At 38.9% G+C, this 1,153,433-nt stretch overlaps 7 protein-coding genes and 3 long non-coding RNA genes across 13 annotated transcripts; 5 read left to right on the plus strand and 5 right to left on the minus strand.

Moving 5' to 3' along the window:
• Window positions 1–4,831: 4,831 nt before the first annotated feature.
• Window positions 4,832–10,971, minus strand: LOC142031242 (uncharacterized). Its single transcript, XR_012650472.1, has 3 exons — window positions 10,709–10,971; window positions 10,186–10,278; window positions 4,832–4,989 (listed from the first exon to the last, which is right to left on the minus strand). It is a non-coding gene; the product is annotated as an uncharacterized LOC142031242 (long non-coding RNA).
• Window positions 10,972–11,764: 793 nt separating this feature from the next.
• HAND2 (heart and neural crest derivatives expressed 2) lies at window positions 11,765–14,239 on the plus strand. The gene is made up of 2 exons (XM_075028361.1): window positions 11,765–12,345; window positions 13,411–14,239. Exons 1-2 carry the CDS (start codon window positions 11,794–11,796, stop codon window positions 13,507–13,509), a joined length of 651 nt encoding a protein of 216 aa, XP_074884462.1. The 5' UTR covers window positions 11,765–11,793; the 3' UTR covers window positions 13,510–14,239.
• Window positions 14,240–17,943: 3,704 nt separating this feature from the next.
• Window positions 17,944–21,507, minus strand: LOC142031246 (uncharacterized). 2 transcript variants are annotated; one of them, XR_012650474.1, is made up of 3 exons: window positions 21,467–21,507; window positions 20,211–20,516; window positions 17,944–18,079 (listed from the first exon to the last, which is right to left on the minus strand). It is a non-coding gene; the product is annotated as an uncharacterized LOC142031246 (long non-coding RNA). The 2 variants fall into 2 exon arrangements; XR_012650475.1 differs by having other exon boundaries at window positions 17,953–18,079; window positions 20,140–20,516.
• Window positions 20,437–41,693, plus strand: LOC142031243 (uncharacterized). The gene is made up of 2 exons (XR_012650473.1): window positions 20,437–20,800; window positions 41,088–41,693. It is a non-coding gene; the product is annotated as an uncharacterized LOC142031243 (long non-coding RNA).
• Window positions 41,694–94,975: 53,282 nt separating this feature from the next.
• On the plus strand, window positions 94,976–102,780 carry SCRG1 (stimulator of chondrogenesis 1). Of its 2 annotated transcripts, none has more exons than XM_075041816.1 (3): window positions 94,976–95,147; window positions 99,769–100,031; window positions 101,588–102,780. In XM_075041816.1, exons 2-3 carry the CDS (start codon window positions 99,796–99,798, stop codon window positions 101,640–101,642), a joined length of 291 nt encoding a protein of 96 aa, XP_074897917.1. In that variant the 5' UTR covers window positions 94,976–95,147; window positions 99,769–99,795; the 3' UTR covers window positions 101,643–102,780. The 2 variants fall into 2 exon arrangements, with proteins under 2 accessions (XP_074897917.1, XP_074897925.1); XM_075041824.1 differs by lacking the exon at window positions 94,976–95,147 and adding an exon at window positions 99,120–99,504.
• A 2,342-nt stretch (window positions 102,781–105,122) lies between these two features.
• Window positions 105,123–112,563, minus strand: SAP30 (Sin3A associated protein 30). Its single transcript, XM_075028406.1, has 4 exons — window positions 111,874–112,563; window positions 110,278–110,400; window positions 107,510–107,608; window positions 105,123–105,457 (listed from the first exon to the last, which is right to left on the minus strand). The coding sequence occupies exons 1-4, from the start codon at window positions 112,183–112,185 to the stop codon at window positions 105,335–105,337; spliced, it is 657 nt and encodes a 218-aa protein (XP_074884507.1). The 5' UTR covers window positions 112,186–112,563; the 3' UTR covers window positions 105,123–105,334.
• Window positions 112,564–125,970: 13,407 nt separating this feature from the next.
• HMGB2 (high mobility group box 2) lies at window positions 125,971–128,469 on the plus strand. Its single transcript, XM_075028420.1, has 5 exons — window positions 125,971–126,111; window positions 126,643–126,813; window positions 126,999–127,144; window positions 127,263–127,437; window positions 127,921–128,469. The coding sequence occupies exons 2-5, from the start codon at window positions 126,664–126,666 to the stop codon at window positions 128,071–128,073; spliced, it is 624 nt and encodes a 207-aa protein (XP_074884521.1). The 5' UTR covers window positions 125,971–126,111; window positions 126,643–126,663; the 3' UTR covers window positions 128,074–128,469.
• A 9,834-nt stretch (window positions 128,470–138,303) lies between these two features.
• On the minus strand, window positions 138,304–214,862 carry GALNT7 (polypeptide N-acetylgalactosaminyltransferase 7). 2 transcript variants are annotated; one of them, XM_075028432.1, is made up of 12 exons: window positions 214,730–214,862; window positions 182,095–182,552; window positions 164,015–164,181; window positions 157,227–157,357; window positions 156,881–156,960; window positions 154,490–154,672; window positions 151,256–151,373; window positions 149,207–149,329; window positions 146,931–147,149; window positions 144,535–144,633; window positions 143,070–143,198; window positions 138,304–140,316 (listed from the first exon to the last, which is right to left on the minus strand). In XM_075028432.1, the coding sequence occupies exons 1-12, from the start codon at window positions 214,853–214,855 to the stop codon at window positions 140,179–140,181; spliced, it is 1,971 nt and encodes a 656-aa protein (XP_074884533.1). In that variant the 5' UTR covers window positions 214,856–214,862; the 3' UTR covers window positions 138,304–140,178. The 2 variants fall into 2 exon arrangements, with proteins under 2 accessions (XP_074884533.1, XP_074884540.1); XM_075028439.1 differs by lacking the exon at window positions 154,490–154,672 and adding an exon at window positions 154,838–155,020.
• A 30,826-nt stretch (window positions 214,863–245,688) lies between these two features.
• GALNTL6 (polypeptide N-acetylgalactosaminyltransferase like 6) lies at window positions 245,689–751,279 on the minus strand. The gene is made up of 12 exons (XM_075028453.1): window positions 750,613–751,279; window positions 574,535–574,643; window positions 549,803–549,941; window positions 528,936–529,102; window positions 333,671–333,856; window positions 327,931–328,114; window positions 291,030–291,147; window positions 279,986–280,093; window positions 267,999–268,220; window positions 259,632–259,748; window positions 252,124–252,273; window positions 245,689–246,090 (listed from the first exon to the last, which is right to left on the minus strand). The coding sequence occupies exons 1-12, from the start codon at window positions 750,748–750,750 to the stop codon at window positions 245,923–245,925; spliced, it is 1,806 nt and encodes a 601-aa protein (XP_074884554.1). The 5' UTR covers window positions 750,751–751,279; the 3' UTR covers window positions 245,689–245,922.
• Window positions 751,280–1,037,333: 286,054 nt separating this feature from the next.
• LOC142031280 (uncharacterized) lies at window positions 1,037,334–1,039,847 on the plus strand. The gene is made up of 2 exons (XM_075028462.1): window positions 1,037,334–1,038,333; window positions 1,038,394–1,039,847. The coding sequence occupies exons 1-2, from the start codon at window positions 1,037,554–1,037,556 to the stop codon at window positions 1,039,009–1,039,011; spliced, it is 1,398 nt and encodes a 465-aa protein (XP_074884563.1). The 5' UTR covers window positions 1,037,334–1,037,553; the 3' UTR covers window positions 1,039,012–1,039,847.
• Window positions 1,039,848–1,153,433: the final 113,586 nt, after the last annotated feature.

Here is a 1,153,433-nt window from a genome sequence, read left to right on the forward strand (position 1 = left end):
AAGTTTTTCCCAATTTTTTTTATGGGGCACATAAAAGGGAGGAGGTTTCTCTCCCCTGACTTTGCAGGGGAGTTTCTAGCCCACAGTGCCTCTAATCGGGATTAGATGATGGTATCTGAAACGCAGGCAGCTGGGGCTCCACTCACCGCTCTCCCCAGTTCCAAAACTGTGTCAGAGAGATGATAACAAACATTTAAAAGCCTAACGTAGACACAAACTCATCTCTTTGGGAGCTGTCTTGGCGAGATGAGGATGAACCCTTGCCCAGTATGCAGGGCCTGATGGTCAGAGAGCAGCACACAATAGGAATCCCATTACCTACAGAGGTATTAGCAAAGTGTTCCAAGCTGAAAGCCTTTATCCAATTCCAATTGTTCGTTGAACAACAACATTAAGGGCAGCATTGTTCCATTTGCTACTGTGTCAAACAATGCAATGACTGTTTAGAATCACATTTTGTTTCCCCGAGTAGCTGAATTTACTGTGGGAGTAGAGAAGCATTTACATCCAGAAAATCTGCATTCCTTAAAGCAGATGTTTTTAATTTTAATAACATCAGCCTATAGAAATGAATATCTGAAATATTCTGATTGCTGTGTGCGTGTTGCTCTTTAGGAGTAACACTCCATCTTGGTGGGTTTGCAGAAAAATTCGGGAGCCACCGGGAGAAATAAGCTGCTACTAACTGTGCTACCAAGAATAATGATGCATTTTTTTCTTTGAAAGCCACTTAAAAATGCCCTCCTGTGCAGAAGAACGTCATTTTCTGCACTGTAGATATGCCACATTATAGACCCATAGGAATGGAAAATTGCACATGTAAAATTGTTTGCGGTGTGTGCCTTTACTTTTCCACACATGCAGCCCAGATGTGTGCACGCACATATCATACGAAATGGGCATGTACTGTTTTTACAAGCTAGGACATATCTGTATGAGTAGTACACGAATGGAGTCACGGGCTGCAGGGTATGCAGGGCAGAGCCCCTGGCCTCCAGGTAAGCAAAGGTGTATGTATATAAAGTACTCACTTTTCCCACTACTCTGTACTGCAGACTGCAGTCTAGTGCAGCCATCCTTGAAGTGGCTGTAAAACAGTGCTTGCAGTGCTTTAGTGCAACAGCATAGAGCTCAGCCCAGGCTGCTTTGCTCTGTGAGCAACAGTAAAATTAGCCTGCACTGTGCTCTGCCTTCCTATGCAAGCCTGGTAATGGTATATGAGCTAGCTCGAGTATGTACAAATTGTTTCCATTAACAGTAGGCGCATGCAAAATTTGAATTCATCCAAATAGGTGCCACTGTCATGAGCAGTTGGCTTATGTACCACAACTTGTACCGATGAGGTCTGTGTCTGTGAGTTTTTGTGATCTTGCTTTTTCCCATGGATATATTTTGTAGGTGTTGTTCCACACGTGATTAGGATTGACATGTCTGAACTGATCATTCTACAGCCTTTCTTAAAAAAATCGGGGCCCTGAATTCACTTGCCTGTTCTATTTTAAAAAAAGCACAGGAAAAAGGCAGCGTAACTTTCATTCAGCTATATATGAGAAAAAAATTAACTAAAAGGACTTATTTTTGAAAGAATACGTTTAACTGCATACGCTACCTCTGCTTTCACAGCTGCTAGACTTCCCAGTGACCAGTCACTTAAAGAGCCACGCTGCGTGCATGTGTGTGTGCTGAGATAGGAGAAGCACTGCACTGTGAGATTATATATGAAGCAATTGTTTCAAGCTCTGCGCTTCCAAATCACTGCAGCCCAGCAGCAAACCACCGGACCTACCAGCTATTCCCTGCTCTCTAGGTGACTTAAACCTGGATTTGGGTGCTCAGAGTAAGCAATGTCAGGACTTGAGAATAAGAAAGAACCAAAACAAAGTATGGGGACAGATAACAAAACACGCCTAGCACCTTAGATTGCAAACATGCTTGCATTGAATAAAACAGTTTGAGGATGTATAAATGCTGTTTTACAGTGGAACACAACTCCAAAAAAAATACATTTTCCGTGAGGCAGATTTTTAAAGGTATCGAGATGCAGAGACCTGTGTATTTTGGTTTCCAAAAGTATCCAGGGTTTAAATCCTCAGAGATAATTATATGCTGAACCTGCAGTTATTTCAAGGAGCGTTAGACCCTTTGCCACTTTGAAATCCTCCCCCTGAAGTACCTACCCTTATTTTAGCATGCGAATCTCTCTGAAAATCTGTCCCTGTAAAACTACAGCTGTAATTTGTCTCCACGGGTGGATAAACGATCTGAAACGTTAATAGTTTTGGAGCAACTAGAAAGAAAATAGCCTAATGTGCGCATTGTGAGATGGATGGTGGAGCGTTACTTCTGACTTAAACTTTTGCGTATCAGTAAACTATGAAAGGGTAGTGCCAGTGGCACCATAAATACTCGAAGCGTATCCCTGCAGTGGTCAGAGGCGGACTCTTGTGCCAGCGCTGCTCCCATGGAGGTCACAGGAAGTTTCGTCCTTGAACTGAGGGGGACAGAACGGGGTCTCCCCGACCCGAGGGGGCTGGAAGGTGGGGTACGGGGTATTCTTTTCTATGTAGGTATCTTTAGATGTACCTGCAAAATAGGCGAGTCGTAAAACCGTTGAATCCTTGTGTTTTGCTGCTAGAGAAAATCCATAAAAAGAGATTTATTGTCATATTTCCCTTTTGTGTTGTACTGTTCCCCTCCACCATAAAATATTCTCGTCGGTTTATAGCAAAGCAAATATAGCAGCTTAGTTCATAAACGCCAAAGTTTCCCTCTGTTACACCCCGGCTTTCAGACGTAATTGAATTAGCTCCTATTTTTGTTGATACTAGCGAGCGGATTGCTGCCCCGAGCCGCAGTAACGAGGCTTATCGAGACCTGATGTGTGCAGAGGGGTCGTTACGCAGGGACCGAGATGGACCCGCACCAGCCCGCAAGCCTGCAGGAACCCCTCCAAGCAGTTTTAACTTTTATTCTTCCTGCCGAAGATTTAAAGCGGCTTTGTACAATAGTCAAAACAAGAACAAGCAGCTGTGGAAAATATAACAAATCGTAAGAGTGGTTTAACGAAGAGAGGGAGAGCGACGCCCGCGAAGCAAGCCAACCGCTCCGGGAGCCCTGCGTGGGGACAGGCGGGACGGGACGCCTGCTGATCCCTGACCCCGGCTTTAGGAACCGAGGGGGGGCCTGGGGGAACTCTCTTCTGCTGGAAAGCTCGTGGCTTCAGAGCAGCGCTGCAAAAACCTCAGGCGGCAGCGTTTGCAGGGGGAGATTCTGCTTTTGATTTGGATTTTTTTTTTTTTTTTTTTTTCCCGAAGACCACTTGCTAAGTGGCTCCTCCGGGCGGTCCCGCTCACCTCCCCGGCCCCGGGAAAGGTGCTGGCGAGGGAGAGGCGGGGGGGGGGCAGGGGGGGCAAAGGGGGCAAGGAGGGCTCGCCCCAGCGGGCAGGTAACCACCAGCCGGGCCGTAATTACAAAGCAAACAAGGGTGAAATATTGGATGGGCCTCGCCCGTGACAAGAACTGCGCTTTTTGCCGCCAATTTGTTTGTGGAGCTCTATTTAAAGGCGCTTGATTGAGGAAACGTTGAAAATAGCAGTTAGGGTTTCCCTAATGAGACCTCTAGAGGAAAGCAGTGGCATTCAGGGGGCTCCGGGAGGAGGAGGAGGAGAAAGAGAAAGAGGAGGAGGAGGAGGAGGAGGAGGAGGAGGGAGGGGAAGCGCTTAACCCTTTCCAGCCGCCCCCAGCCCTGCGGGGCTCCTCCCGGGCGCGGCACCGCCCGCAGGGCGCCGTCGGGGCCGCCGGGGGGGGACGGGGGCCGCCCGCCCCCCGGGAGTCGCGGCGGGCAGCGGGGGCTAGCGGGGGCCAGCCCGCCTCCTCCCCCTCGGCCTTTAGCATTTCGACCCCCGGCCAGCGGGAGGGGCGGCGGCGGGCCCCGCCGAGGGCAGTGCCGGGGCAGGGCTGAGCATCCCCGGCCTCTGCCGGCGGGGGCGACCGGTGCCCCCGGGCGTGCGCCCCGGCAGGACCGCGGCGTCGGGGCTCTGCCCCCCCGCCGCCCCTTGATTTACTGAGTCGGCTCGTCGGGTGGCTGGGGGCTAATGCTTCGACCCAGCAGCTCAAGGGCGGGCGGAAAAAAAAAGGACAGAGGGGGAGCCCTTAGAAATGCCGAAAAGACCGGGAATGTAGCGAACGAGATGTGTCCCATCAATGTGCCCTGAACGAGATGTGTCCCATCGGTGTGCCCTGCGCTGGGGCCTTGTGACACTCTCGTCCGTGTATTCATTGCTCCCTGGTCCCTGGCTGTGTGAGCCTGCCCTGGCACTCGTTCCCGCAACCTCCCGCAGGCTTACGTGTTCAATTAGCGCCTGTCTGAATCCCGTATGAAATACAAAGGAGAGCTTTGGTAAAACGCATGTTGATACTATTCTGAAAGGTGCTAATGCCTGTGTAAGGGAGTGTGGGCTGCGGTCCTCTTTCAGAACTCTTCCTCGAAGGGCTGACACTTGAACGGTATTGAAATCTCCCGGCTCTCGATTTTAGGAATCAACTTTAGTTCCGAAAACCGGGGCTCGCGTTCGCTCTTTTGCCTGCAGCCCGCAGGGCCCTCGGCTCTCACCTAGGGCATGTCTGCCCGCTCCTCTCCCGGCCACCGCACCAGCTCCTGCACACACATCATCGTCCGCCTTTCTGTTGTGTACGTGTGTCTATGTATGTATAGATACAGATATACACACCTGGACGGAGATCAAAATAATCTTTTGGAGAATATCTAATAAAAAGGGAGCATCCCCTCTTCCTCGAGGGAAGAAAAAATGAAAAGCAGAAACACAAAGTGTTAACTTAGTAAAATATGTTCTGCGCCGTGATGTAAAATATTTATTTTTTTGTTGTCGCATTTACACCCGACGTTTTGGCCACGGTTCCGTTTCCCTGCAGGTATGAGGAGGTACATGACACTCGGTTCTCCATTTTTCGGCTTCTTCAGTTACTTTCCTGAAAAGAAGAGTAATGACAGTTGGGGTTTTTTGGTCTTGTTGGGGTTTTTTTGGTTTGTTGTTGGTTTGCTTTTTTTTTTTTTTTTGCCGGCTAAAGAGAAGCAAATAAACATTTTGCGTATCCACGGACCAGTTGTATCATCTGTAAGGACAAATTACAGTACGGCCGCGCATTTCTAGTAAAGCCTCCTCCCTTCTGTTTACGTTATGCCATTCCTGTTTGTAATTATTTTTATTTTAATTTTATGTCATTTTTAACAGAAGCCAGACCGTTTTTCCCCTCGTATTTTGTACACAATGCTCTCTGTCTCGATAAGACGTTCTTTCCTATCTTTTCGTTTTTTCTTTCAAAAATGTTTATAGTTCCCCACGAGCAATTCTCCAATATTCCTCGCTTGTATTTTAAGGACTTGTCCCTGCCTTGCTTTATTTGTTTGTGTGAAATTTAGTTTGAAAGGAGATCAGAGAGAGCAGGAGGGGTTTGTAATAAGAGAATGACCAAGTGACCTAAAGGCTGATTATATGTCATTAACTGGAGACTTGGTGTATCCAAATTACCAAAAAGACCTCACTCAGCCAGATCAATTACACCGAGATACGCATACAGGAATTGCGGTACGGGCTGATGCTTCTAACAAGTGTGCAGCCGACATTTGCAGGAGTCAGCTGCTGAGGTTTAAGACGAGCCCCGGTGCTTCAGCCGGTCCCGGGCAAGCGGGAGCGGGGTGCGGTGCGGCAGGTACACGGCGCGGGGGGGCACCGGCAGGACGACACCGACATTTGGGGGCGTGCAGTCAGGGCGAAATTGCAGTTAATTGTCACTGCTCCAGAGGGAATTTTTTTTTATTATTTTTTTTTTTTAAGCCAGGCGAGGTTACCTTTGATCTGTGAACGCTGCTTAAACCCCAGCCTTGTTAAATGGAGACTTTCCATGAAGAATGGCGATAGAAGTGTTGATTTTTGTTAGCCTAAACCCCAAACGATGCCAGCCTAACCTCTGCTTCCTCCAACGCCTGAACCTCAGATGCTGGAGGACAGAATATTTATTCATGAAGGCAATTAGACTGGTGAGCAATTTCATCAGCGCCGAGCCCAAGAGCGGCTTAAGATGCTCCTTCCCAGGAATGCAAACAACATTACGTGACAAAAACGTGTGCGTGTCTGTGTACGTCCTTGTGCGTGTTGATACTTGTGTACATATAGGATACATATGTGACAAACCCAATAAACAGAGACACACTGCGCGTTCACTGCAGATTTTTATAAGGTCTTTATGATTGTTCTTCTGACAGAGAAGGGGTCTTGATTGGCGTTCCTCGTGTTTTTCTTTTCTTTCTGTGATTCCTGTCTAGGGTCTAAATGCAACTCTGGATCCTCGGTCACAAATATAAGCAGTCCTCGAATAATTGCTTACACATGCAGTGGTAAAACGCGTAGGGTCCCGCGCTTACCGCCAATCATTGTGACTTACAAAATGGTCAGTGTCTCGGGTTTTTCTCGTCCCTGCTCTTTTTTTTTTTTTTTTTTTTTTGTTTGTATACACAACGGCTGCGAGATTATCATGCCTGAAATATGTGGGCGTTCATTACCGATAATAGTAACGTAAACCAGGGTTCCTCCACCTCCAACGGCAGCAATTAATTCGGGCCTGCTGGGCCCGATTCTGCCCTCTGCCCTGGGCGTTGAAGCCCAGGTTGTGTGAGCGTACCGGAGGGTATAAGTAGGCCCATTAGGCACAAGTCCTTTTCATTAACCCGCGCTGACAGGTTGACCTTCAAATGATATTTCTCCGGCGCCTATCCACAAAAATCCGTTTTCTTGCGGGTTTACGTTCTTCTGTGAACTCCTCAGCGATAGCCTCGGGACAGGCTGCGGCGCGTCCCTGGGACACGGGCTGCTTCGGCGTCCCCGAATCCGTCCGAGAGCGATACCCCTTTTCTGCTACGTTTGGTCCCGGGTCAATGACATCATGCACTCTATAAATTCAAAAGCGTCTCGACTTTTCAAGCCGTGCACCGGGCGGTTGAGCGATGTGGTAGGCAGCCGGGCGGGAGGAGGACGGGGAGGCACCCTGCAGCCCCCGGCCCCGCACCCCCGGGACTTTCGGAGCTGCCGGGGAGGGAAGCCGTCGAGGGGACTGCCCGGCCAGGGCTGAGCCTCAGCTGCGAGGGGTGCCCGCGGGCTCCTTTTGCGGTCGGGCTGTTCGTTTGCTTTAATGGAAACTAGAAGGCAGGAGGGAGGACGCGGGAGCTGCCGGGCTCCGGTAGCGGGCACCGCAGCACCGGCGCGGCGCCCGCCGCCGCCTGCCCTGCCCTGCGCCGGGCGGCTTGGCGACCCCCAGAATCGCCCCGCCGGTATCGGAGGCTCCTGGAAAAGAAGGGGAGCAAACGAGTGAGACGCTCGCTGCTCAGGCACCGGCCAGGCGCTTTCACGCCCCTGGCCTGCTCATTAAAAGGCCCGGCCCGGTGTGCCTGCAGCTCTCGCAGCCAGCTAGCCCGACAGTCCCCAGCAGATGTGCGTTTCCGACCACCCAGCGTCGGCACCTCTTCCCCGTTTCCATGCGGTTTCCACCGGCTCGGAGAAATTAGCTTAATTTGCAGTTTAGCCTAATTCACACGATCCGGGCTGGGGACGGGAGGGGGGTGGGAGCACAGCTCCATTGTTTTGTTATCCCCCATCCCACCCTACCCTTGGCCCGGAGGACAGAAGGGACCCGGCGATAAGCGGCCCGGTGGCGGCCGAGCGCCCGGCCAGGGCAGCCGGGTGGCCCCGGCGGCCCCTGCCCGCAGCCCCCCGCCGCCGCCCCGCTCCCGGGGCTCCTGCCTCCCGCTCCCCGGGAGCCGCGGGGCACCCACCGGCGGCGAGGGCAGCCCCTTCCTCCCACTCAGCGCCGCGGAGGGCTGTCGTGCTGGAGAGGCAACGACCGCGGGGCAAAAGCAACGATACACCCCCCTACCCCCCCAAAAAATCAAACTTAAAAAAAAAAAAAAAAAAAGAGCGGGGACGGGGGAGGGGAAGGGAAAACCAGCCTCGGCACAGTCGCCACCAAAATTTCTTAATTGCAGCGAACTAGGAAAGTCCTCTCTGGCAGCAGAGCCCAGCTAAATCGCCGCCTAACATGCAACCATTTTGGCAGGGAAATAAGTGACATAAGGCTAGAGGGTTTTTCTTTTTTTCTTTTTTTTAATAAGCGAATGATTTGTGCGTGAAAAAAAAAATAAAATCTAATCTAATCACAGAATGGACGCTCGGCAAAACGCTGGTGCTTTTTAGCAGACTCGAAGCCTAGTCTTGGGAAAGGTACTTTGGGCTGCAGCGGTTTCCAATGCGTTGATCAAACAGAAAAGGCTGTAACCCCGGCTCGGGCAGCCTGAGTAGTTGAAAGCTGAGGGAGGACACAAGAGCTGCATTTGCTCTAAAACTCGCTTTATAAAAAGCATAAACAACTGCTGGGGGATAGGAGGGAAAAATACATATAGAAGATCCTGCTGGGTGCTTTATCTAGAGACCCTCTTTCTGCAAAGTTAATTAAGCAATAAGGATGCTAGCTTTGGAGACTGGTGTTCTGACCGGTATCTCCCGTGTCTTTTATTACTTTTTCTCTGCCTCATGTTTTCCGTTTCCTTCATCATTGGAGATGTTATCGGAGTGACCGTAGTGGCTTGCCCCAGAGACTGTCACAGTTGCAGTCCAGCCTGCGGTTTATTGGAAAGCTCCTACACAAATAAGGAGAGCGCAAAGAAACACGACCCTGTTTGCAAGCCAGTGTACCTTTCCGGCCTTGACAATGCCCGCTTCTTCTTCACAGCAAGGAAAACATCGCAGCAAAATAAGACTGGAGAACCGCCGCAGAAGCTGGGTGGATTTCCCAGCTGCGCCCTGCCGCTAGGGCATCCCGAGCGGCAGGGGAACGCTGCCCGGCCCCTCCAGGGCTCTGCCTGCACCGTGTGCCCACGGCCTTTCCTAGATTTAAAAATCCGCACGGTATGTCCTTAGGATAATAGAATATACACGTGTGTGCGCCTGCATCTACAGATGCAGGTATCCATCAGTCAGTTACAAGCATGTGGGTGTACGTATAAGACGTACGTGTATATACATCAGTTCTACATCTGGACTAGTTTTTCACTTTCGTACTCAGTTTACACCCAGACGCACACGCATATGTGTACATACTTCTATAAATGTACGTCTGCGTTTCTGTGCTCTGTGCACGTCCCCCCGCCGGGTCCAGCTCTGCGCTCCCCGTCCCGCCGAACCGCGGGGCCGGCGCCCGGCTTCCCCTTCGGCATTTCCCCGCCGAGGCCAGCTCCCCGCTACCGCCGCGGGCTGCTCCTCGGTGGGCGCCCTCGTCGGCGGAGACTGCCCCCTCCCCGCAGAACTTTCCCCACCGAGAGCCTGCAGACCCACCCGCAAAGCCCCCCCAAAGGCCCCGTGTCCCGGCGGCACCGCCGAGGACGAGCCACCGGCAGCCCCTCTTCGCGCCGGCACCGCTCGGGCTCGGCTCGGCTCCTCTCCCCAGGCGCTGAGTGGGTTCCCCACAGAGAAGCTTTTTCGCCCTCTTCCCCCCCACCACCCCCCACCCCCACCGCCCCCCAGCGCTTCCCCCCAAGGCATCCCCACCGCCTCTGCAGTGGGGCCGGAGAGGGCACTGAGCTGCTGCAGATACCGGACTTGCGGTTCTGGCTGCCTCCTTTCGCAGACTCCTCCATCTCTATCTTTCTCTTTCTTTAATTTATGACCTCTCAGCTCCTGTTGACACAGTTTTCCACACTGCCTATATTGTAGGATTGCTTTGTAATATACGCCGAATCAGCCTAGCCGTCAGCCAACACACATAAGGGTGGGTATTTGATATTTCGCAGCTATTTAGTAATGCTCGGCTCCATCTGAAGATGACAACAATTCGCCTCGCCTCCAAGTTATCCATGAATTACAGCTTGAGATCCATTTTCCTTTTGTAATGTCTTCAAGCTTACCAAAGCAAAACACCTAAATAGCTCCGGGAGATTTCCTCCTGGCCTGGCCGTTAAACAGACATTTAACTATTCCCTTTCGATAACTAAACCTGCTTTCCGCAGATGCTGGTCTTTTTTATTGCAGAAGCAGGAATGCGGCGAAATATTTATATATTTGTTAGTAAAAGCTAGAAAATAAGCTCTGAACATGCTGTAAAAAATATTCGGTTACTTACCGATCAGACCAGTTAAACAAGCATGAAACTGATTTCAGGAGCGCAAGTCATTCGGGCGAGCACTGGCCGAGGTAGGCGTAGGCAGGCAGCAAGCTGGAAAAGAATCAGTGAGAGTCGGGTTTACTGTTAGTGTCTCAGAGCAATTCTTTCCGGAAGAAAATACCGTGCCTGGCCGAACCCTGAGCTCTCCGCTCCCTCGGTTAAGCCGGCAGCCGCGAAGCCGGAGCCAGCCTTCGCTAACTCGGACCGCAAGCCGGGTGACAGACAAGGCGGAGTAACTTCGTCTCCCTCCTCACGGGAGGTACTGAGCTCTTGGTGGATATTAACCAGCAGTAAAAAATATAAGCCGGAGCGTTGCTGGGGCACGCCTGTCACAACCGGGCAATCGATAAAGTGCCCCCCGAAGCTGGTTTTATTTGTTCCTCTACCGGACCGGCACCAAGCGCTTGGCAAAAGCGACCTCGGAGCGCATCGAGCTCTCGCACAGATTTTTGCCGAGAAGTTCCCCGGATCCATACTGTACCTGGCTGGGGATTATCCGATATTTAAGTTTTAATGAGTTTGTTGTTTTTTTGATTGTCGGTTGTTGGTTGTTTGGGTTTGGTTTTTTGTTTTTGTTTGGTTTTGTTTTTTTTTAACGCAGATTTTACAGTAAGGCATCTGCTGAACACTTGCATTAACCTCTGCCTCCATGATAATTTTTCCCCCCTTGTTTTAATTACATTATGGATGCGGAGGGGCAGCCAATCCTAAAAGAGGAGCTCGGCAATTAGCAGGGCGAACATCAAAAAGTTTTATTGCGGAGGGCGGCGGGCCCCGCCCCCGCCGCCAGCCATTGGCGGCCGCCCCTTCTGACGACATATATTAACCCGAGCGGCCCTAAACATGTAGCTGTACATGGAGATCGTGCCGGGGAGCCCTGCCAGTGCCCCGCGCCGCGCCGAGCCCCGCCGCCGCCCGCCGCCGCCGCCCGCCGCCGCGCCCGGCCGAGCGGCGCGGATGCCCCAGAGGAGCGCTGGGGCGCTGACCCCCGCGGCGCGGCGGGCAGGGATGCTTGCGCCCGCCCGGCACTGACGGCCTCCGCCGCCGCCGCCGCCGCCGCGCAGGGCAGAGGGGAGCGCCGCCCGCCCGCCCGCCCCGAGCCGAGCCGGGGGCGCATGGAGGGGGGCCGCGTGTAAGTACCAGCCGGCCGGGCCGCGGCGGACTTGGCGAGAGCGGAGGGAAGCAAGAGGCGAGGAAGATCCCGGGCTAGGAAGCCAAGCCATTTTGTTTTGGTCGACTTCTCTCCATAGCTTTTTTTTTTTTTTTTTTTCTGTGCGCGCTTCCTCGAAGACCCGGCCCCGGGCGAGGAGGAGGAGGAGGAGGAGGAGGTGGAGGCACAACGCATGAGCGGCGGCGGCGGCGCCTGGGGAGGGGGGATCGCTCGGGCACCCGCGGGGACTCTGCAGCAGCGCCCTATGGAGAGGCAGCGGGCAGCGGGGCAGTGCTGAGGGGTGAGCGGCGGGGAGCATCTCCCGCCGGTGCGGCGGGGGGTGGGGGGCGGGCGGGGAGGGGAAACCTTTGTTTTGGGGCCCGGGGGGGCGGGGTGGGGTGCGCTAGGGAGCGGGGATGAGTCTAGTGGGCGGCTTCCCCCACCACCCGGTGGTGCACCATGAGGGCTACCCTTTCGCCGCCGCCGCTGCCGCCGCCGCCGCCGCCACCCGCTGCGGCCACGAGGAGAACCCCTACTTCCACGGCTGGCTCATCAGCAGCCACCCGGAGATGTCCCCCCCCGACTACAGCATGGCTCTGTCCTACAGCCCCGAGTACGCCAACGGGGCGCCGGGCATGGACCACTCCCATTACGGGGGGGTGCCGCCCGGGAACGGCCCGCCCGGGCTCGGGGGGCCCCGGCCGGTGAAGCGCAGGGGTACGGCGAACCGCAAGGAGCGGCGCAGGACTCAGAGCATCAACAGCGCCTTCGCGGAGCTGCGGGAGTGCATCCCCAACGTGCCCGCCGACACCAAGCTCTCCAAGATCAAAACCCTCCGCCTGGCCACCAGCTACATCGCCTACCTCATGGACCTGCTGGCCAAGGACGACCAGAACGGGGAGGCGGAGGCCTTCAAGGCAGAGATCAAGAAGACAGACGTGAAGGAGGAGAAGAGGAAGAAAGAGCTGGTCAGTGCTCCGGGACGCGACGCGACGGGGCGGGACAGGGCGGGGGGGGCGGCGGAGAGGAGGCTGCTCGGCCGCCCGCCGGCGCCCCATGCCCGCGCACACGGCGCTCGGCCGGGTCGGCTCGCCGGGCGATGACCGGGGGGGACACCTCGGTCGCGCCCGTCCCCGGCCGTCCCTGCGGACCGAGAGCGGGGCAGGGCCCGGCGGCGGGCGGCCGTCGGCGCCCGAGGCTCTCGCAGAGCGCCCGGCTGCGTCCCGGCGGCCGCGGGCAGCGGCGGGGGAGACACCGCCGCCCCAGGGACCCCCGGAGGGGGCCGTGCCCGGGCTACGGCTTGTCCCGGATCCCAGACCGCGATCCCGCCGGAGACAAGCCTCCGCTCGCTTAAATAAAAGGCTAGAGGCGCGACTACCTGCTAAGCCCAGCCCGGCTGTAAACCCTCGGCAAGCCCGAGGTTCGCAGCGCGGGGCTGCCCTGCCCTGCCCTGCCCTGCCCGTGCGCTCTGCGCCGGAGCTCTTCCCGCTTTTAACGGGGGGGAGGCTCGGCTTTGACGAGGCAGCGCAAGCCCCGCTTCGCGTAGGCCCTGCGGCACGCCCGGGCCGTAGATACTCTCGCAGATTTCGGTGGCCGCAGGCCCGATGTTTTGCCCCGGTACGCGCCTGTGCCCGTCTCCGTGCCGCAGCCCGGGAGGGGATGCTTTAGCGCGGCCCTTACCGTAATCCCCATCTCCCCGCAGAGGGTTGGCGCCGCTCAGCCCCCGGCCCCGCTCCCCGTACCTCTGAGCGCCGGGGTCCGGCCCCGGCAAGGCGGCCGCGCTGGCGCGGAGCGGGGCTCGGCCTCCGCCGGGGGCGGCGGAGGCTTCGTCCGCGGCGAGACCCCGCAGAGGCCGGCCCGCTTTGTCCCGGCAGGCCTCGGCGGGAGCCCGTGTCTCCTCGTAGGTTTCCCTCTCGGGGCAGGGCAGAGGCGGCCTGGAACGGGAAGGAATATCTCTAACCTTTTTTTCTCCTCTCCCCCTTCCTTTTTTCTCTCTCTCTCTCTTTCTCTTCCGTCGCATCCTGTCTCCCCAGAACGAAATCTTGAAAAGCACAGTTAGCAGCAACGATAAGAAAACCAAAGGGAGGACTGGCTGGCCGCAGCATGTCTGGGCTTTGGAGCTCAAGCAGTGAGCACGGCAGGACTGGAGGACCCGTCCTCCCAGTCTCGGTAGTGAGCTCTCCTCTGAGGACTCTTTGTATTTGGAATCGTCCGGTTTATTTATGTGCAATTTCTCCCCCACCCCCCCCAAAATGTGGATATTTGAAGGAGAGGGAAAAAGCATTCCATATATGAAGAGGAAACTCCAGCTTGGTAAGGGGTAATGTCTCTAATAGATTCGTGAATGTTACTTGCTCTGTATAAAACACACGGGGAAAACAGAACCATAGAAAAGGGAAAAAAAAAAAAAGAAAAAAAAATCCCTCCCTGGCATTAGTGTGTATGTGAAGTGTATCTTTAATACTTGGCCTTTTGGATATAAATATTCATGGGATTATAAAGTTATATTTCAACAGAAGCAGTTGCACCAATGTTTCGGTTGACTCGGTATTTAGTGTTGTAATTTTGTTGTGGTCGTTCAGTATTTGAAGATGTTTTCAACAGTTATTGGTTATGTGCACTTCCGTCCGTAAGGGAAAAAGTGGAATCTAATTAATATTGAAGGTGTAAACGTTGTAAGTACTCAATAAACCACTGTGTGTGTTTTTTACAAAACCAAAAAAAAAAAAAAAGAAAAAGGAAAAAAAGAAAACCCAAATCTTTTTATGTTTTATACCTCAAAATGTTTTGAATAACAGCGTTGTTTATGGCTTTTTTTCATAATATTTAAAATATTCGGAAGTAAACTAAATTATAAAGATGGCTCCTAAGTTTATTTTTAAACAAGTGACCGAGCGAAAGGAGGGGTAGAGGGAGGGAGGGATCTCGCCAGCCCCGTGAGTGTTGAACAGAAACCGGCAGTTCAGCCGAATAGGAATTCCTTGTGGTGGTGTTCTCCAGGCAGGAGACCTCCTGCTAGCGGGAAGCGGACAAGGCTGCGAACCCCGGGCGGCTCGGGCCTGGCAGGGGTGCGCGGTTTTCGTGCCGCCGGAGCCCGGGCGGCGGCGGTGCCAGGCGCTGGCGGGAGCCGAGCCCGGAGCGGGGCCGGGCCGCGGGGGCGGCCCCGCGGGGGCGGCTTCCCCGGAGGGGTGCCGGGGGCAGGCGAGGGAGGCCGGAGGTCTGTGCTCGGAGTGATTATGTAGCAGGTAATTTTACGTCAGGGAAGAAACAGCGAACAAGGCGAGGGATTTGCGGGGGGGAGGGATATGTAAGATTTACAATGAGCTACGGTGAACTTAATATTAACTTTGCGGTTCCCAAAACTCTCCTGGGTTGCACGTTTCCAGTCCGCCACGGCGAGCGTTATTTTCTGTAACCTTTTTTTCTGACTGCAGGCTGCAGCAGCCCGTGCTCTGGCTCTCTTTTAGGACGTTCATCTGCTCCCCCAGCATGATCTCTCTTCCCTTGTAACTGCACAGTTATCTCTCGCCTTGTCTGCCGGCTCCTTTACAAGGGTCCCGGTGCCAGGCCGGTGGCTTTTCTGCTCCCCGGTGCCGGGGCGAACTGCAGATATTCAGGGCTGGGAAATGCGTGGCATCCCTCTGTACCGTAGGCAGGCGAGGAAAAAAGTCAAAGCTTTTTACATAAAGAGTCCGCTCTAGGTGGTTTTGGCAATTCCCGGGGAAGCGCAAGGTTTCCCACGTTTTCCATAATAGAATTCGGGTTCGTATTTTAAACCCTTACTGAAATCATCTCAACTTAAACCAAGCTGGCTCTCTCTCCAGGTCCAGGGCCGCATTACCTGCCTGCCTTCCCCTGCCGCCGCGCCTAAGGAAGTGGCTCCCGAGGAGACCCGGCACTAAGCGTAGGTAGATGTGCAATTGCCCATAAAAAGATAAGGGAGCCCCTGCGCCGTTTCGCCGCCCCTGCTGACAGTGGGGAGGTTGCGGGGTTACAACAACCAGACAAAAGTGATGTGCCCTCCCTCCCGTCGGGTCAGGCAGCCCGGCTCTGCGCTCTGGCGTGGGTCTGTGTTTACAGACACTTGCCTTTGTTTATAACACTTGGAGAGAAGAATCTCCCCCCCCCCTTGTTTGCTTTTCCTTGCCTGTTAGTTGCCCAGCTGATAAACTGGAGCATCTCGCACTCCCTCTGCTTGCCCGAACTTTTTTTTTTCACGGCAAGCAAAAAAAAAAAAGGGGGGGGGGGGGGGGATGGCTGCGAGGGCTGCAGTGCAGCACGTCCCGGGCAGCCTCCCTGCAGATGCTGTGTCTTTCTTTGACCGAGTCGCCGGGCTGCAGCTCCCTCGGGGGATGCGTGGCGGGGCGGGGGGAGGCGGCGGGAGGCTCCGCGCCCCGGTGGGACGTGGGGTGCGGAGCCTCCCGCTGCCCCCCGCCGCCTGGAGAATCCCCTCTCCGAAATTTCCCCATCAATAATTTGCCATTTTTGAAACGTTTATTTCTCAGAACGGGGAGCTCCTCTGGATCCGCTACGGAGGATCTCTTTTAATTGCTCTCTAATGAGGATGTTGCCATTTTCTCAGGAGCAGTCATTCCCGCAGCTAAATCACAAGAGCCCTAGACAGGCCGGAGCCGACAAAAATGTAGGTTTTGACGTTAAAAGCTAAATGGGGAAGCAGAAGGTAAATTGATGGTAGATGGGGATGTCAGTGCTCTGGCCCCAGCTCTCCGCCAGCGGAGCCCAGGCCTGATAACAGCGGAGGGCTGCGCCCGCACCCTGCCCGCACCTGGGGGCATCGCCGCCCCGGCGGCCTGCCCGTTAATTCCTGGGGGCCAAAGCCTTCGGGGGAGCTTTTTCAGAGGTAAAAGGCACGTAGGAAGAGGGATGGTAGCCTGGCCCCCTCTGCAGCATTTCTCTGCGCTGTGCGGGTGGGGGGAAGGAAGAAAGAGGAGGGCAGGGGGGCCAGTGCAGCGCAGCCGGGTCCTTGAAACGCCTGTCCCCGCAGACGGGCTTATGGCGCCAATTTCCTCGGATTTTAGCCAGTCGCCTCTTTTCATGGCTGGGGGAGTGAGAGCCTTCGCTCTGCCTCAAGAGAAAATAACATTTTAATTTTTTTTTTTCTTCCCCTCGAAGAGACACAGCAGCAAACCTCCCCCGGGTGGCGGGTGTCCCGCTTCCCCTGCCCTCCCAGGAATGGTCCCCGGCATGGGGGCCCGGCCGCACGCCCGAAAACAGCGCAGCCGCTCTCCCCGCAGGTCCCCCGAGGTCCCCGGTTTAGGCAAAAAAGCAGCCAGGTTTTTTAGAGTTGGTCGGGTTTTGGGGTAGCGGGGAGGCAGCGAGGGGCCGGCCCGCTGCCCCGCCGCCGGCAGCGAGCGCCAGGAGGCCGCTGGCAGCACTGGGTTTTGGGGGGCTCCCTGCAACGTGCGGGACCCCCAGCCCTTCCCCTGCTTTTGGGGTTGTGTTGCGTGCCCTCGTTGCTATCGGACGCGCATGGCATGCCTGCATTCCTGCAGGCCGGACAGATAAACGGTGGTGGGGCTTTTTGTCTTCGTTTTGCTTTGTGTTGCGCGCTTTTTTCACCCCTTCGTTCCCAGGAGCTCTTCTCTGCGCCAAAAGATTATTGCAATAATTAGTGCTAATTTGCTATCCTTGTCAAAGAGGTGTAACGGGGCCTCTCCGGCCAAGCCGCAGACACTCCTAGAACAAGCGCCGAGACGTCCACGGGCAATTCTAAGCATATAAACACGGCCAGGGGATGCCATGGAGACAACGTGAGCTTGAAAGGTGGGCGGGGGGCGGGAGGAGGTTAATAATAAAACGTCTAAGCAAAATATCCTCCTTTTGCGCTTGGAAACCTAACCTTAATCCTCCTTTTTCACACGTACGCGCCCGGCGACTCACAAATACGCACAGGAGAAACCTCCAAGTAGCGATGGGAAGGAAACGCATTCCGCACGCCTGCAAACATAATCCCTTCTGCTGTAACGAGGGGCTTATCAATGTTTTATATATTTTTAATTTGGGATTATTTTTTTTTTTGCGGGCCATGAAATATGTGCCTTCACAAACGAGCTCCGATCTTTTCTATTTCTAATTGGCCAATTACTGTTCAGCTGTTTCAGCTCGTCCCGTACAATGGGGATTAAAGCAGAGTTGTTATCTGAATTATATATTCACATAAATTCTAGCAAAGCCGGGCGATGCGCGGGGCCAACACCTCTCTGGGAATCCCTGTGCCCCCCTCTCCCCCTTCCAAACCAGCGTGGTGTGTGTCTCCCTCTTCCCCAGCCCCCCCCCCCCCCGGTTTTCCTCTAGAAATGTCGTTGCTTTGATGATCCGATTGTAGAGCATTGATTACAAATTTATTCTCAGACACTATATAAGTCTTTATATCTGCTATTAGAGACATCTGGGAATGATTAGAGCCCTCCCTCCCCCGGCTCTGCTCCCTCTATCTTGCAGCGAGGAGCTAGAGACATGTTGACGTCAGATCAGACGGCTAGGAGCCATCCTGCTCTCCACTTGGGTGTAATCACGGCGGCGCTTTCCAAGCTCCAGCCCGGGCCGCGGCCGCCAGCTGGGATGCGGGTGCGGCGGGACGCGGGGCTCCCGCCCCCGGGGCTCCTCGGCACAGCTCGATTTTGAGCCCCCGGAGGCTCCGGCTCTTCTGGAGTTTGCCGCCGAAGTTGTTTGTTTATTTGTCTGTTTGGGATTTTGAGAAAGCAAAAGGCGTGCATTCCGCGGGCGGTGCTTCCCCCCCCCCTCCGCGCCTCCGCTCCCGCCCAGCCCCCGGCCCAGCGCTTGCTTTATCTCAGCCCGATTTCTGCCGGCGCATTCGCTCACAGCTCTGTCTTCCAAAATAAATACCGAGCCAGGCAGATTTCCACCTTATGTCTTGGCAGGGAGAAATTAGCCAAGCAAAGTGCAACGCTTACGCGCGGGCAATCGCCGGCGCGCTGACACCCCGCTATCCAAAGTGGTAGTCAGGTTTACAACCAGGCGGGAGAGCTGGAGGCTGCAGTAAAACAAGACGATTCCCTGCCCAAACGGCAGTGCTGCTGGCGAGGAGATGGCTTTGCACCTGCTATTAAATCCTAATGAATCGCCTCTAATTGAGAGCTGGGGCTGGCTGACGGTAACGCTCGACAGCCAGCATGGTAGCCCCGGCTCAGCGGGACCCAACACTGCGTTTGCCACGCTTACTTTCACAAACTTTTTACTCTATGATTTTGTACGCTTCGTACCACTGGTTTGGGTTTTGGTGGGTTTTCTTTTTTTTTTTTTTCCCCCAGGAGATAAAAAATAATAATTGAATAAATACAACTTGAGCCTCCTCCGGCTGTTCGCAAAGTCTTGGACGGCTGACACTTGTCCAGCTGTACGTTACAATCAGTGCTGCTACCAGGAAAGGGGGGTGGATGAGAAAGCAGTTGATCTCGTCTCCAGAGGAAAGAGATAATGTTAGACTATTTGTATGAAGGATTAAATTCTCGGGGTAAAATACGCTTGCCAGGAGGGGAAAAAAAAAAAAGCCTCGCCTAAAAATAAATAAAAAAATACGCTTCCACTTCTTTGTTCCAGCAGAATACAATAAAATAAACCCTCTAAGATACCGCAACGCTCCGCTGTGTCTATCTGTAATCTCGAAAGGAAAAGGAACATTTCCTTTCTGAATCAGTGCAAACGGTATGCTGTGAGCTCGGCTTCCCACCACAGCCACCAACCCCAGGGCTCGGGAGGGTGGGGGTGGGGGGTGAAGCGAAGGAAAATAAAAGGAAGTAAAAGTAAAGGGAGAAAAAAAATATCACCCCGTGAAACAAACCCGAACCGAAAAAAATCCCAGTAAGTCCCATTGCTGGGCTTTACGGGAGCCCCCTGACCGGTGACGGCTCTTCTGCAGGGCTGAGGTTGTCCCCCCGGCACCTCTCCCCGGGGGGGAGCCCCTGGCCCTCAGGCTGCAGCCTCCGGGTCGGCCGGGCCCCGGCGCGGAGAGGGCCGGGTCCTGCGGGCCCCCCTGGGGAGGGCGCAGGGGTCTGTGAGCCCGGGGGCTACGTACGGCTGGAGCCCGGAGCGGGGCTCTGGGAACAGCAGTAATGTATTAGGGAAACAATGGGGCTCGGCGCGCCCGCTTCTCGGAGCCGTTTATTTGCTAACCGTGAGGGCCGTTCAAAGCAGGAACGAGCCCCTGCGTTGCCCAAAGTACTCGGGAGAAAAATGTAAAATTATATTTTAATGTATAGCAGTAGAGTCGTTTTCCCGGCCACGTATATTGAACAAACATGTGGGGATAATAGAGAGGACGATTCTCCTATAGGGGTCCCTATTTGCATGCCATATGTGGCCATAGGCTGAAACAGCTGCGTATAATGAACTTTTAAAAAAGCCAAAGAGGCATGCCAGCCCATAGCAGCTTTCTAAAACCGGCCTAAAAGACAATGAAACGTCCTGCCAGAAAATACAGGAGGCGGAAGAGATTAAAATAATAATAATAATAATTAATAATAATATTAGCTTCCCCACCCCAGCCAAGCCTGAAGCCTCCGCAGGTTTGCTGGGAGCCCTGCCCGAAGGAGGACGCCGGCAGCTGGGGTGGGTTGCGGGGGTCCGTGGGCGCCCGGGGGTCGGGCAGCGGCGCGGGGGGGGGGGGTCGGGGGGGGCTTGGGGGCACTGGGGCGGGCTGGCAGGGCCGAGCCGAGCCGCACGGCCCGGCCTTGACTGCCTCGCTCCCAAATCTGGTTTTCATAGAGCCGCGCAGTAATTACCTAAAGCCATAACTGTCTCCGAAATTATTCATTAAAGTAATTCTCGGGGATCTCGCGGCGCTCGCGCTTACATTTATGGCCTTTGCGCCATCCGAGCGTGACATCGCCTCTCGCCCTGCTTCCTCGGCGGCCGTGTGTTTAACATTGCGGAGGGGAAGGGGGGGCGGGGGGGGACTGGGCTCTCTTGCCTTCCCCTCGGTGTGCTCGTTTGCCGGGGGTTCAGGTTGCCTTCCCCCTTTTGGCGAAGGAGAGCGATGCAGCCCGGCAGACACCTTGGGAGCGAGGAGGGTATTTTGGGGAGTTGCAGTGTTGTGCGGAAGATCATGTCTGTGCCCTGTGGTGCTGTCAGCGGTGACAGATCCCAGATGCAGCCGCTACTGTATGGCAGATTGAGTTTCTCAGCAGAAAACCGTCTCCCTCCCTCCCAAACGTCTTCAAAAACCTTCTCCAGATACTGCGGGTCACTTCGGCTCAAACGGCGAGAGAAAGGGGGGGGGGGAGGCTTTCCCTCTCCCCCTCCCTCTCCGTTCCTCCCGCCGGATCTCTCGGGGGTGCGGGGGGGGGCCGTGAAGGGGCCCTTCCTCACCCGGGGGGCCCAGGCCTCCCCTCTCGCTCCCGGCCCGCTGCGAGCACGCCGCCGAGCACGGGGAGCCTCGTCCAGGTAAGCAAGGGGCGGCGGCGAGCGGGGCCGGGGCCGGGGCCGGGGCCGGGGTGGTCCCCGGAGCCCGTCCCCCCTCCCTCGGTCGGGTCTCGCTGCCCGCCGGGGGCGACCGGGGGGGAGGGGTTGCCCGGAGTTGGACGGCGAGGGGGGTCCCCCCACCCCAGGCAAGACGGGGGGGGATGTCGGGGGGACGAGGTGGGACCCCCCTGCCTTGCCCCGCCGGCCGCGGCGGGAGGCAGCAGTCGGGAGCCGGGTCCGCCCAAAGCCCCCCGCCCGGCGGGGCTCGGGCTCCCGGGAGAGGTAACGGAGCGGGGGGTGAATTCGGGGGCTTTACGGGGAAACGGGGGATGGGAGGGAGAGCGGGATGAGGAAGGGAAGGGCAGCAGGCGGGCGCTGGGCGCAGACCCCGCCGGGAGCGGGGAGGACCCGGGGGCACCGCTTCCATCACCGGCACCGGCGGCCGCCGCCCCGGGAAGCGGCGGAGGTCGGGAGCCCCCCCGTCTTCCCCCCCATCCCCGACTTTTTCTCACCGCTGCCAGTAAACGGCAAGAAGCACGGAGCTTAACAGCGCCGGGAAACTCAGCCCCCTCTTCGGGACATACATCATCTATCAGCCCTGCCGCCCCCCCCCCCCACCTCCGGAAAATATTCGCGCCCCCCGAGTACCGAAATCAGAGGCCAAGGGGCTGGGGTGTCTCCTCGTGGAGCCCTTCTGTCCCCTCGGCGCAAGTGGGTGATGCTTCAGGGTTTGTTGGGGGCTGTGGCCGTGGTGCCCTCTCCTCCCCACCTTAGGGGAGCAACGCACATGCGGAGACTGGCACCAGCGAGCTCTCCCGCCCGCGGATGAGCCCCCCAAATATTTAGCACGGCCGCGAGGGAGGCTTGCTGCTCCCGACGGGCGATTTGGCGTGACAGCCCTGGGGCCGGGGTGACCCCCGTGTGGAGCGCCCCGGACCTCGTCCCCCGTCACTTTCCTCTGGCTGGAAACAACCTGATTTCCCTCATGCCTCTTGCAAAGGGTTCCTAACAACCCCGCTCTCGGTCTTTCCTTCCCCAGATGAATTGAAAGGCTTTAATTCAACCGCTCGCCCAGCCCCCTCCCCTCTCTCTCTTTCTCTCTCTCTCTTTTTTTTTTTTTTTAAAAAAAAGCTCTTGCCTTTAGCAGAAGTATAATTGTGACCCTGCCTGATCCACAGAGCCTCCTGTTGGGAGCAGTTAGCTGTGGTTGCATTAGGCCAAAGGACCTCCCAAGTGGCGGTGGCCTGGGTGTCATAGGAAGGGACTCTGCACATTGTCCATTCTTTCTCATCAAAGTCCCAGGCACCGTGGAGCCAACAGTTTGGTGGAGCAGGAAAATAGTAAACAAGCCTTCCCCCTCCCTTCCCAATCCGGCAGTCCCGCGATCTTCCTCGGACACAGAAAAGGGAACAAACTTTTTCATAACTTTAGCTCTACGGTGTGATTTACATTTCCGGCTGCTCTGTCAGAGGGCCAGTAATTTACAGCCTGATAAAAAACGCTTTTACAACACCAGAACATGTTCAAGTGGTGTCTTACTATGCAAAAAGATTTTAAAAGAGGACACACGCAAGAAAAAAAGCTCATTTCTCTGCCTTTCTTCCCCCCCCCCCCCCCCCCGTGGCTTTCTGCAGAGACGAATGGGTTGAGATTGTAGGGTAGGAAAAAGGAAAAAAAAGTAGGCACAGGCTGAAGAAAACGGGGATGAAATCAATCCCGGGCTTTTGTTTATATGGTGTATATGTCCACGTTTCTCCTATTGCTCCAAGGCTTTTGCTTAATGGATACTTCCATTTTCGTGCTCTCGGGCCAAGTCCTGCTTGTCTTGCCCCAGGGAATGCTTTCATTTGGGCATGGATCTATTGTGTTTAAACAATTTCTTTTCTTCCATAACTCATTTCTTCTCCGGAGTCTAAAATCGAGTAGGTCTGGTAGCGTTTATGAAAGGGGAAGCATCTTTTATTCAGTTCTAATTTCTCTAATCTGATATGGAAAGCTTGTCCAAATACCGCGGTAATAGCGTTATCCCTTTTTGAGGAGCATCCAGTTTGTTCCAGTCAGGCTCCTCCACCGGGGCAGGGCAGGACGGCTCTGGAAGCTAATGTGCAACATCCCTGTCCTGGTAGAGACGATAAAGTTTAGTAAATTACAAATATGTGAATTTGGCAAACGGTTAAGGATTAAAATGATCAAACGATTAAAAAAAAAAAAGGCAATGAATAAACCACATGTAGCAGTTGCCGCTTTCATGACTTTGGTAATTATTTACACCTGAATTACAGTTTACTCTAGCCACGGTTTCAAAAGTAAACCTTTAAAGAATTTAATTATTTCCAGTTTTCGGCGATAGAGATGAAAAAAAAAAAAAAAAAAGTGTAGGTTAGGGAAAAAATGCTGTCTCCCGAGCTCTCATAAAAGGCTTTACGTGCGTTTCCACCCGAAGATACCAGCAGCCCCTCCGCGTCCCCCGCCCCCTCCCCGGCACACATGGGCGCGCACCGTCATCTGGGCGCGCAGTTACGGCCTAATGAGAGGGTGCGGAGGGGGCTCACATGGGACCAGCCCGCTGCATATATGTATAGATATGTATATATACGTATGTATGCCTGTGTGTGCGTGTGTTCAGTCGAGGCACAATGCTGAAGCATGTGTGGATGGACTCCCCGGCTCCTTCCTTCAGCTCTATAATAGCTCTGTTATTTTTACTAAACGATCAGGATGGCTCTACGTGACCCCTCGTCATTTAAAACCATTTTCTATCATTGCACGTGTGCCGGGGGGGCGGGGGGGGGGGGAATCGACAAGTCATTGAGAATAACCGGGAAAGCCTGTGATGTATAGCACGTTTTATCTTTATTTAGGCAACATGTCGTTCGTAGGATGGCCTGGGTTTCCATGCGCGGTAGGGGCACGAAGCGCATCCATCCTCCCAGGGAGAAACAGGCAGGCTCGGGGAGCTCCTGCGGCTGGAGGGAGGCAGGGCAACCTCTCCTTCCCCTTCTGCCATTTTCTGCGTGTGAATTAGGCACTTTCGGGGGGAGGGGGGGGAGAAAAGAAAAAAAAAAAAGAAGGAGAAAAGCAAAAAAAAGTGGTTCGCCGTTGCCGGAGCTCCGCGGCCGCGCTGGCCGGGGCGTGTGCGGCGGGCCCGGGGCAGCCCCCCGGGGGCTGGGACCCCCCGTCCCCGCCGGAGCCCGCCTTGCTGTGGGCACTGCAGTGCTCGCAGCTTGCGGGTCACTTTCACTATTTCATTGCTGCCTCTCCGTAAATTCACCTCCCAGCGCCCGCGTCGGGGCGACATTGGCATCCTTCCCGCAGCCGCGCAGCATCCCCGCCTGCGCTGTATCCCGGGGCCGGGCTGGGGTTTAAAGGGCTCGGAAACGGGCAGTTTGCCTTTGGGAAACCGGCGCAGGCTTGACTCCGGTGGGTGTCCCGGGGGGGCAAAGGGAGGAGAGAGACAAGCCGTGGTTTGGTTTGGAGCGCAGCCTTCGGCGGGCGGGGGTGTGCTCCCTCCCTGTGCACCGCGGCCGGGCAGGGGGTGCCGGGCTGCGCCCTGGCGGGAGCTCCGCGCATCCTCCGCGCATCCTCTGCGCATCCCCCGCGCATCCCGCGGCGGGGGGAGGCGGTGGCCGGGGAGCCCGGGTCCGGCCGCCGCGGACTCCCTTCACTCTGCCCAGCCGGTGCCTGGCGCGGCGGGCGTCTGCACTCGCCGAGCGGGGGGCGGGGGGGTGCCAAGGAAAAGAAAAGGAAAAAATATCCCCAGACACATTTTTTGAAACTTTCTGGAGCTTCCCTAAAGCAGCCAACAACCCCAAATGGCTAGACCTGTGAGGGTTTTATACGCACCCCCTTTCCGTGACCCAGAGGAACACGCTGCTCGTGCGTTAGGAACTAGCTATAGGAAAAATATCATAGGTATATATATATTGGGGGGGGGGGGGCATGGATAAAAGAGCTTTGCATCGCCTCGGGTTGAGGGCTCAGTCCTCAGGATTTTTTTTGGTGGGTGCCTCCCACTCCGTAAAACATCTGTTAGAAGTGATGATCCCTGCCGGACAACGAGCTCGGAGGTTTTTTGTTCCCCCCCCTCCCTGCCTTGGCTGAGGGAAGGGAATATCTCGCTGGATACAGGGAGGCGAGGAGGCACATAAACTAACTGCAACTCATTTTTTAGACGTAAATCACCTCAAGCATGTGCTTAGTCATACTTTTTTATTTTTGATGGCCAATCATCGTAATAGATGTCAATACTGCTGTGTTTATTACATCATGTGTAACGCCATTACTCGCGCGTCTTTCTTATTTTTGAAAACAAAGGTATTTCTGACGTGTCCAGCCCTAAGAAGACATACGCTAACCTAAGATTAAGAGTACAGCTTATTAAAGACGGGCAGCGATAGTTCCCACTGCAGCGTCTCGTTACAAGCGACAAGAAAATAGAGATTGAAACATGATAAGGTCATATAATATACTCTGACTGAGTCTGAGCTGTATAAGCATAGAAGGTGTTTAAAACTTAAACATTTCTCTGTTATTTCTTTCGCACACATATGGTTTAAAATAGACAAAGTCGTCATTTTATTTAATTGTACATTGTATATAGAGACATATATATAACCCCCCCCGAAGAGAGCTCTGACACCTGTTGTAAGCTCCAAAACAGGATTTCACACTGTAAATGCTTTCTGCGTTGTTGCTTTTTTTTCTTTTTTTTTAAATGATAAACACTCTTCTCAGACAAAATAGCTACAGGAAAACTTTACTAAGTAAACGTCCTACGAAAATATCCTCGAAGTTCAATTAATCTTCGGTTGGGACGAAAAACCGATCGGATTCGCCCCATGTTTCCCAAGCTGGACACCTCCGAGGAGACCTCTGGCAATCTTTTCGCTATTTTATTAAATTATGTGGAGGCTCCTTTACTGAATTTGCTTGGGTTTATTTTTTACTTGCTGAGCAGCGGGACGAAAAGCGTGGTAAAATTAAAAGGGCTTGCAGGGAGAGTCAGAAAAAAAAATTTCTCGTTTCCCCCTTCGCCGAAGCAAAGACTATTTGGGGACCCTTTCCCGGGGTTATCTGCATCCAGCCCACCGAGTGCCCGCCTGCCGCTCAGCAGGGCTGCCCGGGCAGCCAGGAGCGCACCCGGTACCCGCGGAGCCTCCGCGCATCTCCCGAACGCCGGGACGGCGCAACCCCCCCATCCCCTTCCCCCCCCCAGGCACCAGCCGGCAGCGCGTAATGGAGGGGGGCCGAAGCCGCCGTAATTGTTTTCCCTGCAGATGTTGTCCTGGTATTTAAAGGACTAAATCCCAACTTCCAGGCACACAGCTGGGGTATGTTGTATCCTATCAATTTATAACAAGGAGGCATTCTGGAAAGACTCGTAAGGATATTTATTTTAAAATGTGTGCTGAAAAGATATATGCCGGGGGGAGGGGGGACAGGGTTGGGCGTCTCGAGTTTTGTTTCTAAGCCAAAATGGCACAGTTCGAGTTGTGAACAAATGGTTTCCAGAGAATAGTTCTTTTCTCTTTCTTTTCCCCGCAAAAAGTTTGTTTGAAGTTCCCGGGCTTTTAAATGTTAAATAATATTAGTACCAAAAAGAATTCTTCGGGGCTTCTTGTTTTAATTTTGAAGAGCTGGCATGTGTGCTTGCTTGCTTGCTTGCTTTTTCTTCTTTCTTGTCTTTCTTTCTTTCTTTCTCTCTTTCTCTCTTCCTCTAGCTCTCTCTTTCTTTCTTCCTCTAGCTCTCTCTTTCTTTCTTTTTCTCCTTCTCTTTCTTTCTCTCTTCCTCTCTCCGTCTTTCTTACACTCTCTTCTTTTCTCTCTCTCTCTCTGTCCCTTTCTTGTTATTGGAAACTCAATCTTTCAAACGGACTGTGTTCGGGGTATTTAAAAGAAATAAATAACCCAATAAATAAAGCAGGCTCCTGTTATGACAAGTTCCAAGCCAGAGCAACAATTTACGAGTTAAAAAAGCCCTTGAGGGGGAAAAAAAAAAAAAAAAAAAGAAGAAAAAAAAAGAGCAAAAGGGTTTAATAACAGAAACGCTGTCAGTTGCGGAGGTGTGGGGCAGCGGCGCAGGGCGCACCTCTCCCCCAGCCCCACCGCGGCGGAGCTGCCGGTGCCTCGGGCACCCGGGGGGACGGGGCGGGCGCCGCTCCAGGGAAGGAGGGCTTGCGGGATCAGCCCGCAGCGCAGGGTTTATCACCGGCAAACCCTCTGCAGAGCCGGCAGCACCGGGGACGGGCAGCTCGGCAGGGCGCTGCGGTTGCCTCCCCGCCGCTTTTCTTTCTTTCATCGCTGCCAGCGTGTTAAAACGATTGCGAAAATAGCGAGGGGATCGCGTCAGCTTTCTGTGAGGGCTGGACGCTTCCTGGCCACCTTCAACCGGGAGTCATCCCGGCTCCGGAGGATGCGCCCGCGGCTCCTGCACGCCCGCCCCGTCGCTGCTGCCTGGGGCGGGCAGCGGCGGGGGCCCGGGGCCGGTCTCTGCCCGGAGCCCTCCCTCCCCCGGCCGGCAGCTCTAATCGTGCGGCCAGCGTGCAAACAACGCCATCCCGCCGTCTCTGGGCGGATTTTTCTCCAGAAATCGAGAGGGGAAAAAAAAGAAAAAAAAAAAAAAAGAGGTGTTGGTAGGGGAATTGTGGAGAGTCAAAGTTTGGAGACGGTTTTGTTCCTCTGCGGGTCCTGGGAGGGGTTTAACTCCGGCTGCGGGGGGGGCGACCCCCAGCCGGGAGCGAAGCGGCGCTGCCTCCCCGGGGAGGGCCGGGGGGAGGCCCAGCCACCCCCCCGGGGAGCCGCGCTGGCAGCGGTCCCCCCCCGGCCGGCGGGAGCCCCCCGCTCCCCTAATCGCTTGCATGTGCTTGCGCCCCGAGCAGCCCCGCTCCGAGCTGTGGCAAATACCGTAACAACTCGCGTGTCGTAAATTACGGAGACCTCACCCTGGCAGGGAGATGCCGGGGAGGCGTCCGGTTTGTCTGCAGCTCTGGAAGGCACGGGAGGAACCGGGCTTGCTGCTTCCCTGGTTTCCCTTTCCCCCGTCTCCCCCTTCAGCCGCCTCCTCCACGGAGGGTGATATCGCAGTGACTCACTGACACGTTTCGGTGGAAGGGAGGCTTTTTTTCTTCACCCCCCCCCTCCTTTTTCTTTTTTTTTTTTTCTTTCCTTTTTAAGCTGTTAACTCCCGTTTATGATCGAAATGTTACTCTGTGCGTTTTGTTTCGTTCTGGCTGCCATTGGTTGGCCTGGGTTTAATCAGAGGGAAAAAATGCTCGCCACAAATGTAGCTATTGTTTGGCTGGAGAGACGGGGACCGGAGGAGGAAAGCAGAGAGGACGGGGGACCGTGGGTGACAGCGACGGTGGGACCAGCCCTCCCTCTCCCGGAGTTCTAGTTCTGCGCTCAGCCCTTCCCAAAACAGAGCTGCCCCTTTCCCCAACCTGCCTGCAGCGGTATGCAGGGGAGCCGGGGGCATGTTATCTCAGGAACATAATACTAATAAATGTGCTCATATGTTGGACATTCCCCTTGCCTGTTTTATAGGGTTTCGCTGGTGGTGCTTAATGGGCTGGGTCACCGGGACTGATGCTAGCGAGGTTATTAGGATTAAGTAACCTAATGAATCGTATGGCCATTAGCGGGCTTTGAAAGAAGGTAGTTTTCCCTGTAACCTGGTCTTCTGCCTCTTAACACGGGCAATTATTTTTAACTGTCCCTCAGTCACAGGTCGGAAGGGGGGGGACACGTTTTTTGGTTTGTTTGTTTGAAACCACTCTCTGATGCTCAGAAATTGATTTATTCACAGGAGGAGCCTGTCTTTTTATCTCGGGGTTCCTCGGAACCGCAGGGCGAGCCAGACGCCGCGGCCGCTCCCGCCCTGCCCGGCCGAAGGCAGCGCAGCGGCCGGCGGAGGAGCCGCCGTCGGTGCCTGTCCCCGCCGCCGGCCACGGCCACGGCCACCGCCACCGCTCGGGGCGCGGCTCCGTGAGTCCTCCAGGAGGATTTATTTTTTTTTTCCCCAGCGGATGGTTTTTCCCCTTTGTGCCTTTTGCCCAAGCCAGGTAAGCGGCGCGATGCTCGGTTCCCTCTCCAGGGGCTCGCCCCGCACCCCCTCCCGGGGACCCCTTGGAGCCTCCCTTCCTGGCGGCCCGGGCCGGGGGGGGGACGGGCAGGGGCAGGCGGGCGGCACCGGAGGCTGCGGCAGCGCGGGAGGGGCGGGCAGCCAGCGGCTTCTCCGCTCTCCCCGGGGCAGCCGCGCTCGGGGGGAGCGCAGGTTGACAGGAGCGGGCTCTTGCGCCATCCACCGTCTTCTCTGGCGGGGAGAAACCAAACCTTTTTTTGTTGTTTGGTTTAGGGTTGGTTTTTTTTTTTTTTTTTTTTTGGCACCGGGCTTTAAGATTACGCCGCGGAGGATTGTTTTGCAAACCTCGTTGTTTGCCCCCCCCATCCCCGGGGGAAGGGAGAGTCTGAACGTAGCCACAAGTTACGGGGCCGTAATGGTCACTCGGGGAGTGACCGTGCCAGCGGTGCGAATCTCTGCTTTAATTAGAACAAGTGTTAACGGCAGATTAAATTCGATCAGATCTGAAATATTTGTCCCGTCTTGATTTTTCGGACCGTTCATACTGAAAAAAAACCAACGCCCAAACGGGTGTACTGGGAAAAAACCCCACCCCAAAACCCCCCAAAACCAACCGGCAAGAGGGTGTTGGGAGAAGAGGAGAAGAGACCTGCGGCTTTCGGCCGGGCGCCTCCGGGAGCTCGGCGGTGCCTGCGCCGCTCAGCCGGCGGCGGCGGCGGGGCCGGGAGGGGGTCCCCGGGAAGGACACAGGGCTGTGGGGCCGCGGCGGCTGGAGGCAGAGGCAAGGCCCAGCCTCCACACCCGGAGCAAAAGAAGCCGGGAAGTCCCTCCGGCAGGACTGTCACCGAGCGGCACCTCCCGCGCCCCGCGACGTGGCGCTGGCAGGGGGACAGGGGCGAGCGGACCGGTGGCAAAACGCGATGCCCCGTTTTCCAGCTCTAAAAGCTCACGGTCGAGCACCTGCCAGGCTGCCTGACCCACGGCTGCCGGGAAAGGGGCTGCCCCTCTGGGGGCCCGGCGGCGGGAGCAGCGCAAGGTGTCCGCCTGTAGAGGGGAGGAAAGCTCCAGCCCGCCTGACTTGGAAAGGATCCACTTTCCCACAGCTTTTTCAATCCCCAATACTTTTCACACCCTGTTAGGAGTTAATACCGCCGAAACCGCTAAACGCTTCCATGCCTAAAGGTACGCCCCACCGGGGGCTGCGCCTGCCGGCCCCCGGGGCAGGCCGGGCGGCAGCGGCGGGGATCGCCGCCAGCCCCGCGGAAAGGGCTCCTTTCCCTGCTGGAAATTCCTCGGATGCTTCGTGCTTAGGCTAACGCGTCGGGCCTGCTTTCTTTGCAAGGGCTTCGGAGGGCAGGGGAGGGGAAGGATTCCCGGGATACCTTTTGAGGAAGAGCTGGGGGATACTGCCAGAGCCGCTCCAGCTCCCTGGGTAATATTTCAGATGCCGCTCCCTCGGCGTGGAGAGCCGGCTCGGGGTCAGCTCTGCGGTCCGGGCTCTGCAGCCAGCATCTCCGGGCGGCAGAGAAGGGTCCCGGGGTGGGGGTGGGGGGTGTCAACGGCAGGCTAGATCTTGCCTGTAGCGGGCAGATTTTTTTTTTTTTTTTTTTCCGGGGCTGGGGGATGTTTTCCGCGTCTGTGGTTGAGCCTCGCACCTTTCAGCCGCCTCCCGCCCGTCGTGGTCGCCGGCAGCCGGTACCGCTCCGGCCCGGCCCCGCCCTGCCCGGGCGCCGGTGTCCCTGCAGCCGGCCGGGGCAAGCAGCCGCTCCGCTCCGGCAGAGCAAAAATGCAGCCAGGCCGGGAGCCGACCTCGCCTCTGATGTGTCCCCGGCCTCACCACTCACTCCGCAGGGCCAAGGGCGGGGAGAGCACCGCTCTGTCCCTACGCTCACGGGGACGGTGCGGTAACCGAACCCACGCCGCAGGGAAGAGCCGACCGGGGGAGCATTTCCCGTCCTTGTTCCCCACTGAAGTAATCGCCGGGAAATTCCGCGTGACATTTCTTGCCACCCCTTTCCAAACCTGCAAACGCCGTCCCCAGCAAGACCGACCGACTGGGATCTCCCCAGCTCGCCGCAAGGGCACTCGTCTCCGAGAAGCACAAAATTCATCCAGAAGGCCTGATCCTGCAGTGCCTGACGGGCAGGCCAGCTGTGCCCAGCCTTCGAGGCAGTGGGACTTGTAGGTTGGCATTCAGAGCCTCAAGGGTTTTGTTCGGCTGGTTTGGCCCCCCAAACCAAGGAACTTGTCCCCGCGGAAAGCGAGCGCATCTCTGGAGCCCAGCTCTGCCGTGCTCCCCTCCAGCCCTCCGGACACAGGGATGCGTCTCTACTCGCACCCCTCAGCTCCCCAGCAGCCCTGCTGTTGCGATAACTCCGGGGAAGGCCGGAACACCAGTTCGGTGGGCACTAAGTGTGCGGGATGTACCTTTAGGCACAACGTCCCCAGCCCTCCTCCCCCCCCCCCGCCCCGGTGAGCGCTCTTAGCCATGTAAACGTTGCAGCACCCCTCAGCTCCGCGTTCGCTCTCCGTTCAAAACCTTTAAAACCTTGTGGCGGGAAAGGGAAATCCATCAGTAATAGGCACTTGCCGGGATGCTCTATTGCCTTGATTTGGCTTTTCCCATCGCCGCCGGGAAACCGCACGGGGAGAAACCGCGGGTGCGGTGCCAGGAGGGCTCCCGAGGATCAGGCTGCGCACATCTCCGAGAGCGGCCGGTTCCCAGACGGGGGGACGCAGAGATTTCCCCGACTGCCCAGAGATTTCCCCGGCTGCCCTGGCCCTGCCCCTGCCCCAGGCACACGCAGCCGCCTCGGGTTACATCCCACGGGCTGTGGTCGGAAAGTGACACGGGGCTTTCTGTGTATGACCAGGGAAGGGGGGACACTTCGGTTGTGTCCGGGCACGAACGTATGGACATCTGTAGCTTTCCATTGAATCTGCAAGACCTCGCGTTGCTTTTTCCCAGCCGGAGCATCAGACCAGAAAAAAAGAAAATAGAAAAAAGAGACTAGAGAAGGAGAACCTCTCCTCTCCCCACCCGCCCGGTGGGAAGAAACCACGGCAGCAGAGGCAACGACCGGGTTCAAACTCCTTCTGCAGCCCAAGGGCTCCCACCCCACAGCGGCTCAGCCCGCCCCTTCTCGCTTTCCCCGACGGCAGGAGCACCCTCCCCGGCGGCAGGAGCACCGCAGGGAGCCCCCCCCCCGCCCGCTGGTCTCCAGCCCCTAGCTCCTCCCCGCGCCCACCCAGCGCCTTGGGGCCGGTGGGGATGCGGCTGCCCCATGCTCGGGGCTCTCGCCCAACCCGGAGGGCGGGTGCCCTCGGGGAGAGGGCCACCTCCTCCCCCACCCTCCCCAGGCTTCAGCAGGACCCTAAACCCTGTCCAAGGTGAGGGCCCCGCGGTGGGGGTGCTACATAAACCAGGCAGAGGCCTTCACTGCTCAGGTGTAACTACAGAGGGTCTCTTCTCCCACCCAGCCGCAGGCCGGAGGCCTGAGGGGAGGTGTAACCCATCCCCTGCCCGACACTGAGCGCATTTCAACGCGGTGATATCATTTATTCATACAGACCCGCAAGTCGAGAGCTAGGAGGATCTTCAGGCAAAGGATGCTCCCGTCAGACGTCAGGTGAGGGTGAGGAGGAGGCAGGGACCCGGGCACTAGAAGGCACCGCAGCAGCGGGCATGGCAGCCGGGTGCCCAAAAGGCGGGCCCTTGCCAACAGCTGTGACCCGCGGAGAGCTGTCACGATGTAACGTCCGTGGAGAGCTGTCACGGCGTAACATCTGCAGCCACGAACTCTGCCTCCCGCGGGGCAGGTGGCACCAGCGAGATGCAGGCGCCCGCATGCCCCAATTCCCCGTTCCCCCCCCCCGCACCGCCGGGCCGCTCCACGCATCCCGCACCCGAGCTCCCTTCCCTTCCCTTCCCTTCCCTTCCCTTCCCTTCCCTTCCCTTCCCTTCCCTTCCCTTCCCTTCCCTTCCCTTCCCTTCCCTTCCCTTCCCTTCCCTTCCCTTCCCTTCCCTTCCCTTCCCTTCCCTTCCCTTCCCTTCCCTTCCCTTCCCTTCCCTTCCCTTCCCTTCCCTTCCCTTCCCTTCCCTTCCCTTCCCTTCCCTTCCCTTCCCTTCCCTTCCCTTCCCTTCCCTTCCCTTCCCTTCCCTTCCCTTCCCTTCCCTTCCCTTCCCTTCCCTTCCCTTCCCTTCCCTTCCCTTCCCTTCCCTTCCCTTCCCTTCCCTTCCCTTCCCTTCCCTTCCCTTCCCTTCCCCAAAACTCGCAGAAAGAGAAAAATACAAAACCCGTGGCGTGCACAAAGGTGGTTTTAAGTGGTTTGGGGCTTTTGTTGTTGTGGGTTTTTTTGGGGGGTGGGGGGAGTACTTTTGGTGTGCTGCCGCCCGGACCGCCGCGGCGCAGGCAGGGTGGGAGCCGCGCTGCCCGAGGGAATGCTCGGGTTTAAAGCCGAATATCGCGCCCTCCCCACAGGTCTGGGAGCAGCAGCGGTGGGAGGAAACCCCCCCTTCACTTCCCAGCCCCCCCGGCCCAGGTGCTTCCGCGGGGGGCGCAGCGGAGCGGCTGCTCCCCGCGTGTGCGCGGCGGGTCTGCGTGGGCTCAGCGCGGCGGGAGGGGGCATCGAGCCTGGCTGGGGACCCCCAGCCAGGGCCGGACGCGGCAAAGCATGTAGGTGCGTGCGTGTGAGTGCGTCTGCATAAATAGCTATACGTATGTGTGTATAAATACATGCACATGTACGATTAATATATGTTAAATTAACACAATCGAATATATTTTATAGTATTTTAGTTACCTTATTAAATAATAGTGAGTTAGTCCCACAGTTTCCATTCGTTTCGTGTGCTTGGAGATCTGCAAGAAATACAGGCTGGGGAATATTTAAATATACACGTTACATATTAAAAATATACAAACATATACAAATATTTTATACTCTCTATATGTAAACACATATCACCATGTATGCAGGAATGCACATGTGAATTTTACTGAAATGCCCCGGTTTGATGATATGGTAGGATGGGACATGTGACGTGGTATGATGCGATGTGCTACAGCGTCCCTTTGGATGTGAAGCTGGCGGCGGGGTCTGCCAGGATCCCCCTCCCAGGGCGGGCAGCTGGGCCCCTCCCGAACCCCCCGTGGGCTCCGGCCGCCGCGGCCCCGGCCCGGCCCGACCCGCCCGGGTCTGGATGCGGCCCGTGGGAAAGGGACGTGATTTTCCCGGCGCTGCTGCCCTGTGCTCGGGCGAGGTGGGGCAGCGAGACATGAGTGCTTTGTCTGATAGCATGGTGTCATCTCCGGCTCTTCCCTGCAGAAATAAGTCTTATTTATCAGAGGAGGCAAGGGGCGCCTGGAGTTACTAGCAGATCTGCCCCCACAGCCCAAGGAAAAAAAAAAAAAAAGTTAGAAGGAGAGAGATCACTGCTGGCAGCAAGCAAACGGGACGAAATGAAGTCCCTTCTCCGTGCACTGTGTGGAGGCGAGGCTGGTTTTCCTTCGTGCTTCTTTTTGCAAACCTTTCCCCAGTGCCTTAAGTCGTGCGATACCAGTTCAAAACTGCTGTTGCAAAATTCGCGGCTTACAGACCAGAGCTGTCAAACACCTCCTTGTGAAAGAACTGGCATTTCCCCGACTTCTTGTCTTTTTTTTTGCTCCTATAACTGCAGGCTGCGGGATACAAGCAACGTGAATAAATGCATCCATCCATCCCTCCTTTAATAATCTCTTCTAAAGTCACCGGATAATATTTCAGAACAGTGACTTCAAACCTGGATCTGTCACTTAGCTAAAAGAAAAAAAAAGAAAAAAAACCCCAAATGCCGCTGCTACCAATAACAACAACGGAAAGGAAAGGGAAGGGAAAGGAAAAGGAAAGGGAAAGGGAAAGGAAAAAGGAAGAGGAAAGGAAAGGAAAGGAAAGGAAAGGAAAAAGAAAATAAAAACCCAATAAAAAGAGAAGAAAAGAAAGGAGAGAAAAGGAGAGAAAAGAAAAAAAGAAAAGAAAAGAAAAGAAAAGAAAAGAAAAGAAAAGAAAAGAAAAGAAAGGAAAAGAAAAGAAAATGAGAAAAAAAAACCAAAAGAAAAGAAGATAAACGAAAAGAAAAGGAAAAAACCAGGAGAGAAAACAAAAGGAGAGAAAAGGAAACAAAAGCAGAGAAAAGCAAAGCAAAGCAAAGGAGAGAAAAGAAAAAAAAGAAGAGAAAAGAAAAGAAAAGAAAAGAAAAGAAAAGAAAAGAAAAGAAAAGAAAAGAAAAGAAAAGAAAAGAAAAGAAAAAAGAAAAAACCCCACCGTTTTGATTATTAATATTTCCCCACCGGTTTCTTGCGCGAAGAGCCGAGAGCGGGCGGAGAGCAAGGCAGAGGGAGCTACCGAGCCCCTGGAGCCAGGGAGCTGCAGGCTGCCGGCCGGGAGTCCGGGGGGTTTAAGCAGCCCTGCCTTCCCGCGGGGGAGGTGGGCACCGCGTTGCAGGGCAGGTACGCCGCCAGGCCGGCTCCCCGCGGGGCACGGCTGCCGGCCCCTCGCTGGGGCAGCGCCCGGGGCAAGCCCTGCGCTGCGCCTGCCGGTAGGGCAGGGATGTCGGTCAGGCCGGGCTTCGGCCGGGCAGGGAGCAACCGCGTTTGCAGCGAGGAAAGCAGAAAGCTCGCTCTTGGTTATTAGCGGGGGGGAAGGGAAAAAAAATGAAAAGAGAAAAAGGAGGAAAAAAAAAAAAAAAGAAAGAAAGAAAAAGAAAAAAAAGAAAGAAAAAAGAAAAAAAAAGAAAGAAAAAGAAAAAAAGAAAAAAGTGAGAAAAAGGGTAAGGAAAAAAGAAATAAGGAAAAAAGGGGGGGAAAAAAGCGAAAAAAGGAAAAAAAAGTCTTGTGTGCTTGGGACTACAGGAGCAGCACTGGGGATGGGGCTGGATCCTCGCCCTGGGATGGACGGTGGCAGCCATCGTCACGGCTTGGTGTGCGGGGCTGGCACCTTCCATCCCAGGGTGAGAATCCGGCCTCACGCCTTCCCATGAACCAAACCCAACATCAAAGAGCACGCGATAGGCAATGTGGAGCGCACATGGGAGGCTCGCAAAGCCTTTTCTGTCAAAACGTGTTTCCTGGCGTTTTTCTGCCCTACCAGACCTAACCCCCCAGCACCCGCACAGGACTGTGGAGAGGCAGCAGGGACCTATAGACTTCTAGAGATGGGCCGTGCATACATACAGCTTCTCAAAGTGAGCCCAGGGAGCCGCTGGTTTCCTTTCTTCCTTCGTGGGATGCAGTGACTTGTGGCAAGTTAATAGCCATTGTCATCCAGGGGTGTTTTTAATTATCTTTTTGGGCCTCTATAGATTTAACTCATCTTCTGCCACTTTGCTGTACAAACTGGGCGTCAATCCAACATCCACTTTCAAACTTAGCCCTTGCAATCAATATCTCACCTGCTTCGCAGCTACCCCACTGGCCAACTTCTAGTTCAGCTGAACACAGTAACTATGCTCACCTCAAGTCCAAGGACTTGATGGATATTCCTCTACCCCTGCTTAGCGACTGTGTGTGAACCCTTGGCATGATCTGCCAGGGTCTGGAGCCACAGCGGGATCCAAGCTGGGTTGTAATGGGAAAGGGAGGAGGATTTCAAGGCTCTGGACTGGTGGGGACTGGAGAGGAGATGGGAAATGAAATTAGACCATTCGGTTGTGCATGAGTATTCAAGAAAAGAGCCTTATAAAGGTTTTAGGTAATAAATTTAAAAAAGTTCTGATTTAGGAGGGAACTGGGGATTTGTAGCACATTTTAACAATGATTTGTTTCTATTTTTTTTTTTGGAAAAATTTTCATTCACACCATGTTGTTTTGAGAAGTTACAAAAAAGAGCAATAGGTTTCTGTGCATCAACTAATATAATGCAGTATACTACAAAAAATGCTACATATTTATACGTGTACTCATTTCTCATTGCCGTAACAAATCTACAGGAAAGCTTAACATTTTTGTAGAGATTCCAGGACACAGCATTTAGAAAGAGTCACTGCAATATGTCATAGTGTCTGTACCTAGGAAACTCCTATTACTTAACTGGGACACAGGTCCAGCTCACAAACATACCAACACCGGGGATTAGGTGGAAATCTGGTGTTTAAATGCAGCCTATCTTTTTCATATCTTCATGTCTTTACCAAGTAACTCCCCCGGCACCAGGGAAGTCTCTGAGATGCCTGAAGTTCTGCTCCGCACATGCACCGAAGCCTTTTGGTCTTGACAGGGCTAAGTGTGTATCTTGCACCTAATCCCATCCAGATTCGCAGACAAAGCATTTCTCCTCCCCGGAGGAGCCGGCTCTGGCAGTGCACATGTAACGTATGCTCACACAAATGGGGTCTGCACAAAACACGGTGGTACCGGAGCACGGTGGGGAAATGCCAGCAGTGAGACGGTGCAGACAGCTCCATTTTGCAGAGTAGGTTGTTAGTCATGCAGGACTTGAGGGAGCTAGTGACGTCCATCTTCTTCATCTCTCTGCTTTAGGGAATTCGCAACCACATCTCCCATCCCTGTGGCGTGTGGCTTACATGATATCAGGCATCAGAAGGACAGGGAGAAGAAATAGTTTTCTTTTCTTTGAAGCTGCGTTAATCTGCATGGCACAATTAATGCTCTGGTCCCTCTTCCCTCCTCCCATCTCCTGTGCCAACACCAGAACAGCTTCTATCCAGACATCGGTATACTGTTACGGGCAGGGGGAAGTAGAAGTTTAACCTCCCTAAGGAACTGAATGAGGTCCCCAGAGCCTCATTTCTAGAAAAACGAATGTATTTTTCATTTTCTGGTTGCAAAGATTTAATTTCCACTGCCACAATGCAGGAAAGGACTAGAAGCCATTCAGCCGGGCAGCCAGGTCCCTGACAGACCTCGGTGGCTCTGAGCTGCTTGCAGGGAAGTGACAGGAGATTTTGTTGCCTTGGGAGAAAGGGTGGGAGGGTTTTTAAGCCTCTGATATGTCTGTCTTGAAGCAGTTAGTGAAGAGGCTTTGGAAAAGGGCTTGTGTGAAGTGGTGATGGACTTTTAGATGCTGAGTAAGGACAGTGAGTGGGTCTGCCCGTGTGGCTGGAAGGCAGGAAACACGTGTCCTCAAAGGCACCAGCACAGGATGACGCTTGTGTGGGGCATTGCTGGCATGAGCTAACTGCAGCTGGAGTCCCCGGGGGGTGCGTGCACGCCAGATGCCTGTCCTTCTCGAGGACAAATCCCGCAGGCTGCGTGCAGCCACCTCCTCCACCACCCACCGATGCTGCCATCCCCTTGGTGGGGCTCCTCGCCCTCCCTTGGTTCCTTGTCTAGAGCTCGCTTTGACCGTAGCATCTGAAAAATTATGTCCTTGAAGTTCAGCCTGGCCTCACGTACAGCCTTTGTGGAACCAAGCCAAACTCATTACAGGTGAGGGGGCCTTTGAACATGCATCTACTTTGCTTAATGTTAAAGAACTTAAAGGCCCAAACCCACGCACCTATTAGTTGCTGAGACTGCTTGAATAAGGAGTAGAGCAGAGGGTCCAAAAAGCACAACTTCTGAGAGATCCGAACCAAGTCTTCCTTCTGTACATGTCAGTATGGCCTGTCAAAGAAATTTATTCCAATATATATTTTAAGATCCCAGGGATGGTGCTGAAGTGGAATACTTAGCTCCTTACGCTGGCAGTCAAACTGACGTTTCCTAGCATTCACACAGCTGATCAATAGGGGAGGTTTTGGGGAGGTACAATTTCTGGTAAAGAAAGGAAGTGCCGAAGTATGGTTCATGTGCCCAAGGCCTTAATCTCCCCCTACCCCACCCCCATAAAATTAACCACATAATTTGTAATCATTCATAACAGTTGGAATTGTCTTGACTTTTAAAAGACTTTTCTCATTAGACAATCCTTTATTCCTTGTAAAGCATATTATTGATCTTAATATGCAGAAAATGCCATAGCTAGCAACTCAGAATGTCTGCGCCATTTTTGCTAAACAATGAGAATTGATGAGGTTTGGCAGGACATTAAAATATTTAACATTATAGCTTTGAGAAGGCTTTTATGTGTCTGTACTAATAGGAAAATCTTTTAACAGGAAAAATGTTTTTCTCTGCTCCACTAAAATCTCCAGTGAGGGCTGATTCTATTTGCATTAAACCCAATGGGAGGTTCGTTACTGACTTCAAAGTCAATTCCAAGAGGAATTCCAGTCTGGAAAATCATGACTAGAAAAAAAAAACCTCAACCTTTTAGTCACATGACTAGTGCCATTTAAATTAGCATTTCATTACACGCCCTGACACTTCAGAAAGCATCTGGGGCTGGGACATTTGGCTTTGCCCAGAGAAGTTGGACATTACCAGCCTGAGCGTGGTGGAGATGCCAACTCCTACACTGTCACGTCATCTGAAGCATGAGATGGACGAGGTGCAGCTCCCAGGGGAGCCACAGGCCTCAGTCACATCCTCTAAGAGCCTACATTTGAGACACTTTTTTTTTTTTTTTTTAATTTTAGCTGCCCAGATCTCTGTTCTCACTATCCAAACCTGACTTGCAGGGCTGAGCTCTGGTACCTTGGCTGATTCTCTGTCTTTACAGCATTATGTGTAGGGTCCAGAGCTTGGGGGAAGTAATAGAGGAGATGGCTGGGTGTTCAAAAACCAGGCCATCGCTATGTAGAGCATTACAAGACCTAAATAGGGTCCCTAAATAGGGAAAGCCTATCTGGTTCGATTCCTTGACTCATCAAGGAATATTTGCCAGCTGGCTAATTTGCCATTTCAGCTGCTTAAGCGCTGTGGCAGAGCCCAAGCAAAATGGGGCCATCATCACCTTAGGGCTGCAAGAACATCTCCAGGCACTCCTCCATCCCGTGAGCCTGAGGTCTGCCTCGGGCTAGTGCCCACCAGCACTGAGCCCTGCAATGTGTTTAAGATGAAGGAGGAAAATTATTTAGGCTAACTAGGCAGCCTAAAAGAAGGTTGTGATGAAAAGGAGATTGTAAAGTTCATGCCTGTCTTCATCTTTCAGTACTGAGCTCATCTGAGGATACTGTGATCCTCTGGGCACCTGGAGCACAAAGGTCCTTCTTGCCTGCATTTCTCTTAAAAGCTCTAAGGGCAGAGCTCAGGGGCCCGCCGAGGCCTCTTGGACCTTTCGTAACATTAAATGAAGGCTGGTACACTTCATTTTAACTAGGGAGCTCATCCCCAAATTTTCCTGAGGTGGGCAATTTAAATATGAGCATCACATCCTTTGTGAAGATCAGATTTGCTTTACCATTCACAGTCTTCCCTTTATCCCCAGAAGGACAGCACCTCTTATAAATGCCAGCAGGAAAAGAACAAAATGTAAAATTGGTATCCTGTAATCATATTTATTCCTGTACACAACAAGCTCAAACGCTGGGATCTTTTAATAGCTTTTTCCATATTGGACTCTTTGTTTGGATGTGGTTTTCCTGATGTATCCTAGTAACATGTTTAGTTAATTTATATTGTGTGTATGTGTAGACAGATATACACACATCCATATGTATGCACACACATAGTCCTCATTAAGTAAGTGTTAAACCTCCCACAGCAGAGTTGGGTTTGGAGGGCAAGAGGGCTGAAAACTAGAAGTCTGTTCCCTTTGCAGAGGGGTACCGCAGAGACTACTCCAAGGAGGCACACACAGCCCCCAGCGGGGATCCGGAGCCCCCGCGCCTCTGGTGTGAAGGTTGCTCTGACGTGTGCAGCCCAGGCAGGATGAAAACCTTTATTTCTCACTGGGAGCGAAGCGCCATGCTCACAAGCGCTCTGGAGGGAGGGGTTCGTCACCCCCCCCCATCCCACACTTGCACGTGCAGAGTCTGGAGCGCTCGGCCAGCCCCTTGGTAGCAGAGGGGTTGCTTGCACGTACGTTGACGGTGTGAGGACCTGATCCTTAAATCGTTAGAGTATCTAGGCTGTTGCAAGACAAACTCCAAACCCGGAAACATTTGGCGGATGATGAAGACAGGAGTGATTCCACATATCGCACAGCAAAACACAAATATAACCTACTTGTCTGGTGTTACAAGACTCTCTCTTGAAGGACTCAATCCTGGCCATGTCTGTCTTCCTGAAAACAAGCGAGAGCTGGCTCCAGGGATACAATATGCACTCCTGGAAAAGCCACACACTCCTTATCCTCTTTTTTTTCCAGGCCCACAAGTGGATTGAATGAGTCCTGCACTGTCGTGTTTACTTAATAGCAAAATTCCCTTTGAGGAGGATTCTGCAGACCTAAGGACCGCGGAGTCAGGACTGGGAGCTAAGGAGAGGACGTGAATAATTTCTTTCATAGCTGGTTTAGAAAAAGCCAGCTGCTTTCTACAGTCGTGCCAAAACTAAGAGGAGATGGTCTGAAGTTAAGAAACACGCGGGATAGTTTTCATACCAAATGTGAAAATGAGAAATTGCTTTAACGTATAGTAACTTGCCATAAAAAACGTGATACGTGTTCCCTTCCACCTTTAAAAGGAGACTTTATAAGCTCTACCATCTTTGATTTGTTAAGGCAACTTTATATTTATTTTTTTAATTCATAAGTTTGTGAGAAAACGTAATGAAATCCTTGATGTTGTTATGATCTCGATTAGCGCTTCATTGTATAAGTATTTGGTATTGAAACATACACTACATATTACACTGTAAAATGCAACTTATTCAATATCTTTTGGAATTAATAGAAAAAAATGACAAGATTGCAAAGATGGTATGAATTTTTATTTTATTTCATTTAATAAAAATGTCACTTGACTGCACAGTCCTTTGCTTTATTTTCTTGCTTATTGTGTATATATTTGAAGAAAAATGTCTGTTGTATATCATCTATCTAGCACTAAAAACTGATGCTGTTATTAATAAGTTACTGAGAAAAATAAACCAGTTTGCACTTTGATTTCTATCATTCCTGGCGAGTGATTCTTCTGGAATAAACATAGCTCTAACACATGTAAACAACACAGGAAATTAATAACAAAATTCTTTGGATTTATTTCAGATGCCACATATACTTTATGTAAATATATGTGGCTTTCAATTTCAATGATTTTCCAGTAAGTAATAAACTTTGCTCATTAACCTCCTCTTAAACTAAACATTTATTACTTTATAAGTGTTATTTCAACTAAATGAAGTGGATGTTCTTGGTAAATTAATGCAACAGATCTGTTCAACCAGAGAAGCAGGATTGCTTCTTTTGAGTTGGGAAAATTCTGAGTTTCTACTGAAACTTCAAGGGAATGAGATGCAGTATAATATGTTGATTTTTGATGCAAAAAATGTTGATAATATCTTTTTAAAATTAACCTACCTTTCCCTCATAAGCTGAGTGGTAAAGCATGTGAAAAATCCCATCAGCTGGATGAAGTTACATATATCTGCTCCACGAACCTTGGGTTAGTAGTTTTTCACAGAACTGGCTTGGTGGGGTTTTTTTCCACTGCCAGTCGTGATTAGTCAATATTTTCCTGGAGTAATGAGTGGGGCACCTTTTCTGGAAACAGAGGTCTTTTTTAAGTGTACAATTTTAAGACTATAAAACCAAAAATATTTTGCATTTTCTGTACCAACAGGAAAAAATACATGTTAAGAAACATTCTGCTCTCGTGATTGTCGTCATACGCATCTGACTTCTAAAAAGTGGTCTGCACTGGCCTCTGTGGGGACTTCAGACCCTTAGAAAACCCACCCCCAGGGGTATAGGTGTGCAGCTCATGATGTGGAAGAGGCCCTGCCACGACGTAAAGGTTTGGTGTGGGTCACAACAGCACCTTTGTTGCCCTTCCTTACCTGAGAACCTAGGAGCAAACCCCTAGGGGACCGTGGGAACCAGCCTCTTCTCAACCCAAACTTCTCGTATTGGGGCCAGGACTGGGAGAAGCCCACTGTGCCACTGCTGCGCGCCCTCGGCTCGCAAGGGTGTTTGGCTGATGTCGGCTCTTTTCCCATGCAAGAGCCAGAAGGAGGCGGGCAGTGGCACGGCGTGGGCATCTCTGCCTTTTTAGGGGGTTGCTCGCACATGCCGGGGCTGCTGGCTCTGAGGCCCGTGGGAGGGATTTCGTTGCTGTGACCATGTCAGATATCAGCGCACAGCTTAGTATTTAACATGAGTGCTAGGCTTCTGGATTTTATCTCTTAATGAGGCACAGGCTATCCTTGGGGGACAGTGAATCATCACATTTCTCAAGTGCGAGCTCGCAACCAGCAGCGCTTATTTTAGGGATTGCGTTGGCCAGGAGTCTGCATGAGGTGACATTAGCTCTGATTACAGGACTCAAGCATTAAAATCTAGTAACTCAGATATAAAAGTTTTCTGTTTCTTTTGGTTTTATTTTTGTTTGGTTCAATTGGATTTGCTTCAGACATGACTCATTGCCACTTCCTGCATCTCCACGATGGTTCCTGCAGGACCCTCAGCCGTGGAGCATGGCTTGCACCCACTTCAAACACAATGCAAATTCTCATGTATATTTCATACTGAGGCTTCATCTAAATTAAATGTGGCAGGCCAGAGGGTATGCAGTACACATCCTTGGTTCCCTTAGTAGACTGAAAAGAGAACTACAAAGAAAAAAAAAAGAGGGGGAAAAAAAGGGAAAAAAAAAAGAAAGAGAGAGAAAGAAAAAAACCTCTGGATATATAAAGGAAGAAGTCAGATTCCAAAAGCTCACAGGAAGCCAAATTCTCCAGGCACAAGAAAAGTGACATTATCCAAACCAAACCTTAACACAGCATGGAAATGTGATGAAGAGTAGGGCTAGTATTTTCAGTGAGGCTATAGACATATATGTAAATACGATCAAATTGGGAACACATTCGAGGGATTAAAGAGATCTGCGTAGCACTAGGAGAAAGAAGCAGCAGATGTAACTTGCTAACAACAAAAGAAGGGATTTCTGGCCAAAGTTCAAGATTTTCTTGCACCCAAGCCCATTGTTGCAAATGAATCTGGACACAGTAAATAACGTGTAGCGACTTGTAGATCCAACTTCTTTTTGTTGTTTTTCATGAACTAGCTACCATTTACCAACATGCTGACTTTTATAAATGAGTTCCTTCAGAGCCGTTCAGCAAACACATAATGCAGATGTATTTCCATCTAGGCCATGTCACTGTTCTATTAAACTGAGCTGCTACAGTGGTTGTGAGATGGGCAATGACCGAAAAGCGTTGATGACTGAAAGATGACCAAAAAGTTCTGAGCCCTGATCAGCATGTTTCCAGCAGCAGAGAGGCACAAACTCATATGAAGCTGATCTTCAAGCTTCAGAGAGGTCCTAGGCATCATGCTTTATGTAAGCCCGTCTTGATGAAGGAGGAGAGGTACTAGATGGGGAAGATGCCTTGGTGCAGCAATGGCCAGGGAAACAAGACCCATCAGGATAGTTCAACACTGATTTTAATTTCTTGGTGTCTGTAGCCAGAGCTCTCTGGCCATCTTAGCAGCAGGCATTAAATAGGCCATTAAAATTAGGCTGCATAATTAGAAAATTCTGCTGGGTCAAGACAGGCATTAAAACAATGATAAATAAGGCACCTCAGCTTCCACACATAGTTGAGAACATCCCGAACACACAAGAAGAGTGCTCAGCCAAAATTAACCTGGAAATAAAACCCACCTTGACAAGTCACTTACTCTTACTGGTCACCTGAGAAATATCAACAGTATTTCCAACATTATTAATTTAACATTCCTGTCTGTATGTTGTGAAGACCAGAAGCCTGATGGGTTAAGGAAGCACATACATAGAAGTGTTGTATGCAGTGTTCACACACACTTCACAGGTCTCCACAGCAAATGCTGCAGTTCGACAACTTAAAACTAGTCAAAAATAGGAATGCCAGCGCAGATGAAAGTCCTCTGTCTTACAGCCTGCAACAAGGGGCTCTGCGTCTCATGTCATTCAGTGATCCTGAAGGACACAAAGGGCTACCATATTGTCCCAGTGGGAGACAGAGAAACAAGCATCTTCTGTCCGTCATTATTTTTAAGGGATTGGCAGCGGCAGACCTTCTAGATCTGGGAGAAAAGGAGCTACGGGGTGGCGAGAAAGCGGAATTCCTCTGGTTCCCACGATGGTTTTCCATGTTGACGCCATACCCAAGCCTGCCCTGTGCTGGGTGGTCACTCTGGCAGCCTGGCCATGCCGTGCTGCCCCAGCCCTCAGAGAGCATCACCGCTGGCACCTGGGTCTGCAAACCCACTGTTGCTGGCCGCCCCACGTTCCTAGATAACCACCGCGCTCTCCCTCACTCGCTGCAAGCCACTGCCTCATCTCTGAGCCCAAACCACAAGCCCGAGCTCTCATCTCCTTTACACTGCGGATGGCAGTAGATTAAACAATGAAAAAGTAAGATCATTTGTTCTATTTATTACTCAGAATGGAAGTCCCACTTTGGCACACAATCCTTTTATTTTTGTAAGATCCTGTTCTGTCAAATAAAAAAAGGGGCAGATAAAGGAATCAATTTTATATATAGATTTGCACCGCCCTTTTAAAGTCTTAAAGTCTACATTCAAGCACTTCTATTAATGATCCAGGATGCTAAACAATTTTTAATATCTTATTACAAAAGCTTTTCAGCTTGCTTTTAACAAAAGGAAAAGCTGGTTTAATATATGAAGCCTGAAAAATTGCCAACTATAAAAGAACATCACTTTTTTTTTTTTTAATTATTTGAAATGCTTCTGAATTCCCAACATAGCTATTGGGATGCAAGGTTATGATCTAAGAAAAAAGATATGTTCATTTAATTAAAGTAGCCTTTTACATTTTTTAAAAAAGTTACTTTTAAAGTGTTCATATCGCCGTTTATGAGCTTTGGGAGGACAAGAGGCTCTGGGGATTGCTAACAACTTACAGATAGCCATATGTTCCTCTCACCTCTGCTGTTTTCCCTGGGACTGATTCTTCATTGATTGTGCCACGTGCAAAGTAAAAATAATCTAGGTCTCTTTTATGGAGCTTTTCAATCTTTGATTGCAAAGCACTTAATGTTTATGTTGCAGATGGGAAACGGAGACACTGGAGATGAGTTGATCTGCCCCATGGGGTCACAGTGCAGATTAGTGGCCAAGTTTGTCCCTGAGCAGTACCCTCTCAAGTGACCCGTGCTAGGTGGAAAATCTGAAACTGCTGACTCCTCTGCAGCCCATTGCTACTGCAGATGCAAAGAATGGAGAAACACATCTGTTGATTTCAGTGATTTATACCTCATTGAGAAGAAAGTCAGCCCCAGAGCATCATCAGCATGATTAAAAAAGAGCAATAAGAGATCATCACCTAATTGGTATTTAATAAGAGATCAGTTTGGCAGTTTCATCCCAGCTTCAAACAGACAAGTGTCTACAGAGCAATGGTCTGGTCACTTTTTGGGAACTGTATATATTGCAGTCACAGTGTGCCTTCAGCACCGAGTGCTCTTACGTGGTGTTCGTTTTTTACCTACTACATTGTCAAAGTAAATGGAAAGCTGAATAAAAAGCCAAAGCTACACAACAACATGAAGAAATTCATACAAAGGGATCTCTGGCTCTCACCAGTCAAACGGTGAAATGGTTTGATTTTCTTCTCTTCCTCAAAAATTAAACCATGCTGACCTCCCTCAGAGCCACAGATGTACTTACGAGGTCTAGCTCCGTGCCTAATTACCAGAACGCTGTCTATGATGGAGCCTATTTTTAAATAACTTCCCTTCCATCTTTGAAATCAAAGAGAGAGTATGTGATGTAAAGAACAGCCTAGGTCCAGATAAAGTTTTAAAACTATAAGAGAGGAAGTAAAGAACAAGTAAAGGAAGAGAAGGATGGTCTAGCGGCCAAGATAAGGCTCATAAATTCCCCAGGTTTAAGGGCAGAGGAGTCATCAGTGTCAACCCTGCACATATCGTGGGCCACTAAATTTCACCCAGTCAGGCCGGCAATGAAGTCAGACTGACCACAGCATAACTGGTATCAGCCCCTGCTTTATTTTGTCATAGCTTCAGTGAAAGACTAACCAAATCCTCACTGCAATGAAAGAAAACTTTCAGGAACAGGGGTAGAAATACAGTGAGAGTAAACAAAAAAAGCTTTCATTGGAACTGCCTGGGATGAGCAGCATATCGGGGTAAAAGCTGGAGGATCAAAGATTGTGTCTGTAGTGTCCTGTTCCCTAGATGCTTGAGCCAGCTTTGCTGGTGACCCACATGGTGGTGTGACCGCTGGAGCAAACATATCTTCCCTACCAAGGCAGGGAGGCCGGCTCACCTTGCCCATGGAGGCAGCCTGGATGCAGCTAAGGCAGACCTCATGTGCAGGGCGGCCGAAGTGCGGGCTGTGGGCAGCACGTGCGCAACCGCAGACGCTGAGCTGCCCGTCCTCCTTGCACCTGAACTGCACTACCGCTCCTGGGAATTGTCACTCCTCCAAAAAGGCTGTGTTTGTAGCGGGATAGTCCTTTTTTGTCTGCAGGGCACTCCAAATGTCACATCTTCAAATGGCAGGAATTCCTTCTGTGGTTCCACGCCCTGGTAACATGCAGTGCTGGGGAGAAAAAGCAAAACCGAGGCAGGAAGCCTCCCTAGAACCACCATTCCTCTCCTCGACTGGTACCACTGCAACAGTTTGCAGGAAAGAAGCAAGGAACGTATCAGATGGAGACGAAATGGCAAGAGGAGACTGCGAAGTAAGACACTTCTTGACCGTAAGCAGGTTTGCTTTCTCTCGACAGGCTCTCCTTCTATTCTAAATACAGCACCTGGTACAAGCCTGGCGTGCAGATGGCCCCGCCGTGGTGCGCACAGCGCACAGCCCTCTGAATCTGGCAGGCAGCTGTTTCGGTTTCTTTTTGCCAGGCTGCCAGCTCAAGATTGTTTTTACTTTTCTTTCCCCTTTTCTGCTCCCTCTGTACTCAGCCTTACCCTCCGCGATGTAAATTGGAAGAGCAGATGTATAATCTGGGAAATTTTCCACATCCATCTTTTAAAGAGGAAGGTGGATAAGCTAACTCAGCTTTTTAAGGCCCCAGTTCGGAAAAAGCACTTTAAGCACATGCTTAAGTCCTGTTGATTTAGGAAAGGCAAAAAAGGCTGGTGATTTCATAGGTCTTAAACACATGCTTATGTGTCCTTCCTGAAGAGCAATATGCACCTGAACAGTGGCCCAATTATGGCAGTGCAGAAGGCACAAAAATGAGTGTTCACTGTAAAATACACAAGCCGAGTAATGCTCCAGTTTAGGTCTTTACAATGATCACAGTTTCATTGATTTTTAAGGTCAAAGAAATATGCTGACTCTGGAGTCTCACTAGTATCGGGGTGCTCAAAGCAAGTATTTAAATCCTGGTCGCCCCCGAATCCTCCAAGCTCTTCCTCTGTCAATAAAGCCCTGCAGCCCTTATCCCTCAATAAAAATGTTGACAGCCTTACCTGAACAGTCACGTTTGAATTTTAGGAAGGAGAAAATGAAAAGAGCTAAGGTTTCCTCACTAAGGATGGTTTCCACCAGTTGTTGAGATTAAATGTTTTCCTCGGCTGTTGCAACACCACAGAGAAAAGTGTTACAGCACAGGCAATTTTGCTGGTCAGCCAGCAGTACCTGGATATGAGCAGCAAACCAACACGAGCTGCTCCCTGGGAGGACCAAACGAGCTGTGTGCGACACAATGGTTGTACCTCTCACACGCGGGTTTTTGCCCTTTGTTTTCTCTCCTTCCCAGCACCTGCATGCAGCCTTGCTCTCTCCTTGCCCTTAAGCCCCCCCCTCCCCAGCAAACCCTCTTGTTGCTGCTCCTCCGCCGAGATGGGGAATGTGGAAAAGGGGGGGACCCCTTTGGACCCCACTTCTCCAGAGGGCACCCTGAGGACCTAGGCTGGCCTTTCTGTCCCTGGCTGTCTGTGGTCACAGCTTCTCATCTCGTCGTCAAGGACTAAAAGCACTTTGCAGGCTGCCCTGCCTGGAAACACCTTCCAGTGCCCCAGAGGGAAGGAAGGGTGGGTAAACTGCCCCAGCCCAAGGAGCTGCCACGGTTGCTCCCACAGCCCTGTCACTGGCTGTCCCCTTCGGTCCCCATATCTGCTGCCACCTGAGCTCCGAGGCCCAGGATCCCCGTTGCGCGGAGTGAGCCTGGCATCTGCACCAGCTGCTTTTAATGGAACAGGCAGAAGTCTCCTCTGGGTATTGTTGACACGGTCTCCCAAAACGCCTGACAAGCAAAGCAAACAAGTGAAGCAGAGCTAGCTCCTGGGGCTAACGAGCAATCATCACTGCCATCTTCGGGGTCCTCTTTCCAGGGAAGAAGAATTCCAGCCTTTACGACTGCCGTGCCACAGGTCAACAAGCACAGAGGTACGAATATAGCGATTTGGCTTTTGTCGGAAGCCTGTTGGCTGATGATTTCTGCCAAAAGGTTGCTGTGAAGGTCTCCGTCTGACTTTGGACTTGCTTTTTGCTGTCTTTCAGGAAGATCTGAGAAGAGCAGATAGCTGGAGGGCCAAGGCTCACCTCTGCACTCTTGGTGCACTAAGGTTAGGTATCAACAGGCACAAGTGAGACCAAGGAAGGAAGAAGAAACCGGGCTGGAGAATTAATGAGGAGACAGTTTTACCTTGTCTTTTCCCTTAATCATGGCTTGTGGCAGATTAGCAGAGATCAGCTCTCATTGCAGCTGCCTATACTGTACTTGACCTATGCAGAAAGAAAGAATTTGGTCCCCAAGCCTGGAAGTCAGGCACCCTTGCCTAGCTCTGATTTCTCTTAAATAATTTTAATTAAACAAGGGAAAAAAAAAAGTGAACTGACAGTTATGAATAATGAAGTGGAAATGGGCTATGATTACAATAAGAACTAATTAAACAGTGAGGGTAAGACCATGTTGATTTATTTCCCTCTTTTTTTTTTTTGTCAGACTTTTAAATGAAATACATGTGCCTTAGGCCTAAGGAGGGATTTAAATCTGCTGCACACACTTTTCCTTCAGAGCACAACACATGACAGATGTTAGTCACATCACTTAATGCACTACTGCACCAGGCTTCAGACACTGGTGAACAATGCAGGGTAGGAACCCATATGGGAGGGCAGAGGAAATGGTGCTGGAGAAGTACATTTTACCTTCTGTTATGGATGTGCTTGCACAAGTGCACACTGAGCCTGTGGTACAGCAAGTACCATAAAGCCAAATCATTCCCAAATGTTAAGATGCTTCAGCCTCTTCTAATAAAAGTATCTGTATTTCCCTAGCATGTTACTACTGAAGATGTGCAAATAACAATAGCAATATATTGCACCATAACGAAAATGAAATCACCGGCAAGGGACCATCCCACAGGCCACCTGCAGATTATATATCATTTCTTTTCAGAAAAGCTGGAGCAGAGGGGAAAGGGGATTATTTTATTCCACAGAAACTGATGGCAGCAAGCTGTAAATGTTACAGGCAATATTCAATCCTCGCTCCCAAAGAGAGGAGCAAGGGCCAGCTACAGAAAATGTGAAGGTTTTACTGAAGTCTTTCCTGGATGAATTCCTCCGCAGGCTCCTTACTGCTGGTTTCGAGGCAAAGGACAGCAGAGCACTGAAAAAGACGACCCATACAGTAGCTGACCAAGTAGCCTCTGCCTCCCCTGGCCCGGCACTGTGAATCCCGTCCTTTCACTAACACTGTTAGACTTCCCACAGAGAAGTGGGTGGCGGAGCATCCCCCAAATATTTTTGAGAACTGGCTGCCTGCCTCCGAGCTTGAGACCGACTCCAGGCTTCCCAGGTTCTGCAAAACGTCCCTCCAATTCCCTCACCCTGCGTTCGCTGCTTGTCTGCACTGTCTTCGAGTTTATCATCTCCAGCAGAAAACGTCACTGAGCTGGAAGGTCTGTTAACACCCAAACAAACCATATTTTTCCAATTGTCTTACGGAGCGGATTGTGTGATGTGGTTGCTGTGGAGACTGTCAGAGCCACAGCAGTATATCTGAGAAAGGATCACTTCATACATTCCGTGCTTCTTACACATTTCCCTAAACAAGCACCAGGGAGAGAGGAGGCAGAGGTAGGTGGATCTTTGACCTGAGCCACCACGGCGAGAGCAGGGGGCTACACCTGATGCTTGGGAAGCCCTTCTGAGCCTGTGCCCCAGTCTCCTTCCCCTACCCCTTGCTTAGAGGGACTCACATCCACGTACAAACCTTTGAAGGCCCTTTGATAACCTGTGTTCACAGCTGCAAGGCAGTTTGGCCCATCTATGCAAAAAATGTGTTTTTTGTCAAAACGGAAGGGCTGTATTTTCACGGAGCTCACTTGTGCGTAGCAAGTCTCATTTACGAATCTCCTACATGCAGTGAAAATGTGCCCTTTTTTGTGAATAAAGCCCCAACTGTCTACTAACAGTGCTAACACACTGACATCATTCTGCAAACATTTTCACGTAATACAGTCTCTGACAAGCTTTGTTTCCACTTGGGTCAAATTACTTGGAAAAATCACACTTTTCCCATTAAAGAATCATTTTCTCTTTAAGCAGTTTCCAAGGTACTCCACCCCACCAACTTCCAGTTGGAGCTGGCTCACTTTGCTGGGCCAGGTCCGATGGCCAGACCACAGCCAGTCCTCAGTGCCGGGGCAGGTGGGAGCTGGGCAGATGCGCTCAGAACCAATATCAACCAAGACTACAATTGCTTAAGTACTTTCAGCTCTGACCACAGTCTCCAGCCAACAGAGGTTAGAAAGATCTGCACCTCGATGAACAAGTAACTTGTGGCAATTTACAAAGCAACACTTTTATTCCCTGCGTTCATTCAGAGATTTAAATCCAGGTGAGCCTTGCACAGGGGTCATTTGAATAAGTAAAAGCATCCTAAGCTGCTGAGTAAGGTCCAGATTTGCTGATACGCTCTGGATGCTTTGTATTTTCTAGCAGTACAAACCCAGCTCTCAGAGGCCAGTTTGTGACACAAATAAACTGAGAGGAGCGATTTTGCCTACAGAAAAAGGTGTCACAAATCTAAGTGGAATAATAACAGAGGAAATTTGGTAAGTGCTTTGAAGATGAAGAGTGAAGTAATTGCTAACTGTTGCCATGTTAATTATCCTTGGGCATATTTTCAGAAAGGGTGAAACCTCTCTTTTGTGGCTGTGGGTTGGACTGCAGATGAGGCTGCAAAATGGAGCTAAAAGAACAAATCAGCTTATCTCTGTATATGTCTACTTGGCAGTAGCTGTAAAGTCATAGCTGGAAATTAAGGCTCGATTTTCATTTTCACCAAGTCTGTGCAAATTTCAGGAAGGAAATGAAAACAAAACCATACACCCCCAAAAACCCCTCTGACTAAGAAATCAGTCCTTGCACATTATCTTCTCCACAGGAAAAAAACTTGCTTTCAAGAATTTTGGCTTGATTATTTTTAGTATGGGTAATGACCTTAGTGTCACTTCCTCTATGAAATTCGTACTCTGACACCTTTCTACTTGGTTCACTTCCTGACTTACTGAATGACGCTAAAGTGTTTTGTAAGTGAAAAGGCAAAGTTCAAGCACCATCCACATGCGAACTTCTGTCTTTCAAAAAAGCTATAAATGTTGACTCTTCAGACTTGCTAAGATGCATTTTGCTCCTAGAAATAATTTACTTCTATTAGCTGTTACAATGTGAAAGGTTGTTCTTTTTTTTTAAACTCCAAATAATAATACATAATGTTTTCATAGCTTTTTTTGCCAGCTTTTAAAATTTTTTATTAGTTTTATAGAAAGCAGACAATTTTGTTATCCTCATTCTACAGACGGGGAAAATGCAGCACAGATAGAGTGAAGTGGTCATGCACTGGACTGATGGTGAGGCAGGGAGAGCGCCTACGGCTTCAGAGGTTCAGTACAGTGCTTCAATGTAAACTGAGCAAAGCTGTTAAGCCCAATGTTTTTATAAGCTTGATGACAATGTGAAAGGAGTTGAGATCCCTCATACAGTCATTTGTTTAGCCCATGCATCCTACAAAACGTGGAAGAAATGTCAGCTCAATATGGATTTCTTCAAACAAGAAAAATAGCACTGCAGTAATACTGTATGCGATTCAATCAAACAATTTTTTTGTTTTGTTTTGTCACTATTCCTTTCTGCACATTATTTGTGTTTGCATCCCTACTAGTATATTGATCATCTAAATATCCTCCCAGGGAACAGGTATGTACTTTCTCTTTTTTCTTTCATGGTACCAATGTTTAGAATTGAGAATATTCATGTGCTCCTCTACCTAATAAATTATTAATCTAGGGTAGTTTCATTAACTACTATACCAGAACTTGTTCAATTTCATTAAAAATTGCCTATAGAGATGGTTGCAATGATTGCTGCATAAATGCATAACACAGACATTTTGTGTCCTGCTTGGCTTAAAGAAAACCAGAAGTCACACAGAAGGGATAAATGACATGGATACTGCACAGAAGCAAGAACCAGAACCATTCTTCATTTATTTGTAACGAAATATCAAGATATTGTTTTAAATTATTGGGGTTTCATAGAGGCAGGCAGGTGGGAAGAGGAGGAGAAAGGGAGGTAGGAGACAAGAAGGGAGGAAGGTGGGAAGGGAGGAAAGAGGGAAGGAGGAAGGAAGGAAAAGGGAGGGAGGAAGGGAAGGAGGGAATGGTTAAAGGTTAGCCCCCACATCTGATCAAAGGACTGGCTTTCTAGGCACCAGCAGCAGAAATCTAAAGAGGCCTGAGGAATGTGAATTTGCTGTGGTGTTAAATGGCTTCCAGAACTGACCCTTGTCCAGCAGTTCCAAGCACAGGCAGAGCAGGTGTGCAACTCCCTGCACACGTCTATGGAAATGGGGCCTAGAGAAGTCTATGGTTGAAATGAAAAGGCTAGGGAAAAGTACCTTTGGGCTACCTAGGAGTCTTGCTGTTGATGGGCATTTAGTCTTGTATTTGCAGCCTATACCCAACCTTGCACTGAATAATCACATTGCTTTATAGACAATCACAGAAACTCACGTGGAGCTTTGCTAGCACATATTGGGAAAAGTCTTCAGCTAAGGCAGTCCTGTTCAGTCTGAGCAACCATTTCAGGCTTAAATTCCCCCAGGATTCCATGCCCCTCAGAGTTATAATAAGCATTTATGTTCATCACAGTGAGCCAGGAAAAAAATCATATATAGATCTAAGGTAATCAATTAAGGGTCCTTCTAAACCAATTTGGGTGCGAATCCATGTGATCCAATTTGTATGGCTGCTTTTGGGTGAAATTAATCACTCCTTAAAAGTCCTTATCTCTTTCCAATTGCTCTAAAAGGACTCTAAAAGGGTAAGTCAGATTTAGAAATTTACATTATAGATGTCTGTAGCTGAACCCCAGTCTTAACACAGGTACCAAAGGTTGTGCCGATAATATCCTTTCTTCACTAAGCTGAGGAGATGTTAGTGTCTTGAAGGTCCTAGCTCCCTAAGCTTACCCTAAGCATGCTTATCATCCACTGACAGCAGTTGAGTTCGGCTCAGAAACTGCTAGGAATGGTCACAGCGGCTTGCTTTTTCCTGACGTCCCCATCAGAGCACTTGGTCTGGAACTGGGCAATGCAGTGCCCAGTCCGCCTGCAGCCTGAGAGGGTTAGCCCTCTTACAAGGATACCCAAAACACCAGGCTAACGGGATGTTCCCACCCAACTCTCAGCTGAAGCTTGGCTGTTCTGCAGTTAGGGACGCAAAACTCCTTCCCCAAATTGACAGGAGTGTGCTGGCATCAGCAGTCTGGTGGTAACCAAAGAGAAACGCAGGAGTCCCTCTTCCTCAATCAGGCGCCTATCTAACGTAAAATGAATCCATATACACTGTCACAGGGGAAGGGATAAGTGCCCAGTCTTCCTCAAGCCCACAGCTGGACTGCAAAATTAAGCTCAAAATTGCTTTTCTCCCCCCTCCTCCCTGATGCGTTTGACGTGCCTGGCTGCCCCACCTGGCTCTGACTTGACCTCCTTGCCTACAGGCAGGATGGGCATTCGGGCACCAGCAGCACCGCCTGGGACGGCTCCCTCCTCCCTGCCCGCTCGAGCTCCGGTGCCAGCCAAGCCCCGCAGCAGGGTGAGCACCAGTGTCTAAAGCAGGAGTCCTAGCCTGGGCTGGTATCTAAGCAAAAAGCAAACAAACAAACAAAAATAATCCGTGCGGTGTGTATTTTCGCGTGCTGCCGGGGTGCCAGCTGCCCCTGCAGGCTTTGAATTCTGGATAGGCAGCGCAGCTCCAACAGCCACAATTTGCCCTTCGGCTGGCCTGCGTTGCCAGCAGCCCTGCGGGGCCACACTTCCCAGTCCCAGTGCCAGTAGCCCATCCATCCCCAGAGACATTTGGTTAGCTCAGTCCTCTGGCAACTTTTGCTTCCAGAGGCAGCACCATCTTCCAGTGGTGGCACGTACAGCACCCTTTCTGCTCTTGCCCAACACACATATGGCTGCTCTCGTGTATCGTACCCCTTCTTATCTGCTGTCCTGTGTCGTAGGTATCAAAAACCTACTCTTGGTCCTGGGCAAAACCTCCTGGCAATGCTCGTGGGCAGGCTGGTGCGCTCATGCCACAGGCATTTTCTCACCTACGTCGCTGCAGGGCACGCCGGAGGTCCCTTGGGGTGTGTCAGGCTCAGGTGGTCCACTTCCAGTGGTCATACACCCCAAATTCACTCAGTGCAGTCAGTCCCAGATTGTGCCGTGCTCAGGAATCTGAGTCTTGCCTGAGTTTGCCCTCAGTAGACACCAGAACTTCCTTGGCAGGTAAAGGCATCTCCTTGCCTCTCTACTACAACCCTTCCACTGTTTTAAAAGGAAACAGAAATCCTTTCTCAATAAAGAGCCCCCAAAAGGTGTGCAACATGATGTGGTCCCATGTGAGCAGGATTTCCTGCCTGACATCTGAACATTGCTCAAGAATTATTTAGCCTAATTTTCCTTCTAACATGTAATGCGAAGTTTTCCAGTTGTTATTACTTACAAATAAGTATCATGACTAATTTGACAAATAACTCCAGACTTGAATACCTCTGCTAGAATCTTTATTTAAAGACTACATCATTCTGGACTAGTTGTTGTGCAAAGCAAAGGAGAAACAACCTCTTTGGCAACAGATAGAGCAGCTCTTAGTTCTCATTAAGGAATGAAATAGATTTCTTCTATACCTGTGGTCTCGAATTTGGTTTTATACGTGGATGAAATTTTGTCCCCACAGACATCAGTGGGAATTCCAGCTGCCAACATCAAAGGGCTGAGAATTAATCCAAGGTGAAAATTATGGTTTCTGGGGGAATTCTAAATTATCAGTGGTGTAAAGCAAGCCTGAGATTTCTCTTTGAACAGAGAATTTCCTGAAGAGAATTCTCTTAATTTTCATTTAACTATGTATATCAATAATGAATATGAGACTAGCAGTCTAGTCCCACGATACTGAATAAATTACTACCCTCTGGATCATAAATCAAGTGTTTGCATAATTTGGCTATTTACAAATCAAGCCTCAGTCCAGAAACTGCTTTTTCCCAATGCAGTCATTGTAGTTAAGCGAATGCTTGGAAAACACACAAGGTTTCATCTATTTATCAGTTTCTTTTAAAACAGCTGTTCATATCCGTAGTAAAAAGGAAGATGCAAAATGTTCTTGGAATGTACTCAAAATATGAAAATTATCATAGTAACAGTGAGAACAACATAAAACCTCACTGAGGGGATCCAACTTCCTTTTCATTGGCTCTCAGGACATGAATGCCAATGAAACAGAGCCTCCTGGGAGGACATTTTGATAGTGCAAGGCGGGAGCACCTTTTCCTGGCCGAGGGATGGCTGCACGTGGAGCAGCCAGCACACTCGGTGGTTTGTGCCCAGCTCTGTCACCATACCCGAACACAGTCCTGTGAGTAGGTCTCCCTTTCTGGAAAGGCACAAGTAATGTGTGCTAGCTCCTTCAAATGCTGGTTTAATGGAGGGATTTGCTGCTAGGAAGAAGTCCGTGCTCGGAGACTTATGCTCCTGCTATTGATATTCCTGAGGCAGGTCGGGCCAGCACTTACTCCAAAGCTAGCCCAGACCTGAGCTTACCCAAGTGTACCCGTCAGGGAAGAGGGGGTGACCCTGTGGGGTTTCCATCTTTCCTTACACAGAGCGCAGGAGTTTCACCCTGCTCAGACAAACGGCTAAGGGCCAGAGTCTGCCCGAAGTTCGGGCAGGACAACCCCCCGTGCCGTGCAGCAGGCAGCTCGCCCCTGTGTCGCAAGGAAGCCTGGCTTGATGGTCCGAGCCTGATGCTGCTCCAGCTGAACGCCGTCTGCTGGCTCCTCCACCCACTCCACTCCACTCCACTCCACTCCACTCCAACCCGAGGCAAGTGGCCGCGCAACCCTAGCTAAAACGTTGGAGTATGCAGCGTTTCCACCCATGTAAATGGCAGTGTAAGGACCAAACCAAAGAGTCAGCTCGCTTGGAAGCCGTGCCTCCGACCTCATTCCAAACAGATATGTAGAACCATAATATTGTACTTAGAAATAGATTTGAGTTTCTGCAATCATTTTTAGATGCAATAAACTAATGAGAGGCATGAAAGCTGGAATCAGCCACCATTCACATTTCCAAGATAAACATCTTAAAATACATTATGATCAAAATAAAGCAGACAAAGTTACAACTAAGTTTTCCAAGAGTCGGTGGCTTGTTTTTCATTTTGTTTTGGTGCCAGCCTGCAAAGCAAAAATTCCAAGAGATAACATAAAGGTACATGCTCAAAGGAAGAATAAACCCATTATTCATCTATTGCAAGGCGTTTGGCTACAATGAAGTAAGAGGGATGGAGAATGGCAAGCTGTTGACGTGTCCGGAAGATGGAGGTTATTTTATGGAATGTAGCGCGAAGTTTAGCGCTATCTATAAAATAAGAGAAAAGATTCCTGGGTTGTGGGAGAAGGAAACCAGCTACCCAGAAGACAGAAGAAGCCCCACAGTCACACCAACACCATCCTGGGTTAACCCATCCTGGTTAACCAGTGTGCCAGCATGCACTTGGGCAGGAGACACAAGGCATTTACTTCTCACACCTGCAAAACTCTTTCCTTCTCCTCTGTAACAATCATAACACCCGCAGTAAAAAACCAACACCTGCAACTATAAGATACTAGAGGAAAAGAATATTCTTATTTTTTTAATTCTGTTCACCAGCAGGTAATCATCACATACAACTCCCAGAACAGCCTAGGAAGTGACCCACACCTTGCACTAACACCAGCGATCCCTGCCAGTCCAGCTCAGGAGGAAAAAGAGCTGCAAAGCTAAGGCTCAAAACGAAACACATGAGCAGGTTACAGGAGTTCTATTGAGAAGCATTCAGTATCACAAGGCTCTTGGGAAAAGAGCAACTGCCAATACTTGAATAATACTGCTACTATTTGCAATTCTTACATCTCAGCTATTTTTTTATTTTTAATTTAAAAATAAAGAATTAATCTGCTTAAGCAGGAATTTAAATCCAAGATTGCTGGATTATTGACCTCCATTTTTATAAGCTTTCAGAGAACTAAACGGAAAGGAATGTCTGGGTTCTTGGAGTCTAACGAGGACAAAAACATAGAAAAGGGAAAGTTCAAATTTTGTTGAATGACTATATCTTGTTTGTCTTAATACTTTATATATATATATAAATTTAATAAATTACATATATGTATGATTTGTCTATAGCTAAGTCAACATATTTTATAGCAACATTTAAGAAAGGAGTTATGTTATATTCATTAAACTTCTTTTATATACACTTTGTTATTAAAGGCCATGTTCAATAATTATGTCAGTCCTGCATGAATGTCTCCCTATAAAACACACTCTACTTTTCTGGCTCACATGTATGGTTCTCAAGAAAATAAACTAACAAATGAGCTAAGAAAATTTGTCCAAATCTGATTTTGCTGTCCCTGTTTTAGATACCGCTAATCTCCAACAGCGGCTCCAGCAGAATGACATTACAGCTGAGGATCTGTGGGCGAGCACGTACTCTCAGTCTTCGCTGGGGAACCACATCTCCGGTCCCTGCAGAGGTCTTAGCTGGCTCTTGCTGCCTGCTGGGAACAGCCAGATTGCCGAAGGAATCCTTCCACCCACAGATTCTGCAGGGAGTACCTGGGGGAAAACAGAAGGAGGGTTCAGGAAGGGGTGGGAAGTTCTGACCTTTACACTGAAATGAGTACATGCAAACTTTTCTGATGATCACAAGTCTCAAGCTTTGGCCAGCTATAACAAAGTCCCCCCTGGCTGAAGGCCTGGGCTTTTGGGGAAGCGAAGAGTGTTCCAGTGCAGATACATCACCTCCCATGGTGTGTACTGCACCACTGATGCCAACATAGCAGCTCTCCGGAGACTTTCCTTCCCCAAAATATAGTTCAAGATGAGCATTTTCAGCTGTGCCCTGGCAGTGATCAAGCTCATAATCTAAAATCACTGAGCATCAGGTGTTAAAAAGAGCCTTAATTTTTAAAATAGTTATTGATTAACTTTAACACAGTGTTGATAAACAAAAGTACTACGTTAATCAACATTTGACTGCTATCCAACTTACTAGGTCATAACTCATCACCTGTGTCTCAGGACGGTGCGGTGGCAGCTGTGTGATCAAGCTCCCATCCATCAAGGTTTCTATGGTTTTAGGGCTGCGGCGCTGGAGCCTGGAGCTGGCATGGATGTTTTCCTGCTGAAGCCTTACTGCATGAGTCATCTTACCATTCTGGGAAGCAGGTCTTAAAAGGATTGTTTTACAGGCACAGTGGAAAGGACTGCAGTGGGAGAAGGGACAGCAGGACTTTCAGAGGTTGTCCTTCTGGAGCTGGGAAGGTGCATGAAAGGGTCCAAACCTGGCACTTAAGAGTTAGAGTAACCCCTCTGCCCTCCAGTGCCCTGGATGGATCAGCATTTGTTTGTCCAACGTGCCTGCCAAATGAGCATCTGAATTAGTTAACGGAAGAATTACAATAGTAACACTGATGTTAAAACGATCAGGGAAAGTTCGTTTCCAAGAGTGTTTTTTGAGGTGGATCAGTTTCTGACTTCCAATGCATTGTGATATAAATCCCAATACCTAGCTGAGTTATTGCTGATTTACACCGGTGTAACAGACCAAAATTTGGTCTGAATATAGGCTGATGAGCAGTAATCACAACCTTCTGCTCCCAAACCACAGGCCTCTTACCACTCAAGCTAAAGGAAAACTTTCATTCATTTTGATTAATGTAGCGTTCTTGCTCAGGACTAATTTAGACCATGCAAAGCTGAGAAGCTTCTAACCTGACCTTTCAAACACACTTGGGGGATGACTTCTGGAGTGGAGTCATATAGTTTATCTCTAGTTACCATAATTTCATGGAAATTTTGTGTCCTCTCACACACAGTTGTACAGAAAATGAAGAATTACAAAAAAGAGGTTATGGGGGTATTTGTACTAGAAAAAAAAAAATCCCACAGCATTTCAAGTTTCCTGCTTGAATAGCAGTAGCAAGTTTTGGGTTTTTTTTTTTTTTATGACGCTCAGTTTATATCTGCCATGCATTTAAGTTTTACCAGGCAGAGAATTGTTTCAAATCTGAACAGCAAATTTCTCTTCAGGAATCGGCAATCTTCAGTAAACCTGAATCTGAATTTCAGGCTCATCAAAAAAAGCTGAAGGTGGGGTTTTGCCTGGTTTTATGTTTCATCATAAAAAAGTTGCACACCTTTACTCAGAAGTACTTGGTGAACCAACCATTAGAGGGTAAGGCTTTTTCTAGTGGTCAAGGAAGTAAGGTTCAGCTCAGCAGTGATTACAACTTCATTCTTTTCTTTCCTTCTTCAAAATACTTGATTTTAAAAAATTTAAGACTACCAATATTTATTGTCAAAAATACAGCTTTTTTTAGTCCTAACATCTGAGGATATGGCCTTTTCTAAGCTCATGCTTGGCCTATAGGTTTTCTCCATCACTTTCTAGATCGCGCATCCAGCTGATAGGCAGGATTCGAGTGCCTGCCTCCACTGACCTGTGTCTGACATCTCTGGGTGGGCATGGCAGTGTCTCTGCAGCAATAACTGCATTTTACAAATTCTCTCAAGGTCAGGATCTTGCTATTTGCCTCTGGTGCCCTCAGATTCTTCCTAATGAAAATTGCCAGAAATCTGCTCTGGCACGAATTAGAACATTAACACCCTCCTGAGCCATGAATATTTGATTTTTCTCACTTCTGCACAAGAATTAACATTTTTGTTGGGCTGGTTTGCATTCAAAAGATTTTTTTTTATTTTGAAAGGCCAAAGAGGGAGATTTTTCAAAATATTTTAGGATGTTAAGACATATATTTCCCTTAATGAATCCAATTCATTCAGATGGGTGAAAGGTGTTGAAATCAAAGCCAAGTACTTGATGAGCTTTGGAATCACAGTCCCTCTTAAGCACCACCCAGACAGTCTTTCTCATTCACAGTTAGAAACAAGTTAAAGCAGCAAAATCTGGCTTTGCATTTCAAACACACCAAAAGGTATTCAGACCCTACCACTGAAGAAACAGAGCCATCTATGAAGAGTAAGGATGCATCCTGCAACTTATATGCACCTTTATAAGGTCCTCCATAAAGGAGATGGAAAAAAAAAGGTGTTTTAAGCCTTCTTATCCTTGATAATGTGCATTAGCACTGCTATAAAAGTGGAATATATCTTTGGCAAAGGGAATAACCCTGACATTTGCCTTGTAAGGCTGAAGGAGGGAGATCACTAGCTCTTCTCCAAATAATTTTCCTTAAGAATGATTACCCAAGACTGAGCTTTCTTGCAGGATTGACATTTGCAGCACTTTCTAGGCTGTGGTATATCTAGACCTCATCCATACCATAGGCCAGTCCATAGAGTAGAGTGTGCTGCAGCTCCTGGGCTGGAGGGGGAGGCAAAGATACCAGGACACAGAGGTGGGGGAGCAGACCTGGACATGGTCCCCATTTCACTCCATGCACTAAGGTCTGCACCATGCTGCTTGGGTGTGCAGTCAGACCCCTTGCCCTTGCGTGTTTACACTTTGGTGTCTGAAGCAGTCCTAAAACATCCCAGATAAGTGTCCCACCATCAAATCAAATCCACCATTTTAAGTTGCTCTCCTCACACTTATCCCTCTCCTCATGTGTGGGGGGGCAAGTGGCTTCCAAACAATTGTGACTTGGTGTTTGGACACAAAATTGTTGTGGCTGACTCCTGTCTATATGGTACAATTATCCACAGTTTGCAATAGTGTCAGATAGAAACCTCCTGTGGTTCTTTAGGACCCATTTAAAACACCTTTAATTTTTTCTCATCTTTTTATCACAAATGCTATAAAATGCGGTTAAAAGACTGAAATAACAAATTCACTCTACCTGGGTTTTTTATTCCTAGAATATAGAAAAATTAGTTCTAAATAAGGGCATTATTTGGTTACTAACAAGTTATCTGGGTGTCATTACTGCTGATGCTGTAAACCTGGCATCCCACAAACAGAAACCTTAGTCCTGTTCAGGTTTAAAGGTGGTTTCTGGGACTTGTTTGTTGACTAGGTCCTCAGCCTGTGGTACATGACTTTTACTCATGAAGAGGAAGATGTCATCCATGGAGTGTCTGCACTGTTGGTCTAGTAATAAATTTGCTTAAAAATATTATGTTCTGTATCAGTCATAGAGATTTAATCAGCTAATGGAAGAAATGGGGCTATAGCTGCAGCATCAGTAAGCTGATTATTGTTCTGCCCATTGTGCTGGGCCTGTGTAGCAGTGAAGTGATGCACAGAGGACACTTCCAATAATTCCCTATCTTCTTTAACATTAAAATGAAATAATTCAGGACTATGTCAACATAAAAATGTATTCATTAAAAAAAAAAGTGTTGAAAAAAAAGTGTTATGCTATGATTGTCCAGATAAAAAGTACAAGATTTAACAACAGAAGATCAATCTAGCAAGTTAATTGTTATATCTTCTGTTACTTATATCAATATTTATTTCCCTCCCTACTGACTTAAGCAAAAGCCTCTTCTACTCTCTAAAGCACAATGTGTGCCTCCAAAAAACCTCAAACTGTTACTGCAATGGAGAAGTAGAAGTTAGAAAAACAGTATGGACAAGATTTGTGATTTGTACCACAGTAGTGGGAATGATGAACGGTATCAAGAAGTCCCATATAAAAGTGGGGGTTAAATTAGATGGCCCAAGTGATCTCTCCAGCATACTGCCTACTACCTCATAAATATACAACCCGGTTGCCATAGTGCGTGCCACCTGTACCCAACATTAGTACCTGGGCCTTCTTATTTTTCTGCATTGAGGGATGAGGCTGTGTAAGACAAGAAGGCAACACTGTCCAACAGGTTCTTCACTCAGATCATTGATAATACTACTTTCTGCTTTAACTCTCTGAGCGGTAGCATACTATCCCAGTTTATTTAAAGCAAAAGACTAAAGGTGCTCCAGTTTTTGCACCTTGGTCAGAGGTCCCTTACCCTGCCCTCTTGGGTAAGGCAGCTGAATGGCTCCACAACCGCCTCACAGGTAGCACCAAGTTGCCACCTCAGAAGGCAAGGAGAAAAAAACGGCAATCCTACTGATATTTCAATTTCATCAGATATTGTCAGCACTGATCCCGGATAAGAGGTAAATCCGTGCTTCACAGCCCTTCATAACAAGGTAACAGAAATTTCATGACCTCCTGGAAGTAGCTCATTGTCCATGTTGTGCCTGCCCAGAGCATATGGAAATTTTGTGACAGAGATGGATGAAAGAATTGAATCATCATGAATAAATGGTGCTACTCCTACCTTCTAAAGTCCCTATGGCTCCTAAATCTTCTGACATGCTAAAGTTCCACCATTTTCTAGAGGATTAAGCAAACTTACCCTCAATTTTGGTTTTAATTTCTCTCTTTTATACTGTTTACAGAAGAAAAATATTTGGAACTTATAGGTCTGATATTAGTCTTTGGCTCAGGTTTGCTTGGCCATTGTTCTTGATTTCCATGTCAGATGGATGAAATCTGGTTTGAGGGGAAGGGAAGAAACGAGGAGACAAAGCACGGCAGAAAGCCTGACAGGCATAAATTTTGCTTTCCAGCATGTCTGTGCTTGCAATCAGCAGCCTAAAAAGTTCTGCTATGATCATCAAGAGATGATGCCTATCAATCAGTCTTTAAACACTGCCCGTTAGTTTCTCTTGTTGAGGATGTAACTGAATCTACAATTCCCTGAAGGCTATTTTTATTCCATTTTGCAGCCAAAGGAGAAATAAGGGAAGTTCTTTTGCTTTCCAATACATTAAGTGGTGTGGATCAAAGGGATTAGCATCATGGCCTAAAAAGTCATTTTTTAGAGCTATAATAGAATCTATACTGCTTTTTTTTTTCATAGAATTGTTTAAGACATAATTCAAGTCACATAGTATTGATTGTAGAATATATTTGCAGATGTCACCCCTCAGTATAAAGAGACTTGATTTCTAAGTGTTTTATTTTCTGGTGCTGTAGGATTTCATACATTCAATAGGGCGTATGCGAAATGCATTATATCATTCTCTGAGTTTAGATTTTTTCCAGACGACAGGCGTTACTTTTATGATGCCCTGAATGGAATGACAGAGTAAATTGCCCTGATTTATACTCCATTACAACCAGTGATACTGCTGTCACGACTGCTGCTCTTTCTCATTGCACAACATCACACACTTCCTTGCCTAGCAATGAAATAAGTTGCAGTGTTCCCAAATACCAGCAACGCAGGTCGATTCCCATCGTGTGTCTTGCTCACTCAGCCTGGGAACTTTTCCATTTTAGACCTCGGTCTACAGCTCCTCTTACGGATGGTTTCCATTCCGTTGCCTTATCTGGGGTATACATGGTATCCCATTCTTCATTTTAGATGTACTGTTTGGAGACAAGCACCAAAACAATAAATCATGGGGCTAGGTTATTTTTAGGCCACATTTCCGAATCAACATTGAGACTATTTCTGAAGAACCTGCACAAGGAACTTATTGTGTGCATACACAAATAAATGACACAATTCAATGGTTTAATACTATCTGCCAAGTTAAACTACTGCAGAGCAGCTGTGTACATTTAAAATGATCCCTGGCACTTCTGAAGAGTTCATAAATCAGCAGTAACATACTTTCTTCCAATTAAGAGAGTTAAAGGAAAAAAATCAGAAATTAATGTGTCTAGGACATAAATGACATCTCTATACACTTGTGAATGTGAATCTGAAAAAAAGAAAAAGAAACCAATGCTCTTTACATTATTAGGATTATAATAATTTTAAAATGTCAATTTTTGTAAAAGTGTTTCAGTTGTTGTCAAAAGTATTGTTATAAGGAGGCTTGCTTGAAGCCACTCAGTGAAATTAACCCAAATCTACTGAAGATATGAAAGACGGTCATCAACCAAACCACAAAAGTACCTTACCAATGCCTCAAACTATGGCTCCCTCCACTAAGAGTAACATGAGATGTACTCCCTGTACGGGCAGCCACAAATCATCTTTTAGAACTCACTCTGAAAGCAATCTCTAAAATACTGATTATTGCTCTAAAGAACCACATTGCATAGTTCCACTATCTAAACTTTCCTACCAATTTCCTGGCATCAACAGCAACCACCACACTATTGCTCAATGACTGTGTGCCTTTGGCTCTTGCGCTCTGCTATAGCAAACAGTGTAGAAACACGAAGGAGAAAACAGGCATCACTGAGTCTTTAGCACCTATGGCAGTCCTCTCTTCTCTTTGCCCATCCTCTCCCTTGCAACTTCTTGCCTTCTCACCATGTGCCCGTTTCCTGCATCTTTTCACAATAGAGTTTGTTACTCTCCTGTTGTAGCTGGATCTTCATCCCAAACACATTTGACATAGTTTGTTTGTCTTTGTGACTACATGCATTAAAAAGTATATTTTCCTCCAGTTTAGCTCTTACTAAGGGAAGCAGAAGGAAGAACATGTGCCTTAATAAAAATATTTTAAAAATAAAAAAACCCTACCTCACCAAAACAACAGCTTTGTGCAGGAACCAACACCCCTCTGACCAAGTCATCTCCCTCTGCTCTTCAGCAGTTTTCCCAAGTATACACCAGAAAACTCCAGCCAATGCAGCCTTGCTTCCTCCCTTTCTTCTTGAATGATATCTGCAACCAGCTTCCCACAGCACTAGCGCTGCAAGACACACAGTTCTTGCACACATGCAATCTGAGAAACGTGGGTTGGAAGGAACCTCAGGCGGTCACCTAGAGCATCCTCCTGCTCAGAGAAGCTTGTTAGAGCAGGTAGTCAACACCTTGTTCGGTCAAGTTTTGAATATCTCCAAAGATGGGGATTGCACAACCTGTTTGGACAATCTGCTCCAGGATCTGATGACTCTTAGGGTGAAAAAACCTTTTTCCTTATACTGAGTTGGGATTTCCTGTTTTCCAGCCTGTGCCTGTTGCCTCTTGTCCTTTTGCTGCACACACCTGAGAAGACGGCCCCATCTTTTCTACACCCTCCCATTAGGAAGTGATTCCCAGCAGTGGGCAGCACAGAAATGAGTTTCATTATTATAATTTATTTACTCATAAGCTACTATTTCCATTGGATACTTCCTAAGATCCATAACTGGTCCTCTCTACACTCTAGAGGAGGGATATCTCCTTTCACTCTGTGCTCTGGCAGAATGGAGGACTAATGTACGCCTAGTTGCCAGCGTGTCTGGAGCACGCTGGAATCTGCTTCTTGTTAACTAGACCATCATTACACATTTGAAACACAGAAGCTATGTTAAAGCGTGTCCTCGTGTTTTCAGCTTGCAGTAATCCAGGCCATTTTTGTTGTAAACCAAGTGTTGAATGGATAAGATTTGGAGGACTGGGAGACAAGTCTGGGTCAATGCTGCTGTATATTGATATAATGAGTTCATAACATCATTTAGCTGTAACTCTTAAACTAGCACATAAAAGTTTCAGCATAGTATGATGTTAATTTAATTAGAAATAAAAGGCTGGCTTTAATACAGATTTGTAAGATGTTTTGCAAAACTGCTGTATCACTTGATTCTTCCACGGTGTTATTTCCTTTGCCAGCTGTCTCTGGTGACAACGATCTGTTTGACAATTCAAACGAGGACACTTTAGGCCTGGAGAACTCCAGGAACTGAACAAGGAGACGTTTCCAACTAACAGCGTAACCCTTCTGGAAAGCTGACAAGCATTCGGGAGTGCTATAATGCACTTTGCAGGTTCTTCACGGCTCACACTCATTTGACAACAAAGATGAGGAGTTCCTGCTCTTCAGGTGAAAGCTGATTTATGTACACAAAGTGTGGGCAAACAGGCATTATGCGGACACACTTCAGGGGGTGAGTCAGGTGAATCACAGCAGCCAGCTGGAAACAGGACTAACACGCCTAGGGCTGAGACTGTCCCGCAGGGCTTCTGTGTGGAGGATGCTGCACACTAAAGGATATGGTTTTCCATGACTAAGGCTCTCCCCTGTCGCTGTCCTCTTTGCTAGCCTCTGCAAGAGCAGCCAGAGGATCTTTCTCTTCCATGTCTATGGGGAAAGCCCAGGCATCACCTGACCTGGTAACTGATATGAAAATGGTCACCATCATATTTGCTTGATTTTTCCACCCCCCTGGAGCTAATCAACAGAACTGATTTGTTTTCCAGGGGGAGCATCCTGTGACCAATGCACTAAACTGGATAGTGATGAGAAAGCTAAGGTGGTTTGTAAATTCCTGGTGACAGAAAAGTAGGTAGACTGAGTGTATCACTAGTACATAAGTGCTGGAGAGTGCTAGGCTAAGAAATGGGCTTAGACATCTCAGTCCCCACTGTTCGATCCCCTTCTCAGCTGCTGCTTGCCCAGAAAGAAGGTGTAATACATCAGCACCTCCACTTGCACCTTTACGACTTACTAGGCCAGGTCTGGACAGCACTGAACTGCTTTGCTTTGCCATGAATAAGCAGGTTTTTACAAAGCTGATCCCAACCCCCGCTGGGTTCTATCCAAAATGTCACTGAAAAAGGAGGCCAGGTCAGGAAACAGCAGGCAAAGCAGAGTTCAGGTGATACATTGCTGCTTAAGTCCAAAACTGTGATTCTGCAACCTTTACTCAGCCAAGCCCTGCAGCATCAAGCTCGACTGTCTTCTTGCTTTTTTTTATTATAACATTTCCCTAGCAGCCCCATCTCTCGGGATTGCAGAAGAGCTCAGCTCACCCATTAACCAGACAGAGAAACTAGCATCCCTACCCCGAGTGCCCAGAGGAGATGCTGCAGGAGGCCCCCTCCAACTCATCTCACCCCAATTGCCAGACTCCGATTCCTCACAAGCAGTGAAAACTGCCACGATGGTGTTTTTTCAGTGCTTTCACAGCTACCCACCAGGAGAGTGCTCTTTGGTGTCTTGGGTGGAAAAGAGACTCTTTACCCTTCTTGTTGGAGATGTCCCTCGAACTGCCTGTGGATGCCACGCAGAGAGGGGCCTCCCCTGCAGCCCTGAGAAGGGGACCAGATTTAAGATGCCTGGTGCCCTGTACCTGCCACAGAGCAGGGCAGCTCTGTGCAATTTTGGTCAGAGGGGCTTCCCTCCTGCAGCAACCCGCCTTTCTCCTTGCACAGCCTGGGAAGACAGAGGGCCTGGCATCTGTTCCAGAGAGCAGGCACCTAAAAACCCATCGGCTAGGTCCTCTTCTGACCCTAATGCTTAGGAATCAAATTCCCCCTTGTGAATAAAGAAAACCCAGTTTAATGCGATGAAATGTTTTATACTTTCCAGTAACTAAATGAGTAGGAAATTGAAGATTTTCCATTGTGGAAAGTTAAGGAGTTGTTACTAGTAAATGCAAGTAATGCTGCAGAGTTTAAATTTCTGAGGAAGTCTGTGTTTATTTTTGGGGAAGATAGTAGAGCTGATCTGTTTTCTAGATTTTCATGCCCCTGATGAAGTAATATTTTGCAAATGTTGTTTACAGTTTCAGTCTTACAAAGCCATATTATGTATACATGTATGTGTGTCTGTGTGTATATATATATATATATATATATATATCTCCTTACCTAGACATTCTATGAAGACTCCATATCACATGTGAAAAGTTAAAAATGCTTTTGCAGGATATACATCTTACTTTGCCTGTAAATATCTGGCAGAGACAAGAGATTTATATGATTATTTTTATGATTATTCTTTACTTTACTGTCACATCTAGCAGGTATAAAAGCCAAAGTTTCAGTTAAAGCACAAAATATGTAAAGACTCCCACCTAAAGAGTAGTATGATAAGCACAAAATGCTTTGAAACAATCATAATCTGCCCACTTAAAAAAATATGCACTTCATAGCTGTAGAGTACATGGCTAGATGGAAGGAAAATTCCACCGAGTATTTTATCAGCTGGCTGCCATTCTCTGTACGTGAGCCAATAAAAATGGAGAATTTTATTGGGAAGCAATAATTTCCTCTATATCAACTCTTGCAAGCACTATTACATCAAATCCCGAGTGTGCTCACAGAAACAAAACACCCTTTTAAATGTTTTCCCAAGATATGATGCAGCCATTCCATCTATCATTTGGACCCCACTATTTTAACCAAACAAGCTCATACTGAGTCGTCAAAGGTTTGAGCTGCAAATAGCACAGCCACGCAAAAGAACTACAGGCTTGGTAAGGCTTTCCTTCATTATTTTGGGGGGTTTTAATTTGGGGGGGGTCAAAATAGTGGGCTATCCTGGCTGTGATGTAACACAGCTCTAAAAGGTAATGGCAGGAAGACCACGATTTTATTGAACAGCTCTGGTTACACAGGGAAGGGATGTGAAAAGCCTTTTCAACACAGGAAGCCATAGTCACTCCCTTGACCAGAGGCAACACTTTAAACCAAATTAAACAGAAGTCAGGTGACTAGAAGAGCACCTGCATATTCCCAAGACCATTTGGCTATTGGTCTCTGGGACCTGACCATCTGAACCAAAATGTAAGTCAAATTATTCTTTATAACCTCAGAAAGCATTAGAGCTACCCCCCAACCATTTATGCCTTTACTGCAAAGCTTTGCTGATATGCTGAATTTAAATAATCTCCCATTTTGTAGCTGGCTGAGATGGGTAACAGGCCATCTCTTCGACTTCAGTCTCAGCCTGGCTACAATAAATAAATTGATGCTTCGTTTACATATTTTTGTTCATACAAAACTGCACTATCTGTATAGCCACTCAAAGCCCTAAGGAACCTTTAACAATATCTAAAAGCAATCATTCTTTTGCCATCAGCTTCAGTCTATGTTACTGCCTTTTGCTCAGCTGGTTAGTCAGAACCGAAGGTGAGCAGAGAGAGAAAAATTAGGGATAACGCCTCAACAATGCCCAAAAGCATTTCGGCTTTAGATGAAACCGCAGATAATTGGAGGACACTGAAGAAACTCATTCCCCTCCGGTGGCTGGCAGTACACCAGCTCCCTTAGCTCTTGGGGGCTCTGAAATAAATGTGCATCCTGACGTGGAGGCAGCATTTGGACTCGAAGACAAAGAGGCAGTAGCTAGGTGGGAAGAGTGCCATGCTTTCCAGATCTCCTGCTTCTAGCTCACAAATATTGAATTGTCTCACCTGAAAAGCCTCATTCAGCTCTTGTCATTGCTCTAACTACAGACCACCACACTGCCCATCAGAAACAACCCCAAACCCTGACCTGGTTACTGAACTACATGTCAGTGCTCAACAGCTGAGGTGGTGGAAAGGCACACTACATCCTAACAGGAACGCAGTTAGAAAACACTGCTTCCAGACCCAAGCATTTGCACTTGCTTTGAGAAACCTTCCTAACCCTCAGTCAGCATTCTTTCTTGAAAACCCACAGAGGCAAGGACGCAACCTTTTTATAATATTTGTGTCCAAATATCCATCTCCATTGGAAAAAAACCCAAACACCAGGAAAATATGCAGCAGGAAAATATGTCCTTCTTTGCCTCTTGATCAAAAGCTTTTAATCCAGCTCAGTTGAGCGCCAATAAGTGAACACTGATCATATCAGGAGAAAGAAAACAGCTGTTGACACCAATAGCAACAGTCCTGCTGTATCATTTCATTTAATGATCTTCTATTTTTGCACTTGATATTTACCTCCTTGAAGTTGAGTCCCATCCACCAGTGATACATCTTCCTTTCTTCCTCTTGGAGACTCCATATACATCATAAAGTTCATTAGTCAAAGCAAAGCTTTCTTCCGTTTTTCTGCAGCTGGCATTCCTGCATAGCACAAAATGAAATAAGTCATACAGCAGCCCTGAAATTAAGATCCAGGCAGTGAAGACATAGTTTTCTCAAGGGTATCTAGCCTGACCCTGAGGACAGGGGGATGCAGCCTTATCACTGAACCCCTGATCTCCCTTTACAGCAAATGTCCCCAGTCCATCCTGAAGGTGATTTCAAGAATGGTGGTTCTGGTTTAGCTTGGTTGACTTTGAGCCTCTGTTTCATGGTGAAATAGGTCGTCAGGAGCACTGGGAGCCACAGCGTTGCCTCTGCACTAATCATTGTAGATAACTGCAGGGCCACTGGCAGGATGGAGCAAACAGCAGGAGCGAGGTGAGCTGCCAGCCCTTCTGCCTGAGAAGAGAGGGAGGAAGAGGAGGCGATGCTCCAAATGCTGGGTTTGGGTATTGCTTTCTCTTCCCTTCTCTAAGCTGAGTCAGATTTAGAAACATAGTGTTCTGAAGAAAAAAAAAAATAAAAAATGAGAGGGGTTTCTGTAGAAAAAATATTGAAATGAAATATTCTGACTTTTCAAATTTTTCTTTCATGCTCTTGACTGAAAGGAACCTGCTAGGAATTTAACCTTAAGTCCCAGATAGTTTCAGTCAATCCAAACCTGCATTTCAGGCAAACAAGATAGATATCTAACATATGTCAGTGCAAGACTGCTGACCATTTTTCCCACCAGAATACTGGGAGCTCTCATATGTCACTGAGAGCTTAGAGTATAACAAATTTCTTTTTGTTTTAAGCAATTTCCTTTAGTGCTCAGTGAATTACCCTGTCACACATTTAGCAACTTGTTTTCATATTGCTACAAGCAATTCTGCTGGATGAAATTAATGTAGTAAAATGTATTCTCAGTTTTTATTAAGCTCTCTTGGCTGAGGAACGATCAATATTTAATAGGAAGACGGGGGAGGCAATGCAAGCAGAAAGGTTTCTCTTTTTTGTTTAGTACCTGGGAAAAAAAAGTATCTAATTTCATAAATGACAGACCAATTCAGCTTGCTGGCCAGATTCTGCCAAGTACCACTTGCAGTCACAAAAATCTCAGGTCTCTGATGCTTTGAAGTCAACAGAGCTGTGCACAGGCAGTACCATAAAAAGAAGAAAACAATCAGAAAGAAATGTAAAGGCCACATATACTGTTTAATTGATGTGACTTTGGAGACGCCTACGTGAGCAAAGTAATTAAAGCCCAGGCAGCAGGGAGAACAGGAAGAAAACTGAGAAGCAGTAATTAATTAAAAATATTATGATGTTTCTCTCCACAAATTCAGTAATTTTCACAACCTAAAAGTAACATCTTGCACCTTCAGGATGCTGATCTCTGCAGGATATAGACACCTACCCAATACAGTATGTATAATAGACGAATAAAAGGAACAATTGTTTCAGCTTCAGCGTGATGGTGAACTTTGATGGCATCCTAGTAAAACATATAACATTTATTGCCATGATAAACTGCTCTTGAGGGAGTGATTTCCCTGCCCTCCCAGCTGGAGCTGTCGTGCTGCAATGACAGAGTGGGTAAGGAAGGGATGGAACAATAGCAAAGTCAAGAAGCTGGAGCCTGACCTTAACAGAGTGGGTGGTATTTGCTGCAACCCAGAAAAGCAAATAACTCACTCAAAGGTGATAGATTTTACTGGGGAGTGGAAATAACAAAGCTGAGAAATAAAGTGGAGCAAACATGGCATGAAAGCATATTAAAGTAACTGAAGGGGTGGGGATTTACTTGTCAAAGGATTCAGCTATTAGGGAAAGAAAGAGAGAGAGAAAGGAAAAAGCAAAAGAGAGGTGAGAGAAGAGAGGAATGGGGAAGGAAAAAAGAAAGGAAGAGGAAGAAAAAAGAAAGAGAAAGAGAAAGAGAAAAAGAAGAAGAAAAAGAAAAAGAAAAAGGAAAAAAGCAAGCCTCATGACTGTGAGGTGTTCTTGATTAAATGCATCACTCAGTAACATGTCCAAAACACACCAACCCACTTCATGGAACACCTCGCCTGACAGCAAGGGTGTAATTGAGTAGTTGGTACTGGAAAATTTGTTTCTGTTTTCTCTTTTTTGAGACCAGGGATTGCAGGGACTTACAAGCAGGAGAAATGTCCTTCTCGGTCGCTACCTCAAGTCAAGAACACGCAGGAGAAACCCACAGCTTTCCAAAGCATAGAGAGCTTTTTTTTTTCTTTATGTAGGGCAACTACCTGTACATTTTAACCATTCTTGCCTATTGCCCTATTTTCCATAAAGCCTGAGAATGAGAAAGGCCAGAGACCTACTCATTGATCTAAAAATTAGGAGTTGCTTTGGTACCAGTGACTTTAATCCAGTTGCATTTGCTGTGGGCAGACAAAACATGACACCAGTCACGATATGTAAGTTGGGAACTTGAAAAGGGTCAGTTTTCTGAAGCTGAAATAAATCAGTGGAATGACTGACTAAAAAGTGGTATTGTTCAAGGATATTTTATTTGCTCAGCAAAACACCACAGATTGATAGGAAAAAGTATTCTGGCTGAAAGGAGACACAGAAGCTGCAATAAGCCATAAATATGCATATAGAATGAAAGAAACGGGGGAAAAGAGCACCAAGGAGTTCAAGTTGCAAGTTTTTATGTCTCATAGCTGATTTAAAAAGGAAGATAAAGAAACTGATGAAGTATCCATTGCCTTTTCTGCAGGGGCTTTTTTCCAAAACATGTGTAATAAAAGATTCTCTCTCAGTCTGAGGTACTTTTATGGCTCCTGTTCATATTGCATTAAACTGCTTCAAAACAGTAAGGTATTTAATTTTACAGCATACTTTGGAGAAGCAGATGTCTCTTTTGCCTCCATGTTACAGAGGGGAAACAGGTACAGAAATATTCAGGAATATCTCCAATGTCAATGGGATACATGCAGTGATAGAGCAAGATGAACTTACACCTCTGAAAATGGCAAGAGGGTGTCATGGGTCACCGTTTCTCCAAGAATGACAGCCACTGCCCCTTTGAACCCTTTAGTGTAAAGAGAACATCATCATCATCATTATTATTACTACTACTACACAAAGCTGTTGCTGGGGAGTACAAACACCCCAAAGAATTTACAGACTAGCAGAGAGGAAAGAGCTGATGAATAAGCCATTGGTAAGGCAAGGTAACTTGTATAACAAGATATATTCTGTTAGTAGAGGATAAGGACCAGGAAGCCATCGCCACCCCTTGCAGAGACTGCACAGGTTTCAGTTTCTGCATGCCTTGTGGCACGGGCCAAACCTAAACTGGGACTTGACTGGTGAACATCGGAAGTAGAGTTACACACTTTGGCTGGCAAATTGGCAATGTGGCACCAGCTTCAGGCTGTTTGATGGAAACCATGAGCTGTGCTGATGGCCACTGGAGGGGTCATCAGATCAGATGTTTCAAAGCATGTGAAGGAGTTTTTACTTCTTTCTATTCTAGATGGAATGGTGGGACAGGAGCACTACTCTTAAAAAGACAGTAATAAATTATAAGTGAATGGCCAGCTCTACCGTATAACACCACCACGATTATTATTTTTCTTTCCCTTAAAGCAGTGTGTCTCAAAAAGCTGAGTGGCAACCAGCAGGTCTCTCACCCCACATCCCTCTCCATGGCCTCCTCCTGCCCCAAAGCCCGCAAAGGAATGGAAGGAGACCTCAGCTGCCAGGATGCCCCAGAGCAGGCTGCAGCACCCCCACCACCAGATTCTGCTGCTGTTTGCATCTCCAGAGCCCATCTCCCCTTCCCCTCCAGCACGTCTGGCCCAAATGCTCTGTCTTCACAGGAGCAAGGGTTGCTGCTGGTTGGGACTGTGGCGGGACAGAGCATTTGGGGAACCTGGTGGGGGCTTGCCAAGGCAAGTACACTGGAAAGATGCTGCTCCTCAGGATGCCCGGAGGCTCACCTCAAAGCTGCTTCTCACACCCCGCCACCTCTGGCCTCCTTTTCCCTTGCCTGCCAGCTTTGAGAATCAAACATCTCGGAGTAGCTTCCTTTCTTTTTGATGTAATTACTCTGCAGGTCAGCAGCGGGCTCCTCGCTCTCCACCCAAAACCATAGCATGATACACACAACCTCTTATGGAGAAGGAAAAAGAGAGGAGATGTTTACAGAAGAACAAAGATGTAGATGGGACGTTCAGCTTATTGCACGTCTAAGAGGAGCATGATTTCCAGATGCAGAGAGGCAGCATCTTCTTTGCATCTCTACGTTACGTTACTGCAACTCACACTGCAGAGGCCGTACTAGAAGGCTATTTGCTTGTGTGAAACGTAGACAACCACCAGGCATGGAGCTCCTGGAAGATCTCTTCCCCTTTGCTCCCAGCCCCAAATAGTATGCTGTACTACATGGCACAGCTCTGTAAACCCCCTTACGCAAATCAGCACTTACCCTGCTCAACTCAACTAATTCTATTCTTTTTTCCTACTTTATTAAAAAAAGTAATGTATTTACCAGAGTACTTTTCATTAATGAATCCTTTAAGTCTTGCAACTCCTGCAGAGCTGATGATTTGCAAGAAAAATATTCAGCAGTTGAAGCATCCCATGGAATATCTAAAAAATGATTTGCAAATCTGTGGGCATGCCAATTGTTCAAACTGAGCTTTTCTAATCCTTTCCTATGTGGCAAAACCAAACCTATGCCCAACTTCAGCTACACCACATAGCTGTACTGCTTGGGTAAGTCATATAATACCATCTTCCCCAGCAAGAAAGCACTTCCAAAGGGAAGAGACACATAAATTTCCCCGGAGAGCGAATTTCAAACCTCTGGGCTACTGGATTGCCTGAACGCTTGCTGAAAGCAGACGTCACGTAAAGCGCCTGCATTTAGAAATGGCACGGCTGGCCGCAGCATTTCCTCCTCCCCTGCCACTCAGCTCATTCCAGATATCGCTCCGACTTGGACATGCTGTCTGTCTCTGGGAGCTCGTCCCCTCTGATCCAGGTCAGCGGAGACATCCCAGGCTGCCAGTCCCTGAGCGGGAGCTCCTGGAGCGGAGGGTCCCAAACACACAGCCCCTCTTCCCCATGCGGAAAACAACCCGTTGTGCAGGGGAAGGCTAGGTATGGTGGGGTTGTTTTCCCTTCCCGGTGAAGGTACCGGCGAGGGAGATGTGGGAGCCGGACACAATTTTCTGTCAGAACCACTACGTTGCAGCCAGTTTACTTTTAATATTCTTTGCATGCACATGTTCAATACGTCCCTGCAAGTGCGACAGCAAGACTGTGATAGAAGGTATGTATAAACCAAAATACGTGAAATAAGTAATTCTTCATAATTCAATATGACATCCTTCCTTTAATTTAAACCTAATCAGGGAATAAGAAACTAAAAACAGCTGTAAGCATTCACATTACATCTCTCCAGGGAAATGTACATAAAGTTAGGATTTGTTTTCACCCAATGGAAATTTTGCGATTTCACACAGCCACTCTTTTTGTTTAAGCTGCTTCTTTATTACATTTTCCATAACAGAATTTACAATCTCCACAAAATAAAAAGCAATTCCACTGCATTTTCCTTGGGTGACTCTCTTGCTCTACCTTCTCCTGCTCAAAACATGAAAAGATTAAACACATAAGTGTTTCTAGTAATCTGGCTATCTCGGCCATAAATTCAACAGGCAGGGAAGATTTTTTTTAAAAATCGGTAAAATACGCCTGGAAACTGCACATGGCCCGGTACGATGTGCATGTTTCGGGTTTTTTTTACCATTCCTACAGTAAATAAGCTTTTCGCAAACCACATCCAAAGGCCTTTTTAAGCTCTCTTCTCCGCATATATCAATCCTGGCCAACAGCACAGAACTAAAATGCACGGTGAGCTCAGAAGCGAACACTTCCAACGGTTTAAATGTTCCACCAAGCATTCCAGTAAGGAGACGCCAGCGGAGAGCATGAGGGAATGCAAGCCCTTGCGGCACAAAAGGACACGGCCCCTGGACTGCGGCTGTTCAACAATACCTCAGCTATTAACGGGAGCAGGGAAGGACCCGACGGCAGCGCGAGACAAGCAGAAGCCTGTATCCTCTGCATCCAGCGGGAAGCGAATAATCTGATTATGGCCTTCTCTCTCTCTGAAAGTCAGTCGCTAATGAAAGTTTTGAGAAAAATGCTCCGCTGCTGAAGCTTGCTCAAATAAAATGCACAGTATTTGTGAACAGAGATGCCTTATGAGTCCAAAGTTAATGCTAGCAATGGCCTCTTAATCTGTACTTAATAACCTTCTGGCAGAGTAAAAGGCTGACCCAAGGCAAAGTTTAATGACCAAACTGGCAATTAGAGCTATTGGTAACAATTCATTTCTCGGCAAACGTGCTTTCCATGGTGGGAAGTGCAACTATTAAATTTCCAGACATTTTTTCACTACATTTTAAAAAAACGTGACATTATCAGCCATAAATACTGCTTGAGACCATATCTGATGTTAAACCCAGGAACGGTGGCAAGAAAAAGGCAGTAGATGCAGTCGTGACATTTGGCTATGGTCACAGCCATGAGTGTTTTCTTCGTCTTGTACGGGAGGAACTTAAGGAAAAAAACACTCTAAATTTTGTCTCACAGCAAAAGACAGAACTTGCCCTTGTAAAGGAGCAAACCCGCAATGCTACAAACTAGCATCGCCTCTCGAGAGCCCATTGCCTTCAGTGGTACTGCCTGGGTTTATCAGAGGACAGACACAGGCCTTGCCAGCGTAATCCCCCAAGGTATGTAAGTACCTGCTTAATTTGAAACAAGTGGTTCCAGCGGGACTATTCACAGCACATAAACCGGGCACCGTGTCGTTCTCCGCGGCGTGGGAGCCCAGGAGCGTGACGTCCGACGTCTTCGGTGCTATTGAGATTGTTCTCCCCCGAGGCAGGGGGAATTTTGCAGCCACTGACTTTCAGGGGTGCATCAAACAAGGCTGGATGCTCCTCTCCGTGCATCCAGAGGCGTGGGCCTTTCAGGATTGCAGCCGGATTATGCCAAGCCTTTCTGCTGCCCACATGCTCAGGAGAGAGGGTGAGGGATGGAAGAGATGTCCCTCACGCTTGGTGGGGCTCACAGCAGTGCCACAGGCACCCCCCCCCATCCCTCTATGTGACCGTGATTAAATCCTCCTGTAAGTCACTGGAGCAGCATCATGTACCTCTTATTATACACCTGTAATGGTAATGTTGGAATTAAAGCGTTGATGTACTTTTTATGACAACAAAAATGTCCTTGTAGGCTGGCGTATGAGAGAGTGGGGGGAGGTAGCAGGAAAGAGGCAGTAGAAGGAAAGCAAGAGAAAGAAGCCAACTAAGAAAGACCTGTTTTCACCCTGTTTTTAACAATTTGCCCAACCAATATTGTAGGTTTTAAATGTGTGCATCAGAAAACTGGTGAATTTTTCTTCTGCATTTTTGGAACCTCCTTTTGTCTTTTTTTTCCTAGCAATTACAAGTTTAATTCCAAAGGAAAAGGAAGAGGAAAGGGGAAGAGAGAACTATGAAAAGTAGATACTCTAAAGCATATTTCACTAGACCATTAATATATGCCTCAGGTAAACAGAGGAGCAAATCTGAACTTGAGGCAAGAATTCATAGCCTACTAAAACGCGTATCATCATGTCTTAAAGATGCAGTCTGTAAGAATTTTACTTCCAGTTAGCAAAGACAAAAGTGTTCAGCAAATGCAGAATACAAATGCATTTCATATATGGCAGTGAATATGCTGAAAAATACTTCTGGCCTATATCATCAAATTAAATTATGCTTAAATTAATTTGGAATCTATCTAGGTTCCAGACTTGTTTTTAAGAAAAATACACACACATATACATCTATACATACATTGCCTAAGATAACCATAATCCTGTGTGCACTACACTAATGTTTATAAGACTTTTTCAATCATTACTTATAAATATAGTTTTCCTTACAAATTTCCTCCTAGAATTTACGTACCCCATGTAGTTGAAATCGGGACAAGATAAATCAAATATGGTTCAAGAACAAATACAGGTATATGCAATTCTTAAAACTGGTTTAATCTATTATCCTGACATTCCCTCTTGTGTGGGTGATTGTTTTGTCTGTTTGTGTTTGTGTTTTCTCTTTTTGCCTTTTTTTTTAAAGCCTGGAAACTGCCACAGAAAAGTCTGGCAGCTATAACCTCCAGCTAACTACTAGCAAATGCTAACATGCTGTAAAGTGGAACATTTATACAAGATCCATCTGGCGCATACAAGTAGGAATCCAAGATTTAAAGCCATTACACTGTGCATGTGCATTTACACCTTCACCAAAGTTGGCAAAAAGAGTAGATTTTACCCCATGACTCCAGTAGTAAAAGGAGGGGTGTGAAACGTGTGCCGACTTACGCTCCTCCATCCAATTGTAGTTATTATATACTGCACTTTGGCGTGTTTCATCCCAGGCTTCATGCCAGGAGTAAATTAGTCCAGTCCTGAACTTGCGTATCAGAAATTAAATAGTACAAGAGTGAAACATGCCTATAAAGTATTAGAGTAGCTAAGCATTTTCTTTTGATCAGTCTTAGAGCTTTAAAAGGGCACTCCACTAGGTCTGGTAAAACAAGCAATACTCCCATCAAAAGGATGTCTCAGCTGACTCTTTTTGCCATAACTGAACAGTAAGGAAGGAAAACCAGCTTTGAGCTTTTTCGTTATTCTTCATGAAGCTCAGGCTTGCTCAACCATATGCCTAACATTTTAGTATTTTTCTGCTTGATATGTTCCCATCACCTCAGGCAGAGTAGACCTGGATCTGTCAGCAATATTTGATTTTATTTATATACAGAAGGTATATAGGAAAATATGTGGATATGAAAACAAGGTATGCATGAATTAATGGCAAGCCTAGTCATCATCATGATTTAAAAAAAAAAAAGGGGGGGGGCTAAAGGCAAAGGGTACCTTTACATTACCAGTGAAGTTCAGAGTTTTGTTGGGCAGCAAACCGCGATGCTTAATGCATTCATTAATGCCCTCTGCCGTCTGTCTTGGCGAATTTCAGTGAACATTGACCGCCTCTCCCTAAGAGAAGTACCAGCTCAGAAAGCCGTTTAGGATAACTGAGATTTCTTCTTTTGTGCGCATTGCCCCACCTGCACGATGCAGCAAAGCTGGAGCTCCGGTTTACCGCATCACACGATGATTTCTGCCTGTAACCAAAAATACGAGCCCGTTCCTCTCTGCAGGCATGGTTCCTTCCTCAGGCTGGTCATTTAAACACCAGGTGGCACCAAATAACAAGTTTCAATAGAGCCGTGGACCTTTTTTTTTTTTTTTTTTTTTAGTGGGAAAAAGGTAGTGAAAAGATCTCACAGAAATGTGTAATGAGAGTGGGAAAAAAAAACCCACCGACCAAAAAAATAAACCCCTCAACAACCAAAAAAGCCTCAGCATGACTGTGGGGTGAGTTCACCAAGAGCAATGCCTCCACTCCATCCAGACGGAGATGGGCAGAGATGGCAGGGCAGCCGGGAGCCCAGGCTCTACCTGCCTGTGCAGATGCTCGCCCTGGGACCTGACAGCAGTTACTATCTCAGTAACTTCCAACAAACGCCTGTCTGACGAGGACAAGCACTTTGGGAAGCTGCAACAGATCAGTCATTAGCCCTTCTAATTAACTGCTACATAGTCACGAGGTTTTTGCGTGGGGCTCTCCTTGCCACCACCGCTGGCTAACACTGCTCAATCTGATAGGAACACACCACCAAGAGCAAAGGCAGCACTCTGGAGGGAGGGAAATCATGCTTTTAGAGCATGTAAGCACAGACCAGACATGCTGGACAACCAACAGACACGATTTCTAGCCCTGCACTTTGGTCAGCCTGACAGGTCACCCTCTTTGTAACAGCCTGTCAAATTGTGTATGCTCAGCGCAAAACTGGGTCATGTGTTACTGTGCTGAGGTGGGGTAGAAAGGGTGGTGATTTTTCCTCTGTGGAATATTGCTCAGAAGTCCAAGAGCACAAGTGGATCAACTGGCTGGTTTGCTTTTATCAACATTTCCATACTCAATTATAATTTTAGAAGCATTGTAACTGTACCTGGTACAAAGGCATCACACTGTAGTGTTTCATGGAATCGTGAAATTATTGAAAGGGACTTTTGGAAGTCACAGACTACAGACCCCCTGCTCAAAGCAGCGCTAACTCAAGTTAGACCACGTAGTTCAGCATCTTCTCTTATGAAGCTTTAGAAACATCTGAGGTGGAAATCCAATGTGTTCCAGTTCTCAGCCACTCCCATATGCAGTCAGAGTTGCCCTTGTTGCAACTTGTCATGCAATTTTTAATACACACTCCTGGGAAGAGCCTGGCTCTATCTCCGTGATGCTCCTGCCCACCTCTGGGGGTTCCTCCCAAAGCCTTCTCCTCCCGAGGCTGAGCAAACCCAGCCTCTCCTCACATATCACCTGCTCCAGCCCCCAAACCCCCCAAACCAGGCTGCTCTCCACTGGTCCCTCTCCAGTTTGCTGCCTCCCCTTTAGACTGTGGAGCCCAAATCCAGGTGTAGTACCCCAGCTGCAGCCTCATAAGCACTAGGAGGGCAATCATCTCTTGCTCCTGTAGTTCAGCAGGTGTCAAGCCTTCACCGGCACTGGGACACAGTGCTGGCTCATGCCCAACGTGGTCTGCCAGCACCCACGTGTCCTCTGCCTCTAAACTGGCCTGGGCTGGTCCATCCCCAGCCTGTGCTGGTGCACGGTGTTACTCCAGCCCCGGTGCAGGGCTGTACATTTGTCTTTACTGAACTTTTTGGGGGTTGGTGCTGCCCTGTTCCTCCAGCCTGTGGAGGTACCACTGAAGAGCTGCTCAGGCCACCAGTAGATCAACCAGGCCCTCATAAAACATTTCTTGTTTAACAAAATCAGAAATAATTGCATCAGGAAAAACATTAAAAAAAACAGGACAAATGCAAAACACTGTTACCTGTTAGGTAGCCATAAATCTCTATGTTGATCACAGTGAAGTTACTTCAAATTTTCATTGATATAACCACTGAAGTTATTCTGGCTGGACATTTTGTGTGTGTCTGTGCAAGAAGAGCAGACCTGAAGACTACCATGTAGGTGGCTGAGAAGCCACAGTACTGCTGGAGGTGAATTTTCAAACTGAGGGAAGGGCAATCCTGATTACACAAAGTCAATCCAGTTATTTGAATAATTGTCTATTACATGACACAGGTGTTCAATCCGATGCCAATTATTTAATTTCGTTTCCTTTGCAGGACACGAAAGGGAGCGATCAGAAGTTGTATACTCGCATCTTGCCAACGGGCAGAGGTTGCTCTTAAGCTCACAAGCAGAAACTTAACCCTGGAGCTTCCTCAGGTTTTGAAAGAATTTCAAGCCGCTATTAGAGATTGTCCACCAGATGGAGCGCGGGTTTCCCAGCCAGAGGGTCGCTCCCCACGGGGGGGGGGGGAAGACATGACCCGTGGGTACCAGCTCCCGCAGGCTGCGCATCCCCAGAGCCTCGGGGCAGGGCAACAGGGAGGCAGGACAAAATATGCCATATTATCTACACAAATATGTATGTTCGTACTATACACGCATGCTGTATGACTGTTATGCTAGCAAACTAACCCTATAGACAGATTGACAGTTATCATGATGTGATTTCTCCAGGCAATGGCAGGTTTAGGGGTGCAATTAGCACAGTCAGAAGAAGCAAAAAAAAAACAACAGCACAGCCACAGCCATGTCCTACCTGTCTGATCAGCTAAACAAGTTGTGTAAAAGTCAGGCTTTAACTAATAAAAATAATTTTAAAGGAGAATTAATTTTGAAAAAAAAATCAAACAGCCTGTTTAAGAAATGTCAATAAGGAAACCCAGTTCTGCACTTTAATACTTACCACTGTATTTCGCAGCTGAAGTTGTCCAAAGTTAATTATATAAACCTCACTGCTTTCTGATACAGTAATGAGGTACATTTTCTACACAATGTGTTTCCTGTCCCTCCTCTTTCATTTCTCATTTACGCTACTGGGGTACAATTCAAATCGGAGGTGGAGACCGTGCCTGTCAGATTCTCTGTACACTAGATGTCTTCAGACCTTCAACTAGGCCATGAACCTTTTAATGTGTTTTCTATCACAACAAGCAATCACGCAGTAGTCTTGAATTTTGGGTTCTTAAATGGCAGAATTGGTGTCCCTCCCAAATTCAAGAGCATTAGGAGCGCTCGCTCTCTCCACCGCTGAAGAGACAAAGTGCGTTGCTGAAACTTCCTTCCTCTAAGTAGAGGCTCTGGAAGGATGGAAGGCATGATGCAATTTTGCAAACTTCAGACTTAATATCTGCATGTCAGAATTACTGTTTAGGGTGATGATGGTGATGGGTATAAGAAATTGAATACCAGCTTCAGTAAATGATAACTTTTACATTTGCTTCTGTGGCAGTTGTGTTGTTCTCTGCTGGCCATTAATATCTAAAGCAAGTAATGATTCAGGTTGTATTTTTACTTTTGACAGGGCAAAAACAGTTTAAAGGATCTATTTTTAAGAATTCATTATTAGCCAAATCTCCCACTTATCTGCGCTGTAACTGCCTGTCTCACCAACAAACAAATTCTGCTCTTCCTCCATCCACACATAGGTCCATAAAGACAAATTAAAATAAGCAAATATTACATGAGTAAAAGGTTGCAAGATCGGACACCAATCCCACAATATGGAGAATTCAAGATCAGATCCCTCTGATAAAAGGTCAAGGGTATACTCCTAGAAAGCATTTCTCGTTCAAGCAAGTCATATAAATAACTTTTCTCAGAGAGCTACTCACATGAACAACACGACAAGACCAGGTTCTTGTGTATTATGTGAACTTAGATACTTTCAAAGTTATAACTCCTATGACAATGATACAGCGCTTGCCTGCTAGAATTAAAAATTATTTTTTAAAAATTACATTCTACAGAATTTTGTTATAACTTCTCATTTTTATGTTTAACCAAACACCCCTACTTTTCAAAAGGGATTGATGCTTAATAATGAATGCTTTAAACTAGCAGACTGTACACCTAAAAAAAAAAAAAAAAATCTGTGCTTTTGTGCCACCATTACATCATTAGAATGTAAGCTGCAGATGTAAGCAACAATGGGCCAGAGTTACAAAAGGGTTTAATTACTTTAATCTAAAACTGTGATCCAAAACTCTCTTTATCCAAAGCCTAGCATTCCTTCCAGTGCTCCCCTTAGGGCCCAGGCCGGCCGGTGTCCTCCAGACTGCCAAACAAAACGTAGGCAGCGGCAAGGGGAAAGCCACATTTCATGCAATAGCTTATTTACAATGATCACAAAGATCAGCCTGGGTGGAATTAGTCATGCTTCAGTTTGGCCATCTAGAACTGAGACGTCTGATCTGCAATTGCCAGCTCATCTTACCTGTAACGGAGACAAGTTATTCTCTCCCCTTTCCCTTCCATAAACAGACAAGTAGTTATGCAAAACACAACAGCTGCAAATTATCCTACACGAACTATACCCTGCCTCTCTTATCTTGGTAAAGTTGGCTAACCACTGAGCTACTGTATGGTTCCCTTCCTAGCTCAAGGAAAGAGAAGAGCAGATTCTTGCTTTCTTTTCAAGTGAGAGAGTTTAGGCTTCTGCCTCTAAAAAATACTGGGCTATGAGGGCTCTTAAAACTCCTGGTATATTTAATCTCTAAGATCTCACATGATGGATACAGCCACAGACTTTAGATCTTCCTGACCTGCATGGTCTTTCTCTGCTCATCTTCTTTCTTTCCCTTTTAGTCTCGTGCAGGAACACCTTCTCCATCCATCTGGCAAAAACATTACCCTTTATGGACTATCTTTCCACGCAAAAGCTTTTTTGTCAAAAATCTCATTTCTTACGGAAAGTCGTCAAGGAAGGAAGTTCCTCACAGTTCCTACCTTGCCCTCCCATAAGCATCTTGCACACTTTTAATGATGATACTAGATCAAGGACACACATTGCAGGGAGCTGGTACAGGGAAACATTAGCCCCCTCCTCTATTAGCCACCCTGAGCAGAACCAAGCCTTGGGGTTTACATTTAAGACAAATCCCAGCCACTGAGGAGGCAGTGCCAAAACAACCTATACATGACACGTACCCTCTTCAAACCATAAACTGGGAAAATAAAAGCCTAAAGGAATATGTGATGCCTACCAAAGTGACTTTTTTAGAAAAATCATTACCTATCTAGTGATTAAGTGTGACCAGTCGGGCATAAGTTGTGGTCACTGGAAGGCTAATTTATTCCACTTCAGAATCCACCTTTGGTATGCTGCTACAGTATGCTGTCAACAGCATTCATACTTCTATAATTTAAATGCTTTGGGGGTGGTGGCAGTGTTGTCCGAGCTTTACATGTGATAGAACAGTGATAGAAATGGAATAGCAAAAAAAAAAAAAAAAAAAGCAAATCAGCTACGCTTAAGTTTATTTTTCACATTAAATTAGGCTCAACATCAAGTAATATGAGAGCAGAAATGAATCCTTATCCAAAAGGAGAACTTACCAAGTCATTAATTACATAAGATGTACCATGGAGAAGGCAAGCAAAGAAAAGGGCATTACAGTAAACACTGTAGGAGTATTCAAACCATGAGAGTCTTCACGCTTTTCAGCAAATCCAGCTTTATGGTATACAATTAACAATGAATTACATTCCTATTGGATAACTAAAAGCCCTCAAGAACTGGCAGAATAAGGACTAGGATTTAAGTAAGCCTTCCTATGTTTATTCAGTTGGTGAGAAAGCAAACCCAAGATATTTAATGCAGACAGCTTCCAAGCATGAACTCCTCATGATGAATTTAGAAATGGTGAATATTCACCACCTAGAAGTCAATTTGCTGCTTTGCATGCCAGTTATTTTCAAGCACAGGTTTGTCAAACTGTACAAATTCTTTTAGTGACTGTGCTGAGAGAGCTTATGTTTCAGGGTATAAAAATGGTCCCTGAATTGTGTATGCTAATGTGCTGGTACTGACAAAAGCCATCTGATAAAATTGACTTAGAATTAACGAAGTTCAACAGTGAGGAAGAGCATTGGCAAGAGGGGTTAAATGTAGTTACAACTCAAGTAATCATTATTAAGTTGTGAATCCCAGGGAGACAGTCCCATTACAGGACAACAAAACAGACAAATATATGTTGGAAACAGGGAACTGGTTAACCTTTTGAACCAGTTAACCAGCTCTCTAAAGAACATGCCTCAAGAAATGTGAAGAAAGCTCACGCTTGGGTTGTCACCCTACCAGACAGAAAAGTTTGTCTGCAATTGCTTCTGAACTATTAAAAAAGAAACTATGAACCAAAAAACCCCACAAAATATCAATCATTTATCTGTAATCTGTAATCATCTGCTGTAAATGTATGTCATACAGGCAATTAAGCTTTTATGCTGTGATATATAAACAAAAGCCCAGATGGAACAGTTTCTATAGTTTACTCCCATTGAGCTATCTTGCAAATATGGTGATGAAATTTTTTAAGGAGAAAGATATGTCTTGATTAATTTAGTGGTGACAGGGCAATAGATCGAAAACAGTAATTTTATATAAATACTTACATAAATACACACAGCATTCTCAGGTCAAATTATTTTTGTATTTTGCATGTGTTGGGTGTATCTTAAGTTTAATGAGTGCCAAGATTGCTGAAGCCAGCAGTAAATTGTTTCATAGTTTTTGCTTTATGCAAAATTGACCTTTTTCTTGGGCTACTTACTGTCAAAACATGAACTCTACTAGGTCCAAATTGAAGAGTTGCATAATGTTTACCTAACACTCAACTGTCAGGTCTTGCTAATACAATCAAGGGTCTGTGCAAAGATTATACAGTAACAATTCAGTTCAAGATACTCTGAACATGAAGCTTTTAAGTCTCCATTGAAGCACAGACAGTCTGGAAAGTATTTTTGACTATTCTTTGGATTAAGTTCTCAATCATTCCAGCGACCCAAGGAAGACTGCATAAGAAGAAATTGAGTACCTATATATACACATATATTAGATAACTCATGAAAGATACATTTTAAAGATGTATATTCTTATCAAACCTTAGAAATCAGAGATCTACTGTAAGACTTGACGTATTCAATTTAAATGCAAAGTTAAAAGCTCTGGGAACTGTTTACAGTGATGACAAGAAACATGCAACAATGAAGTAGTCACCTAAGTACCCTTGAAGGAGTTACCAAAACTGTTCCTCACGGAAACCGAAAGTACAAATATACTCTTTTTGACTTAAGGTTCACCAAAAAAGGCGTATGAAAACACCAGTATATGAATTGTTTTTTCAATTTAATTAGGGGTTATGAATATTGAGGAAATAAATAGTATCAGAAGAGTAATGCTCTTGACTGTAGTGACGTGGGAGAACAATGTGAAAGGTATCCATTGTAAGCTGTATACCTCAGCAAGAGAATAATCATCATCCCCACTCAGCTTCTGTTCAGCAATAAAGATTGATAAGCTGAATTTCACGTTTCCACAAATAACATTCCTTTGTGGATTTTTCTGGGTTATGATGACAGTAAACTGCAACAGTAAATGGTCTTCTTTTGTAGTTAAAGCTGATTAAAAATGAGCTGCACTGACATACATTACAAATAAGACCATATTATTTGTCTCTGGCAAGTGTCAAGTCTAATATCCTTCAAAAAAAAGTTTCAGCTGTGATTTGTAGTTTTGCTACCCAAAAGTCTCGGGAGCGGTCTCTCTCGATGTCAGTTATGACTGCAGTCTGTAGCTTGTACACATAAGACACTGACGTTTTGACTTCTTGTTTTCAATCCAGAATAAAAATCTGGATTCAAAAGTGATTTTAGTAAAATTCCTCTTTTTTCATTATGGTAGAAAAGCCCAGATAGTGTTTAGCCTAGGGCCCCCAGCATACTTAAAACAGCCCTTCCAGAAGTAAAGCACACTGTGTTGCTTTGCATAGAGAAGTCCCTAGATGCGACTGTGGAGATGTTATCTCTCCATCTCCATCCCCTAATAGAGCCACATCTGCCTAAGAGCTGAGGATCTATCTTTTTAGATATATTTCAGGGGGCTGCAGAACGCTGTATCTGCCAACAGCAGTGATGTTTGGGTGAAACATCTAAATGCCTTGTGTGGGGCTTCATTCGGGGTACACGCACAGGTGTAGATAACAAGTCTCCAAAGTCTTCATCTCCCAAGATATGAAGTAATCTAAGCACGCAGCTATGAACCCTGTTAGCTCCATTAACACTAGTGGATTTGCTAGCCATTTTGTACTACCCCTAAAGCTGGTAACATTTGCTGTCAGCAGCTGTATGAATCAGAGAGCTGGTACAGATAGCAGCAGTTCTGCTCAGGAGCTACAACACTTTACAGATACAAAACCTTTGTAGGTTAATTTGAAGTTACCAAAGGACCTTGTAATAGATGCTGAAAGTAACAGTTGATGAGAGAGATTTGATGAGAGAGTCAGGATGGACAACTTTGCAAAAATGGGATGAGTACTTAAGAACCATAACCATTATTCTGTTAGTTATTAGAAAAACAAATCCTTTCCCTCTCAATAAGCATCTAGAATTACCTCATTATTATCTATCAACAAATGAAGAGGCTTTGGTGAGACTCAAAGGCAAAAGTCCTTTTAGCTTTTATATGCCCAAAACTATTTCTGGCAGGTAAAGCAGGAGGAAGAACACCACTGCGAGATGAACTGTGACTAAGCGGATAAGGGTGATTCAGCTTCTATCACAGTACTTCACTTTCCAGAAAGTTTTTGGCAAAAATCCCTCATCAGAGGCTCTTAAGGAAACTAAATTGCCTATTCATACTTAAAGTTCAGAAACAAACGGCTGCATACACAGTCACTTGTCACGATGCAGGGAGGTTGCTGTCCTCCTCAGGGCGTCTGGGCTGTGACCTGACAAAGAGTGATAGGGACTGATAAGGAGTCTGCAAACAGAAGATTTGCTTTGTCAAACCACGATTACATGAGCTTATTCAAGATGGTGCACCCAGTACAGGTGATACAGTTCTGGAGCCTACAGTAAACTGCTAACTGACTTCCATTTGAGCATGGGGCTGAAATCACAGAGTAGCTGAGGTTGGAAGGCACCTCTGGAGACCATCTAGTCCAACTCCCCTGCTCAAGCAGGGTCAGCTATAGCAGGTTGCCCAGGTCAGCTGGGTTTTTTATATCTCTAAGGAGATCTCCACAGCCTCTGTGGGCACTGTGACCTTCTTCACAGGTAAAAAAGTTCTTTAGACTTTGAAATGGAATCTCCTGTGTTCCGGCTGCTGCCCATTGCCTCTTGTCCTGTCACTGGGCACCATTGAGAAGAGTCTGGTTCTGTTTTCTTTACCCAATCCCCACCAGGTATTTTTAGATAAATAGATAGAGATAAAATCTCCTCTGGGTCTTCCCTTCTCCAGGCTGAAGAGTCCTAGCTCTCCTGAACACTCTTCATACAATATATGCTCCAGTCCCTTAGTCACCTTTGTGGCCCTTCACTGGACTCACTCCTGTTTGTCCACATCTCTTTCATACTTGGTCACCCAGACCTGGATCCAGCACTCCAGGTGTGCTTCACCAGTGAAGAGCAGAGGGGAAGGATCACCCCCTTCAACTTGCTGGCAACACTCCTCCTAATGCAGGCCAGGACACTGTTGGCTTTCTTTGCTGCAAGGGTCCATTGCTGGCTTATGTTCAACTTGATGTCCACCAGGACCCTCAGGTCCTACTCTCCAAGGCTGCATTCCAGCCAGATGGTCCCCAGCCTGTCCTAGCGCATGGAGTCATTCTTCCCCAGGTGCAGGACTTTGCATTTGCTTTTGTTGAACATCACAGTGATACCGACAGCCTGTTTCTCCATACCCTTTGAGTGGCAGCCGAACCATTAGGTATATGGTCTCCTCTCTCCACTCCTGCTTCTTTTGCAAGCTTCCTGAGGTTGCCACCACTTCCTCACTCAATTGTGGGTAGCCGTCTCCCTCCCCTGTTCCTCCTTGTTTAAGGCTCTCCTCACCAGGTTGGCCAGCCTGTTGGCAAAGATGCTTTTGCCCCACGCAGTCACACTTGACACTTTCCAGGTCTCTGCTGGCTGTACTGTTGATGACCACACAGAGGAGCAGCAGGGGTAAAAGCCTGAGGGCTGGACAAGCCTTTATAGTCTCTCTGCAACAGCCCAGAGCTGAGCACCAAGCAAGCAGCCTTGTGTAGGGTCAGAGCTACCCTGTAACAGGCAAAAGGCAGTGGTGTGGTCAAGGGCTTCAAAAGTCAGTGCAGCATCCGTCATGTTTTTAGCGACAATGATGAAGGAAAACTAAGTCAGACCTTACAATTAACATAAGTTTGGGGGGTTTGTTTTGCTTTTTCATTTTTTTTTTCCTTTAACTACAGAGAAATTAGCACAGGTGATAGAGGCAAAGCTCTTGGTTTTCTATCAGACTCCTGGCACCAACCAGCTTCAGCAGTCACAGAATGCTCCACATCCTCAAGGCCAGGTGCCTTTAAGTATCAATAGCTAATGCCTAGCAAAGCACTAAAAAAACCGCAAACAAACAAAACCCCGTAACATTCTGAATCAACAAAGAATGAGATCAAGCATGGATTTCTAGGTATCAGACAACCAACATCTGTGATGGCCGGTAACTGGGAACAGTTTCCAAATTTAGAGTAATTTTTCCGTAATACATTCAGATTCATTTGCCAGCCTGAGACACCAGACTTTATACGTACACACTTACAACTAACTCATTTGGCCTGCCTGGAGTTGATAGATCACAGCATCAGCAGGTTCTGAATATATTGCATCTTCTCTGCCTTCATAGAAAAGCAGCAACAGCCTGAGCATGCCAATAGACCATCGATCTGAGGAAATACACTAAAAGATGCCTTTGATTAGCCCAGTGCTTCGTGTCACATATTTTGACCAAGCACAGACTGCAGCCTGCAGAAAGAGTTGAGAAAACTAACAGCAAAACCAGGAAGCCAAAAATCAAAGAGAGAGGAAACAGAGGGGCTCTGGGACTCCACAGAGAACAGCCACTGGGAGTAAAGCAGCACCCAGCAATAAAGGCAAGAGACAGAAGAAATGCTGCATGAACAAGAACTGCTATACACCTGATTTCTTCAGAACAATGAACAGCGTTCCAGAAAACTCAGATGAATCCCCCAGGCTAATGCAGGTACAAGGTATAAAGCAAATTATCAGATGCAGGAATTGCAAAAGCAATTGTAGAGTATTTAACAGCACAGACATTTTCTAAAAACAATCATCAACAGAACAAAGGACACGAAATTAACATTACACAAAGTAAAAGCACAAAAAACTGTTTTCAAATACTTTTTCTGAGTGACATAGATATTGAGTGATGGAAGGCATGACATGAGAGGTGCAACGCGAGTTATATTTGTTTTACACATGAATATTTGCAAAATGAGCATGTAAGATTTTTATCTTTGCTTAAAAATCCATTATGCTGAAGATTGACTCCAAGGCACCCTACCCCCTGTGATCCCGTAACAAATGATGACAGCAGTTAATGTCTTAGCTGTGCCGGCACTGTCATTAAGTCTCCGAGGTCTTTATGCATCCCTACAATACTACATTCCTTTACAATCTTCAAGTACAGGTTTTAGACTGCATCATCTGCCAAAATCAGGTTCTGAGGTTCCTTACAGATCTCCTCATATAAACTCTATGTATTAATGAGCCAGCTGACTCATAGGTTAAGTGGTATCTTTCAAGAAGATTTAATGTGAGTGGAGAAGCATCGGTATTTCTCACTGTCAGCCTGCAAAGAGCTGAATGTTGATCTCAAGGATACAATAAGATGCAAAGTGATTTTTGTTTACAGAAAAAAGCTAAACCTGTGTGGCTCGTGTTAAAAATGCAAAGCGCATTTAGAATGCTGAATACTTAAAAAAATAAAATTAAAAAGTAAGATTATTTTCCCAGAGCACATTACACAAATCTAGTCTAGAGTAATGCTGTATGTCAGAGGCTGCCACGCTTTTGCAGCTGAATTTCAGTGCTGCCTTTTCTTTCTTTTCTCAACCTACCAGGGGCCATTCCCCTTTGAAAACTACTTCTCTCCTATGGATTGCTGCTGCTACCTTGTCACCATCCCCTCCTGCCTCCATCTGCCACTGCCTCCTCATGGGCCATCACTTCTTGCTGGGTCCAACAGCTCCAGCCTGGGGGGGGGGGGGGGGGGGGGGGGGGGGGCGGCAAGAAAAAAGAGAAGCCAAAGCAGCTCTACTTTTCATCTTAACTCTAATATTGCCAGACCTCTTCAGACAGGAAGAGGGATACGTACACATCTAATACAGAGTCTCTAAATATAGGGAGTTGAACGTGATTCATGATTACCATCTCTACGCAGATGAAGGAGGGTGAAAAAGCAAGATTTCCTTGCAGTTCCCCTGCAGCAACCAGATGCCCTGGTGGGGATCAAAAAGCCTCTGCGATTTTCGATAGCCCTCTGTCACGGCTGGCACCCCGCCAGCCTGCGCCAGACACCGGCTGCCGAGCCCGCTGGGGACGTGGTGCTGGAGCAGAAAGGCAGAAGGAAGCCGAAAATAAAGAGTGAGCCACCAGCGCCGGAGACAGGGAGGGAGACAAAGTCAGTACAGAGACAGATATTCAGGGCAATGGGTTAGGGGCAAAGTGGAGAAAGGGAAAAGGAGGTAAGACCTGGAAGTACTGCTTTGCACTTTGCTTCCTCCCGTTGCAGGCTCCCCTGCTCTGCAATGCATTTTCCTATAAACTACCTCGCGTTTCGCACCTCAAAGAGTTGTTCCTACAGCAGCATTCTCCTGCCTTCTCTTGAGTTGCATTTCCCTGCCAAAATTCCCTAAAACTTTTGCTTCCTCCAAATTCCAGTTTGCTTCCCAGCCTTTACTCTGAAGCAGCATCATGAGGGAGAAAATTTCCTCCTCTTCCTGAATGTTTTCAGTGACTGAAAACATCATACGTGGAGCTATGGAGGGAGAGGAAAAAAAAATCACCAGCAAAACTCCAGCTTTGTTAGAACTGTCTTTTCTCAAAATGCAGCAGGACGTTTCCTGAAGAAAACTATCCCTCACACACTTCACTTTATAAACAAATCTGTCAGTCCACCGGACTGCCGTCCAAACAGGGCTCTCAAAATGTGTTCCGGAAACACAGATACTCCCTGGAAAACACAAGAGAACTTAAATGGGCAGCAAGGGAATAATCCTAATACGTTTCCATTACATCTTCTGACAAAGACTTCAAATTATTCATATGTAAATTTATTTGTAATTAACGAACTAAAAGGGCATCCAAATCCAGAGTATCAGCACAACGTGCTCTCATTTCCTCCTCCACGTTTTATCCCTGCTTATAGCCAGTCGCCTGCTTACGGACACCCGCACCAGGCTCTCGGCATCCTCCCGTGGCAGAGCGCTGCCCCGAACACCGCGTACTCCCAGGGGCATTAAGACAATCTCATTTAAGGCATGGACCACCCTGGCTGGGATCCACACCAGAAGAGAATTTCTGTAGAAAAGCAGAGGCAGCGCCAGGCATTTTGTCACCCTGAAAAGGCAAAGGACGTCCCGTTCCAACAGCAGCTGCCTGCAGCTACCTCCCCTTCTAAGTTGCCGTGCCCATACAGAAGTGGCAAAAAATGTCCTGCCTGACTTCTCTAATCCGAATTAGAGGCAGGGGTACAACATGCATCCTGCTCTCTGCTGACCCAGCTGCCCACCTCCAGCAGAGCGGGGAACACCACGAGCAGGTAGGCTCAGTTTCAAGAGGTTTGCTTCTAAGCATCTGGGCCCTTTGCCTGCTCTCCTTGCTGCCCCAGAAGATGGGACATCCACCTCTTACAGAGGCCCTAGTTCACTTCTGGCATACGATAAATCAAACCGAACAAGTACCAAGACATCAAATTGTAAACTGAGTCAACTGGACAGAGAGGCTCCTTTTTGTACTCCCGACAAACCCCTGCACTGGAAGCAGCCCAACAGATAGAGAAAACCAAACTCTTACAAAGCAACATCAGAATCAAAACGATGCAGACTAGAGAATCTAAGAATTACAGCTCAACAGCTAAGGTGCAATCACACTTCTCTACTCACATCACAAAATAGATCCAGGATGGCCATAATAGAACAAGGGCCAAACTGCAGCAGAAATATGAGGACACATGCTTCACCCTCAAGACTGTTTTCTCATTAATACATAATACTTCAACTCCACTTAAGAACCTCATTCTGTGTTTTTATGGTACCAGATAATTCAATTAGCTATATTAGTCTAAAATAACTTCCTCTGAAATACTCTTCAGTGTAATGCTTTACCTCTTGATTAAATGTTTGGTCAGCAAGGAATTCAATGCACAGCATCGTTGAGTATGCTGTACTAGCAGTCCGGTTAAAGTAATTACAGGTTTTTTTATTATTATTTCAGTTTCAAAAACCTGAAAGAATCCCAAAGTCAGGAATTAAAGTATTGCATGAGATTGTTGGCTAGGTCTGCTCTTCTCCACCCAATGCAAAACAAGGCATCTGTCCAGCAACCACATTCTCCTGCCTGTGCAGCCCTGGGACCCCACTGCTTCCCGCTCCCCTCAGCCTGCTCAGGCTCCACAGCAAGACACGGTTATTCCACAGGGTGTTTCCTCTTCCCCCGTTCTGGATGTTATGCTTCGCTCTCCGCGGAGACACCTTCTCATTGGATCCTGGATGAACTAATTGTTTCCTGCCGGAAAGGATACGTTCATTTCCCCCCCGCCCCGGTCTAGGTTGGCAGTGACTGAAAGAGGTAGTTCTCGAAGCGCATCCTCTGGCCCCTCGCTGGAGAAGGGAGCACACCAGTCGCAGGCAGAAGTCAGGACGAACAAAGGGCTGTTTGTACAGCATCTCCCATCAGCCCTCCCTCTTCTCATCCCCGCTAGCTCTCGCTCTCTCTGTGTACATCTAAAGAGATACAGCTGCCAAGGACGTGGAAGGGACTGAAGCAGAAGAGAAAGGTATGTCTTGCTCCTGAAATTATCCTTGTGCACTTGTTCTGCTGATGCTAGTTACAGAGCAGAGAATGCGAAGATGATTTGGGAGAAGCAGATATATCCTAGACAAGAGATGCTATTCAAGACAGATGCATGGATATGATCCAGCTAAAGATAATTCTTTTACAAACTTGCTCTTCTTCAAAGTTGGATGCTACATATTAACATCTAAAGTCATTGAACATACTATATTGCCTTCCAGTGCTCAATATTATTGCAAAATTGGTGAATATGGAGGGGGTGTGTTCACAATGAATTGCTGTCTTTAAGAAAACTAAATGGGTTTTAATGAGAACTCAGTTTCTGGAAAGAATCATGGTATTGATGGTAATTACAAAGCAGTAATTCACTGAATTCATCCTCAGTGGAATAGCTGCTGTCCTTACAATGCACCAACTGTTCAAGCAAAATAGATTTGAAGGATTTTTTTTTTAAATGGAAAAAACTTCTTCATAATATTATCAGTTATGCAGCTCTTGTGTAATGATTTCTTAGGAATGCACTAATAAACCTAACTAATACACACTAACACACCTAAATATTAAATGCTTAGCTCAGCATTTTACAGGTGTTTCTGAAATGGAAACTTGACAAACAAATAAAAAGACATTTTATTTTGAATAGATATTTTTAGCTCTTGAACTCAATGCACATTAAGAAGCAAATATATATTAAATTTTTTTCACTTTAAGTGCGACTTGTTAACCCCCACATGCCACTGGACAGACTGGAAAAGATCATACACCAAAAGTGTACCAATTAACGTAGTCCTTGTTTTCAACATTAGGCAACTGGAGATGCAGCCTGCTTAATAACTCTGAAGGGTGTATTTAATGGTTGATAGACCAAACTGTAAATATTTATCTTTTCCCAAACATGTAGGATGTCTAGAGGTGCTGAAATAGACATTTTGTGCCATTTCTCAGCTTTCCATATTTCTATCCCCTATTTCTAACACCTGAGCCCCTACTAATATCAGGTGACCTTTAAAGGACATCACATCTCATGAAATATTAACCTGTTGTTCTTGGCCAAGGAGGCTGAAACTTGGTTTTTTCTCTTTGTTTTTTTTTCTGCCTACCTCTGCATCTAGCGGATCCAAAGACTATATGGTGCCAAATTGCCTGGCAGGATAATTCAAACGCTCTCAGCTGAATGATCAGGGATAGCACTGATTCCTGGCTCACCACGCATATTCCCAAACTAATCATCTTCCTTTACACAAAACTCCAAATTACTTCAAAGCACTTATATTCCCAGCTGTACTTGGTCTCAAACTTTACTTACACCATGTCAAAGTAACCAAAGTAATTCACTAAAAAGAACTTATGCAAATGCAAGGAGCTCGTTTTAAGTATTTTTAGACAGCTTTACTCCTGCTAGAATTTGAAATGATATAATCTCGATAGAACAACCTGGTCAGGCTTAGCATGATTGGCATTGCTACCTTTTCAGGTTTTATAAAATAAAGAAATATAAGAGGGTGCTTGCTAGCAATAAGTCTTTGAGTCACCTTAGTGATTGGACTTGTTCATCACATTTCCCTGATTTGTTTTATGAGAAAGGACTGTTTCCATGGTATGTAAAAGCAGGTAAGGTCTTTGACACGCATTTTGAAATAAATATGCACACACTAGCTCTGTTCTTTACCTAGGCAATCAGTGACATTCCATCATCCGTCCAACCATATTCAGGAAAAGAAGTTGCAGCAGTTTGTCAGAAAAAGATGCTGCATCTGGAAGGTCTGCCGAGTTTATCAGCATCGATCCCGTGCAGGGAGCTGATGAAACGCTTCAGGTCCTTGGCAATCTTTCACCTGCAAATAGGGACCTTTCCCTCACAGGAAAGAAATAACCCGTTGAAGAAAGGTCTTCCGACTAAAAATTTCCTTTTGGTTATGATCTGCAAAAAAACAGAGAAAATATAAAAGCAGAAATAAAGTTATAATAAAATAAATATTTTTTTCCTGAATAATAACAACGCTGTGCACTGGCAAGATGCACAACTGACCTGTTAGTGAAGCTGTCTATCCATAGCTCACCAGCATATTGACTTTGCTAATACTGATTTTGGCAGTCACCCATACAAACCCTCTCGATGATGCACTACAGCAATATCCTGTTATATTCCAAGGCAAGTACTGAGTTACCTAAAATTGTAGGTTGCAATTTTTTAATCCAGCAAACTGACAGTCTATAGAAAATCTGCCCATTTTCAGGACGGAATGACTTCCTATGAATTTTGAGCAGACAGGCAGCTGGCAACAGATTCAAATGAGCGTTCCAGCTGAACTCCAGGTAGGGAAAGGACACCTAAATTTTTTAGGAATAAAAAAAACCATACACAAGAGCAAAACATGATGAATGCTTCATCCTCAGGGGAAGAACTCACAGAATAATCCAATCACAGGAAACAAAGGCATAAACCCCTTGCTTCCTACATTTCTCTTTCATGGAAATTTTCTTCCATTAAATACTTAAATAATTAAGCTCAATTATTTGAACAGAAGAATGTTAAACTGTACTCCTCGACATTGGCATTTATCAAGGTATAGTATAAACAAACTTGTTCTGTTTAAGCATTAAGACTTCTCTGAGCAGGACCCTCATAACTGCAGTGTTTATACTCCTACAAAATAAAACCATTATTATAATAATACAGATTCTTTACTCAAGTCTAAAAAACAACATCAGGCAAAGTTAGAACAATGTTTACTTTATTTGAGAAGTAGTTTTGAGGTCTAAAACTAATAAAGACAGTATGTTATTCAATACTGCACTCTAAGGTAATTAAAAAATAGATCCCCAAGGCTCCATTACTAGTAGTTTATAGGAGTCTCCTACTCAAAAGTTCACATACAAGTTCATGGAAACTAAAAGGAATCATTCAATGAATTTTGCTTCTGCAACAGAAGTTAAAAAATACTCAAGAGCTTATTTTCACTTCAGTCGTGTTCTTTAATATATTGGCCACTTTTTTAACACTTTATTTGGCTACTGGTCTTCAAAAAACAAGTTTGCAAAAATCTTATGCAAAAATACAATTGAAGAGCATCGAGGTGTAGTATTTTGTCCCTAGTATGAATCCAAATTCCCAGATTTTCTTATAGTCTCTGGCATGTCATTCATTGGCTGAAGAAACGGAAGATCAGCAAGATAGCTAGCTATGGTAGTGATATAACTCCCCAGAAAAATTACTACATGTAAATTTATACATTTAATAGCTTATTGTTTGTTTTTCAAGGGTGATCTCAAGAGTTTTACAAAGTAACCTAAGCAGGACTATTAATTGACTTCCATAGCTGGCATGCCTTTTTTTTCTTCCCCCTCTTATCTAGATAATAGCTCTGCCATCTTAACTTGACCTTTGATAGTCTTTGATCAAGACATTGCCTTACGCCTAGTTATTTTGGGGTTAGTCTAGAGCACTCTATTCTGCAGCCCTTCAAGAAAGACCAGGGCCAGCCCGTAACATCGTAGTGTCAGGGGATGGACTCTGAAGCGCCGACAGCACGAAGGGCAGCAAAGTCTTCCTGGAGGTTAATGCAGCTACAGCTCAGGGAGAGCTCGCCAGGCAGAGCTGGCCATTGCTTCAGGTTAGCTCTCAGAGCAGAAGTCCTGTTTAAATTCAGTAAGGTATCAGACCCCTTTCATTCAAGCATGAGGAAAGGTAAAAACCCCACTCTCTCTCCTAATACCAATAAAGTCTACGTTGAAGCACTGTTCAAAATGCTAATTTAAAAGTGAATGCAAGTTCAAGGGTCTTATCCACAGCGTTGGGCATGGTCAGCCTCTGTGCAAAGCAGCACAGAAGAGCACAGCTAGCATTAAACAAGCTCATGCAGACGATGGAAAGCCTCGTCACCAACAGGCGAGTGTTACAAGGGGTAATTTATCCTGCCTTTTAAAAAGCCAATTAAACCATAATGACCTCCTGTAGCAAGACTCAACTAAGCAGTTTGCAGTACCAAAAAAAAAAAAGAAAAAAGAGAGAATTCTCAGTAATGTTATACCATACCAGAGCCTGCAGTCCAGGACAGTGGCACTTGGCAGCACTGCAGAAAGCTTCAGCCTCCTTTGCTGTTTAACGCTTCATTTTCTCAAGCAGTTGATGACAGAGGATTCCATCAGCAGACAGTTTTTCCACAACTTTGATGGGGAAAGATACTATTAATTTTATGTGAGTGACTATTGTTTCAACAGGCAAAATGACCAGGAAGGCAAGGAAACCCACCCGGACATTTTCCCCTGTTTTGGTAGCAATCGATACACTCACTCACACCACCAAGAGAACATGGCCAGCTCAAAGCAATTTTCTCAAGGTGAGAGGCCAAAGAAACAACAAAATTGCCCGGAACAGAAGCCTCAATTCCCGAGGAAAGGATTCCCAAGGTTGTACAGAAAGTAATGAATATCAATTCTGCTGCAGTATTATTTACCTCCTAGGAGAAAACACTCTCCAGCACTCAGGCTCAAACCTCCCAAAGTTCACAGGAAAGAAAAGAAAAACGCAAGCCAGAGAGCAAATTGGAGAAAGAGATCTGTTCAACAGCTATACCTGTGTCACGTACCTCATTTCTCTTTAGCACCCTGCTGCAGGGAGCTTCGCAAAAATGAAGATGGTCTCGGCGCTGCTTCTGCTGAGCACCCTCCTGGGTACCCCCGCGGTGCCTTCCCGGCGGCCATCTTGTTACAAGAGGGCCCTCAAAGACCACGACTGCCACAACGTCCCCGAAGGCATGGAGGACCTTCGACAGATCGATGACGGTCTGCAAGATCACTTTTGGGAAGGGAAGGGCTGCGAGGTGATCTGTTACTGCAACTGGAATGAATTGCTCTGCTGCCCAAAGTAAGACCACACTCATTTCATATAAACTTGTACAGTTCTGTATGACCGCCTGTTGTATTTTCATCATTTTACAGTTTCCACTGGTGGAATAAGCTACCATTTTAAAGAAATGCATCACTTCAGATGGTTTCAAATTATATCAAGAGATAGCCAATTATCTGATACACTGCCAGTTTTCAGGTTTTGTTTTTCAGGGGCTCACCTAGGACTTGCTTAGCATATTTTATAAACCTGCATGTTCTGTTATAGGGGACTTTAGCATTTAAATCACCCAACTTTTCACTCTTCTGTTTGATCTAAACTAAGTATGAGAGCTACATCAAATCTTTATTCACAGCACTTTGCAATGAAGATGTTTTCAGGACCATAAAAAAAACCCTATTCGATTTCTGTTCCATGGCAAAGAACTGTATTGCTATTCTAAGGCGCATGCACATATGTCAGTTGAATAACTTATTCTGTAATGACAGCTGTTCAAAGTAGGAAGGCAAACAGGGGGGAACAGAGGTTCACAAATGCCTGCAAGGGAGGGAAAAGATTTAGCCCAAGAACATCAACACTCCTCTGGCTCACTGGCACTGCTGACAAAGCTGAACGGCAAAGTTCTCACTGAACGTGGGTTCTTTTGTTGTTGTACTACAGAAAGAATGTACATGCCAACAAAATTAATATTGAGTTAAACAACACCACCAGCCCATACTGGTTTGAAGTAATAAAATGTATTAAGAGGTATTATTTCATTCAGCTTTCCAGCAACATCTTTTCTTCAGGAAATTTAGATTAAAAACATCAACACTTCAAAACTTACTTCAGGGACACTAAAATGTGATGGCATTACATAGGCAAGCAAAAATGACTTTTTATATGTGCTCCTCTTACCACCCAAGTTTCTCAAGTCCCCCAAAATCCAATAAAAGACAACTTTTCAGCATTCCCATGGGGGAATAGATTTGAACCAAGTGGGAATGAATTCTAAAGCTAGAGACCTCGCATTCAAACTCAAAGCAGGGTTTAAGTATTTCATCTTTCACTTTCCCTAAAACTGGATATGGCATCCTCACCCTGAAGCACACTTTAGGTTTCTAGCTTCAACCTCTGAGCTTTGAGCAGCCTAATAAAGCCTCTTTCTTTGATACAAATACCTAAGGAGCTCTTCCTTCAACCATCCTGAGGTACAGAAGACTTTGCAAGTCTGCTCTTGGGACAAATTGCACTAAACAGTATGAGTGTACATGCCAAAGTTCTTTATTTTTATATGTTATGTATTTGGTAAATTTACTTTCTCAAAGCTAAAATACCAGGGTGGAGTCCTGGCACTCTGGTCAGTCAATGAAAGTTTTGCCATCACTTCCAAACCAGGCCAGCAGAGGTAGAAATGCAGTACCTTCATCCAGACCTGCAGTTGCATTTGCATTGCTGGAACAGCATCCCACAAACACAGTAATCCCACATATATCCCACCATAAGCTAAAAGAAATCCACAACTGGAAATGCATGTCATGTTAAAGCTCTGATAAACCAATCTAATTATTTAAATATCTGATAATATCTTTCAGGGATATTTTCTTTGGATCAAAGATATCTTTTGTGATCCCCTGCAACAGTCAGTGATGAACATCAAGTCTGCCAATGAAGCAACAGACGTCATTCTACCACCACATAACAATACTTGCAAGGGGAAAAACAAAACCACCACCAACACCAAAAAAACCCTTCCTTTCTAACCACAAGACAGTGCCTCTTTTTACACTGTGGAAAAATTACCTTTCTGTACCTTTTTTGAATCTCAAATACGTAAGAAGTTCTCTCTGATTTGGCAGCTGACTTCATTTCCATAATGGTATAAAAGACTGTACAAGCTCTTAATGCAACCTAATATGCAGCCTCCAGCAAAAAAGCCTAACTCTTGTTACTCAGCACAACATTTTCAATTAGCTTGGATGAAGAAACTTCAAGCCTAAGCCTTCACGTCATTAGGAATGTGACTCATTGCAACCTATGGCAGTACAGCTTCCTATTGCTTTTTTGCCATCACACAATGTTGTTTTAAGCTGAAGCTACTCAGTCCCTGGCACTTCTGCAGACAGGCTCCCACATTCTACTTAAGCATCTTAAAATACATGCACATACAAAAGGCAAACTTTCACCATTTGTATTTGAAAATTCCACTGGGGGGTGAGGGGAGAAGAGTCAAAACTCACATTAATAGGACTAAAGCACACTTCGGTCTTAATTATGTCACCTGCATTAACTATGCTATCCTTAAAACCTGAAACTTCTTAATCTTAACATTAAAAATATTGTAACAGTTACAATAGTGTGTGCGTACATATATACATTCAGAAAAACATCTAAAGAGGATGGGACTGATGCAAGGTCTGTTAAGGCAACAAAAAAATCCACACTTCAGCAGCTTTTTTTAATCAAGCCTTGTTTGAAATACAGTACCTCAGAATTAAGTTAAAATGCTGGCTTTTTATTTTTAAGACTAGCCCTGTAAGGAAATAGCTAGGGAAGTGAAGACAAACTGGTATCTCAAAATACTGCAAGTAATCATCTTAATGTTTAAGAGGTATCACGATCTAGGCTGTAGATACACAGTCACCTCTCAACACCTGCCAATACCAATTGCAATACAAGAAAAAACCAGCCAAAAATTTATGTCCCTTTGTGAGTTTAAGGAAAGCCACCTGAATGAGCCAGGCTTACAGGCAGCAAGCCTGGCTTATTGCCTTACATATAAAAACTCTTTAGCTATCAAGTCAGTCACATGGAAGGTGTGTAGTACTGAAGTAACTATTTAGTCTTTTCCACTCAAAAAGTGTACTGTTCATCTAATAATTTTACAGCATTACACCACAAAAACCGCCACCAGCAGTTTACCAGCCTTATTTCACATGCAGTATGAAATATCATGATGACTGTTTTTCTTCCTCTGTCAGTAGATGAGGGTTGGATAGTGGGGGAGAAGGGTGATTATACATAGCTAATAATAAATGTTTCAAGTAAATCTGTGTGTACTATTTTTGCCAAGTAATTTTTAGGCTACTGACTGTTAAACAAACAGTTTGTGTCACCAGGCTTTTTAAGCCTGGTTTGTGTTATTATTCCTGAGTCATGTGGGCTTCCTACCAAATCATCAATTAAGGGTAAAAAAAACCCCATAAATCTGGCAACCCACAGTCAAAATATCCAAAGTCAGTGCTCTGCTAGGAAAACATATGGTATCTGCTCTTGTGCAAAGCCCTCTATAAGCTTCTAGCAGTAATACGGGCACATAACTTCTGTTGGTTGTGCCATCTAGTTTCTACATGAATCATGTTGCATATGCCTGGCATTCACAGCTTTCCAAAGCAGCAGTAGCAAAAAATTTAAGGCAGATGCAAATCTGGGTAGTAAAGTTAGTAGGTGGTTTTCAGTTACTTTCCTTCCACTGCTCCTGGCTAAGGGAAATCCATAATCCACTGGAGAAAAATTTTGCCACTTTCCACATGCAGCAGGATACTTGGGCTACTACTTTAAGACTGATTTCCCAGAGAAACTTGCTTTTGTTTCTCTCCCCACCCTCCTTCCCTCCCAAAGCTTCTTCTACAGGTCCTGCCAGGCCTAGGTGAGAACATTCACCCCCAACACACACTCAGAGAAAAAGCCTTTATCTTTCAGATGTCCTATCCACAGCCAGGTTCCCTGGCTGTTTCTCCAACTACTACTTTGAAGATGACCAGCTGAATTTGTGCAAAGGACATTTAGCAAACAACTTTATAGTCACTGTAGTGAAATGGGCACTAAAACAGCTCTTCAAAGGAATACCAATTTTAGCTGCCACTAGCTAGATATCACTAACTGTCTTGAACTTAGGCCAACACTGCAGAACTTTATTGTGGAAATACATAAGACACTGCAAGTGAAAGAAATCAGGCCACTGAGAGCTACTGGGAAGGCAGCCAGTTCGAGGTTAGGGTTTATCATCATTCAGCTCTGTGCAAGTGTCACAAGTCAAAAAAGCAAAGTGGAGTATCTTAGTTGCAGTGATGCCAGCAAAGTAGTAGTTTTCAAAAAACTCACAAGATTAATATTGAACAGATTAGACCAGAGACATACTGCTTTCTCATTTTTCCCAAATTAAGAAAAAGCTTTTAAACATCTGATAAGGTTATGAGTTGCAACAAATGCTAACTGAACAAGCTGAAGCTGTGTCCTCCTCTGCTTTAAGATGAGAACTCTTTTCCCTCCACCTTTTCTTCAACCTACAAGCACAGCTTAAAGCAGAAATCATATTCCATACACCACACATTTAGACTGGCAGAATAGTTAAACGACAATACAAGAAGTCATTCATAATACCATTTTCTTTACTAAGCTATTCAATTAAAAGCAAAAGTATTGCTGGATATTCTTCTCCTATGTTATTACAAGGTTTGGTTTGTGGTTTTTGTTTTGGGTTTTTTGGTTTTTTTTTTAACCAGACCTGAGCTAATGCATGCAATGAAAAAGAAATAGTATGCCTATTAGAAGATACCATATTGACCCAGCACAGACTCTGTCTTCCATTCTCCAATTAAGTTCTTAGCCACAGTCTACGCAGATGAATGAAAAAGTCAGCAGCTAAAGGATTTCTCACCGAGTGGAAGGATTCCTCGGCACAGTAAGCTGCAGCAGTCTTTTCATCCATACTTAAAGCTTTGAAATTTGAGAGCTGCATTTTTTTCCATTTCAATATAGGAGCAGGAAGGCCTCAGTGCTTGGAAGCATATATCCCAGCAATGACAAGATGAATAAACAAATCAAAGTCCCCATCAATCCTTGTTTCCAAAGGGGAAAAAAAGAAAATGTTATTCAGCCATTTTTGCCCAGCTAACAACTGGAACTGTCACTTAAAGCCTTTTACCTTAAGAAAAAGAACCTATTGCCAAGTCTGTTACAGCTTTTTTTTTTTTTTTTTAAAGGCATTGCATCATGAGAACTTGAAGTACATTCATAAATATATCCTTGGCACAATTTATTGAAAAATATTTTAATATCACATAATTAGTCAAAGCTTAACTATTAGGTACAAGTAACTCACTAAATAAGTTAGACACACCCACTTGAGCAACAATATCAGTGATATTTATTTAAAATACTTTTGCCAAGGAAATTTGTTTCATAAGAGATGTTTTTTTTCAAACAAATCAGCAAGATTATGAAAAATAAGAGACAAACTCTCTGGCGAAAAAAAAAGTTACAAAGAAAGCTTTTGTGTATCAACAAAAACCCTCAGTCTTTTGATTTGCAGCCTGAGTCTCAGTCCCAACTTTTTCTGTCTAATGAACCCCACTATCCATCTTTAGATCTGGTTTGTTCTTGTCATTCTTCACAGAGTAGATGAAATATGTTAAGGTGTCCTTTTCATTCACTGGAATTGTCCTAAAATGGCAGCCAATTATCTATAAAGGAAGAATGCAAGGAAATTAAATAACCACTCATATGCAGAAACTGAAGATTCAGATTTAAATTGACTACATTAAACAACGCTTAAAAGCTTGATCAAGAAGCTTAAAAAAGAAACTAAAACCTACCTCTTCAAAAGTCTAACAGTCATAAAAAAAGTAGAACAAGAACCATTTTATTGAGAACTATGAACCAAGTATAGCAAGTTGTACCCTCATTTCCTAAGTAAGGAGCCTAGGAAAATGTTCGGGGCAGGGGGGTTTCTCAAAACAAGCATAGGAGTAGTATTATACCTATATGGTCAAAGCTTGACTATAAAGCAAGTAATGACTATAGAGTATCAACAGAGCAACAGCACAGCAATGAAAGACTACTGCTCATTACTCAGGGGGGGTGGGGGAATATGTGTATCTGTATCAAGTCAGCTATAGAAACATCTAAGACAATACAAGAATCTTCAGGATTACAGTTAAACATTCAGCTCTTTGAAACAGAGCTATCAATGATGGAAATTCACCATCTCTAAGTACTAAAATGTGACAATTTCTAAACAGTTCTCAAGTCAGAGGTCTTTTCCTTCATTAAAATGAACAACAACTTTAAAAGAAAGCACTCAAAATATTATACCTGCTCAAGCCTATTCTCAGGCTTTTTGCAGAATACTTTGGTAGACTAGAATTACCAAGTGGAAGTCAGAAAAAATGGGACTGCTCACTTAACTACTACAGGGTTTAAGTATAAATGTTTAGCATAATTAGCAAGTTAGAAAGCTTTCCAAACCCCACCCTCAAAAAATTCAGAGAAACAGTTTGAGAATCCTTTAAAGTGCACTTCTAAGCAACAGCTAGAGGAGCGTCTATTGTACATTAGGACAGGTTACAAGGAATCACATGCACTGTAAACTAAGGAAGTTCTGCACCTATGGCTCACAAATACCTGCAGGTCAAACAAAGCATGCGGCAGAAGCCTTGCCTATTCACATCAAACAGCATAAGAAGCATAAGCTAGCGCAAATACCTCGTGAGATGCACCTAAAGCAGACCCTTAGAAATGCTAGTTTTGCAGAACAAAAACTAGTTGTGCTTTTTCAAATCGCAGTCCTGCTAATTCAAGAGCTAGCTCTACCTCAGCTCACATAGAAAAAACCATAAGACTCATTTTACGTTCTTAATCATAGTGGCAGCAGCACTATTCTTTTGCAGCTCAGCCTTTTTAAGAACCTTGCCTTTAATCCACACAGATTAAGGGAGAGACCAACAAAATGTCAAACCAAAGTAAAACTGGGCGTATCGCTGCACAGAAGTGAAAAAACGGTAGCTATACCTCCCTGTTAAGAGAAGATCACTGGTTCTCTCACGTATTTCCATCAGCATGCTGTAACTGCATCTTTGCAGCGCAGAAGTATTCTTTTAAAATTAGTCACATGCAGCAAAGATGCTTACATACAGCTGCACTTACACGCAGCTTCAGCAATTTTAGAAATATTGGTAAGAAAAAAACCTAATTTCATAAAGTTGCATTTTTCTGATGGCAGATGCCAGTGGTTTTAATTAACAGAATTAATCATCAATAGCAGCCTGTTTTTCAGGTTTCCATAGTTTACATATGGAGAAACACGTATGTTTGCAGTAACTAGCTTTTTAAAGCAAAGTCTGAACCTTGCTGGAACTTCACTGCTGCTTCTCAGTTTCTAGTTCTTTTCAGCTGGACACTTCGAATGAAGGTGTGACTGACACACAGACTACAAATCCATGATTCTACAATATTCAGGGACACGCAGATCATCTTACTGTTCCAGCCCAACACTCTGTGTCTTTAAGCAGCACACACTCCTTTCGGAAGTTGAGTCCCTCCTCTGGAAAGGATTTTTACTTTTGATTTACTTGGCTTAGGAGCTGTGGCCAATGGAGGAAACTAGATAAGCAGTTCCCTTTTGTTCTCACAAAATCCAGATTACATATGCTCTATATGCAAGGATCACATTGCACAGAAAACCACATGCCAAAGCAAGTTGCATTTTCTATTATGGAACAAACACTCATACATACTTCAACGAGCTGTGCTTTGTTAAGTCCCGGTCTGGTCTGTAGCTTGAAGTGTCTTTTGTACCTTCGAAGTGTGTTTACTTGTAACTGATATAAATCAACCTAGAAGAAAGGGGAGGGGGGGGAGGAAAATAATCTAATGTAACTGAAAAGGATTCAGTCATTTATAGCTGGCCTCTCAAAAACACTTTGGACTCTCACAGATATACAAGCATAGACCATCAGCTCAGCAGATCTCATTTTGACAAAAAAACCCCTCCACCCCGCACCTTCCAGTGGAAAGGAAAACAGCCCAGTTCAGTTTAAGAGCATTTTATTGTTACTGAGCACGGCTCTGCCTCCCATTAGCAGTGGACAATATTTGTAACTCATTATTGTCCTTTAATCAGTTCTGGGTTTTTCGTTTGTTCCCCAGTTCGAGCGGGGTAACACAAAAGCCCAGTAACAACTTTCATACAACATCTAGGAAGATGCTGATTCAAAGGAGGCCCCTATACTGTGTGATTTCAGCCATCAAATTTTACACAAGTGGCATGCAAGATATAGCACATCTGAACCTTCAGCACATATTAGAACCAGGAAAAAGTCTAGAACACAAAGGTTTCTTGGCTTGAGGCGAGAGAAGAAAACAGCTGCTCTTGCTCTCCAAACATATCCCTGCTACATAAGCACAACACAGGAGTTACGTGCACAAGCATAGTTGTCCAAAACTGTTTTTCAGTGCGAGTTGACAGTTGAAAGAATTGCACAAGGTCCTCTCAGGAATACAAATACACCACCTTAACCCAGTACTCCCTCAGTTTTGAATCCCACAAACTCTGATCAACAGTCACTTCTCCCAGCCACAGCTCACCTTCCCACCCTCCTTGACAATGTAAGAGAGCTTAATCGGATGATGACTGAGTGGGAAAGCAAGCTGAGAAAACAGGCTGAATGAGAAATTCTGCTAGATCAGTTGCGGATACTAGATACAGCAGTATTCTCCAAACTCATTGCATTAAAGATTGGTTAAGGCATTCACTTCCATTTTAAACTCATTTAGCAGCCTCGACTATGGAATATTTAAACAACAGCAGTGCTACTGCATACTTGGTAACCTGGCCAACCTTGACATGATGCTGCGTTGCACGATAGAGGATGGGTAGGTATCCTTTGGTATTCTGAAGTTTACATGGCACAAATTCCACTTCCCAAGTCACAGTGGAGAACCCACACCCTAGAGCACCACGCAGGGGAGGAGCAGCAGCTTTCCACCAAGTCCCTGAAGCTACCAGTACTGTGGAAGCCTCTTTCCCTCCCATAGGAATCACTTCTAACAGGTAATGATGGTCATGACCGAGATGGAAATGGGAAGGCCTTGCAAGTCTTCAGAAGAAGTATTTTTTTTTTCCTAGTAAACTGGATAGCAATTGAAAATAAAGAAAGTCAAGAGCCAATGGGCATCAAAGGCACACAGTAGTCACACGGGATGAACATACTGCCATTGTCCAAACGGCCAGCCGAAACTCCTCAAAAACACCTCCCAGGCAGTTTTCTTTCCTGCTGTAAAACCATTAAAAAAGCTTGCTTTCTTGTTCTAGAGATATCCATCACTTGTGACACGTTTTATAATTTTCACATGAGAAAACCAAACAGGTTTGCAGGACAGCTGCAATTACCACTGTGCCAAGGAGCCACCTGAAGCCACAGAGAACATTAGCCTTAGACAGAACTTTCAAAGAAGCAATCCCACATATTTAGCAGACAAACAACACAGCCCAGCATCAAACCACTCCCAATCCCCTAAAATCCTCTTAGAGGATCCTCTTAGCCTTCAGACTGGAGCCACGTGCCTTTAGGCACAGATTCTTGCACAAAGTTTCATCACTTGCATTGCTGGTATCTGCAGATGCTGACCATAAGGTTGTCATTAAATTAACACTTACGGAGCAATTGCTTAAGAATGCTTTCAAAACCCCTCTTGGAAGGGACCAGGTAGGCATGACAGGCTCTCCTCAAAATTAACACACTGAACAGCACCTGCTAAGCCAGGCTGTAGCAGAAATAACCCAGAGCACAACTAGGAAAAAGAGCCTTAGGTGCAGTCTCTCCCACTATACTATGCAAAAGGTTTGAAAGCTCTAGCTCACTTTCATAATGGGTGAGGTTTCACTGGTCTGCAGCAGAGAAAACGGGAGAAAAACACCATCCCTCTCCCCTCCTTTCTAGCACAGCTCCCTGAATGTTTCTTCCCCCAACATGGGATAAAAACAAAGATCTACTATCATTAAACTTTGTCTGTTTAACGTGACTAAGGCAATGGAGTAACTGCAAGAGCCATCTGCAACACATTTAGCACAGAAGGAAAGGATCAGAGGGATGGGGCAGCGAAGCATTTATATCCTGAGTCCTATGTGCAATTCCCTTCAAGTTGTCAACTCCTGCAGAAGACAGATTGTGCTGATATGTAGCAAAGCACCTCTTCTAGTAGGATGCTGGAGAGGAAGCACTAATAACGAGAAAGTTGAAAAAAGCAGTTTTCTGAGAGAACTAGTGGACACTTAATAAGCTAGAGAGTTGTTCGTTCTACTTTGCACAATCAGTACAGAAAATACATTGTAAAATTCAGTTAGCTTTTGTTAAGAACTGAGTGAATCAGGAGTCTTCCCTTTCCCCGCATGCCCCAAAATAAGGAGAGCTGCAAGGGTGGAAAAGTGGTATCTGTGCAGATGTGGTAGCTGTCAAGTACAAGCTTAACACAACAATTAGAAAAAACCCAACTACTTAGCTACCTCTGGAGTGTCGATGTCTTGCACTGGTGAGTCGCCATCATCATCGCTGCCTTTCCTCTTTCTTCTATTTCTCACACTCTGAATTAAGTTTTTGTGGAAGTCACAAATATACAGATGTCTTGCCTAGAAGAGCAATAGGGCGTCTTTCAATCAAATCCATGTAAGCATCTCCCAGACTTACAAACGCACACACAGAGACAACCCTTCAGCAACCACAGTCACATTAACTGCACCGAGGAAGCTTTTCTACCGCATTCTTCTAAATAAAGAACGCGCTATGCTACAGATCACTGCCACCGGCTTGGCCCGGAGGACGCTGAAGCGCTGCCATCGACTGGTTCAGTGGTAACAGCCTGCAGACACGCCAGTACAACCCTCCCTCCAGCCACTCGTCCCAACTCGGGGATCGGGAAGCAAACAAACAAAAAACAAGCTTTCGGTTGTTCTTCAGAGGGCAAACAGCCGGCTCTCATTTCACACCGGCTCTCACTCCCCCTCTACAGCCTCTCCTCCTCGTTCTACTTCCACTACCTAGGCGAGGTCAAGCAACACACTTTTTTTAAGTTTTCTTTCTTTCCTTTTTAAAAGTTCCCCTTTGTACGGATCTGCACGCTTTGGGAGAACTCTTCGGCGCGGACCAACCCCGAATTTCAGAGTTGCGGGCTTTAATGGCAGCGAAAGCGCAGAGCTGCGTTGGGGGGGGGGGGGGGGGGGGGGGCCGTTGAGGGCGAGGAACCCCCGGGCCGGGCTGGGGTTTGGGGGGGTTCCCTGGGGGCGCACGGAGCTCCGGCCCCCGCGCCGGCAAACGCTCCCGCGGTACCGTGCAAGGGCAAACACCCCTCCGAAACGCCCGGGCGTTTCACTCCGCAGAAAGGGGCGCGAAGGCGGCCCCCCGTCCCTTCCTCCTCCTCCTCCTCCGCCGGGGGGGTCCGCTCCCCCCCTGCCCGGCCGTGCCGTGCCGCGCCGAGCCGAGCCGCGCTGCGCCTGATGGCTGCCGAGCGGAAGATCGAGAGGCAAGGGGAGACGTGCAGCGCTGCAACACGAGGCGGAGCAGCCGAGCGCTGCCCTCGCCAGGAACAGACACAAACTAGCGCGCCGGGAGCCATGCGGGCTCCGCTCCGGGGAGGGGGAGCGCGCTCCCCGGCCACGCTTCTTCCCCCTCCAGCTACACGGGGAGGGGGGGGGACGGGACACACGCAGCCGATGCCCCCGGCTCTTGAGGGGGGGGTGGGAAAGGACCCCAGAAGCAGGCGATTCCCTCCCCAGCCGCTTCCGCAGAGGGAGAGCACTTTCAGGCCGTGCTGCTGCGGCGCCAGCCGAACTCCACGGTGCTACGGAAAAAGCGGGAGGGGAGGGGGGGGGGGTGAACAACACTCCCCCGCCGCCACCCTCCCCTCCAAACCCCTAAACTTTATTAAAAGCCCCCAAACCAACTCAGCCGTGGGAGCAACGGGCCGGCGCGGAGCGGGGCTGGGGCCGGACACGTCGCCGCCGCCCGGGCACGCACCGCCGGGACCCGCCGGCCGCTTTTGTCTGCCCGCCCCTACGGCGGCGGCGGGGGGCGGCCCCGCGTGTGCCCCCATTCCCCGGACTTACGCTCTTGTCCAGCTCGATCTTCACCTTCTTCTGCGAGATGCTCTTCTGGATCCGCTTGCTGAAGCTGGCGTTGCCGGCGGCGCGGCCGCACCGCTCGCCCTCCTCCCGCAGGCAGCACAGCTGCCCGGCCCCGGGGCCGCCCGCACCCCCGCCGCCCGCCGAGCCCGCGGCGGCGGCGGCCGGACCCAGCCCCGGCGGCGCCGGCGGCGGCGGCGGCGGCACCACCTCCACGGCAGAGCCCGCGTTGCCCACCGCGGCGGCGGCGGGGTCCGCCCCGCGCTGGGTCACCTCCTCGGGGGCGAAGCCGTTCATGCCCGGCGCCACCTCCGCAGCCGGCGGGAAGCCCGGGGGAGGGCGGCGGGATCCCGCCCCGCACCAAACTTCCCCGGCGAGACGCCGCGGCCCGGCGGGGCGCTCCCCCGCTGCCTGCCCGCCTCCTCTCCGCGGCGGCACCGGAGCGCAAGCCCGCCCTCAAGGGCGGCCAGCCCGCACGCCGCGGGAAGGACTCTGCCCGCCGGCTGCCGCTGACCCGAGCCCCGCGGCGGCTACCGGAGCGGCGGCTACCGGAGCGGCAGCGGCGGCGCCCCGCGGGTCGCCCCACTTCCTCCTTCCCCCCCTGTCATGTGGAGACTCTTCAGCTGTTTCCTATGTAACAACAGCAACCTGCCCGCCGCCCCGCCCCGCCCCGCCCGGCCGCGCATGCCGGCTCCCCCGCCGCGGGGCGCCACGGGAAATGCAGTTCTCGCCCCCGCCGCCCCCTCCGCGCCCGCCGCGGCGGGGGAACTACAGCTCCCGACGGGCAGCGCGGCGGCGGCGGCGGGAGCGCGGGCGGTGGGGGGGCGCGGCGTGCCGCTTTGCGGCGCTCGGACCGGCGGTGCCGTCCCGCGGCGGCGGCAGCGGCCGCTACTTTTTGCCGCGGCGGCGGCGACGGGCCGCCCTGCGCTGCGCTGCCTTTTCGCCGCCGCCAGGAGGCCGGGCCCGCCGTGGGGGAGCGGCGGCAGCGGCTCATCCCACTTTTAAAAGGCCCCGTCCGTGTCCGTCCGTCCCCCGCCCCAATCCTTCCCCCCTTGTCGCTCCTCCCCGCCGGCGCGGCCGTTGGGATTTGAACGGCGGCCGGGCGGCGGCGGCGGCCGAGCCCGGCCCCGCCGGGGCGGGGGCGGGAAGGCGAGGAAGGCGCGGGGCCCAAGGGGGAGGCCGGCGGCCTCTCCCCCCGGGGCGGGGGCGGGCGGAGGCCGGCGGTGCCGTTGGCGCGGCCGAGGGCGAAACGTGCTTCAGCCAAAAAAGGTTGAGGCGCCCGCCCTTCCTCTTCCCTGCCCGCTCCCGCCGGCGTTAACTGCCCCCGTTCGTACTTTTTCTAGCTCCGGCGTTTCGGTCTGAGCCGCGCTTCCCCGGCTGCTTGTTCAGGATTTTCTACGGGTGGCTGTGGTTTGTTTGGGTTTTGTTGTTGTTTTTTTTTTCTTTTTTTTCTTTTTTTTCTTTTTTTTCTTTTTTTTTTTTTCCTTCTGCCTTCCGCCTCGCTGCCCTCCGTCCCGGTCTCGTCCCTCCCCGCCGGGCCGCCTCCGTTCTCCGCCACTCTTTCTGTCAGCCGTGGCCGGAGAGCCGGTGCCCGGCCCGGCGGCGGGAGGGAGCTGCCCCGGGGCGGCGGCGCTGCCTCCCGCCGCCTCTCCCCGGACCGAGGACGACCGAGGCTCCGGGTCCCTTTGTTAAAGCTGCCTTTAAGAGGCGTCGTAAGCGGGGGTCCGTCCTGCGTGCCTTCGGTAAAGGCCTTTGAAGGGAGAGGGGACTTGCGGCGCCGGTTTGCAGGTCTTGTCATTTAAAAGGACTTTTTGTTAATAAAGGTGACTTTAACAACAAAAAAGGCTGAGAATGCAGAACGCTTTTCGCTAGTGAGGAACCAAGACCTTGCTGTGCACGCAACCAGCTGAACTAGATACTGCGAAAATGCTTGATAAAAAAGCAAGTGGTTTGAGACTTGACGAAACTCCGTTAAGAGATGCGCTGGCGTTAAACCATTTAACAACTCCGCTGGCGACAGCGGAGCGGCAGAAGCAGCAAGCTCTGACCTACTGTTTTCCTTCCAGCGCATTCAAAGCGCACGCAAGGAAGGGTGAGGTTTTGCTTTCCTTTTGAACAGCCGCGGATATTCCTTTAAATCTCAGAACCGGCATCCGAGCTGACCCTACTCAAAGCGTCATGATTTAATCACTGAAATATTTGCCCGTATCGCTTGCCCTGCGTATCCAGCCTGCAGAAGGAGGAGAGGAGTAGCGGGGAGGCCGGTGAATGATTCGAGGAGACACAGATCCTGCGTAAGCCCAAGTTCTGCGTGAGCCGGGAACGCGATTAGAGCGCAGTTTTGGTTTGCGCTGCAGATGGCTCCTTAATCTGATTGCATAACCTGGTATTAGAGAGCAAGGGTAGGTCCATGCTCCTCGCAGTTCCAGCTGAATGAAGGAGACGGGAACAGAAGCCAAACTGAGCATGAACTCACAGACGGCAGTTACCTAGAAGGCATGTTTCGGTGATTAGAGAGGGGAATTGGATAAAAGTTGGAAAAAACACCAAACCCCGTGGTGTTATCAGCCGAGCTGAACGCTACATGGAGTGCCAGGGTTCAGTTCCACGCTCTGGCGCTGTATAATCTCGGGCAACAGATGTTTAACTGGCTTTTTGAGTTACTTGTGATTTCACACTTGCAAAAAATGTAATAATGTTAAAAAAAAAACCCCACCACCCCAAACCCCAGTAACAATGATAGCGGGCCTTAAAGAATACATAGGAAGCATGAGCTGGGAAAAGTGGGACAAGGGTGAGTTCCAGGAATTCTTCAGTGGAAATCTGGGTCATGAATAGCAATTTCTGGACTCTTAGGCTATGTCTTTTGAGGTCCCTTTTATTTCTTCAGAGGGATTTGACCTTACTGTGAGCATAAAATACGTCAGTCTGGGTTTGGCTGCTGTGATTCGGTACAATGGAAAGATCACTTGTGCATTTTAAATATGTTTCTGATCCTCTTTGTATAGTTTGTGAGCAGTTAAAAGCCCGATTATGTTACCCAGCCATGCTTGCCAGTATGTTAATTTAGAAGCGGAATTTCAAGTAAAGTAGCATCATAGTTTCATGATTAGATCACGACAAGACAGTAGAGGGGCTGAGAAAGACGGTTCTGCTTCTGCCGTAAGCTGCTCACTTTCACACCTGTGCCTCGTCCTTCTTTGTGCCTGTAAAAGCATTTCTATGGCTGCATGGCAAACTGGATTGGGTTACAGCTAGACCAGCAAGAAGAAAATCAGTTAAGTTTAGCCCTGATCTGCTTTGTGTGATGTCCCAGCACACAGGAAGGTCCAATGGAAGGGCAGGACCGTGTGACGGGTGCAGGGGGATGACCACCTCGTTTGGTATGAACGCCTGCTTACAGGAACAAAGAAATCATGTCACTTTTAATCTTGCGTCATATGTGGGATCAAAAAATACAAAGGGCTGCAGCTGGATGGGCTTATCAGGCAGTATGAAGCTCACTACAGGAGGGATGCGCAAACTTTTACAAAGCTTGGGACCCGTGAAATAAAAAAAAAACTCGCCATACAGCGATTCTGCTAGATTGTATGTCAACTAAAATGATGGGTTTATAACATAAGCTCTAGTAGTGGTTAGCAGAAGTATTCAGATATAACTGAAGCATATATAGGGAGAGATTTTTAAATAAACATCAAAACACGCAGTAGTGCAACAACATACTGATTAAAGTAAAACATCAAAAATTGTATCAGTTCAAAGGAAACGGCAGCTCCAAACCAGTAACTCTGTACGTGAGACTTTACTAGCACTTATGGTCCATGCACACAAGCAGAGCAAAAGTAATCTACATCCCTCATGGGTGCCAAAAAGACAGCATGGATGACTTCTAAGTGGCATGCAGAAGGAGCAGGAGCTACAGCATCTTGAAGAGCGTGCCTGAATTCGCAGCTCCGAGGCTCCGAAGTCAGCAGGACTCGGTGGCCCCTCCTGGCACCGAGGCGAGCCAGGCGCAGGTGGGAGCAGAGCAGCTTGTCCCTCTCCAAGATGCCATATGTCCCAGCTCCTGTTAGCTTTTGACTGATGTGTTTAGTAATTTGAGAGAGAAGAATAATTGGACGCATCACCTTGGATACATTGTAAGCACACTGCAAACATATTATTAGTAATTAATCTTGGAAAGGAAATGGGGCTATAACTGTGTATACATCTTCACATGGTAAGGTTCAGCTGAGGATGACTATTCCCTTCCCCAACAGGTACCATTCATCTGAAGTCTAAGTATACGTTAGTGCGTTGTGTGCAGCACCTGAAATTACCCTGTAATAATAAGGAAAACTATTGGTATACATTTTTCACAGCAAATATACATTTTCTTTGTTTTGGATTTTAACTATTTCAATGAAAAATAGATTTCTTTAAAACACTTCAAAAATTCTGCAAATTCCACCACACGCCCTGGTGTTTTTGATAAAAGAGCACCCTAACCAACAGGCATTCATAGGCTGTGATAAGGAACAGTGACCAAACCTCTCCTTCCTTATCAGAAACAAGTCCTATTATTTTTATTGTTCTTTTTTCAGATTTTTGAATCTCTGATTTTTCCCTTCCCACTCCAGCACCAACTAACCACGCTACCGCCTGTTGCTCTGCCTCCAATTTATCGTCCAAATCTGTTAAAGCGTAGAGCCCAAAGCACAGGAATATTGGGACTTACCTACAGACTGTATTTTTTTTTTTTTTTTACTTCTTTATATGTTTTACTTGAGGATAGCTAAAATGTAACTTTGGATAGTTAATTGTATAACAAAACTTAATCCATATTAGCACACACAGAGCTTATTGTATATGATTCAAGTAATACAGTGAGAGAAAAAAAAAATCATACCTTTAACCAAAATGGTGATATTGGTGCAAAAGTGGTATTTCCAGGTCTTTGAGTATTCCAGCTGAAGCCAATGTTCCTTTTTTTTAAGCATTCTGCCTTGTACAATGGAAACTAAGGGTGTATGAAAGAGTTTACGTAACACAGGCTTTTATTAGTTAAAGCAGTAAACAGGGTCCAAAACTAAACATTGTATTTTAAGAATAATCTAGGTGTTACGGGATTAAAACTGATAAGCCTGTGTACTGTAAAAGCTTTAAAGATTTGTAATACATGTCCCTTAATGGTTTGTGCCAATTCACTTTCGCAATCAGCCATTAGTTACAGGAGGCATCAAAGGACCTTCTGTTGGAAGGCTTCGCTCTTACGTGCAAAAATACAGAAACGTTGGTACAGAAACTTTAGATGTTCTTTGTTGAACGTAGGTGACAGATTGTTTGTTGGGGGACTTAAACAATGAAGCGTGAGATAAGGGAGATGTTACCTCAAACACAAGAACTGCACAGAAGCAGAGAAGCCAGCCTCCAGCTTTGCACTCAGGTACCCCCTACATTTCACCCCCCCCTCCTCACAAGCCCCCATTCAGCCAAGTTAAAAGCACACATCTGTCTGCTTCTTTCAGAGTCACTGATCACTTGTCCATCCAGGTTGCTTTGATTAACACTTTGTTTCACATTATGAGATCTTGCAGTCAGAAAGAGACCCAACAAAATTGTCATTAGTGCTTTTCTGAAATGTAATGCAACTATCTGGAATGTATAGTGGAAAAGTATCACCCCCAGAGGTTTTGTGTAATAATGCCATAAAAACTCAGCTGTGAGTAACAAACCGATGTAGTAAATTGCTTAAGAGTTATTTTTTAATCCCTTGAAAATAAAAAGCTTGCTCAGCTTTTTTTTTTGCCTGTAAAAGAAAGTGTCATATCTTTTCAGCAAATTTTGCTAGTCTCTAATGCACTTTTGATACCACAAAAAGCACTGTATACTCTTTGCTACAGTCTTACATTTCGTGAACCACTGTTTTCTGCTTATAGAAATTCAGATTCGACACCGTCTTTGATCATTTGCTTTTTGCTTTGAATAACGCATATTACACCATCTCCACAGTTTTGTCAGAGGGTCCTAGAAACTACAGTGCTCCTTTACTCCATCATGTCCTTCTCTGATATGGATTCGTTTTACAGAAAGGAAAATGGGAAACTTCTGTAGCCCTAAAGCCTCTTCCAGTGCCCTTGTCTTTGCAGTACAGTTATAAGCATCTCTAGGTCTGACTTAGCTCTTGTTGAAGTTAACAGCAGGTTTTAAGTGCCCCTTGGGAGTGGGTGAACACTTTCTCCACCCGAGGCCAAAATGCACCATTTAGAAGGTCTTTAGAAGGTATTTGGATTCTGTCAGTAAAAACAAGATAAGAGTCTGATACTAATACAGATAGTTTTATAAAAATAAAATGAGTAAAATTACATGTGGGTTTGGGGTTTAAATGTTTTCCTGACTTCCCGCAGAGCTCATTCTGGGTAAAAGATACAGGCTTATACTCCAACAAACTCAAGTATAATGATAGTTTTGAACTGCAGTTGGTTTTTGCTAATGTTACTTGACAATAAACCCTTACCTGAGAAATATTATGGGAAAAGGATCAGATAGATAAAATGTTTTGCAAATTTTTTCACAAAAAACGACCACTAGGCAGAATGTGCCAGGTTTTCTACGTTTTGGATAGCACCTGCTGCTATAATTCATTCAATATACAGCAGCTGATCGAAAGCATTGCTTCTTCATTAGATATTGCCATTCATCTTTAATGCTTCTCAAACCTCAACTCCCATACTTGAAAGATAACATTAGAGTCTCAGCTTTCATACTGATAAAGGTTCTAGCCTTTAAAGTTGCAAGGTAAGTTTGCAATCCCGTCAAGGACATATCCTAAGGCACAGAATGCAAGAGCTCCCCCATCCTCCGGTTTCAATGCAACATTTTAACAGATACGGTTTTGGAGGTTTTGGTATCCAAGTGTTTGGCTCTTAATATTTATTAACATTATAAACGCCACAGATGAGACCCGATTCTGCTATTACAGCTATCCAGAGGCACTAAAAGATCCTTACATTTCTCCAGAAGTGACTTGCTGAGGCAGGATTTTCCATGATCTTGTAAATTATTTCAGAATTAGGAAAATCATACAGATCTTTTACCTCTTAAACAACTTTAACTTCTTTGATTAGCTGTGTTTCTAGTTATATCATCAAAGTCTGTTCCAAAATGAATTACATCTTTACAAAGTAAATTTTTAACTACTGGAAAAGGAGAATGGGGGTTTTATGCTTTTAATATTCATACATATTACCATAATTTAACATGTAAATGCTAATTATTAAAGTCTAGTGACGTAAAAATTGCACACCATGATCAAGCCTATGAACTGGAGTGTATTGATCAAGATGTTTTCTCTCTCAAAGGTTTACCTTGAAGTTGAGAGTTTACAGGTTTTAAGGATTCTTTTTTTCCAACTTTTAAAAACTGGAAAAGGCATGCTTTGGGCTGCACTTTAGTTTCCTGTTAGCTTTGAATAAGCCTGCCTTTCTTTGACACGGAACACTTCACTTGAGATTTCCTTGTTTATTTCTTCAAATGCATGACTGTGCCGCTCCCTATTTCTTTTTCATTTGTAGTAGGTGTTTATCCCTGCCAGTGTTTAGGGAGAGCTTCTACTTAACTTCACACATGGTCAGACTAAATGATGAGGATTAATCATAGGCCCAAGGGTTTGTTATCGAACTTACTGAAGATTTTTTTTTTCCCCCACAAGAGTTGGGGCTGTGGAATAGAAGCATTAGCTTTTGACTGGTATTATAGACAGGCACATTTTCTAGTAGCATAAGATCTCTGGAACAACCTTCTTTGTTACTGTAAAACACTTAACAGTACAGAGTAGGATATACAGTGGGCTCCTCTAGAGAAACTATACTTTTATATCATCAGTTGCTGGAAAATCCTACAGGATCCATGAGTAAAAATGAGACTCATGAATCAACAATTTCAAAATTTCCTGAGCATTTTCTTTCTGGTCTCAGATTACCTGTGTATCCTATGATCATTTCTATGACACATATGACAGCACTATTTGCCAGAAATAAGAGGAGAAATTAATTATTCTACCGTGACATCTACATTAGCAACAGCACAGGATGTACTCCATGACCAAAACTTGAAACCCATTTAAGTTTAATGAGACCCATTGACATTAATTTAAGTTTTTCCACTACCTGGACCCAAGGGCAATGTGTTGACAAGTATCACAGTGCTTACACGGAACCGGGCTTGTTATCAGCCAAACCCGCTTCTCTCTTCTGGCTGTGGGAGACAGCAGGGCACGATTCCTCTTGCCTCCTGTGGCCCGTGGCACACAGCCTTGTCAACCCACACTATTCTTTCTCTTTCCCAAAAGATTTTAGAGCCACAATTACATTGGAAACAGCTTCTACTGCCAGGCTCTGCTTGTTTTTAAGTTTCTAGCGCTCACAACTGCAGAAGAAAACAGCCCCTCAGATTAGACACGATAGAAACAAAATGTTCTGGTTTGTTCTGTCGAAGTTTCATCATTTCTAAGTCACCATGGGTTGGCACCTACTTCATTTGGGCAGCAGTGAGCACCAGCAGCTAGCCTCACATGGGTGCTGGGACTGTTCGGGAGATGGACAGTGATTACAGCCTCTTTGGATCTGCTCACTGGATGTCACACCTCTGGCTCCAGACACAGTCCAACCCTTTGTCTTACTGCTTAGAAGGAGAAAAAATAGTATCCTGGAACTATGTTCTCCACATCCCAAACGACACAACACTTTTAGTAGTAATTACATTTTATTTCTTAAGAGTAAGTCATGTATATATTTCAGGTAAAGTACCAATGTTTACCATGGCTAGAAGAGTTCGGTGGGTGGGGACTGAAGGATAGAAATTTTTTTTACCCATTTAAACTGATTTCATAGTATAAGTTACAGCTATCCACATTTTAAAGCCCCTCTAAACTGCCTGTGAAACTATCTAATGGATGAACAAAGGCAAATTACTGCTTTCTTCTCATACCTGTAAAAAGGCATTAACAATACAGCAAAATATAAAGGAGATCTAGTAAGATCTCCGGGGAAAATGTGTTATGTAAGTATTGCTTTGAATGTAAATAAGAAAGTAAATGAAAGTGAGGTCTAGGAATAGAAAAGTAAAAAAAAAAAAAAAAAAAAAAGGCACATTAACCCAATGCAAGTGGAAAAAAGTTCTTGTCAAATTAAGACTGAGAAAGTACAGATAACAATTATTGTGACCAGGAACAGCTGGTGTTCCTAATATTATCTGCATGAGTACCACGAGAGATTTGTTGTATTTATTTCCTATCATATGACCTACTGCAGTTCAGTCTCTGCTCTGCAGCTGTCCCGGGTAGTGTCTAATGTAGGCTGCCTTTGTTTTAGGTATTTGGTACACAGCACAAAGTCAAAACAAGTTTCTGAGCTTTCAGAATAAACCAGCCTGGTGTAACACGGCCGCTGTTTGCCTACGAGCTGCTTAACTGGTTATGCAGGCTTTACAGTAGCACATACAATAAAACTGTAATGTTTAAAGGGTAAATATATTTCATTTTTATAAAATACATATTATTTGCATGTTATACAACAACAGAAAAAATGGGAAAAGGTCTAATATTTTAAATGCAATTCTTTAAGATACTGACAGAAATATCAGTTTTGCGAGCTTTTGGGCAGCTGCAGTTATACGTTTTTATCAAAGTACAAAGAAAGCAACTGCTTATAACTGGAACACTACAGTAAAGTAAGTTCTGCTTTGAATTTAGGTAAGCAGTAGCCTAGGTAGTTCTGGTTTTTGCTTTTCATCCTAAAGCTCCTACCATGTATCTAGTATGAGACACTCACATGAAAAGCCAAAAAAAACATAGTTGCTGTCTGTAGACTTCATAACTCACGTTGAAAGGGAGTTTTTAAAGCAGTGACCTGTTTAAATGCTTTTTGAGTCCTGGATTTTAATCTTTTTCTATAACACAAAATTGCTGATATAAGCTAAATTTGCTTTTTCTTTCAACATCTTGCATTACTATTAGTGAAGTTAGGTGACATTAAAATCGAGAGCAGCTGTAACTCGCTTTCATTATTCATCTGGTAAATGCTGACTTCTCAGGTCCATAGGAGAGACCCTTTCAGCAGTAATCAATCGAGAACTTTCCAAAGCAGAATGTTATTGCCATTAAGGCATATTCCAAACAGGAATTTGGGTAATAGCAGAGTCTCTGGGGAGAGACAGTAGAGCTTCTTCATCCAACTGACTGAATTAAAACTGACAGTGTCACCACATTAATACACTTAGACCAGAATAAAAGTTTGGTCAGAGTTAAGGTCACGCAACAGTAGTTTGCAATTTCCTCAGCTGAACGGTATCTGTTGCAATGGATCTGCTGATGGAAACGTTAATTCACATAAAAGGTCTTTGTTACTTTCTTCCCTTGCTTTGTCCATGCTGACACCAGCATCCAGAAAAGCTGTAGAAGCTGCCCACAGAAGCCAAGAAATACACTATGATGTAAAGTATTATCACTCCAATCACACATTTTTATTGTCTGTGACATACTTTTCTTTAAATCCATTTCTCAGCTCTGTAACCTGGTCTCACTCGCCTGGTCTTTTCCCTTCTTTCTATCCAGCATTTCTAGTCACTGCATTGCTTTTCTCTCCTCACACGCAGTTTACTGAAGATTAAGTGAAGTTAACAATAGCACCCAAAATTGTAATTGTGGAGCAGATTAGGAACTCAAAAGGGCTCGAAGCCAGGGAGCTATAAAACTTAACAGTCATTTCATGAGCTGAATTATTCAAGCAGGAGTAAGCTTCAAGTCCTGGAGTTTATGCTTCTTCCCCACAACTGTCTTCCACATGTGGTTAATAAATTAACCACGCGGACTGACCGAAGTCAATACTGCATACATCACTGCTTTAGAAGAGTAACAGTGACCAAATCTCTCGAGACAGAATTTGTGGTTTTGTCTGAAAAGGAACACTGTGGCGTACTGAAAAAACGGTGACAGCTTATTGTGGAACCAGGCGCACAGAGAAGCACTTTTCCAGGCGTGAGAGTGCTGGGAGGAAGGCACAGCTTTGGGACTGACGAGTTTCTAACATTGGCATTCTTGCGTGGAGCTTTCAGCATCGGCGCTGCTGTGGAAAGCTTCCAGTATCATGTTCAGGCGTGGAAAATTTTCAATACTGCCTTCCTTGTTGGAGGACAGACAGATGTTAAAGAGTACAACTGTTTGGTTTCTTACGCTGCCCTATGTTGCATGACATAACCCTCTATGTATATATTTAATTGTACAAAAGCTTTCTTTTTCAGAGAAGAGAATCTAGAAAAAAGAGTATCTTCAAAAGAATCAAGAACCTAATTTCTTTCTCAAAACATTTGATTATATCATTTGAAAGGCAGGTCTCATTTTTTCCCATAGCAGTAATTACACTTTCTCACCCTACCTGCTTTTCCACAATCATTTTCTTCATATTCTTAGAGCAGATATGAAAACAGATGCAACAGAGGAAGCATCACTGCAATTATATCCCATAATTTCCAAAGACTGTTCCAAAGTAATTTTTTCCATGAACTTGCTATATTAATGTTAAAAGGAAGAGTAAAAATATGTTAATAATAAACTTACATAAAGCTTTTTTGTTGTTGTTCAGGAACTTACAGAGAATGGATTTGGATGGGTGAAATGAGAAAAATTCTTCTTTCAGCTGTTAAAAATAATTTCTGGTGCCTGTAGCCATCCTGATAACTTTTCAGTGACAAACTCCCAGAGGTCATGACTTGCTATTTTAGAAGCACTGACATTGAGAAAACTCTGTTTCCTGAAAACTAGTGGACCACTTCATTGTTCTTTCTACTGCACCAGCGAGGATTCAGAAGTAAAACTGATTTTGATGGAGTTAACCTACATTTTTATATGACTGTAAACAACGCAGAAGGTACCTATGAATTTGTTTGAATGGTGTGATATGGTAAAGCTCTAGGTAAGTCTGGTGGACAAAGAATGGTTTTAGACCAGATATACTAATGGCTGTACTACGATTCATTCAGTACACATTAGCCTTGGAAGATTCTGCCATCTGTTACAAAACTACTTTAACAACTAGAAAACACTCTGCAAGAAACTGTCACATACAGGTGGTTTACCACAAGGTCAATGAGTAACCCATCTGGCAGCTTAATTCACCAAACAAAATAGCACTTTCTGAGTAACACATGAAATAAAGGCATTTTTAAAGCTACATAACAAATTAAAACAACTCCTTGCAAAGCGGCCAGGCCTTCACAGAATTCAGTACCACAGAACTGAGAACACCAATTTGCTACTGAGAAGTAGTGGGATGGTTTACAGTAGTAGAGCCGAATATGGAATAGCCCTCATGTAAATGTTTATTTTAGAAGTTTTATTTGTAGGTTAGAAGTTTAGAAGCTTTATTTGTAGGTTAAACACTATCAAAAGGAATAGCCACAGAAGTTAGCCAATATAAGAATTTGGGTAACTGGCTTCTGACAGGCTTTGACATCTGCAAAGGGAATACATATCTCTGCATTGCTCTGGCAATATACCTCCCAGTTATCCTCTCTTCATAGAAGATTTTGACTAACTTTTTTCCAGTTTACATTATGTCCTTTAGGGCCACAGTTTGGACAAATACATAAAGCTTAAAACAAAACCGGGATAAAGGAGGCATTTAGTACCATATTAGTGAACTGTTCTGCATGAACACATCCTCCTTGGATGGAGAAAAAGAACAAACATGAAGGACTGGACCGGGTAAGTGCTTCTTATTCGATGCTCCGTACACCGAGTGAATCTGGAATGGGGGAGACTCTGGAGATGATGACATTGGCCACTCTCACACCTGCAACTAGTCAATACCCTCAGATAGCTTAGGGACTCTTGCTGCTGTCTTTTTAAAGGTTTGGGTTTTTTTGTTGTTGTTGTTGTTTATTTTTACCATTGAGCTCGGTCAACATGATTAAAACTCTGCTGAAGGCATGGCATCTTCAGAAAGCAAGGTTATGACCTGCTTTTCACCAGTGCTATAAACTACACCTGAAGAAGCAAGAGTGTTAGAAACTGCCTAGACTGCCAAGAATGTTAACCTCAACTGAAGCTCACTAGAGAATCGGATGAGAGTAACCAGACAGAAGAAAACCAACATCAGCAAAGCCCATATCGTGTATACGAGAGTCAAATAACGACAAAACAGACTGACTGACTGACAGGCAACTTCGGTTTTAGCCCCAAACCGAAAGGGCCACATTCACGGCTGGCGCTACACTGGGAAGCAACCGACGCAAACCGGTGCCGTTCCGCTCCGGCCCACCTCTGCTCCCGGGCCTCCCGCTCCGCAGGCCGAACAGGACACGAAGGCAGCCGACGCTCTCCCTTCCCACCGCCGGTGCTCTTAGCCCGGCCCGAGAGCGAAAACCCGCCTCCCTCACCCCGCCACAGCCACGGGCCTTCCTCGGAGGCCCGCCAGCCCGGGGAGGGAGCCAGGCGCGGGCCTCGCCAGAACCGAAGTCAAAGCCCCGTTTTACAGCCGGCGGCCGCTGCCGCCCGCCAGGCTCGGCGAGCCGCGGGCCCGCCCGCCCCCGGCTGGAGGAAGGCAGCGCCGAGGGGGCCCCACGCTCTCCGGCGGCCAGGCAGCTGCCAGCCTGCCCGCCTGGCGAGGCCGGTCCCGAGCCCCGCCCGCCCCGGCGGGCCGCCGACCCGTCCCCTTCCGCGGCTCCCCCGGCTTTGCCCGCCCCGCCATCCTCCTCGCTCCCTTTGTATTTTTAAACCACGCTACAGCATCCCGCGCCGCCCAATCCAAACGCGCGCAGCCCCCGGCAGCCAATGGCGGGGGCCCCCGCGGTTTTTTAAACCGTCCCTCGCCCCCAATCGCCGCCCAGCGCTTTCGGTTCCGCCCCCTCCACTATCCTCACCCCAACCGGTTCCAGCGAGTATGAGCGCTAACGTCCCCCTCGCGCTCCACCTAGCCGAGGAGCTGCTCGGCCGCTGACGTCGCGACGGCGGCCAGCGAATCCCCGGCGGCCCCGGCCCTAGGGGGCGGGGCCGCAGGCAGTTTGAACCGGCGCGGCGGCCAATCCGCTGCGCCGGGGGGCGGGCCCCCGGGCGCCGCGGGTCAAGTTGCTGTGGCGGGTAGGGCTGTGGAAAACAAGAGGCTGTAAGTGCGCCGCCGGGAAACCATTTAGCAGCCGCCGCGGAGGGAGCAGAGCCCCGCGCCGCCGCCGCCCGCCCCACGCAGCCAGGCAAGGCCCCGCGCCCCACCGCGCCGGCGGCAGCCGCCGGGCAGCGGGAGGGCGCTGAGGGGAGAGGGGAGGAGGGGGAGCCGCCGCCGCCGGCGGTCCTGGGCGCGGAGGGAGCGCGGGCTGCCCGGGGCGGGCGGGCGGGCGGCGCGCCCGGGGCTGAGGGCGGAATTCCCACCGGCGGGCGGGTGGGGCCGGCCGCGCGGGGTGGGCGGCGGGCGGCCCCGCCGGGGAGGGCTGGGGCGCGGGCTCCGGCGCCCTGCGGGCCGCCCGCCGCGGGGGGGGTGTGGGGGGTGTGGGGGGGCGGGTGGAGGCGCCTGGCGGCGGCGGGAGGTGCCGCGGGGCGGGCGGGCGAGCGAGAGAAAGAGGGGCTGCGGCGGGGGAGGGGCCGGCGGCGCGGGGGGCGTGTTCGGGCGGGAAGGCGCCGGCCGGGGGGAGAGGCGGGAGCGGCCTGGGCCGCGGCCCCGCCCGGCGGTGGCTCCGCGCCGCGGCCCCGCCCTCAGGCCGCCCGTTCCCCCCCCCCACCCACCGCAGGGACCCGCCGCCGACCTCGCCATGGGCAAAGGCGACCCCAACAAGCCGCGGGGCAAGATGTCCTCCTACGCCTACTTCGTGCAGACCTGCCGCGAGGAGCACAAGAAGAAGCACCCGGACTCGTCCGTCAACTTCGCCGAGTTCTCGCGGAAGTGCTCGGAGCGGTGGAAGGTGAGCGGGGCCGGCCCGGGCCGAGCCGAGCCGCGCTGAGCCCTGCCGGGCCGGCCCCGGCCCCCGCCCCTGCCGCGGGTTGCTGGGAAGAGATCGCTGGTAGCAGCTGCTGCTTAGGCGTTAGTGGGTCACCGGGCGCTTTATCTGATCCAGGCTCTTCTCCTTTCCCCTCCGTGTGTCCGCAGACAATGTCTAGCAAGGAAAAAGGAAAGTTTGAAGAAATGGCTAAAGGAGACAAAGCTCGTTACGACAGGGAGATGAAAAACTATGTTCCTCCCAAAGGCGAGAAGAAGGGAAAGAAAAAGGACCCCAACGCTCCTAAAAGACCACCGTGAGTGTTTCTATGGCCCGGGGGGGGGGGGGGGGGGAAGAAGTATTAGTTCTCATAGTCTGACTCTATTTTAGACTCTGCTAGTTTGACCCTTAATCATCACTGTCTCTCGTTTTAGATCTGCGTTCTTCCTTTTCTGTTCTGAACACCGTCCGAAAATCAAAAATGATCATCCTGGCTTGTCTATTGGAGATACAGCAAAGAAATTAGGTGAAATGTGGTCTGAACAGTCGGCCAAAGATAAACAGCCATATGAACAGAAGGCTGCAAAACTAAAGGAGAAATATGAAAAGGTACAGTGAAAGTGATAAAATAATGGTTAAGGTTGTAGAGGTCACTGTAAATGCGTGACTTTTTGTTTTGTACCTAAACTATATATGGTTCGTAGTTCTAAATGTTTATGTCAGCCTTTGCCAGGCTTCAGAAAGATGTGGCGTGGGAGGTATCTGGAACCCTTACAGTGAACCTGAATGTGGTTTTTACGTGTCTTAAGAGATTTTACCAGTAAGACGCTTTACTTCCAGAAAACAGGTCACCTGCTTGGTAAAATACACGGTCATACTCCAGAGCAACTGCGGTCATAAAATTCCTAAAACTGTCTGGGTCACGCGTTCTCTTGCCAAAAGATGCAAGCATGAAAGTCTCCAGCTTGAAACCCTCCTTTTCTGCACACGCTGTATTGGATGTGCACAGTGTAGTATTATTAAATTATTGAAGCAGTACAAATTTGTCTTCAGAGTTATATTGCCAGCAACTAAACAGCATTTTTCTTGCAGGATATTGCAGCATATCGTGCCAAGAGCAAGAGTGATGCAGGAAAAAAGGGCCCAGGTAGGCCTGCAGGATCTAAGAAGAAAGCAGAACCAGAAGAGGAGGAGGAGGAGGAGGAAGATGATGAAGAGGAGGAAGAAGATGAGGATGAAGAATAAATGAATGTCCTGCTGTAAAGATTTATGCTCAAAATCCAATATTTTGCTAAGAATGTGAACTCAAGTGCAGCTCATTGTTAGCTTCAGTATAAAAATCTGTACAGAATTGTGTATAGGTAATGTGGTTCTTTGTAGGGAGACCTCTATTTTTAATGTAAGTAGTGGCCAAGGGCTGCTACAGTTCGGTTTAAAAAAAAAAAAAAAAAAAAAAGAAGAAAAAGTTGTGGAATGTTTCTGCATATTTAATGGTTTTGTTGAAATTCAGTGACTGATAGCCGGGTGTTTCTTTATAGCTAAGTAAAACAAAGGAGGTAGCTTAATAGCTGATCTTGTATTTTGTAGTATATTGCATTGTATTACTTTTTTAACAATTTTGTAATAAAATGTTGTACATGATTATTGTTGTATTCTTGATGTTTCCGAGAGGCTGGGTACTCCCAGAATACTGAAGCCCTGTGTGGGATAGTGCTTTGCATTGTTGTTGGGCTGTTATCGTAAAACTGGCAAGTCTCTTAAAGTGTTGACTCCTGGAGTTTATACAGGGGTTTAAACTTTTTTAATGACAATTCTCTCTCCCGCATATGCTACCATTAGTTGCAATTGATGTTTTCCTTACAGTGGCATTTGCTTCTATTGCCTTGCAAGTGAAAAAAATACCTCTAATTTTAAGTACTGAAGTTGCTGATAATTATTCCCGGATTGTTTTCTTTCCCCAAACTACTAAAGCACAGGTCTTAAAGTTTTGTCTTGGTGGGTTAGCTGATAATGAGTAAATCTTAGGAGCTTACTTTCTCTCACAGAGCTCAGGGTCACCGGCCTTTTCTGCAGTCCATATCAGGACAGGAAAGTTGGCTATAGGACAGATGTGGTTAGAGGTATGTTTTCCCAGATGTTCCCAACTCCTTCCCACTCCCCCGGCCCCAGTATTAGTGGCTTCTCATAAAATACACAGCTTGCAGAACAGCATGAAAAATGCTGGAATGTTATCTCCGCATATGCCAACAGATTCCTGCAGAAAAGAGGAGGCATTTGTAAAGAATACGTGCTCCTGATAGGTTCCTGTTTGTGGTGGTAAGAGTTATTGCCAGTTCCACTATTTGTTGAGTGGGTTGGTTTTTTTTTTTACTCAACCTTTAGTGTATTTAAAAGTCTAAATCTAGCTGTCTAACAATATTTGCAAGTGGGAAATGGGAGATCCCATGGCTAAACTAATAGTTTAATTTGTTGAGATAAATACTAGGCAATAGCTTTTACTCACCTTTGAAAGCCCAGCACTGAAACACATTTAATGTCTAAAATATTAAGTACTACAAAGGGCAGGCTTCCAACTTTTTTCTTCTGTTTTTAAACTGTCACCCTATTGTCCATCAACTTCTGAAATAAATTTGCATACAGTCATTGTGCATCTGTAAGATAAAAAGTGATTTCAGCACTATAACCATGGTAAATGTCTGTGGTAGGCTAACAACGTAGCACTTTCTGAAATGAGTCTTGACAAAAACACTTTGTGTATTCCTGGAAGTATGACAATAAGATAACTGTAAAGACAATTCAAACATTTTTATACTAAAGTAGGTACTAATCTTTGAAGGCCTTAGAAACCCAGAGTTGTTTTTTCCTTCCCACCCTGCCCCTGAGATGCTTAAAGTAGTATCAGAAAGGATTAGCTGCTGTTTTACATGTTGGCCCTGCCAGAGATACTCAGCACAGGCAGGATCAATGGCTCCATTTTGCAAGCTCAGCTTTTGGGAAGCCGCAGATGTAAACTGGAAGTGAGAGGCAGTTGTTCTCTGTGCAGTACATCCAGTGCTCAAGAACATTTTCTCCTGTAGAGAGTTTACAGTCCTAGAGCACCTTTATTCTTACCTCAAAAATTCCTCCAGCTAGAGGCAATTCCCTGTCATAGTGTGTAGCTGAGACTATACCGGTCTCATTTTCAGCATATTCTGTTCAGATTTCCCTGTAGAAACACACCATCACCTCCCCTCAATTCTCAGACTCCCTCCCTGAACAGAACTGTGATGCTTCAAGAAATCTTTCTGATTAGATTTGAATAATCTTTTGCAGTGGAGCAGTAGCATCAAATTGACTAGTTTGATTATTTGAAATGTTTTTTACTTCTGCTCAAGTGCTTTTAAATTGAAATGAAATATAATCCTTCAGGTGTCCTAGAAAGCTGCATGGGTTACAGAATTTTAAATATGGTGTCAGAATAAGAGCATATCTTGAGGTAATTCAGAATAAAGGAGCTCTTTAATATTTTCTGCAGTGAGGTAAAATGGCTTTTGGGTTCTGTTTCATTTAGTATTAATTAATTGGCTAATTTAGCTTCAGCACAAATCAGTGCAGACCTGCCTAATGTTGCCACTGTGTTGTCCCCACATCTTAACGATGCTCCATAAAAAGCCACCTATGGGTTACTTTTATTTATGATCTCATTTACAAATACATCCCGACTTCTGGAGAGATCTTTATTGCAAAAATAGTCTATCGCACCACTCTACTAGCCTGACCCACATCATTATACAGATCGTTTTGTGTGCATGCCATGTCAGCGTGAGCTGCAGCAAGCCACGGCAAAGCTCTGCATCAGGCTGATCTATCAACTGAGAATGATGTCATGATATTTAGATAATTAGTAATTTTTTTAAATAATATTTTGTCCTTTCAATAAGAAGGATGTTGAACATAGATTAAAGGCAAATGGAAAAGAGCATGTGGAAATTACTACTTTCAAATTAAGCTTTAAAAAGTATGGTATGTCAGGTCAGGGAGTTCGGATAATGCCCATCTGTGAGCACTGAAAGAACTAGTGCTGGAAAGGACTAGTAAGTGATCAAAGGGTAACGGGAATATTCAGAAAAGATAAGGTCATGGAAGAAAAGCTAAATTAGTTTTTCACATCCATGTTCAATATGGACAATCTTATGAAATGACTCACTGGAATCTTTTAACTGGAGGTGAACTGGGAGGTGTGTCTCAAACCAAAACTAAAAGGGATGGCCAAAATGATTGCAGGCATCAGGGGGACTGCTCACATCGCACTGGAGGTCCAGCATAAAGGCATACTACCCAGTGAAGCAGACCAAAAGACCACCGAAAATAAGACTGAGGTGGATAAAGAGCAGGTATGACAGAATAACAAATACAGGAAAGCAGTCTTTAAAAAGTTGAAGTTATATTTCTAAACCAGAAGAAAACTGCACCCTGACAGGCCAGACACAGCAATGTGTGGCAGGGAAAAAGCATCAGAGCAACTTCAGAAAACAGACGGACTAATAACTTTCAAACACATCAGAACCAGGAGGCCTGCCAAGCTGTCCTAGGGACAATAGATGCTCAAGATATAGTAGCAATGCCTAGAGAAGATTTCAGGAAAAGAAAATGACTTTTTTTTTTTTTTTTTGTTAACCACGTAGAGGAGCTTCAGGAAGTTTTCACGACAGAACTTTTTAATGGGAGAGGCATGGTGGAGCATCTGTCTCAAATCCAAGTGTAAAAGGTTTTGAAACAAAATGACAGGACAGATGGTATTCATCCAAGAGTTCTAAGGAAATTCAAGGATGAAATGGCTGAACTATGAACCGTACTTTATATTTTTTCACTTAAAACTGCCTTAGTGCTAGAGGAATGGAACGTCACAAATATGACACTAATTTTTAGAAAGCATCCTGTGGAGATACAGGGAACTTCAGACCAGTAACACCCATACGGCAAGCTGGTAGGAACCATAGTACAGCCGAGTGTTGCTGGACAAATGGCTAGACAGTCCTATTGCCATCTCACACGAGGAAATCCTGTTCCACAGGCCTGTAAATATTCTTCGAAGAAATCAGTGAACATGAAGGTAAAGGAGATCAGGTAGTTCTGGTCTTTTTGAGTAAGTCATCATTGAAGGCCTTGCATGAATAAATAGCTGGTTAACAATACAGGAACAAAATGGGAATTAGTCATCAGTTTCAGTGGAGGAAAACCACCTATGAAAACCCATAGGTTATTTTTGGAGATGGAGTTAATGACTAGTGCTTGTTTAATATATACATAGGTGACTTGGAAAAAAGTGCTGAATGGTGCTGCAAGAAAGATGAGAACAGCGAAGAACTGCAAAGCCAGCCTGCAGCCTGAAGTGACAGGATAATAAAACCAGCAGGTGAAATACAGCATTAATACAGAATGTATTAGATATTAAAATGTGCTCCCCCAACACATGTGAAGGGGAAAAAACAGGCCTAATGTTTATGTCATGGGTAATGTGGGTGGACAATAAACGACATTACATTAGTCTGGAAGAGATGCTGGAGCTATAATAGGTAATTTTGTGAAGAGCTAATAGGTGTTTGCTAGAAAAACAAATAGCATGTTAGGCATTACTAGGTAAAGAGTTAAGAACAAAACAAATATTTAGTACTTCCTTACGGTCTTCATAAAAGAATATAAAGTTTCCTTTTCCTTAGATCAACTTAGAACAAAGCCTATTTACAAAGTTGGTCTTGTTTTTCCCAAGCAAAACCTATGTCTGAAGAACTGTAAATACGCCTCTCTTGGTTTTGGGGGTTTCTTTTTTTGGTGTGTTTTCAGAAGGAAAACCTTGAGTAGAACAGCTACAGACCTGGGAACTGACTGCAGTATATACAGGCTTTAGAACTCAAATAATACAAAAGAAATTGCAAATGGGTTTGGAGAGAAAATCAGAAAAATTGTAATAGAAGTTTTATCTTTGATTAGCTAATGATCTATTGAACTGTTTCGTAACAGTGTATCATAGGCATCTTGTATATAACATTGGTACATGATCTAGTACATATTGCTCAGCGATAGATTATTTGCTGTGGTGGTGACTGTCACTGCTCCTGCTTTACTTGCTGTACCATCCTTAGCATGTATTTATTTTTCTGCTTGTTTTCTCATTTTGGCTTGCATTTCTTTCCACATCTTGAAATATATGTGTTTTGTCAGCAACCCCTGCATTTCCAAAATTGCTGGGCCTCTCCTATGAGCTGCATCACAGCCCCATCTGCTTTTCCATGATCCCATTTGAATCCAGTGTCAAGAATCCTGTAACGGAGCCCAGATGTCGAGCTTGCTGCTGCGTTCTCCAATGCACGCAGCCCTTAAGGAACACATTAACTCTGCTAACTGTGGGATGTGCATGAGATTCAGACCTACCTAGCAAAAAAAGCTGACTGCCTATGCAGATTTCTCTTCATTGGTGCAATTAAGTAAATGTCACAGGCCAGCACCAATTCGTGAGTGAACCTGTACATTGCTCTGACTATCCTGATGTCCTGAGATCAATTATCCCCCCCCAGCCTCAGTGTTGGAGAGGGTCTTGATGTTCCAGGACTGAACATGGAATCGACCACCAGAAAAATCTTTATAGCCTGCAAATCTGGTGTTCCACCTCTAAGTTGTATGGCTACTCTCAGTATTTCCTGGCCCAAACATCTAATGGTAAAGTTTGTACCCATAAATCAGTTCTCCAGAGCTGAAGGAACAATGTTTGTGTGGACAAGACCACATCCTTCTAAAAAACCCTGTGAAAAACGTGCTGTGATGATGTTACTGTCAGTGCTGCCACCTTGAAGCCAGCTCCTGGCTGGCTGGACCCAGCACTGACCTAGCACTAACTACTCCCTTCAGGAATTAAGACCTTTAACAAGCCTTCATAGTTCTTCTATATCTCACTGATTTGTCTCAGCAGAGGAACGAACCGTAGAGCCAGCATGCCTCTTCAGCAACCTTGAAACCTTTTGGATAATCAGATGTGACGGATGACCAAAGTCTGCCTAGATTCAAACAGCAGTTAGACAAATTCTGGACTATTAAATAGAAAACGCCATCTCTAGCTCAGACAGTGCTTGAGTTGCATATTGCCAGAAGTAGGGACAATGCTAGACCCTTGCCCGTCCTTTCACTCTGCCCTGTACTCTTTTGTAGGGTTCGGCGTTCGGAAGATCTCGCGATGTCACGGAAAGTTAGAGGGTTAGTCGCAGCCTTGTGATGTACCTGTAATCCCGCCTCCCCTTGTTAGTATAAAAGGAATTAACTGCGCAATAAAAGGTGGAAGTTGGCGCTCACACTGTGTGTGTTATTTGTCTCTTTCCCTGGTCTGGGGGTTGATCAGTGATCTAATCGTGGCACCTTGATATGCAGCGAACGCTACACTCTTTGACCACATTGATCCTACTGACCACTGAGGGAGACAGGCTACTGTGCTAGCTGGACTTTTGGTCTGATCTTGCATGTACTTTTTAAGTTCTTATGTTAAGCTCACTTCTTATCCTAAGGCAAAATATTTTTCAACTTTGTCCATCAGAGACAAAGGGTCCTGGTATTTCTGGAGTGCAGACTTGATTCCTCTCATAATCATCACATGGAAGATAACGGGATACCGTAACAGGAAAAAAAAAAAAAAAAAAGCAGGAGTAATTCCTATCTCCAACTGGGAATGGCCCTGTTCAACATTACTTTATCCCTAATAGCTTTATATCAGTAGGAACCAGACTCCACTCTGCTACAGGGTTACAGAATTGTTTTCCTCAGCAACACCCATGCCATCTTACCTTCGCTCTCAGGCAGCAGGACAGGCAGCTTTCCCTTCCACCGCCAGGTTGATTAGCTCTGTCTTTAGAGGTTCCTTGGTATTTTCAGGACAGGTAGGACTTCAGGGCATCCCTCAGTGCAACTGAAAGAGCAGTATGACTAGAAGCACTTCCAGAGCTTGGCGTGCTTTTTCTCCTGTTCAGCTCTTCCCAAATCTCCCTTCTCATGAACCCACAAGAATCCTCCAGAAGGCTTCTGCTTTCATCCAGTTCTACTTCCGTTCATTGTTTCTGCTGCCTCAGAAATAAAAATATGAAAATTGCAATCGTAGCTGCCTGTTGGGCAGCTGTGATGGCCTTGGGGACTCCAGCAAGAGGGCTGATGGCCCTTTTCCTTTTCACCCAGCAGCCCTCAGAAATGCAGGCAGGAGTCTTCGTGGCTCTGCCCCACGTTCGTTACCCGTACGTGCTAATCCTGTCTCTTTGTGACAGGCCCAACTCGGGGAACACGCACCCACACACAGAAGATCTAGAGAACTTTATACTCAAAAGATCCACCACCGTTTAATGTCAGGGCTTGTTCAAAGATACTGGCCTACGCTATTTTCCTGGGGAAATCCTTCCACAAATTTAAAGGGAAGAGGTTGTATTTTGATTCCTATTTCCACTCTAGTGCTTTCAAGTGATTCAGAAAGCCTATTCCAAGCAGTACATCTTAATTTCATTTGAAGACTGTGCTTGAACAACTGTCTGGGCATGCCACCTTTTTGACTGACACACACTGCCACCAGCAGCCCTTTCCAGGAAAGCAAAATAACATCTCTGTTCATTTTCCCTTCCCCTTTCAGGACCCGTGGGATGCTTAGCCAGAGGGCTGCTGTTGCCATCATGCGCATCTCAGGTACTAGAGTTTTTGATTTGTTTTAACAGGAGTTAGTGCTATACTGCTTCTCCCACCTTTCTGCTCCTTTCTTGTGCAGGAGACATTACTCTCGCACAAGAAACGCCGCCGAGTTGTTTGAACTGGCAGCCCACTGGAGGCAGTTCTGCTTTCACATTGAACCATCGCATCCACGAGAGCTGCGGGACCCACCTAGCCCTCAGCCCTGCTTGACCTGCACGCCACTTCGGATGGGGCACGGTTCTTGTCCCTAAAGCAATCGCGTTTCTCTTCAGTGAAGTCTGTTAGTGAGAAAAAGAAGGGATCTAACACACAAGCATACCTTTTCATCTTGGTGTCTAAACAGCTCTAACTCCTCCTTACAGGCTTTGATCCTTGTCACCTTTGTCGACCTGTTAACTGAGGGAACGTGCATTTTTCATCAGTCAGTGAAGATCCGTCAGACCATAAGCTATTCCACTGCCTTGCTGAAGAGTCTCCATCCACACTGTTTTTCAGAACAGCCACAGAGCAGTGCAACGTGATAAAAACCCTAAGGGTTGTGCTGACAGCTTATTTTTTCTTTTACCAGGACCCATGTTACGTGGTAATGGAGAATACTTAATTTGTTTCTCAGTGTAAAGAACGGGCTAGGTTTTTTCATTTAAAAACCAAAGGTCACTAACCATTAACTGGGTTACCAAGATGCATAATCCACACAAACACCTCTTCCCACTTTTGCTGTGCTCTGTGCTGGTTAATGCAGCTGAGGGCACGATGAGCGAGGCAGCACGCGCCGACGCACACGCTTGTGGCAGCAGTGGGTGAGGGGAGATGACCAGAGGCTCCCCACAGCGAAAGGAGGGCCAAGGGGGCTTCGGTCTGCAGGGGTCACTCACAGTTCATGTAGCTTTTTTTTTTTTTTCCTAAAAACACAAAGGGAGGCAAACTCACCTACATTTTTTGATAGGCTATCACTTTTTCTACCTAGACTTATTGTACGTAAAGAGTCCTCCTATACAGTGCTAGCCAAACTACACAGCTTACTATTCCAACACTACAACAGTTCAGAGGAGGCTTGCAGGGTAAGTAAAGTCAACAACCAGAAGACTAAATGCTGGCAACCGCTTCTCATGTTCTCAGAAAGTAAATATTACCCTGGAAGATAACCACTGACACTTCTCAAGGATTGCTCTCATAAATGTAAGCAAGATAAGATTTCAGAAAACAGCAAGACAGGATTTCAGAACACAGCAAGACCTAGTATTCCCATGCCTTTTCTAGCAAGGAGAAAAAACAACCAGAAACAGAAACACTTCTAATTTGTTTCTCCTGAGTTGTTTCTTTTCACCTGTTACAATTAATGGGTCTAAGCTTACCAGCGGGGAACAAGCAAGAAATGCTTTTACAAAAAACCAGTTTGTGTTCAATGGTATAGATAATTTCTTCTGCATGTTCTGAAATTTTCCTCCTTATTCCTATGTCTCCATGGATCTTGCACAATTTGATCTTTTTTAACCTACAGGGAAAGTTGTGCTTGATATACAGTAAAATCTCCCAAAGCATCTTTTGTGTTTTTATAGGCAGCAGTATGTTTTTTCTTTTCTTGTGAAAAGTCTCACAGATCAGGGATAAACATGAAATTTTTACATCTCTGGCATAATGTAATAGATCTCAGGCTTCTTGGTCTAGTTTCATAGTAGTAAGTTGTTAACTTCTGGCTTTAGGGACTGCAATTTGGAGGCAGATGGTATGGAAGAAGCAGACAGTAGTAAAGGAGATTCACTGGCATTACGGAAAGAGGATGAATTAATTCTACAATGCCATCAATGGGGACGGCATCTTTGGTACTGCCCAAAGGGTGCTGTTAGTTCTCCTGGTGCTAGGATCTCTGGTAAAGAAGAACGATGTCCCCTCTTTCCTATCAATCCCTGTTTCTCTACATAAAAGGGTATTTCCTACATGAACCGCTTGCTGCTATACCCCCTGGGGTTTTGCCAAAGCAGCCTTTCGAAATCTGAATACACAAAAGTGCACTGACAGATGTGGCTAGGGAACAAGAATCCCATCTGTAAAGAAGTACTGTAGATTTCAGCATTTAGGTTTGCTCTTAGGCCAGAACTTGTGTCTTCCGTGTGCCAATTTAATTGCATACTCTTTTGCTAAGAAACCTTCTCAGGAAAAAAAAAAAGTTTGTTCGAAACATGTTTGTTGGTGGAAACATAAACGGACTAAGATAAAATATAGAGTCAAAACACTACCAACTAATCCTGAACTCTGGTTCTACTTTAGAAATCATTCTCAAGTTAATAATTTTTCTATTAGCATATTAAATCTACCTAATTAGATCAGGGTAGGTGATACAAAAATCCAAATGTGTCCACGTGGCAACTCTCAGTGGAAATTTCATTTCATTTCACTGGAAAAAAACCTGAGTCCCCATGGATGAGACAAAAGGTACCTAGATAAAAAGTAAAATAAAACACTTTTAATATTTGTAAGCTTGTAACACTGAAGTTGTCTAGATTTTGAGATACGGGGTTTCTATAAAGATAATAATCCATTTTTACTCTGTAAAAGTATAGTAAACCCAAAAATTCAAATATTTTATTTACTTCACCTAAAAAAACAGCAACCCATAAGTAAGATATACATAGGTTTCCCAGATTTATCCCTAATAAATTTTTTAAAGATTTATACAATTTCTACAGAAACATACAGTGTATCAAAATCTGCATAAATCAAATTTATAAAATATGTAGAAATGCATAGTGATATTATCATCAACTTACAAAGCAAGAATATGGGAATTATTTTTTTCCAAGCCGGCTATAGTAGGAAAAAGTCATTACAGCAACAGCTTCTTACGATCTCATGTTTTGTAAGGTTTCAGTCTCACATACAGATTCATATTCACATACAGCATCAGCTTTCGATGAATTGCACAGAATACCCATTTAAAATGCACACCCGCACAATTTATGTGCCACCATTCTTTCTCTTATGCATAGTCGTATGATTAAATTAATCTACCCAACACACAAAAATGGAGTCAGTTTTCATACACACAAGGAACAAGTACTGGCACACACCCTTATCTTCCTTTTTTTTCCAGTTTCCCCCTCCTTTATTTTCTATTTTTCATAGCTCTGAAAGGATAGATGAGAAGTTTAAAGAAAATAGGAAAGATCCCAAACTAATAGATCAGTGCAGACAGCCCTGTAAAGATCAAACTCTGTCACCAAATATGATACATAACCCTTGTTAACATCAATGGAAGCTGCATGCAATGCTATTCTAGATTTCAGGGAAGTATTTAGTCATATTTAATAGTGTGACATGTTATAGGCATAACTCTTATGAAATCAGTACACTGATGTCAACATTTAACAGTCACAAAATCTGGAATAAGGAAGTGAGGACAAGTCATTTCTCCTCCACCTCTCTGTTCACTCAGAGTAAATATTTATACTCCTAAGGGAGTTTGCATCAACTCCTTTCCAGAACATTTTTAGAAACTTCTTCGCATTCTATTCTGTACACTATAGCACCAAGCAGTTGTATTTTCTGTTTGTAATCCCTCAGGAGAAGTTTCCAATGACAAAAAAAAAGAAGAAAATTAGTATGAATAAATGTGGTTTCAGGATTTCCATTTCTCTTTTCAAATCTAAATCTGGCATCCAAACTGGTTGACAGATGTCCTTGTAAAGAATTACACAAATGTGTTAAGAAGCTGGATGTTTTTTCCTAATTAAAAGTTTTAGTCCACCTCTTCAGTGATTTCCATTTAAAATAACAATATAAATGAAGCATTGGATTCTTTCTAAGTTTTACATAATTGTGCAGCTTTATTTTATTTAGTTTTAAAATTATTTTTATGTAAGGCATGGTTTAAACAAGCAAGTTAGTGCTTATAAATTCTTAACTGGAATCGCGAGGGTGCTTACTTCCATCCAAATGTACCACATTAGGACTAAACTCGACACTAAGCTCTTCCTTGCACCGTACAAAGTGTCCAGTTGAAGTAGAGCAGCCGAACTGGCAATAGAAATTTGTCTTCGGTAACACAATAATTACACAGGGTAGTACGGTTGGTCCCTACCCCTGGTGACAGCTCAGAAAAACCCACTGTATAATTTCCAACAAATGCTTTTCTTGTGAAAGAGAGAAATGAAAGAGGCACTAAATATGTTGAAATTCACCTTCCAAAAAAGCAGCATGACTGTGAGAGAAGGCCACCCTGGCTAATAACCTGTGGCAGTGCTTAGTAAGATGTAAAATTAAATAAAAATATACAACAGGTTGATAATCACCAAGTTCTGTGAAAATCTGGTTACTCCAACCTTTTCAAGTGTGTGTAAAAAAACTGCCTTCAGACCCCTGAGTGTAATCCCAAAGAAGACGACAACGCTTTTAACTATGTTCCTGTGAAACATAGCTAACAGCACATTAATTTACCAACATCTTAAAACAAAAAGATGTAAACATCTACAGAGTTTAAGGTAAAGCAGTTTTGTAAACATTAACTGCGGATGATAATGTTATTGTAATAATCACAGTTCCTCTATGTCCTTCATCCAAGCCAGGAGGCTCGCAGCTGTACAAAGTTAATAATTGCAGCAGTTTTCAGGCTATTTTCAGTCCTGTACAAATTAATGTTGTCAGTAGGTAGGTTTTGTCTGTCTACACACTAAGGATGTTGTTCATTTCCCATTTTTGCGTTGCTTTACTGGAGTCACACTCTGAAATGAAAACTTGATGGAGGACTTCGGAGCGATCCAAGCACTTCCCTGATGGAATGTGAGTAAATCTGTGCAGATTCTGGAAAACAAAACCATCAGGAACATGTGTGTTTGGTTTGGTTTTTGTTGTTTTGTTTTTTTTTTTTGTTTTTTTTTTTAAACATTTTCTTCACAACTGCAATATAGCTGTTTACAAAACCAGGTTTCAGGGTCCTAGAACAGATCAGTTCTATACTCATTTTACTATTTGTTAAACCTAGACCTTCACAGCCATTCATATTATGAAATGTTTGATACGTGTAGGTCCACTTGAGACACCTCCCGTTTCTCTTAGGCAACAAACTGCTAAGAAAATGAGCAGGACCGTGTCTAAAATGCTTCCAAGCCTTTTCATCCACCCTGTAACCAAACCAAAAGATTCATTTTTGAGAAAAGCTCTATGAGAACTGACTTCACTGGGCAGATCCTCCTTTGGTTAGCCCTCACATAAAGCAACTGCACACCACCACCATGAACCACACTGGGGGAAAAAAAAAACCAACCCAACAAACCACTTGCTTTGCTCCCTGTTTGGCTGGTAGAAGGAAGAGAAGAGGGTATGAGAGCGAGTCTGGCCTCCCAAGCAACAGGAAGCCACCTGAGAAACTGCAAACCTATTGTGCCTGGCCCGTTCAGGCTGAGACTCGCACGCCTGGCTCCTTCCACCCGCCCCGCGCTGCCGTGCCCGAGTCTCACGCGTCTGCAAAGCGGCCCATGGCTCCTCTCCTGCTTGCTGACCCCCTGCGCCAGACGCAGCCCCGACGTGCTGACCGGTTGCATCTCGTGCGGAGAGCGACAGAGCAGAAGCGAACTTGCGGCCGGGCTGGGGCTCTGCAGCCCTGCCCCGTGCGCCCAGATGCCCCCCGGGCACGGGGACCCTCTCCCTCCTCACTCCCGTCACTCCCACGCGCGTCTGCGTGTCCAGATGTTGGGTCAGCTCGATACGTGCTCCTGCCGTGTGGCCAGACGTGGGGGTCCTCTACTGGAGAGGTCAACAGATGAATGGACAAAAGCAATAGGCAGACCACCACCAGCCCTGTTCTGGATGTTTGCTTATGGGCACCAAAGCCCCTGCTACCGCTCAAGGCTCAAGCAGCACAGATGTTACGCTCACCAAACTGGCACGCAAGTGTTTATTCCAGAAACAACCAACCGACCAACCAGATAAAATCTCCTGGCAGCTTTCATTTACACAAGGCCACAACATTTTTCAGCGGTTCATAAGCATTTCGCTCCTTACACCCTCCTCAGAAGAAACGGTCATACCCTCTGTACTGCACAGGGGAGTGTGCCAAATTTCTAGTATTTGCGTGGTTACACACCCTTGGTGGTCCTTTCGCTTTCACCCCCCTCCCCCTTTTTCTTTTTTTTCCTTCTGGAGGCCAGCCAGCATTTTGTTCTACAGCCCAGACCGTGCCTACTGGGCTTCCTTATAACTTGCAGTAATAAGCAAACAATTACACAACTTGGTACCACTGTGGAGGAAATGGATCTTCTTGCATGAAAGAAATGCTTAGAGAAGAGCCAAGTAACATGCTGGGACACACTAGAATGGCTGGAGAGTTAACAAGTGCTATATATTATTCCAGTATTAAAGCAGAAGTTGGCAGGCACTGAAACTCTGCTTATTGATTTTTAAATTTCAGGTTTAAAGAATTTTGTCTCTCTATATGGCACAAGAAAGCTGGGTGGAAATCCATTAGGGTGCTTGGTATTTCCTAGCTCTATGCAAATACCAGAAAACGTGGAGTGGCTTAAAGGATAACAAACAGATTTTGCTGCACTCAAACAGTGCCTACATCTTTCAGGCAAACACAATCCAGATAACCAGCTAATGAATTAATAAATATGTAATATACTAGATAATCTGAAGAAAAATCCAACACAGAATAGTTTCTTGGACACAAAACCAAGTTACATGTGACTATATCCAAGGATAACGTCACCCTTAGACTATTTGGTCTCTTTTTAAGAGACAAACCTTAGACATTTTTTAAAGTAGCACTTTCAAAGCTAGCGAGGACTTAGAGATGTAGTGACTAAATAGACTGTAGCAGCCCTCACGTGTATAGGCCAACATTCCAAGTCTTTATTAAAAATTCATAGATTTTGCAATAGCATTACAATGGCACCACACCCAGTATTCACAACAGAGCATATTATTAGCAAACAGCTAATGAACAGGAAAAAGAAATACTGAAGAAGGCAAAGACAACACAAAAAGGCAGAGTAACGCTATGTTTACCTATTCCTACGTAGGCTTAAAAAGACCTTGTGTCTTTAAACAGAGCAACACTTCAATTTAGACCTCCCAAAATTAGACTTAATATTGACCCTAGCTGCTAAATGCACATCAGCATTTAAGTAATCTTCTCACAGTGTACATTAGATAAAGAAACTTTCTTCACAGAAAGCATACAAGCAGAGAGGGTGACGACACTACTAGCTTTTAGAAACTCTGTCGCCAGTAGTGGACATCCTCTTTGGTTCCTCTGAGACAACTGCAAACTCCTAACATACCTGTGGCAGCACATGTAGCTTCATCAGGTTTTCCTTAAAGATTCTGCTATAGAAGACAGCAACTAGAACCACTAGCAAAAGCATCTTTCCCTAGAGGAAGATTCGTGGCAAGCATGGATTTCCAAGAATGTGCAATTAACAATTTACTCTACTTGGTTCAGTTAACCTTGTTGTAGATCTTTATTTTCAGATATACATAAAGTAATTTTAAAAAGGTGCAAAAAATCAGGATGCAAATTCTAATTTCTTTTCTGCTATGTATCTGTTACATACCTTGAAGTATTGCCAATCCTTGTATTCATTCTGATTACAGTGTGTAATCATAATTTTGGATCCATCCGGTCCTTTAGTTAAGCACTGATCATACTGCATGAGTTGATTAGCTTCATTGATTCGGAAAAGCTAACAGGAAAAAAAGAAAGCCACCTTTTTAACAGTTGAGTCAAAATAACGAGAATTTTAGAAACACTGAAAATACCAACAAAATTGCACCATTCAAAATATTCTCTGGTGTTATTACACCTACCTTTCAGAAGCGTTCTTTATTTTACATGATGTAAGGCACTTTTACTATCACAACACTCAATTTCACAGATAACTTTCCAGTAGGATTTAGAAGGCTAAGAAACTTAGCTAGCAAGACAAAAATGATAAGAGTAAAGGGATTCCTATTTGGGAGGCTTCTGAAAGTGTTTGATTAAAAGCCTTTGTATGATTTGATGGCCAAACAATCCACTATCTTTCTAAAGGTCTGGTAGCAAGTCCTTGGTCCTGGACAGTAATTTCACGTGAAGACAGTAAAACTTCGGCATTTTACCCATGGAGGAAATCAAACTAATGCATCCAGATACATTAGCTGTCCTAGCTACTTCTTATGAAGTAATTGTTAAGAGTTTTTGGGGGTAACATATACAGAAAAAGTAGTTTGGGAACTTTTTAATTAAGTATCAAAATAAAAGAGACATTTCCAGGGGCTACCAAGAGCTAACCCAAATATGATTTTTGAAAGCATCATCCCGCACATGATTTCAAGACCGCTGTGACAAAACTTGCCCAGTTCAAGTCTCCATCAGCATAAACAAGGACTTAAAATGAAAAGTTTTCCAACTGAAAAAGGAGATGTAAAGACAGAACAGCATGTTTGTGTGGTAGTGTGGGTAGGTTTGTGAAGATACAGGTCAAACACAATAGCAGCTTGGATTGTAACCATCTATTAGTAAATATGTTCTGCCAATTAATTTGTAAACGAAGCAGCAAGAAATTTGTATTCAACTTCTTGTCTTCTGTGGTGGAAGATGAGTTACTGCACAAAAGAGTTTTATACTTTCATTATAGCAAAACAACTTCATGAAATAATTGATCCAAAGCAAGTAAGGGGTTGTTTCCTGAAGGATTAATTATTAAGTGAAGATAAATGATGAATCAGCAGCAATGCTAAGAGCTGCAGTTATTCTAATGCAGTGATACGGCTGCTTTAAAACACAGGTCTTGCGTCCTCATGTACCTGTTTCACTGAAGAAGAGATTACGAATTTGCCTTCAATTTTGTACTGTGTGTGTTTGAAATGATACTTTCAGATTCCCACATTTTAGCAATGTCAGTATGCTTATGGAAAATCCCTAGCTCCCATCTTTGTAGCTGGCACCTAAGTGACTTTACGTACAGGCTTAACAGAAAACCAGCCTGTTACCATCCACAGCAAGCGATTCTCCTTCAGACTTGCCTCCAGGCTCCTTACCTGATTTCCTCCCATTCTGTGGCATGGCCCAAGCTCAACGAAGCCACCATTGGTGTGCCCCATGCTATCGATGCAGTAAGCGGTTTCAAAGCCTCTAATCTGGAAAAGAGGTTTTGCACTCTAAGTTAGTTTCAAGGAAAAAATAAGCATAAAGGAGTTCAGAAAATTCCCACGTATCTTTCAAACCAGAAACAGATACCTGACAGAGAGACACGAGACAAACCTGTGCATGAAATTTAAATTCTGATGTTAACTGTTCTGGGAGATGGAGCTTCAAGCTGCCCATGCTAATTTGCAGGCTCTTAGTGAGTTAAAGTACACTGATAAAGCTAAAGTTGCAAAGCTCAGTTCCAAATTAATGACACCGAAATGTAGTACTTCCAAATATTTTAATTTATTCAATCTCCTATCAAAGCATGTTCAGTCTCCCAGGTCTTCATAAATAAAGCAGGAGCTCAGCTAAGTTGCTCTCATCTTGTGGATGAGAGAAATGGGATGCAGAGAAGTTATGCACAGCAGTTATTAACTGCAGCCAGGCACAGCCCACTGACCTGGCTGCTCAGATGTACCTCCTCCAGCAGCAATTACACGGAAAAGAAGAGGTAAAATTGATGAGGGGCAGGCACAGGCATAGGCATAAAGAACGAAAGTCCTGTCAGAAAGCATGCCTCAACTGCTGATTACCCCATTCCCTTCTCAGAATGGCCAGCAAACAACTTTACAAAGACTTTATGACACCAATAACATTCTTTCCAGACCTATTTTCTTTGCCAGAGCCTCCTCCTTCTTTGTGATGGTAGAAGAAAATCTGGAGGACTAAGCTTAGACCTGACTTCCAGAGAGAGTGTTAAGGAAGACAAACCCCACACTTTCATTCCTGACAGTTTGGAAATGCAATTAGTGTGGTGTTACGAATGGGGGGCGTGGGGTGGTGGATTTCTCAGATGTAGGATAACTAGCAGCCAGCGAAGAAGTATTGAAGAAAACTTCAGAGAAGTCTCTGAACTTCCGACTTTCCTGTTACTTCACCAGAGCCACTCGCTTTTATCAGGGATGATTTCCCACAACGTGGCCATTATTATTTTATTCTCTTCAAATACTTTCACCTTAGTGAATAGTAACATATAATGCACCTTCCTAACCCTTTATGTCATTTCAAAAGGAGGTCTAAGGCTAATGTAGTAACTGATGCTTTGTGCTAGCTTTTAGATAAGAAATAAAGGTGGCATTGTTCAGCTGGTCCCTCAGATCCAAGACTATTTGTACCCCCTTCGACCATGCACATGCTCTGTATCACTAATTCCTCAGAAAAATTAGAGATGGCACTTGCTTGGCCACTGGAAACAGCACAGATCTGTACTTTCTGATGCTTTGTTGAAGTTAAAAAATTAAAAAGTAAAAAAATAAAGTAAAAAATAAATAAAGTAAAAAATAAATAGTAAAAAGTAAAAATAAATAAAGTAATAAATAAATAAAGTAAAAAAATCATTTCTTGGGAAAGAAGGTTGTTAAATTTGGTGGGACACAGGAATCCTCCTCTGCTAGTGAGATGATTTTCTGATTTTGCCTCCACGATCTGCAAAAGTGAAATTAATAGCAGAGACAGGGCAAGGCTGGAACCAACTGAAAATGGCAAAAAAAAATTAAAATATCTGAAAGCAGGCTGGAGACCTGCAGTAAAAGCTCCTCAAGGTGTGGAGTAGATGGCAGAACAGAACAGGCAGGGTTCAGTGAAGTGTCCTGCATTCACCTGGCAACATGCTGTCTCTCTCTGTCAACCACGCCAAAACGCCAAATTTGTAACCACATTCCTAATTTAGCGTAAAGTCATACTCATATACAATAATGCTGGAAATGACTGTTAAGGAATCACATCAAGTTATTACATGCAGATAAGGGATGTACTGAGGCTGTAACTGTATGAGTACCTCCCAGGCCAGCAAACGTAGGCAGAATGTACTCCACCTGGATTTCACGATCTGTTCTCTAGGCCTTCACAGAAAAAGATTTTCACCTATTAATCTTTGCCAATACTCCTACACACACAGGATTCGCATTTTTTTCTTTTAAAAACCCCTAAATTCCCATTAAGGAAAAAAGAGCTTTAGACATAATTGAAGACAAGGCTAGAGATAAAATTATCCAAGGACCTATGGAGCTAATAATAATAATAATAATGATAATAAAAAAATTGCACCCCTTAAAATATATATAAAATTATTTTCCTAGGGTTATAAACTCTATAGCTCTCAGGCTAGTAACATACACCATAGTATACCAGTAATCAAAGAGCCTGTTCTCAGATTGATGTCAAGTAACAATCACTTCCTTTTGAATTCCCAATTTTAAAAAAAAAAAATCTCCTAAAATAAATACAGGTTATGTACTGTACTTACCTCTCCCCAGTCCACGTTTTTAGGTGGTAAGGGATAATATGAAGTTATATCATACGCTATTTCTTCCATAAACCACTTAAAACTTTTGCAGTTGTGATCTTCACGGAATTTTTTCAGCTCAGATATATCTCCATAGGGTAGCGCTTTTGTCTCTGGACGACTGGCATAAAAGTAATCTTTGTATTCGTCCCACCACACTTCTACAACTCTGACATAGTTCTGTGAAGAACAACGACATTGCTGCACACTCAAAGCACACGCAACAGGTCACATGCAACTGCGTGTTAATTCCAGAAATTTAAGGATTTCCCCTCTTAAAAAGTGGCAGCATAAAATTTTTATATAGCACTAATAATTTGTCACCTTCAGCAGATTATACAAGACACATGCATATCATTTTCAAATGACAGTTTAGGATCGAAGCCAGCAAAATAAACTGGCTTGCTTAATGAGAATACGAAGTCTTTTTCCAAGCTTAGAGAATGTTTATTTGAACATAAAGACTCTTCAGTTATGGGTGCAATAAAATGTTGCAATCATTTGCTGTGTACAAGAACTGCAATTTAGAGTTTCTATTCGCCTTCTACAGTTTTAATACAGAGAATGATATGCATTAGTCCACTAAGGGTGAAAAAAATAAGTCTTAAACAGGTCAGCTATGGCACACTGAGGAGATTTTATCTTCTTAAGTAAAGTAGTTTATTGCTGCTTGGGGAAGGGGAAAAAATGCATAGGTCGCCTGGTGAACAAACCTCTCCATCACATCCTTCTTCTCGGTCTCTTTGGTGGCTCTTATCTCTATATTACCTGTACAAGTTCTAGATGCACACCTCACTTTGTACGGTTTTGCTAGCATTAATGACCTGGTGTTAAAACAGTCTACTTTAATAGATCTGACTAAAGGCACAAATTATTGTGAGCTTTACTTCAATCCACATCCAGCATAAACTGAACAAAGCTATAAAAAAGCACATTTACTATGGGGACAGGAGGGTGCCCAAAGAGGGAGAAACCTACTCCTGCATCCTGCCTTGTACAGAGAAGCAACTTAATATTTAAGAACACTCAGCAGTGTTTCGTTGTATTCAGTAAGCAGACAAGCAGACTCATGTAAAGTGTTTAGATATGCAGTACATATTTTTGATCAGCTTTTCAGAAGAGTGAAATGGTTTTTATAATTTCAGACACGGCAAACACCTTGCCTGCATTGAGCAATGGAGCTATCATTTGCTATCCTGCCTCCCACTGCTCTGTCTCTACTCCCAGCTATGCCCACTTCCCTCTACCCTCCCTTGCACTGATCCTGGTGCTTGTTTGATCAAAATGTTAATCAATTCACATTACTAATAGAGGCCTTTTTTTTTTCAGGGTGTCAGGTTAGTTTTCTACCATTAAGCTAGGCTGGGACATTCCTTTTTCAGCAGAACCAACTGCTAGCTTGGCTCAAGCCATACTCTGTAACCCTACCAATAGTCATCATCATCAGTAACGTCCAGGAAGATGGCTCTGGGATTGGAATTTACAAAGAACTGGGTCTTTGGGAATGGGATTTACCAATGCCGAAACACTGCACAAGAGAAAGCTTAAACTAGGCAATAGGAAACCTTAACAGGAGGGTTGTCTCTCTTCCTGCTGGTAGGTGCAAACTTACATGAAACAGTTTTTCTTGATTCAAATTTTCTCTTCAGATATAGGCAGCTGGCTCACTCTTTTCTTGAGGTGACGTCTATTTTTAAAATCATGGATTAAGCAACACTTCTGAACCTGCAAGGTGCCTGTGGAGTTACCAACCTTTACGATGAAGTGCAGAGCACACCGTTTTCCCAAGTGTCATTCACTGCTTCTTAATTAACAAATGCAGCCACAAAGGTCTGAGAGATGCTACATTACAGCGTTTGCTACCTCAGCCTAGAATCACCAAAGGGTGATTTCAAACCCACAATCATCATCTCCCGGAGTGACTAGAGCTGTTCGTACTTCAGTTGGGCACAGCACGGCAAAGGCTTGGGGTGCTGAGAGTAATAGGAAATGTGGTTTGTACCTCAAAGGTGGAGCAGGGTGGAGCAAGAAGATGGGTTCCAGGAATCTCTAGTCTTTACAACAGTGGGATTGGCACAAAGATTTCCTTCCCATGGGGATGACCATCTTTACTTTAGACACTGAATAGCTTTGGATGAAGTGCTCGCTAAATTGCTACTAATAATTTAAATAGATTTATCTTAAACTGTTGTTATCTAAAATCAAAAACCACCTTCAAGGTTGCAGCAAAACAGTACCTTTAATGTAGGAGAAGACCCAACGTACACAGGGGGTGGATTTCCTTGCCAACCCTGGAGACGATAGATGTGTCCAACACGAGAACAGGGAACAAACAACAGTTTTCCCCCACACTGCCAGATCTACAAGTTAAAGCAAAGGTATTATTAATATATATGCACAGGAATTTAAGACAGATAAATAGGTAACAAAATTATGGGAGAAACATCAACTATTTTTCTTACTATACCAACTGTGCGATAGATTTAAATATTTTCACTTCAGATGTACGCATAACACAAAAGGTCTCTGAAATGAAAGGCTGTATTGAGTACATCTTCAACTCAGCCATGAAATTACTCAACTAAATTGCTTTTTAAAAAGTTTGCCATCTCATTTCATCGCTATTTTAAGACAACAGTAATGAATGAGTGCACAAAATCTGGAACTGGGTATTTTTTATTATGACAGAATTAATAATATTTTGATTTTATTAAAGCAATTCACATACCATCACTAAGATGGGTTTTGGTTAGATGCCCATCACATTGAAGTTTTTCTTAATAAAGACTAGTAGGAGAGAAGGATGTCTTTGGTAACCCATTGTTCCAAGTACAAAAAGATTTTTCTCTAACTATAGTAGCCAAAAATAAAAAAATGGGTAAAACATACTACCATTCTGAAATTCACTCCCTCCCACATGTCCTTGGATAATGCATTTATGCGGAAAAGAAAACATACCTAAATCTGAATATAGTTGCTCATAGTTTTGACAAGTATGAAATGTAGCATCAATTTGAAATTCAAGCTAACTTTGGGGATGTTCCAAATTAGTCTGAATTCCAGATTAAAAATATGATTTAAGAGCATTAGGAAAGATAGGCAGAATAGTTTACTTCCTTCATTGCATCATCATATTAATTTTCTTAATTTTCATCACAAAAACCCCTCAGATATGCAAGGCCATTATATTTGCTATCTAGCAGTCAGCATGCAAGACTGCTAAATGTTGTTTAGTCCTTCAGATTAGTTGTGATCTACATGAAACCAATTTGGAGGTCTCTACATAATCAGCACTTCAATTACAAAACTACTGTATGTAATTTCAATCATGATTTAGCTCTAAGCAAGATGGAGAATTAGAAGGATAAAGACCCTGTATGTGTAACATCCTTAATAACTACCTTTTGCATATGGATTTACAGCTGAGCAAGTGCACTTGGAGCTCTCCTCAAAACCATGAAGAGCAAGAGTAGCTAGGGGAGCTCTGAATGTACTTTTAGTAAAATTCAGCTACAATTTCACAGATCGCTACTGAGGATATTAGATGTCTCCACTTTTGTTTGTTAATTGGGACAGATTCCTGCTGTCTGCCACTTGTGTCATTATGAACACTGAAGGTACAAGAAGCTAATGATTATCATCTCACATTTCCTGCTAACTGAAGAGCATGCATGTGCCTAGGAGTGAAAATAAAATCTTCTGCAGTGATTATGAATTATGCAGTTAACGTTTCAATTATGAAGACTTCTCTCATAAAGAAGTTCTTGAAATTTTGAAAAGTATACGAGATCATTATCCACCCCTAAAAATGGTAGGGAGGAGGAAACCAGCACAGATTACTTTTTGTTGCATCGTTATATACTTTACAGGCATCTATGCATAAACTGAATGCTACTTGTTCTCTATAATCACTTTCATCAGAAACAAATTTTTCTATACTCACCATAACAGCACTCAGTCCCCCCCCGCCCCATCAAATTTGTCAGTCTGTTTTCAGATTAAGTATTTAGGGGTGTGTGTGATCCCAAACCATTAACAAAATCTAGATTACTCAGCATTTGGGTCTCAGCACTGGGCCACCTCTCTGAAGACTTCTGCCCCAAAGACCACAAAGAAACATTGAGGACACACATCTCTGCCATAACATCTCCTCACAACAAAACCTTCTGGGCTTCATGAGGCAAGAGGTGGTGCAAATCAGAGGTAGGTCTGTCTGAACGCCAAACAGAAGTATTTACAGAAAAAAGATCTACTAGACTGAATTAGTTTTCAACTTTTGGTGTTACCTTGTAAGAAATTTCAAAATTTTCACCACCCCAAATTTGAAGCCCTGGATCATAGAGACCCAGTTCAAAGAAGAAATCGCGTTCAATGGCAAACAATCCACCAGCCATTGCAGGGGACCTGAAAGAGTAAGACAGTGTAACTCCTTCTGCCAAAAGGATACGATAATACTTGGAGAAAGCATTAATTAAGGAAGCAATTCACTGTTAACATATAATAAAGATCAGATAAATGGCAATACACTGAAAAATCATAAAGCTTTGTCATCAGCTTCCAGCAATTTTCTGAAGCGACAACTGTATAATTTCTAGTGAAGTCCCAGTTTTTACTATGTTGTGGGTTTGATTTTTTGGGGGGTTGTTTTTGTTTCTTTTTTTTTTTTTTAATTTAATTACACAAAATTTTGGTTGGAATTATCCATTCAGCCAGCCAGCATGCTTCTATTAAAATAAACAAAGGTAAGAATCAGTCTGACAAGACGTTTCTCTTTTGAAAGTTGTTGAAGTTTTTCAGACAACACATAAGACTGCGTAGCAGACTTAGGTTTACGTTCTGAGGAGCTGCCACATTGAAACGCATTGTCTATTAAACAAGCAACAGAGTTTTTCCAGCTAAACAATACCATTCTATCTTCTCCCTCTGGCTCTTTTTCTACCACTGCCATATGAGACACTTTTCATTATACTCAGTGAAAATTTTAAGAGGGCCTGGATCAAGTTGTACAAGGTTTCCATTTTGGTTTAGGTTTTCTTTTTTTTAAAAATGGCTTTGTAAATCCCTCCATGTATGCCAAGGTGCAATTAGCAAGTTTTAATGTGTCAAAAAGATGTGGCGGTTTGGATTAGAGCATTTTTGCAGAATGGCTCTAACCAAAATTCTTTGGTAGCTTGCTCACACTGAAATAGAGAGTAGGGCATGTTAAGCCATTTCCAGTGCACATACCAAGCATTTTTCACCTGAGGATCAATAAATATATAAAAATCTTAATGGGTACAAGCTGGAGTCCCTACTAAGTTGGCAATTGAAAAAAAAACAGCTGGTAAGGAAAAAGTTGATTCTTTCTGACTTCAGATGATCTGCAGCACTGAAAGGAGGAGGATCCAAGAGTCCAGATCACTCTGGTGAGTCAAGTAAAACACAAGTGAAATATTCCTTCATGACCAAATTATTGAGAGATGGGTCATTTCTAGCACTATTCAGTCTCTTCATGCCATTAGATTTTTAACTTAGTGGTGCTCCTTTTAACAGCAATGATTATTTATCTCCCTTCTGTACACAAATGTCTGGAGGAGAACTGCTTAAGAAAAAGTAACCCGTACGGTTAACATATACCCCCTCCGCATAGCAGGGGCAGGGCAGCAACAAAAACAGAGCTGCTGGGTCTATCAGCTGAGTTAAGTGTAATGTTTATCAGTTTATTTGCTCTCCAAATCACCTGATCAGATGCCGTTACTCCTAAATGTCCCCTTCTACTTGTCTGCCTACTGTATTTTCCTCCAACACTGCTTTTGCATCACAGGGGTTCAAAGGGGAGGAAGCCAGCGAGCACAGCAGGGAGAAGCATGTTGCATAGCACAGCCCTGTGGCTTTCCTGCATTTTTGGTTTTCCTCAGCACCATAAAGACTTGGCAAGTGTAGAGGCCTCAGATGCTGAAGTTTCAGTCTTGGCCTCCAACGTGCTGTCAAGTGTGTTAAAGAACACAGTAAAATCCGCATAAGGTCAGTAGTTTATTTTATAGGATATGAAGAGGTAAGCATAATATTACTGAAAGAAGGATTCAGTCCTGGGGCAATTCTCGCACTACAAAAGGTTTGTTTCTGCACTTTAAGCTGTTGAGGTTTTTTTGTTTGTTTGTTTTCTTTTTAAACTAAGCAATCCTGGCTATGGTTTCAGCAAGACTTTTACGTGGTCCTACTTGCCCTGGTATTGCTGCAACAAAATGCATACAGCCTGGACATAAACAGATGCAGGGAACGTCTCTTTTTAAAAGAAGCACTGTAACTCTGGAAGTATTATTAAAAATAAAGTCATCTTTTAAACCATTCTGAGAACATGTGTTCTGTGTTTCTGGGAACAGTTTAAAGGATTTTAAGACCTGTTTGGATGGTAAACACAGAACACAACAGTGATGTTTGAAATATTTTATCCCCCTCTAAGCAAATATTAAAGTTCCAATGTGGACAGCCTTGTCAGAAAATGGTATTATTTATACTGTATACAAAACAGATCAAAGCTTCATAACTTCCTTGCATGTGTTGCCATTTTAGCAGAGAACAATCACGGGTGAGGATAGGGAATTACCAACATCAGTTCTTACCATGTTTAAATCATATATACAAGCAATAGAAGACATTAGATTCTGAAGATGTGAGGATTGCTTTCAAATGTAGTAACACGATTAGTTAAGTGTGAAGGGGAAAGTAATAAAAAACAGCAGAACCACAGTCTCCCAGTCTTGAAAAGCCATCCAGAAACCCTAGTTTCTAAGCTAGGATTTCTAGCCAGTTTCTGTTTGCTAGGAAGAAAGCATACCCCCTTACAAAGCATAAGAAAAAGGTGGGACTTCTGTGAAAGCTATTGGAGTTTTCCCAGAAAATAAGGTGGTGTTTCTTAATTTATTTTTTTTTTAATGTTGTGTGTATTAAATTAAAATCCCCAAACATACTGACACCTTAGAAAATATCTAGCCAAGATTCTTAAACAGTATGCTTCTTTGTCAGATGTGATCTATTATGAAGCAAGTGGGAGAAATACGACAAAAGGGATTTTTTTGATGCACTTGCATAATCCATGAGCTGTATGCATGCATCAAGCCATGACAGCAGGCTACAGATTTTATGCATTACCGGCTATTACAAAGACTCACAGCATGCTCGTTATTTCAAATCAAATGGTTAAATAAGCACTGTTGTTTCCAACACTACTTTTAAAAAAGTATCATTGCTAAATAAATTTTCCCTGGAAACAAAGTCATACAATATTTTATTCTGCCAGACAGAACCCTGTCATTCTAATGTGCGCCCTATTAACCACACAAGAGCAGGAATGGAGAGGCAACACAAGGTAGCAAAGGTATTTTGAGCAAATAGTCAGCTGTGGCAAACAGGTCTGATTAAACAAAGCAGCTGCTGTGGTTAGAAATACAAAGATTTTCAGGCTAGAAGTACATGCAAGTTTTAGTGGATCAATATTGACTTCAGAAAAAGAAGAAACGGGTAAGTGATTTAGTGATTACCGATACGGTTCAGTTTTTGTCTTTCTGCTTTCCTTCTCTCGCTTGGTCAAGGGAACCCTCTTCCATAGCATACTCCAATCCCACGCTCCTCTAGCAAACCCATCTTCGTCACCACCCCCTTGGGGCACAATCTTATAAGTGTTGCCATCTATGACATCTATAAGCGGCACAGTGCATGTGGTTCTGCAGGGTGGCGGATGGTGGCAAGGAAGATGCAGTTATGTGCAAGGACCCGCGTGGCACACGTGCACCGACCGTAGTTCATGGGAAAAGAGGGGGGGAGGGAAAAACGAAAGGGTTTAGACAATTATTCATTAAGGTTCACAGTATGTAAACAGCTCGCTTTACCGATAAGGCTCAGTTTTATGTTTTCGTTTGGACTTTTCCTTGTGGCTTAACGGAATTCGTTTCCATAGCAAACTCCAGTCCCAGGCCCCTCTGGCAAAACCATCTTCATCCCCACCTTGTTGTGGCTCAATGGAATAATCATTCCCATCTATGTAATCTATTAGAGGTACAGTACATGTAGTTCTGAAACATTTATAGAAGGGAAAGAGAGAGCAAAATACAATTTCAGAAGAGTAATCTGTCTAATCTGAAGTTTACACCATTAATTATTAAGCTTATAGAGCAGTTTATATGAAAAGTCACTTGTAAACATATTATTAAAAAATGAAGCCTCATTAGAAGAAAAAAGAGATAGTCCTTTCTTTATGTTTAAGAGGTTCTGAAAGCAGAAAAGTTAGGTCTGAAATGCTAATATATCAATTTGTTTATCAGTACTTTTTCCTTTATGTGTATTTCCTGACATGGGTCTTCTAATAAAGCACTGCTGGAGGCAACAGAGGAGCCCTTAGAGGACTACAGTTCTCACAGTATTATTATTTCTTGTAATTTCTATTCATATCAGATCTTAGCTGTCAACAAGTATGATAAGCTCTTAGCTTTTACTAGTGTAAACATGGATTTTCACTGTTCTGTCCTATTTGACTGCCCTGCAAATCCAACCTCTCAGGATAAAAAAAATGTTACTGGTGCTCTCCTAGCAGCAGTCTTCAATAGAATTTTTCCTGTTTGATTTGCAATATACTCCTCACTGTGATCTATCACATACAATATTCACCAAGAAAAAGACATTATCTTGTTATTCTCCCCAAATTTTCCAAATGAGTTTCCCGGTCAACCAAACTTTGAGCATTTCCATCTTTTTAAGTCAAAACCTTTGAGATAGGAAAATAAGCGGGGTGAAAAGAAACGCTAATGCCGTGCTCTTCTGTGAGGCAGAAGCGGCAGCACGCGGCACCCAGGCTACCAGGGCTCGGAAGAAGGCTGCCGAGCGATGCCCTCCTGGCACCGTACGGCTCAGCATTGCTGGTCCTCACGTAACCTCTGCTTGTGCGGGAGGTGCTGGAGGATGCCTCTAAAGCTGCCTGTTCTCACCAGCCTTTCTCATGTAAAAGAGTAACACACACTCAATGGAAGCACACAAGCATTTCCATCTTCTCTCTAGTATCCGAGTCCAAATACAGTCTTGAAGCTGAGTTACAGCCTTTAAAACACACAAAATCCACCTCTTCAAGAAAGTTCTGGTAGTATGACAGGTTAACAAATAGTTTTTAGGATTGAGCAGTTATTTTGTGGGATTAAAGATTTTACACGAGCGCATGGTTTCCTAAACACACATACCCCCTGACCACACAAGCTAAGAGCGTGGTAGCACACAGCAACAGCAGCATTTCAACAGCTGGAAGAAATGAAGCCCCTGGGGACGTCCCTCCTCTGTCACCCACGCACACAGCGCAGGCATTTCCACCACTGACTCCGAGCAAGCGCCTGGGCTTGAGGCAGAGACAGGCTCAAGTGCTGGCCTTGGTTCGCTAGAGACAATGCTCCAAAATGCTTCAGAGGAAACAAATAAGACCATATTGCAAGACCAAAGATGAGAAAGTTATAAAACTCTTGAGATCACGGCAACTTTAAACCCCCATTAAATCAAAACACTTACTGCTACTTTTCCTCTACCAAAAATCACATTTTTGTTTAGTTATTTTGTTTAATCAGGTTCCTTATTCAGCCAGAACAGAACATTTTTATAACAGTCCCTAGATCACTGCAAAAGACAAGAGCTGTCTTATATTTAATCTACACTAAGCAAAATATTCAGTATGACTATTAAAATAAATTATCCAGAGATTTACTTGCCTGACTACTTTCCTTCCTCCTTACATAACTTTTATGCTGGGAGATAATAAAATAATCATACAGCAAATATTGATGTAGTTTGATATAGATATGATATAGATATAAAACTATAGTTTGAAAAGTAAAGATTGTTACTGTGACTTTTTCTTCCTAAGAGGCCAGACACTGGAAACAATGGGAGAACATTACCTGTCCTTAGATATAGGAGCTATAAGTGGCGCATACCAATTAATTCCCACCTCACAATGGGCATCAAGGTAAACCAAAACCTTCAAAAGAAAAAGAGTAAAGACATTTACATTTCTGTATATGAGATCATGATGATTTAATTAAGCTTGTTTACACTGAAATGCTTTCATATTGTAAAAAAAAAAAAAAGTTTAAACGAGTAGAATTAATCTCTTTTTAAAACAATATTGATAATACAATACTATGTTTCTATGCACCTATTTGAACATAGAACCACCACCACCACCACCACCTCTCCTCCCAAGAAAGAAAAATAAGACAGACTTGTGTGTGAACCGGCTCCTACCTGTCCAAGTTTAGCCTTCTGGGCACCAATGCTCCTAGCTTGGATTAAACCTTCTCTCCTCTCATTTCGAAATACCTTTACAAGGCCATTCCACTGCTTAATATACTCATCCAGCCTTTCTTTTAAGTGTGCTATCAAATAACAAAGAAAAAAATAATTTTGGTAAGGTTTAATAATAAACAGTTTTGTACTCTTAACACAACCCAAATCCAACTCTACTTAAAAATATCTGCAGACATTTAGAAGAATCTTTAATTTGACTGCTCATACTACCGCTCACAAGCACTAAACGTGAAGAGATCAAGACTTGGAGCTCTCTGACTTCATGGCACAGGTTTGGCTCTGGCATATCTGAAGAAAAAGCAGCTGAAGCGGTTGGCCACACTGCAGGGCAGGTGGGTGGACAATTCCCAGTCACTTCCATATATCACACAGTGGCTTTCAGAGCTTTGCCTGTATTTCAACCAGGCAGAGAAGCTTCTACACTTCAGCACATGGTCTTTCCTCAGCAGATAAAGTCGCGTGTGCAGTTGAAGGCACCACTTCTCAGTTAAACATTTCTCTTCACTCACTTTCTGCCTCACAAAATTTTCTGTCAGTCAGTTAGACCTGGTGTCGTGGTTTAACCCCAGCCAGCAACTAGGCGCCACACAGCCGCTCACTCACTCCCCCCCACACCCAGTGGGACAGGGGAGAAAATCAGGAAAAGAAGTAAAACTCGTGGGTTGAGATAAGAACGGTTTAATAGAACAGAAAAGAAGAAACTAATAATGATAATGATAACACTAATAAAATATCAACAGTAGTAATAAAAGGATTAGAATGTACAAATGATGCGCAGAGCATCACCATCCGCCGATCAACACCCAGTTAGTCCCCCAGCGGCGATTCCCCCCGCCCCCACTCACCCCAGTTCCTATACTAGATGTGACATCCAGTTAATACACTAGATGGGACGTCCCATGGTATGGAATACCCCGTTGGCCAGTTTGGGTCAGCTGCCCTGGCTGTGTCCTGTGCCAACTTCTTGTGCCCCTCCAGCTTTCTCGCTGGCTGGGGATGAAAAGCTGAAAAATCCTTGACTATAGTCTAAACACTACTGAGCAACAACTGAAAACATCAGTGTGTTATCAACATTCTTCACATACTGAACTCAAAACATAGCACTGCACCAGCTACTAGGAAGACAGTTAACTCTATCCCAGCTGAAACCAGGACACCTGGAAACCCGAGACAGAAACCCACCATATTCAAATCATTGCCCTCCCTCATCTAGACCTGTTCCCTCTTGGGGTTGGGTGGTCTTATGGTAATCTTCTAATGAAATTAATAACTGGAGGGCCAAAATTGCAGTGAACGAGCTGTAGCTCATCATACTGATGAGCCAGGAAACCTTTAGCCAAAGGGACTTGGTCAGTAAAGGGATGAGTAACCGCCTAAGAATCAAGATGGGCTACCCTTAAATGGTTACAGATTTGTATTTGCACATTGGTCTTTGCCAAACTGATCTGGAAACCACATTCCTACCACACAATTTGAAAAAAAGGATCCTAGTATTGCATAATATTTTTGCACAGATGATTCTGTTGAGAAAACTCACAAAGGCAGAAGGGCCGGCAGCCAGGCACTGGCCATTTGAGGCTACGCTGATTTAACTACCAGTGTTCATTTAAAATCTATTTTTGTACTGAAAGGCTCAAAAGAATTGCCTGCAGCTTCAGATTCTCTCAGTTGGGAACCAGAATAAGCCACCTAAGCTACAGCCGAGGCATCCATGCACTGGTTTGCACCAGCTCCGAGAGGCTGCTAGATGCCATGTCTGTGCTGATCTAACAGGAGAGGGGATGTGCAGAGATGGAAGGAGAAGGATGTCCCTTCCAGCAGCAACAAGCCATCAGGTTGCTTCAGCAGCAACATTTTCTGCACCTTGAATGAAAATGATTGACGTCTGGACCTTGCTGCTACTTACATTTCAGTATGTTTTATATTCTTGCCAACAGTATTTAAAGAATGATAGTTTTAACAAAGGCTACAAATAAATAATTGAAATGGAAATGGTGGTTTTTGGAAGTGAAGTTTCCAAACTTGAAAATTCAGCAATTATACCAAAGAACAATCTTCTGAAACCACTATCTTTTAATACTCTTGTTATCCCTCCTCTTCAACTTCATAAAAGAATAAGGTTTCTCAACTAAAAGTTTTACGTATCCTCTTCTCCTTTCCCACACATATTTACAATTTCTTTTGTAAATCCTTGTGCATTAGGAAAAGTTCAAGGATACATAAATATCAAACTAGAGAAAACAATTTTATCACATGCTGTATAGAAGAATATGCCATGTAATATATATATAGAATATATGATATGATAGCTGTGATATAAATTTTTATAGGATAAAATCAACAAGAGTTATGAGGTCATACTGAAGTGGTACTAAGAGAATCTTTATACCACACCATTATTTATTCTGCAAATTCCAAGTACATGTTACAGAAGGACTGTCAGGAATGTTTTAAAGATTTAAAACCTGAAGTTATTTCCAGCTCTCCTGCCTACGAAGCCAAATGTTTTAGTTATCAAATGTTCAACTATGTAAGGCTCACAGGGAGCTGTAAAAACCTGTCATATTGATTGTGTAAAGCTTTTCTACAGTACAAGTCTCAGGACTTTGCAGTCCATTATCTGAAACCATGCCAGGGTTAGCAGCAAGTGCTATTTCCCACAGGAAAACTGAATTTTCCCTCCTTCCCATACTACAAAGCCTGCATGACAGTAGTGTATAAAATCCTGATACTTTTACAGTTAGAAATACTGTTTGGCCAACATTAAATTTTGTTCACCTAGAATGTGTATTTATGACATCTGTTAACAGCCTTACAGCATTCTGTTTTTTGTTTAAAAATGTGTATTTTACCTTTCAAAATATTATAACCATCTAATCTGGTCTTCCCTTGCTTGGGTTCTTCTCTCATGTCTCAGTGCATGATTAAAGCATGGATCAATGTTTTTTAAAAACACGTCCTTTCTCCAAAAGATCTTAGGCGTTGCAGATTACAAGGTGGGAGAGGAGGAGGAAAGCAGGTTTTTTCCCCTCGACTCATGGATGTCAGTTTGAGAACTAGAAAAATGGTATCAGAAGTCCTCCCTAAAGCAGCTGCCCCTGAGTCCCCTGTACTGTAATACTACTAACGTGGGGTGCTCGCTCTTAGGTCTAACAAAAGCACTGATTAATGCTTCAGCTTCCTCACTGCAAGCACCGTTAAACAAGTTAATAAAAATACTGTTACCTTTCTACGCTCATTACTTCCCCTTTGGTTATCTTACAGGATGCTGCATTAGTGGGAAATACAGATAGCTATAAAGAAAAAATAAGGAAACGCAAAAGGTAGACAAAGCCTTTAAACACTACTAGGAACATTGGTATTTACCTTGCAGTCACTCTTTACAGGTGCACGGGCTACAAAAGCGAGCTGCACCAGCTGACCTTTATGCTTCAAAAATAAATAAAGCTGGTACCTAAATACATAACAAGTAGTTGTTGAAGACCTATATACACAACTGTAATTGTAGGGAGCTTCAGAAAATCTGGTGTTATGAATTCTCATTGCCCTTCCAGAACAGCTGTATCCTCCACACAGGTAGCACTCACAGCAAAATAAACTGTTTCTATCAAGAAGCACAAGAAAAACTGGGGTGGGGGGGGAAAGCATGTGCAGCAGCATGACCACACTGACACTGTGATAGAAGCTGCTGCAACACTCTTGGACTCTAACATGCATTAATACAGAGGTGTCCATTCAAAATACCAGAACTAGCATCATTCAATTAGCTTGGTGTCACCTTCTTGTTACTGTTCCCTCTGTGCTTTGACAAAGGAAAAAATGCCCGAGCAGAACTCAGCACATCTCTCCATGCAGTCCTCCACAGTTAAACCCTGCTGTTTGCAGAAGAGATTAAGGAAGGAAGAGAGAGTGTCGTTCAGCAAAAAGACTGCTCCCAACTGACTTTGTATAAAGAACTACAATGAAAAGAACATTTTCCAAGCATTGCAACTGTTCCTCCCTGTAAGGCATAACATATATAAGCTTCTATGCAGCTGTAACTCCCTTCTGATGAAAGAGGTTTTCTCGTAAAGGAGGACAGGCTGGGCTCTTTATGAGCTAGCCTTTAGAAGTGTTTGCAACCGCTACGCTCCATTTTAATTTCGTATCGCTGGAGAAGGCAGCAGCTAAGAAATAAGGACAGCCACACTGATTGTGAGCAAACGTCCACCCAGTCCAGCATCTGTGTCCCTCAACATTGGTCTCAAAAAGCATAAGACGCTTTTTCCTGGGTGGAAAGGCAGGTATGAAGTGTGCAGTCTGAAAGCAGGTGGGGAAGGAGAAAATCCTGTATCTGTGCTGCCAGCACTGCTTTTCTTCTGGCTGAAAAAGCAAAAAGCCACCGGCAGCTCTGCTATGATTAAGACTGTTTGTGTTTTGCAGCTCTCCTACCAACTGGAGATCTCTTCAGGCAGCCTGGCACTCTTCGCAGCCTGTACTAGTTCATGCTTCTCTCTGGGGAGAAAGAAGTGGAGCAAGATTCTACTCTCCTGGCCATTTTTCACCTAGAATGCAATTTGAATTATTGAAATTAAGTTAATTATGTTTACCAAGTAATAGCCTAAAGCAGTTTGAAGAATTATTATAGTGAAACAGTACAGTTGCAGCAAGGTGTTCAGAGCCATTCCAGTCCGTGCTTGTTTTCCAGTCACTCATACATGAGAAAATTGCATCTCGAGCTTGCTTTACTGAATTTTCTGATTCAAGAAAGTTACTTGGGAAAATGAAGTGTGGGAAATATAGAGACAAGGGTCTGCCGGATGTTAGGTCCAGGCTAGCTGTATCTGCTAACCATTCATATATGAGTAGAAAGCATAAGTAAAGTTCTGTATTTCAAAACAAATTTCTTGAAAAATACTGCCTTTATTTAACAATCGATATATATTGGAAAAGTGTAGTACGAGTTGTTATGCCAGACAAACTCATTCCATGAATTACATATACACAGCACAGAGTCACCTACAACTCATGTGAAACCCAAGTACTGAGTCCAATCATCAGTAAAAAATCTGGTTATTTTTCTAGAGACCATCAGTGTCGTCATTATTTTATACAGCTGACTCGGTCCTTGAATAGCTCTGAAGGAAAGCTGTGATCCCAGACGAAAAGGAGAAACACAGCACATGTCTGCTGACTGCATTATTAAAATTATATCCCTTAGGAGAGAAGATATTTTTGTTTTATAGCGTGTGTGTGTATCTAAGCCAAATTCTCAAAAGCTGTAAAAGGATACAGGAGACTACAATGTAGCAATCAGTATCTTTATTAGACTAAGCCAGATGTAGTCAAGTTTACAATACAGGTAACTTTTCCTCTCCTGTAAAAACAAACAGAAAATGATACCTACCTACCTAAAGGTATGATGTAAAAATTAACATACAATAACTACTTTTAATGATGATTTATACTCAAAAAAGGCAACCTCAACTATGTGATGAGTTCAGTTTTAAAATTTATAGTGGGTATACCCACAGCAAACAACCTCCTGTGAGGCTGGAACTGGGAGAAGCCCAGATCACTTGATAAAACAGAGAGTTTCAGAACAGAGGCATCTGCTTTCCATGCCACTACCCAATTCAGCTATTATAAAAACAAAGAGGAGGGTAAAGGGAATGTATCCTATGCTGCTGACCAGTTCAAACTCGCCTGTGCTCTTAAAAGCCATCATCATCATTGTCTAAAGAAACTGTCATCCCGCACACCTAAAGTTATGTTTTTATTTGTGCATCTACTCTTTTTCTCTGTCAACTTCTATTCAAGAACTATGCTGCAATAAAATCTTGCAGACTGTGCAGCTTTGGTGCACTATTTTGAAATTTGTTTAAAGCTTAAAACCAGACAGATTTCCTCTATATCGATCATCTTGTATCTCTAGCATACCACTTCCAGTTCTTCCCTGTATTCAGCCTTAATTTGCATTAACACTGAAGATATCACCATTAAAGGAAAAAAGTCGGTGTATGTTTATGTATATAAAAATCACACCTAAGTACATACATTCTGACTATAAACCAAGACCAGAATGCATATTACAAAGGAAAAGGAAAACCTCTGGACTTCTGAAAATGTTGCTATGCAAGACTCAAAGAAAGGCAGAAATTAAAACACACTTAAATTCTTAAAAGCCCCTCCCCCCAATAAGAAACAATAAACACCTTAACGTGATGTTTAATTAAAAAAGGATGTTGGAAATTAGAAAGATATTGAAAATGGATCAGAATAATTCAATAGCCTTAGATACATTTTTATGATAGTAAAAAAAGACCCAGCCCCCCTAAAAACCGGAATCTGGATTCCTATATGGAATGAAGCAAGAAATCATTCCTAAATAGGCTTAACTTAAACTCCTTCAATACTCTTAAAACTACTTGTTTTCATAAGAGCTAACAGAGGTACTAGCTATCCCAGCTTTCTACTATATACTACTCCACAACTGTGGTAGAGAGTCCACCACAAATCCTATATTTCAAACAGTTGAACACACATAAAGGACTGCCACCTTTATGAAAGCAGTTCATTGGAAAAGAGCTTTCCCTTCACTGAAAACTGAAAGGACTGTGAAGAAGCAACTTACTTGTCTTGCAGAGTCAACTCAATTCTCCATGGCACATAATGAGAAGAAAACTATTTAAAGAAAAAATAAAGCTTCCTTTTCTACAAGTATTCTGTTATTATTCCAAATATACCTTTGTTGCTAAAATCATCAATCAGCACGATTTCTGCCAAGTATTTCCTTGGTGTTCTCTTAATGACACTGTGGACTGTCCTCATGAGTGTGGACCATCCTTCATTATGGAAGACAATGACAACGCTGGAGGTGAGCAGGTTATCATCATAATGCCAGTATTTGCATCTGTAAAAAGATTTGATTTTATTAGTTTTCACGCTGTGATTTGCAGAACTGCTTAAGAACATCTTTGTGCAAACAAAATCTTCACTGATGGCTATTCTTCAGATTAAAAGAGAAACAGGATATAAAAGGTAATACAGCTTAAGCATCACAGAGGTACGAGACCCAACGAGCAGCTTGTTTCCAGCCAGCAAGCTTTTTTGCCTCCTGAAAGAGGTAGGATGCAGCTGGTGAACAATGACTCCTGCCTCAACAGCTACATGCTTCCTCCTGTGTAGGTGGATGGCATTACACGGACCCCGCCGAGAGACGTGCCTACCACCACCACCACCACCTTGCTGCTTGTGTTGCCAGTAGAGAACAGTGGAAGAAAAAGCCCCAAATTGCATCTGCCAAAATGGGGGTCCCCTTCAAAACATCAGATATCACAATTTAGGATGGACTGTGCCTTTGGCTCAACCTACTGCATAACATCGCAGTAAGACGGTGCTGTTTTTTTCCAAGACTCTTTAAAATCAGATTTACCCCATAGAAGGACTGTCTATAAAGGGTTTCTGTTGGCTTTATACAGTTCACATGCAGAATCCACATTAATTAGCAAAGTTATGAACGTTGTTGTAGCAAGGCAAAACTCATTAATTTCTGCCTTTTCACAATAAAAGAGATTTAAACATAGTAAGTAAACTTGCTAGAAGCACAGCAGCAGCACGTGAAATGCTCATGTCAGCTGCTCTGCCTAAGACTATCTCGATTTGCAAGAACTGTCAGAAAAGCAGTTACTCGTGGGAAAAACGTAATCCCATGGCAGACAAGATATGATCTCTACTATTTATTATTCATGGTTAAACTTTCAGGTATAACAAACGTAGCTAAAATACACAACCTTACCAAACCCATTAAACCCTCCATTCCCTAGTCAAAATGCAGAGTCACATTTCACTGGATGTAAAAAGGTAACAGCTTTGGCCAAATTTGTGCAATTGTACTTTTTTTTTTTTTTTAACAGATAGAAGTAAAAATTTTAAAAAAGTAGACTGCCAAGGACAGGTTTCAAAGCTGGCGTGATTTCAATGGGCTCCTTCCTTGAAAGAAAGGAGAAGAGGGGAAAAAAACCCAAGAGATGTGAGAAACCAAACAAAAACCATGTAGAAAACTCACAAGGAATAAAGCGAGAAAATGAACACTGAAAGGTTGCCAAATTTTAGAAAAAGGCCAAGAATTTACAGATCATTTGAAAACGTAATGCCTTTACAAAATTTGACAAGGAATGCTATCACAATAACAAGGCGACAAATTTTGATCAAAATAAACAGTTTCTAACCCTACAAATGCATTGAATGGACATTCAAGTAACAGGTTCAATCAAGCATGTATCTGGCTATAACATACATCTTTCTAGTAGTCAACATGACAGATGACAATTGCGTCAACCAAACATGCAAGACTAACCAGTGTCAGAAAGAGTGACACAGGAAATGTAACTATTGCCTATGTTCATTCCTGTTAAATTTTTTCAATTTAAGCATCAGTATCGGTGGGTTCCAGCTTGGCGTGCCATGAAAAGCACTTATGTATCCATTTAAAACACACTGCATTTCAATTTTACTGTGGACCTGGACTCAGGTCTTTTTTCCTGAAGAATAACGGATGATTTAGAAACAAGCAAAATGAGTAATTCAGTCCACACTTTCTAATATTTATTAATCACATTTATCAACAATGGATTTCATTTGCAATTGTAATGTCCATTTCCCCAACTGCATCCCTAAATGAGACTGTTCACAGTCTCCCTAACTACAACCAGTCCAGCTATTTCCTTACCTGGAAGTTTCCCTACCTGATCACTAGCCCCTTTCCCCAACTATAATAATACAATTCCTATCACCAAACCCAGAGACATAGCACTTTTGATTTCAATGGGCAAAAGACTTCCTTTTTTCATCTTTTAGCAAGTAAAGTCTCTACGAGGGAGAATCTGACCTTTCACAGACAACTATTACATATTAAGAAATTATTCTTGACAAATAGAAACTTTTAAACTTACAGATACAGACTTCCATAGTTATATTTCTCTATATACAATAAAAAGCTTAAATGCACAGAAACATTCCTGTGTTTGAAAAATTACCTTAATCATCAGAAATAACCAGAGTTTCTGAAACTCAATGAAGTTAAATGTGGAAAGAACTCATGTAACGGATCTACAGGTATTTAAGGAGTGTTTTTTGGTGAAGAAAGATGTATTTCACTTATTGTCAGGAAACAGCATCAATATGTATTTCTCACCCACCAAGAAAAAAAAAAGAAATTGGTAGAAAGAAACTATTAATTTTGGTCCTGTGGGAAAAGAAAATTACAGAATCAAAACAGTCTGTAGCTAAGTCCGATCTAATAAGGCATTTCTTCTCTTACTCAGGCACGCTGTAAGCAACCTCTGAAACAGCACTATCTCTACAAGTATGGTTTACTGACTAAAATCCTCCAGCTCAGTTGTTTTTATGCCTGAAGTAGCTGCAGCTAATCATATTTATCAGCTACCAACATACAAGTGCTAGACCCACTGTTTAAAATGCATGGTTCGGGCCACTGTTGCCTTCCTTCCACAGATCCCTCTCAAAAGATTTCAGCTGATTAGAGATTGCAATACTTCCATTTGTAGGACAAGCTACAAGAGACAACTTATTCAGCCATTTGCAGAGATAAAGTGGATATGCTACCTAGGTACGTTAAGTTGGCTGCGTAGAAGATTTTCCATTGTGAGTTTAATAACAAATTAATACCAGAACTGTGTTGCTTTACACATACATTCACCTGGATTAATTTTCGTGATACAGTTAAGTTAAGATGGAGGAAAATGGGGTGTTACGCATTCAAAATTGGCATGCCAGCTGAACGCCATTCAGGAGCTCCATGTAAAATACACTGGAAATTAATAGCACCTTTTGCCTCAAAGGAGAAGGCAGTATCTGATGCACTGTGCCACTGACCTGCACCTTCAGCAGTTTAGCTAGGAAATCTTTTTGCTCTCCAATAACAAAGACAGCCAGCTACAACATTTCAGACTGCCTTCAACAGAAAAAAGGGAAACACTGCAAAAACCCCCAAATCTTTTGGTTGCTTACTTCTCTCACTTCTGGTCATGTAGGTAAGTCATACTTAGGAACAAAATGGTGAAGAGCATAAGAATGAAAGACAGTAAGTAACGTAACGTAATTTTAAAAAGCCAAACCTATTACAAAAGCCTGAACTGAACAACACATCTGTGAGCAATTTTTAAGCATTTTTTGATCTGTATTTAATACCTTTTTAAAACATAAAACCAGAGGTCTAGACAGGCTTTTTGCTACATATCCAACTTAATCTCCTCACATCTGTCAGCAAGTTTTACTTTTTAAGCTTGAAAAATCAGGTGTTGCTAAATGTGCCATTTGCAAGCCATAAAAGCACTACATTTATACCTCTAGTAAGATCATACTTTTAGTTTTTTCCAGCAGCTGTATTTCACTTATTGGACAGTCCACAGACTGACTCATCAAGCCCATAAGCTCCAACAGACTGCAGTAACTCCCTATGCATGATCTTGTCTCTCATCTTGCATTGAGAATTGGAGATTTGAAACACGGTAGTTGTTTTCAATATGTGCAATTAAGAAATATTTTAATCTCTGTGGCAATTTTTTCCAACAAATGCAAATGTCGCTCAAGTATTTCAGTGACAAAAATCAGGAGCCTCCACTCTCATTTCCGTCACATCCACAGGGAAGGAAGCGGGGAAGAGCTTTTCTTCAGTGGAGCAGCACTGACATCCAGTGGTTGGCAAACCAAATACCAAGAAACCAGAAACGCATTTTCCTTGTGTTTGAAGCTGAATTTTACAGTACTAGTTTCCCTGTAAATTTTAGGGGCCAGAAAAGGAAAATAAAAAGCCTGAATTTCCAGACTCATGCTTCAGTTTTAAAAGATAGGGGCAAGGAGATACGAGTGTCCAGGCAAAAGCTGCAAGCTGTTGAAAACTGGCACGGGCAGATGCAAAGTACAAAAGAGTCTGCGACAAAGAGGACTGAAATATGTTTCACCTCCAGCTTCATCCCTGGGTGCTGTCCTGCCCACATACGGTAGCACAGTGCCCTTTCAGGTGTAGCCTGCAGGCCAGCTGTGGTTATACACTGTGAACCAAATCAGTAAACAAACTCACTTAAAAAAATTTAGTTTGAATTCTTATTGGTATAGCCGAGAGGACAGCACGTTGCAGCAGATATGCAGGAATGAGAGGGTAGCATCCTCAAACTAGTCTTGCCCCTAGACATTTCACATCGCTTTTCCTGGCCCCTGTAAAGAGTTACTGTACGGGGCAAGAAGGAGCAGGCATGCACCGATCTGTGAAGGGCTGGCAACGCCTTCCCTCGGCAGCGCCGCAGGGAAGAGCAGCTCCGTTTGCTTCCTTTCCTCAGGGAACTCGGGAGTGAGAGGAAGCAACACCTTCAGATCAGTCCATGAATAAAAACTTCGCGTCCCCAAATCAGCTCTGGTGTTACTGAGCAAAAACATGGACTGACTCATCACTGGAACGAGAAGAAACTTTTTGAAAGATACAGTAGTGACCTAATGGAGAAACAGGGTGAGTAACGCTTCTTCTGACTATTAGCCTGCCTACTTAAGACATGAATTAGTCCTACTCCCTCTCCACCCCTGGGAGGGAACAGCACTGTTGGAGACTGTGCCACACGGATGTCCCTGTCCCTCGATCACAAAGTCGTGCACCAGCCACAGCAGGAGAGGAGCCCTTTTATGGGGGACCCATATGGGGCTGGAGCGCTCCTCGGCTTGACGAAATTTCTGCTCTTGCAGCTTTGTACTCCATTCATTAGCTTGCTCTTACTGACGTCCCTTGGCCCAATCAACGTGACCGTGGGTACATGCTCCAAGGACTGGATGACCCTACAGCCTCCCTGTTAGCAACCACTGCGGCTGCAGATGTGGGCTTAAATTTCCTCAGGCTAAAAAGAGCCCAAGCTAGAGGCTGCTTCTACTGGAAGAGAAATCCAGGCATCAAGCAAAAATGCAAGGGAAGGAGGAGAGCACCTCAACAGCAATTCAAGGGTGAGCCCTAATAAGATAGATACTTGGAGGGCAATTTGAGATCTTGAGCCAACAGAAGTGCTTCTCATATCATCCTGAATTCCTAACTTCCCTAGCATACCAGCACCTAAGCTCCAGAGAAAAGTAAAATGTATCGCAGCCACAACTGACTCTATCCTGATACTATCTTCCTCAGGTCAACTATATAACTAGCACCTGCACTTTCCAAAGGCACATCAGTCCCCTCTCTGGGTTTTAAAGCACTGTACTTGTGTGCTCAGACCAAAACATAGCAGCACAGATTTCTCCAAGACAGCAGGCAGTTGCCGTCACATTCCTGTACCCACTCCAGCAGCCAACTCCTAAGAAGCTCGAGTCAGCTGTTTCAAGTCGAGAGCCCTGAATCAGTACAAAGCTGAAGGTCTCAGGTTAGCATTTATCCTGAAATTGTAGTTGACACACATAAAAAGGAATCTCTCTTCTCCATTAATATAAAACTGTTCACAATTTTAAATTGTATTTTAAGTTTTATTTCATGTTTAAAATGGTATGAGAATCATAGTGATATTATCACCTACTGATAATTGCTTTATAGTGCATGCATTTTCTCACTCTTTGAGAGGGTCTAGCACTAGCAGAGCCCAAAAATAAGTTAGGAGCTCTGTTTCCATTTGCAGCTTCCTCTTGTAGTAAGCCCTGTTCTTATCTTATAAGGAGACAGTCCTTCAGCAGACAGCATGCCGTTTACATACTTTAATAGTGAATTCAGGGCTGCTTGTTATTTTAAATCATCAATTTATTATGACTACTGCGTCACCCCCTAAGACGACGTATGCCAGTTTCTTTCATAGAACACCTTCACCAGTTTGCTCATCTATACAGTTGATGCCACCAAGGTCCTGGCTGCAACCGGCTGCTTGATGCCTGCAAGTCAGATGGATCATTGCCTAAGTCTAGAGTAGGCAGAAACAGATTACAGAACTGGGCATTTCTTCGTTAAGGTATGACTAAGTAAATCTGAAGTTAATACTGGATTTGTTACCTATGAAGCCTTAAAGAGTATTTTTATGCATCAGCAACATCAATGTAAGATTACAGTAGTCAACTTAAAAAACAGGGGTTCTGGAAGAGAAGTGAACAGACAACCCAAGAAGGACATTTTGATCAGCTGAGTAAATTTTTTTCCTCCCCTTCAGACGACAGCAACAAAACCTCTACTACACACTACCTAACAGCTTAAACCTATACACTGAAATAGCATTTCCTATTTTTACAATAGCTACAAGCTTCATCTATTTCCATTCCTGAAGTAGCCTGCAAGGCTATGGGACTAATTTTGTTATTAGTGCCCCTGGAAGCACAGGCTACATCTCCTATCATACCTCTGAAAGTGCCACGATCCAAATTCAAGGCAAGGTTTGTACAGAGACCCAATGTTAGGGCTAACAGGAAAATTAAAGGAATACACTTTGCATTTTTTTTTTTTTTAACCACAGGATTCTTGCCCATAGTATCACTTGCCCAACACTGAAGAAGTTAAAGCAATAAACACCCTAGGGCAGGAGAGCTGGGGCAGGTAGAAGGTCAAAATAAGTCCCCTTCCTCAGGGAAGGGAGATGGAGCCAAAGCCCTCTTCTTTCCTGGTTTGGTTTAAAGCGGTGCAGGATCTCTCCGCACATCTCCAGCCCTCCCGCAGCACCGCGCCACATGCTACGGCAGGGAGGAGACAGGGCAAGCGGATGGCTCAGCACCGACTGGCGCAGGATGCGGCTGTGGGTCAGCTGCGGGACAGCAGTTTGTGGCGATGCGCTCCCTCTCCCCGCTGAGGCAGCCAGCGCTGTGTCCTCAGAAAACGCCGGCAAGAAGCTACAACTCGCTGCGTGCGGCAGTTCTCGGCGTTTCTCCATGGAGGTGGGCGCTAGTTTAGCAAGTTGCGGCTTGATGCGTTTGCTTACGTACAGCTCAAGAGAATCCAGGCTGTGCATAATTTTGGATTTATCAAACGCTGCCTAATATAATATACCTAATATAATAAACCTAATTTACCTAATATAATAAGCAAAAGGCTAGAAAGAAGCTTGGGGCAGTGGACTCAGCCCCACAGAAGTACTTTATTTCCACCATGCCTTGCTCATCAGAGATTAAACCTTGAAGTTCCTGCCCACGCTCAGCTGGACTGAATTATGACTTATATCATGCATGTTTATTTAAATGCTTTACCACAGTAAGTTCTGGTTAACAGGAACAAGACAGAGCATAAGAAGTTCATTTAATTTTTTAGTTTCACATTCAGATTACAACTCATTTGACAGAATGCTTCCGCCATTTGCCCCAAAATTTCTATGATGCAAGACGGCACCTGGAAGGTTACACAAGCAGCTGCAGGAAACCTCTCAGACTCCTCTCTGCCCCCTCCTCCAAAGTCAAGGTTTAAGGCAGTATTTAAATATACTCCAGGTGCTGCACTAGACTTTTCTGTTGAGCAAGTGGTCCTGTTCAGAGCTTGGTCTTCTCATTTCAAATGCACAGGTAAGTAAATCCAACTACAGATAACACACCTGGCGCCTCTGCCAACTTCTTTGTACTCTTCCAGTGAACTATTTCTCTGTTGAAAATTAAAATTTGAAACGCTAACAGCCAACACTAAAGAGACAGGATCCATCTTCACTGTAGTTTTCACTACTGGGACCTGAAACGTTAACAGAAAATGCTTGGTTTTGCTTTAAGGCCAATGCCTGGAATTCAAATCTTTCCTGACCACAAGGAGATGCTCTGACAATACATGGCTAAGTACATTTTAAACACATTTTTTTCCTCCAGGAGTCTTGCCAGCAGTAAGGCAGCTGATAACCTGCAGAGGAAAGCCAGCCTTCCTGATTTAGTGTGACCACTATAATTCACCTGATTCTCAACCCCGGCCTTCAGTAAGGCAGACAAAGATTTATGCGCATACTATAAAATTAGTTTTCTTGGTTACAGAACAGTTCCAGTGTACTATGTGGCACTTGAATAAAAGATTTTCCCAAGGTACTACATGAAATGAAACCAAGTCCCTAATGCTCCATTTCCAGTGACACAGATACCAACAGTAATTACTGAATTTTATTTTTCATATAACAGTATCAAATATGTAATTTGCACAGTGCTATAATTAAGGAACTAATCACATTCCTGAAGAAAGCAGGCTCCACTCCAGAGCTTTTCTATTCAATCTCCTTAGCTACAACAAGATTGACTGGACACCTAACTACTTACTGTAAAATAACATACTAAACTCATGTTATTTGCCCAGAGTAAAAAGACCAGACATTTCTAATGAGCAGCCAAGATTGATTTGCCTTATTTCATACCCTGAGTAATTGTTTACAACTAAAGATTTCGGTATTTTTTTGACTCAACTCCAGCACCAAAAATTTTCTATACCGTTTGATACTTTTAATAGCACTTCAGCCAACCAAAGAGTCCAAGCTGTCACCATCAAACTATGATAGGAAAAATATCTTTACTAACAGCTTTGCTGCACCAACACACAGCTCTGCATGTATGTAGTCTTAAGTAAAGCCAGAAGTCTTTATTTTTGGCAAGAAATCCCTCCTCTGCTTGTACTAAAAATAATAAAAAAATAAAACAAACGCCCTTCAAAACCACATGTATGATTTTAAAAAACAAGCCAATTCTCATTCCCTTTTGATTTGTTTTATAAAATGTCGTGAGCTGCAAAAACAGTTTTCCAAAAATACATTTCTGTACACAAGGAACATTGTACTCAAGCAAGGAAGAGTTACTTTTTGAGGTTTTTCAACAAAAGCTTATTGCCAGTTGTTCTGTTTGAAGTAAAAAGGTGACCCATGGCAACAGATCCAATTATTCAAGTACAAATTTGCACAGCCCAGGGGGCATGCCCTGTAACAGCAATAACGTCATTAAAAAGGAAAAGTCAAACTGGATAATCCATGGAAGAAAAAAACCACTTTAAAATATTTATTTTGCCATGGTCAGACTGACAGATGTGTGTGGGTGATGCAGTTGAAATTCTGGCTCACTCTGGTGAGCGGACAGTAGTTATCTATTGTCATACTGAAAAAAAAAAATCCAGGAAGAGATTAATTTGTCTCATGCCATAAACATGCACAAAGAATCATGATGCTTCCTTCTCCCAGTCAAACGTCTCAGGATAAGATTCCTGCAACATTTGTCAAAAGAAGCTGTCAAAAAAATGTAGTTTAAATAGAGTCAAAATACTAAAACCCTCTGGGTCAGTAAGAAAAACATGTAAGCAAGTCTTCCATGGGTTGGATAACAACAGCATATCAGGCCTGAGCAATGCACGTGAGCACTGATCCTTTCTTACAGTCAACACAGTTAATTACCCTGGCATGAAATCTGATCAACAGTATGAACATCCCTGGCTTAAGGGCTTTACAGTAATGTAAGTTAGTTAATAGGACAGATAAGGAGTTTCACAGAGCATCACTTACAATATACTTCAAGAAAATGCTTCTTGACTTAAATTTCAACCCAAAGTGCAATAAGCATGACCCAAGCCCAGCAAAATATACCAATGGAAATGGCAGATGTGGATTGGAGTGTTTTACTGTGAAAGTGAACTTCATAAAGGAAAACCTGCATTGCTCCTTAGTGTTTTTGAGATAAAAGAAACTACAAAGAGGCTACTGCAACTAATGCATTGTAGATACCTTTTTTTAAAAAATTCTGAATACAGATTCTTTGGAACAACTCACATAGCTTTGGTCTTGTGTAACCAAGTGCAGCTCTTGAAATGAGCCATGTATCAGACAGCCTCCTCTCAGAGCTCCACACTCGTAGTCATCAGTGGTTTTATCCATCAGGCAGTTTCTTCTCCCTTTTTGACTCTTTCACAGAGAAACCATTATTTGAATGTTTCCTAACATCTGCCATGAGAAGTTCATGATCTCAGGTGTTACAACTTTGCCAAAAAGGGCCCAGGAATGGCTTCTTTGAGGACAACCTCCCCAAAACACAGGAACAGTCCACTCCCACATGCAGTAAGTCAAACAGGCATGGCAGAAAGCCCACCTGGCTGCGCCAAAAACTCCTGATGGAGCTCCAATGCAAAAAAGGAAGAGTAGGGAAGGTAGATGCATGGACTGGCTACCTAGGAGTACAGAAACATTGCCTGAGCACATACAGAGAGAATTAAACGCAAAGCTCCGGTGGAGTTGAAATCTGTGGGATGGGAAGGGCAACAGGAAGGGCTTGTAGGCAAAAGGAAGACTAAAGAAAACACGGGTTTACTGCTGAATGAGGTGCAACTTGGTGTCAAAGGACAGAGAAAAGACTGAGACGCTTAATACCTGATTTCCCTCTGTCTTCACTTGCAAGGTTTGCTGTCATACCTCCCAAGTCCCTGCATCTAGTGGCAAAGTCTGCAGAAGCGAAAGAATATCGACCATAGAGGAAGGGTGGTTCAGGGACCACTTCACTGGACGTATCACAGCAAATGGGATAAACACGCAGAAGTCCATGGGACTGGATGGGCCGCACCAAAGGGTGCTGAGGGAGCTTGTGATGTCATTGTGAGGTCACGCTCTACCATTTTTACAAGGTCCTGGTACTTGACAGCGGTTCCTGATGACTGTCAAAGACAAATGCCATGCCCACCTTCAAGAAGGAACTATGGCTAGCCAGCCTAATCTCAGCCCCTGGAAAGATGACACAGCATATGCTGCTGGAAGCCATTTCCAAGTGCATGAAGGAGAAGGTGACCAGGAATAGCCAACGTGGTTTTACCAAGGGCATATCCATCATCCTGACAATGAAAAAGCTTCCAACTCAAGATTAATACCTTCTCCCCCCAAAAAACCAGCTATTAACAACAGCCACTGCGGATAAAAAGCATAAGGCTACGTCCTGCAAGGATCCATTTAGGATAATGACTTAAAAAGCAAAATGCAGTTTGCCTCTGTCTCGTCAGAAGGAGGCCAACACACAGTGACAACATTTAACACTGGGATTTGTATTAATCCCAGTATGTTTAAAAAAATATTATTATACAACACTTTCTGCTTAGGTAGCCATACAGCAGAACTAATGTCTTCAGTGCGAACATACAAAAGAACATTAACCACAGACTCCATGCAATTGGACTTCTAAAAGTGACAGTCACTTCACTTAGGTCTCTATTTTAAACCCATTGAATTGGAGGACTGATTTTGCAGCAAGTCTCTTCAGTGAGGCTTGTACCCACAGCTCCAAATGCCACAGCCCCTTTGGCCAGCACCGTGCCTGCTTTGCCATGCCTATCTTTAGCTACACCATGGAAAGCAGTAAAACAGATTGGAAGAAGCACAGCAGAGGCCTGGCCCGAGGACTCATTCAGCATCTCATACCCACAGTCATGGGGCGGAGAGGACATGGACAATTTATTTATTTTTTCCAGATGGGAAAATAGCTGTATTTACCAAATCTCCAGGCAATGGCCAAAAACCCAAGAAGCAGAGCTTCAGTGCCTGGATGAGAAAATGGTGTAGGGCAGCGTGTTTTGAATTCATTAGTACCTGGTGAAATTTTTGGAATTGATTAACTTTATCCAGGAAGGACTGCCTTCTCTAAAATAAACCAGATTACTAGAGCTTAAATGTGCAAGGGACCTTCTAGCATGAAGACGAGGGGAAGCCCTCAATACCACCACACAGAAGTACCGGCTGCCCAAGCAGGACTCAGACAGCACCTGCAGACATGTACGGAGGAATCGGAGCACCTGAGAGGACAGAAGACACAGGCAGGAGACTCCCACTGCCTCAGGAGACACAGTAAATATAAACCGTGCTCCAGAGACCACCGTTTCAGGCATCACTAGTTAGTGTTTCCAGGGGCAGCGCATCACAGAACCCACAGGAGAAGCAGCATATTTTGAGCCCTCAGCGCAATGTGGAGCTCAGCTGAAGACATACCTGTGTAGAAGCCGCACTCTAATTGTAGCCACAATGCACTCAAGTTCTAACGCTCTAGGTGTCCTAGTAACACCTCCTTTTGAAAAGGGGAACTACAAAGAAGTGAGTTGGCTTATTGAAGAGAGAAACTAAGGGTAAAATGCTTTCAGGTAGCATGGAGCTTTTTCAAAGACTCTGTATTAGAAGCTGAGATTGTTTATCATTAATCATAAAAAAAAATAAAAATAAAGCCTAGTCAGGAACTAGGGAAAGCCAGCATGATTGAAAAACAGATGCTGTTAGTAGTAAGACAGACATTCTTTAAATGCACAGGGTGGTGTCCAAACAAGGAAAACAGAAATGAGCACTAATTCAGGCAAACTGAGTGCAAATAATAAGATAGATGAAAAAAAAAAAGTTTGAGAAATAGCTTACTGAAGTATAAAAGCTCCTATTGAAATATTTTTTTCAACCACCACAAGTAGGATGCCTGCCAGAAAGTCTGTTGGGCTGATAGATGATCAAAATGAAAAGAGACCACTTCAGAAGAAGGAAAGCTAAATTAAGTATTTCCGTTGAACTCTTAGCAGTGACCAACGCCAGATACCCAGGAAAGAGAACAAAAGCAGGGCAAGCACGCAGTAATACTTCCCCCATTTTATGCTCCTATCTTCAGCTACCTAAAGCTTAGGGACTTTGTAATTTGGAGATAATACATACCTGCATGATAGCTTCTACTGGATTTTTCTGCCATGAATAGCCTAATTGCTTTTTTCATTTTTTTTACTAAAACCAGTATTTCCAAAAGAATGCAACACGAATTGACAAACTACTGTGGTGTATAACTATTGCTGACACCAGCTTTGTTATCAAACAAACAGAAGGAGGAAAACATGACACTGATTTTTATAAAAGGGCCCCGGGGAGTTAAAGAATTGCAGACCACTAAGTCTGACTTCTGTGCTGAAAAGAACCTAGTAATAAATAACAAAATCAGTAAACCATAGACACAGCTTTTGTGGAAGAAAGCCATGCCGCAGAAATATATTATCATCTTTTGAAGAAATCAAAAACTATGTGGACATGGGTGAGCCTATTAATAGAGTAACTTGATTTCCAAAGCCTTTGATGAGGTTCTTTGCTTATAAGGAAAGCAAAGTTCTTCATCAAAGTATGGCAGGGTAAGATAGAAGATCTCTTAGATTAATAACTGAAGTGTAAAAACTGTCTATTCAGTCCAATTTTTTAAACAAGTTTGTTGCTGTAGCAGCATAAGTGTCTGTGCTGGGCACCAAGTTGTCCACCTCCTCTTCTAGGTCATAACTGAGCAATAAAAAAAGAGTTCTTGGTAGTTGCAATTAAAACAACTATAAACAGCTGCAGAATAATTCAAGGACACTATCAAGGAAATGAGCTGGCAGGAGAGCTCACTGCAAGTGCAAATGAATGTATATGGAGTGTTAGACCACTCTTAGTGCGTATACTCAGTGATAGACCCTAAACTCGGCATTACCACTCGAAAAAAAACAGATCTTGGAGTCAGACGCGGATAGCCCTTTGAGCATTTTAGCTCAGAGTTAATGAAAGGGCAAACTGAATGGTAAGAATAATAAGGAAGGAATATGAAACATTTATATAGTAGCTTGATGTAGGTATCTCCCATATTCCCATATCACAGGGTGGCACAGTAACAGAGTTACGTGACAGTATCCGGGAGGAGAGGTTAAACAAACACCATGTTCTTCAGCCTGGAAAAAGTCACTGACTCAGGATGTCATTAATTCCAAGGGTATAAATGCATTTAAAAGACAAGTCTGTGCACAGAAAAAAAGTCTATGAAGCATGACAATCCTGTTGCAATTTTTGGCTCAAGTGTCCAAGCCCACTGGTTGCCAGGAATGAAACTTAGTCCATTCTTGTATGTTTTCTCCCAAGCATATGTTATTGGCCAGAGCTAGAGACCAGATTGTCAAGAAAAATTATCTCTGTTCAGACCCAGGATAGGTGTATTTTTTAAATTTCATTTTATTTTGAAATGCTCTGAACAAGTGGCTCATTATGCTGTAAAACAACTCAGTTCTTGCTCTCCCTAGCAGCAATGCTCTTCAGTTACAATTATTTTTTTTTTTTTTGAGAGGACACACCTTGGTACCTGACAGCATTCATCCTCAAACCTAGGTCCCTATTTTATTTCCCTAGCATGGTGTGTTTATCTTGAATCCAAGATAATTCAGAAACTTTATCACTCTATTTTTACTTCAGCTCTACCTCTGTGCAGACTCCTGATCACAAAAAAAAATAAATATCCAGGGAGCAATTGAATTAATATCCTTTTTCCCTAAAGCTAACATTAGTTTTATCACAGGTCTGCTAGAAGGCAGGGACAACATGTAAAATTCAACATACATGACTGCTCTTAAAAGTAAAAGGCTGCCACCTATCAGTATATAAAAAAAAATAATCCAAAAATGGTAAAAATTACCAAGTTTTAAGAAAAAGTTTTCTTCCAGCAACTGTACAGAGGTTTTGGACAGGGCCTGCTCAACCTGCCCCACTTCTTTGCAACTAGAAATAAGGTGGAAAATAGGTATTGCTCCCACCTAAACCCAGTTTATGGCTCCCCTGGCCCTCCTGCAGAGTGCTGAAACGCTGCAGTGAGATGATGCCATCTTTGAGATTTTGTACACTGACTTTCACATATCCCCATACATTCTTGATTTTGTTTAATCAAACCTATGACTTGCTGTATGCCAACAGAAGTGCTTGGCTTCAACCTCAAAATAGATTCGTTAAAATCCGTAAATCAAAAGTATGCAGTACTGGCAAAATGGAAATATTCTGATGTACCTGACAAACAACTTCAACGCGCCATCCAACGTTATTCCTCTCTACAGGGCGCAGCAAGAGTTAAGGCTTTTTACAGCAGCAGAGGCTGCCCAGAATCACCAGAAAAGTTCCTACTGAATCAATAAAGGCAGCTGGCAAATCATCTTGGCAACGTGTCCGACTCCAAAGTCAAATCTAAACAGCAACATTGAATCCCCCTTTATTAGCATTTCTTCCTTCTTCCCCCTCCAGCAGGGACAAGCCCTAAGGCTACATGGTTTTTAAGCTGAGAGAGACAGTTCTTGCAGCACTGTTTCACTCCTGCTAGCACTGCCTCGAAAGCATTTGGCATACTTCACTGAACAAACCTGACTGCTTTGGGTGACACTTAGAAATTCTGATGCTTAAAGGAAGAGAAGGCTGAGGTGAGGTCTACCCGGATTGAAATGTCTACGAACGAATGAACACGGTCTCTGCCCGGAAGATCTTCCTCAATTAGCAATGCCAAGATAGCATTAACCAAAAAAAGATGACTATACCGCTGTTTGGTAGGATTAAACTGAATGTTGGTCAGCCTTATCAACCAAAATGGCTTCTGGACTTTTTAAACAGATCAGTGGGAGGAAAATAAATGGTGCATCCAACAGGCAATCAGCTACCTTTTACTGCATTTCTTACTGGTATCGGGGGATGAGCAGGAAAGTGAGTATATTGATACCTGAAAGCATATAGCAGTATCAGCCAATCTTACATTGCTTCCCCTCTCTTCTGCTGTTCCCAGGTGACATACAGAAGCTATAAACCTTTAACCCATTTAGGTCAATTGCAAGCATCCCAAGTATTCAATACATGAAGTATTTTGATATAAAGTTGTCTGAAAGATGCATTTTGTTCATGTTTCTCATGCTGTTTTGTTTGCTTGCTTAGAACATTAAACAATAACATGTAACTTTGATTTGAGCTGCTGGCTTGGGCCTCCATGGAAGACTTATCGGCAAGTGTGCTTGGAGGAAACTGTTTCTAAATTTCATCTTTTCCGCTCTGATCAGTCACATGGTTGTCTCTCCTGTTCCTCAAAGTGCACGAAGTATTTAATCCTTCTTTGGGAATTTCCATTTATTACTCCCCTTCAGAACAGAAGTAAAGACAAACTCTGAGATTATGCCAAGAATACTTCAGGAAGCTATAGGTGTGGAAATATTTGGCAGATACGTATGCTCTCTGATGCCCTCCACCTTGGGGAAAAACGGAGGGGAGGGAGTACTTGAGCTCTGCTGCCAAAGATATGGCTGATAGCCTGGTCAGAGGCAGCCCGGTCCCACCTGCACGTGACACGCTGCCACTTCTGCTTTGCTGTCCTTGCGGAGCAGAGTGAGGAGGGCAGCGTGCTTCCAGCTCCTTCCCCCTCTCTCTCCAGGGAAGGCAGGGCCAAAGCGAGCTCTGCTAATGTGACCTCCTGCCATCAGCTCCCCTCTGCTCAGTTAATCACAACACCCGATGGGAAAACGGTTTTTCTCTGCCAGTTTCCTTAGTCCTGTTGCCTCCTACAAAAGGGGCCCCAGTGGCTGCAAATGCCTCAGCAGAAGCAGCAGTGTCTAGGGAATAACCTCCTGAAAGAAAATGCTGACCTACGTTACCCAGATCATTTCTTCCCCTTTAGAAAAATTTCATTAGCACAGAGGTCCAACGTTGATCGCAGCGAAGAAAGAAAACTGAAGTGAACCCCAGGACAGCCAATGCTTCCTCGCCACCAGCAGCAGACAGGCATGGTCCTCTCCTCTGACTGCCAGCAAGTGGAAGCCTTTAGTAAGTCACCTGAGGAACATGGCCTGATGGAAGGGAAACGCTGTACTCTGTGTACTCAGTGGGTGCACACCAGGTAGTAAATTCAAGCAGCCGTACATGCACAGGCATGAGTCAGACTCACAGCTGGCCAGTTCTCTTCTACCTTGCAAAATGGAAAAACAACCACTATAAAAAGCCACAGCAGAGCCTCAGTAACCAGCCAGTGACCAACCAAACAGATCAGCTGCCACAGCTGGAAAGATACAACACAGAGGCTGGCACCCAGTCCAAGGATCGGCATGACTCCACTGCTAGGGATGAGGGGGAAGTGAAAACAGTCAAGTACCTCATTTCACACTGAATTCATATACCCGCCCCTCCAAATGAAAAAAAAAAAAAAAAAAAAAAAAGCAGCCCAACCAAACCAAACCGAAACAACCCAAAACCCAAACAAATAAAACCCCTACCAATCAATCAGTTTGCTCAAAAGACCTGTCCTTAGCTGATATTTAACAGGGAAAATTGTATCAAATGCAGATTAGCCTGAGAACAAATTTGGCTCCAGCATATACCAAAGATCCAAAGAGACTATGTAAACCTGTTAGTAATTATTGAACAAATGTTAGTAACTTCCCAGAATTTCCCCACACCAAAGTAGACACCCTCCCAACGAGTAAAAAAAATGTTTTTTCTAGAATTGCTTCCTTCTCTATGATAAAGGTGGTGGGAAACTGTTAGAAGACTACTCTTCCATCAGTTCCATACCTGAAACACCACTATGGCAGATCTATACTTCTGTTAATGCAGGTAATTAAGCAGAGTTATTTAAAAGGGAACAGAATTTCTTTGTTTCTGTTCTCTTTAGTTAGTTAGTTTTAATTTTTAAAGCATCAGGGTAAAACCAAAACTGAATAAACTATCTAATGGAGGAATTTCTGCAGGAAATAATAACAAAAATCATTCTTTCTTAAAAACAAATCTTAAGGAGTTACGGATTAAGAAAAGAAGATAGTGTAACGAAGACTGCGGCTGGACCTGGAACATGCAAATACCTGCAATTAGACACTAAAACAGATGACTTCAGAGATAAATCAATATAGATAAAGTATTCATGAAAGGAATCATTGCAACAGCATTAAGAATAGTATATGGAAACATTTGGTATAGAACAGCACTCTTGCCTGTCAGGACAAGAAGCCTTAAGTATTTGGCCTAATTAATAATATTACTTTAAGCATCAATTAAGATATATGGAAAGAAAATAATTAAATCCCATAGAAACAGAACTAAAAGAAAACAAAAAGTTTGCTTACTCTTCTTGACGCAAGTCATTAACGCTCCGATCTAGTGAGATCATATCACTTGCCACCATATTAAACCCAAACTCTTTAATGCTGGCTTGAATGGATTCTTTGTAATCTGGTCCTAAAACATATGGCTTCGCTTCCTCTCCAGGGCCACCAACAACTCCATGAGGCTCAGGCTCTTTGGGTTCAAAATTACCAAGGACTCCAGGTCGTAAAACAGGATCTCGGTATACAAATGTCTGAGGCTTAAATGTGAGATACTGCCTCTGGATGATGTTTTGCTGTTTGTTATCACCACCACCATGATGATTTAGTTCATTTTTGGCCTTATTTTTCCTCCGAATGGATTCTAAGTCCACTTCCACACCTTCAACATGAGGCCAAGGTACCACAGGTTTGAACTTCTCATTTCCTAGTCCATGGTCTCCTTTGTTTGGCATGGGTCTGTTGGCTTCTTTGTCATCCTATATATACACACAGAGAAACAGCAGGAGATCATATAAATTGGTGACCCTTTATTTATTTAAATCCAGCACCTTAATGCACTGAGGTACTAAATATATGTTACGCAAGAAGGCAGAAGTCTCTGTTAAGGGGCTCAGCGAACTCTTTTTACTAAAGCAACTAGCTGCTGGAGAACATCACCAGCCGTTGCCCACACTTACCTTAGTGAGTAGGTCCTGGACACGGCCTAACGCCCCCAGCCTTCCCAAAGACCAAATGCCCAGGTAGGACGTGATAACCCAAACCTCGTTCAGGCAGCACACCAAACCAACGCGCAGGGAGCACTGGCAGAGCATTTAACGAAGGAGAGGGTGGTATGGAGGCGGGGTATGGAGGCAGACAACGCCGCAACGCGGAGCACGGCGTCCCTGGGGCCACCCTCGGACGCAGGGTGTTTCGGAGGCTGCGTGTACCAGCCGCTGAGACCTCCGCAGGGTCTCGGTGGTTGCTAGATACAGCCTCAACCCGCTCCTGTGGTGGGAAAGAGTGCCGTGACTCCGTGTGATCCGGCACGCACGACTGCGGCAGCCTCGAGCCACAGCTGATCCCTACCCTTCAGCCCCGTGACTTGCTCCCACCACGCACCGCTCCCTCTGCTGCAACAGCAGCCGTGAGGTAGGCTGAGGGCACCGGGGACAGCAGGCAAAAACGAGATGCAGCCCTGATCTGCGCCGCTGCACGGCCACGTAGACAGACCCGCCTGGGGAAGCGGTGCCGGGGCTGAAGAGAGCTGCCCCAGGCACCGGCACCGATTATCTCCTGCGCCCGTGTTTAAAACAACTTTACTGTTTTACGAGCACTCTTCCCTGCCTCCACACCAAGAGATCTGAAGTTCTCGCTGAGAACAAAGGCTGGGATTTTAAAAACTGCTCAGCATTTTTGGTGATCAGTGTGGTTGGTGGGGTTAGGAAAAGGGTGGGTGATTTTGGAAGAAACTGGACAGAAAGGCTGTGAAGTCTCCAAGTGTGAAGCCTCCAGAGTCCAACAGCCCCACCCACGAACGCTCCCCAAAACATACAGTCACTGCTTTTTCCAATACTACTGTCCAAGAGGACAACCGGGAAACACTGTTGAAAGTTCAGATTTCCTGCTAAAATCATCTATTTGCAAACAGGACAGATGTTAGATCACACCAAAACCTGCAGAGAACAACGCACACATTTTAGCAATGTCTCGCTAGCTATTCACAAATACAGAATCAAATAAAAATTGACATCAGAAGGATGTCACCTATTCAAACCTGCTGGAGGCAAGGATAGCTTCACAGTTACACCAGGTTTCTCACGAGGCTCATCCAGTCACACCCCAAAAACCTCCGTTTTTCTCAGGACAACCTGTTCCAGTTGCTTGACCAGTTCACAGTGAAGGTATTTTTCCTCATACCTGAGTGGAAGCTTCTCATGTTGCACCTTGTGATGACTGCCTCTTGTCATTACTGTGTGCACCCCTCCAAAGACTTTACTTCCATTTTCTCTGTAAACCTCACTTTTGAGGGTGAAAAGATGCAATTAAGATTCCTCATTAGACTTTTCTCCAGCCAAACCAAGCCAAGCTCCTCTACCCTTTCCAGGTGCGTGTCAGGTGCTGCAGCCCTCTAACCTCCTTAGCAGGTCTTTGCTAGGTCCTCTCCATTTGTTAATCTCTCTCCTGTGCTGGGCAGCGCAGGAGGAGAAACCAGACACAGTGCTCCAGATGCAGGCTTGTTAATGCTGCGTGTCGGGAAACAAACCACATCTCTCTCCTTGGTGGCTAAGCTCTTCCTAGTGTAACCCAATATGCAGTTTGTCTTTACTGCGGCAAGGGCACAAGGCTGACTCATGTCCACGTTTAACTAAACCACACAATACTTACTACTACATTACAGTGTTTTCCTCACATATTCTGCATAATAAAACTTTGGAAATTAAGAAAAATCCAGTATAAAATATGTCTAGGTTAACATGATAACAATGGGAGTCAGACTGGCTCCAATTCAAAATAATAAGAGTTTATTCAAGAAACTTTCTGCTCTCTCTTGCTTGTTCTAGTTTAAACAGGGAAGACGTACAAAATGCAGAAGTGTTACATTAATCTGTTCTGCCATCTCCGTTTTTTGAAGAACGCAAAAGCCAGTGTGAGAAAGGGAAGAATAAGGGCATGTGAAAAGGCACATTTTGCAAGGAGGTAGAAGGCTGCCATGGATCTATAAATAAAGCCCCAAGAGGACTTTTGAAGAGAGCATCATCTCACGCTTACCCTAGAAATCAAAAGGAAGGCTATACCACTCGACTGTCAGAACACTGCTGAGCACTCAGCTCTTACCAACTTGCATCTAATTCCTGCTCCAAGTGCGCAGGCAGCTATAAAAGCCAACAAAATAGTAGGCACCATCAGGAAGGATGCTTAAAGAGGGCATAATTTTGACTGCACAAAATTTTGAGGCATTCATGTATTCAGTAATATTTAGTTCTGGTCTCCACATCTCAAAAGGAGTTAGAGAAGGTACAGAGCAGGGCAAACAGAATGAAGGAGAAGGCAGACAGATGCCTTGAGATGAAAGATCAGAAAGGCTGGCCTTTCGTCTTAAGATTCTGCCATTTGGGGATGTGATGGCTGAGAGGGGTACAACTGAAGTTTAGAAAATCATGAAGGTGACGGATAAATTGAGTGGAAACCCACTATTTACCCCAACCACAAGAACTGGAGGCGCTTGATAAAATTGATTGGAGATCAACCAAAAAATGTTCTTTGCACAGTGACCTCCTGGAATACACCACACAGGAGGCTGCGGAGAGAGACGGTACAAACGGTTGAACAAGGGATGAGGCAACGTGATGGATGATAGGGCCTTAAGCGGACTGTAAAAGGGCTGAGCAGGGAGGTACCTCCTAAAAGCTCCAATTCAACAGCTGTGGATGCTGGAAGAGTCCAAAGGGAAGGGAGCATAGAAAGCAGCCAGGTTTACATGCTGCCATTCTCAGACACCATCCCGGATCACTAGTCTCAATCAGGCAGGAATTTCTTATGCCTCTGGTCTGCATGAAATTAAATATCCTCTCATTCCACTTCTGTCACCTGTTTTGTAACAGTTAGGAGCTTCCACTTATCCAGGTTTTCAGCTGAAACATAACACTTCTTAAAGTAATTTGTTTATTTTGCTGTCGTCCGAACTATGACTTATCTTGTATTACATTTAGCCTCACTATAACCGTTACGCACAATTTGCATTATAATGTATTTATTTGCTGCTCCTTTCCAGATGCTGAATATATTCCATTTTTGCAGGCCTGGGAAAATATTGCATAAACGAAGAAAATTATACACAGACACACTCATTCACCTCTTTCCTCCAATTTTTATGTACCTAGGACAGATATGATGGAAGGCATTTGTTATTTGTTGTGGGTTAACCCCTGCATGCAGCTCAGCACCACACAGCTGCTGACTCCCCCTGCCACAGATCTAAACCACAGCATCATATGGGATGCTATGAAGCAAATTAACTCCATCTCAGCATTTTATGGGCATTTTTACCAAAAAAAAAACCACAAAACAAAACAAAACAAAAAAAAGGAACCAGCAGTGTTTAAGTGCGTGCTGCAGACCACAGCTCCCGGAGGTTATTCGTGTCTCCAGGGTTAACTCAGACAAAGGTTTCCCAAATACTGTCTGGAAAAAAAGCAAAGTCAAACTGCAATCAAAGAACTATTTTGGTCATCACATAAGCCACAATGCCCTAGTTAAGAACTTCTAGAGCTTCTCGTCTTCTATGAATTATGACCTCCCCCCCCCCTTTTTTAAATTATTTAATGACATATCAAAACAAAAAGAAATAATTTTTAATCAGTGTGCCTCACTGATTAAAAGTTTGGCTCAGCTAAAAATGTAGTATCAAACTTCTAAAAGATTCATACAACAATGACAGTCAAACTAGAAGGCATGCATATTAAAAAAAAACCCAACACAACAACCTTTCTAAAGTAGAAAAACAAGGCAGTCTTAAAATTGAGTCTTAAAGTCTTTAAAAAAAGTCTGAAAAACTTTGGATGAGACAAATCAATGACAACAAGGTAAAGGGAGGGCTTGGAAGAAGTGAGCAGTGAGCACGACGTACATCTGAGCACTGCACTTCTAGGTTATCCAAAAATGAGGGGAGAGAAGCAAAAAAATCTGTGAATTCTCTCACATTTGAAGACAAACAACAACAAAAATCTCATTACATCTTTATAAAGGACACATAGTAAGCTCTTTACATACAGTAATATAGAAAAATGTTTTTTTCCACAGATCATTGTTTTTTTTCTATAGGGCTAGATCCAGGATTTCCTGCCAGCTTTTCTAGCTCCAGTTCAGTGCATGTTTCTTTATTTTTCAAATGTTCTTTTCACTCCTTAGGGGATTATGTATGAGTCACTGCAATGGGTGTTTCGGAAACAGTGAGATGACATAAATACAGTCAATTCCTGACTTGTTAAAAAAAAAAAAAAAAGGGGGTATTTGGTATAATTTTTTTTGCAAATTAGGTTCTTCCTTTTTGTGAGAGAGGAATGCAATTGAAGTTTTAGGGAACATAACTGTATGCTGTTGGAAACATGTTTCTAAATTATACAAAGAAAAAGGAAAAACTGGGAGAGGTCTTCAGAGGGCTGCAAGATTGGTCAACTGGTAGGAAGGTTGGAGTTGTCGCTGGCAATAAAACCGCAAATGTAAAAGTTGCATAATCTGCTTTTCTTCAGTCAACCAGGGCAAGACTGGCAACTCCCTAAAACTCCCTATGAAATAATGTCTGAAGTACAAATTGATGTTAAAAAAAGTGGATTTGCTTAATTCCTAAAATGGAAGATTAACATACTGAAAAAAGTTTGCTAATTTAAAGCAATGTCTATAAAAGCATCTTGCTCATCTAGACAAAGATCAGTGATGCACAAAAAATGAAAAGGGGAATAATTAAGTAGAATCCAGTGGTAGTCTCATTACCCAAGGATGCAAAAGGAAATTAAAAAACCCTTTCATTCCCAGAATATACATGTTCTTACCCAGCTGATTAAGACAGATACTGAGTGTTGCAGTATTCTGGTGTTCCTCATGAAAAAACTATAAAAACTGATACAGTTTAATATTTTAGTAACCTAGGAGGCCAATCGCTATGTAGTTCTATTTTCTTCAGTCCAGCCTTTACCTTTCTTAACTCTTGGCTGCATCTACACCACTGTACTTGCCATGAAAGGCAAATACAATACATGTTCTTCTACCATAAGGAAGGGTTCAAGGACTTTTAACTGAGGATGAATCAATAGCTCTCAGACCTCCCCTGATGCAAGTTCCTCTTCTACACAAAAAAAGAAGCATTTTGAATAGAGCCTCTGCCACAGATACTCTGACAGAGAGCACACAGCTATCAGTTTAGCAAGGATTTCAACATATTTAAAGTATTTTGCGTTGTTTGCCTCAACTTAATGCAGCCACGCTCCTAGTTTATCGGAATAAAAAGGCCACTGGAGAGAAACGATACAGAGCCTAGCGTTTTCAATTATTTGAGTAAATAGGAGGGGGTTGTTCCAATTTATTCAGTTACCTTGTAAAAAAAAAAAAAGAAAAAAAGAACAAAGGCTACAAGCTGGATCCACAAATTTCCTTATTGATTAGAGTCATGCTGGGAAGAAGCTAAAATAATGCCTGTTCTCAGCCAAGCTTCTAGCATCATTCTGCTCTGCCAGCTAATAAGAGAGAGAAAAAAACCCAACACGTAGTATATTTCAGTTTGCTTTGCATCATTACGTGTGGGTCTTACTTACCAGGTTACAGGGCATAGATGGAAAAAACAAAGTGCTACACCAATTTACTTAGTCCTGTAACTATTTTTGTGCCACATGACAGAAAGATTCCACAACACTCTCATGACCAAAAAATGGGAAGACTTTTCAGTATACAGGATCAAACACAGACAAAAGGGAAGATCAACACATCTAACAACGTATTTCTGAACAGATTTCACTCTAGATGCCTACTAACTTCAGAATAAATAAAATGAGCAATGATTCCCACAACAGAGTTGGCTGACTGTGAAAGGGTCCCCGTAGCATTGCACACCTTCCACTTCCACCACCTGTGGTAACCTCTAGCCAAGCAGGACCAGCTGCAGAGGGGAAAGCAAAACCAAAAGCACACACAAACAGAAATCCACAGGTTCTCACGCAAGGATAAAGATCTACGGCACAACTGCCATCACTTCAGAAAATAAGTAAAGAGTTAAAAAGCCCTTTGTAATAATTACATATTTTTTTTTGCACAAAAAAAGTCTGTTCTAAGCCCCACATGCAGCACTGCCTTGAAGTCATATTTTGCAAAACCTTCTGTCAAACAATTTCATCACAAGGCAACCACATTGACTCAAATTAGGGCAGAAGTTGGATCAGGAGAATTCTTTGCTGAATATGAGCAGTGGCATTCAAGCCACCTGGCTAAAAAAGGGCATTCCCTGTCACAGCACCTGGGCAAAACTGTCTCTCTCTTGCTTTGGCTTCTTCTCTCAGTGTAATTCAGAGGCACTTCAAAGGTGATGGAGTGCATACTTATGTGCTCAGTAGCTCCTACAGTGACTTTTAGTGTGAACTTAGAACAGAGCATTTGTGGGAACTGTAGAAACACAGAGAGAAATACAAGTTCACGCTAAATTATAGAAAACTTTTGAAGTTTAAAAACACGTTTGTAAAAACAAGATTGCTAAATCACTGTAATTGCATGCTTTGTACAACTCAAGTGAAAAACCATACTGTTGATGGCATTTGTCACCAGCGTTTCCAGGAAAACATAAGTCTGTAAGTTATGTTCTTATGTTCATAGTTGCCCTCAATTTTGACAGATATACTGACAACATCAAAGTCCATTATGCAACCAATGCCATCTCTCCATAGTAGATTTTTGCTCTGTCAAATATTCTAGGGGAAACAAAACATACTTAAACAAGACCTAAATCATACCTATTAGCACTAAAGCTGTGTAAATTGTGCTATACCAACCCAGAGTAAGCTTTGGTAGACAGAACTAACTTGACTACAGTTTTGTACCACAAACACATTACTGTGATGGCATCTCCAAGAAGCAAGTAATCCTACCAGACAATGACCGCATCAGTCTACTTTTTGGAGTGCTCAACACAAGACTTGGTCAGAAGTCACTTATGAGCCACAAAGAAAACTCCAAACAATTAAAAAGAACCTTGATGATCTAAACAAGCAAGCATTACATTATATGTATAATTTTTACATATAGGTATGTTCTAGTCATTAAAAAAATACATAACTCTGTAGTGTAACTGAGGTGCAAGGGCCACAAGCAGTTTTAGAGAAATGCGCGTTCAGCACTAGTTTTATACGACTGTGTATTGTACTCCCACTTACATCTGAAGAATGAAAGCTAAAGATGTGGTTGTTTGTTTTTTAATTTAAAAAAAGCAAGGCAACTTCCCCCTTCACCTACATTTCACAGCATCTGTCAAGCTGATTGATATGTGATGCACTACTCATTGCCCTGCGCCATCCTTTATCCAGCTTACTTTTTCTTGTCCACTTTCTCCGAGTTCCTGAGTAGCTCCTCGAGAAGGAACTGTTTTGCCAGGGATAGATACCTGTAATAAAACTGCTAATCAGCAGTATTGAGGAAAATCCCTTTTCCCACTCATTCCTTATGTCCTATCTGATAAGGCAAAACAGGGCAATCATTAGTATTTATGCAAGTAAATACAGAAGTAACTTAGTTTTCAATAGATAGCAGTCATCAATATCGACTCACCCCACTGAAAAAAAATAATAATTAAGTAGCAGTATCTTTGATCCCCCAAATTACCCGAGTTACCTGAGGCAAAACTACCTAGGGAGTAACATCAACAATTTTCTTCTATCTTAGGGTTGACATTCCTGAGGTTTGAGAGCATTGCTTATGGAAAAGCAAGTCACATGTTCAAAAATAAAAAGGGCACATAATAAAGGAGACGAACTGTTTGTAAAAATGTGAATTTGGCAACAGCTCAATGTTCTGCTATTATGAAGGAGTTTGACAGAATTTAGCATTCAAGTTCCGAGTGACTTGTGTTAATCTATGTGAGTCTCTGTATCACTGATTCCAAAAAAAGGTAAAAACAACTTCTTGGTACCTACCAATGAGTCTAAAACCTAACAATATTCACTAACATCTGAAGTCATCTCTGCTGGTGTTTGAACCTGTGAGTGGAAGAAAAACACTGTGGAAGATAAGGCTCAGTTTCTCAACTTTATTTTATTTTTTACATGGTTGCTGTAAGAGTTCCCTGGGCAAAAAGACCAACTAGCTCTTCCTGTCATCTTAGATTTTTGTGAAGATACTGTCTACTTGTCACAACAGAAGCATTCATCTAGGACAGTGACTTCAGGCTATTGCTACATACTGCCATGGTCTGCAGCCAACATCTCACAACGTCGTTGCATACAAACTTGTATTAAGCTATGGAAGCTCTCAGGTCAACAAATCATATGGAAACTGCCTCTGCCCCCTGTCCTTCCCTTTTTTCTGTGGCATATCAGTAAATACAAGTAACGCCGATATTCAAATTTCTAACAATGCAAGAATACTTATTTTCAGTTGAAATAACTTGACTGCCCAGCTATTTGCCTAACAGAGGGGAACACCATAAATCCTGAGTTTTACCCATTTACCTGCAGAGAACCTTGTTTAAAGATATATATCCACATTTAGATAAGTCAGTATGATACCCACCTAAGCATCCCATTTAAATGAAATGGTTCTGTTGCAATATTATCTTTCACTTGCAAGGGGAATTCGTCTGCGCTAATGATGCTTCTGTCATCCTCTTTGGCCTTGCTGTGCACATATCACTTAAATTCCTGCAGAGCAATGCAATCCTGCCACAAGTGCTGTTTTGGCTTGTACTGCTTTACAGGCAAGCGACAGGCAGTTTCAGAATTAAGACTCTGCCTGACTGAAAGCAAGTAAAAATAAAGACAATGAGTGCTTCAGAACAAATTACTGTCAGAAATAGCAGTCTTTTATTGTCCTTGTTTTTACTGGCACTCGGTGTTTGAGGAATATCAAACCAGCTGTTAAACCTTTCAACTCACCTTCCTTGTTGCTTGAGATTCAACTCTTACTCAGCTTTTACACATCCCATCCTTCCATTCCTGGCACTGTCATAGTTTATTATACTTGTCCCATACTGCCCCTGGTCCCATCTGTAGTTCAATAGTCATGCTGCATTAAAGAAGTCTTGCCAGAGATCCACTTCACTCAAAGCCTCCACTTAAGAGATGCCTGAGAACTTTGTGGAGGTAGCCACAAGCAATGCACCTCTCCTTAAGGCTCTAGAAAGCACCATGTAATCTGGGATAGCAATTAAGGAGATCTAAAATAGAAGGACTCAGACAAATACCTGAATAGCAGATATTAAAGAAATCTCTGCTTAACATTGTAACTTAAGGCTAGTTTTAAAGCAGGCAAAATAGCCTCTTACCATTAAGATTACAGTAATTTTCAAGTAAAACAAATATTCTTAAAGTGAATCATAAATGAAGCTGCTGCATTACCTAAGGTGATGTTGCATTTTAGTCTCTCCCATGTTCTAGAAATGGAAAGATGTTGGCATTAGCAGCCTGTGCAATAAAAAAAACCAAACCACATTTGCAGCTGCCTGCTGCAGAAGAATAGAAAAGTTATTAGAGGACCCTGGATAAGACAGAAGTATGATCCAAAGCATCCTAGATCCCTTCCTCACAGACAGCACACCAAAGATGACAGAAAGGCTTTTAAACTCAGAACAGCAAGAACCGAATACAAGTTTATTACAACTAGAATAATCAACATTTTCAGTAGAAGAAAGCCAAAGTGATCAAGTGGGACAGAACACATAAAAAAGCATAACAGCAAGCATCTCCCTACACACTGCACCTTTTCAGGTGTGTTTTTGCTTCTTGTAATCAAGAGACTTTCTCTGTTGCATCAAACTGCAATTTCTCTGGTCCCCGAGAAACCAGAGACCACAAGAGACCACACGATTTCCTTGCCTGCAAAGAAGGTTGCCTGCACTGATCCCAGCCCCCTCTTCTTAATAGAACATGACACAAATTGAGACAAGACAAATACTGTACATCATACAAGGTAAGTCAGTTTAGGTTAAGTACTTAAGACTGGTCTAATCAACCACCAGTTGACTCGGAGACTGTGCTTCAGCTATAAGAGTCTGCCATCAACTGCTCTTCCAATGTTCATAACCTTCCTTCTTTCTCTGCACAACAGACAAATTTCTACATACTGCAGCCTACATTGTCATTAGCATGTATTTAACATGGTATTTCAACTGCAAACTTCTGTAGAGCATCATCCACAGTAATTCATTCTCGGAGACTGCAGTGACTCAGACCTTCAAGCCAACAAAGAAGCACCTGTTCAGTGTGTTTACCCTCAAATGTACCATATGGGTTGCTATACCATAGATGACACTCCACACAAATTTAAAAAAAAAATAATAAAAAAATTCATATGCTGGTTGACTCACTTCATGCTAGATTCAGCCATTTAAAATATTTTATTGTAATTTAATTGTTCAGAACACTGTTATGGTAACAGCCAAGCCCCATAAACAGGCCAAAGAGCAAGAGCAGCACCAAGCCCTGGGGCACAGTCATCATTCTACTGCAGCACCAGGGAGAAACACTGTCCCAGGTAAGCAAAGCCCACCAGACACTGACCCCTATCTTTCCAAAACAGTCTAGTTTCTTGTCTAGTCTTGAGAGAAGAGACCCTAAGGACCAATCGTTCTCCTTCTTTTCCGCAAGCAACTATCCACTTGAAGTCTTAGGGGATGTCAAGTTGCATCTACTTACAGGAAGGACAACACTTATTGCCTAGAAAGTTAAACCTTGTTTTCTCTTAATGAAAATAATTATTTTTCAACTTCTCAACCTGGAGGCAATCCATGGGGTACCTTGCTGCACAAGAGGTTCAGCAAGGTGACTTGTTCCTCAAGCAAATGTGCCAGCTGCCGTTGGTATCACAGGAGCAGCAAAGCAGTAGACGAACTGATGCATTTCTAAACAAATAGGGCAACAAACTGGCTTCTAGGGACACAGTCAACCCCAGAAAAATGTTTAAGCAGATGAAGGCTGTGGGAAGTCTCCAAATGCTCAGACTTCTGGCTGGCTCTAATCAATATTATCATCTCTCATTTCTGTAAACATTTGTTGCTATGTATTTTGTTCAAATGCAACCTTCTGTTCTCCTAATTTCTCTCAATTTCCAGTTTTGTTTACATTGCTTTAACTCAGTGCCATTGCTTACCCTATTTTAGAGGGGCAGAAGGTGGAGGCAAAAGTTTCTCTTTCTTCTAGACAAAAGCTGAATATCAGAAAATCCCTTTTGAAAAGTGGATTGCAGAAATGGATGGCAGAAAACTCAAGATCTTTCTCCCTGTCTCCCTCCTCCAAGTGATGAGGAATACCACATTTGCATGTGGCTATGTGGTTTGGAGCAATGCTACACATTTGATCAGATTTTGAAAACAGTGCTGAATGGCTCACATAACACATCTAGAAAACAGTAAAATCATCAACAAAAAAGGAAGACATAACTCTGCCCTTCAGCTTGCATACAAGGGCTTCAGAGTCAAGTATTAGATGCTTTTCTCCATCTTCCCTAAGCTTTTCCTAGGAGACATGCGTTTGGACCATGTAATATAGAACACCTCACAACCCTAAGATACAGTTTTCTAATGAGGCCTGATAAACTAAAATCCATTTTTTGTTAATAGAAAAATAGACTTTCAAGTGAAGACCAGCAAAACAGAGTGAAGATAAAGGCATTTATTATCACACATTTACAGTAAAATTAATCAGAAGCATACTTGGGCTATAATAAATTGCTTCATAATAATTTGAATAACCAACACATTGCTGGCCTATGAAGTTTTTCCCTAGGATACAAGGAAAAAGAGGAGCATACCATAATTAGACAACTGTCCACAATTTTTCTCTGTAGAGGAATTTTATAAATGCTTGACTGGAAAAATTGTGAGTATTAAGAACAAAATGGACAATTGCTTAAGACATCATCTCCATCAGAGCTGACTGCAAGATGCAAAAGGGCCTCCAGGTATCAAGTGAGGTACCTATGACTCTTGGACTATTTCTACCCTTCTTCAGAAAAAAAAAATGCATTGATTTTTCATCTGAGCTTTGCTATCTTTCCCTGTATTGCCAATTAGAGGCTAGCAGAATAGCAGATATTCTGTTAGTCAAACAGATTAGTAAAACGGTATTCACACAAGAAAGCACGTCCCATTTCTTAGCTTAAATGACCTCTTTCCCTTGTAGATCCCTAAGAGTATCCAGCTTTAACAATTACTAAAAATTAAGAGGAAACAATCCTGAATACCTGAAAATAAATATAGTGTTGTATTGATGTCTTGTCCATTTAGTATATGCTGTTCCACGTAGTTTAACTGTTTCTACAGTAGTATTCTACTACTGCCACATGCACCCGCATTCAAGTGCTTGGCAAACAATTCCAATAGTTTTTGCAATCAAATGGAAGACAGAGGAAACAGCCATGAGAATGAATAATTTCACTGCAATACTGCCATAATCCAGAACACTATCATTTCTATCACTAAGACCTTCTCTCTGGTACTTTCTCATTTCACTCCTGCACTCCATGATCTTCAGCTGCATCGCCTTGTCTTTTGTGCCCAGCAGCTGGTCTTGTCCAGTCCTACACCTATGCTCAAGGCATTGCTACAATTGCCAAGAACTTTCTTCCACAGCCCTTAATGGTTCAGCAGTAACATGCCATCTCTTTCCCATCCCCAAAACCTTTCATCTTTTTTCCCCGGAAGTTGTGCCCTCCAAGGTGAAAGGCGTAAAACACAGCATCACCGAAGAGGTTCAGTACAAGATTTGTTCCTGTCACTGCATTTAAACATTCAATGAAGCTTGTGACCTTTCTAGTTGAGTCATTGCTCCTTCCACATTCTCTCTTGCTCCAGGAATATCCTTCATTTTATGCACATGGTTGAATAAGATCTTAAAAATAGAACCCATGTTTATTCATATGGACATTAGAGATTCTTAAGGACTTCTAATATGTCCAGCTTAATTTCCTTCCAAAAAGGAAGAATTATGCTCCTTTTCCTGTGTAGTAGTGTTACACAGTGGACTGTGAGGGGGCAATGCTTTTCATTTTACTAAGACCAAGCCCCTTTTAGGAGTGTTCTCTGTAGACTGAAGAAAGAAATAGATGAAGCTGTTTCTTCTGGACTTAAACAATCAAAATTTAAGTAATCAAATTTTGAGTTGTAGAGATAAGTAGGTAAAAATAAGCATATGCTTTGAATTTAAAAAGAGACCAAAGAGTTACAATTTACAATCCATAACTTTGCTATTGAAAATACCCAACTTCTATTGTTTTTCCCTCCAGAGGGAAAAAGCCTCAGAAAGAAACAAAACCTACCATCAATCCTCATGTTCTAAGCGGCTAAGGACAGCTTTTCCGGCCCTCCAAGCATCAGCTATGAACATTGCACTGGTTAAAGCCCACAGAGGAACTTCATCTCTGTTTCTCAATCATCTGAGACAGATGGATATTTAAAAATCATGCATTTGTCTTATATACCTCAGCAAGTAAATTACATTTACAATACAATAAATCCATCACTGATGGACATGCTTGAACAAAGGATGCATACTTCTGTGCTGTATCTTGTCTGCCTCAATTTTTAAAGACACATACGTCAATCTCATTCCATATTTCTTGCTATTAAGAAGCAAACTGCATTAGATTTTCATTTATCTTGAAATATTGTTGCCATTCTCAAGCTTTACAACAGCCTATTTCTGTCTTTTTTTTTTTAAATTGCATTTCACAATTTGATCAACCCTACCACTTTGAAAGCTTTTTCAAAGAAACAGCCAGCTGAAGCCAAAAGCTGCATTGTATGAAAATTACACATACAATTTACGACCCGTTTCTGCAAGTTTCATCTGAACTCCCAAAAGATTTCAGAAATTCAGAGTACTTACGTAATTACCTTGTGTACTGCTTGACTAGATAAGTGAGGGGAAATCACTTGTTACAATCAATTGTGTTCTCTGTCTCATCTTTCCTTGACCCTTCATTCCTGCGTCTTTACTACGTAGGATATTAAAGAGAATAGTGGTATTTGTGTGGTATTTGCCAATAAATTTGTTACATTCTACTGATTTGTTGAGGTAAGGGAAGTTCTTATCTGTCCTAAATACTTAAAAAATAAAGAAATCGACACAATACAGGCATTTGAAGCGTAAGAGGGAAAAAAGACCTGCAACAATCTAAACTAGTAAGAACCAATTTATTGAGCAGATAAATCGAGTACTCTTCCTGTGACAAATACAGCTAGTGACATTACTTGTTTTGCTGTGAAGTAAACACGATGAATATCAAAACCTATTTCATAGCTTTGCTTTAGAAGCCACATCATGTGTGAGCACCGCCAGGTTCTTTGCATCGACAGCCAGCAAGAATACTGTAATACAATTCACAAATTTCTTCAAACGGACTCCACTGAACCTGTCTGCTCTCCACTATGCTTCCAGCCTTGCACTCAGCTCTGCACTCTCCATGCAGTATCTTTTATTTCGACTACAGAAGCCACCAGGCTCACGTTGAGACCACCAGACCTAGCAGAGAGGCAGAAACGCCGCACTGGGACTTCACAGGAAACAGACTGCCTCGACATTTACTTTGTTAGTGGAGATGATTCACGGTGGTGCCAGCAATCTAAACTTGAAGCTGCCCAAGACTAACGCTCAAAACATTGCTCTCAAAGCTGACTTCGGGAACTGACATCCTACTGCTTTCTGTTAACATGGCACCAAGGATCCGCCTCTAGCCCTGAACATCTTCCAAGGGACCTGCCTACGTCTGTCAGATCCTGAAGAGAGTTTTCACGTGACCTTTGTGTTTCCAGCTCAGGTACGCTCTGGCCAGCATTTCTGATCACGCCTGGAAAAGATGCAAATGAACAGCATCCTCCCACATGCACCGAATCCTTGGCAATTGGACTGCAGCATTCTACCGTTTAAATTATTTGGCATACAGCACACACAAAGAAAGATGCGTGAGGATCCATCTTGCTTGCAACGAGTGAAAATCAGTGTTCTCAGCACTGGGTCTAACCGCAGGATACCCCCACCACCCAATAAGTGTAGCAAGAGGCATTTCCCTGAAGCACTGTAATCTTTTCAACAAATGTTCACTCCTCAGAAACAGAATTTCTGTTATGAAATCAGAAGCCTTGGCAATTCAGACTCTCCGTGTAAATAACGAGAATGGAATTTTGGTTAAAAATTGATCTCAAAACAACAGCGAGCCTTTCCTCAGGTTATACTCGCCCCAGTAACGCTGTTCCCAGCTGGAGTGATTTCCACAAGCCCTAAGCGTGTGCACTCCTGGTACGCTTCAAATGGAGCTGCTAATAACTGCATTTATGAAAATGGTGCCCTTCACTCACTGCATCTAACACAGAAAAGATAATTAGCAAAGCATACTTATGATCTATCCAGGTCATTAAATGGGTGTTTAAATCGGAATGCACTCTGCTGAATGAAGACCTTTACGTGCTAGCCTTGCACTTTACCTTCTAACAAAGACAACGTTGTTAAAGCCCGTCAGAAAACTCATTTCAAAAGTTCTCTGCAGACCCCAAGAAAGAGAGTCTGTTGTCTCTAACAGGGCAAAATCTGGCCAGCAGCTGGAGAAGGAAGAGTCAGTAAGGCAGTTCATAACTTCATGTCTGGCTGGGGAGAGACAGTTCCTCCCAAGAGGAAGAACTGCAAAAGAAGAAAGATGTCAGCATTTCGATCTTCAGTATGAAAGAGAAGCTACATGCATAAGCCATCAAATACCTGAGAAGGATGAACTGACAGATGTACCAGGACAGGACAGTAAACAATACAGAATTGTTTACTGTACATCAAAACAGAATCAGCAAAAGAGACCCCAAAATCCTGGCCTGGTTTCATCTGGGATACAGTTAATTTTCTTTCTAATAGCTGGTATAGTGTTATGTCTTGGATTCAGTACGAGAAAAGTGTTGATAACACACTGATGTTTTCAGTTGTTGCCAAGTAGTGTTTAGACTAAGTCAAGGACTTTGCAGTTCCTCATGCCCAGCCAGCAAGAAGGCTGGAGGGGCACAAGAACTTGGGAAGGGACACAGCCAGGGCAGCTGACCCAAACTGGCCAAAGGGGTATTCCATACCATGTGATGTCATGCCCGGTATATAAACTGGGGAGAGTTGGCCAGGGGCAGGGGTGTGCAGATCATTGCTCGGGAACTAACTGGGCATTGGTCAGCGAGTGGTGAGCAATTGCATTGTGCATCACTTGTATTGTATATTCCAATTCTTTTAGTATTATTATTGTCATTTTTATAATTAATAACAACAATTATTATTATTATTATCTTCCTTTATTCTCTCCCCATCCCACGGGGCGGGGGGGGGGGAGGGGGGGAGAGGTGAGTGAGCAGCTGCATGGTGCTTAGTTGCTGGCTGGGGTTAAACCATCACAATCCACAAGGATGATACTCTCAAACTACAAAATAATTAAAATCCACTGTGTTTTGCTACCTTTCAATAACCTGCAAAACTGTTATATTGAAAATACTAAGGAAAAGCTATATAGAAAAGCCTCTTCTAATAAGAGACAATACATTCACATGGTTGTCAACCAAGCCAATATCACTGCAGTCATTAATCAGTCACCTTTCGGGATGAGGTGCTTTCTTTTTAAAAGTTCTTGCACACAAGCACAACATAAAAGGTATATGCTCTGTTTAAAACTGTCACATGCAAGTTACCCAAATCAAAATTTTCTCAATATATTACTTTATCTTATAATGTAGACTTCGACAAATCTTCTAAGGTAAGAGAGAGAAAACCAGACTGAGTCACTATCCCACTAAACAGTTCCAGTAAACTAAAATAAACAAAAAAGCAAAACAAAACAAACAAAAAAAACCCCAATGCAAAAACCAATGAGAAAACCCACTTATTTTTTTTCTTAAATTACAATTAAACAGTTCTACAGTTTTAAGTCTCATGGTAGACTAAAAATATCAGGGACAGCAATGAAGAGGTGTCAGTGTGTTCTTTGGTGAAATTGATGGAAATATCCAACTGGATATAAAAAAAACCAGCACCATGAGAATGGCCAAACAGTGGGACAAGCTAGGCAGAGCGGTTGTGCTGTCTCCCTCCTTGGAGGTTTTCAAGGCCCAACTGGACAAAGCCCCAAGCAACCTGTCTGACTGCACAGTTGACCCTGCTTTGAGCAGGGCGTTGGACTGGGGACCTCCTCAGGTTCCTTCCAGCTTGAATAATCCTATGATCTTACATAAGAAATTTGAACAGCCTTTCTGACATCATTAAAGCTGGAATTTTTGACTTTTTAACCCACTTCAATTAAAAAATATACATGCTTAAAAGTAAGCTACTATTCAGCTTTCCATTTTAATAATTTCAACAGAAACATGAACAACAGAAACTCTGTGCATCTCTTTAGCAGAGAGCAACTGAAAGCCACAAGCAGTAAAAGTCATTTCAGACATAATATTTTACCTGGAAACAGTGTATTTTCCTTGTGTTTAGTATAGCATTTCCTGCTCTATAATTCTTGACAATATGACAACTGTAGATTTGTAAAGGAAGTCAGATTTATGTAAGATGTGGCGCAAAGAAAAGAAAAAAAAAATCACTTGCCTACTCTTCCTCCTGTGTAAAAGGGATTCAAGGCTGACTTCCCTGTTTTATTTAAAAAGCAAAGTTTGGAAGACTTCTGAGCGTCAATACTGTGATGCATTACATTGGCGTTTATCTTCCCAAGATTGCAGATATACAGTAAAACCTGAAGGTGATATTTTTCATCTCTGCTGCAAGGTGAACTGTGGAATAACAGGAATACGAATTACAAGATGCACCTAGCTCTTGCAGAAAGTTAATGAAAACTGTATTTTTATCTGCTGCAGACGAGCTGCCTTTACATTTTTGCTTTCGCTAATTTGTTGTGGCTTTAAACCTCTGTCTGATCGGTGCTGGGTTTTTCAAGCTGACGTTCTAGAGTAGGATGGATCCATTTCTACAAGCAGGTTACCTCACCGCTACACATTTTTGTCCTGCCTGTGCGCCAGGACAAGCACAGGCTTACACCCGCGCGCTGAGCCGGGTCAAGGACTGCCCGCGGCCAGCTGAGTGGGCAAGACAAATGAAGCTGGCATCCATAAGCAGGGCGAACACCAGCGCCGAGCTAGTTCCAAACAGGACTGTGAGGGAGAAAATAAATAAAAAAACCAAACCAAAACAAACCACCAATACCAAAATCTGCTGGAAGCTGAAAAACACAGAGGAGAGTGCCCTAGTAGCAAGACACACAGAACACAGCTGCCTCCCCAGGCTGCTTAAAACCATTACTTGTGCGTAGGCATACAGCCGAGAGGTAAGGGCCGCGCGGCCCTGCTCCGTCCTCAGGGCCCTCCTCGGGACCTCTGCGGGGCACCGGGGACAACCAGCACCTGCAGGCTGCCTGGCTCCAGGGAGGGTTCGCTTCTTTTATACCTTTGAAACAAAACAACACAACACAACAAACCCCCCTCCCCCAGAACACCACAAAACCCCAGAGTGCCTCTCTCTAAACCTTTCTTCCCCCTCGGAGGAGGAGACCCGCTTGCTGTGCTGAGGACGGGCAGGTGTGAAAGCAGCACACTTGAGTCCCTACGGAATTTAGGGCCAGGCGCTCACGGTGCGCTAAGAGCATCAGAAAAAAAACAGGCAGCCTGCCCGGCGGCGTGGTTTTCCGAGTCACCGCACCCAGACCCCATCTCAGCCTGGGTGTTCCAAGTGTTCCTAGGCAGGGAAAGCCTGTAACAGTAAACCAGACTGTGTCGGGTGGCCCGTGTAATGGCGGCTGTTCCCCTTCCCAAGGCACCCAGGACTCTTCTTCCAGCACTGCCTGTGGTAAGTGCTAATGGTAACGCTGGAACACCATTGCGCCCTAAACAAAAGGACGTTTCTGTTACATATTCTTAGCAGTATGAATCTCCCTTTCCGCTTCTAAACCAAACCTACAAAAAAAAGATTATTTTCCCTCTTACTACAGAATTAAGGAGACAGCTGTGTGTTCTTAAATTCTGGGAGGGGAGGGAAAGCGTACATAACCAGTGGTTGCCCTGCATTAGGTAAGGGCACTTCTCCCTTTTCAGGAAAGATCCAAGCCTCAATAGAGTTCTCATTAAAAATATATAAAAATTTCTCAGCATGATGATTTGAACACATATTTCTAGATCTCCAGTACCACCCTTTCCTTACAAAATAAACCCAAATGTCAGGCAGAACTGCCTTCCACATAAGTATTTTCTCACTCTCATATCCATTCTTCTATGCCACTGCAGTTAGATAAAAAAGGGTATTAGGGAATATGCCAGTCTAGCACTGGCCACATTTCTTCAGTCTACAGACAAAAGAAATCAACTAAGTAAAGAAACCAAAACTTTAAAAGCAAAAATGTATGAAGGCAAAGGAACATCACAGAGGTTAACATGCATTGGGATAAAACCAGCACCAGTTATAAAATAGAATTGCCATAACTGGTCTCTTATATGGTTTAAAGTTTCTTTGAGTCCTGTAGCTGATACAGTATAAAAACAGTTAAGCAACATTAAGGTCTGACAAAATTAACACATGCATGCGGGGGAGAAAATGGACTTCCTACAGGGAAGTTGTTGGGGTTTGGTGTTAGACTATGAATAGATCTCCTAAATATACACTACTGGAAGGCTTCCATTCGTAAAGCCAAAGTGACTTACAGAAATTCAGCTACATACAACAACATACAGCAATATTTAATGGGTTCAGCTGTAAGACACTGATTCTGTATCTGAAAACTTAACCTCCTCATCAGTAAAACCGGGCTTAAAAATAAATGCCCATGCATTTTAGTAAATATGTAAAAAGTATATTGCTCTGGACTTAGGAAATCTCAGGTTTGAGAATGTAAAAAGGAAGACAATAAAATACAATTATTTCTGATACGCGAAAGCATTCTCACCGATGAACATTTTAAGGCATCAGAGTCAAGATTATTCAGTTGTTATTAAAATATATTTTTGAAGCACTGACCTAAAAAGTGTAATGAATTCTGCCTGCAACATTATGCCTTTGATAATGTTAAGCCGTAGATTATGGTTGTTACATAAACCAAATGAATAGATAAAAGTTCTGCCTGTTTCTTAGAAATAAACAGCCGTGAACCATTTCTGAAAATTAGGATTGCTGGGATTAGACTGCAAACTGTATTTTGACAAGTTATCAGTACAGACTAAATTCTTGGAAATATCATGCAAGATAAAACCTGTTAAAAAACCTGTTCAAGCTGCCTCTCCTTTGCAGCAACGCTAACTGGCCAAGTTCTATCAGTGAAAACTTTGGTGCTTAGCGTTTAAGGCTGTGAAGACTTCTTTAATCACAGACACGAACTGTAGAGTTTAAAATGAAACCGTTTTTTCCCCCAAAAAAACCTTAGCATTTTATAACCTGTGACAAACCTGTTAGAAGTCAGACTGCCCAAGCTATTGCAGAGGATAAAGTCAAGAGAAGTAGTCTGATCATTTATCTTTCTCCCTTATTTCCAGATATCCATATCATTTAATATCTTACTGCAACGCACGAAAACTCTTAAGCTGTTGAACAGTGGGTCTTGAGAATAAGCCTAATTAACTCCCCAAATTCCCACAAAGAATGAATGAGGAAAAAACCCCACCACCTGACCAGGAAAAAAAGAAATAAAGTGAAGTATTCATCCTTCAGCTGAGAATGAGATTGGAATAAGAACCTGGAATAACAAGAGATCAATGCACCTCATTACACTAACATGGACTTGTGCTGGCTGCAGTCAATCAATGATCACCATCAAGCCTCCATGTAAGGATCCAATCATACCTTCACCACCTGATGCAAACATACAGGACTGTTTAAAAAAGTTTTGGTTTTGTTTTTTTTTTTAAAAGATACCATATTGCTTCCAGGAGATATAAAAATTATGTTAAGATCTGAAAATCAGTGTCTCGCATGCCTTATTGTAAGCCCAGCAGCCTCTCTGTCCTCAGCTTAACAGCAAAAACCTAACTAGCTACCTCTGATTACCTGCAGTCCCTGTGCACATTTCACCACGCACATACGTGCAAGTCAGCTTGGGTTTAGAAATTATGCACCCCTGGGAAATATCGCCAAAACAAACACCTCCCAAAGAGGCACAAGGCATCTCTCAACCACAAGATCTAGGCATATGGGAATCAGAGAAAGGGGACGTAGGACAGATGAATTGTGCTCAAGGACAGCAGATTTCAAAGAATTCTAATTATTTTTAAAGTAGGCCAACCCCCAGGACATATCCATTTCATCCAGAAAAATTAATCCAGCCTGCTCCCTGCCATCCTCTTTTCCCAAGGCCCCTCAGGCATACACAAAGATTAAAGGCTACATGAACTATCCTGGCAGTCTGCTCCCTTTTATCACACGAGCTTGACAACTCCCCTGTCATCACCAGCCTTGGTAGAAGATAATAACAGGAGCAAAACTTGTTAACTCCCCAAAAGGTGATTGACGTGACTATTTGTGGAAAAGGTAAGTCTGCTCTCTAATACGGCGACTCTGTATCTTACAGAGATTCGCCCCGTGAAGCCCCATTTCTCTACATGAAATAATGGCGATGGCATTGACACTTTGGACGCCTGCCCGCTGCTCCGTATATGAGCACTCAAGGGTCTCATCATACATTGGCAAAGCTGGGCCAGAGTAACCGTTTGGCCGAGGTTTGACATCAAAGTCTTCTCCCAGTCTTGATTCCAGTGCCATGGACAGCTGCTTTCCTTGAGGTTGTTTTTTCTGCTGGTGACCCTGAAGGAGGAGCTCATGCCTGGACCTGCTCAAAGAGCTTCATGGCCTCACTGTTGAGTCAATGCTTCCTGGCTTTCCTTAGCCCAACCTTTCTTGTACTGTTTACATAACTAAAAAATAAGCAAGTGTTCAAGACAAGTATTTTGGATTGGTATTGCAAAACACAGAGAGGGACAGAAGACAGAAGGAGTCTTCAACTCTTAGACACCGAGATCACACAAACGCATCCCAGAAACTAATCTGCAGTCTTGCTTCAGACACACAGGGCTGGAATACCTCCACAAAGAGTACTTGAGACCACTTTACACACTCAGTAAATCTCATGCTGTAGGAGTACCTTACATTGCATGAAATAGCAGCATTTGGAGCTGAGGATCTCCAAAAAGTGATACAAGAAGCAGCAGGCGATTCTTCTCCCACACCCGCAGGAGCTGAGGCACAGGAGACGCATGCACCATCCTTCTGGACTTGACAGCTTCTGGCTAAGAGCTCTCCGATCAGAGGCAGGTGGTACGCTTACAGGCAATCACTAAAAGCTCATATTCCATTAAAAGAAGCAAACAACGAAAAAAACCCACCTCCCACCCTTTTTCACCTCTGCACATTACCGAGATACTGTTTTTAAGCTAATCACTAGTGAAGGTCTTGGTCCTGTGCAGAAGGAACATATTTCATAGAGGGGAGGGAAGTAAGGGTGGAAAATGTGGAAGAGGCGAGAAAAAACCAACATATTTCATAGCTGCTGTTTAAAGCTTCTCAAGGGCTTTGGCATGTTAGAATAACACTGTGGGAGATGGATTAGCAGAGACAGAGCAGGTGAAGCAGTCGAAGGTGCATGATAAATGCACCATTGACACATGCATGGCTTATAAAAGACATATATTACAAGCCTTGAAGAGCTGACTTCAAGGCCTCATTTAAGTGAGAGTGTAGCAAATCTTGTTTCAAGACTAAAGCATGCAGAGAACAACTTATTTTCTCTGAAGAACACGTTATCTCAATATTGTCTTTCTTGGTCTTCCTTCCTCAATAGGAAGAACAGAAAACTCATGACATTAGCATCCCAGATGCTTTTAACAGGCAGCCTGGTCACTTTTTTTGGCTTTGCTTCAAAATGTTATTACAGATGAAGCACTTTCTACAGCCAACTTAAAATTATAAATACCTCTTTCTTTGACATATCTAGAATTCTTATTAACTAGCTCAAAACAAAGAGATTGCTTAAATATCTCAAATCCATAAAGGCAGGAACTGAGAAATAAAATGGGGTGCTGCTATGCTTCAGCCCTGTTGAAATGCTACTCCTTGTTTTATTTAGTCATCCTTAAAAGGGAAGTCTTTTACTACAGGTTAAAACCAAAGGAAATTTTAATCCCCAAATTGAGACAAAAATGTTCAAATATGAAAAAAACTTATTAAATTTCATTAAAAATCTTCTATTTTTTCTAAAACACACTATTTAACATAATACTTTCTGCCTTATTAAAAAAAATCAACTGTATTCACTCAAGTCAGAACAGTTCTTGCTGAGCCATTTTCATTGCCAATTTTTTAAAAGACAACAAAATAAGTAAGAAACTTTGTGGGCTGAGCACCATCTGCTTATGCTTTAATTTCATTAACAGTTGTATTTTGAGACTTTCAACTGTAAAGAAAGTTTTCCAAATGTAAACAGCATGTAAACCAGTATATTGTTTTTACCTTGTACTTTCCTACAATTCTCTCCTGCTGCTCAGGGGTTTACTGCACATCAGTGCTGACTGCTGCTATTTGCAACTGAACGTTCCACAAGGAAATCAAAGGAAAATAAGTTGTAGCTTAGGAAAGCCAGAGCAATTCTAAAAAACATTACTGGAGTCAGCGATTAGAATGAAGGATTCAAGAAGATGTGGTAGGAGAGAAACTTAAAAGAAATACAGACCACCATTGAGCAGCAAACAGTTAGTTTATTATAACAGAGCACGGGGGAGGGGAAAGCAATTTCTTTTGCAAGTTGCAAGAAAGCATGCTTACGCATGGAGAACCATGTTTAATTCCTGCTTAATACAATCCTTTTTTAAGCATCATATCTTCATTACAAAAAGTAGCCATTTTTGTTTCACTAATAATGTATTGTATGTATGTAGCCTGGTATGAGTAACATTTTTATTCCCACACGGGAAGTCAATGGGTTTTCAGAGAATAGGAATTCTGTGCTATAAAATGCATCCTTAAGAAAACACCAACCCATTTCAAAAACAGCTCGCACTAAGCAAAGAATTCTTACAGATTTTTTCAAAATTCAGACCTACCAATTCAAATGATATTCCAGTGAGTAAGCAAGTATTTTAAACCTGTTTGGTCCCAAGCAGGGGGAACACAATAAGGATGTTTATTTGAAAATCAAAGTTAGAATACAAGTATTAGCCTTCTCCTCTGTATCTTTTTGCAATTATTAACAACAAAACACCCCCTTTCCACAAACACACATACTTTCCCAGCAAGCTCCTGCGAGGAGGAGGCTATAATTAAACTGATAAATCCCCGTCCAGAGATCTGCTATAAAGTACAACCTTAACCTTTGGTTTAAGTTTACAGAAATCTACCGAGTTTAATTTTTTTTCTCCCTAAGACCTATATTAGATGAAAGGCCAGAATACCCCCAAATCCAAGCCTGAACAGGATCACAGGTTGCAAAGATATGCATGCTGCTGGCTGCTTATTGCTCCCTTTTGTTAGGCCATTCTGCCAACATTTTCCTTACTGAACACGTTACCTTGGCATTGCTCTTTGTTGTGGGGGGGTGGGACCTCACTCACCAGAACAGTGTCTAAACCTAGAGCACTGTGGGGCAGAGGTGGACTGCTAAGGGCAGATTCAGCAAGATAAATTCCCTTTAATTCACAAAAAGATTAAAGAAAACTGATGGAGGAGGCAGCCTTTTAAACAGCATGTTGCTATTTTTAAACTAATCATTCACAGTAGACGTTTGTTTTCCATACTTACGGAGGAAATCTAGTAATTAAACGTAACTGTTACCAGACTTGGAATCCTTCTCTCAGATTATATGGCCTAGTTTCTGTAAAAAGCATCCCACCCGCCCCCCCAAGGTATAAGTCAAACCTATTAATGTAACAGCTTATCCTGCCCTATTTCCACTTGGCAGTCTCCCGTAATGCTGATTTAATATCTGACAAAAATAGGACAAAGATACTGTCATTTTTCATTAGGGAACGTCAGCTCAATACAAGCAATTTTAACTCTGCTGAGCTTGGATTAGGGAAGGTGCATGCTGCTTGGCCATGTGGCGAAAAACCCACATATCTACTTCTGGATATGACATGCCTTCTCTCAAGGCTGGCATCCTGATGACCCACTGAGCCTTTTCCAATAACTAAATTTACTAGCACCAGAACTGCTGCTACTTCAGCTTAGACATCGTATCTTAACTCACCACCTTTAAAATAGAGAGTTAACTATTACCTAGATTTTTATTTTAAAAAGGACTTTATAACATGCTATTTTTAATGCCCCATTGCTTGGCCACTAAGCAGCACGAATTATCACTTCTGTTATCTTATTTTTTCTTAAAGAACAAATGATAACCTAACCCAACCCATTGTGTTGATCCTTTTTTATTTTGGTGGTCTTACTCACAGTTTCTCCATTAGGTACTGCAACAGTGGAATAGTTTTACCTGTGTGATCCCCGAAACAGACAAAATCACTAAGTTTTTTGTTGCATATTACCTAAGAGTGCAGAGCCACCTTTCGTCCTATGCTGAGGATCCTGCCAAAGGCTCCCTGGATGCTCTAGATCCCCTTCTCCTGCAATGGGATTCTTGAAAAGCAAATGCCAGACTTAACTTAAGATCCTTGATTTTTCATCTGTTCAGTTCTTTTACATTACTCATGAATGGTAACACTTGGGGCTAGAATAGAACAAAAGGAATCTTGTCACATACGTATAAAATGGTGCGACACTGCTGTCTCTGGAGGAGTAGACATATACATAATTAATAGTATTGAGATAATAATGAATTATTTACCTAAGTTATTACAAGGGATCTTAATGACAAAAGAGTTCAAGAAATTTTTAATACAATCTATGTATGTACACATAAATTGTAGGAATTATCTAGGCTTTTTTTTTCTTCCCTCATTTCTTCACATAATTTGCTTCGTGGTCATTTATTCTGCAACATAACTGGAAGCATTTGTCAAAAGATTTCACTTTTAATATGGTAGGGATTGGGGTTTTTACACTCTCCCAAGGGTGACAAGCTTTTTCAAAGCCAATTTAGATGAAAGCACACATTAAAGAAAAATTAGCATTTAATATCTCAAAACATTTTGCCTATTACTGTCACTAGCAACACTAAAGATTACTGTAATAAACAGAGGGGAAAAAAAAGTGATGCTTACTTCCTACAACAGCAATACTTTGGCTATAGCAAGCTCACTGCTTCCCTGCGCACAGATTTCAAACCAAACTTGTTGAACATGAAAAATTTGCCAAGGTGTTCATTTCTGCTGTCACACAAGCAGTAGTGACTTATTACGGCTTTGACTGTAGAAGGCGGCGTGCCTATGTCTAGCCCTGCACCTGTAGGGAGCTTTTCACACCCAGATGATGAATGATTGCATTGAGCTTTCAGGTAATGACGGAGCGGCAGAACTGATGTGACGCTCCTTGTGTTAGGTCTCACCCCATTACCAGCAAAAAAAAAAGTGACCGACTTCTAGATAACTATACAAAGCAACTGGAGAGAGAGAGAGATTATTCTGTTATTTGATCACCTGTGTACCGCAATGTATCACGTCTTTACCAAACTCAGACAACTTGAATCCCTTCACCACTGAACACCACTCTCCCTGTTACATCAGATTTATCACCTTATTCCCTTTCCTCCAGTAATGATATCAGCTTCAGATTCCTGCATCTCGGTTTCTCTCCTAAGCACATTTGCCATTACTCCTTAAGGGAAAGTGGAGAATTTCCGCTGGGACTTCCACTGCAAAGAATCTAATTTAAACCACAATAACACCTCAAGTTCAGTCTGCAACCTGTCATTAAGTTCTCAGTGACAATCCAGCCAAGGCATACAGGATATTAGTGGTCCTTAAAGTGGGGGAGAAGGGGTGTCACCAGAAAGCTCAGAAAACGTCCATTCAGCTTTTGCTTCTTTTTTTCTAACTCCTCCACCTCCACATCATAAATTCTCCACCTTCTAGTGGCCGCGTGGGAATTGTAATGTTTAAACTTGGCGGTCGGTGAGGTCCCACAGCCCCAGCTGCAAGCCCACCATCTGGCTTCCTGAACCGGGGGGACATGCCAGAATCGCCACCTGCAGAAGGGCCCTTGGCAGAGCCTCCCTTCCCGATCCGAGGGCAACCGCTCCTCCCTCGCTACGACACGGCTGCCGTGATCTATGGCAGCAAGGACAGCTAACCGTCCTGGTGGAGAGACAGGGGTATAAAAGTCTAGGGGTGGGAGACTGTGCCCTCAAAAGCTCCCGTTTAGTTACAGAGCACTGAGAGCACAGCTGGCGTAGGAGATGGGCACGCTTTCAGGGGTGGTAGGACGAAGGTGACAGTTTTCTAATTACTTGTACACACAAAAAAAGCCCTGGGAACCCAGTCCAGAAAGTCTGAGAACTGTTGATAAACAAATACTCCCTAAAGGAGAACGCATTGAGAACATGTCACTTGCAGACACAGAAAATTAAATGCCTTCAATACACGGCAAGGCAAGTTAATGGCAGCCCGTCAGTGGCTCAGGTGCAGTGAGCTACAGGCTAGCTGAAGTCAGGAAATACCGCAAATACTGTAATGCTTTGAATCTGAAGCACCAGGTTCCCAGACACAAGGCCAGGCAGCCCATGCCGAGATTTCAGGAAGTTCTCCTTGCTGCACACGAGAGGAGGGCAGAACAGGGAATTTATTTTGTGGGTTTTCCCATCTTGCCACCACATTTCTGACCTATACAAGGTCAGCCACACACTTCCAGCAAATCTTTTACTACCTTCCTAGGCTCTGGAAGGGGATTAGTAACACGCTGGACAGTTTTTCTTATTTACTGTCCTTCACAGAGACAAATGAATAGGGTCATTTCTATCAGCTTCTTGGAGTGCTCCAGTGAAGATTAGAGTAAGTATGACACCACTGATCATACTACTACTACCACATAGACTATGAGCATGCAGAGTTGTACTTCAAGTTTCGCCTCAGGTAAGCTAAAAAGAGCTTTCAAAAAAAACACCCCAAAAAACCCAAAACCCCGACAAACAAACAAACCAAACCCCCAAACCACCAACCTCAATTATACATAACTTTTAAAGCTTCTGAATACTAATCTGGTCACTTTAACGCTTTGTAATTGGTCAGATTTGGAGAGTTAAAGTTGACTTTATATACTATGTTTATACGTACATATATATGTAGTATCTACATGTATATACTACATGTATTCCTCCAAATAAGCTGTTTCAGTAATGAATCTTTCTTTACCGTTTCAGTCCATTGGTTCTGCCTGCTGTTCTACCCACTCCTTGATGACACCAGCTTTTAAGGCTGTACCTCTGAGGCTGATCATTAGCGACACATCTCGCTGGAGACCAACAAGTACTATAGCTGGGATCCCTACAGCAATCTTCTTACAATGAATAGCCTCAATCATTTCCTGCTAGCTCGAAAACCATGATCCCTCGATCCAGAAGAGCAGAAGGTATCAGAAAACATCCAAAAGACCCCACAACACGCACATAATAATCAAATCAATGATTCTACCTAATCTTTTCTCACAGCCATGAACAAGAGTGTCCCTGCCTAAATCTTCAGTACCCTTGTAATCCTTACTATCAGATAGCAGGTGTCCTTACTTACATAAAAGCAGATATGCTTTTAAAGACTCTGAGGATAGACCTTAATATATTTTCATTGTTTCTGTTTGGTTTAGATTGGAAACTAAAAGCTCTCCGGGATAAGAATTATTTTATTCTGGTTTGGATACTCCTGATAATGCAGATAAATAAATACTTAACTTCTCCCTCTGAATCCTGCAAGCACTTTTTCCTCAAACAGTGTCTTGCAGAAACAAAGTTCCACAGTGGGGTTACCTGGAGAAGAGCTTTGTTCCCACAACTTCTGAATATGCTTTCACAGAACATATACATCTGTGGCAGTCTTCTATCAGAAAGAAAGGTCTTACCTCCAACTGTCTGTATTACTGTTATTACCTCTGTGTTCTCTCATTTCCTTCCTGAACAGCCACTTCTCCACTTTCACTTTTTCATTGAAAACTCTCTGTACATTAATCATCTTGCCTCTCCAAAAGATCCCTGAAATCTTTTACGATCAGTACAAACAACATTAACACAATGTTTGAAGGGAGAATATACTTTAAAAAACAAAAAAAACAACAAAACAACTTTTTAAAGTTATAACACTTCTACAAGATCTTCAATATTACCCATTCTTGTCTGCTACTGTAAGCAGGAAAAGATTCAAGGTTATAAACATAAAAAGAACAACACAGCAGAACTCTTCATCTTTGCTTCTTTAATGCCTTGGTGTTATTAAAAAGTGCCCAGGGTTACAGTGCAGAGAGAGAAAGGGTACTGCCTAGGTTAGCTATAAAAAGTTAAATTCTATTTTAAGCTGGTACTGTCTGAGGGGGAATTCTACATTTGTTGGCTAGAGCTTTCAGCACAAGCAAAGGGAGGAGGAGGGTGTTGTACGGGAATAAGAAGAATTATTCTGTTATCTTGAGCTTAACAAACTTTCTGGCAACTAACAACACCAAACATATTTGTATGACTTAACAAAGTGCACATCACCAGTGCATTTCAGAGAAGCAGTTATGATTAAACTCCTAGTTCCAATGTGCAGGAACTGCACTGACGCACAGTCTTTTTTCCAGGTGTTGCAGGGAGCATACCCCCAGAGACAAGCCCACCTCATGGGGTCAGCGCTGCCTCACCTAGCAGGATGCAGGATCCGAAGGCCCTTGCCTCCGGACGTATTCCCGGGCTCTGCCAGCTCCCCAGGAATATGCTGGAGCACTGCTAGTAGCGTGCCTGCTCACTACTGTTTAACTAGTCCTCACCTGAGCAGCTTGAGGAAGAAAGCAGTCCAAACCAAAACACAAATTTAGTAATAACAATACTGCTTCCCAGAAACGGTGAAGAAGCACGTATTACCCACTCATATATATCACAACAAGTAAACAGCTGATCTAGCTAATGAACCAGATATTCTGTTTAGATTTCATCTTTGACAGTGTTTGCTTAATATAATTGTATTTGTTCCCAGCAAAGACTGAATTATTTCCTGAGGTGGCTGTCATAGATGGGTATTTCCTCCTCCAGTTAAGGCATGGGTAATCAAGACAGAGTGCTGCTTTATCAGGGGCTGGACTGTAAAAATTCTTCCAACTCCTTTATTGCCACGTGCACCAGCTAGAAAAGATTTCTGAATTAGACCTCACACGCGAATGGAGGTGGATACAAGGGTTCAGCTCAAAAGTCTCCGAGCGAAAGCCTTCAGACTCATGAGAAAGGACAGCATGACTCATTACAGCACCTGAATAAACTGATAGAGCACGCATGCTGGAGGACTGCAATATTTCAGCTGTCATCCCAGAATAATCATCTGAAGATGGTCACTGCCTTACACAGCAATGCAACCACAACTTTTTTTTTTTTTTTTTTTCTCCCAGAGGATGTCACTTTACAGGTCTGTTACCCGTTCCTAAGCAGGAAAAGTAATTTGACTGGTTTTGACGCAAAATGTTTACCGCCCGACATTTTCTTGGGAGGTATACTAGTAGAATTCCTGAAGATTTTTCTGTACACAGACAAGCCCGTGTTGTATCTAGAAGAGCAGATTACAGAAACTTCACCACTTAATAAGCTGTGTATCTCCAAAAGAACCACTACGGCCTATTATCTCAGCAGTAACTGCCAAGACACAGCAAACTGTAACAGCTTCAGAAGACAGAGCATCTGCTGAAGGAGTCCAAAGTCATTTCCAGTTTTCAAAAGCAAGAATTCTGTCAGCTCGCTTGCCTTCCACAATTATTCAAAGCAGCCCACTAGAGAGGACCAAGATCGTTAGTGAACGCATCATAAAAGATCACTTTTTAAGACAATCACCGTAAAAGTTTATGACTTTACGAAGATTATAATAAATCTTGACTAATCTTACTTCAAGCAGAACTCCTTAAGTCCAGTTACTTTTGACAGCTCTAAAACACCTGGCGAAAACAGAAAAAGCCCTTTGACTCCAAGACCCGGGTGTCGAAGGGTCAGATTATTCTCGCCTGATGGACGGATACAAGGCCGTGGCAAGGCTCGCTCTGCAGAGCTGCCTGCCTGGCCCGGAGCGTTTCTAGAGCTTGCCAGTCCCCTTCGGCCGAAGGGCTGCCCAGCCGGCGCCTCGCGGGTGGGTCGCCCCACCGCTTCGGGGTGGGAGACCCGCACCGCCCGCACGATCAGTCCCACGCCCTCGGGCTTCCCGTGCGCTGCTCTTAAATGACCTGATCTGCTGCTTCTCCTTGGCGAAACCCGCCGCTCGGTTAGTAAAACGCCAGATCGGTGGCGGCGGGGCGAGCAGGAGAGGGGAACACCTGCACCCCTTGCCGAAGCTCGGGGGGAAGACCTCTGCAGGGTACTTACGCCGCCTACACCAGCACGCCGATTTCAGGGACGGGAAAGCCCCCAGAGGGCACACGGACCCACGCGGTTTGGGCGCCCGGGGCGTCGCCGGCGGGGAAGTCCCGGGGAAGGGCCCCGTCGGAGCGCTGCCCGCCCGCACCACCGCGCCGGCGGCGGACACCGGCGGCGGACACCGGCGACGCGCTCCCGGCCCGGCCGCCGGCGGGCGGGGGAGCTGCGGCGGCCCCGCGCCGGGCGGGGCGGCGCGGCGCGGACCGGACACCCGCCCGGACCCGCTGACGGGGCCCATCGCGGCGCGACGGCCCCGGGCCCCGCCGCGGCCGGCCCCCACGGCGGCGGCCGGCCGCGGCGCCGGATCCGGGGGCCGGCCCCGCCGCTCCGCGCTCCCCTCTCGGGCCTGCAGGCGCCGCAGGCCGCAGCCCGGGCAGCCGCCCCCTACCCGCCCGCAGCCGCCGCCGCCGCCGGTCACCCCGCGGGCGGCGGCCCCGCCACCCGCTCCGTCCCGTCCCCCCGCCCGGCGCGGCCGCACACTCACCCGCGTCCGTCCCGGGGGAGCCGGCTCCTCGGTGCGGGGCGACAGCGAGGACCAGAGCAGCAGCAGCCCCAAGAAGCTGCCCGCCAGCAGCACGGCGCGCAGCAGGAAGCCCAGCTTCAGCCGCATCCTCCCGCCCGCCCGCCCTCTCCCTCCCGCCGCCGCGCACGCAGCGCCCGGCCCCACGCACCGGCGGGCTTCCGCCCCCCACCCGGCACGGCACGGCCCCGCCGCCTCCTCCTTTCCCCCTCCTCCCCCGGCCGCCGCTGCTCTCCGGCAGCCGCCCGCCTGCGGAGGCTTTCCTCCCGCCGCCGCACGTACAAACTTTCTTCCCCCCCCCCCCCTTCCTTTTTCCTTCCCCTCCTCCCCGGTAGTCCCCCCCGCTGCGGGCTGCCGCGCCTGCCTCCCCGCTGGGCGCAGCAGCAGCGGCGGCGGCGGCGGCCGGGGTGATGCGGAGCAGGAAGTAGCCGCCGCGGGAGCCGCGGTTCCACGTGGCCGCCCCGCACCGGGGCGGGGGCGCCTCGCACCGGGCAGCCGCGCCGGCCCCTCCGGCCCCCGGCGGGCGGGCGTGGGCGGGCGGCTGCCGCTGCACCTGCTCCAGCCCGGGCTGCCGCCGGGGTTAACCGCGCCCGCACCCCACCTGGGAAAGGGGAGGGAAGGGACGGAGGAGCTCGGGGGGGGGGGGGGGGGGTGGCTTTTGCCGGCTGGGTGGGCAAGCCCGCTCGGGGCAGCGACTCGTGAAAATTCAGGTGCAAACTTCAGCGGTTGTCGTAGGAGTAGGGTAACGCAGGCCCATTAATTGCAGCCTGTAGCCTGGGCAGAGGAACGCTGAAAAGTCAACAGATTTTTCTTGAGGATAAGGAGATGGAGTACGAGATTAGAGAGATGTTATCAGCCCTTACCTCGCGTGCGTTTTGTTACTAATTTTCTGCCCTAAATGTTAGGGATCCTATTTCCTCCTCTGAAGGAGTCTCACACGTGCGCGCACACACACACAAACCTGATACTACGAGCTCTCTGCAAAGCAGAGTGGTGCAAGAACAATACTTCCAATGTAATACTTTTGCCTCTTCTGTGTATTCAGTACTACCCACTTGCCTTGATGCTTTTCGGTTCTGTTTCTTGTGGGCACTGGCAGGATATCAGATCCAAGGATCCTGAATGTTAACTTTAAGTGATAAGCACTGTAGAAATAAAACAGGATATTACACCCTGAACAGGATCACTCTGGAGGAAAAAAAACCCCACACCTAAGTGACCTTTGTAGTTGGACACACCTAGACACAGAAGGCTTTGTTTATTCGTACAACTTGGGCTGTAGCACCGTGTGGTTTCTTTCCCCGTTTTGTAAGATCGTGGTACGAGACATAGACAAATGCGATGTTTAAAGCGTGGGCAACAGCTCTTATCCTTACGAGTGTTGGCACGGCCCTCTGGCTTCCACAGGTCCCCAGAGGTGTTTTCCCCAAAGCCCCCCTCCCTGTTTGCGGTTGCAGTAACCACACAAACATCCCAACGCAAAGGTTTACGTGACTGTTTTCAGGTAGGTAACAGCACCTGCACAGGGGTGGGAGGGATTGGTTTTTTTGCTGGGAAAGGCATAGAGTTGAGGTGTCCGCCTCTAAACAGATCCCTTGGCTCTCTGAGCCAGGTAGGAAAAGGCAGGTTGGGGCTACAAACTGCGAAGCTGTGTAGGCTGTCAAAGGTGTGGAAATGTTCCCCCCCAACTCTTCTTTCACTGCTTTCTGGAGACATTACTGTGGCAACAGGTTCTCTTTCCTCCCTTTGTTTTATTCTCCATTTTTGGGATCCCTTTTTACTGTTCTGTGCTGGTGCTCTGGGCACATTCAGGAAAAGCGAAAAGAAAAACTAAGTTCCTCTTAGCACTGCACAGAGGGTACTGTAAAACCAGCCGCAGCCAAGTGACACGATACCTCTGCTGCTGCTTGTCAAAGCTGAGAGTGACAGGAACAGAGCCCTCCACGTGCAAGTCGATACTACATGAATTCACATTTGTAAGGCTGCCTGCCGAAACTTTTTTTTTTTAAATGGAGGCTTATGTTCTGCAGAAACCCATGGGTGACCCATGCATCTGTGATTATCACAGCGAGCTGCATACTGGAAGGTGACCAAGAGTTCTGTTGTGTTTTGGTTTTAGATACCAGCAGGCTCGCCATCGGTGAATTCCCCTGCTAGTTGTCCGAGGACAATGGTTCCTGTACTGGGCATTTTAAAAAACCTTGTGTTTTCCCCTGAAAGAGAAGAAGTTGGTGCCCACCGGGAGGCAGTACGGGCTGATGGACAGGGTGTTCATGTCAGCTAGCCCCTCTCTCTTCTGGAACTGCCCCTGACAGGAGACTGGAGAAGGCATCATGTTTCTGTTTTACTCTTACACCTGCCTGCCCTGGCCCCTCCACAACGGGGAGCATCATCTGCCTGCCTTTCTCACACACAGGCCATACAGTGACTCCAGACGTATCAGGTTAATACTGACCTTGGAAGTAGGTTTTTTTCAGTTTTATCCTCATTAAGGATGCACTGAAGTTTCAAATTCTGCACTTACGGTTTTTCCTATGTAGTAAAGTGCCTAAAAAGACCTGCAGAACGTATTTTCACTCTTGCTGAATTCGTACCGGCTAAGACAGAAAATTCAAATTCAAGTTGGCTTTGGATTGCCTCCAGTAACATTCAAAACGACTTTAAAAAGTCTTTTATGACCTGGAGAGGGAGGAAGGGAGGGTTAAACACGAATTTTTCCCTCTCTCAGCTGCAAAATACTGTATAAACCATGATGCTTTTACTACCCAGCCAGCACTAAACCAAGACACAATCCTGACTGTTATTAGGGAGTTAATCATCTCTGTTAGAGTGATATTCTGTCATTCAAATGTTTCTAACAGACTGGCAACTGTCATAATGTTTGTATCTCTATGTGGACATGTCTACTGCTTGCTGCACAGAAATCATATGTTTGCTTCTTCATATGCCTCCAAATAAATATCTGATGGGGTTCAAGTCATTACAAAGCCTTGCTGCTCTTGAACCAGAGGCCTACGATGACCTGGAGGTGAAGTATCCGATTACCAATCCCCTAAGCCATGCAGTTACTTTATTGCTGGGGATTTGGGGGATGGTGTCTGGAGCGGGGTCACTAGCAAATGTCAAAATTTCATGCAGTTGCTCGCATTGGAGAAGCATCATGATTTGGATATGCCTCTTCTCTCTTGTCCTGAATATCTGGCCACAATAAAGCACTCTGCTTATTCATTAACACACTGTTTGAAAGGAAATTCCTACAGACTTTTGTATCTATTGAGATGAAAGTCATGTAGTACAAAGTTCCATAATACAAGCTGCTGTAAAGGCTTTGCTGTACATAAAACCCCCCATTTTGCTCATCTGCGGGTTTTTTTTCTGACAACACATAGGTCTCCTTTGTAAAATCTGCAAGTCAGAGACCAACTTCTCTTTCTACCCAGCGCAGTAAGCACAAAACGCAAGTGGGTTTTTTCATGTAAATAGGTTCTTTGAAATTAGCGATGGATTGTAGACCTCAAGCAATTTCACGTTCCTTAGAAGTTTCCAGATTTATCTACCAACACTTCATTTAGTGCAGTATTTCACTACAAAATACACTCTAGGCTTCCTGTAACGGCAAACTTGGTCATGCTTTGATTAAAGAAGAAAGTGCTGGAAAATGCCAGCTGGCAGACAGTAACTCGCTTTCCTAAACTGAATACTCTCAACAAAAGCAACACCTCTGCTCCAGTGAAAACTTCCAGCTCTGTGCAATCCCTTTTCCCATCCCTTCTGACCTTCCCTGCTCCACTGTCAGCCCTTCTAAGGTCATTTGCATTGAAGTGGTCACCTCTGAGCAAAGCTTACGCAGTTTTCCATATTGCTACTTCGGCTCTAAGGCAAGCTGCCCATTGACACTTATGGAAAACTTGTGTAGTGTATGAGGACTACAGCAGATCTATTAGTGCTGCATATCGAAGTCCTGGGGTGTCCGGGTGGAATCCAAGACACAACTTCCCTAGTTTGCATCTGAGAAGGTAGACATTCAACGTGTGGCTGGAGAAGCCTGGCTAGATCTACCTTAACTTATGTTAAACAGGCTCATACTCCCTTCTGACAGCGTCCCCAGCATTGAGGGACGTGCAGTGAGATTCTGGATTAATGAGGTGGTCGCTGCTTGGAATAGTCCAGAATGAAACAGTTTGGCATACATATGCCCTAAATATTTATAATGTGTGTATATGTAGCCTCAGAGTTGATAAAAAGGAACTGAAGTACAGGATTTTAAATTCTTAATTTCTGCATTGTTTTAAGAGTACTTAAATGAAATAAGTGGCTCAGTAATACTTAATACATGCTCTTGCCAATTAGACTGAGATGGGCTTCATCTTCATTGTTTTGTGTTCATGATCTCTAGTCTTTACTAACATTCTTCCTGTAATTCTCATTTATCCTTCTTCTTTTAAGCCAGAGGTTTAGCAATGCGTGTCCTACCAGAAATTATCCTTCAGTATTTCAGGATCTGAATGGATGCTTTTGGCAGAGTGCAGTTTGCCTCCTTTGCTTTTCCTGTCACTTTTATGAAGAACATGTTATGAAGTTCCTGTCATATTTAGCCCCCATACTCCTGTCATGCCTACTTAGTCAGTTTTCCTCCTGCAATATCACCTCCAGCTCCTCTTCTCTTTTCCCACACAACAACAGTAAGCAAGCTTATTATTTTGTACTGGTCTGGATTCTACCTATGTCCTGAAGACTGGAATGTAAAAAATAAAATAAAAAAAAAAAAATCTGTATTTTTTTTTTAGCTGCCCTTTCTGGTATTGAGTAGCAATCAATGTTTATGAACGATGTTATATTATTAATACTGTTTTTGTATAAAGAAATTTGACTTCTTTTGGATTTGCAAGTCCTCAAAAATATCCACACTGTGATGAGTGTTGACAATCCTATGACAGATTTAGATCTCATTAAAACAGCGGATGGGATGGTCTGTTACGTGGGTGTTTCATTTAAGTTTGAAGAGAATTGGAATGATTCTAAGCATGGTTTTGCCATTTTGAAAGTAAAAGTAAAATATTATTTTAAGTGGCTTTTTTTAGGAACTCTCACCTGTATTTTGAGCCAGATGTAAGCATAAGTAGTCATATATCTCAGGTCCGGAAAATATCCTTTTCCAAGGTGTCATATTTCTGAGCACTTCGAACAGAAATTAACTTGCATCATTTCCTGAATCTAGGGCAGAGAAAATTGAAATAGGTTGCTGCAATTTCTGTTACGCTGAAATAATGAACAGTGTAAACACCCACATTTCAGATGCCGATTTACTTTTCCAAAAAACTTTTATAATACAGTAAATTAGTGGCGTTAACTCCATGAAATTGTCAGTCTGAACAAGATCCACAGTGAATTTGAGGTACAAAATGGGACATATTACAACTATAAATTAATGATATTTTCATATTTCTGTGGACTTTTACTATTTATTGATAAACTGTTGCTAGTCTAACAAATAACTGGTAACTTGGCTATTATCTATTCAGTATCATACCTGCTATATCGGCTGTAAATCTTCAATAAATTTGAGAGCTTTTTCTTCAGGTTATATTCTGGTTATGCTGTTCAAAATGAAACAAAACCTAACTGATGAACAGCATAAACATTTGCAAAGCATTAGATAAGTTCAATAAAGCCAACATGTCAAATCTGAACAAGATAAAGCCCTATGAAGCTTCATAGACAAATAAAAAAAGACACTCAAAAGTTGTTACACGGAAAAGCCTGGACGTGCAATAGTTACTAGTCCCTAAACCATGTATCTTTTGTTGTTCCTTAACTTAGTTACAGGGCAAGTGAGCAAAGTACTACTTCAGAAAGTGTGGTCTGCCTCATTTTACATAAATACGTAAAGGTCAATTAATAATTACTGGAAAAGTCCAGTCCAGTAGATAGGTTTATACATTAACATGGAAATAATAGAAACTGAATAACATCACTGTGATCAGCTGGAGTCTGATTTTCAAACTGGGGGCCCTGGATGCCTGGGGAGCAGGGAAGGTGTCTGCAACAGAAAACGAGAGCAAGAGTATTGCCATTAGTCATTTAAAGTTTGTGGTACAAAGCCTCCATCACAAATTGATAACTGGAAGTTGAGAGTCTTAGTAGCAAAGAATCATTAAAGCATTGCTAGACAGCTCTGAGCTTTCTTACTTCTTTGCAGATTTCATAAGCTCTAAGTTTGATATTACCAGTGGTTGAGAACCAACGCCGAGGTGCTGAGCAGCTGCTTTTCTTACCGAGCTGCTACTTGGAGAGAAATTCTTAAATGGTGGATTACTTCTATTATGTATCATCTGACACCAAATTGTATTGGTTAGTAATTCAATGAAATGATTCTGTTATAAAAGGCATGTTTTGTGGGAATTGCTCGTGGAATTGCAGGTAATAGCAGCTGTTGGATCATAACACTGCACACATTCAAGTCTTTTACTAAATATAACCATAATGAAATAGATTTTGTAAGGGCTTTAGTACATCATGCAGATGCATTGTTTTGTGGATGTTCCTCTCTTTTCTCGGGTCCAAAGTTACCTATAGATCTCCTTACTTGACATGAATTAAATGATTTCCAACCTGTACAGTTTTAGCTCAGGTATTGATACATATACTTCTTTCAAATTTTTTTTTTTGAGTATGTTTTCCATCCTTGTCCCAAATTGAAAGCTACCCCCCCCCCAAAAAAAAAAACACCCCAAACCTCAAAACAACTAACTAAAGAGAAAAAATTCCTAGGCCTGTCAAAAAGACTTTGAAATTAAGGTGAAGAACAGTAATAAAGTCATCATCTTGGCAAGCTGAACTCCATTGCTTTTTAGTCACTTGTGACAAGTAATAGTGACAATGGCAGGATCTCATCCATCTTCAAATACTGCGGGTTTCCAGATCTCTCAATTCACTGCCATTCAAGTCCCCTTTTCTAATGTATAACTGCAATGACTTAAAAACTAGTTGGCTGAGTATTCCAATTAAACAAAATTTTTTAAAAAATTCCCAGGTGCATGCAATTAGCAGGAAGCAGATCTCTAGATTGTACTTTTATTTTAATACTGGCTTAACTAAATCTTTGTCCTGAGTAGTTTGATCAACTCAGGGACATCCTTTAGGTTTAGAAGTTAGTTGGAATTTACAAAATAAGTGGGAAAAGATTAATTTAGAGTTTTATCCTTAAAAAAATAATAAATCAATTTATTTCACTGGTTGCAACTTGAAAAGCATGCTTCTAGAACAGAAGACTATTCCAATTAACATGATTTCAAATTAAACTGAAGAATTACTGATTTATTCTTATTCCCATTCACTGACCCTTTGAGTAATGAAAGCTGCTCCTGTAAACCTTAGGCCAAAGTGTAGTTTATTCCATTCCTCATTTACTATCAACAACTTTGACATATTTGTATATATTGAAAAATGAATACAGCATCTGTGTAATTAACTGGTTTTTTTTTCCCTTGAAATGGTGCTTTGGGACAAAGTAGAAGTGATAGGAAAACTTCATATTCTGTTAAAGCACAGTGATCCACAGCAGGGCTTTTGTAGACTCTTGGCTAACTGCTTGAAAAACATGGTTGACTTCTTACTAACCTACAAGATATAGGAAGCTAAAACACGTCTTCGATACATTTTAGATTTAAATAACCGGATTTATAATATGAATAAAAATTAATGTAACAATTTGTCTCTCTTTCAGGCTTATATCCAAATGCTCTCTCCAAACTTGGCCTGCTAAGCCTTTGGTGTCAGGGTTGATTAACAGAAAGAAGGAGAGAAAGGCACTGTTCCTCGCAACATTTAGGTCAGCTCTGATACTCTCCGGTATGTATCTAGGCCACGTCTAATTAATCCCAGAATATTCCATCACTGTTGGATTACCTCTGTCGGCTTCTCCTACAGAAACCTGGCAGCAAAGATTTTTACTTTAGGTGAGGAATTTCCCTTTTCTAAAGGCAAATGGGAGTGGTTTTTTTCATTGTCTAACTACATAATGTTTATGCAACAACTTATTGAGCCCTTAGGGTATGAAGTATTTAGTAGGGGTGAATACCTTCACTTGAAGTTAGTGGAATGTTGCCACTGATTTAAATAGGGCCAAGATTTCACCCCTGATTGTTTTTAGGATGAAATTTATTAGCTATGGCCTTCTCAACTCCAAATCTGATGCTGCTATTCAGAAGAATCACATATTTTTTCTTTTTCTAAGCCAAATGTGAATACAAGGTGTTTAATCAAACTAAGATCAGAAAATACAGGAGGTCTGCAAAATAAAATAAGAATTCCACCTAAAAGCCTGTTGCAGATTGGTGGAAGTTGAGGGGCTAAATTGTATTAGTGCACTTTAAACTGCAGTCTACAGTTTTCCGTGGTCATTACTAGAATTACATAAACAGTTTGCAAAGACACCCACCAGCTTGGGGAGGTGCTAAAATCAAGATGAGCTGCCACTGTGGAGCAGTGGATACACAACTGGGGGCTGCTAAAATATAACCCAGACACTTACTGAACTAAGGATACACTGCATCCATGTTCTGTGTATCAGAATAGTGATACACAGAATCACAGTACTATAAATAGAGCATTAATTAGCAATGCCAAATTTATATGCAATTATGCAAGGTGCTGGGTGTCTCAAGCAGTACCATGTTTGCATCCTGAGGGCAAAGTATTGTGACTTTTTAAATCAGTGCTCTATAAGCATGCATTCATCTAGTATGCACAAAGCCAGATGATTTTTTTTTTTATACCTCATGGTAAAGTACTAGATGACAAGACAACTTACTACTTGCAGAACAAGAAATACCTGTTATTGGAGACCTATTAATATGCACTTAAAACATAGGCCAAGAACAGCACAGACATTTTGGTAGTGGGCAAGGTATGTTTTTTAACCCCACCCTCAGATTTTCAAATTATGTCCTTACAATCTCCTTTAATTAAACATCAAAAGGATTTTCACTGCATTTGGTACAGCACTGTTGTCAAAACCCTCATTTAAATGCTTCTACTTATACCTTCAGAATTATGTAACGTAACAAATGTAAATAAGATGCAGATTTTTCATGTGATTTCCTTTCCTGAGTTGATTACTAAAGCAGGAAATGCTATTCATAAATGCTTGATACCAACACATTAAAAAAATCCATATTGAAAATCTTCTTTTTTAAATTTCATTTGAGAAATAGTCAAATCAGTATCAACCATGAGTTCTGTCTGAGTTAAGATTTACCTGCCCTTTAAATGTGCGGTCGTGGGTCAGCTGGTAGCTGCATTAACGTGTCTTACATGTACATACTGTGTTTGAGAAGTCATCTTATGTTTTAGCTCACATGAGAAGCAGGAAAGCAGATTTTCTTAGGCGTAGGATGAATGCACCTGCAGGAAAAGTACATATACGTGTATCACATTCCATAGCCAATGCTGTGAAAGTGCCAAATCCCACTGTCTTGCGCTTAATGTTTTAGGATGAATCCATAGATATGTAATAAAATAATGTCCTTTTGACAGGTAAAAAGTGCACACGGGGTGGTGATGACATTAATAATACTCCACGTTAGTCTAAGCTGTCACAATGCACATTGCTCTTCCACCAAGGTCCCCTACTACGATACTGGACTTCGCTGTAGGGGAGAGACTCTTCACTTTTTCATCGTGGCCCATGTTTCTGGCTGTATCTCAGTGTCCTACAAGTACATGCAGCAACAGTGTGCAGTAAGGCAGGTAGGCTCTGCCTGGATTTTGGTCATGCTGCTCAATTTAGAGCTGATGGATGAATTAGATTTGTCAAAGTGTTTCCAACAGTGATGGACTTCCCAATGCCATGCATTAATCAAGATACCAAAACAAGCTCGAAGGTGTGGGACAGAGCACAGTTACTAAGGGATTATAGCAGATTTGTAGTTTTGCTTTAGAGATGTTACTCCTTCTTGTGCTTCATCACTCCATCCAAACACTGTATGAATTGTGGTTTGGTGGGGGTAGCAATATGAAGACACCAAAATGCTCTGTAACCTCGTCATTCCCCATCATGTACAATGCCCACTAAGCTACTAAATTTTCACTACTTTTTTCTGATCAGCCTCAAGTAGCTGAGCAGGTTGTAGACTATTAGTGAAAGTTACAGCTGTCTGAGTTATCTGTAGTCTTCATGATATCAGCTTGATGAGACAGAGATAGATGAGCACTGCAGAGGGGAGTTATTTGTGTGGATTATACAGGCTTAAACTTGGACTGTTACTGCTCTGTACACAGCAGAAAAACACAAAGTTGTTATTCAAAAAGCAAATTAGTCACATTAACTTAAAAATTCCCTACATTCAATAATCTGCATTTTAGACTGTTAGGCATAATTTTCCCTGTAATACCTACAGAAGTTAATTAAGCAAGTAGTTACTGCTTTGCAATCCAGACAGAGATGCACTATTAACTTAGGTAGGAGTGATCAGTAACTTAAACTTTCTGAAAGAGTAAGTGCATATAGTACACATAAAATGCATGCAGTTATCTTAGAAAGAGCTTTTAAGTTTTTATGAGTGGATGCACGACTTGAATTGTTGTTGAAAAATTAAAATAGTTCATTGTATGCCTCCCAGAAATTGCTTCATCTGATAACGGTGTCCTCTTTGATCATTCAAAGCTTTCACCAAATCCTTTCTTTCCTGCTACTGCCCTTTTGTTAGTCTCTCATTCTTTCCTCTCCCTCAAAAAAAAAAAAAAAAAAAAAAAAAAAAGAATGAAAAGATTGTTTTATACAGTATAAGTTCCTCATCAGGCTCCAACCTTGATACCTGGATTTCCAGTTTCCTGGTCAATTATCTGGGTACAATTTAATGATTCTCTGTGTTTAATTAATCACAATAATCTCCATTATGAAGGCAAGGGTTTCACCCTGCCCACGGTGCATGGAGAGGACCAGCGACAGCATCAGCATCTACACTCACTACATAGACTAAGGAAAACCCAGAACTTCTTAAAGCTTCTGGTGTCGCAGCCTTCTCCCTGCTACTTGCAGGTGTGGGAAAAGCTTCTCACAGTGATCAAACAAGCCTCCAGCTCTTTAGGGTAATACCAGTCTGTTGCTGATGAATCCTGAGACCTGGTATAAAAGACCAATAGGCAGATGCATTCAGTAAATGGCTCTCATGGTTGAAGATCTTCTGATAGGCGAAGTCCTTAACAAATACCTGCACCCTGGGGATGATCATCCTGATGAGGTTTGCACCAAGGTAAAAAAGATGGTACTTTTTTTGTTGTTGTTTCTTTTGACATAATAAAGATCTGCTGTCCATTGCTGGTTATCCCAGATCTGAAGCACTGTCCTGTCTGACTTTTTAAATAAAGTTGCATACTTTAAGAACAGCATTATGTAAATTGATCTGTCCAGAAATGCTTAGCGATGTATCTGGTTTTCTTCATTCTCCTGTGATGTCATGTTTCAAATTCAATACATTATTTTATGTATCCCACTGACAGTGTTTATTTTTATGACCATGCAACTCTCAGTGCTTGTCTATTCTTCCTCAGCGCTGACAGTGCTCTGAACATGGCACTGGCTCACTGAAGCAATGAAAATGAAATACGAGTCACCTTAGAAATGAGTCTGCTTAACGTCACAACAGAGATTCCCTTGCCTTCTGGTTTTGAAATTTCAGTATGCAAAATGCAAAAAGATCCTAGAAGGTCTGCAGGCTCAGCAAGGGAGTACAAAGTTTGGGTACTGTCATGCTGACCTGGTTCAGCTCTTTATTTACCTTTCTCTGCTGTCGTTTTGCTTTGTACACTGCCTGTTGTGTATCTTTGTCCCGTGTTTGCTCAGTGCCTAGCACAGACTAGTCCAGTCTGTTACTAGAGCGCCTATAGGATGGTGCACGTACTTACAGTCTCTTAATCCTGGAAGAAGTTGAGACCTCAAGCATGCACACACAACCCACTTACGCAGGAGTTTCAATATGGTTTTCTATAGTTACAAAAACCCCACAGGAATTTCAAAAGGTGTATCTGCACTAATTAGAGTCAGTATCATTTGCATGCCAGAGCTTTCCTCATCACCTCCAACCGCCCCCTTCACAAGTTTTAACATTCATATCATCCTGCTTCTTTGAGGACACATTTGAAAATGAGTTTCAAACTCAAAGTTGATCTCTGAGGCAGTAATAAATCCTGTGACAATTTTTGTTTTCAATAAACCAGCTTGCATAGCAAGTCACAGCTTTCATTACTGTTAAGTTGCTTAATTCCCTAAGACCCCTGAGGCTGAACTACCTGCAGCTGTTCAGTACCGTTGACTGGGTGTTTCATCTCTGAAAATATAAGTACCTTTTGTGCATCAAATACTATATACTACTTTTTCTGCTTGTATTTTAATAAGCTCTCATCACTATTTTTACCTAATCATTCTTAAGGTCCACAGGCCAGATGCTGAGTATGTATAAATCATGCAGCTCCAAATACATCAAAGAAACTATATTCATTTGTCCCAGGATTTGGCTTTCTACTTCCAGTTTTACCAGACTTTTCTTCAATTAATCTTGCAAATGCCTTAACCACATCCACTTCCTCCTGTACCCCTCTCAATCCCTTTCAATTACCTCCTTCTTAACATATAACCCCTCCATAATTCTTTCCTTTTAAATCCTTTTAAATCCTATTTTTTACTCCCCCCCCCTTTTTTTTTTTAAATTAGCTAATTGTTAGAAGCATTTGTAACTCTTTGAAATTGTACTTCTGAATGCATTGTGGTATGTTGACTCTAAGGGCTAAAGTTTCTAAGCAGCTTTCAGAATAATGAGATTTGTGCGCATGAAGCCCTTGCGCTGCTTTAAAGATTTACTCTTTAGAGTTAAAAGATTTTCAAAAAATCAGTTTCTTTGTGCTGCTGGCTTGTAAACACTGTGCTCAGAGCATGCAACCTTTACAGTGCAGTTACCCTTTTCTCTTCCAGGTTACATGCTGTGCTCGAGGAGCTTGCGAACATCTACTCTTAACACGCAACTTTACACCCTAGGGGTGTGTCACCCTTAGTGGCAGCTGCTATGTGCTGCAGTTTTTGTCCCATCTGCCTCCAGTCTGCACTTAGCATCTGTATGCATAAAATATTTGCACTGCGCATTCCTTTAACAGGCTACTCACTCTCTTTCTTTGCCTGACCAACATTTCCACCAATACATGGCAGCAACTTGTAGCTATCTTAAGTGCAGGTGGCAGTAACATGCAGATATCTTATGTAAAGTTTCAGTCCAATCCAAAATGGTAGACTCATGCGCCACGTTTTTCAAGTTTGCAATACCCAAAGTGTTAATCTAAAATGCCTGGGTTTTGCAGGCTGGCGTGGTTGCCACAATTGTTCCTGACCTTTCATAGCCTGATATGCTTTGTATTCTTATTTCACATCAAGTTTCATGACAAGTAAGCCTACCTAGCATCTAGTTATTGCCCGCAGTACGCTTGACCCGGTGATTTGGGTTTTGCATTAAGCGGGACGCCTTTGCTCACTTTGGCACGGAGGCTGTAGCGCGGGTACGCCAGCGTGCCACCTGGCTGGCTGTGCCAGACGAGGCGCGTTGGCTTCACCCATTGCGCCGGTGGGTCCGGGAGCGTTTGCCCGGTCCGAGGTAAGGCTGGCGCTGCCCCGTCCACGCCTGGTGCTGTGCGTGCTCTCCCCGGGTGCTGCCGCGCAGCCATCAGTCGGAGAGCCAAGGCTAGCGCTCCCTGGTGTGAACCAGGGTGTCTTTTCTTCCTTCCCCTCCTTCGCCTGCCTCCCCCGGCACAACTAAACTACCCCCTATCCTGCTATTTTCTTTAGAGCTAATCAAAGCACGTGCTGAAGCACTTTGAATCCCCCAAAAGCATATTATTCTACTGCTTCCTCCATACGCCACATCTTGAGTTCCAAGTTTTTGCCTCATTGGCAGCTTTTTGGTTAACCAGCTGATTCTGTTAATAATGAGCTATTGAAACATAGTTGCAAATAGTTGGAGAATAAGAATGCTATGCAAGTCTCCTGGAAGGAAGGGAAGGGGAGGAAAAAAAAAAAAAAAAAAAGCACTATCTAGTATGCTTAGAGGTTTTCACACATGGCCTCATTTGCCCTCCCCTTTCCTCAGGGATTATGGGATAGTGACTTTATGATGACCCTGTTATCATGAAGCTACACATATGCCTAAGTCATCATTTGATAACCAAAGTACTAAGGCTTGTGCTGGGTCTGTTCTTCACACTGCCCAAAGCTGTGTAAGAATATTGGCTTTTTCATAATTCAGATGGCAATACCCACTGACTGGATTTAACTGTTCCCTGAAGAGAAAAAATAAAAAAAAATTAAACTGTTAGCTGCAGACTTCTTAAAGACCCTCAAAAATGTTAGGGTTACAAAAATGACATGCATTACAGATAGACATGAAAAGCTGAATGACAGGTAGAAAAATAAAGCATAAAGAAAAGTTAAGACTGTTGAGTATTTCCACATGTTAAGGTGTTTAGAAGGCTTCATTCTTATCTATGCTCTTTGTTCCTTGTAACAACTACGCTTTTATAATTATTTTTTACATCCTTAACTTCTTAGTAATACAACTTTAACACCAAGCATGTTCTGTAGGTATTTTAAAGTGTTTTTGTTTTGAAGAAAAGGTTTCCTGCATTCAGAAGCACCTACTTGCTTAGCATGCACTGGGAATAGAGGAGCCTGCAGTAACCGAGGATGCGGCTGAATCCTCAATACAGATTCCCATCCAGCACCTTTTAGCTGATCCTCTTTAAATGCAGAGGGATAGTGTGTGTCTGTCTTTCTTTGCTTCATTTTGCTGCCCAGTGACATTTACTTGGCATAGCCACTTTAGGAGAGGCGAAGGGAAGGAGACCAGAGTCAGCCTTTTGTTCCTTGGCGAGTGCAGCATTTCAGGTCAGCGAGCCAGGCTGTGTTTGCTGCTGTGCATTCAGCCTCTTCCCTGTATTAACCCCAGCAGACTTAATACACGGTTTTTTGGTGGAAAAAATGCTTTTCTTCTTGAAATAGTTATCATCAGACATAGTTTATACAGGTTTAAGGAAGTGTTACACAAATGCTTTAAGGATGCAAGAGTGAACTCCTGCAATCATGTACAGACTTAAGCACAACAGGGTGCATAAAAATTTGTAATTCTTTAAAAAGCTTTCCAACCAGAGGATGATCCTGCCTGGACCCAGTAAATGGACCCAACAGTTCCCACAAATTCAGCCCGTCACAAGCGGTAGGGCTAAGCTGTCTCTGACGACCCCAGATCTGGTACTGTAACCAGCGTCCCCAAAAGCAGTGTGCTGTTTTTTACATCTGCTCTGCCAAGCGCTGGAGCAGGAGAGTGCAGAAAACAAGCCAAAGGAAGGATATTTTTCTCCTTTTTGATGCCAGCTCTTGCAACTCTGGGGCTTTTTCTGTGAGGCCTCAGTCCTTGCAGCTTTATGAATAACTTCTAGCCGTGACAACTAAAGAAAAACGCAATCTTCCCATCCTCAGTCCCCCAGCCCTATCACCCTCCACTCCCCCAAAAACCCACTGGGAGCTCAAATAGCCCTGAAGTCAATACAAACACATTAAAAATATACTTTATGAGGTAAACTGGTGAATTTTGGATGCTTGCCTCTGGCAAGCCATTTTGTGTTTCCAGCTTCAGACTTGCGCCTCTTCCTCCTTGTTTGAGGATAAAGCTTCCCAGGGTTCCTAAAGGTCTCTGGTGACCTTCTCTGGACTCAGCTGGCTTTTTCAGTAAGGAGCACTTCTGTTGCTATGGCAGTGGGAGCCAGGGCCCCTGCTCCAGTCAAAAGGTTTGGGGACTTTCTTCTCAGGCTTCGCTGCCACAAGTAAGTCAGCAATTAGGCGAAGCCTTCAGGTGTTGCAAGGAGATATCTATCTCTATCTCTCCATATCTATATATGCTGCCTGGGTTATCTGACATGGCATCCTTTGCTGCAGATAGCTAACGATGTGGTTTATGGAGCAAATTACATTTTTGTGAATTTGGTAACTCCAAAGGTGCATTTTGGGAGCTCTTCTATACTTAACCTCACCATGGCCTGAGAGCATGTGCTTCAGCACAGTGGGTGGTGGCATACCCTGCAAGGGGAGTTACAGCAGCCCCGTGAGCTCCATCTTGTTGGCGATAAGCCAAGCACCAATAGGTATTCTCCTTGTAAACTGTATTTCATTACGGACTGGCAGACTCCTTCCCCCACCATGTGAGCAGCTGCAGTTCACAGTCAGATTCACAAACTATCTGGCACTGCAAAGCCCAAGCGCCTTCGCTGGGGTTTGGCTTTGCTTATGGGAACATTTCCATGCAAGGAAGCTCATATTTGGTCCTTGCACACAGCTGCTGCCATTACAATCAATAAAGCTTAAAGAGAGACCTGCAGTACAGTTTTGGGACCAGATGCACTCTAACGATGGCAGTACAAAATTCCCTTGTGCCAGTTCACTCTGCTCACATGACACAGCCAGACCAAGAGGCTGCAAGAGTCTGCCCGAGGGCGATGGGTTAACTGGGCTCTTCCTATCCTTTCTTACTCCCTGCTGCTTCCTCCCCTCTCTTGTCATTACCTCTATATGATCTTTGGAAAAATAGATGCTGTGGAGAGTTTTTTTCCTCCAGCTGATCAATAAGATTATGATTTTTTTCTTTTTTTTTTTTTTTTTTTCTTGAGCTAGAGAGAAAGAGGACTAAGAGCCATTCTCAGTGAAAATGCTCCGGTTCTGTGAATGGTCTAAGACCACTAAACTAACAAAGGCAACGAGGTTTCCTACCTTGCTTGAAAGGAGAACACTTACGAGCTTACGTTCACCCTCTCCAGAAAAGCGAATAAAGACTATGAGCTATTAAAAAAAATAATCTGAGAAACTCCACAAGAAACTAGGCATGCCTTACGTGCCACATGCTATAAAAACCCAGATCTAAATCACTGCTGCTTTTGGAAGTATATAAATTCAAAGGTACCAGCCAGTCAAAATCTAATCGTTTTACTTAAAGAAAATTACTTAGCACACAAATGAAAACCTTAGTTAAAAACAAAGCTGTAAGCTTTAAGTATAAACACATACCGACAAAAAAAGAAAAAAGTCTTAAAATGCTGTTAAATTATCTGTAAATTGCTACTCTTCTGGGTAGAGTAAATATTTTGTGATATACTGTTGTCTCTTCATTTGAAATGCAAATTGTTTTCTTTATTACTGATATAACACTTGTGCTTTTTTAAAAAATGAGCTGCAATATTTGCATATGCCAACCACTGTGCTCAGACACCAAGTAAAGAATATTGTGGCAGGCAAATAATAGAAAAAAGTTTAGTTCACCTTGCTTCAAACACGTGCTTCAAAAGGGAAATATTTTATTCTAGGTTTACTTTGATGGAAGCTCTCAGGGGAACTGAAAATGTTATAGACCTTATTCATGGCTAGACTTTCCTTAATTTCATCACACATGCATTGACAAATCTGTCCTGAGAATCACCACAGCTTCAGCCTTTTAAGAGTAAGCTAGCTGAAGATTATTTCAGTAATGGGTCAGATGAAAGACTGATGCAAGAGAAAGATTTTTTTGCACGGAACAAAAGCTCAGCAACATCCCCTATACCAAAAGTAGCTAGCACAAAGGACATGGAATTTCTGGTTTTTGATTTTCATTTACTGGAAGTTGGAATGTGGTATCTCCTGAACCAACATGTGCTCTTCTAGTACTTTGCATTTCTTAGTGCAAAAGCTATGTCAAAAAGAGGGAAGAGGCAGGATCTTGTACTCAAAGCTTTTAACAAAGTACTAAACTCTCTTCTAATGACACAGAAAAAAAAATGTTTGAGAAATGTTTGCCAGCCTGCCACACAGCATCAGATAATATAATATTCTGCCAGATAATACATGTAAAGTTACCTTTTTTCCACCCCGTAGCTCACCTAGGCCACACTATGTTGCCTAACAGCCTAAGAGACTGCTGGTATTGCCTATACTGCGAAAAAAGTTTTGTCCTTATCTTAGCAGAAATGGCAACAAGCACAGCAGTGACACAAATAGCACTGGGCATGCTGACAGCCAGGTGGGATGGGAAGCAATGCCATGTTACCTTTGCTCAGCAAGGTGCACATCACACCATCATCCTTGCCAAGTGGCCAGCAAGCAGATACGGCAGGCTTTAGTTTCTTGAGCTAGAGCCTTGAAAAGCAGGTTAGAGCTCCTAAAAGGTCAGAGGCATAGGTCTTAATTTTGTAGCATGCTGTTTAGAAGAAATAAACTGAAACCAGCAAATACAGCTTGCCATGGATTTTTATGGTCCTACGTCCAGGGTTATCCAAGACAGAGTGCCAGTTTACCAATTGGCTGGTGTCCCTTGTTGGTAGTACATAAGCTCTTAGTAGCAAAACCATCCGCATTCTTAGCGGACCACATCATTGCAATATTGTGTCCCCACGTTTTCCTCCCCATCCCAGCTGCTATTTCAGAAACAGTTAAGCAGACAGTTCTTGCTGTCAGGTCTAAGCGAGAACTGCACATGGCTTCATGAGCTCCCTTACGGTACTGACACTCGACTTACCAACATTAAATAGTTTAGTCACTGACCTGATTTTGCGTTGGTGCGGTCTCCTTTCAGTTGCACGTTCCAGTGCTTGGAGAGTCAGGGTCGTATCTTCTAAGGCGGCTGCAAACGCAGGTTTCTTGGCATGAAAATGGTGGAGCCACAGCTGTCACTAATCAGGAGGTACAAACAGGAGCCCATGAAGCAAAACAGCTCAAAAACCCCCTGAGCGTGAATCTGTAAAGGCTTTATACAACCTTTGGTATGGTCTGTTGCTGTGCGGGATTGGCGAGAAGCTGGGAGATACGGGACTGCTCAGGTGACAGCAGTCCCCCCGACCGCAGCCTCCTGTGCTGGTGGTGCTGCTGGTGCCAGCGTGGACCCTCCGGGGTCACCTGAAGCCTGTGGGGTGGCCCAAGGAGGCACTTCAGGGGGGTGCCCACTGATGACTGGCTTCATGCTCTCAATTTAGGTTCTGGGAAGCACCGGGGAGATGAGGATAACCAAGTAATCCAGATACAGTGCCCATCTTTTTGTCTAGTTCAGGCAGTAGCTACCAAGCCAACCTCTTTGGCAAAGGGCTGCGAGTTAGCTTGCAGGTACTACTGCTGGGCTTAGTCCCCCGGCTGTGCTTTCTCAGCTCTTCCCACTTGTCTGTCTGTCTGCCTGCCTGTTGAGAGCTGCTTTCTTTCTACTTGTCAGTTTTGCTTCCCCCTGCCAGAATGAAAGCTTACCCTGGCATTTCCTTAAATTAGAAGCTTATTAGTTCTAAATCAGGAGACACGTTTAACTAAGACAGTGGTGAATGTCACTTAAGAATCACTTAGGGGCAGAAGAAAAAAAAAAAACCAACCCTGATTTTTTTTCCCCTCATCCCAAAAGCCAAAAAAAGAATTAATTGGAATAATCCAAACACAAACACCCCACCAGACACCCTCTTCTGCATCCACGCCCCAAGGCCTCTGGTTGAAAAGGCCACTCCAATCCCCCTTCAAAACCAAGGAGGAGACCCTTCTGCTGACTAGGAGTGCACAAATGTGTCTCCTTCCCTCCCGCCTGCGGCAGTTTGTTGACCAGAGCTCATCGCATTACCAATTGTCCGGACAGGCAATACGTCCCCAACTGGTGCAGGGAACGACCAGTCGGAGAAGCAGGGATGTAAGTGCCACCGTTGAGCTAACAGGCAGCTAAAGCACAAGCTGGTGGTGTCACAGGATTCTGGTGGTGGAACTCCAGGCCACTGCAAGCGCTTCCGAACAGCTGCTGCTGTGGTGGAGCTGCATCTGAAGGCTGGTATCTTGTAGCTGCCGCTGACCTCCTCTGTCGGAGCAGCCTCCCTCCTGCACAGGAGCTGCCCAGCCGGGAAGATCACGAACTGCCCTCACCCTTCCCCATCCACAGGCATCACAGAGCAGGGAGGGAGGCAAGGATGTAGGAGCCAAGCTTGGATGCTCCTCTGCTTCCAGACCAGCGGGAATACGTGTGGCAACATCTCAACCCTGAAGTAAAAGAAGAGCCAAAGCAGAAGCCTGCTCAGCCTCCTCGTCCCTCTTCCCATGCTGCAATGCTGTGTTCTGAGTTGGCAAATGTGCACCAGTAACTGCTATGCAACTCCTCTCCATTGCTTGTCCCTGCAGCCAGGGTCACGCCACTCATTCCAGAACAAGCTGCAGTCCCTCCTCCTTCCTTTTTCTCCCTGCTTCAAGTCTTATTACTTTCCTGATAAGTCCTTACCTGCAAAAGCTCTTTAAAGCTTTTTCCTTGAAGGTTTGCACCTGATGTTATCAGGGGTAATTAGATAATTGATACACAATTCACATAAGGCTCTCTGGTTTCTTTACACACAGTGCTTTTCCAAGCATGTGAACTTTCAGTGATGCAAATAGGAGAATACTTTGTTGTTCTACTGTGTTTAACTTTAGGCTATGTTAAAACTAATGCCTAATTGTTTTTGATGTATCTAAAGCACTTCATTGTTCTTTTAATAATAACTTTTCTTTCCTCCTAGTTGTTCCCTTGCCAAGGGTAGTGCCTGTAACATTAATGACTCCAGCCTCATAGGGACTTGATAGGAGTTTTTGCTACTCATAAAGTCCCCCTCACTTGTATTTTGTTGTGTTGTTATAATCACCATTTCAGTTTATCATCATTCTGGAAAGATATTTACAAAGGTTTATTCAGTAGAACTGCCTGTAAGGAATTAGTCCCAAACAGTTTAGGTAGAAAATATCAGTTTTTCTTTTTTTTTTTTTTCCAGCTGGGGATGTCTTCAGCTTGCATTTGACTACAGCACCCTTTTAAGCTCTCTACACAAGGAATGGTCATGTATTTTCAGTGCATGCTTAGAGTTTTCTTGTTTTTGCTACTTTTGATGTTCAGAGGTCTTCAGAAGCAATGTTCACTTTAACTATTCCCTCAGAAAGCTGCCTGAACAAATAAAAACCAGATTGTGTCCAGTCAAATCCTACCACAACTCTGCCATATGCAGTGGATGTCAGGGATGAATTTAACCAACTAATTTAGATTAGAAAGTTTTAGGGTAGAGGTACAGCACGGAAGAACGGAAGTGTATGGGTATGCATAAAATTAAGTTATAGGGCTTAAAGTAAAGAGATGCAAATAAAAAAAAAGAAAATAATTCTTTTAAAGATAAATAAAATAATAGGTAATAAGCAACTTTTCCTTCCCTAGTCTTTGAAGATGATTGATTGGCTCTTACTGGCTCTCTACATGACTCCTAAACTTCTGCAGTGTGGGTACCCACTTTCAGTAAGCTAATCCTGTTTAGGAAGATGATGTTTTTTATATCCTACCAGTTGTAGGTAGAAGAAGAACCAGTGGCACTGGGAATTTCTAGTTTGGGGTTTTTTTTTTTGGTGGGGAAGGGGGACAAGTAAGTTTTTACTTAACATGACTTTTTACTAGAATCAAGTCCTCACTGGCTTTTTCAACGCTTCCTTACTTGTCACTTGAGGACTATTATGTGTGTACGACCGTTTTGTCCTCCTCGTTTCTGCATTTGCCTCTTATTTAAGTGGCCATTCAAGGTACGATTTACACTATTGCCAGAGCTAAGAGTGCTCTTCGTTGGAGAAGACGACTTTGGTTTCTCTTTCTGTCGGTATTAACACAGCTGGTGTGGCCGGGGTCTGCGGGAATGGCGAGCAGCCATACAGCCCTGGGCAGCCCCGCAGCTGCTTGGGCTTGTCCGGTCCTTCACCCACTCAACACAGCTGGTTATTTAAGCGGCAGTAGATGTACAACAAATTGAAACATTAATGCTGTAGCTTCTGAGAGGTATTTATTCATTCAGATCATGGTAATTTTTTTTTGAAACTACTTCAACAATCTTCTTTTACTTTGTATTCTGTAACGTAATACATCCAAATATAAAATAGGACAGGTGTACAATTTTTATTCCATAGTTCAGCTTCTTAATTACAGTCTACTAATTTACAGGCATGTGCTCTCTGTAAATCCTTTAAGCATGTCTTGAAAACATTATTTTAATGCATCGGTAAGTTGGTCAAAGCTTCTACAGCTGTTGTTTAATAACATCTAAGCCAACTATCTCAGACTAGTCAGCACAGAAGTGTATGTTTTCATTTTACTTATTATAATGTATATATTACTAATTGTAGTCTATTATATAATACTTCAAATGCACACACCTGAAAATATTTTCCCCATTTTTTCAGAGAGCTATATTTCCTAAATTACAATAACCAAAGAATTTGACCTTGATTCCCAGAAAATTGGACAACTCCGTCTTACTTGTTGATTGACCTCTACTAGCCGCCTATCAGCCCAGCTCATCACTGGCTGCCTTGCCTACTAGCACATTGGTTAGGGATTACACAAAATTGTCTCCAGCTCTTCTTGGCCCTTTAAAAATAGTTCGTAATAGTTGAATTGCCAGGGAATGTTTTGTCCTGAATGTTGTTTAACAGTGAGGAAGGCTGTAATTCCAGACTCTCAGAAAAGTGAGAGAAATGGATATTTTGCAGGATACCTGCAGGAAAGGGTGTGTATTCACAGAGATGCCTGGGAAACACTCTGACCATCAGAAAGGCTAGTTGATACATAGAAGCATCTCAGAGGCTCAGAAGGGATCACAAATTTCTATTTTGCCACTTAATGCTTGGTAAACTGTGTGAGTGTTTATGTGGACTGGATTGCTGTGAAGCATTAAGACATGTGCAACGGACTGCATCATCTGGAGAGCTGGGCAATACTGAGCGACTTTGGCCAAGAGAGTTTGAGGTGGAAAACTGCAGGTCAGGCCAAAGTCGGAACGAATGTGCCCCTTGCAGGGACAGCAATGGTGGAGAATGATCGCCAACCCCAAAGAACAGGTTTGTGTAGCCACGGTGCAGATTTGCATGGAAAACTGGCAGCAGAGCCCTGATGAAGCATCATTATCCCTCCAGGTGTAGATTACCACGAAAAGTTTCAATGTAGAGCAGGAGCTGCAATTTGGAGGCTGATATGAAAGGAATAAAGGAAAACAAACTTTCAGAGGGTTTATTTTTCTTCTATATGAAATCCCTCTTCCTTGGCTGACAATCCTTTTAACAGTGCATTTGTACAGCCTTCACACTGGTACTCTGATTTCCTAGGAACTCATTTAACGAAGGGTCAGGGCACACCTTCTATCCATGGGTTCTGGTTACAAATAAATGACTCTGGGGGTGTATAAAAACAAACAGGAAACAAATGAAAGGGTTCTCTGCTAATAGGAGAGTAAGGGTGATGTTTTACTGCCACCTCTGCAAATGCAGCTTTGATAATGAGAATCACAGGGACATCTTTTTAGAGATAGTAACTTGGCTGACATGCTGGGGAAGAAATTGGAGCCCTGTACAGCTGAAAGCAAAAGCTGCTGCACATTAGATAATCTCCCTCTTTTTGGGGAAAGCCCTTCTGATTCTCTGCAGCTTGACTAGAGGTTAACCTGTATCATGCATTCATCAGAGATTACACATCCATTTCAGATTTGAAATAATGCCTTCAGCTGAACTTGTTATAACCCCTTGGTGGCTTATACAAACCACATTTTAATATAATTCTAACTCAGTTTCTTGTATCTATATTAGCTCAATAAGGATAATCACGTGTTAAAACCTGCTTGCCAAGCTTAAATTCAGCTACTTCTAAACATTCATAAGAAGTATAGCCACTGAATAAGATGCTTCTGTTCTTACATATTGTCCTCTCTGGGTAGCACTGAATTTTGAAGATGGGCGAGAAAGTAGATCACCAATGCAATCTTCTCCCTCAATGATGTTTGTCTGTCTGTGCTATGAGCTATAACTCTTCCATGGACAAAATCTGTAGTGAGACTGACACATACAGACAGAACGTCTCCCTTCTCAGGTGCCTTTCTCCTCCCCAGCCCTCTGCTAGCACAAGCTGCAGCAAGGAAAGTACCCGAGGCAGAAGGGCTTGTGGCTCTGCCAAGTCAAGATCAAAGCAGCTTTAGTCACTCTTATTTTGAGGAAGGGATCTGCAACAGCAGAAACACCTCTCAGCACAAACCAGAAAGGAGGGAAGAAAGAGGACCAGCATCTGGCAGAATCCTGCAGATGGGGAGCCAGCAGAAGGGAAGAAACACCAAGTATGAAAAAGGATAAAGAAAATAACCAAAATGGATAAAAAGAGGTGAATGCTGCAAGGAGTCATGAAAACAGAGCCACACTGTTCTTTTTTTAAGAGCTGTACATGATATCTGAAGAGAAACACGGGTCGTCTTGATCCACATACGGAGTAGGCAGAGCTACTTTGTACTGATCTGGGTTGACATTTCCTGGAAAATTTAGCTAAACACTCTTCCTCTTTCAAAAAAGCCTGAGATGCAGAGAAATATTAATCTGAGGTAAAACAGTGACCATAGTGTTCTGCTTCTATACACTATCCATAAAGTATCCTCAGGAATGCACATATATACCTTGGAAAACTCAGCACTGGCTTGGTGTCCAGCAAAGCTTTGCTCTAGTTGCCCTCACGTATTTCGTGATCAATACATTTCAGATTATGCAGTTCTCTTTATTCTAAATCTAAGTAAGTCCTTTGTAGAAGGCGGTGGAACTGATTGCCTCTCAATTCCTGAATATTTGTGATGGAAATAAACATGCAAGCCCTGGTGTGAAGAGGTATCCAAAATTATCAGTGGCTAACCTTTGCAGGTCATACTTCCTTCATATCCAGAATTAAACCCGGTTCCTGCTTCTTCCCTTTTACCACCTATTTCCTCCTTCCTTTCTCAATTAAACTGCCAACTCCTAATCTCACCATTTGGCCTTTCACCTCCTCGCAAGCTCATGATTCTTGATCTTCTTAATCTAGGATCATTACCATCAATCACTCCTTTAGGCAAGTGAAACTTTTTTTTTTTCATGGAGAGATGCCAGAGGCCTACAGATCTTTCAGGCTGATAATATTGTTTTAGTTCTGGTGCCAAGTTGGGGTTTTTCACTAAACTGTGCCTAGTGGTGTTTTGTGCCAATTAGATGCTCCACACTGATCAACAGAAATTTGCTTGGGCTGTGATTCCTTCCAGCTTCATTCATTTACTGGGAGAGGTGAAGGATTAACTTAATTAAATCAACTAATACTTTGACAAAGCATTAGGGATACTGCCAAGGTTAATGAGGGCTAAGGTTAAAGAGGACCAAGTTTTCCTTTCCTAGGTCTTAATGTCTTTTAGATAGTACCGCTTACCAGACTTGCCTTATTGCAACCCCCCTCACGTCCCTTACGCTGTCCGTGATATCCATCTCAACGCTCTATTCATCTGCTTCTCTAAAATGGCTCATTGTGACTTTTTCTACATTTTCTGCTGAGTACGAGCTTTCCTGCCGGCCTTCCTTCTCATTCATATATTCTGTGAAGCTGGGCATCTACCACAGTGGCCACACAAAAGAAACAAACTTCTCTTTGTATATAATTAACCTGCTTGACAGTGCTGTGGACGTGACACGTTCAGGTAACCACAAATTCTTATTGTTTTAACCCATGTCCTCTTTGTTCCTGTTGTCTGCGTTGTTTTCATAAGGGCCACTGAAGCACCTACTGCACTACCAGGTCCTGTAAAAAAAGACAAGAGTACTAAGATATTGGGAACCTTATAAATAGCTAAGACTCTTAAGGCATACCAGACTGCAATGTTTGAATGCAATTTTTTCAGGAACTGTTCCTAGAAAGTTTTTTTTTTTTTTTCTCTGGCACCATGCTGTCCATCTACTGTGCCAAATGATGGCACATAATTTTCAGAAGTCCTGCCTCAGGAGTAGTACCACTGATATTAATGATACACGTAAAGAATAGAAAGCCACCGCACAGAGCAAATGTATCTTCTGAATGCTGCTGAAGCTTTGGAAATGTGATGCATTTTTCTGATCATCTCTAGCTAAACTTTCTCCTTGTTTGTTTTACACAAGTTTCTTAGATAATTTTAGAGGTTTTTTCCCCCACTGTTTAGATTTTCTTCAGTCCAGTTCATTCAGAATTATAACAAGGAGATATGAGATTACAGGAGACCTCATGACAGATTTATGTATTACACATGGTTAAAAAAAACCCCCTGTCAGCAACTAACTATACAAATTCACTAAAATTTGGTATTTTTTTAAGAGTAAAAATCTTAAATAGAAAGCACTATACACTAAAGTTTTACTAAACTACATTACTTATTAATCTAAGTTTTTCCAGTCAATGGATACTATTTTAAAACAAGAAGTTTAGCAAAAATCTCTTGGTACACTAGACATAATAGCTTGGTATTTTTCCTTGGGTTCTTTTGTTACCTTTTGGCTTATACTTCCTAATTTTTTGAAGGTTTTTCAAAACTTTCAGACAGGACAAGATCCTCAAAATGTTAGGTAAAAGCACTCTTGGACACTTGTGCTCTTTCTAAGAGGATATATGGAACAGATTTTGAAGAGGGTTAAACAAATGAATTAATGAACTTTATAATACTAATACCAGCTATAAAAAACCTACTTCTGATCACCTTTTTTGTTTTCAAGAGTTTTGAAATGATTTCCCTAAGAACCGCAATGGATTAAAAAACAAAAATAAACCCATTATCATATTCTTTTTTAATGTACATCTTGTGCTCTCTTGAAAAACGCTGGGCTAACAGCATTAAAGATTGATGCTCTTTAAACAGAAAATGGATATGCCCCTGGTGCCAGCCACATTGAAAGCCTCCCAATACTGCCTTCCTAAAATGCTCCATCCCCAATCTGTCTGCGTAGGTTAAAAGTGTCACACTCACTCAGTCCCCTGCAGAAGTTATCAGTAAAAATGCAGATGAATTCTGATTATGATGACTTTTTTTTTTTTTAACAAAGGTGACATCCACTCTTACAGGGGTGCAACCCATCAAATCAATTTGGTTAAGCTATTTATATATGTTTCTTCTATGATCTCTGTGGCATCCAATTTCACTGAGTTCATGGAGACATTGATGCCTGGTAAATTGCCAGTAATCAAAGGTTGTTAAGTGCTTGTCAGCTTCCTTTCAAGCTTAGTCTATCTTTATCATGAAGAAGACCTAGTTCAGCAGCTACAGACCATTTATTCGTAAACTTGTAACACCCAGGAAGTATGCATTATATCATTAAAATATCCATACTGTTGCAGAAACATTTGTTCTAAAGCCACCTCATTTTTCTGAAATAAACTGTGCCCAAAGTGAAGTCTTGTCATGCCCCTGCAACAAGGCTGCTCTCCAACATGTGAAATGTTTTGTTTCCCTGCTCCTCCACTCTCGTTTAAGCCCTCTCCTCCAAGGCTTTTGTTTAGTTTAGATTCTGGAATAGATGCAGGGAAACACATGTGATTTTAGAGTTTTAGTTGCACTTGGTGTTTATTCCAGTTTTTCCAGTTGCTCTCTCCTGTAGTAGTAGTTTGCTGGCCACAAAAAAAAAAAAGAGTCAGATAACCTTAAATGGAAAAAGTTTAGGGTAGGTGCTGATGAACTCTTAAGATACAAAAATCTGCTTTTCAGGCATGCTGATTAAAGCCCTCAGTCATAAAGTAATTAATTGAAAAAACTGAAGCAAGTCTTCAGTTGGGCCAGATTAGTATAGCTCCACTGCAATGATGAGCTCCCATCAGTTAATGCTACCTGTGCACTAGATTCAAAATATGTTCAGAACTATCTGGTATTTAAAAAAAAATTCTGTGAAGAAACTTCATAGTCTTTTGAAGAAATGCATATTAAAGCCTGTCCATCCTATCAAGTTGTTCAGATGTTTGTTGGGTGGAAAAGACATGGTTGTAGGAAGACAAAGAAATTCTGAATGTTAAATTAGTCACGAAATACTGTTATCAGTGGAAAGCTTTGGAGAATGCTGAAGACAGAATTTAACTGAGAGGTAGGGGTGATCATTTATTACTAATAAAACTTGCTGTTGAAGGAGCCCTGTGCTTAGCAAGTCGTAACCATTTTGCAAATCCATCATCCCAAATGTTACAGGAGCACAGCTCTGAAGCACTGTCCCTAGGGCCACCTTCTACCCACAGGAGGAGGATTACAGTTGTCTGTGGTGAAGCTGCATGCTAGCTTTTTTTGTCTCAGTTTTTAAAAAAAGAGTCATTTGCTTAAGCTGAGAACAGTGAGATAACTGTCTTCACTATCAGTCTAATGTGTCTATCATTTTTTTCTGTGCAGTTCTGGTTACACTAAATATTTGAAAGATCAGCCCATGAAGCGAAAACAAACCTCTCTCCTTCAGCTACCTCTTTCCACTGGTCACATATACATATGTACATATACAGACACACATATATGTGTGTGCATGTGCGTGTTTCTATGCTGCACTGTGGCAAGTTCTTATTGAACCTTTCTCAAGATACGGATCTTCATTTAACCTTTATATTTCCAGACTGATCAACAGTTGCTCACTGCTGACCCACAACAAACTCCAATATGTATTTATTATATTTTGTCTATAAAACCTGAAAACATTATGTTTTCCCCCAGAACATCTGAATATTAGTTATGTGGATTGTTTTCTGACAAGGACTGCTAGAGCTTACTATTTGTGTCCAGCTACGAGTGAGGGGAAGGTTTCCTTTGCCAGTGCCAAGATGCTGCGCAATATTACTCAGTGAGGGTTGTAAAAGGCATAGAAGTTCTTTGCCCCAACGGCTGCTTAGTTCCCATTAGACATTTCAGAATCAGACCACTGAGATGCACTCAGACGCTGAATGATATAACCCTACCAATCTGTGCATAACATAAACTGCTTAGCTGGTTTAGCAATTCTCCTTCGCCTCTCTATTTTGGGCATACAGTGTTGCTTCCAGGACTTTGACAGTTTGGGGCCAGTTACAATCAGCAGCTTGAGGGCTGCATTTACATTTTAGGCAGCCATTTTCTTCTTTTTCCAAACCCTCTTTCCTCATGTTCAGGCTGCAAGTAAATGATGCTGCACCTGGGAAGGCTGACAGGCTGCAGTGGCTAGTCTGGTTCTGTGTACTGACAGCTAAACAAATCTGAAGTATCCTCATAGAGTAGCCTTACTGCTTCCGTTCCTGAGTGCACCATATCTTCAAGTTAAATTTAAACAGTACCTAAACAAGCTCACTTATTTTAAAATCATAAAATGAGACGTCTAACTCTACAGACACATTTCTTTCGGAGTATTTGAAAGATCTCTTTGCTAACTTGCAGCAATTGCTCAGTGTATGGATGCATTTCACAATTTTCCAAGTGCATGCATCCTGAGTGCTACAGGATCTCATTCCCCTCCTAAAAAGTTCCTATAACCTATAATTTTGGGTCTTACTCTACAGCTACAAGGTGTTGCCATAAAATAGCACATAGTTATTGGCACTAGAACCATCCTCTGGATGCAATCAATGCTCTTTGTGCATAAACACAGCTTAAGGAGCAATAAACAAAACACAGTCACCCTACTCTCTCAAAACAGGGTAGATTGCACATCAGTATTTTGGTTAGTCAGCCACCTCTCCAGCAATCAGAATAAGCAACTTAATTACATGTGATATTTTTGGAACCTGAAAGCACTGTTACAGCCACCTCTTAAAGGATGTGATCTATCTGCATTTATGGTGTTTTCATCAGTAAATTCATCTCTCAAGTAAAAGCAGGCCATGCACTTACTTGCTATAAATTTATACTTGCTCTTACCTTGAAAAATCCCAAACCTATCAATTATGTTCCACACATCAGTATTAACTGATCTCTGCTGAGAAGAACCACAGGCCACCCAAACAAGTTTTAGAGGCCTCTCATGCCAACAGCCTGATGGGTCTGAGGGACACCACGGGCCATAATGTTCATCAGTGTGACAGAAGTCTGTCTTACCCTGAATTGTGCCTGTGCCTAAAGCACCAAAATACTGTAACATTTAACTTGTTCACACTTCTTGTTTCCTCTGTCATGCGAGATCTACAAAACCATTCACTTGCTAACTCTGGAAAGTTCATGTGATTCCCATCACAGATTTCAAAAACTCTGAAACCACCCAACTAGTTTCATGTCAATTTTTCTTTCCACTCCTATCTGTCAAGAGCACTGTAAGATCTCTGCAAGATCTTTTGAGCTGCACTGCAGGGAGTCAACACGCTTTTAGGTCATGGCAGTGTACCAACGTTAATTTGACTAACCTAGTTCAGCATGCAGTATGCAATTATTTCCTAGTCTCCTGATGTGGTTTTTTTTCCCAGCCTATTTTCAGTTTAATTTATATTTTGGTAAGGATTCTACCTTTAGAAAAGATAGCTAGTCCACAAGCCTTCCATTATGCTGCAGCTGCTGCTGTTATATTTGTCACTAAAAAAAAAAAATCTCACCTTGTATGACAATGGGATTTGAATCACAACTGCTAAATATATCGTATAGAAATTTGATTGCTTTACTTCTTTTCCTGAAGGGGGGAAATGTGATGGCAAAACCTTACAGTTTATTTCATGCTTCACTACAGTGTAATTCTAGACCCTAAGATTTCTACCATTCCTATTTTGGTAATGAGTGGAATGTAGAAGGGAGGTATTTAAAAGTAATTGCAGCAGTTCTGAGGGTTAAACCTGCTTAACCCAACCTTTTATTAAGAGAATGTCAACAGAGCATATATCTTGTCTAGGGAGTGCTGGGACATCATTATTCTTCTACCAGCATGTTTACTTCTAAAACCTGGGATTTCTTCAGGTTCCTGTAGCTGTCATGCACACCATATACCCATCCCAAATTATAGTGTCTGTTCTGAGCTACTCACTACAGCAGGATTTGACCTGAGAAACTCTAGAGTTTTGTTTTACTTTATTAACTTGGAGTACTTTTAAACAGTTTTTAAACAAAGTTTTTCCCTTGACCAGCAAGGGAATTTTCAGCCTGAAGTTCTCAGCAGCATCCGGTGAGGCTCTTGGCCAAGTTCTTCAGATACTGTACATCCACAAGGACAGCCTGCTGGCTCTTGCTGTGGCATTTTCTTAATCCTCAGAACAGATTTCCTGGATCTAGGAAACTTAATTCCTGACTCCTTTGACCCAGATGCTGGCAAAAATGTAGTCTGCAGTCTGTACGTAATTAGGTGTGTTCATTTTTTCTTTTTTTTTTTCTTTCTAGGAACTGGCCTTGCTGTTAAATTTTTCTAAAACAGTCATATTAGTATGTTCAAAAATCCACTGTTGAGTTTCAGATAAAGGATCACATCTGTTCATGAAAATCTTCTTCTCTGCTGGGTTGCAATCTATGCAGCTGCTGCTTACTGGATGGAACAAAGTTTTGTCCTACAGGAATAAAAGAAAATAGAATTAAGAAGCAAATGCCAAGTCATTGGAAGAGTTCTCATTTTACAGAACATAGATTAACACAGCCCTATCTGAAATGATTTTGTGGTCTCTGCACGCTAACCTTGTGTAATAACCACAGCTATTATTAGGAAGCTGTAGAGAATGGAGTCTTTTTTTCCCTTGGGTTATTATCCTTCATGAAATTGGGGATCCAATAAAGAATGAGGAGACATCTTCTGGTCTTCAACTAACGACCACGTAATATAATGAAAAAACAGAATGTCTTTTAATAATCTTTGCATGTCATGTGCTTGCCTGAAGCCCATTTAAAAGTCTGAACCTGAAAAGCGGAGGTTTTTTTGTTTGGATCTGGTTTTGACAGTTTCTATCGTGCTTCTGGGCAGGAGGGTCTGTAACAACCTGTCTGGAAAATGGATACTCTTCAACTTGATGGAAGTGTTAATAATTCATTTTTAACTGAAGTGGTGTGATGGACAGACAGACACAGGACTGATGATCTCAGTTCTCACCCCATGAAATGCTGACTTTGCCTATGGCCTCAATAAGACCAGCCACTGAGATACACTCTCTCTCCTAATAAGAAGGAAATCCTAACACAGTTTTAGCTCCCTATGGAGATTTTGGGAGGATAAGCACGGATTAAGTTGCTTTAAAAAGGATATTTATTATGATTAGTTTTATTAATTTTACTTCACAAAACTAGAGTGAATTGTAAGTAACCTGACTGTAAATCTTTGGTAAAGTGGAAGCTACCCAGACAAGCAACTGGTATATGCAGGTTGGGTAGTTTCAACGTACTTCGTTCACATAGGCAAGTGTTTGAGAGAGACAGATGTGGCAGTGATTAGATGGTTTGAAAGTTTCCAAGGATTATACATTTACTGTATGTGTTGAAATAAATTTCAGATTACTCTTGGTAAGCCACATGCAGGCTTTTCCCCTCTATGCCAAACATGCCTTGCCAGTATTTTAATACTAATCCAGGATGTGCCTGCTTGCCCAGTTTGTGTGTGTGTGTGTGTGTGTGGGAAGCTACTTGTCAAATTGCAATTGATTAAAAACTCAGAAAAAATGCTCTGTATGCTGAGCAACAACCATACAGAAACTTCTCTAACTAAAAGTTACCCCACATTCAAAAAAGAAGCACGAAGACAAAAATAAATATAAAACAATAAACCGATAAGAACCAGTAGCTATTTAAAAACACTTTTGAAAAAGAAAGTGGGTTTTTTTTAAATTTAGGAAAGATGAGATTGATTGATTTTGGGGGTTGTGAAACACTGGTAAAGTACAATGCTCTTTTTTTTTATATTAACATATGCAACAAAGAGCAAAGTCAAAGGCATCTCGTGCTCTGGCTGAGGGCGATGGTGTTACATCTGCCTTTCACAAACACTGGTTTTCATCTCCAGCATCTGCCCTTCCCCCAAAACAGTGGGTAAACACATGCGCTCACAAGACTGTAATTCAGAGGGATGCTGTCAAAGCCAACAGGACTAAACCGAATGGGTAGAGGCCTTTCCGTCGTGTTCTGTTTTGCTCTATGAGGTGAGCAGGTAGGATACTTCAGCTTGCAAGAAGGGGCTAACTGTACCGTGTACAAAGGGCTGTCGTGTCCCTACGAGGAGGTGGGCCTGCCAGAACTCCCAAGCACCCGATGGGGTGGTGCAGGCACCCATTTGCAGCTTGCCAGCTCCTCCTGCCCTTCTGTGAGAGATTGATGGAGCGGCACTGCCCAAAATCAGGACACAGTGACTGCCACGGCCACCCTGCCTGCTGTGGGACCTTGGAGGAAGGTGGCATCTGGTTTTCCTTGCATTATAGCTGGGCATGAGGGTCAGCCAAGCTATTAGGAGGCTGAAGCTGGAACACTAGAAGCTTTAATAGGATAGCTGGTACAAGAAGAAAGGAAATGGCTTCAGTACAAAAAGCATGCTATGAAAAACACTCCAGCCCTTCCGAAGAAAGCTGGCGGTCTTTCTTCTCACAATAATCCAGGGGATGCAATTTTTGAGTGAAGCATTGTTGGTGCTTTCTTTTAGAAAGTCTGGTTATTAGGACAGAAGAGCATCTTATAAAAACTGGGACACAGTTACCACTCTGGAAAAACTTCTGGCTGCCTTAGCTATATATAAAGGCCCATTAATTTATCATCTCAAGCTTATGCTGACCTAAGGTCAAAGCCTGCTGCTCTTACAGATTTCAGTGGCCACAGGCTCAGGACTTTAAGGGGTAACAGTTGCGTGCATCCCAGAGAAGAACTTTCCAAGAGAAATATACAAATTCCTATTCACACCAATACTAGAAAACCACAAGAGCTCTTCTGGAGACACTTCTAACATCTGAAAACAGCAAAGTGATTTTTTTTTTTTTTTCTTCTGCATGAAGGCAAGTCTGAAGATTATTTGCAGAAGGAGAAACTTCTTCATAAGATAATGGGCCTCAACAGTTCAGGGGGTTGGTAATGAAACACAGAGCCTTTCATTTCTTCTAGGTCACTGCTGTAACTATGGCCAAGGTCAACAGCAACTGGAAGTCATTATCAGCTGGTGGCTGCGGTAGTTTATCTGAAATTAGTTGGTAGCTCCAGTGCAGTTTCAGCAGGACAGATGTCCATATGGTAAAAGCCACCATCCCAGTGACATGTCTTCGGTTGTCTGAGGAAACAATCCATGCGCCTACTGTGTGAGGAGTGAACTTACTCTTACGGTTTGTCCCTGAAGCTGTCAGGAGAGCATGAGCAAACCACGCTGTTCTGGGCACAGTTTTTGACGTTGTCAGTCTAGCGTCTATCATAATCACTAGGCTTAGGGTAGAATTATCGTACAATGAAACTGATTTTGCACAATTGTTTCTTTTTAAAGACCTACTAAATCAGTCCTCTCTTGGATACTTGTGCTCTACAAATAGCACTAATGGGACTAAGGCACATAAACTGAATCATACTTTATCAGAACTGATGTATTACCTGTCAACACAGAATGATGCTACACTGAAAACCAGAGGTGTATTCCTTCACTGGGAGGAATGGAAATTTGTAGGCACTGTTGCTCTTTGGCTCTGGCATGCTTAGGAATCTCAAATAGAGTCAGAAAATGGCTTTAGCTTGGGAAGCCACTGTTCTCCCAAATCTCTAATAATTTCAGGTTATTTACATTTATTCATCTAATTTCTTACATTGCTCCCATCACTGATGGGAGCCCCATTATGGTGTCAATATTTTTTTTCCTGGTATTAAAGTCACTTTCTTCTATTTCCAACCCACAGTAGTGTTTACAGTGTTACTTGGATTCATTCTACTCCATTGTTTCTTACAGGGTTTTCTTACAGGTACACTTGGCTGTAGACCAGTATTTTGGATTGGTCCTAAAAAAATTGATTACTTAATATCACAGACTTACTAGACTTCCAAATAGTTGCTCAGATGTAGTTTAAGCAGCATGGGAATAAGAATAGTTTTTTGACACATGTTTATTAGTGGTAGTTTTGGTTTCATTCATCTGAAAACAATCCAATTTGCACAACCTGAGAGTGCACTACAATGAGAAACAAAGTGCAGGTAATGGGAATAAGCTGGAAATCTTTTCAGAAGAGCACTCCTTACCCAAAGTAAAATATAAATGTATTCCAGTTGCCACTAAAATATTTAAGCTGTTTTTATTTGCCAGTATCCAAATATAGGTTGTTAGGGTTTCTATGCTATAAGAATATGGAGTCTTAAAACAGTGCCTAGCTTCAAACTGTATTTGCAGCACTTTGTAATCACTTCACAGCCCTAACTTCTTCTTAGCAGTGGCTCGAGGATGCAAATGATCATGAAAAGAGACTCATCCTTAAAAGAATAAAAACCTCTTAACTTCTAGTTTTATAGGAACAGTATAACAGCATGGTAAGAAACACTTCATATTAAGCATCTTATAAGATACTGACAAACAAGGTCATTTTTCCTAGAACATGGGAAGAATTATTTGCAGGATGGATATGTGACCATGAGGAAGCTACAGTGTCTGTAAGCGGTGCAGAGAATAGAACAGAGTTGCTGACCTGCTCTCTGTTTTTTAAAAGGAGGCACTTCTTGCTTAACCAGACTACTACTCTTATTTATTTAGGGTGCAATCTTAGTAGCATACCATCCTCCAGGTAAAGGGCTCTAGCACAGATACAGTTAAACCAATATAACATCCTTTTCTTGTACAGTTTTTTTTTTTTGGGGGGGGGGGAACCACTATAAATCCTATTGCCAAGATGCTTTCAAAACTAAATAAGCATTATATCATTAGGATTTTAGAGGTACAGCTGTACCACCAAAAATCTCTAATGTAAATCTGCCCTGTATCTGAGGATATAGACTATGTGAAACAATAAAAAACTACTCACTGTGTAGCCAAACTAAAACTAAGCCTAAAGAAAACCATGTATAGATAATTCTACTATTCCAATGCAGTTTCTTAATTTGAAGGTTTATGCAAACTAATCAGCTTGCTGTCAGCTTGGTATTACAGTTAAGACTGTGTCAGTACTTCCATCATAACAAAATTTTGTGGTGTTTCTTGCTGAGATGGAAATGCCTGCCTTGCACTGAGAATTTTTATATGAGCCCTGTCAGCCTTCTGGAAATTAAAAATGAAGCTGTGCAGAGAATTTAATAGAACTCACACTGTGTATTTTTTTCAAATATCATTTTTTTTAGTTATCTGCTGTATTCTGTCCTCATCAAAGGTGATGAGCCTTATAGAGGGCAGCTCCAGACCTGCATTTTGTCTTATGAACCAGCTACATTAAGCACCAATGAAGTGCTAAAGGTATGAAAGCTTCTTTCTTGCAGGTCGGGTAGGCAAAAAGATAAATCGGAAGGGTTTTGAAGCAAGAAGGTATTATTACAGCATTATAAAGCCAGATATGCAGCAATAGAGCCATGACAATTTATATCCTCTAAATATCTGGCCCATACATTCTAACTTTATTACAGGTAATACCTCAGTTTCAAAGGGATTACACTTCTGGAAAATCTTGCGGTAGATCTCCAGTTGCAACATAAATAGGGTAAAAAAGGCACAGGCTAATAAGTAGGCACTCAGAAAAAGGGTTGGGGCAAACCTATTTTCAATGGTTCTGAGTTAGTTTTCTACTATTTGTAATTTCAAACTAGAAAGCAGTATTGAAGTTTATCTGGCAAAGACCAGTTCCTGGCACTTTGGCCTCAGCTTAAGCAAGGCGGTGGGCAAGGCACAGTGGTCAAAGAAAAGTGAAAGATATGTGAGAGAAATCCTCAGTGCTTCAGAGAAATGTATGTCCCTATCCTGCATAGAATACAGAGTTTATTAGTGAAATCTTTCAAGCCAACTTGCTGATTAACCATTTAAAAAAACCAACAACAACAACTTGGTAGCATTACCAGGACTTTTTGCCCTAAATGAGGCTCTGACAGTTTCTAGCTTGACCTCCTGTTTCCAGTGATCTACAGAAATGGGCTGAAACTTAGCAGATCAAAGTAGTGTCTAAGCTGCTTATCTTTAGTTTATAAACTCCTGCCTTCTTTGGGCTTACAGCAGTGCTTTTAATGTTGGGTTGGGCTTGGTTTTGGGTTTTTTTTTTTGAGGGAGATTTTTCTGCCACTTGTAATCTCTAAAATGTAGTAAAATAATAATATTTAACTCATGAGCAGCATTTCTTGCTGCTGTCACATTGGATGAAAATATTTCCAACAGTGCCTCTGTTACAATGACATAAGCATCTTGAAGTGCCAGAATGGTAAAACACCTTTCAGGGAACAGATCCAACACAGACACCCTCTGAGCTGGATCAGATCCATTTTCATTTAAATTTGACCTAAATAGCTGAACGCTCAAAAGGAACATACTCTAGAGGGATTACCACAAAATTAAATTGGAATAAGACAGGGTGGATTTTAAAACAAAATTTCTCTGATGGGGAAAAACAAGCCTGTGCTAAACTGAATATAGGCTCAAGACAGTCTGAACCTCTGAGACGCCCCACAGTGACTCCAACCTTCCTATAGCTCCAGTGCTGGTTTCCCTTCATCCCGTGACAGTCATACAGTGTGACAGGGCTACTGTGTGAAATGGCGTCAAAGCAGAACTTCCTGGTGTGAAGTGGCTCCCCAGGGCGGATGTCTTCTCTCCAACCGAAGGTGAAGAGCTAGAAAAACAACCAGGCAATATAATGATACATTACTAGTGAAAAACATTTAAAACCACACACAAAGCTTGATGCATGTTTCCCTACTCCGCACATCCCAGCTGCTGGTGAAATGAGATCCTGCCTGTATACGTACGATTCAGTGATGCCAACTGCCTTAATTAAAGTGCATCAGCGGCGATGTGGAATATACCCCAGGAAGGCACAATCCCTATGGCAGGGAAGAAAAAAAAAATCTCTGGCAGCACAGTACTGTGGGGAGGAGAGGGGATATGCTGTATTAAAGCCTTTAGTTACCCCAGCTAAAGCAGCACTCGTTTGCACCAGGACTACAGCTACCTAGGACTCAGAAAGCCTCTGCTAGTGATGTTCCTCTAGCTCTCATTTGGGTCTGAAGAAGCTGCCTAGAGAGATCTTGACATCATAGCATCTTTCCCACATTTAATGAACAGTTTCCTTCTGTTTACATGGGATACTGTTAGCATATGCTCTCTCGACTGTCTTCCCTCTCCCCCCCCCCCAAAACACACGTTAAATGATCTTCATCTTTCTACTGCGAAACCTGTGAGCTACAGGCAGCTTGTTAAAGCCCTTTTTCTCGCTGCCTGAGAGGAATCATGGAGGCTCACAGTTAATAGAGGAATCCTTCTAAATTAGACACCAGCTGTCTGAAATGATGCTGTGACGCTGCAGTCTTTCAATCATTAGATGAAGGTGACAGGTCTGACAGCACCAAATTTAAAAGATGCAGAGTGCACTTTCCTTTCCCATAGACCAATCCTTGCAGAAAACAGGTTGCAGATTGTAAATTACTACCTAGAAGCTCTGCTGAGAGCTGTGAGGTTTTTCTTTTTTTTCCTTTGTCTTTTTGGTGTCAGTGCTATTCTTTGGCTTTCTGCATGACTTTTGATTTTCCGTAGTATAAACTGAAACATAACATTGAGAAAGTGAAGCTCTGTTTAAACAAGCAAACTTTGCTAGTGGAAACTGTTTAGCTGTGATGGTTCATGTGGAACTGCACACAGGCTCATTACCCAGAGAAGCAGCTCCCCATATTGTGCTCAGACTGCCTCCAGCACTGCAACTACTTCATCTCAGCGTCCTTATCTAGCACCCTGCTCCCTGCAGCATGTACATTCCCTGATAGAACCAGTACCTACAAACCCAAGCTCAATGTCATGTGGGTCTGATCCTGAATACTTCTGTTGTGGTTCCCAGGTTTTAACCCTTTCATTGTGATAACTATCTTCTTTCCATGGTCTTCCTAAAAGATACATCTTTTTAAAATGCTGTATCTTCAATGCTCTACCATCCCCCAAATGCCACATTTGAGAGGCGTTCCTGTTTCCCTTGGCCTGCAGGCACAAAATACAAACATATATCTGCATATTTGCCTTTTTTGTTGTGTGTCTTATTTTAAGTCCTTGTGCTCTGTTAGCTGCTGCCGCTCCCTACTTACTTCTGTATTACAGGTTTTCTAGACAACATTTTCTTAATCTGCCCCTGTGTCTTGCTTATTTCTTCTTTCTCCCAGAGTGCATTTTACACTTATCTGCAGTAAAATGCAGTGGACAGCTTTAACTTAATTTTCAAAGCAATTTCTGCTTTTCAAAAGGTTAAGTCTTTTTCCACTTTTCTTCATGTTTCTTCGAAGCACCTTCATGGACTCCCTACAAAGATAACTCATCATTTCACAAGCAAAGACAGAACTAAGATTTGGTACAGAAAAAAGCTACGCTGCTGTTTCTTTAGAAAAAGAGAAGTCTGAGATAATTTTCCTTTAGGGAAAACCCAACAAAAGCCATTTTCTTTCTCTTAGCCTTTACCCTTCTACAGCCAAGTAATAAACCTAGAGTGCAAAGTGATGAATAACAAATACCTAGAGGAATGGTGTGGAACAGTGGTTCTGTGATATTCTTGCTCTCATCACTACTACAAGAGAGAGATGCTCTTGCAGGACTTGCCTCGTCTTTCCCAGTGGGTGCCTCTCCCAATTTCTCATTCTGTGCATGACTGGTGAGCTGAGGGGCCAATTCCTGTGGCTCTCTGGACCTTGGCCCAACGACTACTACCCTGCTGAATGCATCGGTACACCTGAAAGAGCTCAAGCCAGCCTTTAAATCAGATCATACTGATCCAGGCTATCCCTTTGGCCTTTCCACTTCTATGTGGTTTCTGAAGACGGCCAGGGCCGTGTCCTGTTTGAAAGTCAAGACGTGGTAACAGATAGGGGTTTTTTTATTCCCTTCCACTGAAAACTGGGATCTGTGTAATACTAGATCTCAAAGTTTAGACTAGCACAGATTCTTTTTCCTCCTTCTTAGCCTCCTGTTTTGTAAAACAGTTTCATTTTTAAAACAACAAGTACGTCTTCTCCCTAGTGATACTATTATAAAATTAACGTTGTTAGGGGCAGGAACTCAGTTTTAGGACTAAGAGAGAGAAGAGAAAAAAAATTGATCAGAAAAAAGGTTGTACTTCTCTATACAGCCAATTAATATTAAGATCTTGTAATTACAGGCAAAATTTGAAGGTTTACAGTCCCAATTTCATCATTCTAAGCTATCCTCCATTATACAGCAAATTCTCTCTAGTGAACACTAGATCTGGCCAATATAAAAATTATCTCTCTGCTGCATAATGTGCAACAATGCTACACGTTATTAGCTGAAGTCCTGTGTACATAATGCTCTGCTTTGCCACCACCTGTCACTTTGGATTTTCTTGTTCCTTTGACCTAAGCTGTTAGCAGCCACCTGCATCAGATTTTGCGAGAAATGGACAAACCCTTTTGTACCCCTTCATTCATTCCTGTCTGCTTGCTGATTTGAAACAAGGCTGCACTTAAATCTTAACAACATTATTAACAAACAGCAGGCTGGTTCTTCACCTGCAACCCGCAGGGCTGCTGTTCACTGCTCCTTGCTGGACCCAAGAAACCCTCTGTCCTGGCTCAGCGGATGCTCATTCTCCTCCACCACCTTCTCTCATACCACAGAGCTTGTAAAAGACAGCCCCATCCTCTGCATTTGCAACCAAGCAACCCCTCTGCCCTCGTGCTTTAGCTTTTCATGCAGCCTAGCCCTGTCACGCAGTAACTAGGGAAAATACAGCTTTCCAGCTTCATTTATAATTGGCACAGGGCCTGAGGAATGATTGCCTGATACACCCATTGGCTTGCGACCATCTATAGGACAAAGGCCCTTTTGATACCATTAATGCTTTCCAGCCTGACAACTTGCTCAATTACTCGCTTCCTGGCTGGGGTCCGTCAGCTGGCGTTGTGTGCTTTGACTACGGCGTTAGACTGGAGCAGACAGCATGTGCCGTGCACAAAGATGAAACGCTGTGTTTCGGAACTGGGCTCCAACTCGCACTGTACCTCCAAGTAGAGAAGAGTGAGCTGGGCAGGCTGCACAGTTACTTGCTGGGCTGTGTTAGAGATGATGCCTGTCCACCTACGCCCAGGCCAGGCTGGGGGACTTGAGGAGAAAGACTTGAGGAGAAAGCCTGTCATTTTCCTTTGCTGCTGGTTATCAGTTCAGCGCTGTCCCAGTTTCCCCTGAAGCCAGAAGTTAGCTCTGGGAAGACAGAGGTAGAAGAATGCCATGCCATGCCATCCTCCTGCCCCTTTCCTTCCCCTCTGGTTTTTAATTTTGGGGAAGTTTCCAGAAACCGCAGCAACACTCATCCTTGCTTCTCCTGTTCAGCAGAAAGCCTGCAAGTGCCCCACGAACCTTTTGTCTGCTGTTTGCCTGCCGGGGCTTATACAGCCCTGGGGTGGAAGGTCTCCTTCTTCTCCTGGGGACTGCTAAAGGGCTGTGCCCCCCCAGCACAGCTGCTGAGACTGTCAGCTTTTAATTCCTGCCCTGGTAACGTGACATGGATCAAATGGCACAAAGGATCGTATCTCTGTCTAGTGGCAGCATCAGCACTAATGCCTGCTGCACTGGTCACATCAAACTACTATTGTTTGCCAGTGAACTCTCTGTAAAATTATGCCAGACGTTAAAAGACCAGCTCAGTGTCAATCCATGCTATTTGAAATATGGTAATAAAATGCTTGATATTTTCATTAATACTGCTAGTTTCTACTGGCATAGGTAGAAATCATGTAGGTAACAAACTCAAGAAGATATAAGCAATAAAGAGGAGCTCTCTGAGGGTTGGTCAGGTGTTCGGCAGTTCATCCCAAACGTTCTTTAACAAAGTTAATCTTCATGGCTTACTGTGGTGCAAGTGGAAGATCACACCCTTTCTTCTTGGATGTTTGAGATGTTTCTGTTTCATTAGAGTGTGGTCTTACACGTACTACAGGTAACGTTGCTGCCCGGGCAGCCTTTGGGATCAAGTAAGGAGAGCTTGCTGAGAAATTTCCATCAAAATATACCAACCTAAACCACACTTTTGTAGGAATTTTTTCACTTCTGTTGACTGTCACCAACATAGTGACAGATTTTGCTTGCCAGGTTGGAAGCTGAGATTTTTGCGCTGCAGGTTCCTGGGGAGCTACAGGGCGTGGAGGCGTCGGCTGTGGCTGGAGTAGTGGAAGCCCAGGTACTAAAACAGTGCATATGGTCCCTGCCCTGTGAGCTGCATGAAACTTCAGGAAAAAGGGGGAAAAGGATGCTACCTTGTTTCTGAAAAAAATCCCCCAAGTCCTGCATCACCAAAATGTTTTGACCTTCTGAAATGAAACATTTTCAGAATTTCTTTTCTAGAGGAAAACTGAAAGTTCTCCTCTGGATGAAATATTTTGCACATTGTATCCCATTTCCTATGGAATAGAAACGCTGAGTTTCAGCCAGGTCTCCTATCTTGATTCGGTAATTCTTTCCTTTCTTTCTCAGCTGGTATCTTTAAAATCTGTACCTTGCACAAACTCACCCTTGAAATCTATCAGCCAGATGAACGTGCCTCGTAACAGGAGTCTGAAATACTTGAGTAAAATTAGTTTTGTTTTGTTTCAAAACTAATCCAGAAACCAAAAGGATATTACCACTACTGAAATCATGCAAATAAAAAGATGCCCAGCAATACAGTAGCAGATATTATGCTAGGTCCTTCTACATTATGCCAGGTCCTTATCTGGTAAGGTAGAACACAAAATAATCTTCTAAAACTTCTGTTTTCTAGTTTTAGAAAATAGGGTTCCTTTCCAGGAGAAAGTGAAATTACATTTATTTATTATAATAAATTCCTTTATATTTTTATATATATATATAATTTATATATATATATATCCACAGATATATCGATAAATGGATCATAATTGTATTTATTTATCACCGCGATTGCCTTCTAAAGATTCTCTAACATTTCTCGCTAGGATTTTGGCTGACAGGCGGACAAACCACGGGTAGCTACGTTCCCGTCAGAGGGAAGAACAACCTGCGAGTGCAGCGCTCCCTCCTAGAGGAAAAAAACCCACAAACCAAACCAACCAAACCAAAACCCCACAACCTCCCAAACCCCCAGGAACCGAACCGGGAGGGGCTGAGGGCCGAGGAGCCGAAGCGCCGGTCGCTGAGGGAGCCGGCCCCGCTGCCGCCGTCGCTCCGGTTGTGCGGAGCTGCCCTCTGCCGCCCGCCCGCCGCCCGGCAGCCCTCCTCCCGCCTCGCCTCAGCGGCCGCGGGCAGGCCCCAAACGAAATGGCGCCGCTCGGGCCTCGCCGGGCCCGGCCCGGCCCAGCGCAGCCGCGCCGCTGGGGTGGGAGAAGCGTCCCCTTCGCGGTGTTTTCCACGCCGTCCCGGCGGCGAGAAGGCGCCGCGCGGTTTCACGCCAGCCCGGCAGAAATAATTCGTGCTGCACCCCCGGGAGCGCGCCTCAAAGCGCGGGCCTGCTTGAGGCTCCCCGGTTCTGGTTCGGCCAGCCGTGGAGCCGGTTGGCTCAACTCCTTTTGTGCTAGCTTAACCCCGCTGGTTTTCATGGAGTCACCTTTCATCGTTAGCGTAGGATGAGACCTTCACGTCCGACCTGATCCCAGGCGTCGCAGTGCTCTGGAGCACGCTGAAACACGGATTCCTCCCCATCCTTCTCCCTTTGCGTCCCTTCCCCTTCCTCTCAAGTACTGCCTCCTTCAAAGGGTATTTCAAGTCTCCCTTTTCCCTGCTAATTTTTTTCCTTCTCTCACCTTTTCCTCCAGTTTTCTTCCCTCCTTTCTCTCACCCCGGGCAGTCTCAGGACTGCCTCCCTTCTTGAGAAGGGTTTGGAGCTCTTCAGGTTTGCGGATTTTAAAGCCAGGGAGCACTGTGGTGATGCAGTCTGGGCCATACAACTTCCGTCAGTTAATTGTTTGAATTACTGGATACCTTTCATGACCAAAACAGGATTATATTTATCTAGTCTCGGCATCCTATCGCTGTGCTTTATCTGTGGTAGCTATGTGAAGAAGTCTCCTTTCAGCAACTTTCTTTTTCCCATATTGGCACTTACCTAAATTGCGATCATCCCTCAGCTTCTCCGCTTCATTCACTTGCACCTCTCCCCCTGCATTTCTCAGTATCCTCAGAGAACGATTTCTTGACCTCAGCCTTCAAATATCCCTCAGAACTCCTCTCTCCTGAGCTTTTAAGCTTTTACAAAGTGCCACGTGCGACTGCCAGGTCAATTTTTCTCCTCAGCACTGGGAGTTTTTTCTAATCTGGGACTTTCCCCTGTGAAAGGCACATTCACTAAAATTGCTAATCAACGGTTAGGTTGTACTTTTTATCCGGATTCTCTGCTCACCTTGGCCAGACCCACAGCCTGTGGGTCATGATCCCTTTCCTGTGGCACTCACAGCCACAATGAGTATAAATCAGAGCTCTTTTCCTCCGTACTCCTGAGAGCTCATCTTTTTCTACCTAACCAACCTAGATAAAAGCTTTTTTGAGTCTTTATCATTCCTTGTCTTTCTGAAACCCTTTCTTTCTAGCTTTTACCCATTTATCTCACTTATGCCTCACACTCATTTAAAATATAACCGCTTATTGAGCTTATTGAGATGAAAGCATAAAAGCAGAAAACCACTAGAGCTTTACAAGCCCAGGTACTGTATTTAAAATATTTTCAGGTAACTGAACCAAAATCAACATGTTTTCATGACACAGTGGGGGAGAATGGGGCACCAAAAGGCTCTTTGGGCACTGCAATTCCTTTTCGAAATGAAGACTAACGTGCAGCCTGGGTGGCAGTTGGAATTTCCGAGGTTATGTTAAAGAGTACTTTGTAAAAGCCATTAAGGTCAGCAATCATTCGCAAATTATTTCTGCACCCTGCTTTGCCTTAGGAAAAGGAGAAGCCCTCAGAGAAATGTTTAGAAACTGGAAAAGAGAAGCAACAATTTTACCCTGTTTTTCTTTCTGCTGTTAAAATACCTGTTCGTGTGACCATGTCCGTTCTGAGCCATCCTTCACGCAGATGTCTAGCCTCAGCTCAGTCCCTGTGGCTCCGTGTTTACTGTCCACACACAGGTTGGCTGCCACGTTTCGAATCTGCAAAACCAAGCAGCAACATTTCACATTAAACCAGGCAGCGGAATAGAGCTTCCAAAATTAGGGCATTAGGAGTTTAGCTCTGAAGGGCTTGAGACTGACCATTAGTTACATAAAACTGGTGGGAACTACTTTTTACAGGGTAGGAAGCCACATCCTTACTCTTTCGGGGAGCAGCTTTAGAAGCAGCAAAGTTTGAAATCGTCTGCTTAACAAATGAAAGGTAAGTCTGTATGAAATATTTTCATGCAAAGAGACTAAGAGAAAAAAAGGTCCAGGAAGTTCAGACCTTGGTCTGACTGCTTCTTCCCTCCTACCAGAGCAAGACAGATCAACTGTATTAAGAGGAAATGATTTCTGTATGAGTCTTTCACAGGCTTTGGAGCAGTATTTCTTGAAAACTCAGGCACGCCCTGTTCCAATCCTTGTTCTTACTTTGACACAATAACACCATTGTAGATAAGGTTACACACTAGTGCCCGAAGTGCATAAAATTAAAAAGTACTCAACAAATCTGTACTGAAACTATGCTTACCCATGGAGGTTCCTTGTCCTGTCTGCACGCCTTCTGCAAACACTCTGCAGTGTAACTTATTCTTAAAAGGAAAATCTCATTTTTGAGACTGAAGCAACTGCGTAATAATTAATCTGTGACTATCTGTCATAGCAGTTATGTACCACTGCTGCCACATATATTTTTTTTAAAAGACTGGGTTGAAAAGGAGTAGGATGCCCACTGCCAACAAAAGGAATAAAATCCCAGATTTATTTTGCAAAACCATGCACATTTCTCCTTGAGTACCTTAGTTGGGCTATTTAAAAATCCTTTAGACACCTCCAGAATGAAGAGGATTTCTTAAAAAACCTTACCCTGTCAATGAGATACACAGAAGCTGAGTGAGTAATCAAAATGTACATACATGCATGGAAACATGCACAAATTCTGTATGTATAATATATAGAAAGCAGGTGCATATTTTGACATTGGCCACTACTTTGATCCTTATTTAAAAAAAAGAAAATCTAGATGCCAAATGGCGATACAGTTGAGTTGACATTTGTATCTTTCCAAGGAAAATATTTTAGATGTCACTGTTGTTGCCATATTATGTTAGACAAATGTAAATGTCATCACTGCATACCTCATCCACATCCAAAGGATGGAAAACTTCGCAGCATAGCACAAAACATTGCAAGGAGGGGCAATCCTCATGCTTGCAAGACACATGGGAGAGCTACTCTGCTCTTTTTCTTTCTGGAGGACTGGAATTGAGTCTATTCACCATGATCTAAGAAAGATTTAGACAGATGGGAAAGCAACAGGAAGTGGAGAAAATGTAAAAACTGTCACCTTCAGGAAAGGTTTTAAGAGCCGTATTTGTTTAGCTTAGAAAAGAGCAGATTGGGCAAATGATGGGGGAGCATCAGTTTGAGCAATTAGCTCCAAGAACCTTTGAGCCTTCACCAGAGCTGAGAGAATTATTCTTCTAAAACTTGCACAAGCCCAGTTATAGATTGTTTTTACTTTTTTTCAATACAATAAAAATTGCTATAGATGCAGTAAAACACTAGCATTTCATACACACAACCAGATGCAGAAACCCAGCACTGAGCAGCCCCACAGTACAAAGGGTCATGTTAACTGAAAAAAAAGGATGAAAGGTGATTAGTTCTCAAAACCCCTGCCTTTATTTTCATATCATCCAGCAAAAGATACATGAAAGAATAATGAGAGGAATAGATTTTAAATTTATATTTTTAAAGTTTCATGTGAAATACCTACTCCAAGTGTAATTTTTTTGAGAGTGTTCCATCATTTCTCAGTGCACTTACATTTACATCATATAAATAAAGATTACTGGCCTAATACAAAATTAAATGATACATCAGTTCTGTTCTTAGAGCGTGCGAGCTAATTAAAGTGGAGCTGGTAACAATTGCCATTAATGATTGGGGTATATTTATGTGATTCAGGATTGTAAAATGGCAGTGAATACATTCCACATCCAATGAATGCTTACTGGATTAAAGGGCTTTCATAATTTTGTCTCAAAGGCATTGTTCCATCCCATTCTGAGTCATTTGATCTATCTGGTAAATGTGTTCAATGCATTCCTGGAAAAGGTTTGAGCTGAAGCTACATTTAGTTCTTTCACTGCTGGAGTCTGTCTCCCCTGTTCTTTAGTTCCTCTCCTCTTCCCTCTGCTCCTGAAAGGTTTCCTTGAGTTAGTTTTTCCTCTGGTTTGTTGCAGCTTACGTGTTAGCTCATCCTTTTTTTTGTTTGTTTTATCCTTCCTTTCAACTGCAGAGGGGTCATGGTTTGTTTTTCATTTTCACTTTGTAATAGAGGCGTTTCAGTCAAGTCTGTGCTTTTGTTCTCTGGCATTTCTGTCTGGCCTTGGCAGTTGCTAGAAATTGAACTGAGCCATCGTGCTGCTGCCAGAGCCACGGGGAATGTTCTGCCGAGCACCAGCACCACACGGCCTGCAAATCCCCTAAGATGCTTTCACGGACAAAAGAAGGAAGGCAGAAGCACAGCAAGGAGAGGCTTTTTTCTCATTTATACATCAATATGCATTTGAACTGCCTTGTCTCCAGTCACACAGCACAATGGATTTTGGATTTTTGAGGTTATGAGTTACAACTAGCAAAGAAATAGCTAGTGATGGTAATACACTCACATTTCCAACATTTGTATTTGTGTAATTGTAGAGACTGGGGATGAACAGGAGACAGATTTTATCACCCATGCAGGTAGGGCACTGAGTTGCTGCATACAAAGCTTATTTGCTTAACCTTAAATGCTATCATTTGTACACACATATAGGCATACAGGAAAAGCATGCTTTCGAGGAGCCTGTATGGACTAATAAGGATGGTTAGCAGTGATTTTAAAGGTTGTTTCAGAATTAAATACATTCTGAAAAAAGCATAGGACACTATATGTAAGTCTGCATATTTAGTTCTTGAAATGCCATCTTAACACACGGTGGGACACAGATACTAAGACTATGGGCCCTGCAGTCCTCATAGAGAGCAGATGAGGCGTAAAAGCACAGAGAATACAAACTCTAAGGGGTCTGTTTTCTCCATCTTCTACACTGGAGGTGTCTGAGCAAGGATGTACAGGCTTTTCAGTGCTGCACTGGCGCTTGGAAAACAAAGACGTGTCACCTGAGTGGGATTTCTGCTGGTGTAGCGTCTGACTTCTGTGCTTTAAATGAGGTAGCAAGCCATAAGGGGTAATCACTGGGTAAGCCTAGATGCAGTAATACGTGGGTTTTACAAAAAGCAGTGAACTTAGGTTAAACCTACAGCTTGCTTTCTCTAAGTTAGCCAGCCCATGTTAAAAAGACGTTTCTCCGGAGTATGCCAGGCCTTGAGAAAGAAGTAGCTTAGTTCGCTGGCACTGCAATGGGGAAGGAGGAATGTGATGTAAAATAAGAGCTGGAACACGGGAGGACAGAAGGCCTGAAAGCCTAGACCTTAGGTTTGAAGAAGACACTGTTACCTCTTGACATTTGAAGCTGCTGATTTGATAGACAGGTATTCAAGGGAAAAAAAAAAAGAGATTTTTTTTTGGACACCGATCAAGAAAAGAGAATAAATAAATAAATAAATAAAAAACGGGGTTCACAAACAGTGTTTACATATTGCAGAATATATGGTCTCCCAGATTACTTGACCTCTGGTTAAATTTATGTTGGAGTTTTGCAGAAAGCCAGCAGTTATATGATTTAATAAGCTCCCCATGGGAGAGGCAGATTAAGATGGTCTAGCACTACACTCTCAAAACCGTAGTATTTGTCATTAGTACGCAGGCATAGAATGGAAACTGGAAAGCAATGGATGTGTTGATTACCGTGATAATCTTCTTGTCAGAAAAGCAACAGTCTTCTGAGGAAAAAGAAGGGTCGTAGGCCATTGATACAACCTGCTAGGATTAATTTTGAGATTTTTGAACATTTTGGTGGGAGCTGTGTAATGGACACTAGCATGCTCCATGTTAAATGGAGAAAAAAGCAAGACAACCTCCCCCCACACCCCTATACTTCAAAGCAAAGCGAATTTCCTCCTTCCTTTTAAGGGAATGTACTTTAGGCTGAAAAAGAAATTATAGGGAGAAATTACAGCTTCCCAGAGTCCAGCAGTTATATTGACCAATATTCTTTGACAATTCTAAAACTACAACTTTGTTCCCAGGCAAATGAGTTCCTGCAAGATTTGCTGTTGAGACAGTGGGCGATGTCCTGGCTCCTGCAGCCTTGCCCTGCCTGCACTGGAGCCAGGCTGTCACCCAGGGACATTTCAGCCTCCCTGGGGGCAGAGTGAACCAGAGAGAAGCACTCTCAGGGGTCCTGGGAGCTACCCTGCATGCTCATGAGGGCATGAAACTGTCTGCACCAAAAGCAAAAAGTGGGAAGGTGTAGCAATCTAAAGCAACTTTATATTCAATATGGTCATCTGTTAGAATGATGAATGTGGAACTGGTGCTGGGACTATCCTTGGGGTGCCTCAATACAGCAACAAAAGAGGCACTTTGGTGCTATCAGTTTATGTAACATTTTCCATGCATCTGATTTAATGCCTCAAATAAGAAAGTGGCTGTAGCTCTTAGAAGACATTAGCAATGTTAATTTATGTTGCTTTTTTTCATTTGAGCAGCACTTAAAGCCAGTTTTAGTGCACTGCTTACATTCTCAGATAACCCTAGGGCCATCAATGTCTACAGATCAAATATGGAAAAATGAGCCACCTTTCCCGTCAACTGATACATAGTAATTTCAAAAGTATTTATCCTTTGTGTGAGCCATAAAAAGTCGAAGTTAAAAGAAGTCAAGCACTGCCAAAGACCTCACTGAAGAAACAGAGGACTCTGTTATTCAGTGTGACACTGATCCCGATGAAAGAATTTGAACAGCCCAGCTGCGCAGCACTTGGTCTGTGCAGGGTGGGGAATAGCTGGTTGTATCGCTTTTGTACAACAGACGTGTGACACTTGGTGGGCTGAGATTGACTCATTAAGGGTATGAGGATGACACTTTAAAAAAAGAAAGTAATCAAAAGAGAAGTTAGTGAGTTCTTAGGCTTTAATCCTTTTTCAAATGTGCTACTTGACTTAACTTCATGGGTGACATTTTCATGTCAGTACTGTAAAACAGTTCTGTAAAATCCAGGAGTTTGGGACTGAGAAAGGGGTATTTTCAGGTCCTAGAGCTTAGCACTGCTGCAGTGATTGAGACACTTGCTGTGTATTAAATCATTGAATAACAAGTTCATGTAACAGCAAATGAAACCAAGCTGAAATATTTCCCTTTTGACTGAGTAAAACAAATTTTTTTTTCATATCCCCTTGACTATAGGACTCATGAAGTCTCAAATAAATGACAATGGCTGACATTATATGATTGTTTTACTGTAAAATGTGTTTTTAAAGCTATTGTTGGAAGCTATGATATGCGCATAATATATTCATGCTGGATCACAGCTTGTAGATTCATGAATACGTCCTAAGAAAACATTTGGTTTCCAAATCTCACCTAATGCTGCCATTGTTTTAACTTCCTTCAACAGGATTTCAGATACACATTACAAATAAATTATTCTGTCTTAGAAAGAGAATAGGATGGGTATTACTGTTTTGCAACTGGTAGCATACTTTCCAATATATTTGGAAGAATAAGAACAAAACCTGATTGAAAACTTTCCTTTTTCCCATAGTGGGAGAGGAAAGAGTACCGTTATCTCACCCAGACATAGAACTGACAGTCTCACTAACCTTAATCTGTCTGGATTCGCTGTTACATTGCTTTACTGCCCATATTTCAGATGTTACATGGCAGAACAGAGTATCAAGGGAACGTACACCCTGCCAGCTACAAAGGACAAAAGGCACAAACACGCAGAAGAGAGAAGGCTATGACAAGTGTAGCGAAGAAGATTTTTTTTTTGTTTTTCAAATTTCCTTCTTTTCCACCATGAACAGATTTTGTCAAGAAATGTGAGAGTCAGATTTTAAATAAATGTTTGCAGAAAAAAGAGGAGTTGTGCAGAGGCTGTTTGTGAGATGGCTGCTTTCACACCACACGCTTTTACTTGCTAGATATCAAAATACTGGAGCCAAAAATTGTCTGAGTACTTCATTGTTTATTCTTTCTCAGACTAGCATAGGCAAGCAGATGTAAAGTCTTTCCAAGTGGAAGCAGAGAGGGTACTAAATGACAGTCAGTCTTGGCACAGACTTTTGGTGTGTATAATCATCAAGGTTTCTAGAGCTCCTTGATTCTTACAAAGCAATAACACACAGTCTGTTTTTGTCTTCAAGTTTCTAGTTATGACAGCCATTGACCTTCAAGTTTGTTCAAGTTCCTTGGAAGTGCCAACCAATTAATTAAAACTTCACAGGAATGTGACAGTCTCAGGAAAAAATAGAGTAGTAGGGCTGAAACTTCTTGTTATTTTAGAGAAAGTACATTTTAGGGGAAAAAGAAAGCCTTTGGTCTTCACTTCCTTCCTAAGAACTCAATAAGTGCTTTTAAGGTACAGATTTGATACCACTGCTATGATCTTTGATTTACTTTTTAAAAGTCTTGCTTTTATGCAAGGAGTATATTAATATTGCTGTGAAAAGAATGAATACCTGAATCACAGTCTCTTCCACTTAGACGCTCTGATTGAGTTACGGATTGCTCAGCTGGCCAGAGAAATTACACATCTCATGATCACAGTCCTTCAAGGATGCACATGTATATGTGGAAGATGGTGAAGGAAGATCACAGTAGCAGTCACAGCACCCGATCCAGCCTGACTTCTACTGATAAACTCCTTACCTCGTGGTATACATTAATCCCATAATGTGTGGGCAGCAGTATCAAAGATAGAAGAAACTTTAACAACAAAGGAATTAATTATTGCCAAGAAGTAGCAAACAGTAAGACACACATAAATTGAAGTTCCTTTGAACATCTGTAACTGGTAGCTTACAAAGAATAGTTAAGGACTGCTACTACCACAGAAAGTTATTTTTAAATTTTTGCAATGAGGTAATTTGCATTTTTAAAAAGAAATTCTGAAGAATAGTAGAGGCACCTATGTTTAGAAATCCCCTGCATGGTCCAGCCTTGACCACTGGGGATATGCAGAGGAGTGAGGGGTCTTACCAAATGTTTTAGTCAAAGTTTCATCTTCATCCTTTGGTTTCAAGTATAAAAGGTAATTGTCTGAGAGCCCCAAGAAGATCTCCAGCAAATTAGAGAAGGCCAGAACTCACAGCACAGATATTCCTACTGTTTTTAAAAAAGTAGCACAATACACTGAAAGAGCAAAGCCTTCTTTATAAATCTTAATGAATTGAGAGGAAAAAGCCCTCTGCATACCACCTTTCCATGGAGTGAATCCACTGTGTTTCCTAGGAGTAAAAAGGCCACTGCAATTTTTCAGTGCAGCTATGGAAGTAATTTCCTGTCCCTGCACTCTTTGTGTTTTCATTTCTTCTACACAAAACACACTGTCAAAGCAAGGTGTGCTACGGCTCTGCTCTTCAGAGAGGTCTGAATGCAGGTCTGAATCTTTGATCATGGGTGGAGAGTTCCAGCAGGCTGTTTGCTTGCCCCTGCTCTGGAGTGATGCTTGGGTATTGGCTTCTGTCTTGGTGGTCTCTCCCTCCCTTCATGCCCCAAAAGAAACATTGCATTTGTCTGCTACTGGTACTCGGTCATGACAGCACCTACATAATGCAGATCACAAGCTGAGCAAAACCAGTCTTTCTAGAAGAAAAATATCCAAGCTTCGCTTGTCACATTTGCATGTGCGAGCAGAACAGAGCAAACCTAACTCCACCTACATACAGTTGTCCTTGTAAGAACAAGAAGAGGTATATAAGTGGATATGCAAAAACAAAGTGTTGCCCTTAGACCTCCTTTTTGCTAAGGTGATTCTCAGCATCTAAAATCATCTTGTGACATGCAATAATGAGTGCTACATAGTCTTTTTCACATTCTTCTCCTCATTGTGCATGCATCTTATGGCCTGTACACACAAAATTGTAATGAATTATAAAAAGGACAGCGATCGTTCTAAGACATGATGGTTTCTCATTTTAATGGCTAGTCCAGGGTTTGTTCCAATCACTGTGAACTCCCTTAATAACACTATTTATCATAGGAGCTGAATCTAATTTCATAATTTTAATTTCCTGCAATGTAAAATGTTAGACTCATTTAAATTTGATCTAATTTGTGTATTCCTCACCTCTCCCCAGGCAGCAGGTGGAGGCTCCACAGGAGGATAATATTTGGGGACATCCCAAGCCACTGCAGCCATGAACCACTTGAAATCTTTACATTTAAGGTGCTTGCGAAGTTCCTTCTGGGCAGAGATATCACCAGTTGAGAGATGTCTGTACTCAGGCCGTCGCTGGTAAATGTACTCTGCAAACTCATCCATCCATGTCTCTGCCACGCGCTTCAGGTTCTGTGCAGCAGAAAAAAAAAATCATTAATTTCTTCATGCCTTGAGTGAATGATATTTCTAATGGGGAGAATTAAACAAAAAAAATTCAGTAGTCCACACAACTTTTAAGCTTAGCTGGTCTGATTTCTCAGTCTTAAAACATGGAAAAATACCAATAAACGTATGCTATCTTCATTACAGTGTTGAGCAAACACTACAGAGTATTAAGTACCCTGCTTTCCTGCTGATAGAGTCACCTGTCTGTTGAACATCTTATTTTCCTTCATATTCTTTATGCATCTCCACATGGGTTTTTGATCAATGATGGATGTTGAAGAGAAATTTTCTTTCAGCTGCTCACATTGGTACCTATGTGTTTTTTCCTGTTAGTTCAGAATCTGCTGATGTGCAGGAGCAGTTCAAATTATTCCTTTGCCTTTGAAAGGCATCTGAATTTTCAGCTGTCATCTTACTGCTTAGTCACCTAGCAATTCCTACCTAAATTTTAGGGCCAGGTCTTACATGTGCATGTATGGGGGCAAACAGTCATGAGCTTCCTCTGCCCCATCTCACAGGTGGTTTTGCACTACCTTTGGACTGAAAGCTTCGCTGTGTTGGCGTGCTAGCAAGTCTGTGCAAAAGCATAGCATGTAACCTTGAAGTAGAGCTGATCTGAAGCAATGCAGCTCATGGGATAGGTATGGCAACTTGTGGCTTCCTGCACTCACCCTATAGACATATCTAAGACTATTTCTGTTCCGTGAAACCCAGTTCTGGCTTATGTCCCACAAAGTTTATTTTTGTTGGCATTTTACAGGAAACAGAATTACCTATTTTGTTGCATAAGAATTTATTCAAATTATAATTAATTAAATTAGCTGATTCAAATTATAAAATAAAAAAAAAAAGACTTGCAAGGAAAAATCCTGAATAGGTGAGACTGAAGAGATATATTTTATTGTTATTTAATGTCATGAAGTCTAAATAGGCCCAGGGCAAATTTTTCTGTATTTTTGTTTGTTTTTAAAATTCCTCCTGCAACTCAATCCACACAGCTTTATATGCAGATGTTGTAGTGGAGTACAGGCTTAGTCTATTCTGCATTTCCACAGCTGCCCAATAACCTCTTATCCCACCAACAAAGCAACATCTCACTGGATAACACTAAGACACTAGGGCATTCTTATTGCTTTGCTTGTAAAAACAAGATAATCAAGTTTTGTAATATTCTTTTTATAGTATGCTAACTGCAAAATTCTGAGATTCGCTCTGTAATAAGCTGGAGGACAATATACATCTGATTATCATCAACATAAGGTAATGTTTCTTCTCAGAACATTCTCTGCATATAAGTAAGCCTGATCCGTACTCTGATTTGCTTTCAAGATTCATTTGAAAATTCCTTTCTTGAATTTTATTAATCCACACAAACTAAATGTCTCTGAACTAATAAGGCTTATCTGAATACAAAGACAGCAAGACACAGAACAAACGAAGTACTTTTAGCTGACACTGCAAGATAAGTTTCTATGTGCTTTCTTTCCGTGAAGCAAATACGTTATAACCTGCAGGGATAAAGCAAGTAAAATGAAAGGAGTATAAGAATTCAGAACACATAACCCTATTAAAAAAAGGCTCGTGCCCCACATAAGGTTGAATTTTGCTGTAATTTCTTGAAAACCTGTATTACTTCACAAGAAATTAGAATTCAAGAATACAGGAACTGGGTAGGACAAAGAAAACCAGAATAAATTCAAGAACAACATCTAAATGACAATCCCACCTTTCTGGCAGAAACCCTGTAACACAGCAATCTCCTGACAAGTAAAAATACTATGTCATGAGACTTTGTAGATAAGGCCAAAATATGATTAAGATCATTAAACTAAGAAGCCAAAATCATGGAAATAGGTGTGATCTTTCTAGCATATCTTCCACTGTAATGCTGTACACCTCATTTACTACAATATAAATGCAGTTTAAGACTGTTCTGGAAAATATATTATTTTTTGCAATCACTTTATCTGATAGTGCTATTTTCATATTTAAAAAAACATGCTGTAAAAAGAACCATACAGTAAAAGTACAGTAAAAAAATTCTCTTAGGAAAGAAAAATTCCAAGTAACTCCAGCAGCGACTTACCCCATCAATTTCAAGAGTAGGCTCTGCTGGAGTTTTCTCTTTAGTTATTTGGCTGCACTAAAAGAACTGAATTCTGCTTTAGGTGGTTATAACTGAATAAAAGAGGAGACCAACAGAAATCTTGATATTATACCTGGTCACTGGCTCAAACTTCTCATTCACCAATCAAAAACTCCTTGTCTTCCAAGTGTGTGTGCGTAAACCCACCAAAACATTGCATTAGAAAAAAAATAATTCAGGTCTTCCCACCATTCCCCAAGTATCAGGTAAGACACTTTAGACAAATCTATTTAAAACTTTGTTCCCCAGTTCTTCCAAGACCATTTTCTCCATCATATGCTAAAAATCTTCCCAAACCTTGCCAGATCCTGTAACGAACCTATATGTTATCCTTAGCATGTTTATACACTGCTGTCATAAGCTGAACCCTTATGAGGCAGCCCTTTGAATTTCAATAAGTTCCCTTTTAAAAATACAAACTCTTGATTTGCTAGCTCCATATCTCCAGACTGTTTATGAACATGACTGCAAGGAACTCTCCATCCTGGAGTAGTGGGAAGCTCGCTCTGAAGTTGCCAGTTACTAGGAAGCAAGCACTCAGCATCCAAACACTAGTTTTAAAGAGGTTTGTTGCCTTCAGTTAGCATGGGTTTCTTATCCTTATTATCGTGATGCAAGCTCAGTAACCACCATGCTTCCTTTTAACATAAACATGTACAGACTAGTAGTAAAACTTGAAATTGCTGTTAATCCCCATACTTGAACTGAATGCAGTCAGGAAGAGCTGCTGTCCTGAAAGTTCTCTGGTGCAATCTTGCACAGTAAAGGCAAACACCATTTACATTCCTATTTAGAACATGCTAACCCAGCATGTTCCTGGAGCAAAAATATAGGCTGTCCAAGATGAGATGAGTGTGCTCTCCTAAGCTGAAGATCCCTGTTCTGTGGCTGTCTAACAGCATGAAAAGTTGCATTGTGCGAAGAACCTCCTAGGAACATAACTCTTCTCTGCAAATTATGTCCATGAGCTGCTGGTCTTTTACTCACCTTATCACAACAGAAAGGTAGAGAGGAGCATAATCAAAATGAGAGCACTCCTCCCTGAACACTTTAAGGCCTACCAATCAAGTGACTTACTGTAAGGTCAGGATGTGATTTCAAATCCTTTACGAGTCTCCCAGAGTTGCCATTCCCACAATCTGGGTGAATGTCTGACATGGTGGAGAAAGGAGGACAGTCACTTCCCCCTTGCCTGAGCCTTAGGTCAGGCTAGACACAATCTGAGCATGTCAACATATTACACCCACAAGTGGGCATGGTTATGAATAGCTACCAAATCTTGACAGAGTCTAGCTGTAATACAGATGCTAAGCAGTTCAACTTTGTTAGGACTTCACCGCGTGTGTGCGTGTGTGTGTGTGTGTATACTGCTGCAGAATTTAGACGTCAAAGGAGTTTAAGAGCCTACCAGATTAGGTGGCATTTTGTGAATGTCTTATAGCATCATTTAAGCACTCCAGTCTCACGGTGAAGATAATCTACAAAGAATTTAGAACAAAGTAAGAGTTATATTGCAATCTTCTTGATTTCTGTCTCTGTTACTCTTTGCGTAATCTTCTGAAGAAAACTCCTTCAAATGCCAGTTTCTCAAATGGCATCAAACATCTTTATCAATAAGAAGAATCAGTTTTGGGATATCTTAGTGGTAGATCACGCTTGGATTCAATCTGAACACCTCATCTAAATGCATACGGAAAGGAAAAATGAAACATGTTTCTACAGCTGAAAACTGCTGTAGCTCAGTTTGGCTGTCAGATTCATTGCAAGGTTACAGATGTTCAGTTTGGTTACCCTGGTCTTTGAATAGAAAAAAAGGAAAAATACAAATTAAATAGGAGCAATTAAATGAAGATCAACTCAATCAGTTACATGAATTGACACACAATGTAAAGGAAGTCACAGGGACTCTTGATGGACATCTGAGGAGTTTCTCAGGACCCATCCATGACAGACCAATGATAATTTGTTCTCTCTTGTCATTTTCAGTGAAAAATTTCTGTACATGAATAAATAAGGCCCAATGATATTTCAGTAGATACATATTTCTATATGTAAGGTTGTGACAGCTGTCACCAAGAAGCTGAGATGCATACAAAAGTGATGGCAACCACACTAAGACTGACTCATCAGCTGCCATCAGTTGCCTATGTATGCATTCTTGATATAATTAAGTTCTGTGCCACTGTTACAGTTTTACTCTCTGGTAAATCCTTTACCATCAGGCTTACATTTAGACAAGTTTTCTTTAAGTTTGTATGAACTCAGACATTTAAGACTGTGACTTTGTTTTGTATTTTCACTCAGCAATAGTCTACAAGACAGTAAGTTACAATGTCACTGATACCTGGACTTCAATAAAAGAGTTTAAATCAACTTGACTGGAGAAAGAGAGAGATAAATGAGGACTTCTCCACTTGAAAAAAAGAAATTTTTCATGGACCATTTTGTCCCTTTCACTTTCTTCAGTGACTAGGGAAGATACATCTCTCTGATCAAATGACTGTCCCTTCTTTTTAAGCATGTAAGATCATCCATCATTTTCAAGAGACGTGATATTACTCAAATAAATGCAGTGAGAAGAAAGTAGACACTGGCCATGAGAATGGAAAAGTGGAGTGAGGCAAGGACATGTCAAAGGACAGATTCGTAAATATTCCCTCTAAGCGAGGTTTAACTAGATTGGTCCCTAATACGAGAGGTGTAGTTCCACATTTTGTAACTGTGGCTGGTGTGCTGGCTTGCAATGACAGCACTGGTAAGAGAGCTGCCTAGCTGTAGCCTGTTCGCTGTTGCGAGCCTGCACAAATCCATCCTCTAGTTGCATCTTTTCCAACTGACATTCTAGATGTAGCAGTTAAACTAATATAAAAATGTAATTCCTGTTTTCAGTTTCTCCAGATGTGCTAAAGTAGGTTTTTGTTATCCGGTGGCACTAAAGCAGCACAATGGTTTTATTATTTGTTTCATTTCACCTGCATAACCTGTTTTTTCCGCTTTTGTGCCTGTCTCACTGTTTGCATGAGACCAACCCTGACCCCAATCCACAGACTTTACTTTTGTAAATATTAAACTACTACAGGAACATTTGGGCCCTGTAATGAGTTCCTGTTCTCCTGCATTTAATCTGAACATTTTCCAGGAAGCTGGATGTCACCAGCTGGTGTAGGCTTATTTGTCGTGATAGTAATACCTCTCATCAGCCTGAACATCAAAAATCACTTGCCATTACACCAATCAAATATGAATCACCACAGCACATCTGAGGCCTGACTGTATTTCAGTTGTGAAATATGAGAGGATATAACTGTTTATTTGATAAAAATAACCTAACAGTCTCTGCAACAACTGACATATTAATCTCTTTTCCTTCCTAGTAAAATTCCAGTGGGATTATTTTCACTCCACCTACATCATCTTTCTAATATAAATGTTCTTTATTGTTTGTTTTGTGAAGCACAGGGTTGTTGCTACTTCAGAATGGGTGCCCTGTTTACTTCTGGAAGCAGCTGTATTTCATTTGGCTGGAAATAACATAATATACAGTTTGTTTTATGTAAATTGTATTTAAAAAGCGCATTGGGATCCAGCCAGCCAAGACAACTTCATGTTCCTCTGGAATACGGGTAGCATAAAGTCACAATAAATCATCACGGAGGAGGAGAACAAAGTATGACTAGAGCAGCCCATCCAACAAATACGGATTAATATGACAGAGGCAGCAGGGTACAGAACTCCAGAGCACTCACAAGGATTAAAATGGTACCCTCAGTTTCATGCAAAGGTCCTTCCATCAGTGTCGGAACAAAATAATTTCTCATTTCTGTGTATTTCTACAGTGAAAGCACAAGAAAACATTTCCTGGACACTAATTACAGCTTTCTGACGTTCAGATCTCAATATCTAAGCTGCCTACATCAGTTAAGTCTAAATGGGGGTTTTCATCCCTTTGCCCTTCTTGCCTAACTCCCTTTTAACTTAGGCAGTGCTAGTGTTTGTCAATCTTTCCCCCTCTTGGGTATCTTATTTTGGTCCTTTACACTTAACTGTGTTTAAAACTTAACAGGGTTTCATTCCGGCAATGGTTTGTATTTGTGTAAAACAACCCCAACCAAATAAAGAGATGTCTGCAGGCATAAAAGAAATGCTTCTCCATGGAAGACAGTATGCTAACTAGGTGACAGAGCCAGTGGTGTATATAAATAAATCTTGTGAGGGTTAGCACAGCTGGCAGAGAAGCAAGAGACTATTTATTCTCAGCCTGTAGTCTGCAAATACCTAGAACTAAAATTCCACAGATGTCATCTGAAAACAGCCAGGATTTCATTCTCTCTGTAAAGGTTTGCATCTCCACCGCAAAAAATTCTAAGACCTACACCCTGGAAAAAAGTGAAAAAGAAAGCCCCCGAACCAGCCCACTGACGAAAGGCTACATCTCTGCTCGCTGGCTTGCTTGAGGCCAGCCTGCGGCGCTTGGAGGGCAGGGATGGGCATGGTCCCCGTGAGGATGCTGCCCGCCCCCAGCTCTGCAGCTGCAGGTCTCTGCAGGCTGGCTGCAGGGGAGCTGCGGGAAGCAGTGCCGGTGGAACACCATCTCCGCAGATTTGTTGGCTACTGCCATGCTTGCTTTACAGACCCATACTCTGCGGGCACGTACAGACCGTAGCCCACCTCTGCAGCTAAGCCTGAAGAGAGTTCAGGGGTTTGATTCCAAATACATTTCTTTAGTCACGTAACTTGGGCTCCAGCACTGGCCTATCGAACGAACCCTGGAAAGTAGCTACCACCACTTTGATGTTGTTATCATCCAGAAACATCTAGTTCTCCATCTTCTTTGTATTCCGTTTGGATAGCTAAGCTGCCTGTCCTGTTCTGTTATTATCTTAAAAGCAAAACTTCTATTCAGATTGGAGAAAATATAAAATATTAGCATTTTAAAAAATTACTTTGACTTTCTTGTATTCAGGGATTAGAAGATATTAATTTGAAGATTTTCTTTGGTAAGCACTCTCTTTGAGATCTCGGTTCAAATAATTTTCATGATGAATTTATAAAACTGTTAAATAAAAAAAGTTAGAATGGAAACTTAAAAGCTGTATTGTATAATCATCATCATTATATATTATAGCTGTGCTGTTGCAAGATGGTGATTCTTGCTTGATTCCTAAGTAATTTGCTTATTCTAAGCTGATGTTTGAGCTGCTTACTGTGACTGCTGAATCATAACTGACTTTGTGCTACAGTCTGTTTTCCTACAGAGGTGATTGCAAAAGTGCCAGCAGTGCTCCCTTAACAGCATGCAAAATCTATCGGTTTGCACTCCGGTCACGAGAAAACATAGCCATTATCTAACTGATTCTCCTTGGTTCTTTAACTTCCCTGGAAACCGAAAAGAAAATGTTCATGGGCTGCTTTAAGAAAACCCCAAACATTATTTGCAGCTGGGAACCCTCCCCCCCACCAATGGTCACAGTATTATAGGAAGCTCTGTCAAAAGTGTAAACGTGGTCACAGCACCAGATGATATAGCTACAGTAATTTTCTTTGAAGATCCCTTCTGAAGCCACATGAAAAGGCTGAGCAAATGGTTCAGGTGGGAATCTGAACCCACCTTTATCAGCTGAATTCCTGAACCCAAACTCGTGCAAGTTCCAATTCAGCGACACTGTGTAATGAGGCAAATGTCATCGTGCTTGTGCCTGCTGGGTCAGAGGATCACTGTGCTCTGGGATCCCACGTCCTGGCGTGCAGGGAGGAATTCAACTTAAGGTTAGGATTCACCACGCTGCTGGGTTAGCATCCAAACTTGAACTTCAGTGGGATTGCCCTTCCCTTCAGAAAGGCCTAATGCTCTAATGTTCTGTAGTTAATGCTAAAATGCTGTGTAAAATACCTGCAAATGAAAAAAATTTCTGTAGATATATTTTGAAATTCTGAGTTCATCTCTGCATATCCTATGGAACAGTGAGCTTTTATTGATAAATTTCTTATGGCTTTTACATAATCACAAATAGAAAAAAAAATCCCCCCCCCCAATAGGAAACTAAATAAAATAAATACTAAACTGAGATGCACCTACAAGAAAACGCTAATAATATTTTAAAGTCTAATTTCATAGGTAACTGGCTAAAAGAAAATAGCTTAGCTAGAATTGTTAAAAAGGAAGCAACAGTCAAGAATACCACAAAGCAACTAAAATAATCCAGTAAAATAATTCAGAAGTTTTTAATAGGGCAACATCTTGCATAGGACTTTTAAGATTTGGGAGTTCGCTTTCTATATATGTCTTAACTAAAACAAACCAGCAAAATTAGTTATTAGTTACTGCAGTTTTGTGCAGAGGTTGACAGGTTTGGAATGAATGAATAATTATGTGGTGCTTCCACATTATAATGTGGAATCAGTGTTGACATCTGCATGTCCATTAATCTTTCTTTATGTGCAATTACCTGTAAATTGGACACAGACTGCATTTGGCAAGCAGCAACATCTTAAGACATCTCCAGACAAAAATATTCAGCTTTTTTGGTTGTCACAGTCTGTTTTATAAATCTACTCTGCATGTTTACAGCTTGCTTTACTTTTGCTCTGTACCACCAAACAGTTTTACTGACAGAGTGTTTCATATGTGGATGCTTTTCAATTTATGGGGTATGTGTCAGCAAAAAATATGCATAGGCTTTGCAGGTCTTGAGTGACAGATAAGAAGGTAAGAAATACAATAAGAAGGACATAGAAAATTGATGTCACGATACATACTATTGTGTGTGGTACACCCAATATGTTATTGTGTGTTATTAAATAACAATGGTTATTTAGAGGCGGAACAGGGTTTTTGACAAGTCTCTCATTTAATAAAGCATATGTGATCCTCATGTCAGGTTACAGCTCTTCAAAAAGATATCTAGATTGGTCAGGCATTATGCAGCTGGCTGAAACTCTGTGTTGAAACTTGCTGCTAAAAGATATAGAGAGCTGAAATCCCAAGGGAAGGTAAAATGGTCACTTTAAGCATTATTTGTTAAGGGAAAACATAAGCTGAACCAGCTTGAAAGCAAACCCATGGCATGATTTGGGCTATGCCTGAATTTGTCTAGAAGCTCTGTCCTCTTCCTAACTCCAGCCTCCATATCCCTTGTGCTGCTGCTGTGGGACAGGATGGGAAAATCTGTCATTCTTTAATGCAGTATCTGCACGAGAGAAAATTCTCCCCTGATTAATGAAGAGGCTCTTGCAATCATTTATACAATCACAGTTAGGCTTCGTAGGGCTCATTCCTTTCTGAACTGCATCTCCAGCATCCTTCTTTAGCAGCAGATGGAAAAAGATTTAGTAAAAACCTTTGTGGAAACTACTTAGAAGTGAAAAGTATTGCCTTTGGCAGCAGGGATAATACTTTCAGATATTCTTGAGTGTGTTATTCATTATATTCTTGAACTAGAGGGAAGTTTTAGACAAAATACTCATAAGGGGTAGGCTATAATATTTGGAGGATATAATATAATATAATATAATATAATATAATATAATATAATATAATGTAAAATAATAAAATATAGTATAATACAATACAATATTTGGAGGATAATGCAAAGATAGCTGAAATATCCAGGCCACTCCTGTACATACTCCCCTAGTATTATTTTGGCTAACAGCTCCATTTGGGGCAGTTTATTTGGAACACAAGTGGTGTGTATCAAAGGGATTGACACACCAAAGATGAATACATCCTTGCTTTTCATTTTCCAGCTTGGATGAAAGAGAATATTTTTAGGCTTAAAACCACACACAATTTGATGGGTCAGGGACCAAACTCTCTTCCTTGGCTAGTTATTGAGATAGCCCCAAACACTAAAACATACAGAATTTTCTTGTGCTCTTGGCAGCCTTGATGCAATGTATCCTAACATCAACGTTTTGGTTTAGAACGTTGTACTGGAAAGAAGCTGGGAATCTAAGAATTCAGATTTTCTTTCATTGATAAATATCTGCCAGAAATTTACCTAAGCATCATGTTTTGGACCCCCACAACACAGAAGAAACTATGCATTATTTGAATGGGATGGACAAGACCTATCCTATCAGCACACTAGATCTTTTCCCACAAGATACAGGGCAGTCAGTCTGTGCACAGGCAGAGATTTCAGTTTTATAACCAGGAATGGTTTTTGGTAATACTTCATGAGTGATTTATCGAAATCAAGCTAAAATAAATGGTACAAGGAGGCTGCAGGCTGTGGCTACCTGGTGGCTCTAAGTACTCACAGTGCCTCTGTGAAAGCTAGTTAAGTTTTGAACTTTATGAGATGCTAGTAGTCCAAATAGAAATGATTGTATTTTGCTCCTACAGGTAATGCACGAGACAGCATATTCTCTAATGAGATACTTTGTGCTGTAATAGAGAAGAACAGACACTGAGGTTTGGATTTCCTGTTTCAAGTTGTGTGTGATTTTTGCAGTGGATACCATAAACCAGTTTATTTCAGCCAGTGCAAAAATCTGGATGGGGAAACTCTGATATTACACAGAGCTATATTGGGGGAAGATTTTCATCTCACAGTTCAGTCAATCGAGTTTTTGTTGCCACCACTAATCCCATTACTGTATCGTGTGTCGCACTGTCTGCACTGATGTTCTTTTAAGGCAAATCCTTCTCTCTGTCTAGCCAGCTGTCAGGCAGGCAGCGTAGGTGGCCTCTTTCCTCTGCTGCAGTGACTACAGCAAGCCTTGTCCCATGGTGCTGAAACCAAGAACATCTCCCCCTTAAAGCAAGAAATTTATTCTTTTATTCATACCACATTTTCATTATTAAGAAAAAATATGATTCATAAAATATTACCCTATGGCAATATGCAGACTTTAATATTAATGCCGTTTTATTAAAAAAAAATAAATCCTCTAAACCAGAAAAGATTAAACTCAAGCATGAATAAATACTAGTATCTGCCTGGAAGCTACATCTGTGCCCTCTGTCTCCCATCTTTTGACATCCTGTGAACATCTCCAGAAAGTTATAGAACATTTTCTCTTGAGCAAAAAGCCCCTCATGGATATGGATGTGTTCAGCAGTCTTTGAGAAATGTCTAGAGGTCTTGTAATTTCTCACTCACATGGCTCAAAGCTGGCTGCATTCCACAACCAGGTTTTACACAATAATTAGACAGTCGCTCAAATCATTGTTACTTAGTCCTTTTGCCTCAGAAAAACATCCCTTCCACGAGATTCTGCCTTTTCTGCTGACTAATAAGAAAATGTGCATTCAAATTGGTCCTGCTTGTAAAAACTATGACTGACAACACTGTGCAATTTGAGAACCGTAAGCCTTAGGTTATTCCTAAGTTCTTTTGAATTAGCATGAAACGCGCTTCTGTGCTGAGATGTCCAACCCTGTATTTTTAAGCTTCTATTTTATTCTTGACAATCTTATCTCTGGAAGGCAGCATAACTGCAGCAATTGCACATCTCATTTCAGAAAAATAAAGAAACATTCATTTTCCATTTTAATGGTTTACTGGAAACTAGTTCACAGGTAATGAAGAGACTGATGATGAATGAAAATGAAAAACAGCAAGACCCAATTACTCACCCGTGCTAGGCTGGTTCCAGAAGGGACTTTATATGGGACATACTTCCTGTAGATATGCCCAACTCGAGAGCATGGAACATCAAACATGCCACCTCCACACATCCACACCTGGAAAGGAGACAGAAAGCAAGTGAAAGAATGATTCCTGGAAACAAAGGAGGCAAAAAAGGCATTTTAAGTAATGGGTATGTGAAAATGACACCTTGTTCTGTATTGACCCCTCCCGCAGTCATAGTAGTGGCCTTTTCCATGCTGATAGCTGGGATTAGGTAACATGGCAGACTCTCCTACCTGGGATCTCACTGCAAAAGCAGAGTATGTTCAAAATAAAATCATAAACCAGATTTAGAATATCTACTAATGGTCCTCCTGCAACACAACTAAGATATTATTGTATCTGTTGTTTAAAACGTACAGGATCAAAATTTCAAAAGAAGGCTATGTGAGTAAAACAAGCCATCAATTGGAAGTAAATTTTTCTTTTTTTCCCAAAACACCTGGCTTATATTTTGAATAGTGAATACAGAGCTCAAATATTAAGATGCTCTTCATTTTGCAAGGTTGCTCATTTTGTAAAGAAAAAGGAACAAAAATCAATTTCCTTCTGATCAAATTTATGTAGGCAGAGGCAGAAGAGCATGCTGCTACATTTGATCATTAATACTTTAATACTGAAACAGATGGAACCATCTGGAGTACACAGGTTTGATGCTTCAGGTCTGAGCAACCCAAACTCAGTCAAAACTGACAAGGAGCTGCAAGTACTTCATGGCTCGAAAAATCAAGCTGTATCCTGATGGGCAGCAAGTAGGGAATTCTTCACAGTTCTTCACCTAGCGTGACTAGGTTTTACCAGGTGTACATGAGAGCAAGGTTGTGTGCCATGTCAGAGGAACTATGGCAATCATGCCAAGCTATGGGCATGATTTTCTAAGCTCTGGCAATGCAGAGCCACTGAACTCCAACATGGCTGTTAGATGACTTGCATAGCATATTGACAATATTCATAACTTTCTGATTCAGAAAAAGCAATTTGACTTTGCAAATGAGAGAAATGGAAAACAACACAAAACCACCCCCAAAGTCCCCAAGCAGAACTGTTTAAGTATCCTAAAACAAACCACACAGCAAGAGTTTAAAATAAATTCAGAGTGAAAACACTGGTATTATAAAAATTATTTCCTAATGCTGGCTAAACAATTTTTTGTTCCCCCCAAATTTAGAACAGAATGACTGTTATTCCACGTAAGGGACACTTATGGTCTCAGCTTTCAGCCTTTAGACTGAAAACAAAAAAACCCCCACCCCCCTTCCACCCAATTTAAAAGAAAACCACACCAAAGCTGAGAAAGAGAGAAGGCTTATCCTTTCCATGTCTCTTTATGGGGAGATACATAAAGATGCTTCATGAAACATCTCCATGAATCTAGATGAGAATTTAGGTCCATGCATTACCTATATGAAGGAATTTTATCTGTATTTGATGCACTCTGGAGCAAAATAGTGTGAAATAAGTTTGCAACTGAGGCTAAAGCAGAGCAGAACATAGACAACTGAAACTTTCACCACCAATTTCCATACAGAAAGGAATTAATCCGAAAGTTGATACACTCTGAATTCAAACAACAGTAACCAGACCCTTAAAAAAACAGTATCGGAAAATATGATGTGACCACAAATACTTGACATTCAGCATGAAGCCTGCGGAGAACTATGTGCATCTCTACACTTTTTTACCATACATTTCTTATTCTTCCTCTTTGTCCTGCTCACCGGCTGGCTGTAGCTATTGGCTTTTTGAAATCACGGGAAAACAAAATGATGAATTCCATTCATTTAAAACAACAGTGAAAATGGGGAAGAGTTTGGCCTCTTCTGCTGTGCTTGCCTCTTTGTGTTACAGTGGGTATATCTGCTTGGTCCTAGCAGTGTGGCAGTGAGCTTGGGACTAAATTTTAGTAATCTGAACATGCAGATGCTAAACACTGCAATATGGGATAACCTAGTGCTTCAGCATGACTTAAAGCACTTGCTGGAGGTAGCACATTGGAATTCAGCCCCTGAGACTGACTGTGCTATTCATACTGTGAATGGAGAAGATGGGGGTTAGAGCGAAGGCTTGAGTTGCAAAGTGATTTAGGAAGCTGCTTCTTATGGGTCATTTCTGTACTAGCCCTTACAGTCCCTTAGCTATTAGCCATAGCATCCAGCTGAGACCTGGTAATGAAATGTTTGAGGATCTACACCTCATTGCAGAGCAAACCTAAATAGGCTAGAGTAAATGTTTAAGGAAGGTTTGAAACCACCGAAAGTGGGGCAAGATCATGTGCTTGGCTTTGTCCTGAAATTCCACGGACACCCTTGCACAGTTGGGTACAGCTGAGAGCTTCTCAGGAAGCTGCTACTTACCACCTCCCATCACAGAGTTAACTAAGGCATAGGAGCTCTGGGCAGGTGCTTTTGGTGCACGCTAGCATCTCAGAAGAGGAAGCAAATTTTGCAGGTTAGTGGCACAGGGTAATAAAGGCAGCTGTCCTGGGCATCACTCTGCCAAATGGAAACACGTATGTTGACGGAATGAAGAGTATTTCAGTACCTATTTCTGCGGTGAGGATATCCCGTCTGGTCTCCTAGTGAGCACAGTCCTTCTCAGGGAGGAAATTTACTGGTGGGTTGGAAATGGAGACCCAAATGAATGCTCTCCATGCCAAAATAGCTCATTACCACCCAGAGCAGTCTTTCAATGCCATGTAGACATGACCATTATTTTCTTTTCAAAAACATTTTGTAAAATCTGCTTCTTAAAGAAAGCCTTGAAATCCTCACCCATTTTAACACGTCACCTAATTCACTGGAAAACATGTTCATAAACATATTAAAAAATCATAAAAATGATAGTGTTAAAATAAGTTGGGTAATGCCATCGTTAGAAAAACCCCATTAATCACTTTTCTACCAATACTTTGTTTGTAGGGTACATCACTTGTACCTTTTTTAGTGGGAACCTCCTCTCTGTAGCTGTCTTCAAACAACTCAGTGTACCAATGAAAGTGCAGACCTGTATTTACTATTTGTGCTTTTTTAAAAAATTAAGGTATGATTTCAAAGGCTAGACAAGATATTACAGTGATTAATCAAGGTTTCTTAGCCTTTGAAGATTGGACAGCATAGCAGTTTGACTCAGACGAAGGTCAGCCACAGAACAAATTTAAAAGACAAGAAAGCAGAAATAGATGTATATAGGCCAGTATTACTTTAACTCAGACAATGAAAGCTGAAGTAGACATATACTGCATTTCCTCTCAAGCAGTAGGGTATCAGTAAAAAAGAATAAGAAAAGAAAAGGAGAAAAGGAATTAGAAAAAAAACCTGTCAGATATGCTGAGGCAATAACAAGTGGGAGGAAATAACACTTTGTGTTAGGCTTATATTTGATAGATAGAAAACTTGAAAATGCTGTGCTGCACCTGAGGTGCGCTGTGCAGGGTAATTGAAATGAATCTTGGGCTGCCTTGAAGGACATTTAGCAGCTGTTCCTATTTATCTTTCAGCTTCAGAATTATTTTAAAAGCATTTTTTATATTTTCCTGGGAAGATCAATTCTGGCAACTTTGTCTTTCAAATGTGCATTTTTATGTTCACATGCACTAAATGCAAGAAATTGGAGAATGACTTCTGTGTTAAATATTACAGACCTCCAGTGTACCACAAAAGGAATTCAGGTGGTGTGGGACATTTGGCAAAATGATATCACAACACTGATGCATCTCTGTTTATCTAAGGAGCAAGCTGTGAAACTCTCAAGATAGCTAATGTCTCTTTCTTACAAAAGCAATGAATCTGGTCTGCAGCTGAGATATAAAAACCAAAGACGAAACCCAAACAATGCAATTTCAGCTTGAAAAGATCAAAAGAAGAGTAGTTTATGCGTCAACTATATACTATATCACAATTTATCTTTATATAGCTCCTTCCAATAGAATGTTGCAAAACACTTTATAGGGAAGGTTGAAAGCAAAAGGCAGGCATTAACACAAGCTTTAAAAGAGATTAAGCTATGGTTACGTGGCTTTGTTCCTGACTGAAGCTTAGATGTCACAGATGCATTTTTTGGCTCTGTTCTATAGCTCTTGTGAGATTTTGGGTGAATCACCCTCTTTTCACATCACTCTGTCTTTAAAATTGAATTCTGCTTGCTCTTGTGGTTTTTTTCCCCTTGTCTTATCTCTCTAGTTTATGAGTGATCCAGCCTGGGGACTCTCTGGAAAATGTAAATACTCTGCACGAGAGAATGAGACTCAAATCCATATGCTACACTGTAATCATAATTACTGCAGTAAGAGACTCATGATTTTTAGCAGTGGAGGATGTGTTGCTGTGGAACAGGAACATAAACATACAGCAAATTATGTAAAAGATTGAGGGGGGACTGAATGGATTTTGGATCAGGCTTCAAAACTAATTGAGAAACATACTGCTGCCGAGTCAGTAACAAGACAAACAACAGTGAGAGACACCAAAATGGATGGAAAAACCAAACAAACAGTAAACTGGTGGAAGAGGAATATAAAGTACATCATGCAAAGCTGTCAGCATGGTGCTCTCAGCATTGTGCAAGAGGGTTGGACTACAGACAGAACAAATGTATTACCACAGTGGGGTTGAAAAAGTTGTAGAAAATAAGAATATAAAAACTTTATGGGATTTTTCAGTCACTCTTCCTGAAATAAGCGCCAAAAGAACAGATTTAGCAGTTGTAGAAAAGGAGAAAGAATACTTTCCTGTGAACTTTTCCACGTATTGAGAATGTTCAGCTAAATGTAAGAAAAAATTGAGAAATAGGATCACTGACTGCAAATCTGCAGTCAATGAGTTCACAAACAGCAAAACCATTTACTTGTGGTGCAGTGGGATTTCCTGTCAGAGATATTAAAACTGTACCGTGTAAACTGGGAACTGATGACTGTGGCTATTTCAACAATACTCACCGGCACCTCTAAAATGCTGAGAAAAGTGGCAATATTCCATGTTTGGCAGTTCTTCATATAGATTACAACTGCATTGACAAGTGGTAATGCTCCCCCACTCCCTAACTCCTGCCAAAATTGCCAGCAGTGGAGGGAATTAATGATGATGATAAAGAAAGGGATTAATGAACTTGGAGGGGTGTGTTGGAAAACAGGGACGAAGAGAATCTGGAAGATGTGTCAGCATGGATAAGCATAAAACAACTCTAGATATAGGTGACTAGCTTCAAAGAGGTTAGGGTATCACCATTAGCATTTTTGTTAGGGTATGATTTACAATGCCTAAGGAACATCCAGTGTAAAGAATTGTACCAGGTGTGCACGACAAGGTTTTGGTAGCAAGGGGGGGGCTACAGGGGTGGCTTCTGTGAGAAGCTGCTAGAAGCTTCCCCCATGTCTGACAGAGCCGATGTCAGCCAGCTCCAAGACAGACTCGCCACTGGCCAAGGCCGAGCCCATCAGTGATGGTGGTAGCGCCTCTGTGATAACATATTTAAGAAGGGAAAAAAGTTGCAGTGGGCACAGAAACAGCAGCCAGAGAAAGGAGTGAGCACATGTGAGAGACACAACCCTGCGGACACCAAGGTCAGTGAAGAAGGAAGGGGAGGAGATGCTCCAGGCACCAGAGCAGAGATTCCCCTGCAGCCCATGGTGAAGACCCTGGTGAGGCAGGCTGTCCCCCTGCAGTCCAGGGAGGTCCACGGTGGAGCAGATCTCCACCTGCAGCCCGGGGAGGACCCCACGCCGGAGCAGGGGGATGCCCGAAGGAGGCTGTGACCCCATGAGAAGCCTGTGCTGGAGCAGGCTCCTGGTAGGACCTATGGACCCCTGGAGAGAGAAGCCCACACTGGAGCAGGTTTTCTGGCAGGACTTGTGACCCCGCGGGGGACCCACGCTGGAGCAGTCTGTGCCTGAAGGACTGCAGCCCGTGGGAAGGGTCCCACACTGGAGCAGTTCATGAAGCACCACAGCCCATGAGAAGGGCTCATGTTGGAGAAGTTCGTGGAGGACTGTCTCCCATGGGAGGGACTCCACGCTGGAACGTGGGAAGAGTGTGAGGAGTCCTCCTCTGCAGAGGAAGGAGTGGCAGAGACAACGTGTGATGAACTGACCACAACCCCCTTTCCCCGTCCCCCTGTGCTGCTGGAGGGGAGGAGGTAGAGAAAATTTGGAGCAGAGTTAAGCCCAGGAAGAAGGGACAGCTGGGGAGAAGGTGTTTTAAGATTTGGTTTTATTTCTCATTATCCTACTCTGATCTGATTAGTAATAAATTAAATTAATTTTTCCTCAAGTCGAGTCTGTTTTGCCCGTGACAGTAATCTGTGAGTGATCTCTCCCTGCCCTTATCTCAACCCACGAGCCTTTTGTTATATTTTCTCTCCCCTGTCGAGCTGAGGAGGGGAGTGATAGAGTGACTTTGGTGGGCACCTGGGGTCCAGCCAGGGTCAACTCACCACAAGGATCTTCAGCCAACACAGGAGATTTCACTACTCTACATTTTGGAGATTACTACCTAAACTGTGCCTTTCTAAGAGATTTAAATTTAGGATTTCCTATATAGTGGCTTCCCTGGTTACTGAGAAGAGATGCTATTAATCAGGTTAGGTCCAGCGCCTTGCCAGCTTTCACAAGTCTAGCACACGCTGAACAGTATCATCAGTAAGATATCATACATCTTTTTAATTAAAAAATTGATCCTGAGGTTATGCTGCCAAAAAAATTAAAATGCTGCACATTATTTCTTATGTAAAAATTAATCTAAGAAACTATTTAATGAAGAGGTCATATTTTGAGACACGGGTTGTGGCTGCCTCACCAGTCACTGAATGTGCATGCATGTGCTCTGATTTGGAAACAGCAGTTAATCAGCATGGCACCCAGCGCTATGCTTGCTGCTGTCCTCTGCAGCAATGTTAGCAAGCAAGAAAAGAACGAAAGAGAAATATGTTGGGGTTTGTAGCCAATGAAATAAAGGTCAAGCAAATTTTTAAGCAGCAGCTTTTTTTAACCTATCTCTTTGTGCTCCTGACAACTCAGCACCTGGAATAGTCACGCCTGAAGTTTGAGGAAGTTTCCTTTCCTGCTATGGCACAATTCCAAATGTCACAGAAACATTGTAAAGTGTACTGTATTTTGGAGAAACATTGCATTATACTGCAGTAAATTTAGATTCACTGCAGATTCACTCTCTGCAGTATCTTTCTCTTTCCGGTGAACACCCTTCCCCCTGAAACACACACAAACATATATTTTTGCTCACACCACCCATCTTCTGTGTCTGTACAATGAGCTAATGCAACCTCCCCTCCAGAAAAGGACTGTTGGTTAGGTCTGTGCTTTGCATTGAAGCCTGGTGTCTGTCACCCCAGGTCACACCTAGTGAAACTGCCAAAGAGAAACATCAAAATTGACACCTTCCCTTCAAGCTTCCCAGCCTGAGTACCTTTCCTAAATCTGCTTCGACCTCTTCTTGTCAGGAACTGCTGCCTGACTCCCCAGGCAACCACTTGTCCTGCTAATCTAATTTTTAATCACTCCTTGAACTCTGTCTAGCATCTTGAACTCATAAAGCAATATGGCTTTGCTATTATTAGTGATTCCTTTGAGCTAGCATGATGGCCCTTGATCCAGCACCAGACTTTAATTCATTGCGTGTCTGGGGTTTGCAAAGTGCAGTAGAAGGTTACAGTGAGCAGAGCAGAGTAGTTGATATTAAGTTTGTGATGAAGAAGCTAGTAATTCCTTAAGTCAGAAGACTTTAGACAAACTATTTTACTGAGTCTTGACTAGCACAGATCTAGCCATCATACTTTTCTGAAAGATCCAATTTCTTTGACTCTCTAAGCCCACACTTTGCACTCATGGCTTCCCACTTGCTTTGTAGCTAACACTCCTGTAACTTGAGTTGAGGGGATGACTGTGGATGTCTCTGGTACAGTAATGCAGAGGCTTTTGGCTGAGAAGATGCTCTTCCTTAATAGGATCTTAATTGTTAAGTGTTTTTTTCCCTGTATAATGTGTGATTGCTTCTGTGGAGTGGAGTTTCATTCCAACATCTAGGAAATTCTTCTCCAAACAAAATTAGGCCAGAGAATATCAAACATACACTGTTTCTTAAACATTATTCCACATTTGCCACCAGTGAATTTGGACATATAAACATGATATCTGACACGCACATTTGTGAAAAATCTTCCTGAGCATACCTGGAAGCTTTCCTTTGCATCAAAACATTAGCGATGCTAATTAAAGACATGCCACAGCTTACTTGGACTCTGTAGTACCTGGATCTACTGCTAAATTGTAAAGCAGAAGGGTTACAGTAGTCTGTCGATCCACAGAGTTTAAAATGCATCACTGAGGACCAGAAATGATCTGCAAACACTCCTCACTCCAGCTCACAGAGCAGGGCAACCAGTTCAAGATGAACCAGACACTACTCCATTTCAGGGAGCACATGACAGCTCTCGCTCTGGCATGCATCCCTCCATAACTACATCACTGTATTATTATTTGAATTAACCACAAGAATCCCCAGTCTGACATTGGGGAGGTCATGTCATCAGCATGGTCTCTGTTTATAGTACACAGATTGTTTACTTATTTACCCTTATATTGCAGCTTTCGTACAAATAAATCTCAAAGTTAAAAATGAGATAATGAAGGACATAAAAGGAACACTGTGTCTGTCTCTGAGGTTAAAGATCAGCCTGAAACAGTCCTCTAAACACAAATTTGCCACAGTTACAGGACTTTTCAAATTGGCTTCTTTTTGCGACTTCTTAATGCAAATCAGTCCTATTTTTACAAAATACTTAAGAATTAGTTGAATCAAAGATGAAACATGTGAGAATAGCTAACTATCTGGTGGTTAGAGATGTTCTTGAGGCAGGACGCTCCAAATAATTATATGCCAAGCAAAATAACATTAATGTGAGACATGGCATCAACACAGGGCACCCATCCTATGACACTTCCACAGGTCATAGATGTGGACACTCTAAGAAAAGGTAAGATGTAGTTTCAGACCCACTCAAGTAGCTGAGGAAACTGAACGAGGCTGGTCGTCCAGCTTTTTCACTGGCTTTGTGAATTACAGAGAGATGGAAAGTCCACCATCTTCCCACGTTTTGTGAATAAAGCTGGTAAATTAAACTGTCTAGCTAACTTGTCCTCATTTAAATAAGTTTTCAGATGACTGAATCTATAGCTACAGTAGAAACTGTTGAAGCAGAAACCTTTCCCAAGCTGATATTGGTGATTCTGATATAATAAACCCCAGTCCTTTCTGTTTCTCCCTTCTGCCTCCATGATTTTTCTCCCATTTTTTTGTCATTCCAAATCAAACAGCAGTCTTCTTTTTAAAACTTACATCTGTTAAATCCTTCCAAAAGGAAGTTGTTCCTATTTGGCAATCATTTCTAAAGAGTATTTTTTTCTTCTTTTAACACTAATAAGAAAGGACAGGGACCCTAAGGTTAGTGTATGCTAATGAGATGAATCAGGAGATATGACTGAAATGAGACCCAGTGTGACACAGCTGCCTCCAAAAAAACCTATCACTTGAGCAAAACACACTGGGACAATCTAGTATCTCAATTTCCAGTGCTGTTACCATGGTTTCTATACAAGGACTGGAGAGCATTACAAGTATATTCTTTGTGATGATGAATAAAAGGAATATTTGAAATAGGATAATAAAATCATGGGTGACCTGTCAGAGACCATTGTGACAGCTACTAGTGACTACTTACATTTGCCTGTGAAACAAGCTAAATAGACAAAAAGTAAATCAATATATTCTAAATACACTGCCTAGCTATTGGGTTTCCCCTGCCTTCCTGTTCTATTTTACTGGGGTATAAAAATGATATGGAGAAACAGGAGAGTAGCACAGTTAATACAAACCATTTCACTGTTCTTGAGAACTGCAAAGACAGCCTGGCAGTCCAGTGTCGGGTCACGCTGTATGTTTTGTTCAACAGAATGGCCTCAGCTCTGTTGTTTTAATCACTGCTGAAACTCAGATTCAGCAAGATGCATGATATTAGTCATGGCTGACATAGTGAATTTATTTACTGAGCTTTACACTATCGGAGTTTGGAAGTAGGTTGGAAAGATCCTGAAGCTAAATGTGAATCATAATTTCAGTTCCAAGCTTTATGCAAATATGCTTGACTCAATTCATCTATGTCATGAAATTCTATCAAGTCATTAAAAATCTTTGCATGTAGAGGCCATGAGGTAAAGTTCTTATGTCTTTGGGAATACTAGACCACAATAAACTCAATTTTCAAGATTAGACATGTTAGTCCTCATCAAACTAACTGAAATACGTATTTTACATGTGGAAAGTAACAAGACTTTCAACTTGACATGTAAAAGCCAAGTAACTGATTTGAATACACACGTCCACATGAAGGGCATAAGGATATACCGTGGCTGGTTGTACATAACCTGAGCGCTTGAAAACTCCCCATATATTTTGTCATTACAATAATTCAAATGCAATTAAAAAATCATCTGATTTTGAAAAGCTGGCCTGTAGATAACAGTTGACAGCAGACAAGCCAGTCTAGTGATTCACTGCTACTGAAAGGGGTCCTTCTGCCTATGACTTTCTTTTTCCATTTCCACCCATTTCCCTGAGCTGACTCCAGGGGAGTCTACCCCTAGAGATGATTAAACTTGTTGATCTGGGCAGAAAATTATGCAATTTTCTTTTTTTCTGGATTAGTTCTCTGTGGGCTTATTGAGCTGAGCTCAGCACTTGATCATGAAGTAAATGCAGCATCTGAGAGAAGGTAAATGGAGAAGACGACAAAAGGGACAAGGTAGAACCTCATTCTTTGATGGTGGTAAGCTACCACATTTTCAGAGGGAACTGCACTCAGTGTGATTTTTGTATGGCTTCTAGAGTGTATGTTTATGGCATAATTCTCTGAAATTAGTGGGAATTCCTAAAGAAAAAAGTAGTATTGTACTTACCTTACCTTAATTTACCTTAAAGGACTTACCTTAAAGGAGATTTCATACTGCTCTCCTCCCCATATTTCTAATCCCGGGTCATAGCCTCCCAGCTGCCAAAACCACTTCCGGTTAACGGCAAATAGACCTCCAGCCATTACAGGAGACCTGAAGGATGGATAAAACAATACAAACAGTAATGAAGATGTTTGGACCATGCGTGTGCGTCCGTGCGCGCACCTGTGTCTGTGTTTGTGTGAATGTAGCTGGGCTGGCTTCCACAACTGCAAAGCTATGGAAGGCATAGACAAAAAGTACTGTAAACAAACAACATTTACCTTTATTCACCCCAAAATGGACTCTAGATGAGAAACAGGCAATGTGATAGACATGTAGATAGATATAGAGCATGGCAGACAGTCATGCACAAACTCCTTTTTAAAAAAAAATCAAATTCTGTTCATTACTGAATAAACCCATATAACAGAAAAAGAAAGGGACTCTGGAAACCTGCCAAAGTGTTTAATGTGGTCTCAGTACACCATGCGAAGTAACTCACATTTGAAAGTTAGCAAAACTTTTCAATTCATTTCAATCTCATAGGTGCTGGCTAGAGAAGGCAGAAAGGTGACAGCGGATGGCTACAGAGCAGCTGTTGGGAGTTAAATCTGCTTCTCTGCAGCAGCATTTAAAACTCCTAAACTTTGTCTCACAGTGGTAATTTAACTCATAGGCAAATAATTTGCTATGTTTCCATTTATTCCATGAACAAACATGTGGAATTTACTTGAATTAACTCAGCCTTTTCCACAGATAATACAGAAAACACATGGGATATTTAAAGTTAGTGTTAGAGAATATTAATGAAAAATGCATTTTTAATTTCTAAGCAGGAATTTTGTACTGGATACTAAGCTTTTTTTTTTTTTTTTTCACTACCAAGAAGACCATGTTTCTAATGCAGTAAATACATTGACAGCTCTCAGGATTTAAATGTTGCTCACTGATTCCTTGAAGTTGTGGTGGCAGGGGGATACAAATGGATCACCACTGAACAGGAAGGAGACAACAGGCTGAAGAAAGTCCAACCCAACTGCTCAGTTCACTCAGTGCAGGTCAACACTTGCCTTCTGAGTTTTAGAGCAAGAGGCTAAAAGGAACACATTCCTGTGGATGGCTGGTCAGCAAAAGAAAAGACACGTAACGTAGGAGACACCTAGATGGCTTCCAGGCAGTGCTTCCTTATCGGAGAATAGACATGAAACTGGATCCTATGCCGTGTGCTTTGTAACACTGCAGCCCCTGAGGGAAAATTATCCCACCTAGGGGCATTTTTGTTCTAAATTACTATTGGTGGTTTGTTTGGGGCTATGGAAGCAGATGGTACCATCCCTGAAGAACCGACTGGAAAATAAAAACTTCCCTCTTTGCCACTGATTTAGGATTTGGCAGTGAACTCAGGACTGGTAGGTATCACAGGAATCCATGCGTAAGTTAGAGGTTTATTCAAGAGGACATGAAATTAATGGAACAACATTCTGCCATATTTTTTCTGCCTTAACACTTTTTATATTGCTATCATTTATCCAAGCCAGTGGAGAAGATAAAATAGCAAGCAGACAGCTGAGTGGCCTTTGCCACCATTAGGATGCCAGCGAATCCCCACATGCATGAATGTTAGAAAATGATCCTCTCACCTGCAATCATGGTAATGAAAAACATTATGGATATTTTGCCTTTCACTTCTATAAGATAGCTTTTTAAATATATAGATTTTAGATTATATCTTATATTAAACTACCCATTTTCATGACTAGGGACCTCTGTTTTTAACAGACTAATTCTATTTTCCTTTAGAGATTATATTTTTAAAAGCACATAGAAGCTTTGGGAAACAAAGCTGCAATACTCTAACTGGCAAGGCCGTGCACTGTAGCATACACTGAATGCTAACAGTTTTTTACTTTTATTGACATTTCATACCTCAAATATTGACTGTTCTTTCCACATACGAATAAATTCAATGGAGATTTTATTAGAAACCTTCCCTTGGGGATTCTGACTACTACAACACATTTTCAATTCCTACTGAAACAAACCTAATTACAACATGCCCTTTGTGACTTCAAGTTCTAAATAATCAAAACACAATGTCCTTTTATAAAGATGGACTTGCATGGAGAATGCTTATAACTAAATCATTACTGGCAGAAGAAATGAAGTCCCAGAAATCACTGGGGAAATGCAGCATTTGTCCAATTCTCTTAAGTACAATATCTTTCATGAGCATTTCTCTTGACACAGTGAATGGCCTAAGAAAAAGGCAGGTGAATCAGATGGAAGATGAAAAAATCAGAGATTTCAAATTGCAAAATAATTGGCAGATACTTACAAATGATACTTTATAACTAATCTGCAGATTTTCCAGTGATAATACTGAGTAAAGAAACCCCTTGTTATTTAGATGCGAAAGTTCAGAACATTTATTACAATTAGCAAAACTACCAAACAACGCCTGGAACAGCAGCAAACTCATAGCTCTTGCACTTACTGAAAAAAAGGAAGGAAAAAAGAAATTGCGTGTAATATTGCTCCATTCATTCTTGTTCCACAATATGTTCTGACATTTGTTGTTTTGCAGGAAGAGCAATGGAGAGGACAACCAGGACGGCTTTCTGGTTTTCACTGGAGTGGGATGAGCAATAAGCTATGTGAACCTGACCACTTGGCACAGGATATATATTCTGCTCCATGCCGCAAGCAGCTGCTGCTGAATAGGCCTTAAATTGTCTCCAAAATATGAAGACAAGAGTCCATTCCTACAATCATGACTGATATGAAAAGTCCTTTTGTAGTCAATAGAATCACTCACACAGATAAGAACTGCCCCGAGCCCAAAGGAGAAGAATTAATCTCTTGTTTAATGGCTTCTGTATAGAAATGTCAAGTATCAAGCTATGTTTATAGAAGTAATTTGTCATGAAATGTCCTACTCGGGACACTTAAACAATCAGACTTGAGCTACTGTAGGGTAATATTATGTGAGTAATTACAGTGGGAAGCTGTAAAATACTTATAGTCAAAAACTGAAAAGGACAAAGACTTCCAAAACATTGGAAAAGCTGGAAAGGCTAAGGCTGCTAAACTTAAAAACAGTTATAAAAACATTCCACATGAGAAGTACTGCACAGACTCACTGACTATATCTAGAAGAACAATATTGCAGTTAAAAGTCAGCTGATCAAAAAATGGCCCAAGAGGTCACAGATTCCTGTGCTGAGACAGGAAAAGAGTTTGATTTAGTGAGACTGCAAAAAAAACCCCCACCTCAACACAAGCCAGCAAAGAATTTTGTAACTTCTCATAATTTACATGCAGAGGAAGAAAAGAGATCATCTGTGAATTTTTAAGGTAAGAGAAAGAATGACACGGACTTAAAAGGAGTGTGAAGTTACTTGCATTAGAAGCGACTGTGGTATATTGCAAACAAATGAACTGCATAGCAGGGGTCTGGAATCATTACACTGCAAGAGTGATATATACAGTGCACCTAAAGGATTCGTGAAGATGTGAAAAGGAAAGAGGAGCTTTGACAGCATGCACAAAGACACTTAGGAAAGTACCTGTGCTAGATGACGTGTGTAGTAGGTATGCTGATGTTGAGACTGGAAGATGCCCAATGACACATCTATTTAGTGTTGTATGTCAGTAGGTGAACGTAGGTTTTGTGATCTATTATTCAACATAAAGAAAACATTACACTGTGCATTGATCATTGTTGAACTGAGATGATGCTGCTGCATGCTGGGGCACTTCGGAAAGGGCTGATAGGGATCACCTGCTTGGAACAGCTGAAATTTGGTCATTATAATCATATCCAGTGAATGGCATATTGCACTATGCATCTCTTTGTATAATCCAGACTGATTAAAGGCTCTGTGCTGACCTACCAAACAGAAACAGATGAGTGCCGAAAAGATGTGTCCACCTCATGCAGAATATGTTAGACAAACTGACCTTCAGTGCCAAACCAACTGGCACGCAGTACAAAAACCGGAGTAAATGTCAGTCCCCATCAGGAGTCAGCGCTGGGTCCTGCTGAGCTTGGGGAGTCACGGATGTGACAGATGAGAAGGAAGGGGTCTGTGTTGCTGCTGGCACAGTGACAGTCCCAGAAATGACTGGTGACCTACTGAGTGCAGCTTTGAGCTGGGCTTGTGCACTTTTTATAGTGAATTTCCATGTCTTGTTAATCAAGGAGAGTGCCACCCCACCCTAGTGATACCACACGAAGGCACCTCAGGAGAGGGAATAAATTCAATTAGCTTGTTTCAGTGGTTACTGCTCCTGGTGCTCTCCACTGTCATTTCTGATACTGTACCAAAGCTTCTTAAAGCAAATAGCAGAAGCTGACACTAATCCTAGATAATAAAAGGTTCTACTAAAACTAAAAATAAAATTCTACGTATGTCTAATGTAAAAGACAGACTTGGTCACTCACATGAAGTGAATGCAGAAATAAAAGAAACTGAAATTAAGATGAGTTGATCAACTGGCAAGGAAGTGATATAGATTAATAAAATAAATGACAAAAATATGAACTTAAAGGTTGCTCCAGCTAAAGATAAATTGAGGGGCAGATTCTATACTGTCCATAGAAAAAGATGTTGATGTAGCTGGAATGAATATGGATCAGATTTACTGAATTTTTCAGGAAGTAAAATAAAAAGTGGAATCTTTTCTATACTTAACTCTTTAACCAAATATACTCAAAAATGTATTTTTAAATGTAGTGACTTTTTTACATTTAATATTTCTGTAAGGCACTGTTTTCTTTTACCTTTTATCTATTCTAGCAACATGAGTAATCTCCATGTTTATAAAATCATCAAAATTTACAAAGTAAAACCTGTATCTGACATTAGACTATGGGATTTACTCTTTCCATTTTTCCTCAAGAACAAGCGTCCAGTCTTTTGAACAACTTTTACCCTTGATGAATTTGTGCCCCTGTCTGTACTAAATGATCACATAGGTTTTGCAAACTACTGCATTCCTGATGTCCACATCATTACCTCCTTACAGAGTCTAGAAACAGTACCTTAAAATATATGGCAACTACATAACGAAAAGCTCTGTCTTAAAGTTGATTTGCTCCCCATAAAAGCTGCCTCCACCCCAGTTCATTCACTGTACATTCAAAGCTGTCACCACAGTACACTTTAAATAGCCAGCTGATTTTTTTCCTGTGTTAACATATGTAACTCTGAAGTCCCGACTGTTTATGGTAAGGTACGCCAGCAATTTTCACAAAGCAAACTGAAGATACTCTTGTGCAAATTTGAATTTGTAGAGCTGTATCCCACTGTGCAGACTCCTTCTATACATCCAGTTAGTTTCAGTAATCTGTATTCCCTTATTAAACTGTTGTATAATTTTATTGTCACTCCTAAGCAGCTGGGTTATTCTTATGTTAGTTTTCCTTCACTATATCTTTCTAATGACTTGTTTGCAAAATTCATCATATGTTGATAGATTTAACATGGGTGCACGCTGCCTCCATCTTACCTACAATAAATACCTGTGTATTTCCATGCATGTTTCATACATTTCTACTCACTGGCACCCAGTCAACTATTTTACAAGTGATAATTAAATTGTCCTTGAAGAGGCGTAGCACTAAAATTTCACCCATGTTTATTTCTGTGCTAAAAGTTCTCCTGATTTTTTTTTCAGTCTAAAAGAGCACTCATGCATAGGCTAGCACAAAATGACTAACTTTGCAATGATAAGTATCTTGCTTTTTAAGCAGTTCCATTCAAATTCTAGTCAATGTTGACAATGAAATTATTCCTTTCTCCAGAGCAGAGGTGCATTCAGATTTAGCAGAGTTCCATTATGTTTTAAGTTAAAGTAACATCTTTCTTGAACAACTCAAACTTGTGAAATGCTAATGTGGCAGGAGAGTGGGTACGTACCCAACAGTACCCACTACTGATAGCAGCTGCTTGTGACAGGTTGTGACAAAGTTACACAAGCTTTTCCTGACTTTCTGCTACTTCCCAGTGCAGAAGGCACTGTTATGCTGGATGAAGATCCGGGCTAATTTACTTTGACTCAGACTTTTGCAGCCTACATCTCCACATAATCAACACTCTCTCCACTAAAATTGCAACAAGGCCTCATTTTGATGCCAAATGCGGCAAATTTCTCATGACCAACAGAGGTCAAAAAATTTGGATAAAAATTTGCACTCTTATGTAGTGACTGTTGTTGGAGATTATGAAAGTGCTACACAATCATCAGTTGGTTTCATTACATGAAACTGGTGCAAGTGGCATCATACCTATATCACTTTTTTTGGTATTTAAACAAATATTTTTACAAGTATGAAAAAGACAGAAAAAGGCATCAGGCTTAGTTTTTACATAACCTATCAGTTCAAATCATATTAAAATAGATCATTGTGCTGAAACATGTAGCAGCCAAGTTGTATTACCTAAAAATAACTCACAAGGGCCTACAGAACTACTTTTCATGTTTTAATTAGACTTTTTTTGCGAGGGGGGGGGAATATTAAGATAAAACCCCATTCTTCTCCAATGGACAGCCAGAATGTCAGCTGCAGAGAGTCAGCTACAAAGAAAGCTCTAAAAACGTTTGAGTTTCAGTTTATAAAAATTTGCACTGTGATTTCATCACATGGTTTCTTAGCATATTTTGCATATTTTTCTTAACACATTGCTAAACTTCATTGAAAAAATCATATTGTAAAAGAGTGATAAGCCCTTATGTCGGTAATGACGTTGAGGCCCATTTAGCCTTCCCTCCCATATTTAGAAAATTAATGAAGCTGTAGAAGAGGTGAGTCTGAAGAGAAGGCTTCCCCTTCTCATAATTACCTCTCATAATCCAAGGAAAATCTATCTGAATTATTGTTAGAAGAGATCTACAGGACTCAGACTAAGGAGGTGTGTCAGCAGAAATAAGCATCCTGAAGCAAAAAGAAAATGAAAGCTTCTGGAAATGTCCTACAGGCGAAGGTGTTCAGAAGGATAAAACTGAGGAGCAAAAGAACAACTGGAATATCATGCTGCAAGTCGTAGTAAAGAGACGGGTCCAATACACAAGCAGTCTTACAAGAATGAGACCTGAGCGCTGTAAAAGCAAGAAAGGGGAGCCAAGAGCAGCACTTCTGCTGAACCACATTCATGTCACGAGCAGACATGGATCTTGGACATACAGAGCTCAACTGCAGCAAAAAAACCTTCAGCCTATTAGTAGGAATTGAGTAAGAACTGTTGTGGAGAAAAACCCCAACCTCTAAGCCAAATTTAACACAACTCCATCAATTGACAGTACCTTTTCATATTGATGGGTACCATTTCTATTCAAGGTTGTCCCTTGAAAATATAATCTCTGAAAATTAAAGGTAAAAATAAAGATTGATCTGAGGCAAAATATTACCAACTGTCCCTAAAATAGGAATTTACTTTGTCCCTCCTGGACTTTGGTAACCTCCACTTTGAAGCATATCTAAAACTAAACACAAAAAAAGATATTTTTTTTTTTAAGAAAAAGGATATATTCTTTCTTGACTTGTTTACATTCCCAACTATACTAGCTTCTGCATTTAAAGCTAACCCAAGGTCAGAATTCAAACAGGTAAGTAGTGTTTAGCACAGCCTAAGAATTTCAGAAGTGTAGGAAGGCACCCTGTCTCTGATTATTGTGGAAATCCAATTATTTTGATTATGAAAGCATGATGAACCTCCTACTATAATCCCTCTTAATAACCCCTCTGAGTTATTATGAAACATGAGGCTGGAATTTTAAGGCAATGCCAATATTCTAACCTGAGTGTACAACTTATTTTTAAACAGGAAAAATCTGCTCAAGCTAACAAGGAAATCCCTGTCTATGGAAAGTAACACACAGGTAAATTGACATCTCATTTGAGATTAGACTTCTATTTTCAAATAAGGAACAAAGCCGGCATTGTATCTTTAGATTATCCATCCTGGTTGCACAGTAATTCCATCACCACCTCCCAAGCATTAGGGAATAACAACAGTTCATTAAACCCCATCGCTACCTTCAAGGATGTTCTCTCTGAATATATGGAGGCAGCAGCTAAACAGAATTACTATCCAATTACAATGTTATCTTCCTCTCTTTAGATGTACAGGTATAAACCAGAGAACTAGCTTCCTTTTCCAGTGTTTACTTTTGCTTTATTGAGTTACTTAAGCCCAGTATAGCATCATAAGCAAAGTTTAAAGTCAAGGAGAAATTTTTAAATTTCATTAAAGATGATAAATGATCGCTCTTAAAACAATGCCACTGGCCTGAACATAGGTTCTTATTTCCAAAATAGTCCTTTAATTCAGACCTTGTCTGCCCAAGAGAAATTCCTAGACAAATAATGATAACAAATCCGAACAGTTAGCAGTCTGCTATTAAAAGTTACAGGTAATTCTGATTAAGTTATTTGGATTACTATCACTCTATGACTCTGATTTCTGTAACTCTAAAACGTTATGTACTTATTCCAGATTAAAGTAGATTTAAAGGCACCACAGCTTAGAAAAATAGCTTTGTACGTAATGTGTAAAACTGACTTCAGAACTGGGGATTACAAACTGCTCCAGGAACATACTTTTTTGCGCTGCTCACACCTTCCAGCACAACCTCACAAGCGGACCAAGCCAGCTGGACCATAGAGTGCTCCGGCAGTGCTGCTCACTGTAGCGTCCGCTCTGCAGGCAGGACCAGTGGGGCTGCATCCATCAGACCTGTGTCATTACCTGCGCCATATACACTCCATGGGAGCTGGTAAAACAACTGCTTGGTTCTTTTTATGGATGCCAGCTGAGGAAAAGAGCTCACTCTGATAACTATACTACATGCTGCTGTATAGCACCATATACATATTTGCAACAGTTGGGAAACTTTGAAAAAAAGACAAAAAAGGCAGTCGAATTACAATCACCACCATAAACTCCACACAAAACAGAAGCATTTTTTTTTTCTGGCTCTCCTGCAGCATTTCAGGCTGAAGCTTTGTTTGTGCAACACTGAATGGTTTAGGTGGGCAAATGTGAAGAGCTAGTATTGAAGCCCTGCAAGCAAACGGCAACAGGAGTTTCAGTGGGTTTTCTTTTTTGTTCACCCCACTGTTCATGCACCAGATCAGACTGAATAGTTAGTAAAGGCCATTTCCAGAACAATTCTGAGTTGCAAAGATTTTAAATACGTGGAAGTATAGTTACAATAACCTGCTCGTGATTTTTTAGCAAAGTCTTTTAAGGGGCTGCTGCCTAGCATGCTGATGGAATCGGCTTTTCTTCAGGGTCCCGCAAACTACCCCTAGTGACTCTGATTCAGGCAGACAGAGCCCTCACACTAGGCTAAGTGGATGAGACACACAGTTAATGATATGGCATGTGGTCTGTCATGGAGCTGAGGATGTGGATGAGTATTATTCCATTCATCAGTTCTTCACTAGTACCGCCAGCAACTGCCCCCACCCTACTCTTATACACCCATGCTGCTTCAAATGCAGAAAGGAAATGGGGACAAAAGGTAATTTTAATATTTCATTTATGTCTGTCTGTGGGGGTTAATGCAGAACCTAAAATGAATATGTGCTGACAGGGAGGGAGACTGGAGCCTGTGTAGCCATTCCACTGCTACAAAAAGCAGGTCATCTGTTTGCCAGTGGTCAAAGGGACCTTAAAGACCATCTAGTTCCAACCCCCCTGCCATGGGCAGGGACACCTTCCACTAGACCCGGTTGCTCAAAGTCCCTTCCAACCTGGCCTTGAACACTTCCAGGGATGGGGCATCCACAGCCTCTCTGGGCAACCTGTGCCAGTGCCTCACCACCCTCACAGTGAAGAATTTCTTCCTTATATCTCATTTAAATCTACCCTCTTTCAGTTTAAAACCATTACCCCTTGTCCCATCACTACATGCCCTTGTAAAAAGTCCCTCTCCAGCTTTCTTGTAGGCCCCCTTTAGGTACTGGAAGGCTGCTAGAAGGTCTCCCCGGAGCATTCTCTTTTGTTCTCCAGGCTGAACAACCCCAACTCTCTCAGCCTGTCTTCATAGGAGAGGTGTTCCATCCCTCTGATCATCTTTATGGCCTTCCTCTGGACTCGCTTCAACAGGTCCATGTCCTTCTTATGTTGGGGGCCCCAGAGCTAAACACAGTACTCCAGGTGGGGTCTCATGAGAGCCGAGGGGGACAATCACCTCCCTTGACCTGCTGGTCACATTTCTTTTGACGCAGCCAAGAACGCGATTGGCTTTCTGGGCTGCAGATGCACATTGCTGAGTCATGTTGAGCTTCTCATCAACCAATACCGCCAAGTCCTCCTCCACAGGGCTGCTCTCAATCCACTCATTGCCCAGCCTCTATTTGTCTATTTGTGCTTGGAACTGCCCCGACCCATGTGCAGGACCTTGCACTTGGCTTTGCTGAACTTCATGAAGTTTGCACGGGCTCACCTCTCAAGCCTGTCAAGGTCCCTCTGGATGGCATCCCTTCCCTTCAGCATGTCGACCATCCAGCCAATTCCTTATCCACCCAGTGGTGCACCTGTCAAATCCATGTTTCTCCAATTTAGAGACAAGGATGTCATGTGGGACAGTGTCAAATGCTGTGCACAAGTCCAGGTAGATGATGTCCATTGCTCTTCCCTTATCCACCAATACTGTAACCCCATCGCAGAAGGCCACCAAATTTGTCAGGCACAATTTGCCCGTAGTGAAGACATGTTGACTGTCACCAGTCACCTGATTTTCCATGTGCCTTAGCACAGTTTCCAGCAGGATCAGCTCCTGATCTTGCTGGGCACAGAGGTGAGACTGACTGGCATGTAGTTCCCCAAGTCTTCCTTTTTTCCCTTTCTAAAATGGAGGTTATGTTTCCCCTTTTCCAGGCAGTGGGAACTTCCCTGGACTGCCCGGAGAGGGCCCGTGTTTTCTCTAGTCTTCCTTTTATCACCGACGTACCTGTAGAAGCTTTTCTTGCTGCCCTTGACGTCCCTTGGCCAGACTTAATTCTATCAGGGCTTTAGCTTTCCTAACCTGATCCCTGGCTGCTCGGACAATTTCTCTGTATTCCTCCCAGGCTACCTGTCCTTGCTTCCACCTTCTGCAGGCTTCCTTTTTGCATTTGAGTTTGTCCAGGAGCTCCTTGTTCATCCATGCCGGTCTCCTGGCATTTTTGCCCAACTTCCTCTTTGTTGGGATGCATCGCTCCTGAGCTTGGAGGACGTGATCCTTGAATATTAACCAGCTTTCTTGGGCTCCTCTTCCTTCCAGGGCTTTATCCCATGGTAGTCTACCAAGCAGATCCCTGAAGAGGCCAAAGTCTGCTCTCCTGAAGTCCAGGGTAGTGAACTTGCTGTGCACCCTCCTCGCTGCCCTCAGGATCTTGAACTCCACCATTTCATGGTCACTGCAGCTAAGGCTGCCCTTGAGCTTCACGTTCCCCACCAGCCCCTCTTTGTTGGTGAGAACAAGGTCCAGCAGAGCACCTCTCCTCATTGGCTCCTCCATCACTGGGAGGAGGAAGTTATCAGCAACACATTCCAGGAACCTCCTGGATTGCTTATGCCCTGCTGTGTTGTCCCTCCAACAGATATTGGGGTGGCTGATGTCCCCCATGAGGACCAGGGCTTGTGAACGCAAGGCTGCTCCTATCTGTCTATTGAGGGCTTCATCTGCTCGGTCTTCCTGGTCGGTGGCCTGTAGCAGACCCCCACTATAATGTCACCTGTCCCTGCCCTTCCTTTAATCCTGACCCATAAGCTCTCAGTGGGTTCCTCATCCATCCCCAGGTGGAGCTCCATGCACTCCAGCTGGTCACTGACATATTGTGGGACACCCCCTCCTCCTCTCCCCTTGCCTGTCCTTCCTAAAGAGCCTGTGTCCTTCCATTCCAACACCCCAGTCATAGGAGCCATCCCACCACGTCTCCATGATGCCAGTAAGATCACAGCCCTGCAAGCGTGCGCACGTGTCTGACTCCTCTTGTTTGTTCCCCATGCTACGTGCGTTTGCATAGAGGCCTTTAAGTTGGGCCCCCAGTGAAGCGGACTTACCGGCTGGAATTCCTTTGTGCTGCTCTTCAGGTGCTCTCCTGCTGAGCTGTGATCCCTCTCCAGTCTCTGGGCATCTATTGCTGGCACTGGCATCAAACTGGTGGGAGTGGGATAGATTGAAGTTCCCCTCCCCCAGCAACTTTAGTTTAAAGGCCTCTTCACCAGCTTGGCAAGCTTATGACTGAAGATGCTCTTCCCTTTCTCTGACAGATGGACCCCATCAGCTCCCAGGTTTCTGAAAGCCAGTCATTAACTACAACGAAATTAGACTTCTCCTTGTCTGCACCAGAGGCACAACAATATTTTCTTGTAAAAACTGTGAAACAGTGAAAGCAGTTTTTCAAAAATGGAACTGACAGAAAAACACTGGAAAGCACTTCACGATGAAGGATGAAGGAGCTGAAAACTGATGAGGTTGAGCACTTCATTGTCCCACGACAGCATCTGCTTTTAATTTGATGTTGTTGTAAAGACGGGCAGGCAGGGCTGTGGAAGCCCAGGGAAATGAACCTTCCTGTTTTATCATCATAGTAAATCACATTAAAAAAAAATATCAAATATCTCCACTTGATAATAAAAATAAAATGAAAGTCTGGTCTAGGGATAGCTCTCCACATTTGCATAAGCTCATTCACTCTGTACTAACAGTGCATGGAAATGTGCCTTAGCAATAATGAGCTACAGAGAGAGTATCTCCATTGTGATCTATGGGAGATTAATATTTTTGAGGTTTTCAACAGCAAGGCTGTGACGAATTGCAGAAGACATCCAATAGCTTATTTTATTTCCTCAGAAAAGAGTTATATCTAGTGCTTTGCTTTCAGAATTTGGATGTGAACTTGTTGTTTTAAAAAAGTGTGTAGACAGCTTTCATTAACTGTTAGTAAAATGTTCTGATGGCAAGAGTTGCTGACTGCTGTTATGAATGCTCATTTCTGTTAGAAACTCTTTCAGCTATGTGAATATTTTGGTATGCAGCTGAGAGGAACATGGTCTATCCCAGTTGAAATATCACATTTTTCTTTTATTCTAAATATAAGTGTAGATTTACCTAAGCGTCACAAGTACCCTTATTACACTATTTACTGATAAATGGTCATATCTAGAGGTGAAGCACTAGAAATCTGTATGGCTGAATACACAGTTCTGCTTCCAGCCAATGTCTTGCAAACCTCCAGCTGGGTCTTTAGATGGTTTAAGTGTATGAAGAATACATTGCCAGTGAAATTACACTGTTGTACGTGAACTCTGGACCTGACCTTGAAGGCAAATAAGGATAATGGATTTGCCAAAGAGTTCTGCTAATTTGTATAGGCCATAGTGGAAACTATTCTGAACAAACCGTACGACTCTCAGAGCTGGAAACGAGAATCCCTATATAGTGTAGCTGCCCACAGACAGAGTACATCCATCCAGTGAGAAGTCCAACCTCCCTGACCCTAGGAGTTGCACACTAAAATTTTCATATAGCTGGAAGGTACGAGATATATTTCTGAGAACAGCAAGCAGAAAGGGGACCTCTGAGGGTAATTCAAGAGCAGGATAATGGCAGTTCCCCAGTAGTAATCCTGCCTCATGTGGGATAGGGCTGGACTGGGTACAGAGCTGGCTTTTGGGTGACTCACCGATAGAGACTGCAGCTGCCTTGCAGGCTTTCTCCCTCCGAGATCCAGAGGCTCACGCAGCACAGCTACTCTTGTACCAGCATGGTCCCACTGCCTGCCACGTGACAGCGCAAGGATCAGGAGGGTCACCCTAACCTATACATATCTATAATGAAAATACTGCAAGAAAAAATTGAGAACTGAAAACAATAACATATAAGCACTACAACTGCATTAACTCAAATCCCAAGACACTTGTCTATACTCGCTTCCAGGAAACGCTATTTTTTTTGCATTTATCTAGACTAATAGTCTATGGATAAAATAAACAATATGGTTATTTTAAGAAACATCTGAAGAGTTGGAGAAATTGGGGCAATCACCCCTGAATAATTTCCAAAAATTTGCTAGTGAAAGCCCTGTCATTTCAGGATTAAATTAGAAAGCACACAAAAGGCATATCAAATCCTGAACTGGCAGGAAGGTAAGCTGGACAGTAATAAGGACTCTTGCAACTGACCTATAAAGGCTTTATTGTTAAGAGTTTACAAAAAAACCAAACCACCCCAAACCCACCAAAAACCAACACAAAAAACTCAACAGAAAAAGCAAATCATTAATAACAAATAATGAGAATAATCTTTGTTAGAAATGGCAGCTACCAGCCCCAATGAAACTGTCGTTTCATCTGATCTCCTCCATCACGGTCACATTCACCACCACGAACAAAGGGGCTCTATATTGTCTAGATGGTTAATGACAGACAGTCTCGTTAAATAGATGACATTCATAGGACGGAATTGGTAATACTGTTATCATTTTACAGACTACACAAAGAGTGCTCAGTGCTTCTGATCTAACAGATTTCTTAGCTCCTCATGGACATACTTCAAATGCAGACTCAAAGAGGATCGTCAGTGGCTGCTTTAAGGCCCCGAGTCCACACTCTGAGGTGTTTCCACTTTTCCCCAGCTTCTTGGCCTCAAATGTGAAGGCTGTTCTTGGAAGTGTGAACTGAATCTCAGTAAGAGGTCAAGGTGCTGCTGTAACCCACGCTCAGTGTCTGCCTATGGACGGGCTTCATACCTCAAAACATCTGTTTTCCCCAAGGAGTCAAACTGCTCCATCTGCCCAGAAACCTCTCACCATGGGACGTCACTTTAGCCCTGCAGGTACTTACATCACCTCTGTTGGACTGCTCAGTAATCTACCCTTAATCTTTGAGATTATCGTCTGTTATTTAGTGGCAACGGCCAGGGTCAGCACGGATTGTGCTAACTGAACAAAAGCTGTACGCATCTGAAGCACAGAAGTCTTCTGATGAGAGGACTGCTTGTGTCTACACTGTCACCGTAACCTCCTTCCTTTTTGATCTCTCGACCTGAGTCCTCAGCTACCCACACTGACCCCATCCTACCTCGTTCCCCAACTCCCCTCTGGGAAACTCCACCAGGTCCCCTGAAAGGGGGGAGCCCTCAGGGGACGCTTTTCTCTGGCTAGCGTAAGCCAGGGAGCATGGGTCTCACCAGCAGGTTTCACTCCCTCCACTTAGGGCAGTCATTCCTTTACTTTCATAAGTCAAAATATTCCCTGACTACCAGCTAAATAGAAATGGGAATTATGATGCCATAAACAGCAGGATAATAAATCTGAATACTTTGCTAATGAATACATTTTCAAACCACTCCATCTCCAGCTAGCAGAGGAAAGCCCATAGAAACTGTAGAGAAGAACAGTAATTAGGTCAGTCTGACATTTGTTGTCCTACGTTTGTGAAAATATTTTCCTGAAAACTTCAGTTATACAACAACACATAACCAAACTTAATACACACAGTAAATTGTTGGCTGTCATTACCAGTAATAAGAGAGGAGAGTTATAGTTGCAAAGCAGCTGCTGTAGCATTCAGCCATATTCTGCTGGCAAGAAAATAAAACTAATGAAAGATTTAAAGGAAGAATGTTATGCACGAGCCTCCTCAGACACACGATTAAATACAAATTGCAAAACACAAATAAGTACATTATAAAACACAGAATTGCAGGTCAAAAATGGAGATTATTAGCATTGACAGAATCACCTTTATAGCTTTCCTTTTGAAGCTATAACAGGATGCTATTCTTCTAAGTGCTATGCTCATAAATAAAGATAAAATGGAACAGAACACTGCAAATATTTTCCCCTCATAACTATACTTTAACAGCAGAACTATGTCTCCGCTGTAATTACAGAAGATGCTATTCCATTAACAACTAATATTAGGAACGAGTGGGAAAGCAAACAAGCCAAAGGGAAAAAATCTGCTTCCAAGTATTGCTAAAAGAAATCCATTCATAACCGAGTCTGCTGTTTAGTGATGAGGCTTAATCTCAGTGGAGGCAGAAAAGCAATTCAGTCACAACTAAGCTGTCTTTTGGGGTCAGGTGAAGTGGATTCCTGACAACATCTTTCAATCATTTGCAGATGCAACTATTCCTGGAGGCCAAAACCTGCTGTAGCTGGAAGATACGATTTCTTGACAAAGAGTAATAGCAAGAAAGAAAGACTGAGTACATTTTCTTAGAAGAAGAATGAGCTTCACAGAGGTCAGCATTTTGTCTTTGTTGCTTCTCTTTTCAGAGCAGGGACAGCAGCCTCAAGCAAATCTGACACAGCATGCTCTGCATTAGCAGTTTTCTTCCTCCATACATCACCCTGTATGTACCAATACCCTTTAGATACCTTCCCGTTAATCTGGGAGTGGTTCATACACCTGCATTTCCCAAGGAGAAAACTCAGCGTACTCTGACTCCCCATGTAGAAGCAACATACAAAACAACCTTCCTCTCCCTGCATCACAGGGGAGGGGTTCACCTTGAGACTTGATTTCACTTCCTACGGGATTTATTAAATCAGAGAGCAATGAAGCAAGACATGCACCGTCTGTTTGGGGTTCAGTTTTTAAATATGACTGCTGTAGGGGACAGACTCTCATTACTGACTGTACAGGTGCCATCTGAAGAAATGACTAAAGAAAATTAAGAAACAGTGAAAAAAGTCTTCCTATTTTTGCTTTGCTAACTTGAGGAACTCTGAAAGTACACAGTAGATGCCAGCAAAAGATCCATGTATGCATTCCTGGTAGTTCTTCAAGATCAACACATTATTTGCTGTGCACTAATAATAAAGATGGGTGCCAGGCAAAACTCCAAATGAATAATATCAGCCTCCACAAACTCCTATTGCCATGAGCAATGGTGTCCACATGATGAACACTACGCAACCGAGCCAATATTCCTACAATAGATCTTCACATCTCTGTGGAATAATGAAGTTCACTCCACTGTCAAGATACATTCAGAGCACGTGTGTATGTATTTCATTATCAAGACAAAAGCCAACAGCCAAGTATTCAGCAAGAAATATGTATCATATTCTTGACAAATAGTGTAAGTAATAAAAAGCTCCTGTTTCAGAGAAAGGAATATAGTCAAGAACATTTTTCTTCTTGCATGAAAGATTTTGAGTTTAGTTTTCCAGCTACTGAGTTTCATCGAAGAAGCACAGCTAATTTGTACTCTAGGTGGAGATTAATGTAAGATCTTTTAAATATATTTTCTAATAAGAAGTCAGCACGCAATCTACTGCAGTAAGTAGCAAAACATAGAAATAATCCATTTTCAGGAAGTGCATGGCTTGTCTGCTGATGTAAATAATCCTTTGAAATATCAATTCTTGCAAAAAGGTGTTTGTTTAGGAATTGATACATGAGGAGGGCTCTCTTCAACCGCTAAACTGCTCTAGCTGGGCCTGTCTCCTACAGCCTCAGTGCAGTTATGCATCCTGCATTCATGCCTGCCTAGTTAGCTGCTGAAAACACCTTTTTTTAAGAAACGTTATTTTTAATTTTAAGAATTCAAATACTGACCTATAATACCAAATAAAATGTATTCAGGGCTACTATGCAGGAAGCTACATTTAAAAAAAAATCCTTTGAAATATGATTTTGCACACATCCCTAATGTTAACTTTGAATATATTGCTTGAATTTTTGCTTGAATTACTTTTCAGTACTATATAATCTTAATCTTTAAAATAAAACTTTTTAGAGTCAAGCATTTCCTGTTATTGTAAGCCTTGCAGACTGACTTTATTACAAAAGGTTTAATTACTATGCTATATTTCCCTCTTAGGAAACAAACACATAAATGAAGTACTTCAGTGAATGAGCAATGCTCCTCCCTACATCTCAGTTACTAAATTAAGTCCCTTGATTGAGCTGAAGAATTCAACAAATCACTAAGCACTGTTCTTTGCCCATGGAAATGCAGTTTTCATAGCAAAACAAATAGCTGTGCACAAGTACACCATCGCCACTGGAGTTTTATATAGCACTCCTTAAAATATTAAGGGCTGATGAAGAAGATTGTCTTGATCACTTCACACACTGCCTTTGCCTGATGCAAACTTCAGTAAATAAAGGGGGGGCAATGCTACAACTGTTTGAAAACCTTCCCAAGTCTCCATGGGAACAACTAATCACTATCTCCTTTGTAATGACCTTTTTCATGTCAGAAGACAGATACGATATTCTCCCTCTCAGTCCTCTGTTCTAGATGGAACAACTGAAGTTCAGCTGGAGTCTCCAAACGACTGTTGCATGGTTCCCAGGTATGGTGATCAAATCTGGACACAGCAATGCACCTGCAACTTCACAAGTATGCAGACTGGAACAGTTACCTGCAACTTCTTATGGATGTTAACACATTGCACAATGAAAATTGAACATTGCTGTTTACTTATAAGTAATAATATAATAATATAATATATAATAATATAATAATATAACACTCTCATCCTTTCTCGCTACAGTGCTATTTGCATTTATGCTTTAAATTTCTCCTCAGCTATGGCACTCGATGTTTTTCAGTGCCAAATATCATGTTATTTTCTTCTAATTATTTCTTCAATTTGCCAGGACCAACTTGCAGTTTGACCCTGTCTTCGCAATGACTTGTAAGCCCCTGCCAATGCCAGCTTGCTTGGTTTTTAAAAATTTACTACCTATTTATTGTTCAGATAATTAATGAAGACACTGAACAGAACTAGGATGTGGGGTTCTGCAGCGACATTTGCTTCAGGGACCTGCATCAGTATTTGACACAATCTCACAGTTTAACATCAAACCATTCACAGCTACTCTTTGACAGCAATTTCTTCTCAACCTGTTGTGTAGTCATCTGATGAAAATAAAAGATGTATCCACACTCTGTCAGCTTTATGAGAAAGCAACATTGGCAGCACCAAAAGCCTTGGAAGGAAGATGGCATTTACTGCCTCCCTATTCTTCTAAGTAGCCGAGTTCCTAATATTGCTTAACACATCTAATATCTTGCTGCTACCGAAGGGAAGGAAGTCACTCCCCACTCACTCCTCTAATCCTCCCTGCTGTAGCTTGCAGGTGTGTGGTCTCCTCCCCACGGAATAGCTTTGTCCTCCTCAAACTGCTTAATTCAATCAAATGCTAGAAAACTAATTTTTTTTTCCTGAGTGTGGTTTTTTTTTTGCCATTTCACCGAGTTTACATGGCTCCTGGAGGTGGGTACTGTAAAGCACAGGAGGCAACACTAAGTCAGCATTGTGACAGACTGCCCCACAGCAGGATCATCCTCTCTCCAACCTGGTGGCAGGGACCTGGTCGTGTTCTCCCTGTGTCTCATGGCACCACATCCTCTGTCAAAGAAGGAAATTAAAGTTCTATGACTGGGTCAGTTCCTGACAAGCCTGTATTAATAATTTTATTATCTTTTAGATAACTGCAAGTGGATTATTTAGTATTTTTTTCTAATGTTTGATCCATGCTCAAAGACAGCCTTATTCACTTCTTTCTGATTAGGTCATTTATAATAGCCTCCAAACACAGATTAAGTATTCAATAATATCTATGATCATCCTTTTCTTTTCCCTTCTTCCCTCATCCAGAGCCATTCAATAAACCTGACTCTTGCCTGTCCCAAAATTTCATAGCAAGTATACATAATTTTGTGTACCACACAAATCCTTCTCCTCCTCCTCACTCTCTAGATCAGATTTGCAAATCACTGGGGAAATCCCTGCACCTGCTGTTCTTGATAGAGCACTGCTGGGAGCATTCTGAATTTTAGGCTGCTTCTGAGACCCAGAACGGTATGTCCACCCTTTCCAGTCATGCTGCACCCAGCAGTATCATTTGCACCAGCAATAATGCCCCAGATCTGCAGGTTTCTGGGTGCTTGAAATCAGAATAGCAGAATCACTCCAGTTTTGGAAGAACCTGGGAAGCCACAGCCAGCACAACCTCCGCCTCAAACAACTTTTCCCTGGCTCACCTCTTCTGCTTGTTGTTGTCATTATCAGAGTGTGTTGACCCTGCCTTCAGGGCAGGAAAGTGCGTCTGCAAGGTGCACTCAGACTGATGACATCCAGTATTTCCCTCGGAGAACACCAGCTGGAGTGTCCCTGGAGCCAACTTTGACATCACTCCTGTAGGTAACTAATATGGACAGATGGCTAATTTGGCTTTAAGCCTGTCCTCCAGGATGTTCTACTCAGTAATCAAGCTTACTTCTGATAATGATAAAACATAACAATTCTAACAAAACATTTGGTTTTATACCAGCATTTCTGATTTTTCTCTCTTTTTTTTTTCCTTAATATTGACATTTGCATTCAGAAATCTCAAAATCAGAACATTTTCCTTGTTGAAATCAGCTTCTTTTTAGGCCTATAAAATACTTGTGCACATTTTTCTCCAAGTGTCTTTGTGATTCAAAATTACTCCATTAATAATATTTTGAAATTTATCTTCATGGATCAAAAGCTCCATATTCTGAGCTGTACTGGTTGTGACCAGTCAACTGAGTCACCTGGTACGATACTGCTGTCTCTACTTGCTTCAGTGTAAATATACAGCTGCCCATTTGCTTTCCAATAAGGCCTGTACACAGAAAGCTGAAATACAATTTCCATGCTTTTTGAGATAATAAAGGTATGTATGCAATAACTGAAGATAAACTGAAAGGGATTGTAGCTGACATTAAATATAGGTGGACTTTATTTTTGTGTTATTTCCTTAAATGTATACAGGTGACAGCTAAATGTCCAAAAATATTTTAGGAAATGCTTGATTTTTTTTTTTTTCAATTTCTGCCAAAAAATGAATTAACTAGTTAATTTAAATTAGTTAAATTATAAAGAAAGTTAACAGCTGGAGAAAATGGGGGAAGAAGGCCTAAGATGTGGCAGCAAAATTTGGCCTCAGCAGTCCTCTGTGGACACTTCTGTTTGACTTTAACACTTCAGCACCATTGCGTATTGAGTTCAGTATGAGACAGTTTATAGACAATTGGATGGCTGACAAATTCTTCACAAATTCAAATGCTGATAGCTACAAAAAGCCTCTGCACTACCAGTGACATCCATCAATAAGAAGGAGCACAGCCCTTTAAGTCACGTATTCCAGTGGGAAAGTGCTATTTCCTTCCTCAAGACCTCAGGCGTAATAATGATTCAAAATATCAAAATGATCCAAATCCAGAATGTCTAATTATTTTGTCAAGACATGGAGGAGATATTTGTGATAATTACACTGAATTTTGCTCTGTTCCTAGCTTCGCCACATGCCTCTCCAGTAAGTCACTTGTTCTGTACTTCATCTATTAAATTCAATATGAATATCTTTCTACTTCAGTGGGATGCTTTGGTAACACATTCACTAAAGCTTGTGATAGAAACAAAAGCTTTTAAGAAACATCTTTAAAAGCTCCTAGTGAAAGTTCAAAGAAACAAAAAGTAATTTCTTTTCATTAAGTGCTCATGGAATTAATAAAATAATTTTCTCGTTTCATTTCTTAAAAATTTGTTTCAATCCCAAGAAGAAATGTGTCCATTGTCTTTCAGAGACTGTCAAGGGTTCATTTTAGCCAGCGGCCATCTGACACAAATATCTGTGTTCCAAAGGAAAAATCAAAGTGGGTTCACTTGGCACTGACCAAGGGACCAGCAGCAAAGCCTATTTCTCCCATATACATCAGTCATGGCAAAGACAGAGGTTACGTATTCTGCATACCTGATAGTACATTTTGCCATAGATTAGAGATGCATGATGGTTGCCAAGAAGAACAATGCTTTTTAAGCTAAACCAGCCTATTCATATTGTAAGGAAACCCACTGGGAATACTCTGACTTACCATGAGAGAAATATTAAAGCACCTAGGTACCTAATCAAAAGCTTACCAAGCTCCCAATCCTGAAATGTCACTCCTTTTTTTTAGCAAAACATAGCTCCAGCAATAAAAGCAGATGATCAAACACTAGCTAAGTAGTCTCATTGTTATCTTGGTGAGAAATAAATTAATTTCAATTTCCAAAAAGGGTGAGGCATGGAAAAAGAACAACCAAAGCATTTAACACATGGAGAAAGGGACTGTCTTTCCATTTCTCTTAACAGTGAGGTGGATGTAGGATAGATCACATTTCAGCATTAGTTTAGATCTATCTGTTTTTAGATATCTCGAGTGGTTTAACTTCAGCTGTTTTATACAATAGGAGGTTTTTTTATTAACTCGACTGAGACCAGGATATCTCTTCCAGAGTTTCCCAGCCCTGCCTTGCAGGTTCCTGTGAACTATAGTTGGTATTTTAAACTGCTATTCAAGTATTCACAAAGCAATGAATATATAATTGGGACATTTCTTTTTTCCTGTTTTTAACCATTGCTTAGCTAATTATGCTCCAGAGACACTATCTGACTTAGCAGCAGCAATGCTGAATAATTCAGAAATATGGAATATCAAATGTGCAGAAAGGAAAGCTGTCATGAAAATCCCCAGGGGTCTGTTTTAGCTAACAAATCTGACAGCACATCAGTTACCAGCCCTGCCTCTGGCACTGTGATGAGCTACTACTGCTCCAGCTACTGTCATCATCTACAGATTTTTTGAGTCCCAACAAGAGAATCTCCAAAGCAGCACATTCTTCAGACTGAAATACCTAACTTTGAAAAATGGATTAAGGACACCAAAGTTTACTTTTTCCATTACTATCATATCTCTGGAAGGATGTGTATACTGTGAACATTACTCTTACAGGGACAAAAACCAGAGACAGACCCATAAAAGGCTCAGAAAGGCAGAATTCTCCAAAGTAAATATTAACAGACTCTGACCTTATGGCTAACATCAAGTTTATTTAAACAGATAGCAAATATACAAGACATCAGAAGTCTCAAGGAGTATTTTGAATATCAAAATGCTAGTCATCCCTGTCACACTTCCAGCTGGCAAAATTTACTTACTAAAATCTTGCTCACCGGTCATGTATGCTCATCTATGGTTTTCAGAAGTTTCAGAATAATTAACTGTGATAATTCTTCCCTTAAAAATGTATTTTAACTTAGATTCACATGGATTGTTTCGTCCCTAAACAAGCAGTAGTTGAAATGTAGAGATATTAAATATTATTTATATCAGGAAGGATCAAATAACTCGTAACACTCCTCCTCCCAACATACAGGACCTATCCAAAATACTTTTCACTTCTGCCTCCAACTTTACGAGAACCATTCCCAGTACCATTCCATTACTATCAATGATGTTGCTGCAAATAAGAAAGTAAACAAAAAAGCACTATTAATTTCAGGCTTCATTAGAAATGGAAGTGAAAAAACATCAACACTTATTGAACGAAAATGGACTCAAGTATTGGAAAAGCAACACCAAAGTTCGCAGGCAATCTTTCAAATACATCTCATGTTGCTGCTCTCCCATACATCTTGTGCCCATTACCTCATCAGAACCAAGACTGGATCATTTGAACTGTTGCAAGAATAGCTGTTCTAAGTATCTGAGATACGCAAGGTCAGATAGTTCAGGAATGGATGAAACAAGTATCAGATAAGCTTTGGAAAGGGCAAACGTAACTTTAAGATCTATTAGTAGAGATCCTTCCAGCAGATATAGATCAATAGCACTGCTGAGGATTGCATGCAGTATGATGCTGCATACAAATCTGGCCTGCTATTTTCAAAAAAGGAGAAATGAAACTAAACTTAGAGCTGTGCCAGAACTACGAGAGGAATTATGGATCCAGTATTTTAAGAGAAGAGGCTAAAGGAGGCCACTGAAGTGAAGACTGAAACAGGATGTGATTTCTCGTTAGCAACAGACCAGGAGTTACCTGACAGATCAAGTATTTTTAAACAACCTGGCTGCTTGGGTGTGTTCAATGTATTTCCAGAAAGACCAGCATTTTCAGAGATCTGAGGCATCATCTCTGCTGCTGTCAAGTTGCAGGAAGCCCTCTAGTCCTGCTGGTGTCGTGGCTTTATGGGTTGAACTCCACAACTTTCTGTTTCAATTCTGCTCTTGGGGTATTTACGATTCTCGATTACGTCCAGAATGTCACAACATGCAGAAATTTACAAATTAACTTAATAAAGTTTCATAATTACCTTTTGCTAGCTGAGTCAAATGAAACCATTCAAAAATCAGCTATCTTGAGAACTACAGTTATTGTCTCACTATGTAATTAATATTTCTGCTGGTGCCTATTGTTTACAGATACAGAGCAAAGTGCCTTTCAAGCGTCTTTCAGTTATCTTCCACATTTCTGGAAAATTTCTTTTCCAGCTGGGTAATAGCTGTTTTTCCATTCAGGGCATGCTCCTATTTTGTGTTATTTCTGTAACTAATTGAAGAAATTGCACAGGGCAAAAAAAAAAAAATTTAGAAGAAACCTATTTTATTTATCATCTGAATTCTAGCACTGTGTAACATGAACTTCTGTAGAAAAAGATGCTTAATTCCAAGTGGCTCATATGACTTTTCTGTAGCTGCACCTGATGGGGTATCTGATCTAAACTAAGTCTTTGTAAAACTAACAGTGTGTGTGTGGGAGAGTTACTATTGCTCAGTCCAGATGTCAGACTTCTAGTTTCACCACATTCTGTACTGTATTTATTCTTTATATGACTACAAAGGAGACTCTGTACTTAATATCCTCACAACAGTTAAGATTTTACCAATGTATCTTTAGTAGGAAGCTTTCAGAAGCCAGAAACTTGCTAATTAAGCAGAAATTAAGTAGAAATACCAGTCAAAGATTTTAAGGTGCAGGTAGAGAGCACGTGACATCAGCTCTCACAGATGAATGCCCCATCATAAAGAACAAGAAAGCAAAATCATTGGAGAAAATTAAGGTATAAAAGAACACCTCATGCTGTAATTTTGTGTCTATTTATTCTGTGTTCTCCCCTCTCCCTAGGAAAATGAGGAAGAAGTTGTAGTGTCTGAAAGACAATAGAAGCACGAGATTCCATCTGAGGCTGAGAGGACATGATATCCTGACTTGTGAGGAAAAGGAGTAGGGGGCAGCTAAGATTCTGAAATATTTGGTAACCATGAAGGGCCAAGGGCTACAGCAAAATAAGTTCCAAGATTGCATTTGCCCTTTTCACAGCTGTTATCACACTGGAAAGTCATCATTGTCTATGATCATCAGCTTTTACAAACAGCATTTCTCTTCCTCTACTGTAACCAATGGATGAAATCTATTCTGAAAGAAATTCTCATTATCAGTTCACTTTGACTTTGAACTTTTTGTTACTAAATTTCAGCCTCTTCTCTTTGCTAACCTCCAAACTGCAATTGGGATTTCCCCCCCCCCCGCTTTTTTTCTGCTGGACGCCAACACTGATAATCACCCTACAGGTCAGCTGTAGGAGTTCTTTGCTACAACAGATTTTCTGTTTCGTTTTTTAAAAAATCATTTCCCTAGTGACATAATTTTTGTTATGCTATTAAGCTTTATTGAGTTACATAGGAATAACTTCCTGCAGGTCTACTGTGTACTTGCTCTTGGATGTGCTCCTGCATTCCCACTGAAAGGATCTGTAGGTGGGTTTAAATACTTTTTTTATTCTGATTTAAAAATCCTGTCATATTTTCTATATTAAGACCTAGGCTAATACGCATAGGTCAGCGAGTTTGAAGTCAGTGGCATCATTATATACGTGGCCAAAGAACTTTGAACAAACTTCCCCTGAAAATCGTGGCTGTAAATTATTTTAATATCATAAGAAAAGCTTTTACAGGCAAAACACTACTTGGATTTCATTTAAACTAACATTTGAATGGGACTTTGCCCCATCAGCCAGTAGGTGGAGATGTAAGTCCAGTCATTACTGCAGAAAACAGCAGTCCTTGATACAATTGAAGGTTTGTATAATACAATTTATCAGAGGTTAGATTTCTTAATAAGCATTAGATGAGACAGATGAAATCTGTCTGCAGTTAAGGCCCATCTATCAGCCTTCCTTGCCACAGACATTCTTACCACCTATGGTCAACTGTGCCCATGGAGCTTAGGAAACTTTCATATTCAACAAACTATTAATGAAAGTAAAAAGGCAAAAACTTAAAGATCAAAAGATGTATTTTCTAATACCTGACCACGTGTTTTCAAGTATTTTGAAAAAACTTGATCTGTATTCTGTTATACCACATGAAAAAAAAAAAAAGCAGTAAAAAAAATGTGTAGTAAGTTATCTCAGTTATCCCAATACCCACATTTTGGCAAGTTTTGAGTCCTTTCATGCCTACAGAAATTATAAGCATTTTATTACCTTCCAGTAGATATATGAATGTTCTTAAAGTATTGCCACTTGCATTGAGACAGTCACAATACTCTGTTTTGGGATTAAAAATTTATGAATCTATTACATTATCATTGTAGGAACTCATACTGGAAATTGGTTGCAATAGCAATAATATCTTGCAATTCACAAAAACGCAATCGTATTTCTTAACATCACTCTGCTATAGAATAATAATAATACCCTATTTAGCAGAAATGGAAATGCAAACAATTACAGTAATATAAGATAAAGTGTAAATATTAAGGCAATATAGTTGGACATTTATAGTAATTTTTTTGTCTTGGTTATGCTGCTTGATTGAAGGTCAAATGAGAACACCCCTGAAATAACAGGGCTCATATGATTTAGCTATATCAACTAATTATTTATATTGTAACTACAACTAACAAAGGACTATTCTTCTTCCCTGAATGCTGTTTGAACAAGTCAGGAACAAACAAAGATTGTGCTTTGAAGAGTTTTGCTGTTTAAACTGTCATTCTGTCAAAAAGAATCACTACAAAATGGGCTAGGCATTAAAACCTACTGCAAAGCAGCAAGCTGGGGACTTGAAACATTTCCTGTGGGCCGAGAACTTGGGAAGTTTGCTCTCCTTCAGTGCCTTCTGGGAGTCTCTTCGAAAGCACTACCCTGAGGTCCCCAGACAGCGGTCTGAAAATACTGGTCCAAACGACTTTCTTCCCCGCTGTTCACCTTTTCCTCGGGTACTCTGGGAGGTCCTTTGCATGTTTGCAATGCTTTCAAAGGGAAAAATAACGTTACTGTTCTCCCCCTGTGCTCCTGGCTTATCACCATCTCTTCCACTCCTAATTCACTGCATGTCCGCGGGTCATTTGTACTCATGGGAAAACAGAGCGGTTATTTGCCCCAGCACAAAAAAGCCAGGGAGGTTCTGCAGAATCAGCTAAACTTTCTGCCGGAGGACCAGGAGAGCGGTGGGAGCGGGGTCTCCTCTCTCCTTGCAGGCACCTCTTTCTCTGTAGGGGGCAAATGGACTTGTGTAATTTAATGCCTACAGCTCCTCTCCAGCTCTGAAAATAACACTGACACACCAACTGAACAACAGAAAATATCAGAGGGGTTGATTTTCCAAATAATTCACTTGAAAAGTGTCGTGGTTTAACCCCAGCCAGCAACTAAGCACCACGCAGCCGCTCACTCACTCCCCCCCCCATCCAGTGGGATGGGGGAGAAAATCAGGAAAAAGAAGTAAAACTCCTGGGTTGAGATAAGAATGGTTTAATAGAACAGAAAAGAAGAAACTAATAATGATAATGATAACACTAATAAAATGACAACAGTAGTAATAAAAGGATTGAAATGTACAAATGATGTGCAGGGCAATTGCTCACCACCTGCTGACCAACACCCAGCCAGTCCCTGAGCAGTGATCCCCTGCCCCCACTTCCCAGTTCCTAAACTAGATGGGACGTCCCATGGTATGGAATACACCGTTGGCCAGTTTGGGTCAGGTGCCCTGGCTGGGCATGAGAAGCTGAAAAATCCTTGACTTTAGTCTAAACACTACTGAGCAACAACTGAAAACATCAGTGTTATCAACATTCTTCACATACTGAACTCAACACATAGCACTGTACCAGCTACTGGGAAGACAGTTAACTCTATCCCAGCTGAAACCAGGACAAAAAGATAGTTGTATCCTGTTTTCCCCCAAAGAAGATAGGTATTTTCAGAAATGAGCAAAGCTGATATATGAATCTTGTTCCCTAATAAAGGATACTGTCTTGGCAGTTTATGGAACAACATGTCAACTGTGTTGAGCCTCATTTGTTCCTGGTTTCTCAAAAGATATGCATAGCATTTTATAAATAAACTAACACAGCAAAATTTGGAGTATTTATCATAATTTTCACCTCACAGGTTGCTGGAGACATTTGCCTTTGCCTCTTGACAAAACTTGTCTTCCAGCTAGAATAATGATATTTTGGTTACTTAGATGAAAGGAAAACAGACGCCAGCGTGCCTGGGGATAATTCAGAAAGTGATCCTGCATGTCTTATTTCTTAAGGTCCTCATCACATCAATACCTACACTGAACTCTCCTAATATTTTAAACAAAACTTGTATTAACTGTCTTTTTCTCATTCAAGTCTCAGATAAAAGATCTGATTCACAGATAACTGTCAGGATTAACAACTACAGAAATATGGAAGAGATATAATGACTGTCAGAGATATGCAAAAACTGCTGATAGCCATTACTAAGAAGCAATCACCTATAACCCAACATCAAAATGGAAATTGTCTTGAGACAGTATCTGCAAACATTGTCCTGCATCTGATTCTGTTCAGTGTTGCATTAAAAACCTGCATGGTGCAATCCAGCAACCCTACTCCATGGAGCTTTAAACAGGGCTTTGTGCATAACTGTATCATCTTGGAGCATGTGCCCATGACGTCCTAGATCTTGGTCTCAGGTCTAGAAAGCGACCTGAAGAGCCAGCTGCCATTGTGCTGTAAAACTGATGCCTTCTAGAGCATGTGGAGGAAGTCTTGTGTATCTTTTTATAAAGGTTTGCTCGGCAGGAAGCAAGGCTTCCAAATCTGACAAATTTTCCAGGGCCACAGAAGTGGTACATGCTGCATTTTTGGCTGAGAAAACAGAGTGACCACTGGATGTATTGTTGGAAAGCCAGAGACTTCGCATATCCTGATTTCTGGCATGGACGAAACAGACATTCTCACAATCGGGATTTAGAAGTGTTTGCCATTTGCATGAACCTCAAATACAGCTCAAATAACATTGCAATAGGATGTAAAAATCAGAGGTTTAATCAGAGTTCAAAAATCCTAGCAAATTGGAGAAGTGATGTAAACAAAGGCAAAAAAGATAAAATTCAAAATGTGCAGCTACAATGTATCACACTGATCTAGGGATAATGAAGACAGATCACCTTTTTGGACATGGCACTGCAAACAGATACGAAGACAAATGCCTTGCCTTCAGCCATGTAAAATCTGAATTACAAGAGGAGGATGATGAACACTTGGCTAGACACCAGTTCTGCAGAAAATGATGTGGAGGTTACACCACAGCATGAGCCTGGCATGAATCAACAACATCAAGGAACTATAAACAGGAACATAGCCTCTGAGACAAGCAAAGTCACACACCTATTCTACTAGGCAATGATAAGGCTTTGGCTAGTGCAGTATCTGCTCTCAGTATGGAAAAAGTTCAGAGGAGAGCAAAGATAACAATCAGAGATCTAGAAAACATGACTTCTTAAGAGAGACTGAAAAAATAAGATAATTTACTTGAAAATGAACAGTGAACTGATCTCACATGAGCCCTCAAGTGCTTAAAAGGTCTTCTCCCAGTGTACATGACAAACTATAAAGGGGCTAAATCTGTGGCAAGAAAGTTTCCAATTAGATACTATAAAAATAGTACTAAAATACTGGCTATATACAAATTTCTTCCCAGCCCCTTCTTTTCATGCTTCCAGCACACACTGCACTGGCAGCTTAATTTTTTCAGAGTGGAAGCCAGAAAAATCTCTTCACCTCAGGGCTAAGGGGGTTCTATGCCAAGATAGCTGGACAGTCAGAATTATTCTATATAAACAAAAAATCAGAAGGTATATATTGGCAGGTGAAGATGCTTCTATGCCATGCTTAGTTGATCGCTGCCTCTGAAAAAAACCCCATGGGCACTGGAGGGGAAAGGAAAAAAAGCATTGTGATACTGTGGAGTATCTGGCAGACCCTAAAGAGTATTAGTAAACTTGAGCCAACGAGCATGTATGGAACTTGCATCAACGTACAGATTTGGAAGTGGTTTGGCATAGAGGAGTCTACAAAAATTAGTTGTTTTAGTCTTTGTTCTTTCTTCTGTTGGAAGCAACTGTAGCACTAGATTGAGGCTTTAGATAGCAATAGGTCATTCTTTAAAAAACCACAACAACAAACAAACAGAAATGGAAGTGGATGTAGAGATCACTTCCAACTTCATGCTGGTAAACACTATAAAATGTAAGAGAAGGGTGTTGGTTTTCTGTTTCGTATTACCAATAGGTGTCACCAAATTCTGCAGGAAAGTTCTAGAGAAAACAGCTTGAAAATATACAATTAAAAATAGAAATAATTATCTCTTTTTCTTCATGGAAAATTGTTCAGATATGATTTAAAATTCTGAAAGCCAAGTCATCTGTGTATCAATAGCATGTTGATAGTGTTAAATAGCTCACCTGTATGCATCAAGCAACATATCTCTGTCTTCATCTTGGCCACCATCCCAGTCTTTTTTATGTAAAGAAATATTAAATTCATGTCCAGAAAAGACTTAGTTTTCTAATTACTAGTAATTTTGGTGACCCACTCTATGAATCTGCCCCAGCATATGGGCATATAGACTGTCAAACTCTAAAGTTAATACTTGTGTGAAGTAGCAGGCTAACACAGCTCTAGAAACAGTACGTTCAAGATGTTTACATTTTTATGCTAACCATGAAGCTCCAAGTGTGAAAGAAAATTGGAAATACGAGTTTCCACAGACACAGAAAAAACATAGCTATTTTGGCACTGCAGCATCAAGGCATTATGAACAAAATCAGTTCCCTTTTGTCTTGGGAGGCACAAGTCACTAGGAACATTCAAGTGAAAAGTTGTGTATCGAGCCTGAATCTACCCAATTCAGCTAGTACGTAGGACTCGACTAATTCCTTGATAAGTACATTTTTCTCTTCCCTTGCGCCACAGACTCTCAACCTTGGATGTAGTGTGACTCTTGTGTGGTTATAAAAATTATACCAGCAGCAGCTTTTTATCCTTGATGGTTTTTTTTTTTTTTTTTTTTTTTTTATTCTGACAGGTTACACTCTGTAGAGTTACCTCATCTGAACTGGCCTTCAAAGCAAATGTACTGGTTGTACAGAACCTCTACACTGAAATCCCACCAAAGGCAGGAGAAAATGATCGAATATGCAGATCTTCACTCATAAATGGTGTGTTAGTGTCAGCATTTTTAATTGAAAAAAATCTTGAGATTTTCATGGGGCCATGGGTGGATGGCAGTTTGTAAAAGCTATTGTTATCTCGACTAACAGTCTTCTACAGACCATAGCTTGTCAAAACAATAAATCAAGATCTTAAATTACACAAACTCATACTGGTTGGAGACCGATTCTCTGTAGAATAATGCCTTTTCATCAAACATTCCTGTAGCACAGTTCAAAACAGTAGATTATACTTGGGCTTTAAAAAAATAGATGATTGTTTCTGGTTGTGAGAGGTTTTATGAATATGTTTATAGGCAGAAATCGGCCATAAAAGACACAGACTATAAAGCACTGGGAGCTATAGAACAGAAATCATTGTCCAAAGCACTTTCTAAACTTCAGAAAATGATCACAAAATTGTAAAAGTACTTGTCAGATTTGAAATGCAGTCTTAGCAAAGACTTTCTTTGCACCAGCATGTTGTAAAAAGTATATATAAATACTGAAAGTAAGGAGCTGCAGAAAGTATTTCTGAGAGTATGTCAAATTCAAAGAAAAGAGCATGCTGACAACAGCTTGCATAATAATAATATGGTTTTAGATATGCAATTAAACAGAAAGTGCCAAGTAATCTTCCAACCTAACACACAACTGGCTATATTAAGGTCATACACTACATCCAAGGTTGAGAGTCTGTGGCGCAAAGGAAGAGAAAAATGTACTTATCACCTAATTCCAACCCTTCAGCATGTCCAAAATTTTACCAAAAAGTACATCCATAAACTGTAAGTGGCCCCTATTACTGTGAGACCTCAATCCTATAACCTTTACTAGACTCATACCCAAAGCAGCCTTGCAATGGTGGAGTGATTCTATTTCTATTTTATAAATAGGAAGCTGAGTACAGGAACTAAAATGCCTTGTCAGAGATTACAAAGTTGCTTCTACTTCCTTGGCTAGCCCAGTATTTGCCAAACTATCATTCTGGTCCTTTGCTAGAATTACATGATTCTTCAGCTTTGTCACCCTTCAGGGAGTTCTGTAGATGACAGCTCTACGTCAGAGGCAAACAAGGAACCCTTGGAGAGTAAGGAATGGTCATATACCAAAAAACTACTAACTTTCCCAGATAGGTGCTAGAAGTCTTGGCATCCAGCAAGTAGCACAACACTTCTCTCATTGGTTAGGATTTCCATCTTGAGTTGCAATTCAATAGCAGTGCTGTTAGGTCTCACCTGCACCTTTCCCTCCCTCTGTATCATAAAGTTACACCACCATAAAACTGCTCCGCGGGCTTGTGCAGCCCTTTCCTACCCTAGTGGATCTGTGCCATAGTAATCCTCTCAATTAGTTTGTGTTTTTTTCCAAATAGTTTTTTGAGTTGAGTTGTTGATGTTTTCTTGTCGTGAATGGACACTGATGCCCGTTTTCAGATAGGGCATGTGATAACATGAATTGATATAATGTAAGTGCTGCCAGGAAACAAAGAGCAGTCATCCCCAGCAGGCTTGAGCATATCAAACCTCTGCTTTAAACTTCCACAGAGCTTTTAGCCCAGGCAGGCTATTAAATCATACAAACTGACAGGCTGTGTATCGCAGTCCATTATAGTAACAATGTTACCCTCTTAGTTTAAGTGGCAATCGCCTGGGTTAGGAAAACTCCTCCAGAGACTAGAGTGCTTGCACCACAGAAAGAAACAGTCACACAGGAGCATGCTCTTAATGTCCCAAACCCGTATGTCCCATAAGGGCATGCTCCCAAACCTCTGCCGTGACAGAGAAACAAACCAGCGAGACATAATAAGCCAAGGTGAACCTTCCCACAAAGGATGTAAACGTCTCTGGTCCTCCCTGCTTATGGGCTAGAAGAAAATTTCGTAAGTCATCTCAAATTCTGCTGAATGATCGTTGACCCTGGGATCAAGACAGTGAGCGCCAACGTGACATGATGACAATTTCATGATTGTCTGACAATTTCCTACAACAGATCAGAACACCAATTTGCTCTATGTCATTTCCACAACCCTGAATGCATCAGAGGAAAACAGCCCCCTTTGGAATATACTGGGGTAGTTGTACATGAATTGCAAGAGAAAAATCACTACAGCCAACTGTGATGAGCTGCAAGTGTGACAGATCAGTTGAATGCAATACAAAAATTCTCTTGTTTCTGTGGCACATGAGAAAGGGAAATAAACAAGAAGTTCACAGATTTAGTCTCTGGATGGGAAGGCAACATTATTAGGGCTGAAGTCTGATTTCCATACCTCTAAGGATTCAATGTATCCTGAAAACCAGCAACACACATCTTTCAGAAAAATAGTTAATCTTAAAGGCTACATGAGATCCATTCATAGAATAGTTGTTAGGATTTCCTAAACACTACAATGAGCACAGAGCAATATCAAATAATTCACATAGGACCTTTGGTTGAAAATACATTTTATATGGCTACAGTTTGGTTCAGTGAAACCTACGGGAAACTTGGTATGGCCAGTGAAAACTACATGTGAACCAAAACGATACATTTTGTAGATGAATGCAACCTGATCCAAATGCAGTTATAAATTTGTCATGTGACTCCCAGGTTGGTGCTAGTACATCATCTGTACCTGAATTTGACACTGGGCAGGCTGGAAGCTTCTGAGAGTGTTATACAGTCCTATAGTCATAGACATCAAACCAAATCTTGGTGTAAAGCTACTTGTAGCTAACAACTGCAGAAGGCCTGAGAACAGGCGTAGGTCTACATCAGGAAAAGCTGAGATTTGGAATGAAGCTCCAAGTTGTGTCACAGTGACGGGTGGAGATGCTGCCTGAGTGGCACCACAGGTGTATGGACAATAAACCATGCTCATGCTCACACCACAAATGGATGAGAATGTCTACATTCTTCACAAGAGGGATTTTGAACTGAAAGGCTGTGTCCAGATAGATTGCATTCAGCAGGAGAGTACCTGTCAAACACCGACCACAGTGGAGTACAGCTTAAAAAAAAAAAAAGGGGGGGGGGGAACAATTTATTCCAGATAGACTAGCTCAGCTGGCATTGGAGCTCAGTAAGCTCCATGCTACTGTCACACAAAGAGCCTACCTGACAACACTTCAGTTTGTTGTGGCAACAGCAAACACTGCTGATGTCTGCTGCAGCAGTATTTTGATCATGTGCAGATGGAAAGGAAACGTATCATTCAGATAATACAATGACTGCTCTTAGGTCTTCTGTAGCTTGATCTGGTTTTATGTACATTATTTCTAGGCTGATGCAACCTTTTCTGCTTAACACACATACTGAGTTGGCATTTTAAGTGAGGGAAAAAACTCATCAGCGCAATTCTTGGATCACGTACCCATTATTCACTGGTGTTTTACTAAAAATGCTAGCAATTTTCCAGTTCATTAAGGATCAGCTCAGATCTGATGCTGCTGGCAAGAAATAAAGCTATTAGGACACCAATACTAAAATATTTAACCTAAATAATAAAAAAAATCCCTACTGCTTACAAAATAGTAACTTAATGATCACTGTGCTAGCTGAAGCCATTTCTAGTTTTAGTGTATATGCACCTAAAGGAAAACTGTTCTGTCTTTTTAATTCTGTAGAAGCTGTCTTGGTCAATGAAGTTACCAATACCTAAATTGGTCCACAACATTTACCGTACTCACTGTAAGCAAGGTATTAAAAGCTCAAGGTGCCAACAGAGAAGGCCCTAGGAGAAAAGCAGTACTGGCTTCGAATTAGAAAAGAATTCCTCCCCTAAGCAAAATTCATACTGATTATTTAAAGCACTTCTATACCCTCACCATTCTAGGCAGAGGGTACTTTTGAGCAAAGATACTGTCCTAGCTCAGCCAGCCTTCAATCGCTCTGATGTGGATCCTGTGATGGGAAGGAAGACTCTCACTGTTCTGTGTAAGAACTGGGCAGCCTTTCCACCTTTCTGGGAGATGACTACTCAGAAGACAAGAGATTTATAGGTTGCGTTGTCCTATATGTTGTTTCTTGCGAAGCCATTTATCTGTGTGTCTTACGAATGCAGGCAGGGCAAGGTGGGTATCAACTGCTGCCATGCTGATTGTAACAACAGTTCATGCAAAATCACATCTGTTCTGTATTGCACAAAGTCTCATCTCTTCTAGAAAGCTTCCTATGAGTGCCCCCTCTTCAGGCCTCTTGTCTTTGAGAGATGCATACTACAAACTGTGAATGTGTGAAATGGCTGATAAGCAACCCTGTAGCTACGCTGGCAATATAGAAGTTTTACTTTTACACAAACTTTGAATGCTGAATCAAATTATATGATGTGCTAGGTAACTTTCAGTAAGTGGCAAGAAATTACATCTGCTTAGAGGACTAGGAAGACTTGTGGAAGAGCGACAGAGGCTCTAGGAACTCCGGAGTGTTATGTGATTGCAATAGCTGCATCTATGTTGTGGAGTGGTCACACTGGCAGCTGATGGAAAATACGTCATCAGCACTTACACCAATGCAAGATGAAGACTGATGGGCCTCGATGGAGGTAAGTAAAAAGGAACAAGCAGAATAATGAAAATATGCCCACTGAATCCTACTTCTCCCTATACAGAGCTGGTCATTCCTTGAATATAAGGGTCAATTTCTGCATTAATCAGATCCATTACTTCAAAATAGCATAGAGTCTAGGCTAGAGACACAGGTTTTCTGTTGCTATGGTTTCCAGGTTTTGTTTTGGGGTGGGGAAAATGCTGAGTTTTTAAACTGCCTAAACCTGCAGCATGGAGTTTCAGCCAGGGCTACTGACAGCATCAGAGCCAGTCCTGCTGCCAGCCCTGCTAGGATGTGTGCTGTGCGAGGGACCTGGAGACTTTGCCACATTGAACCACCTCTGTCTGTCTGTCTGTCAGCTCTCTGCTGGTGCGGATTAAACCTAGCTGATCCTTACATGAGAGAAGGAAGAAGAAAGACGGAGAAAGGAAGACGGAGAAAGGAGGCTCTACCTTTGTGGAAAGTAAAAGATCATTCCTGTGAATGAGCTGATCTATACAACACTGGGATTGGAGGCTAGCTTATAAAAAATTGTTTACAAATCAGCTTGACACTGTTCAGGTTTGACAGCCCTGTGTTTAAGTTACAGCAATACATATACAGTAGCAATATCACCAGTCATAAACAAAGCATCTGCTGGCAGAATGTGGGCTTGGCTATTGATGCATGTATTGCATCAATCTCCAGCAAAGAAAACATTAAACTAAAATCTGTTCAGGAAGTGCTCTGTGGAATAAACAGAATAACTGTAGTCACATTCACTCCTTGTCCAATGTCAATACTTTCTCTTAACTACAAGTATGTGCCTGTTTCTTTTATGTAGAACCACTGGACCAGAAAAGATGGGGAAGGTTTGTGTTTCCAGGCACAGCTTGTGAATTCTGCAACTTGTTGCCCTGATCTTTTTCCTAGTTTTGAGGTTTTATCAATCTGTATAGAAGCAGTTTGTTTCTACTACCTTTCATTAGTATGAAGTGGCCTACATGGAAATTTCTGGGCTTGGATTCTTCTGCTACAGTTACCGTCTTTGCTTGTTCTGCTTCATGTTCCACTCTCCCCTTTATTGCTACTTACTCAAAGGGGTCGCTGGGATCAGCTCTCTGGAGCTCTGGAGGAATCGGTATTCTTTTGTAGTACATTTCCCAGTCAAAAGCTCCTCGCATGGCATCCCCCGCCTGTGCCTCGTAGCCAAAGTGATTGTGGTCAATGACATCGATCATAGGACACACGATGGTTTTGTGGTTTAGTGCAATCTGGTCTGAAAAATGAAAGTAGAAAATAGGAAACTGCATGTCTAGTCAAGCCATCTATCATATTACTGCAAAGTGAATCCCACAGGTTTTCTGATGTTTGAAGATTGCTTGCTTTGTTCCCTATGGCCCCCAAATAATTTCATTTTTCAAATCTGTATCAAACCTTTATCTAAAGTGGACTTAATGCGGTTGGGCAATGATTAGAAGCATCTACAGTTCTTTAAAGGGAGGCATATCCCTGTGAGATCCACAGGAGTCCAGTCATCTGTATCTCTGTCACTTTGCTACTCTGAGCTGTCCCCAGTCTGTCAGTTACAGAACAAGCCAGCAAGCAAAATGTAAAAATACACCTTTGGCTGTGGGGATTGTGTATGGCAAGCTCCCACGAGAGAGATTTGTGGTCCTAAATGTGAATCAGCCCTTGCAACCATTCAGCTACTGTTCCTGTGGCTCTAGTGTCTCCAGCTTTGAGACTAAATGCTACAAATTAAAGGCAAACTCCAACATGAAGAACAAAACAGGGGTTGTGTCCTTTTTTTGTACCGATCTTTGAGATATAAAGAAGACCCCATGGTATTATTCTTACTCACCTGTTTTCTAAAGAAAGGAGTTTCTTTTTGCTCTTCCAAAAAAATTAGATCTGTGAGGCTAAATCAAATTCCTATCTCTAGTATAAGGGCAGGGTGGGCCTGAGTCTGCTTTGGTGAATCCTATTGCTTAATCCCATAGAGCTCCTCATAAAATAAAGGAAAGTAAATAAGATATTCCAACTGCAAGAACTAGGCAGAAGAATAAATGGTTTGAAATGAGGAAGTACAGGGAAAATTTGTAGCTGCATTGGCATGAAAGGACAGTAAAATACCTATGAACCCTTGAAAAAACAAAATCTCAAAATTCTAGGCATAATAAAGCTTTTTCTCTGAATAGTAGCTTAGATTCTTTACAAAATGTAATATATTGCAGGGCCTATGTGGAAAACTTTTTTTTTAATAAGGACTAGATTTCACTGGTGCTTGATAACACCCTAAAAAAAAAATCAGAGGAGTAAGTGTGGAATGAACACTTAGATAGGAAGGCAGGTAATGCTGGTGTAATAATACAGATTCTGCTTCCTTGCTTCTAAAGGATTGAAATGAAGAAAAAGAGATTATTTTAGCAAAACATCTGTAGTTTTCATATTTATTCTCAGTTGTTGTTTAGAGACTGTCCAAATGGGGGAACAATGCCGACCAACCACTAGTGAGAAATTACTGGGCCTGGAAGTTCAGCAGGTTTTTACATCCTTATCCTTTAATAGTGAAATAAATTTAAAGCACAGGCTCTCACAAATTTCTAGGAAACTAATCTCAGACATAATGGCTGCATTACTGTTGCTATTGCCAAATATGATTACATTCACTGGTATACTGTGTAGTGTTATCTGTAATCATTATGTAAAGTCATTTTTATAAAATCTCTTTCCTGTGATGGTCCTGCTAATAGTTATAGGGCTTATAATAATCTGTCTCTGATCCCCCTCTTCTAAATTGATTGGAGGAGAGAAACTAAATGGAATTGATTTAGCTGGAGCAGGTCAAAGGTAGACTCATAATATATTAGCATCCTTCTACTGATCTTTAAAAGCCATTGCCTTTAAATAAAGGATTGGAAATCTCCAAGTCACATGCAGAGATAGCTGGGGAGAAAATTATTTGAATATGCTCAAACTCAATCCCAGTCTTCATTTCTACAACTCCACAAGAACTTTACAAGTAAGATGATGCTTACCTGCCTGTTCTTGTGTGTTTCTGCAGAACTTACTTCTCAGCCCCAAAAATGTTTTAGAGATGATGAGGAACGACAGGAAGATCTTGACTTTTGAAGAAACCAGGGTGTTTGTAGTTGTGCACACCAAAAGGCAGAGTAATCAAACTTGCAGCCTCAATGTTTCTTTCAGTATGCCTAAAATAATGAATTCTGCATACATACTTCTTAGGCTTAAATGTAGCCTCAATATCAATTTGTGAAACAAAAAAAAGGGCTGTAAGGCTAGCTTACATTTCGCAAGAGTGGTAGCATCATAGCTTTACAGATGTGAACATGCTGCTACCTTTGCCAGCCACTGCTCTTTATCCCACCTGCTCCTAACGCAAGACACTGAAAGCCACAGCTGAAGTGCTTTACAGCTTCTTTGCCATCACCTTTACTCATCATCCTCTCAAATTCCTACTGGTCTGAAAATTTTCATGCATTATTTCAATGCATATATGCTGCAGATAAAGGGAAGAACAGACACATAAGCATCATCCTACATGTAAAAATCTTGCAGATTTGAGGGAACAAAAGGGAACTTGTTAGAGCTTTCTCCCTAGCAATTTTAAGCAATATATACATACATATTTGAATTCAGCACTTTTAGTATCAAGCAGAGTGTGCGTATGTGGCAATAAACAGAAGTTTGCAATACTGCATAAGTCACTATCTCAAAAATGTAGCTTTTATCTTTATGAGAAAGATGCACCCCTTTAATTTCAAGTGCTTGTTTCAATTTGGCCTGGTTAAAGTAACAATGCCACATTGCAAATACTCTTATTTTCCTACTTAAATATGTGATTACAGATGGTGAAAACATTCGAGCGGCTCAGCAAATTATCTCTTGTTATCTGAGTTGTCATAAGTACTTGTACTCTCTGTCTCCCCACTGGCAAGTAATGCATCATACAAATGTTGTGGAGATGAACAGCTATAGCTAGCAGGTGTCTTGATAACTTGCTAAGCATGATCTAATCATGGTATAGTTTTCAGTCTTGGTCAGGAAAAAAATCTGTTTTGACAAACCTAGTTCCAGTAGCCTATGGCACTACTGATCTATTGTCCACCTCCCCTCTTACTGCTCCCACAGCAACATCAGCAGAAGGAAAGACGTGCCTGCATTTTTCAGCTGGTTTGCCACTCAGTTTCTTACCTGCAATAACCACAACTTCACACTACGCTAGACTCTCAACTACAGCAGCTGGAGCCCAAGTCACATCTTTCCTTCTGCTGACTTTATACTACTGAGGAGTGATAACAAACAGCTGTGTTTGCCAACATTTTTACATCAGTACAGCTGCCTGCTCTGTGAACATCAGGCAAAACTCTCTCAGATCTCAGAGTGGCTTATCTCAGTTTAGAAACCCATTTAAGCTAAAGAAATAAACTAAATAAAGCTTAAAGAAAATAAAGAAAAGCCATTTTGCACCTGGTTTTAAGAAAGCAAAACAAAGGACTGTAACTGAAAACAACTGCAGCTCAGCTCCTCAAAGCTATTTAGATACCTAACAAGTACTGAAATAACTCAGTCTTCCTTTGGCCTAAAAACTGATAGTCAACTCTGAAAATAGAAGTTAGATACATAAATAACTTTGAGATCTGTCTTTATGTGTTTGCTCTTGGTTTCCTCACCACCTCCCTGTCCTCTAACTTTCAAGGTCTCATTTTGAACAAAACCTAGTTTAGAACAGTGGAAACCGCTGCCCCTCTCAGCAAAGACTGGCGGTCTTCACTCCAGAGCAGGGCTGAATGACTTTTCACTACACATGGCAGATACAATCAGAACTAAAATAGGGCAGCTTCAAAGCAGTAAATACCCAGTATATCCTCTGTCGTGGTTTCCTTGAATGACATTCAGTCACATGCAGTGCTGAGTGAATCACAAGATAGATCTTTAGATAATCACTTGCAAAAATACATTAACTTTACTATTATTAGTAGCCAGGTGCCATCTGATTTCAGCATAGTAAGTATTTGCCACCTAATGGTTATGAGAAAGTTCTCTCATCCCTTTAGGAAAACAGGGCACAGAGCATCCTTAAATATACTAGCTATGTGTTCATTCTGTATTTGTCCTTTTTCAGGCAATGCTCTACTTTCTCTTTCAAAATAAAGCCTATTGATTCTGCGCTCCAGTATTCCTCAAGATTAATTTCTAGATCCTCTGGCTAGTTAGCTATACATATTTCTACTTTATGTGGAACAAAAAAGATTTTATTCCACTTAAGAACTACGGAGAACTGGGACTTGGTCCCTGATGAAGCTTCTCTCATCTTTCCAGTTTTCTGGCTTGAGGTTGAGGGTTGTGATCATCAGTTCAATACCCAACCTCAACCTAAGTGCAATTATGAAACCTCTGTGACCATTCTGTTTATTTTTCAGTTTTTATAGGGTGAAACCTAGCTAGATGTACCTTCATTTCAGACAAGAAAGCAAGAAAAGGAACCATTTTTGCAACTTGCAAATTTCCCATGTCTAAGTTAGCAAAATAGAAGGGCCATGTCTCATCTGCAGTAACTTAGGAAAAGATTTCAGAGGACAAGTGACAATCTTGAGATTTTTTTTCATTAGTGGCAATGTATTATGTGCAGCGGGGCAAAATCAGAAAACAGAGGAAAGGTGGCTATATATGTAGAGTACTCCAGAGTTCTTAATGGGTACTTGTTGGGGCTGCTTGTGGAAGGCTTGTTGAAACTTGTATTTCCCTCTGCTCCTTTATGCCATTTGGGCTTTACATGAAGATACAAAGGTTATTTTTAAAAATGCTGATGCTGTGATTAAGGGCAAAGTGGTAACAAGGGAAAAGACTGTATGTGTAATTTCATATAGAAGCTAGAAAGGATATAAATTTGGAATTTTGTACGTTATCTTGTTACTGATCTGAAGAAAAACTAGTTACTAGTATTTTTTTTTTGTCTCAAGTGACAGTTTATTAGCAGAACAGCATCTCTTCTTGGCTGCAAATGCTTTATCAGCTGATTGTGTGGCCAAACAGTCCTAGCAACAAAATTCAAGAAACAATAACCATTAATTGGTAAACCCCTATCCTGTCATGTACTTACTACATACTCTTTTAATTAATACAAATTTCTTTAATAGTAAACTCAAAAATTTTCTTTTTTTTTTTTTTTTTGCTAGCAAAAATGCACTCACTTTGCATAGCATATACGCTTTTCATGTAGTCAGGTGTGTAGAAAAGGGGACATTGTTTTCTGAAGTGAAATCCTAGACTACAACAATTGATTCTTTCCATTTCTTTGACTAATGGAACTTTGCCAGCTGCAGCTGGAATCCAGCAAAGCAGTCAATAGCAAATCATTCTTTCTCAGCTTCCTATTGTGAATGCAGTTGTTACTGGATTTAACTCTGAGGTCTTGGATACATTTACAGCAAAAGCTGTTTTAATGGAATGTGGAGGACTAGGAAGGAGTACAATACCTGCATAACAAAAGTTTTCAGGTGTATAGTAAGGGCATAGCATAATACTAGATTTAGAAGTGTATTCAGCAGTAGTAATAATAAAATAAATTGTAACTCTAATAGGCCAAAGTGATACTTTAAAATTTTACCAGTTCTTTAGTCACAAGAACCATAAAATGGAGCTGCCTGCATTTCTGAGTTCTCTCTCATACTGACTCTTCAGACACTGCAGCAGAGCTCCAAATACTTCTATACAGTGTATGTCCTACTTATTGAGGGACACAGCTCCGATTGCTTGAGCTACGCTGTACGCTTTCATTTTAATGGCTGATGAATGCTCATACACTTACTAAGCAAGGGAGGCAGCCAATTCACGTTGACTTCGCAATGGGAATCCAGAAATGTCAAGACTTCTCCTCTAGCCAGCGAGGCTCCTAGCAGTCTGGTCCGAATGAGCCCTTCTCGTTTCTTGGTACGTACAATCCTCACTTTGGCAAAACGGACCATGTATTCCTCCAGCTTCTCTTTTAAATGTTCTAGAAAGAAGGGCAAAAAAAGCGTCAGTGGTGCCAGGCCTGGAGGAGCCAACAGAAGGACAGGTTGGCATGCAACCTGCAAGCAGCTTATCTACTTCCATCTCTTATCACTTCGAGTCCTCCAAAATCTGCCACAAATCCTCCCTGAGACAGTTCGGAAAGTGCAAATGTTCTCTGTTTTATCACACAGAGGAAGACACTGACACTCTGGACCTTTTACTGCAGTTGCTACTGGCAACCTGCCATCCACGATATAATCATGGCCAAAACAACTGCAGGATATTCATCCATCCTCTGGTTCCCGCAGCCCAAGGCCAGATAAACATTCTGGCATGCTGTTTTATAAACAGTGTGCTTTCCAAGTGGGTTTCCTATATCAACTGATTATGAAGAACTATGCAAGGAACGAAATTTTTAAAAAGTAAGTGTTAAACTAGCATGATTAGATTGTTTTTGTAATGAGAAGGGAAACAGACATGAAGGAAGATCTTAGTAGTTGGATACCAGTGTGAAGCAAACGGACACCTGACTTCCTAATAAAATTAAGCTGCAAATGTAGAGTAGTTGATAGGTTCTCTTATCTGCATAACCTGGCTTGGTTTGTATCACAAAACAGCATCTTTGGGAACATTTTTTCTTCTGACTAGAAACACACACTAAGAATCATAAAAAAAGACCTAATCACAAAAAACACCCTGCAGTTTTGCCTCTTCCTAAATACATTTACATCAGAAATCCTGATCCTTTGTCTTTGATATAACACCTCACCTTGTCAGACTCATTACTTTGGAAAAATCTGGTAATTTCATTTGGCAGGGAAAGAGGGAGAGGAAAGCTTAGTCTCCAATAATTAAAACTGGTGATAAGCCACATTTAGTGATGCTAGGGGTTGCAAGCTAAGTCTCACTGAAATGGGTTTGCCACGTCATGATTTCTTCTTATATCACTTACTAATTCTTTGGACTTGTATGGTCAGTACAGGCCTTGATCCAGACCTTACATTATTACAGATTGCAAGAAGTTTGCTACAGACTACCCAAAAGGACTACCATTCAGCAGCACCCTGGAGCATATAATGCTGACACATAGATTAAAGGCAACAAACAAACAAGTCGCAGTGCAGAGAATACAGGATCTTGTGTTAAACCAAAATCAAGCTCTGCTGAAACCGAGCTCCCTGCACATGCTCCTTCTTGTCTCTGCTCCTTTTCTTCCTAGCTGACCAACACACAAGACTTTCCAAATCTACCTGCAGATTGGGAAGGAGTCGAAATACTGGTGTGTAGTTGTATGTATTTAGTGGGAGAGTACTGCATGGGATGCTTCTCTGTACTGAGGAATCCTGATGTATGCTGACACAGAAGAGGGAGCAGCCTGAGACCTGGGAACATCAGCCTGCAAGGATTACAGAACAGGTTGGGTTTTTCTGGAGGAGAAACTCAACACTTTGGATACCTGCTGAGTCAAGAGAGTGGTTTGTGTTCATAGTACTGCCTGGGAAAAGTATTAGATCAAGTGAGGAAGGCCAAGTCTGAGACAAAAAAAAAAAAGAAAGAATGACATTCAGATAAACATCGAATGTTTTTGTCTTCTACTCTCTGGTTGATTGTAGAATACACGTTTAAATTCTGAAATAAGAGAAAAAGAGGTATCCCTTTTTTATCTCATTTTGCTGCTTATGTACTCAATAAAAAACCCAACACAATCCCCCAACAGTCACAATGACAAGAGATGTACTGTGTCTTTGAATGGTGGTCTTTTTATGACCAACCATATTCACAGGACAAGGGTTGTGTGCCACTCTGACTCATTTAAGGTATCAGCTACAATTCAATATCATGACTGAACTGAGGTTAAATCAAGTCTTAGATCATTTTGCGCCCACGTGCAAGACTGTCTAAAGTGTATATTTATTGAACTGTTTTCCTGTTTTTATGAGCTCCATTGAGGCTATTCCCATAGTGCAGGAATACAGAAGAAGGGAAATAGAGCTTAAAAACAAAGATACAGAGACCTTGCAGGTAATACAAGAAAGTCTGTTAGGGCTGTCAGTCTGGATTTTTTTCTATGTTGTAAATTATATCATCTCATAGCCATGAAAAATGAAACAGTTTCAAAGTGATAGGATATTACATATTTTCAAAGTAAATCAAACCTAATCTGTTAGGTACTGTGGCTTCTGTTAGTCCTCAGACACTGGAAATTTCCCGTAGTTCTCTAAGGTCATCAAACCCTTCTCCTCTGACCTCTTTCACCCACAAGTCTTAAGTTTGTTTGCACTGTATAATGTATAGGAACCCTGCACCAAGAGCAAGACCACATTGCTGGACATTGTACAATCAACTAATAAAAAGATTGGGGCTACTCAGCCTGAACACAGCTCTCCGACTATGGGAGCAAGCACTTAACACCTTGGCTACACTGCAAATCCTCCATCCATCTTCACCTGCCTACCCTCAGAGATGGGTTCACTGATGAGACTCCAGCTGATCAGAGGGTCCTACTATACAGCTCTGAATTTGGTATGTATCAGATGCAATTGCTTTACTATTCCCTGTGAGCTGGTTCTAGATAGTTTCCCTCTTTGTATGTGAAGGTAGCTACCAAGGAAGCACCTAAACTCTCTGATGGAAGGAAGCAGGAGCTTTACTTGGACAGCCTAAATTGTTCCTGGTGTTGGTAGGCTCTCTGTTACCTGTATTGAAATTCACGGCATACCTGAATTGGACCTTCACTAGTATAGGTGTCACAATGGCTAAGGTAAGGCCCTTGCAATAGACAGTTTGAATATGGTCACCACCGCTGTTTAAATGAACTAATACAAACGCGCTATTTTCATGCATTCTGATTGTTATCACTTGTCTTGGGCCACATAAATTCAGCAAAATTCAGTCTTGTACAAAGGACTAAATTTCATTCCTTTCGCATCTTGCAGGAACAAATTCTGAAAGCTGAGTCCCTACCTCTTCAGGAAAACACTTCAGGGAGAGATGATGTAAACTATCATATTACAATACATTCTTTTCTGTTCTTATATCAATTGCTACATAACAAAAGAGCTGAATAATATAATTTGATTGTCATCAGTTGTATTGGAGCTTGAACTCCATGACATCAATGGTAGTTCATACTATCCTTTCATTGCTTCAGGTTCCTTGTGAACTCAGGAAAAGAGGTCTCTCAAATTTTCAATATTTTAATTTTTTTTAGTGAGAATAATATGTGAAATTCTGTGGAACAAACAAAAGTTCTCTATACCACCTTCCTTCCTCTCTCTCAGACAGCTCTTTGCACATTTCAGACAGCATGTCATCTGATTTGTGAAGAACTGCATTAAAACATCCAGTACATCTTTTGATGCTGGAATCACATATCCCAAAATTGCTTTCATCTACTCAATTAGTCCCACGATTGAATAATTTTATTATTTTCTCCTTGTCGCTCAAAGAACAAATCACAAAAAAGTAGTAGTATACAAACAAAATTGCATGTGTTGTTCTCACAGAATTCTAAATGCATCCTCATTTAAACATATCTGGAAGTAATCAGGAAGAAACAAAAGTAATAAGTGTTAATTTTTATAGAGCTCAGTTAGACAAGTGACATAAAAAGATCAGGTCTATGTATGAATCAAAGTATATGGATTACTAGAGATACATAAGGTATCTAGGTTTGTTAAAACAGCTACATGTTAGTAATATCCTAACAATAAGTCATAACATAGTCAAACAGATGCTAGTAACAATACCTACCATATCTTTAGTTTTGAGATTTGGCCAAGAAGGGAGTTTGGGAATTTATTTGGGAAAAATTCTCAATAACTACAAAACCATCATGAAGTATTTAAGTTCAACAACAAACTCCAATATGGTTGTGATAATGAAAATATCTTAAAGTGGAGGAAAAAATCCCTTTTGGATCCATAAGTAATGATTTTTTTAACTTAAATCAATATGAAAGTGCTCCCATATTGTATTTTACCCTGCAATGTCTTGTGGCACTATCTGTTTCAAATCTTACCAATCTCTAAAAGCACAAACACAGAGTAACAGCCAGAGACAGTAGAACAGTAATAGTTTTAAAGAAAACTGTTGTATTTTCTACTATTTGTATAAGTAGTAAAACCACATCTTTCATGTTGAATGACTCATTAAAGCCACTCCTGCATTACTCAATATACTGGTATTATCATAGGTGACACTCTTAAAAGCAAAACGGCAATTCTGCAGGACCTGTGGTCAGCAGCTGACTTTAAAGGCTAGCTACTTAATAAAAGAGCCCATGTTTGAACCAGGGGTCATGAAGACATAGATGCTCTGACAAAGACAATACCTGGGAATCTCACAGCTCAAGTGTTGCTTAAAACAGACTAGACAAGACTTTAAAATTCTCTGTATGGGAATAATTTTGATTAACAAATGGTCTAGGTGCTTGCGATTACTAACAAATTTTGATTTTTTTAACCTTGTCTTTTCCAAAAAATATCAAAATAAACTGCCCTTTTCCACAGAACTCCATAAATTTCCTTCACAGAAGAGAACACCAAATGATATTTTATTTCCCATAGTACAACTGCATTTTCTCACAGTTCCCAATTATTGTGTTGCTAATATTATCTCCAGAAGAAACATCTCACACACAAAACCTATGTATTACACATATACATTTAGAAGGAAGTAAACTCAAGTGACCAAGTAAACATGCATCAATCAATGTCAGAGCAAAACTATAATTCTAAAGAAATTCTCTGAAAGAAATTATAATGTGGTGTGCAAAATAGAAAGCAACCTGTAATAAAAAGGCCTTTAAATGTCCAGGGGACAACGCATTCTGCCCATTTATTACTAAAGGAAACTGTTCAAGCAGGCTTGCCATGACAATAAAACAGGGAGGTAGGATGTTTTCATCTATATGCTGTAATATTACATAAATTTCACTTTCAGAGTTAGGCACAAGAGAGAAGTCAGTATTTAAATTCTACAGTGAGATACAAATGGTGCACTTTGGATATAAAGAAGCCAAAGCCCCTGTAACTAGATATGGGGAGTAAATGTCTAATTTGGAATTTAAAAGAAAATACATCATTCTTTTCTTCACGGTGTTGATCAAATGAACCCATAAATCATACATTTGACACATGCCAGGCACCTGCCAGGGCAAGAGTTGGCACAGGTGATGACAAATAAAGAATAATGCACGGGCAGGAGGTTTAGAGGCTGTCACTGCTCTGACAAGTGATGATAAAGGGAAGCATTATGTCTCTTCTAGTGATAGCCTGTAAACAAATTCTCCATTGCAATTGTTTTGGGCCTTCTCTGTCTTCATTTAAAGTCTGGAGAAGCTTTTCTAAAAGAATAGCAGACGCACAATTGCCTGGTCATAGTAATTAAAGATACACTCAAGCAGAGTATCCAGTTACTTAATTTGGTGCCCAGAAATAAATTGGAAATCAAGGTTCTGCCTTTGTCAGAAAAAAAATTAAAATCATAGTAGTAAGAAGCAGAACTGAGATTCTTCTCTCCTGGTGGGATGCATACAGGAAATATTTCATTATCACACTGGTACCCTGTGGCAACATGTGCCATGTGACAAGCAATGTTCCCTCCAAGGTTATTGAGGAGGTGTTAAGAGAGGCTTAAAAGATGATGTGAAAGCTAGAGCTGGCCTTCAGGACTTGCTTGACTGCAGCATGGACTGTGAAAGAGGGAGGAAAACACAAAGAAAATAAAGCCTTTTTTTACACCTCTCTTCTGGACAGACAGGCAGGTCCATCTGAAATCTGGGTCTGTAACACAACTTACCCTCTGTACCTCTGTAGCACCTCCAATTTCTCCCCCAAAGTACTGACAACCTCTGTTATAGTACCATTGACCTGCAAATTATCAAAGAATTAAGAACAGCGACAGAGCCTGCTAAATGCCCTGATAAACAACCTGAACTAAATCTGTTTCTTTTTAACTTAATTGACTGAGAAGTATGTAATTTGAGCTGTTCTGCCATTCCCAACATGAGCCATATAAAAATAGTTCAAGAAAAATTTACAGTAGTAGAAAACATACACTAGCCTCTCCTGTTACCTCAGCACAGGCATATGGGAGGAAGCAACATGGCTAAAACCATAGTGGTCTGTGATATTAGGTCAGTAAAATGATCTGCAATTGACTATTTCTGTTGGTGAAAACTAAAGCTGTCAAATGGCTGTTTTGACATGCAACAGTAACAAGGCCTGCTTAAGAAGATTTTTCTCAATCATTTTTTCTCTCCGGCCAGCTGCAGAGAGCTTTGTGCCCAATATGCACAGAAAAACTTGCAAGTACATTTACGCAGCATCCATGGCTCTCATCATGAAAAGGACCTCTATCACTTTGTGTCCTTTTCTGCAAGATGGGATTATCTTCACAGGTAAAATTAGCAAGGATATCCTCCATGTCTGTCCTGAGGCCCTGAGCATACATTTTTCCTGGAGCACCTCAGCTTAATCTTTTGATGACTGAAATGCTTCTGTCTAGTTTAAGTCTTAAGCTTGACAGAAAATACATAAAGGAAATTTAGTGGCCTATGATTATTCAAGTTATTGTTTTCTGCTGCAATTGACAAAATAGCTGTCTCCAGTGCATTGTCATTATTTTTACTTTCACTGCCTGTATATACACTACCATAAGAGCAAATCAGTCTGAAGGAGAATATAAGGCAAGCCCATGAATGTGGGTACATCATCTTTCTTTCTTCCAGTTTTCCTTCAAGTTTCTTATTTGCAGAAGGTTGTTTGGAAATGCTGGTTGGACACAGAAATGTTGCAAAGGCTGTACCACGTCAGACACCACTTTTTCTAACCAAGTCGAAGACTCCAAGAAGGACAATTCCCCTTGTTACACCTCTGGGTAAGCTACTCCATTGGCACCCTACCCTTCTGGTGAATAACTTTTTCCTAAAGTCCAAACTGAATCTGCCAAGCTGCATCTTGGGGCTGTTGCCTCTTATTGTACCATCTGCCAGTACCAGGAGGAATTTGGTTCTGCCATCTGTGCCATTGACATTCAAGCTACTGTGGGCAGCTATTAGACCACCACTTAGCTGCTGCTTTGCCAGACTAAACAAGCCCAGGTTCCTCAGCCTCTTCTCAAAGGTCACATACTTCTGGCCCATGACAGCTCTTGCTAGTCCTCTGCTAAACTGACTCCAGCTTTTGTTGTCCTTCTTGAACTGCAGAGCCCAAAACTGAATGCAGAATTAGAGGTGTATGCAGCACCAACATAATAAAAAGCATAATTTCATTTTATCTGCTCACTCTTATCTGAGCACAGCCCAGTCCAGTTTGCCCTCCTGGTGATTTAAAGGCCACCACTGTCTCCTATTCACCTGGGACCTTTGCAGGTCCTTCATGGCGCACCAGCTAGCCAGTTCACGTTTTTACTGGTACATGGGGTTATTCGCTTAGGTGCAGAATTTAGCACTCCTTGTTGAATTTCATGAGGTTTATTTTGCCCAATCCTAGAGCTTCTCTGCAATGACACTATACTATCTGATGTGTCGACTATTTTCTCCATTTTAGTATCATCCACAGATTTGCTGAGGGTACACTGTCTCATGATCCAGGTTATTGGTGAAGATATTGACTAATGTTGTCCCCAGTAATTACCTAAGATATTCTGCCAAACAGACATCAAGCCATTAACTACCCTTTGAGTCCAACGACCCAACCCATCTAACAGTCGTTTTGTGCAGCACATGCTTCCCCTGTCTGCCAGTGAGAACATTACAGGGACTAAAACTTCTTAAAGTCAAGGCAAGTTACATCCATCACCCTTCCCTTGACCACCATCATCATAAAAGGCAATCAGACTGTTCAAACATGATTTGCAGTTGATAAATATGTGATGACCATCCTATACTATTTTCTTGTCCTTCATGTATTTGCAGATGGCTAGGCACCACCCAACAAGATGTGCTTCATGATCATTCCAGGTAGTGAGCCGATGTTGGTCTGCAGTTACTGGATCTGCTCCTTTCTCAAAGATGTAAGTAGCACCTTTTTCTAGTTGGTCACCCATTCTAGTTGACTGCCATTTCTGATGGTTACCCAGGCTTTTGGTTATCTTCCATTGTGCCTTTACCTTTCACCTAGAAGAGTGTGATAGTATTCTCTCTTCAGATACCCAGATCCAAAGTCTTCTACTCCTAATTAGTCCTGACTGATTAATCCTGGAGGAAGGATGGGGAGGTTTTCTGCCAGACAGACTTTAGCATCTGATCCACAGCCATGGCAGACTAAAACACGTTCTAGAAGCAGACAGGTACTGTGAAAACTGTTGGATATGGTAAGTCTGACGTAGACTGATAAATAAGAGCAAAATTTATAACTGCTTGGTATAATAGCAATCGGCTAACAGCAATCTCATTTGATAACCCATTCTTTCCAAACAGTTTTGCACACCTAAGAATAAGATCACTTGAGAAAAGCTATGTAGTTACTGCTGATCTGGAAGTAGCACTGTTTAGAGAGACATTTGTGCCAATCACTTGGAAACTTGTTCTCCTGGCTGCGATGTTTGGGTTAGCTGGCTTGGGGCAAGCTAAAAAGCAGTTCCTTTTTCTGATATTAATAATGAGCCAAAGTTCTTGGATGATGTACTACAAGGCTATGGAGAGCATCCTGAATGTGCAATAGTTCCGTTCATCACTTGCACATCAATGACTATAAACTTCCAGATAGCACCTTCATTTCAATGTTGAGTTTCAACTACAGCCTGTTAAAGTTGAAAGACCCTCTGCACTCGACAAACGCACTTTGCCACAGCCTGAAAAAGTCTGCATTACTAAGAGCAGGAGGCTGAACAGAGCAGGTGAATATGTAGTTTAGCTTGATTTCATTCATGATAGACTTAAGATAAACTTCTCCGAACAAATCTGTTTTGTAGTGTATGGGCTTTCATATAGTCATGAAAGGAGTGACTGGGACTGCAGAATCTGTGAGGCTAGCTAGATTTGCTGAGACTTTCTCAGACTATAGGTCCAGTCAATAGAAACATAATAGAGACATGCAGAGATCCTGGTATCTCTTTGTTCCCCTTCCCTGAGCCCATGTAATTGTGACTGTTATCACAGTTGTTCTGTCGCCAGCACAGAAGCACCTAGGCCCTCTTTGTCAACAAGGTGAGTGTTCAGGTAATTGAATACACACAGGAGGTTACTCAGATATAAGGTGTGATGACTTCTGATATAGATGCCATGAAAGTATCATTAAACTCTTGAAGTACTTTTCCATTCCAGATTGTGCAAGCAGGAAAAGGAGTGAAACACTTCATTTTTAGGTTGCAGTAATTTAGCACAGTAAGTTAGACCACCCCGTGAGCAGCTAGGGCTGGCTTGCTAGTTTGTTGGCAGTGCTGACACGGCTCCAAATTTTCCCTTTCCATAAGGAAAGAATGAGAGGTGTTTATTCATTTTTATGGATTTATTCCAACTGTCAGTTGTACAAGGTAGTTGTTGATACCCTCACTGGTGTTGTAGTGTGATAACTCATGTCTTTTCCACAGCTGAGAGTAGATTCCTTCATCTGCTATGTTTGCATCAGTCTAGCTCTGAGGAAGGGGTCTCCAGCTGGGAGAAAGGTGGGGCTACCTTCTACCCAAAGACTAAATGATCTCATCATCATTTATTGTCTGAAAGCCTCCAAAATAACAAATTACCAAAATTGTATTTTACGTATCACAATTAAATCCTTGGAATTAATCAATGCTCAATGTATCCTTACAATTGAGGCAAAAAGAACTTAAGCACTTACTCCTTATTAATTGATCTTACCTGCTTAATACACAAAACTAAACAAATTAAAAAACCCCCTTGTATCCACCTCTGATTTTTGGCCTGTCTGTTGCAGCCATGACAACTAAATGTATCTCCCCAAAAGAAAAAGATCTTTTTAACTAAAATATTTAAAATAAAGACAGTTACTATTTCTTTGTATTTTCTTTGTATCTAATTTAAAGCAATTATCTTTTACATATATTCAGGCTCTTCACATCCCTTTAATGTCCGTGTTCAGAAAAGGGTTTTGGAACTGCCTGAAGAGAGCCTATGACCCCCTGTTTCATATATGTGCCCATACCTATTTCTGAATGCTTCCCTGATATTAGCTTTGAAAAAAAGAACGAGGAAATATGTTATTTTTATAGCTCTGTTCCTCTGGTTGTATCCAAATGGTTTGCCAGCTATAATATGTGGAGGAATAATTTTGTTCACCAGAGGAATGACACATTATAAAATGCAACCACCTCATGCTAGATAGATGAGGAAGTTCATTAGAGAATATACAGCGAAGCAGTCTTAAGCGGGAAGTAAAAATTAATTAGCAGGAAATTATTTTTGCTGCAAGGTAAATATAATAATCACCTGAATTGGAATGTGATCAGGAAACTGAACCCAATTAATGATACAGAAGATTAAACGGGAGACAGCTCTTAGCGCACAAAGAGGAAATGGAAGCTACATTCCTCTCTGCTCGTCCTCTTGCTAACTGTATGGGTTGAGAGCACTAAAAGTACAGTGCCCGACCTTAAGGGTAAAAAGAAACCATACGACTCATGTTGAATGGCACTTTGCAGAATATTTTGCTCCCTGCAATAGCTTCACCACTGCAGCAGCATGGTTTATGGAATAAAGTTCAACCAAATGGGGAAGAATTTGTTCCCAGTACCATCTTGGTAGTCCTGAACCTCATGTGACCCACAAAAGCATGCTCAGGGACACACCACCCACTCAGGTGATGAGAAGGAAGGCAGAAGAGGCTGCAAACCCCTTTTTTTATCGACGATTTTTTACAATGAAGACTTTACCCGGATGGACGCACTTACTCTGGCACTTTTGTACACCACTAATTCAATGAATGTAACTGTGGCTACAGCTCAACCAAGAATCTGGGCAACTGGATTAGTTATCAGGGAAACTCTTGTAAGTATACAGTAAGATAACAAAGAAATGTATAGCTGCCTTTACAGATCGTTCTCTAGATACAATCACGTAGTACAGACCTGTCAAAAGGGCGACCTTGCTGCATTAAAATTCGATTCTTTTTAACAGGTCTGTTTACTACACAGGTATTTATACAGTAAATCACCCCCCAGGGAAGCATGTTGTGAAGTTTCTTCCAGGTTGCAAGGCCAATTAGAAGAATGTTATTTTGAAGTGAATCCAGGAAAGTGTAACTTTCCTTGAGATCAATACATTACTCACAAATGCCATCCTCTCGTTCTGAGTCCCACTTTTGCATCCTGACAATGTTAATTGTTAAAAAATGTAAACAATGACCTGTCAAGCAAGACTTTTTTGGGGAACATATTTCTAGCACTGCAAACAGTCTTGCAGATTTTGAGACCTGTCTTTACACTGACATTTTCTGTTTTGCCTGCAACTATCTTTGGCATATTTTTAGTTCTTCCTCCAAAATATATCACTGACTTTTACAGTATGTGCTGTCTTCAGAGAACAGTTTTCTCTCATACTGTTCTTTTTAACCTCTCAAATGCCAAGGACAGACTGTACGGGAGAACTGGTGAAACACTGCTGCGAGGAAGGCACTGACCTTATATTTGCGGAGAACAGTAACACTGGTCCTTGGGAAGGGCGGTAATAGAAGTCATACAGCTTCTGTAATTACTTTTTAAGTAGCATAAAATTCTGGTACAGTTCCCTACACTGAACACTTTTATTTTCCAGAGTAATTCTACTGACATTATAACTCGTTGCAAACCTTAGGCTCTACTCACCTTAAGATATTGGAATACGGCCATCTCCTAATAGAATATTTGAATAACTTTCTGCCTAACCAAAGATACTACACTTCTGTAGTTCTTGTCCATCCTATGTGCTAACCATCTTGGGTAAATGGTCAGATCCTAAACAGAGCTTGCAATTAGTGCTTTTCCTCAAGAATTCAGTGGGTGTTTTTTTCCTAGCGCATGGGTTTGTTCTTGTAAATAAGAGAAGTCCTTGAAATACGCTTTGAAACTGAGATTTCAAAATACAAAAGAAAGTTTGGGCAATACCTTATTCTCCTTGAAGTTTGTTGTTATATCAGGAAGTTGCTCTTGTCTTCCAACTTTTGTATCAACATTTGCCTTTTTAAAAATGCCCTCTCTGACATAGGAATTGGAGTTCTGAGGCACCAAGTCTTTACTATGGAATGATGAATTTACCTAAGCTCTGCATACTGCAGCAGAATAAAACATGAAGGTACTCAACAAGGTTTCTCTAACCTACTGAAAGAGGCCTTAAATTCCTAGTAGTGCAAATGCTAGAAATATGTATGTAGCCATAAACTTTTAAATATCCTTTTGTCGTGGTTTAACCCCAGCCAACAACTAAGCACCACACAGCTGCTCATTCAACCCCGCCCCCCGCAGTGGGATGGGGGAGAGAATCAGAAGGAAAAAAAGTAAAACTTGTGGGTTGAGATAAGAACAGTTTAATAGGACAGAAAGGAAGAAAATAATAAAGATAATAATAACAATATTAAAATGACAATAATAATAAAAGGACTGGCAAATACAAAACAACTGATGCACAATGCAATTACTCACCACTCGCTGACCGATGCCCAGTTAGTTCCTGAGCAGTGATCCCCCCAGGCCAACTCCCCCCAGTTTATATATTGGGCGTGATGTCACATGGTATGGAATACCCCTTTGGCCAGTTTGGGTCAGGTGCCCTGGCTGTGTCCCCCCCAACTTCTTGTGCCCCTCCAGCCTTCTTGCTGGCTGGGCATCAGAAGCTGAAAAATCCTTAACTCAGTCTAAACGCTACTCAGCACCAACTGAAAACATCAGTGTGTTATCAATATTCTTCTCATACTGAATCCAAGCTACTAGAGAGAAAATTAACTCTATCCCAGCTGAAACCAGGACACCTTTCTATCTCCTGAGTTTTATTTCCTACAACACGGCACCCGGCATTACTAGACCTTTCACAGCTGGAATGCAGGCCTTTATAAGCTTCAAGAACACTTACTGCTGAAGCAAGTATCCAGTTCCTTCTCTTGATTGCTGGCTTCCACCATCCAAACACTTTATTTTCTTAGCTGTTATTTCAAGAGTTTTCTCTTTTTCAACTTTGTCTAGAGTGGAAATACATCCACTGTTCTGAAACTTTGATACTGAAAAGTTTCTGTCTTTACTAAGCTAGAATTATAGTTCTCAAAATTGTTTCACTCATTTGTTTGCAAAAGTTAGCCATGTTCTTGGTATAACCTTTGCAGTCAGCGCTATGTCAAGGAGTGCAGTGAAAGAAGATGGAGTTAATATTGCTGAAGAGGTTTTCAGAAAGCTGCAGTCCATGGGAATTCTCTGACAACCTACTGGCAAAGAAAAGCAATCTGTTTGAGTCATGTTTTTGAGATTAGGTCAGGTGTCTTTTTTTTTTTTCTCTTTCATTATTTGCAACAAACAGTTTGCTTCCAAAATCAGGTGTGTAGAAATCTTACAGTGAAAGAACTAGACTGCTGTTTGGGTTACATACTTTGAAGCATGAGAATTAATTATCAAAAAGGAAACCATTCTCTGTTCATAGACTAATCTGCTATGATGATGTTCGTCTACATAATGAGGCAAACATTGATGCATAATTAGGCATCTCTTAACATCAGTATGAGCTATTAATCAAACAATAACACCATGTTTTTTTCATGGATAGATGATTGGCTTTTCACTTTTTATTCAAAACAATAAAAAGAACAAATAAATGAGCTGCTGTATAAATCAAGCTTTGGAAGAGGAGACATCAAGTTTTCTTTTCTTTGTTATCTTTTTGTCTTCCTTTGTCTTACACATTGAATCAACCTGTCTTTTCCTATCTCTCAGCTGTCACAACTGTTCTGCAGTATCACCGATGCTCTTCACATCCTCTTTCGTCTGGCAGGTTCCCTCATTAAGGATGTGAATTTAAGAAACAGAAAGACATACTGAATATTAAATGAACAGCTAAGATTCAAAGTTTAAATAAATAAATAAATAAATATTATATTGAATATTAACTAGCAGATCCAAGCTCCTAGCAGCTTTCATATGATGACAATGGGTTTAGGCTCAGACTATGCCCACACATTTCTATAGAGATTATTTTGAACACTCCTCCATCACCTTCCCTCTCCCAAACTGTTGTCTGTCTTGCAATGTCAAAAGACAGAGGATGTGACGTAGGATATAACCCGGTATTTTTTACTTTATATGTTAACACAGTTTATAGTAACATGGTCCTCTCTGGTTAGAAGGAATAAGGATGGCATGGACTGTTCTAAATCCCTTTGGAAAGCTGAGCCTTAGGCTCGTTCCATCTCCATATGGACAGCCACATGAATCCAGATCCAAGCAAGAATTTGTTACATCTGGCCTTTACTTGTATAAACACAGTCTCCTCCTAGTGATCTTTTCAAATCTTTCATAAGTAAATGTGAGAGACTGAAGGAGTTAATGTCTCAAACATTGTGTTGGGGCAAGTTCTGCTTAATGACAAACTCTGCATAACAAGGAACTCTGCCTAGCAAGGAACCCCAGGTGAAAAGAAGCCCATCAGCACCCACCGGCAACAGGAGGGGAGGGTGCACAGCTCCCTGTTCTGATACCCTGTTCTGATATGCCGAGCAGGACAGCTTACCATGCATGGCCAAAGATCATTCATGTCTGCAGAGAAGGGGAAGTTATGCCCCAAACAACCCCCCCAAGCCCATGGCCCAAAGACTACCTCATTAGCCTAATGAGTTCGGGTGCCCACCCAAAGGAGGGGCAAGGATGATAAAAGGACACAAACTGAAGCCCCATGCACGAAAGCCCACTAGAACCGGACCCCTCGGCTGACTGGACCCCTCAGCTGACTGAACCAATGCTGGACCCAGGACCGATGAAATCTTTCTCTTCTCTTTCTCTCTCTCTGTGTCTTGTTTCTCTCTTTCTTTTTCGTTTTCCATAATCCCTACACATCATCTCTTTAGACATAAATCGTTGACCAAGTCTGGGACTAGGAGTGGATCCAGCCACCCCTGGGCTCCTCTCTGAGGAGGAGTCTAGAAGGCAAGGGGGTCCACTCTGAACCTCGTGACTCAACGGGAGGGCTCTCCTTATTGTCTTCCCTGAACTGATTCCCAAATAAGAAAGGCCTGTAGTATATGTTTGGTGATGTAGGGTCAGCATGTGTTACACAGTTTACTGACATAGTTTCATGCCAATTTTTGTTGTGAGCATACCAATTTTGGTGGTGAGCATGCTGATTCTTGTTGTGAGCAAATAAAAATTGAGTTTTGTAAGTTAAAGGATCCTTGGTGTTGTTTCACCTTAATCCTGACCTGGGAATTGGCAAACCTGAGTCATCATCCTGAGAAACTGGGACACGACAGTAAAGGATTAACAGATTAGCAGATATCAAGTGAAAAATAAATCATTGCCATGAACATGACTTATTGCTCTTGGAAACTGTAAAGCTATTTGAAAACTGGACTGGTCATATCTGCTTTACAGCATTTTACTGACCCTTAAAGATGGACAAAATGCTATACTTCTGAACACAATTTTCATACCTTTATTACTGTTAAAACTACAGAGTATAGATTCAATAGAGGAAATAACCTTTGTATTTCAGATTTCCTTAATATATGAAAACTAACTTTGTCCAGAACTGCATTTAAATCTATAATAGAAATGCCTGAATTAAAGAAATGCATGAACAGAAAACCAAAAGATTGTCTCATTTTCATTTTAAAGAACTTTTTACTTAAGTATTCAGCAGACTGTCAATATCTTGGCTGATCCAAGAAGCCCCACTGGTCCTGACCAGAACTGTATGCATCTTGCCCTCACCATCTTTTTGCTGAACTAGAAGTGTGGTGGTTCACACATAGCGTGTCACTTACTCTACCCCCCAGTTTTGTGCTGGTGTGAGGTTTCCCACCTTTAGCAGAGAAAGTCTTTTAAAAAAGGTGTAATAAAAGGAGTGGGAAAGTTGTTGCCATTTACTGCAAACTTTTCATCTTTTTAATCAATGTGTCCTCTGCACTCTAAGCTGAAAACCACCCATGTGAAGATCTACTGTGGTAAGCATGTAGGTGCAATCAAAAAACATCAATGCAGAAAATATTCTCCCTGGGAACACTTTTCATTGTGTGAGTCACGTATTAAGAGAGGTACTGTGTTACAGATGACCTCCTCCAACTACTCAGAATCATGCCGGCAGCTGTCCCTTTCCAATAGTCAACTCACTAATCTCTAAGGCAGCTCCAGCAATGGCTTGCCTGGGAAAAACACAAGTATTTTTGCATTTTACCTGGAGTTTGACCTGTAGAGTTGGTAGTTTGTAATTGCTTTTCTCAATTTTTGTCAGGTTTTGTTTAATTTTTAATAACTTATTCCCCAATGTTTGTTTTTTTCCTCTTCTTGTAAGGGCATTGCTTAGGCCCAAGTAAAATAGGTAGAAACCACACAGAATAGGTATAGGTAAAAGCAGGTACAAGCAAACAGAGAAACAGTGCCACCCGTGACCCCCATACCACTTTTGTAACTGTTCTCATTTAGTGGATTTACTTTTAGAAATGAATAAAAAATTGCCCCCCCACCCCCCCCTTAAATGACTCAATTTTCTGATTCACTAAGACATTCCTAGATTCACTTATCATCAGCTGGAGTGGCAGATGCTCATCAGGCTCTGGAAAGTAAACTGTGAGAGCACTTAAAGGTCAAGTAACATGTTTAGCTTAATTTCAAAGCTACTTGAGAGCAAGACCTCTGAATTCTTTTCTAGAGTTATGTTTCATATTTTCTTGGAAGCAGCTGAAAGGAAATAAGAGCAACAGAAAAATAACACGGGAGTAAATAAAAGTTACAGTGGGCAAAGCTGAATATGGGAAAACTATAAAAACGAGAACAGTAGAGAGTACCTAAGTAAAAGGTGAAATACAAGTAACTACAATATTCTGAAATGAATATGACTTCTATTCATACCAACCTATCATTCCACTGAAGAAAATTTCGGGCTTTTACTTCTGTTGTAAAGGGCCTGCATCTTAGCAATACATCTTGTAATTTAGTTCACTTTGCAGCTTAGAGTGAAAGGGAGAACACTTAAAACTCACAGACAAATGAAATATAAATGAATCTGATTTCCAAATGAACAACTGGAGATGTTCAGAAGCAGGAAATAACATGCTACCTTCTTTCTTTCATTGACACATGCTTCATTTGCCCAGATGAAATTCTTTCGCGGATAAGAGAATCCCGTAACAGGAAATTTCCAGCGGTACAAAGGTAATGTGCTCTATTTATTAAGATTAACCAGCCAACTCTTTAAAGCAAGAGCTTTACACAAATGTAAATTTAATTTTCAAGGGAATTAAGGATTGAAATGCTCGTTCATACTGTAGGTCTGTGGACCACTCAGTTTGGCATTGCCAAGTGCTAGCAACAGGCCTTAGTCTTTATAAAAAAAATTACACACATCAGGACATAGGACTTGTTATGCTGTGTCTTAAAGTTAATGTACCTTGATTTGCTGTACCTGTAAAAATATATAAGAAACATAGACCATACCTGCAAATTGCTTGAAGATCTTATGATTATTGTTTAGCTTGCCCTACCTGTAACACCACAATTTACTGGCAGTAAATTGGCTACTGCTTATCCTCTGTTTATGAGCTTTAGTTACATTACATGATTTTTTTTTCCTGTTGCATTTTGTTTAGTTTTATGTAGTTGCATGGTTCCCTCCTAAAAGGAAATCATAGCATCTACAGACAAGGATTAAAAATCCTAAGTAACTAACCCTGGGGGGAAGAAACCCTCAACCCTCAACTTCATACTCCTGGCAAAGAACTCAACTCAATGGACCAATGCATAGGAGGGTGAGCATAACACCAGAGAAAAGGGTAGATAATAGGATGCTGGCTTAAAACTATTTTAATTGCATCATTAATAAGAACAAGGAATAATTAGCTAATTTGCATAAGTGTAAATACAATTTAAATTGCACTACATTAACTGACTGTGGCATTTTGATTAGGCAATTAAAACATTAGATTAACAATACCTTCTAATTCTTGGATACAAAGGTGTGCTCTTTTGTTTTCCGTCACTAAATTGTATATAACAGTACGCTTACATTATGCTTTTGGAAGGATCTCACTGAATGCGAGAAAATACAAAAATACTTCAGTTTCCTTCGAACATATCTTAGTGACTTTTCATAATCTCTTGTTTCAATAACCCTACTGTGTGTTTTTCTTTAGCAACTACTCTAGCAAAACTCTGCAGAATACTTTGAAAGCAACAAAGTCAGCAAGGCAGTATTTCATCTATTCGTCAATGTCAATATTGTTTTTACTTTTAAGACCCTTTGCAGCCTCTGAACACCAGAGCTGTTTCATCAGACAATGGTTTACCATGGGACTTAGGGCTTGTTAGTGTAATGATTCAGTATCTGCCATAAGACTGAGGCAGCTTTACACACAGAAGCAATGGTTTTAATACACTGAGTGAGTTTATGAAAATGCACTTTGTTTTAAGCCAAGATCTTCTGAAAAGGACTTTCATATAATAGATAATTTGTGAACTATACAGGGAAAACTTCAGCATATACAGAAGAACAGGAGGTAGAATTTATAATGCCATCTCCGTAGTTGACGGCTCAGACAGGCACAAGCTTCACTAAACCTCAGCCAGGTACAATCTCTCTGAGGGATGCTGCTCACCAGAGCCGATAAGGTACTGTGGGACCCCAGTTCAGTTCGTGTCTCGTTTCGTTTTTCCTGGGCCTCATTTCTGGGCAGCGTGAAGGGCTCAAGAGTCACTACCAGGAGGAGCTTTAAGAACTGCTGGGGAGGCAGGGAAATTTGTGAGTCCAATGAGCCAGTGTAGCCTAAGGACTGCAGAAGGTAGCACCAGGTCTTTAAGACTTTGCCCCCAAATAATAATGCAGAACACTCCACCTGTGTGTGTATACACATGAGGATGGGAGGTGACAGCAGATGGGAAATTCTCTCCCTGTGAAGCTCCTGTCTCACTCTGGTGACTGGTTAGACAACAGAAGCGAACGAATTACTATCTCAGGTGACTAAAGCTGAGAACAAATAATTCTACTCAAACTCAGGGTGATTAATTTTATGAAAAGTTTTCTGAACCAAAGTTACCTGCAGGAACCAATAATGGCAAACGTATGCATGAGAGGCCTTATTCTAAGACAAATCCCCGGAGTCCTTGAATGTAAGCTCTCCTTTGGGATCTACCCACTGAAGTGAACTAGGTAGCTTATCCAAAACTACTTGCCATTAATTTATCCACAGACACAGGGAAAAACCACATGTGTGCCAAAACGCCTTCACAAAAGTAACCTGGAAAATAGTGTTGAGGAAGAAATAGGTACAGAAAACTAGCCAATCCCTTCACAACACTAAATGCTTTGAATAATAAATTATGTTCATGGAGGAAATAATTCACTATTAATTAATAAGTTGGATGTTAATGCAAGATTTGGCAAAACAGTAGGAGTCAATTTAATACCATGACTGAGCTTTTCTAAGTATTTCTGCTACACTTTGGTGTTTTCACCAAATTAATTGCCAGGCTGCAGAAACTTTCATTTCTTTTTTTCAGTGAAGCCCAGTTTGTTTGTCCAAAATTTCACCTATGTTTTAAACGTATCTGTGTAGAAAAACTGTAACTTTGAATCGATTGCATGCTTCTGATTAATTTCATTTTATTTTTCCATAGGTTCCACATTTCGTCACAGTCTCTCTTCCTGGTCAAAAATGGATGTGTTGCAAAAAAAAATGCAGAGGGATTTTTAAAGTCAGCCAATTATGTATTCATACATTTTCACACACGCTACATTATTGCCATTAGAGCTACAGTTATATGAGATTAAAGAATAAAACTAGGCTGGGGGCACTGTTTTAGGGAAAAAGACAGACATCACTTGTCATTTTTCATTATTAAAAGTTAATGTTAATCCCCTACTCATGTTTCTGAGTGAAAAAGGTGATTGCCTTAGTAAAAATAGAGAATGGTTACTATTTGTGAAACACTCCTACTTATTCTGCACTGGAATGGCATCATGTATTTCATGTTGTGTAAGACTTGCAAAAGTGCCTAAACTAAAAAGACTCTGCAGGACAATTTTTTTTTTTTTAAATATTTTATAATACTCCCACATGTGCTTTTAAACACCCAATAAGTTTTTATGACTGTTCTGAATTTTTCTGAAAACAAACCCAATGTGAATATATGTGCATTTAAAAAATGGTTACCTTGCACTAAATCTCTCCTGAAAACTTCAGCTAATGTAGCAAAGCAGAAATAGTTGTATATAGTCATCTGATCCACAGTATCATCTCCCAGATTTTTCTGTCATCGGGCATGAAAATCATATGTAAAGAACAACTTGTTTCTTTGTTTTTGTTCTGTTATACTTCCCAGTTTCAAACAACGCAGCATTTGACCCATCAGAAATACATGGATCCAGGCTCTGCTGAATTTTATTTTTTTTCTAAATCACTGTAGTCTGTATTTCCTCATTTTTCATATCATCTAAATGATTTGCCTTCTACCTGGTTGCTGCGTTTTCCCCTTTAATTGACACAGTAGCACCTGCTCTTGAATCCAAACTGTCTGCAGGACAAGGTAGAGTTGGAAAACTGTGACCGCTGTTACCACAGATCAATGCTTATGGGAAGCATGAAACGATACATCCTGCAGTAGCAATTAAATTACTGTCTTGCAGAACTGAAAATTTCTCCCCAAGAGTAATCTAGATCCTATAAATGTTCTTGCTGAAGCCAAATGCAAAGACTGCTTTCAAAAAGACCTCACTGAAAGATTCATGTTCTTTTTACTTTCCACAATTTATCCCTGCAAGGATAACTTATGAATATAAGCTTTAGCAACAATTACTCACATTAACAACTTCAGACAGCTATGAATTGCACACACCAGGCAGGAAGATTTTTCTACATTATCTAAAATTTTCACAGTTCAGCCACATGTTGCAAAGCATTAGGAAAAGAGTTGCCATTTATTTAATCTCTGAAGATCACTTTACTTCTTTATCTGAAGTGAGAGGAATTAATGGTAGTGAGTCAGGTGCTTTTAGAAAAGTTTCCTTGCTTACATTTGTATATTCTCATTAAATGATATGGCTAAACTAAGTAGAGAAAATCCTTTAACAAGCAATCACCATGTCAGATAAGCTAATTGGTAAGTAATGGCCAGAATCCTAAAGGTCTTCAAGCATTGAGCAGTCCTTGATAACAATGAGAGATAAATATTTAAATACCTTTAAAACTCTCATTAATAATGAAAAAGCTTAATAGGTAAAAGTATTCTGACCACACTTTCTGCTATTTTTCTTCAGCAAGTTCATTTGTAAAAGCTACCTGAAAAATGGAATTGGATATAATCAGTGAGCGATATTTATCACTGTACAATGACTTAAAAGCAGTGCACAAGTACTTACTAATCCAAGCACCGTAACTCAGATAAGGAGGAGAGTTGTGAGCAAAATCATAATTTTGAGTACTGCTATTAATTTAACTGATGGGATTATTACATTACGAATTATCTCTGCTTTTAATTATCTTCCTTCGTGAACAAAATGTTTTGGTCATCAGTAGTTACTAAAAATCTCTTGTTCCTTCCACGTGCCATCCGCTTTGCCAGGGGTAGCGGTGCTGAGAGTGAAGCAGAGCATCACAATGGGATGTGGAGACTGAAGTGTGAAGAACACGCTGAAGAACAGCCACATAAACACATGTGCTAGAGCATATATTCACAGTGCTGATGGGAGTGGCAGACAGTGAGGCTTGACTCATTTCAAATGGCCTAAATTTCAGAAAAAAATTTAAAAAAACAAACCACCTTTACTAGCGCAGGTGACAACACTTGCACATGGACAAGGACACGGAGAGCAGACAAATGCAGATTGACAGAATAGTAGATAACAAGTAGAAATAAAGCTTGCACACTGACGGCTTCGGGCAGATGAAGACAGTGAGGAATTATCACTGTTATACTCTCTAACATGTCCAGAAAAGGCTTTGTAATTTTTTCAAGTAGGTTTGCAAATGTTACTGGATAATGTAATCCAGTAATACTAATAATATGGATGCAGCCCATAGCCAGCAAAAAAATACAGAAAGACAATTGATCCATGATCTTGACAAATCTCCTCAAAAAGTAGAATGTTAATCTGTACATCCTAAACAAGGTCTTAGAAGATGCTCTTCATTTGAAGTGATAATTACCAATCCATGACTTATGACATTCAGAATTTGTCACCAGCTTCCAAGGTGACTGCATGTGTTACTGTGATTATTATCAGTCTCATTTACACTGTGAAAAAGTTTCTCTGGAACTGTTTACAAATTGTTAACTACCAACCATTAAAGTGTATTTTTTTGGCATTTATTCAGTGGTAAAAACAGGCAAACAGAGGTGGAAAGGCAACAGAAATATTTCCTTTTTCTCTGACTTGACGTAACCAAGTTGTGGTGACTAAAAACTATTCAGCAAGTTTTGGGACAAAGATGAACAAAAGGGTAAATAGCTACATTTCATATGCCACAGAAAGGATGATTTTATAGCCTCTGATGTTTACAGTGCAAGACTATAGATTCCACCTCTGCTTTAACACATCCTACTGTTAAACTAAAATTAAATGCACACATTGAAGAAACTCTATAGTCAGAAGTTAGCATACTGCAAGCAAAGTTGTCTCAATATCTGCATGAATTAACAATTTAATCCAACAACAGCTTTAACTCTGACAAAATTCCTATTGGTGTACCTAATATAGTACAAGGCAATTTAAGTAGCGAAATCGCTTTTGGTCATTAGGCATTATCAGACTTGCAAAAAAAGCAAGCTCTTTTGGCCAATTTAGCCTTCGTTAAGTAACTACCATGCTATATGAGTGTTTGTGGCTCACTGATAATCAGGTTGTTGAAAGTCAGATTCTGGGGAGGGTGCCTCCAGATCTGGTCCATCCTACCCTCTTCCCCATTTTGAGCCAGCCTTCTGCAGCCCCTATGTGGGTAGGTGCCTTTCCAGTGGAAACCAGAGCCCAGGGAGTGGTAGGTACATGTCCTGGTACAGAAATCAGGATGAGGCAGGTCACGCACTCATACCTCAATGAGTCTAGGGATGCCTGGGACTCTGCTTGGAGGTGAACTGACCCTGGCTGCCTGTGAAGGCTGAACCTAAGATCATACCTACTCTAGAAAATGAAAACAGTTTTAACTAATAAAAAATTCCAGTCGTTATTATCTCTGAACTTTGGCCCATAAAGGATTCTAAATATCAATATGCATTTGCATTTCGCATTTTTCATTCTGCTGGGAAAAACAAGCTAACGAACAAAGTAGCATTGCAGGTCTGAACTGGTCTAAGCTTAACGAATTTAGAATCCTTATTTGGCAGTTTAGATCAGTTCCCCAAATTACTGATGTACATTGAAGAAAACTTGTGAGTCTATTTGATGATTTGGGGCATAACCCTCATTATCATATTACACCTTACACATTAGAAAATCAGTTTCACAAAGAAGAGTCAGAATAAGAAAAAAATTGTGAAATAAGAATAAATTTTGGCACTGATATAATGCATATAATAAAGGGATTTATAAATGTTAATAGAGGCATTACCCATTAAAAATTCAATCATGATGCAGTTACTTAAGGACCGATATGGTAGGTATTTGTCCATGCTGTGAGCTCAAAGACTGATTTATCTACAAATTTGATTGTGCAAAACTCTTTGCTATGTAAGGCTGTTATTTTGGGATGTGATTTGGAGCTTATTCCAGCATAATAGTGCAATGCCTACAGAGACTCACCCTTTCTTCTCCCCCCCGCCCCCCCCCCCCCAAATACATTCAGTTCCACAGAGAAACATTTCCCTTTCCACGTCTGCAAAATTAGACTAGTTTGTGCACTGGACAAGTGGAGTTGATGACTTCAGTCATGATATGGGTCTGGAAACAAAAGGTTTAGACCCTAGAGGAGAGAAATCTATGATGTTTGACCTGGATATAGGGAAAGGAAATGATGATAATGGTGAACTTATAGGATGATAATGGCAACGGTGTTTATTATGAACATAAATCCTTACACACTCAACAATAATAGTAAAAGATACTAACCACATCAGGGAATTTTATATTTACCCTAGCAGCAATCCCTTGCCTTATGAGTCAAGATGCCAAAAACATATATACTTCAAAGTTTGAAAGATTTCTTAAGTATCTTTTATATATCATATGTGGCGTATACAAAATATGTGACAGTGTGAACTAGAAGCTTTAGTAACACATTAACTTGGGATTCACAGAAAGTCTGATGGTTTTCTCTTCCCAATTTAAACCTTTACACTTTACCATATCACCATATTTGCACTCTGTATGTACTGTAGATCTCCTCACGTTAGTATATGCATGCTCATTTGTGTGCTAGAACATTACAAATTATGTCCAACTACATCTAACAATGACTTACCAGGGAATAAAAACTTAATTTCTGAGAAAGATTATATTATGTACTTTCCATTAACACAATACTTGGAAAATGTGGTGTGATCTTGCAGGAGACCAGACTAGGCTCATCTATTTTGAGACAACCATAAAAAGACTTAAAGCTGCAGATATTTATGCTCAATGTTTGTGTCCTGGTTTCAGCTGGGATAGAGTTAATTTTCTTTCTAGTAGCTGGTATAGTGCTATGTCTTGGATTCAGGATGAGAAGAATGTTGATAACACACTGATGTTTTCAGTTGGTGCCAAGTAGTGTTTAGACTAAGCCAAGGACTTTTCAGCTTCTCATGCCCAGCCAGCAAGAAGGCTGGAGGGGCACAAGAAGTTGGGAGGGGACACAGCCAGGGCAGCTGACCCAAACTGGCCAAAGGGGTATTCCATACCATGTGATGTCATGCCCAGTATATAAACTGGGGGGAGTTGGCCTGGGGGGTGAATCGCTCCTCAGGAACTAACTGGGCATCGGTCAGCGAGTGGTGAGCAATTACATTGTGTATCATTTGTTTTGTACATGCCAGTCCTTTTATTATTATTGTCATTTTAATATTGTTATTATTATCATCATTATTATTATTTTCTTCTTTTCTGTCCTATTAAACTATTCTTATCTCAACCCACAAGTTTTACTGATTTTTTCCCCCAATTCTCTCCCCCATCCTACTGGGTGGGGGGGAAGTGAGTGAGCAGCTGCGTGGTGCTTAGTTGCTGGCTGGGGTTAAACCACGACACTTTGTGTTAAGAATCTGGATAGTCTCATTCAGGTAAATGGGACTTTATTGTTTAAAGTTAAAATGCTTTTTATAAGCTTGCAGTCAGCACTAAGACTAAGAAAACAGGCAAAATCAAACTTCCAAAGTTAAGCTTTCAGAGATGTCTTTAAAATATTCTCGCTCAAGTTAGCTGAAGAATTTCATAGTCTGCTGCTCAGGCGAGTGATTAGAGAACAGGGTGATAGGCACTTGAGTCAGATATTGATTGAACATCATGAGAAATCAATTCTGAGAAGCTCTTTCAGCATGTCTATACAAGAATTGGTAATTTAAAATATGTAGTATACACACAATGTCAGGAACTATTAAAGCTACTCCAAAAGAGCAGAGATCCAGTTTAATTTCTAATATATGAGGAGAGGATTCCTGAGGAGCTGAGAGCAAGTTTCACCAAGTTCCTACTACCTATTGTTTTACGCTAAGGCAGAAGTCTGAAGATACGAGACACAAAAGACACAAGATAAAACCCACAAGAGAGAAAGAAGTAGAAAATGGTTGAAGCTGTTGTTGATGGTAGTCTCCTATCTTTTCATTCTCTTCATGTAAGTTCTTTTAAACAGTACATAGGTAATTTAGTTACCTAATGCCACTCATAGCAAGAGACTCCCTGATGCTCTAGGAAAATTATGTCTGGATGAGAGTTACTAATATCACTGTTACGTAGCTGCGACAGCCTGAGAGTACAGGGGAAACAAGGGTTTGCAATACAGATCAAGTCTTTCATTAAAGTAGGTAATATAATGAATCTAGGTTTTTTCAATTAGATCGTCAGGTCTAATAGTTGCTACCTAAATAAAATAAATATTAATAAAAAGTAATCTCACTTTAAGGAAGGGAGTGAGATGGATTCAGGTTAGCAGTCTGTAATTCAAATCACAATAGCTCAAACATTTACAGAGGTGAAAGACTTTGTATGAATATTGCTGTGAAATAATTTAAACAGCGCCAAAAAAATTCACGGAGTGAATGTAGACCTATGAGATGAAATGAGCTTTTCTACCAATGTTAGCAACAAATGTTCTACCCTTGATTAAGTTAAAATAAATAGAAACATAAATATACAGTAAGAAGAAAAACAGTCTTTGAACAGATGGGCTGGTAATCCAGGTTTATGAATAATCTGCTGTAGATATTGGCGTAGTATTATTTTGCAGACAAAATAAATACAATGCAAATTTGTTTTAAGGATGGTCAAGGAATTTTTCAGCCTTTTAAAGACTTTTATCAGGTTGAGCAGTATTTTTCTTGCATTATTTGTGTCAGTGTCCTTTGATTAAGGAAGAGATAGATGAAACGACTGACTGGCATATTCCTATCACCTTAAGATGAGGCCTACACTATTCCTTGATATGAGCATAAACAATACAATCACTACTGCACAGTGCCAGCTCCCAAAAGGGAACTATCCTCTTGTACTTACACAAACATTGATGTCCCTTCTTCCACATCTTTGAAGCAGCACTCTTAGCTTTCTCTGGACTTGCCATTACAACAACATTCTTACAGTTACTCCACCTCCCAACTAATCGGAAATAAAAGAAATTCAGCATCTTGCTACACAAACCATGTCTGACGTGAATGTTTACACACTTGTTATAAAGCTACTGAAATCACTACTTAAATCCAGTCCTCGCAGCATATCTCAAAATAACAAGACAAAATACTAGGAAATAGCATAATTATAAAATAAAAAAAAAAGAGAGACAAGTTTGCCTTAAAGATTATAGTAATCGGATCTTATCAGATGTACTTAAAATGCAAATACATTTGAAAACCAAATAAGAAGGTGGCTTTTGGGATTCACTTTGAATGCTTAAAATTTACTTGTGTGTGAAACTGTGAGTTTTAATACTCCAGAAATGGACCTCTCAAAGAAAACATGAAGTTTCAACAACTTAGTCCAAGGGCCATAAAGTTCCACAATTAATAATTTAATAAAAGTGCGATATCATGAAAATTCAATCACAACTGAATTCTTGGGAAGGCAGGAAGCCCTGGAATAATGCTGATAAAGCCTTTTCTACAAAAATAAATGTTTTTCCTTTGCTTCAGTAGCAATAGTTTCTCTGTAATAATTATTTTGACTGACATTTAGCAAACAGAAAACATTTCAAATCTGTTACTCCAGGCTCCCCAGAAATGCTGAAGGAACTCAGCACCTTTGAAATGTTTTGCCTTTTGCTGAAAGACAGTCAAAATTCAAGATCAATACTACCTATACTTTGCTGTCATAATTAACACAGGGTGTCTTGGAAGACAATAATTATTTGGTTTCGTATTGAATTTTTGTACTATGAATAATTATTTAAAGATTATTAGAAATAACATGGAAAATAAATAACATTGTTTAAAATAATATCACAAATAATTACAATTCAAAAGTGAATTGTTTAAAAAAAACCCCAAACTTACATTCGGATTTCTAGTGTCCTTCAACACGAGCTTTATTAGTCAACAGCATTCAGAAAAGGTGAATGCTCCTCTCAAAATAATGACTGTTCATTAGAAGTATATATTATTAGAATACTTGGGGGTTAGATTATCATGTTTCCTGACAGTCATAATTCTGCTATTGAGAGTAGTAATTCCACTCTTTGCCAGCCACACTAATAAGTGGAATAAATTATTATTACTGAGAGTGAAACAACTTGAAAATATCTTACACTAAGCTACTTTGGATGAGTAAAAAAAAAGTAAAAAGTAAAAATAGCAAATGATTTATACATTTAGTAAACAGTCAGAAGAACTACAAATACCGAAAATTACCTCCAGGCTGGCCTTTTGTAATGGAAAAACTCAAAAATACTACTTTTTTAGTGGTATTTCAAGTAACACATTAATTCAACATTTTTTTTATAAACAATTCATAACAGCCACTACAAGCCTTTCACAACGCTATTTAAGTGTGGGAAACTGTTTGAAACTCTCAAATCTCAAGTGAAGTCATCTCACCTACATCAAAAGCAGACCTCCTACACTTCAAGACAAAGATTTCTATCTCCTTATTTACAGTTCAGATCTCTTACAGGAACACACCCTGCACTAATTCTTAGATGTCAAGGGCGTATAGGCTTTATGGTGCCTGTGGCCACCCCACTAGGTACAGAAGTCAGGATTACAGGTCAGAGATTGATTTTCCCTCATAAGGCCAAGGCTGTAGAAAAATACACACATAAGCTTGTATGCAAAATGGGATAGTAGTATTCAAAAAGATTATGCTTATTATGTATGCAGTTGTTTTTATTCTATGGAAATTAGTACTGGCGGCTCTACTCTGTTACTGAAGCACTGTGCTGGGCTCTTCTCTCTGAAACTGCTGCTGAGATCCAGCAGTATATTTCTGAGTTTCTCACTGGGCCTAGGTTAACAAACCTGTCCCACCATACAAACAAAGAAGCAGAAGAATCCACTGGCCGAAAGCTTCAGACTCATGTGCCTACTCTGTACACAGCATGAGGGACCCAAGGACAAATCAAGGTGTTCTCACTGTGCATGAGATGTTCTCATGGTACAGAAAGCTAAGCATGTGCATATGCACTTGCTTTATCATGCTCTGCATTCCTCTCTTGCCAGTACTCATACCAGTTAGAGAGTCTCTTGCCTACTCTAGTGAAATACCAGTAAAAGTTTTTAAAACCGTACTTGGGGTTCTCTACAGGGAAGAAAAAAATCATTTCATATATATAAAATTTAAAATCATTCTGCCCTCAAACAAATTAATATTTGCCACTTACTTTGGTATCTTAAAAAAATGAATATATAAATACCATTTCAAGCCAAGTGGCTTTTCTATTTGCTGATTTACTGCAGATTAAAAACCTAAACACGATGTCTCGTTAAAATTGAGCAGCAACAATAATAATGATATATAAATATGCAGAATATGAATACCTGACTAAAAATTACATTTTTCTTACACAACCTATTTGCAATATTTTTGTTACTAAACAACAAAATGAACAAAATTCTTTTATTATCCAAAATACTTGCATTATTGCCAGGGTGGCCTTAATACAACTTTATTATCTCAAATGCTTCACTTGCTGAGCATGTGGAGCAGCCGATTAGGGATAATTAGACAAGAAATGAATGAAACTCCAGTGCAGTCACATCCTGAGACACAGATGAAGTATTGATTTTGATGATTCTACTAATAGCCATTTAATATGCATAGCTACTAAACATTTGAATTGATATGTCTTCACTCTCAATATGTTGTTAAATGTGTTCTGGGTTCTGGCTGAGCAAACGATGTTCAGCCTTTATGACACTGCATACCATTCATAGTTATTAAACACAATTAAGCAATACAGAAAAAGTGTGAAGGTTGAAGGAAAGCTCACCAGAGCAGCTTTAAATTTGTCCTGGTTTGTGAGGTAGGATGGAAGGGACAAAATGAGGTAAGGTGCTTTTCCAACATGCACACTCACCTGTGGGATGCAGCATTCCTCAAGATATGTTGTAGCATAAATCACGTATATGTTACAATATTGGGGAAAAAAATAGGGTGCAAGCTAGGGAAAATCTGAGACGTCCCTATCAGAGCATTACATAACATGATTAATGATTTATGCACCAACAACTGTATATAAAATAGTGTTTTGAGAAAGGTTGAAACTGACTTTCAAAAATGTTTTTATATAAGATGAAATTTTGCCTTTGGTTATATCATTACAAAAACAGGCAACAGAAACTAGTGGAGTTAACCTGGATTTATGTTCATGTAAGTCAGTGTTGCATTTTGTTCTCAAGCTGCAGAGGAATTGCTTCTCAGGATTAAAAACTAGTGCTCTCAAGCAGCTTAAGAAATGTTTCACATCACATTACTCAATGGAGAGGTACAGGGGAGAAATGGAAGACTACTATGCATAATTGAGAGTACAGACGTTATTTTTATCAAAAAATCACATGAACTCAAATATCCCCAAGATATTAAGGCTAATGCCCATAATTTTCTGACTCTTAAATAAAACAGATCAGATTTTCATACACTGTACTCTAACATAAATCTAGATCAACCACAGTGCTTGCAAGTCCTGTGGTCAAATAACTTCTCTGGACTCAAGCCAGAAGATACAGCAGTATAAATGAGATCATATCCCATTCTCCCAAGTGGTCAAGACCTCATTGCTCATCCAAAAGACTCAAGGGCAAAGACAAGAAAAATAATGTACTGAGAATCAATAGCAGTGCGCCTGGTGCATCCTCATTCTAGTGGATAGACTTCAAGAGCTGCTACTGAAAGCCTAAAAATACAATGGCTTTTTAAGCTGAGGATCACTCATAAGGTTTATGTGTCTACATGGGAGATTTTGTGTGCGTTTGCTCAGGCCGCTCTGCAAACAGACCTGACGCTATCCAGCTCCAAAACAAGCACAATTTCTGCACAACTGAATCGTGCTTGTTCAGACTTAACACTATGACCACAATTGCTGTATGGCTTTTGGTTCACACTGGATGGCATCTGGCCGGCCTGAAACCCAAGTGTCTTAAGCATACACCTCAGACCACTGAGGATGGGCCTCAATTGCCTAACTGCCAAAAGAGGAGGTGTCAACATCCTGCATTACTGGCACATTGTGGTCTCTCATCAGGCACTATATCTTTCAACACAAGAAGTTGCTCAGTTCATGTCACAAGTGGGATTTTGGTCTACGACAGAGTAGTAAACTCAAGGCAGCAGAGGCCCTAGGGAAACTTTCTGACACCCCATCACTATGGATGCACTTCAGACTTACTATATGTTCTGCAGCAGATTTATCAATGACGTCAAGGAGAGAATATGTGCTCTTCCTCTCACCTCACCAGCATCCTCAGAAGCAGCAAACTGAAAGCACTGCTAGGTTTGGGAGAGCAGAGTCTAGCCATGGCTGGAGTTGATGTCAGATACAGAAAATCCTGTGGTAGATTAGAAAGTCCTGTTTCAAATTAAGTTAGTTAACCAAGATCATTCTGATCTTTTCTATTCTTCCTGTTTAATGGTGCCTCACCTGGAGCACCAATTCTGATCCTTCCTATTCTTCCTGATTGATGGTGCGTCCCTCTTGGTAGGAGAATGAACCACTGACCCGATACAGAGCGACTTAGTGGTCAAAGTGAGGAGGGGATACCTCCTCAAACGACCACCGAAGACCACCCGAGACCCCCGCGCATGCGGAGAAGGCATCTGAGGTGTCATGGTTATGTAATCCTATGCATATGCATTAGATAGTTTGAATATGTATTACGTAGGAGTAGTTTAATAAATTAGATGCAATTGTTACTGTATAAAAGGGACACACCTGATTAATCTGGTGTGCTTTGATTTGTGGAAAGTCCACCAAGCACCCTGCGCAGAATAAAGCAATATCTCTCCTGAGTGTGTGAGATTGGTCTATTGCACACCGGGTAGCGAATCCGCTTTTAGGACAACAGAGTGATTGGCTTATTTTGATTCTTACAAGAACAAAATCGGGAAAAGACGTAGAAAAAAAGATGCGAAGCAAGGATTTGATAGGTTAGGGAATGAAAGACTTGCAGGGCAGAAAGCTGAGGACAAGATCCTTTTATACAGTGATGGGATGTATGCCACAGATCAGTTGTCTGCATTTATTTGAAGAAGGTGCTTAAAATGGTGGGGTTCTTTGTACGTTAGTTTGGATTGGGCTTTTTAAAACTAGAGCGGCGCCAAGTAGGATTGAACTCAGTCAGTCTCAGACCTCGTGCATGCGAGTCCTGCGGTGGAGAGCCAGAGCCAGCATTATGCTGGCTGATGTTCATTTCCAGTGGTGAGCAGGTAGGCAAGACACGCTGTGGCAGGCGCTTCAGGCGCAGCAGTCTCATCTGCTGAGGGTTCCTCTGGTGACTCTCTGATACCAGCAGTGGTGTGAGAATAAGGAGTTGGTGTGGTGGGAGGAGCAGTCTGACAGCAGCTTATACCCTGTAGTATTTTTTGCTGGCTAGGGAAATAACAAGCAGATTTGATTCATTTTCTGTAAAATGATTTGGTATTTTTTAACAAGGCCAACTTCACTGGCACAGCTCATCATAATTTGGCCTGAAACCACTAGTGGGAGTTAAGGCAGGGACCTTCTGAACTGTCCTGTGTCGACATACTACAAATACTAGGTAGGAACTTAACATAATTTTGAGTTACAGTAGGGAAACAACTATTGTCTTGCTGGGAAGACAGGAAACACCAAATCCTCCTCGTGATGCTTCCTGTGGCCCAACGGAGCAGTGCAGCCCAACACAGCAGTTGGGAGATGCCCAACACAGCAGTGCAAGTAAGGCTGCAGCCTCCAAACTAGGAGAGCTCAGTTATGAACAGAAGCACAAACCGATCAAAAATTCAGCTGCTGATAATTAGCTGATACTTGAGCTGTGAACCTAAGAGCCAAGAAGCATGGTTTCAAAGAGGAAACGAAACTTCAAAAAGTTCAGGAGCCCTCTGGGTGGTGGAATGCTGGGGTTCAGTGCTCCCGACTTTGTGCACAGTAGTGAGAAGATCTTCGTCAGCACTAACTACAAGCTTCAGACTAACAACTTGCGTAGCATGAAGTCTCCTTCCCATAAATAAAAAGACAAATGTAAACTGTTAGAAACCATAGACAACAACATTTTGGCTATAAACTAATGTCATATCTAACGCTTTAGTCCAATAAATCTAACTCGGTTAGCTTTCAAAGCTGTAAACCACACTTGGCTGTAAGTTATATTTACAAATTGTTCAAGAAATTCACCAGACTCATGCCAAGAGGGCTTTCAAAGGGAGAAATATTGGCTTACATCCGTTTTGATGCTGTGAGAGTAGTGTTTCTGAAAAAAACTTCAAGTGTTTTAATGCATTGCTTTTATGATAGTGATTTGAATTTTAGAATGATTTAACAGGATAGAAATCATTCTTAAAAAGTACGTACTGAAGAAAAAATTAATTTTGATAGCATGGGCCAAAATACTGTTTGAAAATGATCGACTGGGCAGTAGGATTAGAAAGTTATATCCATTGCTGTCAGATTAAAGAATCCTGAATATAAGGATCCTTCTCAAATATTCCTGTGAACAATATACACATAGTTAATCAAACGAACTACTACCACTTTTAGACAACCAACATATAGAAAATCTTCGGTCTCAACCTATAACAATAAATATTAAGAAAAGACCCACAAAAACCCCTCTGAAAAATGTATGTGTCTGTTTAGGACCGCAGTTCCCAGAATCCACCTAATCTTTGCAGCATCTAAGTAGCCAGTAATACACTCTTCAAGGCCCCCAGCATTGTGCGTGTGCACGTGTGTGAGCCTGTACATGCATATCTGCTTTGCCTGATACAGGGTAGCTATTTCACACCCTGCTGCCAATATTGCATAAAATATCCATTGGATAAAATATGTAAGCAGTCCATGGAATAAAAACTTCCAGTTTCCATAGGGAAACTGTGCTACATAGCGATAACTCACTAACTTTCCCTTCCTCTGGCAAGTACATATGGCATCATTTTTACTCCCACATTTACCATACTTTAAAAGAATGGTCTCAGCCTTTCCTATTATTTGGAAGAAAGTGCATAACTCCAGGGGACAGATCCGAGCAGTTCTTGCCAAAGGCATGCAAACAGGCACTTGTAGCTTGCCCAAGAAAATGAAGGGATGTTATGCAAATCCCTCAAATCAAAGTTTCCTACCAGAAGCAATGGGCAGTGTGCTGGTTCTTTGAATGCCACTTAGCAGCAGCAATCCCTAACTGTGCAGACACGCATATGCATAAACATTACAGTCATTAAATGCCTCAATCAGGACAGAGGAAGCACTCTCCAAGCATCTAAAAGAGATGCTGACAGAGTCTTTGTGTCTCCATCTCTCTTCTAGGCATTTACCCTCAGGAGGGATAATTCAGCCATATAGCACCTTTAAAAAGTATCGCACTCACCCCTGACCAGGTCATATCCTACAATTAGGAGTACCTTACATTTTCATCCTTGTTTATACTCCAAAAAATACAGTATTTATTAATGCATTCTGCAGATATGAGCCAAAATATCTCTACTAACTTATTCATTGGGCTGGCCTTGTTTTGACAAACAATTCTGCTGACTTGGAATACAATACTGTTCAATCATTCATAGCTGCCTTGGCTTTTCAAGGCTAGCAGGAGTGAATAGATGAAATCATCAGCTATGTGACCACACACAAGAAGGCACTCTTATAGTTCTGTTTTAGATTACAATGACGTTTTTTCTAAATCATCTTACATGGCATTGATTAGACTACATTGTCACAAGAAATAACAGTGCAATACAGAAAACTCTGGTTATTCTAGCAACCATTTGCTCTCAAAGGCCTGATTTCATGACGTTTACTGACTGTCCATTGATGAATGCTGGCACATAAAAGTAATTCATGAAACTCATGAGAGGGAAATTTTAATCATAGGTTAACCTCTGTGTGTGTGCGTGTTGTATCTGTGCATGTGCATTTGCAGTTTGGTTTGTGTTGTGGTTTAACCCCAGCCAGCAACTAAGCGCCACGCAGCTGCTCACTCACTCCCCCCCCACCCAGTGGGATGGGGGAGAAAATCGGGAAAAGAAGTAAAACTCGTGGGTTGACATAAGAACAGTCTAATAGAACAGAACAGAAGAAACTAGTAATGATAATGATAACACTAATAAAATGACAACAGTAGTAATAAAAGGATTGGAACGTACAAATGATGCACAGTGCAATTGTTCACCACCCGCCGACCGACACCCAGCCAGTCCCCGAGCGGCGATTCCCCACCCCCACTTCCCAGTTCCTAAACTAGATGGGACGTCCCATGGTATGGAATACCTCTTTGGCCAGTTTGGGTCAGGTGCCCTGGCTGTGTCCTGTGCCAACTTCTTGTGCCCCTCCAGCTTTCTCGCTGGCTGGGCTTGAGAAGCTGAAAAATCCTTGACTTAGTCTAAACACAACTGAGCAACAACTGAAAACATCAGTGTGTTATCAACATTCTTCACATACTGAACTCAAAACATAGCACTGTACCAGCTACTAGGAAGACCATTAACTCTATCCCAGCTGAAACCAGGACAGTTTGGAACTATTTTGCCCATCTCTCTGTGATTCGGTTTGAAATTATTTGGTCTGTGCGATCCAGAACTGTCTTATCTGTCTGTGCATGTGTGTGATTTGATTTAACCTCCATCTGTGTGCAACCCTGCTGTAAGTTTCAGGTGATCCTTGCCATTTTCGAATCTTTAACTAAGTTGCAAATTTGATTGTAACAAATTCCATTGAATCACCCTGTTAAATTGGCTCATAATTAAGTACTGCTAAAGTTATACAACCTAATCTTGTGATCTATCTCAAAATATTAATAAATCCTTTGCTGCTAAAGCAGGGCCATGTAACAAAATGTCATTTGCGACAGTTCCACACCAGCAATTAAAAGCTTGTCACAGTGTTTTCAACACTTTGAGTTGTAAACCAATTAATAACTAGGTTGGACAACATTTCTGGTAGCCTTTCCCCCCATTTTACTGCTTGCTATTTAGCTGAAATCCTGACTTTTCTGTAACAATAAACTCTGTGCTTTTATCAAAACTTTGTGATGCAGGAGGAACACTATGGAGGCTGCTGAGTGGCAGCAGCTCAGGATCTCAGCATAAAGAAAACAGTAAGTACTGAGTCAGCTCAGGGTTAATATAATGTTTTATTTTGCTTGCCATTCACTTGGTCATCCTTTTCATCTGTAATAGACCTCCCTGAAAACAAGAAAGTACTTTGTGCCACTGACGCAAGACCAGCAATATAAAACGAAAAGAAATAACAAGATGATAGACAGTAACATAGTACTGTCAAACACATTTTCTGGACATCATTCTATTAAAATACTCTTGCTGATTCTTATCTTCCCCTGCACAACATACAGACACAAAACCAGCTTGAAGTTCCTATTAAAGGAACTGGCTATGCAAATTCCTACAAAAACCAATAGCACAGACATTGTGACATGAACCTTATGAAGTACATGCAAATACATCCAAATCTAGGAGAAAGTTACCTGTTTTGGCTTACAACTCTTACCTGGAATCTTTAAAGAAATTTTATTGAAGTTCATTAATGGATTGATATGACATACAAAGATGATAAACACCTGAAACCTGATAACTTTGATGTCTAAGTTTTCAATTTCATACTCTCCCTGTAAACCAAAAAACTCAGACCCTTAGGGTCTGAAAGACTAGAGTGAAAAAATAATCTGTGATAAAGTTTCTCACAACTCCAAGAAGAATAAATCCTTCTTTTCAGACTACAACACAGCACTACTAAAACTGAGTAATAAGCAGATATTCAAGTTCAGCTAGTGAGATTTGAAGTCCCTAACTGAAAAGTCACTTTGGTAGAATATAAACATTTGCTTGTGCTTCCTGGAATAACCTGAGAATTTTAGGGTAAAGAAGACTGATGAGTTAGGTGATGGCACAATACAATGCGGAAATGCTACTTATTTCATCTCAGAAGCGAGACAGCAACAGTGGCCAATGGCAAGGAATATCTTAAATTACATCTTAGCCATTAACCATATCTCAAGAGTGAAACTGATGCCCAAGTGTGCAAGTGCTCCTCCTCCTCCACTGTGTGTGTCATCAAGTCAGACAGATTGATTCACACTGGGCGGGTGAAGACACTGTACTGACTTCACAGTTGTGGTGGGTTGACCCTGGCTGGACACCAGGTGCCCACCAAAGCCGTTCTATCACTCCCCCTCCTCAGCTGGACAGGGGAGAGAAAAATATAACAAAGAGCTTGTGGGTTGAGATAAGGACAGGAGAGATCACTCACCAATTACCATCAGGGGCAAAACAGGCTCAGCTTAGGGAAAATTAACTCAATTTATTACAAATCAACCAGAGTAGGGTAATGAGAAATAAAACCAAATCTCATAACACCTTCCCTCCACCCCTCCCTTCTTCCCGGGCACAACTTCACTCCTGGATTCTCTACCAACCCTCCCAGCAGCACAGGGGGACGGGGAATGGGGTTTACGGTTAGTTCATCACATGTTATTTTCTGCCACTTCATCCTCCTCAGGGGGAGGGCTCATCACACTCTTCCCCTGCTCCAGCGTGGGGTCCCTCCCATGGGAGTCAGTCCTCCATGAACTTCTCCAACGTGGGTCCTTCCCACAGGCTGCAGTTTTTCACGAACTGGTCCAGCATGGGTCTTTTCCACGGTGTGCAGTCCTTCAGGAGCACACTGCTCCAGCGTGGGTCCCCCGTGGGGTCACAAGTCCTGCCAGAAAACCTGCTCCAGTGTGGGCTCCTCTCTCCACAGATCCACAGGTCCTGCCAGGAGCCTGCTCCATTGTGGGCTTCCCACGGGGTCACAGCCTCCTTCGGGAACCCACCTGCTCCAGTGTGGGGTCCTCTCCGGGCTGCAGGTGGAGATCTGCTCCACTGTGGATCTCCCTGGACTGCAGGGGGACAGCCTGCCTCACCAGGGTCTTCACCATGGGCTACAGGGGAATCTCTGCTCCGGCGCCTGGAGCATCTCCTCCCCCTCCTTCTTCACTGACCTTGGTGTCCGCAGGGCTGTTTCTCTTACATGTTCTCACTCCTTGCTCCGGCTGCTGTTTCAGTCTGTCCCAACTTTTTTTTCCTTCTTAAAAATGTTATCCCAGAGGCGTTACCACTATCGCTGATTGGCTCGGCCTTGGCCGGCGGCGGGTCCGTCTCAGAGCCGGCTGGTATGGGCTCTGTCAGACACAGGGGAAGCTTCCAGCAGCTTCTTACAGAAGCCACCCCTGTAACCCCCCCCCCACTACCAAAACCTTGCCACACAAACCCGATACAACAGTCAAGAGGAATGAGAGAAGCACCAGTTACAGCTGGTTCACAGGTACAGGGGTACTTTAAAACGCTGTTCCTTACACACACTTTTGGCCAAGTTTATGCTGTTTTTACCCACAATTCATCCACATGGGAGTCACAGGAGAGATCAAAGGTAGGAAAGGGTTTGAAACTGTCTGCTGTCCTCCAAAGAGTTTTGAGACATATTCCCAAGGCCACCATTGTCTGGGAACAGGGTCCTATTCACTGTGGACACCTGAGTGACTTAAGGAACACTATCGCAGACTTAACTTTATTCCGAAGTACTTTACATCCATCTAAAGATTTTAATAACCTAAATACATACATAAGCTAGAAAAACTGATCATTCACTCTTCAACTTTCTTCCAGTATATTAGTAAACATCAGGCTCAGGTTGCAATATTTGCCCAAGAAATGGAAAATACTTTAAATCCTATGGATTTCTGTAGAAGTTTCACATGCCACAAGTTCTACATTACAAAAACAATTTTCTTCCCTTTCAATAAGTGATGACCCTTATCATAGTGTTGTTAACATGACCTACAAAAAGAGATAGGCTGACATTAAGATTTAGATACAAAGGACCTTCCATTGTGATACTGTTGAAGGTTGAACTTGATGTGTTATGAGATATTTGGCTATATATAGCTGTATTAGAAATGTCTTGCTACAATAGATGTACTACCTTTAGCATCAGTGACAGTAGATTATCTTTTAATTAAATATGCCCTACACATAATTATTTGGATATGAATGTTTTTATAAACTCTAGAATGACATATTGTTTCATATTTGCAGAGTACATTGCTGGCAGACCTAATTATGACAGGGAGAAATTCAGTGTGTAATAGGATGTGCATTTTTTCACTTTTCTCTTTTTATGTCTGTGCAGGTTTACTTTGTTTTCACTCTCTTTTTAGTCCTTGAATTTGCATTTTGCCTTAGATTTTCTATTTCAGCTTTTCTTACAGTATACATTACATCTACACCAAAACTGATACCCTCCTCCTTAAAATCATTCTGGTCATGTGTAAGAAGGGACATGTTTCTGCTCCATGCAGTTTTGACATTGAGTAAACAGACAGCTTTTTAAGTTGACTGATTTTTAATCTCATATCAAAAGATATACTCTTCATAAACAAAAATCTGTTTCTGAAGTCAAAAGTAAAACAAACAATATCATAGTGACTGAAGACAGAAAGCACCAAAAAGCTTCCAGAGCCATCATCAGTTGAAGCCAATTGTCATACTTATTTAAGTAACTCTTACAACAGAACTGAACCAAGAAAATTTAGTTAACTCACAAACTGTATCAGTGGGTGCTAGGTGGGAGTGGGGACAAAAGCAGCATGCCAGGGGATTCATAGTGAGAATTTAGGTTTGCAGTGTTATTGAAAAATGTCAGAACTAGTAACATAGCATAGTAATCATATCAAGGAGTACTGCAGAAGACTGCTGGCTTTACTTTTGCTGTCACCTATGTGTCTTTTTATAGAACTTGCTTCCAAGAATTTTCTGTTTTCCAAGCAGACTTTGTTTCAAATGGTGGCACTGAAGTAAAAACTGAGTGCTAAAATTCAGTCCAAAATCACAGTTTTTCCCCCAAAATAATTTCCTTCCCTCAAAAGGAAATATTTCGTATTAAGGTGAACCTGCAAACTGCTTTTCAATTGCCACCACCCCTTGAAAGTGCAACCAAGTCTTTGGAAGTATCTTTTCCCACATGTACCATGACTTTTAGGTAGAGTAGCTGCAGCGAACATGGACTGCCAGTGTTTTGAATTTTGTTCATGTTGTAGGTAAAAATTACAAGTTTAATGTCGATTTTTAATACAGCCTACTTTAATGTATATTACAGCACAAGCATTTCTCAAGTCAAAGCAAAAATTCAGTGCAAAGTAGTCTGGTAAATTTTACAGAAGCCTCACCCCAAAAAAGCTCCCAAAGACTTGCTTGTTGAAAGAATGAGGAAAGGGAAGCATTTTGAATGCATGCAGTGCTGTGCAATACACAGGATTTTTTCAGTCAGTTTTCTTCCTCTTCCCAGGTCTCTCTCCTTTTTTTTTTTTTTTTGTATTACCTTTAGTTTGCAAGGTGTGGTTGTGTCAGCATTAAATTGGTGGCTCACAGACTGCTATCAGCTCTGCCCCAGCTAGTTCTATCATTTGTACAGCTGTTTCTTTACTTTCTTGAGCTTTTCGTAACAATTCCTTGTTACTTAAAGAGTAAAGACTTTTCGCTGTTGTTGCAGCAAACTGAAGGTTTGTGCCTCTACTTTTGCAACTTTGCAAAAATAACGCAGCAAAAGCCTTAACAACAGTGCAATATTAAGGAGGAAACCATTTCTATGTTCACAGAACATAAAAGAAAGGCTTATTTGTTCTGATTTGTGCTCAAATGAAACAAAGAAATAGCTATTACTGTTTCTGCAGCACACTTGCTTTTAGTTCTTTCTGCTCATTTAGGTCTTGAGGAGAGGCTCAAATGCAGGCAAGGAATCTTCTGAGTAATTTAACACTGAAAGTCCTTCAGTACTCCAATAAGCTGGATTTATCATTCAGAACTTCAACACCGTTGGATGAAGATCAAGAGAGATCTTGTAAAACCTCATACATCAGAAAAGAAATGAGCTATACCTCTGGCTGGGAAGGGATTATAGTGATGCAGGAAATTTTTCTTTAGCAATATTTTAAAATATTTTATTCTCCTTAAAATTTAATGTTTCACCCCCATATTTTCCCAGATGAATTCTTTCTGGAAAAGGGTTGATAATTCCACAGATGCTAAAGTTGAAAATCATATTCCCAACAGAGATTGCCCTGGGATAGAAGACTGCACACTCACACCTAGAAAATATTGAGATTCAGAGTCTAAATGTGCAAGTCCTTTTATAGTTCAATAGATCATAAAAGAAACGATGCAAGGGCTATTCAAATGGAAGGATTTATCACTCATAGGTACATACTGGAAGCGTGAGGGGAAAGTGAAGCACTGGGAAGAGCTGACACCAATCACAAAAACGTGTCAGTCAGATGTCTGACTGTTCCCATACTGCCCATTTGCTTTGAAACAACATGATAAGGAGGTATCAAAAAGCCCTGGAATAATCTACTGTTTATGATTGTTTTAAATATTGTACTAAGCCTACCGGTCCTCTCCCCTAGTGCACTACAGGCTGGGGAAAACCTCTCTCAGTCATGTAGCTTGAAAAAAGTAATTCTGAAGCAGAACAGTGTGCTTCAGAGGAACTGTCTGCTGGACTCCATACCTGTAGACCAGACCAATACCCAATACATGGTCAGATATTAATTTCCATGCTCTCAAAGCATACATTTCAACTCAGGATATGACCAGCATCACAGTATGAAATATACCAGATAAGCCAGATCTTGGTTAAGGGGAGTTACCTTGAACCACTGCAAGTAAGTGATGGGGGAACTGCAGTTTCCAGGTATGGCTGAACAGCAGCAGGCCCATGCCATCAAACACAGATGATTTTGAAATAGACTGCATGTCTCCTTCTGACAGCTCTGAGTGACAGCGCCTCAGCCAGCCAGGACACTGAGCCTGGCTTATACGGTGTTATTCAGTTGATCCCAATATGTAGCAAATCTTAGTTCCAAACTCTGATGTTCCCGTGCCATCATATGCTCATTCATGCAGTCTGTATGGTTTGTGCCCAAATCTTAGCAAAACAAGGGTATGATAGATACATATAAAACTGTTTGTGACAGCTTGAAAATTGATCTTGCATAGCTTGCAAAGATAATAAAAGACATCTCTTTGTTCAAAATCCGTATTCTTTCTTGGTAGAACATTTTTTTCTGATCACATTGATAAGGCTAAGCACTCCAAGCTTGATATATGGCTCTTACATTAGCATCCCACAACCACTTTAATATTTGTAATAAACAATTCATTTTATGGTGGGTAACTTTCTACAATACCACATACAGTATGCTTCCAATATAAAGATATTTATGAATTAGTTCTTAGAGCTCCCATTGCAATCACTGAGAGAAAGCTTAGATTTTAAGTTTATATTACATTGCAAAGCTACTAAAATTATGGTGAAATATTAACCTAAGTGGACCTAAAATACTTTGGACACTAAAGCTTTCTAAATAGCTAACTTGCACATAGATATCCTCAACTCTAGGAAGCCATTATGTTAGTATATCACTTCCAAAGTAGTTTCTGATAGCATCCTATATATCTCCTGGCTACTTCACAGAGAAAAAAACCCCCAAACTTTATGAAGTCAGATGAATAAATAATATATTTATGTTCTTCTACTTTTTAAGCATTGTCTGAAAGTCTGCATTTTGCAAGATTTAAAATAAGCCTTTTCATAAAAAAGAAAATAAAAAAAATCAAAACACCTCAGGTTGATGAATCAGCTGCTGTCATCCAGAGCAAATCCTCTATTAGCAGAATTTGTCTCTCAATACACAAAATAATTAAAGAATCCAAAGAGCAAGCCATAGGCTGAGGTTTCAAGAGTTGTAGCTTCATGTTAGAAAGCTTTCAGCAGAAATACAAGCTAGCCTCTTGTCTCCCCCAAACCCCAAATAAACAATAAAAATGTGGAATACATACAGGGGAAGCTATAAAAACAGCTTATGTAAAAGATCAATCTGAGAAAGAACACAGAAAAACTGTGAGTTTGAAGTGTAGAAAGACTTAGATAATACTTTTTGACTTCACCTTGTGCTTTGGACTTATACTTTAGGTAACTTTAAGAACATAGAGTGAAAGAGGGCATGTGCAATCAACAGAAAATATTAAAAGCTAAGTGATGATTGTATTATATCATGAAATGGTCTACCACAAGAACTGATACTTAATTATTTTAATATATGATATTATTTATATAGATTAGATAATTATAACTATCATATGTATTATTTTTAACACATTCCTTTCCCAACCTGATAAACACAAGTCCTGTTTGATGGATACAGGATTGTTGAACTGACTATTAATATAAAGATTCAGTAATCTGTGACTCAGTTTTCCCTGAACTCTCCTATATTCATTGGAAAAAAATACCCCTCTTTCTTTTATCTCTATTACTTCTTGGTTTTCTCTGTTTTTTAGTAATTTATTTTATTAGAACTAATTAGATTACGGTGTGTGTTAGAATAGATGCTAGATTTAAAAAGAAAACCAAAATCCAAACAATTTCCTTCCCCATCCTCTGCAACTGGCTTGAAGCACGTTTACAGTGGAACTCTTCTAGATTCATACAAAGATATGGCTATGCTTTCTTACTTCCTTTCTACTCCTTCCTTGCCAAAACAATAGAACCAGCTTCCTATTGCTATTCCTAAGATAGTAATGAAAAAATTCCATCTCTCTCCTTTTTTTTTTTTCCTTGAACCCACAAAGGGTGGGATTGTGGCAACACTTACATAACAGTTCTTTCAGCATAAATCCAGAGCTATTGTCTGGTCTAATCTGCTGATAGTCTGTAGATCAGTTAATTCCTACTGGAGTATTTTTGTTCTGTCTTTAAAGAAGAATATCCATACTTGATTTAAATATTGCCAGGGAGGTGATTCCAGCAGAGTTCTTGTTAAGTTCAGTTTCCAGCTGTTAGATTGTATCTTTGTTTCACAGATCTAAGGTTCTAGTATCACATTTCTATTTTTGTGTGGACATCTATAGACAAGTAAAATTTGCATTGTTAATTTACATAGACTGTGCTCCTGTATAATGCATGTTTTTATGGCTTTCCTCTAAACTCTTTCAATTTTTATCACTGTCTTTCCTGAATTACAAAGTCCAGAATCAGACACCCTATTTCAGCAGCTGTGCACTAGGACTGAATACCTAAGTAAGGTGCTTCTGCTTTCAGGATTGCAAGTCTCTCCCTACTATCCAAGGTGGGATACCTACAGGGACATAATTCCTTAAGTATTTTTGTCTAATCTGGTTTTATGAATAAAGATGCCTTCACTTTCCCTAGCCATCTATTCCAATGTTTTATGCCTCCTACAGTGAGAAAGTTTTTGCTACAGTCTAACATAAATCTGCCTTGCTGCAGGCAGTTAGGCCCATTTTGTCCTATATTGTCCACCATGAATTTGAGATGGTCTTTTCCTCTACAAAGCAGCTTTTTATGTACATGAAGACTTGTCACTTCCTTCAGTGCAGACACCTAAGACATCTCACGACCTCTTCAAACAATTTCCATATGTCTGAAGCTTTGCCAAATTCTGGGAGAACTTCTAGCTCAACTCTCGGCTGCCTGTTGTTGGTGACCAGTGGACAACTTCTCACGCATTGGTTATTTGCTTTGTGCTTGGTCAGCCTAAAAAAATCTGTAAAGATTTACAAATTTATGATTTAAAGCTGCTTATCTTCCCAGAAGGCTGCATGAGGGATTTCACAGCTGCTGTAATTTGATCTGACTGAAAGCAAAAAGTAAACCTTTCTAAGTCACTGGAGAAAGAACAGCTCTGGCTTCTTCCAGTTTACAGTGAAAAAATGCCGTAGGCAGCAAGTGGTGATGCAGGAGCTGCTACATGCTCTTTTCATGAACTCAGTGGGACAGAACAAACCCCTTGGTCTCTAATCTCCTGATTATTCCCAGTTTTAGCAGACCTCTCACTGGGCAAGTTTCTGCATTAGAAAATTCTAATTTGCAGACCAGAACAGTGTGGTCTTCTCTACTCCACACGAGCCACTGAGAAAAACCCAAGTCCTATCTGCCATACACAGGTCCTCGGTGGCTGCTCTGCAGCTGGGGAAGCTGTGCAGGCTTCCTCTGGCACACCTGCTTCCACGTTCTTCCACTGAATTTAAATGGGATCTCTCATCATCTGACTGACTGCAAGTGAAAATATCAGGTGCAGGGAAAACTGCAGCAAGATATTCTGCGCCTGAGAGTGCCATTTCATAATTCTCTCTACATATAAATATCAAAAGACATTTTAACTACTATCTGCTAATGCTGGATCCTTATGGCTCTTATTCTCCCCCTTTTTTTTCCCCCCAGATATGTGCTAAGGACAGCAATTGGATAAAGCTCCTGGTGAGTGTACTCACAGCTCTATTTATGGGTATAAAAATACACAGTCGCTGTCTTTACAGAGAAAATCAGGGATTTCAATATTTATGAGGCTCTGAATATGTGACAGAATTTGTTGTCCTCAGATGCTTCTGCACAGCCTAAGGAAAGGAATGAAATCTGATATTCTGTGGTATCTGGCAGCTGCTAGCTAAAGAAAAAAGCATTATCTTCACATCCCCACTCTCTCAAGCAGTTTGTCCAGTCTGAAGGAGGAACCACAGAAACAGGAGCTCAAACAAGTCTGTCAGAGGAATGACCGAACCGCTCTGTGCCTGTCTCAGATTGAACAGGTAACACAGCACATAATCAGCCTTCAGTGTGAATGGAGTCTTGGACTGAAGGAACATATGCCTTAGGAGTTTATTTGCTTTCTGTCACGTTAAAACTTGCACCAGGGTTATTTTTCTCTTGTTCTACCTGGTATCATTTGCTTGTTTTTAATATGAGAAATTCACAAGGTGTTTCTTTGACTATAAATGATTCCAGGACAATACTGGAATATACTAAAAGTAACAGAAGAAAAACTGATTAACAGAGGAGATGAGATTTTCAATTAGACTGATTAACAGAACTGTACCTTTATCCTATTCAAGCTCCTCTGGGTATCTTTAAAGTTTTCAGATGACTTGATGGTCTGTACATGCTTCGTGACACCAGAGATCAGAAAGATGTCACATTACCTCCCTATTTTCCCCCAGTTTTCAATATACTTCTATAGCTTAAAATCAGGCCTCAGAAAGGAAATGGGATGAAAAGGTAAAAAATGAAATTGTCCTCCTATCAGGGAAGGAGGACAAACTCAAGCTATATATGAACATTTGAATTACAAAACTTGAATTATAGATACTTGTCATTCATTCCCATCACACCTTTCAAATTCATACAGAACATTTTAAGTTAAAGGGAGTAAATGAGTTGAACGTGAAACTTATACCTTTTACTAAAGTGCATCTCATTGTGCATAGTCTTATTTTCTTAGCCATTGAAAATTACACACAGTATGTTATATATATATATATATACACACACAGAGTACAACTTCAGTTTAAAGTTGCTGGGGGAGGGGAACTTCAATCTATCCCACTCCCACCAGTTTGATGCCAGTGCCAGCAATAGATGCCCAGAGACTGGAGAGGGATCACAGCTCAGCAGGAGAGCACCTGAAGAGCAGCACAAGGGAATTCCAGCCGGTAAGTCTGCTTCACTGGGGGCCCAACTTAAAGGCCTCTATGCAAACGCACGTAGCATGGGGAACAAACAAGAGGAGTCAGACACGTGCGCACGCTTGCAGGGCTGTGATCTTACTGGCATCATGGAGACGTGGTGGGATGGCTCCTATGACTGGGGTGTTGGAATGGAAGGACACAGGCTCTTTAGGAAGGACAGGCAAGGGGAGAGGAGGAGGGGGTGTCCCACAATATGTCAGTGACCAGCTGGAGTGCATGGAGCTCCACCTGGGGATGGATGAGGAACCCACTGAGAGCTTATGGGTCAGGATTAAAGGAAGGGCAGGGACAGGTGACATTATATTGGGGGTCTGCTACAGGCCACCGACCAGGAAGACCGAGCAGATGAAGCCCTCAATAGACAGATAGGAGCAGCCTTGCGTTCACAAGCCCTGGTCCTCATGGGGGACATCAGCCACCCCAATATCTGTTGGAGGGACAACACAGCAGGGCATAAGCAATCCAGGAGGTTCCTGGAATGTGTTGCTGATAACTTCCTCCTCCCAGTGATGGAGGAGCCAATGAGGAGAGGTGCTCTGCTGGACCTTGTTCTCACCAACAAAGAGGGGCTGGTGGGGAACGTGAAGCTCAAGGGCAGCCTTAGCTGCAGTGACCATGAAATGGTGGAGTTCAAGATCGTTAGGGGAGCAAGGAGGGCGCACAGCAAGTTCACTACCCTGGACTTCAGGAGAGCAGACTTTGGCCTCTTCAGGGAACTGCTTGGTAGAGTACCATGGGAGAAAGCCCTGGAGGGAAGAGGGGCCCAAGAAAGCTGGTTAATATTCAAGGATCACGTCCTCCAAGCTCAGGAGCGATGCATCCCAACAAAGAGGAAGTTGGGCAAAAATGCCAGGAGACCGGCATGGATGAACAAGGAGCTCCTGGACAAACTCAAATGCAAAAAGGAAGCCTGCAGAAGGTGGAAGCAAGGACAGGTAGCCTGGGAGGAATACAGAGAAATTGTCCGAGCAGCCAGGGATCAGGTTAGGAAAGCTAAAGCCCTGATAGAATTAAGTCTGGCCAAGGGACGTCAAGGGCAGCAAGAAAAGCTTCTACAGGTACGTCGGTGATAAAAGGAAGACTAGAGAAAACACGGGCCCTCTCCGGGCAGTCCAGGGAAGTTCCCACTGCCTGGAAAAGGGGAAACATAACCTCCATTTTAGAAAGGGAAAAAAGGAAGACTTGGGGAACTACATGCCAGTCAGTCTCACCTCTGTGCCCAGCAAGATCATGGAGCTGATCCTGCTGGAAACTGTGCTAAGGCACATGGAAAATCAGGTGACTGGTGACAGTCAACATGTCTTCACTACGGGCAAATTGTGCCTGACAAATTTGGTGGCCTTCTGCGATGGGGTTACAGTATTGGTGGATAAGGGAAGAGCAATGGACATCATCTACCTGGACTTGTGCACAGCATTTGACACTGTCCCACATGACATCCTTGTCTCTAAATTGGAGAAACATGGATTTGACGGGTGCACCACTGGGTGGATAAGGAATTGGCTGGATGGTCGACATGCTGAAGGGAAGGGATGCCATCCAGAGGGACCTTGACAGGCTTGAGAGGTGAGCCCGTGCAAACTTCATGAAGTTCAGCAAAGCCAAGTGCAAGGTCCTGCACATGGGTCGGGGCAGTTCCAAGCACAAATAGACAAATAGAGGCTGGGCAATGAGTGGATTGAGAGCAGCCCTGTGGAGGAGGACTTGGCGGTATTGGTTGATGAGAAGCTCAACATGACTCAGCAATGTGCATTTGCAGCCCAGAAAGCCAATCGCATTCTTGGCTGCGTCAAAAGAAATGTGACCAGCAGGTCAAGGGAGGTGATTCTCCCCCTCTACTCAGCTCTCATGAGACCCCACCTGGAGTACTGTGTTTAGCTCTGGGGCCCCCAACATAAGAAGGACATGGACCTGTTGAAGCGAGTCCAGAGGAAGGCCATAAAGATGATCAGAGGGATGGAACACCTCTCCTATGAAGACAGGCTGAGAGAGTTGGGGTTGTTCAGCCTGGAGAACAAAAGAGAATGCTCCGGGAAGACCTTCTAGCAGCCTTCCAGTACCTAAAGGGGGCCTACAAGAAAGCTGGAGAGGGACTTTTTACAAGGGCATGTAGTGATGGGACAAGGGGTAATGGTTTTAAACTGAAAGAGGGTAGATTTAAATGAGATATAAGGAAGAAATTCTTCACTGTGAGGGTGGTGAGGCACTGGCACAGGTTGCCCAGAGAGGCTGTGGATGCCCCATCCCTGGAAGTGTTCAAGGCCAGGTTGGATGAGGTTTTGAGCAACCTGGTCCAGTGGAAGGTGTCCCTGCCCATGGCAGGAGGGTTGGAACTAGATGATCTTTAAGGTCCCTTCCAACCCAAACCGTTCTAGGATTCTATGATTCTTAACTTTATAAAATAGAAAGAGGTATCGTATGTGGATTTGCTGCCATCTGTCCTGAATTTGCTCTATTTTTTCCATTAATGATCTGAAAAAGGGCATACCATTTATTAAATAGCATATCAGTTAAGTTTCCACATAACAGGGAGCTGAAAAATGCTAAAAGATATGACATTATGGGATTGGAATTCAAAATGATCTGCTCAAACTGGAGAAGTGAACTGAAGAAAAGGGATTTTATTCAACAAAAGGAACCCTCCAACATTCAGGGACAAATAAACAGTTGTAAAAAGGCTGGACTGGAAGCAGTTTCCTTCATCTGCTAGTTCCTCAAAACAGTTATCTGATTTATAGTAGATCATAGAATCATAGAATCATTTAGGTTGGAAAAGACCTTGAAAATCATCAAGTCCAACTATCATCCATGCCCACTAAACCATGTTCTGGAGTACCTTGTCTACGTGCTCTTTGAATACCTCCAGGGATGGTGACTCAACCATTTCCCTGGGCAGCCTGTTCCAATGCCTGACAACCCTCTCAGTAAAGAAATTTGTCCTAATGTCCAACCTATATCTCCCTTGCCGCAACTTGAGGCCATTTCCTCTCGTCCTATCTCCAGCCACCTGACAGAAGAGACCAGCACCCACCTCACTACAACCCCCTTTCAGGTAGTTGTAGAGAGCAATAATGTCTCTCCTCAGCCTCCTCTTCTCTAAACTAAACAGCCCCAGCTCCCTCAGCCACTCCTCATAAGACTTGTGCTCCAGGCCCCTCACCAACTTGGTTGCCCTTCTCAGAAGCTGAATACGAGTCAATAAGGTCAAGTTATTATGAAAAGGCAATCATTATACTGGGAAAAAAACCCAAAAACCATATAAGACTCATATAATCATCAGTCTTCAAAATAAGGAGATGTCCTGCTTTCAGCTGGGATAGAGTTAACTGTCTTCCTAGTAGCTGGTACAATGCTATGTTTTTGAGTTAGGTATGAGAAGATTGTTGATAACACACTGATGTTTTCAGTTGTTGCTAAGTAGTGTTTAGACTAAAGTCAAGGATTTTTTAGCTTCTCATGCCCAGCCAGCAGGAAGGCTGGAGGGACACAAGAAGTTGGGACAGGACACAGCCAGGGCAGCTGACCCCAAGTGGCCAATGGGATATTCCATACTGTGTGACATCACATCTAGTATATAAACTGGGGGGTGTGGGGGTCAGGGGATCGCTGCTCAGGGACTGACTGGGCATTGATTGGTGGGTGGTGAGCAATTGCACTGTGCATCATTTGTATATTCCAATCCTTTTATTATTACTGTTGTCATTTTATTAGTGTTATCATTATTAGTTTCTTCTTTTCTGTTCTATTAAACCATTCTTATCTCAACCCATGAGTTCTACTTCTTTTTCCGATTTTCTCCCCCATCCCACTAGGTGTGTGTGGGGAAGTGAGTGAGTGGCTGCATGGTGTTTAGTTGCTGGCTGGGGTTAAACCACGACAGGAGAAAAAATCCATAAGCTGCCTTCAGTACTGACACAATCCGAGGTGAAATGCTGTGCCCAGTTTTGGATACCACTCATCGTGACCAATTTCTGCTAACTGGAGTGGCTCCAGAAGACAGCAGTAAGAATGATCAGGGGCCTAGAAAACGCGAGGAAAGATTGAAGAAATTGGAAGTAAAATTGGAAGAGAATGATCTTTCTTTTTACCCATGGCATGTATGAAAAGATGTAATAGGTTTAAACTGCAATAGAAGAGATTCAGTCTAGAAATACAAATGAAATGGGAAGCGAGCAGAGGAATAAGTAAGCCTAGGTGACTCCTGGAGCACCACAATGGCAAGTTAGACAAACATGTGTCAGCAAGGACAAGCACACAGACATCCTGTCTTGAAGTGGGAGACAGAGAAGTTGGTTTCATGAAGATGCTTCCAGTCCTGCTATCCATGATTGGCTATGGGTTAACACTTTAGAGTCTGAAGGAACAGACAGACCCCCTCTACTTGACTGCAAGGGACCATCACATCACACATATAATAATAAGGAACAGAGATATCTGTATTTGTTACTGCTACAAAGAGTTTAGCTAACTTCAGTGATCAGTGTAACAGCTGCAATATTATTAAATATTAGTGATCCTTCTGGACTAGAAAATTTATTTATAATATATGTGTATCTGTGTATCTGTCCACTGCACCTCACAATAGTGTGTCCTGGGTTCTGCTTTGGGTTTGCTGCAGATTCTCTCACTTTCAATAAATCATGTGATCTCTGCTGCTTAATTCCTGCTCTTGAAACCTGAATTGTTTATAATTAATTCTATTTGATTAAGAGGCTGTGTGAATGCATTGATTAATAACTGTTAGATGTTCCAACATCATAGTGAAGGGACTGCAGAAAAGCTCACATTCAGCTAAATAAAAGTAGTAGTTTTAGGACCAGAAAAGATGGTTCCTACCATTTAACAAGACTCTTTGCATAATATAGATCACAGAATTTTGCTCAGTGATTTCCTCTTAGATATCTAAAATGGTAGAAATGTCCCACTTCCAGGGCAAACTGAACTGGGATATCAGGATGTCTCACATAAGCAATCTACTGTTTTTTTTGGCTTTCCTTATATGCTGCTATGCATATGATCAGAATTATGCTATGATTCTTATGCTATTCAGCAGTAAATCTGCATTTGAGTCTACAGCAATGGACTGCCAGAGCTGACAAAGAACAAGGTGGAGCCATGGAAGTTTATATGTATTCCTTCCACCATTGCACAGACTATAGCTAGCATACCTCCTGTTAGCATACCTCCCTGATCTTCCATGTCTTTTTTTTGTTTACTACCAGAGCTGTTATGACTTTTATGCTGTAGAAGTCTGGAATGGGAAGCTTGCCCCAGAGGACTGCATATGAGGTGTGACTGAAAGTCAAGACCAGATCCACATCTGCCTTCAATTCCAAGTTGAAAGCAGGGCCTTAGTTGGAGCTTCAGGGACCTGAGGATGTCTACTTGTTTACTAGGGTACTGGCATGCTGTACAGGAGCTTAGCCAGCAGGTAGGCATAACCAGGTAACCTCTGAAATGAGGGTCAATGTGACATACAGAGTTCACAGACTGCATCTATATTCATGAAATACTCACTGCCAAATTTTGCCCTCAGGCCAGCTGAGGATTGGTGACAACCATGCTACTAACCTCTCTGAACCTCCAAAACAACGACACCAACCCCCAACCTGCATAACCGCAATAGTCCTGGTCCCTGCTTATCTCCCAAACCATGCCTGGGAACTGTTTTGTATGGTTGGTTCTCTTAGGCTTAAGCCGTACCAGGAACCCTTCTAAAAATTTAAAATGTTTAGCCATCTTGATCACCGAGTTTAAGTATTCATACATGTGCCTGGTGCGGTTCAGCTTATGGATATAGACCTTGCCACATAAACTTCAGCTATCACTTTGTAAGATAAATGAAAACAGATATCTACACCAATAGATCTTTTGCCACTCTTCCCAATGATGTTGGGTTTTCTGCCCTGCTTACTACAAAATGGTGTCAATTCCACAATTTATAAGAGAAAAATCCACTTTCCCACATGTATCAAGCTTAGATTACATGTAATCAAACTTAGAATTAGTAAATGGAAAACACTGTTAGCTGCACATGTTCCTGTAAAATCTTTCTTGATCTTCTGAATGTATCTACACATTAACAAAAGTAAGAAGCACAATCCATTATGCTTATTCTCTTTCTCTTCCAAAATCCTAATATCTCAGGGTGAGACTAGTTACAGTTTCTTCAGCTATGACATATGGGTACATAACATTTTTCCTATTAGGGAGAGGGCAATTATTTTGCCAGTAACTACCTACAAAAGTACACACAATTTCCCCCTCCAAAACAGTAAGAAAAGCGAGACTAGTTTTCATCCCTCCATAAAAAGACAGTACTGCACATATTCCGTAGAAAATGGTATAGAAGCAGCAATGTATCTAAATACAGTCTGGAAGCAAAGCCAACAGCTATTACGCATCTTTATAACTCCCATTTCAGCCCACAGAAATACAGAATATTTAAGAGAGCTTTTGTAAACCATGCCAGTGTGTAAATATTACAATGCTAAGTACTAATGCCTTGTTGGACCACATTCAGATCCTCTGCAGAACTCTGAGGGAGATAAGGTGCAAGTGTCTGAGCTTATACCCAGCCTTCCCCTGCAGCAATTAAGCTTGGAGAACTAGATTTCTGTCTGACAGATTTCCTTAGCCCTTCTTGGTTTAGATGCTACTACAGCATGAATAACGCATTGCAGCTGTCTTTTTTGCAACAGTAGTTGTTCTCAAACTCCTGAACACCTGGCTTGCCATGTCTTAAGACACTGGAGTGAGACAGTTAAAAGACAACTGTTCATATTGGGATACTTGTCAAAAAAGAGTAGGCACCAGAAGAATTTCACTTGGAATATTTTAGAAGCAAAGACAGACCTCCATTCCATTTTGATTCAGTTGAAGAGACAGAAGAAAGGGCACATTAACAGAAGCAACTCAATGTGCGAAATTCAATGAATTGATGAAGAAACACTAGTTAAATTCACTTTAAATTTTCATCTAATTAAATGCCTTTTGTACTGTTTGTCTCTTCCAAATCCTGCACATTTTATAAAAAGAAATCTACTGTAGTGTTTAGGTGTTTTTTTCTAGTGAATGGACCGTTATTATACTACTGTTTTTAAAGGTATGGTAGGCTCTCAATTAAGTGATGCAGTTACAGAATTAATTGCATGAAAACAACCCTAGCTTTCCTGCATGATAACTACTGAACATTGCTATATCCCCACAGGTGACAACCTGCAGGCAAAGCCAACAACCCTGGAGAAGGTGTTATTTTCAAACAAGGATGAGGAATGGGAAGAAGTCAGACGGTGTGCAAATGATCTGAAGCACTTCTCTAAAATCACCAATATGATAAGCCAGGAAAGATTAACCAAGATATGTAAATCTTATGCTTGACTACCAGTGTTGTTTCTGTCAAAGTAGCTTTTCATGGATCAAACACTTGACCACACAAATTGTGGAATCTCCACCATTAGAAATATTCAAAACTGAACTGGGCAAGGCCCTGAGCAACTTGCTTTACCCCTGAAGTTGGTCCCTCCCCTTCCAACTTCAATTACTTCTTGATTCTTAAAAAAAAGAAAAAGGAAATCTTCCAAATCTGGAAAATGATTAGTACTTGTGCAGAGTTTGTATACTAGTAAGCATTTTTAAGCTTGAGTTATATAGTTGTGATGGGGAACAGCTCAGGCAATTATATTCTTTCAGGTGAGTTAAAACCTTGCTTGTTTTGAAGTTGCAATGAGCTTTCCTTCTAACTTTAGCAAGAACTGGTCATGTATGATTAAAACAGGCTGTGATTCCTCTTTGTGTACTCAGGGGCTCTAAGATCCATTAAAGGTGACATTTCATGAACATTTTAAGCTGGTAGTTCCAAAAGAAGCAATTTGCCCACCTTTTCACCCCAACACTTGATCTTGTTCCTTTTATGCTGGCACAAGCATTTATGCAGCTGTGTTGTAAATCAGATTAGGGAAATCCAGGTCAAAACTATTTTGTTTATTTATTTATTTTTAGTCCATTTTGCTTTTATAGGCATTAGTGAATTTCTCCTGACAGCATACCTAGAGATTAGGGAAGCTGACGATTTTTTAGATGAGGAAAGGGACTGATGTACAGACAACCAGAAATGTGCCAAAATTAGGCATGAAAGCTGTTAAGAGTCAAGAATTTAACTAAGATGCCCAAACTTCCTCTCTTTTAGCAGTATTTTCTTCACAGGAAAGTGTAATTAATTCAGTTACCCATTGATGCAATTATTTTATTTGCAGAACTTGAAAGGTTTTCTACTTAAGAATGACTATATTTTATTAATTTAATTGTACTAAGCAATTTCCAGAAGGACATATTAATATTAATACTTGCAAATAAACAAAAAATTGCTTTGTCTTAATAATTAAAACTGAATGGCAATTTTTTTTTCCTCTGTGCACAGGTCAGCTTTTCTCTTTTCTCTCTACAAATATTTAGTTAAGCCTGAGGGATGATGCATAATTAGATTGATCTTGGGTTGATATTTTAAACACAAAGCAGTAAGCCCACCTGACAGTGGTAAGAAACTGGCAAGATACAGCAAGCAGATATGTGATACATACTGTTAGTGAGTTCAGAAAATAATTGCACTTCATTCTGTTTAAGAAAAAACAAATTCTTACAGTTCTAAAGCATTTGAAGAAACTTTGTCCAAGTTCAACTATTTTTTACTTCCATACAAAATCAATTAATTTCTTTGCAACCTATAACTTAAAGTGTCCCAAGAAAAACAAGCATCTGTAACATGACAACTGAATCCCAGTATTTAATGGCTGGGATCACATAATCTATGGAATTTTCCTCCATCTAGTGCCTTCAGTGTAGTGGCTTTGTACCCAAATGTTTTACATGTGTGACCAAATGTGTGCATACAAATACATGTTTCTTTTCACTGAGGACAGCAGTCACAGATCTTTGCACCATGTTTCGAAATCTTGAAATCTTATTGTCAATGCCTTCCACAGACTCACTTAAGCCCAGTTTATTTAGTGGACTCCCCTCCAGCACGATATCAAACTAAATGCTTCCCCAAGTAATCATCAAGTTTACTTTCAGTTAATGGAAAGCTCACAAAAAAAACATTTGGAGCGCTGATTACAGACTCTTCTCTGGCATTTGCCTGTGCTCTCTGTGCACCTTTCTCACTTAATAAATGTCCCTGAGAGTCTTCAATTAATTATTTGATTATAAAGCCATTTTTACGCACTTTGTTTAATTTAAGTGTTATGGATCATGCCATAATTTTAGTTTTGAATGAACCTGCTGGACTAAGGCTAATTAAACAAACTTCCGGGTCACAACATACACATTGCCACTAAAAATGTTATTTTAAATGGCAAACAGTCTAACATGCTCTTATAGGCTGCAGAAAAAATTATGTGCACAATACTACTATTTATCAGAGGAGAGTCAAAGCATGCTGTGCTCTGGTTGCCCAAAGGGGAACTGTTCATTATAATTCATTCTGTGAAAACTGAGTGAAAAGTTGGCATACCACAAAACCTAGTATGTTTATGCTTGACATTGATTCTGCAAAGGTGTAAAAGATTAAACAAGGCCCAGGAACATGAAGACTTGAGCCTGTTGTCTCAATTTTTGCTGTTCTTCCACTGGATTCAATAAGTCCATGTCAGAATGGACAGCAACTGTCTCCTTGCATTTCCTCCTCTTTGTTTCCAAACCCCAACCAAAGGGAACACAGGGGACACAGTAGTTTAAAAATATATATGGTAATATACAACTACAGAAAACTAAATCTAACTAATTTTTTTTCCTCTAAAAAATGTGGAGTTAAAAACAGTTTTAGAGTTACCAGGCCATTCTTGTCAAATGGAGCAAAAAAACAAGTCAGTGCTGAGTCACAGAGACACATACACTGAAATGTACAGTCAAACCAATTTTCAAATGAAACATTTCAACTTTCTGACTTATTCATTTCAATTTCATGCCACAATTTCACTATAAATTGAAAAGTATTTAAACAAAATCTCAAACCCAAAACATCTCATTGTGATCAAAATGCTTAATTCAATCCAAACCAGTTATTTTCAGTATTTTATCTAATAAACATTTTAATTGAGAAAAAAAGTAATGAAGCAATCTGATACGATGCTTCTAAAATAATTGCTAATGTTTCAAAAGGATTTACTACACTTTTTCTTCTTAGGACAAACAGAAGGATGAAGCTCTAAGCTGTGATGATACTGAGCAGTGGAGAATTATGGTATTTATGGAGACATTTGTTAAGGGTTATGTAGCTGGAATTTTGATACTACTTGAAAATTGGATACATATTTCAACACCCCCCCCCCCCCATTTTGTAGGCTTTCTGTAAGAAATTTCACGAAGTATTAGTTTTTACCTCTTTTGCTTTTTTTTTGCCATTTGTTGGCTTTCTTTCATAGATTTTTAGTAGCGACTGAAATAAAGGTACATCCAAAATTATATTTGGCACTGTACTTTTCTGTTTATTGGTGTCTTTTAGAGAAGTATTTTCTGCCTAAGTAAAAACTGTTCTTCCAGAGACATATTTCACCATTTCAATTACATTTTTACAGAGCATACACAAAGCCAGCAATCTTCTCCTGACTTCTCCAGCTGGGGGTGTCACATGCAACCATGACTCCTCCTCTATATTATCTCCCAAGAAACCAGCACGCATCCTGGTAGATAATGAACATAACTTTTACTGTCCCCAGAGCAACAGCCAAAGATATGTCAAACTTCTGTAAAACTTTGATAAGCATGAAACAAATATGGCATAAATGTGAGTATCACTGTCAGAAATGTTCCCAAATGGGGATGTAGTAACGCAAAGTGTGGAAAACATCAGCAGTTCTTTCTCCTCTGAAGCACTTTTTTTATCTTGGAATACCGTGCCCTTTCCAATTTTGTTGCTAAAATAGTTGTTGTCCAATCCTCCTTTATGAAAAAAATGAAAACTAACATCCTCTCAATTTCTCTTGAGTTGGACTGCACTATCACTACTTAAAAATCTTGAGAAATGATGTGCAGTGTATTCTACTTAAAAGAAATACAGAAGGCAGGAAGCAGGTCAAATGGCTCTTTCTAACCTTTGATCTCTACCTCACTCTTCCTAAATTCTTAGGAATTGACTTAAAGTTCAGAAACTAGCTCTTAACCAACCCCAGCCTGTGTCCACACCAAGTTTCAGGCTCAAGTCCTAGAAACTCCCTAGGGTAAGGAAAAGAAGCAGTAATGGGTTCAGTTTTCAAGTCTGTCTGTCTGCAAAAGTTATTCATCACCACATTCTTCCTACAGCTAATATGCTGCTGCTTTGCCCAGCTCTAAGCATGAAGAAAATTCCTATTTTTTCCTTCCTGCAGTGCAGTTCCCAGAAACACACAGTATTTCTACCTTGCAATCCTGCCGTAGTCCCAGGAGCTGTTCTGTTCAAAACAGTTTTCTTTTGATCAAACTCCAAAGCATTCTGTTTGCTCCCCTTCAGACCTCCCCACCAACTAAACTGTTACTTAAGCTTGGAAACCATCCTTAAAAGCCTACACATTGCAGGGACCTCACCTTGAAAGCTAGATGTCAACACAACTGTATCTCTTCCTGGACACATGTAACTCAATTTCTTCATGCCTCATTGCTGCATTAGCTTGCTAGTCCCCTTCTGACCCTCTGACAACTGTCTAGCTCCAAGGCTCTTCTCACTTACTACCTTATCCTCATTTTATACATCTATAGACCCAGCATTGCTTCTTTCAACCGCTGGAAAAAATATGGAAACAGCTCTTAATATAAAACGTAATGTAAACAGAATTGTCATAGTTAAGTGGATCACAGGGAGGATAGCACTGATTTACAGCATATATAGTGGGAAAAAATCCCATGGGTAAATGATACAGCATACCTTTACAAACTGACACTACGGACATAATCAGTGAGAAATACTAAGCAGGAGGAAGCAAGGGGTATTAGACCCTTCCTCTACACCCAAAGAACAACTGTTTTGCCAGGGCAAATGCTCTTACAAGAGCAGCTGAGAGTTTTGTTCTTATGCTATTATTTTAAACTGATCTCTCATTTATGCATAACAGATACTCTAGTACTTTTAGTGCAGTGGTAGGCCGCACTTCATTGACTTAGGAGAAATATCAAGAATTTTGGGGGGTCATGTCTCATATAGGATATACCTTGGTAAAAAAAAAATATTATGAGGCAATATTAACCCAATCTGTACACCTAATCTTTATGCTTAGTGCCACCATACAAATTTTTAACTTCTATAATACACAAGGCTACAAATCTTATTCTAACAGTGCAGCCAAAACAGTTGTTTGGTATTCTCAAAACATTTTGAGGCTGTTGTCTTTATTATAGTTTAATGATAACTGCTATGCCAACTCATCCATTTTTAACCTCAACATTTCATTAGTGCCACTCTGTTTGCCAGTTTACAGTGTACCAACTTCAATTAGTGTAGCTTTAAGCAGGTCAGTCCGATGCATTTTAAATCCTGTTGCTACGCTGCTGCCTGTGATAGAGTCGCCTCTTGGCATCTGCTCAAATACTGAATTACATTGATGTCAAATCCAGAAAATCCTGTGGTAGATTAGAAAGTCCTGTTTCAAATTAAGTTAGTTAACCAAGATCATTCTGATCTTTTCTATTCTTCCTGTTTAATGGTGCCTCACCTGGAGCACCAATTCTGATCCTTCCTATTCTTCCTGATTGATGGTGCGTCCCTCTTGGTAGGAGAATGAACCACTGACCCGATACAGAGCGACTTAGTGGTCAAAGTGAGGAGGGGATACCTCCTCAAACGACCACCGAAGACCACCCGAGACCCCCGCGCATGCGGAGAAGGCATCTGAGGTGTCATGGTTATGTAATCCTATGCATATGCATTAGATAGTTTGAATATGTATTACGTAGGAGTAGTTTAATAAATTAGATGCAATTGTTACTGTATAAAAGGGACACACCTGATTAATCTGGTGTGCTTTGATTTGTGGAAAGTCCACCAAGCACCCTGCACAGAATAAAGCAATATCTCTCCTGAGTGTGTGAGACTGGTCTATTGCACACCAGGTAGCGAATCTGCTTTTAGGACAACAACATGATGAAGATGAAGATGACATGACCAGATGAAGAGTCAGGAAACAATCTTCATGGGTAGCATTTTTACCTCTCAAACTACGCCAACTGTATTAAAATTTTTGTCTAATAAGCAAGGACACACAGTGATGAAGGGCAAGAAGGGCTTCCATGCTACAATGGTAGAAACTACAAGGTAGCTTCTATGGAGTATTAATTACAAACAGAATGAAAAAATCTTACCCTGTACTAGTTGACAACATTGCCTGTAGGTAGGTTTACAGCATGTAAATGGCATAGACTTCAAAACAAGTTTTAGTAATCTGTAAAACTCTTACTGATATAAACCAGACAACCTCTAACACTTGTACCAAGTTGTGCTGCTTCTAAATATACTTCCTGTACTTCACCTTGTGATATACGCCCATCTCCTTGCTCTCACTTTTCAAACAGTAAGACAAACAGGATTTTTTAAATATTTGAGAGTCATTATTATTATTTATCTTATGGTAGTCCTGAGGACCTAAATGAGGAAACAAGCCAAGGCAGAGTAGAGACAAATGAAAAGGAGAGATGTCCTTTTTAGATAGCTATAGGTTTGTGGAAAGATACAATAGACTGACTGGATGGAGAGGTGCTACAGGTAAAGGAAAAGAAAATGCAAAGAAAGAAATAAACAAGAAGTGTAGTAGTTGCAAGTCGTATAAGATCTCAATGTTTTACACTATTTTTACAGTGTATTTCAGCTTTGCAGTCCCTCCCTTTTACAGATAGTTTTGCCTTAATTAAAATGCATCTTGCTTTTGCAACTTTTAAATCTGTCCTTAGAGCATAACTGCTTGTGATATCATTGAATGCTCTTTGGTGATCTTTTTCCTTCTGCATTTTAATTTTTTGTAATACATTTAATTTAATACTATTTTTCATGGTTTAAAAAAAGATTAAAGTCAGTACATATGACAGTATTACTTTATTACTTATCTATCTCATTTTTTTGTGTAGGGATGGGAAAATAATCTAACCATATTATCCAATTCCCATTCAAGAGAACAATAAAACAAATAAGGTGTCATTTCCCCCCCCCCCCATTTTTCCTTTCTCTCACTCTACTTTTTAATGTTGTTTTGTGTTTTTTTAAAGGCTGCCAGTAAGTGAATCCAGACCACTGGGCTAGCCTTGTTTGACATTACTCATAGGAAGTATGATGACAATTTTGACAATGTTTTAATAAGTATCAGGGCTTTTTTAATTGCAGGACAAAACGGCAATGTTATGAAACCCAAATCTGAAAACCCTTCTGTTCTAAAGTAAAAAAAAAAATAAAAAAAAAAAATCAGGAGATGATGATAATACTTAAGATATGGGCAAATTATTAATTAATAGAAAAAAGGCTGAAAAATGTGATAATTCCAAGATGAATTGATCTTGGGCAGCAAGTTGTACTCTTACCCTCATTTAATACATTTAACATTATAATGCAGTAAAGGGAGGTGAGCAGATCAGGAAAAGGGTGACATGAAAGAGATTAGGTAGCAGTGGCTCTAAACAAACTATAAAAAAATCTGGTTTGTTGAGAAGTTGTGAAGTGTAACTAAGAAGTTAAAGGGAGAACAAATTATTGGGAGAGATGATGACCTCTTTTCTTCACTGAATTCTTTCTGTGAAGTTCAAGACAGAGGAGAAAAAATAGCAGAGAACCCACCTCAGCTTATACTACCAAAAAGAACTATTTGTTCCTGTACAGATTCTCATTATGTATGATCAGAAAACTATGTGCATCACTTTAGTTTTCAACATTAAAAGTTCCATTTTTACAATCAAGTCCAGATGCGTCTGTCTGCTCATTGCAGCAAACCCTGATTTCACTTTCCCCTGTTTGCTCCTGTATAGTCTCACAGACAGAGCTTCCTGCTGACTGAGTAGTGCTTTTGATCTGATTAAGCTCTCAGGCTAAATCTTAGGTCCTTACTTTTCTGGTAAAAGAGTGAAACAGGCACCCTTCTCTAATCTTTCATCCTCTTAATGACAGATCTTTATATAGGGTCTTTCCTATACTAAATCATTTATATGGCAAGGGGAAAGTTCTACCATTTTTGCCTAGGATGCCTAAATAATAGCAAAACCAGTAACATTTTTTGAGTTGTCAAAGATGAGGGTAATCTTGCCCCACTTCACAAACTGCAAAATAAACACAGAGAGGAAAGTGACTTGCTCAACATCAGGCAGCAGCTGCACAAAAGTCCAGAAGAAAAATTTTATCCAGAGTCCTTTGGATTCTGGATTTTCATAGAATCATTTAGGTTGGAAAAGACCTTCAAGATCATCGAGTCCAACCGTAATCCATGCCCACTAAACCATGTTATGGAGAACCCCGTCTACATGCTTTTTGAATACCTCCAGGAATGGTGACTCAACCACTTCCCTGGGCAGTCTGTTCCAATATCTGACAGCCCTTTCAGTAAAGAAATTGTAGTGAGGGGCCCAAAACTGAACACAGTACCCCAGGTGCGGCCTCACCAGTGCCCAGTACAGGGGAACAACCACCTCCCTGCTCCCGCTGGCCACACTATTTCTGATACAGGCCAGGATGCCGTTGGCCTTCTTGGCCACCTGGGCACACGGCTGGCTCATATTCAGCCGGCTGTCAACCAGCACCCCCAGGTCTTTCTCTGCCGGGCAGCTTTCCGGCCACTCTTCCCCAAGCCTGTAGCGCTGCATGGGGTTGCTGTGACCCAAGTGCAGGACCCAGCACTTGGCCTTGTTGAACCTCATACAGTTGGCCTCAGCCCATTGATCCAGCCTGTCCAGATCTCTCTGTAGAGCCTTCCTGTCCTCAAGCAGATCGACCCTGCCTTCCAACTTGGTGTCATCTGCAAACTTGCTGAGGGTGCACTCGATCCCCTCATCCAAATCACTGATAAAGATATTAAAGAGAAGTGGCCCCAATACTGAGCCCTGTGGAACACCACTTGTGACCTGCTGCCAACCGGATTTAACTTCATTCACCACAACCCTCTGGGCTCGTCCATCCAGCCAGTTTATTTCCCAGTGAAGAGTACACTTGTCCAAGCCATGAGCCGCCAGCTTCTCAAGGAGTATGCTGTGAGAGACAGTGTCAAAGGCCTTGCTGAAGTCCAGGTAGACAACTTCCACAGCCTTTCCCTCATCCACTAGGCGGGTGACCTGGTCATAGAAGGAGATCAGGTTGGTCAAGCACGACCTGCCTTTCATGAACCCATGCCAACTGGGCCTGATCCCCTGTGTCCTGCACATGCCATGTGAGTGCACTCAAGACAAACCGTTCCATAATCTTCCCCAGTACAGACGTCAAGCTGACAGGCCTGTAGTTCCCTGGATCCTCCCTCTGACCCTTCTTGTAAATCTTCACTACTGTCTCATCATCAGACAATAGTATCTCTGAAAAGGGCCCTTGTTCATCAAAGTCATTACTATTTAATATAGAATAGGTCAATATTACAGAATTCTAGCAAATAAGCAACAATCATTTCAAGTATCCAGAATCTGAGAAAAAAAAGCTTGACAATGGTTCTAACAGCAAGGTAAAGAAGCATCCCAGAAAGCAAATGAAGTTCTGGAATAATGTTTTGAGGTTATGAAAGATTTCACTGGAACAGAAAAGACAGAGGATGAAGAAAATTTTGGCAGAATTTTACAGTTATCACTCAAAATAGAGACAAGAACGTCCATACACATGGTGTGAACTCTGACAATTAAAGGAGGGATTGAACAATAATGAAACAATGAACTCAGGGCTTTGCATTCAGTGAACTACATGACACAAAAGTAGTGTGGATGCTCCTTGTAAACAATATAGTGTCAATAAATAACATACATATGCATACATCGAATTCTGTCCAGAAGTACTACTAAGAAGCTGTTGTGCTTTTATGTAAAATACAGATCAAAATATAATAAAGAGAACTGAAAGGGTCTTAAGAGGTAGCTAGTCCACCCCTCTACTTTGAGACAAGAGGAACTGTAACTTCATTTTTATGGCAGATACTTAGCTCATGTATACTTAAAAGTACTCAGTGGTGGAAACATCACCAGTGACAAAGCATTAAAAGTCCAGCTTAATATCAGTAGATGAAACAATCACCTCCCATTTTAGGAGAAAAGGACAGTGTAATTAAATACTCATTGTATAGCCATACAAGATATAGTCAGAAGTCAACCCACTGGGCTGGAAGACAAGGCTTATTTAGGGTATATGTGGAGACTAGTTCAAGGTTCACTGGATATAATTGATGCACTACAACTTTGGGTCTAAAGAACATGAGTGGCCATGGAGCTTTCAAAGAAGTGTGGCTCATATTCTTATTAATAAGATAGCCATACTGAGTCAGACTAAAGGTCCATCTCACTCAGTATCCTACTGCTGTCAGACAGACACTAACTTTTAAAACACCACAAAAACTACACTGAGTTTAACGATTTTCTAAGGTGCTACTTTTTATAGACTTTTTTTTTTCATATTTTTCTTTAAAGAAAAATAAATCAAAGATTGATCTTTTGCACTGGCTTTCTGCCAGGCTAGCTTCAGCTGGAGTGTTCATCAGGAAGGAAAAAGGAGTGGAATCCTATCTCACCTGTCTTTTGTGACTAAACTGTTTCAGGTAGAAACAAGTATAGACTGCAACACTGAAATCATTGTTGCCAGCTCTTCTTTATTGGTCACTAGGCCAAATTTCCCTCTGATGTGTTCACTAAGGTAGCAATTGCTCTGCAAGTGCTTGCCATGTCTGCATCCTATGTTCTAACACTCAGATGCAGCAATGCATTTGTGGGATCCTGGACTAAACGGATAAAACTGAGTAGCTCTAAGACTGGCAGTTATAGGTGAGACATACCTTCTTGCAGGATTATCGTCAAATGCCATGAGGAAGGGTACACACTAACAGCTGATACCACTAACCAGTGCTGGGGGTGGCAGAGACTAAAAGAATAATTATCAGCAAGGGTCGAGAAAGCCTGCAAGGAATATGAAACTTACCAGTATAACAAAAATCAACAAGAAGAAACCGACAAAATTTTCAAAGAGAAGCTGTGAGATGCTATTGTCAAGTGACAAAAATGAATGCTGGCTTGCTCCCTTCTTTATTCTCCTGAATCTTCATAAACCTTTATTATTACAGCTAAGTACAATCTGTTCTCCCCGACTACACCCAGTGTGGCTGAGGGATCCTATCATTATGGAAACATTGGACTACAACATCTGTGGGAACAACGCCACCTTAGCCGGTACTAGGCAAGTTCAGGGAAAAAGCCACAAAGAACTTCAGGCTTTCTAATGGTTTTCATACAATAACCTACAGCCAAGATACTGAATCCTTAGAAGGAAGAACATTTTCAATGAATCTGAGTGGAGATGCCTTGACAGAACATCAGTCATCTCCAGATACACTGCCAAAGTGTGATAGCAAATATTGATGTTACTTTCAGGCATCTTCTATTCATCTTATGGGGATACTTTATGTCTGTCATGAGTATAGCAACGAGACCTTTCACCCTTGCACAGACTTCTCCCCCTCACCTGGTGCCAAAACTAATATATCCAGTTTCTAATTTATCTAACTCTTTTTACTATGTACTAGATGGGAACCTATAGAAACCTCTACCCAAGAATATCAAAGCAAAATCTTCAAATGTGCATTTTTTCCACTGAGCTATTATTATCACTTCCATGGATGATTTCATCAAACCCTACAGAAGAGTTTAAAAGGCAAAACAGGAAGATTGATTGGTAGACAAGAGCTACCAGCTATGGGCTCATTATTCTTTATGCTCCAACCCTGAACTGGCCTTTAGAAGACAAATTTATACTATGCTGTGTAGTTTCTGCACCATGGCCCCATGATTAATTATCAGCCGCCACATACAAAATCCACCATGATGGATTGTCTGCCTGCATCAGCATAATTACTAACCACAGTCATTGACAGTCCTTGTTACTGGAGCAACCAACCAGTAGGTGAATGAAAATACTTTGTAAGACAGGGCAAAGAAATGCAATTAGAAAAAGGAAGACCTATCAAAGCAGTTAGCATAGTCCCTTAGCTACAGGGACCAACCAACAGATAGCTGACAGCAGAGTGAATAATTCACAACAAATCATTTAGGAAATGCAGCGTCTTTAGATGCTGAGTATATAGACTCTATAGTATCCAACACTTAGAATTTGAGTGTGTTGCTTAATTGTTTCTAAAAATCACATCACTGTTTCTGATCCTTGATGGAATGAACCATGGTTATAATCATTAAAAGAGGTGAAAACTTTGAAACTTTTACAGTGACCGTGGCTTTCTTCTTAAGATGACAAAGAAAAATTGGATTCTGAACTATGATAAATTGTAAAACTTCTGAGCATTACTTTATATTTAGGCTGAAGCTTTATTCTTAGAGTTTAAAACTGAAGTCAGGTCAACAGAAGGACACCTATTGATGGGGCTAGACATTACCTACTATTTCACCCTTCAGTAGTCTACAGCAAATTCAGTCACACAAGGTGGGATTCCCAGAAGTCTGACATCTAAAGGCTGCCTTCAGACTTGTGTTTGCATTCTTTACTTGTCTTTAGTGGCCTTCTTGAAGAATTTGAGGAGAATGTTGCCTTCTGAGCCTACCTCTTTCCTTTACATTGTTTCCTATGTCAAAGGAAAGTAGGTAGAGGCAACAGGCATCTCAAGAAGTAAATAATTTGGTTGTTCAGAAAATGTTACTCCTGTTCATGTCCCTTGTGGATTCAATTCTGTTAAAAACAGACACACATGCTGTATGGAAGAAAGAGGCATAGGCTTTCAGCTCTGACTTTTGTCAGCTATCAGCAGAAAAGAAAAGTAGGTATGTTTTCTTCTCCTAATGAATTGGCCCTTCAAAGCATAACCTTTTATTCCCCTGTCCTTCTAGTGTGAATTTTTTTAAAAGAAATATAAATATTAAGTGGAGCTCTTAATTAAGGTGAAATAAGAATGGTGGGGGTAGAGAAGAAGAATCCTGCTGCAGGGAAAGCTGTGTATGCATGCTCTTTTGTGATATATGATGATAGACCATGACAAACATAGATTGGCTGTATGGCACTGAGTCCTATGCTGAAACTTAACTGCATGAGAATTGCAGGCTAAAATGAGACAGCTTTTCAGGGGAAAAAAAACCCCCAAAACCAAGAGAGAGCTGTCTTCAGGTAGTTTTCTTGTAGCATTATGATCAACTTGCACTTGGTTACAACGTGGACCTGCCATTCAATGACCCAACTGCTCTCACAACTGGGTCAATTAGGAACAAATCCCGTAAGTGCTTCCTACTTAGAACATTGTAAGCAATATCTTCAGTAGCTATAATACATTCTTGGACTTTTCCACTAATAAGTACAGATGCAAAATTACAAAATGAAATTCCGCATACAGAAATTTGTACTGCCTTCTCTAAGGAATTTAGCTGTAATCTAATTAACTGGCTAAAAAATAAATAAAAAGAGGTTTTCTATTGCTGTTGCTATTTTTAAAACTAAAGGTGTTTTATTGAAGAGTTTTCCATTTTTATAAAATATATGACAGCACTGTCTGACATGGGTGGTGAATCAGCATGGTAAGGCAAGAAGACAGTGGCAGCTTGCAATTGCTCAGACTGTTCTGAATATTGCATTGCAAAAAGCATACATCTGATTCATTTTTAATAAGATTACACTGAGAAATTTTACTCAGAAACACCACCATTTGTTTGTTAGTATCTACTCAACAGGCATGTCCTCAACCAAGAAAAAAATTGTAATTACTGTATTAACAGTAAGGATGATGATATTAAATTGTAGGACTCATTATCATTAGGGATCAACAGCCAAGGATTAGGACTTGTAAAAACACTGTAACATGACAAGACAACAACCAGCCCATAGAAAACATCCCAAACTGTAGGCAAAATTAATGCATGAAAGCTTAGGCTCTATATGAAAATGAGAAATATATCTGATTATCTCAAATATCACAGGTTTATTAAATATTAGACAGAATTAGGCAATAGATATTTCATTATGTAGGGACTATATTCCACTAGGTAAGTAAATACATATTCTCTTATTCCACTACAGTGTTTCTATGGAACTTCTTTCTGACAGGAAGCATTGTGCCTTTCATACATGCCAATGAAGCACATTTTAGAACACTAACAGGTTGTGCAAATTTTAAACCAGATGGCTATACTCTGACAGAAACACACCAGCATTTCTGTGAAACAAGAAACCTGTGGAATGAGGTCTGTAAAAATCAATCATGGTTCACCTCACAAGAAATGGTAAACCTCAGTAATTAAATAAGCTTTTCTTTTCTGATCTGAAACTTCTCTGTTATAATACACCTTTGTTAAAATATCTCTTGTGTAAGTAATTTGACATGTGTTCTACCATGGACATCTTTGACTTTTAGAGGAGGACAGAATCATATGTATTTTTTCTATTCCAAGACCATAAGTTGAAGTTCAGTTTCACTGCCATCAGGCATTGGAGGACAAATTCCAGGAAAATATGAAAGCACCTTAAAGGAGGGAGTGGATTGTATGTATGTTTTAACACAAATCTGAGCAGTCCACAAACCTGCTGATTAAGAGAGAGATCCTATAAACATATTCTCCTAAAGACACTCTACCCATAGTCTTCATTCATATTGGAAAAATCCTTCATAAATGTGAGACAAGGAAATGTTACACCACTTATCAGCATTTAACAAGTGAATGCTATTCATTACTGATAATTTCTGCAAAAAGGTACATGGCTTCCAAAATTTATGAAACAGATTTGTGTGTGAACTGTAAGCAATGGGGTAATTATGGATAATTTCTATTAAAAAACCTCCTAGCTATAGGCTGTGGATAAAATCCTGGCAATGTCTGGTTTCAGGTATGTGGCATGCGATAGAATGCATTTTCAAGATGTAACAGTATGAGAAATATGGCATACTTCCTTATATATTATTGCTAAAGTAATTCACACTATTCTGGTATATTTGGGAAAGGAAGCAGTTTAGGTTTCAAAAAAATATGGACCAAATATTCTTTTCTTTATAAGCTTAGACACATGTCAGAGCAACAAATTCACTAGAAATTATTAAATTAAAAATGTTAAAATTATTAATATTTCAATTATTGTTACTTGAGTTACTGCTCTAATAACATTTATAACCCATTATGGCCAGAAAATTCAGAAAACAACCATTAGTATGAAGGGAGATTTGTCTGATTATGTCAAACTACAGAAGTTTTCAGAGATTAAGAAGAGCTATAATTATCTGCGGTACACTGTAGTACAAAACTGTGCTAACTACACAGAAGAACAGAAATACCTACAATTTTCATTCCTACATTTAACAAAGGCATAAAGAGGAAGACTATACGTTTATGCAGATCATCTTTCACTTTCCATTGTTTCATGTCTACTTTTTTACAAAAGGATAAAAATTTGTCTATTTTCTGTGTCTATATGATTCTCTAGAACTCTTAATAAATTTTCATATAACATATAAACCAAATAATTTTACATATATAATTTCCCATTAATACTGTACGTTAGCAGAGGGGAACTTCCTAATGATATTTCTAGGATAAGTGAAAAGGCCAGAAACAACATTCAAAGCTAACTACTTTGTTTGCAAACTGTACCACCTTTCTCTTAAAGACTCTTAGAGTCTAGCACAAAGTCAATAAAAACTTTAAGCAGAAGTGTCAAGTCAGATTTTTTAAAATATATGATCACATCACTGTACACAGCAGAAATGTAAAATGATTTTATCTTAAAAATTACATTCCTACTAAAATTATACCTTAATCCCCTTGAAGTGTAATATTTAATTTTTGTGTCAGTTATTGCGTATGTTCTAAACTATAACACCTCAATTTTATTTTAAATTACAAGTTGAATGGCTATAATGCTCCACAGGCTTTACCTAAAGTACCATAACTTTCTACATAAAAAAGTACCTGCATCCATATATGTGCTGATTTTGGCTGGGATAGAGTTAATTTTCTTCATAGCAGCTGGTATGGGGCTATGTTTTGGATTTGTGCTGAAAACAGTGTTGGTAACACAGGGATGTTTTCATTACCGCTGAGCAGTGCTTATGCAGAGCCAAGGCCTTTTCTGTTTTTCACCTCACCCCACCCCACCAGCAAGGAGGCTGGGGGGGCACAAGAAGTTGGGAGGGGACACAGCTGGGACAGCTGACCCCAACTGACCAAAGGGGTATCCCAGATCATATGGCATCATGCTCAGCATATAAAGCTGGGGGAAGAAGGAGGAATGGGGGGAAATTCAGTTATGGCATTTCTCTTCCCAAGTAAGGGTTACGCGTGATGGATCCCTGCTTTCCTGGAGATGGCTGAACACCTGCCTGCCCATGGGAAGTGGTGAGTGAATTCCTTGTTTTGCTTTGCTTGCGTGCGTAGCTTTTGCTCTACCGATTAAACTGTCTTTATCTTCAACCTGCAAGTTTTCTCACTTTTACCCTCCCAATTCTCTCCCCTGTCCCACTGTGAGGGAGGTGAGTGAGCGGCTGCGTGGGGCTTAGTTGCCGGCTGGGGTTAAACCATGACAATGTACATGCATGAAAGGTCTTAAAACAAATTTTTTTAAGGTAATGGCTTGGAAACCATGCCTTTATATTCTGGCTCAGAAAAGAAACATGCAATACATTAGCTGAATTTCTATTATATGCTATTAAAGAAAGCACCTATCCCTGCAACCACCTGGAAACACTTTTCCACGTAAATCTAGTCAACGGCAAATTTAGGAACAAAGTGCCTTATGATGGACAGCCCAGACTAAACAACAGGTTTTAAGGTAGCCAGCAGTTGACTTCAGGGAGAACATTGGAGGAAGCTGCTGGTTCCCAGGCTGGAAGAGCTGCCTGGCAGTTTTATAACTTCCAACTACATAACTTCCAACTACATTTTTAGCTGTGCAAGCTATTTTAACAATGGTGATTAAATCTCACATTTCAGCATGTAAAGTGATTACTTAATGGTCAGAAATAATTCCTCTCTCAATCATACTAGTAACAGTTGCACGTTAAAGTAAAGTATTGTAGGGCTTAGAGTATTTCTTCTCTATCATTTCAAAGCATCTACTTTTTAAATGGTTAAATTGATTATTATTTTTTTTTTTTTGGTCATAGCAGAGAACGTAGATTTGCTCAGAACAGTAAAGCATATAATCCTCTAAATTTTCAGCATACCTGGGAATGAAATCCTGTGGCTTCATTAGCAAGTCCAAATTTTTGAACTTATATGCAAGAACTGCACACTATGAAATTCCTCAATGTAGTTCAACTAATTACTGGTTTAGTATTACAGAAAGTTGTCTAATTAATACTTTAAAACTAGAGGCATCAGACCTTTGTGAAGTGCACAGGAAATCAGTGCTGTTCTGCTCCCCGCCCCCCTCGAGATTTTCTCCAAAGTCAATCTATGGATAATAAAAAATGAAATACATGTGTCTGTGCAGAGACACTGGATTATTATGAGAGGAAGAATGCATGGGGATGTTGCTTGATTTTAATATGGATACAGTTGTTTATAGTCTATATTTTAAATCATGTGAAGCAACACAATGAAGTCTATTTGGAAAATATATCTAAAAGGTTGCAACTTCTCAGAGAGCCATCATGAACAACTGGCTGCTGCTCCTTTATCCCATCAACCTGGCACTACAACCATTTTTGAATCTTTTTGCCAGTCATTATAAGCTCTAATGAAATTACAGCTTCTTTTCCCCCGATAACATCCTTTTTTCTCTGTTTCATTAGTTACATTAATCCATTAATTTTGCTTATTATCATTTTTCACAGGAAAAAGAACAGCAGAAATATGAAGGACACTGGGTTCCAGATACCTTTGCTGTTGCTGTTAGTGGAGAAGCAGGTCAGCAAACACAAGGATAAAATAAATACTGCTACAGTAAAACAGCTGGGAAGAAGTTTGTATTTTCTGCCATAGATCCTGAGATGATAATGCTAGCAAAATAATGATTTAAGACATTTGAAGCCTCCAGACAGCAGAGAAAACAAAGTCATCCAAGAAATAATTCCATTCTAAAAAAAGAATAAGGGAAAACATACATAACATGGAACTTATCAATGCTACTGATTTCTTACTGTTTCATTTCATGCTGCTTTCCCAGAAAGATTTAAAGAGCAAAGTCTGAAACAAAAATTGTGAAATAGCTTATAGAGGCTTACTTCACTACAGGGGTAAGTGTGAAAGTGCACATAGCTAAATAGGTATGAATTCTTCACCACAGACTTTGAATTTTATGGTGCTCAATATGGATGTCAAATGAAACGAAACAAAAGGATGGCTGCCCAAGAAAGCTTCTAGGGATACAAGTAGTGTGCGTGGGGGAAAGCAGTTTGCCAGCTAGCATTTCACGTGAAGCACCAAACTGAGGGAAGGCTAAGAAACAGCAAGAACAGGAAAAAGTATAGACAAAGGATGCCATAAAAGATGCTTCTTGTGCTCTTCTGCATGCAAATCTTGTAGCAACTGATTTGCACTGCCACTCTACCATGGATTTTTTTTTACAATAAAAAAAATAACAAAAATCTTTCACAAAGAACAACCATCTATCCTTACACAGCCTTTTGATTAAAACTTTTTCTTCAAATCTTGTGTATTGAAACCATATTAATCTATTTGTCTTGTGTTTTTCCAGTGTTACCAGATGGTAAGAGATAGTGTTGTCAATAAACGAAATAAATGAACACAGTGTAGACTTACAGATCTCATTTTTCCACATCTTTTTAAAAACATTTACTCCAGAAACTTTCACAATGTGGAACCAAAACCTGAATAGTGTATGTCAATGGAGGCATTGCCATTTCTGTGAAATATAGGATGTGTGTATAGGAATATCACCTGCAAGCATTTTAAAACTTTGGCAACACAAAAAGACTATTAAGTCAAAGTACACTTGTGAAGCACTATAACCCCAAGTTCCTGTTCTAAGTAATTGCTACTGAGTAAGCTTCCCTGTTCTCTACTTGCTAATTATTTATATTTCTCTTATTATATCTATTTATATATGCATTAACATATTCTGTTTCAAAGCATAGAAACATTGCACTAGCCCTTACTGACTAGCATCTCCTTATTAGATTAATTTACTTATTTGTCAAAATAATTTTCAATGTTAATCTCATCCTTCCATGTCTTTGCAAGCCCTCCAAACTTGCTGCTGTCTGCAAAAGTACAAGAAGTAGGTTTCCTGAGTGTGAAGGCATGAAATTAGTCTTTCTACAAACAAGGAGCAAAACACATTATAAAGAGATATCTTGCATTAAAAAACTGTAAAAACAACCAAAACTTCATAAAAGTATGGCTCAACAGAAATATCACTTCATGTATTTTATATGCACCATGCAGATGAAACTGTCAAACACCTAATATCATACTGCCATTTCAGACAGGTGTATATCAATGTTTTCTGGAAAAGAGACACAGTGTAGACAGAAATCTTCCCTACCTTTTTTGAAAGATCTTTCTTCTTAAAAAAAACATAACTTGTCTGAAATGAGCTCTGTAGCTCTAGTAACATAGAATATACATTTTAATATTCTATAAACTTCTTATAATATCCTAAGTGAAAGATAAAATGTAAAAGACTCATTAGATAACAAGGGCAAATGAGTATGTTTGCTTCCAATTTATTTTTAAAGAGATCTTAATTCATATTTTATTAGTCTGACTTGGATGGCACTCACAAAAGCAGTTATACCATGTTGTTTCCTTAAAAATACATAAATTAAAAAAAGTGTTTTATAATTCATAAAAATCTTCCTGTAATTACAAGATAGGGATTCAGGAAAACAAAATAGAAATGCAGCACTGCTGTATTTAAAGTTTGTTTAAACACTTTAAAAGTAACATCTATTACAGACAGCTTCCTTCTTTTTACAACATTAGATTGACATTATTATTATATAGCAACCAAAAATGTGATAAAGAGGACTACTGCAGTTTGCATGGAGCAGATGATAAAAGTGTGGTTAACAGAAGCAATGTGCTTCAGAATTAGGAACCATGAAGACGGATTATGCTAACACTCTATCTATGACTTGACCTTCACTTGGCAATAAAGTGATATAAAGAATTTAACAATTGGAGGCAGCACATTCCATTTCAGCAGTAAGGGGAAAAGATGCGGTAGTAGAAACAGCACGAGCAAAACACTAAACCAAACTTAGCTCTCTCTGGTGTAGCGGATGTTTTTCCTGTAGTCCCTAATTTCCAGGGTCTTAAAGGCTCTCAGATTTAGCTTGTATACTTGCATGGGTCAGTGTTCCAGAACCCCACATGATAAAAAATGGCCTTTTTTGTCTATGTATGAAAACATGGAAAGAAAAATCTTCCATGTTAAAACAACTTAGATAGTTTAAATAAATATGCACATTCAAATGTAAATGCACAGCCACAAATACATCCTTTTATATAGGTATAGTTACATATTACAGAAGATAATATACATTTATATTCCACATGTAATTATGTAATATACAGGTATACATATACAAATATATGTACCTATATATAATTACACACAGAATCTGCAGTAAAACTAATCAATGCTTAGAGATATGTAACCATAAAAGGAGGGATTCAAGAATTTTTTCTTTTTTTTTTCTTTTTACCCAAAAAGACCTGTTTCTTGCCCCACTGATGCCCTCAGACCAGCACAGCTACACCACTATTAGCTCTGCTTTTAATAAAAGCTATGAAAGCTGCATGCTTTATATATAAGTGGAACAGAAAGGCTTTTAAACTCTGCCTGTCTTCAAACTCTCTTATTCAGGTACCAATCTTCAGAGAAAGTTTCAAAGAACACCTTGGGAATTACAGGCTTCAGTAACAAATTATAAGAAGGTATAACTGAAGGACACCTTTCCTGGATAAATACAGAAAAAGCCAGCATGGCTCCTGCAAGTCTCCTGCAAAAGGAAATCCTGCCCTGCCAAAATTTCAGATTGCTTTACACAGAGATAAGGGTGGTCTAGCTGATAGAGTCCACTTGGATTTCTACAAGGTTTTTAAGGAATTTAATAAGCCATAGCATAAGACAAAAAACCTGACACATTTAAATATACAGTGACTAAAATATATGGTGTAGAGGGTAAAATTAAATGATTAGTTCTTACAGGAGATTGCCAGTGAAGTTTTGCCATAGCATGTACTGGGACCTATACCATTCAGTATATTAAAAAATTACTTGGAAAACAAGGGGTAAACCGTAGGGTGATGTTAGTTTGCTGATGATATGAAGTTTTTTTTAATACAATACAGTCAATGCTCAATTGTGAAGAATCACAGAAGAATCTGAAAGAGGAGCCTGGGAAATACTTGGGCCTGATGAACCAACATCTGCCTGCTGCAGCAGAAGTCTGAAAACCACTGTTACATTGTATGTTTGAAAAAGATTGTTTTCTTCTTAAAAAGCTTGTATGAGAAAGCTGTCATGTTTTCTCCTGTAACATGATCTTCCCGTAAGTAAGTTTAAATGCTCTTTTCACTAAGGTGGCAGTTGGAAACAGCCCTTTTGCTAAGTGAATGGGAGATTTTCCTTCATCAGGATTTTGTTCCATGTGATTCTCAATGTATAAAACCAAGAAAAAGCCTAAAAGTGATGGTTGCTCAAGTTTCTAACAATTTCAATACTATGTAAAATGTAATCCGGTAATACAACGCTGGGCTGAAAAACAAAGACCTTCCCATATGCATTAGATTAAGAATTTAGGGCCACTTATTATTATATTTAATGCTTTTTTTCACTTAGTGGCACTCAGAATATACATCCTGTCTTTGTAAATCTGACTGTACAATGACCCAATGTCTGAACAGATCAGAGTTTTAAAATATAACATATGACCATAATATTTGAACAACTCTGGGAAAATTGGTATCAACTGAATAAAATCCCTACACTAGGCTTTATAAGGTTTCTGGCACACCTTCCATTACTGATGTGACTGTGTTTAAGAGAGAGTATGTTGTTGTTTTTGTGTCAGAAACAGGAGATGGAGTTGGAAATAGAAGATTTTGTGAAGTCTGTCAATAAAGGAAACAGCTGTGGTAAACATATATTTACACTGAATTTCATTTGTACCTAGTGAAAATTAAACTGATTTGTTTAAAGGGAAACCAAGACAGTTGCAGAAAGATGGTATCTCAGTAACAAGTTCTTATTAAAGAAACTGTTCCAAGTCTTTAAGTTATGAGCACGCACATGCTGACCGAGTAATACTGGCTCTGAAAAGATGAAAACCCAGTAAGCTTTACTCTATTGGTAAACCATTTGACGTAACTGTCAAAGTTTTGCAAATAAAAATTGCATAAAAAAGGCAAACCTACCTATTCAAACAAGACAAATTCATGCCTGTGGAAGCTAATAAACAAAAAATTACTCGCTATTAATTAGGAGAATGATATCTATGTTCCAGATTAAGATCCAGCTAGTGCAAACCTGCTACCTGTGTTGGCAGCATTTTTTAGGACAGCAGTAATTTAGAAGCCAAAAAGGATGTTATAATAAGGAAATGAAGTCATATTGTATCTCCGGGGACTCACTGCCATCTTCAGAGAAGTGAGAGTTATGGATTGGATTTATAAGACACAGACATTCTTGGTACAGATCATAAAACTAATTGTGAATAGCACAGAAATAAAGACAATGAAACTCATTGTTTTCATCTCACAGGGAACTAAGTAGACAGAAATAGCATCTTTAGGCTATAAAGCATGCTTAATCTGCATAAACCAATGGACCTGAAGAAGAAAATAGGAGCAACAGGAAAAAAACCAAAGCCTGATAAGCAAACTATAGTGTTACTCATGTGTCTATGTGATTTCTGCTTTTCATCATTGCTTAAAATAAATGATCTGCTTGATAAATTTTGGAAGAGCAAGGACTGAAGAGGAAGGGGAATAGAAAAATATGGAGATTACTAATGGTTGAAATATATTTTCATTTTCACTCTTTCTACACCACCATAACATCATCATCTGTAACAACCAGCCAATAGCTCCATCTCTGGCACAGATAAATATGTGCACATAGATAATGGAATGTGAATTGGCTGAATTGTCTTCTGTATGAAATTGTGCTGATGCAAAAATACAGACTACATCATCAACTTCAGAGGAAAAAAAGGACATCAGAAAGATGTGCACTTCCCTATCTTATTCTAAGTTAAAGAATTTGTATCATGGTTTTAAATACACTATTTCCTTAGAACTTTAAGTTCTTTAGTCTTTTAAGTTTATTATTGCTTAACATGCATACTAATAGTACATACTTTAACATATTGCTTCTAAAAAGGGCAGTATAGCATAAAACTTTATTTATAGCTAAAACAAAGCTCTTACACATTATCACTATGATAAAACACAGTTAAATTAATCAGAATCAAAAGAATGAAGGTACTTTCCCTCACTCGTAATTTGGAAAGTGGAAATTCCCTCTGGAATACACATTTTTCATAATTTCAGATCACGCTTGACCTCACCTCTTTTGTTTAACCAAGCCTATTAATCAAATACATCCCAGAGGTGGCTAATGATCTTCAGAATTCTAATAGAAGCAGAAAGTCAAGGACAGCACGAATTGATCCACATCACCTACCTTATTAAGTTTACAATGCTGACAGTGCTTCCCTAGTTTCACTCAGAATTGCAGCCCATCTGGTTATTTTAAGACTACTGCTTAAGAATTAAAACAATTTGACATACCGACTCCCAAAGGACCAGGTGACAGATTTTTGTCTCAGTACAATATACCCCTTAAAATCTATGTTGTAGGTGCTTTCCTTCAGATACAAAGCTAAGGGGCAGCTAAAGTTACTTTTATAAACATCCCTGAAACATGTAAGCACCTTCCCACTGAATGACCATTGTTGACTGAATGTTATCTAAATGTATTTTTTAGAAACAGTGTATATCAACTTTTCCACATGGTTTTGTTCTCAGTTTTGCCTTCCTTTATTAGATGACAACACAATCAGTTTTCATTCTTCAAATGTATAAGGAGAATTTTGTGCTTGTATGATCAACATGTTGAAAAGATATTCTAAAAAGTGCAGCTGAAAAAAACACAAACCATGACACAACAGTGAACAGCATTTCTGTCCTTCATGGGCCTCACAAAATAATACAGATTTTTCCAAAAAGGCAAAAATTGGAAATATTACTTCCCATGCTGCCTTTACACAGCAATAACAAAATCAGAGCTCCATTGCTACAACAGTTACTCATATGGGGAGGATGGGTTCTACCTTATATTTTGCATATGTCTGATTAAGAGGATTGGAACATTTGTTGGCATAGATGGGCCAAACTGAACCTACCAACTCAGTTCCCACCCAAAACAAACAGTGATGGGAGATGGAAGTTATAGCTTGGGGCACCGCTGCTTAAAAATATACTGTTATCCCATAGTAAAAACTTGAAGAATGAAGAGGAAACATTGCCCTTCTGTGTCAAGAGATGAATGCCTATTACAACAAAGAGATTAATTAATGAGTTAGAGATTAGCTGTGTTGTTAGTCACCACACATACTGCATTTTTCCCCTGAAGAAGTATATATCTGAAGAAAGTTAGACAGTATTTGAGGCAGAAATAGGAGGTGATCTGCTATTAGAATGTATACAGAGTATTTTTCTTTTTTTTTTTTCCCCCTTTTTTTTTTTACTGAACAACACATTGGTCATACATACAACACAATTTTATGTTTCAGGAATCTAGTGTGTATCTGCTGTTAAGAATTGTGTCATGTCTGGTAGAAAGAGGATGCCATGAACATAAAAAAAATGGACTCAATTCAACAGGTGCTGAAAATCCAATGTAGTGAAAGATCCATTGTTATTCATGTTTTAGATGGTAAACAGAAGAATGGAAAGGCAATAAAACAGAAACCCCCCAAATCCTGCGATTTTTCAGAAAAGGAAGAGAAACAGATGACAGAACAATTAGAGATTTACTGTATGCTTTACCAGTTGTGTGGAAAGAAATGATTAACAGAGCGCAGAAATGTACAAAGAGGAGAACATAAAAAAGGAGTGAGTATAATATTGTTTAAAGAAAATTACTTTGAAATGATGTCTTTACTTAAATTGAAGACATGAAAAGTAATATGAAAGAAAACCTCAAGAACACTATGAATACACCAAAGCTTAAAGAAAAGTGAGAGAGGAGCTTTGTTCAGAGCCCCATTAACCACAAGCTTTTGATGACATGGTTAGAATCATCTTCCTAGTTCCCCAATGCTCCAGGGAAGGGACTTAATGCCCTAAATATAGCACATACTCCCATATTTGAGATGAAAAAGACTGCTTTGCTAAACGCTTAACAGGATAGTCGCAGTTCTACTCACTGCCCTCCCTCTGCTTCACTCAGAAATGGAACTGGAGCATCAGAGGACGTTCTTACCCATCTTTCAAAAGCTAAACTAAATGTATTAAACCTTTGTCTATAAAATAGTTTTATTCATGACTGCCTCCTGGATTTCAAATAGAAATGCTCACTTCAAAACCACTGGTATGGTTTCTAAATCCAGAGGACTACATGACAAGAAAGTTTGAAAACTATCGATCAAGCACACGGAAGTCACCAGAATTCTGAGTAGTGACAGGCGGTAAACCTGAATTACGCGAGATTTTACTAGAAGAAAAGATAACATGACAATTCCTCTAATTACATCAGTTCTATAAAGACATCTGAAAACTGTTATAACAGAGAAAAAATTGTTGAAATAATACATAAAATGTTATCAAATAATCTGTTATAACTGACTATGATTTGAAGGATCACCATGCTCATCTTGAAGATTATCAGTTTTATTCTCTCCTGTCTACGTGATGGAAGAATGAATACCATTACAGGATTTTTGGAGGGGCAGATTTCTTTGCCACCTGGTCCCACATCTCCAAGAAACCACAGACTGTTTACTTTGACATTCAAAATACAGACTTGAAAGAACAGGTCAAGTCTGGTGTTCACATAAGGGCTTTGAATTCCCTAGAAATCAAGTACTTCTTAAAGACAAGTTAAAAATTATATAACGAAAGCTAATTACAAACAGGAGATGGAACCTGCACAGCATCCAAACAGCAGTTCCCCTATCATAAACTTATCCTTTTTATGGGAATGCCATAATCTCCATGATGCAGTGATATAATTTCTCTTTTTTCCATGATCCCAGAGAACGTATTTTTAGGATGTATTTTTATTTTATACATTAGGTATTACTTTTGCCGTAGAACTGGCTATTTATTGAAACTTTTTGCTTTATATACTTTCATCATGTTGCCTTTTGTTCTTCAGTTTTTCCCCTCAATGGTCAGCTAATTGGAGTTACCATCCTTCAAGATAGTCAAGAGACACCTGACAGTTTTGGGCAACTGACCCTAGTTGCCCCTGCTTGAGCTTGGACAAGATGACCTCTAGAGATCCCTTCCAACCTCCACCATTCTGTGAGTCTGTGATGGCTTTGCAAAGCAACCAGGCTGCAAAGGAAGGTAAGCTGATTCAGACCAGGAACACTTCATGACATGAGCAAAAGCACAGTCAAGTGGGACGACAGGAAGATCTTCTTTAAAAGCACACACCAGCTTCTGACTTAAGCAATACTGAAGTGGCACCCATTACATGTAAGACTTAGAAACAGGGCCGAGATTTGGTGAGTCAAGGCTCGTATCTTTCTGGAGTGAATTCCTGATGAGTATGGCATTTTGTATCAAATTCTCCACCTGCATTGAACAGAGATCTTTGTAGCCTAAATATAGGAGAAAATTTAGAAAGCCAGAGCAGATAAAACTAAACACTGTGGTCTGAAAGCCTAATACTGAATCAAAGCTGGAATTCACTACTCTTCATAACTATGTTCACCGTGGCTTGCCTATCTCAGGACACTGTGAAGAACAACAAAAAGATGACTATATAATGAGCCAAACAGCTCAAAATAGACAGAAATATATTTTACCTTCTTAGGGAAAATGACTTAGCTATCAAATTACGTACCAGATAATCCACCTATAGAACAATCACTGTGCAGGCAATGTTAACCTGCCCTAAAATGATCCAAGTGGACCTGGTTGAAAATCATTCTCTGCTCCTTCTGCCTTTATGAAAGCAAGTTATTCTTGTTATGGTGGGAAATCTTTATCAATAAAAGGCACTGTAAAATACCCTCCACGTGAACAGAATGTAGAAGGCGTACATCAGTCTCCATAAAAGGCTTTTTCTACAACCATACTCCTCGGCCAAGACTACTTTATCTCTGCCTGTCACAGGCATCGTCCTTGGTCTGGTGAGCTGTGTTTGTCTCACATGGAATCAACTGGTTTGGATGGTCATAGGCAATGCTGCAGTTGCTGATGTGCTTGGGGACCTTAACTGCTGAACTGACAGCGAGAGAGTCTTTGTAAAAAACAGTGGGAGCCCAGAAAGGTGCCATTTGTTTGTGTGGTGTAATGGCACAGGGACATCTAAATTATTAGCGTTCCTGAAGCAGTGGGCACTCTGGGCTGGTCTGTAAAGTTTGTGTTAGCATTTAAGTAACACTCACTGAGCCCGAGGTAAAATCCTACCTACTAGAGGTTTTATTAGGCTTAAAGACCTTAAAAGATGTTGAGCGCTTTGACTAGAAAGTGCTATATGCGTCTATCTTTGTTATCACTAAAATGAATAAAAATCAATCCTGCAGCAAACTCAGAGCTGATCATATTAAGGTATAGAAATAATCAAATCCTTAGACATTACGACAATTATTCCTGTCTCAGTACCATGTGACCTGGTAAGTGGAAACTTGCAAACTAAATAAAATTATCCATTAAAAAATATTTTACACAATTTTAAGTATTGACATCCAGTTCTTCCAACATGATAATACAGTTCTCTCTGTATTACTCAAAGCAAAATTAACTCATATTTAATGATACTAAAGCAGCACTAGGCTGTTGGTGATTCCTGAAACATTCCTCGAGGGAACACTGAAATACAGCATGATTAATGATTTAAATTAACCCAAGTATAGCGATAACAAGTATTTTAATTTGGGAGAAAATCATATCAGAAGCTATGCTATGGTAATTTGATATAATGCAATTTTTAGAATTGAATGAAAAGTAATCAAGTTACAATAAAGACAGTTGAATAGGAATGTGCACAGAGCTAAAGTAGTACCACCTCCCATTAATGTCCCCTGGTAGCAAATCTATTAGTTTTGCAACTGGGATCCAGGAGGATGCAAATGAATAGGGCACTGGGGACATTAATTACATGTGGCAATATTTATATAACTAATATTTTCATCTATATTACTGAACAACAAAGTTCCATTAGCAATTCAATTTGGAATTTTTACCAAAGCCTATAACAAAAGTCTTAAGCAAATTATGGCATATGTCATCAGTACAAGTTCATAAAATAGCATGAAACTAACACAAAGAGTTTACATGTCCTCAGCATCACAGGCTGTCTTCATAAAATATTCTGCTGATAATGGCCACCTCACCACCAAGTAGCAAACCCAGCCCTTGCTCTATTGCCTGCAGTAGCTATCAATCTCCATGATCTCCATGAAACCTAACTGGTTTTCTGTGAATTTTCTCCTGATGCTGTTTTTTAACTTTCACATATTTGTATCTTTTGTATCTCTACTGATGAAAAAACCCCTTCTTCCTACGTCACTTTACTTGTGTATCCTCACCTTGTGGCGTTTGTTTTTGGAGGCGTTAGGGTTGTAAAGAGTAAAATCTGTCTGACCTGAATGCTCGGAGGTTCTATTCTGTAATCTTTGATCATGCAGGTGGAGCAATTATTCACAACAATAATCCCATTCAAATCCACTGGAATCAGTTATGTAAGTGATAATCAAGAGTACAAAGAGTTTAATAATTATATCACTGGATTTCAATCAATCTTCACTTGGAAAGTTATCCATTGAAAAAATCCATTGCTTCAATAGCTATGTAATAAAGTTACAGATTTTTCTTCCCAGTGGTCTAAATTATATTTCCTGTTGTAATAGGGTGACATTTTGATGTTCCAAACACATAAAAGAATTCTGGACTCACAAATGCAATTCATCTTGTGAGATCGAATGATCCTTTATCCTCCACCACTTTTACACAGCAGCAGAATTGTATGTTGTTTCTGTAGATCCAAACAAAGGGTTTACAAAGCAAAAGAAGAACCAAATAGGAAGCTGATCTAAGGAACTACTATTATAAATGAAAGAACTGTCAAATGTGGATGGAAACTGTACAAGTTTCCTCTAAAAGTAGGGAGATATTTTTAAAATTTTGTTCTTTAAGTGTAGAAAAAATTAAATTGACCCATGACTGTACTTAATTCCAAATGCAAATGCATTCTCATTCACTTTGTCCTCCAGCAAAAAACACTATGAAACAAGAGAAAAAGGTTGTTTTATTTTAATAGGAAAAATTTAGGGGATACAGTGTTTTCTCCTTCCTTCTCCAGCTTCGGTGTGTGCATAAATATGCTATTCCAAGCCCTAAGGAGAATTTCTCTTTAGTACTCATGATTTGAAAAGAGTATCATCATAGAGAAACACTAACAATAAAGGCTGCAAGGCCAACACATTCAGAGGACTGAACACACTCTGCCCTTCCAAAAATCAACTATGCAGCTCACATGCAATAAGTGGAAGTTGTACAGCTCTGGCCTTACTGCTTAGCATCCAGATCTTGGGGGCAAACATGTCACTGTTGGTACACCACTTCAGATGACAGTAGTTCACAACTTTCTGTAAAAATATGACGATGATGATCTCCACTACAGAAATCTATTAAGCAGTATCATTATTGGAATAAGGCTAATACTAATGTAAAAAAGTATTACTAGAAGGATCACACATCATACCTATATATGGCAATCTCAGATGTTTGTTTTTCTAACCAAAACATGCCTACACTTAACTGTATAAAAATAACACAATATAAAAATGATCTTTTAATGTAATAAACTGCTCTTGATGCCACTTTTTTTTTGTTTTTTTTTAATCACAAAGTTTAACAACAGTTTTAAAACTCCAAATCCAACACTGTATGTAGTGGGCAGGTTTAGCCCCAAGTATGGAAGACCATTTAATTCCATTCTGAATTTGGCTGCTGGCTGGAAAAGAGTCTAAGCTCCTGACCATGAAATCTTTTAAATCACTGCTATGGTATTGTTTTTTTAGTATTGAATTCTAAGAGGGCTTTGATCAAAGGAGTTCTTATGCTAGTGAAAAAAACCCAATGTAATTATAAAAACTAATAAATATGAGCAGTCACTACCAGCCCCTACCCAGTAATGGAGAAAAGATAAGGATAAAAAGCAAGATCATTTTCATGACTACCATTAACGAGTAAAGTTTTTTTAAAAATAAACCCATACTTTGGAAAGGTGAAAGCACCATTCAATTTCTTATCAGTTCTGCCCTTAACTTGCACAGTATGTATGTCTGACCTAGAGCTGGAGGCTTGTTCTGGGAACTCAATAGCCACTCAGTCACAAACCATTGCACTCATTCTAACCTCTAGTCTCCGGGTACATTAATGGATTGCTTGGTGGTACAGTCTCAACAAGACCGATAGTCTACTTTTTGCTATGTATATCACGCACCAATGCATTAAACATAATTTATGATTTTAGATTTCACAGAAATTATTATTACAGCTCATTGTGAGACTAAGACTGAATTTTCCTGAGATGAAAGGAGTCTTGTAACTCATCATTTGCCTTTCAGAGGCCTCATTTTAGGGCATTTACTGTACATAAATAAACATTCAGATTTTAAATACAAGTCCATTTACTCTGGCTTAAAATTTAAACATCTACGTTTCCCCATTACAGAATCTTTGAGTGTGAAATTGAAAAGTAAATTTTAATATTCTTAGTCAGTGAAGTTCATCCAACAATTTGTTAGATTGCAAAGAATCTTATTTAAAAGCATAGTCCTACAGAATAAACAGAAAACTAAATTTCCGTTGCCTGTCCTTGCCTAAATGGTTGGTATAGATTTCATTAATTAAAAAGTAATAAAAGTGTTAAAGAAGAAAATAACAGGTGGCAATATTTGCTGAAACTTTGTCACATTTCTCTACACAGAAGGATCTATCCTGAAGGACTGTGCCCCATCTCCTATACATAGTTAACTTCACAAATGGAAACACATGAAATTCAATCTGAACATGAAACCCACTATTTTTTACCGTGAATTTGGCCAAACACTGGAACAGATTGCCCAGAGAGATTGTGGTGTCTCCATCCATGGAGATACTCAAAACCTGAGTGGACATGGTCCTAGGTGACCCTGCTTGAGCAGGAGCATTGGATGAGGTGATTTCAAGCGGTCCCTTCCAACCTCAACCATTTTGTGATTCTATAATCACAACCTGTCAGTAATAATGGAATTATCTGAATGAAGCATGGGATCAGTTTTATGTTAAATGCTTGTTCAAACAAGTCACTCTGCGGGGATCAGGCCCATCAGTGTCACAGGCTATTTGCAAATTTAGGCAAGTATGTTGTGAAGCTGTTTCTGTACAGACTTCTATGACAGGTTGCTGACCTTTTGCAATTTATTGTCTGGAAGGAAATGAATCTTGATAACAAAAGCTCATGAAACAATAACAGTATGGCTGTTTCTTGGTTATTTCAATGGTATGCTGTCAACAGCAGGGTTTATGAGCCTGATAAATGTGTGTTCATGCAGAATAGGGAAAAGGCCACATTTGCATTGAAATTCAATTTTTAATTGTCCTTATTCTTTATTGATGCTTGGTGAATTGGATCTATAAAGAACCATTTTTAAGCAGAATGAAATTTGACAAATAGCATAGCTGTGTAAACAATTTCAGTAATTATGGCAGCAATTATTCTCTGTTCTATCTCTTGGTAGCTTTAAAAAGGAGAGAAAGAAAGTGACAAGAGACCAGCTTTAGAAACCCTGTGGAGATCATAGCATCGTGAAAGTCAGAGAATCCAGATATCAAAACCCTATGCAACATAGGTTTAGCACAATAAGATAAACATTGTCCCTATCCTGAGTTTCGAAGAGGAAAACCTTTCTTACTCAGAGAAATCAACAGACTCAACTGAAACACGTAGGAAAAATACCACCCACGCAAAACCAGCATACAAAGTTGTGCAGTCAAAAAATATTATACACCACCCTATTATTTATACAACTACTAGAAATCATACTGGCATTATTCTCTCTTCAGGCTCTGTTAGAAAAATCAATCATTGCTCAAGAAGATAATGAGGACACACCGGCAGCCAGAGATTAACTCTTCAGATAAGTTTTGCTGTCTTCTGTAGAGGCCTGGTTACACAGCAGGTCTTTGAATCTGGAATTATTGACATTTTCAGTGCAGAGGGAAAAGATACACGTTCTAGCTGCACTGGTGCTGTTGAGTGTATGATCTCTAAAAACCACAGGTATACTGCATGCAAATATACAAGAGAGATCAGATTATGATAATATTCCTTTCTGGACCTAAACCTCATTAATCATCCAGTATCCAAAGTGTAATAACTGCATCCCAACAGAGCACTACTTGCCAGTTTCTCATTTCACACAAACTACAAGTGGGGCCACTGGGAGTATCGTCATACACTGACTATGGAAAGCAGAAAGTCCTGAGCATGTCAGTGAATTCCTCCTCAGAAAAGAAAGCTTTGAAATCAGTTAGAAAGATGACAAAATGGCAACCATTTACTTTAGAAGCTTAAAATACAATGCAGAAGACACACAGAGAAAAACATAGACAATAAAACAATAAACTGAATCTTGCAAGGAGAAAAAAAGCCTATGAATTCAGAAACAAAAAAAAATAATAGCTTTAACAGATGAAGAGCAACAGAAAAAAGTATCTTTATGACTACAGAACAAAATGTTAATACACTGGAGAATACGTTACTGATGAGAAGCTAAACTAATTTACAAGTTTCTTGGTCCTCTAGCTTTTTGTTTTCCTGAAACTCAGGAATACTTAGGAAATGCAAAGAGAAATATTTTCATTAGCTGTCCATTAAGAAGTTTCAGAGAGCTGTTAGGCACAGAGAACAGTACACCTTACCTAGCAAATCAAACCTGAATAATTCAATTAATTCTTAAACCAAAGCTAAAGCAGTTTTTCTTACTTTATTTTTCCATTGGTCGTAGTCTTGCACAAAATACTGAAAGTATGTGGCATTGCAAAGAAAGAATGTGTATCAAGGTATGTGGCCCTCTGTCCTTCGGTAGGTAAGAGTCAGATTGGAGGACTTCGTCCAAGAGAGTGCATCACGTTTAAAAGTTGTCCTAAGTGAAGCAGATGTTACACTTACTTTTGCAAGTATCCACCCCTCCTCACGGTTTTGCCCTTCAATCTATTCTCAAGGCACAGAAAAGAGCAAATGTTACACAAAAGGACATGGAATCTACAGACAGGGTTTGACTGAGACTCAGCTCTAGAAGCATCAGAGTCATTGCCGTACAAAGCACACGTAATACAAAGCTCTGCAGTTTATGGATAAGACAAAAAGGCAACAAGAGGATAATCAGGATGATAGTGCACCTAGTCTGACTAATCAAATGATCAGCATCACCAGCAGAGGAAAGACAGGTATTTTGCAGGCATCCCAGCACAGGCTGTTATTTCAGAAGAGATTTACAGGATGACCAGCTAAAGAGTCAGAGGTGTTCTGCCTGCACTGCAGATCCTCACAGAAAGTAATTATTTAGCCCCTGGCAGGATACACCATCAAATATACTGCTTTGGAAACATGGAACTAAGTCACCAAGAACTAAAAGACTCCTAATATTTAGTGTCAGACAGCTGACAACTCAGTTGCCTTTGTATACGCTGGGGACTCAATTTTTCCATTTCTAAAATCCAGAGTGCGGCAGCCTTGCTCTTGCTTTGTGGACCAAGAGCTTCCTCTGAGAGAGGTACCCGTCCCTGCCCCAGTCAATCCGCCAGCAGGAGCTGCCTGTAAAACAGTTGTTCTCTCTACCCTCAGCACACAACTACACCCCTTCTGCATATACAGCTCAGGGAACAGTTTACTTTTATATGTCAATATTATTATTAATTACCTGTCTGGATTAGCAGTGAAGATGTATTTAATTAGGCCATACAAGTATGGACTACTGCATGACTAAAATATAATTAATCTAAAACCTTGAAGAGCTGATATATAGGGTAGTCTAATGGTAGAAAATAAAACTTAATGAAGCACAGTTAAGTGTATGAGAATGCTAATATTATCAGAGAATAACAAACAGATTGTAATATTAAGAACATGAGTCTAATTACTATGATTTTGCATTTTTAATACTGATCAGAAATTTAATCGTAGCCCTCCCCTTGTAACATAAATAACGGGATATAATTATGTAGCTTTTATTTTAAGGGATGAAGAACTGTGCTCCCTATTCATGCCCACATTTTACTTCTTACCATTTCATTACATTTGACCTGTTTACTATGATGGCTTCTTCCTCCCCTCCAAATCCTACAACATACTGTGAGTCAGTTCATTTAAAGACATGATGAACACAACTGTCTTTTTCTCCAATTCTCTCTGGAACACGTGTTATTGTTTGCTGGGGAATACCTTGTTGATGATGTACCAGTTTTCAAATCAAGATAGCATTCCTGATATGTCATGTAAAATATAGATTTTTTTCACAATTCCTCTGGCAATCGGATAAATTCATTGTAAATTGCTAATATGTGTATTCTTAAATGAGCAAAATATTAACACAAACCAACCACTACAAACCCCAAAAAGACAAACAGAAGCCCACTTCTGACAGTATTTAAGACTTCCGTTGCCTTTTGAGGTATCTACACCTTGTTTATACCTAAGAATCTCAGCAGCAAAGTACTGAGGTAACATTGCATCAAATAATATTTTTGAAATTAGCTAGCTAAGGCTAAAACCAGTAGAGATGGTTGGCAAGAGCAATAATGTGATATGTATAACTTGGCCATCTAGCAAAAACATAAAGGATTAATTAATCACAGTAAGAGTTGATGGGCTTCTCTGTCTAAAGATTAAGGATGGAGCATGTTGTATTATCAACAAATATATGAGGAGAAACTATAGGAAAGATGACGGATGCTAAATATTTGAGATACTATCAAGATTTTGTCAGGTGCTATAACCAGGTCACTGCATTCACTTGTGTCCTTAAAAGCCATTTTTGCCATTTGGATGGTATTCAGTACCTAAAGAACTTCACATAATCACTTTCAACGTGCTATAAGGTATTCAGGAGATTATGATCTGTGGAAGAACACGATTACAGACATTGCACGATTCTAGAAAGGGTCAGAAATATCTGACTAACCCCAGAGAAAAACTGCAATGTCTCCCCTAAGTAGATGATTTCCGTTCAAGATAATTTATCACATGAATGGTGCCAGTATTAGTAAAATTGATACAACACTGCCTGTGCCCCAAAATAACAAGATCAAGATTCGTTGCAGAGGTGAGTTTGATAAAGAAATTTGTATTTTGCTTGTCTTATTTTGCTTGCAACTGGAGAGCTCTCTAGTTAACAAAGGAAATCTACAGAAAAAACAATGAAGATACTAAAAGAATTAAGTCTCTGTGGCAGTGTCCACCAAAACTGAAGCTATCACAGATATCTGGTAAAAGTCTTCTAAAATTGCACAGCATGTTGCAGAGTAATACACATTATATGATTACATACTGGTACCATATTGATTATACTTATATAGAATAGTTGGCTTTGACAGTAGTCCATCAGCACAAAAAAATGTCTATTCACATGAAACATACTTATGCAGGAAAAGTCCATGTTAAAGAATATTGACTGCAAACTGCTAGTATGATAACCAAACAGGTCCTAACAAACATTCCCTAGAAAATACAGATGCTGGGTTTTTTTCTTTTACAAATACAACTTCACAGTTAGATTCCTGAAGAAAAGGTGCTACTAAGCAAGACTCACAACTAGACTGCTTGTTCAAAAAGGAAAAAGGAAAAGGACCTAAGCACATCTGTCTCATATCACATGAAAAGTGGAGACTGCTTAGACATATAGCCATTTCCGTCATTAGCTGATCAATAGCAATCAAGGCCTGAGGGTTCCTACTAGTTGAAAACCACAGTGTATGTCTGTAACAGGAAAGAACACTCACTTTCTGACATAAAAGACAGGCTTATAAAAGAACAAGGTTGCCCACACACAGACATACTCCAGGAAGAGGAATATTTAATTTTAAAATTAAGAAATGTGATCCAGGGCACTAAATCAGTGTTTTGCCTGAGAAAGTCTCAGACAACACGCAAGTCCATCAGCCTGAGAAAGCTTCATCTCAGGAGATGACAGCCAGAGCTGAGTAATTTCTTGCCTCTTGAAAACAGCATGTTTTCAAGACACTAAAGCAAGGCACCTTGGGAGAGTCACTGAAAGTTAGTTCATATATCAGGTATTTGAAATGTTGCACTGTATTAATGTTACAGCTATTATAATATGCTATTGATATGGAGAAGCCTCAATACGAAATTCCTTTTTAAATCCTTCTGAAGCTGTTACTTCATACATATTGTGCAAGGTCCATCAACCAAAACTAAGCCCTGAATTAAATTTGGTTGCTGCGCAATTCCTAGCATCTGAATGGCACCTGAACAACACAGGAGACACCCTTAGCTCTTCTCCAAGACACTAGCCTGGCCAGAGGCTACCTACATGATGGATGCAGCTAGCATAAAGCCAGCAGAATTAACACTGTCTGCTAAGGGCAGACTGAGTACTAAGCTTGGCCCTTAGCACTATGCTATCACAAAATGTTGGACAGTGAGCAGTGAATCTGTATAGTGAGTTACATTTGCACCTCAGCAGTCACCTAGACCTACTCCAATTGGCAACGTGACTGTGTAAGGCTACAACAGGTGTCCTCTTCTCCTCCTACGTGATGACAGCTGAAGTAACTGAAAATTGTTCTGAGTGCATTCTCTGAAACTGCTTCTTTATAATGGCAATGAGAGCCAGAACACTTGGTGATTTGCCAGATGCCAGCATCCACACAGAAAAACAGAAGAAATGAAAATAAGTATTTTAACATGCTGCATCTGGCCCAAATCTACACAATGTTTCAGAGGACAATAGAAACTCCGAGTGAATTCTTGCTACTAAACATCAAAGGTTTGCCATGAAGATTAGAAAGCTTTTGGAAGAAAAGGTAGAAAAGAATTGTTGTAATGATGGTCTTCTCAGCAATAGGGATAGCACAAGTAACAGTCTTTTTCACAGCTTTTATTATTACCTTTTTTATACCACAAGAAACTTTGATCAAGCCACATAATCTTAAATGACTTATCGTAATAGTTATATTCTTTCAGTTTGGGGAAAAAATAGCAATATTTCAGGTAAATGAGCATTCCTTCTCCCTTCCACCAACCACAACATACTTTCCTTGCTTGCTTTTTTTCAAACACATTTCCTATTGAAACAACTGATCTACATTTTAAAACAAATTTTAAAAAGTACTACACTAGTGGACCTCAAATATTAAAAAAAAACCCCCAAAACCCAAAACCAAAAGACACAGTGCTAGCCAACCTGTTGTCAGAGGTGCATTTCTTATGCTGGTTTTCAGTTTGAGTGCCAGGGACTAATCTGAAAGCTGGATCCTTATATGAGTCTCACAGTAGCTGCCAGAACTACTTCAAGGCTCGTCAGTTCAATGTGCAAAAATGAATTTTCTGTCAGGGGGATGAGTCCTAGGCCATTTTTCACAAATAAAAAGGCTTCAGGGAACTAGAAGAGGGCTGGAGAAACAGCTTGGACAGTAGCCTCTGCTCATACTTCCATAACAGATACACTTTATCCTTGAAACTACCCTGTTGGAGTCAGCCTGACACCATCACATTTTCCCACCTTTTTTCGCCATCAACTAGTATTTCTGACAGTCTGTTCTAAAGCAATTTTTTTTACTTTTCATCTGCTTTGAGTAGGTTGTGACTGTAACATCACATTGTATCAAATTTTCTGAAGTAAATACAACCACCAGCGAGCCTTCTGGGAAATAATAATATTAAAAAATCTATAGATGTGGGACAGAGCAAATCAAATAGGGATTGAAGTTGCAGAAATGGCTCCTGTTTTACTCAGGCATAATACACAAAATGGCTGCTTATAAACTACAGAAGTAACTGTATACTATCAAGCCAATAAATGGACTTCCTACATGTCAAGATACCATAGGGAATAGCACTATATTTAAGGAGTGCAAAACCACTTATGGGAGTCTCTTCAGTGAATTTATTGGAGTGGTTACTTGCCCAAATTCTCGAAATATCCTATTTAGATCAATAGGATTAACTCAAAGACCATAAACAGAGGCCCCATACTACTAAAGCAAGTGGAAATACCTAGGATCAATAGGAGTTTAGTATTACTAATCAACAGATAAAATTGAATTACTACAACAAAATACAACACTTTTGCTTATTTATACATAATACTTGGACACAAAGTAATTTTACTAGGTATCTTAAAAAGTATCCATAAAACCCAGTACTGTTAAATCACTTTTCACCTTCTAAGTTCATCAAAGCTGTTAACTACTTAATATTCACAGTCTCCTTCTGGGGAAGATAAGTATCATTTTCCCCACATGGTGAAACAAGCAGCAAAACTGTTTTGTTTGTTTGTTTTCCCCCAAGACTACTGATGGAACCCTGTATGCAGACCACCAGAGGCTCCCTTAATAATTAGCTCCCCCAACAAGTATTTCTCTCTCTTCCCTCTATTCTCCACATTAACATCTTTATCCTGACACATGAAAATTACGATATCAAATGCATGATGATTTGCTGTGAGCTTAGACATAAGCAAGTATACCAAACTCGAGGTGATTTTTACAATATGAATTTCATAAATAGCCCTGCGCGTACAAGAATTACAAAGCAATGGCCTTTTTTCCCCTGGGGCACATGACCAAAATGTGCCTTTTTGATGCATCTCAGATATTCAGTTTTTAAATCTAACAGATTTAACTCCTAATTTTAAATAAATAATAAAAAAAAGATTTTCACCAAACTTTTCAAAGTTTGTCAAATGTAAAACTTTTGCATAGGAAGAATTAGAAGATATCCTTTTTCTCTTTTCTATATTACTCTACCTCCATAAAAACATCTTTTGCTGCACATTATGAAATGAAACAGAGGACAACTTTTGAGCAGGCATGACATTTCAGAGGTTCTTGCACATCTAGACTTTAGAGGATCTTATGTTCTGTGATTCTTGTCCCTTTTGGATTACTTAGCAACATCTGTTCCCAGGGAATCGGAATTAAGCACACTCATATAGGTCTGATGTGAAAAATTGAGATAATAATTACTATACTCTGGGACATTTGTTCCATTGAGAAATTCCTACTGTGTTGCTTCTGGATTTATTACTTTTGAACATTCTCCTTATTTTTTGGTATGTCATTAGATTGGTAATTCTGGCATTTATCTTGTAAGCCAATTTTGTGGTTATTGACAGCATCTTAAATACTATAGCTCCAGTGGTGTTGCATCACAATCATATCTACTTTATAAGCATTACGAGGCATATCTCCTCCTCTCCCCCAGAAACACTGGAATTTCAAGTCAAAGTTCCTCAAAATATTCTCTTGTTCCTTCTGATTCAACATTTACTATGATTATTAGCAGTAACTGACCTTGAAGGAAGCATGTACCACACTCAGTTACATCATATAGATTAGACTGGGCCTGGCAAGTTATTTTCAGCATTTTTTCACCCTTCAGCTAATTTCTAGGTACTTAAGTGTATCCAAAAATACAGACAAAGTCCAGCTTCAAATACGGTTTGAGGATTATTGGCAGCACAGAGAGTCACTTCTGGTATTAGATCCTTCCTATTAGCCAAGTTTCAATAACAGCAATTCCCTTGATTAAACAGTGTTGTCTCTGGAAGGTTTAGGTGGAAAAACAAACAAGGGCTATTTCACAGGAAATTCAGACTAAATAATCAGTCATGCAAATGCTTAAATGATTTTGCAGACTCAGAACACTGAGGACCAACCTGACTTCCAGATGACTCTGGTTACTCAACATCTGCACTGTAAACACAAGGAGAGAGGCACAGATATAGGAACAGAGATTTTTGTTTTTTTTTTTTCATTTCAAGAAAACACTGTGAGCATTTCCACCACATAAATAAGCTCCACGCATTCTGACGCTGAGAATTACGCTATGCTATTCCCCATCATAGGAAAACCATTGGCAACAAGAATGCAATGATTTATTTGTACTACTTATTGAAGGACTTAACAAAACAGAATTTATCAGTATTACCATGTTTGTATGATTCCAACTTAATTCTTAGCATTCTTAAGCCCTGCAAATCAAAAGGGAAAAAAAGTTTATTTGCTTTCCTTCCTGTACTCAGGGTTCAGTTTTTTTTTAATACATCATTTTGGAATTCTTCGTAAGTACCAGGAAAATATAGTCCTGCAATGTTTCTGTATTAAAAAAATCATGCAAGGTCTCTGCTTCTCCAGGTAAAAGAGTGTGCCCATCTCAAAAAGCTAATAGCTTGTATAATAGGAATGAAAGCCCACTTGAATATTGAGAGGACATTTCAAATTAACATACAGAATAATTAAAAGTACTTTATTTTACATCCCTTGAAAATCATCCGCACTGTAAAGGCCTGATCCACCATCTGGGAAGTACTTAGCATCCTCTTCATTGGAAGCTTTAATTTCAGAAGATTCAGTCTATGGCTCTGGGAAATTCAGATTCTGTATTTCATGAATATTGGGGTAGGATTTGAAAGACAGAACTATTAATTTCAAAACCAAGGCTAACTAATTAATAACATTCAGACTTGACACGGAGGCTACCTTTAAACATCACCTGCCCAAATACAACTGCGACTATTGCAGCATTTTTGCTTCCCTAGTGGGACGGAAAAACACAAGAAAAATAACAGAATACAGAAATACAAACCAGTGAAAAAATCAGCTGCCTACATCTGACTTAAGTGTTAATTGTATATTAAGACTGAAATACTTCTTAACAAGTTACATTAGTTGATGTACTAAGTAGCATTATAAACACTTCTAAAGCACTTGTGTAATGTATCTGAGTTATGTGAGCCAAGGAATATTTCAGTATTTTAAACAATAACTAATAATAATGTGTCAAACTCAAAAAGTTCCTAGAAGGTGAAAAGGGATAAGGTCAAAGATCTTATCCCTCTATCCCTCATTAATTAGCATGGAATACTCAGTAGAAGTGCATATGCACTCACATATGCAGGACTTTAAGTTACACTAATTACTATGAACTGCAGGAGACTTTAGAGTCACCTCTGTAGCTTCACGTCCTTTCAGCAATGAATTTATTAATATTTTAACGTACTTTGTTTTCATCAAGGGACCTTTCATATGAAATAGGAAGCAATATATCATAACATTGAGATATTCTGACTATTAAAACAAAGTAAAAATAAGTAGTAAAGAAAATAATTGAACTGGAACCAAAGATGATGTACATTAAATCTTTTGTAGCTGTTAAATTTTCATAGTATTAAGTATTATAAAATTAGTTTTTAGAATCTGTCTTGCAATGCAACCACCACATTGCCATTAAACATTAAAACTAGTCACTGAAAGGTCCTTTTGGATTATTGGCAAGAGTGGATACTGCATTTGATTCACAGTCACAGATTTACAGGTAGGTACGACTTTACACAATCCTGTAATCTCCCTGCTATATCTACTAGTTAATAATCAGCAATTAAAATCCTGGAAACCTGCAGTTCTTTGTTTCTTCCAATAATGAAGATGAAAAATGAAAGCAAATAATGAAAACATAGAAATAATGAGGGCAAAAAAGTGCTTAATCTTATTTTTCCTGCATGTGTGTTAGAGAAGTCATTTAGTATCTATTTTAGAATAAGAAAAAAGAAAAAAAAAATAGTTTCTTTCAAATCTGCTTTCAAGTTTTGTTCATTAAAAAGATTTTCTGTTTTGATATATGATATCCTCTCTTCATAACAATAGATGCCTCTGAAATTTTTAGTGGCATTTTTTCATTAGTGTGATGCACTTATAATCAAGGTAGTAAATAATACTAGTTGGATTGCATTTCATAAGAGAATGTCTGGGTATTAGCCTGTTTGCAAAATCTTTTCATTTACAGTGCACAAATTACAATGTTAGATTAAATACCAAACATCACATTCCCAACCTTTAGAATTCTTAACTGTATGCATTTCGGAGAATTGGGTAGTAATAACCAAAATCTATAGATGGTGAGTAACCCACATCGATGAAACAGTCCCCCATCTGTGGTTATAACTGAGTGACTGAGATGAGATCTGAAAACTAACAAGGGGGAGCAAAAACATCCCCTATAACAGCAGAACCCTTTAGAGACCCAGCTTCCATTTGAAGTATCATGAGAGCCTTTGAAATATTTGCCAATTAGCAATTTCTAAAAGTACCTTCTGATGAAGAGGAGAAGCCAGAATAATTTTAAACTCATGGGTTTATAGCCTTTGATTTAATTGGAGGTGCTAGACCTCAGGAGCAATGTGGAAGGGAAAGGAGATCTTTGTCTTATCATCACAGTACGTAAAGAATTCAAGCAGGGCACATATTGCCAAGTGCAACCTAAGGGATGCAGGTAAAGGAAAGAAGTGATGTAGGACTGTCTTTTCTTCATGTGACCATGTATATTCACCACAGTCAAAAAACTAGAGGGATAGGAGAGGAAAATTGTAAGTAATGTTCTCCTGGTATGTTATTTCTCCTAAGTCAGCTACATCAATTCTTGGGTGTAAAATGTTAACATGGAAAATTGGGAATTATAGCTTTATTTGTCACTTAAATTTAGGGAATATTTTCACAAGAGGAGAACGTTGAAGGATCAACAAGCTTTTTCGAGAGGAAAATCTGAACTTAAATATTCCCTACAAAAAGTTAAAAGCTAACAGAATTGTACTAGTGTTGAATTCCTGATCACATTAATTATCAGCTGCATGAAGGAAGGAGCAAGGGGACAGCAAGTTTTTGCTTTTGGTTTAGGGATAAATCAATTAAACATGTTTTTCTTTCATTAAATTGTGTATAGTTAATTTTGGATTTTGTACATTAATAGACATCTTTTATCTTAATTTTATTTGTGTTAAGAAAGATTTCATGGATATGAAATAACATCAGGGCATTCCAGCACAGTGGAATTTGTAAATCCTGGATACTAAAGTGCTTTGCATTAAGCAAAACACTGGTACCTATTTTTGTGGAATACTCAGAAAATATCAAACTGTTAACTCCCCTTAATATGCTTTAGCTGGCAATTATACAGTCTGTGAAGACACATCTTCAAGAGCCAGTGTTAGCCAGGAAAACTTCTTACTACGTGGCAGATTAAAGTAGTACCAAGATAGCTGCTAAAAACTGCTTTAGCTGAATTTAGAGAAATGAAAATTATTCTCCCTGATTGACTTTATCAACTCTACCAAGGGGATCAGTTATTGGTGGGAAAGCAGCAAGGTACAAATAAAGTACCAGAATCATTGTCTTTGGTGCTGTTAGCAATCGTCAGAATTAGCTAATAATGATGTAGCTATTTTTTGGTCTCATATATTGAAGTTACAGAAAAGGTTTAATAACATCCTTTAAAGAATAGCTTTTCTCTTTCAGCACTCCAAGGAGTCTGGGAATCTGGAATAATACATAGCCCCTATATATATTACAATGGTCCAACCTTACATACTTGTAAGCTGAAGAGGAATTTACTGAAACAGAACCACAGCTAGAGTTAATCCATATAGCTATATTGAATTAAACAGAACGATACTTATTTATGTAAAGTGAGAATTTAATCTATGATTTAATGTAGGTTAGGACATCAGTACACAACAGAGAATACTGTTTATGTCTTGCTAGGTCCTGCATGGCAGTACTTCAGCTCACCTTAGAACCTGAAACAATTCTCACCTTAGAATCTGAAACAATTTTTCTCAACTATTCTGCAAGATGCAGAATGAGCTCAAAGCCTCAAAGTTGACAGTTGATAAAATAATTTTAAACTAAAAATATTCAACAAAAATTAAGAACTATAGAATTGCTTACCCATATACCAGGTGATGCTATATTGGTGCACAGGTTACTAAATACATGTATTAGTCTGGTTTAAGGTCTGGTACAAAGACAGAAATGAAGAACTGTTCAGGATAAGTCAGTTATCTGCAAATACTAAAGGAGTGCTAAGAGATAATTCTGTAAAGAAAAAGAGTGCTTTTAGCTTGAAGCATAACAGACATCAAAAGAACGTAGAGGTTTAAAAAGTAACACTCTAGACACAGTAGGGAACTAGGAACAGGGAAAGCAAGGAAAGACATACAATTTACTAAGGTTAACTGAAAGCAAGTCTGTTCAGCTAGAAATTACAGAGTAGCAAGACCTTTAGAAAAATGTGTGGAGTATTTTTAAACGTGTTTTTCCTCTTAAAAGGCCTTGTCTATTGTTAATATAAACACTGTTATTTCAAAAGTCTTGTCTGATTGTTACATATGCTAGTGCCCACAGCCAAGAAAAGAATCACAAGCACTAAAGGCCGTCAGACCTGCTGAACAAAAATGGTTGCTACATCACGGTACTGTCTCCAGTTGAAAATATTACATGAGAAATAAAGGTTCATGTCTAAAAACCTTTACAGAAGCATTCAGAGACATGCAGAAGGAGACAAAAGCACAGCTAACCCTGTAGCTGGGAAATCTTACATTGCAAGAAATAAAATCTTGTTATAAGAAACCCCAAAACCTAGTACTGGTGAACACTTTCAAAAACTCAAAACCAGCTGTAGATATTTGAGATGGAAATGTCATTTTTATTGTTTTCCATATAAAAATATTTATGAATAAACATTTACCTTTTTGATTTCATATAGCACAACTTGTCACTCCCTACTCTTATATATTTTTAAAAATATACACCTAAAGCTAAAAAAAATAAAATCATTGAAGATGGTAACAGAGAAGAAAGGAGCATCTCAGCTCTAAGGTTTTCAACTATCCTCCAGACACAGTAAGTATCTGGCAATCATCTCAACTAAACAGAGAACTTGGTAATATTTCCTCATTGCGTGGTTGTCTAAATAAAGAGGTAATGTGATGTTTTGGTCTGAACACAAGTAATGAAATCCAGAAGGGAGCACAAGTTTAGAATTTCAAGTGCGTTTCTCTCAGTTTTTTTGACAGCCCACAGGGATTGCTTTAAACCTCACACAACCACTTTTACCAAGTCCTGTAGCTCTTTGCTGGTAGGAAGAATGCATTAGCTAAGGACGATCACAATAAGTAGTTCTGCTATGAAAAATTTAGAACCCTGACTGAAATATGATAGACTTTCTAAAAACTTTTCAAGATCCTGCAGCTCTTTAAAGCTACACAGGATTGATAACTTTGAGCGTCACTACTGACACCTGAATACTGTCCAGTTGAGCTTGCACTACAAACTGGAAAAGGCGCTGTGCTGGTTTTGGCTGGGTAACGTTAATTTTCTTTATAGTAGCTAGTATGGGGCTATGTTTTGGATTTGTGCTGAAAACAGTGTTGATAACACAGGGATGTTTTCATTATTGCTGAGCAGTGCTTACACAGAGCCAAGGCCTTTTCTATTTCTCTCACTGCACTGCCAGCAAGTAGACTGGGGGTGGACAAGAAGTTGGGAGGGGACACAGCTGGGACAGCTGACCCCAACTGGCCAACGGGATATCCCAGACCGTATGACATCATGCTCGGCATATAAGGTTGGGGGAAGAAGAAGGAAGGGGGGTGTATTGGGTTTGTGTAGCAAGGTTTTCGTAGCGGGGAGGGTTACAGGGGTGGCTTCAGTGACAAGCTGCTGGACGCTTCCCCTGTGTCCGACAGAGCCCATACCAGCCGGCTCTGAGACGGACCTGCCACTGGCCAAGGCCAAGCAAATCAGCAAGAGTGGTAGCGCCTCTGGGATAACATATTTAAGAACGAAAAAAAGTTGCAGCAGGCACAGAAATGTCAGCCGGAGAGAGGAGTGAGAACATGTAAGAGAAACAGCCCTGCAGACACCAAGGTCAGTGAAGAAGGAGGGGGAGGAGATGCTCCAGGCGCCGGATCAGAGATTCCCCTGCAGCCCGTGGTGAAGACCCTGGTGAGGCAGGCTGTCCCCCTGCAGTCCAGGGAGGTCCACGGTGGAGCAGATCTCCACCTGCAGCCCGGGGAGGACCCCACGCCGGAGCAGGTGGGTGCCCAAAGGAGGCTGTAACCCTGTGGGAACCCCGCGCTGGAGCAGGTTCCTGGCAGGACCTGTGGACCCGTGGAGAGGAGCCCACGGAGCAGGTTTTCTGGCAGGACTTGTGACCCCGTGGGGGACCCACGCTGGAGCAGTGTGTGCCTGAAGGACTGCAGCCTGTGGGAAGGGACCCACGCTGGAGCAGTTCGTGAAGAACTGCAGCCCATGGGAAGGGCCCACGTTGGAGAAGTTTGTGGAGGACTGTCTCCCGTGGGAAGGACCCCACGCTGGAGCAGGGGGAGAGTGTGAGGAGTCCTGCCCATGAAGAGGATGAAGCGGCAGAAAATAACGTGTGATGACCGTAAACCCCATTCCCTGTCCCCCTGCACTGCTGGGGGGGTAGGTAGAGAATCCGGGAGTGAAGTTGTGCCCAGGAAGAAGGGAGGGGTGGAGGGAAGGTGTTTTGAGATTTGGTTTTATTTCTCATTACCTTACTCTGGTTGATTGGTAATAAATTGAGTTAATTTTCCCCAAGTTGAGCCTGTTTTGCCCGTGACGGTAATAGGTGAGCGATCTCTCCTGTCCTTATCTCGATCCACGAGCCCTTTGTTATATTTTCTCTCCCCTGTCCAGCCAAGGGGGAGTGATAGAATGGCTTTGGTGGGCACCTGGCCTCCAGCCACGGGGGGAAGTTCAGAATTACGGCGTTTGTCTTCCCAAGTCACCGTCACGTGTGATGGAGCCCTGCTTTCCTGGAGATGGCTGAACACCTGCCTGCCCATGGGAAGTAATGAACAAATTCCTTGTTTTGCTTTGCTTGTGCGCATGGGGCTTTTGCTTTACTTATTAAACTGTCCTTATCTCTACCCACAAGATTTCTCACTTTTCCTCTTCTGAGTCTCTCCCCCATCCCATTGGTGGGGAGTGAGCAAGCGGCTGTTGGGCTTAAGGATAAACCACGATGGGTGCTCTCATGCATAATCTTCTGGGCTAATGACATACATTTTTGTTATACACTAGGTTTCTTTTTTATCAGAGCAAACATTCAGAGATTCATCTCCTTTTCTCTTCTGAAGTACTGCAGAAAATCACTTCAAAAAGCAAATAATTAGCTCTGCGAAAGCATCAGCTTTGCTGCTGTCCAGTCTTTCTATGGCTGGTTTGCTTCTCCATGTTAAAAAAGATAGTATGTTCAACTCTAATGTCTTATACCTATTTGGTTTATTTGATGGCAGGCACCCGTGTGCAGTTCACAGAGATGAAAGAATCGTTGTCTTTATAGGGCTAGAGGATTTGTAAGACCTTGAGGTTCATTAATCTTGTTGATCGCGACTGTCACATTTTCAGGACTAAGTCATACCTAGACTGCTGGAGATGCTATTTAAGTGGTTAGTATAAAAATACATACTTGGTTTATTTTGTACATTATTTATGATTACAATGTTCTTTTCTGTTATCTCTTCTACTCAGTAAGTAAATACTGGAAAACTATTGTTAAAATAAAAACTTTAATGTGATGTGATTCACCACTATATAGTTGGAAAAATATCATTTTTAGTATCTGAGACATAGTCTAATTTTAACTCCATAAAATTTAACTTTGTAAGGTAAAGACCAAAGAAAAAGGCACTTCAAAACATAGTATTTCACAAAATGATTGGAACATTACTAATTTTTACTCTTCTAATCTGCAAACTTATGAGACATATATCAAGGCATTTCTTAGGAACCCATGAGAAAAGAGTCACTAGAGGAGAACTGTAGGTAATGGGAACAATAATACCTGCACTAAAAATTCCTTTGCCTTTCAAAAGGAAGATCAAAGGAAAACTTTAATCAAAATGAAAAGTTTTTTTCTGTTCTTTTATAAGTAGCATGATCCAGGGCTTCAGTTAGTTAGGTGTTCTCATTTAAGGTTAAGGTAGCTCATAAATGTAAGAATTCCATACAGTTATTCTGAACTAATGTAATTATTTTCTTCAATTGTTTTTTTCCTGTGATATTAGAGAATGTATGCTGCTAACTAGTAGCCTTCTAATTAGAATGAAAAATAGCAGGAATAAAACCTTGTCTAATTTTACATTTGTAAATGAATAAGGATATATGAACTGTCACAGAAAACTAATGTTCAAGAAAATTGATTCTAAACTTGATGCTCAGTGCATCATCATGACTGTACAGGTAAGTCAAAGTACAAGGAATTGAAAAATTTCGATCCTTCTACTGGCTATTTTACAAAATCCCTCTGTTGGTAATTCAGCAAATTCTTTATTTCACAGGTTATCTACCTTTTAAAAGAAAATGGTACCATACTAATCCATACTCAGCCTAATACATTACCATTAAAAAGTGGTCAGTACATACTGAAGGTGCTTACAAGTAATTTTATACAGAGGAAATTGTAGCATTATTTACTAATAATGTTTCTCAACAATTCCTTGCTACCAGACTGTTTTCAGTATCTCAACCTTACAAAAATTAATGAACAGTACTGAAGTTTTCCATGTCATGGACTTAATGAAGATTTATTTTCATTTTCATCAGAGTAACTTCAGAAAATGGTTCAACAGCTTATGAATAAGTAGAAAAAATACATTATTTCTTGTTGTGGTTTAACCCCAGCCAGCAACTAAGCACCACGTAGCCGCTCACTCACCTCCCCCCCACCCAGTGGGATGGGGGAGAGAATCAGGAAAAGAAGTAAAACTCATGGGTTGAGATAGGAACGGTTTAACAGAACAGAAAAGAAGAAGCTAATAATGATAATGACAACAGTAATACTAAAAGGATTGGAATATACAAATGATGCACAATGAAATTGCTTACCACCCACTAATCGACGCCCAGTTAGTCCCCGAGCGGCGACTCCCCGCCCCCACTACCCCCAGTTCCTAAACTAGATGTGACGTCCCATGGTATGGAATACCCCGTTGGCCAGTTTGGGTCAGGTGCCCTGGCTGTGTCCTGTGCCAACTTCTTGTGCCTCTCCAGCTTTCTCGCTGGCTGGGCATGAGAAGCTGAAAAATCCTTGACTATAGTCTAAACACTACTGAGCAACAACTGAAAACATCAGTGTTATCAACATTCTTCACATACTGAACTCAAAACATAGCACTGTACCAGCTACTAGGAAGACAATTAACTCTATCCCAGCTGAAACCAGGACATTTCTTTGAGAAAAAACCCCCAATTCTTAGCACCTTTGCTTTGGGAAAAAAGAAAAAGGAAAAAATCCTCTTGAGAGCCTTTCATTCACAACAGAAAATTGAAATTTGACAGATGTGGGTGAGGCTTGTGTCAGGTTTGGTTTTTGTCATTCCTATGGCAGTCTTTTCAACGTAGTTTGCATAAGTTCCCTAGAGATGGATATTTTAGCAGCTAAATTCTTTGGAGCTTCCCTTCACTCTCTTTACTTTATATGCTTTGTGTTTGCAGCTTTAGTGAATATTCACAAAACCCCTTCTCAAGACAAGCGTTTCACAAATCCAGTCTATAGCGAAGCTACATTGTGCCATTATATAGTTAATAAAACAAAGAATAATGTTTGGATTTACCTGAATAGAAGGTCACAATTAGGTTATTACAGTGTCATTTGTGCTCATCCTTGGGAACTTCTAAAGTGAAAACTCAGACTACTAGTAGGACTCAGCTGGATCAGGAGATTTTAGGGAGCCAGACAGAAGATGCTGCACTTGCCTGACATATATACGTGTAGTGTCCATGCCCTTCATTCACAGGCCATCACTTGAAATGGAATTTAGTGACAGCTACATACATATGTCTACAGATTTATTGCCCCACCACACATAAAAAATGCTCTCTATACACACACACTTATTCAAGAAAGAAAATGTGAACAGGAGAAGAAAAAGGGGAACAGAAAATTGAAAAACAGTTTTGATTAATATAAGTAATCTTACAGTAAAGATAACACTTCCATTGAAAGCCTGTATCTACCTTTACTTCAGATACTGGCAACACAAAAATTAATGTTATATTAGAAGGGGTTTTTTTCTTATTTTAAACATTCCTTTATAAAATATTATCACCTAAATTAAATTTAAAACTCTTCTAAGGAAATTCTTTCTTTCTACTTTTGCACAAGCATGTAACAGTGCAGGACTACATCTGAGCACTATCAATATAAATTCTTCGTAATCATTGCAATTTTTTCAGCAACATAACTGAGAGCATATTAGGCTTACACAGAGGTGAGGGTGAAAAGCAAGAATAGGTCAGTTACTGAGATTGTTCTGCCAAAGACTACTATAATTTCATGGAAATATTTGCACTGCTATGATGTAAAAATCAAACAAATACACCAGTCACCCTCTTATCAATTCCTTTGTTATCATCATCACGCCATTTTGTGGCAACACACAGGAACAGATGGGGAAACATATGACATGCATTATCAGATCCCTATCCTGCTGGTAGCAGCCATCCATTTAAGCCATCATTGAAAAATCTGTTTATTTTGCATTTATCTTTTATAAAAGTCTGGGGTTGCATGATCAACTACCTTTTCTTTGGAAGAAAGAAGATACAAATGGGAACTATGCACGTATCTGTATGAAACTAACTCTTCAGCTCCCATTCCTGACTGACTACAAAACACCAAAATAATCGTGGCTTCATGTATTCCTCTCATATATTATTATTCTATGTATTCTGTACCCTTGGGGTGTAGAAAATACTACTTAAATTTCTAGGACCTTTAGAATATGAGTAACTCTTAAGCATTTCAAACAAATTCGTTTGTGTAGCTGATACTGAGTCATATTAGTGAAACTAATAAGCTTAAACAAGGACTTTTTATGTTAAACTGAATGCAAATCTGCATAATTCATGTTCAGATATTCAGATGCAATTTGCACTTTGAAAAAAACAAACAGTAAATTAATCATATAATTTTAGAACCAACTGAAATGTAAAACTGCAATTTACAAAATAAAAGTGAATATTTTAGCAGTACAAAAATACATTAATTGGCAACTTCAATGAAATTGAGTTTTACTAGAGTTAGAAAGACAACAAACTTTTATGCACTGAATTGAGCTGTATATCAGTTACAAAAGCCCAGCAACAAGGTACATTTGAAATGATTTAAACTCTCAGCAAAGCATGATTTCCACAAAGGATGTAGTATAGTTCAAAAGGTAACGAATGCAACATTAATTCTGAAGTTACATTGAAACCATCTATCTATTTCAAAACTCTTCCTCACCTCCACTTCACAAGATACTAGATTATCAAATCACAAGAGAGAATTAAGCTAGCTGGCATGTATTTGGACCTGTATAATGAAATGCTTTCCTATTCTAACCATCGTTGAGATCATGCCCACAGAAGGACACTTGCAAGAGAAGACAAAAGAAACTTTCTTCTGAACACAGATGCATCAGCCAACAGCTGAGAGACTGGCAAAGTAAATCAGCTCAAAATGCCTCTCTTTTGCATCCCATTCTAAAACCCACTATCTTTCTCAAAAGAAATAACATCATGGAAAAATTAACATTTTTTTGTAGAGTAAAAGGTTGCCATGCCAGAGTCCAGAACACGTAGAAGCCCTTCTGTTCAAAGACATTTTAATGGTTCATCTCCCCTTGGAACTCCAAGAAGCCGCCTTCCACAAGAATAAGGTGTAACCCAGGCCTTTATCTTGTCATAAAACATAAGTTTATATTTACCAAAATATAAGGTACTGTTCTGAGACAGACCTTCTTTGACACGCTATTCCCCCACTCCAAACAGAGTGGAGGGCAATATATAATCAATACTATGGAAAAAAAAAAACCCAGCCCAAAACCCAACGCCACACTATGCTGAAATTGGCACACTTCTTTTTGTAGCAAAACATACAGAAAAACATTAATGATTTTATGCTCAAGCCTTACATTCCTTAACATTTGATATGATGTGAAGGAAACAATGTCCGCCTCAATACTAAGAGTCACCTTGCTATATTACTAATCTAACTCAGACCACAAGTTCCTAAAACTGCCTTTTCAGCGAGTATTGAAATGCCATTAACCACAAGAACCCTAAGTGAATGGAAATCTAAATCTAATTTTCTAGGAGGCTTCATTTATAGAATAAAATTTACCATGTTACATTAAGTTATGTTATTTCTTTAAAAATGACACCACTCATGAAGAAAAGGCCTAGGGCCAATCCATTGCTAGGAGTTCCAGCTATTACACATTTTCTAGATGGCATCTGACATTACTGTATCGCTTGGTGCCAAAGCTGTAAAATCAGACCTAAAGAAAACATTTACAAAAATTATGTTTGCTGTGCTTTCCGGAGAGCATATCAGAGCACAGGCTAAAGTGCTGTGCTTTCTATAACGCGGACTCTGCATCCACATTGCCACCTGCAAAAAGCCTGCTAACTGGGGATGAGCACGCCCAGGTGGCCCGAGGACAAGCCTGCCATCGCCACTCCAGCCACGCTGCAAGGCAGGGAGACACAGGGTGAGGACACGGGGCAACGCATGCTCTTTCTTTCCCCCTTAGTGCACTCCACAGTTCACCTAAATTAGATGTGAGCTCAAGCCTGAGACGGAATCCTATGCCTCTACTCAGAAAGTAACCCAATGAACACCACAATAAAAATAAAGATTATTAGCTGAGCACCACCATTAACTACTACAGTTAAGGAACAGCTCAAAAAGACAATGTAAAATGTTGAAAATACAGCAGAGGATGCATGCTGGTTTCAGGAAATACATTGTCAGGCACCTGCACTCCTTTCTAGCAGTTAACATGTCACCAACCATTATCTTTTGTCACTTCCTTCAGTATAAGGACTGTAATAAGGACTGACACTTACAAAACCAGATTTAAAACCATGTTGAGACAATCCCAGTTTGTCATTATATTACCAGGTATGTTAACGTAATAGGATTCAAACTGCAGAAAATAAAGGAATTTTTGTGTCTGAGCATGTCATCTCAAAACAGTCAAAACTATCTGACTTAGATTAGTGAGGTTGGTTGTTTTTAGGAAAAATTGGTGGTTTGGGAAAGAAATCATTTTATTTGTTTTGAAATATTTTTAATCTATTGTTGGATTTAGATCCTCTTTTATTAAACATATTCCTTTAAGAATCAGAACTGTAGCTTCCAAGCACCTGGTATTTCACGTGTGAAATCCGTAACTTCTCATATAGTGGACATCTACTCTTTTCTCTTTTATATTCAAGTAATAACAGCAATTAAGTACTGTTTCTTGCCAGTACTTTCTGAATTAATGCAATTAAGTGTGAGTCTAAAACTCTAGTCACACAGACACAATACAATTGCCTTCTCATGAAACTGTAATGAATAAAATCAAACAGCAGGAATTCCACTGGAAACAATGAATAGTAGCAATCTACTTCATCTTACATTACACTGACTGCTTCATATAATTTCATTTCATTTCTACATAAAATAGAGAATTCTATTGTCTGCTCTGCTGCCATTTCTCTTGATATTTGAAATATATTTAATTATACAAGGTCACATCTGAAGAGATGAAGCTCTCTGGAGAGAAAGAAATTGAACTTTTCCATATCAGATCACTTCTCTCTCCAGAAATGAATTCTTTATTACCCCAAAATTACACGGTATTATCCTGAAATGACATGATATGTCTTATTTTTCATCTAGCACATTCCTGGAATTAGGCTGGAGTATAAAAGAAAACTAATGGTTCTGAGAATTGGCTGCTCCAAAGGGTTCACTCTTTCATTACTCACTCTTGATAATTGGCAGTCCACAGCAGGAGAAGCAGGAAGAAATATGCCACTTGCATTTAGAGATGGGAGTTATGGCCTTTTCTTTATGATGTTGCATAAAAAATTATGGCAAATTATAACAGCTGTTACGGATGTGTTAAACCTGCCAAAGGTCTGTTTGTGCTAAAAGATTTTTTTTCCCCCCAAATTCTAAATTTAGAGTTCTTCAGTCCTTCAAAGGCCTAAAGAGAGTGTTTCCAATGGGGTGGCACAAATGGAAAGTGTAATTAATGGGAAGACAAATGTCATTGAAGATAAAAAGAGGTTCAAAAATTTCCAAAACTTCCTTTTTATCCCCCATATTAAGTACATTTGAAATAACAGACACATTTCACAGCTATGTATTTTAGTCATCAATACATTTCGTTAAATGTTATACTGTTTGGATTGTATCTAATACCCACAAAATGTGTAAATATAATAAAACACCTATTCCATTTTTTCTCTAGAATTTTTTTGGATCTACTTACTATGGTTTTATAAAGAAGCAATTGTGTTACAAGGAGTTTTATCATTATTTTTAATGACATCTATTTGAACTACAGACACCACCCCCAATAACAATCTGTACAGAATAGAATTGCTTATGATTGCTACAGTTTTCCAAATTTATTTGGCCTGCTTTCCAAAGATAGGAGATAAAAAGTTCCAGAACAGCAAATGCTCTGGAAATACATTAAATATTTGGAAATACACAAAATATTATTTATACGGACGTATATGTACAAATCTTGTAAAGTGGATCCTGGAACCTCCTCTAGTAACTACTTCTACCAAGTTAACCCACAGTTATAAGAATGACCAGCTTCTTAAAGCTGTTCAAACATAACATTTCTATATTACAAAGGCTGTTCAAATCTTAACAGGCAGTTTAAATTGAAAAAGACAAGTCAGTTTGTACCTGACTTCCTGAGACATTTAAAAACTCAATTTTCTGGATAAAATCCAGACTTACTTCATCCTGTTTGTACAAACAAGTGATAAGGAAGCTGTAAAATTTGCATTTTGGAAAGCAGTAAAAGAAAGAGACTTTCTAGAGTGTTCAGTGCCCAAGTGATGTATGGTCCATATACCTGTCGTGCTGCTGTAGAGAGATTTGGTACCATAAAAGCTACAGAGCTCATGCTGTTTGATACCATGCAGGCTAGCTTTAACTGAGCCCATGGTTACCTTCTGCATCTTGATGCTTTTGCAGCCTTTTAGGAGGCACTCTTAGGACAACCTACAGTATTCTTCATAAAGTATTGTTTTTGTTGGTGTTAACAGTTCAACATTTTTATATCTGCTATGGGTTTAAAATTAACCATTAACAAGTAGCGACAGCTGCAGGAAAAATGCATTTGCAGATCCAGGGTGCTACAAATATCATATTGAAAGTACAAAGGAAATAAGGAACTGCAACTAAAGGGAGAACAGTTTTTTCAGCCTGGGCACTAGATTACAATGCTCTCCTTTCAGATTGCTCGCGCTTTCTAAAGATATACAGAACTTGCAAGATCAAAAGAAATTTTCATGAAAGCTGTAGTTGCGAACTATAAAAGCCCATGTTCTGCCAACTAGTTCAGGATAGCGTGCACTGTCACAGCATACATACACAGCACAACACTGTCATATTATTAACATTTTCTACATTCATTAACTTTAATTAGACTTTATTTCAACTTTCATTAGACTTCAATAAATAGTTGGAAATCCTGTTTCCATTAATATATCATTCAAAAACCAGATTTCCCAAGTCTTGAAGTAGAACAACAGGGCTACTCTTTGATATGTCTTTTTTACAAAGCTTTCAAGGCATTATGCTGTGTACAAGTTTGTGTTCAGGTGCTTCATAATTTATTACTGTTTCTTATTTATATTTGCCTGTTTAGCAAAGCTAAGCAAAAGAACAAAAAAAAAAAAAAAAGAAAAAAGAAAGGAGATGTAGGGATAATTACAGAATGACTTCTTTGAACCACTTCAAAACTGTTTAGCAAAGCTAAAAAGTTAAAATATATGCAATCCTAAAATCTAAGAATGGGTCAGAATTGTTTTGATTTCCAAGAGTAAACTATGATGCAAGGTTAAGTGAAAGTGGTTTTGAAATCGCTTCTAATCTCTTTTTTTTTTTATTTTCTATTATTACACTGTTGAAGTGTTTCAATGAAGGCGACAATTCTTCACAGAAGAAATGACTGATTTTCAGAAAACCTTATTCTCTAAAGGGAAAAGATTTCAATTAAAAATTATAAAGACTTTCTATATTATTTTCACAGCAGAAATTATTTTCCTTCCCTTGGCAAACAAATGCCAAAATTAAATTAACAACTTTGCCGTAGAATCTGTAAATGCCAGTCAAAAATATGATCTGAAAGACAAACAGAAAACTCTAGAGGCAAGAACAGTCTTTCTGTTTTTATAATGATTAACATGTTCTGCATACAACTACAGTATGAAGTAAAAAGTAGCAATAAATAAATGACAAATGGTGTCGACATTTAACCTTGGCATTGTGGAAATTATGTGTCTTTTTTTTTTTTTTAATTTAAAGTTTGAAGTTCTTGACAGTTTTCACAACTAGTATCAGATGTACAAGTTAAGATCATATACAGATAATAAGACTGGAAAAAATACTGCTGCAGTAGTTTATATTTCAATAATTAGAGAGTGATAATGAAGTTTTATCTAAAGTTTTTTTCTATTTTTTTCTACTACTCCTTTATGGGCTTTTAATACACCATTAGCTCAGCTTCCTTTATGTCCAGTCTAACTCCAATCCCTGGCAGATAATTTTGGTTTGTATTCTTTGAATTTGTTAAGCCTACAACTCCAGCTGTATTGTTTTCTTGAAGTGTTATTCCTTTGCATTAGATCAAAAGGAAAAATTAGACCAAAAGGAAAAATGACCAAAAAAAGTAAATATCTTTATTTCACAGAAGTGAAATAATGTCCCACATTTCATGGAACTGGAAAGGGACCAGACTTTTAAAGACTAACTTGTCTGCGAAAGGGAGAAGGCGGCAATGAAAGACTGAGAAAACACACTACATATGAACTTCTTTTTACCTTTTAAAGAACAGGTTAATTTTTGATTACTTGGATAGTCTAAAATTCCATTTTGGATTATTTAATTAACATCTTTTCACCAAGAAAAGAGAGGCTCAAAACTGGACATTGATTAACTTGGAATAAACCTGCAGTAATTTGAGACAAGTCTCCAGATTTCTATTTGTGAGCAGCAGAATTCAGCCCTGAATCATTAAATTAGAAGTTCTCATGAAGAATTAACATGATGGTCATTTAACAGTAATGATGATACCTCAATAACAGTAAGAAAACCAAAAAATGGGTTTCCATTAAACACAATCCCTTTCACTTTCTTAAAACAGCAGCATCTCTTTTCCCATAAATATTCCTCTCCCATTAAATAATTACTCACTGATCTATAATTTTTCTGCTCAGACTATACTTTTAGAAATTAGTTTCCTTGGAAAAGTAAAGAGTGGAGTAACTCCGCAGTCGTAAACCAGGGAAAATTTCCTTCACTTCAGAGAGGGTATGTAAGTGCTCTAAGGCAGGGTCACATGCCCGGCTTAACAAATCTGAGTGAAACTTTTCTAAAGCTGGATTTCATTGTTTCTTATTCTATTTTTATTTTATTTTATTGTAAAAGGAATTTCTAATGTATATAATTTCTCAGTTTCACTTTTATCTTGAATCAACTTGGGGTAGAAGTCCTATATGGGTTTGGTTAGTCCAGCATCTTTGGAGTGATCGATAGCAGGTAATTTTGAAAGCATATGAAATCAGATGAGTTTACTATTATATCCTCCCACACGTGTCTCTATTTCTAAAAGTGTGAACCTCAGAGTGTCCTGAGGTGAAGGGCTTGCCTATATATTTATGAACCCTCAATGAATTTGCCTTAAATTTTTCCAGTCTCGGAAATCAATATAATCATTTAGCATCCATAACACTTGTAGCAAAGCAATTTCATATCTTTGAGCACTCTGCCGTGCCTTTTTTGAGATAAGACCACTGCACACAGGATTCAACTTGTGGATGGATCAAGGGTACATTAAATGGCATAACTATGTTTCTATTTTCTTTACTCAACTCCCTTCCTAATTTGCATTTTTGGCCACTATTTCAGAGGCAGCCTTTCAGTCAACATTACCTGCTTTTAGCTACACCTCTAAGTTGGTATCAGCAAATTAAACTACATTGAGAAAGAAAAAAAGACCCAACTCCAATCCCAAACTTAAAATCCCTAAACTATAATGTTATAACTCAAAGAATTGAGGAAACATGGTCCTTATGGTAAATACTACGTGAGATGAAGGACTACATCAGAATTTTATACATGTCCTAAAACTCCAGGCACTGTTCACGGAATGAATTTTAGTCAGCATAGCTCCACCTTTCAGTCAGCAAAACATCAGAGGGCATTTTTAAATTGCTATCTATTTTCTGCAGCCAGTTCATTTTTAACAGCTAGGAAATAACCACTGTCTGTCTTTGGAGAAGTCACCAACGTGAGAGATGACAAAGAAGATTCATCAGATCTTTGACTATTGTACAGTGCCAGTTTCTCAGGTAACAATTCTGATTCCCTCCGTCTCTTCCTCCCCTTTGAGAAAGAGCTACGAAACTTTTCAAAGCTTTATAGAAATTTACTGAGATAATTTACCGTTACTTTCCCTTTAAGAAACCTTGGATTTCTGGAATTGTCAGCAAATTTTATACAACCAAGGTAGTTGAAATTATTTCCCTTGATCACTGCTGATACAGCTCGAGGTGCAACATCATTCATACCGCCCAGACATCAGCAATTGTCTCGTCCTTTCATCCTCCAGTGGCTGAGCTACTACGTAGCTTGAGAAAGTATCATAAACCTCCAGCTGATCTCCAGTTTTTCTATTAATGAAATTTTGCACATCAGCTTCTATGAGCTCTCAGGATTCAGACGCTTAAGGCATTTTCTACAAAACCCCCTGCCTCCTCTTGATAAACCTTCCTCTCTTAAGTAATACAGGTACGTACTCATTCATCAGGCACAGTGCATATACCAGCTCTCCAATTTAAAATCAAAACAAAACACAACACCTTTTCATCTTCTAGGTATCACAATCCCCAGCTATTCTGAAGACAAAGCAGTATTATTCTCTGCATGGCTGCTGACACAACAATCTAGTCACTTCCATCAGCATATATTGTTGTGCATTGCGCCTAGTCACCAGAGCTGGAATTAAAACCCCATAATTTTACCTTCCATATTTTAAAGTCAGTGAACAAGTCTACCTCAGATACTCACTTTCCATCAACAGACCAGAAATTTCCATAAAGTTGACCTTGTAGATAGGCAAGATTCACACAGAAGAATGAAATCTCACTCAAAAGGAAATGTATTATTTTTGTTTAATGCTCAGCTTTTGTTCTAAAGATCCAGTTCGTAACACGCTCAACTATTTATTTAGAAGTACCTAACAGACTGGTTGGCCTTTCTCTGGTTGCTCTGAATATAAAAGAAAAACTATTAACATCCCACATCAAAAGTATCTCTTGCATATGCTCCATGCAACAAAATCAGAGCACAGTCACTCGTGTTCAGGTACCTGCAAGAAGCAAGCAGCAGGCTGCTATCTCCAGACTGACCTTTCAAAGAGAACACATTATCAGGTGCTACCGCCTCTCACAAGCTTAGAGGGACCGCACTCTTAAAAGTTTTATGAATGAGTACATTTCTATTGAATCAGGTTATTGAAAGGAAGATGGCACAACCTTCTTAACACTTCAGTGATTTAACCTATTGATTATAGTTGTAACCACAGTGTGTACACACACAGCTACCTCATATACTAAGTTTTCTTTCTAGTCTATAGACTTAGACCACACTGTGACACTGGACTAAACAGAACTTAGTCACAAAGGCATCCCTTAACAGAGTAATACTGCATCTAGGGTTCATACCTGTGTAAGGCTACAATAACAAGTAAATAAAATATGAAAGCTGCAAGTCTGTGATGCCCTTTTGAATCAACTGGTACAGTGAGATATAGCGTGACCATTGCCACCATCAGCAAGAAAGAAGAAAGATTAAATGGAGGAAACAACAGCAAAGAGCAAAGAGCAAAGGAAGAGTATTGAGGGCGGCAGCTTAAAGCTGAAAGTAGTGACTTCCAGTAGAAATGCAGGGGTGTGGGCCCCGGGAAAATCCTGCAAGAGATATCCCAGTCTTGATTACCCATTTAATAAAGTAAGGAATTTCTGCACTGAATATCCACAAAAAGGGGAAAGAGGAGAATACTCTGGATGCTAAAAGATCATACTATATCTCTACTATACTGTAGTTAATACTCCTGGAACCTGGCCACTATCAGTAGGACAAGAGTTGGAATTTACTGAAAGTTATCAGATGGATGCTGAGTAGTAAATGCCTAAGCTTTGTAACAGAAGCCAGGATCAGCTCACGGTAGTCAAAAAGAACTACTGCCACACTGTGGTAGACTGTAAAAAAAGGTAATTTCTTTATCAAAGTAGCCTAGCAGGATTTCTCTGGTCAAAGAGAACTTTTTTTCGTTGTGACCAGTCTGCTTTAGTACAATGCCAAAAATATGGAGAGAACTATGCAATTGCTTGGCACCTCACAGTTCACCTCCTGAGAAACGGCTGAGCAGTCACAATGCCACGTTCGTGTAGCAAGGGATGAATCAGACAAAGGAGCTAGTTTGCTGGAAAGATGACAGGTTTTGACTAAACATCTCTTGGCAGAACAATCAGCAGGGAAAAAAAGGAATGAGGTTATTTAATAGATATTTAAATAAAATACTACGTTTTGTAAACATTGCAAGAATGTGGAGTACAATCATATACAATCATACATACACTACATATGGCAGTTGAAACACTTGTTTCTTCTTTAGGATGCTAAACTAGCTTTAAAAGGTTAAACAAACGTTAAAGATGTAAAACTGCAGCATATTTTGGAATAGAATTAATTTTTCATTAACAAGTTGCTGAACGTATTTTTCAAGCAACCCTTCATTTAAACTATAGCATAGCAGATGATGCTAGGAAAAGCACAGATAATTCTTAATTCTACCTTACACCCATTACAAAAAGATAGGAAAAAATATATATAAAATTGTGATTTTTATACATATACATATATACATGCAAACACAATTATTTTTACTCAAAAATTCTTCTAGCATGCATAACAGAAAAAGGTAGTAACATATGCAATTTTTTTGGAAAAAAGAAAAAAAAGCCGTCTATTGCGATTAGTAGTTACAGATTGCCTTTGGGTTTTAAGCTTTTATCATTAGAGATTGCTCAAAAGTAGTCCTAAAAGACCCAACCAGTTTAGAGAGAGATTTGAAAAAGTGATCTGTTTGAAATGTGTACAGGTGTTGAATTAGATGAGGAAAACCAGAGGAAACATGTCTTTAATATTTCATGAAACTTTCAAGGGAAGTGTCCAGCACTAAAGTTGTAAGAAGATGAAAATCAAGAGTCTTGACAGCCCTGCTTATCACTACAGGCTACTGAGAAAGCAAGCTCTCCAGAGGCTGAGACCCAGAACATGAAGCAAGCATCTCTCAACTTACTACAACACACTGAAGTGTGTTTTCCTCAAAAAACCCCACCTTGTAAAGATGAATTCTTCTGGTATTGACACCTGCTTTCCCCAAATGGGTCCAATACAGAAGTTGCTCCATTTGCAAATCAAGAAGTACTTTTTTTCATTTTCAATGCTATAAAGTCCAGAGCTGAAATCAAATTACATTTGTTCTTTTTCTACCACTGCTAGAAAAGGTTTTGCTTTTGTAACTTAACTGTTTTATTAGTTGAGTCAAATACAGCTTCACACAAAAGAAAGTTTACAAGCTACGATGTTCTGCAAAATGCATTTCAATTATGCAGAAACTGAGAGACAACAAAAGAATCATATTAGACAAATTAGGATAAGGATTACATTTAATTGATAATTAGATTCTCAAGTATATCTGATACCAAAATGAGTGCATGAAGTTGCTAGATGGATAAAAGCCAATTTAAAATTGGCCATATACAAAGCTTACATCTTCTATATTCAGCTGCAGTGTAAAATCAGTGTAAGCTAGTTCTCACAGACGGAAGGGCATGGAGCAGAAACAGTTACTAGATGACACGCTACACCAGGTACTACTTTGTCTCCCATCCCCAGGAATTGTAATGGCATAGTAAAAGTGCTGTTATAAGTCGAAACAAAGGCATTCAAAATGAAAGTGCTGGTTAACTTTTTTCTTTGTACTTCTATTTTGGTGCGTGCATTTCCATTCCCACATGTAGCTGAATACAGTCCAACAGTCCTTATTGCAAGAGACGTAACTATATTATACCAAAGAGTGGAAGGATTCATTCCAGCAGCTTAGGAGAGCTGTGCCTCTGTGCCTGGAGGGATCAAGCATGCCTTATTACTGACTATTTTTACAGACTTCTCATTTTATTGACTTACTATGCTGAGCCCACAGAGCTTTGATCTTGCCATGAAGGTGCTCAGAAGAAAGGTGGCATATTCAGCTGCAAAATCTGTGGCTGACCAATGGATAAGGAAAGGAAACGTCTTGGGTACAATCCTCCCTGAGAGGGAACGGTAAGTCCCTGCGTGCAGGTGGCAGAAACAAGCAGCGCCCCTCCTCCTGGACTGACTTAAGCCAGCACTCTGCACAGAAATTGATAGTGATCAACTCAGGGGGACCGTTTGCATTGTTTCTATATTCTTTTATAGCATCAGTAGAAGCAGAAATGCTTCTAAGCTGCTTTACTGCTTTGTAGCAGCATCACTTGAGATTGCAGGCTCAGAAGTCATGTTATGGAGACAGTGTATACCTGAAGCACATACTTCTGTGCTTCCAGGGATTTAGATTCAGCTCACCTGCATGTTCTGGGAGGGTATTAGAAGTTACCAAGAGATTCTGTTTCCACATAAATCAAGTTTTGATTGTTTGATTTTGAAGCCTTCACTTTTCTTAGTTAAAAAAAACCAAACACAACCCAACAACAACACTTGTGCACACCCCAAATTCCCTCCTCACATTGTTTTTTTTCTCATAGTGATGGCTATCATAATTGACTTTGCAATGACTTTGTTGGTTCTTTCATTTTTCCTGAATCATCTTAGACATCCTGGCCAGTTCATAATGGTTTCTGTAGCTCAGATGTCAATCAATATTGGACACTCAGGACCTAAGAGCTGAAGAACAGACAGGAAAAAAAATAAAATTGGACACTGACCTGTGCTCCTTAGGCTATATTTGTGTGGCAGTACACTCCCCCACTGCCCCCTTGCACCCTCCCAGCAGGAAATGAAACTTCTCCAGGCAGGGAGAAGAGGAAGAAAAACCCTAAACCCTAGAGGCCGCAGGTTGAAATTTGAACTGGCCAGTCAAGACGTGCCAGGTACACAGAGGTGACCTCCTTGGCCAAAAGGGATTAAATGGCCACAGATCAGATTTGACAAGGCTATAAACGGGGTCCCGCCAGAGGACATGTTGGAATCAGTCCTCCTGGGAGCAGCGGGTCTGCAGTCGGGGACTCCCCCTCAGGTCAGGGCACCGCCTGAGGTAACTCCTTAAGGGAGAGAGCCCTCAGCTTTTAGGTGAGTGATATGCGCGTTTTGAATCATCACTTTTAAATCTCAAGGATTCTTAAGTCGGCTGTGTAGTACTAATTGCCCTTACATCATTGAGCCTGTAGTTCACTAATGTTACCGGAGTTCTAACTAACTTTTCTACTGAAGAATAAGTCTGAGGTTTAACACCTGTTGGATTTGATTGTGCGTCCATCCATAACAATTTGTAATGGGAGCATGAATTTAAAAAGGGAAAGAAATTTTTTTTTTTTTTTTTTTTTGAAGTGACACCTGGAAGCCTTCTCTTTTTTCACCAGTTTTCAGTACCCTGCTCCAACACTCACCATAATATATTTCACTTGCTACTTTGACTATCTCTATGCACTCTGAACCCTTTTTCATTTCTATTGTTGTGACCAACCAAACCTTTTCAACTCCCACAAAAAACTTGGAGGCATGAAGTTTATCATTAGCCACTTTTAAGCTTCAAGGCCAATAACCTTCTTGATGCTGTTTTCACAAAGAAGCAGTGGCATAGTGTGCTGACTATGACCAGACAAAGGATGATTAGGTACCTCTAACCCACACTAGATACAATATTAATGAATGAAAATGGAGGCTAGAAAGAAAAAACAGGGAATGAATGAGAGAAGATGAATGACTTTCAAACATCGTCAGAAATAGGCTATCACTCCTAGACAGCAATGATGCAGACGAACAACTTGAGACAATTCAGATAAGGATACAGGTTTTGGAACAGTCAAAGTCAAGGGACTGTTTTAATCTCATTAAAGTGCAACTCGAGCTCTGCTACATTAGCTGGGTTCAGTTTAGCCTGATACTTAGTCCAGGTAGCTACTTTTCTTTCCCTTTACTTCATGGCAAGTTTCTCATGCAAAAAACCAGAATAATTTACATACTTTCAATATAGTTTGATATGTCATCTGGCACAACTACACCCTGATTCTTGTTGTGGCTCTAGCATTCCACTGCATGCCAATAATTAATTAATAGTATAGCCCTTTCTATTCTCTTGGAGGGTAAGCTGTATTTGTTTTTCTGAAGCTCTGAATATCAAATTGATCAACGTTATTACAACATATAGCTTCCACACACATTCTGATCCTTTTTCTCCCAGTGACGTCACTCTACTGCTACCTTTTTACCTTCAATTTTGATTTCATTTGGGAGATTTTGGTGTCATGATTAAACTTGCAGATGCTTCAGCTGCATAATCAGCTGAACAGTTATGCTGAAGTTGGTAGGAATACTTGCCTCAATGAAAATTACTACCACAATTAAAAATTCAAGGGCCTGAGATTCCACATTTACCCAAAATATCTGGCAGGAAGTTGTAAACTAAAACAAGCATAGCACCAATGACGATGCTGGCTTCTGTTTTGTTTTGTTTTTTTTTTTAATAAAAGCTACACTCTCATTTGTTTTCTTCTGCATAGGTCTCTACAGTGTTCTTCAGCTAATGTAGTCTTCAGCTCTAAAGTGCCCACTCAGTGAATTTCCACTTGCATGTGTATTGCAATGAACCAGTAGAGAAGAATTTCTGTTATAATTAAACAAAAGACATACATTTCTTCCCAGATCCAAGTATCTCCATTCAAATATTTTTATTTCCTTTCCAAATGTGTTTTGTTTTCAAGTAAACTGAAACAGAGGACAATGATTAGGCATTTGAAAGGATATAATGAGTTGAAAGAGGGCTTTGAATAGTACTGGATATACCATTTTACAATCGGTTTCTAGTTGTAAAAAGTGCAGTGAGTAAACCCAGAGCCAGACACAGTGATAGGTGAGATAAATCTGATTACGGTTTGAGTACTATAATGCTGAACCTGTGTTATAAAATGAATGATGCACATATTAAAGATAATTTCCACCACTTCTTTAAAAGGAAATTTAGTATGCTAGTTCTTGGAGTAATTGAAGAAGACTTAGAGCATTTTGCTAAGGCTTTCAAATAGATGTGTGCCTAAATTAGGAAAAGCAAGATTCCAAAATGATAAAGGCAAAAAAAAAAAATAAATCTGAATTCATTTAACTAATATACTATGTTTGACTTTGTATGTGAAAGCAAAACTCCTTCATTTTAAATCCTGTGCTGTTATTTCATTTTCAGTTCAAGTCCTAAAAGGCTTATTTCCTTCTGATACTGCTCTAGTTGCTCTCTGTGGGAAACTATAGAGTTTATATATTATTCATCCAACTAAAAACCCTGAGGCAGGACCCCTATGGAGCTTCTTCAGTAATTGGTCTCCAGATGCTGGTGATATGCAGTGCTCTAAAAGTCCTTAAACATCATGAGAACACAATTCCATCTGCTTTTCAAGCTGCGTATGTTTAAAAGAACAACACCGACTGCTTACCCCCATTTTCAGCCAGATCCTACAGCACCTAATTATTCAGGAACTCATATGCATTGAACTACAATTTATGTGGCTAACACAACAGCATAAAAATTTGCAAATGAAATAATCACTGTATTATTTAAAAAATATGTGACATAGCTGAGCAATCTATCCACAAAAGCAGTGTAGATTGGCAGCAAAATTATCGATTTAATGTTTCCAGAATACACATAAGCAGGAGGCCGAGAGTGAAAAGTTGAGCACGAATCATTCTGTATTAACATATCCTGACAAAATGCAGATATGTGCAGTGAAAGTTCATTTGGCTTTTGCATTTATACCCTGAAACAGTAAAACAATTACTTTTAAATCTTATTTCAGTATGAGTCCAACATGGGCATTTATGCAATTCACTGAAACAGGGTCTTGAAGCAGAACTAAAATTATTTTGTTCTACACTTGAATAGTCAATCTCTGTATTTCCTTGCCCCCCCCCCAACCTGTAAATAATAAGCATTTTAATACTTTTTCCAAGAAGACCATAATCCAAAATATATTAATTTTCAGGACATCTCACCTGCGAGCATTGTTTAAATGCTAATCATGGAAGTTATTAATGATAAATTAATTTAGACCTGCAAGGGATGCTGACAAATCAATCAGTCATTCATCTAACAGCGCTTTCTCCTTTCTATCTCATTTTGACCTGTCTCCAGGGCTCCCTGCTACAACCTGTACAGTATCACTGTTCTTCTCACAAGTCTCACCCAATGCCTTCTGTTTCCCTCAACTGCCATATTGTAGAGAGACTTGAAAGGCAGCAGTTCAAGGCTGACAAACTAATTAAGTTCATTTAGCCTAGAGCTGCTGTTTGCCATCAAGGTCAGTGAGAAGCAACTGATGCAATTGGTACCCCGGTGCCATAAAGGAGGCACATCTAGGTGGTGAAAGAAGAACTACATGACATGAAGTCAGATGCTACACAGTCAGAACCAGTAAGGACTAGCAATCACAGTTGATACAGAGACATGCCTCCTCAAGAAGGGTGAAAAGAAAAGCTAAAGTAGGTATGTAACGGTACACATTAACAAGATGAATATGCTAGGTAATAAAAAGGAGTAAGATAGATAAAACCCAACCTACTTGGGTTGAAACCAAATTTTGTCACAAAATGATGAAAGAGGTTCTGACCAGCGTAACATCAGAAGTCAGGTGCAGGTCTTCAGGATGAGACAGGAGGTTCTCTTCCCAGGGAGAGACAAAAGGACCAACTGCTGCTTACTGATTGCAAGAGCCAACAGATTTCTCACCACTATCATTGAGTCAGTAAGAGGCAAAGAAATTTTGGATGTAAAGTTTTGGCCAGCTATAAGAAAAGCTGTCAAGACAGTATCCTTAGAATAATCACGTATGACTAAAAAAATAAAATAAAAATTAAGGCAGTAGCTCAGAGAACATATATTATAATGTCACTGTCACTGCCTACAGTAAAGCAACCTTGAAACAAACTCATGTGGCAATGGTCTTGTGGTGCTTACTTATGTGAACTCTTACAGCTATAACGAAGACATTCTCTGAATCTCAGTAGCCAAAGTCCAATGTACAGGAATAAATCAGTAGAGTGTTCTGGACTGGAGAACCAGCCTAACCTAATTTGGAGTTAATATTAGGATGGTCCGCTCCAAAACAAAAATTCATTTACACAGCCTTTACCATTGGTCATAGATGTACTGCTACTCATTTTAGAATTATTACAGCATGTATCATTTACCTGATAATTTTTAAATAATGCATGGGGAGTTGCAAAGCTCAACAGAGCTCCACCCTTGTATAAGGCTTTTCCTCATCACTGGTATGTAAACAATAATAATTCAGCCGTTGTAAACTGGTACCACTTCAGTGAACTGAATGGAACTGTGCTGATATAAAAAGCTGGTATGCTTTTTAAGTTATCACAGCAGCAAGTATTCCATGCAGAGATGGGATGCAGCATTCAGAAGACCATGAAAATGTGGTGCATCTATTGATGAAATAGTCTCAAGAACTGTGTCACAGTAAAATTACAGATGATGGCAAATTTCTATGAAAATAGAAACATCATAGTGACTGCTAATGGGAAAAGGCATTTATGGCCCTTGTCAGTAGCATAACTTCACCTTTATTTACAATGATAATTAAGTATTTATAACATCCTTTGGAAAGTCTAAGGTAAGGTTAGCTTCATAGATTGTTAAGTTGTATTTACCTTTATTGAATTCCACTTTTGTAATGAAGTCTGGCTATTAGTTTTTACTGTACAAAAAGCTACTAAGAAGAAGAACCACCTTCAGTCCAGACCCTCTCACTTACTGCAGCCATTGGCCTGCTTTTCATTGGAGAGAACCTCAACCTCACAGTGCTCACCAAAAAAGGCAGAGGTTTCTCTTTGAAGAGATAGTACATCTGACAGAGGAAATATCGGTTGAATAAAGAAGCTTATCTGAATACAGAAACATGATAACAGATGGAAAAGGAACCTTGTGGTGTTGTTTTAGAAATAGAAGTTAATGATAGATGCACACTTGCAGCATTAGGAAAATTGAAGAATACATGTTTATACAGGCAACGTATTCCAAAGCAACATGTGTTGTGTATGCATTTACACCTCCCCCCTGCCCAAATGTACATACTGAAATAATACTGTGATAACAGAGGAAAGCTAATGTAAGCAATTATTGCAGTCCTAAGCATGCATTACAAAGTCTTAAAAAGCTTCCAAGTAATCCCACCAGCAGGTACTTGAAAATTCTGTATAAACCAAACCATTATAAATAATAATTGGAGAAAATTTTTTTTGGAGCACGAACATATTTATATACAGTTTTAAACATCACAGATACCTAACAAGAAACTGTAGAAATGCAAGGCTTGCAGTCATTAGTATATGCCTGCCTATGACATGGTTTATGACCAGCAGAGCCTTGAAAAATTCAAGATAATTAGAAATCAGTATAACAACTTTTTTCCTTATTTTTTCCTTAAATACCTAATATGATACAGCTTTACAGCTGTTACATTAACTACTTTCAATGCTTTACAAAGCTTACAGTTTCTCCTAAAGGTATTTACTCTAGAGAGAGGTGTACTTTCCAGGAAATGCAAGTGAGAACATGGAACTGTCTTGCTTTTTCCTATTCCTCCCCCTAGCCTCCATTCCCATCCTAGCAGAATAGCTTACATATGATAGAGGAGAGGAAACCCACCTTGGAAAGGGTTAAAGAACAGAATCCCCCTTCCTTGAACACTAGAAAATCTAATTTCTTCTCACAGGTTATCTCAGGTCAACATAGATGTATACCACTCCTCACCCGTAACACCACTGCTCTGGAAGGAACCTTTTGGGCCACACTCCTTGCTGTCACAGGCAGTCTTAAATTAAGGTGTGGTAACACAGCCTCTATACAGCAACTAAAATCTTCAACCACATGACAACTGATACGTTTTTTCTTCTACTTTGTAAAAACAAGTAAGAATTTTCTCTCTTTTTAAATTTCTCTTCCAAGAGAACATACACTCTTCTGAAACTCCTCTTTGAGAAGTCTTCATTTCAGATATGGAGAGAACAAATGCATTGCTTTCCTAGCTAAGCTGCATATCTTTTTGTCAATTCACATTTGGAATACAGCAAAATACAATCCTATATAGATTTATTACCTTACCCATCTTCAAAATGTGTATAGACACAAGGCATGACAACAAGGTGATAAGAATTCAGTGCCTCCTCCTCCTCTAAACAGTATTTACCCTTTCACATATCTGTTCTCACATCCACACATTAACTTTGTTTTCTTAGTACGAGAAATTAAATTACTTTAAAGATGCTTAAACTCCATCCAAGAAAAATGAAAATGATACAATTTTTCTGCATAGGTATGCAGAAAAACATGTGACCCTTATACACACAAAGCATATATATGTGTCTGTGTCCGTGAGTGCATTTACTATTTGTAAGAAGTCTCTTCCTTTACACAGTTTTTATCACTCTGGAAATCATGATTCAGAGCTTTTACAGTTAGGTAAAGAATCCTCCCCACCAGTATGACGAAAAACCTGACTACATATAAATTGTAAATACTGTAATCAAATAATTGAGTCAAGCAGCATAATGCTCTGAAACACAATATTTGAAGAATTACAAATTAATATTTGAAGCATCTGCTACTTGAAGCATTTTAATGGCATTCCATTAATTATCTGATGAGGTATATATGGCAAATAAAGTATATATTTTTTGCCTGCTAACTGTTTGTCCTTTGTACTTAAAGGTATGCAACACAGCAGTATTATTCATTAAAATTTTAAGATTCAGAATATTCTTTGATGCATTGGATCTCTCTTACACATACTTTTACTACATCTTCATAACTGAATTTTATGGTCCAAAAACCTACCCACAACATTACTGTGTTTAAGTTCATGAGGTTGTACCAGCAATAGCTCATAGCTCTGAACCTGTTTGACACATCAGACCTCACACTCAGGATAGGATTTTAAGTTTAAAACACGAAGTTATTATTTTAATGTGTCTCCTAAACGGGGTGGCATTCTGTGATTGTTGTACTGCAAGACGCAAAAATATGTACTATTTGCACTTATTATTACTCTATGCCATTGGTCCACTGGGAAAATGACACTTTGCTATGAAATGACTTCCACATGAAGCAGCTAGGGAAATGCATTTATAATGCTTGGAAAGTTAAACAGTAGTTCAGAGAGTTACGGCTCACAGCTGAGAGTTTTGAAGAGATTATATTCATTTTCTTAGAGTAAATCACTGTAGTAGAATAATCAAATTTATGACTAAGAGAAATGCATAGGCAAAATAATCCGGGGAGGACTGGGAACATGAAACAATTACAAAGGCAACTTTATGGATTTCTGGTTTACAGTGGTTGTGTCCCAAACCCCTGTGAATGAGGCCTATTTCTGAACATATTTGTCCAGGGAAAGCTGAAACAAAGCAAACAACATCAAAGTACATGGAATAAATACATTGCATATTGCATTTGTATATGTAGTAGGTTAAATAACAAAGTAATCTGGGATAGATTGTCACACGGATTTAGTGTGTATTTGGAAGGCAAGACTAGAGCATTTCTTTCCAGAATTAGAAATATATCTGGAAATCAACACCACAGTAAAATAACAATTGCATTAATCTGCTAAATAGCATGGGCTAACATCTGTAATTCTTCACATTCTTCCCAAGTTACTTGAAAGAATAAAAATTAACCATTAGTTGTTACATTATTTTGAATTCAGAATCAAGAATGTATTCTAGACTTTATGGTTGGTTTGCCTGATGTAAAAGACCCTGCATTAAATCACCGTAATAGCATTATGGGTTATAGCAAGTAAGTTTATGTAGTCTGATGATATTATTGATTATGGAAGGTAACTATAGTTATACAATATTGATGTCTTTCTTTCCATTGGGGAAAATATTTATGAAAGATACCAGTGGAATTACAATGGAAATTAATGGTCTTCCTAAACAGACAGTCAAAGAAAAATAGTAGCAAGACTGCACTGACGAAATGCTTTCTCTACCTTCTGTAGGAATTACTTTTAGAACTAAGGAGTTCATTCCTTCAAAGTATTAAGGTGATATTAAGGTCTTGAAGGCAGCATCAACATGCTGCTTTTGTCCCTCTTTGAAGCCTTCGTGTTTCATTTAAATCAAAAGCAGACTAGGTTTTCCTTCCTACTGCATACGGAAAAGAGTCATCTGCACTAAATATATACTAGAACATACAGTTTCACCAGTAACAACTGTACATGAATTTAGCGGGGGGTGGGGAAGAAGGCAGTAAAAACATTCTAAAGACCTATTAGGACACATTTGCAGTTTGTAAGAGCATTTTGTTCTTATTGCTGAAAGTTGAAAATATGATCTATTTTGTGTCTATTATGTGTACAACACCACGTACATCGAAGTTGCCTTTGCAAAGATTCAGTGGAGATACAGATGAAACGTAAGCTAGGAAATTATTACCTTAATATCCATACAACAGCATTTAAATGCAGTCTAGAATAATTTAATGACAAAAATAGATTCACCTACATGCTCAACCTCCCTATACACCAAATGTATTAGTCAATAATGTGTTGCCAGAGTGTAATCCTTTTATCTCAACTCTTCTGAATTCAGAAGATTAAGTCTGGTGCTACCCAAGCAGACAGATCACCTATACCATAAAAATGGTTCCTGTTAAGGAAATTTGAGTTGCTTTTGTCCCAGAGCAAATGCACAAATTTGGGTAGAAACAGGTGTTACAAAACTGACTTTATAGTTGGGTAGTTCCAAGCTTTTCCAGCTGGAAAGCCTGAGAGGTGCCTGACTGTGGTGCTGAAAGGTCAGGCTTGATGCCTCAGATGGACGTGACCATCTGCCAGGGACCAGATCCAGCTTGCATCCATCCACATTTCACTGAAGGCAAAACTCCTCCAACCCAGGACCAGAGGAAAGCATAGTGCTGCCCTGTCCCACCTCTTACATTGCTCAGTAGCAGAAAATCAGAAGGGAACAGCTGGGTATAGAGTGATCCCCCCACAGTGATGCTTCCTTAGCTAGCAATTTGGGGAAATACAGACCAAGCAGTTGCATCTGGAACATCATTTTACTCAGTAATCAATAAATCTGGTCTGTATGACTTCACCTGACAAAATTCTTGCACACCCAGTTACACATACGGCATCCATAGTATCTTGGAAGAATGAGTTCCATGTTGTAGTTATACTTCATGAGATAAAGAGCAATTTTTTTTTCCTTTTATCTTCTCAGCCTAGTAATTTCTTAAATACCTCTCCATTGTTACATCAAGACAATGAGAAATAACATCAACATTTTCCTCACCATCTTCTTTTCCGCATACCTGTGTAGATGAGGACTAGTTAGGGAATTTCACTACAATGCACTAAATCTTTCACTGAGATGCTCAGCGTATTTAATCTATGCAACCATGCTTAGCATTTATTGTCATTTTTCTTTACCCTATCATTTAGTCTAAGCTCATGCATAATACTGAAATAGAAAACTACTTTTCCCATGTTCTTTTTGATAATACAAAATTATCCTAGCTAGAGCTTATTGTTTTACTTTAAATAATAGAAAAAGTAAACCAAAAGTATACACATGCTACAATGAAGGAAATTCATAGCTAAAACCATATAACCTATCACTTCAACCGCTTAACTCATAGTTAAAAAAAACCAGTCAGGATAATTTTAATTTACAAACCAATGGATAAAACAGTCTGTGTTCAATGAAGACCAGTTAAAAACATATTAAAAAAAATCAGAAAAGTATTCATCTTATTACCAATATTTGCCTGTAAGATTTTTTGTTGTTGTTGGCTTTAAGTTTAGGAAAAGTTGCAATCATTTCTTTCCCATCTTCTTGCCAATGCTCAAAACAGTATCCCATAATCAAATGGGATTCAGCTGATCAGATTTCAGGGCAATGACAATGAATGACTTTGGCTCTGGAAATAACTGGTTTTCTGGAGGTCAATAACCAAGAAATGAAACAAAATATTTTGGTTGGCATTCAACATTTTTCAGTTTCTATCCCAAATAAAGTCCATAATGTAAGAAAGGCTATCTTCAAGCATACAAGGAAGTGTAATGAAAAAGAAACACTTTTTTTCAGAAATCGGCACTGGAATGAAACCCACGAAGAGTAGACCAGAGTTGTTCTTGCTCTCACTCTGCCTTATTGCCACAGGGAGTGCCACAGCCTCAGGAGGGAAGGTAATGGCAGGGCAGTGAACCTAGAATAACCTATGATTTGATGATTAGGAAACCCTCCTATTTAATTAAAAGATACAGATTGCATCACTGTCATACAGAGGATGAAATCTCTGAAACTTTGGGTGACCATTCAACTCTCCAAAATAGCAAATTACAAAAACATCACTTGGATGAGGACTGAAACAAAGGCATTGCCTATTGTTCAGCTCATTATCTCTATAAACTAATTCCTTGGCAGCAGCCAAACTGTAAGACATTAACTAGAACTAAATATAGACGTAACCAACATCAGAAATTTCTTCTGAAATGACTCGGCCAATAGTCTCCAGTTACTGTGCTTTGGTACACTTTGTGGAACAGGCTCAGAGAAAGCAAACTGGATTGCTTTTAGACAATATTAAATCAGAAGATGCTTTCCAGAAGCACATCCAATATCCTTTTATTGCTAATGGATGTTCAAGCAACAGGATGAGAGTAAAACTAGTCGAGAGTGACACCCTCTAATAATAACAGTACAGATTTTGGTTCCTCAGCACCTACTATTTCCTTCTGCAAAGCATCTTCTGCTGCACTGCTTTACTAGCTGCAGGCTCAGATCCCTTGACTATGTGGGGATTCATTCAAATATCACCAGAGGCAAATGCACAGCACTGGAGACAGCATCAAGAGGGACATCATGGCACAGAGTTTTACAAAACAGGGTTACTGAGAAAACCACAGACTAAGCAAGGGTGGAAGTTGCTAGAAAGAAACATTAAAGGCTTTCCTGAAAAACTAACCTGATGCAGCAGAAAGACACTGTGACATAAGGGACATAACGTAACTGCTTTAAAGAGATCTTCTCAAGGAGACTTGAATCAAAAAAGAATATTCATAAGAACAATAAATTATGCATAGCTACTCAACAGGATTAATCTTAAGGACAGAAGGCCCAGCCCAGCTGACAGCACTTGATGAAACTCACCCTCGAGTAACCAAGTAAGCATCTGAAGCACTCTCTACACCATCATTGTGAACTTATGGAGGACGAACATCCCAGAGGACTGGAAAAGGGCAAACATGGTATCTGTTTTTATAAAATGGAAGAAAAACTGAGGACCTGAGAATTTATAGACTAGTCCAAATAGTTTCAACCCCCAGAAAAATACTAGAGCAAAAGAAAAAAAAAGCCAAACCAAAAACAATAGAGAAAAACATGAGCACCTATGAAAGAACAACATGAGAAACCACCATCACAAGTTTTCCAATAGAAAAGTATGACAAACAATTCAGTTTTGTTCTCAAACAGGTTAACTGCCAACTGGAAGAGACACTGTAGAAATGCAATGCATCTTGGCTTTTTGCAAGGTTATTTGATATGATGTCGTAGGATGTTCTTGTAATGAGCATTGCCTGATATCCACAAACATTTCAGAACATTAAAGCCTCATGATATACAAGTAACTTCAGTTCTTATTTTACCTCTATATAAGGGGATACAGATAATTTTATAAGTCCAAGTCAAGCACACAGATTTAGCAACACAAAATTAAGAATACAGGGATTGGTATTCATTCACAATCAAGGAAGACATGACACTTAGTCTACAGCTGCTCGTGGGAAAAAGCTCCGTAGGATTCATAGTTATCAAAGAAAGATATCGAGACAATCGTGAAGCACAATGTAGGATATCCCAGATCAGACTGACAAATACTGCAATTCTGCAGCAAAGAATTGGCTAGGATAAAGTCTGAGTGTGAAAACTAAGGAAACAGCCATGAGCGAGACTTGTGTGAGAGTGAAAAAAAGAAGAAACAAAAATACAAAATAAAAACAGAACCACAAGAAAAGCACATTTTGAAAAACTACTCCATTTCGCATGTCAATATTTTTAAAGGATTGCACAGGTCCTTTCAAAAAGATGTACACAATGTGGTGAAGAGGCCATGTTTGTGAACTCAGTTTCGGTAAATACATCATGGTATCTGGCACAAATGGCAGTTACGTGTTTGCAAGTACATGTAGGAAAACATCAAGTAGCAAACGCATGCCTTAAAGCTGACTCACATTAATCCTTATGGATTTGATACTCTTGTAGCAATCACTTTACTAACTTTTGTTTTCAGAAACGTCAGGACTCACAAGAGCAGATGCAAATGCTTGCAAGTTCTGCTAGACACTAAAATATATTTCATCTCTCCTTCAGTTTCTTGGAAGAATATAGTTATGGTGAAGGCTGGGATACTAAAAATACAAGAAGGAAAAGGCTTGGATTATCACAGGAGAGGGATGAAGAACCCACAAAGATAAAAAATTCAGAAAAGCATGCAATAGCTTAGAAGCAAGAAGGGGAAAAGAAAACTTGTAAAAGGAATCAGAACCTCCCCCCAAACACACACAAATACGACAGCAAATCTACTATAACACATATAAAAGGGCTTTTATGAGAAAAATGGTGAAAATACTGCAGTAAGGTATTAAACAAAGCTTGGGGCTCTCTTGCTTTGGTGACTAACCTTGCAAAATTTATATAGAGTATTAGTGAACAATAGTTCAGAGATCAGTTGAAAAGAGAAAAGGGCTAAAGCCGTTTTCTTCCAGCTGTATGCACACATTGGAAGATGAAGCAGTAACGAGCTGCAGGCACTTAAAAGTGAAAACCACAACCCATAAGTGAAATAGGGGAGTGTCACTCCTGGAGCATTGTACTTGTGAAGATGGGAATCCCGTGGGAAAGGCGCTGTTGAGAACAGAGCACCTGCTTTCACAGTAGGCAGTGTTTGTCTGAACAGAACATCATCAGAAACAGAGACAATATAGGGCAATATGGAAATAGACTCCCAGTGGGAGACCCATGCGTCTGTTCTGCTTTAGGAAGACACGCACGTTCAATCTGGAGAAGAGGCAACACAGAAAAACAGCAGGACAAGCTGTCAGCTCTGACTCTGGTGGGTCACAGAAAGAGCTGCTCAAGAGAATGTATGGTGCTTTCTCGTTTTCTGTAACAGAAACTGAAAACAGCCTACCCTTGATGGCCTATGGGAGAATGCAAACTATATGCAATCTGACATGTATGTTTATTTGTGGTTTTCTACTTTTCCCCTCTCTTATTGCTGAATTTTTAGATACTCAAGGCTTGCTTTCAGGGAAAGGGAAATAGCAAAAAGCCCCTGGCTTAGGACAGTTCAACACAGCAGCATGCGTTAACAGCACCCAAATCCTTTAAGTGAAAGATTAGGAACAAATAAATATTCTGATTTTAGACAGAAAACAGTTTTTATTCTCATCTATAAGTAGCTACTAGTGTTTTTCATTACTGTTTTCTGATTTTGCTTGGTACAAGCACAGTAACACGCAAATCCATACTTCAGTTTTGTTTTTTTAAACTTCTTTTGTTGCCTTTTTTTTTTTTTTGGTAGCTACAAATTTTCTTTTAGTTTCTTTGAAAAGCCTCCTTTCACAGCTGGCATGGGTTTCTAGATTGTTTCCAACCTCCTTATCCCAAGAAACAGCAGGTGGGCTCCATTGTCATGGGATTTTCTTGCACAGAATAGCAGTAGTACAGCATTTTACTTATTTTACCAGTTACTTATGGAAAGAAAGCACATGGATAAGAACATTAAAATATGTCACTAAGGATTTTTGTGCAGTAAGTTGTGCTATTAGCAGTGGTGACTTTCCAACCAGAGGTTTTCTGCTGCTGCTTTCTGTTCAGCTGTTCGTGAAACTCCTGCCATGGAGAAGCCTGCTGAGGGAGGCAGCAAACAAAACATGGCAGACTCTCTCATTCACACATACTGGAAGACACATTTTTCACATGTATTAACAGTTCACCTTTTCTGAGTGTAAGCCTGATTTGTTTCCATCTACTCTCCCTGCAGGTGGCTTTCTTGGGACTCATCCATACCATCTCCTTACAAGCACCAAGGCAAAGGTAATGAGGCAAACACAATGAATAGTATATCTTTCTAAGGTGGTTTACTTTTTAAATCAACAAACTAAAATTAGTATTTATACTGAAGAGTTTTTGCCTCTTTCACTGACCTCCCTTTTATTTACTTTTGAAGACATCTCTAATTGCACAACTATGGTAATATCTTAATTAACATTAGGTTGCTTTCTTGTGCATGTTAAAATTACTTCCATTGAAGAGGACAGAAATGAAATTTTAAACCTTGATTGTAAAACCTCTTGAAATATTGTATTTTTCTGTTGAATCCCAGTGGGTAAAAGTCAAGGTAGTTCACTCAGTGTTAATGGAGGATTGGCCCCAATAATTAAAAAATCAATAAAAAAACGCAATAACTTTTGCTCAGACACCCTCAGTAACAAGGCTGAATTCTGCTCTCAGTTGTAATAAACTAAATCCAGACAAACATCAGTGAAGAAATAATACTAATAAAAAAAGGTGATGACACATCACAAGAGGCTTCACTTGGAATAAAGGAACAAAAAAATTCAAGGCAGGCTTGATCAGCAAATTATATCAAAATGGATCTTTATTCCCAGCTGTGCTTTAAAACTTCTGTGGACTTACTGGACATTTAGAAAGTAATACCTAGAGCATAACTGTTTCTATAAAATTCTAAAAAAAAATAATAAAAAAAATTAAAATAACAGCTGTAAACATTTTAAGACTGTGATTCTGTATTGGCTAGCCAGAAGAAAGATGCAAGGAAAAATGGCAGAAAAATTCTTAGGAAAGAAGAGAAGCTATTTTATAGCTTATTTATAGCTGATATGTAAGTATTACAGTAGCTCCACTGACTCACTAGAATTAACAAGTATATCAGGTGAGGACCTGCTCCTAGATGTGTTGAATATGCGGACATGTCAGGTCAATGTTCACCCAGAAATTAAATAGTAAAAATCTATCCGCTATCTTCCTAGAAAAGCAAAAATAAGCGAGAATTCGGTGGTAAGAATTTAGTTCATATTAAAAAAATACTTTAAATAAGCATGGACATACATATGTAAACACATACAAACGCACAGACTTGTCAAAATAAAATGCTGACACTCCTCTCATGGGATACATTTATTGTGTTTCTTATTGCTTTCCATATGGAGATGTATACTGCTTTTGGCAACATATCAGTTTATGCACTATGTGTAAACATAGTTTTCATATAAAGATGTGAATTTGCAGAGGGATGCACTATTTATAGTTGGAAATAAATTCCACCTTACATCATTCGTTCTCCCTTATCTGACCTGTACCTATTTTCATCAAATTCTGTACATCAGCAGTAGTAGCAAAAAAAGGAGAAAGTCAGAAGTAGGGAAATTGCAGACGTGTTGCCATGCTCTTTTCCACTACTTTTCTCTCCTTAGTTCCTGTCTTAAACTGCACAGACATACAAGCATGGAGATTTCAGTTCACAAAGACCTGGTTTTCTGCAAGCAACACAAGTGAGACTGCAAAGCAGAAAAAATTTCCTCTGCATGATTTTTACATCTTCCTCTATCCTTCCACACAGCTTCTGTATACTTCCAGAGTAGTATCAGAGTTGAATAATTGAACAAGTTAATGCATGAGAAATTAGAGTCACAATTGCCTCTCACCTCTTAAGAATCATTTCTGTGTTCATCCCTTTCTCTGTATTGGCACACTCACACTGCGTTGACTATGCCTCATGTTTACTGCAAACATGCACAGAGAATGCTCAAATACTACAATTTAAATTGAGTGAAATGACAGTACATATGTGAAAGGAATTCCCCAACTTCTCTCTCTAACATAACGGATTAAATGAACAAAATAGCTGAAACTGTGGGAAGGCATTTAAAATGGCCCATTTCTCTGTTGAAATGTCATCCCTTCAGTCCTTTAGTTCACCAAGTCTAGTTCATTCAGCATAACCTCAGGGATCTACACTGCACTGCAGCCTGGGCAAAGGAACTCACCTACTGATACCAGATTGTGAATGTGCTAAAGGACCCCATATAGAAACAAAAGAACTGCAGGCTTTGTCTAGTGTGACAGATGTGTCAGGTAACGTCTTGCCAGTTGGTCTGATCAGACAGAAGAACCACCGTGATTCCCAAATCACAAGTTACTTTCCCTTTACAAGTGTATGCACTATGCAGAATTTAATTAGCACTTCTATAGCTGTTCACTAGGAACCACAATACTTCACTGAGGTTATCTTCTGCTTGACCATACTGTTAACATATGTAATTTGATAGATGATGCTGACCCAATAGTTTTCACTGTCATCCAAATCAGGCTTAGCAGGAGTGAAGAATATCAAAGCTGAGAAATCAAGAACCTGGTTGTGACCACGCTGGAAAGTTCTCTCTGTTCTTCTTGATCCGTGTCCCAGACTCATCACCCAGAAGTCTGATGATGCAAAGAAGTACTGAACAGTCTTGACCATGATAAAGGCACCTGAAAAAGTGGCTGAGCATTGTCAAGCAACTACTGTACCCTGAGTGATTCAAATTGCTAGGCCGGAATCAGCAGGCGGAATCCCGCCCTGCATGCATTCCAATACCTACCATGGAGTGACAAACCTGAGAGGTAACTATCTCAATGGTGAACATTCTTCATGTAATCCAAGTTACTAGGATTATTATCACCTGATTGTTTAAGAGCTATGGAACTACACATCAAAGTTGATATAAATGCTTTAACAGTATTTTTCTCCTTATTTAATTGGAAACTTATCTGGGTTAAAACCAAAGATCTCACTTGAATGATTTTGATTAATTATATTAATTACATTATATGAACTGCATTAATTATTAATTACATTAGAAGCTAAAAGAGCATTTCTGCTTTTCTGTGGCACATAGGCTGAATTGTTACCCAGGTAGAAAAAAAAAAAAGAAATTGAATCCCAGCTATTAACAAAAAAAGAACAGCAAATGATAGGAAGCAAATGAATTTGGAAAGAGAGGTAGAAGGGAAAAGATAAAACAATAAAGTATATTGAGAAGAGGATTTTACTACTTCAGTTATTTCTTTGCTTCACATTTTTGTCTGTTTGAATAGAAAATATTTACTGATTTATTTTTTCCACAGGGAACCACAAGCAGTAAAATTAAGAAAATGCACAGTAATGTTCAGTACCCCAAATATCAACCCACTGGATAAAGGAAGAAGAATAGCCTACCTATTCAGACAGTTCCATTAGTCTACAGATTCTGATAGCATCATTTCTTCTGGCTGCTTTCAAACAAATAATTAAAGCAAGTATCTTCCACAATTTTTCCCCCAACACAATTAAGTCTAAGCCAAAAAGGTTTACCAGTGGTATCATCTGTTCTGCTAACTGTATTAAGAACTGCAAAGCAGTGTTTGCTCAGGACAGTCCATCAATTATTCTTTTAGCCATTTCTCACTGAACAATAGTTTTGGTACTGAGCTGCCTCTCACCACCTCAGCATGCCAGGTGAAAGACTCCACTAAATAAATTTTTTACAAGTCTTAGATATTAGTCCAATTAAATAATATTTCTAACAGCTTTGGAAGCATTGCCACGAATAGGAACAGTGTGGTCCTGTTCCTGCCAGCATCGTTACACTGAGAAGAACAGAATCTTTGTTTTGTTCACTGGGATGTTTGTGTATTACACATGCAACTAACAGCAGATTAATGCTCACTCTGCAAAACTGAGATGCCTGTGCATTAAGTCAGTGAACACTTTCCATCCTTACTATCAGGTAAGAATAGTTTCCAATTGTTTAGGACACACAGAAGTTAAAATTTAGAACTTTTAACAGGAAAAAAAATCTTTCAAATTCTGAATGCTCATTGTGTGGTTCTCAGTATCTCATACTCCTCTGTGCAGCACAGTTTAATGATTTTAGTACTTTAAGGAAGAAAACATGCTTTCCAAGGAGAATAAAGAGGGCTGCACTTAATTGGAAGACTAAATTTAATCAAAGGGTCTGACGTCTGCCAGATTCTTCTCAGTGACACTTACTGCAATCTTGAAGAACTAAAAAAAAAAAGTAAATAAATCCCTGTGGACCGCCCCCAAACTAACTGCAACATACTGGCATTTAATATACAGAAATAAATTAGTAAAATGAAAAGTAAATTCAAAAGATAGTGAAGACACAAATGTCATTACATTTTAATTATTTTTTTGAAAAAAAATTAGTTTCCAAATTACTTTTACAAAACTATCACACTGTGGTAATGGAAAGTGCGTCTTTATGAAAGCACACGAAGCAAAGAAACAGATTTGAAAAATTCTGCCAGCTCCGAATAGCAGAAATTCAGAGTCTGCAGGCTGGCAAGCTAATCATTTAGTCATTCTAGCCTATTGTTATAAATTACATTGTTCAGACTATTCAAACTGAGCAATGAAAAAAGACATAAAATGCGTATAAAAGTAGTAAGTGAAAATTTCTCCTTACTTCAAACATCATTCTGTGTTATTAGTCTCTTACAGAGAAATGAAAAAAAAAAATGATTATGGTGCATGGACCTACATCCATATTTACAAAAAAGGGAGCTGATGGACTTTCAAAAAGAAAACTTTTTTTCAGTATTACCTTAAGCTTAATTCTTTTCCATTACAGCCCTGTGCCATAAGAGAAAAGCATTTACCTCATACACATCAAAACATTAGAATATAGGCAAATACAAAAAGGAACCCACTCCAAATACATATGCACATTTTTGAGTGCAGCCTGGGATGTTTACATATATGTATTAAGCTGTTTACACTGAAGTTCTAAATAGTATTTCAGTCGCTATATTCAAACAAGGAATAAGTACATGCTCTACACACCAGGATGGAGTCATGCTCATATCTGAGACTACTCATTCCAAAACCAGATCAGACTTCCATTCAGATGTGGTACTATGACAAGTTTTTGTGATACCCTCTGCAGTCACTCAGATCCATGGATCTACCCCTTTGTCATCATGGTGAAACCAACCAATAAAAGCACAATTATATCCATACACAAAAATGCTCATGAGTGTTTATGGCCTTGCAATAAAGCCATAATCCTCAACAGCAAATTCTCTTTTCCAACATACATAGGTAACAGAAGATGCCTTCTTCCTCCCTCAAAAAGTATGCTTGTACAGTGCAATAATTTACAGAAATAGTGAAATACCACCATGAATATTCATGTCATCTGCATTTTAAACAGTGTAATGTTCATAGTTTAGAATTAGGATATGCATAAGCTAGATTTTTTTAATTTTTTTTTTTTTTTTTTTTTCCTAACCATTGTGCATTCAGTAGTCTGGTATTTTCAGAAAGAAGGTTTTCAAAGTCATTAATTTCTTTAGAAAAATGGACACAGACAAGTATTCTTACTTGCACTACAAGCTTCTTTGCAAAGCGAGAATATTTAACTTTTTGTCATCCATAGCTCCATTGTTAGTTTCAGTTAAATGATTTACACAAAGTTCTAGTGAACAGAGGGGAAAAGGAGAAAACGAAATAACAATGACCAAATTGCTTATATCTTTGATCATTTCCTTGACCCAGAAATCCTTAAAGCACAGGTGTAATTTCAGGCACATGAATAGTGCTATGACTCCAATGGAAATTGCTCCTAGAAGTGCAAGAATAGAAGGCTTTCTGTAGAATAAAGACTAAAAATCTCAAGCACTAAGCAGACAGTAAGGATTTCACGCATTTTAAGTAAAAAGAAGTCCTCATTTTTTTCTTATATACTTTTTATATACTTTATAAATACTTCTTCTTAGCTAACGCAAGTGTACCACAGGGATTCTGGAGTTCTTAACTTTGTCTTAGAGACACTGCATTGAGGACTGACAAAAATGCCTACTGCTACAAAGATATACACCAATTGGGGATTAAGCACCCAAGTGAGTCTAATTAAACAAGACATTAATTTGTGTCTGGCCTAAGATTAAATTCCCTTCAAGACTGGAAAAAAACCCCAAACAAAAACCTAAACCCTAAAACATTCCTTCAATTTGGAGTGGAACTCATGCTCACATTGGGTTGCTGTAGTTAAGTCTGAAAGTGAAAACCTGACTGGACATGTATACAAATGGACCGACCTCTCATTTACTCCTGCCTCCTGCCTACTGGGGTGGAGCTCAAATATTAAGTTGCCACACTAACACCTTCATCCAGTAAAATAATCTGAGGAATCATTAAAATGGCACATACATGAAGGTGGGCCAAGAAATTTTAACCCTCAGGAGTTAATATATTTTTGAAGTTTATAACAAAGTTTATATCAAATAAAACAATCAGTTTTTCAAATTCAATGAAAATTGAATTGAATTCTTATCTTGAGAATTCATCTGTCAGCATTTTAGAATAAAATTCACTCTTCAACATGGTCCCAAGAAAAGGACAACAGTGCAATGAATAAAAACCTTCACATGTTAGTGGACTTCAGTAATTCCTAGAATTCTGGCCATTCAGTGATCTTCGAAATGCACTTCACATGGTGAGCATGTACTGACCCACATCAAGTAATATGTACTTTTAAAATTTTAATCATGAAAAATTTATACAGTTATAATACGACCTCCAAGGCTCAAGAAGTTGTCCTGCATAGAACCTTTAGTCTTGCAATTTATTAATTAGTCTAAAATGCATTTCATATACTACTACTGACTTCATAAAACTATCATTTACATTTATTAGCTTTAGTAGAACATATTCTTTATAATTAATGGCATATCCTAATATAGTTAAACCTGAACAACAGTTCAGATTTCATCCTTAGGCTCATTAGACTGTTAATCTCAAAGATGAAGAATGACAGCAGTTAATAATGATGTTTTGATGCTTTTTTAATATTTGTCTCCAAAAAAAAAAAAACCCCTTCCCCCCAAATTTAAGGTGTTTTCACAATTACTCGTAGTCTCCTGTTTCTTTATACCATTATTAAAACTTGAATCAAACCCTGGCTCTTTACTATTGAGCCAATCCTACAAATAGTGAATTCTTCACACCTGCAGAACCATGCTACACTAAATACTTTTTCCCCAAAACGTGTACTATTAGATTTTATTTAATAAAGCAATCAATTAGCCAGGGCCTCCTCCTGGTTAAAAGTTCTCAAAATCTTCCCTATGACCTAATTGCATTGGGTATTTGGATGAAAGACATGAATGTATTTTATAACAACAGAAGTTTTAGAAAAACAGATGCTGCTTCAGCTATGAGCACTGCACATTACTATGTAAGCTTGTAGCTTATATTTTCCTAAAGCCTCTTAAACTATTATTGGAATGTAGAAAATCTGAGACAAATACAGTAGTCTTTGGCTTCGCAGCAAACAGGAACACATTTAAAAAGAAGGGCACAAAAGTCAATGTTCAAAAACATGTTCAAAAAACATGTGTTGCTAGGTACAATCACAGAATTTTAAATAACCCACACCATATAGTTATTGAATACACGGGGAAAGAGGAATAAAGTTAGCATGAGTACAAAAGAAAATTATTTCACTTCCATTTCAGATATGCAGTAAGAGAACGAGGACAGCAGATGGGAGGATAGAAAACTATCTCTTCTTGAACTATGAAAAGGATGTAATTTGTCGGGGGCAAAAATTAACCAAGGGACTGTTCATATAATAATGTTTAATTTTTTTTTATATATATATATATAAAATAATATATTGTATAAAACATGCTTCATTGTGTTTCCTTGCTAGTTAAAATTTAGAATGGAAATGATGCATCTTAGCATGAAGCAACACCAACCGTGGACTACTTTTCTATGCCATTCAACATATACTCTTACATCCGATAAGCTATCTACTACAGGATGGCTTTTCTCTAAAAGTGACATGGTGAAAGGAAAATCATAACTTCCTGCTTAGTGTCACTATTCCTAAAAGCCGGGAAAATGTTCTTTGAGTACATAATGTTTATGTTACCTTCATTAGGAAACACAAGTTGCTACAGTCAGCTGTTTTATTTTAGTAAATATCAGTAGATATTTTCAAAAGATAAAAAATGGAAAAATATCTAGTAATTACTTTTTGAAAACACTGAATTGTGAATATCCATATATATATTTTTCACCCACTTTATTAGATGTGCTTCAAATATCCAGACAGGCACCCAAATAAATTTTTAATCTTACGGACCTTGGTTCACAAGTGCAGAATTTGTTTTGGACAGGATGCCAATTTCAAAAATACTCTGACAAAAAACAGCCAGAAATTATGCTGTACAATTAATGCATCACCACCTGCATTAGATTCTTGTGCATTTTTAGGCAGAGCAAGATAGAGTAAATTTATCTATGAAGTCTTGAAAGGTCATGAGATCTTTTATAAATACCATTCCTGAGTCCCTGACTCCAGCCTTTGAGCTTGTTGGATTTTTTTTTTCCTCACTCCAATTTAAATTTTATTTTTTTTTTTTTTTTTTTTAAGGTATTTAGATCATGCCCCACATTTAAAAAACTAGGAAAGGCTGATGTAGTGATTTTACTTATATCTGTATGTTTTGTGTTCGTATGGTATTTGTGATAGGGTAGAAACTCAATGTATGTAGCTGAAGCTTATTCTGCATGGTGGCCATACTACAAGACATAATTTTACTGTCTAGCTGGGTGCCTTCCAAGTCTGGGGCAGTAAGGAACAAGATGAAGAGAGCACAGATCATTTCCATCTAACAGTAAAGTAGGCATGTATGAAATTGTTTCAAATAGAACATCATGGTCTATAAGTATCCATCAACGTGTCAGCAAGAGTACAAGAATATGAGGAAAAATCATTTAGCTGTACCAATGCTTTGAAAGAATTTCTTTGCTGGAGTACTATCAGAGCTGGTAAACAGTGTTTTCTTTTGTGAGAAGTTAGCCTTCTCAGCTGTAGGCAGGTTTTTGATTTAGATCATACATGAAAAGAAAACTGATTGAACCGAGAAGAGTCGGCAACTATCACTTCAAAATTTCACAGAAGGAACAGGCACACTGGAAGAATGTTTCATTCTTATGCAATTTTGTTACTGTGAATAAATAAAATATTTCTTGATTCATTAAAGATATAACCACAGTATTGAGCAATTGTACCTATTGATCTTTCACACTGATGCTAACAACACACTTGGCACAAACCAGGTTTCCACACACGGGCTGTTGGTTGCAGCTATTGTTGACAACTGGAGAATTTTATGATACTCACAAATAACTACACTAATTAGTATTACTTTATTTTTCATTTTAAAATCTTTATCAAACAGTCATTTTTTGAAATGCTCCAAGACCTCTGAATATAGACCACTGGTACAAATATTCATTACAAAGGGAAAAGATCGATTGAATTGTGTAGCTCAGTTCTTTCTTTAAGTGCCAGCAGAACTGCATAGAAATCTGCAATAGGCACATGCTGGGCTGCCTCTCTCATAGTCTCCCCAGATTAACAGGCATGGGGAGGAATTATATGTAGGAAGACACTCACAGCTCGAGCACTGTGGTCAAGTGCTCAGCTGTTGAGTTAAAGGCTGTGTTAAGCCAGCAGGGAACCTTCAATTTCACACGTGAAAGGATGAAAGGATAATTCTTGTGCCAAACCTAGACCTCAAATTAAGAGTCTGGTACAATCTCTAATTCTATTTGACATGAAACACTCTCTCAGAAGGGTTAGAGTAAACAAATGTATTTAACTGAGCTTTATTTACTAGAATTTTATTCATAAGAAACTGGAGGGACAGACCCAGTAGAAAAAAATATATTTTCTTCTTTATTCCTCAAGGACTGGGAAAGAATTAACAGAATTTAACACTCGGGAAATTTCATTCAAATTGACCAGTTAGTTGTTAACAGATAAGCACAGATCCAAACCCAAGGACACAGTTGTCAGTATGTCAAAACAAAGGCGCGTCAAACTTTTAGCTCAGAACCTGGCCCCCTGCTACTGAACTGATTGAAGATCATTTGGTATATACAGTGCCCAGCTAGCACATGAAGGTAAATGCTGTAAACCTCTATGCTGTCTGACCAGTTGACGAACAAGCAGTTAAACAAGGCACAGCATATTAAATCACTCTGGTAAAGAACCTCTCAGCATGGAAGAAATAAAGCAGCACAATACATACTATATTAAATACTGGCTACAAAAATTTCTGTTAAAAAAAAATCAGGAAGTCCCCACTGTTTGAGAAGACCACAGCTATTCCCTAGTCATACTCCTAGTCTGGAAGTTCTGCTCACTTTCAGTCTTGTATTTAGAAAAGTATCAATGTAAGTCAGCTAAAATCAAGTTTTCAAATAACACCTCCGAAGTTTGCCTTTACATCATAGTTAATTGTCACGCACACCATGTGCATGAGAATGTGTATCCTATATTTTCAGACATCCATAAAGCCTTTACATCAGAAGGATTCATCTATATGGTAGAAAAACAGAGATTCTTGAGAGAAAATCTTGAATTTTAACTGTTGGGCTATTTGTCCAGCAAATATACAATCAGGCTGCCAGAGTGAGACCTCCTGTAATCTTTCTCCATTTGCCCATAGAGGGCAAAACTATCAGTATGGAGGATGAAACCCAATAATATCAATTCACATAAAGAATCAACTAATCCAAGCAGATATGCGTAAAGACCACTTGTTTGCATTGTGAAGTCTGGCAAAGGAGAAAAATGGAACAACTCAAGATTAATTTTTTTAAATTTTAACTTTAAACTTGCTCCCTGAAGGAGCTACTTCCTGCCAAACTTCTAAGCTATCAAAGGCTGACAGCTTTCTTTGGATGAAGCAGCAAAAGGCTGTCATGTAGATCTCCCACTTAAGGCATTTAGAGAGGCAACTTAGCAGCTTCTGGTTGCAATTTGTTACCCATAGTGAAACAGCAGTAATAGCTGAAGCTTACTAGCTTCAAGACTTCTTCTGAAAGTCATTATATGGTTGACTGGAATGGCAAAGGGTCAAGCAAATGCTCACCTTTACAGATTTGCTACAAGCAATGGACTATTATACCCTTTTCTCTATGGAATGTTCTTTTGTCCCCTCTCCCCACAACTCGTCACAACCCAGCAACTTCTGTCACTTCTGAGCCACGCACTATCCAGAAGACTCTCGAATGCAGAAGAAACCTGAGCTTTTAACTCTACTTGTGCCCTGCTACATGTGCTGTTCTCTAGCCCAGGCCTAGAGAGGGCAACGCTAACAGAGGCAAAGCCTTTTTGTACCATAACCGTATGAGGCAACCAAATCCCACTCCGACTCTTGAGCTGCAGTAGTTTGCAGAGACAGCCTTGAGCGCGTCACCGTCCTGAGAAGAGGGATAATGCCTTCCTCCGCTTTCTGGCCATTCACTTGATGTGTGTGGACTCTCAAAGAAGCTGCTGCAGCACATTAGAAAGACAAGTGCCAGTGCCACAGCAAATGACCAAGAGATGAAGCTATTACCTCCTTCCTCCCAGGAAATATTCGGATGATGTGCAGTTATTTATTTCTTTCTAAACCTTATTTCTTTCTAAATCTTTGACAGAAAAAGCTCCTTAAAGAACAACTCAAGCTCAGAAAAAGCACTAGAGACACTGCAAGCTACAGCAGCAACATAAGCGACGAGAGACATTTTAAAGCTGGCTGCATTAAAAAAAAGTCCCTACCCAAGGCTAATGATGAAATTACTTTTCAAAGTTAAAATAAGTAAAATTTTTTCCTGATAAACCATAGTCTGAGAAATAACTAGACAGGTCTAATGTTTGCCTTCTAGTGTGGATCATCTATATTTGATTGTATTCCCCAACACCTTTGAATACTCAGGGAAATTAGTTATTCAAGCTCCTCCTACAGAACATCATCAAAGTCCATGGAGCTCTGCATTAATAGCATCCGTTTTGTTATCTTAGAATATGTTGGGGTATCTAGAGTACTGTTGGCTGCTGAAGTACAGCAATTATTTCACAATGTTGTATATAAACAGTTATGCACTACAAAGGAAAGAAGTGGTAATCACAAAAAAAAGAGTTGTTTGTATTTTCAGGATCCATTAATACCCATGAGGCATTTTTTAAAGAACACTTACAGATACAGCAATACATTAAAAGACTGTTTTTCAAGGTCAAGGAGCAGCCTGCTGCTACTGCTTATTCTACAGCTGAAAAAATCAGAATATATACATCAATAGGTGGAGAATTTACTAGACCTAGAGAGAAATGTGCAGCAAAACTCCTTCTTCAAACCAGAAAGGAGGTATATGAACTAGAATTCAGAATGAATACCATGCTGACAAACTGTTTCCTGGTAAAACTATCAGCTCTTGACAATGAACTGTCTTGTTTTATTTCAAAGCTTAATAAAAGAGACCCTAGCATCATGACATGATGCTTTCACTTTTCAGCATTGACTCTAAAGAAACTGCTGGGGGAGTTCTGCAGTGCCTGAAAAAAAGAGCGAGCGTGGGCAGACCTGGTTACTAAGGCACTCTGGCTACCAAGGCAGTAGGTTAGGTGCTTCCATCCTCCTACCCAAATCTGTGTTACATCTGGTGGTCTCACTCCAGGTCTGCTACTGCTGTTGTTGACTCCCTTCCTTTTCCATTTGATGCTTCAGCTGTTCCACCTTTTCTGCACAAACACGAACTCTCTGAGAAGTCCCCAGAATGTACTTTTACCTAGATGTGTTTTTACCCACTGGAAAATTATCACTGAAAGATTTACTAGCAACACTTGCGTAATACATTTGGTCAAAGATCAACGAGGCTACAAAATTTTGTGCTGAAAGGCTGCTGATAAGTTATTGTAAACAGGCTATTATAGATCAAAAGTTAATCTAAATCAAGGGGAGAGCATTTCTTCATGAAGTTTAGTCACAAAGCATAATGAGATTAAAAAAAACCAAATTAAATTCTTGCTCATCTGGCCCTACCATTTTCCCAATATTACATGTTCCTTATTTAACAGTAGGAAATGTCAGTCATAATTAAATTAGACTTTCCCCTTCATCCAACTAGAGAAAAAACCCCACATTTTTATTTTCTTGTTCTACAAACGCATGCTTACAACAGGCAATAGGCATGTTCTTGCAATTCATTGCTGACTCTAATATGCCAAACAGAATCATTAAATGAAATTGTTTATGAGAAGGCTGAATTTTAAGTAGTATATTATAGCTGTAAATATAAGCCAATGACTCCTGCTATGTAATCCATTACAAATGTGCTAGACAATCAAAATTCAATTAGATTTAATCCACTGATGTTCAATAAATGTGTCAAAATACTGTTTATAACAAATAGTTAGAAATCACTATCCTTTGTCTACCAATGAAGATACTTATTCAAGGCAGAGTTATCAAAACCAAGAATCCATTGTCCAAATTACACAATTATTTTGACTAATACAAGTACTCAATTTGACTTCAATTTGAAAATCTGGAAACCCTTTCATTACTTTTCATTTAGCATCAGCAACATTTCTGATTAGGATACTTTATAAATGATGGCTGTTCATTAGTCACTGGTATAATTACAACTCTCATAATTGTTCAAGTGAGATTTGAACAGTGTTATTTAAGAAAGCTTAAACCTGCGGTGTTAGTTCAGAAGCATTCAATACAACTACAAAGAAAGCACTTATGTGGTATGATCGGTCTGTCTTCCATGTCATGTTTTCAATTCCTGTTTAAAAATGGGGAAAAAAGTGTTTATAAATGTCTGTAAACTGTATGTGAATTTGTTGGTATCAACCAAAACCACTGAAGAAATCTGAAAGCCTTCAATAAGAACAGCTCACCATGTTTAACAAAATTTTACAGAAATCATTAAAGTTATAGGCAAGCAAAAGAAAGAAAAAAAACCCCAACAAACAGACAAAAAAACCCTTTAGTAAAATAGCTATAACCTAGTAACTACTTTGAGCTTACAGAAGGGAACGTGATTAGCTAAGAAGTGGTAAAAAACCAAGCACCCAGGTTTGGAGACAATCTTTCCATACCACTGCCAGTGAGAACAGATTCTGCACAGATTTTGTTTTGCTATATTGCACTGAAGTACTCTAAATAACAAGTCCAGAAAACCTAGTTAGTTGTCTACACCAAAGTTGAGACTGGGTCAACACAACACAATGAGTATCCCTAACATTTATTGATGCTGTTACTGAAAAATTATTAAATAGCATACTAACACAAAAGTATGGGTATACATAATCTCTCCATAGCCTATCTTGCTCTGAAATAAATTTTGTGTTAGAATTCACTCCATATATACAAAATTATTTTTGGTCTTTGGAATGTGATAAACATAGGCGCTGACCTTGAAAGCGGTTTTCATACGGTCTCAAATTTCAGTCCAGACTGTGCAACTTCCTTCTAGGGTTACTGTTGACTCCTTGCCTTTGCAGAGCCTTGTGACCATGAGCTGGGCAGAGGAAAGAGCTAATCTGATGCAGGTTATATGCAAACAGAGAAATGAGGAAATCAGCAAAATCTAGCAACAGCAGTGATATCACTCATTACAACAGTGATGCAGTTTATTGGCAGGCCTGCCTCAAGCAGCCGGAAGGCTGGAAATCCAAATGTACATCTAAGATTTTAGAATCTTATGTAATACAAGTCCAACAAAATGGATTAAGTATATACACAGTACAATCGGACACAAAATTCCAAGCACATTAGTCTCTGTCCTTTGGATTTGCACTCTTTTGTCCTCAATAGATGCACACACAACTCTGGTTCGAGAGCATCTGTAGGTCTGACAAAATCAGACTTATACCTACTAGACACAAGCAGCTTGTCAGTCCCACAGCCTGCATATCTCTAAATATTAAAGATTTTACCCTATAGTCTTTCCTGAGTATAGTCCATAATTTATTTAAGTGGCATAACATGAATAACAACTCTTCACATGGGAAAGAATATGTTTAAAAAGGTCTTAAACTGCAATTTCTAATTTTTCAGAGGCAGTCTTGGTCCTTAAATTTATTTTCGCTCACAGTCAATGAAGGCACAGATAATAGAATTTAAACAGATGTAATTAGTTAAGCAGGTATATCTGATAAATTGCTACTGTAATTACACATATAAAATTAGAAACAACCTTTAAGAAGGAAATATTATTAATAGAGTAACTGGCATAGTCAGGAGACAGTAATGATTTATGGTATGTCAAACTTGGGATGTGAGAGATATGAACAATTTTTATACTTCTGATCAGTAACTTTATTTTCGGTAAAAACTTCATCTCACCAAACTGTGGAATAGACAAATAAATGTATAGCCTGTGATATGATAAGAGTACATCATTAACTATTTCTATTTTGTACTTCCCTTTTCCCATTTACATATAGCAGGTGGTAGCTGTTAACACATCAGCACTCATAACTAAATCAAACTCAATATCAGATCTTGCCGAAATTTTTAAAAATAATTTGCTGAGCAATGCAATTTGGAGTCAAATGGCTGCAAAGTTCATGTTAAATTTAGTAAATTGTTCCGATCAAAAAAATAAAAATTGAAGTCAGAATTTTCATTTAAAATGCTTTAAATGCAACCATTATCTTGATTTGGAGTTTACTTCTGTTATTTTAAGATTAAAAAGGAGTATTTTCCTTCCAGCGAAATTAAATGTTTTATGTAAAGAAGCAAACTTTGTAAAATTTTACTTATGTTTTCATGAAAAAAGAGATGTTTGCAAATGGGAATTGGTTGGAAATTCCAGTTGGTTCTCCAACTCCCTGGTTTAGTAAAAAAACAGTTACAAAATGGAACTTTCCATTCAGCTTTACTTATCATAAGAACACTTTCAATAAAATTCAAGTTGTAATATTTGGAAAAAAGCAAACTAAATAGAAAGAAAGTAATCAGCTAACAAAAAGTCAGATAGAAATTGTTCTCCATTAGAAGCAGACTTCGCTAAAAGTAAGCCATCTCTGAGTTCAGGTCTACATTAAAACAGACTGTTACATACATACATATATGTATCTGCATATGCACGAATCAAAACCAGTAATATCTGCTACTGATTTTTTTTTTATTTCACCTCACTTATTTAGCAATCCAAAATAATTACACATTCTCGTTAAATTTCTTGTTAGGTAAGATCAAGTCTGATAAATTTTTTATCATAATGTGAAGAAATGAATCGTAGGAAAGCAGTTTACCTTCTGTCTTTGGATAAATTGGCTACGTTACTGACTCTAAATCCAGTGTTTCTCCAGTAACTGAGGCCATCAGATCCCAAATGATGTATGTTTAGGTAATGCATCATGAAACATTTGACTGAAGTAGTTCTCTTAAAATTTTTCAGCAGGATCCTGTTAAGCCTCATTAAGGCACCAAGGGGGTATTGCAAGAAAAAAGCCTTCCTCACTGAAATCTAATACACTTGATTCTGATGTTGAATCTCTTTTAAAATGATCAAAGCAGCACTTAAAATGATATCTATTTCTTATCTGTTTTATACTCCAAGAAAATATTACCACAACTTTTTAAAGGGTGTAAAATGATCAAATGCTTCCTTTCACCATAGCTTCCAGAAGAATGTCTCATTCTCCCAGCAAGTACCCAAAGAGGATTAAAATTTTTCTTCAAAATAACTCAGATTTGTATTACTCAGAAGGCTACTTTCTTTTCCTAATAGCTACATCAGTTTTTCCATAAGATACATTGTACTGATTAAGCCTGAACACATTTTACAACTACAATCACAGTGTAAAACACAAGAAACGTGAAGATGTAGGTTGTTGGAATCTTACGGACAGGAAAAAGCAAAATCTAAGTGCACAGACACGTCATTTCACAATGACAACTTACAACATTTTACATATTACTCTTTTGATGGACTTAAAGGAGTGCCTGCCATTCTCTGTCGTACTATACCTAAACAAATTTAATTATAATTAATTTTAACTGGTCTATTTACAGGTTTTGACTTTGTAACTTGACCTTTATGCTTTAGTAGAGTTAGAAATAACCTTATAGACTCCATATTTAGAAAAATAAAATTCAGATATATACTACACACTAGGAATGCAGTATATTGCATGTATATATATTACAAATTTAATTTGTAAATTTACTACTGTTTCCCCAACAGGTATAACAAGAACCTTGATTTTCTAACCAACTTCCTTTTCATACAACATTTCCATTCAGATCAAAATCAAATACTGAACTTTTACAAGTGGTTTTTGTGCAAAGAGCCTTCTGTAAATACTTTAGACTATTAATAAATCTAGTCAGTATGGAAGAAGGCAACAACAATTTTCTTTCAGAACGCAAACTCAGCTATGGCTCATGGTGCAATGTAAGAATGGGCGTACAGGATTAGACTAAGCAACCACTTGATTCAACTTTCCTGTCTCCAAAAGCCATAAAGAGATGTGCAGGGAAAATTAAAGAAAAAATAGGGCAAACGTACACAATACTTCCCCCAGTGCTCTCCGAGACTCTAACAATTTTCATTAAAGGTAGTTTTGGAGCCACCTGGCTTCTATGTATTTCTGAATGAATTTTTCAGTCTTGCCTTGAACCCATCCACACTGTTAGCATATACAGAATATCTTGCTAAATTCTACAGCTGCATGATTTGCGTTTCATAAAAAACTACTCTTCCTTTGGTTTACTTAGAAACCAGCTTCTACCAGATTCAACTGATAATCTCTAGCTATTGTACAATATAAATAATGTTTATTAAATAACAGGTGCTAAATATATTCCAATCAAGTTCATGTGAGGATGTGTAAGTATGCTTAACTACCAGCAGGCAAACTTGGACTTTGTGATATCTATCTAGCATCAAACTATGCTCATAACAATACATTTGAAAACCCAAAATGCCAAATTATATTTCAGTATGTTAAAAAATAATGCATAAGAACTTAGAAGAATTCAGTTAGAATAAGGGATAGTATAGTAGTCGATCTAAAGGAGGATTCGATGTAAACATGTCAGCTTGAAATGCAACACATACTTTAAAAGCTAAAGTGATTTGAACAGTTAAGACAAATATTTAAGACCAATTGATATGATTTGGAACATATTCTTAGCATAAAACTAAAAATTCTTGCTGCTGTTGAAAAATGCCTCATTACTTCCTTGAAGTAAAGCTGAAGGAAGATAACCCTATGAGGCTGAAGTACAAGTCTGTACCATTATCATAAATCTATGATTACAGATTTACCACAACAGCTATATCCCTTGTACTGCTGTTGCTTATCTTGCTTGCTTGGTCAATAAAATTGAAAATGAAGAGTAAAAATTTAAAGATTAAAATAAAAAATAAAGACTAAATCTCAGTAACTCACTTTATAGTAAAAAAGTGCCTATATGTTTATATACACATAATAAAAATACTTACAAAGTACTTGATTTTCCTTGTGCATTAATTTAACTTGCATAGCTGTGAATTGATACCATTAAATTATCTACCTCCAAAGTACATAGTTATTTCACTAGGTTTTTTTGGCACACATGACTGCTACATAATTATGAGGGATGTCTGGCCAGCTCCACTGTCCAAGGGAGATGCTACTGAACTGCCAGGGAAACCTGCCATTGAAAGTGAAGCAGAAATAAAGTACTTCAGAGCATTCAGTCAAACTATTGGGAAAAACACCATAACATTCAGTTGCCTCTCATTTTAAAAATTTAGAACAAATATATAACTGCTTAAATATGCCTAATAATTTATATGCTATAGGTTTTTGGCAGTTACAGCTTAAAGCAATGCAAGTCAATTTAAAAAAAAAAAGCTAAAACTGTATAATTTACAAGTTTCATTTATGCTAGAAAACCAGTGAGATAAAAGATCCCCCATATGGTTTTCCTTTTGAAAAGAAAAAAAAAAACACCAAAAAACCCAAACAAAACCAACTAGTGCTGCAACACATAAGGATACCAAAAACGATTGGCAGATTTTCTAATGCTTTTGGCTGTGTGAAGAGGAATATGTTTTTATTATATCTCAACTGTTACAACTTAGAACTGGAAGACCAGTGATGCCATCAACTTTTAGAAGACATGCTGTGTTTTGTTCTTTGGAAAGAAATTGACACCCCCCCCCTTTTTTTTTTCTCTGAACAGACTTAAAAGTCTTGTTGCTGATGACTTCTACCATCTAGTATGTAATCTTTGAAGATCCATTCTGATGGAAAGTTCCTAAAATGCAACTTCTTTGAATGAGAAAGATTTCCATTATGAAAAATATCTTTCAAACTGAAGTCTAAAATACACACTTGTTTAAGGAAAAAGGATATTATTTAAGCAATAACTCGCAAAAAACGTATCAGGACTCATTGTCACTAGTTACAAGGCTGTTAATCCTCCTTGGGAAAGCCAGAAAACACGTGGACGCTACACTGATTTGTCACATTTTGTCCATGTCTCCTCTTTAACCTTTATTACTTTAAGTACAGATGCTAGTACGTCAGTGAGGTTTTCAAGTACTACTAGAATATATTTAAAAACTTGAAAAAGCATAAAGCTTTTCTCATGAAAACAGTCTGTTTCTTCTGAACCTATGAACTCTTATGAACAGTTTCTTCCCTGTTTTATTATAAAATTATTTTCACAGTATCATTTAATAGTAACTGCACAGAAATAAAAGACTATATTTTCAGGAAGAGAAACTAAATGGAGGGAAGTAAGCTTTGCATAGATGTGACATGCTTCAGAACAGCCTTATTTTTAGTATTTGTGTTAAAATATTTCATATGAAAATTATAGGGGAGTTGTCACATTCTTAATGTTAAAGTCCATACTACATTAGAAAAATGTAGACATACGCTGTAGACATGTGGACATATCTTGTACTTGCAGACCACTATGGATCCTTTCAATCTTTCTTGTACTTTCATGGCAGAAGAAAGGGCAACCATTGTGAAATGGTGGCAGTTTACATCCAGCTGAAAAGGTAAAAAATGCCTTTAGGATAAAGCTAGGGAGAAATCTACAAGCTTCCTTTTTTTGTGAAGGTTCATGAAGACTACAACTGAGTGGAGGAAAAAGTATTTTGCACCATCTTTTGTACTGTTGTTCATACAGTTCACTATAGCTTTTGCATTTTTATACAACTGTGAGCTTGGGGGTTTTTTTTGACTCATTGGCTGCTTTAGTTTCACTGTACCATGCTTTTAGATATACATGTAGATGACAGACTTACAGATATCTACATGCATTTTCACAAGCCTACTTATACCCAAGATTTCCTCATCCTATACTTAGTAAGTTGAATATTTCTGTTAAAAGGAACACCACCCCATCTGTCCCCGTGAACTGCCTTGTTGCAAAAAAATGAATTACTTTTTCAGCATAATTTCTCCAAACAGTCAAGATTTTTTAAAACTGCAGTTGTGCAACCAAACCTATTCAGATTTGGTTCCCAGCTTTTGACTGTCATTAGATGTAACAGGCACATGTGCTATTCCATGTTCCAAGAACAAAAATACATAACACTTTCAGAGCCAGAGCACAACCCTATCGATATCCACATACACCTTGCTATATTCATTAGGAACCACTGAGCATCACTGTGAGCACAGTTGCACATGCAAGAATAGTTTCACCTCTAGTATGAGTTACTAATTTATGCAAATGTCATTTATGAGTTTTTAAACTGAAAATCATAACTTAACTCTCAGCCACAGTGGAAATGATCCATAACTAGAACTCTACAAAAGTGTAGCAACACAAATTGCAAACCAATAGCAGCAACAGCTTCAGAAATATTTAGACCAGTCTCCTGTTTTCAGCTGGGATAGAGTTAACTGTCTTCCTAGTAGCTGGTACAGTGCTATGTTTTGAGTTCAGTATGAGAAGAATGTTGATAACACACTGATGTTTTCAGTTGTTGATAAGTAGCGTTTAGACTAAAGTCAAGGATTTTTCATCTTCTCCTGCCCAGCCAGCGAGAAAGCTGGAGGGGCACAAGAAGTTGGCACAGGACACAGCCAGGGCACCTGACCCAAACTGGCCAACGGGGTATTCCATACCATGGGACGTCATGTCCAGTTTAGGAACTGGGGGTAGTGGGGGCAGGGAATCGCCGCTGGGGGACGAACTGGGTGTCGGTCGGCAGGTGGTGAGCAATTGCCCTGCGCATCATTTGTACATTCCAATCCTTTTATTATTGCTCTTGTCATTTTATTAGTGTTATCATTCTTAAGTTTCTTCTGTTCTGTTCTATTAGACCGTTCTTATCTCAACCCACGAGTTTTACTTCTTTTCCTGATTTTCTCCCCCACCCCACTGGGTGGGAGGGGAGTGAGTGAGTGGCTGTGTGGTGCTTAGCTGCTGGCTGGGGTTAAACCACGACAACCAGGAATAAGGGAGAAAAAATAAAATAACTTAAGCTCATGCAAAGGAAAGTAGCAAACAGAAAAAAGGGGTCAACATTCATATACCTTACAGAAAACATGCATGCTCATTCCATTCCTAAACCCATTTGTTAGGTCTAAATATGGCAACACTATTGCACTGTTGAGAGTAAGGAACAATAGCCCTGCCACTGGACATCCTATTGACTTATGCTATTTATGTAGTAGGATACATATATTGAGTGACACGTTTTCCACACACAACCCTGAATTTCCTGAAAAAGTTGTTTGCCAAAAATAGCAATTTGGAACTTTAATGTACTTGACACAAAGATTTCTGGTAACTTGCTGTTAGCTACAAGTAAAATATCTGAGGAAAGAAAATTAACAACAGGAAGCGAAGTTATTCACTACTGATTCAAGCATTTACCGTCCTGTTATTGCCAGCACATTTACACAGGCAAGTAACTTAATTGCTCTTCAAAAGTATCCAAATGAAAACTACAACCGTGAAAGAGGAGTGAAAGCGAAGAAAAGGAGAGGTCAGACAGCAAAAGAGCTCTGCAGGCTGGCACCAGTTAACTTTTTCTTTTTTTGTTTTTAAACATGACCTTGTCTTTTTTTTTTTTGAGCTCATCCTTCTCTTAGCATATTGTCTTGTCAGAGCATGAAGTGCAGATGATCTGTATCCCAATGAAATTTGCATGTGATGAATACATGTTCAGAAATATTCCAGATCTGTAAGACTGATGTCATTTTTATGATTTTAATAATCATAACTCAATTTTATTGACTTGTACATTTGTGAGGAAACTAATTAACTTTTAAATGTAGCGTCAACTTGGGGAAAAAAATGTGTTGGAGATTGAAAAAATTATGATTCAGAGCTCCCAAGCATGATGGCGTAGCGGTGAAATTAATGAAAGTGAAGACAAACAGCAGCAACATTAAGTGAAATTTGGCTTTAATTCTGATCGTGTACTTAAGAGACTCTCAAAGTCTATACCTCAACTCTATGAATGACTAGTCCTTTTAGGAAGGACAAACTTTTTTTCTTAAAAGTCCTAGATTGAAGACTCCACTAAACAGAATGTTGATAGAGCCACAGGACAACATACCATCAACAGTCAAAAGAAAAAAAAAAAGTTTAAATATCTGTTTCCATCATGTTTCATTCATTACATATCTAGCAGCATCTAGGTGCTCAAATATTTTTTATGTCAACACCACATATGACTAAAAACTTAGTTATACATATAAAAATAAAAGGCTATTTCCAACTTACACATAAAACGAGTATGAACAAACAGAACAGAAACACTGTTCCACAAAAATTAATTCTCTGAATTTAAATCCTTGAATGATGTGGTACCAACAGTAGAGAGTAATGAAACATGACTAACAAAAAATCAGTTAGACTTACAAAACTTTTTTGAGGGGTGAGGGGATGAGGAGGGCCTATTATAGTAACACATAAGATGGAGCTAATCAAGTTTGAGAATGTGTTATATCAGACACTGTACAGAATAACAAACAGTCCCTACCCAGTAATATATAATTTCATCAGAAAAGAACAGCTATTGAAGATACAGAATATTGTTACCAAAATATACACAGCAGGTCAGTGGCAAAAGCCACAACCGCCCAAAGATGCACGAACACAAGCTCAGAGCTATTTGCAAGGACCACCCTTCTCGTGCATCGAATACTACTACAAGAGACAGTCCCCAACAAATCTGCATTTTAGGCTTCTTTATGCTTCTATGTTTCATCAGCAACTACCACCTCTCTGCTGGTCACTGGCCTTCTCTGAAACAAATTTTCACCAATTCCACTTGCTGTATTCGAGTAACATAAATCATTGTCATAACTGAGGGCAAATAAACCAATAATTTTGTATTCATTACTGAGGACAATACCTTAACTCCAACTGCATACCAATGCAGAGATACTGTGTTATAGTTCCTGATATTCCACAGATGGTAGAGATTATGCCCTTGCAGTTTATGACATTAGTAGTACTGATTATATTACACCATAATCATGTCCTCAGCTGAAAAATAAGGGCATATCTTGCAGCACCTGTACAAATACCTTCCAGCTATGAAAAGACAACTTGGGATCACAGTTCATCAGCATAGTGAAGGCAGAAACTTTCACAAATAATGAATCGGTTCATCCGTTCTTATACTGCAAATTTTCACTACTGAAAACTGAACCATTTTGGAAAAGATACTACATTTTTTTTTCTGTCCATGATAAATTTATTTTTATCTTCACTTTCATTCAGATTTATGAGTAATTGAACAGGTTGGATTTGAATTATTCTATCATTCCCATCATTTTGTGAACTGGGTTATTCTCTTCATGATAATCAAGTTAGATAAATTAATCCTTCCTTCTGGTACTTCAGCCCTGTGAAAATTACACATATGCAGTGGGAAGTAGTATGACTGTAAGAGAATTATTTACGTTTTGATTAACTTTGTGTTAGGTCACTGATTCTTCTCACAAATCTTATATTCTTGTACAATAGAGAAAAAAAAAAAGACACTGGAGCTCAAACATAAGACTGATGATGTTAACATCACACAGAGAAATAATCAGTTCAAATGGTACTCTTCAGAGTAACTTCACCTAAGATCATTTCTGGGTAAAAACATGCCTGAACTTTTATTAAGATTCTAAAGAGGGAACTAGTGTGAAATGATTTCTGATGAGTTCTGAAATGACAAAATATGGTTGAAATCATATATAAGGCTGCTCAAACATACACTATGTTTTCATGTAAGAAAAATTTCCAAATATTAACCATCCACAGTATGCTTTTTAGCCTTTTTTTAAAAAAATATATATTTTTAAGATACGAAATTTCTTCAAAGGCTTTTATGTGATGATACTCAATGTTTTAAATACACCTCGTTAGCAAGTTGGTGCACTGCTTAAAATTACAGAAGATGATACTTTACAAATAATTCTTTGAGAAATGCTAAAAGGCAGGCAGGCATTTAAAGGAAAAAAATGATAACAAAATACAAAGCAGAAAGTTTCTCTTTATCAATTAACTTTATCAATTAGATATTTTCCAAAGGTTACAAGTTTTCTGAGCTGAATTAAAAGTCTAATTAAGCTGGCTGCAATAAAGATGACTAAGCTTCACGACAAATGGCAAATCTGTAATATCCCTTTTCATCTAATCACAATGCCAAAACCCAAAGATGACAGTCTGTGGGAGGGAGCCCTTGCTGTTTTCATTACTAGTTACCGATTTCTTTGAAAAGTTTGAAATTTTTGCCCTGTTCTTTAATTTACTAATGCACTCCAGAATTAGATTAATAACAGAGAATTGCTACAGGACTTTTGTTAGTTTTCTGACAAATGCTTTTAATCAAGGTCACTCCTACTACTATATTTTCCTTGTGGGCAGGCACAGGTGCCTACTTTCACTGTTAAGAAAAATCCTCTTTTTCTGGCATGTTAGTGTCAACACGTATCACGAAGTGTAAAAAGATGCTTGCAAAACTGTCACAACTCATGACCTTTCTGTAGCTGAGATAGCATTTGCAGTATTGCACAAGATTCTCATCTAAAAACATGTTTATTTGGCACCTATTCGAAATGGGCTACATGCCATCTTCACAGATGGCTGTAAGTGTTCACCACTAAACTATCATGTAGCTTAAGAAACGTGAGAGTCAAGGGCAGGGTTTCTTATATGAGAACATTCACATGTTGTCACGTTTAAGTTATCTGCCATTGTAACTCTGCAGTGAGTTAAATTAACCTTCAAAGTGTGAAACTAAATTTTGCAGACAGGTAAAGGAATACTTAACTTGTTAAGAGTGACCTATGAGGAAGGAACATGAATTCAAATGCCTTGAGTATTTTCTGCATGCAGCTCACTTGCCCTCCAAGGGTTTTAAAAGTAAATACTATCCTACTTCACAGATGAGAAAAACAAGTTGAATGGTATTTCCAAACAAGTAATGCAATCTACGGTGAATCTTGGAACCAGAACTCAGGAGATATCGACACACTATACTAAGTGTTTACCTCCTATTCCAGAGGCAGAGATTTATCTCGGTCTCCAGCTGACTGGCATGCAAGTTGGATGCTACAAAGAATTGAGACTTTTCATGTTTCCAACAGCTGCTTGTCAAACCGAGTCTGTTTGCAGAAAAGAATCCACATTAATATTTCCTGAGACTTTTAAACGTAATTTTCCTAAGGCTCCTATGAACATTGCTGCATAATGACAGGCACAGAGCAGGACTGGCAAAATGGGAAAACACCCTGCCTAGTTTAGTTATATTAATGTAGCATTTGAGTTTACCTGGATATCAAGGCCAATTTAATTTCTAAGACTAAAAAACTGTTAAACAAATTGTTTGCTAATGGCAAAACATGATATGAGACATTTTTAAAGTCTATTTTATATAATACTGTATTAGAAGAAAAGAAAAAGAAAGTCAGAAGGTATACTGTTTGTAGGAAGAGATTGCCTATACTGTAAAATCAGATAACAAGGCTTTTAAGTCAGTAATTTGACATGAGAAGATTCCAAATAACACAATTTCATAAACAGGACTGAACATTTTTCTTTTTTTAAATGTCAAGAACTGCTTGGGGAAGAAAAAGAAAAAAAAAAAAAGGAGAACAAGACTTCTAGTCTTTCTCCTGTTACTAACATGTTTAGTGATCTTAAGAGAAACTGTGACTGTGTTTGTGCTTCCCTGTCCCTATCTGCAGAATTGAGACAGTAATGCTGGCCTCCCCAGTAAAGTACTTCTTACCAGTAGTTTGAAATGTACTGTGTCAGAGTCAAGTTTTACAAACATATAATGAAAAGTGTCTGTACACACGTAAAACAGTACCACTTTGACCAACACCACCACCAAAAAAGAGAAAAACAGAAAATCAATTTTTATTTCAGCAGCTTGTACCATGCTAGCTTCATTAAAATAAATGTTTACATAGTGCTGCACTGAATTCCCATTGAAAAGAATTGATGTCTGTCAATTTAGAATATGTCTGGCTTAGGAAAAAGGTCTTTGCCCATGGTCTGATTCATACACTCAAAGAAACAATGGTTTATTGACTTTGATTCTGGTGGTGTTTGATGAAAAACCAAATACTTCCTTAAGATGGTATGAAGTCAGACTTCAAGGCTATATGGAATGACTGGAATATACCGGAGGACAACTAATATATTCATAAATATCAGCCATTTGATTTTACAACATTTGACAGCAGTTTCCCTATAATTAAGGAACGTGATACTTTCTCAAGGTTAGAGATATCATTTACCATTTTTACATATGCTACCAAACTTTAAGATAAAAATCTTCTGAAAGGTCAAAACTGATCTTTTGTCATTTCCCCCAGTCTATTCATGCAGTATTTGTGAACTTATCAAGATTCCCATGTGTGAATTTGTAATAATAATGGGCCAATTAACTTATGCAAGTAATTTCTGCTTGGTAACAGATTCACTGAAATACTCAAATTCAAAACTTGAGCAGAAATAACAAGCTTCAGATCTGTAATGGCATAAGCACAACTTTCAGTTTCCCCAGAATTAGTTTAAGATGCTTTTAAGAACAGAAATCAAGCAATATTTTTAAAGACACTCTATTTTTTAAAATTATTTTCATCAGTAAACTAATTTACTAGAAAATTAATGAAAAGTATGCTCAAAATATATCTTACATGATTCAGACACTTTATTACTGAAGTTTAAATAAGTTTTAATAATACTCTGGAGCCAGCATTGAAAATACTGTAATAGCAAAATGCACCTCAGAGTTTAGTCACAATTCCATGTGCTTAAATGAGTATCACCTTTTTAATACTTGAAACCCATTGTACTGTTTGTTGTACCAGCTACAAGCCCTTGATCTAAATCCTTTAATAAATTGCCATTCCATTTAAGAAAGCAAAACAACTGTCCCTTCTAGTTAATATTTTCCTACAAGCATACCATAATTTATGTTGCAATTTATATATCCCAAGTGAAAATGACAGTTTGGCAACTCTGTCCTTTTCTCCCCTCAGATATTAAGAGAAGAATCTGATATATATGAGAAATGTGGACGTAACTACATAATGTTATTCGTGTTTCAGAAAAGCAACATATTTATACGTTGCTGCTCTAACTGGATTTTTTTTAAAGCTTATCTGAAATTCATGCACAGAATGTCTTGGTGGCTTTAAATTTTTTGTATGCTTATCTATTTCCTTTCACTAGTATGTGTTTTTCAGCTTTACTTCCTAAAGGGTGAACTGACAGCTCACCCAAAAAGTTCTGGGCCCTTTTACCCCAAAGTCTATCCTCACAATATGGATAACACATTGGATAACAATTTGGATAACAATATGGATAACATTTCTGCTACCTGGATAACACCATACAAACTTGGGATTGACACTATAGAAGAATAGAAGGAGTTTCTGTGCCATACTTGAATGCCGGTTACGGTTACCTGATTTCCTTGGAAAACTTCATCTCATTGCAGCTGCAATACAAACTGATACCAAAACCCCTAATTTCCTCCTCTTCTCTCTCCTTTCTTCTCTTTGGCAAAATTTATTTTGCCATTACTAGTTTTCACACTTAGTGAAAACTAATCCTAGTTTCCTAAACTGTGTGAATTGAACACTTTCAGATTGCTACTACTAACCTCAACTGCTTATTTCAGTGATGGTTTTCAGCTGAGACATCTTGGTGTGAGTGATCCCTTACCATTTCTGGAATGGCAACAAAGCTTTAATACAACTATTGATATTTATTATGCATAAAAAATAACCCCAAATTATTACCAGGATATCAAAGCTCATACAACGGGCTTTCTCTCTGGAGTCTATATATGACCTTTATGCTTAAAGCTGAAGTAATCTCAAAATCCCCTCTTTTCCCACCTTAGGAAGAAAACATTTCTTAGATGGATTCAAGGCAGCAGAAAGGCCTTGATGATTGAAGTTTCCACCACGTTCAACCAGAAATTGGCATGAATATAAATAATTTTATTTTCCAAAAGGTTGTATGAACATATTTCCATTTACAATTATTATTAATATTCATCTCTAGTTTGTTCTAGATAGAGGAAATATGAGCACTCTTTAAAGAGATGAGGGTGAAAAATGACCAGTTGTCAGGCTATTGCCAATATTTGTGAAAAATGGGGCTGTGTGGAGCAAAGTCCAGTCAATGTTCCTTTTGAAGATGGCAGCTTGAACTGAGTGACAAGCTATTAGTACTTCAGTGGGGCTTTTAGTACTTCAGTAGCACCAAAAGATGTGCTAATAGCATATTTGCAATATTGCAAAGAAGTTCCAAAGCAAAGCAACCTCTTACATACAATGAAATTTCCTCTCCTTCAAGGGAGACCAATACAGGGTTTGGAGAATGGAACAGGAAAATAAGTGGGTCATTTAATAACAAAGTCCTAGATTATTTATTCTAAGGGTTTTCAGGTAAGTTCTCAAACTTCAGCACTAACTGAATTGAGCTGACATTGAAGACCCTGTGCTGCATGTTAAAACAAAATATATTTGCCTTAATGTAACTGTTTAAACTTTCTCCTCTTGTCATTAATCTGCACCGCCTAAAATCTCAGTTAACAGCTGCCCTCTACCACTTAGGGAGCTGTAGTCCAATGGTTCTACATACACGACTGTAAAATGCTTCATGAGAACTGCTGCGTAAGTGTAATGCATTGCTACAAAATACTTTGCTTAATTGAGATATGCTGAACTGGGACTGCCATTTCACTAAGAAGTCCCAGGAAACTGATTCAGCTAACAATACAGAATAGCAGTAAGTGTTACTGAAACAGGACACTATTAGCATGAAATCAGTGTAATGGTTATGATTTTGGATGGAATTAAGTGGTGTTTAATGAAGTGATAAATAGAAATCAATTGTTAACCCTTCTCCTTTAATACACAAGTTGTCAAATGCACAATTAAAGGATAGATGTAGACTTGAACACACACAGGTAACACTCGCGTACAGCTGGCTTCAGGGGACCTCAAACCAAACAGTTCCACAAATGCAAGATGATTTCAGTCAGAATGATTAGCAATCTGTTAACCAAAATGAGACACTCTACTACCAGTAAAAATTGCTGTCTAAATGAAAGTACTTAGCAAGGTACCTACTTAATACTTATAAAGACAGTTGTGATTTAATAGTATTGTACAGCCTAGAATATGCAGAGCACAAATGTGCGCATCCTGCATGCATTCATACATGTTCACAGGCAAAAGTTATCCAAATGTGCAAACTTCTAAAATCAAAGTACAAAGTCATGTATCTTCCACTTCTTATGCCACACATACACTTCAAATGCTCTTTGAAATTATTTCTCATGTTATGTAAAAAAAAGTAAAATCATTCTGACAGCAAACATCAGACATAACTGAATTAGTGAAGTGTTGCAACACAAAAAATAGTGTTAGCATTCCTAAAAGAAATGCCATATTTATCCATAATCTACATTAATAATTTTCAAGGGTAGTATTGCCACAGAAACATGCGTGAATAATCCTGCAGCTTACATCTATTCATCATCTGCAGTCAGCTGAGTCACTATGACTTCGGCCTGCTCTGTGGGCCAAATCATTAATCAATCTTGCCGTGTCATTCCCTTTTTTCTTAAGTAGCAAACCAAACCCTAGACACCAGTTCTGTAAAGTACACCCAAGAGGGCATCATAAGCATGAAAACTAAAAGACTTATCAAATGTAAGCAACACAAAATAAGATATGGTACACATACAGCATATGGAAACTAGAGTACCATAATAAGCATTCTGACTTTCATCAGTATTTTCATGCTAACTTCTGCAAGATCAAGTCTATTTGGGCTGGTTCACATGAGGGTTTCACAAAGAACACCTTTTAAATATTTTTTTTTTTTTTAAACTATATAATGCCATCTCATCCCACCCAATGATTTTCAGACAGTTCTTAGAGCTACAGCTACAGCTTATGTTTGAAGTTGTTTTACATTTGCTCTAACTAAACCCAATTTTTACTAATTTCATAGAGCATCAAACTTTTATTTGTTGGGTTTTTTTTGGGGGGGCTGAGGAGTTGGGGGGGGTGTTTGTTTGTGTTTTTGCAAGAAAGAAAGAGAAAAAGAGACAGAGCAAGAAAGATACATATCTGTACATCTTATTTTCCAGAAACACAGAAAAATCCCAGGTCCTTTACTCAGAGGAATCATGATCTAGATTTCATACAGAACAATAACAAAAAACGATAAATGCAAATCCCAAAGGAAACAAAGTGTCGATGCTGGTGCTCACAAGAACTAGACAAAAATTCATGCAGATACCTCAGGCATCAGTCCATTTTGAGGTAGTTTGCTCCTCTGTTCCATTCTCCCACCCCACGCAAAGGCATGATTTGGTTTGAACTCAGCTTTAAAATTCAGATTAATGGGAAATCAAAGTAAGAGAATAATTTGTGAAAGGTCTATCTCGTAACACAAATCTTGGTTAGGGAGATCAAGGGAAGAAGTAAACGACTGTGTGCTCTTTGAAAGCGTGGATAAGGAGACTAGCCTGTAAATCCAAGATCAAAAGAGAAAGCCGGGAGCCACCTCTAAGTTAGAGACCAGTCTTCATCCAAAGTGCAAACTTTGCTGAATATGACAGGGTTCCGTTAAAATTATTTTGGAGTCAACTGAACTTACTGAACTCTAGCCCTGCAGATTAACAGGAAGACCACCCATAAATGAGAAAGAAATACTTCAGTACAGTACAATAATCATTTAGTACTCTACTGACAGTACTCTTCTGTCAGATAAAAAGGGAGAGGAGAAAAAAAATGTAGTTGTCTACAGATTCTTCTCTAGAGTAGTATGGCTAACATGCACATTGAGTTAATATACAACCGTAGTACCTTTCCCTTCTGTCTGATATCTAGTCTGTAAACTGGGAAAATAACTCTGGGAAATAATTTTTGCTGTGCCTTTGCAACCTCCCCGCATTCTCCAGAGAACAAAGAAACAATTAAGGAAATATAAAAATAACTATGAAATTCTCTACCACAATATTTTGACTATGTCTCATGAAACATAAAAATATGGTTCCGCTGATAGTCTTACTAGCAGTTATTAACTTATTAGTTTTGGAGCAGATCTGTTTAGTGAAACAGATTTTATGTTAGAATATGGTGCTAAAATTGAAAGCATCTATAATCTCTCATTGAGAATGTATACATCAGAAGAGGCCAAACACTTTGTAAATAGTGATTTTTTTAAAAACGGTGTTCCCCGTGCCTAACAAATGTATAATAAAATGAAATTTGCATGTACTTATTTCCTCTCTGGAATTTCAAAATAACATTGCACATACATGCCTTCTGTTGGAGGCTATATAAAATGACAGCCCAGAGAGAGTCAATAACTACCAGTGGCTACTATATTCTTCCTACTAACATTTTTATATTCTTTCTCCAGGAATCCATTACAGACCACAAGGTGTTGATCTAGAAATTTGGCCTGGTCTGTCTTCATGCTACATACAAGCTCCAAAAACAGTCAAAACTCAATAGCATCAGAGCAAATAGCCACTTTGGAGCTTGTGGGGGAAAACACCATGCCTTGGTTTAACCCCAGCCAGCAACTAAGCACCACACAGCCGCTCACTCACTCCCCCCCACCCAGTGGGATGGGGGAGAAAATCGGGAAAAAAAGAAGCAAAACCCACGGGTTGAGATAAGAACAGTTTAATAGAACAGAAAAGAAGAAACTAATAATGATAATGATAACACTAATAAAATGACAAGAGCAATAATAAAAGGATTAGAATGTACAAATGATGCGCAGGGCAATTGCTCACCACCTGCCGACCAAAACCCAGTTAGTCCCTGAGCAGTGATTCCCCGCCCCCACTACCCCCAGTTCCTAAACTAGATGTGACATCCCATGGTATGGAATACCCCTTTGGCCAGTTTGGGTCAGCTGCCCTGGTTGTGTCCTGTGCCAACTTCTTGTGCCCCTCCAGCTTTCTCGCTGGCTGGGCATGAGAAGCTGAAAAACCCTTGACTTAGTCTAAACATTACTCAGCAACAACTGAAAACATCAGTGTGTTAGCAACATTCTTCACACACTGAACTCAAAACATAGCACTGTACCAGCTACTAGGAAGACAGTTAACTCTATCCCAGCTGAAACCAGGACACCCCACTAATTTGTTGGAGTTAAATATCAAATATTTTTCAAAGTCTGCTTCATATAAGTTCAAGTCCATTGCTGTTGATCTAATGAATATGCATTTCTATATTTGGGGTGGTTGTCCAAATCAGACCATTCATCAAGGGTCACCTGTCACTAAGCAGGATTAGAGAGGAAATAATAAGAAGCCGCAGCTTCATTATTCTGTGTTGCAGGAGAAAGCAAGCAGGATGGAGATATACAGGAAGAAATTTATTCCGTGCTATTGTGCCAAGAGAGAAAGTATATCAGGCAATTTCATAGGAAAACAGTCCCAGTGCACCATTTAATAGATTAGAAGCCTTTGTGTAAAATAGCATTCAATCTACTGTGAGTGTCAGGCTTAAAATCGAACAGGCAATTACACACATCTATTCAGAAATAAATTATTCCGATTGCTTGAAAGTACCTATAAGAAAGTATGCTTCATGGAACTCAAAGAAATTAATAAAACCCAAAAGATTAATGGAAACTTCAGAAAAACCAGAGAATTTATCCCATGCTGTGAATTTGGACAGTGACCAGTTCATCTTTCCACTTCAGTTGGTTGATCTGACAGTAAACATAATTTAGAATTAAATAACAGAAGCTGTATCAGGTCACCACCAATTTCAACTTAAGCAGAAAAAAAAAATATTAAAATGTAGAAATCTAAAAATCTTTCAATCAGCACAGAGCTGACACAAACATAATTCTATCAGAAATTCTCTTTTAGCCTTGTGGCTGCCAAGATGACTCTTGACTCCATGCAATGAAAGTACAATGGGAGAAAAGGAATTGCAAAAGGAAATACCAGACCTCCAGCTGTCACCAATGGCAAAGGCTTCTGGCTAAACAACATTTTCAAAGCCTACCCGCCTCAAAGGTTAGGAAGAGTGCTTTCCAAGTCATTCCATCTTATGGTGGGCTTTTCTAGAAGTGCTATTTAATTCCTTCCAAGAAGTGACAAAAGTGGTGGTGGGGGGTGTGTGTTTGGGCTTTTTTTGTTGTTGTTGTTTTTTTTTGGTTTTTTGTTTTTTTTTTAAGTAATAACAATGGAAGGGAAAGAGGTAATCACTGGTCTCCTGAAATAGAGAGCAGTTGCTGTGCTTTGGGCAGAGTTCCACTGTTGCTTTTGTAAATGTACTAATGAGCCATTGTCATACCAGTGCCAACCTGGCATTAGCAGTCACCATAAATTTACTGCAAGAACACTGCTGTTTGTAATTAGCTCTTCATTACACAATAAGGCTGATTTAGAGAAGCTTTCATATGATTTGCTCAGCAAATGAAGCAATATAATTACACCTCACTTGAAATCAACAAATTAGACTGCTGTTTGCAATTGGCTGTATTATGTGCTGTTAGCATTCTAGCAATTGCAGGCCTGTTGCGGCCTTTAGCACTTAAATAAAGTAAGCATAATTAAAGGACTGAATATTTTTGAATTTGCAAGATCAGCTACATAATAGTCACAATTCTTTGCAATTAAAAAAGGAGCCAAGATTTATGCACCACAAACTCTCCATAAGCTTAAGCCACAGTGTTCATAGCACCCAACAATACATATAGAAATCCGCTAAAAATTGCAGTGAGGAAATAGTCAAAGGGGCCAACATTTGCTTCGTCATGATTTATTTTGCAGACAGCACTGAAGACTTAAGTCTATTCAGATCAAGAGCCGTAGCGAGCTGTTAGCTATGTCTTTGGTTTTGCATGTCCTTAATAAAAGTAACAATCTTCGCTTTTTACATTTTATAAAACATTTCTGAAATATTTCTCTTTTCTAGGTACATGCTTTCATGTCAATCTCTTGGATGAGTAAGAACAACAGAGGACTAATTCAACTGTTTGAATATCATGAAGAAGCTTAAATGGAAGTGGTTAACCAACAGGAGTTCTCTTACATGATCACTTGGGGCCAGGGTGTAACAGGATATGGAAAAATGCAGTGCTGGGTGTACATTCAATTGTTTATAATAAATACATTAACATCAAGAAGTAAAAACATACAAAACATGTTAGAAAGAGGAGACAGATGAGATTTTGTGAAAAAAACACCGTATCTGCTTAGGAAGGACATTCAGGTATAATTATTTATATTATGCTATGGATCAGCAGAAATCCAAATGTCCTGAAGATACTATATTGGCTGACACTGAAGAGGCAAGCACCGTAACAAGTCCAATATTCGCTGTTATGAGCCAGTCTGATACACTCACAATAGCAATAACAGATAATCAGCTCCTCCACTCTGTTTTAGCAAGACTTTACCAGTTACCCTCCTTTACATAGCAGGGTTACTAAATCCTGTGGGTTCTACTGGCTTGCCAGAAGAGATGTTAAGAGGCTAAATACTTAAAGACCACATGCATATAGAACCTACTTGAAAAAAATCCCCAAACAAATTATAAAGACTGACTGTCATCTGAGCTGCTGAGCAGCACTAAACTGTTCATTTTTCGTTAAGATTAAAGAAAAGACCATGGTAAGTCACTGATCAGTATAACTGGACAGCCTCAATTCTCTCAGTGTGTGGCAATCGAGCATCCAACAGTGCAGCAAAACTTCTGTTGTTATGCTGACTTGTTTGTTTGTTTAGTTTTTGGCAGGCAATAAATATGGACTGACATTTCAGGTCTGATCAGGGAAAAGTAGTACTGTGCTACAAATTAAATGACCACCAGGATTGCATCAATGACTGTGATATGCTAATGGACATTAGAAAGATTTGTGGGTAGGAAACATTACAAAATCAGCAATGACTTCATTACCAATGTAATTTACCTAAAGTTCAGGTCAGGACACAATTTCAAAGACTTATTCTGATATCATGAATAAGTGTTATATGTTAGTACACAGTAAAGAAAACCACATGAAGAGAAACAAGTTTTTACTTGATCCTGAGCAGTACTCAAGATAAGGTTTGAATAATTTAATGCAACTTCCACATAGATTTTTAAATTCCCTATATTCTACATTTTTGCAGAAGACTGAAGTAAGATAGTCAAAGAAGAATTACATCAAAATAAGAAAGTTCAGTAAGAGAATGTTAAGAGGAGCATCTGAAAGGGTAAAACGCACCTCTGAAGCATTGAGTGATTTTCGGCTTTGGTACTCTTTGTTCCGTTTGAAACAAACTACACTTCAGTCTCAAAGCAATAAATGTACAACAAATTAAAAAAGAGAGAGTGAGAGAAAGAAGTTCACCTGGTCAAACAGCAAGGCATCAAAGCCTGTTTAAAATAAAGGTTATTCTCTAAGTCAAGTCTAAATGATTAGAAAACCTCACAGCTAGAAAATTGAGTGTCCTACCTCAAGAAGGTAGGACAAAGAAGAAAAAAAAAAACATTTAGGAACAGCTTGCAAAGGTATACATACCTATTAATACACTCTTTTCCAAAGAAAGGAAAGGAAGCTTGCCAAAAAGTAAGACTACTGTATAAAAGCAATCAGGATAATGGCAGAAATCTATGCAAATTATGTGGCACCTGCATCCACTGTAGAAGTTTGTGGTGATTTTCACATTACAACTTCTACTTATCACAGAAGTGGTGGAAGATCTTTCTTAAAATCAATGATTAGTATAAGAAGCTGTAAAACAAGTTTAAAATACGATCAGTATCAATGTTGGAAGCAGAAGCTACTCTACTTGTAATTCAAGGGAATCCTAGCATGAAATGGCTGAATTGCAACTGCAGCACATAACTATCACTTCGCATTTTGACACTAGAGAAACAGTAAGTGGCAAATATAGCCTCAGTATTTACGAGTAGTGTGTCTGCAGGATCTGGGAAACTACAGCTCCTAAAGTCTGACACCAATATCAAGAAACTGATAGAAAGTGCAAAAAACTATGGAATTTATGCACATATGGATAATACATCATCCTACAGAATCCATGTGTTGTTTTTACCAAACATAAAAAGAGAAAGCAACTAAAATGCTAGGGAGGGAAAATTTCTTTCATGAAAGGATTAATGCCTAATACCAAGATTAATGGTAGGCAAATTGCTAGTTTTCACACCAGAGGGAAACCAATACTGGAATTCCATAAAGACGTAGTTAAGGACTGCTTTTCAACTTATTTCAAACATGATTCAGAAAAGAGTTAATAGTGAAATTGCAATTTATTTTTTTTTTGCTGACAAAAAGGCTAGTAAAAAAGACTAAATTCTCCCATCAATAATGTATGGCAGATGAATTTCAATGTAGATAAACAAAATAACTCACATGGGAAAGAAAAGGCTAACTTCAAATATGTGATGGACTGAGCTGACAACTACTACTATGCAGAAAAAATATTGATACTAGATATAAATAGACATCTCAGTGGAAATGACAGCTCAATATTCACTAGTAATCAAAATAAGAAATAGAACGCAAAGAAAATATAAAACCTGTTTATGCCACTCAAATTCCTGTGTGCCTGGATCTTTAGTATTATCTCCAGCACTCTCTCTGCCATCATGCAAGATATGACAGGTAGAAACAGTGAAAGAAAGAGCAAAAGAGATGGTAGAAAAAAAATTTCTGAACAAGGAATGATAGGAATGGTAGACAGACTAAGAGTCTTCAGTGCAGAAGAGGTGACTGAAGACAACTCTTATGTGTGAAATCATGAATGATGGAGGAAAGGTAGAGAGATAACGCTGCTTTTGTTTACTGATTCTTCTAATACAAATATGAAAGCAAATGCAAGTGAACAGGTACTTGTCCTATACTACATGCATTTAAAAACAGAACTCAGTGCCACAACGTGCTGTTCAAAAGAATTACACAAATTCCTGGAAGGAAAAGCCACCAAGTTCTAAAAAGGAAGTTAGTACTTCTGCCTCAAAGAGTTACTAAGCCACAAATTGCTGGAAAGGTATTTCATTTAAGCATCACTACTTTTTTGACTTGTCCTACTCTTTCCTAAGTATGTATCAGCCTTGTGGGGATAGGCTATGGAGCATTGCACTGACTATGTATGGTAACGCTTCTAAGTCCACCCAAATTAAGAATTTAACTGTGTCCCAGACATCCAGTACCTCTTTAATGATAGATAACTATAATTTTGGTCAATGGCATACAGTCAGCTCAACAGGGAAAACAGAACAAGGAATTGTATGAAGATTGCTGATTATTTGTGGAAATTCAAAATGGGAGAGCGTAGACTTTGTTGGGTTTCCAGATACTTCAGAATAACTGAAAGATCAACAGCGAGTAATAATACCTTTTGCTACCTACAAATATGGTTGGTACTCCTGTCTCTACAAATTTTATATTAGATGATCACAATAAAGCCCAATTGAACACTGCAGCTAGCACTGAAGAGAGCTTCATTTATAATAGTGTTTTACTGTAAAGGATACAAGCAAGTGGAAAAGTGAATTCACTGATTGTTGTAATGTGTTAGTTTAAGGTCTGAGGTGTCTGACACTATTTTGTGCAAAATTCAAGTTTTGAGTATACTGTCCAGATTGGTACAAAACAAATGGAACTGCTGACCTTGACAGTGTGATAAAAAGACTTGGTTTTTGGGGGAAGAAAAATTTATACAAGTCGAGAAGAATGCTATAACGATGATGATGACATAAGCTTACACTTAATATTATACTGGCTGGTTATTATTACATAGTGGTTATTGAGAAACTCTATTCATTTCATTAGCATTTAGACATTCTAGATAGTTTTAAAGATACACACTTTACTGCGTGATTTACACTATTTAAAAATCAGTATTTGTATTTGCTATTTTTGTACGATTGTGGCAAATACGACAGCTCTTAAATTCACTTCACTACAATGAAGCTGCTATTACATTCCCCAAGCAAAAAGCAAACATTTAAGAACATTTTAAAATCCCAGTATGAAAGAGAATCAACTTAATACCTCTGTAAGAGTATGCTTTCTTTAAAGCCCATCTGTAATAATACTGAGTTCCTGATGAAACTTGCCTTAAAAAGATTGTAAGCATTTCATATAAGCAATGGGCTACTAAAGGTGTTTTGTAGAAGTACAGTCTAGAGTCTTTTGCAAGCAAACATTAAGAAGTTATTCTTTTGGTGTATTACTGATCTAAATATCTGCAGTGGAAAACATTCAGCTGTGATTAGACAATCCAAACAGACCTGGTAGATCTTAATTTTCCATATTTGAGATTTACAAAAGATATAAAAAATTCCAATGGGGGGCAGAGGTGTTGTTTATTTTGCTTTCAACTAGAACTCAAAGCACGCAGATTAACAGAGGCGATAAAGTACTTTAAAATCAACTAAGATGAGATAATAGGCTTGTTTAATATATACATAGACATATATAAACAGTTACATAAATAAAATCATTATAAAGACCAATAAAGATACTACCACTTTCACAACCAGAAATACTTTTAAAAACAATAAAAAGCATTTGTGGGGATGCAATCCTAATATTACCCATTTAAAGAGAACAGTTTGCTGTCTACAGATTCGGTTTATGCCTCAATAAATATCAGGGTAAATAGAGACCTGGGGAAGTGAAAAGGATAGAGAAAAATATTGCAGACCTAAAAGCTATATTAAAAAAACCCACCTGTGTATATTGTGTACTTATCACAAAATTGCTGTCTATGCAAGGATAGGTGTAGAAGTAGTAGAAAAAAATATATAAAACACACACATAACCTTAAATTCTGGTTTTACTTTCTACTGTAGTCTTTATCAAATAACAGGGAAACTAAGTTATAATTGAATTTCATAGCAGCTTTTTTTTTTATTTGTTTCTTTTTAATGCAACTGTAGTTCTGTTTTGAAGAAAGGTGCCTGCTTTTTTCCAGTTTTTACTTTCTGGGTAAGTTCACCCAGAAAGTTTAAGTTGGCTTTGTTTATCAAACATACAGAAGCTTCTCTGAATTCTTTTGCAAATTGTCACCAATTTGCTACTATGTTTCCATTCCTTATCTCTCCCAATTTCATGTCAGAAATAATGAAAAATCCTAGTTTCTTATTCTAAAGAAAGTAATTTGCATTAACCCTTTTGGCTGTCATCTTCACAGTGTAAACAAACCCGCTAACTAGGGAGGGAGGTGGCAGGTTGCTTTAATATACACTACTGGCTTTCATCTATAAAAATTAAGTTTGACTTACGTTTTGGAACTGGAATAAATTTCGTTGCCGGGGTTGTGACAATTAATTCTAGGAAATGACAAGAAAAAATGAGCAACATTCACAGATTTAAGGAGTCTAGGAATTGAAGCCTGTACATAGCTAAATGGGGAATTAATTGAAATTAAATGAAGTTTCCAAATCATGATCCAATTCTTACAAAAGTGCCTTAAGAAGTACTGAGGTTGATGCTATACGTATCGACATTCATACTCTAGAAGGAAACTTTAAGAGCAGAGTTAGGAGCATGGGGTTAACAGTGCACAATAGCTTGAAACAGGAACAGTTAAGCATTTTAAATGATCATTTACTACTTGGGATACCATAGTTTTCAGAATATATAGTGTTAGAAAATTTTGCAAGGTATTTCTATGGAAAACTATATGCATTTCCAAGAACGTACCACCTGTCACACAAAATGAGAAAGGAATTGAATAATTCATGAACAGAAAAGCATAACTGCGTCACATAATGGCAAGCTTCATTCAGACTAAGGCATTCTTTAATATTCAAGCCATCGCTACTAATTACCATTAAAAGACACAATTAATACTAATTGTTTGTGAGGCAACCCATTTCTCTATACTTTTTATGTGCTTTGTAGTAATTCCTACATGCATCGGTTGAGATCAGGACCATGCTAGACGTACACAGATAGACACACACTCCCCAAAACCAGTTCTTGCTGTAGAGAGTCTGCAGCTGACTGCAGGATCATACAACAGGATAAAATGATAACTGAAGAAACTCAGCCCTACAGGGGCCATTGGCATTTATTTCTTTTCTTATTTTACTTTACTGTTGCAGTGCTTCCATCTGTTCACTTGCAAGACATTTGTGTACATCTAAAAACTTTTTGGAGAAATGTTAAAAATGTAGTCTCAAGGATAGTTTAAGAGTGTGTTTCTAAAAAAAAAAAAAGTTGCCCTTGTGTCATAATTTCTGCCTTTATTGAAAGAATTTTGCTGCTGTTATTAATGGGCAGTTAGGAACTACCTAGAGCATAAAATGTCTCCAAAAATATAAAGTGAATACAGAAGCTGTGCTGTAAGTTTCAGTAGACAATTTCTTAAGAAACATTAAAAGCCAAATTTGAGTTAATGCCTAGAATAACGATCCCTTCTGAGAGGTAAGAGCAATTAGGCTTAGCTAAGTCAGAAGGCAGCCAAGACAACTGTACCTATATATGTGCTGAATTCAGACTCCTAAGAAGGCTATCTATTTTAATTTCTCCTACATTCCCTGCTTAGCTGTCACAACATCTATGCAAACACATACAAGTTGAAGACTATCTCAAACTGTAGCATTATTGCAAAAGTGTTAATGAACAGATAGGTAGATAGGCATAAAACGTGTATTTTATTCAAAAGTCTACTTTTTTCTCCTATAAAATTTGGTCAGGCCAGAAGCCCCTAGCATTTAATTTTCACATGTGACATTGTAACATCATTACAGACTTAATTCAAAAAAACCCACCACACAATAAAATCAGGAGATCCTTGGATAAAGTACAAAGCTTTAGAAATTGCACAGATCTATTTTTGCTTCCTTTCTTCAAAGTTAACAGCAAAATACTCCAGTGTCTGAACAGCTAACATCAACATTCACCTCACAAGGCAAATGGATTGTTCATGATCACCTGTCTAGCAGCATACTTCAGACACGTGACCACATTTAATGCAGAAATTATACTTGATCTGCAGCCTACAAGTCTGGTAGATGCTGGATGGATAAGAAATGCATGTATAGTTTCTTGTTCAGTGTTTAAAGTAGCAATACATTACAGATTACAGTATACTTTATACAACATCATACACTAAATATAACTAATTGCTATGAAAGTATGTGCTTTAAAAGTTAAGATGATGTTTTAAGTAACCATAATGGTCTGAGAGGAAAGTTAAGCACTGATAATGTCAATAATTTGTTATGCTGTTTTGTCCTTTACTTTTTCAGTCTCTTCTTGCTTCAGCCATGACCTACAGTCAACTTAAATCACACCTGACAACCCTGCAAGAAAGGCTGTAAAAGCAGCAATTAGGAACACTGAAAACACCCAAATAATTTATTGTCACCCTAAGAGCAATTTGTGTCTGTTACTAAAAAAATACTAAAGTCCATCACATCACAAGACAGTCCCAGAGCAAGCTGTCTCTCAACACCAACAAAGAAAACTGTGGAAGCGCTAGCAAGGTGGGGAGAGGCGAGCAGAGCCCACAGCAAAGCTCTTGTTGAGGCATTAGGTAAAAGGAGACCATTCAGAGTAATTTGGTCCCCTTCTTCCTATCACAGGTAACTCCCTCTTGTCCCTCTCTGCCGTCCCTGTTTTACATTCTGCCTGCAATGCACAACTTCTCAGAAAAAAACCTCAGAGTTAAATAGATTTCCATTTGAAATTCATATTGAAATTGGAAAAGTTGAGACAGTGATAATTGGTTTTAAGGATCAAGTGAACCAAGTGAAAGTCCTCTCATTTGTTTACTTCATAGAATAATTTATGCTATGCTGCTACATTGGTGTATTCACCAATATCCTGAAGTGTCACTCTAAAATTTACTTTATGGAAAAACTAAACTGATAATGGAATAATTTGTTCTATTAAAACCAATTTCAGTGCTCAACTACAGTTCTGTGACCAAAATAACTTTACCATTTTAACCCATTGGTCATAATCTACTATTTTAATGATTTATCAAATTCTTTTCAAACCTGACTCTTATGCTGAGGCTAGACATAATCTGAAATTGCCAGTCATTAATATAATGCCAATAAGGTCAGCCAAATTAGGGAAGCAACTTGCCCTACCTAGCTGCTGACCTTCCACTTCAATGTAAGGTCAGCAAGCCTAACATGATCCACCTCAGTGTTTATCCTGCACTAAACAATTAAGGAAACCCCTTTAGAAGATTGTATCACTTCAGTGTGGGCAGTGTTATTAGCATAAAAGCATTTATACTGTTAACTTTTCTCCAATACATGATACATAAGTTGCTGTAACAGCAGTATAGCAACACTCAAGATATTATAAACTGCAGGGAAAATATCAGCCCTAGATGTCTCATTCTGCTGAATGCAGGCTTAAGAAAAATGTATGCCCTGCCTTAGCTCCTGTAGTGACCTGAGGCATGCCCACCCCCCCAAAATTTTCTTAAGTTTTGCAACCTCTACAGAACTGAGATTAAAACAGAAGCTAAAACTGCAGTGGCCATTAAAACAAAAGGAATAGAGAAAGACATGGTCATTCAAGTAACAGTCATATTCCCAAGACGGAGATTAATCTGACAGTATTTGACAGTAATAACACATAGGCGTAAGGGGAAGACACTAACTTTCTCCAACAAATTGTGCTAAAACAATTTAAACTTTCCTTATTATTCATTGTTTGTGTCATGCCACTAGAGTACACCGCACTTTACACACATCTTGTTTTCATTGCATCCCAGAGCCAAACAAACATTTGTCTTACTGTTCAAATGTTGGAGTCATTAACATGTGCTTTGACGCACCACAAACCGAATGTTTCCAATTGCTGTGCGATAATCTGCTGGCAAGGCAAGAGATCCGATCACAGCACCAGGGAACCGTGTAGAAGTTTAAAACACAAAACAAGCATAAATGTATGCAAATCTTGAGGCCCACCTGAGAACGTTCCCACAGCAAATCTTTTTTGTATTATGTTAACAGTAAGATGTTAACGTAAGATGTTCCGTGCCTGTCCAATATCGCTGGACACCAACAGCAATACCTGTTCAGCATGAAGCTTCTCATATGCATAATCTTATCTGCTGGGTTAGCTTTCCAGCTGGCTAGAGGTACTTCTGGGCAAAGTAGTTAATGAGATGCTTTCCCTGGTATGAGACCATCATACAAAGCAACAGGAATTTTAAGGAGGCTATGTTCATTCTGCTCAATTAGATAAGATGGTGTTGGTTTCCCTGTTGAAAAGTGATTGGAAAAAGACAAAAATAAAATTAGATTATGATACTAGCAAAGCAAATTTACTGCACGATATCAAAATACCAGGCAGTTAAGAATGACTTCAGAGTTATATATGCTCACAGATGTCCAATATCAAGAAAAGAAATTCAAGACAGATCTTAAAGACAATTTAAAAAGCTGAAAACAGGATTAAGGTAAAAATTCCTTTCCGCCTCTAAGACATGCTCCAATTAAAAATAAGTTTCTTACAACAGATTGCTCAACAGAAAAAGGATAACTTGAAATGTCCAAGAGAAATTCTAAATATGTTTCCCAGAAATTAATTAGATTTAATTTTGTCTTGTACTTTAATTTCTGCTCAACTCCACCTTTCCTAAAGCAGTAAAAGTGACAGTGCTTAGTTGTACCGATCAGAGAGGAAGTACAACTTATCAAAAGCACCCATCACTCACCAGCTTTCATCATAAAATAAGACAGCTTCATATAACAGAAGTACCACTGACATAAACAGGAAGAAATAATGTAATCAATGTAAGAATCAATAAGATGCATTATTCCCTATTTTTTTCTTTAAACACAAAGTTTTACATTTTGGGGGTTTTGGTTTTTGTTTTTTGGGGGGTTTTGGTTTTTGCTCTCAAATAAATCTTAGAGGACAGCCACCTAGCATTACAAACTCAAAGAACATAGAACAAAAATCGTGATGCTGCATTAGACACTTCGTACATCCACAGGCTATAATTCATAAGAATTATGAAGTTAGAATTAAAAAGGTAATTGTCATTAGAAAGATACACAACATGAAAACAACAATACCATCTTAACGCTTTCTCAAACTCTACTCTCGAGATGCCACCGTATCTAATAGCATGCCCTACAAAGTTGCCCAGCACAAAAGGGACAAGCATTAGATAGATCCACGTATAGTTGGAAACATACACTCCTGTTCCAACGGATACAAAGACAGCTTATTTCTTCTTGTTTCCACACAATAAATTTCTCACTTATGTTTCACCCTAAGGTTATTTGCTTTTCATTATCATCACTTGCATAACTTTGTTGTTGTTGTTCAATTTTAAAAGGAAACTGTCCAGATGAATACTATACTCTCTTGGCTAATTCTTATAGCTTACTCTTCCTCATACATAATCAATCTACTCTAAGCCTTTCCTTGTAAAACAGGCGATATACCAAGGAACAACATGCCTTCTGGGATGAAGATTACATCACTGACTTTTTACCTTAACACATCAATCACTCTACTTCAAATCTCCTTGACAACTACTAGTCCCCTAAAGCCATGCAGAAAAACAGCAAAGAATGGCATTTTATATCATCCCAGAGCTGCTTCATCAGAGACCCAGAAATGAGCCGTTTTGCATCTCTTTGATCTCTCGTGGCTTGCTCTAAGTATTTTAATTAGCCCCTGCACTTTCTGAGTCTTGCACAAAGAAGGAAAATCAGATTTGCAGGTAATTATTATCAGTCACGTTAATCCATTTCCCTTGCATTCGCTGTGCTTGGCCAGTTCTGGGTGCCAGCCAGCCAACCATCGCTTCCATGAGACACGGTGGGGCAGCCGTTAACTCCTGGTCAGAGATACTGGCCTCGGTCCTGAGGCAACTTAGTTCTACTTAAATATGAAAGAAAACACAAAAATACCCATTTCAGCAGTCTTCAGTAATATTTCTTATGAAGCTGGGTAAAAGCAAGTGTGTTGGTCATAAAAGCCTTAATGTGTTCCTTCACACAGTGCATTTCTGTAACTAATTTAAAGGAGAGAGTTGGCATGCCACAGAAGAGGCATGCTTATTTTGGTCCTTTTAGAACACCTTATTCTTTCAAAAAGCATACATACTAAGCATCTTTCTTATTTTATACAATGACAAACCAATAAAGGAGTAACTGAATTGAAGAACAATTTCCATAAATCTAATATTACTGGTTTTCCTGTGTAATACTTCTAAAAGCAACAGAGTTAAAATAATATATATATATGGCAGCAATCCACAAAGTTGTATTTGAACATTCAATAAGAATCTTTTTACAGCAAGATACTCTTTGAATGATTTAGAAAGCTTTATATAATACTTTTCACAACACAGCTTTGAATAAAACAGTCAATTAAATAAAAGAGCATGCTACTGTCAAACAACCAAAATCGCTCATAGTTCTGGACTTGTTTTTTTGAAATATGCCTCTCGGAATACTAAATTTACTAGATTGTTTATATTTACATCTAATACTTAATTAATTCCTTTTAAACTCACAAATATGTTAGAGAGACATATTGTAGCAATGAGGTTGATGTATCACATACTAATCTGAAACACTAGAATAACCTTATCGTTCCAAAGCTCTGTCCAGCTAAAGCAGACAGGAAGAATTGCAGTTATATATTGTATTCGTATATAAATATCATCAGTAAATCTGCTTTTACCATTACAGCAAATGGGAGCTGGCTTTTAGATGTCTGATTGATACTGGATTAACACACTGAGAAATTAAGAGAAATACTGCTGAGTCATCTTAAAATGCAACCTTATGCAGAAAAATAAAACTAAAAAAGCAAATGAATCTCAAAGTTTAAAATATTTGTATCAGAACTACGTTTGTGGTGTGACCTGAGTTTTTCTACCAGTCACCCCTTTTTGCTATGATCCCCTTCTGTATTTCCTGCAAAACAGATTCTCATTCTTGCCCTCAGCTCCCTCCAGATTGCACTTATCAAGATTCCCTTTCAATACACATTTTTCCAAGAATTACTTCAGCACCATCCCTATTCTTTCTCCTCAGCTACTAAAACCTGGAATCATTCAGGTTCCCTGGGATTTTGTAGCACATTCCATAGCTATGAAGGGGTTTCAGCTTCAGGGACACTCTTTTTTGGACAAAAAACTAAAAGAAGCAAGAAAAATCTGTTTCCTATGATGCTAAAGAACACAGCCTGAAGGAGGAGAGTGAAGACAGGAAACAGACAACTTCTGTTTCTCCTCCACTACTTCTCTCTCATATGCATGCAGGGATGTAACTTTGTTTGTATGGTTCTGCTACCTCATTCATATTTGCCTTTTTATGACAAGAAGGCATACACATTTAAGTGGCTTTACAGAAACACTCCGCAAGGATGCATTACCAAAAAACCACGTATGCCTCTGCAATACAACTTATAATAGCAAGAAAGGTTAGACTAGCACCTCGGACTTAAAAATTATTTCATACAGACTAGCGTGCAGTTAGATCATCGTACCCCTGACTTGCCTCACAGCTCATGCTGCTGCTTGTGTAACGCAGGAATGCCACGTGAGGTATGATTTTCACATCACAGAGAGACTGTGAGGCAGCCAATACATTGGAATAGAAGGTGACTCTATCCTGAAACAAAACATCATCTGCCTAAAGGAAATCAATTGCAAAACAGACTGAAACCAAAATCACTATGCCATGTTTTCCAAAGATTTCATAATATAATATTCAGTCCTGGGGGTGGTTTGGTTTTGGGGGGGATTTGCGTGGTTGGTTTGTTTGTTTTGGGTTTTTTTTAGCAACAGTTCGTGGGCATGATGGGTTTGAGTTTTGGGTTTTTATTGGACCTAGAGCAGGTTGCTAAAATTCAACCCAGTATGTGCCAGCTTAATTAGATAGCCTACAAGACATACAAGCCATTTCATCACAGATCTTTTTCAGTCACCATAATTATTTTATACTAGCACAAGTCCACCTGTTCTACTGGTCTTTACATGAATTCTGAAAGTACCCAAAGAGGACAAATAAAAAAACACTACAATGCAGTAGAATGCAAGTGATTGTTCATATAGAAAATGAAGACGACACCATGACCAACATATGGGCTAGATTATTTTACTATTTGTATTTGCATACCGTTTACAGAATTTCACACCTCTTTAAAGGGCTCCCAAAGTCTATCCCACTGAAATAAGGGAAACTTGCTTTTAATTGCATTTTTATAACTACTGTTATTCTACAGTATAAAGTCATAGCATTTTAGAATATATAACATTTGACAGGTACAGCACAAGGTGCCTGCTCCAAGAAGGAAACAAAGTCGAAATAGATAACACCTCAAAAAACTAAAACAAAAAAAAGGTGGGGACATGAGAAAGGGGAAGAAGAAATTAGCTCACAATTCTTGTTGAAGCTCTAACTTCAGTTAAAATTACCTCAACTAGCAACACTTACAAGACTCTATAAAAATAATCCATTCAGTTCAGAAGTAATAATCATCAATTACCTTCAACATTTAATCACTCATACCACAGGAGTATACACACACACACACACACACAAAAAAAGGCTTCAGCGTAATTGCCACTGTCAATCTATTTTACATTTCATGCTCTTACATTCACAGCTGGCATCCAGATTGTCACTCACTGGTTAAGAACATCTTTAACTTTCCTCCAAAGAAAAAAAACAGGGAATATGTCAAAGGAGGATATTTAAGGTCCTGTTAATAACTCTCTGACTAGATGCACATATTTTAATTTGTCCTGTAGTACACTTTAATGCCATGTTCATGTATTATTAGTTTTTAGCACAAAATCTCTTTCCTATAATTAATATCAAACTGCCAGTAGAAGAATAGAAGGAGAAGGTTTGCAGATAGGAAGCAAACACTTCAGTTAGTGTTTTCAAATACATTCAAGGACAGCAATAGTTTTAAACTCAAATATAAGTTTGGATTATTTTCATTTTTCCATTCACTAGCATAATCTAGCATTGCTGTCTTATTAAAATTAAATTAAAGTTAAAAATTGCAATAGGTAAACCACTCAAAGAAGAACAAAACTAACATCTGTTCTGAATTATTTTGCAGTGCTAAAGGATACTGACTTCAATATTATCACATTTGTTTGCACATAGTATCTCTTTCTGTCTACACACCTGGAACTACTTTATGGAACAGACTGTGGGACTAAGATCCTTGAGTAATTTTTTTTTCCAGTTCTCATCTAAATGAATCAGTTGTACTTGAAACATGTTTTAAAGCACCATCACTTCCCATCAGAACTGCATAACATTTTTAAAAAGAAACTCTGAAGTTCAAATATTTACAAATTTGTCTTAAATATGAGTGACTTTCTGTTTTGAGTAGAAATACTGTACCACAAATACAGAAAATGCTGCAGAAGGCAAAGGAAAGTTGCTCACAGCTAGTCTGTGGAGCTGCAGCAGAAACAACCGCTACTCATATACATCAATGGAAGTTAGAAATCTTATGCCTTATTAATTCTCCTTTAACTCTCCTTCCCCATCAATACATCATCCTTCAGACTGAAAATCAGTATTGTGTGGCTTTTAAATATATAATTCCATTTTTGTCAGAAAAAACAACTTTAATGGTATTTTGGCCTTTAACATTAGGGGATACATATGATGCCCAGAAAGGTTCCCCACTCTTATAAAACACCCCCTTCTCACCCAGCTGTTGTACAGGCTGCATTCCCTACAGACAATGATAATTAATTAGTTGATCAGAACATTTAGAAATCCTTAAAGAAAAAGGATCAGCAATCAAATTTCACATTTCTTACAATAAAATACTGGACTGAACAGGCAACCACTTTACTCAGTATAGCCAGAGGACATCAGAAAAATCCATGTGGCATGGGAAGGCTCTCTTCAAAAGGCTTTCACACGTGCAAACGTCTAAAGAAAATTAATTTGGGTCTCTTCCGCAATTAAATGAGGCAGAAATGGAGTAAGACAACAAACTCATGTCTATCTTGCTAAATCTAAAGCAACAAGTTTGCTATTTTGATAGCTGTGCACAAACAGCACCTTTACAAAAAAAAGTCAACTCTGTTTTGTAAATTAGGTGTGTTGCCCTTCAAACAGAGGGAAAAAAGACACCTTAGCCAGACATCCTCTTCCAGAGTTGTCAAGAGTTTTCTACCTATTTGTATTGGTTTTATGTGGCAAGGTTTCGGTAGCGGGGGGGGTTACAGGGGTGGCTTCTGTAAGAAGCTGCTAGAAGCTTCCCCTGTGTTCAAGAGAGAGAGTGAGCCCATACCAGCCGGCTCTGAGATGGACCCGCCACCGGCCAAGGCCGAGCCAATCAGTGATAGTGGTAACGCCTCTGTGATAACATTTTTAAGAAGGAAAAAAAGTTGGGAGAGTGAGAAACAGCCACGGGAGAGAGGAGTGAGAACATGTAAGAGAAACAAGCCTGCGGACACCAAGGTCAGTGAAGAAGGAGGGGGAGGAGATGCTCCAGGCGCCGGAGCAGAGATTCCCCTGCAGCCGGTGAGGAAGACCCTGGTGAGGCAGGCTGTCCCCCTGCAGCCCATGGAGGTCCTCGGTGGAGCAGATCTCCACCTGCAGCCCGTGGAGGACCCCACGCCGGAGCAGGTGGGTTCCTGAAGGAGACTGTGACCCCGTGGGAAGCCCGCGCTGGAGCAGGTTCCTGGTAGAACCTGCGGATCTGCGGAGGGAGGAGCCCGTGGAGCAGGTTTTCTGGCAGGACTTGTGACCCCACAGGGGACCCACGCTGGAGCAGTCTGTGCCTGAAGGACTGCAGCCCATGGAAAGGACACACGCTGGAGCAGTTCGTGAAGAGCTGCAGCCCGTGGGAATGGCCCACGTTGGAGACGTTTGTGGAGGACTGTCTCCCGTGGGTGGGACCCCACGCTGGAGCGGGGGAAGAATGTGATGAGCCCTCACCCTGAGGACGTGAAGCGGCAGAAAATAATGTGTGATGACCGTAAACCCCATCCCTGTCCCCCTTGTGCCGCTGGGGGGGCTTGGTGGAGAAATCTGGGAGTGAAGTTGTGCCCGGGAAGAAGGGAAGGGTGGTGGGAAGGTGTTCTGAGATTTTGTTTTATTTCTCATTACCTTACTCTGGCTGATTTGTAATAAATTGAGCTCATTTTCCCTAAGCTGAGTTTGTTTTGCCCGTGACGGTAATTAGTGAATGATCTCTCCTGTCCTTATCTCGACCCGCAAGCTTTATGTTATATATTTCTCTCCCCTGTCCAGCTGAGGATGTGCGAATGATAGAACGGCTTTGGTGGGCACCTGGCGTCCAGCCAGGGTCAACCCATCACACTATTAAAGATTATTAGGTCCCTAGTAAAGAATCAACATTTTGAATGCAAATTAATATTATGCATTCCCTCTGATTATTTTTCCAGAGATAGAAAATATTGTGGAAAAGTATCCTGACCTAGCAATAAGAGAAATTAGCTTACATATCTTTAAAAACCAGAACAAACCAGAAACAGCCCCCCCCCCCCCCCCCAAACCCCTCACACCTCTCTGATGATAGCAACAGTCACTCAAGCTTCCAAAACCAGAAACCAGCAGAGACTGGAAATGTGCATCCCTGAATGCCGTGCACATATTTGCAGTATGTTTTACTGATGTAATTAGTGTTCTCTCCATCACATAAAAGCAAAATCCCTAACAATTGCCTGTTCTAAATGGTTAGGATTTTCCGTATCGTGAAGTGCACTCTGCTTTGCCGAAACACTGCAGGAGTTTGGCCTTTCTCAAGCCTGGGTGGTCTGGTCACCTCTCCAGCCAGTGTTACATTATGGAACAAAATAAGGCCAATAGACCGGAAATATTACCTTCAAACAAGCTTTACATTATATATTAGCTTTTCATAAACATTTTTCACATTTCTTTTTCTTTCTTTCGTATTTTCTTCTTCTTTTTTTTTCTTTTTTTTTTTTTTAGACAGATATATGCATTTTATTTTCAGTATTAGCTTCATTTCAGGTTTGAAGCATTTGTCCTAATGCTTATTTCTTGAATTTGTGCATGGGGAGGGCAGATACGGGGGTTCTTACAGCATGTGAACAAAGGTTGCTAAGTCACTGACCATAAATGAAATCAACAAATTTGTATGTCTCTGTGTGCTGTCTGTGTCTCGGTGGAATTAAGCAGCAGCCTTAATGCATAAGCATACAACAGGATGAAAATGGGGTGGGGGGAGAGAAAAAGAAAAAAAAAAATCACTATCCCAGGTAAAAATATTTTATATCTGTAACTTGGGAAGACAGAGGGGAATGCTCAAAAGCTCATGGCATGTACCAAATCATCTTGCTTCTGGCACTCTCTCCTTCACCAAAATCTTCCACTGTATGTGGAACTTATTCTAATATAGAAAGCTTGATTTGACCCAGTCCTATTAAAATAAATCCTTTATAATTGCTAGATACAAGGTATTAATGTTGTGTTCACAAATCAGTAACATTTAAAAAGCAAACTATGCATGACAGATCCATTAAAGCGTTCAGCCATTTATAAACTTCATAAAATTGCCCATCTGCCTGAAAGATGCATGAGCTCAATTTGGGAAAACAGCACATACAGAAAGGCCCCCAAAGTTGACTGAAATGTCTGGATAGTGATTTCTGAGAGCAACAATAATATTCCTTTTCAAGCTAATCAAAATTATAATTGTATTTTTTGTACAGAAGATTTGTAGCTAGACAATTCCATACGTCATTAATGCCTCCTGTGAGACATCCAAGATGCACAGAGCAATGAACAAACACGCATAAGTACACTTTTGATTTTTGACTGCACAAAATAAGAATCTGCATAAACACATACAACACTAAACAAAATAGATGCTTTTGGCAACAGCCTTCATTTATGCAGGATAAATAAATTAAATAAATACAGATGATGGTGGAACTGCTTGCCATTAGCCAGGAAAGAATCATCAGAAACAAATGCTCTCAAATTATGTATTGTGTTATCTCAACAGAAAAGCATCAAGATTAAATGAATACAAATGAATTGCAGCTCTTTTAATACTCATAGAAAATATTCTGTAAGCTTTTTTTTATGTTTGTTTTGACAGAAATAGAATATACCAGAGCTTTAATGGAAACTGAAATTATTTTCTGTTCTATTCTGTCTGAAGCAAGGTCAGAATAGCTATTAGAGCTCTTTAAACATTTCTGATTTTGTCAGGGTTACCAAATTAATAGGACAGGACAAACCTTTGTTCCTCACATATAAAGCTTTGAAGGCATTAATTTGCTAAACTCATTACAGGACTTTTCTTTCTCTAGGTTGTGTTAAGATTTGAAAATTAAACACTCACTAGGAATCCCACATATAAGAAGCAGCCTAGAAAAGACACCAGCATTTAATCTGGAAAAAATTGCATATAGTTAGCAACAAAATCAACATTCTACCAGAGAATTTATTAGAAGCTACTATCTACACCCAGTATTTGACTGTAAGGGCTTTTACAGGCCAAACCACAGTGTTTTACTACCAGAACTCTGGGTTTAAAATTCTCTTACAAGTGATCATCATTTCCTGCTTTGGTCATCTCATAGTTTTCTTTATACTACCCACCTTTATTTCTTACCTTCACTTGGTACCAGTGAATGAACAAGAAAATAACTGCTCATTTTTACTATTGGTAATATATTTGGAATAATGTTAGCAGATCTCAGGCTTGCCAATGATTTGCAAACAGGAGGGGAAGAAAACTCCAAAGGACAAAACAAACCACTAAACATTTATAATATGGTAAAATAATGTAAAAGGTTTTCTGAAGTTATGTTCTTTAAGATGCGTAAAACGTATCTCATGGCATGCACAATGGTATTGCCTGTTCTTTAAGGATGTTACGATTTTGCTTGGTGATTATAAGCCTACTTGAAGGTCTGCATTCAAGAAAGGGGAAAGACATTTTTAAAGTCTACTTAGCTGAACTCAAATGCTGCAATTAAGACAACCCTGACTGTAACAAACTACCATCTTTGGAAAGACTACTAGGATGTTAATTCAAAAGCTTGTCACACCTTATTAAACTGCATTTAACTTTGAAAACAAAGCTGCTAGCCCTTTCTGTGTACAATGAGAAGATAATGAGTTATTTAAAGTAAGGATAACATTAAAACAACAGTCAGGTATGAAAGAGATCATGAATAAATTTTAATTTTAAATTAAGTTTCTAAATAACAGACAACTAATGTTTGGCAAGAACTCTTTATGTTGATATTAGAGCAAAACCTAGTTGATTAGGTCATGAAAAATAATACTATATAACATCTCAGGCCTGTAGTCCTGATACCTAATATTGAACCTGAACCACCCTGAAAAGAAAATTTGATCTGTTTAGATGGACTGTTTGCAAGAGGTCCAAAGCAATGGACTTCAACTGCTATCTCACATCATCTGACTACAGGTTTTCATGCTGAACACTTTATTCAGGAGACATATCATCCAAAGATGTAAAAGTTAATTAACATCTCCACTACACTACTCACTGTAGTTGTGGAAGTAATACATTTGGAGTACTAGCTAAGAACTGCTAAATGCCAATGAGATTTCCAAGATCACCTAATTCATACCATCAACTTTGACATTTTAAAAAAGTAACTAAAAAAAAGAATTTTCTTGAAACTTACAACACTAGAAGAAAGGAAAGAATGTAGGGAAATGTGTAAGAACTATATCTTTTCCAATTTTTCAGCTACTAATATGCATCTTTTCCAGTTCATTAATTACGATAGCTGAAGAAGGTAACCATGAGCTAATTGTTCAAGTCTCTTGTAAAGTTGTTTAATGTATCACTGCAATATAATAATGCTTTTTCGAGTGGAAAGTAAACAGCTGATGTTTGAGAGAAAAGGCAATGTAGAAACCAATGTTTACTCAGGTTTAGAAATATTCTTTCCTATTTATGAGATCAAATTTGAGTATTCCACATGAAGAATTTTATAATAATTTAATTTCAGCCATAATTCAATTTAACCTTAAAGAAATGTAAATCAAAGCTGAGATGCATAGTAGAAAAAAAAAAAAGAACACAAAACTAGAAAGCATTCAATTCACTACACAAATAAATATGCTTCTAGTATTTCAAGATTCCTCAGAGTGAATATTCTAATTTATTTCCAAATCTACTTCAGGTATCACGTGACAACAAGTATGGCATAAACATTTTTAGAAGTTGACACACAGAGGACACAATCTTGCTAAGTATAGGCTGCCCATTGGTTCTTATCTCAAAAATTCTTTGCACATTCACACAAGAAAGGGATGCAACCTACAGCCATCAGCATGTTGCACACCCAGCAAGCTTTTCCTAGGGTAGGCAAGCCAAGAAAGACTCACCAATACAGAGCTTGCAGAAACACAACCTTCGTATTCTGACTCCACAAGTACTCAAAAGTGAATTTGCTCATCTATTATAACCAATTCAAGGAACTATGTGAAAATAAAGATTTGTTTTCATATTAACATTGCAGGACTGGACTTTTCATTTTTACAGCTGAGTTGTATTTGAGTTGCCTGAGTGCAGGCAGCACTGGGATGTGGGGGTATTCCTAGCTTTCTCCCACAGCAGCGACATTCCCAATTAGTACCATCTAGGTGAAGTCTACAATTTCAATTATTTGAAGTTCTTCCCGCTACCTTTCTCACAACGTGACAATATGCTTTTGCTCCAGCAAATGAAAAAGCATTTTGAGATGGGCTGCAGATGCCTTCAAGATAACTCTGAGCTGAACTCTCCTCAACCTCAGGGCAACCCTTTCTTTTCCCATTGGTAAAGCCATTCTGTCAAGTCAGAATGCCTTCAGCAATAAACTGCTATTGCAAGGTACATGAAGGAGCTGAAGGCAAAAGCCTGTACTCTGTCATTTCAGAATAAAAACCCCATAGAGAAATCATAAAATTAAATAATCAAAATTGAGAATGGACAGGGAAGAACAGAAAACTTGGTATTACTGATTCAGATCAGTTTATTCCAACTCATGCTTGGATCTTCTAAATTGTACTTGTTACCTGTTACACTGACAGTACTTTATTTTGACCAGAAGCAAGTCCAAGTTTAATAAAATTCAAATAACATCTGTGTGAGTGCATTATAGAGGAGATGAAAGAGGCATTTTATAGCTCAATATCCCAAGTATAAAAATGTAAATCCTGTGTTTAGTTAGATCTCTAGACACCATAGACATCTTGAAATTGTTTCATTTTCTATTTGGCCTTTTACTTTTTTTTTTTTAAAATCTCCTTTTAGATATAGTGATGCATTATTTTATCAACTTTGGATAAAAAGATTTTGACCCTATATGAGGGTCAGTCTCAATTTTTCTGATGTAGTGCACATGAAGCAGTAATATGCTAATGTTAAAGGCAACATTACTTCAAAATTTTGCTGCATTAAACTCTGCTCCTGTAAAGGTTTGCTTACTCTATCCTTGATACAAACAGTGCAGCTGAAGTTGCTGGGATCACTCTGCATTCCGGGATGTTACATTAAGCAGGGGTGAAGCCATCACAAATTTTTTAGGGAGTAGAAAACATTTATCTTTACCTTTGTATAACTACTTGACTGCAGCAATAGGTTTCCCAGGTGGTAAGGCTATGTGTTTCAGGTATAACTATTCAGCTATAAACCTCATCGGTATGTGGATTCACAGTTTCTTACACGTAATGTCTGTGTGAGTTAGGTCTAGTATTGCAAATACCTGCCAACACTGTGGTTAATGAGAGCACACTTAACTTGACAACAGTTTTCAAGATAGCAATGTCAGCTCTCTGAAGTTTACAGCTTTCAAATCACTAGGGTGTCAGCACCTACATTTGGGATGACTTTTGGATGACACCGATTCACTTGCAAGTCCTCTTTCTAGGTAACATGTCTACTGCAAGAATCATACTGTAATTGATAGGGTCACTGAGCAGCCATATTACTAACAGCTTATTAATCCTTGTAGCAAGGTGAGTCTGTATGCTTAATACTTCACAGAAGGCCCGTTTTATATCACAGGTAGAGACTGCTCCTTGCAAGTCACTTCCAGGTTCCCCAGTCTCCAGTTACTTTAAAAGATGGCAAGATCTGGCCTAGCACTTTCAGCTGATTGGAAACTTACTTCAGAGAACTGCTCCCTACTGATATAACAACACTTTTCACCACAAACTTCTCTGGCAGAGCTGTATTTTGGGTAAACCTAGGAAGGAAGCTGGGAAGAATAATAAAATTCCATTTGCAAAAGTATATGCTTGTTTAATTGCTGTTTTCATTGCAGTTCCACACAGACACTCACAGGGGTTTTTTGTTTGTTTGTTTTTTAAAAAAGACAATTTCAAATATTTCTACATCAAGTACCAAGCCTTATCCAAGGACTTTTATTAGCATTTATTTTCCTGTTACCCAACGTTTCTATTAACAATATCCAGCAGTTTGCTTCAGAAAGTTGTAACACCACACTCAGATTTTGCTGTTGGTATAGGAATAACGTTGGTCATTCTCAAAGTTCTTGCCAATATGATACACAAAATAGTGATGAAAAAGATAATGCAACTCCTCACGCCTTCTATTAGAGTAAGTGGGCTTCAAATTCAATGTTCACCGCTTGGTTTTATTTTCTCTCTCAGTTCTTATTCTCTCTCTCTGTTCCAAAATGAAGCGGATCTCTCTAGTCTGTACCAAATGACTAGTGTTCTCCAGAGGACTGTTGTATATTAAAGTCAGCTTGACTTAAGTGCACTGGTGTAAATATTGATGCACACGCACTACAGCGCTAACAAACTGTTTTCATCTGTAAAGCTGAAACAGAATTAGCCTTAATTTTTCAACTGAATTATTTCAGTTTAGTATGCAGTTACTCAAGGTGACAGATTCCTGTGCACCTTTATCCCATTCCTTTTTAAATCTCAACAGTTGTTAGTCTATCCTGCTGTATAGCAGCTGATTTCTGAAGTTCTCCCTATCCTATAAACTTCCAAGCATAGGATATGTCCTGTAGGTAGCAGAAAGTTGCATCAGCACAGCTCTCCTTTGGTAGATATTTATGCTGTATAACATAATGCCAGAGAGAGAGTTAAGCTAGCAGTTCCAAAAGCAGTCTAGTCTCATAAGCACAGCATTTATCCCCAGCTCATTGACCTTACTCAGCAGCAGTTTAGTACTTGTAACTTCATTTGGAACCCCCATTTTTAGTATAGGAATACCTGTAGAAGCAGGGATGCTCCTGCTTCTGCCTTTCTCCGCCCACTGTTTTTGGTTGGTGGTTTTTTTTGTTTGTTTGTTTGTTTGTTTTTTTTCCCTGCCAGAAAGGGATATTCTAATCACATAAACAATTCTCAGTATGCTCAATGTCCCATATCATCAGAGCATAAAGAACAATAACAAAACAAGCAAAACAAAACCTTTCACCATCATATACAAACCCAGTGATTTGTCATAAAATACTGCCATAAAATTACTTACATAGAATTATTTTTCTGTATTTATCACAGCTTTCTGAGAAGCCATACACAGTCCAGCAGCTGTTAACTTGCCATCAAGAGCAAGCGTGGTCCTCAGCCCCTCCATCTGCCACCACTGCTGCCTCCACACATACCACTGATGGCAGCTAGGCCCTCTATGACTTCCAGCATGTCTTGTCCAGGTTCTGACTTCTGTTCCTACCAATCACTTTTTAGTTATATCCTTTCTATTCAAAGGAAAGGAACATCATAGAATGTTTTCCTGGCTGCAGCCACTTTGGCCATACACAGCACCAGGAGGCAATCCCAGCCACCTTACCATAAACAGTTAATACTGCCCCATTCCTTCTCCTACTGTGTCTCTGGGAAAAGCACTAATGAGCTTTGTCCATGTACTCTTTTGGATGCGTTCAGCATGGATGCTGTTGGACGTGTTGTTTGGTGCCCCAGTGCCCACAGGCACACGCTTTTTTTGAGGAGAAGGGTGGTTAGTTTTCAGGAATGGACAGACACCTGAGTTCAAAAGTATAGTCTCTGGTACATAAAGGTGGAGAATTATTAAAGAAAAACAAATCCCTTGGGCAACTTTAAAGAGCTCAGCTTAAAATAAAAGTCATTGAGTGATTATATACCATCTTGAAAAACAGGCTCCTAAACTTAAGGAAACGGACAAAATTAAAAGCATTTTCTTCGGTAGAGGTTGACTTCCACAACATTACAACATCCTCTTCCAATTTTCTTTTTTAAATGTTGTGTATTTTGACGCCAACAGCAATTTCTGGAGAAGTGAGCTGTCATCATATCAGAGAAGTGCTGTCTATAGCAGAGGTTTACCTATGACAAGACAGCCATTCCTACAATATAACCTTCACTTTCATTTAATCACAAAAGTTATATCCAGCCATGATCTGAAGCCAAGCATCCATAAATTGGAATCACAGGTGACATGTTACATAAGCTAGCTTTCTACAAGCAAAATACAGGGAATTTCATATTCATGCAACAAATAGCCTGTACTTCTTGAGTGGGAGGTTGAGCAATCTGATATTCCAATAGAGCTGCTCTGCTTTTAGCACAAACTCTCTTACCCTACTGTTATTGTATAATATGACTAATATAATTTCCAGAACTACAATTAAAAAAACCAAACCAACAAACAACACCACCACCCCACCCCCCCCCCCCCCCGCCAACAAACACAAATCAGACAACCTCTGTAAGGCCAAAAAGGGTTTAGCAGGCTATTAGGGTAACTGGGCCATAGATCAGATCTTCCTCCACATTCACACAAAACAAAGCACATCACTGGCATTGAAATTCACTGACCAATTAAGTTGAGCTCTGATCAAGTAGTCACAGGTTGCTTTTGCAGACTGACTTGCACATTATTAATCTGGGCTATTCAGAGATCTCGCACAAAGCATATGGTGTCTGGTATGGGACAGTATGATACTCCCAAATGAGTAGTGGTGCAGAAAACAGAGCTAAGCAAGGGGACAGAGATAGGACAACATAACAGATGAAAAAATGAGAAGGGACTGGGCTATCAACATGAATGAAAAGTTCCCAGTTTGTCATTTTCCAACAAAACACCAGTTCATTGCCAGTGACAGAAACTAGTTCTGTCCTGCAAGAAGCTGTTGGCTGCTAAGTTTTCCTTTGTTTCTTTCCTTGGAAAATCTGACTGATTTTTTTGAAACTAAAAGACTGCACGATAATTGTTAACTGCTAATAAATTCATTGTTGGCTGTGGCATTGTTTATTTTTTCTTATAATAGGTGCTGTACCATAGTTAGAGAACTATGGGGTACGGTAAAAATGCTTGGTAAGTCAATTCTACATGCATGGGCACATGCTGTGTTAGTAACAGTTCACAGGCCTGACTATGCTAATAAAGTCATTAAAACACAAAAGGAATAACGGTTGATGTACAAACCTATCATGTGTTTGCAACCCACATGAACTGTTTAACTAATTAATTATGCAAATCTATGTTCCCCCAAAGTTTTAAAATATTAATCAACTTTTAGCATTCCTTTGTAAATGCAAGCTGTTCCATAACAGAACCAATGAAAAACTTGCTTCCTTTTTCATTTTGCCCTTTCCTCTAAAACTGCTGCCCTCATTCTGCTTCTTGCCATGTTTTCAGAGATACATCTCTGCCAACAGACTGTAACTTCAGAACAAACTATGTCAACAATAAACACCCCATCCCCAAATATAAACTTGCAAACCACCCCCCCCAGCCAATTTCAAAACTCCCTCACACACAGAAAAACCCCAACCCTCCCAGAAAAAAGACCAACCCAAAATCCATCACAAAGTCAGAAATATTCTGCGTACCTTAGTATGCAAAGGTATGCACATTGTTAAACTTTTCTGGAAAAGCTACGGTACTTGGACCTAGAACCGAGTTATTCAGTGGAAGTCTCTAGTGAAGGCCTGACTACTAAGTCAGTTGGGAAGAGTAAAAACATTCTTAAATTTAAGTGTCTGCCAGCATACAGCATAGCCAGGTTCCTTTATCAATAGCTTTCTGTGGCAACCTAAGTAGAAGTCTAATATTAACCTCTCTTTTATAGAGCTTTTTAAGTGACAACAAATTTTTTTCGTGTGTTAAAACTCCTATGAACTCTAGATTCAGTTCCCTTCCATCTCACCAGTTCACCACCATTTGGCCACTTGTGTTTACAAAGTAAATAAAAACCCGTTACTTTTGATGAAACAAAGAGCTCCACTAATTCAATTTTCTCCATCCCGTTCCTTCATAATTTTTAAGTATATAAACTCTCTATAAATTATATGAACAAAGATATTTTGCAACTCTTTTTACCTATATTTAAATAATCTACATTTCCTTCCTACTGTCACAGATGACTTTTTTATTCATGTAGATTTTTTATATTAAATTTGTCCATAACCAAATATTGCACTTCCAAATCTCATAACATTTGCTTACCTCCCTCTTATTACCAAGTCTCTAGTCTGCCTTATATTGATATTTTAAAAGGTGCAGCTGTCCTTTTACTTTTATAACATCTAAATGTCATAATTTACGGTGAACATTATGCATGAACTATCTAAAGTTTCTGGTTTTGGTCACAAAAGCCAAAGAAGTGAATATGAATAAAATGAAGGCACACAGGTAATTTTGCAGACAAACCAGCAAACTGCCGGGTACCTGGCTGGGCACTAAAACATTTTCATCATCTGTTATCAAAAGTTCTTTATGTGCATTTCAGTATTTATATTTGCATTAGTTAAGAAAACAAAAAAGCTCCAGCATTTTTATCCATCTTTTACACAGCTTTCAAGTTTCTACTTTTTCTCATCTACTCTATTTCTAACAGGGACTGGCTTTTCATAACAACTTCTTAGACTTTTGTAAAAAGGAAAAGTTTGATTAGTAGAACACCCTAGAGAAAAAACATTTGTCATTTAATCAGTACTATTAAAATAACAGTGTTATTGAAATATCACATTCTCACTTTCAACTATCTACAAACAATGTTCAGGTTCCTAGCAGAAAACTGTCTTTATAATACAAAGTTATGGAATAAGTATGGCATACACAATATCACTTAAATAGTATATGACTGATTTCACAAAAGAAAGTAACAGCCATTTGTCAGCTATTTGACATATGAAGCTTCATGAAGAAATTATACAATGAGAAAAAGGGATACAGATTTATCACTAACCACTATACTGCTTCAACACTGCAGGAAACTTTGCTTGCAATGATTCTATCAGTTTTGACAACAATTGAATACACTTATTTAATTTTTGACCTAATCTGTCTTCAACGTCTTTCACGCTGCTTTACTGCTCTCATCAGTCTAGGAAAAAGCAACTAAAGGGTGAAGGCCTAATAACTTTAAACTAGGCATCTATTCAATCACTTTTAAAGAAGATTATTTTATGAACTGGGAGGGGGATAGATATCAGTCAGCATTTTTTCAACATAAAATAACCCAACTGTATTACGTGTGGCCACTTCATGAAAAAGAAAAAAAGGCACAAGAAAACATGATATAGCCTCAGATAAGTACAGTTTAGAGGATCACAAATACAGGAATTAATCCTGCTTCAGATGTGCCAAAATGATTCACCTGACTTGAAATTCAATGTTACTGAATTCAGAGTAGAGATGCCAGCACATTTTTCTTGTGTGTTTGCTCTTCTTGAAACATACAGTAGCAAATATGCTCAAGTTCAAAACTGGCAACCATTCAAAAACACATTTCTGATCTTTAGCTTAATAATACCAAAAAACAGATAAGTAAATCTTCCTAATGGTACAACAGTTCTGGGCCCAGCTCCATACAAATCTTCTTAATAAGTTTCTTTCAGATTTTCAAAGCAGACACTTCTGTTAAGCATTTCCATGTTATATGAACCACTTCTTCCAGCTGAAAACTGTTCCACTGAAAAGTTAGATAGGTTTATATAACTGGAAATGAAGAAGATTTTGGAGATTTTTATAGTGTTATAGGAATTAATATTACAGGTAATATTTACTCCCAAAACACTTTCAGCCAGCAACAGAACCTAAGCTAGGGCAGGCAAGAAAGAGCAACAGAAGTTACAGTATTCCCTGTTTACTGGCATTAATTCTTTTCCTAATAACTGGGGAGTAGCTAAGCTTTCTAAAACATTAACACATTTAAAAGTGTATCAACAATAGTCAGTATGATTGTCATTAAAAAATGCTACAGTATCACCATATTGAGTAAGCATAGCCTCAATAGCTGCTGTCTCAGTATAAGAAGCATTTTTACTTGTCAGACACCTCAAAACCAATTTACAGACTTCCCTGTAAGTTGTTTACTACTAGGAAATTGTTTGCCTGCAGAAAAATTGTTGTGCTACTTTACACTTCTTGTTTTGAAAACTTTCATCCATGGTCTAGATTTTATAAACATAGAATAGCCAGAACTGTAGTCACTTTACAATTTCACTTAAATTGCATTACAGATAGAGAGGCAGTTCATCAAAGGACATACTGCAACTAAACCAGCAGATATGAGAGGGTAAGATAGATGTGTGCAGCATTAATCTTTCTAACCCCTGAAATACAAAGTTAAAAATCTTACAAAAATGATTCCACTGCAGCACTCTACTAATATTCCTCTTGTTCACCCAGGGGCTTCTCACAATAGTAGGTCAGAAATCTGCTCCTGTAAGCTCCTAACTGAGGCAAAGGTTTTACCTAAAACATTAGCAAAGAGCACAATTCTCTCTCTTTTGCTATCAATCTACTCGGAACAAGGCTCATATACACACTAGCAATTGTGTTTCAACAGAAACAACCAAAAAAGCCCCAAAGACCAAAGAAAAGTCAAAGCTCTTAATGCTTGAAGTCCTAAGAGATGTACTGAAATTTGAAAGAAAAAACTATTTGCCAGTTCCATATCATTGTTATGGATGAATTTTACCTAAGCAATTGTTAAATTTCATTTAAGGAACTCAGAGCATTCATTCCTTGTGTTGCATTCAAGAAGTAATGATGGCAGAAGTCATTAAGTGATTGCAGTTTTCTTAATTTTACTATGTATAGATGATGTAAACTTTGATTAACTATTCTAAAGCAGTTTTTCACATTCCATTCAAAAGAGTCTCATTTCTCTGTATGGCTATTTTGTACTAGTACACGAAGCTGTCTAACTCAATAAAATTCCAGGATTAAAATCTAATGAGTTGCATCCAAAATGGTCAAAGTTAATAGGTTTTCTGAGTAAAAGCGAAGCCTAAGGAAAAGATGTTGAAACACTAAAATTTGCAGTATTTCAGAAATAATATATTCAAAATGCTATATTAATAAGGGCCAATGAACAGTTCACAGTCTCTTCCCTTTGACATGAATTTCAGTATTCATGCAAAGTAAAACAAAAGCAACTTATACAAGTTTATTCCAGCTAACAATCAAACAGCATTTCAAGGCAAGAAGTCCAGCAGGTACGGTCTCTTCACCTTCTGCTTGCCTTTAGTTTCTCTATGGACCACACTGCATCATAGATTTCAAGTTAAAACAAAACTGGTTGGGCCTTACCTCTGTCACTGAAGTCATCCACAAGAATGATTTCTGCTATCAGGCTGTCTGGAGTGCGGTTGATAATACTGTGTATTGTTCGCAAAAGTGAAGTCCAGCCTTCATTATGAAATGGGATAATTATGCTAGTATTTGGTAGCTTTTCCAAGTACACCTTGTGCTTACAGCTGGAGAGACAAGAAAATAATTGTATAAGCATACTGAAAAGTCTAAGTCAGCATATCCTGCTATCCATTTGGGCCATTCAACCATCATGGTTTCTGGCATAAAATCTAACAGTATAATCAAGCAGCACTTTCATGTGACAATAACTAGCTCATTTAAAATATTTATATTGCTTACAACATACAATAAATTTGTACAATTACAAAATTTAAGTGGAATGAATAAAAAATTTAACTAGCTGGAATTAGATTGTTTTCCTTAATTAGAAACTTTTTCCTGCAAAATGACAGAGGACACATCTTCTATGACATTATTTCCAAAAACCAAATCCTCTTATCAGAAAGAATTGTGAAACATAATATGAAACAAGAGAAAATCTGAAATGATCCTTCTTTTGTCCATAGCAGACAAAATTTGTAAAAACAGTCTACTGTACTAAGAGACAAACTCCAGAAAACAATTCAGTATTATCTTGGGTGACATGTGCTTACAACATGCAAAACAACAACATCCACAAATAAAACTCCAACTTCACAACTAGATACCCAAAATGATTGCTGCTATTAAATACAGAGATAAAACAACATGTGATTCTGAAAATGCAGATTGATACAAGAAAGAAAATGTAAATAACCTTTCATTTTTGGAAGGAAAGCACTGCACCTTCAGCACCTTAATTCAACAGCATCTATGTAACATCAGTGCTTAACCTTACAATTTTCAATATTGTGTTGTTTACACATTTGAGCAAAACCCCATTCTTTAAAAATAAATAATGGCCTTGCAATTCAGTGTCTCTTAATAGCTGAAAATATTTCATGAATAATGTTTAGGTTACTGAAACTGATAGGATCTCCTCTTTCATGTTTTGTTGAAAAAGCGGGAAAAGGGACACATTCCTCTGTTGTTACCATGGCATGGCATTTTCAGCTCTGGGGACAAAGTAACTGAACGATTTCTCATTCCCCAAGAGAAAGTCGCACCCTGATAAAGGTATCCCTCCAAGCAGAAACATGTCAGTTTTGTGATAAACAAACAAAAGCAACAAAAAAAGGAAAACAGTTTAGACCTGCAGCTTGTAGGTTTAAAAAAGCAGATATCTTTGCTGATTTTCAGAAAGAAAAATTATGCATATCAAATACTGCTGTAGGTTATAATGTTGATTTACATATATTTGCAGCTTAGTTTGCATTTCCACTTTATAAATGTCACTTAGAAATCAATATTTACCAATTTATTGTACAGCTACTACACTGAATAAATGTTCCAAAGAAATAATAAAAACTCATAGCTACTACAGCTATATTTGCAAAAGATTAACTGTTATGTAGTTGTGAATAAACAACCAAATTTTTGGATGCTTTCCTAAAAAATAAGATTTAAATTTTTAATTCAGACATTTCTTCTTAAAATGTGGCAATAATTAATTTAATGATAAACCATTTGCAAAAATAATACCTTTTGAAAATCTTAATAAGCAGTTTGCTGGTAGAACATATATGCACACTGGAAAAAGGATAGTTACTTTGCAAGAATGTGAAGTTTTGAAGAAAACAGTGCACATTACCTAGTGACAGAAAAGTCTAAGTATATATTCTAACATTTTGGGAGGAAAAATATCCACTGCAGCAATAGAGTTCAGTAAAAATTCTTTTTCTTATCTGTAGGAAGAAGTACAACAAAGGAAGCCCATTATTAATGTGTAGCTGTTTCAGCTGGCAAATTAAGAAAACCACCCACCAAAACCACCACCTACTGTTGCCAGCTGTTTGCCAACAGTGATGCTTCTTGGACTAGAACAAGTGCAACTACTATACATACATGCAATTCTTACGCTATTTTTGAAAGCAAGATTTTTTTCCTTTAGCATTTTTAACTCCCAATAAGTATGATTTTAAAACCAGTAAGTTCTCCATCTCCATAAAACACCAAGCCAACAAACAAAAGCCAAAAATACCACACAAAACCAAGCAAAAGAACGCCATGTGTCAGACTACAACTTCTAAAGGGCAAGGGGAAAAAAACCAAAACCACACAAAACCACCCAAATATATCAGAATGTTGTTTCTTTTTAAAAATGTTGCCCCTCCTGTATAACAATATACCTTTTGCAAGAGGGTATAATGAAATGTGTATTTGCATGGTCAATAGTGTAACCTTAAGTGTATACAGATGGGGAAGGTAATTGCATTTGGATATTCTTATCGATGGTTTCAGAGTAATTGCATATTTTAAGTGATGAGAAGCAACACAGATGGACTTAGTTTAAAACAATTTCATTCTTCCTACAGAATAGATTGCTCTATGACCCCTAAGAAAGCACCATGCTTAGAAGACAGAAGAGGAAAATATCTTACATTTTCTTAACATCTCCATCATTCCACTTTGACCTTTAATCCTCATTTATATTTACTTTTACTTTGATAGTCATTGCAAAGGTACCTGGCTATATGTGAAGTGATTTCTAGTAAGAGCCACAAACCACCAAAATGCCCTTTTCCTACTTTTCTCAAAAAAAGCTCGTCAGATTCTCAAATTCATAGAAATGAAACCTTAAATTTTCATCATCTTCCATTCTTAAGACAGTCTGTTAGGTTTCATAGCGGTGGCCTACCTGCCTTTCTTCAGCAAGTTAAACTCTGCTCATTTTCAGCCCCTTGCTCTCTGACATGAGACTCTAACTGTAACAGAAGATTACTATGTTTTAGAAGGCGTAGCACAGAAATTTGTTTTATTTGAAGTTCTATTCAGCATTATCTATAGCAGAGTATAGCTGGCTCTGTGCTGTGATGATAGGCTGCAGGACAAATCTGATGGAAGCTGTAACACTCAGGAAAGGCCCATGAATTGCAATAAAGATGCAGTTAGACATTCACTGCTGAGACATTGGATTTACCAAGAGAATAATCATATAAGCATACAGCATTTGTTCAAAGTCCATCAGTGTGGTTCTTTATATCCTGCATTTTAGGAGTGATGCCAAATACCCTGGCTGCAAGAAGACTACTTGGAAGCACAGATATTGCTTCTTGTAAGCCTTTAGTAGTCTTTGAAATAATGATCGGTTTTTTGTGCCTAGAACAAAGAACTAGTGAAGTCCATAGTCATAAGCTATTATTATATTTAAATTTATTAATGGTGCCTACAACATAGAATAAACCAGTCTAGATAGATGTATGATTTATGTATTAAACAGAAAAGATAACATTTTTATATGCAATAGTAACTGACATCAATCCATAAATCTTGACATACATAGATTTAGCTTATCTAATATTTCAACTCATCTGTGTTTTACTGATGAGAATGATGTTTAAAATCAAGAAGCATCAGCAAGTTATCATAAAAGCTACTAGAAAGATACTTTTACCATTAACTGCAAAAATTTTTGTATCAGCATCAAAGATTTTTAGAACTGTTCTTTGAACACTAGTTCATTCTGTGGTGTGCATTTGGAGAGGTGCTGACAAAGTCTGAGCATAGCTTCAAACTAACCTTGTTTTATTATTTATGCTGGTTCCAAGGTTCTAACCTATGTCTTGGTAAATAACTATTGCATTTTTCAGTACTATGAAGTCATACTTTCAAGCCTACATGCTTTTTGTTCTCACCAAAATAATCCTAACATGATAACAGTTTTTTAAGCATTCCCAAGCAAAATACAGACCCTGATTTCAATATGTCTAGTGTCTAAAATTAATTTGGTTAATATAATAGCTTAACTACCCTGGGGAATGAATGTTTTAAAAGTGAGATTCTTGATTCTCCAAAGAAATGAGAAATTATAATTCCAGAGTCTTTCATATTTCCTGAAGAATGCAATCTGACCAAAATTTATTAGAATAAAAAATAAAGCAAGGTTTACTGTAGAAAGGAAAAATGCTATGTATAAAAGATTACCATTACCATCCAATTTTAACAGCGTTTAAATGAGCACTAATATTCATTAGGTAAAACTTTTTGAATTATGGTATACATATTAAATGAAACTGAACTGACTTCCTAGAGAAATATTACAAATACTGCTAAGCAAAATAATTTTATTTTCCAAAGCCTCACAATTTCAGCGGAAAATTTTGCAAACTTGTATCGATTTAGAAATTGATAGTACTTGCACACATGAACTCCAATTGTCAGCCTCCGCCTGAAGACACTGCAACTTACTTGCACACTTTCAACAAATGTAGGCACTATGTGGACAGTGTTATTCAGGTAGTTCGAACGGCAGAACAAAGTGTCCAAAGAACACATTGTATTTTCATTAAAGCTTGGAATACTGGGAAATGCACAAAGGCCTGGAAATAAATCCTAAAATTGATATTCAAAAAAGGGTAGTAGATTTAAGACAGGCAGATAGGTGGATCAGACAGTTTCAGTCAAGTAAAAGTTTGCTCCAACATCTAACTCAGCATAGAAAAGACTGTAACATAGTTGATGTCAATCAACATTACTTTCTGCTATCCTTTTCATTACCAAATCATAGTGCAACTGATAAAGGCAGATGTATTACTGTAGAGCTTTAGTATCACATCATATTCTGATTAAGGAATTAACACCACCACCACACCCCCCCTCCAAAAAAAAAACAACCCAAAAACCAGTCGGGAATTAAAAAAAGGCTGCAACTACTAGGTCTTTCCAAATAGTTTTCAGTAATAGTGTATTATTTGTTATTTTTAGTTTGTTTCCATCAGGACCAGTTTTTGCCTAGTGGTATTTTCATCTGGATTAACTTTAACAATAACTCAGAAGTTTGCAGTAACAAGATTGATTTGAATGGTAAGTGAAGATAAAGACAGGTCATTTGACTCAGATAACTTGATTCTGTATTGTGGGGGACTGAAAGAGTAAATGTCTCAAACATTGTGTTGGGGCAAGTTCTGCTTAACAAGGAACCCTGCACAGCAAGGAACCCATGTGAAAAGCAGTCCATCAGCACCCACCAGCAACAGGAGGGGGAGGCCTTGCTGGAGGGTGCACAGCTCCCTGTTCTGATACCCTGTTCTGATGTGCTGAGCAGGACAGCTCACCATGCATGGCCAAAGATCACGTCTGCAGGGAAGGGGAAGCTACTCCCCAGACGACCCCCCGAGCCCATGGCCCAAAGACTACCTCATTAGCCTAATGAGTTCAAGTGCCCGACCAAAGGAGGGGCAAGGATGATAAAAGGACACAAACTGAAGTCCCAGACATGCAAGCCCACCAGAACTGGACCCCTCGGATGACTGAATCAACACTAGACCCAGGACCGGTGAAATTTTTCTCCTTCTGTCTTGTTCTCGCTTTCCTTTTCCATAATCCCTACACCTAATCCCTTTAAGACATAAAACCATTGACCAAGTCTGGGACTAGGAGTGGATCCAGCCTCCCCTAGGCCCTTCTCTGAGAAGGAGTCTATTAGGCAAGGGGGTCTGCTCTGAACCTCGTGACTCAATGGGAGGGATCTCCTTATTTCCTGAATTGATGTATATGGTTACCATGGGTTACACGGTTTACTGAGATGGTTCCTGTGGTGGGTTGACCCTGGCTGGGCGCCAGGTGCCCACCAAAGCCGCTCTATCACTCCCCATCCTCAGCTGGACAGGGGGGGAGAAAATATAACGAAAGGCTCGTGGGTCAAGATAAGGACAGTTTAATAAAGTGAAAGCAAAGGTCGCGCGCAAAAGCAAAGAAAACCAAATAATGTTATTCTCTACTTCCCATCAGCAGGCGATGTCTGGCCACTTCTCGGGAAGCAGGGCTTCAGTACGCTTAGTGGTTGCTCCAGAAGACAAAAATGCCCCCCTTCCGTCTCCCTTTACTTAGCTTTTATATCTGAGCTGACGTCATATGGTATGGAGTATCTGTTTGGTTAGTTTAGGTCAGCTGTCCTGGTTATGTCCCCTCCCAAGATCTTGCCCTGCCCCAGCCTGCCTTTGAGGGGAGGGCAAAAATGTTGGGGAGACAGCCTTGATGCTGTGCCAGCTCTGCTCAGCAGTAGCCAAAACACTGGTGTGTTATCAACACCTTTCTAGCTACTGATGCAGAGCACAGCGCTACGAGGGCTGCTATGGGGAGAATTAACTCCATCTCAGCCAGACCCAATACAGTTCCATACCAATTCCTGTTGTGAGAAGCCCCGCCACCTGCTGATACCTCCCAAGTTCAGTTTGCTTCTGCCATGAATAAAATGTTTAACTGATCGTTTGGTGTCATTTCATCTTAATTTAGTCTGAGAGAATTCTGAATTCAATATGACTCCCTGGTCTGTCCAGTCCAGGTCGTGACATGTATATGTTGTGAAATGGCTCGTTTAAATGAAACATTAGTATAAACGTACACAAAGCATCAGAAGGAAAACCTCCCATGAAATTTGATAGCTTTGCCTATGGGACCGAGGGCAGAAAACTAAATCAGTCTACCTGAAAATAGTACACCAAATTGATTTTTCGCTTCAGCTTTGATCACAATAATTTCCATGAAAGTGTTCTCAGTAATCAGTCCTGGCTATGTATGTATACTCAACATCATGCCCATACTGATAAGAGGATAAATATTTAAGGATGCTAAGAGCACATTATTTGACTAGTTTTCCACTGTTTTCATTATATTTTTTCCCACTTTCATCCTTACCTCCATACTTGTCTTTCCTCAGATAACCAAATAGCTCAGTAGAATTTTTCATGTTTAATGTTTGAGGTAGCATTCATTCACTTTGCTCAGAAACACATCAAGTTGTACTTGAGGTATAGGTCCCTGTAAGTTAAATTGCTAGAGTTAAGAAACCTTACACTACCTCTTCCTCAGCTTCCCTTGTTCAGTTACATGACTAATGCAGCCTCCTCATCAATGGTTGGTAAGTGACCATTTACAGAACTGAAGGCTTAATTGCTCAATGTTTGATGTTGTCTTCTCCAAACTATTCTGAGATCCCGATCAGTCATTTTAGCTAGGTATATGCCATGCCACATCATCAGCACCTGGTGCAGTGGAACAGCAGGCACCTGCACATCCTGTGGCACATCCTAACTGAACAGACCCAGGTCTTCCCCAGAGGGCAGATTTGGGATTACTCCTAATTTTATAGACTGCCAGACTAGGGTTGTGAATTCAAGCAGTTTGCCCATTTCACAGCCAGGACTGGAACCCAACAATGTATGGGAGTGTTACTCTTTTGTTCATACACCACACAGTCTCATCATACACATGTAATATGCCAACTCTTCTCTTAAGAGCTTCAAAAGACAGCAGCTTTCAGTGATTAGGACTCTTCTACTTATACTACTAATCTTCTTCCGTTAATCTCACAGAACCTCTACTCAATACTCACTTTCTTGGAGGCAGGGACTCCATCTTACTACTGACTTCCACAGTGACAACATTTTGATCTTGGTTATGGCTTCTAGCTACTATGTAATTGTAGGAATATTTGTATCAGATATGCATGCTGTACTGATACACCTATTCTCTTTCCTCCTAATAAGCCTGAAGATATAACTAATACACAAGTTACTCCTAAGGATGTCTCCTCCACCCCTAAATGCACACACAGTAACTGCTTGCACTCAGTCAGAAAAGATCATACAGAACAAGGGAACAACCTAGCTTACCATTACTCCATATGGAAAGTTAGCTATTAAACCAAAATAATTTGCTTCTGCAGTATAATCCTACTGCAATCTGGTACCATTATAAAGGCAAACTGGAAAATGGAAGTCCATTGTGTTCTCTAGGTGGACTTTTTTTTAAATTTAAAGAAGGCGTGTAGTTCAAATTTTTTGTATTTTTAAACCATGCACTTGCCCTAGACACTTAAAAATGCAGAACTTGTCAGAGTTCAGTCAAATAATAACTAGTCTTGTGGTTGTACTTTTCAAAATGAATAAATGGCTGCCATCAGAAGAGATTATTTTAAGACCTTGGAAAGCAGGGTCTTTTATTTCAGAAGTGCAGTATTCAAATGACTGAATTGACAAGTTAGGAGGCAGTAAGGGGATGAATAAACAACTGTACGTATCTAGGACTCATGGCAGGAATACTATTCAAGGAGGAGAAGACCCTGACAATTGAAACTAGAAAAGCGCTCCTACTCAGCATAAGCATTTTCTGCTTAAACTTAATAGAGTACTATAGATTGACCTTAATAAAGTACTTAGAGATGCTTTCCTAAAGATGTGTCTTTTCTTGCATTTGAACATCACATATTCAAGTGCAGCACACCAGTACTTATTTGTGGAACAATGCTCAATAATAGGTTCAGTAGCTAGAGGTTAAGAGAAATACAATTTCTTAGCATAAATGTTAATAGATTTCTGCAAACTTATTAAACTCTTAAAGCTCAGAATAATTTCTGTGTTAAGTTTGAAAATTGTTTACAAATGTCTTGGTAGAAATACCTAGGAAGACATAACCATGACGTCATCCTGCTAGGCAAATAGTTCACGCCTGTATTTTCTTACTGAAGTTATTATATTAGCATTCAGAACAAAAGGAGTTTAGAAGAGGAGAATGTACAAGGGGCATTATGCATTTCCCTTGCACAAATCTTCAGAATTATTAGATAACATTAGCAATGTGGACTTAGCCAGAAAAATATTTTATAGACACAAACACTTGTGTATGTATGTATGAAAAAACTGGCACCAAATGATGAATTTGTTGATGAATTGAATACAATGACATTTTCAAGATTATTATAATGAATCAAAAGTTAAGAACCTTAAATTACACTTTCAAATACTGCTATCCTTGATCAACCTTGTCTTTCTTTCCATGAGATTTACAGAACTTAATAGCTGATATTTCTTATCAAAGAATAATACTACATCATTAAATTTGTGCCTTAGAGACTTTCAGATGAGATTTTTTAAAAACAGAGGACCTATCTACCAGAGCATGAGCTGTTTCCAAATTAATTTTCTAAGCAGTAAGTACCTCTTCACTATCTCTGGACAAAAAAAATCTCCTTCCTATCTCCCTTCCATATTAGATACATTACTAAGCACTGATCATATGTATGATTCAAGTATGTTGTTTTTCAAAACAGTAATAAACTTGGAAAGCTGCACAATACTGTTTGTTATACACACCTACCACAAAGTAACCAGAAAATGGCTACTATGAAATTAAAGTTCTTTACAAAAAGGTAGAATTTATTTGTAAATAATTTGTATAGTGAAAAATGTTAAATATACATAACTGACAAAGTGGAACATTGTACCAGCTTTGTATTTGACATGCTGTTCCTACAGTTTTGTTATCACACTGGGCATTTGGCTCCAGAAGTTCAAGGCTTATTCATAAAAACAATACACCGTCACCCTTTAACTTACTTTAAAACACTTAATATTGATTTAGTTAGTCTTTTGAGATACAGAATTCTGCTGGGTTGAAACAAGAGTCAAAAACAGTTTCTGAATAAAACAATTTTAGAGTCAGCTTCAAAGTTGCAGGGAGACTTTTAGAAGATTAAAAGAAGAGTAAGAGGTTCCTCTATTCCTGAAATACTAACCTGCCTGAGGAAGAAAAAAAAAAATCTCACAGAAACACCTGGAAGCTATTTGCAGCAGGCACTAATAAAATACAACTTGACAAGAGGACCACTCATAAAAAGACAGGGAGTGAAAAGGAGTTACAATTACACTTCCTTGTTATTCACTACTGAGAGTCCTAAGACTATTATGATTTCATTTTGCAGGTTAGCCTACTCTACTGGGCAGAAATAAAGAAATAGCATCCTTTACTTCAAGGTATAGGGATAGTTCTGTTTAATTCTCCGATGAGTTTATAAGTAGGAAAAAAAAAATCCTGAAACATCATATTAGCTTAAGAAAAGATGCAGAACTGCAAGATTCTCCATCTTCACAGCTTCTTTGTTAACAGAAACATGCAGAAATCTACTACCTCTGCAGAAGAGCACATGAAAGAAAATGGGCTTCTAAAATGATGAGAAAGGAGAGCAGGACTGGCACCATATCAGCCACTTTACAGCAAAAGCCGATTCATAAAGCAGCAATTTGTTTGACCCTGTGGATATAACAACAATATTTTATGCACACTAAGGGATGGCAATAGCAATGCCTTGGTCAGCTACCAGGCTCTGTGCCTTCGAGACACATCAACAACCTTGTAAACCTCCCTTTCGGATAGATAATAGCATAGGAGAAGTTAAGTGTCTTGCAGACATCCCTTTGCTGCATTTAGGAAGCAAGGTAGCAGCCTACTGGATCATAAAAGTAGCCCACCTCCAATTTTCTGCTCTTGCAGGAAGCGCCAGAGAAAGTTAGAGCAAAACAGAGAGATATTTTCAACCTCCTCCCCCCCCGCCCTGGCTTGTCAGCACATGCTCTCTTAGCTGAGCCGCTTTTTCAGATCTGACCTTTTCTTTCCCTTTATTAAAGGAACTACAGCACTCACTGGGCTCCCAGCTACCGACAAGCCCTCTATAAGCTACCAGAACAAAACATTTTTCCAGTGAAGATTTACATAGTAATTGTCTTAGCATGTCAAAATATTCAATTTACGGCAACAAGCTTCAGTCACACTGTGTTTCTGTTCCAATCTAGCCTTGTCAAACGAGCCTGATAAAGTAGTGATAACTAGTAATTTCTGCTGCCATTTCATAAGGCTGTAAAATTAGCTTGGGTGTGAGCTGATGGATGGGAAAGTAACCTTTATTTTCACAGTGGCTCACAGCTGGGAAGCAAGCAGGCATGACTGGGTACAGGCCTCAATAAATGTCACAACATTTGCCCTACTAGAACAAACAAACCTTCTCCAAAACATTATTGCTATTTTCATTTAAAAAAAAATAAAAAATATTACATTGTACAGTAGAAATAGTTTGCATTATTGATGTTAAATGCAGTAACAAACAACATGTCTTGGAAACTAAACAGGCAAAGTCCTGTGTTCTTGACATAGGTTTCTCTCAGTATGGACTTCATCATAGCTGATACAGCCGAATTAGGTGCTTGTTACTTTATGTCAAATTGCATCATTTTGGTCTGTCCTGGACAGTCTCTCCAGCAGCACTGCATGTCGTTGAAGAAATGAAAGTCACTGAGCTTGCCTCACTTTGTCCTTCAAACCAAAAGATTTCTCTAACCAAGGGAAGAGAGTAAAAGGCAGATAAGCCCTATGACACAAAGCACGTTTATGTTTGCAAAGCATTGTTTTACAACATAGTGAGGTATAAAACCATCATCATTCAGAAAGATCTTACAAAAAAAAAAAAATCGCCCTAACATTCTACGTACCCATATGTACTAAATCCAGGCTTGGGAAAAAAAATGAATACATATAGTAATTTTATACCATCTCAAAATCCCTCACAAGCCAGCTTACATCAGCAGGCATCTTAGTACTGTAATTATACTTCAGCTTAAACCTTGCACTTCATTACTCATGAGTTCCAAAATATCAGCAAGCAGCCCAATTTATATAATATATACACATATACACATGCACATACCCCCAACCCCCTTTTTTTGAGAGAGAAGATTGCAGAAATATCAACGTACTGAAAGTTCATTCATTCAACCAAGCACACTTATCTGATTGTCTCTCAAAAGTCAGGCAGACCTTAACATAATCAATAAAAAGCCTCTATTTTGAGCCTAGGTTTGTATTCCTGGCTAAGGAAAAGAAACAGGTGTAGAATCTCAGGTTTTTGTCATCTCAAAGTGTGTTTTAAGCACGCTGCTTCAGGAACAAACCAACCCATGACATTCAACTACCTTTTAACTTCTGTTTCAGAAATCCTAATTATCCTTTTACCACTTGCCCTTACATTCCAAAGGTACCTGTAGGCTTCTAGGAACCCTCTGGCATCTCTGGCACATCAGCCACTCCTCCCAGTTTTGTGGCAGTCCTCAGGTACCTCTCCCAATTACCATGATCATTCAAAACCAGTTGAGAGTGGCTTCAAAATGATATCAATTCCTTCAGCATTCATGGGTACATCCCATCAGGGCCCATGGACTTACTATGTCATTTCCTTAAGTATTTTAAGGTAGTCCTTCTGTGATCTACCTACATGTCTTCTCCACTCCCTTTCACCAGCAATAGGTGACCAGGCTCACACCTCTCAACATCATCTTCCATACACAATATACAAGATAAAATAACCTGCAAGACATTCCTAGGTCTGACCAGTATCTATAACACCAAAATCACACCCGGTAGACGTGGGAGCAAATGTTGTGAGAGCACTGCCACCAGGCCCCATGGACCACATGTGCCAGCATGATCTGTAAGTTCTCATGCCTGCCACCACATCTTGTGGCCAGTACAGCCTTCAGAAAATTAGAGCTTGATAAGGTTAATCATAATCAAACCAGGCAAAATAGAAAGAAGTTACTGTTTCATTCCAGCCTTGCTGCACATTTGCTGCCCTTATTACACAAGGTATAACAGCTAATTCTGTTGCCAGTGAGAACATACAGCTGGCACTTGCTGTGTTTTTTTAATATTAGAGCTGAAATTTCATTTGCTTAAGAAGTATCCCATCTTATGCAAATTCACATAATTGGAAAGGAAGCAAGAATGGATATATAAGAAAAAGGAAGGTATACTGAGGCTTTTCATAATACTATTAAATTAACAGTGTATAACATCATCACTTTCACTTACCAACTGCAAAGGTACAGATCCCCCAACCATTCCACATTTCTCACAGATCTTAGTGAAGTTACATGTACTTCCCAATTTTAGTACTGTATTATTTGAGTTAAAAGTTTTGGCTTTAACCATTGACAAATGCTAACAGACTTGGCTATCCCAGATGTACAGAACGGGCTGGAGGGTAAATATCCTTCAGTATTCCTGTGCCTATTAAGTTTAGATTTCACAGTTACGTTTACTGCAGCTTGCAGCGTGGGAGGCTTTACTGGATTCTAAGTAACATGCAAAGCATCTAAACATACAAGAACTACTTTCCTCCACTTGTTTATACAGCTTATTTCTTTTATCAAATTCTTTTCAGTAAACAGAAACAGACCCATCAGGCTTCGGCCCTCCTCAGTGGCCTATTAAACACTGCACTCTGTTTCTCACCAAAAGGATGGAAGGGGAATCATCAATCTTCAGCCACATTTTAGCTGTTGCTGCCATAAGAAAAGACACACAAAGCGTCCAGAAAGCACTTGGGAATTATACCATGTTATTTGTTACTATCAATACATATTGTGCAGAGGAACTGACAGCAGGCATGACGGAGACAGAAGGCCACAAGTTTTCTTGAGTATAAAATATTCCTGATCCTGTTTTGAGGAGCTGCACTTCAAATGGGATGCCTTTGAAGCAACTGCAGAGAGAACAATCTGGTGAGGCTTGGAAGTGGGGACGTTGCCTATAATGTTTTGGACCACATGACTTTCCACCTTCGCTACATTATTCAGTAACTACACAAAACACTTTGAAAACTGGTCAGAGTAATAAACTCCAGCTTTCTCACCACCCCACTAAAAGGACAATTTGAGTTTAACCAGTTGCTCTGTGGCCAGATGAGGTTAAGGTAACACTAGTAAACAGTGGTACTAAGCAATGCAACATGTACGTGCGTATGAAGGCATTTCTGATTTCCCAAAGCAAATGAGAACTAGAAAGAAACCTTCTATTCTCCTACTTTCTTCCAACATATAATAAAAAATTCAATAGAAGATTGATCTAAACAACTAATTACTTCCATAAGTCTTATTAAATATTGTGAAGCTCAGCATACTTAAATTAGATTAAATAATTTTTCTTTTAGTGTCTTGAAGCAGGACAACCTAAGCCTCTCTTTAAGATCATAGAACGCTGAGGGAATTCATTGGAATCTATCTTGGAGTACTGGATTAAAGATGGATTTTTAAATTTTATTTTTAAGGACAATATACATAGCTTAAACTGTGACAAATGCACTGTATTTCTAAAAAGAGAGCAATTAAATACATTCAATGCAATAACTGAAAATTTTTAGAATATTCAGATATGAACTACTGCATGACTGTATAACTATAATATTTATATAATATATCCCTTTCCCCTGTGAGTCTAGTAATTCTAGTCCTTCTGCAAAGTTTACTAAAACATAATTAAGGATTAACAGTAACTCTGCAACTATTCCAAAGACACAGAAAAACACAGCCAAACAAAACCCAAACAACTCCCCCTAAGAAATCCCATCACATAGTCATTTTAGCCTCTTTAAAAATACAAGGGACAGCAACCACACTACATTCAAGTATTTTGAAAGAATTCAGGCATTCTCTCAGCTTCTGCTACTGACAAGGAAGGAGAGTTGGAGAGTTTCAGTTATGTAGAATGGGTAGTGAAATTTGCTTCTTTTAAAAAGAAAGAAAATCTCATTAGCGTTCAGGACACAGAAGATCTCACAGGCTTTATCTAAATATGCATATTTCTTTGAATATGAAAATGCATTTCTTGAGGCCTGTGAAAAATTTAATGTGTAACAAAAATGAGCATAGCTCAGACTTCTGAAAAGGAATACTGCTGGGAGTGACAGTGAAGGGCCACCACTTCACAGAGCAACAGCAAGACCAGCAATCAATGCTTGGAAAAACTGACTCCAGCCCACACAGGCTAAAAACCAGACATCACAAAAATCAGGTTGGGCATCCTTAACATACAATATAAACATTAAGAATATCAGTACAAAGTGAATCTATCTATGCCCAGGGAAACCTAAAAAGGATGGGATTTCTTGTGATAGATTATTCAGGCAAGCCAGCAAGCATTTGTACATCTGATCTGTGACTACAGAAGTTATCAACAATTAATCTACAAACTGTAGATAAAAGGGGACTTGTTATTGAAATCAAGGTATACAAACATACCAAACCCAAAGATTGTAAATTATAATGCTCGCAACTGTATTGGTATCAGGAATTAACTTGAATTCCTTGATTCAAGAATGAAAAGCTAAAAAATTGGATGCTCTAGTTTACAAGGACTTATGAGTTTGAAACCAGATATACCACAAAATTTATATTCACTGTTCAGACTAGATGACTGCAGGCATTCCCCCAAGCCTCATTAAAATCAGATTGAGTTTTGTTTGTTTGAATAAAACTGGTATGAATAACAGAATATTTAATAATGTTGAGAAGAATTAATGGTAACTGCTATATTAAATAATTAAAATAAGTAGCATTTGTCTCTCTACAATAGAAAACAATACTGCCAGCATTTTTCTGAACTTTAGTAGGTTTGCTGTATTCCAGACTACAGAAAGTGGCATGGGGCAGGTGAAAAGAAAAAATAAAACCGCTGTTCTTGTGGGTTTTGAAATGTTTTTCATATTGGTACAGAACTTGTAAATCTTAAATAGTAATTTTGTTGCCAACTCTCAATACTACTGTTGTGGAAGGTGGCAAAGCAGAGCTACAGGAGCACACAGACCCCACCCAAACAAGACATAAACAACATGTGGCAAGAACAGGATAAGATTGTGAGGCTACAATAGCACAGGAATATACATAAGTTAGCAAGGCTATTAATATGTTTTGGAGGGTTTTAAGGACTTTGTTTAGCTGCTTAAAAGCAGTCATTCATAATAAAGCAGAACTCGTAGCTTGCTTAATGCTCTTGCTTAACGTTGACCTATTCTCTGATTGGAGGAATAAGAAGATTCAGAAAGCCCCAGAGCCAGTTTGAGCCAGAAAAAGGAGATGTAGTAACCACTAGCCTAAAAAACAGGAAAAAGAAAGAACCCACCTAGAGACAACAAAAAGACCCAATGAGAGAGATGACGACCCCAGACCCAAATATTACTACTGGACCAGACAGACTATGATTTGAGGGGTCAGAACTTAGATTGCAAGGGTCTAATTGCCCAGGGATTTTAGCATTAGGGCTTCCCCTCCGGAGGCACCCAGCTCAAAGATAGAATGAATTACGCTTTTTATATTGAAGGTCTTGATTAGAGATTGTGCTTCAGGGAACCTAGGGTCAAGCCTGAGGGAAGAATAAGTGCCTGAGGGCGAGCGTGTGTGTGAGGAGTCAAAAGGGGCACCCATCAGCTCACTGGAGTCGCCCACTGCAAAGGGACTCCAGGCATTGCAACTAAAGTCTCGGTTGGGGCATGTGCAACTCCTTGATCAGTGCGTGAACGCTCAGGCAGCAGCTGCTTCTCCCTTAACGCTAGCCAAAACTCATAATGTTGCCTTCCACTTCAGGTAACAAGAACTCCTACTTTCACTAAAGCAGTCGTGAAACCCAGTGAACCTAGATGATAATCCTGTTTCAGATTTTTATTTGGAATTAAAGAAAAAAAAAAAGTTTGGTTTGTTAACTTAAAGCTGGGGCTGATCCTGGACAAAGAACAGAGAATTAGCTAATGTAACTTGTTGAGAGCACCCACTGTGAGAAGACTTTTACATGAGAGTGGGACACAAACAAGACATCAAAGACCACTCAGAAATGGAAAAAATATTCTTCAAGTGTAGCTGTGAGAGACAGAAAAAAATATGGGAGATATTAGAGGCCTGCAATAGAAACATAGTAAGGACACAGGGAAGCTGTTATGTCAGCCTTAAAATGGAATTTAACTGTTTCATTTCTCTAGGGATTTTTCCAGCACACACATTTTCTTCTCCTAAAAAGGAAAGAAGCATCAATCTGAATACATCTTGCTGAATTGCTTTAAATATATCATACTTAAAAGAAAAAACCAAGAATATTAAAAAAAATAAAATCGAGAACCTGAATTTCTCAGAGCTCAATCATCTAAGCATTTGTTTAGTTCCATCCATCCCGCTCCCAGAAGATGTATTTTGCAAATCCTGAGCCCAATTTCCAAAGAGACCAAGAAAGAGAAAGTTCATTTGGATTAAAAGGAACAAGTTTTGGTTATCTGCTCTATTTGCATACTTCCCAGAAAACCAAACACGTAGAAGTGGGACTTGAAATTTCTTTGGTCTAAGACTCTGGAATAAATTATTTTCAGTGAAGTTATTTCAGAAAAATGTAGAAACTACTGTAGCTGCTCTTTCAATTTAAATAACTTTTGACCTAAATTACAGGATTTGCCACTCAGTTTTTGTTGTATTTGCAGAATTGTTTTGTGAATTTTTTTCTACTGATAGCAATAAAACCATTCTATTTGGTTCTTTAAAACAAATCCTAGGCAAGTGTCATGGTTTCAGCCCAGCTGGTAACAAAGCACCACACAGCTGCTCCGCTCGCTCCCTCCCCGGCCATGGTGGGATGAGGAGAAAATATAAAGGCAGGCTTGTGGGTCAAGATAAGGACTGGGAGGGATCACTCACCACTTGTCATGGGCAAAAGACAGGCTCAACTTGGGGAAGAAACAAAATCAATTTAATTTACTACAAATCAAATCAAACCAAGGATAATGGGAAGTAAACCCAAACCTCAGAACACCTTCCCCCCACCCCTCCCTCCTTCCCGCCTCAACCCCGCTCCCGGTTCTCTCTGCCTCCTCCCCCCGCAGCGCAGGGGAACAGGGGATGGGGATTGGGGTCAGCTCCCCACACCGGGTCTCTGCCGCTCCTTCCTCCTTGGGGACAGGACTCCTCACTCGTCCCCTGCTCCACCGTGGGGTCCCTCCCACCGGAGACAGTCCTTCACCAACTTCTCCAACGTGAGTCCTTTCCGCAGGCTGCAGTTCCTCACGAACTTCCCTGGCGTGGGTTCTTTCCGCGGGCCAATCTTCAGTCACCAACTGCTGCAGCGTGGGCTTTCCCATGGAGTCACGGCCATCTTGGGGGGCCTCCGCTCCCCCGCTCCCCTCCATGGGCTGGGGGACACAGCCTGCCGTCTCACCACGGGCTGCAGGGGCAGCCCCTCCTCCGGTGCTCCTCCTCCCCTCCTTCCTCACTGACCTCAGTGTCTGCAGAGGGGTTCCTCTCATGTTCCAATCCCCCTACTCACTGCCGGTTCCCCTTCCTAAACCTGTTCTCCCAGAGGCGCTACCACCATCACTGATGGGCTCGGCCTGGGCCAGAGGCGGGTCTGACTTGGAGCAGGAGAAGCTTCCAGCAGCTTCTCACAGGAGCCACCCCTGCGGCCCCCTCCCCTGCTACCAAAAAACCCCATGCCACACAAACCCATAACAACAAGGTTTTCAGGAAATTAGTCTTCAGCACAGACAAGCCCCTGTGCAAGTGGTATACACTAGAGACAGAAGATCAAAAACTCAAAGTCTGTAATAATAGTATCCCCCACAAACGTGCAAAAGAAGATAGTTAAAAGCTGAAGGGTAGTTAGAAAATCCACAAAGCAAAAGCCCTTTATAACACTCAGAAGCTGACCAAACTAGATCTTGCCTGCTATACCTCACCTGAATTACCTACTCGAATTTCAGTAAGAACACCCCTTCCTGGTGTACAAGTTATATAGTTTTCCAATGAGTTTCTCTGAAAGCAGCCTTAAGAGGTATGAACTATTTCACATTTCACACATGCTTCTGAAGAGAGGACACATGTCCAAAAGTGAAGTGCAGTCTGAGACTGGCCTGCATCATATTTAACACACAGCAGCTGAGAGACAGGTTTGTTTCTGCCAGTAGGTCAGAAAGCATTGTCAGACTTCTGCATGTCTTGGAAGTTCTAGACATAGACTTGCTTCAGGGTGTAACCATCAAAAGTATAGGGCCCAACTTTGTCACCTTAATCAGTGTACTACTTAGTACGTAAAGTTAGCACAAGAAGATTTTTTATCTTACATTTAGATAATGTGATACAGTCAATTAACTAACGGACTACTTGTGTTACGAGAGCTTAACATAAGGATGGTTAGAAGGACATGACCCAAATCAGTTTACTCAGGACACTACCAAAACATCCACCATAGAAGACTTCACTGAACGCCCTAGAAACCCAGCTGAATGGGAACATGAAAATGATGCAGATACCTAAGGACACAAGCTTCCTAAATGAGACACTTAGGTGAAAGTCACTAAAGGACTTGTGCAGGGGGAAGGGGGGCAGAGAAAGGCTGGTGTAGCACTGATTTGTTCTTAATATGTCACTTCTGACAACACATCGTTCACATTGCTTCTGGGGACATGCATGGAAACGTCATTGACTGTGCGGACAGTAGTAGGTGAGAAAAAAGTTGCCAGAAGACCAAGCTACAAAAAACACGAAGGGAGGATAAACATGTCAGCTTCCTTTTGTATTTAGTAATTGTCCTCTGCAGTTTTGCTAATAGAGAAGGATGCTTGATGAGCATATTTATTATGCCAACAGTGTAATTTAACACAGCTTTGATGGTGTACAGCTGTACATTAGAACTCAAACTTCCTGGAAATGCTCTTGCTATGAATAATTTCAGGTAACTTGGCAAATTAGAAGGCAAACCAAGTATAAAAAACATAGAGGTTGTTAAAAAAAGTTCTTTCTTTTGACTTAATTCTATGCAAACAATACTAATACACACAAATTAACAGATAAACAGTGCTTTCTCAAAACAATCCAACATGGCAATTAAATAAGAAATGCCTTCAACAAAAGATTTTTTTTTAATTCCTCCACTGTTAATTAATTTTTTTTAAATCTTACTTTGCAAACATTTATATACCGTTCATTCTTTGAAAAGGACAGTTCCACATTTGATGGAACAAGAAGTGTTAATTACCATGATATTTCTCTTCACCCCCCCACCCACAAGAACTTCTGTCAAGCACTCAAGTTCTGTTCAGTTCCCTGAAGCATTTCAAACTAATTCACACAGCAAAATTGTATAGGTTAAGAAGTGAGTAGGTATCTTAACCTGAAACATCGTATAATAAAGGGAGTTATACCCGAAGAAAAATACAAACCTAGTCATGGAGACAAGTAGTTTTGTCACACTCCTGTACCTTTCCCCCATACACTACTTGCATAACACCCAATTAAGAGAGGGAAAATCACCACATAAAGAGACAAATAAATCATCCCTATCTTCAGAGCTCAGAATGACTCTAGAGGACTAAAGCCTGAAGCCTAGAAAGGCATACATGCCCTTTCCTGTTACAGATAGAAAGCTTTACTCTTTGTATAAGGGAGCCCAAAATTACGGAACATGAAAAGAAAGTTATGTTCACTGAGAACTGCATGACCATTTTTAGCTTAGTGGTTATTTTCCAGAATAATTTTTATGCTATTTCTCTGTAGGATATTACTGCTACTAAGGAACAATACCATCATCCAACCCCCCCCAAATTCTTCATATGCATTTCATCTTTGCTCATTCTGTTTTTACTTAATTCTATACTGCATAAATCAGCTGTAGTATCAGCACCTGTAAGCTGTAGCTATTGGACTGCTTTCACTTTTTATGTAACAAAACCCAAAAGAAACATTTTGGAAAACATTGGTCCAAATGTTTAGCCAAAAATTTTGGGCAACTTGTCACCCTGCCCCCCAGCCCAAAGATCTGCAGCTATTACCAAATGAGAACCTGAAAACCTATGTGAAACGTTATTTATCACTGCCTAACAAATCACTACCCAGAAATGCCACGAAAATAATTTTGCAATTAAAAGAGGTCTTCTGTAGTCTTAATGTGTTACTAATAAGATCAGAGGTCAGTTTAGAAGACAGATAAGAGCAAATGATTCAACAACAGTGATAAATTTTCCACTTCCTATTTAATGAAATAGTCACTTTTTGTTGACTGAGAGTTTATGTTTGACCTTCCGGGAAAACAGGTTATTTAGAGATATACAAAGACAAAAACTTAAAATCAAATAGTCCAGGAAACAATTTACGTACTTAGGATGTCGGATGTCTGGCAGGGATCGTTCCAGTGCTATATTGTTGCTAACAAATATGTTGAAGCCATTTTCCCTATAAGCAGAATCATCATGGTCCTCCTCTGTAAGAGGGTATGGTTTTCCGTGTTCACCTTTCCCTACAATGAAACAAAACAATTATTTGCCTCAAATTGACAGTACAAAATGGACTACAAAGACAAAAATAAGTTAGACTGAACTTCAATTAGTACACTGTGTCTGGAACATCTCTAAGGAACTTCTTGCAATCCTTAGCGACATTCCTATTATTTCCAATACAAAAATACAAAGTAGGTACAAATAACAGGACTTGGAAGGCCCTCTGAATTCACCCATTCATCTAGCTTTCCTTCTTTCCAGAGACACAATCAGCTTAAAGCCATTTTTACATAAAAAATTGAATTGTAAATTACACTAAGACCTTTTTGTATCAGAATCAAGCTTTCATAGCAAAGTTATGAACAAATGGATCAGTTCCAGCAATACTCCTTTTGATTGATATGAGGAACCTGATTACTCAGTTACTTTACATTTTAGCAGTCAGAGCACACACCCCCCCCTTTACCAAAACCAACTTTAGCATTGAATAAGTTTAGAGTGTCTAACTTTCCAGAACAAGTGGTAAGGAAACCAAACGTTTTGTTCTGGGCTCCTTAAACACCCTTGCACTCCAAGGGACCAGGCAGATGTACTCAGTGCTTCTAATACCTCAGCACTGCTGATTTGGTTTCAGAAACTGGTCACTTTGGTTCCCTAAAGAAACCATCTGCTCGTTCCCTGGCAAAGCACAGACTTTCTCTTCCAGCTTTTTATTCCCAAGTTAGTTCTCATCATCAGTCACTTGGCTTAGCTTAGTGCCTACCTCAGGCAACTATACCTCTATCTCTTCCAGTCAGAGCACAGAGAACAAACAAAAACACTTCAAAGAAAATCAGAACATAAAAGCCTTCACTTCATCTCAACTATCTTTATTCTTCTCATTCTTGCAAAGGATGAACTCATCAGAGTTTCTAAGCCCTTCATGCCTACTCAGGTTCTCCAGAAGATACACTTTCCTCTACAGCTAATTGATCAGCTTATAACCTCTCTATCCCTCTCCCTCCAGGCCCACTCATAAGAAAATATCTCCTTTTACCTGAGCTCTTTTAGAGAAATGAATCAACTTCCCAGCTGGATTTGATAAGCGACCAAGGCCACTTGATACTCAGCTAATCAGGAGCAGCTGCAGGAGAGGATGAAGAGGAAAGCAACTACAAGCTGAGAGAAACAACCAGTATCCTTAAAGCCTATGAGCCTCTGTCAATGCTCTACTTCATATTGCATGTGCACAAAACATTAAAAACATAGAATATGCAATTAAAGATGCTATAATTACTCAATTTTAGAATTCTTTTGCAGATAAAATAATTTTTTTATTATTCCAAACTCTGTGCATATAATTACAATTTCATTTAAATTCTTAATGAAAATAATGTTACTCACAAAGGAAAAAAGTTAAGTTTGTTTTGTGAAAAACTGTGTATGGTATTTCATTACTAACAGGTATCTTGTAATTTTTATTTTCAAACATTGCCAAATGCATGTAACACTAACATAATACAAAATCTGAGACTAAGGTTCTGTGTGAGTCTTTATGATTTCATACTAAATATGGGGAGGAACTATAATATTAAAGGAGCAGCTGATGAGTCAGAGTACTACTCAAAATTCAATAGTACAATTATATAAAATCTGTTTCATAATACAGTAACAATAAGCTAATGTAATTCAACCCCCAGGACATAGAAATTTTAGCCCCTCTCTTTCAGCATATATTCTAAGTAGACCCAAAGTAACTATTTTAATTTGCTTTTAATAAGAGATTTATCCAGGTAGTTACTAATATGATGGAAATTCCAGAATAAATGACCTATATGATAAGACATACTACTGCTAATCGATGTTTTTGCAATATAATTTTCTGTATATTCCAGCTATTCACCCTGTATGAAGAAAGGTGGATTCTTTGCTTGCTTTTCTTAAAGAAGTCCATTTTGCTATTCAGGAGATGAATATTTTTTACAGCACTACAGTTTCTTCACATTGTCCCCTGTTAAAGAAACTCAAGACAAGTACTTTTAAAGTACTCTTCCACTCTTCCTCACTGAATATGGAGCACTATCACTAGCATAAGCCAAAGAGTAGATATCATGAGTTGCTAGCTAGAGCAACTCAGGAACAGGCTGAACTTTCTTACATCGTGCTGCAGAAGTTTTTGACCAATTGCAGTCTATAAATTGCTTTTGCACTTATATAGTAAGTTGGGCAATGAGGTGCACTAGAAGTTGCAAAGCATGACTCTTTCCTAACACTATATTAAAATATACATGTAGAGCATTAACAAGAGCTTGTGAGCTTTTTATGAATCCCCTGAATATTTCTCCCAGCTTGCTTGCTTGCTCTCTCACTCTGCAGCTCCTCCCCATTAGCTGGGGATCAGGTGGTCATCTATCAGATCCAGCTGAAAGCAGTTAGCTAATTTCTCTAAAAAAGCTCAGGTAAAGAGACCCTTTCTTATGAGTGACCTTGGGAGGAAAGAAATAGAGAGCTTAGAAGGTAAGTATTAAAAAAAATTAAGTACAACTTTTGGATAATCAGTAGGCCTGAAGGGTTCCCTTTGTGCAGAAAACTGCCATATATGAGTCCCCTCAGCATCACAAATTAGCATAAGCACATTCAAACTCTGTTCCATCACTGATTTGCTTTCCTAGATGACTGACAGAAATTGCCATCACTGCACACTTGTTTGGAGCTGGACTATCCAAAAGTTTACCTAAAATGCCAGGGTGACAAAGGGAAACTTCAAAATGCAGGAATAGTAAAATTCTGGTGAAAAAGAGCATGGAGGAGTTTAATATCCTGTACCCACCAATAGACACATATAAGCCCTCCTATACCATTTGTTCTGCCTGAAGGCAAAACAGCAATTCAGAAAGTGCATCAGGGCTATAAAGGGAACTGAGAGAGTGAAAAAGCCAGATGGTGAATTTTTGGCCTTTTTGGGTTTAAAAGGGGGCTCACCCAAATGTGATGGATAAAACCAAGCCATCACTAAGACCTGATACTGACCGTCTCTGAGGCTAATTTACAACTGCAGCATAAATAACCCCAGAAACCAAGGACAATCAGAAGTTTTAGTTCAGTTACTTGCACTTTGATTTTTCAAGGAGGGGAAAAAGGAGGGGAAGAACCCAAAAGCACAAGAATGACACATATATTCAACCTGGGCCCCAAAATCCCATCAGAATGCTGCATTGCGTGGGAACCCTAACAACACTGTTTAATTAATACAGTTCAATTCATTCTAACCTTTGTGATTACAGAGTTATTACACTGATTTTCAACTCAGTACTCAATGTAAGCAATTTTTTTGAAAATAGGCTAGATTTTTTCTTTAAAACACTATGATGTTATTGGAGTTGACATCTCTACATTGCTTATATTGTAAGGGTTTTAATGCACCATCACAAAACGCTTCTCCATAGATATTCACACAAAAAAATGGTGAAGTAAGATATTCTAGCCATTCAGATAAAGTACTAGATTGGCCAAATATCAGATGCTCCTGAAGGCTTTTTTAGCCCCACTCAAGGATGTGACTGTCTCCTAGGAAACAAAACACTCTATACCTAGCCTTAAAGGTTTAAGCTTCATGCTTGACAACTTGTGATAACTGATAGTTCAAGAACACCTCAGTTAAAGCATCTTCTGCTTATATTAAATACAGATACAGCAGAAGGAGAATAAACCCTCTTGTTCAACAGATGGCATGAAATGAAGAGGATTAGGGTGAGACAAGAAAATAAAAAACCATTCTGTATACTCAGTACAAATGTGTAACAGCAGAATAACATCTCTGGATCAGCCATGTTGGTACAGTTGCCAGGTATGATAACAGGGGTATTGTTGGCAAAATATATCAGCTGTAAATCAATTTGAACATGCAACAGGAGTTCTGCACTACTTCTGCATGCAATGGATAGGGGACCTTGCTGAAAATTATGAACAACAAAAGACATTGCAACAGGTTCTGGTTTCAGGGTCTTTGGGGTTTTGTTTTGGGGGTTTGTTTTTATAATTCAGATGAACATTATTTATAATTCAATAGGCATGGTAAAAAAAGATTGGCTTTGCCATATAAGTTAAAGGAAGTTAAGCAATTGCTTGATACCTTAACACAAGAAACTAAGTGGATAAAGAACATAAGCCACTCAGTGTCTGTGGGGAAGAACTGTGTACAAATCTGAATTATTTACTGTTTATACTCGCTGCTATTAGTTTACTCAGGCACGACTTCACAGTCACACCAAGTCAAGACTATAATTCACAAAAATATTTAAGCACACCCTTTAATTCAAGCATCCTGTAATCCAGCAACATTTGTAACAGGGAATAAGAATTCTCCATGTGCTATATTCTTTACTAAATAAAAGGAGTTTATTTTAATACGTGAACCTACAGATAAGTAAGTCTTCTTACTTACAGTGCATCTTACTATTTTGGATAAGATAATTCTGCCATTTTTTAAAAGTATATTATGAATTTTGTCTACTACCCATAAATATTCCATCCATAATCTAGTACCACATTGTCTGTGCACATCATATGTAAACTCAGAGCCTATCCTCTGTCATGAAAGTTCTCAGGGGGAGAATAGATATTTAATCTTATCCTAGAGCAATATTTCAATACAGAACTGGACTCCCATGGCAGGGGGAGTGATTGTGCTTCTTAGCAAGGGTAGACAGAGGAACACAAATTCAAAATGAGTACAGTCACCTATCAGCTTCAAAGAAAAAGTGTAAGAAGGGGAAATAAAGATCATCAGCTGAATAAAAACACTGAGTCAGACATCATCTTCCACCTTCTTGCCCCATAAACTTCTACACAATAACCTTTTATGCTCCCTGATAGGGGAGTCAGAGTGTAACTAGCCAAGTCAGAGAGCAAAAACTGTTCGAAGCAATCAGTAGTATCTTTCACATCATTTCTGAATTTCCCTAATGCACAGCTGTATACAAGTTTGCCACCTTGTGCTGTGGAGATGGACTTCATATTATTTTGATTAATAAGTATAATAAGATGATCAATTCAAATTGCCACCACATTCTGCTTTTTTGGGGAGTGAATTTCCATTTGAGTTCAAACAAAATGATTTTGTTCCATATTTTTCCTTATCCTCACAGACAGGAGAGTGAGGTGCAGCACATCTGCTAAAATACTGGTTAAATTATCTTGAACAGAGGGGTGATTTGATAAATGCACAAAATAGATTTTTTTTTTTTTTTTTTTGACAGTAAATGTCTCGGCTTCTCCTGGAGTATCTTCATGGAGTCCTCATCGTATTTGCAAATTTTGTATTTTGAAACCTGTAGAAAACATGTATGTGAACATTTTTTATCTAAAATTAGTTCAAGAGTCAAATCAGGGACTAGTACAGACTAGTCCTTGGCAAAAAAGGGGATAAAGGAAGTTGTTTTATCAAATCACTTTCTCCTTTCTGCTTGCTTTGAACAAATGCCTTTTGTGGTTTTGCATGTTTATATTAATTTCCTGTAAAAAGGACAAAAACTTCAATTCAATAAATGTATGAAGGAATTTTCTTTGCCAATTTGTTATGGAGAGAGAAAATTAAAACTGCATATGCCTCATATGAAAGTAATTGCCTTCATATCAAATGAGAATATCCAAGTAGTAAAAAATGTGTGTGTATATATATATATATGTCATGGATTTTCAGATAAAAATAAGAACATTTTTGTAACCATCTGAATAGTGAAACAATGGGATAGGCAATCCAGCGAACTGTGGAATCCATAAACAGTCAAGAAAGAAATGATACTGTGCCTCAGGGAGATGATCAATACAACTTTGGCCATCTATTGAGGTTGATCCCAATCCTCAATTTCTATGAACTATATGAGAAATAGGAGGAGGACTGAGGATAAGTTGCTGGATTTATATTTTTCCTCAGAGTCAATAAAACTTGTATCAGAAACTGAAACATATTCATTACAAGTCTGTTCTACTTTTCCCCAAACTTCTCAGAATATACCACTAGTTGTACAACTTCATGAGTCTTATTTATAGGAAAGCAATTTAATTGATTTTACATCAATGGAAACAGGATCAAAAATACCTATTTATTTTTTTTGCTACTCTACCTTGTAACAGTTTGGAAAGACATTGCAGTAAGATTTACAATACTTTTAATTATTTATTACATAACTCTGTCCAAGTCTGAGGCAATATAAAAAGGCTTTCCCTTAGCATTACAGACACAGCTATAATCAAATCTTACTTATGCAATTGGGAAAAATAAAAAACCTGTCAAGGAAATCCTGAACAATAAATTTTTAGCAAGAATAAATAATTTTTTTATAAATACATTAAAAAAATATTTATTACTGTTTCAATATCAAACTACTACAGAAAACAAACAATCCAAAATTCACTCCAGTTTTCTGGTAGAAAGCACTCAAATTCCTACTATTTTATTACCCTTTAGATGCCCGTAGCATATACAGGTTTTCTTTTCAAGGACCATGTAGTCCTCAGCAAGTGGTATAGAAATGTTACTGGGAAAAAATATGAGGCCTTGTCCTTCCTGGATTGCTGCTACAGTAACATGATGGTTGGCAGGAGAAATATGAACTAAATTGCTTCTCTTTTCATGAATGGCTTTATACAAATAGCATAGGTTGGGAGAAAAAGGGAGAAAAATATATAACTTTAAATTTTGTTATTTGACTGCCTGCTTGCATCCAGAACTGAAAAAAACAAACCCAACCACAAGAACAAAAAAACAAAGAGAGAAGAATATGCTGCTCAAAAAATTTAAAAGGCTACATTCATATTGTACTGTAGTTGGATCTTTATTGTTTGCTTAGCATTCATGTGAAATAAAAATTAAAAGAACCTGTTGCTGACATAGAAATGAGATCTATACTTACAGCAGTGATGTGTTCCCCCATCCCTCAACAAAAAGAAATCCCATACTGGGTAGGAGGTAGATAAAGTAAGAGCATTTCCTGGAGAGAAGAGGAGATGAGAGGGACAAATGGGAACCTCTGAAATGTACTTATTTTACGTAACTTTGAGAAGAATTTCTGTAAAAAGAAATGCATATCAATATGAAAAAAAAGTTGTGAAATACAGCTTAACTGCATTAGACATAATTTCCAGATTTCCATAGAGTAACTAGGCCTGGACTGATTCTTCACGTTAATCTGAGCTCATAACTTCTGTGTCAGACTGCAAGGAAAAAAATGGCACAAGACTTTTTTAAGAGTCCATGAAGTGGGAGAAGCTGATTACCAGTATTCTGTATACATTAAGGGCATAGTAGTGCTTCATGTGCTCTTCTTAAAAGCTAAACCAACAGAAACAGCTAGCAAAAGACACAGTGGTGAGGCAGGGCAGCTAAAAGATGAGAAGAGAAGTAGTTGTGGTAAGCAGAAGAATGAAGCAGCATAGCAAGTGGAGCAAGAAACAGCATCTGGCAGAGTGGCAGAAGCCCCAGGTCACAGCACCAAAGCTCTGGCAACTTGAACTGGGCCTTGTTGAATCGCAGGAGTCCACAGTTCCCAAAGTAAGGAAGGTTTTAGTTCAGGAGTGGGGAACAGTCAGCTGGCCTAGCTGTTGCCTTGCTAAAGAGGACTGCAAAATTATTGCTATACTTAAGGAATTAGCCCTTATGTTATTTGTTTAATGAAATATTGTTTGCTGAGTCAGTTAATTTGCAAGAAGAAAAAATGAGCTCAGTGCTCTTGAGATTAATTCTTGCAGGTATCTAGGCATTTTACTAGATATCACTTTAAATTTCAACCTGGCCCTTGCTGTTGGCAGTTGTGTCCTGGTAGAAAAGGTGCATTATACCTCTAACAGTTGAAACAATCCACCTCTGCTTCTGATAACTTTTGTATCACTCATTCCATTTTGGTTATTTAGAATCAAGACACTGTGCTTTATCTTAAATATGTGCATTCTCTCAATCAATAATTAATTCCTAAATCTTATAGCCTGTGCTTTATGAAACATTAGAGTAGTGTTTCCCTCACATTTTTCATCCATTTGAAACATCAAAAATGCAGCCTCTGAATTTCCAACATAGGCATTGCAGAGTAAAAATACAGTGTGTGTGTGGAAAGCGATTGCTTTAAAATACGTCATGAGGTTAACCAGTGGCATTGTTGTGTTTCAGCAGAAGGGTGAAGCATAAGAACTCTGAAAAGTAAATTGTCTGAAAGCTTGAACAAACTCTTCACAAAAATAAAAAAGAATATTTTTAAAAAATCTATGGCTTTTAACACTTGCTGCAAGTACTACAATGGCTTGGCAGGCAGCAAGACTCATTCTACCCCCTTTCCCACTTTTATAAATCTAGGGAAAAAAAAGGAAGAAAAAAAAGACCATAGTATTCAGTATGTCCGGTGTATTTAGAATGCCGCAGTGTACAATGCAAGATAAGCAGCAACACATGCTGTTTTGATGTGAGTTGCTCTATCACTACAGCAGAGCAGCAATATCCTCAGTAGCATTTTGCAGGCTGAGCTCAATCTAATCGTAACTCTGTAGCCAAGGGATGCACAGTACATCTTCTATTTAGTCTTAACTACTTATCACCAAATGCCACAGCCACTAGAATGCTTTTTTCATTTAACATTAGAACAGACGGGCAGTAGACCATTAATCAGAGCCAAACACTGAATGAGCAATCATGTGAGAAACAGAACTCAGCCATAAAAAAGGCTTCACAGTTTGGCTTAGTAACTGAATGACCTGCTAGGATAAAAAGGACCAACTATGGAACAACATTACCTGAAAAAAAAATCTACTAATAGTGGTAAGGTGTTTGTTTCAGTGCTTAAAGAAATTAATTCATACAAACTTCATCTAATAGTCTCTAGTACCAGTGGGACTTCTATAATTAATGCATGTCTCCAAGCTGATCTCTTGGAAAAGCTCAGACTGAAGTGTTACTAACATGGTATATACAGGAACTAAACAGCTCCACAAAGTTAATGCAACATTACAGTTGCATAGGTACAGTTTTAGAAAGCCCAGACGTACAAAATGACAGGGTTCTAACAGCTGTAATTAACATGGGACTTCTCCCTCCCCCGCTTTTTTTCTTCATTCTAAGACATATTATAACTATGCGTCATTTACCGCATACCATCACAGGAAAACAAATAGGATGTGCCATGTAACAAATCTATTAATAGGACTTCTTTAATTTTTTAATTTTCTTTTTTTTCATGAATTCAACCTCACCTAGCTCTAGAAGCTGACTTTGTGGCTGTCGCACAAAGAAGATGGAATAACATGTAAAAAGGAATTTAGCTATGTATGAGTCAACAGTGTGCAATAGCGTAGTCGCTCTTGCACTAGAAGCGCTACTCCATGACGCATATCCTACAGAGAAAGAATACATGAGCTGTCACTGCTTCCAGCAAATTTAGATTTAGCCTGTAAGACCCTTACCAGAAAAAAAAAAAAAATCTGTTTGTACATATGAACATAGTAAATATTTACAGTTAAAGTTTGAGGCAGACTCAGGAACAAGAACTATGCCACCTGATTCAGTGACAAGGCCATTCTTCTTCCGTATGTAAAGCTGACAAGAGTGTTCATAAGCAAGCAGAGTTTGCACTCTAAGGGCCAAGAAGGTAACTTCCTCAGGTAGTATATATGTATTTTATTGCTTTTTCAGGTCCACTAGGATCTATATGTTATAAAATACATTAAATTAATATGAATTATTGAAAAATGAAAAATACGTGAGTTTAATATGAAACTGAAGCTGAGTATGCAAATAATGACCTGGTTTAATAAAAAAAACAGGCACCCCCACAAATTCAGAGATACTAGAATTATCCTCAAGACAAGAAATATAAGCCCAGGGAACTGTACTAACAAGATATAGCAAGGCGCAGTTATGGCAGATAAACAACGGAAACTCAAGTTACCTCACGTTCTTGGAATTGGTCTACCTAAGCCCTTCTGCTTTACTTAAAACATAATACATTTTTTTCTACCACACCCAAAGTAACACTTTGAATCTCAATGCTCTTCTCCTTTTCAGATTTTCTTTTGGCAAATCAGACATATTACTCTTCTGAAAACTGTCTCAATACTACATATACTGCTGCATATATTCACCACTACTGAACTTAATGCTTGACCTGCTGTGAGCACAGCTCTACACAGCCCTCCTCCTCCCTTGCCATTGATTCATCTATTTCTGAATAACAGGAGTCTAATTAATGCCAACTATTTTTCAAATCCCTGACACAAACTTGAGTAAATTTCCTGTACTAAAGCTGACTAAAATTTCCAGTCAGTATATGCTGTGGAATCAAGCAGAGGCAGAGGTGGAGACTCAAAAAATCACCTTCAGCCATGAACTGAACAGATTTTCAAATAATTAGTTTAAAATATTTTCTGTTCAAAGGGACAACTCATCACCTACAAAACAAAACTAAATATTTATCCCAAGGACCACATTTATACATATTTCAGCAGGAACCCACATATGCACATTGGGAACTTTTATGAAAAAGTTAATTTAATTTGCTGAAAACTGATGTTTGGATTCAGCCAAAAGTATTTGCTGAATTTCTTTCATTTTGTTGATGTCTGGGTTAAAAGAAGCAAATCGAACTAAACTTTTAAAATTACAGTCTCTGTTTTTCAAAATCATAAAAATGACAAAACTTAATTAACATCATCAAAGGATAGACATGCAAGTTGAAAATCCTGTTTGTGAACAAAACAATACTTTCTCATTTTATCATAGACAAAAAAAGTTTCAAGTATCAACCCAAAAAGTCTTACATGCACACAGCTTTAACTTTCAGATGTATATGAAGCAACTCCCTAAAAATTTCTTTCTGAGAAAAATTAAAAAATGCTAAATTCCATTATGCAGATTCATGATGTATTTACGCAGCACACAATAATTCTCAATTCTACTTTTGTCTGTATGATCAAAAGCCCCTCAAAAAATCCAGTCTTTGAGGAGAAAGGAGGGGATCTTTAGCAACCATGCTAAGAGAGCAAGCATACACATTTCCCTAGCCCTCCATTACCACAGGTAACAGAAGAACAGGACATAAAGCAGAGATTAACTTAAATTGTATGCTTTGTTTCAGAAGTGTTACCAGAAATTCCACCTTTTAATTTTTCAATTATATTTGAAACTAGAAAAGCAGAAAGAAGTCATTGTTCCTCGTATTTTCCAGAGAAAAAAACCCACTTAGCTTGTCTATTTTGTTGCCATTAATTCATCACTGCATTCATCTGATACGCTTTAACTTACAGGAAGTGTTTCTGCACATGTTTAATTTAATTTTTCCTGTATTTTCTTAAGCAGTAAACCTACATCTTTAAAATAGTTAAAAGCCTCACTGTGTATTGTTGCAATTGAGAGAAATTATGACAGAGGACTTGGACTGGATTAAGAAATGATGTTCCACATAGAGGAAGAATTTCTGTATAAGGTTACATTTGGCATTTCCAAATGTTTTCAATTTTTGATATTCATTCTAATTACCAAGTCTTATTTTTTTTTCTTCAGTTATATTTTCAGAATACATTTTTCCAAAATCCATGATGCTTTTGCTAAAATCAGATTTGCTGCTGACAGAAATCACTAGTAGCGAGATCACTTCTTTTACAATAGATTCATCATCCAGATGGTCTATGAAAATATATGAAATACACTTAAACTTATCGAAAGACTCTATCCTTCAATACACCTTTAAGAGTCTTTGCTAAAAATAAATAAATGCGAAAAAAAATCCCTACGTGGTACATTCAGGTTTTACAACCAATCAATTCCCTTCCTTCTCTCTTTTCCCTTTTGTTTGTATCAGTTGATCAAAAAATATTTGAAAACATAAACTGTTCTTCATCCAGGCATTCAGATAGACAGCTACCCTAAAGGATTATCATTAAAGGACTTCAAAATGGGGATTCAGCTCCTGAACTTAGTTCTTACAACTGCGATATTAAGCTTCTCTCAAATGATAGGTCTGAACTGAACTATGCCAGCAGGCTAAAATTGTAGCCAAGACTCCATCTTTTTATTGGTATACTTATTAGCATTTTTTAGACGTGTAATTATTATCCACTAAATAAAACAGATAGGAAATGAAAAAAATGAGTATATGACATTGCCAAGAAATGCTCAGGGTCTTATAACTTCCATGTAAAACTTCAGATTCCTCAGAAAAAAAACAGATGAAAACATGGTCTGTATCACAGTTTATTACAAACTTTAAAAAAAGTTGATAGTTGTATAAACTGGGGAAAAAAAGTCATTTAAATACCATACTGAAGTGGCAGTATGTTAGCAACTTGCTTAACTTACTGATTAATTGCAGCTAATTAAAATGTCAGCCCTCTAGAACTGTTAACAGCTCACAGCTTTCACTCTTCTTTCTGAAGCACGTTAAGTTTGGATTTCTTCCCAGTATAATTGCTTTAGTAAAAGCTGGGAACAAAACATATTGAAAAAACAAATAAACTAATATGTTATTTATTTAGAGGCTTCTTTTAATTTTTGTGTGACAATATTAAAATTAGATTAGCCTCTGAACTAAAAAATCCCTGAAGAGTGACTCAAAGTATTCAATAACCAGAATAGCCTTTCCTCAAAAGAGCAGGAAAGCAGACCTGGGAGGACAAGGGAATCAGCATCCTTTTAGTATCTGCAACTCACCCTCTGGACTATTCCTTCCCCAATCTATCGACCAGTACTCACTGTGCTTCAGGATCAGTCTCACCTTTTGTAAGCTGGCATGGAACAACAATGCAAAGAACAACTAGAAGCATCAGTAGCCTCACAGACATTGATGAAAGTTTACAAAACACATATATGCTATCCCATTAATCAGCGTGTAAAACACAAGTAATAGGGTAACCTGAAATTACTTTAACTATCATTTAAAAATATAAAAATATAAAACTCTTAAGAGTAAATTAACTGTCAAATAACAAAAGCAAGACTGTCTCCATGTTTTTTAGAATATTTTTAAATTGCATTATCAGTATATCTTGATTTTTTTTTTTAATATGAGCATTAAAACTAGTTTGTTCTTCCATTGAATTTCCTGGCAAGTCTTACCATTCACATTTCAACATCACCTGCAGGCCTTTTAGTTAAGATTGCCTAAAAAAAGTTTGTTTCCAGCTTGAAGACAGCAGAACTTTCACACAGGTTGGCAGAACAAAATGCCACTCCTAGAAATGTGGTTTCTTTTTTTACCATCTTTTTCTTAGAAGGAGGACAGATTCTCCCAGATACCACTCCACTACAAGGATGGAAGGCAGATGACTTTGTGCCACATAACCACAGCCAAAATGTAGCCATATTCGTTGAGAAGCAGTGATTACAGAGCATCATTTGATAAGCTAGTGTCTATAACGCAAATTATAGCAAAACAATCATTTATCTCTGCCTTTTCATATATATTGATTGGATGTCAGACAAATCGTTTCACCAGTCCAATAATTTTCCTCTGTCAGCTTGTTTAATGAAAATTGGAAGGAGAAGAAAGGAAAGTCACCTTACAGATATTTAAGTTATAAACTGCATTGAGATAACTATACTAGACTTTTGTACTTGCGAACTTAATTCATACCCTCAAAAGAAAAAAGCTATGACAGGAAAGTAGGCACAATTTATTCAGGTTTTTTTAGGAATGATTGTTAAATTCAAACATCTTGTTGGCCTTTTGAAGGCCAAAAGGCTAAAAAATACGCCAAAATTGTGTTGGTGAATTTAACTGTGTCCTCTGCTAAACTGTATTTTCCATACATGAAAAAACTAAGTTTACAACATCAAGTCAAATAGATGCACGTAGATAGTATCATATACCAATACATTATATATCATCTTTGAAGAACCTTACCAAATGCAATGTTAAGGAAAGCAACTGATGAATTTTAGAGTATAAAGAGCTTTCTAATTTCTTTGGAACGGTGCACTTGTGATTATCATCATGGTTATTCCAGATGATGAAGTCTGTAACACCCAGGGTTACTGACTAGTGTGCAGGTAATATGTGACACCAGCATACTACACTGCTAGCAAATTCCCTCAAGTACTATGTAGATTGGACCCAAAAAAGAGTCTTGGTCAATCATTTGGCAAACCTTTAAAATCAAAGTTCCTCGTATGGGTCTTCTGACCTGGATTCAGGTTAAAGGAATGTCTTCCTTAAATCTTTAAAAGAAATAGTCTTTAAAGCTGGTTGACAGCAGCTTATTCCATGTTTTAAACTTAAAAGATGACACAAAAGTCGTAAGGAAAAATTCCTTTTTGTCATTGCTTCTGAATTGAAAAGTATAGCCTTGATATGTTATAATTGCTGTCAAGTACTTGTTTCAGCTCTTTTGTCACAGTTTAGTCAGGATTCATTTTCCCCTTCTTCTTTGAATTGGGATTTTCATAGCAAAACAAGCAACAACTAGAAACTGAAATACAAAAGAAAACAATGTTTCTTTGTGCCACTGAGTCAAGCAGTAATTGCCCTGAACTGACAAACTTAATCATTTTTAAACCTAGCACAAGAGACAACCAACTCAATTTAGACAGTCTATAGAGCTCTCCTCCTCCTTCCGCACAGACACATCTAGTCTGAAGGTCTCTCAGCTGTTTGTTCATTTCAAATTCTCCCTGCAAATAAGCCACACGTTTAAGAAGACTATCCAGATAAAATTCCTTTTCCAGAATTACTACAAAATACATTTCTCTTAAAAAAAAAATGAACTGGTATCTACAGGTGAATTCCTATTAAATTTCATGTAGATAGTCCTGAAAAAGTTTAAGCAAATGGAGAAAGACAACAAGGTGCTGACAGTGCCCCAAACACCTTCCTAGACTGCAAGTGACAAATTAAAAGACAGATTTGGGCTGAGACCTCCTCCCACACACACCCTGCCCACCCCCACCCCCCAAACTTCTAAAGTCAAGTTTCTCTTATTTTTAACTTACTTCCAGGCAGCAACTCTAATAAACCCTCAAGTATTACACATTAAATACATTCACCAAGATCAGCACTTCATCACTAATACTGACGTGAAGGCGACAGATCTTCACTACCGTACAGAAAAGATAATCATATACTTGGGACTATCACAAGTTAATTGGCAGATGGCATCTACTTCTTGGTGTTTTCTTTAAATTTTATTTTTCCTTTGGCTTGTTTGCTTCTCTCTTTTTAGAATTGTGTAAGCATTGAGATCACCATTTAAATACAAGGGGAGAAGGTACTAAAGAGAGGACAGTTTGGTCTGTTAAGGATTTGACACCACACTTACCCCAACAGATGAAAATATAGAGAAAGATGAAATACTAGCAACTTTAATAATTTTTGTAACAGAGCACTTCTTGAAATTTGAACATTAGTTTCAAGCTAGAATATGTATCATTGGTTTACGCCATAGTCATAGACATTTCTTGCTGAGTACTGGAAATACAATTTTCTTTTTGCTTGCCATGGTAAAAATCAACATGCCAATGCCCAGCACAGAAGGGTACACTGAAGATCATTTTCAATGCTCTAATTAATGTGAGACAAAGGGAAGTAGTATGAACTCTATTCCCCCTTTCTTAGCCTCTCTGGTAGTCCTTAAAAATTAGCTTACCAATTACATTTAAGTGCTATCACTGGTGAGATTTCAAAGGCAGGGGGGAGGCAGGGAAGAACAGGGGAAGAATCTGGTTAACTTCAACCACAAAAAGTGCCTCAAGTCTTTGCTGTGACTACTGAGACCAGAGATACATTATGCTTTAAAAAGGAAGCTTGACTCTGACATAGCCACACACAAACTCCTTTTTCATGGAGATTTAAGTGGCAAGAGTTAGTTCTATTGTGCACAGTTTTCTGACAGAGACAGCCACAGCCTTACACTTCCTGGCTGCTTCTGCAGCAGTGTAAAATTAGGTTGTAACTTGAGATCCAGTGGGGGTATGTACTAACCCCAAATCACTACTTAAATAATACTGTGAGATGCCATTTCACAATCTGAGGAGGCAAGTTTGTAGTTGTCCAGGGAAAAACTTAAGCACTTGTGAAAAAAACAAAACAAACCATATTTTCTAGATATCAGGTTTTAAACTTCTGAAGAAGGCATCACTGAAAAACCTCTCTTTCCAAATCAATATTTGAGAGTATAATACCCTTATTTGTGCTTGGCACCTGGCTCCAAACTGATCTCACTGTTTTCATGAGGACATCCAGACCATTAAGCTTGAGTCAGAGTGGTAAATCTGATCATAGTCTACAGCGCTTTGCATTTACAAATGTGTTTTAATGTTTGAAACACTTTATGTAACTGCAGTAGATTGTAACCATCTCTTTCATATTATATATCCTTTACCTGCCATCTCCTTGACAAGCTATGATTAACATTGTATTTTATAATTTTTTAATCATGTCAGAGTTGCATTAAGATAAACTGATGAACATTTTTCCCTTTTACAGAACAAGACATAGTAAACTGCATGAAGCATATTCATGATTAATGCTATGAACAATTAGGTTATGTGTGTTTATTGAGACCTTGGCACCCACTACAGTTCCAATTCTATTGCAAGTTCTCAAATTCTTTCTAAAGGAATTGCAAGTTCAGAGGCCTAAATTAAATTTAGTAAATCTGTTTAATACATAATGCTGACAGAATTTCCAGTGTATAATCCCATCTGAAATATGGGATAAGTAAATCAATATTTTAGTATACACTTCTTTCCCTGCACAACTTTGATTATATTCACCTGTATCGGTATCACAGAACTAATTTTTTCATAACCAATAGGGAATTACATTTAACACTGCTATCTGTATGATGCTGCCTCGTATCTTCTAGAGGTACTCTGGCACTAGTTCTTCTGAATTTAAGAATGGGCACTGTTCAAAATGATAAGGATTAACCATAGAAGTTTGGGGGCATTATTCTACTGCACTTCATTCTCAAAAATTCTTGAACAGAAATGATGGAAAAAAATCACCAGTGCATAATTTCTTTAGGTCACACAGAAGTCAAATCTCAGGTGTTCACTACTTTTTATTGCTGTACAAAAGCACTCTTGATTCTTTTGCCTCCTTTTAACATTCCATCCCAAGAACACAGTTTCATTCTATTTCCATTTTCATCACAAACATACAGTTCGTTTCTTTTTCTAGGTCTCTGTTTAGTTTCTTTATAGAATTAATCTGTATGAATGTTTGTTTGTAGAACTATAGAGCATACTGTCTGCTTCTAGAACTAATCTTTATGAAATGCCTGCACCGAGGCATGTAAAGGTCAAGATCTTTAAAATCCCCTTCTCCTGGTCAAAATAACATTTTGAAGAAGCAGAAAGGTAAAGACTATACTGAATATAGGAAAGAATTAAATCTTCATTCCTTCCCTCCACATAAGGCTTCCACATGCTATTTAAATATACAAATAGGAGTAACAAAGACTGTGCAAATGGCTTGGTAACTGCTGGGATAACCACTGGGTGATACAATACATTCTAAAAGTTTTTTCCTCTGAGATCTTATTAGCAGACAGGAGCAAAATGGCTCAACAGTCAAACATAGAAAGTATTGACAGCCATATCTTAGAAGTCACTTTATCAATTCTTTAACCAATTTTCTTTTGAAGACAAAGGTTTTTATAAATTTATATTTTGTGTTATAAATGCAGCTCCTTACCTATTACCACTCTCTCAGAAATTTGCTTTCAATTACACTGAATTTTCAATGCCTCTCATAGAACATAATCATTTCAGCATACACAAGCAAGCAGTCAAAAATATCTCAAAACCATTATAAAGAAAAAAAACCAAAACAATATTTAAAGAACAGAAATTGGAAACAAAAAACCACACTGGAACTAGCAGTATGCAATCTTTCTGCATCACTTTATAGGCTATTAATTTCATTAATAGAATCGGTAAAATTTTTTTCAGAATTAAACCTTATTTTTTGTTTTCCATCAGTTCTGCTCAACTGGAAAGTTTCCATTCTTCTATTCTTCCCGTTCCCCCTTTGCAGTATTTTACAATAGGAAAGCTATCACTTGTAGTTAGAAATAGCTTTTCATGATCAGAAATAGCACCATATTAAAATAGAAAGATTCAATCTGTACTTCTTTAAAAGCCCAAGAATTAGACATTTGCATCCTTCCTCTCATCTGAGAAGGGCTGTAATTCATCATTACTGCTATTACTTGTAATTGATGAACACATACAGCTGAGAATTTCTTGAGGGAAATGGATAAAATAACTTTCAGAAATGGAGTAAAACTGACATTGACTGATTCTCTAGGACTCTTGGTCTCACTACCCAGGACATAAAGATAGAGGTGGAATAAACAGAATTTCTTCTCATGGATGCTTTTGAATTTAGTACCTTAAGCCTTCATGGCTCTCTCCTGTGAATCTCATCCCTCCTGGGAGCATTCAGTTCTGATCAGAAAGGCTGGAAAATCAGTGGCCATTGGTGCCAAAGCAGTTGCCATGCTCCTGAAATCAACATCTTGATAGACATGTCCTCAGAGTCCTCCCCAGACAACTGAAGAGAAGTAGGGAAATCTCTGATGAAACGAAGAAACTTGCCAAGTCAGTAGCTGATAAATGGCATTATTAGGGGCTTCAGCATCCAGGATCTCGTCCCTATCCAGAGATGCAGGCAGATTTACTCTGCCATGATACAATCAGTGTTGCTGTAGCTGGACTAATATGCATACTGGTAGCTACCTAGGTTATTACTACGCAAGCTGCATTTACATAGGGTGCACTGAAAACTCTGAACTGCAATGCAAGAACGCTTTTCTGATACACATAAGACATTGTTTACTACTTACCGAAACAAAAATTATGACAGATGTAAGATTTGCATTTGTTTATAGTTCTCCTATTTTTTAATGCAAATTAAGCATATTCTTCATCAAGGCATGTCATCAGTTGTATTCCCAGAGGAAAATAAATTAATAGAAACAGCTCTTATTTTAAATGCTGATTTCTTGTCAAAAAGATGACATATCAGCTCCAATGAAGTCAGATTCTCTGATCAGCTTATTCTGTCCCCTCCCCCTCCATTGTAATATCTGATTGACTTAATGGCTTACTTCAGAAAATGGAAACAATTAAACATCTCCCCCCCCCCCCAAAGTATCTATCACGACTGTGTAGTCAGGAATTACCCTTTTTTTTTTTTTTTTTTTTTTTTTTAAGGTAAACTTTTGCATTCCTTTTCCTATATTTCAATCACTGGTTTTGAGGTAATGACAGAGTAATATTCAGAGAAAAATGAAAGTGATTGGGTTGACTGAATGAAATAATTTTCATTTCACTACGTCTATTCAAGTCATTAAACGCTCATTTCTGCCTTTTAGTAAATCAGGGCTTAGATAACTGGCAACTAATGGGCTACCTTCCCTGTTCTACCAACAGTATAGCAATTAGTACTTCTGCAACCCAACAGCACATTCCCTCTATTGGCTTCTTGCATTCTTGTATCAAAATTAACCAACTAAAATTCTTAGAACTGTTTTGGAAGTCTTATTTCCACTCAGAGAGATCGAAAATATTGAAACTGCATTAAAAACTTGGGAAAGAGAAATAAGCTGCAAGTAAAATAGCAAATTAATTGGTACTAGAGAAGTAGTTCTGGTGCTTTTCCTAACTCATATTAAAAAAGCAAGAGTAAACATGATAGCATACAAAAAAATATACAATTAACCTGTCAAAATCATTCTATCATAGCAAAGAACTACAAGATTCCAGACAGAATTAGAAATTTTGGAATGGAATACTTCCAGTGACAATGGAAAGACGATGAAAAATTTGGCTATATGAAACGTTATTTATCAAAGTAGCTGAAAAGAGCAAGAAATGTGTTTCCTAAATGAACAGTGTAACCAGGTGCAGTCTTTCCTTCCAATAACAGATGGAACAGACACTGGTTAGTCTGTTTATATGTACATTTAAAATAGGGGTGCTCTTTAGTTAGCTTTGAACATAAACTAATGCATAATATCCCACACAAATATCTTTAATACTGTGTCTCAGTGTGGCTGGGTTTTGTTTGTTTGCTTTGGTTTTGTTTGTGTGGTTTTTGTTTCTTTTTTCTTTTTTAAAGAACAACCTTCAGCAATACAAATATGTATGGGGAAAACTTCTCAAACATAATAGACTCATCTCTCAATCTCTCAATGATGCTGGACCAGCATCATTCCTGTGTCTCATTTGGCTGCCCTGTGAGTTTCAAAAGTTCTGTACAGGTAAGGTAAGCAACAGGAACACATGAATAACTGATCTCCAATTTTCTAGACAAAGAAAAAAAACCACAATTGGGGGGATTTAAAAATAACACATTTAAAAAAAAAACCCTCTCAATTTTTTTGATTTTAAAACAATTAAGTTCCAAGAAAAAGCATCATTTTGAAATGAAAAATTGTGAGGTCTTGTTTGGAAAACATCAACACTAAACATCATGATGCTTTCAACGTGATGTTCTTTTTTCAGCAATGATCCATACATAATTTCTTTAAGAAAGGCTGGGCATTCCATCTACACTGACTGACTAAATAATATTTTTACCAGTATCATGTAAATTAATCTCTTTCCATACCTCTCTAGGACCGCTTTAGTCTTTTCATACACAGCAAAAAATACTTCACAAGTAACCTGTGGATCCCCAAGTCATTCCTTCTTTGCAAGAAAATGACCTAACTGGGATGGCATGAAGTATCTGTTCCACCGATCTTGCATTTGACCACTAAGAAATAATTTATTAAATTGTAACCATTTGTGCCAGTATTGCATGGTCATTTCTGGAGATGAACGAATCACTCACATGGCAACTGTATCTGCAGATCTGTCAGTGGGGGATTTTTAACCCATCTGTGTGTCCCCTTGCCTTCAGAAAATACAAGTTGTCGATTCCAAAGGTGTGTTGTATGTTTTTTCTTTTCCTTTCTAAATCAAAATGACATATGGTTTGAAGTCAGAGAGGGAAATCAAGCAGACTGAATGATACTTTCCCTTCAGTGGTGCCTGTACAGTAGGTATTCTGTTACAGAAGATACAGCTGGGAATAGGTGTAGTTGCTAACTGCTGTTTTGTGCATCTGTGCAACAGTATCAGTAAGATCATGGCAGTATCTCAGAGAAACCTGTGCGCAGCCCACTGGACTTGCTGTGATAAGCAAAACTGATAGCAGTGCAGTCCCACATCACATGCTAATTTACAGATTTTTACTAGGGTACAGAAAAAATATGGCTGTTGGACAAAATAGTTGTTAAGGAATTATGACTCCAAAGACTGCTTTGCATTTTCTCCACCAGTAAGAAACAATATCCTACAACATTCTTAACAGAGCCAGAAAGCGCAACCTCCTTCCAGGAAATCAAGTCATAGAGAAAATGAAATACCTGTGAGAAAACTGGAAATTATACTTAAATTTATAGACTCCCAGACTGCTGCCTTAATTGCAGGCCATACTACCTGTGACATCTTACATTGGTATACCTGCATGATGAGCTTATTTCTTTCTGTAACGTCATTAGCAGTGGAGTAGAATATATATACACACACACACATACATATATATCCAGTAAGAGTACATTGCTTCTGCATTCAGAACAGCGTAACAATCTGCAAGGGCACCAAAAAAAGACAATCTGATGTCCAAGTCTAGATGTAATCTTACGCACATTTGAAAAGGCATGCTTGGACTTTGCTATGTGAAAGAGCTTCAGATATGCTTCTCCTATTCTTAACACAGAAGGCACATATTTTCCAAAAGTCAGCACCTCATCCCAAGAAATACCCACCAGGAATACATATCACAGGTCTTTAGATTACCAGTGTAGCTACTAGTTAATGTGTCTTCTGCTGTAAAACTGATATCCTACAGAGTGGGACTCAAAGCTATCAAAGAATGTTAAATAAAAACTGTGTGGCACAGGCGGACACCAGACAGATTCAGACACTCACTGATGGAACAGTGACAGTAAGCAGCAACTATGGTGTGATTGCATCTGTACCGTCCTTTGTTTTCTCAGGTGGGAAGCCCACAACAGTGTTTTCCACTCAAAAGGACTTCAGCAAATAATTGCAGCTGAAGGAAACTGACCTTGGAAGGATCTATACCATGAGCAAATTCCATATAAATGAGAAGTTGAAAAAGCAGTACCAGTTATTGAAGCCTCTGTCTCTGCAAGAGTCTTTGAATGTTATGTTTTGGCTACATGTAAAGCCTTGCCACTCCATTATTCACTTAAGTCCTTCTCAAGTACCATCATCAGGCTAACAGAGTGTGAACTAATGGTAGAAACACCATAAACGTACATTTGAACCTTGGGTCATCCAACAAAGCCCCATAAAACCAAAAGTAACATAAGCTAACTTCGGCATTTATATGCAAGACCATTTGTAATTTTAGAGCCAAAAAAAAATGAGCTAGAACACCTGAAATAAATAGAAATAGTACCATTTTTCTGCACGTCTTGCAAATGGCTTTTCTCTTTAGCTTTAAAAAAAATAATGCATGATTTCCATTGAGGAGAGACCACTCAAATTCAGGAACATTGGTTTTAATTTGGTGGAAAAAAGGGGATCAAAATATTTGGCCTTGAAATAGAAGAACTAGCCATGGAGAAACTAGCACCTCTCCAAAATTATATTTATGAAATTCACATTCCCAGTGCTCAGGAAATTGTAAGCTTTACAGATAAACAGCTAAACTGAATTAAAAAAAGACTTCACTCCTTTCTTCTTTTCTGTGTAACAAGCATTGACTGTCTTTCCTGAAATGTCCTGAGAAGCCCTTTTACTGGTGTTATTTCATGCCTTTAGATTGATTTTTAATTAAAAGTTGGTTTCAGCTCCATTTTGTTATGTTTTTAGGGACAGAAACTATATAGTATGTCCCAAAGAGTGCATTGAGATACTATACCTTTGAATTTGTATTACTATATTGTGATTTTCAAAGAAAAAAAAATAATTAGAAGTTAATCTAATGAATAATAATGAGATAGAAATAAAAAAGATTTCTTAAATGGTCACATTCAGCAAACACTATCACAAGGAAGCCAGTAAAAACATAAGTAAGTCAGAATATTTTAAGTATTATTATTTTTACCAAGAAGAGAAGTTTACTGGAAAAAAGATTCTCATACTAGGGCACTCTACTACAGTTACAATGTTCCCAGTAGGACCGGGAATTACAAAGCTACATAACATGTTTTGATAATTTCTTAGTCAACTCCATGCAGTAGCTTGCAGTACATTGGCAATGCTATAGCTATCCATCAGATAATCATAAGTATTATTGTTTATTTTCCAAAAAATATGGGGTCCACATTATGTATTCAGGAATCAAAAGTACATTGCCAAAGCATCAGTGCATATCCCTCACAAAGGTCCATTCTAATCAGATAACATGTGATATTCCCTACACATGTGCATGTTTCTAAATACTTGCTGCTTCTATTATGTACCTACTCTCTTAGATAGTTGTCATTTTACACTTAGCAATTTGGAACACAATTAACATTGATCTGACAACTCCTAAGATGCCTAGAATAACTGCACCCCCTCCCCACCTTTTTTCCTCCTAAGCACAGGTGTGAAGGAAGGATAATTTTTTTTAGTTAGTGATCAAAAAGATTCAAAAGAGAAAGGGAAAAATGGTTTATAAAATTAATGTACACTTGAAATATTTTACTTGTTCAGGCCCCTGCAAAATTAAGTACTTACCAAGTCTTATGAATCTGTCAACTGGATTCAGTTATAGACGTATTTTGGCAGAGGTGTTGGCTGTCCTCTGACAGAGGGATCAAGATAGCATAATTTATTTTATAATAGTAGATTGCCCTTTGTAAAATAATGACTTTCAGACACTGATTAAGGTGCAATTCAACTGCTGTTTCCCTTCCTTCCTTTTAATTTAATTCATCTTATGTTGAATAGGTGTAAATTATAAAAGAAAGATTCAAATCTGAACATGCTCTGATGACAGAAAGAGGAACACAAACCTTTCTTTGCACATATGGCATACAGCACGTGAAGGTACATTAAAATGACATTAGTCACTGTAACAAAGTGTCCTTCAGTGTATCTACAAATACAATTTGCTCTCATTTTCAAATAATTTTAGACTGTCAGAATGAAGTGAAGTAGCTTTAGCAAGACTAAAGGATTGGACTTCGACAACGGTAAAAGGGTCAGCGTTTGTTTCTCACATAACCTTGGATGTTCTTGGCAGTTATAGGTACTGGACTCAGGTATTATCCACTGATTTAAGGACCACCCAACTTCAGTTGTAACATATGTCCCTTTGGAAAAGGACACTTTTGCTTATATTTGGTCACAGTATAACAACTGATTTCAACATCAAAAATATTTTGTTAATAATATTTTTGCCCATTTCCTTGTACAATCATTATATAGCTATTCGCATAAACCACATTATTTTCACTTGGCTATTTTCAGAGATAAGGTATTTGTGCTTGGTCTGACCCCTCAGCTCAGAACATTATGTCCTTGTGACATGCTGCAATCAAAAAAAGCCTGTTAGGAATGCTTTTTAGCTGACATAAAAGAAAAAATAACCGTATGGAGAAAGAATGAATAAACCACTTCAATTTGCTCTGAACTTATGTATACCTGAACGCATAGCATCTTTTTGAATGCTTTCATAATCATGCCAGTCCTTCCTTTTCAATCCATCAGTCCAGGTAAAGAGCTGTCCATCTCCCAGCCCCAGTGGAAGTGTCTGTGAAAACAGTAAACAAACAAACAAAAAAAATACATACATATATGGTTTGCATTATTACAGAAGAACATTTATATGGCACAAGCAAATAAAACATTCAGTTTATCCAGTGCAAATATTTAAACTTTACTGTGGTAAATGAAGCTATTTTTCTAAATAGTGTGAGAAAAAAACATTAATTTAGTTCTTGACAAACAATTACGGGAAGTATGTCAAACAACTTGTGTTTAACATTTCTCTTTCCAGCAGTGTCCTGCTACAACTGCTTGGCAAGAAGCTCATGAAGTAAATGGACCACTAAAATTGAACAGGTTCCAAAAATGCCTCATCCTCTAACTCATGAAGTACCTTGATGTTTTCCTTAAACTGTCACTTGTGCAAAACTAGAGTTATAGTTACTCAGCACCTTTCAAAGCCCCCCTTTAATTTTGGGTTGTGTTTTTTTTGTTGTTGTTGTTTGTTTGTTTGTTTAAATAGCTAATGATGAGTTACATAACACATAAGGCCAGGCTCACTGCATCAGAGGCACAGAGCAGAGAGACCCTCAAAGCACTTTTAAATCCTGTAGATCTTTCTTCATGGTAAGAGATAATGGGAAAAAAACAAACCCACCAACCTCCCCCCAAAATACCCAGCAAAAATCCCCCATGCAACACGCAGTTGGTAAGTTGACTTCTCCTTTCCAGACTCCAAATTCTTGAGTAAATCGAAGAACTGCTTTTTGCTTCTAAGCAAATTTATCTTTCTAGAGCTTTTCTTTTTTCTCATTCTTTCTGCCAAATGCTGGTATTTTATAAAAAATAAAATAGTAAAGTACCATTAGAAGCACATTATAAGTACACAAAATTTAGATCCACAGGAAGTAGTACAAAGTTGCAGAAGGTTTCAAATGAAGTCAGCCTTTTTTTAAATGGTTAATTTACAAAAAAAGAGGTAAAAGAAGCAGAGAAAATTTTGATAAGCAAAGAAGATGATCTACTGTATCTGTGCTGAAGAAAGTGAAGAAGCAATTCATTGCTGCTTAGGAGTAACATGAAAACTCTAGTTCTGTTAATTCTAGGCTTGAACCAGTAAGTTGTCCAGAACAAAGCACATACATATAATGCATGTTACAAATGTTGTTATCAAAGGGTAGGTGAAAACACACTTGAAAAGTAGTTCCAGGGAAGCAACATTTGATCAGCCTTCTACTAGGAAATATTGAAAGATCTACAAAAATCTTACGAATATGTAAGAGTGACGCTCTGAACTTCATGTATGAAGTATGTAAACCCAATGAACATTGGACTCACCCATCTTCTCTTACTGATTTTACACTACTGGCAGCACAATACTTGATGATACTCAGTGGCTCGAAGTGAAGTTGTCCCAGCCTTTTCAGTTAGGGTTTCTCTTTTTAGGACAGACAAATATTTGCCAAGCTACACGGTGTGGATCTAGTAGCTAAGCCATCCTTAAAACTGGGGTTTGACGGCTTTCAGAGTTGTAAGCAAGAAGTGAGGAATGCCAGGCATGGCTGGTTACCCTCAAGCAAAGGATGCCAGAAATCCGGGCTGACAAAGATCCATGCAGAAAACCTCTGCTTTGGGCCAGCTGATATTTCTGAGAATGTTGGATATTCAGGGCAAAGTGTTGTGAGCTCAGTGCTCTCCAATAAATACCTGAGTTACTGAGAAAAATCCATCACATTCTGCTACTATGACCTACTTTTTTTAGTTTTAATATTAAAGGCAACTTATGTTACGTATCACCAAAATGCAATCCAGCCTGTGTTTATTCCTCTATTACAACTTTTGCAGATATATTCCAAGAAAACAGTCTGTTGTCATGTTTTAATATAATAAAAGTCAGAGGTTCACACCTGGAAGAACTGAAGAATTGAAGATACCCTGATAAGACTATTTCATGTTATCAAAATATCTAACCTTTCATGTCCTCGAAATGAACTCATTAATTTCAATAATTTCAGAGTTCAAATAATGCTAATGTTCTAATAGTAATATGAAATAGCTTGTTTCTTAAAATCAGTAGCGTAAGGTAGAACACAGGCTGCAACAAAGTTAACCATGACTCTTGAGCCCAAATTCCTAAAATCATCCACTCCAAAGCACTAATTGTCTCTATAAAGTCAGGCCCAGACAGACTGGCTTCAATTAAGCTTCTATCCCTTGTTGATATGGGAGCAGCTAGTGTAAACCACTTGGTCCCAAAAATTCAAGACTATCAAAACTATCAAAACCAGGATAAGCTTTATTTTTGTGACCCTATATTCCTATGCTGTCTTATTTCCCTAAAAATAGTTATTTAAAAGGCAAGTTTGCAGCACACTGAAAGAAAGCCAAGTAGCAGAGTTTGCAGCTGGTTTCCTGTTGCCTATTTGCATTTTGATGCCATTACTCTAGAAAATATTAATTACTTGTAGGTACTTTACCTGATAACATTTACAAGTCTAATGTACCAGGGGGCCCTCTTGCAAGCATAATATAGTTAAATAAATACATTCACTAAAATTAATCTAGCAAAAGGATAAATATAAATCCAAATACCGTGTGAAACACACAAAGCTAAATGACGTCTTGCTGTGGCTCATATTTTGGAAGGGTTACATTGCCCTAAGAGGAAATGGGAAACAAACAAATCCAAAACCATCGTCTTGGTGCCATCGTAAGTCCCTGTTTAATGACGGAGGGTTTTGTTTGGATTGTTGGGTTGTTTTTTTTAAAAAATAAATCCCTTACCTGTCTCCCATCAAAATACATACTGTTAAGAGAAATCAATACCATGGTGATTTTTTAGCTCTAATATTCTTTCAGTGTAGTGGGGAATTAAATACAGTGCCCTTGCAAGTAGCTTCCTAAGAGTGGTATTCAGACAGCATAATCTCAATGAGGAGTGAACATTGTGGCCATTAAAGGGACTGGAGTTCATGAAATTCACCCTGTGTACGCACTAGTTTTACTTCTGCAGTAAGCATGAAACAGGGCTTAGGAAGGGATGTAGAGTTTCACAGCCAAACTCTATGGAAAGCAAGAGTTTTGCAGTGAAAATTCTACAGCTCTGAAGAAATCAAAACTGCCTTCAGTCCCTCAACTGAAAGAACTTTTGTTTTTTTTTGATGTTACTATATTGCTTAACAAGATACAAAAGCACTTGAGAAAAATGGTTCCTCCATTTCATTTCTGCCTAAGGGTAAACAAATTGCATTTTGAAGATCTTAAAACACAGTTTCTGGAATGTTTTAAAACTGCTAAAAGGCTCCATTGTAAAACTCTGTCTAAGTATACTCACATGCCTCCTTCTTCCAGATGGCGACTGGAAGAGCCCCCATTTCTAAAACATCTCTAGCTGGCAAGTAAGCAAAGGAAGGATATGGAAAAAAAAAGGGGGGGGGGGGAAATAATTTCATAGTCTTATTCTAGCCTTGCCTTCTCCCTACATACTCTCTACTTTTTTTTCTCAGTTCTCCAACTTTTTGGATACGTTGTTAATTTACACTATTTTGCATCAAACTAGAACAAACTCTGGTTTTGTTAAACACAGGCTATGAGTATCTGGTGTAATGGCTAGATAATAATAACCAAGATAGTGTTGCTACTTGTAAGTACGCACAAAAAAGCCCAGAAACCACATCCCAACCTCTACGGTCAATCTCAGAAAGACAAGTTCTGAATAGGTGAATATGAAGTCACTTCACAAGATCAAATGTGCTAACAGATCCTGATTCTGAATTTTTGCTGAACACATGTTTAACCATAAGCTGATGGGCTAAACACAAATAAAATTAACCACACCACATAGGTAGAAATGCTAAAGAAGGCAACTGTCATGGTTTAACCCCAGCCAGCAACAAAGCACCACACAGCCGCTCACTCACTGCCCCCCCCCCCCCCCCCCCCCCCCGCATTGGGACGTGGGAGAAAATTGGGAAAAGAAGTAAAACTCATGGGTTGAGATAAGAACAGTCTAATAGAACAGAAGAGACTAATAATGTTAATGATAACAGTAATAAAATGACAACAGTAATAATAAAAGGATTGGAATATACAAATGATGCACAACGCAACTGCTCACCACCCGCCAATCGATGCCTAGTTAGTCCCTGAGCGGTGATCCCCCGCCCCCACTCCCCCCAGTTTATATACTGGGCATGACGTCCCATGGTATGGAATACCCCGTTGGCCAGTTTGGGTCAGCTGTCCTGGCTGTGTCCTCTCCCAACTTCTTGTGCCCCTCCAGCTTTCTTGCTAGCTGGGCATGAGAAGCTGAGAAATCCTTGACTTTAGACTAAACACTACTTAGCAACAACTGAAAACATCGGTGTTATCAACATTCTTCTCATACTGAATCCAAAACATAATACTATACTAGCTACCAGAAAGAAAATTAACTCTATCCCAGCTGTAACCAGGACAACAACAAAAGGAATTCTTCATTTTAGGGGTAACATGAGCAGCCAGACCAAAAAAGATTAAATACATGCTATAAAACACCTTATCAATTCAGCACAAAATTGGGTTTAGACATTTAAACAAATAATCAAATAAGCTTGGTTCCAGCCTATAAAAGAAATATTTATCAAGGATTACTAATCTGTGGCTAAGCAAATTACTGAGCCATAGCTCATCGGAGACAAAGTATTCTGGAGTCTGCACATTCTGGGTTCTCATATATTTAAAAAGCAGCAACACTGCAAGATTGGTGTGAAGTGTTAGGTCTACATATACCTGTAACTGCAAGGGTAACAATACTGTTTTGGTATATGCTAGGGCCTAAGAAATGGGAAGTATGACTGGAGAACATTATGGTTCCTTCCAACATATGCAGTAGGGCTTCTTTCCAGTGGAAACCAAGGTATGAAAAAGGAGAAGACCCGGGCATGCCTGCCCCCACCAGTACCTCACCCTAACATAGAAGCGATGCTTATATGTGTTCTTTAGTGACATATCAATACATAGGAATGAGAAACCAGCCCAGCTGATTAGCTGAAACATACTCAGGGTTTTCCCCTCCAAAACATTTCTGTAAGTCACTCACAAATAGTGCAGTCTGCCTCTACAGAACTCAAGAACTATTTTTATCATTGTAGCACTATTATAATAGTAAATATCACTCTGTATACAAAGAGCTGGATTTTGACCGGCTGTCAAAAAAATCCTACAACAATTTATCATCCAACCATTTGTTACACGTAGTATGCAGCTGTGAGTTGCACATTTTTAAGTGTTTCAGTCTGAAAGGCATTACCCACCTACAGCAACATTACATACAGCATCTGCCTTACTATTTCATTTTCACATTAACCTCAAACCTTTTGGGATGCAAGACTGATACAGTACTACACAGACTCAGAAGATCCTTCTCCTCTAGAGAAGACTCAACATCTGGTTCAATTACAGAGAATATGATAAGCCCAAAAAATAGCACAATTATCAAAACCTCACTCACAGACTATTACAACCCTCAGAGGGGGGGGAAAAGCTTCTCTGCTGTGACATTTGAAAGCTCGAACTCAGAAACAAGTGCCTCCATTGAATAACTCATTTATTTTTAATTTCACTCTTTGGAGGCAGACAATTAGAGGAGACTCAGGCAAAGGAAGATGATATATCAATGGAAATGCACCTTTCTCAAAAAAGACAACATAATTACAGATTCACTTTGAGCCTGAGGATTTGCTTACTAGCTCTAGGGTTATTTTACTAAACACCAACATACAATCAAATACTGCATTAACAAAACATCATATGCTGATCAGCATAACCATTTCCAATTGTTTAATGAATTTTAAGAAATAATCTTACCTAGAACATAAGCACTTGTTCCTGTTCAGGAAAAAGATGCACATGGGAAAGAAAGGTTGTAAAGTAGTACTGAGATTAGACAGCTTCAGGGATGTTTCAAGAGAAGAATAAGAACAACCACTGTTTGATTCTCCTTGTTCTTGAAATAAAAGATTCTGTATAGTGTTTGTAAACAGTGTTGTGTAAAACAGATAATTCACTTTTTTTTTCCATCCTCCTAACACAGATAACTCTCAGGACTCTAAGCAACTCAGACCAACTACTCTGATCAAATGACAATAATTAAAAAAAAAAAAAGAAACAAAACAGAACCCACTGAGCAATTAAATTCATTCCTTTAGCAGAATAAAGTTAAGGAACACTTTTTAAAGAGTGGTGTCACTGGATATACCACTGTATGTTTACTATAAATCAGCTGCAAAATCACAATGTGTCCATTTCCCAAATTTCTTTTCTGGTATTATCACAAGCATAGGAAGACAGACATTCTCATGAAGCTTCCTCCCCAACAGTTGGAATGGTCATGAAAACTACCAATTTGGAAAGATTTCCCCTTTTTCCGTTTATGCTAAATTTTAGCATGAGACCATCAAAGTGAAATATTAGGACTACAGCACCCAAATCTGAAGTCAAGTGCTCTCTCACTTGCACACACAAGCAAAATCCATTCTTGGGCAGTGACTGGCTGAGGATATTACAAATGAAAACCAAAATACTATTTCCCCTATGGATGTGCTTGATATAAGGCAGTCTGACCTATAGGAAAGGTATAAAATCCAAACATCACACTATCTCATCTCTACGCCTTTATGCTTAAGCTCTGAACATCACCTGTGTGTCTCTCCTTCCCTGTATCTCTTCAGTGTTAGACTAAAAACCAAAAAAGATCTTACATCTGAATGACCCAAAATAACTGAGATCTGCATATAGATATTTTGCAGAGCGAACAGGTATGATACAGTCCTTAAGCGCCTGTGACCATAAATGGAAGTAGAGCAATTTGGATCCACCATGATCTTTCCTAAAGATACAAGGAGCCCGCAGGGCACAGCCTGAAAATATCAGCTGACAGTTGTGAACCCCCAGGCTACATGTTTCTCAGGGTCCTTCTCTGGGATGCTGTCCCTCTGGGAGGGGAGCAGTGGCTGCAGTGGGTGCAGTGGCAGGCTGGGGGGAGTGGGGGGAGAGTGGGCAGCAGTTGCCTTGCCCACTGGGGCACCCACGTCTCGATGCCATTCACAGACAGTTTCGGTTGGCCCTGCACCCCTGCTGGCCAGCCACTGCCTCCCAAAACTGCTGCCCTTCGGAGCAGCACTTTGGGGACATACAAGAGATGCCCAGGGAGAACTGGAGAGACAAGAGAGCCAGAGGAACATTTGAGGGACCTCATCCTACAGTGCCACCCTCCCACATACTTCAGAGAAATGACTGCCATAGATCTGGATATCCTCATTAGGCTGGAAGACACTGAGGACGAAGCAAAGGTTGTTCAGTAAAATGTAGAAAACTACTATCTGCTATCAAGAGAAGGTGGTAAGGGCTCTAATGCTCAGAATCTTTCAAAAGAAGAAAAAATCAGAGTACATTCAGATATAATTACTGCCTTTTAATTTTATTTTTACTTTAGTTTTAAGTACTTTAAAAACATTTTTAAAAATACGAACCTGAATTGTTTTCTAAACCCTTGACTTGAAGCAATATAATAGAGCTGAAGACATGATGCATTTCTTCATATGCTCAGATTTCCTGTGCCATTTATTTGTTATACCACAGCAAATAAGTGTTCATTGCACTGACATTTACATTAGTAGAAATAATTAGCCCAGCACATCAAAAAAAGGGCAGCACTTGATTTAGTCTGCGACATCTGAATGACTCAAGGTTATTTCATTTTTGAAACACTTACATCAGACTTTCTGTGCTTTTAGTTTCTAGAATATCATGGACAACCCAGTAGCATCATGTCATCAACTCCAAATTAAAGCTGTTAATAATGTTATTTAGAAAATGCCAAGCTCCCCAAGCATTTCATTACTGAGATTTTTATGGACAGGTATAAAAGCTGTTATTGCTGCACTACAGTTATATTGTTAAAGTCACAAAACTGCAGAAAAAACTAAGTTAAAACATGAGTTTTAAAAAACATCACAATTTCCTGTTGAGCCAGTGTATGAGTGCTTGAGCACTGGGTGAATGAGAACTCTGTAAGGATGCATTTCCATGCTGGAAAGTTGTAATTTATCATGTCAAATTATGGAGGATTACAGTTGCTTAATAATATACTTTGGTATGAGAAGACTAACAGTTTCTCTAGCACAGATAATGTCTTACATCCATCATTCATGGATTAAGAGCTTGCAGTATGCACTGCCATTCAGGATGTAGAATTTTAAACACACATATTTTACAAGTTACCAGGAAAAGGGTTCATGGGTGCCTACTACGTTGACTATATCAGGGGATACCAAGGAAAGTTCTGAGCTTCGCAACTCTGATGTATGTTGAAACTATCCTTAAAAAATTATTTCTCATTTCTTTTAACATCTAGCATTTCCAAAACATCTATTATCGCCTCAATGAAAGGAGCAGGGCAACTTCAGTTAATTTGTCATATGAACAAGTAGTTACACGCTGGCATCTCTTACTACTATAAAGGAGAAGCAACCTGAAAGTTGACATTTGTATTTCCTGACTGCTAAGAATGACTCAGGTAACACAGGCAAAAGTATTCTAAATCCCCAGAAGAATACAGTGGAGTGGGACAGAAGAGCACCAAGTAGCTATCCTGGGCACATCACAGTATGTCTCAACAGATTTTTCTGTATTTCAGTCAGTGCCCGTTGCATTTTGCCCTTTCCCTCTGCACCACCAAGAAAGGTCTGGTTCCATCTCCCACTGGTATGCTGGGTGTAAATAACATGTCTTGTTAGGGCTAAACAGACCCAGCTCCCTCAGCTTCTCCCCATAAGACAGATGGTCCTGTCCCTTTGGAGGGGGACGAGGGTATTACTAGGTAGACAGACAGGGGATAAAATGCACTGAATTCCAGAGGAGTCTGGACTCTGCATCTGTTGAAGCGGAAACACCATGCATTACCAATGGTGGCCTACAAAGCCTGGCAGTGAACCTTGGCTTCCTAAATGACACAATTTCAACTGACTGTAGGACAGGAGGTAGGGTCTAGACTTAAGGGATAATAAAAAAAGATTCCTAAGAGCAAGCAACTCCTACCTCTTTCTGCCTGCTGGTCTAAGCTGCTGACAGATTTGCTCAATAACTAAAACACCTAAACCAATCTTTTCTTAATGTTTTATTTTCACTTGTCTCAATTCCAACTTGGTGAAAAGAAACCAAACTCAAGTAACATAAGCATCTATGGCAGATCTAAATGAACTAAAACACATGCTGACACTGTGCTGCTTCTCCAGGTCTCCTCCTTCCACTCAAGAGTGCTTTGCCAACACAACAGGGTAAGCTTGCAGAAGAGCCCATATCCATACTTGACTATTCATTTTTGGCAAGTTTAAAAATCATACCTGATGTTGTGTTAATGCTGCGTATTTTGAATGACTCCCTCTTTCAGAAATTATTTTTTACATCAAAAGACATGAAAAGGGTTTAAAGACACTCAGCAGGATCTTTGCCAGCATGGCTATTGGTTGGTTTTTGAACCAACAAAGATCTCTGTAAGACCTTTCTGATGAATATAAACAACGACTGTGAGTGACTCCTGAAATAACTTATTATATGATAGGTTTCTGGGGTTTTTTAGCCATGTGCCACATGGTCATAGGAAATTATAAGTATGTTCTTTTAGATAAAAAGCCTTTCTTTTCTCCTTAAAATAATTTAAAAAAATACCCAAACAAAACAAAAAAACAAACCCAAACCCTATGTCCATGGCAAAGAATTAGATTGTCAGTAATTTTAAAAATTTTTAAAAATCTAATTAAAAAACCAAAAGAAACAGAGAGAAATTTATTTATGGTTTGGGGACTGATTAATTTTTTTACTACCTGCAGTTTGCAATATTGCAAGGATGAATAATAAACATATGATAGTACTTATTGTTAATAGACTTTTCAGATATATGCATTTTTCCAAGTTTAGAATAATGTCTTTAGATTTTCACTATGATAAAAATCATGCTGTTTCATATTGGCCACTGCACCAACTCAAGACAAAAACTGCTTCTTGTAGGATTCAAGTGTTAGGTGTTTCCATTAGCAAATCATTTTTCACTTTGAGATACCTGTTCAGTGGTGACTAACAATCATATTTTCTTATGCTAACTTACTTCTGAAGTAATTTGCCTTTGAATTTCTTTTAATAAAAGCACATCTTCTCTTAGGTAATATTCACAGAGTACTGGACACATTTTATAAACAGTACAGAATGATCACTACAGTTAGGTTATCACTAATGAGCAAATTTCAACTTATTTGTTGCATGAGACAACAACAATTTCAGAAGCATTTTTTATTTTTTTTTTCTCCTTTGATGCACCTTTTACTTATAAAAAAATTTATTTTCTTCCTGAGTGTAACATTCTTCAAATCTCTGTGGTATAGCTCATAACAGTTTTACAGCAAATCTGATACCACTGACCCAGCAGACCCAGCAATATTAGAAAAAAATAGCTACCATTTATTATTGCTTTTTTTAAATAACCCAAGCTGACCAATATTTTCAATAGAAATGGATTTTTTTTTTTTTTGGCATATCCTGTTGTAGTAGAAGAATTATAAGAGAAAGGTCAGATGCAGAAACTAACTTTAGCCAAACTTGGTACCTGGCATGTTTTAGTGCTAAATAAAAAATTTGCTATAAAAAATGAGTTTCTGCAGCAATGAGATAGCATATTCCATATTTTTGACTGCAGTATAAGGTAAAACTTAATTTGGCCTCAGAGTATTTGTAAAAGCTAATAGCCTTCTCTGAGTACATTTTTTTAACTGTTACAGAAGAAAAGTAATAGATTTTTTTAATCAGGGTTTTAATGAGCTTTAAATTCTAATCTCTTTAGATAAATTATCGTACTATGAAAGAGCCTCTGCATGCAGGTGAAATACAGTAACTTTTTATTTTATGCAATTGTCTGAACATTTCTACAAACAGCAGAAGGAAAATACTGATGTGTTTAAATAGTATTTCTGAAGCTGTTTGCTGATCCATGCCACAACAGTGTTGCAAGGGCATGGATTTGCAGAATACTCAAGCTTTTGGCAATGCCCATATGGAGGAGGAAGACACTTAACTGTCTTGCTGAGTGTCACATAGTGCTAATCTGTTTACAAATACTCCAGACTATCTATATTAAAAAGTAAAACTTTAACACAAAATAAAACCCACAGAAAGTAATGCTGTTCCTATTAGGAGTCTCTCTTCCTGCAAAAAGATCTGTCAGTTCAAGAACTGGTATTAAAACATACCAAATAAATGCGTCATTAATACCCAATTCTGGAATCTGCAGTTTAGGTTACACTGGATTAAAGAAAAAAAACCCATTGTTTAATTAACTAAAGTAATGAACCCACACTGGAACAGAATTATTAACTTGCACTTTAAAGAAGACCTTGAATCAAACTAATCTGCCCAAATGCAAGTGCCAACTCTTATCAGCAGGCTTCTGATGCTGCAGTGTATGTATCATTACTCAATCTCTTGAAGAGTTCTTTCCTATGTTGGCATTTGATAGTAATTTCCATTGTCTAAGAGATTTACAAACAAACTCAACAGACTGCTGCAGAAAAAAAGCCGATTAAACATAACTGACAGGTTTACATTCTTGTTCAGCCTTCTTAAGACAACACGAAGCTGATAAGGAGACCTCTTCCAAGGTCTTTGGAAGCGTGACAATTTCTATGCTTTGTGTGAACTTAACCCGGGTTTACTGAGGCCAACAGCAGTCTTGCTAGTGATTCCAGCGTGATGAAGTCTGGAACTAAAGGAACTAAAATTTTTGGTGGTTGTACATGTTCACAGATGATCATGAGAAAAGCCTAAGAGTCATCTACTTAAAAAAAAAACAAACAGTTCCTAAGCTATGAGCTACAGACTCTGTTTCACTTCCCTATGTAAAGTTAGATTATATTTAAAATACATTTTTTTCCAGTCTGCACTATAACCCTTCTTCCTGCTATTAATAAATTGGGGTTAGGTTTTGGGGGTTGGGTTTTTTTGTTGGTCTCATCATGCTTTCTGAATCTGACTTAACTCCATGCTCATTCCCTTTACAATCTCATGCTCATTCCCACAATAATTTCCTTTCCTTTCTTCTAAGTGTTTTTAAGTCAAGCTATTCCCACACAAATACCTTTTCATAGGTAACTCTCTAAAAATAAAGTCAATTGAGGAAGATTTGACAAAATAACATTGTTTAGTATACTCTTTTCACGTGAGAAGGTTTTCACTCTTACTTTCTACCAACTGAACAATAACATAAGAATACAAAGAATAACTTAACATACTAAAAGAGAATAGATTTTGCTCTTCTTTAACTGAATCCAGTTAATTGCAAGAACAGGTTAAATTATACCAAAGAAGTTCTGCAGAATCTTAATACTAAGATATTATGGCAGTTCTTGTTGCTGCCCTGTCATGTGCATTTTTGTTGAAACCCCAAAAATAAATTCACTACTACAGAAAGTTTTAAGCCATGTTTTATTGTGTGAAATTCAGCCATCAGTCACAGAATCATAAAAATAAATCTGGAAGGTTCTTTGAGACATAATCTTGCCCCACCTGAAATCAGGACTGGGTATGCCTAAAGCACTTCCCTGAAGTGTCTAACTAATCTGCCCTTGCAGACCTCCAATAGCAGGGATTGCACAATCTCTCAAGGCAATCTATTTCAATACTTCATTATTTTTGCAATTAGAAAACTTCCCCTTTCATCTAACCTGCATTACTTGCTGTAATTTAAGCCTTTTATTTCTTTGTTCTTTTCACCAGGGACAGGAATAACATATTTGCCTTCCAGCAGCTACATTTCATGGACATGAAAATTATTCTCTCCTCTAGACTAAATGCTTTTATTTTTTCAACTTCTTCTCAGCTCTTGCTGCTGACCCTGGGAGTATACGAAACTTTGAAGAGAACAGCATTACTTTGTTAGTAATTGGATAAGACTAAGAATAGCAAATATAAACTGCTTATTAAAAAAACCCAAACAAACCAACAAGAAACATTAACACTAACTGGACAAAGAAATAAGACAAGTACCTTGAGGTGACTATTTCCTGAAAATAAGAAAGATTAAATTATTTATTGTAACATGCTTTTTCCCTCCCTGACAACAAAATAGCCTAACATATCCATGTTGTGCATTCATATACTTCATACTTCCAACCCAACCTCACTATTTTATAAAGCAGCAGTGAATTCTTTTAATTAAAGTGGGAAAATGACTGAAATGCTTACACATAATTACGGCAGTCAAGATTAAATTATGTCACAAACCTGAAAAGACTAAAGTTCAATGGGATTCATATTCTTAAAATTACCAGACTACTAGGAATGATGATCTAACAGGTCTTGCAGTTCTCCTTGTGCCTGAACGAATGCTGATTTTTCCCCTAGCAGTGAGAGCATATTTAAAGAATTCGGATACACACAGAAACTCTTCCCCAGGTGGTAAAATAGGAACAGGAGTGGAAAGAGGGAAGACTTATGAGAGGTTTTAATGAACTATTTCAAATTCAAACAATGACCTCATTTTTTTCCTCTGAACCAAAAACTTTGAAATTGGACAAACAGATGATCTTCTCCATCTAATGCCATTTAAGCTGACCTTTCCATTTTATGCCAATAGTTTTCAATTACAAACCCAATCACAGTATATTTCACTAAATGGAGTACTGTGATTAGTTAAATCTAATTTTATCAACAGCCAGAATGTGAAGAGCATATTAAAGTAAGGTGAACAGCTTTGACTGATACACTGAGTTTTCATTTCTAATTCCTTGTCCCCCATCTTTTGGTAGGAACTGAAGGTTACACATCATCGAACAGGGTAAGCTACTGTAACTCAAACGTAGCTTCAAAGATTTGACTTTCAGGTTTTCTCAGACTCTTTTTCCCCTGTAGTACATTGTAGCATTCGCTACATATCAAGGTGCCACGCTTATATCACTGGTCGGCCCGGACCAGGGAAAGAGACAGATACACAGTGTGAGCGCCAACTTCCGGCTTTTATTGCGCAGTTAATTCCTTTTATACTAACAAGGGGAGGTGGGGTTACAGGTACATCACAAGGCTGCGACTAACCCTCTAACTTTCCGTGACAACGCGAGATCTTCCGAACGCCGACCCCTACAGTACATAGACACCAAATTGATAGGTCTGGAGCTATGTGCTGTTCAGAAAGTTTTTAAACATAAAATCCATTTTTAAAAAAAACAAGACTGACATGAAAATGAATTATCATAGTTCTCTGGGCAGAAGAATCTATATCCACCTTTGCTACAGACTACTTTCACAGATTTTGAAGAAGTCTTTAAAACACAAGATAATAATTCTTTTCCCATGTGCGTTCATTACTTGAGTTAAAGACGACCTTTAGCATTTTAAGAACTAGAACCCACCCCAAGTCCAAAGATAGGTATTTAAATTTGCGTTTACTCATATTAATTTAAGCAGCTTAATTTTCACAGGCACCCACAGCTCCTGCTGATGTCATCACTTAAGTTTGAAAATGTTAGTGTTAGTTACTATATCTAAGCATCTTGTACTTGAGACCCTCCTGTGGCATTGCACTGAGGAATTAATGAAAAGACTGTGCTCAAGGGCCATGTAAGTTCTGCAAAAACCATGGCAGACAAAGAAATGGTACTGCACTTTCCATGGCCCTCACCCCTGAGAAAAGGTGCTGCAGCAAGGTCTTACAGACCATTTCCATAATCCCCTTCTCTGAGGGCAGGTTTTCCAGTAAACTCAAGACAACAGACCTTCCTGCCAGCCTCCCGCTGGGTCACAGCTGTGGTACCAGTTAACCCTGGCCCTTGCGGAGGCTTTCATCCCAGCAGGCTCACGTCCTCCTGCAGGCTGGCTCTCACCAGGCCTTCTGGCTGACAGCTTAGGAGAGTCTTGGTTCTGCCTTTGCTAAGTCTTTATGCATAAACATAAAATACTCTTATTCCCTCCGCGCTACCTTGGCTGAACTCAGTATCCTTATGTTCCCCAGCAGATCTGATATCCAGCTATGCTTCAGTGGCTCTAAGGCAGACTCCAGGGCTCCCTTAAAGGCCAATTCTCTTTACAGCCAGGACCATTACTACCATGTAGACACAGAGAAAAAATTATATTATCTCAGCTAGCACCATGAAGTAGTTGCTCTTTAAAAACTGACTTTTTACTGATGACTGTTACAATCACAGGGATTAATATTATTAGTCCCCTTTTTCTCTTAGCTGGATATTTCAATACTCAAAAAACCTTAACTTTAAAATGTCTCGGGTCTGGGGAGGAGTCAGAAAGGAAACACATTAAATTGTCAGTTTAATATATACTAGGATCCATGGAGATGTTAAATTTCACTTTTCATCTATGAATATTAAACATTAATGAGGTCTCAGGTAAAAAGACATTAAAGTGAAACATCAGAGAGCTATGACTTATCTCATATACAGAGAAAGAAAGTTCACAAGGGAAGCTAATAAAGGTCAAAACTACAGAACTATCATAAAACCAGAACATACAACAGATGAAAAAGAGAGATTCAAGTAAACCTGATTTTAAATGGGCTATTAAGAAATATATATGCATTTCCACAAGCAGAATTTTCATATAAAACACAAAGAAATGGAAAGTAATTAAATACATAGTCCTATTCATGTATGTATTCCTAACAAAGTAATGTTCAGACTGAGAGCCCACAGACATCTCTTGGGTGACTTGAGAACAACTTGTAGAGGAAGCTGACAAACCTTGAAATGAAGAATTCAAAAGCACGAAAAAAATCATAGTAATAGCTGCACCCTGATGGCCCTTGCTCCTCCCACATTGCCAGTTCTGGAGACTCCAATGCCTACAGCTATAAACACAGTAATTCAAGAAACCCAAACATACAGTGATTACACGAAAAGATAGTAAGGTAATAAGCACTATCTGCATGTCAGCATACCCAAAATACAAGGGAAAAAATAGTTAAGGATGAATAGGAAAGCAAAAGATCATAGGCCAACCAAATGATGGCTTATTTTTTGTATATTTGTAATTTACTTTTCTTCCTCTACCATTTTACTCATACATACAAACCCTCCCCACAGGTATAAAAGCAGATATTCCTTTCCTCCACCCTTGAAGTTAAAAATTTCTAGTTACAAAATGAAAACCAACCGGGGAGATATTCTGTATTGGGAGGCACAGTCTAGCACATTTGACATAAATATAGTGAGGCAAAATTCAATACTAGATGTTCCATAGAGAAAATCCAAAACCGAATGTCACAGATCTCCCTAACTTTATATAGAAACTAAAATTGTGTATCCAGGCTGTATTTAAAGATGTAATTCTGTAAAATCAGAGTTACTAGCATATGATGGCTAGTACAGCATATTCTGAATGCATAGTATTCATTTAACTGGAAAATTTTCACTTCTAAATGTTGTATCACCACTCTGGTATACAATGGCTTGGCACACGTACCATACAATGAAATATTAACAGCTCAATAGTAATTTGTAAAATATCTCAGAAATACATTTAAAGATAGATACACAGCAAGGTCTTTTTATTATATTACAGCTTCTCTCACCACATTAACAGTCACCAATACATGTGACTTGAGAAGAGAGATACCAAAATTCTTCACTGTGAGGGTGGTGAGGCACTGGGACAGGTTGCCCAGAGAGGTTGTGGATGCCCCATCCCTGGAAGTGTTCAAGGCCAAGTTAGATGGGGCTTTGAGCAACCTGGTCTAGTGGAAAGTGTCCCTGCCTGGGACGGCTGGAACTACGTGATCTTTAAGGTCCCTTCCAACCCAAACCATTCTATGATTCTATGGGTATCTGTACCCTTAGATCTCAGATTAAGCCATTTGAAGAAGCCCATCACTAACATAGAGTTGATCAGGTCACCACAAACCCTAAATGATGCAAATCTCTGACAGTCTTTTACTCCAAGTAATTTTCTGAGCAGTAAAATCTGAGCCCCCAGAAACACCTGTGCATAGTCATGTGCATCCCTGAGTTTACACAGGTGAAGCCTGTTAATCCTCTAATTGCAGGTGAATTATCAAATCCAGTCAGGGTGAAGGAGAAGGAATAAACTGAAGTTATGCTCTTAGCTGTGCTCAGCATGAACAATGTTAACTGAAGTAAAACAAACGGATATGGTTTTGTTGCTAAATTGAACACCCACACCTCTGCATTCATACTAACAGCAAATCTATTGAATAGAAGTTGTCTTTTTTTTTTAATGGAATATGAGAGTGCAAGCAAATCTTATTAAACTTTTCCCATGGACACATTTTCAGCAACAGTATCGAGAACAGTTGTAGTTAAAGTTTTATTATAGATCCTTCACTATGACAGTGTCTAACACCCCTAGTTAAGAATCACAAGCCTACTGTGCTCAGCAGCAAAACCTAGTTTTTGCCCGAATGTGTTTACAATCTAAGCCTAAACAGATGAGCAGAGAAATATAAGCAATGAGACAGTACGATTCAGCATGGAAAAAATTATTTTCAGTGTGCTATGCACTCAACTAGTACTAAATTCAAGATACAGTCATCACAACAAAGGATTTTTCTTTTTAATTAAGGAATAGTTACACTATCACAGAAGTTTACCTTGCGCTCCTCCCAGACACCTACACAAAAGGGAGATAAGGGTTTAAGCTGAGTTCCGTTGGCTGATGAGATTCGCTGTTTCAAGACCTAATGAGAGAGCTGGGGTAATCTCTGAACCACTTGGGGAATAAAATCAAGCAGATAATGCTTCATGTTTTATATTAGGGACAACAGAGTGGCATAGTCAAGGCAGTAGCCTTCTCCTTGTTCTTTGTCAAGGCCAGGGAGAAAGATACAACAGTAATTGAGATGCTGATGCCTGAACAAATATTCAGCTCTATGGATGAATAGGAAAGGTTGCATCTCCCTGAAGATATGGAGAAAAAGCCTTAAGTTTTCAATCTGTATTCAAACAAGATATCATACGTTACCCTTAAATCAGAAATAACACTTAAGCTCCTGGATTTTTCTTATAATTGGTCTGGAAGTTTTGTAAGATACAATTTTCTTCATACACACCCTTATACATTAAGCATGCCTGTTGGATTTTACACAGTCAACTACACGCATGCATTCCTGCCCTCCAGTACCTCTTTATCTCCACTGATCACAGTGACACCAAATGGTGGTGACACCAAATTGCACTATCAGTAAAGGCCTCACGTCACCCTGCTCTTACTGGAGAATACGTGCATGATACAGCCCTTTGTCAGGTCTATATTTCACTGATTACCTGCACCAAGCCCATACTGCACATACAAACCCTAAAGAAAATCCATCACTTGGGTATTGGAACATCTTCCCCATATGTCCTGACTTGGAGAAGTCCTCCATCACACCTCCTGGCATGCAAACATGCACCAGTCATATGCCCACAGTTTCATTTTCATCAGCTGCTCTGTCTTCACTGTTATTCAGTACTGATTCAGTACCAGTGTAAGTCAGTACTTGTCATTCATCTATGTTCAGGTATTCATCTATATCAGATTGTCTGTATTTAGCTTCATATATAAATCGTTTAAGAATAGTTTCTTTTAATGTTTCTGCCACCCAATTTCAGTTCCACACACAATTCTCACTATGAGAGAATAGTTCTCCTTAAGCTGACCTGAGAAGGAAATAAGATCTTCAAGAAAAGTTATAACCTAGCTTTTCTCATACCAGAGGTGGAAAAAAACCCTTCAGTTATTGTTAACAGTCTCTTCTGAGATGAAAAATATCATCATTTAATCTCTAATCTATATCTAATATCAATATCTGTATCAAGTGAAACTTAAGCAATTCATTCAATAAGCAATTCAACTAAAGCAATTCATTCAACTCCAGACTAATTCAATTTCTGTGGAAACTGGCTGTAACTTCTTTTTCATCCATTAATGTTTTCTACACCTCTTTAAAGGATGGGCTCATCCTTTGAATCAGTGCTTGATTAATCACCAGGTGCCTGTAGCTAATGCACATATGGAAAGGGAAAACTCACTGCAGAAAAATCTTTTGGAAGAGTTTTACTTGAATTTGAATTGATATATAGCTTTTTTTCTTTCCATCAATGAATTAATATTATCTGAAAGAATTGTGATTCTCAAAACAGAATTTAGATAACTATAATGTGATCATTATGAACGCTACACTAAAATATTTTTCACAAACACTGTATCTTAATTACTAAAGTGTAACTTGATGGCGAACAATCACATGACAGTCATTCTTTTACCACTTCACAGTTTTTAGAACGAATCGGTATATTAAGAAACTGTATTATGTAAGGTACTTTTAATACTGAATGATCTCGTCAGGGCCCCGAGTGCCACGCCTGCCCCTCTGGACTCTGGCTGAGGGGGGGGGAGCCCCTATGCCTTACCTGAGTGACCGCCACTGCCACACTGGGCCCGTCCACGAGCCTGGGAGCTGGGCCCCGACCCACAGGTGGGCCCCTCGTCCCCGTGCCCCTGCCCGGCCATCCCGGGCTGGGTCTCACCCCGCTTCTCCTGGCTGGGCCTGATCCTGACCCTCAGCTGTGTGCTGGTGGCCCGGCTCAGCCCTGCCACCAGGCTCCTGAGGAGCGGCCTGGCCCTCCAGCTGGGCCCTTGCTGCTCCCTGGCCAATCCTACACTGAAAATACTCCTCGCTTTCACAGGTTCAGGCGGCCTGAAAAACAGTTTTAAGCATCTTTTAAAAAACAACATACATAACTCACCAGAAAGCTGGACGTACATTATCCACAGAAATATAAATCAGTAAGTGGGTCATTATATAATGAGAATTAATACTTAGCATAATAATGATTGAATTAATCGTCACGTAATGTGAAGTGAGAACAGCATAAAGTCAGCTAAAAAGTCAACAACTGCAGCCACACAACCACTGCTACAGGATCACCCTTGTGAACTGGAAACTAAGAAACGTCACAACTTAAGAGTTTTCTCCAGAAAGTCATTCTTGAGGCCTGAGAGCCATCCATCCACATGGTAATCTGCAATACAAAAAACCAAAACCCAGCACCATCCATAGCAGACCATCTGCTCAAGTTGCTTGGTGAATGTTACCTAAGAAATACGCTAAGCCTGGGGTGAACTAAATCTGGGGAACAACAGATGGAGGTCAATTTTCTGTGGCTCATGATGAAACCTGAGTTTATGGTGGCCTAGAGCCTTCCTCAAAGTGCCTCCGGTGAAACCACACAGCCAGCTGACTTCTGGACCTGACACGAATCATTTACAAGAAAAACACCATACTGCTAAGGCCATAATGTGTTCGATTAAATTAACGTACCTGAAAACAAATGCCATAAACAGCAGCCTCTCTTTGTAGAAAATACGACGCTACAGCCACGCAGTACTGTCTACTAAAAAGGAAGACCACACGTCAGAGAATATACTCGCCATAACGCATATCAGTCATAAAAAGTGGAACATAAGGTAAAATAAAACCAACAAGGGAAGGGAAAATCATGAAGAAAAATCGTTTGCACTGCATGTAAGTCAAATCACTATTGGAAAAAGCCTGTCATCTATCAAACAGGTCTAGATAACGGAGCTATTACTAAACAAGGCACTACATGAAAGCACTGACACCTGATGTAATTCGTTGCTTTAAAAAGGGTAATACTCTGACAGGGCAGACTGCAGCTTATTAAAGGCAACTGGCTATATCTGCACCAATACATTTAAAAGTGCTTGGGCAAGGGAATGTGGCTCTTTGTAACTGAGAATGCTTTTGTCCCTTGCCAACTACCCCACATACATTTCTGCAGTGATCATATTCTGAGCACCAATTCCCATCAGGTGTTTTTCATCAAGAAATCCTGTTTTGGAGACCAGGAGCTGCATAGTGCAGATGCTGGCTGCTCCGTGATAGCTGGCCACTATTCACAGCAGAGTTAAAAATTTGGGGTATTATATACAAGAAAAGCACTGCTTGGACACAGCATTAATGCAACACAGTCAAATACCAGCTGTCACATTGCGTCATCCAGTTTCTCTGTTCTAACATTTACATTTAATGAATGTGAAAAATATTAGCAAACTTTTTCATACCTGCAAAATACAGTTAACAGACTTAATGACAAAAATCTATAAATATGTTACCTGTAACACTCCTAACTTTCATTTTTAATCTCAGTAATGTTGAATCCTTGAAATGCCTGCTGAAAAGACTACAGGCATTACTCGTAGTGTGCAATAGAGCACTGAGCAGCACACAAACAAATTTTCATTACTGCAGTTAATTCACAGGATTTGAATCATCAGTTGGTACATTTCAATTCAGGTGCAGTAAATACACATAACAGACACAGCAATATTATCTAAGATTGTAAAAAATATTCAATCTATAAAACAGTCTTTGCAGACATAGAAATAAAAGCTGTACCTACATTGTTTATCATGTATTGATAACTACAATAGCTTGAATGCTTATTAACTGAAAATAGAGAGAATTATTAAAGTGCCAAAGGTGTTTCCTATACCGTCCTGTTACTTACTATATCAGGTATCAGCACTAAAAATGTCGTATGATGATAACTTCATCACAAATACTGAAGTATTACAGCTATTATACAGTCAAAAATGTATGCAGACATAAGAAAATCTTCATGGTCTCTAACTTATTCTAAATACCACCTTATTGTTTCCTGCTTAATCCTCACAGTTTAGTATAATAGACACGTCTGTACACATCTGTATCAAAGTTGTGACCTTCATTTGACATTATAGCTGCCTTTCGAAAAGTGTGACCTATGTTTCAAGAACGTTATTTCAACTGTGAGTAGCTGTCACATGTAAGCAGCTGACAGGTTATTGGAATGCCTGTCACCTTCTTGGATGGCTTACACAAGTGTCACTGGCTGTGACTTTCATCTCAACATAAGGACTTCACCCTTAAAAGAAGGTTTTGCTAAAGAGCATGGCTGAAGTGACGCTGAGTAGTGGGTGACATAAATGGAAAGAAACTTTATTAAGTAAGTCTTTCTCTCAGTTAACCACCATTATCAAAGAGAATCTGTAGATGCAAGAAGGGCCTGCCTGAAAGAACAGCTGGTCTAAGGAGTGAGGATAGACACAGACAGGAGACCTTGCTGTGTTTTGTCACTTTTCCTGAAGATCTAAAACTTTCATATGCCCTGAGCCCCTGATCTCTTGCATGTTGGGCAAAGCCCATGTTCCTTATTCTACTTGGTATGCTGTCCACAAGGGATTATACTACATAATAACTGCTTATGGGCATAGTGTTCTGTTGGTGCATATAGAACTGACAGCGGGGACAAATGTTTTGGATCCTATGCAGTCTAGCATCCTAAAATACTGTGCCACGAGGAAATATATTAGCCCATGTGAATGAAATAATTCTAGTATGGTGCAGTACCTTTGTATGGGGAAGACCCAGGAGATGCCCACATGAGCACAACACCCTTTCCTACAGGGTGAAAATGTAGGAAAATTCAAATATAGCCCAGAATAGTCTTAGAGTACACCATCCTTAAATGTGGTTTTTGGAAACAAATATGGAGGGTGCACTAGAGCTTAATTCAAGCAGTGTCAAAGAACTGTTTTTATATAACATTGTAAAGCACCTTAGAAAGTATTTTAACTGGTGTCGTGGTTTAACCCCAGCCAGCAACTAAGCACCATGCAGCCCCTCACTCACTTCCCCCCCACTCAGTGGAACCGAGGGAGAGAATTGGAAGGAAAAAGGTAAAACTCATGGGTTGAGATAAAGACAGTTTCATGGAACAGAAAGGAAGAAACTAATAATGATAATAATAACAATAATAAAATGGCAATAATAATAATAAAAGGATCGGCATATACAAAACAAGTAATGCACAATGCAATTGCTCACCACTCGCTGACCGATGCCCAGTTAGTTCCCGAGGAGCGATCCCCTCAGGCCAACTCCCCCCAATTTATATACTGGGCATGACATCACATGGTATGGAATACCCCTTTGGTGAGTTTGGGTCAGCTGCCCTGGCTGTGTCCCCTCCCAGCTTCTTGTGCCCCTCCAGCCTTCTTGCTGGCTGGGCATGAGAAGCTGAAAAAATCCTTGACTTAGTCTGAACACTACTCAGCAACAACTGAAAACATCAGAGTGTTATCAACATTCTTCTCATACTGAATCCAAGACATAACACTATACCAGCTACTAGAAAGAAAATTAACTCTATCCCAGCCGAAACCAGGACAACTGGATGGCATGAAAGCATTGTTCTCTTTGTCTTTGTGTCTGTCTGCTTTCCTGCAAAGCTGCCACTTTAATTTTCATCAGCTTTTTAAATTTTTCACACAGATACAGTCCTTGGGTAACAACACAATATTTTAAAAAATGCTGGCATGCTGCAGAAACCTGTTTGTGTGTCCAGCTACAATTATTACTGAAGATAAGTCCCATCAAAAATCCCCAACATTCTCCAAGTGTGAAAAGACAGATTCCAGAGAATAATGTGTATTTGCTTTTAAAGGAGAGGGGGGGAAAAAAGGTCATAATTATGCAAAAATGTGCCTCACCAAAAACTTCTAGCATTTCCAGCTTGCAAGCAATCTGGATGACCTAAGCAATGACGCATCAGTTAGTTAGCAAAAATTTTGTCAACTTACAGAGGTCCCCGAGTCTCCTTTTCCTGAGGATAACATAAGGTCCTTTGTGTACTACCACCTGCCAGACTGAATATTTTCTAGCAAACAGGTGGATGTAAAGGCATATCATTTCCACACAAGATTATCCTATGTGTTTATGACAGCAAAGCATAAACTACATCTATGTTCTACCTATTTGTTTTGTCCATTAATTAGCCCATTGCCACCACAGAAAAATTAAATGGGTTATACGTTGGCATAAAGAATTCAGTACTTATTTTATTTATATTATTTTTACATATTCTGAGTTTACTTTTGAGAATTTGCTATTTGCAAACTCATTAACAGATTTCAATGTCAATAATATATGCAACACATTATTTTCACCATTCTCAGAGGAAAATTAAATCCTTCTGTACTAAAAAAAGGTGGAAGTTTTATTTCACTGATAAAATAAATACATCTTTTCTACAACAGAAAAAAGAAGATACTGTTGTTAATGCTTTAAATTTAATATAATAATTAAAATCAGAAGATATATAAGTTTATCTTAAAATAGCTTCATAGTTGTAATAAGAAAGCCTAAGTCTCCTAGACAGCTGTAGTATTGGAATGTATGTACTGATGATTCACATACTCTTGAAAGTTTTTTTCATGTTTCCTTTGTGGCTGCTCTAAATAGCAAATTTCAATCAAGTCTCATAGCAAACTCTCACAGAAACTTCAACTTCCCCCAAGGGATGAATGTTATATCTGCGACACCATCCACATAGTATCCTTACACATTTGTAAGGATACAAAGTTTCTACAACTTTTTTTAATCTAGCCTTGTTTAACAAGCTGAAAGTAATTCTTTTGATCATCAATTTCTCTTGAAACGAATTTCTGCATGGTGAATACTGTGCTTTCTGGGACTGCAAACATTTTTAAAGTCAAATTACAAGGGGTGGATTTTTTATTTTTAGAACCGTTTGTTGACTTTTTTTTTCCCAGTGCAGATACATGATTAAAAAGCAAAACTAAAGAAAAGTGTGAGCACACACATAGGTATATATAGCATTTAGGTGGATATTATTAAAATTCAAATCCATCCAGAAACAGAAATTCTGGTGGAGCAGAATGGAGCCTGGTTGAATATTACTCTGAACTCTGTTCTTTGTTACACGCTAAGTATCTAGCAAACTCACATAATAGTGCTTGCTATATTATACTGCAGAAAAGTACCCTGCTCAAGGAACGTGGCTAATCCAGAATGGGGAGCCCACAGCACAACAAAGTACAGCCACTGACCATCTGTTCCCTGGAGCAATACATTTTCTTTGCACAGATGGGATGAGTGGGACTAAGGAAAGAGAGTTGAATTTCCCAGCTGAACTTGTGGAAATAAAGAGATTCCTTTTAAAAGAAGAGGATTTTTTTTTTGACACCATATGTCATGTATTCATGTCATATATTGGAGAAAAAAGGGCAAGGTGCCCTCTCCGTCCAATCCAAACTCTCAGCTTGAACCTCTTTCTTCAAGTGCTTTCAAAATTGGCTATTGCTATAAAGTTCCTCTGCTGTGCCTACACTGCTTGCTATCTAGCATATCCACAAATGGGTTAAACTTGATGCCTGGGCATCATCAGATGCTGAGGCAATGTACGCATGAGTGAGCATGGGGTAGACACATGGGAGACCCAAGACACTGATTTCAGAGTTGCAATGATGCAGTCAGCTTGTTTAAAGGAAGGATGTTGGACCAGAGTCCCAAGACTAGAGGAGTGGCCAGAAGCCCAGAACAGAAACAACTAATGCTTCTCTCCTTGGGCTGAGGATTTCAGAACACTCCAGACCAACAGCCCTGTGACCACATGGTTGTAGGCCAGGCAGTAACATGTATGGACATGTTTTGAATGATGAATTTCAAACTGCTAGATATTATTGCTGCTTCCCTCACATAGCCTCTGGAGCTCTGGTCAAAGTTTGATTTTCATCACTTTTGTCCCTCCCTCAAGTCAGGTTAAAATTCGGCTATGAGAGTACATTTCTTTTAGTTAGAATCGTGCAACACTACCTCAAGTCATTTTGTTAAATCCACTCTTTCTATTTGAATTAAACTAGAATCAGAAGAGTTTACTTATATTTACTTTTTAGATGTGCCAAGCAAGTGAGCAAGGAATATGGAGAGAGGGTTTGGAGCTTTTAATCAGGAGCCATGTAAATAGCTTAGCTGCTATAATACCACTTCAGGCTGTGACAACCCTAATTAGCAGATCTCATACTCTCCACCTGCTCTTCCTCCAAATTGTCTTGAACACCTCTGAGTGTCTAAAGCTTACAGCAGCACAAGTTCCCTGTGCAGGTATCAGGACAACTAAACTGGTGCTCTCACTTGCACAGGATTTGGTAATATGTGAAGAAAAAGAGCAGATTCAGAAGTTGTGCACTAAGCTGTATATGACATGACTGCTGTATTTTTTTTTTTAAAACATCTGGTATTTTTAAAAATTATATTAATTATGTAACAGACCTACATCACCCTAATGTAACAAATTATTTCAGATAATTGTGTATATATATTACACACATCTATAATATGCATATGTAATATATACATAGTGTATTACAGATATTTTTCAAGTTACATCTGACCTTTATTTATGATAGAGTTACTTGCTATAGAGTAATGCATTGAATATTGGTCGATTTTGCTACAGGGGTGCATATTAAATTGTAAACTAACATAAATCTACGCATGATCAATGTTTATGGAACTATAAAATACACATTCTAGTTCTAGAATAGATGATGCACCATTGCATTTTTAAACTGAAGCACAAGAGCTTTCTTGTGTTATTAAAAATCTTATACATTGTGACAAGTACATGACCTTTTTAAGATAATAAAGTGTGAATATTGATGATGAAAAGAATGTATATTTCTGTGATAGCAAGCAATCATATACTCATTTGACAGTAATCCATATTAATTGTACTACCAGTTTGCATTATATGTCCATATTTCATTCCTGTGTACGTGTTTTTGTCTAAACATACAGGCTAAATAACGTATTCCTTCATCATGTCATAGATTTTAAAGTTTAATTGGATATAGTTTAAACAGGGCACCGTGAATGATTATTACAAGTAGTGTAAAACTAAGAATACGCACAGACACTTCCTGTATCTTGCAGAAAAGATGAAAGAAACTCATGCAGCAGACTGCAATTCATTGGACATGCTCAGGGCTCAGAACTGACGGTCTGTCTAGCTCTCAGCCACACCAGGATCTAGCAACTAACTGTGGGACAGAAAGCAAGGGGACACCTTCAGCAATTCCCCACCTGCTCACAAGCATTATTCACACCTGCAATACAGTGATAAGAGTAGTGAGCAGATCAGGTTCCAGAGTGGAGTCCAAGTGCAGTGGATGCCCCAGAAAGCAAAGGGAAAAAAAACAGAAGATAAAAGAATATGCCCTACATATGCTGACAGTACAGAAGAGCAGAGAACATACGGAAATGTTATTTCCAATGGAGATTTTTCTGTCATTGACCTAGAAACTTATCCCTGCTCCTGCCATCATCACTAGGAATATTCCAGCTCATATGGTGTGAAAATACAGATGACTATGCATGCAGACATGGTGATCCGATGCGTGAATATTTATCTTTTTTTTCCCCTGTTCATTGCCTGAAACAACACAAAAGAAATTCCAGATTGCTTGAAGTGGAAAAAACAACAACAACAACAGCCACCACCACCAAAAAAAAGCCAAAACAAAACCATTTTAGGTCAGAGGTGCCAAAATGAACCACTTTAACCTTTCAAAACCAATTTTGTTCAGCCCTGTTCTGATGCTGTGCAATCATACAACCTATGTTGGAATCTGAAAAATAAAACTAAAATATATTTAGTCAAGGGGATTCTAGAGTTGAAACAGTCATTCAAAATGTCTTAATTTAATTCATATGATCCCCAGATGAGACCTGGATGTCATGATCCTATCGGAGGTTGACTAAATTTCTATGGGCTTATACCTAAGAAGTTAAGAAAAGAATAATAGAAGATAATCATGTCTGGCTGATAAAATCTGACCTGACTCAAACAACTTCTAGGATATTTTAAACCAAGCACTTATCAGCTTCATACACCATAATATTTTTATTACTATTTGCACATACATTAGTATTAATAATGTGCACTAGCAGTTGTAGTAAGAACTGTAGATAGAGGAACAGTGAGTCATCAGTGTCAGGGCAGTATTTTTTTTTTTAATATGTCATTAACAGATAACTGCAGAATTTCACAGGAGGATATAAATCGCACTTGAGGTTTTTTGGTTTAAGTCTTTCAGTCACAATCCCTGTACCAAAAACTCAGTGATGTTGAGACTGAAGCATATGATATATAGTACATCCATGATCCTTTAAAAACCGTTCCTGAAAGATACAGAACTGAATAGGCTGCACAGCAGATAGGTCAACCTTTCAATAATGAGTTCAGCTGCTTTAGTGACTGTTGAGATAGATTAGACAAGCTTTTTCTACAGGCTTAAAATCATCAAGATATACCATTTTCTTTATCAGAATTCTGCAGATGCCTTATTTCCTTCTCTGATAGCATCATCATACTCTCATGAGAAAATACTTCTACTCTCAGCTGTCACATTCCTGAATGATCCACAGCTTTCTAGCTAATGCAGATTTTATGTAATGAAAATAAATTATGCCTTTCCATAAGTATTTGAAACCTCTACATTTTGAATCTCAGAGCCTTCTGATTTAAAAAATTCATTTTTTTAGTCTCAAGGTGTTTTTTAATGATAATTGGGATGTTTTTCACATTTCTATCTAAAAACTTTATATTAAAAATTCAGGCTAGTCTCAAAAGTTACATTTGATGGAATGAAAATGACAACTTCCAACTCCAATGCTTCAAGACCTCTATATCAAGAAAGAATTGCCTTGTATTAGTATTAGAAGTTCATAATACATTCTTTCATTTCGTATCTTCCCTGGTCTTTCCAGCCCTGTCCAAGACAGTGGATAAGATGCTGGTTTAAACTCTTATACTGAATTCCTATTAACATTAGCATACAAGAAACTTCAGTATATCAAATTGAGAAAAAAAGAAAAAGACAGAATAACTTTACGGGATTATCTACCAAATAAAACTCAAGACAGTGGTACCATAAACCTACTGAAAATGGATATTGGACTGGGTTTACTGTGGGGCACAGGTTTCAACCATTTCCTTAATTGTAAACCTGTCATAGGGACTATGGTGCAATTATTTAGGTCTTTCAAAGTAAGGCTCACCTCTAAAAATTTTCTGTGTTACAATGTCAGCTTTTTACAACAAATTACAGCTTTTGGATTAAAGTTAGAGCCCTGCTTCCTTACTTCAATGGTGATAATTATAATTACCAAGTTTGATTAAGAATACTACTTGCAAGGTCTTATGAGCAATAAAGTATGTTACATTATATTACTTTTTCTGCAGCAATAACAAAATGACTTAAAATTATTAATGCCTTGATCAACAACTGAGAATCAGTATAAACATTTCATCACAGTAGACAATATGAAGAAAACAGGATAACATCAATGTTACAAAGGTTTTAGCACTTTTAGTGAAGATGATACAACAGAAGTAATTGCTGTCCTTGGAGCCTTATTCTACTTACAACAGAGAAATATGCTCCAAGACTGGGACTTCTGGGCACTATGGTAATCCTAAAATAAAAAATTAAGCCCACAAAATATGACAGGAATTACTTTGCCAATAGCAATAATTTAACTGAGTTCCAGAATCTTAATTTCCTATATCCAAAGAAAGAAGCATTATTTTCATGGGAATTTCCAAGATACCTTGTCTCAGGTTATGAATTTGATTTTGATACATGAGGGCTATTTATGTTAAAAACCCTCTCTGCAAATTATAGTACCCACCTCATATGAGAAGCTTGACAGGTAGCAGACATTCTCGGTCTGGGAAACTGCGATAGAAGAACCAAGAGCTTTTGGCACTTCACAGCTCTTCTATACTGGAATAATATGTTTCCCACCAGCATGGCCATTACCTCTGAATGTCCATTTACTCAGGAGCTGATGATATGGAACTGGATAAATCTCAGCAGCAGAGCAACAACAGGGACATATCCCATTTTGTTTTTAAATGCTGTGGGTTTTTTTTGCAGAATGGAGCCTGAATGGACCACCAAGAGCAAAACAAGACCAAGAAGGCCACAAGATGCCTCATCAAATGACCAAGTGCAAACAAAGACTGAGGTGTAGAGAGATGAGCCTGCTGTAATGGTAAAGTCTGACATTCAAAAGCTGGATTTCAAGGTGCTTGAAAGACACATCTGTAGACAGTCTCAAGCACCATTAAAAAAGCAGAGCTGCAGCTTCTCTTCAGCATTCCTATTTCAATACAAAAAGAATACAGTTCCCAACACCACAAACTGCTTCTTAATAGAATATTCCATTGCTAAGTCTGTGCGCTCTGCTTTGCTTTATTAACTTGGAGACTTTCAAGAATGCAAGTAGTTCAGAGCCATGAAGACAGAAGATAAAAATACAGATATTAGGAGAATAGTAGCACTGATTCCAGTGACAAAGTAATTCACTTGCGAAATGCCACTGCCTAGGATGTCTGTCAAACATGTGACTCTACAAAGGGGTCAGCTTGAAAGGCAGATCAGAAATAGTTATGATGAAAGCACAAAAAAGACATGAGGCACTTAGTAGGTGAACTGTGTTCACATCAGCTCTAGTAACTGTTAAGAGCAGAAGTGGTCCTCATAATTTTGATATGTATTTTACTGTTTTATTCTAGTGTTCATTTTAAATTAGTGTCGTGGTTTAACCCCAGCCAGCAACTAAGCACCACGCAGCCGCTCACTCACTCCCCCCCATCCAGTGGGATGGGGGAGAAAATCAGGAAAAGAAGTAAAACTCCTGGGTTGAGATAAGAACAGTTTAATAGAACAGAAAAGAAGAAACTAATAATGATAATGATAACACTAATAAAATGACAACAGTAAGTAATAAAAGGATTGGAATGTACAAATGATGTGCAGGGCAATTGCTCACCACCCGCCGACCGACACCCCGCCAGTCCCCGAGTGGCGATTCCCTGCCCCCCCCTCCCAGTTCCTAAACTAGATGGGACGTCCCATGGTATGGAATACACTGTTGGCCAGTTTGGGTCAGGTGCCCTGGCTGGGCATGAGAAGCTGAAAAATCCTTGACTATAGTCTAAACACTACTGAGCAACAACTGAAAACATCAGTGTGTTATCAACATTCTTCCCATACTGAACTCAAAACATAGCACTGTACCAGCTACTAGGAAGACAGTTAACTCTATCCCAGCTGAAACCAGGACAATTATCATGTTTAAGTGTATCTATTAAGTAATTGAAAATTATGACAAAGAGTTATGATGAAGTGTATTCAGTACAGTAACTACTTTATCTTAATTATGTACTCTTAGTTATCAATGTTATAGAGAATTTATTTAAAATTATATAAGAAAGAATAAAGAAATACAACAAAAATTACTTTCACAGGTTTTTCCTTCTTTTACTTCAATAGAAAACTGTGAGTAGACATACATCCAGGATTACTTGAAGGTGGATGAAGTATTACTCTTCACTACAGTAAGCCTTTTTTTCAAATTCAATATTAGAGCAATAATGAAATAATTATAACTATTCAAAATGGATTTAGTTTCATTGTCCCTTTTATAAGCTTTTTTTGCACTGTACTGCAACATTAAGGAAGCTTACCTGGGAAGATATTTGCAACTAGCAAGTCCCAGAGATTCCAGTATCCTAGTTAGCCAAAGAAGCCACATGGCAACAGTTTTTCTCAAGGACCTTTTAGCTCTTTGCATGGCATTGACTTTCAGCCTCTTTCCGAAGATCAGCAGTTGCAAGACTCAGTCACACACTGAGGACTTGAAAGAAAAGCCTTATCTTTCCAACAAAATGAACAATCTCTTGGAAGAAACTGAAGAGCACCATACCTGTTTTCAGATCCACAATGACTGAATCACAAACATTAAAAAATATCAGCTGCAACTTAACTCATAAAAATATAATCTGAGTAGTCTGCCTTGATGGCTTAAATAATCCTTATTTCACTCCTACATACTACATTGAAAATCTGGATAACCATATAGCTGGATAATAGCAGTCAGGAGACAGAGTACTACATGAAGAAGTGGATTAATGTTTCTTTCTATGTTGTTATAGACTTGGACTGCAATAATTTATTTGAGCTCTGTGAATAAAGGCTTATAAGTTTTGGCGGGTGTGTATGATTTCTTCCTTCTATCCCCAAAATGTCATACACATCACAGTTTGTATATTTATTATAGGTATGAAGGCAAGTTTGTATTGGCACAAAATGGAATGGCATGGATGTTTGGAAAAATCAAATCACTGTCCTGGATGTTATGGGACTGTGGGGCACACCTTGGACACACACAGTTTAATGACAATTTTATTTTACAAGAAGTGGCTGAAGCAATGCTTTTTAACTGTTTGCTTCTACATAGGCCTGAATCAACTTGAGAGACAAGCTTTATCAGCTGACACATGTCAGCAATGAATTAGTCAGTAGAAGGTGAGTACAAAACAGGAAAGAAAAGTGCAACTGATGAGTACAAGACTATGTATATATCACACAGGCAGGGAAAGTATAGGGAGCTTAACCTTCAACTTTACGTTTACATCACAAAAATCTCTGCAGAAAAATTATAAAATCTCTATTATTTGCTCTTTCTCTTTGAGCACACATAAATGATGGAAATAAAAAAATCTTCATGTACTGTGTATGCTTCGGATACAAACTAAGCAAAATAAATTAACAAGTAACATTCAAGGTAGCCTCTTTAATATGGTTATCAAACATTTTACTGTGATCATTTTAGAACTTTTTACTGGGAATAATTAAGGTCTGTCTCAGATCTTGGAGGGTAAAGAATAAAAAAAGAGAGGGGACAGACCAGGGGATGAAGCATGGATGTTAACACTGAGGTTAAGGAGAAGATTTAATGGAGGAGCTTCCACTGACCCTTGAAATTCTCCTTCTGCACAGTCCAAAACAATGCAAACAGTTATCTTGTTTGGACAGTATGTGTTTGTGGAATCAGCAGCACAAAGTTTAAACATATCTTATATTTTTCATACACAACAGGAGAATGAACTTGCTTGTATTTCTGTGACTCAACTATATCCTAAAATGTCTCGGGATAAGGTGTAATTACCAATGACTTTGATGGATAATATATTGCAATGAAGTCCCCTCCATCAAATCAAGTATTTATTATGTCTGCATGGAAAAACTTATGACTCCTAATGATGTCTTCGTCTCTTAACATGCAAAGGTAAGATGAGTACTTCAATGAACACGGCAGAGTTGTCCAAACTAGGATGAAAGTATTAGCTGAAGAACACAACAAAGATCTCAATGGCTCCATCACATGCTAAGGAATGAAGTGACAGGCAATAGTGAGCATGTTTGGTTACAGAAGAAAAAGGTTATACATAATATGTGGGGAGCAGGAGAAATCATTCAGTATTTTTTTGTGAGCTTTTAAACCTCATTTTTCAAACTCACAAACCCCAAGGTTTTTAATCTCTTACCTGGAATGAATGGACTGAGTGCAAAATGAGTTTAATTTTTCATCAGCATTTAGTTTAAGCCCCCCTTTCTTCATATGCTTATGTTCCTATCCAAAATAACAATCATCCATGCATAACTTGTCAATTACATTCTTTCAAAAATGTCATAATTTTATTATCTAGAATGGTTGGCAGCAGAAAAGCAGTACAAGCTGGTGCTTCACACCCTGCCATGCAAAAATTAACTTTGTAGCTTCTTGGTTGAAGAATCAACACATAGGGTGGGAAAAGTCACAGAGGTTTGATCCAGTTAGTTGCCACAGTTATGACTCGCATCAGCCGTCATAGTGTATATTACTTCATCAGCCTCATAGTATATATGGAAGAGGATTTTTTTCTTAACAAATCTCCAAGCAAAATTCCCATGAAAATTATGCTTATTCACACCCTGTAATTAAGATATTTTGCTATTCATAGTCTTGATGTTTACTAATTCAGGGGTTTACTAACTCAAGACTTTTGACAGGTTCTAATTATTAAAAAAGAAATTAAAAAACCTGCAAAAGTCTTTAAAAAAGCGGAAAAAAAAGCAGAGAAGCACAGAATCTAAATCAGCTTTGTGTGCGCAATTAAACATTGTTAGCAATAAAGTTTTAACTAAATTGTTTCAAAATAAATTGATTTGTTATAATAGAAAAAAAATTAAGATAAGGCATCATTAAAAATTATAGATCTTTGCTTAAAATTAGTAACATACTTATTTCTAAACCCAAACAAAATTCAGAGACATTATATAACTTGGTCACCCTGAAACAACCTACAGATATACCATCAAGCAGCATCAAAACATACCTAAATACATTACACCTGCAGCTCTTCTCACAAACAGATTGACCGCAGAAGTTCTTGATCTGTCTGTGGAAACTGTCAGCAAAAGCTGATGTTTCCTGAGGTAAAAAAACCCACTGAAAGTCTGTGAACTGGACTGAAACCAATCTCATTTCACAAAGGTATTCAGTGACCCACCAGAATACCAAAAAAGCTCTGATCACTAATCACAGTGACCTTATTTACACCGGTTACTTCAAGGTGATAGATTATATATCTCATTACCATTCTCCTGAGCTATACAATTTACCCAAATAAATAAATTATAAAGTAAACTAAATCTGTTTCCAGATTATGCCAAGATCTGGCTTCAGTTGTATTTGCTTTACTTTCAAGCCACTGAGAAAACCAAGACTAATCAGAATGGAGAGATTAATTCCTGAAGTTGAATTAGAGTCAACTGTGCTCTGAACGCTTGCAAAAGAAAAAAAAAGCCACAAATACTGGTTAAGCTGGATCATTAAAAATACACAAACTGAAATGTGGTGGGTTTGGGGGGCTTTTTTTTAAAAAAAAATTATGTTTTTGCACCTATCTCTTTGACTTCCAAGGATCTTATCCAGTCCAAAATCTAGCCTCTAAGCAACACAGGCTTAACACCTGGTTATCACAGATTCACAGAATGGCTGAGGTTGGAAGGGACCTCTGGAGGTCACCTGGTCCAACTCCCCTGCTCAAGCAGGGCCACCTAGAGCAGGCTGCACAGAACCATGTCCAAATGGCTTTTCAGTATCTCCAGGGGTGGAGATGTCACAGCCTTCTGGGGAAACCTGTGCCAGTGTTCAGTGCTTTGGAACAGTGGTGCTGTTTTCTTTTAAAGACTCAGTTTTTTCATCCTTACTGTAATTTTTCCTTAAATTGTCTCCCAGGACCTGAGTTAATGCCCACTGATATACTGTCCCACCTATATTGATTTTGAAAGCACAAATTCCTTTCACTTTATCTTTTAAAAAACCCTATAACTTGTTAACAAATTAATTGTGTTAACTATGTCAAATATGAAATGCTTCCTTCACATTTTTTAAAAAATATTCCAGCTCATTTTCAAAAGCTCATTTATAAAAAGTTTCTAGTTTTCAGGGCTCAAAAATAATGCAGAAAAAGATAATCTGTCTAAAACTGTCAACCGCAAACTAAAGCAACATTATTACATTGCCTAATGATTGATGAAGTAATTGAAAATTAGCAGTCTAGCATAATTTATGTTTACAACAGACCTTACATTAAATTAAACAATGCAAAAGGCACCAATTTTGGCCTAATTTTCAACCTGTGCAAAATTAATGTCTTCCAAAGACTTACAGTGAACTGATAGAAACAACGAAAAGAAGCAATTCCTACTCTTCTATGGAAGAGGAAACTTTCTCAACTTTTCTCAACTAAGAAACAAGACCATACACTAAATATTCAAAGAAGGTAACCTAAGTGATTGTGTTGTCTAGGCAGGAAACATATTATTTAAGGTACTGAAGCAAGTCAATAATACTAATTATCAATCATGGTTAAAGCCTCCTCACTAGCAACTAGATTTTTATGAAAATATGTTAAGTATCTTTCTTTTTATAAAATCAGGTTCTACAAGTTCAGAAAATGTAACGTTTGAAATGTATGAACCTTATCAAGTATGGCTTCAGATACACAACAAATAAAAACTAACAACTCCATTAGTTAAGCCTGGGAGCGGGGAGTGAGGAGAGGGGAAGTGCCCCAACTCCCACACAACTCTTCATAGCAAGGAAATGTGCAGTTTTGCTTCCAGGTGATGGAAGTACGGATTTATCAAGGAATTGCTTACACTCTGTAAGGTAAAACTCATGGGAATGAGCATTCTCAAATGAAGAAGAAAGATGAACTCACGCACGCTCTGGATCCCGTATTTCAAGGAAGTCTTAAGGAACCATATTTGTTAAGTCTGAAATCTGTAGATTAGATGTATTGTTGTCAAAGCCCTCAGTACATTTAAAGATAATGAATAATTATTATCGATGGATGCTGAATTTTGCTAGAACTTACTCCTGAAGCTAGGCAAGAAAAAGAGACGGTTGCCTCCTCTGGGAAATCATAAATACAGACAGATGTTACTTCCCATTTTAAACTATTTTGAGATTCCTACAGCATTAACCTTCCAAATAATCAATTTCAAGTGTGTATCTCTACTCCTAAATCAAATGAGAAAATAGACATCTTATCTCTACCAAATTAAAATTCATGCTGAAAGAGCTGCATCTTGTAGCCGTGTCTCTGTCATACAAATAAATTTACAGCCTCATCTGCAATCAAATAAGCCATCAGCCAATAAGGCACCATCCACACATTTGAATATATACCTAATATTAATGGCTCCTAACCGCTCCAGAGACAAGGGCAGGACCAGCGCGACTGATGATAAATTTAATCAAGTTAAAATAATTTCTCTTCAATCTTTTCCTTTCCATGTCTACTGTGGCCCTGCTTAGGAGGCAACTTTATTCCAGAACTTAAAACACATTCTTTGGTACTGTCCAGAATGCAAATGATCTTCAGAGCTTAATGACTATTTTTGAATCAGATCTTGTAACATGGAGAAAAGGGGATTAATTCAAAATACCTCCCAAATCTAATCTCCAGCAATGCAGGTGAAATCAAGACTCCACAAAGTCATCTGCCTCTTTTCTTATCTGTACTTCATCCTGCTTTCACTGCCCTGTTTCCAAAACACCTCACCTATCCCAGTGCTACCATCACCAGATCCAATTGTACAGATTCTCTTCCCGCTCCTAACTTCTCTTTGCTCTGGTGCCTTTCCTTTTTAAATGCAGTCCTAGCCTCTTTCCCCCATACCTGTCTTGTAATCTTATCAGATTCTATGCCTATTTTTCTCCTTTCCTTTTCCCACATCACTTATGACACAGACCTCATGTGCCACACTTTCCATTCTAAGCTTCCTTCAGGAGACACCATGACATGCTCCTCTCCATCTTTCCCACCGATTAGTCCATAGGATTCTGTTCTGATACTCTATGGAATGATCAAGGTTAATGATGCTAAGTGACAAAAAGATCTTTGAAGATCTAGCTACCTAGGAAGGAGGGAAACACTTTCATTGGGAATGCAAAAAGTGGTATTATTAGAAGTCTTAAAACTTCTCCAAATTTGGGCCTATGAAGCAGACAATAAGCATGGATTTGATAAAATCCCCTTCTCCATGTAATTTCACCTTCCTGTGTCAAAGTAAGAGGACGTTAAGACTATTTAAAGTAAAATAATATGTATAAATAAGCAAAATACTGTTTTCCCTACTTGAGGTTTCTGAAGTATGCATATTGCCTGAAAATCTCCCTCCAAATATTCAACCTGATGCAGATACCTCACATTAGGAATTCCAACCATTATGCCTTATGCTCAATAGTGTCATAAACTAAGAGCATGTAGTGATAGGACAAGAAGTAATGGCTTTAAACTGAAAGAGGGTAGATTTAGATTAGATGTGAGGAAGAAGTTCTTCACTGTGAGGATGGTGAGGCACTGGAACAGGTTGCCCAGAGAGGCTGTGGGTGCCCCGTCCCTGGAAGTGTTCAAGGCCAGGTTGGATGGGGCTTTGAGCAACCTGGTCTAGTGGAAGGTGTCCCTGCCCGTGGCAGGGGGGTTGGAACTAGGTGATCTTTAAGGTCCCTTCCAACCCAAACCATTCTAGGATTCTATGAAACTAATTAAAATTGAAAATTATATTGAGAAATATTGAACAAACTTAATAGACACTTCATCAGTTCTACTTACAGTAATTGAGTGCAAAATGGTACAATGTATTAAACTGTTTGAGCTAAATCATGGAAGTCCCTAGATTGCTCTATTACAATATTAATTGTTAAAGCTCACAAAAGGAACCTGCTGTCAAAAATATTAAAAATCAATTAGATATTTAAAAGTATTCGGCACAAGAACTGCAATTATTTTTACAAAGCAGCACACACTTATGCCATACAAATCACTTGCAATTGTCATCTCTTCACTTAAGTAATTTGCTGGTTTTAATGATAGGGAAGATTATATAGAGATCTTTTTTTATGCAGTATTTCAAAACTTGAAGTTTATATAAGATAATGTATAATTTTTCTTTAAATCAAACATTGCAAAATGCACCTCCATTTTTGGACAAGGCTACAAATTTATGTATATATATCTGACCATGACACTTTCATGTTGCGTAAGGAGAACTAGGTGTCTAGGAAAGGAGTTTACTACAGTCAGCATGCTGAGCACAGAGCATCTATGCTAGTCACTACAAAAGGCTGACAAGAAAGCTGAGTCCCTTCCCTTCCACAGGCGCAGGCAGCTCACTTTTGGCAGAGGACGGCATTTGTGCTCTGATTTGTAACTGAAACTTTCTGAAACAGGGTCCTGAGCTTCATTCTGAAAACCAAGCAACATCGACTCTTTCAAAACAAGTTTGACGGAGTTGCACTTCTACCTGGTCGCTCACTGGTTAAAATACCCACATGAGAGAACAGAAAGCACAGGTTCAAAACCCCTTCAACTAAAGGGCATCTGAATACTTGCTTTCCACTTTCAGAAGAGTGCCACAGCCAGCTCCTGGTAACAGACTCTGCATTCATCCTCGTACTCTCGTAGCGCACCTCCCTGGCACCAGAAGGAATCCCGTAATACTCCCTGGATCATCACGAGCACATAGGAATTGCCATAGTTCCATGCTTAGGGTATTCACCTGGGAGGAGGGAGGACTGAGTTCAAGTCCCTGCTCTAATGAATGCTTAATTAGAATACCAAAATGTTCGTTGTCGTGGAATCTGAAAGCCTGAATCCCCATCCCGAAGGGCTGCCTTAATCACTAGGATACAGAGTTCTTCTCTCTGGCTTAAAAGATACTTAAGTACTTAATTCTAAATAGAACAGCTCCATCATGAAAGTCTCTGACAGGACTAGCCAATTGATTAGCATGAAAACCTGACAGTAAATCCCTTAGAAAAGGGAGGAGGTGTGACTCCAGACTCTCCAATGTTTCATCAAAATATTTTAAGCAAAACCGTTTTACACCATCTTTTCTGGCAGTTCTTTTCTCATCAGCTCATTTAAGGACATCCTCTGCACATCACCACAGAACAGAGCACATGAGCATCCATGCTGCATATACATTGTTTTCACAAATAGGGCCAATGATTCAAACAGGTTACTTGCAGCTCAGCTCACTGGTCACATTCAGTAAGCCATGCAAATGCTGAGAAGCAGCAAATTATCAGTTTATGCAGCTACGGAATTTGAAACTAAAAATCCAAAGGAGTTTTCTTCTCAGTACTTGACAGGTGAGGTATGAATACATTGACATTTAAATGCTTGATTTAGATGCCTGCAGGGACATTTAGGCACCAGCATCCCTCTTGTAAACTTGTCTTTTGAACACTTTGAGATTTACAGACAAACAATACTTGTAATAATGAATTTGGAGAGTTTAATAATAATGTCATCAACTAATCTGTTTAAATTATCTGAGTTTCTTCAGCTAACCTGAATTAAAATGTTGCTATTGACTTTAAAAGAAGCAGGATTAGGCCTATTTTCCATTGCTAAAACAAAAAAAGAACACTTAAGTTAAAAATCTGGTAAAGATTGCCAGGAGCCACGAATGTTCCTGCTACATCATTCAGAAAATCACAATACTTGAAGGAAAGGAAGAAAATAATTAGCTAAGTCTATCATGCCTTGTACTGCTTGCGCACAATAAACATAAATACAGTTTTACAAAGTATAAGTAATTGCTTTTTTGTCACAGGTAAGATTTACCAGCTTCCATTTCAACTTGGTGTTATGTGTTATATAATTCATAATGTAATAGCACACCATAAGCAGGTATGCTTTTTATGTAGAAAACAAAACAAAAAAACCCCAACAACCCCAAATCAACAAACTTCAAAGAAGAAAAAGAACCCAACAAAAGTAACCACCCAAGATGTTCTGACAGAGTTCAGGACAATTTTTGCTTGAGTCAGTGGGCAAACTGCAAAGGTACTGATCCAGCAGCTTCTGATGCTTACTGCTAATGTTCTGCATGCAGAGTTGTAATAGAATTGCTTTGCTAATGACCTCCATTATATTCTTCATAGATTTTTAAGAACAAATAGGCTCCCACTGCATTAAAGCAAAGTAATCTACTTTTCAGTCCGATATGGGTGGGTGGGTTTTAAGAGTAATAATCTAACTAAAAATTTCTTGTTCCTACAAGAGCACCATGGTATCCACAAGCTGGGATTGAGAGTCATTTTTTTTTCTACAGCTTCCCTAATAAGAGACAACAAATAGCACTCATCTATTTTTGGAAGGCAAAACTTTTGACCATGCTAATGACTGTGCTTTTCAAAGGCTTATTCTCTTTCTCCTCTGTGAGGGGAGTGCTATATGCACATTCTCACACATCAAGGCCCTGATAAAAATCCCTTTGCTTCAAATAGGGATTTATGTTCTGTTGTCAAATTACTTTAAAGCAGACTTTATATTACAAAGAAACATAGACAAACATTCCCAATTACTGTGTGTATCTTTGCTTTTAAAAATAATTAAGTGACTCTCTTGTTCACTACACTCCAAATCACGAAGGCTAAGAGACTGCTGTTCTCAATGATTTGACCCTACCATTAATAGATTAATTGTCCTGCAGTAAAAGATAGATAGAAAAAAGACTTTGTTTCTGAGCAAGCAAATTGTATAGTAAACATAGAAAACCTTTCCTAGTTTAAGAACATCTTAAGAGGCTGATGAGGAATTAAAAGAAAGTGTGTTTTATTGTGTAAATTATTTTACTATTACTCGCATTACAAGTAAAGCCCAACTTCATGAAATCTTCAGTTTGGATGCCATGTTTGGAACTCCAAATCCTTACAAAAAAAATAATCAAACAATTCTGCTGATGGGGCAGTTCTTTATCAATTTGTGAGATAGATGACTGATGAAAGCATTAAGAATAAAGGTCGGTCTTGATGTCTTTCACTATTCAAATTCTGTAATATTTCATATAATTAAATAACCACCTCTTTAGGATTGCATTTCTTCACTATGAGAACATACATAAGATATTCTATGCTATAACCATTTTCACAGATGTACGTGGCAATATACAGCTTAACTGTTCTATTCATGTTCATGATTAATGCGATTTTTGAAGAACAGAGGCATCACTAAAAGGCTTGAAAATTCCTACACATCCTTCTCACTGTGGATTTTATATGAATCTTTGATTTGCATTATATGGTACATATGATCTAATCATGCAGGTTGGAAGTTATATATGTAAAAACAAATCACAAGGTGTAGGGATTTCATTGTAAGAACCTTACTCCCAATCTTGGGCACTCACTGACATCAAGTCACTGAATAGTCATCAGTATCTTTGGAGATCAGCACACTGAGTTAGACAAGTAAATGGCAATTAGGATTGCTATGTGAGGCAACTATTAATAAACTACTAAAACAAAAAAATCCTGTAAGCATGAGATGAGATTTCCTGGAAGGGAAAATACAAGAAACTGTGTGAAGTGTGTGGGGTGGAAATCAGCCTTTACTTGATATATCTAGATATCCTATATAATTACTTTTCTTACATACTTGTTTACCACTTATTCATTATTCATATTTTTAAAGTAAATAACTATAAATAGAAAATAATCACATGGTGCAGAAGATAAATCTTTTATACAGAAATAAGCACAATCATCTTAAGGAAAGCACAGAACTTGTATGAAATTATTATAAGAAATAATTAAAAGTATGACACAATTTAAAGAAATTGGACAGGACACTGAAAGGCATTTCTTAACAGTGAGGTTACTTAAATCATAATACAGTTTTCCAAAGGAAGAGATTATATTTCATTAAAATACCAAGGGAGGAAAGGAAGGAAAATGCAGTATATGTATATACCTACATAGTAGTCTTCCTCTGCTTGGGTTTCTAGGCTACATCTATACAGACTTTTGTGGAGAGACAGGAACCAACTGCCCAGGCTCACAGAACTGAGCTTTTCCAGATCTTCTACTAGCTAACAGCTAGCGAGCATTCAGTCCATGGGACCAGTCTAGAGCTAGTCCACAGTGAATCCCTCTGGAGCGCATGTAAACTACACATTGGGTCCTCAGCACCAGCTGTTGTGCTGTCAACTCTATTTGTTGATGTAAACTTAGCCACCGATGGCCACCCATCAAAGCCAAAACTAAAAAATGGCGTACATCAGCTTGCATTCTGCGCTGTGCAAACACAACCAAATAGTTTCCAGTTATTCTCAGCAGCAAACTCATTTGCATCAGCCTAAACTATTGACAGAGTCAGCTCACATCAATCTGCAAAAGGTTACGTGGATTTTCTGTCAGTAGAGCTTGAGCTATTGGCTTTAAAGGCTGCTGAAGCTGCAGAAGTCAGCCAGCTGCAGTGGTCTTTCCCAGTTATGCTGCCTCATCCCCAGACAGACTTTCCGGGCTGTGATGCTGTGGGACAACACGGTGCTTCAAAGAGACGGTGAACCTAAAGCACACACAGCCTCAAAGCGGTTGAGTCACTCCAGTGCAGTGCTGAAGACTGACTGGTAAGCTCAGCTAGCCTCCACACTTCTATGTTATTGAGTTATGGAAACCTTCAATGATGGCTGTGAACACATTCACACTGCGAAACAGTATTAGAGCACTTGAAATAAGAAGCTTGCTTAAGTTTTATTTTCAACTCAGCATTCATAACAATAAACTTTACCAGAATATAAAGAACAGAATACCCTGAAAAACAAGAATTTCTCATCATTCCGATACACTCAGCAGCTGCCTGTCCTTCATGCTGCTTTTCTATATATTCACATCTATTTCAAAGCAGTTTGGAAGGAATCCAAAGAGCTACCAGATGCTGTTTGCTGTTCCCTAAAGAGAACCACAGATTATATCATAATAACAGACTGCAAATCAGAATTAAAAGTGATACATGATAAATCCCTTTTTAGGGTTCCATTCTGTGGTTTGAGGTTTCTAAATATGATTTTGTACTTAATATTTGCTTATATTTTCTTTTGTTTTCCACAGCTGGTTTCTTTGGCTACCATTCATGCTGCCCAAATTGCAGACAGAATGTTCTTCCTCATGTTGACCTTTGTGGCACTGCTTGCTGAGAGCATATTTTAATTTAGATTTCCAATACTGGCACAGAGAAGTGTGCAAGGCTGCTTGCATTCACATTAGCAGAAGGTGCCAATAAGCACACAGGAGATGTGACATTAGACACATCCAGGCCTAGCACAAGTCAAAATGAAGATAACTAATCCCAGTCCCACCCCAAGAGAGACACTTTTTATAGAGAGTAACAAACCCTTCCATCTGATCTATAGGCAGTAGTGTTTTGAGTAGGACAAATTTCTGTATTCTGACCATAACAGTAGAAAATCCTAAGCAGAGTGAGATCCATCCACAGATCTACTAACACCACAAAGTAACACTTGGTACTATTTGACTGGAAATATTTTTTCCATTTATCATATATATTCTCATCAATGGAGAATTAAAACAGAAATATTCTAAAAACCTTTCAACTTCCTGTCTACTTGGAGTTTCTTCCCACATGACACAGAGGACCAGATTCCTTGAGTGCTGAGATGATCCTCTTTATAGTGTTCACGTGACCCAAACCAGTCTTTTCTCTCAATAGCTATTTTTCCTCTATATGCTTCCTATGCAAGTATACAGAAACACTGAAATCATATTCCATACCACCCTATCCACCAAAAGCATCACACAGCGCTTTTGAAGCAGACATGCTTCAAAAGCATCCAGAACAACCTATGAAGCTACTGGGTCATTTTGCCTCTCCTCTGAATTAACAGAAATAATGTTCTTAATCCTAAAAGGAGAACTTCTTATTTAAAAATTTCAAGAAAAGATCTCTTTTGCTGTTTGAATTGTGACACACTGCTCTCCTGAGAATATGCTACAGGTAGTCAGCACCACTTTATAATTTGTGGTCTTATTCAGTATCTCTGTTCACAAAAGAAAAGGTACGTAATTAGCAAATAGCACGACTTCTGCACTTCGCACATCAGGAGGGCTGTGATGTTATGCTCCTGCCACCATTTTGCATTCCAGCTTCTGTAAGGCTGATGCGATAATAACACACTTTCAATTCACCAACAGTAATAGGAGCACTGAATTCTTTGTACAGTAAAATCACAAATGAAACAAAGGAAAACTATTAATGTATTAGTGAAGCCTCACATTTAACTTAAATGTCATGTCTTTTTTTTTTTGAATGTTAATACTGGAAGACAATACTTCATAATAGCTGTTCTGCCACCCACAGAGTAAATGCAAATAAATCGGACAAGTACTGAACTTCTTATAAACCAGCCCATTAAGTACTCAAGGAACTCTTGTGCATTTACGTTACAACTTTCTTTCATCTTTCTTTGCATCAGAGGACACATAGAAGACTTACATTTTAATTTACCTGCCAAATGCAAAGCCGGCACAAAAATAAAAATGAAAAGTAAAGCACAAAAACTCTTTTAAATCACTCGTGCCATAATCCATTCTTCTTCCTGCAACTGCTAAAGCTGTACACCGTGTCTCTTCTTGCTTTCTCTCCTCCTCCCCGGCCTTTCTAACTGAATTTCTAATTTTGAATCAGTTCAAGGTGACAATTCCAAAATTGCTTTCCTTTATTATTCTATTTTATTACTATTTTACTGCTATTTTCTACTGCATGATACCCTATCCCCTACACTATGTCTCCACCATCTTCTGTGTAAGAACTTTTTGGCCTTCATATTCCAAGTTTTCCATGACATTAAATCTGGCTTCATCCAAGTCTCAAATTAAGTCTTACTGTGAAATCTCCCTAAAAGCTTACTTTTAGTGCTAGTGTTTCACAATACCTTTACATCTTGTTTTGGGGAGACAGGATTGTGGGGGTTCAGAGGTTTTTTTCTGGGTGGTGGTGTGGCTCTTCCATGCTATTATTTTAATTTTACACTTCACTATCATATACTGCGTTAAAGCAAATATGCCCCTTCAACACAAATATTTCCAGCATACTCATTTAAAAATAAAATAAAAATAACATTACTATCAAGAGATTTGAAAGTTATTTAGTTTGCCAATTCTAGCGAAACATACAGATTTCTCTCAAATCCATTAACCTATCTGTCATTTCCAAACTATTAGGATGTGTTTCTTCCAAAATGTTGTTTTATGATTTGAACTAATGATTCATAAGTAGTTAAATGTGCCTTTTGCATAAGCGCATCACATATTTTTGAAAAACAATGAGTCAGACAAACTCGGGTTAAGACAGAGGAGTAATACTAATATAATACTCATATATAGAGGGATTACTGATACGGTGACACACTTGCTCTTTATAAAAATTCATGTAAGCTGATCTTTGCTATCTGAAAATTCTATAGTATGCTAGAAAAATCACAGCACAAATCCTTTTGCTTTATCACAAATGCTATAATATTGTGACAGGAAAAGTCTATGGCAGATCTCTAGCAAAAATAACCCATTAGCTCCTTCTGGTTGGTTACTTTTTTCAGCCTTTTCCTTCAGATATGTTACTATGGCTGCTAGTTGTCATGACATATTATTTATGAGGCATATGTCTTTTGTTAAGCACTGTTCTTTTTATCGATTTTTTTGACAGGTTTTATATACTGCCAGATAATATACTAGAACATTTTACTGGCATTGGTCATGTTAGGACTGTAAATGAAAGCATCTTGAACGGAACTGGAGCTTAGTAACTCAAATTATAACCATTAGAGAATAGGAAAGTTGCGATATTTGAAAAATTAGGAAAATAAAACTTTCTGTATTACAAAACATAGCTAACTATTTGTGACAAGACACGCCAAAATAATCATGTCAAAATGAGCCATCTGCATCAAGAAGAGTATCTCCTCGTAAAACAATGAAGGATAGCACTAAATACATCATTATTAGAAAATTTTTTGTTTCATTGCTCCCAATACTTCACCTTTAAGCTCAATTACTTAACAGGACATTAAGAACTTATATTAGCCTATAGATATAAAAGAGGGAAATTTTATTTAATCTTTTCTGCTTTGTTTAATTACCTACACTGAGAAGCAGAGTAATATAAACCCAGGTGGAGTACTGTGTTAGCTGCTAACATGCAGCTGTATGCAATTATCTTGTGCCATCTGAAAACAGTGCTCTACCAGGCTGAGCTAGCTTGAATATCTCTGCTTTGTTATGTTATGCAAACCTAAACAAATGTTATTCAACAAGCTTCTCATTTTGCAGAGAATGAATAGGACATGCTATTAACACATTAAACATCTGTTAGAAATCTCTACATCAAATCAACATACCAATAATTCATCAGGGGAGGTTTTATCTAATTACTTTACTGATACATGACTATGATAGCCTATGAATATGAACAGCAATAGCAGAGAACACACACAAATTAATATGCAAGGTCTAGTAAAGACAGTATAATCCATGTAGAAATCTGGGCAACCGAGACATCACTGATGATGCAGGCCAGCTCAATTAAAGGTAGAACAGGTATGCCTAACTGATCTGTTCATCAGAGATTCTGACTGCAGTACAGACATACCCACAGCAGTCACAAAAAACCTAGGTGGTATTTTAAATGTTTTCATAAAGCTATCCCCCTTCCCGCCCCAACTACCCCCCTCCCAAATACCCCATCCTCAAAAAATAGGTAGACTTTTCTAGTACAGTATCATTATTCCATTTACTTTTTCCTTTTTTTTGAATTCTTTTTAAGTCAGGTGGATACAATTAGGCCAGAATTAATTAGATGGAAGAACTGAAGGGATAATAAATCTCTTCACAGTTCTAATGCAATTACTCCAATTTAGGAAACAGTCTAAGCAAAAGGTTGAGCTAGCTCAAATTCAATCTATTTTAGGAGGTCCTACAAGGCCATAAACTGGCTCAATCTCAAGACACTTATTCTGGCTTTTGGAAGCTCAGTACTACTCAAAAGCTCTTCCTAGCCTGGAAACTGAACTCACTTCAGAGGTTTGCTTGATGAGCTCATGCACTTGTATATATACATTTATATATATGTTCAGCAAACAAACACCTACCAAGCAGAAAATGACCTATAATTACGATAACAATTTAAGGACTTTCCAAAAATATTTAATTTCAATTAATGTAACCACCATGCAATTTTAAGGCAAGTCAACAAAATCCCCACACCAACACTACAGCTTCTGCTAGTTACAAGGCAATAGCTGTGAAACTCCCAAGCCGAGTTCTCCAGCTGTAACTTGGCAGTTGCTATTTATGGGGTCTCAGGAAAGACACTTAGCTTCAGGAAGGTAATATTTATGACTGTGGTGTTACCTCTGCATCTGTTGCAGAGGCTGATGGAATACCTATCAGGCTTTATAAGATACTGCATCTTAGAAACACCCAGGAATCTGTAGATTAATGAGTTCTTTTAAACAGCCTCTCTCTATCTACTCCCGGTCTTCCCCCATACATTTAGCCCAACGCCTATGTATGTGAGGCTCTCTTGTGATTTCTTGATGTGAGGACTGTTTTAATACCTTATATTCTAGTAAATGTCCTTTTAAGCTTTTTTTTGCTGCTCCTCAACAGGAAGTCTGGAACTATAGAAATAAGAGTCCAAAGTGAGCCATTTAGCCTAAAATTACAGAATCTCCCAAATTGCTGTAACTAGGTCAACATTTCATACACATTCTGATTTCCTTTTTGGATACCTACCTTAGCATGCTGATAAATAATTAGTAATTATTAACCAAGCTCCTGGCTTATTCAAAGGAGAGCAATAAACTTCTCCAGAGGACAATTCAGAGCCTTAAATTAGGCTTCTGCTCAAGAATTACTCTCTGGAGAAGCCATGTTCTCTCATATACTTTGAAGAGATCCTAGGGAGATTAGTCAGGTAATTTAGCCTGCTAAATTAGATACTAACAGTCATGCCGTATTGATATCGTCTCCTAAGTTTGACTATAATGCAACTCCACTTGCATATTTCAAATGCGAGCTTGTTGTGTTGCTCATCTGCATTTAAACTGTTCTCCAAGGCAAATAAAATCATACATGCATGACCTTTACATGGACATCTTGTTAAACATAATGATTATCGTTAATATCTCTTATAGTATTGGTACTTTCAGGCTCGTAGCTCCATAATAATCTCATATGTCATGTATGGTGACATGCTCAACGATTCAACTTCTCTTAGAATTGAAAAAAAGATAAAGAACTGAATAAATGTTCTTATTTAATATTCATTCAACGGATTCACAACTAGTGAGGTTAGCTACAGAATTAAAGACAGGGAAGGCTATTCTCCAAGAATGAAAGCATACAAGTTTCTTAAAGCAAAACCTTTGGTAGCTCTTGATCGAAATAACTGAATCTACAGAGGATCTGTAATGTCATATAACAACCCAAACTTCATTTACCTAACCTCAAAGGGGTAGAGGAAAGAGAGCGAACAATTGAGCAAGAAAGAAACCACTTGAACAGTCAAAGGCACAAAAACAATTAGCAAAAAAGAGTTGTATAATTAGACCCAAAATATTTCTTATCCACTGCGCACGGGTTTCTCGTAAACGACAAATCCATAATTTATTCATAAAAATGTTTTTTTAATCATACAACTCACTTCATAAGAGATGTGACCCCCCAATTACACTTTCTTTGTTGCAGACAAGAACAGAACCACTGGCAATAAACTGAAGTCACTTTCTGAGGCCTCACTCCTGCAATGTCAAAAATCATGAAGGGAGCACAGGTGCAATTACCTCAGAAAATGAGGCTGCCTCTTTATCCTTGGCCATCTCTATCCCTGCTGCAGCTGTATCATTATTTCTAAAATGGTATGTCAGTTTTTCAATTTACATCCTGATCTTGGCCATAAAAATGTTTCAAAGCCAATCTAAGGATGCATATGATTTATTGCCCTACTGTAATGTAAGTCACATTAAATTAAGTAGTAATATAATTCATTACTTTCTCAAGACTAAATACTCCTTCATATATTATTCTATTGGAAATAACAAGAAAAAATGAATTTTTGACATAAACTCCATGAGAAACATGAATGTGGGAATTCCGCATCTATGTTCCTTACACTTAGCAAACTATGGACAGACAGAGATCTACTTTTATGATATTTACGTTCTGTGTTGTATAGTGTGTGACAGCTCATATAAACATCAAAGGAGAGCTGTCCCCTTCTCAACTTCTAAAAGAGAAAAGAAATAATCAATAAAATGGTCAGTTAGAAACCAATTATGCACTGATATTGCAATATAATCGCATAATGTTTTATTTTTATGCAGAAAATAAACTAAATATTCTCAAGTTTTTCAGTAGCTTACCATTTCTTCTCCAAGTTCATACTCATGTTGCAATATCGTAACTGTCAATTAATGGCCCAAGAAAAAAATATCTAATACAACAACAATACAGAAATTGGGTCCTCTGCATACTGCCTCATGGTGTTTCAGAACACAATGGATCAGTTATTGGCGTAATCTTATGCCATATTCAGCTTTCTATGTCTCAAGCACTAGCTTGAAATCCAGCTGATTTCAACTGGGATATATTGGGTTCTTCCCAGTTGCTGAAACAACTGTTGTAGAACCTCTACATTTGTCTTGATAAGGCTGAGAAAAAGATCAAGAGTTGAGTGTGTGTACTTGTATAGCACTTCCCCCCCATGGTTCACGCCTAGTGAGGATACTATAGCTGCAGAAGTTAAATAGCCACATGATTATGTTAATGGACTTCCATTTCCTCCAGAAGAAGTTAAACAACTCAATCTGTTTCTACTGTATTTACAATTGAAATATGTCACTGATTACTAGCAAGAGAGCCCAAATGATACTCTTAAACAGACTCAAGAGCTCTCGTATACTGAACTGAAGAGCTGCTGAAGAACAAATCAAGTAACATGAAACAGGTGGCAACACTGCCATGCATCTAATCCAGCTCAAATTCACAGTGCAGCTGAAGAGAAGAGCACACAGAAGGTATGACTGATTCAATGTCAAGCGTCAAAGGAGAGTGGAAGCAGGATCTCTTATTTAAACATTCAGCCCACAAAATTACTGCCGCTGGGAACATCTCTGCATGTGATGTGCTGCTGACACCCTCACCCCAGTTAGACTGGCTACTTGACGATGTCAACATCTGCACTGCTTCCTTTGCCCTCTACTGTAAGCAATTCTATTAATAGGAACGTCTTGAAAGGCATCATGAGAGAGAAAAACTTTTGCAAATCTGTACTCTATACTCTGTGTCTTACTAAGACCTTAAGAACTGCTTGCATAACCAAAAACAGCCACAGAAATTAACAACTATTGCTACATGTATGGTAATATACTATAGCCCTGAACACAAGTGTCACACAACCACAGAAAGCGGCAATCCCTGAATTTCAGGGGGAATTTCTGAATTTCAAAAATAGTAGAAAAGAACACCTGAAAAATGCACAGCATTAATACAAAGGTGATAAAAAGCAAGATCAAGTCTCAGCCAGTGCTCTGTCAAATAGGAAGGAGGTGGGGTAAGCAAGGATAAGGTGAAATCACAATTTTTTCAAGAATTAGGAAGAGAACACATACTCTGAACTTAATCTGTAGTCAAAGATAAAAAGTGGTTAACATGTTGACTAAAGATATAATATTACTGGATAAATACGACAATCATTTGACTGAGACTTTATCAAGATACACTTGGAGAGGAAAAGCTCTGAGGGACAAATATAAACCACAGAAAATACTGACTAGGGCACAGTGCTGCAGGAAAAGATATGAGGAATAAAATATAATATAGTGAACATAAAGAGAATTACAAAATTAGCACTATATGCTAGAGATTGTACGTAGAGAGGCTGTACAGACAGCTCTAATGGGGTAATTTCTCTTTCTGATGTACTGATAAAGCTAAACACACAATACTGTAAATATGCTACTAATCTGTATAGTCAGAATAGTGATAGCAAGCATGCAGAACAGTAAAAAGATATTCTGCAATGCAAGAGCAGTAAGTGTGATAAAAATTGGAAGGCGTACTGCATAAAGAAACGGGTAGGAGAAATGAGTGAATACACGCTAGAGGAAGAAAATACTACTGCAAGAGTATAGTAACTCCTTATAAATACATAAAGAGAGATAACGAAAACAATGAAAAGGTATATATAAAGTAGTTACTGTCAGAACATGAAGAAATGGCCCTCAAAGTACGAGAAGAAAAATAAGCCTAAACTAATGCAAGCACATTTAGTGAGGCTAATTGGGTTGTTTTGCTGAAAGAAAGGCAACAGGGTCACCATCTTGGAAAGTGTTCACAAAAGAACTGGAGAGAGGCAGAGGGGGAGTCTAATGAGTATTCTGTAGAAAGTCATAAATAACTTCGAAGCTGCTGGAATGGAGTCATTGAACCAGACTCTCCTTCCAACCCCATCATCCACAAATGCAAGTATTGAATTATAAAGGATGCAACTATTAAGAAAAAAAGGGCTCTCCAAAGATACATGAAGTTGTCAGAAATTTAGGGGAAAACAATACATGGAAAAGAACAAAAGACAGTGTATTATGCAGCATCAGTCCTGGCTCTACTGAGCATGGTAATATGACAAAATAACAGGCAGTACATGAAGAAAAGAGCACAGTAATAGTAATCATGAAACTGTTCTCATTAACATGAAATGAAGTAACAAGTTCTATCTAGAAATAAACGTAAATACCCATGTCAATTCTTTTAATTGAATTATAGTAATATTCACAATCAAATGTCTGTGCCTATTTAAAGCAAACAAGGCATTGATTAGGAGCATAGCCAGGCTCTGGATCTGGCCTTAATTAATTTTCTGACATTGGTCATCTTTTGACTAGGAATTTCAGGGTCAAAGTTCAATCCAGGAAGCAGGTGACTAAAAAAGAAAACAGGTTCCTAAATATCTTTGAGGATCTAGTCCCTCTTCTTTTTGCTCCAACTTAAAATTTAAGGATGAGGAAAATGGTGTCATGGAGCCGTATTCACTTCATGTTGAGTGTATACCCGTTCTTGGGGAAGAGACACAATTTCATATTCATAGATCTTGGCTTGTAACTTTTTAAACAATAGAGAGATCAAATATCATATGGGATGTTCCATGCAACCTGTGACATAGTGCTTGATTTCATAGAAACAAGAAATTGAAGAACTCTAAAATGGTAAACCAAGAAATTGTGAATTTACCAAGAACTTTAAACTGTGATAAAAAAGAACTTAAAGACCAACCATAAAATGAAAAAAAAAAATAAAAATTCTTGTACTGGCCAAGACAGACAAAGAAACGGCAACAACAAAAAACCAACACTCCCCACAGTTTAAATGACTTAAAAACAACTAATGAAAAAACCCTAAGAAGCTGTGGCATTCAAAGCAATGTTCTAGCTAAACGACATTTAGGGTTTTCCTTAGTGTTACATTTACCAACGGTCGCAAACTTACATCTTAAATTCACTACAACAAGTCAGTTCACCAATCGAGACAAGTGGTTTTGGAGGGGATTTGTAAGGAAGAAATGCATCTCTCATTCTTAGGAAGGTTATTAGAGAATTTTCTGTCATTGCTATTTGAGTCTAACTTAGCAAACTTACAGTATAGTAACTACTTCATTGGTGGAAAGAATACAACCTGTTTTCAAAAAAAAATTACTTTCACAGCCTGCACCGCAAGCATTTTCCATAATACTAAGTCAGATCATAGAAAGATAATCACTTTATAGTAAATATGGTACCTATGAAATATTAAGTTTATATCACATCCAGTCTCTAGAACTTCAGCCCATTTCCATAAGAGACAGTATTGCTCGCAGCTGTAAGAAACTGAGAGACTGTAATTACTCCTGAAAACATCTCAGAAGCACAGCTAGAAATTTAAATAATTAATTGCACAGGTAATATTCTTAGTAATAATTGTCTTCTATTTCTCAAGCATTGATTTAACTTTTCAACAGAGAGCTATTCAAGCTAGGATTTAAACTCTGACATATGGCAAAGAGCACTACAGAATTATCCAGCAAAAATAATGTATACTAAAAATAAGTATTTTTATGTATACTAAAAATAAGTATTTTTCTGGTCCTTAACTATCAGAGGTTGAAAAGCAGCTTTTTCAAAACTGTCTTTGTAACATCAAATGGTAACTTTAGAATCTGTTTTTTAAAAAGTCCCATTTATATAGTTTTACCATTCTCATCATTGTAATCTAGGTTTTGCTACCATTCCTATACCTCTCCCAGAGCTTCTCTGCTAGTCACAAAATATCAGAAACTCCTTAATATTTGAAAATCTTTTTACTTGGTGGGACAGAAATTCAATGCAAACCAACAGCAAACAATTAAAAAAAACCCTAACCCTAATATTGATAATCACACTTTTATGATTGATTTAATAATAAAACAAGGACAATAAAAAACCAAGAACATTTGGTATAGAAAAAAAAATTACGGTGAGAGTACAAAGATGATGTTCCAGGTGAAAATGGTATTGTTTCCTTGTGCATTTGGAATAAAGTCCTAGAGAAGACATGGGGACAAAACAGATGCTCTTGGTTCTCACAAATACATTTCTAGATTTCTATGCTTTCATCAAGGTTCTCTTGAAAAAATGGGGAGTTAATGTAGTACTTTTTTGTTGTTGTTTGTGGCAGAACAGCCATGCCTCTTGTACTTTATTAGAGTATCATTCATTTTGATATTTATTTATACTTATAGATATTTATTTTTTACTGAGCAATTAATTAATGTTTTTCTTAGTTTTCTAACAGAAATAGAATCTTCTAACATATAGGGGTTGATGTTTACATATTTATCTGGAAGAAGTTTTATATTTAGCCATTCAGATTTCAACTGACTATAAATGTTCCCTCAGTTTTCAGAATTATAATCAATTAATTGTACAGTTTTGTTTGGGTTTTTTTATTAGTCTAAATTCATGTCAACAACACTAAACCTTGCTACCAGTTTTCAATGAATCTTCAGAGTAAGGGTACCAAGGAATTTATCATGTTGACAAGCTCAGCATCTTTGAGTTCTGCAGAAACCAAATAAAAATCAATGTCTCCTTAAATTTTCTGGGAGTCAGTTATGTGTGCAACTGGAAAATATACTTTTCCAAACTAACTGAATTTATCTTCCTCTGTTTCCCTTTTATAACCGTTTAAATGCTTATACTATGACAAAGAATGGTATCTTATAATCTATGATTAAAAACTAAAAAATTTGATAAAACAACTGACTGGGCAATGACTGAGTTGAGGAAGTATGTGAGAAATATTCAACACAGCTGAATTCATGCATTTCTTTGGTATATCTAAGTCATTCACATATAATTCATTCTGAAACCTGACATTTGCACAAACCCATCAGATAACTGAATTCAAAACCAGAAATGAAAAAAAAAAAAAATCAGATTTATAAAAAGCAATATTGCTGACCCTACAAATCAAAAAGTAATTATCTGCCTCTCTTCCATCACAGATATGGCAAAGAAATACAACATTCTGAAACAAACAAACAAAAAATCCATTTGTATTTTCTTTATATTTGAAATACTACTTCAAATAAATGTTTTTTGTCTTTGTGGATCACAGGCTTTGTCTGTTCCTCTCATTAAGCTAAAAACACACATTCCCAAATGAGGACAGGAAAATGTCTTTCCCTCTCTTCCACTTTACTCCATCTCCTTCCAGCAAGCCTACAAAATAGTAAAGCATTTCAACGGTAGAACAAGAGCTGCCAGAACCAGAAGTATTATCACTTTGGAGAAATATTCGCAAAAAAAGATTTATATTGGAGCAGTGGGACAATAGTTAGCAGAAATTATAGCTCCAGTACAGTTTGTACTGTATGTTGACTTGCTTGCCCCAATGCCTGTTCAAGTGTAAAGAAAGATAAAGAACAAATGCTGGCTCTTTTTTTCCAAAGACAAACTAAATGGTACACAGAAATAGGAAAACAGAACAGAACAGAATAGAATAGAAAGAATAGCTTTTCCTGTGTGCAACAGATAATTTTTGAAAGAAGTTAGGCCATCTTCAGATTGATACAATTCCTCTGTATACGGCTTTTTTTGAGTAGTGGATATGCCAATGACATGCTGAATGGCTCCATATAATCATTACAGAGTGTGAGATTTTAAATTATTTAGACATATTTTAAAGAGAGACAATAGTTTCTGATTTGCCAAAGCACAGAAAGTAAGAGACAAAATCAGTTATAATAATTATTTTAATACAATAAAGAATGCAAACTTGATTTTGGATTCCTTTTCCTTCTCCTTTTAAAAGATTATTTTTTGAAGAGGATTGTATAAAGGATGAATACTGGAAATGTTAAATGGGGATTTTCTGCCTTCTTTTTCCAACATGATCAGCATTCAAAACAACGGAAGATGAAAACTTGCTCAAAAGCTGCATGTCTTATCTTTGGTTCTGGGCAAGTGAATGAAGGTACAGAGGGGGATACCAAAGACATGATTAATATACTGGCCTTAACTCCTAGCAATGAATGTGGGTAGAGAGCACTATTTCTTACTTTCTGTATTTATAATACACATGAATATTTTAGTCTTTGTAGTGTCAGATGTCAGTGACTCCACTCGACACTCACTTAGTGAGGTGTAAAGTATTACATCTAAATGTCGGAAAGACTTTAATTCCAGGTTGAGAGATGAATTGTCCTCTTTCTTCCTCAGACATCTAAATCTTATGGTCAAGCAAATAGCTCAGCTGCCAGACATGCCCAGGAAATAGTAACAGAGCACAGCATAAATTCCAGCTCTGTTCTAACTTTAAAAAAAAAAGTAAAAAAAAAAATAGTGAAGGCCATCAATGGGATTTTCAACAGTAATGACAAACATTACAGATGCACATTCTAAACTATCATGCAATGTAGTAAGTAAATAAAGCACATTAGTTTCTGAATTCAAAAGATTATATTCTTCTAATAGATGGGTTTGTTCTGATCACCAACAAGCACACATTTTTTCCTCTTGATGCTTTAACCAGTCTGCTTACCTTTTTTCTTCTATTAAGAGACATCATCTTCACTAACTCCTTCATACTAGTTACACGATATTAATACAATATAACCTAATTCAAAGTGATGCATTAAATAATGTGACTGTGCAATTTAAAGTATTTCTAAATTGGTTTAGACCTTTTAGTATTTAAAATATTTAGTGTCATAGCATCCAGTCTGGAACATTTTCAAAAGGAACTGCCATTGATGTCACTAGTAATGAAGCCTCTAGCACTCTAGGGGATCTGGGTCTAAATTTTCTAAGTCTGATTATAAGTCTTTAGAAAAAAACTAAGTTATGATTGATAATTTTCTCTTTTAGAATTGGCCAATGGGGGCAAGTGTTCCAATTCAGACTAAGGATAGAGTATAAGGATATTTCCGTTTTGAAGTTCAATCAAGAATGAACTTTGAATGAGCTTTTCTACTGCCAATAACAGATAAGGTACTTTATAGGTACATTTGCTGGGTGAGCAGGACTCACAGGACCTGGCTGCATTTCAGAGCTTCGACAATTCCTTACCTTGGAGCCACTACAGAATCATACATACAGACCCCCCAAAAAAGGCAATGCTCAAGAGAAAACACATAAGGCAAGCCCCACTTGGGGCTTTAAAAGTAGCAAGAATGTCCTTCCTTGTTTTCAGTTCATGAAAAAAGCATCAAGGTTAGAATACGAAGGATTACACGTTTTAAATGTAGTACCTCCCTGAGTGTAACGACTTCAGAGTGTTGTAAAAAGCACGTAGTAAGAAATGAATACAAGGGAATACTCCTTAGCACTAATTATCCTCTAATTTTTAGAACATAATTATAGCAAAAAAAGATGATAGTACTTATAATTACATATTTTTTACCCAGAACAAATTGAAACCCAGGGCTGCTCCAAAACTTTTCTGTTATTCTCATTAATCTTTTCTTATTCATTTCACACTTACACTTATCACGCTGAATTGCTTTCTAGCTGTGAGTGGTGTACACTTCAGACATCAGAAAACACAGGGGTTTTTTTCTCTGTTGAACTAATAATTTTAAATGTCCAGCCAATTTTTCAATATTTTCACATGTTGCGCATGGCAGCACGGCTCCAGTAAAAAATTCAGTAGATAATGAAGAATCTTATGAATGTTTAACCTGAACGTTTAATCTCTAGAGGAGTTGCTTAAAAATCACCCTGCTCAAAAGAAGCAACTTTGTGCATTACTATTTGCAGAATAAAACTTCAGAAATGAAAATCTGAAGTCTGAGCTTTCTGCTCTTACTGTCCGCAGTTCACAGACGTAGCTCACTGCTGCTCTGCATTAATTATTTTTCCAAGAGGCTGCTTGAAAAACAGGAGCTTGTCATCCTGGCAGGGAAACAAGAAGCTCACGAGAGTCTTAGCAACAGTCCAAGAGTTGACCATCACATATAGAATGCCAATATATATAAAAAACATAGATGGTATCTCTGTTTCCAGCTGACAGCAGTGGGTTATGCAACAGGTGGAGGGCAGGATCAGAGCTCTCCCTTCCAGCAGCAAAAAGGATGAAAGAAAATGACTTTCTGTCATCCTAATTCTTTCAGATTTTGAATTTACCTTCAACATATTCAGAAATATACTCTTGAGAAAAACAGAAGGATTGGAACGGAATTGATACGGAACTCTATGACAGTATGTATTGTACCATCATTATCATCCTAGGTCACAACTAGCTCACCTGTAACAGCGTGCGACCGATGGTAAGATTTCTTCGCCATACAGCCCAGGGAGCAGTAAGGTTGTCAAAGAGCAAAAAGGGAAACCACCACCAGTACGTTTGGGGAGACTGAACTGGGAAGTACTCCCGGGACTGGAACTCAGACCAGGCAGGGAGTCTGAAACTCCAAATTTCACTCTGCCAGTGAGCTGGTATTTAATTCCTCTGAATATCTCATGCCAACCGCACACACATAGGCTCTAAACATACAATAACATAACATATTGGCTTAGCTAACAAGCTTGAAAACCTCAAGGAAGAACTTTTTGACAGAGCCAACTGTGCCTTGAAGGAGGCTGGTACAGCGCTGTGTGCTACTGGCCTTAAAACCATCTGTGGCCTTTGTGCATTTTGATAGCAATATATGTAGCAATGTTATAGTTATTCTCCATATTGTAATGTAAGTTAATGTAGGTAATGATAATGTAACTCAATCTTTAAAAAAACAGAATGAAGATAAAAGATATGGTAATGCTTTTAAAATATCACAATCTCTAGCAAGGGTTATACGCATTTGCGAGACCTCAAGTGACTTAAATCATGCAACAGGTGAGGAAGCAGAAGCTGTTAAAGTCCACTTGGAAAGTGTAGTTTAGATGCCACAGTTTATAATATTCACACAAAATACAGACATCAACTAGATAAATTAGCTGGACAGGCCACAGGTAGTTGCGAATGAGAACAAATAATTGTGTATTATGATAGTTTTATTTTAAAGTACTAATGATACTTCAAAAACCTTTTGAAGAGATTTCCTTCATTCTCATTTGAGGGTAGTGAGTAAAGTTTTACATAAAGGAACAGAATTATCTGTGACCTCAACACTTCTTCTAAACCAATCCAAGATATACTGTTCAATTTAAAAAAAAAAAAAACAAAACCAAAAATCTGAAAAAGAGAATTGTTATGTGTTAGTATTCTATTTCTCTCTCTCCTTCCAATCTACTACATTTTATATTAGCATGTATGACTGTTTTTAATCAAATACGAATTCATAGTAGCCAGTGCACAATTGTAAATGGATACAAGGGACCAGGAGTTCTTCTGGCTAGAATCACTCTCTCAGTGCCAATGGGAAAATTTTGTCATGTGCTCTCATATCAAGAAAAAAAACTCTTGGCTAGACTCCGTCCCTCTATTCAAACACACAAACACTTAAATTGCTCTGTTCTGTTCTGTTCATTTATTTCAAAATACTATATGCAGCATGTAGTTTCAGATAAAGTAGTTCTATTATATTCTTCAGGGCTTTATGCTTGAGAAAGGCAGAATTGACAGGCTTCATAAACTTGTGGCTTTGAAATAACCAAGTGTTTTACATGCAGCTATTGTACTAATGTTACATTACTATTTGTTTTTATATGCAATTATACTACTACTGCATCCTGTATACACACCAAAAACTCAGCCCAGGTGTCAGTAAATACTATTTCTGTAGGCAGATGTAAAAGACACTCATGGTGCACATCAGCTGTCATCAGTAATGCAATGCTGTCACAATTCTCCTGATCTTTTTCACGCTGTGCTCCCTCCTAATGTCTCTGCTAAACCTAATTGAATGTGTCCCGATTTAATTTAATCTGGGTTGCCCTCTATCAGTAACTTTACTGCCCTGCTTAGACTCTCTATTGATCTAAAGGCCTAGGTACACAACTTATTTTATACCAGGAGATAAGTTGCAATGCTGGTTTGAGAGATCATGTGTTCCAGTCCTGACTAGAATAAAGTGTTTCTGAGATAGCAGAAGGAGGTTTTCTACAGCCCCATGAAGAATTTGATTTGGAGTTTTCCGAGTTCTTAGCAATTTGGAAAGGTTGGATATGTGGATTGATATGGAGCAAGTCCTTCACACGTGCAAACTGGATGTGTCTAGTCCTGAATGCCTTCTTGATTTAGATGAGCACAGGTGCCAGGCATGTGCAACTAAAGATAATTACAGAGCAAAAGTTAGACACACACTTTTCCATTCCATCAGAGCTGAAGGGAGGTGAATCACTTCGCTAATAAAACTTGACTGTTCAAAATACTTTTATTTTCTGATTGTTTTAATTTTTTTTTTAACAAAAAGAATGGTAATACTGTATAGAACTTCCTTTACCAAGGAACTTAAAAATTAATGAAAAAATATGATTTCCTTTTTGGTTATAAAACCATTGGGCTAAAATCTACAAATGAAAAAAAAATTCTATCCATTTATTCTTATGAAATCAACATATACTTTTATAATGTAATTCATTCAACAATTCAGTCTCCATCTCAGCTACTTCCACTGAACTTTCTCAGTGTTTTGAGATTTGGAGTTTCTTTTCCAGGTTACAGTATAAAGAAAAAAAGCTAAATAAAATTCCACTAATATAACTTTTTGACATATTTGTTATTTAGCCAGTGGTGTGCAGCTTCCTATTGCTGATACAACAAATGTTTACTGCATTTCAATTTTAATGAATGTTTTAAGCCGCTATAATTCTTTAATTTATTTCTACACTATATATCCATTGCAAGAGAAGACCACAGACTTGTCTATTTAAACAGACAAGTTTAAACTAATCAAAAGCAAAGTCCAACAACAAAAAAACCCCACCCTAGATTCAAGTGCAGCTGTCTCAGTGAACTTTTTTACCAGAAAATCAATAGAGAGCTGCAGGGGACACAGCAATGAAGAACAGCAGCTGATGGTCGTCGTCAGTCAATTAAACAGCGACAGTGAGTAGAAGAGGAAGAAGGCAGGTACCCTTTCCATGCATAAGCTCAGTGTAACAATGTTGAGAAATGCCATCCCTGGTAAGGTTCTTAGGATCATACAAAAACTGCGACTCATCTCCCTCTCCAAATTTCCCTATTGAAAACCTTAAAATGATGGCCTGTCTTCTCCCACTTTGGAAAAACAACAGGCCCAGACAAAGACTGAGAGACCAAAATGTTGGAGATGAATTTAGTATGCAACTTAGTAAAGTCCTGACATTTTATAGCGTATCTGATGAGCCAAAGAGAATATGAAAGTATTGACCTTTCCATTTAAATCTTCAGCATAGAGACAGGATCTGGACTTTATGATAAATTTCCAAATTACACTTCTACTCCTAATTTCTTCCTTGCATATCTCTTTGTTTATTACTTAATTGTTTAACTTTTGCCGTGATAACAAGTACAGCCACTTAATAATCATGAATAGTCTAGCTGAATTAAGTGAAAATACAGAGATACAAACAGGTAAGTAGGTAGATAGGTAGAATTGTTTTTGAGGATTTTCTAGTATCCCTATTATTAAACTATCTACAATGTTAGGATACAACTTGAAAGAAAGAAATGAAGTCAGAATGTACTAGAAGAGTTTTTATACTGAAGGAATTAAAAAAAATAGTCACGCAGATCTGGCAAGAAAGAAGAGATGCTGTGAGATAACATCTTACTGGATTTTTTTTCTATTTTCTACTTGCTGATTGCTATGAATTTAATTTGATCACAGCCACGTCAAAATTTTACTGCATGTAGGCAACAGGGAGTGTCCTTGCCACAGGGATGATACATCTTTTGTGGTAATGGGGATATCCCAACAGTTTCAGTAAGATCTGAAACAGCTGGGAAAGACCAATGCAAGTTTTTGGGAACTCAGGTCAGAAGAAAGGGAAAAACTGGCAGACTGTTTTGGATGACTGTGCCAGAGATCCACAGCAATCAGCGGACACTGAAAAGCAATGAATAATGAAGGGTGAGAGCAGGGCCTGAGGAGGCTCTGAACAGAGGGAGGGCACAGGTGGGTGGTACAACAGGGACCAGAGATGGCTGAGGTGGAGAGAAGGACTGCAGAGCTGGTGAAATAAGTGCCAAGAGATGTAGCTTTGAGGATTCCACCAAGACTGAGGACCTCAATAAACCACTGAAATGGTATAGTACTTACTGACTCACAGCACACATTAACCCGTACCATTTCTTTCTAAAAAAGGATAAGCATACATTTCAGATGCACGGAAATTACCACATAAGTATATTGTATACAGGATTATCATTACTATTATTTAAACTCCAAATTTAGAATTCAAAGTTCTCTGTTGAGTGTTCAGCACAACCTTCTCAAACATCATAAACTGAAAACTTATTATTTTCATGCTATTCTGCTGAGTTTGTCAACATTAAATTTAGCAGATTGCAGGCTAAAAGGGGTTGGCTTGGATTTACATCTTCACCCCACTTCTCAAAGTCCATCTTCTCATCTTCACTGACTTCAGAGCTACTTACATTTTAGATATTTTCCAAGAATGTTTCCTGATGCTGCCAAGGAACAGAGAGAGAAAACATGCAAACTGCAATTGTTTCTTCTGAATTTGCATTCTCACGTGCATTCAGTTTTAACAATCTCATCATTATTCAAAAGGTCAAAAACTGCCACTGGCGAAGACTGTACCTGATGACTTGTCTCACTGTAATGTTAGTGGTCCATTTACTAGCATGACTAATTATCCATCATTACTTGCTAATATTCAAATTAATACTGTATTGGCTTTGTGTGGCAAGTCTTTGGTAGTGGGGGGGGGGGGGGTTACAGGGGTGGCTTCTGTAAGAAGCTGCTGGAAGCTTCCCCTGTGTCTGACAGAGCCCATACCAGACGGCTCTGAGATGGACCCGCTGCCGGCCAAGGCCGAGCCAATCGGCGATAGTGGTAACACCTCTGGGATAACATTTTTAAGAAGGAAAAAAAAGTTGGGACAGACTGAAACGGCAGCCGGAGCAAGGAGTGAGAACATGTAAGAGAAACAGCCCTGCAGACCCCAAGGTCAGTGAAGAAGGAGGGGGAGGAGATGCTCCAGGCGCCGGAGCAGAGATTCCCCTGCAGCCTGTGGGGAAGACCCTGGTGAGGCAGGCTGTCCCCCTGCAGCCCAGGGAGGTCCACGGTGGAGCAGATCTCCACCTGCAGCCCATGGAGGACCCCACGCTGGAGCAGGTGGGTTCCCGAAGGAGGCTGTGACCCCGTGGGAACCCCGCGCTGGAGCACGCTCCTGGCAGGACCTGCGGATCTGTGGAGAGAGAAGCCCACGGAGCAGGTTTTCTGGCAGGACTTGTGACCCCGTGGGGGACCCACGCTGGAGCAGTGTGCTCCTGAAGGACTGCACACCATGGAAAGGACCCACGCTGGAGCAGTTCGTGAAGAACTGCAGCCCATGGGAAGGACCCATGTTGGAGAAGTTTGTGGAGGACTGTCTCCCAGGGGAGGGACCCCACGCTGGAGCAGGGGGAGAGTGTGAGGAGTCCTGCCCCTGAAGAGGATGAAGCGGCAGAAAATAACGTGTGATGAACTGACCGTAAACCCTATTCCCCTTCCCCCTGCGCTGCTGGGGGGGTAGGTAGAGAATCCAGGAGTGAAGTTGTGCGCGGGAAGAAGGGAGGGGTGGAGGGAAGGTGTTTTGAGATTTGGTTTTATTTCTCCTTACCCTACTCTGGTTGATTGGTATTAAATTGAGTTAATTTTCCCCAAGTTGAGCCTGTTTTGCCTGTGACAGTAATAGGTGAGTGATCTCTCCTGTCCTTATCTCAACCCACGAGCCTTTTCTTATATTTTCTCTCCCCTGTCCAGCCGAGGAGGGCAGTGATAGAACGGCTTTGGTGGGCACCTGGCACCCAGCCAGGGTCAACCCACCACAAACACATTTAAACAAACGTCTTTTTCTTAATAAAATGGAAGATTAAAAGGACCCGCTTATGGTATATGTTCCTAATTTTTCATGTTACCTGCATGTTTTATTGTATTACTTTTACTAAAATTAGTACTATAACATAGTTTTGTATAAAACAACATGAGAAAGACCCAAGAATAAGTACACATGAATTTAACTGCCTGTCATTGAAAAAATTAAATCCCCTCCCTTCATGAGTTGCACTTGACTGGAAAATAAGCTAAAATTTAGAAACTGTTCAAAATACTAGAATATCAAACTTGAGCATGGGTATAATGCAGTATTACGAAGATAGACAGAAACTTGATGAAAAGTAAGAGTGATGCAAGAAATGCACATTACTGAAAATGTTACTATTCTGAGCAACTGCTCTGAAAGTACAGCTTTTTTATATTTTTGTTTTACAGCTGACTGGTGCAGCCTTTTTTCCCCCATCAATTCATGATTACTGTAACTGATTCTAGATACACTGAAATTAGTTTATAGTTAATTGAATATGAGTAAAAGTCCAGTGTATTTCACACTACTTTTATGTCTTTTGAGTGCATACACCACATCAGAGCAGCAAGTCCAATCTTTCCTCCACTTACTTTCCTGCTGTTTTCTGAACATGTAGTAAGTACTACATGCTCTAAATGGAACATGGCAGATGATAATTTAAAGTTCAAGACTTTCTACTGAAGTCTACTACTTCTTTTAACAAAATCACTTGTAAATTCATGAAAAATACCCATACCTTGCTAAACTATTCATAAGAGAAGTAAAGAAGATGAATTACATCAAGGATGATATGTGTAAACAGTATGCAGATTTTTTCATCATATGTTATCCATAATTTAAAGTTAACATCCTTTTTTTGAGGAAGAAACAATTTCTTTCTGTTTTTTTATCAGAAACTGAAGGCCAGAGGTGAAATAATCTGTGACTCAATCAATAAATACAATAAAGGATTTACAGACTGACATCTGGGAAAAGGTAGCTTTACTGATGCAACTGACAGGTTGATGGCAGATTTACTAGCTGTGCAGGATTACAATAAATTTGACTTCAGCTCTGGGCAAATCATGTTAAGAAATACTGCCATGTCAAAGAATTTCTCAGAGATGTCCCTGTTGTATAATGGCATGTCACCCGAGAATGTTATATTCTCTAGTGACCTATTCCTCATCCAGATGATGAAAGAGTCTGATTAGTATTCCTTATTTAAAAGTGCCATAGCACTGAAATATGTCTTGATCATCTCACATCAGACAACAGTAACTACAGAACTGCAATTTTTTTTGAACTTTAATATATTACTCTGGAATATAATATATTACTTATTGTTCTGGTTCCAGCTGGGATAGAGTTAATTGTCTTCCTAGTAGCTGGTGTAGTTCTATGTTTTGGATTTGGTATGAGAAGAATGTTGATAACACACTGATGTTTTCAGTTGTTGCTAAGTAGTGTTTAGTCCAAAGTCAAGGATTTTTTAGCTTCTCCTACCCAGCCAGCAAGAAGGCTGGAGGGGCACAAGAAGTTGGGAGGGGACACAGCCAGAGCAGCTGATCCAAAGTGGCCAACGGTGTATTCCATACCATGGGACGTCATGCCCAGTATATAAAGTGGGGGAAGTGGACATGGGGGGATCGCTGCTCGGGGACTAACTGGGTGTCGATCAGTAGGTGGTGAGCAATTGCACTGCACATCATTTGTACATTCCAATTCTTTTCGTATTACTGTTGTCATTTTATTAGTGTTATCATTATCATTATTAGTTTCTTCTTTTTGTTCTAGTAGACTGTTCTTATCTCAACCCACGGGTTTTACTTTTTTTCCCGATTTTCTCCACCATCCCACTGGGTGGGGGGGGCAGTGAGTGGGCGGCTGTGTGGTGCTTAGCTGCTGGCTGGGGTTAAACCACAACACTTATGTAACACAATGCTGTGTTATGTGAAAAAAGCAGGGAAATACTTGCGTACTTGGGATCCCAAGATAAAGACAGTTACCTCAGTATCTTTATAATCTCCTTGACTTCCTATCTCTGTGTGGCAAAACTGACCTTAAATACTGCTAATACTGATTGACTAAATGCAAGTTTTGATAACCATCAAATCTAAAAACTTTTAAGGAAAAAAAATCAGCTGATATAAATCACTTCAGTTTCAGTGAAAGCTATGGCTTTATTTCAGCTAATGGCAGGTGGAAGTTAATTCTCTGGTTTCTATCTAGAATATTAATAATCTGAAATGCCACTTCTGCAAAGCTTATGCATATATAATTTCATGAGAACTCTTCTTGAAGTTAATGGAAGTTCATTTGAATTTATATACACATGCACAAAAGTGCTTAGAGGATCAGTATTTAAAACGAGAAAGAACAATAATTATTGATGAATGGAAACAGTAAGCCAGTATAGTAACATTTTGTGGTTACCCTCATTGTTATTTATTAATCTTCATGTTAATTTCTTAATAAAAACAATTAATTCCTTGCTGTCCCTCTCTCTCAAAGTTTAATTATCTGTGGCACTGACCACAATGAATACATTCAAGTAAAGGTTCTCTTGTGGTAAAACATATGTCTGCAACAAGTCAAATGTCTTTCTTCAAAAAGTCATTTTTTTACAGGGGATAATTATAATTAAAAACCCCAAACATTTCTAGAAGCTACAAAAACATGTATTAGAATCCTAGAGTAACTAAAATCTAAATAAATTATTGTGAAGTAACTCAGACAAGCCTGAATTACTGTAAGGGCAGATGAATGACCACTGCCACAGATTTCACAACTGATATAATCAAAAGATCAGATGCTTTTGCAGTTTTGCAGTTGAAGGGAAAGTTCAGGATTGATCCTCCATGATATCAAATCTAAACCTTGTGTTCAATTCAAGAATTGAAGACTTAATTCGGATGCCATACCTTTTCATTGAATTCTAAGGAAGTTAAGTATATATTTCAAATAAGTGTTTAAGTGCTTCCCTGACTACAGATGGATTGAAGAAAATGTTTATTCATTTTTCTGAAATGGGTCTTGCATGAAGTTAGCTCTACAGAGCTACTCTTTAGGCTATGTGACTACTCAGTGCAGCAAAGCACTTAGTCATCAACACAAATATCTCCACTGCTCAGGACCTACCACCACATAGCAATATTTACAGAGCAGAAAAGGACAAGAAATGGTGAAGAACTCTCTGTATAATGAATTTACCTTCAGATTACCTTCAGATCTACTACTACTACTACTGAACCATTAGGATAGTATAAGAACTGACTTCTGACTATAAAACTTTCATTGTGAATTTAGTGGGGAAAATATTTTTGGTCAAGAACTGGTTAAGAATGTCCCATTTTGCCATTTGCCTGCAGTGTACAGCATCTGCAGTTTACACACAACATGATTTCACAGAACTCCTTAAGAACTCTACCACAAGTGGTATGAGGACCAAATCAAGCACTGAATAAAATGCAAAAAAAAACCCCACCTCTGCACCGCCACAATACACTGTCAGAGCTACTGGTGAAATGGAATCACAACCTGGGTTCAAAATAACTTTAAAATGGATATATTTAGTTACTTTTAATGCAATTTGGATCACAGAATCTGCACTTGGCTTTGGGATTGTATTTCCTCTAACAAAAAAATCCCTCTAACTAAAAAAATCCCTCTAACTTGTGGTTCAGATACAGAGAAGAAATTCCATTAATTGCAACAGTTTTAAGTAGTTCGCTATTGCTCTGAGCTGGAAGCACAGTGGAACTCATGAAATTCTAGTGATCAAGGTCTAAATCCTGTTCATGTTTGAATCTAACATGTTAATTAAAATGAAATTAAAACCTAATTGTAAAAAAAATGCTTTTTCATTTGCTTCAAGTTTTGATAGAACCAGAGCTCCAATTGCAACAAAATCCTTATAGAATTCAAATATGGAGGTTTTTTGCTTCATCAAAAGATAGTTAAGTTAAACTAATGAGAGACTGTACTCTCTCCCATCTGGCTGTATTGTTTTTAAGTAAAGCTGTATGTGAGACCCTACAGTCTTGTCATTCTACCCATATACCCATGAAACTCAGGATCCTTGTTAAAATACTGTGTGCCAGAACTATAGAGGAAACTTCCTGCCTGTTTTTTATACTGTCATTTACAAAATACATTATATCTGACTTGAAAGCATGTGATCATTTAATGTTTACTTTAAAGATTCCTAGCTTCTTAGCTTCCTATATTTTCATATCTAATTTATAACAAGGACCTTTGGTGTGGGCCAAACGCTGCACTTTCTTTAATGCACATGCTCACATTCTGATCATCACCTCATTTTTAATGAGTACGGGATGAACTGGAAGGAGTTGATATTATACATGCTTTTCAAGTTTTCATACTGACAGTCTCTTTCTTATTCTTTAAAGTGTATGAGAAGTTATAAAAACCCCAAACTGCACAGGGCTTCATCCACTAGGATAATTCCTATATTCCTCCCTGATTCCTCCTCTCAGAACAACACGTTCTGCCACTACCTTTGATTTTCCTTACAGACTAGTCCAATTACTTTCTGAAGGTTTTGTTAACTTATCCTCTCCTGCTGTTAATAATTCAGTATGAACATGATCCCCACCTGAACCTTTGTTGTTTCAAAACAGTCTGACTTCCTCTTCAATCTCTTAAAAAATCAGTTTCTTACACAAATAGCTCAGCTGTCTGGAAAACGGTTGCCTGTAGTTTACTCTCTTTGATAACATAAATTAATATTAATGCTATTTTAATCATATTTACAATTTTAAGTCATTAGTTTCAGTGCTGATAAGGATCTTTTTTTCCCCTGAATTCTAGTATATTTTCCATTACAGTAGTATTCTAGTAATTTTAATAAATGAAAATGCATTTTAAATCAACATAGTCAAGTGTAATGGGAAAAGAATACTCTCACTCACAAATTATGTTTTCTGTAGAAGACAAATGTGGAGATATATGTTGCATGTTTGTGTATGTGGCTGAGTATGAAGAAGAAACCACAAGTCAGATTCCTTCTAATTAAGCCATTTTTCTAGCTGACAACTGTCAAAGCCATCCCAGAAATCCATGAATATTAAACTGCTGTTCACTGGCACATTTGGCATTTTGAAGCTGGGCAAATAGAAGTCATGAAATATGAAAGGAGTGCCCCATGTCATTTTGTAGAAAATGTTGCCATTAAGATGATGTATGGGAAAATTCACACCTTCATCTTCTGGGAGTACTATACTATATTTTCTGTATTACTTTGCTTCAAAAGCATTACTAGTGGCTGACATTCTTCCTTCTTTGGCTGAAAGAAATTTATGAAACATATTACAGTCAAGATTTTAAACGCCTGTTAATATTGATATATATACTTACCTAAACCAAGTGCATATTTTTATTTATAATGAAATTCTCTGCTGAGAGAGCATTCTAATGCAGCTCTTTTTCATATCTACTAACAGCAACACAAAGTCATTACATTAGTTCTAAAAAAAAATTCTACAATTTTTTACAATTAAAATCCATCACAGAATACAACAATAGGAGGGGACTTTTTTAAAGTGCAGACTCAACTTTATCTATGTTTTGGTTCTTCCATTTGTGATGAGCAAAATTCTCAGAAAATTTAAATTCTCATCCCACAACATACTTGCTGTCCTTCAACCAGCAAAGTGTTTCAGAAATACAAGACTTTTCCCCAAATTATAAGGATATAACAATCATAAGAATTGAGCCTGTCTGGGTTATGTACCTAAACCTGTCACCCAATTTATAGCATGAGTTAAACACAATGATAGGACCTTTAATACAGTTATTTGATCTATATACTAGCAAGGAATTCGCTAACAATCTGGATGTCTGCTTTATCACTCATACATTTAATACACTTTAAATACCCAATCAAATTCACATTTAAATGCATGAAATGCATTTAACACATGTGCCTGGCCCTGAAAGCGACAGTGCCCCCATTGGTGGGGCCCAGCTGCCCATGCCCAGGTTGGCCCAGCAGCTTACATAGTCGAAATTTACCTAAATTACCTAAATTAAAGCTGAAACACTAACAAAGACTGACATTATTCCCCAGACTTCACACATGTCTGGAAGCACCCTGGAATACACTGACCCTTCTAAAAGACCTCAGACCTTGCCATCAAGGGCCTGAGAGGAGGTTTCAAAAAACTATTTCTAATCGTCATCGTCTTTGTGCTACTGTTCATTATTTTGGATAACTTCATCATTAATTTATCCTCATCTCCAAACTAATGCTCTCATATACAAATAAGAGCTGAGCTGCAACTCAATAGCAATTTTAAAATATGTAAAGCAGAAACATATCTTTGATGAACAGGTCAAGAAGAAATGGCCTCAAACTACTGCAAGATGCATGGTTAGATAGTGAAAAAAATATTCTAATGAAGCTCTGGAATAGACTACACACTGTTGCAAGCTCAGTAATTAAGCAGGGAACTTCAGCGTACTTAGACTCCTTAGGAAGAGGGGCTCCTAAGCTAATACTGTATGAGAAACTAAGGTTCACTAATATTCCTTTGGTTTTTTCCCCTCAGAAAAACAGCATTCTCATTTTTCATCCAATACTCTGTACTGTCCTCATTAAATAACAGAATTCACAGGAAGCCTGTAACAACTGTAAAAGCTAAAATATTGAACAATTGCTAAAATCCAGCTTAAAATACTATAGATGTATAAAAACATTATCATCTCCTTTCAATGTCTGTATTGCAATGTCTCATTTCAGTCCTCTTTCTATGTCCAAATAAATTTCCTGATTTTGCTTCTCAGAGGGAGCTATGGAATAATTTAAATCATGTTTATCCATAAGAGGGTTTAGCAGCTTATCTGGTCAATGCTTAACTGGGTTTTCAGATTAAAAAAAAAAATCTACAAGTTATTATATCCAAAGTAAGTATCTGTTTACAGCACCTTATGTATAAATTATCACCTTGAAAAGAAAGAAAAATAAGATTTCCACTTGTTCCAGGGGAAAAGAAAAAAATTTGCTTTCCTTGGAAATACCTTAGTAGCAGTATCCCAGAGAAATGAGCTTCGATTTCACACTGACGAAATGAAAAGAAACTTCCTAAGTTAACCAAATACTGAGAGTGAAGATACTTTCAAAAAGGGAACTGAACTTGTGTGAGCCACTGCAAACAACAAAGTTTTCAAATTCAATTTCTACTCTGATGCAAAGAAAGCAAAGCACAACTGTGCCTTATCGTGCCTTATCAGCCACTGTACTGCTAAGTACTATTAATATTGTAATACTCTTTTTCCAAAGTTAGTTTCAAAGATATCACTTGCTATCCACGTATAGACCCAAGCATTGAATTTCAGATGGCCCAAAAAAGTTGGTAATTGTGGCACAAAAATTCTCTAAACTTAATTTGCCGTGTTACATGAGTAGAGTTTGGTCATACCTTTCTTTGCAAGGTTATATCATTGGTGCATCCCTGTGTGCTCATCACCTGTGAGTAGTTATGCAATTAATTGTTCAGCACATATGGTAAGTTTAAAACCTTTCTGATTTGACACTCACAAAAAGTGCATTATAAATATGTTTTGGGGAACATTTGCATCCATAACCTGATAACAAGCATTGACTAATTAAAATACCATCTAATTGTGGAACTGAGAGCATCCAACCAACCAAGAACAAAGATTAGATAGCAGTAATATAAATATAAAATATAAATATATGTTTATATTTTTATATACATATAAATATAAAAGTGTCAGCAATAGGCCATCTGAGCATATTCAATGGGTGCACAAAGGAATGATGTAGTTAGCACTTGCACTCATTTACCTCTTATTTGTGCAAACTCAGAGAAACAAAGACACTTACAGTATCATCAGTGGTGATGGCTTTCACCATTTTTCTAGGCTTACCTGTAGGAATCAACTCATCTCTGTGGTACCACCCCATTCTAGAACTTTCTGAAGGAACCTGCCTTCCCTTTGCCACACAATGTACTTGTACTGAGCAAAACTCCGAAGTACCTGAGGTTGAATAAGCAAATACGCCTCTTCAGACATACATAAAACAAGCTATCATTTCATAGGAAACCCTGTTAGTCAATCTCACATGGCAATGCTCCGTTCTGAATGGCCATGGCCATTGGATGCACCAGTTAGGGGTAAATGGAATTCTGGAAATTTACTGGAAACTTCTAATTGGTGTATCCTAGTACAACATCCAACATTCTCATGCATACCTTCCCCAGGAAAATCCTATCCACCTGCTCAGCGACATGGGCACGCATCATTAAGGGGCCACACTTTGAACTGTCTCAGAAGCTCTTCACTGTCTATATATATATATATCTGTCACTTAAATGATGTATTTCTTATGACTGCCGATCATACTTTTTTTCTTTTTCTTCTGGCCTTGGTTCAACTAATTAAACCCAACAGAAAGAGAATGATGAGCTTTTGGGGAAAGTAATATTACTATTCAATTTTCATTTTGTTTTAAAAAAGTATTTTTAGTATTGTCATTTGAGCCTAAACCCCAAAGTTCCTGGCATGTCTGTGAGCTATAAATCAATACATGATTTCATCAATGAGGATTTAATTAAGATAAAAAGGCAGTCATGTATTTGTTCCTTTATCTAACAGACAGCTCCTAGGAGTTTGTGATGACACCCGTATGCTTCCAAAAATACACAGAAATAGAAAAGAGAGCTGCTTAAATATGCAAGGAGATTTCAGATGACATAGCTTGCATGCATTGGAATAAAGAACCCTGAAGATACCTTTGTGAATAAAGACACTAATATTTAGCAGTTGGTTTATCAAATCCTCGTTCCTTAAATAGTACATTGATTTTAAGCTGACATATTCTAAAAGCACGAAGTTACAGGCTTACTGTAAATGCAGACAGGAAAAACATCCCTTTTTCTGTAGTCTGTACAAAATGACTCCTGCCCTTTTGGCTTGATAAAATGATCTGCAATAAATACTTCTCATGTTCCTATATCTTTAATAATTCACTTTGAAAAGCCAACAATAGCTGTAGGCACAGACTATTATGATTAATGGCAGAAGCACTGGCCTTTGTGTAACAAAGCACTGCTGGTTCTAGAAGTTTTCAAGGTCACAATTTCATCCAGAAAAGTCCTACTTATCTGAAATATTCTTTAAATACGACCAAATTTCCATGCAAAGTAAGATGTGTCGTACCTTACAGGAAGGATGATACAAAAAGTGTATCATGAAGCTTCAGATTAATAAAATTCACACGCACTTCAAGGAAAACTGCAGTGGGGAGGTAAAGGTTTTGCCACCCCTCACTCATACGGTGGAAGTACAAACCACAGCTCAGATAATTTTGCCACGTTATCATTGTTTTGCTACACTAATGATCTCCACATAAGGCTGAAGCTAGGTAAACTATCTTTAGCATGGTCTGTTAAGAAAATGAAATACTGATAAAAAAATCATGCTGTGAAACTTCAGAAGTCATTATAAAGCCTTATTTTCCAGACTGCCTTTACAAATAGCTCTACCAGAATAGAATGACAGCTTTTGATGCAAAAGTTTTGCTCTTAGCCTTTATAATACCTGAGAGATTTATCACTGAGAAATTGCCACCACTTACATACTGAAACATTCATCACACAGTGTGAAAGATAATTATCACCAAACTTTCCACTATAAATATATGCTCCTGGTGCTTTATGTTCCTATATTTTTCTTAATAGTCATTGCCATACATTAAAACAATTTACTACACTTAACAGGATGTCTTCACAATCTTAAAGAGAACAATAAAATTTCATACAATATTATATCTTTCACAGAGAGCATATGCTAAAATACTTCACAAAATCAAAGTTTATAGCAGTGGTAAAAGGAATATCAAGTAAAGTAGATCATGTAACTAATAAAACCCTTTTATATTGTAAGATGATGAAGAAAAATCTGAATATACATAAATAGCTAAATTTAAGTTTAAAACAGAATGAAAACTGTTCAAAATAAAAGGAGCTTCATGCAGACTCCATTAGAAGTGATGGAAAAGTTAATGAGTAAGGAAATGGCATAGAAAATTACTAAAATTTTAATGATTCTTATTTCCAAAGAACATATTAGAGTTGTTCTGCTAATCTCTGGCTCTTAGAATGACCTGATTTTATGAAAACCCTATCTTCTACTTAGCGAAATATATCTATAGTTTCTTGAAGAAAAAGAAAAAAAAAGGCACCATTTTGTGCCCCATGGAAACCTGAAAGTTTTAAAATCATCTGTGTGTTTGGACATGGTTTAAAAGAGAATACATTATTTTCACAGCCTCAGGAAGCTGTGAGGAAAGGACGCTCAGTCACATACAACAAAGTTACAAACAGCAAAAAATAACGGAAATTTAAGTAAGCTGCAGACAAAAGAGGATTTACAACTGCATTTGGAATTACTCAACTTGTTTGGGAAAAAAAAATAAAAAAGGCTTTTCATGACATTTTGAGCATTTGAGCAGTATAATACACAAACTGCCTCAGAATAGGAGGAGGTGAAGCAGGAAATGGGGCAGAGGCAGGACTGCATGTCCCAGTGGTGTAAATACTACACTAGCTGGTGCTTACGGAGGGACAGCATTAGGCTAGTTTGCTCAAATAAATTTTTGTCTATTTAATTTAGGGTAACCGAAGAAACTTACATAAACCTCTGCTTGGAAAAGTATTAGTAAATCAGCAATATTTTTGCCAACAGATGTATGACATGCATCAACATGAAATTTGTTTTCTTCTAGTGATAAAAATAAATTATTGCTATGTTTTGCTTGCAGTACTGTTATGGGTCTAGATGACAGAGAAACTAGTCAAGATCATTCACTGTCAGTGGAATTGATAAGTAAGTTGCAGTCTTTAGTGCTATTGATGCCTCTGCCAGGAGAACCTACCCCAACTTCCAATGTTTGTGGGAATTAAGTGTGCAAAAATTAACATAAAACTAACAAAAACAAAAATTAAAACTCCTAACAAATAGTGCCTGTAAAAAGATATTTACAACTAAACAAAAAGAAAGAAATAACGAGCAAACCACCATTACAAAAATGACATGCAACACTGTAAAAAGATATCTTTAGTGAAGTTTAATATGGCCAGATACTTGTTTAAGCAACTTAGAGACATACGGTCTAGACAGAAAAAAATAAAAAAATAAAAAAAAATCACATTTTAAGCATCCAAGACTAGGATAGAATTAAAGTTAAAATATCACAAAAGAAAAACTGATTTTGTACTCTTACAGTAAGATTAGCTTTAAACTTAACGTTTCAGTCAAGATGAAAATGTGGAATCACAGAATCACCACATGTAGCAGCAGAAAAAAATGAAGGGGATAAATGCACATTTTAAAGCAGTATAAATAAACTCCAGCTAGCAGAACCAAGCCTGGCTCATGACCTGGTCTATTAAATCACACAGTACATCATTTTGGATTAGTGCAGAAAACTGCAAGACACAGTCCTTGTCTTATAGTTGAGTGTTATAAAATAAATTGTGAAGCAGCACATAATGACAGGGTGCAATATAAAGGTCTACAAGTGAAATAAAAATGGACATATAACTGCTGACTATGATTGCTTAAGAGAAACAAGATGTTTAAAAGTGTTCAAGGGTGAGCATATCCAGAAGACATACTGATAGACAAGAGGATGTAAAATGTTCCAAAGCACATGACAACCAGTTTAATCACATTTCAAGTATATTTTAGTACATTAAAACTACATATACTGTAGGCAAGATTTAGTTAGGACATCAAATTGTAATAGCAACTGACTTGAAGTACCAACTCTACCATGGCATAGATATCTTACATACTCTGTAGTACAACTATTGAGTGCACTGTGTATGTAGATACAGGGACTGTTTATAATTCAGCTCTTCACATAAATTTTACACCCCTATTGACTTTTGTTTAAAAAAAATAATCATTAGCTCTTTGGATGTATATTCTGGTATCTGTTGTACTTTACATACAAATGCAACGTAAGAAAGGAGAGCTCTGAATGTTAAGCTTGCTTTCATGGATTGAAGGATGGAGGCCCCTAGTCCCCAAAGACTCATTCAATAATACTTCAGTTTCTTCACAGTAAATACTTAATGTGACCTTCCATGTGTCAGTAACTAAGATAACACATTATGCATCTTCCCAATCTTAACAGTCTAAACTAAAAAGTCAGTTTAATGAATAATTTTTATATATAAAAAAATACCTAACACTGCTCAAATTATTCATTTTCTAGTGTAAGTCCTCACAGATACCAGTTGGTGCTTGTAGAGCTTTGTAAAAATAGTTCAAGCTTGTTTTGCAATATAAACCTGAAGAAAAATCAGTGCTTCCTTGTGTCAGCAAAGGGAGTTGTAAAACTGACATTGTGTAAACTGCCTTCTTTCTACTTAATAAAACACACTACATGTGGAACGACGGGGAGGGGCAGAGTCCCTTTGCATACAGGAGCTGTGCAGGAAGACTGCATACTTCTGTCACCTTCAAGAGATATAGGGGAAGATGGTGCACTGAACTTGATGGTCTATTTGTATTACTGATTCAGTGATTTTTCCAAGTAATTTAATAACTGTTACACTGGGTCCATGTAGCCCAGTATCCTACTAGTGGCCACTGCCAAAAGCAGAACTTCATACTGGTTTCACTGTTATAAAAGGACACTTAAAGATGATCCTGAGCCTAAGTTTACCAAATGTTCTCCCCCCACACACACATGAATGTTGATCAGTGCTGCCCATTAGAAATATCTCAACATATGCATATGAAGGAAGATTTCCTGAAACTTACTCAAGGGAAATGCATAAAGATTGCTCAAAGTCTTGTAATACAGTTCATAGCGGCAAATACCCACGTTAACTAGCTGCTATTAGCTTGGGTGCCCCATTTCTGCTTGATATGTTTGTGCTTGTCCTAGTGCCAAGTGACACCTCGGAAATTATTAAGATCAAGTTATCAGGGTCATCTCTTCCCATCCAGGACAATTGGTGATAATGCTGATAACCTTCTGTTATCAGAAACTTGTACTTCAGCAATGGGGAAATACATGTTCATTGTGGCAGATGTTTGCGTGCGCCAGGGCAGAATGCAGAGGCAGGGAGGGTGGTAATTACTTCTTTTGTATTAGGTCCCCCACTATCTTAACTATGTCAGCAGCACAGGGCTGCCAATATACTGTCTTATTTTATATTCTGTTTTTATTTAATTTTTATTTATATTTTTCTCCTCCACTTGCGTTGCTCAAGACATGAAAGCATTCAAGGAATATTAAGTTTCAATGTTTCTTTTTACATTCAATGTATTTTTTAACCTTTACTAGCAGAAACATGGGGAGATAGAAGTGCAAGAGGAAGCTTTACAACTCTGCAGAAATTTAAAAAATAAGTATTTTATTTTAAACTAAAAACCAATCAAACAAAACCAGGAGCTGACTAATGTATATTGCTTAAACAGTACAATATTATATTTAATTTAACTACATTAAAAAAACCCCACCAAACCCACAAAATCTAGATGAATGAACTGAGTGTTAACAGCATCTTGCAGATCCAAAATCTGGAAAAACTGAATTTCCCAAAGACAAGAGACAGAACTCAGTCAAGGACCGAGATACCTCTTGTATATAAGGAAAGGTCAAACCACAGCAGCAGAGACATTTAGAAAGGAATTAACAAAAACCATTAATTCATTCCCAGTGTGCTTTCTCATCAGAGGAAAGTGAAAGAAAATGGACAAGGACTGTAGGTGAGTAAAAGAAAAATAGCCCTCAGATAACAGCTAAAAATTTGAGGAGCAGATAAAAATAGCCCTGAGTGCCCTTCTGCCACAAAACACCTCTATATTAGAGCATAAGCATAACACCAGCAGTAAAAATCTTTCATAAAATAAAAGGAATACCGCTGTTCTTATCTCATGGGATACGTAGTCGTTAAGATAATTTGATAATCTATATTTAAAACACCTAGAATAAATGTTTCACTAGGTCAATATTTCATTGGCATTTTAATTAAATAATTGGTCTAAATTCTGAACTGGGAAGCGAAATGACGATCTTATTTAAACAGAATAACTGAGGTCATCAAATGACTTTTAATTAAATTGTTAATTGATTTTTCTTTAATTCTTTAGGATGATTGATGGCCACACACTTACTTGCTGAGTTTGTTAATTACCATCATGAGTCAATTCCATGCAGTGCACTTTCGTGCGGCTGCTGTAGTTATCTCCCTATTAAAAAATGAAAAATTTTCATAGTTTTGCCACACTATTTAGCATTACTCATGCACGCTTCCTGATGCAGTTCACTTTTAAAAAATTGGTAAGGTAGATCAATCATTTCCATTGCATGTAGTTTATAAAATTAATCTGCTAGTGAATTAGTAGTGCAATCATATTTTCCAGCAAATCTTGCTCCAATCGGCTTAATAACCTTTCTTATGATTGTCAGAAAGAATGTTCATTTCATTTTTTGAAAACTATGCAAGACAAGCTACCTTAAACTTCCTTTAACAGTTGGTGTAGTGATGGCAATTTTTTTGGCATGTTCTCTAGCTTCATTTACAGAGTTCTGTAATCTCCTGACAACAGACCTTCTGTGATTATGCACTGAATAAAGACCTGGAGAAATGACAGCTTGGTTTCACGCCTAACTACTGCTATCTGTCCTTAGTTTGTTGACAGCATAATTCCTATTACCACCAGCAGCGCAAAAACAGTGTAACTGTTTCACCTTCTGTGAACATAAGCTCTGGATTTAAACTTTTTACTTGGGGTTGAGATAAGCAATTATCGCAGCTCATAACACTTAAAAAAAAAAGGAAAAAAAAAGAAAATAAGAATTCTTTTCTGCTTTTTTCTTAAACGAATTCTACATTCATGAGAATATTGCTGGCAAGACCTGAGCTTCCATGAAGCCTTTCTAAATGTGTATCTAAACAATTTACCAGCAGTAGCCTTTCTCGCATTTATAAAGTAAATTAAAAAAATCCAAACAAATGACTAGTCCAAGGTCTACTGAGCAGCCGTCTCTGCATATCTCAGTAAAAAGAACACCGTTTCACCATCTCATCACCATCAGGGATGGTAGAGAATCACAATTCATATTTTTGAAAGAGATTAATAGAAATTTTGCAAAGGTTGTATGGAGAACAGCAGGTCTAGACTACTACCTTACTGGTAATGTGTTTTACTGCTGTGTACTCAAGAGCCTAATAAAAATTACAGGATCCCTTTTATTATTTTACCTGTGATTAATACACCAGGGATAAATCGTTACCCCTCACCAACATACAGGAAACACTATGTTGTCAGAAGAAATATGTCTGCTAGGCCACAAATTTAAAAAAGAAATAAATAATCATTTTAAAAAGTAGTGATAAATTTAGATCTGAAAAAATGCAATGGGGACACAGTTAAAACAAACAGGAAACAAAAAAAAAAAACCCAAAAACCCCCAAAACCCCAAACCAAAAAAACCCAACAAACCAAACCACAGATAAATGCATAGGAAGCTTATTTTCTACAGAGTTAATTTTGACCACAATTACCTTCTTATTGATTTCTTTGGTGGTTTTTGTTGAAATGTAGAAAGTTTCAGTTCTCTTATCAAGTGATTATTAACACCTTGATGAAGTCTACTGTTTTACTTGAGTCCCCATCTGTTCAGAACTGGAAGGCAGAGTTAAGAATACAAAAGCATACATCTAGGAATTTTTTTCAGTTTATCCACTATGTTTGAGTAGGTGACTGGTTAGTTACGACCTGTCTCTACTTTGGACTTAATTTGTGTATTAAGGTTTGCTAAACCAAATTGCTTGAATGAGATGGAGTTTTAAATCAGGCATCACATCTGTAGCACATGCAATTCTAGGTTTTGTTCAATAAATAGAAATGTTTTCTGTTGTTCCAGCATATCCAGGAAATTTTGAAATCAGGAATAAATTGATAAAAAAGAACAGTTCTGGAAAGGAAGGAAAATGAGAAAATTCAGGACAGTAAGTGATGCAAGCAAAGGGTTTTGTTCCTTTTTCAACTTTGACCTGAACATGGGTATCTGCACAGCTTTATTGCTTCATGCAGGCAAGACAGGGGAAGAACCAGAAACCTTGGAATTAGTCACTGGGTGCAAACAAGCCTTCAGGAGCCAGCAGGGAGAGCATAAAGACCATTCAAAATCTTATCTGAGAAGAAAAACATAACATTATAGGTCAAAGGAACATGAGAAAAAGTTGGATAATGGAAGGAGATTTAGTTTACTGGATTTAAAATTGTGACTTCATGGAATTTTTTTGCTTCCAGTTTAAAACATATTTCATCAGCCTTATATGCCTGCTTATGAGGGAGATGGCCATTTTTCCCCCAGGTAGCAGTTTTTAAGAACTGAAAAAGGCAGCCTTTATCAAGATGCCTTCACAAATGTTTCACGCTTCTGTTAGTGAATTAGATCCTCTTCCCTGATTTTCTGCATTAGTACTCCACTAATAGAGGAACTAATTGAAGACGCCCAGTTCGTCTTCCTTTAATGATTTTCAGCTTTACTTTACAATGTACTCGCTTATCCTCATTTACCAAAATGTTGTAAGTTCTTACATGGGATAGCAAAGACAGACTCCCCCCCGCCCCTCCCCCCCCACCTTTTTTTCCTGCTTTTGGGACAGCTAAGCTTGGAGATTAGCATGGACAGGATGGCACCCATGGTCCTAGCATTGACACAGCATGGAAAGTAAAATGTATCAACTTGCTTTCATCGTTTTGCTTTCCTAGTCAAACTTACAAAAAGGACAAGGCAATGGAAGCAGTATCACAGTTTACAGGCAGAGGTTAGGAAACGGCATAGGGCACCTAGAAACAAGGCAAATACCATATAGGGGGTGGCACAGAAACTCCACAGTCCTTCAGGGGGTTGTGGTTTTGTTGGTTTTTTTCCTTCCAATTCCTTCTTTTTTCCTCTACTTGTCTTTGTGTTACCCAAACACTTATACAAAATCCTGACATCTACCACCTGAGGAGACTTTTAACAACAAACTGTGAATAATAGGGTTTTTTTCTCCGTTTGCATTCCTGCTAAGCCAGAGGCAGCAATTAACCCTTACAAGCTGTTTTACAACATGGGCCATGTCTTCCTGGTTTATATCATGTTGTCAGCACTCAACAAATTATCCTAGTGGCCATGTTTATCATCACTGCAGTGTGCAATTCAGACACACACCAAGTTTTGACCCTTCAAGTGCAAAATATGACTACAGATATTTTCACTGCTATTTATAAAACTGTATTTTATCTCAACAGGATAAAAATGGATAGATGGAATCATGAGACGAAAATCCTTATACTTTCATAGAAATCAAAAAGAAATAGAAAGTAATGAAGATGACTGCAGGTGAAAGTTGAGGGAATTAATGCTGGGAAGGATGCAAATGAATTAGTCTACTTTGCCTACAGAATTAAATTTAAAAGACAATGTCACACTCCAGGATCTGATCCCTATGCTCTGTAGTTAGTCTTTCCTATTTTAATTCAATAAGCAATTTATTTGTGGTATATTGTGGGACGATCATTATACAACATACCAGTAAAGATATTCCACATGAAAAATTCATATTTCTAGGTTTTGGCATCAAGATTATTTAGCGTTTTCTGTTAGTGAAACACTGTCCTTGACAAAAGTATTCTTGGCTCAAAGTAACTGCAAAATCAAATGTCATCTATTTCTGTCAAAAGAAGGAAAAGGAAAAATACTAAGAAACTTCTCTTGCTAAATACCCCTTGCACACCATCTATGGTTATGCTAATGGACCCTGTACTCAGATCATCTGTTCAAATTAAAAAAACTGCCTTCACAGTAAGAAATCTGCATAGACTGTCAATTGTTCTAGTTCATTACCTGTTAGCAAATGTGAAGAGCCAAAGCCAATTCTGACATCTACGTACAATGAATTCATTACAATGTCTAGCACATTTAGCTTTGGGAGAAAAAGCAAAGGACAATAAAAAGGAACAATGCAGATTAGGCTTTTATTAAGAACATTTGTTGAAAGGTTAGTAGCCAGAATAAATTCTCAAAAGCATATTTCAGTCTTTCCTGAAGTCTCATTTTTTTAGTAGCTTATTACATAATTTGTTGTTTCAGTTTTAAGATATACATATATAATATTTATAGAAAAGTGGATTAAATGAAATACGGGCTTATCATCAAACCAACAGTCATACAGCTTTCCATTTAACAGATTATACTAATATAGGACTTCCGATTTTCCTGGATTTCAGGAAATAACTGTGTTGCTTGAGCATCCCCACTACAATACAAAGATACACTATTCATATGAAGTATTACGAGAAAATAAAGTGTTCAAATTAGATAAAAGCTTTATTTGGGGATAATTTATAGCATAAGACTGGATTTTTTTGAACTATTTTCTGTATTTACTCTCCAGACGGAACATTTTTTAAATATTCAGAATTTTAATTACTATATTTTCAACAAACTAGCATTTTAAAAAAAAATAAATATAATCTCCAAAGACCATATCCATTTGAAACAGCAACAGTCAGAAAAATAAGTTTTGCCTGTCCTACAGACATGCTACATGTTCATTCTTTCTATCAAGGCTATTTAGTTGGCCATATATAAGTACATACATACAATTCATAATGAAGTTCTATTATGGATCATTAAAAAAGGTAGTATGGGTGAGAGTTTCTTTTGAAATGATTAAACAGGAGCATCCAAAAACCCAGACTTAGTGTGAATGGGAAGCTTCAGTTACCCAGGTACGTGTTTGATAAAGGACACAGCTGAAAACAGCTGCCCAACAAGTTCTTGGGATGTGTTGGGCAATTAATTGACAAATTCTTTCATGTATGGACTGTGGGAAACATACCTGAAAACTCATTGCAAATGGTTCCTAATCAAATAAGACAGCATGTTATTTAGTGCTTTCATTTATGACTCACTAAATCTGCAGGCAATGTCAAGTTTTAGGGGAGCAAATGCTTTGTGATCCAACAGAAGGCGGCAAAATATTTTTAAACAAATGGGTTGGGATATTAGATAGATTAACAAACAGATGGGATATTAGATCAGTAAGGACAAGTGTAAGATTTGGGGAGCACCCACTCTTCAAAAAACAAGATGGGAGAAGGACTAACTTGGCAGTAGTAACCTCTTATGCTACTCTGTATACAACATGGACCAATATTTCTTCTTGAGAGCTAACAGTTCCTGAACTGATATGCCATATAAGATATAATATGAAGTATTAAAAACAACTGACCCTTACTGCTTCCAGAAGGGGCCACCTTGCAGAATATCTTTGCCTGGAGCATCCCAAGTCTCAGCACTTGCACCAGGCTGACACGCAGCACACACCACCACCGTTACACTCCTCCTCTTCAAACCCCGTGCACAGGCAGCTATTTTGATTTTCCAGCATGGCCATCTCTATGCCGCAGTATCAGACTGCCTGTCCCCAAGGGAGCTGCTTGCCTCTCTGATACAGCAACCTCACACCCACCCTCCCTCCCCGGGCTCCCAACAAGCACCATGGGCAGCCAGTCAAACCCTCACCAAAACCTATCGTGGTCACTGGAGTGCTACCCATGTGCATCAGCGTGACAACTGCACCTACCCTAATTAAAATTTATAGGCAATGGCGTTACTGATGCAGCTCGTCAAGAGGATGGAGCCATTACTTGATTTTTGATTACTCAAGTCCTTCAGTCCTCCCAATAATAACATTTTAAAAAAAAAGGGGGGGGAGGGGGGAGATCTATGACTGCATATTATTCCTTAACAAGATTATTTAACTGTAGTTATTCTTTTTTTTATAAAAGATCAAGGTGTCTCTCAACTTGAAGAATACACTAACAACAGATTTTTAATCACTTTAGCTCAACCCCTGACACCATAATTAAAGTCAAACATGGCCTACCTGAACAAACAGGCATTATCATCCTGTACACAGTATGTATCTCTTCACAAGAAAGAAAAAAAGGCAGACCTCTGTACACATGCAGAGCCTACAGAATTAAGGAAACATCAAATTTCACAGGTCTAAGATTCAAAAAGCACCCTGACAGCTTTCTGCTTTCTTTGTCATTTTGCCGCTACCCTGGGGTAGATTTTAAAACTCCTCTGACTCAACTTGTGGTCTCGGTCATTGAGCTTCCATGTGTCTTTATTGCGCTGAGATGACTGCAAACGTTTTCTACTTTGGGAATGGAACCAACAGCCTGTAAATGAAAAAAACTAGAAAGTTAATGCTAAAAGAAAATAGCACCTGTTTCAGTCAAACCAAGCAAAAAAATGAGGGCATATTTTTCCATTTTCTACAGCTGTATGCAACAGAAATTTAATCAGGTGATAAAAGATTAACAAAACCCCTACAGAAAAACTACAGTCACTGACTAATTGATTTTCACTTTTCTTTAACTGTATCATTTTGATAGGCTTTTACCCCATGGTAAAGCCAAAACGATGCTGCTGTTCTTATCATTACAGTTGATCAATCTTCCCTGTTTCTGAGGGGGAATCCTGTAAGCCTTCTCCTTTCAGCACATCCATCAGGCAGACAAAACAAAAGGTAAACCTGGCAAACACTGCTTGCTCAATTACAGCTGGCTGTAATTAGGAACAAGATGTACGAACAGTCAAAAAGCAATAAATAACTTTAAACCAGAAATGTGATAAGGTTTAAACTCAAAGACTACACTGGGGTTTAATCTAGCTTAGTCACTTCACTCGTATTCCTCTCTGTAGCAGCATTTAAGTCAAAATAATTGTAGAACAATTAATGTACAGCACTTTAATGTTTTGCATTATCAGCTGCCAAGAAATCAACTCAGGATTTCACAGGCTCCAGTGCATGTGGACCCTGCTCATTCACTAAGCCACCTCTGGACCTTCAAGGACCATCCACCACCTACGAAGATAGGTTTCTGTGACACAGTTACCAAGAAGCCTAAGACATCATGAGATTCACTAAAATCCAAACCGGATACTTTCAGAAAACTTTTTAGGATCAATAAAATACCAATAGAAGAAAGTTTCTTCCTAACTAAAAAAAAAAAAAAAAATTCCTCCAAAAATCGATGAAAGCCTGAAACCTGATAGGGTGGTTAGGAAACACAGCTGGCAATTAGCAAAAAAAATAAATAAAAAAAAGTAAAGACAACAAAAATGTATGAAAGGCAGAAAATCAAGTCTAGATAGACACTCTGTGAAGAGCTTTGAGTGAAGCACATTTTAATCCAAAAGTAAAGACAAAAAATCCTATGTCCCTATTTTTTTTTTTTTCAACTTAAACAACTGAAATAGCGGTTATCTGAAGTCTTTCTGTTTCCTATACATAAGCAACTATTGTCAGAAATTTTTCAAACCAGAAGATTTCAACTCTTGGGTTTGGTAGTTGAAGATGTGACCAAATAACATGGTGCTGAATCTTCCAGTTGATTCAGCTGAACATACTTTACCTTCATTCTACTCTCAGTTACTTAATTGTCATGATATATCTGGTATAATAAAAAGAATAAAATGAGCTCAACACTCGCCAGTTCCTATATCACATGAAACACTGGCAATTGGTGGGGGGTGGCTAGGTAGGTATTTGTAGCCCCATGCAGAGTTAATGACACAAAACCGCTGCCGAAACAACCAGTAATGGTCTCTGCTGTTTCCTAGATATAATGGAAACAGGGGTTAATAATCTTTCTTTTAGTCCATTCCTATTGATCAAGAAGAAAAAGAGAGAGAAAGCAATTTTCATCTGGCATTTCTCAGTGATATACCTGCATAAGCACCAGTTTGAAAGATTTACCCCAGTGTGACTACTACTATGCTTTCGCATCACCGAGTCCAGGTTTTCTTCAATAAGGAAGCAAAGGATGACTTCATTCCAAAACATGGAAGTCCATTCCCTATCTGACAGATAATAGCATTAGTAGCATATAAAGGCTTCCCAGATCTACCAGGTTCAGTGTGTAACTCAAAAATCAATTTCCTGAAAGCATATTGCCCTAAGACAAAGTATTTAATTGTGATATATGTTTTTGAAACACCAGTGACCAGATTCTGGTGCCAGCTAATGGAATCAAAACGGCATAAGTGAAAACAGAATTTGTCATTACATTTTAATGCTATTCTATAAAAGAAAATTAACTTAAGAAAAAGCTTAATTAAAACATGCATTATAAGGTCACTGTTAAGAGAAAAAAAACCTTCTTTTGACAGTATGCTGTGGGTTAGCTACAAATATTAATCGAGTTTTAGAGTTTAAAAACAAATCTCTCTCATACATTCCCAACACAGTTCCAGACAGTTATTACAAAACAGTTGTGAGCACAGCTTATGTAAAAGTTCAAAAAGTTTTTCCAACTCGCAAGGCTTCAGACTTCTATTGTATAAGCAACTCTATAACCTACATGAAAGCCTTCCTACCAAATTCTTGAATAAAGTCCTTAGCCAACACTACTGCAAAGTAACATAGGACATACAGCATTTTTGTTGTTGTTTGTTTGTTTTCCTAGGAAAAATGTCAGCATAGACAGAACTACTGAAAAAATAAAAGCACATAGTTTAAATATATGTATTTATTTAATATGGCTTCTTTATTGATTTTTAAATAAATGTAATATAAAGAGAATGTCAACAAAGTAATTCAGCTTCTGCTTATGCTATGAAAGAAACAGGACAGCAGAATTAAACGCTGTCAGCTGCGGCACACTCCAACAACAGAACCACAATTTACATTTATTCTTTAAAATAACTCAGGTAATGAAAGCAAAGCATAACAGAGATGGTTCTTTTTCTTTGGGCACTGCAGTAATAATGTCAAATGCAATGGCTGTCATAAAAAGGTAAGAATACTAAAGCATCTATCCTCTTTTATGTATTTTTCTTTTAAAGTACAGGTAGTCAAAGATTTTCAGTTTCGCAGCCATTTTCCCCACTTGTCATAGATGTAAATTCATTTATGTCAATTGAGATATTATAGATCTCCACAATGGAAGATGACCAAAATTGGGACAGATAACTTTGTTAATACTGAAATCTGTCCTTAATCAACAACTCCAGGTTTAAAACCTCCCAGAATCTCAGATCAGCTTTGATACCTTTTAACAACTCAGAGACTTATTTGATGCTTGCTTACCTAAGCAAAGCTCCCACCTTCTGGTCTCACTATTGTTAAAGATTTTACAGGAAAGCTGTAATCTTTGAAACCCAAACTCCACGCTAATCCAGCATCTTAAATACATATCTAAGAAATATCAAAGTAATGACACATCCGTCTGTAACGTCTTAAATACAAACATCTCTCTAAGGAAATACCAAGTTAAAGCAGATTCACACGCTTCAAAGATCACAGTTCTACATGAAATAGCGTTCTTCAGGATCTCAGAGTTGAATGGACATGTGGCAACTTGCAGTACTGGAGCTTATTTGGGTCTGAATATACTGAAGATTTCTTGGGGTAACTCAACCCCAGAAGAGAGCTGACAAATAATGGCACGGTAAAGCTATTATATCAAAACAAGCAGGAGAAATAACAGAAATCAGTTTTCTTCAGCAAGGTATCAGCTTACCTAAATCTGAGGTTTAACAGAAGTATTCCAAGAGAGAACTTGTAAACAAAAAATCATATACCATTAAATGGCAACCAACTGATGGCCTTCTATTGGATAGCTATCTGAAAAATGAATTGCAATGAAAATTTCCTTTCAGACTAGGGATGTCTGGTGTAAAAAGCTAAAAGACAAAAACTTACACACAAAATGTCTCCTTTAAGAAGAATACACTTCATCATAACTCTTTGTCATAATTTTCAATTACTTAATAGATACACTTAAACATGATAATTGTCCTGGTTTCAGCTGGGATAGAGTTAACTGTCTTCCTAGTAGCTGGTACAGTGCTATGTTTTGAGTTCAGTATGGGAAGAATGTTGATAACACACTGATGTTTTCAGTTGTTGCTCAGTAGGGTTTAGACTATAGTCAAGGATTTTTCAGCTTCTCATGCCCAGCCAGGGCACCTGACCCAAACTGGCCAACAGTGTATTCCATACCATGGGACATCCCATCTAGTTTAGGAACTGGGAAGGGGGGGCAGGGAATCGCCACTCGGGGACTGGCTGGGTGTCGGTCGGCGGGTGGTGAGCAATTGCCCTGCGCATCATTTGTACATTTCAATCCTTTTATTACTACTGCTGTCATTTTATTAGTGTTATCATTATCATTATTAGTTTCTTCTTTTCTGTTCTATTAAACCGTTCTTATCTCAACCCAGGAATTTTACTTCTTTTCCTGATTTTCTCCCCCATCCCACTGGATGGGGGGGAGTGAGTGAGCGGCTGCGTGGTGTTTAGTTGCTGGCTGGGGTTAAACCACGATAATAATGGATTTTTTTAATTAACTTTTCCTTCCAACACCAATGAAGTTATCTTTCAAAGGAAGAAAGGGACCCCAGTTTTTCTTCCTTCTGCCATTTCTCCTTTACGCTACTACAGCATGACTGCTGTGTCTGTCCATTCATAAATCTCATGGAATTAAAAAGAACACCCCCCCCCCCAAAATAGCTGCCAAAACCCTTTGTAGGAAAGAAAATCAGGAATTTTGTTCAGGAACTACTTCAATTGGCAGGTAATCAGACTCCCTGAGAGCTCAAAACATCGTGCTCCTCCACCAAGGCGAATGCTCTTTTACAAAGACTAAAACTTCTTTATAGGTTACCTTTAATTTAACGCTCTAAGGGAAAAGAAATAAAAATAATAAAACATATTAAAAAAACCCACAAAGAACTGACTATTTAGTGTTATTGTAGCTTTTCTTCTCCAAGCCTTGAGATACTATTTTTTTGTGAAATGCACTGGTTAATTGGGTAAGATGTGGTTAACAATACAGTTTCAACACTCCAAAAGAAGCATCTACTGCATTTAAATACTATAAAAAAAGTTTTTCTTTTTTAAGAGAAGTATGAGGAAAACCAAAGCTGGCAAATACAAATCAGTGAATTTGCCTGAACGATACTAGAATACTGCAATCCTTTCCTTCTTAAGGAAATTTATCTCAAGCATTGTTTCAGCCCTTGTAACTGCAGATGATGTAATCTACCTGAATTAAACATGCTTACTGTACAGAATGGGTGCAGATCTAAATGGGAAGCCATGCACCCAGACAGCCATGGCCACCACGTGCTGTGCCATGGGCACTCTATTTGGCTATGTCATGATAAGTAAATCTTCCATAAATATAAACTCCAGAAGAAGTTAGGAGTTGCTATTTCCTGAGCTCATAAACATAAGTTTACATCCAGAATTGAGTACTTCTCCCCGTGAAGGATAACCTACTGCGATGAAACAATCCATGTTCTGAGCACCAGGAAAACAGATTCGCGGAAGTTACAGATCAGAATGAAAGGTTCCTAACACTTGTTAGGGATTTATTGCATTTATGCTCAGTGGAGTACACTTAGCAAAGTCACTCTCAGCAGAGGAAGAGAAATGCTTGCTATGATGGACAAATACAGTTTTTCAAGTGAAGTAGAGATAAGAGTGACCACATGCTTAGGGACACAGACAATCAACACAATTATCTTGAAATGGGTGTGTATTACCTGCAGGCTGGAAAGAAAAACTCTCTTCATCCATTCTAAACCACTGAAAATTATTTTGTGACTTCCCATGAGACAGAACACCTTGGACACAGGAGGAGGAAGATACACTATTTGAACTTGCTTATGCAATGCTGACGACTACAGAAATTTTCTTGCCACTTTCAGTACGCAGAGTGTCAGGCATTGTGGATCAATACAGTCTGTAAGGAGTAGTGCAAGGAGTAGTTTTTAGCACACAGACAACTAACAGCCGCTGTATAGGATGCAGAACTGCTTAATCGTGGGCAAACTGAATACAGAAACATACCAAAAGCTCCATCACTTGGATCCTCATGTGAAAAAAAAAAAAATCTCTTAAAATAAAACAGACTTCACAAAAGATTTCCTATCATTCAGAGTGGCATGAAAACCAAAACTGTTTGCATATAATTAAGTTTATTCTGCCCATATCATGATGCTGTTCTAGCAACCTACTTACATTTTAACATAAATAACGTTTCCTCATTTTACTAATGAAATGAACATTAGTTGGATGGTGCTGTTTGCACATTGAAAGCTACAGAAAATTAAACAGTAATCACAATAAGCTAACTGCAACAAATGCTTCCCTTACCAGTAATTCTATTATACGCTACATGGAATAAAATATAGATACTGTAGTAATAAAAAATTATATCAATATTTTATAGGTGGGAGAAAAATACTGCATGCAAGAATGCTTCTGTATACCTATTTTTACCTAAGTAAAAGCATTTTTACCTAAGCTACTTCTCTCACGTTTTGGTTTTTTTTAAATTTTTTTACACTTACTAAAGAATAGTAATACTTAAACATTTAGTGATTAGCGTTAATAATAATGACTTAAAACTGGTGTCCTACACATGGAAAGAGAATATAGAGCCAATTGGTTTTGATTATGTAATGCAGGATTTTTTTTCTCAGAGGTTAAAAAAACAAAGCTGCATTTAATCTAAACTGAAAACCAGTCATCCCCAGCTCCAAGAGACTCTAAAAGTTGATCCTTTTGCCAGAACTGGTCAAATGACAGTGTCATTATTACATCACTAAGAACATTCTAAAAAATATAATTTTATCTTTTGTTTCAAGAAATATGCTTATATATACAACTGCATGGAAGACCAGCACTTCGTCTTTGATAAGCAGCAAATAGGAATCTGATGCCTAACAGGGTGAAAAATTTCTTCTTGGGATATGAATCTCACGCTGGTTTCCAACCTGAGGTTATTTGTTTACTGTAGTGTCAAAGATGCACATCTTTCAGAGATACAAGAAAAGACAGTCCTGCTTTTAAGGACAGACAAAAAATTCAGGAACAGCAAGAATAAACAGATGCTCCATTAGATAAATATAACCGGAATTCATGGAAGATGTCTGTCCCTATCTATGCCTGGGCAACAAGGATGTTGTTTACAGGCTAAAAAGAAGCGCCAAGGGTGACAAGATCAGACGCGGTCAAAGAAAACACAGTGGCAAAGCAAAGATGGAATTCATAGGACGCTCCTTTGCACTGGAAAAAACCACACATGTGTAGCTATTTATGTATGTACATCTATAAATTACAATTATGCATGTACCCAGGTAGGTAGATGCTCAGAAAATCTGAAGCACAGCAGATGGGGTCCAATGAACATATTCAAGCAAAAAATATGATCCCATCAGTGAACAAGAATTTAGAATGCACATTCTCTGTACTCAAAGAAAAGCAATGCTCACTTGAGAAGCCAAAGAGGACTGTGCTTCTGTGATGAATGAATAGACATTCCCTTTTAGCAAAGAATGAGAATTAGAAGAGAATGAAGAGACTGAATATCTGACTTCATCGGTGCTGGGTGAGCACTGAATTGGAAAGAAAGGCGATGAATACGTCTAGAAAAGAAGCCCAACATGCCATAATGATAAATATGGGCAAGTAGTATCAAATCAAAGTAACAGTCAAATAACAAAGAATAATTAGTTTGAATTATTCTTATCTTTGCAGTATGCAATGCTGAGTGAGCAGCCATTTCAGAAATGTAATTCCAGTAACACAAGCTCCATAGTTGAAGACTGAGATGGGAATGCGTGTGCTGTTACATTACCTGAGATATCAGTGTGGAACTTAAATTTATAGGAAGCAGATCATTGCCAGGACTAAAACTAGACAGTCTTTTCAGTATGGTACATAGAGGCGAAGATCACCAGAGAAGGAGCAGCAAGATATATTTGATGCCTCTGTACAGATACTGTCTCAGAAATCAATAAACTGAGCCACATAAGCACTTCTACCAACTGAGGACGCGTCTACAGGACAGTCGTGACCAAGGTGACACATCATACTCGCAAACATAGTAAATTTATCTCCCTATAGGATGTGCAGACCATACAACTACTGTGCTATTTTGTTAGTGGAATAGCAAGCTTTACTATTTACCACCTAGGCATTCTAATTTTTAAGACCTACGGGAAAATGCGATGGATCCAAGACAAGCTCCTGAGAAAGTGCTTGCTCCTCAGGAAAGCAGAGTCTCTACAACCTGTTCTTGTTCAAGGTACTGCAATGATCAGCTCTACCCATTTCAGTAAACATTTGGATAGCCTATCTTGAAAAACAGATATATCCAGAACTTGACTTCACACATCTTCAATTTTGGCAATTGGATCATTGCAGATGAAAGATAATTAATCAATTATTTGCTGAGACATGTAGACTCTATTTCACAATATAGTGATGTGACACTTTATACGGTATTTGTAAAATTCAGTAAATAGTACTAGGAGACTAAAATATTTCACTGCTGAGGAAGAAAAGCTAAAGCTCCGTTTTCCATTTCAGAACTTTACCTCCTTTTTAATGCATCAAAAGTCACCGAATGTCATCTATGCATTTACTGAATCCCACTTTGTTTTTAAAGCCCCTCCAAACTTCTGAGAGAGTGACACATGAAAAGATGGAAAAGGAAGCACACATTTAAAGCAACCCACCCAACAGGCATAACAATCAGCAACAACACGCTACAATTACAGCAACAGACTTGCTGCTGGTTTCAAGTGTGTAAGCCTTCAGCAAGGTCCTTAGTGCTGCAGGCTTATATTACCATTTCTAAAACAGAAGTGCTGATGACACACTAAGTTTTAACCATAAAATGCACTGATCTCCTCTGGAGGTAGAGTACATGGTATTGATCTTAGCACTCCTGATAGAGACAGCAAGCTGTGACTGCTAAAAAGCGTTGTTGTTCTTAAATGTTCTTGAGGGGACTAAGAAAGCAGATGCAAGGTGACAGAAATTAGAAAGGATTGAGAGCTGCAGGTATATTTTGAGGTAGTTGGCTCAATAATTAGAAAACAATTTTGAACAGCGTTCCCTGATTCTTGCCTCATTCACTTGCTTCTAACAGGCAAAAGCATGCAATTAACTAGATACCCATTAGAAGATTTAAACTCTTAAACTATGCATCACCAAACACTCTGTTTCCACTGGCTATCAAAAATCCGCTGCGTTTAAATATGAAAACAGATTATTTCCCCTCAGCAGCCAGCTGTGGGCTAGAGAGGTCAGTGGACTTTTTGCTATCATGCAATTATACGTAATAAAGTTTTGGTAATCCAAAATGGACTCTAAGCATCAGCTGCTTTTGCTGGAACCGTACAGATGTAACTCATTAGTTGTGGGTAAGCCATTCTGCACTAGAAGAGAATTCAGCTAACTCAGCCAATGACGTATCATGGTGTCAAACTGTGCTAGAATAAACAAACAATAAAAAATTCATCACTAGATGTAAGGAAATACACAAACCCAGAAACTACTAAATACTCTGGTATCATTTTTACACATGTACTCTAGAGCAGAGTAATACTGAGCCAAAGAACATAGTATTTAATTGAGCATGGATCAGGCTACCCACTGGTAAAAATAACTTGTTTCTCTTGCATGCCCCACCCTTCAGTCCTTTGGAGGGGGAAAGAGGGAAGTTTTGTGTTGTTTTTGGAGGAAGGAATCTAGCATGCATTAGATCATAGACGCAAGTTTATTTCTGCATAACAAAAAGACATGAAAAAAATAAAAGCAAATGCTTGTTTGCTGTTCTTTTAGCATAAAAAAAGCTATTTGAGACACATCACCTTATGTTCAGCAGATTCCCACTTAAGCTCTTTAAAAATCGATGCCCAATACACTCAAGAGTTTGGGAAAATTAACAGAACGTGTTCTTTTTTTACTGAGAGTATAGAGATGAGAAAACAGCAAATTCAGCTGCCTGCGTTAGTCATAATTTCATATTCTTAATACCTCAAGAGAACATAATTTTTAGGAGGAAGGCATTATTTGATTTTTCAGCTCATTGATTTGTCTCGTTCAAAACTTCCAAAGATTCTTACAAGTTTTTATTCACAAAAGGCATTACCAAAAAAAATTTCAGTGTTATTGATGTATGACAAGCCAGCAGATAAACTCATTCTCAATACACAATACATTATCCAAATACCAACATTCATCAGACCTCTTCAAAGACATGAAATCAGTTTTAAAAACCTTTAAAGAAAACATAATCATCTCAGCCTTCTAACAGTCAGGTGGCAGATGATGTTAAAACATATTGTAGAGAATTGCAAATCTAAGACCTAAGTTTAGATTTTCCTTTTCTTTACCAGCTTATCTGAAGATATTTTTCACTTAAATCTTTATAGGAATGTATGAGTAGTCTCAGCTTGCAAACTAAATACAAGTGTATGTATAAACATCGAAGACAACGTAACACTCTATTTGTGCTTTACATTTAAATTAAAGCACAACAATTACAACTTGCATTTTGAGGGAATAAAGTTTATGCAATCAGAGGGCATGATCTTTAATGTTGGTACAGCATGTTATATGTCTAGAACTGCACAATAAATGTTACCTCTGTTTACCTCCCTACAGTATCTTAGCAACATGTTGTTTACTGTACACTATTTTCACAGAAAGAACCCCCCAAGATAAATGTATCGTATAAGTATGTATTTAGAAGCCTATCCAATGGCAAGATACAGAGAACGAATGTATTTATAAGGAAAGATTAAATCATCAGAGAAAGTCAGGAAGAATGTCTATGTGCTTAAAATCAAACAAGTTTATACAGTGTGGTGGCCTGAGGTCTTAAGGCACAGACACTAAGCGAGCGATTCTCATAGATTATGTCACTAACATTGATTTACAACATTGTCTTCCTCTTGACTACCACAATCATACAATTCAGCAAAAACAATATAAGAAAAGTATCTAAATGGTAATTACATTTTACAGATTGAAAGCAACTCAAAGAACAGAGAAGAAATCCCCCATTTCTCATTTAGATCCCCGCATTAGAAGTGCTTTGAACCTCATCTAGATCACCACAGAAATCTGCTGTCTAGATGAGGCAGCTGGGTTTTAACTGGAGAAGCAGAAAATGACATGATGATGCACAGAAGTAACATTGCTACTTTTATAGATGACCATTGGTTTTCTGTATTACAGGGATCTTTCGGACAGGGAAGGAGCAAATACCTTATACCTTCCATTCTCTGTACCCAGAGGTTTAAGAACCACAAATCAGCTTCTGGCTGGGTCAGACAATTTTTGGACTGTTTCAACACATGCCTCTTAGGAAGTACTCCCTCGGCGCACTGGCTGGAAGTGCTTGCTGACACCACTTCTCAGTCTAACCTCCTGCGTTCCTTTAACACCTCAGAAACACCCCTTCAGAAACAACCAACCAACTGCATGGCCTGCCCTGAAGCAGTTTTATTCAACTTGACACAAGAATGACTAGCTGACATTTTATAAAGTTGTGCTCTACAAAGTGATTCTTTTGTATTCTTAGGTTTGACAGAATTATTAATGAAGTCCCATTGCACAGATGAGCTGTACCAAAGGAGAACCCTAAGGATTATCAAGGTCTCAAATTCAATATGATGATACTTAACAATCACATTTTGGATACCAGCCTTGGTAATCAAGCTCTAAATGTCCAGATACAGATATATGTATATATAGACTTTTCCCCTGTCCATTTCACATTTTTTGGTTTTGTTTAGTTAAAAGTAGATGAGCAGTATACCAGAAGGCACCCTTTTTTCTTAGCCTGCATAACACATCTTGAGATTCTTTACATCTCTTTTACAGCTGATCAAAGGTTAGATGGACCTGAAAGCCCTACAATCAATCTATATAACCCTAAGGGGCAAATTTTTACTTTTTCTGTGATTTTGACCATCAAGATTTTGCCACTTCACCTCATGGTTAAAGGCCACAAGATTGTGCGAAGGCTTGAACAATGTCATTAAGAAAGATAAACAGTGTGGTAATGTTTGGCAGGCACATCTGGAGCTACACACACCTGGTAATGACCTTTAAAGGTCTTTCATGCCTCTGAAAACATGTGCATCAAGGAAGAAAGGCCACTGACTTACTCTAACTTTGTTGAAAGTCAGGAAATGTTCTAACATTCTGCTACTCAAATGCTCATTTCAAACACTTGATAATGTACTCAATATTTAGGTATCAAAAATAGCACAAAAATAACTTCAGTCTTGGTGTTTTTAGTTTTTTCTTTTTTAATACTAATGTTTGCAGTTGTTTTGTAAAAGGTAACACCTAGGGGCACATAACTAGGAAATGACTGTGTATCATGTAAAAAAAAGTTTCTCTAGGAAGATTATGGATCATCCTTACAAGCATAAAGCATTTAAGTCAGTTTTCATATATACAAAAGTTATCAACAATGTAGATTTTCATGCCAAAAACCTCCAAAACCTGAATAAAACCTTTGTAATCTTGATGCTATTAATGTTATGCAAATGATTTATCCATTTACTTTATTAATAAAACAGCATTGTATTACATAGAGGCACATTTTGCACTTCTGCTTTTGAGCTATTTTTAAATTAGGTTAGATTTGACAAGGGACTATTTGTGGTAATGTGGTAATTAAGATTTGAACAGATGTCAGCATTAATAAGGGACTCCAATGAGGTGTAGGGAGATAAATGTACTCTTTTAGCTGTGCTGGCACACCAGGCATCGAGAGGAAAAGACAGCATTGCTTCAGCAGTTCTTTTTTCAGGAGAGCTTCTGGAAAATTGTCCAGTAACTCAAGTTTTCTGATATTATTCAGTCATTTTGCATGATCTTTCAGACTGTCTTATTCTCAAAATAAAGTACTGTTCTGTCAATATTTATGACATTACAGAATTTCATCAATACTTTATAATTCTTTTATAACAGAAATTATTATCTTTTGTGCTATTGATTATCACTTTAAAAAATATTCTCTACCTAGATTTTCATATTCTCTCTGTTACTATAGGTTGCATAAGTACTTCACGCTGAGCAAAAACTTTCAGAAATTATGAGCTAAATTGACAGACAGGTCCGAGTCCTGGCCAAGAGTTTTAAATTCAGTTCAAAAAAACCAGTATTTATATTGTGTGTAGTAAACTGGACTAAGCAGTACATAAATTCACCATTAGCTAACAAAGATGAACAAAAATGAGTTGATTACTTCATTTGCAGGCACTCATTTAACCTGTATCTACACTGGTAAATAAAACTGGTTAAAGACCATTCTCTGCCCCAAAACTAACTGATACACCACGTGCCAAACTCTCAAAGCCCTCGCATCAGTGCAGCCACTTCCAAACAAACTTGTGAGTGGTGACCAGCCATCCCAAGCCCTGAATCTCCTTGATGCGCTTTTTAAGAGAGTGGTGGCTGGCATAAGCAACACCATGTTCTTTACATTGCTCACTGTATAGCAGCATGGTGAAACGGGTGCTAGCGCTCTGAGCCAGGCCTTGGCCCTATTGCTTTACTTTTAAGTCAGCAAATCCCTTTGTCTATTGACTGAAATAATGTACATGTCTTCCCTGTCTCACATCACAAATGAATAAAATTTTTACTAAATTCTTGAATTGGTTTCTCCATTGCTAATCTTTTTCCCAAGGTCACTTCAATAGAGTTTGGATTGAGTCAGAAAAGAAACAGTATAAGAAGCTCTCCTGATAAGGAAGGTTGTTTGTTTGTTTGTTTTCTAAAAATCTCTTTCAGAGAAAACACTATCTTATTCTCTTTTTGTTCCATTTCTCATGACATATTTCAGTGTCACATTCCTCTAGTACCATATTAAAAACCTCTTTCAATTAGAATATTTTCATGTCTCATTACAAACTCAGAAAGAAGATGCATGAATTTGACCATAATAGTTTATGCAAATATATTTCAGCCTATCAAGCATTCATTATACTTTTAAAATAGAAAAACAACAGATTAACATACAATAACAAATTGCCTCATTACCATGCAAAAACTGGCATGTGTCTAAGCAACAACCTCTCTGCAAACTAAAACAATTTATACTTTTGACCCCGTGATCATTTATACTCAGATTGTACATCAAGAAGTGTACTATTAAAAGGCTTGGGCCGTTTAAACTAGTTGTTGGAACTTGTTCCTGTCTTATGCAGAAATTATAGTATGCAGATTAGATTATAGGCACTATTAAGTAGAGCTTCATGACTCTATGCAATATCTGAAAACAGAAAGCAAGCTGAAATAATATTCACTAAGAATGTTAAAAAAGACTCTTTAAAAGAACAGAAATTTGTAGGGGAAAAAAAAGGAATTTCACACAGCACTTCAAATTATTGTTGAGCACTAGTTAAAAAATATTGCTTATTCTCAATGAAGATGACAACTGGTCTTACGCACTTTTTTTTCTTCCTTTTTTAAGGCAATAAGGTATCAGTTAACTTAAAGCAAGCACGTTAAGACCATAACAAAATTCAGAAATACTGCAATCTGCCTAAAAATCTTCCAGACTACTGAGTACCTGAAACATGACCAGACTGTTCTGGACCAAAACACTCAGAAAGACACATGCTGGCCTTACGTCTCAAAATAACGCTTGCAAAAACTCAGGGTGTGCCAGCCGAGTATGCTGACATTTTCTGATCTTATAAGCAACCTAAGACCCTACAAGAAAAGAGGACACTATGGATAAAAACTTTATGAGAGAGTTGAAAAACACCTGTTCTGGAGTAACAGTATACAAAACAGTCAAAGTCCAAAACTGTCTGGAAAATGACACAAAAATACAATCCACATTACATACCTTTGCAACAGTTTACAACCACTGGTGCTTGCATAATGTGTATGAAAATGTGTATGAAAATGTTGACAGAAACCCCACTGCACTATGGGCAATGCTATCAACATATAATGCAAAGTACTATGAGAAATATTCCTGAAAAACAAAAGCAAATAGGACAAAATAATTAACTCCACAGAGAAAAACCCCAAAACCAAACAATCCAAAAACCAGCTCATGTAGTGCAAGCCACACAAACTGCAGCAAGTGATACAAGTGTGGGCAGTGCCTAAACTTGGAAGAAGTTGCAAAAAATGGCAGTTTGTTATCCACTTTGCAAGTTTTTCAAGGATCAAAAACTGAATGTGGAAAGACAGCAAAGCAAGTGCAGCACTGCCAAAAAGGGTAAGAAAAATAACATAAGTTCAATGAAGTTCTTCATAGGAGGACTGGACAAATATTGCAACCGAAAATTATCAGCTTATCAGTGTCAATGGATACGAGGAGTTTATTTGTTTCAGGTTTGACAGTGACAAAGTCCCATGTGTGCCAGGAGCAGCAATATTAGCAGTGAGTGAATAGCCATGGCAACCTAAAGTGTTAAGAACTGATAATAGTGATTTTAATCTTACTAATGGAGCGTTCACTTGGAACAAAAGATATATTAAAAAAATGGAAAAGGCGAGATTTGTAAGAGAAAGGAAAAGTCATTACTGGGCTGAAACCCATGTAATTTCTGTCATCAAGGTGCTGAACACAACAGAGGGAGAATGAGAAGCTTTTTTTCCATTTTCGGTTTTATTTTTATATATATAAATTAAGGTGCCAGTAATTGCTACCAACTGCTGAAAATATGGCACTATCCCAATCCAATACCATGGCTGTAAATGGCAGAGGTGTCACAGACATGCAGTTCTCACCCACGCAGGCATGTACCATGAAGTAGGAAACAATTCCCTAGTTCCTTGAAAGGCAAAGAAAGAAATCAACAAACTGGCTGGTTTTCAACTAACCTCCCTCAGATTAGCAACAGCTGTAAGACATCAAGGAAAACTACTAGACTAACTGGCACTCACCAAGAGGAACTAATGTTTAGGGGAGTCCTGAAAGTTCATCCAGTGTTGCAGGCACCAGTGTTTCAAACAAGTGTTTGAAAAGTCTTTGACATACAAATAGTGGTCATTATTAATTATAAATCTATTTAACTGGGAAAAGAAGACACAGAGGACTGTTTCTGCCAAGAATGTGGAAGCTTATTGCACGTAACACAGACCAGTTCTGCTTCAGACTGGCTTTGAGTAATTACTGAGCATGGTAAAAAGTAGGAAAACACTTAGACTGAGCAACAGATCAGAATTAAGCAAGCAACAATTATTTTGGATTATTCTGTTATGTCAAGAAGAAAAGAAATTTTTTTTAAAGTTATTATTATGGCTAAACAGTAGTTCAGCTAAACCAGATGAAAATCCAGTATCACAGCACATTTGGGTTCAGTTTTAGGGTCTGCAAGATACTCACCTTGAAGCCTAGGTCTCCAGTCCTGATACAACCATGAAATAATTTCAAAGCAAAATTTTAAGTTGTTCTAAATTTTTGCAACTGAAGTTAGTTGTCCTTGTTACAGAGGACCAAAAGCTCAAATATTCAATAGGAAAACAAACCCTGAAAACTTCAAAATAAAAATCCCCCCTCACACACAATCCGTATGTTAGGGTTTTTTCCTTATTTATAGCTGTGATATAGAGTATCACACATTGCTATGCCAAAGCATGAAGCTAGTTCACCTATTGACACTCAGCACAGCATTCTCTATTGGGGTCATTTATATAAACTAGCAGCTCATTTTCAAATTGAAATACACCTTATACAAAAGATATTATACTGCTGAATTTTGACAACACTTGAGTGAATAACTGGGAAATCTGTGTGTAGGTCTGTAGTGAGTGCTGTAATACATTTACAGTTTTTTCTCAACCATTTCCAATGGATTATTGCTCACACTCTTAAGAGCTTCTGGGCTCCTAACAGATTATTGCTATAACATCTGTTTCCTCAGTGTTCATTTCACTGCCCTTTTGCTAGGTTATTATTCTACCAATCACTCCATTTTCAGCAAGGTAAAGAATTGTTTTAGCTAATACTTGTTTCTCTGGCCTCCATTATACACAGACAACCTGTCTCACATGGCAAAGGTGATATTTATATGCATTTTTATCTTTTTATTCTCTTGCACTGTCACAGTTCAATTCAGGCAGCAGGATTTCCATCTTGTACCATTTGGGCTGGCAAAAACTGTAAGCACGCTGTATCCCATGCTAATCCTCTTGTCCTGCTTCCTCCTTGTGTTTTACTCTGTCACATTATTTTATTTCTTGTTAATTATTAGTAGCAAGAGTACCAATCTCCCTTCTGCTCTTCTTCCAAGCCTCCTCAAGTATCAAATATTATGAATAGTATTGTAGCTTCTTCTGAAGAGGAAAAAAACCAACCAACCAACAAAGCAAAATCCCTACTACTTCTGCATCAGCATTTAAAGCACATGTATTTAAAATGTCAAGCCACCCTGTAATGTCAAGGTATCCCTAGAGCAGAACTTCATTTCTCATATGGTATTACATTAGCTAGATACACAAACCTACTTTCTGGATTATCCAAGATATGCACTAAAAAAACCCCAAACCTGACCAACCAACCAAAAAAAACGCCAAAACAACCCCAAACCCCACCACCAACACCCCCCACCCCAGTCAACAGAATTACTAGCCCCTCCAGGTCTTGAAACATGAAAAAAATAATTTTAAAATAATAATTTAAAAAAAAAGAGTTATTTTTGCTTTGTTTCCCCTCTTGCCACAGTTGCTTTTGAAAATTCACCCAGTCCTGCGATTTTGCTAACCTCAGTGAATTAGTCACACACAAAATGTTACTACTGCTACATCTCTCAGAAATATAAAGAGACTTTCCTTGCTTCCCCAAAATTATCTTGGATCTTCTCATCGTTCCCAAACACAGTGTGATCCTCCATCACCTCAAGATTTCTGTTGCAGTGCCTGAATTTCTGTACACATCACAGTGATGTGAACCTGGAGATTTCCAGGATCACTGTAAGCAGTATTTTCTGACTCATCAGGTAGCACCTAGGATCCTGAAGCAACCTCCATATAGTGTGGGCTGGAGAGAGCTTCCTCCCAAGTTACAACTATACTGTATCCCTCTGTACATTCCCTGGTGGCATTTGACCTGGTGACATAAGAAATATCCTATCTCATACAATAAGCAACAAAAAGTGGAAAGCTCTGTATGAAGACCTGAGTCTGCTGCACTGAAGTTAGTTAAGTTAAAGGATTTCCAGCTGGTAATGATTTATACATTTGATACAGTTTGCTGAGACTCATGTAACATTTGTTGAAGTAAGCCAAAAAGTGAAAGTTATGAAGGCAGCAAATACTCTTAGCAGTGAAAAAATGCTGAACTAGAACAATAGCACTAAAAAGAGTTTGCAATTTTAATTACGTGACATGACTTTGCTTATAAAAAACCCCAGAAATTCAGTGTCTATGTGACATCTCCACAGACTGAGCCTTAACAACTCTATATACGATGGCTCCAGATATTCCAGATGATTAAAGATGATTCTCTCAAATTCTGGCAAACACAGAAATTTTCTCTCCTTTGCTCTTCTGCATGTAAGGCACAGTGCTTCACCCTCTCTCTTGCTATAGCTACCTGAATGAGTTAAGAAGCCTGCCTTAATCTGCTATCCAGCTTATAGCACAGAGTCTGTCTATATTTTTGGCTGAATGTAGCTCTAAGTGATTAAGATATCAGACCATCTGTATGTAAAACACTCTCTCACAAACACATCATATAGGAAGATTATTTTTCTGATTTACATACTCACAGTGTTCAGAATAACAATTTAAAGGATACACTTCCAAATATATCCACTAAATGGCCTTTTCTATAAAGCTGTCCTTAGCAGTAGAACACCAAATAAAGCAGAGATGCAGTGAAACAGGAAATATACCTGCTTTACATTATATGCATGTTTGCGGCTAAAGAATAGTAACAAGCTACAGAAATTGTAAGCTTAGAGTTATGGCCTTAGTCACACCGGTTTACAGCTTCCATTTACCCATCAAAGCAAAAATACAGCACAGAGACAGGAGAGAACTATGCTGAGCACCTCACATGGAGAGAGATGAAAAGATTTTAGAAAAATTATTGTATCTCTATTTACTAACAAAGAAGATACATAGAAAATGTTTTCTTGTTACAGGATGATGACAATCTACAGTTTTCAATTATTCACAGCATTACTTTAATGTCAGTGAGAAGGAGATATTAATGTTTGATTAGGTTAAAGGAGTTTATTCCTGCTGACAAATCTAACTATGAGCCTGACAATTCCTTATTTATAGTCTGTTAAAGCATTTTTTTAAAGAGCATTTCTTCACCATTCACACTCTTTTACATCCTGTGTTGTGGCTGTAGGGTTTTGGTGTAATGACTAGTTATAATCACCGGCCTTTTACATCCAAATATAACAACCATACAGCCCCAACTGACTTCACATATAATTTTAACAATGTAGCAGCAGGACCGTGGAAGACACTTGAATAGTCACACAGAGAATGTACATGACATACCTTTTTGCAGATTAGCTCTGAGCCTATTTGTCCTCATTAAACTGCTGCAGATTGGAATGATTATATTGGTATTGGCATAATTCATGGGAGACACTGATGAAATAAGAGACCTCACTGCAGCATTTATCTAGAATTGTCAAGTCATAATGTTGGTTCTTGGCCTCGTTAGGCAAATACGTGGCCAGCAGACAGAAACCTCTATAAAGAGGACATGCAGTACCATCTCTATCAATCATTACCCCATGCATATTTTATGTGACATCATAAAACAATTGATTATATACTTGCCAAACAAAATCACTAACTTGAAGGACTCATAAGGGTGAATTTCATCCACCAGAAAAGCAATTCCGGTGGCATTCCATGTAATGTGGTATAGTAAGTATCAGCTTGAAGAAAGTTGTATTTCACAAATATATATGGATTCTTAAAAGTCAGTTAGTATGGAAAGAATAGGCTGGTCTTATTGCCTACCTGAATTCTCAAAATGCTTTCACAGTTTTTAAAAATTTCTTAAAGAAACTAACCTGTCACAGAATAAGATCAAAAGCATTCTTGTGGAAGAATATGTATTGAAGATGGGAAACCAAAGAGAAGAACCTATGGTCATTTCCACAGTAAGCAGTATTTAAAAGTTTTACAGCACCTGTCCTAAGCTCTGTATTTTTCAGTGTGTTCAAAAATGACATGGAAGAGGGAAGGTACAATGTTATATCAAAGTTTAACGATGATTTGAAATTATTCAGAATAATGAAAAGTAAAGCTACATGGAAAAGAGGTGTAAGTTGATAAAATGAGAAATGAAATTGAGTGATGATAACAAAGTCACTTATTATGATAATTTTTATGAGAAGTTGTAAATTTGTTATTATCTCTTAGGAAAAAACAGAAATTTGAATCTCTTTCCAGTAGAAGCCAAAAGGATAACAAAACCTCTGGAATTATTATAAAGGAATAGAGAATAAATTATTAGGCCACTCACTACATAACTCTATGGTAGTCGAGCACCTTGAGTATTGCACAATGTTCACCCTAGCTCAAAAACATATGACTAAACTAAAATTAAGCTAAAAACCTTGTACACAGAATGGCAAAGGTGATCAAAGGCATGAAAAGCTTCCAAGAACAGCTCCAAGACTCTTCAGCTTAGTGGGCTATAGAATCATGAATGGTATAAAAAAGTTGAATAAGGAAACATTACTTACTGTTTCTCATAATGCAAGATGTAAGGGAGCACCCTTTAATAGAAAAAAAACCCCAAAACAACAAAGTACTTTCTCAGACATCACAGGAACTGTGAAATCCATTATATTTCGTAGATTCGAGGTGCTTCTGGAAATCTCAGCAGAAGGGCCACTGAACAGACATTCATCAATGAACATTATAGTTAAAGGACTTCTCAGTAAAGAAGGTGAATATTATTTCCTTTCTGCCCCTGAGCTAAAGACAAGGATAGTGCCTGTTCTTAACAAGTTTATTTTGGAAGGATTCCTAGGAAGGCCCTCTTCCAAGATGTGCCATACATCAAAGGCAGTTTATATTCCAAGCAGCCAATGTAGGATGCTGTGGAAGCCAGATATATTAAAGATTGGATAGTAGTAAAAATTCATTAGAAGGCAGAAATCTTATGTTTTGTAGAAACTTCTATTTTTCTGATATTCTAAAGAACAAAAGGAAAGCTTTCAGGTTACAGAAGGTAACTTCCAGGTTACAGAAGGTAACTCTAGGGCTAAAAATTCCCTCCAGATGCAACATCTCCGCACAAGAAATTTGACTATACCTTCTCCTTTCAAGTGTTTCTACCAGATACTTTTTTTCAATGAAAAATGAACAATTTCTCACAAAAATTTCTCCTACTTTTAATATGGGCATCTTAATGATTAGAAGATATAAAAAAAAAGATCCACATAAAGCAGTGAAGTTAGTAGAAGTGAATGCAACGAAACCTCAACATTAAATTGGAAAGAGAAAAGTTAATTCTTAAAAAAAGTCCAATAAATTAAGTGAATTTATCCTTTCATGTTAGCAATTATTCACTTTGAGGGGGGAAACCCAACACATTTATCACAACATTTTGTAAATAAGAAGTCAACTGTAAATCATCAGTGTCATCTTGTATGGCACATTTTAGTTAGGATCATGACTGCTGCTATGCTGCATTCAGAGTTTGCCAAAACTGAAAAAAACAAAGTACTTGGGCTATCATAAAGAAATTATGAAACCCCTTAAAAAATATCTCCAAACTGAACATTGCTTTGATAAGGGATTAATTCAAGCTACCAAGTAACCAATACTGTTTGACAATATTTTGAAATAGTGGTAGATTTTAACCATAACAACGATGGCATTAAACAAGCTGACTCCAAAGAAGAAAATTTTGACCTACAGCCTTGCATACTTCCATTAGTAAAAGAAATCTGCAAACTGCAGCCTCTACAGCAGGACTTGACACTGATGTGAAGACATCTGCTCCACTGCACCTCTGCCAACAAAACACAATAGCAACAAAGCATTTAGAGTTTTATTTGTAAAAGAAAAAGGAAGAAGATTAGTTTTCTGTAAAGACTTTCAAATACATCCAGGAAATCAGTCCATTCTTAATTACATCTATTCTGTCAGCTAAAAAAAATAGAGTAAAAATATCCTTGGAATTGGCAGAGTATTCCTCATTTTACGATACTAGCACACAAGTGTACAGTAGCTAAATGATTTAGGATATGATATATGACATACAGTATTTACAAAGGGTTGTAAGAAAGAACATACTGTAAGGTAACATGAACAAACCTTGAAATCTTGATTCAGAGATAACAATCTAATTTTTTTGAAAGGACAGTGATAACATTTTGCTTTAACTATGTTCTCTTCATTATATGTTTTTAAAGACATTATGACACCTTAGATCTCAAAAAGCTTCCGCTATAATATAAATAATGGTAGTATAAAATACATATATATATATATATGACTTCTGTCTATGACATGCCAATCATATTAAACCACGGTGTGCTTATCTTTGAAGAAAATAAATTTCTGTAAGAAACAGATACAACTTTCAAATACCCAAGTCCACAGAAGTAGTAAAACTATCACTTCCAAAATAAATCTGAACAAATCTTAACATCATGAAACTCTTTGCCCTCTCATCACAGCTAGAGTGAACAGAGAACTCCAAGGATCCATCACACCTGTAACCCAAAGACTTGCAGGGGCTCTGAGTACACCTAACTCCGAAGATCTAGGGATTGACCTTACATTACGGGTCTGGATTCCTACCTCCTTTTACCACCTGGCACAGTGACCAATTTAGCAAAGGGTGTAAGCAAACCCTCAATTTTATTAAAGCACAAAATTATTCCTAAACCTGTATTTGAAAATAAGGAGGTGCTTGGGATAGCGTCAAGTGCCACCGAAGTGGCAGACTTCACCTGAAAAGCAAGCATTCACACCAACTCAGGCACTTGGGGAAGGATCGTCTCTTTGCACAGCAGTTCTGGCACTAGCAGCAACTCACAGGAAAAACAAGCAAAGCCTTCTAAGTGAAAAGCAGTTTACAGAGAAGTCAAACCAGTTTCTTCTGCAAGTGTGGAAGAGAAGAAGATTGCTGCTCCAGAGACACGGTTTGAAATTAGTTATGCTCACAAGTTGGATAATTGCTCCCTAGATACAAAGAAACATACACGTACACACACACACACGTGCACATGTATGCTTTAGATCACTGTCATTACTACATCGAGGTAGGTACACTTAGAAATTGAGCGTGTTTTAAAAAATGGGCATTCTGAAAAGAACGTTCTTGTGTATTCTTTCATGCAAATGAAAAACTTATGCATTCTGAATGAATATTCTCCGCAGATTTAAATGAATGAGCATCCTTTAAAACTATTTTCTTAAAAACAAACAAATAACCACCAAACAATTGTGTATGTTTCTTAATTTATTAGAGTCTAACCATTGCTAAATATACCGTACATTTTCTGACCTCAGTCATAATTTTTCAATACTTCAATACCGAAGCCACTGGCATATACAAATTACTATATATGCTACTTATTTTAGTTTCAAATTGAAGAATTCTGTAATGTCAGAACAAATAAAAAGACTTTATGCAAAAGTTTTATTTCATAAGACAAGTACCACAGGCTGACTCAAAGCAACATTTACTTTTTTGTTTATGTCTGCTACTGGTTCAAAAGAAATAAACAAAACATCTTTCCTATTTACTGTCACTTTCACAGGAAATTATATTTTATTTTTAACCTTACCTTCCTTGTCGTGCTTTCACAAACAAGACGAGAAAAAGGAATCACTCTTTTGCTATTTCTTCCCCATGGAGAAACTTCTCTCCCCAGCTTCACAAAACACCACCACCAAGTAAACACAAAACTAAACAAAGAAAACCCCAAAACTACCCCCACTCCTCCCCAATCACATACACAAAAAAAGAACAAACAGTGGTACTTAAAAATGAATACAAATGACAAGGCTCAAGTCTGCCTACAGAGTTTCACAGATTTCAGAGATGTTGATTTTTAATTGTTCACTAGGTTTCTGCATTTGTACTGGCCACGTCTAGATCAAAACCTCTACAAACACTAGGAATGGTTGGAGTGTTGGTTTGGATTTATTATAAAAGGAACTGCCCTATAATCCTGTTGAGCTGTGTTGTAGTAACAGCCACCACCAATAAAAATAAATCATAAGTTTCACCTGGACCTTTCTCTGCCATAGAAAAGAACTGAGTTTTATCTTGACACTGAAATACAAATCTTTAGTAGGAAGCTGGGTGGTGAAAGCTCTACCTCCTCCAGTAGCAAGAGTGGGGGTGGTACTGTGCTGACAGCTGGGAGAGACTGGGAGTGCCCACAAAAAGAGAGGAGGAAGGAAAACGGGAGTAGTATTTTTGTCAGTTCTGTGGCACAAGTGGTAAGAAAGCTGCTACGACCCAAATGGCACTCCTTTTAGAAGAGCTAAGTCTTCGGCATGAAAAGAGGGATGTACCCTACGGCATTTGGTTCATTTGAAGAACTAGAGCTTAGACACCCAGCCAGCAGCCACAGAAACAAACAGAGGTCAAGAATGAAAATCAACAGGAATCAGAGGAGGAAACCTGGTTTGCAGCCACAAATTGATGCTAACAATGAAAAATACCCTTGTTTGTCATTCAGAAACCACATACCACAGGATTCTGGGGGGTAAGTGTGCAGAATAAGGGAAACTGATTTCATTTGCCCTCATAAACAATACTGAAATATTTACAAGAAGGCATTTTCAGCTATTCAGTAGCTAGGCACACAGGCTCCTCTGCAGTTTTAGGCACTTGGAGATAATATTTTTCTTAGTTATCGGTAAGACTATGCTTGCAATGTAGCATTTGTTCTGTTAATGGTAACTGAATTTCTGGACACGTCACATGAAAAAGGCAGCACTCTTGAGACGATTTACTAATGTGAGAATAAAACTGTCAGACTGAAGTCAATAAAATTTTTTAAAGAGTATTCACACTTCATATCCAGTGATTTCATGAGACACGGTGTGCAGCAGTCACTAATGCTTAGGTAATCAATACAGAATTATGAGACTGGTATTTTTCTTTTATGGATATCTTTGTAATCAGTTCCCTGGCATTCTATCCAGTGCTCAACACAATGCTTTAGAGGAAAGATTTCTTTACAGAGCGATTAAAGGAAAATACACCTACCTGCCCACATTTATGCAACACTGGAAAATTGCTCTTGTGGAGAACTGCCAGCTTGCATGGGGGAAAAACATATAAAACAAAATGTCGCATCTTTGATGCTCACAGTAGGGAATGGGGATAAGTGACCAGCTCACTACTTTCTCAAAAGTCGTGCAACGTTTTTCTTTAAATTTGGCAAGTTTATGCAAAAAAAATGGTGTAGCTTAAATACAGGTTGAAATTTGCACATATTGTTGTTTATAAAATGTTTACAAGATTCTCCACTTTAGTGTTTGTAGAGTGTGCAGATGGCACTATATTTTGGAGGTTACTTGTTCCTAAATCACTTTCTAAAGTATACATAAGACATTTACGAATGCACACACTTAAAATTTCTTTTAACTCCAAGCTGGGATTTGTTAACACAGCTCAGAATCACATAGGAGTCTTGCTCCTTTCTCTATCTTTTCTGCCAGATGAGATCATACCCAAGATGAAAGTAGATTTTGTTACTATGTAGGGACTTACAGTTGCTATAATGACTCTTTTTCACCTTGTGCAACCTGTTTTGCAATAAAGAACTAATGCTCGTGATAAAAAGACACCGTCATCTGTGATTTGGATACCAGAATACTACAAGGTCTTAGGGAAAAGAAAAAAGAATAACAATTCAGATCCTCAAAGATTATGGTCTTTGTCAAATGCATAGCATTTCACCAGGAATAACAATAAATCTGAAGCTTGATTTTCTTTTTCCAATAAATTAGTTCCACAATAATAAGTCAAGGAATCTCCTGAGTGGAGAAAGACATGTTATAGCCTAGGACATATATGTGCGGAACAACATAGCTTTTACAGGTAAGGATTAAAAAAAAAAAAATTAGAGGAAATAGTTTTTACATATTTCTACACCAGGTACTACTCCTTTTATAGCCACCTTCTATTAATAAACGGTACATTAAAATATTCCAACATCCCACATTAAAATACTGACAGTGACAGACAGTCAACAAAACTATGACAACTGAGTATGTAAGCCTGACACTTAAAGCGAGACTCATGCTAAGAGAACAGCAATCCAATGTCACGTGGCTGGCTGGTAAATAATGCCATAACCATTTCTATAGCATTCTTGGAAGCAGTCTGGGAAGGTGTAAGGTACAATAGTCAAGCAATACATTTAGGATAGTAAACTAGAGAACTTTTTTCACCAGAGCAAAAGGGGAACCATCCACAGAATCAAGTGTGCACCTACACCCATGCCTGTGCACACAGAAAACATGCCCAGGACAGCAGCTGCTTCTGCTGCTTGGGACTACTGGGAAGTTGAACAGATCAATCACAGCTAATCAATAACAGGGTGCTTCTGAATTCATAGGGTACTAAAGAGAACTGCTTTGGATTTGTTACTTCAAAATGTTTAATTTTGCATTCTTAAATGGAAAACAAGACACTTCAATGGGGGGGGTGGTTCTGAATTACAACAGCTCTCGATATTGGTTTCCCTCTTTAATTGATTACAGTGCAGCATGCTTTGTATTTGATTTGTAATGGTAGATTAACAGCATAGAGACTCATGGCGTGGGGGGAAGAGAAGAGCGAGCACTAACCATTCATAAAATACAAAGTACAGCTTCATGTTTTAAAGAATACAACTTGCACATGCACAAAACTCAGCCAAAGTTACACAAACAACAAACTTGCTTCCAAAAACTTTATACAATTATAAATGCAACCTCAACCATTTACAGACATTCCATGGAAAAATTAATAAATTTTAAAATTAAATTTATTAAATTAAATCCCACCTCAGTATCAAGAATATTTTCAGTAACTACAGTGAACATCTCTGATTATATTAAGAATGTCTTGTCTAAGAATCTCAAGATATGTTACAATTTCAGAACATAATGGCTTTTAATACCCATGAGATCTTTTATGTTCAGGCGGACACTTCAAAATCTATTCATAGATGTAACACATTCATTGATTTATTGCTGTAGGTAAATAAATTGCTTAAAAGCTATTCCTTCAAAAATAGAAAGAAAATTTCCTGCAGTGAATACACATAAATCATGTCAGTATACATGTTTATAATACACAGTATTTTTTCCACACAAGCCTTTCTTCTCAGGATTTTGACATTTCCTTGGTTAATGATTTGTAGATAAAGGAAAAAAAGCCAGCTGCAGGAAGAGAAACATATTGACAGGATATGTATTTGCATATGCAGTTACAAAAGAACAAAAAGGTACTTAGCCTAAGGTGTTCTGCACAACTTCTATTCTAATACAGTCCATTTTGATAACAGTTCTACATCCATCTGTTTTATTACCACCAAACATGGGACGTTCATTTATATTAAACAGTCTGGTGGAGCTGCCCGAGACCAAAGAAACCCCAAGAAAAATCTCTAAATCACTGTAAGCCACATCCTCAGCTATCTTGCTTCAATGATGCAAAATCTTTCTACAGAGGGAGGTTGATCTTACTGCTGTTCTTTGTTCAAATTCTCACCAACTACAACGGAAGCGTACTGCATGGAGAAATCACAGTGAAAATGATGGAAATTTCTGACCTAGTTAGGTAGAAGTTTTGAGATACAACAAAAGAACAGGCAGAGGAAGAGAGTATCATTTATCTCAGCTTGTCAAAATGGTTTCATTAAATTTTTGGTTATTCAAAATAATGAAAAAAAGTTTGGGAGTTTTGAGGTAAAAGCAGATACCTAATTCTTCCCTGATACCTAATTCCCGTTATTCTCAGAATAACGTCTGCAATCACTATACCAATATAATTGTATTTTTCACAGTGTGTATGTAGCATTTATTTGTATCACATTTGCAATTATATACACACATAAACACGCAAAGAATCATATTCCAAAGAAAATACAAGTTGCAAAGTATATATCATCTACTGTATATTGTAGGGTTTGTTTGTTTTTTTCTTTTATTTCATTGCTTTTATGGAAAAAAGTTTGCTCAGAAAACATTTTTTTTTTTGAGCTTAGGAACGACAGGACTGTGAAATGTTGACCTACCCAAGTGTCACTAAAAGTTGAAGCAGCAAAAAAAAAAAAAAAAAATCAATTCTTATTTTCTTAGGAAAGATAAACCAATTTCAGTCAATTATTAACTCAAGCTTTGATTCTACAAGTAATAGAGACTGAAGTGGTAGGGAAATGGAAAAGGGAAAAGAAAGAAAAAAGCAAGCAAGACAGACAATATCTACAGCTCTCTTTTTTTCTACATTTGGGAGGGAGGAAACAACACTAACAAAAACAACCAACAACAAAAAAACTGTACCTTACATTGTAACGTTAGCGTTTACCAGAATTACAGGCTTGGCTTTGTGAAAATATCAGTGAAGTGAACAGAGAAAGCACTGCAATTTGAGGTGCAAGAATTAAGGAGAAATTAATGTGTGTGTGTACACATGAAATATATAATGCACATACGTTCCATAAAATAACTTACGTTCTCAGTGAACAGGCTATGAAAATGTAGCAGTCCAAATTCTGCAAAGAGCAAATTACAGAAAAGTCTCATGATTCCTTCCTGAACTGTTTGCAAACGCACACATTCTTTCAAGGAGCAGAAATAATATGACTTAGCTAACCAACAAGGGACAAGTTAAAATTAAGGCTAATAATGAAAATATAAAATAATTTTATTCAAAATACAATCACTTAATATATTCAGTTGTGCCATACAATTATTTAGCTTTCTCTTTTCCCTTTTAAATGACACAGTAATCATCCATATTGTTGACATCTGTCATGAAAGTACTTTGAAGATAAGGGGGGAGATATTGTGGTCCCTTATCACTGGTATGGATCACAGCCTCTTATCCTAAAAATCTCTGTGTGACATTTTATAATGAGCTTTTCTGGTCTCCTCAGGGAGCTACAAGTCCTCAAATGTGCAATAATCACACTATCGCACACTACCTAGCCTATACCCTCATCATTCTCTGTACATACTATTGAGTTTATAATTATGGTGGGATGGGGACTATAGAGCTATGGAACCATATGCGTCACTAATATTTAAGTATTACTGTAATAAACATGATGAATTTAATTATTTTAAAATATCTACGCTTTATTACACATTACATTTAAGAAACATTAAGTCATATTTCACATATTACCTTTATCTACCTCATATTTCTAAAGTAGTCCTTAAATCTCATTGCTTTTTAATATTCATTTCCTTTTCTCCAGCCTTTCATGAGTACTAACTCATAAATAGTGCCAAAAAATTCTCCACAACCATTCTGCCTCCCCTGTGAAGCGTTTCCCTTTCTTTGAAGAGCTGTACAACAGGAGACCTACATACAAACGACATCCCATCTACCAGCTGTTTCCCATCCAGGACAGATTTTGCCTTTAAAAGGTTTCGGCAAGCTCGCTGGCTTTGGGCTGCCTCATTCAGCTGCTCTCCATTGATCATGAACCTTCCCAGGGCGCTCTCTACCTGCTACTAGTTATTGTGGGGTTGCCACACCGAGAGAAACGCAAATCCTCTTGTAAAAGCTCCAATTATACGAGTCTTAGCCAGAGCTTCTTTATGAATGCTGTCACCAGCTGAGAGCACAGAGCATGCATCTTTTTGTGAAATGAACTCACTAAAACAACAACAACAACTAAAGACATGAATTTCAAATTCCATGTTTGTTTCTGTTTTTAACTCTAAGCTTAGCCAGTGACTTTGATGAGAGAGATCAGATCTTATATGCAAGCCGCTGAAGAAAAAGACTTGTTCTTATGTCATTATTTGTATGGATTTCATCTGCATTATGATAGGTCTAGTAGAAGAGAAAGCAACCCGAAGATCCAAATGAAAACACCAAATGTCCAGATTATAACTCTTCATTCTGTTCAGAAAAACACTTATGTAAATCTTACAAAGACTAGAAAACTCCATCTTCAGAGCAACCAACAGTCTCTATTTAGTGATAATAGCAGCTGCTGATTCATAGCGATTGTCTTTCTGCAGCAGATTGGTTTGGAAACAAGTATTCAATAGCAAAATAAAAGCATATGACTGATTGTTCAGCTCTATTCACTGAGGATGTATTAATATTCCTTTATTGTTAGGCATACTATGAGGCAAAGCCAATGCATTATAGTAGTAGAAAAGATAACTGGAGATTAATGAAGTACACTTATCATCATTCACTTTCCATTTATAATTAATCATCCAACCGTATTAAACAAAGCTTAAATTTTACACCTTGCTGTATCATTAGTACTGAAGTATTAAGAAAACAAGATTTAAGTTTGAAGAAGCTAGGTCCAAAGAAAGGTTAAGCAATCTCCAAGTAATACAGCATTTCAGGCCTATGTTTTAAAACAAATCAAATTTATTCATATTGTCTGTCTTCGCTTCCTCAATATCAATTCATTACTTTTCTCTTTGGTTATTAACCATGCTATAATTTCTGTACTTTTGTCCTTCTCTGATCTTATAGCAAAGATTACACAGATACTGAGCATAAAACTCCCTTTCATTTGTATTTGAGGAACAAAGATCTTTACTGAGGATTTTTAGGAAAAAGCCCCCATGCACCTTTGGAAGGTAAGGCATGTTTCCCTGCTAGTCCTCTATGAACCTACATGTAATCTCCTTGTAGTATCCACTACACGTACACCTAGAATTACACATTATTGCTTGTACAAAATACAGTAACTCATTTTTATAAGCAAGTTATTTTCTCACTTTAGCAGAGAAACATCCTGTAAGTTGGAGTGGGAAATAAAATGGTTTTCTAATTTTTATTACTATTGTTTTTAGATCTCTATATCCTTAAAAACAACTGGGTATGAAAGCCTTTGGTTCATGGGAATCTCTGGGACAGATTCTGGCATAGTTTGTCACACTTGATACATGACAGCAGAAGACATTTCTTTAATTTCAGCAGTCTGAATACAGATTAAGGCAGTATTTACTGCAGGTGTATGAAATAAAAAGCAATTTTTCCTTCCACCTGTATTCAGCCAAGAAATATCTGTTGCTATCCACTACAACAAAGAGAAATTAAATATTAGCATAGGACTGATTTCTGCTTGGCTTTTCTGTAAGGATGCAAGAGGAGAAGCAGGGGAATATTCCATTTTCCCATTGTTCCTTTCTCATCTGTCAGGTGATGCAAGACATCACCATAATTTCTGTTTCAAAGGTTATTCAATATTCTCATTTCCACTAACTGAGCCTGTGGAAAAGGACTCAGACAAACTACTGAAATGAAGGGATAGACTCTACAGGAAAAAAAAATTATAATGCTTGGAGTTTTGTTCTACAGAAGTATGGAGAGGGGAAAAAAGCAGAAATGATAGTCTACCTCCAACTCAGTTGGCCCAATTGTTTCTCCTTTCTAGCTGGTTCAGTTTCTAAAATTCCTTGCTGCAAAATTCTGAACTCAAGAAATGGTTTCCAGACAAAAAGATCTAAGAAAGATGCTACTTTTTGCAATTGAACTGCCTCCTTCATGCAATGTGAAGTGAGATCAAAGCAAAGCTGGAACCTTTCTGGCTTTTCCAGAGCGTCCTGTGAAAGGTAACAAAAACAGTGTAGTATCTTGGGGGGACAAGGGGCAGGGGTGGCAGGGGTGGGGGGGAGTTATGTGAGCCACCGAGACCAAAGTTAAATACTAAACCATTTTTATGATAACACAGTACAAAGGGTTAGCAAAAAATGTTACCAATTTCAATTAAATTAAATCTTAATGAACAATTAGGTAGAAGAGATGCAGAAAAGTGTGTCTGTTCTGTGCTTTTGGTTTTTTATCATAAATATTGTCAAGGGTAAAATAATAATAATAAAAAAGGATCCTACTGCAATTAAACATTGAATTTAAAAGGAGTTTGCAACTAGTATGGTGTTCTTTTATTCTACACCGCTTTATTCTACATTACTTTATCCATCAAGGCTGAAAAGTCTTTTTTTGATTTGTCCAATGAGAGATGATAGAATTCTATTCAACAAAACTTTTTTGAAGGTGTGGGGGTTTTTCCCCTAGTTTTCTCCTGGCGCAAAAGTGAAAGACTGTAAATTCCTTTCAGAAGATCACTAGAATATAAAACAGAGTAACAACTCCTCTCCTCTGTTATTTTCAAGAGGGAATTCACAGGCATGACAACCCAAAATGAATACACTTCTTAAGCAGGTTATCACAAAGTTCTCCACAAAAAAAATACATAAAGTAATTATGAAAATGATGTGTAGCTAGAATAGATATCCCAAGTTTCCCTGTTAAATGTGCTCCATCTGTTTTGGGCATGCCTTCTGTATTCTCTCAGTGTTGTCTATTTATTTACCAAAAACAAGTCACAAGAGACTGGATGAAAGCAGAATTTTCCCTACTTTCTAGAAGTTTAGCATTGAGCTATTTAAAGAAAACCCAAAACTTCAGGATGAAAACCTCTCTTTTAAGAACTACAGACACTAAAGCATTTTTAAAGGGCAAAATTCACTTGTGTATGGAACACCAGTTAAAGGACACAAACACCAATTTGTACATGCTATGAATCTCATTTTATCTTGAGGACAAAAGCTCAGGTCCAGATAGTCTGAATTCTATTTATGTTCCCAAGACCTTCGGTTCTGGAGGTTTACAGGCAGTCAATAAAGAAACAAAGATGAAGTGGGGACCTGGGTGGAAAGTAGGTCATCTGGATTTACATATAAAAATCCCAGTTTTGCAAGCTGCTGTGGGCCACCTTGATGACTCTGAGAGCTCTGACCGAATGGAACAAGCCCAAGAACAAGGCTATTTCAGCAACGTGTAGACAAGTGATCCACCACAGAAATGAAATTTTCCCTAATCAAACACTTTGCATTAATGTATGGCAAGAGAAGACTTGACTGTGCGGTAAAGTTACTTTCAGCACACTGTTTGCCTATCTTCACCATCAATACCTCTTAAAGATTAGACAATGACGTAGCCATACAATATCTAAAAATTCCCCAACAATCTGCTGCACAATTTGCATATACTTCTGAAGGGAATTTTTTTTTTTTTAACGTCTCCAATTTTAATATAAATTATATAATATGCTTTTAAGGTCAGGGATTATGCCACAATGTTTCATAGAACTTGTTTATTTTTTTTTTAATTGTACAATACAACTTCAGTTATTTCAAACTGTAAAAAACAAACAAACGGAAGTGAACAAATATTTACCGCATATTATTTTTTTAATGCTAAAATACACTTGAAAAAGAGATTAATTCCCAGAATTTTTCATAGCTAGGAAATTATATGAACCTAACTCATTCCATTGAAATTACTTACAAAAAATACAAACCTGTGGAAGTATGACCAGTTCCTTTTCCCCACTGAATCTGGTATGCCCCTTATATTAATGGCAAAGCTCTCATTTTTAGCCTAGGGCCTACAGCAATTACTAACCTAGGAACAAAGACTTCTAAACCTAAATAAAAATGTAATTTTAGGGAAATAAATTCCACATTTAAGAAAGGAAACATTCTTGATAGATTTATTCATGCATTTATTTTTAAGCAGAGTTACTGTCCAGCACTGACTTAATTGGTCAGGACACTAGTATGGTCTTGATGAAAATAATTCTTCAAATATTGGGTAAGGAAGGAGACCAAAGCAAAACAACTAAATTTATTGCATGACAGTGTAATATATTAACACATGTTTAACCAACAAACACAAACGCAACTCACGGATGCATACTCACAGAGATGGGCAAAAGTGCTCAGTAGTGTCAGACAAGGCTAGACAAGGCAGACAAGAGCTTGGGTTCCTGGTAACTGTGGGGCTTCAAAAGAGAGTTGACCTCAGCTCAGCTATGCCTCAAAAGGAAAAGCAGTGAGGCACATCTCCTTTGAAGCTACAAAGCAACTTTACAGAACCAAGTCAGCATGATGTTCCTCTGAATCCCCCCAGGCACTTGGAAAGCTAGAAGGGAGGTCTTTAATTTCTCTTTGGCCCTTTCCAACCCCATGAAAGAAACTACCTCAAGTTATCCTGAAATATCTAAAATTCTGATTATTTGTCACATTATTCTAGAGATGTAACAGTGTAACTTCAACGGGCTACGGAGTCATTATCCAAGTCAGGAAGAGATCCTGATGTTTTAATCCTATGTTCCCTCATATTTTCCATTTGTGAATTAGAAAGGCATGTTTTAAAATGAAGAGAAAGAACTACCTCTGATGTCAGAAATTACCATAGTTTCTACCCTTTTCAGAAACGGAGTGGTACAGTTGTTCAGCTCCAGGGAACACCATCTGAGGATGCACAGCACAATCACAGATACACCAAGTCAAGCACAAGCTATTCCCCTGCTCAACACCCCTCAGAGATGACGTTTAAATTTAAAAGACTATATAATCCAAAAAACCTTCCAGTGACTGTCAACTCTGACTAGAACCTCGATTTTTTTTAAGGATACACATTTTTGTGTAGTACTGTGATGCTGATTATCAGATGAGAGACAAATCATGTCAAATGCATAATTTAAATAAAATTAACTGGAGAGCCTAACTTTATAAAAATTTCAGAAATTCCTATCCAGATTTATCAGTTCCACAATCAGTCCCCACTGAACTTACTCATGGGGGGGAGGAGGAGGGGGGGAAGAAATCAGTCTACTGCCCAACTGTTTCTTTTTTTTTTTCTCCGACATCTGGATAGGCCCGAAGAACTAGAGTATGTCTCCCCTCCAGCTTTTTTTACATCCTGACCTACAGGCAAATTATGTTGTATTACATTCTCCTCTTTCACTATTATGCTGGTGACAGTCAGCTGTATCACTCTCACAATCATCTCCCTTCAAATATATTCCTGGTTCTAGAAAATTCAGGTACATCTGCCCATTAACTCTTTACATATTAATGCTTGGCATACATTAAAAAGCCTTCCAAAAGACTGTTTTGCTATGGTTTTTTTGTTATGCAATCTACCTGGAAATAAAGTTACCCATAAATTTAGAGACAGCATGATAAACATTTCCCTCTTGTGGGAAAAGTCTTACATTTCCTTACCAGAAACGTTGAGAGTCATGGATTGCCAAGTAACCCTTGGAATAATAAAGCAACCCATTCAACTATATTTTGACAGGAGTGAAGACTGAAAAAAATTAGAATTCTGTTTCGAAAGAAAAAATTTCGCAAAAAGCCACCTCAACTTTCCTTTGATATTCTACAAATACTAGCTAATTTCTGCAACAAAGGAACATTTTGCTCACAATACAAACACATATGCAACTACTGAAAGGGTTTGAAGTCAGAACTGCAATATGCAGTCTGCTTTTATTCCCCTCAGAAATTTGTCCAGAGTAAAGAAGATAAAACCACATAAGCACAGGACTGGCTGCGTGCTAATAGCGAGTCCAACATACCCATGACAACTTCACTGTGCAGTAAAATTGACACCTGCGTACTGAATCCAGCACCATCGCAACTCCTTAGGCATGCCAGGCTCAACCCGCAAACCCAGACCACGCGGAATTAGCAGCTATGTGCCAGCACACTCGCAATAACCCAGAAGCATCAGGCTCACCGTACAAATGCTGCACCGATTAGAAATGTGAGAATCCTATGCCGTATTAATAAAGACATGAAAGCCAATGGGCACAGCTGGGATGAAAGCAGACTCACACTTCACCAGAGCAAATTTCTACCCTGTTTGTTAAATAGTACAAGGAGCAGAAGCTCCATCCCTGCCTGCTCGTCAGTTTTCATCTCACATTATTTCATCTGAAGTTAAAGTTCTTGAACAGTCTTGCATCAAGTACCAAATGTTAAGTATTTCCTGGATCCACTGGCAATAGATCACTGACAATACTCCTACGGAAGTCAGTGAGATAAAGTGAACGCTGTTTACCAGGACTCCCCAAATTTAAGTATATTCTTAAAAATACGAACTCGTACCATCCTCCCAGAAGAGAGGAGTCATCAGAGGACATTTCATTAAGCAGATAGTGTATGACTAGAGACATTCTGTCTCTGCTGAAAACAAAAAGCTATACAAACGTACTTCAAAACAGTAAAAAACATGAATTCTTTACACAGAAATTCTGAGTTCATCCCCTCACTTACAACCTCCTGTTAATGGTATCCTCATTTGAAAACTGACAGTATGCAATAGCCCAGTCTCCTGTTAGCAGAAAACACTCATCAGACATAGTTGTGCTCAAACCAAATAATGAAGAGTATCACACTTTCTCCTACATTCACACTCAACTGCATTCACAGATGGCTTTTAAGCAATAGGTTTGTGACCCTTTGCTACACTACCTACTAGGTAATCTGGCACTTCAGATCTGTATTTCTTTGTTTCAGGAGCCTCCACTAAACTATATCCATGTTGCTATTATACTGCCAGACAACGTTACGCTCTTTGACTTCACTGGAACTGCAGTCTGAACATGTAAAACCTAGTCTGGGCCTTCAAATCTTTTGTTCCCGTTATTTGTTATTTATTCTCTTTCCAATAGAACAGGTAAAAACTATAGCTGTATGAGCTAAAAGTAAGGAGCAATTTAGTACCAGTATCAAATCAACATTTACATTATTTCAGGAGCTACAATCTTTGTAATAATCATAAAATATATATTATAATAAAATGTAAAATATAAAGTGTATCATATAATAAAATGTGTACTTACTGTAATTCATAAACTCTATCATTTTGTTTACTGTATTTTCTTATGCCAGGTACCTGTTATATTGAATGACCTTTTTATGAAAATATTATACTATCAACCATACTGTGTGGGGGTAGTACAGAGATGTGACCAATCAATAAGGAAAGAATTTACATCTGTATATATGGAAGTATGTGAGCATTATACATTATACCTATACTAAATAGCATGAGTACATACGTCTCATACACATAATTATTTACACATATCCACATTACCAATAACTAAAATGGCCCCTTTTTCTCACTCGATGATTATTACTGCTGAAAATTAAGACTTGCACATGAGAAACAAGCATCTGAACAAAGAACAGAATATCCTTCTCTACTTGATGTCTCTGTCTAGTGAAGATTTTGCCACTTATGGAGCCAAATCTCAGGTTTAATTTAAAGTACTGTCAATTAAGATTGAACACAACATCCTGTAATTGGAAATGAACAACAACATTGGTAATGCCCTCATTATATCTTAGCCCTCATTTGGCAATGATGCTTCTTAGATAACAAATCTTGTACAGCTGCATATAAGATATCAACCACACCGATCTTGTCCTAGTGAAAAAAGTCGGCAGCAGTATGAAACCTCTATCACAGTTATTTTTCTGCTTATCTAATATAAAAACAATTAGAGGCATTATAATCTCATTTCTCTGTTCTTTTCTCAAAAAAACAGGCACATTTGGAAACTCTCCAATTTTAAAGTTGTCCTGTTTGCAAGATTCCTTTAAAATAATGGGACAGGGCCATACACAAGTTTAAGCAGAGACTAAAATAACCTAAACTTAGAAGAAGGAGTGTCAGTACTCCGGAAGAACATCTGTTCCAAGTGGCATTTAAGGCTCCTATGAGATTTATTGCAAGAACCCAGCGATTTGAGAAAATTAGAAAAGTAAGAAATAAATGGCTATAAAGAATCATTTTAGCAATAATTGGTAATCAACTGGTGGAACTCAATTTAAATTTTCGTGCTGCAAACTGCACAGCACAGTTTTACACAGTTAGCTAGTAGAGAATTATGAAATCTTTTAACATACTTTATTAACCATTTATTAATAAGGTCTGCAAAAAAAATTACTTCAGACTTAATGAGTTATTAACATGATTTCAGATTTGCAAAGCTTTATTTATGAGCTACCAAACCAATTCAATCTTTCTGTAAATTTTAAGATAAAAATAAGTTTATATTATTTATATAAAATGTAGAAAAAATATGCTTATAAATAAATAAATAAATAAAATGAAGCACTTAAAATGGTAATTCCTACTTATTTACATAAGATCTTGTTTTCCATTGTTCAGATTCTTATAGCAGTTAGGTTCCCAAGTTGAATTTAAAAATCAAGATTTCATTCTCTAAGGATGTGGATCTTACGTGTTTAAATAACCTGTGAATAAGGGATATACATTACTTCCATTTAAGCACAGATAGCCTTTTTTAAATGTAACTTTCTTGTGCCCAAAGGCAATAGCTTAGTGCAACACCTACTCTTAATTCCAGTTTCAGAAGAGGTTAGAAAACGCCAAATATTTTTACCACTGATGGTCCATACAGAACTATGTGCGTACATAGAATAGGGTGATTCATAAAAGCTTTTTAAAAACTTTCGCTAAGTTGTGCTTTTCCAGTCAATAATTTATAATATAAAAGAAGCATCATGAATAATTTTAAAGCCTACATTAGAAGGGACTGTAAACATTCATACTTAATACATTAATCTGTCCTGGTATTTCAAAGCTGATGTTCTTGATGCTTCAGACTTTTTAAGAAGATGGCTGATATGCGTATGCATCAGTTTACATATGTTACAAAAATGTTAAAGTCCATTGAAGTTACCTAGTAATAAAAATGACAGATCGAAGAAATGGCAAGAACAACTCTATCTTATGTCAGGAGAGGGGGTAATTTTCTTGAGATTAAAACGTGTTTTAAGACATACAGCATATTCTACTTGAAGAGAGGATTTTAACTGCAGTACTATGCATTCACTAGTAATTAGATACGCTTTCTCCACACTGTATTTTTTTCCACTAAATTGAATTAAAGAAATTTATTAAGAAATTAATTAAAAGTAATTTCAATTAACTGAATTAATGAAATAATTAAACAATGGTTTAAAATGGTGCAGCAATGACTTCCAAAACTTACTCTGGAACTCTCTATGGTTGTGATGGTACTTTCTTCTTAGAGGTCTGCCTTTTGCACTTTATATTTACACAGCATGGTCATGAAAGGAACATCTTTGAGGACTTGAAATACCTCTCCATTGAAGGTTGCTGCCTACAGAGTGAACAGCTGCATGCATCCATCTGGGTAACCACTGGGCGTTTGGCATGCAGACACATTATAACATCAGAGAAATCAGACTGATACTGAAAAGTTTATGAGAAGATGGCTTTATAGTTCTAAAATTTTACTAGGCAAATGTGGTGTGTACGGGTTTTCTTCTTAAATTATACTTAAGCTAGTAACACCGCTGGAGTAGATTTGCTTTTGTCTAGACAAAATGCCTTATGCCACCAACTACTTTGTCTGATTAGATCGGATTTTACTATGATACTTTACTACCAAAAAACCTTCACCAGGCTTTGCATAATCACTTTTTTCTTTCTTTTAAAGTACAGCTATACCAGGGAAATTTTGCTATCTAACTATATTTTAATATAGTTAGAATCTGAGTGTAGACAGTGCCTCACTATGCAAAATGTGTTTACATTATGCTTTCGTCTCTCCCCTGAAAATACGCCAATGATTATTTATTTTCTTTCTGGCTCATTCTGTCAGATTTCAGAAACCTTCTTCAGTAGATGTCAAGCTTGGATAAATATTTTTTCAGAAAAAAACAACCCTTCTGTTCAATAGTTGATATGCAAACCCTCCCATACATGAGTAACTTTATTCTTTTGTGCATCTCCATTGACTTGAATGAACAAGGCATATTAATGATCACTTTAGAGTAGCTGGGTACATTTCAGTGTTGGCAGGGTAACTTCATTAAGATACAAAGATAGGAGCTCCATTCATGGAAAACATCCATCATACTCAGGGGTACTCAGCAAGTGTTTCCACCATCAGAGATTTTGTGCAATGGTGTTCTCTGCAACGACCTCGGAAAACATATACAGTATAGGCATCCTGCTACAAAATGACAGGTTATAGTCATGATGCCTCATGCAGTTATTCGGTGCTGTGCCTGAAACGGTGCTTTCTTTCCTTAAGGTCATGTGTCTGGGGAAGACTTCAGTCTTTGCTTTCCCCGCTCAGGTGAAGTTTACACATATGGTCCTGAAATATCAGAGTTAGAGCTAAATGACCTGATGACTCCAAATGACACCATAAAGAAGCAGGGTAGATGCAGTTGCAAACCCAGAAGCAGTAAGCAGTGGCTCCTAAACATCATGACTTATCTCTAATGATCATTACTGATGTCAGTTACATTTAGTTACTTGGGCAGTAGCAACTCAAGCATCTCTGACATTTTAGGTGGGTTGCTAAGGTAAATAATTCTTATCTTAATCAGGTAGGACATTGCCTTGAACTTGTTCAAGTTGTAACACTCCTGTGCTACAGATTCACCTTTATCACCAGGCTAAAACGAAAACATTGGAGAAGGATTGTGGCATTTTACAAAGAACATGCAAAAGTTTTTGTTTTCATTGCAATACAGAGCAAGCACAATTTTGGATCCTTCTCAGCTGCAGCAAGGGTGCAGCGCTCATCTCTGGACCAACGCTCTGAAAGGAGCCACTTTCAGAATCTTTATAGTAGATATAATTATTATTGTTTTCTCTTCTTTATTTTTAATTTAAAATTTTTCAGGCCTCGTTTTATCAAAAGTGACACATCGTCTCACTTCGAAATCACCTGGTTAAAATCCTGTGCTTAGAGGTAAGTAGGTTTTGAAACACTTCATCAGATATGAACCTCAAAGAGCTCCTGTTTCTAAATGGCACACAGAGGGACCAGTTGTATACTAGTGGATGTTATTGGGATTTTGTTCAAGTGAAAAAAGCATGCCCATCTATAGAAGCTTACTATGAAAGAAAAATGTACTGTTACTACTCCAAGTCTCTAACTAACTACTCCAAGTAGCTATTAATATTAAGAAAAGTTAAAGATCTAGCATTCATAATTATGATGACAAATATGAACTACTTTAAAACACTACATTTGACAAAACTTCTTCAGGTGTTCCTCACTGCTTTTAACAATTGCTCTAGCTACAGCTTCTATTTTTAAAGTCCTCTTTTGAAGTATTCAGGAAAGAGCAGAGGCTTCCATTACAATTTGGTTGAAGACAAATTGCTGATGACTAGAAGATAAGCAGTGTGTCACACCTGTTAGCCCTTAATGCAGAGAAAACATATTTTTTCAAATATAAAATGCAGTATTTAATTAACAAATTTAGATAAGCCCAAAATGTGGAATGTACTTCAATACTGCTGGAGATCATTGTACTGATAGCGTTGCATTAGCATGCATAGTTAATGTATTCACAGCATGCAAAACTCTTATACTCCTCTGGGATACAGATTATGGTTTGCAGAGATTTCCCCCCTCCCCCCCTCCAAACATGAAGGTTGTATCTTTAATTTTTCTTGAAAGCACTGTGGAATTGACTCTCTGCTGATTTTCTCTAAAAACCTATAAAATGTTAGCCACTAGAAATAAGGAACCTAATTCTTATTGGGATTCCCATCCAGATCTCTCACTGACCCTTGAGTCAAATTAGAAGTTTCAAGACATTTTTTATAATGAGCAGATCAAATTTATGGATTACAGTTTCAGAACTCTATTCCTTTACTATAAACATGTAGGCTGTTGTCCAGCTTGGGTTTTTTATTTGTTTGGTTTTGCAGTCTGTGCAATAAAAAGCAGCATTATGGGTATCTCCAATTTAAACAATGTAGAGTACATATTCCCACAGAACTACTACAGCATCTGTACACAGAAAAAAGCACATGCTCATGTGCCTGTGTACGAATGAGCCTTTGAAAAGAGGTATAGAAAGCACAGCCCATTTCAAACTGAGAAATATAGTTTCACTTAAAAAAAAAAATTAGTAGTAATCTTTACTTACTGAACAGGCTTCAGTTAAGTATTTCCACTCAGAGTGTGGGAGGGTGGGGGGTGGAGAAGAGGGAAATCAGACGGCAAAAATACCTAAATACTAAGTGTTAGCTTATTACCTTTCAATATTTGTATCTTTGCTAATGATAGTTTCATTACACCAGGTGCCTGTCTCCCTCGGTCATCTTTCTACTCTCTGAAAGAAGTGACATGACCATGAAAAGATCAAGAGAGAAAAGACAGAATGCTATGAATTGCACAAAACTGCAGGGATGATATTAAAAATAAAACTGTTGAGGCATCCCAGCTGATGTCTTCATAAAACCCAGAACTAAACCCTTACACATTGTCCTTAAGAGCAGCGAATGCAGCCCCAATTAAAAGTCCTACATCTGTGGCAATTGTAAGTTAACACTTTTTTTTGCCATTCTCTCTGCTTCAGAACTCATTAATGCACTGCCATTGCTCCTCTCCTGCAGATCCTCCTTTATTATCACAGCATCCAAAATAACTGCCTTATCTGCAAAGTTCTTTTTTCTTCTTCTTCTGACATTTTTTTATATACTTCTATAGTTCACAAGATTTTACTATGAGAACCATGGATTCACTTCTAAGTGTCTATAAAGAACATACTTATTTCCTCACTGGAGTTTCTACATAATCCAGATTACAAATTACAAATGCATTAATCTGCTTTTTCTTTCCTTCCTCTGTTGACTATCAGAACTAATCCTTCTTCAGATAAGTTAAATCTCCATGGACTATATTGCTTAGCCACTGAATATAAAAAAGACAAAATTGCATGAAAAGCGCTTCATATAGAGATACAGTATTTTGTGTTTATGCCCAACTTCTGTTTGAGTGTTTTCACCTGTAAATTTATTTTGTTTTTTTCTTTATCTATGAAAGCAAAACTCTTTATTCTTATTGATTTAGTCCTCTTTCCAGCCTGAAAGTTCCGCATATTTCACTGACCTTTTTTATGCCCCACTTTGTTTACTGAGCATTCTGCTCATAGCATCTTCTACCACACAGCACTGCTGGTTAATGTAAAACAAGACCTTCTCATCAGTTCTGCTTTCAGTATAGAAGGATTCACACAAGAGATTCCAATGCTACAAATACATGTGCTCTAAGTCCAACAACTCTCCAGCATTTACGTCGTTGGAAGGCAGTAATTGGCATCGCATATGTCACTTATTTGAAATTGAGGGAACAGAAAGAGAAGTTTTATAATGGTATTCATGCTAATTATTTGCTTCAGCGATCGGACTTACAACCACAGCTTTTTTAATAAGGTGTATCAAAAATTATATTGTAACAGCAGATAAATCATTGAAGAAGCTGCTACTGAAAGACCAAACATTGAAGAATTTCTTCTCCTACGAATATTCACCATTAACTGTTTGGTGTCTCCTTAAGCAATTTCTGAAGTCCTTCTGAGTTTTAAAATAGAATGCTTTTTCCATTATATAAACTGCACCAATAAACACTTTTGCTCATGAACAGGATGTCAAACATCAATTACTGTAAACATTCATTTGAATATTTTTTTCCCCCTACAGCTTTTGCATTTTCTTTCAGGTTTGTGGAATCTAACAGCAATTTTCCCCAAGCTCAGCTACTGTGATAAATTATTGAAGACTCAAAGTGAAGAGACAGTTTCTCAACACATTAGAATTAATTCTGAAGTCAGTAAAATTACAGCACTTTATACCACTTAAAATCTGGTACAGGTGTTTTAAGTGTTTACCTGCAATTTTTGTATGTCTTTGGAATATTATTTTTTTTTTATAAATTGAAAGTTAATAGTATAAAATTGTTAAGGCTGCCAGAATTTTTTAAATGGTTGGAACTTGCAACTCTGCAACCAAACTACAACCAGTAGATAATTGGAGTAAATTAAAAAACTAAGAATTCAAGATCAGATAGTTTTATGACATGCTTCCTATCACCACTTATTTCTCTCTTTCAACTAACATAAAATGCCTTTATAAACAAAATAATTAATAGACTTAGAAATACCAAAGATTAATATCTATCACAGACGTCCTATACATTAAATGTTTCTATCTTTTGGGTTTCAGTTCCACAACAGCTAGAACCATCCCTGACTCATTCCTCCTCTTTAGCATTAAATATTAGGGAGTCTTCTGGTTGGGATGTTTTGCTCAGTGCTGAACAACACTTAGTACATAAATACAAAATCTTTCCCTGGAAAGATAAAGGGAGAAAAGGGACATGGAGAAAGGGGGATGAAAAAGGGAATGAAAGACTGCACTTACTTCTCTTAATATAAACTAGCAAATGCTCAAATTACCACTCTGAGACTTCAGATACACTATTAGAATCTAACAAAACCATAAATTTTCTACAATTAGAAAGAATGCCAGTAAAAAAGCACGATTTTGACTGCACAACAAACCTAACTGTAAGCTTAAGCCTTGAAAATACACAATATTGCTCTTTCACACATGTAAACATTTTTCCATATGTTATTACTTGTAGTTAGTTTCTCAGTAAGATGTCTCCCTGAATGCACGTTCGTATACTTTTGTATTTTGCTACAAAAAGTGACTCTTATTTTTCCCTACATCAGCCTGGGAGTTACCTCCTTGTGGCAATAATATCCAAACCACAGATTGCATATCCAATTGTTATTTAGGCCCGCAGTCATATAAACCCTGATCCCTACTTCATAGGCAAGGAAGCTTCCTCAAACACTTTGGACGGAGCTAGACACCTTCTACGAGAAGCAGGGAGATGAGCCTCAGAGAACCACTGGTGCCAAACAGCCGAGTTGGGCAGCACCCGCAGCACATGCCCTCCTAGCAGAGACCACTGCCTGCCTTTTTCAGTTCTCCTCTGCTCTACAAAACATCCAATTGGTTTAACTTACACTATCTGCAGCACTTTTCTGAGCTGGATGGAAGCAGATGAAGAAAAGCTCATCCAGACCGGCACTGCTTTCAGCTAAGAGCCAGCAGACATTTCACTTGGTCTCTGCTGTGCTGGTAGTTTCCAACTCCATGCTGAATAGCAGCTGTTGGCTTTGAGAACAATTTTACACTCTGCTTCTGTGTAAAATCAAATAGCTTACATCACAGATTTTTCTGACGCATATCTACCTTGTCACACATTTTTCACGCTCGGCACCAATCTCTGCTACTAGAACTAAGTGGCTTCTCAGGCCAGAGTGGCTCATGTGCCTTCACTTGAAGGACTGTAAAGGCTGTGGTGCAACTTGTCGGTACATGTATAACACAGCGCTGAGGACTTCTATAGCATGCCATAAGGGTATGCGGAGAAATTTTAGGACAAAATGTGCTTACTTACTTTATGACTGAAAGACCAGGACATAGAAACAAACTGGCGAATTTGAGAGTACAGAAGCACAATTTCATCCCACTTCATACCAATATCTTAGTTACATAATTCATCCCACAATTTATCCCAAATGTCAGATTTTTATTCCCTCCAAACCAGTGCTGTTATGCTGTTTCCAAGACCTACTGAAATACAAATATTAATAATGCAAACCCTTTCCTTCCTTTGTCTATCTTTGCATTGTACAAACTTAAATGTCTTCAAACTCCTTATTATTAACCACACCGGAAACAGCTTTAAGGATACATAAGTACATAAAGCAACAAGGTATTCACAGTATGTCTTCTGTAAGTAAAGTTCCTATCATATGCAAACAGTATTGCAAATGCTCCTATAATTTAAGAATAATCTAACAATTTTAGGAAGAATCATGCACTCTAGTTTGCTTGAGCTGAGGTTAAGTAAAAATTATCAACAAGTGATATATTCAATTAAAAATAAGGTTAAGCTGGCTTGGAAGTTATACATACTTTGATATATTTTGTGCAATATTTTGTTTATTAATTCTTAAATGCCTGTTTCCTCTAGCACTTTCCCAAATTGTTGGTGTGGAAGAAACCTATCACAGAAACCTGCCTATTGATTTTTGTTGTTTATAACAATACTTGTAACAGTGTAATTAGTCTATTTAGTGTGTATTTTAAAACACTAAATAGAAACAAGCCAAGCAATCCCTGAAAGAAAAATGCTTCACCTTCCTTTAGCTTTCTTCTTCTTTGTCCATGTCCTGTGATGAAGGTTCTGTAACCTCCTTTGTAGCAGAAAACTCAAAGGCACTGTGATTTTCTTTCTTTTACACTCTTTTTCAGCCCCAGGCACCTTTGGCTTTCCATTGGTAATAAACATGTTTTCTTTTTTATGGAAGGATCCTTTCCCGCTATTGCCACATCACCTTTCTCCTAAAGTCTCCTGTCCCACCACTTTTACTTTTTTTCCCTTCCCACTGCCTCTTTTCTGTTTCTAATCCACCCTAACCGCACCAGAAAATGAGTTTAAACGCATAAAACAAATCACAGTAGATAACCAGGTTGTTTTGTATATAAACATGTAAACCACACACAGTCTTACGGAAAGTATGAAGCCCAGCTCCAAGCAGTTAATTCTTACTAAATGCCACACAGTTCTCAGATCTTTGGAGAAAGGCAGAAATAAAGGGATGGAGACACCAGTTTGTGCCTCCAGCTAGTTAGTTTAAACTAGATTCTCTTTTAATATTTCTTACATGTTGTTTTTATAAGTACAGTATTAAATTAAGTCCACCAGTATTTCTGTCTCTCTCTCACACACAAAAAAGAGAAATAATCAGTCCCTCTCCTCAGCATGGTTTGCCAGCAGCTCCTCTATTCAATACTTCAGACACACTGTAAGATTTTCCTTTTCTCTCTATTTATTGCGACTCATATTCTGCTTTTTCACATGTTCTGGTATTTGCACTGTAAAGGTATCATCATGTACCTTGAGAAAACAATACACATTCAGATAACGTCCCTTACACAATCTAGCTTATATTGAACAATAACATAGACATATTTCATGCATAAATCAATAGTACAACACAATCACTTTAGACAGACATAAGAGAGGTTTTCTGTAATGCTGACCTATGCCATGGAGAGAAATAAAGGAGGGCACAAGTCAAGATGAGTGCAAGTTACCAAGGAGAACACAGTATAAATAACCCTATCGCATTAATTTAAGCCCAGAAAATCCAAAAGTCTTGCTACCTTTCAAGTCACATCTATAAAAATCAGCAATATCAAACTTGGCTCCTGTGCTCTCAACAGTATTTCAGAGCTTTTGAAAGGAGGACTTATCTACTTTTTTCTTAATACAAAATATATCTTTCTAATACCAAAATTGGGAAAGAACAGGCAGTAGTTCACCCAGCTTTTCAGTATGAAGTTCCCTCTTTACAAAGCTCACCACACTTTTGGATTTATACCTCTATTACTTTAATTGAATCACCCAGAAAAAAAGGTACCAAGGGAACACCGTTCCATTTATGTTAAGTATCTTTTCAACATATTAGATCACCAACATACAAATAATTCTATGAGAATTCAAAGGAAGGAGGAAAAACCACACTCCCCCAAAAAAAACCTTTTGAAAATCAGTAACTTCCAAGAGTTACAAAACATGCAGAAGATTAATGTTCTTCTTCTTGGGCAGGTCACAGAAGTGTTTTCCTTCTTCACTGTGAATGACTGCATAGCTCTCCTGATAAAGACATATTAGTATATAATAAACACCGCTTGCTCCAGTCTTACCACTGTTCTGCTCTGTGACTTCTGCACAGGAAAGACCAAAGATGACTGAACTTCCAGCTCTGAAGTCAGTCCTGTTATTGACTTCACTGACAGCAGGAGCAGGAATAGAAGGAAATTTCCTCAAGAAGGAAAATTCACTTTACGATGTTTTCATTTCCGGCTTACAGTGTTCTGGAGGAGACGACACCAAGACGTACCAAGCCTTATGTACACAAAGTACTCAAGCCATCAGCCTGAGAAATCAGGAAACTAAGCTGCTACACCTGAGCTTTACCAAAAGATAATCTTGCCTTCCTACTGCCATACTTCTTTTAGCCTGCAAGACATTTGTCTAACAAAATCTTATATAGTAAGTCCCAGCTAAGAATTTGTATTTAGGGCAGAATTAATATTCCCCAGGGAAAAAAAGCCATGTAATTTGTTCCAAATTTAGTCAATTTGTTTCAGGACCTTTGAGAACACTTCATTAAGGTACTAAGGCTACAGCAGATGAATGAGAACAACAGGAGTAACCCCTCATGAAAAAAAAGTTCTTGGAAATACCATTGGGCACTAGACCTGTCTGCTTATTATCTGTATTTTGTGTAATGATAGCTGGCACTTGAGCCCAAGTCACAGTAATGCTAAATCACTTTGTGATATAAAGGATTACACATTTTGCCAAAACTGCCATCATTTGCTCAGACTCGGATTTGAAAATGGTGGGGAAAACTAGCTTTTGTAAATTGAAAAACACTTCTTTCCTTGCTTGTCCCTTTGCAGGCTCTTGAGAGTTTGTAACCTTGGAGTAAGCAGGTCACAGCATGCCCTGCAGAGCTCGTACTTACTGGTTTATAGCTGATGTTGTCTATTTGTGTATGAACATCCACTGGGGTAATTTATTGTGAAAGGCAGTTAATGTGCTTAGAATATGGAATATTAGTGTCATCTTTTTTGACTTGTCTGCAACTGTTTGGATAAGATTGATTTGTTGTCAGTTCTTCATTGTCTTTCTTGAAGAGGATCTAAAGGGAGCTGATGAGAAAAATCCCTGTACCACAGGGTATTTTCCCACCCTTCATGAAGTGAAACCAGGATTACCTGCAGAAAAACAGGCAACCAAAATACATACCTGCCTTGTTTTCAGGAAACTCACCTGTATACAACAAAGTGTAATTCACATAGTGGACATTAGGCAAGACGACACAAACGCACAAACCTCATTTTGTCCCATCTTGAAAGAGTTTCTAGCCACAGGCTTTTCAGTACATCCTCCAATAATGCCCATCAGGACACACCTTTCCAAATTTTGCTATGCAACGTCTTGGTTACACAGGAAAGTACACTGCCAATTCACTGACACTATATACACTTCATAAGGTCTGTAATTTTTCTATTATTTGGCAAACCATTACAATATGCCAGTCATACCATCTTATCTAAGTTTACATGTAATCATAATAATGCTATTATTTTCTACAGCAAGACATACTCCCTTGTATAAAAGAATACTGCTAAACCCACTCCAAGGCCCCCACAAATACTTAACATGCTACCTACATACACACATGATTCTTCCTCCCTGCAATAGCAGCTCTTTCCAAATGATAATTTTCTTGCAGTGAAAAAGAAAGAAATAAAAAAAGACCCAGTTAAATCATAATACATTTTTCCTCTACATTTCCAACAAGAAATATTTGTTAAATGTTTTGCTGATTTTAAGGAGTGTGAAAGCTTGTGTTATAACAAAACAGTCATAGTTGGACTCTTAAATTTTTATGGTATTTTTCCTCCTCACTTTGTCCATTCACTACAGGCAGCTAAACAGCAATGAAGAACTGATCTGTTAGTCAGTGAACTACTGAACACCATCCACTTGCACAGATGCTTTCCTGAAGATCTTGCACCTCCAGCAACTATTTGACTGATGAACAACGTGTCCATAAAATGTAGATAATTAATCAACAATTGAATTTGCCAATTCGCCCCCCCCCCTTTTTTTTTACATGAGGAGAGGGAAGAACCGTGGATTAAAGGATTGAACATTACGAATATCTCACAACAATGGAAGTTCCTTCCCACTACAGGAATGGTCTTTGCTTAACCACCTCACTGCAACTACCAAGTCATCCCACAGACCAAAAGAACAGTTCTCACATTGCCAGGACACTGAGAAGTTCATTCAGCTACTTTGAGTTACCAGAGAAGAGCAAGTACAGATGGAACAAATTGGTAAATCTCACTCTATCACTGTTGGTATAGTTTCCCTAGAAACAGCTAACTATAGCTAATGAGGAGAATGGATGACTCATTTAGCTCATTGTATGAGAATTTTTTCCTCCTTTTCCCCTCAATAAAAATCTCACCAACATTATAGTTTCACACTTATTTTCTATAACGCTATTGTACTCATTGGAAAGAAGGTAAGATAAGAAAAAATGGAAGCATTCAAAACCAATAGTGAATGACATCCCGAAATACTAATGCAGTGAATATTTGGTATTACTGATAATATCTAAGGGCCCGTATTTTTTTTTAAATCCAATGGTAGTAGTGTTTCACCTCACCTACCTTTGGTGAGTTTCATTTAGCAGCATTTAACCTGACTTCTTCATGGTTTTCATATTCTGACATTCCAAAGCTCCCAACTTTAGGCAATGACTAAGGAAAATATAAAATAATTGGATTCATCTTTCTTTCTTACTACAACAAGAAAAAAAGCCTTAAGGTATTAAACTAAGTTTTGTTTTATAAAAACACCAAGTTATCAATCACTGTCTGACCCGAGTATTCTTTCTGTCTAGAAAGTTTTGCTATTGTATTGCTTAACATTTTAGAAAACAAACAAAAAATATGAATCATTGTTTCAGTACCAGGCAGCAACTATCTTTCAATCCTTGCTAGCACATGGGAAATGAATTCATTCTTTACTGAAAGCAGTGTCTTACTCCACTGGGGCTGTTTGTCAGTTCCTCCAGAGTGACACTAAATCAAGTTGCAAAGCACTGTAATGTAAATCACAGCCTAATTTACTTGTCACTATGTTGTGACACTTGGTTAAAAATGTTTTTTAATTGCAAGGATAAATTATACATTAACAATTCTTAGTGGCAGTTTCAATACTACATCAGATTATTTCACTCTAGAGAAAGGAGCTGAACAACCATGCCACCACAAGCTATGACAGAATATTTTTAAATCGTTGGGTTGTTCAGATTGATGGTGTTGGTAGTGTTGCGATGATGAGTTCTGTCCCCCACAAAAACAGAAGACATAATCAGTCTTTTATATTCAGTAACTCATAAAGAAAAAGTACTCTCTTTTCTTGAACCTTTCAGATCGCTCCAGCTTCTTGCTTGCAAGTTATTAGTCAGACTCCCTAAAGTAACATGAACTGGTTCTCAGTCATGCTGAAAAATAAGCCTCTCTCTCTTCTATAATCTAGGACAGGGAAATGATTGAAGATAGAACAAACTATGTTTTTCAAAAAAAAAAAAAGGAAGCTGTTGAATAATTTTTAGTGATTTTGAGCATCTCCACCTCTGGGATTGCAATTCTCTCTACACAAACAGGATTTTGTCTGGTGGAAGTTGGACTGGATCTGGCACCTCCTGAAGCTAGTAGCCAGCAAGCAATGACCACTACTCAATTTGAGCTCATGCCCTACAGGTAAAAGGCTCCACATTGCAATTAGTAGTATTAGATCAGAAAAAAGCACTTTGCAGAATTTGAAAGCCAATCCTATGGCTCACCTGTATATTGCGTTTTGTATATGCTGTTCCTTAGTTACACATTTCTCAGAGTTCACCATACTAGTGCAGTATTATCTTCTACAGCCTACTATAGTATAGGTGGCTCTAATAGATGGAGCTATGCCCCTCCCAGCCTCCTACTCTGCGATCCAGGGCTTGACATAAACAGAAATTGCCAACCGTAACTCACAAAGTATGAGCTACGGATATTCTGTCAGTAAGGGGCAACACAGATGTATTATGGAGATTATGCAAACGCGACATTATCAATGATGAGATATGAAATTACACATTCATTTTAACACCATAGAAGAAATAGTTGGGGTATGTTTGTTTGGGGTTTTTTTTGTTCAGATCTTCCGATTCCATTGAGCTGATGGTGACCTCAACTTTGATGGTCTCAAGCCTGAGAGACAAACGGACTGAAGAGAGCTCATCTGGGAGGGGAGCCAGAATCAAAAGGAGGATCTGCCCCCTCCCGCACTTGGGATCTTGCCCTTTTGTCAGACATTTGATTTGGCAGACAACAGCTGCCCCTTGGCCTGCACCACCTGCTTGCTGCAAGGTGCTTGCTGGGTGTTTCCTTCTCAGGCCACAGCAGCTGCCTCATCCTATAGCTTGGCTAATTTTCTTAAAACCAGCCTTTTCCCAGATCTCTAGGCTGCCCTTTCTGTTGCTCATCAGCGGGACACGGCAGCTGCGGGGCCTGCACTGGCACCCCACGCCCACGCTTTCAAGGCCTTTGCTCTTACCCCTACCCTTAGGCTGTATGACACCATAGCAGCACACAGCACTACGACACTGTTTGCACAGCAAGTCCTCGGAATTAGTGGATAACGAGCCTAATAAAAGGCCAGGACCGGGCCCCACACTGTTAGCGTAATGCCCGTTCACGCGGGGCACAGCGAGCTTAAGGTTATTACCAATGACGGTATCGTTTTTACTGGGCACAAAACCGCTTCAACCGTTACAGCGTTTAGGATCAAGCAGGCCTCTCCTTGAGTTGCAAGGTGAAAGGCAGCCCCCGTCGAAGCACCAGAGGTAGATCAGCGCCTGCTGCTACTGCAGAAAGCACCCTGGCCGTGACGCAGGGCTCCTCCGGAGCCCCAGCCTCCCCGCCGGGGCAATGCCCGCGCCTCCACTGCATCGCCGTCCCTGCTGCCGAAGCTGTCGCGGAGCGGCTGTAATTGGTTCCACTTTCCACGCAAAACAGAAACATCCTACCTCGGATGCTTGCTGGCACCGTCTAAGAGACCTGAAAACTTGTACCAGGTATCCTTTCGCATAATAGCTATGGAAATATTTTAATGAGGTATTTCTGTCAGAATGGCATCGTGAGCTTCGGGAAATAGGCACGGGTCCCCAGTTGAATCTTTTATCTTAAAACCTCAGACTATTTCTTATAAATTAATTTCTGTGATTTGTACTGCTAGCAAGCTGCCCTCCTCTTTTCTGACTTTAATAGTACTGAATAGATTTAAAAATCAGGTGGCAGATTTCCTATAATAATTAGGTATCTAAATAGCATGTAGGAGCTTAGAAGACTTCTTAAAAAGTACATAACCATCACTGAAATATGTAAGTGCTGACATCTAATTCGCTAATTGTGTCCTGAAACACAGCTGGTTGGTATTAGGTTGTAAATTATTGTTCCTGGTACGCATAGTAAATCTGCTTATTAAAATTCCCTTTCTGAATATTTATGCAAAGTCTGCAACCCCCTATGCATAAGAGACCTGTATTATCACACAGAGTAACTTGGCAGTTTCAAAGAAACCTAACATAATTATACCAAACCAAATCAGAAATGAAAGAAAGCACAACTGCGTAAGGGGCTGACACCCTGAACTTTCCCAAAACTGTGGCGTTAGAAGCATCCAGCATATTACAATACCAAACTGATCTAGAAGGTCTTCTAAAAACGCAACTCTTGTTTGCATTTTTAATTATGTTGTCCAGCTAAAGTCTTTAATATTAAACAGATTAGCCCTTCAGCATTTCTGTGGCATTTCTACTTTTTGGAGTATATTTTTGAGTGTGCCTTCAATACAACTTAGTATTTTGTAGGGTTGAAACATTAAGGGAACGCCCAAGACACTGACTCCAGCTGCCTACTACCTCAAAAACTGCTTAGTCTACTTTGTAAACTAGTCAGACATAGTCTCCAAGGATTCTTTACCCCTTTATTACTGCTCTGATGACCTACTTTTGCATGATTTTTACATTTAAGGACCTCCACATTTCCAACTTGATGTGTTCCTGACCAGTTTGTAATTTTGGGCATTCTTTTCTGCAGTTGTGCTGGATGTTTGAAGATGGGTTGTTGTTTGGATTTTTTTTTTTCCTGATTAGCAAAACACAAGAGGATCTTTTAATCTCCTCCTGCATGTTCCATCTCCCCTCCTCTGGTTACCCAAGAGATCTCTCTGCACACATGTTTACATTCATCATTTGGGAAGAGGGGGGACCAGGGCACAGCACCACCAGCAGTGTGTGGGGTTGTGCTAGCACTTCCCCTTCTCCTTCCTCATAAAATTACAGTCACATGTCTTTTTCTTGCTGAATCACATTAGTAGACAGCAATTATTTAATGATTTGATGAGACTAGGTAGTTTTTTTCAGCTGTCACTTCCAGGTGATGATCTCCCTTTTTAGGGAAGAAATTCTTAACAACTAGATAAAACAACATCATGTATTTTTGTGTAATATGATTTCATTTTAATTCCTAGCCTCTTCAAGAAAATCCAGTTCTTTGTAGCGATGAACCACCCTAACTTTGCAATGAAATTATTCGTATGATACAGTCCTAGTGGCTTATGGGTATCATGAGTACAAAATTTGTGCATGTAATTTTTGGATGTATTTCCACATTATCAATTGTGTGAACATTTGTGATTGCAACGTACTGATGCTATGGAGCTTGTGCTCTGTGACTAAAGGAAAAAAAAATGTGGAAAATTATAACAATATTTGTAGAAGTTAGATAACTCTCCCTCCCCACAACAATTCTGAGGCCAACAACAAAATTTACAGTATAATCAAAATAAGTTATAGATGAGTTCTATACACAAGTCAAATCTCTCAATACCAATTTGACAGTACTAAAGAAGTTTGTGAATGGCTGCACATCCATATCAGTAATGGCTTCATAAACCTTTATAATGCAACAGAGATAGAAAAAAATTAAATTAAAAAGTATAATAAATTAATCTCATTGGAAATTTTCAGAATGCTTTCCAAGAAGCTGGTTTTTTGTTGTTTGTTTGTTTGTTTTTTTTAATTTGGGGAAAATGTCAGGTTGATGTTGTAGAAAGTAGAAAATTTTAAATATTTTTTTTTCTTAAGAGCTCTTTTGAACTAAACCCAAGTATTTTAGATCACCAAACAACCTGAAACATTTTGTTTGAAGTCATAGCAACATTAGTCTCTTTCTTGCAAGTATAGTGTATTGGCAGATACCATATTCTGTTAGCTGATGCTTTAAACTCACTTTTTTGAATTCTATTTTGAGTGAAAAAGGTATCATTTTTTCCCCAATATAAAATCTGTGAAAATTTTGTTCTTTGTACTTTGTTAAGTATTGTTGACAAGCTGCTGCCACTTTCTTTTTCTTCCCTTCTTCAATTTTTTTTTTTTTTTTTTAAACTTTGGAAGCTTCATTTCTCAAGGCCATATGTAAAACTCTGTATACAGTCATTCCAGTGTTCTGGTAAGTATTTATAACACAGCTTTCCATCTTTACTTGAAAACATCTATTTCTGCATATATATGGATATATTATTTACAAATATATTCTGACAGTTTTAAGTTTGCAAAATGCAAACCATGTAATTTGGGTAAAATACTGCAGTTAGGCTGATGCAACTGAATTTAATGAGAGAGAGACAGAAAGAGAGAAATATATACCCTTAACTTTCACATATATGTGTGTGTGTATGTTAAGAAACATAGCCAAAGCATTTGAATTTGATGCCTAAAGTGTTTAAATACGGTTTTTATTCTGAAGTGCTCATCACGCCCGGAATTCCCACCAAAAATGTTTCATTTGTTTAGTACAGAGAATCAATTTACTCTGTTCTTATTCCTAGCTGCTGAAATGCCATATTTACAGAATCTAATTGTGTTGATGTACTTTTAAAAAATAAGGAGTTTCTCAGCCAGTGTAAACATTTATAGCTCCATTGGCTTGAAATTACAAACTGCAAGAAGCTAGAGTAACTGAAGATCAGTCACGGAATGCGTTCTTTGCCTTTTGGTCCTTAACCTCAACCAAAATTCTTCTGACATTAACAATGTACCAGTAGTTTAATGTTTTGGGGTTTTTTTTATGTCCTTAAATCTCATAAATTTGAAACTTTCTAAAAATTTATTTTTCCAAAGTTTACAGCCATTATCGCAGAGAAAGTTAATATTGGCATCCTTGAACCGTACAGCCAGGGCCTGCTGGCCTTGAACAAGCGCTGTCTGAGTTGAGATTTGCAGTTCCCAACACGGAGAGAACTTTGGGTGCGTTGACTCATATGATCTACCATTAAAACAACAGAGCTCTGTAAGGACCCACCTGACACTGAAGCAAAGGGGAATCTTTCTACCCATGCTGCCAAGAGTATGGTCAGGTCACAAGGATCTGAAGAACAACTGTACCTGAATTCCCAAGTGCTCTTCTGAACCATTCAGCTCTTCCCAGCATTTTCCTCTGACAAATACCTAGTTATGATTCAGAGTGAGAAAAGAAAAATTCCTCCAGACCTGCTGTGAAAGTCGAAGAGTACAATGTAAGGTGGGAAAACCTCAAGCTGTCTTGGCTCATGCTAACAATATTTGTGTTACCAGCATTTGTCATCTCCTACTGCATCAGCTCTGTGGTACTGTATATTCATAACTTATGCAGAATCCAAGTTTTAAGGACTGCTTTGAATACACAGTGACAAAGATTAATAATGTACAAAAAAACTATCAGCAGGAGGTGTGGTGTTAGTGACTGCCTAGCTTAGTAAAGTGTAGAACTGGCCTGATAGATCAGTCTTCTAAACACTCCCATCACAGCAATCTCTAATTCCTTAGCTGATACATACACTTAAACTCAGTTACACCAGTCTAATTGCAGTATTTTACCCAAATTCCATGGTTTGCATTTCTGCCCACCTGAAATTGTCAGTGCACTGCAATGTTCTCTCCAGTTACTGGCCAGAACTACAAATGATATGTGCTAGGGAAAAGTAGAGTACGTACTAGAGACAGCACTCAGCAGATATCCAAGAACACAGTCAGAATGCCAAAAATTACTAGAAAGGTAATAAAAGAACGTTACTGTGCTGCTGTGTAAGTCAAGGCGTATCTACATTTTGAAGGATGCATGAAATTTTGGTCCTTCCTAATTTCATAAGTTTTAGTAGCGCTAGGAATGGATGATCACAAGCACACAACTTGCCTTCTTATGAGGCAAGATTAAATAGACTGGGTTTCTCCAGCTTGGGAAGATGATGACTGAGAAGAAAACAGAATAGATGTCTGGAAATCTCGAAAAATCATTAAAGATAGGGCAAACAAGAAGGGTAAATGACTATTCACTATATATTTTAAAACTCATTTCAATTCCTGCTTTTTCAGTTACTAGCAAACTGAAAAAATCCATTCTCTACAAAGCCCTCAATACAGCAAATTTCAGTAAAATAAGATCAATTGCACCAACTGAGAGAAATAAAGAGAACAGAAAAGTCATCCCACTGTTGCATGGCAAACAAGGATCCAGAGCTAAAGTGGCTCCAAAAAGCAGAAATTAAGAACAGTTTTACATAACAAAAAGGCAAGCACAAGAAATAATGACAGTAGAGGCCAGAGAAAGCATATTTTTCTGATCAGGATGGTCATGATCAGCTTATAAAGTAACAGTATCATCAAGATTTGCTCACGTGCCTAATTTGTGCTGCCCTAAATATCCCTCCTGGTAGTTCCAGAGCATCCCAGAGAGAAGAGGATGGACAGTAGGAAGAAGAGTAGCTGTAACAAGGTCAGAGCACACAGAGGGAACCAGAAGCGAAGAAATGACCCAAGAACAACCAGGAGTGAGACAAAGACAGCATTTGCAATGTCACTTCAGCTCACAGAGGAGGAGATGATGGTTTTGGAGGCAGAGAGAGGAAGAGAGAGTCAACAGTAGTTCAGACTGAGTCGAAGGGAAAACAAAGTTGCCCTAGGGGATGGAAATAAGAGAGAATTTCCCTGTGATTCAGAGAAATGCCACAGAAAAACTGAAATTGGTAAAACACATAACAAGTGCATGGAAGAAGGTGGTAAGTTCAGCAAAGGAGACAAGGAGACCCTGAGCTGTCAAGGCACAGGGCACTGGGGAGAACAGGGAAGGAAAACAAGAGAGGAAAGAAAAAAAAAAAACACAACAAAAAACACACACACACACCCCCAATTATATTGTAAATGCTTTATTTAAGCCGGAAGTGGAGGTGGGATGAATCAGAGCTCTCTTGAAAGACGCAACCTTAAACCCAGCCTTCCTACAGCTTACAGTTCTCACAGGGAGAACCAAGAAGAAAATTGAATGAGAAGTAAATTTGAAAGATAAGTAAAACACCAGGTGTGCCAACCCTCACACAGGACCACTGCAAAATACATGAAGTAAAAGCATAGTCTGTAATCTATTTGTTGTTCTCTTGGATTAATGATCAGCAATGCTTATGTTTCCTTGCTGGCCAAGTTCCTTTCTATTAAGTGTTCAGATGGCTTTCTTTTTCTTTCCAAATCTCCCCTTCCAGTCCAAACACTACATATTTCAAATGGGCACACAGCCTTAAGTTTAGTTCTTAATTAGAAAACACAATGATTCTGCCTCATCCCTAAATGAAGAGGAGCACCTATTAGTCAGATGATCAAATTTAGACAGGTTAATTAAATCTGTTTAAATACACCTCACCCTTTATGCTACAGTAAGAAAAAAAAGTCGTATTTCTGAGTCACAGGAGTTAAATGAGTTCATTAGTCAGGCTTTGAGTCAAATTCTCACTTGATGTATAACAGCACAGGTCTGTTGAAGTCAATGGTGCTGCTACCATCTACACAATCAAGGAACTGACTCATTATTCTACCCTAACTGCATTTGCATCTTCACATTAAAGCACATTATTCTATTGTCAGTGATCAAATTACCACTCTCCAGCAGGTGAGGGCCACACCAATGATGAGCTCTTAAACAGTGATGTAGAATCACAGCAAAGAAAATCCCAAGGGTCCAGTTAAGACAATTTAAAAATCACTTTGTAGTGCCAGGATGATTCCAAGCAATAGAGCAGAGCTAGAGACCTAGTCCACAACGTTGAGAACTTCAGGGAAAAAGGTTCCGTTCAAAAAGTAAACGTGCAGTGACAGCATGCCATTAGCTACGCAAAATGCATTCATTGTTGTCATACTTAAAACAGGAGAAACGTGTAAAAAGTGTCAAGAACCACTGCAAATTTAAGCCATTCAATACACTGTTCATTTAGTGAAATACTTCTATACAGATAATTACTGCCTTTTAACAGAAGTCCGCTTATGGACTAACTCAAGCTCTTGCATTTTAGACAAAAAGTTTGTTTTATTTGAAATGGGTTTTATGTATCACCAAGTGCCTGCAGAAAGGCAATCCACAACTTGCTGATTATTAAAGCTGGTTTTGATGTTTCACAAGTGATTTAAATTACCTTGGTTGACCTGTGTGTGCGTAACTTCAGATGTTTCCCTTACCTGACACACCATCGCACATGGTCCAAACAGCATCAGGCACAGATCCTACCTTCTACCAGTTTTGCACAGTTGGTGGCACGCTGCGGATTAATACCCCTTAACAGCCCCGCTCTGTGTCACCTCAACCAGCCGGTGTGGTGTAACAGGGAGGGCACAAGACATGCACTCCCTCTGTGTTTCACCAGGAGCCAACAGTCAATTCATAAGTTATTCAGTCAGCACTTTCTCACCAAAGCCGCGTTCCTGATGGCTGACTTCCTGCTTGTAAAACACACTTTCTATCTTCAGTACAGCCCATAGCTATAGGATTGACTTCAGCTTGCACTGGAACATCATCAGCACAACTATTTCCACTAGGACAGTATAGAAAATTATCCACAGAAACATACCATCCTTCCTCCTTTCCCACACCCTCAAAACTAGCATCATAGTGCTATCAAACTCTTTGGTGTAGACTGACACAACAGTGCTCCAGTTGATTTGGCTCCCGTTATTCAAATGGCGAACTTGAATCTGCCAAAAGAAAATTTCATTTGGCATGTGCTGCATTTCCTGCAGAGGGCTGTGGCCAGGCACCACCAGCAGTGCTACCTTAGGGACAGCTCTGTCCTCCACACAACACCTCCTCTCCCACAGCCTGCAAACATCACTGTCTTCACTCCAAAACTAAGCTAAAATTATGGTAGCATTCTGTTAACTATGTAAGACCTCGAACTGTTTCTCTTTCAGTCTACAAAACTGAAATACAGAAGGGAAAAAAAAAAAAAAAAAAGACTCATACTTAAAAATCTCAGTGATTACACGAGTTGTCAGACACCAACCGGATTAATTCATTCCCAGCTAAACACTAGAAGCTCAGACTATTAAATCTAGGTTTCAACACTGGTGAGTCATTTTGTTGAAACACACATAGATACAAAAAGAACAGGAAGGATTGTTGAAATGGTGCAGGGATCCATCTGTGCAGATCCTATGAAACTCACTTCTTTTCTCACAAACTCAGCAGAACATCATCACTGAAAACTAATCTAAAGTGTTTTATATTTTTTTCTAGAAGCAGCTGTGTGGTCCTCTGAAATTTTTTTTTAAAATGCCTTTTTCCCCTGCCTAATATGTATGCAACAGGAAGTATTTGTTTTATTTTGAGGCAAGCAGAACATATTAAAAACATGAACAAGAGAGGAAAAATGAAGCATTCAACACTAAAAGCAAGAAAAAAATTGTATACATTATATAAATTGATAATTGATTTTAATCAAATTATCATTATATATCAGCATTACTTTAACTCCAGTTATTTTCCAAAGTATGTATTAACTCAGAACTATAAATACAATGTCTGCAACCTCATAAAGATAATCAGTAAAGCCCCTAAATTCTACAACATAGAAAAAGCAAACTGTAGTTGGCCTAGGTTAATTTCAAATTGCCCTACCGAGACCTCTCCCAAATGCTTTTCATGTTTCATGGAGCTTTAATGACCAGTGAGCCAAGCTGAGCAAACAGACCTCGAGTTCAGAAATTTGGGCTAGACTGAAGGGAGGGAGAGATGGACCTCTTAATTGCTTTTTTATTACTATTATTTTAAACTCTGAGGAAATGTGAAACAAAATGTCTCTGAACAGTTTTGTTGGAACTGATTTTCAGCAAGGTTTATGGGTCTTTAGACTCCTTTTGACCAATCTTTCATTCAAGTCACAGATTCAGCATAAGAAGTCCTTTAGACTGATCATAAGGAAATCCATGCCTATAGTTAAGTGTTTGTACAGAGCCACTGAATTCCCATTTTCAATAGGAATTGATGAATATGTATCTGAAAGCAAAGTCAAAGGAGTAGAAGACAAGTAACTATGATGCTGACCACACTCCCACTGTAGTATGCCACTGCATAAAAAAAATATTTTTATCTTTGAAATATTACTATAATTAAATATTCCATGAGAGAAGGACATGGAATACACTGAAATACTCCTACAAATCAGTTAATGTTTTAAATCAACAGAAGATCTGCAATTCAAAATACTCTTTGTGTCTCGATCTCAATTAATCTAGACTTGCCAAGATAAAGCACACTAAATTCTTCAAGTATTACACAGTAGCAATAACACTAAAAATATAAAAACAAAGTTTAAAGGAACTTTATTTAAAAGACACAAAAAGCATTTGAACCTTGTGTGCTAAATAATGGTGTACCTCTCTTTAAAGGTGCCAAGTTCATTACAAAATTAGAAGAGAAAAAAAAAACCACACACAAAAACACAAGCACAGTAAAGCACCAAGGATATGCAGAACTTTAGTTACTAACTCCAGTTGCATAAATTCTGACTTTATATTCAAACATGAAATTATAGAATAAGTGAAATTAATGTGTGGGTTTTTTTATTTAATATCATATCCAGCTCAACAAACACTGACTTTTTCTTTTTTATATGAGAATCCAGTATAATAAGCTGCTCTGCCAATGTAAAAATTACATGAGAAAATACATTCCAGAAAAAAAGTAAATGTAGGTCTCGGACATTCCTTGGGACTATTTTGACTAATTTATTGTCTTGCATTGCATGGTGATATAAAAAACGTAAAATAATGAGGTTTCTGTATCCTTCACACTATTTCTAGTCAATCAACAATAGCGACAGAGTGAATTCACTCAGGTTTCCTGAAGTATGTGAATTTTGCTTAAGTTTTCTACAAGCATACAGCTCAGAAGCTGCCCTCCAAAGCAGAAATGGATTATTGTATTTTGCTGTACTTCTATGTGAAGGAGGTCTATGGCATCATACATTATTTTTTTATTTATTTTTTTTAAAAACAAGGAGTATATTTGGCTGTAGACACAGAGATGGCATTCCTCCTTCCCTGCCTCCCCTCCTCATTTATTTATTTATTTATTTATTTATTTTGCAAACTATCAACATGGTAGGAACAAAAATTAAAATCTACCCAAAGGCTCATCTACCTATGTCTACTCTTATCAGTCACCTTCCCCTCCCCTTCTGTGCTCTTCAACAGCTTCATTTCCATCCTGCTCTTCTCGACCAGAGAGGTTTCTTTATCAGGTAGGTTTTTTTCATTTAACATTCAATCCAACTTGCTGTTTTGTTTCCTTTCCACTTCAATACCTGAATAACCTCTTACTTCTGCACAGATGGGTGGAGACGGATTACCGCCGCAAAAAGGTGACAGACACCAGAGCTGAAAACTCATGAACTAGCCAAATCTGTCTGAAAGCAAGAGGCACAATACCCCAATCTGGCAAGAGACTGTCATAGCCTGTAGGAGAGAAGAAAATACCAGCTGCTGTCTTCCAAAAGGTAATGCTGTGAGTAACATTTCAGGGTTAGTGCATCTAGTCAGATGCTACATGAAGAAAGTATGATTATAATCCTCCTGTATTATCCTTAAAAGAGGATTATAAAAATTTGAAGTAACACTGTGGCAATCTGAACAAATAGCAATATCTGAATTTATCAAATTCCTCAAATTTGATAAAATCCCTGGGTGTTCAGTCTATACATTAGTTATGATCTCTGTGAAAGAATCATTTACTTTTAACAGCTCTAGTTTTATTAGCACACAGTGCAACCAGACAATCTGTCCATAAATCAGATCACGGCATAAAGATGGATCATCAGTTAAGATTGTGTGTACTTCCACATCATGTTTATTTTGTTACAAAAACAAACATGAGAAACTATGCTTAGATCAGACTGGATTTTATTTATTTGAAAAGTATATTAACTTCTATGTGAGCAAAAGCAAAGGCCTGTCTTAAAAAGGTTTGCCACTATAGCTATAAACAAGTAAAGATCTATCTGGCAATCACCAACAGCAACAAACAAACAGAAAAATATTTTAAGTTGCTGTATTTTCCATAAAAAAGAAAAAAATTCTGGTCAAGAATGAAGAATAAGAGCATGATGTGTACCGTGTGTTAAGATTTATACCTTCTGAACCAGGTGCAAAGCAGATGTGAAACACTGCTGTTCTGTTTTGATAGCATTTTATTCCCTCTTTAAAAGCACACAGGTGACAACACAAGGTTTAAAAAGCAAACTAAAACAAACCCCAAACAACACACAGGAAAACTGGTCCCCTGTGTTTAAAATGCAGATTAAACCAAAAATGAAGCAACAACAACAAAAAAATCTCAAAAACACCCACAGCACAACAATATCGAGTCCTTTAGTCCTTGAAAAATAGGTAGAGAAATTTCTATAATCACCTTGATTATAAAGGTAAGGTAAAATCACCTTGAAAACAGAACTTGGAAGCATTAAAAAAAAACCCAAATCAATCATCTTCTCTGCAATACACTTACCTCCATTTGCTGGATGAATCTCATATTTCATTGTTTTACATTATTTTCCAAACAACTGCATTGCTTTATTACATGTTATTCCAATGCTGAGCAGAAAATAGTAAACTTAAAACAGTAACCTTGATGAGACATTAGCTTTCCATGCTAGGTCTGAAACTTTATTACATTTCAGCATATATATTTGTAGAAATTACAACACTTTAAGGTTATTCCTTCAAGTACTACCAAAATAGTTATATAAAAGATACAAATCATGCTATTCCATTCCTGAAAATGTTCACATTGTAAGTTAATGATTTAAGCATAGCAACTGAAGCAAAGGGCAATGCCCAAAGATTAATTTGCCTCTGAGGGGAGTAGGCAGCCTCAGCTACAGTCAGGAGCCTTGCAACTCTGCAGGTGGTCACCATTCCCACCAAACAGCCTCACCCACTCTTTTCTTCAACTAAAAGCGAACAAGAAACACACAAAATTTTGATGGCAAGTTGTGGGGTTTTTTTCCACACACTGTGCTTCCAAGCTTCTTAGGAAGGAAAGGACCTTGTGCTTTAGAACCGGTCAAACTTCTTGAATCATACTGCACATTGCAAATGAATCACAAATTTACAGTTTTTTCTGTCGTCACACACACAAAAAATTATGAATAAAATCATCTTTGAAAGGCAGCAGAAAAAACAGAAGCCTTCAAAATATTTTGGACAGAGATTTCAAGGCCCGTTGTATCTGAGTTCATTTTTTTACTCTACTGTGAAAATCTGATCACCCAGATACATTTTTCAGTTGTCTTCTTCACAAAGTTTTTATCATACAGTCAAATAGTGCTGGCTATTAGTTATTTATTCAAGATTTTAACCCCTCTCTCATTTCTTTATTGCTTGCAGGGAACCATGGTAAATTTTTATATCTATTCTCAGTGGAAAATTCATCCTGCAAAACCAATCCTATGCATGTACAGAAGAATTGGAGATACAGTATGTTTTAGGGAGTAGAGGAAAGAAAGTGAGGGATAAGTAAACAGAACTTCATTGTTCTTGGTTGCTTGGTGAACCACAGGAATAATCCCCTGACAGATGATCAGGCTGATGGGAAGTCTAGAGTATTCACATGTTTGCAGTACCACACATACAAAAGCGGAATGGGAGACTGCCCAGGATAATTCTGCCAAGAGCAATAGTATTTAAGTCCATGGCCACAACTCTTCATGTATACGTGTCTAATTCAAAGTAGACATACTGCTAGCTAGACAATTCTGGGGAACCAGTCAGAAAACATTGTACCTGTGTAGCCTGCTGCTGAAATTTTCCTTCTGTACCACATTTTTTTGAACACTTATTTTAAAAATATATCTATTTTTAACAGATTTTAGCCTTGCCTTTTGATGAAATTTAGTTCTAAGAATCTCTAATTGTGGGGGGGGACACACGACACATGACAGGACACATATCTCTGAACCTCTTGGTTTTACTTAGGTTTGCTATATTCTCTTTACAGCTTTGTTGATTTACTGTGGAATCCACTGAAGCTCATTGCTTTCACTGCCCTCTCATAATTTATTCTGCACACTTATTACTCCTTTGAACTGCCTTTTTCATTCTGTGAAAACTAATTGCATGACCATGTAGACTTGGCTGTATATGTCTCTGCTCCTGGCAAGACACCATTCAGCATTATTGCCATTTTTCCTCCCTTTTCAAAAGCCCTCAGAAAACAAGCAGCTTCATGGTGGGTCTATTAACAAGAAGATAAAATTACTCATTTTTTCCCCAGCATAACTTGAGATTTCCAAGACCAATGTTCTTCTGGTTACCAATGATTCTTGATACTTCACTTGTGATACTTCACTGATGATTCTTCAAATCACTGTGCAAAACTGCAACTGAAATTTCTGGCTTTTACACAGCCCTTTCCTCCCTGTCACAGGCCTTGATTTGCCTTGATTCCCTTTAGCTAGCAGAAGAGTGCTGGCACTCCCCAGATGGTACTTCACATCTGGCAGCACACGCACACTCATACCCCAGAGTCTAAAGGACTTTGCTTGTTCACCCTCTCTCCAGCACAAGTCTACCCCACTCTCCACAGACAGAATCAGAGAATCATAAAATCATTGAGGTTGGAAAAGATCCTGAAGATCATCGAGCCCAACCATTAACCTAATACTGCCAGGTCCACTACTAAACCATGTCCCTAAGTGCCATGTCTATACATCTTTTAAATACCTCCAGGGACGGTGACTCAACCACTTCCCTGGGCAGCCTGTTCCAATGCTTGACAACCCTTTTTGGTGAAGATATTTTTCCTAATATCCAACCTAAACCTCCCCTGGCGCAACTTGAGGCCATTTCCTCTCACCCTATCGCTTGTTACTTGGGAGAAGAGACCAACAACCACCTCGCTACAACCTCCTTTCATGTAGTTGTAGAGAGCAATGAGGTCTCCCCTCAGCCTCCTTTTCTCCAGACTGAACAACCACAGTTCCCTCAGCCGCTCCTCATAAGACTTGTGCTCCAGGCCCCTCACCAACTTGGTTGCCCTTCTCTGGACACTCTCCAGCACCTCAATGTCTTTCCTGTAGTGAGGGGCCCAAAACTGAACACAGGACTCGAGGTGTGGCCTCACCAGTGCCCTTCTAATTTTCTTACTGCAAAACCTCACAATGGTCTCCATGGAGTTCAAGTTACCCAGGCCTTAGGGGTCATCAAGGTCCAGTGACAGGACCTTGCACCAGCTCCAAGGGAAACAAACCCACAGACACAAGAGGCAGTAAATCATAGAATCATTCAGGTTGGAAAAGACCTTCAAGATCATCGAGTCCAACCATCATCCATGCTCACTAAACCATCTCCTGAAGTACTCCATCCACTCACTTTTTGAATACCTCCAGGGATGGTGACTCAACCACTTCCTTGGGCAGCACATTCCAATGTTTGACAACCCTCTCAGTAAAAAATTTTTCCTAATATCTAACCTAAATCTCCCTTGTCTCAACTTGAGGCCATTTCCTCTCGTCCTATCTCCAGCCACCTGACAGAAGAGACCAGCACCCACCTCACTACAACCCCCCTTCAGGTAGTTGTAGAGAGCGATAAGGTCTCCCCTCAGCCTCCTCTTCTCTAGACTAAACAGCCCCAGTTCCCTCAGATGCTCCTCATAAGACTTGTGCTCCAGGCCCCTCACCAAATTCTGCATCATTCAGACAATATCTCACCTTGGAGAAGCAGTGTTATTTCCTGGTAGCATTGAGAATAGCTGAGTTACAGCACTACATGCTCTTAAGTGCTCTACACCATCATGCTCTTTCACTTTTTAAGGGGGTTTACACATATAAAATACAGACCTCCGACATTTAAAGATTTCTTCTAGTTCTAAAAACATCAGCTTTCATTTTCATAGAACAACTGTGGACATACAAATAGTTCAATTTGTCTTCCTTTAACATGGGTGCCTATTGACTTTACGAAATAATTTTTCTTTGTACCTTTAAAATGTCTGTCTGTAAAAAAACCAGAAGTCCTATATTGATACAAATTTGTCTAATAACTTGACATCAGAACCCAGCTCTTCCCTGTCCATTGTAAACATTTCAAATATTTCTAACCTAATAAACCACATTTTTCCACTTTCCGAGCTTCGTTAGTGACAGATGTATGCACAAAAAAAGCCCAAAACCCAAAGTTAATTCTCCCTGATAAGTCTTATCAGAGCAGCACATGAGTTCTGCCAGTTGTCATGTCACCAGCAAAAAAATGCACAGCATTGCAAATTTTCCATCTCAACTGCTGCATCCTTAAATCAACCGAAAACCCCACAACTGTTTAAAATTTACATACTCTTCAATGATAAAAAAAAGCATTGCCATTAGAGTTGTCTGCATATGACTTCTGTTTTTTACACATTCTGGCTCAAGGTATTCTTCTTAGCTACAGCTTTGTGCCTCTGTTAGCACCAGTGAGGATTACGCAGATGAAACAAAGACCCTAAATTTGGCTAATGACGCTACTCTGTTGGCAGTACATACAAGACTACCACAGAGACTGACTGATCTTCAAATAACTTAACAATTACTAAATTTATTCTTTTTCTAAACCATGATGAGGAAATTTGACAAGCCCATTTTGTTAATGGATTAGTCTAAAAAAACCCTGACAAAATACAATGCAGAAAGAGAATGAACAGGAACTCTGACACAACAAGATGTCTCAGTAGAATGCAGAGAGGGTGTTTTGAGACAGGCTTTGTTGATACCTCTTTCAACAAAACCCTGTAAGGAAGATAATTTTTTGTTGCCAAGCTAAGATATTTGATACTGTATTTCCAGAACTTATGCTAAATAGGCTGACCTCATCTGCAGGCTTCCTTAGTTCAGAAATGCACCTACCTCTTGACTATTCAGCAGATAACTCAGTTGCACTAAACCTCTTACTCCAAGCACAGCATGGAAGTTGCCCAGTATCCCCCATTTCTTCAACGAGTTAGGTGCTGTGGATACTGAGCATACCCGAAGTTAAGCCACTTGAGAGACAGACACCTGTGATGGGTTGACCCTGGCTGGACGCCAGGTGCCCTCCAAAGCCATTCTATCACTCCCCCATCCTCAGCTGGACAGGGGAGAGAGAAATATAACAAAAAGCTTGCAGATTGAGATAAGGACAGGAGAGATCATTCACCAATTACCGTCACAGGCAAAACAGGCTCAGTTTGGGGAAAATTAACTCAATTTATTACAAATCAACCAGAGCAAGGTAATGAGAAATAAAACCAAATCTCAGAACACCTTCCCTCCACCCCTCCCTTCTTCCCGGGCACAATTTAACTCCTGGATTTCTCTACCAAGCCCCCCCCCAGCGGCACAGGGGGACAGGGATGGGGTTTATGGTCATCACACGTTATTTTCTGCCGCTTCATCCTCTTCAGGGGCAGGACTCCTCACACTCTCCCCCTGCTCCAGCGTGGAGTCCCTCCCATGGCAGACAGTGCTCCACGAACTTCTCCAACATGGGTCCTTCCCACAGGCTGCAGTTCTTCACGAACTGCTCCAGCGTGGGTCCTTTCCACGGTGTGCAGTCCTTCAGGAGCACACTGCTCCAGCGTGGGTCCGCCGTGGGGTCACAAGTCCTGCCAGAAAACCTGCTCCAGTGTGGGCTCCTCTCTCCACAGATCCGCAGGTCCTGCCAGGAGCCTGCTCCAGCGCGGGCTTCCCACGGGGTCACAGTCTCCTTCAGGAACCCACCTGCTCCAGCGTGGGGTCCTCCATGGGCTGCAGGTGGATATCTGCTCCACCGAGGACCTCCATGGGCTGCAGGGGGACAGCCTGCCTGACCAGGGTCTTCCCCACGGGCTGCAGGGGAATCTCTGCTCCGGCGCCTGGAGCATCTCCTCCCCCTCCTTCTTCACTGACCTTGGTGTCCGCAGGGTTGTTTCTCTTACATGTTCTCACTCCTCTCTGTGGCTGCCATTTCAGTCTGTCCCAACTTTTTTTTCCTTCTTAAAAATGTTATCCCAGAGGTGTTACCACTATCGCCGATTGGCTCGGCCTTGGCCGGCAGCGGGTCCGTTTCAGAGCCGGCTGGTATGGGCTCTCTCAAACACAGGGGAAGCTTCAGCAGCTTCTTACAGAAGCCACCCCTGTAACCCCCCCCCCCCCCCCCCCCGCCGCTACCAAAACCTTGCCACACAAAACCAATACAACACCAAAATAACATCATTTCCCTAGACAGTAACCAACAAGTGCTGAGTTCTTTTCAGGTGCGTATCTTCAGCAGGGAGCAAGGAGAGCATTCTTGTCTTAAAATTACCTGAAAATTGGCAGTTTCTTTCTCCAGAGAAATGAAAACTGACCCTTAGCTCCCTTCAGGCAAAGAAGGGAACTGTACCTGAGTCTACACATGCTCTCATCACTATGTTAATGTCCAAGAGAAAAATGCTGAGGAAAAAAAACCACCACCACTGCATCTCCTTTATAGAAAAGGATATTAAAATACAGCTCCAGGGTTACTGTCAATGAAAGCTGTTTACATCTCACCTCAGCTTGGCTTAAGAAGGGTGCAGTGAAAGAATCACATTTTGAGCAGCAATTTTTTTCCAGCTACTTCCATGCAGGCCCATTCCTTCTGACCTTAAGTTGAGCAGGTCACAAGTAAGCATATGATCGAGACACTGAATCCTCAGGGTCCAACAGGCTTCTGGAACACGTTGCAGTTGTCCTAAGTGTGAAGTGTTGAAAAGCTCAGCACTTCTAAAATCCAGGCCTCTTTCCAGACCTAGACTTAAGTCGATCAAGTCAAAGCACATACTCACAAATTCCAAAGGTGGATTTCTATGCCTTTACCAGAGTCGAGACACTACCCTAGGGCTCCAAGCTGGTTAAAAGCCATAAACAGGTTTCTAAGCTGACTTTTGTATCATGAAGCCCCAAGACAAGTCCTGGACTGGAAATTCAACATGAGAAATAATTAGAATACTCTATTCAGTGTCCCTACTTACCTGCTAGAGATTTTGGGGCTACTGGCAAAAAAAAAAAAAAAAAGCAAAATCACATTTTCTTGACATGCTTCTTCTAGTAACTCTTCTACAGAGAAGTCCACATGTTCTCTACATTATTCCACAGCGATTCACAAGGGTGATATTACAGTAATTAGTGCATTCTTCTATCCCAGGTTACTACAGCAAGTTTTATAGAGCTTGGATGCAGAATCAAATAAGGAAAGAGAGAAAGAGAGAGGAAAAAAAAAATCTAGGCAGACAATTCCAAGGAAATTAGAGATCTGGCATGCCTAAAAAAAATAATTATGGTTTAATATAGTCAGAAGGGGGAGGGGAAGAGCCAGGAGGACAGACCCACTACTTTTTCCATTAAAGCATCATTTTGCAACGCATTTCCTTTTCTTAGCAGTTATGAACACAGTTTTGAAAGCCATGTTTTTAAACTGTTAGCAAATTTCTGATAACAATCTAAAATTACTATGTCCAGAGTCAGGAAACTTCACAGACAATAATTCTTTCCAAATATTGCACTGAATCGTCTTTACTTTTTCATTGACAAATTCCATATTGTTAATAGGTGTTAATCACAACTTCATCAGTATGCAGAGTGCCTTCTATTGTGTGGATGCTGATTACAGGTAGTTTGGCAGCTGTTATAATGTGTTAGCTGCTTCAGCAACGTAGCATATATAATGACAGCTTTACTTTCTGATTTTTTATTTAGTCACGAATCTCTTTCTCCCTGCAAACATTCAGTTCAGGTGAAAGCAAGTCATGATGCTCTGGTACTAACGGGAAAGAGAAGCATGGCGTGTTTTACAAGTAAACAGGATGACGTAGCCTGGGTCACCTGACCAAAAGTCAGTCTTGAGGACTGAAATTGGGGGTTTGCAAAGGTAGTCTGAAGTCACAGCCCCTGGAAACCACAATCCTGTTGTCCATTTGACGTTAACTGTACAAGAGAAACCCAAAAGGTACCTAAAACGAGAAAGAAGGCGCCTGCAATAACTAGTATTTTACCCCTGCAAAGTAATCAGGTGTCCTGGTTTCAGCTAGAATAACGTTGATTTTCTTCTTAGTAGCTGGTATAGTGCTGTGTTTTGGATTTAGGATGAGAATAATGTTGATAACACATTGATGTTTTAGTTGTTGCTAAACAGTGTTTAAACTAAGTCAAGGACTTTTCAGCTTCTCATATTGCCCTGCCAGTGGAAGTTGGGAGTGCACAAGAAGTTGGGAGGGAACACAGCCAGGACAGCTGACCCAAACGAGCCAAAGTGGTATTCCATACCCTATGATGTCATGCCCAGTATATAAACTGAGGGGAGTTGGCCAGGGAATACTGTGGACTCAGGGATTGGCTGGGCATCAGCCAACGGGTGGTGAGCAATTGTATTGTGCATCACTTGTTTTGTATATTCTATTATTATTATTTTCCCTTTCTTTTCTGTCCTATTAAACTGTCTTTATCTCAACCCACGAGTTTTACTTTTTTTCCTCCAATTCTCTCCCCTATCCCACTGCAGGGGCAGGGAGTGAGCGAGTAGCTCTGTGGTGCTTAGTTGCTGGCTGGGGCTAAACCACGACACTAGGAAATGAAACACAGAGGAGGACAAAGAAAACAAGGCAAACAAAATAATGTGTGGCTTTCCCTGAATCTGCTTACCAATTTGCAAAATACAGGAAATCTGTTGTTTTACAATTTGTCTGGTTAAACCATACACTTCTGTGTATTTAAGTATCTTCTAATGGAAACTACTTCCATTTTAGCTTTGGTCTATGCTAAAACCAAAATAATTTTTCATTTCCTTATTGGTTTGTATTACATTCATTAAGAAAGGAATTGCAACATACTCCAATTCATTTACTCTAACCATGTAGCTCTGAAAGGATATTTTGCCTTTCCAATCGTATGATTATAGAACACATTAGTTTTTTATGAGCTCTGTACATGAGCAGGACACTGAGTAGCAGAGTAGATCAATCTTGGGGGAAAAAAAGTAAACTAAATGAAACTAGTTTACTTTTTCAGCACTTCAAAAGAAAGTATTAAAATAAGCATGAGGTGCTGAAGGTCGCACTTATAAATGTCATTACATTCTTGATAAAAGGTGCACAGGTTTTCAGTCTGTGTGCCCTGAAGCAGTCTGTGATTTTCCTTATGGTTTTTTTTTTTCCTCCCTGCCAAAGTCAAACTTACTTTTAAGAGATTTTTCATGAGATAGCCCCGTACTATAACAGAAACATGCAGTGTCTTGCTTCTGTAAATTTAAGTTCTGTTTGAAAGCATTATTGCTTTCCTCCAGTTGCAGAGTAGGTTTAAGGAGAACAATAGTCTCTAAAAATAAACATAATATATAACAGTCTCTCAGGCAATGTCAAATGCAATGGAAAAAGAGTGATGAGAGTTCTCCAACATGAGTTTTAATGAACCTTTTTTCTCTCTTGTGTCAGTGCAAGTATCATTTATTTTTAAAGCAATCGGTCACAGCTTTCTGTTAGAATGATGGCCTCTTGACTGATTTTGTCGAAGTGCAGCACAATAAGGAATAATAATATTCCCAAGCTGGAAGTCAGTAATGAACAAAATTTGAAGTCAGCTAAAATGAAGTACTGTATGAACTTAGCTGTAAAGTATATGGGATATAAGTCTTCAGACTACAGGATGTAAGCCAACCACTAACTGACAAGGATTAGGAAGAAATAATTTTCCCTGTGGGCATGTTATTCCATACTCATCCATCACAGGAACTCAAAAAAAAAAAAAAAAAAAAATCCTCTGTAACACCTCTTACTAGCCAGGGCTGGAGAGGGGCTGATGAAACTGATATAAAACCCAATCTATCCAACACAGAAGTTAATATTTTGCAAATATGCTGTGATTATTCATTGCAAATAAAGTAAAAAAGGCAAACAGTTACAACAAAAGCTAACAAATGTTTATTAAAAAAAAGTTGACATAGTAAAATTAAGTAGTAGTAATTTTTACCTAGGTCCTAATAATGCCTAGATTTTTAAAGTGACTCTTTATAAAAAGTGGGGAACTTTCCTTGGGAAACTGCTGCTTCAGAGGAATTCTAAGACACAGGCATGTTGCTAAGCTATCTGAAGAAGCTCAGTCAGACCAGGTACCATCAGAGGACTTAAGCAAGAAACAGAAGTACACTAGGCCCACTAAGGCATCCTTCCCAATTGTAGATTCCTTTTGCTCTACATATGATCCCCCACTATTAAATGCCTTGTCTTTTTACAATTCCCTGATGACTGCATGTATAATTGATTACTGTATCATAGAAAGTGTTTGAAATTAGCTGCTTTTGCAGGAACAAGACTGATTCACAGTTTATAACAGCTCAGGGCCTGGTCTAAAAAAAAGTGATAAAATGATGGAACTGTGCCCACAAATAAGTAAGTGAAAGCCCCCATGCTGACAAAATACACTTGAAGAGATCACTAAAGGCGGAGGCATCCAACGAAGTCTGTAGCAACAACAAATTTCTTCTGATGCTTACGAAAAACTCCCATGCATTGCTCCACTACAGTTTCAAGCATCTCCTCAACTGTGTATCATTCACTGCCCAGAAAGAAAACCTAATCATATACATGATCTTTCTGTATCGGTTATGACATCACAAGCTCACTGGCCCCTAGAGTGAGGGCTGGTACCATCCTAAGAAATTTGACTGGGAAAGTGAAGCCATTAAGTGACAACAGGACAGTGGTTGTTCCTCAGACTTTGAATTTTTTTCCCCCATTTCAGCTAAAAGTGCATGAACTTAATCAGAAAAATCCCAGGATAGACAGAAAGAAAAGCCAAATTAGGAGCTGCCAAAGCTTTGCCTTGAAAAATATGAGTCTGGTAAACTATCAGAGCTGCTGAAAGGTGATACACTACAGCCAGATTCCTCATCCTTGCTCACACCTATTATTACTCTGCAGAAAGATACCACAAGTAACTTTGGTGGCAAAGTTCAAAGGATCCTTTTTTTTTTTTTTTTTCATATCTATTCAGCTGCTTAGAAGGAAGAGGGAAATGGACAGTTTTTCGTAACAGAAATAGTTCAGACTGATTGCTTGGGGAACCTTGAAGATTTAATGTAAGAATGACACCATGCAGTTGGAGGTGTAAGGTAATCACAGCTATCTTATCGTAGGAAAAAAAAGGCACAGAAGTAGCCAGCTCTACCAAAAAGCCTTCAAGAAACCATTGTAAGGGAAAGCTGAGCATTAACATCAGTCATCTGGTTCTTATGTATCACTCTCTTCATCTGCTATCCAGAGGAATTCTTCCCAGCTGCATCTTAAAAATAATGGAAGCTAATCACAGAGACACAAAGTGATAAGCTAGACATCGCAGGAGGACAGGCCAGTACCTGGTCATTCACACCACTTTCCAGCAAGAAATGGATTTGATATTTGGAAAAAGGCATGTATCTTATGCCAACTTAGCTTCTTAGGAAGGATATTGCTTATTCTCACTTCAATACATTTAAACAAATGAAATTATCTACAGATACTGCATGTCAGTGTTTAATCATTCTGCAATGTTGTTAATACTTTTCCAACAGTCTTCTACTATTCATGCAAAATAACCATCAGTAAATATAGCATGGCAAGGTGTTGGCAAGCCTCGATCCTATAAAATCTCTAGTTCAATTTTCTGTTGCCACATTTTCTAACCTTTGAAATAAGCAGGGCTTTTCATACCAGGTAATATTTTCCTTTGAGAATGAATACAATATGAACACAGTAATCAGTTTGTTTCTACCTGTAGGCTATCTAGTCACAATGTGAGAGAGTTTGGGGGTTTTTTAATATATACACTAAAAAAACCTACTGCTATAAAAACTGCTGCTTTTTCTGTCTCTTTGAAAGTCTATATCATCCTTGTTTATAGTTCAAATCAAATTCATAAACTAGCAAGAGTTCACTCAAATTTTGTTTGGAAAAAATCACATCCCTGAAACCACTTGGAAGAAAGGCTGCTGTTCAGATACATACAAATCTCCTCCATGCATGAGTTGCAGTGAATATCACGTCTGAATTATACTTAAAACTCATTAATTAAACCACATGCTAACTACTGATCTTTATTTCATTAAGAAGATGCATCCCTTTTTAAGCTTATCTTGGATTTATTTTCAAAAATGATTATTTTTTTTTAAAGTTATGTATTTATTATTTCTAATACATTCTCATGGTTTGTTTTCTCTTTCAAACTGGAAGGTTTTAGGTTCACTCTTCTCATTCTATTTGCTTATAAAGTGCCAAATAAATTGTTGGCATTTAACATTAACTATGTCAGGTTGAAAACACTGTGTGCAGGACTGTTAGCAACCATCAGCTCAAAACTACAGGTTTTTTGAGTCTTCATAAATATGGCTTTACTGAGTAAAAGCTCTTCAAAACCAGGTTAGATTAATGCTACTTGATCTTATTTTCAAACCTGTAAGAGCTGACACTTTTGTAAGCTATTATTAGGTTAATTGTCATACTAACTGATTTCTTTTATCCACAGAAAAGACTCAAAGTCATCAGTGGTTCAAACTTCTCCATCAGCCACTGCTTTGAAATGTCACTTGTAGGGATGAGAAAAGGGTTTGAGGTCAATGCCTTCCAAGCCTTGGCCTCCTGACAGATCTTCTTCAGATGACCGTGATGTTGCCTAGGGTTTGGTAATAGCTATTATTGCTAGCTATTATTGCTACGGTACTTCATTGTGTACATCCATGTTCAAAATGTATTTTGAAAACAGCAGGGAGAATTAAGATTTGAGAGGTTGCCTGGAGCACAAAAGAGGACGTGAAAGAAGGTACAAAGGTTGATGCTGGAAACAAGTCAAAAGAAACTGCCTGACAGATGGCATCCCAGAAAGGAAGGACTCTATGGTAAGATTCAGATATGAAAGAGAAAGTCAGTACAGATGGTGACTGACAGCACTGATTACAAAACTCAGTTCCCATTGAAGGCAATGCGAGCTTTACTTCAGTAATGAGGATGATGGCAGTGAAGTCTATTTTTTTTAAAATCCTGTTGTTTTGCTATGAAATACTCTGCAAAGACTTGTATAATACTAAAATTCAAGCCCTGACACCTGGTTGACAGTATAGTTGACAGTATCACTCTGCAACTTGTACATACAAGTTAGCACTATATAGCCGGCATGTATTTAAGAAGGAGAGAAATAAAACAAATTTCTACATCATACATAAAGTGCAGTGCAGAAGCAAGTTTTAGCAAATAAGTACGCAATGATCCAGGAAAACCTTACTGCAGCCTTTCAATATATAAAGGGGGCTTACAAGAAAGATGGAGAGAGACTTTTTACCAAGGCCTATACTGTCAGGACAAGGGGCAACAGTTTTAAACTGAAAAAGGGTAGATTTAGATTGGACATAAGGAAGAAATTTTTTTTATCATGAGGGTATTGACATACTGGAACAAGCTGCCCAGAGAAGCTGTGGATGCCCTATCATTGGAAGTGTTCAAGATCAAGTTGGATGGGGCTTTGAGCAACCTGATCTGGTGAAAGATGTCCCTGCCCATGGCAGGGAGGTTGGACTAGATAATCTTTAAGGTCCCTTCCAGCCCAACCCATTCTATGATTCTAAAATTAAATTCCAGGAGAGTGCCAAGTCCTGCAGTTGGGTCACAACAACCCCATGCAACACTACACGTTTGGGGAAGAGCGGCCTGGCAGAAAAGGACCTGGGGGTGCTGGTTGACAGCCGGCTGAATATGAGCCAGCAGTGTGCCCAGGTGGCCAAGAAGGCCAACGGCATCCTGGCCTGTATCAGAAATAGTGTGGCCAGCAGGAGCAGGGAGGTGGTTGTTCCCCTGTACTGGGCACTGGTGAGGCCGCACCTCGAGTCCTGTGTTCAGTTTTGGGCCCCTCACTACAGGAAAGACATTGAGGTGCTGGAGCGTGTCCAGAGAAGGGCAACCAAGTTGGTGAGGGGCCTGGAGCACAAGTCTTGTGAGGAGCGGCTGAGGGAGCTGGGGCTGTTTAGTCTGGAGAAAAGGAGGCTGAGGGGAGACCCTATCGCTCTCTACAACGACCTGAAGGGTGGTTGTAGCGAGGTGGTTGTCGGTCTCCTCTCCCAAGTAACAAGCGATAGGACGAGAGGAAATGGCCTCAAGTTGCACCAGGGGAGGTTTAGGTTGGATATTAGGAAAAATATCTTCACCAAAAAGGGTTGTCAAGCATTGGAACAGGCTGCCCAGGGAAGTGGTTGAGTCACCATCCCTGGAGGTATTTAAAAGATGTATAGACATGGCACTTAGGGACATGGTTTAGTGGTGGACTTGGTAGTACTAAGGTTAACGGTTGGCCTCAATGATCTTAAAAGCCTTTTCCAACCTAAACGATTCCATGATTCTTTAAAAACACCTTTTCCATCTTAGATGTACTGCTTTGCATTAGCAAAGCCAATTATGCTATTCACTTCCAAAAAAAAAAAAAAAAAAGGGGAAAAAGAGAGATGAGCTTTTATCTTCACCAGTTACTGTCAGCAAACTCTTAAGTGGTATTCTGGTAAGCACCTGGCAAATCCCTGAACAGCACAGCCTATAGAATCCTAATGAATAAGGTTTCCTGTAAGTAACCTCTACTGAGGCGGGGGGGGAGAGAAAAGATATTTTCATTATTCCTAGATGGTTAAGATAGACATTCCTTTGGTAGATTCTATCCATACTGAAATCCAAAATACAGCCTTGATATCAAACAAAGTTCAGTACCAGGAAAATGGGAACCATGTGGAAACAGCAAAACATCACATTTATATCTATACGTACTCAAGAGTTCAAGTTACAGGGGAATGAATGTACAGCTCTGCAGACATTCCACAGAGTAATTTAAAATATTTTAAGGTCATAATCTCCTCTTTATATGCAATGTGTCAATGTAGGCAAATACTTCCCTTCAGTATTAAAAAAAAACAAAAAATACCAAAACACCACAAAGCAACAACAAAAATACCTGAAATGAAAACCACAACCTCCCCAAGCTGTTCCACATATACTGCCACAATACCACAATCTCAGACTTAAGATGTTCAGTATGACACTCTACCATATTCAATGTATCCCTGTTTTACCCTGAGGACGAAAAATTTAACACTATTTAGAAGAGGGAAAAAGAGAAATGTTGCATAAAAATTAAAAGCAAACTAAGTATGCAGAAGACTGGGATCCTGTTGCTAGCACCTAAGAAAGGATGGAGATTATAAGGATCAGTGCCCTACAAGTACCAATTAAAGTTTAGAATCTTGAAATTGTGTCTTTAGTCTCCTTCAAATATTAACTCATGCACCAAGACATGCATTTATAATAGGAAAATGTATATTGTTACAGTTACACTTCACATAAGGTGGGTGATTTCTTGGTGTGCCACACCTCAAATTCACTATAGAGCTGCAACATTGAACCTGTCTGGCATTTATTATTCTGTCTGGCTTACCAGAACACTCTCCAGCATCAAGTAACTCATTCAAAATCTCCTCCTGTTCCACAACTTGATTTCCTATCAGCAGCTACTACAGATGACTTTCACTTACACATTATTAGTTTAAGAATGACTTTTATAAAAGTCATACAAAAAGGTCCATCTAGCCAACTATCTGCTTCTGACGGTGATCAACAGCAGATCCTAAAGAAAGATATAAATACATGGCAAACAAACAACTTCATTTTCCTACAGTACCCTTCCAGCCTCCAGCAACTGGTGGTTCAAGGACATTGCAAGCCAGAGGTGCCATCTTTAGCCTTAATGGATTTTTCTTCCACGAATGTATTCAATTGTTTCTTGAAGCCATGAAAGCTTTTAATATCCACAATCCCTGCTTCAGAAAGCTCCACAGCTTAATAACCTATTGTACAAAGACCTGTACCTGTCATTTATTTTGAACCTGGTACAGTATTTAATTTGATATTATTATTTCTATTGAAAGAGAATGAATAAAGTGATCCCTGCATATCTTTTCCATGTTACTCTCTTCTCAGATAGCTCTATCGTGTTCTCAGTCGTCTCATCAGTCACTCAAAAATGAAGCCTTTACTTAATTCAGTCACCCTTGATAGGTATCTCTTCCAACCCATCTGTGATGATTACAACTGCACAAGAATTGCACACAGTATTTGAGAGTACACAATGAATTTACACAGTAACCATAACGTTGTTATCCTCTTTGAAATGAAAGCTAACATTTTCATAAAACTAATATAAGCATCAAGAGCTCCTTCCTGAGTAGCAATTACTATGTCAAAAGTTATTGCTGTATATGTAAAACTAGGATTATTTACTTACCCATATACATTATTTTATATTTATCCATATTTCACTTCAGAGGGCTAGACGAAGAAAGACAGAATATTATGTGGAGAGATCTTTAGCTATAGCAGTAAAATTCTGCCTGTATCCTACCCCAAATTTCCCATTTCTTATTTTGTCTCTCTTCCATTATATAAACTCTGCCCATTATAATGAATCTTCCAAACCTGGCTATTGATCCCACAGGTCATTTGTTTATGCCCCTGTTTCCTAGGCATGGATCATATTAGTTTTCAAGCACCTTGGAAGTACCTCAGTCTAATAACAACCCCAAAACATAAAAGTGTTTTTATCTTCCTTCCCATGATTCTTCTGGTCTTGTTTTACATTTTGTTTCTCCTCTTAAGTGGCTTGACATTCAAGATCTCTGCTATCTCTTGAGCATCTCAGTCACTGCCAAATCACCATTCTCTTACACAAGGCAAGAGTCTTTATTTTAAACACTGTTTTTATCTCTCTTAGATAGTTAATAGACCTCTAAATTAGTTGGAAACATTGTTCTGGAGAGGTGTATATTCTGTTTACTTTAAGCAAGTTTCTACAAGTTCTGTGTAAGTGCACTTTTGGGCTATGACTGGGGTCAGTTTTCAGCTCCTCTTCCAAAGGACCAATTTAACAAAAAACTACAACCACAGCCTAAAGTTACTGGTGAAACTTAACGAGTTACTCAAGCTTTCAAAGCACTGCCAAACCTGTGAAGTCCAATGTCGCTGAAGGGTGGACAATGCCAGTTTTATTGAGATGAGACTGCATTACTGAATTTTGTTATCGAGATTATTTTTGTTTGTTTGTTTTTTAAATTTGCAGCATAAGCTGCCCATAATGTTAGAATCTAGTGGAGAAACTACAGTACAGCTGTGAACAGAAAAGCAGACTAGATTAAAACATAGAGATGTATTTGGGATGCCAAAAAACATATCCCTGCTTTTTGAAAAATATGCAATAAGCCCTTGTTCCAGCTCAGTTCTAAAGCAGAACACAACAATTAACACTTTCTACTCCTAAAAGGGAAAAGAAATACAAAGTTACCTGCACAATAATGAAGGATGTGAATTTTACAAGAAAAAAAAAATTAAAGGCACTGCTTTTACAAATAAAGTTTGGGGAAATAATCTGTCTTACAGGATTCTCCCACCCTGCACCACAAATTTCCCATTTGTGTACCAAAGCTAGGCATAAAACACACTTTCTTCTTACGATTTTCAGCCTGAGGTACCTCGCAGACCACCTTAATGGCTACATCACTTCACATTTAAACACTGCTTGACACCACACTCTGCCCAGCCATGGCAAACATGATTCAGGGAGGCCACCTTGAGCCCTATGTCAGTGTATTACCAGGTGTCAACGCTGTTTGTGTCCACAGCACTGTGAGGGAACTGAGGCCCTCCTCTCCACGTGCACTACTGTTCCTCCGACATCCTCTGCAAAGCCTGTCTCCAGCTACGGACATAAAAACACCGCAAAGCATTGGGAAGTGAAGTAAGGCAGCCCCACTAAGAATCTCCCCTTGGTTTTGGTAGGAGCTCAAAATGCATCACACCAAGCTACAGTTCCCACACCGAAACATCCTGAACTCCTTGCTCCTTCCAACCTTCAGGCTGCAAAGGAAGAGAGAGACTGTTTTGTCCAAGTACAGGTGTGGTAGCGTGGACCTGTTAAACTGGGGGGGTATAGCAGAGGCAAGTGCACTAACACCTAATGTGCGATAAGCAGCACCTGCACTTTTTTGCCTTTGTATCAAAAAGGCAAGCCTGGTGTCTCAGAGCACTAGTGCAAAAAGGTGACCACATATAAAACAGAAGAAAACAAGATTATAATCTCCTCTTGAGAAGGAACCTCAGTTTGCTACATAAAAATATGAAGCATGCTTTATTCACACATTTTCAATTCACTACAACATTAAAAGCCCACTGGTCATGTTTGTACGATGCGGTTAACATAAAACTAAGAGCTTACTGCAATCAAAATAAAATATTCCTCACTGGCACTACTTCAATAATTGACCTAGCCCAGGGTCATTTTAAAACAGTTTAAATGCATCATTAATCTAGGGTATTCCAAAGCAGCTTTACTAATATGCTATAATAAATTAGAATAGAGAAGCAAGGCTGCAGTTAGCATGCATTTAAAAAAATAATAATATGATAACAAGATATGCCAGAGATGCAGATTAGAGCAACATGAAAGAGAAGGCATAAGAAACATGACAGCAACATGACTTAGAAGTTCCAGAAATATATTTGATGGGATGTATTTTCCTTATTATTCTCCTGGCTGTACATTTTCCTTTCTTTCATGTTTCCTTCCTGTCACTTCCATCCTAATGCTCTGGCAGCTTCTCACTCTCTGTTATCATTAAAAGAGAGTAGCTGGTCTCTCTAACAACCAGATCAGTAAATTGGAGGTTAATCTGTGATATGAAGAAGGTTACTAAGTGGAAGAGAAGCTCAGTCGTTTGATTATTTTAGGTCACACATGTCAGGAGAAAAGCAGGTTAGCAAAGTATATTGTAAAGACAGGAGCCTTGGGCAAGTATTTTTTTGAACAACCTTGTGTATGATGTCCTAAAGAAATCCATATGGGTGTCCATTGTCTAAAGAGTAGAAACGACTAACAGGAAAGATTGGAAAGAATCAAGGGCATAAATGAAATAAGCCAACATCTTTACTTCCTACATATTCCAAGACTTAGAGCAGAGAGGGGGAAAAAAAGTTCAGTAGATCGTCTAAAGTTATCGCTGTTCAAAAACCAAACATAAAGCCAGCCTACACACAATCTGTGCATAAAGAGGGAGGAGAGAAAAAAAAACAAACCAAAAATCCACATTTATTAAAAAAAACCCTGGAAAATGCCAAAGACACTGTAAATTGTACTGAATTTATACTCATAAACATACACTTCCCCATGTATTTGCATGGTGTCTTTCACAAAATCATTCCATTCCTCTTAAGATTGTTAGGGCATGTTACAGTAAGAAAAATAAACTCCTCCCTGTAGGAAGCAAAGATGGTCTCCTCACCTCCTCCTGCCCCTAAACAAACATACACAAGTGTGTGTATACATATATATAAAAATAAAAGGAAAAACTCAAAGCCCACACTAATAGCCATTTCTGAAGAATCTATTCTCATAATTTCTTTAAAATGCATTGAAGAAGAGTCTCGATTCACTGAATTTTAGTTTTAAACTTAATTCAGTAAGATTTTACTCTCGTAAGTCACAGAACAAACATTACTACAACACAATAAAAAGGCAAGTTTTTCCAAGACCTCTCTCTGAAGGGGTTACAACATGCACAGGCAGTAAATACACACGTCCTGGGCTTGATCTCCTGTGTTAATTTGTCATGCACATCCATTCCAGATGCAGAAGCAGGTTGCTGCTTAGCATGATGCCATCTCCATTTCCCCTATCCCAATATATAATACAATTTTTCTTCATTGCTTCTGAAGGAGACATCTGTTACGTGTCTTGAGCATTTGAAGAAAAATTTCTCTTTCGGTCGTTCATATTGAAGTTGCTTCAATGAAAACACCTTTATCTTCAGTGACTGCACTATTACTCTGTGTGGGGTCAGCACATGAACTGCAGCACTTGGAATTTCTGAGTAGTAATTTGCTGAGATACCACTTCAGTTTTATAAAAAGTCTCATGTCAATAACAACTCTTTGCCAAGCAGTTTCTCTCTATGCTTTGCATATGGATGGTTTAAACAACATCTCAGCATCTTTACTTCTCTTGGTGCATCCTCTCCTCATGAAGTGAGGAGACAAGGAAGATGGGGCAAGATCACGTAAGGTAGTGGACTGTATTTCCAGCCAGATTTATTTCCCAGCCCTCTGCAGCTTTGCTGCTTTCCTTGACGGAGCTGCAGAAGTTTCCTGCCCTCCTCTGCAGCCCTTCCTGCACACATGGCATGCCAGTCTGCAGTGCCAAAGATGACAACTTTCGATTTGGTTTTGAAATTCTATTAGTATAGGCAGTCAGTGGAGGTGAACGCAATTTCACTTTCTAGTTAGCAAAGCATAGGCTAATATGTATGTTCTGGCTGCGCTTTCTTTGGGCTTATATCTCTTAAATGGATTACTTTAGGGAAAATGGAGAGATTAAACCTTCTCTCAGACTGCTATATAGAACAAGAAGTAATATAGATCAAAATAAAATCCAACCATCATTAGGAGGAGTGTCTCCATATACTTGGAGAAATTCCCACTGCTTCACCATCATTGGCAATTATGTCAAGGATGCCCTTATGCTGAAAAAGGTTTAATCTGATGTGAAACGCAGGTTAAGTGTACTGCAGGAATATTTTGCTGTGAAGCTTTTGCATGTCATTTTTGAGTTTTCTGCTAATTTTTACAGCCATGCCAAGTACTTTTTATGTCCATGTATGCTGCATCTCTAACAATTTTGTAACTTTAGCAGAGAATTCGTTACTTAATGTCATAAAAGTTCTGGATTTACATTTTTATACTGGTGTTATAATTGCAAAATTTAATCAGCAATTTGACTGTCACTTTAGTTTACGTTGAGCAATTCTGGAAAAACAACATCCGTTCAAGCCTGTCATTCATTTTGTATCCATATCAAATGCAACTTAAAATCTAGTCATTTATCAGAGCCTGAAAAATAGCAATATATTTCTTGCAGGATGGCATCAATGTGTCTTTTTCATGCATTCCCCATGCTAATGTGAAACTACTACTCTGTAGAAAAAGCAATCTAAAAATTTCCAAGATTCAAGCAATCCCATCTAATAATTTACCCAGCAATCAAATGAGATATCAAAAACATTAAAGAAACTGAAATGTGTTTTTCCCCAAAAAAGCAAATAAAAAGGAGAGAAAGAGGCAAGAGATGGAGGTGTGCTGCTATATTGAAAATAAGAGGGCTTTCTCCATTGAAGGGTCACAGTAGGTATTTTGCCTCTCATATAAAAAAATTATATATTAAAAAAAGTGGACTACTGCATTAAACCGTATGTTATGTACTGTGCAAGACAGATGATTCAGAGCTGGTGAACCACTGAAGGATACTGGTTCAGCACAAGATTTGGTACAATTTACAGTCTCTTCTCAAGTTACCTAGCTCTGGCTAACTGATGCTGCATGTGTGCAGGCTTTGCCAGGGACTGGCAAAATTTTGCCAAGGGTACAGTTAATCTGTGCAGAAGAGAGATTTCAGTGGCCAGTATCTGTTGGAGCTAACTCTTGTGGGTGGGAATACCTCAAACCTCCCAAGTACACAAGCACTTGCTGGACCTTGCCTTCTCCGAAACAGCCACATAAACCTTCAGCAGCATTACCCGAATGTTACAAGCACAACTTTAAGCCCAGGGATTGGATGACAGAAAGACAAACTGCCTGTGAAAGACAATTATCTAATGCAAAATTGGGAGATTTTAATCAGTGAGGCAAAAACATATAGGATAAAATTCTTCTCTCACCTACAGAAGCCATTAACATTGCAGGAACACATGGGCAGGGCCTGTGTTTCCCAGACATTGGCTCTGAACAGAGACACAGGGAGCCCTTGCTCTTCCCCATCTTCATCTATAAACAGAACTTGTCACAGGCTGGCTATAAAATGTTCTTGCTTGTGCTAAACATTTGTTTGCATTCTCCTAGTACTTAACTTACAGAAAACTATTTTCAGAGAGCAACAATAAATAAACAGGCTAAAATTTTCTAAATAAACTCATCTGTTATTCTATTTTAAGTACAAGTATGAAAAATTATGCTTCTTTAAGCAAATGAGCACCTTAAGTTAGTCTGATAAATCTACACTTACACACTTCAGTGAGCAATCCAATTTCTAAAGCACCCTGTGTTAATACTGGTGTCCTGACCAAATTCTAGTTCAGGTAATTACTCCACCTAGCTAAATCTCTTAGCAGTATCACATCCTGTCATAAACGGCTGTACAGCACAGAAGTAAACTGTTAAATCGCCGTTGCATCTTAAGCACAGAATCAATGGTTTACCGCTGATCAATGAAACATTTAAGCCATATAGGCCAGATTTTCTAGTCTACTATGTCCAATTTGCACTGTAAATTTGGCATTAAAAAAAAACACCACAAAACAGGCAAAGCGTAGGAAACTGCACTGGACGTGGTAACTCTTAGCTGGCACAAACCTGAGAGAAGTTTCAGGGCAGTGCACATTCACGGCACGGCCAGATGTCACCAATCTCCAAACTCCTTGTTGCTGCTGTCCTCACGGGTGATTACTGCTCACATGGCTCTGAAGAAGACATGCAAATATTCTTCAACTACTTCAGGGGAAAGTCTGGCAGATAGGCTTAAGCTGTTGTGGAAGTGGTTTCAAATGATCCAGTGAAGGACCTGTTAAATGCTGTTATGTTCTGTCACCACAGATTTTGCTGAAAAGTTCAAGCATTGGATGGTAACCAACAACTGGAGGTGATGGGGGAAAAGGGATGCTGTAGTTATCTGTTATATCCACATGTGGCTAGATGACAGCCTCGTATTTCAGCTAGTGACTGCTTCCAAAAGCGAGGGCAGAGGTCTTCAATAAACAAGATCTGACCAGGAGAAAGAGGGGATAGGAAATTATTTCAATAAGATCTGCCAAGAGATCTTAAAATGGCAGTGTAAGATAACATTGTCCCTGTAAAACACTACCTTGAACAGGAACATGGCAGCTCTGACCCTGCTGAGTACAAACATCCAGAAAAGAGTGGGATATTGTAGCCTATATATTTCTATGTTAGCTGTACATACACCTCATTATTTTTATTCCTACAATTCTCTTAATATATTGCTGTTAGTTTGGCAATTAAATAGTTGACTTGAATCACCACGTGTTTGCGTAGACTTGGAGTCATGTAATCTTCTCTATGAAGAAAGACGTGTGAAAATTATGGAAATGAAGGTGAAGAATTTGAAAGAGAAGCATGAAATCCTATTAAATTCCTGCAATAGATTTTCTTCCTCTCCTTTACCTCTGGAGCAAACCTCATCACGAAGGTCTCTTCTATAGCATTTTTTCATAAAGAAGAGGGAAAGGATTTCTCTGTTGAAGATGTATGTTGAGAACGATTACCCAGCCAACCCCATCACGCAGTGAAACTCCTCCAAATGTGACAATTGCCAAAACCAGTTTGAAACCAATAAATCACAATAGAGCTTGACCTTAAAAAAACAGTTTACACTGGAATTCTCAGAAAGGAGTTGGTTCAGCAGGTTGACATCTCCTAATAAAGCCTTTTCACCTTTTAAAGAAACATTAAAAAGCTGGGACTGCTATTTCTTTCACTCAGTGTAATTTGGTCTCTTGACAGTGAGGAAGGAACATTTATGATAGATGTAGGATTTTTAGCTTGGGATTCCAGAGCTGCATTGTATTTAACTTGTCAACCTCCGACTTAATTTTTTTCAGCCTTATTTAAAGTAACCAAACATGTCTGCTCCTGGCCCTGATCCATCGAAATAGTTAGCATACACTCAGTTTTGCTGAAGTCAATTGCTATAAATGTGTGCATCAGCATATCGCTAGACAAAGACCATAAGTTACCTGTCTGAGCATTAAAAAAAAAAAAAAGAAAAGCTGAATTGTTCTTTCTTCTATATGTGTGAACAGACACCTGCCTACACACACAGTTGCATCTCCACAGAACGGCTGGTGAAGTGGCACAGTGCAGTCTGGCTCCCAACTGGGATGCCGCTACGGTACCACTGCAGTTCCTTGGACCCAAACACAAGAGCTACATTCCCTGCACAAGGAGATGAGAAAGTTTAGAAAAGAAGTGAGCATCATGTCCCAGTGAGGAAACAAAACATAGCTTAGATATGTCCCCCTAATCAGTGAGCGATCTTGTATCCCACTGCTTCAATAAGGCCATGGAGTCCCCCTCATCACAGTTGTCTTTCTACAAGTCCAAATGCTGGCACACACAGAAGTTTCTTGACCTTGTGTTTTGATTTGGATTAAGCTGAAATGACTGTGCTCAAAAAAAAAAAGGTAACTAGGTAACTACACACAATACTATCAGCTGAAACGCATTACAAATGCCAAGTTAAATGAAAAGAAAACTAAATATAGAAACCAGTCCATTTTATCCTGTAAGATATACTCTGTTTATTAACATTCCGGAAAATTGATAGGTATTAAATTAACCACAGGAGGGCTCCCTCTGGTATACTGACTACAACAGAAACATACTGTTAATTGCCAAAAATAATATTGTATCTTAAAAGTGACAAAGGTTTTAGACCTCAAATGGTATTTTCCTCAGTAGGCTCCAATCTATACAGGGGAAAAAAATTATACATGAACAATTCAGATAAAGAAGTGAATTACAGAAGTGTTAACTGTATGACTGTTAGATACTTAAACAGCAAATGCAGATTGCCAATGCACTGCATTTTAAGACACTAAGCTCTGTTTTGCCATGCCATGTATAGGGGCTCTTGGAGCTGACACACCGCACAGCAATGAACAGGGCTGTAGAATAAAAGAGGATTGAACACACCAGGTCCCAGCTGCTGCTCTGGGGAGAGAAATGGGGGTTTGCTTGGAACAGCACACGCATAGAAACTGAGCAACTGAGCACAGAAAGTGAGGCTTCATTTAATCAGTACTTTTATGGTCGGCCATGCACTCTGCCAAAACAGTACAAATTAACGTCGGCAATAGTCAAGCAGCTTCTTTTGTAGACTTGGGCCTGTTTGTCACTCTATTTACTCCTCCGTTAAAGAGAAACAAAACTCTCCCACCTCCCAAGTTTGTGGTAAAAGCAAAGGTAAGCAACTGAAACAGTGGAACTAAATACATAACTGACAGTGTCCTGACAGTGCAATCACAGGAAACAGCTGTCTATTTGTGTCCTAACCAAACCATACTTAGTACAAGATTTTGTAGCTGTTGAAATCAACTGGAAAAGCAAGGGAAATACAGCTAAGTGGGGGCCTAAGAACCAAGATGCAGCTTTTATGCAGCTCCAGAAACAGAATTCAGCAACCCAAGCTTTGTACTTCACTGGCATCAATAGTGGGTAAACAGAGTTAACTGTCCTGGAACAATTATGATTATCAGAACCCATGTACTAAACAGTAGGAAACATTGCACTTTGGGGCAAATTTAAATTTTCACTTCTTTCACAGACTTCAGAAACTCATGACTGTTTGCAAGACAGATTTCAGGCTGAAACCGCTTCCTGGATTCAGAAGCCAAAGTCAGTACTTTCACAGCCACCAGGTTTGGAAGGTAGATTTTGTGCCTGTTTGCCAACTACACTACAGGCCCAGGATTTGTAAGAACTAAGTTCTCCTTATCCTGAGGAGTTAATTTAAATCTGTACCTCACATATCCCAAGAGAAAGACCTAATCATGGGGCTAATCAGACAGAAATACAGAATTTAGAGGACAAGGGAAAGAGAGTATGACTCCATCCCATGGAACAACGCCTTCCCCTCACAGCATGGATGTGTTTTGGTCTTTGCTCTGGGCACTGTGCATGCACCAAAATAAGAAGGACCATCACCATTGAGGGCTCCTCCTGCAGAAGTGCCTAAATCAGGAGGTTAAAGTAGCATGCCCCACTGCTCCAAAGCATAAGTGACACAAAGCCCCAAGTCTACCTTTTTTCCTTACTTTACACATCATAAAGCATTTCAGTAATACACCTGTGAAAAAGTATTACAGAGCATCTGTGACTAAGAGATGCTGCTGTTCAATCCAATTTTAAGTTAGTGCTACTTAATTTGGCTACAGTAAGGCTTTATCCTTGTCTGTTTATATACTTTCAATATATGAAAAATAACTTCACGTAAAAGAACCAAATTTCTTGCAGCAGCTTTCCAGTGTCCATAATACAGGTATGTGGTGGTAAGTGTTGTGAGATATGTTTCTTTCTGTCTTTATGGGGTGCCAGTGTGGTTGACTATTGCCGTCTAGTGAAGTAACCCCTAATGCTTTTCAACTTCATTTGGTATTTTCTTCATTCAGTTGTCATCTCCCCGTTTCCCAGTACCTTTACTCTTGAAGCTCCAATTTAAATACTGTGATAAACCAAAAGTAACCAACAATTATCAAAATATAAAGATCAAGCCTATCAAGTTCACAAGTGAAAACCTTAGGAAAACATAATGGGTTAAAAAAAAGGAAGTTTGCATGAAACACTTAGAGGTTAATAATGCTTACAGAATTAATGTACAGTGATCAAAACCACTGATGCTGTCTGAAATCAGGGTTGTCAATACCATTTTCTCATCTTTTAATCTTTCCTAAAGAAGAGCTTCTCTGCTCAAAAACAGAATTTGCACGAAGACAAAAAAATATTCTTATGTAACTTATTGCAGCACTATTTTACAGAATAAAAAGTCAACTTATTTTGTCATATTAGAATTTCTAGATAGCACTAAAGAGCACAAGTGCCCTCTTCTAGGCACTGGGAATGGCCCAGTCCCCAGGGGACACTGTTCTGCCATTGATAGAAACAGATTATTTTTGCATTGTGGACTGCTTTTGAACAGCTTCTCTGCTTACTGCTGTCAGGATATCAATGCCTCCTCCATCAGCCTGCTATTCCTCCTTCGCTCCAGTGCTATGGCAAGCAGCTGAGGTGGTGGGAGAGGCTGACAGAGCCCTCATTCACAGGGAAGTTTGGGGATGTCTACTTTAGCAATGAATTGCAAAGTTTAGTTTATAACTAGTCAGAAAATCAGAATTTCACCATGCCATCTCCTCAAAAACACCTGACGATCAAGAACATTAATTTAATTGATCTTAAAACAAGACGGCATATTTATAAACTTTACTGCCAATGTCAGAATACTGCCAGACACACATTTTACCCATGAGGGCAAAACCAGTTCAGCCTATGGCTAACTTTAATTAAAGTCACTGACAGCTCTGCCCCTCTTCCATGGTCAGGACATACCACAGCAGTCTGACTGCACATCACTGTCATGTGCTGACCATACATACATACCTACCTATGTAACCTAACACAGCTTTAGAATAGATAAGAAAAGTCTGCTGCAGTTTCAGCAGGACTGACCTTTAAACTTGTGTTAAGTCATACTAAGTATCGAGTAATTGAACACCTCAAGGGCAAAGAATGAGTGCGGTGAGTGTTCAAATTCTTGCATCTCCTACTAACTTAGCGGGAAGAAAAAAAAAAAGAGTTATATTTCTACTACGATACTATTTCACTATTTCTAATGCAGTCTCTTCTAGTATGACCTCATTTCTAGCATAGTCTCAAAGAAATACACTGACCATCTTCTTGCAATTTCCTTTATATTTAAAGGAGTTGAACTCAAAACTTGTACTTCAACCCTTGCTCCTTGTATGCATTTTGGGTTATAACGTGCACATCAAAAGACACAAGTACTGTAATTGCATTACTCACCTCTACTTCAACCTGCTATCCTCATTGGGTAATGACATTGCCAACACGACTTCAATTCTGACAGTGATAACGGAATTACATTAAAGTCAGCTGTAAGGTTCAAAGTTTCATTGCTCATTTTTATTGTTTTCCCATTAAGCAGTCCCATTACTGCTTATTTAGTATTCAGGTGGGGAGAAAAGGACAAAAAGAGAGAAAGGGAAGCTAGTAAAAAGCCCCTTTCAGAAAACTTAGGATTTAAAATTTGCTGGGGTCTCATTAGCAAGTCTCACTAGCCTTTCATGTATGCTCAGCTGCTGATCTCCAAGGTTTTATTCCACCATTTTACCCAGAACTTTTTATTTAAAAAAAAAAAAAAGTTATTTCCCTCTGAGTGCTATCCAGTCATGCTCTACTTAGAGTGCAGTCTTGAACATTAGAAATTTAATCTTATGTCAAGGCATGTGTCTTTCAAAGAGCCATGCACAAACATGGAGATTATTTGCATTGAATACCTTAGGTTTCCTAAATCACAAAGTAAATTAGAAACTGCAAAGACTACAGTATGCACCTTGTAAACTAATGACAGACACTTATGATCGTGTATGATTTTCTTTCAGCAGAAATTACTTCCTACTAAAATCTAGCACCTGACACCTACTGCATTTTAAAACAATTGGAAAGACGAAGCTTCAAACTAAGAAGCTATCCCTAACTTCCTCCTGTAGTAATGAAGTATCTTCCATTCAGCGTATTTCATTAACCAGTTATGATACTCTGGAGGACTAACTTCTGTAACGGATAGCTATATTAACAAAGAATCAAGTACGTTATCGTTCAGTTGAAGCCGGTGACTTAAATACATTTAGTACGTGGAAAGTGCATTATATACATGGATGATGACCTTTGAATTTAAGACTACTAATACACTAAAATGATACATGATGCTGTCTAATATGCTCTAACATAAAGGCTATGCAAGTGGTAAACAAGCTAAAAGATCAAACAATCCCATAATTTCTTACTAATGATCTATGAAATATTTATGTCATATTTAAATTACACTGACAATTACAGTGTAGGAGCATAGCACTGTTGAACAGAACAAATACAAGCTTTGGTAAATTACAGGCAGGGTTTTAAAGCACTGCATTACAACAACTCCCTAAAACTAAACTTCACTTAATACAGGTCATGCTGTGATTTACGAGCCATATGTAATAAACCCAGCGAGTTGAAGAATAACTTAAGAAAAAAACAGCTGATGTCAACCGCTGTTATTAATAACGGTGATTGAGGAGACTGTAAACTGGAAGTATTTTAAAGTTGGTTGTGACATCAGCCTGAAAAGCAGTTACACACACAGAGCATAGTTGTATCAGGGCACATCAGCAACATTCAGAAGAGAGCTTTACTGTCAGTCCCTCCTGTCGAGTTTTCAGCAGAAGGGGAGAGGAAACAAAAAATCTAGGCGGTTAGTCACCTAGACGGATCCCGCGCAATTTCGGCGGACATAGAGCCACGCATCAGTTCGAGAAGCGTTACAGGCAGGCAGACAAATAAAAGTTGCAGTAAAAACTCCACTTCTCCTGAGAAAGATTAGAGCCCAGCAACACCCTCGGCTAACCGACGAAGCGTGCAAAGTCCCCCGTCCTCCTCATTCCACAGCCAGCTTCTGCCCCAGCTCGCCCTCGCCCTTCCCGGGGAAACCCAACCCGCCGGGCTCAGCTCTTCGCCCACAACTTTCTCTCTCCACCGCGGAGGCAGGACAAGCACACGTGCTGCCGCTCGCCCGCCGCTCCGCACCCCGCCGCCGCCCGCCGCCCCCCGGACCCCTCCGCCGGCGCCGGGGCCCCGCTCAGCCCCGGGGGGGGCGAGGGCGGGGGCGGCGGCCCGAGGGGCGGCAGCGGGGCACAGCGGAGCGGCGCGGGGCAGCGGCTCCCGGGCGGCTTCGCACCTACCTGCGGCTCGGCAGGCTCGGCGGGCTTCACCAGGTGCTTCTCCTTGTAGAGGGACCAGAGGCCGATGTCGGGCAGGAAAATCAGAGCTGCGGTGAAGAGCAGCGTCATTTGCAGAAACCTCTTCTGTTTCCTCTTCATGGCCAAAGCCGGGCTGCTCCGGTGACGGCGGCGGCGGCAGCAGCTACCCCGGCACCACGGGGCCAGGTCCTTCCCTCCCCGCTGTCCCTCGGAGGGGCCCGGCGCCGCGGAGAAACTTCGCCCGCCCGCCCGCCTCACGGCCGCCCACCCCGCGCCCGGGCGGGGCCGCCCCCCGCGGTGGTGGCGGCGGCGGGGCCGAAGCTGGCGGCTGCTCCCCTCGCCCCGGCGCGGCGCTGCGCGGCGGCGGTGCCGCTCCCGGGGGAGCTCATGGATCCACCTGCGCACGGAGCGGCAAAGAACCAGACACACAGAGGGAGGGGGAGGCGAAAAAAAAAAAAAAAAAATTAAAAAAAAAAGAGGGAAAAAGCCCCACGACCCGAGCGCAGCCAACAGCGCCGGCCCGAGAGAGCGCCCCCTCCTCCTGGCTGCGGGGCACCGCGGGAGCGCTAGCGCTGCGCGGAACCCCCGCGGCTCGCCGCGCCCGCCCGCCTCACGTCCCCCTGCCTGCCCGGGCCCGGGGCGGGGGGGCGCGGCATCATGAGCTCATCACGCGCAAATTGCTAAGCAAGAGTTCAAATAAAAAAATTAAAAAAAAAATAAATAAAAATACGAGAGGAGCGCGGAGGCCGGCGCCGCGGCACAGCGCGCCCCTCCGCGCCGGGGAAGCGGGCGAGGAGGGGGCGGCCCCCGCGCCCCCCGCCACCACGTGCGCCGGCTGGGCCGGGGGCCGGGGCGGGCCGGGCCGGGGGCGGGCAGCGCCGGGCCCGCCCCGCCGCGTCCCCTCATCCCGGCCGCGCCGCGTGTGCCATCCCTCGCCTCCGCGCCTTCCCGCGCCGGCCGGCGGGCGGGCGAGCGAGCGGTGCCCCGCGGGGGCGGCCCCCGGCGCGGGGACCGCGGGCCGGAGCCCGGCGCCGCCGCCACCGCCGCCGCTTGCTGCCGCTGCCGTGCACCGGGGACGGGGCTTGCAATTCCCGTTCCGGTCTGTCCTCCACGGCGCTACATGAAACGCGGGGGGAACCGCGCTGAGAGCCCGCGGGCCCGGCCCGCTGCGCCAGGCAGCGGCGGGGAGCAAACCTGCCGGGGGCTCCCCGGCCCCCCCCCCAGCGGCGCCTTTCCCGATCCCGCCCGGCCGGCAGCCCATGCAGCCCCTGCGGTCCCCGCAGCGCGGGGGCTGAGGTCACCCCCCGCTTCGGGAGGACCACCGAGGGAAGGAGGCGTTCGAAGCGGTGTCGCTCCGGTTCTCGCCTCTACCCTGCTTGTTGCATCAGAGCCGTTTGGGCTTCTGGTCTGAGTTCAGCTGCTCGTTCTGACTACGTGGTGCGGTTACTCTTCCTTCTCAGACTAACTCCCCTCAGCAAAACAGGAGGACCCTTGGGTTTCGGACCTAGTGCCCTTTCAGCTTTGTCACATCAAACAGTGGGAAAGCGTGTTCCAGACTCGTAATATTAATGTGTCTAGAATGAGTACTGAAAAATAAAGGTGTATATCTAAGTTACTTTTTTTCTGCCCTGCGTAGAAAAAGCTATGCCTTCAATTACAGTCCGTATTTCTGTAGGTGGCTAGAGTATTTCCGAATGTCTAGGTCTAAACCCTGCAGTGAGAATCCTCTTCCCATAACCAAAGTGCATCTCTACAAATGGTGAGAGGTAGTCCTGTCCTTTTTCACAGGTGAGATCGATCTTGTCCATCCACAGCACTGTCTTGTGCAGAAAGCATTTTCTACACATGCATAAAATAGTAAAAGAGGCAGTTAAAGGTTATTTTTAGGAGAGTAGCTCGAGATAAAGGAAAGCTTGTGGGAGGAACAGAAGAACTCTGAACGCTGAAGGTGGGGTGGGAGGAAGCAGCATAATGCTCTTCACATAAAAGTAGGACTGGAAGGGACTTTGCGAGGTCAGCTCCTCTGTGGCTCTGCCCCAAGGCACGATCAGCTGCATCTATGTCATTCTTGACAAGTGTTTGTCTAACCCATTCTGAAGTCCTCCAGCGATAGCACCACTACAGCCTCCTCAGGCAATCTGTTCTGACTTGCAGTTACAAACTTTTCTTTAATGTTTAAATTGAACCTTCCTTGCTGTGATTTCAGAGTACTACATTAGCCACCAGAGACAGAAAGCAGAGTATTCCCCTCAGTCTTTACATAGTTAAAGCCCACTTCCAGATACTGTTCCATAGGCACTCCAGGACATCTCAACAGCTGATGACTCTTACCGCAGGACTGTCTTCAACTGATTTGTATCTTTCTTGAAGTGCGGTGTCCAAAGCTGGATGTAATATGCTACTTGGGACCTTGTAAGCGTTTATGAGAAAAGATGGATAATTGTGCGTGTGTCACAGCGTATACTCTTTTTCCATGCTTCCAAGTGGAATACAAGCTTTGGTTGTAACAGCAGCAGGCTGTTAACTAATGACCGTTTTGGGATACAATTTAAGTTCTGGTTGGTTTTGTTTCCCTCGAAGTAACTACCACCTAATTCATTGTTCCTATTTCTATCTTTATGGCTGAATACTTCTCCATTTTGCACTGTCTCTATTGAATATCATCTTCTTTTTTTCCAGAATATTTATCCAGTTTGTCAAAATCACTTTGAATTTAAGCCTATCTTCCACTGTCGTATACAAATTTAATAAACAATTTGTATTCTGTAATCCAGACTCTTAGCAAGAACTTTAGCGTGTTCGGATGCAGGACAGATCCTTGTGGAGCAATGCAAGATGTATCCTGCCACACTTGGGAGTGAGTCATTGATACTTATACTTTGCTCTTTCTGTAGTTTCCAGACAATTTTGCACGCACCCTACATAAGACTAATGTAGGGTGACTAATGTAGGCAAGACCTACATAAACTAATCTTGCTTACAAGAGTGTCATGTGCAAGGCTTTGCTCTATTGTCTTAGTGTCAAAGGATATACATCATTGTTTTCTTTTCACCCCTGCCAGGCTGTAAGGATGGCATGGAAGACCACCAAAAAGGCTATGCAAGCAGTTACACTTTTTGATTGTTGCAGCTAACCAAGAAGGTATTCAGTTCAACCAAATCTTAAAAATTTGGGGTTGTATTCAAGAGCTGAATCCACCAAAAGATCAGAAGTATTCACAAAACCAAAGGGCATTGATCTTTTTGTCAGAAATTCCACTTATTTTTTTAGCTCATCATCCAGGGTTTAGGAAACTTACCCAGCATATAGAAGATTTTGACTCAGCTGCCTTTTTGTCTGAAGGGATTCAGCCCTGATGTTCTTCCACTCAGTGTGAAAAGCATAATAGCTAGAACCATCCTAAGTATAGAAATGATTGCTATGAGATCATATAATAATTGTATAGAAAAAGTAGGACTACTGGCAGAAAAGATTCAGGAGAGGTTGCATACTGGAATTCCACAGAGTGCTGGTTAAGTCCCTCTCCGGAGGTCGAAATGAATGCAGACATGCACTCTCAGGAGATGAAATTCAATTTAATTTCCTGAATCCTGAGAATGATTTTGTAGCTGGGGTCATAGTCCACAACTGGCAAATTCAGGTCTGCTTTGTAAAGAATAAAGGCACATTTTTCCGCAAATAATTTTTTTCACACAATCATGAGCCACCTAGCCCTAGTAAGTATTGCTGAATTTTTAAGACACTAAGCTAGTTTAAAGGAAGGAAGGAGGAAAAAAAAAAAAAAAAGAAAAAAAAAGCATCACTGTTCAGTGAGTTAAAAGCTGCAAACGCACATCTAAGTATGTTGCGATAACATATGCTTGCCCTAGAAGAACTTGTAGTGGAGCTGCAGAATATGCAGTTTCTTCAGTGGGAATACATTCAAACCTTCAAGTATTTGCTGTTTGAAATCTCAAGCTATATATGAAAAAGAATGAAAGAAGTGCATTCTGAGACCGTGCACACCTTGGCACCACAATTTAGTATATTGGGGACATATTTTCATTCCCGCTCCCACGTGTCCTCCTAAGCCAAAAGTTCCACCAAGACTTCTGATATGACCTAAGACAGAAAATCAGAGAAGAGTGTAAAACACCCTAGCAGGGATCAGAGCTACCAAGTGATTTGACTATGAGAAGCTGTTCAGCCATGCATTTCAAACCTAGAAGCTGAAGTCAGACAGCCTGTGAGGTAAATTTTTTGAGATCACAGCTTTACATATAGAATTACCCAAAAGAGACTCCAGCTCATGGCTAATCAATACTCTTCATGCAGGAAAGCCACTATTCAGTGCATGTATCGCAGGAGCCAAACTCTGCGCTCACACAAAAGATAAAGTACACACCTCTGTGTTCACTGTTACAAACAGCAGAGGTTGATGTGCTCTAAACAGAGAATGAATCTAGTAAAATGATAATTAACCATCTGTAATACTGCCATATAAAACAGTGGATAACAGTAATGGAATGGGAGTTTGCTTTGATTACAGTATTTACCTCCAGGTAACTCAGGATATAAAATGACCAGGTCTGTTCCCATGTTTTGTTTCAGTCTGCTTAGCTGGAGAAAACACATAGTGTTGCAAACCACTCTCAAAGGCAGGAAGAGGGGCAAAGGGATCTGTTCTTCTACTAGTGGAACCCAGACCTGAAACGGAGCTGCAAACAATCGGCAATTCTGGTATTTAGGGGACTGACAGGCTTTTATCATGGCTGCTTTTCATCCTCAGACCTCCAAGGGTCCCTCACAGCACCTCACACCCTCTCTCTGTATCACTTGTCTTAAGATCGACCAAAACCTCAAGGGAAAGGCATGACACTGGTAGCATACTAGAAATAGAAATGGAAATTCAATGTGATAAGTACTTTTTTACAAAAGTTCAAAATCCAAGATCCTCCAAACTCCCACAGAGCACATATATTCTCAATGTATTCTGCAGAGAAAAGTTTCAACATATTCACCTCAAAAAATGAAATGCTCATTTTTATAGAGGCTCTGGCTATAAATAACAATACATGTAACAGTTTTTTATTGACCTTCCTTTTCTAAGTCATTTTGGCCACCTCTGTCTCCAGTTTTGTCATCCAGTTTCAAAATCATCATCACATATCTGTACTGCTCCTAACTGTGGAAATATTTTTTGTAAATCCAATTCACTGGGTTTTTCTTAGAATCAAACTCTTGTTCTCAAAGTTAACTGAGAATTTCAGCTGAAAGGGAAAGCTAGGAGCCCTCCTACTCATATAGGAAATACAGAAATTCACTCCCCAGAGAGAAACTCAAGAGAAGTTCCTTTTATCAAGATTTTTGGATCCTGACTTTAAGCTATTAGGTTTGGCACTATTGCATAGAGTCAGAAAATTTACTTGAGAAGTATACTACAACCATTTATTAAAATTGAAGTAGTTACAAAGCTGAAGACATCTTTTTAGCCAGTGGAGATTTTTCTAGTCATAGTACGCTTAAAGGTTCATTACCTTAAATAAAAAGTTTAGTAGCAGTGAAAAGAACTAAATCATATGAAAAGTTTTTGGGGGGAGTCCCCCCCCCAAATCTTTGGCATTTAGAAAATAATGTTATTCCGGTTCCAGAATTATAAAATTTGGTTTAAATTCCAGAGAAAAACTATTGCTCCAGCAAAAGTCACATAGAACTTCAATGAATAAAGCTAACGTCATGCATTATTTCCACTTTCAAATCTTTATTCTGTTTGACTAGCTGGATGATGGATGATTGCTTCTTCATTGTTGCTGTGCCACTACAAACTCAAGAAAGCAAACAAAAATGCTGATGGATCAGACTTTTTGCCAGTTACCTCACAAGCTGCAGATTCACTACTGCACAAAAGAAATCACTGAAATGTAAGGGTAATCAGAAAAGTTTATTTTGAGAGGGAAAATCAGTACAATGTCAAATATTTCTAAATAGCTCAGTAATCATAAAACACTGATGTCAGGAAAAATAGTTGCTCATTCTTCCTTTCACAAAAATCCACAGTAATTTGGACCTAAATATGGTACAGGAACACGACATTTGCCGGAAGTTGGATGAAAAAGTTATCTTCTTTTAGATCATCTTTTTTAACAAACAGAAGGCATATATTAGCTTTACAAGAACAGAACAAGCTCAACGCTCTGTTAGCTAGGAAAAGCTTTCAGCTTTTTTGAAGACCAATCCTCCTTTTAGGTCTTCTCCCTGGCCCGTTTCAGAAAGCTCGCTATACATTTTCCAAGTATCTAGTAAGGCCCCACATCAACATTACTCTTTTCACATCCAAGAGTTCCCTTTGTCTGATAATACATAGGGCCTTCACACTCTTATCAAGCAACCTGATCCAGGATGGATCTAAAGCAACATTATATTACTGGAAATAAAGTAGTATGTTCTGCAAAGCTTCCTTAACAAGATTGAAAGTCTCATCTTACCAAATTTGAAAAATGTGCAAATATAGCAAAAGGTAGCAGATGTCACCTTCAGATCTGATTTCTCGCTAGAGACATCGCCAACAAACTTCGGAGATGTCTACACTGATAAACAGGAGAGGAGAATGGGCTAGAGGGAGCTCCACATTACTTCGTTGCTCATTTGCCTTCAGTTTTGTTTTGTGCTGCTCCAAGCAGTTCTTCCCAAGACTAAGCCCAGGCCCAGCACTGGGAATCATTTATTTCAGTTAACCATATTAAAAGGATGAATGGATGAGATGGCACCAGGTCGTATCTCTGTCATCCTCCATGCACTCCCAGCCAGCCGAGCACCACATGCCCCAAACCCTCACCATGCCTTCCTGGCATTCCCTAGGGTACGTTACACATCCTTGTGGGGCGAAGAAAGTCACTCTAGTGGCATGCACAGCGACCTCATGTCCCCTCCAATACTGTAATGGCCTGCACCTTCTCCTCTCCCTGTTGTGTCAGAGATCAAGATGTCAGCTTAAGAAGTGAGTAAACTAACGTGTTGGCTTGCTGCTAACAGTTCAATGGTAATAACATGCAGTGTTTCCCTAACTCACCAAGAGTTGACTGCTAATTTCTGTGAAGTATACCTAGGACAACAAATGCTATGTAAATACTTTCTTCAAATTTGAAGATGAGGAAACTGTCAAAGAGAATTTAAATGAAGATCATAATGCTGACAGCTCCAGTTCCATCAGTGCAAATTTCTAGTATAAATATATATAAAAACATGAAGCAAGTAAGAAGCAGCACATTTATACTGCATTACTGCACTGAATTCCATCATGTACTGTAGAAAGGCATCATTGATGCCATAGAAGGCAAGATGATGGTTTTATATATTCTGGGGTGCAACCCAGCAATTACATGACCTGGATTCTAATGACTACGTATTGCTCCATCATTAAGGAGAAAATGTCATTTTATTTAAAATTATAATCACCAAATCCAGTGATTTCTGATGAGCTGTATGAATGCGATTTGCAATATTGATTCCACCACATTGAAGTAAGAAAATAAATGCTGAAAGAAACAAGACTCAAGATAAATACTTTATATTAGAAAATATTTTTTCTAAGGGGTACTAGCAAGAGTTTTTTCTGCTTTTTACTGATTAATATATTTGACATTTTACATGCAGACATTGAAGACTAGAGATAAGCCAACCAAAGATAAAACATAAAGGACTAGAATGCCAATCAGAAAAATGCTTATTAAATGACCAATAGTTACTGTCAGGTTGATCTACAGTCTTACTAAGCACATATTTAATATTTTTCCATGGAAGTTGTTATCCACATTTCAAAATAGCTGTCATGAACTGAAAGATTTTTTTGGCTATTACAATTCTGACATCACAAGTTGTCTTTTCAGTTTCAGACTTCATTCAGGCTCATAGGATATTCAACAATAGTAGGACTCAGAATACATTATAGGATCAAACATAAGAAATAGAGACATTGCTGAATATTATAAGGGAAATAAAGATAAAACTAACCAAAGAGTTTCATCAAAAACATACTGAATTTTTTGAGCTAAAACCTATAATTGCAACAAGTTTCATATTAGCACGAAGGTGAGAAAATAAAGTATTAATGGCTCTCAGATGTAAAAAAAATGTTACACCAATCTAAGTGACCCTGAATGTAAAGAAGCTGAGGGTTTTTTCATTTGGTTTGTTCTGGGGATATTTTTTTTCACCTCATAACCTGAATAAAAGACAAGATAATAACTCTCAGGGAACTGAGGGCAGGGACAATTTTAACAAATATGTGGACATCTCCATGAGCATGTGTTTGTCCTTTTATTCATGAAAGCTGGCAATTTCTGGTGTTAAAATATCCACAAATCCATTGTTTTGAAATACGCAGCTTACTGTATGTTTCTAAATCTTGTTTTGCCTCCAAATAGTCAGAAGCAGCACCAGGTGCTAGAACTGCAGTAACTTAACTTGAGAGCTGATAGTCCTTAGACAACACTGAAATGGACATGGGGAAAGCCAATAACATCACCTGCTGCTGTAATGTGAATCAATAAGCATTCTGTCCTGTCCTTTCACTTCAGAGTTAGAGCTCTTGAACACATGTATCTGGCTTGAAGTTTTTCCTTAAAGTGAGAACAAGAACAGTTTCATTTTAGCTCCAGCAATGTGGAGTAAATGAGAGGTGAATCAGGCTACAGGCAATAAAACAGTACTCGTTTGTGTGGCTTGACAAACTTATTTTTTAGAAAAAGCTAACATTCTGAAACAGAAATGTTGTGCCATGGTAATGCCCAATCTTAACAAATGTAACTTAGAATTCCCCCCCCCTCATTATTTAGAGGAAACATTTTTTGTAACTAGGATGTAGAGGGTCTTCCACACCTTGGGAAGCTAATTTTATTCACTTAATACGATATCAAGTGGATCATTCCATGTTCAAGGATAAAAAATAGCTAAGAATAGAGCCAAATGGATTTTCAAAAAACTTTCATCCTGAAGTTAATAATAAATTTTAGAATAGCTAATGTTAAGAGCTCTTTATGAAGTGATTAATGAAGTCTGTCAAGTAGTAAATCCCGAATTCTCTAGAACTTTTTCCAGGTACATGCATCTTCATATATACTAGACGAGACAGAAAAAAATTAGCAAGAAGCTTTCTGCTGTACTTATAGATTCTACTCACTGAAAAAAATCAGAATTTGAATTGATCTGGAAGCAAATGGATTGGTTAAAAACTAAACAATGAAAAAAAAAAGGTAAAACATGACCACTGTAAGGAACCTTTTAAAATTTGAAATAGCAAACCCCCCTAAGACCTTTTTAAACAAAGTTCAAAGAAAGTGCTCCATTTCAATGTATATGAGGGCTTTTGTTTAGCTCAAAATGAATTTTCTTTTTCAGTTATTCCTTTCAGCCATCAGAAAGGCCATCAGCCTCCTTCTCCTACCCACCTGTGCTCCCACACACACATGCTTAGTTGAGCAGTGTTTTTCACTTACGTCCCTCCCATGCTTTAAATGGCCTGGCACTGAGGGCATTGGCACATCAGGAATGTGGATGTATCATATTGGAGCTAATTACTCTGATACATGTTCCTGACCTGAAAAACTTATAACAGGCATGTGAAAGCGTATCATACAAAGCACTTACCAAGATAAAGAGTCACTGCAGTTTGAACATCCCAGCAATAGGTAGGGATTTTGAAGGTTCTTACAAAATCTTCAAGCTCATGTTCCCAAGATATCACACCTGGGTTAAATGTTTTCCAGCCTTTGGAAAGCCACCAGACAGTTTGCATTAGTGGTATTAAGCTTAACTTATATGTTTCAAGCTTTTCAAGACCATTTAGCACCTAAGGGTAAGGCTGAAGGCATTATCAGCCTATACACATAGGAGTTAGTATCATGGCATCTCAGGCTACTTCACAATGAAATGCCCCTTTTCAGATGACGTTTACGTATGAGAACAAGTTAAATTGTCATCTCTTCTTTCTTTCAGGTCTCATATCATGGTGTTCTGCTAGCAGAGAACTTCCTTGCCAAGATAGCGGTCTCCATCTGTCATTCACTCTTCATGTTTCTCAGCGGAGTTCAAAAGCCTGACAGTTTCCATGAATAACAATGACACATACTCTTATATCTTGTGAAGAGGCACAAATTTTATTGATGAAAAAAAGAGGAAAAAACCCCACAGTATTTAAAGAGTTTTCTGAGCACTGCTTATGTCTGATTTGACTGAAGATGGAACTGCCATTGTGCATGACTCAACTAACCTGCTTATATCTGTTATCATGTAATTGCTGTCTTGGGTCACTGCAACTAAGGACCTGTCTTTACTATGAACACAAACCTGTTTTGCAACCCACACCCCATGCTTTTACGAGAAAGATTCTTCTGTATTTTGCAATTGCCCTTGCTTAGCTGGGGTTCCAACAGCTTTTAATACACAGTTGTTGACCACTTTTATGCGTCTGCACTTAAAAAGCTGCTTAAGCACACTTGCTCGAACACCTTCTTGAAAAGTATCCTAAAATCATAGCAGGGAAGCATGTTTTGGAGGAGATGCTCATAGGCAGCATGTAGAAAATGTGCTTTAACTGCTATGAGTAGTTTTCTTGGTAGGTTTAGCAAACATAATTGCATAAATATAGTTATAGAGGCACATCTATACTACCTAATTTTCAGAAAGACTGCACTTCTCTATTTGGTAATAGTTTTATTTTGTTGGTGCAGAAGACAATGGGAAAAAATTCTCAGGAAGGGAAAGGGTCTCAGCCAAGCTTACCTAGTTTTTGTGATTAATAACACAGCACTATGTCAGTGTTTGGTCAGTGTTGGTCAAAACATTATTCCTAGCACAAGCTAATTCAAATTTCAGTCTGAAAAATTTCCTCTGGTCTCTTGAGGTTCTGTACAGAGAAAAAAGTTAACCCATGTCCCATATTAAATATTATTATGAAAGAAAAAGGATGCCATCTGCATATAGACCTTTATTTAGAAGCACTTTTCATTATTTGCATGAGTTATTTTGTATTTTGTTTTTCCTTCAGCTCCGTTCTTGAACTTCTGACTGTACTCAATCAAGCTGACTGAGAAATATACTTATGTCTTTAGGGAGTATGCACTATTTCAGATAATAATTTAGATACATGTTCCTGTTCTGTTTTAGATAAATCTATCTTCACTGCGTAAAATTCAGCTCTTGTAGAGACTGGTCAAGCATTGGTCTTGGGGAAAAATGCTATTGAATATTATGTTAGCGATCTTGGCACAAAAGTAGGTATATGCTAATGAAATTTTGAGAGTCATCAGCAATAAAGGAGAAGATTAGACTGTTATGCAGGAAGAGCTAGATGACCTTGAGCGCTGGAATAATAATAGTGAAACTGAGTTTAGTATAGTTTGGGACAAGATCATATAAAAAATCTCCAGGAAAAAAAAAAAAAAAGAGTGAAAATTGGGAATAAAATGTTAACTAGTAAACCAAAATTCCATCAAGTATTAGGAAAAATCAACTTAATCTGCTTTAAAAGGATCTTACTAAGGTTGTGATTAGGAAAATGTATCGTGGCTATGTGCAGTAGCAGATCCCTCGATAGATCCAGGGGTCCCTTCCAGCCTGAGGGCCTCGACTGACTTGTGTAATCCATTTGAATAATGCTACTCCTCCCTCCTTTCTTAATGAATGTTAAGAAGAAGTCTGAAACTCTCAAAATTGTGTATTCCCCTCCTACTCAAGGGCGAGGAGCATTGTCTTACCTGGTTTTCCAATTATCTACTTCTTTCAAGAATTAGTATTTCAAAACGGGATCCTTTTGAAAATGCTTTCAATTCAAACAGCTGATGGCTTAGTCTCTTTGAGAAGTCAGCTGCTAAAGGAAAAGAACAGAAAATGAAGCAGACAAAGTACAGAAAGAGAAATATTTTTTTCTGCCCAACTGCAACCGTATTGAAACCAAGCTGGAATTGGGTCAGAGTGCCTTTTAAGAGAAGCAATAAAGCTGCTTCTATGTATTGGGTCACCCACTATGTACTGAGTCACATAAGCCTACTATTTCTTCTCCAGCTGATTCAGAGCAAAGGTCCAAAAATGGAAGACTAAACAGATCTTAAGGGGCTTTTTTTTTTGTTTGCTTACATCTGAAAGGAGCGAGCTGAGTACACAGCCTAAGTAGTTTTGGTCAGTGTGGCTGTATAAGGACATTGATGATAAGTTGAAAACTGTCAAAGTTCCTCAGTATACATCATGATAAAATGAAACATACGAAAATTCTACTTTTAGGGGGAATCCACTCTATAAAGGTCCTGGCTTCGCAACATCTCAGATGCTATTTTTTCCCTGGCTGGAATGCCAGGTATTTTGCATGGCCAAAGCTTCACAGAAGTTCAGCAGAATTTTACATGCCACTAAGTTTCAGTGTCAGAGAGCCTACTTTATAAAGATGGTGCCTGAAGTAAGGTAGAATTAGACTTTGCACACATTTATTTTATTTATTAATATGGCACAGTCACAGAATGCTTAAAATTCTGAAAAATGAAAATTCATAAAGTGACTCATTAATACATTGCCAATATTTTGGAACAGAAGAATCTATTTCAAACTATGGTTACCTTGGGGAGGCTTGGTTAGTCATGCTCCTTGATTAGTTCACATACAGCAATCTGTATCAGATAGAAGGATTGATGAATCTTCCCAACAAACGCAAAGCATGTCCTAAAACTAATAACTACCATTTCAATTACCTGTGTCTAAACCACAGTGAATCTAACAATGTGAACTGTGCTATGTCTTTATTTGATGGTATACTAGGAGATGAGTATTATGTGACATGTGCTGGTTTTGGCTGGTGTAGAGTTAATTTTCTTTACATTAGCTGGTGTAGTGCTGTGTTTTGGATTTGTGCTGAAAACAGTGTTGATAACATAGGGATGTTTTAATTACCACTGAGCAGTGCCTACCCAGAGCCAAGGCCTTTTCTGCTTCTCCCACCACCCCACCGGCAAGGAGGCTGGGGGGGCACAAGAAGTTGGGAGGGGACACAGCTGGGACAGCTGACCCTGACTGACCAAAGGGATATTCCAGACCATATGACACCATGCTCAGCATATAAAGCTGGGGGAAGAAGGAGGAAGGGGAGGACATTCAGAGTGACGGCATTTGTCTTCCCAAGTCACCGTTACACGTGATGGAGCCCTGCTTTCCTGGAGATGGCTGAACACCTGCCTGCCCATGGGAAGTGGTGAATGAACTCCTTGTTTTGCTTTGCTTGCGCATGGGGCTTTTGATTTACCTATTAAACTGTCTTTACCTCAACCCAAGAGTTTTACTTTTTTTCCCTGATTCTCCTCCCCATCTCACTGGGCAGGGCCGGGGGGGGGGAGTGAGTGAGTGGCTGTGTGGTGCTTAGTTGCTGGCTGGGGTTAAACCTCGATACATGTCACTATGTGTGATCATTTTGTTATATTTCAAAATGCATTGAGCTTATTTTTTATTTTTTTTTTTCTTAAAGGTGTGTGAGGACGCAGTTTTCCCTTTTGTGGAAGACAGCAATAGAATTTAAAAGCTGAGGCTAACATCGAAATCACACAGTATGAAACATGAGATAATTACAGTTTTCAAGATGGAAACAACATCAAAAATCTTCACCAAAACAGACCAAAGTTCTGCAGTTTTGAGATATGTACCAAGATGGTTCAATAAGAAGGCACATTTTTATGACTACCAAAAGTTCATAAGCATAGGAAAATGATGATGAAGTTAAAGAACTTCAGAAAGTTAAAGTCTTGTTTGATGAATAGGAATGTACTAAAACACCTTCTTCACTGAGAATTTAAAAGAATTTTTTCATCATGTTTGTATTTCTAAATAGTCTCAAAAATGCATTAACTTGCAAACTATAATTATTACTTTTGATAGGTGAGCAATCTTTCTACTCTTCCTAACTATTTCCTGATAAAACATCGTGTGCTTTTAAAATGTCTTGTGACTTTCTGAAGTTATTCTACAAATAGGTAGGCTAGAGATAGTAATATAAAGACATTTAAGTTTAAGATTCAAGTCGTATGATGAGTGTCAACAGTGCAGTTGCAGTTACAATTGGTAGCTCCATGGTGGAGCCAAAAGCATAAGCTTTGCACTTATTGCTGCAAAAGAATCAGAAACATAGTGTAAGTGTGAGAGCATCCAGCTTCCTACAGAAATGCTTTGTTCCAGCATGCCCTACATAACAGCGATTTCTTAGATCTAGCTGCAATTGAAGAAGTGTTTCAAGAAGTCTATTTCATTAACTGAAATATAGCTAGTTCTTTATGTACGGTGCCAGTCATTAAGTTTCATTGCTGCTGAATGTAGATTATATCATAGTATAGCACAGTAAGGGGGAAATCCCCATTTCAGAAAGGAAATACAAACAAAGCCATTCCACGAAGATTTCAGACTGCAATCAAGTGTCCTGGGGACAGTCAGCACCTTTGATTTTAGGTAAATACTTTTATATGCCAATGAAAAGTATCATTCAGTATAAAGCATCTTAACAGAGATGAAGCGCATAAATCAGTCCTTTGTTAAATTATCACTCCAAAATTAGCTTGATAAAGCAAAGACTATTCTTCCCTATTCATAAGCATATTTTAAAATACAAAGCACCATATACATCACTTTTTAGCAAAGCCTTAATCTCATTTCCAAGACTGAAAGCTGTTCTGCTCTTTAAAATTATTTTTTTAAGCATTATAAATGTTAACACTCAGCTACACATTAAAATAATATGAGTAAAAAATAATGATGTAAAATAAGAGCAATTCTAGGATATTTTGTACTAGCTATGTACTGCTTTTTCATTAAAAAAAAAAAAAAAGGCATCAAGACTGAAGTCATGAGTGAAGCTCAATGCTGCTCCCCATGTCCTGTCAGGCTAGATTATTCTTGGAAGGAGAGAGAATGGGTGCTTCCTAATACATCTCTTCTTGTCACACTGGGGATACTCAAAAAACCCTACCAGTTTACTACTTTGCTTGTGAGTTTGTGGAAACAGTGTTCAAATGCCAAGTTACTACTCCGGATGAATCACTGAGTGTCGTAGACAGTCCAGCCTGCTTGATGCAGGCATAGGATGACAGTCTCCTAAACCAATTAAGAGCTGTATGTTTGAGAGGGAGGGCTGCTTCTTGTTGCATGTGGCACTACAATTCTATGGGTTTGTGAACCTTCACTTTGAAACCTTCTAAAAATCATGTTATCAGAAGAACTTGCTTATGTCTAATTACAGCAGGTTGTTTCTTGTCCTCAAGCAGGCAAAGAGCACTCTTTGAGTTGGGGAGCCCAGGTTTCAGGTCCTAGTTACAGCTGGAGAAGATTCCTTGGACATTGTCCGAGTGTTGCCTGGCTGATGTAAAGAATTAACAGCATCCTCCCAGGTTTCTGCAGTGTCTTCACTGGTAACTAGCACACTAGGAATGAAATTTCTTCCCCATTTAAGAGCGGTAACAGGATGTCACTTCTGCAAATTTCTGGAGAGGTAATTTTCAGGGCTGTGCTCTTTAAAAATACTTATAAAGGCTAATGAGCTACAAAAATGTGTTAAGTGTTCATTTGTATGTATGAGTGTCATTCAGTATATTAGCAATTAGAGGGACTATCATATTTTAGACTGTATGTACAACTGGCATGCACATCCTGTACTCATTTTGGAAGGGGTACTTCCCATTCAGAGGTAGCTATAGAATGCTGACAGAGTACATTTTCATACATAGCTGTTGGCCTATCATACTCAATCCACCTCCATTCATTTAAATCATTCATTTAAACATGAGGGAAAACTAGCTATTGAAATATACAGGGTGAGTTAGTAGTTAATTTCCATTTGCCTTAGTGTTAGAGGTTAAGTAAGCTCTAAAGTAAGAGCTGTACTGTTTGAGTACTGTTTGAACTAAAATATACCTTTCTAATTTGTACACTCTTCAGTTAAGAGATGTATCTAATTACGCAGTATTTCAGAGACTGGAGAAAAAGAGCTGGAAACATTACTACAGCTAAGGTGAGAGTGAAGGCTCTCAGTACTAAGTACAAGATATTGTGCCAGTTGCCTGGAGAAAAAATTCAACTGTAAATGCCACAGAATTATAAAATTATATGCTGCCTCTAATGACATACTTCACCGACAGAGACCTATTTCAATAGCAGAAGATTCCAGGGTATTAGCAAAATTCTAGAGCTATTCTTGCAGCACAATTTGTTATTGGGAGTGCTGCAGACATACTACTACTTGCATAGCTACTGCAAAGTGGAAGACTTGTTTTTGCAAAATAGCGTACAACATTCCCATAAGGGAGAAGGCTAGACAATGAGAACAGGCTGCATCTCCACTGATGATGATAATGAGCTAATGATCTCAGAGACTAGCTGGACATCAAGGAGGCTGTTGCATTAGCAACAGGAGAAAAGGGTGCTGAGATGACAACTGTCATGCAAACTCCTACTCAGCATATTGCAAACAAGTTCAGCTGAGCTGACAAGGAATATAAAACTGCTTATATAACCAATGCCAGTTGTTTTGCTAAGGAAGAGAATTGTTATGACTCATGAGAAGAGCAAAGGAATTGCCTGGAACAGTCAGATTGGCAGAACAAGTCAGATTTTTGCGATGTTAAACAGTCACCAGTAAGCTGCTTACAAAGATAAAGAAGGTCAAAAAAAAAAAAAAAAAAAAAAAAAAGAGGGAGTCACTCTATACTAGACAAATCTGTAACTAAATCAAGTACTGATAACGCAGAACCATAATGCATGTGAATCACTGTAATAAATAAATTTGAACACACACCACACCACACACCCCCATTTAGGAAACTGTGGTAATTAAGAAAGATCATGCAAATATTTGAAACCAGTTATTTAAAAAAATATTACCAGGACAAGTTCATCCTTAAGAATTTTTCTAACGTGCATAAAGAAAACCTGGATTTGGGGCAGTACAGTTTGATTAAAGCATATAGGATAACAAACAGTAGAATAATAGCAATGGTAAATGAAGAAGATAACTTCCAGGCTCAAAAGACACTGCTTTTAATTGCAATTCTGATTTAATTCAGATGTCATTATGTTGAATAAAGATTTATCAATAACAGAACTGGACATTTTTTCAGAACCTACAGACCAACAGCAGTAATGCAACTGCCCACCGATTTCTCCATAAGGAAAAAGTACATAGTCCAAGCCACTAAGAATTGTGTTAGTACATAAATTTTCAAAGGAGTTGTTTTCCCCAAAATGAAGGCCATCATAAGCAAAACAGGTTAGAAAACAATGTTTAAAGAGAAAGATGTCAAAAGAAATTTGGAAATTCTTTAAAAATAAGATGGCTGCTAGAAAGCAAGAATCATGCAGAAACAATTCCATTATCAAGATGAGAATTACATGCAAAAGTGCATCCTCATTCAGGGCAATGTGAGGACAGTACTTAACAGTATAAGAAAACAGCAATAAGGAAATAGATAATAATTCAATATAACTTTAAACTTATGGGATGTAGAAATCTGATAAAGGATGTTAAAGGCATTGTGGAAAATGCATGGTAGAATGGGCCTACAGAAAGTAAGAAGATTTAAGCTTTACCAGGTCAAATGTGTTGGTGGGTAATTAGATGCATCTTCCGATGGACATTGTAAAGTAACTCCTTATGGTGAGGGACCTTGCAAACTGCTTTTTTTCCTAAGCCCCCCAAGCAGTGGCAATTCACGTAGTGCCCAAGTACCTTCACAGGGAGAAAACACTGCATGACACTTAAGAAAGACAAGATTAAGAAACAGGCACTGAAAGTCCAACATTGCACAAAGTCATATGAGAAAGTGCATGCAATTTCAACAATCAGTGGGATTAACTATTGCAATCCCTTATTAATAGGATGGGTGGACTCACCTGCTGCTTTTCTGGAAGACGTGCTTTATCCAGGAATATTTTTGGATTCAGTACAGGGTATCTTGGCAAAAGATACGGACCAGTTACTATAGAGGTCAGGCTAAATGCTCTAGTAATACCTGCATTTGGTGAAACTTTGAATAATACCATTGCAATAGCCTCTTCTGCTGTCTTGCTTACTAGAGGAGATAAATCCCTGGCTGTATGCCCTGGGTCTGTTTCACATTGTTAATCACTTTGTAATTTCCCTTAGAGAATATATTGACTAAATAGCCTCAGTCTCACAATATTCCTTTTTGCCTTTATATCTCTGTGAAGCATCTATAGCTTTTCTTTGTGCTGGGAAAAGAAAATAACTTTACTTCTTTTAATATTTCAATGTTCCCCGTGACTCTTAATTTTCTCAAATCTGAAGTAGCACACAGATCATTTGGAGAGAAACTCCAAATTTGTAGAAGGATTTTAAAATCCTTCCTCCATGGTAACTGGGAAGCTGCCTTCCAGAAATATTTAGTTCCTTGCAATTCTTTTTCCTTTCTTCAACTCTAATTACACTTCAGAAAAAGTTATCTCTATGAAAAATAAATTAATTGAAAAATGAAGTTTCCTTTTCTTTACATATCTTTCTGCCCTAAGTGCCTCAGCAGCCCTTCTAGTTTGATTGGGTGGAATGAAAAAAAATAAAATGTTTATTTTCATGCAATTTTGTCTAGGTTTTTGAATATAGAAAAAGGCAGGAAACCAAATAATATCACAGTTTGTGTCTAAAACATGACATTTCTGTCTAGAAAAATACCACGTCTTGAGCTGATAGTATTGAAATGAAATTAAAGGCTAATTCTTGTCAAAAAAGCCTAAGGCAGCAATGAAATACTTTGCTGATAATCTGGTGTGAAGCTGGGACAACCAGTCCCAATTTAAGAAAGCCATGATGATGGGGGATCTAGTGGGCCACCTGCATGAATATATTTTGAACTTCAAAGCACATGCTTTGATGCTTTTTCCCAATGCAGAAGCTGTACCGAGAATTTATCCACAATGAATCAAAGCACAGGAAAAAAAATAAAATTACAACAGTACAAGTAATAATAAGCCTTCCTTATTATAAATTTCCTATTATAAATTTATGTGTTAAGACCGGTATGCAGACCTGATTGAGACTCTTAGGAACTGTGACCACTAAAGATACTCACAGGAAAGATCACATCACATCACAGTGTATCCAAAGTACCTCTTTCTACTGCCAGAACTGTAAAAAAGGCTGCAGTGTCAAGCTTACTGGCATTCCCTTTGTCAGTTAAACAAAAGACTAACCTATAAAATTATGTAGAGCACATACAAATCTATGTTAGTTACGACTTTATGCAACGTATAAAATTTCTTTCTATCTAGTGCTCTGAGGCACAAAACATTTGTTTGATTTTTCTTTGGACTTCACTCAAATTTAAACTCTCCTTCAGGGCTATCAGATGAGCTGCCCAGAAGAAGCTCAATGGAGCTTGAAATATAGCAGGTGCTGAATGGATGCTCTCCCTTGCCAGTAGCTGTAGCATGTAGCAAACTTGCCTTTATTGGCTTCTAAGGCAGTGAATCTGCCCTAGTTTTTCACCACAGCCTCAGGCATGCTGCTGATCATTTAGATTTAAGCTTATTGGAAGTTGTAAATGCATCTCGCTGCAGCTACCTGTAGCTTTTCAAAAAGATGCAACTGGCAAGTCGACTCAGAAATCTCCCTCAAACTTAATCTCAATAAATTACATTTAATGTGCCTTGATACAAAAGAGCTTCCTTGTTAAAAAAAACACATCCACAGACTTTGAAGCAGAATATGGATGAATGATTGATCAGACTCAGCAGCTGCTTACAAAAAATATTGATTTTCCATAGATAACAAAGCATCTAAACATTTAGGGCATATTACCATTTCATATAGTCTTAGAAAATAAGGTACTACAGCCTTCAGCATTCCAGCAAAGAAATTTAGTCCCTGGCTGTTAAGGTATCTCCCTTGAAGTATTTTGGGTTTTGTCCTTTCTCAGAGTGCTCTAGAGGTAGGTAATTATATTTCTTTGTGAGGGAGACAGATAAACTAGATGCTGTAAAATGCATCTAGTTACTCTCTTTTTGTTTTATATATATGGAAATTTAAAATTTATATAGATAGGAATATTTTCACAGGGCCATTCCCGGTTGCCTATAAGCAGTCGACTACCAGTATGAAGTAAAAGCTTATCTTAAAATACCTTAAACATGATTGTATTTGCTCTCAATGGAAACCCAAGCAAAATCAACAACCACTTCTTAAAACCATCTATTCATTTGCACATATTTGGAAAAATAATCCACAGGATGACCAAGATAAATAGCTGGAATTTAAAAATTGCAGACTTGACCTACATTGCTATGTAATTTGCTGTCATAAGTGTTGATTTGGGAACTATTTGGTGTAAATGTGAACAGCTTAATGTATGACGATACATGTATCTAATCTTCATGTTTAACAGTATTATTCCTATGAGTAAGCTTTAATTATTACTAAGTATAATAAAATTTATCCATAACCTGGATGGATTCTTTCAGAGCACTGGGGAACAAAGAAAAGCAAAAGGAAGATACCACACCAGTAAAATAAGAGATCAAATTAGTCCAATATTGAAAGATTCAAAAACTGTTGTGCAGTCCAAACTAGCATTTAGAAAAGAAAATATGTAGTATTCAGAAGTCACTGGCTCAGCAAATTTTGAACAAGTTTGAACTTTCTTTCTTACTTTACTTGTAGGAATACTTTTAATGGTAGAATTTACATTCCTTTACTTCTGTAACTTAATATGTCAGTGTACTGATGTACCTAAGGGAGCATCTGAAATATAAAGCTGGTAAAGACCAAATAGGCTTCAGAAGCAAGCTTAGTCCATCTTACTGACAGAGGTCATTTCCATTAATATCATTTCTTAATAACTATGCCCTTAGACTGGCACAGAGCCTTCCACATTATCTTTTCTCATGAACCCTAGGATTGAAAGTTGTTTATAAAAAAGATAAAAGTGTGACACATGGTTATGAAAAGGCATACTGTATGTATTAAGATTGTTCTTTTACTTCAGTACACATACTTCTAAAACATCTCTATTCCTTTAGGCTGAACGTGGGGAAGAATTATACCTTGAAGCCAAAAATCACAATAAAAAATATTTCTAGAGCAGCTCCCTCTGGTGGATAATAATTATCAAGAAGAGTATATGAAAGTTTAGACACCATCCATTCCTACTGTTCTGCTCTTGTAGTGTCATGACCATAGTAAATAGGATTATGCATGTCTGAAAAATCCCACTGCTCCACAGCTATTCGGCTCTAGAGTGATGCCTACCATCTCATAGGGACCAGGACCCAGTCAAAGGCGTTAGCTGGTCCATGCCCATGACCATCTCCCACATCTACAGAATACACTGTGCTTTATGATTAACTAATGCATTTTTTCTTGCAAATGAAAATGTACTTTCCCCATCAGATTCAGCCTAACAGAAGAAATAATCAAAATCCAGACTTTTAAAAACTAAAGCATGGTATATTAAATCAGTGCATTTCACAGCTGAAGAAGGTAAAGGGAGCCTCAACTCTCAGCTCTTTAATGATACCTAGCTAGGCCTTAGTAATTTAGTTCCTTTGATTATCTACTCTTACCCTAAGGATCTTCACTGTGGTTTTTACTGCTCTATATTGCACAAAGATTCTAAATGGTGAGAACTACCTTCTAACCCTCTTTCTTGTTTAGGAAAGGCACAAACGGCTGAGGACAAGAAATGTATTTCTCCTTTGTCCCTTACCTAGCTCCTTCCCACAGGCAGGTTCTTCACAGACTGAGGATTTTCCTGATATGAATTTCCAAGCTTTAGAATTATTTCTTTTTTGTGCCAATTAGTCTGTGAAAATAGTACAGACCATGAGCCGTTTGACCTTTCCAGACCTCAAAATTATTTCTACATCAAGAATAAAAAATTATTCTGCTTAACTATGTGAATACAAGTTTCAGAAGAAAGAAAAAAAGAGAGCTCTAATTTGCATGAAAAATCTGAATGTTACTGCAACTAGATATAAACAGTGTTATAAAAGCTTTTTTAGTCTGTTGTTAACTGCTGCTGAGCAAGTGTCAGACTAGTTCCACTGTCATCTAGGGCAGCACTTAAAAGCACAGAAAACATAACTGGGAAAAGATGGCTGAGAGGTTGAGATGTATCACTGACTAAGCAGTGTGATACCTCTACCATTCATAAGGAGTGTTTTCCTTTATCAAATTGTGATCGCCTGTCGTAGGGACATGAGAAAATCATCACCAACAAACTGAACGAACCTTGAAGAGTTGGAAGAGCACCGAGACAGAAAACAACAAATCAGCACTAGGATGCGCAGCCCCGCTGCTTGTCTGACACCAGTCCCAGAAAGGTGTTCTGTTTTACACAGGGGCTTCTCCGTCCCCCATAGATCTGCAAGTAGACTGGACATTTGGGCTGAATGGAGTGTCCTCTCCCCCAGGCATTCACCTTGCTGACAGACGTTTGCTAGTCTGTGAAAGCAGCCACAATGCTCAAGACCAAATGCCCAATCAAGCTCCAAATCCTGTTGTATCCTTGTCACACCTTGCCATGCAAGTCCACTCTATCCCTTTTGAGAAGGAGAAGCAGAACCCTGTGCACAGTTTTCAAAAGAAGGGGATGCCATTGTTTTAGAGAGTGGCAGAATGACTTTTTGTGTCCGTTCCTCTTTTTGACATTGTTTGATTTTTTGGAACACTGTACATTGAAATGCTGCTCTCTTAGAAACCATTTATTGTAATGTGGATAGCTTTGCTGCAGTCCCATAATCTCATACCTGAATAATAATAGCCAGCTCAGAACTCAATACTGCATACATGAAGTTCAAATATTTTCCTTCTATTACCTTACATTACATACCATTATTTTCATCAGCCATTCTATCATCCAGTCACTCAGTGGGTTTTTTTGTCCCTTTATAATTACTCACAGCTGGTCCTTTTCTTGACTATACTCCCATAATGTAGTTTAACAACAAACCATTTGCTCTCACTTATTCAACTACCTTTCCAGGGTATTTAAGAATACATTAGTCAACGTGGGTTCAAATAGGGATTCCAGTGGGACTCCAGTGTTGACCTCCTTCCACAGAAAACCCACTATTTATTTCTAGCTAGTAAATAGACATTTTAATAATTAAGAACATAGAAATAACACTAGGGTTTATAGCAGTTAAGCACATTCTATGGCAAGACACCATCACCATATTTCTCCAGATTTTCAAACAAGTATCAGCAAGTTATACTTTTAAATGTTACTCATAGCATGCGTCTCTGCAGGCTGTATCTTTTATATTTCACAATAAAAACCAATCCTAAACAGCCTCCAAGGAGGGAACTTGTGTTTTGCTTCCATGATTGTTAGAAATTATATAATAATCACAATTCACTTTAGTTATCTCTACTGACTGTGAGGAACAGTTAAGTACAATTGACTATTAGTCCAGAAAATACTTACATGTTTAACTTGCATTAATAATCCCAATGACTTCATCTGGTTCCTGTTACAGAACTGAATGCCAAATGGGCTCATTAGGCACATGATTAAAGATGCATATTTGGCTTTCAGTCCCACAACAGGAACCAAATGAAGTCATTGGAATTATTAATGCAAGTTAAACATTACACTATAGTGGCACTGCTAAAGTGAGTAAAGATTAATACACAAACTGTTTGTAAAATCAGGAGAGGAATAATTTCTACAACTTAAGCTTTAGCTTAGCTTTATCATAAAGAAAGTTTTTGAAAAGAAAGGGAAATAAAACAATGAATGATGCTGAGTACAAAAAGCAGAGATTTCTATGTGAAAATGGACACATCTCTTATTTTCCTAATGGAAGGGTGACAGAAATCATGGAGAAAAACAATAAGATAGTGGAGAATGAATGCATGGAGAATGAATAAGAGCACAGGATACCAGTTCCAAGAGAAATGTTTCATTCTACCTAGCATTAAAGTCCTCATTTCTTCTATATTTTTATATTTGTAGGGAATGCTGCTTTTTTGAGAATTATTGAGAATCTTTGCCTTAGCTCTGATCCTGCAAAACAGGTCAAGACATTTTGGATTCTCAAGTCCTTCTCTATGTCAAAACCTAGAATAGACCCATCTGTTCCAGTTCTCACCTGTTTAATTTCTTCTACTGCAGTTACAATGTCTTGTAAAACTTGTAATGGGAAAACAATGGGAAAATATACTTGGAGTATGCCCAGCTTGTTTGATCTTGAACCTAGGTGTTTGAGCAATTATTTCACTAGACCATGAGGCATACATGTGAGAAATACTTCTCATTCCTCATAATTGTGTGGTAATGATGTTAAGCATGAAAATCTTCCTACTGTTTTCCAAATAGATTTCTCTCATGAACCCTGAAGCAATTTTTGAGTAAGGTGATGAGGACTTGTTTGTCCCCTGACATCAATAATACTGTTTAAATGGCACCTTTTGAATCAAGGACTGGCATAATCAAGTCTTGTCTATAAACCACCTTTACTATCAATGCTTCCAATAATGGATATTTTCAAACAAGACAACTTCACTCATAAACTAGGAAAAAAATTACTACTTTTGCTGTTAAGTGAAATTAATGGAATATGATTAATTTAAAGCAGTTATGCATTTATTCTGCTTTGCAGAAAATCACTTGGGAGTGTTTGCTGCTTTTAATTTGCCAGGGTTTTGCTCTTCTACAAATCAAATTAGTAACTAAGTCTCTTGTTAGGCAAAATTCTGATGAAACTGGAGTTTATGGGCAGTTAGGCAGAGGTGCCCTAAGCTTTTGTTTCTGCTGGGGTCTACTGCTTGCTAACAAGATGCCATCATAGGACAAAAGTGCCTAAGGCTTCTGATGTGACACGAGCGAGACTTATTTGGGCTACAAAGCTCACTGAGCATCCAAACACTGTGCTTTATGAGCATATTTGAATCTCAGCCGTGTAGTTCTATTCTTTTGACTGTTTCTTGTTACGCATCTGTACTAAAATATCAGCAACACTGAAGTCTTTCTTTGATATGGATCATAAAGTACCCATACTGGTCTTTCTATATCAAGAGATTGTCAGCATTTCTGAAGGCAAAACCTGTTTTTTTCTCTCTCACAATGATCATATAAATTCTTTGTAATTCACTGTAAACACTTGAATAGTCCTCAATGACTAAAGCTGACTAGTATGTACAGGAGCTGTAAGAGCTGACAAGAGCTTTACAAGAGACCACTTCTCTAAGTGGACCCAGCCTGGTGGTATTCTTTGGAGGGATGGGATTATGGTATGCATACATTACGTAGTAACATTATGTTTAGTGTGGCATCAAGAGTGTTCTGAGGTAGAAGTACATCAACATGAAAGAAAACCCTCAAAGTAACCACTCCACTTCTGCAGAGTTCTCACAGAAAGGTCTTTTTTTTTTTTCCCATCTGAACCATGCATTTATGCTGGGTAGTAAATCAGAACAACATGATACAATTTCCATTTCTTCTCTGTTCAGTTATGCCATGCTATTCCCCAGACTTCAACTATTCATTCTAGGATTGTGGGCCAGAGAGGGAGACTACATTATCTGAACAGTTACAGGAACATCTTTTTCTTGCAGTCCTGGAGATCTGGGCTACAAGGAGTAGATGCTGAAGACCTTTCTCCACCTGAGGTATTAGGAGTTTTTCCCCAGAGCGAATTAATGCAACTGTAGAGCTCAAGTGACTTCTGCAGAGTTGCACTCATTGAGATACAGCAAAAACCTTTAACGTGACACAGTCTGTTTCCTTTTATGGATTATTAAAAGTAATTTACAGATTACATAGATAGGCAATTCATAGCTAGTACTTCAGTTTAATGTTTCATTTACAATGACATTTGTACAAAGTGCCATGAGTATGTTTGCATTTCAGAGAAGGAATACTAGAGTTAAGTACAAATCTAGTACGTAGCAAGTCCACAGACTCAGCAGAATGAAGCATACCTTAGTAATTTGGGAAAATAATTATTTCTTCCATTTATCTTGAAATCTTGTCACATCAAATTACAAAATCCCCCTGAATCAAGTGATGAAAGACTAAATTAAAGCACAATTTCTACCTCTTCTTTCTCCACATAAAAGCAATTTGCTATCCTGCAGTTTTGGGTGAAATAGGGGCTTTTGAGAGTTATTGTTTGGGTCTTGTGTAACCTAGTGAACATTAAGTTTTACAATATTCTCTGTTATTCTCTGTAAGCAACTTTATTTCACTCTTCTAGGACTCCACAGTTCCTCCATGGACTATCTCTATATTGGCTCTTTGGAGAAATTTGCTTTGATCTTTAAACATCTCTTAATATCAGCTTCTTCAGCTTATGGAAGACCTTTATTCCTTCCCTGTATAAAAACTGTTTTCTTTCCATTCCTTATCTGTGGACTAAATTTCCCATGGCCCTTTTGAAATTAAGGTTGCCAAAGTAATTTTGGGATCCATTTTAATAGTAAATACAGTTCAGCGTGTGTGAGTAAATAAGATCAGAAGTTTGATTGATCTATTTTTAGGTCAGAAGAAAGGCTCAATTAAACTGATTAATGGATATCTTGTTCCAAGAGTGGTCAATAAAACCATAAATGAGAACATAATCCACAGTGGATAAATGTCAGATGGTATATAATGCAAAGTATAGATTTTTGATATCATATGACTGCTACTCAAAGCAACTCATTGCAGAACTCACAAAAAGAGAAAAAAAAATACTGAGTTAGTTCTGAACAAGGGCAGAATTTGGTTCAAAATACCTCAATCAAATAGTGACTTTTGACCTATATCCTTATAAAAGAAAAGAGATACAGTATTAACTATTCATAATACTATCACTTACTTTCAATTAGCAGTGGTATATAAAAATGTGAAGCTTGTAAAAAAAAAAAGGAAATGAAAAAGAGCAGCTGAAAGGGTAAAATACAGAATAGAAAATAGCTAAAGACACCGCACTAGCCAATCACAATGAAAATGACATCACACCAAAAGCACATCTAAAAGGCCCCCTCTTTGAAAAAAGGGCCATCTTGTTTATAGGATGTACCATAATTAAAGGAAACAGGATGATCTTACAGCAAAAATACATCAAAGGCAGGGAAGCTAGGAGTAAATCAGGCCAGGAGAAGCATTACCTCTCATAACATAAATATGAAACCATTAACGATGCAAGACAAAGGAAAGATTTGAGGAATGCCTTAGTAAATACCCCAAAGCTATGACTGATTTTATAGACTTATCATAAGCATGGAATCTGCCAAATAGCTGTATGGTCTTGCAATCTCATGCCAAATATCTGTGATTTCAGGGTCAATAGATCCCATAGGTACAAAAAGGATGCTATGGAAAGAAAAAGCCATCACAGAGAAGTTGGGCATCCCAATGCCTTGATGTTCATAGCAGAGAAGTCTAAGCTGATACCACAGCCTTTCTTTATAGGAGATAAGCCTGAGGAATTGTTTCAGTTAGACATGCTAATAGATAATTTTCAAAAACAGATCAGTAAATTGAGTATTAATAAATCACACAGATCATGTGATAGTTGCTTGATATTTCAATGTGAAATTGCCAACGTGTTAAGTATATTAGTTATCCTTTAAATCAGCGTTACTGCTAGAGGAAAGGAAGATTGCTGGTAGAATTTCAGCTTCCTAGAGAAATCTAGGTTATTCTGCAACAATGCACAAAGAAAATTGATAAATTCTGTAAACCAAGCTTGAAATAGAACTTTCAAAAAGAACTAGAGATAGGAAAAAAGGGTGATGAGGCTAACCATTGAGTGGCTTCTATATAAGAGCTTATAGGTAGCTATATATCATCCACCTTGAAAAAGGGATGGCTCAGAGAGAATCTGATAGAGACCTGTAGGCTTATGAAGGCTCTGAATTAAGTGAGAAAAAAAAAATTCTATTCACTTTTTCCTACCAAAACACCTGAACTAGGTGATGTCCACTTAAACTATCAAGCAACAGATTTAAAACAAGCAAGAGAAAATAACAATTGTAAAATTACGTAACTTTGCCAGGGCATTTAGCAGTAGCCAAAATGGGTTACAAAATAATTAAAGAAGTAATAAAAGAAAAGCCATCAAAAGCTTGTGTATATGACGTAGGAGAAAATAATATAATAAAATATAATTTATTGATTTTTTTAAAAAAAATTTGGAAGAAATATTAAGGGATCATATGTCTACTCTACTTTTATTTTCAGTATGCTTTCCCTGTGCACCTATGACTGGCCACTGTCAGAGATGGGATACAGCAGTGATGGATTGTTGCTCCGATCAGCAGGATCATCCCAATGCAACAGCTATTGCTACATTTCTAATGCTATAGCACTTTGACAGAAGAGGATGCTAAGGCAATGAAATCATGTTCAAATAATCCAGGATGCTTCATATCATATATTTGTAGCTTTAATTTTGAATTTGCAAAGTGTTTGTCAATAACTGGAATAATTCAGTTAGCATTTTTAATAAATCTAGTCATGGCTATGATTTTTAAAAGGTGGGATGTGTTTGGTTTTTTTTTTTTAAACAAAACAAGTACTATGCACATCATTTAAATTTAGATGTTTGCATTTATTTTATCATATTACATATTAAAACCTAGAGTAGTGCAAACAAACTGGGCAAAATCCGAGGGAGAGATTATATAACATTCAGACAAGGTACAGGGTTCATGGCATAGTTACTCTATAATGTCATTCAGATATGAATTTGCACATGATAATCATTATTTGTTTTGACATTTGCCAGTGCCAGGCCTGACTGTTACTTACTTATAAGGCTAGTTTTATGTAATTTTTATTCTCATCATGTATTTCTTCTGACATTCCTTTGCCTTCAGACAGTCTTGATGTTATATATTTGATTATTATAATCATAGAGCATTCAAACAGTATTTAAAACACACTGCAATATTATATGACAGTATGTGTGTATGATTATAAAAATTTACTGTTAAACAAGACATTTTATGAATTTTTTTTAATATTAATGGCATTATTTACCATTAAAATCTATTATAAATTTGGGTTCACTTATGTAAGAGTACATGTGCATATGTGTATAAACATTTGTGTGTATACATGCATATATGAGATCTATGTGTAGCTGTACTAAAAAAGAAGTAATACAAAAGATAATGCTACGCTTCCTCAAGTCTTTTGAATGTTTTACGGAGGTGAATCTAACATAGAACTATGTAGGGTTTTTAACAATAGGGAAAAGAACCACCTTCCCTTACGTTCAGCGGGTGACTTTCTAGAATTGACAGCTGGTATAGAGCTGTTGCATAAACATCTAATTAAATTGGTGCAATCATCCTACGCAGCAACTACTGTCCTAGAGACGTGGACCTGAAGAGGCCCTCACAGCCGTACAGAGCCAGAGGAAGGCTGGCTGGTCACCGATGGTTCGGAGGGTTATGCTGCTCCTCGCAGCTCCACTCTCCTCTTCTCTGTCACTCATGCCTTCGTTCAAAATTTCAATAAATATCCAAAGTAGCTGCTGCAGTGTTAGAGCAGAAGAGTTTGAAGGAGCATTGGGAGGCTCCAGGTGTCTCAAATCCTGTATAATTGCATTAAAAAGCACAACAGAAGGCAATCAAATACTAGGTGTAGTTTGCTATGAGATACGTTCTTTAACTGCTTACACGCTTGCTCAAGCAGGGCTTGAGGAGCGTAGTGAGGTCAGATGAAACTTGTCAAAGGCTTTACTATGCTACCATAAATCACAAAGTTGTACAGAAAAGTATTGGTCTTGTATCTTTCTTTAGAAATATTGTTCCTGACCTTTACATGTAAGAGCCTAAATTATCCTTTCAGAAATACATCCCAAAGAGAAAAAATGAGACCGGAAAGAAATATTTTCTGTAATGTGCTGTTACCGCATCCGCTTTAAACGACATCTCTAGTGAAAGTTGCAACCAATACTTCTAATACTTATGTGTCTCCTTTCCTTTAAAGGGGAAAGAAATATTTTTTGTTTAGGTGAGGAAGCTCCAGAACTTTTTCTCTTTAAACTGCTTAAATTCTTTGTAGTGGCAGACACACATTCAGGAAGTTTTTAAAAACATACAATAGTTTATAAAACTCTTTTTGTGTGTGGCATTGTGTCTGAATGTCATGACACCTCATTGAAAATCACATACCATCTAAAAGTGTTGCAATGCAAATGTATTACCTCTGCAATGGAGACTGCTGCCCTTTAAGAAAACAGTTTTCTTCCTTTGATAATATTTTGAGCCATGTCCTGCTGCTGTTCCTTTCAGAGCGCTGCTTTATCTTACTTTCTCGATGACCTCCTGTAGAGGTAGGCTTCCTTCCCATTGAATCATGCAGCGTGGAGCACGTCAGGCTCTGCAGAGTTTCTTAAATATTTGGTTGAAGGTCAGTCCTGCCATCCAGGGGAGAACAAACACATAGCTTTATGCTGTGCTACACTTGCAGAAACTTGGAATGAAAAAACAAAAAAAACAAAAAACCAACCACTTTCCCAGTATGATGGTGTTAATTTGTAACCCGGGGACGCTATAACCTGTGCTACTGGAGGCTTGCCAACAGTAACAGCTGGATGCTCAGGCATGCATATTTCACTTATTTTACAAACCAGTAGAAAGCAAAGATTCAGGCAAGTCATATGTGAAGAAAAGGCTCATTTTTTTTCTGTTGCTGACACCGTGTAATTGAATTATGGGCAGTGGTTTGGTGTGAAGCCTTGATCCCATTGAACAATGGCAAAACTCCTGTTGTTATCACTTCCTCCAGGGAAATTCATGTGGAACTTCTTGGAATAAATCATAGAGACTTAGAGGCCCAGAGAAGCAAAGCTTTTACTGCCCTTCGGTTCTCTTCCTCTTTATGCCAAAAGTTTGTGAGTGGGTGAAAAACACTACTTTAGGCAGATTATTTGGAGATCCAGAAATAAACATGGCAGGACTTCAGTGCTACTATTTAGCTAGAACAAAAAATCATGCATATGCATACAACAGATTCCTTATTTGCTTAGAAACACACTTTAGAAAATTTGACAAAGCTATGGGATACCCTCTGAATAGCTCCAGACAACTACAGTGTTTAAAAGAAAATAAGGTGCTTTGCTTTCACACATGGAATTTTCCCTCCAAGATTCAATCCTAAACTAGCAACACTTAACTTTGCATTAGAGAAATATTTGGCACGTGATGCTTCACTGAGCCTCCAATAATAGGAATTCAAGAAATCTAACTTCCCAAAAGCACAAGAGGCCTCTATTTTATAACCTATAAAGAGGTAGTGAGACTTTGCATTATGACAGTAAGACTGAAGCTCTTTTTTAGATAATTTCATAGATTTCTAAAATATGCTCATTATATATTTTGCCCCACACACTGAGTATTCAGTTTTTACACACAAGAATCGGTGTTAACGATCACAAAAAGTGGTAGCAAACATAAGGACGAAAGAAATATTTTCTAAACATTTTTTCTGTAAAACATGTAACAGCCACAGAACATACATTGCCAAAGTATGGCAAATGGTTTCTTGACCACAATGGGAAGTGTCTCTGTAATCCCTGTTTTTAAGGTGATTCTGAAAGTTACTCTTATTTGAGCCATGAAAGTCCTCATTGCATGTCACCATGATACTGTTTTACTTCCGTGGTGCACTTGTGTTCAATTTGTTTTGTGCAAATCATTCTTCCAGGTTTTCTACCTTCTTTTGGCTTTTGTAGGCCCTGCAAGCAAATACATTTTTCATTTTATTCCAATTATAAAGTCTTTTTAGTGAATTCTCAGGCTTATAAGCCACTGTTACTGTAGCATCTGAGACCTTTCTTTATGATCTTACAACCGATGAAGATCAACATAGCAATAAGGTAGGGAAAAGTTCTTATTTTTGTTTTCTACATGGAAAACAGAGAAACCACACTACCCCAGCATGAAAGAAAGAAGCACTGGACTGGCTTTTCCATTTTCTAAGCTTCCTTTCTGTGATGAGATTTCTAGTAGTGTGTTTTCACTTCCGCACCAAGGTGCATAGACTGAGCATGTGGTTGTCTGTCTAAGCAAGCAGACATATTATTAGAAGCACATTATGTGTAAAAATACATTTTGATTCAGTTTAGATTAGTTTCTACCTTAATCTCAATTATATATGCAACAAATACAATTATTAACCTAATAAGTATTCTTTGGCTGTAATTTCAATGTTAACAAAAGACAGCTTAATTGCTTTAAGAAATTTACTGTTACTGTATTTTCTGTGACTTATCAAGCATATATTATGTACATCAATCACTGTTTTAGTCTTGAAAAAAATTGCAATTACAAGAGTAACTCACATTTTAATAATGCTAAATGCTGTTTCACTATGTAAGAGTCCATTGTCAAGATGCATAATATTCATATTTCCTTTCATTTAATAGCAGAGCCAATGAAGAGAAAAAAAGAGATATAACTTTAGTACCATCATATTTTCATTTCTGTTAAATATCACACTGAGTACGGTTCACATTTATCAATTTGAGTATGCAGCAGTTATGGGCTATGCTTTTGTGTATGCAATTTCTTTTATTAATTTTCCCACAAATCAAATTATATGAGAAGAAAAAGGGGAAATAAAGATAATAGTTTCATAAATATCTGAAGGGCAAATCATAAATTGCATCTCGAACCATTGCTATATTGTTCTTTTTCTCTGTCTTTCAGCTGGAAAGAGGAATCAGGAATTCTCATATAACCTTTCTTTTCCTCTCACAATAAATCATACAATGATTTAAATGGTTTCCGGCCTTCTTTCCATATGCTTCCTTGCTGCATTACATAGGTACTAAAAATTAAGTTTGGGGTTGTTTTTTGTGAAAGCAGGTGCATCTACTTCAAAAGCACGTGCAATCACAAAAACATTCGCAAAACCAAACTCCTGTCTTTAAGAAGCAGTCATCCTTCCTTTGACAATTAAAACATTCATTTGGATTTGCAAATGCCACTTTTTTTTTTTTTTTTTTTTTTTTTTCCTTTCCATTTCCCAAGCTGCCTCTGACCTGGCTGCCTTTTCCTTTCAAAATACCATGAATGGGTCTCTTTACCGACGTAAGTCAGAGTACCTTACAAAATAATGTGGGCTGTGCCCCCTGAGTGAGAAGGGGCTGCCCTGGCAGCTAGGCACCGCACAGGCTGGGAGAGGTGTAAGGTGAAAACCTGCACCACCTAATGCTGGTACATGACAATGAAGCTCACTGAGGGTGGCTTGTGGTCAGGAACGGTAACCTTTTTAACCCCAGAAGCTGCATACCTGAGTTTTAGTCTGCCTGAGGTGTATATCACACACCTTGGAGAACCTAAGAGAAGCAGTTGTGTGAATCTCCCAGGAAAGAGGTGGACATGCCCACAGCAGTTTCCTCAGCAGTTCCCCACACCCTTCACTGGTCAGGGAGGTCAGCCTGCACAGTCCCTCCTGATTTACTTACTCCTGTATTTCGGGATCTGGATTAGCTTTGCACAAGCCAACCCCACCTGGCAGTGGTGACCTAACCCCAACGAGACCCATACTATGAATTGCTCAAGTGCTGAATGTCAGCATCTTCTCCAGCTGGGTGTTTATGTATCACCTATGTATGTTAAGACCTATAGACTGTATCAGCAGCTATGCTTTGTGCATCTTCAGCTGGGGAATATCCACTGAGATCTTAAGCCTGATTATAAAAAGAGGTTGAGAAGAACGAGCTTGCCAGATGTCACATTTCATAGCTTTTTAAATGTAGGTAGCTGAAGTTTAATTTCAGAAAGGAGGGCTGTTGTACACCTCTGAGCAGCATTACCCAATGTCTTTTCGCTTCAAACTGTGCTGGGAAAGTACTGGTACAAGATAAATTAATTTCATCTTGGCTGCTTTGTCAATCAGTGTAGGAAGATATTAAATCACAATAGAAAAGACATTGTAATACAGTGATTATTCTCCTGGGATATCCTAAAGCATGGAGGGCAGCCAAGAGTTTCGTATAGTACAGGACAGTAATTATCTCATGACAAGTATGCTCCCTGGAGATCACTTTAGAGCTATTTTAAAGATATTGTGGAGTAAAGCATGTATATATGTTGTATTAGAAGATGACAAAGATAGCACTTTACAGTCACAAAAATGAGTTTTAGCTGACTGTGAGGTACACACTGATTAACTTAAAGTGTTAACAGCCAATTGAACACCTCTTCAGTTGAAGCATATTTATAACAGTGTAACAACCAGTAAATCACACTTTGAAGCTACAATATAAAAAATAAGTTGGAAAACAACACTTTTCTTTTTTTTTTCCAGTTATTTAGCTTGATATAAAGCACTTCCTTTGTGCTTTTGCCTCTTAAAAGTACTTTAAAAATGCAAGGCCATTATTCAATTTTTTTAAAAAACCACCACATTTGACACAAATGCAGAATATTGCTAAAGAAGGATTGCTGAAGGTTTGAGTTCTGGGGAATGTCAGTGACTGACCTAAATTGAAATCAGTTTACAACTCCTGCAATAAGATATTCAACAACTTTGCCATATGCCTCATTCCCATCTTGCAGTACACATTTGCTTACACAGTTCTAACACTTGACTATTTTAATACCCCTGGAAAATTGTGTACGGTTACCATTTCTCCTCTTCTTTTCACACAAGGACAGCAACTAAATTAATTTTTCTTTAGCCTTAAAATTTCCCTTACACCCAATATACTTGATTTCTGTTTCTATCATAACAAACTGTGTCATAAAGATAGCATGTGTGCTTCAGTGTGTGTGCTTGTGCATGTGTAGGAATATTTTCCCTGAACTGTCTATGCTTTCCTTGAAAATGTGACCTTCACAAAGTATACAGAAAATTGAATTGCTGTATGCGTAAATATTTGCTTACAAAATTTTGTATTAAAAAAAAAATCTTTAAAAATTACCATGATAGTTGAAAAAAACCAACAAATTAACTAAATTATAAAACACAAGTATTGATAGGTCAGTGCTAAACAGGCTTTAAAAGTAAATTCTATAACTTGATGTTTAGAAAAACATTACTGCAGAATACATCCATGTCTGCAGATTTAAGACAGGATATTATCCTTATTTTTATCAAGAGTCATATGAAGACAAGGTTAGTAGCAAATACCTGTGGATGCAATACGTATTCTTCATGTGTAATAATGTCAGGGGGATCAAAAACCTACAGTGATGCAATATTGATTACTCTTTTACATAGCATGGAAATGAAAAAATGCTAACAACACATTTGCAATTTCTTGTAATGTCCCCCTAGGCCATATGCTGATATTGAAACAGGACAGGAAAAAAAAAAAAAAGAACATGATTTTGAGGATATTATTTACAAATAGGTATTATGAAGTGCCAGTTTATTTGTATTTCCTTCTTTTACTTTTTCTCTAAACAATCTCACTAAGATATAAGAATGGAGAGACATTACTTCATTGTCAGTATTCTTGTCACATTCTTTAATAAAGGACTAAAATATATATTCACATCTAAAAAGCTCAAGGACTCCTTAGCAGAAATAGAAGACTTCTCACAAAGGAAGGAGTCAGAAATTCATGCCAAAAAAGGTGAAATTCATTGTTGGAAATGGGCCAGCACATAGTCCATGTCCCATTTCAGTTTTAATTTGAAAACTTCATGCAATCCTGTGCCCAATGCCTGCTCCCAGGATGAATTTCACACAGGATAATGGAAGGTAGAAAAAAGGCCAAAGAAAGCATTAAGAGCTGTAGTGTTTACAGGACACATATAAAGTATAGTCTGCCTAAAGATAAGCAAAGTTTGATGCAGCATCAGTAGATGCAGCTATGGGTTAAGGATCCAAATGAACCACCAGTGGTTATTTTATTTCCTAAACTTAAGTGAAGAGGAGGGACTTGCTGAGCCCTGAGCTATTCTCTTAACACTTACCATTCCCTCTTTAGTATTCTCCTCTTCAGCTCTCCAGTACAACACATCAGGCATTATACCCTATCTCCCCTACGTGTCCCCTGTGTCTTTGCAAAATAAAGCTCTGCTTAAAAAAGGCTAAAGATCACCTCCAACAGATAACTTGGGATCACCAGAGTTTCAACTGCTATACAGTTTAACCTTTAGTTAAAGACCAACCTGTGAGAAGAGACGTTACATTCTGCGCCGCGCCCCCCCCGCCCCGGTAGTTTCTGAAGGCAAATTCCACTGTTCATGTGTAAGTAGAAAGCAAGAACCAGGAAATGCTAGTTTTTGGAAACGGAGTATTTTCTAATAGAGTTGGAGCTCTTTAGGAAGCAGCACAAAAATGGGTTTTGTGTTAATAAAACTGGTATGCTCACAATCTATGTATTTTAATTTAATTTTTTTTTTTAACTGAGTGGGATGAAGCTTTTAAAAGCCTCTTAGCTTTACCAGTGGTGGTGTTCCATTTTACCACTGTTTGTAATTATCTATTTACACTAACATAACAAATGTGGTGCCTCCAGCAGAAAGCTAAAGGTTGATGAGAAACAGAATGAAAAAAGCACCTAAATGTTAGACTAGTCAGCAAGATTTTCAAGTTTGTTAAAATTAATACAAGCTATCATTAGACTACTCTACAGTTCAGTGCTTCATAAATAGGAAAACCAAAGCAGCAATGCTTTTTGTATCGTTCAGCCTGACTTTTACATTGTTTTATCTTCTGTTACCAAATCAAGATACAGAACATCTTATAAAGCTTCCAGTATAGACCAGCAATATAGTAATTCGCTACATGCATCCTGAGCCACTTAGGACTTAAATGCATCCAGAACAATTGAAAAATATATTCTGATTATAGAATACACAACAACCAAGAACAGAGAATTCTCTCTCTCAGTGCTTTAGGGTGAAGATGGCTACCTCTTCAATACTTTGCCTGCTTCACTCACTGACCCAGTTGTCTTGGCAGGGGAAAATAAAAGGTTTCTTCCGCTTCCGAGTCCTACGTGTCCTGAAGAGCAGTAGGGTTCCTTCCAATTGGTGGTCATGATTTTCTGAGATGAAATAAAATATCAAAGTATACCTGTATAATTTATGTACCAAAAAGCATGAAAAAGTGCTTCAGACTGAGTACTGAGGCTGCTTCAGAAAATGACACAGTGGGCGAATCAGTGCCAATTAATTTTGAATTTTGCAAGGTTCATTCAAAATGAATAAGTGCATTACCATATAATTTTATCAGAAGAGGAGATGTTAATTCCCACAATGCTTTAAGTCACTTACAACCTCAACCACTTGCAGTGAAGCTTTCCAGGTGTGTTAAACAATTAAAACCTTGGCAATACAAAAGTGGGTGAAAGAGTTCTTTGGTAGAACATTGAGTTATTAAAACATTATTTAGAAAACATTTGAAATTCTGAATGATGAATTTATTCTGAGAATCATAGGGTATTTCTTAATAAAAGCTCTATGCAGGAGGGCATACATCTCTTACTCAGATACCTATAGTACAATCACACCTGTTATTGCACTAATAAGTATTTGACTCATTTGACTCACAAAACCAGGTAAAAATAACATGGAAAATTAAGTGAGATTAAACATCTGGTTGCAATCTCAGCAGCAGTCATAAACTGTGTCTTCTTATATAAAAAATTATCAAGAGCTATCAAAAGCCCCTGGTCCAACTAACAGAGAAGGAAAAGATTTGGCCCACATAGATCTGAAGGTGTTATTTCAGGCTTTTTAGTGATGCACAGGCTTAACAGACCATGAAGTATATAAAAAAACCCCGAATGCATAGAGTTGTAAAAATGGCCGTAATATTTTTATGTTTTACGTAATGTTTGTAATACTTAGTGTCCAGACATTAGGACTTTATTTTAATGAAAGGTGTCATATTCTAGAACAATGCAAGGAAGATGTTTTGGGTTTTTTTTTCTCTGAAGTGCTAGAGGCAGCTAGAAAAATTAATATCATCCCCAATTTTGTACATGAAATGAAACATTTACAAGGAGAAAACGCATCAGGATAATCCAAAATGAAAATTTTGAGCTGCAATCTGAGAACTCCCATGCAAGTCAACAGGATTTCTCTGCTTAGGAGCTGCAACACTAGGCTATTAATTTTACTGTGTTAATGGCTGATTTCAAAGCCACTGTTTCTAAAAAGTGTAAATTTAAATTTGCTTTCTTTTCTTTCAGGTATGAAAGGTATGTTAGAGGAACTGCAAGCATGAATTGAAAAGTTAGCTTATCTTTACCTGCATTTTACAAGGTTGCAATAGATAAAACAGTACCTAATATTTCTCTTTTTGTGGAGAAACTTCAATAAGTATCATTGTCCAGAACTTCTCTGAGTTGGATCTTTCTCTCCTTTTCCATTTCTACAGGAGGCCTTTTTCCTCATGCTTCATGCATATATTTTTTTGTCACTACAAACATTCAGAGGACATCTGGAAACAGACTTAATCTGAGAAAAGCAGAAGTGTCAAATGGAGTAACCAAAGTCCAGAGGAGTGTCCCCTGTTGGTAGATGATTCATCCTGAAGTGGTCAGTGACTCAGAATTTGTACCACCTTTTGCTCAGCAGTATGGTAAAAGATGTTGTGTTGTTATGATGTCACCATTCATCAAGGAGGAAATCCACAAATTCCTGAAATATCCACAAAATGGAATCTGAATTTAATAACAGGTTGTGAGAACTGTGAGAGATTCAGCAATTCTGCTAGCATATTCCTATAAAGATTTATACTTCTCTGACAACAAGCATGTCTGAGATTCAGGGCTACAACCTGCAAGAAATAGTCCTGCCTCCATGGTTGAAGATGAAGGTAAGGCCGGTGAGTTTATCTTGTTACTCAGTTTGGGCTTATTAGTATGGACTTCTTTCTTCTCCAACCTGTAGAACAAAGATAAGTAGCAGATGGAAAGCTATAAGTTACAAAGGTTAATGGCAAAACAAAAAAATAATGAAGAATAAAGTACACTATTTTCATTATAATGAAGGCCATTTGGTTTGAGCTTTAGAACAAAGTTATTTTAGGCTCTCTAGTGAGGCAAGGGTTTAACAGACAATGAAATATATATTAAAAACTGAAAGCAAATATCTGTAAAAATGGCCATAGTATTTCTTTCGTCAATGTGCTTTAATCCCAGCCAGGATTCTGCAAAGGAATCACAATTTAAATTTAACATCACATTGGTTTATAAAACCCCTGAATTTTGCTTTGGTATAAGTAACTCTAAAAAAACCCCGATCACTCCTAAGTTTTCTGATTTTGTATCAAAACGGAACTGGAAGACTCCCCTTGACCTCAAGCTGTCTCATTGATGGTTTCTTGCAGTCTGCTCTCTGCACCGCTGCTGCCTGCTGCTCCCTGACACCAGGTCAGGGGGAATGGCCTCCTGCCACCCAGGTCCCACCCCAAACCAGGGGTGCCCATCTCCTGGGTGAGCAGAACAAGGGGAAAACCTCAGCTAGACACCAGTCCTGGGTCTGTCCCTCTGACCGCTGTTTGACCCCAGTCCCCAAAAAACTCCACTTTTGCTTTGACAGAATGCCAAAGCCAGTATGGAAAAGTAGGCTGGTTATGGTTTGAAGGTTAAAGAAGCTGGAGCATTACTTCCAGCACAGAAATACCAAACGCCTCGTGGAGGTGAACACAATGATGGACAGGAGTTTTTGTGGAGTGCCATCACATCGAACTGTCAGGCACTGGCTTTATTTGCAAATCTTATGAATCTGTAAGAATGCTACAGACAAAAATCCTTCCCTTGTGGTGCATCTCCAACACCTTCTTCTCAGGAGCTTTAAAACCTAGGCTTTACTGTCTTTCTCATTAATTTTTGAATAGCAGAGTAGGCATGGAGAATTCTATTTTTCTACCTTGTCACTGCCCAGTAAATGAAATTCACAGATGAAACGTCACAGAGCCCAACCCCCTCATACAAAGTGTTGCAATCCAACGCTTTTCTTTCATTTGGGAAGATGGGGCTATCTGTGAATCAAGACCTCGTATCCCCAGTAGTTGTCAGTTCCACAAAATTTTTGTTTCAGTGTTTTGCTGAATTTGAGAGTACACTGTAAACTTCGGACAAAACGCTGCCTCAACTTCATCTGACATCATTATGGTTTTAATGAATCTGACCCTCTAATTCTCAGCTCTCAAAACCACCAGCACTGGTGTAATGAACTGACACATTGTTTAGCATACCTTTTTTAAATCTCATTTAATTTTATAGTAGATTTTTTGTCTTAAAACCTTACAATTTTATTGAGCAATTAAACTGTGTTCTCAGTCAGGGGGAAGAAATGATCATAAAATAGCAATAAGCTAAGCAGTAATTTCTAGACAGAAGTTGCATTTTTATTTCCTCCATCATAATGGGAACAAGTATTTGTTTTGTAAAATAAGGTGCAGAGTCTTCTAAGAAGCTGAAAATGACAATTGATTCCCCCTCTTCCTCCCCCCCCCCCCCCCAAGTGAGATTAAGTTTAGAGTGCTTGGAATAAAAAACTGCTGCTGCTGTACTGGCCTTATCAGATCAATCAGTCAAATGAAATGAGGAATAGTTGGTGGAATCTTTTTCTACAACCATTTTGCTGACTGATGGCTGCTTTCAAAGCATCACATATTGAATTTGTTTCCAGAAAGCACCTCCACTTTAACATGAACATTTTAAAGGTAACCTTGTTGCTGCCAACAAACTAGTGAAATCCTGTATCTGTTGTAAACAGTTCTGATTTTAAAGAAAGATGACTGGACACCTCTTTGTGATAGTGGAATGACTACCAGGGAATTTTAAAGATGATGTTTAAAAGTGTAAAACATTATGTACAGTACCTAAGTATGTTTTCAAGTGTAATAAACACAAAATTAGGTTTTAACAAATGGGAATTTGAAAGGCGTTGCTATTTAAGACAATATCAATGTTTTTTATTTCACTTATCACCTCTATTATTAAGTTGCTCTGGTAGATTCTAAAGTATGTTTCTATCCACTGTAAGTAAGGAAAAATGTATACTTAAAATAGTTACACAAAACTGCCTAAAATATTTTAAACCCCCCCACCAATATGTATTTAGCTTGAAGGAAATAGTAAACCATGAAACTATACACTGCTAATCTATGGAGAAATTCTCCTTTCTTTTTCCACTACTAATTAAATGTCATTAGAAGAATAAAAAAATTCAACAATGTGTCTTCTAGAAAACACCTTGTTAAGATATCTCTGTATTATGGATACCTACCTACCTACTTTTAGTCACTTTCACTTTCAGTCAACACGAATACCTTACAAATAATTTGGAGAGAGACAATACAGCTTAATCTGCATATTAAAAGATTAAATTATAAAAGTTACAGAGTCTCATAAAAAGGAAAAATAAGTTCCTCTGCTCTTCATCCACATTGCCGCACAGTAAACAGAAGCATGTGACAAGTTGTTTTAAGACTCAATAACAACTAACAAGTTTATGAACATGCTTAAAAATTGGCTAAGGCCTGAATGCTAGCAGACGTGTGCTTCAGTATCTGGAAGAATCCTGGCACTAATAGGATAATAACAACAGTAGGTCAAACTCTTCAATCTTTATGTAGATGCTAAGTAAATGAATTATTATTTTAATAATGCAAGTTTTTATAGGATTATAATCTTAGTCCTTTCTAAAGTAAAAATCCTACTGATTTCAGTCCCTATGTGAAGAGCAAAGGCACATGTAGCTGCTGCACTACTTCAAAGACATTCTTACACAGAAATACAATCATTCTTCTGAAGCGTGAACAGATGTGACAAGGGGGTGCTTTTACTCATTATTATCATCCAGTTTACAGCAGATTGAAACCTGACTACCTAAACAGTTTCTATCAGCAGATACTGATTTTATGAAATCAAAACTTATCAGCAAAATCTATCAATGTCACTGACATTTAGGAAAAAAAGTTCCTGAAAAGTTTCTTTGCAGTAAAATTATGTCCTTCATTTTGAATATTACATTCAATCATGAAATCAAAATGTTTTACTATACCATACTCAAAAGGAGCATAATGTAGTTGCAACAATGCAATTGTTTGAAGTGTTCCAGTAACATCAAAACTAAGCACTTAAATCTCAGAAACAGTGTGTTTCCGGAATATACTAAAAAACTATGCAATAATACTTTCGGAAGCATCTTTTTAAATATCTTTCACAAGAGATTTTGGCTGCATGTTCCAACTTAAGAAAAAAAATAATTTCAAAATAATTATACCTATTTCTGATGAAACAGACATTCCAAATTTTGACCAGCCTTGACTGGAGTCACACTCCAGTTCATGCTTCATCTCTTTCACAGCACACTGTACTGCACTGTGTGGAAAACTGAAGAGTTATAACACTGAACTCTAATGGCTCTTAGATCAATAAAGCACTGTGACATGTTGTACTCCCAGGTGAAAGGAAAATTGAGCTGGCAATTGACATCTCAGATCTGCCAGTTCCTTACATTCACAGAGACATTATTATTTAGTTTGGTTGAAAGCTATATTCTAATATAACCAAAGGTCAGGGCTGAGTAATAAATCTGAAGCTAGAGTCAGTTTATCATAATGCTGCCATGTAAAAGTCACAATGTGTAAGTAAAGGTCAATTTTAGCAAGTCATATTCAAGTGTTCTTCCTTTGGGCTATGGTAAAAAACCCAACCCTTCCGTGTTATTTGATAAGTAAATACCGAAAGGTAGAGCAATCACTAAATATCATATTACAAATTATCTTATCTAATTTTAATCCTGCTGTGTATCAGATTCTTTGAGACTGCAGCACCATTCCAGTCTGGTCTTTCAATTTTTCAGCACATCACCAAGTTAACCTTACAATACATTCTCCTTAACTAATAAACATTATTACCTCATCAGACAGGTACTTCCATGGACTTCCAAAGTTTCCTTACTTTTTATGTTTCACTGAAGGCATTGAGGGATTATCATACCATTTAGGAAGATCTTCGCTTAGTAAGCAAGCTGAAGCAACCCTATGTGAACCAGCCTGCCTTGCTGCAATTTTCCTGTAGACTTTTAAACTGAAGCAAACTGTACCTTTGTCAGCAAAGACTAATGTTCTGAAAAGCACTACACTCGTCAAATAGTTGGAAATACAAAAGCATTCATATGCCATTCCTCCTTAGGACAGCAGATTTCAGCTGAAAACCTGTTCCATGAATCAGGAGCTGCTATCCAAACCTACAGTCTCAAGAAAACAACATAAATGTGGAAGGTGTTTTACACTGAAAAATAGCGTGAGTGTTACCATTTGAATATTGCATCTTGCTGAGAACTCAAAATAATGTCCCATAACGAGCAGTAGTACAATATAGCCTCATGCTGTGTAATATGATGCAATTGAATCATTATAGTTGCTGGGTCAAGAAGCTACACTATGAATTCAGGTAGTATGCAAGATCTGAGAGTAATCTGTGTGTAAAGTTGTAACGTAAACATGGCTGATTTAAAAAAAAAAAAAAAAAGGAAAGAAGGAAACAAAAGCCTTGTAAGACACAGATGATAGTCAATGTCCATTAAATTGGCCTTAAGTTTCCAGACAGAAACTATAATCAAGCAGTAAGTCTTGGAGGGAATGTACCTTCCCCAAGGAGTAGTAACCATGCAGTGCAAGTTTCTGGACTTCTTACTAATTATGTTTATTATCAGAGGTCCACTGAGATTTTCAGTTTCTGTAGATATTTATATCACAATTACCATTATAAAAGCCTTTATGAAGCTTTCTGAAAGATTATTACTATTTATCAGCTTTCCTCCTTCCCTCTTCTTGTGCCTTACCAGAGTGTTTACTATAGAGATGCTGGGAACCCTCAAGAATTCAATTCGTGAAGATTTAAAGGTCCACTCTGTTATTTCAGGAGTAGAAGAGGCCATGCAAAATTTATTTCTTTATCAGAGCACATTTCCTTACAGAGAAGAAATCTTCAGAACTCTGCCTTTTCATTTTCATTAGCCTAACCATAGCAGTATTTTCTCTTATTCCTTAGCCTAATCAGATATGATAACCTTTACACTATTTGTAATTATTTAACTGGAGCTGCCTACAGCTACCAAGATCTCTAATTTTTTTGTGTGACATGCATTAGGGGCACTCATAAAAACAGCAATAGTAAATACCATCTGTTGTCTTTACTTCCCTCCCTTCCCTGCCATCCGGTATTTGTACACATGGATAAGCCAGAGCCTTCTTTTCTCCAGCCTGAACAGTCCCAGCTCTCTCAGCCTTTCCTCATATGGAAGGTGCTCCAAATCCTTAATAATTTTTATGGCCCCTTGCTGGACTGGCTTCAGTATGTCGATGTCTCCCTTGTATTGAGGAGCCCAGACCGAGACGCAGCACTCCATGTGTCTTACCAGTGCTGAATAGAGGGGAGAAGGGTCCCCTATGTTTTCAAGATTATCATTTTACCCATAAAAAGTAAGAAAACCTTTTTAAAAAGGAAGTTTGTTTTTTATATCTTTCTGATATCTATATTACTGCATAACATACTATTTTGTAATTCTTGGCAATTTACTCAAGATAGTTTATTAAAGAACTATTACTTAGAAAGATGCTAGTTTACCTTGGAATTTCTGGAACTAGCCAAGAATTCTCTCTGCATGTTTATCAGCCCCAAATTTATAGTCACTACAATTTGCTTAGAGTACTTTATCTCCCATTACTTGTGTGTGTTTTACTTGCTGCATCCTGGTTTTGCACATGACACTTCCCCCCTTATTTTCCCCACGTGTATGTGCTACTCTGAAATCTATTACACAAAGGAAACTTTTTTCACAATGTTGGAATTAATTACCTTTTAGTCACTAAAATAGTCTCAGATGAATAACTACCAAAAGAAAAAAGATTAATACAAGTTTCATAACAAGTTATTGTAACCAAAATTTCAACAACATCTCTTGGATGGAATATGCTAAACTTCTACATACTATAACACACCATATTTGTCTTCCTTTACAATTCCTGGTTTCAGACATAATCAGGGCCAGTTTAGATATATGCATAGTGTTAGTGGGGAAAAATAAAGCATTAATTGGGAAATAAGACCCATCTCCCATACTAATCAAACAAAATACAAAGATAAAAGTTATGGTTGTCCTTGATGCTCCTTGGTGCTTTTTTGTTGTGCGTTGGTTATGGTTAAACAATAAACAACTATTCAGACAGCTCTGAATACCCTGTGCAGTAATCTTAGCATTTATGGCTACCTGCTGGTTATAGTTACATACTATTTTGAATATAACGGCTTGGCTTTAGCTTATTGCCATGCTAACCACTGCAGGCTCCATTACCTTGCAAGTACACATTGTAAATGCTGCCATTAGCCATAGCCTTCCTTTTGTGATGCTGTTCCTAGTCCTTCCAGATCCAACAATTATATCACCACTCTCTGTAATTTGACCTCTATCTTACCTGATGAAAAGGTGCCTTTGCTTCTAACTAGATCAAGCTAATTTTGGTCTTGCTTTCATTCTGCTTTGTTGTAGCCTCTGTAATTAAATTGCTTTTGGTTTGTATTGTGACAGAACTCAACTAGAATGCTAAATTTTACATTTCTCTTACGTGTAGGGCACTGAATCAGGTTAAATGTAGGAATGTAGGTTTCTTAATTACATATGTTACTGCTTTGCAGAACCGTTAATCTTTTAAAAATAACAAACGCGCTTCAGAAGGCACTGAATGGGCTGTTGGCTCTGCTGTTATCTAAACAGAAAACATGAGCTGTAATGCAAATGCACAATCACTGTTGTGGGGGACCTTTGGAACGATTTGGGCTTCAAGCTTTCTTGTTTGTGAGCAAGACTCAGCTACTGCTGCTGAAGAGCATGAAATTGAGCTGTCATTACTTACTCATTATATTTTATTGTGCAAGGAATCATTAGGAATCAAGGATGTGAGAGTAATGAGAAACCAGGAGTTTATTTGTATCAAGTTCTTACTGTTGTGCCTCTCTTTCCAATTTAGTATTATTCAAATTTCTCCAAAATTATTCAAGAATATTTTATTATTATGAATTCTTCCTTGTGTGTCAACACTACAATGGTAATTCTCATCCTATTGCCTTACAATAACCCCACCTCTAACACATCCCTTAAAAACTACAAACTAATTTATCTCCGATTCTTAACAAGCATTTTAAGATTTTTCAACTTTTCCAAATACCCTCTGCCTTTAGAAATCAATGGCAAGCTCATGTTGTTTGAGACCAGCCCATTAAAGGGTTGCTTTGAATGACTGAAGGTCTTCTACATAACTATTAAGGATTTAGCAGCTCTCCTCCATCATTTAACTTCAGGTAATCTTTATTTAGCCACCTATCAGCACTGTTACATGGGAAACAGAATTTCTTAAATTCAGTGAGGTGATTTTTGAAGTGTTTATTTGAAGCTTTAAAGTTCCTAAGCCTGGATAGACATCTTTTATTATAAATAACAATTTTTTCAGTAGGTTAGTAAAATACCACATAATGTATACTTGTAGATACACTGTTTCATTGTCAAAAAGGATAAACTTGACCATATTGTGCACTAATTAATATTGGTATAAGAAAGAGTAACTTAACCGAAGTTATTTGGATGTATTGGGAAATATATGAAAGTAGAATTTGAGTTTCATTTAATCTAGCATTCAAGGTTGATATCTTTAAGAACAGGAGAAAAGACCAATCTCACAGTATCTTGGCTAATGAATTATATAGTGTCACCAAAGTCATTTGAATTCAGCAAAGTAAAAATAAATGGAGGTATATGGTCCAAAGACAAACCTGTAACTTTTAGGTTGTTTTCATGTTTTTTTGGAAAGTAACTGTTCTCCAAAACTTTTACAAGTAGTTTGAACATTTACAAGCCATTGGAACAGTAATACTTCTATTCGTCCCTCAAAATCTTTGTTGAAGTGGGCATGAAATGACTCCAGGTTGGATCTATGCTTCACGAAGGAGTCCTTCTGGCTTGGCTTATTTGTTTTCATATTAGCAAAACAAGTGTGACAGTAACAGGAACAACTGTTTCAGTTAGACTGCCATAAGACTTGGAGAACTGGTGGATGATACATTTTCTTATTTACTACAGTCCTATGTTTTTATTTCTAAAATATCATTAATGTTAACTATGATCTACCTACTACCCCTAATTTGCCCTTGGTAGTGGGAATGTTATAATGTGCAAGCGCTGAAACTGTTAGTTTAATATTACAAACAGGTTTTGCAGAGAAGTGAAGCAGAATGTGTGCACACTTATGCAAATATTTCATTTCAGAGCATGTAAAAAAATCATCTATGGTAGCTAAATTTGTAAAAATTGATAGTTTATCTAAGTTGCATGAAGCTTCTCTCACTAGGGAAGGTATTGGTAGATGTTTCACCACCTGATCTCCTGGGTGACAAAAGTTATGTGCTGTTATTATAGCTCCATATGGATTACTCTAATAGGTGAAAAAGAAAAAAAAAAAAAAAGGCCGTAAAGCTATGGTTCTGTCTCATGGCAGCAAAATATCTGCAGGGAAAGCAGATACATGATGTTCTGAATTTTCAGTTAGCCTTACCTGTGCTAACATTAAAGAAAACCTTAAAAAGGATGGTCCTAGAGATAGCTAAATTTGAAATGAAATGTGGCATACGCTCAGTTTAACTAGGTTTCAGATTAATAGAATTGCACTCTTACAGATTAGCACACAAAATTATTTCAGTGCTGTTAAAACCTGAGGCTTCAATACCCTCCAGCAGAAGGAGGAGGAGAAATCGGTGTAATGTTCATTTGACTTAATCATATGTAGTTTTGTCAGCTGACCCCCAAGCCTCTCACAACTGTAACATTTTCTAATGCGATGGGACACTTTCTTCTCTTCCACAGACCACCTGGATGAGTGGTAGGTCTTTGTGGGAAGTTTGGATTCAGCTATTGCCTTCGCAATACTGATTCTGATACCAAGGTTCAAACAGTAAGGGACCGTGTTTTTAAATTCAGAAGTCTAAGTGGAACTTTATGGGACTAAATTTAGTGCTTTGGGTCTCTAGTTCCAATACCATTGAAAGGTAAAACATCACTTTTTAACTTGATAATTTAGAACTCATTTTAGGTGTAACCGCTTGGTTTTATTTGTAGAAAAAACCTACAATTAACTATAAAGCCCAACATGGTTGCATCTCTTTCCCTTCACACTTAAAAGAACATAGTGAACGGTTAATCGTACAGTCTCACTGATAAGTAGTTTTTTCATTAAAGTCTGTGAATGGGCACGATAAGAGAGCAACACAAGATCCAAAAAATTCCTTGGCTATATTTAGAAAGTGCATAGCATAAAGCAAGAAAAGGGGAAAAAAAAAAGGTCTCCAAACTGACCCTGAAAATACAAACCCTTAATGCACCTATTTGACAAGTACTGCATGACTGTTCTCACACGCTTACAGAATGCTTACAAATTAGGAGGGGGATGGGCCTGGAAAGAAAGCTCATTAATTAGCATTTTTAGTATCTCAGATGCAAAGGACAGCATAGTCTTGCAAACAGCATTACTACGGTATCTCTAGTGCAAAATGACATGCAGAAAGAGAAAAGGGGAATGTAGAGGAGTCCTTCTGTACAAACCTTAAGGAAATAAATAGATGACAGTACACAAAAAGCAAGTCAATCTACTTTCTCTCATGAATGTTCACTTCACCCATTAAGCTCTCAGTCCCGACGTTCCCTAGGCCTCCCTAACATTAAAATTTAGGAGTTATGTGTGTTAAGGACCAGGTTACAGTAGACCATTTTCCCTACTCCCCTGCTCCAGGCACCTATATTAGTAGCTGAATGGCATCTCGTTTCGTACAGTGCAGCCACATTGCTCTACCCTGAGCACAAGCTGACTTACAGATCTTACTGGCCTTTGCAAATACAGTACTGGAACCCTTCCAGGGTCCCAGATTTTCTGCATGACATTGATCATTTGATGTTGCTGCAGGTACAGAATAAATATACAGTAGCAAGCTTGGACTGGGTATACCTCTGCCTGGCTTCTGCAAGCAGAAGTGTTTTTTGGCTCCTACACCCAAATTTTTCCCTACAGCATCGTAAGAACCATCTTGTATTCCAACAGCTTGTACACAAAACATAACTGGGAGTAAAACACATTTCTGTACAGGCCTAATGTTAGTATCAGATTTTGATCTCATAAAGGTGACTTTATCTTGCCCAGAATGTATTATGCACTAGGATAAAGGGAAACCAGAGTTAAATCCAAATTAATTTTTGTTGTTGTAAGAACTCCCTCATTGTTTCTAATAACAAAAATGAAATATTTCCAGAGATGAGTAACTGTCACTGAATATGATCCTGGCCCTTTCAAGGCGTAAAAATACTTCATTGATAGACACTATTTAATGTTGACTGTAGTATAGTCTCCAATACAAACATTAAACCAAAGACTTAATACCTTTCTTATATAATAACAACTTATCAGAAAAGCTATTAGAATACCTACTGTTGAACTTTTGCTCTCAACATGTAGAAGATAAATTTTCACATTATTACAACAAAGACCTATCAGTGTAATCACTTCAGACCATCTATGTTGTGGACATAAATTTGTGACCGCAGTACTGTTCCTGCAGTTTATCTATGCTATTATATAGAAATAGAAGATTATATAGACACTGATAGTGTATATGCACTATGAATTGCTGGATATATATAACTAATAATGTGTTATGCACACATACTGTCACTGTCTACACAGTAGATATACTCTTATAGAGATGAATATTAGGAATAAAAATGGTCTCATACCTATGTGAAAGCTAGCACTCTTTCTCCTAAAGACCTATTATATAGTGTCAGACTAGCCAGTAATGAGAAACGTGACAACGATGGTAAGATGAAAATGAAAAATGGTGAAAGACAGCACTAAAAGTAATTTTGGTATTTTACAGGCACAATTGCTGAAAGTATGAGTATTTTTTAAAAGGCTGTACAGTATGGAAAAAAAAAATCCACAAAATGCCAAATGCCAAATAACTGAACATAATTTGGAAACTATAACATATATGCCTTGTGGGCCTTCTTTCTAGAAAATGAACACTTGTAGATTTTGCAATTATGGCATTAAATTGCATTCAGAGATGACCTCCAGCATTCTTAGCATTGTTACATATGCATAGGTCAATACATTCATAATTAGAGAAGTGTAAAATTGCTCACATGAAGAGTGTCTGATTAGTGATTGTGGTGTTCTACACAAAATCCAGCAAAAAGTTGTGTATGAACAAGAGATAAGCAAACTAGCTTAGTGGCTTCCTTATGGAGGATATAGCTTTGGCTATGCTGAAGCAGAAAGTGTCATCTAAAAAGATGCTTAATACCAGAAAACTTCAATATTGAGATACTGCACTTGTTAAACACTTTTTACATCAGGACAAACATATTCTACAGTCTCCATGTGATGTCACAGGGAAAATTCACCAACATTTATTACAACTGCAGAAAAGGTATCGCTAACACTACGAAGGGAGACATCTGAATCAGGACTCAGCTGTTTTCCAACAGTCCAAGTCCAAAATTGCAAGCATTGAAATCTACTCAAATTCCATCTTATAACACAGTTTAATTACACTGTCTTCTAAAGGAGTTTTTGATCTGGAATTTTCTTACATATGTCCTAGTTCTGAAAAAAAATATTTCACTGCTCAGCACTTATGTTCAGTCTGTTTAAGACAAAACACACATTCTTCCAGTAAATCCCCCAAAGAGCTCCCTTCCATGGTCTTAAATTTTTCCTTTTATGTTTTAAAGGATGGGACTCGCAACAAAAAGAATTGATAGCAATCACTTGTTTTCAGAACAGTCATGATGCCATTGCTAAACCCTCTTGCACAGAGCCTACACACTAAAGCATCACTTACAAAATGGGGGGAAACGTTCAATTCTCCACATTTCTCACCTCCCAGGACAGCACCTCCAAAACACGTGGCCCTCAGGCAGGACACACAGGTGGGGAAAAGATGATTCTGACAATAGATATCAGAAATACAATCAGACCAGGTGAAATTAAAATCCCTAACTTGCATTATCAACATCCTAATCAAATTTTCTTTTTAACAAATATTAGAATTCTGATAGAGACCAACGTTTACACATAAGTTTTAAAAATACCTTGCTTAAGAATTGCATCCCTCTGAAAACTTCAATTCTATTGTTTCAGGTGGTTTGTTTGCCTGTTTGTTTGTTTTTAAAGAAACAGCTTGCTCCGGGGTACCTAACTTTGCTAAGCCTCTCTTTAGAATACAGTACTGGGGACTGACTGTCTTCTATCCTTGGAGACCCAGAGTAAGAGCTGGGAACCAGCCTTTCATTATACAGCAAAAAAAAGATGAAGTTTCACAAATGGAAAAAAATAGGAAACTGCAAAGGAAGAAATAAACAGAAGCTGGCAGAAAACTTTAGTATCCTAACAATTCATTGTTTGGGTCTAGAAAAAAATAACCATGTTACAGAAAATTTAGACATTTCACTCATAACCTATACCAGGTTGCATAAGAAAAGGCAAACTTACTATTTTACAAATGCTATATTGTATGCAATAATATATAGTCTATTATTTATGTATTTATTATATTGACTTATTATTTTACTATAATTATGTATATTTTTTTGTTTGAAAAGCTGTTTTTTTTTTTCATCTTCAGGTTCTAACATATATAAATAGAAATGATCAGCTTTCAAGTAACTGATGCCGTTGTAAATGTGAGAAGAGAAACATGCGAGAAGCAAAAATAAGCTTTTAAAAAATCTTTACCTTTTGTACTTTTCATAAGTCAATTAATTAAGGGAGTAAAAAAAAGTAAATTTGTAGGGGGATAGTAAAGAGACCCACAATATAAATATGTAAGATTTCAGGTATTTCCAAGGAGAAGCTTTTCCATTTTTTCTAAATAAAAACCAAATCCCATTTTAAAAAAAATTATCCCTTGCATATACTGTCCTATGAAACTATGAAATATCTTCCAGAAAATATTTTTAAATAACTTTAATTTTGAAGGTCAAGATGCTTATGAAGATATCTTGTATATAAGAAATACTGTGTTTCATAATAAAAGAATATTACTATAGTGACAATTCAAGTTGTTATGGTAACTGGGTCTGTAAAAAGGGTAAATGAGCTTAGAAAAGGTTTAGGTATTTTTCTCTGCAGAATTTTTATGTAAAGCTTTTCTATTAAAATTCTTTAGAAACAATTCAGAGGATAAAGTATGGAACAAAAGAACTATAAAGAATTAGATGGCGTCGTCATTATTTTTCAAGATATAAACACCTATTATATTTACACTCTTTATATGTTAAAGGATATGTAACATTTGCATACTCCGAAAGAAAAGGGAGAACAAGCTCAGTAAGACCTTCTATTAGCCAGTTTCCTGTTTCATTCATATTTTTAAATTTGCCAAAAAAAAAAAAAAAAGGGAAAGAAAGAAGATCAGTCACGTTCAGGCAATTGGAATAGCGATTTGAATAACAGCGTTATTTAGGGCTCATCAGAATTAGCGACTTGGTTGAATCATATTGTTCTGCAGGCTAAACATAGCTGCTGGGTACACACAGGAGACAAGCGTAGACGCCTGGGACGAGGGGAGTTCACATCTGCCTGATGCACTCGTCGTTCCACAGACTCGCTGCCTATGCCTGCCCCCACAGAGCCCAGGGGTGGAACCATACCTGTAGGGGCCACCAGAAAAGGGTGGGAGTGGGCCCTAGCAGGCTCTAGTGGGATGAGAGAGGGAAGTCGGGGACTTCGTGGCCAGAGGGGTGGGAGGCTCAGAGCAGTAATACACCTTCTTCGCAAGAAGCCCTGTCCTTTGTCATTGTCTCCACAAAAAGAGCGCGTCTGGAAGACAGCACATCGATGCTTTTGGGTCACTGACTGCTTCCCGGTCCTAGCCAGATCTCTTGTGTTGCTGACCAATGTGAAACAGGCCTTATTAGTGCTGAATATATAGTGCTCTGCCAAAACCAGCAACTCTCTTCCTTACTCCGTTGGTTCTCAACAACGGTTTGATTGAGCTTGCAAGCTTTCCAGGAAATAATTTCCACACTGAGAGCCAACCTGCCAAATACCAGGTGAAAATAAAACATACTTATGAAACTGCAGCAATAAAACCTCCTGTGATTGTCCAAAAAAAGCCATGAGAAAAGGAAAGAGAAATAGCAGAAATACCTCAAATAGTATACCTCTGCTTTACATACTGGAGATATTCAAGTGATAGTCACTGATTTTGACCTAAGATCATACCTGATTCTGACTAATATTACGATGAAACCAATCTGGGGAACTTCCAGCGTGGTGGAATTTAATCAAAAGATGAGAGAGCAATAGAATATTTTGCTAAAGATACGTATTAAATTTTCCATCTGCTATTTTATGATTTTTAAAAAAGAAATAGTTTCCTAATTTCATTTCTAATTCAAACATGCTGGAGAAACAAGAAATCACTTTTAGTTGTTGGGCTATGGGCAAGATCCAGGATATTTTTATATAGCTAATTCATATTGGAAAAAATAGTTACTTTAGAAAACAGAGATTTTCATCATTAAGAGTCCAAAAACTGGGTCTGAGCTGTATTTGCAAATCTGGAGAAAGCTATAAACATGTATTCTTGCACCTCATCCAAAGTTAAAAAAATTATGGATTGAATATACTCCTTATGAATACCCAAGACCTTAGCTCAATGAAGAAGCATCTCCATTTGCAACTAGAGGATACTGTGAAATGACAGAGCTTATTAAATACTTCTCTGTAATTAGTACAGTATTCAAAGTATTACCTAGTAAAGTCTGGAACTACTCCAGACACCTCCGCTGGCAGGTCATCAGTAAACAGAAAAAGCTCTTTTAATTTGGGGAAAATATCAGAATAACAGACACCAAACAAAATTTCTGGACACACAAAGAGGAGGTTTGGTAGGTACACGGAGATTCCAGTGTTGATGCATCTACAGTGGGTGCTGCCAGTGGGAAGTAACCTGAATCCCATCTCTTGAAATACTTGAGTCATTTAGAACTAAAAAAACCCAAACCAAACCAACCAAACCAACAACAAAATAGATAGCATACTGAAAATTTTTTAGAAAACAAGTAACAAGTTTTGTATGAACAAAGGATAACTAAAAAAAAAACAAAAACTACCACATTACGTCTTTTCCATCTCTACTATTCATGATTCTATGCAGCTGCTATGTGAAGTATTTAAACAGTAAACTTTATTTAAACATTAAAAAGTAAAATAATTGTTCTGTGTGTAAAACTCATTTTAAAGAATAGTGGAAAGTGTCATTATATAATCTCAGCTACTGTGGGTTTCACTGTACACGGCAAGAAATACTGCTACTTAAAAAACCTGGAGAAATACTTCATAATTAATACCATACCTAATTAATTTTACTTTTATGCTTGTGAAGTGTTTGCAGGTAGGAATGTCTGCAGGTACAGAAGCTTATTGCCCTATTTATAGCCTTCTGTAAACTAGAATAGTCCCAGAAAACAAGTATCTGTTAATATAGGATTAATTTTTGAAAAATTGGGTGGAATATCTGGGGAGTATTAGGAACATCACTAATGCATGGAAAAATAAGTGCATTCTGTGCTTGTTGATCTAAATTTTCTCTATTTTAATACCAGAATATTCCTGCAAATAAACTCACTCTATATGTAGAATCTACTGGAACAGTTTCAGAGATGAAACAATTCTCAACTGGCCCTGAATGGCACGGTTAATGCCCTTACAACACCATTCTCTTTTTCAAGATGGCTGTATTGATTATTCCTTTTCTGGGGTGAAGCTGCCCCAGTACAGATGATGCTTTTAAGACCATTTGTCATAATCCAAGACTCATTCATCTCTGTGGAAAATATTTGGGTATCTGGTAAAGAGACTTAAAATAAAAAAGATATGTTATGAGAGTACAATGCTGTGGAACAGCATATGTTCTCTTGCATGATACAGAAACCACAAGTATTTTGCCTAGGAAGAATCATGGCGATAGTCATTACAGTACTGTTTCCTGCATAACCAGAAACATGAAATTAAGTGCAGGGTTTTTTTTTGTTGGCTTTGTGGGGTTTTTTTTGTTGGTTTTTTTTTTGGGGGGTGGTGGTATGTATTGACCAAATTCAATAAGAATTCTGCCAAAAAAGGCATACAGAACGAGATCCTAAAATAGCAATTCAAGTATTAATATTAATTTTTTATTTGCAAAAATGGTAAATTAGACTTCTGTAAATTTTTATTTATTACTTTCTGAAAATATTTTTCACATTGTATATTTTAATCTCCCATCCACTAGGCCATTGTAGTCTGTTCTGTAAATTGCATATTCCACTGATTAAAATTCACTATATTTGAACCAAGTCACAGTTATGATGTAGCTCTCCTGCTACAATTATATTTATTTGTGAATAAGGCAAAGTCCCTGCCTACCTGTGTATCAAAAGCTTCCTATTTAAAGAAAAAAAAAAAAGTTGGGTCTAAGTAAGATTATATTTAATTTTCTTCAGCCAATGAAGTAATCTATGAACTAGTCCTCTGTGCGTTGCAGCTAAATATTCAGATTATTTAGAGTCTCTATTATTCCCTTCCTGGTCTATTTTTATGTACACACAGAGTACTTCAGCTCAAAAATGCTAATATATGCAGTGCTATTTTACTGTTCTGAAACCTCTGTTTATATATTCCAAGCTAGCTGGAACTTTTTCAAGAACGTTCATTATCTTAGACATTTTGAGAATATTTTGAAAGCTTGAATAAATTGCCTAACCACGAAATGCCTAGGGCAGCTAGGCAGTGTCTGAAGACTTAGTGAATTGAGTGACTCTTAAATTAGACATTTGCATGGTTATTTTTAATTAATCACCATATAAAATGTAATTAGCATGCACCACTTATCATTTGAATAGCAGTTGGCAATTTTTTTATTTTGTAAATTCTTCTTACAGCACAGAGTTCAAGAGGAAAGAGGGAATCCCAGAGGCTGATGTCAGGAATAATCAGGGGTGATTTAGTTGGCTGTTGCTCGGGATATAACGTGTAGTTTATTTCACTCTCTATTGGTCAGGATTTTTTTATTTTTTTTTTTTTTAACTTAGACATATACGACTGTCCATGCTTGTCATCTCTCCCCATCGTTTTGGAGCAGCAATGTGCTCAATAAAGAAATAACTGCAAGACTCGCACAGAACCCCATTCTCGAGTGCTGCGTGGTTACTTTGTGATGCTGACTTTAAAGACAGTGGGACGTACCAGAGGCGCAGGGCCCCCACTGTCTTCAAGGAAGATTTGTTTGTGCTGGTACGAATGAGAATTCCTAATACTGCTTTAAAGTGAAGAACACACAAGAGCTGTAAGGCAGGTAGCATCCCTAGAGGAACACCAGGAAGCCAATTTCTTCCTGTCTGGAGGCAGCCAGCTCTTAGCCGGGATTCAAAGGTACAGATCCTCCCTAACAAACAAGGGAGTCGATATCAAAAGCTGCTGCACACCCCTAGCATCTCCAAAGGCTGCAGTCCTCACTGCCACAGTGCCCAGAGCTGGTAAGGACATTCAGAATCATACAGATGCGCTTTCAAAGACCACGCGGAGAACGGTATCTGTGCTTGCTTGGACAAGGCCATTCCCTACAGTTATACGAGATGGTAGGCAGGTCCTGCAGCACACTGAGTATCTGGACTCATTAACGTCAGTTCCTCATGGCGTATCTCAAAAGGGCGCTTCGTATTTGTTCTGGAACCAGTAAAGTTTGGAGTAAAGCAAGTCAATTTCTGACAGACTGTGTTCCCGCCCTAACTACCTCTGTAGACGTACAGATAAGGCAATGCTTTACATCTACAGGCCCAAGTCTTAAGCTCTGGCCAAGGCAGATGACTGCAACAGAGCAAAGTGAAAAACGTCATGGGGTTTTGCTTTCTTTCAGCTAAGTACCCAAATCTGTTAAAGGTGTCTTGGGCGCTAATTTTTTAAGTTGATCATGTTTCCAGAAGAACAACTACAGCAAATGAACTCAAATTAAAAAAGCAGGATAAGCTGACAACATCCCCTTGCACTGAGTGCATTCTCCCCTGTGAGTCACTCAGCAGCATATGGACTGCATCCTTCGTGCCATGCATCACCAGTGTGCACTGCACTCAAGAGGGTGCTCCTGAAATTTCATTTGCAATACAAAGAATTTTATCTTTAGAAAAGATTTGAAAAATCACCTAATTTGAGGATGAGTTAATTACTACGTTGCATTTGAACACTGGCCAAATTCTAGAAATAAGCTGAAAAGGCTTTCTGGAAACCTTTTTAAAGCCAACTCTTACTTTTCCTTAAGAAAAAGGCTGTGAGAAGGGTGGGGGAAAAAAACCAAAAAACCCATTTGATTCTGCTGTTCTTCACTGCACCTGAGGAATACAGAACTATTACTCTTTGGGGTTTATACACCTCCTACCTAAGCTTTAGTAGCCTGATTTAAAATAAGATTTCAGCATCTGAAGCATGACTTAGACAGAAGATAGCCACTTAAGTCAGAATTTATAGTTCTTGAAATCCCTGCTTGTCTACCTCAGCACACTTAAAACACTTCAAATTGTCATTGTTGCCTCCACTTCTTTATCCTAATAATTTCTCAAGTACTGAAAGATTTTCTTCAGTGTATTTCCACAAACAGCTCAGTACTGACAGAGCTGAGCAGACAGACCACACAATCTCCGAACTAAACCTTATATCATATAAGAAACTGGCTTTTTTAAAAAAAAATTTATTTTTCTGTGATTCTTACTGCTTGAAAGTATTCATAGAATGCCTTCAGCATAAAGCTATGCATAAAGTCATAATAGTGACCTCCTAATTCTTCTAAACATGCATAGGAAAATATTGCCAACTCCTTTTATGTAGTAACTCAGTTGTTAAAAGACCATGTAGAAAGAGAACATGTATGACTATGAAAGAAAAAGAAACAAAACAAAACAAACTTACCTACAAAGGGAAGCACCAGATGCCAAGGCTATTTATATATTTTCATAAAACATTAACTGGGTAACATATGTAAAATACTACAGGGTAGACTTCTCATGGTAATCAGCTACCATTGACATTACAGAAATACAACCACCAGGTTGTTTTGTGTCCCCGTCCCCTTTTCCCTTTGTTTCTTTTTAAAGGAGAATTGTCAACAAATTCCTCCACATTAGAGCTCCAAAGTAGACAAAAATTAAAACTTTCAGTCTCTGGTAGGTAGGTCACCTATGCTCTAGAGAGGGAATGGATTTAAAATACATCTCTAGACTGAACAGTTCCTATCAGGTTTTGGATTCCACTCAGGAGATCAATCACTTAAAAGCAAGGCACTAGCAGTATTTTGTAGCAATACATAACCCTTTTTCATTAACGTTAGTTGTTTAAATTTTTTTTGCTGCACTTGCAACCATACAAATTAAAAGTGAAATCCCTCCATAACAATATCCACCTAAATCAAATAGAATAAAGCAGTAGTCTGTCCCTGAAACCTCTTGCTCCTAATCACCCTTTAGCAAGATTTTCCCCAGGAGACCCACCTACACAAAGCAACACTCTCCAAGCAGAAAAGAATGACTAATGCCTCACCCAAAGGCTGATGTCAGAAAACGTTCTCTCTGGTCCTGCACTCTTCCAGCAGGTGCTTGTTTCAGACTAATCTTTTCCTCTTCCCTTTTTCTGCCCAGTGGGGCATGTTTTCCAATTTTTTTCTAGCAAACGTTCCTTAGCTTTTCCCAAGCTGGGCATTAGAGAGTACAGTATAGATATTATTCTAATGAAAATGTCATTTTTTTACTACCTCAGTAGCTAGTAATAAAACTTGTTTGCCTATTGAGACCTTTTTAACATACTATTTGTTTTAAACTGCCTATATGCTTGTAAGCAGCTTAGATTACTGTAAATTGATCCACCTGACATCCTTCTTTCTGGTGTGGATAGTCAGGATAAAGAGAAGGCCAGGTTAATTACAAAGAAGATGTGTTAATTAGGTAATTAACACATCACACTTCTCTGTAGCAGGTAGAAAGGAGGAGGAGGATGACTTGGGAATTGAGTGAAGTTATAGTAGAGATTGGTTTATGCAGCAGAGAGAGCAGGGACCAGCTTTGATGAGACACCACAGATGTGTGTAATGCACTCTGTCAAAACCTAAATCTCTAGTAAACTGCACGAATTAGCTTAGACATTCATCTTCTTCTTATGAATGCAAGGAATACAAGCCATACTAAGTTAGTCACGAGTTTGTCTTGGTTTCTACAAACCTGGATGAGTCTGGTCCTTTCCTGAACTATAGAGCAGAAGACCTCACTGGGGTCTACATAGAACAAAGTACTACTTGAAATCCTCACTGTCTACCTCTTACAGTGGGCAGGAATGTAGGAAAGGTATTATCCTAAAATTCAATTAATCACACCCAGAGAGATGGATGTTATTGCTGGTATCAAAGACCTCTAGCTTATGGATTTTTTTGCTTTTATTATGGTTTAGTAAGGACATGTATATCATGAGTTTTGTCTCTGAGTACAAAATCCATTTGGACCCAACGTACTTGTAAGAAATGCACCTTTTACCCAATGATCAGTTTGACCCACACCTGTCAAACATTCCATGAGCTTTTGCAGCTTCAAGCTCACACTCCCTAAGCCAACCAAGATGCCAGCACAGATCTAACCAACATAAAATATGAGGTTTCCATGAAATTAAGGCTTTTAGGGCGCTTGTTGAAACTGGCACATAAGTTTTAATTTCACGTCTGTCTTTTCCAGGCAAAGACGACAACAACAATATACAGAACTCTGCTGTGTAATTCCAAATATTTGTAATCTATCCACTGACTGAATTTATTAATGCCATTTAACCTCTGAAATGCATAGCGCTGTCTGTCACTCATACTTACTGCTGTCAAGAGGTGCACAATCACTTTCAAGCAGTGTTATGAGGGTCTTGGCTGTCTTACAAGGCATGTTACACTTCTCTTCAGAAACACTGACCTTTTCTGAAATAGGGAGGGGGGGAAAAACTGCATATTAAAATCACCTCTCTAAAATGATACTGTTTGCCTTTTGGGTAATTCATCCACCCTTTTATTGCCAGTCTTCCATGTAAGTGACTTGAGATTCAACACGCTGTTTTTTCCTTGTTTTAGCAGTGACTTGGATTATCAATTTCAAAGTGACAACTTTGTGTCATACCCCTACAAAAAAATTTCCATCATAGATAGGCAATGTGTCATTTTGATAGAGCAAGAGTGATTTCAGGGATTTTTTTTCTTCTCCAGTCTTACTCTATATGTCTGTAATTTCTCAGTTCCTCTAACATCAGCATCTATTACAGGCATTGAAATTCCGTTTCCCATAAAAATTTCTGTAAGTATTGAAACATGTTTCACTGCTGTTACCCTATAAGTTAGCAATGTCAAATTCAACTCAGTCTGATTCTACAACTTTGTCTAATCATTGCTTTGTTACCTTCAATCTTCTTTCACTGTTAGTTTGTGATGGTAGAACTAAATGATTAAGGTCAGGCTTATCTACAAACTACGTAATCTCATGCCCACTAAACTACATTCTCAGTTTAGTGCTCCATCCTGAGCTTTACTTATGAAGCCAGTAGTAGGGCAGAATTTGGGAGGTCTCAGCACAAGCTTGACCCTGTCAGAATGATGTCTTATGTGTAAACTAAATTTCTGAAATCTAAAAAAAAATTCATTTATATGTGCAGTGCCATACTTCTCAAACTTTTGTAGCATATGTTTATAGTTGGTCTCTTTTGTGTGACTTAAATAAAAATGTTAAGTATGTCTAGTGTATCAAAACCCACTGTTGGTTTCTTTAAGTAGCATACTTTTCACCTGCGCACATTTTTTGAAGATATGCTGTAGGTTATGTTTTTTCTTTGCTATTTCTTCAAATTTAGCTCTAGTGTATTCCCCCCCCCCCCCCCAATCTCCTCTTTCACTCAAGTTATTTTCTTAGTGTCTTCATACTGCTATTTCTGTGTGATGCTCAGGAGTCACTGTTTATCTTCTTTATTACAGCAAAGAAGTTCCAATGCCTCTGTAAAACTTAACATGGATTTATACAGAGCTCCTTTTCAGATATCAAACCTTTGAAGCTAAAGCTATCAGAGATCCAGTTTTCTATTTCATAACTCTAGGCAACATCATTGTTCTAGACCTATAAACAACTGAAACAAAGTTATTTCTGTTACTAGATTGATGGGGTGTAAATTTGTGGTTATGATTTTTAAACAGTATATGTGTTTGCACCCGGACTTCCATACACAAACATATTAAATGGTAAACTCAGCAACAAGATTAATTATCCTTCCATGTTGGCCTTGATGAGTATTACCTTCATTTAGCTGTTTTAAAATTTACATCTACTTTTCTAGTTTTATGTCTAGTTTATTTCTAGTTTTCATGATCGTACCTCTTCCAGGATAAAAGCTATGGCACATTTTCAAGACTGTTTAGCAGCTCCAGCAAGAATTAAATCCACAGATTATTCACAGCCCCATTACTATCTGAATGCCTACTTAGTGCAAAGAAACAGCAAGCTACTACCTACTCTTTTGCATTACAGTTTTTAGATTTGACTATCTAACTACATGACATTGTTTGTTAGTCTAATTTTAAGTTTTCAGTGTCTTCATTATTGATGATACAGACAACATACAGGTTTGGAAGTAAAGTCTCCAAGATCTATCAGTGGAGTAACACTCCGTTAATTACACTAGATAAGGAACAATTGCTTTATGTAAATTATGCCAACAAAATCCCAACATTTTGTTTGTATCATGATGTATTAATATTGCAAATATTAATTAAGCTACACGCATAGTAAGTATTCATACAGCAAGAGACGGTGTATCAATTGTTCATCCAAATGATTATGAACACCAAATATTTCAAGAGAAACCTGGCAAAAAAGCAACAGAAGAAAGCTGAAAGGAGGTGAGAAGCAGCAGCAGAAAAGAAAGACTGAGAAGGACAGAAAAGAGGTCATATGAGAACAGAAATAAGTGGAAGCAATCAAGGAATGGCATTTTGTAAAAGATCCCAGGTGAAACAAAATTGGTCCAAGTTGTCATGTCTAGCTGACATTCTTTTCTCTGTAATAAGTACTGTACCAATTTTTTTGCTACATTTACTGATTAGTAGAGGCTCAAAATTCTTCCAAAGAATAGATGAGTTTTAAAAATGAGATACAGCCTTAATTGTAGGTTTTATGAAGTAGATGGGAATAGCTGAATCCACATCCAACCTCAGGAGACACATATTAACTACAGAAAATATGAGAAATAATATGTGAAATGGAGAACAGTTTGCAAGAACAGAAAGCAGGTAAAAGAAGCGAGGGAAAACTGGTATCAGCGCTGTTCAGTGCTTTTAAGAAGTGGCTTTTGAATTGGATTTGCAGTTTCTTTTAGAATAGTCTTTAAAATTTTGTTTATAACTGGCAGAAAGGCAGACTACATTTAAAATAATATTGAACCATTTTCTTACTCACTTTTTACTAAAGCAGCATTGACATGAGATCCAACATGAATAAATTCTAAACTTCACAATGGTTAGCTGATATTTTCTGTATTTACACAAAGACTTAGATTCTTTAGAAGATTCTTTTGTGACCTTTTTTGCAACATTTTTTTGCAGACACTGATTTCCCTCTGAAAACAAAGTATTTCACATGTCTTAAAATAAGGTAATTTGTGTGACTATGTTCCAGTACAGGTGTTCAAGCACAAAAACTTGAACCATATAATCTCACTGTAAATGTATATATGTTTTTATTTGTATTTTTACATAAGGTAAAGAATGGAATTAAAAATAATAGCATTCTCCTTTTGCAGGGAAAACCACTGAAGAACAACCTAGGTTCAAGCCCTCCAAATATTTATCCTTCATTAGTCAAAGGGTTTCCCAATAAATGAACACGAAAGTGTGTTCATGCTAAGTGAGAGAATTTTGGCACCTTGCTATGGAAACTCTCCCAGTGCATTAATTAAAAAGAACCTTGCTTCTCCACACATTCTTTTTGTGTTTTCATTTGTTTTTCTGAATAAGCAGGGACCTAGCACTTTGAAGTAGACATAGCATAGAGTGACCAAGCAAAAAAGCAATGATAAAGGAACTGTTCACACTATGTCATGCTTCAGCTGCATAGCCGTTTCAAAACTTCTTTTAAAAGTGAATTGGCCACCTCACTCCTTTTGTATGCTATTAGCTTCACAGACAAAAATCAGAAGCCCAAGGAAAAGATCTTGAGGTGGAGGTATGCAATGACTTGTTATTGAAACGTTGATGGCTCTATGTATTGGTTGCTGCAGGTTGCTTTTAAAACCTAGGATTACAAACTGTAGTTTCTGTTAGCTGGTATTGCCCGTAGTTAAAAGAAATACTTTTGGAAGTGATGCAATGGGCCCAATCCTGCTTTCACTGAATTCAGAGGTGGTTCCTCTCCTGTACCATCTCTCCACCATATACTGCTCTGAAGCATGATTAAAAAACCTAGAAAAAGCTGAGTCATGAACATGCGAAATATGTCCTTTAAGCTGTGATGCCTGAGACTTATTTGGCCCACATCTCAAGCGTGTCTCTGTTAGGCGAAGCTGGTGATCCTGTGCAGAATGTTCTGTACTTCTGTGCTTCAAACTCAACACTTGCAAATAGGTCTGCTTTTTGACAGTTCAGTGATGCTAATGTTTCTGCTTTCTCTAGCCTCATTGAACAGAGATGACATAACAGATTTCATTCAGGCTTGTACAAATGATCGTGCACACACTGAAAGTGAATGCCATGTCCTAGATTTTGAGAGGTTTGTTTAGCTTGTCTCAGCTCATTTGTGATGTACATTTTCTGCAATAAACCGGCATTGGTTGGATCACCATAAAATAGTGAAGAATAAACTCTTGTTGATGTTTCTGTGGAAAAGCATACTGTTTGATAGGTATTTGAAATTCAGCTTAGTAGAAGTCTTTAATGTGACATGTAATTGCCAACCTAAGAATAGCAAAACCCTAAGTTAACTGCTGGTGTAATCTGTATTGACTTCTTAACAGGTAGATTTATAGACACTTTCCATTACCATCCAGTGAAAAGGTGTAACAGTGCACTAATCATCAACTGACATTTCACTTCCACCTAAGGGTATAATTTAGTCATGATAAAACTGCAGGGGAATTACAGAAATGCTCATAAATCAGTGTCTAATATCTTGCATGTTAGGAAAGTGGTACATAAACTCAGACTCAACACAAACATTCTAACATACAAACACTTAATTTTCACTCAAATATGGATGTTCTTCTCAGGTAGTTTTCATGCCTTTCATAGTTTTCCTCACTGTATTACTTATTTATAACTAAAAAAAAAAGGAATATTCAATAAGTATGTTTGAAGGATAATAAAGACAGCTCAAATAAAACTTTCAAAGCCACCAGGAAGGTGGTAGCTCAAAACCATCGTTCACAGCAACATGAATTCTGTATGTAAATCACGTAAAACCAACTGGAAAAAAAAATTACGTATCAATGTATAAATGATAATTATTCTCTTGATGAGTTACTCTTTGGTATACAATATTACACTAATCTTGTCTTATCTAATACAAAAGCAAATATTTGTGATGAACTCTGGATTTTTTTAGTATAATAAATAGCTGCTTTTGATCTGGATACTTAAAGCCTTTCAGGACCTCAGTAATGTCAGTAATGTCATTGGCAACCAATCACATAGATACCCAGTTTACTTTGGGATGGTAGTAATTTAGGAACTTGATTTTTAGTTTCCATTTTTGTTTTGACTGCTCAAAGAATTCCAAGTCTGAGATTTCAAAAAACAAATATAAATAAATCAAGTCCTTCCTTCTCCCCTTTAGAAAGTGTATGAAACATGTTTATCTCTTGGGAAGAGTATGAAAGGATATAGGAAGCTAGAAAAAAAACCTTAGGGATTAGTTATTTCCCACAGGTTTCCAAGAGTATTTTGCAAAACTGGGAAGAGCCATTCCCTCAGGACTCTTTGCTATCCTTGTCAGTCATGTTTAATTCTCCAAATTTGTGCTAATTTTAATTCCTTCAGTGAATACCAAAATGTATGTTTTCAGAGAATGAGAAAAGCTATTTGGAAGTATTAATGGCTAGGCAGTAAGTTAAGAAAAAATAATTAAAATATTCAGCTTTTCAGTATTAACAGAGATGGATGTTTTAAAAATTTGTGCAAAATAGTTCTGATAATGTAAATATATTTGTATTTGGTATTATTATGCTAATAGTGCAGAAGTAATTTTCACTCTGTTAACAGAAGTTGTAATAACGGTGAAGGTCTTTCAGCCTTGCCTCTGTTCTGGAATTATCTATTTTCTAAAAGTAAACTAAATGTCTGTATTAGAGAACTAACATAGATGAATTTAGCATTTATAACAGATTTCAGTGGTTTGTGATTGTTGTCTTCTCCTCAAGGTATGCATTGCCTCTGTGTGCCATTGAGCACAACACTAAGCACTAGATTAACAAATGAGATTTTTTCAAAGTCATCTCTAAACTTTACCTTCTAAAATGAAGTTTCCCTAACAGGATTTCTGATCCTAGTGTAAGTGACCAGCGTTCCCAAGAAGACACGTGAAGAGTTTTGACCTTAGTGATACAAAATCTGAACAATGTGGGAGTGAAATGTAGAGGAAAAGATTGAGTTTGGGCACAATGGAGACTATCAGCCCTGGACAGGTCGTAGGTGTGGGGGCTTCTCTCAGGCTCCTGGTCCCCCAGGTGCCCCCATTGACTGTGGGGTCACACTTTGAGGCTCCTTTCTCACAGCAAGCAGAATACCGCAAGGCAGAAGTGGAGTCGCTCATGTGCCACCATCCAGAGGAGCTGGGACACAGCTGAGAGGTCACCTGCACCAGAGAGAGAGCTTGTAGATTTGGAATGGTTTTCCTCCTATTCACAGGTGGCTAACCTGGAGGTTCCTCCTCTGCTCAAAACCCTGAAACAGGATGCTTGTCAGGTTTCAGTGTTAGACAAGGAGTTCAGAAAAAACCACCTGTATTCCAGAAACCAAGAGTCTTTAGGAACTAAGCTTCCCTTATCGTGTGTGGTCTCTCTCCCTAAAGATGCTCTTGGATGGGGGCATACATATGTTTACATATATATACATCCAGGTTTGCTGGCAGATCGGAGTGGAAATATGGAGCTGGGGCTCGAGTTCAGGCCCTAACCTGGCATTAGCTATGTCCTAACATAAGCTGGACCTGGATTTACGTAAAGAAGGGCTGCCTTTAGCTGAGGTCTTCGTAGCATGCATACGTAAAAGAAATAAAACCAAAATCCTGTACAAGACATACTGACTAGCAGTGTTGCAGCAGATGATGAAAGGAGTTGGTTCAGTTGTGAGTGGTCCCAGGGGCTGCTTCTGAATTTCTTCCAGAAAAGCATTACATAGCCTCCTGTATCCTTGCTTGAACTTAATGTTGTCTCTGCCTTGAAGGGTTTACTGACATCTGCAGTTTCTTCCATTTCCAATGACTCTGCAGTTTGTGGTGACACGAACCCTGTCAGATTCTAAGAGGCTTGTTTGCTAGGGAGTCAGCCTGTTTATTGCAAAGGTTTTGCTAGCAGAGATTCCCCCCCATTTTGCTGATTGTTTTATTCTAGCAGAGGATAGATGATTTGGGGATTGCTCTTGAAGACAGTAAATTCAGCAGATTTGTTCTTACGATCTATTTGAGCTCTGCCTGGGCTCTGGTCAGCTGTGATTTCCATAGCTGAACTGATGGTAACTTTTCACTTATGTGATTCATTCTTCACTGTTATGTTTTAAAGTGGTGCTTGTAATATTGTGGGAATGCCTAACTGTGAAATCTGGTTTTGGTTTTTGTTTGGTTTTGTGGGGTTTTTTTGGTTGTTTTTGTGTTTGGTTTGTTGTTTTTTTTTTTTAATCTAAATGACATTTTACTCCATTTTTTTTTTCTGTCTGAAGTAGATACACTTCAGCTTAGTCAGACAACAGGTCTCAGGTCCCCCACAGAATTGATAGGACAGTTGCTCAACTTTCACATAATTAATACTTTACAGAAAAGTGATTTTTCAAACAGGACACCACTGGTATGGTCTATAAAGTTGTGAACTCCTGAATAATGCATAGAGACTGACTGACAATGAACTGACTTGTCTGTTACTTTTCCTAGCATCCTTAGAAGGACTTTAAAGACAATAGTTTAAACATCACTACATAGGGCATTTACCATAATTTGATTCAATAAATAGAGTAGAATGCCATGTTAAAAGGACAAGTGATAGAGTGGAAGGCAGGATTTTATGCTCCTCCATTATTTTCAGATCTGTTAGAAGAATGATGAAAATGACTTTTCCGTAATAATTCAAGCATAACATAAGAACAAGAGACTTCACATTTTGATAAAAAGACACAAGTAACCAGTATGAACACCATTTAATAAATAAATAGTTTACTGTATTTCTTAGAGCGTTGCATTAAAATAACCTGAAAATGAACACTATTTGTTACGCTCAGCACATACGGACTGGCAATATAGTTGTTGTAGGATGTCCCTTTTAATTGTTTTTTATCTCATTATTTGATATATGAAAACAAAGAATTGCTCGGCAAGGTATCCCTACTATCTCTGAAAATCACACAAAAATGGGTGAAGAATATTAAAAAAAATTCTGATTTTTACTTCATGAGGCTAATTATGTGCTTAGCTTTCTCCATGAATGAGGGAGTATTTGGGGGGGGGGGGGGGAAGCCCACTATCATTTAAGAGCCAAATGTAATTATTTGAGAAAAAATGCTCCAAATTCCAGAAACAATTTGCTGTCTGATTTTTTCAACCTATTTAATATAAGCACAGAGATGCTTCCTCCCCTCAAAAAGCTTTCATCAAACATACTATATAACAGAACTACAGGGATGTACCTGTTTCTGAATAAAATTCCAAGACAGACACAATATTAAGATACCTTTAATAGAAGTCCCATTTTCAATGGGACCAAGTTACCAGAGTAAAATGAGCAATTTCAGCAATTTACTTTCATGACCCCGTAAGTGATTACCCAAATTTAGTCCTCAGCTATCAAAATCAAAGAATGTTGACTGCAGAGACTTAATTTTATACAGACATCTCATCTACTTTATTTGAAAATCTTTCACTATCTTTTAAAAATGATATTTGTTTAAAATTTTCAGAAGTAAAATTAATGACTTCAGAGTTTTGTTAACCTGCAACATTCATAGCAAGGGCCATAATTGAAAAGACTGCAAAAAGGACCAACAATAATTATGTAATCATCAGAATAAACTTAGTGAGAAATCACAGATAATGTATTCTCTATATCTCAGGTTTTGGGAGTCTTTCATGCATGATGTGCAAAACCTCTCATTGTATACATGTTTATTATTTTAATTACTCATAAGGGTTTCTGAATGATCCAACCATGCTGAAGATAGCTGGAGGCTTTCTACTGATATAATTTAACTATTAATATATTTATGTAATTGGGCTTATGCCTCAATATCAAGTTTATAATTTACCTAGATAACTAGGTAAACTATTAGGGAAGGAGATAGAGAAAATCAGGAGTGAAGTTGTACCTGGGAAGAAAGGAGGGCTGTGGGGAAGGTGCTTTAAGATTTGGTTTTCTTTGTCATTACCCTACTCTGATTCAATTGGTAATAAATTAAACTAATTTCCCCAAGTCGAGTCTGTTTTGCCCATGACAGTAATTGGTGAGTGATCTCTCCTGTCCTTATCTCGACCCACAAGTCTTTTGTTATATTTTCTCTCCCCTGTCCAGCTGAGGAAGGGAGCGATAGGGTGGCTTTGCTGGGCACCTGGTGTCCAGCCAGGGCCAACCACAGGAAATTTACTGAGGAATTATTCCAAGTTTTGATTATTAAAAAAAAAAAGGAAATATCTGCTAAAATATACACAAATTTCTAAACTGAAGGTCCACCCTGAAACATGACTGTAGAAAAGCACTGGCACTATAAGAATTCCTGGGTAGTGTCACAGGACTACATTTTAAGGAGGGACTACTGTTAGTTCCAACTGTATTCTAAACATGGTAGACAATGTAAGTATGCTGTAAATTGCAGATAACTGCTGATGAGAGCCTTCTGAATGTATTTGTGAGATTACAGTTTTAAAACAGAACATGTGGAGGAAGATCCTAGTCTTCTTGATGTATCATGGTATCATACACCACCGTTTTTTTTCAGTAATACAAGATCAATAGCAGAGTGATGCACTGGCTATTGTATTAGAATTTGACCCTTTATCTGCTGCTCAGTAGATTTAATGTAGAATTACTGAAAATCAATAAGCATGTAGACCCTTTTTTTTTTTTTAACAACACTGTGAGTGATGATCAGTAGGTTTTTATGAGCAAAATAAGCAGTAGTCTACTGAGGGAACTTGTTGTCTCCTGACTAACTCTCAGTGCTTGCTGTCGTGTCAACTCTTTAATCTTAGTAAATGACAATTTTTGGAAGATTCTTTGCCTTAACATAATATTACCCAACCAACAAATGAGGCAATGAAAGGCAATGCTCACAATAAACTTTCATATGTATCCAAAACTTCCCATGTACTCACCATATCCTGGCTATACTAAATCTACCTGTATTTTTCATGACCTGTATAATGTCAATAAAAAAAACATGTTTATTTTAAAGTCACAGTGAAAAATGGAGTTTGCAATTATGTAAGGATATATATATTATTAGCATGAATTCTAAAGAAATTAAGGATTGTGGTGTGATCTATGTATAATTACAGACTCAATATTTTATTCCAGAATTCCTTGTCTATCCTAAAATGATCACAAGTGGCTGTGAAGGAGCTGATGATAAAACATATTTGTGGTAAGACTGCTTCTAACATGATGGATTACTGAGGCTTAGAAATTGACAGTCTCATGAATTTGTGGTGTAAAAAGGAACAGCCATATATTTTTACGCACTGGAATTGAAGTTTTAAACCTAAACTACAGATACTATTAACTAAGTCATCAGCTCACATTCCATGAATCCTCCATGAGAAAAGGAGAGCAACTAACACCTCTCCACAAAGACCTCAGCTAAGCAAACCACATGCAGCCTTTCCTTTGGGAGAAAACAGTTGGGCAAGTGGTTCCATGGCCTTTCTAAGCTCTGCAAAAAATGTACTAGAAATTTGGCTTTTAGCCCCCAAATATTTGGCTGCATGTGCCAAGCTTTTAACACTGCAGTATAGCAAAACTTATCTGAATTAATCTCAGGTTGTTATTACAGCAAATGACCCCATGCCAGGTCAGTGCAAATAAGAAAAAGCTTGGCTGGTCTTAACCTAGAAAACTATAAAATATGTCAAATGGATGTCTCTCAAGTGTGTGATAAAAATGCATCTTCACTGCCTCCAGCAGTATTGTATCTGACCTCAGAGCATTAGAGAAGAGAGACCATGCTGAATGCTTTCATTTCCACATAAAATGCTGATCATGATAGTTCAGACATACCAGATGGAAGTAGTAGTGATAAATGGTGTTGATGCCTCAGGAGAAATGAGCTAGTAAAGTTATATTATGTTCAGTTGGGATTTTAAACATGTAATATAGTTAAAACTGTTATTCTCCTGCAAAATCATATACCTCGTATTTCAGTTCCATGTCATATATGGGGAAAAGAATTCCTGCCATCATGTGCTACTATGAAAAGCAGATTTTCCATGTCATAATAAAACACCCCTACACATAGTATATACAATATTTTTTCATGTATGTATATGTATACATGAAAGGATGAACCACCTGTATAGGAAAATCCAACAATGTTATTTCTCCTTTATTTGTTATGTGGGTATAGCAATACATATCTGGAAACAGGGATGCTAGATTAGATAAGACTTACCTCACATTTGTAACAGGTCCTTTTTTTCCTTTCTAAAATTAGCAATTCTGAGCAAAAGGCCATCAGATGTAATAGGATGCACAAGGCTGTCTTTAATTCTGAGTTTGATCTGGCTAACGGTTTAACTGCAACTAAAAGATGTTTTAAGAAATTTTACTGATCTAGGCATAACTTGTATCTTTGCTAGAGAGGCAACTCTACAGGATTTTCCCTTTCAGTGTCTGAGAATTTTAGAGGGAGAAGGTAGACTCTCTGTACCCTGTAAGCAGAAGTCAGTCTGTTCCCACAAAACCCAAGGACTTGGAAGGCTGGAGGTAAGTTGCAAAACCATCCTGTCCTCTAGTTGTATTCCTGGGACTTAGATCACTTTACTAGTGATATGTCTGCATTCATTCCTTTTCACTAGATTGTCTTCCATCAGCAGCATTCTCTTGATCTTCCACCATACAAGGAAGCACCAGAGAAAAGAAAGTTAAAAACCACAGAGTTGTTAGGAGACTTATTTTTCAGTTGTTCATTTTAAAGTAACAACAGGAACCCCTTTTTCGGAAAATCACCCTTACCTTTTGTTCACATTTCGAGCTACCCTTTCTTTTTCTGTGTCTGTGTCAAGAACGTGCTGCAAAAGCATACAACAAATTTGTTCTTGCAGAGAAGGCGGAGTGCTCATAAGGGAGACTTTTATATCCAAATTGATGAGGACCAACTGCACCTTACTAGAAATTAGACTGTTGTTGATGGAAAGGAGAAACTACACCCAGCAACTATATAGTGTTAATAATACCATGCATACTCACTATATGTACTAAAAAAGAAAGAAAATAAGGGATGTTACAACCTGTATTTTCTATAAAAAGAACAGAGGTGCAACAGGAACCCTGATTTGTCATACTTTTTGTGTATATTACTCAAACTCTTTGTCCTTTGGCAACTTGGAATTTAATTTCCTTTGTCTAACTTTTCTTATTTAATTTTATTAATTAGAAGGCAGCCAAATTTAGAAGAAGAAATATTACAGAGATATATAAGAAATAAGACAGTGGAAAAGTCTATCACGCAAAGATTAATTTGTCCAATTTCAAAATGTATATTGCAATATTTTATAGCTGACAGGTGATCATGGGCAGATAGTCATTACAATTTATCACAGCAGGAAGCTGTTAAAATGACAATATGGGCAGGTATAAAATTATATGAAGGAGAAGTTATAGAAGATAATTTTGAAACTCTAGCAACTTGTCCTTTTAAAGTTTCAATCACCTGAAGAACATAATCCAAAATCTAATTATAATTTTAAAAGACAGAGTTGGAAAAAAAATAGCCTGTTTGGGGGTGGGGGGGGATTTATGCAGGCAAATTTCCATTGTTACTTCCTCCTATTCATCAAAATTTATGCTTTGCTACACAGGAATTGTGTAAAAGTTTTTTGCCTCACTTTTTATTTTGAGTTTATTGATTGATATTCCAAGAAACAGAGAATAAATGTCTAATCCCAATTTATGCCTTTGAAAATCTCTCTCTCCACTTTTGCAATCCTACCATTTATAAACAGCAGCCACATGTTATTTTCAAGTGGAAAAGGAATGTTCTTTGGCACTGATCAGCCTTGAGTGACATTTTATAGCAGTCTTACAAATTTCTCAATAGCAGTGTTTATAATGAAATTGCTTAAAGTACTCTGACTCTAGTCTGCTAGCTGGCACACTAGACACTGCTGAAACGATCCTTGTTATCAACTAACAAAAGGAGCTTGAAATTTTTCTTCCCTGTTGCTGCTAGCACTGCTTATTGCTTTTACAATTCTACAATCAAAGGTCCATAAGTCTGTATATTACAGGCTTTTCTTTAGGCTTTTCTGTGCTCCATTTCGTCACTGGGATCCATAACAAGACTTGGACCTTAAGATTGTAAGCTCTTGGAGGTAGGATTGTATTGTACTATAGGGTGCAATGTCTACCACAGAACAACCGTTGAACAAACGTGCTATATAAATGCTGTTGTAACAGAAATACTAACAGATGGTTAAAGCGAGGTATCCATTTTACACTTTATGATATGCAGAATGAGCCGAGGTATTAAGATCTTTCTGGGATTTTCTAGTTCCGCCCCCCTCCGTCCCGCCTTTCAAGACTGAAAAGATCTGTCCTAAAGGGGGGTATTCACAGAAGCCTAGTGGAAAAGCTGCTTCTGGCAGGAGCAGTTTAATAGTGAAATAGTGAAGGGAGGGAAAAATTAGAACGAATGTTCTAAACTTTCCTTTAGTTATTGGCAGAATTTTAAAATTATCTTTGTGATCTGCAACTTTGATGCTAAGCCAAACATTTAGGCAGGTGATACTGGGTTTCAGCCAACCAATATATAATAAGCAAACACTCTTTTTAATAATTTGTTTATACTTTAGCATTCCCACAAAATCCATATAATCAGTACAGAGGCCCCTCCAATCCTCACTGAAATCAAAGTGAGATAAACTGAGACATGACTACTGGCCATGTTATAAAGCATTTCCGTAAGTTCAAGCTTATCTTAGTCTCTACCTCTGGCTAGGAAAAGGCCTAATCTCTATCTAGAAAGCTACAATCTAATCATATTTAGCTGAGCTTTCACATCAGCCTGCTAGAGGAGACTGTTTTGTGCTTTGTATGCAGAAATACAAAACATAACCTTTTCAATTTTAAAACAGCTTGCCTCAAGAGAAGACAGTTTTCAGTTAAAAAGTATTACTAACTTACATGCAGCTTAAATCGACCCTTTTTTAAAATTTTTTTTACACATACATTGGTGTTTCTTTGCATTTCTACTCAGGTGCCAGCCAGCGAGTGCTGCTGAGGTTCACACTAACCAGCACCTCTGACATAAAAACCACATGAGAGACAAGACAGGGATTCATGTGGATCCCTGTGGAAATATCCGGCCAGGCGAGAACACTCAGCCAGGTAAGGGAAGTTGGGCTGAAGTTGAAAAGAGAAGTGAATCCACCTGTGTTTGAAATGGATTCCAAAACACAGTCACAGCATTTTAAAATTCCTGTTACTTGAATATTTTCACTGAATCCTTCTGAAAGCAGAATTCAGATCCTGGAACCCAGAATGCCATCATGATGTTTAATACTGACTGGGGGAAATTTATTTGTGTACATATCTGGAGAAACTTCTCTGATACCTTATAATAAGCACCCTATTGAGAAAATAAATGAAATCTCTACATTACTCTGCACCTCACAGAGAAAAAATTCTGGTTTCCGTTGAAGCCAATGGCAAACCTTTTTTCTTTCAATGAAGCAAGTTCCTCACCATTGAGATAAAGTAAAGAGTGACTTTTCAAACCCTTAAGCAAGGATTAAGTAAATTTAGAGTAATTTATCATCTTCATACAATGAATGGATTTAGTCTTTTTTTCCTCCATTTTCTGAAAACCCCATGTTTCATGCACTAATAGTGGCATATAGTAGGAGTATAAATATTTTTAAAGTTTTTAAATGCTGAGCAAGGTTGAAATGTATCTTTTTTGTTTTGTTTTGTTATTGTACAGAGCAAAGGAAGCTTTTAAAAATCATTTTAACTCAGTTGTTAAACATTACTATAATAAGAGTATGTCTTTAAAAAGTGAACATTTTGTTACTCGTATGATTTACATATTCACAAAGTCTAATTATAAATATAAAATGAAACATAAAATGCCATGTAAAATAAGCAAGAGAAATTGATTTAATGTATTTTTAATATCTGCCACCCACCACTGCTCTGGTTCCATACAATATAAAAAGAAAAACATTTTCAACTTTATTCATCCAATTAGAATGTATTGCAAAAGCATAATTACTATTCAGAAACATCTCACTTCTGTCTACACAAGATTGGATGTTACTTATAACAATATAGACTTGTAGCCATTTACGAGGTCTTGGCTTATTCATATGTTGCTATGAATAATAGATTTTTAATTGACTACCTAGAACTATGATCATGCTATGCAGGCATTGAAAATCATGGATATCTAGTCCAGAGGCAGAAGATACCTGGATGCATATTCATGAACTTAAATAAAATTCCTGTTAAAATTCAATTCTATTGCTTTATTAATACTATCTGTTTATATTTAAAGTATTTCTGAGAACAACAGCAAACACTATTATCTGAGAAATATGATTAAGTAGTTTTTATGTCCAGAATGTTCATGCATGACTGTCACATCCATATGTATAAGTTTAATACATTTCCTCCTATCATTTTCATACATTATTGAACTGAACAAAATTCAATAAAACACAGACTCCATAGTTCACTTGTCAACATCAACTATAGTTTGCACAGGCTTTTTCAGCTAATCCACCTGAATGTAGTCCTTCTTTGCATTTCTTGAATCAACTTCTTGCACGTCAGCTTACGTGAATAGTCCAAGAAATTTAAACATGAAATACATGAAATTCACAGGTGTTTGTAAATTTAGTGTCTACTGCTCACAAGACCTAATGGCCTGAATTAAATCCTGCTGCATTTGTACATTCCCATCTGCTCAGTGCAGTACTGTCTTTTCTTTCTACCTCTCCAAGCCCCATGAGAAAGCATTTTCTGGTCTTACTGTCTTAAATAAGGAAGGAAGACAAGGGATCCTGGAGTGCAGAACTAAGTAAGCTAACAAGTAAACTGAACAGCAAAGAATCCCCCCAAAAGTCTCATGTCTGTTCTCTTAGAAGGCACATAGAGGCCCCAAGTTGAATCATCTTTCCTAGTGCAGTACTACTATCAGAAAGTCTGTGCGAATCTCAAAAGCCAGAGTCAGGCTATCAGGACTGAAACACGGAAAGCACGTCAAGGACTTCAGCTGCTTAAACATTTATTTCCAAAAATCTGTGTCACCAAATAACTTTGCTGTTTGATTAAAGATAACATCAATAAAAAATGCCAAGAAGCAAATTATGAGTACCAAAAGGAGTTTTTCCATATAGTCACACTAGAAAATGACACTATTTACATATGATCATTTTCAGAGTTCAGAGAAAGCTAAAGACAATCCAGCTGTGTGGTTCCACACAGTACTGTACACTGATCAACCTCTCCTTTGAAGATACAGTGTATCTTGCAAAATTACAGGGACATGCGGAAAAACAAGAAGGGAAAATGCCTACTTATGCTTATATCCTACACCTTTGCGCCTTTTGAAAAAATGAAAACATAAACTGTAAGCCGCTATGAGCAACAGATAATTATTTTTTTTTAATGGTGTGTCCTGGTTTCAGCTGGGATAGAGTTAACTGTCTTCCTAGTAGCTGGTATAGTGCTATGTTTTGAGTTCAGTATGCGAAGAATGTTGATAACACACTGATGTTTTCAGTTGTTGCTCAGTAATGTTTAGACTATAGTCAAGGATTTTTCAGCTTCTCATGCCCAGCCAGCGAGAAAGCTGGAGGGGCACAAGAAGTTGGCACAGGACACAGCCAGGGCACCTGACCCAAACTGGCCAAAGGGGTATTCCATACCATGGGACATCACATCTAGTATATAAACTGGGGGGTGTGGGCTTGGGGGGATCGCTGCTCAGGGACTAACTGGGTGTCGATTGGTGGGTGGTGAGCAATTGCACTGTGCATCATTTGTATATTCCAATCCTTTTATTATTACTATTGCCGTTTTATTACTGATATCCTTATCATTATTAGTTTCTTCTTTTCTGTTCTATTAAACCATTCTTATTTCAACCCACGAATTTTATTTCTTTTCCTGATTCTCTCCCACATCCCACTGAATTGGGGGGGGAGTGAGTGAGCGGCTGTGTGGTGCTTAGTTGCTGGCTGGGGTTAAACCATGACATGGCGTGATGTAAAAATCTGAGACAGCAATATATATTTTAATATGAAATGTAAAAAACCACTATCTGTAGGGCTTTTTTTTTTTTTTTGATAGTTTTACTAGTTAGCCTGTTTTCTCCCACTGCCTTTTGTGCAGAGCAGATATGCCTAGCCTGATTGCTTGGGGGTTTAATGTTTCCAGCTTAGCAAGGAGAAACGTGATTGTGAGCCTCACTGCAGGTATTTTAACGCTTGATCGAAACATTCAACAATAGATGTAATTAAGCAGGCTCTAATTTTACTTATGTGATTCAACATAAAGAGAAGAGCTCCATTACTTAAGTGTTTACGTCATTCCTTGGAGAAATGACCTTAATTTATTGTAATTTCCAGTTGGAAGATTACCAAATTGGTTTTGAACGTAAGTAGCCCTATGGGAACACAGTCATTTACTGCCAGATTACATGAAGTACACTGATTACTTCCAATTATAAAAGACTTATTTTTCTTAATAAATAAGTTTACCTTTATTACTAAACAAATACTACATTTAAACTTTTCTGTTAGAATCATCTTGCATTTGGGCAGTTATCTTTCACCAGATAGTTAATCAAAGTTTCTTTACAAATGGAAATACAAGTTACATAATGTATGTACAAAGGCATCATTTTGTGTATCAGTCACATGAACTTAGCCAAAGGATAAATAGAGGTTTGGGTGACTGAGCTTAATTTTGCGCAGGAGAGTTATGTTTATGCAACTATTCTTAAGAAAAATTTCGCAAAATATTTAATGGCAGTATGTTAACAAAAATCAGGTTTTATAACTCATGTGACCATAATCAACACTGTCCAACTGACACTCCAAACAATCAGCCAGTCTTTCCCCGTTCAAATGTTCATTAAAATTTTCCAACTTCAGTAGAACCTTCTGGGTACAGAGAGCTATTGTATAAGGACAATCTATGATACAAAATAAAAAAGCCAAAAAGAGTTTAAAATTACGGTGAACAAGCAACAGTAGTTCAAAATAAGAGCTCTACTTCAGACTGAAGCCAGTGGATAGTTTCACAAAATAAAAAAATGAAAACAACAAAAATACTAATGAAGACTCTCATACTAAAAAAAAATAGCAAGTGTGCTCAGATCAAGGACATTTTTAGACCACAGTCACTAATCATAAGTCTTAGGAATTCCTTATGATGTCGAATTTGAAAGCTTTAGCAAGTCAGTTAATGTCATATATAATGCCTCACAAATAAACTTAATCAAAGTGCAAAATGTATTTCTATTCTCTTTACGTTACCTCCTCTTCTCATTTCTTTGCAAAGCTTTATGGGTGATCACCATTCATTTGCTGGAAGACTGGGCTACATACATTTGAGACCTGATTACAAACTCTTAATTTGTCACCTGCATTCCCCTGTGAAAGAACTTTTGCTGTCAGCAAATATCTTCAGTTTTCACTTTGTTACACTGGACTCACGGTTTTCAGACTACACCTGCTTGATCCATCCTACAGAGATTGTACAGTGAACACTTCTTAGGAGCAGCTGATAAAACACAATATTGGTCAGGTCCCCCATGAAATGTCTGTACTGGAGAGAGCCCCAAAACAATTAAGAATTCCATAATGGAGGGGGGGAGGGGGTGTGGGTGCACATGTGCATGTGTCTGTGTTTATAGGGAAGAAGACTTTCTCCCAGGGAATTTTAATTGGATGCTTTTCTTTCTTTCCCTTCTTTCCTTTTCTTTATTAAAATATGGACTTGCTGATGTCTCATATATTTTTCATAATGAACAGGGTTAGGAAATTAAAAATCCAGAGGCAATGCCTAGAAAGGGATCTTTAACATTCAGATGGGATTCCTGCTCAAATTGGAGCATTTGTCATGCTTATTGTGGTGGTATCATAATCTGTGCACAAAATAACTAAATCTCATTCAAGGATGAGTGCAGTACACTCCTACTGAACTAAATGTGGTTCAAAGCCAGATTAAACTTCCCCTGTGGCCTGAATGCCTATTAGGTTTCTTGTCACTTCTCTGTGTTTTTATATAAAATACCTACAAGAAATTAATATTTGTCACAAATAATCCCATCCTTATCCATCATTGGAGCAAACTGAAACAAATACAACCCCAGATTAATGCAGTATGGATTCTTTTCTTGTGTATACAAAAGGAAAGATTAAATGTTCCTTTAGGATTGTTTCCTTCTTCCACTGATAATATGATTTACTTATTTTTTACCATGTTACCAGAAGTGTCTGCACTGAAAGAGTTATTTTCCTTTCTGAAAAAAATCTGATGTCCGAGTAACATTCTTTAGTATTTTAGAAATATTATACTGTATAATATTATATATACTGTATAATATTATACTGTAAAATAAATTTTACTAAAACCGAATACAGTCAAATAACTTGATTATCAGCATTAATTTGGGATCTAAAATGTGCTGAATAATTGTATGAAAACTCCAGGATTTCCAGTGCTCCCTCTCCATCTGTAAACTTTAACCTCCTTCCTCAGTATTGAAACCATGACTTTTTTCACCATTTTCAGAAAATCAAGTATATATGAGACATTACCAATAATGGGGCTCAAAGTCAAATTCTGAGTGAGGTGAAGTTGTGCCTGCCTAGGTGCCATCAATTTGGATGCCTTAAAAACACTCTGAAAAGATATGTGACAGTAAAGCCTGGAACAAAAGCAGATACAGGTTAGGAAGAATCACAGAAGGAAGCTTAAAATCTGCACTACTCATTATGAGTTAACAGAGCACAGAGCCAGGTCATCTAGGACTAAAACCTTGCATAAAGGACTGAAAACATTTTCCATGTCCCTAGGCAGACACTGAACTGGTCAGGCTCTGGAGTTCCTTTTTCCCAAGAGCTGCATGATCTTGGATTCTCCTCCAGGAGCTTCCATGAAAGCACACGTCACTCACTGCATTTGCTGGAAAAAATGGTTGTCTGACTACCAGAAGCATTTTCTGAGACTGCGTGTTATAGCCATTGCTTTTCTGACCCAAAGCGACAGAAGAAAAGCAGAAGCTCTAGTTCATCAAAACCGACTCCTCTGACTTCCCATAGATCAATAAACCTCACCTGAACATTTGACAGCTGATAACCAACCATACTTGGTTTTCAAGTAATGCTAGTTAAGTCTGTCTGACTGCCCAGATGCCAGTCTGCTAAATAGCATCCTCTAAGAAAGTAAAATGACTAATAACAATTACTTAGACTTTATGGAACAAATAATCTTTCACAAAAACAGCTGTTTACCACAGAGCATTTTTAGGTGTACCCATCTGCCAAAATCTGCTCTCCTAAGGAAGGTAACATGAGATAACTATCTGTGTCTATCTGCTGATTCTCATTGGTGATATTTTAAACAAGAGTTTATGTACACAGCAGTCAGCATGGAAGTGTCTTTGTGAAATTGATAACATACCCTTTTCAGTAAAACTACAGGCATAATAGTGAACCATTTCCATTTCAAGAATTGGTAGTTCAAATGCTCCTGTCTTCATTTCATGGTCAAAAAACACCTAAAGCTTTTCTGTGTTAATTTCTGTATTCAAATCAACAATTAAAAGCTCACTTTTACCGATACAGGAGCCACAGCCTGAACACAACGCTGTGGCATTGCAGATGTTCATACTAGTAGTTTCCTAGGATCCTGAACTGGGGACAGAAGAGGGTATGTGGCACATGCAAGAGGATCTCAGAAGGGTTTGCATATCAGGCACATCATATCCTCAGGCATCTTAGTACACAGGGCTCAGTATGTAGGCAGCATCATCCTCTATATCTCAAATTTTAATGCAAGGCATCATGAGATAATCCAGTCTCACCTGAAAGCAAATGAAAAAATAAATACATTTCACTCAGCACTACCTGAATACTTCAAATAAGAGTGTTTGAGACAACTGGATAGCAAGCAAAGGGAAAGGCAGCCTTTCTGAAGGTTTTCTTTCTACGGGGGGTGTGTGTGCGTGGGGGGAACAGAGAGAGAAACTTTTGTGTGCGTTGTGTACAGAGCTGAAAAAGAAGAGTAAGAAGCCAGAAGCTGTTTGGAAGGTTTTTCTCAGACACTCTGGGGAAGACTTCAAAAAATCCTGCAGAAAAAAAGGCTTACATTTTTGCTGAAAAAATCCACCCCAAAAACCCAAACAAAAAAATAAACTCCAACCTCCCCAGCACCTGAACTTTAACAGGACAGTAGAAACACTGTAGGACTCCTGAAATATTGAAGAAAGTTTTTGCTTAGAGGACAAGTGAAATAAGAGGCTTACTGAAAGCTTGAGGGGAAAAGGATATTCTAGGACTGAGTCAGACAAGAAATAAATTCTCCAAAAGAAATGAACCCAGGGAAGAAGTGCATAAGAATGCAGATCTGAGCTGTGGTATATCAACCAGGAAATCACACCAGCCAAACTTATAAATTTAACCATTGCCATAAGAAACTTCATACGCAGAAGCAGCCCATGACCTCCTCATCCCTCACATTCTTTTCAAGCCAGCTGTGGGTGCAAAGACACCATCTCAATACTGATCCTAAGACATCCTCTAGTCTCTTACTATTAGCCATCTAGGTAGAGGCCATTTGTATTCATATCTTGAATTCTTTCAGAAAGGATAGTGACAATCTAGCCTAAAATATTCCTTGCCCATACTGAAAGGATTTGATGAATGTTTGCAAATGCTTCAAGCACTGTTTTATTGTAAGATTAAATGCCTCTTATTTGGATGCTTATTCTTTTTGGGAGTCATACCTGCTCACACTTAACAAAATTATTCCTGTCAAGTCCAAGAACTCCATTTTCTGCTGGACTTGTTTGATCTCATCAGCACCTCCTAAGCAAGCTGCATTTCTTTGTGTTTTTACACACTCCAAAAAGTAATTTTGAAAATTACTTCCTTATACATAACTATTCATTAGGGTTTCTGAATCACTTACAGTAATCGACATTTTAGGAATAAAAGTATTCACCTATTAGAGAGGCATTTATTAGAACTCAATGCAGTAGTAAACAATTATAAAATTCACCGTAATGTAACATCATAAATGGTCCAGAACACTCTCTGTAAGTGGTGCTGTCTCAGGGATTTAAAAATACTGGTCTCTCTGAAACCCACAAAACCACTCCTTCTAATCAGTGGGTCTTGGCTTTGACCTGAAGTTAAATGCAAATGGAAATACCTCTTAACAAGAAAGAAAAGCACAACAAGAAAAAAGAAAAAAGCTCTTATGGGTAAAACATAACAAGGAAGAAAAAATAAAGATCATTTCATTTCACAAGGTTCTCATCTGTTCCTGAAATATATATATGTATACAGTGTACACAGATGGGTGAGAAAATAAAAAATAAAAAACCCCATCCTTCTTTGAAACAAAAAAGTTCAGGAACAACAGTCATTGCTGTGCTTAGAGACCATTTGTCATTTCTCGTCTCTCATCTATAGAGAGAACTGGCTCCACATACTTATTGGAATAGCCTTTACCTCACTCCTGTGCAAACAAGAGATCAGAGGTAAGGCCATGACCCTCAGACCTTTGTCCATGCCCTGTTTAATGCTTTGAAATCTCTTAGAGTTGCAGCTCAGAGCAATGCCTACCTGCCACAAACAACTCCATCCTCTTTTGTGAGTGTTGGGCTGGAGTTAGATCAGTGCTTGGGAAACTCTGCCAGGAAGTCTCTGGAGTGGAAATTTTGACTAATAAAGAACTGTTATTGTTCTTGAATCACTATTTTCATCAATATTTATTTCACCATGTCAGACAGCACATCTTTACTATTGAGGAGACTTCAGGGTTGAATGATACTTAGAAATTTGGGACTAACAGTAATTATGGCAGAAATAATTACCTTTCAACTGGAATCTCATGAGAAACACAAAATTTGAATCTGTACTTCACCCATTTAAAAAGCTTCAGAGTATTTGGAATCAACATTTCAATTCAGGGCCATCTCTATATTAGCCACCAATTTGCATAAATTTATATAATAAAGATGAATACAATTATAATTGAAATTAGCTAAAAACCTCTGTGTTGTTCTGACAATTCTAAAGGCTAAACTCTATGGATGTTATTGAAAATTGAAAATATGAACGATAACAAAAAATGTGGCCCTATAGTAGTCTGGGAACCTTTCTAAAAGTTGGTGGATGTGCACAAAATGATTGATCCTTTCTCAAAGGTGTCCTTGAGTACTGACGGTAGCAAATAGGAAAAGTGGGTACATGATGCCATCTGAATGCATTGCACACAGTGCTGAAGTGGTAAGAGCATGCTTGGATTGCAGCAAATTACAATATTGTGCTAAAGCAACCCCAGGTCTAACAAGAAAGGCTACACCTACATGCCTTTTAAAAACTTCTAAACATTTAATTGACCTTACTGTATTTTCCCCATTAGCCTAGCAACAAGTTCTCTTACTGAATGTGTACTACTTGACACACAACCTTTGGTGTAACTCTAAATTTCTTTTTTTGTTTAAAGTCAGTATTTCCCATAAACTACACTCCAAGGATGGACACTTAGAGCAGAATAGATGAATATTTGTTACAGTAATTGTTGTCCTGATGAATTTTTATCATGTAACAAGTTAATTTCCATTTGGTGCAAGAGGTGTAAATAGCCCAAATAACCTGGAAGGGTTTCAATATGAGATCCAATCTGTTACAGGAGAAGTAGAGTAGAGCAGAAATATTGTAAGGCCAGTGCCGTCTAGAAGATATAGCTTTCTAGAAGGCAGCGTATCTAAAAACTGCTAAAGCACATGGTACTAAAAGGAATGAAAAGTGCATGCAGTTTCCTGTATTTCAAATCCTATCATTTGATGAAAGACTGCATAGGAATTTTTAATGTCCTGTAGTACTATTAGAAGGATTTTCTTATTATCAGTAGACCTTAAATCTATCTCTGAACAGGGTAAACATTCTTTTTCTATGAACAAGTTCACATTTAATTAGTTTATTGCATGTGTTCACTTTATTTTTCTGTATAATCAATCCTGTACTTATTTTCTTCATATCAGCACATTTCAGTGTTAAGCTGCTATTTATAATGTGTCTGAATTATGTCTTGATTTGGTTCCTTCCAGTTAAATCTGCACTCCATATTAAAAAATAATATTACGGTCATTTCAATTTTTGTTCTAATTTCTGGCACAACTCCAAAATAACAATTTATAAAACACTAAATGAATTACACATTTTGAACTTAGGTAAATGATACTAAGGAAATACAATTATGTACACTAAGTGTCCATTTGATCACATAAAAAATCCATTACATCATTCGTCACTACTGGAAATGCCTTCTCCAGAGAAAAATCCTACTCTTACATGAAGCCCGTGGCAGATTTCAGTGTGTGCAGACTTAGCAATTTCTGAGAGGCAGTTCTCCACCTCCTGCACAAAAGTGATGCTGAAGGTCATGTTTGAAATTTCTTAGCACGGTTGTGTACGCACTTGGATTCAGTAGGTAAATCCTCTGCAAAGCTATTAGAACAAGACTTAGCATTTTACATTGACAAATTCAGTGTGAGTTTTCCAATTCACCTTTTACAAAATACTTCCACTCTAATTCAGAAGTCGGTCTGCTAGTATCTTACCAAAGTTTCTGTATACTTTTTTTTTTTTTTTTAAGACAGTATGCCATGCATGTTAAAAGGGGTGAACAGGAATTCTGTGGCGTGGTCAGGTAGAAAAGAGAGACAAGAGTCTCAAATATACTGGGCTAGATGTCAGAATGTGTAGTTCCTACATTTTGTGCTATATTTACAACAACGTGCAAAAATACCTACTAGGTGTTTTCCTGGCTCAGCTAAAGTCAATGAAAGTTTTGCCCTCAAATGTGCTGAAATCAGAATCCTTATTCATCGCATTATTATTCCAGGTCTCACACTCAGCGCAAAGCAGGCATTTAAAATGACATCACCAAACTTCATACCAGAATCTGATGACTTCATGAACACTAGACAGTTGTGATCCGTGTTTCTGCTCTGGCTTTTGCAGCTTCGGTTTCAATCACATTGACTTTCGGTGTGTGAAGGTCCTTCAGTTGCCTTTGTTTATTCTGTATATGACAAACCCCAAGGTTCTTAAAGCTTCATCTAAAATCTGAATTCAATAGCCTTTACAGTTCCTTAATTTTCTCAGAAGTATAATTATTAATATTAGACATAAATTTATAGGGAGCTGCCATCTAAGGGCTATCATTTATATTTACTTGGATTTATTTTCTTGCTCACACCAAATACAAGATAACCACCAGTTATTCTTAATGCCACATTTACAAAACCTCTCTTGCACACTGCCAGTGAAGCTTGTGGTTAAGTCAGCCTGTTGTACACCAGTGATCAGTTCCTTTTGTCATTCTGAAACACTATTTAAATGCTGAAAGCAGATAATTTGAATTTATAAATGGTAAAATCTCTGAGGTTTGAATTGGCTTAGATCTGCTCTTCCCAGATGTCTTCCTTACTGGCTTAGAAAGAGAGTTTTTGTGATTCTGAATCATAAACCACAGTCTTGTTTAAAGTAGACCTGCTATTTTGGGGGAGTACAATAGCACTCTGACTGACATGCTAATAGGTGGTTTTACATGTTGGCTCCATTGTCCACTATTTAAGATAAGGCAACTCACATTGAGATTTTTATTTTTGTATTGTTCTCGGCAGATTATAAATAAACCCAGAATGAATGTGACTGCTAAAAGGAAACTGCTTGTACCATTTAGGTTTGAAATGCAGAAGTAAACACATGGAATTTATAGAAAACCTTTGCTAGGATTGTTTTTATCAGTATTGAAGGTATTCTGAAAAGCAAGAAGTCTGATAGTGAATACCTGACATTAATATAATCAAACCTCATTTAATTAAGTCATTTTGTAATACATTAAAAAAAAAACCCAACAAAAAAACCCAAACCAAAAACCCCTAGAAAACTGTATGCTTAATCTTATTTTAATTTAGAGCTTGAACTCCTGTCCTGATGGGATGTAAAACTTGGACAGAGGAGTGAGCAGATACATTCAAAAGCACAGGTAAATGGAAATTTCTTTGCCTTGCCTGAGTAATCCATGGTGGCTGCTGTAATCCAATGGACAGGCAATTATCCAATTCTTGTCATGAGTAGAGAGGAGGAAGACCTTTGAAGCTTATTAAGATGGTTCATTCTTCTGCATGCTGATGCACCAAGACAACAACATGGTCTGGTGCAGATTTACTATGGAAGATGAAGGCAAAGACAGCAGCAACCTCTGGGTGAGTTCTGCCTATGACGGAGCATCCCTCTGCTTGTGTGGTGGGATTTCAATGCCTCAGCCCTCCCGCCCCTGCCTCCCCCACTCCCCATTCTTGCCCTTCACACTTGGTACATAACCTTTGAAAATTTCTGGACTTCCTTTCCTTGGCCAGGATCTCCCCAGCTGCAGCAAAGACAAGCAGTATTTTCCTCCACTTAGACCAAGCTGTATTTTGATATCTTAAGAAAATAAGGATATATAATCTTTAATAAACATGGAAGAAAACTGTGACTTTGCGAAGCCACTCACAGACAGCAGGAAAGATGTGCTAGTCAAAGATACATATATCTAAGGTTTATCTGAAAATGATAAATCTGGCCAACTTGCTATCAGGATTTCAGAATAGATATCAATACTTCTGTAACTAATTAATTATTAAAATTTATTTTAGATTAGATGGGAAATCTACTCTTACCTGATATGAGAGTCTTCAGGTTTATACATTACAGGGACAAGTAGGGTGAGATACATATATTATTTCTTTATTAGTTTTTAAACTCCGTGCTAGATTTGCCAAAGGGTTTCACTGTCGCTAACACTGACACTAATTTCACTAAATATTCTTCTAGTGCAAAGCTACACGATAAGCAACTTATTTGCAATAACTCACTGATCTCTGTTACAGCTGTCAGGTGCTGCTGAAATTATAGCAACACCAGACAAAGACATTGCCAGAAGTATCCGAATCTGATATTTTAACTCCTAATACACAAGACGTATCTCCAAAACTTTGAGCCTACCATGGCATACATTTTTGATCACTTAAAAAGAACTTTAACTATTAGTCTTATTCCACTATAAATGATGGAGTGAGCAATTCAAATTCTCTGCTGAATTGTTCCAAGTTGTTTGGCCTTCAGCCAGAAACGACAGCAGCCCTTTGATTTGCACATCCCTTTACCTGTCTGCCATAAAAGACACAGTTTTAGAAACCTTCAAAGTCAATTTTCTTCTGAGCATCCAAGCAGCTGTAATAGGACAGAGGATATCATGACCACACCAGTGAACAGCTGAAGCTGTTACACAGTGCCTTGTGTTTGCGTGTTGAAGTATAACATAGTTAATGTGACATCACTTTTTGTAATACAGCCATGCTATACATCAGTTGGAGTTTGAATCAGTTGAGCAAGGTGGAAAATGAATACCTTGGAGCTCAGATTTAGGGAGAATAAACTTCATCACATTTTCTTAACATTTCTGATAGTCTAGGCATCCTAGAAGGACAAGATGTATTAATAAACAAACTAGACACTTGGATGGAATATCATATGATTCAAGACAAGAGTATTTACTATTCTAACTGATCCCATTCCCTTTCTGCACTTAGTCTTATTCCCTCAAAAAAACCCAGCCAACCAATGAACCAACCCCCCAAAACTCCCCCCCCCCCCCAACCCTAAAGCTCAGAATCACAGGAAATTAGGAAAGAAGAGACAGGAACTCTTAGGCTGGATAAGATCAAATTTAAATGTCTCCAAGATTCTGTTGCAGGTGAACACTGCCAGATAGTTCCTGTCATTAGGAATCATGACAGAGGGTAAGGAATAACTGGATCAGCTATAAGCAAGAAAGGGGAAAATATAAAATATTTACAGAAGTATGGTGGCTGAGAATTAGATGCTTATATATTACTGAAGTTACCCTGCAATACTTGTTGTCAATCAGCAATCACACTGCGCTGAAGTGCAACACGGGACTAATTTATTCACTGTTTGAGCTCTGACTGATCTGTATGTTGCATAAAATTAATCCCTGCAAAACCCAAAACTTGTTACAGTGAGCCATTGCAAGAGTTACCATAGTGCTCCCAAAATAGAATTTTTCTATAATTGAAAGATTTATTATACGTTCTGAGAGTTTGTGTCATAATTATGAAGGTTGAGACATGCTCACATATATCTTATTGCATGTATAACCTTTGACAAAATGATAGGAGTAAAAAGGCTTGCAAAATACCAGTAAGATTGACTGATATGGGCAAACATTATTCCTGGACTTTTCTCTGCTGTGCTGAACTTCAATTTTTGACATTACTAAATGACATTAATTTGTTTGGATATGAATGAATCAGCTGTAACGGAATAATTGGTATTTCTCTTATGTTATATAACAGAAATAGCTGGAGTTTTTGTTGTCAGACTGTTTAAAGAATGTGATAATGTCAAAAAAACAACTGAATACAGAAAATAGTTTCTGTGCCCTGTAGTGGCCATACCCAGCTATAGTACTGACAGTCTTGTTGCTAAAAGTGATGGAGTGATTCTGGGAAACACTGCAGTGATCAAACATGTTTGGTACTGTTCTGTAAATATACAACTAAACCATAGACTGTATACTAATACAAAAAGTTTGCTACACTGAAGATTCTTTTTTGGCTATAATATTGTATTAATGTACTGCTAAATAATAATACAAAAATTCCCTGTATGTATTCCATTCCCATTTAAGTCCTGTCTCAAAGGATAAAGGAAAACATATTTTTAACTCCTAGTCTAAATATTTTATTACATTTCTTAATTCAAACCACAAGATTTCTGTCAAAAATAACCATTTCTAATTAAGATCTGGAAGCGATTTCTGCAGAAGTTACGTTCATCTGCTGTAGTGTTATAGATATTTATTTCATGGTTCTTGGGTTTCTCTGGGCTCTCAATTTATATAAATTAGTTGTGGTTTTTTTCCCAAGTGATCATTGCTAACTGTTATTCCTGTATGACACAATGTTTTTGCAATGATATAATTTCAAAATTTAATGCATTTACATAGTTATACACACATACATAGTTATATGAAAATATGCAATTGAATGCAAAATGAAAAGAGCAAAGTATAATCTACTTTCTCATCTTCATTTTTAAACATTTTGTTTGTTAAAAAACCCACAAAACCCCCAAATAAGGTAGCTATAATATAATCTTGAACAGTATCTTTTTTTTCAAATGCGAGTTTTCTGACAAAAGCAAAAGGCAGAAAAATAGTCACTTACTTAACGTGTTACTAGATCCTCAAAGACCTTTCCAACCCCAGCCTAATAAGCTTGAAGCTCCTGTCCTTGCAGCCAATAACTGAAAAGAAAAAGAGCTGCTTACCTATGTATTTATTATACTAATATAATCAAAGTGAGTTACCTGTTATTTAAGGTTTGTCATTGTTAAACCTGAATGATAGCATAAACAGTATGGAATTTTTTGGTAAGAAGTGAAATTCTGAAGCTTCTCATTCCCAAACAATTCTGAATTTTAAAAGAAAAATATTTTAATTACTTCAATAGTTCCATTTGATGATTGAGAAGTTCATTTTAGTATACAAAAATCACAATGAAATACGATGACATCTAAGGTAGCATTTTCACTAAGAATTAGAAAAATGTATACAGACATGGCAAATCTCTTAAAAATTGAAAAATCTAAATACTTATTTTTTTATTAAAACCCTTGTATTTTGAAAAATAACATTTTTCATTGGGAAAAAAAATCCTGTGTGAATTTTTGACTAACTATAGTCACTTTTTAAATTAGAAACCTTCAAAGTGCTCTATTATGTCAGTGGAAAAAACCCAGAAAAATCACTTATATTTGTCAGAAAGCTTAAGTTTAAAATATTACATATCAAAACTAACCACAGATAATTGTTTTTGCTCCTTCAAAACTCTGGGTTTTTTTTAAGAACCTTCATGGTATTTTGAAGCTTCTTACAGATACCTAGTACTGGACGAGTAGTTTTACTAATCTGCCGGTCAGAAAAAAATAATCATCTCTCATAAAATGAAAAGACTAGATAGGCCTATTCTAACACTTGCAAAATTCAGCGTGTGTAGTGTCAGCATATATCAACATGAGGATTATGTCTTGGCTATGTAAACATTTGGATTCACATATAAAAAAATAACATGGTTGCTCTTTTGCCTGATCCACAGAGCCAGGGAGATGAACATCTATGAATCAAAGAGCTGCCAGTAGCATTGAACACTGGAGTCAGCAGACCGTGCACCTGATGCACACAAATGCTGCATACTGTTTGCATGTTCTCTTGCCTGTTCACCTCTGCTGACACCATGAACTACTGCTATAAACTTCCAACAGACCACAGTATTTTATGCTTGATTGCTTAAACCAATTAAGATAATTTGTTATGTGCTGAGCTTCAAGTGTTTAGTTATTACAAAATTCAGAAAACCACTACCTTTTCACTTATGGAATACACACCATTCATAGCTCACCTTTTAGAAGCTGTACGTTATGATGTCAACTTGATAAAAGTCTAAATATACACACACTATTATTTCCAGGCTATGTAACAGTTGGTGGGGTTTTCCTTCTTCTTTTATCTTTTTAGGAACCTGCCAGCAACATCAGACAGAAAATACAGACAAATGGTGTTTGCTGCCCAGCATGAAACTTGCCAACAGTCATCGCAAGAAGTCCAAAGGCCATGTATTAAATTACTGACAATGCTTTTGTAGCACCTTCTTTACATGAGAAGGTTTCTGGTTCCAAGAACAGGCTCATTCCAAGTGTTTACTAGAACATTGCGGCAGAAATGCTCTGCACCCTTTTTTCTCTATGTCACGCCGCAGATGAGCTAATGCTACAATCATCTTGAGAGATCTTACCCATTTGGTGCTGAGTTTGCTCTTTTAAACAGAAAGATGGTCATCTCTTTCTATCTCTCCGAGAAAAATCAAGGCGAGGTGATGGTTAAGACTTTAAAGTAAATATGACAAACATACACGTATAGTGATGACTGCTTTCCTGAAACGAGCTTATATTTTTTAGAAATATGACAAACTAAAATTCTATTTGACACATATGATAATAATATAAGATATAAAGATAAATTTTCTTTCCTGTAGTATGCAATATATCTCAAAGTGCAGTAAATGTCAATAAATTGCAACATATCTGTACACATTCTTTTTTCTAGTCTGTGATGAAATGGTATATTTTTTCAACTTGGTTCAATTTTCTCGAGGTTGCTACCAATAAATTGGTTAAATAAACATCTATGCTGTAAGTAAAATAGTGCTACTGTATTCACTGTTGTTTTGTGATGGAAAACAATTTGTTTTACTTCCATTTCCCCACCCCCAGCTCAGTATGCAATACAATATTTAGGCTGTGAGTACAAAATTGGTGAAGTAATTTTTAGACAGTTTTCCATGTAATCTCAGATCTAAGATATACTTTTTGGTAGTCTTTATGCAGGTTTTGGATGAATGAATTAATTGTATTAGTTAAATATGAACAACATTATTTAAACATGACCTCTCTTCCTGAAACTAAACAAAACTCTACTTGTTTCAACATTAAACTAAATAATAACAGCATGTTGTATTTACCGTGTAAGGCCATCTTTAATGTTTATACAGCATCTATTATAACGAAGCTCTAATCCTGACTGGAGCCTCTAAATGCTACTCAATAGAAAAAAAAGGAATAATGACTGTATTAATTTTCTTTTTAGTAATCCATGGACCCCATAATTCAACCAGAACAGCTGGCATTCTTACTTCACTTATCAGCAAAAACTGAATAAGCAGACTGTTATAATGAGATCTCATGATATTAAAACATCATTAAAGTTATGGCAGTTACTGTTATGGGTATGCTGTAGAATAAAGCATTTCAAAAACAAATTATGAACTAAACAATGCTCTGCAAGATTACAGAATAAAGTACTTTCTGCGATACATCGATCAAGTAGTAGTTATTTTACTCTGAGGTTAGGAATCATTCTGCCATAAAGGGCACCTTAGGCAACTTTGAAGACTCCCCAGATTTTGTCACCTCTTTTTCCTTTTCCACACACTGAGGTTATGGACGACTTGCCTCTGCAAGACCAAGGCAACTTTTCCTTGCTTTTACTGCTGGGATATGAATAGCCAGTATGACTTTACCACACTGCTGCAGTAACTAGGAAACTTCGTGGCCTCGGTATATCACCACACAGTCTTTAGTATGATTAACAGGGCTCTCCAGTTGTTTGCTATTTCATCCTAGAATACAAACATTACTTTGTGCACTACAGTAAAAGATCATTTTCCCCAGTCATTTCTGTATTTTATGCTCCTGCTGTTCCTTCTCTTCTATAACATATAAAACATAAGTGCTACTTTTCCTGAGTTGCTAAACACACTGATCAAATCACGGGGAGTTTTAATATCATACTTCTCTGTATATTTCTATCTGATTTCTCATTGTTTTTCTTTTTTTTTTCAGAAACCCCTTTGTAGGCCTGCTGCTCCTGACATTTTCAGTGGGAAGATTTTTGTATCCAGTATCCTTTCCTCTCTGTCTTAAAAGGCCTGGGAGGTAGCTGCTTTCAGACACCAAACAGATGGTTTCACGTCAGCCTGCATTTTTTTTCCTCTTCTTCCTAACTAGTTACCAAGGGCCAAGCAATGCCCAAATGGAGCATTACTGTTAATGCAACCTAAATATTTCAAGTGGAGTAAATGAGATGGTGTCGGATACTAAATCAATACTATTTTGCCCATAGTCAAAGTTCTCCACTGTTCCCCAAGGAGACCATATGACTCATCTGACTGCCTCTTCAGTTTTGCCTGGAAATACTTGTAAGCTCCAGAATTATGACATTTACATAAAACCACAGAGAAACAGAAAATTAAAAGTGCTGTAAGGGGAAAAAAGAAGTATCTTGATGAACAACACATTCTTCCAATGACCTCAACAACGCTGAACAGTATAATGCCCTCAGCACCTTCATCAAAGTGTCCTCATCCTTCATCTAATCATGAATTAGTCTGAAGGTCATGATTTAACCATATGCCAGGGTAACTGGGAGGCAGGAAATTTTAAGGGAGGGGAAGAACAAACAGGCAGGCTGCTCTTTTCTAGAATTGTCATAGTATAATTTCCAGAAATCTCCTCTCAAGCATAGAGAAAGAGAATGCATTTGTGACTAAGTTTAGGGCTTCAGCCAAATGACAAAAGGTTACTTTTTCCATCTTTAATTGCTCTCCCTTTGGCTTAATCCAGCATTTCAGTAGGTTGCTGGATATACCAACGACTTCCTGATGATAGAAGAACGATGGCTGGGTACATAACAAGAATGATGGTTGAGTACATAAGACTAAAGATTCATTTACCAGACAAGAAAGTTAGTATCTCACGATATCTTATACAGGATAAACTATGAAAATTTTTTTCTTTCTCTTAGAAACCCCAAATCCTCCTTGCTATAGAAATTTTCTCTCTGTAATGATGAAAATATTTTGTGTTTCTGCAGGTCTAACTATTCCATTATGTTTCATTTTACATTCACACTACAAAACTATATTATATTTACAAACAATACATTTCTGAGCATCAGTCTATCATGTAATTCTTGCTAAACCATGACTATAGGGAATGAAATAGGGATTTTCTTTACCTTAAACCATGGAATCTGTAGTAACACCTAAGCACCAACTTCCTCAAAAGAACCTGGGATCTACAGGAGCCATGAAAGCTCCAGATCACCTGATGCCTCTTTTCAAGCACAATCTGTACTTTTGAATATAATCCTGGGTTTTACCTGTTCACAACTAACAGCACAGGTTGATATCAGGTCTGGCTGGAAGTGTTGCAGTACATATCCTGGGACACAGCATTACACCAGAGAAAATATAGAACAACAATATTTGCTGCCACTAGAATCATATAATCATTCAGTGACTAGAAAGGATTCTGGGGGTTCTGACTGTACCCAGTTTCCAGGTAGGAAAGAATGCTGACAGATACAGCAATTCTGCAATTTTGGGTTGATTAAGTAAGAGCGTGTCATTAGCTTTACAATCCAGAGTTGGTCAAGGTATTAGAGTCTTACTTTATTACTTTGTCAAAAAAATGAATAGGGTACCACTTCTTACTGAAAACATTGGGACTGAAACAGCTGTAAGAAAATTTCCTTCCTCCTTTCAATTTGGCTGGAAGCTTTGGCTGTATAAAACCAGAGAACTCTCCCTCTCTCCCTTTAATATTTTAAGTATGCATCAAATATCTTTTTACTCTTCAGTGCCAAGCTTTCTGTAAAACTTCAGAAGATTTAGAGAATACACACCAAAACAACTACTTATTGCACTGACCAGCACTGTGTCCCAGCCTTCCACTTCCTCTGTGCATATGCCATGCTATGGAGCATGCTTCTGTTCTGTGTTTATAGAGCACCCCTGCCATGTCCCCCATGTCCTCCATGTCCCAGTGTCATATGCCAGAACAAATAAACAACAATATGGAAACTATGATGGGGTCCACTACTTTCTCACGAGCACTGGGAATTAAAACCTGGATGAGCTGGCATTAGTAAAACATTTGTTACTTGTTGGTGGCAGAATAACGCCTAATAACTTTGGTCTTTTAAAATCAGAGGATGGATAAATAGCAGATAAAATTTATATAAGAAACAATCTGAAGAAACACCAGTAAGAGCATCATTATGAACTAGAAATATTCATACAAACATACTTTCTATGTTGTGAAGTTTAACTCATACACATAAATCAAAATTCTGCTAAAATCTCCTAAATTATTCAGCTAGTCTCACTAAACAAAGTAAGGCTATATATAAAAATGAAGAGATAATACATACAAGCAAAGTTTTTCAGGATTGGAACTATTAACTTCTACAGTCCTTTTAATGTGCAGCACCAACAGATTAATAATGTTTCTTTTTAGTTGGCTTCTCTGGCCCTTATCTGAAATCCAATATGTATTTTCCATGGCCAGAATAGATTCAACCGATGGAGAAGTCACAGAGAAGTCCCGTTAGGTTCTTCTGGTTTTTTGAAGGACAGATTTTATTATAGAAATTCTGTTCAGATGGCTGAATGGCATCTATTCCCTGGTCTCACCCAAGGCAGAAGCTGACTACTAATGCTCTGTGAGCCTTGCTTCATGATCATTAATTTGACACAGCACTCCTCTGAGTTCTATTCCAATTCAAAACTTTTACTGGGGAAGTTTGTGCTCAGTGAAGTGAGGATCATAGTTAATTTTAGATTATTTATGTCATATCCAGAGAGAAACATATTAATAGCATTAGTTTGGTTCAGTCCTTCTTTTTTTTTTCTTTTTTTTTTTTTTTCTTTTTTCCCAGAGGCAGATTCTGTTTCATTCTGAAGAGGTTTAATAAAAATTAGACTGACACATATATACAAGCAGCATTGAATGTCACAGCATCCCTGATTAAACATTTAGGGTGGCATGTCAAATTTTTGGCAAAGTCTAGAATCGCTCCAATTTTCCAGAAGGGATTGGCATATACATAATGTCACCATTTATCACAAAGCTGCTGAGCTGCATTTTTAATGAAAAAGAAATCTTTTACTGCGGTCATTCTACACTGTGTATACTTACATAGTATTTAAATAAAAACTAAATTTTAAGGTGAACCATGAATTGACAAAAGTCTAAGTCCTAGAATCCTACTTAGCATTAAATTTAATGTGCTAATCCTATAAAATCAAGATCTCAGAAACATAAAGACAGCTTACCATTTATAGATCCAGGAACTAATGATCAAAATACCTTTCATACATTTTTCTTTACGACTGTATCAGGCAAAATAATGACAACCAGATTAGAGGTAGTGTAATTTCTTCCATTCAACCCTTGATGTCACCAATAACCTTCCAATTTTTTTCTCTCATGGATTCATGTTTTTATATGAAAAAAATGAGAAATCAGCTTTTGAAAAAACAGACAAGCAAAAGTAAAACCATTCATATTTTAAAGGAAGATCTTAATTATTTTTAATTGTACAATCAGTGAAGTGATTTGACTATAAAAATAAGTAGTTGGCAGTATTCATCACTGAATCAAATTCTTCAATTGTTGGACAGTGTTTCTGTTCAAACAAATACTCAGGCAATTCAGGTAAGGTGTAACTTTTTCACTCTTGCCATTATTCGTTGCCTTTAGCAGCAGAAGTAACTCTTTTTATATAGGTCAAAGATTTGGTAAGTTTTTCCACTTACCTATTTAGATACATGGCCAAGCAGCAAAAGAGATCAATCTCCCTTTGAGGCAGAGAGAATGAGTATCTACAGACACTGAGGGCTGTAAAAATGTGTGCTTGATGATACATTGGAGAGTGAAACAAAGTATACTAGCAACTTTCAATAACATATGGCCAGATTTTCTCACTAATGGCATGAATTCTTGATTACCACTTCTCCGAAGTATGTTTAAATTTCACTATTTTACATGAAAAATAATACTCAATGTAACCCTTCAACAACATTAAAGTGGTTGGTTTCCTTATTTGGACCTGCAGGTGGTATTTCTCTTTTGGGCACAGTCACGTAAGAAAACAGACACTTGAATAAATTTTTTAAGCTCAAAGTTACATTTAAATCTTATTCTGCACATACACTACTGGTCATAGTTTGGCTTCAAAACACAGTGACTGCTTTACTCAAGGTTACGCCACAATCATTAAAATTCCTTATTTTATGGAATTTATTAAAACAGTGCTTTGGAAGACAGTAGTAGAGTACACAGGCATATCCTTTTGCATGCATCTCGGTTCTGGTGCACTGTCTTCAAAACTGTGTATCTTCCAAATATTTATTCACCATTGAATTGTATATAAATATAAAGCGAGGTAAAAGGAACAACAAAACACATCTATAATTTTTACACTGAATGAGGCATTCAGAAATGCACTTCAGATTATCACAGGGTCAGTGGAGTATATTTAGATGGCAAAATACATCTATTCCACAGACTAGCTGATCTATAGGAGGAAAGCCCATTGTAACACTTCAGGATCTAAGTTTCCAGCTTATTCCTGGAAATTCCTAGAAAAGATAGCACCTCTCCATTTGCTTGAACATTTTGCTAGTAGATCATAGATATTTCTGTTAATGTAGAACAGTCTTAGGCATATTTATCATGGATAAACATCATGGATGAGTTTCAAACATCTCATATTTCATTTTAGTTTTGGGAATACAAATATTTGAACTAATACGAGGAGACTTGTATAAACCTAAAGAAGAAATTGAAGTAATATTTGAAATTCACTTAAACCAACGATATCTGTCATGTGCACTCTATTGGGTTCCAGAGCTGATGCTTCAGCTGTTAATGCAGGAATTGATCTCAGGAAAGCCTCCCATTCATTTCCCTTGTACTCCCTTCTGTCACCTCTGTTCCTTTTCTCCTATAGTGCATGCTCTTTGTATCATCTATAAATGCACAGTACCAAGCCAAGAGTCTGGTAAGATGCATTTATTCCACTGCTAACCATCTCAAAGGACTTTTCATTATCATGAAAAACTCAAAATAATAATAATAAAAATCTCCCAGTTAGTTCAACGGCCTGTTCTGCTTTAAATACTTTGGAGACTATGGGAATGTCTGTATACACTTTGGACACATGGCTTAGGAATGTAGTCTCAATGGAGAGAAAAAGTTTCCTTCTAAAGAAGTTTCTAGTGTTTGCTGAAGCAATTTTTTAATGGAGCTTGATATCTGACTGTTTTGTGGAATACTGACAGGGCTGTGGCAAGCAGAATTTGTCCTATACAAAAGAAAAAAAGCCAAATTTTCTTCCACCTAGAGTCACACTGATGCCAGTTTTCATAGGTCTCCCTTGTCCTTGTGGCTGGTGTTTCTGTACCTGGAAAGCTGTAGGTTATGATTTTCAGGACAGGACTCAGGCAGACTTGTGTTTAGAGTTGACCATCCAAAAAGAGAAGGGAAATAAGGACAAACAACAGTGGAAAAGAGCACACAAGATTTTTGCTAAATTAAATGGTCAAACAGCTGAAGTGGTGATACTGATCACCTATAGAGCTGGAAGATAAATCCTTTCCTGACTCAGGTACCATAAGTTATTACAAATGTAATTCAGATCCCCCTTTTCCAAGATACTGTTACTACAGTTTAGTTTCCTTTTGACAGCAAATGCTAAATCCCCGATTCATGCATTCTGTGTTAATTGTGTAATGCCACAGCATCTCTAGGTTTGATCTGCAGCACACCAAAGCAGTTACACCAAAGCTACACTAGTAGCTATATACTGTAATGTAGAAGTAGGAATTACCCCCAGCAGTGCACTACACAACTTACAGTGTTACCTGATAACTGATGGTGCAGTGCTAACAGCGTGGCTATCTTCTCTTCCTTCCTACCAGTCTTCCAGAGGTATTCCTACTGGAAAGTGAGCATGGTAGCCCCACTTGCTTTGTTTCTCTTGTAAGAGCAATTTGACTTCTAAGGGGGGAGGGAAAAGGTGCAAATAAAAAAAAATACAAAAGCACCCCAGTGTAAATCCACCAAGTTCATAAGATAGGGATCTGCACTGCGTATACCAATCACAGGATATTAATATATGCATTCCTTTGAGCTGTTGGGGTGTGTCTTAGAAAATGCATCCCAGGTGTTTCATGTTCCATATTTATCTCTGAGGTTTAGGTTGGTAAGATGTCCAATCCGGTCACAGAGTCTCCCCCCTTACCGAAATATTGCTGTGCTTCCTGTAAGTCAGATCTTCACAGAGCATGAAAGAAGATGCAGATTAGCTGGAACCAAGTGATCCCATTGAGAGCGGTGGGATAAAATTCCTGAATAATGCAGGTTAAATGTGAAGCAAACCCACACAAATGTTTCAACTGGAAATTTTGGTGTTTGTTCAAAACTCAACTTGTATAATTTAATTTTCAAGGTTAAAACTAACAGCAATATTTACAGTTCCCCAAGAAAGGAAAATCTCCAATTTTGACACACTCTAAAATCACATTTGAAAATTGGACATTTAATAGATTAAATTCCTTTCAAGCAAACTGAAAACAGACCTTTTATTTCCTAAACAATATTTTACCACCACTCCCTGAGAAACATCCACTGTCAAAACTAAAAAGACTCCTATCAGCTATTTTAATCTGATTGTGATTTCCCTCCCCACAATTTCATGTTATAGTATGTATACAGGAATTAAGCTCTCTAGTGCAATATACCAGACAAAGAAATGATGGCTAATGCGGTTGTTCCACCGTATAAATGTTTCCAGTAATTTATCCATCAAAAGCAGGAAACATGTTTAATTATATTGTTGTACAGCTGCTGCAGGAATATTTTATCCATCAGAAATGACATGCACAATGATGGCCTAGTGAAGTTAAATACTATAAAAAGGAAAATAATTCATAGCAGAAAGTTCATGAATTTTCATTTTCTCTTTTAAAAAGACTACAATAGAAAACCCCAAAAATCTATGCTATGAAATAATTCATCTTTCAGCGCTATTAATTCAGTTTACTCTGGCATGAATACTGATGCTTTGCAGAGCACACCGTATCTAAGACCAGCCATTTCAAGGGTGAAGATGGGAGAGATTTCATTTATTAGATTTCTCCTGTTTCCTTTAATATCTCTTTTGGTAGGAAGGATCATTTAGGCTTTGTTTCAGATCAGGGGTTTTACTCTTAGTCTTCATTACTGATGAAAATCTGGGGACCAACAGCATATTCATTTAATATACTATAGAATAATTCATGCCTGAAAGAAAAAGTAAAAGGAAAAAAAAAAGAAAAAGCAAGCCTCCCTACTAAAAAGGGACATTAGTCATTTCTCTCTGACATTTTTTTGGCAGCTGATGTTCTGTGTTTTGTAAATCATTACATCTAAAACAGCTGAAGCTGTAAAACTAATGTAGCAGGTCAGGGAAAACAACCAAAACAGGGTCAGAGAATCTGAACCCATGTTGCCAGTTCAGTCAGTCTTGTGTCACATCACCTACTCTTCATTTTAGCATGCTAACTTATCAATATCACTGCTAATAAGGAATACTCTCCTCTACACACTTTGCTGCAGAAATATAAGAACTGGAAGTTTTGGAAACAAAAGGAGTAAGGCATTTTCTCGAAGCAAGTATATTTAGAAAGACTTTGTGATAAGAGTACATAATAGAATGACTATTCATGTCACAGGAAGCAAGAAGAGTAGCAATGAGAAACAAACCAGTAATGTGAAGCAAGAGAAGATAAAGAACAAGAGGCAGTTATTAGTTTAGACATGTGAGGCGAGACCCTTTATTAAAATCATGGCAAAGGGCTTGAATTTGATTCTGCAAGAGATATGAAGGCAAAAACCCCAGAGTTGAACAGAAAGAAGCAAGTGTGGGAGAAAAAGACATATCAAGTATTCAAATTTTTGGTACCAAGGAAGAAGGGACAAATTGTCCACAAGGATATAAACTGAAAGGAGGAAAGGATGGATTTTGATGATAAAATGGAAAGAAGGCTTACTGAGCTGCAAAAGAGAATAGAGAGGAGTCAAGAATGACACTGAGTGGATTAGCCAGAGCAAAGGAAACAATGAAGCTCATGAATAAAAAATACTAGTCATTGATCTAGTCCTACTGTACACTTCTTGTCATCTTTCAACCACAACATCAGAACTGCAGCTGTGTTACTTTCAAATGCAAAAATGTTACGATTGATTTCTTGAATTTGCACCAGCATGCATTGAAAAAGGTGCTGCTCACACTGTCTTTAAAGCAGTTTAGAGGATAGAAACTTAACATTTTCTGTAATAGCAACTAAGGACTGATGTATGCAATAAAATTTTTATGGAATTATCTCCATTTCACTGGCATAAAAATAGTACTTAATAAAGATATATTCATTTCCCCAAACTTATGGAATATTTATCTACAAACCTCAGAACCAAATACAAATATTTCTTGAGCAGTATTATCATGTATCTCTTTCTGTGATTCATTGATTTTGTTTGGAATGCATTGCCTGGTCTTAAACCTAATACAGGATGAAAGGAAAATGCCATCCTAAAGGTCAAATTTCCAAACTAAAAAGAAAATTTTTAGAGATAGGAATTAAAACCAGACATATTAAACCCCCCCATTATTTGTTTTTAGCTGACAACTATATTTCTGTAAAGAAAAATTTGTCAAATTTAGAGTGAGCTTCAGGTATTAAAAAAGAAATGATTAAAATTACCAGAAGAAAAAACAAATTTCTTTGGTACTTGAAACTATAAACCCATTTACCTGTAAAACCATTAACATATTTTGGAGGTTTAGGAGTGTTTGTGACTAAATGATTGGTTTTTCTGGGTACTTTTCACTGTATGCTTTTCCATTTTTTTAAAATATAGAATTCACATACTCCTTTTTGTTACTAACCTCTAAGATATCAAAATAGAGAGCTCCTAACATCCACCTAGTGGCATTCAATTGGATCAATATGTCAGAAAAATGCTTTTCCTTTAAACAAGATGAAAGTATTAACACTGCATTTTCCAAACGGCTTCCATTTATATTTCCGTTGAAGCATCCAATTGTCTCATAGGATGTGTGACTACTCATGGTGATGTTAAGGTCAATACTAGATTCAGCAGAAAGCTGTTCCTGAACCTGAACATTCAAATAAGACTGAAGTGATATATGTACATCTAGAGTATAATCCACACAGTAATCTATTTCAACCCAAGTTTCCCCTTTTGAAGTAATATGTCAAGACTGCTTCTTCACAAGGTGTCTGAAATAAGATTGTCTCATTCACAGATATGGAAACTGAACTTGAAACCCTGGAAAATACAGTCTATATATAGCAAGGAATGGGGAATGACCAAAGCTCAACTAGCTCATTTTACTTTCTTTACCATTGACTCACATTCTGTCAGACATTCAAACACGCATACAACAAAATAAGTATGCTTGCTCAAGAGACCGGAATCTCCTGTGCATCAATATAATACAGGACATTTATGGTTTCATCAGTTTTGAAAGATGAGGAGATAATTATTTCTCATTTTAAATGAACATAAAGTAGTAAAACTGAAGCTCTACAGCTGTTCATTTTGTTTCTGTACCCATATTTCAGCTCCTTGATGTTCAATATAATTTGATATTTTCTAGTTTTTGGTTGTCCAGGAAAAGTCCTGAGGACCTTTAATTGTACTTTATAACTTTACTTTAAATAAGAATAGCAAGGTATTTCTAGAAAGGTTCAAGTTTCTGAGTTTTCAAAAAAAATCTGTTCTCATACACAGAAAAGGAGTATCTTGTAAATTCCTACTATTTAATTTTAGGCAAGTAAGAAAGGACACCTTTTGGTTTGGGGAAACACCTTGGCATTTTCCTACAAATATTAAAAGAAGACAGCATTATGAGCAATGCTGAGTTTTAAAGCTTCAGGAGTCTTACTAGCCTCCATGGTTATATAATGATACACGGTAGAATTTAGTAATGCATAATAGACTTTTCTTGGAATTTTTTGACCATTTAATGAAAGATATAAATCCTTATTAAACTTTAAAGCATGATTAAAAAGGAAAAATAAGGAAGCTTTGCACTTCTCTGGAAAGTTCTAAGGGATTTATTTATCAAGATATGAAAAAATAACATTAGATTAGGAAAGAGTCTTCCAAAAGCATAACAGCATCAGAATATGATTTCTTAAAAGCTTGACTAATATAACCATCAAAGTACTACATTCCTAGTTGCATCTTCTTCCTGGAAGCTAAATCTGTAAGCATACCTGATAGACATTTCCTTAAACAGTTTGTGTCCTATCAATCTGTCATATAATTGACATACTTCTTTACCTTTAAATTAAACCAGTTTTATTTGGTGATGTGAAAGCCTCCCAGCTTTCTGTCAATATATCTGTGCACACAAGAATAGTGAAGTTGAGAGTTTTCCTATCTGGTTAACTATGAGCAGCTACTACATGGTGACAGCTCTTTTCTTGAACACAGAAAGCAAACCCAGAAATATTTTGGTTCATTTTGGTGTCTATCTATATGTGTGTGTGTGTGTGTGTATACAGCAAAACATGTATTCATACATATATATATATATCTGCACATATACACATTTTCACTCAAAGGTACAGTGGAGAACTTAATTGAATAACCAAAGTTTCAAATAAATAAATAAAAGAGATTAGCATTTGTGAGATGGGACCCCCAACAACCCGTCTGCTGAGAAAAGTATAAAGAAATTTGACTGCTCAATTGCCTTAACAATATTATAAAAGCTACATCAAAGAACTGAACTGATGGACAAGGTGTTTTGGAATAAAAAGAAACAATTACAAATGTAATTTCAGCAAAGTTCTTTCTAACTGTATGAGAGAATGAAAAATGTCTGTTCTGATGAGAAATTTTGTAAAAGTTATTTTGTGGCTTCATTATGGGCTTTGTTTAAAGCCCATTTACAACTAGTGACAGGTTTTCAGCTCACTTCAGGGGTTTCAGAGCACACTGTATTTTGCTGCAAGAGGAGAGATACAGAAAAACCTCCTCTTTTAATTTCTGTCATTAAATATTAGAACTGTGGAACTGAGAGTATCACCTTTGGTTTTCCTAGTATTGTTTTTTTAAGGCACTGGTTTTAATTATCTATAATTTTGACACAATAGAATCATTAAGGCTGAAATTTTCCATGCAAGATTACTTTAATTTGTTTTGTCCTAATTTTAGCAAAAGCAGTTTAGAGAAAGTGTGTTGTTCCCTAATATTAAAAGAAATTCTTATTAGTGATTGATTCTCATCAACTATTAGTTGGAAAGCTATAGAAATACCATGGTTTCAAAGCAGGCTGTGAAAATATAGTGGGGAATGTTCTTATAGGAAGCATGAGCTAGCCATGCCTGTGGAAGTCTGCCCAAATTATCTGCTTTTAAAAATAAGAACTTAATGTGCTTAGAAAAGATAGCTTTACTGTAACTGATAAATTTCATTTGTACTAAGAATGCTTCAGACTGAGGCCACCAGGTGTTTTCCTGGCAGCATCTGAGGACCATGTAAGATCCAAGGCTGCTTTATTAACACTGATAATAGGAGCCCATTTCCTCAGTCTCAGTTCTTCCTGCCCCAACCTCAGCTTCTCCAGAATAAACCTGGGATTATAGCAACCACACAAAAACAATCTCACAATTAAAGCAGCTGAATGAAAACCCATAGAACTCAATCATATTTTTTCCTTAGCTACTGAATTCCTATGTGCTAATGAACAAGCCATTTAAAATAGACTTTTCATGGATGGCCATTAAATAGGGACACATAATTAGTGATCACCTGATTTCTGACCTATGATCCTGATATGCAGACATACTGATGAGTAACATCTGCAACAGAAGTCAGCAGGAGCTTTGCTTTAAACTACTGTACCATTGAGCTATTTGTGATGCTAAGTAGTCTAGAAAACAGGTCATGGGTAGCTCAGTTTGTCAACCAAACTGAATGGTATTTTGACCTTAATCTCCATGTATGACAGTATATGACAGTATGTCACCATCTCATCTTGCAAGGCAATCTGAAAATAAATAGTTCTGAAACAAGTAAAGCAGGGATGTTTGCCATAGAAAAGCAAGAAAGATGCTGGAAATTCTGGAGTTGGAATAGGTTGATACAATGCAAATGGAAGTAGAGAAAAGAAAAAAAGAAATTCACAACTTCATCTGCTGAACCCAATGTATGACACATCAATGAACAAACAAAAAGACAGGGGGAAAAAAAATCCCAAACCCAACTTTTCTTCTAGGAGGGGATTTTCTACTATATAGAAAGAGAACTGACTTCTTATTCTTCTACTTGCTCTCCAGAGCATAATAGCTGGATGATCTTTGATCTTTGTTTAACTGCTGCTTATTCACCCACATTTTAGCATAGTATAAATGACTGATGCAAATATGGGAATTTTGTTAACTTTGTTAAGTAATATTGCTTATAGCTATGGTTGTTAGAAAGTAAATAGGCAGCAGATTCAATATATCACTTAAAATGACATTGTCATTTCTGCAGTAATGAAAGTATATTAAATATATTTTTTCCTCTGTAATAATTAATCATCTTTTAAATCTAGGCCCAGAGAAAGTTTTGTGCATATTTGTCACTATAAACAGCTTTCCTTCTCTTCAAAAGAAAGACAGGTTCTCTTAATTTTGTTTCTCCTATTGCTCTTACCTTCTCTTGCTGCTATACTCACAATTTCCATCATAATACCCAAGATCCTTTTTTTCAGGGAGCTGGGAAATACAGACTGCCATTAAATGTTATTTCATGACTCAACTGAGTTAATTGTGAAGTTACCCATTACTCTTCAGCTGGCAGCTTTTGGAACTGCAAGAATCTGAGCAGGATCATTCTTCTTGGTCACTGCTTTGAGCTTCAAAACTTCAAAAGCTTCAGACTCAGCATGAAGTTTGGTTAAAATTAACAATTGCTGCCCATTCTTGCCAATAAATCTAAGCTATTAATTGTTTTCCAAGGCTTTTGACAGAGCAGATTAATCTAAACTTAAATCAGCAAGGAACTCTCAGATTACTTGAAGTAGATACAATATTGCATTTCACAGGAACGATTAAGAAACATTCCAGTCAAGGAAGATGATAACATTTCTGTGATGTGTGCAAACCACTACTCTGTGCTCATACTGTGAATTTGCTTCAAAAACGGATGTATAAAAGGAAAAAACATAACTGACAAAGCTGCAAGTCAAAATTAATCAGGTCATTAGTTCAGAAACCCAAAGGAGAGCTTAATTAGATATGAATTATCTAATAATTGTGAGTATCTCTGATGTACATTTGTTTGGACACCTATTACTGAGGGTCTCTATCACTGTTCTAACCTTACAGCTAAATTCAGGAACAACTCCTTTGAGTCCTATGTTAGCTTCCAGCTATCTACATATTGCATTCTAATCCTTGGCTGTTGATGTGAATGTCAACAGAGCTGAGTTCTTTGTAAAGAATTTCTGGCAAATTTTTAGGGGTTGTATTTCTTGTTTTCAAGTATGATTGGTTTGAATAAATTTGACCCTACATCTTTAGATGTCTTGCAATCTCAGGTACTCATTCCTGTCCCTGATTATTTTGGCTAATATAAATACCTTTCCATTCTGACATCAGACAAAAAGGTTGACTCTTCCTATGTCTGTGCTAAATATTCCCAGGCATAGCAAAGTTTCACCTTCCTTTTAGCTTTTTACCAACACTTCTCTGTGTGACATAAAATCTAACTTCAAACCTAGAATACTGTCAAATTTCAACACAGTAAATATGAATATAAAATTATAAAACATGCACAATAGCTTTTGTTTAGTTAGCTAATACTTTTCTGCCTGTTAGGCTCTGAATTTACCTTATCCAGGATCCAGATATGCCAGTAGAAGGAAGAACTCACAAGTTATCCTTCTAAGAAGAGTCAGCAATATATGCAAGCTATGCATTTAGATTTAAAAATTACTGGAATAATTAAAGGTAGAAATCTACCCTTGTATTTATGGTACATATCAATAAACACCTGATTTTCAGCACTCAGAATTGTTGTGTGGGGAAAATATGCTTGAGCTACTTACTATCAAATACAGATTTGTGAACTAAACTGAATGTTTGAAAACATTAGATGCAGTATTTTTTTCCTACAGGTACCAAGAAATATCTTACAATTTTTCTCAAAAGACATTTTCATGAATAGATTAGACAAGCACTTGTCACTATAGCAGGTAGGCATAAAAGACCTTTCAGGATCTCCAACAACAATCAATTTATCTGTTTCTGATTTTACATATATCTTAGACTGAAATTTTAGCCTCTTTTTCATCATCGGGACAGTTACTGTATTGTAATGAAGTCATTATGTCAAAGACGGTGCTTGAACAGAAAGTTTCTTATCATATGTGTAGCACGGTGGACAGGCATACCAAGTACCTGTGTTAGACCAATGACTTACATTCTACTGCACTGAAAATTAAAAGGAGAAAAAGTGAGGCTGAAAAGAAAAAAAAATAGCATAGTTTCCCTTAAACTCAGATGAGATGTTATGAAGAAATAATCAAGCTGGAACTTATTTGAACTTCTCTGTTTAAATCAATACAGGAGCAGTCTGTCTTTGCAGTGATAAGACAGAAAGATTCAGCCTTTCTATTGGGCTCAAGGCAGAAGTCACAGGTTGAAGTGTAATCCAAAATTATCTCCTAGCTCTTTCTAGCTCTTTTTTTTTCCCTTCTCCTAGAGATGAAGCTTCAATCGATGGTCTCAGAGCTTCAGATTATCTGTCAGACAGAGAAAAGCTGTTTGAAGCAGCGAGGACCTCTAATCAAATATTGACAGATGAGATGTTCTGGGTGATAAAAATAGATTTAAAATCCAAAGTGACATTTTTTGATTAGAATCATAGCCTAACTGTTAAAGTCATGATGTAAGATAAATGATACAGTCTAAGCCTTCCAATCAATATATTACTTTTCCTAAATATAATGAATATGAGTTTCCTACTTAAGCCAAGGTCAAACCCCCACAAATTAATCTAAATAGCTTGATATTTTCTCTAGATTGATAAAAAGTCATCTCTTCATGATATAAACAACTTATACTTGATTTGAAAAAGTTACAAATTTGAAAGATATATACAGAGAATAGGAAATACTGACAGAAATGATCATACTCTTCAACATTTAACTAGTATACCATTCTAACTGAACCCATGGTAACAGTGCGGTATTTAACAGCTCACCTAAAGAGATTCCTATAACTAGAAAATATCAATCAGCTTCAAAACTCAGTTAAAACTTCACTGAAATTAATGCAGTAAATTACACTATTCCATAGGAGTACGCTAGGTAACAGAAGAGAAACCACAAGTAAACCAGACAAAACCTGCCACCAACTAACCACCAAAAAATTCAATAAAAAATGAAAATAATTCTATCCACTCAGAATTAGACAGCTTTAATATAAATCCAGCTTGAACTGATGGACACAGAATTCATGGGTCATAGCATAAGCCTACTAACAAGACGCTATTGCTGGAGGAATAAAGGGAGAAGCATGTCTTCAAACAGACCCTCCTGTATAACTTCAGTATTGCATCAAAGTGATTTAAATGAATATAAAAATGTTACCCGTAACATGGCAATGGTGACCTTGATGCTGCTTTGCTATAAGAGCATTTAAACCTGTGCATTAATTGTTTTCCTAAAAGCATGGGGCACTTTGAAAGGAAGAGAAAAAAAAGGGGGGGGGGGCAAAAAAATCATACATAATTTTTCCCATATTTGGCTTTGGGTTCCTGAAGACCACAGCCACCATCAAAGGGAAGATCATAAAAATCTGCTGCAGTGTAGGAATCAAGGAGAGATGGAGAAGAAAGATGCCAGGCTATCATTTTTGTGCAAATACATCACATACCTGCACACAGTGTTTCAGCCCAGGAAACATCCTTCCCAGCAGGTTGATGACAAGCAATCATGGTCTGAATGATGCAACATCAGCCAAGGCTAACAGAAAGCGGCATATTAGAAAAAGAGTGAGTGTTGAAGAAAGGAGGGAGTTTATGTCTGGGGTGGAGACATGGTCGACTGTGTGGTGCAGAGAGCCCAAGCACTGTAATAAGTGGAGGATTTATGACAGACATGCAGTAATGACAACCAATTAGGAGGTGTATGACACAATATACATCCCACAATATCTTGCTTGTTATTTGATGTATATCTCAAATACCAGTACACTGGGGAACCGAGAAATGCATAGACTTTTGTGACTGAGTTTATAAGTATTTCTAGAAGAAAGGAGAGTAACAAAAAGGAACTTCAGGGTAAGACAAATGGATGAGGAAGCTGTGCTCTGGAGTCATGGGAGAAAAGTCAATGTAGATCAGTCTCTGAGGCCATTCTTATCTGGCCAATACTAACACTAAAATCCAACTATGATTCAGTACAGCTATTATAAAACATTTGGTTTTATAGGCTGAAAGTATCATAGAACACATGGAAACTTAAAGTGGAACTTTATTTTGGATTGATGAAGCATTTTCAAAGCACTGTGGTCATGTAATGTAATTCACATGAGAAAATTCAATAGTAGACTAACTTTTCTTTCAACTGTTAAAATGATATGCAGAACAGACATCTATATTTTCATGCAATGATGTGCTAACTCAAACTCAGTATCTGTTAACCTAGAATGTGATAGAATAAACTTGACCTTTACAATTTTATTCCCCCAAAAAGTTTGGGTATAAACATTGTGCAAGCAATCAACAAATGTAATGTTCCAAGCAATTATTAGATAGTTTCAATCAAAGGTATATACCCATGGTATGTGTATATAAATATATAAAAATTGAGGTCACAACTATATAAGCAATAATTCAAATGAAATATTCTTTCATTTATTAAAGTACAATCAAAAGAGTATAATAAAAATCATCAGAGCTAAACTAATAATAATAACAACAATAATAATCCTATTGTGGGACACTAGGGCAGTACCAGCATTTAACAATCCTCGGGAGAAATATATTCTCCTCTCCAGCCTCCTTACAACATCCAAATAAAACCTTATCAAGATAAAGAAAGCTTTCTAACACCAGCACAGAAGACAACTCCCTACATTTTCACTATCATTCTTCAAGAAGAAATTTTTTTTAAGAGTATCAAAATAATTCTGGCAAGGCATGACTTGCAATTTAGTGCATAACCAAAATTTAACTAAACAATTTGGCCTGTGATTTCTCCCTTGCAATACTCATGAAGATTTTATCTGCTTTGGCTGTTTATAGGCTTTGTTGTTACAAGAATCTCATGCTCCTTGTAAGCAAAAAATACTGATTAGTTAAGTCTCACAGCATCCATTTTAAGCAGAAAAATGACATCCAGTTTACAGATAGGGAATTTCATGAGTTTACCAAAGTCAAATCAAGGTCATATGTAGTCAGCCGTAGAACTGCCACCGAATTCAAGATTAATCTCAAACTACGATAAAGCTCATGTTAAATTTAGAGGAGACAAATTTTACTTCAGTCTTCAGATTCACAGTGCTGGGCACTAACTTCTAGCTACAATGGTTTTGAATTAACACTGGCTTGGTCTTTTTTTTATTTTCTGTTGGATTGTTGGTGGCAACACTGCTCAGCTTGAGAAATAAAGCCCTGACTGTAAAGGAATTAAGATAAAAAATCACTAAAACAGGGGTTAAACTAAACTACTCTGATTCTCATCAGAGCAATTCCACAGTGTGGTTGCTCTGACAACTGCATCCATTGCACAGGGATTTATTTCACTACATTTCATCTGCATCACACCCAGAGTTATTCTGTGATTTTTCCACAGTGTAAACTCGGTTAAGAGCAAGTGAGGCAGAAAACTGTCACTTGGATGATTTTTTTTTTTCTATCCAGGGTTCAAAGGACTAGTGTTACAGAAACAAATGTTTTAAACATTTTGGAGCCCATAAATTATATATTTTCTAAATCTTTTTCACCCCATGAAGAAACACACTAATTTTCACACTTCTATTATGCATGCATTACATCAAGGGGGTGTGCAAAGGTATTTCTGCAAATCTCTCCTTTGCTCTTTTACTAGCTCATGTACAGCCCATAAAGAAATAAAGATCAAGTTATGGTGGAAAGAAGGGAGTTGTTTGTTTTTTTTTTTAAATTGTACTTAAAACATGCTCTGTAAACATGCACTTGCTTTTTCCTGCATGAACGTTTAGACAGACATACAGTGAAAATTTGCTTTCTGATTTATGTGTTCTGATAAAGATTCTTGCTAAGCATCCATAGGCTATGTCCCCCCCCAGTACCTTTTCTGGAAGTTTAGGACCATGCATACACTTAATGGAAGTGATGCAGATAATTTCCCTGATCCTTCAAGCTTGCTTTCTTTTTCAGACCAACTATCCTCAAAGCATTTGGTTAATCAGTAGATACCTGCTCTGGCTCTCTACAAAGCAATGAACTGTCAAATAAAGCACATAATTACTACTTCCTGATGTTAGTGCTATTATTCTATAGTTCCAATTTTGATAGTTTTCCTTTAACACATTACATTTACAGTCTAAGGTACACTATTAATAAAATAAGATGTCATATAAGCAGGAATGTGCTTTATCTTCATCTGAAAGCATGTACATTTTTTTCACATACATTCAAATTCCAAAGGCATTTCTACCACTGACTTCAATTTGCTCAACAGTTTTGATATTTTACTCAAATTTGTTTTTTATAAAGAGATACTAGCAATCACGTTTTTCCAGTATTATTTTGTATTTCTTCCCAAACCACGTGTTACCTGTTTATTTAGCAGAGCACATTTACTAACGCTTGTATCTTAACGTAAATGCTAACAATATGAATTTCTCTAATGTGTAGAAATTGTCCATACACTGAGCAAAACTCAGAATTAGATTTTGTGTACGGAAAGTTTTGTAAGGTTTTAAAATATAAGCACAGTTTGGAACGCTCTTTAGAAATAACCCCACACAGGCAGGTTTATTTAGTCCCAAAACAACACTGTGTTCACTGTCTCCCAACCTCACTTTATTACTGGACCAAGCAGACCAGTAAGCTCCCATGTTTCATTACGCTGACTTGCACGATACACTTTGGCTTCTCACTGCACAGTATATACAGGTGACTGACAGCCACGTTTGACACCTGCCCTAACACTGTATGACTATCCTTTGCTTATTGACATTATCCAAATCCTCACCAGTGGGTTTCAGCTGAAAGACAGTGCTTAAACACTTGCTTGTATTCCCATTTAAATAGGTGAGCAAACTAAAACCTAGCTTCTTTGTGTGGATGATGAGATTGAGGTGAGTTATAACTCCAGTGTCTAGTTAACTGTGCAGTGAAAACATGCTACTAAATATCAGTAGCAGTTTGAAAGCCACTTGCAAACACTAGCTGAATTCTTCTCACTGCAGCTAAAGGAGCTGGAGCTGTTCTAACTTAGATCCTGACAGACAGCAAAGTGGAGCAAGGTAAACAAACAGGAGTAGGTTTTGAGCTTTCTTTTAAAACCAAACCAAACAAAACAACCTTTTCATACCTTCATATCTTCCAATTAAAAAATTAATTAAGGTTTTGTTTAAATTGACATAGATAAATAGTGCAAAAGATTGCAAGGACATTTACTTAATTAAAAATGAGGCTTGTTTTATAAACCAGACCTCAATTCAGCTTAAGTGAATCCAAACCAATTAGAACTGGTGTATTTCCTATATTTATATAAGGCTCTGGGTATATCTGAAAAGCTCCTTACTTACGATCTCCAAGTATGATGTTACCCGAAATAGCTATTGGCCATGTTGTTTCAAGAAATTTTAAGCAGAACACTGCATTAGCCATTATGAAATGATCTGTTATGGAAAAAAAATGGTGCCATATAACTGATGACCATACCTTTCAAGAAGACTTGGAGATAATTATTATTTATTCTTGTTGGGCAACACAAATACTTATGATATCTTTGGTGTCAGTTTAGCAATTTCTGCTACACAGCATTTTTTTTTATTTACCTTAATCCAGAACTCATTTGCAGGCAACAACAAACATCTGAATGGTGACACAAGCATGGTTGAAACTTTCACAAGTTAATACAGCTCTTGGGTTAAATTTTTCCTTGAGTAAACAAAGCTATACAATGTACTACACTTCTATGAGCAACTTAATTTTTTTTTTCTTTACACTAGCAATGAAATTGTTTCTTCTTTTTTCTTTTTTTCTTTTTTTTTTTTTTAAGAATAATGTTATGACAGAAGTCAAAAGTAAATTCAAGAAAGACAATAACAAAATTAAGTTGTCCTATAGTTTTTTAACATTTGGAAATACTGCTCTCACACATATAGCTTGTGCCAAAACATCAGGGTATCCAGAGCTCCGATTGGCTTATGATGATTTATTATAAGCAATAATTCTGCATTCCTAGCAGTTGCTAGGGCAAGGCTGTGCTTGAGGCCTGTGCACATACATATTGGAATTAATGGAGCAGCAGCTCATGCTGCTGTGAACAGCTGGGGGTGCTTAACTTGTTTTTCTCTACAGAATTTTTGGATTTCATTTGTTTCTGGCAGTTATGGAATGCAATAAAAAGGAGAATGGTGAATGAAGAGAAATGGAGCTATGTAAAGCAGGAAAATCTGGAGCTAGGTCAACAAAGTATGCTCCTCTGATAGTGTAGATAAATGTGTTTTTATATTTTACACTGTTTTACCTGTTCTTGCCTTCTCCCAAAATGCTTTATTTGATGTCAGTAAGATTAAAGATAGCTGTGGACACGTCTGCAAAACACATCAGGCAGCATGATACAGACCTTCAACCTCTTGCTGATCAAGTCTGCCTCAAAAACAGAAGGAAAATAAAAATGAGCTTTTAGCTGGGACAGTGTGTTGCTAATATGGTCCTATTGGTTTTAGACTTGTGCTATTATTATCTCCAGGGCTCTTAAAAAAAATGGCACTGCACTAAGCTGTGAGGATATGTTACCTCTGGTTTGCACCTCCTCTGGAATTTCTTTCCTCCTGAAACCACTGTTGCACTTAAATTGTACTCACAACACCAATTTATTTGTGATAGTTAGTGTGCACAGCTCTAGAGCTCCAGCATATTCTTAGGGCAAATGGTATGTTCTCACTTTTTAAGTTCTTAGCAAAATAAAAGAAAAAAGAAAAAAAGGGGCAGTAAACGTAAAACAGCGCACTTGAGAACGGATTTTATTTGCACTGCAGCCGATTGCTGCAGAACATGCAAACAGTCCTGAGTTGCTGTTTGGGAGTGTTTGTTAGGACCAGAAAGAGGGAAGCAAAGATGGGTGTATCAGCAGCTGAATAGAGGCTGAAGGGCAGCTGCAGAAACTGGAACCTATGTGATGCTTCATGCAGAGACTGCGGGTTCTGCAGCTGCTTAATTCCCTATGGAACTTCCCCTTTCTCATGAATATGCCTTTATTCACTGTATCTCCTCCAAAGGGGTTGGCAACACCACATCACAGGATTCTGTCTAGTACTCTTCAGGGTCTAACTTGCTATTGCTTTTAAAGTCAGCTAAAGCTCTGAAATGATTGCTTATTGCTGGGGCATGTTTTGATTGCTCTCCTGTCTTCCTTAGGCTATTCAAACGAAGGCAGCAGCTGCATTTTGCCATTCACAGTCATTTATGCCTGAAGGCTCATGTTTCCTGTCAAAAGCTGGAACCAGTTATTGTATATGATTTTTGTTCTTCAGTTTAATCGTACATCACCGATATGTTTTCATAGCATTTTCCATCTAGTAATGACTTTATTGATCCATTCTTCAGTCTTTCAGCTTTCCATGCATCTAAGCACATTGTAACAAACTTCAACCGATCATTTTGTACCTTAAATTGCACATAAATATATATTACAGAGCTATTAAAAAATCACTCAATATCAACAGGTTTACTGTACAAGGGCCCAGGACAGAGCCAGTCATCCTTAACTCTCACTGGAAATAATCACAGCTAAAAGGGAACAGAACTAGGTTGCTACCATCTGCTTGGTCTGTTTCCCATTGCAAAATCAAAATGAAAAGAAAAGAAATAAAAAAAATTAAGAAAACTTGAAAGAAAAAGAAGCCTATGACCACAACAGCAAACAGTAAAAAGATCTTCCTTTCTTTTTTCTTAATATTAATTCATGTGCAGTGATCTTAACCTTTAAACTTATTTGTTGAAAACATATTTGATAATTAAGAACTTTATGCTGTTACATTCTAGACATCCTCATGAAGATAAACTGTAATATCTAAATGTACTTACTGTCCTCTGATATACTGTCCTCTTTTTCTCTGATGGTTTTCCAAAGAATCAAAGACATTTGTGTTGAAATGAAAGCCTCTTCTACCGCATCCACGCTTTCAGTTTCTATCACATTCTACTGCTACACAGCCCACAGTGCTGGATTTCTAATATTGCTAATATCACTTCCATAGCAACACACTAAGATATCATAAACTTGGCATTATGGCTTTATTCCTAGATTAGGTCTAAGGAGGAGCTGATTTCAAAAGGCAGCACTTATTAAAGCATATATATACATAATAATCAAAAGTAACTGCCAGTGGGATACAGATAATGGCTTTCTGAGTACTGTAAATCAGTCTTGCAGAAAAGTTGTCCCTTTTCAAATCTGACCAAGAATAAAGAACATGTTTTGTTAGTGATGTTTAGAATATATTTCCCCAGCCGTCCTTAAGGAGAGTAGCAGATAATCACCGGGATTCAGTTTCTAAGAAAGATAACATTACTTGTGGTTTTCTCATGCTGGATTCAGTCCATTACACATTGGATTCAACGCAGTGTAAAATGAGGGCAAAATTTGGGTCCATCCTTTGAGTTGCAAATATTAAGAATGCACAAAGAACAGAATGCATGAATGAATGAATGGATGAGAAGGAATTCAACTTCAAACACCGGCAAAATAATTTTATCAATAAATCTTTTTACTTTTAAGCACAAAATGTAATACATTAAGTAGAACACATATCATTTTGGTCAGCATTCTGGCATATCTTATGATATATAATGACTAAGGGCAAATGGGCTCCACTTGTTTCTTCCTGGATGGAATCCTAAGCAAAATTGTAAAAGGAGGATATTGCAAGCAACCATATACAGGTTGTACTGCCTCATGCTTTGCAAATGGCTGAATATCTCAGAAATAAAAGGTGTTATTTTAGGAGTAACTAAATCTACACTAGTTTTACTCTGTACACTTTTCACTGGCAACAGTCATGATCACAGAGGAAAAGACTTCTCCTCTATTGGTCTCAACACAGGCTTTCTTTGGGGTTCATCCGGAAAACAGAACATCCAGATCTTGATTATGAACTAGCGTGTAGAAAAGGAAGACACAATTGTCTATTTCTAAGGCATTCAAGAAGGTTCCTCTTCCAGCTCTAGATTAAAAGGGAAGGTTCTACAAGGATGAATTCAAGGTCAAAAAAAGCAGAAAAAAGAATGAACAGCTTTCAACAGAGAATACTTCAGGATCTGTACTAGTACCTGCCTTGTTCAATATATTCACAACTTGTCTGGTAAGGTGAAGAATGAAGTTTCACAATATAAGGTTATTGAGGATAGCGAGGAGTGAACTGTGAACAATTTCAGGGGGCAATTGTTGAGCAATTGTACCATAAAATAACAGATAAAATTAGGTGTAGAAAGATAGATATACAGTGATGCATATGGAAAAAAATCTGAATTTCACATACAAAGCAATGGACTTCATGCTTTCTCAGGAGTGGTGTCTTGGGGTTTTCATTACATCAGCTCAAAGCTCAGGAGCAGTGAAAAAATGAATCAAATGCAAGAAACAATAAGGAAAAGAAAAAAATAGAAAACATTATCATGCTCTCATGGAAATGCATGATGCACTGGTGTCTTGAATATTGTATGCAGTTGGATTACAATGCAGTAAAGTTATGGAAGAACTGGGAAAAGTCCAGAGAAAAGCAACTGGTATGACTTAAGCCTGGGATTCTTCAGTCTGGACAAGAGACTGTTAATAGGAAAAAAGATAGGCATCTATATATTATAAAACAAAGGTAAGAGAGGTAAGAGGAAAACAATTATTAACAGTCTTCTCCAAGAAGTATGGAAGATCAAATTAAACAAGAATTCAGACAGAAAACAAATGTGGGAGCTGGGTTGTTTCAGTTCTTTTGTAACTATATGGTCACATGTTTAACTAGTTTGTGGAACTTCTTGCTGTAAGATGTTGTGGATACTAAAATCTTACGTGGGTTAAAAAAAATCCACAACTGAACAATGTAAGGACTTTTAAAAAGCTGAGAAAATAGCATGGCCTAATGACTACCTAACGCTCAAATTGTTGCAGGCTGGAAGAAGTATGCTTGGGAGTTCAGGAAAACCTCCTGCCTTTGCCAGGGCATCCTCTTCTCATCTCTTTGGCAGAGGTGGAATGCTTGGCTTGAGAGTCTCTCCTGGGCTGACCTCATACAGCCACTCTTTGGTTGTTACTATCTGCCCTTTCCCTCCAGCGTGCATCATGCTCTTCTGCCACAGCGGAAGGACTGGAAGTGTTTTCTGTATTTCTGGGAGAACAGAAAGCCCCTGACCTGGCCATAAATCCTTACCTGCATGAGCAGGGTAGGTTATCCTCTTGCCTTAGCACACCATGAACTAGATCATCATCTGTTACTTGTAATTTATTTACTCACTTGTTTTCTTATCAATTCTATATTGTTGCTCTTGGGATTTAAATAATCATACTATTGTTTAAACAGCCACACTGAGCAGTTCAGATGAAAGAGATAAAGGAGCAAAGAGCACTCTGTGGGAGGGCTGGATGTACAGTTTCACAGACTGCAAGACTGAATGGCTAAACCCACAGTGAAATCTCATATAATGAGTCATGGCTTTTATAATGCACTATTGTCAGTGGTCAGTGTGGCTGGCAGTTCCAAAGGGATCTAATATATTTTCCCATATGTCACTGGATGTCTCTCTAGGTTTCTATGAAACTTTTAAATGCAGCTACTTCATATATGTCCTGAACCCTTTTTTTTTTTGACAGGAATCTGCCCCTCTACACTGTTAGGGCTACTTGTGCCAAGCTCACGTATTCAGGAAGTATACAGGCCAGCGGCCAACAGCCTGCACTATTGCCTAAGGTATAGTACCAAGCAAATACAAAACTGGAGAAATACTACAGTTTGTGCTTCCTGTACTGCAGTGGCAGAGGAAGCACCTTTAGGCAGCATGCTGCCTGCAAAGTGGGGTCTTGCGTGCAAGACCGAAATTTCAAGTTCTGCCTTACAAATTGGAACCAGAGGAATAATTCAGTAGGCAAGACAGAACCAAGCCCCAAGCTCACATTTATCTAGTCTATAATTTGTCCTCCTTCTATCAGGGATGAAGTGAACAGACAACTCCTTCCTTCTTTCAGGAAAAAGAAACAGTGATTTTTCACTGTCAGGGACAGCATATTGGTTAATCATCAATTAATACGTGACAGGTATGTTTTTTTGGCAGTTAGAAATGTTTGGTTTAATATCTGAAGTGTGTCGGACAGACTTGTCATTTGAAACTCACTGAAACAAAGTATAACCTAGAAAATGTCCTGGAAAAGGGAATTTTCACTTATACATAGTATTAACCTTAATTGCTTTGGATTTCAGTTATTATTTTATGTGAGGAGAAAAAAGAAGTTGGGGTTTTTTGGGCCTGTGTTCCTTCAAAATAAATATTTCAGTGTGACAAAGTGAGAAGATGAATTATTGAGCAGGATAAATTTTTTTTTTTCCAGGTCCTTATTTCTGTACCTTTGTGATATTTGGTTTTTTGCTTTTCTGTGTTTATAATTTAATATGCCTGTTATAATTTAAACCTGCCTTTACATACATGTAAATCTTTGACTAGCATGGTAGAAGTGATCTTTCTTTGATTTTACATGCTACATGAGAAACACCTTATAGTTCACTTCATTATATTTTACACATTTAGGAGTACTGTAGATGTGACAGACCACTTTGAAACATTATTTCTTGCTGAACAGTATTGTTGCTTGTGAAAAGTACAAGTGCATATTCATGTTCTTTTTTTCTTTTCTTTTCAAAATGAAATCTTAGATTTTTTTCTATCTACACATTCACAAACACATGGATTAACTTGTTTCTCCAACTAAAAGTATGAAAGTATTCTAACTAGATGACAAAATAACACCTCTGGGGCTAAACTTCATTCTCCATAGAGACACAATGCCTGGTCTTGGATGATGAAGTTCCAAGGAAGTTCTCCTTTTACTTGCTTAGGAACCAGATCAAGATCTAAACCTGATGTACACTGAGTACACTGACTTACCCAACTGCGCCAGAATCATATCACTCCAATTTAAGAACAAGATGAAATGCCTAAATATGACAAAATTCCAGAATTAGAAAATGAATCTGCAAACACACTCAGCAAGGTGCTGAGCATCCAAAACTGACACTGAATGCTCAAAGGCTTGTCACCAGTTACTGGTTCCAACAGGCACTCAGTAAAATTACACTCCTTGGCATTAATTCTGCAGAAGTGGAAAAAATACCAGTTATGTAACATTGGTTTTGTGGTTCATTCACCAGAACAAATGACCTGTAATGGTCTGCAGTAATTTTGAGATAATACTGTGATTGTACCTATGTTATCGCCTTCATTTACCATGAGGTCAATGCTATTCTAAAATATGTGTTTTTTTCTTAAAACCAAGCAAAAATGGGAAGAAAATCACTGCATGTACTTCCTCAGATCTTCTATTTGACACTTTGTACAGCTCTTTTCCTGCTTAGGATGTCAAATACTGGCTCTAGTTTGGTCCTACTCCTTAAGCATATTTTTAGTTTTGTGGACAAAAGTGTTTTACTTTTGCAGATAAAAACATGGTTTCGCTATGTTGCTGAAAGGAGTTTTGAAATATAGATATATATTTTGCATGGTTCTTATATGCACAAAATGCACAAAAATAAGACTCTCTCTCCTGAATTTCACACAATTCCATTAGCTGTTGTCTGTTGCCCTCCACTAGAAATTATCTACTAAAGGACAGTAACAGCCTCAATGTCACACAAATTACCATTTCATATTACCATTAAAAGCACTGCTTTCTCACCAAGAATAGCTTAACACAACGCAGAAAGTAAGCTAGAAACGTATTTTTTGAACTTTCTTAAACTAATCTGTATTCTCAGTGACTTTTATACAGTAAACCATGATACGGTCTTTTTCTTTTCCATTAATCTTTATCGGTTATTTGGTGATTCTGCAATATACAAGTGATAAAAGTATGTTTCTTGTATTAACCTGCATTATTTCACCTAAAATGGTAATGACACTCCTTTGCTTAGCAGTTAAAAAGTCCACTACAATAAGTCATTTATTGTGGTATTTGTCACTGATACCAAGACAGTGTTGTAAAAGCTGATGCATTTGCAGCTCTCCTTCTTTTTCCTGAAGAGGCAATTACCCTCCCCCCGCCCCCACCCCCCAAATTGCTCAATACCTATTTCTCTTTAGTAACAAAATGAATGAGAAGACAGGTGAGTAGCTGAAATAAACCATCCTGCAGATGAAGAATACCCTGACAGAACAGCTTATATTGGCTTTAAAAATAGACCCAAACAGGATGAATGAGCTAAATATTTCAACTCCTGCAATTTATATTTGTTTTAAATACTTTGACATAGTTTTCAGTTCAGAATGATTTTTCTCTATTTCTATGATAATGGAAATTGTAACGAAATACTTTATCTACCTCAGTGAGAAGGCTCATCTTGCCTGACTGGCTTTTGATAAATAGTAGGAGCACAGACTGGAAAAAATTGAAATAACTAATAGATAAACTTACTTACAGCTGGAACCTTGTATGAATCTTGGAACTAGAAGCCCTTATTGATACAGTTGTCAAAAGATCAGGTTGTAGAAAAAGTTTCTCCAGTTTTCTTTTGCTGAGAACAGTCATTTTTCAATACCTCATAAGAATTTTTTGGCATGTTAACATATTCATCCCATACACCCAAATTCCAAGCCCAAATTCCAATGATACTTGCTAAGTCAGGTATAGAGTCAACAGCTGAAGAGAAACTGCTCCTCTAGATGAATCTAAACTTAAAAGTTGTTTTCTTCCTAGTATTGGGCTATAAAAGACACCTTTTGTCATGTAGGATAAAAATCGCTTTCAGATACACCTATTGCAGTCAATAAAGTACTTTTGCATATTGCTGACATAGTAATTCTTAGTAAGGTAATAATACGTTTTAAAGGTAGCATATCTCACATTCCTACGTGTGATATGCATGCCTTAAAATGCTGCAGTTTAGTTTCCTTCAGTGGTTTGCATTTTTGTAATAAATATGTTATTTCTACTAAGCATATTTTATGTGCTGTTTATTACAAAACCTACAGCAACAAGACTGTAACTAAGCCCATTTGGTGGTAAAAAAATGTATCTGTTGATGAATGCAAGAAAGCATGGAATGAAGAAGATAAAAAAGAAAACAGTCAGCATGCTTCATGACTACTCACTTTTTTTCTTTTTTTTTAACTGAGGTCTGTTTTCCAATATTGAGGTCCACTGTGTACTGGATCTGCACATGGAGAGAACTGATAGTGTGCTAAGACTACAGAGGACAGCAACTGGGGATGCTTGTTGTAGATGAAGGAGTTGCACTCATTCTGCCATTCTCCAAGCCTGACTGGCCTTTCCCCACAATAGCTGGAAACACAGAGGGCTCATTTTCCAAACAGATATGACTAAGCAAGTAAAATTCAAATGATTTGCCTTATTTTCTAAAATATTTGATATTAACATCTGTATACCTTATCAGAAATGGAATATTAAATACAGATTATTTTTTTATTAGAGTAAGTCACAAGTACAGAGTAACTGCTCTGTCTATAGTACTATGTAGTATGTTAACACTTTATAATCTGAACATGGTTCTGGTGGGGTTTTCAAAATAATTTTGCACCAGTCTGTGCTACCTCTACCTTCATTAATGACACACATGAAACAGAATGGAATAATTATAATAGAATAACTAAATATAATAGAATAATAAACCCAGAGCAGAATAATTCTGGAAATTCTATGATTAGTCTGAAAAAATAATAGAGAAATCTTTGTAATGAAGGCCTTCTTTTCCCAAACATGGGGATGCATATGTAGAAAACTTTAGTTTTGATACATATTCTATTTTTTAGTTGTAAAAATACATGGATTTCTCAATTTTCATTAAAAAGTCTTATATTGTCCTCATAAATTAAGCCCAAAGTTGTATAGGGAAAGTGTTGTAAATGAACTTGCAGCACACCTTTTGGAAGAACAACCAAAAAACCCCACTAGGATAAAAATAAAAGTAGCTAAATTAAATTGCTGACATTATATTAATAAATAACATAAGCACTGAAGACACAGTAAAAATGGCTTTAAAACAAATAGTATATCCACTGCTCTTCTCAAGTAACTTTCTAAGTTTTTAATATGGCTACCCAAATGAAAGAAAAACTTAAAATTCAGTGCTATATATAATCTATAGCACATGACTAGATATATATCTTTAACGTGATATTATTAATACCTTTATTTTCAGCTTCATTCATTCATCTCCCTGATGAAAAATTCTGGATGCTATAATTTACAATCTGTCAAGAAGATTCGTGGATTAAACCAGATTTGTGGAAGTTGCCTGTCTCTTGCCTGTTTAGCATAAAAAATTTACTCTCATGAGAAAACCTTGTGGCTACTTTACAATTAGTCATAGCTTGTTATCTTCAACACAGAAAAGACAATTTATGTACTTTGTACTACATTCAGAATTTTATTAAATGTCACTAGTTGGAATAGCAAAGACATACTTAGCTCTGAAATATTTACTAGTGGGTTTTTTTGTTTAGTTATTTTTTTAATAGCTGGAATGTACTTACCTCTTTAAGATTTAAAGTCCATGACCTATACAGACACTCCAGAATTTATAGGAAGAAGAGAGTTACCTATTGCCTGCATGATACAGCTGCCTTTGTGGAACATGTCATCATTCAGGCTTCATCATTTTTGAGTACTTCTGTGCATTGAGAACTGTAATGACCAACATAAAAAGAGGAAAGAATATGAAAAGGTGGATTCTCTGGCCCCAATACATAAAAACTTCGATTAACTCCCATATATGTTTTCACGTATCATTGAATTTCTTCGCTTAGAAAACTAAAGTAATAAAATGCTAAACAAGAGGCTGTACTCACCATACTTTTCATTTGGGCAGAAAAAATTTGCAATGAATGCTCTCCGGAACACACATTCTTGTAAAACTTCTTTACCAGTTTACAAAGGTAAATAGGTTCACAATGTTAATATCAAAGAACCACCAGGGTGTTGGTAGCTTTATATAAAACAAAATGTAAAAAGGAAGGACTTTGGACATTGCAAAGTACAAGTTATGAATCTGCATTGCTATGATTCAGTTCAGTAAATACCATATCGTACTATGTTTAGAAATGGGAATATTTACCATGAGAATTCCCTAACTGAAGCTAAAAGCTATATAACCAATATTTCCTACTGAGAGTTTCAGTAATATGTGCACGCCTGTGCAGTTGGTGCCTAGTAAAAATAGAAAGATTTTGGCTGTGAAACAGAGAATACATTTTTCTACCAGAAGAATATGCCCTGCCACAGAAAAAAGAAACTAACTAGTGAAAATAAACCCATAAATTAACTCTGGAATTTCAAATATAAAGCCATTTAGCTTGGCATAATGCAACAAAAAATTGCTGACAACAAAATTATTTGTGTTACTATTAATTTGAATCTAACCAAAATGTCTTTGTGTACAAGTTATTGAACAAATATTTAAAGTTGAAGTGTTCCATTCTGACCCAAAATTTTAGCCAAAATTACCATGTGTTCTATAGAATATGAAGGTATGAATATGAATGTATTCATTTTTTGAAAATTACTTCATTTTTTCAGTGAGCGATTATGAAGAATAAAGTAAAAACTCAGAGGTGTAGCAACACAATGACCTTCTTCATGGTGAATTGATTATTGATGAACTCGAAATCTTCCTGATCAATGATACGAAATCCTAATTTAGAATTATTCTAGATACAATAATTCTAAATTTGATCACTCTAAACAACAGTGGATACTGATATTTTTTGGTTATTGGATCTGGTTCCAACATAAATAAAGCTTAAAGGAAGTTTTGTATTTAAATTGGATCTGATTCAACTTAATGTTCATGGGAATTCTGAGACAGTCATGACAACATGGTGATAATATAAGGCCACAATACAATGTATGCTTACTTGCATACCCATGTAGAAAAGATAGCTTCTATAAAGTACATTAATAGGGAAATTTGAAATGTATAACAAATCCTGTATATCCGCTTGTCCACTCAGGTTTAATGTTAGGACAATGGAAGGTCTTTTAGGCTATCATAGCATGAGTCATACCGTGTTTTATCACCCATGAACAATTGCAGAAGTTTTGTGAGGTACCTGATTAAATGCCTGTATATTTCTCCTTCTTTCTTTTTTCAAGTATCTTCTTGATATAGATCATAATACCTATTTCCCTACCTATTTCTCTGACAAATATGTCCTTCCTCTAGAACTAGAGAAGACTTGGCTCTGTTTTATTCTTGAATGACAAGTTATCAATGTTACTTGCATGGTCCCGATTTAATAAGTGGGGTCACATCAAGTACATTATATCCCCCAGGCAGCAAAAATTTAACAGCTCCATAAATGTGTCAAGATGACAAAAACCTCATAAAGTTGATATAAATTTAATATGAATGACCACTATTCTAGATTTTCCCGCAGGTATCAGTAAAATTACTTCCCCCCCCCCCCCCCACTTTTTTTTTATTAACAGCTTCCTGAATAACCACACAGAAGCACACTTAAATTAGAGTACAGTGCATTCCAATTTATTTTAGAAAGCATTTTAAATAAATTGATATCCATATCCTGTAAAACATGTTGTTGGCAGCCTTCTTTGTTTTGTTCAGTAACTGAGGTACAAATTTAAAATAATCAGAGTAAATTTTGCACAGGATATGGAAAAAAAGTAAGACTATTTAGCTATTGAAAACAAACAATAGAAAATATTATATCTTTCACAGCTTCAATATTGCCTATTCAACCCCACCAAAAAGAAAAAAAGAACTTAAACCAGTAAATGAAAGGAATATTAAAGAACACTCATAAAATTAAAAGTTAGAATTGAATTCCAAAGTCCTTGGTGTTCACAGGAAATGCTTAAGTGAGAAAGACATGGAGCTGGCCACTGCCTACATTTCTGTTGAAGTTCCTGTTATGCTTTTTAACGATTACTGCTAAAAGGGAAATTAGATAGCCTGAAAACACTATAGAAAAGGAGGAGTCCGAACACCAGTCCAAGAAGATCTTTATTAAAATCAAGTAATAGTGTGGTATGCAGCACTTTCTGCAGTTCCACATCAACTCATAGACTAAATAAATAACACAATAAAAAGATACTCACATTTACTTTTGTCTGAGTCTTTCTTCTTTCTCTTGAATTACACCCTATGTGGTGAAGAATTGGGACAGTAATAAAGAATTTTACTATTTTTGTTCTCTTGGCATTTTATTTCTAGAGTCAAGACAATCAAATAACATTATCATGCCTAGCATAAGCTGTCTGTGTTTTTCATGAACCTTTAACCTAATGAACAAGAAGTCATATCAATTATGTCATGACTAATCAGTCTTAGGTGACCAATTGCTCTTATTTCATATCTGAAAATACATAACTGTACAATGGTGCAATTTTTATCCAAAATTTCTGAGCATGTTAATCTTGCACCCTCCTCAAAGCAGGACTCTATGCACTTGAAGAAACCCTGACTGCATGAATCAAGGACCTAGATTGCCTCAGATGTCAGTAGAACCAGGATTTACCCGACTTCCTTTTTAGTCCAATTTTAATTTTCTTTTGATGCTATTTAATTAGTATTTAAATTATTTTAAGCTTCTTTTCCTTCTCTGATCAATAGGACTGATACAATCCACAGGAACTCTAATGCTGCCAGTTTGATGGATCAATGAAAAGAATCTTGTTACATGAGTTTCCTGTATACAAATACTTATTTCATACCCAAATGTTTAATATAGAGATTATTTTTTTTTAAATTGCCTAAGATTGCAGATGTTATTGTGTTCCATTAATATAACTATTAACACAGTTTGCTAAATATTACTGTTGTTATATTAACCTATTTTTGCTGCCAGACAAAACTAAAAAAGTTTCAATTTAGACAACAGAACGTTTGCTGTTTCTCACAGAAAAATAATGGATACTTCCCAGAGGACTACCTGAGTCTTGACAAAACAGTTAACAGGAAAGGAATTCAAGTATAGCATATTGCTTTGAATTAATAGCGCCCATCTGAACTGTAAAAGAAGTAGAAGGTAAGTTTCTGCTGCACCTGTTTCACACTAGCTCCTGGAACATTCACATTTCTGAGAGCTGTCTGTCTTTCCTAAATCAGTGTCTTCCACTGTAGGTGAGGTCTTCAGCCATCAGCTGCTTATTAGCTAGGTTTTTTTGTATGGGTTGCAGAAGCTAATCCATGCTTATTTGTCATTGCAATGTGTTACAATTAGAGAGTTACCATATACCTCCTGAATGGCAGTAAATTCTTTAGGTTTTTTTAGATAATGTGACTGCTTGCAATCCTGCAAATACACCTTTATGCACATACAAAATGTTATGTGTATGTTATCTAAATTAGTCTCCATAACTATAGTGATTGAAGTTATTAACTTTAATTAATATGTGAAATTAACTAAATATGTATTATGTTACCCTAATTACAGTAATATTTTGCTAAGGTTCATAATTACAGTAAAAGTGAAAAAGCCATGGTTTGCCCTCTACAAAACTTAATCTAGACTCCAGCAAATTCATTAAGGTCCTCCATTAGCTCCAAAAGACATTCAACTTAGCAGAAAATAGTATCATCATATAATTCAGTACTGACATGGGTCCTGACACAGGAGATTGGCCTAAGTACTGAGAACTAAACCATGTACGTAGTCATTAATGACATCTCATTTAAATCACTAGAGAAAAATGCCTAATACTAAACTAAATACTAAATAATTATTTCATGCTAGTCATCTAAATAAAAATCATAGGAATAAAAATGCAGCAGAAAGCAGCATTTGATTTTTTTTAAATAAGATTCTGAATTCCACCCATCCCAGAAAACTGGTAATCTAAGGTCATCTCTAATGACATTTGAAATAATTTCTGATACTGTTCCTTTGCAGTTTTTGTCATTTGCCTGCTTGTTTTTAAACCTTCAGCCTCTCAATTTCTTTCCAGAGTGTGCTTTTATTATGAAACAAGCAAGCAATCCCTCTTCAATTAGAGTAATACATTTAAAAGAATGGGTGAAATAAAATGCTCTCAGTTTTAGTATCTAAAGAGATAACAAAAGGTAGGGTGTCCTATTTTCAGCTGGGATAGAGTTAATTGTCTTCCTAGTAGCTGGTATGGTGCTATGTTTTGGGTTCACTATGAGAAGAATGTTGATAACACACTGATGTTTTCAATTGTTGCTCAGTAGTGTTTAGACTAAGTCAAGGATTTTTCAGCTTCTCATGCCCAGACAGCAAGAAGGCTGGTGGAGGGGCACAAGAAGTTGGGAGGGGACACAGCCAGGACACCTGACCCAAACTGGCCAAAGGGGTATTCCATACCATGTGATGTCATGACTAGTATATAAACTGGGGAGAGTGGGGTTGGGGGGAATTGCCACTTGGGTACTAACTGGGCGTCAGTCGGCGGGTGGTGAGCAATCGCATCACTTGAACATTCCAATCCTTTTATTATTACTATTGTCATTTTACTAGTGTTATCATTATCAGTTTCTTTTTTTCTGGTCTATTAAACCATTCTTATCTCAACCCATGAGTTTTTACTTCTTTTCCACATTTTCCTCCCCATCCCACTGGGGGGGGGGGGGGAGTGAGTGAGTGGCTGCATGGTGCTTAGTTGCTGGCTGGGGTTAAACCATGACATAAGGATATTACAACATGACTGACAATTTCAAGAGATGCTTCCAAGCAAGTAGAAGCATAGCATGAAACTGAATATTTGGATCTCTTAAGCTGACACTTTAGATGGTGTATAAACTCAATATTTGAATGCTAAATTACCCTGCTGCAGCAATAAAACACCAAGAATTACACATGCAATAGTAATAGGCACGATCCAAAAAAGGTTTAAATGTAAGAGTCCATTTTAAAGGATAGGAAACATTTTTCCTGGCATATTCAAGTATGTGGCTAGGATTTTTGGAATCTACTAATATTTATTTCTTGTTAACTATACACTGCAGGTGGTTAACCAGCCTCTCAACCAGCCTGTACCCCTGTCCTTTAAGTTGGCAAAACAGATAACTATGAATGGCTCGTGTTCAAATCATGTAAAAATTACTCTGGGCTAGTCATTCAGATTCACTTAGCTCCTGTAAGCACCTCCTACCCCAAATCCCTGGAATTCAGTTGTTCTCTAGCTCCTCATTGGTTGAAAGCATCTCCCAAGTTTTTTATTAAAAGTGTTAGTGGGACTGTAACATACACAGTCCCTTTTTCTTCATTTCCCTAAACAGCACACCATCAAGGGACAACACAAGGAATACTATAAAAAGGACAAAGTCAAGCTTGCATATGAAAACCCACAATGATATATGAGTGTTCATCTGATAAACAAACCCATTTACATTAAGCACGTGTGTTTATCAGCTCTTCAGAGAGTAGTAACCTACTTCAATCTAGAGAAGCCTATTCCAGTCTGGTTCCACTGACCTACTGCAAAGACCACGAAGCTCAATATCGTAATGCAGTCCTGCCAGCTAGGCTTTCCTAAGATATATAATAGTTATTCTCAGAAGACAATTTAAAGATAATGAAGTGAGACTATAAGAGGTACTTTCAGTAGAGTTCCCTTACTCCCAACACTAAAGTTAAATGCAAGAATTTACAGAATTTGGCCCATATGGCCAGTACACTTATTGCCATATTATTATCAGATGTGCATGATATTTCAAACCATCAGTAATAAAATCAAGAATGAAAATTAGTAACTTAATTTTTATTTAGACCAGATGTTTTCCTAAATAATTGTTAGTACACTGATGGGAATATTTAATCACTGTATCACAGCACGTGGAATGAAAGAAGGCAAAAAAATTTAAATAATAACAATAAGAAGAAAACAATGCAAGATACAAGCTGGGAGGCAATGGCTAAAGAAACATGTGAAAGACAATTGAACTACTTATAACATTTGATCTGTAAGTCTCCGTAGTAGTGTACTGAGTTATTTTATCAGGAAATTTTAATTCACTCATGAAAAGACATGTCAAAAATAAAGGGTACCTGTTTTGCAAGAAAAAAAATACCTACGAAAACATTAAAACAAGTCTGGTTGGATTTTCATATTTTGTAAGAGTTTAAAAAAGGACAATGGCAGCTGAATATCTTCATGTGTTTTGCATGAGCTGAGAATATGAAAACTGAAAAACAATTACTTGTGTACATTGATTGACTAACGAGGATAAAAGAGTGATGCAACATTGCTGAGTTTTAAATAGTAACTATGGTAAACACATATGCAGCTTCTAACGAATGAGTTCATGAAATATGTTAACTTAGTTTGTAGAACCAAGTTCCTCAAGCTGGGTGACTCCCAACTTCATTCACATATCTAAACTTACTTTTCAGGGTCTGAATCCAAAACTCCATTTCTGAGTTGGACATCTCCATTCCTCGTAACAAACTTACAATTTTTAATCAGGTTCTCTTTTTCCAAAGCATTGTTTGAGTTTTGTAAGTTAATTTCTGGCAGTGAATTAAATTCCAATCACATTCAATTAAACAGTTCAAGACTTACCTGCTCTGTTAAGCCTACCAGATGGCCCTCAGCACTTGGCTTGGAATGAGTTACAGCCCATGCTGCTTGTAGACCAGCAGGAGTTAGGAGAAGTAGAAAAAAGAGAATGATACCATGGAGGGTGAGGGGGAGCTAGAGGTATTGCAGCAGTGATGGAAGGAGAAAGGACACAGAACTGCAGGACACCAGAACTCATTAGCTTTTGTGCTCAGGGAACAGCTTTTCATCCATTGAAATTACTAAGCTGGTATCCTGATCTTGTCAATAAGCTAGGCAGGAGAATGATTTTTTAAAAAAAGAAAAGCAAAATAAAGCCAGACACTATGCAAATATATGGAGAAATGAAGTATGTGTTTTGTTTAAAAGATATTCATCAGTAATGTTAAATCCTAAAACAACTCACTTTGCCTGCATTCATGACGCATAAATTCAGTTTGCCTAACCCTTGAAAAAAGAGTAGGTAGAAGGCAAAACCACTCATTCTAAACATCTTCCTTGCTATGATTAAAAAAACCCTAGCTCTCACTAGGGCAGAGAACAATTTATTTACTAACATGGATGCAGAAGTTTGATATTCAATAAAAATTGGGGAAACTTTCACAAGCTGAATTTTCTGTCCTGTAGCATTCATTGAAGTGACTACACTCTCTTGAGCTTAGTTATTCCTGGTTTCTAGTAACATAAGGGAGATGAGGATCAGTTTTTGCAAAATGTACTGTGCATCTAGTTCACTTTTTTAATAAAAAGAAAACATAGTAATAATAGTAATTATAGTAGACCACAATGATAGTGGATGATTACTAACATCTTTCAAACACAGACATACAACAAGAAGGAAAACAAACAAAAAAAAAAAGGTCAGATCAGTGGGTTTACATTACAATTTGTAGAGTAGGGGCCGTGTAAGAACTACCAATGATTCTGTTCATATTTCAGGTCATAAAATCAATTTCCCAGTACAAAGAACAATATAGAGCTTTTTGTCTGTCTTCAGTCTATTTTCCTCTTTCCTTGAATATACTACAACAGAGTAAGCTCCGCAACTTCTGTAATTGAGACAATCTCAGCTATACCTCCTTTCATCTACAAATACGTCAGTTAATCCACTGTAATCAATACAATTGATTACAGCAATGTTGAACTGACATGAACTGAGTAAAATGAATGCCATGCCTTGTACTAAGGGAAAAGTGCAGACACAGTAAGTTTCAGAAATACTTTAGACTGTATTTGCAAAAATAAAACCTATGCAGTTTTAACAATTATATATTTAAAAGAAAACAAAACACCCCTCCCCCCCAAACCAAACCAACCAACCAAACCTAGAGCTATTTCAACATAAAGAAAATTGCGTATCTGTTTTTGTTGTTATTACAGTGCTTGAACTAGTGGGACATGTGGTATACTACACAACTGTTGCAAAGCTTTCTCTTTTAGTGAACATTTTTCCCCTTTTGGTAGGTAACTAAATAATTACGTAACCCAAAGAGACTAACTACTGCTTGCTCTGTAGTTTTTGACTTTCTGCACAGTGTAACCCTCACACTGCAGAGGCCCAAAATACCATGAGACTCCAAATAGGAACTATTTTAGTCCATTATTTAATTTACTGGAACTCAGAAACTAATTACAGATTTGCATGAGACTTCACAGAAAAATCAAGCTTTAATGAAAGACTGTTTACTGGAAAAACAGGAGAAGAAATTTTTTCACATGAAACAAGGAAAATGAGTTGCTACTTAGAGTGTAAGAGAAAATGGAAACTTCTACATCTATACAGAGGTCAGTTCTGCCCAACAATAATAATTGACATAAGTGAACCAAACTATACAGGCAAATACACATTCAATAATTGCAATTAATTAGGTATAAATAATTTATGGAACAAGAAATGTGGCATTCTGTTTACACAAACTCTGTGATCCACAGGACTGCTCTGTTTTCCATCTTAGTTTCCAGGATGAAGCCAAGTGTTAACTTCAGGTTAATTACTTCAGTCTAAAGAAACACCAGCGTTGAATTCTAGCTGTCACACTTGAAGTCTATCTTGGAATTCATATACATGTTTTTATGATGCGTATTCATTTATTTGAAATCAGCAAGGACAATTTTAATGGTAATATCTAGATTTCTACTCAATATATAGGAAGGTAGGATGTTTCTTGGAATTTGTTTCCTCTTTGATCTGACAGAATGTCAATTTTTCTCAACCTCCTGTGACAGAAACATCTGTCTATCAGTAGTTCTCATGTGCAAGTGCTTTACAAAGCATGAATACTATGGATAGTGCAAAGACTCTGTTCAAATCTCACTCAACCACCATTTGTAAATGTTCATTTCAAGTACTTTTGAATTGGTAGCATGCCTAGAAATAATTGATGGCTGCATATGTTAGATGTGGGGAGTGTAAAAATTATCAGTTCCATATCTGGGTTATTTTAAAAGCTTACCAAGGAAGTAATCATTTATTAAAAAATGTAGAATCTCTTCTACAAATAAGGAAAAGGTTGCTAAGAACTTTAGGCCAAGAGGAATTTAAAGCAATGAAAAAAGGAAATAATTTGCAGAGGAGGAAAGGAGCCTTTGGAAATGAATGGGTTTTATACTGGGGAATTAATGATAAAAGAGAAGCACCCATATGTATGGATATTCTCCACTGGAAGAAAAGAATATAAGCTAAGATCAAGATGGAAATTAAATGTCTGGCTGATGATAACTATTGACTATTCATCCAAAGCCTTAATAATTTTTTTTTTTCATTTCTCAGTGACCCACGTTCACATGTTTTTATTTTTAAGTATGATTGCGATGATGGCAATCCTGTAAGAAGAAAGGAGCAAGCAGCAAAACCTTTAATGCAATTAAAAGTTTACTAGTATTAAATTTAAGTTGATAATCTATAGCTAGGGAAATGAATTTAAATGATAGTAGAATACAATTAGGACTTTCAGATATGATAAACTCAAATATTCTTTCAACTAACCTTCTAAATGAAAAAGAAGTGCTATCACTTGGTATTTGAAATGAATTAACAGAGAGAATTTTAACTACTGAAAGATATTTCTGACTTTTCATTATAATTTTTTTACCATTTCCATTTTATTTCAGTATATTATTACATATATATTACACTACAATTACATGGAAATATAAGGAAAAATGCAGCAAGGAAGCAAGCTGAAATGCTATTATAAAACACTGATACTGTTCAAATCCAAGAACTGATACTATTTTTTTAATTAGTTTTATTACAAATAAAAACACTACAGAACAGATCACATGTAAACTCTAAGTGGATTCTTTAGTCTTTCTTTTGAAAAATGGCTTTGTTTCAGCAGTATTATCTGGAAATTATATACACATAGATGCTATGCAATAACCTCAGAATAATTAAATGAATGTTTCCAAGAAATTTAAATTATATTCTAAAAAATCTTTCAATATTATAATCACATATTCTGCTTGAAAATAAACTAGAATTTAACAGATGTGCATTGAGAACCATCACAGATGACTTTATGAATGTACTACATTCATGAAGAGTCATTATGTCCTTCATTGTGTTTTATGTCTGCAACATTTAGTATCTAGATGACCACAAGAATTTGGCAGGCAGTGCTATGGTTTGAATATTCCTAGATATATTCAATGAATCTCATTCGCATTTTCACCCAAATGTCTTGACACTGTTCTATGAGTGCTTACACAAGAACCCATTTCAAGCCCCTATATAATTCCACCAGGTCATGTCACAAGGCATTAAAGGAGGTGAAGAGACTCTTACCTGGAGTGTACAGTAATATTTGCAATAAGCACAGAGCAAAAAACCCCAGCAACAACTTGAATCACAGGCACTACGTACACTTTCCCTTTGGGAGCAAAAATTTAAGTACAGACTGCGATTGGCACCTGTGCCAGAAAATGGTGTATGGAAAAACATTTAAGGAGTCAGTCTCCTCATCCTCTTCCCTGATTAGAAAGCAGCCACCATGTCCGCAAAGGAAATTCTCCTGTGTCAGTACTCGTTTCAAGTTAGAGCACTTACTTAGGGAAAATGGGGTCTCCTTTTCCACTGTAACTAATGGTCAGTTTCCCATATTGTTAATTTGCTCAGATTCTTTGAGGCAACCTATGATTTAAAGCCATAATTAGACTTCTATAGTATGAAAATAAGCTAGCCTCTCATTAAAATCTCCATAGCGTGCATGTTTTGTTGTACGGTTAACAGCAATTTTTCAAGAAAAAACTAGGAATAATAATTCTTAAAACTTCCATCCTTTCACAAAAAAGGTAGAAGATTCAGGAAAACTGTCCACCACAAAGACTGATGAAAACTTTGGCAGATCTTCTAACTACATTAGCTGTCTACTAAGTGGTGTTTCCTCTTACCATTCATCACAGGTCTCCTCTTTATCAAAGTTACAAATCTTTTAGCATTTTTGCAACACTAAATTCTGAAAGTGCTTTTATGAATTTTAATTAATCTTCAGCATAAATAATCCAAGGCAGGCAGGTATTATTCTTAATTTACAAATGAGAGAGACTGCATATAGAAAGTGACCTTGCACAAGTTTGTACAGAAAAAATCTGAACAGAAGCCAGGGTTACATCTCAGGGGTTTCTTTCATAGTCTACCAGCCATACTTCATCTTTTCATTTCTTGCTTATGGTCTCCAAACTCAGTAGCTGCTTGTGCTAACCTATTTGCAAAAGTCCTATCAGTTTCTGGGAGAGCAGACACAGACCTTACTACTCCATACTCAGTAAAAGTTGGTCAGCCTGTATTTCTACCTCATCCCTCCAAAGAGGTAAATATTTCTTTTCCTAATAATTTCTACAGATCTTCTGAGCATGTACTTTAAGGAAAATACCAGATTGTACTTTCTGCTAACTGCTGAAGCCATTTTGCTGTGCTGGGGCTTACCCATGCAACCTGTTGGTGCACGTTGCTTTCCGAACAACTGAGTTCAGGAGTTGTTCCAATATGCCTAACAAGTTATCTTGCTGACACAAGATCAGTTTTGATTTTTTAAATTCTGCAGTGAAAGTGTCGTAGGCACTCAGTAGCTTTTAAGCTAATTTTGAGACAATACTACATTTCCCCTTCTAATGTAACGGTTTGTTGGGTGCTTACTGTTTCAGTAGTCAGTACACTCTTCAGAATTACATTCTGTGTAGTGACACTCACCCACCTTACCTTCTGTCTCCTTCATGTTTTCACATATACCCCCGTTTCTGAAAAACTGAGATTTAAAAATGTGCTAATAGCACAAGTAGGGAAAATATTATTCCTACACAACTTCCATCAAATTCTGAGATATATTTCAGTTACATTAGTCCTAAAGTTTGATTCACGACCATTCTGTTACCCAATTTGTGAGCCTCCTTTCTTCTATCAGCACTAGAGCCAGGTGACCTTTTTTCAAAACCTTTTTTTTTCTCTGCTAGATATCTATGACTAACCCACATTTTTTCAGCCAGTGTCAGCAAAATAATCATCGAAAAGACATCAGGACCATCCTCAAATCTGCAAAAAGGCTGTTTAGTGAAGCGAGGTGAAGAGAACAAACACATTGTTAAAAAAAAAAAAAAAAAAAGAGAAACCAATGATACTTGTTGCTCTTTCTAAGCAGCAAGACTTTCCTCTCCTTTCTTGCATACAGAATCACTTCCGCATTTCTCTCACTACCTTCTTACTGCAGGTAAACTGGGAACAAACAACAGTCCTGAAAGAGAGCACCTGTATTACCAGATCCAGTGCTCCAGAACTGATGTTATAGTTCCAAAAGTGTTTAGTCAAGGTCTACCTCAGTGGCTATAAAATACATTCCAACACACTGAAACAACCCTCTTATACAAAGGACAAAAAAAGGCGGGGGGGAAATCACATTTAGGGAAATCCCCTAAATGATAATGTGGTAATCCCACTGCTCTTACTGTAAGGAGGAGTAACTTACATATTTCCAATATTCAGCAAAATCTTCATGTATTTGTGCTTTAAGTGTGGACATTATTGCATTCTCTTGTCTAACAATGTGCTGTTTATCAACCACTGTCACTTGAGCCATTGGGAGGGAAGGTCGATCTGCTTGAGGGTAGGGAGGCTCTACAAAGAGTTCTGGACAGGCTGGATCAATGGGCTGAGGCCAATTGTATGAGGTTCCACAAGGCCAAGTGCCGGGTCCTGCACTTGGGTCACAACAACCCCATGCAGCGCTACAGGCTTGGGGAAGAGTGGCTGGAAAGCTGCCTGGCAGAGAGAGACCTGGGGGTGCTGGTTGACAGCCGGCTGGATATGAGCCAGCAGTGTGCCCAGGTGGCCAAGAAGGCCAACGGCATCCTGGCCTGTATCAGAAATAGTGTGGCCAGCAGGAGCAGGGAGGTGGTTGTTCCCCTGTACTGGGCACTGGTGAGGCCGCACCTCGAGTGCTGTGTTCAGTTTTGGGCCCCTCACTACAGGAAAGACACTGAGGTGCTGGAACATGTCCAGAGAAGGGCAACCAAGTTGGTGAGGGGCCTGGAGCACAAGTCCTGAAAGGAACGGCTGAGGGAGCTGGGGCTGTTTAGTCTGGAGAAAAGGAGGATGAGGGGAGACTTTATCGCTCTCTACAACTACCTGAAAAGAGGTTGTAGTGAGGTGGGTGCTGGTCTTTTCTGTCAGGTGGCTGGTGATAGAAGGAGAGGAAATGGCCTCAAGTTGCAGCAGGGGAGGTTTACATTGGATATTAGGAAAAATTTCTTTACTGAAAGAATTGTCAGGTATTGGAACAGGCTGCCCAGGCAAGTGGTTCAGTCACCATCCCTGGAGGTATTCAAAAAGCACGTAGACAAGGCACTTCAGGACATGGTTTAGTGTGCATCGTTGATGGTTGGACTCAATGATCTTGAAGGTCTTTTCCAACCTAAATGATTCTATGATTCTAAGATTCATTTAGGTTGCATCGCACCAGACAGTCTTCTCCAGGCTCTGGAACTCATGTGTGGAAATGCATGTAGGCACATAGGCAATGCTTTGATTTAAGCCTTTTATAAATCAAGCCCTTTTTTTCTTGCTTTTACAAAAGTCAGCCAGTGCTGATTTTGGTTTTGTGTGTTATTAGAAATCATTAAAATAAGCCTTCTTTGAAAGGCAACTCTTTTTGAACAAGGTAGCTTATGCAATAACAATGTTACTTAGCTAACCCAGGATGAAATGGTAGTAAGGGGTGTAAAGTGACAATATTTAGCTAATTTGTTGGCAAGGGACTCACTCCTATTCTCAGCTGTGTGATCAAGGCAAACTTCTGTTTAAATTAAAATAAGGCATGCTTTGATAATGGAAGCAGTGTCAGGCAAATAATCTAAAGATACTTAATTTAGGCCCCTCAATCTAAAAGTTTCTCAAGCACCTTCCAAAATGGGAAGCATATACAGCTTATAAAAACCTTTAAGAGTGCTCAGATTTGCAAGCACATTTTGTTAAATCAGTCCATAATTAAAACCAACCAACCAAACAAACAAAAAAACCCACAATAAAATATTTTTCTTACCTGGGTCAGAGTATCTGTCTTCAGCAGGTATTGTATTTGAAAACCTACAGCAGCTGATAGTGTTCAGCTCAATTCTCTAATTCATTTCCTCAAGCACCCTGTTAGAATTCATTCTTGGTATAACAGTTTACTAAGATTAGTCTATAATCAAATTCTAATTTCAATGTGCCATCAGCAATACAGGGAAAGTGAAAGCAGGCTGCTGAAGGCCTTAAGTTATCTTTGAGCCTACCTGCACTAGGTATTTTGTCATTCTGCCCAGACCAGAGGAGTCTGCAACATGTATCTGTTGTAATTCAAGGTGACCTCTATCACTGCACTGCGTTATTCCCACTTGTGTAAAAATTAGATGCTCTGTTCCCATCTTCATGTCATAACTATTGCCTATAAATATTATACCTATTTGAAAAATTTCATTGATTCCCAGGGGAAAAGTATGGACATTAACTTTCTTGTCAACGAGATTATTGGATTTTCAGTCTACTAAATACTGAAAGAAATCTCAAGCAGATTGGTTTTGCCTCAGGTATGTATTCTGGTTGTGGATGTCAATGGGGTTTTTTATGCCTTGCATTTGATTACTGCAATACATCTTAGAATATACAGCAAAATAAAAAAAAAAGTCTGAAGTTGCTCAAACATCCAGTAACACATCACATTCATCTAAATATCACTTTCAGGTGTTCAGGATTTACTTCATATTTTAAGACGCTGAAGTGATCTAAGATTATGTTTTTACTATAGGCAATAGCATAACTGCAATCTTTGTAGACATACCCAAGCTAGTCTAAAATTAGCTAACTCCTGTACTGCTACCATTGTTGCCATAGCAGCCTAGAGCTCAGTATTTATTATCAAAGCCCTGACATGGTTATGCAGCCACAGGGAGCCTCATGTATGTAAACTGTATGTAAGCCAAGTATTTTGAAGCTAGGGTTGTCCACGTCACGTATTTAAATACAACGTTGTCATTCCCAAATAGTTTAGGATCATTCCTAACTGAATTCCTGTCTGGATTCAGTTCTTCTCGCAGTGGCACAGCATATGACTAATTTTATAAAAGTATTCTGAATACCAGAAGACCATTATTTTACCCTCAGTTTTCATATAAAATTCTTTTAGTCCCCACTCTGCCATTTTTCTTCTTTTCTAGGCTGGTTGTTACTACAAAAGAATACTTAGGCATAGTTTGTAGTCTAAATGTACTCCTCCAGACACAAAATACTTTATTGATTTAAGCACAAGTAAAAGTAATAGAACTGAGCTACATTAATTCTAATTACAGATAAATAGCTGAGTCTGGCAGTAGTAAATCAAGGGAGCAGAAGTATTTAATTTTTATAAGGTATTTATTTTGATTTCCCAGTTTCCAAGAGTCAATACTCTTGGGATAACTTGGTTTGCTTTGCCTAGAAAATCTAAGAACCTTATCAGTAACCAATACTGCATTACAAGAAGTCTCCAATCATATGCCCTTGGTAGAAACATGGTATTTATTTTTTGGTTTCATTCCACATGAGGAAACTCCAATACAACCTTGTTGAATAAAGAGAGATGAAATAAAATATGTAAAAGCACTTTCTTTTTTTAAATACTCTTGGTAATATGAAACAGAAATACATAAGTAAGATTTAAGCTATTTACTGACAGTATCAGGAAATACCTAATGCTGCCATTGAAACTTCAAAAGGCCAGTTTGGGAGAAAACACTGCAGCTGATTTTCAGTAAGTAGAGTGAGTAAGATGAATTTCTCATATAGCAATTAAAGGGCGTTGCCCTGAAGTAATAACTGCTGTCTCTTCTCCCCTTAGCCCTGAAATTACTGCTATTGCATAGTCAACTTGATAGCAATAAAGCTTTATAAACTTTTGAGGCATACGGCAGGAATAATAAATGTTATAGGAGTAAGAAAACTACATCTAGCACATCTCAGAATGCATCTCTGAGTCCTAGGTCTAGCAAGACATTTGGAAACCTGAATTATCTGAAAGATTCACAGATTCTTGAAGAATAATTTTGCACATCGTAGGACTCCCCAAGGAATCTTAAAACTTCCTCCCACATTTTTCTTTGCAGATCTATTTCCTCTGAATTTTAAACTGAAATACAGTCATCTCCCCATGAAAAGAAACAGTACTTTGATTTCCCACCTAGCAACAGAGTTCTTCACTCAAAGACACTACCTTCACATGGCAAGTGAAAAACCTAGTAGAATTGCAGAGACAAAAATTGATGTGGAGAATAAAAAAAAAAAAAATAAAAAAAAAAAGAGAGAGACATTGTCCTTGTATTTCAAGAGTTTCCTTCTCTATTACAGACAAAAGAATGGAGTGTGGCAAAATCCAATATGCCTTACAAGACAAAAGCTTTTCCCTGTGCCTTCTGCTGCCTAACTGTGCTAGAGGTTAAAGAAGTGATGTAAACCCGTCACAAACACAAAGAAGCAGTAGAGATGAAGAACCTGAAGAAGTTTGGCACTTGGAAAATCTGAAAAGCCCATTTGATATACTTATTAACTAAAAAATAAACTGTGGTTTCTTTTTCCTTTTAGAAAATTTGGTTTTAAAGTTTTAAGTTATATTAAATGAGTTTCATTGATATGATATGAAATACCTTACTTGCTTTATCACTCTTTCATTTCCTGTTTTCCTGAGAGTAGGGTATCTTCTTTCGTATGTAGCAATAATCATTCATTTCTATCAGGTATTCCATCAGATATTCATTCATTCCTATGGCTTTATCATGGTATTAATCATCTGGCTTCCTTTGCTTTGAAGTACAAGAGTTCCCTGACAAGTTTTTATTGTGTTTTCATTCACACCTCTTTGGATTAGATGAACATTTATTTTAATACATTCCAATTTGAGTCAGGTAACAGCATTTTGCCTCATGATTTTTACTTATGGCTATTATTAATAATGTAACAATAATTAATGTGATAATAGTAATAATTAATGTCAATAACCACAGCAGTGATTCTTGAACCAGGCAAAAATTCTAATGCAAAATACAACCGATATTAAGTGTGTGGGTGGATATCTCCTTTAGACTCACTACTGAACACTTCTATTTCTTAAAGAAAGCTTTTGTGCAATGAATACCTTACACAAATCAACAATGATGAACCAATTAGGGATAGGAATGAAAGATGAGCACAATCACTTTTTCCAGATTAGGTGTTAGTTTGAGGTCTTTTAGTTTTAACTGTGTGTTCCTCCCTTCCCATGAAAAGGAAATTTCAGGCTTTTAAGTAGCAGGAAATGCATTCGTTTCACTGCATACAGCACAATCCTTTTTCTTTCTGTCAATCTGCAGCACCAAATCTCCCTCACTTGACAAATGTTTTCCTTTAGGGGAAAAAGTAGGACTAGAACATATGTATGGAACTCTTTTCTATATGGCATCAATTTTTTTTTGTGGAAACATGATTTATTTTGAATACAGATAAGACATGAGAGTTTGATTCAGAGATTTTTTGGAATACAACAGAGAAGTCAGTAAGTTTAGCTACAACATATATAGTGGGTTTGGTATCACAATATATTCTAGCAATCTACAGCAGCAATAGTCCGGCGTGGTTTGCCCTTTATATCAGCGTAATTTTGTTTTGGTGAGGATGAAATGGAAAGAGTCAGAAAGGCTGAACAAAGATGTTCAACTTCCCAACAGCTTTTCAAGGATGCTGACATTCTCCATCTCTTTCTTTAAATTGTGCGTGCTATTTACAGGATGACTGTGTACTTTGTATGTACTGTGAGAACCAATAAAATACAGTTTATTATTGCACATTGTGTATATTTTTAAACAGAAACATCAGTAAAGCTGGAAAGAAGGCAGAGTTCTAATACTAGCATAAGATGCCTGGCCTGTCTGGCAAGTATCAACTTCTGGGTAATTACAGGGATAGCATATAGTGCCCTTCGTGACCTTATCATGTTCCATCTTCTGAATATCCACTTGTGCCTCAATATGCAGCAACACCTGGAGTATTGACATTTTGAGCTGTGCATCAAGGAGCAGCAAGAGTGTGGATGCTCCAAGAGGGAGGACAAGCCAAGAGCCAAAGACCACCATAGCACAGACAGTGCCCTCATCAACAAGGTCACAGTCCCACAGTATCTGAATAGGCCTAGACAGGGTGAGGTCCAGTGTCTATTCAGGGAGTTCAGTCACAAACAGCAGGAGATGGCCAAAAAGGGGACTGAAGACAAAGCAACCTACATTACAGGTCTATGGTTCATTCAGGAAGATCAGTCAGCAAGATGGGTCAGCTCTAACATAGCTCAGACAAGATCTAGGTGCCCAGGAGATAGATGGAGCTCCTAGAGGATGTGTAGGTGGATGCCCCAGGTGAAGCTGGTCAAGATGATTAAGATCTAGTAGAATACTCAAGGCCCTGACACTATGGCAGCGCCACACTCTGTTGTGACAACACCATTTCCCAACATATCAAGAGGCTTAATCTGTGTTTGCATACATTAATTTGTATGATAACAGTAACTCTAACATGGATTTTAAGGTGAAAAAAAGTGTCTTGGTTCCAAGGTGATGTGGATGGCAATAATATGGTGAAGACCCCTTCTTTGGTAAGAGTTTTATTTTTATGGAAGCAGATTTCTCAAATTGTGTCTATAGAGTTTTAGGAATTTTTCCAGCTCCAGTTCTAATGCAGTTCCTCCAGTGAAATATTTAGCCCAGCAATAGAGACTGTGTAGCATCTCATTAGACTAATGCCTGTGATGTCAAATGTCTGTGAGATTTAAGCTAGTGTAGTATAGGATTCTATCTTCCATGTCAGCCTGAGAACCTGAACAGTAAATATGAAAAGATATATGAGCAGCTGCCCATGTGGTGCTTAGGTGACCAGAAGTAATGCTTCTCACATCTTGTCATTTTATATATAGACTTTTATTTATTTATATGTGCTTAGGCAACCTTATGCATCCATCAGAAACAGGACTTCTCATTTGAAGCCTAAGGAACTGATGAGATTAACACAATTCTAGGTGTCTATTACAAGTGGTTATCTTTCTTTTTTGAACCTGAGCAGTAGCTATGTTTTGCGTCTAGCCAATCATATTCATTCATGATCCATTTGCAGATTCCTAAAAAAAAGTTACTGCTGAAAGTATCACTGAAAGTTTTGGTTGTTTTATATTGGTTTTGGTTTTTTTCTTTTCTTTGTCTAATAAGCATTTGTTGTCAAATGGTTGAAAGCAATAGAAAGTCTGGAAATTGGAGCTCTGGAAAAGCTCAAGGCTAACCAATTACTTGATCTAGTAAGGCAGTTTTCAGGAGGTTTCATCTTGATTGAAGTTGCTGTCTGATTGGCAGCTGACATCAAAATAAGGTATTCTATCAACTGATCATCTTGCCTTGGGCTCAGAAGGGAACCAACTGTTAAAAGCTTTTTGTGAACAGGGGGATATTTTCTATGTGTAGTTTTACATGTTTTCCTGATAAAGATTAGTGACAATCCTTGTGTAGGTGAAACTACTATATCAAATATTTTAATGATGACTGAGATCTCAACAGCAGAGATTTTGTAGCCCTCTACATTCCTTCACACTTACTAAGGATACAGGCAAGAACACAAGGTAGTGAATTTCAAGAATGCCTTCGGATGATTTCAGATGTTGTTGAGCAATATTCATCCAAGTGAAAGATGCTGTTCAGCTCCCTTTCAATTAAAAACACACACAGTGTTCTGCTCTGCTAGTTCTTAGGTTCCAGCTACTTGCTTTCCTGGCTTAACACTGGCAACATCTCTGGCTGATTAAGGAAATAGATGTTCATATTAAACATTTGGGTCAAACATTAGAATCCCCTGAGAGTTGTATTGGGGACCAAACAGAAGGTAGAACATTCTGTTTCAAGTAAGGACATGTATTTATTTTTCTTCTGTCTCACAAACTCCAGCCTAATTATACTCAGGCATATACACAGTAAAAGCAAAAGGTGAAGTTCCTTGCTTCATCTGAACTTTTTGGTAGGCTATCTTCTCTAATAAAAGATACCTCAAACAAAACATATAAAGGCTTAATTTTTACTAGGGTCAGACTAGAGAGAGAAGAAAACAACACAGTAAGATTTTGCTGCCTGACAAAATGGACTTGTAACTGCAGAATAAAAATAGGCTGACTACTGTGCAGACAGCTCACACGTGCCAGTTTGGTCAGCATTATGCACCCTAAGCCACTCTGCCAAACAGCAGGGGACTCATGAATTTTCACTTCCTTCCCAAAGTGCCCCTCTCAGCTGGACTATTAAGTATATTTCAACTGTAATCTCACTGTTAACTATCCAGCCACTCACCACTGCCTACAAGTTTACATATGAGATGCACATGACCTAAATGTAACATTGCACTTCGCAAGCAATACTGATTCTATCAGCTTATCTTTCCAACACAGGATATTTCCCAGTGTTGTTCTACATGGGCCTAATTCTAAACATGTGCTAGCAGAAAAGTAATATATGGTGAGAGAATAATATTCAGTACACCTTTAAATCATTTAACAACACAGGGCTCTAACATACTTTTAGATTACCATATTATTATTTAGACACTTTAAAAGTAGTCACGTCAATGTAAATGTCTGAATTTTCATATTCTCAAAGTATTGTTTGTTTTCTGGATTTAAATGTTGATGTCATGGGAGTATATCTCAGGACAATTTCTCCCTGAGTTCCTGGAATTAACAGATTACAGTGTCAGTGAGACCTTATGCAAGTTTTATTATGTTCCTGGAGAAGAAAAATCTAATTTTGGCAAACAAAACAATCTCAGATTGCCACCTATACATCTGCCTGGCTGTCTGAGAGACACCAGAACAGTGAAAATGACACCCTACGTATACAAACTTACATTAAAGATGCTAAACAGAGCATCCAAATCACAAATGGAGATTACCTCTCCCTCCATCAAACTCATTAGTTTACACTCCTCTGGTCCAGATAGCTCTGTTTTTTCTCCATTTTCCCATTCTCCATTCCCGTTTTCCTCCTCCAACTTTTATATCCTTCTGACCCAGCTTTTGTCTCCCTGGGTTCCAAAGCCACAGACTACTCCTTTCTCTCTAACTGAAAGTCATTCGAGGCATATGATTTTCTGCTGCCTCAGTTATTAGCAGAAGAGAAACAGACTTCTGTCCTCCTTCCAGCTGCACTCCTGCCTGGTTTCTCTGTGGTAACAGAGCATTGTCTTGTCTGCAGTGGGAGCTGCAAGAGAACTCAGAGCAGTCACTCCCTGCCAATAAGAGAGTACCTCAAAGCTTTTAGCTTCTAGGCAAAGCACATAGGATTCTTCAAAAGTTTTTGGCTTAGACACATTTGAGTAGATTCCACACAAGTCAAAAGGCATTTCCTTACAGAAACCATTTCCCTGTCAAGTTTGAAATTCTCACTACAAAAACACAGATGTTACAGTTATACTGCATATACCAATAGGAAATAATGTAGTAATAATAAAATATATATTGCATATAAAATATGAAATACTAAGCAGAGTTTCAGATTTTTTTTTCCCTTTCTATTGCAACACAAGGTATTTGCAACCTGGCCTTGCTTTCATACCTAGATGAGCCATGTGGGGTTAAATGTTTATAAAACAGTTAAACTTTAAGGCAGGTACATGACACGGAAGACATCAACCCAAATGTTTAGCATTTGGCAAGGTTACAAGAGGCAAAAACCCCACAGTCTTATTACAGGAAATTAATGCTAATGGTGAATTGCAGAGCCCACCCTTCCAGTAACACTGAGGTGGCTTTTATTCCTTGTAATCATTCCTAATTTACTTTAAAGGTTTGGGAAATATTTATGTATGAATTTCTGTCATGTTGGCTGCTACTCATCAGTAAGTGTCAAAAGATCACACAGAGGTTATATTTGTAACTATGATTTCACCTGTCATAATATGAAGTTACTAGCCATATGAGAGCCCTTATTCTCAGGAGCTGTATATACAAAATTATCCTTATACCAATTAAAATAATTAATGAATAAATTACTCTTAAATTATTATTTTATAATTTTATTAAATTATATTATCTGACTGATATTATTTGAAGAATAAGATGGCAAGCAGTGTACTGAATAATGAGGAACTGGAAGCGATAAAAATACAGCCTGCCCACGAAGTGTCGTCACTACTTGATTGTAAACTGATTTCACATATGACATGAGCAATAACACTTTAAAAGTATTAATTTTTTCTATAAGTAAAAGTAACATCTGATGTGTCAGACAATTATGTAATTATGTCACTAATTATTTGTCAACATCATACAAGAAATCTCAAGATGTGATTTAAAAGAGGGGAGAGATAATTTCAAGAATGCAATCCCTTCCCTTTACCCACCTCCTGCCATATCCCTGTGGGTATGAAGAAAGTGAAGATATGACAAAGGAACTGCAAGAATATAGTTGTTAAACAGATATATTGGAAGTATAAAGGGACACAGCATAGAACAGGAAATGGAAAGTCAAAGAACTTATATATTAGGAGATAAATTAATTACTTTGAAGTTGAGAATTAATGTTACAAAGCTGGTATGATAGAGAAAGTGAACTGGCAAAGGGACTGAAAGGAGCGATGGAAGAAAATTCCCAGAAGCAGTACGTACTCTGAAAAACTGCTGAGCGATGGGGAGGGACAGAGGACTAAAACAGATATCAAAAAGCAAATGCATAATCCCCTTTGCACTGTATGGTCATACTAAATGGAAACTATATCTCAAAACATGCTGGAATTGCCTTGAAAATGTATGAATAATATCCTCAGAACATCTTTGTATGTGCCTATAAATGTGCTGGATTAATATCTGTACCGTAAATAAAGGGTTATAGATTCTCTCTATAGATAATTAAGATAGTAACCCTCCCTGTACATACCTGAAATCTCAAACAACACTTATTCTTAACATTCACATTAATTCAACCCAAACATAGCCAGTAAGAAGTGAGGGCATTTCACAGGAATGACTTGTCCATACTAAGTTTTATATTGTACATAAAACTAGTGGCCTGAATCCTGAGGAGTAAGAGGATTATCCTTATGAAGGTTAAATAGATAGGAATTTTCTTTCAACATCCATCGTAGGAGAAATACCTAGAATAAACCAAGGAACAGAAGAGATACAAAGGTTCTAAAAATCAAAAAGGGTCATTAAAATATTGAGTCTCCTTTTTGTGACAGATAGTTCAAAGTGAAAACTGTATGTTGCATGTCACTGCACTCTTTGCAAAAGAATTGATACAAAACAAGGGCTGTGGTGACACATGGCCCAGAAAACCAAAACAAACCAGCTTTGGTGAGACCTACCAACTTTATCCAGTATAATACTGACTGTTTTAAGCAAAGTAGTATAGTGATACATCAAAGGGTGTAACTGAAATTTAAACATTCAAGGGGAAATATACTTGTTTCTGGTTGAAAAATCTTATTGATTAAACACTTTTAAAAGGACAGTTAAAACCTTGAACACTCCCTTGTTTCCATCAGTCAATTCCACACAGAAGAATTACATAAATAGATTACAATATGTTGACTTGCATGGATTAACACTACTTTACAAGAAGTTGGGTTATTTTGAATCATAAAGGTTCACAAAGCAATTATTCGTTTCCTGCAATTACAGATTTTCTAAGTAATTGATTTTGCCTGTTAATATTTATGTTTCATTCTTCTCTCCAGTAACATCTGGCATACCAACATTATTTTTGCTTACTGTCAGGGCCCTTGCCTGCCGGGAGTTCAGCTGCCTGTACTCAAGGACAGCTCTCTGATGTGGCACCCATCTTAATTCACACCACACTGAAGGAAGAGCTGTTCAAGAAGAGCCTTAAAAGACTTGCGGGGGGAGGCTTGCCCCTGCTTCATTTGGGAGCTGCTTCAGGCCACCCCCTTGGTCCTTGCTTCTGTGCCTTGCCTGTGCCTGACCGTGTACCTTCCTGATCCAGAGCTTGATCCTGAATCTGCCCTGGCACTACAGCCGTGATGAGCGATCACCGGGCTGTGTCTGACCCCGCTCATCATCACTGGACCTGCAATACAGATGCACCAAAGAAATCAGCCACAATGCATAAACTTTGTACAGATCAAACAGACAGTTGTTGCACATTTCTGAGTGTTATCTCTAGCACCTTACCTGTAAACTAAATGTAAGCTTCTCTGCATCCATCCTTTTTTATCTGATGCTATGTTCCTTGCACCACCTTTGCCTGCCTGCTTCCTTCAAACAGAAGCTGCTACAAGGAATTGCCAATGGCAATGCCAGATGTATCTTTTAAAGTATGTAATCACCATTAGTGCTTATCTCTTCCAAAAACTCGTCCAGTCTTCCCTTGAGCCCATGTAAGCTTTTAGCACCTTCAGCAAACTCAGGCAAGGATCTCTACAGGTCCCTGCATGAATAACCACCTCATTTGGGGAACCCCTATGATAATACATGCTTCCCAGATCCACACCCCTTCCCCAAGGAAAAGGATGTCAAGACAAGAAAACTAAACTTGGTTGAATAAAAAGCCTGATGCTCAGGAAAGAGAACAATAAGTGTATTTTGAATCCTGAATGTTTTGTAAAGGAGGGTACAAACGTTCCTTAAATATTTTGTTCTCCAAGTGTTGCACCACCAGGAAAAAAAAGTGCTGATACTATTTTATTATTATTGGTATTGCTTAACAACTCTTAACTTCTTAGTCACAGACGTGCAACTTACCTAATGCTGTAAACAATTTAAAGATAAATGTTCTGTTTTCTCCCTGTAGAAGTAAAGAAAATAATATGAGTGACTATCTGAAACTGTAATGTTTTTCAGTACAACTTGTATAAGGCTAGTGGAATAGCTCTCTCTGAGGAGTGAAATGGAAAAACTACATACAAGTTCTGGTAAGTTTAACGTGATGGAAGCTATCGACCAACCAAGACTAATTTAAGTAGCTAGGTATCATGGAAATAACTACAAAGTGTGGCTGTAGGGGATGTTGCAAGATGATTTACATAGTTTCCGTGCCCTAATCAAGATCAGTGATACCTAAAATATTCCTTGCAGATGTACATCTTATAAACTTCGAACTGTCCTACACAATTTATTCCAGTGCGTCATTGTCTATAGCATGAGAAAGTTTTCTTGATGTTAAAAATCTAACTTTTTCACTTAAATCTTTTCCTCATTGATGACTTCTCTTAACTAATTCTCTATTTCATGTCTTAGTTTCCAACTCAGGCTTCTTCTTTTTGGGGCTAAACAACCCCAAACCACATATGGGTATACCCCAAACTGTCTTTGGATAGCTTGATAGTAGATTATTGTTCCAGTACTTTTCTAGGAAGGCAAACTGGCTGTCATATTTTCCTTGTTTATCTTTTTATGGAAAGACACTAGTTTTAAATTTTTTACAAATTTTATCTTCTTTTTATATTCCCAGAAATGACAGTTCAAGATTCTAAGGTTACCCAAGCCAGTACTTTGAGTACCAAAGAGTAATCTTAATGAAGTAATCATCACAAAAGTTTTTAAATGTACTGCAGCTGTTATTTTTCAATAGGTTTTCCTTCCTATTGATTGGTAAATCTACCCTTTCCTTAGTCCTTCTCTTAGTACTAAGTGGAGGAATTCCATTTATGCAATATTTTCTTTTTTCCCTTCATAACCTTTTGCTAAAAATATATCACTTTCTAGATTTGCACTTCTGAGATTTTGCCTACGTTTTTATGCTATTTTTAATGTCCTTAATAGTTTGTTATATTTTCCACATTCTGTACACACCCTTTTGTTTGAGATCATTAAAGATTTCATTACATTACCTAATTCATCCCTGCTTATATTTTCTAGTCTTTCTCTAGCCCAGGATAAATACACGCATGTCTTTAACTTTGTCTGTTTAGGGAAATGGAACTGCTCTGAACTCCCTTTCTACTTAGACTTGCCTGCTATCACATTTTTCCTACCAGTTCTCTGAATAAGAGAGGTAGGAAGAGAAGTAGGCTCTGTTTAAGCCTACTTCCTTAAGCTTTATTTCTTTGGCTTTTGTTTTTTATTTTCTTTTCTAAGGACTGTAAACTCTCTCTTTTCACAGTCGTTCTTACCCAGGCTTTTTGCTGCTTTCACATTTTCTGCCATTCCTCCACAGTGTTTAGAATTACATATCTAATATTCTTTTTAGTTCCCCACCCCTCCCCCCAGCCTTTTCTGTATAACAATATGCTGGAAATTCTGTGCCTTGTTGTATCTATTTTCTAAAAAATTTTTACTACCACTGTCTGTACAACTGAAAATTTTGCCTTTTTTTTTTCTTCCAGAAAAAGTCTTTTGCCTCCCAAGAATCAAATCCTATCTGGTGGTTCACAGTTGATTTGGCCATTTTATCCTTATCCAGAAAATGTGTAACTACTTTTTATGGATCTACTTGCCATGCAAAGCAATACATTCTCTCATTTTCCCCCCTTGCAGATGTCTCTGGAGCAAATTATACCCACTAATATTCTAATCATGTGAATTATCCCACTGAGTGTCTCATATGCCAATTGAGATGCTGTTGTGATCATTAATTAAGATTTCAGCTCTTCCTGTTTATTTCCCTTACTTCTCAAATTAGTGCAGAAACAATTAAAATATTTGGTGGATTGGCATACTACTATTCTACTTGTCCTTCTTATGACTTTCTTAAAATCATCCCTAAACTCAATAATTTTTAGGTCCTTTTCCTAGTCATTGTTTTTTATACATATCTATGAATATTTGCAATCCCTTTTGATTCTAGATTAAAGACTTTTTCATTACTGAGAGACCAAGACTGTATCTTAAAATGTTGTTCACAACAGCAGTACCATATATTTAAGGATCAATATTTATAAAGAAATTACAATATGTCACAGAGCTATTCCATTGCTCAAAACAAATAAAAAAAATCAAATTACTGTATTGTTTCCTCCTCTCTCCTACCCATGCACATGCAAGTACAAATGCAGATTTCCTCTCAAATTTCCTCTCATATTTCATCGCTCATATCCCTGAAGAATTCAGTTCAAAACTGCAAGTAAAGTATTGATTCTGGAAGCTTTCCTGTATAAACATCACTTAATTCTTAGGAATTAAGTCTTAGGAACTTCCTCCACTTACTCACAACTCCATGAGCAGTTATCCTGTCACTGAACATGTTTGCTTGGACTGAATTCAACTTAACTACATTACTGTGCATGTTATTAATTCACAAGTATGCACCTGAGAACATTTTTAAGTGGGAGACTGCTACTAGAGAAGCTAAAAGAACTTGTAAACATGTTCCTCCATGAGGAAAGTGAGGAAATCAACAGTAAAAGCAGCCTGAAAAGGCCTGAGGTGAGAATATTTAAATAAGACAAGCTGGTGCCATCCCAGTTCAACACTACATACAGGCCCACTGGACTAGGCCTCACTTCTTGCAATGGCACTGGCACAGTTCCTGCCCCAATACAAGGCAGATTTCATCATGGTAAAAAAGGCAGATAAAGATTTAAACCTAAGGTTCTGATTACAGCTTAAATTGCTACACCAACCTGACCAGAGAGCCCGAGAAAAATGCAAAGTACTCTTTGAGGTGACCAATAGCAATAAGTGATCTTGAAAGAATTACCATACATCAAGACTTACTGTTAGATTAATACACTGTTTCGTAAGTACTTTCACAACAATGTTAATAATAGACTGTAATTTCAGATATACTTTCAGTAAAAAGCTATTTCTCAGCAAAAAGCTCTGCCATATATATCTTCATGCATGCCTTCAAACATCAAATGTTAGGTGGCAGTTAGCCATTTAATTCAATTTGTTCCAAAAAGTAAAGCTTTCAATGATTGTCTCCACCTAATGTCAAGTACATCAATTACTCATTCACAATCTTTGGTAATACTTCTGTGATTGTAAGGATTTTTAACCAGAATAATGAAAAGCAACCATATAAGAATTTGTCCTTTAGTTAACAAGTACTGTCTCCTCAGTCACCTTTAAGGTGAATTGAGTTGATTATAATTCAACCGATTTTTCATAAATTTTGCCTTCTTTCTCGTGTATGCGTTACAGTGTTCCCTCCAGATACTTCTGAAATTCATGACAAGCTATTGCAGTTCTCAGGTTTATTAATAAGTATGAAATAGAATCAAAGCACTCTGCTCTTCCACAAATTCCAGGGCCACCTGATGGCTCCAGTGTCTTCAGTGCTCTCTATCTGCATTCAATATGAAGGAAAGTAGCTGTAAGAATGAATTTACACAGCATTTGCTGTGAATGCTATAACTGCCTACCACAGAAAAAATGATCTTCTAAAGCAAGAAGAAAATATTTAAATGGCATCCATCTCCTATCTTCCAGCAAATTATGCAGTAAAACAATATGCTACGTTTAGCACTGGTAATTAGAGTTGCGAGAATTAAACCAAAAGTACTTAGTTTTCCATTATCATAGTTTTAAAAAATTGAGTATTGACTTAAGAAGAGAAAACATTATCTGACATATTAATCAGCACTGAAAACAAATCAATGTTGGCCCTTTTGTAATTTCACTAGAGCCTCTGTATTGAAGACTAGGCAGAGGGTGGGGTAGTGGTTGGAAGTTATTCCATGTAAAATACTCTGGGACAAAATATGCTGTTTAAATATATCCAATGTTTATTACTGGATAGTTATTATAATTAAATTATTAGAAAGAAATTTTAAATATACTTAAATATACTTAAATATACTTAAATATAGATATAAAGCACAATAACTTAGGAAGTAATTAAATTATTATTAATAATTTAATACTTATTATAATTTATTATTAACCCTCAACTCCTAAAGCAAGATCAACATACAAGAAATTCCAGATTTACTCTTTTTTTTTTTTTTTTTTTTTTTTAAGTGGATGCCATAGCTGCTGCTTTTTTTAATTGCACTGTTTGGGGCAGACTGCAATTTGAGCTACAGCATCAGGGCTGAGCATTTCCAGTTTATGTTAAAACTGAAAGAGATTACTTGATGAAAAGCAAAGCCTAAAACCATGATTCCTGGTATTTAAAAATTAACCAGAGGCATTTTTTTTAAATGTATAAAAGTATTTACACATTCTATAAGCAATTAATCTTTTGTTCAACTCACAGTTTCTGGATGTTAGTGACCAGGCACAACAGCATCTCTTTTATTGTATCTTAAAGCGTCAAATATTTCTGTAATACCTGTTCATCATAATTACCTGCCCTGGGCAACTCATCTGAATTCATCCAGAGACTAATTCTGCAAGGTGTTGAATTCCTTGCAAAAAATGCTGAGTGTCCTCAGATCTTATTAGTGGAACTGAGAGTCCTTAATGCACTGAAGAATTAGGCCCAAATTCGAACCTTGTTTCATTATCAACATCACAGCTTTTGAGCCCATTTACACAGGCTGTGATGGCTACTGCACTATTCAAGTCTGGTTTTCCCAGAGCAGTTTTGAGAATTGGGGCTGGAAGACAGGAAACAACAGTATTTTAGAGGGAGGGAACAACTTGCTGCAAAGATGCAAAGATGCCCTTTACCGTCCAGTAATAAACACACATTTCTTACTGAGCTTGTGCCTGGTATCATCAATCCAGAGACTGTGTCTGTGCTAATCCACACGGAAGATGCCTGGAAGGTCACACGAAACACCATTTCCTTCTGTGGAGAGCTGCCATCATTCTCAATGTTCTCAGCACTGCCAAGTGTTTGATCTATAAACCTATATTTATGGCAACAGTTCACACTCATACTGAAAATCTGCAAACCATTTTGCCCAGCAGTCTTCAGTACATTAATTTGCAACACAGTTGGCAGAGCATATAGTAAACAGAGTGGTCATCCAGTTTCCTTCAAACTTTGCTTCACAGAGGATGAACATGCTGTTTGCTTTATCTCTGAAAGCCTGTATAAATGTGTACTTTATAAGGTGATGACATTTTACTCTGTTCCCAGAATTAAAAATAAAAATACAAAAAAAGCAATGGCAATTGTTTTCTGTCACTATCTGCAGAATTTCCCAACTGAAGGGCAGAGGGTTTTTTCTCCCTTAATATTAGCCATTTTCCAATTTCTAAACCAAGCTTATTTCTTGATCACAGCACTAACAGCTCTGAAAGTTATGGCTAAAGGATGTATTAAACCAGACCCAAATGGATACAACATACCTCTTTCAAGAATTCTGCAAAATTGGTACAAATTGTTTAAAGTGAATGTTTTGAGGAGTATTGTTCAAGGAGTATTCTCACAAGAATATACTAATACAAAATTTAGCATAAGATATGGAATGGGTAAATATTTCTTGCAACATCCTGTCTGGATTCTCCACCTCCCTCTGCTTCAATCTTCCTCTGAATATGTGGTGGTCCTAGCAAGGTCTTTAATCAAACGAGTATTTGATCATCTGACAGTTTTAACTGAGAGAATAGCAAGCCTAAAGTTTATGTAGAAAGTCCTTGAAATAGTCAGCCAAAAAGTAGTGAACAAGCCTGAAAGGACTCCAGGAAATTTAGAGCATTTGGGCAGCAGACCAAGGAGATGAGGGATATAGAAAAATGTTCTCAGTTGTGAAACAAAAGCCTCCCAAGTAGAATTGAAAATGGAGAAATAAACAGATAACAGATGCCAGGTCCAGGATACTGAGGACTGCAAGTGGGGTGAAACAGAGCCTGGAAAGCACTGGAAGACCACTATGTTTAGAGTCAAGGAACTGAAAAATGTAAGCTATTCCATCCAGCATTTGTTGGGAGTGTCACAGCAAGTCAGCTTCCAGAGAAAAGAATGAGAGAAAGATGGAGGTCACCAGGCAGAGGTCACCAGCTTAGGAAGCCCTATTAGTTGTGTGTTGCCATTATGCCAGTGAATGGATTGACAGTTCTTCTACAGGACTTAAACTGGAATCAGCTTCAAATATAATGGGTTTAATGCTATCTTTGTCATAATCACAGGCAGGGGAAACCACATCAAACTGCATGCAGTTTTATTTCTGGGAATATCAAGACCTTCTAGTGCCCTTCATTCTTCTGAATAATAAAACAAATTTACTCATTTGTATGGAGGTGTTCATCATAACCTTGTATTTTCAGTCCTCAGTAAGGTATAGTGTAGGAAGCTCAGAGAAAGGAGACAGGAGAGGAATAATATTTAAATAATTTGAAAAATACTGCAGTCAGTAAATTATACTTTTGTTCTTCCCTAGTGAATTTCTCACACTGTGGCATGCTTGACAAATATGCATTAGTTTAAAATTCCAATTTGTAAAACTGGCAGGTTGAAAAAAATTCTAAAACATGCTTGTTTACTTGGGTTGAATGCTTGAACTGAATGTCCCACATTCTCAGCAGAAGTAACTTCTCATGAAGGCTGAACTCTGCCCTTGTCATATAATCCCTGCTGAAACCAGTGAAATGTGCATTTTCTACCAAGCAAAGAAATCAGTTCAGACATGGTATTCTTATCAGATATTAAAATTAAAATAGCTGCATCAAAACTTAAATATCCACTCTATTTTTGTGTCTTGTGTTGTCCTTGATATTTCTGAAGCTCAATCCAGTTGAGATCATTGGATCTAAAAATGCTTGGTTTTCTTCAAAAGCTGTGTGTCCCCTTACAGATCCTCTCTGAATCATATGAGGTAGAGAAGGTACATTCCCACAGTTGCTGAAGCAGTAGAAAATACAACAATAGAAGAAGGATGAACATAGACTATATCTAATTTAGCAAGTAGCATGGCACAACAGGAGTGAAATCTGTAGAGTGAATCATTCACTTCAGAGGACCAGCAGTCCATGTTAAATATATTTGAAAGGGTTATAGCTGACTAGCTCCAGTTTGATCCTGTGAGCTAATGCCCATTAGGGGTTAGAGCTCATTAGATGCACTCTTACAGGTCAGCACCTTACTAATTCAGGGTCATCAGGGAAGAATTGAGTTAGAGCAGTCTGAAAACACTTGAAGGGGAACCAAAGCACAATTGTAAAGAGACTCCTTATCTAATATAGAACACTAAAGTGGACACACTTGTAGTTGCCCTAGACATTGTTGCTTTTGATCCCCCTGACAAATCATATGCTATTCCTGAAATTCACAATAGGAGCACATGATAGCAGGACGACCTTAGGCCAGCTGGGAAAAAAAACCCCCAAAACCAGTGGGATAACCGACTGATGGGACAGTCTCATGCCTGAAAAAAATACCCAACCCTGTGAAGTCATGGTTGCACAGAGAACTTCCTGGAATACAAATCTAAAACATCCAAAAGTTTAAACCATTCAAACCAACTATATTACAGAGCCATATTATAGGCAACTTTCTTCAGAGTTGTAGAGCTATAATTAGCTTTTTCACTCCATTTCTGCATAAAAGGAAATGGCATAAATACAGTGTAATTTGTTCTTTGAATGTGAGTATTTATTATCTTATGTATTTGAATGGCATGTAGCAGATGGAAGCCTTATTCTGAGTGGTGTTTAGGATACAGTGTTCTCTTCATTTTGGTTCAGAAATATTTTGCCTTTTATCATTCCAGTGAGCTTTTAGTGTATGACGACCCCGATTTTTGGTTTATTTTGGCCTGTTGTTTTTCTTTTGTTTGTTTCCCTGTTTGTAGAATTTGAGGCTTCACTATATGTTGTACCTGCCAATTCATTTAGGAAAAAGTTGTTTGACCTTCCACTATGTTATATATATATGTATACAAACCTTATGGGATTTATGACTATTAAAGAAGTCACTTATTACTGAAATGATAGAAACCTTGACTGGAAAAACTATTGACAAAGACTGAGCTATAAAAGCCATGCTAATCCCACCTGGTAAAATCAAAGCTGATTATTCATACTGGTTTAATTTGAAGCATCTGACTTCCCTTCTCACAGAGATAAAAACCAGATCCTCTGAAAAATCAATAATCTAAACAAATCAATCAATCTTTATTTTTACATGGGAAGACACCTCGGAAAAAACAGAAACACTTACTGATAATTTATTAGTAGTACCAGTCCTACTCCCACCCCACAATGCACTTCACTTAAGCTGTTTCTGGGAGGCTGATTATACCCCAGCTTATTCATAGCAAGGATGGTAAACAAGTTTGGGGTAAACCATCAGGATAAGGAGGGGCAAAAAAAACCCCAACAAAACCCCAGAGTTTTTCCAGCTCAAATAGTAACTGAATAAAATCATTAGCAAAAATTTAAAAAAATTTGAAAGCTCAATAATAATGACTGACAACACTTTTAATAGAAGAGTAGATGGCCTTGACATATTAATGATGTTTACCTCTTTGTTAACAGTATGAAGTATAGAAAAATGTTATTTTTATGTTGATGAGATTTCTGGAAGATTTCTGCAACATCAGTAGGCAAAAGTTACTTCTGTATAAGCCAACCTATGAGCAAACAGGCTGTGTAATGACTACATTTGGTGATAGTATGGTAGCATGGAGGTAGTATGGACATTAGAAGGCGACATGGAATGGATCCGGAGAAAAAAACACCTCAGGCCAAGGACCTGACATCTACATTATAAGCATTTCAGCGTGTTTTATTTTGGCATAGCTATAGTCTGATCTCAACAGATCAAATAACCATTAGCGCTTAGATCACATTACGCATGCTCCTACAGCATGTTTTCTCTTTTACTTTTATGTAAAGAAAATCTACCTTGTGTACTGTAGGATCACTCTGCAACATACCAGGCCGGCAAATCAGGGTGATCAGAACATTTGCTTCAAAAGCGCATTTCTGATCTGAGGTAAAATATTAACGCAGATGAACCCATAGACTCAAGAAAGTTGTTTAAGTTGTTTTATACACATGCCTCTGACTGAAAGGCTGTATACGTTATGCAAATACCACTTGGTTTCGTTCAGGTATATCATAATACTTCAACTCATCTGGGTCAGATCAATCTGCATTTTCACATGCACTTACTGTGGTTTAATAGTGTCTGCACTGGATATTAGGAGCTAATTTGCCAACAGTGTAGCAGTTACTTCCCACAAAGTCCTGGTGTTCCCTGGTCACTTTTGAAGGAGAAGTAGAAAAAAGGTGGGGCAATAGGAAACTCCAGTTTCAAAACTGCCATGAAGCAGGTAAAGTAGGGACTTGAACCAGGCACTTTCGTATTCCTGAACAGAGATGCAATGTGGGGCATAGAATGGTGGCCTCAAAGCTCAGGTTTGAATCTAATGGAAACATTGAAGGATTACATTTACTTCCCCTGAGGAAAAGACCGTGAGTCTGAATTTTAAGAAATTCACAGCATTATCATACTCCAGGTCAAACCAAATCTAGAATGTTTGAACTACATGAGAAAGTTAAAGGGATCAGAGGGGCAGAGACATGCTTTTTTAACAGTATTGAATAATCTTTCAGCAAACTCTTAGGAAACTTCTGATCAAATACTGCAGACTAAGTTTAGATATAGATAAGAATCTTGGTTTCTGGATCTATTCCGAGTTACGCTCATTCAATGGATCATGCTATGAAAAAACAAACTTACCTGAAACTATATTCATTAAAAACATTCAGTATCACAAGCTCTTGTAAGATTTATGCATTTTTATTACACATTTTAGAGATATATCCTCCACATTAAATAAATAAACCTGAAAAAGAAACAGAAAGGCACAAGAACTGGAAGAACCAAATATTTTACAAATTTACCATTTAATAAATCTGTGTTATTTTTAGAGTGACAGAACATGCTTTCTGACTAAGCAAATACACAGAAAATACTGTATAAAAAGCCATTTTTTTCACTATCTGTAGCTACATGCATGTTACTATCCTCTATCTGCCTTCACAAAAAGTCCATTCTCTTCTCTCTGTCTCTTCCTCCTCATCCTTACCCATTCATTCAGTGCTGAAGAAGCTATAAAAGCTGGGATACTCTTCAGATGGAAAGAGAAATTTCAACTGAGCAGAGTAAAGTCAGCCAGCCCATATGGTAATGTCCACTGGACAAGATTAGCAGCTAGCTGAGCTCTGAACAGCCCTGAAGCTGCTGTGATTTGTATTTTAGGCAGGAAAGGTCCTGCCAGGCACAGCATCTGTTTGGTATTAAAGCTGTACTGAGAAAATTCCTTTGGGTAATTGAAGTTCATTCAGACCTTAAAGTTCGTAATTGGTCATCACAAAACAGCCGAATGTTTTAAGATATCCTTCTTTGACAGAAATCAGCATGGCCCACCAGAAATCCCACCTTTTTTCTCACAGTTGAAACCTACTGTTCTAGCAGCTTTTGCTATACCTACCTCATCCCAGCATGGAGAGAGGCCCTCTAATGCCACTGGTTTGTGGCAAGAAGAAGGGCTGACCTGTGTACATCTATGGCTTTTTGATGGAGGAGGCAACTTGCAGGCAGTGAACATTAAGAGGAGACAGATACCCGCGTGGGACTGGTAAGCTGCTCTTTAGGGAAGAAAGTAAAAAAAACACCTATGTTTCAGACAAGGGATGCTTGCTTAGGGAGAAGTAGGTTGCTGCTGCTGTGGGCAGGGAATGCAGAGAAAATGGAAACGGCCTGCAGGACCCAAACCCTAGAATCGCTTCCCATGGCTGCTGAGGTTAAACCATCCTGAAAAATGTAGCTCTTTTTCCTGAGTAATTACACTAACAATTCTGCTAAAATGTTCAGCCACCTTTCAGATGAAGATTTCTGTTATGCTCTGTCTCTGTGAGGATGGTATTTTGCCATGTAAATTAGTACTAGAGTTCCCTGAAGTATGGCTGTACCACAGTCAATAACAAGAGCACTGATTATCTTAGATGATTCAGGTGACATCCCCAAGGAAAAGTAGGAGAATCCCATAGATAACATACAACAGTATGCATTTAGCAACAGCTAAATGCAGCAAATTTAGTAGAGAGGGTGCTCCTTGCCCTTCTCCTCCAATGACTCACACTGATGTGTTCTGAGAGCAATTAGAAGCAAGATTTTTCCCCAGGAAAGAAGAATTGCAAGTTCCTGAGGATTAAGAAAGGACTGAAGCCAGTATTTTCAGCACTAAGAGCTCCTTCAACAGTAGGGCTGAATATAGCAAAGAATTCTAAAAAAATGCTCAGTACCTGCTAGATCACAAGTAGAATACTGCATACAGTTTTGGGACTGCCAATACCAGAAAAACATAGATCAATGGGCATAAGTTGAAACAAGGGAGGTATGGACTGATTTTCACCATGAGAACGGCCAAGCAGTGGAACAGGTTGATCACAGAAGTTGTGCAGTCTCCATCCTTGGAGGTTTCAAGATCAAACTGGGTGAAGCCCTGAGCAACCTCATCTAACCTTGCAGACCTTGCTTTCAGTAGAAGGCTGGATGAAAGACCTTGAAAGATCCCTTCCAAAGGCAATTGTCCTATGATACTAGGAGAAAATTTAATAACTAAAAGGTTCAAGATGGACAGTATCTGAAGTTCAAATTTCTTGAAAGACCTTATAAAATAGTTCTACAATATAGTAGGTGATATTAAGAAAAAGCATTTCATGGGTTAATGTAAGCACACTGAACTACTCTGCCCTCTACAGATCTTTGTTTCTTTTTCAGTTGTTTCTTTTTTTTTTTTAAACAACAAAAAAAGAAACAATACAATTGTCTCTGGAATAAACAGTTCAACAGCATCTGAGCAGAAGCAGCAATCATGACAGGCTGATTCAATTTCTAATTCCCAAAATTCTTGTTCTATATGGTGAGACTGGCACAAAGATGTAAATCCGTAAATATATTTTGCTGGCATTGTGATGTTGACACAAGTCAACTAGGTATTAAGACTGACTATCAATACACTTCAGAATTGACCTCCAAACTGCTGTTAGAGAGTCTGCATTACTGTTACTGTGGAATTTGGGCAGATTCAGCCTGGAACATTATAACTTTTCTACTGACAGTTTTTCAGGGGTGAAACTGTAATTACTGATTTCTCTACTATCAAATCCAGGTAAACCTTCTACAGATAAAAATTAACAACAAGAAAAATGAGAGTAAAATGCATGCAGATGTACTGATGCTCCCAATAAGTTTCCAAAACAAAACTCAGAAAGCCATTTTTTTTTTAAAATGTTGATTCCCACAATAAATCCTGTCACAATTTCACAAATTTATTGCAAGCAAACAACATAAATTTCAGTTGTAGCCAAATTTCCTATTAAGGACTTGCATAAGTACTAATAAAATTCATGAGTGATATTAGCAGGTCAGAATACAGAAATCTACAAAGAGTGTATAGGATGCATTAGAAATATGGGTAAATTAATATTAAGCTAAGAAAATATAGAAATTCATAAAGATATGAAAGAATCCTGAATACAATTTTTTACAGAAGAGCAGAAACTAGGACAGCAGTCATCGTATGTTGGAAATGAAGAGAAAATCAGATGCAAATTGGCAGGTATGGAAATAAAGAGTGACTATTAAAGCAGATCTACCATGTCATCAAACAAGCCTGAACCAGATGACACTGGTGAAACTGCACTAAGAACATGCTTTTCTATTTCAGTTCCTTCTTACCAGAAAATAAATGGGAATATGTAGAAAACAACTGCTGTAAGAGAACAGGAAGAAAAAAGAAAAAAAAGTATGAAACAGGAGCAAACTTAGCTCCACTGTATAGTAGGAGAGATGTCATCAGCTGGAATGAAATAAAAGGGATGACCTGTAGTATCTCAAAAGCTTTCAGCCAGTAAAACTTGCTAGACTGAAAAACTATCCTAGAGTCTTCGAATTACTTGGGACAGATGAAAAAAACATAGACACAAAAATAAAGTATACACCAGGGATAAGTTCTGCATTGATAGAAAGAGAAACTAGAAAGAATATTTTGTTCTGTGAGTGAAAACTGAATACAACCCAGCTGTTTTGGCTGGCTCACTTCCTAAGGTATGTATCTATCTACAGAGTACCTGGGAAAATAACTTTCAGTCATATTTACAGATTTTAGGTCCATATATCCAAAATCCAAGTGAAGTGATTAACAGTGTGAAGCGATAGCAGTGTTGGCATTTAAGCAACCTGAATAGCAATACAAATAGAATTCAATAGCTCAGAAAAACATGTGTGGGAGGATCACCCTTGTGGCAGCTTGTCTGGCAGCTCATTCATTACTAGGTCATACCCAATTTCTGCAAAGAGAAAAGCCTCTAATTATATGACAATACAAATGGCAGAAAATCTTTGCAAAACTGGTAAGAAACTCGGTTTTGCTGTGCTTGTAGTGCTCCACTCTCCTTGCTCATAAGTGAAGAGACTTCCAAGCAAATAACATGTAACATACATATGTCTAATTGCCATTTTCTCTGATAACATGTTTAGCTTGTCTTAGCTGCCAGCTACATCTCATTCTTATTTGAGAGAAATGTTGATTTTTCGAAAAACAAACAAACAAACAAAAACCAAAAAACAACTGACGATTTCAGAAGATGGCATTTAGTCATCCAACATCATTCCATAGCATGACATGTCTTAGCATGCAGGGATTTTCTTTTTTTTTTTTTTTTTTAAGACATTTTTCACTTTGCACTTATACATAAATGAAGATTTCTTTCCCCTATATACACAGGGTAGTGTTTCTAATCAGAACATTTTTCTTTTAATTGGACAAGAAAGGTACATGCTGTCATTAATAATTTGATTTTGTTTTTCTTTGGCAGGTACAATTCTGAGATGCCTAAAAAGTAGTCACATCTGAAAAAATAATAACTGAAAGATGCTTATTTTTCATAATTTGGAAAGCTTACTAAAGTGTCCTATAAATCATCTACTTTAAGAGTTCAAACTTTATTTATTGTACTGTGTCATTCTGAATCCATGCTTTATTACTTCCTGTATGGTATACAACGAGTCTGATATTTGAAAGATTTTATGACTCTGTATTACAGTAGGCATGATTTTAAAATAATTTATTAAATTTTATAGTTCAGATAATGTCCTCCGATATCTATTATATACTAGGAAAGTGGATTTGTTTTTACATGACCACAAATTTCACTTTATTAAAATCCAATAGTAGCAATTAAATTTTAATAAAAAATGTATTGTTTTACGACAGTGATTTCAGAGTCAAACACCAGAAAATAGGAGTAGGTAGAATCCAGGTAACCCTCTGCCTACATACGATTTGTAGTAGAAACCTTAGCGATGTTATCAGATATAATTTTCTCCACAAAATGCTGAAGGGCAAATGAACTACTATTCATCAGATCCTGAGGTGACATCTTAACCCCTTCTAACATGGCTCTGCCACTGCTATGATTCCCCATCACATACAGAAGTCTCCACAGATCGTATGACACTATCCCATCTTCTACCCTTTCCTCTTGCCTCTGCTGAATACCATTAATTCAATCCCTCACTTGCTGCAGTATCCTTCATATACAACAACTGCCTGTGAGAGCTGTAGCATAAAAAGTCTGGAAAAACTGCTATTAGGAGATTTCTCCACTCCTTCCCTACCCAGTCTTCACTTTAAACAGGCAATAATTTTACACTTAGGAAGTGCATAATCCCATCAGTTAATTAACATTGTAAAACCAATGGCTGTTGCCATTCTTTAGATTGTGTTTAAGCATCAAGATAGCTACATCATTTACCTTCCTTTTGTTACACTTTTTTTTGGTGGTGCTTCACACACTGAAAAGCAGAAATCTGCTCAGATGGCCAAAGAACAGAGCATTATCCACATTCAGCTGCTGTACACAAATCAGTTCAAGCCTTGTACTTTGGGTTTGCTGCTCAGCTTTCAGCAGCGTTTCAGTGCAAGGGAACCTCTTTTTAATGTTATTGACACATAATGCATATGCATTCTCTCTTCACCTACTATCCCTGGAGAATATCTCTCAATTTCTTCTCTCTGGAAAAGTCTGCTTTTACTTTCCTGTACCTTGGAAAGCGTATGCAGCTCTGAAGGTGCATGGAAAGCACGTGCATCTCTCATCTCCACCTCCTTGATGGCAAGCATCTGGAATGATGATGCATTCTGTTACTAAACGCATTAAATTAACTCCTTCTACTTTCATCATCTGCAAAAATTTGGTGGGATGAGAACCAGACCCAATGGTTAAAGTGGGAGATTAAAAAAAAACCAGTCTACACCTTAATTCTCTTAAATTGCTGCAGTTCATTCTGGTGCCCCTAGTGTAGTATTATAAAAAACTTAGAAAAATTAATTCAATTGAAATGCACTTCTGGGTGGATTTCAGGCAATTCTTCAATGTACTGATTTAAGTATAAATAAAGTCTAATTTAAGCACCATTAAATATTGGAAATATTTACTTGCAAGAAAGAACACTTGCTTGGGGGGTGGGGTGGTGGGGAGAAATTCTTTTATCAAGAAAAATATTCACTCTGGCTGTTCCAAACCCAGCTGAACACAGCATGCTATAGTCAAATTTTCCTCCGTAAGTAATTTAATTACTTTTTCATTAGTAATTCTGGAAACCACAGTAGACTCTCCTTATGTTTTTCATCACACTGTATATGCCAAAGTATATTCTTTATCTGAGCCTATTCATAGACCACTAAGCAACATTCGGCACTATGAATAAACCTTGCATCCCCAAGATTCATTTTTGGGTTTGTATTTAGTTTCTTTATGTGGGAGGAGGACAAAGATGTCTGATGGGAATACATAAATCACCCCTCTAATCTCATTCTCAACAGGTCATTGAGAGATGGTTTATGCATCTCCTTGTAGTAATATTTGTATACTATTCAAGTAGCATTACATAGTGTGTGAGCATAGGTCTGATCACAGCAAAAGGATTGCTCAAGCTGTCTTCCCCTCAGCCTACCCAGTTTTCTTCTTCAGTAGCGATTCTCCTCCCTATTCTAGCCTTCTTTTAGCCATCTGTCTAGTCCTGACTTGGTTTCATTTTTGCTGGTTTGGACCCAGCTAGTATCCCAACCATCTTCATGCAGATCACAATGAATTGCTCTTCATTTGTTTTGAGTGACTTTTTATTTATTCACCTACTGCAGAGAAAGAAAACTAGCAGAGTGAATTCATCCTTACACCTGCCATAACACTAAAATGTCTCACCAAATTAATTCAGATGTCTAAATACAGGTGTATTTCTTTTCTGTGCAAAACTGCAAGGAGAGAGCAGTAGTAGAAAAGCCAGTGAGAGAGAGGACACCCTCACTGGAGATGAGACAGCAACCTTTACAACTGTGCTAATCGTAAATCTACACCTTGACATTGGGAGGTCCACAAAGCCAATAAAAAGGGAGAATGAGAAAAAAATTAAATATAGATTCAGATCGAACAGAAGTAAATATTTCCCACCGAAACATGATTGAAGGTGGAGTAAACAAAAATTATCTCCAATTATTGCAGGAGTAGAATTTCTCAGAACTAAGATATTTACCCTGTAGTTTCTATACATCAGCAGCTCCCTTTATTTATCAGAATTGCACATTGGTATCTAATCTGGAGTGGAACTTTATATTTAGTCTATGCTAAACCCTAAGTAAATGCATATTACGCTACTGTTAGCTACTTAGCTGCCCAATGCATTCAGGTAGTTGTGACCAAGAGACCTCTGTTTCTTTCTTTTTGATTTAAACAGACAGGAACCACCACTTCTTTTAAGTGCAGTCCCCATCACAAACCAGCCAGATCTTTGTCTTTTTGACAGCAGCTATAATGCATGCTAACCAAAGCTACCCATTGAAGCCACTTGGGAGTGGAAGTCAGAGAAAAAACCCATAGCTTTATACATATATAGCAGTCTCTATAAAATATGTCAATCTTGGAACTAATTCTGCTCCTTACAGATACAGTAGCATCATAAAGAACTTAAAGTAGAAGCTGGTCCAGTCTGGGCTTATTGTAACTATGACAGCTGAGTATACGAGAGAAAGAATTACAAAGCTCAGGTGTGGAAACATTTAAATTTAGTGATTGTACTTTGGTTCTTAGTTGCTTTTTAAAGTATACTCGATTTTTTTTTTGGCATATATGGTTGGAAAACAAAACACAAAAATAGTATTAAAACAGCCAGATAAAGACTTTATGCACATTTTCCAGACCAATATCTAGTCCTCTCAGTTTTGTTTCTTTGAATACAGAGGGAACAGAGCAGGAAGGTCTTCAAATTTATTGTTAAAAAAAAAGGGCCAACCACAGCACATAAAATATTCTATCACATAGTACTTAAAACTTCTCTTTCCTCTCATTTACTGTAACAGAAAAGGCTATATATATTCTCAGTTATTTACACAAGTATGGCTTCTGTTGGAGTCAAGGAAAGTCACAAAGGCAAGAACTGATTTATCAGAATAAAAATAATCCCTCATGTAGAAAACAATCAATAGATACTTTTTAGAGTTCTACACAAACCAGTACAGGGTTTTGCTGTGTTTTTTTTTAATCAATAATGTTCAGCAGCAGTTTGGAATTCTTGGGAGACAGTTTTTCTGCATCAGGGGACAGTGCTCATTTAACATAGTGCGTAAGTAATATTTTGCTTGTTTCATCTAGAAAAAACTTTGTGAAAAAATTAAGAACTAAAATATTTCTCAAAACACTTCTCTGGAAAGTCATGACAACCAGAATTCCCATTTCCAAAGAGCCTTCCTTTTAATTTTAAGCATTAATACAAATAAAAACAACCTGTAAGTAAGTTGGCACTACACTTGACTAATTTCCACTTCTTTTTCATGGTTATAACAGACGAAAAAGACACAGTTGAGAAGGCAGAAATTCTCCTTGGGCCAGGTAACATCTTTAAGTACAGTATACTGTAACTCTTATCTGAAATAACCCATCAATTACTTCTTAGAAGAGAGAATATAATAATAATGACACAAAACACACAAAAAGCACAAGGGAGATCAATGACACTCTCTCCTACCAGCTAAAGCACTCAGGTCTGTTTCTCTTCCAGACGATCACTGGCTTTCCTATTTTCTGGGCAAATAGTCTACACAATAGTTTGTTTCACAAAACATGTTATCACAGACCTTCCCCTGAAACAGAATGGCCACAGCTGTATTTCCTGATGAGCAAGACTTTGTCTGTGTTCAGGAAGTGTAATAATTGGGCCTGCAGAAAATTTAGAGAAGTGTCATCTGGCTACTGGATTCTGCTAGAGCTTAAGCAATGCTGGAACTACTTTCTGTACAGCCAAAGAGAGAGATTTAAACTAATCAAGAAGGCATCTAAATACTTTAAAATTGCCCTGAGCCATGGCATCAATAAGTTTAGGATTTTTGAATAACAATTTTGCACTTAAACGCCTAAAACAGACTTTAAAGCACCTAAATCCTTTACTAGTTCTAACTTTCAGTCTCACCCCTTGCCAATGAAATTTAGATTAAGTCAGTCAAACTCTGAAGACCTGAATAAATATCTTTAAGAATAAAAGCTTATGCAACTTTTTAATAAGCCATAAATATGCATTAGAGTACATATACAGTGCTCCTTTTCTAAAATGAAATATATTGCTATCCTCTTCACCATTTCACTGACTTCACTGGTCTGACTAGGTCCAGCCATTTTTAAGTGGAAAGCTTTATTTCATTCATTCATCCTTTCATCAACACAGGTTTGATTTAAAAACAATCAAACCCAGAAAAACAATGCATGTGCATGGGTAGTTTGCATACAACAAATGGTGTTCCTATTGATTTCTTTGCAATGATGCAGACTAACTTATTTGAGCTCTTTATTACACATACCAGTTTAATTCAGTCTGTGCACCATTTAGATCACATCTTCCCTTTGCATGATTACAAATAGGAAAGTATTTACTTGCACAGTAAATATATGGCCACACCCAGTCCAAGACAGCATGGCCAGGCCCTTCACACAATGCATTGAGCTAGAAATGTACTAGAAACTTCCCCAAATGGAAATACCACTGTTTGGAAGTGATACGTGTCAGAGTTAATGTGTGTCATCATTATCTTTGCTAAGTAGTCTCCACAGATGTAGTAAGGACAATAACCTGTATCCTCTGCCATTGTTCCTTCCCCATTTACAGACCAGTTTTGACAGAATTTACAAGAAAGGTCAAATTACATCCCCAAATGGAGTCCAAGGAGTTTTCATTATTTCTGTTCATATGTATGGTGGAGGAGATTTAGGACTCAACTATTTTTCTCCTTGATGACAGTATAAATAGCAAGAGCAATGGAGAAGATATGAGCAGCAGTACTTGAGGAAAGATAATTAATCTAGGACCTGTCTCAGACTCACAGGCTGGATAATTTTCACTTTGATTCTCATAATATTTTATTTCATTGTTTTGCTCCTGATGAGTTTAGCAGGGTATAAAATAAAGCAAGCACTCAACAAATGGACACACTAAAGTCTGATTCCTTTATATTCAAGGTGTTACTGCGAGAAGTTAATGTTCAATCTCAGAAACAGTATTCACGTATCTGATGTTCATTTGCTGAGGCTTTCATTTATGTATTCACAGTTCAGTTTCAAAATGCCACACCAGAAATACTTAGTCTTGATTTACTCATTTTGTAGAATAGTGCTGCTGAAGAAGAAAACCTGAATTTAAATTAAGTAAAAGCTGAAGTTACTTCGATTCACTAAACAAAATAAATGGTATGAAAGGAAAGGCTACAGATCAAACTCTCAAACTCCACAGATCAAATTTACCAGGGGAGCAAACAGTCCTTGGAATGATATGATATTGATGGCTAACATGGATGAGATTCTGAAAGAAGTCTTGTGAGACAGCAAAAGAACAAATTGGTAAAATATGAGGTCACACTTTTCCTGCCTTCTAAGGAGTATCTAATGGTCCTTGGCAAAGAAGTACTCTGCTATTAATAAATTGCTTTCAGAATAAGATATTCTGAAATTTTACCTGTGCCTTTTGGAGTGAAATGTTAATTCTCAGTTCATTTTCTAAGAATGCACAAACCATGCCCAAAGAAGAAAATTTAGGATGATTGTGAGAAAGAAAATGTCCTCCTGATCAGGTCTGGTCTAGGCTCCCAAGGGAACTGACACAAACCCTATCTTTTTTGCTGTTTAAAACTAGCCTAATAAAGCATCAGTAAATGTTCTCTAGGAAACAAACCCGTAGCTGCACCTGTGACCTGATGCAACTTTCTCATCAATCAAAAAAAGTGAGTTACTTGTACTTGCAATTACTGTCTGTATTAACAAATGCTACACTTACTTGCGTAGCACAACAGACAGACAAAAACATCAAAAAATGATTAAGCAAGACACTGTCATCAATCATTATGCAAAGTAATTGACAGCAATTTACTTACCTTTCATAAAAGGAAAAAATGCAGTGAAAATGAAGGCAGACAACAAGGCTGGTAAATGCCATGAAAGAACTGAATAAAGAAGGAAGTTCATTAAAATAAGACGCTACAACAAACTGAGACCTGGGCTTGACAGTGACCCTTTACTTTAATATTATCTTCAAGAGATTCTCTGAGGAAAAAACACTTTTCCAAAATTTTTAAGCTCTCTAATCCATGTACTGTTTCAACTTCTAGTCCCTTGTTCTTTTTACTGTGGCTATTTTTCCTTTTTGAGTTCTGTTCTTATATTTCACCTCAGTCCAGTTATAATCTCTGGATTGACTGAGACTACAGTTTCGATCACAGAACAGTTTCAAGCAACCAAAAACCACAGTCAAAGGGATACAGATTAGGAAGAAATGGCCAATGTATTTTCTACTGCTCCCTCTCCACCCCTACCATTCACAGGCTGCCATGTATGAGGTGCAGGTTCAAAAGAAGATCTTATTCAGTAATTTTACCAGAAAACGTTCTTCAACAGAAACTGTCCAAAGCTTTGTTGTCGCAAATGAAAAGAAGAAGAGACACCCAAGGAATCACCAACTTGCTGCTAATGCAGAAGCTAGGAATTTGTTTAGTGCTTTGGCAATCACAGGAAAGACTGAGCCCAAATCATGGAAACGGACACACTCAGATGTTGTTCTGACTTCTGAATATGAATATTTTAGTCACCCTTAATACAGACTATTCATGTTTTTCTGATTGTATTACCAAGTGAGAGTTCTTTTGCTCCTTTTTTTCACAATTCTGACAAAAAATCTCACCTGTGTTCTCCTCTCTTCCATATCTTCAGCTATGCTGCATGATGGTGCAGTAGCTGTCAGACTTAGGGATTTAGGCTGAAAGATGCCAAAAAATATAGCGCTACTGGGAGACCCACCTCCTTGTGAAAAGGACATCGTGTGTCACAGCATAGAGAACAGTGACTGCTGCAGGATGCTGTATGCCTCGAATTCCCATCAGCTCCCAAAGGGTACAGGAATTCACAGGTTTGGGCCTCAGGTGATTTCAACCCCGATTCAGCATGCCCTCCTTTAACAGCCCTTGTTACTCATAAAAGAAGTGAAATATCAAGATTTACAGGAGAGAAACACTCGTAAAGTCCCATTTTATGAAGTTATATCCTTTTAATCAAAGTACAGCCCATGACTGAGATCTTTATAAAATGTTGGCATGTTTCATTTTTACAGTTTTTATGAAATACATGTTTATTTTAATGGCCGAACCTTTCAGTTACTTTCACATGCTGTGTTAGGTAAAGTAAATTTGTGTAAGTGTCATTGACAGTTCTTTCATGTCTCTTTCTAGAGACCACAAAACTCTCTGTGAAGGAAGAATAGTCTTGGCTGCTAGAAATTTTTACTCGTCTACTTTTGCAGGAAGGCTCTAGTAAAGAAATCACATTGTACTCGTCTTGTCATCTTAATTAAGATTATATTTTCATTTGTTTGCATTTCACTTCAGCAACTATTCAGTGCTAAAAATCTTTATAAATAAGTATTTTAAACACACACACTCTCTTTCTTCTTGAAAGGTATACTGACACTGAAGATGAATGTCAGCAGCCAATGTTTCAATCGTGAGCAACAGATGAAGTAGATTTCAATGCTTACTTATTTTTCAGACAAAAGAAGACAATAAATTTAATTTATGAAGCATCATCTGCAGTGTAGTCAAATATTTATGTCCAATGTTTTGCTTACCTGAGTTTTACAGAAGGGTATTATATGACTGATGTAACGGTTTAAATAACCTTTGGTTTTTCAATTCCATAAAAACTCATTCTGTCTCTACATATATAAATTACACAAATTTATGATGAATCCATGGGACAACAAGCTCTTCAGGTCACTCCACTCATAATTACAACTAATTAAAATGTGCCAAAGAAAGGATAGAAATTTATCACTGCTCATTAAACCTGTAAAGACTGTGTTAATTAGATGTCAGACTCAGTAATTCACATAAATGTTTGCTGCCAGTCTAAATTTAGTGAAAAAATAAACGCATTTATAGCCACTGCTACAAGAAAGGAGATAGGTACTGTTGAATTAAAAGGGTTAAAAGCTTTTTATACTACAAATCTCTTGCTTTACCGATAGGCTTTTTATTCTGAAAACAGTGTGCATGAATTTTCTGTTGCTATTTTTTTGCCCAAACTTAAATATTCCTTTGATGAAAGGGAAAGGTAATGACACACCATAATTTTTGTAATGTCATATTTTCAAATATTGCTTACGTTCATTATCAAACATTAATTTGAAATAGTTAATTAAAAATCAATATTTACTAGCAGTTATCACATTGTATCCTCTATGTTCTTGCTTGTCACCCACAGCAACCGGGAAGCGATTCCACTGTGTTCCCCAAAATTTATAAGCCAAAGCCTCCAATGCTTCAACTGAATCTTCTCACAGGACATCTCATAGAGGTCGAACAATTTTAGTATGAGGCACTGTATATATTGATTAATTTGAAAGCAAGTCATCAATTCAAGACATAATTAATAGGTCAGAATGTAATAACATAAATTGTGTTCTTTACAGATTAGCTACATGTACAGCTTATAATTACAATGTCACTAGACTCTTCCTAGGGCCTTTCATCACAGAGAAGAAGAATGTATGGTGATACCAGCTGAGAATTTTCACTTGCGTATTTCTAAGTGAGGGGGGGGGGGGGGGAGGGGGGGAGTGCTGAGGTGCCTGGAATACCAACATCATAAAGCTGTATATTTCAAATGGAGAGTAATATATAAGTTGTTGTACATTTTAATCATTGAAGTTCCAAAGTGTAGTGAGGTTTTCTGAAATTTATTCATTGAAATCCCTGCAAATAGGCATTATTAAAAAACAACAGGCTTACTAGTCTGTTGAAGGAGTCAGGAATTTGTCCACCTGTGTTTACTGCTTTGAAACCTGACTCAGAGTGCTATCACACAACTCTGACTACTGTCACTGCTTTAGGCTCTAAGATAGTTTTTATGCCTGGCCTGTGCAATACTTGTGAGTTCGCCTTAGATTTTCCATAATGCCTTCCATCTGCTTACCTTCAGTTTAAGCATTTGTCTTAAAGGTAACTTAGTCTCTGCATATGTTCTTTCTCCTGCTGTGAGGAATTTCAAGTTAGGCATGTAATACAGAGGAAACAAGACCTCATCATTCAGTCCTTTCTCACCTGAACAGTTCAACCACCTCAACAAGGCTGTTTAGATAAGCACAACTCCCAGGATCAGGGCCTAGTTATCTTGGTTAACCCCAAGCCTTCATAAAGCAAGGGAGCTATATGAAAAATCTTGTTAGCTGCAGGCGTTCATTTATCCTCTAATTCAGTTAATATTCTCGGTAAGACATGTTGCTGGAGGAAGTAGGTGGGAGAAATGTTCCATGGCAGTATTCTGTTAATTAACAGCACTTCAGTTGAGGGATTTTTTTAAGGTCTGGGTTTGGATGTACAGGAAGGTGTCAGGACTGGGCTTGTTTGCATAAAAATTATAAGGAAACAAAACCCCATGTGATCCATCTCTCCTAGAGATATTACAGCAGAAATTCTGAATATCTTGCTAAATATTTTTTGAGGAGAAGTTACTACCTAAATGACAATGTTGCAACCAAGTGCCAAGGGGAAAAAAAAAAAAAAAAAAAAGATTACTTTTATCTGCTGGAAGAAATTATTTTGGGAAGAGAGAGACCATGTTCATGGAAAACTTGCTGTACAGAAGGACTATATTGAAATTGACTTGAAATTTTCTCTGAAGGCTAATTTTTCATTAAACTTCATAAGATTTTGCTTTTGAGTCAAACAGCCAGCACATAACACAGCCAAACTTAAGAGAATAAGTATATGATCAACAAGAATAATAAAGGAATAGATTATTTACTAATCACTTAGTCCTCACTTAAAAAATCAGAGAGAAATAACGTAGATTAAAGGAAGAGAAAGAAGCATATCAGCTGGTCAGAAAAGGGTTATTATTAGGAGTTTTAGCTGGTACAGAAAGTGTTTCTTCTAAATTTACAACACCTACTGATTTAGCTTGCTGTGGCCTCAGTGCTGTAATTGGATTCACATGGACAGTCATATCTATCTGTGAGTCTGCAAAGGCTCCTGGGGCAAGTGCCTGTTGAGCAGAGCCAATAGCAGTCCCATCCAAAAGCTAGTAGGTTCAACTTCTAAAATTTTAGATGCTCTGTTACTGTTTGTTTTCAAATAACATTTGCATTTCTGCCTTGCTTCTATCATTTAAGCCTACATGAAGACAATAGGGACCAAAGATTTGTCTGTAGAAATAACATTCCCCTAAAAAAAAAACCACAATAAACAGCTCCCTACTGTCCCACCTCTCATAACTCAAATCTTCGGATATCCAAGAAAAGCAAAACCTTATTTGCTGGAAAAGTCAACACCTTTCCCCAAGACAAAAAAGTGACAATGTAGCCAGCAGTTACCAAAATAAATAAATAACCCCGTTGCCTTCTCTGAAGTTTTACAAAGAACAACCTGAAGAATGAGAATTTGACTTCTAACAATAATAAGAAATAGTGTTTGCTCTTTACACAGATCTAGCCTACACTTGCTCCAAATTCCACATACTGGGTATTTACAAAAGAGGTACCAGCTACTTTCTTACTCAGTGCAAAGGCTGTGATTGTGACAATTCAGTATATTACTCGGGAAGAGCTTAAAGGACTACTATACTGTCCTGATTTTATTTAAACCTGTATGAAAACTTTATATGAAATCCAGAGACAGACAATCCCCAAGGCACCCCTGAGTCACTGTCTTCTTGCTAATTTGATAAAATAGACACTGGGTTCTTTTGCTTATGGATATATTTCTTTATTTACCATCTTCAGTTCCTTTGACTTGAGCCAGAAGAACTATCTAGCAGAACAGAGACTATTCAGGGTCAAAACTGTAAATGTCACAGATTAATAGATTTAGAAAGGAACATCCTACTTTGAAAACATCCAGCAGAGATACCTTATTTAGCGTGCTAGGAGAAACAACTAACAGCAGCCTAGGCAGTTGTATTAGCCTCCCCTATTGTAGGTCCTAACATGGTCTGTTTTGTTTTGTTTGGGTGAGGAGGTAGGGTTTTTTTTAATTATTGTTTGTTAAGTGAATTAATTGGTATTCCTTTCATATTTTCTTCAGGCTAAGGGTCCAGTTAATACCCCCAAACCATTGTTTCCATCCTGAAAGTAGCTGATTTAGTCACTTCCTTTCCCCCTGAACTCCCCACCCAAGCAAAAAATCCAAAACATTGTGGGTTACTTGGAACGACAAACAATTGCCATTATTAAAAAATTACACATAAAACTGTGAAGTAATGGTGTTATCAGGTTTTTTAAATAACACATCTGTTCCACTCCCCCCCAAAGCCTAGTATTCTTTCTTATTTTTTCCCATCCTTTCCTCACTCATTTAAACAAATCCGTGACCCACAACTCCTCTACTAAATCTGTGCTGTGACAGTGACAGATGCTTTTTTTGAGTTGATTTTAGCTGATTGGTTGTGAGAGGCAAAGCACCCACAGATGTCAGCTGCTGTTCTATCAGACTTATTGAGACAATCAGATAAATTTGGAACAGACAGTGAAAATTACTCCAAGAATATTTCTAGTCTCCTAGAACAAGGCTAGAAATAGTACAAAATTATTATTTTCTATGTGAGTGCACGAGGTTCCATCAGAACAGCAACAAAATCACATCACCAGTCAGACAGACAGACAGCTCTCATCTTGTCTGTCATGGTCTCAGTATTTGTAAATTAAATGACTGTTTATACCAATAACTGAACCTCATTAACATTGCTACACTGTGAAAGTCAATGAAAGTAGTCCTGGTTTAACGATCACCACTCAGAGCTCATGAGAGCTGACAAAAGTATTAGCTAGACATACCTTCCAGTGCTTGACTATGCAGAGACACTGATGAAGTTACAGGTGATTTCTCATGAAATTTGCCCTCAAATGCCATTTGCATTATGAAAGTGAAAAACAACAGCAATAAGATTCTTTCTAATGCTTTTCTCTACACCTTAACCATAAAGAATTTTAGAGTCCATGTCAATTTGTTACATAATGTAAAGGTATAGCTTTTTTTTTTTTTAATTGTGTAACTAATCCTCTACCAACTAATGCTACAGTATTGAAAGCATCATAGCCACATAAAGTATGTGGACCTTGTAAAAATGTGTCACAGTAACATTAATAGTACATGCCATTCTGGCCAACATGAGCACTGGAAAACAACAAAAAAAAGATGTGCCGTAGGAGCAGAATAAAATGCCAGTGTTCACACATGCACTCCACCCAGAAAAGGTAGACTAAGAAAATTAAAAAAAACAAAACCAAACCCAAAAACCTGTATTATGACTAAATTGTTTTAAAATTTGTGAGTTATTCTGATATCCTAAAGTATTTTATAAAATCATATGTAGTAAGCTAAATACAGGATCACATGCTCCCACACACGTATCAACCACTTCAGAATCAAAGATAAATACTGTAAATCCTTATCTGCTCTAGCCTGATACAGGTGGGATAAAAGGAGTGGCCCAAACATAGTTCTATACAGGAAGGGAAAAGAAGAGGGCAGGGGCAATCCAACACAAAAGGAAAAGTGGACAAGGCAAACATACAAGGGAGATTAAAATGCCAAGGGCACAGAATGCTGGAGATTGTTTTTCCTGACTGTGAACCAGAAAAGACTGCAAGGAACTGACTGCTAGTGAGCTACCCTTTTCACAGGGGAAACAGGAGGAGACATTCCTGGCAAAAAACCTTAATCTTGAAAGGCAATTGATCCAAATCCCAAAGATGGCTTCCTGGGGGCATGACTTTGTCTAGACCTCTGTATTTCTGTTACTCAAATTGCAAGGTACTTGTTTTTAAATCTTCAGGAAAGTCTGAGTGTTATATAGTTCAGATACCGTGTGTCACCAAAATGATGACCTGTAAACTGGGGTACCCTGGAGATGTGGGAAAAATCTTATGGGCAAGCAGCTTGCAAATACCTAAGTAAACAGATGCACTAAGGAATCATCACTCAGAGCTCAGAAAAACTGGATTGCTAAACATCATGAAGCAGTAGCAGATTGGAAAATCAAATGTATGCCAGAGGAGTGAAGGATAAAAAGAAGCTAGCAATTAAAAAAAACCCCAGGTTGTCTAAAAGTATTGGAAATTTTTCCTCAAATACTTTGCCTTTGACGATATTTTTCAATTTTTTTTGCCAGTCTCTCTCCCTTTTCTTTTGAAAGCCTTCAAATCCTCCAAGTTGGTAGAATTTGAGAAAAAAACCCTTGATTTTCAGGTTTTTGTCTTTTTTAGTAAACAGTCTCAGAGTAGTGAAAAATATTTTTAAAACCTTACCCTTTTATCAAAAGTACTTTCTTTCAGGACAATCCTCCTGATACTTCCTGTTTGCACTTGTTTGTGGTCTCTTGGCTTTATAATTTAGTACTTTACTACACAGGCAAGTAAGGAGAACTGGAATCACCTTGCTCAGCCTTCTTGTAAAAGAATGTGTCATGATCTTTAATATGACCCTTTTTGTAACACTCATTCTATATGCAAAAACATGCCCTGTACCTTGTGAAGAAAAGGATTTCTTTCTTTTTATAACTGAAAGACAGACATTCCAGCCAATCCTCTACACAGCATGTACTCCCGCTACATAGAATGGGAGGGAATCACTAATAAAATGTGAGATTAAAACAATAAACAAATAAATATAACTAAAACCAAGGTCTGGTCCTGGAAAACAAGAAATGTGCAGATGTTGCTTCAGACTTTAAAACTTTTTATAGTATTACATTATATTTCTTTTGGTTTTGTAAAACTGAGCCAATAAATCGGTTTGTTTTTTCAGTACTACATGTATAATCTTTTGTTCTACTTAGTAAGAACAATAAATTTTCATTATCTCATGAGAATACTTGAAGTTTATGAAGTGATTTTTTAATTATTATTTTCCCAAGTTGAAAGATTTAAGTACAAAGCCATTTGCAGTTAATACCCACTTTTACTAATATGCTTCAGCTAATACAAAACCATAACACACACTACAGGAAGTCAGTGTGTATGTAAAAAATATTTACATTACATATCCAGATATAGATATGATGCCCCATGTATCCTTCTATGACTAACACATGGGAAGTTCCAGCAGAATTTCTGCAATCAGCCTGTGCCTGTATCAGGTGTCCTTACACTGAGGCTCAGTTCGCTTGCCTATACATGCACCTAGTGTCAACAGAGGTGTGTCCTGCCTGCCTTCTCACGGTTGTTTCCATAATGTCATGGGTCACCCATAACCCATCATATATTCCAGCCCCATGGAGATGTTTCTGGAGCTATGAAGACTGGCCCCCACCGAGTTTTGTCTGGTAATTATGGCCACGTGGTCTGTAGAGGGTATGCAGTACTGCACGGAGCCACAGTCTGCTTTGCATGTGCTGAGTGGTTGCTCTGCATACGCAGTGTACCTGGGATATAGCAGATTTAATGGCTTCAAGCTTCGCATATGTAATCTAACTACATGCACATGTAGTTCATCTGATGTTTTTTAAAATAATCTGTCTTATTAAACATGGCTTTGCTAGACATGGCCATAATATATAGCACTCCCAGATAAGCAGTATCCCGGCTGGTGCCATAAAGTTTATTAAGCCTAGCAGATATACAGAAAGCACAGATAAATGTAAACCTTTCAAGTACCTTAGGACAACATTTTTAGGTAGAAAAAAGAGAGAACATCCACAAAAATTGTATAAGACAGCCCAGATACCAGGGGTCACAGAAATGGGGTGGGAAGCCATTTTATTTCGGTTTGGTTTTCTGAGTCCCTGATAGAAGTAGAAAATGCAGCTGTTTTGAACCTTCTTCCTAAACCATATCTCTTCTAGAAATAGATTCTTTAAGATGAAGAGATTAAGCTTTACCTGACTGAAATAGTGACACTTGTGCTTAAGGCTACAATCAAATACCAAATGCTACTCTGCACTAAAGATTAGAAAGCCCCTGCAAGAAAGATGAAGGCTGCAGATATTTACTAGAGGTCAAGAAGCAGAAAGAGGTTTTCATACATTTTTTTAAAGTACAGGATATCTTGCCTCTGAGATCTGTCTGATTCTGATGCAGCCCTACACCTTCACAAAATGTTCTGCCTTGATTACATTGTATTGCTTATGAAGTAGATATAAACAGGAAGACTAGAAATCATATAAAAACTAACTGGACACTGTACTATTACACATACCTGTCTTACACTGCATAAAACTGTAGCTAGTGTTCCTGTATTTCACTTAAAAGAGAAAAATATGCCAAGACCTACAAAATTCTAAAGCTGTGCTCTTTGTCATTTACCATAAACTAAGGCTAATAAATATTTATAGAGACTTGAAAGCTATTTGGTTTTTTGAGCCTCCTGCAGTACAATCTCATTTTGCAACTGAATCATGGAGTGGAAATATTTAACAAATATTCCAAATGAATAAAGCAGTCTGGGAAAATACTGCTTGTATTTCCTAAGAAAAAGAGGTCAAATATAAATGGTTGGATTTTCTTCTTCTCCTACATACAACTTTCACAAATGGTTTCCACTTCTCTGCTAATACTTCAAAATAACAATGCTTCTCATCTTTCAAGTTATATGGTTTCTTTCCCTTATTGTTGTCTTTGGATACAAAAAGTGCTTTTAGCAAAACAGTAATTAGCAGTAAATGATATATGGTTAGAGACAAATCATAAAATACAGTTGTAGAATTTCATAAAATATGCTTTTTCATAAAATTCTGGCCTCTGTTCAGCCTGTTGTTTAAACCAGAAGTGTATATAACATGCTTTCACAATGAAGTGGACTGAAAATATTTCATTATTACATAACAAAATATTGTGTGACTATTTTTTCTCTAAACCACTTCAAAAGCTATATTGAAAGTAATCCTACCTAGCCAAGATCATATATATGATAAAATGTAAAACTAAAAAGCTTGTTGTCCTTTCAATATGCATTAACAAAAGCTGAGGGAAATATGCTCTTCCTAAATCAAATCTGAAGCAAGGAGTACAACTATATTGTTTGTTTGCTCCTAATAACTTGATTGTATGACTATTCATATCAAGAAAACATTAACATTAAAATTTAATGCTATGACTATAGTAACAAGCCTTTAGATTTGCAAACACTGCATGTGTATTTCATTGAATGATTCAAATTATGCTAGCTCAGCGAAAAAGGCAATTGGATATTTAATAGTAATAGGAAATACGCCTTTCTGAAGTAGGGTTTTATTTTCCACATTTGATAGTCTGCTTTGGTTTTCTGACTAAGGAAACATATACACACAAATTAAGAGACGTCATAATCTACTTTTGAACAAAGTTATTATATTAAATCAGGTCCAAGATTAGGTTGGATATGTGTTTTATGGGCTACTTATCACTTTCACTGATTTATTAAAAAGTAACCTTGAGGAGTGTGAGATCCTGAAGAGCCTGTATACAAATTTTATTACACACATTAGGTGGTTTGTATAATTTGATGCAAATTGATGCATTGTCTAACTACATTTGAAATGTAAGATAATTGCCCATGAGAGGAGAAATGAAGCTCCTTTGTAAGGATGGCATTGTAAGTCAGTAGTAGGAGAAAAGGTATTCATTGACCTGGCTGTATTCCAATATAAATTCTCATATCTATATGTATAAGAGCAAATCCATGGCATCAGCCAAAATATAGAGGTAACCCAAACTGCATTCCCATAAAAGTGTAAAAAGTTAGGTAACCGCCATCTTCACATTGCTTCGTCTACTAGGGAGTTGCATTTTATTTTCCATGACTCATTTGGAGTCATGTACATGTCCTTCAAAGAGTCTGAGGCATTGAGCAGGTGGAAAGATGGAATCCAGATGAACAACCCAGAGTCCAGAAAAAGGACAGGACATTCTCAGTGACCCTGGAAGCTCGAAGAGCTCACATTTTGGATAAAAATTTAATGCATGTGTAACTCTGTTACGGCAGATTTGGGTCATATAGATCATCTTTTTCTTTATTTCTTTAAGTGGAACCTTGAGAATGCTTTGGTTTAAAAAACAATAACACTGTGCTATTTAAAATTACTCCCACAAGGATAATAGGCTATTCAGTTTAAACCTGACATTAAGGAACTGGCTATTTTCCAATGTTTCTCATTGCACAAGATCCAAACCTACCTATGGATGTACAGTCAAAATGGTATCTTTATGGATTGTTATTCAAGCTGACATGCTCAATACTGCTAACAAAGATGAAATGTCAGACCTAAATAATGTATACATTCTGAGGTTTTCTCCACTGAACTTCTATCATGATTTCTGAATGGATCATCTTCCCAAAGAAATCAAAAAACACCACCCACATCTGTTCTATGAATTAAGAAATGAAGACTACTTGCATCAGTAGCAATTAAGCCTAACCCTGATTAAATAATATTATTCCCAGAACAGATACTGCTGACTTGCATCCTTATAGGATAACTGGGAAGATAATATAACTTCATTATAGAGAAAAATCTGTATAATGAAATTGCTTACTCTTGCTTTCTAACAGGTGTGTGCTTATTAGGACAGGTGGGCAACAATCCTGCAAAAATCTAATTTGTGCTTTCACTAAGAAAATGAAAAATTTTCATTACTTCTAGCATTAGTCTGAAGATACAAGTCTTACCATGCCAAACAGATGACTAAGCAGTCACCATTTATCTTAATTAAAGTTTGTCTTAATCAAGGTACTGTCTGTGAGATACAATGCTACTTAAAGCTAAGATTCTTAGCATAGTTGCAGGGTTCCCAGAGGGAACATCTATCAACCATGAAAGTATAACTACAACTTAGTCCTTCTAAAAACGTAAAGAAAGAAAAAAAAGCAAAGCAACAATTAATAAAGCAAACAAAGCTAGTCTCTTATCTGTTGCTTAAATGATTCAAAGACCAACTACAATACCCTGCAAAGTCAATTTTGTCCTCAATAATATACCTACTGTATATTTTCTTCAAAAGCAAGTACCTTTCCCCAATATGTATTACTAATTTAAATGGAATTATTGCTGAATTCTTCAAAATAAAGATCAAAATTTGATCCATCCTAAAAATTTTGGTAAAACTAGAATGTTTTAATTATTTTAAAAAATTTCTTCTACATTTATGTAGACCCATTCTCTAGAAAAAAAACTGTCCGACATTCAAGTAAGTAGAAAGCAAGGTCATACTGGAAAAGACCAAATTTCACTTCTTTTAGAAAGCTCTCTCTTTCATCTGCTCCACTTTGAATCTATAAATGACCTGTTCTAACTTCAGGACTTAGGAATCCTGTACGAGAAAATGTTTTTAGATGATCAGTTGGTCCTTTTTCAGAAGAATGAAAACCAGCTTTATTTCTTCAAGAAACGTTTTAGAACATCAGCTGCATATTAAGGTAGTAAGAGGCAAGAGAAAATTATTATTTTCTATTCTAACTTCTAAATTATAGTTTTTCCTTCATTCCAGAAACTGATTTAAACTGTGGTACAGCTGTAAATACACCCTTTTCGATGAACTGGGTAACTCAGCCCATAGGGAAGTGACCTTCTTGGCTGCATGAGTAATCATTAAAGGGATGCAATGGCTACAGCATGTATATAATGTACCTTCTTGAGCACTGTTCCTTTAAGTAGCTTATCTTTCCAAACTCAGGGAAAATGAAGAGGGATATTAGAGAAGGATTTTTCCTAGGGACAGCAATAGTTGGTAATTCACTAATGAAGGGCTCACCAAAAGAGCCTGACTGATTCCCAGAGTCAAAAATAAAATAAGCTGTGGAGAACACTAGATCAAGTAAACTTCCACAAAGATTAAAACTCTAAAAGAAAAAGAAAATAAGATAATCAGCTCAACACTGTGCATCTGTAAGCAGTGGATGTCAACAGGAAGATGACAGTACCTGCATCTCCAATAGAATGTTTGGGTGCTTTCAGTGGATTTTAAATTTTCCATTCATTAAGAACTGGAAATCAATCATAAAACTACCACACAAATGTAAGCAACATCACAAAGGTGAAGGTGCAGAAATGAAAGGAAATTGGTAAAAAAAGTGGTCATTACTTTCCATAAATAAAGAAATAAAAGGAACGCAACAGTCCTGCCTTTGGAGAAGCAACAGTCTTGCATTTGGGGAAGACTAAACATGAAAGGCTAATAGGAGCTCATATTGTGGTTATAGTCTAGAATTAACAAACAAAATCCCCCTCAAAACAAAAACCAAAAACCCCAGATATACAAACCCCGCAAACCCAGACAGATAGATTACTGGTGTGTGCACAATTACCCTGGACAAGACAATCAGAATTTAACCAGAAAAGGAACTTTCTTCCAGAAAGGAAGATCTGGCCCTAAGCAAAGCTTATAAAACCAGTGCTCTGGTACCATAAACATTACTGAAAATGCAAAACGTGGCAATGAAAGGAGACCTACAGCTGAAAGAAATACAAAGATAGGTTAAAATCAACCTGTGCAGCTACATCTGCTGGAATGAGAAGTGTAAGCTTGTTCTGAACATTGGCCTGTGGCCTCCTGTCAATACCAGAGTGTAAGGCTCTTAATTTTCTCTGTGATTTGCACTATATTCCCGGCCTGGAGCCACAAGAGCAAAGAATAATCATGTAAATCAGCCCTAAGTTAGCCTATTTTATTTCCAAAACTGTCCCTCTCTGAACAATGCACATGTCTGGATTTACATTTAAAGTTCTTCATATTCTCTCAGATTTAGCCCCTGATTTCCAGAAAGCAGCTAACAGAGACACAGTAATGATAACTTCAGCAATTATAAGAAGTAGCAGTCATTATTATTTCCCATTACTTCCAGCACAGACACACTGCTGCAGATATAAAACCAGCTCAGTATTAATCTGCGAGCAGCTAAGGATTATTTCTATATCAGTCCCATTTCAGTACTGCTTTTTTTTTTTTTTTCTTTTTCTTTCATTTAGACTTCACAGGCACAGTAGTGAAACTAGTGCCTCCCATTGAATCAGCTGCTGTTTTAAAGCTTTGGAAAGAAAAGAAAGAATGGAGAGCAGCCACTGCCAATTAAGGACCAGAAGAGAGATACCAATGCTCATTTTATAGCACTAGAAAAATTAATACAGGGGTTACTATTTCCCGGGCTTTTATTTCAAGAAGAAAAGAGAAAGATTGAGAAGACTGCATACATCAGGATAAATGCCTATGTTGTACTGACCTGCGACCATAGCTTTTTTCTGTGGGTCTGCATAAGGATAAAGAGAGGCATTTTTTTAATATATACAAAAATCCTCAAAACTGATAGCAATTACATTGTTACTAATTACAATAAAATTATTCAAATGAAAGGGGTGAAAAGAGGTCATATTTTATTACTTATTTATGAGACAACCCCCAAATTCACGGAATTATGAGTTGTAACATGAAAGTCACATCAGCAAAGTAATATTATACTGGGGCAAAATTCTCAGCAAGACTTCTGAATTACCTGTGCCAAGGATGAGACTACATAGATGCTTTTCTGCCCTTCATTATATATTTAAATAAATCACAGGTTTTTTGGCACACTTAGTTCATTCACATGTTAAAAGACACATCACCAGTTTTCCCTTATGAATTCTTAAAGGTTATTATGTCCAATGAAAATATTCTTTCAGAATTTAACTGAATGTAGTAGCAGTAATAATTTAAAATTAACTATCATCTTTAAACTTAAAAAAAAATACTTGAAGCTAGCCAAGTAGTTTAACTTTATCTCATCACACTAGGGTGAGGAAGTGAGGCTGTGGATGTAACTCAATAATCTTGATGCTTCAGGAAGTTGGCAGAACCTGGATTTGTCATGGGAAAGGCATGCTTGATGTTCAGCTCTGTGATGTGAGTTTAATTTTTACAGCAGGTAAGCACTGCTGCTGCTATGGGGAAATATAAATAAGAGTTTACAAGTTATGTGACTTATAATTCTTCTGAGGTCCCATAACAATTGAAATAGAGCCAAATTTCAGCTTTTTTAGTGCTGATGATGTTACAGACTAACCAGCGTTACAATAACTTCAGCAACTTTCCCCACAGGGGAAGATCATCCTCTCTATTATTCAGTCTGACTCTTAGTACCTCATCCAGTATCACTGAACTTTTTATATGTAGTCTGTTGCCTGGGCAGGGGCTCATGAAGAATTTGAAGAGTTAGAAGCTAAGCATTTTTTTCATATTTAACAAAGGGATTGCTATGCAGTAATAGTCAATAGCAATATAAATCATTATATCTAAAAATAAGAGTTTATCAGGCATATTCAGCAAGTCCTCACATCCTTTAGTTTAATTTTACCCTGCAGTGAAATTTACACCCATTGAACTATTGGCTGGTTCTTTTTCCTTAGTGGCCTAGATCAGAGATGATAATCTGGACTAGTGAATAGGATTTCCCTCCTGTTTCTGGGTACTCTGTGGTGTTCTGCTAATGTAAAGCAGTTCTAAGGCAACAGCACCTAAGCTTTATTTTGTAAGGTATAGACTGGTAAGTGGCAAAATATCACCCTGTCAATCTCATTGGCTGGAATTAAAACTGATTTGCTGGATTAAAGAGTAGTGGAAGGATGCTGGAGTCAGCAGTTCCTAGCAACTGGTTTTTGCAATCAATCTCTTTGCTGACTGGAGAGCAAAAGTGGCCTGATATATTTAATGCGCTTCCATACACATATGTTTTTGTTTACACACCTATGCATGTGCAAATACACAAACATGGAAGCACACAAATATCCCAAAGTGCTCAAGTGCCAGAACAGAAAATCCAGTTTTCTTGAAACTGGATTTTATAAATTTCTTAAAATTTAAATTTCATCATCAAAATAAGTGATATCTATTAACTTTATTACCTCTTGTTAAAAAAGAGAGCAATCATCCTTGCATGACAGTTCTCTTCTGAATAAAACTGTGGTTTATGCTTTCATTTCTTTCTCAAATGTCTTTTAACGGGTAAAGTGTCTCTAACTCCACCTCAGTATGTTTGCCCCATCTTTCCAGCAGCAGAAGCAAGCCATACAGAACAGTAAATTCTAACCTTGTGCCTAAGCTCTGCCTTTCATTCATCAGCTTTCAACAAATCCATTAAGCCTTGCCCCCACTTTCCTTGTATCAAAAGCAGTGTTGGAATTGCTCACAATGCTTACTACAGAAAGGTTTTAATTAGACATCCTTTCTAATTGCTGGAATCAATTTTTTATTGTATAGAAAAGATAACATACCAACAAGTGATCAAAACTTAAAATAACTGTGCTCAGGCCTTTGCCCAAGCTTCAGTTCAAGCAATATACAAGTGCTGTAGAAAAGCTCTGGTTGGGCTTCACAGGTATTTTCCGTAAAAAGGCGAAGTATTTGGTGATGTGCAGCTGGCTTGAAATTGTCAGTCCCAAGGACTAAAACTCATGACTCTGTTTCTACAAAATCAAACAAGTAAACAGAAAAAAGCAAACTAAAACTCAGATCATCTCCCTTCTGTCTTTTGAAAGCTCTATTTGTGTTACAGCTTAGCCTGTTCGTGAACTCCAAAAAATGTCCTCACTGCCTTTAATCCAGTGTTACTTCATATTTTTAAACTTTTACATACAACATATTAAAGCTGAGCTTTCTTTTAATATATAATTGAATGCCAAGGCTTTTTGTACAGCATCATTTCAGCACCTGGAACACAACAATTTTTAACATGAATATTGCTGAAATTTGCACACTATCTAGCCAAAGTGGATCTAAGCCAGTTTTCAAAACTTTATGCAGGAAGTGTTTCAAAACCCATTGGAGTCATGACTGCATTACCACAATGCCCTAGGGGTAACATGGCAATTGCAGACTTAGGCAGTTACAAGTTACAGATTAGACTCAAATATCAGGAAACATAAAATAGCATCCAGGCAGCTGTGACAAACTCCAGCTACACTGTGGCAATTTTTTACCAGAGATCTGGGCACTATGCTGGAGTTTCTTAGGAGCTTCCACTTGCATGAGCGTTTTCCATAATTTATATTAATGCTCAAGACACAGAAAGGCAGCAATGACTCTGATTAAAGAAAACTGGGAGCTTAGGTGGATCAAAACCAAAGAGAATGCATCTGGAAACAGATCTGACATGCAACTGTGCAAAACCTGAAATCAAGTTTTAAAATTCTATACAAAAATGCTCTACCTTGAAAATACAGCAGAAAATGAGCATGAATCTATTATTATAGTAGACCTTGGAAATATTTAATTGAAGTGACAGACAGACATTATTGTGAGTCATGATGCATTTAAAAAAAAAAAAAGCAATAAAACATAAGCAGATGATAAAAATGCAATTACAGCCAAACTTTTTGGGAAAGATTATTCAGTGTTATGAAAGGGCATGATAATACTTTTAAGCTTTTTTTTTTTTAAATACATCTCAAGGATCTTTAATGTCTTTTCTCCCAAAATGAACACTGAACTATTTAATCCTAGTTATTAAAATGTATCTAAATTAACTTCTACATTGAAGGTTTCCTATTTTTATATACATAGTATATACCTAAGAAAAAAAAAAAAAAAGTCTGGGTTTTGTGCATGGAGTAACAAACCTTTGATCACTGAAAACTAACACTTAGTGAATTATTATATTCTGTGTTTCTGTTCATAAATTCCACTGAATGCTGTGTTTCCTCCAGGAAGAACATGAGGATGGGCTTGCTTTGTTTTCCCCGTTACTTGGATCAGGTCTTGCGAGGCAACAGCAGGTACATCCCAGTGGAAGAGCCAAGAGTCTGACTCTGGCTAAAAGTCTGACTGCCAAACTTTACAGGTCTAAGAAAGTTTACAGCTTTAGGTTTACAGCTACTAATCTTCCATTTCAATTGTAGTCAAACTTGTTCACAACCTGAGTCACTATTTAGAATATTATCTTCTGGAAGTAGAAAGCAGGGAAACTTGCCTGTTTTAAAGTAGTTTGAAAAGGTTAAAAGATGAAATCTTAGTTTAAAGCATGTAGCCATTTTAAAAAATTAAGAAAATTAGGAAAACTTTATTTAATTCAGTCTGATTATAGTTTACCAATTATGTGTAGATGTTTTCTTGCATGACTTGGATTCATAAGTATGCCCTAAGAAATGCTTGGAGCATTGTCTTGTTACAATATGAATACAATAGTCATTTGCCATAAATGGCTTAATAAGTATATCAAAGCATAGAACAGTATTTCTAGTTCTTTTAAGATAAAATTGTGTAGACCAGAATGGAACTGTTATAATCAAAGGTATCACTAGACTATGAAATCAAACAGCCAACAGGTAGGTAGTAAAAAACCCTCCATTTGTTGCAGATATTGATCCCTTCTACACATATCAGCTCTACTCTAATGTTACTGCTTTGCCAACAGAAAGCCCAGACTGGCAGAAGATGGAGCTGCTGGAAACTTTCCACTTTTGGAAGTGGGAAAAGAGCAAAAGTGCCATGTCAATCCAGATCACATGTAGCAGATACAGCAAAGTGAACAAACATCATTTAAAATAGGCCTGTAGCCAAGGGAAACCAGAGACTCAGGGAACGCTAATCACTGTCTTATCAAACCCATGTCCCTGCTGAGTCTATCATAAACGGGATGAACAATAAAATACAGCCTAGCATGTTCTATTCACAATTTTAAAATCTTATGGAAAGTTTATTTTGTTTTCTTTGGTTTTTTTTATGAAAGAATATATTTTAGGTTAAGATGTAGAAAGCTGTTGCAAATTTGATAAGTTAACCCACCTGAAAGTTAAAGTTGATTTCATAAGGAGGGAAAAAAGAGAGGAGAAAGAAGAGAGGAGAGGAAAGGGCTCATAAGTTTAAAAACCATTTGTAACTCTAGGCCAGTGAAAAGACCCACTTCAGCGATATTGACTCTACGCAGTGTACTATGCTGGGAACATAAAAATGACAACTGGGTATTTACAGATTTATTTCCTACTGAAAATAAGCACCATCCTTAGCTTTCAGACTCAATCTACCTCAGACTGTTCATGGGACTATTTCTGTCTGCCCATCCATTCCCTACCCCCCATCCCATAAATTTTGATACTTGGTTCATTTCAATCAATTTTGAAAGGAGGCAGCAGGAGGGCACAAGCTGCTTGCAATGTGTTTCATAATGGGCTAGAGGAGGTTTAATTTTGTGTTGCCCAAAAGGAGTGTGACGCAAGTCCAACATTTTCTATTGTCCTGACCTTTTATTTAGCCAGTCCTAAAATGCATACATAATTAGACTACGTGTATTTTGAAGCTCGCCACAGCACTCACTGCCACTTAACGTGACAGTACTTAAGGAACAAAAGAAGGAAGCAAGGGTAGGATAACAGCATTTAAAGAAGCTGAAAGGAGCTGGAAAAGTAACATCATGGGGCAAGGAGAGGTTTGCGAGAGATGGAGTTAAGTTTGCTGCAGTAGGCATGCTTAGAGACAAAGGACAAAGTATCAAAAACCTAGTATAAACAGAATACTATACAGGTTGATGGCAACGATACAGTATCTATGCCAACTTCCCTTTGGAATTTTTCTGGCTCACCTTAATGTAGAAGGATTTATATCTTCAACAGAAAATAGGAGAAATATTAGTTTGCTCTAAAATCTACCATAAATTCTGCTGATCCCGAAAAAGTCATACCCTACTGTCATGGTTTAACTCCAGCCAGCAACTAAGCACCACGCAGCCACTCACTCACTCACCTGTCACCCAGTGGGATGGGAGAGAGAATCGGGGGCGGGGGGAGTAAAACTCGTGGGTTGAAATAAGACCAGTTTAATAGAACAGAAAAGAAGAAACTAATAATGATAATAAGAACAATAATAAAATGACAATAGTAATAATAAAAGGATTGGAATATGCAAGTGATGCACAATGCAATTGCTTACCACGCCCCGACTGATGCCCAGTTAGCCCCTGAGCAGCAATCCCCCCCAGCAAACTCCCTCCAGTTTATATACTAGGCGTGACGTCACATGGTATGGAATACCCCTTTGGCCAGTTTGGGTCAGCTGCCCTGGCTGTGTCCCCTCCCAACTTCTTGTACCCCTCCACCAGCCTTCTTGCTGGCTGGGCATCAGAAGCTGAAAAATCCTTGACTTTAGACTAAACGTCACTTAGCAACAACAGAAAACATCAGTGTTATCAACATTCTTCTCATACTGAACCCAAAAACATAGCACTATACCAACTACTAGGAAGACAATTAACTCTATTCCAGCTGAAACCAGGACACTTACAAATGGTAGTTGTCCGCCTCTGGTTTTCTTTAGGCTTGACATTCTTATCCACACCCAGTCACACAGGATTACGAGTAAGCTTTTCATATGTTTATCAAGAGAGGGAGTTTCCTGTGAAGGTCCCATCTTCTGTCTACCCCTAGAGTGGCACATCTGCCATTTTATGATATTATTTCCTCCCATTTGTGCCACAAAGTAACCAGGTCATAATCCAGAACAAAATGCAGTCATTACAACTTGCCCTTAAAGGATGGATGCTTAATAGAACTGATTTCCTCCAGACAAGACTGACAGAAAGAAATGCATTTTCTGATAAAAATGAAATGAATCTGAAGGTTTCCAGCAATAACCATCACACACCTAATATGATACAAATTAAAGAAAATTCCCTGCAACATACTCTGTGAAAACAAGAATTTTTATCTACACTGCCTTCCCTTCTTTTCCCTTGTACATGTGCCACATTGCAAAGCTAGTTTTACACTAAAATATTTAATGTGCTCAGGAGCATCCTCAGGCACCAAAGCTATCTTGGCATTAAATGGATTTTTCTGTAAACTCTCTTATGCTCTGAGAGGTGACTATGTCCAAACTGCTTTTTGGAAGCGGCCCCTGACCATGCACACCCCCAAATGGCACCTGAGAACCGTCTGTGAGCCTGTGGGTCAAAACCGAGGCAAAACTGTTCCAACAACTTATCAACACGACAATCAAGTTCCAGTGCCTGGAACATTTCGAAGTTGAATTTCCTCTTGTTTATGTAGCCTAAATTTTAAACAGCCTGGCTCAGGTCCACATTCTCTTACAAAGACACATTTAATTCCCAAGATGTTATGTTCAACAGTTAAATAAATACCTTGAGAAATACCTTAAATAAACAAACTTGATGATGGCAGAAATGTCACAAATCCATTTTAAGTAAAAATCAATATACAAAGAAGAAATCTTTCATGTTGTCCTTTCATTTCCTTGGATTGCCTTAGACTGATGCACTCGAATTTTATGAGAATGAATTTCTTTAGCTGGGGCTCTCCACTGTAGGCCTCATCCTACTGATGGTATTGTGCTGTTTAATGCTCTTCACACAGAATCACAGGACAAATAGCTGTCATGGTATGGCAGGCAAGAGCAGTCTTTCATGCTTCACTGCACTGTTTCACAATGAAAAACTACTGTGTAGAACATGTATACTGCCAGTGGCAACGATGGAAAATACATAAGTATTCTACACAATAATAATATGCAAGGACAACAAGCTTTTAATATATAGGAAAATATACAGCACCATTTGTAGCAAAAGCAGTGGTCTTTGCAAACATGAATTTTTAAAATAGCTACACATAAAAGAAGCTATAAGTCATTACCTTCATTATAGAAGCTTATTGATAAAGAGCCAATCTTAAATACACTGTTGTACTGAAGTTACGAAATAATTTCAAGACCAGATACTGTATTGACAAGTGCTGCTTTAATTTTTTTAATTCAGTAGAGAAAGTTTGGGAAATTAATAGCATCTTTATTAAACCTAATTTTCCTATAGCTGGTTAGCCTACCAACTTTAGAAAGTTGGAGCATCAAAGAGGTAGCAAGGGTTAAAAATTGCGCAAGATTTGAACTAGACCTTTTGATAATTAAGAAACTGATTTCCCATTCAATAGAAAAAAAGGAAGACTGATAGTTTAGGTGTTTACCCCACGGTGATTAGGAAAATGAAAAAAACCTAAAAATACTAATTAATCACTATTCCATGTAAAAATAATGTTTTGAGGGTTTCAGGAAGCTTAAATTTCAAATAATTTCAATATACAATAAACACAAAGTCATTTTATCCTGAAAAAAATAAAAAGGTTGATTTTCAAAAGCAGAAAATGTTTAAGATCTTAGTGGAAAAATGCATTTCAGTAATTTCATATTTTTTGGTGAAAAACCCCTAATTTATCAAAAATTGTCAGAATGCAGCTTCTAAAGTATCAATATTGTTAACGTATTAGATGCTGTGTATCAATAGAGCAGTAAAATATATATTTTATGAATATATAAAGATTTGAAAAAAATCTTTTATCTTTTTACATAATCCAATAAATAGTACAAAAAAAAGACGAAATATGTGATTGCATCCATGAGTGCAAAACTGCATAAGACTAAAATATGCAACAAAAGTGCGCAGTGCTTACAAATATACAAATTACATCTCCCATAAAGACTAACAGTTTAATGACAAAGTGATATCATATACACAGTACCACTCAAATTTTCTAGATAACGATGTATGAAAGTATTCTAATTAGGAAACAGTATATTTCACCAGGAAAATTCTAACAGTAGTCAGTCTCATCACACTCCCCAAATGTGCAACCTTTTATATCCTTATTGCTAGTGGTATTGGCTTACCTCTATACAAATTCATTATAAGAACATTTTTTTTCCTAGGAAATCGATATTCACCTCATTAAGTGCAAATTCTATTCATTCTTACTCAAGGTGTGGAACAATTCCTAACTGAAAAGAATCAAATTCATTCAGGGATAATCTGCTTTTTCATGATTTTGGCAAAGTCTAAATCAATCTTTTTGGTTCAACTAATCTTGTCGGGCTGATTTAAGATAAGATTTTCCAGGGTGTCTTATATCTGCATCTTCTTATGTTTCCTAAACTTTAGAAATAGTAATATAGATTTTCCTTTGTTATGTACAGTGCAAGACATACACCAGATCAGAGGTTTGCTTGGCTTCTACCAACTATTTATATGGTTAAATTGATATTTGTGAATTTGTTTTCCCAAAATACAAATCTCAACCATGCAACTTTCTATTCTTTTTAGAGCAAGCCACATAATGTCATACAGTTCTTTGATATACATCATATTAACCACCAGGCCATATATAAGGATTCCATATTAGATCTGAGAGCTTCTATTTTCTTTGGTATAGAAAAATATACCACATAAGGGTGAAACATGCAACAATTTACATTACCAAAAAAAACCCCCAAAACCAAACCCCAAAATCAAAGTTAGGTTTAAAATTCTGCAGATATCCTATGCCTTCACATCTGCAAATGCAGTGTCTTGGGTGATAAAGTCATGATCATATCTTAACACAACATATAAATGCATACCTCGTGACCTTTGTTCACATTGCATTTAATTTCTACTTAATGCTATCTAATAAATGGGAAAAAGAAAAAAAAATCAAACCTGAAGGCAAGAGAAGTATTAAAGAATATGTCTTCATTTCATTTACATAGATATAGAAGCAAGAGAAACTAAATTATTTCAAAATTAATTCAGATCTGCTAAAACATCATTTTAACATAACCATGAAGAAGACATTACAGAACCAGTCTTCTTGCCTTAAAAAAAATAAAAAATCCCCACAACTGAGGTCATCAAATTTTGAGCTTTTAAAGTATTAAAGCAAGTATTTTGTATGCAGGCAGTTTTTGTACTCTGCTTTAATTTGACTCCAAGACAAAAAAATAAATTCTAAGATTGTTTTGAAAAATGGAACTGTGTCAAAGCATGCAGTTTATATCAAAAACTTCATGCTTACCATACTGTCTACCCAATGTAAGCTGAAATTGACCTTTTCCCCCAGCTTTCAGGACTTGATTACACTTTTGTTTCCCTTTTATACTTCAGAGATCCTATTTCACAAATCAAGAACTACTGTTTATTATCAGATGGCTCCTTTCCCACAGATAGGAAGACTCAGAGAAAAGATTCCTCTGTCTCCATAAACATGTCATTACTGAAAGAATCCCAGAACACAATGAGAAATCCTCTAAGATATATAAAACGGTATATCAGGAAAATCAGTAGTGTGTATGAGGTGTATATTAACCAAAGGAGGATGAAAATTCTTTATGTAAGACTTTTAGTCTTATTAGTATCATCTATATCGGGATCAAAATGGAAGACTAAAGAATTGCATAACATCTTTGTCACCTGTACTTGTTCTGCAAAGCACAGAGAGGAGTATGACTCTGACAATGAAATAAGCATTTCAAAATGTGCCTTGTTAGAAGAGCATAGTGAAGGAGATGTAACCATTTAGTCAAAAGCATTGCAACCATGTGGTTAAATAAAAACAGTCGGTCCTGCAGCAGCTATGATATATTCAGAATTCGCTTTTCTTTCACAGCAGAATGGGACTATACCGATTTGTCCACCTTTAAATAATTAAAAAAAATAATAAAAAATAATCCCCAAACTGTTTCCCAGTAAGCCGTCCCCCTCCCCCCCTTTCTCTCTTCAGAGTTAATTGGGGGCCTCAAAAGCCTTCTTGATGAAAACCTGTGTCAAAGCCAATATGCTAATACATCAGCTTGGATAGAATACTTCCCCCCTCCCTCTAAAAGGTGTTACCCAAAATGTTTGGTAATTGTGGTCAAAAATGTTAGTGCCAAGTTAAGCACGCAAGACCTAAGATATTAATCCAAGTAAGAGTATAATCATTATGTACTTTTACAGTAAGTCACAAAAACCGTGTATAACTGATGAGCTTCACTGACAGATGGATATGCAACCATGCAAGAAGGAAGGAGTTCAAGAAATTTGCAGTTTGTCAAATGATTCCACATACACTTGAGCCTAAGCTTAGACAAACCTAACACTGACTTTATATTTGCAGCCTCAGCCAAAGGAGATTACTGAAGCTAGAAGCCTACAGTGGTTCGAAAAACAACTGGACAGACAGATGAAGCAGAGTCTCTTAAACAGAAAGAAACTACCTTTGGTTCAATAATAGTTGAGCTATAAATCACTGGATGTTGGGAGAGTAATGTAGGGCAGTATCATTATGTACTTGTTCTGATCTTGCACATTTCCCTAGGCATCTGCTATTAGCCAAAGGATACAGGCTAGATAATGATTTGTCTGATGTGGAACTGTTGCTCTTACGTTCTTATTTTCTGAGGTTTGCTTCCTGAAAGCTCAACCATAAGCCAAGTCCTTAGAGACTATGTATGATATTCTTTGAATAGAAACTGTTACAGAAAGTATAGTCTGGAAGCCCCCAATCCACACAACTTTCCTTTTTTTCAGAATTTAAAGTGTTCACAGCACATGTTCACCGATCAACTTTTCTTTTGATTCTGTAGGTATTAATACCAAACCCCAGAGAGTGTTTTATTCTAAGATTGGAAATGCTATATAATGCCTAGGCCATAGGCATGGCTATGTTAGGAAGATGGGAAAATTATTCAGTGTGTGTGTTGCTTTTTGATGTTGCTTTAGGTTTTGCCTAGAGAACCTAACATTGGTTATAACTATGGGAAAGGAAAGCATTCCTTATTCTGTTTTACATAAATGATTTAGAGAGGAGGAACATAAGAATCCAAATGACAGCACCTTAGGATAACAAAGCTGCATATTTGACATGCTGTAGGTAGACACTTGAAGCTACAGAGAGTGATATAATCAACTCTTAGGAGCAACTAGAAGAATATACTGAAGGAATAACTGGGGTTCCTTCAGACATGGCAGAAAACCAATGACAAAGGTGTGTTCCATATACTGGAGTCAGAGATATACAGGGAAAAAAACCCCAACCACCAACCAACCAACAACAACAAAAAAAAAAAACAAACACCAACCCAAATATAAAAGATTACAAATTTGACAGCAGAAACAGGTAGTAAAATACTATAGTAAGTATTCTACAGTCAATGAAGACAGACTCCTGTAGATTTTGGAATATTTGTACCATGGTAAATGCTGTCAGGAAAATGGTTGGACTCAATGATCTTAAAGGTCTTTCCCAACCTAGATGACTCTATGAAAAAATATTAAACAACAAATAGAGGAAAAGAACCATTTTCCCACACATGCAGAAGTCATCTGTGATATTTGATAGAACCAAGAACTCACCTCCAGAAGCTTCAAGAAAAACCAATAAAACCCCTAAATGTGTTCACTTCCCACTCTAATACTGAAGTTGTATTTCACAGTTTTCCATTACATCCTTTCAGTACATGTTTTTTGAGGACAGAAATCTTTTTTCCTTCTTTTCTCCCCATGCAAAGCTACTTAAGCACATTTCACTGAAATCGACAAAAACCCTGTGGGGAAGAAAATTACATTTTCTGTCAGTTCCTGAACACTGCAAAAGGTAAATATCATTAGTGAGACTGTGGAGGGAAATGCTGCACACAGTGGAAGTATCTTTCAGAAAAATAAAACTGAATGTCATATTTATTAATAAAATGATGTCTCTTAAAGGAGACAAGAAATGCACTAAGTTCCTGAAAATTTTCAAAGTGTTTCCTTATGCCCTGTTTTGCTAAAGCATTAAAACAAAAACCCCAGAAGCTCAGTTAGTTCTCAGACTCGCTGACACATACAATAATCTCACAGTGTTCCCTGCACTAACAACTCAATCACAGATTTTTGATTGTTTCAGCTGACATTTTGAATAAACTTTCTTCTAAAGTGCTTCTTTTTAAAAAGGAGGAAAGGCAAGCTTGTTGATGTGATGTGAACTGACAGATATATAAAAAAACTGGCTGCATATGGTTGCTCTTGACCTGTAGCAGGGGCACTGCACAGGATTGCAGCATGTAAATCTGCCTGGTGGCACGACAGCCAGTTGCAACATTACACCTTTTAAACATACACAAATGTATTTGAGTATGGATGATCAAGAGGAAGCAGCAATTTGCAACTAAGCATTTGCACAAAACCCATATTATAACATCATGCTACGGAAGTAGGATGCATTGAAACTTGTGTCAGAAACACAGCAGGAATGAGTTTAAAGCAGAACACAACAGGAGCAAATTTGGAGGAAACACTCAGCCAACAGTGTGCTGTATTCTGATCTCAACTAAACCAAGTTAAATACAGAATAACAGCTGCTTTGACCAATTTTCTCTAGATACTCACAAAACTATCATGTCTCAGTCACTCTGCATTGGACTTACACAGTTGATCCTTATGTCGTGTTCATGTGTAGCCCAACCTGTACTGAGCCTTTCTCTGCTTCATAATCCTACATATTCAAGGCATACAGTCTGTTCTGTTCTCCAGACTAGTTGCTTCTGAGATGTAGGATTTTCATAGGAATAAGGGGGATAAATAATATTTATTTTTTTTTAAATCTTGAAGTGGCATAATTCAGCCGTGCATACTTAAAATATTCCTATAGAAATAAAAATAATAATTCATGAAAATTTTTAAAGGAATCAGAGAAACATTCTCCAGATCTCATATAGCATATCCTCCTTAATTTATTTGCTCTTTACATTCACTCACTATGAGGTTAACATAAAGGTATATTATTGGTTTTGGATGCCATGCTTTCATACTATTTATTTTGACTCTGTCCTTGACTTTTCTGCTCATTTTTCCTTGATGCTTTTTTTAGAAGACACAAAGAAACAGAGAGCTTGATCAGACAATTCCCTAACCCTTCACTCCTTTGCTATAACAGTCACTGGGAAATTGTTTTACGTGTGACATAGCTCTTGTTTATCTCTGCATGCTGGGGAAGGGGCATTAGGTACTTATCTCTACAGTTTGATCTGTTACACACAAGAGCATTCAACACTAGCATAAAAGAGAAGCTACACTGCTTACTTGTTTCAGTAAATTTAGCATTAGGCTATAGCAATAATGTTCCTAAGGCATTAGAATGGAACAGAGATGGGGAGCAGGGCATTTACACGGGATAAAATTATCCAAACAAAATTCACATAGCCCACAAATGCTACTACTGCTCTTTCAAAAAACGATATAGACTATTCAGTAAGTGTCTAAGCACATCAGTTCATTCCTTGCTCACGATGAAACATAATATACGAAGATAATTGTACTACCACTTCAGACGTCAATTTTCCTCAGATGGTTCTCATCCAAGAGCCAGCTGTGGCCAGTGTGAATGGATGGCAGCATTCAGTGAAATGCTACTGCTGAAGGCACTTAGCAACTTTCTCTTTTATCTGTATTTTATTTTGATATAGGAAGCAAAAACAAAGGGATTATATATTTAAAGAAATAGAAAGACAACCTTCAGATATACTGAGTCAGAAGGTCTCTAACAAAACCTAGTGGAATTCATTTGTGCTTTCAATTTCACCAGAATGCAATGTAAACAACCATAGGAACCACACAGCCAACTTTTAAATTAAATCCTACAATGAATAATTTATATTTTCAAACAAGGATTAGAAGTCCCATTCAATTGCAGAGTTTCAGGGGTGGCTTTAATAATTTACATGCTTTCCAAAGGTGAATAAAATGCCCTCCTGAACAAATATCAAAACAATCCAAATATTTTCTTTGTTAAAACCATGCTGTGATTGACAAAGGAAAGGGCTACTGTTGTAAAGTTGAATGCATGTGCTATGGGAGATAGGCAGGGCAACTCAATAATTTTCAAAGTAGAAGTTTCTGTGTGCAATTTCTATCACGTACCAAAGGGAGTAAGGAAAAATAAAATACATTATCAACAGCAAAATCAGCATATAATATAAATTTTGCCCTTTACTGGAAGTCTCAGAATTCTACTGAATTTTTTTTTTGTGCAGGAGACCACACCATTCCCTCCCAGCAACTGGAAAAGAACTCCAGGCCAAGCATGCTCAGTATTACCAGAGCTATCTCTGACCTTGCGGGAAGAAGTCAAATACACAAGATAAAAACTCTGTGAAGCACTATCACCTGGCTACAAGGAAGACACACTGGCTTTAGGTGACCTATTTAAACTATAGCTGCCTCACTGGAGTTTTTGTAGATAAACTGGCTCCTTTTGCTGTAATTCACAGCCTCTGTTCTTTTCAGTCCTAATAAATATTCTTCCAATATCTTTATCCTGAACATGTGTATCCTCCGAAAAAGGGCAAGGAATATTGTGCCTGATGAAATAGAGTCTACTGCTCTGGAAAACTCAGTGCAATCACAGCACGAGTGATCTATATCTTAAATGTTCAGGCAGCATTAAGGTAAAATTTAATGCAAGACAAATGCCCTGTACTGCAGACATAGTTCATAAATTAATTACACATTCTGAATTGATTTTCACTTCTTTATGAAGAAATAGTACAGAAGATGGCTGCTTCCTTCAAACATAGAATAACACAGTCATTAGACCATTTGCAAAGAAATAGTCTGGACCAGACAATGGCTTGCAATTTTGGTAACCAGCATGACAGGTTTAAGAACAGTCAACATTTTTAATCAATCTCTGCTCACTGTAGTACTGATACAAGTGAGATGTCACATATGTCATCTGAAGCAATATATGAAAGAAAAATATTTTTCAACCAAACAACATAATTTATCATATACCCATTGTAACAGGAAAAAATAATTGCAGGGGAAAAAAAATAAATAAAAAATCAGGTGATGGTAAAGATCAAAATGACCCCAAGCCCAAATCCCAGCCAAAGGAAGACTGCTGGCAAAAATTTTGAGGCCAAACAATAGCCATCTCCAACTTGACTCTAATCAGACAAGAAGGATGAAGTATACATTTTACAAATGTGAAAATGAAAGGTGGAAAAATTAAGTCACCCAGGACAGCACCAATAAATGGACACAGATCTACTGAGTCTTAGTCTGGTTCTTTGTAAACAAGAACATCCACTCTGACATAAGTGACCCTGCTATGAATCAGGAACAACTCTATTTGCCTCTGTGGAATACTCAGGCATAAAGACATTGCCTTACAGAGAAGTAACTGGCATAAAGCTGCCTACTGCATTTTCACTACCAGGGGAAATGATCTTCAAATTCTGAATGCAATGCTCAAGTGAAAAGTAAGTTGTTGGGGGTTCAGTTCAATAGTGCGATGGAACACCAAGTCCAGCAGAAAAGATACCTGTATGTGTTTTAAAGACTGTGCTTGATCTTTCTAGAATTTGAATCTAGAATCTAGATCAGTATCAGTATACCTATCAGTATACCTACTGATAATTAACTTGGAAGAGTTCGTCCTCTCAGGCTGGGATGGGGAAGGGAAAGAGAGAGGAAGATTTTGAAACAAATGTTATTGACTGTGAATAGATATACAACATTAGTTTCATCAAAGAATTAAGGCCGCAATCTTCCTGTTATTTCACAGTTTTTCAATTTTGCTTGTTTTTCAAATGAGACTTCAGAAGAGTCCTTGCTAAATTCGCTGCCAAATTCCTAGTGAACAAAGTAATTCTGAAATGCTGTAGGCACCTGCAATTTTGCTTAGGCATCTAAATAGCCTTAGGACTCAGTACTGCTATGCACTGAGGCACGTTACTCGCACTCGTCTTTATCAAGCTCTAACAAACCTTACAATAAACTAAGAGGCAAAACTTAATTCTCACATAGCTTTGCCTCAACCCTAAAATGATGAATCAGCATTATGAGCACTGATGAAGATGTTCAGGTGTGAAGATCAGGAAAACAAAAATCCTGCAGAGCATATACACACTGAGTGACACAGGCAAAAAAGGAAACTTCAAACATCTCCACATCAGGAAGGTGTTTAATAATGATTGATAGGTGGAAGGGTTTTTACCACTTTATAATGGCCACTCCCCCTTCCTTGATTTCATTTTATCCAGTCTCACTGCTGTATGCATTAAAACTTCCTCCTGAAGAGCAACCATTTTTTAGACAAAATGGTGTCTCCACCAATGCCCAGAAACTAAATTAAAGCAGGATCAAAAATATCAGTTATACACAGGAAAGAAGATAAAAATCCTACACAGAACTGTTTTGTATGAGTGTGTGCAACTTACAGTCTTCCTTAAATGAGAATACGTCCTTATTCACTGTCCTTTTTCACAAAGTGGTCTTGTTTTATGCAATATTGTATGGAATTGCTTTTTGGAAACAGTTTTCAAGTAGGGTGTAGGCTGACTTAACCTCAGTGACACCTCCAAGCTATATGAACCATCATCCTCGTTATTGTTCCACTTGCAGAGCCTCATACCTGTGCCTGTCCCAGGGAAGGTAGGGTGCAATTCCAGTAGTGTCTCTCACTCCCTGATACTCCTCAACCTACTCACCTCCTCCCAGAGCTCTGTCACTAAGCGGAGCAGTTCCACTACCTGGGTGGCAGCCTGTTCCCACCAGACCTCTGTCTGGGCAGCTGCATCAGTCACGGTGAGTGCAGAGCTTGGAGGGGCCGTGGCCTTCTGGGTGGATACCATTGCTCCCCCGTCAAGCTGGCAGAGCTTGAGTGCCCTTCCACAGGAACTGCTGTGCCACGCCCTTACTGCCGTGCCACGCCCCATTTGCCACCCTTCTGGTTGCCTCCCTAAGGGCTTCTTTTATATGTGCTGGGGGGGCTTGGCCGCTGTTGTTCCCTTTGTACTCGGCACTGGTGAGGCTGCACCTTGAACACCGTGTTCAGTTTTGGGCCCCCCACTACAAGACAGACACCAAGGTGCTGGAGCACATCCAAAGAAGTGCAATGAAGCCTTCAAGTGTGTTTCTGAAGCTTACCTCATCTTTTCTTGATGATTTCTGATGTAAGTAATTTTGCCTGTATTTTAATCAATGCTTCCCCCCCACCCCACCCCACCCGCCCCCCCCCAAAAAAGAGAAGAAAAACATACTTATGGCTTTCTCCATCTTTAGCTTCTCTCAAAGACGTATGAAAGAAGAACTGGAATAAGAAAGAAACCCAAGCACCTCAAGCACTCTAAGAGGAATTTCAGTCTACCTCGCTTGTAAAAAACATTAAAATCAACTTGAAGAGCCGGAGCAATCAACATACCTGCTTATACCTGAGTTCATTTCACTTTCATTCACCATCAGTTTTCAAATTCCCGAGTTTTCAAATGCAAGTGCTTATGGTAAAGTGCCTGAACACTGGAAGGCAACATTTGGAAATAAAAAGAAGCTTCATGTGCCTTGGTGGAGCTGAGAACTTCCAAATTTAATTGCACTTTACAATTTCATGGGAAAAATATAAAAGGCAATTTGAAAAGCAGAAAATGTATAAGAGAGATATCTGAATCAGGGATTATTTTTTCTTCCCCTAGGTGCTATTTTGAGGACCATGATGGCATTCAGATTTTTCCATAAAATATTTATGAAACGCATTTGTTTCCAGACTTTGTTAAAGACCAAATTCCCCCAAGCCTGTACTGCTACTGATCTCAATTATTCATTGTTATAATAACTATGCAAGATGATTTAGTAAAAATGATAGAATATGGCCCTTGTGGTTTAGTGATAAGTGCAAATTTTATCTCAAGCTGATTTACATTAGAACAATTTTCAAACAAATATATTACACATATCATCAAGTATTCAACAGCCAAATACACATAATGATCCCACTTAAGGGCTACCATCATTACAAGCTGAGGCTGCTCCACTGCAAAAACAGCTTGCCAGTGTCCTAAGAACATGGCAAACACCTGGTTACTTATCTTTCATATTACAATGAGAATACTTAATGGAGACATCATCCCAGGCTCTCATAAAAAGAAAAAAAGCAGAACTAATTCTGCTTTGAGATATACATTAGAAGCCAGAAACAGGAGAAAAGACTGCTGAAGAACTACTAACATTTGATTCACATCAACATATGTGACCAATAGAAACACAGATACTTTTAACTACACTGACAGGAGCCACCAGCTCCTGATGTTCCATGGCTAATTCACAAATGCTGGAGATATGGCCATCATTTTAGTTCTTTATACTCCCTATAAGTGAGATTCAATAATGTAAATGAAAAAGGACTTTCAAAGTGGTTGCCAATTGGTACATTTTAAAGGGTATTATATATAGGCATGGGTTGCTCATGCAGGAGTTCACAAGGAAAAATTCCTGTGGAGCATTGCTTTACTCTTACTGCTTCACTGAGGTGAAATGAAAGAGAACTCTTCTCTGTACATTTTAATTCATCACAAGCTGTCTGGAATCTTTAATCTTGTGGTAACCCAGATCTCTCCTAGGCCCTCATCTTACATTAACCTCATCAGCCTTTATCAGTGTTTCAAATATCTTAACTTTCAGAAACCCTGAGACAAGATTTTGGATAAGAATCTTCCAATAAAGTGTTTCAACTCTCAGAAAATGTGTTATCAAATATTTCTGCCGAGGAACAAATTTAAAGACCACTGTGCCCACTTACAGCATTGGCCCAACACCCCAGAAGTTCCAGCATCACTTGAAGCAAAAAAGCACTCTATATTTCCCATTCACTAAATCTTATGATCCCTTTTGATCTCCCAGGGAGCTCAAGTCACCAATTTCAGGCCATTTATCTGAAAATAAAATTGTATGTTGCCGACTTGCTTATTATTTGTACATTTTCTCCCCCAAGTCAATCACTCTGAAAGCATTTATTTCTCTTGACAGTCACTTTTGGAAAGGCATTTGACATCAACATGCATCTGAAATCCTCTAGGCAAAGGCTAATGTAATAAGTAAAATTCATGGATCAAGGAAGGAAACATATGCACCAACTATGTTGTACACTGGTTGCTCTAGAGATCAAATCTCTTTGATATTAAACTGGCATAATGAAAATGTAATTCAATGAAGCTACACGTGATTTAAACCAGAGCATGAGAGAGTCCCAAAGGGTAAAAAAAATATGAAATAGTTCCAGTTAGTTAAAAAATATATCCTCTCCATAGAAAATTGCTTGCTTTTTTAATTTATTTATTTCTAATCATGAACATCCATTCCAGAACTATGGTTTCTTACACCAAAGGTTACTATTAATGTTAACAGTTAGAACTGGTGTTTCTGATTGTGAACTGTTTTTTTATTACTCTGCAAAATTCTATGATCTAAAGCCTATACTATTTAGGCAATACAAATTAACTTTTTTATCTGACCTTTGAAACTCGCTTGAGTTTACCTGAATAAAATTTAAGAACAGACTTCAGGATTGTACTTACTGAATGTGTTCTACTTTTTTAAAAAAGAAAAGCATAGAAAAGTTTCAATGCAAATATGGCTATGAAAAATGTTCTCCAAAAACACTTTTTCAAAAATTCTTTTCCAGCCCTAAGAGTTTACATTTTTAAAAAGCAAAAGTAAGTTAAGGAGGCAATCACAATGACAGACTCAAGGCAAATCCTATATTTAATATAGCTTTATTTGTACAATTGCTTATGACTTCTGTAACAACGCTGCATTGTCCTGCTAGTGTTTATTATATCCCATAATTGCCAAACTCTGCCTCTTTACCATAACACTGTACCACTGATATTTAATCCCTGGATACAGCAATTGTAACAAAAGCAGATGAATAAGAGCACCAAGGTCTCCTGGCCAGAAGTTGCCTGGGCAAAGAGCTAAGGCCTAGCATGCTAAACACTGATGAACAGACCGCATAAAGTCTACACTGCTTAAAACTTTTGCTTGCCCTGGAGAAAAAAGTGCTGCTAGGCTCTTAACAGCATGTTCTCAGCAACTTACTGGATTTGTTCCAGTTAATTGCTGTACAAATCAAATCAGATTTTCTGAAACTGACAGCTGTATGACAGCAATAAACTAAAAGAAACAGTAGAAATAAGAATAAATAAGTGAACTCCATAGATGGCCTGTCAAGGTGGGCCCCATGCATAAGCTATTCCTTTAGTCCTGCCATAAGATGCATTTATGTACTTAAGAGTAGAAAAGAGCACAGTGATAGCTGTTGTTCATCTAGCTTGGAGGTGTCACCAAGGTTAAGTTGGCCTATGCCCTGCTTCAAAATACCTTCCATAAAGAAAAAAAGATGGGTCATTTTCATAGGAGACTCCCTTCTGAGGGGAACAGAAGGCCCAATATGCAGGCTGGACCCACTTCTTAGGGAAGTCTGCTGCCTCCCTGGGGCCCGGGTTAGAGATGTGAAGAGAAAGCTTCCTACCCTGGTGTGGCCCTCAGATTATTATCCATTACTGATTTTTTAGGTAGGCAGTGATGAAGTTGCAACAAAAAGTCCGAGGGCAATCAAGAGAGACTTCAGGGCCTTGGGACGACTGGTTAAGGGATCAGGAGCACAAGTAGTGTTCTCTTCTGTCGTTCCAGTTGCAGGGAGTGATGAGGGAAGAAACAGGAAGAACCAGCAGATCAATACCTGGCTCCGAGCCTGGTGTCATCAGCAGAATTTTGGTTTTTTTGATCATGGGTCAGCTTATGTGACACCAGGCCTGCTGGCAGCAGACAGGGTACACCTGCCTGAAAGGGGGAAAAGGATCTTTGCCCAGGAGTTAGCAGAGCTTACTGAAAGAACTTTAAAATAGATTTGAAGGGCAAAAGGGATAAAACCAGGCTCACTGGAGATAAGCCTGGGGGTGGCATGCCAATGTTTGAGGAACAGTGTGCTAGCAAGGTCCTTCGGTCTGCTGTCTCAGTGGAGGTAGGGGATGGAGATCCATGTGGCAGCAAAGATGCAAGGGTTATTGATGATTAGCAGCAATGGACTAGAAGCAACAGAAGCACCTGAGAATGGTCATGTAGGAATCAGGGCTTCTCCCCCCAAAAGGGTGGCAGGATCAATAGCCCAACTGAAGTGCATCTACACCAACGCACGCAGCATGGGCAACAAACAGGAGGAGCTGGAAGCCATCGTGCAGCAGGAAAACTATGATATAGTGGCCATCACAGAAACATGGTGGGATGACTCGATAGCTATAAACTCTTCAGAAGAAATAGGCAAGGAAGGAGAGGCAGTGGGGCAGCCCTGTATGTTAGGGAGTGTTATGATTGTCTAGAGCTTGATGATGGTGATGATAGGGTTGGGAGTTTATGGGTAAGAATCAGGGGGAAGGCCAAAAAGGCAGATATCATGGTGGGAGTCTGTTATAGATCACCCAACCAGGATGAAGAGGCAGACAAAATATTCTATAAACTGCTGGGAGAAGTCTCACAATCACTTGCCCTTTTTCTTGTCAGGGACTTCAGCTTACCGGAAATCTAGTGGAAAGACAATACAGCAGAGAGGAAACAGCCAGCATAGGTTAATGAAAGGCAGGTCTTGCTTGTCTAACCTGATCTTCTACGACAAGGTGATCTGCTTGGTGGAGGAGGGAAAGGCTGTGGATGTTGTCTACCTAGACTTTACTAAAGACTTTGACACCATTTCCCACAGTATTCTCCTGGAGAAACTGGCAGATCATGGCTTGGATGTATGTGCTCTTCACTGGGTAAAACACTGGCTGAATGACCAGGCTCAAAGAGCGGTGGTGAATGGAGTTAAATCCAGTTGGCAGCTGGTCACAAGTGGTGTTCCCCAGGGCTCCGTATCAGGGTGAGTTCTGTGTTAATATCTCTACCAATGATCTGGAAGAGGGGATTGAGTGCAGCATCAGTAAGTTTGCAGACAACACCAAGTTGGGTGGGATTATTGATCTGCTTGAGGGAAGGAAGGCTCTACAGAGAGATCAGGACAGGCTGGATTGATGGGCTGAGGCCAACTATATGAGGTTCAACAAGGCCAAGTGCCGGGTCCTGCACTTGCGTCACAACAACTCCATGCAGTGCTACAGTGGCTGGAAAGCTGCGCAGCAGAAAAGGAGCTGACAGCTGGCTGAATACAAGCCAGCAGCGTGCCCAGGTGGCCAGGAAGGCCAACGGCATCCTGGTTTCTATCAGAAATAGTGTGGCCAGCAAGAGCAGGGAAGTGATCCTCCCACTGTACTTGGCACTGGTGAGGCCACACCTCCAATACGGTGTTCAGTTTTGGGCCCCTGACTACAAGAAAGACATTGAGGTGCTGGAGCACGTCCAAAGAAGGGCAACAAAGCTGGTGAAGGGTCTAGAGAACAAGTCTTATGAGGAGTGTCTGAGGGAACTGTGGTTATTTAGCCTGGAGAAAATGGAGGCTCAGGGGAGACTTTATTGGCCTCTACAACTACCTGAAAGGAAGTTCTAGAGAAGTGGGTGTTAGTGTCTTCTCCCAGGTAACAAGCAATAGGACAAGAGGAAACTGCCTCAAGTTGTGCCAGGGGAGGTTTAGATTGGATATTAGGAAAAATTTCTTCACAGAAAGGGTTGTCAAGCATTGGAACAGGCTGCCCAGGGAAGTGGTGGAGACACCGTCCCTGGAGGTATTTAAAAGACGTGTAGATGTGGTGCTTAGGGACATGGTTTAGTGGTAGACTTAGCAGTGCTAGGTTAATGGTTGGGCTCAATATTCTTAAAGGTCTTTTCCAGCCTAAACGATTCTATGATTATATCTGGCTTCCAGAAATACCATCTTGGGCATCCCCGCACTAGCTCAATTTGCAACAGGATGTCCTCAGATCTGATAATGCAATATTATTGCTAGCTGGGAATAGTTTCAGCATTATTGTATGGGAGCAAGATATGGAACCTTTGAAATGCATTGTTTTCCTGTAAATTACCTCCAAAGGCTTCAAAGTTATTTTTCAAAGCAACAGTGAATGCCAAAGACCCAGTTTTAGCAGTATCTCTATAGTAACATGCCTGCAGTCAGGTGCAACATGCAAAACCAGTTCTGTGACATAGCATATTTTTCTCTCAAATTTCCAAACTCTTGTTGTAAGGGTTGACATGAGACAGGTATTATCCACAGTTACATTGTAAATAACTGATTATGTGTTTATCAATGTTCTTCTAAGAAAAGCTAACAATTTTCTGAGAACATAGGCAAATTTACCTGATCTGTCCCCTCAAGTTGTGAAAAATAAATGTTTCTCAAAAAGCATACTCTGCAAAAGACAACAGAGTAGCACTACCCAGTTGATTTTTATTTATTTTTTTAATAACCAAACTATTGCCATATTATACTTAAAGAATTTTTTTATCTTAACCCCAAGGCTGGTATACATTTGCTTAGCTGATAAACCGATGATTCTATTGTGCTATAAGCTTATGTTCTAAAATTTAAAATCTACAAGTCTAGGGAGATGAAAGTTTCTTATCATAGATGTACTGCACAGATTGATTTCAACAGAAGTGGAGACTGTAAATATTTTCCAGTTTGTGTTTAGTGTTGTCTCTCTATCCATTCCTAAGTGTGCTGTGGGAAAAGGAGGCTACAGCAGCTCAGGAGTGGTACAATCTCCAGACTATACGTCACCTTAAAGAGCATCCAAACGGAAGGGCAGAAGGCACTGTGTTTATAACTTCCATCTAGCCTCTAGCACACCTTCGGAACCATGTTGTCTGTTGCAAATTTAGGTCTCTGAGAACAAAATCACTGGTGCACAGAAATTATAACATATACAGGGATGAAAATGCTAAACATGGAGTTCAAAAGGAACTGCAATTTTCTTCTAAATTCTGCCTAGAGAAATAAAATATCACACTTTTTTCAGAATGGAGCATTAGTGGCACACCACTAGGAGAAGGTTCAACCTGAGCCACTAATACAGCAATCTGGGAAAATGGCTAACTCGTGAGCTGGATTATGGATATATTATAGCTGTCTGCTATAGTGGTGGGATGAATGCTAGCAGACAAGACAAAACTGCAGTCAACATTTGTTTAAGAGGAGATGAAAAAAGTTGAGTATACAAAAGATAGCTAAAAACCTGTTTTATGTAGTAATTCAAGTAAGATTGCTCTATCTCTCAGGAATATTACTGACTTTAGTTATAGCATTTATACAGCTTCACATGGAAAAAAAAACAAGCAAAGAAACAAAAGTTCTTTAAAAAAAGTATAGGAATTAGGAAACAATGGCTGGGTGTTAAAATTGGAAAAAAAAATGGAAATGGTATGAAGCTGTGTCAGGAGAAGTTCAGACTGAATGTTAGGAAAAGGTTCTTCTCTGAGATGGTGGGTCAGTAACTGGAACAGGCTCCCCAAGGAAGTGGTCACAGCGCCAAGCCTGTCACAGTTCAAGGCGCATCTGGATGATGCGTTTAGTCATATCGTTTTTTAGGTAGTCCTGCAAGGAGCAGGGAGTTGAGCTCGATGATCCTTATGGGTCCCTTCCAACTCGAGATATTCATGGTTATGTGAAATTAGGCAGGTACTTTTTACAAGGATGATTAGATTCTGGAATGAAATGTTAGAAGGGGTATAATCAGTCCTCTCTATGTCCTCTGATTTAGATCAGACACATCTGTAGAGAAGTTCTGAATCACATACAATTAGTCAACAACAAAAAAGCCAGAATGAAGACAGAGTTATGCAATGATTCTGCCAGCTTTAAAAGGTTTGCATTTTTAAAAAATGTTTGACCCACAGTAATATAATTTTTATACACTCATGGCTCAGATACTGAACAATTTTAAAAATTTTTCAGGTTTATAGATGACATGACTCTTCTCTGGTTTTATTACTTTCTATATCTCAGCACAATCAGCAGAAAATTCATCACCTATGTTCTGGACTGTCTTAGTTTTGAAATGGTTCAAAATAGCAAGAAAGATAGAGAGTATTTTATGATACTGTTTTAAAGGAAATTAATTCTTTCAACCCACATTCTCAGCTACAAAGTTAGTATGTATCATTTTTATGTGATTACTATCAATTGGTTATAAAAAGGAAGAACACACAAATGAAATCAAGTAACTTAACAGAAATTCATGTTACTATTTACATAAGATCAACAGCATGTTCAATTTTCCAGCAGCTCTGAGCATATGGAAGAACAGTAACCATTTATGCCTTCAACGGAACGGTCTATGCTAAAAATCACTGAAACCAGAGATGGACCTATCTTGTTTAAGTTAATCCATTTCTCAAAAATGTTCATTTCTTTCAAAAGGTGAGGGAGAAGCTGCCAATCCTTCTCATTCTTGCTCTGTAGCTCAGAGGTTAGAATACGTAGAGAGTGGTTTAATTCCCTCTTCCTTCTTACTGACAGCCACAGCTCCCCCCTCCTGGAAGCTTCCTTAACTACAGTACCCATTAATCTCCAGTAACACATTCAGTCCTTTCCACTGAAATTATTCAAGTTTCTGTGGGAAACCTGAGGATTATCTGAATCAGAACAAGTACAGAAGACTACAAAAGTCTGACCATATCCTCTGCTTGGTTCATCAGACATACATGAGTGGATGGGAGGTCCAAGGTATCTGTGTCGGACACAATTTACTTATTAAGCCCTGTTCAGAAATTAATTCCTGAAGAGTGCTCTTCTCCAAGACAGTGTGCTAACTGCCACAAAGTTTACTGTTATCTTTTGAGACAGACAACTGTTCTTAAATTTCTCTTGGGAGTTTTTCACACGTTCTATCTAAGGTGTACAATGCTACTGCTGATAACAGCTCTGTATGCAAGGAAGTAGCCTACCTCGTTGACTCAGTAGATATCCAGCGTTATCTCAAAACATAGTTGTTTTGCACTGTTGGGCTCATCAAGGCTAACAGAGAGAACTAAATATTGAATTGGGATCTCCAACCTAAAAAAAACGATCCCCAGAAGAGTACCAGGGATCATGTAAGCAAATATGAACACAAGGTGAAAACTATGCAGTAGGTCTGAGAACACTATCCTACATTAATGATGTGATTCTTCAATATGATTATATGAGACTCTAAGACAACTCCCGTCTGGTGAAAGAAGAAAGGCCTAAAAAGAGGAATACTGGGTGTTAAGAGATATAGAAGGAAACTAATTTATCTTTTGTATAGGTTCTCCCCACTCTTTTCCACCCTAATTATATGGCAAGTAAAGGAACAATTTGCTAGAACATTTTCAATTTGGCATCAATACAGTACTTACAGTCTATTCCCATGGGTAGACTCACCTTCCTTTACCCACAACACTAGTATGCATAAGACTAATAAAAAGACTAATGTACACTGTTATTGTTTTAAAACTACTTGTTCTAGAAGTATTAGATCAAATTCTGACTTTTCACAATTATCTGTATTTGGGTTTGCATATAATACAATCAGAAGTTTGCCTGGTGCTCTACATGTTACATTGATTTTAATTTGAAAGACCTATTTTTCTCTCTCAAGAAAATGAGGTCTAAAATTGTGTTTCTGAAGGTGTAAATATTTTTTTTTCTGCCCCTCTCACCCCCCCACCCCCCCATTTGAATAGCAATCTATACTGATTAGCATTTATGCTGTGGTGGAATCTTTAGAGTGCCAGGTCCCTATTATTTTGTCACACAAAAATTATACTTTTCAGCACTACTGTTCTCCTTATAAAGCTCTTAATTTTTTTCTACTTATTTTTCTTAAGAAAATATCAATCTTTTCCTCAGAATTCCTGTTTCTCAGAATACCATTGAAGAGTATTAAAACTACAGAGAAAACAGAATATATATTTTAAAATTACTTCCTTGGTGCTGATGTTCTTGCTACCATTTCCAATTTAACCTGGTTAAATTTCATTCTGCACTCTCCAATGAAGTTGTGGGGTTTTTTTTTTAATTTTGTTTTGGTTTTCTAAACTTAAGTATTATGCCAAATCTGGAAATCACCTTGAAGATGATAGGGAAAATGGTTGCAAATGAGTTGCCATACTGTAATAGATTATGGGCAAAGAGAGCACCTGCAGGAGAAAAACTATAATAGAGAGATGATATAATAGTACATATTTTTCATGTAAGTCATGATAAGTGAGGGGTTTTTTTCCCTAATATTATATACCTATGTCAGTTTGTGCTTTATAAAGTATGTGTGCCTACACACTAATACATACACTCTGCACCAGACCAACCTTACTTCCACTCATATAGTAAGCAAAGAAGGTACTTCAAAGTCAGCAGAGTTATATCAGAGATTAATTTGAGCTATATTTTGAGTAGCTATTCATTTTAACCTGACTGTTGAGAGAGAAGAACATACAGTTACTGATGTGCAAATACAGTAAAAACTAAGGAAGGTAGAAGTCACTCAAAAATGGTTTTAACTGCTGTTCAATTTTCACATAGATGGAATATTTAGGTGACTTCACTGGAACTTAACCAATATGTAAGACATTGTGGATTTCCCTTTCACAAGTGTAACTTTTACCCTAACCTCCTTTATTTGAAATCTAACACTATTTTTCAGAAGACATATATGTGTATGTTTGCAGAAAAAGAGAGAGATGCAAAACATTTCTAAAAGAATCTGGGATTAGGCTGATGGAACAAGAAACCTAAACCAAGAAATTACTGCTTAGAGTAGCCAGAGTTGACCCCATCCAGCTCTAAACTCTCATTTATATTCATTCGCAGACTTTATATAATTTTTTCCAAAGAAATACTAATACATATTCCCAAACAATAATTGATTACTAACTGAATGACATCTCCAGTGAATTTCATACTAGACAACTGCCTGCACACAATGCAATGAAATAGCATCTACCACATCCATCATTTCTAGTTAGTTCATCTAAGTCTTTTCAAGTGAGTGTCCAACTGTGATACATTTGTACATAATTACTTTTACACATGCCAGATCATTTTTATCGCAAACTCTGAGGAAGATCAGTTCTAATACTTAATTATCAACATACTTTCCAGTGATCAGTGCTGTTTATAGACATTTCAGTCCAGGCAACCCCTGGTTTAGAACTGGTCCAAGACTAGTCACAGCTAGGTCACAACTGATTACCTCACTGGGAAGACACACTGTTCTAGATAAACTATATGTTCTAAACCACTTGGCCCTGATGTCCCATACTCAGTTTCCTCTCTAAGCTTCAAAGATTTCTCTTAACTTTTAAAACTCTTTTATCCATTTTCCATAAAGCTTTTACCATTTTCTCCATTATTCATTAAATAAAAACCAGTATATCTATCAGACTAGTGTGATAATCATGCACTTCTTCACTGAGCACATGATTTTACTGAACATCGAGAGTATATCTAGCTTTTTTAATCTTGTAGTATTTGAATATTTGTACTGAGACCTGATGCTCTATCCTGCTGTTGCTTCACTAGTCATCCATTGTGAATATTTCCTTTTAACTTTTCAATAACAGAGGAAATTATGATAATGTGGAAAAGTTCATATAAACAAAGGACAAAATCTGAAAATTAGTATTAGTTTTATAGTAATTTTGTGTATATTTTTCTTTGCATGTATTTAGTTTTTGTTCTTCAAGAAGGTACAGGCACATACTGACAAGGATATTTTTTACCATTTCAGTAGAATACTAATACAGACACTGACACATATTTTTAAGTATTCAGACAGCATTAACAACATGTAATTTCTACTGACTACAGAGCTTTAAAGGCAGTGTTCTCTTGTCTCAGGAAGGGAAGATAACATCTTAAATAAAACTTCAAAAGCTGTTTTACCTTTATGGCTTCAAATGATTCACGTAAGGACTGGTCAGTTACCTCTTTGCTTGAGTGACAACTGAGACTTATGTAGCCTAGAACAACCTTTCTAGCAGAAAACTTCCACATTTAAATGACTGATTACAAGATAAGCAGACATTATTTTGCCATACACCTACTGCAAAGAAAAAAAACTGCAATGCCTTAGATTTTTTCCTAAAGTTAACAATATAAAACAGTAGGATTTCTACTGTCTATTCCTATCCTACATAAGTATATTTAGGAGTGGCTGGAGGTAATATTTTTGAAATACCAGATACCTGACTAACTCAGCCCAATGCCTGCTGAACTCCTTGGTATTGTACACATAGTTCTGACCAGCAAGTCAGCCAAGTGCCTAAGACAACTCTTTTCTTCACTTGATGTCTCCTACATCTTTAGCAAGCTGTCCTGTTTTCAGCTGGAATAAAGTTAATTTTCTTCCTAGTAGCTGGTATAGTGCTGTGTTTTGGATTTAGGATGAGAATAATGATGATAACACACTGATGTTTTAGTTGTTGCTAAACAGTGTTTATACTAAGTCAAGGACTTTTCAGCTTCTCATATTGCCCTGCCAGCAGAGCCTGGAAGTGCACAAGAAGTTGGGAGGGGACACAGCCAGGACAGCTGACCCAAATGAGCCAAAGGGGTATTCCACACTGTATGAAGTCATGTCCAGTATATAAACTGCGGGAATTGGCTGGGGGGCACCATGGCTTGGGGATTGGTGAGCAGGTGGTGAGCAATTGTATTGTGCATCACTTGTTTTGAATATTATTTGAATATTTGAATATTATTATTATTTTCCCTTCCTTTTCTGTCCTATTAAACTGTCTTTATCTCAACCCACAAAAAGTTTTACTGTTTTTTTTTCCCCATGAATTCTCTCCCCCATTCCACTGAGGGGAGGGAAGTAAGCAAGTAGCTGTGTGGTGCTTAATTGCCAGCTGAAGTTAAACTGTGACACAAGCAAAGCTTTTCAGGCAGGAAGCATGTCCAAAACTGTATTTGAAACAGTGCCTGCCACAAGAGGATCACGGCAGCATTCGAAAACATGCAAGTATTACTTCAATACAAAAATACTAGGAAAAAAGGCATTCAACATGTGAGAAAACTGACTAGGGTGAAGCAAAGAAATAAAAATAATAGAAGGGATGAAGTAATGCACAAAAATTAAAGCACACGTGATGTGAAATTGCGAGGTTCTGCAGGTGTCTGTGTGTGATGAAGGGGAAGGGGGAGAGGAGCAGACCAATAGAGGGCAGAGTATATATTTTATATTTTTCACATGTAGTAGCTCCTTAGATTATTTCTTGTTTTTTTCTGTTTTTCAGTTGCCTTATTCTAAAAGTTTATTTGTAGTGCTTTGAGTGCCTTTGTTTCTATTAATAAAAAAGTATCTTTCATACACAATAGAAGAAATGTATCAGGAGCAGGACACTCAGCTGTAAAACAGTATCTTCAAAAAAACTTTTGAAAACTGATTTAGGTACAAAGAAATTGTTTTGTTGGCCAGATTACCTTCTACCTGCCACTTCTCTTTCTGTTTGTTTCCACTTCTAAACAACCAGCAACTAATAAATGCAATCACAAACATACCATGAGGCTGAAGTTCCATTTTCTGTATATAGCATGTAGCTTTATACATCCTTGTCATTTTAGCATTTATTTTACCCAGTGTATTTAGAGTAACCTAAGAAAAGGAAAACAAAATGAGATAACAAAATCTGCAGCACAATTGAAGTCAGTCTCACCGGCTAAAGATTTAAGAAACAGCATATTTATACATATTCACAGCTTTCAGAGTGAGCTGAATAATCTTAGATGCAAGTGTAACTGTGGATAGCTCATGGAAATGTCACTTCAGCGCACAGCAATCAGAAAGCAAAGGTGTCAGGTTGTGTAAGAGATGAGAATAATACTAAACACATTAAAATGCCATTATATAAATTAATGAAATTGAAACTCTGAAAATTCTGTTCAGCTCGATTACCTGTTCTATGGCAAGAGCAGAAATAGAATAGTTCCAAAGAAGGTCAAATGAGTCTGATTAGAGCATGGACAAGGTGTGGGCCATGCTGTCAGTGTGTGCTGCAGCCCATCTGTGCTCTGCTGCCCAACCCAGGGTAGTGTGGGTGGTGTCGGTACAGGGCAGGCTGGAAGTGCCTGGCTTCTGGCAGCAGGAGAAAGGCTCCTGCTCCACCTGCAGCGCTGCAGCTTCAGGTGTATTTAGTGCCCTGGGCAGTGGTGAGAACAAGACCTGTTAGCATTCATCAGGACCAGCTTAGCTCAAACCATATATCTGCACAACAGGGGAAAGGTGAGTGATCGATGAACAGACTATAATAGATATTCCGTTGGATCTACTACTCACAAACAAGAACTGCTGGATGATGTAAAGGTCAAGGGCAGCCTTGGCTTCACTGACCACAAGACTGTGAAGTTTAGGATCCTAAGAGTACTGAACAAGATAAACAACAGAATTACAAACCTGGACTTGAAAAGAGCAGATTTAGATTTGCAGAAAGCTGAGCAAGCATTGAAGAAGATGAGCATTGATGAACACGGAGCTCCTGACTTGACCTTAAATACAAAAAGGAAGTATACAGAAGCCGAAAGCAGGGACAAGCTACTTGGGAGAAATAAGATGACACTGCCCAAATGTAGGAAAAAGCCAAAGCTCAGATGGATTTGAAACAACCAACAGAGGTAAAAAATAATAAGAATCATTTCTCTAAGTTCCTTAGTAGCAAAAGGAAGGCTAAGATGAATGTGGGCCCATTGCTCAGTGGGGCAGGAAGTCTAATGACAAGTGATGAGGCTGAGATATTCACTGCTGCCTTTGCCTCAATTTTCACTGGTAAAGCTTGTTCTCAGGCACCCTGGGTCCTTCAGGCAGAGTCTGTAGGAGTGTAGTAGTACCCACAGTAGAGGAAGAAAGAGTTATGGATCACTTAACCCTCTTAGACATACACAAGTCTGTGGGATTGAGGTTTATGGATCTGGTTGTGTCACTGTGAGGCTGCTGTCTATCATCATGGCAATTATCAGAGGTTCCTGATGACTGGAAAAAGGCAGATGTCCTATCCATTTTCAAAAAGAGCAAGGATGGAGAATTCAGAGATCTACACATTGGTCAGCCTCACCTTTTTCCCTGGGAAGGTTATGGAACAAATCCTCTTAGAAGCTATTTCTTAAAACAAGAGACAAGAAGGTGATTTGGAGCAGTGAGAATGATTTACTAAGGGCAAATCATGCCTGCCTAACTTCATTGCTTTCTAAGATGAGGTGAATGGCACTGTGGCCAAGAAGAGGGCAGTGGATACCATGTACCTTGATTTTTATCAAGGCCTTTGGTACAGCCTCCCATAGCCCCTTTATCACTAAATCAGTGAGATATGGGGTGGATAAATAGGTAAGGTAGGTGGAAAATTAGCTGGACTGCCAGGCTCAAAAGAGTTATTATCGGTGGTTCAAAGCTCAGACTGCATCCAGGAACTAGTGGGGTTTCTCAGGCATCAGTACTGGGACCAGTGCTGTTTACTGTCTTCATCAACCAGGACAGTGGGATATCAGGTTTACAGGCAACACCAAACCAGGAGAGCAATCGGTATGCTGAAGGGTAGGGCTGCTGTTCACTGGGACCTAGGAAAGTCAGAGAAATGAGCTGACTAGAGCCTTAAGAAATTCAACAAGAGAAATTGTGAAGTTCTGCATCTGGGTTGGAATAACCTGATGAAAGCAGCTCTTTCTAGAGAAATAGAAATGGGGGTTGGGGTTCCTGTTGGACAACAAGTTCAATGCTGGGCTGTATCAGTAAGAGTTAGCCAGCGGAGACCTGGGAAAGTGATCCTTCCCCTCTGTTTGTCACTTGTGAGACAGCATCTGGAGTAGCGTGTCCAGTTTGGTGCTTCACCGTACAAAAAGGGTGTTGACATACTGGAGTGAGTCCAGCAGAGGACCTCAGTTAGGTGAATATAACATGCAAGGAAAGACTGAGTGAACTGGGTCTGGAAAGGTTCAGCCTGGAAAAGAGAAGGCTCAGAGGGAATCTTATTGCTGTCTACAACTACCTGATAGGGAAACACAGAGAAGATGGGGTTAGGCTCTTCTCAGAGGTGCATGGTGATAAGAGGAGAGACAACAGATGCAAGTTGAAACATTTTACCTTGAGAGTTTGTTAACTACTGAAACAGGTGCCCAAAGAGGCTGTGGAATCTCTGTCCCTGGAGGTATTCCAGACTTGACTGGGCATGCTCCTAAGCAAATTCATCTAATTAGACTTGTTTTGAGCAGGTGGTTGGACTAGATCTCTGGAGATTTCTTCTGACCTACATTATGATTCTATACCTTCCAGAAAGGGTTGCAATCACTGACTTACTACTACTGAGACCAAATCCCAACGTTTAATGACCCCTACCTTCCCTTTCTCAGTCTTTAAATATAATAGATGGTAGATATGCAAAAGAAATCTGGCAAATCGCCAAACTATTTGTACAGATACAGTAGTTTCCAGTTTGCCCAGTTCATGTGTCTTGATAAAAGATGGCAGCCAGAAGTAAATTATCATCTAGAGACTGAAATGGAATTTCAGTTTTAGTTTGGCTTCCTAGCTTTGGTTCTCTGATTGCATCTCATTAGCTGACAGAAAATTATGGACATAATACCTTTAAATACTTCTACACAAATTGCATGGCCTATGTGTTCCTTACACTTTGAGCTGTACTTTTTTATTTCCTGCCTTTGCCTGACAATGAAGTAAACACATTTTGATATGCTTATGAAGTTTTTTTTCCTTTATTGTTTTAACCCCATCAGCTCCCTACATACACATGGGCACATACATAAGTGTGTTAAATCATGCAGCAAGCTGATAGTTGCCACAATTACTAAGTAGAGCTTTCATTTTCATTACCAGTAAGTGAACTGTTTCACGGGTCTGTTATTAAGGTCAGTCTGATCCAGTAACCTACAACTTTCTTGGGCAGAATAACTTCTCTATTGCTTTTTATCTTTTAACTGGACATGTACCAAAAGAAAAATCAAGTGGACTGTGCATGGTTACAGATTAGGAACAAAAAAACCAACAACAGATATATTATTATGTATGTCTGTTAAACTGATATTAAGACCTTTGTTGTCTTTGGTCTTCTCACAAGCATCACTTAACTTGGATTAGTGTTCACGAAAAGTCATGCCATCCATCTAGAAGATCAGAAGCTGACTGTCTTTTAACCTTTAAAACCTCAAGGTTTTGTAAAACTGAGTAAGAACATTAAAAGCTCTCCTTTCCTTTCCTAGCCCTAGATGTGTATGTAAGCACTAAGGTCCCACTGGAAAAAATTCTTCATTAAGAAAAATTCAGTCACCAAAGAGTATTCCTCTAATTTACCAGCACTGAAATTGAAAAATGAAAAGACTGAACGGGGTGGGGGGGGGGGGGGGGGAGAGGGGAAGGGGGGGATGTGATGGTCATAACTTTTCAATCTCAAAACTCTTTTTCTTCAGTGTTTGCTATTGTGAATACAGTGCTATCTAAAACATTTGTAATCTAAACTATTTTAAGTACGTTCATTTACAATAGTTAACAAAAAACTACTTAACAGCCATTGCTGCATAAAGTCCTCTGGATTGTCTATACCTTTCTACAGAGCTGGCAGCCATTCCACCCAGCATTATGCTCAACTCCAATTCTGACAGAAATCACATGGAAATTATTTATCTGTTTGATCCCTGTTTTCAAAACTCATCTGATTAGAGCTAAATTAGGTAGCACTATACATAACGACTGAAAACTCTTGAGGAAACTACTATATTAATTGGATATAGCACAATGAATATAGTTTAGACCACCACCATATGTAGATAGATTTTAACACATCCATTTAGTTGCAGTGCAATTCTTATCCCATTACAGTTCACTAGAACCAGATAAGAGCTGAGGGAGCTGTTTTGTGCTCAGGCAGTTCTGCATCGGTCATGGGAAAGGATTTTGGTCTTTCCTTTTCCCCGACCAACTTGGCAACTACTTACTGCATCCCCCTTCCCTAAAGGGGAAAACCCATTCTCACTCCTCCTCCTTCCAATATATTTCCCCCTCCCTCAAATTTTAATGTTGTTGTCTACAGTCCATTGCTGCTTAAGCTCCATAAGAAATAACTAACTTCAGACACTTTTTTATATGCAAGTCCAGGAACATCACTTATTAGAAAGCATAATTGTTCTAGAAATACTTCACATAAGTAAAATGACATTTTAAAAGTAGCTCCAGTAATCTCTGATGCATCTGATGCTACCTCCTTCTTTATACAGCCTAATGTCAACTTAAAGACCTGCCTTTCCCCATCCCATCATCAGTCTGCTGGGACTCTGACCAGGCAGACCTCTAGCTCCTTGTATGAGAGCGAAAAACTTCTGTTAACCCTTTACTATGGGTTTGTGTGGCATGGGTTTTTTTTTGGTAGTGGGGAAGGAGCTGCAGGGGTGGCTCCTGTGAGAAGCTGCTGGAAGCTTCTCCTGCTCCAAGTCAGACCCGCCTCTGGCCCAGGCCGAGCCCATCAGTGACGGTGGTAGCGCCTCTGGGAGAACAGGTTTAGGAAGGGGAACCGGCAGTGAGTAGGGGGATTGGAACATGAGAGGAACCCCTCTGCAGACACCGAGGTCAGTGAGGAAGGAGGGGAGGAGGAGCACCGGAGGAGGGGCTGCCCCTGCAGCCCGTGGTGAGACGGCAGGCTGTGTCCCCCAGCCCATGGAGGGGAGCGGGGGAGCGGAGGCCCCCCAAGATGGCCGTGACTCCATGGGAAAGCCCACGCTGCAGCAGTTGGTGACTGAAGATTGGCCCGCGGAAAGAACCCACGCCAGGGAAGTTCGTGAGGAACTGCAGCCTGCGGAAAGGACTCACGTTGGAGAAGTTGGTGAAGGACTGTCTCCGGTGGGAGGGACCCCACGGTGGAGCAGGGGACGAGTGAGGAGTCCTGTCCCCAAGGAGGAAGGAGCGGCAGAGACCCGGTGTGGGGAGCTGACCCCAATCCCCATCCCCTGTTCCCCTGCACTGCGGGGGGAGGAGGGAGAGAGAACCGGGAGTGGGGTTGAGGCGGGAAGGAGGGAGGGGTGGGGGGAAGGTGTTCTGAGGTTTGGGTTTACTTACCATTATCCTTGGTTTGATTTGATTGATAGTAAATTAAATTGGTTTTGATTTGATTGGTAGTAAATGAAATTGGTTTTGTTTCTTCCCCAAGTTGAGCCTGTCTTTTGCCCATGACTGTGAGTGGTGAGTGATCCCTCCCAGTCCTTATCTCGACCCACGAGCCTGCCTTCATATTTTCTCCTCATCCCACCGTGGCCGAGGGGGTGGGGGGAGTGAGCGAGTGCCTGCATGGTGCTTTGTTACCGGCTGGGCTTAAACCACAACACCCATCTCCTGTACTCCTGGGCTGCTGCACCTTCAAATCTAGTCACTATTTGGTTGGAAGCCTGTCTTCTCTAGAGAGTTATATTTCACAGGGAGGTCAAACATGAAACAACACAGCTCTGTGCTTCCTAGTGACTCCCAAATTCTCTTTCATCCCTGCAGAAGCAATCTTCAGGGCATACATGTCCATTGCCTGCACTCCAAGCCAGCACTCTTTCCCATGGCGGGGGGATTTATCAGTGTAGCTTGCCATCTTCAGACACAGAACTCTTAGATTAGCAGTGGCTCACACCTCACTGCTTTGGAGGGCATATGAGAAAAGAATGGAGTTTAGACAGAATATTCTTGCACACTGTACAGATCAGATCAATGGGCCACATCTTTCAATCAGAGGGGGAAATTCAGTCTTTGAAATTGTGAGGTAAACTAAATAGATTGGACTGGATTTTCTACTGTAAACCAGTCCAATCTATATGAAAAAAAGTCACAGGCATTTTACATGTTATTACCTGTACTGGTCCATATGTGACCATCCCCTAAACTAAGTTTATCATCTGATTTTCTGGTCTGATGTTTTTAATCTCCTAATATTTTGTGGCTCTAATACATGTAAATATATCTGAAAACAGGGACAGCCATGGGATAAGTGGTGACTTTGTATAATTGAATTATATATCATTTATAGTGATACACAATACAGAGTTATTTATGCTGTCCTTTAGGTAGTACTCGATACGCAGAACTAAACCTTATTACTGAGCTTTTCAGTTGTCATATCTTTACGCTCCTGCTGTTAGGTCAACTTGTGCCAAATGGCAAAGTGTGAAAGACTCTTTCTGTATGTAGGATGGTAATCCAAAAAATTCAATGCAATGTCAGTGCAAAAAAATGGAACAGTACAGACTCAGAGAGGGAGAAGCTGAGAAATATGCAGTAATAGTATGAGCACACAAAAAATATATATTCTAATAATTATTTGTAGCAAATGTAGCAATAAACAAGTACAAAAATCAGGGGAATACAAAATTAGTTTGTGCTTTATTGCTGATGACCATGAATATTTTCTCTACTAAGAAAATCCCTTAGTCCCTTTTTAAATTAAGTTTGTACATGTATGAAAATATGATCTAATACAATTTTTTTATAGTACTAAGTATGGCAAATCCACCATGGAATTAAGTATTAATATTGTTGTTCTAAAATAATATTTCAAATACCTTTGCTTTCTTTACTGACTAGCAGGTTTACAGGAATTTTCTAATTGAACAAGTTGTAGCAGAAACAAAAAAATGCCCATTTCACAGTTTTTTCTTAGTAATTTCCCATTACCAAGAGCTTGACAGAAGGAATGATCCATGAATAATTAGTAAGTTCTTTTAGAGTATCAACATTTCTATCATGTTACTCATTTAAGAACATTTTGATTCCTGAAAAAAGGGATAGAAAAAGAACAAGTCAATGTTACGGTTTAGTCTGATATATGAGCATACTACTCTGGTTTAATCCTTCATCTTAACAGCATACCAGTTCCATTTTTATGCTTCTATGTCTTTACTTTCCTGATATTAATTTCATGCCTATGTTCCTCAATGTCCTTAAATTCATCAGTCTTTTAAAATCAGTAGCTGGAAAAAGACATTCAGCAGTAGGAGTAAAAAAAAATAAAAAAAATTCATGGGACAAAATACATTTTTGAAAATTAGATATTCCTTCAGATGGTGGTATCAGACAGTGAAGAGTAGGTCTAAATATTGGGCTGTGTTAGGCTGCTTTTAGAGAGGTCACAATTTCAATGTTATTTTTCTACATTTCCTATGATGGTCCCATTGCAGCTGAACAAAATCCATTTCCATTAAGGACATCGCACTTGATTTGGTGCTTTTAAATTCATTACAATTTATCACCAACATTTCCCTCCAACTTAAATGGACTTTCTCAGCAGGACATCCTATCCAAATCATAGTGTGCTAGAGTACTGTGTCTGAGCAATCACTGTGTCTCCTAAATCACTCAATAAAATTAAACTGGGAATAATCTGACCATTCCATATATTTAGAGGAAAGAACACTGCAGTGCTAAAAGTCCCCAAAGCAACCAAACCCATGCTCTTATTCTTGTCTCAATTATTTTTTAAGACAGACACATCTGAGTGCTTAAAAGAAAATAAATAATTTTTGTTTCAGGAATTAAATCCTTCCTCCTCCTTGTCATTTTCCTTCAATATGACCTCTATCCACTTCCCTCTAAATATGATCTGCATCACACCAAAACCTGACCAAATACAGTAAAAGACAACTCCCACTTGTGCGGATCTTCTAGCTTTGCAGCCACTTAGGCAAAAATATTTTTTTTTAAGATAAACAATTTGAAAAAAGACTTGGAATGAGAATTCTGATTCTTGCCAAGATAGCAATATATAAAATTAATTTCCCTGCAAGTGCTGGTTGTGAAGAAAACAACAAAGAAACCTGTTCCTAAAACCTGACTCCCCCCCAAGTCAAGCTGGAGATGTGGGGAGTACAAGGTACTATAGCTACAGACCTTTCTGATTCCAGACTTCTTAAATTCCTCTAAGCACAGATAGGAATAGTGTATAGGTAGTTAAGACTTTTATGGAAGCCTTTAATTATATAGAATACAAGTCTTCTTATACAGAATAGTGTTAGTTGCCTCTCTTGTATTACTTCAGATTTTCTATTTTGCTATTGACAGACCACCAAAACATTATACTGCTTGTTTTGGGAAGATGTTTGAAGCCAATCAACAGGAAAATTCTTGCAGAATGAACTTAAAGTCTATTTGTTCAAGGAAATTGTTTCTATATATAAAAAAATGTAGCTCTATGTTATAGTAAAAGTTGATAATGTGATAAATAGGGAAGGTAGGCTCACCTTTTTAATGTATAGGAAAAGTAGTTAAATACAATTTTCCTTTTTCAAACCTTGATATAGCCATCAATTTTCTATAAACCTATTTAATATTCCCTCCCAGACAAACAAACTGGGTCTTAGCCACACAGGGACTAGGAGAAGCCAAGACTTCAAATAAAAAATATTGGCAGATTCCTAATAGAAAAAACAAAACAATACCAGAGCAAACACCCCACCACTCCTTAGTTACAAGAGAATGAAAAACTTGGTCGTGCTTGTGTCACTAGTTCTCAAAAATCTGAGGGGTATAGTCATCCATAGAAAAAGCAGATTAGCATATTTATTAATTTAGTATGAAGAGATAACAGTATATTAGAGACATCTAATATAACATCTAACTGAGGTTTGCTTAGAAGGAATCTTTACATGAAAGAAAAAGAAGGAACCAAAGTGGCAAGGTGAAAGCTGAAAAGGTAAGAGTACACAGAAGTATATTAATAACAATTTTAATATGAAGTTATATTCTAAACAGAATCAAAATCAAGTTAATTTTTTTTTGCAGAGCAATACAATTTTATTGTTATGAATTTTTTGTGCTAGTAGAGAAACAGAATCATAGAATACTCAAGCCAGTTAAAATAAATTGTAATTCCTTTCATAATTTTTCTGATGTTCCAAGAAAATAGCAGTGATTTCTTCCTCTGGAAATTCTAATGATCCCAAATGCTCCATTTCTGTTGAGCTTGGTGATGGTCAAATGCTACACTAATAAATCTTACTTTTGCTCTAGTCACAGAGTGGTTTTTTAGAAAACAAGAACACCACATGCAAGGACACAGCATAGCTGTTATAAATGTAATTAGTAATAATGTTACTCAGTGTGAAAGCAAATGAACATATTAGATAAAGTCCATTGTAAAGTGCAGATTGTACAAAAGAGCAATAGTCCGTAAGGGTATGTCACACCTGACTAATGTCATGTTTATGCGGCATATGAAGAAGCTATCTTCTCCACCTCCGACTAATGCATAGAAGAAAAAATTCATTTCAATTTCAAATACCTTTAACTGCTCCCTGGAAATTTTAATTCCCATTTGGCCATCTCTCAGTCAGATAATTCTATAAGACATGACAATTTGGGCGATGAGGGAGAAGGAAGCAGCTGGTGATACTGGCAGTGAGCAAGGCCAACAGACATCTTTCTTATTGTAATCATTCAGTCCCAGCTGGCTTACTTCTCTGTTCTTGTTCACCTGTTTAATATTATTTATCTGTGTTATGTCTGGTACCTTTTGTGTTATTTTTACATCATTACTCTCGTCTTGCGTTTTATTTTCCAGTCTCCTTAACATACTTTTAGGCTGTTCCAAGGAGTTCTGAATTCACCCTCCCTCACTTCTAGATCTGTTTGAATGATTAATGCATTTGTCATGTAATCACTTTTTGTGTTTTTGTGTTCTGTGTTTTTCTTACTGTACTGAATTTTTTAGTTCTGGACAGTATTTGAGATAAAGTTTATAGAACAAGTAAAGTAACCAAATCTGCTTTGCACTGTAATTTTAATCTAGTTAAGTGTAAAATGACATCTAGAGCAAAGCCAAAGGGGGGAAATGAAGATACTGGGTTTCAGAATAACAGAGTTTAGGGGAAAAAAAATCAGCAGGTTGAGTGCAATCGAGTGTAATAAAATAGCAGAGGGGAAACAGCAGAGAGAAACTGAAACGTGTATAATGAGATTAAAGTGTGCCCAAAGGATATGGAATGCATAACATACAGCAATAAACCGAGGAGTTTAAAAAGCCAATATGGCCAACGGAGGGAAGATAGGGAAAAACACCCTGCACAGTAAGAAAAAGCACTACAGCTGGAGCCTCACTGAAATTAGATATGAAAAGATGTGTGGTCATCTTGACCCACACAAGTTTTGATAATATTTAAAACACCAAATACAGAAAAAGAGTTGAAGCAATACAATGAGAAGCTGTGAATATTAAAACTAATTAAAAAACAATGCTGCAGCATAAGACAGCCAAACAGAAAATAAGCAAAAAACTATTTCGAGGGACTGATGCAAGAAACTGGGAGGACCTGTATTTTTCCAGCCTACACCTATTACTATTGCCCTTTAAACAACAGGAGCTGAGAAATTACAGGGACATTCATGCCAAAGGCATACAATACAGGAGGCCTTGGTTTTGAATTAGAATTGAAAAACAAATTTGGTTCTGTAAAAAATGGTAATTTCTGACATTTTAAAAAAATTACCTTTTTAAAAAAAAAATTCTGATTTGGAGTGAGGTAGGTAAGCACAAGTTTTGAGTGTATTTTTACAAGAGGGAAAATTCCAGTTAGGATATTTCATTTTAACTTTGTAGATTTAAAAAAGTGGTGAAGTTCAAATATTTCATTCATTCTTTCAAAAGATGGGAAATGTTTTGATTTTAATTTCCTCAACATCAAACATTACTGTCTTCATAATAACCCATTGCATTGTGGAGAAAGTTGTACGTTTCATCTGCACCACCGAATGGGCCAGTCCTTTTGTAGGTATTACTTGGATAAGGAAAGTTGCCGAGGAAAGCAATTTTATTCTTTCAAGGGAGCTACAATACTCAGGAGACCAGCAAATATCATAGCAAATCTTATCTCCACCAACTCTTACAGAGACTGACAGTTCAAATAAGTTTTGAAACCACATTTTCCCAGACCTTACAAATATATCTTTAACAAACTATTTTTATTTGGGAAAAAGCTAGCAGAAATCAGCACAATTTATTTTTATGTCACTTATGGGAAGTCAAAGATTTTTCTGGGGAAAAAGTAAAAATTTTAATTTTATTGAAATGCATTTTCTGTTATAAATCAATTCTGAAACATTAACTTCACAAATACTATCACAATTTAAAAGAAATAATCTGTGGTTTCCATCTGAAAACTACAAAGAACAATCTGTCCATTACGCTGTCTATCATTGCCTTCCTCTCAATTTCTTTCTCTTTCCCCCTGCTCCTTACTCTGTGTGCATTTAAGTCTGAGTTGTTCTTCTACATAAGTGACTCGCACAGGTACTCTCACTGCAGAAATTAAAGGCCTTTTTTTACTACCACTTGAGCCAGTAACCTTTATTAGTAAGGGAGGTGGGTTCCTGCAAAAGGTAGTTCAGAAAATGTAAGTTGTGATCCTTTTGTGAATCACCTTCTGAGAACTTCACTGTTTATGGGTCTAGAGGGAGCCTAAGGAGACTAGCTGGATAACTCAGATTCATGAAGTTGAGCAGGTTAACAATGTTTTATTTTCCTTAGGCAGCCACCTCTCAGAACAGCAGCTTTTTAGTAAAATTCCAGGGACAAATATTGTATGCTAGAAGAGATGCACTGAGCCACTAATTTAGCTATGAGTTCTGCATAAACACAGGTTTAGACATGATTTAGTAGTTTGTTTCAAATTATAAAACAAGAACTTTTCAGACAGAATAATAATAATCAAGCACTAAAGCAAGCAATTAGTATTAAAACAAGCTTGCTTTTAGCAAGATCCTGATTCATGCGTGTTTTCCTGACTGACCACTGACAGAATGAGACTGTTGAGCTAACTGACTTAGTAGGGAAGCTAAGAAGGAAAAACTCACAACAAAAACAGAGCATGAGAAACAAATAGCTAAGTAGTTTGAGAGTTATAGTTCACGCGCCACTTAGAGATACCATCTGAGTCTGGACATAATTTATCACTGTCGCAACCAGCAAGAAACTTTACAAGTAGATCTATTCCTCTCCAAAGTCATAAAATGATACTTTTGAGGTTCTTGTATAGTAAAGCAACACAGAGAATTGTGTAGTTCCTGCCACTGTTTTTTAGCACTGTAGCACAGTAGGCTAGAAGGGCAACTGCCCTTAGCTACCTAGAACTATCATCCAGAATACCTCAGAGGTCGTTCAACAAAATAAACTCATATAGGAGTTTCACATTGAAGAAATACTTGCTTCAAGACAAACAAAGGAGAAGACAGTTAAAAAACATGAAGAATGTTGCTTTCTGATTTGTCATTTCCCCCCGTATTAACAAGATGATGAAATGTAAAAATAGATTAAACATAGCAGAACTTATACGTTAAATACAGCAGAACTTAAAATCATAAGAACAGATGAACATTCATAACAACAGTTCTTTTCCAGGTAACTGCCTATCTATGCCAAATTAAATCTCTTGACTAATTCTTAGATTCCTCTTTCCACATAGGAAGTTCATCACTTTCAAAGACGTGGAAGGGCAGACAACTCCCCATGACTTTGTAAGAATCTGTTTTGGTTATTTTTTTTCTCTTGACCTAAGTATCCCGGGTTGCATCCTGTTGCACTTGGATAAAGAAATATTAAGCTTTAGACAAGTGCTTGATATTGAGAAAATAAATTAGTTAACTAAATACAGTTTTAAAGAAAGGCCTTTTACTGGGCAAATCGCCCAGCCCTGAAAAGCTTCAGGATGAACACAAGACAAGCATGGCATAGATGTTCTCTTTTTCCTGTTGACTCATGGCATTTTAAAAGTTGTTTTTTATCTTCAGTAGCTAGAGTATATATACTCCATTCATAGATACATGAAACCTAGAATGTTTGCATTACTAGTACATCCCTTGCTGTCATGGTGTCTTGGAAAAATCTAGGAAAAGGCTAACCTAAAGGCTTTCTATACTTTTCCTTCTGGATGTTTTAAGAATACTTTACATACTTTATAGTTTTACTGTGTCCACTAAAAATAGCCCTCTTAATACTGGACAGATATGCCATGTCTTTCGTTTCAAAACCCCAGTCACATTCTTTCCAGTTCTGGCTTGAGGATCCATCCTTATATGCTTCTCAGAATAATTCCCTAAGGAGCATGCTTTCTGATGGAGTATTTAAATAATTCTTTTGAGCATTAAACTCTAAGTCTATATTTATTGTCCTCTGAAAAAGTTGTAAACCAAACACTTTCCCAAAACATGTTTTGTTTTTAGAGCAGAATGAGTTTCCACTACAAATGTAAAACTTTGCCTATTGACAAATATCCATGAGCACACTGGAAAAATTCTCAATAGCAAAATATGAATGTGTATAGCATACACAGTTACTCTTTTGATGTCAAAAGAAGCAATACACTTTTTTTACTTAGTTTAAGAAGTAGAGTCTAATTCTTTTCTCAGTACACAAATATAAAGTTATATGCAATTCCACACCAGAGTAGCTGTAGTTCAGGAGTCTTGAATCCTTAACTATTTAATCTATGATAATTTAATACCTTATTGTGTTTAAAGACTCTCAGCTCTGTTTTTACAATATTTTGAGAATGATTGTTTAATATGCTTATTCAGGTTAATAATGAGTCAAATCATTATACATATATTAAACTGAAAATATCCCATCTATTCGTATTTCAGTTCCCACTATTTGCCTTTCTCAGTAAAATTCATTCATTGAACAGACTTTTGAGCCATTATCTTTTATCTTCTGACAATGAAGTGTGTTATGTTTTTATGTATGGTCCATAATGTACACTACAGCAAAAACATTTTTATAAAGAGTTTTACAGAGTAAGGGGGGGAGTGGAGAGAAATACTTTATAATGCATATTTGGCATTACAGTCTCGAAGATACTGCACACATTGCCTCTCAAGATTTGTATGCCATTATAGTCAATGAGCCGAAATCAGAAGTGTTAGCTACTGGTATGACTTCAGTTGATAAAATATATTTATTCTTTTTAAAGATATCTATATCCGTAGATTTAGTATATATACATATTTTATATATAAATATATATGAAAATTTATTCATCTATTAAAAATTTATATCTAGATAAAAATAGTTTTCACTGACAAACATCTTATTGGTGAGAATGTAATAAAATTTAACAAAAAAAAATCAAAAGACAACTGTTCTTGAAGCTAGCACAGAAAGTTCAGATCACAAGGATTGGACTCCATCTGAATATGCAATGCACTCTGGAATAGAGAGTCTTTGGCTGACTGAAATCCATTTCACCCTTTGTGGTGCAGAAAAGCTATGCAAAATCATCAATTAAATTGTTAACATATTTAGGGACAAGACCCCCCCAAACTGGCCAGATGTTTGAGGTGGATCGAACAAGACATTTTTGTCGTAGTAAACACCCTAAAAAGACAAGGTTCTTCAATGAGGAAAAACTCAACTTCTATCACACTACAAAACTCATTGCATCTTATAAAAAAAAAATAAAAATTGAAAAGAAACTAGGAAGTTAAGAAAAAACAGTCTTTAAAAAAAGTACAGAAAAAACATGTCTTTAAAAATACCTCTCTCCCTCTCCCCTTCCCTCTCACTAATGTCCTCAAAAATCCCAAAAGAGCCTATTACTTCATTAACTTTAGATCTGAACTGGGCCCGAGTTCTAGCTTTCTGTTCTGTTAGGTAAAGTAAGCTATTGCTGAGTCCAATGCAGAGAACAAGGATAACTGTCTTTAGCTATGATTAGGACAGATTTATCCACTATATGTTTTGCATATAGTTCAGTACTAAAGAAAAAAAAAAAAGGCCTTTTTCCTCATAATTTGATTTGAAAAGATAGTTTTCTTCATAGTGGTTTTTCACTTGCTTCAAGGAGAAATCCTACAAAGGGAATTTTGTCATATCCTTATGGCTGTCACCCAAGTTCCTCTCCAACCTCCCCATTTCTCAGCTAACCTCTTTTTAGACATTTGGTCATAGATTTCAATGAAACAGAATAACTGAAAATGAGTTTTAAGGAAGTGACCATGTGCTTTGTTTTCCTCCTTTTATGCTGCCAAGTAGGTCACCAGACGGGCAAGCTGATCAGCATTGTTTTTCTTACCTCCCAGACACCCATGTTATCTTCTTTATTTAGTGCTTCAACTATTTGATTATCTGGCATTTTATATCATAAAGGAGTATAGATAGACAGTCTGAGCTGAGAATTGTCCATTTTAAAGGAGAAACAAGAAGTCAGGTAATTGACTCTCTTGCCTATTGCACGCTGGCAGATAACATTCAGAGTACAATTTACCTTAGCAAAAGGCAGCAACGAGCAAAGAAAAGATTCAAAAGTCTATCTCTTATATAAGATGCCCATACTAACCCAATATAAACCATGTTATTGTAGTGCACAAAACAAAGCGCGGTAAATAAACTACATGAGTAATAGTAAGAATAAGCAGTTACCATAAGTATTACCTTTTTTACATAACATCATTTGATTATCTTTCAATCCTTATCCTTGTACATACCTGCCCATCATTAATGGAAGCATAGACACTTTTTAACATTGAGGATTCAACTTTTGATCTGACTCAGTGGCTGCCCCTTCATTTATAGCATCAGGATACAGTGGGAACCTTCCACTCTCTTGGAAGCAATTATAGTCTGTGAGTGGTTTTGCCTTTAAAGCCCATAAGATATTTTCAAACATCCAGAAACTTTCCCATTAAACAGGCTGAGGCATTTCTAACAGTATTAAGTCTGTGGAGCTTCACCTTCCTGCAGGTTTCTGGCTGCATTCAGAACCAGAATAAAACTGTGTCACCAGGAGTGCTGACCAAAACATTTGTGTCCTAAGAGGATACCAGATGGCTATTTGAATATTCTGGAATTATACTAAGTATATATATTTTCCATGAGTATTTGGGATTAACTTTACTAACTTCTCCTACACATAAAACTTTAGAGACACAGTGCTTACTACACAGAATGCAGGTATGCATCATGCAAGTAAGAACAGAGGCAGCAGATTTATAAAAAAAGTTCTTTTACTTCTAATTTTTGTTTTGACAGTCCTCAGAAAAGGCACTTCTATGGAAAGCTAAGCATCTATTTAACCATTAAAAACTGTAAGTCTGAACTAAACTGGCAAATCATAAAGCATATTTTGGCTCAAACTACATACCAGAGAAAGGGGGTCATCTGAAGTGCCTGTACACAAAGGCATGTAGACAGGGAAAAAAACCGAGAGGCACTAGAAGTCTGTGAGCAGTCAGAGTTATGATATCTTTAGAATTGCAGAGATGCAATACTATAGCACATACTACAGGAGTGCTGTGTTAGACGGATACAAACATTTCAGGAGAAACAAGCAGGGAAGACAAGAAGGCAACAAAGTGGTATTAGCAATCCAGGAAATTTTTGAGTTGCACTGGATGCTATTTTTGATACATGCTAGCTGGATGGGCCAACAGGAGAGGTGCTCTGCTGCATCTGCTACTTGTGAAAAAGGAGAAACTGGCTGAGGGTTGGTAGTGCAAGGCAGCCTTAGTTGCCATAAGCATGAGAGGGTAGAAGTTAAGAGAGTGTGGAAGTGAGGAAGGCAATCAGCAGGAGGACGACTCTGGGCTTCAGAAGAACACACTGGGTTTTTTAGGGCACTGATTGGATACCTGAAGATCAAAGGAGTGAAGGAGAGATGATTGATCTCCAAAGCCAACCTCATGAGAAGACCCTTTTGTGTTGTTTTGTTCCTCCCTTGTGTTTTGTCAAGGTACAGTGAGACTTGGGTACATGCTGCTATTTTACTGTGGATCTGAATATGCAGCTGTCTGTGCAAGTGAGCATCAAAGAAAATTAAGCAATGCTTTAAATCCTTTCAACCCTTAAAGTAGGGGCCAAAACCTAAGCCTTAACTACAAAGAGCTGTAATCCAGAATCTGGAATGCTCTGTGGTAAAACTAAGTACAGAAAGCTAAACTAGTCTTTTTTTTCAGACGTAAATATTCCCACCTGCCTATCTAGGGACTAGCATGATTGTGTACAATGAGAGACAAAGCAGACATCTGTTGTCTTCTGTCAAGGGAGACTTTGGAGTTGGAAGACTCCTACAGCTTCTTCATCAGGAAGTGATGCTGTAGGTAGTCTCAGTTCAGGAACATTAACTGTATCCGTCCCTGCAGACAAGAATAGGCAGAGTTACAGCTCCTCTGTGGACCCTGAAAACACTGAGGAATAAAGTTACTCCCCATAAAGAAGTCTGAAGTCACTCCTGTTCACATCCTTCACACTCAGGAACATTAGCAGGTAATTTAGCTGGTATATAGAGACTTCAGCTAACAAAGTCCAGAATATAGCTCTTGTTTAGTTGCACCTTAGTCTGAAGGACTAAGTGACTGCTCCTATACCTTCTCCTATGCCAATAATTTCTGTGAAATTCAGTATTCTTAAAGCACATAAGAAAATGACAGTAGGTTTTGAAGGTTTCTCTCAAAGTTCTTTGGAAAGGAAAATAAAACAAACAAACAAACAATCCCTGGAGAAGTTTTCTGTGAATGTTTGAATTTTATTTTGTTATTAGCACAAGATAATATTATTCAAGGTCAAACATATTTCTACTCCATGACTCCCCCAGGATCCAGGAGCTGTCAGAGCTGCCTGGGTGTTTACTCTGATGGGGATCCCAGACATACTGAAGGCAAAGGGAGAAATATGCCCAAGGCACAGACTTTATTGTTCAATCATATTATTCCCTTACTACTGATTCTTTCATTAGTTCAGTGATACTCTGGTATAGAATGAAATATACTCAGAAGTCACTCTCACTATTATTTTGTAAAAAGTCATCACTGTTATTGTGACCCTTCCCCCCCCCCCAAAAGAGCCATGGTGTTCTGCTCTCACAACCTAAAAATTTTGGAAACAAGAACTATGAAAAAAAAAAAAGACATTCCAAAAATTTCTTCTTAACAAAGAAAATGATGAGAGTTGATGCCATAGTGACTAAGTAACCTTTAGGATTTTCAGTACTGTCAAGTCACATATGTTCTCTTCCATTTCACTCAATTCTGCTTCTATCTGAGTTGACAGAGCTTCACTTCTACATCTGCCAGAGGTATTGGTATTGAAAGCTTATCTAGAAGGTACTATGTCATATTCTAGTTGCCTGTCTTACACATTGAATTCATGCTGCCTTAAGAAGAACATAAAGCTCATCACTGAATGGCAAAGAATAATAATAAAACCCCCCTTTTTACTTTGATCCTCAGTTATTAGTATCTCAACCTCAACTTTTGGTTCTGTGTTCTCTAATTTAAAGACTAAACTACACCAATGCCCATATATTTGTATGAGTTCTTGTCATGGTTTAACCCCAGCCAGCAGCTAAGCACCACACAGCTGCTCACTCACTTCCCACCCCCAGCCAGTAGGATGGGGGAGAGAATCAGGAAAAAAAAAAAAAAAAGTAAAACTCGTGGGTTGAGAGAAGAACAGTTTAATAGAACAGAAAGGAAGAAACTAATAATGATAATAATAAAATGGCAATAGTAATAATAAAAGGATTAGAATATGCAAGTGATGCACAATGCAATTGCTCACACTCGCCTACCGATGCCCAGTTAGTCCCCTGTCCCTGGTTTCAGCTGGGATAGAGTTAATTGTCTTCCTAGTAGCTGGTACAGTGCTATGTTTTGAGTTCAGTATGGGAAGAATGTTGATAACACTGATGTTTTCAGTTGTTGCTAAGTAATGTTTAGTCTAAAGTCAAGGATTTTTCAGCTTCTCATGCCCAGCCAGCGAGAAAGCTGGAGGGGCACAAGAAGTTGGGAGGGGACACAGCCAGGGCAGCTGACCCAAACTGGCCAAAGGGGTATTCCATACCATGGGACATCACATCTAGTATATCAACTGGGGTGAGTGGGGACGGGGGGAATCGCCGCTGGGGGACTAACTGGGTGTCGATCAGTGGGTGGTGAGCAATTGCTCTGCGCATCATTTGTACATTCTAATCCTTTTATTATTGCTCTTGTCATTTTATTAGTGTTATCATTATCATTATGAGTTTCTTCTTTTCTGTTCTATTAAACCATTCTTATCTCAGCGCATGAGTTTTAGTTCTTTTCCAGATTTTCTCCCCCATCCCACTGGGGGCGGGGGAAGGGAGGGAGTGGCTGCATGGTGCTTAGTTGCTGGCTGGGGTTAAACCACAACATCCCCGATCAGCGATCCCACTACCCCCACTCCCCCCAGTTTATATATTGGGCATGACATCACATGGTATGGCATGCCCCTTTGGCCAGTTTGGGTCAGGTGCCCTGGCTGTGTCCCCTCCCATCTTCTTGTGCCCCTCCACCAGCCTTCTTGCTGGCTGGGCATGAGAAGCTGAAAAATCCTTGATTTAGTATAAACACTACTTAGTACCCACTGAAAACAGCAGTGTGTTATCAACATTCTTCTCATACTGAGTCCAAGACATAACACTATACCAGCTACTAGGAAGACAATTAACTCTATGGCAGCCGAAACCTGGTCAGTTCTGCACAATAATCTGGAAGCATTGAGAGATACAAGAGAAAGCCTGTGAGACAGGGAACTATATTGCTTCTATTTTATCCACAAATGAGAGATCCATCACCCAAGATTTATGCTGTTTGACTAAGGTCTGATAGTAGGTATGAGGCAAATGTGAAAATAGGCACCAGAAGTCCAAAATTATTCTTTTCCAATAATTATTTTGTTGCAGCTTGATTTATTACCTGAAAATGTTCTTGCTAGAAAGGAACATGAACCAAAACCTAAGCTTAAACCCTCTTAATGAATTCATTGAAGAACTCATGACCTTGTCCTCATTACCTAATTAAGTATCCTCAATGGGGAGTGGCAAGTCATATCCTAGTTTAGACCCAGTTTATTTAATTTTTATAAGGAACTTTTTTTCAGAACAGATGTCAGACTGGAGGGAGCAGCATGTATTTGATTATTATTTAATCCTCACTAATTCACAGCACTGTCAGTTCTTTGAGTCCCTCCTCCACTTTCCTTCTGACTCCACAGATAACTTGCTCCATTTAGTTTTGATGACAGCATATGAGTCATTTCCAATACATACACTGGGCCATTAAAAAGAAAGCAACAATGTTTGATGGCAATACCTCAACCAGAGTACATTTCTGCTGTCTGTTAAGCAAATGAAAAGGGAATAGCACTTCCAAGTCTTTCGCAGAACTCGAACTAAAATATTTATTTCTTAATTACAAAGGAAAAAGAAACTAGAACAAAGGCCTGTTGTGGCTGAAAGGGCTTTTCTCCTTATTCCATAATTAAGAAATTAATGAAACATAGATGAATTAGGGTGTATGAAGGAGGAGGGAGAAATTTGGGCAAATATGAGAAATAGAAAAGGAAGATAGATGGGATGGAGGGTATTTTGCATGACGTGGCTGGCATCAAGAAGGATGTTCATCAAATACTAAAGTTGTCCAGTTTACTTCATGCACATGCCTTAGAGCTATAAGTCACCCTTTCAATGAATCCAGTAATTTGAAAGTTGATCACAATAATCTCTTCTACTTTCAAAGTTTACTTTTATGTATCTGACATAAAAATGAGTCCTTGAAAAATTTTTTTTCTAAATTCTTAGATTACTTGGATTACTGAAATTCCTCTAGCTAACTCTGTGAAAAGAAAAATCATGTTTTCTTAACAGTCATCCCATTTCATTTATACAAATTCTTTAAATAATTTTCCCAGTTATTCATAAGCAGATTTAAGCCTAAGAGAAGTGTAATGATTTTGAATGGTAGAAAAAATAAAGAGATGTGAAGATGACTCTGAAATTGTGAACTACTTCACGCTAAGGCTACCTAACCTTCCATGTTAACCATGACTACTATATCAGACAATTTTATTTTTCTGAGAGCCAGCCATAACAGTTTTGTAACTTTTTTCAACCTCCATCATGCATTGGCTTAGTTTCCAAGATCCTTCTGGCAAATGCTGAGGGCTTGAACAATAGCATATACATTGCAAGAGCCAACACAGGAGTTCATGGAGTTTCTCCCAGCCCTTATATCCAGGGAAGATTCCTAAAATTCTACAAACGCAATTCTGGACAGACCAAGATCATCAGTTGCATAAGTATAGTGGTCTGGTAGTATTTGAGATACATGGGTGTATCTGAAACATCTGCATATAGCTGGAAGATGACACACAATCTATGGAAAACTCATGCTGAAGTAGTAGTAAGAGATGAAGTCATCTCATACAGCTAAACAGCTGTAATGGGAACTGATATACTTAGCACACATAGAAGTATCCTTGGTGCCTGTAAGTAGAGAGCTAGTTTTAAGTGTCTTAATCCCAAACACCCAATGAATAGGTGGCCAACAGATTTATTGGATAAATCAATTAATAAAAATAAAGAGGTTCACCAGCTGAGTCCAGACCAATAATTTGTAAGTTCAAGAGGGAAGTGTCAGACTTAGAAATACAGCTTGGTCTTGCAATTCATATGAGAACCCTTATGATCTGTGAAGTAGTTTAACAGTAGCTGGAACAAGACTGCTGCTATCACTGAAGGCAGAATGAAGAGGACCTGAACAGCAGCATGTAAGACTACTACCAAAAAATAAACTAAAAAGACACAGACATGTAGTGTTTGCAACTTGTTCAATATCACAACAAGCAACTCAGTAACAGAAAAATTGGAAGATGTGGAAAGGTGAAATCTTGTTGGAACATTAGGAAAGCATTAGGAAGAAGCATACAATGTGTTAAATTAGTACAGATATGCTTCTTGTTTCTAAGGAAAAAGGAGGTGTTGTGTTCTTTTAAGACTGGTTGTTCAAAAGTCCACAAGAGGTTAGTTTTGTATAATTTGCCAGCAGAATGACAGGTGAAGCATTGGCTTTAAACGTGTACAAGGGAATGTACTTTGGAAGGAACAATTTAACCTACTTGTACACAGATAGGTTGATAACTAATTCAGAGCCTTTTCACAAGAGAGATTCAAATGTCCATGTGGGCACTACAGAGTTGGCTGCTTAGTCTGAGTAGACTAAAATAAGCCTTGAGAACAGCACAGAAATTTATCAACAACATTTGAAATGGACATCCCAACAGAAGCCAGCCTACAAACTCACTTTCTTGTTACAGGAGTAAGTCCATGCTAGTTCACATAGCAAAGAAAAAACCCTAGTCCCAGACTCAGTGTTGAAACTGCACAGCTCTCTAGCTGTATGTTGGAGAACAGTTTTTGCCACTGCAGATGCAACTCATTTTCTGTCCAACTGACAGGAAGGAAAGTATTAAGTCTACCCAAATCATAATTCTGTGTCACATCTCTATGGGCTGTTTTTCCTTGGTTTCTTACTTTGTGTGAAAGCATAGCACCGAATAGACAACGTTATTGTACATTGGAGTTTGGGGCAATGTGAGTTTTCTGCTGGCCAGTGTAACCCTGTCCAGAAATAAGGTTTTGAAAGAATCACTGGAATGATTTCTTTTTTGTTTTATGATTTATGGAGAAAGTTAAATTCTCTTGTTACTAGAAACTAGTGAGCTGTGGATTTACTAGGCATACAGCAATTTAGTTCACATAATTTTGTTTAGTTTAAAATGGCTATCTGTGCTAAACCAGGGTTGGGTTTACCATTCCATCAGGCTTACCGCAGAATACAAAGATGACTTCTGGACTGGAAGACAAGGGGGAAGGAAAGATGTGATATTTTCATTTGCCTGGAACCATGCAATCATGTTCAGTTATAAATCTGTTGTCAGCTCCACTGATCAATAACTATTAGCAATAAGCACCACTAGTCACCGGCTTGACATTGATGAATGGTATAACCAAGAATGGGAGAAGTCTCCTGATAACGGCATTTAGACTCAGTCATCCATCCTCCTCTTTCTTTCTCCTGTCCTTTACCCCAAGGAATTACTGCTATGAGTACCACTCCCTTTTTACCCTGTCTCAAGTTATGTTTAGTACTAACTTTGCTTTAGTGATGTCTTGCACACATCATCTTCCTATGCAACTCACTAATTAATCCACCCTTCCATAGCAATTCCTAAAACATAAGCAATAGCTTTATGTATAAGTACTTCTGTTTTCCTACAAAGTTCAGAAGATAGAAACAAGAAAGGAAACCATCATACAGCAAAGTTAGCTTTCCACAAATAAACAGCCAAGCAATCTTCAAAGCTAGCTATTGAACAATTTATTTTATTAATTCTTGGGAGAAGAGTCTTAGATTTCCACACACACATATATATATATTGTTGTGCTCAAGTGTTCCTCTAAAGAAGAAATATTGCAGTCCCAAATGGGCCTTATAAGAAAGAGTTAAATGCACTATATAGCACAAGACATGTCACAATACCTTTTTATTATGGCTAACACCTGCATAAGTCATGGTTAGAGAAAGGGCACAATCTATTAAAGCAGCCCATCAGATTTAAAATGCAAAATCATGCCCTAGATAAGCTTACCCAATTTTAACAGAGCAGTACGCATCTTTGTGTCCTTAATATACCAAGCAACCCTTAAAGTCTTCAGTTGTATACCATTCATACACAGAGTAATTTATGGCCAATCTGCATTTTATATTAAATTCCTTGGCTTTGCATTCCAGTGCTCTTACCACTTTGGTCTGTGTTGCATCTTCTCTGCACCCTGAGTGGGCACATTCTGTACAGAATTCCATCTGAGATCAAAGTACTGACTATCCAATTAGGAACTGTACTGTGGATTACCAAAAAAAGTTCCAAATTTATACTGTACATCTACAGCAGTACTTGTTCCTTTCTTCTGGTGTTTGCCTTGAGGACAACAGTGGCCTTATTGGCAGCTCACAGCATTGTCAAGAGGAAAGGAAGCATCCCAGTAGTAAAGTTCTGTTGAAAACAGCAAAATATCCACACAAGTATAGAAAGGCACATTTTCTCAGCTTTTACCCTAATTACAAATAAAAACACAACACCTGTTCTATCTAGTAACAATATAATCTAGTCACTTTCATATTGCTTTTTCTCACATGATAAATATCTTTACCAATCAAATGACAAGCTCAGATTTAGACAACAAATTTTGTCAACAGTATATGGTATGGTCTTGCAGCAGCAGCTAAACTGAATTCCACTTTTATTGTTCATCTCTCATTCTGGAAAGAACAGCAATTAAATAATCAATAGGTCTGATTCATTTCTATACTGCATAGACATATAAATATGGCAGAACTTAACATAAATTATTTCCTGTATAGCTTTCACCAGAATAAAGAGATGTTTTCTTTGCATAATATTGTCACACTCAGAATACCATTTTTAATCACTTTTCAAACACCAGCTCTTTTGTTTTATGTAGGCTAGAACAGAATTGTTTGGGAATATTGTCAATTTGCTAAGAACTTGCATGTATATTTTCCTTTTTTTCTTTCTTGTTTTAAGGGTACTTCCCATTTCAGTAAAACAAAGCTAACAATTAGATTATGGAAAAAATGCAAGAGTTAATTTCTCCTCCTTTCCTTTGTATTTTAGTTTCAAACCAAAACAATTATTTTTCTATTTTGTCTTTTTCAGAAAATGTTTACAGAGAAATGGGATGAAAAATTGTAAATACAACATGGAAAATATTTTCCACATAATAAAAATAAGGGAAAATGAAAGTGCAGAAAGTTGGAGGTAGGTGCTATATTCATCATCATTGCAGTAGTCAGGAATCAGATTACCCTAATATCACATTGCCAACATACTGAGGCAACAGAGCATATTTTGAGTCACAGCAAAAAAAAACCCCAAAATTGCAATCAGACTTCTATTTTTATGGCCATTAATTAGCAGTAGGTTTTCCCCTCTCCCCATATCAAGCATGCCTTATATCTGCTCACATTACTGCTTTCTCTTTTAACTTATTTATTCAATCTAAGCATAGTTTACAGCTAGCATGCAAATGACTAACTAATGGCACACTTGTTAGTGGCTTCTGTCATGCATGTTCAATTTAATAATCTTTTATGAATCAGTCAGCTGCAGAACATGTACAGACTGCAGATCTAATGCAGCTGAGACAACAAGCTAAGTGAAGTAATGAGTAAATCCTTGAGAAAAAAACCCCAAGCTTAGTATTTTTACAGTGTGACAGAGAAATTCCAAATCAGAAGCATTTTAAAGTAGTTACCATCTGATAGTCTATGTGAAACAAATAAAACCTCTGCCAAGTTACCCATGCACTGCTGTTCTTACTTCTTCCACCACACAGAACAGTTTCACATCATCTAACATAAAGCTAGATACTTAATGGTGTCTTTAATCAGAAACCAAAATAGACAAAACTAGGATTGGTTTTGTTTGGAGGGTTTTTAATATCTTAAAACAATTCCTCCCTGAGAGTGATTAACTAGGTGTTTGCATTTCATGTTGCATTAAACCAAATCTCATCAGCTCCAATCCATTCAATCCAGTGAGCCCCAAGAATTACCTCCTCCTCCCATCCCACTCCAGTTTACCACAATGAGTTTTAGCTCAGGTCAATAGCAAGGAACTACTGTGCAATGCTACCAGTAGGCAAGTGTTATGGCTAGCTTTTATTTCCAGTGATTTAGTTTTCACTTTTCCTGAGCATCTGAATGGACCCCAAGCCCTACCTTTCACTTGTTCTTATCTCTTCATTTTGCTCTTCTAACTACATTTTCATTTATCATAGTTGTTTACAATTCAGACCCTACTTATTTCACTTATTTCTAACTTTCAAGATAGAGTGGAAAAAAGTATGTGTGCTGTCTCATAAGGATTTATACTCAGACTAAAGAACGATTTCCTTTTAGTTGTGGGGTCACAGCTGCCTGCCTCTCTTTTCCACTATACTAGTTAACCACAAAGATAAGAACCCTCAGGGCAACCACCTGCACATTCACCTCTTCAAGAGAAACAAATGGAAATTGTCCTGTCCTTTTCGAAAGCAGCATATTTATCTACCAGACATTTAGGAAAAAAAGGAAATTGATTCAAGGGTATGGTAGTATAAAGTGCTTTCTTTAGTAGAAATGTACATACTTTACAATAAAATACGAACAACATTTTAAGGAATTGTATGTAGCACCCTCATATATTCTGTTGTCAGTGCTTGTTTTAAACTTTAAGAGAAGAGAAAAAGAATATAGGATGAATAAAACAAGAAAAAATTTTAGGTAAGATAAAAATTATCCTGAACCTAAACTGATACACTGTATGTTTCCTTTTATTTTTTTTTTTACAGCAACATAGTTTCTTCCTTCATCTTCTCTCTTTTTGGCCAGGTGTGATGGGTTGATCCTGGCTGGATGCCAGGCGCCCACCAAAGCTGTTCTATCACTCCTCCATCCTCAGCTGGACAGGGGGGAGAAAATATAACAAAGAGCTTGTGGGTCGAGATAAGGACAGGAGAGATCACTCACCAATTACCATCAGGGGCAAAACAGGCTCAGTTTGGGGAAAATTAACTCAATTTATTACAAATCAACCAGAGCAAGGTAATGAGAAATAAAACCAAATCTCAGAACACCTTCCCTCCACCCCTCCCTTCTTCCCAGGCACAACTTCACTCCCGGATTCTCTACCAACCCCCCGCAATGGCACAGGGGGACAGGGATGGGGTTTACAGTCATTTCATCACACGTTATTTTCTGCCGCTTCATCATCAGGGGAGGACTCATCACACTCTTCCCCTGCTCCATTGTGGGGTCCCTCCCACAGGAGACAGTCCTCCACAAACTTCTCCAACATGGGTCCTTGCCATGGGCTGCAGTTCTTCACGAACTGCTCCAGCGTGGGTCTTTTCCACAGTGTGCAGTCCTTCAGGAGCACACTGCTCTAGCGTGGGTCCCCCACGGGGTCACAAGTCCTGCCAGAAAACCTGCTCCGTGGGCTCCTCTCTCCGCAGATCCGCAGGTCCTGCCAGGAGCCTGCTCCAGCGCGGGGTTCCCACGGGGTCACAGCCTCCTTCAGGAACCCACCTGCTCTGGCATGGGGTCCCCCACTGGCTGCAGGTGGAGATCTGCTCCACCGTGGACCCCCATGGGCTGCAGGGGGACAGCCTGCCTCACCAGGGTCTTCCTCACCGGCTGCAGGGGAATCTCTGCTCCGGCGCCTGGAGCATCTCCTCCCCCTCCTTCTTCACTGACCTTGGGGTCTGCAGGGCTGTTTCTCTTACATGTTCTCACTCCTCTCCCTGGCGGCTGTTTCTCCCTGTTCCAACTTTTTTTTCCTTCTTAAAAATGTTATCACAGAGGCATTACCACTATCGCTGATCGGCTCGGCCTTGGCCGGCGGCGGGTCCGTCTCAGAGCCGGCTGGTATGGGCTCTGTCAGACACAGGGGAAGCTTCCAGCAGCTTCTTACAGAAGCCACCCCTGTAACCCTCCCCACTACCAAAACCTTGCCACACAAACCCAATACACCAGGATTGAAATCAGAAGTCGCAGAACATTATGAAACAGACTATAGTGCTCAGAAAGGGAATGGCTGCTCCAGTATTTAAGCTCCATGGATCATCTCTAGTTTGGCTTAGCTGTTATACTGTAATGGGTGCCTTTAGGAATATTCTCTTTTTCATTTGAACAATTTTGGTATCGATTAAGCTCTCTTTCAACCTCCCTTCAAAGTCTGAAATGCAATTTACTGAACCTTCATTTCTTCCTGTTCAGAGAGGTATTGTAAAAGGAATCACAGTCACACTAACACACATAAATGGATGCCACCTTGCTATAGCACAGCTAAATGTAGCTATTTGTAAAAAGATGTTTTAGGTACACACACACTTTATCTGAAGTAAAAGAAAACTAATAATACAGACTACTTGTTTATAGATAGAAAAATTCTGTCCAAGTCAGTGTTCCCCTTTCCCTGCGGGTTCCTTCTGAGTTTCAAAAGGTACTATTCCATTAGGAGAAAAATAATTTTAAAAAATCTACATTGAAAATATTTCCTGAATAGATAAAATACTGCTAATAGAGTAATGAAATTACCACAGAGCTAAGTTTTTCCACTGATCTTTCAACCATCATTACAACACCCGTTCTCAGGAGAATAAAATTTATGAGCCAAATAGAAAGACTGTCAATTTTACTTTTCCTTTTGAGGAGGAAGAAAAAGCCATCAACCAAAAGCTCTACCGCGAGACTGATAATTAAAAAAAAAGTAATAGAGTGATTCAGAAGGCAACATACAGATCAGGTCCGGCTTTTTTTACAAAACTGATTAGTAGAGAGGAAATCAGACAAAAGCCAGTCTTCACAAAATGATATTCTGAAAGTTGCATATTTCTACACCTAGCACAAGTAAAGATCTGTATTGTTATGCTTTTCTGCATCAATGCATCTAAAAGTTCTCTTTTGTCTTTCTAGACCCATTTGGGATTTCCTTCATATTTCATAAGCCATGGCAGCACACTAATGCGATCTTTGAAAAGTGAACACTTATTCTGGTACTTGCTCACAAGCAGACAGAAGTCTTAAACACAGAGCCAAAAACTCACAGAGCTAGTCCATCATTCTTTTCAAACAGTCTAGCAATATAGACTTCCAACTTGACTGACAGCTTAAACCAGGCTACCTAATATTAACAATATCTGCTGGTTTCAGGATATTTTTAAATATTAGAAGAAGCTAATTTGGTTTTAATAGTTGTATAACATCATGTAGAAATACAATAATGGACTAATTGTATACAGAAACAGAAAAATATTTAGTTGCACACTGAAAATTAAAATTCATTAAAAACATTAAAATACATATTAAAGTAATTTTTTTGCAATATTTTTCCTTCTTATTTAAGGATTCCTCTGAAGAGGGCCATGTTATGCTTGACAGCTTACATATATTAAAAGTGCATTCAAAACAAATCAGTCATAGAAGATCAGTTGTTTTTTAAAAGCTACAGTGTAAGCCATAAGAAAAGTAGAAGAATTCATGTTTACCATTTAAGAAGTTAAATGTACAGCAAACCCTAAGTTCATGACAACTACCTTGGGTCTTTGGAAACTTTCACCAAGATCAAACTGTGGAATTATTTTAAAATGGTCTCCTGGATGTAGGGTGACAAGAATAATTTTATAATGGATGAAAAAAGCCAAAAATCTTTAAAAAGGCAGGAAAAAAAAAGAAAAAAGTAGGTAGGCCAAATGATGTCATAGGAAAAGATTCTTTAGAGATTTTAATTTCTTCCTATGCAAGTCAAAGCAACATCTGGTTCAAAGTTGCAAGATCAATCCTTAGCTAAAGAAGGATAACAGTAGAATCAAGAGGTGCTCTTCAGGACTTTGGCTGATACAGCATTACATGTTAGTTTCCCACATCTGTCAGACAATTAACTCTGTAGATGGCAGAACCTGTAGTCTCATACAAAAAAAGCCCATATTCTTCTGTATCACTTATATTGCCTCATTCCTCCAGCAAGCATTCTAGAAAGATTCCTGAGGGCTGCCCCTTCCTGCACTCATTTATTTATTTTAAGAGTTTATTAATTTTTCTTAGATATATATTTAAGTCAGAGCATACAAACCCCATTGTTACATAGAAGTTTCCTCAGAAGAAGGAATAATACTAACAGAAATCAGGTCTACAATATTTCTAGTTTTAGGAAAACAGAAGCCAATTTAATGTCATGGTATTCAGCTAGCTCACCCCACCTCAAACCTCCTGACCAAGGTATAGAATAGCATTGGAAAAGGTTCAGAGATGGACTGTAACAATGACTACATGGACAGAAAACTAAGTTAGGTGTCCATAGACTAGAAACAGCTGAGGAGACATTTGGCAGATTCTTGTTCCTACAAATCAGACAGAAATCACTTGTTCAATAGGGCTTTTTTCCAACAGAGGAATTAAAGGCCACCACATTAAAGGAGATGACAAGTTTCAAACAAGCAAAACACAGTTGTTCTTCATGCAACAGATAGTATACTTGTAGGACTTGCTGCCAGAGGATATTGTGACTAATGGATGTCTACATAGGTTCAAGGAGACACTTGACAAATATTTTGATGGCAAATGTGCTAAGGGTTATCAAATGCACAAATCTGTATAAGTCTCTGGAAGGGCCCCAAAGTTGAAATATCAGGAGGCTGGAAAATTATTGCTTTTTTCTCACTCTTTTATAGACATTTCCTTACACCTGTTGACCAAGGCAGCATATAGCACTAGTTCAGGCTTTTGTTGTGGCATGGACAGCCATCCTTTGACTGCTGTAGTCAAATACATCTTTTTTTATAATGAAAATATTTGTGTTTTTTTCTAGGAGCTCTGTGTTGTGAGTGTCAAATGCTTTAGGGAGTGTTGATAGATGTTTACAGGGTATTTCCATCCCTAGGTCTATGGTTTCCAGAAGTATGCTATAGTACTGAGAACCATCAGACTCAAAACAGATCCACGCTGCTTAGAAGGCCCAGCACACCTTCTGGACAAGACCTTTAATATTCTAAAACAACCATAAAAAACAGGCAGATACAAAAGTGGTGGGGTTGTGGGTTTTTTTGAAAAAACAAAACTTCATCTTTTGTTCTCACCTCTTTGCTCACTTATTTTTTATCATATCTCCCCTTTCTTCTATTTCTTTCTTCTTCCTATGCGTTACCCTCTCTTCTTCTATCTTTTCATCATTCCTGTATTAAAAAGTTCCTCAGCTCTTCCTCTGTCTGCAGGGACCAGGAAGGGTTTCCAATAAAACAGCTAGTGGTAGAACAGGAACACAGATCCTGGGCAGAGTTTACTCTTCAGACAGCATTTAACAGTTTATGACATCTGCAGAGAATGATTTAGACAGAAAAAGCTGAAAAATCTACTAGAACACCAATGCAATCATAAATAGATTGCATTAAGAAACATATACTTACCCTGTGCAATCTAATTTAAAAAACAAAACAAAACAAATATAGCTATTCTTTGGAGGAAAAACCCTGACGCAGCTAGATCAGCCTCACCACCTGTTATTATCTAATGAATTTGATGCTGAATACTGGATTTTGAGTAGGAACTTAGGGGTCACCTAAACTTACATTCTATTCTGCTTTACTCTATTCACTGAAGTTATGCAAAGTGAAAAAGAGGACAAAAACTGCTCTTTAGACTATGGAATAATGTTACATCTTTTACAACCAAGTATCTTCAAACATGAAACTAATTTGGAGCTCTTGGTTTACAAGCAGTAAATCTGTAACTACAATATCACAACTGAGTAATCTTTAAGTAACTTATTCCAGGTTTGTGTTCTGTCCCATAATTTTATTTTTCTTTTAATTTAAATTAATAGATTTTTGTAGCTAGGCATGCTCAACATTGGTGTGCTGGTTTTGGGTGGGGTAGTTAGTTTTCTTCATAGTAGCTGGTATGGGACTATGTTTTGGATTTGTGCTGAAAACGGTGTTGATAACACAGGGATGTTTTCGTTACTGCTGAGCAGTGCTTACGCAGAGTCAAGGCCTATTTCTGTTTTTCACCTCACCCCACCAGCAAGGAGGCTGGGGGGGCACAAGAAGTTGGGAAGGGACAGCTGACCCCAACTGACCCAAGGGATGTCCCAGACCGTGTGATGTGATGCTCAGCAGATAAAGCTGGGGGAAGAAGAAGGAGGGGGGGGGAATCCAGTTATGGCGTTTGTCTTCCCAAGTCACCATTAGGCATGACGGATCCCTGCTTTCCTAGGGATGGCTGAACACCTGCCTGCCCACGGGAAGTGGTGAATGAATTCCTGGTTTTGCTTTGCTTGCGCATGGGGCTTTTACTTTCCCTATTAAACTGTCTTTATCTCAACCCATGGGTTTTCTCACTTTTAATCTTCTGATTCTCCCCCCCATCCCAACGCAGGGGGAGTGAGCGAGCAGCTGTGTGGGGCTCAGTTGCCAGCTGGGCTTAAACTAGAACAGTGGTGAAATAAGAGAATAAGAGTCTGAAATAACATCCTTGCAACTTGTTTAAGAATTAACAGGAAATGAAAGTACTTTAGGTTGGATTTAAAGTACCCATAGCATGGTAAACTAAGAATGTGAGGTAAGTTTTTCAAAACTGTTTGAACAATTAGAAGTTTCAGGCCATGTTGGTGTAACTCATCTCCCAGGACTTGATTGGCAGCCAATTATAAAACAAGTAGAAAAAGGCTAAGTTCATTTTTAAAGATCACTAATCAACAGCTCAAGTGTCTGAGTGAAATCTTGTTTCTAGGCTTTCCTCAGAGACCTGGAAAACTTCAAGCAAAGCCTTTTGTTGTTGCATGTCACAGTTCCACTGCCAAGCGCAGGCAGGAGAACCATCGGCTGCTCCTCTGGTAACCTCTCAGCACCTCAAAGTCAGACCAGAACCACCACAGCCATTAGAGTTCACGGTTGAATGCCTGAGCTCTAATTTCCCCTGCAACTATGGGATAGTTCTTCAGGGCAGCTAATACCTAAACTCTAGTGAGTGGTCACATTGCCACTAATTCAGCATTTATCTACTTAACCACAACTTTTAAAGATACTAGTTCTCTTGTCTTTTTTTTTTTTTAAGATTAGAGGATTAAAGCTACATTAGTTTGCATATGCACACACAGCTTTTAGTACCTAGCACAGAAATTACTGTGACAAAGTAAGAAATAATATTTACTGCCAGCCAAATACAACCAGGAAGCCATTTTACATTACCAGTTGGAAATTTGCCTATTAGTAGGCAAACAATCCATGCTGCAATCTCAAAACCAACCTTTCCTTAGCCATTCCTAAGTTCCTAAAAGCGCAGCACATAAGCATCAATCACCTAATTATCTATGCAAGCAATTAAACGCAGTCATGGTCCATAAAATCAATCAATTGCAGAGTAGACTGGATATGTAACTGGAGACAATCAAAGTAAAAATAAGATTATCAGGACAGAGGATATAGCTCTGATCCCTAGTCTTGTACAAAATATAATGATAGGAAAAATACTATATTTCAGAACTGGAGCTGTTAAACATTCAGATAAGTCTTGCTGCCAATAGTCATGATGGCAATGAGAAGAAGCGCAAAGATGACAGTGAATCAGTGCAAAAATATATGCATGTTTGCCTTTTTGTTGTATTTTTGGCCTCTTCCCTACATTATCTTTTTATATGAGAATTTCAAAGTACTAAATATCAAATCTATAACCCTCCTTCAATCCAACTTGGAAAAGTGAATTAATTTGTTAGCAGCAAAATTCTCAGTAATCATGGTACTGGCATGAAATCATTCTTTCTAAATCCATTTTTAAAACCATGTCACACTTTCCCACCTTCCTCTAGTCTTTTATGTGGTGTTCTGGTGCTTTAACATTTATTTCTCTAGCTTTCTCATCTATATTCTCAATGTCTCAGGAGGGTAATATGCATTTTCTCTGGACAGTCAGACAGGGAATAACACTGGAAAACGCAACATTTCTGTGTGCATTTTTCCTACTGTAACACTCAAATGATATGAGCACCTTGATATAAGGTCAGACATGCTTCCTATTTAATATGTGCTAAAAGTCAGATGATTAGTAACATGAGAAAGAAGGCATATTAATCATGCAAATGGATGCATCAGTAGTATCTCAGTTACCATACAAATATGAGGAAAAATGCTGTGACACTAGTGTAATTTAAAAAAATTCTTCCATATTCTTTGTAATTATGACATTGTGTTCACCAGTAGCTTGTCAAGACAGTTTACAGACAAACCATATTTAAGAGGTTAATTTTTAATAGATTTCATTAAAACAAACTTTCTTGGTACATCTAAGTATGTCTGCATTCTGAATATTTCATCTTTTTCACATTTTAGACAAAATTCTACTAAAATATTATTTAAATATAGGTAGTTTAGAACATCCTTCTCATTTCATAAAATGTACTAGTTATGAACTAGTATATCCACCAGTATTAGAGCCCTGTGAAGTCAGGGTGAATGGTGACTGTTGACTTTTGGCAGTAACGAGGAGTCATAACTAGGCAGCCTGGCATTCAGTTATTAGATCAGAATAGCAATCTATGCTTTAAATTAATCATAAATAAAACTTGACCTTAGCACTATGTAACTTACAGGCTCTGGAGGTTAAAATACGTTTTCAAGTAGCTCCTTAGTTAAAGCAGGTACAAAAATGGAGAAAGTGCAGACTCAGCACTCCACATGTAGGTCAAGCTATCTCAGGTCTTAGGATTGTAGCAAATGTAAACATTAATTCCAAATCTAAACAAAGTTTATCTCTTACTTAAGCATTTTGCCCAAAATAGGTAGCCTCCACATATTAGATTCCACAACTTGGTTTCCTAAACCTCTTACTTTTCTGTAAATAAAAATTAAAAATCTCACAAGGGTTCAGTACTATGCTTGAAAAGCAAATATGCATACACAAACATAGGGTTTCTAAAATAACATTAAAAGATTAAGACCTTATTAACTTGAAGCATTTTATGCCTAAGGCCAAATATAACTTTATAAAAAGACAAACAGAAAACCCAACACACTATCATGTGTCCTGTCCTCCCCCACCCCGCCCCAAATCCCACAAAACCAGACATATTTGTCTATGCAGAACTACTTGCAACAGCATTTACATACTTGGCTGAAATTTAAGCAGAAATTACTAAAAGCTTGGTTCATTACTCTTTTCTTGGTTCTATTTTTTTCCCTTGTGCCATTGTTTTTCTGAAGCTATATGTCTTTGTATACATACCAGTTTTTCTGAAGAGCTTTTTCTAGTCACATATCAAATCTTGTGCTCCTGCTATTTCTCTTTTGCCAGTCCTTGATGCACTACTGTTTGTATTCCATCTTTTCTTTCCTTTTTACTGTAATCTAAACCTTGGGCTTAAGAGATATTAATGTCTTAAAATTCATGCTATTTTTTTTCCTTAATCTTTCATTTCTTCTTGATTTTTCATGAAATGTTAAGGAAGCATTTGAATGGAGTTCAAAAGCTCAGGCTAATAAGCAGTTATGAACAATTCATAACTGCTCTTCCTGAAGACAAACCATAAAAGAAGGTTTTCATCAGATTTTCAGTTTTGCAAGTGCCTGAGGACAGTGAAGACAGATATAAAAGGAATTAAATGCATTCACTAGAATTTTAATGTTTCTGTCTGCTAATTCATTTAATCCAAGAGGTAAAGATCTTCCAAAACCATTGCGTTTTAAACTGTCTTCCATATACCATGTAAGCAAGATGCACGACAGAAGTACAAATTCCTTCCTGTGTGTCCTAACACACCCTTGCACATGTACTTAACATGGGTCTTATTGTCTATCTGGAAAAATTCTAGTTGAAAAGCTGATAAGCGCCTTTAGAAAAAAAAAATACAGCAAGTAGTCAGGATCCAGCTTCTTATACATCTTGCTCACAACACAGAGAGGTGATCCCTTGAAGTTTCTTACATAGAACAGTTGGCTCCTACACTAAATACACTTTTAAAAGTAAAAACCAATTTAAAAAAATCCTTGTAAAAAGCTCATATTTTACATTCTTTGGGTTGTTTTATTTTTTATGTATTTGAGATTTCTGACAACTTTTTAAACCTAGTAGTTTCCTCTGTATGAAAAAGTTGATATAGGCTAGTTTTCTCAGGTTACAATGTCAGCTGAGTTATGTAGCACAGAATGCAACAGGAGCAAGGTCTACATAGGAAAAAAGAAAATTCATACAAATGCTAAAGTAAAAGTTGTCCCTTAAATATTGTTTATCCATTCAGCTGTGTCAGCTAATGGTCCAAGTAGGTGCAATTCCTGCCTTCTGTTGCTAGCAGAATGAATCAAATAGTCTTGGATCTGAGATTAATGCAAGTAAATCTCATCAGGGAAGAATTCCAGTTAACCAAGTAGAATTTAGCCTTGAATAAAAGGGTCATACTGCCTTCTTAATTAGCCATTTCTTGAGAGCAGTAAGTATAGATAACATTCAATAAGCCTGATGTCTCAGAAAAAAAATGATTAAAACTGCAATTATGCTACAGAACAAAAGCATTTTATTAAATACAAATCAGTTGAATTTTATCAATAATGAGGTTTCCACCTTCATTAAGCCCTTAATACTATCACAAACACAGGTGTAAGTACTTTCCCATTCATTTTACCTTTCATTAACAATATTACATTTTTCATTATAGGAAACAGCAAGGGAAAGGAGGGGGGGGAAAATCCAGTCACCATCTTTTCGTTCAATTGAAGTGATGAGGAAGGACAGACTATTTATCTTAATTAATGTTCATCTGAAGCAAATTCCTGGCACCTGAAAGTAATAACAAGGTTCTTCAACTTGAAGAAAGATTTTCTTGTTTTGTTAAAAAATATAGGCAAGTGATAGGAGACAATTACATATTTGATTAGCCATATGATCTCTGACATGCAGTTCTTAGACTCAGCTGAGACTGAAAGAAAAAATGCAAAAGAAAAAAATGCAAAAGAAAATCCAAATCAACAATAAGGGACAAAGAAAATGGAATGATAATATTTCAGAAGTTTTTGAACTAACCCTAAAGTGAGATTAAGGCAGATGGATAAAGCAAAGCAGAAGAAGACACATTGCCATTCTGAAAGCAAGTGAAGTATCTGCATTTAGCAGTGAGCACCAAGGGTCCTGACTCAGTGGAGACTTTGGAAGCTATCTAGTCCAAAGCAATCCTTACTCTGCAACATAGAAGCTCTCACAGACATTGAGACACATGTTTATGTGTCTGGGGACTGGGGAGGGAGGAGAGAGACTCAAGCCTCAGACTTGATCAGTCCTGCAGCTGCCTGCTGACTGATGATCAAGCTGAAGACTAACTGTATCTTTGAGAACTCTCCAGAGAAAGACAACTCAGGAATGCCAAGTTTTTTGAAACCAAAAATGCTACAACAGTTATGAATTCCCTGCTTTCTTAAGATCCAAGTAACTTCCAGTGATGTGTTGATAAAAAAAAAAATCTGAGGCTTTCTTTAAGTTCTCCCCTTCTTCTGGCTCCTTCTGACAGAGGGTTGTGAGGAAAGAACCTCAGCTTGCCTTACTGCAGTCTGATGATTTTAGCACTGGCCTAGGATACAAGAGAGAAATCAGTGCTCTTCATCCCAATAGTGGCTGAAGCCAGGAGTTCCTGAGTTTCCCCACATCTCATGCCTTTTGTAACAGTTTAAAAGAAATCAATCACAAAGTACTTCTTTGTTTCTCTAGCTGTGTTCAAAGTACCTAAAACCCTTCCTCTACAATACTTCATTTTAAAAAAGCAAAGCATCTGGTCAAGTAGAGTCTTGCATCTTAGTATCTTCAGATATCTTCGTAGATGCCTTGCAGGACAAACTGGAGCCTGGCCATTATATTTTACCACATTATCAAATACTGTTTGTGATCTTCAGTCTAGCCACAGAGGACTAAACTTGTGAATTAGTCCAGCCCCTCACCTGCCCTTTGGCCACTTTAGAACAGTAGGTTTAAGAAAGTCAACATAAAAATGTATCACTAATCTAATATTGTTTTCCCTTACTGAAAAAGAGCAAGGAAGCACGTTCTTCAGCAGTGCGTTCTTTTCTGTAAAGGGGTAAGAAATGAGTAGAAACAGGCTCAGGTATTACATACAACCTGTAGGACTTGTTTATGCTCATTTTGGCTTAAGAGCAAGTTGCTGCTCTTACTGCTGCCTCAGTTGCATGTCTTCATCACATGTATTCAAGCTGGTCTGGTACTGATACCTCTGTAACCTTTTAACAGCTAATAGAATTCATATTCTCTTGTAGCCTTTAAGCTCTGGAAGTTAGCTATTTTATTCAGGCTTATGCTTTTAGTGTAGTAGTTTAGAGTCAGGCCCTAGAGACAGCATTTTGGAATACCATTATACCTTTATCATTGTGATTTTGGCCTTCTGTTACAATGACAACCATACAGAGAGATCAAAATGAAGTTAGGTATTCAAGCCAATGTGTGAAATGGTATCCAGAACACCAAGGTACGGCCAAAATGACCCCTTTGCCATTTGTTGTCTTCTTGTTCCTTTACAACCACTTAAAAAAACTCTTTGTTCCATTGTGCATGCCAGTTTCTCGCATCACAGCAAGACTGATACTGAAATTAATATTGTACATAAAATATTTATTTATGACACTTCATAATCTTAAGAAATGCTGAAGTCATTTGATAACTACTGTGAAGCAGCAGCTGAGCTTGCTGGCAACCCTGAAAAGGCAAAGTACCATATTTTATGAATCATACTGTGTACTATACTAAAGCAGATCAGGTTTCTTTATGCATAATCTAAAAACCAAGGAATAAGAGATTCACATCCACTCTGATGCTGGGCTATCTAAACACAGTCTTTAAGTATGATCCTTTAAAACAATAAAAATTTTCCATTAATTTGTCTGTGAGATTCCACTTTTCTCTCCAGATTCCAAAAAAGAAAAAAGAAATCAATATGAGGACTAACAAGCCAAGAATGAATGCAAAGAGATCCAAAGAAAATAGGAGAGAAGGAGTCAATGTCTCCCTTCAAATGATTTCAGAGTGAGAGGACACATTCAAACCAGAGTTCCAAGGAATGAACATTTCACAGAAAGCAAATGGATGTTTTTCATTATAAAGTTTCTGATGTACCACATATCACAGTGGTTAAAATTCAAAGCAGCTCAGACTATATTGCATCCAATGTACTTGTCAGTTGTATTTCTTGGGTATGTAATTTACTTGACAGGCACAGTTCAAATGCTTTAAAATAAACCATTGTACCAAGAGCAGATGCAGTCTAGTAACACAGCTTTAAGTTTTATTAGGCTTTTAAATGCAACCAATTTGTTAGGGTGAAATCTTTAGAAACGACCCCTAAAACCTGTCAGTTGAAGAACCCATTTGGATTGTGCTTTTTCCCCTCATTGAGCCACTCAAACCTTTTGCATTATTCATATGCAGAGTCTCCTGTAATATATTTTCTGTATTGTAGAAGACTTGCCCTGCTACTGTGACTGTGCACCTATAGCTATTGTAACTCATGGATGAGCACTGATGAAAACCAGAGTCGTGAAAGATTCTGCTAAATACTTCAAAAGTCAAAAGGGATTAAAATATTACACTGTCTTTCCACACATGCCTGTTCCATCCTCCATTCCTTCTTGTGCATTAGGTAATCTTAATGTTTTGGGGTTTGGTCTTCTTTTGGGGTTTTGGTGTGGTTTTTGTTTTGCGGGGGGGGGGGGGGTGTGTGTTGGGTTTTTTTAGCAAGTTGCTTCAGATCTAACAGTGTATCTTTCAAACACTGTAATGAAGGTTGCCTGGCTTAGACACAAGTCATAGAAATACACTCTTAAAAAATTTGGTAAGTTGGCACTAGTCAAACATGAGCTTGATTCCTCTAGGCACTAATTCAGCTACACATTCTTAAATTTTTTTTCCAAATGCATTATCAATCTACTAATCTCATGTTGAAAATGGCAAATCCCATTCCACAATTAAAATATTCCAACAATGAGTTATGTGAAACAGTTGATGATTGAAATAAACATATTATGGTACATTCATTATGAAACTGCAAATGCCAAATAGAAAGGGAAAATACAGTCAATGCACTGAAATGAAAACTTTCCATGAAAGTTTATTTCAGAACAGAGATACATAAGCAATAAGGTTAAACTTCATCTTACTTAAACTTGAATTTGGATACCAGCTGGACAAAAAGATTGCAGTATTGATTAAATCTTAGATTTCTCTAATATATCCTCCATGCTCTAAAATGTAGGCCTGTTTCCTTCTCTAACTTGTTGGGAATGGTTTTGTAATACTTTTCTGTTTGTATTTCAGTTGAGTTGACTTAGTGAATTGTCAAGGTTACCTATTCCTCTTCTATTGATTAAGAGTTTCTATTGATTAACCACTCAATTTTATTGATAGATGAAGTTGTGGTTTTGACGATTTTTTTTAGTTCTTTTTTTAACATTAGAACCTTGATAGACAACCTTTCTTGAAAGCCTATGTAAGGCCTAAAAACCTAAACTAAATAGGAATACCATGAAACAAATCAACACTATCAAGTACCAAGGAATAAATTATGAGGGAAAAGGCAGCTATTTGTAACACAAGTACATGTAAACAATGCAGAAGTGAACTAGTAAAACTGGTTACATGCAAAGGTTTCTGGCTTATTGTGGGCCAGTCTCTGGACTAAAGTAGAAGACCTCAGAGCTAGATCTTAAGTGTAGAAGGTGAACATGTTGGCCAGTTCCCAACTGTCATTCAAATGAGACTTGGGTGTTCTGTGTCACCTTCTTGTATTGTATGGAAACACTGGTGTAGGACCAGCTCTAACATTTAGCTTCAGCAGCCACAGTATAAGTAGTACACAGTTTCATGACTATGTTGAAAATATCGAGAAGGAAGAACTCATTACACAGGAAGAATGAGGTGATGGTATTGTAAACTAATTAAGGTTTAATGCAAAGTCATGATCTTAATATAGAAGTAATCTATTATAAATGTACTTACTTACGCTAAAAGTTATAAAATCTCTCACGAACTCTAGTTCTAAGTCAGATGAGTCAAGCATTCTTTGCCAAATCAATCAATGCTTCAACCCACAAGCTGTAGAAATCATCTGGAAATTAGTAAGAAAGGGCACTGTTGCCTGGCAGACATCTACAGCTTAAGCACAGACACAAACTAAACTGTACTATAGTCTCCCTGTCCTTGCCTCCAGAAGTTGGCCAGAGCAACACAGAACTGACAAAACCCCCATAGTTTGCTGCTTAGATCTAAGAATGGCAACTTGAATATAAATACATGCTAGGTATTCAAGGCAAAAAACCCACAAAGATGAAGTAGAAAAATTCTGCTAGCAAGCAAAGCTGTGTGCATGTGATGGGGGAATTGTAGTACTTAAAACTGTAAGATTTATATTGACCAAATAAGACACAGCCTACATGGCCAAGGGCAGTAGTCAGCAAGAACTGAGCATAAGCCATCCCTTTCAGGTACAGCAATGAGTGACCAATGTTGAATGGAAAAGTAAGTACACTGAATTTAAAGAAACTGTCTCCACTGGCTTCCACAGACTTTAGATTGGGACCAGATGAAGGAAAATCAAGACCTTTTGGGAGAGGAAGCAACAACTACAGTTATTTTAATGGAGTTATCTGTGCAATCTAAGTCTGGATTAATTGCTCCCAGTAGTACTTTTGACTATTATTTTTTTTGGTAAAAAATTATTTTCAAAACCTTTTCATTATTCAGAAAGTGCTAGTGTAAACATTAATCTGTAGAATTTAAAAGACAAATTGACCTCTTGCCTAAGAAAATAAAAATCAAGAAAATGGTCAATTTCTGCATCCATTTTGTGGAATAATGTACCATTTCCAAGAGCATTCTGTTAAACTGAAAGTTCCTTATCCCAGTAGAACAGCTTTCTGGTGTCCCCACTGAAGTAACTAAACACACCAGCATACAGGAATGAACTCATTTCCAGTTAAGCGTACAAAATCCTGTGTGAAATTTAACCCTCTGAACTCATGATCATACTGAGACAGTGATTTAATGAACCCCAATACTGGCCCTAATGCCTAACACATGCAGTACTAGAAGCTCATACTTCTTTTGCTGATCCAGTCTAGCAAGTCTTTCTAGTATTAAGAAGGTACCAGGGTGCAAACGTGTTATACATTGTACCTCACAGTTTTTCTTGCCTTGTCTCATGCATCCCTATCTGAAGAACTCTGCAGTTTCTTAGTAATCTCAGGACATCACTCATATTAAGTTCCATCAGCTACTTTCTAAATAACAGACATATTCATACCTGAATATTTATAAACTAGTAATGGGTACAGAAAAACTGTTGCTTTTTAGGCACACACTTGAAAAGGATGCTTTAGTGAAACGAATAGTGCTTTATAGGAGGCAGAATAAACCTGAAAATGATCACATCACATTCTCAAAACAGAAACAGATGAAACAGATGGTACTTGGTGCCTCCTTTTTTTCTTCCTTTTTTTTTGGGGGGGGAGTTGATGGTGGTGTACCAGAGCTAAGCTAAGCTATGTATCATTCACCTAATGGAAAAGGAAGCCACATTTGTGTCTTGGACAGGTACAAAAGTTCTCAAATGAACACAGTACACAGCTTTTTCAAGTTCTCACCACTATATTCTACTCATTCATTCCTGTTCCTTAGAAGTATGTAGTACTAAGCAGGTCTTTAAATAAGAAATAATCAGGCATCTAAAAAAAACAGATACATGAAGGAACCACACAAAGAGTCAATAAATATTTTATCTGAGGGAATTACAGTTTTACTACCAGAGTTCAAATTTCTATAGAACTGATACAGAAAAAACATTTGTTAAAATGTGCTAGCAAGATATATGCATGCCTGTGCATTCACTCTTTGCACCAGCACTACTCTTTGCCTTATCAGGGTATGTTACATTGCAGCAAAATGCAGGGATCCCCCAAACTACTACTAGGCATGGGAAGACTTGACTTTCATGCAGTAGTCGTCTGAAGTACAACTGTGTACTTTCAAAACTATTGGTAGGCTTTTAACTTATGGAATACATTTATATCTATGTATCTATATTAGATACCTATATATGGCCTATCTGTCTGTACTGATATCTATCACTTTGTCAGAGGACTTGAAGACAACCAGATTGAAGTTGACCATCAAAGTAAAAAAAGGTTAGCAAGAACAACATTGGTAGATTCTGAATTCACTGCTGTGCATTTACTTAGCTTTGCAAACTACAGAATTTCCTACCTTGAGAGCGCACATCACCTAGTCCACTCCTTCAGTTTTGCAAGTTTCAAAAACAGTATCTGTAATCTCAGGGGAATGAAACATTTAGGAGTGTGAGACCAGTGTCAGATCTAATAAAGCCTAAATGTGATCCTAACAGTCTTTTATAACACAATCTAAGAGGGTACCAATTTGTGTGGTTTGAGTTCCCCTTCCTTCCCCCACTTCAACAGAGCAAGCCATTGGTTTGTGCCACATCATCTGGAGAGGAACACAGTAGTGCTTTTATAAAGTGTTCTACCCATCTTTAAATAAATTTAGAAATCCTGTAGTGTTTTTGTTTCCTTCTCATCTCTTCCTCTCAAAGATCAACTTCAGTCAAAAAAAACCCAAACAGTTCAAAATATGAATTAGAGAGGTTTCTCTCTTGCAGTTCATCAAACCAATCAAGTACTGAAGATCATGTACCTATGATTGATAATAAGATTTTAACAAGGAAGGAAATGAATAATTCGTTTTCAATGTGATCTCTGGACTGGCATCCCCTGGTTCTTCTCAAATTCACTACTTCAGAAGAATTACTCTGAAGAGATTTCACATGACACAAAGATTCCTTTGTACTTGTCAGAGAGTCAAGGTGGCCTCTCATCAACAATATGGCTTCAGGTTGATTTTCCTTCTCCTTTTCAGAGTCCATTTCCCTCCTCTGAATACTGATTAGTACCGATATCTGCTGTGTTCCTTTCTATGACTTTCAGTCTTTCTATTTTAACTGAGTCAAATTCAACTTTGTGAAGACAGTGACTGGAAACTCTTTGAGGCAGGAGTATGCGAGATCTCCAAGATTAAAGGGATTGTTTATCCCCCCCCTGCCCCCCTGCATTCTTACTGCACTGTCCCTCAAAATTGGTGTGAATAAGACACATTTCCTTCCTTCTCTGGAATATTTTGTGTACACTGCAACAGTTGACAAGAACCTGATACTGACTTCTTTATTATAAATCTCTTATTATTGCAATAAAAGTAGAAAGCATGAACAAAATGTATCATGGAGGGTAAACTAGGCATGAAATTAAATACTTTTTAAGTGAAGCTCTTGGACATCAAGACATACTGACATCCCCAAATATGCACTTCACATGTTTCTGTACTGTTTTTGGGTGATCACCAGTTGCTTTTCTCCATAAGAAATCCACTTTGGCTAGCATTTCTTCTGCTCATTTAAAAAAAAAAAATCTGTTACTGACCTCATACCTTATTTTCAGAACACTAACAAGGTCTTCTAAGAATCCCAAATTACTTGTTTTCTTATTACCTGTGCAGTGTTTAGTGCTTATTGCTATCAGAATGCTAATATTTAGAAAAGGAGGGGCTATATTACCTATATATTCTATTTGGGACAATAAACAGTGAGAATGGAGGTCAGAAAATCAGGAGGAAAAGTAAGCTTGTTTTTTAGCACACCATTATGTGCAAAAGCTTTCCAATATCCCCATCATATGGCCCAACACAAGGAGGGAAGGAACACAGACTTTTTTTTTGCCTTGGGCACTGATTTAAGGAATTTACCTACCATATCAAAGGAAAATAATTTAACCAAGAAAGTACCCATCTCTCCTGGAATGAGTCTCTATTTTTCTTTAGAAGAGTGTTATTAAGTGGGAATGCTCTTAAATTTTGGGAAAAGTGGGCTCACAGAAATTAAGTGGGGGATAGCTTTATGTTTAATAGGCATTAGCATGTCTGTCTGGGGAAAAGAGTCACAAATCTGTACAACAGGTAGCTTCCTTCATTACTGAGCTCTTGTATCAGAGAGAGCCTACCCTGAAAAACTAGCTGCTTAAGTCTTAATAGGTTTTGTTCACGTTAACAGGCTTCATTGGTATTCTTACATATTAGGCAGGATTTCAAGATCATTTTTGATTAAACAAGTACAAGCCCACACTAAAGCAAGACAGAACCCATGTTAGTTGAACCTTTTAAGGATAGTTTGGAGTAAATAACAGTATAAACAAAAATACCTTTACTCTGACACACACTTCATATAAGACCTTGAAATGAAAATAGTTAAGAGATCATAAGAGCAGGTATTCCTTATGCTGTAAATCACTCTATATAAATTGAGAGCACATCTTAATACAAAGCTGAATATTTCCAGAAGTGAAGTAATAGATTCACTCTACAAGTACAAAACTAAGCATAACGATTTTCAGAGATTTTCAACTCTCTCAACAGAAAAGAAACATCACTTCTGATATAGTCAAATTATTGCAAGTAATCTGACTAAAGAGCAATTCATACAGGCAATCACTTCTATCTCAAACTCTAATGGTATGTAGGATTAGCAACATGATACTGAATTCAAAATATCCTTCACTCTGATAACTCCCATCCATTTCTAGACTTACATAGAGAAAAGGAGAGAGGAAGATAAATAGGGAGGCCACAGAGAAAGCAAGGGATTATTTCTTTCACACATACAACATAAGGGAAGTGTTTGACTGAATGTGTGTGGATAAATAAATATCAGGTACACAGAACTCACCTCTCAAGAGTTACATATAATCACAGAAGAGTGTGACTATTCCAGGAATCTAGGTCTCCCAAGGGCTAACAAGAAGTCTAATTCTGCTATTTCCTGTTCTTTTCTGCACAAAATGAATGCTTCCCTCTACCCCCAGACAACTCTGTAGTGGTTGCAGTGAAGTGAGAAGCAGGACCTGCAAGTTCTCCTTCAGTCAGTCTGTGCATGTGTTCTTTACAACATACTGGATTTTCCCAAATCTAGAAAAAAACAAAACAAACCACTACATTGCATGAGGAGTAAAATAAAAGTCCAGAAAGTTTTCAAAATAACATATATAAACTTTATGCATAGAGTAGCAATTTCAAAAGGTAATCAAGAGAAATTGATTCAGATTTGTAATTTTCACAGAAGCCTTCCATGTAACACTACAAAATAAACTGTCCAATGTCTTCTACATATCTTCAACACATCTCTCATCTGAGTGGGAACACATATCAACCTCTGAAATAGAATTGGTTAGACAGTATATGTTCCTCCAGTCCCTAAAGGGCTACAGACCTATTTCCACATCAGTAAATTCAGTGAGAGCTTTCTTGCTGACACACAAAAAAAAAATCAAATCAGGACACCAGCAGGCACACTGTGGGCTACAGTGTGACTCTAGGCACAGCTGAGAGATACAGATAATATGTTAGCTACTTCTATTACTATCCAAGAGATATTAATACCAGGAGTCACTATAGTCCAGAAAGACACGTCAATCACAGTCATCTCCCATTTTCTTTTTCTGAGGGTACACTTGTTTGTTTTAGAAAGGACCCTTGGTAATTCACCATCCACTCCATCCAGTCTCAAGCCAATCTGGCCAGGAAGCAGGACTGGAGGCAGAGATAAGATCTCATTCTTTCTTGATTAGTTCCCAGCTGTGAGAAAAAGGTATTTTGAGAGGCTTGGACATAAGATCTATATGGCTTATCTAGAAGAGCAAGATAGGGAACCAGAGCACCTGGTCTTCCACTCCTCCCACAGGCCTATTCACAGAACAGTTGAGGTAGGAAGGCATCTCTGGAGATCATCTAGTACAACCCACTGCTCAAAGCAGGGTAACCTAGAGTAGGTTACACTGTGCATCCCCTTTCTAGTTGAACATGCTCCTTCTCTACAGCAGATGACCATGTGGCTAATAACAGTTTTTAAGTATTTTATCTGCATTGTACCAGCGTGAAGTAGATAAAATCTAACACAACAGGCACTACACAAACATAAGACACTTAAGTCCTACTGAGATGTAATAGAAAGTCATTAAGTTTACAAGAACTACTGTTTCTTCCTGTGGTAAAATCTCTCATATACAATTTACAGATTCCAAACTTGAAGGGGTAATTTTTGCCAACAAAAATTAAATACTATACTTTTTTTGTATTACTTTAGAAAGCTAACAAAGTATAACTTGGGTAGGGAGGAAGGCAATAGAAGGAGATACATATATATGGAAATATTAAGAATTATTAGTAAAAGCTACATAGAGAAATCCTTGTTGATATTTCAGACAAAGTTTGAAGTGGACTGAAAAGGACAAGCAAAAGAACAAGGGCTTCAGAAAAGAAAGGTGGGTTTTTTATTCTCTATGCCCTAACCAAGAAAGAATGCTGAGCAGAATTAACAGAAACATCCACAAGATTCCCCTTCATGGACTTTCAAAACAGGAAACAGATCTGATCTACATCTATGTAAATGGAGGGGGAAGTTAGAGTTTCCTTCTGAGTGCAATGTGAGAAATGCATCTGCACAACAGATGTCATGATGGACAGAACACTATTCCAGAAGAAAACAAAACAGTCACAGAGGGAATGGAGTCACTGAAGCAAAAACTTCTGGAAGATAAAATTGAGGTAGTGGCACACTAGCTTTTTCCTTCCCTTCAGTTAGAGGAAAATGCATGGAAGCTATTCTTGTAAAGAAAAAGTCTCAAATTATAACATACACAGGGTTTTGTTGTAACACTGAACATTGTTAGCAGTTTTAATTGGTTTGAGTATATACACAAAAATTAATTTTACTTTTGAGGGGAAGAAAAAATCTACTAGAAAAATCTTTTTTCCAGATGGTCTGAGAAAACAATTATTGCTCTTCCTTAAACAAATAATTAACTAAAGCTTCATCAAGAACAAAAGTATTAAGACCAACTGACTGTTTTGATTTCTCCTCAGACAATTCAGATTGTCTTAGATGACACAATTCTTGTTGAGACTGATTTTTTTTTGCAATTCATGTAACATTAATGACAAGAGAAATTATTTCATAACAAAGTAATAAGTAACTCTAAAATATAATATTCAGAAGAACAAAACCAAAGAGTTCACTGCTTTGTATTAGGGAAACATAAACAAGATAGACCCATGAAGAAAGCAGAGACAGCTTTAACAAAACAACCACAGCTGAGATCAGTTCTCCACTGACTTGCATCTTTTGTAATCAGGGATTTTCACTAAAACAGAGCAGATGTTTTCTCCTCTTCTTCCTTCCCTCCTCTGCAGTTTGCACAGGTATAGATTACTAAAGCAGGCAGAGTACTGGTAAATCAAATTCAGCAGAAATCCAGGCATATTTGCATCTGAATGGAATTATTACAGCTTCTCTTCACAATTGCTTTCAAAAAGAATATCACTGCTGAAGAAAAAGCACTCCATCATTGAGGTATATCAGAACTCTGCTACTTTCTCAGTGTCACTGGTATGGCATGAATTTCAAAGTTACTTTGAGAAGTCAGTGAGAGTTCTGCTTGACTATGGCCTTTGAAATCAAACCTAGGATTCACTTTTTAGCATTTAGGTTTTGCACCTAACAAATAGTAAGTACAAAAATAGTAACTGCACTGCTCTGAACATGTACTTTTTCTTCAAAGTACCTTAAATACACAACTCTCTGCATAATGGGTTTTACCACTTTTATTCTGAGTCACCTTTTAGTGCTTCCAAGGTAACCAAGGGCATCTTATAATCTTTGCTCAATGTTCTTTCCATCATTAAGAGAGAGTAGATGGGTAGTCACTAAGTAGTCAAAGCTTTGAGAAGAATAATATGAGTATTAACAGCATGGGTTAGGGAAGAACCTCCATCAAATTTCTCTAACATTTGTTTTCTGACAAATAAGCAATAAGATCCACACTGCATCCAGTTATACCACCGTAAATCAAGAACTCCACTACAAAGCACAGGGCAAGTTTGAATTCATATAGCTAAGAGTAGATTCATTCATGTTTGTGTTTTTCATAAGATAGGAAATAATATCTTCTACTGCCAAAAGTAAGCAAAGTATAAACAACTTCTATGTTCAAGAATTGTTCTTAAATACACTTTTTTAAATCCCCCCCCCCAGTTTTCATCTCTTAATTGTACGTTAACAAAGTGTAATTATACTCCAGGGGAATTATAGAGTTGCTGTCTGATCATGCAGGGATAGGGTTAGGAAAGTCAAGGCTTATATGGAGTTAAATCTGGCAAGGGATGCAAAGGGCAACAAGAAATGATTCTACAAATACATAAATAGCAAAGGGAAGGGAAAAGGCTGGAAAATGGAAGAGGCTGAGGTACTTAATGCCTTATTTACCTCAGTCTCTAGTAGTAAAACCAGCTTTCAGGAATCCCAGCTCCCTGGGAGTAGAGGGAAAGTCTGGAAGGAAGACTTGCACACAGTGGAGGAAGGCCGGGTTAGGGAGTATGTAAGTGCATAGGTCCTGATGGATTGCACCCATAAGAGCTGAGGCAGCTGGTTCACGTCTTTGTGAGGCCACTCTCAATCATCTTTGAACAGTCGTAGTGATTGGGAGAGGCTCCTGAAGACAGGAAGAGAGTAAATATCACTCCTACCTTCAAGAAGGTTAAGAAGGAAGATCTGAAGAACCACAGACCAATCAGATCCACCTTGATCCCTGGGAAGGTGATGGAGAAAATCCTTCTGGAAAGCATTTCCAAATACATGAGGGACAAGGTGATTAGACGTAGTCAGCATGGATTTATGAAAGGGAAATGATGCTTGACCAACCTGATAGCCTTCTACAACAAGGCTACTAGCTCAATGGGGAGAGGAAAGCAGTGGATGTTGTTTACCTTGACTTTAATGAAGCCTTTGATACCACATCCCATAACATAATCACAGACAAGCTGACAAAGTACAGGTTAGACAACCAGACAGTAAAGTGGATTGAAAATTGGCAGAACAAGCAGGCCTAGGGGGTTGTGATAAGTGGCACAAAGTCCAATTGGAGGCAAGTCACTAGGTGGTATACCTCAGGGGTCAATAGTGGGGCCAGTGCTGTTTCATCTCTTCATTAGTGACCTGGACAATGGGACAGAGTACACCCTCAGCCAGTTCACTGATGACATAAAACTGGGAGGAGTGACTGATGCACCAGATGGTTGTACTGCTAGAGACATCTGCCTCAACAGACTGGAGAACTGGACAGAGAGGAAACTTGTGCTGTTCAACAAGGGGAAATGCAAAGTCCTGCACTTTGGGAAGAATAACCCTATGCACCAATACTTGCTGGGAGCTGACCAGCTGGAGAGTAGCTTTGCATAGGACCTTGTGGTCCTGGTGGACAACAAGCTGATCATAAGCCAGGAATGCACCCTGACAGCAAGGAAGGCCAACAGTATCCTTGGATGCATTAAGATCTTTGCCAACAGGGTGAGGGATGTGAACCATTCTCTCTACTCATCACTGCCAAGGCCAATATCTGGAGTCCTGGGTCCAGTTTTGGGCTCCCCAGTACAATACATACATGGATTTACTGGAGTGGGTCCTGCACAGAGCCAAAGGTGATTAAGGAATTTAATTTTATCTTTCACATGAGAAACTAAGAGAGTTAGGACTGTTTAACCTAGAGAAAAGAAGGCTGAGGAGGATCCGATTCATGCTTATAAATACCTGGTGGGAGGCAATGAAGAGAATGGAGCCAGGCTTTTCTCAGCAGTGCCCACTGACAGGACAAGAGGCAATGGGCACAAGTTAAAACATAAAATTCAACCTGAACATGGGAAAACACTTTTTTACCATGCCAGTGGTCAAACACAGGAACAGGTTGCCCAAAGAGGTCATATAGTCTCCAGTGGTGGAGACATTCAAAACCAGACTGGACAGTCCTGGGCAACCTGCTATAGCTTACCCTGCTTGAGCAGGTGTGTTGGACTAGATCTTCAGAGGTGCTTTCCAACATCAGTCATTCTGTGATTCTGTACAAAGACATCATTAAAAATATTATACTGTATGATCCTTTATGTTACAGGAACAATATTTATGGACTAAAAGGATTAGTTTCTGTGAATATAGTTTATTCCCTTAGCAGAAAAAAATATCCTAAAGCATTGTGTGTGAAGTTATTTGGAAAATCTTAGTACCAATTTGTTTTCATTCTAGGTATTTTGAAAGAGTGACATTTAAGGCCTCTCTTGTAACTCTTAATTATTTAATCACTTAAATTAAGCATTAATTTAAAAGTTTTGTATTTGTTACATTAATATTTACTAGTCAGTAACAAAATCCTTTTTTTGTAAGTAATAAAAAAAAATCTAAGGCCCTTAAGGTGTAAATTGTGTTTAAAAAAAAGAAAGAAAAAGATTAAGGATTCTAATAAAATGCATCTTCAACTAGAAACTGCAAGAACAGAAAAATGAATGATTCCAGGGTAACTACTGGAGGTAACACCCACTCAATGCCACTGAAAAGGGAATACAAAATACTCAAAGAACTTCTCTGCAGACCTCAGTTTACCTGTAAGACACTACTACAGGATACATATTGAGATAAGTTTCTGAAAAGCAGTAGCACTTTAAAAAGGGTTAGAGTTTTTTTATGTATAGTGAAAGCTTCTATAGCTGTGAGTTAAGATTAAACACTAATCATAATAGAAACCTTCTTGAAAGGGAACATTACCTGTAGGGGACAAAGAGCAAGTATGTCCTTGAGCAAGTAATTACATAATTTCCAGTATCAAATGGGTTCATTTTCTCTGAAACACTGTTACCAGTTACTATATCTATTCTGAGCAAAGATGGATAGTCCTACACTCATAATGGTTTATTCTCTTAACCGATAGGATTCATCTAGATTTACAGGTACAAGAGGGAAATAGTTTGTCTAGTGCAGAGAATAGAACTATACCTATGGCATTACTAATTTAAGTAACTGAAAAGGCTTAAAAGTATCACTATAACAGTTTTAGCAATAGCAGCTTCCTTTCCTGTATCAGCCTTCTAAATTATCATGCAAACATATCACACATTAGCGCGAAATAAAACCTGCGGGGTCTTTAACTGTAACAGTTAATGCTAGTATGTTTACATTTGCACTTAGAGACATCCGATCTGAAATATTAAACATGAAGATCCAAAAGTTCAAATATAATGTTTCTCTCAAAAGTTCAAATACTGATAATGTAGAAAATAAAGCATGGTAAGTGCATATTAAATATTTACCTTTTTTAGTTTCCCCTTTGTTTTTTTAGATGGAATCAACCACACTAGTTGGAGCCTATCTGAACATATTTTATTAAAGGGAATCCAGAAAGCTACACTTGCTATCAGCAATATCAAAACAATTCATGAAGATAATCAGTGTGAAGTTATTGCAGGGCACTGGCCAGGACAGGCTAGAATTGCTGGTCAGTTTTGAAGAAGGGAGTCCTTCATAGAAAAATTCTAAGATTTTCAGCTGGAAAGCATTTGGGCAATTTTGATTCATAGAAACATTCGAAAGCTTTCTCCTCATTTTACAGGTCAATGAAAACAAATGCCAAGACTTTGAATATTAACATGGACTCACCTACTGTCCTCAACCAGGCACACAAAAACTAAAGCCTGGAGAAGTTTGAACTCTTGCCTCCCACATCCTTCTCCATCTCTGGTTTTGAAATGGGAACGGGGGGATCCCTTAGAGGAAGACACTGATAATACCATCTTATTTGGTTCATGTTTTTAAAAAAAAAAAGCCCTGAAAATTTAAGTTCCTAAATGAGGAACAAATTAACTATAAACACAGAAAATTAAAGATGATTACATCACAGTAAATGGGTTTGAGTAGCTACTATGGGAACATATGACCAGCTTTATTTAATAGCAGAGAGATCTTAATAAAATGAGATTTTTTTTCCTTGAAGTGTGCTGTAAATAAGCAGCAGCATTGCCACAGCTGAGAGAGAAGAATTGAGCATGAATTATTTATACTGTCTGGAATAGATTTAGATTCTTTCAGACATTCTGTGAGTTTTGCAGTCAAGATGCAATCTTTCAATAATTCAGATGTCATCAGAAACGAATAAGAAGTCTTGTTTGGAAACATCAGAGTAAACAAGTTTAAAGTGTTGAAAATATACAATACAAGGACAAAACAAAGTTATTGTTTAGGTGGCATTTGAATTAAATTGTTTATATTATTAGGCTGACTACAAGCTACAAAATAAAGGGGTTTAAAACTGTGTAGTCCTGTGGAAAAGTAGGATGAACTAGAATTATAAGTGACAGATAGAGGAGATGTTCTGAAGGTAAGTGTTAATACTGAAAGAGAGCATAAAACCAAGGAACATCACTGAATTTATACAGATCACCATTTAGATTTTAATTCTGTCCAGTCCAAGAGGCTTTTCTTTGAAATTTGATGCTGTTTTTTAAAGTTAAGGAAGGTTAAGTATTAAATGGTAACTGTAAAGCCTGAGTGTATAAAATTCTTAACAGGATTTTATCAAATAATAATAGCTTTTGCCAGCTTGGTAATTCCTGATCATACTTTCTTATTTCTGGTGATTCTTGATCTTCCCACAACAAGTGTGGCTACAGCCAGAACTTTGAGGTAGAATTGTACCATATTTACCTCGAGTTAAGTTTATTAGCCTAGCTTAGCTGCTCAGTCTGCAAAGGCGATTCATATTATGCCACAGAAATAGTGACCTAGGACAAGATATCTCTAAACAAAGAACATGAGAACTCATTGACAAAGCAGATAATGTCCTCTGTCCAGTATTGCATAGGACCCTTTCCTCCAGTTTTGTTCTCTAGTGTGGAAACTTTTAGTGGCTTTCTTGGTCGAATTCAGAGTCCTCTTGAATCCTTATAAAAATTTCATTCCTTCTGCCCTGTGGCAGCTTAGCTTTAGGTCTGCCCAGAAGCCTGTTCCTCTGCCTGCACTGCTCCCACAGCTCCCTGCTTGCCCAGTCCCTCTCTGCCTGCTCAAATCCACACTTTGGATTTGGAGCACTCCCAGCTAAGGGCCTCCCACTAAGAAACCCAGGGTGAAACTAGGAAAAAAGCAAAAGCAGAACAGCATTCCTTCTAAAGGTACAGTTACTACTTTTAAATAATAATTGAAAAAAAGCACAGTACATACACAGTAGCCTGTTGAAGAAACAAACCAGTCATCCATTTGCCACAGACATGTACTTCTATAATCACATTTAATGACAATTAACCTCTATATATTTTTGTAGTCTTTATTATTTAAAAGCCAGCGTATGTATACATGTCTACATAAAGCAATGGGTACTTTAGCAAGAACCAAGCTATGCTGTATAAATGAACAGTAAATAACTAAGTGCTGCAAGTGCAAACATAAGCATTTCCATAGCATTTGCTGTAAGTACATGCCTATGAGTTGATCAAGAATATGAATCCTTTTGTCAAAGGCCTTACTGAAGCTACGCAGATATTTTATTTTCAATAAAATTTGCTATGAGAAGCATTTTTGTATTTCTTATTTTTCTTATGTTGGATATTTGCATGGAAACGAGTTCTTTTCCTTAGAAATTTATTCTTTACCTGGAGCCATAATATTTCCACTGAAAAATTACAATGATGTCACAGAGGCAAATCAAAAGAGGAAATTCTGTTTAAAGACTGTTGATGCTTACAGGGTTGTTCTAATAACGAAGGACAGCAGGTATCCCAATGATTAGTTCAGAATGGAGCTTCTCATGTACTAGTAGCCTTTAAAATACAATACAGCTTGGAAAGAGGTTCAGATCTTCCCCTTCCAATTTAAATATATTTTCCTTCTCTGTGTTTAATGGGCAAATCCCACTGGTAGTTTTCCTTTCTGTTTATATGGCGGACAAAAAAAACCACCTTCAGTTTATCTTAACAACCATCTAGGAAGCAATATTAATCACAACCACCTGGGAGGTAACATTAGTCACAAGGAAACATGCTACTTCACTGGACATTGTTCTGGTTGCAATTAAGGACTGTATCCCATCTCGTCCTTCTAAAACACATTGTGTTCTCCCTGACATGTTAGAAGTCTTTCCTCTGTTATGTATACACACCTTACCTACAGCATTATCCACTGTATAGCCTCTGTAATTCCTACCCATTTATCAAGCACTGAAGCATATCAAGTCCCTTCTAACCATGTTGCTGCAACTACCCTTCCCATATATGGCTTCAGCACCTTTCTGTAAAGGGCACACAGACTGAAATTGACCATTTCTTCAAGGTTATTCAAGAGAATCACCAACTGCATGGTGAGAAAGAGCAACATACCCATCACTGCCATGTAAATTAGGCCAAAGACCAAGATTAAACAGTAATAGGCATGAAAAATAGCAAAAAGGCAAATCACAGAGGGACAAGGAAAACAAAATAATATTGCTGACTTTTAAAATCCCATTGCTTTAAAACTATTCATTTCATAAGCCCATGTTCATGAAAGGACCATTAGAATTGAGAGGAATTTGTTTAAAGTCAGATGTTTGCATGATTTTTTTTTTTAATTTTGGGGTTTTTTAGGCTCTCCAAAGCAGCAGAAAACAGTTGCAGTAGCTATGTTTAAGAAGGCTAGGATAAGAACTAGCAGATAAAGAAGAGATAAACTGGTAAAAAAAGTTACATCAGTAAGATTGCAATGATGTATTTTTAGAACAAAGAAGGCTGAAAGTACCATGCCCTACAACTTCCATAACACAAGAGTTTTTGTCCAGGTCAGCAGAAGAAAACAAAATTCAGGATTTAAGTAGGCATTGTAGAATGACTGAGGTTTAAGCCCAGCCAGAAACTAAACACCACACAGCCACTCACTCACTCCCCCCCCACCCATTGGGATGGGGGGAAAAAAAAAGTAGCTCATGTGTTAAGAACAGTTTAATAGAACAGAAAGAAGAAACTGATAATGATAACACTAATAAAATGACAATAGCAATAATAAAAGGATTAGAATATGCAAGTTATGCACAATGCAATTTCTCACATTCGCTGACTGATGCCCAGTTAGTCCCTGGAGCAGCAATCCCCTTACTCCCCCCAGTTTATACACTAGATGTGACGTCAACATGGTATGGAATACCCCTTTGGCCAGTTTGGGTCAGCTGCCCTGGCTGTGTCCCCTCCCAACTTCTTGTGCCCCTCCAGCTTTCTCGCTGGCTGGGCATGAGAAGCTGAAAAATCCTTGACTATAGTCTAAACACTACTGAGCAACAACTGAAAACATCAGTGTGTTATCAACATTCTTCACATACTGAACTCAAAACATAGCACTGTACCAGCTACTAGAAAGACAATTAACTATCCCAGCTGAAACCAGGACAGAATTATAATCTGGACTTTTGTTCCAGAAAAGTAGCATTGTGAGGTTCTAAATAAGAGTTCCATTTATGAACAAAACCTAGAGATCAAGTCATGCTTTTTTAAACTTAGTACACCACAACACCAGGCTAATAAAGCCATCCTGAAGGTAGTAAACAACAATCTGTTAAGTATGGCAAAAACTTGGAACTATGCTTATTTCAGACTCTACTGATTTGTTTAAATCAAAGATGAATCTTGGCATAGTAAAAAACCCAGAACAAAATCGTATCCATAGGATACTGCAATTTTCAAATCAGGTTATTCCTACAGCTGTCTGGAAATATGAAGAACAAACAGAATCTTAGCAGGATAACCTTATGGAAAAAATACATAATTTCTTCTGAAAAACAGTATTAGTCTTTCTGGAGTGTTTCAAGTTTAAGCGTGGGGTTTTTTTTCTTTTTTTCCTCTCTGCATTCTTACAAGAAGTCAGTAGGCAATTAAAAAAAAATCAATCAAGATTTGGAAGCAAACCTTTTCTGTTCCCTAAAGCCAGTGTATTCAAAATGTAACAGCTTACTTTTCTAGTGAATTGATCTTAATAAACAAAATAACAATCAAACCAAAAATTTAAAGCATCAGGTACCTCTGAGCCCTTTCTCCAATAGAGCAAAGCTATATTCAGCCTTCTTTCATGAATGATAAGTCCCTGTATCATTTAGATGTGTTTTTTTCATCTTTCTTCCAATAAGAATGCAGAAAAGTATGATACCTTAGATTTATGGAGGGCTATATCCATATATGAGGGGAAAATATGCTAAGCAGCTTTATAAGAGAGGATGGTGAAAACATCACCTTAGTATTTCTTACTGTACTGCAAGTTGTAAGAGATGGGTAAGCAAGAGCTAAACAGGGTCCAAGTCCCATTTCCTACACTGCAGGGAAGTTTGCAGGCAGCATAAGATAAATTGCTCTAGTCATAGGTCATCTTTAATGTTTATAGAGCACTTTCCTTGTGAATGATCCCAGAGCGAGTCATGAACGTTGTAGACAAATTACGCTAACATTAAATAGTGGCTTGTACTTGCCAGAAATACCAATAAAAAGGAATTCAGTATGCAAATGATACATACTGCAGCTTCTTGGCTAAATAAGAATTTCGCTTTCATAGACTGAAAATTTACTTCACAAAAACATAACTGGACTAAATTTAATCATTTCCTACCATCTCAAATAGGAGTTAACATTAGTCCAAAGAAGTCCCTGGCTCCTGGCCAAGAGTCAGTTTCTTTTCTTCCTACCCTTCAATAGAAGATCACTGTGTAGTTTAATCACTAGATACAAACCTTGAATTACTAGTGTTCTTTCAACACCGTGGTTATTCATATTGGAATTTTTGGCAAGTGACTACAAGCAAGTTGGGTTTTGTGTTTCGGTGGTGCATTTAGGTTTGGTTTTTTTCCCCACCATGGAGAGTTCTTATTCCACTGTTTCATCATTCAGGCTTCATTATGCAGCCTGAAGAACTGACCACATAAGTTGCATTATGAACTTATAGTATAGGACTGTCAGATGGGTGCACCAGAAAACATTAACTTGTTGGGGGGTGAGGGGAGTGGGATAGGGTGCAAGGCACACTTTATGAAAGAAATGTTTTCTTTCTACCCCTGCTCTTCTGAAAATAAATAAATTCTACAGTCTTAGAATCATACTACTGGGTTCAGACCACAAGCAAAGCAGCAGCTGTAGTCCAGGTTTAGCACACACTCATGTAAATTCCCACTGCCTTCTTTTATGCATGCCTAGAAACCCAGCCATAAAAATTGAAGCTATGTTTTTTCTGACTCATCCAATTTCCCAATAGGTATGTGGTTCAATGAATCAGTCTGTATTTTCAAGTGCAGACCAACAAACCTTGCAAGTGAATATTCAAGCCAATGGGGTTTATATTTTTATAGCCATCATACATTCAGTGCCTTTATGTCTAGTTACATCTGTTATCCTTTTCACATCCCTAGTAAAGCTCTGATCCAAGAGCCTTTGCAGATCACTTGATCATTGACAGGCATGTGTCCACGTTCATTAATGAAATTCTGCATTTCCTAAAATAAAAGCAGCTTCATCAATTTCATGTTGCAACTCAGATATGCTCTCATTAAAACAGATTTATCTTATTGAAAGAGAGATCACTATTACAAGAAAATTTGTTAGGAGAACTACTGTCAGAGGATAAAGTTTTGAATTTAAATCATGTAATGCCCAGCACATTTCCATAGTTTAGTGTGCAATCATACAGCAGAAGGGGAAACCTGAGTTTCAAATGTTCACCTATGATACCATTGCTGTCAGATGTATAAAGGAAACTCCCTTGCTCAACAGACTTTATATTATACTAAGATAGTATTACATGCCCTTGTCCAAAAAGGGCAAAAGTCAGTTTTAGCAGATTTTGGTCAACTGTAGTGCTTTGAGTCTGTTCTTGCTTAGAGAGAAAAAAATTAAAATTAAAAATGAAGGACAGAGGGAAGAAAAAAGTTTCTGTTGCTGCTTTTTGCTATAAAATTACAGAATGTTCATTTCAAGTTGTGGGTAATTGAACACAATTAAATTGTGGAGTAATTTTACCTCTTTCCTTATGGAAGTTTTGGGGTTTCATATACTATAACAAAAACATCTTACATAGCATTTCCGTGTTCCTGGCCATTCAGAGTTCAGTTGTATTCTGGAAACAAGATTCAGTGGTTTTATTTTCCCAGCGTTTCTATTTCACAACAGATCTCTACTGCTTCCCTTAAAATCATCAACATCAGTCTAAACGAGCAATAAGGAATGTCAGAGATGGGGAAGGAACTTGATACAAAACTGTTCACATTTGGAATTCTGCTGCCTGCAGTGCACTCTTCAGTAAATTTTCATCCATATGAGTACAGAATTGAAACAGTTTTTTCTTTTTAAACACAACTGAAATAGTAAAACTGGTCAGTGCACGTGAAATATTTTGAAGTATTACTATCTTAAATTGTTATTTCCCTATAGAAAACCCATCCCCTCATTAACACAAAACAAAAACAAACAAAGAAAAAAAAGCTTCTGTACTCTTAATGTTAGGTAATACTCAAAGCCCAATCAAAAGATACTAACTGTTTCTTAAAATCTCCATTGCAAATAAGTTTATTCAACATCTGCTATTATATTTTCATCATAATATTTCAGTGAAATCCAGCAACTACCACCTGCTATGAGACAGACTCTTCTCCAAGTGCAGCAGTGTTTTTATCATCTTAGAATTAGAGGATATGCACATATTAAAAAAGTCTAGTACGAATGTCAAACAACTTAATGTATGCATTGCCCAAAACAACTCCTGGTATTATAGTTATTTGGCTTTCTGATTGCTCAGAATAAAACAAAAAATGGTTTTCCCATTTCTCAACTGAAGCACAAATACTTCTGGGTTTATTTTGCTAGTTAGTATCACTCACAAAAAGGAAACCTCTCCCAATTAATATAGTGAATATATCTGGAGATTATACTTCTCCAAAATACTAATAAGTTGTACTACATAGCAATGCCAACAGCAACATTTTCTGATTTTAAAAGATTTTAACTCTAACAGCATGCTTATCCTACACTATTGTATATTACTTCTCCCCACAGATTCAGATGCAGAAAAAATAAATTCATTTAAAAATTAACAACTGAACAAAAATATTTCTATGCCCAATCTGAAATTAATCACTTGTACTTGTCGTGAGAACCTAATCTCATACTACAGCCACTTGGAAAACTATCTGAAGGATACATTACCTAAAATTACACCCCCAGCAAGAAAATAAAATGATCCAAGGTCAGCACACAGGTGGCAGATCAACATAAGGGACAAAACACATGGAGGGAGACAACAAAGTCTATTTCTGAAGAACTATTTACAGCCATCAAAAGCAAAAGAAATGCATTCAAAATGATTGCTAAATTCTGTAGTCAACAGGCACACTCTTAAAAGCTTCAATCATTGCTTATCCAAATTGCACCCAAAGCTTCCCCACTAAAATATGTTCCCATCCTTGGAGAGTAATGCTAAACTCGAAATTTGTAACTATTTTAAATGCAGACTACAAGAGCAAACCCTAAAATCAATGCTAACTCAAGTACATGCCTTCTCCACTTCTCAAGATGCCTACAGCAACAAAAGCAAATGGCTGGCAGGCCCTATGAAAGCATTCAAAAAACCAATCAGTTCTTATGCAATGAATATAAAAATAAATATGCAAGCATTCACTAAATCAATGTAAGATAATGTAAAAGCAAAGTTAAAAAAAAAGCAGTCTTTTTACAAGGCAACAAATATACAAACATATACTAAACAAAACAGTAGATTCCTCTTGTTTCCACTTCCTACCTTTCTTAAGCCTTTTGAGGGTGTAGTTCAAAGTTCTCCTGAGCATTTTGCTCTGTGGTTTCTTCTCCAAACCACAAAGGCACTCCCACTAGTTTTAAAATACTCTTTAGTTTCTGATCTATTTTTTCCTTCCCTTACAGTAAAAAAATTCTTATTTCTAAGTGTTTTAAGTGATTCATAAAAGAACCAAAACTCCCTTTAAGTTATGAAAACTTTGAACTTCAAATATTTAAAAAAACAAAAAAACCCCACAACACTTAACATTTAATGTTGGATACACAATATAGTTCCTTAGATAGGACACACAAAGTTTAAGGAGCCTACTAGCAGCCTACCAGGTACAACAAACCTATTCCTTTACATCCCTATATCTTACCCCTATAAAGAGGCAGAAGGAAACAGGAAGCCCTCCTTATTTACATGGACACATGAATCTAATTAGGTTCAAATACAATTACTTGAAAAAGCACAAAACAGTTTCAGTAAGAAAAAAGACACTTTAAGCAGCAGGCAATTGAAAAATGCTGTGCAAATTCTCAAATGCTTTATGGTTGCTGTAACAGTACTAAGGATTACCTGACCCCTGTCAATTGAAATCCATGTGAGGCTATCAGAAGTTATCAGGACAGCTGGTCAGCAGGGAGGATACTAGTCTCATGCTAATAATACAGAGGTCAATGGATCACTTTTTTAAGATCTAGGGAACTCCTTCATAACACCTCCAATCTGGCAGATAAAGGTCCTGAAAGTTTATTTGTTTAATTTTAACAGGGATCCAGAAACAGCCCTATACTGATTTTTCTTAAGTATTTTAGGATACTTCAGTAAAAATTGAATTTGTTCCTAGTTGCACCAATTCCCTTTCATACCTATCTTTCTAATAACACCAAAAGGAACTGAGATCTTGAAGCAAAATTTAGTAAAAGAGGATAGGCAGCAAATGTAATTTACCTCTATGAATTAGATTGCCAAATTGCTTCAGGTGCTCTTCAAGTGTTTTAAATTAACAGGGAGGATATCAGATGCATTATCTATTTAGGGTTTTTTGAATCCAATTTGCATAATGGCATTTGAACACTAGAAGACTTAAAGTAACATTGTTTATGCCCTAAACAACAGTGTTCTGAGTATCCCATGTAGCTCGGTGGGTGTTTTTTTAAGGCCTTATTTCTCTACAGGCCAAGTCACAGTTTTACCCTGTAAACCATGGGCTGTTGCTAAAAAAGTCATTATCAGAAGGACTTTCTGTGGTATGATAAGCTATGATATTCACACCTTTCCTGTATGAACATATCTGTTAAATCACAAGCACAACAGGACACAAATGCATATGATGATACTAATGAAAATTACAGCTTCTTTTAAAAAAAACCCACATTCTTCCCTGTCCCCTCCCCTCAAGTGCCTAATACAGTAATTAAGAATGAAGGAAAAGACAGTATGGAAATCAGTCTATCCAAGCATCTGGAAAAAAAAATTAAGGTTTTGAAAAGGAGAGTGAGCCAAAACAAAATAATTTTTGTAAAAAGTAAGAACTAATTTTCATCTGCAGGTTCATTCTATCAAAGGTTGGTGATTTTAAACAAGTCGCCACCTATGCAGGCTCAGCAAGCTGATATAGCTTATTGACTAGTTCAAGAATCAGGTCATGAATATAGTCAAGGTCTACCTCTAAAAGTGTGGTATGATAGTGGAGAAGCATACTAGTGTACTCAGGCGCAAGTGGCAACTGATAGCATATGAAGTAGTCAAACCTAATGATTAAACAGGATAAAAAGCACAGTTGATACAAACTGCACACCTGAAGAGAAGCTTACCTGACAATTATGATGCCATTCACCACTGCATGTAGAAAAAGCAGGAACCAACAGCAGTATTACACTCTTTTCCCCTGGAATAGTTCCCTGAATAATTCTTCTTTTGAATGGCCAAACTTTTCCAAACTTTTTGTTGAGCAGAAACCAAATTTGAATGGAACTTTGATTCAAAGCATCTCTCAGGAAAAGGATGCATTTGTATAAACTAAATAGTATGGCAGAGGGAATTCAATTCTTGCAGGATACAGTAACAGTTGATCTTTTCTAATATGGCTGGAAACATAGAAGCATTATGTCTACTAGTTTTATAAACAATAAATTTCATCTCTCCAGGACAAGAAACAAAAAGAACATATAATGGATAGATTTTGTATTACTGCGAATAGGACATTTGTCTTAATAAAATAGAGGCGTGCAACTGATATGACTCTGGTACTTATTTAAATAAAGGCTGTCCACACTTTTGTGTGCAAAAGCAATTTCCACAGCAAAATAAAATGGCCTATGGATAAACAACAACAAGATCTATGTACCCTGAGAGTAATAAAACATGCATGTGATGAAAAATGGTTTTGCTTTTGTGCATGCTGACCTATTCATATGACCATAAGTACCCATAAATCCAGCGTGATAGTTGAAAATATGGCAACTGCACAGCTTATTAATTATAAATCAACAGATAAAAACTAACTAAACAGATAATGCTCTTTGCCATCTTTTTTTTAGGCAAGCCAAACCTCAGGATATTTTAAGAACAGGAAGTTTATGTTGGTCTACTTAGAAATTAATAAACAAACACAGAAATTCATGCTTTGAGAGCAGTATATAAAGAACACAACAATGGTTTATTTTTTGCATATGATTTTGAGAAAGGAGGATGCAAACTGCAGTGAAGTGTGTCTTTTTCCAGCCTGATGTACAGCTGCTTGGATTTGAAATCTCTGTAACACCCTGCTTGATATAAAGAGGAAAATGGTTTAGCTGAGGGTTTTTTTCATGCTTTTGGGTATATAGCTATTTAGCTTGCTTAAAAATCTCATATCTTTTTTTCTAATATAGATATATTAATTAGAAGTGACAGTATGCCTTTCCTTAAAAGCAGGCACATGTTAATGACCTGTTCCTCTGTTTTCTGCTATCTTGGGGAATAGAGATTAATACAAGAGCAGTTTCTCTAACAGTAACAGCAGAAAGCTCTTTGAAACATTTTAAATGTAGCTGATAATCAAGGACAGAAAAAACTTTCGCTGAAAAAAGAAAGACTTGAATCCAATAATATTACTGTAATATTTACTTTGACCTTTGGTAATGTCAAATGCATAACAGTCAAATATGTAACAATCTGATAATGAAAGTGAGAATGCTGGTGTTCTTTCCTGATGACAACTCTTTATTCCGGTGGTAACTATCTCAAAACCATAGCATGACCTATGAAAGTCCTGCTTTTTATTTGCATTGTGGGCAGTATACAGATGCCTGCTCATATTTAGTCTCAGAGTCTAATCCATAAATATCTGAAAAGTGTTGTGACTTAAACAACCAATAGCGTCTTTAATATAAAGTGTCACCAACCTGTTATCTCTCCTGTCCTTTTGGGGTGAGTTTTATTCAGGTGAGAAGGAGTTGCCTTTCTCAATACATGTGTGAAACTTCATCTTTCCCTCTCTCTCCCTCTCTCAGTCTCCTTCTCACTACATATACACATAAACCTAATTGGATTTAAAACCCAGGAGAACATTTCTAACAAACCTCCAGCCTTTGAGGAAGTTCTTCCACAGAAGTCCCATTATATGATCTTAAAGTAATAAAAAGACAACCTGAAGTGAAAAGCAGACCCAGAAGACAGTTTCATTCTAGATCTTCATGAACACTTTTGTGGGGGCAGGAGAGGAGACTTGGAGAACTGTTTATGTAACACAGGAGCATTTGGGAGCATCCAGAAATAAGAGAAATAGTGAGAGAAACATAGAACAATAAATCGTAATATTCACAAAAACAATAATTTTCATTGGCCAATGGAGACCTTTATGAAGTAAAAATACCAACCAGCTAACTGGGAAGAATTAGCGTTTTGTGAAAAGGAAGAAGTGACTGCTTTTAGTGGAAATTTACCCAGAAATTCTAAAAAAAAACCCAAACCAAACATACATGCATCCTAGCATATACTATGCAAAAAATAACATCAGAAAACACTATCTCCTTTTCATAGCATTTTTAAGATTCTTCAGTGGGCAATCTGTTCACTAAAACTACAGCAAAATACTCCACAGCATCACTTGCCAGACATGTGAGAGAATAGCAAAATGACCTAATACCAAAGAATGAAAAACAACAGACATCTGAATAATTCCAGTAATTTACAAAGACCCAGAGTTTCTCCTACTTGGCCTGCGCACAGCTGCAAACCATATTACCCAAAATCCAATGGTCTAGCTGAAGAATATGGCTAAGCCCATACTAGCGAAACAACCATCGACCTTTGTTTAAGAAAACAGCTGCAGTATGCGTTTACTGCAGAAAACACCTGAAGGACACCAAAGGAAACCATAGTTTCATGCTGCCTTTTAAAGAACAGAATGCTAAAATCAGGCAGAGTTGGTCTACTCATACTTGGGAAATGAAAAACTTGAGGAAAAAAAATCCATAATCAGGGCAATAGAAGTGTTTTAGAGAAGGATTCAAAATTACTTTCACATGTTCACTCTGATAAGATGACATCTAGGAGTAACATCTCAGCAGAAAATATTCAGAGAATATTATGTATTTAAGCTAAAAAACAAATTCATAACAAAAATGCTAGTGGTTTAGTCACAGTAAGACCTGAATTTCTTACTCTTTACTGTCTGTACGTTTTCTTTTCCTGCCTTCAGTTTCTGGTATCTCATAGGCTTGTACATCTCTTTTTTTAGAATTAATAGAAGTATATTTACTTTTCGGGTAATTGTTTATTCATTTTTCCACTGCAACATGTCCATTTTTCCTATGACATATGATGTATTTCTTCACACTAGTGGTGTATTTTGTCCAAGATACATACACTCTGTCTGCAATTTAAAACAACTCAGTGATGTCAACCACAGCAACTCTTTCATCTTCCCCTGTATGCTCACAGATTTCCTTGGCTTAGATTCTATGCATTTTTTTGTGGATACTGATTTTGAACTTTTAGTATTGTTATATTATTATGCAGTCTCTTTAGTATGTTGAATGTGTCATAGTCTTGTTTGTCATCTGTACATTTCAATCCATACTAGATGATTTTCTTCACTGAAATTCAACTGTATGATTTGAAAGTAACCTTAGATCAGTTCAAAGATCACTGAAGTCAACAAGGAGGCTCCTGTTCATTCCAGTGAGTTTTGTTTCAGGCTGTTCACTGTCCCAAATAGTCTTCATTCATCAGACTAACAAATGAGAAAAGATGCAAGAGTATTTTTAGCTAGAAACAGATTAAGCTGAAAAATCTGCTGCATTCAGTTAGAGTTTATTGATCCCTGCAAACAGGAATGAACTTCAGATTTAACCTTAAAGCATCAGGTGTTACATACAAAAATAAAAAAGAACATATTTTGTTAGATCAATCTCAAAACAACCAGGTATATTTTCTTATCACTTTACTGGATATACATAGTCAGGACCTGCGGCTGCCCCAGTGAAACTCAGATTTACTTAAAAGGCAACTTATTTTTTCAATGTTTATGTTATAGGTGCACCTCCCAGTAACTCTGAGGGAGAATCCAAGCACATGAAAGATGTGAAGAATATACTTCATTAACACCTTACTATCACTTTTTTTTACTTGCTGGACTTCATTACACTCAGCTATTTTGAAGACACCTGGAAAAATATTTCAAGATATAAATATTTTTGATACCTAGTGCCTTTTTATATCACCGCTTTACCTATAGATCTGGCAGCAACTTGACTGATGCATTCATTTGCATGTTATCCAGTCCTTGGATGGGTGATAGCCTGCTTTGTTGTGTTGAAATACTACAAGAGCAATTTGTGAGAGCAATGAATTTTTGCAGTTTTAAGAAAATCTGTGTTCACCTTTATTCTCAAAAAGGGAGACAAACTTGCACCATAAAATAATGAACTCAATATCTACTTTCTTAAGATACTAAAAATAGCAACAGTCAGAAGTTAGGAAATTAAATGGTTAAAAGTTTTAGAGTAAAAGTCTTAGGTACACTGAGCACAAGCATAATTTTAGAGTAAGCAGTTAGCAATGTAGGCCTGCCTCCTACAAACCATTCCTCCACTGTCCCAGAAGGAAATGTTCTTTATGTTCCTTTACCTTTGAAGACAAGCTTTCAGTAGCAAAGTTTTTAAGATACATGCTTAAAGGAGAATAACAGGAACAGAGAAAACTGTCCTTATGTTTGTATCACTCTTTTGTCATTGGATAATCACAGTTTTTAACTACTTTCAGACATGGATGTGAAAAAATGCATGCATGCAATATTATTTTAAAGGAATTACTCATTTACCTGAGCTGTACATGTATGGATGTGCAGCAGTAACGCTGATAGGCTTTGAGCTGTTTTCTTTTAGAAGATTAAAAATGAAAAGAGTAAAAATGGACTCAAATTACCAACTGCGCATCTGCAAAGTTTAAGAGAGTACCTCTGTGAGACAGAAAAAGAGACAGCTGGGGACTACACCAGAGTCTGACTCTTATTAACACAAAAACAAGGTGCCATTACTATAGCAACCAGCTTTGATTACAGATGGAGATAGTTGACATTTTTTTCCTCTCCATAATCTCCCTATAGGCTACATAAGAACTCGGGAAAACACATCTTTTCTGGAGGTACAGGGTTTTGTTTCAAAACACAGAGAGGAATTTTATCCATCGCGCAGCACTGTTATCACTGGCTGGAAGCGCAGGAAGTACAAACATCCACCTTCGTGGCTGGCAGGGTGCCACCCGGTTCGGAGGGCTTGCGCTCATTTGTATCGACTGTCAATTTGAGCCATTCTCTGGTGTTATTGCAAATCAGAGGATATACACTGAATCCCTAAGCTTACATTAATTTCTTCCTGTCATGTCTTTTAAAAGCCTCCTTTCAGTACGGCATAGGCCATAACTCCTCTTCCGCCCCCCCCCCGCCCCCCCCGAACTTCATGAAAGGGACTCAATACCACTGAAATATTTGATAAACACTTTCCTGAAACATAGACACATGCACAAGCACCCATCCATCTACTCTTCCTTTCTTGGACGGAGCTAAATGCCCTATGAGTTATATTGGCATTATCATTGTGAAAATGGGCTTATTGGCTTCTTAGCTAGAACAGTAAGAATGACTTGCTTTATTATGGAAGTTACTAGTATGTAATTTATGAACTTCTCTCACTTAAATGCATTCACATCCCAGAGACCAAGCTTGGCAAATGACATAAATTTTCACAGAAAACAGAAGACCCTGCAATATAGTTATATCTTTTAACATAATCAGGGTTTGGTATTAAGTAAAGCTGATTTTAAGTGTAAATGCTGGTTTAGCACTTATACAATACAAAGGCAAATGAACCACAGATTCCCTATATTTAACATACATACATTTCCTCAAAGTAGCTTCATTGCTCAGTACAAAATGTCTTCTGCATGATGCAGGCTAAAGACTGGAAAAACAGTATTTTAAGTTTTCATTAATAATATAACTTTTCAGTTAACTACTATGTTTTTCGGGAAGTCATATGTAACAAAAAATAAGTTTTCCAAGGAAAAATCATCTTAACCTTAGCAATTGTAAGGCAATTGCCAAATGAAATTTAAAATTGTCTCCGTTAACATTTTTTAATTTGGAGTCAAGTACAAGAGTAGGTTTTTCTTTAACATTCCTATTAGCATTTAAGTATTTCAGATGCATAAGAATGCTAAATGTAAGACCTAATTCCTTTGTTCTTTGGTTGGTCCAGGGTGCTAGACAGCTTAATATAAAGTTGTAATCTGCAGGGTTTTCTCTATTGTTTTTCATTTGGTAATTCTTCTTTTATAACGGTCATAAAGGCAACAGTCTGTAAAATCTGTTTCAGGTTTTCTTGCTCCCTTGTACTGATCTTGGTATCTTTTTATAAGAGGCTGGTGTCTTTCCTTTTTCAATTAGAATTCTCTGAATGATTCTTCATGATGTGGAAAGTCTTCGTCTCTTCAAGGAATCTGATTCAGTTAACCTAAAGTGACCTCAATTTTGTACACAATAGAAATAATTTGTTTTCTTTACCTCTTCCTTTTAACACAGTCATGCTTAGATGATCTTTTCTGGTAACCTTAGCAAGAACTTAAAAAGAGGATTTAGGTAAAACATTATAGGAACAGAAAAGCTAATTGAAATTTCAATAAAAAATTAATTGCCACATCCCACTACAATAAAGAGGTCAAATCATCCTCTTATGCTCATAGTGCACATTGTCAGAAAGACACTGATGCAGAAAAAAGACCAGTAATGGTACCATTGATCTTGCATTCATTTGCAATTGGGAGGAGGGTAAAACAAAACATTTATTAACCCCATTCTCATCACAGCAGAGTGAACATACCCAGAGGGATAAGAAATGTCCAGATGTATGCTACCAGAATTACACTATTTGGCATACATTTGTATAGTCATATAAGATGTAATTCTGGGATGCTTCTGATTATGAGTTTCTATCAACGAAGTCAAGAATGCTCTGGAAAATTCCATGGAAGTTTCCCCTGTATTTCCACAGCTTTTAGACACAGCATGATGGGTCCTTTCTTCCTGCCTGTGGTTTCTCCCACTAATATACATGTTTGTTCACTGCAGGGGGTCCTTTTGGGAATATCTCCACACTGCTTTTTTTTTTTTCTGACCCAAACCAATCCCAAACCCATGGTAGCTTCATACCCTTGACACACTTGGATCTTTCCCATGTTTTCTCCCCACCACACTGGCACTGTTGGCTGCTGCTGTCAGGATTTATGATGGACATTGATATATTTTTGTATATAGCAACTGTAGCAATGATGAAAATCTGGTGTGATCTGTCTGTAATACTAATGATCTCCTTCTACTAAAAAATGAATGTAAAACATCTGTGTCACATTTCCCATAACTGGACCAGTTACCTTTTTATTTTGGGCTAATAATAGAGTCCTATCTTTCATGCTTGCTTAATCTGCTTACAATACATGCAGGAAAAACTGTGTAATCAGTAATTTTCACTGAAGAATAGAACTTCTCTTGGATGTTTTACTTAGTCTCATCAAATTTGCTGATGGCAAGTAACGTTTTCATGAAAAAGGTTTTGTTAAGGTCTTTTCTATCCAGTTTTGATATCTGGATACAACTACAAGGAGTATATCAATAAATTTTCCCCAAATGTTATAAGAATCTTTGCCTACAGACTTGCAGTTCACCTAGATGGTCTCTGTCCACTGCTAATCTGAACTCCAGTTTGTTGTTAAATAGAAAAGAAGAAAAAAATAATTCTAAAATCATAATCAAATTTTTATACTATCTCTGAAGAGGTGCTATGATATATTATCCTGGGATTGAAAAAACCTCAGAACATTGAGTTCAAAAACATACCAGCTTTATTCTATACTGTTATTTTATTGTTTTTACATGGCTTCCTTCATCTTTTTTTATTTGGTGGAAATACTGCATTTATATAAGTTACATTTTGAATTAGCTCATTAAATGTTTGCTTTTAGAACACCCATTTTATTTTCCTTTTTCATTGTATGTAAATTAGTATGTAATGTTCCTCTAGACATTTTTGTTCCATACTGTTAGAAAGCATTTCAAGATTGCAGTATCTGTAACTGTTTCTTGCAGGGAATGTTTGAGAGCACTGTCTAGTCACAGGTATTGTGAATGCATGGAGTGGAGTTTCATGTCCTTACACTAACTATTTCAATTTCCTTTTAGATTTGTAAGGAGCTGGCAAATATGAATGTCATGCACAAAGAAACTTGATCTGAATCATAACTGCTTCTGAAAATTACACTAAACATCTACCTATATTTTTATTTTATAGACTTAGAATTTTTGCTTAAGTACCTTTAGAAGCTGGGCTATGTCTAGACTGTGGTGTAAATAAAGAACAGTGTAGAACTATCCTCTTGAAAATTATTGTACATTTTTTTGCATGCACAATTTCGTTAAGCCCAGCTGAGTACTTTCAAATTTTATTATTTTGAGAGTCAGTATTCATGTGCTATATGGAAAATCACACATAGTCCCTAAAGCAAACAGAAAAGATCAGGGGTCAGAGAAAGGACTCATCTCAGTAGTCAAGAAGAGCTAATTAAGAAAAAAGTTTTCCTTTATTCTTTTCAAAGCAAGTCTTACGTGTTTTCAAAAGTCATGGGTTGAGCTAAGTAGCACTGAACATTGAGTTAAATGGTATTGAAATTGGCACATGTGATTCTCAGCTTGACATTCAAGACTGAATCAACAGCTAGTTGCCCACTATACCAACATCAAATGGGGAAGGCAATATTGCGCTTTGTGGATAAGCAGTTTCCCAGAGCTAAATAGCAAAAGCAGAAGGCTAACCATTGGGATTAGCATGTATTTACCTCAAAAACAAAGGGAATAGGGAATAACAAGATGATTTTGGTGCAACCGCTGGAAACAGTCTTTCCTGCTCTTTTTTCTTCCCTTGCCTTCCCTTGCTTCAACAAAACTTGAAGACAGACCTTTTCACCTCAGTCTGTATTGAAAATCAGCACAGAGCACTGAAAAGGAAATGGCTCTTGTTGCATTCCTTCATGTTTATGGAAAAAGTATTTAGAACATTTTTTTTTTAAAGAAAAAAAGGTTTGAATCAAACTCAGCATTGATTTGTCTTCCTAATTTAAACAAAGTGCAAATTTGGATAACCTTCAGTTACTTTAAGTGTTATTTTAAGCCCCCGTATCTTCCACAGCTAATAAACCCATTTCAAGGGAAGAGATGTGGAATTAAACTTAGACTTTAATTACACTGCCCCAGGAGGAAAATCTGCCTACTGCATATAGAGCATGTTAATACCATTACCAACCTAGAAGAAAGGAATTAATAGATTTCTAGATAATGAGTGTATGAATACTGGGCCATTGCTGATTTCAGCAGGAGCAGCAGTAGAGCAAGGCAGAAAATCACACTTAAAATTTCAAATTCAGAGAATCAGAGAAGCAATGAATAAACCATGTTGGAGGAGATAAAGAAGGTGAGGAAACTATAAGGGATATATTAGAAACTTTCTTTAATCGTATCATTAAAGAACTTAAATCTGGTTATGATCACAGCACAACATGAATCAAGAATGGCTCTAATAAAGTCAGGGTTATACTACACCGTTTTGAATTTGTCTAAGGTAAAATTATGTCCTAGGCACTATATCTTCTAGGGCTACAGAAAAAAAAAAAATCTGTGTTTTGATTTATCACGTAGCCAGGGATGGCCGGTGACGATACACTTGTAAGCATTATTGCAAGGAATGTTATTCACCACTGAAGATATAGTGAGCTGACTCACTTTTCTTTTGACCGATCACATTTAGAAAACCAAGGAATTTTTAAACAACTGTTTTATTTATACTTATTATACATTCTTCAGAGCTGTCCCAGGTGTCAATATTTACCCTTAAGGAATATGTGCATAAAGTCACATTATAGGTAAGGAGACAAAGTGAGAATAGGAAATCGATTTCCACTTCCTTTCCATTAAAAAACCTAACCATTTTTTGCAAGTTTCTCTGCCAGTTCAATGGAACAGTAGCATAATATACTATCAAGTTCAGTCAATGGTATTTGCTGACATGAACATTTTAATTATGTATTACAGAAATGTAGTCAATTTTGGACGATCTTTATACTTGTATCCTCAATTCATAATTATTTCAACAGTTTCGTATGTCATAGCTTGATCAATTGAAGGGCACAGGAAGCCCTGATGTATACATTACAATGATACAGTATCTGTAATAAAACTGCATCACACAGCAAACTTCCTCACCACTACTTGCAATATGGTTTAGTCTGTGATAATTGAATGGATGCTATGTACCTAGTGATAATGGCAGGCCTTACCGTCATTACCTTGCAAGGCCTAACTGAACATAATGACCAAGAAATAAAACTATAAGCTGTCTGGAAGTGTCAATGGACTTCAAAATAACTGAAATAATTTCCTCATTAGCACAGGACTTTGATTTCCACAAAAGGACCCTGAAATCAGCAATGTCTTCCACAGCCACACAGACAAAGGGTCTTTCCATCTCGACTCTGTTCACCTCCCAGTTGCCAAACTGGCATCCTGTGTAGCACAACTGAGCTTTGTCTTCATAATTTGCAGGTCCTTCTGTAGCAAAGAGAAAAATTGTCATTGCTCAGGCAGTACTGGCTGTATGTTTAACATTAAAAGGGATGCAGGAGTGGTAATCTGCCACTCAAATCACCTTTCACTAGAGCTGTGCAGGGCTCTGGAGCATAAACATGAGTTTGCCAGTTTGAATTTGAGTTGGCAGCAGCACAGCAGCAACAGAAAGCAGACTGACAGCGAAAGGTCAGGTGTGATGAGTAGATCTAGAAGGTGTCAGTTCAGGGGTGGTATTTAGCGATACCATCTCTAAATGGGACCAGTTGAGGTGGCCTGAGGACAATCTGTGGGAGACAGAGGAAGGAGAATGAATCTTGGAGCTCTAATGGAAACTGAACATAGAGAGAAGCTGAAAAGAAGTGCTGCTTTGATTGTAAGAAGAGAAAGGAAGTTAGCAGGGTATACAATACTAGTCTAGATAAAAGAGAAGGGACTGACAGATTATAGGATTTCAGAGAAAGACTAAGATTACAAGTCCTGAGAAATATTCCCAGCATTGTACTGTTATCTTCATGTACACTGACACAATTTCTTAGGGGCAAAAATGAAGTCTGTTTAAAAGAAAATTGAAAAACCATAATGGAATATAGCTTTTCCAATTGCTCAAATAAATTACTATTTATACAGCAAAAAATCCCAAACCACCCATTGTTGCACTGTCCTTCCCCTTCTCAGTCAAGGCCAACTAGAAATGGGCCAGCATATTGTGCATCAAATCCCTGATAACGTATGACATTTTACTAGCACCATTTAACATGTGTAGCTCATTAACAGAATTAATGTAAACTTCATTGTCTTGCACTGGAACTAGGATTCTGCATTACCTTCCCAGGTCAGTGTTGCAATAGAAACCATATTCCTTCAAGCTTTATTTCACTGATCAGTGGATCTTGAGTTTTTTGTCCAAATTGGGATTTTCCACAAAAGAATTCATATCCCAGATGTAGGGGTCGGCGTTCGGAAGATCTCGCGTTGTCACGGAAAGTTAGAGGGTTAGTCGCAGCCTTGTGATGTACCTGTAACCCCACCTCCCCTTGTTAGTATAAAAGGAATTAACTGCGCAATAAAAGCCGGAAGTTGGCGCTCACACTGTGTGTGTTATCTGTCTCTTTCCCTGGTCCGGGCCGACCAGTGATCTAAGCGTGGCACCTTGATATGTAGCGAATGCTACATAGTGGTGACCCCGACGTGATCGGTTGCCATGGCGACGATGGAACTTGCGCAAGTGATTAAGGTGTTGAAAGGGTTGGCTAATGAGGTGGGTGCCCGAGGAACGATTAGGAGGGGCCCCACGGGTGAATGCATCCAATGGGTGCTGCGCCGGGGAGGGATGAGTTCTCCCACAGAAGTTTTTAGTCCCCCAAATTGGGGAGTGGTTCGGGAGATGTTGCTTCAGTCGGCGCTCGAGGGTGAGCACGGCGCTGCGGAACGATTACGAGCTTGGGACATGGTGGAGGGGGTAGTTAAGGTGGGACAAAAGGCTAGGGAGTGCAGGTCGGCGGCGCGAGCTATCCTGTTTGCGGATGAAGCGCCGGTTCGAAAACAACGGGGGATAGTGCCCCCAGAGACGGTGGGACAAGATCAGACGGAGTGGGTGGTTGTGGAGCGGGGCTCGCGGAGCGGTTCCTCTCTGACTGATAGCGTGGAATCAGAGGGTGCGGCGGAGATAGGGGTTTTTCCGGTGGAGACGGTACCTCCGAGACTGGATGGGCCCTCTCTGCGGCGGGCATGGGAGGTGTTACGGCAGGATCTTCTGAAGGAGTTGCGGGAATGCCTCCTGGACTGGGTTCCAGGCGGGGATGTTAAGGGGGAATTGTACCGTCAGGTGAAGGAATGGGAGGAAAGAACGCCCCCGGAGGGGGAGCTCAAGAAGCTGAGAGAGTTAAAAACTGTAGTAGCGGGGGAACCACCCCCCGGCGAGGGAAACCAGGCGCCCTTGCCGGGAGAGCAGGCGGAGTTTCTGCCTGCCGAGCCTATGCAGGTTGACTCTGTGCCTGCCGAGCCTATGCAGGTTGAGCCTTTGCCTGCTGAGCCTATGCAGGTTGAGCCTTTGCCTGCAGCGGCCGAGCCTCTGCCTGCGCAGGCTGAGCCAGTGCCTGTGGAGGCTGAGCCTCTGCCTGCGGAGGCTGCGCCAGTGCCTGTGGCGGCTGAGCCTATACCTGCGGCGGTCGGGCCCGTGCCTGTACGGGCCGGGCCGTTGCCTGCGGCGGTCGGGCCCGTGCCTGTGAGGGCCGGGCCGTTGCCTGTGAGGGCCGGGCCGTTGCCTGTGCGGGCCGGGCCTACTGAGCCTGTGCTGGCTGCGCCTTTGCCTGCGGGGCCTGGCCCTGTTGTGCCTATTCTTGCTGCGCCATCAACTGCGCCATCTGCCGCTCCTGGGCCGGAACGGGTTAATCCTTCGGCTGGGCCCTTCCGAAACTGGCACGCGGTACCAGCAGCTATAGACTCCGGTTATTCCGATGAGGAGAGGATGGATGGCGTGATACGGCAGCCATCGAGAAGTGCACCACAGAGACAGGCAAGGGAGGGACAGGACGCCTTACAGAGGCTGAGGGGTTTGTTACAGAGGTATTGGAGGGGAGTTAAAAAAAAAAAAAAAAAAAAAAAAAAAAGAGAGAGAGAGAGGGAGAGAGAGAGAGGCGTTTCACTGGAAAGTCCTTGAGAACTTAAAGAATGCTGTGAGTCAGTGCGGAATCCACTTACTGATAAAGCCAGTAAGTGTATGTAGAACTTGCTTTAGGTAAAAGGTGTGTTAAGCATACTGTGATTAAACATAGCATGAGCGAGGGTATGCCTGTGTACAAACACGTGAAGGGCTACTGAAATGGGTTCCTAGTCGTATGATTCGTCCTGCCTTAACCTCGTAGTGTTTGAGTTTTCTTACAGATTGCTGTTATCCTGTCCTGGCTTATGACACCTTGGGTATCCGGATGACATCCCTCTCAGAGTCCATCAATACGTGCCTTTATGGGATCCGACTGTCGGAACTCGCAGTCAGGAATCTAGGTGCCTCGGACATTAAGCCTTAACATCAGCACACCAACGATAAGCCTTATAGAGTAATAGAAGTAACTCTTTCCAAGTCTTAACTTTCAATCTACCTCTTGTGTGAATTTCTATAAAGGAGCTTTTTGCTCTGCAAGGTAAATGGGATATTTACGGGTGTTTAAGATAGAGTGTTTTAAAGTAGTTGTAGAGATATGTTTCTACTCATGGCACTTTATATAGTTATTTCTTTGTGTGGAATTGTTCATAACAATAGAAGCCAACTTGTCATGGGGAGGGGAGAGATGTAGGGGTCGGCGTTCGGAAGATCTCGCGTTGTCACGGAAAGTTAGAGGGTTAGTCGCAGCCTTGTGATGTACCTGTAACCCCACCTCCCCTTGTTAGTATAAAAGGAATTAACTGCACAATAAAAGCCGGAAGTTGGCGCTCACACTGTGTGTGTTATCTGTCTCTTTCCCTGGTCCGGGCCGACCAGTGATCTAAGCGTGGCACCTTGATATGTAGCGAATGCTACACCCAGACACTATAGTTGAGTCCTTAATTAGGGTATTATCCCAGAAGATATAGGTTGTAGTTTTCGACCCATCTCTGAAAAAGGAGGTATTAAATTTCTCCCCCATATTCTGGGCAAATGTGCTAACTACCAAGTTATTGTGGGAGATTAAGACTACCTTTGGGAAGGTGCAAGCTAAAAGGAAGAGTTTTAAAAGAAATCACTCAAGAAAGAAATCCAACTTGTGAATCCTAAGTGAAGAGTATGTATGATCTTGAATAAGGTATACAAACCTTGGGGAAGAGAAGAATGAAAGATACATCCATGTAGTCTGTGCTTTTCATCTCCCTCTAAATGAGGCAGCAGTTTAAATGATGCAGCCCTGTACACTCATGTACAAAGCCCTCTTCAGTCCAACACAAGACATCTGGGGGTTTTTGCTGTTGTATTTTAAATTGCAATGTCACATCAACATAAGAATCCAATCAAACAAAGCAGAAAGTGAATTCTGTATTATTTCTTAAACTGATTCTTCAGAGTGTCAACAAATACTGTGATTCCAGATAATCTATTAGATCTAGGAGGTCTTTCTTCCTATTTTTTACCTAAAAATGTTGGACCAGAACTCAATAACCAAAAAAGGGATAGTGAAATGTTTCTTATTTCCAGCATACACATAAACATTTTGCTTATTTGTTCCATTAGAAACACTGATAAAAGTTAACAGTTCCAGGTGCTTTAGTAGTCTGTTCTTAGAATTACTAACATGGAAAAGAGAATGAAACCACACACTGAAAGGAAAATGAAACAGTCCATTAAGTATTGTGAGCCAAGGTTGGGGTTTTTCCTCTGAAAAAAATATTACTTCACCCTTGTCATAGAGCTTTTACCTTCTGTCCTCTCAGTTCACTGAAATCTTGATACAGAAGACCTATAGCAGGAGCTAAAAATAAAATGTATGATTATTTATTTGCATCAGCTGAACTTTTGTCCTGTAACCAATACAGAGGTGAAAAAAAAAAGTATATTGTATTCAGAAGACATTTGATGGAAAGCAATGCCAAATTTAAAATCTCTTACATTTACCAGTGGCAAAACAGTATATTATGTACTTAACTCAATGATTACTGTCTTGGACAGTCATAGAAAAATATCATGACTATTATTTTTAGCCAAAGGTATGTTAACAAACATCACTATTCCTGAAAGGATAAAATAAACTACAGCACTGTATATAAATATCTAGTAATGACTAAGTTGTAACAGGCTTTGTTAAGCATTGAGATGCTCATAAAACTTTTTTCAAATCACTTTGGTTTGGATACCAGAATGAAACTATTCTTTTTTAAAAATAGAATTTTCCAACTTTGCCTGGAGGCCAGCGGGACAAGAGAGACATAGGAAATCAAAGCCTAGCAAATTCATGTTGCTATCAAATTATGTTCTGATTTCATAATAAATAATCTTTCTATTCTTTTCAAAATTTCATCCTTAACATCTTTGGCACTGTAGAAGTTATTAAAACTTTTCAAGTATAAAGAAAAGTAGGGCACTGCCCTGTAGAGCTGATTTCATTTTGCTGAAAAGCCATTTCACTTTTTTTTTTTTTTTTTAATACTTTACCCGAGTATCTTGGACTGTTCTGCAAGAACAAGATCCCAGAAGATGTTTTCATATTGCTCCTTGGTAGGCTTTTTAACAGTCAAGTTATTCATCCTGCACTGGATTACAACTATCTTGCAGTTTTTTGAGGTTTTTGTTTTGGTTTGTGTGGAGAAGAATAAAAAATGCTAAAATAGTATTTGAATATGTCAGAAAGAGTAATGTAAAGCACCAACTGTGCTGGGGCAACTATGGAAGAGCATTCACGTGCAGTTGTAACAGAGTTTTGGGACAGATTTCAAATACAAGCTCTACTCCAAACCCATGTTTTCCTGGCAGAAGCAGCAACATTATGTACAAAAGATGAGCTGGAGCATAAGCCATCACATAAACAGAATTAATGATCCAGACTCTGATGGAAGCAATCCAAGTTCAAATTTCATTAAGACCCAAAGTAAGGTGGTAGAAAAGACACATCACAGGAAATTTAATGGTACTGTTTGCATAGCAATGTGTTACTCATCATTACCAAAGGATTCAGAATGTACCTCTTGAGAAATGTCCGTTATTGCCACAGATATAACATAGATTTCAAGATATTAAAGACCACCCCACCTTCCAGATCTGATATTGAGAGATTTATTGAATTTTATTCTGGAAAAGATGACCTTAAGAGACTCTCTTATTGAAAAGGCACCGTGTAGGAAAGCACATATGCAGGAAGGAGGGCACAATCTCAGAATTTGGGTGTACAGCTGCAAGTACAAATCCCACTGATAAGAATCCAAACAAGACAGTTTTGACCAAACTTGTTTTATGTACAGATCCTTATATTTCTGTAAAAAAGGATAATCAAGCTTACTTTAAGTTAACTGGAAAGCTGCTGCTTTAGAGCACCACAGGAAAACAAGTTGAGGGAAAAATGTGTCCTTCTCCAGCTAAATATTGTTTTCTTCCTGTCATAACTGCACAAAAAGAATGAAGGCTGCTTCTGATTTGACATTGACTGACATGTTTGCAGTTATGTATGGGGAGTAAAAGTCCTACTTGTTCTCCTTTTCTGTTCTTCCTCCATCTCCCCTTAAAATTCTTGCCACTAACTGTAGGTTGCCTTCAAATTCTTTGTACTCTGCGATTCCTTGGGAAGAAAAAAAAAAAATCAGTGCAAGGGAAAAAGAAACAGCATTCGATCGGCACTTAACAAATCACCTTTAAATTCCCCACCTCAGCCTGCAAGTAAAGCAAAGGTCAATCTCCATTTCCTGTCCTGTTGTCTTCCATCACATTGTGCTTCATCCCTCTGGTTTTGTCCCTTTCACATCCTGCCTTCATTCTGTTCCTCTTCCCAGCTCTTGGGGGGGCACAAGTTCCTGCTCCCCATTAAAGAGAGTCTTAGCCTTCTTTCTTGAAAAAATTGCTCCAAATAGCTATTCTCCTGGAGAGTACAACATTTTCTCTGTAACCTGCCACTGACTTTCACCTGTACACAGAGAAAGTCGCTGACATCTCCTACATCTTTCTAAGCAATTTTGTCTCTTTTCATCTGGAAGCTTACTAGAGTAAATGCCTCTATTTGTGTTTCGTTTATTAGTAATCTGCTTATATTTAAATTACAAATTGTCTGGAAGTTTTTCATTTCCACATGTTACAATGTCTATAGGTAGGAGTATTTGCCAGTAAAACAAAAATGTTTTTAAAAAATGGTTAGTTAGATTTAGAGCTCATCTTTGCTTTGCTCTGTCCGAGCAGACAGCAGTAGCCACCCAACAGCACTGAACAGCGCTGACTGTAAAGCACTGTGCTTCAGACTGGCCAGAGAAATTTTTTCACTCATCATTTAGATCTTTCTCAAGTGGAAGAAATCAGTATAACTGGGACTAACCTTTCAGATAAAACAAAAAGTAAACAAAAGCACTATGTACGTGTATATATACATATATATTATACAAGGGTACATGGGTAAGAGGTATCCAGTACACTAACTGTTCAGTTGTTACTTCTTAAACACAGAGAAGCAGCAGAGGCAGTACTAGTTAAGTCTGGGTTTGAGAGTTAATATGGAAATGCAGTCAGCTGGTTCTGTAGTTACAGTGGTTGCTTGCTCCCTCCTAAAAAGTCCTTTCAAGAACTGCTTGGAAAACAGTTAAGGGTTTTCCATTTTAAGAAAAGTTGGGTTGATGGCACATCATTTTCTGATACTATCACTTTGATGAATAATGGAAACCCATTTTTTAAACAATAAGGAGGAATTTCAGAAGGCAGATGTTTTTTCCCAATAAAGTGTGTTTAATAAAGTCACTATGAAATAAGCTCAAAAATAAGAACAGTTTTAAAAATATTCTAATACAAAACAAAAACATTAAAATCCAAAAAAAGAAGCATTGTAAATTGTCAAAAAAATCCAAATTACTTTGAAAAAAAATTTTAAAGTTTTTTCTTCGTGACATAATGCAAGACAATGTCTATCATGTCTTTTCCCTTTGCAAACGGATTTATTCTCCCTTACAAAGCTACCCATGTCTTGCCATTCACTGGGATATCACTTCTACAGGACAAAGGAGCAGAAAACAAAAAATCATCTCTAAAATGCATCAAATCCAAACCTCAGGATATGCAGGTTGATGTTGCTGCACAGTACCTTGGGTGCGTTAGTGCTATCGCCTTTGTAGTATTAAAGCCCCACTCTTTGCAACTCTGGAGCCTCTCTCCTCAGCTGCTGTAGCTGTGTCTTCTCAGCACCTCTACAGCGGTGGTTTTCCCTTGTGTTCCCATGCTGTTTTTCTTGTGCTGTTGGTCTCATAACCTCGCACTTGCAAAACCCTGGGGTTCTTGTTGTGGCAGTTCTCATGGAAAGCAAACACCACTGGTGTGATGTTGCCCTTCTTTCCTGTGCTTTCTTTACCTCCTGTTTTCTGGGGTTTGTATATATGAAAGCTAAACACAGCACAAAATAAGGTACATAACAACCATTGAAATACTTTGTAAATATTATCCAATAGTACATGCATACAGGAAATTAACAGATAAACAGGATGCTCTGCTTGCACCCATCGGTGCTAACAGCCTCATAAGCAAGAACAAGCTGTAGGGAGTTTGAGCAAGTCCCAGTGTAAAGCATATTTTACTAGGGAGAAAGCATGGCAAAAAACTCATCATCACCTTTATCACTCATCACCTTCATCATTTCCACCTTCTGTACTGGAGAGTGCCCCCAGAAGCTGACTACTGGGGAGAGCTTTTCCCATTTCTGTCTCTTTGTCCTTTGTTTTTATCTTACCTCAAAACTACTTTTCTCCCTTCTAATGTATGCTGTCAGCTACAGATCCCACTATGAAATCTTTTCTCATGTGAACCTGCCTCAATATCCTTTGTGCAACAATAATATTGACGAATAGATACTATAGTCTTTATTTGGTTGGGGCATTTTATTTTGAGTGTTTTTTATCAGCCTAATCTGAAATAAGACAGTAATAATGGCAATGTGTCATTGCTTTACCTCTCTGCACGTAAGTTGAATATAAACTCAAATATTTTCAACGTGATGTGGCTTCCAAGCAGTAGGAGGCTTCTTTTAACTGCCCCCTGCCACCTGCTAGCTGTCATGACAATCATTTTGATATGTTTCTGGTTTCCTTATGATAACAGAAGGAGCTGAGCCTACCCCAAGGCACAAGCCTGCCTTTGAAACAGCAATCCATGCTGGAGTCCATCCATCCATCCATCCATACATACATATCCACTTACATGCTCCAGTACATTAGTGATTGCTGTTTTAAAAGGAAGATAAAATAAAATCAGTTACCTTTTCCCTAACAGGGTCTACTTTATATAGCATTAAACAATATTTAATAATGAATTAACTTAGCAGGAATTTCATTTTCAGGGGTGGGGTGAGTTGGTCTTTTTTTCCTTTTCTGTCTAGCATTGTCAAGTTGCAGATGTCATTGTTGTAACATCTGTGGTCCGTGCATCATGTGGCATGCCTAAAAATCTCCAGTTAACAGAAATTATAACATTTCACAAGCGCTGAATTGATCCGATGCACTAATAATACAATGAGTTTTGGATTTTTTTTGGTGCCAGATATTTTTCTAAACCATCTAAGTTAAATCTATGACATGAGAAAAATTAAGATGCCAGTAAAGATAGTAGGAAGCAGACATGACTTACTACTATATTCAGCATAGGCATGCAGATTATCCTAGCTCCTTTGTCTGATTTTGCTACCATTTCAGAGTCTGCTACCGATACCCTGACATGCTCCAGCTTTCATAAACCTCCCCAGACCTTTACACCCTCTTGGGTGTAATATTGCCAGACTCTTGTGGCTGTAACAACTGTTTAATCATTTTTTATTCTTATTATATCAGGGAGAGAGAGAGGAACTTGTATGTAAGTCAAGCTTCCAGTCACTTTCTCTTAAAAAAAACCAAACTGTATGTGAGCTTGACAAGAAAGCCAATGCAATAAAACCTTACGTTTTCTGTTTCAATTTCAAATCATTATGCCAGTTTAGCTAGATCAGAAGTAGAAAAGTGTCCTTTCTTTAAGTACCAAACTTTCGAAAGAGGATTCAAGTCTTAATATAAAATGTTCATGAACAATAGTGCCTCTTTGCTTTCTTTACATTCCCCTGAATTTATTTTCTTACTTTGCTTTTACATTAGTCTTACTACTTTTGCATCTCATCCTCCCTTTCCTTAGATTTTAAATCAATTTAAAGATTTTTGTAATGTCTTGTATGGATTTCTGAAGAAATACCAATGTGAGTTTTGATGACATCTACTTGTTAGAATAAGAAATACATTAAATAACAAAGCATGAATAGACAAAGGACAGAAAAAATATAAAAAAGGTTAATGTAGAGAGTTTCCAGGAAAGCATAGGGGGTCTGAAAATGGCAGTGGCTTTTTTATAAGGGGAAGTCACTATTTCCATCATTGCCTTAATTTCTAACATTTGCATCTGTTTCAAGTTTGTAATTTCTCAAGGACTTTGTTTATATATATGTTAGTAAAGAAATTTTATTCCTGCTTCAAAAAGTCATAAGCTAGGAACAAACACTCAAATATTTGCTGACTTACTAGTTGCAATTTCAGTCTCTGCTGCTGCTTGTTACCCAGTCCACATTTCCAGTATTCTTCATTATGTATTGATCAATGCACCAAATTGTGCAGCAATGCACTGATTTGTGCAGCAATGCACTTATTTGTGCAGCAAGTCACACACAAATTAATTTTGCATTTAAAATACAAACCAGAAACATATATGCCTGGTAGCTGAATAACTAAGATTCATAAAACATTTGTGATCCACATGCATTTTCACAGACTTCACATTGGTGACTGACACCATCTAGGTAACAACAATACAAACCAAGAAAGCAGGATGACAGTGAATGACAGGTTCATTTTGCCATAATTTAGCTTGCTTACTGTTGAAGTTTTCCATATAACCAAATTCTAAGCAGGCAAAAGCCTAAACACTGATAACAAATTTACATAGTTCATTTCAAACACCTATTTTGATGATTGTTTTCTTCTTTATGGTCATTTAATTTTTTATACATCTACTCCAAAGAGTCAAGCAACTAACCTTTATATTTTGTAAATATTGAAAATTTAAGCAGAAACCAAATACAAATACCAAATACATTAATAAACCTGACCAACAAGGAAGTGACTCCAGAGATAAGCAACAGCTTCTACTGAACCAGAACTCTCCTTGCCTTTTCTTTCTAAATAATCAAGGCTTTAACATCCCTTAGAATCTGAATTAGCACTTTCCTTGTATAAAAACTATGGACACATTTAATACTACTTATAATACTACTGAAACCAATATTGAACCAGCCTAGTACATACTCATTTTTGAGTTCTTAGAAAATGGTTATATATGCAGACCTCATAGCAAAGTGTCAATAAAGAAGATATAAATGAATAGATATATGAAAAATTAAGAAAGTTATAGTCTTTCAACTTTTCTTTCTTTTATGAAATTGGTTTTTTTGTCATAAGCTCACAATAGTGAATTAAATATATCTAAAGCCGTAGGAGCTTCCATTCCTCTTTTCTGGCAAAAACTCAGATTTTGTCCTCCAAGTGAAAGGTGCCTTTAACTATTGTAGGTTTTGGATCTGTTCCTGTGCATTTGAATGGCCTGCTTCTTTGTCTGGAAAAATATAGCCTCTGAATTTCAGGCAAAAATTATTTTATTTCAATACAGCAGTGAAGCTAAACAGGCAGTAGTGTCACCAGGTATGAGCAATGCCCTTTTTCATCAGGATGAAATGTAGTAGAAGTTGAGCCACCATAAAAATCAGGCATAAAAAACATTACAGAATGCCACGTAATTTTTGTTATATTAAGGTTTGTGATTTTATGTACTGCTTACTCATTATTCCTAGTATGTTTTTTTAAGTACTCCAGGCTAAGTTAGGAATAGTTCCAGCTTACTGGTAAGATATCCATAAAAATTCATTAAGAAATAAATTGGGATATCTGTATGTAACATCTTCAAGATTCATTAGGATGATTAGATGTTAAAAATACAAAGACAACAATTAAAGTGAAAAGTGTAGAATTGGTACATAGCTCTACAGTCTGAGGAAAATTTTAATAGCCAGCTACTGACTAATAAAATGTGTTTCCCCAACATTTACTCCAATGCTTGCTAAAACATAGATGACTGGCAAAGGCTGACACTCCTTGTTTTTAACAGTACTCCAAATCCTAAAATTAAGCCTTAAGAATATTCCAAACAAAATAAAACTCTTAGGCTAGTGTCATGGTTTAAGCTCAGCTGGCAACTAAGACCCACACAGCTGCTTGCCCACTCCCCCCAAGTGGGATGGGGGAGAGAATCAGAAGAGTAAAGTGACAAAACTTGTGAGTTGAGATAAAGACAGTTTAATAGGGAAAGCAAAAGCCACGCACGCAAGCAAAGCAAAACAAGGGAATCATTCACCACTTCCCATCGGCAGGCAGGTGTTCAGCCATCTCCAGGAAAGCAGGGCTCCAGCACACGTAACGGTGACTTGGGAAGACAAACGCCATCACTCCGAATGTCCCCCCTTCCTTCTTCTTCCCCCAGCTTTATATACTGAGCATGACATCATATGGTCTGGAATACCCCTTTGGTCAGTTGGGGTCAGCTGTCCCAGCTGTGTCCCCTCCCAACTTCTTGTGCCCCCCCAGCCTCCTTGCTGGTGGGGTGGGGTGAGGTGAAAAACAGAAAAGGCCTTGGCTCTGCATAAGCACTGCTCAGCGGTAATGAAAACATCCCTGTGTTATCAACACTGTTTTCAGCACAAATCCAAAACATAGCCCCATACCAGCTGCTATGAAGAAAATTAACTCTATCCCAGCCAAAACCAGCACAGCCAAGAACAGATTTTTACCTCTGTGTTGGTAAAAGAGGTCACCAGCTGCTATTTGGGTATTACTACTCTGCACAACTCTAATGGAGAGGTGATCCTGTGAGAAGTCCAACATCCTTTTCAGGGAAAACTGATTAGTTTAACTTCAAAATGCTTTCACCAGGATTTAATGAATTTGCTTCTGACTGACCTGATATGATCCTTTCCTTGAAAGGACCTTTGGAACAGTAACCTCTGCCATGTAGAACCAGTCTATACTCTTCAGAGTCTTTTTAGGCCTTAAGATGTTAGGTAGTGTAGGACTGAACTAAGAATAGATAGATATAAGTGTTTTAATCAACATGACTAATGGAGCTCTAAGCAACATGGGCCCAATTTTGACAGTCATCATGCTAAATTGGGCTAACAAGAATAACCTACTCTGTAAAAAGCAGTGGAAATAAATTATACCAGAGCATCACATGAGCCGTGATTATTCAATAACAGTATTAGAAAAACTAGCTTAACTACAGATAGCTGTTTCTGTTTCTATTCATTACACAAAGAAGTTAGTTTAAATAGGTGAGAAAATAATAAAACAGGAACTTCAGACCATGACAGTGTTTCTCCTATACTGTACATATGTTCACACTGAAGTACCTGTTTGCAGATACACTGAAACATCTCTAAAATGTTGGTAGTTGAGAAAGACTTTTTCTCGAAGATGAGCCAATTGTTCGCAATTTGTGATGTATTTTTTAAAAGGCAGAAAGTTAGCCATATAAAAACCTAGTCATTTCCAAACAGAATATCAGTCTACAATCTGAGAATGTCACTTTCTGAAGCTTCCAATATCAATGAGGGGTTTTGGTTGGTTGGTTGTTGTTTTTGCAAGATTTAAATGTGTCAGTGTCAAACAGCACATAAACATTGCATGGACACTATTTAACACAATGAGCAGCTGTGCTCTTTGTAAGCATGGGTGCTGTTTCCATTTCTCTCCAGCATTTCTCCTGAAGCTTTTATTCAGTTAAAAGCTTGTATCAAAACATTATCAAGTTCAAGAGATGTTGAAATGTGAGAGATCAAAGAGGAGAATGTGACTAGATCTTAAACTCTTTAAAAACCCCCACGTACTAAGACAATCAAAACCTGGTATTTCAGAAAACCTCATGTGCTTTTTCTTATGAGTAAGGAGTGAATGCCTGACAGGTGCATGGCACATACATATATTTACAACTTCTCCTCAGTCTGGGACATACAGTAGGTAATTAGTAATTCTGGGCCAAATCTTTAGAGATTTTAAGCATCTGCTAATTAGCCCAAGAGCTGTTAACAACAGTAGGCACTATAAAGTCTCAGCACATCCATAAAACATTGAATGAAAAGCCAGTACTGCAGTTTATCATTTTATTGCAGTGTGTCATTTTGTAGTTTAGTATTTTCTTGCTTATTCTTGTACTTTTTGCTGACTAGTTTATGTATAATTTTATTTTTATTTTAACTCTTCAACCAAATATTCCATCATTTCAAAAAACTCCCATCCAGAGAAAAAAGGGAGGAAAATAATATGAGACACAATCAGGATGCTGACAGGCAAATACCCATCAACTCTATTGTCTTTATCTATATACAAGTTCTCAGCTACTTCATTACCAAAAGCTATACACTATGACTTTGGGGGATTTTCTACTACAAAGAATACTTGAGAAGAACATTCCTAAAAAGGAACGCCTAAGCAAATAAACAAGGAACATCTCAGTCACCCATCAGTTCTTAGCCCACATACTGAAATTAATGACTGGTTTGGCCATCTGATAAATTTTGCAAAGCCCTTTTTATACCTAAACTTAAGATCCTCTGGGAAACACCATTCTACCTATTACTTTACTTGTAGGAAATATGTTGTTTATGAAATGTTTATATAATTTTGTCTAATTTTATTAGTGTTTCCCTAATATCTCTACTTTGTTTTATTGATAGAGCTTCAAACAGGAACTACCTTTAAACATTTGATAAAATTCTATTCACACAGGAATTTTGCAGAAAATGTCATGCAATAAGATCAGTCCATTTTTTAAAGTCTAATTAAAGACATCAGAAAGAAATGTCCTGAGGCTAGGAAGAGCAGTTAATGGATGTTTCCTGTCAGAAGTTGCGAAATGTGTTTTACCAAAGGGCTTAAACATATCCATTGACTCCATCCTGTCATATAAACATTCATTATTTGCCAGCTCATCCTATGAGAAGGAGAAATATTTTCCCATTTCTCATAGTTATGAAGCTGCTACTCCTGTGGTGACACACGATCAGAAGCCCCTCTAAATTAGAAGAGGCCAGTTTTACGTATCCCTAAAGCCCGTAGGTTAGCCTCCTCTTTGCTCACCTCCAGCCTTCCTAGGAAATCTCTCGGACTTCCTTGTTACCCCAGCGAGGAAAACGGGATGAAGACCCCTTCTCGGTGGCGACGTGCTGTACTCACCTGCCACACATGCCTGCCATGCCATGCCAGGAGCCTGGAAGATGACTTGGTCCTCCGACCAAGGAAGGCACTAAAACAGCTGAGTATTCATGACTTGTCTTATCATGAGTGCTTCAAACAGAGGGCAACATATAAAAAGGTGGGTTTGCTACTATCACATTTTGAAAGAAAAGGACTACTCAAGGATTGCTTCCAAAAAAGACTTCAGGTCTGTATATGCTAAACAGAGAGCTCCTCACTTAAAGTCCTGAGTCATTTGCTTACACTCAAGAGTAAGGTTTGGATAATATATGAATTACTGTGTTGTCATATTGGCTGTTCCTCTCCATCTGTCAGGGTTTGGGGTTCATCATGAGGTGCTTTTGTCTGCTTGCACACAGAATAGGACACCTGGCTGGCTTCTGGGTTTAGCTCTAGGGGACAGAGCCCTGAGATCTTCCCACCCTAATATTGTTGCACCAATTTCCTCATTTGACTCCAAGAGCATTTAGTAGTTGCCTATTGCAACAGGACTGCACTCAGAAGTGGTGGGACGGTGAGCCCCCCAGAAAATAGCTTGGTGGAATGAAGCAGGAGGAACCATAAAGGACTCATGGGGCTCCTGGCTTCTCCAGCTGTGAGCAGTGAGATATGAGAACAGCGAAGGCCAAGCTCATGTAACTGTTGTGGGACAGTAAAGCAGCACTGAGCACTGTGTGTTTCATGGCTCTTGAGATTGTCAAGACAATTCTGGACAAATCTGATCTCATTTAAAGCTAAAGTAGAAATGGAAATTCTGCAAAATGGAAACACTAAAGCGATAATAATTCAAGTATTTAAATAATAATCTGAGTCTCATGAGGAAACTTCATGTTTAATTTTATGTATGATGTGGAGACTAAGTTTATTACTGGGTATCTATTAATCTTTCTGCGAAATTTGTTAATATTTTTGCAATGCCCAGCGGACAATGATAAATCATTGCAATTAAGATTGGGCTAAATTAATCTTGCAGCTTCATTTTATGTCTGTTCTATCTCACTTGGTTTTGATGATCAGCTTTTAAATTTGGGGTGACGGCAGCGAATAGGTAATGTCACAGAACAGCTAGAAATCTTGTATAATTACATATTGCTTTTAATGTAATTTGCAATGTGTGAATTCACTATGTTTGATTTCTGTTGCCTGCTCCTTATGGAGTTAGCCTCTCTTGCTGGCTGATTCATCCCAAAAGCTACCTGCAGGCATAGCAGAGACTCCTGAAACTTCAAGACACTGATTTACAACTGATGTCTAGGAATCACTGGCATCCAAGGAATACTGACCAACAGCCAGCAATTCAGGTAGAGCTGATCATCCATCCTGGCCACAGTATTACTCCTGAATATGTTTCTAGTCTCTTCCGGGGCCTGGATACATGCAGTCATGTCCCCTCCTAGAGTTGAAATCATCATTGAGGCTTTGCAGCCAGTAGCAATGGTAACTTCAGTCTACAGCTGATTAAAGGGTATCATGGCAGAGTTACCCGCCCAAAGACCTGAATACAAATCTTTTAATTGGCACCTTGTATATCAAAATGCGCATTATCTTAGTTTTCAGACTCTGCTGGCTCTCCTCTCTGGCATGTGCATACTATAATCTGATCTATGCATCCACCTTCAGAAGTGTCACTGACACTTCAGAGACTGTCCTGGAATTTCATGAAAGTCTATTTATCTGTTTACACTTTGATTGCTTTTCAATGGAAAACCATTAATAGTTTATCAGCCATGATCTATCCGTTTACCAGCTCCCGCTAATAGTTTGACAAGTATAAGAACTAGGCATTGTCTTTTTCAAGCCTGCATTGTACTTTTTTTTTAGATAAAATCTCTTTTTCTTGTTTGCTTATAGGCTATTGAAAAAAACCTGCAATGAAGGCAAGCCTGGTTTTGTTTTGCCTGTTATTCTAACACATATGCAAAAGCCCTCCAGGTTTGCAAAAGCTGGCATGGCAGGTTGGCAGGTCATCTCCTGACAGAGCTCTCAAGACAGCTTTCTTTGCCTGAGACTAAAAATCAAAAACCAGCTTCTGCCCATTTCCTTATTTTGCATCTCTTTTTCCTATTCATTTATTTTTGTATTGCTTCTTAATAATTCCAAGCAGTAGATACATATCAGCAAAGAATATATATCATTGGGAATTACAAGCAAATATTCCCAAGCAACATTACAGTTGAAAAATAGTCCAAGGTAAGAATAATACATTACATATCCGGAACACGTTATTTGTGATCCATTTTCTTTGCAATACACCAGGCTTTGTTCGTGTATAATAACACCTGCTGGTTGATATATAACACTCCCAAGCTAGAAACAATTTTACAACTCAAACAGTATTAAACTTAAAATAAAAATAAAAAATATATATCAAGCAAATCAGTCTTGCTCAAAGTCCATTACCACCAAATCCTTCCTGTCCTGATGGTTAGAAACAAAACACTCTTCCCAAATCTCTCCTCAGTGAACTCTTTAGTGAATTTTCAATACATATGGGGTCAAAATCTTGCACGCCTATTGCTGATGTTCTGATGTGGATGTTACACATCTCCAGAGCAATAAGACCAATAAATGAGTTTTAGAAAAGGCTGACAACGTAAATCCTGAAAAAGCAAGCCTAGGCATAAAATGACATGAGAAACTGGTTTTTTTTTCAGATTTTGAAGTGTTTCAGGTTCTTTTCAGATTGCCCATTAACAATTTTTAAAGGGATGTATGACTAAATCCATGCACAAAATCGAAGTCCAGTATGCACATCAGTATCAGCAGACAGCCCAGAACCAGTGCTGTGGATGGGCAAAATTGATGACTAGTTGTACATATAGAATATGATAAATGAGTAATAATATGCTAAATAATACGTGGGCCAGCATATGGCACAGCGATTTTGAAGCTTCTGGTATATGTGTGTTTATGCATGTGTATACATACGCATATTTGCTGCCATTTTAGTTTTGCTTATATAGGCAATAGTATCTTGAGAGCTTATTAGTATCAGGTTAAGTGCTTTTGCCTTCGTAAATGTCACAATTTGATATTTAATAAATGCCAGGAAATCTCACCAGATGTCAAGCGTGCTGTTGGCTGACTTTGTACTGGCTCTTTAACACATAACCCTTACTCTGTGGTAACTATATCCTTGGTCTAACCAACATGTCATCTATTTTTGATAAATTAAGAGAATAGTTGTAAAAAGTCAGAAATGAGTGACATGTCTAGACCACTCCAGTACTAAGCAATGGCTTACTACTTTACTGAAAAATGGTCTACTGATTGAGAAAGCTTAAATTCTTGACTAAATCAGCTGGCTACTTAAAGACAAACTATCCTAAGATGGAGTTCTTATAAAATTTTAGGCCTAAATTCTCAGTAACATGCAACTTAAATCTAAATCAAATTTCTGCACCAAACACTGACTATGTTGAAGCATAGGGCTTAAAGAACTAAACTTTGTCCACTAGTAGTCTTACTATTTGAACAAAAATGCTGCAAGAGATCTCGGGTATGCTCTTAAAAACAAACAAACAAACAAACAAACAAAAACCAAAAAACCCAAACAAAACAAACCCAAAATAAAACAAAAGAACAACTGAGTGCCAATACAGGCAATTTCATGGGAATGCCCAATTTAAGTGAGTAGAATTTGCTTTTCATTTCATTTCCATTAACTGGAAGCTTTGGTCTTGCCTAGTAGAATTCTAAGTATCAGAGATCAGACAGATTACTCACAGGAAGGTTATTAGTATTTACAGTTTTGAAGAACCTCTTTCTGATGCTCTAGGCTAGTGGATCATACCAGCAAAAGCCTGCAAAATGAGTAACTTGGATTACAACTATTTGTGCAAGCACAACAAACATTAATATTTACAGTTCATCAGTTCATGTAGTTATGTCATATAGTTAGATACGTTTTTAGGAGTTGACAAGAGTTCATTTTTTCAAAATCAAGAAACAGTTGTGTAATTATTATTTGTTTCAAATTATTGGTCCTCCCACCAATAATGAAAAAGCAAATCTAGTAAATATTAGATAACATTTTAGTATACTGCAGGCTTTGATTTGGTTTATTCCATTAGGAATCTAAAAGAAATACAAAGCCTAAGAAATGAGAAAGAGATTGATTAACCAGTCTGCTTTATTTATTATTGAGCAAGAAGCCATTTTCATTTGCATCTTGGTTAGAAAAAGGGATGCATTTGCTTAGAGTACTCCAAGGAAATCTCAGCTCATTCAAGGCAATTACATTTATATGTTTAAATTATGTAAGCATTAAAATTGCTGCTTTAGTTGCCAGTTTTGTAAAATAACATGTAACAGATGCTTCAGAACTGATTGTTCTGTTTATTTGAAGGAAATAAGTATATTTTTATTTCATGTATTTACAAGAACACACAAACACAGGAGGTGTATTCTGTGACTGTTTCCTCATACATTTCTCAAGTTGCCTAGGTTACATCTGGGCTGCTAGGATGATTTTTTTTTTCTTTTAATTGCTACTTTTGTTACAGTAGGGAGAAGATTGCTGATAACCAATCTTAGTTTGGAACTTGCAGTGAGAAGGGTTTGGATTTTTTCCATATCTTCTCTGAGGATTTTCTCACTGAATGTGCTCTTGTATTGAAGTTCATATTCAAAGTTTGGTGGGGCAATTTCCATTTTGACCACTTACATGTGTCAAATATTAGTATCCGCCAAATACTGGAGATAGAATCACTTAAAAACAGAAGGGAGTTTCCACATTTAGAATCTTTGCTAGCAATTGTGATTCATATTTCTCTATCTAATATCACTGGGACAACTCTTCTTTCCTTGACTATGGTTCCTTACTTCAAGGGAAATTTATTAGCACACGTTAATCTGTTACATCTCTTCTGCATAGCTTAGCTGTAGCTGTATCTCCTCATTTATGTTTATTACCTGATTTATTTATATAAGGTGAAGTATTGTATTCATGGTGTCCCCTCCTAGAATACTAATTGCTTCCTATATTTTAGGCATTTATGCTTTTGAGTGTCTAAGTTAAAATAACTGAGAAGAAAGGGGGGTTTGTTTGCTTGCTGCTTCATCATTTACAGGAGGATGCTCTGGGTTGAGCTGAGCCAAAAGAGTATGATCATTCACAGTCAAGGTGACTCTTTCTTTCATGGAGTCGTAAAACAAGCCAGAAGAGGAAAAGACCTGGAAAATCTTCTCCTGGGCTCTGTGGACATTGATTAACCCAATGGCAGAGAGTCATAATTTATGACAATTTGAGTGCAAACAGAAGTTGATCTATGAATGTCATTCTATTATCTTTATTATTCTTCATTATTAATGAGAATGATATTAACCTCTTCCATCAGCAGGGTTAAATCTTACCACCTATATACCTATACCACTGCAAGTTGTAACAACTTTTCTCTTATTCCCACTTCAGATAGGAGTTTCAACGTTTTGAAATGTTTTAAATTCTGTTTCATTCTACCAGTGAAATTAACATTTATATAGCTGACCCACACTTTTGATACATTTTAAAACTATACAGTCAGTGAATAACAAATCCAGAAAAGTTATTTTATGCCACTGTAAAATTTACCCAACCAAATAGAAGTTGATTTCAAATGAGTGTTCCTTTCTTTACTTTGCTTAAAGAAACACTGCACTGCTTTCCTTCTGCTCTCCCTAGTGAAAATTAATTAATTAGGAAGTATAGCCTCCAATAGAAACTATTGGAGCTAGGAAACCTTGTTCCACGATTAATAATTCCACATGGAAATTTTTCTTCCCCAACAGATTCCTGTCAAACAGAATAAAGAGCCCTTGTTTAAGCACATCCAGACTGGTTACTTACATATGGTATAGAAAGAGAGTAGAACTGACTTCAAAGGAAACACTTTCTCAACTTTCCTAGGTTTGGATGACTAGGGAAAAGGGACGGCGTAGCACTACTAGATTACAAGGAAAGTGTCGTGGTTTTAGCCCAGCCGGTAACAAAGAACCACGCGGCCGCTCACTCACTCCTCCCGCCCCCCTCCAGTAGGATGGGGGGAAGACGGAGGAGAGAAAAAAAAAAAAAAAAAAACCTGGAACCTCGAGGGTTGAGATAAAGGCAGTTTACTGGGACAACACAAAGGAATTACAACAACAACAACGGCACGAATGAACGAGTATACAAAAAGAGTGATGCACAGTGCAACTGCTCACCACCCGGGACCCGACGCTCCGCCACTTCCCCCACCGAAAGAAAGATCCACCCCCCGGCCCGCTCCCTATATATATACTGAGCATGATGTCACATGGTATGGAATAGCTCCTTGGTTAGTTCAGGTCAGCTGCCCCGGCTATGCCCCCCACCTCCCAGGTTCCTGTAAAAATTAACTCTATCCCAGCTGAACCCAGGACATTATCCACCCCTTATTCTATACCATCTACATCACGCCCAGATCTTACATTTTCCAATCAACCACTTTCCTCGTCTTATATATATATAAGTATATGAACTTGTTCTTCTCCCCCCTGCACACACACACACACACACAAATGGTATTCCTTTAGCCTATGGGCTATTCCTCTAATGTGTCCATTGATTTATTTAGTCCATGACTTTGGGACTCCATCTGTTGTAACAGTTCTTCAGGATAAGAGAGATGGTGTGAGATGTTGGGTTGTTGCATGCTGCCTCTGGAACTTGTGGCTAGTACATTTGGTGCAACTCACGCCCGTGGTCTGCAGGTCGAAGATGTTGATCTTGAGGAAATTGCTGGGTGCCAGTTCAAGTTCTATTGCTGTTGTAGTTGGCTCAGTTTCAAAGTCCATGCTGCAGTCATTTGGGTAATTCTTACAGTAATACCCTTGATATGGCATATAGACATTATAGTTACAATGACATGCATTGGCAGGTTATTTAGCAGTTAAATATTATACAGCCCAATTCACTGGCTATTCTCTCCCAAAATCAAATCTCCCTGAGGCACACATCGAAATTCTCCATCCTTCTGCATCACCCACCAGGTGTACCCAGGTCCCTGAGCAAAAACAACTCCTTGAATGGGTTTGCCTCTGCTTGAGGGAGGACTAACCCAGACTGTCTTTCCTAACATACTCCTCATGTGCACTACAGGGACTTTATCCCCTTCTATAGTATGTGGAAGTCTTGGTTGGGCGGGGCCAGCCCGATTGGCGGATCCTCTAGTATTAACTAACCAGGTGGCTTTTGTTAAATGTGTATCCCAATGTTTGAAAGTTCCACCCCCCATCACTTTCAATGTAGTTTTCAGCAGTCCATTGTATCGTTCGATTTTTCCGGAGGCCGGTGCGTGATAAGGGATGTGATATACCCACTCAATGCCATGTTCTTTGGCCCAGGTGTCTACGAGGTTGTTTCGGAAATGAGTCCCGTTGTCCGACTCGATTCTTTCTGGGGTGCCGTGTTGCCATAAAATTTTCTCTTCAAGGCCCAGGATAGTGTTCTGGGCAGTGGCATGGGACACAGGGTATGTTTCCAGCCATCAGTGGTTGCTTCCACCATTGTAAGCACATGGCACTTGCCTTGGCGTGTTCGTGGGAGTGTGATATAGTCAATCTGCCAGGCCTCCCACTGTTTATATTTCAGCCATCGCCCCCCACGCGACAGGGGTTTTTGTCGCTTGGCTTGCTTAATTGCAGCACATGTTTCACATTCGTGGATGACCTGTGCAATAGTGTCCATGGTCAAGTCCACCCCTTGATCTCGAGCCCATCTATATGTTGCATCTCTCCCCTGATGGCCTGAGGTATCATGGGCCCACTGAGCCATAAATAGCTCACCCCTACGTTGCCAGTCCAGGTCCACCTGAGACACTTCAATCTTGGCGGCCTGATCTGCCTGCTGATTGTTTTGATGTTCTTCAGTGGCACGACTCTTGGGTACATGAGCATCTACGTGACGTACTTTTACCACTAGCTTCTCTATCCGAACAGCAATATCTTGCCACAGTGCGGCAGCCCAAATGGGTTTACCTCTGCGTTGCCAGTTGCCCTTCTTCCATTGCTGTAGCCACCCCCATAAGGCATTTGCCACCATCCATGAGTCAGTATAGAGATAGAGCACTGGCCACTTTTCTCTTTCAGCAATGTCTAAAGCTAGCTGGATGGCTTTCACCTCTGCAAACTGACTCGATTCACCTTCTCCTTCAGCAGTTTCTGCAACTAGTCGTGTAGGACTCCATACAGCAGCCTTCCACCTCTGATGTTTTCCCACGATGCGACAGGACCCATCAGTGAACAGGGCATATTGCCTCTCATTTTCTGGCAGTTTATTATACAGCGGGGCCTCTTCAGCCCGTGTCACCTCCTCCTCTGGCGACATTCCAAAATCTTTGTCTTCTGGCCAGTCTGTGATCACTTGTAAAATTCCTGGGCGACTGGAGTTTCCTATGCGAGCCCGTTGTGTGATCAGTGCAATCCACTTACTCCACGTGGCATCAGTCGCGTGATGTGTAGAGGAAACTTTCCCTTTGAACATCCAGCCCAGCACTGGCAGTCGGGGTGCTAAGAAGAGCTGTGTTTCAGTACCAACCACTTCTGAAGCGGCTCGAACTTCTTCATATGCTGCCAATATCTCTTTTTCAGTTGGAGTATAGCGAGCTTCCGATCCTCGATATCCCCGACTCCAAAACCCCAGGGGTCGGCCTCGGGTCTCTCCATGTGCTTTCTGCCAAAGGCTCCAGGTAGGGCCATTCTCCCCAGCTGCAGTGTAGAGCACATTTTTAACATCTTGTCCTGTCCGGACTGGCCCAAGAGCTACTGCATGAACAATCTCCCGCTTAATTTGCTCAAAAGCTTGTTGTTGCTCAGGCCCCCATTTAAAATCGTTCTTCTTCCGGGTAACTTGGTAGAGAGGACTTACAATTTGACTGTAATTTGGAATATGCATTCTCCAAAAACCCACAACACCTAAGAAAGCCTGTGTTTCCTTTTTATTGGTCGGTGAGGACATAGCTGCTATCTTGTTGATCACGTCCGCAGGGATCTGACGACGCCCATCTTGCCATTTTACTCCTAAAAACTGGATCTCCTGCGCAGGTCCCTTGACCTTACTTTCTTTTATGGCAAAACCAGCCTTCAAAAGGATTTGGATTATTTTCTTCCCTTTTTCAAAAACTTCTTCTGCTGTGTTGCCCCATACAATGATGTCATCAATATATTGCAGGTGCTCTGGAGCTTCACCTTTTTCTAGTGCAGTCTGGATCAGTCCATGGCAAATAGTGGGGCTGTGTTTCCACCCCTGGGGCAGTCGATTCCAGGTGTACTGGATGCCCCTCCAAGTGAAAGCAAACTGTGGCCTGCACTCCGCTGCCAAAGGAATGGAGAAGAATGCATTAGCAATGTCAATTGTGGCATACCACTTAGCTGCCTTTGATTCCAGTTCATACTGAAGCTCTAACATATCTGGCACAGCAGCGCTCAGCGGTGGCATGACTTCATTCAGCCCACGATAATCTACTGTTAGTCTCCATTCCCCATTAGATTTCCTCACGGGCCATATGGGACTATTAAAGGGTGAGCGAGTCTTGCTGATCACTCCTTGGCTCTCCAGTTGGCCAATCAGCTTATGGATGGGAATCAGGGAGTCTCGGTTGGTGCGATATTGCCGCCGGTGCACCGTCGTGGTGGCAATTGGCACCTGTTGCTCTTCAACCTTCAGCAACCCCACAACCGAAGGGTCTTGGGAGAGACCAGGTAGGGTAGACAGCTGCTCAATCTCCTCCGTCTCCAATGCAGCTATACCAAAGGCCCAACGGTACCCTTTTGGGTTCTTGAAATACCCCCTCCTGAGATAATCTATACCAAGGATGCACGGGGCCTCTGGGCCAGTTGCAATGGGGTGTTTATGCCACTCATTCCCGGTTAGACTCATTTCAGCTTCCAATACGGTTAGCTCTTGGGATCCCCCTGTCACACCAGAGATACAGATGGGTTCTGCCCCTTTATAACTTGATGGCATTAGGGTACATTGTGCACCAGTGTCTACTAGAGCTTTATATTCCTGTGGATCTGATGTGCCAGGCCATCGAATCCACACTGTCCAGTAGACTCGGTTGTCCCTCTCCTCCACCTGGCTGGAGGCAGGGCCCCTCTAATCCTGGTTAGAATATCCGTTACTCACTTTTTGCATACGTGAATCAGAAGTCCCTTCAAGAGGATCAGAAATGAGATCAGCCCATCAACTGTGTCTGGGGGACTGCTCACGGGAAACTGGAGCAGCAGTTTTCCGAGAAGAATCCTCTTTTCTGGTTGCTTTGTCTCGCAACTCCCGTACCCATGCATCCAAAACTGAGGTAGGTTTTCCATCCCACTTCCTCATGTCCTCTCCATGGTCACGCAGGTAAAACCACAGGTTAGCCCGTCGTGTGTACTTTCTCTCTCCTCTCTCTTGGGCAGAGGAACGCTTACTCCCAATAACTGCAATGCGGGCCTGTACAGGTGAGGAGGAGGACATATCCACTTTGAATTGCTGGAACTCTCAGGACAATTCCTCTACAGCTGAGACACAGGCCCATAGGGAGGAAGAGAGACTTCCTTCGTATTGCCGGAGTTGGACAGCTAATTCATCCACCGTTTGTCCATAGCCTTTTTTCCAGGACATTACTGCCAATGAGTTGGCATAGGTTGGTGATGCACTTCGTAGAAACTTCCGCCACATCGGTTGTGTGCATTGGACTTCATCTGGATCTGTGGGTGACTGCCCATTTTCTGGATCATTATAAATCACCTCCAGCACGGCTAATTCCCGCAGGTACTGGATACCTCTCTCCATGGAGGTCCACTTGCCTTGGTGACATGTAACTTCATCCCTGAAGGGGTATCTTTCCTTTACACCTAACAGAAGTCGCCTCCAGAGGCTGAGAACTTGTGTTTTTCTTCCAATCGCCTTGTCGATGCCCCCTTCCCTAGACAGAGATCCCAACTGCTTGGCTTCCTTACCCTCTAATTCCACACTACTAGCCCCACTATCCCAGCACCGGAGCAGCCAGGTAACAATGTGCTCACCTGGGTGGCGGCTAAAATCTTTTCGCATGTCACGCAACTCACTCATGGATAGAGATTGGGTAATTATTTCAGGTTCTACCTCTTCCTCCTGTTCTCGCGATGACCCTGGTTCACTTTCATCTCTCACTAAGCAAACTGATTTCTTTGTGTGTTTCTTTTTCTGTACAGGGGCGACTGATACTGGCACAGGTTGGTCTTCTGGTTTAGCCGCAGTATCTGTCACCAGGATAGGGGTAGCCACGGTGCTTGTCGTCGGGGTTGGGGTAGCCACGGTGCATGTTGTCGGGGTTGGGGTAGCCACAGTGCCTGTTGTCGTATTCTCCATCTTTTCCCCCTTTTCCCCCTGAGGATGCTGCCTAATATCAAGCAGTGTTTGGTAGATACCGGCCAGGGCCCAGCACAGTGTAGTGAGTTGTGTGTCTCTGGGATAGCCACAGCATTTTTCTTTCAAAAATTCTATCACTTCATCAGGGTTCTGTAGTTGTTCGGGAGTGAACTTCCAAGTCACTGGAGGTGAGAAGTTCTCTAGATACCTTCCCACATTCTCCCACATGCCGTGCCACCCATGCATATCAAGCTTTGGGACAGATCTCTGGGTGGTACTCTTAAAGAGCCTTTTTGTAGCCCTAAACAAGACCTGGAACATAGTCAGGAGGCATAGCACTAACAGCACACTGGCTTGCGCATCCCAAGGATATTCAAAATTCTCAAAAACTGTTGTCATTAGTCGGAAGGAGAAAAGGGAAGGGAATGGACGGGGGGAAGTATCCCCCCCCAACTTCCCCATGGATTGGGTGTAATTACCAATAAAATCCAACAGAAGGTGCCCAAGGTATGGAAATGATATCACTGCCTCATACAGATACCAGCTTAACCTCATGACCAGTGATGTAATCATTTCACAAGTCGACATTGCCCAGTACAGCAAAATGATAATCCCAATTACTCTCCCAGAGATGAGATACGCAACTACAGGCAATACATAGAGCATATAAGAACTTACAAAACGCCACCATGTAAACAAATTAATCAACATTGTGACTAACATCTATTTATCTAGTATAAGAAATGCGTATGACAAATTTGTTTCAAACATGCTCTGGCCAGATCTGTCGTTATCTCAACCCTTCGTGCCCCACGTTGGGCGCCAAAAAGGACTGTTGTGGTTTCAGCCCAGCCAGTAACAAAGAACCACGCGGCCGCTCGGTCACTCCTCCCGCCCCCCTCCGGTGGGATGGGGGGAAGACGGAGGAGAGAAAAGAAAAAAAACCTGGAACTTTGAGGGTTGAGATAAAGGCAGTTTACTGGGACAACACAAAGGAATTACAACAACAACAACGGTACTAATGAACGAGTATACAAAAAGAGTGATGCACAGTGCAACTGCTCACCACCCGGGACCCGACGCTCCGCCACTTCCCCCACCGAAAGAAGGATCCACCCCCCGGCGCGCTCCCTATATATATACTGAGCATGATGTCACATGGTATGGAATAGCTCCTTGGCTAGTTCAGGTCAGCTGCCCCGGCTATGCCCCCCACCTCCCAGGTTCCTGTAAAAATTAACTCTATCCCAGCTGAACCCAGGACAGAAAGATATACTAGATGCTTGTCTAATGACTCTGTACTGATGTATGCTGATTCACTGTGAGAATTTTAATTGCGTGAGTTGATAAAATTTGAAATTACGAGGAATAATAGCAGAAGCTGCTTTTCAAAATGCATCTGCAATCCTTGCACTTCTTTCCACAGGTTTTTCTTTCTAACCTCCCTACAGACCCTGCCCAGGTTGGTCATAGTAATTTACTCTTTATATTTCAGCACGACATGCAGCCTTTAATTAATAATCTTGGGTATTAACTCTGCTCTGCAGGGTGTACCTGGACCCCAGATCTCCTACATGGGAGGATTGAGAAGAGGAATTCTGTCCCAGATGGAACAACTTGAACTATGAGAGGAATAAAGAAGTTCCATGCAATTTTCTCCTTGCACCAGAACCTTCCTCATGTTTTCCATGGAGAGGATCTACGTGAACCAGTATCTCTTTTTCACTCTCCCTTTATATCACACAATCATCTTTTCTAAAGGTCAAAAGTGAGGTCAGATTCCCTGGGCAAGTTTCTATTCCTCCTTTGGGAGAAGTACTGTGACAGTGTGGGCTGAAGTAGCTTTGTGGCTACAAGAGCTGCAGTGAGAATGGACTCGGAGGTGATGGGATGGACGCGGAACAGATAGTACCAAAGGCAGCAGGCTGTCATGAGACAGCAGCCAGAGATGCCTCTCTTGTTGATGGTAGGCTGACAATGAATGAATGATATGGACACAAGCTGTCAAGAGGGGTGCAAATAGACAGGGTACTCATTAGATAAAGTAATGGTGATACTTATAGCACCCTGCAGTGAGTCATCATATAGATAAATGACCAGATATGGGGGCTGACAGATGGTGAATGATGCTCATATAATTGAAAAGTACATTTGAAGCCTGCTGAGAATGTTCCACCAGCAATTTTATGATTTCATTCCATTTTGAGGAACAATGAATGACTGGGGTTTTTCATAAATTTTACATTTGCTTTTGCATTTTTCACATGAATATTATAGATGTCACTGTGTGTAATTCGCAGTTGTTACTTCTTTCTAAAATAATTTCATATTCTATAAAGGGAACTATCAAATACATTTTTTGGAAATTTCATCACTGCATTCTGTGAAAGTATAAATCTTTGCAATGATCATAGTTCTAAACATAACATCAAAATAAATTAAAACAAATTTAAATTAATGCTGCAATTCTCAAAAGATAATTCATTGTCTGTTTCCCCTGAACATTCTGTCAACCATTTAAAAAATAAAGCCAGCAGAGTCAGAGCATTTACTAATCAACAACAAGAGAAATAATACTATCCATTTTGCTTAGGGCAGTTGAACAAATCAATATCACTTTATCAAAGATGCTTGGATCTAACTGCCTTCTAGATGAAATGTATTACAGATATTAAAATGCTTGCTTAAATAAACTCTTAAAATTATGCTTCAGCTTTTTCCCTAAGAAATTATTTATGCAATTACAGTATGCAAGTAAATATGCATATTAGGGAATCAGAAGGGATTTGATGTGAACAAAGAAATACAAAATGGCTTATAATATTTGAGGCTGATGGAGGACTTTTTTTAAAGATACCATCAATGTGTTTTCGTTATATGACCAAAGAGAACCTAGCGTTCAGCTTGTAATGGAGGGCTTATGCAAAGAAACACAGTGGCCAGGGTCAGAACAAGTTATTGCGAGTTGTTTTTACTTGGGCAGTTTGCGTTTTTGGGTGATGATCATGTCTCATTTATTCTTGGATCTTCAGTCTGTGCAGACCTGATTATCCACTAAGAGTCTTTCTATTACTTTACATAAGTTTTGAAACTACTGCGTTTATTCTCTTTCTCCCTCAGCAGGAAAAATGTCCCTGAAATAGCTCAGAACTGGCACTCCTCCGCTACCCAATTCGTTCACTTACACAGTTCTTTTTCCCATTAATAGCCTAGCATTCTCAGAACCTATGGGTGGTTTTGGTAAGACTGGTTTAGAAAACATCTGACTTCAACATGTAAATAGAAAGGTTTCAAGTTTTATATAACTTTCATACACACTTTTTACTGTTGAGTGTATCTGTCCATCTTTGTCTAGCGAAAGGTGGATTTTGCTGTCTTCAGGATTCACTTAGTTACCATGCCTGCTTTTGAATTGCCAGATAATGTTGCATTGATCTTACAGGCCAGACTTCACTAAGGATGGAATAACTACAGTATCAGAAACCCCACTCTAAATTCTACGTTTTTCCTGATACCATTGAGTTGGGAGTATAGTCAACTGAGGATCAGGCCCTGGCAAAGGAGGTCAAGACTTTCCTCCTTGTGAGAAAAGGAGAAAGCAGAAATAAATAAATAAAAAAATAATAATACAGTAGGAAAGCACATTTAAAAATCATTGGTGATTTTTATGGTGGTGTTTTGATCAGACTGAGTGGAGTGCAGAGATAAAGAAAAACAAGAATAGAAATCCAAACACGAAAAGCTTTATATAGGGCAGATTGTGCTTCCAGCAGATATCTGAAGGGTTTATCTGATTTATAATCAGAGTTCTATACCTTGTCAAGCACTAAAATATGATTCAATTGAATTATATAGTTGGAAACTGAGTAAAAAAAAAGAAAGATGAGGTCATGTATTAGCAGGTATCTAGTACAAGAAATAAACTTCCACATGTGTAGCCATTCAGAATATTCACACATTTCTGTCCATGCATCTGAGAAGCAGAGTATATGGAAATGCATGGGAATACAGCTGTGCTAATGGGAGAAACCCATTCACCATCAGATAAGCAAGTGCACCAAAGGAGTTATGTGAAATAGGGTTATTGATATTTGAGGTGTCTGCTTACTTGCCTCGGTCACATTGTGGCAATTTCTTCTCTGTGATGGGATGACTATCGTTTTAGGAATGAAAATGCGATTAAAGAACAGCAAATGTCAGACAGGACAATGTATTCTCTACAGATTTCTGGTGAGCAATGATTTATCGTTGATAATTCGTGAACATACAGTAATTAATTAATATTTTGTGATTTGCCAATATCTGTCCAAATTGTCATAAATAACCATATAAATTGTACTGCACCAAACTCAGTGTTTCTTTTCTTGAAAGCAGTAAAAAGAAAGATAGTGATTTGGTGAGTTTGTGGATTATTTCTTACTACTCTATCAGCTGCGCTTGTGAAGAACAGCAAATGAAGAAAAGCAATGCAATACGCAGTGAGGTAAATAATGTATGCACCTGGCTGGTGGATGACAAATGCAGATAAATGTAGAATAATGAGTTTGGATTAAAAAAAGAGACAGTGTATAACTGCTAAATGGAAAATGAACATCAGGGCATCGACCTAAAAAGAGATTTGGGAACTATTATAGAAAAATCCTTAAACTCTGTAGCCTATTAAGTGGCTAAACTGAGAAATATAAATGAGATATTGGGATGAAGCTAAAAGTGCACAATATAAATCAAAGTATAAACTTATTTTAGTTAATGAAGCTTCATTCACAACACTAAATACACTAATTATCACTAGAGACAGGATCCCAAATCAACCCATAGGCAGGACAGCCTTTGAAGATGGGGGACAACAATTAGGTTTCTGAATCTGTATTTAGATCAAAAGTCAAGAGACTTAATATCAAGAACAATGAGCACTTGGCAGCTTTCATTCAAGTAAGCTCAGATGCCTAATCCTATACTCTGTACAGACAATGCAGACAAACATTACATTCCCCAGTCTTTCCAGGTAGAGATCCAGATTTCATGGTGAAGTAGTTCAGTGCAGATCTGGAGTACTCAGCATGGCTACACTTTGTATGAAATCACAGCAGATTTCTAGAGGTAACAGGGCAAGAAAAATTGTTCAGATATTAGAGTTATGCAGTGTTGCTTTATGGTTGTTGCATATCACCTCAAATTGGTCTTCAACATATGTGCCCAGTTGTTTACATATATATTTGTATATACACGTATGCATACACACAGTACAACATTCTATAGTATATTAAAAAATGTGTATAATATATTGTATAAAAATTAGTTTAGAATAATGATTTTGCTGAAAGCTGTTCCTTTTTTCAATGTATATATTCACCAAATATTCTCAACAAATCATTTTCATAATAGAACTGTTCGTGAGTGTAAACTAACTACTTTTGACATGTAACTGGCCTTTGATATATTTTTACTCTAACATTTTAATATCTTAACCTTTCTTAACAAAATGAATAACAAGCGAGGAAAATACCAGGATTTTGTTATGAACAACTGAAAAGTGAGTGTTATTTCTTAATTCAGTTAATAAGCTCTTACATTACAAACCTGTCAGAACTTCCATAAATATTAGTAGTAAGGAAGAGAAATCAAAATACTGTAAAGACTGCCTTCCTCCTCTAAGTACCTCATAAAAACCTGACCTTTCTCCCTCCCCTGGAGGTCAGAGCACTTACAGGAAAGACAGTGAGGACTTTTAGCCAGAATTGTTGAACCTCACCTAACAGGAAAGAGTAACCATTAGTCTCACAAATATAACTTTGCCCAAGCCCATTCCAAAGAGGAATTCCACCAGCTGAACCAATCCCTGCTCTCTGCATAATTTTTTCCAAAAGCAACTCACTCCTAAATTCCCATGTCCAACGCGTATCTTACCTTCTCCCCTCTGCAGGATTCTCTTCAAAAAGAGAGGGATGCATTTACTGAGCTGCTTCTACCTTTCACTTTTGAACTCTGTATTCTACTTCCACCAGTCACGCACTTATCCTCTTTGAATCTCTTATCTAAGAAGATACGGTCTTCAGTTAACCACTGTACTCTCTGCCACCAGGCTGGGTATGTGAAATCATCTGCTTGGAGAAGATCTGCAGCTTGGGCTCACTGAATTTCTGTGTTGATTCATAGAATTGACTAACATTTTGCTTAATACCCCAAAAGAACTAATTTATCTTAAAGTAGCCAAAGTCCACATCTCTCATTTTGTATGGCCATGATAGATATGTTAATTTCTTCTTACACGGGAAAAAAATATTTGCCTTCCAACTTGTAAGTCCTCATTCAGGAACTGGAGGCTTCCAGCACACAATGGTTTCATTTAAGGGTAAGGCAGGAGGTACGTAAGTAACATGGATGTTATTCAGAAGGCTAGTGAGAGGAAGCAGGATATCGTCTAGAGGAAAATTATTATGTTAAAAGCCAAGATAGATTTTTAAGTATATCTATGCCATCATAAAAGTTTGCCAAATTGATAGAACTCCATTTACATCTGCATATAGTCAAAGTTGTATGTATATGTATACAGCTAGCTAGATAGATGCATATCCTAAATTACCAGATAGTATCCTCTAACATAGAATCAGCTTCAATTCCCATCCATCTATAGGTGTCACAGTATATTAATCACTGAGATTGAAAATAGTTATCATCTCTCTAATGGGACATAGACATCACATCTCTAATCTGGCATAATAGACAGGCAGGCATATTTTCATTCAATCACTGAGGCCTCAACAAATTACATATGAAGCTTTGGATTTTGAAAGTACTTTTGTTTAAATGCAGCCCTTTTTGGTAATGATTATATGTTAAAGCATAATAAAGGAGTGTCTTTATAGTTCCAATAGGGAAGTGAAATACACTATGTGGGAACATTAAAAGTATTCATCTCTAAATGTCACTCAACTACAAAGCTCAACAATTGCACAGGCTAGCACAAATAGCAACGTAGGGAGCAATACAAAGTCCTGATATTGGACAGGTTTTGAAAGGCAGCTGGGGACCACAAAACCACGCTGCAACTATTGCCTGACTCTCACCACATCGTAACTGGAGAGCTCTGCGGGACAGTAAAAAAAATTAAAATACGGTGTATTTGTTCAAACAGCTATGAGTTCAGAAAAGCATGGATGGTAGGCTGTTCCTCCAAAATGTACACATATTTACAAATCCACAGTCACTTGGAGAAAAAGATAAAGCTTTAGAAGGATATTTGCAGAAAATATTTGTGTAGTTACGTATTGTGTATGCTTTAACTGACCGAGCGAAATTTTTTATACACATCCTTAGCTTTACACTTCAATGAACTATCAGTTGACTTCTATTGACTTTAATCACATAGCTGAAGTTAAGAATACACAGATATGCTTTCCTGGATTCTTTATTCAAGTTCCCTTCCTTATCATAAGCCTCTGTATGTAACTGCCATTTTTTTAAATTGGATTAAAAACAGGCAACTGATGTGGCAAAGTAACAGCTTCATCAATATAGCTGTCATTATTATCAATGGAGAAAAGATTTTTCCCATTTTTCATACAAATGTCTCCTTGAGTAGCAAAATTCCATGGTCATGCATTATTGAGATTTAATGTGAGTTCTGCTATTGATTTCAGCAGGGGAAGACCCATGGTGAGAAAGGGAAACAAAAAGGAGCAGAGTGTTCTGTAGGTACTGGACCAAATTTCATGCTGAAATCAATGAGGTTATATGTGGTGTAAAAACAATACAGAATTTAGACTGTATAATTTTGAGTAATTAGAAGTACCCAGACTTGCATGGTATCAGTCTTCTATTGATTTTGTCATTGCCTTACGACGCGTGTTTTAATAGCAATTATATTTTCTGGCAAGCTTTTTTTCTCTCTCAGCATCTAAATTGTTGCTTCTTGATTAGTCAACAGGAAAAATCAATACTCTATACATTGCACTTGCAAGCTTTAATTCAATTACCATCTGTGAACTAATCAAACATTGATCTAGCTATGTCAGTATGTAGAAGGTAGGTTTTTTTATACCACTATCTTTCCTTGTCATTAAAGGTTACATTTTAGTTCATTCATCACAAGTCTAAATCTTTACTGTAGCTGAAAAAAAAAAATCTCCTTTCAACTTTAATTTCATTTAATTAGAAACTCATAAGACCTTTTATGTCCTTTTGCCTATTTTCTGCCATTCATGCTCCACTAGTACAGGAGTATTTCCTACGCAATAGTCCAAAGTGCTTTTTCCAGTACGATTTTAATAGACTGAAACAACAAAGAACAATTCCTTTTTCCTTGTTGTCAGAAATTACCTTCCATCATTCCAGTTCTATTGGCATAGACTTCCTCCTCACTTAATAGCTGTTTTGTCCATCCAACTAAGGCAAAGAGTTCTAGGGGTTTTTTAATGAATAAATCCCTAGCAAGGTATTTTTTTCTCTTCCATGAGCTTCCCTGTCACTGATTATAGCAATTGTGCTTACTATATGTCTGTTGCTGAGTGTCAAATAATTTTATCTTAAAAAAAGCTACTCACAGTTTTGAGAAAAGGTGGGGTTAAACTTTCATTTACTGTCTCTGTGGAAGCAATTACCAAATGGTAACTCCACTATTTTTATTACATTTGCCCAGCCCTGGGGCAATCATCATTGAAACAAGTAAAATAATCATAATGATCAACATTATCACTATTACTATTATTATATTAAAAAGAGAAAATTTAAACAAAATAGGCAACAGAAAACAAAATTGCAGGGCTCTCTCACACCTTGGATTAAGAGACTTTTAATAACACAGGAGTGCCTGGCCTGAGGGGGCAACACACCTGACTATCTTGCCTCCCATATAAATGATCACTAAAGATAGCTAAAGCAAGAAATAAATAGTAAACATTATTTATGCTGGTTAACTCTGCCTAATGCAGACTAGATATCCTGAATATCTTATAACAGGACTAGGGGCTGTAACCTATAAATAATTCCTAAAAAACCAAAGACAACAGTTAAGTTACATAGAAAAGGCACATAAGAAGTTGCCTTGAAACATGCAAATTATTGAACAGCAAGTCTTGAATCCAAATTAAATTGCCCTGTTCCTTTCTTTTCATCAAATCTTAGCTTATGCCTCCCTTCTGAGCACACGTGATCATTGAACAACTTGGTGTTTCACAGGAATTGGTTTCTTTATTATACTACAACTTCAGTAATCCACGTCAGCTTTATCTAGATGTTTTAAAATTAGTCTTTTGGAGCGATTTAAACTTTTTTCCTCAAAATTCTGGGTACCTTTTAAATAGTAGCTGTATTTTTTTTTTTCTTTTACTCATTTCATTTTCTGTGCAAGCTTTTACATTTTATTTGGGTTTAACAAGTGCTTATTTTTCTTTTATTTCAAGAAACAAACTATTGGATTCTTATACAAATCCTCTCAACTTCTGAAACAGTGTTAGCATCCTCTGGAAAGAGTGCTCTGGGTTTGCTGTGCTTGGAAGGAATTTGCTTAAGCATTGCCAGGTAATTACTTTCTCCAGTTGGTATCAATATTCTTATACTAATAACCAGTTGTATTATCAAATGACCTCAATATATTTTTCATAAATCATGTAATTATTCCTCTACAAGAGAATTAAGAAATTATTACATGAAGTTTATATAAAGATACACAGCATTTACAACACATCTTAAAAGGCTCTTGTCACCTTAGCCATAAAGAAGAACCAAGATTTATTATACTGAGAGGAAATATGAGTCAAATAAAAGCTAACCAATGGTGTTACCATGTTCTTTTATTGAAAATACTTTTCTATGAATCAGAGGTCTTTACTTGTGAAAGGAATAGAAGTAAGTTCTTTTTGTAACATTTGCAACTCTAATTAAGGTCTCAATGTTTTCTTGTTCCTCAGTAGAATGCCTTTACATTGTTCTGCACTAAGGATGTTTCAAGGTCAATCTCAACCTCAGTTTTTCAGCTAAAAATAATTCCAATATTCCAAAATTCAAATACTCACAAATGGTCCAGTTTCTGAGGAGACACTCTTTATTAGATGGCTTTTCAGTTTTTGTGTCTTTGTGACTTGCAATTACAGAAAAATCCCAGTAATCAATATTTATTCTTCAACAGAACATCAAATAAATTGAGAATTCAAGTGGCACGTAAATTATGAAAATCTGCATTTTGGGGTCTGCATAAAGTCTGGTGGTTTATGATATTTAATTATAGCTTCTCTGACATTGCTTTAGCTATATATATACACAAATATATGTATCCAGAAACCCACTGGCATTCTCTAAACCACTGAAGTATTGCAATAACATGAACAGCTGAAACACAAAAATCTACAGTAGCATATCTGAGTATAACTTCCAGATAGTAAGAGTATACAAGTCTATTTCTCTTTCAAACATTAAAAAGACTCAGAGAAGAATGCAGTGACCTAATTTCACAAGAAATACTAGCCATTTTATTAAGAATCTATTTTCATACTTCAAAATAGCTCTGCGCTGTGAAATTCTGAATATCTTAAAAAAAAGAGAGATTTCAGTACCTTTCTGGGTCACCTTGTTCAGTACTTCACCACTCTCATCATGAAAAATATTTTTCTTATGTAAAAATACAAATATTTCTTGCTGCATCTTGTGACTATGATCTTTCTTTATTTCACTGTAGTCCTCTGAAAAGCCTGATCCCAGCTGCTCCTTAGCTCCTAAGTAGTGGAAGACAGCAATTAGCTATCCTTTTAGACTCTTGTTTTTCCCCAGGCTAAACAAACCCCTGCCTAGAACCAGGTAACCCAAAACTGAACAGGATATTCTGGGTGCAACCTAAAGAAAACCACGCAGAAGGGAATATTCATGGCACTTGACCTGTCGGCTACTGTCTTGCTAATACAGTGCAGCTGAGGTTAGCATTCCACCACCTGAAAGGAGCATTGCTGACTCATTTTCAAGATGTTATTCTACATTTTACACCTTCATCCTCAAAAAACCCTGCCTGAATTAGTCTGGAGGATAAAGGGAGAAGAAGAGAGCATTGACACAGGTAGGTTACTAAGTTCAAAGGTTAGTGCATGCTTAAATGCTGTTTTGAATGGGACTGGATTTAAACATTGGTATACTTGTCTTCCTGAGCAGGTATCCCCAAGCATTAATAGTCAAGGCAGGTTCAATTAAATAATAACTTAACTGACCCTTTGTTCAAAAGAATTGAGCATATTTCCAGTTATTATACTGGAAAAAAGTTTTGTGAACACTTTTTCCCCTTTTAGGTATGTGATACAATTCAATACATGGTTTCTAGTCTCGAGTCTGTCTGACTAGTTATGTGATTGGAGTCAAGTGGCACTGCCACTAACCGGAGCTGAATCCTACATTTGTTGCTCAGGAAAATCCCATTAAAGTCAGTGGTGCAGAATGAAGCCCAGCATGATCATTTCACTACACAATTTTATACTTTTTTTTTTTTTTTTTTTTCCCCAAAGCAATTCCTGTGGAATTTGCAGTCAGGGGATATACCTCTCTGCATTAGGTTTCTCAGTTAGGATTGGCTTTCAATTCTCATTTGTTTTAGACTTCTGTGGAATCAGCAAAAATTACTCAAATCAACATTATGTAAGTAATTTTATGACTTTTCCAGAGCATACAATGGCGCACTTTTATTTTACTTTATTTTTTGGCTGATACGATCAATTACTCCAGTTCCTGTTGAATCACTGGTAATGTTGTCTTTAGTTCTTGGGCTTTAAATTTTAATATCCAGTGCTGACCTCTGTCCTTAGTCTTTTCTTCAAAAAGCACGTTTTGTGGGATAAATTCACAGACCTCCTTTTGTCCCAGATATAAATAATGAGATTGTTCCTGTTATAATTTTTGTAATAGTGCAGCACACTCACCTCCTGCCAGGCAGCTTATACAAATTACTACAAACATAATGGTAAATGTTATTTTAACACTTGTTTTGGACTCCAGCATAGAACTATATTACATATTTTATTAGCTCATTTACCACCTACTAAGTTATATTATTAACTAATTCATTAAACATGATATGTGTTAGGTAGGTTTGGCTACCTAACATTTTGAAGTGTCTCTTATCTGAGCCTGGTTTGTGTTTTTGTGAATCCACAGAAGTTAGTCCACCTGTGGTTTTATAAGCGAAAAATAAACCTCAAAGATGTAGTAAGGCACAAAATCAAAGGGTAAGATCTGCCCCTGTCCCTCTTACGTACAATACCTTATTATAATAAGTAATTGATTTCTCATTGCCATTGTTCAATAGCTCTAATTCATAGCCCATTAAGGTTGATGGAAGCAAAAGGCCCGTGAGTGAAACCTGAACTTCATTTAAATCCTTGTTAACACCCACACTGACTCTGTGGGATTAGGATTTTGGTAAATGTCAAAGTGGCAGAATCTAACTCAGACAAATACCTTTGGTCTTGAATTTTGGTGGGACACATGATCTGAAATTCCCACGTTCTGTTGAAAAACCTCATCATAAAGGAAACATGAACTAAGACTTTTAATAGCCTAGTGCTACTGAGCATTAATTGTAAAGCCTTGTGTTTGTTTAAAACAGCTTCAGTTCAGGTTGTCAGCAATAACCAAGTTATGCATGCTAGTGTTTAATACATAGATATTTTAGGGACTGTCATCTCTGATAGCTGGTTCTGTCTCAATAAAACCTGAGTTCACGCTATTAAGAAGCATCACACATTTTTGTGTCATGTGAAAAGAATTTGGCGGGGGGGTGCTATATCTTAGATAAATTAAGTTTTTATAATTCCATCTAGCTTTTTTCATAATATCTGGCAAATATATTTTTAATAGCCCCTCTGGACTCTTTGCAGGGTAGCACTGTGATCCACAAACACATCAGACATTTCCATGGCACTAAACAGTCTTAAGAAATCCCCTGAGGATCTTAATACTATTAAGAATGAGCAGCAAATAGACATGGTGACTGGTCTGAGAATGGAAAATGAGGAGCGTTAGTTAGGGTAGGACAGAACAAAAAAAATGTATCAAAGAGAGAGAGGCTGCAATAGTCACCATCAAGCAGAAGCATTCTGCAGTTTTACAGTAAGAGATGAAGATATTGCTATGCCATAAGGGCGAGTCAACTTAATGAATGACATGAGGTCAAAAATAACAGAAAAGAATAAATATAAGTAAAAGTCTAAATAAAATCAAAGCAACATGCTGAGGAACTAAACTGTGACAAAGTCCCACAGTAGCTAGTAAGAGGAGAATTTGTTGATAAAATAGGAAGAGAATTTGAAGATGTGATAAATAAAAAGCAGTGATGACATAACATAAAAAAAAAAGAGGGATCATGCCTCTGAATGCATGAAGTGCTTTTTACTGTAGGCATAAACTAAGGAATTAAGAAGTAAAAGAATGGGAATCACATTTAGATCATGCCAAAAGGGAAGAAATGTGCAAACAGACAAAACTGGTAGGAAATACAAGAATGGAATGAAAGGAGCGAGAGGCAGAACCCACCAATATTCCCCCTGCGGTTTAGAGGAAGAGACAAATCCTTTTATGGCCTGTGTGATTATGGTACCATGTGGTAATATCCTGACTCACATCTTGAAATAAATGCAATTTCTGTAATTACCTACTATCACAGCCATGTTGCTGTGCATTAGGATATTACAGAGGGAGACATACAATATTTTTATCTGCCAGCCATAATCTTAACTCTTGTATTTCTCACTGAGGAGGGGGTATCTGTGGCGACTGGAGCTTTCAGTGCCATCCAGCTAAACACCATTGCAAGAACATCTGCACAATGTGATGGCAGAAATGCTGTTCTTGCTAGATTTATACCTATGTAGACAACGCTGTACAAATGAAAGAAAAAAGCCCAGTGTTGATAAAGCTGTAGAAGTGTAATATCTGGTTTGTGTTCCCAGTTTTTTATATCTCTGCTTGCAAAAGGACCCCAGAGCTTTGAAGCAGATCTGCTCAGATATTTTCCTGGTAGAGAGCCCTGGTAAAGGGTTTTTTAAAAAGGAAACAGTAGGTATAACAATAATAATTTAAAATATATATATATATATATAAAGCAAATCTCTTTTCACCCACTTCTTGGAGATGAGGCCTTGCCTTGGTGTAAGGATACTCGATGCCAAAACCCCTCCTGGTCTCTAGGATGTGTCTTTGCCAGTGAGGAGCATGAAGGGCCATCCATACCCTGCTCCCAGCAGGCTCCCAGCCTCGCTAGCTCCTGGCTCCTACCTGTGATCACTTACTCTCCTGCTTGCCCCTAACGCCAGCTACTAAACTTCCCTTCACAGGCATGCTCAGCTGCTCCCCTCCTACCAGAAGGTTCTACCTGACCCAATCACTCCTTTTTTCTGAAGTAATGAGGCATAAAAACCAAAACTGAGAAAAGCAAAGAAATCCTGTCTATCATTCTGTCTCTCACCAGCATGTCTGAGCACGTCCCATCTGGAGGACTGAAACTAAGCTTAAGAACTTCAGATAAACTCCTGTGTGACACAGCAGCATCCTTTTCTCTTTCAAGCACAGAGAATTAATAGTTCTTTAGGATTTTCACCTCTCCTATGACTTTAGCAAAGGGTTGGCAGAAAGAAGAGGTCCTGTGGAGATGATTTTTCACTAACAACAATCTTAAGCAATATTTAAGGAAAATAAGGAAAATAGGGAAACAATATTCAAGGAGATAACTTAGCCCTAGGGCACACCCACCTATACTCATAGGGTGCCCAGTTGTAGTCAGTGGAATAAAATCTACTTCCAAAGCCATGTTGTAATGGGGTTGACAGCCTTCAGCTTCTCAGGATAATGCTGCTGTCTTGGCTATCCTGCAGATTAGGATTTAAACAAGTCAATATGACAGAGGGAGACACTCAGGAGTTTTATCTGCAACCCAGACTCTTGTATTTCCAATACTTCCCCAAGAAGCTAAAGGCTTGCCAGCTGTGCCGCTCAAAAATTCTCAGTAGTGAGTTTCTGCAGCCTCCAGCATAGGCTGTGGCTAGGGAGAAACCCAAATTCTTCATGGTGAACATTCAAAGGAGCCACTTGGAATTATGAAAAAGGGCTGGATTAACTTTTCCTTAATTAGCGGTTTATATTTAATATCAGTCATAGTAATAGTATAGTCATTATATTAGAGGAACCTGATCGTTACCCAGATGGTTTTTGTTCACCTAACATCAATGCACACTTTCCACTGACATTTTTTCTCACTGAACTGGGTCAGGAGTAGGGACTGAGAGAGCCAAAGTGTGTACCACCAAGCTTTCTTCATGCGAAAGAATTCACTCCTCCATTTTACTATTATCTTCCCGTTTGTTTTGTGGGTCACAGCAGAGTGTATTAGCGTGACCAGTTATCCTATCAGTGCCAAGAAAGCTTTACTTTTCTCTTTGGCCTCTCCTCAGCATGTAATCAAGGCCAATTGCCTTTTTGCCTTGTAGCTTTTTCTACAGAGATGAAAGTGAAGCCTTACTGACACACACAGGATGGCAGTGTGATCACCAAAATAGCTTGAATCCATTGGTACAGGCATGATTAAGCTTTTCTCCTGTCATTTCCCTTAATGCATGCCAATTTGGCCTTGTCAGTCATTTTATTGAGTCTGACAGGAGCTTTCATCCAAATAACACCTCCAGGAGCAATCCAAAAGCACTATGGGTAGAGCTGGGCTGGAAATACTTTTCCTGTACCAACTGCTTCCTTTGTTCAACTAAAAAACTTAAGCATTCTTCACTACTGAATTGTAAAATCAGTTTCAAATTTTAGAACTGGTCAGAATGTCCACAGTAGAGTAAAAATAAAAAATAAATTTACAAAAATGTCAGTATCAGAATTAGTTGCCCAGTCTTCAGAAGGGGGAGATATTTCCTCTAACGCTTTCACGTGAAAAAAGAAAACTATTGGTGTTTTTGGCCGACAAGTTGATCAGAAGTGTTCACCTTCCTTCTACAACAGCCAGTCCCTGACCATTTTCTCTGCAGTACAGCACAATATGTCTGTGAAGTATTTTTGCCATATGGTTAACTGATCTTCAGTACATTCTGCTGGCTGTCACTTTAAAAAAGATATGACTTCATTGTTATACCATCAAGCAAAGTATCTTCAAGTTTGTCCCTTCATTCCTCTTCATCAAAGCGTTTTGTTCAGAGGGGAAATTAAAAGTAAGGAAAACCACCAAAAATACTAAAAGTTAAGGATGAAATAATTTTGGGGGTCAGTTTTCCTGATGTTTAACATTCCACAGCCAATCTGCAAAAACTTTGTCCTTTTGGTGTTCATTTTCAAGTGGCTTGAGTTAACTGGAAGACTCTACAATTTACTTGCCCATTGATCCAAATGTTTTCCTTCTGTGAAGAAGACCCTTGAGAGTCCAGGATATCAAGCATCATCAAATTGTGGCTTGTATTCCTTCCAAACAGGAAATGCCCTTAGTGCCTTCTTTTTTTTTTTTTTTTTTAGTTTAATTCCAATAGGATTGGTAAGGATGATGAAAAATCTTATGATTCTCTTATATTGGGATCTTATATTCCCATAAATAATCTCTTTCCTCTTTTCTGTATAAAAATGAGAAGTTAGTTAAAGGCTAAGTATCCTGCCTGAAGTTGATCATTGTTTCCTAATGCTTTCTTGTTACAATTTGTCTTGCAGCTTGGGGCCTAGGCTGAAGACTTGCAGAGACATTAAATTGTCTAGACCTGTTGCACTGCACAATGAAGCTGAAGTACATTTGGGGCTTAAGGACTTCCTCTGTTTGAAAGAGAAAGAAAAATAATTCATGGATCAGAAAGTGACCCCTTCAGAGAATAAAATGTGTTGGATGGTAGATGTCTTTTCTGTTTCTTTTTAAATTTTCCAGGGTAAATCTTGAACAACTCTGGGTCTGGCCTTTCCAAGTCACCCCTGAGATTTTGAATGAAATACAGAGGGCAATGAATAGGTGGCCGAGACAAAGAATTAGTCATAACTAAGTCCATTGTGGAGGACTAGCAAGAAGAGAAAGCAGTTGAAAAATGAGTCTTTCCTTGCAGGCTGTGAAACGCTTACTCATAATAGCATACATTTACTCAGTTTTCTAATCCCTGTGACATTCTTGGGAATAAATAAGGCTGAAAATGCTGACAGCATGTCCTACCTTTCGTGCTTATGGGTAAGCACACATATTATGCTTACTACACTTGCAAAGGAACTAAAATGCGAAAAAGGACAGGAATGATCCCTCCTATTTTTAGCTTAGAAAAGAAGGTAATATAACAAGCTTAATTTGGAAAGGAGCCTGACGTTTTGAATCTTTTGCTCAGTGTCATACACATGACTCTTGCTAAGAAGATAACTTTGAATATCTGAATCTTTTAATTATCTTTAATTAAGATTACAATAAAACGCACTACTCTTCTAGGCTGGCTTTTTTTGTAAACTGAGAAGCAAGTCCAACAACCCAGAGCAAGTACTGATGTGCCTTCCAAAACCAAGTGGCAGACACTGTATTTAACCTTGTCTCTGGTTCTTCAGTATGCTTTGCCAGCTAAGCTTTCTAATAGGAAAACCTGAACAATATTTTTTTGGCTGGTACCATCTGTCAGTTATAGATCTAATTGTGCTACTGTCTCTTTCCTGGGCTAAGTATTCTTGCAGGTTTTGCAATTCTCCTACTCCTTTAACAAGCCTGAACTAGATGAAAACATATTTGACCAGATTTAAGTATCCATGAGTCTTATTTCCAAAAGCTTGTGGCCAAAGTAAAACAAAGTATTATTTATGCTTCAGTAAAAACAGAATACTTACAGGGGGAAAAAGGACCATAAAACAAGCAATGTACACATCTGTCTTGCCATTCCCAGTGGTTACCTAAGCAAGACTAGATAAGGTTTTTTCCTGTCAATGTTGCAAGGCATGTCTACAGAGTAGATGATTTAAGCATAGTGCTACTGCTGGAAAGTAAGATAAGAAAGCATCTGTGCTGGTTTGACAATGAGCCAGCTGGGGTCCAAAGGATTACAGCTGTACACAAATAGAAAAGCAGACATGCTGGTGAAGTCCTCCCAGCAGAGTTCATAAACATGGGGCTACTGCACGCAGCCATGATTAAACCGCGCTCGGCCCCAAAGCTGTCATATCCGTGAGGCAGCACACAGCACTGTGCGTTACACCTTGCAGATATCTGCACCAATTACCCACCTGTTCGGAGGGTGTCCTCCCTTCTAAATTCACTATAGTTTCTTCGATGCTCCATGTGGACTGTTTTTTTGCTGCTTGTGACTTTGTCTTTTACCACATCTTAAGCACTCACTGAGGGATTTTCCATAAAAATGTCTAAGCCACACTAAATACACGCCTACATTAAAAAGCCATTCTAGAGGTATCACCCATTGTATTGCTACAGGGTGGCTCCAGATACTCTCACTACCTACAGATTTAGCTTTCTTATATGGGCAATAGATAATCTCAAATGGCTCACAGCCTTTTTCGTATCCCAGAAACAGAGCTGGCTGCCCGTAGGTTAAAATGGACCATACACCCTGAAGAGCCTTCTCTGAAGGTTTCTGGTGTGTGGGACCTGGCATCTACCGAAGTTCCACATAGCAAAGTCTTTTTTTCCTCCAAGACACCATTATTAATGAAGAAAACTACAAGTCCTGTTTCTGCCTTTAAAGAAATCTCAACAGCCAATGCTACAGATTAAAAATTGCTTCCACTCAAGTAGCTTCACTGATAGCATAGTTTAAACTACACTATGGCTGATAAAGAAAGAAATATGCATATCTATTTACTCTATCATCTAGACACTGTTACTGTGCCTTCCAGCTAAATCACTGAAAATGCTAAAGGGATTATAACAAAATAGAGTTACATTAAAGTTTCCAGGCAGAAAGGGGAGACAGACAGGCAGTAAAAACAGAAGGCAGACAAGGGTTTTGGGGAGGATGAGAGAAAAAAATTTGTTTGATTTTGATCAAATTCACAAAGCTTTGGTTCTGTAATGGATATGCAATAAAGCAGATATTGTGTGTAGCATAAATTCAAGAGAGATTAATGGCCACATTAACCTTTTGAAAAACGACAAAACAGATTTATCCCTTTGCAATTGGTGTGATAAAGTAATAAAAACACAGTAAAATAGACCAGAATTCATGTCTTTTTTCTTTGTTCAATGATCTGGCCATCAAACAAACAAGTAAAATAATCAAAAAAGATTCACAGCATGAACAAATGCATATAATAAAACCTTACTTGACATTTCATCCAAGAAACAGAGAAGCACAATTAGAGAGATGATAATAAGACGTTCTAAAAAGTGCTTGAAAATTGTTCCAAAGCTAATTTCAGCATCAGAAACATTATTAACATTCCCTTTAACAAAATTTAAATGCATAGAGACATCCAAATCAATCTCTTGGTAGGTACTAAATCGAGAAACATTTTTCGCTATGTTAGAAATAGTCTTTCATGCTTGGCACTATCTACATAAAATGAAAGTAAGCTATAATGTGGAAAAAAAATGACAAGAAATAAAAAGAAAAAAACATGATTATGAATAATTTTGCTTACCACAATTGTCATAAAAGTTAATGCTTAGCTGTAGTGTTGATTTCATGATCTTTAAAAATTGTCCTCTTTTTTTAAGGTAAATATAATGATTTCTGCCAGCTTGAAAACATCAATTTTCTTCCTGATGCAAGGACCTTGGAGAAAAAGAAAATTCATCAAATAATGTACATAAATAAGACTCCTCAAAAAAATCATGCTAGCACAATATCTGAAAATCATAAAAATCACCTTATCAATATCACTGTCAAAAACAAATGCTTAGAAACGGTCAAATCAGAAAGAAAAGAAAAATAAGCAAAAAAAATTTACATGTCACTTAAGTTGTGTGTGCACCACTATCTACCATGAATAACGTCTCTGTGAGACTCTAAAACAGCTTGGCCAGGAGACCAGCTGTGTGGGCTGTGCACCTTCACCTACTTCACGTGCACTCCATACTCATATTCATTTTCACTGGACTGGACACTTTCAAGCAGGGGAACTCAAACTTTTAAACAAATCTCCTCTTGGTAGCCAAATTCTCAAGGATTGCATAGAATGGACCAACTTTGAAACCAAAATTCTGAAAAGCCACAAGCATGTAAGGTATACACTACACCTGGGAGACGTTTCACTGAACTTTAGATGACTGAAAGTCAAATGTCCAGTTGAGGCTGGTCGTCTTGGCTCTTCTACAGCAAATGAAAGACACAAGCACCTACAAAAGATGATTCACCATTTTGTAAGTGTTGAATCAGCCTTTTGCATCAAGTCCTATCCTAACTGTCAATAAACAGGAATGCATGTGAAGGACAGTCAATGATGATTTTAGAAAATAAAGCAACAAAAGATATTGTTTATTCACAAAAGTAGCGTGAAGTCTATTGGTGATATTTATATCATCTCTGCCCCAAGTGAGAGCTAAACTAAATAATACAGAGTTCAAGACAGCAACAGTACTGTATGGTAGGCAGGACATACTTTAATCAATCTATTAACAAGGAACAGGCTGCCTTGAAACTGAAATCTTAAAGGCAAATGAAAACCAGATGACCAAAAAGAGTGTTTACAGAGTAATGTATGTGGATTGCTAGAATTAATATGACAGCATTTTGTGTTTGTTAGTTTTAAAGAAATATTAGTCCTTTAAAATGAATGAAAAACTGCAATGCAAAACTCAAATGAAGTTTTTGATGTAGCAAAACAGGTCAACAAATAACAAAATTGGTATCATCTAGTATCAACTCAATACAATCAGCTGACATATTTATGTATCTGTTTCTCTGAATTTAATTTGTAGAATTATAGGGGGTCTGGGTTGGAACAAAACTGATTTTTCTTTGTTTCTAACCTTATATGTTGTTGCACTGGAATGTTAAACCAGCGAGTAAAAAATTTTTGCCACTATTTCTTGCAGAATTATGCACTGCGTAGCAGTCTACATGTAAAACATCAGCACTGCATTCCGCTACCTCTCTGTGGTAATCAACTCTCACTAAAAGGACCTGTAAGCACTTTGGGACAGTCATTTTTTTTTTTTTTTTTTTACCATCATTATCTTCCTTACTAGACTTCTAAGAATAGTGTGTAAATATGTTAAGACGTATAGATGCAGGCCTTCAGTGGCTACATGGTGTGAGATGATGAAAACAAGAACAGACAGACTGAAGTATTTTTACAGAAGTGAACGAGATTTTCCCAGCCAGCATTAGGGCTATTTCCCACAGTATTTGCTTCTTTTTTGTGCTCTGAAAAAACTCTTTGCAAATTTCCAAAAGTTCCAATGTGTATCTTGTATCTATTTTACAGAACAGTCTAAAGCATCTACTTTCTTATGTCCCTTCAAGGTAAAGAGTGTTGTAAAAAGCAATATACTACTAAATCATAAAAAACTTCAGAAGCTCTATCACCAACTTGCAGTATCACCTAAATATAATCAATACAACATTTTATAACATCAGGGACTACCTTTAGTTCCTTTCTACTGCTGATGTTGTCACTAAAATGTGCATTAGTATTGATCAGTTATTCTACCATGATTTTCTTGCAGCTAAGTCAGCAGGAAGATAGACCAGAGTGAAATGTACCTTTTCTGAGAACATCACAGTTAAAAAAGGAACAATTGTTCATGTAAAATATTGTATGTAAAACATTGTAAATATTTCCTAGCTGTTGGAATAAATTCATATATATATATTCATACATGTATATTCCTTATACAACTAACGAATAGCAATTTGTTAAATATTGCTTTAAAAGTCATTATCACAACTGTTATGTACATCATATTCTGGAAAAAAATTAAAGATGTAGTATGTTTGGTGCATTCAGTTTATGTTAGCTATCTGATTACTTTTAAAATTTTTCATTAAAATATCTCTAAATTACATCAGTTCACAAATTTTAAACCTCCTCCACTGAGACAATCTGTTCCTAACTCTAGTTGTATCTAAATATTTACACACACAATAATGCATTCATTCTCTTAGTGCTTATTCAGATGGTTGAAAAGCTAAAATCTTTCATTAGAAGCAAGGAAGAAAAGAATAAATTAACATGATCAGAGTAGGGTGGATGGAAATCATAAGAAGAAATTTAGGAAAAGCTTGTCAGGGGAAGGGAAGAAAAAACCCCAAATATAGGGTGGCTTTGCGTCAAGCAGAATTCTTGGCAGGTATGGTATGCATGCATGTGTCTGACAAAACTAGAACTGGCCTGAAAGCGACACGAGGAGTAACAGCATAATTTCCGTGCACATGGGCTTCAGAAGAGTCTTACTCTTGGAGGCATCCAGTTTACTATCTTCTGTCACAGATGAATGAAAATCTAATATAATTCTTTGAAGAAAAGCACTGTATTGAAAATTCCCATAAAATCTCCACAGTAGCTAACTTCCCATCAAGACTTTTTAACTGATACTGATATTTTAAAGTCTTTTAAAAGAGTTTATGACTACCTGAAGCAAACACCTGCTGTCTGATCCCAGTAGCATACATTATAGGCAGCACTTAAGTATCTGAAACAGACCAGGGAAATAATTTAGCTACTGCATAAAATATTAGGTAAAGATTTCTTCCCACACCAAGCACAATTTGCTAGAAACGCAATGCTCTTCTGTTCTTCTGGAAGAAGTCTTTTTGCAAGTTCATACCTTTCATTTTGCAGATGGAGAAGGAGAGACAGGAGGATGGGACTTCTAACACCGCAACAACCAACTTTTTGTTCTAAAAAGAGCACAGAAAAGATGACAAAGACAAGAGACACACTCGCATAAACTGCTGCCAAATACAGTGTATTTTTATATACTTCCTTCAGCAATGATTATATTTAGTAGTTACATTATTAATACTGTACATTTTATGGTTACTGATTAATATTTGTCTCTCTCAAGTGAGATCACTAAAGTGTAAAAAAGTGTTGGAAATGTTCACACTATGTTAACCCCTCTGGGTACTGTCCAAATTAATTGTGTTTAAATGATATGCTTACGACAATTTCAATTACATCAAACCATCTTAATCATCAGTGTGCGAAAGTCCATGGGTATCTGCACAGCTTACAGCTGAAGTAATTGGTGAAGAGATCAAGAATCCCGGTGAATGAGTGGGGCTTTTTCTATCTACACTATCATTCTTATTTAAAAATACATAAAACCAGCCATTTGATCATCCCTGTATCTTGAGCCAATGACTCAGACTGTGATCTGTAATACAAACGAGTAGGACACTTCATAAGACTAAAAGGATTAGGGAAAAAAATACAAGATGTGAAGAGAAAGGTGCAAATAATGTACTTGGGACCAAAGGAAAAGTGTAATTTGGAGACCAAAAGTTTATCAGAATGCAAACTTGCTGTACACAAATGCCTAAGTTAAAGGACTTTTTTAAGACATAGCATTAGATTTGTGACAAATTCTTGAGAATGAAATAGTTCTTGCAAATCTCCAAGAAAGAAGAAAAGTGCTAGAAAAGCCAGTGAGCTTAAAGATCTATGGGGCTATTGGACATAGCTGGCACATCTCCTGGAGTATCCGTATCATAGCCAGAGTTTGTTCCCTGGCATCTACACGTTGAACCTTATCTCCCTGCTCTCCCCATGGTTGCCTAATCCTCTTCTCTTATCCATAAGCTGGAACAGAAGGCATAGAGCAGAAGCTAATGCTATTATGAATATTATAAGCTTCTGCTCTTTTTTTCACTGGGTATCTCCAAAAAACTGCCCTCTTTCCCTCTATGCATTCGCATTTTATAGCTTCACTGCCCAACTGCCCAGTATTTGAGGACGTTTAGCTCTTTGCTGTCCTTGGAGCATACAGTGAACACTGTGAATGGTTTATCAACTATTTCAAGAAATATTTAGAAATATGTTGAATGAATAGACTCTCTGTATTGCCAAGAAAAGTTTAGAGGAAGAGCTAGGAGTTGTGGGGACAGGTATAGAAGCAGGAATTTGCTAAGGATTTGGAGACATTGGGGAGGTGGAAGAATAGGGACTTTTGAAGCATAAGTAGAGAGAAAAAGAGGGCTAAGAAGAAAGAGAAGTCAACTATCAAGTAGTTGCATGGACAGGTATATTTTTATCAGCCAGTTCTACTAAAATAGTGCAAATAACCCTGAATAACATGCAAAGACTTAACTTTTAACAAAGACCTTGAATAACTACTGAGGTTTTTCTTCACAGAAGGCCAAAAAATACAATATAAGAGAAATAGAGCTGACAGTTACCACTGACATATTGGGCTGGTTTTACATTAATACTTCTTTGAAAAACTGTTATGCACATGAATGTACCTTTATATTTTTGAATAATGTTCCTTTTAAATGATTACCATCTGTTTTGTGAACTTTCCTACCCATTTCTTCTTTTTTTATATTAAAAGCCAGGTGTTTATAAATCAGATGTTTTTTTACCAAGCGTACCACTCCCTGTCTGTAAAGTGAGATGAGAGCTTGATGTTTATGTGGTTAAACACGATTTGTGCTTCCTGCCTTTGAGGTGCAGCCATAGATCATACTGTGTTATTTATCTTGCTTACTCTAGCTTTTTGTGAGGAATTATTAAAACACGCCTGGAAGCATGGAGCCATTTGGAAGAAGGGTCTTACTGAAGAGTAGAACAGATAAAAGCACTGAGATAAAACAAGCAACCCTGTCACCAGTGGACACAAGCAATACTGCAGAGAAGAAAAGCACCATTTCATTGGTCAAATTCTGCTTACAGCCACAATAGTGAAACCTCACCTACTTCAGTGAATACAGTAGGCTGCTTAAATTCATCAGCTGCTTAGAAAATAGTATAGTGACTATGCAAAGGCAAAACTGCCACATGAAGCATGGAAATGTAATTTACATTGTTAGTATACCTGCAGCTAGACTTCAAGATGACTGAAACAAGACACTAGTGCAGGAAAAGAATAGTTTCTTCTGTAATTGGAGTCTTCATACAGTTTCTTTTTCATCTCAAGAGAGGTAAACAACTACAGGATTTTCCTCCCAGGGGAAGCACTCAGACATTGTGCTGGGTGAAAGTATGCCTGACTTTTAAAGTAATCAGAAAAGAATTTCTCTGCCAAGTATTGCTACCTCTAAATTCATAATATTCTCATTTTATTTTTTTTCCATTTAGCTACAACTAATTTTGGCAAAACTTAAACCAAGAGCATCAAAATTTTGCCATATGTTCCAAGTTAAACTTTTTAGACAACTCTTAGGCAAAAAAGGCTCAATCATTTCTGAGAACAAATTCAGAAAGAAATATGGTTTTGTGTCCTGTTAAACTCTCAGAGCCACTTCACACAAAAGTCCCAAAGTCTGCAGCAGACCATGAAATTTGAAAGAACTGGCGAGAGTCAGAGATCTGCCTTTTCCAGATTTCCTAAAGATCCTCCTATATTATAAAGCTATAATAATTAAGTTTGCATATGCTGAAGTAACATGGGTCAGACTTTAGCAGCTAAATTCTTCAAAGACTTGCCTTCCCTGACAGTATTCCTGTATTGTGCATAACATGCACAACTATTGTGTAATAATTCACTGTATTCATTGTATTCCATGAGGAAGTTAAAGATTGGGTTCTACTAAGGGAAAGGAGATGCTTTTTCTCCCCTAGATTCTCCAGGTCACTTCTGGACTCCAGCTGCTGGGAGATAGTTCGATGACTACCCATAACAGTAACATGCCAGAGAGGAAGAACTGACACAAGAGTCAGAGCACAAAGGAGCAAAGACAACAGCAGATCGTCAGGCTGGGACAAGCAAGTCTAGAATCAAGCAGTAGAGGGCAGCTTGGGGGGGGGGGGGGAAACAACAACAAAAGAAAAAAAGAGTGAAAAAAGGTGGGAGCAAGAAGTGAGGAAATTACTTGGAGTTGGGTTTTTTCTGTGATTTGGATTTTTTTCTCAACCAAGAAAAACATGAACAATGTCATTTTGCCAATATAAGGATTCTGTTTTACTAAATACAGGATATTTTAGATCAGTTTGGACTAAAGCCTTCATGTTAAGAAATACTAGGTTTTTAATATTAATTAATCTTCTTTTTAAGTGGAAAAGAAACCCTAATCTGTTTTACTTAAAAAAAAAAAAAAACCAGAAAAAAACTTTCTAAAATGTTTCCTCCCGTATTTATGGAGCCAAAATGTATTCTGAATTCAACCTAATTCTATGTGAACTTTTATTCAGTCCTGAACTGTATTTTTGATAGATTAATTACTTTACAAAAAACATTATGATAGCCCTAGAAAAAATAGTGATGAAATAGAATTTTTTTAAATGGCATTAACAGAAATAATTACTTTATATAAGCAAAAAGTTGTGAATCACAAAGGGATAAGAAATTACATGCAGGTGGCAGCAATACAAGTATTTTGAGGCTGTGAGTTTAACAGTTGAGAAAAGTCAGATTCACAGTTACCTTTGTACCTTAGCACTTTACATCAGCTGTGCATAAGCATTAACTATGTGATCCCATTCCACTCTATGACAATCCCCTCCTATCAGAGCATAAGATGAATGATCTCCAAGGTCCGTGGAGATGCATTTGTCTGTAACACCCCTGTAATAATAAAAGGTATTAACAAAGGCTGGGTATCACCTTTTAAATGTGAGGATGTTTGGATGCAGTGCTGAAAAACTGGATTCTCACCTGGCTGCTGCTCTCCGGCAATCCAGTAGTTTCAAAGCATGCTCTTGACAGGCAGCCAGAATTTATGTGTTCTTGTTTTCTGGGAACCTGACTTGAAATCCCAAGGTCTGAGCTGTTAAAACACAGACAATTCACAGCTGCAGCTGAAATCAGTGGGAGCTGTAGTTTTCTTCTCCCTTTGCAGGGTGTAAATCACATACTTCACTCAGAGGACTTTAGCAATGTAAATTCATCAAATCTTGCTTGTGAACACTCAGGTGCTATACTGCTGAGAAACCCAGAAAAGGTTATAAGGAAATTAATATTTTGTATTTAGAGCAAGATACAGATGATTTACAAGTCAAATCCTCAAACCACACATTTCAAGATGAAACCAAACTAAAATAGTGACTGTCTTTCCCGTTTTTCATTTAGAGAGTCATGTTCAACTGATATCCTGAATAATAAAGCAAAGATTCTGGAAGAAAAAAAAAGTTACAACATAATTAACTATAAAAGGTATATTGCACTTAACACAATGAACCTGAAGTAATTATGACATGTGTTAAGGTAACACTGAAGTAGACTAAAATTAGTAAGAAAGAGTACAGTATGAAGCTGAAATTTGCAACGCTGTTGACTTTTCTTTCTTGCACTTAATAGACACATTTGTGAAGTAAAAAAAACCAAAAGCAAAACAAAAAAACCCCAAAAATCAGTCGCAGTGAAACCTCAATTTTTTGTCCCTTTTCCAAAGATCACCTATGTATTTTAAAAAACAGCCAGACTGTTGGAAGATGTGAAACAGAAGAATCTCCTTTCTCTTGGATGCATTTCATAACAGCAAAATGAAAGGAGAAGATTTCAAAACTGTATGTTGACCACTGCTGCATTTTACAGGGATCTCAGTTCTGCATAAGTCTGAGAAGCACACTCAGGTATTTTTCCTGACAGAGTCATCAGGAGACTTTAATAGACAAAATTTTCTTAAGACCAGCTGGTCCTAAACATAAGTTGGACAGGAAGACAGATATTTCTGTCAAGATGCAAGGAGTTTTTTTCTTGAACTTGAAATTAGGGTCCATTCACAATTTAGATCCCTTTGGGATTAGGCAATAGCTCAGCAGGGTTTCCAGGACCACAATTTTGGATTTAACTGCTTAAATGCTCTTCAGATGGCAATTTTGATATCTGCAATCTTTTCTGCAGTCTAGCCCAAGAAACTTTTTCCATTCAAATGCTCCACAGACCTGATAAAATGACAAAAGCCACCAAATCCTGAGTATGAGTCATAGTACAGCATGTAGAAATGCAGAAAGAATACCAGGACAGAGTTTTCTTTAGAGAAAGTTTTAGAAAGTCTTCAAAATCCAGCCAAAAAAAAAAAAAAAAAAAAAATCTCCTATTCAATATTAGAATGTGAATAGAAGAAGAATTTTTGGTGGTAGTACCTTAAGACTCCTCTCTGCTTGTTCTTCTGTGAACTGCACCTTCTGTGATGTGCTGTAAGGCATGTAGTGTGTTACACAGATTTCCAGCTTAGTGAATCATATATATGTCTTCTGTCAAAGGCAATAGGAAAACTGGACAATTAATTCTTTAGAAACTGTGCTAACAGCTTACTACACAGCCATACATACTACAGATTTTAGATACATTGAGGCAGCTGTATTAAAATATTTAATTACCTTATAAATTCATAAATGTTTCTTAAGTGTCTCTGTATAATGCCAGCTTATGAGGTATGCAGCTGTAGCTTGTTTGCAGTTGAAAAGTAAAGAGAAAAGGGACAGGTAAAAGAAATATATGCAGGTGTACGACAAAGAGACAATAATGCATTGTTTACAGTATGGTTTTCAGAATCTATACAGAAACTCATCCTGCTAAACTAACATAAGTGAAGTGCCTGGGAACCCAATAAATGCGTAGCAAGTTTTGCAGTAAATTAGAGGCAACTCACTTCGCAGAGACATTTAGTTTAATTAATTAGCTAAATTCTACAATTTGTAAATACAGACAAAAATTCTAGGCATAATTTTCCATGAAGTTCACTGCAAAAAATTCTAATAATGGAAGATAAGCAATAGTCTCCCCATTTAAATACTGTATGCAAGTCTTTAGGTGTACACAGATACACAGTAACGCTGCTTCTATGCAGCTAAGCCTCAACACTTAAATACTTTTGGCTAATATGTGTTTGCTGCTATTAAGATAGTCCTCAGAAAAGTGCTTTGAATGTCAGTCTAAAACCTATTAGCACTCTACAGTGACTGACTGTAAACAGATCACATCTCAGAGCAGGTATTAGTAATGGTGCCCAATACCCTAAATTCACTGTAGTATTTTTAGCAATAGTATTTTTTAGTAAGCAAGCTCATGTAAGAAAGTTGTGTGAATGGACCACTTCATCGCTTTGATGATGGAGATCTGGGGGGTTACCTTTGCTAAACTGGGAAATCATCAATAGGCCAAAAGAGACCCATCTGCCAGCAGAATATCTGCGTATTCAAAAAGGTGAATCAGTCCTTGATTTAGTCAGTTTTGACACTGCTCTTTTGCCTGAATGAATGAGAGGCAAAAGAAATCAGAGGTAGAGAACATGAGCAAAAGAAAATTGGATCAGAGTGGATTGGACAGAAAAGCTGATATATACTTTGCCTATAGGTGTTCTTTCTGAGGAGGACAACCCGAGATACAAGATATAATGTGAGTAAGCAGGATCTCATAAGAAAATCAGGCCAGGATCCCCAACTGAATTTAGCCTTGAATAACAAGGTTAAACTTCGTTTCTTTTCCTTCCGTGAAGGTGTTTTTATGGACATTTGTAACTGTGTTGTCTATGCTGGGAAATATAAACGGACACTTTTCATTGCATTTTTCCTTAGCTCAAACCCCTTCTATTAATTTCAGGATGATGACTTTCCTCTTCCAGACATACTGAAAGACTAAAAATAGTGGTCCTGGAGCCCAGTGCCACAGCTTTCTGACATAAAGGTCCAGCATACCAAAGAATCAAAGAAGACTAAGATTTTTTTTTTCATAGAAACTCTACAGGATTATATCTCATATCAAAGAGAACAGGAAAGTGGGGTCAGTCACTGTCACACAAGCCTTCCGACATATGGTTAAATGTTTGAACCCTGAAGGTTCAAATGAAGTTTTGTGGAGAAGTGACAAGCTTAAAACAAACCTTTCCTGAATGTTTTATATGTTAATATTTACAGAAAGATAACTGGGAGCTCTTCATTTATCTCTTGTTTGTCAAGGTAAGGAAAGATTTCAACTTTTCAGGATATTTTTTTTCTATCCTGCTTTGTGACAGGCAAAAATGCATTCAAACAAGCAACATTTAATTCAGTCACTTTCTGCAAAAGATCAGTTTGATGATGTATACATGACTGAGTGAATAATTATTTGGTTATATTTTTCTGTTGAACATTAGAAGACATGATTAGAGCAAAGCTGTAAAGTTAGTGTCTATTGCCTGCCATGAAAATGTTTTTGTTTGAAAGATGGTAACAGTAATCTGATCACTTTCCATATACTTCTAACACTTGGAATAGTTAAATAATTCTTTTGAATTAATAAATGCATAATTTTATACATTATTAGTCACTCTTCTACACCATTAGTTGTATAAAAGATGCAATTGGAAGGGGGTTTGTGTTTTGGTGTTTTATCTTCTGAATTGTTACAGATAAAATTCAAATTACGAAAATTTTCATCACCCAACAACAAGATCCTGACCTTGCTGGAAGCAGAAATCTTTCTTCTGGAAATCCATAGCCATTGTTTCAGTATTATTCCCTCTGGATGTTGTTACCTCTCAGTGTACTTTATTTGCAAGCATTTAGACTTACAACGCAGAATAATATAAAGAAAATGTCACTGGCAAATCCCACCGGGCATTCTTTTTTCTTCTTTTCCTTTTCCTTCAAAGGACAGATTGAATCTAAGAAAATATCTTCACATTTCTAAGTTACATGTCTGTATTTTCATCTTCTAATTTGAAAACAAATGACCATAACTCTTCTGACTGCAGAGAACATGAGAACATTCTGGGCAAATATTCCCAGATATATTGTGGATATATTTCTCATGGAAAGGTCATGGCCTTTCCAAGAGGGCAAAAAAGTAATAAGGGGATTGAGCCATCTATTTTAATGAAGAGTCTTACAGAATACAGTTGTCCTACTAAGCAGTAAGCTTAGTTGCTATACAAGTTGTGTGCAAACGTATTTCTTGCAGACACCTAGATCAGACAAATACGATTTCCTCTGCAAGCAATTGAACTGGTTTATATTAGATGAGTTATGATGAAAGACCAAGATTTTATTTACTTATTAAAGACTAGCACCTGGCTCTACTGAGTCTTTATTCAATGGCTTCTGCAACCCTACTGCAATGTAACTGTTTCTACGCAAGCAGAATAAGGATTGGTCATATCTCCATTGGCTTGTGAAACAGGAAACTGCTCAGCTTTAAAGAAACCTCAGGCCCCATTAATTCATTTCCTGACAGAACCACAGGTACCTTTGCGCTAGTGTTTTGCCCAGCCCTGATGGGATATTTCATTGCTGAGTTTGCTGGTGCAGCAGCAGTCAACAGTTAAATGTTAAAAACTTCATTGATTGAAGTACATACAGGCTCAGAGTAAGGACTCAACTAGGAGGAAGGGTCTTCAGCCTACCTGATCTCCCCAAACCAACCCCTTTTTCCTACATACAATTCCAACTGCATTAATCCCCACGCACTAATCTTCTCCAGAGCCCAGATAAACATTCCATGTTTAGGTGCTCCTAACCACGGATACTACCATCCCTCTAAGGATGCAGTCAGAAAACTGGAGAAATAAATCACACTAGCTAGATTCCCCCTCATGAGAAATACCTCTACATTTTCAAATGCTAAGTCAGTTCATGTTTAAATATTCCCTATACTTCAGGAAGAAAAAGTAAAGGACAATAAAACAGCAACTTTGGAAATGAGCACAATCAACAGTAATGATGTTACGAATGGTCTCTCAGAGTACATCCATAATGGAAAAATCTCAGTCACTGTCCTACCACTTTGTGCAGCTGTCAGGGTAATCAGATACTTCTTTTTAATGGTGGTTATACAGCAATCACAGTTCATTCTGCAGGCTTGAAGGACTCCAGGTGCTGGAGGTTTCTGGAGAGCTTTTCCAGCACAAACGAGCACAGGTCTGTTGCTAGCTAAGTAATCCCCTGCCAGGAAGCAATAGCTGCTGTAACCTCAAGAGCCTCAGAAAAGTGGCCCGTGCTGCTCCATCATGATTTGACTGCTTACCACTTGCAGCAAGCCTTCAGAGAAAACAGTGACACACAAGATCCCAAATCTGCAACTGAAAGAGGAGTTTCTCCCCCTCCACTGTCTCAGTCCAAAGCTCTTTGACACTATCATAGTATAGGGATGAACTGGTAGGAACAATCTTTACACTGCTAAGAATAATCCTTAATAGGAAAGGTAGATAACTCTCTCTGTCAATACAATTTCCAGCAAATACTATATTTGACTCAATTTCAAATCACTTCAAACCATATAAGAACATGTTTGCAAATAAAGCCTTCCAGTTGTTTTTCTCTGCTTGCCTACAGATGTCATCAAGAGTATCCTACAAAGAACTTCTTACCCCTCTGTAAATATACTGATTTTATTACTTTATTATTACAACATGGAGACACACTTATGCTTGAGTCTCAATAAATCAATGACATAAACTTTGCTAAGCATAAACCAACATCAGATAGCAAAGAAGTTTTCTTCACCCTTGAGTCCTATTGTTAAACACACTGCCAAATAATTTTAATTTCAAACCTGTATTCTTCCTTTCTTATTCCATAATTCATTAATGGCTCAAATTATAAACAATACATGAATGGAACTAAAAAACAGGTAAACAGCTTGTCCTTTTCTCCTTTCAGTTCTCCCTCTCCAGAAAACAACACAAACAAAAAAAGAAACAAACCACAAAACACCATATCCATGAACAAAAAAAAAAACCACAAAGCAAAAAAACCCCACCAAACACAAAATGAAAGAATGAAAACCCAGAAAACAATCTTAAGGACACGAGTGTTAGGGATTCACAAGACCATTTTTCATTCAGTTTCCTATTCATTGGGAAGCTACCAGCTTAAAGATAGGTGTCAAACATGAGCTTTTTCAAAGCAACAGCCACAACAAATTCTCTTCATTTTTGCTTTAGACTTGAAGGTGTAGGGTAGGAGTACATTATACTTAGGCTTGTATTGTAATCCAGCATCACTGGTCAAACAGTTAATTTTTATTGGTTAGGAATGGTAAAAAGCAATCTGACTTAGTGGCTTGAGCAAAACAGCTTGTACTTCTTGGAAGGGCAGGACCACATATCATGCGGTATTTAAATATTTGTTACTGCTAGGGCTGAAATACAGGTATTCAATTTTCTAAATAACTTCCCTACCCACTGATAGGCACTCAGTACTCATTTTCTTCATGAGCTCTCTCACTTGGTGGATATTTCAGCATTTTTACAGATATGAAATGTTTCATTCAACCTGAAATAGCATCGAAAAAACTGCTTTTGTCACAAAAGTATGGATTTTTCTTTTTCCTGTGTGCACACATGTACATACATGTAAATTTCTTCAAATAAGTAGCTGAGCCAAAGAGCTGAGCCAAGCTTTACATAGCGGGAGTTAAAACCTTTTTCTAAATAAATCCTTGTCTGCTGGAGATTTTTGACTGAAGATTTACTGGTGCTAAGCCACATGATGAAGTTTACAACCATATGCCCCACTGATTTCAATAGAGTATCCTTGCCCCTCACAGGAAACCATCAAATGCAGACAAGTAGCAAGAGGCATGTCATATCTGTAACATACGACTGAACTATCAATATTACAAAGAGATTTGTATGCTGGAAATTAGTTTGAAATTCCTGCCTTGCTCAGCTTAAAAACAGACAACATGAGAGAACTGCTGACATTGCACAATAAAGGGAGTAAAAGCGTAATATGTCACTACAAAAAAAGTCCTCACAGTATTCTGGGTACATTTATGAGGGGGTGATCCAATGCATAACCCATTCTGTATGAAAAGGCGCAAGTTCAGTGGAAACCAAAATAAATAATTTTAAAACATTTCACTAAAGTTATAAACAAAATCTAGATCCCAAACAAGAATGACGTATGGTTCAGAATTCCATCTTTTGATGCAATACATCCATCACAGCTTAAGAAATGGTTTTCCTACTTGAACACAGCAGAAATTTGTTGTTTCTTTTTCATCACTGCTGACTTTTTTTTCCCATTCCATTAAGAAAGCTTAATTCCAGCTTGGGCCATTTGATTTTTTTTCTTAGTATCTTTAAGCCTCAGTTGTAATTGAATCAACAGAAGTACTATCTAATCATATTGTTCTGCTCTTTATGAAGCTTTATAAATCTCTCTGCAAGTAAATTAGTGTCATATCAAACTGCTGAGCCTGAATTTTGCTGGCAGAGACAGATGTAGGGCACTTTCCTTTAGCATGGAATGGCAGATCCTGTTTTAAAAATAATTCCTTCCCCTTCCCCCCCAGTCTAGAGTATTCAGGAATAGGACTCTTATGTGGGTCAGCTACAACGACGATGAAGCTATCTAAGCTGCAGCTTTCACAAAGTATGTAACACCTATTCATTCTAACATATTCATTACTGTTAATTAAAAACTAGCATTTTAACTCCTGCTAAAAAAATTATCTTAAATCTTATTGGTTTTGACAAAAAAAACCCTTTAATTACTTTTGACAAAAAGCAGCTTCAGTGAAAGAACATTTAGTGATGCCATAATAATAGCAAATAAAAATCTTTATGTATCTAGTGCAGCCCATACATAAATGTGCAATCTCAGTTTACAAAGATAATTTTGCAGTCTCAGCTGAGAATAATAAACCTAATTTTGGTTAAAAAACAAAAACAAAAACAAAAACCACCAAACCCCCAAATCATTAATCTGCCGCACTGGAAATATTTAGCAAAATGATTTTAATTCTCTTGCCTTCTCACAACTTACCTGTCATGCATATGGTTATCAACATCCAAACTCATGTCTGTTGACTTTAAGGACTGTTGACTTAATATAATTTGAATTTATATATCAAAACATTTTACATCAGCTTTTGGACTGTATTTTCTTTAGTATGTAGCATCAAGATATATATTTAAAAGTGTTTCAAAGGGAGAAAAGGATAAATATGCTGTTTATTGTATAATTTAATAATGATGAAATAATTTACATCTCCCAATCTTTTTTAACAATTCTGAAAGTTGTACAAGACCTCTATGACTGATCTTTTCAATGAGATTTTGCACATCAGAAGGAAAATAAAGAAAATAAACCCCACTTTTACATACCAGATTTGCAGCATAAGTAAATCACTGTAGTGAACTTTAAAGAGACAGGTTAATTTACTGCACTTCAGGATCTGATGCTATACACACACAAAAAACCACACTTTACAGCATGGTGAACCTTTTCAAACAAGGCTATGCCTACAGGTAGTGTCTGTAATAAAGCTACCGATCACCTACTAAAAGTGAGAAATCAACAGCTCTGGACATCAGGTAACTCTTATTTAAACATTTAAAAGCATATTATGTGAGTAATGCTAAAGAAAATTAGTTTGAAACATGGTCTTTATCTATTTTTACATGAATAATACATACGTCTACTCTTAGTTAGCTCTTTAAACTTGCTATTTACACGAAAGTATTAAATATTGGCTGTCTAAACCCCTCCAAACTAAGTCCTAGGACATTTATTTTTATGTGGGATATGCAGTCGGAAAATTAACTCTAAAATAATATACTCTCAGCAATGGAGTACACACACACAGTCACCCCAAGTTACTTTCACACATGTTAAATTCAGGTGGCTAATGTAGGAAAAGCACAAACTCCAATGGACTGAACTTGGAAAGAATTAATTTTTTTAGGCTTAGGTTTGGTTTTAGTTTTGAGTGTCTTTTCTGTTTGCTTTGGTTTTTTAAATGTCTGCTAATGTGCTGCTATGTTTTGAGCTATTTGTCTATATATCAAGCTATAAAAGCACTACAGTCCCTTCTGAAAATACTTCACCAGCCTTTACGTGGTTTGTATTTCTAATGACTTTCCATTGTTTGTGCTGTAGTAATAGGCCAGTGCTGCTTTATCTGGCTTTATAAATACCTTGAAACTGCTACTATTTTACAGGATATTTGAGAATTGTTCAGAGTACCCAGCTCTCCTGACATCAAACTTTCTGATGGAAGCTGAGCATCTTTCAACATATGACCAAGACTGAGTAGTTTGAGTAGTCAGGACAAGAATATTTATGACTACTTCAAAATAGGAGCTAGAGAAGAAATATAATTTTAAAAGACTAGATTGGCTGTGTTGAACAGAGGCTAGTAAATCATGATTAAATCCCTTCTGGAAGAAGAAAAACCTCTGTTAAAAATACTTTGAATGAGTCTTAAATTCTAATAGAAAGATTACCATTTCTCTCTAGAACACAGTGTAAAACTCAAGCCCAGATCTGAATAAATTACAGATAAATCTGCCTGAGGCCTAGAGTTCTTTTGACAAGGCTTACTAATAAATAAAATGCTTCTTTTGCTCCAATAACTGTATTTACACAAAAAATTATTTTAAGTGGTGTACCATGCTAATCAATCACAATAATAGTCCAAAGATTTTCTTTCAAGTAATTCCTGTTGACAATAAATTTTCTCCTAGAATTTGTCTTCTGCTGTGCTGTATATTCCATTTATTTCTTCTACTCCAAAAATATTAAAATATTCCAGAAGGAACTTTCTCTTTTCAAACACATCTTTTTATATATACACTTGTGTTTATACACATCTTTACAGACTTTTTTTTAGTTTATAGGATTTTTTAAAAATGTTTTTAAAGGTGTACCAGCATTTTATTTCTCTTATCATTAAGCACTTTACAAACATAGTAATGGATATGTAAGTTCTCCAGTTGTTACACTGATAATTCCATGCTCCAAGTATTAATGTGGTTTCAATAACCCTGAGCAAAGAATTTTTCCTACAATAGGTTTTCTCTTGAAAACTATTGGGTCTGGAATGATTTGGATACCTTTGGGGCACTACACCCAAGTACTACCTTTTAGACTAAGGCCGTCAAAGAAGGAAAGAATACTATAGGTCTCCATACTCTCAGGGCAAACATACACTCTGGCACAGTGGAAACAGCCCTCCCACTCAGAAACCCCAAGTGGCTTCACTGATAACCAGGAAAGCCAACAGTAAAGTATCCATGCTGCCTGACCATCCTAAGCACTACAGTTACCAATAGCGAGAAATGGATTGCTAAGAGCAGATGCAGAAGAGCTGATCATCAAAAAGTACAAAATAATATAAATAAAGGAGAAAAAATGAGGAGTACAGCTAATGTAAGAGATTAGGAATGAAGATAACGAAGCAGGGCACCTAGCAATAAAGCTGCAGATGACCCAAGCTACTGGAAATGATGTATAACCAGCATGATTAATATAGCTAGCAGAGGGCCAGCAATCAAAAGAATAATACTGAAGTTCAGTAATGACTCTGGTGAAGTTTCTTCCTCCAAGATCTGAGCAGTAACTATATCACACTGAGGCAAAAGCCTGAGAAATTAAATAACCTCTTTGTAGCTACCTGCCTGTTAGCTGGACTCTTCTCAGGTTGTGCAAGTGGACAACACAGTGGGGACATGAAGGGGAGCAGTGGTTGCTTTTACAACAAGTCCTGTAAGCCTAAGGAGCAGGATGGTCAGGCTACTTGCTAGAGTATTTTGCAGGCTAATGGGGAAGGAGGAAGGTGGGAAATGAGCTGTCCTTCCATCTTTTTGCAAATATTTTGTTGAGTAATTGTTCAGTGAATTCCATAATCATACTAGAATGCTCAGATGTTTTATAAAATACATAAGGTCAGAATATTCTTTTTCTTTGTATCTACTTGCTCAGCTTGTTGTGTGAGAGTGGGAAAGCATTGCTCTTTGAGAATATAGCATCAGTCCCCTTCTCAAGTTTCTGGATGGGCTGTACCATAGCAGTTACTCAGGTTTTGATGCTGCTGGTCAGTGCCAGGAGTAGCCACAAACCAAAGTGCCTTCTGCTAGAGAGTGCTGTTCATCTAAAATAAGATGGTGTGGAAGGCAGGAGACACCTTGAAAGAGTACAGGCTCACCTAATGGGCTAGGGCAGCTATGCTGCTTCTGGTACCGAGCCTGCTACCTGGCATGACTTCCTTTTCCTCAAATGTTTTACCTAGAAGAAGGGTCACAGTGCAAACTGAATAAAAACTGTGATTCCCTTAGGAAAAACAGGGAACGATGTGTGTTGCTTGCCAATTACATAAAGTTTGGTTCCATGTGGTAGGGTATATTAAATTTTGCCTGCTTATGGGGCCACATCATGAAAAGCACAGCTGCTAATTTGCAATACATATTGACTTAATGGAAAATTGCAAACATCCACCGTCTTTCCAGATTTGCTTTGCATCACTTAATATTTTTGAAAGCCAAGATTTTACAAACAAATAAGAGAATATGGCACTAAAACTTTATAACCTGGCTTGAATGTGAAAGAACAAATAAATAACAGATTGAGCATAAGGAACTAGGGCATTTTAAGTTTTAGACTGCTGTTTACAACAATGAAAACAGAAAAAATGAAGTAACATACATTCCAATGAACTGTGTTTCTGGAGCTTCTAGCGCTGCAGAACATTATAAAAACAGCACTTTGTCTTGAACTTTACTCACGTTGACACAAATCTGTGTTCACATACTACCTTATTCTTCATTCTCCCTTCTCATCCTCTGCTACAAAAATTACATGCAATAAGCCTAAACAAATTACTGTTCTTTCAGTTTAATTTTATTATATCAAAGCTTCACTATTTATTTGGGTGTGGAAGATATATTTTATAATATTTCATTCAACTGCAGCTTCAGAAATATTCCCTGAAATCTGCATCTCCTCTGACTCTTATTTTTCCTTTTAAGAAGTAAACATTCCTTTAATATTTTCCATTCTTATTTACTTAGTTTTCAAATTTTTCAAACTTGTACTTTTTTTTTTTTAAAAAATAATCCCAGCAAACCCAATCAGCAATTTATTCAATCAAAAAGTATGTTCTGCCTTTTTAAATCTGATGAATTAATTGAAAGTGGTAATCCTAAATCAGTTTTGTTTATAACCTAATAGGAATGTACAGTAACACCTTTCTCAAAACAGACATTACGTGCAAAACTAGGAACATGCTAGCTCACTATAAATTGTTCCCTTTGTTGCCACTGGTGCAATTTATTGTTAAAAAATAAAGCCTACAGTAGAACTGCTCAAGAAATGTAATTTAAATGTCTTCCTCTTGCAGATGAAACAGACTTTAAATAATCTTTGCATAAGGTCATGGGTTGTTCAGCAGCTGCAAGGGGCCATGGATGTTAGATTGCCTCAGTTCTTCAAAGCAGTACTGATCAGTGTGCCCTGCTGATTCCTGGAGCAACCAACTCAACGTGCATCTTCATAGGCCAAGATTTACAAGAGTGTCTCTAAACCAGAGTAATCCACCCTTGTCTGTGCTTACGGCATCAGCAGTTTAGACAGTATCTTTTATCTTAAACTTGCTCTGTTCTCTTGCTGCATAGAAGAGACCATGGTCACCCTCCTACTTAAAATGAAAGGTGCATTTGGGGGTTGGGGGTGGGGTTTGCCTTCCACAAATGTAAATGTTACTCTGTTATATTAAAAATCACCTCTCACTTACCTGTTTTTTCAATAAGGTTGTGATGGGTTGACCCTGGCTGGACGCCAGGTGCCCACCAAAGCCGTTCTATCACTCCCCCATCCTCAGCTGGACAGGGGGGAGAAAATATAACAAAAAGCTTGCAGATTGAGATAAGGACAGGAGAGATCATTCATCAATTACCGTCACGGGCAAAACAGGCTCAGTTTGGGGAAAATTAACTCAATTTATTACAAATCAACCAGAGCAAGGTAATGAGAAATAACCCCAAATCTCAGAACACCTTCCCTCCACCCCTCCCTTCTTCCTGGGCACAACTTCACTCCCGGATTCTCTACCACCCCCCCGCAGTGGCACAGGGGGACGGGGAATAGGGTTTACAGTCAGTTCATCACACGTTATTTTCTGCCACTTCACCCCCTCAGGGGGAGGACTCATCACACTCTTCCCCTGCTCCATCGTGGGGTCCCTCCCCTGGGAGACAGTCCTCCACAAACTTCTCCAACGTGGGTCCTTCCCATGGGCTGCAGTTCTTCACGAACTGCTCCAGCGTGGGTCCTTTCCATGGTGTGCAGTCCTTCAGGAGCACACTGCTCCAGCGTGGGTCCCCCACGGGGTCACAAGTCCTGCCAGAAAACCTGCTCCGTGGGCTCCTGTCTCCACAGATCCGCAGGTCCTGCCAGGAACCTGCTCCAGCGCGGGGTTCCCACGGGGTCACAGCCTCCTTCGGGAACCCACCTGCTCCGGCATGGGGTCCCCCACTGGCTGCAGGTGGAGATCTGCTCCACCGTGGACCCCCATGGGCTGCAGGGGGACAGCCTGCCTCACCAGGGTCTTCCTCACCGGCTGCAGGGGAATCTCTACTCCGGCGCCTGGAGCATCTCCTCCCCCTCCTTCTTCACTGGCCTTGGGGTCTGCAGGGCTGTTTCTCTTACATGTTCTCACTCCTCTCTCCAGCTGCTGTTTCCATCTGTCCCAACTTTTTTTTCCCTTCTTAAAAATGTTATCCCAGAGGCATTACCACTATCGCTGATTGGCTCGGCCTTGGCCGGCGGCGGGTCCGTCTCAGAGCCGGCTGGTATGGGCTCTGTCAGACACAGGGGAAGCTTCCAGCAGCTTCTTACAGAAGCCACCCCTGTAACCCCCCCCCCCACTACCAAAACCTTGCCACACAAAGCCAATACAAAGGTATAAAATTCTTGTCTCTCACTTTGAAAACTCCTTGCTGTTCCTCAAAGAGGGATGTTTCTTTCCCTGAAGTTTCTTTTTTTTAAAAATCAACCTGTACATTAAAATGTGCTATTTCTGTACAGCTTAGTATTGCAGCCCAAACACAGCAGCAATATACTGGGTGAACAAGTAGGGGCTAACTGATCCCTGCAATCTTTTTCTTAGGTAAACCATAAGTGTTAAAAAAACCCAAAAGGAAATGGACACATGGCAGGGAAGATGCATGCAAATTCAAATATTAGTGACTTATTTTAAGATTTACAGATAATTGTGATTAAATGAATAGCCCTACAGTAACAATGACAACATGCAACTGTCAATCAGGTTTTACTCAAAAAGGATGCTCATACAGAATTCCAAAGATGACAAATGGATCAGGTTGTATTCCCCCTTCATTTTACCTCAGCAAGTTATGGAGTAAAACACCATTATCCCAGGAATCTCTAACAACTTCAGTGGCAATGATCCAAATGCAGAGTTTGACCTACAATGCCCAAGTCTGAATATGGCAATGTCCAGCGTCTTCTCAGAACCCTAGTGCTGTCTTTCAGACTCACAATGCACATATGACCTTGCAATTTGCTGTAGGTATTTTCACTCATACTTCAAATATGGTAGAAGAATACCAAGTTGTTGCTAGACTTCTTTAATGTTGATGTAGAAATTAGTTTAATGCTTCCAAATTCTGTCAAAATGTTTCAGGAAGAAACTACTTCTGAGAGTGACAAATCCATTGATGCTGTCACACACACTGGAAATGAAATCTGTAAAACTTTGCTGTCCTTCAGCAGTTTGTAGGTGAAGATTGCCAATCTTGAAAATTTAAAGTACTGTATTTGATGGAGTGAACTGAATAGATACAGAACTGTCTCCTGACAGCTTCCTACCTTCACAGAGTTTAAAGCACAGTTATAATCTGTAACATCCACACTTGCAGAGGACTGTATTTTGGCTTAGATAATCTCTTATCTTAAAGCATTTCAAAGTTTAACTGACTAACAATAATCTTATGGAGCTCAGAATTCACTGTGAGTACAAGGAAGCAAATACGCTCATCGCTTCTTTCAATGTGGAAATGCCAAGCCAAAATCAACTGTCAGTGCAATTCCATTGACTTCCAGGCATGTATTTGATACGCTATAAAATGCCAGTGTGGAGCTATCTTTAAGTACTCTTGTGATTTTTAAAGGTTTAGTTGTTAATATACCTACTAATATTTGCTTGCCTTTTTCCCCATTAACCATATAATGTGCCAAGGATCTCAAAGCATGACTACTTTATGAAAACCATTATATAGGAAGTTAACATTACATCAACTTCTTAAAGCAAAAATTACGTTCAGGCTCAAGATTTCCCTTTCTGTGCTTCTAGGGAGAAGATGGTCCTAATTTATACCTTTTGCACTACCAGTAGGCGGGATAAGTCAAGATAGAGAAACTAGACTTGCCTTGCCAAGAAAATGACCAGTTGTTGTCACAAAGATGGGATATCCCTGAATGCTGTATTCACTTTTTAACCTGGCAGGCACATAAAAAATGAAAGCCAGTTCAGTCATTCATATGGTCCCAATCAGCATGATCCTGCAGTCCATATCACTATTTAAATAAGTGCAAAAGTAGCACAAAACAAAGGAAAAAGAGGTTATAAAATCAGACAGGCAGTATTTTTGCCTTTTGCACTTACAGTTATCACTGTATGCATTTGCATATACAGCAAAGTCCTAGTTTTAACTTGGGCTGCTTATTAAGTGCTTCCAGAGGCAGATTCTTGGACAGGATGAGCTTCTTATATTCCTTTGCATTATTCCGATTTCATCTGAAATACCACATAATAGTACTTTATAGCACAGTTTTAGGCATTGCTTATAATGCTCCAATACTTTCCTTGACAACAACTGCTGTTTTTCCCTTTGTGTAAGAAATTAACATTTGTGTGCTCAACATTTATTTGTATTATTTAAATACAAAGCTGCAGTAAATAGGAGAACATACCTGAACAGCAAACCCTGCCCAGGGAGAACAGACACTTGCAAGCTGCTAGCAGAAGTAAATGATGAAATTGGAGAGGAAAAGCAAGCCCAGCAAAGAATACCTACAAAGAGAGGACAGAACTGTTGTGAAACAAGTTACAGTACTGGAAATACACAGAAAATAATTTCATGTAATATTTTGAACTTAATCACTCACATGTTTCCATCAGCACAGTACTGACTTTAGATCTATACATTTATTAACCAGTTATCATAGAAAAAAATGGAAAAAGTTGTTCTTGAGAAAAAAGGTGGAGCAAAATTTAAGCTTTGTGAGACCATAAGCACCAGTATGCAGGTGCTTAAATTAATGCATAACCATGAACTCATATGATTCCTTATAAAAAAATAAGAAAAAATTTACCATATTTGAAATGCAATAAACAAATATATTTATAGTAATATATACGTCTTTTCAGCTTAGGGATCAATCATTTTTAATGTTTCAATGAGCACTCAATGTTTTAAATTCTCCTTTGATTTATAAACCAGGGGCCTGAAAATCATGGGGCATTTATTTTCCTTTACATGACTGGTTGTCTATGATTTCTAAAAAAAGCAAAGAATGTCCTCAGGTCAGTACCATTCATGCTGCTGTCATATCTGTCGTAATATCTAACAGAAGCAGGGTAGCTTCACTAAATAAATAGACTAAGCAAACAGTTTCCAAGAAAAAGGCACCACTGCCAGTGTTTTGGGAAGATTCACTGAGTATACCCCTGAACGGTCTCTCACTCCATTGCTCTGATCCCACTTGTTCCCAGCCAGCAAGGGCTGTCTGGCTTGTCCCTTTTCTGATGGACCTGAATCTAAAGTACACAGTTACTACCCCTGACGATGCTGCAGCCACAACCGTTTCAGTGCAGGAGAAGAATTTAAGGACATTTCACAGAAACCTTAAAGAAGGCCCAAAAGGTTTGTCAAAAAATTAGCTGAAAACAAAATAACAATCTCACCTATGGAATTAAACTGATACCTTCAGAATGTTACAGTAAAATGCCTTTAATTATTCTAACTATGTGGCAGTGTCTTTTGAGTTGCAGATGAATTACTTCTTTTACTGTAGCTGGAGTTATATACTTGCACACCCAGAGTTTTGCTGGAAGTGAGGATACTGAAAAATGACCTATGTGACATTTTCAGTAGGAAACTCATTTATATACTTCAGGGTCCTGGAGATAAAACCTCACATTTTAAGGTGATGAACAATATATTTTATTTAATTCAATCTTCTTAAGGAAATGAATAAAAAAAAGAAAATTAACTCCAGACAAGAGAGAGACTGAAGGTAGTTAGGGTGAAAAATACATGGAGTGGACTAAAGAGAATGAAGTCTAATCATGAATACAATGGAAAATAAAAGCAAAGTATAAAGCTTGAATATATGGTATCACAGAAATAGTAGCCACAGAGCTTGAATTTTGACAAAAAGCACTGTAGTCTGTGCAGATGCCTTTCCTGATTTTTATTAAATTAACTTTTTATACACTGATATCACTATGAAAATTGTAAAAAGAACTGTCTTGAGTACATTACAAATATGATTTTGAAAGTTGCGAGAGCTCAACATGATATTAAATGTCAGAACTCAAACACGATTTTTCTCCCCAATTATACTACTGCTCTTTTAAAGAAAGAGGAAAGCTTCTTCTCTTGTAAAACAGCAATTATAGTCTACTGGACTATCTTGTTCTGCATCATACCCCGCTGGGCAGAACGCAGAATATACTAGTCAATCACATGTCACTTTAACCCTAGAGGAAACTTCCGTCTTTATGAATCAAAGGATTAGTGAAGCTGGTAAGGACACCAAGAAACAGACAGACATGAGGGGCAAAATACAATTCTCAGTAGGCATAATCCGCTCTTCACTCAGAAGCTGAATTCGAGCTTTCAGTCCTTTCAATGACTAACATATATTTGATATGTCTATTAGATTGTCAGCTTTCATACTGCATACTTTCTTTCATGGACATTTTTCTTGTTTTGAAGAATCTGTAAGGATAGATTAGATAGGATGAATAAGATGAGATATGATGAACAAAGACTATAGACATTGAATAAAGCCTACATTTAGATGTTTCAGTTTGGTTAATACTTGCATTACTCTTTCAATGTCCAAGGCATTTTGAAGATATTAAATAAGACAAATGTGTTTCTCAGGAGTCTGAGATTCTAAAATGCAAGTTTTAAAACAGATGTTTAAATGATTCTGCCTATTTTTCTGATTATAAAAACCCAATGAACCCTTAAACTTTGAGCTTTCTTCAAAATATTTTTTCTTTTTATTTAGATCAGGTCAGAATAAAGATGCGTATTTTTCGGTCTTCCATCTCTTATCCATTTCCTAGTTCTTTTTCATATTCCAATTTGCAACCAATGCTTATATTTTGCCCACTTTCCAATTCAGAAGTTATCACATCTGTCTTGCTCATAACTAGCCTCAACTGTAAATCAACCTTGATGTGTTAAAGTAGCTAAGACTCACTGGCCAGAAATGCAGGCAAAGCTTCTACCTCAGGCCACCAATGTGACATTGCAATAAGCAGAGAATCATAGTAACTCCACACCATCAGGCATGGTGAGTCACCTTAATACTGCCAGTCACACCTATAAGCCACATCCTCTTTAATTAAGATTAATTCATTCTAAAGCTCTGTTAATGTTATATTTGCATTTTACCCTACTAATAAACGTCACTTTTTGCTAAAAATTAAATAAATCTCTTCTTTTTCTATCTTATTTCTCTTGGAGAACAGTTCATTAACCTTTTCTATTTTATTAGAGGTCATCTATCCTGTTATCATCTTTCCATCATCTAGTTTTCATTCTTTTCTCCAACACAGTTACAAACAATTATCTATACTTTTTATTTGAAAGGAGTTTGTACTTTATTCCCACCATAAATTCTCTCTCCTTCTCTCACATACATACACAGAGACATACATAAACACACAAATAGGATGCAAACAAGGTTAGAGATGTGAGATGCATCCAGCATGATTTTAAGCTCCCTTACAGACAAGTCCTATGGAATTACACAGATGAGTTCCAGGGGATTTCATAGTCTTCCTTTGAAATCTATAAGCAACAATAAGCTACTCATTAGGGAATTCCAAAACATAACCACTATCAAAGTACACAGAGTGATTCAGGAACTAAAACCAGGGAATGGATCATCAAGCCCACACAATCAAGTACTACCCCAAAAGGTCCACAGACTGTTTCTCACTCACAAGAAAATCCTGCATCAAATTTTAGACACAAAACTACAATTTACTACAGTAAAGGAGTGGGAGAGACAAAGCATCACAAGGTGCAGGAGGTAGAAATAAACGGACGCCTGTAAAGTTGAAAGCAGACAACGTTTATTGCTAAAGCACACACATATTTATAATCACATATTCTGCAAAGTCACTGTACACACACACAAGCATAAAATATGATTGGTTATATCAACTCTGTACATGCGCATAAATGTAAGACATAATTGGTTATACCAACTCCGTACATGCGCATAAGCATAGGACCTAATTGGTTATACCAACTCCGTACATGCGCACAAGCATAGGACATAATTGGTTATACCAACTAAAACATGCGAAACTTGTCTCAGTCTAATTGGTCAAGATAAACTGCCGAACTGAGGTTCTTTGTGCCAAGTTCCCTTTATCATGGAATGTGCACCTGTGTTCTTCTAATTGGCATCTTTCTTTTTTTGTCTTCTTGTTTATTCTGTTCAAGGTCTTCTAAAGGCATCTGGAATGTTCTTGCGACCATTTGCTAAATATGTGCCCACAATTCCCCCTTTTTTTTGTTTTTCGTCAATTAACACCTGCTGTATTGCCCTTTGCAAAGATCTATGAACACAATTAATTAAACACGGTAAAAGCAACATTATACCTAATAAAATACATAAGAATAAAAGAAACACTGATTTTTAACAAAGATACAAACCAACTCCTAAGTCCCCATCCCGCAGCTAAATGCTCTAAGCCAAAATGACAGCTTTCTTAATTGCATTAAAGCTCTTGTAGCTCCTTCTTGCCTCTGCAGTTCTGTTATCTTGTTTATTAATTGCTCCGCTGTCCAAGCTCCTCATGTCCATTGTTTTTCTGGTGGTTCAAAGTCCGTTCATACTGCAGCTGTCACGTACTCCGGCCCACTCATGCTAACTGCGGCCTACTTATGGTAACTCTAAATAATCAGGCTCAAAGAAATGTCCCCTATTTTCCATGAAGTCTCCCACAACAAGGGTCTAAGGTTTCTCAAACTCTTACTATTTTCTACTACATTTTAGAGGATTTCCCTCAAGGTTTTGTACACACTGAAAAATCTTTTTTTTTTTTTTTTTTTTTTTAGTATTTCATTGTATTCCCAAGCACACAAGATTTTAGCCTGGCTGTCTTCATCACATATTTCTTGCAGTTTCTCTCTGCATTTTCTTGAGCATTTGAAATATAAGCATAGTTAAAATTGTAAATTCTTTTCTCTAGCTCAGCAAGAGAAAAGGAGGAAAGTGGTCTGGCTATCAACAGAGCAAAGTGCTACAGCAACCCAGCTGCATACAAGAGCCACGGCAAAGTGTGACAGGAGTGACAAAGGTGTGCAGAGTGTGCAACACTTGACAGGTCTTGCATCAGAGCTAAGGAACAGGAGACTATTGGAGGTGTGGGAGGTGGAGAGCACATCTGCAGTGGGGAAAAACAGAGTGGAGAAATATACAGTTAAAGAGGGGAAGAAAGTGCATGAGATAGGAATAAGGTAAATCTGCCAAAGGAAACAGAAAAATGGGACGGAGGAACATCACAATACAAAAAGACCCAACAAAACTCGGGAATCTGTACATTGCAAATAATTTGCTATCAATTAAGTTGCATTTCTACAGACAGCATTAGAAGCTTTGATATGGACAAGTCAGGAATCATACCTTTTGGGTGAGATCTTCATAGCACGTCATACTTTGCTAGATATGTAAATTGAGGAATCAAATGACATCCCGTACAGGTTCAGCCTGCTGTTGCTTATCTTAATACCTGTTTTGATAGCAGAAAACTAGTTAGTTTCATTAATTTGATGTATTGCAAAGGAATGAAAACTTGAGATTTAATTTCTTACACAGCTACAAACTTTATTTATACACAAATTAAATACTGCAAAAAATAGAAGCTTCTATCTGAAAAACAAAATACCATGACTGATAAACCAGTAGTGTTAATTTTGTACTCTGAAGTTCAGGAGGAAAGTTAGAATTTCCAAATGTGAAGTCCCTCTTTTTGTTGCATGTTGGATAGAAAAAAAAAATCAGACAGAAGAAAGAAGAGGTAGTTATCCATCCATGAAAACAGCATTGTGTTAATTTAATTTTAGTATTTGTCAAAAGAATGAAAATAGGATGGCACCATTTTCCAAAGCTGATGGTCTGAAAACTACTACTGGATCTCCCTGACTGATCACCCAAGACACAAATACACTCTAAAAATACTTTATCAAATATAAGTGGACCTTAAAGAACAGACTGCAACGACTTATGCCATAGATTGTTAAAAGAAATACGCACTCATGTTGCTGTGCTTTAGGCTTTACTGGAAGGATGAATGTACTACAGTGATGTACATTAAATCAAATACATTGTAACAAGAACAAAACAGAGTAGAATATTTCACACAGTTCCGTTGTCCACAAAGTCATTTTTAGAGCAAACTGATCATTTTGTACTGGTGACTTTTCCCCTTATCTCCATCTGCTATTAAAAAGTTGGTTTGTTTTTCATTTTTTATTTTTCTAGTACTCAATTATAATTTCATACGGAGCTATCTCAGCTGGTACCTGAGATAATCCTTCTACTAAGGTGGAACCTACATTACAAAAGTCTTTGAAAGCCACTTTTGCCAACAGGGTGTAATACTATGGTAAGAATAAGACTTAAAGACTACTGGCACACCACTCTCTGTTGGTACCTGTAGCCTATAAGCAACTACAAGTTGTTCTTTGGAAAATCATATTTTCACAGAACAACTGTTGACAAATGTAAGACCTTATGTTTACTTAAGCCCTTCCCTATGGTAATTACCTGTTAAAACTTACCACTTTTTAGAGTTTTGCTGAAAAAATATGGAAGAGAGAGACTCTAAACTTCTTCCAAGTAGGTGTTGTCATTAGATTGAAATACACATTTTCCTGTTTCCATAAGTGAAAGTGATGTGCAGTGAAAATAAAAGTAGACTTAACATTGCAAAGATGCCATTCTATAGTTGATCGTGCTCAGATAATGTATTCCACAGATAAAGACTAAGATTAGACAGAGACTTACACTTCTCTCCTGACTGCCCCCTAGGAGTAGGCATAGTAGACAAAAGATGATGAGATTCTATCAATTACAGAAAACTCCATAAACCAACATTACTCATACAAAAAGGGTATTTTCAAGGAATCGTGACTTTGTTTTCTAACACGTGAACAGAGATGAATAGGTATAATAATACCTTGGACCTTGCTGAGATAGATTGTCTAACTTTTCTCATTTTAATTTTATCTATCACATAAATATTGATCATTTTAATATGTGACTTGATTATAATGCTTCTTAATAACTGTATTTCTATATCCTGGATTATGCTGAACAAAGTTTTATCTGTTTGTATATAGTAATGAAATATTTCACAAGCCATTCTTTAGAATACTTCAGGTTGGACAGACTTCTCAAAGCTTATCTCTGATATAAGGTTTGTCAAGGGGACTTGAGCTATTTTTCAGTGGATTTCTGAGAATTCCTTTCAAAATACTTTGTTTCACACCAAGCCTTAGATAAGTTACTAGCAGAAATGTCAGCTGAAATATGACAGCAGAGCTGAAAGGTAAGTTTCTTTCACTAAACTGCTTAAAGGGCCAGCCTGCAGAGAAGTTAAAAACACAATATATGAAGCTTCTGTGAAAAAAATGGAATTGACCATATTGATCAGCCATACTGATGTAAAGCTGTTTATTTGGGTTCACATAGATACATCACCTATATTCTTGGTTTTGTGCTACATATTTTAATAAATGTTAACAGAAATATATGAACAAGTTGCCCAATAAACACAGCAGTGCCTTCACACTCAGATAAATGATAATCTTTTTAGTCCAAATAGATTGAGCTAGCTGAAATGAAATAATATAAAAAGTAAATGAAAAGGGTATAGGTGGGATTCTCACTTCTATTAAAAGACTCCAGGAAACTGGTTCTCCCCAAAACCAAAATGAATTAGTTGAACTGCATGCTGAACTGAACCGTCAAAAAGGCCAGTTCGCTCGTCCTTATCTAAAGAGAATTGTTTGCAAGTGTTTGAATCTCTGCTGAACAGCCTAATGCAGTACTAATCAAAAGGCACACTGCTTTCCTTAGATGTGAAAGATGGAGGTTTTTCTGAAACTCTGATATTCATTTCAGCTTCAAACTGTCAGTAATAGATTGCCACTAGCCAGTAAAAAGTTCACTATGAAGAATTATATGTCCTTTCCGTCCTTGGTCACAGTTACTGTGTTATCTACAGTAGGCAATTTTCTCATATGTTCTTCAGAAGGTCATTCAAAACTCTTTTACTTGGCAAGATGACAGGGATCTAAAAATATTATGATCTCCAGGCATTTAGCTATAGTTAAATTTCCCAGTGTTCAAAATAAGATGAAAGTCAACAAGAAAGGTTAAACTCAAACAATCAGGTGCTTATAATTTACATCATATGAACCCAGAGCCCAATTTTGTAATTTTGTCAGTTTAAACTGTCATATTTAATAGAAGTACCAAGGGTAGTCAATATATATTAGCCACTCCTAGAACATCTGTGCCTTCTTCCTATCTAATTCTCACTTAAATACATATGTAGGGTAGTACCTTCTAGTTTAATATTTCAGTAAGAGAAAAAGGAAATAGCCTGGGAAGTTGACTATTCATACTTCATCTCTAAAAATAGGCCCTCATTATGTACATCTCATAACACTTCTGAAGTATACACAATAATAGAAAATTACACATGGAAAAAAACTGTTCTGGAATATTTTAGAAAAAGGCCTCAAGCTGTGCAAGGTTTTAGGAGAGGTTTGGTGAGTTTTTGGGGGGTTAGGTTTGTATTGGGGGGGGGGGTGGTAGTAGTGTGGGGTATTTTTAAACCAAGATTGCAATGTATGTGTGGTACAAAATAAATCTTAACAGCTGTTACATTTATATTCAGTCATTGCTTCTTTTTAAAATATTTCAGATGACCCCTTGATAAATCAGCTTTGTTTTGAGTGCACATGATTTTTGAGAGTAACAGCTGTGTACACAACTTCCAAACAGATTTACTACCTTTGACAGTGATAGCATAAAAATACAATAGGGAAGGGATTCTTAAGAAGACATGTTTCAGCTAACAAGGACTAAATGGAAACAATGGAAACAAGAAGGAAGGATCTGCATTTTTCCAGAGTCATCTGCTTTTTATTTGGTTGGTTGGTTTGGTTTGGTTTGGTTTGGTTTTAAAATATTTGGCTATGAATGCTCTTCTGAAAAGAGGGTCTTAAGAAGATGATCCATTTGAGTAGCTTACACCTGATATGAAGAATGTGAAGAAATGAGAGAGAAGATAAAAAAAACGATATTAGAAGTAAAAATTTTGTCAGATGTAGCATATATAGCTGGTACTCAGCTATCAACAACTATTAAAAACCCCATCCTCTAGACTCTTGGGTTGCTGTTAGTCTTTAATTTTCAGTTAATAAATGTCTGAAACATGCCTGACTGGAGCTTTTAAGGTATTACTAGTCTATAATTGTGCTTGTTAGTTGCAGGCCAAGGTTTATGATCTAATAGGCCCTCATAAAACAGAAAACCTAGTAACCTCCTAAAGCTCATCAGGTAAAAGGAATCTGGTCTGAAGCATTGCCTTTCATGAAACTCAAGAGCACTGAAGCTTTACTTTCTATGATTAAAATTGTGCTTGGGCAGGGAACAGAGGACTGCCCAGCCTCTGCCATTTAAAGATGGACAAGGGAAAGACAAGGATATCCAATGTGGTCATGAAATTACTACTGGCAGAAAAAAGGAAGATACTTGCACTTTTTGATCAATTTATAATTCCTCTGGCAACATCACTTGAAGACACCATCCTATTAAATATCACTGTCATGAAACTAAATTCTGTCATATTTCTGCCAGAATTGTCAACCAATGCTGACGTAAAAGCATCATTGTAGTTTAGAATTTTCAGCACCAACTATTTTAAGGAATTTAGTTTTCAGTTTTACTTAGGTTTACGCTGAATTTTTAAATAGTGCATAGTATAAAACATGCCTGGAAATACTTCCTTTTCTCAGTCTATTCACTATAAGTTAAAAAAAAAAGGAAGAGCTTAGAAACAGGAAAATTCCTAAATACAGTCAAGTTGCAGCTATCTGTGGCTGGATTTCTGTTATGTGCTACTAGGTCCCACTTTCCCAAGCAAGTATACCAAGTTGAAAAACATTCTATTGCTAGATGAAATACACTCAGCTCTGACCAAAGCGGGTGAAAAAATGAGGTGATAGCGTGCAATCGGAAGGAAAAAGAAATCTGATGACTAACTGAGCATCATCCTTACCCAGTTCCCATTCTCCCTCTCTTTGTTCTTCACATGTCTGTGAAGGCACGAGGTTCTGCTCAAACTAATTGCTAAGCCAAAGCAGCCTGATCCTTTCAAGCACTGACAAAATAAATCTGTCGCAGCAGCTCCCCAGTGTCTTCCATGTATTGTGTCCCACTAAGATGACCACAATGAGCCATACAATCATCATATTCAGACAGCATTACCGTATCTCACCTTATTTAGGGACAGAGTGTGAAAATAATGAGAATCCTCCATCTGCATCTCATCCGGCTGCCCGCCGCCTCACTGAGCCAAGTGACCATGAGCATATTCTCCTGAGTACCAGTCTTTCCACAGATTCTCAATGCTTTTCTATTCTCAATTCAAAGTCTTAATTCTCCAATTGATCCATAGATCAGGCTTTCAGCTACTCGGTGACAGTCATTTCAATGAAGCCTTTAGCTTTATGATTGATGATACAATACAACTTTTAGTTAGAAATCTAGGATTAGGCATAATAATAAAAAGCAACACAATAAAGTGGTCTTCTCCCTTAAGGGGATGTGAAGCATTATGGTTCTTCCTAAGGAAATTAAGCTAAATCATATCATAGGAGAAACAATTTTGGCAAAAGCATAGAGCTATAAAAATGAAGGGATTTGTGTAACTGTCAAGTATGCATTAGCACAGAAAGACAGTAACAGAATGCCAAAATTCTCAGAAAAATAATGTAAATATAACATTTTTGAGAAATATATTTAATAGAGGAAGAGAACAAAAGAAACCCAAACTGTTGTGAAGAATAGATATTATTACTATTTTATTGGTTTAGTGTAGATGAAAACAAAAGGCTTTGATATAGTTGTTTTGAAAGACTATAACCAGAAAAAAATACTTTAAACAAAGAAGTTTTAGCACTTTCTGCAGTTAAGCAAGGTGTCAATGAACCAAAAATATATGAGGAAATGAAAAACTCTTCCTTCTTCAAGTCTAGCTTCACAATGCTTAATAGCAAAAACTATCAGTTATTTGTTGAAATATTTCATAGGAATACTAATGTTAGTTCAGGGGAAAAAAAAGACAATAAATCAATTTTCTCAGATATGATTGTGAAAAAATTGAATTAATTGATTCTTGCCTGTTTACTTTTGACTCTACTTCAGCTGTATACATAACTAAGAGAATAAATAAGAGAATTGCAAGTGTGTGTAATGAATGTTTAAATATCTAATTCCCATTAAAATAATGAGGAAAACAGTACATTTCAAATCCTGATCCTTGAAGTATAAGAAACACTGAGGCCATGATAAATGGCTTGTAGGTGGTCCCTCAAATGGCATTAAACACTTTCACACAAAAGCTTCAGATTTAAAAATGTTGAATACATAAATTCATGGCATTTTGAGGGACTACTAGTGTCAAGAAGAATTCCACCCACAAGCAGTCATCTAAAAGAAGTTCTATAATTTTTCTAGAAGGAAAGGATACTTCTTTTCATTTTCTAGATGACAGATGTGTGCCTCTCTAGAAACTTTAGCCATATAGACTAGAGTGGGAAATAACTGATGAGAGTGTAATGACCATGTAGTAATACAGGGTGGAGGAGCAACTATTTTTACAGCATATAATCTCATGAATGCTTTCTAAGCATTCCCCTTGAAACAAAAGGCCATTGTTTATGAGTTTATGTTCAAAGTGTAGACCTTCGGTATTCCATTAAGTTCTCACAAGCTTCTCCCAGACGTGGAAAACACATCTTTCATGAGGGTTTATTCCAAAGGGCTTTTATAATTATTAAAACCACCATTCCTTTTCATTCTTATTCTCCAAGATAAGCCACAGTTATTTTTTTAATGTATTTGGTTAAAGCTATTAGTATTCAAGTAAGGACATGACCATTATCTGAATCTTCATTATATTCTCCATACCTCCATCCTTCAAACAAAACCTCGGTGTTTGTAAAGTTTAATCAGCTGCATTTCACACTGTTCCCTTAAGATACATGAGGAATTATGAAGTGTATTAACACTTTATAATAAAACAAGGATGATCAAACCAGAAATATATTAAATGTAAGCATGTTATACGTGAACTTTTGTTTCAAAAGACGACACAGTGAACTGAAGTACTATTTCAGGCAAACAATCTACATTGGCAAGGACACAGGGAAAGATATCCCAGTGTCCAGAAAGCAGAGTCAGCAATAAGCCAAGCAAGAGACTTTGAGGGCACACTGAGTTGAAGAGATGAGAGAATTCTGGAATATGTTGGGAGTTTAAGGTTAGAGAAGCTATTCAGCAAGAAGGGGAGAGAGTGAAGGGAACAACTGGGACAGTTATTCATACGGGGAAAAAGAGATATGTTCAATTAAAACTAATATTAGTGAGCAGAATCATCATAATTTTGATTAAATTATGCAAGTTTATACTCCTAACGTAAAATAATGGCCTATTTCAGGTTACTGTGTATTTCCATTTGAACTGAAATTAGTAAGAAGCATGAGCACCTTTTAAAAAAAAAAAATCAGTCTATTTTTATTTCATTATCTGAAAATGTATGCATTTCTAGGAAAAAAATTTTCAATCCTGTCTTCAATCTTTTGACAACTACTTATTATGTATTTCATGATGACAATGCCTCTATACCTTAGCATCTCAACTATGTTGAAGTGCCCTCAAATACCCACAGCAGGATACATTTAAACTAGTTTATAAATTGTTCATTTACTAGCACATACATTTAGATGAACTGCACTCACAAAACCTCATTTTTATTTGTTTTTTCCAGCTCTTATTGTCTCAAAATTCTAAGACTAACTTCAATTTTAGGTTTTAATTTCTGTATCAAGAAATACAAATTCATAGAAAGGAACAACTACCATTTAAATTAATCCTCCTTCATATTTCGAAAGATAATGGGATATAAGCATGACTGAAGGTTTATACTTTTTTTTAAAATCTCTGAATCAGTTTATCTTTTGTTCAGTGGAAGATGCTCAATAAGTGAAAAATTCCTCAACACAGTGTCCCAGAGGTATTCGTAGAAACTCTGACGACCTTAACTCTGATAATACTTATATCAATGCAAGACAGGAACACAACATCTACAGCTAATAAAATCATACTAAGGAAAAGGATAATTAGCTGCACAGAATTCACTTGAACTATATAAAGATTGACTTTGTCCTGTAAGTCTTATTTTTCACTCTTATTTACCATAGTGAGATGAGCCAACTTGCTCCTACATTTGGTGGACCTTAACGCAACAAGAGAATATAAATGATTGGCTTTATAGAATTACCCCAAGGAATACACAAAGAGCATATAGCAGAGATGTTCTCACCAGGAAGACAACTTACAGAACAATACAAAGTAGTTCTGCTGCTGTTGATCAGAAAAGTCCAGGGAAACCAAAAATCATCTTATCAAACCCCAGTCTCAAATAGTTTGTCTACACAAACTGGAACCAGAATAATCAAATGCACCATATTCCATAACTGTAGTTATTTCTGAATAACTATAAAATTTTTCTGACTTAAAAAACCTGAAATTAAAAACCACAGAGCTTCTTCCTTATCTTTAATAAGAGAATAAATTATTTGTTATGCAGAGGCCATACTTGCTAATTAAAACTGTAATTAATTGTTTTGCAAAGTCTATAAAATTGCTGCTACAAAACTAGCAACACTTCTCAGAGCTATTAATAAGGTAATGTCAATGGAAATCAAGAAAAGCCACACATTTTAGTGGTATAAGGGATACTAACTAAATGTTTAAAACCAAAACACAAGTAATGAAACAACGTTGTTCATCTTACCATCTAACTCCACATGCTGTAGGAATTAATGTTTTATTGGATTTTATGGTAACAGACATTTATTCAAATAACCTACGGGTTTCTTTTCAAAGAAGATGTCTCCTATTCCAGTATAAATAAAATACAAATAATTTACTATGAATCAACAGAACAACAATCTCTCTAGCTCATTCTACTTTTAATTTCACTTACTTTGAAAGTGCAAAAGAAAGGATTTAAATTTATCATTGCTCATTAAACCTGTAAAAGGCTGTGTTAATTGGATGTCACCCTTTCTAATTCACTTACATGTTTGCTGACAATAAAGACCATATGATTTAAGAGCAACTGATTCTAAAGACATTATTTACTGACTTCACTGAAGTTCATAGTCTGAAGCTGAAACAAGGGTGTTAAGGATTATCCCTTAGAAAGGAAAAGGATGAAGGAAACACAATCATTCTAAATTAAGAACTGGAGAAAAGAACTGAAAGTGTAAAACATACATTAATACCTTTAGTATTCTTAAAGCCATAATTCAGTGTCAACACAAATAAGGATCGTACATTATTTTGGTAAATCTCACTATTACCACAAAGAAAAATCACATTGGAAGCTAATGTTCTTTTGACAAACTGAACACAACATTTTGCATCAGTGAATTACATGCCAACTCAAGCCTACCTAAAGCATCACAGTTTAGCCCAACCACTCATAAGGGAAGTAAAAGACTGATATTTTGAAAACCATACTGAAAGCAAGGGAGTGGCTGAAAGACTGCTCTATCATATATCATAATAATTAGTGATAAAAAGATGAGCGTATGTATATATACACACACACAAGACAAAATTTAAGGTACATTTAATAATTAGTAAATTACTTCAGAGCCATGGATGATGGGAAATATTACCAATAAAGTGTATAACGACCAGTTTAGAATTATTTTAAGAACTGGGCATGATAGTGCAATATGTGGTTTTTAAAAAAAAAAAGGAAAGAAAGAAAAGCACCATTAGGTGTGAAAAGGATTGTTTAAAGCAAGCTTAAAATGTGAAGGAGAAATAATAATAGACAGAGGGAGACATCTGTCATGCTGTTAAAGAGGCAAGACTCAGATTTTCCTGAAATTGTCTTAAAACCCAGAATCTCTCTCCAGAACAAAGCTAACTGTCAAAAATCACACCACAAAAAATGACTCATGGTTGAAAGCTATGCTAACTTCTCTGTAGATTAGCACTGCAGTTGACAAAATCTACTCTCTCTCTCTCTCTCTGTGCCCTTGGCAGGGAGTAAAACCAGCAGTGCCTCAGAATTTGCTTGCACAGACGTGGCAAACCATGTACTTCAAGTTGCTCATCTTCTGAGCATCATTAATGCTCAGCTGAAGACTTTGGATGGCATTATTAAAAATGACTAGTTCAATCCCTGTTTTCTTTCACATTCAATTAGATTTAATCTGCAATACTGTATCTACTATGTCTGAAATAAACAGTTAAATGGCCAATAATGTTTTGGCTACCTGAATTTCTGTAAGAAAAATAAAAGGTTCGCTTTCCACTCCCCACACCGCCCCCACCTCCCCCCACCCCCGGCACCCACCAAGGGTCATCTTTTTTTGTAGCTTTATGGAGTAAACAGAACACATGATTAATAAATTTAAAATTGCTCTACTTCTTATCTGACCACTAAGAGAAGAAAGGGGAGACATCAGAATAAGCATAAAGTTTTGTACGACTCAGTCTGGGTTACACAGATGAAAGTAGCTGACTTTTGCTGTCCCCAGACCATAGTTCTTTCTCCTACTTCTGCATATTCCTTTAAGGACTTGTTCTTGATACTCAGAAAAATACTAAACACATGGACACTTAATGATTAAAATAGACCAGGAAATAATGTCACAGTTCAAGTGACCCTAAATGAAAATAATGTATTCTTCAAAAATAAGTGCCTTTTAGAAAGCATTCTTTATGGTATTTGTCACAGACCACTTGGTATGAAAAGCAACGATTTTGTTTTCAATCTGTAATTATACAACTGACATAATATGCTCATTACAAAATACATTATTGATCTGAGATGCTAGAAGCTCTACAAAGTAAATCAAACTATTTCTACTTCACTTTTGAAACAAAATCATTGGAAATATTAGTGCGATGTTCTTTTTAGACAGCCCTGTGTTACAGAGATCATGCAAAACTCTTCTTAGATTAAGACATGCTGGGAACCTGACCAGAACATCATAGATCATTCAGCTGAAAAAGAGTGTGGCCAATGAAAGAATAGTTTCCAGTGGGAGATGGATATTCGGAGATTATCCTGTATGCACTGGACTGCAAAACAATAGTCTATCACAGGCAGCTGGGATATGATGTGAGTACATTGTAATTGTCTGCGGATGTGTGAGTGACAGCTGACTGAATTGAGTGGAAAGATAGAAATAGTATATTCTATTTGGGGGTAGAGGAAATACAATAAAAGTAGGAGTGTAATTTTTTGCAGCTGCAAAGCCTTTTTGACAGCAATTCGCTTCCAATCACTTTCAAGTAATGCATGAATAGGATAGTCAATGTCATTAAAATAATTTACTAGTCATCAGGAATAATAAATGAATAGAATAATTTACTATTCACACACATCCATTGCTAATGTAGACACCTAAAACATGTGGTTAGAGACAGCACTCTGCATGCTAACATGTCAGATGTGATACTGAAATCCACTGCTTAGACAAGAAATAGTAACGGAAAGAGCAGTGACTGGAATAACTTCAGTGGTATTTCTCAACCGTTTGCCAATGAATTTCTTCAACACACTGCTCCTAAAATAATCTTTAGAATTACTAAATGAAATCATGTGTTAACCTGATATACTGCAAGCATGATGTGATAGACCTTCATACATAGAGACAACCTGTCTACTGAAAGGTAAATACCTGTAGAAAAAGGAAAAAGACTTAAATCAAATTTTTGGCCTTCCAAGGACATTTAATACAGGGCTGCTGATGTCTCAGAGTACTTCTGAATCTGTTTTAACAAATTAATAAAGCATTCATTTTGTACAGGAACAAAGTTATAGTTGCAGAACAATGGCTGTGACTGAAGTACTGCTCAGCCCAGCATCTCCCTCCTGCCACAATGGCTCCTTCAGACTGAACTTTGGTAGCAGTCTATAAACCCATCCAGCCCATGGGACATTTGAAACCAGTCTGCTGCCTTTTGCTGTGGTGAAAAAGCAAACGACTGCTTGGCTCGGAGGTGGATTGCAGACCCCCTCACAGCCTTCACTTGCTGCTGCAGGGGCTCTTCTCCAGCACCAGCTGCCCACCTCTGTGCTGGACCACAGCATCGGTGGCTACAGGCTGTGGAAATCCACTCCTGTGCTTTCCCCACTCTGGGTTTAAAACTTCATCTGACCAGATAACCGAGATTACCATAAGGTGATCAGCTTGTCCCCAGTCCAATGAAGAAAATAAAGTTGCATAATAATATCCACATATGTTTAAAAATAAAATCTGGGTAGATACAGTGCTGATCAGCGGTGTCGTAAACCTTCTATACCAACAGTAAAATCAGCATGGCTGTTGAGGCTGGTAAAGAATCGTTAGCATCCATCACAATGGACTTAAAACATTCAGGAGTTCAAAGCCTACAGTCTTCATACACAGATCACTGCAAAAACCAGTCATTGAATTCAAAGGATGACTGATTTCATAAAGGAAATTTTTAAAGTATGCAGGGACCTCTGGATTTTATTCTAACTTCTCAAAGGCTTTTTTGTGTGCAAGAAGAAGAAATTATTGGCTGTGTCCCTTTCTCATTGTCTTTTGTTTAAGCTTTAACTTTATTTAATTGATTACCTTAAGTGGAACTAAAATTTTAAAATATATAAGCAAAGCCAAAGAACAAAGATATTATGCCTACTTTGTAAATCTATCTTAATTTCAAAACATGTGCTTTGAGAATCTTGATCTCCAATGGAATCTTGCCTGCCTATACTCTGAATATAAAGTGGAGATTTGATCCCACATTTAAGTTATTAGATGTATTTCTAATTATTCTAGGATCACATGGGCATTGTAAAGCCTTACCACAGCAAGAGTACTGCTTCCACTGTGAAGCTGTGTGCTCTTTCATTGCAGAAACCCTTGTCTTGGCTCCATATTTTAGATTTCTCAGTTTATTCTGCACTTACAGCAAACATTAAGTTTCTTCATGTCTAAAAAATGCACTATTAGTCCTCTTCAAAATTACAGTACAGAATGACTTCTTATAAACTGACAAAAAAATAATCTATTTGTTAACTTACAAGTGTAAGAAATCTTAAAACAGCCTTTTTAACAAACTTACTAGATATAAAAATTAGCAGAGAAGTGATCACTGAGTGGATTTGGGTTTGTATGTCATTTGCAATATAGGGCGGGGCGAGGCAAATAACTTTTTAAAGATCCATCCTACCTAACACTTCAGAAATTTCTCATTAAGCAGAGGCAAGAGAGTAATGTTCTTGGTTACATAAACTCCAAGACTTCTTAAACGGCCTTAATGTCCCTTTCCTCGAAATAATGCTAAGAGCACAATAAGCCTATATATACAGAAGCCATGAACATGCACCCATAGCTTGTATAGGCTCATTGTGCTCTTAGGATGACAGAATATGCAGCCTCCCCTTTTCTCCTTCCTGCTCTGATTACTCACAGCTGAGAAAACCAACATATTTCTTGAGCACAATTAGTATTCACCCACCAGGAACTAAGGGAAGAAATGACAGGTTTTGCTAGTGCTGTCTTACTGCCCTGAGACAAGTGAGAGCAATAGGTTATGAGAGAATTGGGAGGAACAGCAGTTCTTCCTGAAGTTTTTTGAAGGAGACTTAATAATCCCGTTTAGGGATAAACTTTTGAAAGATAATAATAAAAATAGCAATGCTAACTCTACATTTAAGAATTATCTAGTACTACTCTTTTTAAGATTTCATAATACCTTTTCATAATAACCTTTTCACAGCATTAACTAAGCTAAAATATGTCTTAGTTTTCACACTGTGGTTGTTTTTAGCATCTTAGTTCTACATGCTTTTGTTACATATATTTGAAGTTCTTTTAAATGTTGATCTTTGCTGAAATTTGGGAAGCAACACATATAGCATATGCTATTAATACAAATAATTTTCTAATATTTCAAATACTGAATCAATGCTATTCAGCTACAGCTCAGTCTTAATATGCTGCAATCCCAACAAAAATGCCTTCTGAAAATGTATTCACTCTCTTGTGAAAAATCCAACTTCCATATATGAAATGCTAGTTAAATATACATCTCAGAAGAGATAATGAACTTTATTCAAATAAATGAAACACTATATTCACTCAGCCTTATTTATAATTATAAGAATTTTTCTTCTTCATAACTTATCTAGTTATATTCCCAATACTGTGTCATAAAGGCAAATAAAAAAAAAAATCTTTGCAGTTTTGGAAATGTATAGTCTTTTGGAAATTGAAATAAATTCCAATTTTGAGAACCAGATGAAATGTTTATAATCTCACAAATGCAGCTGCCAATGTCAGTCTGGTTTTTTTCCCTAGAAGTCATCCCGAAGAAGTAATGATAATGGAAAAAATGCAGTCTTTCATAATTTTGCCCAATTAGTTGTCAAATGTAAACTAATCCTGGTCTCTATTTTTTCACCTCAAAAAAAAAAAAAAAAAAAAAGAAAAATACATCAAACTTGTTTGTGTCAGTTCATATTTAGGAAGCATGAAAACAGGTGTGAAATAATTGTAACTTTTTTTTTTTTTCACAAGCGATTGAAGTGAAAAACCGATTTTGCTAGCCATTATAGTGGTCACTGTGCCTATATTAATAAAATAAAAAACTAATGTTACTTCTGTATGTAGAAATGAATATGTAGCACAGTTCTTTTTAGAGATGCTAAGTGAGTTTGAAGGTTAACTAAAAATTCTGAGAGGAATACTAGAGACTATTTAGTGACTGCTCAAGGTTTTACTATCATTTTTAATACAAACCCCAAACCAGATCACTCTCAGCATATCCCTTTGATTAAGAGCCAGTATCACCATGAAATTAGTTTTTGTCCTGCAAGTAAATCAGGTCACTCATTTTTAAATTCTCATGCTTTATTACCAGTTGGAAATCTTCAGTGTTTTAGAGATTTGCCACCATACTTTTAATAAATGTCAGTTGATGGGATTATAATGAGAATCAGAGAAAATAGAAGTTTTACATTAAAAAAAAAGAAAGAGAACAGTTTAAGATTGAAAGGCTAACTTATTCTGATTGGAAAGTTTTGCCTGCAAATTCCGAACAGAGAAAACTATAAAGTGAAAACATGTTTGGTTTATTATCTTGAGAAATTCATCTAGAACACTTACAAGTATCTAATACCTAAGTCAAAATTAAAATATCAAGTGGCTTGGAAACAAAAATGATGGAGATTGGGACAGATATTGCTGTAATTAACAGCAAAGTTTTCTGTTAAAGAAATCTCTGACTGTGGACACAAGATAAATGTAAAATTCAATATAAGACTGATATTATCTGAATAACAGAAATCCAGGTTAGGGGCCAACATCACAGATTCAGATTCTTGATACCTTCTATCTTTATTTCACAATTAGTATAGACAAAGGAAAGGTACATGACTAATTAAGTAAATGTGCTCAAATCCTCTTCTGTACAGAGAATACTAATTTAATTAATTAAAGCATTCCTATGTGCACAAGATGCATTGTTTGCAGGACCACAATGCTTTTAGATACTTATTTGATATTACATCTGGCCACCACAGGTCTTGCCTTAAACTTCATAAACCTCAGAAACCCTGTGATACACAAGACAATCGAGCCTTGAGTCATTTGCCATACATAGGCATGGAGCATCATCTGAGATGCGCCAAGATACCATAGCCAGCCTCCCCCTGCCAACTTCTGAAGTCAACAGCTCTCCTGCAGATCCTACATTATATCTGCCTGCTACATCTAGATGTACTAGCGCATCTCAGATGGCACTAGACACCTCTGTGCTGGCAAGAGAACAAAAGCGTGTTATTACTTGCACGAAGCATGATGCCTTCCTGCTCCATTAACGTATCGGATTTAAATGGTGCTTGCATGCTGCTCAGCACGTTTGAGGGGATTCTCAGTTCCTCACACCAATTTCAGGTCCCAGAGAATAAGCAAGCACAATGATTCACATCATTTCCCCTTCAATTTCTATTTCATATCCATACAATAAATGTGAGACTGACCTCAGGTGCTGTCATGACGTTTTTAATAACTGTGACAGACAGGGTCTCTAGTGATATGGAAGCAGACACTGAGGGAAGGTGAATCTCACAGTAGAGACTGAGGACCATAGGGTGGTGTCCTCACCTTTCTCTTTTGTCAGCAAGCATACAAGTCACAAACTGTCTGAGCAAGCTACCAGATGCTGTATCAGCAATCTTAGGAAGAAATGAGCATGAGTGCCCAGGGCCCCAGAGGAAGTCTTACTCCTCTTTGCCTTAAACAGTCATCGATTCAGAACAGCACCACAGTTCTGTCCATTAATTCCAGTTCCTCCAATACTTCTGCTATCACCTTGAACCAGGCTTCATGTAAAAATGCCAAAGAGTTATTCATATGCTTGTTTTCTGAAAAAGCAAACTTTGGGCTACTCCCCACCCTCTGTCACAAGAGGTCAGATGTGTCTGAGAGTAAAGCAGCTTAAGACTGTGTACTAAGACTGTCAGATACAAAAAACATTGATCTCCTCATTAAATTTTAGTTCCAGTTGAGAGAATACAAGCTAGATGAGAGCATACAGTGAAATTCACATTATATCTGTTTAACATACAGACACAAATACATTCCATGTTTTAAATTCAAGTTCTTTCTCCTTGCTGCAGGGAAGAAGGACCATGATGTCTCAGCAGGAATTACAGTTGAGCATCCAAAGAGTATAAGTTGTGTTTGAATGTTTAAAGGTGAACTGTAAACCTTAATGATGAAAATTCATTTTTCATTCATTATCCAAGGCCAGCAGGACCACAAACAAGGTAACTGGGTACATTCAGGGTACATAGCAAAGCCCCTTCTCCTCCAAATGCATTTTTCACCCTTTATCACATGCGTGTGTCTAGGTAATCAGGACTGATCAACTTTCTTCAGACTACATAGTGAATATAGCGACAAGCCTGACAAACATCATGAGGAAATTAATAGGCAAGTACGGAAGAACTCAACAATGCTGTGCATCACATGTTCAGAGTTTGTGGTCAAAGTAAGGTCCCAATTTTAAGTTGTACTATTTGTTGCTGCTTAATGCGCATTTCCCACAGCAGCTGATCATTTTCTTTATTCCAGTATCCTCTAAGAACAGAGTACCTCAAGCTGTTACTGTCAGGTGATATTCTTATGTCCACTATGCTAACATGTTGTGATCTCTCCAAACACTGAATGTAACTCCCAGATTGTTATACAACAGTGAAGTATTTCATTAGTTCTCTGATACACTAGGAATTACACCCAGAACAAAGCAATTTAAAAGTTTGTTTAAAAATATTACATGTTCATTACTCAGTTTCTGGCCAGTTTGGAGACAAATACGATCTGCTGATTGAGCAGAAAAGACTTTTATAACTGTATGAGACCTTAAGAGAAAAACCTCGGTCCCCTCAAGAAGCTGGATTTAATCAGATGTCATAGAAATTTCTCAGACTGATTTTTTTCCCCAATTCCTACATTTTGTATTTTGAAGAATGAAAATTTCATATACAGTTTCTCAAAAAAATTGCAATAAAGAGCTACCGAGCTTCACTACCAACCAGGAACAAATGAGAACTTGCTCCCAACTCCTACTTCTACCCAGCTGCTGCTTTTAGATTTTGACAGAAGGATCAGTAGAACCACATTTAGTTTAAAAGCAAGCATCACTTGAGAGAATACCTATTAGATAACACTGCCTCAATACTGTTATTCACTGTTCATAATACATTAGTATTACTGTAGGATCTTGCGGTAAGCACTACAGTTAGGTGTGCATAATTTTGTAATAGTGACTTCCAAAGTGACCATACCCCTGATTTTTTACTAATTTAGTTCTAAATTTCCTTATCTTCTGTGTGACCCCACAAGAGTCGGTTTCTCACACACAACACAGAGACTGCCAATGTGCCTACCCTGGAAGATCTGATATGTGAGAATGCATCTTCCAACAAAACCTGAAATGGTTTTTGAAGGTTTTTAATGTACAGAAGTGTTTCACCTGGATGGTGGATTTAGCTGCCTTTAAAGAACAGTGTAGACAGAAACTGTTGATGAGAACAGAGAATAGCATCTGCACCGGAGAGTAAACCCTAAATAAGGCAGAAAGAAGATTGAAGAAAAAAGGAAGCCAAGGCAAGACAAGGTCACAAAGCAGATCACTGGAGATCTGCAAATGGAGCCCAAATGGCCTGGCTTTACACATTCTAGGTCATGCCACTTCTAAGTCAATGAACAGATAAACCAATTTTAGTTGTTTCAGCATTTTGAATAATTAATTTAAGGAACCAGAACATAAAATCCATTTTCCCTAAGTAGAAATGTCACATAAGAAGTGCCCTACTCTTTCCTCACAATTAGGTCACTGAAATATGCTGTGGCTTAAGACCCTGACATTCTTTCCTAAGAAACACTAATTTAGAATGGGAATACCTTTCAGACATAAGTATCCAGCTTCAGAGATACTTCTTCTATTCAAAATATAAATTAAATGTAAATGTTATTCTATAAATGGACTATTTTCTCAGAGTTGCTACTTGAATCCTCCTGTCTCATGATTTATCACCTAATACCTTTGTATCTGTCATACTATGATTTGTTACTAAAATAAAAATGACTGTCACCTCTGCATCAATAAGTCTAAGAGCCATACTTTTTCAGCCCTTGGAAATGACAGGTTTATCAATCAATATTTTGCTCACTAATACATATTCTTTATTCACTACTTTTTCAAAACAAATATTGTAGGCGTCCATAGTTCTTGCACAGATTTATTAGTTTATCTTTCATAGGCTGTTTCTACTATGATTAGTTTTTGTGTGGATGAGGATTAAATAGTGAACACATTTGTCCAAATGTCTTTACAGAGCCAATCATCTCTCCCAAAGTGTAGAGCAGCTTACATTATTTATATGTTAATGGTCAGGGTCACACTGCCAGCACATTCCTAAGTTCCCGGTCTCTAAAAGAAAAAAAAATTGAAGCCTTAAATAATTCAGATATCATTGAAGAGAAATTGGAAGACTTGTTGGGCAAATATCAAAGTAATCTAAAGCTAGTATGTGTAGAAGACATACTGTGCAATGACATGAGCAGAGTTATTATTTTAGGAATGCTTCTGCTTGCACTGCAAAGTTTAATAGACCACTGACTGTGAAATGAGATGTCTTCCACTTATGTTTTTCTTCTTTTCATTTTTTTTGTAATTCTGAGCCTTCCTCTAATGAATAATGTTTATTAATTATTGCTTGAATTTACTAGCCCCCCAAGTGCAATTAAACAAAATTAATGCAAATTCAAAGAGATATATGTGTTCAGGTGAAGTGCAAAAGCAACAGACAAAGTTTGGTGAGAACAAATTGTTCAAGAGCCATGTACTTAACAAGCAGTGCACGCTTACTTGTAATACAGCACGGTACAGTCCAAAAGACAGTATTTAAAGTCTTAAAAAAGGCCAGGAGTGAGGACAGCGATACTGTAAGATAAAAGCTTTTGTGCTCAAAAGAGATTATTCTTGATGTCTTTAATGGCATCCTTATTAGCTGTAAGTTTAAATTTCTTTTATGGGGAAGAGGGAGAAAAAAAAAAGAAAACAAGCAATTGTTTTATTACAAATCTCAGTATTATGCTGAGCCTGACCTCTCCCTCAAGATTAGACACTCTTATCTTCTATCACATGTCATTTGGAGCTGTCCATGAGTTACTTTGCCTTGACTGCAACATCCATTGCAGTGTCTTTGACTTTACCAATGCAGGACCTTCCACTTAACCATTTTACTTTCTAGCTCAGTATCATAGACTGGTTTGAGTTGGAAGGGACCTTAAAGATCACCTAGTTCCAACCCCCCTGCCATGGGCAGGGACACCTTCCACTAGACCAGGTTGCTCAAAGCCCCATCCAACCTGGCCTTGAACACTTCCAGGGACGGGGCATCCACAGCTTCTCTGGGCAACCTGTTCCAGTGTCTCACCATCCTCACAGTAAAGAATTTCTTCCTAATATCTAATCTAAGTCTACCTTCTTTCAGTTTAAAACCATTACCCCTCGTCCTATCACTACGTTCCCTGATAAAGAGTCCCTCCCCAGCTTTCTTGAAGGCCCCCTTTAAGTACTGGAAGGCTGCTATTAGGTGTCCCCAGAGCCTTCTCTTTACCAGGCTGAACAGCACCAACTGTCTCAGCCTGTCCTTGTAGCAGAGGTGCTCGAGCCTTCTGATCATTTTTGTGGTCCTCCTCTGGACCCAGTCCAGCAGGTCCATGTCTTTCGTATGCTTTCTTATATCTTCATGTTCTGCTTCCCTGAATGATCCAGTCACCAGTTCCAAGACCAAAGGCACTTAGAGGCCAACTTAGTTATCAGCTCAGGCCAATACAAGGCCTAACTTTTAGATTCTTCACTGTTCGCTGAGATTCACAAGGCTAAGTAAAGAACACAATCTTCTCACTGCATAGAAAAGTTTAGGTACTATTAACAGGAGACACAAAACAGCATAAGTGGCTTACTGCTTAAGTGACCACTAGTACTGATGAAATTCATAGCCCTCAAAAAAAAATAAAAAACAAACAAAAAACCACACACATTTGTAGGGATAATTCTTCCCTCTGCAGATAAATGTCTTCTCAGGACTCACACCCAGGAACTCTGTTCTGTGTATGTAACAAGTAAATAACATTATTTTTGTAAAAAGGAGGAGGAACTGGGACATATCCTATCCTCCTAATACTCTTATTCTGTGTACCCATGCAGAGAATTTTTCATTAAGTACGTGGGATGTCAAGATTCAAACTCTTCTTCTACTTCTCTGGATTTAAACAAAAAATTATTTTTCCAGAAAATTACTCTAAACCTTGGATTAAAGGGGAACCTGGACTCACATGCTTCTCAGTTCTTCTGTTGAAGGTGTTTCCTATGCAAACATGCCACAGGTTTTCACCAGCCTCACACAGCAGGCCAAAGAGATAAGTACACATCCCCTTTTGAGTCAGTCTAACTTTTTTGCTTCCCAGGCTGTAAGTCCACAGTTTAGCACAAGATGACCTTCTAAGTGTAAAGGGGAATAGCCAGTTCTCATAACCCCTGAAAGTTTTCTCAAGACACTAACTAAAAGGCCAGCTGGTGATCTTAAATGCCAGGAGTTCAATAAACTGTACACTTCAGGAAATTGCTTCACTAAAATGGATGGTTTTCTGCTCCTAATGCTGGCCATCTCAGAAAAGAAAATGTTAGAGGTCCTGTCTCACCAGTTTTGTAACAAAGCTGCTTAGTTTGACAACTCCAGCCGTCCAAAAAGCTTCAAAAATATCTTTTCCATATTTCCTCTCCAATAATAAATCAGGCAATAATAAATGGAGCTTGTTTGCTGTCCAGAATCTTTTAAATCACAGTACTAACTCAAAAATAGGCTGTGTTAAGGAAACAAGATTCCCAGAATGAAGCAAGTCTCATTTTAAAATGAAGTAACCATGGTTAGAATTCCCTTTCTTAATGTAGCGGAAGTCTATTCTGATATGGGGGACTAAATTAATAATAGATACTTACATCATTTCTTGAGAAGCCTTAATAACTCCTTTGTTTGCAGCAGCTCTTTGAAAATCATGCAGCATAAAAGAGAATAGTAATGAATCTTTGCTTTGAAAGAGCACTTCTTACCAGCACAACTCAAAGCATTTTATGAAAAACTAGTATCAGTATCATTCAGATGAGTAACTAACACACAAAAGGAATTCCTAGCCTGAGGACATGGGTCACACTCAAGGCCATACTTAGTAGGCCACACTGTTCTGAAAATAAATTATTTCAGGTCTTTTCTTTGTCATGATGTTCTCTGAGTCAAAGCTGACAATTTTTCAAGCTATTGTGTTCCTTCTGTGATATGTGGAACTGGTGGAAATGTCAGATGCATGGTAAAATAATAGCTGTTAATATGAGAGTCAAACTCAAATGGAGAAACAATGAATAGTAGATGGGTATTAGAATAGTAAAGGAGAGAAATGAAAGTGAGGCACTTGTTTCTCCAGAAGAGCCTCAGATCTGGGCTCTGTTCATCTTCTCAGGTGGTTGCATATGATGAGAGGATAAACTGTATCATAAAGGATTCATATATATGCATAGCTTAACACATTGTACTTTTCACCTAATAAAAGAAACATGAGGGGAGAGCATTTCAGACGCCTCTTACTCCATATTTATTTCTAACCTTCAGGAAGGGGGGCTTGGTGCTGTATTCAGTTGGCAGCTAAGTTCATAAAGCTGTGTTGCATGGTCTCACGGTGCTAGGAATATGACCCTGAGCTTTTTCACTACACATTTTTCTGAATAACCTCTAATCTCTCTTTCCATAGCTGGCTCCCAGCCTTTACACTGATTTTATTACTTCATTTTAGGGCCATCTCCCTTCTATTCCAGACACTGCAAGTCCCAAAATCTTGAGCTACTGTGAGGAGAAGACAAAGCCATGTTTTGCCCTTAGAGTTACCATGCAATTACACTTGGCCATCATCTGTCTGCCCCCAATAAGTACTTCAAGCCTGATGGTAGCACCTCTTCCCACTAGTCCATTTAAGTTGAAGCTGAATGCCTGCAAAGGAAGAGTTTTAATCATCTGTGAAGGCATTAATTCACATAAGTGCCACCAGGCATCTCACCAGCCTGACTGAACTGTTTCCAGCCAGTCTCATCCTGTTTCACGCTCCAGTAAAAGGAAAAAAAAAAAAACAAAACCAAACCAACCAAAAAACAACTCACTTCAAAAAGCCTTTCCTCCTCCTCTACCACATCCTTTTTTTCATGTGAGGAGAGGCAAAGACTTTACATCTTTGAGGATTTAATGTGTGAACATAGACCTTTACAAATCAGGTTTCAGAGGTTTGACTTGTACCACCTGTGAAATTCAGCTTCCTTACCATCAGTTAGTATTGTCACCTAACTTAATAAGCCGAGACCTTTACCCTCTCCTTGTTCTCTCTACTCCCAAGCTACTGACTGAACATTTTCTTCTACAAAAGCATTAAAATAAGAGATTTGCACATACTTAGGGAGATCTTTGCCACCCTACATTCAGCCCAGAACTTAGTCCCAAATAAGCCCTGTATCAACTTTAGGACTAGCAACAATTAGAGTTCTCCCTATTCATTTTATGAAACTTCCAAACTATTTTATCAGTCTAAAAATCTATTGTCTTTCCAAAGGCAACGAAAAGCCATGAAGAACATCCTAAATGAGGCACCGCAGCATGCAAAGAAGATCCACACATTCCCTCTGGGCAGTAAAGAGTTTTCATCATTTCTGTAAGACAGACCAAGTAGCAGCTTTCATAAATTTATCAGTATTTAGCATGATGGAAAATCATGTTGATAAATCTGTGTTCGAAAGTAGTAGAATCACTTAAAAGTAAAATTCATAACTCTAATTTTAAATCAAAAAGCTAATCAGCTAACTTTAAATCTACAGAAAAGTAGATAGAGGGTTGGAGAAACATTAAGTCTGTATTCTAATTTTGTACAGCTTTCCTTATGCTCTCTATGACTTTCTGATAATACGGCATATGGTAAAGGCTGTAACAACCATTCATAAATTATGAAGTATTTAAAATCAAAAGTATATGTATTAGAAGTTTAATATACTTTCTGTTCTCTGGTCATAATGATGGTTTCATCGCATCACCACTTCCTAGATTTATTTTTCTTTTTAATAAGGAACATGTCACTTTTTCTGTAGCATAGATACTGAAATGAAGAGAAAGAAGAACAGTTCTGCTATTTATGGACCTAATCCTTACATGAGTACCACAAAGTGCATGAGATACAACTTCTCATGTAAGAACCACTCCTATGACTATGAATAGCACATTCTGTGAACGAAACAAGGATCGAAATTTTGGAGGAGCTGCTAATATCAATAAGGTCACAGAAGAGCACTAATTTACAATCTCAGAAAGCAGGGGAACAAATGCAAATTGTTTCCTGAATGCATCCCAGTGTCTGGCCAAAAAGGAAAGTAATAGCACAGGAGAAAGTAGTCCACATTCCAGATACAGGGTGAAAGCTACTGCATAATTGATAATGAATCAAACATAAATCTGTGAGAAGTGGAGAAATCACTACATAGTTAAGGATTCTGGCTGAGAAGGTAACTGCCATTTTAACATATGTTTCTTGACAACCAATTTAAGCAAGCAAAATCAAACCAGTCTGCACATCTTCTAAAAAGAAAAAAATGCACTAGCTATAAATACCTTCTTTTTGTTGGTGATTATTGCCCCTCAACAGTTTAAAAAGTGAAATGAAGTCTTTTTAACCAAGTCATTTGTTTCATATACATCAACAGATGCAAAAGACCATTGAGGGGTGTGAGGAAGTCTAGATCATGTTAGAAAGCTCATACATGCAGCATATTTGTTATTTCCTTGATGTTATTTGCCACAGCATATGACTAATCCAACAGTTACTTAAGCTTGCACATCAATGTTTCCATTTTCCATCCATGAATGCAACTAGTCTGTATGGTAAATTACACATCGAATGGTCAGGGTACATGTCAAGAAAAGGTCACAAGAAGATATAAATTACCCTTCACTCTAATTTGTACTTACACCATCTAATAGCACTTTGCTGCACTGCATAGATTATATCAGCTTTAACTCATTCAGTAACAGCAATTCATTTGGTAACATTAAGCACTATGCAGGAGGATTAATGTGTTAATACTTCATGAAAACATGTGGTTTATTAGTAATTTATTGCTTTGGGTTTGTTTTTTTTTGTTTCACCTCTGCATGCAGGCTGTGAGTGATGCTTACTGGGAACCATGCTCACTGCCACGTGGCATGGACAGAGTGATACTGGATACTGTGATGGTTTTGACGTATATAAGGTAGCTAGACCAAGCTCTGACGTCCTCAAATCACAAGTAGCAATACACAGACATACATATATGGGCTACAGATGGATACAACATTTGAGCACCATAAAGGGTATGAGCTACATAAGGCTGCCACTCTTTCTTACATACAACTGACGACATTATCATTCACTAAATTGTTCCCTGATGCTTGCACCTCATAGAATAAGCCAAAAGAGCCCCAAACTATGGTTACAGAACTGACCTGTCACCCCAACCCTGGCAGAAACTACTGACTGTGCATGGCAGCAATGCTGGGCAGAAAGGACAACCCTTTCCTTCGCTGTGTTTCAACACAGCTTAATCACTTCACTACATAGTAACTGAGCACAATTGCTTCAGCAAAGAGCAGCTTAGAGCTGTACTGAGGTCCATAAACTCCCAAGAGTTTTCCAGGGTTCTCTGTTACTGTGCAGAAACAGAATCCTTTACATGGACTGCTGAATTCACTTAAGAACATGCTGCCTCTCTAAGACAAATAGATGACTTAGCAGTCCTCTGGTTTTCTTTGTAAGATGTTTTCACTTGCTTATACAGGCACTGTGTAAATCTGAGATCTCCATTAAAACCATTATAAAGAACACTTTTTGTCTGATCCCATTAATGAACTCTGCATTCACCTGAAGGATTGTTAAATGGTAGTGGTTTATCAGAAAGAATTTTAAAAAAGTGACTGTTCTAATGGTGCTACAATGCACTTAAAAAAAAGTTTTGCCCCAAAGTTAAACCCTTAAAAAACTGAACTACAACAAAGGGCATTCCTGTGTGCATGTGTGTATTTGTATGCAAGAGTAGTAGTGGGAAATACTCTCAGGCACTGAAATATACATATCTAACATGCATAAATTAATGTTATAGGGGGTTTGTGTATATGCCAGGAATGATACAAGCAAGAAAGATGACAGTAATATGTTTTATTTCATTAGTATTGGCATAAAAACATCACATTGCCATTTGTTTCCTTTATGAAACTCAAGACTTAAATGGAAATCTTCTCTCTAACATAATATATTTACACACAAGGAAAGTAAATGTTCAATTTAGCACTAAAATAACAGTTACAATAAAAATTATAAGAAAATTACTTTTACTTTGAAATGTCATTTGCAGTAAAAATACTTGTAGGTGAAAATATCCCAAAAAAGGAAAATAAGCTGTCTGATGGAAAGCATGATTTTAACCTCATCTGTTAATGCAAGGTGCTTAAAAAGTTATACTTGAAAGAGAAATATACTGAAAGCATTATTCTATCATTTTTTTCCTACTGTGTATACCATTATGACATTTGGATACATATTAGATGATTTTAAACACAACTAATATTTTGTATATAATTTTTATTAAATGCAATACAGAATATTAAATGCAACATAGAATAAATACATTCAAGTATGATTACAACAATCAATCAATCAGTATGTCCTATTTGATTTATATTACAGGGTTTGGGTATTGCCACTCATATGGGAAATCACTTCCTTGTGCCCTAAAGCATATATCCTTCGGGGATTATAATGCATACTAGTAAAAAGGAAAGCCTTAGAAGGAAATACAATGAAGTTCCAACAACCAAAAGAAATATTTGCTTGAATGTGTTTACAACCTTTTTCTTCCTCCCCTCCCCCTTTTTTAGAAAGCTGATAAGCAGACTCATGAAGCAGGCTTTTCCTCCAAGTTTCTTCTGAAAAATGACCTTCAATAGCACATTAATATTCATAGCTCTGACATTCAGTATTCATTAGTTTATATCCCTGCCTCCTTTTCAAAAGCAAGACATCGGCTCTTGCTATCCTGTGTAACACCTTGAAACCGCGATAACCTTACCTCGCTCACGTGCCGTCACTTCACATGACCACTGAAGTCTGTTTACTGACACTTCTTTCCTGTACAGTGGGCAGCCTGTCAACCTGGCTACTCACCTTTCCAAAGGCTGCAAAAACTACTCACCGCATTAAGAAAAAGCTGGCATCCCGTACATTCACAGTTCTTCAGATAAAAGAGACACTTTTCCCCAGCATGTTACTGTACTTTCTTGATCTGCAGTCGGGAAGCGTTACATGTCCTTGCACATTATTTTAAAGTGTTTCCTCCCTCCTGCCTTGAAGCAATTCTGTTTGTCTTGCACAAAGTATTTTTTTTTGTGCAAGTTTGGCCTTATCAAGAGAGCTCAAGAAGTTCAGTAGAAATTTCCTTCCCTTCTTTGACACATGAAAGTATAAACAAAAATGCTTAATACTTGAAAAAAGCACAGTCTACATACAAAAAAGAAATGGTGGGATTTTAGCCACATATTTTATACCTCTACGTTGTTATTAATGAGAATTAACATAGAAAAAAGAAGGCTCACGTTTTTAGTCAATTAGCATCCGACAGATAACACTCTAAGAATTCAGTCTGCAGCCCTAAATTGTAGCAAAGAAAGCGCTTTTGAAATCAACATCTCTGAAATAGGCCTTAAAGCAAAGTTAATTTTTAAGCATTGTTGAATCAGATGCTGATACAGAACACAGAGCATGCCAGACGTTCTATTTATTATTTTAATCAAGCTGTCCAGACAAAAAGCCTGGATAGTAAATTAGTTTTGTAGTTTAGAAATACTAATAAAAAAATATAATACTTCTGTAATTCAGTGTACTTTAAATTCCTTTCCGTTTCGCTCGCTAATACATACAGGACCCAGAATCAACAAATTCTTTCTACAGGTTGGATAATTCATTTTCCCCTGGAAAAGCTGAAAAATGTCAAGAAGCACTTAGAGTATTGACCTATATTACTCATTAAATAATGCACCCTAAAAATAATACCATGTCAGATGCTTTTCTACACAGAATTATTAGGAAATAGTGCCCTCAGTTAAGTGGGGGCGGGGGAGGGCAGAACACCAAAACCTCAAGCATTTCAGTTTCAAGAGAGTAATTAATTTACAGGATACTATAAACAATCACAAATTCATTACACACAGGCCTCACATACTAAAGAAACCCAAGCAAAACATGATTACTATCCAAAATTAATTTGAGTTATTCAGTATATCAGGCTCAGATACCAACTCTGATTTATGTATCATATCTTAATGATAGTTTCACCTACCAGAATGAAAAGTTAATGAAACTATTGTCTCTGGGATCAGAAGCAGTATTTTCATTAGAAACTCAATATTTTATATTTTCTAATTATACAAACAGTCTGATCAAGTTCTTTCAGGTTAAATCCCTCCTGGAGCCTAAATTTTCTCATTGAAGAGTATTGAGTTGGTCTGAATGATAACTTCTGGTTAACCTCTCAAATATTTTTACTTTTACATACAAAGCAAAAGCAAAACAAGATAAAAGTTTGCATATGCCATTAAAAGAGTTCCAAGGAACACAGGCATAAGAAAAACCTGCTAGCTCAGCTAGTCCATTTTCCACTTTCTCAGGCCTCTCCCTTCCTTTTAGTGTTAATCAATAAACTATCTACTGCTAGAAGAGTATTCCTGCAAAACAAAAATCTTCAAAATTTGAGCATCTACGATAAAACTATTTGCATGTTACAATATCATACCTGAAAATGTAATTTTCTAGAGCTTTCAGTTTGTTTTCTCAACATAGGGAAACAATTTCCATCTACTTATATGCCTAACCATATTTTGGAGAAATACATAACCTACCCACAACTCAGTTCTGCCATTATGTTTGAGCATCAGTGTTGTTTTATACCAGGAGTTAAGGTCATGTGTTTACAATTAAATGCTTAATTAGAAGCCCCATCCCTGTCAGGGAAGGGTGTTAGCTTGAGAGGGAGTTACTATACTGTTAGTGAAGTCTGGAAACAAACATTTTGCTAGCTTGAGTGCATAAGGCTTTTTAGAGCTGTTTTTTATTTTTAATAACATAAAGGATTGTACTAGATGGGGAAGTCAGTATCACAGCTCTAGATTTATAGTTGTTTCAGTTTATTATGCTGTAAATAAGGCCACTGCAGGATGGTCAATGGTTTATTTGAATTTAGCAGCACTTCTCACTGAGATATACATCACAAAAATATCATCCTTACTTCATTCAGCTTGTCTCTCAGGGGAGAAGCTATTCTCAGGAAGAGTTCAGAAGTATTTCCTTAGCAGCTTATGCTCAAGGCATAGTCATGAGGCTTGATGAGTACGTTTAAACAGAAACTATGGATGTTGTGATTGCTAAATTGTCGTAGATATAATCCCCTATTCTATGGGTCTGTCAATACTCCATCTCACATCTTGACTTAGAAGCTAACAGTGTTCTGTTATGGCCTTTATATAGCCCTGCTCTTGGGAGGAATCATCCACTTCTTTTTCCAAAAGCTAAGGAATACAGAGACTGAGGAAAATAGATTAAACTCTCCTTTCACGCTAAATTGCTTCACTACCCATTTAGTCAAAGTGCCTTTGTGGGACACTTAGCAAATTTGGAACTGAATATTCTTGAAAGTCAGCTGGATGCTTTGACTGTAATATTATTTGGGAAACAGTTTATTTCTCTGCAATAGCAGGTTACAGATATAAGAAACAACCCCATAATTCTAATTATAATTCTGACCAAAACAAAGCAACAGGGAAAGTATGTGAAAGAAAATTAAAGCCACAGTTCAGTATACTTTACTAGAAAAATCATATAATTAAATATAGTTTCTGAATGCTTATGAAGAACAAAAACACCCTGGGGTGGGACAAGAGAGAAAGGCAAAGGCTTAGTCAAGAATATACATTGCCTCTTATACACACAGCAAACTGAAACAGGCTAGTATATCAACTTCTTATCAATTCCATTAACTTTGTATGCTTTCCATTGCTAAAAAAAATAAAAGCTTCAAAGAACATAAGCTGGTAAGGTTCATGCAGGCTACAGATAAGACGCTTTGCCTCAACCATTGCAGTGCTAACTAGTCGCTGTAGGATCTCTTGCTGGTGATCTGTGAAAATAGTGACAAGAGTAATGCGAGAGTGTATAGGCAAACTGATATGCACCTAGATTATTGAAACATTTAGGTAATCCCCCCTTCCTTTAAAGTAGGGAAAGGTCTTCTGAAAAGCCCTGCCACATTTAGTTTATCAGCAGCCTCACTGAAGCAAACCTCTGCGTCACCTGGGTTGTCCTCAGTATTGGGCACTGGAAAGCTCAAGAATGTGATGACATCCAAGAGAAGCAGTTCTTGCACAGCAGACAGGGATGAAGTCTACTGATGTTGAAGATTGCATTGCCATTCAGTATTTGTATATTCAAGTCTTCTGTCTCCAACACTTTTGAAATGGCAAATTTCACTTCCATTAAACTCTTTGAAAAAATGGAGTACTAAAATAGTTCCACTAAATTATATTAACCATAAGTAGAGTGAATGCAGACATCGAAACACTAAAAAAAAGTATGTAAGAATGACTTCTACTCGTGATTTTCTACTTTTGGAATTAAATGGCTGAATTTGCTTCCTTAAAACACATATTTTCATTTTACAGAGTGTATTACATATAGTAGTAAACATCTATATACTGCCCTTAAGTCCTTTCCTTCTTTGCCAATTCCATTAAACTGTTCAAGGAAATATGCAATATAAGCAAGATATATTAAGTTTCATCTTGCCAGGCAAAGCCCTCGCTCACAGGTATAGACATGTAGGTTGAAAGGAAGAAACAGGATTGTCTCAGCACTATTCCTTATCTCATGCAGCCAGAGCTACAGTTAAGATGATTTTGGAAGTATTTTTGCTCAAAAAAAAAAAAAAAAGATTAGAGTCTGAAATGGCCTTCATGGACTACTGTAGGTTTGATTTTTTTTTTCCACTGAGCTGTTCTGCAAAACACAACAACATAATATGCCTCAGGTTTGCATATCATGATGAGCCGCACAAGGGGTTTTCTTTAAATAGTTATTTCTTCAAGGGGGCAAAACTGAGGATGGGTAATGCTTGAGCACCTGCTTCTTCTGAAACAGTCAATAACTGCAGGTGTCAGTGTGGTACTAACAATAGCAGCTGCTGGTTTCTCTGTAAGAAGCCACAAATGAGGCAAAACAATAGGCCAAAGACAAAAACTGACTAAAGCTTTAATTCAACCTTTACGTGCCTCTATTAATAGCACAAGTTCTCAAAAATACATATAAGTAGTAGGAGCATCAGTTGTCTTAAAGCATGAGATGCTACCAGTGTTAAGCTACCAGGCTGTATTAGTAAGAGTGGAGCCAGCTGGTCAAGGTAAGTGATTCTTCTCCTCTGTTCAGCACTTGTGAGGATACAGAGGAGATGGAGCCAGATTCTTCTTGAGGGTGCATGGTGGTAGGACAAGGTGCAATGGCCACAGGTTGAAACACACACTAGGTTTCCCAGAGAAGTTATGGAATCTCCATCTTTGGAGATACTCAAAACTAGACAACAGAGCCCTGAGAAGCATGATCTGATGAGATCTGTGTTGGACTAGATGACCTCCAGAGGTTCCTAAATTATGATTCTATGCAATGTACTAGCAAAAAGCATAAAGACACATCAATGGGAAGGGTGAAGCAAATCATTGTCTAGTAAAGAGAAATCCAGGAGAAATGAAAGATTGGGAACATGGAAATATAGACATATTATCAGAGATTATGTTGGACAAGAAAACATAATGTGAAACTAAGAGAAAGAATGATTGTAACCACCAAAACAAGAATGGTATTAACAAAGTGTTCAGAGAGAGTATTTATTGAATATAAGTGTAGTTAACACTGTTTTGTTGGCCAGTACGGAGAAAATAAAATAGCCAATGTCAGCAGAAAAATGTGGTTCAAAACTGTGTTCTGTCAGAGCTTTCCTAAGGTTTTTGAATGTACTTTCTGCTCAGCATGCAGAGGTCCCTGCTATTATACATCTGTAGTGTTGCTGAAATAAGAAGGCTTATTATTTGTAACCATCCTGTGACCAAGCGATGCTACAAGTTTGACATTTTACTGCTGAAAATGTATTTTATATTCATTAGCATCCTTCCGTTAAACTTTTGTTTTTCCATACAATGATTCACATTTTTCAGTTTGGGGCCAAAATAAGACATTTTAAAATTCTGATATTTCAAAATATTTGTCATACTCATTTTCAGAATTTCTTATTTTTTTCTTCATTTGCCATTAAGCACAATAGAAGGAGCACTGTGTAGGGGTACTTGTTTCACTTTTATTTTCTCTTTCTTTTTGCACTTTATTTTTTTTCTGTCTGTACCTCTTCATAACTTATTCAGCTTCCTCAAATGAAAATGGTAACATCGGTCTAACAAAAAAAGTTAAAGGGAAAAGAAAATCAAGGAGGAAGAAGAAAGAATTAACCACAATAAAAAAAGACACAGGTTTCTAAAGCATTTTCATCTGCATATAATTGTTTTTTTAAAAGTTCTAATTTTTAACATTTGCCTAAACCATTTCTAATTCAGCTTCCTAAGAGAACAGCTTTTAATGTCATTCTGTGTTTGCATATTTATCCCTCCTGCACAGTTTGTTTTGGATCTATTAGCAAATTTCAGCCATATTTGAAAAAAAGCACTTAGGGATAGGTTCCTGCAGCAGCTTTGCACAACATATGGCTCCATGGCCACATGACGCTATAGGGCCTTGGCTTCCGAGAAGCTAAGATGCAGCATATTCTGCTAAATGGCCGTCAAAGGGTGGTAGCCAGCTGCCTGTCAGCACACTAACATAAAGTAGTGAAGGCCCAGTTACTTATTGCCTGCCAGCAATAGAAACTGAATAGCTGGGGAACAAGATCCTGGACTAGCCCCTAGTTCAGGAGTGAAATTTTGCTTCCTCAACAGCCACTCACGAGCGTAAGTACTCAAAATATATGCAAGTTGAACAGCTGCAGTTTAGCTCTTTTGTATGAACAGAAATCATTATTAGGAGGCTGTCTCCCAAACTCTGGGAAGAAAAATTACCAGAAAAAAAGTCCATTCATAACTGGAATGTCTGCTGTCTATATATAACACGTAATATGCAGTCTTATCATTCCTTATGTACCTTGAGTCTTCATATTCTATGGACATATCAAACTGTGCTTATATTATGCAGCAGCACTGTGAATGTACTTCCTTTACAATTTACTGTAGGGCTTCAACAGTGTTATCAGAAAATTTAAGTCTGCCTGGATTTCAGTTAGACCATATCTACTTCTGCAAATGTTATTACTAGGATGTGTAAGATTATGCAATCAAGCCAATTATAATTACATTGGAGAATAATAGCACTCCGCACTTTCAATGCCAATAGCATTTCAAAAGCATCCATAATAAATTTCTAGACATAATCCAACTGATTTCCTGTCTTTGAAATAGGATTTTATTCTTTTCTGAAGGTGAAAAACCTATTTCCATTTCCAAGATTCAAAACTGAGTTAGACTGCATTTTTAATGTAATTTGTTTTGTTAGTATAATTAAATCAATAACTATCTTTCAATAAATGCATTAACAATGCAAAATGAGAGATTCATTAACATTTTAATCCCCAATTATGTTCTCCCAGACATCAATTTTTTTCCCCTTCTAAGGCACCTATGAGGAAAACATATTCAATTGCATTTTAAAAAGCCTTAAGGGCAGGCATAAGTACTGGGGATCCCACTGGCAAAAGCGGAACCTTTCTCTACAACCACTTATTTTGAGATCCTGATTTTTTAAGAGTATCCAGTCCTACCACATTAATTACTTGTTAATTATAGTCTTCTTTTGGCCCCCCTCCCCACTCCCAACTTTCTGAATTCTGGTCATTGTGGGCCAAACATTTGTCCACATGAGGAGGCCTCCATATGGAGGATCAGGAAAAAAAAGCTTCAATCACAAAGTCTTTGTGCTGGTTTTGGCTGGGGTAGTTAATTTTCTTCGTAGTAGCTGGTATGGGACTATGTTTTGGATTTGTGCTGAAAACAGTGTTGATAATACTGAGATGTTTTCGTTACCGCTGAGCAGCGCTTGCCCAGAGCCGAGGCCTTTTCTGCCTCTCCCCCCACCCCACCAGAGAGGAGGCTGGGGGGGCACAAGAAGTTGGGAGGGGACACAGCTGGGACAGCTGACCCCGACTGACCCAAGGGATATCCTACACCACATGACATCATGCTCAGCAGATAAACCTGGGGGAAGAAGAAGGAAGGGCAGGGGCATTGAGTGGTGGCATTTGTCTTCCCAAGTCACCGTTACCCGTGATGGAGCCCTGCTTTCCTGGAGATGGCTGAACACCTGTCTGCCCATGGGAAGTGGTGAATAAATTCCTTGTTTTGCTTTGCTTGTGCATGTGGCTTTTGCTATACCTATTAAGCTATCTTTATCTCAACCCATGAGTTTTTTCACTTTTATTCCTCCAACTCTCTCCCCCATGCCACTGGGAGGTGGGAGAGTAAGCAAGCAGCTTTGTGGGGCTTAGTTGCCGGCTGGGGTTAAACCACAACAGACTTCCAGAGAGTTTCAGAGATACACATATGTGTTCACTCATCTTGGTGATTTTTCCTTTCAGTATTAATGAGCTGAGCATTTGAACGTTGTTTTATGGTTCGTGATTTGCAAGAAGCATTCTGGTTTTTGCAGCAGCAGGCTTGGTATAGCCTACTAAAATCTTTGAATTAAAAATACATGTAACTTTTCCACAGAAAAAAGTCTGAAAGAATCAACTGGACTTAGACAAGAACTTAAAAAACCAAAAGGCAACTACGAAGACCCCTGATTTTCTGTAGGCTCATGTTGTCCAGGCATGATTTATAAGTTGGAAATGGACAGCTTAAGCAATATTGTCTATATGGAGACGTCATTCTTTTACAAAGAATGCACTGAAACTTTCTGCCAACTATCCCATATAAGTTCATCCTCACTATCGATCTCAGAAAACTTCTATTGAATGCACTGGTTCTGCTAATACTGACTTTTAAATTATTTCTGTCTTATTAATAATTAAAAGAAAAGCTTCACTATTTGTAACTACTACTAACACTAAAATCCTCTTTTAAGCTACCAAGCTCTAAATAGAGATCATTTCTACCAGCAAATCACTCTGATTCTCAAAGCACTTTATACAAAATTTTACATTAATTTTTGATGCACTTACATTGGATTGCCTTATGATTTGTTTTGCAGTCTACAAACTGCTGCAATAAAGATGAAAGGGATCATTAGGATCATTGGGCATCACAACAGAGTAGTTCCATGATGTATCAGTGTGCTGACCTCAAAAAGGTCTCTTTTTCAAAACAACAAAGAAAAATATCTATGTTCCCTTTTATAGAATATTAGTGAAAATAAAAATATTTCTCCAGAAATTTCCACAATTTTACCTGTCCTGAATTCAATTAAAATGATCAAAGAATATTTAGATCAAAAGTCCCATGACTGAAAATTCAAAGTGCCTTTGGATATCTGCCCAGGTTCCTGGCTTTGCACTTCTGTGCTGCTTTAAATGGTTCAAAATACTACAAGGAGCTGAGCATGCTAAGGAACTCCTTTTCAATGATAAATACTTCTGATAATTTTGAATATTAAGAAATTAATAGATACAATATTTTTCAATCTTTTTAAGGCTACTTGCAGCATGCTTAAAGTTTTCATTTAGTTAACATAGAAATCCATTTTCCATGATAGGGAGTTTTATTCTGAGCTATTGCCTCTCTTTTAGTAGTCTGTACACTTTCACATTTACTTTGCAATATGCAGATCAAGCATCCCCTCTCTTTTTTCTCTCCCTCCCAGATATGTGCCATATAGCTACAGCTTATCACCATTATCATCTATATTTTGGTGAGATACAGACATTGCAATCACCAACGAGGTTCTTATTGTGTTAGTCACTGTGCAACCATGGAGGAGTATTTTACATAAGCACTGGAATTGGTCAAACTCAGAATAACTGTTATGAAGTAAACTATTAATGAATTTTTACAGCTCTTCTGAAAGTCAGTTGAGGTACTGAAACATCAGAGTAATAGAAAGTTTTCACTTTGCCTTCATTCAACATTTATAAGACACACTCCTACATTTCCACAAAATTGTATAGGATCTACATAATGCTGTTCATCACATGAGTCTATTGGACAAACCCACAATGCGCTGGTTCTCCTGATGTATCCCACAGGCAGTGGGATGCATCCCAAAGAGCAGGCCATAGTGAAATGTGGAAGCAATCCTGCAAGAAATATTACCTTTAGGAAAGAATAGGGTATTCTCCGTGATACCATGAGGTATTACAGGAGCATTTTAAGCACAAGCTAATCTCAGAGTGACAAAAAAATACCAGTTTTAGTAAGTCATAGAGTTATTTAAGTTTTTGTCCACCTAATTCCACACAAAATCTTATTACTTCCATTTCTAACAGCATAAAACTAGCAAATTTATTATTTTTCTTACAGAAAAGTATATTTCCAAGCACTTTATCATTTGTCGAAAAATATTTTGAAGGTAACAAAGCTTATGAGTAAATGTATACTCTGAGACTGTGCTTTATTTTAATAAATAAAAGGCGGGCTTCTTTGTATAAATGGCAATGATACTGAATGCAGGCAGCAACATATTCTCACTGTTATTCAAAGCTATTTATGGGCTTCAATCTGAGTGGATTCACACACTAAGCACATTACAATTCCAAGATTTTCTGCAGTATTAATAATTCTACACAGGGCCTTACCAATTGTTTACATTAAAGGTAAATGTTTCCCTTAATTTGCAACACACTTGAGAGTACTAGATTAAAATCACGTTCAGTTCATGTCTATCTACAACGTACCCCAATTCACCTTTCTAATTTGTAACAGCTACTATAATAGATTATGTGTTATATCATGTTCCTAACCTCTATTATTTTTAGCTGTAGAGTTTGGCATTGTCATCAATATTTTACTTTTTAATTCAACTGCATGATTTGAGTGAGTTTCTTAGTCTGTACCCTTCATTTTACCTCTGAAAGCAAAAGGTATAAAAGGATTTTAGGAAGGGATTAAAGTATTTAGTCTTCCAGAGAGAGCTAAAGGTTATTTATCACCTTAACTCATGTGAAACTCAAACACCTATAAATCTCTCACCATGTCCCAAAGCACTAATAGTGGCAGTAGGCAAAATTAAAAACCACCCAAACTACCACAGAACATTTATATCAAACTATATGTGATGTAATGTCAAATATCTCATCTAGTATGTTTTCCATGTCAGCCCCTAAGCTAAGTGGCACCAAAATCCAAAGACTTTTCAACATAGAACCTGACGCACCAGCCAGTGCCAGGACTGCAAAACCCATTTTCTTCAAAATCCTATACACAGGGCATTACTGTTACGATATATCTTTGTCTTTTTTTGGACAAAGTATAAATTTTTACTATCTAGAGAGTAGAATTGATACGAAAAATTAATGTTGTGGTTCGCTGGTTTGTCAGTGCTTGTCCTGCATGCCTGTTATTTTCTCCAAGTTTTCTATTTTATTTGAAATTCATTCTTAGGAGTTATAGCACAATTATTCTTGCAGGAACTATAGTGCATCACAATTCTTGTGAATATCAAAAACTACACACTGAAATTAATTTTGTATATTCAGTGGTGGCTATTCAGCACAAGTCTTTGCTTAACAACATTATTTCCTCTCCTGCCAAGGAATTTTTTCTCTTTGTGCCTATTCAGCACTAGCTACTGGAAGTAGAACTGGTGGAAAAATTCTGAAAAATAGACTGCTTAGCTGAAATCAGGGCATTAAATAAAACTGGATTATGTTGTAATTTAATTTCAAAAGAAAATTAGAAAATAAAGCTCTGACAAGATGCAAGCAGAAAAAAAATGTTCCATCTTTTGGTTTTCAAATCATTCTTTGTTCAAAGTCTCAAATTTGTGTAATACCATAAGAAGTCTAAATTTTAACACACAACAGTTTCATTTTGTAAAGATACATTTTGATTAACCTATCTTAAAAAATCTAGATTTTCCTAGCAACAAATTTAAAAATGTTAGGGCTTGTTCATTGGGAGGAAAAAACAAGCCAAAAAAAATTTCAGTGCCTTCAAGTCTTTGCAAAATTTCTCTTCTCTTCATCTATTTAACCTGTTCTGCAGATACTTAGCTAAAGAAATTATATTAGGACAGAATTCAAGCAGTGTCTTGGGAAGAGAGTGAAAGGGAAAGAAATAAGAGTGGAAATATCAGACTGTTTGAGGAAGATCGACTAATATGAGAAACCATTTTTGGAAGCAAAAGCTAAAGTGAGGTGAATCGTGCAAGACTGAAGTGTCATACACCACTGTAGCTTAGCTTTTATTGTTTGAAGGCAGAACTACCTTAATTTCTGGTAAGTATCTCTGCTCTAGTCTCTCCAAATGCCCTCTCCATGTCCCAGAGAAACAGAAATCTCAGTTCAGACACCAGCAGCTTCTTCAATCTGATCCATCAATGCCTCAGCCAAACTTGATGGAATAAACCAAGCTTTCTGAGTCAGCCTGGACATGTTTAGAAAACAAGGAGGGAAATGACAGTACATAGACTTGAATGCAAACATGGCTTTTGGATTTACATAATGGTCCAAGAAAAAAATGGAGCTTGAAAAAAAAATATTTGTTTTTAAAGAGTTGTTGAAAAAACAGGAAAAAGCAAAGAATTGAAATATTCACGTAACATTGGAATTGCATTGAAAATTGTATGACTAACTTAAACCTGAATTAGCTCCTTCTTCTACAAACACAAGGAAGTTCTCCTATCAAGGTTGCCTCTACTCCTGTATTTCCTGCTGTTTTTAAAGCAGTGGATGAAACTCAGCCACACATTTCAAACCTCCATGGTTAAGAAGCTGGGATACGCACTGACAAATAACATTGGCAAATAAATAGCTGTAGTATTTACAGACTGGAAAAAATGTGCTGGACATGGCTGATAATAGGACTTGTAGTGGATCAAGACTGACTCCTCAACTTCTCGAGGTCCCTTCCAGCCCTGTTTTTCTGTTATAAAATATGGTCATGCAGAACATGCATAATTTCCACAAAACTTTATTATATGGGACTCGTTATGGCTTTTGTTTGGGGCTGTAGCAGCTAAAAGAGTTTGAGGTAGTGATGTGTTCTCAGTTATGGGCTGGGTAGGCTCGCTCCACGTAACAAATACAGTAATTAACTCCAGACTTTGGTTTCTATGCCCCTGCCAGGGTGCTGCAGGGGCTCCAGGGGCTCCCCGGGGACAGCAGGGCAAGGCCTGGCAGCCACAGCCAGAGCCCATGCCACCACCCCAGCCAGGAGCAGGGCACCTGGGGGGGCAGCCCCATCCCTGGGCATCAGACACCTCCCTGGTTACGGGGATGGACCGAGGCTGGGCCGTGACGTTGGCCTGCAGGACTGTGGGGAGCTGGAGACTGGCCCCGCTGCGGTGTCGCTGGGACAGGGACTGACAGCTCTGGGGGGCTGAAATGGCATCTTGGGGCCTGGCTGGGTGGGGGGAGGCCCCAGGGGGAGAGCAGGGACAGTCAGGGCTGTTGGTGCCCTCAGGGACATGAAAAGCCCTGCTAAAGCAAGCAGAACTACAACAGAGCTTGGCTTTGAGAATGCATTACATTTATTTATTTATAAACATGCTAAATGTCTGCAGTATCACCAGATGCGTTTTTATATTTCTCTGTTGACTTTAGACTGATTTTCCTTCACTGCAGAGCCAGCTGGACATCAGTCCTCTTTTCAGCCTCCATCTTAATTCTGCCTATGTTCTTGTTTGGTCTCTTTCTTTCCCCTTGCAAATCCCTCCTTACAAACTCAGATAAAGAGCTGCATGGAGGAAGCCACTGGCTGTAGACAAGATGTTATTTTGGTGTTACATATTATTTAGAAACAGGTACTAATCCTGGCATCCTACATTTCTTCTAGAAAAACAGAGTAATAAAAAGTAGAGATGGAGGAAATCTTGAGAGATTACCCAGTCCATTTCTACATCCCAAGATGGAATCAGAGACACTCAAACCATCTTAGACATGTAATTTCTTTCCCTAATGTTTTGCCTTTTTTCCCTCTTTCTCATCAATTATACACTTATTTCCATAATCAAGGCTTCTAGGTGGAAAATCTCCTACCTCATGGCTCATGATACATCTTAGCTTTGCAGGCCAGAGATCATTAATCACATACCTTTTTATACTTCAGAAGAGAAGACAGGGATATTATCTGTCCATGTGGTGCCACTCTACTCTCAGGTAAAGTGCCTGTGTGCTGCACCGTACACAGATAGATTGCAACCTGTACGTAGGAGCATAAAGCAAGCTGAAAGTTCAAAGACAGATGTGAAACTATAGAAGCTCTCAATAACAAAATGAAAAAATTTTGCTGAAAGTCTTTGGATTCATCAAAACCAAATAAAGTCCAAACCTTAAACCTGTTGTCTGCATCTCTGTAAGTCTTGGATAAACAACCTGTAACACACTGCTGTGTGTTTATCGTAACAGGTGAGGTGCTCAAGAGAGCAGAAGATATTCCACCAGCTGTCTCTGGTACTTTAATATGTGAAGCACAAAAAGGCTGTCACGAAACAATCAAGGAGCCTTCCAGAGGAATTCTGAGACATTTGAATAGCAGTCATCTAAGGGGGATTTTCTTTTCTTCTAAAGTTTCAGTCTCGAAGAGAAAGCACAGTGGCAACCAGACAAGACACCTTGGAAGGCTATTTAAAAGTGCTCCTGAAGACCTAATAGTGGTAGATTCAGAGTCTGCTAGAGAGCAGTCTATTTCCTGAGTGGAAAGCTGCCAAGGTGTTTGTGACTCACTTCATCATGTCAGCTGATAACTGCTCACATGAGCCAAGGTACACACTTGTTTAAAAGCCCGCAGAATCACAGCTTTAAATTATAAAAATGCAATTAAATATCAGCAAAATTCTATTTATTCTGATGCTAATTAACTTGACATTTCTTCCAGCATGGATGGAAGAAACCCAGTCTTGCAGTAAAGGTAGCAGTCTCAGCTACTTGTTTTTTATAGTTAAACAGAATACAGGCTTCCCATGGGATCTCTGCTTAAGATTCATAAATCTTGTAAAAAAGACAGCTGCAAGACTCATATTAAATTAATACATATTTCTTCTTTATAACTTCTTTTGTTTAATGTCTAAGAAAAGTCAGATTGAAGTTAGGCTGTTCATGTAGCAGTACACTACCTACGTTATAGTCAAACGCATCTCACCAAATCCTAAAATTTTGTTGCCTATCACCCCTCATTTTATGCTCAGATTGTAAATTCATTGATGGGAGATCATTATTTGGTTTTGCTTGTATAGTGTGTCAAGGGGTGGAATTCTAGTGCATGATAGGATCTTCTGTATGCCAGGAAATGGCAAGTAATGAAAGTAATATCTGATTTCCTGTAGAGTTCTCACGCAAGTGATTTTCTCCATATAATTCTTACTGAGGAGCGCAATGCTCTTTGGCTTCTGAACACTAGAATATATTTTATATTTTATTTTAAATATACTTTAGTCAGTGATTAGTTATTTAATGTTTGTATAGAACCCTGAACAGCAAAAAACAACGGAAATTCTAAGTATTATTTATAGTCTTTTATCATGACATTTTATTTTATTTTATTTTATTTTATTTTATTTTATTTTTCTAAACTCTTTAAAGACTTGCACACTGCCAAGACACTAATTTTGGTCTTGGCTGTTTCTGTATACTATCTGAGCTTAGTGGGATGTAGCTAAATCCATGAGTGCAAGTATTATATTTTCTCAGAAACTTCAGATAAAAAACAAGTCAGAAAAGGAAAGTACCTGGGGACACCATTCACATGCAACCCTCAGACAAAGGCTACTGCTGTCTATGAACCTAAGCCCAGTTTGTAGCAGTACAGCTGTGTGACCTTTGGTCAGTCTGCTGAGAAAACTGCTGAGAAGACCAAAAGGAAGTAAACCAAAAGCCATGTGAGGTAAAAAGTGTAAAGACACAGAAGAAAGTGTAAGTGTGGATACGGGGATAGTTAGTAGCATGAGGACTTAAGAGGAAAAATACTGACATTAAGAGGTTTAAAATGCTACAAAACTGGTGAACCAGAAGATGGCAACTCAGCAACATCAAGGATCAGCTCAATTTAAGGAGCAAAGATGACTCCTCCTCACCTGACTTAAAACTGCCTGAGCAGCAAGTGCTTGTCAGATGTCTCATCAGACTGGTGAGCATATAATGCTCACTCTGATAATATTAACCTTTTACCTACTAGCTCACTAGTCCTTGCTATCCACAGTGTGCTTACCAATAAATAATTGCTCTGTACTCTTCAGCTGTGTAAAATCTGTGCTTCATGCCCACAGTAAAAAGAGCAAAAGGAGTAAAAGTTGCCAAAGTGAATCAGAGAAAGAGGTTTACAAATTTAATTCTCTTTAAGAAAAAAAAAAGAGCTCCATAGAATTAGGAAAAAAAAAGAAAAAGTGAATTGTAGTTGCAGTACCATAAGCCTATTATGTCCTGAAGTCATTTTCATACACACAATACTGCCAGGAGCCTTTATATCCACATTGAAGTGATTATTATGAAATATGCAGTCTCCTGGAGTCATTGTGCTAGTATATATTCCCTATAGAATTCATGCACAGAAAGTTTCGCCTGCAAAAACTATGTGTACATAAGCTTGACATATGAATAGGTAAGAAGAAATAAACTTTTCACATTAGAAAAAAATAACACAGTTGCAATCAAACTCAAAGGGTGGCCTGCACAGTGCTGAGTGGCAGTTTCATAATCAGCTTCAGCGGTAATGTCTATGTTGTCTTTGACATGCCTAAATTCTGGCTTAAATTTATCAAGACAAGTGATCTGCATCAGCAATATCCATCCTAAGCTGCCTTTGCCCCCAGGCTCAAGACACTAGAACATGCTGTACAAGACAGTCCCTCTAGTGTGCCACCCATCCACAACAGCGCAGTATGAAGTGCACTCCTCAGCTAACGTCTGTGCCCCGTTCCCACCACAAGACTCTCCAAACACATCCTCTTAGAGGGGGCTTCATCTCATCGTTATAATGTCTGTGCTAAATTTGTTTGCATGACCTTTCTACCAGCTGCTGGTCTGATAGTAAGTCGTTAGAAGCCCTTCATGAGAGAAGACCTCAAGCCTATTTCTTTCTCTGTGTGGAGGCCAAGTGCAACAAATGTCTCTCATAGCTTCCTGGCATAGGAAGGCACTGCATGGATTCCAGCTAAGGGGATGTCTATCCTTTAGCACATTTTGTGGGAGATGAGAAAATTAATTACCTTCCTGCCTTCCATGCAGTGTCACCTATGATATCTGCAATACTGGCACATAATGTTCAAAATCCTATTCTAGCTCCCGAGTGGGCAGCCTCCACTCCCTATTCTGGCTATTTAACTCAGACTAGTGTGGTAAAATGCATGACCGTGTCACAGAAATAGGCATCATCATCCAGCACATCTTCCTTCCCTATAGACTTATCTCACAGATGATGCTGATAACTCCCCAGCTGGCTGCCAAAAGGTGGTGTTCAGCTTCTAACCCACTGCCTGCTGAAGGCATCTATTCAAACTTTCAGTATCACTGCACTCATGCATCTTCAAGCTTACTGGCCTCCCTGCTTTTGGCCTCACCAGTTGAGAGTT

This window comes from Buteo buteo, chromosome 1 (genome assembly GCF_964188355.1).
Source record: "Buteo buteo chromosome 1, bButBut1.hap1.1, whole genome shotgun sequence".
Taxonomy (NCBI): domain Eukaryota; kingdom Metazoa; phylum Chordata; class Aves; order Accipitriformes; family Accipitridae; genus Buteo; species Buteo buteo.

Coding starts and splice junctions, on each gene's coding strand:
- HAND2 (XM_075028361.1), top strand. CDS start 11,794: ATGAGTCTAGTGGGCGGCTTCCCCCACCACCCGGTGGTGCACCATGAG. Junction 12,346..13,410: donor AGAAGAGGAAGAAAGAGCTG/GTCAGTGCTCCG, acceptor CTGTCTCCCCAG/AACGAAATCTTGAAAAGCAC.
- SCRG1 (XM_075041824.1), top strand. CDS start 99,391: ATGACCAGGAAGGCAAGGAAACCCACCCGGACATTTTCCCCTGTTTTG. Junction 99,505..99,768: donor CTCAAAGCAATTTTCTCAAG/GTGAGAGGCCAA, acceptor ATTTCTCTTTAG/CACCCTGCTGCAGGGAGCTT. Junction 100,032..101,587: donor GAATTGCTCTGCTGCCCAAA/GTAAGACCACAC, acceptor AATATCTTTCAG/GGATATTTTCTTTGGATCAA.
- SAP30 (XM_075028406.1), bottom strand. CDS start 112,185: ATGAACGGCTTCGCCCCCGAGGAGGTGACCCAGCGCGGGGCGGACCCC. Junction 110,401..111,873: donor AGATCGAGCTGGACAAGAGC/GTAAGTCCGGGG, acceptor TTGCTCTTCTAG/GCAAGACATCTGTATATTTG. Junction 107,609..110,277: donor AAGACATCGACACTCCAGAG/GTAGCTAAGTAG, acceptor CCTTTCTTCTAG/GTTGATTTATATCAGTTACA.
- HMGB2 (XM_075028420.1), top strand. CDS start 126,664: ATGGGCAAAGGCGACCCCAACAAGCCGCGGGGCAAGATGTCCTCCTAC. Junction 127,145..127,262: donor AACGCTCCTAAAAGACCACC/GTGAGTGTTTCT, acceptor CTCTCGTTTTAG/ATCTGCGTTCTTCCTTTTCT. Junction 127,438..127,920: donor TAAAGGAGAAATATGAAAAG/GTACAGTGAAAG, acceptor TTTTTCTTGCAG/GATATTGCAGCATATCGTGC.
- GALNT7 (XM_075028432.1), bottom strand. CDS start 214,855: ATGCGGCTGAAGCTGGGCTTCCTGCTGCGCGCCGTGCTGCTGGCGGGC. Junction 149,330..151,255: donor ATTTTGAAATTTCTTACAAG/GTAACACCAAAA, acceptor TTTAACTTGTAG/ATCTGGCAGTGTGGGGGAAA. Junction 147,150..149,206: donor GGTCTTCTCCTACATTAAAG/GTACTGTTTTGC, acceptor TGTTCTTCACAG/AACTATGTCAGAGTTGTAGA.
- GALNTL6 (XM_075028453.1), bottom strand. CDS start 750,750: ATGAAGAGGAAACAGAAGAGGTTTCTGCAAATGACGCTGCTCTTCACC. Junction 333,857..528,935: donor GGATGACTTCAGTGACAGAG/GTAAGGCCCAAC, acceptor CCTTCTTTCTAG/AACATTTAAAAGAGAAGCTG. Junction 328,115..333,670: donor TTGGCTGCCTCCCTTGCTTA/GTAAGTGTATGA, acceptor TTCATTTTTCAG/ACCAGATTGCACTAAACCAC.
- LOC142031280 (XM_075028462.1), top strand. CDS start 1,037,554: ATGGCGACGATGGAACTTGCGCAAGTGATTAAGGTGTTGAAAGGGTTG. Junction 1,038,334..1,038,393: donor TGCCTGCCGAGCCTATGCAG/GTTGACTCTGTG, acceptor GAGCCTATGCAG/GTTGAGCCTTTGCCTGCAGC.